General features: G+C 41.8%; 4 protein-coding genes and 2 long non-coding RNA genes across 13 annotated transcripts; 3 read left to right on the forward strand and 3 right to left on the reverse strand.

The window, feature by feature from the left end:
- The first annotated feature begins 448 nt into the window (after positions 1-448).
- On the forward strand, positions 449-484081 carry PDE1C (phosphodiesterase 1C). 6 transcript variants are annotated; one of them, XM_090050244.1, is made up of 19 exons: positions 449-665; positions 65259-65309; positions 78547-78718; positions 365472-365585; positions 367064-367246; positions 369711-369777; positions 376203-376319; positions 377482-377622; positions 392610-392710; positions 394802-394930; positions 402083-402184; positions 405893-406013; positions 408621-408702; positions 419134-419254; positions 421824-421999; positions 428997-429296; positions 433993-434070; positions 463140-463205; positions 474631-484081. In XM_090050244.1, exons 1-19 carry the CDS (start codon positions 581-583, stop codon positions 474792-474794), a joined length of 2370 nt encoding a protein of 789 aa, XP_089906370.1. In that variant the 5' UTR covers positions 449-580; the 3' UTR covers positions 474795-484081. The 6 variants fall into 6 exon arrangements, with proteins under 6 accessions (XP_089906370.1, XP_089906374.1, XP_089906375.1 ...); XM_090050248.1 differs by lacking the exons at positions 449-665; positions 65259-65309; positions 78547-78718 and adding exons at positions 173988-174006; positions 174776-174878; positions 203702-203728; XM_090050247.1 differs by lacking the exons at positions 449-665; positions 65259-65309; positions 78547-78718 and adding exons at positions 174092-174210; positions 174776-174878; positions 203702-203728.
- On the reverse strand, positions 127987-177365 carry LOC149864542 (uncharacterized). The gene is made up of 3 exons (XR_016442760.1): positions 177251-177365; positions 173323-173476; positions 127987-128047 (listed from the first exon to the last, which is right to left on the reverse strand). It is a non-coding gene; the product is annotated as an uncharacterized LOC149864542 (long non-coding RNA).
- Positions 484082-484613: 532 nt separating the features above from the next.
- Positions 484614-517759, reverse strand: PPP1R17 (protein phosphatase 1 regulatory subunit 17). Of its 3 annotated transcripts, XM_090050253.1 has the most exons (6): positions 517107-517144; positions 514802-514850; positions 504529-504631; positions 502189-502341; positions 500191-500352; positions 484614-485688 (listed from the first exon to the last, which is right to left on the reverse strand). In XM_090050253.1, the coding sequence occupies exons 3-6, from the start codon at positions 504608-504610 to the stop codon at positions 485609-485611; spliced, it is 477 nt and encodes a 158-aa protein (XP_089906379.1). In that variant the 5' UTR covers positions 504611-504631; positions 514802-514850; positions 517107-517144; the 3' UTR covers positions 484614-485608. The 3 variants fall into 3 exon arrangements, with proteins under 3 accessions (XP_089906379.1, XP_089906378.1, XP_089906377.1); XM_090050252.1 differs by lacking the exons at positions 514802-514850; positions 517107-517144 and adding an exon at positions 517213-517759; XM_090050251.1 differs by lacking the exon at positions 517107-517144 and having other exon boundaries at positions 514802-514947.
- A 29945-nt stretch (positions 517760-547704) lies between these two features.
- On the reverse strand, positions 547705-601478 carry ITPRID1 (ITPR interacting domain containing 1). The gene is made up of 11 exons (XM_090050254.1): positions 601447-601478; positions 600547-600633; positions 599839-600041; positions 589703-590286; positions 587485-587539; positions 569027-569109; positions 564492-565964; positions 550556-550683; positions 550057-550168; positions 548767-549120; positions 547705-548059 (listed from the first exon to the last, which is right to left on the reverse strand). Exons 1-11 carry the CDS (start codon positions 601476-601478, stop codon positions 548003-548005), a joined length of 3168 nt encoding a protein of 1055 aa, XP_089906380.1. The 3' UTR covers positions 547705-548002.
- LOC149864545 (uncharacterized) lies at positions 550680-572458 on the forward strand. The gene is made up of 3 exons (XR_016442761.1): positions 550680-551512; positions 561417-561516; positions 570637-572458. It is a non-coding gene; the product is annotated as an uncharacterized LOC149864545 (long non-coding RNA).
- Positions 601479-713924: 112446 nt separating the features above from the next.
- Positions 713925-717323, forward strand: NEUROD6 (neuronal differentiation 6). Its single transcript, XM_090048794.1, has 2 exons — positions 713925-714160; positions 715537-717323. The coding sequence occupies exon 2, from the start codon at positions 715558-715560 to the stop codon at positions 716569-716571; it is 1014 nt and encodes a 337-aa protein (XP_089904920.1). The 5' UTR covers positions 713925-714160; positions 715537-715557; the 3' UTR covers positions 716572-717323.
- Positions 717324-818420: the final 101097 nt, after the last annotated feature.

The following is an 818420-nucleotide window of genomic DNA, read 5'->3' on the forward strand; positions in this document are numbered from 1 at the left end:
TAGACAGCTGCTTCAAGTAGAAATTGGTGATTGCTGGTGCATTCTAAGCACGTGCTTTTCCCCGTGTATTTTGTGTGATTACAACATTTACAGTACCCATAAGTGTTGAGCAGAAAATTGAGCACTAAAATATGCTGCAAATCTAAAGCTTTCATAAACAAGGATAGCTATAAAAGTACTGTATGGAATACAAGTGCCAATGTTTAGATCCAAACAAAATTCAACACTTCATGTCTTTTTAAATGTGTACTAAATTCCTACATAGACATTTGACAGATACAAGTAACTTGTTGACTTAGTTGTTTTACTATGATTGACTGCTGGATTTGGACACCAGAGCCTCTAACCAGTTGTTAAACTCTGACTAGGCATGTCGGTAACACGCCAGTGACAGTCTTAGGGGGTGGAGAATACTGCTGTGTGCATGTCTCTCAGATTCAGCTCTCTGCATTAGGAGATGTGTGAAGTTGGGTGTGAGTGCTGCCACAGGCAGATATTCAAGGGTAGCTAATTGCCAGCTTGGAAGCATTGATTTCAGGAGGAGAGAATTGCTGCAGCAGGAGTACAAACTGGCAGGATCATGACAGAGCCAAGCAGTAGAAAAGAAGGATTTAAAAAATGCCGGAGTGCCACTTTCAGCATCGATGGTTTTAGCTTTACAATTGGTAAGATCAGTTTAAATTCTTCTTCTTCCTCTTTTTCTTTTCATGTTCTCTGATTGCTCCCATTTTTTTTTTGTATAAGTACTAGCTACAGGTTAAGGATACAATTCATTCATGGAGATCTTTTGTCTGTCTGAAATGCTTAGCTACCCTGTAACTTTTGCTGTGTTTTGTTTCCTGTTGCCTCCTTTATTTTCTTTTCTCCAAGAAACTTGCCTTTAATAAGTAGTTGCTGTAAGGATTTTCTCTCTGTTTTGTCATTGTTTCATTGAGTGGTTTGCAGAACTTTTGTTTGGGAGGCTTATCTCAGAAAAGTCTGAGATCACCAATTTTAGGGTTATATGTTGCTTGCCTGCTTGCTGCATTTTCTTCTGACAAGACCAGTAACATAAGCACCAGGAGCTTTGGGGTTGTTTTTATTATTTCTTTGCTCACTTAATAAGGTTTCAGAAATCTATGAGCCCTTACTCTTTTCTTGGTAGAATAAAATCATATGTAATTTCTTTTAAATAAAAAGGTTTGAGTGGGAGAATATCAGGAGAGGCTAGGAATTTTAAGATAATGTTTGTTCCTGGAGGAACTGTTTATACTAGGAAGAAATTTGACCCTTTCTGTTCATTATTTCTATGTGGGTGAACAAGTGAAGCTCCTGACAGCTACAGGTGTCTCTAGATTTGTGTATGCGTGCGCACGTGTGTGTGTCTGACTTGCTGTGAAAAGATTAGGATCTCACTGTAATCTGAGCAGGCTGTTGTTTTAAACTTTTACATTTGACTGGGCTACATCAAACAAATCCCTGCATGTATTTAAAACAGCACAAGCCAGACTGATTTCATAAATTACACAGTAGAAGCCATCAGTACAGATCCTCTTGTATACCTTTTAGAAACTGACTCTCAGATATTGCGCTTTTTTTTGTACTAGTTGATTTATTCAAATTTATAGTATTTTTAAATGAGACCAACATATTATTTATTAATACTGAATGCAAACTTTTTGGTAGTGTATAAAGACCACCTGTGTCTTGGCTATTATCCTGTCTCAAGTAATGCCTCTGCAATCATTAAAACTATACTTTTAAAGAGAGCAATTTGAAGTTGGAGATATGTTCTTGTAGCTTTGTATTTGTTTATATAGCACTTTGAAGATGAAACTACAATATGCATTCTATACATTATTTTTAAATTTACTTATGGAAAAGTGCTAGTCTCTCCATAGTTAAAGTTCTGACAATGTGTCCTTATGAAGCCTTTTTCTAATCCTCCACCATTTTTATTACAATTACTAGTGTTATTGGTATCACATTTTATCATTTGGGCTAAGACAAAAAGCCCAAGGCTAAATTGATTCAGTCTTTGTAGGTTAGTCTAAACTGCATAGATTGAACCGATAAGCACATGAACAGACATTCCCTTTTGATTCTGGAAATGCAGCCACATGCCTTCAGTGGCCCAGACCAGAAGCTGGGGGGCACTATAGCATGCCTCCCTACTCAGCTGGAACAGACTGCTTGGGCCAAAGGTAGCCCACCCACCTTTCAGGGATGGGGTTTGTAGGAGAGGTGCAAAGCATCCTGGGATGCTGGGGGACTGTGAGTTAACTTGAATCTGGAGGAGATCTGAGACAGATTTAACATAAATCAATGACGTCTGATACTACATCCACCCAAGTTTATCCTAAACCGGTTTTGGCCATTTTGAAAGTGGTTTATGTGTGCTGAAATTCTGTTGTGTTACAGATTTAAACTGGTTTCTGATCACTTATACCTGTTTATGTGTAATTTCTGTCCCTAGCCTTGATGGCAGTTTGAAGAGTAAACATTCACTTGGCTGTTCTTTTTTAGGCCTAAGAGAGTACTAGGTTTGGGAACACTGCATTTGTGTATGACAGTTGTGTATTGTATATAATTATTTTATTGAGGCATATTTAGATTACTGTATTGTCTGCTTATTGTCTTTTACTGCTATTTATACTCGGAAAAAAAGTGGAACTAGATCTTGGATCAAAGAACTTGTATTTACTATTCTTACTCTGTGCTCTTTTAAAGTCAGTTAACATGTAATTTCATGTATTTTTCCCCAAAATTGATGCACAGAGGTTACATAATGAAATTACTGAGGTGTGTGTTTTGTACATTATTAAGTAAAGATAAAATGTGTTGTAGTTCATTTTCAAAAATGCATATTGCTTGACATATCTGTATTGAATTGATTGATGTTTGTGAAAATTTTGCAAAGGTGACTACTGAATGATCTACTCTGTACCAGGAAGACTGACTATTTCACAATGATAATGGGAAAATCAAAATCTCTTATTAGTTGGCTTAACAGTATTTCTTCCTTTTAATTGGAAGATGATTTTGTTTGGGTGTTGAAGGTCAGACTACATAAGGGTTGGAGTTGTTTTTGAGAAATGGTGAGTTCCCACAGTGCTTACTGAGGTTAGTTGGAACTGTGGGAAATCAGTACTCTTGAGGATCAGGTACCTGTATGGTGATGTTGGGTTGGAAGAAATCTGTCCCCAACTAGAATGCTGTGTAAAAGAACACGTTATGTACATTGTAACTTATACATCTATATGACAGAGATTTCTTCCAGAAAGGAACTGATTTGATAGGTTAGTTATCAGTTTTATCATAATGTATCATTATAATCATGGCCATTTATTTCTGAAAGGAAAAAAAGTAAAATTGAAAAGGTAAAGCCAAGGGCAACTAGGACTCAAGTACAGTAATCTCTGTATTGAGGGAAGCCAGGAAACATTTCTGTCCCATAGCTGCCTCAATTGGCATTCAGTAGCTTCAAACCCAATGTGTAGTGAAGTGGTAAAGTAGATGCACTTGGGCTCTGTCCCTTTTTCCCAGGTACAGCCCTTATAACTGGGGGAGCAAGGAGTTATTGAGTAGAACTCTACACCAGATAGGGATATTTTGGACAGTTGCCTAAGATGAGCCTCTTTGCACTGGCAGAGTAACGGAAAGGAATCATAGCAGACCTACAGATTGAACCCTTTGATTTCAATGGGATTCTTCAGGATAATAAACTTGCACCACTACATGTGTTTGTAGCATCAGTTTCTGTATTAAGATGCACTATTTTTCTCCATATGGAGCTTTGGGACCTTTGTTTGACGTATCTCTCCATCTCCATTTCACAGGCTGCACAGCTTTTACATAAAGCCAAGTTATTACCGGTTGATATTCATTCTTCCAAAGAACAGAAATACTTTTTGCCACAGTTCCACTACTAAAAATAAAGTACAGATGTGATTTTTAAAAGAATATAAATAATGGAAAAGCAGGGCTTGAGTCATGTCTTACATACTATCATTCTGTGCAAAGTGTATGTGAAACACTATTAAATGAGAATGCCATTGTTTTATATATCAGGTTGCCTAGTATAATTGACTAAACAAACATCAATGAAGCCTCAGGTGCAATGTCTTTAAACTTGAGAAGATGACAAACAAAAATATTAATAAGGTTATGCTTTTTTCCCTTTTTTAATCCTTTTTCTATGACCAAGAGCCAATTGAATTAAAACTTCTGCTCCCAGCTTTTCATATCCAGAAGCTCTTGAGTAACAGTATTTTTAGTGTCCCTATCACAAGAATCTAATGGATTGATTGTAACAGAATATACCAATAATAATTAGAATTAATTGATGTGGTGGAAAGATCTACTGGAACTCAATGCTGCTTAGATTTTTGGTGAATGCTGAACTGAAACATGAAGTTTTATGGGTCTGATATATCACAGGATTGTTCAGTATTGATGAGACCTTGCTCTGCGGTTTCTTTGAGTTCCACTGTCATTAAGGACCTAGCCATCAGATTGTGTTTAGAACTCCAGTTCAAGTAAAATGGGAATTTTTAAGCTCAGGTCAGTGATAGTTTCAGTCCCTGGGTAATATTTATTCCCAAATCCTGCTGCTTCTGTTTTTAAAGTTTGTAATTTTCTAGTTCATTTAGTGATCCCCATTTCAGTGTAAAATTTCAAGTGGTGACCCAGACAAGAGTATTTATGAAAAACATACACAGGCACAATGTTCTTATTAGGCCACTGCAGAAGTTAATCTTGATAATCTGTTTTGTTGTGATTTGGTCATATACACTTGGTGGATAGGCACAAAATTTAAATCTGCCATAAAGCATCTGGCATGAATGGGGATGAGAGAGATTCGAGGCAGAAGTCCTTCTGTAAAGCAGAGAGTAAATGCAGCATTATCAGAATAAGAAAATAGTGTTACCCTTAAAGCTCCTTTGGCATTAGAAGAAAGCAGTTATGCTGTTCTCAGTTGATAACCTGTCCATGAAGCTCCAAACTAACTGGAATATGGGGCTCAGATTTTTTTGAAACAGCAACTTGTATAATAAGGTAACAAGCAAGTTAGAGACACAGAGGCAGTTTTCATTATTTGTACTATATTTATGTTGTTAATTCAATGGCAGGACTGTAGTTATATTAATAATGTCTCATCCATAACTATATAACTTTTAAGATATTTTCTGCAGCATCTTTGAAGTCCTGGTTTGTTGTTCTGCCGATGACAATTGTAGTTTTGTAATTCCGTAAGATACAGCCTGCTACTGTGGAGACAAAGTCTTCCATGGACCTTTTACTTTTATTCTGTTCTTGTTCTTGTCATATAAAAAGATGTAATTCTGACTGAAAGTACATGGTTGTTTTGTATACGGGGAATAGTGTTAAATATTGCCCACATCTGTTCTCAGGAACCTTTTCCTTCAACCTTTGGGGGAAAAATAAGGGAGTTTGTAACATTATATTAAAACGCATGGGGAAAGAGGTAGGAAATGTAATTTTTTTCTTGTATTGAGCATTAATTACAGTGCCAGTGGGATTCCTTTCAGCTTCTTAAGAGTTCAGTGCTAACTCACCTGGGACAGCTCTTAGAAGAAGAACTGTTGGAGGAAAAACACCTGTGCATGTTAGGAGGTATAAATATACTATCAGGCACTTGCACTGTACTGCTAGGATAATCTTTTTCATCAGCAAGTCTTAAAAGCTATGAATTTTTTCATCAGAATGGTACCTGAATTCAACACTATGGGCATGTCTGCACATGCAGTTAAATTGGCTTAAATTTACTGAGCAGTAAATTACTGCACAGTAAGCTGTAAGAGGCCAGGATCTACATGTGCAGGCGTTAAAGCTCATTAACGCTGTGTGTGGACTGACTTGGGACTAGATTTACTCCCAAGTCAGTCTACACATACAGTGTTACTGTGCAGTAAGGCATCTGCATGTACATTACTGTGCAGTAACTAATTGGGTATAAATTTGATACCTACATGATACAGGTGTCAAATTTACGCTCAAGTTGGTGTAAGTCACCACATTTACTGAGCAGCACAGGCATGCACATGTAGATATGTGCCCATACTGTGCGGTCATTTGGTTACTGTGCAGTAAATGCGCATGTGTAGATGCACCCTGTTTGTCACAATTATAAGGTGCTGACAAGTGTCCTTGTAACTTAGCATTTTCCTTATTTAGTAGCTTTTAAGATTTTATCCTATGCTGACTTCTTTGAAATAGAATCCCTTTTTCTGGCTAGGGAAATGTATCTGGTGGGCTCAACCCATATGAGAAAGATGGTATAAGGGCGTTGTTACACCTTACACCATAAGCCAAACAAATGTTAATCAGCTTAGTGTTGTTCAGCTTTGTGGAGCAGTCATACCTTAAGATGGGAAAAACGTCTCTGATGAGACTGTGACAGTCCTTCACCTGCACAACTGTGTCTTGCCACTAGAGACTTTGTGAGCAGGGGCAGGACTAGGAACATGGAAAATATTTCTCAGTAAAAATGAAGTCAATGTTGTCAGCTACAAGTTCTTCCAAGTTTTATGTGTTTCTTTTTTAGTCTGTTGTATTTATTGGTATTGGCTGTGATGTCAATAGATACATTAAGGGCAGGACAGGCTTCCTGCTCCTTACTGGCAGTGGGGGATGAGGCACCATGCCTGGCTGTGCTGCTCCCCAGTGTTCCCTCTCTCCCTGACTCAAGGAGGCCACTGCATCTTGGGAAGCTGGAGGATTTCAATTGGACTGAATAGGAGGAAAATTAGGTGGATTATTGTCCTGCCCTCGAATGGTGTAACTTTAAAACAAATAATGAGTGCTCTAATATGCTTAAAGGTGTTAATGTGCAAGCAATCCAGGGGTTAAGGTGGGAGGGGCAAAACACGGCTCATGGGCCATATCCAGCTCACCAGTTGATCTCATCTGGCCCACTAGCCACCCCTGGTGCCTGAGACGGCAGTGCTGTGCCCTGTGCTGCTCCACTCTGCTACAACCAGTGCCGGGCCAGGCCAGGCAGCAAGCAGATTCCTCTACACCCCCAGCATCCATTCTTCCCACCTGGCTTCTTGTTGGTCTTGCATGGTCTTGGCACTGTGGTCACCAGCAGCAGGCCCTGCATGGGATAATGTGGAATGCAGTGCACTGAGTAGCCGTCCTGCCCACCTCTGCCTACTTGCCATAATGAGCAACTGTTATTGTGGTGCCACTAGGAGGTAAGCCTGTGCCAGCTGCAGGGGGAGGGGTCTTAGTCTTGGGCAGTCACCCCTGACTTTCCTGGTGTAGCATGACAGCAGTGGCTCATTGCAGTGGGTGGGCAGGCTGGTTACTTGGTGTGGTGCATTGCACCCTGACCTGTGTGGGCCTGTCTGTCAATGGCTGCAGTAGCAGGACTGCACAGCACCAACAGGAAGCTGGGTGGTGGTAGGGAATGAACACAGGGGAATCTGTATGCTGCATGGCTCAGTCCAGCCCCAGCTGTGGCAGAGTGGAGTGGTGCAGGGTGCAGCACACCCTCTTCAGGTGCCTGGCAGTGGCCAGTGGTCCGGATAGGATCAATTGGCACCTCCTTTCTTCTCCTCTGGCCCTCAACAGCTCACCAAAACTCCTTAAGTGGCCCTCCAGCCCAAAGAATTGCCTACCCCTGTGTTAAGAGCTCCAGAAGCTGCCTAATCTGTGTAACAAGGCCCTAAACTGCATTGAATATACACAGGGTGACTGAGTACACACTCACCTTTCCAAGAGATTCTTCCAATCCAGGCTTGGAGGAAGTTCCAGGTAGTATGAAAGAAAATTACCTTGTGTATGCATGTAATGTTCTGCAGATAGAAAACTTCAAGGAGCTGTCAATCCAGACTATTTTACCAGGATTAAATTTGTTATGATTTTAAGTGACCTTTTATTTCTGTGGATCCATATGCCTTACTAACTTTCCAACACAAAGTGGGGAACCATTTTTTAATGTTATTCACTAGGTCCTGATGTTACAGCTAAAAAAAAAAAAAGAAAAGCTTTATCACCTTTCAAATTTTTTATCTTGGTTTGAGAGCAGACCTAATGAAAAGTGGCAGAAGGCATTAGTAATCGATTCCCATATGAATGCATAAGCATATTTCTGCCTGAATTGGAAGAAATGCATATTTTATGCAGAATAATATTACAAACAGTAATCTAGCTGTAGGATACAATACTTGATTATTTTATTAAATTGTCTGCCAATGTACTGACACATGTACAGGAACAATGCAACATAAAGAATGAAAACACAAAAACAGTGGAACAAAACTTCCAATAACAATCATGGGACAAGACATTTTAAGAAAAATGTGTAGGTTGTTATTCTCTCTCAACTACAAGGTCATATTTTAATACCAAATTCCTTAGGTATCCTTGTATGCTTTGCCTGAAAATTCACTTCCTGCAGTTGTTATTTGTTTGTTTGGGTACCCAAGAAGGGTTAAAGTTTCAGTTGTTTTACCTAGAGGTCTAGGTTATATCAACCTAGAAGCACTAGAGGCTAGGGGGCTCAGTCTTGCTGAAGGGCGAGATGGAAACAGGCAGAAGCACTGCCCTAGTATATCACACTAGCAGGATCTACACAGGAAAGGTAAGGTCTTTTGTGTCTCTTCTGCAGCGGCTCCTAATACAGGAGTGGAGGTGCTGATTTCAACAAGAGCAGAGGTGGCTCCTCAGGGCTGTTCAATTGGTGGCTCATAGGCTACATAAGGCTGTTTAAATTATGGCCTGTGGGGCATGACTTATTGGCATGACTCTGGCAACCAGGGCCACAACTTCCTCCCTTCCTCCCTCTTCCCCCCCTCCCACTCCCCTGTCATCCCCTTGGCCACTGTTGATGACTAAAATGGGTGGCAGGGGAAAAGTGGGGGAGAAGCAGTAGCTTCTTACTTTTTAGTATGCTATCTTCAAAATGCCTTTCTGTGCTAGGGAAGTGTTTTTAGCTTCTGGGTTCTGGAGTTGCACCAACACAGTATCCCTGGTACCTGTGCCATAAGTTGCCATCAGAGGTTGGTTGTTCAGCCACTGAGAAGCTCTGCAGGTCTATTTGGCTCACCACACCAAATAAATTGTGCAGCCTGGCTTCATAGGATGAAGACCTGTGAAAACTTGCCTTGAAAAGACTGGTAGTGTTTCCTTTGCAAAGACCAGGCTACCTTTTATTAGAGCTCTGTCAATTTATAAGAGCTGAGGATCTACTTACTATGTCTATTAGACCTACTATTTACTATAGTCTACACAATATGGGTAAAAAGTTACCCAGGTACAGTGTAGGTGTTTTGAGTTGATCTCTCATCTGTCAAAATATTCCTGAGTAAAGTACTGTTGCTCGGTTTTAATGCCAAAATCATTAGTTGTTCACACTGAATCAGACTCATAACATAGAACCAGTTGTAGGGTCACTTCAGAAGTAATTTATTTATTTATTTTTGCTAATTTTATTTCCAATGGGAGCTGTGAACTGTAAAACCTTTGCAAAGTGTTTTGACATGTGTGAGTGGGCAGAACTATCCTCCACAGTTGGGCTTTGTGTGCAAAGAAAATAACTCCAAAGTGAAGATGAAGGAAGATTATAGTGGATAAAATCATTACTGTTTAAAAGTAAGAAGCATCCCCCTGATTACTTCATACTAACTTTTAAAAATTTGATGAATTATGTAAGCATAAATCCTTATCCTGAAGCAAATCCTACCCTCTCATTTTTAAATATCCCAAGTCACTACTGTAAGCATCTTGTATGATGATGTTACCAGGGTATCTGAACACTGCATACTTTTCATCCACAAAAAGTGCCCTTCTGTGATAGGGAAGTGCTTTTATTCCTATTTTGCTGAATATGGCAGTCCCTTCTTCCGTGTGTAGAACCTGCTGGTTTGATATAGTATGGCAGTGCAGCATGCCTCTGCCTGTTTTCATCTTGGTCTTCAGAAAGTTCCCTTAGTCTCTAGTGTTTCTAGGTTGATATAAACTAGACCTCTTGGGTGCTTGTCCATGTGATAGGGGTTTAGTCCCCTGAATTGAAACAGTGAGTTTTTAATTGTGATGATTAAAAATGCACTGTTTCAATTTAGGGGCTTCCATCACTATTACAGTGAGGTCCTTTTTTTTCCATGAAGCCTGACCACCTCTCCCATGGCTGGGGAGGATGGGGGCAAGCTGCCAGCAAGCCAAGCAGTACCTAAGCTGTGGGGATCCCTGGGTGGTCCCAGTTAGCTAGAAGGTGGTGGGGACAGTACATGGGGCACTGCTCCCTGGGTGGGCTTGGGAAAGAGTTGGACCGGGCCAGGTGCTACTTCCAAGCTGGGGCAGCATCTGGCCCACTAGCAAGCCAGCCTGGCTGGCCCTGGGGGGTGCCGCCACAATGGAGGGAAGGACCAGCAGCTCATCTCCCAGGTGTAGGCAGGCTCCAGGGGGTGGGGGAAAAGGATTGGGCCCCTTGCTGCGTTTTTTTTTTTTGTGGGGCGGTGGGGAGCAGCCTGCCTGAGTAAGCTACCAGTGAGCTGCTAGCAGCCCCTGAGCTGTGTGTGTTTGTGGGGAGGCAGTCTTTCTCTCTATGGTGGTGGTGCCCCCCAGGGCTGGCTGGGCAGGCTGGTAGCAGGTAGGATGCCGCGCCAGCTTGGAGGCAGCACCCAGCCTGATCCAACTCTTCCCAGGGAGCTGTGCCCCATGCACTGTCCCTGCCACCTTCCCACTGCTTGGAACCAGGCTGGCTTGCCCCTGAGGCAGTGTGGAAAGATGTCAGGAGGGCAGATGGGTGTGCTGGCAGCCGGAGAAGGTGGTGGGGATGGTATGCGGTGTGCTGGAAGCCCAGGCAGGCTCAGGGAAGCATTGGATCAGGCACCTTTGAGCTTGGGCAGCCCCAGTGTCCACAACCACTGAGGAAAGAAGGTCCCTCACAGCTCAGAGGCCACTCGACCCACCAGCAGCTCACCTCTCAGCTCTGGGAGACACGGGCAAGCTCTGCAAAAAACAAAAAAACAAAAAAAGGTGTCTTGTGCCGCTTCTGCCTTTAGCCCACCTCTCCTGAGGCTGGGGGATGAGCTGTCAGCTTAAAGTCTGCAACATTGCAAGTAACTAATTGCAAACTAAACTACATGGAGATGTGGTTTAGTTTGCAGCATAACAAACTCATTTAAATCACAACCGCCCCCATGCATATAAACCTCCATACATGTATGCATCAAAACGGTAAAAACGGCCAATTTTCATCATGTATATGAGTTCCTGTAGGTAGAACAACTGGAAGTTTAACCCTTCTTGGGTACCAAAACAAACAAATAGCAAAACTCAGTCTTCAAAAGATTGCCAGGCCTAACTTTCCACAAGGATGCTATGGCAGGATTAGCCAGGGGAGCATGCTTTCCCACAATAAGAGCTAATGATCTGCTTCCACCCAAGCTGTACTAGCTCATAAAAGAACTAGAGACTGGGAGAGAGCTTTCCAGCCTAATCCTTTGGGGTTTGCCATTCTGAGCAGAACTTTTTAAAATCTGCTAATAAGCTTATTTTTCTTATATAGTGTAAATACGTGTTACACTACCTGCTAAGATTTGTAGGTATGTGTCTGGTAATAAAAGGCTAATTCTTTTTGGACAGAATTGAAATGATCCTGTGTTACACCACTGGAAATCGGGGGTAACTCCTCCTTAGCTAAGAGCCAGATTCTCAACAGGTACAAATCTTTATAGCTCCATTGAGGTCAAGTAAGCTACAGTATTTTACAGCATCTGAGCATCTGCTCTCAAAGAGTTATTCCTGCTCTACACTGAGGAAACTTAAAGACAAATATTATGTATAAATTTAAAAATGTTACAGGGTGAAGCCACCAAGCTTTTCCACAGTTCAGTCCCAGGAATTCGTAAATGCTTACCCCCTCCCTTCTCAGTGACAGAGATTACATCTGATCCTACATTTGTAGTAGCTGTGGCCTTGAGATTTTGAGACCTGGGAACTTCTCCTTGTTCATGTTATTGCATCAATACCTGGAGCCTTGTTATATGGCTGTTTTCAGAACTGAAAGCATGATGAGAGGAAAGTTGTAGTAATTACTGAACAGATGCACTTAATGAAGTCTCTACTGGATTTCCAGCTGGCAACTTGAACTGTGTACTGGGACAATGCAATTGCAGTCACTCAGATCATTATGTGACATCACATCCTCTCCCTTGTTGTCATAGCAGCTGTAATCATTCCACTGAAAATTTCCCCCAGGAAGACAGCAACCATCATTTTTCTCTATTAAGTGGAAGTACATGGTGTTTAGTTGTTTTTTTTTTTCAACTGCTGCTGTGCAATGCGATTTCTTGCTCCTGACAAGAGCCTCTTGTCCTAATACTTAATGATGATACAGGATATCACCTGATATATACTTGGGGGAGAAAACTTACTCAGCCAGTGCAGCACAGTGCTGACCTACAAGATATTTACTATTCTAGCATTACAGTTCTTCAAAACAGACAGCACTAGTGACAGAGCAAGACAGAAGTGTTTTTCAATACATATTATACTAGACTTAAGGAATACTGGTCCTGATTCTCTAATTTATAACTGTTTTAAACGAATAAAACGCTACTGTAAACATCACTAGAACCATATCCAATTTATGCTAGTATCAGAGGAAATCATTGTTATAAACAACATTATTTTAGTATTAATAATTAAGACCATTAAAACTAAAAGCTTTTTAATAATCTAGTTTTGCTTTTTCCTACCCCATTTAGGTGAGTTTTTTGTGTTTTTACAGTTTCCTTAATTTGGATACTGATAATTAGTGTGTGCTAGTTCATGTTCTCTTTCTACTAATCTGCTTCTGGTTTTCATATTCTTGAACAAAACTATTATATATGGGCTTCCAACAATGCAGGGGAAAGGAGCTAAATGAAAACTGAAAAACAACTTTCTCTAGAATTGTATTAATGTCCATTCATTCTCTTGTTTTGAATTCATTTTTTGGAATAAAAGTAACATCAAATTTTGGTCACATACATGAATTCAAGCTTTTACACTCATGTACAGGGTGTACAAAATTTTACATAAAGGTTTTAAATGTTCACTCAGGCAGGAACAAAGCATCAACAGAAAAGATACAGAAGTTTAAAAATCTTTTGACTGCAAATTAAGAAAATCCTACAACTAATAACTAGATTGGGGTAGGCAAAATACAGCCTGTGGGCAGTATCTGTCCTGCCAAGGTACAGGGGGCAGCCTGGGCCAGGGTGCTGTGGCCAGTACTGCCATCCCTAGGTGCACAGTGGGGCTGGGGAGGCATGGTGGCTGGACTCTGGCACCCCTGGGGTGGCTCCTTCTGGCTGCCACTGCTGGACCCAGCCCTGCTGCTTGGGCACCCCAGCCAACTGCTGGTGGCAGGGTCTGAATGGGCAGGGTGCATGCCTGGGTGGACAGGATGGGGCTGCAGCTAGGCAGGGAGTGGGATGGATAGGTGTGGCCTGGGCTGGGGCTGGGATCACAGGATGGTGACAGAATAGGGCCGGGGCCTAGGGCCCAGGGAAGAGTCATGATCTACCCCCCCACATACCCTTGCAACAGATGCCAGTTCCGTGGGCAAGGGCATGTAGGGAGCAGATTGTGGCTCTGCCCTAGCCTCCAGCCCCACATTATCACTGCCCCATGATCTTGATCCCTAGTCCTGCCTGCCCATCACACTCCTGGATGCAGCTTCCTGTCTGCCTGCGGCCCCATCTGTCCATCCAGCTGCATGCCCTGCCCATGATGGTACCAGATGCTCTCCACGGAGACCCCAGGATCACTGGGCAGTGACAACGCAGGGCCAGAGCCCAGGGCAGAGCTGCAATCTGCTGCCTGCATGCCCCTGCAATGGGCACTGGTTCCATGGGCAGGAGTGTTCAGGAAGCAGATCACGGCTCTGACTCAGGCCCCAGATCTGCACTGTCACCACCCAGCAATCCTGGCATGCCCATGGAAACTGGCTGGGACCCATGTGGGGGCCACCTAAGGAGTTTCACTAAACTGTTGTGAGGGAGGTGGGGGTGCTGACTCAGCCTGCAACAGCTCACTAAAACTCCCTAAGTGGCCCCCTGGCCAAAATAATTGCCCATTCCTGAAAGAGACCTACTTGAAAGGATACTTAAGTGAAAAAGTATTTATCCGCTCATGGGAAGAAACTTTCCTCTGACCATCAATATTCAGCTTTGGTCTGTGTAGATAATGGGGAGTGATTGAAGGGAATTTTCCTATTCCCAGTATGGGACAAAGGGAGCTTACCTTGTTAGATAGGTCCTTGAAATAAAAAAAACAGAGCACACCTTCCTCTTCTCAAGAGAATCACTTTATTGGGAAGCTACACATTAAGTTTAACCAGCATTCAGATTCAAACAATGGAAATGCAAAAACTTAATCGTGCCTGGGAGGATGGGTATTGGCTGGACCTCAGGAACTCTGAGCTTTTGTTCAGTTCTAGCAGCTCAGGTCTATCATATCATGTGTGCCCCAGGTTTACAATCATCTATATACAATCATTAATGACATGCATTTATTAACCTGATTGGGGATATAGTAACGAAAGCAGTTGATCATAAAGACCCTCCTTTTCAGAAAAGCGAAGCGTTTATGACAAACGCTTAACAACTGTTTAACTAGGACGTGCTCAAAGTTTTATCAGTTAGTTAGATTTCCACTTTTAATACTGAATGCTATTCCTTATGATAATGGTTTCAATTTCTTTGTTTGTGTGACTGTATTCAAACACCCAAATCAGTGCTTTCCTGTTTACATTATAGAAAACATGGTATTTGGCCTTGCAAGCCTGTCTGTCTACAAGGTTATCCAAAGTTCATTTCAACATTCATATAATGGGGGACGCATACACATGCAAGGAGGCACTTTTGCCAAGGCCTTTTATGTGTCCCTTACAGTGACACATCGCGAGAACAAAAAACTGTAGTAGAAAACTGACAGGAAAATTTTGCCCACTGCTACAACCCTGCAAATGACTGCACACCTACAATTCCTCATGTAACTTCACTTAGTTTCAGGGATACCCTTGTTCGTAGTTGCAGGACTGGGATCTCTGCTACTTGGCTTGTTGCGGCATGCTCTAATCAGTTGAAACAGTTCCCTGGAAAATGCGTTCAGTGAATTTTTACCAAGCAGAACTGCAAATTCAGGACAGTGACAAGCTGGTGAAAAATAAAAAGAATAGTGTGTGCCTTTGAGATTCATAGGTGCTGAACTCTACCAAGGCAACCTGCATTAAGACTACTTCTACCTCCCATTCAAGTTTGTGGGTATTTTCCGACTGATTCTTAGTAAAAATTGGATTGAGTCATAGAGAAGGCAATAGCTTTTGAATTGGGCTTAGTATAAATTTAACTGTGTTACTTCTTGCTCTTTTTGTTTATGTGGTTCATGCCCAGATAAGGAAGATTATGAGGAAAAAATTAACAGGGCCCATGAAATCAAAATAACTCTTCAATTTTCGTAAATTGGGCAATGTATAGAATGAGGTGTTAATTTGCATGGTGGTGTATCAAGCAAAACACAATAGTCTCATCATTAAGCAATTTTTAATGATTCTTTTGTTGCTCTCTTCCCCTTCTGCTAACACTCTATATATGGTTGTAGACATGTGCTATCGATGCAGGTACATATGAATATGGTACTGGAAGGGACCACCAGGGCCACTGAGTCCAGTCCTCTGCATTTGCAGGTACTCTTTCACTGAAAGAATCCCCAAAATCTCCCCTTCAAACATTCAATTACAACTACAAGTAATGAATCTGAGTAACAGAGAAGTAATTGGTTAATATACACATAGATAATCCTAGGAAAAGGATCATACACCACTCTAAAGAGGAAGGCAAGCTCCCCCACAGTCTATTTCAATTTGACCTATCCTTTCTGATACCAAATTTGGTGACCTGGTGTGACCCTGAACAGAAGAGTAAGACCCTCTAACCAGGAACCTCTGTGTGTTCTAGTATTGCCAGGGGTTTTGGCATATCCCAGTCATATTTCCCCCATTTCCTCTATCCCCAAGCCCAGAAAAGCCTTAACCATGATCATGAAAGGAAAAAACACTACCTGCCCTGAACTAGTGACCGGCAAAAGCTCTGATGCATGGGATTACCAAATAATATCCACACTAAAATAATTACTTTTATGTCCCAACCTAGGGACTGGAAACAAGTGACTCCACATCACACATGCACTAATTGTATGCCAGTACACCTATCCTTTTTATGAACTGATCCAGTTCAATCTTAAAGAGATTCAGGTTCTTTGCTTGCACCTCTTTACTTGAAAGACTATTCCAAAAGTTTACTCTTCTTATGATTAGAACTCTTCTCATTTCTGATCTGAATTCACCTGTAGCCAGTTTATAGGCAGTTCATCTTGCACTGATGGTGTTTCTCAGCCTAGAAAACTTTTTATCTCTTTAATATTTGCCCAACATATGTGCTTATAAAGACTGAGAGCCCCTTTCAATCTCAGATTTTGCTAAATTAAATAAGACAAGTTCCTTAAATCTTTTATTAAAAAAAAAAGTCTCCATTCCCTTTACCATTTTGTGACCCTTCTTTGAACTGGTTTCATTTTAAGTTAATCTTTTTTTGAACATCAGTGACCAGAACTGCAGACTTTAATCAAAATGGAGTCTTACCAATATCTTGTTTATTATATCTACTACATATATTCTGCCTAATACACTCTACGGCGAGGTACAGACATTACTCTTTTACCAGTGTAAGTGATCAGAAACTGATCTATACCCATAACAGAACAGAAGTTTGGCATACATAGACCGGTTTAAAAATGGCGGAACCTAAAGGTCTACGATTTACTGTACCTTCCCCCCATCTCTTTTTGAATGTTTGTATTTAGCCTAAGACTGCATTCACTTTTTTTCGCAGTTGCATCACACTGGAAGCTCCTAGTAATCCTATAGTCAACCAATATGTCCAACTACCTCTCTTCCTCACACGTGCCTAGTCTGTGTGCTCCCATCCTAAAAGTCAATAGAATTCAAATTCATGGCCGCTGCTGGCACTACAGCATGATTTGATTGATCCTTGAATTGCAGTTTTGCCCCAAAAATGACTCCAAACTGCAGTTTGAAAATGGCATCCTTGGGGGCTCTAACTTTTTTTTCTTTTGATGACTACATGAAACTTCTTTTTCTTTTGATGACCACTATGAAACTACATATCATGTTTTTTTAATTTGCAGTAAAAAACCTTTTCATTTTTTTGTCAGTCCTTGAATTCAACAACAATCCTACATTTCCCAATTCAGCACTGAGGAATATTTTGGTCAAGCTACTTCTCATGCTAAAGTATAAGAGTCCTAAAATAAAGTTTTATAAAGGACACTGGTTGCAATTTGAATTATGAGGAGGTGACAGTGTTTTTAGAGTAAGTGTATTGAATAGACTCTAATTAGTGGAATATCATCTTAAATTCATCCCCCCTGCCATTGCTGTAGCTGGGAAAGCAGTGGTGGGGGCAAGGGGCCAGACCTCTACCATACTTTCTGCTTCACCTCTTGACCTTCCTGTCTGCCCCACTGCCATGTGCCCTCTCTGTGCTTGTGCTTGACCCCAGCTGTCTGTTTCCACTCCTGCTTCTAGTGCCTGGCTTCCTTGCCCCTGGCCACCCACCCAGGCCTGGGGTTGAAGCTGGAACTGAGCTGCCCCCTGCCCCAATCTAATACTCAAATCTAAAATTTGCAGTATTAGAGAAATGAGATTTGTTTTTCCCCATGTTGTTTGGGAGAGAAAACCTTGTCTTGGATTTGAGTAAATACAGTATATTATGTAAATATGCCACAGAGCAAGAAAAGTGCAAAATAATTGCCCTTCTAATAGATATTTATATGGATGGTATATGGTTGGATGATCTGCTGTTTGCTTTTGAAAATATCATTCTAAGTAAAGATAGTTACTATTTATCCTGTATCCAGAACATTTTATTTAATGACTAACTCCAATATAAAACACAAGGATATAGTGGCTACTGTTAACTCTTGTTTATAGGGTTCTCTCCCATAAATGATATGGCATATTGTGGTTCAAATGGTTCAGAGTTCTGCTGTATTATAAGTATTCTGTTTCTCTTATTGTAAGCCATCCCGAGCTTGTTGGGAAGAACAGCATATAAATCACATGAATGAATAAATTAGATACTGATTACTTTTACTTCAGCTTGTTAAAATTTTATATTACTTTCTTTGAATATAAGGAATTATTCAGTGGAAAATAAGGCCAGAATTGGGCACATCTCACTTTTGCAAACAAAATTTTTCATGGGGTAGATGTTTGGCGCCCAGGGCAAGCCCACAGCGGCAGCCCACCCTCACCTTGCTCACAGATGCGGGGGGTACATGTTCCCCTGCCCCCATGCTTGCCTGGGAGCGCATGCAGCAGCAGGAGCCATCCTTCCCTCTCCCCCTCCGCCAACAAGACACTCACAGCTCTGTCCCACATCCCACCCCAGCTAGGCAGCACCTGTTGGCACCTCTTTGCTTCAGTGCCTGGGATGGTTGCCTCGCTCACCCGCCACCCTGCCTCTTTCCAGGGTTTAAAACAAAACAGTGCCCTTCTTCCTTCACTCTCAAGGCTTTCTAGTGTCCACAAGCTCCTTCTACCTCCCTCTAATCTTTCAGCTGACCCTTTTAATGCCTCCAACTGGATATTTGCCCTCTCAACCTGTACTTGATCAGAAAGCACCCTTTTCTCCTTGAACTTGCTTGAAAATGGTTAGGTCAAACAGGACTGCCTAGCAATCCAATAACGTATATTCAGGGGAATCATCATTTTTCTACTGCTATTATGTGTTTTAAGTAAGGTTCACTTAAACTGCAGCCATAACTTGAAAATTAATCTGTGTCAGATGGTGTTATCCTGTAACCACACAGATGCCTCACTAGCTCATTAAGCCTTTTCTGCTAACATACCCTAGCTTTTTTCTATCCCATAAATGCCAACAATTTATTGTCATTATAGTTGTTTGTTGGCATTATCATATTTAGTCCCATTTCCATGGCTAATACATAGGATTTAGTTGTTCTTGAATCTGGGTGTATGTGAGCATTGAGCATGGCAATTATGGTATCACTGGTAACTAAGAATCACTTGTTCTTGGACGATGCCCCTGTCAGCCTGACAGAATTACCAGTGTAAATGTTCCTTCTTGTGAGAATCTGTTTATTCTATAGTGCCTTATGTTCTAGTCTAATGCCTCTTATTAATTAGCATTTCTCATGCCATTAACTGAAGTGGGGTTCTTTTTACAGTGAAATTCGTCAAACTAACTTGTCTTGTCATTTATGATAGTGCTGTGTTTGCATACTTGCCCTTTGAAGTAGTAACACTAATTTGAACCCTCTGTTTTATCAGGTATCACTTACAGTAACTCTTTACATGAATAATTATTTTTCTTAACTTCGCAACTGATATTTAAACAAAACCTTAGGGATGTATTCCCATCTGATTCTGTTTGTTTATATGTTATGTTCAATCACTTGTATTTGACATCCATTTTCCATTGTGTTTAATCAGTCCATTTTGTATCTTTATAAAGTTTTTGTTTTTTATTGTTTCCTTGGGAGTTCATTTATTGCCCTGTGGGGTCAGGCCAACTCTCAGGATCTCAATATTGCGCTGTTAGACAGGAGGGTGTGACACAATTGCATATATACAAACACACAAATGAATTGGATGTGCACGTGCACGCACACACACGCAACTCAGGCACATACACATCCAAACTAGGTTAGGCACATGCACACCTATCACGAATTCAAGCACATACACTGTACACCCCAGAAGTTAGACAACAATCAATTGTCCATACCCATACACTCAGTACACACACACAGATTACTAATTCATATATCATACATACAATGACATATATATATACACACACACACTCACCAGTTACATACAACCCACCTACACGTAGGTAAGTTCCTAACATGGATGGCACAGCATGTATGTGTGTGCTTGGGGTACCTGGGATACTTGGGGGAAGGTTAAGGTGAGAGAGAGTTAAAGTGTAGGGAGCGAAAGTTGCCAGAACTAAGATTAGAATTGATGGATTAGAGAGAGAAGCTGGCTGAGGAACTGAGGCTTGGGGTTACTTATGGTAGACTGGTTTATTAAATAGACAACACACTACACAGCTCCCCCCGCCACACACACACAGCCCACCCCCCCACCCATCCACCCCCCCCCCCACACACACTAGCAGCAGGAGAAAGAGATTCAGTGGAAAGGCTGGAGTCCAGGTGTGGAAGAGAAGCAGAGTCCAAGTTCTTGGTTGAAGAAGGGGTGGGGGGTAGTAGCTACCCATCTGGGCTGGAAAGGGGTCCTTGTCCAGTAGGTGTTATCCAGAGGGGGGGCCACTGGCAAGGCCTCTGGGTGGATAGGTGGTGTGGCATGGTGCTGGTCCAGATGAAGAGGGCATCCCAAGGAGTCAGTCTTCACTCACCCTTTTTATGGGGCAGACTACCTCTGATCTCCTATGGGGAGGGCCTGTCCAGGCATTGTCAGTCCTGTCCCAGAGGGCGCCAGGTGTTCTTACTGGGCATGTGCAGCCTGGCACAATGGTGGGTTGCCTAATCATTTGTTTCTTGAATGCTGAGGGTGGTTCCAGTGGCTGGGTTGTTGGTCCAAGTGTTGGTGTTGATGGTTTGGTCATTCAGAGGGAGCTATTTTTAGACCTACTGCCATTGTCTCTCAAGCACCCTCATTCATCCCCATTCATCAGGAACCAAGTTACATAGGAGGGGTAGGTGTGAGTCATGGGTTACACAACCAGGCCTGGGGACAGGATGGAGACTTGACAAACAAAATGGAAACTTGACATGACTTATTTACATATGTAGGCCTAAATTGTATAGTACCAGTAAAGCAGTAATATGGAACAGTAAAAATCAATATAAGCACAATAATTATACAATATAAAGAAGGAGAAAAAACAAAACAAATAGAACTTGCTGCCCAAATATAATGCTGAAGCTTATGCTATGTCTTAGCTCACTTACACTTATTTATAGGGAATAGAGAGGGAAAGAAAAAGACAGAAATGGATGGGGTAGGGGAGGAAATGCATTTTAAAAGATGAAAAAAAGAAAAACTGGGGGTTTTGCTACAGGTTAACTAATCTGTTTAGATCCTTTTGAAAATCCCACTAGCAATTTGCCTGTTTAGGAAACTAAATATATTTGTAAATCTGACCCTTTGGCACTTTGAAAATGTTAAAGAGAAATGGCAAAGGAGTTTTTGAACTGGGAAGAAGTGGGGATTTTCATTGTTTGTGAAACAATTATCATAGAATAGGCAATGCCATAGCAACAAAGTTTGGCACTTGGGGCAAAGCCCGCAATGGCAGCCCGCCCTTACCTGTGCACAGATACAGGGGGCATGTGCCCCCCCCATGCTTGCCTGGGGGTGCATGCAGTGGTGGGAGCTGCCTTTTCCCTATCTCCATGGCCTCCTAAATGAGCCGCTTGTAGTTCTGTCCCATGCTTTGCCCTGTTGGTGCCCTTCACTTCAGCGCTCAGAGCAGTCACCCCACTTGCCCCCTCCTTGATATGGCACTGAGAACAGGGGTGTCCAGCTCTCAGCCTGTGAGCTACATGCAGTTGATAAGGGGTTAATGTAGAACCTATAGGCTCACATCTGAGTGTGTCTCCACTCTGCTTCATGCCATTACTCTAGTTCAGGGATGGGCAAAATGCAGCCTGCCAGGTCATTCTATCCAGCATGCAGGGCCCCTAAAAAATTCAGAAAATGAATATTTATCTGCCCGTGCCTGCCTGTCATGCAGCTCTCAATGGCTTGCCAAAACTCAGTAAGTGGCCCTCCACCCGAAATAATTGCCTGCCCCTGCCTAGCTGCTGTTGCTGTTGGGGGCTTTGGGCTCCCCCTATCTTCTCCAGTTTCCACTTCTTGCCCCCACTCCTGGGGATAGCCAAGTGTGGTGCCTGTGGAGCCTGGAGTTCAGAGGTCTGGGGTCCCATCTGGTGGGGTTCAGGATAGCATGTTGAGGGGGAGTCTGCATGATGCACAGTTTGTAGCTGCTCAGGAATTGGACAGCCCTGTCAGAGAAGAAAAAGTATAAGAAACGTACTGGCGTCATGCAAATCCTTAAATTGGAAAGCATGCAAATGTTGCTCTGAAATTCATGAAGAATAAGGGGATGTTCAGGGGTGGGGGGAGAGAAGGGGAAAGAGAGAGTCCTAACGCTCATGTTTTAATGAAGCAGGCTGTTAATCAATCTTTCAAGACTCCATACCACATTCTGAGCCAAACTCTGTACAAACATAAATTGGCCTTTTACTATAGAACTGTTGCTCAATTCAATTCAAAATCTAGGTTTCTAATTGAAGAGAAGCCAGTTGATGCATTTAATAGATTTGTCACCATATCCCATTAATTGCTGCTGCAGATGGTGTATGTCATATTTGTCGTACTCATTAGAAAACATTCTTTGTTCGTGATTGCAACATGTTGATTGTTGAAGATATAAAGGGACATTCAAATGTTTAGACCCCTTGTGACTAGGATGTCAGGCCATTTTATTTTAGTATCTTTTTAGAATTCAATATGAAAGGAAATGATTTTTGTAAACTACTTGCTCTTAGAAGCAAATTGCTTCTGAGTAATTAAAACTATGTTTTTCAGAATACTGATTGTTTTTTGTTCTGAAGGTACTTTGGCTTGACAACTTTGCATTTGTTCATATAAATGGAGTTTTATTCATTTTATATAGGGAGAAGCATTGTAAATTATGACAAGAAATGTTCTTGAGTGTAAAACCAGAGCACGTTGTATTATAGGCTCAAAAGAACAAATATGTTCATTTCCAACTGTGAAAATCAGCTGTGAAAAGCAGGAATAGTCTGAAGAAAGGAATAAAGGCTCAATCCCACGATTCATACACTTCAAAATTGCTACTGAAGTGCTTTTGCGTGAGTAAAGATTAAAGAATTGGGCCAAATGATTTAGCTTCTGTAGAGAATTCTAATGTCTTACACAACTGCAGACATTTTTAGCACTTCCCTTGCCTCTATTTGCCTTTTTAATTCCATGCCTCTTTTTCAAAATGGGAGAATCTATATAGACAATAGAAATACCGACATGAGTTCCTGTCACAACGTGAACTGAATTAAACCCCTTCTACTGCCTTCCATCAAAGATTTTTTATGTTGTGGGGAAAAAAATGCTGAAAGTTTTTGCATGAAACTGTACCATGGGGTTTTTTGTGGGGGAGGTTTGGAAACTTTTGAGAGGGAAGAAAAACCCAACTCAGCTCTCCTTCCCTCACCCAAAACTGACTCTCCTGGGAAATATTTGAAATCTCAAGCGTTTTTTTCCTCCCCCTCAGTTTCATATCTCAACCAAAAAGTCTTAGATAAGCTTTGGCTACATGGTTAGTTGCAACTGTTCTGAAGTTTTATCCTCATTAATTTAGTTTCTGTATTGATAGAACATTGTTCTATCTTTCTATATGAATAATATTGACACTGGGCAGATCTTCACATCAAAGTTAAGGGGGCAGTTTAGTTGCCAACAGTCGTGTGTGTGTATGTCTGTATGTATATATATTGTGTGTGTATATGTAAATGTATATGTATACGTACATATACATACAATATTAATTTATATTTGAAGATCTACCTGGTATCAATATTATTAATATAGAATTTGCTAAGTTTACAAGGCTGATGAAGCAACAGAAAAGTATAGTGCAGGTAAAAGCATGTAATAAGATTATTGTTGCACCAATAATAAGCAGTGTTTTATTTCAATGCCCTAAAGTCCTTTCTCTTGTCATCTTTTTATGATTCAGATTGTCCATGACTTGGCAATGTTATCTACTGCTTTAGTTTGCAACTTCTTCTTGTGTAGTTCATACCATTCTGAGCTTTCTACCTTCTGATCTCTCAGATTCCTGGAATTTAAATGAACAAAGAAACTAGTGGAAAGTTCTTCTTCCCTTCCCCCTTTATAATTCCAGCTGCAGAGAAAATCAAGTAGAGATTTCTAGAAGGGTAGATAAGAGTCACAATGGGACATGGTTATTATAACCAGACTTGTAGCTGGGCTTTCTACTATGTAATATAGGGCATTATCAGAAATCAAAGGAAGATATGAGACTCTTGAAACCGACAGTAAAAAAGGATCAGCATGTAGATAGATTCAAAGCATAGGAGACAGGAGGATAAAGAAACAGAAGGTAGTATTTTTGAGCCCAGTATTTTCTTCAATCATATGTGATTAGTCCTTTACAGAAAATAAGGGGGCTCATGGCACTTTTGAAAGCTGTAAAACTGGCATAGATACTAATAGTATTAAAAAATATGGCATAGAATATTTTGATGTGAGCTCAGTTACACACTAACTTCCATGCGCTTCATAAGAAACAGTCCTTTCACTGGATGTGTTCTATAAGAGTACTTTGATACTGACAGCTTTTTATATATTGCACATATGGTTTTTTCCTGCCAAGTCCCAGAATTCAAGCCCTTGTCGAGCCTTTCTGTGGAATGCATTTGAAAAAGAATATATCGGCTCAAAAATACTGGCTAAAATTAACAAAAGTGGTAGTATCCCAGCTTCAAAGGTGATATAAAGCCAGATTTTTAAAAGTATTAGGATCTTAAGGATGGAGCTAGGTGGCTAATGGGATTTGCAAAAGTCTTAGGGCACTTACACACAGGCAGAGAGGCTGCTCTGACACACTGTAAATCCATCGCGTCAGAGCCTGGAAATTAACATGCTTTACTAGCCTCCAGTGTCATGCGTATCAGTGTCCCTACATTGAAAAATGGTGGTGGGGTGCTTTAAACTAAAACTCGTCAAACGAGATTTAGTTCAAAGCACCCCACTGCCATTTTTTCAGTGTGGGGATGCTGGTAGCATGGCTTATTAATTAAAGTGCCCCCACCTTCCTGAGCACATCTATAAACACCCGTAGTGCCTATCTCTACCATCCTAAATCACTTTTGAAAACTTTATTGATTTTGCTAAAACAAACATCAAAACAAGATAGATTCAGTTGCCAACTGAAAATTATCACAGTATAGGCACCTCAACAAATTATGGAAAAATAAGTTAGGATGCAGATTTACAGTACCTTAGCTACTCAGCAGTAATTTCCTGTGTGTAAGCTCTTACCCTTCATATGTGCAAGAGTTTGATCCTCAGTGAGGCAAGCCATATCACATTTTACAATGGGACAGTTACTGTGGAATAGTTGGATGGCAGCAGCATTAACTCCTTGACTACTGATGCCAACACAGAAGTATCAGCAGCTGTAGCCAGAAGCCCCACAGTCCTGATCCAGCCTGCAGGCCAAAATGAGTTTGATGCCCCTGATGTATACTCTACCTGCAATGAAAACTGCTGTGCTCCATTGCTAATGACTAGATTAGTTACTTGCATATTTCATGGTAACTTCCTTTTGTACCCTTCAGGACAGCAAAAGTAACTGAAGTAATTTTCTTTTCTCTACATCAGAGGTTCCCAAACTCTTTCTTATTGCATACACCTTTCCAGATTTACCATGTACCCCTACCAGCATATGTTTTATATTTAATCCCTTAAATGCCAATTATTATTATAATGAAAATTAAATCCACCGTTACACACTTTCTCCCACATACCCACCAGAGATGTCTTGCATACCCCCAGGGGTATACCACAGTTTGGGAACCTGTGCCCTAGATTAAGGATTTCATTCAACAATCATATGTAATTTTTAAGGTAGGGATGATGTGATACATTGGTCCATAGCCATAACCGTGTTTTGCAAAGGGAAGCAGTTCAGGCTCGGTGGGATAAATAATCAAGGCCTCATATCTTTCCTTGCTGTTTCATAAGCTGATGCCAACAGGTTGCAAACAGGGATGGGCCTTTTTAAATATTAATTTTAAATGCATATATTATCAGCAGAAAGGTTCTTAAATGAAGAAAATGGCTTTGGGAACAAGTGTGTACCATGTTACCTGTTCCTTTACATTAATAATAATGTCTTGCATTACCATAGCACCTTCCATTCAAGGCTGTACAAGCATTTGGTAATGTTAATTAAGTCAGCCTTGCAGCAATTGTACGATGTAGGCAAATATTATCTACACTTTTATGGATGGAGAAACAAGGCCCAGAAAACAGCAGTAGTAGATGCTGGAAGCTGCTTATAAGAAAGGGAAGGCAAAGCTCTAATTCTTGGAAAAGGCTTAACCAAAAATGGAAGCTGAAGTAGAAGTGGAGCAGCAACAAATCCTTTTCCTAGCAGCTTTGAGACTGGAAAAGAGAGAGGTGAAGACTTCCAATGAACATAACCTTTTCAGGGAGGTGCTAAGGTAAGGATAGCATAGTTGAACGCCTCTTGGCAAATAAACATCTATAAGGGAACTAGATTATAAGAAATATTGTCTCCAGATAATACAGAAAGTACTGTTGAGAGTAGCAGATCAGCTCTAACCATCTAGAGGTCTCGAGGGATGGAACCCTGTGAGTAGGGAAAAAATAATAATCAAGAGATCTCTTTTTGCCTTTTACCACTACAGGAGTTCAGAAGGGTGGGTGGGCTTTAACATTTGTCAAGTCCCTGCTAGCCAGAGGAAGATATGAAGGAGGTGTACAGCGGTCAAGTTATAGCAGTCTCCTCAGCAGGCAGGGAATTTGGCTTCTTAAAAAGGAGGGGTCCTTGACTTAGCTAGTAGCCTATTTCCATGTCATGTAGGTGGGTGTTGCACAAAATCTTCAAGCTGTGTTCCTTTGGGATCAACAACCCCTTTTCACATACTAATAGATCATTAACAGTTTTGTTCACATGCACATTGAGACTGTGGTATCTGCATGCATAGATATTTTATGTTTCAAGAAAATGGGGTGTATACAAGCAGGTATTGCAACTTTTAAAGTGTACGTTCATTATCTGTGGGCGATTGTGCCATAATATAATGTATAATGGCATTGTTAGAGTTTGTTTTTAAAGAGGTGACATCTTGGTGTATAAAATCTGGAGAACATTGCCTTGTACCTCAGAAGGATTATGAATTATCTGATAATGTATCCCCTGTCTATCTGTTAACCAGCACATCTGTGTAGTCTCCCCACTGCTACGCTCACGCTTTGATCCTTTTTCTCCCTTATTGTATTTATAATAAACTGGAGAAACTAAACCAACCGGTGATTAGGAGAGAAGAAGTAAAAACTCCTGCTCACTCATGAATTTTACCATCAGCAGAGGAGGATGAGGAGCTATATTTGACATCCACAATTTATCATTTAACAATTCTTGGAGGAGGGAGCTCACAAATATTTCACAGGTAGAAGCTAATTCATCAGTGATGGGTGAATTGCTAGGATTATTTTACTTAGCAATATTTAAAAAGTTTGGTTTTGGTCAACTGAAGTAGAAAAATATTACTTTTCATTGAAAATATTTAGTATCTTTATATTAACTTGCTCTTCTGCATTATTTTTGCAAACTCAATTGTTTAGGAGAGTCAGACAAGAATTGTTAGTATGATAGGTGATCCCTGGCAGTATGTGCAGTAACACTCTTGTTTTTTTTATATGCTTAAAACAATATACAATTGTTCCTTTGACAGCTAGGGATCAAACAGGCAATCTGAAACAGTCATCCAAAACAGAATCATGTCCATTGTCATCACTTCCAAGCTCTCCACTGCAACCTTGTAGGCAGAACTAGACTAGAAATGGGAACAACATATGGTGATGACCTAACCATCTGCAGCAGTGGCTTATGAAGTGGTTTTGCATGTTAGTCATCAATACATGGCTGAGTTGCTGAGCCGCCTTTTAATGAGATGTTTATTTGCCCGGACTACCTTTCTTAGGGAACAGCATGTGCAAACAGCTATTTGTGAGAAACCCTTCCTGCATGTATCATCTACCAGGTGGACTGGAGTGGTGTTAGCAAAACCTAATTAAAGATCAGCCTTCATTTCATGAATATGGGAAATAAATCCTCCCATTTATTTCTCACATACTTGTTTGAGTAGCTTCACTTAGTGTAAAAAAGCTTAAATCAGGGTGAGATCGGATTTTCAATATTTTTTCCCTCATAGTACACCTGACCAGCTGAATCTTCAGCTCTCACAGGCCATCAGAAAATGAGCATGCATACCAGTGCAAAGGTTTATGGAGGAGCTTTTGGCATCCAGTTAGATCCACTTAAATCTAGTCATTTACAAAATATCTATCCTCAAGAAACTTTTGACTGTTTTAGGGGTCTTTAGTCACAGGATGACAAGTATGGAGAACAGGTAAAATGTAATGAAAGCAAGCATGTATTTATTTATTTTTCATTTAGAAAGGATAATATCGCATTAGTATTAGTATGTAATATTGCAATATTACATTAAAGCTTCTCATACAGAGGTTTTTGAAAGCTTCCAAGTGCATGGGTGAGATTTACACAGTATATGGATTTTTCTTTAGCATGTGTATAAGGAAAGGACATAACTTATAGTGGGTATATGGCTATACACTTTCCCTAAATCCTTTCAGTTGAGGGCCTGGCACTCCCTGCACTGTAAGGCTAGAATAAGTTGTTGCATTTTGCTGCCATAAAAACTTTTGTGCTGTCCAGGAATTCCCTTGCAGATGGCCATGCCCCTTGTCACACCACAAATGCCGAAAATTATGGCTGCAACAATAGGTGGTAAAAAACGTTGTGCCACTTTTATGTGGGTCTCTTTGCTTTGTGGTGGGAGAATGTGGACAGCCTGGAACTGCTTACACTCTCCAATTACCCAGGGCAGTTGCTCCCAGGGTTTCAGGGGACCAGTCCTGCATACCCCAGAAATTCCCCCAAAGGATAAGTCCCCTGAAGCCCAGGGAGTGCCTGCTGGGTTTCCCTACCTGCAGAGTATGCCCCAAGAGTCCCCCAACAGGGGATTCTCCAGACACATATTGGTCTGCCCTGCCATAACTCAGGATGTTTGTGTCACCAGATGAAGTGCATCAACTTTGCTGGGACACTTCCCCACACAGCTGATCTTGCTCCAAGGTTGACACCTGTTTATAGCCTAATATACCCTAAATGTGATTATAAGTGAGTGATGTAGCCCTCTACTGGCTGACCCAGACAAAGGCCAAGGGGCTTATTATAGTGTGAGTTAAAATAAAACTCAAGTGACAGTGTTCTCTGTTTTGGGGAGTGGAGGAAAGTTTGAAGATTGTTTCTCCAATTTGTATGTATGTGTGTGAGACAAAGTGAGAGATTCCTATACTAGTTGTGCACAGATATTGCAGAGATGTAGATGACTTCAGAACGTGCAAGGCAGTTTAGTACTGGCCACGAGAACCTGGGAAAGGAATAAATTGAAAAGGATAGTGTACCGTAAATTACATCTTAGGTCCTTTGTTCATTTTCTTTCTTGCTGTAGTCCTTTCTTCTGAGCCCTCAGTTTATAAAATGCTTCCACTCCTCAGACTTCATAGGACAAATGTCTACTGAATATACAAGGAAAGAAGGACAGTGCATATTACACATTAGTAAGTGGATGTATGACTGAGTTTGAAGGTGAAAAAATGAATAAGGTGCAGGCTATACAATTGCACGTTGGGTGGATCTATACCGGGGTGGGCAAAATGTGGCTCGTGGCCTGTGGGCTGGATGTGGCCCACCAGGCCATTCTATCCAGCCTGTGGGGCCCCTAAAAATTTTAGAAAATTAGTAGTCATCTGTCCCTGGCTGCCTGTCATGTGGCCCTTGATGGCTTGCCAAAACTCAGTAAGTGGCCCTCCACCCAAAATCATTGCCTGCCCCTGATCTATACCTACAGTTAATGTGAAGCAGTAAATTCTAGGGCTTATTGCTCCAAAGTTTATTGCTCCTGGGCTCACTGAGCTGGGTTGGAGTAGCCCTGGCTGGCAGGGAGCCTGGGGATGCTCTGACCCAACTCAATGTGCTGTGGAGGGCCTGGCTGGGGTGTGACAGTGCTCCTGGGTAGGGTGAGCCAGCAGACACCCTTATGCCTCAGTCAGCATGTGGAGTTAATTAGTTTACTATAGCCTAATGGGGCACACTTGTAGATGCAAGATGTTTACTGCAAAGCTAATTAGTCTACTCCGCAGTAAGTGGCTTATTTAGATGCATCCACTGTAGAATAACTTAGGCTTACAGGGGCACATTTGATTCATAAGTGGGGAGAGGAGCTCTAGGGAAAGGGAAAACACAAGCATTTTAAAATCAGAATAGGTACATCTACATGAGATGTTTACTGCTCAGTAGACTAATTAGCTGTGCAGTAAATGTTTTGGCATCTACACATGCACCCCACTAGACTGGAATAAACTAATTTATTCCACAGTAGCACATGTGTAGATGCTGGAGGGGCTGGCTGAGGCATGAGAGTGCTTCATTGTGGGGGCTACCTGACAGGTAGCCCCCACATTGAAGCACACTTGTACCTCAGCCAGCCCCTCTGCAGCACACCGAGCGCTGTTGGAGCAGCTGGGCCAGCAGGCTGATTTCCAGGGCCCCCACCACATTCAAACAGCACACCCAGGAGCAAAAAACTCCGGAGCAATAAGCTCCATGGTTTATTCATATTCACTAATTGCATATTCAGAGGCGCCCAGTAATTCTTTCCTTAGGAACCAGGAACTTCCTGGAGGGGTCAGGGAAGGGGGAAGAGCCACACTTAAAGGAAACCTCTCCAGAAGTGCTATTTAAATCCTGAATGCTATTTCCTTTTCCCTCCAAGGAATCCCAGATTGAAATAGAAGCTCAAGGGAAACAGCAGGTAATTGATCCCTGTGAAAACAACTGTAGTATTGCTTAATAAAACTAAGTTTTGTGTGAATGAAGCTTCCAAGGGACTGCAAGTTCTGAATCCATTAAAAATTAATCCTGCTGAGAGCTTATGGCCAAATACATATTCATCAATACACCACATAATTAGATCTGGTCATGCACCAAGACAATCTATTAAAAAAACATAACTCTATAGGTTTCTGTTTATACTCACTGTAATACATACAGCTTAAAAATAAAACAGTCCAGAGTAAATGCAAAAGAAGTTAGGTTTAGTTACTTAAGAATATTAATTAGGGATTCCCTTCACATTTCCCAGTTGCTAAATATCTACAATGTTCACTGCAGGTGGTGAAATTTGAAGCTACCTAACCTTTTCTTAAGATTTGAAGTATTGGAGTAACTTGTGATCATGCTCATCTGTACCACCTGCTAACTAAAGGTATCTGAGGCATGTTCCAACAACATGCTCTTTCAACAACAACGATAAAAATAATAAATGAGCCCACCACTTGGCTTCTACTCTAATAACTGACTAGGATGATTTGAACAACTTCATCTCTGTTTCACAGTTACACATTTTTAAAGGAATAAAAATAATGTTCTAACCAAATAAACCTTTTGCCTTATCACAAAAATCCTTTTTGTCAGAAATAAAGTATTCTTAAACACTCACCATTTGGGATTTCTTCATCTATCTAATCTATCATGCAATTGTAATGATGTTTGTATTCTTAAAGTAATCTCAGGGTGAAAATAGAAGGTGCACTATAGTCCACATCAGGAGAAAATTTTCCCCTTCCTGTTTACAATATAAGTAAAAATAAATGCTGCATGCAAGCCTTCCACTGAAGCCTGTGACAGCTTTGGGTGCAGTTTATATCATGCACGCACACACTACAGTACACTACACTACACTATACCCCAAACACTCATGGCTTTTATAGATACATAGATGGTTAGGGGCTGGAAGGGACCTTGTGGATCATTGGGTCCAGTCCCCCTGCACTAGGCAGGAAAAAACAATTGGGGTCAAGTGACCTCCAGAGAGGTGACTGTCCAGTCTCCTTTTCAGGATTTCCAGGGTAGGTGACTGCATCACCACTGGAGAGAGTTTATTCCACAATCTGGATACCCTGACTGTGAAGAAGTTTATCCTGGAAGTGAGCCTGATTGCTCCTGGTCCATTGCTCCTGGTCTTCCCCATGGGGTGGCCTGGTAAACAGCTGTTCACTGAGATCTTGATGTACCCCCCTGATGTAGTGGTAACCTGCTACCAAGTCCCCTCAGCCTTCTCTTCTGTAGGCTGAAGAGGCCCAAGTCCTTCAGCTTCTCCTTGTATGGTTTGTCTGGCAAGTCCATGATCATATGGGTGGCTCTTCTCCAGACCCTCTCAAGTTTTTCCATGTCCTTGTTGAAGTGTGGCACCCAGAACTAGATGCAGCACTCCAGCTACAGTCTCACCAGTGCAGAGTACAGTGGGAGTATCACTTCCCTCGTTTTGAATGAGATGCAACGGTTAATGCATGATAGTGTGTTCTTTGCCCTGCTGGCCACAGCATTGCACTGGCAGCTCATGTTCATGAGAGGGTTGATCATTACCCTTAGGTCTCTTTTGACCGTGGTGCAAGTCAAATTGTCGCCACCAAGCCTGTAGGTATGTTGGGGATTGTTTGCCCCCAGATGGAGCATCTTATACTTCTGAGTGAGAACTTCATCTGGTTCCAGTCTGCTCAACTCTCCAGCCTGTCCAGGTCCGCCTGTATCTGCAACCTATCTTCTGGCATGACCATATTCCCCCATAACTTGGTGTTGTTTGCAAACTTGGCCAGTGAGCTTTTCACCTCCACATCCAAATCATTGATAAAGTTGTTGAAAAGCACTGGTCCCAGCATGGGCCCCTGGGGGACACCACTGGCCACTTTCATAGTTTCATAGTTTCATAGTAGCTAGAGTCGGAAGGGACCTAGGTAGATCATCTAGTCCGACCCCCTGCCTTAGCAGGAAAGAGCACCGGGGTCAGATGACCCCGGCAAGGTGCTCATCTAACTTCCTTTTAAAAATCCCCAGGCTAGGAGCCTGCACCACTTCCCCTGGAAGCTGGTTCCAGGCCCTAGCCGCCCTGACTGTGAAGTAGCGCCTCCTAATATCTAATCTAAACTTACCCTCCGCCAGTTTGTGACCGTTATTCCTGGTCACTCCTGGCAGCGCACGGGGGAACAGGGACTTCTCACCAGGAGGACACAGATCTGTTCATGAGAACTCTCTGGGTTCTACCATGCAGCCAGCTTTCCACCCACTGAACTGTTGAGCAGTTAAGCCCACATTCTTCCAATTTTTCCACCAGGATATTGTGGGATACTAGATCAAAAGCCTTTTGGAAGTCTAGGTAAATAATGTCAACCTTCTCTCCTGTGTCCAGGTGGTGAGAGACCTGTTCACAGAAGGAGATGAGATTGGTAAGAGAAGATCTGCCCATGATGAAGCCAGGCTGGCTGTCATTCAGAATCTTACCCTCAATGAGCATATCGCACATAGATTCTTTAATGTTTTTTTCCAGGATTTTCCCTGGGATGGAGGTTAGGCTGATTGGCCTATAGTTACCTGGATCCTCCTTCTTCCTCTTCTTGAAGATGGGCACAATGTTGCCCTCTTCCATTCCTCAGGGATCTCCCCTGTGTGCCATGATTTCTGAAAGAGTTTTGCCAGGTGTTTCACAATGACCTCAGCCAGCTCCATCCGTGCTCTCAGGTGAAGTTTGTTTGGTCCTGCTGACTTAAATGTCTAGCTTTTCTAGTTGGTTTTGCACCAGCTCAGCATCAACAGTGGGAAGGCTATCATTCCCGCCATGTCTCCTTGTGATCCTTATCTCACTTGTCTTTCCCCTTCATTTGGTGAAATACTGAAGCAAAGTGGGCATTCAGGAGTTCAGTTTTTTCTGGAGCATCCATTACCAGCTGTCCCAAAGTGGTAAGGAGGGGGTCCCACACTTTCACAATTGTCTTCCTTCTGCTCCCTACATACCTAAAGAAGGGCTTCTTATTGTCCTTGACTCCCTTGGCTAACTTCAACTCAGTCACTGCCTTAGCTTTCCTAATCATTTCCTTACAAGTGTGGACCAGTATTGTATAGTCCTCCTTGAGGACTGTCCCTAGCTTCCACTGTGTGTACGCCTCTTTTTTTTCTTTTTCAAGAGGACCATGATGTCCCTATTGAGCCAGGAGGGCTTGCCAGCCCTTCTGCTACCTTTGTCTTCATGGGAACACTTTTCTTTTGTGCTTTGAGGATCATGTCCTTGAGGAACGACCACTCCTCATGCACCCTGTTCACCTTCCATTCCTGGCCCCATGTTGCCTGCCCTACTAATGCCCTGAGCCTGCTGAAGTCAGTATTTTTGAAGTCCAGGACTTCAATCCTGCTAGTTGATTTGTCAACATTGTGGTAGACAGTAATTCTGATAATCTCATGGTTGCTGTCATCCAGGCTACCCTTAATATTCAAGCTACACACTAGATCATTTTCTTTGGCCAAGACCAAGCCCTAGAGAGTGGTACCTCTGGTTGGCCCTTGCACTTCCTGGGTCAGAAAGAGCTCCTCAATTACAGTTAAGAAGTTATATGATCCATCCTAGTTGAGTGTTCCTCCCAATCTGTCTGGGTAATTGAAGTCGCCCATGACATCCAAGTCCCTTCCACATGCGGCCTCTGTCAGTTCTTGAGAGAACTCCAGATCAAGCTCTTCCCCTTGGTTCAGTGACCTGTAGTAAACACCTACAGTTAGGTCTCTCTCACCTCGCCTCACCTCCCTCCCCCTGAAGCTTTACCTGGAGGGTTTCAAGCTGCTTATCTTTGGAGCCAATGTCAGCCTCCAGGGAAGTGAACTACTCCCTCACATAGAGAGCTACCCCTAGGTCTTTTCTCCCTGCTCAGTCCTTTCTGTGCAGGGTGTAGCCCTCTACAGTTATGCTCCAATCATGCAAGGAGTCCCACCAGGTCTCTGTGATCCCTATCGGGTCATATTGCCCACTAGAGAGCAGGAGGGCTAGCTCCTCCTGCTTCTTCCCCATGCTCCTGGCATTGGTATACAGGCAGCTGATGTCCCCAACTGACACCCTTGATTTCCTGAAACCCTTGATTTCCTTACTAGAACTCCCTGCCACTGAGGTATGCATGTACTAAGTGTTATGTGAACATGATCTATATTTTATCTCGTGCATGCGCACACCATAAGCTTCAATAGAACTCCCTGCCATTGAGCTATACATGTATTAAAAGTATGAACATGATCTACATTTTAGCTCCCACAACACACAGTGGATAATCTGAGGCAGTTTATTATATGGCATTTGAAATTAACCCATTGCCTAGAGGTGAAAAAGGCAAATGATTTCAGTTCCTTTTGAAATACCTTCCAGTCAGTGCAAACAGCTACATGTCTGAGAAATCTTTGTTATAGCTATCTTTGAAAGCTCTGTCTGTCATAACACTTTGGGAATTATTTGCTTATTGCTTTAATATTTTAGAAACATGGCAAGAATGGAACTACATTGTAGAAACAGCACATCTCCCTCTCTTTTAATACAGGTAACACTTTTACAAAGTCCTTAAATGACTTAGAAGCCTAAATCCAATTTTCAGAAATAATTTAGCCACTTAAAGGACAGAGAGAGAGACTTTAAACTGATTTTTCATTGACTTTCAGTGGATTTAGGCTCTCAACTACATAAGTCACTTTACAAGGAGACTAAGGCTTCTAAGTCAGGGGTGGGGGTGGCAAACCTGTGATAGTTGTGGCATATGGTAGATCATGAAGGCCACAGGCAGCATATTGACAGATAGGTTAGGAAGCAGAAGCAGAGCCAGAGATTGGGCAGGGCACACAGGGAAGGAAGCAGAAAGCAGAATAGCAGATCAGGGAGGGGAAGGGGATTGGAATTGCCCTTGAGGAGAGTACTGGGCTAATTTGTGGCATGCCTGCCAAAAAGGTTGACCTGTGCTGTTCTAAGTCATTAAGTACTTCTGAAAATATACTCCATATCAGTGAAAGAATGTGTTACTGTGCCCTAGAATATTTTTATGTGCCAGAGCATATATTCCCCATAGATCAGATGACATTTATATTCCATAATGTGCTCAATTTAATGTATTATTTCTACAGTGCAGGAAAGAAGTTGTGACTCTTACATTTTATCCATAATAATCATTTAGCTCCAGAAAACGGAATAACACAGAGTTTTACATCTGACTAGTTATATCAATATAAAGAGATACATGTGGCTGAGTTAGTGATTCTAGGCCTGTGTTGGTCCTTGTCTTGTATTGCCACTTTATTTTTCAGAGTGGGAGGTGGGCTCAGCCTTTGGAGTGTGGAGAAAAAATGTAATAATCCCCAAGAGCAACTCAATGAACATTATTCATGGACTCAGAAGGGAATTGCACCTAGTAGTTTTCCTTTGACAAACACATCTTTTCTAGCCTGTATTACTAATCTGTAGCATGATAAAATTAGGTAGAGAATTAGGAATCCTCAGCTGTAAGCAATGGATTTTATAACATTAGACAATGAGCAATAAGTATGGTGTCTGCTGCTGGTCAGAGGGTTTAAATGGGTGCTCCCTGGGGCTCCAGCAGACTCTGAACACCCTTGTTTGAGAGATGATGGTGAGTACTGTTATGTAGCAAGGGATAGTCACCTTGCACAGGCTGGATCAGGCAACCTCAACCATTTGTGCAAAGTGGCTGAGTGCTTATTTTTTTCAGAGAATGGGAAAACACAGCCTAACCAGTATCAGTCACTGAGCCATGGTCTAACATTAGTTGCATTTCCTTTAGCTGTATATGGTGACATTAATGTTTTGTGACTCTGTTGGAGACTAAATTACTGTCCTCCTTGGAACAACAACAGAGGTTTTTATTTTTTCTTTCTTTTAACAATGCTCATCAAGGGAGTAAAGGTGTTCCCAAGAAATTCATGTGGGACCTCATTTACTAACGTTATGAAATCCAAATCCGAAGGGTCACACCCACAGGAGCTTATTGTCAGGCTGTGCTATATCAACAGAAACGACATTTCCATGGCAACCTTCTAATAAATCTGCTTGAAAACCGTTTCCAAGAAGAACTTTTTTTCCGAGTGAGTTAGATGTTTGTGAGGTCAAGCAGGTCTTATGGCATAGCTATAACCTCACATGGCACTGCCAGAAGTTTTATACAGCTCCATTATTTTCAAGGATACAGCCTTAAAAAACAACCACACAAACATCATGTTAACTTCAATAGAAATATGGGATTCAACAGCTTACTGGTTCCAGTTTTAAAGGAAATTATATTTAATATCAAGGCACATGGTCTCCCATACACATTCAGGGTTTCTTTTTTTTTTACTTGTCATATCAAACAGTGTCTTATATAATGTGTGGTGGCATATTAATGATGTAACAAGTCTGAGCCATAGGGGACACATGGTTCTCACCATGCAGCAAATGTGACCATTTAAATCAACACCAAGAAGGGAACCTGAAGCCTCCCAGTACAATTGCCTGGACTCTAATTACATGAACTAAGGGATGTTCTGTTATCAGTTCAGGCCTTGTGATTCATAGATGATCAGCTCTGATTCTGTTTGACATAACTAAGGCAGGCTGACTGGGGCTCCTGCCCCTTCTACTGACTTGGGGTAGGAGAGGAGCAGATTTAAAAAAAAGCCATGCAAGGCACTGGTGGTGCAGCACCAATCACAAGTCACCACTACCCCCTGTGTGTGGCAGCTGCCCTGGGTGCCCTGGATGCCTTTGGCTAGAAAGCAGTGGCACACTGAGCAATTCTTGACTGAATAATCACAACAGTAATTTTTGATTAAAATGAAAAGTCAGCAAGGAAAATACTGCGGGTGAAGAGCAGTGGATAACCATATAGACCAGGTACAGATATTACACTTTTACCAGTATGTGATCGGAAACTGGTCCAAACCTGTAATAGAACAAAAATTTGGCATACTGGTTTTAAAATGGCAGAACCTTCCCAACCAGAGGGCGAATGTGTGTTCTGTTCACTACCAATTTAAACTACATTGCTTAGAGAAAACAGTGTAATTGGTTCTGCCTCTGGCTTTTTGAATGTTTGTGCCTAGCTATAGAAAGTAAATCACAGTGCTTCTTTCTCTCTTCTTCTTTCATGCCCCCCAAACACAATTCCTTATATGACAGATTTACTTTTACATTGAAAGAAGGACTTGACCTTTTTTAGCCTCAAATTCAAACTTTAGCTAAGGTTGGTGTAAGGGGTGTGCCCCATCTGCAAGAGGAAGGGATGGGGTGGTCAGGCAAGATTACTGAGAGAGGGGCCTACCACCTGGGAGCAGTTCCTTCTGTTCTCTATAGAGCCAGGCCAAGACAGATTTACTTTTACATTGAAAGAAGCACTTGACCTTTTTTAGGCTCAAATTCAAACTTTAGTTAAGGTTGGTGTAAGCATTTGGCCAAATATCCTTGCTTTGCAAAGCTTTCTTTTCCCAAAAAGATGAACATCATTCCACTACACAGAGAAACTAAAGAATAACCTCCTCTCCAAAAAAAAAATAAGTGTCCATTTTCCTGCAAATTTCTTGTCCTACAAAATATTCAAATTCTTTAGCTTCTGCAGTTTGCCTTTATGTGCTGCTGCCACCTCTGAGACAGCTGGTGCATACACCAAACTGTAAACAAAAGCAGACTCCTTGGTTTCTACCCAACTATAATCAAATGGAACAGAGGCCACAGAGCTGAAGAAAATAACTATTTCAGTCAAAAGGAGTAGTGTCCTTTTAGGCTAAGGGCAGAAGTCACACACAAACCAGTTTAAGTGATCAGAAATTGGTTTAACTTGTAACGGAAGAAAAGTTCAGTGCACATAACCAGTTTTGAAATAACTGAAACTGGTTTGAGATAAACCTGGTTGAATGTAGTATCAGACTTAACTGATTTGGGTCTAACTACTTTATGAAACTTCTGTCCCAGACCCCTTCCTGGTTCAAGTTAAATCACAGTCCCCCCTGCATCCCAGCATGCTTTGCAGCCCAGCAGAGAAAGGTTGGAGGGGGCAGGGGAGGAGGCAGGGACTAAGGCAAACCCTGGCTGGGGTCTGGGGCCAGGGAGGGGTGGTTGAATACCCTTTCCCTCACTCAAATTTACTGCTGGCTGTGATGGTGGACTACAAATCCTAGAGGCACCTGGAAGCAATAATAGACAGTAAACACATACAGGTAATGTAGACAGATAAACCCATATAAACCCCTCTCAGGAGTACCCATACCTGTATTAACTGCTACAATATGAAGCAACATCAAACACAGAATATGGGGGAGCACTCAGCACCCCATGGGATGTTCCCTGGAGCCCCTCCCCTTTAGGGCCCTGGGATGTGGACATGGCCCCGACAATGGAGGCTGCAGACCCTCCTCTCCCAAGTCCATCTCCCCTGTGGGACCTACTTCCCCAGCAACTCTCACTTCCTCTCTGATGCAGCCAAGGCTCGTCCCAGGGCTTCTCTCCAGTAGCACCTCTGGCTCCTCTCGATGGCTTGGTACCCCACACTGGGCACCCAGGGTGCTCCTACAGGAGCTGAGACCTTACTGGATCTGGTTCCCTAGCCTCAGGCTGGGTGTTTTTCCCCTTTCCGGGCCCTGCTTTGGGTACCAGGGCTCTTTTAGTTTAATGCGGAGCCACATTGCAGGGCTCTGGTTACTCGGCCTAGAGCTGAGGCTAACTTAACCAGCCTCGAACTGCTCCCAGGGCCACCTCCCCGTGTGCCAACCTGCACATCGTGTGGGGCATGAGCAGCCTCAAGCTGCTCCCAGGGCTGGCTCTTCTGTGTGCCAATCCATATACTGCCTATCCAGCTGCTTGCTGGGTTCACGGGCTCAAGCTGCCTCAAGCAGCTCCTAAAGCCTGAGCACCGTGAGCTGATCTGCGCACTCTTGAGGCTCAGGCAGAGCCTCTCCAGAGCTCCTCTCTCCTCGCTGCGTCTCTCTTGAGTGTGCTGAGCACGCTCTCCTTTTATACACTTCGGGAGTTTTGCCCTTTAAGTCCAGCAGACCTGCTGTGCTGCAGTCCAGAATCTGGTTGGGGAGTTTCTCTGCCCCTTCCTTCGGGAAAGGGCTGGTGCTCGCTTTTCTCCAGCTTGTTTCCGATTGGTGGATTTGCTTCACCAATCAGAGTTAAGGATTCATGAGCCCCTCTACACATTGGAGCTCGATCAAGTAAGTCTGTCAGACCTGTAAAGTAGGAATTGATTCAGCCTGATGCTTTTTGACTGTCTGTACTTGGCCTTAAAAAATATTAAGTATTGATATTAAGTATTGGAGTAACTTTAATACAACAGCAACTGGAGTCTGTGGTCAAATGCAGCCTGCATTTGACAACCCTTTGTTCCAAAATGGGAAATGTTTTTTAGTTTGGGCAGCCATACCTTTCATCCTTGCACAACAGTGTGCTCCACACTAACTGAAGTATACTTGAAACAGGTGAGGACACATCCAAGCTAGCTTTAATTTAGGTGTGTCAGGTACCATTTGCAGTGCATTCACAGTGGTACAAGTTTCAGCGTGGGTTGTGAAAGCTGTCTTAGGAGCTTAGGACACGTGTTTGGATGGAGAGCCCATGTTAAAGTCTATGTAGTCCATTAATTAATTCAGTATACAGAATGAAAGCATAACTGTTTCTATTTCCTGATGATTTTTTTTTTACTTTAGATTAATCAGAATCATCAAACTTGATTTTTCTTGGACCAAAGAAGTGAGGGACAACAAAAAGCTTTCTAGCATTTCTTTAAATTGGGGGTGTACTGAATTTTTAACCAAGTGATCTTTTCTCCCTAGTTTTTGGGACATTTGCATTCAGAAGATATTGTCAAAAGCAAGACATCACAAGAAATATAAGTTTTCAACAGCATCTAAAATTTTTTTCTCTCTCAGTTCATCACATTTAATTTCCTTGATATATGTAATATCATGACATTTTTAAAATTTGTGCAGTCCAAAGAATCTTTGGAAAAACAAGATGTACAAGACTTTCCAAGGTTAAAAAAACAAAAACAAAAACAAAACTCAGGCAGAAAAAGGCAGGCATTTTAAATACATCATTAAAAAGCACAAAAGAACATTAAACCACTTGATGCCTGTATCTTGGCAACCAAAAAAAGTGTAATGGAAATTACCTTTTACTTAAAATGAAATCTTAGAATTTATGGAAAGTGAAATAAATCTTTGGAGTAGCTCTAGAAATCACCGGGTCTGTTGTAGATAGTACCCCACATTCCCATGTATTCCCATGCAGCAAAAGGAGAAGGGGATTTTCTTTTTGTAGTTTAGTAGGGTCTCCCTGATCCCCCTCTTGCAAACTATTTCAGTGACCATATGAGAACAGCAACCATTTTTCTGGGCAGGGTAAGGAATGTGCATTGTGATGTCAAAGGGACACCACTTACATAGTATGCCTAAATAAAATCTTAACTGATACTGATGGTGCTTGCTTATGAGAGAGCATCCAGCCACTAGCCCCAAGCACTCATACCCTGAGCAATTTGCTCACACATATATTAATTATTTGCAACATCTAATCAGTCCATTGAAATTAATCTTTGAGGAAAGGAGTGAATGATGATTCAACAGATCCCAGGACTGATCATACCTTTTCACTGTCAAACTCACTGTATTCTAGATGTACTCTATGTATAGCACCCAGGAGAACTTTCTTCATACTTATACAGTGTCACTGAAACCATCATCTGTAGCTCTACAGAGACTCTTTTTGAGCTAAGGCATCCCGCACCTATGTCAGATAGTTTAATCAGGTAGTATTATACATTAAAGAGCAGCACTGTTATATGAGAAAACTAACCCAAGATATTTTGTTGTTTAGGAAGCACTTATTTTGCAGCACCCCAAGTGCTGGGACTATCACTAGACACTTGAATGTAGATTTAATTTAATTGTATTTATTCCCTGTGGGAGTCCACTGAATGAGCTTTTCACTGCATGAAATTCTGTTTTTCAGCTCTATTAACTGCATTTGACAGCAGTAGCAGTCATTATGCCAGTTGACTTACAGGGCACTACACTTGTGGGATAAATAATTGGTATTTTTCAATAACTTTGCTAAGAGCAAAGGGTGGACTTAATCATTCCACCTATGGAATATCAATTAGAAGGCAAATACTGTTCTAAAAGGAAAGTGCATTCTGCTCTGGCATTGTTTTCATTAGGATGGTATCTAGAAACAGAGAATGTTTGCCATTGATTGTTGTGTGTTCAAATGATTTTATTCAGTGTGCTGAAGTGTCTAAACCTGTTTCCCATGGCACCAGTAAAGCAAACCAGCTCACCTGAGTGGACACAATGTTTTTCTTCTCCCCTGCATCTGTAGAAGAGGCAGAGCTAGCATTTGGAGTCATTGCTATGGCCACATGCTATTTGCAGAGCAAGTTGTTTGTTAATGGATGCACTGAAAGGAAATTTAGCAGTTAGGGCAGGGGAGAGCAGTTATTTTGGGTGGACAGCTACTTACTGAGTTTTGGCAAACCGTTGAGGGCCATACAACAGGCAGCCAGGGGCAGATAAATATTAATTTTCTAAATTTTTAGGGGCCCCGTGGGCTGGATAGAATGGCCTGGTGGGCTGCATCTATCCCATGGGCTGCATTTTGCCTGTTTCTGAGTTAAGGTGACAAGTGTGAATGCTGCTCCTCCTCTCCTTAAGGAGCTACCTTATCCTCTGAATTTTTACCCGTTCTTTGTAAGTACTGCTTTTTTCCACTAAGAAGAAAAGTATTCTGTATTTTGCAGAAGTGGGTATCCTATCCTATTTTTTTAAATAGGAAAACAGTAAAGACCTTTCTGTACACTTTTTCAGATGCACATAGATGTATTTCCAAAGGTAAAAATCCACAAAATAATTTACTGTGGACCCTCTGTTACTTGCCTTTTTTGACTAGATTCACTTGTCTTAATTTGCCATGGAAAAAATGATAATGTGACCTGGCAGACTATTGACTGACAGTTTATTGTGAATTGGTGTAAATTTGGTGTAAAATGTTATTTCTTACTGTAATTAGATCTCGGTGGGTGCATCTACATGAGACGTTTACTGTGGAGTTGGCTAAGTTGCTCTGCAGTAAATGTCTTGGTGTCTACACGTGTGGTCCTATAAGGATGCAGGAAACTAATAAACTCCACAGCAGGATAGTACTTGTAAATATGAGTAATATTTTGCTGCAGAGCTTTTTCATGTGCAGCAATGCATGTGTAGATGCTGACCCAGCTGGCTGGCGCATGAGGGTGCTTCAGTGCAGGGGCTGCCTGCTGGCTAGCCCCACACTGGAGCTCCCTCATGCCCTGCCAGCCTCTCTACAGCATATTGAGCCAGGTCAGAGCAGCCGCGAGCTGGCAGATTGACCCCCTGGGCCTTCTGTCAGCTGCAGCTGCTCTTACCCAGTTCAATACGCAACGGTCCTAGATGCATGTTTAAACAGTGCACCAGGCAGCAGTAAACTCTGGTGCATTATGCACTGGAGTTAATTGCTCCATGCTAATAGCAAGTGTAGACACACCCTGTGTCTACAAATAATTGTCTGAGGCCAGATTTAAAAAAATACTGACTTTCCATTTTGTCTTTGATAGGTTTAAAATGCAGGACTGAATAGCAAGTAGCTTTAGATTTGAGCTGTACACATTTGTTGCAAAATACAGAGTATAAGCTTCTTAGAAGCAAGGAGCTTCAGTGGATTTGGAGATAGTAGTAGAATTGGCCTAGAAATGGGTCTGTATAATTGAAAGGCAAGGCTTTCTTAGAGTGATATGTTTTATTGGACTAACTATGGAGTGGGGATAAAGTTAGGCAAACTTTCAAATGCAAAACATTCTTCATCAGGTCATGCCTGGTAACCTGAAAAAGAATGTCTTGCATTGGAAAGCTTGTCTAACTTTATTCCCACTCCACAGTTGATCCAATAAAACATGCTACAGTGTAACTCTTACACTTTTTATAGTTGAATCATTTACAAGACTACAGTTTGGCTTGCATGGAAAAAAACTGGATCCTTTTTATATGTGGAAATTTTTAAACATAGACTATTTACTAGCAGATGATGACTAGAGCTGTCCCAGACTGAATTGTAGGGTTAGGTTTAGGTTTCAGTCTAGGAGTGGGATTCTTCTAAGGAGACTAAAGGCATTAGGTACCCAAATCCCACTGTTCCTTAATGGGAGTTGAGGAGCTAGCTATCTGAAGCTCTTTTGATAATCTCAGTCAGGAGGCTTAAATGTTTCTGATTTAAAAATACACATTTTTAAAATCAGAATGGGATTATTTTTAGTTAGGTAATTTTGACTTTAAAAAAATGACAAAAGCACCCTAAGGATTTGTATTGCTGTTTTTTCAGCAGTTTAACTCTGGCTTGTTTTGCACAAAACATATGTAAAACTAACATGTGTGAATGTATGTGCAGGCCAGCCTAATACTGAGTCTGCAACATGCTTCCCTGAGGTTTATGAGTTCTAATAACTTTGCTTATACAAATGTCACCATCTGGAATAAGCTCATGTGACTTCTTTATTCTGAAGGAACACACTGATTATATTTAGAAATGTGAGACTCTCTCTAGAATTCTTTGTGATATTATGTTACAGCCTCACACTGAAATTCAGTAAGGGGAAATTCATTTGGAATGATTATAAACCAAATAAAAAACTAGGAAATATATGATGATGGTGATCTTCAGTATCATTTGACTCTTGATGGGGAATCAAAATAGGATGAGTTACTCAGCCTCAAATATGCTATGAAGTATCAGTTATTCAGCATTTTTGTACCCATTGGGCATGTCTACATGAGATGTCTACTGCAAGGTAGCCTAATAACACTATGGAGTAGCATGCTGGTCAAAAACCATGCTAATAAACTACTACACAGTGTAATTAGGCTACTGCACAGTAGCCGTCACAAAAAAGTGCGTTGGTGCTACTGTGCAGTAAATGTAGTTACTAAACGTTCGGTTAATACTTCATTAAGGAAGTACAAAACTAAATGCATAGTAACTATGGCACATTATTGCATGTGTAGACACACCCACTATATTGTAGGACACATGGGCAGGACCCTTCCCAGGGCTGTTTATCTGTTTTATCTGAAGAATATCAAATGCAAGGGAACAATCAGCCAGGTTAAAGCGGGTGGCTGGAGATCACTCTGGATAATGATTAGCCCATGGCATGGTGTTTAGACCATTTTTCTGCAAAGCGGGAGATGCAGGCTCAAACTTTCTCTGGGTGAGTAACCTGTTGGACTAAAGGGACAGCCCTAACCTACGAAGTACTGTTTTATCCCAAATAGAAACAGAGTCACAAACTGTAAGTGGGTACCCAAAAATTGTGGAGGTGCCACTTGTGTACATGTAAGTAAGCAGGATCTGGACCCTACTTTGAACGGAAGTACTCTAATCACTAAATTAATGGCCGAAGTCAGGCATCAACTGCCGAGTTTGTTTAAGAGTACAAGCTGTTGTGGGTGTTCATACCTTGCAATGAGTTTAATGGTTCTGTCAGGTGTAGGGATGCTGTGTAGATACCTAATGGATTGGGAATCTATGTAGACTTCAGGTACCTACCAGCTCTTATTTACATAGCAGTGGAGTTTAGGCAGATTTTTGGGGTCTAGGTGTTTGATCTTAATTGTTTCTGACCATGCTCTGAAACCTTTCCCTAGGTGTCTAGGGAACTTTTCAGGGAAAAATGGATGTTCCTAAGTGGCTTTTTAGCCCCTGGTTAGGGGGAATATAGATTGATAAATGTTCAGACTTCTCTCTAACTTCTAAAACAAAATCTTGTATCATTGTGTAAATGAATCTATTCTTTCAAGCCTTCAAAGTAGAAAGGTACTTTAAGATTCTCCCCCTCTTGGCTCATCATTTGTACTTTGGTGAGCGTGAAATGTGAGCAATTCAGAATTTTCTATTCCTTCCCTTTTGCTAGGGATAGAATTCTATTGTTTCTTTGCATAGATTCAATGACAATACAAGTGCAGAACTGTAGAAATACATGGTCTTCAGGTACTTTCCCTTTTTGGAAGCATATTTTTACCTGTACAACTTGGATGTTACATAAAGGATAACTGTAGGAGTTCACTGGTTGAGAGAGAGCTGGGAGGTGAATTCTGCAGTAAAGCTGCTCTTTTCTTTTGGAATAGGGTACTCTGATTGATATTACCAGTCTATGGAAGTACAGTTAAAATAGCAACATTCAAATGGTCTATGCTCTGTCACGTAGACAAGATTTGACATTTTGTGTGCTATCACTAGATGGTTCCAGGCAAGTTCAGCTTTAGTTTGTACCCATGCAATCTCTTTGCCCTTAATAATGCTCCCATTCATACCTCTGTCAGGGCATGGATCAAAGCAGAGTTTGCCCTGTTATCTCTGAGACAGGGTCTATCCTGCTAGTCAGTAAACTGAATGGGAGTTTGCGAGTGAGGTTTGGGTAAAAAAGACAAATATGCTGGGGTAGCATATAGCACGGCTGTACAACTACCAGCTTGCAGGCTATTTGTGCCTTACAAAGAATCTAAAATTGCAGCACTCTCACTCGTTGTGCCTGTGGTATCAGTCCCTGGGGTCCCCCTCCATCCTCTGGCTTCCACTTCCAAGAGGAAGTGTGGTGTGGCCTTGGAAGTTGAAGTTGAGCCTGGGGCTATGTGGATGTGTGGTGCAGTAGTGGGGGAAGCACCCAAGAAGCCATGCAGTGCAACAGTGGGGTGCATTAGTGGCCAGGCGTGGACAATGCAGCCGAGTTCTGAGTGAGCGCATCTATACAAGATGCTTTGCACAGTAGCTCATTGCTACCGTGCAGTAGCATTGTCAGGCACTAACTGCGAGGTGACGGTACTGCACAAGAGTAACGAGCTACTGTGCAGTAGCGTCAGGAAATAAAATATGCAGCGATGGTACTGTGCAGTAACGCTGGTTACTGTGCAGTCCTGTAGTACTTATGTAAGCAAGTGCCTGTGCAGTCTTCTGCTTATGTAGATGTTGCTGCTGCATGGCCCATGGGGCCTGTGGCTTGCTGCTGGTGTTACCCAGGGGGTATTCAGCCCCCAGTCATTTAGAAGTTGGATAGTTCTGGTATATATAGTTCCTTATTAGTGATCATGTGACCTTACCCCTCTTTAAAAAATGTTATCTTTTCCAAGTAGCTTTTATGTTAGTACCAGATACTGAACTGGAGAAGACCCGTGGGAGGAAATGAATTGAAAACTGTAGGATTTTTGAAAGGCAGGACTGAGAACAATAGAAGCGCATGTTTATAGAGGATATCTCTTACAATTTCTCAAAAACATTTTCCTTTAGTAAAAGGAGTTAAATGAAAATCTTTTTGGTTTGGTAAGTTTGATATTCTTAAATGTTGTGAACAAGCATATAAAAGCAAATAAAATCTTGTTTACTTTGCAGAGTGTGACCCATAGATCCAACAGAATGAATCTTCCTCACCAGTTCTACCCCTCTATTAATACAGTGCAGTCTTGGAGATTGAGAGCCATTACCATGAATGGAACAATTAACTCCCACAAATCCTCTCTCTGTTTCAGCTTTCCCTCTATTTTTCATCTATACTTCTTAGAGACTAGAAATAAGCAGGATAGACTATTGATTGCTATGTCTTAGTGCACTTTCTGCATATTATATTAAGTTATGAGGAATTTGCTGTAAGTTGTCTTTGGAAAGACTGTTTCCAAAGATAGTATTAAACTTTGGTAGAACCATGGAACCATCATCTTGTGAAATTAAGACAAGTAGAGCTTTTTTCTTATACTCCAGTTAACAAAAGCAACAGAGGTTTGGTGACAAAAATGCAAAGGTTATAAGATTACTGCTGCAGAGTTTAAGCCATTATTTAGGCAGCAAAAGAATTCTACTGGTGTTTTTCAACCCAACAACTTTTATCTCCTTTTTGTAATGAATGCATTGCACAGAAAATGCTGATGTAGTGTAACATGAATGTTTCCTATCTAATTCAATTATTTTAGATTCTTATAAAGCACATAAATTGCTTTAGTACCTAGCCAGACAAGGTTCTTTGGGTAAATGTGATATTTTTTATTAGACAAATTAAATAGTTGGAAAAATTATTTTTTGCAAGCTTTTAGGCACAAATAGGTACAGAGAGAATCTGCTGTTGTTTTGTGTTCTCCTGGATGGAATAGAAGCCAATACACAAAATACAGGTCTGTGAAAATGCAAATTCATGACAGTAAGGATCAGGGGTCATGGGAGACAATAGGTGTGAGGCAGGTCGGGGGGGAGGGGGAACACTGACTTGGTGATAGAATGTGGCTGGTAAAATGTTGAAACATTAACTGGCATTATTGGTTGGAAGGCAGGTTACAATGTGCCATAAATCCAGTGCATATTTAGTCCATGCTTTTTTGTATGCAGTAGACTTATGAAGCGAAGTTCATAGGTTCGTCTATGAAAGGCATTTTGTAAATTTGCTTAGAGGATTAGAACTAAGAGATTGGAGAGAGTGGTTGTCTTGTGAGAAGTGTGCACTCACAGGTAATAGGGTATTTTTTTTGTTTGATAGATTTTTGGTGTGTGTTCATTCTGGTACACAGTTGTTGTTTGGTTTCTCCTATATATTTTCCATTAGGGCATTTGGTGCACTGGATGAAATATATTACATTTCTGGAGCTACAGGTGTAAGATCCAGGAATAGTGATGGTTCTGTTGTGGGGTGTAGTTATTGTGCGAGTGTTAGAGATATGCTGGCAGGTTTTACATTTCTTGTTTCAGCATGATCTGGATCCATTCAGTGTGCTTTGGGCCATAGTAAGTTTGGATACAAAAAATAATGGACTAAATATAGACATAGGATTTATGGCACATTATAACCTGCCTGCCCTCCTGAATACCTCAGGTAACCTTTCTACATTTTACCAGCTACATTCTATCACCAGGTTAACATTCTCCCTTCCCTCTCACCCCCACCTACCTGTCTCACACCTATTGTCTCCTATGGCCTCTGATCCTCACTCCCACATATTTGCATTTTCACAGAGCTGCACTTTGCATATTGGCTTCTACTCCATCCAGGAGAACACAAAACAGCAACAGACTCTCCCTATGCCTGAAGAAGGGTGTTTGTGCCTGAGAGTTTACAAAGAACAATTTTTCCAGGTATTTAGTTGCTCTAATAAAAGATATTACCTTTAACCAAAGAGCCTTGTCTGCCTATGTTCAACACGACTACAACAAACAACCCTCTAATACCTAGCTGCATCTAAAGGTACACAGACATCTGTCTTTACAGTGTTTCTATGTACTCATGCTATATAATTAGTTAATGTGATGGGGAGTTATTTGTCATTACGACTTGTGGATTATTTCAAAGAGGAAAATGGAAGTGGGAAGGGGAGAAGTGATTGGAATTTAATTAAAAACCCCCCACCATCATCATTCTTAGCTGATCGGAGCTTGATGGGAACTCTTGGGAATCTTGATAGTTTACCAAGCACTGGAGTTTTGTGGGTAGTCAGAATAAAGTAGGGGAACAAAATTAAGGTAGGATTTGGAATCGTTACTCTCGTTGACTTCAGTGGGATCAGGAATAAACCAACACTGAGTGTTTTTTTTTTTTTTAAAAAGGTCTCAAACTTAATCCCTTTTATACCTATGGTGTTCTCATTTTCTGCACTTAAAATATTTCCTCATGGAAACTTAGTGATCTATAATGCATTTTAAAACTTACTGGGAATAAAGTTACCCTGTTAATTATAAAGCAAAAGAGGATTTTTTTTTTGCGTGGGAATTTTTCTCATACAATCTTAAATTCTGTAGATGGATTATGAGTTGGGTTAACAGATGGGTTTTTTGGCATTAATTGTAAGCCACCATAGGCCTTTCTAAGCAGGGCGGTATCTAAATCTAAATAATAATGATGATGATGATGGTTCAGCATGTTATATTGAAGTACTGGTGCACAGTGTGATACCAGGATTATGCATAGCTACCTTTGGTGACTCTCGTTAGAAACACTTCTGTGTTCCAGCAGTTACTTCTGTGCAATCCCATTGGTGAAAGTGGGAGGCAATGGAATTGCAAAGGTGCTGGTAGCAAAAAAGCTAGCTTGAGCTGTCAGTTCCAGGTGGATTTTGTAAAGTTGGCCAAGTAAAGATTAGATATCTTTTTACTTGTAAATTAAGGCAATTTAACCTGGAAATAATTTATAGATAAGAATCTTACTGTGAAGGCTGGGTGAAACTGTTTCATCAAAACTTTTTTTTCAGTGGGGCATTAGAGTTTCAACTAAGCTTAACATTTTAAACAAAAAAAATCTTTCCCTTGACATTGTTGAATTTTCACTCAAAAAAATTATAATGTCCTCAAATTGAATATTGTCAAACTTTTTTTCAGCTAAAAATATATTTTCTTGGGTTTTTGACAAAAAGTTGATGTTTTCAATACAAAATTTCAGAAAAAGTCCTTTTTTACAATAGTTTTTGATAGACATTTCCATGGCAAAAATATTTTCCAGTTGGTTCTACTCATGCTGTAATCTTTCAGACTAACTTTTCAGACTACAAAGACACTTCTATTAGAATCATATTGCTAAAATCCTCTCCAGTCTGGAAAAATCTGCTTCTTTCTTTCACTCTCTTTTTTATGCTTAAGGTAACAGCTGTACCCCAAAGTACTTGAAATGCATCATTTCATGTAGGGATCATCCAGTAAATAAACCTCTAAACTGAAGAGGTTCTTTACTTATTACTATTAGATTAAAGCATTCCCAACTGTGTACAGACAGCTGTCAGTACCCTGATTTCCTCAAGTAAGTTTGAAGTAAACACCTTATCTAGTGGAATTGGTTCAGTAATCCCAGTGTGCTACTCTCCTAAAGCATAACCCAAACCCCATTGATTACAGGTGGTGCATTTCAACTGACTTAAATAGGAGCTAGATCTGGCCCCTCCACTGTGGTAGTGAATGCTGTACTTTTAGAGCCCATCTAAATGAAAGCAGTACTTCAACGTGAGAAAATTCAAAGTAACCAATTTGCACTAACTCACATATAATTCATGTACTCAAATAAACAGCGATCTTTTACTTCACTAACCAGCATTGCTTTCACATGGGAGGGGGGAATTTTCTTCCAAAGTATGTGTTCATCATTGTTATTGGACTCTATTCAATGTGGGATTGGCTGTATGATGCATGGTAGGATAGCTTAATGGAAGCTAGCTACGGTCACTGCATTTTGCATGTTGGGATCAAACTCTAAATACCCCATGATTCTTCTTTCTTTGACTCAGGATTTACATCTTTTCAAGTAGTCAGTATATTTTCAAGATCATTATGGACAAAAATGGCTTTGCTATGTGATGCTCATAGGCTAGGCAGCTTTAGAGTCTTGCACAGATATATCTGCAGTGATTTTTGTAGCTCTAACCACAACTCACAGATTTCTGCATCAAGTGGAGAAGGGAGTGGATGAGAACAAGGGGGAGAATGGGATTGAGAAGCTGCTTCAGGAGGGACCTTCTCCAGAATGATTTGCTCTGTGAATTGCCATTTCTAGAGAGACGATTGCATTGCAAACTAGTGGTAACTGTGCAACTTCAGAATGACCAAGGGCACTTCCCTACACAGTTTCATGGGGCTTTCCCTGGAATTACAGGAACAGCACCCCAACATGAGAGCTCCCCTATCTACTCAGAAACTGGTGTGCAAAAACTGCCTGCTACTGATAATTTGCTATCCAATTTGACAAGGGCAGATTAACCAGTAAGGCTGTTGTGATGAAGGTAGGAGAGCTGTTAAATAGATACAGTTGCCATGTATTTGTAAGTCCTTAGGAGGTTTGTAATAGCTGTGGACACTTTGGCTTCCCCACTAGCGTTTGTGTAACAGATATAACCCACATTCCTATAGTTACCTCCTTTCACTTGGTCTTAGAAACAAAAAAGGGCATTTCTGTGTCATGCTCCAAGGTCTGGCTGACCACTACAATAGGCAACTGCAGCTGCAGTACCTGCATATAGAAAAAGCATAAGAGCCTGGTGTGCATGCAGAGCAGGAGCTGGGGAATGAGAAGGGGAAGTAAGCTGTCCCATAAAAGCCTTTTTCCTTAAATATTTCAGGCTCTAGAAGGTATTATGCCCACAGAATGTCTTTTAATAGTCAGTGGAGGTAACATTTAAATTGTTTTTCCTTTTTTCAGGCAAGCCTGTAAATGACACCTGACTGCCTTTCTGGGAACTGGATGAATTGGCATAAAATGTGTTAAATAGCTTTTCTCCTTGTTAAGCAAATAGATTGAATGTATTTTTTATGCTACTATTCATCTCTGCATGCCTAGGCCTACAGTTCTGAAAACATTTTCATGATTGTCAGTGGAACACATGCGCTGTGAAATCTGTGCCTGTGTAATTGGTGGCTGCATCTTTAGGGACATGCTATCTTAAGTTACATTAGGGCAGGGGTGGCCAACCTGTGGGATGGGCAGCCTCTGTGTGTAACATGGCAAATTTGAGAGGGGACAGGCAGCACAGTGGCAGGTAGGTCAGGGGGCAGAAAGCAGAGAATCGGGTCAGTTTAGGCATGGAGGACAAGGCAGAGAGCAGAAAGCAGAGCAGCAGATTTGGGCAAGGGCAAGGGACTAGAGTGACATTTAAGAAAGGGGTGGGGCTAATTTGTCACCCCCAACTGCCCTAAGGAGCAAAGTGTATTCCACTGTAGGCGCAGCTTTCCCTTCAGGAATCTGACCAATGTACAGCTAAAACAATCGTTCATAAGGAGACCATTTCATCTACCAGTATATTTGATTGCCTTCTCTAATTCTTGAACAAAGACAGAATGCATGGAGTCTGCTAAGCTGAGAGCATAAACCCAAAAAAACCCTTAATTTTTTCACATATGTTTTCAGAAATAATACAGTGTATTCTGTGATTAGAATTTGTCTTTCTCCTGGGGAAGTAGCTCTGTAAGATGGAGGCTGGCATGAAGCTTTAAACTGAAAAATGAAGGGGAGAAGGTTAAGACATACTCCTGTAATCTTCACATGTGTCAATTCAAAGTGGAGAAGAAAGTCAATAACCAAGGAGAAGAAAATCAGGTTAAATGAGGGTAAGGGAAAGAAATATCAATAGGTAGGAAGAGGAAAGAAATAGCTAGTATTGATGAAAACAGCAATTACACAGACAGTACAATTAGTGATAGGGATGTGCCTAATCTGGCTACAATATGGGATGTGGTAAAAACCCCCCAAAACAACAGAAATGTTTTTATGCAGATGCCAGAAACAACAAAATGGAAAGAATCTTAGCTGCGGGTGCAGGACATGAAACCAAACATTAGCGGGATAATGGGAACCTGGTAAAATAGCTGTCCATGTGGGATACTGGCATTGAAAGGTATGTTCTGATCAAGAAAGAATAAATGTAGAAGTGGTGGGCTATCATGGTATGTTAAATATGTGATTGACTGTAAAGAAGTAACGGATAACATTGATAAACTAAAATCTGCCTGAGACAAAAATTCTTTAGGAAAAGATGATAAAGTGATTCTCCTGATACAGGGATAAAAGTTTTTAGTTCCATGGGTTATATTTAGATATATAGAGAGATATATAATATTCTTAGGAAAAAAGTCTACTAGGAATTGTTTCATCATGCAGCACTTTAATTTTGCAGATATAGTTGCTTTATTTATAGAATAAAATATAAAAATGGTAGGGCCCAGATAATCCTGGATGTAACAGTTGACAAATGTCTTTGAAAATTGCTGAACAATCAGAGATGATGCTGTTTGATTTTGTTATGTAATGAGATCCTTATGGAAAACATGGTTGTAGAAAATAATTTTGAATTGAATAATCATGAATTGATTCACTTTCAATTTAATGGAAGAATTGACAAAAATAGGTTTGCAATGAAGGATTTGTATTTCAAAAAAGGTAAGATTTGTGAGAATTTAGGAAACTGATTAGTTAAAGTAACCTGGACTGAGGTGTAGGAGGACTTGAATGTGAAGGAGGCTTCATTTTTCTCAAAATCAAAGTTATTACAACTCTCAGAAATTTATATCCCAAGCAGTGGATAGGAATGAGGCTTCAGATCTGAATGGAAGAATAATCTCAAGAAGGACATTAGCAATAATCCTATTTCCTATAAGGATTCAGAAAAAAGGATTGAGCAGTGAAGGAAGTTGCATCTTAGAAGTTAAGAACTATGTAATGCAGTAGAAATCACTGGAAATCAAGCTCAGAGGATAATAAAACAAATAGCATAGAGTTTGACAGCTCTGTAAATGAGAGGAGAACAAGTAAAGAAGTGGGGCTCTGATGCTGTGAGGACAGAGACATGGATGACAGCATGGGCAACTGCTGCCACCTTAGTCAGGGGGGGTCCTTCCATGGCTGATCCTACCGCCTGGAGGTGTTCCCCACAGCTGATCCTACTGACTGGGGGGAGGGGAACCCCCTCGGTGGGTGATCGCTGCGCTGTCTGCGAGCAGCTGCAGCCATTTCTGGGAGCAGCTGCAGCAATCGGCCAGTACTCCCACTTGCCCCCCTGCCCATCGCCTAAGCAGGGAGTGCAGTCGCTCGGGGGGGGTGCACCAGAGCTCTCAGAGGGTGCATGTGTACCCCCATGCACCCTCCTCACGTTGCCACTGTGTGACAGAACAAGAAGCAATGGTTTAAAATTGCAGCAAGGGAAGTTTAGGTTAGAAATCAGAAGAAAATTTCTCACTAGGATGGTAGTAAGTCACTGGAACAGGTTACCCAGAGAGGTTGGGGAATCTCCTTCCTTGGAGGTTTATAAGACTTGGCTGGACAAAGCCTTGGCTGGGATGATATAATTGGGAATAGTCCTACTTTGAACAGGGGTTGGATTAGATACCATCCTGAGGTCCCTTCCAACTCTAATTTTCTGTGATTCTCTAAGGATAATATAGACATGGATCCAAACCAAAATGAATATTTCTTCTTATGTTCCAACAAGGACAATTTTGTTGAACAAAGGGCAAGAGGGATAATGGAAGTGTGGGTATAAAAAGTAAATTACCACTAATAAGATGCAAGCAAAACTCAAGTAGCTTACTATACTCATGTCAAGGGGACTTGACAATGTTAATTCCAGATTGCTGAAAGAGCTGGCCATGAAATCACAGGTCAGACATCAAGCATTTTAAACAAATTTAGCAAGTAGGTGTGGTGCCATGGCAGAACAGTAAATGTAAGGGAAAAAGGTGATCTGGTCATATACAGGCCTGTTAGTCTGATCTCTGTGCAATACAATCAGAAAATCAGGGTGGAAGGGACCTCAGGATGTCATCTAATCAAACCCCTGCTCAAAATAGGACCATCCCCAACTATATCATCCAGCCAAGGCTTTGTCTAGTGAGAAAGTTTTTTTCTAAAATCTAACCTCAACTTCCCTTGTTGCAACTTGAGACCATTGGTCTTTGTTTTTCATCTGCCACCACTGAGAACAGTCTATATTCATCCTCTTCGGAACCACACTTCAGGTAGTTGAAGGCTGCCATTAAATCTCCTCTCAGTCTTCTCTTTGGCAGACTAATTAAGCCCAGTTCCCTCAGCCTCTCCTCAGAAGTCATGTGCACCAGGCCCCTAACCATTTTTGGTGCCCTCTGCTTGACTCCTCCAGTTTGTCCACATCCTTTTTGTATTGGGGGGCCCAAAATTGCTGAATAGAGGGGAATAATCACTTCCCTTGATCTGCTGGCAACACTCCTACCATTGCAGCCCAGTATGCTGTTAGCTTTTTTGGCAACAAGGACACACTATTGGTTCATATTCAACTTATGTCCACTGTAGCCCCACTGTAACCTTTTCTGAAGAGCTGCTCCCTAGTCAGTCAGTCCCCAGCCTGTACCTGTGCATGGGATTGTTCTGTTTTAAATGCAGGACTTTGAACTTGTCCTTATTGAACCTCATGGGATTTTCTTTTGGTCCAGTCTTCCAATTTTTCTAGGTCTCTCTGAATCCTAACTCTACCCTTCAACATATCTACTACTGCCCTCAGCTTGTTATCATCTGCAAACTTGCTGAGGGTGCACTCTGTGCCATCTTCCAGGTCACTGATTAAGATATTGATCAAAATTGGCCCAGGACTGACCCCTGGGGCACTCCACTTGATACCGGCTGCCAACTAGATATGGAGCCATTGAGTACTACTCAGTGAGCCTGTTGTTTCATCCAGTTTTCTATGCACCTTATCGTCCATTTATCCAACCTGTATTTCCTTAGCTTGCCTGCAATAATGTTGTGAGAGACCATATCAAAAGCATCCACTGGTCTCCCCGCATATACAGCGCCAATCATCTCATCGCAGAAGGCAATCAGTTTCATCTGGCGTGGCTTGCTCTTGATGAATCCATGCTAACCATTCCTAATCATCTTCTTCTCCTCCAAGTGCTTAGAAATGGATTCCTTGAGAACCTGCTCCATGATTTTTTTACGGACTGTGATCCTTATCAGTCTGTAGTTCCTGGAGTAGGCTTTGGAACAGATTTTTTAAGACATGATAATGATGAGTCATGGAGGTAAAGGGGAAAAATGACAGCATGCAGCATAAGTTAACCAAAGGTAGAATGAGCCAGACAAAAGTAATATTGGTATTACTATTTTATAGGATAACTGATTTTCTAGACACAGGAAGTATGGTGACTGTAATCTATCTAGATCCTGTATGAACTTTTGATGTGGTACTATATGGGACCCTGTTAGTGAAGCTGGAACAGCTAGGAATTAGTAGAATTGTAAGGAGCATAAGAGCTAGTACAAGGGGAGTTGACAATGGGTGTTATTGAAAATGAGTTATCAGGCTAAAGAGGAGTTGCTGTTCATTGATCAATCTTGGCAGTAACTTTATCTAATATCTAATTAATGATGTTAGTGCTTATGTGAGGAATGTGCTGCTGACATTTTATGATGACATAAAAGTTGGGAGGCATCAGCAGTATGGAGGAACTTCAAGATATACAGAAAGAACTGGATGACCTTGAAGACTGGAAAGTTAGAAATGGATGGAATTCAGTAGTGCAAAACTGCTACAGTACAAAATGCATGGTCATGCACTTGGGGACTAATTATAAAAAAAATATAAGATGGGAAGTCATTAGTTAGAAATGACTGCAGTGGAGAAGGATCCAAATGCACCAGTTGATCACAGGATGACTATGAGCTGCCATGTGGTACAGTCTTGAAAAAGTAAAATGTTATTCTTGGATGCATCAGAAGCATTTCCAGTAGAGAGAGGGAAGGATTAGTTCCATTGTAAATGGCACTAGTGATTATTGCCAGAATTTTCTGAAATTCTGTTTACAATTCAGGTCACTTGTGCTTAAGGGATGAATTTACCCCAGAACAGATGCAGAGAAGGGCTACCAAGATGAAGCAGGAAATATAATACCTACCTTATGAAAAGAAACTAAGAGCATGGTTTGGTTAGCCTAGAAAAAAAGGCTGAGGAGTTATAAATAAATCAGGGGGATTAACAATAGGGTGTGAGAAGAACTATTTAAACTAAAGAACAAGGTTGGCACAAGAACTAATGGGTATAATTAGCTCATGAATAAATTTAGATTGGAAATTAGAAGCAAGTTTCTAATTGTTTAAACAGCAGCCTTTGATTTGGTGGTGGTGGTGGTGGTAGGTTGCGGGGGGGACATGGAGATCAGTACATTTATGGAAAGAGCTTTCCTGATGTGATACCCATGATAGCACGAGACTTGACTTTATGAACCACATAGTCCTTTCGGTCTCATATTCCTTTATTCCCATCCATTTATAGAGATTACAATTACCCACCTTACATGAGTATTTTGAATAATAACTCAAGTGTGTAAAGTGATTTGTGATCTTGATATGGAAGTCAGTAAGGAAATAAAGTTATGGGAATTCACAAGTTTTTAAGTGGAGCAACCTTTCAAAGTATGCAAGTATAAAGTAAAAAATGCTTTTTTGTCCAAGAAAAACCTGCACAAATTTTGTGTGGAGTATGCATTTGTTCATATGTGTGTGTTTGTTCTTTCCTTATTTTAAAGTTTGCCCTTTCATAAGATTTGGACTAATGCTTTAATAGCATATTTAACTTGAAATATGAAAGATTTAATTCATCTGAGCTGACCTCTGGCTAGCAAAATGTTTTGCTTGCATTAAGTTATTTGTAAAATATGATTTGTGATTTTTGTATTTTGTTCCCTTGTTAAACCGCAAAACGTAGAAGAGATACTGTTATCTTCATTTGTCAGTCTTAGTGAGCCATTACTACAAATCGGTGTATTTTTCTTTGCATTGTACTAGAGATTACTGACAAAGAGTCTCTGACAGCTAAATTGGTTCAAGAAGCATACTGGTGAAATTGCTACCTTTTTGTAGAAAAAAAATCAAATTGGAGGAGATGATTTCACTGGACAGATATAACAAGTTGGGAATTGCCTTAAAATTGACTACTTGGATGTAAGTATAATTAAATGAAGAACCAATGGTACCTATCGAAATATATTTATTGTTGCAATGGAGCCCTTCAGTAATAGCCTGAAAAGCTTGTTCTTATAACATAGAGTCATATAACATAATGGAGGAACTCTGACTAGGGTAGCGGACAGGTGTTACACTTCTAGTGAGAAATGCAGACTTATTGTGTTAGAAAAAGTGAGCATGCAGCCATTCAAGTGGTTTTTCACCAAACTATCTGGTGAACTGAAAACCACATTGCCAGAGCCTTGGTCACGTCCACATGGCTGTACATAGTGCTGTGTCCCATCCTGCACAGGAGCTGAATGAGCTCTCTGAAGAAGGGGTGGCAGGCTTTAACTCTGTGCTGGAGGAGTAGAGTATGCACTGGACCTGTTTCACTAGACTTAAAAAAATTCCAAGTTTTCTCTGCATTCATTTTCTTGAACTCCTGTTTCCACATTTGGTTCCCTTAGTTTGTCAAAATTTGTCTTTTGGAAATAAAAAAAACACAACAAAACTTTAATTATAGGGCAACTTTGTATCTCTCTTTATCTAAAAGTGAATCAACTCACTGCTAAGATTATTTTTATGGTGTCCTCATAACTTTCCAGAACCAAGTCCAAATAGAATTATCTAGTTGGAAAACCATAGGACACATCTACATGTGTGCTTTACTGTGCATTAGCCTATTTCAATAAGCATTAACACTTCACTAAAAAAACACAATTTTCAGTGAATGCACATTAAGACAGATTAATATGCATTTTATTAGTACCTCACAATATGGGGTGCCTATACATGAACAAGGAGGTTTCTCCAATATGCTGTAATTCCAGCACATTGGAGCAGACTCAATTAATCAAGTCTACTAATCGAGACTCAGTAATTCAAGTGTGGTGAAGCATCGTAATTACCAGGCTCCAGCAGCCTCCTGTGTCTTGTGTATAAGTATCCTGCACATCAAAAAGGTGGTGGGGATGATTTTTCTAAAGCTCATTTGTCAAACTTTACATAAAGCAGCCACGCTGTCATTTTGAAGTGCGGGAATGCTGATACCTGAGATGCCCTGGGCGCTTTAATTAGAGCGGCTCTTGGAGCTGCTCTAATTAAAGCACCCTTTCCCCCTCCCAGAGCACATGTATAAATACTTGGGGGTACTAGATTTAATGTGCATTAACTAATGTGCATTAATGCACATGTAGATGTGCCCACAAAGTATGTGGGTGCAGGGATGTATTGTGGGCTGGAAGCAAAGTTGGTGAGCTTGTTTGGCTGTGGAAACTGTCAAGAGGTCCACTGTGACTCTGGACTCCCAGTGCAAGGTGGTGGCATGTTTTGCAGAGCGGCCAACTAGTTGGTGCCTCTTTGCTCAGCTGTCTTCCGGTACTGTGGAGATGGGGACCCCACAAGGCACACTGGGACCTTGCATATTGGCCACATGGCTTTGAAGCACCCATCAGTACAGGCTCACCAGGCTCTGCTTCAGATGGCTGGGCACTTGAACACTTGTATGTGTATTTCTCATTGTGTTTTTGTGAAATGGAAAACTACTTGGCAAATGAATACCTGCTCATAGCAAAAAAAAACAACAACATTTTGCTGTTATTTCAGTTAAGCAATCACATATAGCAGACAAATGTTAATTTAGATTTCACCGGCTAGAGAATCATTGTTGTATGTGTAGTGTCTATAGCAGCTGTCTTCCTGAAGGAACTTGAATTGCTTTACTCACTGCATACATGTCACTGTACTTGTCACTGATACCTAACTACTTCTGAGGTAGAGTGTAGAAGTTAAAAACTTTAGTTGTGTTCAGAATTAGTGCACAAAAGAAGGTCAGATGCACTTAAAATCCCAGGAAAAATCCCAGGACTCTTTTAGTGTCATGCAATTGGAGGCCCAAATGAGATTGTATGATTTAGATGTCCCTTCATGTGACAACAATGCTATAATGCAATACAAACAGCACTAGAAAAGAAATGACAATTCTCGTACCATCTTGGTTTTAAGTCACCTACAGGCTAAGTTATGTCAGTATAATAAGTTGTTGAGCAGCACTACATAACCAAGAGCCAGAACCTGAGCTTGAGTAAGAAGATGTAGGTGCATGGAAATCAAGAGGGTTACAATGATGTACAGTAGATGAAGATTTGGTCCTAAATCTCTTTGTGGATAATTCATGAATAGAAAAACCAGTGATAGTTTGCACCTCTAGCTTGACCTCCATAAATCTTCTAATTTTCTTCCTTTTTCTGTGCATCAATTCTGCACTTATAAAGTACCCCTGCACCCACAAAGGAGTGAGCTGGACTTGACCTTAGGTGGATAAGAATATGATATACATTTGAAATAAATAAAAGCTACATAAATACATATTTATCTTTGATAATTATGTGAGTTTCATTACCATGAACTCATAGTAGCTGATGGCATTTTGGTATTTATCCTTACTTCCCTCCTCCTCCGAGTTTTGTAACAATTCTTCTCATTGTACAGATGGGGAACTGAGGCCCAAGGAAATGAAATGATTTGCCCAAAACGTTTTTGACAGGATAGGGGCATGAAGTATAGGTGAAACTAGTGTTCTAACAATTTGACAAGCCTGTTAGGAGCTCATGGTTGGAGACCTAAGACCTAGTTTTCCAGAACTCACAATTACCCTAGGTCCTTGCACTTAACAGAAGGAAGTTACTTACTGTGCCTCAGCTGCTTTGTCGCAACTTTCCCTGTGCTACAATTATTTCTGGTAAGGGAAAGCTAAACTACGATAATTTAGCCTGTTTCATTCAGGTGTAAACTGTCCCAGTTCAGCTCTCACCTATAAATACAGGTATGGTGCACCTAAATGTGGTTAAGTTTAGCTCCTTATTAATAGCAGGCATGTGAACAGTCCCTTTAGTTTGGAGTTACACAAATGTATTGGTCTGTAAGGTGAGAAAAGTTTTGGGAAGTGGCTGCTGTTTTAAGGGTCAAGCTTTCCCAGTATAGAATCTGCATGGAGTTTTGTGAAGCTCTTGTTATGTGCTGCTGATTTGAGATGGAGCAAAGCACAGTTCTTGGATAACTGAACGCTATTTGGGACCAGGAGTAAAAATATATTAAGAAAATACCCTGAATGGAATTATGGAACAGTTAGAGGCCTTACTAGCACTGAAAATTTGTGAAAACTTGGAAGATAACAGGATGAAGTGGAAACAGCTTCACTCTACCTGCAAGCAATGGCTATTAGGAAAAAAAGAGTACAGTTAGAAGGGAGATTTATTTTTGGAAATGGCTAATTCTGCAGCATTTGACGAAAGACTTGCAGAGCTCAAAGTCAGAAATGAGTGAAAGCAGCATGTGAAGCTGCAGGTTATCGGGTGACAAGCATAAATCAAGGGCAGCCCTGGCATATGGAAGATGCATTGGTTTGCAAGAGCCATAGAGCAGGCACAGCTTGGAAAAAAATGACAACTGTACTATTAACTTAGAGGAATGAATTATGGCACCAAACAGCACAGCAGCCGAAGAACGGTAGACTGAAAGCAAATGGAACATTTGTTAACTTTAAGGTTGACCTATAAGGAAAAGCTACTGTGTTTCCAGACACGTCATCATTAACTTGAATATAGTGGAAGGCACATACATTAAATTCAGGGTTTACAACAATGCATTTATCACTGCTAAAGGAGTATGTATTAGTAGCTAACAAACTGGAAACATTATAATTTGTAATAGCATCGGGGGAAAAAGCCTGTGTTTATTTATTGGGTTAAAAATGTGTCAAGCCCCTGATCTTATCAAAGGAGGACTCAAGAGGGGACTAAAAAAACAGAGGAAGAATTTGCACGTATGTTCTAGGCAATAAAAAACTGGTGTCAGTCAATGAAGAAAGGCTAAAGAGATGGATAATATATGAAAAAAAAATCAGTATGATATGGATTCACAGGAGTTGCCCCATTACATGAAAATGTTTGTTTCCCTGTGATGGGACGCAAACAACAGGGGTATTGCAAGAAATTTTTCCATGGTTGTATGAAGTTGTTACTACACAGGGACACACAATTAAGGGAAATGGAGATGGAAGATGTACAGAACTTGCTCTTTTGCCCAAGAAAATCTTGGTGGGGCAACAATCAATGGAAATTGTGGCACTGAAGTCTGAGGACATGGACAAGCGGTCTTCCTGTTTTTTGTCAACAATAGAGCTGTTGTTCCTGGATATAGCTATGTGAGTCCAAGGAGCAATATAGGGCATCTTAGACTAATTTAATAAGTTTAGTTATTTATTAGGCTGGTTGTAAATATTCATAATTCTGTGTTATATTAATGTTATTTTTAAAGCATTGATCCTGTTCAGTTAAGGAAGGGAGTATGTGTTATAGTTTCTACCACCTAAGACTCCCAGAGTTAACCTGTATCAAGCAAACAGAAACACCACTTACTATGTGTTAAGTGTTCCAGCTATTTTGTGTGCGCTCAGCCATTTTTTTCAGCTTTATTGTTCATACAAGCTACGGAGCTGATGCTTTGCTGGTGATATCAGCTGTAGTTTTAATGTCTATTTCAGATAGGGTGCATATAGCTGTTAGCACTTCAAACCCTGTATGAATCATGAGAACTGTATTTGAGAATATACCCTTAAATGTTGACTTAACAGAGAGAAATCTAGGTGGGTCCTGTGTAGTCATTGCTACTGAAGCTTAGCTGGTTTGAATAAAATAAAACTAGTTCCTTGCATGTGAACTAATGATGCCACAGCACCTTCAGAAAGCATCATGTTTTAAGAGCACCATCTGCTGTCTACACTGAGCAGAATTACACATCTGTTCCTGTAATCTCTCTGAGCACTGACATGACTGCTTATTTTAGTTTTAATTGCCATGACAAGATAAATATTTTGATGAATATGAAACTAATACATTTTGCAGCCCGAGCTTGGACTATGTAATCTTTGAGATCTCTTTAATTGTATAATTCTGTGACTTGAAGGGAAACCTGAATTGAATCTAGATTGGCATTTTAAAAGTAAAACCAAGCTTATTTATACTTTTTAGATTTGCTAGAAAAATGAAACAGTCACTCTCAAAGAGCCTTGTATCTAAAATGATCAGTTTTGGGTATTGTCTTGATGTAAAATTATGAAACTGTTTTCTCATTACTTTTCAATTTTTTCCCCTTCATATGCACATGCTTTTATTTGTAAGGCTGCATGACTAATGATGCAGCTTATCTATGGCAGTAGTGTTTTTAAAAGAAAAGGCACGAAGGAAATAACTATTTAAAGCTCATGAATGATTATATATCCTCTGTGAGAATGCATGGAAAGTTCATTTCCTTGAATACTACTTGAGTAACTGGCTTTATGTGACCCTGCAGTAGCATTGTATAAATAATTAGTTAAGTTCGCTATCAACTGACAAGCTGAGAGGTATTTCAGTCTGAATTAAATGGCAGTGGATTTTTATGGGGATAGGGGGTCTTGCCAAAACAAAAATATAAGAGAAATTTGTTGTGAGATAAAATGTTTCATCCCAAACTAAAACATTTCTATTTTTAATAGAAGCAAAGCCACACAAGTTATAGATTAGAATTAGGCACTATTCACAAAACCAGTAAGGACGGGACATACTTGTCCCCCTTGAACAATAGCCTGATGGCTCAGACCTTTGGGATGTCAGACATAGCTTTAAATTCCTTCTCCGCCTGATAGGACTTACCTATTCTAGCACCAGACTATAGGACTTTCTGAAGGGGCTTCTCTGAACCTCTCCTGTGGGAACATGATATCTTTATGGGGAGGGTGGGGAAAAAATAGATAGAAGCAGACACATACAGGCAGACTTTACAGTGTAGTCAGATGGCCCCTTTTGGGATGATAGCGATCACCTGAAATCCGTAAAACTTTCCACATGCCCATCATCTTAGCTCACCCCTTCCAGCAAAAACAAAAGTTGAGGGCAATGAGCATGGTGGTTAGGACTGTATTCAAAGATGGAAGAGTTAGGTTCCAGGTGCTGTCAGAAAGGGATGCATTTAACCCAAATCTATCACATTCCAGGTTAGCGTCCTAAGCACTGAGCAATTGAGCAAACGTTGGGGAAAGTAATATCTCTTTTTTGCTTGTTTTTCAAATCAGTCTGAACTTTCATTTTTTTTCCTTTTCCATTTGAAACTATTCAGTGAATTCAAGTCAATTTGCAATAGTTTTGGGTTGGCTGGGATGATATGTTTGAGCAAAAAACCAGCAACAAGAACAAAACCCAGCCCTACTTTTGCAGTTCAAATTTAGCCAAGTTTTATAGGGTAGACCTTATATAGACCTTATTCTGTTTCTGTTGGTCTATATGAATTTAAACTTGTGGTTTTTTTCCATTTTTCTTGGGAGTGGGAGGGGAGAGATAGGGAGTGCCAGGCAGCAGAGTGAAGCAGTCCTATTTTAAACACCTGTCCAAGGCATCCTGCTGAAAATGGGACAAAAGACTTTATTTGACCAAACCAACAGAATGCTCAGGACAGTTGTTTAAAATAGGACAGTCTTTGCAAAAATGGGACATGTGGTCACCTTAGCTGTAGCTCATCTGTAAATAAAAGCCCTTGGAGAAAAATGATAGTTTACTTAACTATTTTGTTTTCTGAGAGTTAACACCTGTGAGTAAAATTTATAATGCTGATTTAACATGTATTGCTGTACACTGGTTAAGAGTTACTGGTTAATTAACTAAGTCAGCTGCTAGATAGGCACAAGATAATGTTTGCATATGCATCTGTGAGAATTATATCTAGGTCCCTGTAACATAGGAAGGCTAAACTGGTACAAATAGGTTAATAGTCAAAATAACTCATACAGAATATTCAAAAGTATTAGCCAGTATGTAAAAATTGTAAACATTCTTACTAGTTGTATGACTTACATGTAGGTGTTGGTATTTTCATGAGTATTAAGTGATACGATGCATACATTTTGATATAACATCCTGTTGCTTTTTCTTTGCAGTTGCAAATGAGACAGGTGACAAAAATGCTCGACCTCTTTCACGATTTGCACGTAAGTAGCCTGTGCATTTCCTTCTAATTCATTTTTACACATCTTCTAACTCCTTACTCAGCCGGGTGACCTTTTCCCCAAGCTGGGCGACTTCTTCAGCCCCTAACCGCAGGCATGTGGCCAGCAGCCACGACAGGCATCCCTTCCTGAGTTTACCCCGGGCAGCAGCAGCAAACCTAGCCCAATGATGGGATACAGTTCCTGGGTCACTCCAGGCAGGTCTCAACCTATCCTTATCCCACCCGGGATTCTCCATTCCCGTCACCTCCTTAAGCAAAACCACTAACGGGGCTCATGCAATTTCCTCCATTCTGCATCAAATATCCCTGTTAGCCCTGGCATCCCATTTCATGTTACAATATAGAAACCTGGAGCCTTAAAATTCTTCCTGATGTTGTCAGAAACACTGGTTCACAAGAATTTGGCGTTACTGTGAGAATTCACCTAGTATGACAGGTAGAGATCTAAAGCTCTATGGCTATATTCTTGTTTCATGTGCTACTTCTCCAAGTTGTAAAAGTGTAGATGTTCATAAGGACCTGATTCAAAGCCAGCTCGAGTCCATGGTAATGCTCTTGTTAGATATAATGGGTTTCAGATGAAGACATAAACCAGCAAATTTTTCACCAAATCAGCAAATCCTTCAACAGATTTTATAGCGGAAAAGGGGCATCTCTTGTTGGGGTCTGGCCACGGTACTCAAAGAATGTGATAGAGGGGAGTGTAAATTTAAAACAAAAAACAAAAAACTGGACAGGTATTAAATGACAGAATTACTTTCCCAAGCCATTAGAATGAAGTTAGTTATGCTGTATGTTGTAGAATTCCTAGTAGAGACCTGAGGAATAAAATAAAGGCTATCACCCTAAGAAATCCTTGCCTCTCACATAATTTTTGGACCATCATGACTATATCGCTCTTGCAGTATAGTAGACCTCTTCAAATCCAACATGTAATTTCAGTATACTTTGATCTGTTGGTAGAAGAAATGCTGTGGTCACCATTGGAAAGGGTCAGCTTGTCTCATTTTTAGTACCCAGTGATAATATGACAATTACAGAACTTAGAATGGGTAACACTGGGAAAACTGTGGCATCTCATTTATTGCTGGGAGGTGGGAGAGGGGAGGGAATACAATGTGTGTTGTTTTTATTTCCCTTATAAATGCTTGGCTATTCTGCAAAATAGCATATATGCTGAATATGCCAAACCTGTTTTTGAGGACACACAACTTAGCTACTATTGTGAAAAATCAGATTTAAGATAATTTCTGCGTATTTTTAGTGCACATAAATCCCCTCAATTTTGGTACAAATTAATATGACAAGAATTTACCTCTGACGTAATATTGCCATACAGTCACATGATGGCACTCTAAGCATATTGTATTTTATTTAGCTGTATTATCTTCTATGGATGTGAATAGTATTTTAAATCATCCCAGGCATAAGAACTCAGGAAGACTGAATGCTGCCTATTCAAAAAAGCTAAAAGACTGAACAGGAGTAATAAAATTAATATTTTTTAGGGGCAAGTTTGATATCTTATTTGGAATTTGTTCCACATAATGCCATAGAAAAATCCCCCATTGTGAGGGATCCATGCATTAAGCATTATTTGGTCAAAAATGAAATTGCAAATGATGATGAAGGAAAGGAAAGTTGTAAAATTTACATGTTTTGAACTTTTTTCTCAAACTCCTCTCTTTTCTCAAACCCTTCCAATATTGTTGCTTAGAATTATATTTGAGGATTGTAAGATGCTATGCAAATTTCACTTGAAAACCTGGACATTTGGAAACTTCATTTTTCACGCTTACATACTGCACTATTAGTAAGCCCGGAATAAGAGCATGATATTTGGGACTAAGCTGGTGCTTCCACGTAGAATCTGACATGTATAACAGCATGATTAATGTGGGGAAAACTTGTCATGTGTAAAAAATAGGTTGCAGACTTGGGAGATGTGTTTTATTTCTGTTTTAGTCTTGATTCTAGACAAGTCAGTCATGTAACCCTAGGGGTTGTGATGACTTGCACTGATTTTATGGCTTATAAGCAAATGTCATGCACAGGAGACCCTTGTGCAATCTTTCATTAGCTGAGCCTGTGCTCCAGGGGGCTGAAGTATTTAGATAAGTTTCTTAGTTCCCAAGGTCATCTGCTTGCTCTTTGAGAGTACTTTGAGAATTCAGATTATTGTTATCTCTTTCAACATGAGTGGTTAAGCAACAATTTGAGATGTCACAAAATTATTCCAGTTAGCAAAAGAAACTGGTCATAAAGTTAGGTTTGTCTAGTGCAAACCTGCTTATTTACAGAGAATATATAAAATCCTGTTTCTCAAACATAGCAGTAATTAAGCAGTAGCAACACTATCCTTGAAATAGAAGACCTACTGTACTTACTCGAATTTAAGATGGCTCTGAATTTAAGATGATTCCCCAATCGATTCTATACATGGACATTGTTATAAATGGTAGAATCTGATTATTGAAGGATTATCTTTAATACATCCCCACTGCTGCAGGGAGGCAAGCAGTGGGGGGAGCAGGTGGTGTGGGGAGATTAAGTAGCTTGCCTCTGTTTGTGCCTAACCCCCATTTGTACATACCCCCTACCACCTCTGCCCCCTGACTGACCACACTTGAAGCCTATCCCCCTTCTCCTTCTCCCCAGTCTCTACTTCCCTCCCTTCTCTCCCCCAGGCTCTTTTACCTGCTCCCTCCACAACCACCTAACCCTTGTTTTGTGACAGCTCTGTCCCTGTTCTTGGCTTTGGTCTGTGCTCTCTGCTGGCAGACTCCATCCATGCTGTAGCTGGGAGCACTGAGCATGACCCCAGTCCAGCCCCTGTAGCAGCTGTGTCAACTGTGTGCTCTGCTGTGGGTCCAGGCTGGAGCCATGCTCTGTGCCAAGTGTGGATTGAGCCTCCTAGCATAGAGCAAATACAAGGGGGAGAGGGGCAGGTTGGGGAGCATAGGCTGTGTGGGAGGTACTGTGTGGGAAGAGGCTGCTGGGAGAAGATGGCAAGGTGCAGAGGCAGTGGGGGATGGGAGGCAGGCAAAAGCTGTGGCTTGGGTCCTAACCCCAGGTAGGGGCTGAAGCCCAAGCCCAAGTTGTAACAGCCATCTGCTCCTCACTTCCCCCCTCATACTTGATTACAAGACAAGTGATCCCCCGCACGTTAAATGGAGAAAAACGGTCGTCTTAGAATTGAGTAAATATCATAGTTTTAATGCTAATGGCAGCCAAATACATATACCCTATTTTCTTGCATACAACACCCCCCCAAATAAAATATACACCTTGTTTTTCCTTTGAGAGCCTCTGTCGGGAAGAAAAAGTATCTACAGTTGGAAGCCAGGGAGCCCTTCATACAGCAGATGCTGCTTTACTTTTTACTTATGTATTGGCCAGGGGCTAGCAAAAGTGGCGAAAGCTGCTGTTACCATATTTCCTTGAATATGGCAGAATCATAGAGAACTAGGGCTTGAAGGGACCTCCAGAGGTCACTTAGTCCAACCCCCTGCCTATTCAAACCGTACCATAAAAACCATAATTGCATACAAACATTAATCTAAAGTCTAAATACGACTGCCGTCAGCCCTGACACAGCATAGACCTAACATCCTAACCTGGCACAAGTAAAGCAGGGGAACCATGGCAGCCAATGCCTAGCGTCTATAAAATGTTCTCAATGTACATTCAAGAGGTTCTGGGCAGAGGGCTATGCCCCCCACTAGAGAAGAAAGCAGATCCCCTCACAATTCATACAAACCTGACCATGGGGTAAAATTTCTTCCTGACCCCAAATATGGTGATCAGTCTGACTCTGAGCAGAGGAGAAAGGCACTCTAGCTAGGAACCTCCAGCTTTGCTCCTACCGGGTGTATTGGTATGCCCCAGTCAAAGTCCCCAGCCTTGGCTGTAGCTAACACCCAGTGCCTCTGGGAAGGCTTAAAAACATCCTGACACAGATAGAGAAAAGGGTGTGGGCAGGAGAAACTAACAAAGTTCAGAAGCATGGGAAATATCCATAGTAGGGCAAAGGCATAGCTACATCTACATCACCCCTGACAAGTGGCTGTCCAATCTCTTCTTGAATGCCTTCAGTGATGGAGAATTCACATTTTCCCCAAGTCGTCTATTCCACTGCTTCACTATTTTAACAGTGAAGAAGTTTTTCTGGTTATCCAATCTAAACTTACTTTGCTGCAACTTCAAGCCATTGATCTTCACCCTCCCCTCTGCAGCAAGAGAGAAAAGGTGCTTTCCCTCTTCTTTATAGTGGCCCTTTAAGTGCTTAATAAACACATTGGGCAGCACTGAGCCCAGGACAAACCTCTGTGGGACTCCACTCAAAACCTCCTGCCATTCTGACATGGACCCATTAATAATTATCCTTTGCTTGTGGCTATTGAGCCAGTTATCTATCCATCTTATAGTAGTTTTATCTATCCCACATTTTTCCAATTTGTTTATGAGAAGGTTGTGTGGGACCTTGTCAAAAGCCTTACTGAAGTCCAGATACACCACATTCCCAAGTAGTTATTTTGTTAAAGAAGGATATCAAGTTTTATGACATGTTGATATGATTTGTTCTTAGTAAATCCATGCTAGATGCTTGTGATCAGCCTTTCCTCCTCTAGACACTTGGATGTGCTCCAGTAACTTCCCAGGTATTCATAGTAGCTAGGGTCAGGAGGGACCTGAACAGATCATCTAGTCTGACCCCCTGCCACAGGCAGGAATGAATGCTGGGTTCACAAGACCCCAGACAGGTGATCATCTAACCTCTTTTTGAATTTGCCCAAGGTAGGGGCGAGGACCACTTCCCTAGGAAGTTGGTTCCAGATTCTGGCCACCCTAACTCTAAAATATTGCCTCCTGATCTCTACCCTAAACCTATTCTCCATCAGCTTATTACCATTGTTCCTTGTCACCCCAGGTAGTGCTGGGGAGAAAAGGGTTCTACCTATTTGCGGTTGATCTCCCCTGATGAGTTTCTAGGCAGCCACCAGGTCCCCCCTCAGCCTCCTCTTGCTGAGGCTGAACGGTTCAGGTCCCTCAGTCTCTCCTTGTAGGGCCTGTCCTGCTGCTCTCTCACCAAACAGGTGGCCCTCCTCTGAACCCTCTCCAGGCTGGCCACATCCTTTTTAAAGTGCGGTGCCCAGTACTGGACACAGTAGTCCAATTGCGGCCTGACCAGTGTCACATAGAGGGGGATTATCACCACTCTGGACTGGCTTGAGATGCAACTTTGGACAAGGTATGGCTGGCCTTGCTGGCTGCGGTCTGGCATTGGTGGCTCATGTTCATCTTGGAGTCAATAATGACTCCAAGATCCTGTTCTGCCTCTGTGCTTTCAAGAAGGGAACTCCCTAGCCTGTATATATGCTATGGATTCCTTCTCCCAAGGTACAGCACCCTGCATTTATCTACATTGAACCCCATCCTATTCTCATCTGCCCACTTTTATAGTCTGTCTAAATCTAGCTGCAGCCTCTTTCTCCCTTCAAGTGTGCCCACCTCGCCCCACATCTTAGTGTCATCAGCAAACCTGGACAATGTGCTTTCAAGCCCCTCGTCCAAGTCACTGATGAAGATGTTAAACAGAGTGGGCCTGAGGACTGCGCCCTGGGAGACCCCATGGCTCACATCTCACCAGATTGAGTATGACCTGTCCACCACTACTCTCTGGGTGTGCCCCATCAGCCAGCTTTTTACCCATCCAACTGTGTAGCCATCAATGCCACAGTTGCTTAATTTATTAATGAGAATGGGGTGAGAGACAGTGTTTTAAGATGTCAGATTTCATATTATTGAAAATAACTGCTACTGCAAAAGTTAAAATTATGCTTATTGCTGCACTGCTTATAACTGCAGTTCATCTTTGCCATGAAGTAGTACTGCATCAAGAGTACAAAAGTACTGTGACAACAATCAAATAGTTGTGGTGGCAGATCTCTAGGGTTGCAAACAACTGTATGATTCTGGCAGATGTCTGTCTGTGAAGAACCATTGGACAGAATAGTCCTTTGCTGTTTGCAACTACCTACAGGTTTTGAATGGGTGGCCATAGCATTTGTCATACTAGTAGGGCAAACTGTAGTTTTTTTAGTAGTTGGCTTGCTCCAACATACTGATCATTATAGAAAATAATTGAAGTGTAGTAGTTCTAATGCCAAAGGTAAATTGCAAGACTTCCACATGGAGCTGGAAGCATAGGTTTGGAAAACAGAAAAAAAATATACAACAGACAGCACATAATTTTCAGAATATTTTTCTCATGCTGTTTTTAAATGCTTGTTTGAATAAACTTCTCCCTCTGCTGGAACTGTTTGTCAAACTATAATATTGTATGTCCTTTTGGGACTACAGTAATGATTGTGATGTCAGACATTTAATATTGTGAGTTCACTACAGGCTCAAGAAGGAGGTAAGGGATTGCAAACCAAATAATATATCCTAAACCTTGTTCATAGAAGCACAGATGGATTTTGATAGTTCCTAAATTTGGTGCTTGAATAAGGCTATTTTGTGGGAACACTGTGCAAGCTAGGCAATTTGGGGAAGAACTACAAATACTCAAATAACAGGTACCTAACTACCAATTATTCTTTTTTCAATGCTTGAGCAAATGGTGAATTGCCATTTTTGGCATTTGAAAAAGTCCATTAGTATGTATCATTATGGGGCTCTGAAGGTTTGCAGGTTTTTTGAAATGCTGAGGGAATTTGTAGAGTAGAAGAAAGGAAGGAGAGCTTCTCTGGAAACAGTAAAAATTAAAGAAATGGATGTTTAGCAGATCTCTCCACTTTAGAGGAAGCCCCTAAAGAAAACCTAAGAATGACTTCAGCAGTGATTCTTTTGGTGCATACCCATTTCTTGTATAAGAATAAATGGACACAAGTTTCTGTTTTTGTTATTTTGTTTTTTGGGTTTTTTTTGTTTTTTTTTTGAAGTGCAGCATTTCTGACCATGCACGAAGTGTTTTTTTCCCCCTCTTTCATTCAGCCTTGGGCTATCACAGATATAGATATCTGTATCCAACTGCACCATTGTCCCTAAGAATAGAAATGGTTGACTGTTGGTAAGGCATGTACCAAAGGAGCTGAGATATTTTTGGGTCTATCACGATTTCCTGTGTGACCTATACCAAGTCATATAGATCCTCTCTGTTCCCCATACTCCTTATATAATTTGGGGCGTATACGAGTTCCTCCTTGAGAAAGGCAAGGTTCTTTAAGTAGATGTGATATCTTTTATTAGACCAACTGAATTACTTTGGCTGGAGGGTTGCTTCATGAGTTTTGGTAAGCTGTCGAGGGCAGCATGGGTAGCCCCGCCCCTTGACAGTTGCTTGGCCCCCTGGCCACCATCTTGGACCAGAAGTCCCTCCCCCAGCCCCTGACCTTTGCCACTGGAAGTCCCTCCCCTTGCCCCCAGAAGTACTCCTTTTGGGAGGGGGTGTGACTTTGGAACGGGAAATTACACCTTGTCATATGGTCTGTGTCATAAGACCCACCCACCCAACACCAAAGCTTGCCCCACTCCCCACTTCTGTCCCAGAATCCCCTGCCCTCATCACCTGATCCCTGACATCAGAAGGTCTACCCCTTGACTGGGAAGCACTGCCCCACAACAGGGCCCACCCTCACAGTGCAAGGCCTGCTCCTGGGGCCCCAAGAGTTCTGCCTCTAGGCCATGAGGCACAGGCACAACTTATTAGGTAGCAAGAGGCTGTGATGCCTCTCATATCCTGCCCCATCAGTGGGGTTTCAGGGGCATCAAAGCTCCCCCAGAACTGAGCCAAACCAACTGAGTCAAGGACTGCACACACAAAATCTTTCAGAACAATTCATTTCAACAAAGTATAGATAAGGTATCATATAGAAAAAATCAAACACGTATGAAAACAGATTTTAATTTTATTTAAAAAAAAAATTGAGGAATGATTAACTTAACTTAACTCAACTTAGATGATTAACTTAAAGACAAGCAAAGGAACACAGTGTGAAGAATGAAGCCTCTGATGTGCATTAACCAGAAAGTCAAAGTTGTGGCCAGGCCCATTCCCTCCCAGCAGCACAGGGTTCCCAGCTGCAAGGCAGGGGCTGGGGCCCCACAATGTGGCAGAAACCAGCCCAGCCTGCTCTTCCCTTCAATTTCACCTGGCTCAGCCCCTCCTTTCCTACAGGCCAGCAGAAGTCAGCCCAGCCTCCCTTCTCCTTACTAGGACTGGACATCAGACCCATCCCAGCACACCCCATCCAGCCCTGCATGGCGGCAAAAGCTGGCCAACTCCCCTTTTCCTCTCATCAGTGCTGGCATGACCCAGCCCATGCCAGCCCACCCCGTGCAGCATGGCAGAAGCCGCATGCGGAGAAACAGTGCGTGGCTAAGTCAGCCCAGCTGCCGCTTCCCCTTCCCGGTGCCAGACCGGTCCAGCCTAACTGAGCAGCGTGGTGCGGAGGATGCCCACTCAGCCACTGCTTACCCTTACCTTTACCAGTCCTTATCGTCTCCAGTCCTAAGCAGCAAAGCAGAAGCTGGCTCAAAGCTGGCCCAGGCACCCCTTCCCCTCACTGGTCCTACAGGATCTAGCTCAGCCCCTCCTGCCTCTCTCAAGCAGCAGACCTGGCCTGAGCTAGGGGCAGAGTAAGGCCAGTTGGGTCGGGCTGGGGTCAAGGTTGGTTGTCTTGCAATCAGAATTGAAGCAAACTGCCCAAGGTGCCTGCAGCCAGTGGCTTGTATCACTGGCTGCCACTGGAAGCTTTCAGGCAGGCAGCCACCATTACCTGGGTTTTGAAGTGGCTGGCTCTGCGGGCTGGGCGGAAGTGCCTGGTGGGCTGGATCCAGCCCACAGGCCATATTTTGCCTGCTCTTGCCTTAGACCAACATGGCTACAATCAAAAACCCCAGTTCCTCCTTTAGTGAGATACTGTTCATTAATGGCTATTTTAATTAGTTTTTCTAAGGCTGTCTGACAGCCTCAGATATCAGCCACTAGAGCTATGCAAAATGTTCTATTATTAGACTATCCAGCCTGATTTGATTATTTTATTATTGGCTTACAGTCAAAATAACTTATTTTCTCCTTCAAATTACAGCACTGTCTACACTTGTGTCCTGGCTAAAGAAGAGGATTTTTTTAGAGATTTATTTTGTCAGAGGAGTTATGTTTGTGTGTCCCCCCCAACTGCCTGGTTCCTGACTTTTGTCTATCCTCTCATCTACAGCAGCTCTGGTTGCAAAAGGATGTTATTTTGACCTTGGCAAGGTTTAAGTCTTAGAAGGGTATACTGCTGCTGAGAAGTGAGAGTGGTGCAGCATGTGGGTCAGAGAGCTGGGTGCCTCTACAAATCTGAGCTGACAAATAGATTTGGATGGGTTTTATTTATTCCTGTCAGATTTTGCTTTCTGAATTAACTGGCAACAGACAGAGTTCTTTTACTACTTCAGCTTTGGAGAAAAATGGGCTAAATACAGGAATTCAACCCCCTCTCCTCCCCTGGCAGAAACTCTCTAAATTTACTTAAAGTGCTATAAGTTAGAGTGCAAGTGAAGTGAACGGACATTTGCAGTTTGGTGTGTGCATCCTGCCCACACCTTGCCCTGGGATACTCCAGTATGCCTCCCAGGAGGTTGTAAGAGGGACCCCTCTCCCCAGCTCCACAACTGTCAGCAGCTGCTGGGGGGGCAGAGACCCTGAACCCATTCCCATGCAGCCTCCCTTGCCAGGCAGTGGCATGTCATGGGGCTGGGGCTCCTGTGAGGAGAAACCCTGGACCCCTTACCCTGCAGCCCCCCTTAGCTGGGCAGCCATTATGGCTAGCCTTGAGGGCTGCAGGGATAAAGGTCTGGGCTTTTTGATCCCAAAGTCCCCCTGGCCAGGCAGTGGTATGTCATGGGGCTGGAGCTGAGACACCGACCCCAGATCCCTTCTCTCACTCACCCCCCAAGCTAGACATTGCTGTGCCTTGGGGCTGGGGCAACTTCAGGGATATTCCCAGACCTCTTCCCCCATTGGCTACTTAGATGGGCTGTGTCATGCTGTAGGCTGGGGCAGATACAGGGAAAGAGTACACTCTTCCCCCTCCCCCCGGCTGCAGCTTACAGCTGGCTAGAGGGTGGAGGCAGGGCTGAAATCAGAGGCTGTCACTGACTTGGGTCAATGACAGCTGAGGAAGTGGGGCCAGCTCGGCAAATGAGCTCTGTCCAAGGGTGGAGTGCAGCCCTGTGCAATGCCTCCTGGGAGGGCGGTAATCATGCTCTAAGTTAATCCTCAAAGGGATCTGGCACAGGTGTTTGATAAAGCGCTTTACCAGAAAGCACTTTAGTCTAATACCTCATTCACTTAGACCGCAATCTGCAATTTTAAAGCACTCTAAAGCTGTGAATGTCTGTTAAGTTACGGCTTTAAAGTGCTTTCTGCATGCTTACAGTGCAGTAAGTGTAAGGTCTGTACCTAGCCACGTTCTTCATGAGAAAAATAACTGCAGAGAAAATATGTGTCATCATCTATGCATAGGGGCAGTTGTCATTAACATTAATGATCTCTGTTTTGGAAACATATTCCTCACAGAAGTAGGCTATTGAGCTGTCTGTATGCATTCTTTTATTACATACTCTATTTACTTCAGTAGCAGAAAATAAGGATAAATTAGTGAGTGTAAGGCTAGAAACAGATGGCACCTTTGTCCCAGGACAAGTTGTGCCTGTGTTTGTTCTGGAACAGAAAAATTCCCGGGATTGGTGTGTAGATGCATCGCCCTTCCAATTGGGGTTTAGCTAGTGGTTGAGTGTACTGCTGCTTTTCTGCCATTGATTCAGTGCTGCAATTCTGGGATAACTACTCAGATGTACTTTATGATGTCTGGGACAAACTGTTAACCCTTATTCCATGAACCTTCTTTAGGGTTCATCCTGGGACAAGGGCTATGGACATCTGAATTGACTGCACTGTTTTGTTTTTTATTTTTTGCAGTTTCCACAGTTGTTGCAAGTTACTAATGTACTGATCTCATTAAAAGAATTGATATTAGATTTGATTTGATATTAGCAATATGGATCTTTTTCTATCATGAAATCCAGTAAGTGGAATACTATATCCTTATAGCATGCTATATGCTAGAACTGCTATAGTTAATAGTCAATATTTCAATTACAAATTGCGATTCTGGTGATCTCTTAACTAAGCTATAAAACTTCTGGGAAGTTTGAAACTTAGTATACATGACAGCTTTCATGTGGGAATAGTGGTGGGGCCAGATGAGTTTCACACCCACAGCTGAAAATATTTCACATTAAATGTTTATTGTTGTGGAAAAATAGTCTTTTCTTAAAACACCTGATGGAAAACTGTTCACATCACATTACAAGTCCTTCCCCTTTTCTTTGCACGCATTTTCAGTCTATTTTTGTTATAAAGATCTAATTACAGCCCACTTATTCTGAGAGAGGGATTTTAATTCAGTTGCCATGCTCTTAGATCTGGCATACTTCATAAATGTAGCTGGTCATATTATTAGAAGAGCTGGATAGAAAATTCCCTTAAAATAGAATTGAAGAAAAAAAAAAAAGTTTCCTAAAAACCTTTTGGAAAAAAGAAGATTTTCTATGTAGCTCAAACCACAATGCATTTATTTAAGAACACAGCTGTAAATATGTGGCCTGTGCTTGAGCAGTCAAGTTGTGTGTGTAGCTGTTGGTTTTTTTTTTTTTTGCTGCTGATGCCTTGGGACTTGCATAGTACTTCAGTACTGATGGAAGTTTTATACGTGTGAAACCTCTCCCACACACAAGTGGTTCTCTATTGAGAGATAAGTAATATACATTCTGTGTCACGCTTATTGCTATTTTAGGGTGTTAAATAACAGTAGAGTGGCATGTAGCTTACATATTTGTTTTCAGTAATCTCAAGTATTTGATATTCCATTCATGCATTGATGTCTCAGCTAGTAATAAATATTATCTTGTTTTTTAAAAATCAATATACTTGTTAAAAATGTCATTCAGGGTTGGTCAACATTTTTCTGCCAAAACTATTTTTCAATGTAAAATTAACTTTTTTTTTTTCAAAGGGTGTGTTCTTTTTGTCAAAAATACTTTTTTGTTGAAAAAGTAGACTTCAAAATCAAACTTTTATTTGGTTTCAAATAACTATATTTTGGTTTGGAAAAGCTGAGGCAGTGCATCTTGGAAGCTGTAGTTCAATTGCCTCATATCTTATTTCTCTTTTCTGAGCCAGCTTGCTGACCAGATAGCATGTCCCATCATGTACCATGACTGTGGATTCCCATGATGCACTTGTGTCTCCTCTGTGGGGCAGATTGTGGTGTGTGAAGATGTAGGTTGACCAAAGAGTTAGGCTTGTAGAGCAGAATGGAAACACAAGGGACACAGCTGTATTTTCAAATGGAAAGACTTCTACTTTCAGCCAAAATATTTTTACACTTGAATTTTTGAGGGGAAAAAATTGAAATTTTCGTGGGAAAGAAATCCATTTTTCAACCAACACTTGCTTTCAGATATAGTTCTGGTCTTTAACTTAATCTTAATAATTAAATAGAAACTGATTGGGCATGTCTATGTACAGTGACATTGCTATAGTGCCATGCTTTAGTCCTTCCTTTTGGCGCAGTAACTGCCTGTACTGTGCCATGTGCATGGTGCACAGTTAGATTTCTTAGCTACTTTGCTGTAATGGTGCGCTAAAACAGGGGAGCGCGCTGCTATGGCAAAGTACCAGCTAATCATGTGTAAACTCATGCGATCGCTCCATTGCTGTAGCGCACCATACAGAGATGTAGCGTGCTGCTACATTGACATAGGGCGACAAGTAGATTAACCCATAAGTAATGTTATAGATCTGATACCTAGCTTGTCATTTTTTTGGCTTATAATGCAAACAATTTTTGGCTTAGACTACAAGTGCATTACCACATACAAGTATGGTGAATTGCAGCTTCAGTAGAATGTAAAAAAAACAACAGAAGAAAGAGCTTTTGCTGACAGTTATTTCTGTTCAATAAACAAATCTTCCATCAAGGAAAGCATTGTAGACTAGGTGATATCTTTCTGTTAGTGTCCTTAGTATCTGTAGACCTAGGCCCAAATGCTAGACCCCGAAAGGCAAAGCGATAACATGCCACCTTTCCTTTCCAGAGTGCATAGAAAACAGAAAATAGTCCTTATTAATTCAATCTCATTCTCTCATTTTATCTGTTTAGGGTCAAAGTCACAGAACTGCCTGTGGAATACCATTATTGGTGGGCTTACGGGTAATCTCAAAGAAAGGCCAAAGCCAACAATCATCAGTGACCCTCGGCCTCCAGAAGAAATCTTAGCAGATGAGTTACCACCAGTGGACAGTCCTGAAGCATTAGTGAAAACATCTTTCAGGTTTGAAGCATACGAGCATGTTTTATTTGTCCTTGTTTGTGCTTTTGTTTAAGTTAAGACAGTTCCACGAGTTGAATCCGAGAAGCTAATATATAGTGGGGGTTCTGCATTGTTGCACCTCTTTGTACTGAACAGGATTGAAGAGGGTCATAAGTAACACTAACAGGACTGTTGAATTTCATTTATTAAATATCAGTAAACTTTTTGAAAGATTAAAAGCTCGGCAGGTGTGAAAACAGTAGATAATCAATGTAGCTGATCAAGACGGCTTGCTGTCTGAAATTACCAATGAATGGTACTGTCTCATGTGAATCTTTTTTTTCAGTGAAATCCAGCACTGTAAGACCAATAATGTGATTTATTAATGCAGGAAACAACTGAATCTTTTGTCCATTGATCTGATGTCATAGGGACTATGGTATCAATTTATTTTGTAACAGAGGATTCCTGGGAAAGAATTTGTGGGCAGGTGCCTTTTTCCTGTTGTGTATTGTGAGATACATACATTGGTGCATTGCCTTTCCATGTATTTATTCATGTGAGTGTATAGTTGTCAGGCAGCTTTTAAGTGTGTTTAATTGATTATATTTTTCTCTAGATGATTGTGGTAAAATAGAAAATATGGACCTGTGTGGTAGATATTTAATAAAAATTTCAAAATATGTGGTTGATCCAGTACCATGCCATGCAAATTCTTCAAATTACTCTCAATACTTTGTTTTTAAATGGTTCTTTATTGCCATGTACAATGATGAAATGCTGTTGCTTTGGAGACATTTCTTGATGGCAAAACATTCATTTAATTATGTATAACTTCACACTTGATAAAGTTGAATTATTTTCAGGTGCTTATTAAAGACCTTTGCCCAGGTTCTGATATCAAGCATCTTGCATGCCTTTTCTCATATCTCAAAATGTTTCTTACTTTTCCTTCATGTCACTTAACTATTGATGGATTTTTCTGGTGCTGCAATGATGTAGTGAAGCATCATGCTGAATGCTTCAAAACCTAGACCTTTATATTACTATAACTCCATAATGTTTTTAAACAAAGCTGGTATAATTTGTTTCCTGGATTACTTAAAGTTAATTGTCAAACACTTTACCTCCTTCTCCCCACCTCCACACCACCCATAATCACTGTTGTGATTATTAACAGTTCTTAAACTCCAATAACCAAGATCATTTGACTTGAATTGTGCTTTTGGTACAGGTGGGATCATAAATAGAATAATTAGGGGAGTGATGAATAGGAAAAGATAATTCGATACACACACCTGCTTGTATAGTGTGAAGGGTTGAATAAATATCAGAAGTACCTTTGTATTCATCTTTCTCTATAGGAAGTTGTATTGCCTTGTGATCGTGTTTGGACTACTATATAATTAAATACACCAAACAGTTCACATGAAGTAAATTGCATCTGTCTCTACGGAGGAGTGCACTTTATGCAATTATGAGCTCTATCTTGGTGTTTTACTAGCATGATAATGAAAATAAGATAATACATTTTTCTTATTATCTAAAGAAGACAAACATATAATTTTGTATTCTGTTCAAGATGTTGATGATTTTGTATGACCTGATAATAATATAACTATCCCAGGAGTGTTGGGTTTATTCATACATTTTTCTGTTAACTGGAAGATGAGGTTTAGTGTTAAATGGGCCCAGGAATGTGAATTGTGGTTGCTCTAAACAAGTTTATAATATTAAACAATAGCTCGATTTGAAGTCCATGACAGATGGACAGGATTTCAGCCATGAAATTTTAATAGATGAACAGGAAACTTTAAATATTGCCCTACTGTACTCAGGAAAACAGCAGACATTGAGAGAATGGTTTTATTATATTTATTTGCTTTCCATTGACTTAAATACTACACTTCTATGAGATGATAATTGCTAGGGCGTATCTCTCTGTCAGGATGAATATACTGATACAATGAAAACCAAGTGATGAGAGGATATATGTCTATTCTATACAAATAACAGTGATGTCATAGAGTGGGAATAATGGGAGCTTTAATACAGGTAATGTAGTTTTCAAATATTTAGCATTAGTGTTTTTAACAATACTATTGCACTTTTACTGAAGTATGTTGCTTTTATAATCTTATCTGTTCAGTAATAATGAAGCTGGAATTAATTTTGCAAATTTAATCCAATTCTGCAAGGGCCTCAACTTTTATCAGGAGACAACTGCACCATTGTCAAATGGGTCTGGATTAATTTAGGTTTTTCTTTGTGTTGTCAAACTGATATCACCTCATTTTACTATTTGTTTTGGCTCATTTCGCCAGTGTATCTAGAGACTGATGAGCAGTTGACTACTCTCTTGTTTACTAGAAATCAAGGGTGGAATTTTCTTGTGAGCCTTAATAGCAGTTTTCTGGGTGCGCAAGTGACTTTTTTGACACTTAAGCACATTTTGTGATTCTATTTACTCCGTTATCTATGTAAATAATGACATTATACCTGAACAAAACCCATAGCTAGTGGGTGAGGAGGAAGAAGAAAGCAGCTCCGCAATGTTATATTCCCAATGTTTTAACCTGTTAGGCATTACTCAGTCCCCCATCAAGCCTGAGCAGGCAAAAGGGTGGGGAGGAGTTGGGTCAGGAGGAAGGTAAGAAGCTAGAGGTTGTGTGGCTCAGTGAGATGCTTGTTGCTTTGGAAAGGAGTAGCTTGTGGCTTCCAGATTGGACCTTTGTTCCCAAAGAAGTAGAAACTTTCCCCCTACATTGCACTCTAGCCAATGCATTTTATCCAATGACTATTAAATGTCAGGCACAGTGCCTTAGCTTGAAGTGGCAGGCCAGAGAAAGCTCTGGGTAATACTTAACCTGTGATAATAGTTTCAAACCCTCTTCTTGGTGGGGGAGGCTTGGGTCTTGGGTCTTCTACTTTTATGGGTGAGTGGCCTAACCACTCAGCTGCTGGTGCTAAAACATGGGAAATCCTCATCTTCATCCCGTGACTTATTGCAGCACACACTCATACATAGCTGGGCCCTGTACCTGCTAGGCCAGTGAGATTCTTACTAAGAATGCACACCATGTTAATGCATCTACACTGGATGAGTATGAGTAATAGATTGCAAACTGTGTACATGCCCAAAATGCTCCTTATGAGGCTGGTCCAGTTTCACTGAGGTGCACAGGGGGTAGTAGAATTCTACTCCGAGTGGTAGGCCTTAGGAAGAGAACTTCGTATTTCTTCTCTTGCTCTCTAGGACTCAGGGCAGACATTCAGTGGCATTAGGGGAAGATTAGATCACATTCAAAATGGCCACCCAATCTAACTTAGTTCACCCTTGTGCAAACTTTACACTCGGACTCAGTCATCGGAAATTGATCTAAACCTGTAACTATACAGAAGTTCTGCGCACACAGACCAATCTAAATATTGTAGAACCTGGTTTAAGATAGACTTGGATCGATGTAGTCTCAGACTTATTCAATCTAGGTTAGACCCAGGCATAGAACTTTAGTACAGTTACCTGTGCAGCCTTGGGGCTGGGAAACTCTAGCTGCCAGCGCTAGTCCCAGGGCTGCACTTTTCACACACCCCTGTCCAGCACCAGGTTATTTTTAGCTCCCTGGACCCTCATCCTGCCTGTCATGGACCAGCCAGCCCCCTCTCCATCTCCTCCATCCCACATGCTGTTCCACATGCTGCTGCTTTTATCAGCATTTATGGCTGTCAGGAGCTGAGCAATTAAGTATCAGTGAGGAGGGGGGTGGGAGGGATATAAGTTTACCAGGGAGTGGTGGGGGGGCTAAAAGTAGCCCCTGGTCCCCCCCATGGACCCCATGGACCCCCCTAATTCTGTTAGAACCTCCTGGACCCAGCAACCCCCCACCAGTCACTCTTTACCTCTACTCCCCTGTAGATCCCACCTGCCCTCCCCTCCCTAACAGATGCCTCCTGCATCCATGATTCCACCAATTGCACCCCCAGACAATGCTTGCCCCCCAATCCCCAGATCCTTCCCTTGTGGACCTTGCCTGCTTCCCTGATCCCCCTATGGACCCCCAATCCCTACCCTGAACCTGCTTGGGTCTTCCCCCCCTGCCAGTTCCCCAACTCTCCCACTAGTCCTCCCCATCCTGACTTACTTTAGATTGGATGGCCATTTTGAACACAATCTAACTTCTCCCCAACTCCCCCCTCCAGTGTCTGCATTTAGCCTAGGAGAGTAAATGTTTTTAAAGTTGTTCAGTCCAGAATTTCTTAACTAAAAGGCTGGTTGCTGTGTCACAGCTGAGAATATCTAATTACTGTCAGGAGGTCAAGTCTCATCAGTATTAATGATGGGATTCCTCTAAAGTTCAACAGGAGCAGAATCAGGCCTTTAATTGACTGTCACTGTTACAAATAATATATATGACTCATCATAGAATCATAGAAAATTAAGGCTGGAAGGGACCTCTCAAAGTCATCTAGTCCAACTCCCTACTCAAACCAGGACCAGTCCCAGTTAGATCATCCCAGCCAAAGCTTTGTCTAGCTGGGTCTTAAAAACCTCCAAGTGTCAGTGTCAGTGGGGAGAGTGCAGGAAGTGGCAATCGTCTACATTTCCTGTATAAGAAAAAAAAAGGAGTCTCCTGTGTCAAATGAGTTATATTTTCATTGTAATTGCATCTACTTGTTACATACTATCAGCATACAGCAGCATGAAATTCCACTTAGAGAGCTGATACTTGACCCTGTTTTCTAGTGCACAATGTAGATTGCTATGTAGCTTGAAAATTAGCAAAAGCTAGACAATGTGATTTTGCTTGATGTTTGCCCCTGAACTTGAAACACATGTATGCACAATAAGGGAACAGGGGTATTTTGATCATTTTGTGTCTCTTTTTTATTTTTATTTTTTACAGTTTGGGTCCAACTCCAGACTAAAATAAAAATGACTGCAATAAAATCATTCAAAAGCAGTCAAAATCTTATCTTTTATTGGATCAACTGCATAGTTGGGACTGAGTTAGCTATCACCCAAGGAAATCCTTTCCTCCTGCAATAAAACAGTAACTAAAGTAGGCTATCTTTGAATGTTTATCAAATGCTTCTTGTTCCTTTGAATATCAAAATTCTCTGCTTTTTCACAATGCATTTATGAAAAGCAGCAGAAGTAAGCTTAGGAAAGAGTGAAAATACTACGGCTGTGCAAATCTTCAGTCACTGATTTGATTCGGCAGAGATTTGGCCCAAGTCAGCAGCCGACTCCAAATCCAAATTGAACTAGAGACCCTTTAATCTCTCTGAATGGAATTGTAATCCTCCAAATTGATTGGGAGAGATTCGATGATTTGGACATAGACACAGCTTTATATGTTTTTTCTACATACCTCAAGGTACCAGGTGGCTCATGAACCAGAGTGCTGAGGGAATTATCAGAGGTCATTGCAGGACCCCTGGCTTGGCTTTACAAACACTCGTGGTGCTCTGGTGTAGTGCCACAGGACTGGAAAAGGGCCAATGTGGTTCCAATTTTCAAAAAAGGGAGGAAGGGGGACCCAGGAAACTATAGGCCAGTTAGTCTTACCTCAATCCTGGGTAAGCTTTTTGAGAGAATTATCTTGGTGCATGTCTGCGAGGGGCCAGCAGGGGCGATTATGCTTAGGTGCAACTGGCATGGGTTTGTTAGAGGCAGGTCCTGTCAGACCAACTTGGTGGCCTTCTACGACCAGGTTACAAAATCCTTAGATGCAGGGGTAGCAGCGGACATAGTCTTCGTGGACTTTAGGAAGGCCTTCAACACTGTCTCTCACCCCATTCTCATTAAAAAACTAGGGGACTGTGGCTTCGACACCTACACAGTCAAATGGGTCACTAACTGGCTGGAGGGCTGCACCCAGAAAGTGGTGGTGGATGGGTCTTATTCAGCCTGGAGGGATGTAGGCAGTGGGGTTCCTTAGGGCTCAGTCCTTGGGCCTGCACTGTTCAACATCTTCATCAATGACTTGGAGGAGGGGGTAAAAAGCACCCTGTTCAAATTCATAGATGACACTAAGTTGTGGGGGAAAGTGGGAACACTAGAAGGGAGGAATACAGGTGTGGGTAGATGAGAACAGGATGGGTTTCAACACTGACGAGTGCAAGGTGCTGCACCTGGGGAGGAGGAACCAGCAGCAGACCTGCACACTGGGGAAATCTCTTCTTGCCAGAACAGATGCAGAAAAGGATCTTGGAGTCATCATTGATGCCAAGATGAACATGGGCCAGCAGTGTGGGGATGCGGTCAGGAAGCCAACTGTACCTAGTCATGCATCCACAGATGCATCTCGAGGAGGTCCAAGGAGGTGATCCTCCCCCTCTATGTGACACTGGTCAGGCCGCAGTTGGAGTACTGCATCCAGTTTTGGGCACTGCACTTCAGGAGGGATGTGGACAGCATAGAGAGGGTCCAGAGGAGGGTCACTTGCATGATTAGGGGGCAGCAGGGCAGGCCCTATGAGGAGAGGCTATGGGACCTGAACACGTTCAGCCTCCACAAGAGAAGGCTGAGGGGGGATCTAGTGGCTGTTTACAAACTAGCCAGCAGGCACTGGGGGAGTCCCTGTTCCCCCAAGCACTACCAGGAGTGACTAGAAATAATGGCCACAAGCTGGCAAAGGGTAGATTCAGACTAGACATCAGGAGGTGCTACTTCACTGTCAGGGCGGCTAGGATCTGGAACCAACTTCCAAGAGAAGTGGTGCTGGCTCCTACCCTGGTGGTCTTTAAGAGGAGGCTAGATGAAACGACCCCTTGCTGGGGTCGTTTGACCCCAGTACTCTTTCCTGCCAGGGCAGGGGGTTGGACTTGATGATCTGCTAAGGTCCCTTCCAACCCTACCAGCTATGAATGCTGAGATGGTGGGACGGATGGAGCATCCCACAGGAGCGTGGGGGGAGCATCCCCCATGTGCTTGGTGGTGGACCCAAAAGTGGACCAGAAGCACTTCTGGTCCACTTCCACATCTGCAGCAGAGTGCATGGGGGACCCCCCACTCCCCAGCTTGGCAACTGGTGCCTCATTGGTCTGGGGGGCACTTAGGGTCCCCCCACGGTCGATCGCCAAGCTGGGAGGGCTCCCCTGTGAGCTTGGCGACAGACCCAGAAGTGGGTCAGAAGTACTTCCAGTTCACTTTTGTGTCCACTACCAAGCATGCAGGGAGCCACCCCACACTCCTGTGGGATGTTCCATGCACCCCAGCATCTCAGTGTTCATGAACTATATCTGGTACCTCGAGGTATATAGAAAAAACATATAAAGCTGTGTCTATGGCTGAATCACTGATTCTCTGAATCCGAATCTGAAGACATGATTCTGATTCAGCTGAATTGAATCGGGATAGTGATCCAAATCAGCAAATCGAATCACTGTCCCCCATATCGAGCTGAATCCGAATCAAATTCAGCCCACTTCGCACACTCCTAGTAAATACAGCTAAATAATTTCATGAGCATAGAAATAAATATTTTGAAAAAGGTCAATATATGGTTGATACTCTATTGTGCTATTAAGTGTATGCATCTTTGATGACCTGGAAAAATGGCATGGCAAGTTATATTACTACAATCTTACAGTAGCATAACTAGGGGCAGGCAACCAGGGCATTAGCCCTGAACTTGAACTTAGAAGAATAGCAGCTACCACTGTTAGCGGCCCAGCGGCTACTGCTGCTCAGGGTACAGAACTTGTTTGTTATTGCTCTGCAACCTTAGTATATCTTAATATATTCACATAAACCCATTTTGCAACCTGTTCCCCCTTGTGTAGTACACTATTTGGAGAATTCCAGTAGCTGATTGGAATTCCAGTAGTTGGGCCAACCTAGATGAACTAACTGTGTAAATGATAAGAATTGGTTTCTGGCAATTCTCACTGGCAATTTAAATGTTTTGTAATGTAGCTCATGATTCACAACATAGTTTAGCATTCTGTTGTGCTCATACTTTGGTAACCCCACAGGGGAGCTATAAGTACAACAGAATTAACGCAGTCTCTACCAAGACTAGATCCTCCACTAGAGGGTGTAAAGAAACTACAGATAACAGCTCTGAATTTTCCTTTGTAAAGTGGCATAAAAGTATGTGGGACTGTTTTATGTCCACGAATATAGAAGAGCCTGCTGTTTGAGTTTCCAGAGTACTGTCTGTATTGAACCAATTCAGCACTACATTGCTGCCTCATAAGCATATTTGCAATGCCAACTATATTAGGATTTTTCTTATATTGTGATAAGGGATTGCCGCCTTGATTATTTATATATATATTTAATTGCTCACTGTTTTTTTTAATACAAAAGCTAGTGAAAGATGAGTGGCAGCCTGTTTTTACTTTTGTTATCTAACTGAAAATATACTGCATATGGATAACGAGTGTGAAAGGCACATTCTCAATGTTTTAATATATATTAAAAAGTGACCCGTTACACCATACTTTTAAGTGTCCATTAATGTCCTTAAAATCTATCACAAAAGGCATCTCTCAACTCTGACTTTATTAGCAATTGAATTACTTCTATTAAATCTGTTCTACATAAACATGGTTCTGTTAATTGCTGATGTTCATGTTGATGAATCAAGAAGGAAACAATTTTATTCATTAAGGAAATGGTCCCAGATCATTCAACTCTCTTCTCTCCTATTTCAGTTTTGCCTCCTTCTTAGGTGTACATTGTGCATGTTAAGAGATATGTATTGACTCTTTTGTGGGTTGAGATTTATGACTCAGAGTGGGCATGATCAGAGGAGAGGCTTTACAGTAATTATTGTTCAAAGCTCTTTTAGCTCTTCACATGCCCACACGTGTCCAGGAGGAGGGTAGTTTTTTCATTTGAAAAAGTGCCTGCCTCTGAAATGAAAGTCTTGTTATTCCTGAGGTTGTTACATTATTGATGACAATTAAAGCTCAGTATTTTTGTCACTATAAATATAATACGTGTCAAAAGATCAGTGTTGATAAATTCAGTTGGGATGGGTGTTCTGTAGCAGGTTCTCTTTCCCAAAGTTTTTCAAATAAGCCCACTTCTAAAATTGAAACAGTAGTTCTAGTTATTTCTTGGATAAAGCCAAGGTCCTTAGGCCTTATGCAAGCCTAGGGACCAATTGGTTAGTTTGGTTGTCATGCCAGTTTCTGTAGTCATTGGGACGAAGGAGTGATGTGACCAGCACCATGTCCAGCCACCATTTGACTCGCCACCTTCAATGACAAGGTATCTGTTTGCACCTGGGTTGATTGGATTGACTGGTTTTCCTTTTTCTTTCCTCCCATTATAATACAGCAGTACTTTTCTTACCAAGCAAGCAAGGCAGTGTTGCTTAGTGGATAGAACCATGGATTGAATCTTGGGAGACCTTGTGTCTGTGCCCAGCTTTGTCACTGTCTTGCTGTGTGACCTTGGCAAGTTGCTTCACTTTTCTGTGTTTCAGTTGCCCCATCTGTGAAGAGGAGGAAAACAAGGGAGGGGGTGGAAGAGGGAGATGATTAATATACTTATCTCTTTTTATAAAGCACTTTGAGATCTACTTATGAAAAGTGCTATAGGAAGTTATTTTAATTCCTCCTAAAAATTAAGACTATTATAGCATTCACTTACAGGAATGTACAGGTGGGTGGGAAACTGTTTTCTCATCCTTTGAAAATGTTTGAGATTTAAAAAATTTTCCTGTTCTGTGTCAGGATGAAATCAAGACCCTTTAAAAGTTTTTTGATTACAAATGTCAGGCATTGCTAGCCCCATCTGGCCAAATTCACATGTGATGTGGAAAATCTGGGTTCAAGTCCCTGCTTTGAGACAGGCACGTTATTGATTTGGACTTGGACTACCTCATCCCATGTCAGTGCCTTAACTACTTGGCAGCTGGAAACATTGGGGTCTTGCTTTCCCCCACGCACCTCATTTTTTACTTGGAATTTCCTGAAGAAACTACTAGATCCTTCTCACAAAAACTGTGGTTTTGGTGAGTCAACATGTGACAGAAAAGCATTTTGTCCAAAAAATCCTGACCAGACCTACTAATGGGCATAACAGCAAGGCTTATTTAAGTCATACCAATACATCTGACCGACATAACTTGGTAATATCTGTATTGCAGTCAGTATAATCATAATCAACTTGCAATTCCTAGAAGCTGTTTTATATAATGGGATACTCATTTAGAAAGCTATCATGCCATCAATCTGAGCATACAACTCCCACTGATGTCAAAGCCACTGTATATATCATTAGTTTGCAGTTGCTCACCAAAACTTTTATTTCAGTTTCAGTTGGAATTAGCATGCACTCCTTGAATTCTGGATTTGAATCAGTTTAGGGTACTCAACCCCCAGCCTGTGAGTTAGATCCAGCCTGCAGAGCTGTCATTTGACCTTTGAGGCTCCCAGGGGTTAAAAAATTGGCAGTAGGGGAGTGGCAGTAGTTTTAATTGCTGATTCCTTCTGCCGAATTTCCAGACCTGTAGAGAGCCTCGTAGGCTTGATAATATGGCCATGTGTGTGGGATCATGTCAATGTGTGGCCCCATCTGAGTATGTAGGGATGGACCAGTGCATGTTGACTGCACATGGGATCTGGCCCATGGACTGGCCCTATACCATTTATTTGGCCAATAGAGCCAAAAGGCTGGGTACCACTGATTTAGATTCTCACACTGGAATGGCTAAAACAGCCATGCTTTACTTTAGTCTCCATCTAAAAATTGTAAGTTGAAATGTGAGTCCTGTTCTAAACTTGATTGTCACTGTTCTTCTTTCTTTGGAAAAGAAAAATTGCTACCTCTTTTTCGTCTCAAGAAATCATGCTTTAGTATGAAAGACGGTCCTGAGAATGCAAGCTTTGCAAAGGTTATTTAGATCTTATGTAGGGTATAGCTCATCTATAATCTACTTTGAGGAAACTTTGGTTTTAATTGTCCCTCATATGTAAGAAAATAAGAATTTACAATAGCAACCTGCTAGAGCAGTTGTAGCTTTAACTTTAGGAATAAAGAGTTGTCTCTTATATGCAGGCTACTAGAAAAATATCTGTGTTAAAATTGGAAGGTACCATGGCTTATTGCCCTTCTTACTAAAAGACTAAATTTGTGCAGCTGAGATTTCACAGATAAATGCAACTGTACATTTTCTTTTTCTTCAGCACTTTCAAATGCAAGGCTAACTTCTATCATGTAACTGCGTCACCAGTATCTACAACCTGAATCCAAAAGGTTTTTTTCATGCTATCCAGCTCTTTTTACCAATTATAACTCAGTGTGCTCTAATTACCCACACTGTTATTTGTAATAAAGTAATATTCAAACCCAGTCTAAAGATGAAAAATTGAGAATATTGAATTCTTATTACTGCATGTCCTTTTGAGGTTTTATTAATTTCCTGGATTATTTTAAGGCTGACGGTAACATAATTTTGAAAACTGCCAGCAACACCTTAGTGAAATGATTTATAGAAAAATGTTACTATAAAGCCAGTAGGCCAGATTTTCAAGTGGTGTAAATTGGCATAAAGTGAATAGACTTCAGCGGAGCTACTCTGATTTGTGGCAGCTAAAAATATGGGCTGAGATTAAAAAAAAAACCCCCAAAAGCTGCTGCACTGAAATTTGTATATTCTCAACAAGGATGAGAAGTTTAATAAATATGCACAATGTATTTGGGTTTTGTTTTTTACTGCATCTTTAGCAATGCTGGTGAGTGCAATATTAATTCAGATGTTTAAATCCAGATGCTTCAAGTTTTTGTGTGAGGAATGCCCACTGCTAGAATAAAGGCTCTAAGTATGGAGGGCTTGCAAAATTGCTTTGGAATTCCTATGGACTTCAGTTGCTTGTAACTTTTTTCACTAAACTAATGTTGATCAGAATATAGTTACAGAGCAGACTTAAAAAGTGCACTTCCCTTTTTAGGTTGCTGAGAAGCATTGCACTGTAATGCCAAGGTGTTTTGTGTGGCTCAGAGTTTACAGTTATGGTAATTTCCGTAGTCCCCTGCAGAGAGTTGAACTTATTAACATCCTTTACTATATTAATAGATTGCATAGATTTGACAGATATTAGGGGCTGGAAGGTACCTCAAGAGATCATCGGGTCTAGCCCCCCAGCCATAGGCGGGAAGTCAACTGGGATCAAATGACCCCAGCAAGAAATATATCCACCTATTTTTTGAAGGAGACCAGAGTAGGTGCTTGCATTACCTCTGGGGTGAGTTTGTTTCAGACCCTGGACCAATGCACCGTCAAGAACATTTTTGTAATATCCAGTCTAAATTGGCCTTCCTGGAGTTTATGGGTGTTAGACCTTTTTATCTCTTGGGGAGCTCTGGTGAACAAGTGTTCTCCCAGGTCCTGATGTACCCCTCTGATGAAGTTGTAGGCTGCCACCGAGTCCCCCCTGAGCCTTCTCTTCTCCAGACTGAAGAGTCCCAAGTCCCTCAGCCTCTCCTTGTACAGCCTTTCCTCCAGGCCTTGGATCATATGAGTGGCTCTCCTTGAACTCTCTCAAGCTTCTCCACAGCTGTCCTGAAGCGGGGGGCCCAATACCGGATGCAATACTCCAGCTGCGGTCTCACCAGGGCTGAGTAAAGCGGGAGGGTGACTTCCCTGGTTTTGCTTGAGATGCATCGGTGGATACACGCAAGAGTTTGGTTAGTTTTGCCCGCCACCGCATCACATTGGTGGCTTATATTCATCCTGTGGTCAACCAAGACCCCCAAGTCCCTTTCGGTCATGGTGCTAGCAAGCGTAGCACTGCTGAGCCTGTAAGTATGCTGGGGTTCTTCCTACTGAGGTGCAGCACCTTGCACTTCTCTGTATTAAAGGCCATCCGGTTTTAGTCAGCCCACCTTGAGAGTGTGTCCAGGTCGGCCTATATCCCCAGCCTGTCTTTCGATGTGATGGCCCTCCCCCATAATTTAGTGTCATCTGTGAACTTGGCAAATATATCATATTGAAGAACCTGAATAACTTCACTATTGCGACCTAATGGGAGAAGACATGTAGCTTGCATAAATGCCTCCTTTTCATACATAGAATACTCATTGACATCAGTATAGCAAATGGACCTTAATTTTCCACGGTAGTAGGAAATATAGAAGTATTGGTCAGTTCTTCTAATCCTTGCTATGGTCTCCAGAACTGGTGTAGAAATGAGTTTAAGTGTCATACCCCCTATTTCCTTCATTTTGCTGCCATAGCAGAACAAACTGCTGAATGTTTCTATTAGTATAAATTGATTTCATGCAATTATAAAGGGTTCTCTTTCAGAATGGTGTGCCAGGACCTGCACAACCATCATGTACATCCTTAGGAGTTGTGTACCTTACTCATCACCCTAGGAACAAACTCATGGGGTCTGATCTGCATTGCGGATTTTTGATCTGCATTGCAGATATTTATTGCATACACAGTCTATACAGAAATGCCACTTGGAACTCCCACTGACGTCAGAATGCAGTAGATGTCCGCAGTGCAGATCCGAGAATGGGATTTTTCCCTGGAGTATTTACCCATCTGTGTTTTCAAAACCATCACAATCACCTGTTTAACTTTCTTTTATAGAAATTGCATTTTTGAAAATTGAATCTAATAAAAGGCAAGCTTAGTTCCTCAGTCACTTAAGGATTGTGGCACTAACTTCACAGCTTGTACTTAGATGGAAAAGAAGAAACTCATGGAAATGAAATAGCAGTACAATGTTTTTAATCTAATTTAAATATGTCTGAATAAAACATTTCAAATTTGGGATAGGAGGAGTAGCTGGGAACCATTTTAAAAAAAATACCCAGAGAGAGAGAGCCTTTCCCCCATCAGGGCCTATCCTGAGCCTTTCTTGAAAAGCATCACAACTTGCGTGTTTGGTTTTTGCTAACTTAGTTGTTTTGCTTACAATCTGGGAGTAACTTTGAGTTCATTTCTTGTATCTCTCACTTTGATTTGTGTTACATGAGATTGTGATTACATAAATTACTCGTTCTTGTTTTTGCATTTCTAGCATAGCCAATGTTCAGTATAAGTTTTTCAAAAATTACTTCATATATAATAGTGTAACTTGGGGTGGGCCAATGGGGCCCTAGCCCCAGGCATCAGCTTAGTAGTGGAGCCAGAATTGTGCCCCACCCTCTTAGAGTCCGCGTCCCAGAAGCAGTGGCAGCTCCGTGGTGTTACTCGTGCAGCAGCAGCTGGGTGCACAGACACCAGGCTGTTGCTATAGGAGCAACAGCCAGGAAGGGCAGACCACGCTATGGCTGGCAGTGATAGCAATAGCAGCAGCTGGGGGACTATTTTTTGAGTCCTGGGTGTAGGCAAGATTGCCGTGTCTCCTTCCTTCCCCCACCTTCTTTAGCTGTTGGAACCCCATGGCACGTCAACAGCATCTCCCTGCTCCTCTCTATTCCCTCATTCTCCTGACTTGCTGCAGGATTTGTCCATGGTGCAAACCCTGCTTGTTATTCCTCTGTTCATAAATATTTCAGTAAAGATACTGGGCTATATTGTGCCATCTGATTTTTAAAGAGGACTCTGCATAATGCTGATTTAAGAGGAGAACTCCATTCAGAATTCTGTATCTTACAATTTGGAAGATAGTCAAATGCATCTTTGTACTGTCCAGATACATTAAAATGATGACAAAGCAGATAAGTGCACTTCCTTTTTAAACTTTAAATGACTATTTTCATACCTTCTGGCCATGTCTACACATTGTTTTAATGCACAATAGCCTATATTAATTCTCATTAAAGCATCACAAAAAAATCGTAGCCATTTTTACATGTTCTCTGGGGGTAGTGCTTTAATTAGAGCGGCTCCAAGAGCTGCTCCAATAAAACTCAGCTGAGTCTTCTGTGTCAGTGTCCCCATTCTTAAAAATGGCAGTGGAGGCACTTGAACTAAGTGCTTGTTCGGTGAGCTTTAGTTCAAGTGCCCCCGTCAGCATTTTTAAGCACAGGGTTGCTGATACATAAGATGTAGGAGGCTGCTGGGGTATGGCAATTACAGTGCAACTGAACAATTCCAGTGTGTTGGAGCAGCCTCAGTGCTTGTGTATAGGCACCCTGTGCTATTTACTTAATGCGCATTAAAATAGGCTAATGCGCATTAAGTAAATAGCGCATTACTATTTACTTAATGTAAATAGTGTAAACTTTTACATTACTGTAAAGAGTACTGTAGTGTCACTTAAAAACCCTACTCTTTAGTTAATACGTAGTCAGACAGGCTAATGTGCATTTTCCTAATACCTCACAATGGAGCGCATTTATATATGTGCTCTGGGAATGTGTATGCGTGTGTGTGTGTGGGGGGGGATACTTTAATTAGAGCGGGTCCAAACGTTTAGGTAGAATCAGCAGTGTGACATTTTTATTTCTTTTATTTTTTCTTTTATTGTGAAGAGAAAGATGCGGGAGGCTCTGTGAGAGACATATATCACTGGTTTACCTTCTATATAAAGTGGTGGATCAAATGCTGGCCCTTTTACTCCTGGAAGAACTCAAATTCATTCATTTAAAATTCTTGCTGATAGATATATCTAGAATTACAGAAACTATAAAATAACTATGCCAACCCAAGCATACATTTAAAAGCATGCAAAGTTATAGTTTCATAGCAAAACTAGATAAAAAATAGAGCTGTTGAAAAATAAACAAAATAGCTAAATTTGTGAAACATTTTGTAGTCATTTTCATTTTAAGGGCTTGGAACGGACCCATTTAATTTTTTCCCCACAATTGCAATTAAAATAATAATGAAAACCATCATAATGTTTTGATACAGTTTTGTAAAAAAAAATGTGGAACTCTACCATTGGTGTTTATGAAACATTTCCATGAAGCACAACTCTGTGTAGCTGGTTTTTCAGGAAACCCTCCTTACAACACCCTAATGTATGTATGTCTACTGTTTTGAGAGGAGAGGACTAGTGACCTGTTATGAATTTTTGACAGCGTGCAGGCTTGCTTCCCTTATTAGTGTCTTTGGGCTTCTTTTACATTGGTAGATAAGTTATAATGATTTTGGTTGACCCTCTGAACACATTGGAATACCTTAGCCAATCAGGACCCTGAAAAAATATGATAGGGCCAGACCTAAAGAATACAACCTGAAATATGAAAAGGCAGTATGGAAGCTACACTGAAATGTTCACAGATTTTCAGATGGCAAGGAGGATGTGAGAGGAGGTGATGTGCTGCAAACACAGATAGGAAGAGAGGGGTGCTCAAAGCAGGGGACGGAAAAATTCTTACCTGATTTGGGGAATTAAAAGAAGTCCCCACCTGCTGCTTCTGTGGCCTGATCTGCCCTTCAGGACCTAAAGGGACAGGCTGGGAACAGGGTGTGCAGCCACCCCTGCAGTGGGGGCCACTGCTTCTGCAGCACCTTTTTAATATTCTGGGGATCTGCACATTAAATGCAATTTTCCACACTTATGTTCAACTTGTGATTCAGCAGCTGCACTCAGGTAAATCCTGAAATTATGGATGGAGGAAGATATTTCTGCCTTTTAGTTCTATAGCCAAGTGGCGAAGGCACTCTAGTTTTAGCTCTGCCCCCTCCCCACATCCAGAGGTGATTTGGACCTACATTTCCTCCTTCCCAGAAAAGTACACTAACTATCAGGCTACAGGGTAGGCATTGAACAGTAGGCCTGTGTGAAGTGGTAAGTATTCAGTTCAGATTTGGATTTGGCCAATTCAGAGGTACAGTGATTCGATTTGGTGATTTGAATCACTGTCCCAATTCGATTTGGCCAATTCGGATCTGAAGATTTGGTGCCAATTCGGCGAGTTGGCCATAGACTAAACAGACACAGCTTCCTCCAGCTAGTAAGTGCATTGTGGTGGGCAGAGAGGAGATGGAAGGGGTATGGGGGGGCAATGCCACCACAGTGAGGGAGGGATTGGGGCTGGGACAAACTGCCCAGCTGGGGTGGGGGGCGTGGGACTCAGGGAGCGGGACTCCTGCCATTGTGTGCTGCCAGTCCAGGAGGGCATGGGAGCAGGTGTGTGGCCCCAGATCTGCTCATGGTAGGCTGGGCCAGGCTGCACTCCGGATGGGTGGCGGCAGGTGCTGGGAGTGGGAGCTATGCCCTCCTGCTGCTTGCTCATCCTCCCTGCACCTCCTGGACAAGCTGTGGCTTCAACCTGGCTGGGTGAGCAGTGGCAGTGCATGGGGGTGGGCTCATGCACCCTGGCAGGGGCTATGGGGAATTTTAGGGTGGCTGCAGCCCCACCACAGACCCCACTCCACTGTGCTCTATAGGGCGGGCAGAGCCAGGACTGTGCTTTGGGCTGTGGCTGGGACTAGTTGCCTGGCATGTAGTCCTGGCTCTACCTGCCCCATGGAGCACAGCCCAGTGGGGGCAGCTGGGGCTAAACTCCCAGAGCACAGCCCACCCCACACAGATCCAGGGGCACATGCCTGCTCCAGTGCCTTCCCAGACTGGTGGTGCGCAGTGGTGTGCAGTGACAGGGGCTCCCCTCCCCGAGTGCCGTGCCCCCCCAACCCTGGCTAGGCAGCTTACCTCAGCCCCAGCCCCCGCCCCAATCCCTCTCTTGCTGTGGGGGTGTTGATCTGCCTCCGGTCCCCCTTCCCTCACCCTTCCACCCACCACAACAGACTTACCAAATGGAGGCAGCTGTGTACAGCATGGTCAAGGACTGCTGCCAGACCTCCAAATCTTTGAATCGGCATCAAATCTTTTCTGAATCGATTCAGAGGCTTCTGATTCGATTCAGAGCTTTTAATGGGTCTTCCGATTTGATTCACATTTGGAGATTTGGCCACCGAATCAGCCCAAATCTCCTCCAAATCAAAACACTCCTCTAGCCTTTCTCTTGAAGCTGACCTGGTGGGCAGCAGAAGGGGAGATATGTGGAACCAAGAGAAAAGCAACAAGCTGAAGAGTCTCTGAGCTGGGTGCTATTCTGGGAGGGAAGAGACCAGGGTTTTATCTTGGACTCCTGCTCTCAGTGAGGCAGAAACTTTCCCAATAACGTTTATCCATTTTATGCCACCAAAATTAAATACAAGTTGCAGGAGAACCATTAAAAAGCAGGAGATAAAAGTTCAAACCTCCTCTGGGTGAGAGCATCCTAGAACCCAGGTCTGCTCTCTGGCTAAATGCCCAAACCACTAGAATATTGGATGAAAACATAAGAGGGTCCTCCTCCTTTTTTTTTTTTTTTTACTTCTACCAGGTCTGCATGAAAGGCTGCATACCAAACTGTAACTATGATTATATGGCTGTGTATATGCCATTTAGGCATGTAAAATGAAATAGGACTTAACCCTATGTTTTTACGGGTGATCTGTGACTGTTAAAACAATTTGTATCTTTTCTAAGTCACATAGTTTCAGAGCACCTTATAAACCTTTAATATTTAAATAATCAACTTCTTATGTTGTCAATATGGTTTCCATAGCAGTGCACTATTTGTATAAACCTGCTTAATGATTCTCTGTTAACTGAACCAGTGGAACTGCCCCTTCAACTCACTGAATAGAAGCCAGTGATTCTGACATGAAAGGTCATTCCCAAATTCTCTTCCACATATCATAGGCTTGAGATTAGTTGATGAGTGAATATGGTCTTGGTTTACGTATGCAGCAGGGGATAATTATAAACTGTTCTGCCACTGCCCTAAAGGAGCAGTAGACAAGAGTACCCAATGACAGAGAACTGATAACTGTGATAAACCAGTCTTGTTTGCAATGCCTAATTTTAGTATTTATCTGACTACTGAATAAGAGAAAGTGTAGACAAATAGCTGATAAAACCTAAAGCACACACATTGTGTTTATCTTCTGTCATTACAGTGGAAATCATGGGGCAGGCATACAGAGGTCTAATTTTGTTCTTCTGTTGCTCAGTCCTAGGGTAAATAAAAAAACCCCAGGCATGTTTACACATGCATTAATGCACCTTTTCTTATATGCATTAAATTTAGTACTTCCAATGTGAGGGTGCCTGTACATGAGTGCGGAGGCTGCCCCAACACACTGTAATTACAGCGTGTTGGAATAGACTTGATTAATTGAGCAGTCTTCTGGAGCATGGCAATTACTTTGCTCCAGCAACCTCCTGCATCTCATATATCAGCATCCCCACACTTAAAAATGGTGGTGGGGGTGCTTCAACTAAAACTTGTTGAAAGAGCTTTAGCTCAAGTGTCCCCGCTGCCATTTTTAGGTGCAGCGGCACTTTAATTAAAGCATCCCTCCACCTCTGGATCATGTGTTAGAGGCCCTAAAGTACTAAATTAATGCACATAAGCTGTGCTAATGTATAGTAGTGCATCTGCATGCTTTTTATGCTAATAAGCAGTAAAATAACCTATTGCACATTAAGCATTACTAATGTCACAGTTTTTTATGTTACACTTTAAAACACAGTAAATTAGTCTACTGTGCATTATAGTTCAAGTGTAAATGTGCCCTCCATGTATGTCAGCTCAATACCATGTACTTGAGATCCAAATCAGGGTCAGAGATTCTGAAAGATCCCTTCACAGTGGTTTAAATATCAGTTTAGTTAAACTAGTGGCCACATTTAAAGAGTTTATACCTGACTTAAATCTGGCTTAATTCATTACTTTTTCTGTCTTCCTTCCCTTCTAGTACACCCCAATGAAGTGAGGAATAATTAAGCACATCCCTTTTAGATATATAAAAAGGCAATGACAGAAGAGAGAAAAGACGGGATCCTGAATGCATTATTTGTTGTTATTGTATATCGTTGAATTATTTAATACAGGGGTGTCAAACATATGCCCTGCACGCTGGATACAACCTACAGAGGTGGGTTGTCCGGCCCACAGCCGTGATGGGGGACCTTCCCTAACTGAGCAGGACTCATGGTGCTGGAGCCCCAGTAGCACCTCAGCTTGTTCCTGTGGTGACAGCTAATCTGCTGGGATGCTGGACTTCTTTCCAGTGGTGTTGCTGGAACTCCAGTGGTGCAGTTCTCATTCGTGTGTTTGGCAGCCAAGCCAGCAAGAGCCATGGCACTGAAACCTCAGCAGCACAGTGAGAAACCCAGCACCCTGACTTGTTCTGACAGCTGCAGCCAAGCACTGGGGATGCCGGGCCTCTTCCTGCTGGATCCCAGAGCAGCCAGAGGAGCTGTGTACAGTTGATCTAGCATAGTGATAGGAGATTGAGGGCATAACTGGCCTGTGGGGCTGGCCCCGTGACATTCATCCAGTCTGTGGACCAACTCCGTACTACTCTTCAGATGAATTTGACACCTATGGTTTAATGTATAAAATATAATAGTAGCAAATACTATATGCAAGATCCCTCCTATACTCTCTTCTTCCATTTCTTTGTACATATAAGAGGTGAGCAGCTGAAATGGAAAGGCCAGTAGCACCATCTTTCTGAGCTATATTTTCCTTATTTAAAATCTTTAAGCCCAGCTCCATATTGCACTGGAACTTCCCATCATCAGAGCCATCCAGTGATTTGGGTTTGTCTTTTCCATCACACAAAGCTGCCCTATTATTACCTCCAGGATGCAATGTCAAATTTTCTGGTCTTCTACATGGCTGTCCTACTAATTGGTTGTTGTCCTAACTGGCTGTCCTGCTAATGTTAGGTTGGCTGAATGGTATGAACACTGGATTGAGTGCACATTAATGCTCTCACTCTTCACTTGCCCAAATTGGCTTTTCTAAGCCTTGGGCATAGCATATAGTCATTGTTGTGCTTTAGGTAATCCTTTCAAAATCCTACACAGCATTTGTCATTAATATCATTACAGATAGCAAAGAAAGAATGAGCAAACAGTACAGCGAGAGAAAGAATTAAGTCCTTGTCAGATCTTATATAATGGATTGCATTTTTCATATAGAATTAAATTGTTGAACTCTTTCTTGTTTCAGTTCTTGGAAGTCATTCTGCTATCAGCACTGAAGCCAAAAAACAATTGGACTTCATCACTTTCCAGAGAAAATGTAGTGCTAGAGCAGTGGGGGATGGTTTAAAACATCCAGCTTCAAGCTCAGTTGTCTGGTATTGATAGAACAGGATCTCAGATCAGCACAGGCATTCTGCTTTATAAATAATAGTGCTCATATGGTACCTGCTGCTATGCACTGCTATATTGTTACAGAATTGCTATATTATAATGGCAATATTATAAAATTGCACTCAGCTACCAGTATGAGTTTGCTGCAGAGCTGATCTATCCTTTTGATGTTTAGCATTAACCATGGAAGAAGCCCTGGCTTGCTATGATAACTGAGTCAAGTGCAAGGTGTTCAATAGCCTGAATCAATATCTAAAGAAAATCACCTGAAGTCACAAAATGAGGAGCATAGCTCTCAGTTTTGCTCTACCAGCATGGTGAAACTTTACTTTGAGGGCAAAAGTTATCTTTTCAGAAGATTAAAATTGTTCTGGTTTCCAGTTTCTAGTTTTTGAGAGAAAAATACCTTACATTTGTGTAGGAAAAAAAAGCACGTGCAAACAAACATTTTCTGACTTACTGAATTGCAGTGACTCTTAGGCAAACATTCAGCTTTGCCTGCATTTGAAATACACAACCCCTCCTACCCTCCCCCCCAACCCCTCCCTCCCCCCCCCAAAAACAAAAACCCAACAGAAAACAAACCAACCCAGCAATCCTTCCTAGGATCCGGGAAGAGAAAAGAAGTTTGCCAAATATTGGCCCAGCTTTACTGCAACTTGGTCCAAGTTCATTTGAACTTTTGGTCCTGAGTTACTCAAAAGATTTACAACCCTCAACAAACCATTTGGGAGAACTGGGTAACTTCAGGCAATTTAAAGCCAAGAACGTTCCACATACTTTCAATTTCCACAGCAAAGGGTTTAGCCATTGCTGTTTGGATTCTTGAAACAGTGAATGGTCTAATGAGCAATGCTAATTGAAGAGCTTTCTATAGTTATTATTAATATGTCCATATAACAATATGACAGAAAACTAGATGTTTTATTACATTTGTAAAACATTTTTTTAAAAAGAGGCCCAAGTGGGGAAAATAAATCAGCAGTGAATCATTTTGATTTTGATAAATTGCTCTTATTCTATCTGCAAAATGCTTAGTTCTGGATTAAATATTCAGAAAGACAACTGCAGTAGTAACGGGCGAACTGCCACCCACCTACCTACCATGTCATTTCTTCCTCCTAATGAACAGTAAATGATGCAGCTGTTTTGCAAGCTTGAGAGTATTCATCTACAGTAGTAGGGAGACAGCAATTGAGAGCTATAATATGGCTATGTGATGAGCTCTCCTTATTTTACAAAGACTTTTTGGATGTTATTGTGTTATCATGTTTTCAATAAGGGCTATTTTTAGTCGATATGCAGGGTAGACATTTAGGTCAAATTTAAAAGGATATCTTTATGATACTGTCGTTTTGAAAAGTTTCATCTAATACCTGTAGTTGAGAGCACAAAATAACAGGTCATTACAAACCTAGGGCCAAATCATATTTGCTATGCTTGGGTTTATAATGAACTTGATTGATAAGAAAGTATTCATGTAAGCAGTGTGAGGAGGATTCAACCTTTAAACCCTTATCTTGACTGCTGTCATTCATACAGGTGTTACATTTCCTAGCCATGTTATCCAACCATAGCATGACAATTTGGGGAAGCCTTGATGGTGCCATTATAGGGCAGCATTTTGATAGCTTCATCCTTTTCATCTTCAGTTTTGTTTGTCTCTTCACAACCTTTTTGTTTGCTGCTTGATTTGCTTTATAACCTTTCTGTCTACCATTTTGGAGGGCTAAGGGTATTGGTACTAGGCATAAGGACTTGTCAGAGTTGTAAATCTCTTTCTAGACCTGAAGAGAGTCAAGATTGGACTCAACCCAATTCCTTACATTTAGCTTTCTCACAACTGGAGTCCTGCTAGTGGAAATCTTTCACCTGTACTCTTCAAAAATGAGTAACTCACTTAATTTTCTTTGTTTAAATTATGGCAAGGCTCAGATAAAAGTGATAGGCAGATACATAGGGTGTCTATGTTCTATAGTCAGTGTTTTATCTGTTAGGACAGAAAAAACTAGCATGCTAAAACTACTTAGTTTTATGTAAGTATTCAGGGTGTTTGCAGTCACACAAAGAGAATCCCTACCTCTGTGTTTGTTCTAGAATCTCCATTGCCGACTTTCATAGATTTCATAGATAGTTGGGCTGGAAGGGACCCCAGAGGATCATTGAGTCCAGCCCCCCCAACCTCCCCCCACAGGGGCAGGAAGTCAGCAGGGATCATAAGATCCCAACAGGATAAGCATCCAAATGTGTTTTGAAGGTGTTCAAAGTGGGTGCTTGAACCACCTCTGGCGGCAGTCTGTTCCAAACCTGGGGGCTTGGACAGTGAGGAAGTTCTTTCTTATGTCCAGCCTGAATCGGTCGCGGCGGAGTTTGTGATCGTTTGATCTTGTCATCCCTTGGGGCGCTCTGGTGAACAGTCATTCCCCCAGATCCTGATGAGTACTCCTGATAAACTTATTGGTGGCCACCAGGTCACGCCTGAGCCTGTGCTTTTCCAGGCTGAATAGCTCCATTGTTCTCAGCCTCTCATCATAAGGTCTGTTTTCCTGACCTCCAGTCATGTGCATGGCTCTCCTCTGCACCCTCTCAAGCTTCTCCACATCCTTTTTGAATTGCGGAGCCCAAAACTGGACTCAGTACTCCAGCTGCGGCCTCACCAAGGCCGAGTACAGTGGGAGAATGACATCCTGGGATCGGCTTGAGAAGCATCTATGGATGCAAGCCAGTGTTTTGCTCGCGTTACTAGCTGCAGCATCACACTGAAGGCTTATGTTCGTCTTGTGGTCAACCATGACCCCCAAGTCCCTTTCATTTGTAGTGCTAACCATTGTAGCACTGCTGAGCCTATAAGCATGGTGCAGGTTTTTCCTCCCAAGGTGGAGAACCTTGCATTTTTCAGTGTTGAACACCATCAGGTTCTCATCTGCCCAATTCATGAGTCTGTCAAGATCTGCCTGGATCACCCTCTTATCCTCAGGTGTGGATGCTTTACCCTAGAGTTTGGTGTTGTCAGCGAACTTGGCCATCCGTTTCTGAACCGAAGTCCACATCATTGATGAAGATGTTAAACAGTATAGGCCCTAGGACAGAGCCTTGTGGGACCCCACTGGTCACAGTGCACCAAGATGATTGGCTCCCATTGACCACCACCCTCTGGCTCCTACCACGGAGCCAGTTCCCCAGCCAGCAGATCATGGTGATGTCAAGGCCACAGTTAGCCAGTTTAGTCAAGAGGTGATCATGGGATACCAGATCGAAGGCATTTTTAAAGTCGAGGTATATGATGTCAATCTCTTCCCCCTTGTCCAGATGATAAGTCACCTGGTCATAAAAGGAAATGAGATTGGTCAAGCAAGACCTACCCACAACAAACCCATGCTGGGTATCTCTCACAGTATTGCCTTCAGCTAGTCTGTTATGGACGGCCTCCTTGATAATCTTTTCCAAGACCTTCCCCAGGATAGAGGTCAGGCTGATGGGCCTGTAGTTTGCTGGATCTACTTTCTTCCCTTTCTTGAAGATAGGCACAGCACTGGCCCTCTTCCAATCATTGGGCACTTCCCCAGAGCGCCAAGAGCTCTCAAAGATCTGTGTCAGGGGCTGAGCTATGATGCTCGCCAACTCCCTGAGTACCCTTGGGTGTAACCCATCAGGGCCGGCTGACTTGAAGGTATCCAGCTTGTCGAGGTGTTCCTTCATGAGGTCAGCTTCGATGGAGGGCAAGGAATCTCCCTCGCTTGGGCCTACTGCCCCACAGTGGGCAGGGCCGTCTCATGGGGCTGATGAAAAACTGACTCAGCTCTTTTTCACTAAAACCACTGCAATAAGGTAAAGGGAATTTTTCAGGGCATTTTCTGGAGCAGTGGGTGAACACCAAATCCACTTGTCTAAGGGAACAGCTATACCTTGGGACTGTTCTCCTTTTCATGCAGTGTCTATTATGACATAATGTGTTTTGCAACCAAGGTTTTGTTTTGCTATTGGTGTGTCAAAGCTCACAGCAGTGTGGTATATTAGCCAATGAACCCAGTTATTTAGCAACAGGCATTCAAATATGTGCACAAAAACCTATGCCTCAGTCTGTAAAATGCTTTGGTCAGTATAAAGAGTTATCATATCACCTCTCTCAAAACTGGGAGTTGAGGAGGCCATCTCCCATTGACTTCATTTGTACTTCTCACTATCTCAGTCCCTCTATATGTCTGATCCCATCTGAAAACCTATACCTTGGAGTTAAAATTGCACAAAGAGGACATAATAGAGCTCCCTCACATTAGCTTTAGTGTAGATGTGCTGTGACTGCTGCGTAGTCCATTAATTGTGATTGTCTCAATGTTAGCCTTTGTCTCAGTGGTACCCTCTTGTACTATTCCCATCTGTTTATCTGTCATTATGTTTAGGTTGTAAAATTGTTGTGTGATCATTGTTTTATATGTGGGATATGCAGAGAATAACAACAACAATGCTGAAATTATGATGGTTAAAAGTTCTTTTGACTCTTAGTAAAAATGAAAAAAATGGGATCTAGATTCTCATCCAGTCCTCATCAGCCTAGTATCTGCATGGCTTGTAGTAGTGCACTGATGCAGTTAAATGTCACATGTGGTTTTTTTCTCTCTCATCCTTTGCTTGTGGGGAGAAAAGGGAGTGCATAATACTGTGTTTTTATAGTTGGTAGTTTTGGCGAGGTTGTGGTAGTGGCTTAGTTTTTAATAGGTACAAGCTGCTACATGTGTCAGAGAAAACAGGGTCACAGATGAGTGCCCTGCAGTTGAAGCAGATGTGACCAATGTTTTTGATGGTATTTCATTCCTTTGGGAGTTTTGTCTGTGCAGGTCAGTTATTGAGAATAATAGAAAATATTCAAGTAGCCCTAACATGGGCTCATTCAAACCTAAATCACTTTAATCTGTTCATCTCTTATGAGAGGTACATACCTCCAAATGTCCTGAGTCTCTCAGGGAATGTACCCCTTTGGTAATAGTCCTCAGGCATCCTTTTTTCCAAGGGCTCCACTACGCTGAGCTGGGGTCCTGGCCTTTCATACCACTGTTTCTCACCATGGCTGTTTTAGTAGGACGAAAATAATTTAAACTCTATTAGCATTATAGACCTTTGAGACCCATACACCCAGCAGATGGGATGGGTAGAGTGATGGAGGATGTCTTTTTACAACATAGGGACTTAAGAACTGTCATTTACTGGGTTGGATCATAGGTCCATCTTGTCCAGTATCCTGTGTCTCACAGTGGCAGATAGTGAATGCTGAAAGGGAGAGTGAACAGCATATGACAAGGCTTTTTTCCATTGTTCCTCTTTCACTTGCGGCCTCCAGTAATTAATGTCTAGGATAGAGGTGGCTAGTTACTCACCCTGGGAGCCACATCTGATCTACCACTGAAGTGGGGGGTGAAGGGGGAGGGTGAGGAAAGGAGGGTTGGCTCGGGGCCAGGGTGGGGAGGGAGGAGGGTGGGCTTGGGGGAGGCTCCCTGCGGGGAAAGCTGGAGTGGCGGGAGGTACTGGGCTATGCTGTCCCCCAGAGCCATCATAGGTATAAGTGGGTGGGGCTTTTCTGCCTCCCTTTGGGTGAAACTCATTAAAAGTTAAGATTTAGTTGTTGGTTTTCCATTGTAACTCCATTCATGTTTACAGTTCTTGATAGTTCATTCTTACCATTCACAATCAATGTGCTATGGTCTATGTGGCCAATGTCTTGTTCTCCTGTCCCAGGAGATAAATTTAACCTCCACAGTGTAAAAGTGAGTCAGGGAAACTGAGTCACAAACACTTTTTTCATAAAAAAGTTACAATTTCTCCATACTTCAAAAGCACAACAAAACACAAAAGAATAGTGCCATTTTCAATCAAATAAATATATCATTGTCCTTTAGTGGAAAGAACAGAAGAACCAAGATTTGGTGATAAGGCAGAATACTCAAAACTAATGCTTTAAAACTTTTTAGCAAATAGTATAAAAGAATAATATAAATCTGCCCTGGTGTCATTTGGGTAGATTAATTCCACATTTCTTTTCCATGAATTCCACGGACTCCAAGGGGATTATGCAGGTTGTGACACAAATTGGCACACTTTTATTAATGCAACATGGGAAATTAAGCAATGTGACATTATTAAGGCACATTATTAAGAAATCCACTAATATATGAAGAAAGAACCATATTTTGCTCTCAAGCCAATGTAAAACAGGGGTAATCAGCAGAAGCCGGTGTGTACAAAACTGGTGGAATAGAGATCATCTGTGATCTGATTTTATAAAATAATGACTAACCAAATGTAATTGAAACACTATAATTCAAAGCATCTTACTTGGATTTAGCAAAGGGAGTTAAGTACAGCTTTCAGCTCTATAATTTTCTGGGCGTCCACTATTGGATATTCTGTATTTTTTCCTGGCAATTATGCTACCGGGTTAACATACCAGGAAAAGAAAATTTCCCCTTCAAGCAGATTACCTGAAGCTTGCCAAGAAGACTGAGGGGAAAAACAAAACAAATTAAAATTAGGATGACTTTACTCCATACTACTTTTCTTCTTCTGCAGAAGTATTCTTTGCTGTCTTATAGTTAGGTCTGGGGTATATAGATAATTTTTACCGATTAGTAAGATAACTTTTCTTTTGGACACTGTTATGACTTCAGTACAGGTGCCCAAATCTCTTCCCTTTGATGGGAAACTCCCCCTTTTTTGAAAAGTTGTAAGATAAAAATCATACTATTTCCTGTAACCTTTGATTCTATTTTTAAGATTTTAACATAGGGGCAGGGACAGTATGGGCTAGAATCACAGAAAGTATATAATTTTCACATAACTCATATCAATGTAACTATAAATCCTAGTTTTTGGTTAGGCAGGATGATATACTGTAAACAGGGCAGATAAAGTGTTAGTAAACTGGCTTCCTATTTTATCTTAATTTTCTGTATTAAGAGCCCAGTTGTTTTAAATTTATGCACATAGCTAGTAGGCCTGTGGAAAGTGGTGGGTATTCACTTCATATTTGGATTTGGTTGATTTGGGGGACAGTGATTTGAATTTTTTTTTTTTTTAAAGAACTGAGAGCTGGGTTCAGGTGGGGCAGCTATTGACGGGGCTGGGAGAGTGGGTGGGGGATGGAAAGGAGGGGCCATCATCAGGGATGACTATACTGCAGTTGCTTGGGGATGTAGGGGGGCAGTCAGGAAGGCCAAGGCAGAGATGGAACTGGGACTAGCTTCCCAGATTAAGGACAATAAGAAGTCCTTTTTTAAATACATAGGGGGTAAAAAGAAGGTTCCGGGTAACATGGGGCCCCTGCAGGACACGTTAGGAAATTTGGTCGTCACACCAGACGACAAAGCCAACATATTTAATGATTTCTTTGCTTCCATTTTCCTAAGCAGGGACCGGAACAGTTACCCCCCCCACTGGGCCCCCCTCAGGCCCCAGGGGAGGCACACCTAGGCCAAGGCTTAGTGAGGAACTAGTTAGGGAACTTCTGGAGGGACTGGATGTATTTAACTCAGCTGGTCCACATGATCTCCACCCTAGAATACTAAGAGAATTGGCTGAGGTCATTGCAGAACCCCTGGCATGGCTTTATGAGCACTCGTGGTGTTCTGGTATGGTGCCAGAGGACTGGAAGAGGGCCAATGTGGTTCCCATCTTCAAAAAGGGGAAGAAGGAGGACCTGAGAAACTCGAGGCCAGTTAGTCTTACTTCAATCCTGGGCAAGCTTTTTGAGAAAATTATTCTGGCGCATATCCAGGAGGGGCCAGCAGGGGAGATCATGCTTTGGGGCAACCAACACGGGTTCATTAGTGGCAGGTCCTGTCAGACCAATCTGGTGGCCTTCTATGATCAGATCAGAAAATGATTAGATGCAGGGGTAGCAGTGGACATAGTCTTCCTGGACTTTCGGAAGGCCTTCGACACTGTCTTTCACCCTGTTCTCAGTAAGAAACTGGGGGACTGTGGTGTCAATACCCACACAGTCAATTGGGTCGCCAACTGGCTGGAGGGCCACACCCAGAGAGTGGTAGTGGATGGGTCAGATTCGACCTGGAGGGATGTGAACAGTGAGGTTCTGCAGGGCTCAGTTCTTGGGCCTGCACTGTTCAACATCTTCATCAGTGACTTGGATGAGGGGGTAAAAAGCACCCTGTTCAAATTTGCTGATGACACTAAGATGTTGGGGGATGTGGGCATGCTAGAAGGGAGGAATAGGCTGCAATTAGACCTAAACAGGTTACAGGGTTGGGCGGATGAGACTAGGATGGGATTTAACACCGACAAGTGCGAAGTGATGCACCTGGGGAAGAACAACTGGCACCATACCTGCAGGTTGGGGAACTCCATTCTTGTCAGTACAGAGGCAGAAAAGGATCTTGGAGTCATCATTGACTCCAAGATGAACATGGGCTGGCAGTGTGGGGATGCAGTCAGGAAGCCAGCCGTACCTTGTCATGCATCCACAGATGCATCTCAAGCAGGTTCAAGGAGGTGATACTCCCCCTCTATGCAGCACTGGTCAGGCTGCAGTTGAAGTATTGCATCCAGTTCTGGGTGCCGCACTTCAAGAGGGATGTGGACAACATGGAGAGGGTCCAGAGGAGGGCCACTCACATGGTCAGGGGGCAGTAGGCTGGCCCTACGAGGAGAGGCTACGAGACCTGAACCTGTTCAGCCTCCACAAGAGAAGGCTGAGGGGGGATCTAGTGGCCTGTTACAAACTAGTCAGGGGGGACCAGCAGGCACTGGGGGAGTCCCTGTTCCCCCAAGCACTACCAGAAGTGACCAGGAATAACGGTCACAAGCTGGCAGAGGGTAGATTTAGGCTAGATATCAGGAGGCGCTACTTCACTGTCAGGGTGGCTAGGATCTGGAACCAACTTCCAAGAGAAGTGGTGCTGGCTCCTACCCTGGTGGTCTTTAAGAGGAGGCTAGGTGTACACCTTGCTGGGGTCGTTTGACCCCAGTAGTCTTTCTTGCCATGGCAGGGGGTCAGACTAGATCTACTCAGGTCCCTTCGACCCTAGAAACTATGAAACTATGAAACTATGGGGTCTTGTGGAAGAGCCCCTCACACAGTGCTGGGCAGTGGGGGGCAGCGGGGATCATCCCTCTGCCTGGCAGTAGCTGGTGAGTGCGGGGCTATTTTTTTTTTATAAGTGCTGGGAGGCTGGGGCTGGGCAGGGCAGCCATTGATGGGGCTGGGAGTATGGGCAGGGGTCAGGGGGTGCTCAGAGAGGCTGGGGCCTACATACCAGCATGGAGTCCAGCTCCAACTCCCTGCAACAGTGAGTGGGGACTGCCCGAATCTCCAAAACTTTCTGAATCTTTTCCGGATTGATTTGGAGAGCTTTGAATCGATTCGGACCTTTTTATCGGTCTCCCAGTTCAATTGGGATTCATAGATTTGGCTAGCAAATCAGGTCAAATCTCCTCCAAATCGAGTCAGCACCTGAAGCTTTGCACAGCCCTAATAGCTAGTGTTGCTGAATGAAAAGCCATATTGTGCAGTGAAGATGATTTCTTGGGATTACCACATTTCCCTATGGGTGGCCAGAAGCTTTGCAAGATTAAAGAGAGTATTAAGAACATCTAGGAAGTTATTAATACCTGATTATCCTAAAGTATTACAGAGCTGTGGGAAATTATGTGGGCTCTATGTATAGTTGAAGTGGTTATTAAAGAGAGAAATATAATACTTCTGTTGTCCTTCATGTTTATAAAGATAGTTCTCCTGATCTCTTTGGCTTGTATTAGAATGAATTCAAATGAACTCCATTGAACTCTAGAATTACTTCAGCATGAAACCAGTGTGTGAGAGAATCATGTCCACTGTTTTTTATGTCTCAAAATAAGCTGTTGGATTTTGCCTGCCTGACAAGAATGTTTCTCTTACAGGTCTAATAGGCTTCAGGAAGAATCCTATTTCACTGCATGCACCCAAATGGCAGTTATACAGCCACATAACTGCTATTTGGGCCCCATCTGTGATCTTACTTCATGTGTAGTGTAGATGCGTAGGCACCCACACATCTACTGAGAATACACAGTAGGCTGCATGCTGGCTGAGCCGGTCCATGGCTCCGTACATGCACATGCTGGGCAGGGTAGCCCTGTCACATTTTAGCACAAGGGCCAAGTGTCCTAGGAAGCAGGAGACCCAGGTTTTAAGCCCCCAGCACACCTAGAGGGAGTTTGAACCTGTATCATCTTGGCACAGTGCTGTAATCATCAGGCCTCAGGTTAGGTATTATGCAGATCCCACTCCAATTCTTTTTGAAACTGGCCTCCTGGGCAGCCATGAAATGGAGGTATGTGGGGTCAGGAAGAAGATCACCTGTTGCTGAAGGGTGTTTGGCTCAGTGTGCTGACTACTATCTTGGAAAGGAGCAGTACCTGTGTTCTAGACTGCAACCTTGCTCCCAATGGGGAAGAAATTTTCCTGCTGCTCTCCAGACAATAGCTATTAAATACAGAAGGACTGGATAAGTTAAGACTAATCCTGAGTTTGTGGTTTAGTGGTTCACTATCTATGCTAGGAAGTTAGAGAAATGCAGGCTCAAGCCCTCTCTAGGTAAGGAGAGCCTTGACTCTCAGTAGTCTGCTTCCTGAGCAAGTGACCTAATCACTTGATTCTTCAACTAAAACAAAGGAGGTCCTCCTCCTTGGTTCTTGCGAGGCCAAATTTTGGACATGAGTCTGGCCCAGAGTACAGGCAACTATTCATCCTCAGTCATAATGGTTGGTCACTTATACATTCATATTGATCATGAAATAGGGTAAAAAACTTTGCCAAAGATGTTACACAGCTGGCATGTAAAATAGGATTCTGCTCTTTGTCTTTTTGGTCAAGTTTTGAATTATGGAGCCTTTTACTAAGTAATGTTGATTACAATCTCCAGTCTCAGTGAAAGTTCTAATTACAGGTCCAATATAAAAAAAATCATGTTAAAAGATTAGTTAATATTGGCCATAGTTTTAGAGTACAGAATTGTAATTGCAAAATCAAAATCTTTAGAACAGATCTTATATATTTTGTATTCCTTCCATGCAAGTTTGGGGGGTTGTGCATATTAATATGGTGTTGATTCACTTATGTGTGCATTCTCTGGCTAATTTCCACTCTGTTACACTTGTGGAATCTCACTGGGATTTCACAGGTATAGATGAGAGTAGAAACTGTCAAACAATAAATTCTGAGATCTCTTGGCTTGTCCTAATTTTTCATGCAGCCTTTGGCTTACTGTTTCATTATTTTTTTTCATGAAAAACTTATACAGACTCTAAACACTAAATTCTGGGTGAGCTGGCCAGGCATTTTACACCATCAGTCAGAGAAGTATTCAGACCATAATTTCTGATCCTAGCGCTTAGTCTTTGATGGCCCCAATTGTGATATGCCTGTGGGTAGTCCCTCCACGGATTTAGATTAAATCAGTATTGGCGGTGTGGGGGAAGTATCTACTCCACAGCTATAGTTCTTTAGTTGACTTTTCTTGCTGGTAACTGTAGGCAGAATACTGCCAGAATTTTGCTTCCTCACTTTTTTTGTTTGTATTGTTTTACATTGGCCCAGAATTTCCACTGGCATTGAAACACCTTTACAGCTCCCTGGCAGTGTAAAGGAATATTCTTATGGGAATTGATTTGCTTTAGACCCACTTTAACACCCTTTTTATCTATTTTATTTTAAAGAGTTTAAAGAGGCTTCAGTATAAATGAGAATCAGGCCAAATATATTACAAACAAGCAACATTTTAGTTATTCATGCATCTGGATTTATATTACAGAACACAAGTGGTGCTTAAAGTTGAACATCAATAAATCTGTGTCACCAGACAGTCATTGAGGCAAGAGTTCGCTGAATATCAGAGTAGGCAACCACATCCTTCCCCATAAGCATACCTCAATCTACCTAGGAGTCGCATTAGACTGTTTCCTCACCTATACACATCACAGTTGGAAGATCGGCAGTAAAGTCTCTGCATGGGTAGCTGCCTTAAGATGCTCACCCAGCATCACATGGGATGCCAGCTTCAAAGTGTTCAGAACCACCACACTTGCAATGGCACATGCCTCAGCAGAATATTGTGCTCCTGTATTGTCTGGAAGTTGTCATACTAAAAAGCTCAACGCTGTACTTAACAATACACAGAGACTCATAACACGCTGTACAACTTACACACACAGATGTACTTCCTGTAAGCTCGGGCATTAGACTAAGTTATATGAGACGACAGATCCTAACATCATTACTGGCAATAGAGGCAAGAGATGTCAAAAATCATCTGCTTCACCAACTGTTAACTGAAGACCCAAACAGATGGAGGCTTAAGAGGTTTAAAAGTGGTAAACTGTTTGTACATGAAGCCCACAAGCTCCCAGAAGAGAGTGGGGGTGCTGAACCAAACCTATGGGCAAAAACAGAGTGGGCCAGTCACCGGGAAAGGTCAGTCCTATACCAATAGTGATCAAATCCCCCACTGGGCACAACCTTGGCAGAGAAGCACGTGTCAAACTGAACAGACTGAGATCTGGATATGGACCCTTCAGAAGAACACTTCATAAGATTAACATCTTGAACTCTGTGTGAATGGGTGTCCAGCAAACAGCAAAGCACCTAATCAAAAGTGTCTATAAATGCCCAGACAGGTAGAATGGGCAGACAAGGTTCTTTGGGTAAATCTGACATCCTTCATTAGATCAACTCAAATAGCTGGAAAAATTCTTAGCAAGTGATGGGGTAGATGAAATTCGAATATTGAGCGAGAATACCAGACAGTGGCTCATAGATTTGGAAATTACTATCTGATGCCATACATGAGAGAGAGAGCAAACATCAAAAAAAGGAAAGAAAAAGTTGTAGGTAGTGGTTGATTCTAGTGGTTCCTCATCTTTAAAATAACAAGCAGGAAAGTAGATTTGTGTAAAAGAGTCTGAATTACCAAAGCAATACAACACAGCCAAGTGAAGAATCTCGGCAACAATCTAATTTGTTAATGAAAGGAGATTCAGAGATAAAAATAAAGTTGCAAATTAACCTATTAGCACAGAGTTTGGTGTGTGAAGGAGGAAAATGACTGAGCTACCAATGCTGATTCACATTCTGAATTATTCATGTATATAAATCCACACTCTCTAGAGTGAATAAGAGGTGATCAGCTTTCCAAATCACTCTACATAATCTTTGTATTAACCTCAGTGATAACTTGAAGTAACAACACTAATACATGAAAATAATAATGGATCTTACTGTTACTGTTTCCATGTTTTCCCCCAGAAATAAACTAAAATATAAGGTAGGATGGCGTAAGACCTATGTCCAGCTGGGTGAGTAGGTGTATAATTGTTTTCTCACATTAAAATATGCTTCTATGGATATCAGAACAACTATTTGAAATGAATACGTATGCATACACTTGCACGCTCACTCTGTGAGATACCTAAGACTACCATGCTCAGTACTGTGCTCATGGATATCAGCTCAATGATATTATACAACAGGTAGCATTATTATAATTAAGCTAGAATTATTATTATGACAGTTAATTTCCACCACCATTATGATTTGAAATACAGAAAAAATAATAAAAAGGAAGTATTTTTGAGACTCAGGTACATGAGCGTTTTGTTCCTTTGGAGGTGGAGTTCAAATACTGGATTAGCACTTTAATATGATTTGAGCTGCAGTAGAATTTTTATTTGTCAGGCGTTACCAGATATCAGACTAAAGAGATGATCCCCATGTAGACGTGTCAGGCAGTTGTCAGGTGTGTTGTTCAAAAATCAGTCAGTGCCAAGAAGTCTGATAGAGATCTGCCTCATTCTGTGTCTAAATTCTAACTGCTCAGTACTTCGTAACATAAGCCTCTGTGCAACAATGCCTGGTAAACTAAGACTTGCAAGAGCCTGTTTTAGATACAATTCTGTACATCTTTCTTCCACAGCTAAAAGTCACAATAACAATTAACAATCAAAGTTAACATAATACAGAATTTCAAATACATGTAAACAGTATACTAAGTTCAGCTAGTCCCTAAAGTGTTCTGTCCTGTTGTAGAGAACTGTGGGTCTCTCCAGGGACCTGCTTTATGTGTAACTTCTGTCCCCAGCCTAAGGATTAATATTGTTTCTTGCCTCATAGCTCTATCTTGTCATTAGGGGGCTGGTGAGCAGGGCCATGGCTAGGACCCAGGATACCTAGGCTTTGGGTTGGGAGGGGGCATGTTGGAAGTGGTGCATCCTGGGATGCTGGAGGACTACACAGTGCTCACTTTATCTCTGTGGAGTAGACTGGAGTTACCTACCATGAATTAGGTAGCATGAAGCAGAGTCAATCCTCAGCTGAAGTGGTGTAACTTTGAGACACTCAGAGGCCACTTAATATGAATTAATGAACTTTCACATGTGGATGCTTATGTTTTAAGCTCCCTTATTATGATCTAAATCAAAGGCATCAAACATACAGCCTGGGGGGGGGCCAGATCCAGCTCATGAAGCCCAGTTTTCTGCCTGCCCCTCCAGTCTGAACTGACCTGGAACAGCCTGACAGGTACAGTTTGGGATGTGTGCCACACTCAGTGCCTGTTCTGGCCACTCTGGGAACCATACCACATGCAGTGCCCATCCTGGGCACTCCCAAAGGCATGACCAGCCACTAGGAATGCTATGTACAGTACACAACGCTCACTCCTGCTGCTCTGGGATTTGTGTCACAAGCGGGGCTTACCCCAGATGCTCCAGGACTCATGCCTCATGCAGCTAGATCCTGGAGAAGACAGAGTGGGTGCCATAAGTGCTGGATCTAGCATGGGTGGTGGAGGTCCAGCATCTGTGGGTCTGATCCAGCTGGTAGACCAGCTCTAGTCTAGTTTGACACCTCTGGTCTAAGTGTAAATGTAACTTCACTCTTACTGCTGTAATACCAAGAAGTCTCCCTTAAATTAATCATTAGGATTGAGAACATACTGTCCAGTACTCCTGTGCTAATAGCCTTAATTTCCTTCTGCATATCTCATCCTCAGAAGTAGCTCTGGCAATCAGAATCTATATTTTGAACAGTGTTGTTTTAAAAAAAATGAAATTGGCATGTACGTAGTCATCAGGGATCTTAGTAGGTAGCCCTGCCCGGGCTGATCGCTTAGCCAATCACACCTGTCTGTGGCTGGCAAGCTCTGCCCCAGATAAATTAACCACCCTGATTGAGTCCTGGGAGCTTTGTCTCCCCATTTAGTCCCAGTGATTCTGCTTTGTTAAGCCTCCTGGTCCCCACATTTTTTGGCTTTCCTTGTTCCTGACTCTGGTTTTGGTTCCTTTCCTGGACTCTGGCTTTGGATTTCCTCATGGATCTGTTTCCTAGCTTCCTGACCCTGCTTGGCTCTGTTCTTGGACTTCAATGTATGGATGATCCCTTGGACTTAGTAACTTGGCACCTAATTTCCAGACCCTGCCCCTGGCCCATGTTGTGGACTCTGCCCCCTGGATTTCCCTTTGGATTTGTAGTGTTGGATCCTGAACTCTGACTCAGCCCCTGTTCCCTGCCTTCCTTCTGTGGCCTAATCATTCGGGCTGACCACCTATGATTTAGTAATAGTAGTTTAATTCTGGATTTTGATTAACTTCCCTTCCGCCAAATACTCTGGAGAGTGTCTACAACATCAGATCTTTTCCAAGTTTATAATCAATTTGCAATTCATACATTAAATAATGAAAGAATTAGCTCCCTGTTCTCAGGTTATTTCCCAGGCCCCTTTTGGCTAAGGCAATAAGTGGTTTATATTTGGTTTCATCTATGACTAGCCTGTTGTAAATAGACACATGAAACTTCTCACATTTATTGGATAAAGCCTAAGCTTCCTTCTTTGTTGAACATATCAACACACACTGGTCTCCTGTTTTGACCAAACTGTTGTAAGAAGACTGCATCAATCCTTTCTTTGGACACATCTTAGTATTATGGATAACTTAGTATTATGCTTACTGTTATCACACCTGATACTATTTTAAATAACTCAAGCACTTTATTAGATTTCACTGGCACATACACTGGCTATCTTTGCACAGCAGTGTTCTGAGATTAATTTGGAAAGCTTGATTAAGCACAGATTTCTTTGCATAGTTCACCATTTCAAGGAAACTTTTACCCCTTCTTTTTATGTTGGCTGATAGCAGGTTGAGGGATGGAGGCTAGATTTTTCAGCTGCCTTCCCTTCTCCTTCCAAAATACTTCCTCCTGATGTTTTTTGTATCCTTACTGGGCTACACTGCCACCAGATATACCCCAGGAGTTCTTTAGCTTACCTACAACCATGCTCCCCTCTATCTACAATAAAATCTCTGTTATCTGTCATCCCCAGGGTAAAGGGATTGCCAGTAATGTAAAAACTCCAGTTATCTGAAATAACCCAACCAGGGTTTTCAGATAATGTGGAGTGGGTGTCTGAAGTGTCTTCAGGGGAAGAGCACACACCAACTACTGAAACTTCCTTAGCCCGACAAAGGGTTTTTGAACCTGAAAGCTTGCTTAATGATTGTTTTCCAACTATTTAAGTTGGTCTAATAAAAGATATCAGATTCATGCAATGAACCTTGTCTGAAGTGTCTTCAGACACTTTCTAGAAAAGTGTCTGAAGATGAGAACCTGTAAGAATTGAAGGAAGAGGAGACTTATTGACTACCACCTACAAAAACAATTTTTGAAGCATGAATTCTTGATTCTTGCAGACCAGTTGTAGAAGATTAATTTTTTCCCTTAGCTTACCATCCATGCTTATCAATTTACTCTCTGTTGTCTAATCTTCAGTTTGCTCTTCTATGATTTTTCTGTCTTACCCTTTAATATGCTAGCTAGATCTTTCAAAGCTGATGTATACAAAAAGGATTCAATGTTTGACTGGGCATTTTTGACCCTTAAGTATCAGGCCTTATTGTCAGATTATGTGTGAAATAAAACAAGTAATCATCCAATACAACAGATTTAAAATACTCAGTTATTCTTGGCGTTGACAATAGCAAAGTTTTCAGAGAAGGGTGGAATGTAAAATAGTCTTAACAAGATACACTGCAGCATATCTGCACATGGATATAAATGAATGACTCCATGTATGTTTTTATAAGTAACATAAACAAGTACAAGCAAGGGGCTTTTTATATCTAGAATACATCATGTCTTAGAATATACCTCAGGAAGCTGTAACTTAGATAACTTTGCCAGAGTCGTCATTGCCAAATCAGACTGGTTTCTCATTCCTTCTAGAAAAATAATTTTGTGTTGATACAATTGCCAAGTTTCTGATTAATTTTATAAGTTATGATTTCTAAATTGAATATGTGGTCAAACTAAAGAAAACAGGGCTTAATCTATGACTATTTACCTTCAGTTATTTGATGATACTTTCTGTAGCAGATTTTATGGCATCAAATTTAATTATGGAACAGCTGTGGTTTAGGCTGTACTATATCCTGACTTAAAATCAGTTTTACATCAACAGGACAACTTTTGGAATACTGATACAGATACCCATTTGCTCCATTTCTGGTGTTTATTTAAACATTGCAAAGACAACATGCCTGTGAAATATCAGTCACCAAAGGACATTTGTCACCTGTGCTCATGCTGAGTCACATACAGCAAACGTTTCTGCTGATTTCCATGAATCTACTGATAGAATGAGGTATTACTGAACATGAGTAAGAATGGCAAAATCTGACCCAAGTTAAATTTGATACAGAGCCCTTTCAGGTCCAGATTCTGTTCCATCTATTCAGCATGTAAGTGGATTTAGGCATCTAACTGTGTTTCTGTTCCAAACTGCTCAAGTCCTTGAAAAACTTTTAATACATAAAAAGCACAGATCCTCCTCATTGCTGATTTTTTTTCACGACTGAATCCTAAGGGTCAGAGGGCAATGTGTTACAGAAGTCGATGCATTCATTTTCAGGGACATGAGCAGGGTGAAGCAGAACTACATTTAGGTGCCAAAGTCCATTCAAATGCTTAATAGGTGGCACAGAATCCAGCCCACTGTAATTCAGCCATGTTCAGTGGAATTACACCAGGAATAGGTTTTGTGCTGTGGTGTTTAATATAGCAAGAGGCAATTTCTCTTTTCTTTTTAACAGGCTATTATTACTTTTTTCAAAATTGGCATTTTTTCTATTAATGGCAGGAAGTATCTTCCCCTAGATGCTTTGCAATGGTTCTGGAAATGGGCTATTTGTAAAAATTTTCCCTCTGAGATGCACATACCAATGCAGTATGTCCATAAGATGGTATAAAATGAAATCTCAGATACTGCATCATGTGCAACATACATCACTGCAGGTTATAGATATTGGCATCTTTTTTTGTGACCCTATTCAGGAGTTAATGTGTCTTGAATGCATTTCAATGTGGGTTTCTTGACTTGTGTAGTTTGTGTACATGCCTTATTTCTTATCTGGTGACCTCATAACAGATTTACATCCCTTTTAGACATGCTGCAAATGTTGTTTTCATCACTTTTAGCCTGCCAGGGATGCAGTAGCATATCTGTTCACTGTTCATATATGCCAGCTTTACCTTTTTTTTATACTGGCTGCTTACAAGTGTCAAATTAATTTAAATGGGCACCGTTGATCTCTTCTGGTGAGCTCTGAGGCATACCCTGTGGATCCATGACTTTCCAGTCACCAGTCCACTCTCAGCTGCTGCTGAGATTTCAGCAAGCAGAGAATTTCCTGCAGTTCTGTGTTTTCAGTAGCACTAAAGCATTGGGAATGAAAATGCTGTGAGTCATGAGGGCACATAAGTGACGTAATGCCTTGGTAAATCATTTTAAATTGCTGTAATTTTAATTTGAGTTTTTCAAGGATGTGGGAAGAAGCCCAAGAGGATGTTCTCAATATGAGTTGGCAACATACATTTCTAGGTTTCAGGGCACAGCAGAATAAATTTGGCTACAAGGCACAAGCATCAACTCTGTTATTCAAGACTTCTCTCCCCACTTTTAAGCCTTTCTTGGGGGAAAAGCAAAACCACCAGGATACTGTTTCACCAGATATTCATTTGGGCCTAATTTTCCACCTTTACATGACTTGATTAGTATCTTTCTGCATGACTAGGCCTATTGAAATCAATGGAATCACTTTAAAAAGAAAATACCAACTCACCTAAGTAAATGTAATAGACTCTATCCCTTTATAGACCCTATGAGGCCTGATCTTAAAAAGCACAATGACATGTATTCTTGTCAGACACTTTCTTTGTGTGGTCTATTTATTAAAAATGATCTGAAGTATGCTCTGTCAAAAATAGATTAACATCCATATGTAAATTAAGACCCCTGAAATTTGATATTTTTTATGTGCGTGTGATTGCCTGCTCACCAGCTGTTGTATTGAATTCTGACTCAGGAGAACATGCAAAGGGGAAAGCTATCACTAGATTAAATAATGAAAAAGCAAATAAAAGCATCAATAACTTCCTAGTGTAATATTTAGCTCCCTGACATCTTTCAGAATTCATATTGTGTAATATTCTCATTCATCACCTGCTCTGGCTGAAGACACACTATTATATTAAAATTATATGCAGAGTATAGTTTTAAAAATAAAAAATGGCATACAGTTGTTAAATATGTAACACCTTTACCTATAACACTTATAACAATCTAAAGCACTTCACAAGGAGAGTGTATACACACGTGCCATTTTAATATGTACATATAATAGCAGTAATTTCACCCACTCTGAAATAGAGGCAAATTTTGGATAATAAGGGTTCGGCTTAAAGCCCATTGAGGTCATTGGTGTTCCTTTGACATTGCATTAGCTCCTAAACATGGCATTTTCATATCAGCATGGTACAGTGGTATAGAATAAGAAGTGAAGAGTATTATTTTCTTTTAGACCAACAGAGTGATTTTTAAGTAGGCAGAAAATAATAACCAAATCGGAATTTGGCCTAGGCACCAGTGTTAGTCCCCCGCAACTTTTCACTTCACTTTTCACTTTATTGATAGTAGACACTAATATATCTTGAACAAGGGATACAAACAGTGTTTGTTTTTGGAAAATAGGGGGTTGGAAGAAAGGATGGGTAAATATGATGCTTTTTAGATCCATTTCTGTCCAGCTTTCAAAAAGTATCTATCCACAGTTGTGTTATCAAGCCAAAGAGTGCATACTAAAGATTCCATTATGTCCCAGTCTTATTCTTAACATTAATCAAAAAGGCAAGAAAAATACATGTTTTTAACTTTTGTTCTTTCCGCACAACCTGTTTTACATTTCACTTCACATAGTTCATACCAGTACAGCCATTGAAAGTTACCTCAGCAGCCCAGTATTCCACTTTCCAATGCCTTTCTGTGCTTCTCTGTGGGTACAATGTAGGACAGCCCTAGGCTAGTGACATTTGCATCATCTGTCTTGCTTAAGTAGTAGCAGAATGTGTAGTATGAGTCTGACCATACCAGTTTTCTTTGGGGCTTCTTTGGTACTCATACTCAAACCCCCTTTACACAGTACACTTAAGGCACGATTAACCAGTTAATCACACCTGGCTACACATTAACTCAATTAATGTTGTGTTAAGAAGAGGAACAAACTACAAAATTATTCCATAAAATACGTGTAATAAATTTGTCCTTGCATTCTATCATGCCATTAACTGAACATGTTGCCAGGGGCCTCTGTGGCTGGGTGCCCCGTCAGCTGATCAGAGCTCCCAGCTGGGGAGGCCATGTGCACTCCTGAGCCTGGGAGCTTCCAGCTGATGTGGCTCCCAGCCATGGGGAGCCCCACATCCCCCTGCAGCTGGGAGACTGCTGTTGATATGATCTTCTAGACACGGTGGGAGGCATGCCCCTTCATACCACTGTGGCTGAGAGACCACAGCTGCTGAGCTCTTCCAGCCTTGGGGTGCATGGAGCCCCCCTATGGCTGAGGGATCACAGCAACTATGCTCTCCCTGCTGTAGCAACCCCTGGCGTGTTCCTGCAGCTGGGAGCCCATGTTGCATGGCAGAAGGCGCAATTGTGTGACTCACACATTGGATCCCATCTCACCTTTTCCCTGCTAGTGTAGAGGGGTCCTCAATAAAGGATAGGGTGACACTTTTAGCTCTGAGTTTTTCTCACTTTTATTTAGTGAAACTTTAATACTAAAAGTCCATTAATACTTTTACTAGTTTTAATGGACCTTCACGTCTGTGTGAGAGTATGACCAAAGATATACAGGCAGTCCTCAGATTTACAACATGTTTGGTTCCTGAAAACTGCGTCTTAAGTTGAAATGCTGTAACTCAGGATCGATTTTTCCGTATGAAACAATGTTATAAATTGGGGATTGGTTCCTGAACCAAGGTCCAATACCCTATTTTCACCAAAAAATAACCCAGAATTTTGTACTCAGTCAATTATAGATGAGTAATATAACTACATTCATGTATATATATTTTAAATAGCAATCATATTGATTTGGAAGGACTTCTTTGAGGTGACTTTGCTGGACTTTTTGAAGGGTTCTTGGCTGGAGTCTTCTCAGGAGTCTTGGCTGCAGGTTTTTCTGGAGTCTTGTCTGCTTTCTTAAAGAAGATGTCCAAGGAAGTTTAGACAGATATTCTCCAGGGAGATGGGTGACACAGCAAACCTGTTCGCTGGCATGGTGTTGCATCAGATCAAGCATTGTAAAGTTGAAACTGATGTCAGAAAGTTGAAACAGGGTGTCAATTTATAAATGTTGTAAGTGTGAAACACTGTAACTTGAAACGTTGTAAATCAAGGACTGCCTGTAGTTAATATAGTAGGTGAAAGGACTTTTGAAAGATAAGATGCACGTTTCCTGGTAGTTTATTTCATAGGAGAGCCTTTTGTGAGCTTCTTTTCCTTTTGCTGAGTTTCTTTTTTACCAAAGGCCTAGTCTTATGGGCACAGACTTTCCTATGACTTTACTGTGGACAAGTACTACTGCACTACTTCTTATGGCTTCCCCCCCAACGCTCTCCTTTTCTTTATAGACTTTAAAAGTCACATAGCTCTCTTGTCCAATAGCTTCTTGGGCAAATCTTGATAGAATACACTAGTACTGCCTTTCAGACAACAATATTGCTGTGTCTTTTCAATCCCTCATCCATTTCAGGGTGCTATATACATACCTATTTACGGAGGGTATGGTGTGCAGTTGTTTGGGACTGATGTATTGAATTGCAGAGTTCTACTACCAAAAAGACTTGTCTTTTTTCCCAAATGGGAGAAAAATGATTTTAGGCCACAGACCAGATCCTCAGCTGAGGTAAATTGACATGGCTCTCTTGAATGTAATGGATCTATGTCAGTTTACAGCAGTGAGGGATTTAAACCAATATAAACAGCATTTGTTCCAGAACTGATGCAGTACAAGAAAGCATCAAAAGACTGATGTACATTCTTGATCATATGAATGGCCTAGGTAGAGCTATCAGCTACAGAGAGCTGATCATCTGTGGTTCCTTGTCTCAAGCACTGTTCTTTTAAGCAAGTTGCTTCAAACTGTAGTAGAAAGGCTGTGTCCACACAGCATGGATGTTTGGTTCCCCAGGGACAAGTAGCAGTGGGATGCTTTGTGCTGCCACTACTTGTCCCCAGGAAATGCCTATGCCATGTGCCCTCTGGCACATGGCAGGTTACCCTGGGTGGGGTAGGAGAGGCTGGCCCCAGCAACCTTACCTGGGGTCCTGGGGGATTTCTGGGGCTACATCAGTGGTGATCCAGCCACTCAGAGCCTGGGTGGCAGCTAGACTGTGGCTCTGGCTGGCCAGGCTCTGCTTTTGAGCAGTGGATGCTGCAACCTCATGCGCCACTCTGCTTTTTTTTTTTTTTTTGCACGGGATTTTTTGACCCCTGGATATCCAGGGGTCAAACTTCTTCCCCACGCTGCTCCCTTGCAGCGTGGAGAATGGCTGAATGTACCACACAGCTGTGCTTGTCTGGACGCAGCCAAACTGGCAACTGGAGAATTTAACAGAAGACTTCTGTAAGTTAGCTGAGAACATATGATGCTTTCCTGTGATGGGAGTCTATTAACATTTTGTTTTCCTGGTGGACAGGGATGTGTAATGAAGTTCACTTTCCTCCCAGCATGTCTGCATGTTCTGTACTTAGAGTGGTAGATGAAAATTCTTCAGCTCTTTATGGATCATGGAGACAATGGGTATTTACCCTTGTCCATCAATGTTATGCTTCATCGTATTTTATAAAACTAAAGCTTACTTTATTGTTTCCTCTCCCAGCCTTAACACTTTGTCAGCTGAGTGAGCACTGCTAAAAGGGCATTCAGATAACATCATGTGCCTAATGTCAACACCTAGCTGGGTTAGATGGGAATGCCATGTGTGATCAAGTTATTAGCCTGAGCCTGCGCTAGGGGTTAGCCAGAGGTATTTCATCTGTGTAAGGCTGACACAGATATTGTTGCACGTCTTTCTCAGTGGATGTGCCCCAGAGCGTGTATAATCTAAGAGGGAGCATCTGGCTGTATTCCTAAAGCACAAATATAAGCCTCATATAGTTGCATAAAGACTGTGCAATTGTACATTGCCTAGGCAGAACTGTTATTTCTAAAAGGAGACAAACTTAGCTCAACTCCCTGAGCAATAAAAATTCCAGCCAAATGTAGAACCAAAGCTAGTGTGTTCCAAGATACTAAAAATTAGAAGCACACAGGAAACCCATACATTAAAATAATTAAACAGGGGGTGTGTGTGTGTGTGTGTGTGTAATGGGAAGACAATGGCAGGGGTGAACATGGGAAGAGATTGTGTTTCAGGGACTTCTGTGGAAGGAAGGTTAAAGACTGAAGAAATAGCCTTGTTTCTCATTTCCTTGTACACCTGGTAAATTGGCATACCTTGAAACAGTGGCAGCTGCCCTGAATCAGCATGGTCTGGTCGCATATAATTCCAAAATGATTCAGGAGGTCTGATACTGATAAAATGAACTGCAGTTCTAGAATGGCCCAGTTTTCATTATTTCAATAGCATTATTAAGTGCTGTGATCATGGGTGAAAGGGATCAGGGCAGCACTATTACCCAGGTCCTGGTGGCAGATTGTCTCCCATCTTATATGTCTTCCAAAATTTTAGGGCCAAGATGTTCATTATATCACAGGGACATTGTGGTTTTATTTCAAGCTTCAAAGCCAGAGGCTTTTTTATTAACTGCTCAGTTCCCAGAAAACAAACTGATAATTGGACAGAAATTTAGGTCAATATTTCCAAGTAGTGCAGTCTCTGCAACTATTGAGGGATTTTTCAATGAAACAATTCTGCTTGGAAAATATAGGATGTTACCAGTTATGATTAAAGTTCAGCCAAGAAAGCATTTTCTACAGGCAGGATGGAATTCTAGTGAAAACCAGGAAGACATCTCCACTATCACCTGTTTATTATAGTACTCAGTGCTCTGCTATTCTCTTATAGTCCATGTGAAAGTGCCAGTTATACATATGTTCTAAGCTTCATCACTATCAGTATTTCTTGTTCCATTTTATAAATAATTAAATACTTGATGGTTCTGGGACCCAACTGGGGGTGGGGGGTCTTATGTTCCAGATGATTGCTTTACTTGTTGGGCTATATAATGAGTTTCTCACTCTTTTTTCCAGCACAATGAATATTTAATTAGTGAAAAAACATGGACAAGCTGCAACAAGAGCTATTAAGAGCGTCTTTCTTCCCATCCCCAAAGTAGCTAATAGCCTAACAGAGCACTCTCCGAAGATGTGAGGGAATGGCATAGCATGGATATCTCTGATACAGAATAATATCTTAGCCACCAGGCTAGTGACTATTCTGGACTTAATTTCTTTAATTTTTTTTGGAATATTTTAAGGGAAACACTTTCTATTCCATTGCTATATGGACCAAGAAAATGTTTGTACTTTCAAAAATTTTTACAGGTTAGGAAGACCATTTCTCATTTACCTAGAATTGTCTTATTCCCATATGTTGAATATGAAATGTGTTACTTCCAGGTATGCTATTTGGAGCTATTGATAATCTGTAAATTATGGTATATTACACTTACAATATGCTACGTTTCTTTTATTGTGGCCAGGAATCAGGATGTAGGAGACTACCTAATAGTGTCTTCCCATTTCTAATTTCTGTTGTATAACAGATATTGCATACATGAGTCATAGAGATCAGGTAGTGAAAATGCTGGTCCAAAGTTACCTCCTAGCTGTTGCAAAATAAAGTCTTTTCCTTCTTTTTTCTGTATCTATAGGGAATTAGAAGAAATTTAAGACTGATAAACATGTAGTATTTAAGCAAAAATATTCACAGAGATAAGAGCATCACCATTGCTTAAGAGATGTGTCAAATGCAGAATGGTCATTGCATACTGTATTTGTTTTTCTAGGAAACTACCTTTTACTCTGGTTTTCTTTTAGTAAAGGCAGAACAAAGCGTGTTGGAAGGGCTCTTTTTACAGATTGTACCATTAATGAGGATGCAATGACATTCAGTGCTTTACATCATCCAACTGTGAAGTATTATTAAATTAGTTTGACAGATAAGGAAATGGAGGGAGAAATGTAACCTGAAGTCAGTGCAACATTACTTTGCTGAAACTACTAGTGAAATTGTCTATCTGTGCTTGTTTTTTTGCAGAGCTGTCACTTGACATATGAAAGGCTTCATGGGAACTAAGTGAAGGAGCTGGGATTTAAGCTCAGCAACAGGCTGAATGATTTTTTGGTGAATAATTTATTTGTTGAAAAATGCAGATTTGATCACCCACAAAGTATTTACAACTTTGGTTAGAATTTGGTTAAAAAAAATCTTTTCCCAAATTGAGCTAAAATGAAGCCAAAATATCAGAAATGTTGATACGGTTAATTCCAGATCTCCAGGGGGAAAACAAACCAAAACAGACTAGACTTAAAACAATTATATATTTTTGATGAATCAAAACCATTTCTGGAGAATTGACCCCAGGTTTTATTCAGCCTGAGATGAATTTTATATATATATATATATATATTATATATATATATATATATGTGTGTGTGTGTGTGTGTGTGTGTGTGTGTGTATAATAAAACAATGAAATATATATTTTATAAAACAGTGAAACAGAGAACATATTAGAAAAAGATAGAGAATGATTTATAGCCTGGCAGCTTAGGGTACTTACCTGAGATGTGGGATGTTTGGGTTCCAGTCCCTGCCGCAATAAACATCTAAGTAAAGTAGAACACGAGAGACTAAGGGAGCGTCATCCCAGACTACCCTCTCCTGGAAAGGGATAGTCTTTGGCTCTACTGAATCAAACAGAGGTCAGATTCGAATCTAGGTGCCAAACTAATATCCTACCTATTGTGTTAACAGGTACAAGATGAGGAAAGTACTGATACCTTCTACTTGCTACTTTTATCATTCTAGCTATTTACTTTTATTTAAGATGCCTAAAGTTAAACAAAACAGTTCATTTCAGGCTGAATAAAACCTGGCATCAATTCTCCAGAAATGGTTTTGATTTATCAAATATTCAAATAAAAAAGCTGATTTATTAAAAATATTTTTGTCTATTCACCAAACTAAAAAATAATCAATATTCACATATCCCTTGTACAGGAGTTTCTGGTTCATAGTCCTGTGTGTCATTGGCTAGGACTGCTTTCTTCTCTCAAAATCATCTTTTTTCTCCCTGTGTATCTCTTTCTAGCAGAAAGAGCAATCTCTGTTGTGTTCCTTGAAAAGCTGGCAAGGTTCTTTGGGTAAATGTGATATCTAAATAGCTGGAAAAATTGTCCTTTGTAAGCTTTCGGGCACAAATGCCCTTCTTCAGGCATAGGGAAAGAACAGCTTTCCAGCTGTTTAGTTAGTTTAATAAAAGAGATCACATTTACCCAAAGAACCTTGTCTGCCTATGTCCTTAGACCAACATGGCTACAGCCAACAACCCTAAAGCTTAGAAAGATGGGACAATGTTTATAACTTGTCTTTATTAATATTCCTGGAGGATTAACATTTTCAGAGAAATACTGATCCATCTAGATTTTTCAGTTCACCCTCTTAAGTTTGCCCTCACCTTTCTAAGCTAGGTTTGTGATGAAGATGAAAAATCCAAACCCAAATACTCTTGGTTCTAACTTGAACTGGAAATGCAGAAGACAGGGAAGGGTGGCCCCTTAAAGTCTTAGTAGTTAATAGAGGCATAAACTTTCATAAGCAATAGCTTATGAAAAACAATTTGTCAGATGTTATGAAACAAAGACTTGTTCAAATTGTACATGACCCTTTACTCAGCCCTAGTTTATGAGAGAGAGGTAACTTTCAGCAATATCTGATTACTGTAAGAATGTAAGAATTTTAGAGCGATTACTGTAAGAATGTACTGTAAGAAAAAGGAATTTTATTTTAATGATCTGAAGCTGGAGATGTAGTGCAGCTTCCATCTGTTATTTAAGCATAGTGTAGAGCATTGAATTAGAGTGGAAATGAAGTCAAAGAATGATATGATTGTGGTGAGAGATAAGCCTAGGGGAAGGACACAAGGGAGGAAAGCTAACTTGAACTACAGCAAGACAGCCGTGATTTTTGTGAACGTAGCAAATCAGCTTCTAACATTTTTCTGGACAAGTCAGATGAAATCCTTTTAAACTAAAGGGATAAACTGGTCTTCAATTCCTATTTATTAAAAAATAAATTGTGGGTGTAAACCAGTAGGCTAACTCTCGGGTATTGTTTTGTGGCAGCTGTGGTTAAATGTTGATTTTTCAGGGGTTACCATTAATGTGCCAATTTGAAACCATAATCTAAGTGCTGGATGCCAAGGCTCAGATTATTTTAACTGTAAAAAGACTTGTAATTTATAGTAAAACATATAAAAGAGAAAACTCCCCACCCAAAACAGTGCATAAAGAACTTTTGCTCATGGATATCTCAACAGTTCTACCATCATAGTTCTACCATCTACCATCCTCTCCATGCTAAGAGAGAAGACTCCTTTGAGCATGCTTCCTTATGATCAGTACAGTTTCCCAGAGGTTGGTCATGGCCCTACCATTAAGTAGGTTAACATAATCAGTTTCCAACAGTCATTGAATAAAAGATAATTTGTTCCAGGAGCATGGACTGAAGACCAGATATCTCCCTATTTCTGGAGGGTGAATGCCCTAATAACTAGGCTACAGAATTATTTTTTTCTCATTCTTTTGCTCAATGATGCTTGACTTATTTTCTGCATAGTAGAATAGTTTAATCAGAAAAGATAAAGAATACTACATACCTGTACTCCGCTAGGAAGAGACTTCTCCAGGGAAGTGAAGGATGCGGCTTTAAACCCCCTGTCCGGAAGAAGGGAATTAACACCCATGTTACTTTTCCGTTGGAGTAAATTCAGTCTAGTGCTGAGGTAAGTAGAGGATCGGTATATATTTTAAATGTGCTACTTAAACCTTCTTTTAACACCTTTGTGAAGGGGGTGATTTTCACCTTTACTGAATAGAACTAGGCAAGTGATTTCTGCTTGAAGGTTAAGGCGGTAAAGTTTTCTTTCTAAAGACAGTGTGATATATTGCACACTTTCCCCCTACAGTCTTGGAAATATTAGGCTGGGGGCTAGCCAAGAGGTTTAAAAAGATCCTTATTTTGTCATATTTGAAGTCAAAAGGCATTGAAAATATGTCTGAAAATGTTTATAACTTTTTTTATTACAGTCACCTTTATGTTTCATTTTCCTCCAGAATTATGGAAAGCATTGAGGTTTTTTGTGAACCACATGGCCTGTGTTCTTTTAAAATTACTTTTCTTACTTCTAAAGAAACATAAATTTGCCTTTTAAATCTTCTGTTTTTGTTATTGCTTGTGCAGTAACACAAGGGCTCCAGCACTGGGTGGCAGTGACTCAGAGTTGACATTCCCACTGGGGCCAGTGGCCTCTTTCCCATATCCAGATGCCACCCCTGCAGAGGCAAGAGACAGAAGCCTTTTGTGAGAATTTGCAACATTTCAAAAATAAGATGCTCTGCATTGGGGGCAGTATGCTGCCTAGCCTCAGATAGGGGTTTGGCCATGACCGGGCAGGCCCAGACAGCCACCAGCTGAGCCCCCTATCCCTGCTTGCTCCTTTGGGTCCAGTGGACCACTGGGTGCTGGTCGCAGGCAGCCTGCCTCCTCCTTCCCAGGGTGGGGCAGGCCGGGACCCCACTTCCCCATCTTTCCCTCTGCAAGTGAGCCACTCTGCTGTGCTGCCTCCCAGTCCATGACGTGTGGGTTTGGGGCATGTGGGGCTCCCAGACAACTGGGGTGAGGGGCTGGTCATGCACCTATCCTCCCCACTGGGGGGCCTCTCTGTGGAGGCAACCCAGGGCTGACCCCCCCACACCACCGCTGCACCCTGAATGTGCCCCTGCTTCAAGTGTCCTGGGTGGTGTGCGATGAGCTGTTTCTGCAGGCTGAGGGGTGCCCGAGCCACTATGCCCTTCTGCTGCTGATCCTCCTGGTGCCCTGGGTGCACCTGTACTCCTGGTTTGGGACCCTGAGCTATGACAGCATGGAGGGCAAGTCTGGGATTCCCTGCAATCTCCACCACTGCCTGGAGGGTTACTGTGGTAGCACTATATGTCTTTGCCCCCTGCTACTGAGGAGGACATTGCCACTGGCATCAACTATTTCCTTGAGGTGTGAGAGGCCTGTACCCACCCAGCAGTGGGAACAGGGGCTGCTGAGTAAAGTTTTGAACTGTGTCCCACCTCTCTGCATTCTTTGGGGGGCAACTCAGGGCCAGGAGAGTGCAGGCAGGGCTGGGGGGGCAGGGGCTGGGGTGGTGGTTGGGCTCAGGGGCAGGTTGGGTGCTGGGAGGGCTCTCTCCCCAGTGTGGGACTTACCATGTGGCTGGAGTTGGTGTGGCTGGCAGCTGGGTGCAGGTCTCCCCATCGGTGACAGCATCCAATTACACCTAGTGTCTTTGGCCCATGGTGTGCAATGGGCTGGGACCCAGCCAGGGTTGTGTCCAAGGAGAAACCGGTGGTGTTGATGGCTAGTGGTGATATGACTAGCTGATCTTTGTGGCAGGATCTGGGGCTATACAAGGGCCAAGGTAGCCACTGACCTGGGCTGCCCGAGCTGCTAGTGCATATAACAGCTATGGAGGTGGGAAGGGTTGGGCACTGAGTGTGTGAGGGCCCCTCCTCTGGTGACATGTCAGTAGAGGGTCAGGGTGGAGCTGGGGCTCAGGCAGACTGCCCCACTGGTGAAAACTTAAGGGTTGTGGCGTGGGTCCTGGGGTGCTAAAATCTGGTCAACTGCCACATAAAGGGCAAGGTCTTGTGGGTACAACCAGACCAATGATTGTGGTTTGTCATGGCCGCCCATTGTGCCGGTAAAGTCTTGACCTTCATGCAGCACTGCCACACTGACTGGTTGTACCCTTGCATCCCTCATGACATGGCCTCATAAATGTGGGTGTTCAACTTCCTGCCCCACTTGAACTGCCTCTGGACCTCTGTATTGCCTCAGAGCACAAGGTCCCCAATCTCCTCCTTGTTCCATCTGGGGCCCTGGGTGAATGGCATGGATGTGCTCACATGGGCAGAGCTGGGCTTCGACAGGGAGGATGCAGATGACATCATGCATCCTGTACCAGTTTTCTGGGCCCCCGCTCACCTGTCCCCATGTTCCTGGACTTGGGCAGCTGCCAGAAGCACCCAGTGCAGGGGCATGGCAAGGGACAGCAGAGGCTATGCCTTACAGTGCTTGCAGGTGCAGGGCAGGCTGCTCAGGGTGAGCAGCAGGGAACTGGTGCTGGCCCTGCTGCCAGAGGTAACCAGCAATCAGCCCTGTGAAGCTGTCAGGGCTGGGCAGGGGGTTCAGCAGGCTGCAGCCTTTTTCAGCACCCATCTGATCTAATAGGGGTGCCCTGGCAGCTGTGTGGCCCTGCAGTACCCAAGCAGTAGCTTTGGCTTCTAGACAAGCAGGCAGAGGCAGACTATTTCCTGTCTAGGGGGGCACACAAAGCCTATAGTGCTGTTGTGGAGTGTACAGGCTCCTTTAGGCTCCTGGTGTATGTGCCCCCGGGCACAAAATGGCTGCTGGCATTTATAGAGTCAGCTCAGAGGCAGCCTAGCCCCAGGGCAGGAGAAGCTCTGAGCCAGGGGACCTGGGTCTGGGCTCAGGTCAGCCCCCAATGGTAGGGCAAACCCAGCACTAAACAGTGCTGGGTTGTGTCAACATGTGTGTTACTGTATATTAACTAATTGCGCCTAAATTTGATATCAAATTTAGGCACACTTAGTTATTTTTACTGTACAGTACAGGCATGCATGTGTAGACATGTGCCCATACTACGCAATAAATGAGGTTAATGCTCAGTAACACATCTCATGTAGATACACCTAATAATGCTGAATTTAAAACATTTGTGATGAGTTAGGGTGGAAGTGGAATCTTTAAGTATGACCCTTCTTTCCAATGAATAAAGAAGAGCTGTCTTAACAGACTGCATATTATTTAGGTTGATTCTTAAAGCTCACATGAGATAAAAATAACCGTCTTTAAAAATTTACAGAAGTGGAAATATGACATTGAGCTCATTTCTCAAAGAGAATCTCCTGCATGTTTTGTTTCCTCTGTTTCTGGTCAAATTTTTTTTGTTAATCAGGGTTTGCTTCTAGTATTATATTTATTTATGTTTGACATTTATAGATTCATAGATTGTAGAGTTGGAAGGACCCCGAAGCATCATCATGTCCAACCCTCTGTCCCAGGCAGGAAAAGGACCAAGGCTAGATGACCCCAGCTGGTGCCTATCTAGCCTCCTCTTGAAGACCTCCAAGTTAGGTGACAGTACCACCTCTCTTGGCAGCCCATTCCAGCTTCTGGCCACCCTTACTGTGAAAAATTTCTTCCTAATGTCTAACTTGAATCTACTCTCCACTAGTTTGTACCCATTATTCCTAGTTACTCCTAGGCATGCCCTGGTAAATAGTGCATCTCCAACTGTCTGTTGTCCTCCCTTGATAAACTTATAGGCTGCTACAAGGTCTCCTCTCTGACATCTCTTGTGAAGGCTGAAGGATCCAGATCTCTCAACCTCCCCTCATAGGGCTTTGTATGGAAGCCACTAATCATACGAGTGGCCCTCCTCTGGACCCTGTCCAGATTCTCTGCATCTCTCTTGAAGTGTGGCATCCAGAACTGGGTACAGTACTCCAACTGCAGCCTGGCCAATGCTGCATAGAGGGGGAGAATTACCTCCCTCGATCTGTTGGTCATGCATCTGCTAATTCACGATAAGGTGCGATTGCCTTTGTCGATGGCTTCATTATACTGTTGGCTCACATTTGTCTTGGAGTCAACGATGACTCCAAGATCCCTGTCAGCCACTGAGCTGCTGAGGAGGTCATCCCCAACCTATAGGTGTGCTGGGGATTCTTCCTTCCTAGGTGGAGTGCTTTGCATTTGTCTTTGTTGAATTGCATCCTGTTTCATTCTGCCCATTGACACAACCTGTCCAGATTGGCCTGTATCTGCTCTCTGCCCTCCGGTGTGTTAACTTTGCCCCCCATAACTTGGTGTCATCTGTGAACTTGGACAGGGTGCTCTCCACACCCTCATCCAAATTGCTGATGAAGATATTAAATAACACTGGTTCAAGGACTGACCCCTGTGGGACACCACTGCCTACCTCCTTCCAGGTCAAAAATGATGCATCCACCACGACTCTCTGGGTGCGGTTCCTAAGCCAGTTTGCCACCCACCTCGCTGTCAGCCTTCACTCCACAGCCTGCTAGCTTCCTTATGAGAATAGGATGCAAAACAGTATCAAAGGCCTTCTTAAAGTACAGGTAGATGACATCTGCCTCAGCTCTAATGTCAAGGCAGTGTGTTACTCGGTTTTAAAAGGCTATAACTTTTGTCAGGTAAGAACCCATGCTGGTTTTCTTTCAGCATCATTTCACCTGTTGGGCCTTCACAAATGCACTCTTTAATGATTTTTTCCAGTGTTTTCCCAAGGATAGATCTAAGACTGACTGGCCTAAAGTTACCCAGCTCATCCATTCTCCCCTGCTTAAAAACGGGCACCACATTGGCTCTTTTCCAGTCCTCAGGGACCTGGCTGGGGCACCATGAGTGATCAAACAGCTGTGCCAGTGGCTCAGCTATGACACTGGCCAATTCCTTCAGCATCCGTGGATGGAGGTCACCCGAGCCTGCTGACTTGTACCCATCCAGCCCCTCCAAGTGCTCCTTAACTAAGCTGAACTAACCATTGGCAGTCTAGTGCCTTCCAGACATATATCTATGTTCAAATTGGGGGAATTGTCTTGGCTAGGACTTAGGAATACTGAAGCAAAGAACTCATTGAAGAGCCCTGCCTTTTTCCCTGTGTCAGCCACCAACTGTCCTGAATTGTCCTGCAGGGGCCCTATGTTACTCTGCGCCTTCCTTTTGCTTGCTATGTATCTGTAGAAGGACTTTTTATTGTCCTTGATTGTTGTAGCCAGCCGAAGCTCCAGTCCCGTCTTGGCCTGCCTAACTGATTCCCTGCAATAGCATGCCAGAGGGGTAAATTCCTCCTTGGTGGCTCTACCCCACTTCCACTGACTATACATCTCTTTCTTTGCCCCAAGTCTTATCTGGAGTTCCCTGTTCAACCTAGGGGGATTTTTAGTCCCCTTTCCAGCATAATGGAATAGTCTCCTTTTGTGCCCCAAGGATCACTCCCTTGAGAAACTGCCAACCCTCCTGGACCCCCATATGCTTGATGCTCTTGAGCTAGCCACCTCGCTAACTAGACTTGTCACAAACTACAGTCCAGATAATTTGGAGTAAACACTCTATTTTATAATTTACCATAATTTTTCATGAATCCTATAATAAGTTATTTTTATTTTGAATGTTACCTGATCAGATATTCAAAGTATTAAACATGAAGTGGGTGTGATGCTTTTAAAACAATCATTTGAATTTTATAGCCTTAATTTAAATTCTAGATACTCAATAAAATTAAAAAGAAATATGTCTATATAAGTTTTAATACTAGGGAGTCATAGATGCACATTAATTCAGTTTTAAGCAGCTATGGGTAATGGAAGTATCATTTATTGCATGCCTAGCCATCTAGTTGTAGTTATGCTGTTGAAGTTTACAGCATAATAATCTAACAATGCTGTGACCTCCCCACAAGATTTCTTTATCTATATTTGAAGCATCTGCATTTAGGATTACACTTTCAAGGTGTAATCAAAAAATTAAAAGCTGATAACCAGTTAAAATTACATTGCTTTTAGCCATTCTTGTTACTTCTTGCATACCTACTGTGTTGATGTGATTTTTTTCCCCTTCTGAGTTGCCAGTAGTGAAACCGTAAAGTTGGACCCATCTGCATACCGCCTTTATTCAAATATAAGAAGACCCCCAATAATTAGATTCTATATGTGGAATATTTATAAATTTCTTATAAATTTCTAGGTATAGAGCAGGGGCGGGAAAAATGTGGCCCACGGGCTGCATGCGGCCCACCAGGCCATTCTATCTGGTCCATGGGGCCCCTACAAAATTAAAAAATAAAAAAAATTACCTGCCCCTGGCTGCCTGTCATGCAGCCTTCAATGGTTTGCCAAAACTCAGTAAGCAGCCCTCTGTCCAAAATAATTGCCTGGCCCTGGTATAGAGCCTAATTTTTGAAGACCTGTCTTGAATTGGTTACCCTCCCACTGTCACATCAGGGAAAATAAATCTGTGGGGTCTTTTAGCCACCTTGCCCTTTGCCTCCCCTCAAATTCTTCTGCCTGCATCAATCCTTCCCCCCCTTATTGCCAGACCCTGCTCTCCTTGAGCACATGGAAGTGAGGAGCAAATTTGAGAACACTGACTTTGAAATATGTGTAACTGTAGTAATTTGCATATAGTATCTATAGACTTAGCTAATCCAGAACGGATGCATTTTGCCTTTTTTGAAACTGCTCCACTTTTTAGCATAGGTACTCCATAAACACTTAAGCAGCACTTTTGTTTCTACTTATATATAAGGACCTACTAAAATCATGATTTCATGAAGTTCACAGAAACTGTGAAATTGGGCAATGCCTGTGAAATCTGCACCCCTCCCAACCCCCCCCCCCAACTTTCTGCAACTATATCAGAGGGGTGTGTGTGGTGGGGGGGCAATGTGGTCAGCCTGCAAAAATGGCAGTTGGCACCATGATCTCCCTGTGAGATCAGCTGGCCACCTCCTCAAATTGGGTAGAATTCTACTTATATCTAGTACAAGTTATGCATGCTATTAGTCCAAAACCAAAAGGCTCATGATTTACCATATAGTTCATTGGGTGGGGCCCCAGCAGAGTCAGCAGTGTTTAAAACCATGGTGACCCCACAGCTCAGCACTGCCCAGTACTGCTTCAGATACCTCCCACAAAGGATCCATATGTTAATTACTGCCCTCCTCCCCAACTCATGGCTGGAACTGGGTATTCTTGTTATAAGTCCTAGGATGCTCCAAAAAATTTATATGCAGATGAGGTGTAGGAAAACCTGGTTTGGGTCTACCGCATAGAAGGAAGAGCCACACTAATCACATATACCAGGCTAAGAGAGGGATTCTGGATGAATTGTTTGGGGCCTCATCTGATGATGTCTGCCAGACATTTAAGGCTGGTGAAGAAACAGGAATAATTGAAAATGGGGAAGGAAGGCACAGTTCAGCTCTTGGAGTAAAGAGGAAATTGAAATGCATGCAGTGTAGTGGCTCACCATGACTTGAAAAAGGGTCATTGCTGAGGAGGACTGGACTCAATGGGCACTGTCATATATCTTATATATTTTATATATATGGGCTGTACAAATCTTTCCTTGTTGTAGGTGCCCATCAACATATTGCTTTTTTGCTTCTTATGGGCTCAGATCAAGCCCGGCAGCCCGGCACAAGCCTGACTACTGCCCTGAAACTTTTGTTGATGACCCAAGAGGCAGGAGTAGAGAGCAACGATGTGGTGGTGGCCATGAATGCTGGTGAGCTGAGAGTAGATAAGCAAAGATCAGAGGACAGAAGAGACCAGATGAAGCAGAGTCACTAATATGGAAAATCAGACTGAGAGCTGGAATCTGGTTGGTAGCTGGTGCAGCGATAAATGAAGATGAAAGCGAAAGTAGCTGAAACTGCACAGGGAAGAGAAAGCCAGAAGAAGAGAGACAGGAAGAAGATGGAGAGCAGCCAGACTGCAGAAAGCAGCAGCAGGAACCAGAGAGCTGAAGAAGAACAGAGAGGAGGAGCCAGACAATGGAATCTAGAAGAGGAAGGTGAATGGAGCTGGGACAATGGGGACAAGGAGCCCAGTGAGACTTTGAGGCTGATCATGCAACAATGACTAGAAAGAAAGCACAGGAGAGATGAACTAGGGAGAGGTATGACTTTTTTGACTGGATTTTGATCAATATTTTGGAAGTGAATCCTGAGTACTTACAGTACATAATGGTCTACCCAAATGGGAGGTCATGGGGTTTCATCTTCTGGCACAGAAGGGCCTATGAGCAGTTCTAGAGAAACTCCAAGGAAATGGAGGAGAAGGAAGAACTGCTAGGACTGATTTTTACCACAGAACCCTAAAAAGGTGCCCATCAGCATTTTTTGTACCGGGGAGGCTGTCCAAGCTTGCTTTGGCCTCTCTGAATACCAGCCTGGCATGTCAGTACCTCCAGGCCCAGGGCTCATTTCCTCTAGGGGAGAAACTGTTTTTTTTTAATTTATTTTTTTTTTATAAGGAACACACACACACACACCCCCACACACACACACACACACACACACAGCTTCCCATCAGCATGTTTGTCCAGTATGGGCTATATATTTTATTATAATGCTCAGTGCTGGCTGCATTTGATGAACTTCATTGTTGATTTCCATTACTGAGTGCATAATGCTTCTGGCAGCAGTTTAATGATAGATAATGCATTTAATGAGGTTTACTTGTAAGCAAATGTAAGATGAGGAGCTCTTTTCCCTACCTTGATTGTGGAAAAAAATGTTTATTTTGTATTCAAGCAAATATGGTATATTTGAGGAAATCTCTTGTCACTCAGAGTGTATCATTCAGCTGCAGCAGACCCCAATTTCATGATAGAGTGCTTCATTATGTGAACTTCCATGACAAAATCTGATTCTTTTGTTCATAAAAGAACCAAATATTCTAGTTCAAGTATTGCGGGTTCCTATGGCCTTCCTCCCTTATTCAACACAATTTGCAGTTACAAATAGCTGTATTGCGCTTATGAAAACTACTCATATGATTAAGGATTGACAATTATATAGTATATTTTAAGCTCCTTGCAGACAGGGTTGGCATTTCCTCAGTGTTCTAGGTAGTGCAAATGAGATGGTGGGGGAATCAACAGTATGAAGAGGACACTGTTGATCTCCATATTAGGCTAATCTTTCCTTCTTTGTGATCACAGAGGTAAAAAAAAAAAAAGTGAACAAAATGAAAAGAACCTCTGCAAACCTTTGATCATGAATATTTGAGGAAATCTTGTCCTTTTTTCTGCTTCATGAGTTCTTGAGGCTAATCATTAAAACAGTTGGATTCTGAATTCTTCTTGTCCTTTGTCTAATTATTTATTGGTGGTGTAATTCTGTGAAGTACAGAGGAGGCAGGTCAATTACTGTAAGTGAAACTGACAGAGAAATGCCTGGAGCTGGAAGAGAAAAAGTGCTTAATAAACTGCTAGATTTGAGAAGATATGACACTGATGTAATAGGGGAGACAAAAGAAAATGTAAATGTTACAGAATGTGTTTTTTTGGATGTAGATTATACTTTTAATGGTACATTAGTTCTTGTTGATTGACAATGGATTTTTTTCTGAAAAGCATGTGGCATACAAATGAAGGCAAAATTAACTGCAGTCATTGTTTCTACTCTGAATATGCAGTCAATTAATAATAATACTAAAACTCAGCACTTCACTGTTGATCTAAAAGCAATGTTCAAAAATGGGTACATTTTACTAATTTCATTTTACAGATGGGTGAAACACCTTGCTCAAGGTCACACATAAGACACTGACAGAGCAGTGAATAGAACTCAGCTCTCCTGCCTTCTTGTCTAGTGCCCTGTGTACTGGACCATTATTATTTCAGCTCTTAGAGTAAGAAAATGTTCTGGAAATACATTGTTGTAGAATTCTTGACTGACTTTATGTTGCAGACTAATCAAACCTCTCCAGTATAAAAAGATCTCAATAAAACAGATTGACTTTAGTTTGTACAGTACTCTCTGTTCCCTTTGCAACTTTGTAACCAGCAGAAAAATAGTCATCAATCAGTGCCAGATTTTCTTATTTATTTCCTACTTTTAAAATGATTTTTGTAGCAGCTAACATGATTGCAGTACATCATTATTACTAAACAGAGCTTTTAAGTCAGAGAAGAAAAAGATAAATGAGAGAGTCTGTTTCATGGTGGCTATGAAAATGATACAAATATGAATTACAGCTTGTAACAGAACTCATGTAAGGGTATGTTCATTCAGTTCTTTACTTTGAGGATTGTCACGATGTATGTCTATCTCCAATAGGTGTTCAGTGAAGTGAAAGGTATATGAGGTTACATTCTGATAGAATGAGGTGTCATTAGCATCAAGTTTGTTTTGCTGGAGAATTTGGAAGCCAGAGAAGAAAGAGAAGGTCCTGCTTGTGAAGATACACCATTTTGTTGTATGCTGCAAGGAAAATAACTTGAGAGATTTATACGGTGGGTCTTTTCTGGTTATCTCATCAGGATATACAAAGAAAACACTCATGAATATACAGGAAGAAGAATATCTTATCCTGTGGAACCTATTAGCTTATTCACTGTTAATTCTCATTTCTATGTTTGTACAAAGTCTAGAACAATGGGGTTGTGGTCCATGGTGGAATTTCACAATGCATACAAACAAGAACAGAAATAACAATAATGAATTCTAGAACACATTTCTAGGCTTGGTTGGTCTTTCTTCTTTTTCTTGGAAGTGCATTCCTTTTTAAAAATGTATTATAATGCTGTTCCTGAAAACTAGAAACTGTTAATGACACACTGAACAAATTTCTTCTTATTATTCATTAGTTTTCATTACAGTAAAACTAGATGCCCCAAAGCAACAGGAGCCCAGGTGCTGTAGGTGTGGTAGAGATGCATCAGGAAAGCCATTATTTTACCATATGATATATGTCAGCAGAATGACCTGAATTTCATAGACATAGATATTAGGGCTGGAAGGGACCTCACAAGATTATCGGGTCTAGCCCTCTGCCCAAGGAGCATAAATGGTTTGTGACTATTAGATCGTGTCTTCCCTTTGGGTGTCCTCATGAATGGCATGTGCCCCCAGCAGCTGGGGGGGGCACAGCTGCACTGCTGGCATTGGGAGCCTGGTGGCAGCAGTGGGAGCCCAGTGGCAGTAAGAACGGAGCTCCTGCAGATGCTGCCAGCACTGTTGGTAGTGGGGGGGGAGCACTGACTTGGGGTCGGCGACCACCTGCAGATGCTGCAGGCAGTGTTGGCAGCGGGCAGCAGCAATTGTGAACTGCCCACAGACGACACTAACATGTGGGGGGAAGCACGCACGCTAGAAGGGAGGAATAGGTTGCAATCAGACCTAGACAGGTTACAGGGGTGGGCAGATGAGAACAGGATGCGGTTCAACACTGACAAGTGCAAGGTGCTGCACCTGGGGAGGAAGAACCAGCACCATACCTACAGGCTGGGGAACTCCCCTCTCATCAGTGCAGAGGCAGAAAAGGATCTTGGAGTCATCATTGATGCCAAAATGAACATGGGCTGGCGGTGTGGGGAGGCAGTCAGGAAGGCCAACCGTACCTTGTCATGCATCTACAGATGCATCTCGAGCAGGTCCAAAGAGGTGATCCTTCCCCTCTATGCGGCACTGGTCAGGTCGGAGCTGGAGTACTGCATCCAGTTCTGGGCTCCGCAGTTCAAAAGGGATGTGGACAACATGGAGAGGGTCCAGAAGAGGGCCACTTGCATGATCTGGAGTCAGCAGGGCAGGCCCTACAAGGAGAGGCTACAGGACCCAAATCTCTTCAGCCTCCACAAGAGAAGGCTGAGGGGGGATTTAGTGACCTGTTACAAACTAGTCAGGAGTGACCAGCAGGCACTGGGGGAGTCTCTGTTCCCCCGAGCACTACCAGGAATGACCAGGAATAAAGGTCACAAGCTGGCAGAGGGTAGATTTAGGTTAGATATCAGGAGGCGCTACTTCATGGTCAGGGCGGCTAGGATCTGGAACCAACTTCCAAGAGAAGTGGTGCTGGCTCCTACCCTGGGGATCTTTAAGAGGAGGCTGGGTGAACACCTCCTTTTTCCTGCCTTGGCAGGCAGTCAGACTTGATGATCTGCTCAGGTCCCTTCTGACCCAACAAACTATGAAACTATGAAACCTCCGGCAGTGTTGACAGTAGGGAGTGAGCGGCAGCCACCTGCAGGCACTGCCGACAGTGTTGGTGCCCCTTTTTTACAGGGGTTGCACCGCCACACTCAGTGGGTGCATGTGCACCCACATGCACCTCCTACACGTTGCCCCTGGGTGTCCTAGTGAACAAACGTTTTCACAGTTCCTGATACACACCCCTTGTATACTTATAGGCTGCCACCAAGTCACCTCAGAGCCTTCACTTCTTTAGGCTGAAGAGTCCTGTGCCTGTCAGCCTCTCCTCATAAGACCTGCTCTCTTGACCTCTAATCATGAATATGGCTTACACTTGCTTTTAGGTTATTTCTGCCTTGCACACTCACTTCCGATGTTGTTTTGTTTACAATTTTGACAACATAGCAATTTTTTGTTGTGTTGATTTCATGTGCTTTCAATATGAAAATCAATTTTATTTGTATTTTGGCATCCTTTGCTTGGAAACAGTATGCACTGTAATGGAATTTTCTGTGAAAATGAGCCAGAGGGCATCTCCATTTTCCCACATTTTGTGCATTTAACTTTTGAAATCCCGTTTCTCCTATGGAAGAAAGTATATCGAAACCCCCGTACATTCTACTCCCCTGCCCTTTGCTTTCTTCCTTTGCCCTCAAAATAATGCAAATGCAACTATCTGATTTGATAGAGTGATTTGCTAAAAGGAGATTATGACCAAAGAGCACCTCTATTTTAACTCTAAAGTTATAATGTAAGAGGAAACTCATGCTCTTCCTAAATATCAGGACCCTGCCTCTGGTAGCTAGAAAGGTGAGAATTCATACTCTTCCTTAGGAAGGCTTTACTCTGTACCTGCCTGGTTACAAGTGAAAACCATGAAGAGTTCATTACTTCATTGGACATTTCCCTAACATCTAATAGATTTTTTTTCACAGCATTCTTTTCTGCAGTTGATACTTCAAATTGGGCATAAAGGAAGCATTGCTAAGCAGCTATTTTGAGGCTGAATGAGACCCACAGCCTCCCCTTTGTTTTTATTATCTGTCTGTGTTGTGTTTCCTCCTAGTTTTTCCTTGCTCTTCATTTAGGAATGAGATTTTATTTCTTAACATTGTTGCTTCTGTCATCACTCATCGCCACAAAAGGGAGATGATGGCCACACTCTGATGTTTATGGAAAAATTTAATGAGCCAGCAATTTCTTGAAAAAAGCGTCTTTTCACTTTTGTCTGAATCTGCATGAGAAATATTCATACCTTCATCGAAAAATGAAAAGGTGGGCTAGGGAGATAAGATGCATGAAATCACCACAAAAAGATGGAAGGGGAAAAAAAACCATACGAAAGTTTGCCGGAGGAACTGGAAAGAGCCCATTTCTTCTCTCTTGTGCTAATTTTACCCAGTTTGCACAGTGAGGAAGGAGCTACAACTTATACATATTCCCAGCATGCAGCTCGGATCATTTGGAAAATGGCTTTGCTTGATAGATATAATGGTTCAAATTCATCCCTCATATTGCGTTAGGAAAACAATTGGTATTAGATTAGGGACTCTAAGAAAAGTAATCAAGTCATACCAAGGTTGAATTTGGACCAGTGTCTTTAGCTGGAAGCTTGTAATTCTCTTCAAAGTAGTATTTTGCAAATACATAGTATGGTTTATTAATCCTGACTTCATGTAAACAGAGTCTATGGACAAGAATGTTATTGAACTTGCAGCTCTTCTCACTCTGGGATGTACTTCAATAATAAGATAGTAAACTTTTCCCTTTTCTTTTTAAAAAGAACATGCAAACTTCTTTTGTTGGGCTGTGAGGGCCTGGCAGTGCATAATTCATTGTGAAATGAAACCTATATGCTAGGGCCACGGAGACCTAACAGCAGAATCAGATTAATGAAGCCAACAATTCAACAATATTTGTTTCCCAAACTATAACCTGTTTTTTCCAGTTATAAAATAAAATAGATTGTCTGCAAAACAGAATATTTTATTTAGTTTAAATAAAGATGGTGGACCAGATTCTTAGTTGACATAAACTGTCATAGTTACATTGAAGTCAGTGGCCAGCTCTTCAGCTGAACCAAATTGGTCAGCTCCATTTCCATCCGCAGAGGGTATAACACAGCATATCACTTCCAATATTTGGGTCAGGGTTTTTTTGAAGCAAACAAACCCTTTGGTATTTAATGTATATATTTTGATTTACCTTTAGGCTGCAAAGAAGATTCATCCCCTTCCCACTCCTTTTTACACATGGGGGGAGGAGAGGTCTAAAGTAAAGCCATGAAATAATGAAGTATCACTTAATTCAGAAGTTCTGGAGCTCTGGAATGGTTATCTGTAATCGAAAATGCTACTTCAAAGAATCACCTGCCACCTGGCAGATAAAGATGAAGAGGGGAATGTGAAGAGGTTTTAGGGTATCTGTACCATTAGAGTACCAGTGTCTTATTGGAATTAGAACATAAAAACATTCCGCTAATCAGAGTACTTATGCTTTTTAGGTCTAGAGACATTTCGTATGAAAAGTTTTAATAAAAAGCATGCTCCTGTGTTATCCTCTTACCCACGATCCTGATAATTGTATTGATTTTGCTGAACCCTGCATTTTGCTGGACGGAGGCCAAATCCTGAAACATTTTTGTGAGCTGATTTTTTTTGTTGCACTTGTAATGCTCCTAGTTCTTGATTGTTTTAACATTCAGCTATTTTCTTTTCTCTTTTATTTTTACAATCAGACTTCAGCTACTCCTTTGTAGTTACTGGTTGATTTTTTTATTCTAGAAAATAATAGTTTCATAAAGAAAATAGATACCTACCTAAGAGTGGGATGCTAGCATATATTACTTTATGGTGTATTACAATACAGTATGTATTTTGTGAGCAAAGTGGTTTAAGTGAGTAAAAATAACTAGAGCTGTTTTATTCTGGCTTGTTTGTGAATGGTTTGTGCAAATAATGGGTCTCAGTTTCTCTCTCATTGACATAAGTATGGGTTCCCCACTGAATTCAATAGACATAAGATCATGCTCTATTTTTGCATTGTGTTCAGATGCATTTACAAGAGCTGGATTTCCCCATCTCTCCCTCCCTCCTGTACCTCCTTTGCTTTGCAACTCCATAGAGAAATAAAATGCATTTTTACAATCCCAGGCAGGCATCCATTTTGATTTCTATATTGATTTTACTGACATAAGAAGTGGAACAGACTTTGTACTGGGACATCATCTTAGGAACTGCATGAATGTAATTTCTATTAATCTCTTGGTCAGAGCTGAATGACTGATGCAATCTAAAACATTAATTCCAAATAGAGAACTACAGAAATGCTTGCCATGAACCTTTCCTACCTAGAAAAATGATTTGGGGGAACTCAGGAAATGTGGAAAATGTAAAAATTAATGGGCACAGTACTGTACCACATAAAGAGACTTTCTAAGAATACAACTGCTTCCCCATAACATTTTTGGAAGAATAGTATTATTCTAAGGTGTCAGCACTCATGCACAGCAACTACACAGTGATAAATTACCACTACGTCTTCCCAAGAATAAAGAAATACCATGATATTTTTTGCCATGATTATTGTTGAGTTTTTATATAAATATATACAGGTTTCCAAAAGATCAGTAGGTATACATATAATCTCTCTCACATCTATCTAGCTGTCTTTTGGAAATGGTATGTAAACTTCCACCCTAAATGTGTAATAAAAGCATAAACTGCATGTAAGTGCCAAAAATGCTACTTGTGTAACTGTAAAACAGCTACTTGGGCATGTAAAATGAATTATACATTTTTCCTTTGTTGTTTCTTCTCTTCCGCATTGCGAAGAGAATGAAGAGTAAGTTGAATATCTACAGCAGAACTACAGGAACTGAAACAGGTTTTGGGATGTGATTGGTGGAACTGCTTAGTTTTGGGTTCATTGTTTGATTTGTGATGGAGTAGGGAACAATGTTCTCTAGCATTTTTTTTGCAAGCAGTTCCCCTGCTTATGGTTACTGTAGATTTATTGCTGTGGTAGGATGAAAAGTAACTGCAATATCCCAAGGGCAAACATTCTCCCTTTAGTACACATGTATAACCCTTATGCATGCTATAAAATTTTAAAGAGTGATAAAAATTGGTCTCATTTCTGTCCTAGTTTTTTGGAGAACCTTGATACACTTATTGAAAACACACATTTTATGCTGTATCATTGTGCTCTGGCAAGTTGCTTTCCTTCAAATGTTCTAGATGCAAAAAGTGAGAGACAGACTGTAGAGAAGAGAGTGCATTTGATATTGCTGGCTATGTTAATGGAAGTTTACACCTATGGCAACCACTTTTAGGGCAAAATACAATGGTACTAATTTACAAAATGGAGGGATGAAGAAAGAAACTCACAGGAATCCCCCTTTCTGCTGGGTTCTGGGGGGAAAGGGAATGGAAAACAAACAGCTAGTTTTTTTAAGTGTCCACCATTCATTATTTTAAGAGCAGCCACTTATATGGGGTCTAATGTTACACTTCTCATACCATGATAATACAAGATTGTTCTGTATCCTGTATTTCAGCATCTTTGTGTGTATGATATACTGTGCGGCTAAACTAATGACTTTCGTATGACAAGAAAAGCCTGGAAAGCGGGCCTCTTCCTTAATTGAGGTTATGCTCTATTTTTTATACAGCTATCCTTTCTCTCTTTAAAGTGGCCATCCTATCTGCCTGCCTACTTTTCTTTCTAAACTCGGTGTGAAATGTCAGTCTTTTAAATGATTTTTTAATGATGACCATTGCAGCACTAACTACAGATAGATAGGTCCTTGGAAACCTTCCTGACAGTTCTGCCCAACGCCCTTGTGATCTGACCTGCTGCACCCTTGCTGTTGCAGTCTTTGACACTCTCTAATAGAAACTACTAATCATACCAATGTGAGTGTTAGTATCTATCCATTGTGTGGAAGTTTAACTTCAAATCAGTTGCAAGTAAAAGCAGCATTGGACCCCTGGCCTGTGGAAATAGTGATGCATTCTCACTCCATATGCCAATGGCTGTCCCTTTAAATGCGAATTAGTGTAACATTGACTTGTAATACACGTGGGCTCATGCTATTCAGCATTAGTACTGAATGGTATTCTACATTCTTTTTCAAAAATGGACTTAAGCAATTTTCTTTTGAGGTGGAAGAAGTGTATTTTTGGCCGTGATCCATTTAATTTTGGATACTGCTGGGTATATTATTAGAAAACTATTCTGCTTAATGTCAGTCTCTTACATTTTCTGTCAGCCCACTTAGACAAACAAAACATTACAGAGATAACCACTGAGCCGTTGTTATCATTTTTATACAAACAGCAGAAATAAAATGCAATCACATGGATTGCAATAGTTTTCTTCTTATGTACCGTTCATTACCTGTTCAAATTTGAGTCCAAAAACAGGCGCATACTATAGCTCAATCTGGACCCCCTATCTTGTCGTATTAACACATTGCTGCTATAAAGAAAAATGTCAAAATCTCTCTTATATCATTGCACTTGCCCCAGTTCTCAGCACCAATCTGCACATCCTGGAGCCTTACCTAGAAAGGAGATGGAATACTCAAGGCTAGAAAAATGAAAGGGCATACAGTTACTAGTGATAGTAAAAAGGTGAGAAGATTAATCAGTATGACACTCCTACCCCGCTTCAGCTCAACAACTTTGTCTTCTTTCATTCCAGGATGAAATTTAAAATGAGGGAAGTTGAGGCACTCCACAGTTTTGCTGTGTTCTACATCAGTGAAATATCACCTGCCTGTTATTTCACACTCAGTAAATACTTGTTTTTCTCTAGCTCTCCATTATATTATTATTTATTGGCTCTAAACCTGTGCCTCTGGTCTCTTATTGGTGAAGAAGTTTCTTTGTCTTCAGATCCTATGAATTATGGCAGTGTTCTTTCATCTCCTAGCCTTTTAATTTTAATCTGTTACAAATCTCATCTTTTCTTTGCTTATATCACAAAATAGCTGATTGGGCATTTTCCATCTAAAAGTTTGGTTCCCCCAATGCTCACACCAATGATTCATGTAGCTCTTGTATGTGTGCGACTCCCCTTTCATATTTTTCCCCTTGGGTTGATTCAAGCTAAACTCTTTGGCTTGTCAAACTGAATCAAAATATTTTGTTTTAGGTCAGTTTGATATTTAATCTTTATCTGCCTGAGGTATCGCTGTGCTTAAGAAGACTTTGCTTTAATGATGTCAGGGGTACAACTGAAATGTAGGCAGCTGAGGTCTGACCCTAGAGGTTCACAGCCCAGGGGATCAGAGAACAGATAAGGTCAGGGAAGCAAGTGTCCCAATTAGTTGGGGCCAGCGGGCTGGGGAGCTAAGGTTTGTAAGGCACTGACATAGGCAGTCACCCTGTGTAGAACCACACACCTGAAGATGGAAGGAGGGTGTTTAGGAAGAGGGAGCAGGAGTCCAGACAAGAGTCACCAGCCCAGGGATCTGGAGCAGTCATATAGCTGTGTGAGATCTGGAACACAGGCAATTTCCAAAGTAAGCCATGATCCATGGGCTGGCTGTTGGATGCAACACAATATTTTTCTTTGACCTACTTTAGTGCCTATTGTGAGTCCCACAATTGTAGCTGTTGTCCTTGTCCTGCAAATGGTTTCATAGGTGTTTAACTTAAAGTATACAAGTAGTTTCATTCAAATCAACAGGGACTCTTAAAGGTAACTGCATGAATAAATGCTTGAAATAAATTAAGAGGCTGTGACTTAAATGTTTACTCAGTCTGGTGGATGGCAAATTGGCTTGGGGGTTGCACCCAGACAGTGGTAGTAGACGGGCTGGTATTGACTTGGAAGGATATGGGTAGTGGGGTCTTGCAGGGCTTGGTCCTTGGACCTGTACTCTTCAATTGCTTCATTAATGACTTAAATGTGGGTGTGAAGTGTATTTTGTCCAAGTTTGTGGATGATACTAAATTGTGGGGTGAAATGAACACTCTGGAGGGTTAGGAATGATTGCAGGCAGACCTGGACAGGTTGGAAAAGCGTGCAGAACACAATAGGATGTAGTACAAGGACAAATGCAGAGAGCTGCACCTAGGGTGTAAGAATTTCCAGCACATCTACCGGCTAGGAAATGACCCTCTCAGCAGCACAGAAGTAGAAAGGGATCTTGGACTCATAGTGTGGACTCCAAGATGAATGTGAGTTGTCAGTGTGACAAAATCATTAGCAAAGCTAACCGCACTTTATCATGCATCAGTAGATGCATGAAAAATTGAACCAGGGAGGTGATACTTCCCCTCTATGCAGCATTGGTTAGACTGCAGTTGGAGTACTACATCCAGTTTTGGGTGCCATACTTTAAGAAGGATGTGGATAGCCTCAAGAAGGTCCAGAGGAGGGCCACTCATATGGTTAAGGGTTTGTAGACCAAGCCCTATGAGGAGAGACTAGGGCACCTGGACCTCTGCAGCCTCCACAAGAGAAGGCTGAGAGGTGAACTTGTAGCCACTTATGAATCCATTAGTGGGGCGCAGCAAGGTATTGGAGATACTCTGTTCACCAGGACGCCTCTTGGGGTAACGAGGAACAATGGTCAAACTGACAGAGATTTAAGCTAGACATCAGGAAAAAAACTTTGTGGTAAGGGTGGCCAGAATTTGGAATGGGCTTCCAAGGGAGGTGGTGCTATCCCCTACCTTGGGGGTCTTTAAGAGAAGAGTGGATAGGCATCTGACTGGGGTCATCTGACCCCAGCACTCTTTCCTGCCCGGGTAGGGGGTCAGACTCGATGATCTGTTGAAGTCCCTTCCAACCCTAGCATCTATGAATAAATGCATGCATAAGTGCTAGGCCTACATTAGCAATAAATATATTCATCATAACTAGTGTCACAGTATGGGGTACCCAAGGATGGATGTGATACCCTAGGGCTCCTTGACCATGCTAATCCAGCTCCATGTGAACCCCCTCTGCTGCCACGTCTTGCTGGTAATTCTAATAGATCGGGAAGCTGCCCTCAAGCTTGTATTCTAGACACGGTCTTGATGGATCCCACTGAACCCTGTGGGTTCTTAGGCCCCTTTTGGTTCCCGCTTCAAAACGGATGCCTCACAGGACACCCTCAACCTTATGGGCTAGATGAATGGCTCCAAAACCACCCCTTTACCATGCCCCAAGCCTCGCAGATGGTAAACATTGTCTCTCCTGGGGCCTTGCTATAGCTCGATCTCTTGTCCTCACCATGCTGTCCACAGCCCCATCTGTGAGCCCCACATGGGCACTGGGCTCTCCGCAGCCCCTTTGGCAGTGCGCCCTCAGGCTCTGGGGTCTGCTCACCCCCTTGTCACTGAGCCTTTCTCTGGCGCTGGGGTTCTCATACTGTAGTGGGCCCCCAATGAGGCCTCCTCCTTCCCCAATAGCCTCAACCCAATCCACTGGTGTATAAATAGCAACTAAAATATAAGCCCCTGGGCTATAACATAATACAAGGAGTTCAGGGTGTGCTTTGTCCATTAAAAATGTATCTATCTATCTATCTATCTATCTATAACTTCCTCAGCACTAAGTGCCTTGTAGGCCAGGAGCCCCTTAATTCTACTTGGGGTAGAACAGGCAGTCAAGCCTCTCTGGTGAGCTTCTTTAAGAGCTCCTTCCCCCTTGGCTGCTGACAAAGAACTAAGCCTCTAGTCCCAGCCCTGGGGTTTATATATGCCCAGGGTCCTGCCTCTTCTGGTCAGCTGACTGGGCTAATTTACTCATTAGTCTGTTGCCATAGTAGCTTGCACCTGTGGGCTTCTGTCTGTCTCTTAGGGCCCTCTCCCTAGGCAGTTTCTGCTCTTAAAGGAGCAGGGACCTTAGTGCCTTGAGACAACTGGTACAATGAGCTGTAACTTTTGTATCACTCTAATTTTATTATATTTTGTGCTCTGTGATTTCTCTAGAACTTAAACTGATGGCAATGACTCTCAGCATTGCCTTGCAACATGTTTGAAGTTTGTCTAACATTTACAAAACGTGTAATCTGGGAGTAATTCTGAGTTCCAATCACAAGCTTTTTCTTTCAGTTTGCCCTTAGGTTTAAATCACCACAGAGAAATCTCCATGTTCTATATACTCCTTGAATTTAGGAAGACCTTGACATTTATTTTCCTTAAACCTATATACTAGATCACATGACATTTGTGAGTTCTGCAGAATAGGCAAGAATTTGGTATTGTTCCCTATGTGAGTGTTAACCTTCAACATGTTTGGGATTGTTAATGGTTCTTTGTGAATGAAAAATCACTTATTTTGACTTCTTTTCTTTAGCTGACCTTCTCAAGTCACTGTTATGCGTGGGTTGGGTTGTTTTTTAAAATAACAAGATAATATATGGGAACACATCTGATGTAACCTTGAAAACTAAAGGCATGCTGATTTCTTCCCTATCCTGTTGTTTTTAATGAGTTTCTCTTTCAAGTGAAGGGATTTTTTTGCTTAAATGCAGTTTTCAAAAGGGCAGTTTTAAAAGCATTTGGGGACATTGAAACATTTGGGGTTATTGAAGAGAAATGTTTTAAGTGGATACTTCAAAAATCACTTGTTTACATTAAAAAATTTTGCCACAAAGTGGCGAACAATGCCCATAAAGGTGGCAATCACTCTGTCATTATAGGAGGCACCACTATTTATGAGACACTTCTGACATCTTGGAAAATGAAATTAATTTCCTTAATGTATCTTTTTTCTTATTAGAGAAAACTCATTATTTGTTGTCTCACCAGTCTTATACTTTAGACATCTAATTAATCAAATGTATAGTAGATTTGCTTCTTGGGCTGAGCCTGTAGTTAAGTTCCTTTTCTTTCCATTATTAATAGCTCACATGGCACATCTATCCCCTACTTTATTACTCTTTAAGGCATGCAAATGTTTATATATTATGCAAATTTTATACATACAGAAATGTATATCAACTAAGTGTAATATGATAGGTTGTGACATGTAATAGAGCCCCCAGTGACCACTGGATTCCTATTTAAGTGGTTCCTGGGTTCTTCTCTCTCCTTTGCCTGTCATGCTTTTGATGTCACCTGGGGGAAAGCAGTCATTGAGAGGCTGCCTTGGACCCTAGGGGAACCATTTATTCTGCCTACATATCTGTCACTCTTGGCTAACTCCTTCCCAGAGAGCTTATAGGGTATGTTTCTTCACCCTCAAAGCATCAGTAGCCTTGATGACTGTTCATGGCTTCCAACCTCAAATCCTCCTGCAGACCTGCTATCTCTACCTCCATGGACTCATCATTCCCTTCTCTGGACCTATTAACCTTCCTTCTCCTTCCTTCCCCTCCCTTCTCCCCCACTCACCCCAATTAACGTAGATCATGCTCCATGCACCAGCAAATGTGTATATATGCAAGACCTGATCTACAATCATATGGCTTAAAGTGCGCCGCATGACTGTACATCAGGTCCTGAGAATGGGTATACATGTTCCCAGTGCAGCCCCAGGGCTGGGAAGGTCCACTTGCTTTCTCTAGCCCTGGGGCTGCTCTTTTCCCCCCACCTTTCACACTGAGGGGGATATTTTTATTCCTTTGACACTCTCACCCTGGGCAAGCAATCCCTCCGCAGACCCATGAAACTCAGCTCAGGACCTGCCAGCCCCCCTGATTCCACCTGGAACCCAACAACCCCCACAACCTTGCTAGCTGCCCCATCTCAGACCTGCCACACCCCCTCTAGGGGCCCATTAGCCCCTGCTAATCCCACCCACCCCAATTTACTTAAATCAGGTTCCCAGTAAACATCTGTATATCCAGATCCCAATCTAAAGTAAACTACGTGATTGCAGATTGGATCCTGGGAATATCTCTAGGCACTAGCCTTGATTTCATTTTTTAGTTTGCATTGTTCAGTAAAGCATTTGTTATAAAACTTGAGGATTTTGAAAAAGAGTTTCAGTTAAAGTGGCCTTCAACTGAAAATTGAGCTGCTGACTTTGGAGTAGAATTTGATCTGCCTAATTTGTTTTTTATTTGCTACTATAACATGGAAACACGTAATTCCTTATAAAGTTGCTGAGTTTGCTCCCTCTGGGTTACTAAAATATTTTTGGAGTAAAGAGTTACAATAATGTCTGAGTAGACTAATCTCTTTGGACTGTACACTTGTCTCAGCTTCCTGCTTAGCTCTCACTGACATCAGAAGAAATCCCACTGCAATATATAAACCTTGGGTAGTGTCGTCTATTCAGATTTGGAGAACTATACAAACTCTGATTCTTCCAAATTCAAAACTTGTGGCAGAGTTCAAAAATGAGTTCAGATTTGTGAGGTCTATTGGAAATATAGTGCCAATTATGAACTTAGTAAAACTCTGTTTCATTCTGTGAAATGAGTAACTCCTGGGGTGAATTCAGTTGTAACATGTGTTACCCATTTTATTCCTTGCTTAGACTTCTAAAAGCTTTTACACATTTTTTTCCAGAGCTTTAAATGTGTCAGAGACATGTTTCATAAAAGTTGCTTGCTTGCTTTCTTTGTTTCAAAAATGGCCACCGACAGGTGTGTTTGCTAAGAACTCTGAGAGCTTCTCCCTGTTCAGTGAGCCTTTCTCCTTTTCTTGCTTTGCAGACAGTCTGACCCCTTTCCCACCATAGCCCCCACTTTTCATTACTTTTTCCTGCCCTTTTTCACCTTTTTTAAGCCCTTTCTCCTGCAGTAACCCAGTCCCCCTCCTTTCTCCCTCCCTCTGGGTTTATTTTACTTTTCCCCCTCCCACTGTAGCTGCTCTGCTGCTTATTCTTTTCCCTTCTCCTCCCAGGCATATTGCTCACCTTGCTCCCCTCCCCTGGTTTTTGTTTGTTTGTTTGTTTTCCAGGTTCTTTGTTCCCTGCCCCAGAGGGCTGCCAATCCCCCAGCCCTCTGGGTCCTTCCAGGGGTAACTCTTTTTTTTTTGCTGGAATGGCTGAAGGCAGCTCTCAGCTGTTTACTGCTGGGGCTTCTGCCCCTCTTGACCAGAGTTTTGGTCTCTGGGTTTATGCCCCTCCCTCCATTTGAGTGGAGGGGTGTGCTGCTGCCGTGTGGGCACTGGTGGGCTACACACATTTCCTTTATGCTGCCTGGATGAGTTTAGTCCCTATCATTTTCCTTAGCTCCCCTGCTTTTGTGCTTGAGGTCATGGTAGCAGGCGTGTCTGTCAGGGGTGCTTTTTCCCTCATGATGCCCTTAGATACATTGGCTATTCAGGTGTTGGCCTCTGATGTCCTCCCATTTCTCTCGGACAACAAGCTCACCAACCGCCTGAGCCCTTATGGCATGGTGATGGGCCCAGTCCATAGACTGATGCTTGGCAGTAAGATCCCTCAGCTCTGGCATGTCCTGTTCTTTAAATGACAGATGTTCATGCTTCTTGACAGAGAGGGTCGGGGTTTGCCCCGCTCCATGTCCTTCCTGATTGATGGGCAAAAGTACAAGGTTTATCTTACCATTGGGGACACCTTGTGCTTTTGCTGTAGTAGCAGGTCCCATCTGGCTACCCAGTGCCTGAAGAAGAAGTCAGTCACAGTGGAGCCACTTGTGGCTGTGCCTGATGGTGGCTCATCTGGCTCTGGTGTGGCAGTCTTATTGGGTGGTGGGGATGGGCTTTCCTCCCAGCCACTCCCTGTTTTGTCAGAGTCAGCTGGCTCCACAGCAATGGACCTGGGTCCCCCTTTTCCTCCCCCCACAGGGGAGGCTTTGGCTCCTTCTGCTGGGAAGGGGAAGTCCCAGAAACAGGAAGGGTCTCCTAAACAGGCCTCATCACCCGCTCAAGACCACCTCATTACGTCAAGGGGAGCTGAGGTTAGTGAGCAGGAAGCCCTGCCTCTGCCTGCCTCCTCAGCCCCCCTTCCCAGGCCTTGTAGTGGTCAGGGGTTACCTGAGGTCAAGGGCGGTGGCAGAGGGGTCCTCTGGCCCTCCCCTTGCTTCTCAGCTCCTTGACACTGATGAGGTTGACAAGGAGGTTGTGCCCTCTGGGAGCCACAAACAACTCCAGCAGCAAGAATGCCCAACCCAGGAGAATGCCCCTCCCAAGAAATCGGGGACTGATATCCCCTTCCAAGACCCCTTGGAGGATGTTGCTTCCACAGGGCCTGATGCTGAGATTCCTGGTGAAGGGCAAGTCCACAGGGCCTCAGTGGCTCTTGATGCAGGAAGTGTACAACTCCTCCTCCTTGGGTTCAGATTTTGATTCTGCCTCTGAGGATGCGTTGATGGAAGTCCTGCCTCCAGAGGTGACATCCCCTGATGTGGCTACAGTGCCCTCTTCCTTGGGGAAGGACTCCAGCCCAGAGGCAGAACCTGTTCCTGCTTCTGTGGAACCTCCCTGTGCTGGTTACTCTGTTGAATGCCTTATTGAGTTTCTTGATCAAACCAAACACCACTAGAAGGTTGCACAGAGCATTCACAAATGGTTCCCAGAACCTGAGATATTTGTGCTTTCTGCCAAGGCTACAGCAACAGTGCTGCACTCCACTCCAGAGATGCAGCATTATAGTTTTTGCCTGAGCAAGCTTGTGGGCAATATTGGGTGCTTGCTGCATGCTGCACAGGCTGGTGGGCTGTAGGCCCAATTTCTTCCTTTCTTGCATGCTTACTCCTCTCTGGTGTTCCTGTCTGTTCTTTTGGCTTGCCTGTTCCCCTTTCTACAACCCTTATGTATGCCTGTATGGGCTTTGGCTGCCAAGGCCCTGTGATGCAGACAGCTCTTTTGGATTTCCTGTACCAGAGCCAACCAGATGCTACCTTTCTGCATGAACTGCATGCTGCTGCAGCTGATCAAACAAGCTGGCATGCCACTTGGTGAAGTCATCTGTATCTGGGTCATAGCACCTCCCTCAGCACAAGGGTCATGATTCTCTTGTTGCTGCAGCTGACACCTGACTTGGCAGTTGCCCAAGAGGTCATTCCTGACCACGTGCTGGCTGTTTGGATCTTGTTGGCACTACATTGCCTCCTCCTCATTACCATCTCTGTGCCTGATTTTGGGTGGGAATGTCTTGCCCTCTTTTTGACCCTGGCTCATTTTTTACAGAGTACACCTGATGGCAATGACCTTCTCCTCCTCGGTGAGGACCTTAATTCTCACAATCAATGAACAGCTTGACCAGAATGGGCCGGAACCCCATCTGTCCTTGGCCCAGCAGCTGCGGACTGGTTGTCTTTCTGTTTGGCTTGGCCAAGATGGCCATCCTCCAGAGCTGAAGGAGTTTGCTCACTTGGGCCAGTATTGATGCTGTCCTGTGACTCTTCCAGTTTTTGGTCTGGGCACACTTGTCACTGCAGTTCTCACCTGCAGTTCTCCAGAGGACAGTACCCATCTTCCAGGCATATTGGGCCATTTAGAGGGGGCTCTGCAGCATTGCGTGTGCCCATTTGGCCCTCATGCTGTGACACTACCACCGCCCCCACACACACTCCTCCTGGGCTACCGGCACATGCCCTAGTGGATTTCTGTGCTACTGGATGTTTTTGTCTTTGTTTTTGCCTGTGAGGGCAGGCCTTGAGGACTAGCTCCAGGCTCTGTCCTCTGCACCTGGGTCCCTTTGTGGGCTGTCCTTTGTTGTTTTGGTGTATTGTCCCCCCCTTTCCCATAATAAACATTTTTAAAAAGTCTGTCTGCCTGTCTTTTGTATCATAGGTCTTGCCATTCTGCTTATTTTTGGCAACGCTTTATGGTACGTTATTCTTTAATTTCATAGAATCATAGAATCAATGAGTCAGAAGGGACCTAGCCAGATCATCGAGTCCGACCCCCTGCCATGGGCAGGAAGGAGCACTGGGGGTGGGAGGGGTCATAAGACCCCAGCCAGGTGCCTGTCCAGTCTCCTCTTGAAGATTTCCAGGGAAGTTGAGAGCACCACCTCTCTGGGAAGCCTGTTCCAGGCTCTGGCCACCCTTACAGTGAAGTAGTTCTTCCTAATATCTAACCTAGACCTACTCTCCATCAGCTTGTGGCCATTGTTCCTGGTGACTCCAAGGGGGACCCTGGTGAATAGACTTTCCCCGAGTCCCTGCTGCTGGCCCCTGATAAGAGAAGAGGAAAAGGTTAGGAGAGTGGAAAGAGATTAAAAGCTGGGTTTTTCACATCCTTATCCTCCTGCTGCATACAGTCTTGTGGCAATTTAGATGGTGATGGCAGAGGTCCTGAAGTTAGCTCCAGAGTCCAAGAGGCATGTCATGGTTTCATTCAGTAACTCTGACTTGGAACAGGGCAAGACTGAATGAAAACTAATATGACTTTCCAATTCTTTTCTTTTAAGTATTTTTATTACATATGATAACAGCCATGCACCTTAAGAGAGCTCAGAGTAGTAACTCTCTTTAATACCTCTATGGTCTATGTCTGAGCACATTTTATGAGGATTGATCTGGTCATAAAATAAGGTTAAAGCAAGTATGCAAAGAAATGCCAATGATAACCATAATAAAATAGTTTAATTGCCTGCTTATGTTTTAACTAGTGAATTGCCTGTCAAGAATGGGGGGCGGGGGCTGGCAGGGACAGAGCACCACCACCCACCACCCCATGCCACTGCCTGCTCTCAGGAGTTGTGGGGGGGAAGACGCTTGCACACAGCCGCCACCACTGCCACCATTCACCACCCTGTGCTGCTGCTACTCTGCGTCCAGCCACATGCCATGTTCACCTGGCCTGCTCCACCTGGCCTGCTCTGCTGGAGCCGCACCCCACCCTGCCTGTCATTCTTGATGGACATTCTTAACGCAGCACTGGCTGGAAGCCGCGCCCCGTCAGGAACCATGCCCCACAAGAGCATTACAGACACACAGACAGATGGACTAAGCCCTATATATATATATATATATATACACACACACACACACACACACACACACACACACACACACACACACACACACGTATTATGTTATGTTAACTGCATAATTAAAGATGAAGGGACCTCACAGCTGGCAGGACAGTGCTCCTTGTTCTGCTTAGTCTCATGTTTGGGAGGTTAGAAATGTAAAAGGATAGTGTTCTAGTTTCAGGATTAATTCTGTTAACGTCTTTCATATTCAAACAAAACCTCCATTGATTTGCCTAAGGAGGAGCAAATTATTAGCCCAGTCGTACAAAGATCTGCAGCAGGCTTAATCCCATTTGAATGGACTGGGTTTATTCTCCATGTTAGATGTTATATCTGGTATCTATTGCTTTTTCTAGGATCAGCCCCTATGGGGAAAGAAGTGCTACAGAAATAAGAAGTTAATTTTTATGTAGTAAGCGTATTATGTAACAACTATTTCCAGGAAAGTTTGTATTCTGCCACACCAGCAAAGAAAAATATTGCTCATGTTTCTACAGAAAATTAAATTTCACAATTTTCTGAGTTGACAAAGGAATTTTTTAAAAAAATGCTCCCCATCAGTAAAATGTGCCTCAACCTTAATATTGGACTATATCAAAACTGTGAACACCAATTGTTTTGTATTGTTCACATGTAATCAATTGCTACTGGATTATGCAATCTCTTCTCTGTTGAAAATAGAAAATTTATTCCCTTCCTTTTGTCCTCTTACTTCACTCGCAAGATGAAATGTTGCAGTAAAACATTTCTCAGCTCTGATTAAGAGTATGAGTCATAGTTTGTCAGGTCATGTGAGTTGTTATTGCTGAGACTTGCTGTGTCTCTCAACCATACAATTTCAGGACACATAATATTGAACTCTTTTAGTTCCTAAAATGAAGTCACAGCTAATAAATAGGATTTTTCTGCTTCCCTTTCCTCCCCCCCAAGTCCTCTCCATCCCTGAAAATTTACTTTAAGTGGCTCTAGCTATCTATACATTATACAAAGGATGAATTAGGTATGTTAGGTTAATAAGACCTGACACAAATGGCATGTTTGGGGCACTTCATGGTTTCTGCAGTATCTTTATTGTGTTTTGAGTTGATTAGGGCAATTTGAATTAAGCCTTTAAATACTGAACTTTTATGTATTGAAGGTGGTTTTACAAAGCATGAAATTATGGTGAATTTAAGTTATTATCACAAGGCAATAACGTTTTGGGGTTTTATGGTAAACACCTTTCTAAAATATTTCAGGATCCAGAGATGAAAAGTGCAGGTAAAAATTACTAATTCAATAGCATAAGCAGATGCTATTTTTTTTGTACTGGGTTTTTATTTTTCACTTGCATGCATTAGATTACTATTTCTCAGGGAATAACTCAGGGTTGGATAGTAAAAGAGGCAGTTGCTGGTAAGACATCTCTTACCCCCTTTCTTTATATATGTTGCAGAAGCTGAAAGGTGTGTTGTGAATGAGTAAGATGTGAGGGATCACAGAAAAACAAAGGGTGGTGCCATTGTTAATAAAGTTGGCATAGTTGTGTAACAAGAATGTAATGTGTGTAGGAGCAGAAGGAACCAGGGAGCAGTCTGCAGAACTGTGGTGACCCTTAATTTGGACTAGAACCCCCAGAAACCCCCAGGGGCTGGGAGCTATGTTGCCAAGTCCACTTATAATAAGCAAAATTGGGCTTGTTTTTTTTTTAAAGTCGCTTTAATTTTTTCAGAGTCACAGGTTGATAAGTACCCCTACTTCCCTCTCTTTGAAATGAGTCGGGCTTGCTTTGGGCTTGTTTTTAAAGGCAGTGATGCTTTTTTTTCTTGCAAGACTTGGCAACACTGGCTGGGGGGGAAGGGAAAAAGGAAGAAGAACCGTGAGGTTACAGTGAGGGGAAGAGAGAGTAGCATGCACATGAAACCTGGTCAGCCTTACACAAAGCAGTGTACAGTGGAGCTGAAGAGCTCACTGGCTCAGGCAGCCAGAACTGTGGACTGAAGGAGCTGGACTCAGATTTGGAGGCAACTGCAGGCATGAATGGCGCATGCCTTCAGTGGCTGGGGGCACATGGCAGCGGTGGGAGTGCGGTGGCAGTGGTGGGAGCACGGCACCAGTAAGGAGTGAGCTTCTGCAGACACTGACCGGTGGTGTTGGCGGTGGGGGAGAGGGAGGGAGTGGCAAGCGGCACTTGTAGGGGGTGTACCGCCCCGCTCAGGGGGTGCATGTGCACCTGCGTGCACCCCCTACTCGTTGCCAGTGGCTGCAAGCTGCTGTTTGAGTGCTCTAGGGACTAAAGGCTTGTTTGGAGGCACCTGTGGAGCTGTTGAAGGTTTGTGGGGATTAAGGTCCTGAGTATACGTTACGACAGTACTGATCTTTCTTTATCTTTTACTTGTTCCCTCCCTTTGGCCTGTTGACTTGTGACCCTAACCCCTATGACTTTCTTTCTAGAAGTGGGAACTCCCCCTTGCTTGTGCTAGTTTTTGCAGGGTTAGCACAGTTGGCGTTTATTCCCGTCTCTTCTACAGAGTTAATGTGTAATGCTAGACTAGTCACTTAAAGCAAACTCTTTATACCCAGTCTATTTTTATGCTATTTATTTCCTGAATGCCCAATCTGAGACACCTGGAGTTGGAGTTTCAGAGCAGCTGGGTATTCATGACTGCAAGTGAAGTGAGTTGGAGCTATGCTTTAAAGATTAACATTTGTGAAGCACTAGAATGGTGAGTGCCATAAAAGAGACCATTATAATTCATTTCTTCCAGACAATCCAAACCTTGCATTGAATGTGACATCACAGTTAAATATTTTCCCTTCTTTTTATCTATTCTGAATTAGGAAAAACTGAAGTTGTACAGGCATCTTTAATTCAGGCATTTCCTAATTTTTAGTGCTAGATTTTGCTACCTTATTATTCTTAACATTACAAATTTGATATTTACAGTTATAAGTAGTTTACTGGTCATTAAGTTTCCCACCTGCCCAATTTATAGCAGATGAATATAGGGCTATTTAAACTCTTGGCTACTCTGTTATGGCTGAACTTTCTAGAGAGCTTATTGACACATGCTCAGTGCATCCCTGAAGCAATTTTACTTGGTAGGTAGTACAAATGGAGTGGGTGTGTAGAGTTTCAGTCTGGTGCCTCTTGGCTCTGAATTTGAGTGGTACAGAATTACCCAGATCAGCTCTTAAATTCAAGCAGTAGAAATTTCCACTCTTGACTGTGGAGGTCTCTGTTTTAATTCTCTGTTCAGGCCGGTGGGGTTGTCTTGCAGTAGTGTACAAAAAAAGTGCATTTATCATTTTAACTTTTGCACAGATGGTTGCATCTGACACACAGAAAAATGATGATTCTAAACTAGATAAACACTTAAAGCCATGGGAATTCAAAAGCAATAATAATCCTTTTAGGAAATGCTCATGAGTGAATTATTATGGTGGCAGATGCTTAATGCATTTAAATCAAATATTACCAAAGAATGAGTTGATTGCTGTTGATTATGTATTTTAAAAATGTAGGTAGTAGTGAGAAGATGTCATTTATTAGTGTGTATTAAGAAGTCTATTAGATTATCTGCATTGTTCTAGGCAGATTCTTTTTTGCAGGCATATATTTGATCTGTTTGGTGTAGCCTGTTCCCCGGACAAAATAACCAAGGTCTCTAATACTGGCTATTCCATTTTTACCAAACAAAAATATAGTTGAAAGAATTTCTTTCCTGATGAAAGCTAAAGTCTTTTTATCTGTAACTTCCTAAAATATTAAAATTGTATGCAAGGGTGATCATTTTTTGTACCTTGAGGAAATAAAAGATATTGCAAAAATGCTTCTTGGGCATTACCTACATATGCAATTCCATATGGTACTTACAGAACATACCATAAATCATTATGTAGAATAGCTTTTCCAGATAATCCAAAAGATTAATTTTGTTTTTTTTTATAAACCAGCTCCTCCCTTCCTGGTCAGAGTACTTCTGCTTATATGAAAGACAGAACTCTCAACTTTCAGTAGGGCATATATTTATAGACCCGACAAAGGATGAATCTGAAATTTAAATGTCTATAGGGCATATATGCAATATTTATCATCCAATTGAGTATGTGCACAGAGCTTAGTTGACATTTTCTATTTGTTTCATTGACCTACACAGTTGATTTGCCCCAGTCCTGCAATTCCTACATGCTCCTCTGTGGCCTCGGGGGAACCTCATGAAATCACCGTGGTTCCACATTGGTGCATCAAATGTCAGGATCGAGATAACTTTGTGTATGTGCATGTATGTTCCCTTCTTTCCAGTGACATTAAAAAAACATGGCTCTAAGTTCAGTTTCTTTCAAGTGGTGCAATGTAGTATAAATCTATCCGCTTCATAAATCTTTCTACTAAAGAAAAAGAGAATGACATGGGAAAGAAAGAGGGGAAGATGAAGATGGTTAGACTGGGAATTACTGATAAATGGTAACTTTCAGTTTAGGGGCAAGCAACAGGTATTATTCAGTTGAGGACAGCAAGGGTTGAGTCTGTTTTTATTAGTGAGGATTTGGCCTGATGTATCACTGCAAATTTTGAGCTGTTCACAATTTCTGGTCCTGCTAATGAAATGCCGTAATGCAATGGCAAATACTTGTAAAGTGGTGATTTCACTGAAGTGCTCCTGAAGGACCATTTAGAAGATTGGTGGGGCTGGGAGAGAACAGAGTAATGTGTTTTATGCATGCACCTTATAGTGCTAAATAACCTACAACAAATAGTGAGAGCGTAATACCACAAAGAGTTGGTTTAGATTTCAGTAGGATTATGTCCAGCCTGGAGCCCGTAGTATTAGGGAAATGGCAAAGAAAAGGGAGGTAGGGGTTGAGAATCCCTGGTCAACAAAGACATTTTGTTGTTATTTACAGTGTCAGGGTTTCATTTCCACTAATGTTATGCAGTTCTCTTTAATGTTTATATTTTTTCATGTGTTTGTCCAAAAAAAGTGAGTATTAGAATGAGGTGTGGGGGGAAGGTTGGGAGAAAACTGTACACATCCGATATGTAATCTGTCCCATAACATGATTGAGTTGTGTCCATCCAGTCTATTTATACAAGTCTTCATGGAGAGACACATTGCTGCAAAACATTGGTCAAAGGAGTAACATTTTCCTGAATGTTTGCTTGCAGAAAGATGGAGAGTGAGTTGCAAACAAAGGTGTGTTTCCACCAGATGTTGCTGATGCTATTAGTTATAGGGCTCTAAAACCTGTTTTTAATACTGCCGTGTTTTAGACTCTTTCAAGAATCAGGAAAAACCAAGAGGAAAGAAAGCTATTTCTCTGTGGTGGATTAGCAGAACTGCTGATAAAAGGAGGTGACCAGGTTCTGTTTTTCACCTGACTATCAGGTAAACGTGTGGCTACCATAGCCCTCCCTGATAGTTTTATGTAGATTATATCAATATCCAGTGATTCTGGGAACAGTATATTGTCTGAATATAAATGGTAGCTCTACAGCAGGGTTGAGCAATTATTTGCTCCTGAAGGTCACTTAGGCAGTTTTGGTAAGCTGTCACAAGCCAGGTCAGCACCCCCTCCCTGCAACAGTTCACCAAAACTCCTTCAATGGCTGGGTGGATGAAAAGGGGCCGTGGGCAGGTGGAAAGAGGCATCTGGGGGATAGGTGGGCAGGGTGGGACTGAGATTGGGGGATGGTGACAGTGCAGAGCCTGTGTCAGGGGCAGAGATGTGATCTACTCCCTGCGTGTCCCTGCCACGAGTGCCGGTTCTGTAGGCATGGGTGTGCAGGGAGCGAATCATGGCTCTGCTCTGGCTCCTGGCCCCATGCTGGTACTGCTATGATTCTGGGGTCTCCATGGGGACTGGCTGGGACCCATGCGAGCAGGTTGCACAGACAGGTGGATGGGATGGGGCTGTGAGTGGGTGAGGAGCATCTGGCGTCACCCCCCAGCAGGACCAGCTGCACACACCATGGCCTGGGCTGCCCCCTGCACCTGGCTGGGCAGGGCTGAAGGACCCATTGTAGGCCAGACAAAATCCCTTGGTGGGCCAGATCCAGTCCATGGGCTGTATTTTTCCCAGTCCTTACCCATTTTTCAGTTCCTGTAGTAAGTCTTGTCTTCTCTTAACTGATAATTTCTCATATGGCACCATATCAAATACCTTGTGGAATTCCAACAATACATGATGTGCCACATTTCTGTCATCTAGAAAATTAGGTCTCAGATTGGTCTGACCGACCTTTTGATAAACTGATGTGGTATTTATCCAGTTTTCCATTTACGTTGTATCTTTGACTATTCTATGCTTCAACACTCTTTTTAAAGTTCTGCATACTACATAGGGCAGACTAATGGACCCCTAGGTGCCCATGCCAGTTATTTCCATTATTAAATAAATACACCATGTTTGCTTTTCTTCACTCATACCACCTCCATCTTGATAGATTAACTATAAATCTTTGCTACTGTGATTTCACGTCCTTGTGATTTCATGTGCCAGTTTTTCCAGAATTCTGAAAAGGAAATGATCTGTCCACCAGAGTGAATGAATCTCTGTAAATTCCTACCAGCCATCTTCCTGAAATGTAGGGAAACTACATTTTTAATGTGACCAACAATATGGGACACGGTGGCAAAATATTCATTTCGTATAGAATGTATAGGATGGTTTGGATAGGGATGATCCTGCAACAGGCAGGGGGTTGGACCTAATGACCACTGGCTTCTTTCCAGCCAGCCCTTTTTCTTCTATGATTGTTTTTGAGTCATCTTCACTTCTACCTCAGCCTCACCATATAGAGATCTTCCTTCCTTGTTTTCTGTTTATTTACATAGCTGAATCCTTTTTTTTATTCACTTCATTTGCAAGATTTAATTATCTATCTGACTTTTGACAGTTCTTACTATATTCCTGCGCTTCCTGACCTCTCAGGATATGTCTGCTGCATGATGTAAAGTCTATCTCTGAACCAAGTAGCTGGGTGAGCACTGGGAGTGCTCTTTCTATGCAGTCCTGTACTGAATTGGATGTTCTGTTTCTGATACTTTAACTAGCTTGTTCAGAGATAGCTTGGGTATCTCTTGATACAGAGGTGGGCAAAATACAACCTGCGGGACACATCCAGCCCACCAGGCACTTTCATTCAGCCTACAGGCACCCACCAAGGAATTGTAACCTGCTCAGCCCTTCCACCCACATATACACCCCCTCAACATACCCCATTGCACCTCACTCCCGTGGTCATGGGAAGAAGGGCCCAGCTCAGCCAGCAGCAGCTTCTGGCTGGGGCTGCTGCCACCATTGCTGCAGAAACCCTGGTGGGACCTGCTTGGGTTTCCTGGTGTCCTGCTTGCTCTGTGCAGCAGGTAGGGAAGTGGTAGAGGCAGGGGTGGGGGGACCTGCAGCTGGGTGGGGGCAAGGAGCATGGGGCTGGGGGCTAGCAGCAGCACGGAGACTACACCCAGAGGGACAGCGGGAACACAGAGTTTGGGTGGGCAGGGTGCAGGGGTGAGGAAGGGTGGGGGGGGTGTGTGGGGACCCCCCCCTTGGTGCATAGCCCCCATTGCAGGCAGCAGCAGCAGGTGGGGTGCTTGTGCCCTGAGCAGGTGCTGACACCTGATGGTGTGCCACTCTGGCCAGTGCTGTGCGTGGGGATGAGGAGTGCAGCCTGCCTAGCCTGCCTCTATCACAGGGGCTCTGGGAGTCACACTTGCAGCTCCCACACTTGTGCAGCACTGGGGGAAGACCTGCACTGGAGGCGTTGCCTTTCCTGTACCCTGCCAAGCAGGGGCCACGGCTCCCCTCCACTTCGAGCAGAGTCCTAGGACCTGAGTGGCATGGGGCAGGGAGGGCAGCTGGCTCCAGTGCAGGGCTTCCTCTGGTGCTGCACAAGTACGGAAGCTGCAGGCATGCTGTGGGGAGCCCCTGCAATAGAGGTGGGCCAGGCAGTCTGTGCTCCATGCCCACATGCCCAATGCGGGCCTGAGCCGTGTGCCCCCAGGCATCAGCACCTATGCAAGGCATGAGTGCTCCCATCTGCTGATGTTGCCTGCCATGGTGTGGCTGCATGCATGCATGTGGCATGTAGGGGGCCCTGGCCAGATATATATATTGGTGACATTATCAGCTACAACAGCTAACAAAATCTGATAGCTGATAATGTTAATTTTCCTTTTATCGGTGCTAATCAAATCCTCTTTCCCTACCTTGTCCCCATGGGCAGCTTACCAAACAAATCGGAAAGATTACTTTCCAATCCTCCCCCATTCTCAGATTAGTATTGTGTGTAAGCAAACCATAGTCATGTTAAGTATCTGTTTACACTCTGATCCTCACAAGAAAGAAGTGTTAATGGCTCCTTAAAGAAGCAGCTTTGAAGGTTGGTGAGGGAAAGAGGGGGATGTAAATCATGACATCTCTTTGCTGAGGCACCCTGGGACATCAGATATTTGGAGGAAGGGGTGGATGGGGGTAGGGAGAGCAGTCTAACCTGGGATGTGGAGGATTTGGCCAAATGCTATTACCCTATATGTGACATGCCACACATTGAAGTTAAAGGTTGATAGAAACCAGGTACAAAAATGTTCTACTGTTTTTGAGCAACATATTTGTGGCTAATTGACTATTTGGCTATGGCTGGTTGTCCATGTTTATCATGCAATAATTTGCTACAGAAGAAAGAGACTTGGGGGTCATCATTGACCACAAGATGAACATGAGCCTGCAATGCGATGCTGCGGCTAGTAAAGCGACCAAAATGCTGGCGTGCATCCATAGATGCTTCTCGAGCAAATCCCGGGACGTCATTCTCCCCTTGTACTCGGCTTTGGTGAGGCCGCAGCTGGAGTACTGCATCCAGTTTTGGGCTCCACAATTCAAAAAGGATGTGGAGAAGCTTGAGAGAGTCCAGAGGAGAGCCACGCACATGATCAGAGGTCAGGAAAACAGATCTTACGATGACAGGCTGAGAGCCATGGGACTCTTTAGCCTGGAAAAGTGCAGGCTCAGGGGTGATCTGATGGCCACCTATAAGTTTATCGGGGTGACCACCAGGATCTGGGGGAACGTCTGTTCACCAGAGCACCCCAAGGGATGACGAGGTCGAACGGTCACAAACTCCTGCAAGACCGTTTCAGGCTGGACATAAGGAAGAATTTCTTTACTGTCCGAGCCCCCAAGGTCTGGAACAGTCTGCCAGCGGAGGTGGTTCAAGCACCTACTCTGAACACCTTCAAGAGTAAATTGGATGCTTATCTTGCTGGGATCCTATGACCCCAGCTGACTTCCTGCCCTTTGGGCAGGGGGCTGGACTCGATGATCTCCCGAGGTCCCTTCCAGCCCTAATGTCTATGAAAATCTATGAAATGTCTAGTAAATGTAAAGTGTCAGGGTTCTTATCAGCAGTGGAAGCTAAATCAGGTACAGGTAATTCTGTTCATGAATAAACCGTGGTCCTAAAGTATGACAAAATTAGTCATAATATTAGATGATCCAGCTGCCTGACTTTTTTGTTTTCTTTGCCCCGTGGTTTTCTGTCAATTCCTCATGTTCAGTTAATTTAGAGAATGCTACATATTGTTTTCTTTCCAAGATGTATTACTGTAGCACTGAAGCATTTCGCATTTTATAAAAGTTATGCAAATAAGTGAAAACGAAAGAAATATTCATTGGTCATTCTTATTTTTTTTCTGAAGTGTAAACCTCAACAGGAGAAATATCTGACTTTCACTCTGTCAAAAATCAGATATATTGCCGATGTATGAATCTAGAAACCTATTGGATTTTAATATGCAATCATAATCCAGAGCTTTGTAAAGTGGTTGTGGAATACATTTTCAGTATCTATTACTGTAGATATTTTTGCTTGTGTTCATTTGTGCTTAACAAAAAAGGACTCAAAAGTCTTGTTTTTAAAATCTCTTCTAATAAACTTCATAGATCTATGGGAGTTCTGTTTCCCATCAGGCATCCTGCTATATTGGAAATATTTTTCTATAACCAGTACAGTGAACTTTACAAATATTACTGCCATTTGTACTTAGTTACATAGCTTATTTTGTGGATAAATTGGACTGCTATGGAGAGTCTCTCTCTCTCTTTCTCTCTTTCAGCTTTTGGTGATACTCCTAGTTGGCACTTCTGACATGAGAGTGATATCAGCAGTTTGGGGGAAATGACATAAGTAGTTCCACTGTTTTGTAGTTAAATGAAGAAGGTGTATGTGAAGGGGAAGGAGGAGGAACCAGTGCTGTGGTCAAGATCTATTTATCTATTTATTTTAATTTTTTTGAATCTTGCTTCTGCCAGGGTTATCATGTTCGTGGACTTCTGGGCCCTGAGAGTCCCTTTGAAGTCTTGGCAAGGACGGGGCTTACTTGTGTAGAGCTGTGCTGGGATTGTTGTTTCATTAAAAAAATTAAAATTACTTAAAAAAAATTAAGTCCTATTTGAACACGGGGCTCTTTAAAAATATTTGGGTGTGGAGTGGATTCTAGGCAGTAGTGTGGAAGGAGGAAGCTTTGTCTGGCTCAGCCCTTCCCTTGCTATTTACTTTATTTGGAGGCAGAAACAAGTAGAATTCCCTCCTGAGTCCTAGCACTAAATGCAGTTTCCTCAGTTATTTCATGTAATGTGCACTGGCATAATATGTAATTGGTTAGGTGGAATTTGGGTAGCACTGCACCAACCAATTAGGTGTGCAGCACTACGTGTTAAGAGCCATAATATGCTCCCACCACAGAAGCTACCTGCTGAAAATGGCACTGACTGTACCTAAAAGCTCCCATGGGATTGTGCTTGAGTTAGTGCTCTCCCTCACTGTATATCAGATGCAAGATAATGCAGGTTAAATGATATACATTAGCAACGGGTATTTCTGGAACAGGTTCATAATGTTTAGAGTCACTACTTGTAAAGCTAGGCAAATACCATGAGGAATAATTTGATAGGCTGAACAGTTTTCCCAAAGAAAACGAGCAATGAAACACCAAACTTAAAAGCAACTAGTTGTAATACCTTGTATTTATAGTGTGCCATGAACTTTTCCCAAGTGCTTTAGAAACCTAACCACAAGCTGATTGATAGACCATTATATCTTTTTATTTAATTATTTTGCTTGCAACTGCAATGCAGCCACCCATAAAATAGCTATTGTGTTATAGTAGTGCACAGCAACTCTCCACAACAGGAAGCGCTGAAGATGGGAAGTAAAGATTTATATCCATTGGAAACTACAGGAACAACCCAGTGTTATGGGCAACATAATACTACCTAATATGGACACCATTATTTTGGTGTAATAGGTGGGGGGTGAGGGCAGGGTTGCCATGAGATCTCAAAGAAAAGCACATAGTGAAAAGCTTTCTATTTTGGTTTCTTCTCTGAAATGGGACCTGCCAACAGCATATTGGTATGGTGCCCAGTAATAGTTGTGGGGAAAAGAGAGCTATTTGTGGAATTTCTGGGCATGTGTAGATGAAATGGGGGGCCCTAAAATGAAGCAGTGGGTTTTTTAAAACACTGCTTCAATTTAGGGTGCTTTAAACTCCCATGTCATGCACACACCTCACTGACTTACCTGCCTCTCCAGCTGTGGGGAGGGGAGGGTGAGCTGCCAGGGGGTAGAGCAGTCCCTGAGCTGCAAGGGGAGGCTGGTGCTTCCCTCCGCAGCAGTGGCAGCTCCCCTAGGAGGCACCCACCTGCAGGCACCTGGCTTGGGCAGTCCTGGGGGGCACCACAGCCGCAGAGGGAAGCACTGGGCCCCCATGCAGCTCAGGCAGGCAGGCAGGCTCCAGGGGGCGGAAAAAATTATCAGGTTTGCCGCTTTTCTTGGGTGGAGCCTGCCCTCCCAGGCTGCTGCCAGGCTGCCTGTAGAGCTTCCTGCACAGCTCCTGAGCTGTGCAGAGTCTGGTGTTTTGTTCCAAAGATGTAGGAGCAGCAAACTAAAACTCCTTGGAGAAATTTTGGTTTGCTGTGCCCCAAGTCATTTAAAGTGAATTATGCCGCCAAATTTCCTACAACAGCTGTAATTAGTGTGCAATACGCCGCCACCACGTGCAAACACCAACACCATTAAAGCAGTGCAAAAACATTTATCCCACTTTAAAGTGCCATGCACACGTGTCCCTCATTTAGTCTACATACGGCCAACACTAATACTTCCCGTAAGGCAAGTTTTCCTTGGATATATTTTGTGTTAACCCAGTTCCCTCCTGTCTACACTGGAAGATCATATCAAATCAGACAGCTCATGGTAGTTTGGTCCTCAAAACATAAAATCGTATTAACAATTGCGTAACATCTCTATGGTAACTACAGCAACTGGAGGAGTAGTACTAGTTTAAAGGCTTTCCTATCTTTAGCTGTCGCTGCTACAATTTAACATCTGGAAATGTAGAAGAAAGAACATAAATTGGCTAGTTATATCTCTGCACACTGCTAGATAGTGCTCCCCAGTGACCTCATGGATTACATTTTTGTATTTAAATGGTTAAACTCTTATTAGTTCCATTATGCAGATTAAGGGACATTCTAAAGGTCCAAGGAAGCCTGACTGTGTGAAAGGTTAAGCACTTCCTATGGGATATAGATACCCAGTTAGGCAGAATGCCCTGAGACTCTTCCATTCCCTTGTTCTCTCCAATTCCATGCCACCACTAACTAGTAGCTGTAGTATACTATCCTGTATTAGTAGCTGTGGATGAAGAAAGGATACGTTACTACACTGCATTCAGGTGTTTTTTCCCCCCACTCTAAGCACTGGAGAGAAATATTATTCTTGAGAGATCCTGAATGACAATAGGGATAGTTTTTTTCTTAAGATTCTTCTGTACAAACAATAAACAAATGAAGGAATAATAGGAAAAGAGGGAGCAAGAGTCATTGGCTAATAGCTTTATTTCTGAGATTTGAGTGCTGTCTCCAGTCAAACCAGGGATCCTCTCCATCCCATGTTGCATGCTACTGCACTAAATCAGTTGGGGACCGCAAGCCATTTCATCAGCTGAATGTATCTCTAAGCTAAAAACAGATGTTAGATTTCGGGACAAAGACAGACCCCAGCAGAAGTCCTATGCCAGTGGAGGAGGGGGCTTAAAGCCCTGTCCCCCCACCTCATTCTGCTGGCCTGGCCCAGGGTCTGGCCATCCCCCAGCTCCAGCAACAAGTGGGGGAAAAGCCTGTGAGGGGCTGCTCTGCCCCCATTAGGCCAACTCTGGCTGTGGTCCAGAGCCAGGTTTCCCATCCCCATCCCCTTCTCAGCCAGCCAGTGCAGCAACCATGCTCCGGTTGGGGAGTAGAAAGAGAAAGATGGGGCCCACCTTGCTCCATTGGAACAGACATTACAGCACAGCCCAGGGCTACAAAGCACCCTGGGATGCTGGGGACTGTGATTTAATTTGAACCAGGAAGAGGTTTGGGACAGAAGTTCCATAAATTGGTTTGACCTAAGTCAATTCAGTCTGATACTACATTCAACCAGGTTCATCTTAAATTTGTTTTGGCCTTTTTGAAGGAGGTTTATGTGCACTGAACTTCTGTTTTGTTACAGGTTTAAACCAGTTTCTGATCCCTTAAACTAGGTTATGTGTAACCTCTGTCCCTAGCCTGACTGTATATGCTTTATCTTGATTACACCTCTCCTGATAGCTGCATTTTTTCCTTGAATCATTGTTGCAGCTCCTTGTTGATCAAATTCACAGTAATCTGCAGGGAGAACCACATTTGATTTTAGTGAGACTTTTGTCTAATGTCTTCTCATTATGGACCTCGAGCTTTCCTAGCTTCCAGCTTGTTTACTGTATGACCGTTTATTATACCTAGAATCAACGGTGTTAGGTATGCTACAGTCACATAGGAAGACAGGTGCTGCTTTTTAAGATGTATATAATATTAAAGACACATTCTCCTCTCCTCTCCAAGACTAAAATATATTGAAGAAAAGTTCTGTCACCCTCATCTGTCTGTGATGTGAGGCTGATAAAAAGTTGAAGCAATCTAATGTTACCATTCACAAGAGGCTCTAAATCAAAATCTTGTTACTTTTAAACATTTGGGTACATTGCCCAGCAGTGGGCCTCATCTCTCTCCCTTCTCTGCTTCTTCTTTTCCTAGTATCTTTAAACTTTTGCCACTGGTATACACAAGATCTCTTATATGCATCTCCTGCAACCTGGACTATTTTTTCTATGTCTCTTCCCTCTCTAACTCTCTTTTTTTGTGGGAGTGGGGAGAGGAGGGAGGGAAGTTGCTATTTCCCTTACCTTCTTCTTTTTCTTACTTTATCTGTTCTTTTCTGTGCTGTACAGTGCTTTCAAGTGCAATTTTTATAAAGGTCAAAGGTATAGAGTAGGGTTGAGAGCTTTAAAACCTGGAAGCCACGTGCCTCATCACACTGTTGCTTTTATATAAATGTTAATGTATATTTCCTTCCCAAATTAAAGCTGATATGGAGGTTGATATGATAATTTGCTGGAGGTGCATGTTTTGATGGCATCTTGACAATTCTTTGCTGTTCAGGTAGTGGTAACTTGTAGGAAATGGGATGTAAGAAAACATGGCTGCCAGGCATGGGACGCATGAGCCCCTCTTTCTGCTGTGTCATCTGTCAGCCACAGGCATATATCAGGCAGGCAGTGGGGTAGGGGGGAAAGGAAGCATTTATGTCCCTGCATGAAACCCATCACGAAGCACCCCACGATGTACATGCAGACCTGACATTAAGCCCAGGAGAACCCCTGCAAGTGGGTGCTGTCCCATGGAGCCTGATGTGACTGCTGTGCACCCGCTTAGGGACCTCCATGCATCCTGGGAGTGGGTGCAGCCCCACAGAGCCTGACCCCATGGAGCCTGGGCATGGGCAAGCATTCCCTTCACACCCTGCCTCTCATTGCCTGCCTGCAGTTGACAGATACTTGTGGCTGAAAGATGATGCAGCAGTGGGAGGACGGAATGCTTGCTCATGCCCAGCAGCCCAGTCAGGTTTCATGGTGCTGTGCCCATTCATGGGCTTATGGGGGTTCCTGGGTGTGTGTGCAGGAGCCAGGGTCAAGCTCTGTAGGGCTGCACCCACTCACTGGGTTTCATTTGGACTCTGTTTCAGGTCTGCATGTACATTGTTGGGTGTTATGTGATGGGACACAGATGCCTCCTTTCTCCCCCTGCGCTGCCTGCCTGTGGCTGACAGCTAGCTGGAAGTGGGGCTGCAGAAAAGGTCCATGCTAGAAAGGATCTGTGCTAACTTGGCTCTGTGGCAGCTTGAGGATGGTTGGAGCACTGGGCACTTGGTTGGAGCAGCTAAGCACAGGGCAAGTGCTAGCATGCCTCCTTGTGAGGGGGGGCTAGCGGGTAGCTGCAAAGGAGTCTGGGATGCTGGCAGACAGTGACCTGACTTGAATAAATAGGGGAACCAGTACTGCGGTTCAATGCACTGGTCCCACCTACAATGAGTAAGTTTGAGTGCACATAGATCCGGGTCTATTTGAGACTGGATTCCACTGTTTTTAGACCAGTCTGTGTGTGCTGAACTTCTGCTCTGTTATGGGTTTAGACTGGTTTCTGAGCACTTAGACTGGTAAAAGTGTAATGTCAATATCTGGTTCATGTTCCTGTGCAAAGCTGAACTAGAAAAGCACAGTCCTAGTGATCTTTAGATATAGCTTGATGTAAAGTATGGACCACTGTGTTGACAGTGGGTTTGGCCTGGCAGCAATCTTATGAAACCACAGTATAAGTTGCAAATCCTCAGATACCTTTCTCCTATGTGTTCCCACTTGTGTGTCTGTCCTTGGCTCCTGTGACTTTTGCAGACCTAGAGACAACATCTAGAAGATCTGTGGTAATAGGATTCATATAGTATAATGTGAGTTTGAGCGAATTTGAGCCCTGAAAAGCAGAATGGTTTCCTACATTAGGTGTACTTTGAAAATAAGGCCCGTATTAGGTTAAATTTCAGACATATAGAGCCCATATGCTGGACCAATAATGGTCAAATAATATGAAGAAATACCTTGGCTATTTTAGGTAAAGGGGGACAGTGTGAGTTGTTCCCATTTTACTCTTGGGGGAAACTGAGATACAGAAAAGTGAAGGGCTTCCCCAAGCTCACCTAGCTGGCCAGGGTTAGAGGCTGGAAGAGAATCCAAGTATTCTGGGGCACTTGTAAATGTGAAGGTTATCACAATGTACACATGATGAAAATGTCATTTGTGTAGCTTAATGGTATCATACATTACACATGCATGAGTATGGGGGTTTTTAGATGAGTTTGCATAATTGCAGACTAAACCACATCTGGATGTAGTTTAGTTTGCAAGGATGTGTTGCAGCTGTTAGCTTACCCCCCAGCCATGGGAGAGGTGGGCAGGCTACGCAGAAAAAAAGGATTGGGACTCTCACTCCTTATGCTTTCAGTAGGTGCCTGCTGATGGCAGAAGTGGTGCGGGGCCTGATCCTTTTTTCTTTCTTGGAACCTGCCCACCTCTCCCATAGCTGGGGGGTGGGGGGTGGGGAAGGCAAGCTGCCAGTGGGCTGAGTGGGTCCTAAGCTGCGGAGGACCCTGGTCCTTCCCTCCTCAATTCTGGCACACCACACCGGGGCCGCCCAGGCAGGCTGCTAGTGGGTTGGGTACTGCTCCAGCTTGGAGGCAGCACTTGGCATGCTCCAACTGTTCCCCAAGCCTGCCTGCTTGGATGTCTGCCAGGTGCTGCTCCCCAGGTGGGTTTGGGGACCAGTTGGATCAGGCTGGGTGTTGCCTCTCAGCTGGGGCAGCACCCTGCCCACTTGCACCCCACCCAGTTGGCACTGGGGGGTGCTGCTGCTGCAGAAGGAAGGACCAGGGCCCCCTGCAGCTCACGGGCCACTCAGCTCACTGGCAGCTTGCCCCCCAGCTTCAGGCAGGCTCTGGCCCTGAGAAAAAAAGGAAAATAAAGGATCGGGCCCCTCGCCATAACATGACAGAAAAATTGAAATGTTGCGTTTCAATTAAAAACCCACTGTTTCAGTTTAGGAGGCATAGAATGAAACTCTGAGAACTAAATCCCCATCACAAGTACAAGCGCCCCTGAATCCTATCCCAGTGCCTATCCAGTAAGCCACACTGCCTTCATGCACACTTGTACGCTAAAATTTATCTGTATAGGTTTGAGTCTGTTCTCTAAGAAAAAGTAACAAAATTGGGGTGCAGGAATGAACCCAGATGTTATTGTGTTGGAATGGGATTGAATTAAAGACAGTGAAATTAATTGCATGACTAAGGGCCACTGTGTGATTAAGGGCTTGTGGAATTAGGCTCATTGGTGTATTTTTCATGCTGCAGACTGCTCGAAGTGTAAATTGACAAACTTGTACAACTGTAACAGAGTTGTCATTTACCAGAAAAATTTCAGCAGAGGTTCCTTTCGTACCAATGGCAAGGATGATTTCTCAAAGGGCATCAGATACCATATCTCTTCATCTGCCATAACTGTTGATGCTGGTGCAAAGTTTCAAAGATAATTTTACCTTACCGCAATGTCTCCATCTACATCTGCAGAATAAATAAAAATACAAGCTAAAACATCAGAATTCATAGATCTTCACTCTTGTACAATTTAGAGCTGTCAAATATTGGTATAATTTTAGGGCATTCCTGTCTTAAAGAGAAATATATGAGGTGTGAACTACAAACAAAAATACTGTATAATAAGCGCCCCAAAGCATCTTAAAGCAGGGATCCCATTTCACAATCAGGGCTTTAATCTCTCAGGAATAAAGCTCTTGAAGTTGAGCTATAGTTTCTATTCTGGCTTTTATGGTGCATAATTTATACTATATGTATCAATATTGTTGATGTTTTGTGTACACATATATGTTCATCATTAATATTAGTGTTTGAACTTGAAGTATCTTCTTCAGTTAAGTACTTCCCCTTTCCTCTGGTTTTGATGCTTGGTCACCAGCTTTATTTATTTATTTCAAATTAATTTTGCCCAAGTTGAAGCCCTGCAGCTTGTTCTCCGTATCGCTTGCTCGTGAAAGCACGCTGGCTGCACAGAGGCATATGACTGTTTCTCAGAAGTGAGTCGTGCATCTACTTTCTTTGATTTTTTCCTTCCTTTTTTATCACAGCCAGCCTTTCTCCAGCTGACTGTTCTCTCTCCGTGTGTATGTGTGTGTGTGTATGTGTGTGTGTGTGTGTGTGTGTGTAGTATTGCCCAGGCTATGCTGACAGACGACTTTTTTCTCAGTTGTCAGTTTTCTTGCTTGTCAGCAGAGCTGCTGGTAAGTGGAAGAAAACAACAGGGCGGGAGGAGTAAGAGACTGAACCGAAGGAGAGTGAGAGGGAGGACCAACACTGGAGGGAGAGAGGGTTGCCATTCGCAGCATGGTGGAGCGAGGACTCTCAGGGTCCAGCGAATAGAGAAGCAGAGAATCGGGATCTGTACAACTCCCCATCCTCCCATTCATACAGCTTAGTTATTATCAAGGGATTTTTCCTGCCCCCCTCCTTCCCCTCTCCTCCCTTGATAAAGACCCTTCAGCTGATATTACTGATCATATCCTTGGCTTATTGTAAAAAACTCTGTGATGGCTTTCAATCTGGAGATCAGCCTCTAATCCCCTCCATCACACTCAGGACCATGGCATGCTGCCACAGCTACCCTCAGTGTGCACCTGGAGTTCTTGCTGGCTACACACACTTCCTCTAATCAAAGTGAGGGGGGAGGCTTAGAGGTGTTTGGAAAAATGTTTGCTGCTCCTGTGCAGTGTTAAAGGTGGAGTGTGTGCATGTGTGGGGGGTGATATCCATACCTCTCTGAGGTTTAACCAAAGCAATCACCTGCAGCTATGGAGTCACCAACTAAGGAAATTGAAGAATTTGAGAGCAACTCTCTGAAATACCTGCAGCCGGAGCAAATAGAGAAAATCTGGCTTCGTCTCAGAGGACTGTAAGTAATACGCTTGGGGTTATTTTTTTTTAAAACTCCTTTACCCTCATTGTCATAATTATTATAATACTTTATTGTTCTTGTTTTATGTATACCTTTTAAAAATAGCCTAAGAGTTTCCACACCTGCTCTCTGTATACACAGTGACTTCCACTTACTCTTCACAAAAGGACAGTCTGCTTCCTTAAAAGCACTGAAACGGCTTGTTACAGTGAACTAACATTTTCCAATGAGAGTGCGGAAATGTCACTAGATGAGGCATTGTAGCATAGCAGCAGTTACCAAGATGTTAATGATTCTGAGTGCCAGTAGTAGAAAAGTTAATATGTACAAAGTGGTACTTAATTAAAGTCTCTTTTTTTTAAGATTGTTATTAAACTTACACTGCATGTCACATCTAAATGAATTGCATTTCAGAGACTGGTTCCTGCACTGAAGTAGTTAATATGAACAAATGGAGAAGGAGGCAGAGTTGGAAAATGTTTTAAATAGCAGTGATAATGGCAGGATATCCATGCTCTGTTATTAACACTCATGTCCACAGATTGGATTGGATTTATTAATTTATACATCTATGTTAAGAACAACTTTGCTTTGCAGGGAATAGTACCTTCTCAATAGAAAGGACACTGTCTTTCAAGAAATGTGCTGTGGCTGAGGAAAAAGTAAAACTAGACAACCTAGAGATCTAGAGATAGGATGTCTTTCCCCCTCCCCCACTTCATATGTAATAAAACAATGACTACAAGCAATAAGACCCATTAATGCCCATGTATTACTTACTTGCTCCTCTGTTTCTGATCAAGCCTAAAAGGAATCTGATTGTATTAAGCTGCATCTGTCCGTATGTTCAGACTTGATTTTTTTCCCCATTTTTGAATGTGGGAGTTGTTTAACATTTCATCCCTCTAGAGAGATGCTAGTGCCAAGTTAACAATGTACAAGCTAATCACTAAAATATAGTCTAAAAGTTTAAACTTGAGTTGTTCTTTGAGCCATATTTTGTGTCTGCACTGATGGCATGTTTTATAAAGCACATCCAATACTTTTGTAATAGCCCTAATAGCCTAAAAGTTACACATGATTTCTTTCAAGGTTTCACTCCAGGAAACCTGTTTTGTGAAGAAACTTAATCAAACTAGATGACAGCTGCCTCATACTCATTCCAAATAAAACAGCTAGAACACATCTTTATTTTCACATCTCTTTTACCATGCTGTAGTATTACTAGTCCCTGAATTTGTCTGAAGTCCCTAAATAAGCACACTCCTAGATTATTCTGATAGTTTATTACATCTGAGGTTCAAAGTAGTACACATTTTCCACAGCATTATTTTTCAATTGCAGGATGCCTGATAGTATGTTATAGTGACCATATTATGTGGTCAGATTCTAGTTTTATTATACCCTTGAAAAATCAGAGTAACTGTATTGACTTCAAAGGAGTTGCCCAAAGTAAGAATCAGGTTGACTACAGTAATTTTTCCCTATATTAATATAGTGTGTGTGTGTGTGTGTGTGTGTGTGTGTGTGTGTGAGTGAGAGAGAGAGAGAGAGAGAGAGAGAGAGAGAGAAGACACCGCTTATACATACTCTTGAGAATTTCACTGCATTCTTGCTATAAGAAGAGAGATTTTATAAAGTGGATTCCCCCCTGCCCTCCTCTCCACCCTGCCCCTGTAAAATGCCTGACTGTAGGACTGTACATAGCAGCTTTTGCGTTGAGTTGGTCTAACTAAGATTTTATAGAAAGGTTTCAGTTTCTGTTCATTTATAAGCATGAATTTAGAACATAGAAGAAACATTGGCTGCAAGCTGAGATTTGGCATGCTGGTTTAAATCAGAAATGATTCTTTTAATTTATTCTGTGTGTGTGTGTGTGTGTGTGTGTCCGTGCACACACGCATGTGTATATACCCTCACAAATGCATATCTAGGCACACACATCGTATATGTGAGTGCATATATTCACACTTATAAAATATACGCTTTCAAAGCAAATGTATAGATTTTTAAAAATATTTTTAACCTTTACCTAATGTCTTTCATCTCAGAAGGTCATGGGTGCTTTACAAGCCAGATACTGTGATACATATAGGAATCTATTTCCCCCACCAGTAAAATGCAGACCACTTTATAGTACAGGAGTCATTTAGCAGACCCATGAGTTGTACAAAACAGCATAAGAGAGTAATTTAAACAATACTGCCAATTAAAACTGCTATACAAATTTTAGGTTAGCAGAATGCAGTTACCCAAATTGGGTGTTTGATCATGACACTGAAAAGGACCATGGGAATGTTAACGATCACAGATGCTCAGAAAGCACCTGCAGTAACACGGTACCCCTTAATACCATATGGAGTACTTACTCAGTAGTGACTCAGAGGACAGACCAATGTATTGCATCACCACCTCCTGCAGCACCTAGGTTTTCCAGGGAGGTCTATTTAAATTCTCACTACAGTAAGCAGGCTCAGATTGAACATGATGAAAGCCCAGTACTTTTAAAGGCTCCTGTGTTTCAAAAATGTATTCTGCTTACACAGAGTAAGAGCAAATCTTGACCTTGTGCAGCTGGTGAGGAGTGTATTTAGTTCAGGATGTTTCAGATTTGGAAGGTCACGCAAAGCATATATGTTCTGTTTATAGCAAAGTGTTCTGTGGGAGACTGTGGCGGGGGGGAGGCTGTGTAAGCTTGGGACTAGAGGATCTGCTGCAGTGTGCATCATCTCTGGGCAGGGGCACACAAGAGCCGTCCAACAGGCTCCCCTCTGTGGACTGTCTTTATCTGTGGAGTCGCTACCCAGTGTTTAGCTCGGTCACTTGGGCAACATACTGGCATGAGGATTTGGTCCATTTACAGTTTAAATCTCCTCTCCATTAGTATTTTAAGAATGAGCTACAATATGTTTTGATGAATGTTTTTAATTAATGCATACATATTAACATTCTGATATTTGCACACAGCATATTGATACAACGTGAAGAAATGTTTAGTCCATGGACCATAGTGGTCTTTCCAGGTTTAAAAGGAAAGCGGGCTTCATTGAGGTTATGGAATCATATCTGGCAACAAGTCACATATCACCTAACAGGGAATTGTGGTGTAGGTGACTGTCTTGTAGGTTACCTAAATTCATATTCATTTGGTTTCATTTTAATCAGTCAAAAAACCGCCTTCATGGAATTGTTTGTTAACCAAAGGTTTAAATATCAATCCCCGAATAACTTATTTCTGGTGACAAAGTGCTATCGGAGCTGCATGAAATTTTATTTAAGTGTTTTTTCCTCCAGAATTTTTGTTAGCCGCTCTGTCCCTTTGTGCTTGCCTCAGGGAGGTCAGGATGAGATTTACTTCCAGATTTTACCCTTTGATTTTACCAGTGTGGGCTTTTATTTATGTACAATAATCGTCACTTGAAAATAGTCTAGCTTCTCTGGCAACAACCTTGCTAGTTTTGCACCTGGCAATAGTGTGTGTGTGTGCACGTGTGCGTGTGTGTTTGCACACACGCGTGCCCCAACATTTGTCCCAAAATGAACCCATTCTTGAATCTAATACAATGAAAAAATAAAGGAGTTGAGCTGTGAATAGCTTTAGATTTCTTTATTTCTGACTCAGGCAGTAACTATGGTCTCATTCATCCCCCAAACTCCAGGTATAAAGGGTCTCCATAATGTTGTGGATCTTATCCTTCCCTCACATTGGCTAGTGGCCAGCATTGTAGCTCCTGGGCCTAGAGAAAACCTCTGCAGTTCTTAGGAATCCAAATATAGGGGAGCGGATGGCCCAAGCTGGGAAGTGGGGTAGAAGCAATGTTCACTTTTTAGAGCACTAAAGAGGAGGGAACGCATTGAGCCTACAGGCTAAGTGGAGCCCAAGGAAGAGGTCAGTGGTCAGCCTTATCCATTTCATGGGGGAATTGCTCACAGCATTTTAGGTTCTTGCATGTGCTGCCCTATCTTGAGCCAAACTCCCTACTCATCCTGCTCAGAGCAAGAAAAAGCAATGCATGCCCCCTGTCTGTGTGCTGCTTCACCATGTTTGTTAGTTGTGGGCTGTCGGCCTGCTACCATTCCAATACATGCAAACTGGGAGGCGGGGGCACATTGCCAAGTGCACTCGCACGCAGCTGGTATCCGTGCAGCACTTGTCCTGTTAGGCAATTGACGATCAGTTCTCTGTGATTTCTCTGCTGCCACTTGGATGCAGAGCCATCCATTTGTTTCCTCATATGGGGGTCTGCTTTGCACAACTGCCTGTTATTCCTGAAGTGTTCACCCATGGAGATTGACAAGCTTAGACTGCAAGAAACTCCGTTTCTTAAGGATGTGCCAATTGTGTGTTTATGGTTCCTAGCAGCTGCTTGTGAGAGAAATGAGACTTGAAATCTCACATTTTCAAGCAGGAAGCTTGTACTGTCTCTGCAATATGTACTTCATCTGTAAAACTCTTCTTCATTCAAATCTGTTTTGCCAAGCTAAGGGCTGCGACATCTTTTACTTAGCAGTCCTACAAAACCACCAATGTTAACTTTGACATCAACTCTGTATTTTTTGAAAACCACCGAATTAATAAAACTAGCTTTGTAAATGCAAAGATTTGTTCCTCACAAGAGATATGAACTGATTTTAGCACACATAAAACACTGGCAATGACACAACTTTAAAATGTGATTTGGAAACAAGACCTCTTGCTTTTACAGCTGAGAGAATGGATAATTGTGACCCAATTTTTTCTTCTTTTACTTGAAATAGATTCAAATGCCCTGTTCCATAGCTAAACATGCCTATAAATGAACTAAAGAATGGTTGCATTTACTGATGTGCAGAAAATCAGGAGCTGTGTTGAAGCCCTCTCACAAATTAAGATTGAGTGAGTGTTTGCTTAAAAAGCAAATGGTTGCCTGGTGTCAATCCTGAAAGCTTCATTAGTTTTAGTGGGGCTCTGATGATATATAGTAAGTGAGGATCCAACAGGAAATAGCTTTCAGTTTATGATTTTGGCTGTGCTTCTGTTCTAAAAAAAAAAGAAGCCCTTAATTTCTAGTTAATCCAGTATTATCTGAATTGTCCAGCAACTGCCTCTCAGCATTTCAGAAAGCAGGGGAAAGTGGACTTTAACCTTCTTTCCCACAGCTAGCATTACAATACTAAATTACTGGGTTCAGATGACACTTGAGGTGCAGACAGAAGTTACATTTTTTGCACAATTGGCTCCCTGAAAGTGCCCTACAGCTGTGCCATGACACATGTGCATGGCTGCAGAGCACTTTTAAAGTGGCCAATCACACAACAAATTAACTCTCGTCACATGAGGGATCAGATAATGGCGCTCCAGTTTAGAGAGCCCTTAAGGAACTTGCATTCCCTAGGGTTAATTTGTTGCATGATCAGAGCTGGGCTGATGCAGCCCATCCCCACCTCTAGAGCTGTCAGCAGGAAGAGAGAGGGGAGGGGGAGCAAGCTGCCAGCTGGAGTTGGCCCAGCATGAGCTGGAGCCAGAGACTTCACAGCCCAACCCCAGCCCTACCCTCCAGTTCAAGTCAGGCAAACCCAAGCAACAACTCTCTCCCTCCTCTCTCCCTGGATCTGGAACTGGGGTTGGGGAGGGATGAAGCTGGGGGAGAAGGGCAGCTCCTTGGCTGCAGCGAGGCTCCTTGGGCTCCTGCAGACAGGATTGATTTCCACCCCCCATCCCCTGACCCAACAGGAGAATGTCTATTGGGTCGGGGTATGCTCTAACTCATGGTGCTTTATGGCCTGCACATCTGTCAGTGTCCTTAGTGTATATTGCTTTCCCATGCCGCTAAAGATGCAATTACAAACAGAGCATTTCTCACTGACCTGTGACACAGTAGGATCCTCCACTTTACATTCATTTTCTTGCTGCCCTTCCCCCTCCCCCACTTTTCTAACTGTGAATTGGAACTGGTGTTAAAAATGGAAAGAAAAATTAAAAAGCTAGATGTACCTTTTAAACTTGCCACTTTTGCATAAGTCACAGGGAGTATTTCAGAAAGTGCAGGAACTCTCTACTTCCTTCAACTGATCCTAGGAAGTATATTGAATTAATCCTGCCAATACTGAGGTAGTTTAATGCAAATACGTGATTAGGGTCCAGCTCTATTCCCACTGGAGTTTAAGTGATGCAACTGTGTGTGCAGTTTCAGTAGGAGAAGCTTGAAGTGTTTTTGTGACTGAAGGCAATGAAACAAGTATTTAAGTGCCATCACTCAGCATATCCATTTCTCCCCTGTATCTGTCTGTGTTCTACAATAGTTTTAGGGTTTCTTCTTTAAAAATGCAACCTACACAAAAAATAGTTTTCTCAGTGATAGCACTTGTACTTGTCCATGTTTTATTTTGGCCAGGTACAGATATTACATTTTTACCGGTATAGGTGATCAGAAACCGGTCTATACCCATAACAGAATAGAAATTTGGCACACATGGACTGGTTTAAAAATGGTGGAATCCAGTCTAAGATTTGCTGCCCCCCAATCAAAGGGTGAATGTGTGTTCTGTTCACTATTGATCTAAGCCATGCCACTTATTGAAAAGCACATAATTTAAATCAATTCTACCTTGGGCTTTTTGAATCAGAGAATCAGAGAAAATTAGAGTTGGAAGGGACTTCAAGAGGTCATCTAGTCCAACCCCCTGCTCAAAGGAGGACCACCCCCAACTAGATCATGCCAGCCAAAGCTTTGTCTAGCTGGGTCTTAAACACCTCCAAGGATGGAGAGCCCATGACCTCTCTGGGTAACCTGTTCCAGTGTTTTACTACCCTTCTAATGAGAAAATTATTCCTAATATCTAAGCTAAACTTCCCTTGCTGCAACTTGAGGCCATTGCTCCTTGTCCTGTCATCTGCCACCACTGAGAATAGGACCATCCTCTTTGGAATCACCCTTCAGGGAGTTGAAGGCTGCTATTGAATTCCCCATCAGTCTTCTCTTCTACAGGCTAAATAAGCCCAGTTCTCTCAGCCTCTCCTCAGAAGTCATATGCCCCTTACCATTTTTGTTGCCCTCCGCTGGACTCTGTCTAATTTGTCCGCATCCTTTCTGCAGTGGGAAGCCCAAAACTGAACACAGTGCTCCAGATGTGGCCTCACCAGTGTTGAACAGAGGGGAAAAATCACTTGACTTGACCTGCTGGCAACATACCTACCAATGCAACCCAGTATGCCATTAGCCTTCTTGGCAACAAGGGCACATTGCTGGCTCATATTCAGCTTATTGTCCACCATAACTCCCAGGTCCTTTTCTGCTGTGCTGCTGCCCAGCCTGTCAGCCACCAGCCTAGACTGGTGCATGGGATTGCTCTGTCCTAAGTGCAGAACTTTGCACTTGTCCTTGTTGAACCCCATGAGATTTTTTTGGCCCAATCCTCCAATTTGCCTAGGTCACTCTGAATCCTAGCCCTACCGTCCAGCTTTTCTACTACTTCCCCAGCTTAGTGTCATCTGCAAACTTGCTGAGGGTGAACTCTATATCATCTTCCAGGTCGTTGATCAAGACTTTGTATAAAACTGGCCCCAGGACTGACCCCTGGGGCACTCCATTTGATATTGGCTGCCAACTAGACATCGAGCCATTGATTACTACCCTCTGAGCCTGATGCTCCAGCCAGCTTTCTATCCACCTTAGAGTCCATTTATCCAGCCCATAGTTCCTTAGCTTGCCTGCAAGAATGTTGTGGGAGACCATATCCAAAGCATTGCTAAAACCAAGGTATATTGTATCCACTGGTCTCCCTGTATCCACAGAGCCAGTCATCTCATCAGAGAAGGCAGCCAGGTTGGTCAGGCATGACTTGCCCCCTGGCGAATCCATGCTGCCTTGTTTCTAATCACCTTCTTCTCCAAGTCCTTGGAAGTTAATTCCTTGAGGATCTGCTCCATGATTTTTCCAGGGACTGAGGTGAGGCTGACAGGTTTGTAGTTCCCCGGATCCTCATTTCCCCACTTTTTAAATATGGGCACTATGTTTGCCCTTTTCCAATTATCTAGGACCTCTCCTCATCACTGTGAGTTTTCAAAGATGATGGCCAGTGGCTCTGCAGTCTCATCAGCCAACTCCCTCAGCACCCCTGGGTGTATCCCATCTGGCCCCATGGACTTGTACACTTCCAGCTTTGCTAAATAGTCCCTAACCTGTTTTTTCATCACTGTTGACTGCTCCCCTCCTCCCCAAACTGTGCTGCATGGTGCAGCAGTCAGGCCGTTGACCTTGGCTGGGAAGACTGAAGTGCACTTCAGGGTGCATCCTCTGTCACAAGATTGCCTCCCCCATTCAGTAAGGGACCCACACTTTCCCGGATCCTCCTCTTGCTACCAACATATTTCTAGAAACCCTTCTTGTCACCCTTCACATCCTTTGCTAACTGCTACTCCAGTTGGTCTTTGGCTTTCCTGACTTCAACCCTGCATGCCCAAGCAATGATTTTATATTCTTCCCTAGTTATTTGTCCAAGTTTCCACTTCTTATAAGCTTCCTTTTTGTGATTTAGTTTACTGAGGGGTTCCCTGCTAAGCCAAGCTGGTCTTCTGCCATACTTGCTAGTCTTCCTGCACAGTGGGATGGTTTGTTCCTGCAGTCTCAGTAAGGCTTCTTTCAAGTACAGCCAGCTCTCCTGGACTCCTCTCCTCCACAGACTGGCTTCCTAGGGAATCCTGCCCATGAGTTCCCTGAGTGAGTCAAAGTCTGCTTTTCTGAAGTCCAAGGTCCTTACTCTGCTGCTTTCCATCCTTCCTTTCTTCAGTTCATCCTGAACTCAATTGTCTCATGGTCACTGCTGCCCAAGTTGCTACCCACTAATCCCATTCCCCACCAATTCATCCCTGTTTGTGAGCAGCAGGTCAAGAAGAGCACAGCTCCTAGTTGGCCGCTCCAACACTTGCACCAGGAAGTTGTCCCCAACACTCCGCAAAAATGTCCTGGATTGCTTGTGCACTGCTGTATTGCCCTCCCAGCAGATGTCAGCGTGATTGTCCCCCATGACAACCAGGGCTTTTAATCAGGAAACTTCCATTAGCTGTTTGAAGGAAGCCTCATCCACCACTTCCTCCTGCTCTGTTGGTCTATAGCTGACACCCACTACAACATCAACCTTATTGCTCTCCCTTCTAACCTTAACTCAGAGACTTTCAACAGGTCTATCTCCAGTTTCAGCCTGGAACTCTGAGCAATCATATGGCTCTTTTACATGAAGCACAGCTCCTCCTCCTCTTCTCCCCTGCCTGTCCTTCCTGAACAGTTTGTACCCACCCATGACAGTGCTCCAGTCACACGAGCTATTCCACTAAGTCTCTGTTATTCCAATCACTTACCTTTCCAGGGCAGGATCTGGTGTCTGGCTTCTCTTTTCCTTCCTCCCAGCAATCTGCCTGCAAAGTGCTCACCCTGTTTGCAGTCCCTGTTTGCTGGCTTCTTGGTCATTGTACCTTGGTTGCTGCCTTTGGTTTGCTGAATGTCTGTACCTAACTTTAAAGAGTGCTACTAAGCAGGAGAACAGAGGGTTCCCTTTAACTCCTTAAACATTCTCTACACATTGGACTTTGTCCCCAGCTGTTTTAGCTGGCAGCAGATAGTGGAGGCTAAAAAAACACCTCAGAAAGCACCACTTTGTTAGGAAATGTGTAAATCAGTTAGTTTTCGAGTGGAAAATATGAATATGCTAATTCCTTTTCGGCATTGAGAGGCAATTCTGTTGTCTTTTGGTCTTACTTTCAATCTTCCTGAACCTCCTGAGAGCCTGGGTTTAAACTAAGGCCCTGTTCACCCTGGGAGCAAAATACTGCAAGGTCCAATTGCATTTAAATCCAGTTGTTACTACCAAGTTTTTAGTAAGGCTTTGCTGCTGAGTGTGGGTGGAGATTATTTGTCTGCAAGCCTTGTCCTAAACTCTGCTTTCCTTGTTCACCCTAAAGCTCCAGTGACCTTATTACTTGGGGTACAAAGGGAAAGGAATAGGTTAATCTATGTGGTTTTGGCCATCATGATTCTGGGGGTGGGGTGAGATCCAAAATCTTGCTGTTGGGCCATCCCATAATGTGAAAAGACAAATCTTTTTGATGCTTTTTGAAATGTTATCCCTGAGGGAATGGGAAGGATGTGAAAATCAGTGAGGGCAGTTAGTCTGAATGAAAAATAGGCTGCATAGGAAATGTGTTTAATAAATAAAAGCACATCAACTTTGGAAAAAGTTCATTAAAAAGCAATATACGTGGTGGTGATACTACAGTCTAGTATGATAAATTTTGCCTTGACTTTTCATTCAGATGTTCCATCCTGTGATTTTTGTATGAATTTTAAATCAATAAAACAAGTCTTGTAGGGAACAAAAGAAGGCTTATATTTAACACTAAAATGTTTGCTAAGAAATAATACACACTATAGTATTTACCATAATTATATATAAAAAAAGCTTTTACTCTTCTAGATGTGGTACAAATGAATCATGCCCACAGTTTAAAAAGTAATAATTTAATACAGCAGTTTATATACAAACACACACAAAGCAAGTATATTCTGCAGTATAGGGAAATGTACACCTTGCTGGGGTTGGACTAGATGATCTACTCAGGTCCCTTCCGACCCTAGAAACTATGAAAGGGCTCCCTTTGTAAATACTAAATTCAGTTATTTTTAAATAGCAGTTTTGTGTAAAAAGTTTGCAGTTTTGCATAGAAAACAGGGATATGAAAATTATTCTGGGGAAGAAAACCCAGGCTCAAGTGGTTATTAAGAGTATCTCTATGGAATGCTCTTAAAATTTTGCTGTGGTAGGAGCCTGTACTTTATGGAATACAGAAATAAAAAGGAGGGGAGGAGCGTTCAAAACTACTGTGGGTTATTATTGTTTAGTTTAGGGTTTTTTAAAGCAGTGGGGTTGGTTCCTTCCTTATCAGTCAGCTTCTGGTGGATTCAAACATCATGACAAAGACTTTTTTTATTTAGAATGTTTTTCTTTATTCCTAAAACTCATTTTGAATGTCCGTATTCCATTTTTCCTGTCTCATTCCTTCAAAAATGTATATCATAACGCTATCCTAGTTAACACTAAAACTAATTGGCCGTTGTCTATTTTTAAGTGGTAGATGATGTGAGATCCAAGCCTATTCAAGTACTGACTATGCCAAAACATTTAGCAATGGGTGGGTGAGATGTTTTCAAGCTCTTCAAATGATGTAGAAGCACAGCTCCCATTGAACATCACTGGGGCTTGGGCTCTAAATCCCATTTTACATCATTTTGGTTGTTTTTGTTGTATGCCCAAAATGAAACAAACTTGAGAAATGTGTAAGTTGCTTCACAGCAAAAAACCAAATAAAAACAAGACAACTGCCTCCCTCCACATTCCCCTCCCTGCTCTGATAGTCATCTTCTGCCTTTCAACTTGTGTCCATCTGTCCTGCTCCATATGACCTTCTGATCCACACCACTGAAACTTTCTCTTCCTTCCTTCAACCTGCTAGGATGCAATTTGCACAAGCGTCTAATTGATTTAAGATCCCAAGTCCCAGTGAAGTTCAATGGGAGCCATGCTTCTAAGTCATTTGAAGAGCTTTTGAAAACTTTCACCCACCCACTACTAAATGTTTCAGCCTAGTCAGTACTTGAATGGGTGACCTTCAAGGACGAGTTGCATAATGCAGGTACTGTCAATATTTTTGTAGAAGGCAATCTTCATTCTATGTCATATTGAGAAGGAGGTCAGCATTCAAACCCTTAATAAGGACACTTTCTGAGGACACTTGTTAATATTTTCCTTGAAGTACTGGTCACATTCTAGGTCGGCTGACTCTATTGTGAATCTGAACTTTCCCTATTGTTTTCATTGAACAAGGCCAGCTGGCATTTGCTACCTTTGCTGCTTCTTCTCTTGTTGCATGTCCAGAATTGCTGCTATCTTGGATGTGGAATCTGTAGGTGAAATTCTTTTAGGTACACAAAATGCTTGTGAAAAAGAATATAATCTGTTCATGAAAGATATAAACGTTGGCTTTTCATGAGCAGGGCATTACGTTTTCAGTTCATTAATTAGAACCACTGTCAGAGTAACAACAGTGCTGCCCCTGAAAACCTTGAAAAATACATTTTTAGTTGTTAATAAATGCCCTGGGAAAGGGGGTTTGTGAAGTTAGCTTTGTTTTAGAAAAGAAACACTGCATCTTTGTGCAGCAATTTTTTCACCCCATGTTTGGGCTTATTAAACAGTAATCCAAGTGTTTCAGCCTGTATCCCAGAGCTGGGAGAGGAGCTGTCACAAACATGAGATTTAAAATTCTGCGTCATACCAGCTGTCTAGCAGCAGACAGTGGGGTGGGGGTGGGGGAAACAATAACAAGCAATAGTCTGATAGAATTACTAGAGCTTAGGGCAAGATGTAGATTTGTTTAGTGACTTTGCCTACGGTGCTGCGCTGGTCTGATGCAATTTCAGTCTGCGTTTCCTGTCTTGATATTTAATCTGGGTTATAAATGATGATTTTTCCTTCCCCCTCCCCCATCACAGTCTTCCCTTCTGTAATTAATCACAAAGCCACCTAGAGTGAAACAAAACTGGGCAGCTGCCCATTTGACTCAACAGGAGTTGCAAAGTGTTAATTGTATGCAGTGGCTCTGATTGCATAAAGTAATCCACTCCCTTCATTTCTTTAAGGATGTTAGCAGTCTAACTCCACTGGCTGGAACAGGAGTCCAGAAAAATGTTTTATTTGCTTTGAACATAGAAGATATGGGTGTTTTGTCACTGATATACAGAGATTCTTCTTTGTCCCGTTCCTAATTGGACTATTGCATCTTGCATTCCTCCTTGATATGACTTGTTTTTATAAAAGTTCTTTTTATAGGGAAGTGAACAGGATGCAACTAAACAACATGTAGGAAAGATTATGTATGTGCTCCCTTTATTTAAAACCTTGTAATAGCAAGGAAGCAGCATCACACTAGTTCAGGTCAGTGTTGCCATCTGAATACAATGTACAGCACATCTATCAGGATACACACAGGATTGGGAAATATTCCTTCCCCTCCCATCCTCATTTTACAAGAAGTGATGTCCTCTATTTCAATGGGGAAGGTTATAGAATATGCATGTTAGGATAACACCCATCCTGTATTCTGAGGGTCATCTCTTATTTAGTGCCAAATGTTCCATGATTTGTAGCCAGTTACTAAGGAGCATTTGGTCAGATAAGCCTTTCAGCCAGTAATCATGCAAACAAAGGTTCATGTGTTATGGCAAAAAATGCCTTTTTTATTTTTGTTTTTGTTTTATTGTTGGCATGAATAAAACATAAGGGGAGCTATCTTCTTAAAAACAGGGCTGGTTCCATATCTTGCCATTGTGCTGGCTTTTATAGGCATGTCGAGACGAGCATGGACATGTGTTTCCCCAAGGAGAAATAAAACATACCACTGCTACTTGTCCCTGGGGAATGCTTGTGCACATGCATTCTGACGTGAGGCAAGTTGCCCTGGGTAGGGTAGGGGAGGCTGGTGCCAGCACCTGGACTGGCTCCAGCAGCCTTACCTCCAGTTCTGGGGGTTTCCTGGAGCTTCAGCAGTGGTGATCCAGTGCTCAGAGCCTGGCCAGTAGCAGGAGTGTCATTTCAGCTGGCCAGGCTCCGGTTTTGGTGGCGCATGCTGCCTCCACATGCGGTGTCCTGCTTTTTTAAAGCATGGATTATTTTCATGCTGGGATCTCCCAGTGTCAGAAAAATCCACTGTGCTGCACCTGAGCACCATGGTGAGCACCTGCATATGCAGCATGTGTGGTTTGCGGCACCACAGACTGGTCTGCAATGCCATGTACTACATGTACATGCTCATCTGGACTTGCCCTAGTTCTACAAAAAACAGGTCCCTTTAAATAAGTATGTATGCACTCATACATACGGTATAAATGTGTGATTGCATTTAGTTCTTTTTGGAAAGACTGTCTGCCCATTGTGCATAGCAATTGTTAATGGTCATTTCATATTTTGAATTATTTCCAAAGGGCCCAGTTGGAAGAAACAACTCTATTTTGCTTCTTCTTAACTATTCTGTCCCCCTTCCCTCCTGCCACAAACAAATCCATGCTAAATTCAGTAGAAGTTCGCCTGAACTGCAGTAAAACAGTGAGAACATCAGGGCATGGCCCACATAGGCAGCTGAAATGCATGGTAGAAAACAGATTTCTGAACTCATGCTGCATGGTATCTCTGCAAATTGGACATTATTTTCAGATGTTAAAAGCACTCTTGTCTCCTACTGATCTTCTCCTTAGCATTCTAAATGGCCAACAATTTTTTTCTTTTCTTTTTTTTTTTAAAGAAAAAAATAGTCTAACTGTATTTAATTTAAACTTTCATTCTGCTTTGGCCATACTGATATTTCAGCTAAACCAAAAAAAGCCCTGGAAACTTCAGCTTTCTCCATAGGCTTGAACGATTTCCTAGGTTTTCCTTGCTGAGCACTCTGCCATAAGGTGTCTTGTTACATATCAGCATTGAGTTTATTTGTGTGCAGTACCATTAAGTGACCTTCAAACACAAACCACTTAAAATGTTTCATAAAAATAAAATAGGATTCAAACATGCCTTGTATGTGTTACATTGATAATGGCAAAATAGCAGCACTGAGCATTTTTACTTTACAGTGAATTCTGCCTACCTGCAACTCTAATCAAAAAACAGTGGGCCAGGCCTGTCCATGGTAACACTCCACTGGCTTCAATGAAAAGCATCTTAAGATCATTTAGCATAATAAATTGCACTTGACAATATTTCAGGTTTGGGTACATTGTCTGTTATGTTCCTTATGTAATACCTAGGCATTGCTGTTGTACAAGTTATAGTCATGCTCTATGAAAATTAAACTAAACAAGTCATAGCATTTGATATTACAGGATATTTGTCACCTGCAAAAAAAATACCTTTACTCTGTTGATGTGCAAACAACATGGAATTTATCAAATAAAATCTGTGTTTATATTCATCAAAGTGAATTGCAAACCCAGTCAATGGATTCTGGATCAGGTCCTAATACTTACTGTCTTGAAAGAACATAAAAGCACCTTGCAAACAGTTTATGCTAGGGATTATTCTTCCTGCCAGTGAAAATGCTGCTACCTCTGTACTGCAAAAGATGTTCTGCACCAGTTACCTTACCAGGGTGGTTTTCATATAAGGAGACCTAGAAAAAATAGCCTCTTAATTAAGATTGCAGATAGATTTGAGTAAACAGATTGTACCCTAAATACCCAGTTGGGAGGTTGATGTTTACAACACAGTTCACATTCCTTACTCTTTCAAAAAATTTTGAAGATGAAGCCATACACTGTGTATCTATTAATTATTCAAAAGCCATCCCAACTGCCATGCATTTTGGCCTGCACTTGAACAATTCTAAAACTGAATATTTATTATTTATCCAGGTTGTCAGGAAAACCTAGTGACTGAATTGGTGGAAGCCACTGGCAAGCCAACTGAAAGAGATTGTTGGAAACCATTCTTTTGTCTTCTACTAGGGTAGAGAGATTTGAGAAACTGAGTTGAGCACAAAATCAGTCTTTATTCTTGATGATTTTTCCAGATGTAACGGGCTGGCTGGCAGTGACCTGGCCCAGGGGCTTTGAAAGGGCACAAGATGATTGGAGGACTTGGGATTCCCTTTCCTCACCAATCTGGTAATGATTTGGCCCAAGGGTTTTGAAGGGGTAAAAGATGATTGGAGGACTTGAGACCAGCGAGGGACAACAAGAAAGGAGCGTCACAAAGCTGGCAAGAGCTGAGGCAGTGGGGTAGGAGCAGTGCCCCGGAAGAGCTTGAAAGAGCAGGACCTGCAGGCAGCAGTGGGACCCTCAGCAGCGTGGTGTGTGGTCAGCAGGAGAGGCTCCCCACTGGGCTCCAGGATCCCCTGGGAGAGGCTGCAGCTAGCAGGAGAGGCTCTCCTCCACTACAGCAAGGATCTGAGCAGCGACCTGAGAGGTTCCCAGCTCTGCTTCCAGGTCCTCCAATCAGAGCCCAGGCAGCTCAACATGAGCCCTAACAGCTCAACATGAGCCCTAGCAGGCAGGCACAGTGCCACCAGTGGTGGCTGTATGGTAGTGTTCCTGCCTGCACATGGGAAATCTGGGTTCAAGTCCCTGTTGAGGTGGCTTGGGGTAAGTGAGCTAACACGAAGCAAATCTTCTTGCAGTGGAAAGGGGCCATTGTGCTTCCTCCCCCTCCAGGTACCAAGGCCCTATATTTCCTTGCATTTGACATTTTGCATTTTGTGCCTTTTTATATTTCACCAACCCATGTTGTTTGTTCTGCTGCTTGTGTTTTATATTTTGTTAACCCTGTTTTTTGTCAGTGATTGTAAGTGTCTAACATTTGCTGAATCCTGCCCCCTTGGGGCATTGTAGTGTCCACTATACCCTCTGATTTATGCCTGTCATGTTCCCAGTATTAATAGGTATATGCTTAAGTCCCCATTGGTGGTCTGGCTCTGCTCTATAGGGGGTGGAGAGTCCCTACACTTCCCACAGTGCTTGTGCACCTGCTTTGATCCCTTCAGTTGGAGAGGGGATACCTCTTGGAGTATCGCCTGGGTTACATTTTGGGGGCTTGTCCGGGATTCCTGCATAGTGGGTGCTAGAATATTATTCAAGCACTGTGTACCCCTGTAGAGAGAGAGAGAGAGAGAGAGACACCAGGAGACATGTCCAATGCTGACTAGTCTGCCATACCCTCTGGGAGTGATGGGACTGTGCAGGGGGGAGTGGGGCAAACTGCTGGTACTGAGCTTAAGTTGGCCATTTATAAATGTAAGTTCTGCCAGGCCTCTGTGAAGTACATAGAATATATTGTATCACAGGAAGGGCCCAGCACTGATCCGGAAAAAGTAAGTGCTGTGACCACCTGGCCTCGACCCAAGAACTTTAGGGAATTGAAAAGGTTCCTGGGATTTGTGGGATTCTATTGACGATTTGTTAAAGACTATGCTACAATAACCAGACCTTTAAATGCCCTAACTCACGGACACCAGGTGGGAAGGTCACCCCGCAAGAAGGGGTGAAACAATAGCTTAAATGGGCTTCCTGTGACATGAAGCCCCACAGAGCCTTTTGGTCTGCAGTGGGACTCACGGTGTGAAGATGCCTTCCAGGAGGTGATCTGGTGGTTGACTCAGGCACCTGTACTGGCATATGCTGGTCCCAACTGCCCTTTTATTTTGTACACAGATGCTAGCCTGTCAGGACTGGGGGCTGTGCTGTACCAGGAACATGAGGGACACCGGTGACCAGTGGCTTTTGCCAGCAGGGGATTGTCACCCAGGGAGTTGCAGTACCCAGCACATAAGCTTGAATTCCTGGCCCTCAAGTGGGCCATCACTGAGAAATTCCAGGACTATCTGTATGGGATTACCTTCCAGGTGTGGACAGACAATAATCCCCTTACCTATGTGCTCACCAACACTAAGTTGGATGTGACCGGCCAACGCTCTTCGTTGCCCCAGATTTTGAGAGCCAGTTGTTGCGTGAAGCACTGACAGAGGCTGGCATACAGAAATCAAGGACTATACCCTACCACCCCCAAGGGGATTCCCAACCCGAGCGCTTCAGTCACACTTTCTTGAACATGCTGGGTACCCTCCAGCAGGAACAGAAGGCTGCATGAAGCCAGCATATCGCATACCTGGTGCATGCATGCAACCCCACTAGGAATGATGCAACGGGGGTCAGTCCGTATTTACTCATGTTCGGGAGGGAGCCCCAGTTACCCATAGATTTGTGCTTTGGGATAGAACAAGTCTACCAACAACATTTGACTCATGGTCAATATGCACAACAGCTTCGGGACTGTCTCTGTCATGGGTACCGACTGGCAGCCAAAACTGCTGGAAGAAACCAGCAACACCATAAGCGGCTTTATGATGCTTGCATGCATGAACAAGGGTTTCAAGAAGGAGGCTGGGTGCTGCTGCAAAACCTGGGGCTAACTGGGAGACACAAAATTGCTGATCGGTGGTGGGCTGAACCCTATACAGTGGTGCGACAACTGGGAGACCTCCCAGTACATGAAAACTCCCCTGAGTCTGGACCGGGTCGAAGTCGCGTGGTCCACTGGAACCTCCTGCTGCCTATTGGCCAATTGGTGGGGCCCTTTCCTCCCGAGAGAGAGCCGTGAGAAGAGAGGCCTAGGTTTCCCCGTAGAAGGGAGCCTCACGCCACCCAGCCGGCAGTTGTACCTGCAGCTCCCCCGGAGGACTTGGACTCTGACTGGTGGTACCCTGCTGATTTTCACCTGAGCTTAGGACCTGCCACTCCTCAGGGTGAAGGGGAGACAGGGACTGCTGCTTGTGGGGCCCTGCCTGGTGAGACTGAAGGAGAAAACAACCCCATGCCTTTACCTGCCAGTGGGGCAGACTCCTTCAGTGAGAGGGAACCTGAGCCACTGGGGCCCTCATGCAGTCCTGCCTCAGACCGCACCCCACGACAAGGCGGGAGCTTCGGTCAGTCCGTTGCTTCACCTACAATGCCCTGGGGGTGCTGGTGGAGGTCCCTATCACTGCCCCTTGGGTCCAGTAGTCCTCCAGGCTGAGGTCTGTGCTTCACTGGAAATGGTGAAGGGTTCCGCGGGGGAGGATGTGACGGGCTGGCTGGCAGTGACCTGGCCCAGGGGTTTTGAAAGGGCAAAAGATGATTGGAGGACTTGGGATTCCCTTTCCTCACCAATCTGGTAATGATTTGGCCCAGGGGTTTTGAAGGGGTAAAAGATGATTGGAGGACTTGGGATTCCCTTTCTGCACCAATCAGGCCCCAGAGACTCACCCCCTGTGTCCCCTGATTGGCCCCTTGAGTAACCTGGAGGGGGATAAAAGGGGCAGCGTGGGCTGACTCAAGGGAGAGACCAGTGAGGGACAACAAGGAAGGAACTTCACAGAGCTGGTAAGAGCTGAGCCAGGAGCAGTGCCCAGGAAGAGCCTGAAAGAGCTGGACCTGCAGGCAGCAGTGGGACCCTTAGCAGCGTGGTGTGCAGCCAGCAGGAGAGGCTCCTCACTGGGCTCCAGGATCCCCCCAGCAGGACAGGCTCTCCTCTGCTCCAGCAAGGATCTGAGCAGCAACCTGAGGGGTTCCCAACTCTGCTTCCAGCTCCTCCAATCAAAGCCCAGGAAGCTCAACATGAGGCCAGGGCTCCAGGAAGGTCAAGACCCCTAGCAGGCTGGTACAGTGCCACCAGTGGTGGCTGTGTGGCAGTGTTCCTATGAACTGTATGGGAGATCTGGGTTCAAGTCCCAACTGAGGTAAATTGGGGTGAGCCATTGTGTTTTCCCCCTTTCTCCCCCTCCAGGTACTAAGGCCCTATATTTCCTTGACATTTTGCATTTTGTGCCTTTTTTTATATTTCACCAACCCATATGGTTTTTTCTGCTGTTCGTGTTTTATATTTTGTTAACCCTGTTTTTGTCAATGATTGTAAGTGTCTAACCTTTGTTGAATCCTGCCCCCTTGGAGCATTGTAGTGTCCACTATACCCTCTGATTTATGCCTGTTATGTTCCCAGTATTAAAAGGTATACAGTTAAGTCCCCATTGGTGGTCTGGCTCTGCTCTATAGGGGGAGGAGAGTTCCTACACTCCCACAGTGCTTGTGCACCTGCTTTGATCCCTTCAGTTAGAGAGGGGTACCTCTTGGAGTACCGCCCGGGTTACACATATGTTTCAAAGACCTGAAATGTCAGTGTTCTATCCTTGATCCAGGCTCTCCCTCCCTCTTTATTTCAAATTTGTTTTAGCTGCAAATCTTTTTTTCACCTCTGCAACTCTGCCTCAGAATAACTGTCATCCTCATTCAACTTTGCTAAAGCCTCAGTAAGTTGCCTATCCCTTTCAAAATTACCCTTCTTGATTTTTAGAACCTTTTGTAGACTTGCTTCCATCTCACTCCTCCCGTCTCTTAACTTCTATAACTCTCAGCTGTTGTTTATCTCTGTGGATGTACCATTTACATTAGCAGACTGTTTTGGCAGACTGTAACATCCTGTATCTTCAACCTATATGGAAGATATTGTAAGTGATAAGCTGTTCTGTTTTTGACTGGAGAGTAGATGAAACAGAAGAAAACTACTCTTTTTGTTCTAACCAGTAAATTAAAGCAGTTGGCAGACAAAGTATTCCAAACCTTGTGGTCCTAGTGAATTGTTCAGTTCTGTTCAGTGATCTCAGTGGCCTTAAGCTAAATTTCCATCCACTACTGGCCACTTCATAGTCCTGTTAATACGATTTTCATTTCTCAAATTGATTTATACATGTTTATTAATAATGAGCTGTAGTGTATAGGCATCATTAATCCTGTTTTGATGACACTTGAATTGATGTACAATGTATGACATACTGATACAGAATACAGAGCTGGCTGGAAGAGGAAATTTCAATTTATTTAAGTGATCCAGTTAATTTATGGATCTGCAGCCATTTAGGTCCAGAGTTAGATGTAGGTTGTTAAAACATTAGAAGGTAGCATTTCTACACCCCCACCCCAACAACTTACTCATTTTTTTTTTCCTACTCTTCCATTGTTTTCATCATTTTCCATTTGTGTATACTACTCTTGAACAATACAGTAATTCTCAATTTATGACAATAACTGTTAATGCTACTTCTGCCGAATTCTGTGTGTTTGGTCCATACTCATCTGTAGCATATGAAGTGATGTCAGCTGATTCCAACTTAAGTCGACTGATTCCAGTTAAACCAGTGATGTTACACCTGGATTGAATTTCATCCAAGTGCCTTTCTCTTTCTTTCAATATTTATTGAGAATTCAGTAATGATAGTGTTACTTAAATGTAACACTCACTGGAAGTGGTGGGTGTTGGTGCACTAGCAGATTTGGTTGAATTGGAGAGCAAGTGGAATCCTCACTGGTGAACCAGGAGGATTCAGCAGCAAAAGAACTAAGTGTGAAGACCACTCAAGATAAATGTTTAATCTAACCTAAATGCTGAAGCTGCTGCAGGGACAAGAGCCTTTTTGGTTCTGTTTACAAAAACACTCAGCCCTCTGTATTAAACACAAATGATTCTTCTCAGTGTCAACTTGTTATAAAGAGGTTTAATATTTTCAACAGTCTTATCATGGCACTTGTCTCAAGTAAGGAGCTCAGTTCTGGCAGAAAGGGAAAAAGTAGATCTAGGGAAACCTTTCATATTACAGGGTGGACTCCTTACAGAAATGCTGCCTTTGACTTGCTGAATGAGCCAGTCAGATGAATCTATACAGAGAAGCTAAGATGAATGCCTGTGTTATGAATGGAGGACATGATGGAACAGTAATATTAGAAGACAGATGTTATTGAGTGCCTTTGTTAATGGATGAATAAGCTCCCATTCATATCTTAAATGTGTTAATTATAAAACTTCTTAAACATGTTAATTATAAAACTTCTAAATAGGAAACGGAGCACCCCTGGCCAGTGAAATAAGCCATTTTTATCATCTGCATTCAGTAACCAATTTCTCTTAAAGACATTAGGTAGCTGTGACTAATAGAAAGCTAGATTAGTTGAATGGACCTTCTTAAAGTCTATTCCTTCTGTGAATTTAGTCAGTTCTGCTGATTTGAGGGAGAAAAGTAGATTTTACTGCCTCCATCCACCCCACTCTCACCCTCCGTTTTGAAGCGAAGAACCAACTTGGTGACAAGAAGATAATTGGTTTGATTTTCTTCGGTCTCATTTTGTGATTGCCATTCATGGATTATTATTCAATTATCCAAATTGTTAATAGGTCCAACATCAACATACATAACTGGGCAGAATTGGGCCTTTGAATCTTTATTACTAGTAAATGATATACGAGTAGAAAATAACTGCTGTTAATGGCTTTTCTAACCAACACTGAGATGACAGGGATGGCAATTACTTAAACAAACACAAAATCCTATTAATTGCAGATGTACTCAAATTACTTAATAAATCATCTGAGAAGTATGCTGTCTCTCATTTATGGAACCCCAAAATGCTATGTTCTAAGGAGTCACTATTCAGAATCAAAATTCACTTTAGAGAATTCAGTTAATTCTTTAGGGATTGTGGGTATGAAAGCAATTCAGTTAGCTAAAAATTTGGAGTCGTGTGATAATGGGGCAAATGCTACACAGTTGGCAGGTCTACTTAATCTTTTCCCCCCACTCAGTCCTGTTCTTTGGTGAAATAGTACCAGTGAATAATGTTTATTTTGCTATAAATCTGCTCCTTGGATGCATCCAGTTGCTCTATCCACAGACTATCAAATAGTCTTTAATGATAGAAGAAAAAATTGATAAAACTATATATGGTACTTATCCTATGTAAGGAAAAAACGGTGTGTGTCCTGAAGAGTTTTTTAATGTACCATTGAGTATAGTAGAATTATACCTATGAAACTGTAGGTACATAATATCATAAATCGGGCTGCATAGGATTTCATAGTCCTCTAGAGGGAGTAGAACTGTGAGCTTTCTGCCCAAAGCCATAGGCTTCTAACATGAATTAAAGGATATCCCTGCAATATTAAGACTGCAGGCAGTGTTAGTTTAGGCAGTAGATAGTATTAATTATTCATGTTGGAAGATAACTACTGTTTTTAACTGTGATTGCAAGAATAGCCTTTTGGGAATCTACTGTGTTAACAAATAGGTTCAGCTATGGGTAAAATCTATCTCCAAGTGTCATGTTCACTACACCCTACCAAAGACACTTCTCATGAACTTGATGATACTAGGTGTTGAGACTAAGACTGTCTGCAACAAACTTTTTAACCACTACTGTGAGACTTGACAAGTCAGACAGCTTTGTAAACAGCTAAATCTGTTCAGTGTCTGAAGCATATCTCCAAAATGACTGTTTTGTGGCTTCTTAAACAAGGTCAGCTCTGTTGAGAGTTATGTTCAAGAGTCAAACAGTTGAGATTTTCCTAAACCTCTTTGTATAGTTTTAAAAATGCAACATATTGTAGAACTGTGCTCATCACTAACCCTTAGTGAGGTGTACAAAATAATTATCTAAACATTTGTGACGGTGTTTAACACTCAACATATAGATGTGTGAGTGATTATTGGAAAAGGGGTTGGATTGCCAGAGCTGAAGGCCAGAGTTTTTCTATCCACAACACACACACAGCATAGGTGGTAGTAATGGTAATATTTCTACATATAACCTACAATTCATCTAAAACAATGCCTTCAATAATAATGATAATCATAGGGACACAGGTATTTTGGAGGTCTTGTAGTCCTTTAATTTTATTTTAGAATTACCTCTGCTGAGTCTTTTATTTTGCTTCTGTATGCTTTAGAAGACAAATTCCTTCCCATGGTCAGAGAAGTGGATTTTGAAAACAAGTGGCTCAGCTCACACACTCACTTTATGTAAATGGATTCATAGCCACACACCATTTTGGATTTGCTCTGATGTAATACTTTTAACATCTCAATTGCACTTTTGCTGCTGGACCCCAAAGCAGTTGCTTGTATGGTTCCTGATTCTGTGTTCAGACTGCTTTTAGGCTTGTGTAATTAAGTGGAATTCAGTGGATTTCTTCCTGACTTGCAGTGATTTAAATCAAAGCAGTGTAGAGTCCTACCGAGTATGACTCGCCTCTTAATTTCATTTAGCTTGAATAATATTCCCAGCTTTGCCTAATGCGTTTTAAAATATAAATTCAAGGTAGTCTTATGGGTAATGCATTCCACAATAGAGAGCATTAATTCAATGGGATGCTTAGATACCTCCAGCAGAGCACCTGTGCAAGTGGAAGAAAAGCTGAACTCAAGGTAACTCCCCATTTATCTAGTTCTAATAGGCTAGGTACAGAAATTACACACAAACCAGTATAAGTGATCAGAAACCGGTCTAAACCTGTAACAGAACAGAAGTTTTAATGCACATAAATTGGTTTCAAAATGGTGGAACCTGGTTCAAGATATAACTGAATGGATGTAGTATTAGATTTAATCAGCTTAGGTTAGACCAATATATCAAACTTCTGTTCCAGATCCCCTCCTGACTCAAATTACATTGTAGTCCCCCAACATCCCCAGATGCTTTGTGGCCTGTTGCTAACTAACCCCCCTCACAGGACAGGCAGGCTAGCTTCTGCCAGTGCTCCTCTGTTCAGCTGAGACAGGCTGACCCCACATTTAGGTTGTCACAGAGCAGAAGCAGCAAAGCCTCTGCTCCCCAGCCTGCATCCTATCTGTACCTGTCAGCCTGGTGGGGCAGTGAGGGGGAGGTTGGGGAACGGAGCCCCCCACCTCAGCCCTGGGCTTCCCCTGAGCTGGGGTCTGCTCATCTGGGAGGATCCCTGTGCCATGGAGGTATCCCCTCTGGCCCACCAGGCTGTGGTGTCAAGCCTCATCACAGTGCGTCAATGCCTCTAATGCATGGAGGAAGTAACAGAGCTCTCTACTCCAATCCCAGTCCTGCCCCCACCTTCCAAGTTGGGGTTTGCCTAGCTAGGGGGTGCCCATACCACAGAGACTTTCCCCCATCCTGGCTCCAGGCCCCTCTGGGTGTCTGTCCAAGTGGAGGGGGGGATGCTAGGACTGGGGCAGGGGACTCTGTTTCCCCCTCCTCCTGTGGGTCGGGACACTGACTCATGGTGGGCAAGGCTGGCTGGGCAGGGGGAAACCTCCTTGGCATGGCCCCTGCCCCCAGCTGGGCAGGCTCCCCCAGCCCAGAGGGGCTGGGACTGGGGCAGAGGAAAGCCCCCACAGTGCAAGGTCCCACCTCCAGCTGGGAAGACCCTAGCTGGGGGGGGGGGGTGCAGAATAGGAGGGGGCTCTAATTCTCCACTACTTGGCTGGGTTGAGGGACACCCCGTGTCACAGAGCTCCCTTCAGCTGGGCAGGCTGCAGCTTGGTGGGAGCCTGTGTTGGGGTGGGGGGCTCTGTTCTTTCCTTCCACCCTGCTCCGCTGTGGGATTGGGGAGCCATTTCGTGCCAACTCCCCCCTTCACCATGGCTGATAGCAGGGGTGTGCTGGGCAGCCAAACAGGGATGGTCCCTGCTTTTCTGGGCTTGGCTGCCCTTGGCAATGGCAGACAGACTGGGAAGCATGCTGGAGTGCCCCTGCCTTTTGGTCTCAGCCAGCACAGGCATCTGCCTGCCTTTGCCAATTAGGGAAAGCTGCGAAGATTGGATTTATTCTGCCTCGGGCTTTTTGACTGTCTGTACTTAGCCATATCACAGGCAATCACCCATCAGTCATTAGGTGCCTTCACTTTCCAATGGCCATTCTGGCTCTATTTCTTTGCAGAGAGGGATATTCTTCTGGGTGCTCACTGAAATCCTGCTTGTTACCAGTTTACCCCAGATCCCACAATTTAGTCTGATTCAACATTTTCCTTTCCAGTAGAGTAGCTAAGAGGGGGTGTCAAACTGGGGTGTGTGAGTTAAAATAGCAGCTGCTATGCTGCTAGCCAGGCTGCCACTGCCACAACCACCAGTACAACTACTAACACTGCCCTATGCATTTGCTGTTAGCCAGGGGGCAGAAATGCCCAGGTATGCTTCGGCTTCTTTCAGATCATAGTCCTGGTCTAACACCCTTTCCTAAAGGCTCTGAGGAAACTTGCCTGCAAATAAAATACTGCAGAGGGAGCTGGTGTTTATTGTTGAACATTACTGATTGCTACCTGAAAATGTCCACTCACTGTGAGTTCCTATGAGTGTTGGTGATTGTGATTAATTGTCGGTTCTTGTCATGTTTAAAAAAAAAATCTTAAGTCAGTCTGTAACGTAATGCTTGCAAAATTGTGCTTTAATCTGATAGGTCTAACCACATGTTCTGAGGGTGGAAATGTTGATTTGCAAGTGCATATAGGTTAGATGCCTAAACTTTCTCATTTGCGATTGCAAATTAGAGCTTGTTTTAGAGGTAGCTAAAATCTTAGCTATAAATTCTTGACACCTTCATTTAGCATTTTTAACACTGGGTGGGAACGCAGACATACAGTAAATTTAAAGCTAGTCTTAGAAGGTATATGGATGTTGCTGGTGGTAGAATGCTTTTTCTTTCTTTTTTGTTGGTTAAAGCATGGGCTTGCACTAATGATACTGGGACAGGAAGCAGCTGTGCTTTTAGCAACATAGTTTTAATCTGTAGCATGCAAATTATATGTCTATAAACAAAACCAGCAACTTGGTTTACATATGGACTGGCACTGTAATGGGAGTGCAGGTGTGGAAATTACAACACCATTAAGAATAATATTCCTTGTGGAACTTGATAACAGGAAAATGTCCCTTTCCTAACATGGTTGTCTGTGTTATTACAAGGTTTCTTAATGCAATCCAATGACCTCAGATAAAGAATTCTGATTCAATTAAAATATAAATGATTTGAAAAATGCATGTTTTTCTTTACGTACTAAGAGAACCATAATGTAGAACATCACTTTTGAGAAAACTTTAAAATTAGAGCTAGTCAAATAACTAGATGAAAGAGTTTTCTATCAAAAAATGGAGTTCTATTGAAACTGAAATACATTTGCAAAAGCATGTCAATTCAATCAAAAAGGGAAAACAAAAGTGTTGACAAGGTTGAAACATCCCATCAAAACAGTTTTAATATTTTTGGAATTAAACTTTTTTTTTTTAATGACTGTTGTTTTTTTTTTAAATTTTGCATTACATTACTATAATGCAAAGCGTTCTGAGCATGTGGAAATGAAACATTCTGGTCAACCTGAAATTCCCCTTTCCTTCCCCCTGCCCTGTGGCCTGATTCTCTTTTGTAGAGAACTTAACCATGTTCATCCTTTGTTCAAATTTGGAATGATAATGCTTTTCAAAATGTCGGTCTCTCTGAAATGGGATTTTTGTTCTTCATCCAGTTCTTTTAAAAATGGAAAGGGCTCGAGCATTGGATAAATCCAAATGAGTTTGAGTCCTTCCGTCAGAGTATTTGTAAATGCAGATAGACTAGTTTCTACTATGCCTGTGTGTAGTGGCTGGTATTTGCTCCGGATTTAGATTTGGCTGATTCAGGGGACAGCGATTCGATTCAGTGATTTGAATCACCGTCCCAAATCAATTTGGCCAAATCTGATTCAGAGATTCGGCTGCTGGCTAATCAGTTGAATCTGTGAATCACACAGACCCCATCCCCTGCCCACTCTCAATGGCTGCCCTGCCTGGCCTAGCTCCTGGCCCTTTGAAGAAAAAGAAAAGCTCCCACTCACTGGCTCCTGCCTGGCAGGGGGCGATTCCCACTGCCCCCCACTGCCCCAAGCCATGTGGAGGGCTCTGCTACAAGGCCCCTGACCCCTGCCTGCTCTCCTAGCTTCCCCCATGGCTGCTCCACCCTTTAAAAATAAAGCCACGACTCACCGACTCCTGGCAATCCCCACTGCCCTCTACTGCCCCATCCCACATATGTCACGAGCCCCCAGAAGCCCTGAGGCCACTGCAGGACCTGGTGAGTGGGGTTTTTTTGGGTTTTTTTTAAAGGTCCGGGACCTGGGGAGGCTGGGGCAGCCATGGGGGGTGAGGGCAGACAAGGGATGGGGCCTGGGAGGGGTCCCCCCATGGTCCCCTCCTCCAGTCCCCCTTCTGCCACCCCTTACTTACCAGGATTGAGTCTAGGTCGAGCTCCCTGCTGTAGTCAGTGGGGACTGCCTGAATTGCCAAAGCTCTCTGAATCTTTTCCAAATCAATTCAGAGAGCATCAAACTGATTCAAACCTTTTAATTGGTCCCCTGATTCGATTTGGATTTGGAGATTCGACCACCAAATCAGGCGAAATCTCCTCTGAATTTAATCAGCGCCTGAAGCTTTGCTCAGCTGTAGTATCTACTAAGTTTTGATGATTCTAGATCAGTTTGTTCTTTTACTCATTTGTATCTGTGCAGGTTTTAATAAGTCATTCTTCTCACAGGGAAATATAAATTAGATTAAAAACTTTTCCAGCTAAACATCCAGAAGCTTTATGATTCTAATATTGCTTGTTGGACAGCTGCTGCAAGTTATGCCAAGCTGAAATGATCCACAAAAGACTGTTCTGGCACCTGGGGTTTATATCAACACTCTTACTATAGCCATCACATGTTCACAGTGTGAAGGATGGTATAAAACAACTGGAGAGTGTAGCAACAGTACCATAACTACAGCAGGGTGAACAAGGCAGCAGCCCTGATTGCTGACTTGGGTGTGGGGTAGAAAAATAGCAGCTGTCAATACTGCTTACTAGCCACACTGCCAGCACTGGCACCTATGCCATTGCCTCATGCATTGCTGCTCCCTAAGTGCCAAGTTGCCCTCTTAAGCCTCTGCATTAAGAGTTAAGTGGACTTCACAGAAAACAACTATCTTAGGCAAGATACTGGTCCACATTATCACTAATAAGTATTCTATACAAATAAAACTATGTATATCTGCTGGGCTGAAGTTTAAAACCTGGCCTTTAAGGTATAAGAAAACTTCTACCACAAAAATATAGGAAATTTTCTGTTAGTAACTTCCTTTTTAGGATGTAGCCTGCCCCACCCTAACAAAAAGGCAATATGCAAACTGGTATATACCATGCTTGTTCACAATCCCACTGAAGCTAATGGCAAAACACTCCAATCAATGATTGCTATCAGTAGGAGCAGAATTCAGTACTTGTTTTGCATTGAAATCAAACCTGGGGACAACTTCATTTCAACAAACCAAAACAGGTAGGAAAATGGTTATTAGACTTGGAGCTTCCTTGTGGCAAAGCTGACTGTGTCAGATTCTGTTTACTTCTGTTTTGTGGCAATTCTAACCCAAATGGAACCTTATTATTTCAATTTTATTTTGTTCTTTCCTGCAGGAGAAAATATAAGAAAACATCACAGAGGTAAGAGTAAAACACAGGACTGGGGGAAGGTGTTTGTAAGTTAACTATCCTTCTTTTTGAGCCTGAAGGATTTTTCTTGTTCATCATTGGAATCCATGCCACTGCGCTTTATGAAGGACAGGCAGCACTCTTACTCCAAACTCCTGTTGGTAATAGCAGGGGCTTTGCCTGAGTAAGGATTGAAGAATTTGGTCCTGATCTCAAACATATTTTCCCCTCGTTTCTTCAATTAGATCTGCTGGTTTTAACTTCTATCACTATGTGCACTGCAATAAAAGATTGATTGCGTGCTTTTAGTTTTGTTAATGATATGTGCCTTTGCAGGAGGCCAGAGGAAGACTGGGATCCTGTTGCTTAATAGACCCTATTACAGCTAAAAGATCTAGCTATCTTATTGCATCTTTGCAGTAGGGAAGACTACTGGGGGTTCTCTGAGTGATTCATTTCTCCCTATGGAGTCTTTTTATTTTTGGTTTGCATTTGGTTGCTTTCTGATTGTGTACTTTGCTGTGGAAGCTCTACGTCAGTTTTAGGTGGGTCACCATGACTTGCCTTATTCTGTTTCTCCCCCTTACTTTGATTCTGCAAAGTAACATGTGTTGGCTCTGGATTTAGGGCCCAGATGCCTTGTTCTGGGCAGGGGGGGAACCCATTCTCCCCAGACCGATCACGACCTTTTCATTCAATAATAGGCAAATGTATTGATACACAGTGATAACAGAAAAGAAACTATACAAACAATCAAGCAATTCTATATACTGCCAACCTGAGGGCTGTCATCAGAGTCAGGATACATCCGGCCAGGATGCAGGCTTCACAGTGAGGCTTTCTCTTAGGTGTCAGTTGTCAGGACATCAGCAGCTTGGAGGTGGGATGCGGAGGCCCCCCCCCACCCAGTGGGGTGGATAACGGGCTGGTGGTGTGCCCTCTGTCCATGGTGGCCTCAAGGACCCCTCCTGGGGATGGGGATGGAGATGAGGAGAAGGATGGGGAGGAGGACGACCCAGGTGAGAGACGAGGAATGGCAGGGACTCCTTGCTGCTTCAAAGTCCTTCTTTTGTATTCTCCTTCCCTCCAGATGACTCCTGAGGGCTCTTCATCCGTGGCTATCACTGATTGGTCTCTCTGTGTGGCTGTGGTTGTCATATGTCTATGTAGCTCATCACATGCACACATAATAATTTGGTCTTTCAAGGCCTTCTCCTAATTTGGTCTGTTTCCCCAAAACCGAGACTCAGGCCCCCCTGCTCTGGGGTCTTGTTAGTTGGTGCCACCTTATTTTGTGTTATGGTACAGCATGGTACATGCCTTCATTTCTCAGGCAGTGTGTATATCTGTTGGTCTTGTTGTGTTATACGGCCTGTCTGCTTCGAAGGCTGTGTGAAACTGTGCTTGTGTGACCCAGGCTTTTAAAAATCAATTAACCTCAGTTGCCTATCCTGAACCATTCTGAACCCCATAAGCCAATTCCTAAAAAGCAAACCTTTAAATACCATTCTTAAGATATCAACATGTGCTTTTAATCCCCACTGACTTCAGTGGAAGTTGAGAGTATTTAATACCTTGGAGGAACTAAGTCCTAAAGGCACTTCAGAATGTGCTCCTCTGTGATGTGCTTTGACTTACAAACAGTGAGAGTGAAGTCCTGAGCCCTACAGCACGTCATTGTGCAATTTTGCACCATACTGTGTGGGACACTGGAACAGATGCCCTGCTTGGATGTTTCATCTGGAAGAGCTACCATGCAACTTTGAATGTTGTGGAGAATTTGAATGAAGAATTTTTTTTTTGAGTGGGCTGTTGGCTTGCATGCAGGTGATCTGTATTTCTGTCATGCTTCACTTAATACAGTTATGAACCCATAGCCAGAGGTATTCACTTAATAACAAAGTGGTTATTAGAGAACAGAAAATTTTCTAGATTTTGAATGATTGCTGGGTGAGTTCTTTATATTGCTTGCATCTTGATTGTATGTGTTTTCTATATATGTCATTTTGGGAATGGTTCATGAAACTGTTACACCAAATTAAAAGGATTGGGGCACTTATTGTGTTATCTGATCTGCAGTAAAGCCTATTGTAGGTAAAAACAAAATGTGTCAGTTTTACTCCTGAATAAAAAAAAACTTTTAAGTTACTGCAATTTAGCTTCTATTTACCATAGGAAGCTGCATGAAAACTGTTATAGCAGATCAGCTTAAACCATCCTAAGTCCCCCAGTTTTAAACACTGTATAATTGTTTCATCTGTCCATACCTTATGGCATTGGTCGGAATGTGTTTTTTTAGCATTTTGGGGGGGCAGAGATATATTTAAGCTACTACTGTTAGTATTAGAAGAGACAAAAATTATACTACAGGCTAGGAAAATATTCCCTATTATTTTTTTGCCATTTAACTCAGAAATTAAATTGTGAGAGAGGTCTTTTGTATCCTGTTTGGTTATGTGTCCATGGTGATTTGTATACATTTACCCTGATTCATCACACGGGGGGCAACATTTTTTTTGCATCTTTTTTATAATGTTCCTTTATTGACTCCCCATATTCCCCCTTTATCTCTGTATGCTTGGTGTATATTTTGTGCTGGTGTTTGCTGTTTGGCTGCTGAAATTTATGCTTTTTATGACTGGACCTATGTACTGGTGAAACAAATGGTATTGGTTCCATGGAGCAAAAGGTTGTATAGGAGGTTGTGCCCAGCAAGTAGGGGTGTGCGAAGTGGCCCCTATTCGATTCAGATTCTATCAAAGTGCTGTCTACCATAGCAAGATATTCAGGTAGCAAGATAGCTAGAAAACCTAGTGTGTGTATTGGTAGGAAATAGGGTGGTATGAAATACCTGCGTTTTGTTTCAGTTTTGGATTTGGCGTTTCAAAGGGAACAGTGTTTTGTTTCAGTGTTTTGTAGGGATATCCGAAATGACTGTGTTTCATTTTGTTTTAGATTCAGCATTTTGGAAGGACAGTGAATCATTTCAGTGTTTCAATTCACTGTCCCCTTTCATTTCGGCTGGAACTGTTTTGGAATTTTGATGGTGTTTTGGTGTTTTGACCATAGGCTACAATGTGGAATCACAAAACTGCCTATAACTTTGTGATTTCTTGCCTGATTTGGATGAAACATGCAGGGGTCCTAGCCCCTTCTGAGGCCATGAAACTTGCGAAGTTTCAAGAAGATACGTATAGGGGTTTCTGGGAAACTACACCTCAAACTGTTCAAAGCAAAACTAGTATCACTTGCTGGCAGCGGCAGCATGCTGTTATCTTGCATACAGATCCAGAGGTCCGCTCCCCCTGGGAGGAGTTTGGTACAGCCCTGCAGCCCTTCTTGGGGGGTGCAGCCCCACAGATCTGCATGCGGGATGACAGCAGCTTGGTGCTACTGACTGAGGCCAGTGCCAGCACTGGGTTCTTCCTGGTGCTTGGTGTGGACTATGCCAGGCAGACTTGGGTGCTGATGGCCCCAGCTGGCAGCAGCAGCCTGCTGTCATTTGCATGGCCCACATCTGGTAAGTGCGGAGCTTTAAAAAAAAAAAAAAGAAAAAAAGAAAAAAAAAGGCAGCTCACTCACCAGCTCTGGCAGTGGCAGTTGGGGCCTCTGAAGGCTTGTGGCAGAACCCCCTGCATAGCACAGGGCAGCGGGGGGCAGCAGGGATCGTCCCCCCCACCTGGCACCTGCACCACAGCGCAGGTGCAGCACGGCTCGGCAGGCCACCACATGCTGCCTGGGAGCTGGGGCAGATCCACCTGTCAGCCAGAGCTCCTGGTTCAAGTCCCTACCACTCTGATCATTCCCCCAGCTCCTTCCCAGGGGTCATGGCCCCTGGATCTGTGCGCCAGGTTTCAGCAGGCTGCTGTTGCCAGCTGGGGAAATAACCCAGAGCCACTGCCATCTCCAGCTGGCAGCAGCATTCTGCTGTCATCCCACATCCAGGGGCTCACACCCCCCAGGAAGAGCTGGGGGAAGTGATCAGAGAGCTAGGGAAAAGATCAGGGAATTGGGGAATCAAACCAGGAACCGGGGGAATGCTCAGGGACCTGAACATTCCCCCAGCTCCCTTGTTCAATTCCTTAGTGCCCTATTTGATTCCCCAGCCCCTGGTTTGGAAGGGACCTCAGAGACAGATTGTTGTCACTGGCTACCAGCTACAGATATCAATATCAGTCCTTCCCCTCCCCCTCCCTCTTTCCCTGCAAGCCCGCCTTTGAAACAGATCTGAAATGTTTTGGAAACATCCTAATCATTTTGGATAATTCCCAAAACATTTTGGATGGCCTGTATCATTTCAGAGCTGTTTTGGAGACCTGTGTTTCATTTAGGATTTGGTGTTTCAACTGTCAAAATGTCTGAATCCGAAACAAAATGAAACAGCTGCCGACATTTCGCACAGACCTATTATTTAACTTCAGACTTCAGCCTGAGTTTCCTCTATGTATATGTTAATTGTGGGGGATTATTTCTCTCTCTATCTCTTTCTTTCCCACAGTAATCCAAATGATCTATATCTTCAGATATCTCCAAATCCATCAGGGTAATGGTATTCTGTCTGCTTTTGCATTTTGTTTAGTTTGTTTCTCTTTTTGGGAGTATTATTATTAATTATGTCAGTGTGAACATAAACTACTCAGCACCCCTTTTAATATGGGGAGGCAGAAGAATATCTCATTTTCAACACTTTACAGTCTAAAGGAATGACTTGTTGAGGCCAGATCTATCAGGTAGATCATTTAATGCAAAAAAATTTGAGGAGCTGTAGAGTCACTGTAGTACTGGAACTATACTCAGTTTGTAATTGGAGATGACAAAAACAATCTTGCACAAATTACATAGTTAACTGGGTTGACTCAAATACTTTAAAAGTATTTAAAAGTAGATTGTTATAATTTTCCTCATAAACTTGGAGGTTCCACAGATGTTGATGCAACTCTAATTTCATTAGTCCCAAGTTACTAATTCTGTCTGCACCACTGAGCTGTGATGCAAATTAATCACTGCAATACCAGAAGCACAATATATTTAATAAATACTTAAGTCATCTATCATTTTCATATCCAGTTAACCTTGACTAAGTGAAGACTAGGTATTTCTTTATATAGCTACTTGAAGGAGATCATGCAGTTTAAAGAGCTAGTCAGAAGCTAGAAAATCTCTCAGATTTTCAGATCCCATTTTTTTCAATTTTCTTACAGATTTTTTTAGACTTAACATTCGTTCTATGATTGGCTGCAAATAGCCATAACTTATAAAGTGCTGAATACCAGTTTTGGTATGATCTGCTTTGTATCCCCAATCGCCTTGAAGACAGAGGTATAGAACTCTCAAAACCTTTTTAAGCAGTGGACAGGCTTGGATTTTATCTGCCTGAGTGGAACTTGGCCCTTTAAAGTAACTGTGGACAGGCCATGTGCCACTGAACTCTACTTGAAGCTCTCCAAATAGTATTCAAATGAGAACTATGTGATACATAAGTCTTGTATATTTTTCCTTATTTTGTACATGGTAAGATTGTGTGTGTTGCCACTCACCTACTTAACTGCCTATTGGATAGTTGTGCAGTTTTACGGTTTTTATTTACTTATCAAGATGAAAATGATCACCTCCCACTGAACTTGTCCATTCATTAAGATTTTTAAAATAATCATTAGTATGTACATAAGTTGCAAAATAACACAAAAATGGCAGCAATGTGTTTTGACCCCCTTTTCACCAAAATTGAAACTGTTGTGGCTTGGCTTACGCTAACCATGGGATAAGAATGTGCAGTCGATAATTATCCCAGAGCAGGTGATGCACAGTAAAGCCCCACCTCCTTTTACCCTGCATGTCAGGAAATGGTTTACATGTCATACCGTATATTACAAAATGTAGTGGCTGCACTAAAAATACATTGTAATAATACAATGAAAAACACTAAAGAGGACCTATTACTTATGTTCTTTAAGTTTAGAAAAATGCAGGGTTCTGACAAAATGTCTTTAATTTATGCATCCTTAAAACAAACAAAACACCTTGAAGCGTTTATACATAGACTCTTTTCCGTCCCACTGGGCTAAGTACAGACATTCATAAAGCTTGAGCCTGAATCAATTCCATCTTTGTAGATTAGTCTAACCTGTGTAGCTTTAACCAAGAAGCAAGTGAATAGACATTCACTTTTGATTCTAGAAGTGCAGCCACAGGCCTGCAGTGGCTCAGGCTAAAAGCTGGGGGGCACTAGACTGAGCCCTCCCCTCCCTCAGGCAAGAAGAGCCAGAAGGCTGAAGGGAAGCTGAGCTGAAGAAGGACATGGCCAGGCCCCAGCAGGCTGATTGGGGACGGATTTAAACCCCCACCCTGGCCTGCACGATCTGCAGCTGGGGGGGAAGTAGGGGAAGCAGCTCCTGCCAGGCATTCTTCCCCACTTTGCCACTCAAGGAGCAGGGGGTGTGGCCAGATGCTGGCCCTGGTGGCAGCCTGAGGTGGAAGGGGGAGGAAAGGGGGTTTAATTCCCCCTTCTTTCCCCTTTTTCCCCCTTTGCTTCAGTTGCTGCCGGGGCTGGCCATGGTGCTGTACCCCTGCCTGGCAGACCCAGTGCTGTGCCCCTGCCTGGAAGACCTCAGCTGGAGTCCCATGCCAGTAGGAGAGGAAAGGGAGGGATGTGGGTTTAATCTCCCTCCTCTCCCCCCTGCCCTTTACCTCAGGCTGCCCTCAGGGCCAGCGTCTGGCTACACCCCCAACAGCTCAAGCAGCAAGTCGGGGTGGGGGGTGGGAATGCCTGATGGACTGCTCCACCCATGCCAGGTGGACTGGGCTGTGTCCCCAGCCAGGTTTCCCAACCTCACCCCCTTGTCAGCCACTCCTCACTGCTCTGGTTAGAGAGCAGAGGGGCAGGGCCAAACCAGTTGTGCTTGAGCAGACTGCACAGCCCAGCCCAGGGCTGCAAAGCATCCTGGGATGCTGGGGACTGTGATTTAACTTGAATGGGGAAGGGATCTGGGACAAAGGTTCTATAAACTGTTTTGACCTAAATCAGTTAAGTGTAGTACTACATTCAATCAGGTTTATCTTAAACCAGTTTTGGCCATTTTGAAACTGGTTTATGTGCACTGAACTTCTGTTCTGTTACAGGTTTAAACTCTCCTGACCCTAGCCCTGATGTTTAGAAGGTAGGAGAGAAACAGTATACAGATACTTACACCTCCTTTTCCCTCTTTGTTCTCTCTGTGCTTGTTCTTTTGGTTTCAGCTTTGCAGCTATGGTTACTGGTACATGCACTCTAAATAGTCTGTTGTATGGGGCATCTGTGTGCACATGCACAACCTGCCACAGATGATAACAGTGCATCATATGCTCATGTTAGTACATGAAATAAGTGAAAGCAACTTTCAAACAAAGTCCCCATGACCATAGGACGGACACATGTGCAAAATAAAATGGAAAAATAGAAGTAAGTGCAAAATCTTAAAGAGGAAAACTGTCATAATTTCAAACAGCAGCTTTTTAACTCGAAATATTTTGTTAAAATACCTCTATTTAAAGTTACCTCTGGAACCATGCAAATATTTGAATCCTCTAAGTGTCTGATTTCAGGTAATAGCTTACTCATGTGTCTATTCAGGACTTGGCTTTGCAGTTATGCAAGTAAACACAGTGCAATCGGTTTTGAATTAATCTCTCTTTTAGTACTTTTTGAGATATGGCACATTGTTACCACGTGTGCCATTACTCTGGGGAAAATACTTAGAGATAATTCAGATCTTTATTCAAATAGAGCACTGAAAAAAATAGTTAGTGGGAGCAGTATTGTATGAGTTGAAAGAACCTGATTGTTAAAGGGATGAAACAGGCAGTTACAGGTGGTGATAGCTGTCATTGATATGCTTTGAAAATATCAGTGTGGTATTAAATAACTTGGCATCCAGCATTTCATTTCAATCTATTTAGTCCTTTATTACTTAGCTCTGACACTGTTTCACTTGTATAGCTTATCTATTGACCTTGTGAGGTTATTTTAATTAAATAAAATATAAATACCCTTAATTCCTTCAGCTGTGCACATAATTATAATACTGTTCAGCTCAACTGAAGCAATTCTGTTTTTCTTATATACTTAATAAGAACCTGGCAAAATGAAAGCAATGTAGTATATGATAAATTCAGGGTATATTGCAGAACCTCAGTCCAGTAAGTAACAGGAAAAGAATTTAAACTTTACAAAAGCCTGATTTTTATTTTGGGGGGTGGGGGTAGAGGAGGAATCAGGGGAGATGGTCTGTTGAACATTTTCAATTCTTACTGATTTCAGTAGAACTGGAGGAGTCGGCCCTAAAACTTGAATTCAAGTCTGGATGTTGCAATACATGTCTGATAACATCTGCGTAGTAATATAGGCAGGCTCAGTATCTTTGCCAATAGTTAAGATTGCCTGACACTTCCCACTAGAAGACTGTTTTCAACTGCTTTAAGTCTGCCAAATGCTAAACCATTCAGACATTTTCTATGTAGCGAGTCTGATTCAAGCTTTTTTTTTTTATGCAAAATGATTCCACCATTTCTGAGAATGAAGTGAGGGGAAACATGTTTTGTTCATGTTAGAGTGAACATGAATAGAATAGGATGGTTCTGGTGAGAAATGTTAGGGCCCCTGTGCCTTTGAGCCAGGATTCAGTATTTGTTGGGGGAGTCATCTTAGTGTCAGAATGGTCTTTTGCTGCCTGTAAAAATAGTCTCTGATTTTAACAGGTTATAAGCATCTGAAAAAAATCACTGTTTGCACATAACTGGGGACTTGTTGACATTTTGCCTTTACATTCTCAGACACATGCTAAGAATGCTATAGAAGGTGGGTTGTTAGGCCAGCAGAAGCTGCTCTGGTCTAACACATCTTTCAAAATGGTAGGTTTATCCTATCGTCTCCCATGGGGCTTCCCCTACGCAAGGGCAAGTTTTGTGAGCTAGGCAATATGCACAAGAAGTTTTCCCTCAGAGAGCTGAAGAGTATTTCACCATGCAATCTCTGTGACCAGACTGCAAGCGTCACCCCACAGATCAGACATAGTACACAGATTATGGTCAAAAGTTTGAAGTGATTTTTTGGACGTCTAAATTAAGATGCCTAAGTGCACTGAAAGTGCAGTTCCTAATGTCCATAGTATTTACAAATTGGAAGCGCAATTCTCCTTGGCCTCTGTTGAATGTGTGTCTCAGTTTCCCATGTGCAACAGGGGATCATGAACATAGATCATGGTGAGAATTATAGAGAAGCCTGTAATGGAATTAGTAATTCTGCCTTCATAGCATAGTTTGAATTGTGTGCAAGAATAAGACTGTGATCTGCCCACTGAACAATGAAGTTGAAAAGTTTTTTTTGAATAAAATCTTATCCACTGCATGGAATGAGGTAGCAGTTTTATGGAAAACATGGTATGTGATCAATCATGTAATTAAAAATATATAGCAGTAATTAAAAATATATAGCATAATACATAAACCTGTTGAGGCCAAATTAAGATAGCATATAAAACGTTAATGCTATAATTTCCTAACTTTAGAGTCCTCGACTTCTGGGACTTTAATAATGTTCTCTGAAGTTTATGTAGTGTAGAATTTTTAGTGTGATAAAATATGGGTGCACTGAACAGTTCTGAATAGAAGACTGATCTGTTCACTTAACAAACCTAAATTAAATATACTCTTCAGCTCTCTGAGGGAAAACTTCTTGTGCATATTGCCTAGCTCACAAAACTTGCCCTTGCGTAGGGGAAGCCCCATGGGAGACGATAGGATAAACCTACCATTTTGAAAGATGTGTTAGACCAGAGCAGCTTCTGCTGGCCTAACAACCCACCTTCTATAGTTGGGAATGGAGGAAGTGAATGACTGCAGAATATATGTAACTTTAAACCCTTTGCCCTTGCTTTCAATCCCCTTTGTTAATTAGATCAGGTTGCTTCTGTGGAATGGAAACTTCCCAGCAACCAGAATGCTTCCCAGCGTTTTTATGTCAAGGTGGGATTTTTCCTTCATGAAATGATAGCCAATGAGGGCCAGCTGGTAAAAAATTGGAAGTTTCTACGGTCACAAAAAATGAAGATTTAGGAAAGGAAAATAATCTCCCTAAGGCAATAGAACATGTATTTGAAATACAGACTAAAGAGAACAGGACACAAGTCATTAAAATACTTCAGAATCCAAAGGAACCACACAACTATGAGTAAATAGCAACCGGCTCCCTCCTACTTACACCTCACGTCCCTTTTAAATGAGTCTGAAATTTCAGTTTTACTCCTGACATTTATATAGTTCTGATTGCCTATCCATCTAAAAATTCAAGATTCTGTTACAAAATCCTGAATGATCATAAATATTTTCCTGTTAATTTTAAATAATGTCTGTTTCTAACAAGAGAGCTTACAAACAAGGGAAGAGACAACTTCAATTGCTCCTTCAGTGGTAGCACAGGTCATCTCAAATCAGTCATAAAGTAGGTATAAATGGATCAAAGTTATCAAGCTTTTCCATATTTGTTTATGTATGAAAACCTTTTGTAGTGCTAGCACAATCTTTTGTATTAAGTCAGTGGAATTTATGAAGTACATTTGGGCTAGGAACATAAATTACATATAAACCAGTATAAATGATTAGGAACCCGTTCAAATCTGTAATGCAACAGAAGTTCAGTCACATAAACCACTTTCAAATTGCCAGAACTGCTTTAAGATAAACCTGGATGGATGTAGTATCAGACTTAAGGCTGCTTGTAGATATTAACTCTGCCCCCCAACCAACTTATTTTAAACTTGGCTTCTGGCCTGGGCAACTGCAGGCATGTGGCTGCATTTCCAGAATCAAAAGTGAATGTCTGTTCACTTGCTTATCAGCTAAATCTGCATATGTTACTTAGACTAACCTGTGAACATTGAATCAATTTAGCCTCAGACATGTTGACTGTCCATACTTAGCCATGATGTCTATTCTTCTTCTGCCACAGGGATATGCAACACACAGAATGAAGAATGACAATAGTAACTTGAGAGAAAGCTCAATTAAACATGTCCTCCATAGTCCTTAATGACTCTGTGACTTATCAGACATGTGTTTTCTATTGCATAAGGCCATTCCTCCTCCACAGCCCCACTAAGTAGTGTTCAGAAACATATATGCAAAGCAGTGAAACTATTTCATAACATTGTAAATATTTTTATGGTCACACTCATAAGATAGTGTGAAGATACTGCATGGCAGATGTATTGGGTCTATAGATAAATAGTTCAGTCCCCAGGGTCTGCAATTTGCCAGAAATGTTACTATGGAACTTGGCACAGGTACTGGCAAAGGCAGAAGTGGTTTTATACTGTTCATCTTTCTTCTAAAGTTCTACATCTTTCTTTCAATGTATTTTCTTTGCAGTCTGTTTTTTTTTTTTAAAGTAGATCTCCTTTGGTGTCTGTTCAGAAAAATAAAATCAGTAATGTATAGTCATCACAATATATTCCCGCTCTTACAATTTATTAATTACTAATCTCCTCTTCTGTGAGTATGGAGGCTTTACAGGTCTGAGTTCAGGCCCTGCCCCAGGTTTGTGACAAAGGCTGCCCGAGTCAGTCTAGAAGTAATGGGTAAGTTTGTTGCTGGACATCTAAATCTCATGCTAGCCATATCACCCTCTTGCATGCCCTGGCTATAGAAACTGGCATGTCTGAATCACTCTAGCTTGGTGGGCCATCTGAATTAAAGTAGACCTTTTAATTTCACTTCAGTTTTTCCTTATGTAATTTCTCACCCTTTCACACCCCCCTGCACCTACTACTACAATGGACCTAAACTGAGCTATCTTCATTCTACCCCACAAGGAAGACAAACTCTAGTCTTTATGTTTGAGCCTCACATGCACCTTCCCTGCCTCCAACATACAGTTTGATGAAAAGAAAAATGGCAGCTGGAAAGAACATGAAATAAGTGGGCAGCCGTGATATTTAAGGGTGTGTACACACGTACTAATTTTCTGACAGCTAAACCAGCTTCACTTGTTAAAGTTGACTTAACTGCCAGAGCACACACACATGTGGAGCAGAGTCAACTTGAATGTAGTGCAAAATAACTTACCTCCCAGGTGTATTATTTTTAGTTGCATTAGTTAAATCGACTTAACTGACAAGATGACTGCCACCATGTCAAGGAGCTATATGTGTGTACACCTGAACGTGGCTTAATTTAAGTCGACTTAGTTAAGTTGTCTAATTTGAAGTTGACTTAGTATGTGTGTACACAGTGAGATGCCAATGAAAAAAAATTGTTTTGTCATAGCCCTTTGCCTTATGTTATTTGAGCTTCCTTCAGATCCTGGGGAATAAAACCTATAAAGAGAGAAAAGAATATAATTTGAGATAGATTTTACTGAATGATAAATGATATCTGGTAAAGCCAGTAGTCACAACATTTGCTAACTAATGGACTCCTCTGGATCAATATTCTTGAAATACAGACAGTTAGTCCATTGACTATTCCATTTACCACTTACATCGAGTTGTTGCAATATCTAGGCATGTTTCAGCGTGCCTGGTAATTATAAAAAACTGGTCATTTAAATTATCCTAAGATGCAGAATTTCCATGACTAATTCAAAACCTCTATGTCTTTGCATTGCCTCAAATTTAATTTAAATTGATAATGAGTTGTTTTAGTCTCTCTCTTGGCATTAGTGGTCATACTGAAGGACATTTTTTTGGAGGTGTGGGAGGGAGGAAGGGAGAGATTAAGAAAGCAGAAACCTAATTAGTGACTTGACGTTCTTGTTGGGGTTACTGTATTTTAATTTTCACTTGTGGAAGCTCTTGCTTGGGTGGATGAAATAATTAAGTACTGCTTAATCTTTTTTTCAAAATCCCAAACTCTTACAAAATTTGAGCTTTCAAAATAGTTCTCTTTTATATTATACCTCCTTTACATAAGAGACTCCTGGATGCATCTTGTTGGAATGCTATCACCAAATAGAAGGTTTTAAATAATATTTTCCTCCCGTATCTGACAGGACTCAATCCCTTTTAGTGTAAGTTATCTCTCTTGTACCTAGAAATACTTCAGAAGACCAGCTTCTTTTGCAGTGGAGTAGATGGAAAGTTTTATAGAAGTATCTTGGGATATGAGGAAAATATACCTACAAGTGTACCCCTTTATCTAGCATCATACATAATACTTCTTGTCCTGTGTCTCATTTCAGACTGTACAGAATTTACTGTGTGTTCATAGCACCAAAATTCTCTGCATCAGGTCCATGGACAAAGAAAAAATCTTTCCTGCAAACTGCATTTTATTTGTCTTATGCTGCTGCCATTTTTGTTTAGGAGTAACGCCTTTGCTTTAAATGGGAAGACAAACAAATGAGTTCTCCAGTTCTCAATCCCTCTTCTCTATGCTTTTTGAGACGCACAATTTCTTGCACGTTAAGGAGAAAACAGTTTTGGGAGAGCCTTCTTAAAATGCTACCAGCACTTCGTTGACTACTGTGAAACCTGCTGTGGAGAAGATCTGTATCAATAACTTATTTTGATAAATTGGCTTAATAATTCTAAATGATATGGAAAATAAACCTCAAACAACAAAGAAATTGGGTATATATTAGTTTTAAAAGCCAAACTTTAATATAATCCATGTACATTATTCACTTTGCTTCTAGATCATAATTCAAGTTACTCAAGGAATTCCAGCATGAAGATTAAGATGTAAATGACGACATCCTTATGCCTTGTGTCTCCCTTTCTCTGAATCCCATTCATCTGCTGGTGAATCAAATGAAATAGAGGCCTAATCATAGAATAGGGTGGCCATCATAGAGGACAGTCCAGTTTCTGCTACTCTGTCCTCTATTGATATGAAACCGGATGCCTTTATGACTTCTGTTTTTCTCCTGAAGAGAAAAATAGAGGACATATAGGTGTTAGGTTTTGTATCAATAGAGGACAGAGTAGCAGAAAACTGGGATGTCCTCTATCATGGCTGTCCTATCACAGAATATCCTACATGCTCAGCTTTTGAATTGATGTAGGATATTTTCCCCTTCCTTCTGGTTGATATTGTCAGACTTGAGCTGCTCTTCTTGGCTAGGAACAGAAGTTACACACAAACTGGTGAAAACGATCAGAAACTGATTCAAATTTGTAACACAACAGAAGTTCAGTGCACTTAAACTACTTTTAAAATGGCTGAAACTAGTTTAAGATAAGCCTGAATGGGTGTAGGATCAGACTTAACTGATTTAGTTTAAATTGGTTTATTGAACTTCTGTCCCAGATCCTCTCTAGATTGAAGTTAACTCACCAGCCTGCAGCACTCCAGGATGCTTTGCACTTCCCCACATACCCCACCTTGTAGGGTGGGCAGGCTAGCCTTGGCCTAAGCTGTCTGCTGCAGTCGAGCAGGGAGGCATGCTCTAGTGCCCCCCTCCCTCACCTAGCTTCTGGCCTCGGCCACTACAAGCACGTGGATACATTTCTAGAATCAAAAGTGAATGTTCACTGGCTTATCATTTCAGTCTACGCAGTTAGACTAACCAATGAATAATGAATCAATTCAGCCTTGGCTTTTTGACTACCTATATTTAGTCCATGTGTTAAAGAATAGTGATTTATTTCTTTGTGCAGTTTTAAAGGCTAGCTTTTTGGGTATGCATGTGTTGCTGTTCCTGTGTATCTGATTTCATGCTCACCTTACTTTGGAAATGGACATACTAGAAGTGCGTGTAATGTAGTTCAGTTACTTGCTGGCCACACAGCTACTAAAATGTTGAAATTGCTCTGAAGTACAATTTGCTTGGGAATATCCGTTTTTGGACCAATTATAGGAGAGATGGAAAAGATGTTTCTAACATTTTCTCTCATAAAATGCTGTTCTTCAAGTCCAGGAAAGAAGCAGAATGCACTTGATGCTTTAATGAAAATGGTCACATAAAAAGGGAAGAGGGCATTAAACCTAGCTACAGGCCAGGTAAAGAACAATTGAAATAAAAGAATAAGATAATTAAAAATGGAAGAAGATGGCTATTCCTTGTGTAGTACAGAGAAGTTAGTGGAGGGAAAAGGTAAGTTGTAGTGATCCATAAAATTATTAACTTGGTGATTTTCTAAGGGAATTTTGTTTCCAGCGCCATGCTTCAAAGGTATTGTGTAGGTTTCTTTGGGGATGAGGACTATGAGGTCAGGGATCGAGTAGGATAGAGTTCTGTAAGAATTTACATTCTGCCTGGCAATTGGGTTTCTATCCTTTATCAGTTTTACAAGAGACTTCATTCTGGAGCACAGTGGTTGTGTGGTTTCATCCATGTAGTTTTCATTAGTGCATGGGATGCATCATACTGTGTGGTAACCTCCCCTTTGCATGTGCAGATACCTGATTGAGTGTTTGCATATATAAACATGCATATCATAGAATCGTAGAAAATTAGGGTTAGAAGGGACCTCAGGAGGTCATTTAATCTAACTCTGTGCTCAAAGCTACATCATTCCAGCAAGGGCTTTGTCAAGCTGAGCCTTAAAAACCTCCAAGCATGGGGATTCTACCACCTCTCTAGGTAACTTGTTCCAGTGCTTCACCACCCTCCTAGTAAACAAGTTTTTCCTAATATCCAACCTAAACCTCCCTTGCTGCAATTTGAGACCATTGCTTCTTGTTCTGTCATCTGTCACCACTGAGAACAGTCAAGCTCCATTCTCTTTGGAACCACCTTTCAGGTAGTTGAAGGCTGCTATTAAATCCCCCCTCAGTCTTCTCTTCTCCAAATTAAATAAACCCAGTTCCCTCAGCTTCTCCTCATAAGTCATGTGCTCCAGCCCCCAAACCATTTTCATTGCTCTCTGTTGGACTCTCTTCAACTTGTCCACATACTTTCTATAATAGGGGGGTGCAAAACTGGACACAGTACTCCAGATGTGGCCGCACCAGTGCAGACTAGAGGGGAATAATTACATCCCTTGATCTGCTGGCAGATGTGTAGGCAGCACATGTATAGGCAGTGTATATGTCTATGTCCAGTCAACATGGCTTTCTTCTTCCTCACACCCATAAGTCTGCTTCTTCCTTCCTTAATGATGATTTGCAAATTCTGAATTTGCACACAAATTGTATGCATATAGTTTTAATAGTCAACCTGCTGACATTTGTTATGCTCTTAAATATACCTTAAATATTTTCTTATAAAGATAAATACATTCTGTCTTTCCAGCAAGGAATCTATGACAAGCAAAATAGATTTTTTTCTTAATGTAGCTGTCTGTGATTTTACACAAGACTTAGAACACATAGGAACAGAACAGAGTTTTAGGTAGCTTTACTATGGCTGCCTATACATGTGCTTGGGGATGGGGAGGGGTGTTTTAATTTAGAGCAGTTCTCAGTGAGCCACTCTAATTAAAACACATCACTGTCACATGTATTAAGTCCCCACAGGTTTAAAAATGGCTGCCAGATGCTTTATCTCAACCTCATTCAGCAAGGTTTAGATAAAATGTCTCAGCTCATGTCCAGATGAGTATGGACATTTGGTTCTCTGAGGACAACTAGCAGTGGTACACCTTGCGCTGCTGCTAGTTGTCCCCAGGGAACACCCATGCCATGCACCCTCTAGTGCACAGCAGGTTACTGTGGGTGGGGTAGGGGAGGTTGGGACCTTATCTGAGGTCCTGGGGGCTGGGGAAGCTGCATTCACAGTGCTTCTGCAGCTGGGAGGCTGGCCAGCAGTCAGAGTGTGGCTCCTGCTGGCCAGGCCCTGGTTTTGGGTGGTGCATGCTGCCACCTCATGTGCTGCCCCACTCTTTTTTTCTGCATGTTGTTTTTTTTTTTGACCCCAGGGTCTCCCAGAGTCAAACCCCTCCACTGCCCACTGCAAGGTGGCAGTGTGGGAAATGCCTCACTGTGCAGTGTGTAGCGCTGTAGACAGATCTGCATCACCACTTACTGCATGGCTGTACTTGTGTGGACATGGCCTCAGAGGCCATTTTTAAGCCCATGGTGACTTATACACATAACAATGAGGCCACAGTGGAGCACTCTAATTAGAAAGTGGAACAGACTAATAGTCTGCTCTGACACAGTCTAATTAGAAAGTGAACCAGCTCGTGTATAGGCTGCCTATATGTCTATGGCCAGTCAACACGGCTTTCTTCCCTCTTCTTCCCAGCCCCAGAAGTCTGCTTCTTCCTTCCTTAATGCTGATTTTTTGAGTATTTAATCCCAAACTCCCTTGTGATCTAACTATAATGCTAGCTAGAGAAGAGAGAATAAATTAGTTGAACATAATGAGAATACAGTTCTTAAATCATGATCTCTTTCTGAGGTGATTAATCTTGACATTCACAAATATCTCTTTTCCTGGGCTCCTGTGAAACACATTTAGATTTACTGGTGCATGTCATTAAGGTGCATTGCTTTGGAAAACTCCTTGACTAATATTTACATAAACATCTTTTCAGCATGTTTCTAATTACTTTCCTGAATATGACTCAAGGTGAAAAAAGAATTTCATTCTTAAGTTAGATTTATCTTCTCTGTTAAGAGTAATGCACTATACAGCACAAATAATACTCTGTTGTATTGTTAGTCTGTGATCTAGAGAAACCTTCCAAGCTTGTGGTCCATTGACTCATCTCTCTTCTGAGTCAAGAATGAGTAAAGATTGGATAAAAGTGGTTCTTGGTCAGAACTGTAAGATTAATAATAGGATACTTCATAGTCAATGATGTCTGGCCTTTCACCCTACAGAAGGAGAGAGAGAAAGACATGTACAGAAATTAGCCTATTCTGTATTTAGAATTCTTTTCTAAATATCCAACTGCTAACATTTTTGTGTGTTAGGCTTTGTACAGCTTTGATTCAATCTAATGACAATAATGAAGCTACACCCAAATTGCCTACATATTTCCCTCACTGAAGATATTTCTGTCTCAGTTCTACAGCACTTCAACAAATTCCAAGAGCACTGTATTTTTCGGTTAGATGCATTGCTTGGTTAGGAACACCAAATTTTTGATTAGGGAGGGGTTTAATGTTGTGACAAATTTAATTAATAGATGAAATATTTAAATTATTTTGTGGCAGAGAGTAGAACCCAGATTACAGATCAGTAGAGGCTCAGAGTAATCCAGACCAACTTGGTAGCATCCGTTCAGTTTGAACAGATCACGTTGCTATATCATAAAACAGCTAAATTTATGCCTCTGTTAGGCTTTTGACTGAATGGTCAAAGAGTTAATAGAAGGCAAGGTAAGTTTGCTCCTTTAGACTAACTAAATTAGAGATGGTTAAACTTTTGTTAAATTCTTCATGTCTCTTATGTTATCCATCAACCATTGGTGATGCCTACCTGAAGGTTGCCATTCTATCAGTTAAGTTAATGATTATAGATAATTCTGATGTCTCTCGATTCTTCCACACTCACTGTATGGCCAACCCATGCTAACTGCTGTGTATGTATCACTTTTGTAACAAGGGGCTGCTGTTCTGTGATATTTCATAGTTTTTCATAATTTGTTGCCTCCATTTTCCATTCATGAGGTCTTTCACTAGTTCAGCTATCTTCCTGAGATTATTATCTTCAAAACAAATCAATTTGTGTTTGTTTTTTCAGCATCATGCACCAAGCCACACTCCCATACATCACTATAGGACTAAATAATGGTGCTGTATAGCTGCAGTTTCATTCTTCTGGACAGTTTTGAACCTGAGTAGTCTACTAATGGCTGCAGCTGTTTTATTTTCACTCTGGATCCTTGCAATAATTTCCTGGCTCATCTTGCTGGGGTAAGTCAACAGTGATCCAAGATACTTGAATTCTTGGACCCTCAGGAAAGATGCGATAGGTGAGAATGGATGTGCATCATCAAGGAAACCAAAGTGTTACAAGCACAGTGAAGGCAGTCCCTTCATAGCATCTGATGAAATAAATTGCTGCTTACAAAAAATTATGCATCTCTGATTTATTTATTCTATAAGGTGCAAATCTACTCTGCCTTCTGCCTGACTTCAGACTAACGTGGCTAACTACCTCTTTCTACTCAAAGAATTAATAGTCATGAGGATTAAATTTATGCAAGTGGTTCATCCAGGCCCAGATTAAGGGACACTGGTGGACTAGGGAATTGTTGCACTACTGTTAACCTACTGCCTTATGATGTCCAAAACAGTAATTCCAACACTATTTTATTGGTACTAAATTTGCTTTGAAAGGAAAATCAAGGCTGTTTTTACAAATATATATTCTATGAATAGCAATCATCTTTTTCTTCAGACTGGGGAAGTAGGAGAAATAGTTTTACTTCAGCCTTCTAAAATTGCAATAGTAACTCTTATGCCCTCACTCTGGCAATGTATTGTATATATTTTCAGCTTTTGATTACAAACATTTCTGATGTGACTTTCTGTGTTAAGAAGACAACTTAATTTTATAGATTTAATTTCAATGCCTCTTAAGGCACTGATGGTTCTGGCACTGACCCGCTTATTGACAACATTTTAAAGGTACAAATTATGTAGTCATAGTATTAATCAATGTCACTATTTGCCATATCCAAGAATACTATATGAGTAACTATTGCTGTTATGGAGGAAATTTCTCTAAAAGCTAAATGAATCCACCTTTAATCATTTAATCGTATCATAAGCCTTGCCAAATTCAGTTCCTGGAGAATGTTGCTGAGAAGAGCAAATTCTAAAGGAGAGTGCTATCAACTGAGACAGTCCCGCTTCTGGTCTTGAAGAGCTGTGACACCATTTATACCGAAGGCCTTGTTACATGGTAATTTTGGGTGGCTCCTGGAGCTTTTAACACCTGATTTGTGCCACTCCAGGGCAGGATTATCTCTGATCCGTGTTACCCAGCTTGTGTTACACTAAAGTGTAGCCACTCTAGGCTACACCTTAGTGTAAACACACAAACCTGACACCTTTCCCCACTGACTTGGATCTGGCCCACTACCCCCGGCCCCAGCACCCCATATCCCCACTCACTGCCCCCCTCCACCCTTGTGGCTCTCTGCATTGTCTATCCTAGGGGAGCAGGCAGGGAAGGGTTAACCTGCTTGCCTGACCACTGCTGCCACTGCTCTTTGGGCCCCAGAGCAGCAGTGAGAGGGGCCAGGAAGGCAGGTTAATCCTTTCCTGCCTGCTCCCGTGGGACAGACATCATGGGCAGCCACAAGTAAATGGGGCTGGGGGAGAGGGAACCCCAAGGGACTGGGGGGAGCCCTGGGGAGCAGGGAGAAACCCAGAATGCGGGGAACGGGGGACAGAGGGATTTTTACCTTTCATTTCTCCAGGCCCCTGCTAGCCTGAATGTGTGACTACTTCAAACTCAAGCTAGCACTAACACTGATCAATATCTGTGCAGCTCATGATGTAATGTATAAAAGGGCCCTAAGGTAAACTACCATAAAGGTGTAAAGGGTAAGAATGTCAGGCACAGAAATCCCAGATTTAGGGTTTGAAAGATTATTGTAGCCAGCTGTAATAGTAAGCGCCACTGTGACGACTGGTTCACATACATGTCAAAGACAAGTTCATACACTTGGTCACTCAAGGGGCAAGAAGCTGCATTTTGCACCAGTTGGTGTGTTATTTTTGGGTATAACCTTGGGTTTAGAGCACACCTGAGTATAATCGTAAAGTGACAGAGGTGTGGATCACTGTATCAGAGAAGTCATAGGCTGTTGATCTGTCATAGATGGTGATTACATTCAAGTGACAGGTCAAAATCTAGAAACTATGATGAATCTGATACAAACCTGATGTTGGAAGCTATTTTGGCAGAAAGAAGAGAAATATCCTCAAGTGATGCTGAAGATGCTCCTACTTTCCATTCTTTCTTATGAGCCAGTATAGCTTACTTTGGATCCTGATTGAGACAGTTAGTTCACTTCTTATTTATCCCCTGCTTGTGCCAGGCAGTTAACGCGCAACATCAAAATCATTAGCCCTAGAAGATCTTACAGGATTAATCATCCTGAAAGCTAGTGATGGTTCTTACACAATCAGCACTGTACATCAAACCTTTGTTTATCTCAAAAGCTTTTTTTCAACCATTACTTTGCAGTCTGAGTGTTGAGCCTACGTCTGAATTCAGAAAGATAGAAAGACACAAAAAATCCTTGAAAGCCAAATACAACTGAATTAACCTCATCACCATTTGCCATGTGGCCTGCTTATTTAAAATTTAAAATAAAGAAAATAGGAAGATATTCATAGGCTGTAGTCTTGACCAATTAGAATTTCTTGAGAGGAATGTCCTCTGCTGATACAATATTGTATGTTAATAAAACTTTAGACCAGGGGCCCTGGAGAGCCAGGAGCCGGGAGTACCTGAGTCTATCACTGTGGCTTTTTTCCTAACTCAGTACCTGTCTCAAATATCCAAAAATGCTATAACATAATTGAACTGTCTAGGGATTTGCGGTAAATTTGCATCACTTTTACTAGGAGGAGCAGGTTCATATGCCATATGGAGTTGGGATAATTATAATCTCTGTCCTGCTGCCTGCCCAGCACTGGAATATGGGCTGTTTTGAGAAGGCTGGCATACTGGCTACATCCCAATATGTGTCAGTGTCTTGGCAGCATGGAATAGGCAAAGATGGAGGAAAATAAAATAAAAGACTTCTTAAATCTCCTCACTTGGGAGGAGAGACAGAAACACAGCAGACAATAGAACCAGCATAAGATTCATAGTTTCATAGTTGTTTGGGTTGGAAGGGACCTCAGCAGATCATCGAGTCTGACCCCCCTGCCCTGGGCAGAATAGAGCACTGGGGTCAAACAACCCTAGCCAGGTGCTTGTCCAGCCTTCTCTTAAAGACACCCAAAGTGGGGAGAGCACTACCTCCCTTGGAAGCCCATTCCAGATTTTGGCAACCCTTACCATAAAGAAGTTAATCCTGATGTCTAACCTAGATCTGCTCTCTGTCAGTTTGTGGCTGTTGTTCCTAGTTACTCCAAAGGGTGCCCTGGTAAACAGAGCATCTCCTATTCCTTGTTGTCTCCCCCGATGAGTTTATAGGTGGCCACAAGATCACTTCTCAGCCTTCTCTTGCGGAGGCTGAAGAGATCCAGGAACCTCAATCTCTTTTCATTGGGCTTTACCTGCAGGCCCCTAACCATATGAATGGCCCTCGTCTGAACCATCTTGAGGTTGTCCACATCCCTCTTGAAGTCTGGTGTCCAAAACTGGATGTAGTACTCCAACTGCGGCATGACCAATGCTGCATAGAGGGGAAGTATCACCTCCCTGGACCTGTTTGTTATGTAGTTGCCAATACATGATAAAGTGCAATTAGCTTTACTGATTGCTTCATCACATTGATGAATCATGTTCATCTTGGTGTCAACAATGACTCCAAAATCCTTTTCTGCTGCTGAGCTAGTGAGGTCATCCCCCAGCCTGTAAGTGTGTTGGTGATTCCTTTTCTCTAGGTGCAGCACCTTGTACTTGTCCTTGTTGAATTGCATCCTATTCTGTTCTGCTCACTGTTCCAAACTGTCCGGATCTACCTGGATTTATTCCCTACCATCTAGGGTGTTAATTTTACCCCATAAATTGGTATTATCTGTGAATTTGGACAAAGTGCTTCCTATGCCCTCATCCAAGTCACTGATGAAGACTTTGAACAGCACAGGTCCAAGGACCAAACCTTGTGGCACTCCAATGCCCACAGCTTACTGACCCATCCACCATCACTCTCTGGGTGTAATCCCTAAGCCAATTTGCCACCCACTTGACTGTGTAATCATCTGTGTCACAGCCGCTCAGCTTATTTATGAGAATAGGATGAGATACTGTATTGAAGGCTTGCTTAAAATCCAAGTACATGACATCTACCTCAATTCTTGCATCTAAACATTTTGTGACCTGGTCATAAACAAACAAGGTTAGTCAGGAAGCATCTACCTGCTGTGAATCCGTACTCATTGCCCTTCAGCATTTTTTCCCATCTGGACATCCACAAATGTGGTCCTTAATAATTTTTTCAAAGGTTTTGCCAAGGATAGAGGTGAGGCTAATCAGCCTATAGTTATCTAGATCCTCCTTCTTCCCCTTATTGAAAATAGGGACCACATTGACCCTTTTCCAGTTCTCTGGGACCTCACCTGAGCACCAAGAGTGCTCAAACAGCCATGCCAGTGGCTCTGCTATGACACTGGCTGATTTCTTCGGCACCCTTGGATGAAGATCATCCGGGCCTGCTGACTTAAACACAACTAGCCCCTCCTGACTGGGTCACACACGTAGACCTAAGTATCTCTGAACACTCAAAGATATCCCAGGTGGGTGGAATGGCCAACCCCAGTTGCCACTGAATGTCATTAGGCTGAAAGTGATTCCTTGGGAAAGTTCCCAGTTAAGTGAAGCATTTTCCTTGGGCTTTTATACCATTCATGAAGTGCTTCTTGCACTCTTCTTGTATGTAAAGGAGTTTAGATTTGATTTTCTCATCACTGGACTTGGAAAATTCTTGTACCATCATGTTCTCAGAGGTGAGTTGTGCATCATTAATGAACAATGCTCCATTGTTGTAAATATATGGTAAGTTTAATGCAGTGGTTTAGCCCAGGGGTTTTCAACCTTTTTTAGTAATTGTGCCCGCAGCAGCCAGACACGGAGTATGTGTGTGTGTGGGGGGGAGGGGAGTGCATGGCCGGACATTGAGTGGTGGCAGCAGCACCAGGCGGCAGCAGCTGCCACGTGCAAGCTTTCCCCGTGCAGCTGGCCAGCCAGGCAGCACCTGTGCAGCCCACAGAGGGGTGCCATTGCCCTGGCCCTACCCTGGCCCTGCTCCTGGCAGGCAGCGGCATGGGGTGGTGGGTGATGTCTTTCTGTTCCCCCCTACCCGTGCATACCCCCTAGGGCCTTTCTAAGTACATCCATGGTACAGCCCCTGGTTTAATGCAGTGCAGTGGTCAGAGGATAAGGGCACTACAGGAAAGCATTTTAATAGCCAGTTGGATGCCAGATTGCTGTACACATGCAGAGTACGGACGTGTTTTTGGTGAATGAAACGACAAAAGTGCTGAGCACTGTCATGTAAAATAGAGAGTAAAGAAAATAAACACTGACTTTCTCTGATGCAGCCTTGTTTCATTCATGGTGTGGTTTGTGCTGAATGTATTGCCCTAATTTTTATAATTTTAAAAATGTCTTTGTTTCAGTAACTTAAACTTTCTTCTGTGGCATTCAGCTGCTTGTTTTTTCCAGCTGTCAGTTGAAGACATCTAATTAGAGTAGCATATCCTTTCTAAGATGTTATATAGAAACACTTGGTGAAAGCTTTCAATCTAAACTAGTGGTGAAATCCAAAAATATCTGTTTCAAGTTAATTTTGGGGGCCTAAACGTTGCCCTGGACCTTCGAATTCTTCAGAACTCTAAAATCCCAAGGGTTGTCCTCCTTCCTACCACCAAGCCTACACTTGGTGCTATGGTTTCCTTTAGAAATACGTGGTTAGGTTGTTCCTCCCCACTTTGGTACTGAAAGACACGTTCCTTCAATGATGCCACACCATCGCAACATGACTAACAATCTGTAAGACTTTTTGGATAAAATAACTGACCTCAACATTTTTCCTGAGCTTCTGAAACTCTGTTGCTTCTTTCCCTCCTTTTCTGCTCTTTATGGATTTTATGGATATCAGATGTACCAAATAGCACAGAGACTGATCTTGCCACATTTCCAACTTGATTGAAATCAGGAAATCTAATGCATGATCCCTTCTCCTTCTCCCCCTGCCAGCCCTCTCCCCAACCAATAACAATAACAACAACAACAAAAATCAATCTCTTTTCTATCCTTAAAGAGTCTTGGATATATTTAGGATATGTTTTACCTAAATCTCTGAACTCTTCATTTACTTCGGATAATAATACAAACATTAAAAAGGTTTGGAAAAGTGTAGTCAACATACAGCATGGTGATGCTTTTATTATCCTTATAAGATTGCTGTCTTTAAAATTAATTTTATCTAGCATTAATAGAGCTGTGAGGGTACTTTAGTGTGGTCCTCTTGGCACAGAACTACTTGTTTACAGGAAGATTATATAGACCTTCATTTAGCAAAGAATGTAAGCCTCTTTAAATCCCGCTGAAGTCAATAGGACAGGCTTAAACACTGTCTTGAATTGGGCCATGAAGAGGTGGAATGATGCTTTTGCTCTTATTATTATCTGGGCTTTAGATGTCATGAGTTTCATCATGATTCTGCCCACCCTCTGCAAGGTCCTTGTCTTGTAGAGTATGGTCAGAGGGTGGATAAATAATGAAAGCAGAAGTGTATAAAACAGAAAAAGGGAAATGAAGATTTTTAATGCCTTTTTCATCAGAACTACAATTCAGTAGTGAAACAAGGGGGGCTAGTGCATGGGATCCCAGGCCCAGGTGCTGACTTGGGGTGAAAGTTTGGTGGTCACTGCTACTGCCCAGGGTACAAACACTACCTGTTACACCTCTACTAAAATGGTCACACTTAAAATGAAAAGGCCTAGAATTTTCAAAGAAATAGAGTTAAATCCAGTGTTTTGATTTTAGACACAAAGGAAATCTCTCTGGCTCGTGGGAGTTGTTCCAGGAGCACAGCCGAAAGACATGACATGAAATTAGTTTAACTGGAGCAGTCTAGATTATTCCACAGTAAATATAATGATTAACAAATGCTGTGGATAAAGGAGATTTCAATAACCACAAGCTGTTCACTACACTTATTAGGCCCCTGTAGCCATTTAGTTCATCAGTCTTTGTGAAAGTCTGAGTATTTCTCCAAGACCAACTCTGGCAGTACTTCCCTACTGATTGTTTCAACAGAATGTCATTGACAGGATTGGGGACTCACTTCCAGTTGAAATGAACACAGCATGTCATATGACAAATCAGTAAAATGAACATCATTATTAATGCAGTACTTTCAAGCTGAAGTCAAGCTCTGACGGTAAAACAAATGAGTTTTAGGAGAATTTCAGATGAACCCATCAAACCTGTTGCTATAGATCATGTGGGTGAACATAAAAACAAGGGTTACTTCACATAGATTTTTGATATTTCTGTAACAATGAATATTGGAAGATTAATAATGAATGAAAATGTAGTGCTTCTATGTATGTGTCCAAGAAAAGAAGGATTTGATAGCATCATGCTTCTCCATCATGCTTATGTTTGTATCAGTAGTTTGTATGTAAGCTAGGATGCAACGCTTGTTTAGTGGTACATGTGAAATAAGGCCGCTGGCTTAAGTTCATTTCCCAGTGGACATGTATTCACTTTACAGATGTACCACAGTTAACATGAAAGTAGCAGGCCATATCTATGTAAGAAAAACAAGTAATGAGTGGCCTTGGAATCACCTTGACCAGCTGATGTGTTTAAAATGTGACTTGTCTTGTATATGCTAGGATTTTAAAATGCTGTTGTGTGTGTGTGTCTTGAAGGCACCTTTTGTCAGTCTTCAGATACTGTTAATGAGCATTCTTGATTCCATTTCCAGGACTTCAGGTGACAATTTTCCCTTATCAAGTGGGAAGGTGCTGGTGGGACGGTACAAGGTTAACTGACTGCACTGCCCAGTCCTGTTCTATGGAAAAAGTAGGATGAACTCCTCAAAGGTGGAATCAAACCCATTTTAACCAAAATTTAATTTTTACTAATTAAAGGCAAAAGAACCATGAAAGAGTTAAATCAGCATCTATATAAAGCTGGGAGTGATCCCCTATTAAAGACTGCCAAATCAGATAACTTAGCTTGCCGTTTAAAACACAAACAAGGCTAACACTATATAAATGGTTAATTACCCAGAACTGAAAGAAGCATTTGTCATGTAGCAGCTATTCAATTCTGAACATTTACTTTGGTACGTGGAGGATTATGCATGTGATTCTTTATATATCAAGATAGAGAACATACACATTGTGCAAAACCACTGAGAGTTCACCTAATTAGATACATTTTCATTGCACATCCTTACAATAATTAGTAGAGTTAATGACATGGAAGTGAAGATGCCTTAAAGACATTCTGCTTTTAGTTCTCCAAATGAAGCAGCTCTCTCTTGTCTCATACTACCCGTTGCCAAACCACAGCACTCTATCCCTTGCAGGCAATTTTGAGTATACACAGCCTGCTTTGAAATGTGGTTTTATTCCTATGAATACTCAAAACCCTACTTGATTAAAATTATACCTGATGGCGGTGTGTGGGAAAAATGGGCAAAGAGTATATTCTATGCAGCAATATTTTATTCAGTGAACAAGTTTCTGTTGCATGTGATTGCAGCACCTCATTCTGTCATTTGGTAAAAACAGCAGTGACGTATTTTTTTGAAGTACAGAGAGATAAGTAATCGCAGTCTGGTGAGTTAGTTTGAATTAACACTTAGTGTTGCTATTCCTGAGAAAATCATTCAGCATCTGTTTACTGCCTGGGACTGATCAACACCTTCGAAGCTTTTTGAGGCCTGAAGCTTTTTTTATACTGTTGAATGGCTCCAGCAATATTTTTATTATTTATTTTTGAGTCTGGCAAGGAACTGTCATACTCTATAGACCTGGTCCTTCCCCCACTGAAGACCAGAAACAGTTTTTCATGTTTTTTAATGGAGCAATAGTCAATATTGGCACATCTCATTATACATCATTACTACTTATTGTTACATAGCAATAAGACAAAGGTTAAAAAACCCCCAACTCAATAACCTATCAAATTCAGTGGATTAGCACATAAACCAGCATGAGCTGATTAAAATCTTCAAAAGGTCCAAGTGGCTTTTCAATATAAACCTCTGCTATGCAAAATTTAATAGTTACTTGCTTTGAACTTGTATAGTTGCAGTCCCCATACCTCCCCCACCACACACCCTTTAAATGGACATTCAAAAGAATAGCACTTACGGCAACTATGTGCCCATTTTTAGACTCATTTCTGAATGTAGTAACAGGACATGAAAAGAAGATTGATCATGCAGAAGTGGAGATTTTTTTACCTCGTCAGAAAAAGCAGACTTTTGCTGAGAAAAAATATATATTTAAATTTGACCTTGCACATAAATGTAAAAATGCATATTTCCTCTAATTTTTTAATGTATCATATATAAAAGTACACTTCTCTTAGATGTTAACTTTGTGTTATCTAATAATAGTGACTGAGCTTTCAGGATAAAGTGTTCTGATGTTCAACAATTTGAATATTAATTCAGGGCGTGGTGCTATCTTAATACAAATGTAAGAGTTAGAATTTGCTAAGTCTGGAGAAGGATACAATTTCTCAATGACTGTTTCCAAGTGTTAGTTTTTTATTTTAAATCGTTACATCTCACAATCATTATTCTCCCCTTCATATCTCCTTCAAAACTCATTTTCACTTAAACTCCTCATACCTGCATCCACTCTTAAAGCGATATCATCAATTTATAAATCTTTAACCCATCTGGATGTTCACTTTTAGTTTACCATAGCTAGAGTAAGATTACCTTAATTCAAAGAAGTTTAGAGAGGAAATACATGCCAGGTTATGAAAAGAATGCTTTCCTTCATTCCTATGAATGCAGTTTGCTTATAAACAAATGATAGTATGTTTATAGAGCTTGAAATCATAAGAAAATAAGACATTCCAGAATGGGTTGCACCAATATCTACCTTGGTGTCCTGTCTCTGGCATTGACAATAGGAGATGCTTTAGAGGGAGAACAAGGGCATGTCTAGTATGATCCATCCGATCTTATTATCCCTGGATTCCACCATCATTAGCTTAGGGGTGTCAGAAGATTGTTCTATTCAATAGCTATTAATGGAGGACAGTCTCCATTAATTTGTCTAACCCCTTCCCTTTTTGAACCTGGTTATACTACCTGTTTGCCTAGCCTTCTGTTGCAGTGAATTTCATAAAGTAAGTACATGCAAGTAGGCCTGTGCAAAGTGGCTAGTATTTGCTTCGGATTTGGATTCAGCCAACTCGGGGGACAGTGATTTGATTCGGAGATTTGGCCGCAGCCGAATCTCTAAATCGGCCTCATCCTCTACCCGCTCGCCCATCCCTGTCAATGGCTGCCCTGCCTGGCCCCAGCTCTTGGCTCTTTAAAAAAAAGCCCATGCTTACCGGCTGCTGAATCAATCAGCACCTGAAGCATCACATGGCCCTGCATGCCAGTATTTTCTCCCATTTGTCTTAAGCCTGTCTCCTGGTAATTTCAGTGGGTGTCCCCTAGTTTTTGTATCCTGGGATATAGTGAATCCGAGTTTCCTCTTCACTTTCTTGACACCCTTCATGATTTTGTAGACTTCTAGAAATGTCCTTAAATTTTTTATTGGAATTTCTAAAAATGCCATGAGTTAGAATACAGCTTTCATTGAAACAGAATGGGACTTCAACCAAACTCTTTTTACAAATACACATTCCATACCCAAAACCCAGTTTGCTGAGTTAACATACAAGAATTACATGTTATATGTTTAATGTATAGGATAACAAAACTACAAAGTCATACATCTACCCTGGAAAGAAATATTCAAGATCCAAATAGTTTTCTACCGGGCAGGGAAAGATACCATGGAAAACATTCAATCCTTGATAATAGATTTTTTGCATGAAAAGAGTCTATTCTCCGAAATAATCTTCATAATTAAGTCAACTCAAGATCTGATGATTTGTTTGCTGTCTGGTGTGTGTGTGCATGTGTACATGCCTGTGTGTGGATTGTAGGGTTCAAGATGGAGGCAGTGAGATAAAACTGTCACCTTGTTTTTTGCTACTTCTGTGACTTATAGTCAGAGAGACTTCAAGTGAAGTCTTGGCCCTGTTGAAACTCCCACCAAATTCTGTGGCAGCAGGATTTTGCCAGAGCCTTCTAGCTGGGATTGTCAAAGAAACTTAAGGCCTCTGCTGTTCAATTCCATCTTAAAATTAATGGAACTAGGCCTCCAGATTCCTTTTGGCCAGGTATCTATAATCTTTTCCAGACCCATTTACCATTTTTAATCAGAACCCTCAATGAGCCTTTCATTTCCTTTTTATGTTGCTGACTACTGCTGCCTAGGTAATAACCGCTGACAAAAACAATTTATTAAAAGTACATTAAGTTGCCGAGGATGAAATTCTTTGGAGATTAGATATAAACATTTCAGATTGAAATTAATATGCAAGTCCTAATATACTCCACGTTAAAGAAGAGAAACACAGACTCTTCCCACCCTAAAAATTGACATTAAAATGAGATGGATTACAGTAGAAAAGATGCACTGAGAAACCAAGAGGATTAAATGGCAAGACATTTTGAAAATGTGTTAGCATTGTTAATCCTGTACTTGAGATTGTAATAGCCATCTCTTATAATGATCTGATTAATGCTAATAGGGAATTGTCTTTGCCATCTTATATGGCATTATGTATGCAATATTTTGCTTTGGAAATACTCATTAAGTATCTAATTCTGGGTATATGCGCGTGCATGTAAGCACATGCATGCAAGTAGAGCATGGGACTAGGAATCTGGAGCCACAGATCATATTTTGACTAAGAACCTTAATGTGAATTCTATTTCTTTATATAGCACTTCATGTCTATGAATGAAGGTTATTGCAGATTAAGGTATTTAATACAGACTTTAATACAGAATAATTATTCTAGACTGTGCCTTTGTGTTTCATTATTTTAGTCAATTACAGACTACTATCGGGTTTTATTTTGGTGTTAGCTTATTTAAATATTTTCAGCTACTCACCTAGTCTTAAATGTTAGTTGTTTTCGACTACTTAGCCCAGTAGTGCTGAAGCTTTTGGCCAGATGAGTGGTATGGGGCCAGTCCACAGGCTGAATCAGTCCCCTCCTGGCTACCATGTGCTCAGTACAGCCCCTTCCTGGCTTCACTAGTTAGGACTAGGCCCTGAGGCCCAGTGCTGCCCCTTGTGTGCTAGAAGTGGGCTCTGGGGCCTGGTACCACCCCTACCTGGCCTGCATCCTGATCCAGTGTAAAGGGACCAGGGCTCCTCCTCAAGTCCAGATATTGGGCATCAGGGGAGCATTGCCACTGCCTCTCTGTCACCAAATTTCCAGACCTGTGGGGAAGCCCACAGGAGGCTGGCAACAGGCTGGGGGTTGGATCTGGCCCACAGGCTGTAGATTAAGCAATCCTGATATAGCCAGTCTTAAAGAGTCTTAGCTCATCTGTCTGAATGGGGAATCCTCAGTTTTCCCACGCAAATAGACCTTAATGCATGAACACAGATATATATATATTGAATTTTAATAACCCACCTGTTTTATATGAGAGAAATTCATATCTGTCACACAGTTCAAGGGGTTTTTTTCAAATGATCCTAGAAAATATTGCACAAAGAGCAAAAGTGTAATAATTGTTGAATTTCTGAAGCCATATTATATATGCACATACTAAAAGCTATTAATTAACAGCTTGAATTGTTTAAAGATTTTTTTTTTTTGGCAGCAAATAGTTTGCCAAGACTAAAACTTGTTTGGAAAAACCTATTAGTTTAAATGAAACCTTTTCAGGGAGTTTTTCTCAGGTATAGGATGGAGTTTTGAGGGCAATGAAGAGAGAGAGAGACCAGAGTTAATTGGACCGTCATCTAGTTGTGAGAGATCCTTGTTCAAGTCCTCACTCTGCACTGTGGAGCCAACTAAAAACTCTTCTGGGGTGGTCTGTTTGTCTAAACCAAAATAGCAAAAGAATTGTTTTTATCCCTCATTGGAGCAAAAGTAACTTTTGAAACCTCAACATTTTGTGAAATATAGTGGTGAACTTGGGTTCATGACTTCTGCTCTTTATATGTACTCTATAATTAATTAATCTATAAGGGTGCTTATTACTCTATAATTAATTAATCTATAAGGGTGCTTATCTACCCTGCCTTCTTCTTGTTTTTCAGCTCCCATACCTATAACAAGTAACTGAGCCAATGTAATTCCCTCCAGTGAATGACAGTGTATGTATTAGCCAGTGCCTTATAGTCTGTTGCCAAGCAATATGACCAGGTGCATTCTCATTTAATCTTGAACGTGTAGTGACAACAATAGGCATGTTTCAGGTGCCAGAAAGAATCAAAGCAATCCAGAGATGAATATGCATTTTTCACTGGCAGAAGTCTACAGATTAGGGTTTTTTGCAAAGGTTTTTTCAACTGGTAGCTGGCAAACCCAGTTAATGATGGCTGTCCAGTTTGCCAGATGTCATTATGAAGGATATATTGCTGTAGAGCCTTGCCAGAAAAGTCTTACTCAGTTCTGATGCTGAAAAGGTTATGGGGAAAAAGGCCTTTCTGAACTGACAGTAGGGAAGTCCATGAACATGTGAGTTGCAAATAAAAGGCTCCTCAGTGGACACCAGTAGCCAAATGCAAATAGGGATATAACAATGTTGGAAATATAATGCTATTGTTAGGGACCTACAGAATTCACGGTGGAAGTGGGCAGTGTGGCAGCTCCTTTAATCTTGCAAGTTCCCTTGTGCACCCCTCCTCCCCCCCCCACCCTGCCCCATTGCTGATTGACTGAGGGGTCCCCATAGACTTGCTGCTTGTTGCTGACTGGCCAGGAAGCAAAAATGGGGCCATATTTAAAACTGGTTTTCACTTCTCTGCAGATCAGGAGCAAACAGCGGGACCCCTCTGCCAATCGGTGGTGGTGGGGTGGGCAGAGTGCAGGGGAATCTATAAGCTTAAAGGAGCTGCTGTGCAGCCCACTTCCACTATGAATTTGGTAGGTACCTAGCTATTGTATACATTGAAAAATGGCATCTTAGAAATAGCGGGGGTTCACAGACTGGGGATCAAAAGTAGCCCTGGAGAGGCTTGTGTTTATGGAAAGACTGAAAAGATATCCACAGTTTTATTTAGCAAAGTGACAAATAAGAGGAGCCATATTAAAGTAATAGGAAACAACAAATCTAAAGAAAGGACATATAGGAGCACATCTTACTTTCTCATGGTGAAGCATCAGGAGACAACCAATAACACTGAAAGGCAACTCATTGGAATTCAATACGTGGAAATATGTTTTTACATGCTGTTTAATTGTGAAAAGATAACAGTAAAAGCAAACAATTTACTAGGATTCAGCATAGCATAGATAATGCTCAATATAAATAAAAACATTCAAAATTAAGTTGAAAATATATATATATAAAGGTTGTAGATCTCATATATCTACCTTTCTGGTGGAAGTGCCATCCTTAGGCACTCTGAACAGATTTTTTTCTCCATGGCAAGACCTTTCTAAGGCCCAGAGTTGGGGTTCAAAGCCAAAGTGAGCTGTGGCACTACTGTTCTCCTTTAAAATCCATGTTAAAAGCCCTAATAAAAGAAGAATACTTGTGGATTAGTGAAAGAGAATTAGCAAGATTATAATGTAATATTAATATTAATACATTAAAATGTCTGGAATGATTGCATGGGGATTCAACCCTTGGGGATCATTAAAGCATTTTGTGGAGATGATTGGAGACACCATTAAAATTCTTGATTGTTTTCATTAAAAAAAACCCAAACTATCTCTTCTAATCTGAAAGGAGATTTTTGTATTTCTTCTTTTAACTTGCAGGATAATTAAAGAAAATGAACTCTTCTTCTATAACTGTCTAATCCTCCTCTGTCAATCAGATGGGAGCTTGATTCAGGTTATCAATCATAAAGAGCTTGTGCATGAATTCCAAAATGAAAGATCAGAAATAAATTTTTGTAGTCTGATTAAAATTTTACTTTTTTACTGATGAAAGACAAAGGCATAGAAGAAAGCTGGAAGTTGTTGACAATATGCTGAAAATTTACAGGTAAGCCCACACTAGTTCAGTTTCACCCACATGCTGAAAATTTACAGATAAACCCACACTAGTTCAGTTTCACCCTGAAAAAAGTCCTTTTTTCATTATAACTTCTATTTAAGAAAGAAATAGTTGGCTCCAGGAGCTGAATGAATCGTGCATCTTGTTAACTAATGCTATATAGTGAATGCCTGAAATAAAGAGGAAGAGCAGAAAGGGAAAGAAGATAGGAATTTAGGCAAAGGAAATGAATGTGTTCAGATGTTTAGCCTGTTACTTTTTGATGGACAGTGAGTTGCTGCAAGCTTTATGATGAATTGCCCAATTTGGGGTTAATAGAAGTCTATTATGAAACATTCTAAAGCTGCAAAGCTATTCAATTTTCCCAGAAAATGACTGCAATAGTCATTTGTTACCTCTTTAGAGCACTTAGGTTTGAGAAAGATTCTGTTCCTCTTTTTCAGGCTGCATAGTACCATCAAGAATACTTCCCATTGTGTAAAGTTTTAATTTTGGCTTTACTGGGTGCATCTACATGAGCTATTTACCGTGGAGGTGTCTAGTTAGTTCTTCAGAAAAGTTATAGTGTCTATGCGTATGGCCCTATTAGGCTGCAGTAAACTAATAAATGCCAGTGTAGGTTAGTACTAGTAAACACAAGTACTATCCTATGGTGGTGTTATTTAGTGTGTTGCAGTGCATGTGTAGATGCTGACAGGGCTGGCTAGGCCACGAGGGTGCTTCAGTGCAGGGGCTGCCTGCTGGATAGCCCTGCACTGGAGCAGCCTCATGGCCCTGTCAGCCCCTCCACAGCATGTTGAGCTGGGGTGGAGCAGCCCTGGGCTGGCAGGCTGACTGCTTGGGTTCCCCATCAGCTGGGGCTGCTCCACCCTGGTACATTGTGTTGTGGTCCTGGGTACATGGACTTGAACTTACAAAACAAAATCTTTCAACTAAAGTGTGATGCAAGGAAAAAAAGCTCTCCAATCCATTTCTAGACGCAAACTATCATTTAAATTGTATATACAGAATTGGCTTGAAAACCACATAGGAATTTTGTCCCAGGAAAGGTAGGTTTGAACATTCCCAGTTAATCTCCTGCTTTGGAAAGTATATTCGGTTTACCTTAGGAAATCATCTTAAACTTTGGAGGGAAGAGGTATTTGCCAGAGTGCGGTGTTTTGTTCTTTTCTTGCATGGTTAGCAAGAGCACCAATCCTAACTGTGGTAAGAGAGACGCGTGCAAATGATTGGTCTTGGGAAGAGGGGGGAACACTCTCATTTGGAATGCTAATAATTACTGGATAAAGCAGCAGGGGTTGCGAAGCTGCTGATTAATCTCAACAGCTAACATATTAACATTCCAAATGTCATTCCTTATTCATTTCACCCACTTGAGTCTGTCATGTCCTTTTGTGCCTAAGATTATTAGAGCATATTTGACATACAAATATATGATAACAGATGGGCACCTAGGTACTGGCTGTCTAAAACACTCACGTCTTCTTTGAGGGGCAGCGTTCCCTCAACCCCAAATTCTTATCTTTGGCTTCTCTCTTTCTCTGTGTTGTAGTCCTATTTAAATTTAAACCAGCCAGTAAGCCTCTACAGAAGGTTGGTTAGAGTAGATAGAGGTGTGGGATTTTAAATGTGCAGCTTTATGAAATTTCAGACCAAATTTACGACAGAGTCTTTTACCCAATCAGGATCTCTGCATTGTTAACTAAGTTCATTTGTACTTCATTTGAGTAAAAGAGAAATGAGGGATAGGAAGCAAACTCCATACATGGTTCTCCTTCTAGTCACATGAAGAGTGAAAGGCAGTGATGATAGCAGTTTGAAGCACTTGGGGTGCTGACAGGTGTGCAGTTCTCTGGTCTAACTTCTGGCACTTCACAGAAAGTGCCGTGAAGTAGACAGACCCTCCTGACCCAACACACATTTGCTTTTGGGTCAGGAGAGTGGGGGATTGAGCTGTACTTTAGAGTGGATCCAGGAAGAAGCTGCATGTCTCCAGCTTTTCTCCTGTACCACCATCTCCACCTTCCAGCTCTAGCACTGTCTGCATGATGGGAGGAGGGAGAAGGGAAGAAAGGGAGCTTGGGCTGGGTTTTATCCAGCCTGCACTGAAGTGGGGTCGGTAGACTGGAGCCTCTCTGAGGCAAGTGCTGTAGTCCACCTACCCCCTGTCCAGCATAGGCAGGACAAACCCCAGCCCAAGCTCCCTCCCTCCCTTCCCTCCTGTCCCTTCCATTGTGCAGACAGCACTGAGGGTGGGGCTGATCTGCAGCAGCTCAGTCCTTATCAGACAGAAGTTAGTGAAGGTGCTCAGCTTCAGAGAGCTTTCATTTGAACCCTCATGTATGAGGGTTAATTCGTCACATGATTGAGCACTTCTAAAGCATTCTGCAGCCATGCAATTCTGTCCGGGCACAGCTGTACAGCACTTTCAAGAGGCTGATCATGTGACAAATGTAACTTCTGTCTGATCCCTTGGTGTCCAGAGTGGCCAGCACTGCATTCACTTGCAGAAGCTTTTGATTCCTGTTTGGTTAAGAAGTAGAACTTGTGCAAACTTTCCAAATTTTGAAATATCAACTTTTCAAAAATTGGGAAAATTTGCAAAATTGTAATGAATATTTGACTTCCACTTTTTAAGCAAATGTAGAATTGATCAAAAGTTGACTTTTAGATTTCAACAAAACTTAAAAAAATGAGGAAAAATTTTAAAGAGATTTTCTTTCTTTTTTTTTTGGCCAGTTTAAGAGACACATTTTGAGCTGAGGATCAGATTTTTTCAAGGGTTAACCACAATTATCTTCATAGCTGTCAAAAATTTAATTTTTATTTGGTGTTTAAAAAGCCACAATAAACATTTTTGTTCCTTATGATCCAGATGCATTTGATTCCTGGCGATGCGATTTTTGCATATTATATGAGAGAAACATGGTGATACTTTATAATAAAACTATCTGAAGAATTTACTTTTATTATAGAGCAGACAAGGGGGTGAGGTTTGATTAGAAAAATATACATAGTTAATAGTTTTAATAAAATCGGGTATACATACCATTCTTATAATCCAGTAACATGAAGGGAAGCCAGAAAACTCCTTCAGTGTTATTGGGTTGCAGGCTCATATATATATTATAGCTGTGGAATTTGGAAAGGGATTGAAAGGAAGATGGCTTTTGAATGTTGACTGGATAGAAACTGATCACGAGGAGCTTGGAGGTAGGAAGAATTGTCTTCAATACCATATTATAGCATAAACCTCTATTATCGGATATTATTCACCTTCTGTTAAAGTGGCGGGGGGCAACTTTTTTGGCAAATATGCCATAAATTAGGCCCACATCCCCCCCAAGTGCCACCCTGATCATTTTCCAATCTGTTGCTCTGCTTTCTGCTCCTAGCCCTGTGTTTCTTGCTTCATCTGCTAGTCTGCCTTCTACTTCCTTTCCTATCTGTCACTATATTCCCTGATCTCCACGTGCCATATGCAGAGGCTGCCTGTGCCACTTGTGGCACTATTCCATTGGTTGGCCACCCCCATTTTAAAGCACCAGGTATTGGCCACCATTGGAAATGGTATTGATTTGATCTACGGTGGAATTCCTATGGTTATTTGTGGCATCAGGACAAACTCAAGTCTTCAGAAGTACTGAAGCAAATGGTGTGGGGGAGGTATTGCATAGGGATAAAAATTTGTGTGGGCAGCATGTAAGGCTTGTCAAGATCCAGAGTGGTGTTTGAATGCTTCTGATCAGTTGTGCAGAGTTGGGAGGAGATAAAAGAGTGATAGCTGGATATCTGAGATATAATCTGTAGTCAAAGGAGCTGGTATTTCCTAAATAATTAGAATTCCTAACAATTACTATCTTTCAAATCTGTACCCATTACTATTTGTGCATGCTAATGGAACACTCCTAGCATAGATGTATTTGTATATCTTGCATTTGACTTGTCCTGATACAATAACAAAGGCAGCAAATAGGAGAAAATAACCTCTGGTATAATGCTCTTCTTACTTCATTGATAATCAAATGAATGGATAGTAATGACTATGTAGAAGTACCCTTTCAAGCTTTGATACTCTCTCATCAAAGTGATGAGGAAAACACTGAAGAACTTGAACAGTTTCAGATTCTGAGGAGACTTACCTAGCTTTTGCTGCTTTAATCCTATTCTTCTCACATTCATGCAGATTATTTCACTGTTATACTTTTGCAGAGCATTGATAAACTCAAAGCTTGTAGCATCCAGTGACAAACTGATGACTCCAAAATGAAAGGTGGCAACCAAACAGGAAAAAAAAAATCCTGTTATTACAATATTGGCTGAGATAACTGGGCAAACAAAGAAATCTTTTAGGCTTGGCTTACAGTTATCAGGGCTGCTTTTTTGCCTGTTACACACATAATGAAGTGGGAGATTGTGTGCTAAAGAGGGTCTGGAGTAGCCTGCTATTTTTTTTCATAGCAAGGGGAGATGTGTAGGAGGGATTTATTTTGAGGATGTATCCATCCTGCTAGTTTGAAAATCCATTGTACAAACTCAGCACAGTCAGATGAAAGGCACGACCTAACACTTGTAGCCAAGAATAATGAACATGGAAATTACAATTCAAATACAATGTTTGCTTTGGCATGCCTACAGAAAAATTGCAGTGATCTGAGAATTACATGGAGCTGGGAGGATGGATGGGAAAACTTGAGAGAGAGAGAGAGAGGTTTATACACACACGCACACACACACACGCGCGCACACACACACTGCAACTTGTGATCTGAGAATTACATGGAGCTGGGAGGATGGATGGGAAAACTTGAGAGAGAGAGGTTTACACACACACACACACACACACACACACACACACACACACTGCAACTTTTGATCAAACCATTCAACATTTAATCATATGAACCATCTGCAGGAGACACAGGAGCTTTGCTTCTGTACATACACACACATATACAAATAGGTACATAATACATACACACACATACGTATATATATATGTATGTATAGAAGCAAAGTTCCTGTCTCTCTGCCTCTTACAGATGGTTCACATGATCAAATATTACATTATTTGATCAAAAGTTGTATTGTGTGTGTGCGCGTGTATAAATCTCTCTCTGTTTTCATATCCATTCTTCCACCTCCATGTAATCTCAAATCAAGAATTGTATTATGTGTGTGTGTAAATTTTCCATATATATAATATGTATGTATAGAAGCAAAGCTACTGTGTCTCTTGCAGATGGTTCACATGATCAAACATTGCATTGTGGAAATCCTATTACAGGGTTATGGACTAATATGGTCAAGAAGAGGTGGTGCTAAGGCTGCAAAACCAATTGAGGAGATGGAGTAAAGGCAATTACATGCACTTGGGCATTACCTCACCTTGCATACAGCTCTATTTGTGAAATGGAGGCTTTTGAAAGAAAAATACAGTTTAGTCTCTTCAAACCAGTTGACAAATAGTCTCTTCAAAGCAGTTTACAACATAATTTCTCTGAGTTAGTTGATCACCCTCAGTATTTAGATACTGACTGTAGTAAGTATAAGTAAGTTAAAGGGTGTAAAAATGCTATTAATTTATTTATTTACTTGCTATGTTATGTAAAAGAGTTATCACCATAGTTTCATAGTAGTTTGGGGTCAGGAGGGACCTGAACAGATCATCTAGTCTGACCCCCTGCCACTGGCAGGAGCACATGCTGGGATCACATGTCCCCAGACAGGTGTTTGTTCAACATCTTTCTGAATTTACCCATGGTAGGATCGAGGACCATTTCCCTAGGAAGTTGGTTCCAGATCCTAGCCACCCTAATGGTGAAATAGTGCCTCCTAATCTCTAACCTGAACCTATTCTCCAGCAGCTTCTGGCCATTGTTCCTTGTCACCCCAGGTGCTGCTGGGGGGGAATAAGGCCCTTCCTATTTGCTGCTGATCTCCCCTAATGAGTTGGTAGGCTCAAATACCATCTCAGACTCCGCTTGCTGAGGTTGAACAGGTTCAGGTCCCTCAGTCTCTCCTCATAGGGCCTCACCTCTTGCCCTTCAACCAAGCGAGTGGCCCTCCTCTGAACCCTCTCAAGGCTGGCCACATCCTTCTTAAAGTGCAGTGCCCAGAACTGGATGCAGTACTCCAGTTGTGGCTGAGCTGGGCAGGGAGCCGCACTCGTGAACAGAACGTGCTGGCATTCGTGCAGGCAGAAGCAGGTGGAGCCAAGAGTGAGTTTTCATTGGAAGTGAGGAGGCTCCACCAAGAAGAAGAGAGGTAAGTACTACCTACAAGCTATGGTGAGGAGCTGTGTACTTCAAGATGCCCTAGACTTCTGAGCCTTGATATCGTCTTGGAATTTCGGCTTTTAAGTCCTGTAGAGTTGGCAAAATCAACTTTACAAATTCTATACTTCATTCATTATTATTAATGGACTATTTGAAATTTTCTGTTGAAAACATTCTTTAGTGGAAATTAAATGTTCAGCAAAACATTTTTTCCAAGCTGAATGTTTTACATGGACTATTTTAATATTTTTTGCCCCCACAAAAAAGATTTCAGCCCAAACTTCAGATTTCCTGAGGAAAGACCTTTTTAAAAATTTGAACAATGTAAAACACGGGAATATTTGTCCCAGGGGGAGTTAAAATAATTCAAAATCGATTTGCATCAGTTTTGTAATATGTGCAATTTTTGCCATAAATTCCTTTTACTTCTACTGCAAGAAGAGATGAATGATACAACATAAGTATGATTTGATACGTAGTCCTGCAAGAACAAACTTATCAGTACCATAAATTCATTACTTCACCAAAAGACCAATTGCTTAATGTAATTAAGTGGAACTAGCTTTTGGCTGGGTAGTAAAGCAACTAGCTCAATGATGAATGGTACTGATGGCTAAAGTTGGATAGGATACTGTGAGAAGACTTATTGGCATTTGCTCTTGGCTTTAACTACAGAATTGTTTCTGGAAAAAAAAGAGAAAAGATTGAGAAGCTAACAACAATGGGACATGCTTGGCATAATATTGTCGTATTCTGGATATAAATTTCTGCCAGTATTATATTTACAGGCTGCTGTGCTCACAGGATCTCATAGCTCATTTGTGAAGATGCCAAGCTTTGTGGTAATGAAATAATGTTGGCATTAACAGATGCTAAATAGGCTGGTTCACTTGTGATGATATTACAAACCCAAAAAATCCACGTTGAAGATAGTTGTATTATTTTATCTTCAGGATGCATTTGTAAATGAATATGGTTTCTCTTGACACTTTACTTGTCAGTTTAATAATAATAATGCTGCATTTCTGGAAGGCAGAGTGGTCAAGCAGTGAAAGCATGAGAAAGAGAGATGTGGGTTCCATCATTCTGTTCTCAGCATTACTGTTGGTTCATTTTTGCAGTCTTGAGAAAATCACCAAAGACAAATATTCTCAAACATGGATTGCAAACTTTTGTTTTTAGCTGTGTGTTGTGTGCGCCATCATCATTCATCTAATGACTGTAGATTTCAAGAACATCAGTTTAAGCCATCATGCTTGCTAGCTTTGGTGACTTTCATCTGCCATCTCAAAGCATTTTGCAAATTCCAATTGGCTAAGTCTCTCAGTGGCCTCAGTGAAGTACTGCAGGTGTCAGTGTACTCACTTTGAAGGTGGCAAAATGAGAGTGCTGAGAAGCTAGGGTGACTCTGTGAAGGTCACACAAGTTAACAGCAGAGCCAAGAACAGAACCCCAGAGTCCTAATTCACAGTCCCTTGTTCAAAACACTAAGCCCATGTTTTCAGGTTGCTAATAAACTTCAGTCTAAATTGAATATCATTGGCGATGTGTAGACGGTGCATGTGGGTGCGCGTGCACCTCCTGAGATTGGCTATGCACCCGCTGGAATTGCCAACCGCGAAACTGGAAGTGCCAGCAGACGTGTGCTTCTGGTTTCGCTGCAGGTGATTCTGGGCTTGGTAATCGGCTGCAATATGGTGCCCCCCTGTCAGCAATCTGGTGCCCCCCCGCAGACTCGGGAGGCACTAGTCACCTATGTTATAATCTAATATGATTAGAAAAAAAAATCAGTGTGAAATGACAAAGCAATGGTGGTTATCCCTTTGTGGGCCTGTATCATTACTTGTTAGGTTTTGTTATAGTGAGTCACAGGATGTGCTTCAAATTAAAGTAACCCTTTCTTCCCTCAAAAACAAACCAACGATACCCCCAAAACCAAAACAAACCCACCCTCCCAGCTTCTACCCTTAAAAATCACACACAGCAGGGATATATTGTCCTCTTTCACAAAATTAAAATGGTTTATTTAAACAATACCAAAAAAGCAATCTTTTCTATCTGCCTGCACTTTTATTGATAAACTACTGGTAATTGTTTTTAGTGTGGTGATGAAAAAGAATAAAGCCAGTAATAGCATTCTTAAGTAGTTACGTAATGCTGTATTTTAAGACCCAAGGGCCTCATCCACACAGAGAAACTAATTTCAGTTTCTTATATTAAATGCTGATACACTGTTTCTCTATTTAAAGGCCTCATGCAAATCCTATCAAGGTTTTTCCTTTGACTCTAGTGAGAACTGCAGAACTGCAAGCAGCGTGTTATATGTACATTTTTTCCCTTTAGTGAAAATATGATACAGGAAAGAAATATTGTTCATTATTGTTTATCTTTAATCAGCATAGTAGCATTATATGCTTTTTATTTCTTGTGATATATAGCTACTTCAAGCACGTTTATTACAATGAAGACTGTAATATTCCAGGTAACAATTAATATAAATGAAGCTCCATCTTGGTGCTGCTGTACACACAGAGGCTTTCTATTTCTCTCACTTTCTATCTCTCTCATTCCCAGATTATATCCTTAATGTTTCATCATCTAGAGTCTTAGTTCTGGCCTTGAGCTAGCAATTATAGAGTGGATCACCGTAGACAATGTTAAGGCCAAACCCAGAAAAGACAGTAAAACAGAACAATACCAATGGAACTGGTTTATCCATGTCTTTTGATTACTTTCCTTCAAATATAAGTGGTCCATAAACATTTATCAAAAAAGTATGGTTTTGAAGTTGTAAAAATTTGTCATCATTTTTTATCATTAAAACAGAAACTTTTAGCTGATTCCATTATCAAATTCTGTGTGTCTGGTTGCCATAGAATATATTTAATCAAATTTCTTTGATGGGTAGCTGTATTTTAGTTTGGGGCAAAGTAGAAAATTTGTAGAACTAAATGGCTACATTTGCAGTGAATAACTTTTTTTAAAGTATACCCATTTTCCTGCGTTATTAATTGCCCATAAGTAGTGTATTTTTTTAAAGTTATTCATTTGAAATCATTCACTAAATGTAATATTCACTGACTAATTCCTGATGTACGGATCATTCACAAACTATTTTGTGCACATATTTTATTGTTGCTTCTATGATTTTTGTTGCACACCTTACATCCTTTGGTATCTTTTCTAAATGTCCCCAGCTTTGGAGTCATGTGATTTATGTGAGACGTGCCAATTTTCTCTAAAAAGGAGTTTATATTGCTCGCTTGCAAAAAAAAGAAAAAAAAAAAGAAAAGCCAGAATGTCTGTGTTTAAACATGTCGCATTTTTAATTGAAGGCAAACTTAAAAAAAAAGGATATATTATTCAGATTAGTGTCCTGTATCTATTGCTGACTTCACCTGGAGTTGGGAAAGTTTAGCAGTTTACTGCTTCGAACCCTTTATAGGTAAGGTGACTTTAAACATGGATATCATGGGTATTCATTAAGAAAAGATGGTACCTAACACTTGCTATACATGATCCCTGTATGCAAGAGGGGATTCAAACTGGCAAAGAAAAAGATAGTCTTTTTACTTTCTCTCTGTCCCTCTGATTTTTCCAGTGGTGGAGATTTGAGCATCTCTCAGTAAAGGACTACAAACAAGGTCTATATAAGGAAGAGATGCTGACTCAGCACACATCCTTGGTTGCCTTGCCAATGTCCCGTTCCTAGTGTTGTCCACTTTTCAAGCATCCATCACAATGTAAAGCAAGCTGTGCACCTGCAAGCACAGATGCAACCTCAAGGATTTGGCTTTCTAATTTTGGCTTTCTAATCTCAAGACACAGATCTGGCCTTCTAATTTTAAATATGAGCACTGTTACTGCATCAGTGAGATTGCTAGAATAAAAAGACATGAAAGTACAGATACTGTTTATTACCCGAACTGTGTGTACTTTTTACAAACCAGCTGATGTACATATTTCTATTGTGTTGTGGATGCCTTTTCTTTCTCACCCTCCATGTTTCTTTCCTAGGTGTTTGGTTTTCCAGTGTTGAACAGCAACAACCACACACACACACACACACACACACACACACACACACGAATTATGTGTGCAATCAGTGGCAGTGGTTTTGGCCGTGAGGTGGGGGGAGGGTGTGTGGCGAGCAGTGCCTACCTGCAGGTGCCGCTGGCAGTGTTGGCGATACTTCTTTCAGGTGGTGCACTGCCAATCTCAGGGGGTGCACGTGCACCTGCGTGCACCCCCAACACATCTCCAACATGCATGCACATACACTCCCACACACCATTTTGACAGGTATACATCAAAATGGTGCAAATGACTGTCACGGTTTATTTAAGGGTCCAGTTCTGTAGAAATGGCACAGTAACCTTGGCTGTGACCTTCTCCCTTGCTGCTGGCAGCTTTCATGAAATGTTTCTAAAATTAATCTATTACTCTGACTCAGCCATGTTGATTGTAATCATAAGAGGAAATGCAGAATAGGTTACAAGTTGATGTTTTGAGAAGTGTTTTGTGAAATTACTTTTCTTTAGCTCCTCTCCCTACTAAAATGAAACTCAAAGTGTTTCCTCTAGTAGAAAAATTGAGTAACACTAACCACAGTTCTGCTATTTATACCCTAAGTGTCATATACCATGACTAAATGGCAGTCAGTTTACTCTGTGTGTGCACTTAACTTGTAAAGAACAAAAGAATGCTGTAGGTAAGTACTAAATGATATGTTGGTGCCTCATGTCCTGTGCTGTTATAACTGCACACTTAATTGTACTGCTCATTCATACAATGTAAGTAAGCACAATTTTGCATATAAATACTGTGTCAACCTTGCAGCCCCAGAAACTGGCACAAGAAGCAAGGGGAGTTCCCACTTTTATGTAGAAAATCATAGGGATTAGGTTCACAGACCAACAAGCCAAAGGGAGGGAACAGGTAAAAGGTAAAGCAAATCAGCCCTGTGGTAACATACACTCAGCAGTTTAATTCCCTGCTCCATTCCCCACCTCCGGAGGTGTTCCCAAACAAGTCTTCAGCCCCTAGAGTGCTCAAACAGCAGCCTGCAGCTGCCCCCAAACCTGAATTCAGTTCCTTCAGTCAACAGCTGTGGCTGGCCAAGGCAGTGAGAGCTCCAGCTCCACTGCGCGCTCCTCTGTCTAGGGCTGACCAAGTTCCACGCACATGCTGCTGTCTCTTCCCCTTACTCCAGCTCGAGCTTCCTCCCCCTTTTGCCCTTGCTCCCCAAGTCCCTGGGCATTTCTGGGAGTTGCAGTCCACATTAACAGTCAGCACAGCTCCGCTGACTGTCCCCTGGTTCCTCCTGCTGTCACACACATTACATTCACATGACAATATGTATAGCCGTTGATAATTCACACATTCATTCATTATCTTATGAAGTCTACCTAATAATACCATCATTTTTCTTGGATTAATTTGGTGAAAAGTCAATTTAATGTGAATTGAATTCAATTGAATTGAAGCAAGATCATTTTGGAAAGCAGTGTGGCCCATAGGGTTTTGTTAGGGTGCCTTATTCTTGCTGCTGCCTTTCTATCTATACAGTTATTTTTTCTGCAAGACTCCTCTAAGCAAGTTAATAGGAAATGCTGATCGGATGCATACATCTAAAACCTAACCTCTTTCCTGGACTTAGGTACCTTCATGTAGACATAAGCAAGGCATCTAGGTAAAAGACTGATTCCTGGCCTTAAACCCTGGCCTGGACTTAAGTGGAGTTTTTTTTGTGTGTGGAACTGGTTTGTTCTTTTTTTTCTGTTTAAAACATGGCCTGCAGTAGAGCCTCATAGTTAAAGCACCTATTCAGGAAAAGTGAGACTTGGCTCTAAGGCTTTTCTCAGCCTGAGGGGCTTTAAATCCACAGCTCCTAGGAGAGTTCCCTGAGCACTAAGCTGTAGGGGAGGCTCAGGGGAAGAGTCTCAGTTCTTCCTGGTGAAGCTTTGCTACTATGTAGCCAAGAATTGAAGAATGGTGGGGCCAGGGAAAGGATGCAAGAAGAGACATAGCTCTATAGCCCAGTGATAAGAATACTCACCTGGAAAGGGCCTTGGTTTCCAGGGCCTGCCTATGCATTTTGTATTAGAGCTATTAGATAAATGCATGGCTATTACTGATTTGTATACTAATATGCATACAATGAATTGCATTCTTTTTCAAAGTAAATGCGCTGCAGAAAAAAATGGATATATTTAGAGTGTCTTTTTTGTAGCTAGAGTTGCATGAATAGTTGTACCTCATTTTATGCAATAGAGAACAAGACTATGCTATCCAATGTACATAATGGAGCATGCACAAGAGAGCAATGCTGGTGGGAATGGAAGGTGAGAAATGCTGGTTGACAGTGTAGCATTTCTACAGGTCAGCACTTAAAAGAATCTAATTTGCATGTTTCTTCCTGAATTCTACCAAAAATATTCAGGCCCTTCATTGAAGACATAATTCTTTTTTCTCTTAATCCCAGGCTCAACTGAATGCATATCCAGCTGATAAACATATTTCATTTTTTAAATTAACTAACAGTTTCTTTTCATTTTAACTCTCTACTTAAGGATGTCAAAGCTTCCATTCATGGTTGTTCCTGCTCAGGAACATAGCAATTAGCTTTCAACACAGCTACATTTCTCCTCTTGGCGTTGCAGCTTGTGCCCTGGTTCTTAATGGGTTCCAAGAATGGCTAGCTCCTTAGGGTTTTTACCTACAGACCAAATATATTCTTTTGCAGTATCCTCTTTATCTTTCCACTACACCCACACAGCAATAGGAAGGTTCAGACTACTCAATTCAACTAAAGCTTGCATTAAAGAATATTCTATGTTCGGTACAAAATTGTTGTATCCCCTGAGGGTACAAGAAAAGTTATCCCTCAAGATGAAAGCTTCATGGTGAAATGGGAGGGGGAGGTGTGTGTTAAATGAGAACCCCTCTGGCTGAATGGTCTTTCAATATACAGTATCTGCAACTTGGATGGTCACAGATTCTATTGAGTAAAATGCAGCTTCAAAGAGAGAAGCAGAAATGCATTCAAATCTGAAGATGTGAAAAAGGTGCTCAGTTAGTGAGTAGAGCTTCACAGTGCCTTAACATAAGACCAGTGATCTCTTCTATCAGACCACAGCTTCAATGGACTGGAACTAAAGAAGAAAATCAATAAGGGAAGGGAGGGAAAGGTAGGAATCCTATTTCCCAAGACAAAGCCACATACAAAAAAAGATGTATCAGTTCTTTTGCCCAACAGGTGAAAGATGAGAGAGGTGGGGACCAGACTGGAAAATTCAATCCGAAAGCCTCCTAAAGACCTCTAGGAAATCTATTTAAACTGTCACATATAGATAAATTCAAAGAAGGAAGAGGTGGAGGAGGCCTGGGATATATAATAATTACTTGGCTCTTCCCAGCTTTACAAAGATATCTGGGGGTGTAGAGAGGGGAAATAAGTTTCTGAAGATCACACAGTGGGTCAGGACAGAACTTGGAATAGAACCCAAGCTTCCTGACTTCCAGTCCAGTATCCTACATGCAGAACGTAAGTGCTCATAGGTGTGTGGTTTCAAATGTAAGCAAACATTTGGTACTGTAGTACTAGCACAGAGCAGCTGTCATTTGGAAGTCTGTGATTGCAGCTCACGTAGAATCCACCCCTCAATGCTTCGCCTCCACATCTTATAGCAAGGGTCCTTCAGTCATGTGAACAAGCAGTGTGCCCTTTCAGCTGATGGACATAATTGCATGCAGGCCAGGAAGTATGAACAAGAATAAAATGCATTTATACAGGAACAGAGCTATTGGCTGGGAAGTGAAAAGTCTCTCTTTTTTCAGCTTGAGCATCCATAGTATAGTTAAGAGGATGTGGTCACACTAATCCTAGCTCTGATCTGGATTAACTTTCAAAAATAAAAATAAAATACTGTTTTAGCAACTATAAAAGGCTGCTTCCAGATGCCGTAGTATTGAACAGAGAACTTGCGGTGATTACCTGACTAGTTTTCAAGCTGTACTTCCATGGAGAGATGTTTATTTGCTGTTATAATTGTAAAAAAGATGTAAATGTCTATATGTTGAACAGGATCTTGGCTGAGAAATCAGAATCTTAAGTACATTATTGTATTAAATCAGTGTAATTTAGATGGCTGTAGTAGTACCCAGATTAATTTAGGCATATTCAAATACAGTTCCCTGCTGCAAGGACATAAAAATCTAAGACAAAATTGTAGACAGATGGAGATAAGATATACAAGAATGGGATCAAAGTGGTGACATGTTCCCATCATGCTAGATAATTTCTAAAGTTATTTGCTTAGCTCTTCAGAGTTTTTTTCCTCTCTCTAATTCCCCTTGTTCCCTGAACTTTAACTGTGTCCTACTACTTTAGCAGCCAGTTTCTGGTTGATTAAAAAGAATTTTGAAATACCCTTTAGAAGAGATTTAAATCAGGAGTCTTTCAAAGCAGCTCAGAAAGGGCAGTATTTCTACATTCTGTATGGCAGTAAATGGTATTTTGAAAATAAATTTTGCTGGACCAGTCTGCATTTCCTGGTCTACAATATATAACCTGTATTTTATTTCTTTTTTAATATTTAAAAACTATCAAACATGTTAGCAGAAGCATTGCCAGCAGATTGAGGGAAGTGATTATTCCCATCTATTCAGGACTGGAGAGACCACATCGGGAGTACTATGTTCAGGGCCCCTCACTACAGAAAGGATGTGGACAAATTAGAGAGACCAACAAAGGGACTAGGTAAGGTAGTTAAGGTAGAGAAAATGGTTAAGGGGGTTCGGGCACATGACTTCTGAAGAGAGGCTTAGGAAACTGGGTTTATTTAGTCTGGAGGAGAAGAAAAGACAGAGGGGGCATTTAATAACAGATTTCATTTACTTGAAGAGTGGTTCCAAAGAGGGTGGAGCTAGACTGTTCTCCATGATGGCAGATGACAAAACAAGGAGCAATGGTCTTAAGTTGCAGTAAGGGAGGCTTAGGTTATATATTAGGAAAAACTTTTTAAATAGGAGGGTAGTAAAACACTGAAACCAGTTACCCAGAGAGGTTGTGGAATCTCCATCCTTGGAAGTTTTTAAGACCTGGCTTGACAAAACTTTGGCTGGGATGATATGGTTAGGGATGGTTCTTTTTTGAGTAGAGGGTTGGACTAGATGACCTCCTGAGGTCCCTTCCAACCCTAATTTTCTATGATTCTATGTATTTTTTACATACTAAAATGGGACATTTCTTCCTGGAAAGCAGTGAATTCATGCCAGTTGTCCTTTGTAAGAGGATAATGCATGCTCTCTCTCTCTCTTTGTCTGTCTGTCTGTGTCTCTCTCTCTCCCCCCCCCTTTCTCTCTCTCTCTCCATAGATGCAGCTATTCATAAGACTTAGAAAGTGGCGTATTGGAAGGAACTGATCATTTGTCAATCTGTTTGTAAGGGATATGGCACAAGGGGAGATAAACTCCTGAAATTAACAGCCATTTACTTTAGATGAACTATTTACAATGCTTTGCCAAATAGTGTGTTACAGAATAATGTGTTACACTATGTATTTAATCTATATAATGGATCATTTGCACTTTATCAGCAGCCACAAAAATTAAGTTGTTTAATTGCTTAGGATTTGTGTAGTCTTGCACATTTTTTGCAGTTACACAAACAGTTGTACCTATTTCTGGTTAGACAAAACAGAAGGCTGAAAGCAAATTTTGCCAATCTATCAAGCAACTGAACCCGAAAAATACTAATGGCACTCAGAGTCTCCTAGAATTGAGGTTTATGATTCCATATGCTAGCCATTGATTAGAGTGTTATTAGACATGGAAGCAGTGTTTCTTCTATACTCCTAGGCCCTGTGGCATATCGGCCTATATGCCCAGTATTCAATCTGAAGATGTGACAAAGGTGCTCTGTTAGTGGATGGAGCTCTAGAAAGCCTTAGCATATGAACAGCGAGTCCCTCTATCAGACCACAGTGTTCAATGATAAAATTTGAGGGTGCCTCTACATGACCTGGGAGGCTGCTTTGATGCACTATAATTACACATCAGAGTAGATTTGATTAATCGAGTCTGCTGGAGCATGGTCATTACTGTGCTTCAGCCAGCCCCCACATCTCATATACCAGTGTCCCCGTGCTTCAGAGTGGTGGTGGGGCACTTTAACTAAAGCTTATTGGACAAGCTTTAGATAAAGAGCCCCTTTCACCATTTTGAAGAGTGGGGGTGCTGAAAAATGAGATTCTCTGGGCGATTTAGTTAGAGTGGCTTTCGGAGAAAGCCCTCATCCACCACCACTCCCGGAGCACTTGTAAAAATGCCGAGAGTTAATGAAGAGGAATACTATACAGAGAAGGATGGGTGTGAGAGCTCTACACTGCTATGAAAACCAGGGGAGAAAACATAGTTTCTTTCATCCTTTCTAATCTGATGAATTGTCAGTGGTTTGAAGTACTGGTTTCTCCTAGGACCACAGAAATTGACATTGGAAAGAGCAGGGAAGTGCTTTTTTCTTTTGCAACTCTAAACTATGCCTCAGTGTTTTCCACTGGGACCCCACAGTTTTTTGAACCCCACATCCACCTGAATTATTTGGTCTCATTTGGGGCAGATATGAAGGGCTGGCTTTGTAGAGAGAAGGACAGGAACTCTGGAAAGCCTAGGACTGGATTTTGGGAAACTGCAATCAGAGGGATTCAGATTAGGAGAAAGGGTTCTTGGGAAGATTTCAGGGCTGCAGAAAAAGGAGAATAGTGGGGAAGAACTTCTAGGTGGGTTATAAGTGATGGAGGACTTCAAATCGAATGATCAACATCCAAATGTTAATTATTTCTTGAGTCTTCAGTGAAGTATATATGAGTTCTAAAAACTAGATTTCTGCTGAAGGAGCCCAGTAAACTATACTTAATCCCCTATATCTTGTTTCAGAATCTGAAATCCTGACATTTGTATGTTTTAGTGTTCCATAATTCAGAAGGACTTAATGTGATTCATTCAAAAATACGGTCAGGATTTAACCTCTTGTCTCGAAATAACCTGTGAATTGTGACACCAATATGGTGGATTTCAGAATTAGAGGAGAGGTCTGAATCCGGTTTATAATAACAGCAACCTTTGTGTTGGAACTGTTTACTAGTACTTCATTACTCAAATAGCTAAGCTGGAGGAAAGGTTGTAGTCCCTTTGTTTCTGCACTGCTCCATTGTGTGTTGCCTTTGCTTTTTTAAAAATCTGTTTACTTGTAATTTTAGATCGTTAAAGGTGGTTGGGGATGGGAAGCACTACAAGTGTATATTTACATATTGTAATATATTGCAGCCACCAATTCTTTCCACAGGCTCATGGGAGCCTCTGTTTCAAGATGACAGCCCTCTAAGCACACTGCATGTGTCTATTCATTACATTGTATTGTAGGTCTAATATTGACAGGCAGCTGCTTTCAGCCTGGTGCTTAGAAATGCACATGCTGAATGAGCAGATCTTTCTGCATTTGGGTGGTGCACTGACGTGTTCTGTGGGTTTGAAGACACCACTCTGTCATGTGCATTTGTCAACATGTGTATTGTTGCAGCTCATGAACGCTGCAATGCTGGGGCAGATAGAGCATCCCACAGGAGCGTGGGCCCCCCTCCCATATGCTCAGTGGTGACACTGGAAGAGGATCAGAAGTAGTTCTGGTCTACTTCTGGATCTGCCACTGAGTGTGTGTCCCATCCCCAAACCCCCTGGCTTGGCGATTGGCTGTGGGTACCTCCCCAGAACCAGGAGACACCAGTTGCTGAGCCAGGGGGCATGGGGGGGCCCCCCATGCACCCCCCAGTGGACCTGTAAGTGGACTGGAAGTACTTCTGGTCCACTTCCAGGTCTGCTACTGAGTGCGTTGGGGAGCCCCCCGTGCTCTTCCTTCCGCCCCACCATCACAGCATTCATGAGCCTCCTGGTGCCTTGAGGTATGTAGAAAAAACATTTAAAGCTGTGTCTATATCTAAATCGCTGAATCTTTCCAAATCTCTCTGAATCAATTCAGAGGGTTCCAATTTGATTTGGACAGATTATAGATTCTCCTGATTCAATTTGGATTTGGAGATTTGGCCACCGAATCAGGCTAAAACTCCAGCAAATCAAATCAGGGACTGAAGCTTCACACAGCCCTAGAAGACAATGCTTTACTAACATCTACAAGCAAAAATTAGGGTTGATTTTTCTTTTTTAAATAGAGTGTAAGTTTATCCCTTTTTGATATGACTTGACAAATTTAAGTAAAGCAGTATTGAAAAAATATTTTTCTTTTAAATAATTGATTTAATCTATTTATATATTTCTTATCTTAATCTGATGGGTATTCAGGATCATAATGAAATAAAACACTGGAGAGATATCATATGATGCAGTTTAATGTCAGACAAAGCAAGAGTTCTGTTACAGTAAAGCTCAGCACAAGTTGTAAAGACTTACTTGAGTGGTCCCCATGGCTCTGGAGAAAGATTCAGAAATTACAGGAATGTAACATTTCTCATTGATCATGTATAGCGGAAGCCAGTGTTTATTTCCCTCCAAAGTACACTGCAGTCCTATTTTAGACAATCTTGTTTCCTATCCTAAGTGCAGTAATCATTTTTACCTTCTTAGCATTGTCTTCAGACTAAATGGGTGTCTTCAAGTTTTATTCTCTGGCCTTCACTGAATAAACCCTGGTTGGTCATTTAAGCAGGCGGCTCACTTATAAGATACTGAGGTTTTTCAGCATGTGTCTGTGTTTTTCAGACACATGCTGAAAAACTTTCAACTAGGTCTTACAGGGAGGATATTTTCAGCATTCATTTGTGTAGTAAGACAGCTAACTCTTTGTATAATGGAATAATTAAAAGAGTGACACTGTGAGTTGCCTAAATTTACCTTGGAATTGTCTTCATTATTAGTTTGCAGTGGCACTTGCTCTGTATGTGTACTTCAGAAAGCGAGGAAACAAAACCTAACCTAATGATTATAAATTTTGAGGATTAAAAGGGAGAAGAAAAACAAGTAACATTTAGATAGGATTATCAGGGTGATGGTAGGTACAGATCTTACACAAATTTAAATAAATTTCCATCTGTCTATTAGGTGCACCTACGCATTGGCCTCGGTCTATGCCAACGTAGCGATGTGTTACATTGCCATACAGCATGCTGTGGCAATGTAGCGGTCACATGGGTCTACACATGTTTAGCACCTACACTGCCATAACAGTGTGCTTCCCTGGTATCGATTCAGAGATTTATAAATTGTTAGGGGCTGGAAGGGACCTTGCAGATCATTGGGTAGCACACCACTACGGCGATGTAGAGGCAAAATCTAACCAGGTGCCACATGCATGGTGCAGTAACCACCCGTACTGCATTATGCTTTAGTACTACCAAAAGGAATGCTAAAGCATGCTGCTGTAGCAACATCGCTGTACAATGACATGTAGACATGCCCATTAGGTAAGATTACTTTTTGTCTTGACCTTTCCTCCTTGCCTTTGCAACCTCAGGTTTAGCTTTCATGTGTCCCTACCTCCCATCTAGAACCATGTGAATAATTGTTTTTTGGAGGTTGCCTTCCCCAATCAAATTAATGGGTAGAAAATAATTGTGGCTTAAGCAGAAAATGTATTGTTGAACCCAAAATAAAATATTTTGCTTCAAGATTTTTAATTCCCTATCCCTACCTTCATCTAGCTGAAATTTAAAAAAAAATGTTTAAAAATGTTGAAATACTTACAGTATTTCAGAAATTTACCCTTATTTTTTCCATTGAAACTATTTGCCAATATTGCCCTGACTTGAAAAACAGTTCTAAGTGCTCCAAGAGAAAGTCATTAGTAGTCTAAATAAATGCTCTCCTTACATTTTTAAAATTTTTTCTTCAAAACATCTCCAAATTACCCTGTGGAAATGTTCTAATCACTCTTTATCCTGGTCCCTCTTCACTTTTGTAAACATTTTTATTTGTGAAGAGGAAAGGACTGACTGAAGTGGAAACTTAAGTTTTCCTTTCGAATCCACTGATTAAGTACAGTTGGGCAACTGGAGTATATGTCTCCCCATGGTGTCTCACCACTAATATCAACCTTGACCTGGGATGGACAGTCCTCTCTAGGGATGACAGGTAGTTCAATCTCTATTTCAGCTCAGTCCTGGGAAAAATATGGAAGCAGTTCTCCACTGTGCCTGACTTATTGTGCAGCTTTATTTTTGTGAAAAGAACTTCAATCCACTCAAGATTAAGATGACTTCATCAAATCCATTTCATTTAGGACCTAGTGGTGAACTTAAACACATGGTTCTTGAGGTAAAAGATAAGTGCTTTATTCATTAAAGCACTTGGCCCCCATGTCACGTTGGACCCAGTCTAGCAACTCAACGATAAGTAGAATTCTTATGGAATGCAATGGAATTTCCATTCCTAGAGGGCTTGTGACATTAGGCTGTGGTATGCATTAATTTCAGTGGCTATGCCATTAGGCTCTATTTTTTTCCTCCATTAAGATGCTTAATTGTCTAAAGTGTTTTCTTCCTTTTAATACTTTCCTTTCTTCTATTTAGCTTTCATCTTCTAAGTTACTAGGTAGCATTCCTGCCTAGACTTACTTTACAAGACTGCTGCATTTTACTGAAAAATTTAATAAATCTGTCCGACATGCTGATGGCCTGCAGTAATAGTCTATTCAGCTCTTTGTCAGCTATTGATTTTGGTGACCTCCTTTTTTCTTATTAACCAATCCATTAACAAGCTTCTTCTATCACTCTATTCATAAATCTTACTGTTTTGAACTGAACAACAAAATTTCTTTCTTCCTCATTGTGTGTGTTAGTAGCTTGCTAGCAGTTTCTGGGCATTTATTGCTTAATATTGATTTTTCTCATTTAATTATTTCTCTTTCTAATTTTCAAGAACATTCTTCTTTTTAATTTGGCTGAGTATATTATACAGGACACTACATGGATGATTCTTGATGAAAGATTATGATCAGAAAAGTAACTCTGTAAAATGACAGCATCTTGGCTTTTCCATGTTTGTTTTCTATCAGTGTCTTCTATAGCCAAAACATACAATGTGTCAGTCAAAAGAAGATTATTCCGAACTCCAGTTTTTCTGGCATAGGCTGTAGATCTCCAAACTGAGATATGTTGTTTCAGCCTTCTGTAATCCGACTATCATAAATAAATAAATAGCCTGGAATGGGAGCTTAGCTGATAACTGCTGATGAGACTTAAGTCACAGCGCTATGCAAGGCAGCTTGCTGATAGCAAGATTAGTTGTTTTTGGGGTACTCAGACTAATTCAAATTTGTATTTCTAAAGACACAATGGAATGGACTGCATCAAAGGGCCATTAGTAAATATGAAGGCGACAACTTTCAAGCCTCAGTTCAATGAAAATTAAGGATATACTAAAGTGGTTTGCAGAATAAGCATACATGTAAGTTCACTTTGCAAAACAGTTAAGTATATGCCATGCTTTTAACCACATGGGTAATTTCTGTTCAAATTATTTACATTTAAGCACCTGCTTAAAAGTTTGTTGAATCAATGCCCCTAATACCATTCTCCGTCAGAAACAGTAAATTGAATATGATTAGTCACCAATTGCAAGCTAGAGTCCAGGCCATTTTGATTTCCCTTCACACTTTTCCAAAGCATATTGTGTTTAAGTGCTAGGTATCAGTTGTAAGTAATCTATATAATGTTAAAAATGTTACTCTGCTAGAATGTCAGTTATTTAGCATTATAAAGTTCTCATATATTTACATCCCTTTGAAACAAGCCGAGATGGAGCAAATATATGTAGAAATGATCTTTTCTATGAAATCTCTCTCCCAACATCAAATATACTTTGGAATATTTCTTTACATACAAGGGTATTTTATATTTAAAATTCTGAAAAAAAGGGTTATCTCTGGGACATTTGGTTTGGTAGAAACATGGAATTAAAGATGAGCCCCACCCTCTACACATTACACTTGAGATATGACTAAATAGGTAATCATGCGTTAAAACATGACCTAGCTACATGTTCACCCAATTAATGGCATGATAAAATAAACAATAAGCTACAAAATTATTTTAAAAAATGTATAACAATTTTGTAGTTTGTTCTCATCACACCATTAATTGAACATGTGGCCAGGTTCTCCTCTGTGGCTTGGAGCTCCATCAACTGAGGGGCTCCCAGCCACAGCAGTGTACTGCCCACTGTCAGCCCCAGCAATAAGGGGCAATGGGATCTAATGTGTGATCCCACAGTCATTCCTCCTGCCATACACTTGTGGCGTAGGAGGAGGCATAATTGTGTGGATGATACTTTAGATCCCATTGTACCTTTACCTGAGTATTGCCTACTATTTAGTTGAATGTGGCAGGATCCCACATTAACTAGATCTATGCCTGTCACAAAATGACTTCTAATTTTGTGTCTACCAAAACCAGTGTGCTTCTGTTTTAGGGAGGTACTATGGCTCCACTATTTCTTTTGTGATCAGTACTTGTCAAATTATGTTGTCATACTGCTTAACAAAGTATTTATAGTATTACTTCAGAGAGAAGGTCTGAATCATGGCACTTATACTCAAGTTTTTTACCACAGATATCAACCTGTAAAAAAGCAGGCTTTCCGTAGAAGTGGCAGAATAGAGAATGACATTCACTGTACTCATACCTATATGAGAAACCAGAATCAAAGGGCCCGTTTATGTCACTCTTGTTCACACCAAAGGGACCTCATTCAGTGAGTAATTGTATTAATTTCAGTGGGGCCTAGTACTCTGTTCTTTATGTATTTTCTTGATTTCACTGTTACTATTCAGAGGGTGCATCTACACCAGGCGCTTACTGTAGTTGCTTAATTAACTTTGCAGTGAAATGTCACCATCTACATGAGCGTTTGAGTGGTGTTGTTAGGCTGGAGTAAATTAATTGACTCCCCTGTAGGACAGTACTGCTCAACACAATTACTATCCTACAGTGGAGTTATTTAATCTGCAGCAATGCATGTATAGACGGTGACCGGGGCAGGCTGGGGTACGAGGGTGCTACACTGCAGATCTGCCTACCGGCTAGCCCCATATTGTAGCACCCTTGTGCCCCAGACAGCCTCTTCACAGCATGTTGAGCTGGGGTGGGGCAGCTCTGGGCTGGCAGGCTGTCCCCTGCCAGCCAGGCTGTGCTGCTATGACTAGGTGCTGTGGTCCCAGGAGCACATGTAAACACTGTACCCAGGAGCAATAACAGAGTTTATTGTACAGCAGCATTTATTGTGTCACATTAATATCATATGTAGATGTAGAATAGGATATTCCCTTTTATGAATGTGTGGCATAAACTGGTTGAATAATTAGCTCATTTATAGGCTCTGTAGTATTAATTTGCCTACAACAAATGGCTGTTCCACCTTGCTCATCATATTAATTGTCATGCTATGAGTATCTAGTTGCTAATAGTTATTTTATTATTATAGAGCACAGTAAAGAGATAATTAGAACTGAGAACTGGAACCTCTGGTTTTTAGTTTGTTGTTTGGTTCCCGCTCATGAGGACTCTGTAAGTGCTTTGAAGGAAATAATGGCAAGGAGAGGAGTGAAGCAGCTCTCTACCAGCACTGAAAGTCTGTGATTTGTTAAGAAATTACCAATTATACTTCAAATGAACTTTGAAGTATATTTCCTCTCTACCTATTACTTATTTTAGTACACATAATGTGGAGGCAGGGTTAAAATATTAACATAACAGTCCTAGGTTGCTAATATACACTGCTATTATCACAGCAATTATTTTTAAATATAGTTTAATGACTCTTAAAAATGATACATAAGGTTTTGATTTAGTTGCAATATAACTTCTTATTGAAAAGGAAAGGAAATGGAGCAAAGAATACAAAACTCCTCAAGTATACTTGCAACCTATTCTTATCTCCACACATTGCTTCACTTTCCTTAAAACCCTTACAGTGATGCACAATATAAATTGTTAACATTGCAAGTCAGTGTCTTCTTTTATTATTCATTTTACATGTCCACAATGTTGGCTTACTAAAAAAAAAAGTCGGCAAGTTTTAGATCATACATTGTATTCTCCCTATTTGAGTTACAAAGATATTGAAGGAAAGAAGAATAGTCTAAGGAAAGAAATGTGAGTAGTTAAATGAAGAGAAATGAGAGATTATAATTTTAAAAATAAGGAAGAAAGGAGGAAGAAAGTGGAAAGGAATAGTGGTAGGGAGGAACAATTTCAAACTTTTAATATAGTTCTTAGGAGAGTGAGAATTTGTGTAAGAATATCCATGAGAATTTCTATGAGAATTTTTCTTGGGCATATCTGTGAGAATTCGAACAATAACTGCAGCCTGGGCCAGATTGGGTTGGGTTGGGTTGGCGAGGCATGCCCTGCCAGCACGGGCCGTGCAGCTAGCGTGCGTTTGCACAGGAGCCACACCACCTGGAGCCGTGCGTCCAGCTCTGGTGCAAAGCCGGACTAGCAAGTCATGCCATGCTGGGCCAGGCCGGGTCGGGCCGGGCCGGGTCCCACTGTGTGGCGCCACCTCTGCTGTAGCTGCCACACACCACAAGCTCTGCCATGGCTGCCTTGCGCTGCTAGCTCCATACTCCAGCCACTACCTACCACGCACCCATAGGGATGGCTCTGAGGCTGCCACATGCCTGCTCCCCCACCAAGCGGTTGTGGCGCTAGTGGCAGCAGGCAAACAGGGCTGTGCAAGGCTGTGGCTCTGCTGCGGGCACAGTGTGCAGTGACACGGCGCTGTGTGACCTGGGCTCTGTAGATGCTGAATGGACCCTGGGACGGAGCCTAGGTCACACAGCACTGCATCACTGCCCACTGTGCCTATAGCAAAGCCACAGCCACAGTGCCTGCTGCTGCTGTTGCTGTGGGGGCTGGGTGGGGGGGCAAGCAGGTGGCAGCCCCCACTCGAGCCCCTCCATATACCCACCCACTGTGACATCACTGCCCACCACTTCCCGCACCCCCCAACAACCCCATCCACTCCTGACAACCTCTGACATCCCCCTCCACTCCCCATGGCCCCCAACATCCCCCTCCACTCCTCACACCCACCCACACGCATAAAACCCTCTACCCCACATCCCTAACTTACCCTTGACAGCACTGGGGGCAGAAGGAGCACCACAGAGACACTGGCCAGAAACCGGAGCATCTCTTCTGGAGGACCAACTCCAAAGTTGCCTCCAGGCATGGTCTGGGACCATGACTTGCCTCGCTGTTTTGTGGAGCAGTATTTTTTTTGACCCCTGGAGGGTCTAATTTTTCCCCAGCACTGCAAACTTGCAGCACAGGGACCGGGCACAGGGACCGTTTTTGCTGTAAGACACATGTGCATGCTCATGTGGATGCACCCATGAAGTTTACATATTAAATAGTGTGTATACTTAAATGTATTCATTTTCATACCACACTCCCTGTGTAATTGCAGAAAAGTGATCTATAAATGTGTTTTCTGTAATATAAAATATTATCCAACCCTCTTTGCCATCAATTATTCAGCAGCCATCATAAAAAGAACCTGCAGCCATTAATAATCTTGAAAGGACTTCATACACCAAAGCTGTGCTTTAGATACACATTACAGCTACCTTGAAGTCCTGGTTACCAAATATCAATCACTGGATATTGTGTCATTACTCAGCAGCAGTGTAATTTGTATGCTGACTGGTTGATGCTGCCAGGGAGTGGGTGAATGTGGAAAAATATTTTAATTGCATTTCCAATGTGTGGCAGGGTTGAAATTATGACTTTTCAGAGAAAGAAAGGAAAACTGCCTTGCTCTGCAATAAAAATAGCTTTTATTTGTATCCATACATAATGAAAGTTGAATCTTAGGAAAACTTCAACTTCTCAGACAGTTCTATGATGACGTTATTACTGCCTGAGCTCCAGGTGCACTCAGATAAAGGCAATTACATGTGTTGAGTGTTTAGCTGCTTTGGAGCTATGGAGCACCTAGACACATGCACTGAGGCTGCTCTGATGTGCTGTAATTACAACATGTCGGAGCAGACTCAATTAATTGAGTCTCCTGGAGCGATGTAATTCCTACACTTCAGCAGACTTCAGAGTCACATGTATCGGTGTCCCCACGCTGAAAAATGGCAGCAGGGGTGCTTTAACTAAAGCCTCTGCACCTCCGCCTTCCAGGGCACATGTATAAATACTCATGACTGCAGTCTTGCAATCACTTAAGTAGGTGCATAACTTTACCCACATGAGTAGACCCATGGCAGTATATGTTACATCGCATAAATTCTTGACTATGGCTCACGAATCATGGGTTCAATTTCAGCTTCTACAGGGAGAGTGCTCTAGTTGCTCTAATCCCTGCAGCCATGTGCCCCTTCTCTCTGTTCCCTTTTGCTTCTCTCCATACACATGCAATACCAAATCTCCTTTATTACTATTTAATTCTAGGTCTTGCCTCTCTGGTTTGGGTCCTACCTCTGCTCTGTGAATGTCATTACTGGCCTCTCACTAGTTTCAAATCCACAGCATCTATTTTTTTTCATTCACAGTTGTATAAACTGGGAGTAATTCTACTGAAATCACTGGGAGCTCACACTAATGCAAAAGTGTTACAAGATAATAAGAAGGCCTGCCTTGTATTTATTGTGGATATAGCATGCATCTTATTTGCAAAGATAAGACATATCTTCAGTTCAGTTTTAATTTTATATCCTCAAAACCAGATGGTTTCTGAAGTTCACAAACAAAGAGCCCTTTTGTTTAGCGTCAAAATGAACATAGTGGTGTACAAACATAAATGAAACCCTCAGAAATAGAATTTTAATACTTTCACTTACAGAACGGTATGCCCTCACATCAAGCTTCAGTTTAACTTTGCCAAGGAAATTAAAACAAACGGTAAAAAGGGTCATTCATATAAACAAAAAGAGAACAAGGAAAGAAGTGAGGCTGCTATGCAATGATGATGGGTTTGAGAGAGGGCGAATCTAGGTATGGCTCCAGAACAAAATTAATACTTAGCTTCAGTTTTCAATAACAGATGATTGTGTAGGATAGGGGCATGGAAGTGATAGTAAAGATTTTAGTACAATCAAACTGGAGAGACCAAATAACTTGCAGTCCAAAATATTGAGAAAATGGAACCTTGAATGACAAGGATCTTTAATATGCTATCAAGGTGGGAGAATTACTTTCTGATTGGGGAATATAGTAAGTGTTAGTATTTATAATTTAAGAAGGGAAGGGAAGGAAAGGGATCTAGGCCACCACAGGCCAGTTAATCTGAACTTAGTAGCATGCAGTTTTAAAATAGATTTTGAATTAAAGATGTGGAGGCAAATGGAAAAATGAGGTGAAATACTACATGAGCTTGTCTGTATATAATCTATTTGCAATTAATTAATGTATATTAATATACTGTATATAATCTATTTGCAATTAATGTATTTGTTAAAGAACTACACAAGACATTCTTAGTTAACAATTATTAGTTTGAACAGATGTATGTTAGTGCAAAACTGCAAGGTAGGTAAGAAACTGGCTAAAAGGGAAATGATGACAAGTTGTGCTGAAAGGTGAATTATTGGACTAAAGGGAAATTACTAGCAGAGTACCTTAATGCATGGTTTTTCATAGATTTCATAGACAATAGAGAAGGGACCTCAGAAGATCGAGTCCAGCACCCTGCCCCAGGGGAAGGAAGTCAGCAGGGATCATAGGATCCCAGCAAGATAAGCATCCAATTTTCTCTTCAAGGCATTCAAAATAGGTGCTTGAACCACCTCTGATGGTAGGCTGTTCCAAACCTTGTGGGCTCGGACAGTAAAGAAATTCTTCCTTATGTCCAGCCTGAAACTGTCTTGCAGGAGTTTATAACTATTCAACCTTGTCATCCCTTGGGGTGCTCTGGTGAACAAACGTTCCCCCAGATCCTGGTGGATGCCCCTTATAAACTAATAGGTGGCCATCAGATTGCCCCTGAGCCCACGCTTTTCCAGGCTGAAGAGTCCCATAGGTCTCAGACTGTCGTCGTAAGATCTGTTTTCCTGACCTCTGATCATGGGCATGGCTCTTCTCTAGACTCTCTCAAGCTTCTCCACGTCCTTTTTGAATTGTGGAGCCCAAAACCGGACACAGTACTGCAGCTGCGACCTCACCAAGGCCAAGTACAAGGGGAGAATGACGTCCTGGGATTTGCTTGAGAAGCATCTGTGGCTGCAAGCCAGTGTTTTGCTCGCTTTACTAGCCACAGCATCACATTGAAGGCTCATTTTATCTTGTGGTCAGTCATGACCCCCAAGTCCCTTTCATCCATGGTGCTAGCCAGCGTAGCACTGCCAAGCCTATAAGGATGCTGCAGGTTTTTCCCCCCAAGTTGGAGAACCTTGCATTTTTCGGTATTAAACACCGTCAGGTTCTCATCCATCCATTTGCTGAGCCTGTCCAGGTCAGCCTGGATCGCCCTTCTGTCTTAAGGTGTGGATACTTTGCCCCAGAGTTTGGTGTCATCGGCGAACTTGGCCAATCCACTTCTGACTCCAATGTCCACATCATTAATTAAGAAGTTGAACAATATGGGTCCAAGGACAGAGCCTTGGGGGACCCCACTGGTCACAAGGCACCATGATGATTGACTTCTGTCAGTTATCACCCTCTGGGTCCAACCATGGAGCCAATTTCCCAGCCAGTGGATCATGGTGGACCCAAGGCCACAGTTGGCCAGTTTTGCCAAGAGATGATCATGGGATACCAGACTGAAGGTGTGCCTGCTGGGCATTCGCTAGCTACGTGGTGGTGGCTCGGATCTCCCTTTAGATGTTATGCCTCTTCTGGGCCCTCGGTAGCGTCGTGGTAGCTCTATCTTCCCGCGTCACAGACCCTGCTCTCTCCTGCCATGTCTTGATGTTCTGCAATGGGCGGGGTCAGCTGGCAGGTCCCTCGATGCCGGGGTCCGGCCTGGCGGTTGTTCACAGGGCTCCACTGCCCCTACACCCTGGCCTCACGCCACCTTTGCTGGGTCACCTCGATGATGTCCTGAGGCCTCCCTAGTGGGTCACATCCTCTCCACTTGCGCACTGATGCCTTGTGGGGCTGGGTTGCACACACTCCGGCTGGGCCTCACTCCTAACCCTGTCCCATGAGAAGCTACCTCCCAGGAACTGCTCCCTATAGCTTCCTTATGCCTCATGCCCTGGGTGCCCTCACCCCAAATTCCCCAATCAGGAGAATTTCACCTGCAGCAACCGAAACTTAGTGCTTTTGTATTGCTGACTGACTTGCCAGCTTTATGGCAGACGGTGAAGGTGATCAGCTCATGGTTGCTGTCACCCAGCTTCCCTTCGATCATTAGGTTGCCAGTACCAGGTCAAGCACCGCTTTGCCTCTCATTGACTCAAGAAGTCTACGAGCCAGATAGAGGTCATCCACACATGAGAGGAAGCTTTGCCACTGATCGGATTTAGCCGAACACTCTTCCCATGAGATGACTGGGTAGTTGAAGTCTCCCATGACAACCATGGACCAGGAGCATGCGGCCTCAGTCAGTTCCCTGGCAAACTCCCGGTCAAGATCTTGACTTTGGGTGGGAGGTCTGCAGTAGACTCCCACCATTTTGTCCCCTGTGCCATGTTCCCCCTGGATTTTAACCCAGAGGGTCTCCAGTCATCCATCCTGGTCACCAGTATCGGCTTGCAGGGACGCGTAGCTCTCCTTAACATAGAGAGCTACACCCCCGACCCTTTTGTCTCCTCGATCTCTCCTGTACAGGGTATAGCTGTCTATACCCATGGTACAGTCATGGGTGGAGTCCCACCTGGTCTCTGTTATCCCTATGACATCTTATTCCTTCGTTTTAAGCAGGAGGACAAGTTCCTCTTGTTTATTCCCCAAGCTCCTGGCATTTGTGTACAGGCAGGCAAGTGTCCCCTTGAGGGCCCTTGCCTTGTTTACAGATTGTTCCAGGGCTGGGGCAGGGGTGGGATCCCTTAAATGCCTTGACCTGCTGGCTTTGCAGGGGTTGCTCAGTGGGACAGTAGTGGCGGTAGTCCCCCCGCCCCAGCGGGCTTAGTTTAAAGCCCAGTGGAGCAGGTCAGCCAGTCTGGCTGAGAAGAACCTCCATCCCAGCGGAGAGAGGTGGAAGCCATCCCTTCCCAGCAGCTCACTGCCTCTCTCGCCAAAGAGCGGACTGTGGTCATGGAAGCCAAAGCCTTCCCGATGACACTAGTGCTGCAGTTTTTGGACTCCTTGGTCCATAACCTGAGACTGGGAGGATCAAAGGACCTCCACCCCCAGACCCTTAAGGCCCACTCCCAAATTCCTGTAGTGCTTTATGACCTGGCTGGGAGTGTGCCGAGCCATGTCATTGGTGCTCACATAGATAAGCATCATAGGGTAGTGGTCAGTGGGCTGGAGGAGTTTAAGGATCTTCTCTGCAATGTCTCAGATGTGGGCTCCCAGGAAGCAACAGACTTCTGTGGTTAAGGGGTCATGGCAGCAGATTACCCCCTCCATCCTCCTCGAAATGGAGTCTCCCATGAAAAATACTTTGCGTTTGGTCTTGGGGAGAGCGGGGGTGGTAGCTACAGTAGAGCCTCTTTTGTCTGAAGGAGCTGGCAACTCAGCAGGCTCTGCTGGGGCTGCAAGAGGTTCATACCTGTTGCAGAGCTCCAGCAGGGCAGGGAACTTGGTGCGGCGGACCTTGGGGCTGGACAGAATGGGAGGTCTCTGAGTCCTCCCTTGTCCTGGAGGGAGACTGTGGTCTACCCTCCGCCTCCCGGGGGAGAAGGGTTTGGCAGTAGGAGTTGATGTCCTGCTCACAGTCCCTGATGGCATGCAGTTTCTGGACTGCAGCCTGGAGCTCTTCCAGCTGGCGTGCCAGAGACCCCAAAAGGGAGCAGACCTCACAAGGGGAGGTGGCCATGCTCCCAGGCTCCAGAGCCTGAAAAAGTGAAAGGCACGCCCCCACAACCAAGAGCCAGAGGCTCCGTCTGCATGGAGCCCAAAACTATGGGCTCCATCTGGGTGGAGGCCTCTGAGGCACCAGAGGGGGTGGCTGTAGACCCCTCAGGGACCCTTGGGGTGTGGCGCATGCCCATCCATGTCATGCTGCTGGTGGGCTGGCTATGGCTGGGAATGCTTACCCAAGGGGGCATGCAGGCAGGGCCATGGGCCCTCCCACTTGCCCTCCTGTGCAAACTCTGTGCTAACGCACACATGGGCAGACAAGCACGCCTGTTTGTGCAACCTGTTCACATGACTCTGGTCGTGTGGCTCCCTGGGGGGCTGGGCAAAGTAGGGGCCGGGGCCAGATGAGACCCTCCCAGGCTCCAGCTTAGCCGCATCCCCGCAGCTAGGCTGGAGTTAGTCCCTCCCACCAGGGGCCCCGCTTACCTTCAGCTGCTGCTGGGGGTCAGCAGGGGTGCTCTGTAGCAGTTGGGGGCTGCTGGGGGACTTTGGGGGAGCGGGGGCCCAGTGGGTTTTAAAACCAATCTTATTTACTGTTTGAATGAATGACTGAGAAGAGTGGAACTGTGTTAATGCCATTTGTTAACACTACTGAAAAGCCTTATCAGTGCAGAGGAGGATCAAAACATCACACAGGAGGAATTACAGGACCTTGTGGAGTGGATTAATAGAAATGGGATTAAATTTAATAGAGAAAATTGTAAGGTTATATGGCCTGTGGCTTTAATCACAAGAATTTCTGTTATATACTTAAGCATTATCAATTGGCAATGATAGAGGAGGAGAGGGACTTGAGTAAATTAGTTGATCACAAGCTAACATCTGTTGCAGGTGTGGAAGAATGGTGAATGCGAGCCCAGGATGTCTCTGGTAAGGAATTTCTGTTAATTAATGCTATTTTACAGTACACTGATTAATATCTCATGTGAAATACTGTATCTGTGTCCAAAACAGGTGAATTTATACAGAGAAGGTGCAGAGAATATTGTATTATTAACTACAGTAAGGGAATGGACAGTTGTTACTACAAGAGTAGTATGGGTAACAAGCAGGAGGAACTCACCCTCCTGCTGGCTGACACCAGCCTGGACATAGTGGGGATTACGGAAACGTGGTGGGACACAACGCATGATTGGGCGGTGAATGTCAAGGGCTATAGGCTGTACAGGAGGGACAGGATAGGAAAGAGAAGTTGGGGCGTGGCACTCTATATTAAGGAGGAATACACATCCTCGTCAATTAGCAAGGAGTCAGGGGAGGGGAACTCTGAAGTGCTTTGGGTTAGAGTACAAGGCAGTCGAGGGGAAAGAGACTTAACGGTGGGAGTCTACTACAGACCTCCCAACCAAGGATAAGAGCTTGACCAGGAATTCTTGGGTCAGCTCACAGAGGTAGTGAAGGCTAAGGATGTGGTCATCATGGGGGACCTGAACTTCCCAGACATCTGCTGGGAAGAACAGTCAGCCAGGACTGAACGCTCACATAGGTTCTTGGCCAGAGTGCAGGACCTCCATCTAACCCAGGAGGTGCACAGCCCCACCAGGGGAGACGCCTTGTTGGACCTAGTGCTGGCCACGGGTGATGACCTGGTGAGGGGGCTGCGGGTGCTCGACCACCTGGGCGACAGTGATCATTGCCTGCTGGAATTCACCATCCAGCGCAAGGTGGCAAAGGCATGCAGTAAGGCAGCGGCCCTAGATTTTAGGAGGGCAAACTTCAATGAGCTGAGGAGGATAGTTGGAGAAGCGCTGAGGTCCCGGAGGGGAGGCGAGCCAGGTGTCCAAGGAGAGTGGTCTCTCCTTAAGGAGACGATCCTCCAAGCCCAAAGGAAGGTAATCCCAATGAGGATCAAAGGGAGCAGGAGAGCACACAAGCCTCCATGGCTCACCAAAAGCATCCAGGATGTCTCCTTGCTAAAAAGGAGGCTTACACCCAATGGAAAGAAGGGGTCATCACCAGGGAGGACTATTCTGTAGTTGCTCGGGGATGTAGGGGGGTAGTTAGGAAGGCCAAGGCAGAGATGGAACTGGGACTAGCTTCCCAGATTAAGGACAACAAGAAGTCCTTTTTTAAATACATAGGGGGTAAAAAGAAGGTCCCAGGTAATGTGGGGTCCTTGCAGGACGCATTGGGAAACTTGGTTGTCACACTAGATGGCAAAGCTAACATGTTTAACGATTTCTTTGCCTCCGTCTTCCTAAGTAGGGACCAGAACAGCCACCTCCCTGCTGGGCCCCCCTCGGGCCCCGGGGGAGGCACACCTGGGCCACAGGTTAGCGAGGATTTAGTTAGGCAGCTTCTGGAGGCGTTGGACGTATTCAAGTCAGCCAGTCCAGATGATCTCCACCCTAGAGTTCTAAAGGAACTGGCCGAGGTCATTGCAAGTCCCCTGGCACGGCTTTACGAGCACTCATGGTGCTCTGGTGAGGTACTGGAGGACTGGAAGAGGGCCAACGTGGTCCCCGTCTTCAAAAGAGGCAGGAAGGAGGACCCAGGAAACTATAGGCTGGTTAGTCTTACCTCGATCCTAGGCAAGCTGTTCGAGAAAATTATGCTGGCACACATCCAGGAGGGGCCAGCAGGGGACTGCATGCTTAGGGGCAACCAACATGGGTTCATCAGTGGCAGGTCCTGTCAGACCTACCTGGTGGCCTTTTACGATCAGATCACCACATCATTAGATGCAGGCGTAGCAGTGGACATAGTCTTCCTGGACTTCCGGAAGGCTTTTGACACTGTCTCTCACCCCATTCTCATTAAGAAACTGGAGGGCTGTGGTGTCGATGCCCACACAGTCAATTGGGTCGCCAACTGGCTGGAGGGCCGCACCCAGAGGGTGGTAGTGGATGGGTCCTTCTCAACCTGGAAGGACGTGGGCAGTGGGGTTCCGCAGGGCTCAGTCCTCGGGCCCGCACTGTTCAACGTCTTCATCAGTGACTTGGATGAGGGGGTAAAAAGCACCCTGTTCAAATTTGCTGATGACACTAAGATGTGGGGGGACGTGGGTACACTGGAAGGATGCAGCGGGCTACAATCAGACCAAGACAGGTTACAGGGGTGGGCGGACGAGAATAGGATGGGTTTCAACACAGACAAGTGCAAGGTGATGCACCTCGGGAGGAACAACCGGCACCATACCTACAGGCTGGGGAACTCCCCTCTTGTCAGCACGGAGGCGGAAAAGGATCTTGGGGTCATCATTGACTCCAAGATGAACATGGGCCAGCAGTGTGGGGTGGCAGTCAGGAAAGCCAACCACACCTTGTCACGCATCCACAGATGCATCTCGAGCAGGTCCAAGGAGGTGATCCTCCGCCTCTATGCGGCATTGGTCAGGCCACAGTTGGAGTACTGCATCCAGTTCTGGGCGCCACACTTCAAGAGGGATGTCGACAGCATGGAGAGGGTCCAGAGGAAGGCCACTCCTATGATCGGGGGACAACAGGGCAGGCCCTATGAGGAGAGGCTACGGGACCTGAACCTGTTCAGGCTCCAAAAGAGAAGGCTGAGGGGGGATCTTGTGGCCTGTTATAAACTAGTCAGGGGGGATCAGCAGGCATTGGGGGAGTCCCTGTTCCCCTGAGCACTGCCAGGAGTGACCAGGAATAATGGTCACAAGCTGGCAGAGGGCAGGTTTAGGCTAGATATCAGGAGGCGCTACTTCACGGTCAGGGCGGCTAGGGTCTGGAACCAACTTCCAAGAGAAGTGGAGCAGGCTCCTACCCTGGGGGTGTTTAAGAGGAGGTTAGATGAACATCTTGCTGGGGTCATTTGACCCCAGTACTCTTTCCTGCCATGGCAGGGGGTCGGACTAGATGATCTGCTCAGGTCCCTTCCAACATTAGAAACTATGAAACTATGAAATCAAGAGTAGGCTGAAGGAGCTTATCTCGTATACACAACAAAATTAGGGCTGAGAGGAGATATAACTACTCTTTGATTTTGTCTACACTGTGCCCAAGTGCCCAGACCTCTGTTGTGAAGTATACCCTACCCACTTGCTCCCGCTCAGTGGACGCATCTATGCATGCATTAATACACCTTTGCTACTGCATGTTAAATTTAGTACCTCCACTGTGAGATACTACATAAATGAACAGTAAAGGCACAAGGTCTTTTTGTGATGCTTAATGCTCAGTAGACTAATTCTACTGAGCATTAATGCATTAGCATGGTTTTTGCTGTGACATGCTAATGTTCTGTAAAAGCAGTCTACTACGCATTAGTATCTCATGTAGATGTGCCCCATATGTGCCAAATCCTGCAAATGAGACAGTGTAACGGTCTCAGAGCTGCCCTGAGTGCACAACAAAGTCTGTTTCCAGGCTCTCTATTTCATACGTGATTTTGACACACACTTGGGGCTGCTTTAAACTTGCCACAGTTCCTCATTTGGTCCATGCTGAGTAGGTGTGAGTGGGCTGGGGATGCTTTTAGTAGTTGTTTGCGCCGGGGGGGAGGGGAGGGCAAAAATTAGGAAAAGAGAAAAGCTCTTAAGGTAAAAGGTGATGTTGGCACAAGGACAATGGCTATAACCTGGTCAGAAATAAATTTAGATTGGGAATGAGAAATTCCTTATCACAGTCGTAAAGTTCTGCAGCAGCCCTCCAATAAGAGTCCTGAGGGCAAAACAGTCCTAGCTAGTTTTTGAGGGGAGGTTGATTAGTTTCTGAGGCTGAAAACAGACAACTGGCTTGATTCACACTTGAGTATTTTGTCTTGCAGCTGGCCAGCCTAGACTTTACAGACTGACAAGCCCATTGTCCCACATTAAGTACCTGTGAATTATCCAGATTAATTTTGCCTTAGAACAACTTGGGACTAGTTCAACTTAATTGTCATTTAAGTCTAGTGTGTCATAGCCCTGCCTTATCTGTTTTGATGCAAGTCATATCCCAGCCTAATTAGGACTTCATTAAATTGGTTGTCTGTTTTTAGTTTGAGAAGGATTATATGATGTGGTGCCTGTGATACCAGGGGACTAGAGAGGGTTTGCATACACACTTTGCTGTTGCAGGAAAATATTTGCCCAAGCTAGTGATGATTTCATAGATCATAAGTGGTATGATGAAGCTGAGTGACAACTGAGTTATAAGGCCAGCTCTTACCAAAACTGGAAGACACTGATGATTAAAAAAGAAGGAGAAAATATTTGAAATTTCCTAGTTGATGTCAATAATTTGTAGTGATGGGAGAAAATGAATGGTAATGCTGGCTGAACCCTCTATGGAAAGAAATATGTTTTTCATTAGGTTCTGTCATATTTTAGCACCTTTTGATCTAGGCAGGTGCACTTTTGGTCTTTGACGTTAGTCAAGTGCAATATGAATTGCTCATGCTGTTGCTTCCAGCAGCTCTTATGACTGCAGCAGAGAGACTGTCTGTGCAATTCAGATTACACATTTAGCTAAACGTCAAACAACTGTATGGTCTTTGACTCTAACTTTATTGGCATAATCCTATTACCTCAATTGTAGAGTTTATCCTATGTATCAGGAAGGGAATGTAGTCCTCATTTTATCCTATATAAAAAATAGAAAAATAAAAATGAGTTGTGCATTCAATAAAGATCTCTTCCTAATGTACTGTTTTGCTCAGAATTGGTCTCACTTGGTAATGTTATGTACTCAATTTGTTCTCAATTGCTCATAAATTCTGGTACACAAAGATGGAGTACAGAACTGAGGTGGTTCCTACAGAAATGCTCCCACCTCCCTAAGCTTACAGATTGTGATTTCATACTATATGAAGAAATGAATATCAGTCACTTCAGGCAATGCGTTTCTTTAGAAAAATTGTCTAGGGCATATTAAACTCTGCTTTTTCAAAACTGAATACTTCCATCCACTAATCCCAGGGTAATCGCTCTATCTGGATACCACAGAATAGTTGAATGAGTGAAACGTGCTACTTCATCCTTATAAGAAAATAGAAGACTTTGTTTTTTCCCCCAGCATCTACCACCTTTAAAGAAGTGTTGTTTACAGCATTTTTAAAATGCGACTAGAAATTGTTTGTTAGAACAGCCATTTACAATAGATCTGTGATGTTCCTGACAGCTCCACGTGCAGTCATTAGAACTGTGAATAACCAACTTTTTTGATGTAATGGAAAAAAGGGAACAAAAAAATTGGTTTCAGTCAACCTCAAAGGATTTTTTTTCTAGCTGTGCAGAAAGTACCAACCTTGGCTGTGGTCTCATGTCACACGAGTATCTGTGTTTTTTCCCATGCTGGACCTCATGCTCAGGGAAGTCCCCTGTAAATATCATGCAGTTGTTCCTCTTCAAAATCTTCCTTAAGTCTCTTGATTTTTTTGTCACATGTAGGAAAATACTTGACAAAACTAAGGCTGCTGAAGTGCGGAGACAACTGTCTATCCTGCTGAGCAATATTGCCTCCTTGAGAATCCCTTCTTTATCTGAATCTATCTGTTGTATACTCCGATTATAAACCCTTTGGGACAGAAACCATGATTTTTCCTGTTTTTGTACAGCACCTAACACAGTGGATATCTGCTCCATGAATGGTGTTTATAGGTACTGCAGTAATACCAGGAAATAAATAAGCAATAACAACATATAACCAATGCCATCTGTGCAAATCATCTTGGCTGTCTGTCTCATCTCACACAAAGAGACACATCAGAAGGTGGCTATCTACAATATCCTGCTGATTGATGTAGTAAACTAGAAAAATACATGCCAGCAGTTGTCACTCATTTATTTCCTGACTAGTGCCTTGCTTTGTGAGTAGCTCTATCAGTTTTTCTGCAACAGAAGAAAGAATAGTAGAATCTGTCTCATATGATTATGTTGCAATTAATTTTTACACTTTAGATACATACTGGAAGCTTTTAATTGCACTGACAACACCTCTTTCCTGTCCACTCAAAGGTGCAAAAAAGCATCTGTTTGTTCTTAAAATTGAATGTACAAGATGAGTTTTATGTGAGTTCTTCAATAGATTGATTGGCTCTCATCTGTGGACCACAGTAATCACATTCATACTTGGACTGCCCCGGTGCACTTAAAGGCTGAGACTAGAGCTCTCAAATATACTGTGGGGCTCTGTGCACTGCCTCCCCGACTGTAAACAGGATAACTATGGCTACATAGCACTAAAGTACTGGCTAACTGGAGCTGACTCTTTGCAGTCCTAATTAATCTGTCTTTGGCACTGCATAGAAGTGTTTCCAGACTGGGAGGTAGCATGTGCATGGATTAACACAGCACGTTTGTGGATGCTGCTGCCAAACAATTGTAAGTCTGTGGCCTAGACCTGGCCAAAGAGGATTCTTTGTGCTATTATATGGGTTTCTTCTTCCTTTAATCCCCCTCTGTTGCATATCCTTCTTTCCAACAAAGGCAAACTGTCACCAACTTTCACAACTGTATAACTAGTTGCAGAACATTTACTTTTCTGTTAATGTTCCAGCTCCAGGAGTCTTATGATTTTTTCCCCAGTTTTCATTAAAAGAGAGTAGGCTTTTAGTCTTTATGATTGTGAAGAAAAGCTTGAAAATGTGAATGCAAAGGACTGCAAAACCAGAAAGAAAATAAAAAGAACCCAATATTTTATTATTGTTAAATATCTTTTCTGATTTTTTTTTTGGCCAGTTCTATGACTTTTTGGGTGCTTACTCTTGATTTCTAAAAGCTTAAGGATAGCAAAGATGGACCCAGCTGCACAGACTCTGGATATGGGTCATATCGACTTTCTGGGATGGTTTACATTGTTCCCACAAAGTTAACCCATGGGAAAAATACCATAGGAGACCTATAATTTCTGTTTTTCAGTATGAAGAAAGAATAGTTTGTTTCTGACAAGATATCCAAAAAAAATCTTGCCAGTGTTCTGGAAAATGGGCAGGATTTGACAGATGGCTAGGTACTGAAATAGAGATTTCAGCTGTAGATAAAGGGAATCCTCTTCAGAATAGGACCTATTGAAATAACTGGGGTTTAATAATTGAACTGAACCAAACCTTGGTTGCAGTTCTAGGAATTGCTTTGAATCTCTTTTTGAAATATATTTTTCATTTTTATGGGCTTTCCCACTGTACTTCTGGTTAAAGCAGAAATAGAAAAACCACAAACCTGAAGATGGCCAGTTCCCACCAAGTATTTTTGGTTCAACTGAAACCAGAAATTTAAAAGAAGCCCATTCTCTCCTTAACTTTTCATTCCCAGATTAGGCTTTACACCTTCTGACTATTTCATCTTGGGCAGTTCCCTCCCCTCAAAATCCAATTCCAGTTATCACTTTTCACAAATCTCACCAACTGTTTAGATTCTCCCAGCAGTGCATCTTTTGCAACAGTCTGCATGAGCAACCCTTGTATCATGGAGAATATGAGCTGGTCATTCCAATGTTGATAGAGCCTAAGACTCTTTTTTTGATGCTGTGACATTTTCCTATCTGTCAAAATATTTTAATTGTTATTTGCCTGTATTGCTATGCTGTATAGTTTCTTTTTGATTAACTGAATATTAAATAGAAGGCTTCATTCCTCACATTAGTTTCTGTCTCTATGGAGACTTCTTGTGAAAGTCACTTGAAAAAAAGTATGAGCTTTGGAGTTCAATGAAAATGAATAAGCAAAAAAAAAAATGCTCATTACTTTGTGATACTTAAACAATAATACAGATGTCTTCTCTTTTTCACATTTATTTATTATAATTACATGGAGTACTTGAGATTTCAAGCATCTGTTATGGCTTTGTTCATACTAACAGAAAGATCTGATATATGCAGGTCATAATACCCATGATGTATAACCGTACAGCAGAGAGTATGCAACCAGCTCCTGGTTTAACAAAAAAAAAACCCCAAACCACTTTGCTTATGTACTGGACTTGGGTGAATTGAAGATCAGTCCTTATAGCAGATTAACAGGTCAAACACTTGATTTGGCTTTCCAGATAGTTAGCTGTTTGTCATTATTCATATGAGTTTTTATTCAGTTCTGATGGTGAGTAGTTTTAATTTACTTATGTTCTCTGGCAAAGATGGAAAAGAACTGCGAGGACTTGAGGAATCCAACACTTTCAGAATTAGCCACCCAAATTTAGGCTCTGAGTCCACAGTTAGGCATCTCAGTATAAATGACCTGTTTTTTGGCAACAGTGGGTGCATCTACATGAGACACTACTGCACAGTCGTTACTGTGCATTTATTTAGTACATGTATTAATAAGTATTAAATAAATGAGCAGTAACTGGAGTTACTGAAGCAAATGTCTTTTAGGTGACACTGCTGCTCAGTAGCCTAATAATATGGTGCAGTAGTATATTAGCACTGTCCATACTGTGATGCACTACTGTGCAGTATTTTTCAGATACTGCACAGTCAGCATTTTGTGTAGATGCACCCATTGAGCAGTAAACTTGGAGGGTATCAGTCCCTCTGTATGTGAGGCCACACAGTTCATTGTCTATTCTTAGGCTGCTAGTTTCCAAAGTTTTAGCCTAAGGAAAATGTGTTTGTTTTTATAACACATTTATGTTAGGTTAAATTTAAGAAGCAAATCTTTGATGTATCTCCTTTGGTTTTCTTACTCCTTTCCCTGATACTCCATGTATCTTGGTATTTATTTTCCTGTTTATTTTCCTAATATGTTTTCTATATTTAAAGATCATGGTAAAATATCAATTTCCTTTTGCTCCAAGACCCTTTTGCTTTTAAATCATAGCATTCTCTTCAAGAAAGTTGGATTTCTTCATTCTGGTTCCCTTATTTTAATATCTGCTGCACCCCTACTGTCCCCTTACAAAATGAGCCAATTTGATAGGGAAATCACATTGGGTTGGTCTAACTGTATTTTATTGAACAAATACTTGGACTGACCTCAGACTTTTGCCCTGGTTTAAATAGCTAAGCCAGTTGTTTTGGTAGAAGAAGGAAGAGAAGAAACAACAAATGCAAAGTTACAATGAGTGGTCTATTAGACAATAACACAAAAATAATATATTCATAATTTGAGTTTACAAAAAAAATATTGTGAAGACCTTTATAAGTTACATAAAATGAATTACTTTACCCACCACTGAAACTCTGTGGTTACATGAGGAATAAAGCATAACCATTGATAAATTGTACAAGACTGTATATAATAGTTCAGGGCAAGAAGCAATGAAAGGGAGAGAGGGCGAATCTTAGACCAGTTTCCACCATTTTTAAACCAGTCTGTGTGTGCAGCTCCTCTGTTCTGTTACAGATATAGATTGATTTTGTGTGCTGAACTTCTGTTACGGGTATAGACCAGATTCTGATTACTTATGCTGGTAAAAGTGTAATGTCTGTACCTGGCCCTACTGTATTTTAATAGAGTGGCGGCGCATAGTGGGTGCACAGGGATGGGCGGGGGGCAGGTGGTAGCACCAGTGTCCCTCCTGCAAGTGCTGGTTGATTGCTGCAATCTCTGCAGCTGCTTCTGGGACAGGCTGCAGCGATTGGCTGGCGCTTGGTCCCAGAAGCGACTGCAGCCACTCCCAGAAGTGTCTGCAGCAATTGCAGCGATTGGCTGTTGTGGGATCCCAGTCCACAGGATTGGCTGTGGGGGAACCGCCCCCCCCGGTCAGCAGGATGACTGGTTGCAGGAGGGGCACATGCCCCTGACTAAGGCAACACCAGTTGCCCATTTTGTAATAGTTTGATTTTAAGATGCTTAAATTGAAGATGAAACTTTTTTTCTGAATGGCTTGTTGAAGGTATCTCTAGTAGCTAACATGTTAGTTACATTTCTGAATTTCACATAAATGTCTTGAACACTTGTGGTATCAACTTGGGTGAAGGAAAACTTTTCAGATTCACATATTTATGGCACTGTAAACCCTATTTTAGCTCATTTCCATTAGCTTATGATCCAGTCTTAAACATTGTATATGTTTTCATTGTACATAAGGAATTATCCATTGCCTTTTCTGGTGTCAGTCTCTCAATGTTATCAACAGCTTTAAAGTAATCAAACAAACAATAAAACAGTCCCTTGCTTTCTTTACAAAATGCATCTGGATTCGTTACCTGTTATATGACAACATGAGCTTGTACCTATATGAAGGAAAAACTTTCTCTAATTCTAATAAAGCATGTATCTCTGCTGGGAGTTTATCCAGTCACCAGTCCATGGCAAGGCACATATATTTGCCCATCCATCAAAAAAAATTTGAACAGAATGTACATACAATTTTTTTCACCATGCTGAACTCAAATTGAACCCATTTTTCAGTGTTCAAAGTTGGTCTCTGAGTAAGGATTATTGAGCAGAATAAAATTAGTCTGTCCAACTGCCAGAAAACCAACCAAACTCCCTGTAAATTGAGCTAACAAAAGGTACAGGAAGTAGAGGCAATCTGAGCAAGTACCCATTTAAGAAGGTAATCAAAACCCACTTCATGCTGTTTTGCTGACAGAGGCTTTTATAATAATAAGTAATGTGAACATACTTCAAAGGAAAATAGTGGGGTCATTCTAAGCAATAGTACTGTAACAGAGACCAAGCAAATAGACTGTTTTGTCACTTATACCTGCCTGTCAGACTGTCATTTCTAGCACACATTGCTGTGTCTAAGTGGTATAAGATTGAAACACTTTGTGCCAGTCTGAATAGGGTTCCTCTTCCTAGATTCTCTTTCAGCAGAGTCACAGTTCCAGGGATCAGTGCAGGTGGGGAAAATTATAATGATGGATGAGAGTTGGTGGCCCTCGTACCATTCTTTAGTTGAGGGAAGTACTTTAGAAAGTTCACTATGAAGGAATTCCCCCCTGCCTTTTGAGGCTGTTACATAAGCTGGCCAGGGGCCCCAAACTCCTCTAGTGTAATGGGTAAGGAACTAAAATGTGATTTTTTTCTCCTTCTGGTTCCATTGCCTTAGAAGGGATCAAAGTATAATTTGCTTCCCACTCTTCCTGCTGCCATAGAAAGAAAACCAGGTGGCTCATGGGTGGGAATCTTGGTATATGGCCCTAAGCATGAGGCAGTGTATGTGTGGCAGCTTCTGCCCCTACTCATTGCTAGTTTTTTTAAGGTAAGCCCCAGTAGCGGGCAAAGTACACCAAGTGCAGCTAAAATCCCTTTTAGGTCATAGGTGTATTTCCAGACATATAGAGAGACCAACCAATATCCCTAATAGCACAGTTATCATGAACATTGTTTGGCAGGGTGGGAGTGGGTGAAAGAGAGAAAGCAAGAGATCGATGTATCAGGATTCACTGAGGAACTGTAAGTGGAACAAGTAAAGTGTGTTCATGAAACAGTTTATCAGATGGCTCTGATGCCGCCTTTTTTTTTTTGGTTCCTAAATGATCAGTGGTCAGATTAAGATTTTTAGCTCTTGTTCATTTTCTATGATTTCTTGTTGAAAGATGTATATGGATACATCAGTCTATGGAGGTGCTTGCAATTAATTCACTGCAATTGTTGCTTTGAGTGTTTGCTACTTGTAATTTGCTATTTGTGTTGCCTCTCCTAACTCACAGGGTTGTTTTTATTCCCTAGCTGGTAGACTGCCAGGTCTTTCTGAATGACCACACAAACACCTTCATCCAACTATTCATGCACATATTTTTTATTAATACTGGCAACACTTTTCCTAGTGAGCATAATACTTTCTCACGTAAGTATTCACCAGAGACAAGCAATAGAGTTCAGAACACAATATGGATTGGAACAAATGATCATGAATCCTTTTGGGGGGGAGGGGGAATTTGCAGTATTTGCCTGGCTTTTTTTCCCCCCAATGTAAAATAGCATTTCAGCAGGGAATAAAAAGGTACTTTACAGACAGCTCCTCTCTGGATGGGGGATGGGAAAGTATTTTCATCCATTTATCAAACTGTTTGCAGTTTTCATTTCAAGGAAATGATAAATTATTAAGAAAAGAAAATACATTTGCATCTACAGGTCTGTTTAGTAAATAAAAATGTAAAAAGAAAACTGCTGCAGGCCTGTTGGCTTTTGCCTGATCTTGTTAGCAATGTTGATTTCACTTCTGGGAAGCAGTTATTAGAAGGATAAATTCATTTTCATTGTTCTTTGAGCAAGTGCATTAGCCTTTACTCTTGAGTTCCTGGAAAAATTCCTGTGGATTTTCTGAGGGGATGTTTGTTTCATTCAGATTCCTCTGTCATTAAAAACAGAGGTGGGTAACACTTTTTGCATGGAGTTTAGGAAGCCTGGGTCTTCTCTTTCTTAGTTTTTACCCAGATTGCAACTTCATTGATTTCAATTAAGTTATTTCTGAGTTATGCCAGTACAATGGAGAGGTACATCAGACTCTAAGAATGCAGATTTCACAGATGTTAGGGCTGGAAGGGACCTCATAAAATCATCAGGTCCAGCCTCCTGCCCCAGGGGCAGGAAGTCAGCGAGTGTAAAAGGATCCCAACAAGATAAGCACCCAAATGTTTCTTAAAAGTGTCCAGGGTAGGTGCTTGTACCACCTCTGGGGGGAGTCTATTCCAGGCCTTGGGATTATTTTTTTCAAGTTGGAGGGTGGCTTCATTTTATGGTTTAAATGAGGTCTTTAGATCCAAGAACTTCAATTTCAGTTTTGGCTTTGATATTGCCATTTTCTGTGTCCTTAGGAGGGAAAATCACTTAATTTCTCTATCTCCTTGTTCTTTTTATATCTATAATGGCAATAGTGATATTAACATACTGGTCTCTGAGGTACTAGCCTGCCAGTTACAAAAATGCCATTTTGTTGCTTGCAGCATAATTTTAAGTCCTTGATGCTTCTGTGACTAAACTAGCACTCTTGGTCAGTCATTTTAAAGAAATTCTCTTCAGGACTTAAGAAGTATCAGCAGCAATGAAAAAAGGTGATGATGATGAAACGTCTTTAAAAAGTCTGTCTGGTCCAAAGCCCTTTCTATATATTCTGTACATGGCTACTGTAAGTTGAACTTCATTAAATGAAGTTATAAATAGATTTTACTTGTTGATTTTGTTTTTGTTGACTTAAAAAATAAAGGCATATGAGCATTTTTTTTAAACTCAAGGGCATTGGTCAATATCTTATGGTATAGCAGAATGCTTATTAGCCAATATGCATGCTTCATGGCATGTCAGTTACAGTCATCTTATTTCATTACGTAAGCTTTGAAAACAAATGCGTCTCTCTTTCCAGTCCCAGTTTGCCAATTGCAATCATCCAGAATCTCTGCTACAGACATTTAATGCTTTGCTTTTTCAAATTTACTTCCTCCTTCTCTCTCCCTCTCCTCCCTCGCTCTCCACTCCCCAATAGCAGCTCCTAAGGGATGTGTTCTGCTTAGAAGCAGAAATGAGTCATATCTCTGTGAGTCAATGTGGCCCCTAAGCTCCTTAGTTCAAGGATTTATTTTCTGTCTCAGCAGGTTGACATTTGCTGAACTTGAGAGCTTCGGGTTGCCAACTAATGCAAATGCATAGAAGGGCTAACCACAGGGAATAGCCTATGTCTGTCGGGATTTAGAAAATGGTCTGTGTTCACAGACTAGAGTAAATGTGGTAGAGTTAAAGTGATAAAGTTCATGTTTTTAAAGTGGGAATATCAGGGCAATTGGAATCCTGCTTGAAGCAGCCAGCAAATACCCTTTTATTTTCTCAAAAGAGCACATTTCATTTTGTGTTAGAAACAGGTTACATTTAGGAAAAAATTTGGAACAATTCATCTTAAACTGATGCATGATCAAAGGAAAAGCTGTCCCCCGCCCCCGGATTTGGAAGAGTGTAGCTCCAGAAGAACTCCCTTCCTTTCAAGAACTCCCTTCCTTTTCACTTCCTTTCTGGTGTTTCACGGGGTAAAGTGATCCTGAGCGTACAGAAGAGTGAGCCAGTGGAGTAATGACTTCCTACCCCTTCATGAGGCTAGACAGTGCTGTAGCATGCGGGGGCAAGAAGGGTGATTGTCCCAGGTGCCGAAACAAAGGGGTGCCAACAGGTGCTGCCCAGTCAGGGTGGGGTGTGGGACAGAGCCGTGCGCAGCTCATTTTGGGGGGGAGGGCAGGGATGGGGGAAAGGCAGCTCCTGCCACTGCATGCACTCCTGGGCAAGCTTCAGGGACAGGTGCCCCCTGGATCTCTGCAGCACAGGGTGAGGGTGGGCTGCTGCTGTGGCTTTGCCAGAGGCACCAAATTTCATTGCCATGGCACTGAGGATAGAGAATTTAAAAAAAAACTGATTTTTTTTCCTATGTTTCTTAAAGAGATTGAGAGGTTTAGACAAATATTTAGAGCAGTAAAAGAGCCTTATCTGCGCCTAGTACCTTCACTATTTGTCACAAGGGTGAGAGGGAATCTGGAGTTAGGAGACTGGGGGAAAGGCAGAAGCAGGTGTCACGGAGAATGGACTTTACTGTCATTCAGCCTAGGCCAAGGGATTACAGTGGTATAAACTGAAGGGGAACTAGATATGAAGGTTCACTGAAACTATGGCACCTAATAAAGGTGGATGAATATATACAATTTGACACTTCATCTGAAATAATGAGCTTTTTTTCCCTGCCAAGTATCAGATCATGTTGTGAAGGTCTAAACCAGCTGGGCCAGATATTCACTAGTATTTAATATTGAGACATCTATCTTAGATAGCCATCTTAATCTACACTAATTCTCCAAAAAGACAGAATTAGGGTCTCAGACAGAATTGAAAAGAAGGGAATGAGTATAGTTTAGTCATCATTCCCACTTTAACCCTTGGATTCACTGTGCAGATGTCTAACAAGACTGTCAATAGTTATGGTGGTCTTTCTTAGCATCTCCTGCTTAGGAAAACTGTGGAGCAATTTCTCTTGCAATAAGTATTATGAGAGAAACTGGGCACTTCTACATGAGACATTTACTGTGGAGTTGCCAAATTAGCTCTGCAGAAAAATCTTAACATCTACACATGCAACCCGATTAGGCCACAGGAAACTAATGAACTCTGCCATAGGTTAGTACTTGTAAATACAAGTACTGTCCTGTGACAGTGTTCTCTAGTGCACAGCAATGCATGTGTAGATGCTGATGGGGCTGGCTGGGGCATGAGGGTGCTTTAGTGCAGGGGCTGCCTGCCAGCTAGCTTCATGCTGGAGCACATGTTATGCCCCAGCCAGCCCCTCCACAGCATGTTGAGCCAGGTTAGAGCAGCCCTGGGCTGGCAGGCTGACTTCCCAGGTCCCCTGCCAGCTGGGGTTGCTCCGACTCAGCTCAACATGCTGCGGTCCCAGCTGCATGTGTAAATGCAGCATCTGGGAGCAATAAACTGTGGTGTAATATGTGCCAGAGTTTACTGCGCCATGCTAATAGCACTTGTAGATGCACCCACTGAGGAATAAGTAGCCTGAATGACTTAAGGCATGAATGTATCCCTATTGAAGTCAGAGATAACTTGGTTTTCACACAGTTTGAAGGACCATATAGCTCAACTCTCTGCACAGATTCAGGATGAACCGTTCCTAAATCATCCCAAACAGACATCTATGTAACCTCATTTGAACCTGCCCCCAAACCTGGAAGGATTTTGCAATTTCCTTGGACAGCTTTTATTCCATTGCCCTACTGCTTTTATGATTAGGAAATTTTTCTTGAGATTTAATCTAAATCTACTCTGCTACAGTTTAAACCCATAGTGTCCTGCCTTAGGCTGCAAGGGATACATTTCTTCTCTTTTGTGTCAGTTTTCAAATACTTGAATATAGTTACCCCCTTAATCTTCTTGAAACTAAACTAAATATCCTTACTTCTTTCAATCTTTCCTTCTATGTCTTGTCTATTAAACCCCTTAGTACCTTTGTTATCTCTGGAACTTCTGTAGTTTTTCTACATTATCCTTATAATTTAGTGCCCAAAACTGGCCCAAGTGCTCCAGCTGTGGCCTAAGTAATAGAGTGTAACTAATAAATTGAGGTTTGGGATTGGGGCATGGGGGTGCTGGTCATGCTGGTCATGCTTCCTGGGTGGCTAGGAGTGGTGAGGAAAGGTGCTTCTGGTGGAACTACGGCCCCTGCCCTGGGAAGGAAGGTCCAGCTCATGGGGACCCAGTCCTGCTCCTTGTCCTTTTCCCTCCCTGTTACATCCCCTCTAGGCCCCACTCCTGGACCCATCCATACCCTGCAACCTGGCTAGCTGGAATGTGCTTAGCAGGCTGTTTGCATGGGGTTGCACCCTGGGATGGGGAAGAGTTAGCTTGGTGCCAGAACTTCCCCCTGAGCAGTACTGTTCAGGGTGGAAAGTTTGTTCACACAGAACAGAAAGGTGGAAGAGGAGATACTCCATGCTGGGATACTGGAGGACTGCAACTTGAGTGACTGGCCACACATTAATGGAACATGAACTGGGTAACATGGATCAGAGAGAAACCTGCCCTAGAGTGGTGTAACTTTAAGCCACCTAAAGCATGTTTAAAACTAGTTTTAGGTATTAATGTGTAGACAATCCAGGGGTTAACAGCTCCAGGGGCTGCCTAAAATTAATGTGTAACAAGGCCCTGTATTAACCTGATGGCTTGCACAGAGCATACAGAGGGCCACTTAGCAAGAATTGTGCTTTTCACAGCCAACCATGCTAAGCTGTTGTCTTGACATAAGGCTGACACAATGTTGCCATGGCCATAAGCAATAAAAAGAAATTGGCAGTATCTAAACTTGATTATTCATATAATGTGGCCTCTATCTTCTCTGGTGGACTACAGGACTGCCCCTTGCAAAGGGAAGAAGGAAACACATGAGGGAATAATCTTGCCTCACAAAGGTATTTTTAAAACTTCTTAGCACTCGTGAAATAAATTTTGGTCCAACACTGTACTCACTTTAATTTTACACTGATGATTTCAGTGGAGTTATTTAAGTCTCTGATAACTCATGCAACTTACAGCATTTCATGTTGTGGATAACTTCAGCTCAGTGGTAGGAAACACTGTTTTAATAAAATACACTTAATCCGTAGAGCCATTTAACATCTGGAAGGAAACTTGTTAAAAACATAAAATCACATTTAATCCTGTGAGCTGCTCAGACGCTAGAAGAGAAGCTTTTCTCCCACAGCATGATTTAAAGTCACAGCTGGGAAAGGACTGTAAGATTTAGGCCGGTGAACTATTCAGGCAGGTAGGTTTTTCTTCCAGTCTGGTAAAGCTGTGAAAGATGATGATAGCATTTTCTTCAGTTCCCTCTTTTTTAAAGTCTTTTATACTGGTATCTTTTATGGTATTATTAATAAAAAATGACGTCCATCATTTTGCAGTTACTTATTTGTAATCTGCAGATAAATGATTTAGGAGAGCGGAGCCATTTGCTAGTTTGCATAATTCTCACTCTCTCTGTAGTACATGCTGAGAAATTCAGGATCTTTAGACTGGCTTTAAGTAGGTGGCTATGATATAACACTAACTATATGTAAAAGATCACTAAGGGAGGTTTCTCTAAATTGCTGACCCAGCTGATGAAACAGTAATTCATAGAAAAATACAAATAAGGGCTCAAAAAGGGCAGAAATGGTTTTTGTTTGTTTGTTTTAATAGTATAGCTCAATGAAACCCAAATATTTTAATCTAATTGATTATGTTAGTTTTAGTGAAATGTGTATCTCAAACTGTTAGAAGTACCTGTATGGTGATTTGGACTGCTTTATATTTTTGTGTACTGAAGTTTATTACCATATAACATTGCTGGTTAGGTGGGATTAAATAAAAGGGTTATTACAATAATTTGGCTTTAGGGGTAAATCAGGAACAGTAGCATTTTTGAAAGTCCCTGAATGACTTAGGTTCCTAAGTCACCTTGGAAGTCACAAGTTCTTAGTCAATTAGGGCACTTTTGCATACATGTATCTGAGGTTCTGGGGGTGTCCCAGGGATCTAGCAGTGATCCGGGCATGCGGTGCCTGGCCAGAAGCCAGAGTATGGCTGGCCAGGCTCCGGTTCCAGGTGGTGCATGCTGCCGCCACGTCCACTGCCCTGGTTCTTTTTGGCACACGTATTTTTTGACAGTGGGAGATCCCAGTGTCAAGAAAACCTGCCATGCTGCAAATTAGCAGTTCCATGAATGCCTGCATGTCCATTGTATGCAGTTCACGGTGCCACAGATGGGTCTGTGTCACCACAAACCGCACATACATGCTCATCTGGACATGCCCATAGGGATCAACTTTTCAAAGGTATTTATGCAAGATGCAAGCATTTCTTATTGAAAAACTGTATTTTTTTGGTTGTGGATTTTCCATTATAAGTGACAGATTTTGATATTTTCCATGTTCAGGTAGCGTAAGAGTGATGTAGTAGGCATTGATAGTTGCTTCTTGAGCTAAGACATTAAGAAAAATGGAATGTGGAGTCCTAAGTCTCTTAATCTTTTGGAAGTTTGTATTAATAAAGTCTTCAAAATGATAAAAAAAATGTTCATAAAATGTTAAGGTATTTTCCGAACATCAAAAAGTAACAGTTTGTCCATGTTGTCTCCCTTCCTTATTAGTCACATTTCATATTCATTCAAAGAGAAACAGTTTAAACCATTCTTATCGAAAAGGAGTGCTAGAATAACTTCAAAATAGTGTTTATAAAACCTGTCATAGCTGTGACTTAGATAAAGGGTCTCAAACTTCTTTTCCTAAGATAGGCACAGCATATCTTAAAAGAGAAGTGGGAGCTTCCTCCTTTATTTGCCAGACAGCTCTGTCTCACATGGACATCTAATAATAGAAGAGTATTTAATATATTTTAGCTGACTTTAGGATAGATTAGCAGCCAGAAGAAGGAGAGAGTCAGAAGGAGACAGTACATCTGTAGTTGTAGTCCATGGGCCAGAAATCCATACCTAAAATGATGATTTATGCTACTGGAGCACCAAGGAGCCTCAGTCATGGAGCAGAACTTCATTGCACTAAGCTGCATACAAACACAGAAGAAAAATGGTCTGAGGGTTGGCAACCAACTCTGTTAGAGCTCAACTGTGGAGCAGTCAGAGTGAGATAGTGAGGGAGAGTGAGTGAGCTTGTATACCCATGTCCGTAGGCTGGAGGAGCAGCCTAGTAAACTGGCTAGCTGGAACAGCAGCCAGCTCTGAATGGAGAAGCATGAGGGCTAGGGCAGCCAGCCATCTGTGTTTATTTTTGTGCCTTGAGAGGGCCACACAGGCCAATATCCCTTGTGGGTGTGAGATGCTGTTGCAAGGTCTGAGTGCTGGGAATGAGAGCCCCAAATTGCTCTCTGGTGCCCGCTGTGTGGGATTTCTTCATTGGTTGCCTTGTTGTGTGTGTGTGTGTGTATACACACACACATATATATATATATATATATATATATTAGTGTTGTTCTTGTTGCTCATCGTTGACAGTATTAAATAGTATTGATAGTATTGAATTGTTGACGTTATGGTCGGTTGTTAAGAATATAATAAATTAGTATCCCTCTATTTGTGTCCCTTGCAGGCTTGTATAATTTTCCATTATTATTATGCCCAGACCTGCTTATTCCCCTGCCAACCACCTTCTTTCAGTAGTGATTTTGGAACAATTGGGCACCTTTTAATGGGTTGTCCCGATTGCCCACTAACATAAGTATAAGATAAGAGATGGATGAATTTGAAAGCTTGTTTTGTTCTAGAAAGTTAAAGTTGGCATAATGGTACTTGGCTGCCTATATGTGTGCTGGCACCATGGCCATCGTATCCAGATTTTATGAGGAATACACAAACGTAAACTATAGAAAAATAGAATAACACTAGGATAGCACTATTTTATGCAGGATCCATATATAAGCAGTTTTTCTTGGCCTATTACAGTGCAGTAGTTCATATTTAACAATTCTTTGGCTACCTAGAAACTATCTGTGCCCTCCTAGAAGTTCACCTGAGATATACATGTAACTCAAATTCTCTAAAATCATAGGGTCCTACTAGCAAGATTATGGAAGAGTCTTCATTGGGTTTCATCCCTATGTGGGTCTTTGAAACATATTCGCACAGTTCTTATTCCATCTACTAGAAGGCAGTGCCACCATACCTATATCCTTATCCATGTAGGTATGCTTTACAAGGTGGGATTGGAAGAATGAGAAGCTGAATATGTACCCAGTTTTCCCTGGGGAAGGAGTCATTTGTATTATGTTGAGGAAAGTTGTGTCATCCTGTGTTATTGGTTTACATCAAATATATCACAAACACACGTTAAGAAACTGTGAACATATCTACTACTGCAGTATAATATAGAAATAAGTGAACTAGATCTAAGCTATCTATCACTCTAGATGTAGCAGCACAGAACTTTGTATGGACTGCAAAATGTGCCTAAGAGGTAGATAAATACTTTGGTGTTTGACTAATGCTAGCAAGTTCTTTGAGTAATGTTATATCTTTTATTAGACCAACTGAGTATTTGGAAGAGAGTTCTTGGCAAACTTTCAAGCACAGTCACCCTTCTTCAGGCATAGGGAGTCTCGGCTGGTCTGAGACTCCAAGGAAAATGACTAATGCTGAGCTCCTTTGCCATGATGAAACTGAAACTAGCACCCAAATTAGATTGTTTAAAATAATTTGAGTAGCTACACTTTATTGCACTTATAGCAGGCACTAGTGTAGACATAATTTGGGACCTATTTATGACACTTTTGTGTCAGGCCTGCAGTAGTTCCCCTCCCCACCAGCCACTCTGTGCCCCAAGACAGATACAGTTGCACAAGCACCCATGTCATGAGTTTTGCCTGGCAGCAGCTAGAGGTGCAGGGCCCCAGAACCCCCCTGCACCGATCTCCTTGACAGCTGGCAGGCTTCATGGCCATAGCAGGGACTAGCGGGCCTGTACCTTTCACCCTGCTGAACCTTAACACACACAATGTCACCCATGTCACGAGTTTTGCTTGTCCACAGCTTGAGGTGCAGTTTTCCCCAAACCCCTCCTCTTATCTCCTTGAAACTTGGCAGGCTTCGTGGCCTCACCCGGGGTCACCACCCCTGCAGTTTTCAGCCTGCTGTGCCTTAACACACACAGTGTCACCTATGTCATGAGTTTTGCCTGTCAGCAGCTTGAGGTACAGTTCCCCCTAAACTCCTGCACCTATCACCTTGAAACTTGGCAGGCTTTGTGGCCTCGTCAGGGGCTACCATGCCTCCAGTTTTCACCCCCCTGTGGTGTAAAACACACGTTTTGCTTTCAAGAATTTGGGGTGCATTTCCTCCCAAACCCCTGCACCTATCTTCTTGTAACTTTGCAGAATTCATGCTGTCAGCTGACACTACCACCTGGGCAAGTTTAATTTAAATCATGTAAAGAACAACAAAGTTATAGATAATTCATTGATTCCCCATTATACCCTATGGCCAGATCTCTGAGGTGACTCTGAAGCTTTTCCGAAGCAGTTCGGAAGCTCTGAACTGCTTTGGAAAGCCTAACGAAGCCAGCACTTTAATCTGGACATGCTGTTTCGGATGCCGAAGCGTCCAAATCTTCTCCGGATCTGAAGCACAGTCCGAAGCCTCGCACAGCCCTAATGAATACAGACTTCTAGACACTTTTTAAAGTAACTTTTCAGTTCAGAGAATAGGTGTCATATGTGGTTGTATAAGAGAGCTCAGAGCCCTATGGAGCAATGCAGGCCATCAAGGAATATCATGAGGGACATAACAGATCTTTGGTTACTTGAACATTTTAATTTACTGGAGTTTGTGTGTGTGTACCCTCCCTTCCCTTCTCCTGTCTAACAAGTCTTCCGTGCCTGCTAGAGGACCTTTTTGAGGTTATGTTTTCATCTCCTCTGAAATATATTGATGGGATTAGAAAGTACATTAATGGCTGTTTCATTAGGCTGTGCAAATAAGATATTAAATAGTGTGGTCTATTAAACCTAGTTATTAGCAAAACTTGCTATGGTTACTAATTTAATCAAATCTGTTAGGAATTCATGTCCTTGTTTGTCCAAACAATTTTAGACAATTTGGTCACAAAGTCAATTACTGAGCATTCACTTCATTATTGGAAAGCTTTTGTTCATTTTTAAAAAAATGAAACTCAAATAGCGTCAAATCAGTTTCTGAAACATGATAATGACAGTGTTCACTAGTAGGGCTGTGCAAAGCTTCTGTCACTGATTCGACTCGGTGGAGATTTGGCCTGATTCGGCAGCTGAATCTCTGAAGTCGAATTGAATCAGGAGACCCTTTAATCTCTCCAAATCGAATCAGAGAGATTCAGAGAGATACAATGATTTGGACATAGACATAGCTTTAAAAGTTTTTTCTACATACTTCAAGGTACCAGGCGGCTCATGAATGCTGCGATACTGGGGTGGGTAGAACATCCCACAGGAGCGTGGGGGGCTCCCCAGTGCACTTGGTGGCAGACCCAGAAGTGGACCAGAATTGCTTCTGGGTCTGCCAGGGAGTGCGCAGGGGACACAGCCTGCCCCTTCCCACCAACCCTGTGGGGACACAGACCTGCAGCCTTCACTGAGCTAAGCAGCAGTGTGCTGCAGCCTGGCTGTGGTGGCTGCTGGGAGAGAGACACCAGACTTCTTCCCCTGCAGAACCCTCCCTGGCTGGGCTGCAGCTTGCTGCAGGGTTGGGGCAGCTGCAGGGACAGAAACCCCCTTTGCCACAACCACCAGTCTGTGCACAAGGCTGGGATCAGAGGCTGTCACTGACTAAGTCAGTGACAGCCGGAGGGGCACGGCTGGCCCAGTGTTCAGGCAGAGCAGATGGCTCTGCCTGAGGCTAGAACAACCCTGAGCAACACTGCCTGGGATGGTAGCAGTCATGGTTTAAGTGAAGCCTCGATGGGATCTGGCACAGGTGTTTGATAAAGCGCTGTAACAGAAAGTGCTTTAGGTTAATAGACATCCATCCAGGGTTAATGTAAGGTGGGATCTGCCATTTTTAAAGCACTTTATGTGCTATGAACATCTGTTTTGTTATGGCTGTAAAGTGCTTTCTGTGGACTTTAAGCATGTTAAGTGTAATGTCTGTACCTAGCCTTTGCCTCCTATATCATTTGTACCAGGCTTGTATGCTCTGTCTGAGATTCCTAGCACTGCTTAGGAAGAGACATCATTTCATTACTGTCACTCTTCTGAGTAGAAGTGCACTTCAGTCTATCTATAGCAGTGCTTCTCAACCTTTTTAGACTCAAGGCACCTCTCCATAACTTTGGTGAATTAAGCTCTATCCCATTTCAAAAACTAGTTATTACAGTGCTTACCTCCTTGCAGAGGAACCAGGCAGTGCGGGTAAAGTGCAGCCAAGCAGTTGGAAGCCTGAGCTTGAGTTTATCTTTTTCTACCCACGTCTAGCTTATCTCCTCATACCTCAGCAGCGCTCTTCAAAAGGTCTCCCAGCACCCCAGGCTGTCTGGGCACCCTGGTTGAAAATTACTGCTCTATACCTTAGCTTCTGTAATGGTAAATTGAAGCTGAGATCACAAGAAGGGTGCTTTGAAAAATAAAAAAGTCCTAAATGGTAGTGGTAAACTTGAGAAATCAAGAGGCTGAGGACTTGGTTGGATTCAAAAAATGATTATCCATTTATGACGTTAAGGAAAGCATCCACAGTTGTATTAGAAAGGATTAAAAGTACAGAAGGGAGATAAATCATTGCCTTTTGCATTTAAACTAACCTCTTATTGCAGAGGTTGAGGAAGTAACTTCCTTTACAAGCAATTTATTTTATAATTGTCACCTAATGCCTGTGCTATCCACTGTTTTTGTACCAATATGCTGTTTTTATTTAGAAGTATGACTTTTTGTTTTTTCAGTATGGTTATACAAGGACACAGTCTCCAGTGTGGACACAGCTACACAAATATAGAAGGGCCTTATACTATTCCTCTCCCTGTACAGGCAAAAACTATCCCAGTACATGTACCTTCATTATCAGTGTGACCTCTTCTACACTAGAGGAATTGTACTGATATAACTAAATCAGTACAATGAAACAGTATATATAAACCACTATCATTTTATATATAGAGGAAAGGCCTAAGAGTGTCTTGCGTTCTCTGTGAGGCTATAGTCAGAGATGATGGACTAATGCCCAGACCCTTTATGACAATTGCTATGTTTTTACAATAGTGAAGGCATTCAGACATTGAAACTTCTACAATACTGTCAAATGGGCCATATTGCCTTCTCTGTTTGTTTTATGATGCATGTTTAAAAATATATACCAAACTATACCAGTGATATCACTGCATAGAGTATAGCATAAAATTCACTTATTGCAATGAAAATAAAAGATATAGAAATAGCCATAGAAAGTTAATGCTGAAATACACCACTATAACATTCACTAGGAGCTACAAGAAGATTTGTCAGATCTTTCTTCTTTTTTAGTCATCTAACCATTAGGGCTGTGCGAAACAGCAGTACTCCGTTTTGACCAGTGTTTCGACGGAACAGCATTTTGTTTCGAATTTTGTTTTTATTTGAGACACCTGTTCTGTTTTGTTCCATTGAAATGGCAAAACAATTTCGAAGTTTCACCCTTAGGATAGAATGGGGAAGGACAAAATGGCCTATAACTTTGTCATTTCTGGCTTGATTTGGATGAAACTTGCAGGAATGGTAGCTCCTTATGAGGCCATGAAGCCTGCTATGTTTCAAGGAGATAGGTGCAGGAGGTTTGGGGAAACTGCCCCCAAAGTTGTGAAAGCAAAACTCATGTCACGGGTATGTGTTAAGCCACAGCAGGATCAAAACCCAATGATTACCAGATCATTGGGTTAGGGCCTGGGTTGGTAGAGCTAGCCCCTCTGGAGCTACGTAGCCTGCCAAGTTTTGAGGAGATAGGTGCAGCAGTTTGGGGAAAACTGTACCTCAAGCTGAGGACAAGCAAAACTCATGACATGGGTGACTGTGTGTGCATTAAGGTGCAGCAGGGTGAAAGCTGCAGGCCTGCTAGCCCCTGCTGAGGCCACGAAACCTGCCAGCTGTCAAGGAGATCAGTGCAGGGCTTCTGGATTCCTGGGGCCCTGTGCCTCTGGCTGCTGCCAGGCAAAACTCATGTCATGGGTGCTTGTGCAACTGTGTCTGTCTTGGGGCAAGTGGGGGGGAACTACTGCAGGCCCAGCTGCTAGGCTGTGCTGTGGCCACAAAGCCTTCCAGCTGTTAAGGAAATGGGTGCAGGGTGGTTCTGGGGACTTGCATGCCAAGCTGCTGACAGGCAAAACTCATGACAAGGGTGCTTGTGCAACAGCCTGTCTCTGTCTTGGGGCCAAAGCAGTTTCCAGCTCTGTATTGATTTTTTCCTCTCCTTAGTCTGTGGTTTTGTAGGTGTAATTACCAAAGCTTCACTGCAACTATTGTATGGGATAATTGCATTTCTGTGCTAGAGCACTTGTGGACAATAAACAGCACCAGAGATAATTATAAATTATGCTTAGAAGCAAAAGATGCTTTTAATAATTTAGATGAACAAAATAAATATTCAGCTGCCATATCTAAAGGCCTATTGGCATTGTTTTAAAAATACAATGATTATATGAAAAGCAAGAGGGTTTTTTTTAAATAATCTAAATATGATACATTAGAACATATCTTGATTGTTCTGGTTCTGTTAATGAGCAGATTTTTTTAGGCCTGACATATCTGTGTCAATCAAAATAATGTGGTGAAAGGGATTTATTCTTCCCTCCCCCACTTAAAACATCTGCTTAGCACATCAAAAGCACTCTTTGGACCTGAAGATTTCTTGAAAGGCTTTGATTAAATATTAACCTTGGCAAAGAAGTGAGTGGAAAACAAATCCACCTGTGATTTGAGTCCAGCACAAGAAAACTGGTTTAAAAGCTGTATGTGTCCTTAAGTCTCTATCTATCTAATACAAAAATGACTTTTCACTTGAGTTTTCCATTTAAATTCTCTTGTGAATAGACCAGAAATCTCAGGGAACAAGTATGAATGGCTGTCCTCTGAAGCCCATTTTTTAACTGGGAAAAAAAAGAGATTCTTTTTAATCACCAGAAAAATCATCCAGCCAAATTAACACTTGAGTCAGAATCCAAATAAACACAACAAGGCACAATGTGCAAAATGTATTACCAACTAAAATCAATGCATTTGCCTAGCTAAGCAGGGAAGCAGGAGCAAATTTAACAGAACCATGAATTATACTTGCTCTGATGGCATTTCCAACAGTAAAAGTATCCACAGAGATGACAGTGTTCCACAGAGATGGTTGTGTTCATCTAATCCTGCACACAGCAATACATTTTTACCCAGAGGTCAGTCATGGTGATATTTTAAACCAGTGGTGCTCAACATCTTGGCCCTGTGGGTTGGATAAGCATGAAGGTTCATCTAGGACATAGGCAGCCAGGCTTGCGGATAGGCCCTGAGGGACAACTAGGAAGTCAGCAGGACGGAGTTGCAGATTACCAGATCATTGGGTTAGGGCCTGGGTTGGTAGAGCAGAAAGCACGTTTGGCAGAAGGCAAGTTGACACCAATGATGCCTCCATAAAATCTTGCACATCAAATGGGAAGATCACCACACAAACACCAGCATCCTTGCTGAAGCCAATGCTACCAGCACTGAGTCAGTGATCTTCAAGCACCAACTTTGTTAGACCAGACATCGTGTGTGGATGCCCAACTCTCAGCTCCCAAAACAAGTGCTCTGCTCCCAGCTTCGTAGTAACCTGAGATCTTGTGATAGCCAGAGGAAATGCTACAAGGAAACATTGAAGGCGTGCCTCAACAAAGTTGATGCTGAGATCAAGAGCTGGGAGGTGCTGGCTGCTGACTGGCTCCAATGACACTTTAACCTCAACCAAGTGGCAGCCCATTTCAAGGTAAAGCATCTTTGCCTTGAAGCAGACAAGAGAGTGTGGAGGAAAGAAAAGGAAAGAAATCCCAACCTATGACTTACTGCCCCCTGTGGAAAAATCTACAACTTCTGTGGACAGGTCTGTGGCTCAAGGTTTTGTCTCTTGAGTCACCTCAAGACCTATCAATGGGCCATGATAGAGATCATCCTCAAGTCAAAGGATTGCTGCTGACAATGACCTTTAGGAAGCATGGCAGTATTCCTGTTTTATACAGGAATAATTGAGGGGGAGAGCTGCATTGAGTGACATGCCCAAAGTGAATCAGGAAGACTGTGGTCAAGTTTGGAATGGAATCTGGTCATCCTGAGCCCCACACAACTGTCCTCTTGATTATTCTTACCATCCTTTGTAACTGAAACTGATGCCCCTCTGCTCAGCGGCAAGACATGCATCCAGCATGTTTTATTTATGTTCTGGATTTGGGCTATTAGGACTCTGCATCTGATGTTTATTGGACCACATTTCTTTTATAGAACATATTTTTAACTGTCTCATGTTAGGTGTCTACTCTAAGACTATGAGCACTATGCTGTACACATTATGGTTGGTAGAACTAAGGTTTCTGCAGTGCTTTGATGATATAAATGCTAAATACTTCTTACTGCTGCTGCTACTGTGTTCATGAATATTTCTGTGAGCCTTTTAGGATGTAAGCTGAATTCATACCTGTTTTGCAACATCCTTACAACAGTGCAAAAATCCCTGCCAGCTACAGTGAACAAAAGCTGAAGCATTGAGGACAAAGTATGTTAGCAGAGCAATCTAATGCGACTGCCTGCCAACAGAAATCCTCTCTTAATCCCTATGTTTGTTATAGTCCTTGAGGATTGACCTTGCTGAATGAAATTAAAAACTGGGACAAATAAACTTGCTGTCTGCTTTTTACATCACACAGTTCCTGTAAGGATAATATCATGCAAGAAAATGTACTCCGACCCATGCTCTTTTGGGAAATACACATACATTATGACTTCCTGGAGTTCTCTCTAGTCCTTCAGTACTGCATGTCAAAACAGCTTCAGCACAATGAAGGATATATATGCAAGATCTTTGCATGTACTTTCCCAAACACACTCTTTCTCCTCAATTTCATTCAAACAGGATTTTCTTGATATGAAACTAATTACTTTTAGATTGCTTCTTGCTTTCTTGAGCAATGGAACAGATAAAAGAAAGTCCACATGCTCCTGACTACTGTGAGGTATAGCAATCATAAACCGTATCGCATAGCATGTGTGAAACTGTTCCTATGGAGTATAAAACTAAGAATGAGCAACAGATCTATGGTGGGATTTCCAGAAAAGATAAAATAACATTAGTTTTCATTTGTATTAGTGGATGCACTGTGTTAATGTATTGGCACTCTAACTTGGTCTTCACACAAGTTGCATGATATATATAGACTGTCACTCAGTCCCTGATTAACGTTCACAAAACACGGCCACTACACGGCCACTTGAAACTACCTAACATTCTTATCATATTACACCTGCTTGTGTGATGACAGAAAAAAGTGTGATCCCTTTGGCAGCACATTTAGAAAGGGTCCACTCTGAAAACACCATGAACATTTCAGTAAACCTGTATGGTGTTCCTCACATGGAAAATAACACTGAGACCCAAGGGGGTTTGGGAGCTGCTGCTAGCCCAGTCGTATGCATTTGTGCTAAGTGGGCATAAAACAGAACTTATTCATTAGATGAAATAACTTTGCACTGGTATAAATGACCACAAAAGGCATAACGGCATAAGGCTATGAAAGGTCAAGTCCACAATTCAGAAGTTCTAAGTCATCTTAAAAGTACAGGCAGAATTCAAAGTTTCCTGGAGGAATCTTGTGGCTAACCACTAAATGAATTATAGATCAAGCTGGCACTGGGTAAAACACTGCTACCTTTGTATTTTCCTTAGTTCCTCCTTGATACATCCTTAAGATGTAATCCATGCCTTCCACCTGCCTAGGTATTTGGCAGGTAATGGAATGCTGCTTGCATGTCATATTGACCTAGGAAGGCATCAAACTAAATTCTTTCAGCCATGAGGAATTTAGACCTACAGGCCTTCTTCCTGAAGTCATTATTCTGATCACTTGTAAGGGATCTGATCCCTTCTGAACCAAGTAATTTCCCTTGACTACACACTGTTATATATCTACAACCCTTGACCATTTCATTTTTTCAAACTACATTATTAAGTATATGAAACAAAAATCTGCCCAAACTGATGAGGCTGAGGGAAAGGTTCCCCCTCTACCTCTGGTGGAGCTTTCCTATTGAAATACATCCAATTATACTGATTGGTAGAGCTGTTTGCTTGTTCTTAGCATGTAATGTGTTCCTTGCGCCTCTCTCCAAAGACTTTATTCCTTCTGTGTTGATTATTTTTTAATCCCTTTCTATGCATTGAAAACAAGTCCAAAACAAAAAGATGGTATCACTGGCAAAAACTTGATATTGCTTTTGCATGCTTCAATTTTTGTGTCCAACATTAAACTTTTAAAGTGGCTTATTTTGAAGAGCAGGTGTTCAGTGATGTCTGAAATTCAGATCCCTTTGAGGTGTCTGAAGACAGGCACCCAGACATTGAAACTAGTTGCTACTGAAAATTCAATAGTTACTTTCAAATACTTAGAGGGGAAAAAAAGCCTATGCTCAATTTGATCACTGTTATTACTGCAGACATTACTTGCGTAGTGCAGAACTCACATCAATACAGCAATTAAAAGACATGCTCACAGCACCCAAAGAAAATTGTATTTCACTTTGGTTTTTCCTTTCACTTTATCTGTTGCAATTTCCAATTACCTTAGTGCTAGTTAATTAAGAGCAATATTTCATTAGAGACATGCAACATATCTGAGTTTGCCAGAGGAAGTGAGACAGATTATCCTTGTAAAGTCAAGAAATGGGCTCCCTGGATTTACAGTTATTTTCATTCTAAATTGTCATGTGCTTGTTACTTTCTTTTTTTAGCTTATTTGAATTTAGAGCGTGCAAAGATACCCAAAGACTAAGCTGCTTGTTTATACAAAGTGCAGACAGTACATTTCTATAAACATGTAACTTTATAGAAAAAGAGGACAGTATGCAGGGGTAAACCACTATTTCAGTCAATATTCCACCTTTTCCTCCTTCCACTTAAAATGCTTACTAAAGTACCAACCCATGGTGGGTGTGGTGTGACATGGTGGTTGATGATATTTGTCTATTGGGAAGTGGATTAAGATTACCAAATATTAAGATGCATTTCTGAGTTCTTAGCTTCACAACCATTAAAGAGAAAGTCTCTTGTAAGATAGCAAGACCTTTTCCTTGTCTTCCTGTTAGTTCAGGCATAGAAAATGCTACATCTGTCTGACTTTAAATATTAGTTAGCTTGCCTCAAATAGTAATAAGCTCAAACCTTTGTCCAATGATTGAACAGGTCTTTTTTTCCAATACAGACCAAGACATTACTTAATTTCCATTATCATCTACTCTGACTGCTTTCAGATGAAATAAGATGTGGAAATACTATAATTCCATGAGAAAAATAGTCTCATATTTTTTCTGAACTCGCTGAAAACAGGATGAAGAAATCAGAACAGAAGGCTTAAGAGTTTCAACTTGACTTTCAAATCAAAGGCAATATCATAGTCATCAGATAAAAAATTGCCAAATCCAAGTCTACACTGGATTTTTTTCCCTCCATTCTTTCACTATTGCTACTATATAGTTTATTTTAACATGCACTTTTTATACACTTAATTGACTTCATTTAGTGGAACTTAGAGCTTAAAATAATTTTACGCTGTTTTTCTTTAGGTAATTGGGGCAGGGATAGATCTAGTTGTCCTAAGCTTATAAGATGTCTCTGTGTTAATTGACCTGAAAGTGATTTTACTTTTGGATTTAAAAAATTCTCCCATGATGTCTTCAACCTAGACACTGAAATGAACACATCTCTTTTTACTGTCCAGATAGAGAGAAAAGTGCAACTGGTTAAACTTGTATGTGGGAGTGGGGTGGGGGGGTGGGAGGGAGCAGAGTTTGTTGCAAAAAACTTGAAAAAAAATGAAGTTTAATTTTGTTTCAACTTTCTTCTCTGTTTTTCTGCCCAGTCTATACTCAGAATGAAACAAAAATACCCTGTGATCATTTAACTACAGAACACAATGCACACAATGCACAGGCATTTTCTATGCCTGAACTAACAGGAAGACAAGGAAAAGGTCCTGCTATCTTACAAGAGACTTTCTCTTTAATGGCTGTGAAGCTAAGAACTCAGAAATGCATCTTAATATTTGGTAATCTTAATCCACTTCCCAATAGACAAATATCATCAACCACCATGTCACACCACACCCACCATGGGTTGGTACTTTAGTAAGCATTTTAAGTGGAAGGAGGAAAAGGTGGAATATTGACTGAAATAGTGGTTTACCCCTGCATACTGTCCTCTCTTTCTATAAAGTTACGTGTCTACATGTCCATCTACATGTGCACTTTACTGTGGAGTTGACTAGTTAGCTCCTCAGTAAAGCATCACCATTTACATATGTGCCTTTGTTAGGGTGCAGTAAATTAATTAACTCTGTTGTAGGATAGTACTGTCCAGGACAAGTCACTATCTACAGTGGAGTAGTTACACACACCACAATGTACATGTAGACAGTGACCGGGGCTGGCTGGGACATGAGGGTGCTACAGTTTGGAAGCTACCTGCCAGTTAGCCTCACACTATAGTACACTTGTGCCACCGCCAGCCCCTCCATGGCATGTTGAGCTAAGCAGGAGCAGCTCTGGTCTGGCAAGCTGATCCCCCTGCCCTTGCCAGCCAAGGACTGCTCTGCCCCAGCTCAATGCACTGCGGTCCCAGGCACACGTGTAAATGCTGCGCCCAGAAGAAATAAACTCTGACATGAACTGCACCAGAGTTTATTCCTATGTGCTAATTGTGTGCGTAGATGCACCCACTGAGACCAAAATAAGGTTGGAGGGACAACTGTAAAGTTGTTATTTCCTAATTTTGAGCATTGGGTTTTGCAGACTAACTAACATCCTTTCAGCATAATTTTTTAATTTTTTGCACATTATTCCCTAGGTGCATTTTTTCCCCCTTTTTAGTGATAAAAGTAAAAATAAATTCTCCTGTATACAACTTGAACAACCCTCCTCCCCAGTTCCCACAGAAGCCAGGGAATTCTAGTCCAGTTTGGTGCTTCTGGGGAAGAATAAAGGGGCAGTGGAACCAGATGTTGGGACTGAGGGATGTTTATGGAGGAGTCCGGCCTGGCTCTCTTCCCTCCATTTCACACCCTCTATAATTGTCCCAGTATCTTCCAGCCAATCCTAAAACAATCCTGACAGTGCCAGTAGTGGAAGTTGTGTGACCAGTTATTATTTTGGCAGGCTGGCAGCATTTTCCACAAGGTACAGAAGAATAAGGAGAGAAGACGTGATTTTTTCAGGCATTTACATCTTAGCAAAAGCAGAAGGGAATTTTAAGGGGCTAAGCAGCCCCGTGGCAACCCCACAGCTAACATCCAAGTCCTGCTGCTAACAATGTAGGCATTAATTTCTGAAAGAAATTATCAAAAGGATTTTTTTAATACTGGAAAATGTTTGGCAACTTTAATACACTGGGGGTGCTACCAACTCCCTTTGTAGTATACAAATATAGGTAAATAGGATGCACACAGTGGAAAAGTCTATTGTCATTTCTGAAATTCAGTAACAAATTAATTTTATTCCCATGTGAAATGGAAGGGAGAGAAATCAATTCATACCCCCAAACACTCTCAACTTAGCATTTTCCAAGAGATGTACCATGTTGCAGAAAAAGTAGGCCTGGTTCCCCTCTCATTTGGACTAGTCTTGTGTTATCTGATCTGTGTCATTGACTCTACTCAAATCATTCCTGCTTTACTCAAGAGTAACAGACCAATCAGATCACAGAGCAAAAAAGAAAAGAAACTATCTCCAACCAACATGGATATACACATTGTCCTTGTAGAACAAGGGCACATAGAGCGACCTTCTACCCAGAGCAGTTTGTGAATTATATAATTAGTAGGGCTGTGCGAAATGTTGCAGCCAGTTTTGTTTCCACAGTGTTTTGACCCGTTTCAAGGTTGAAATGGCAAAATCAAAATAGAACAGCTATAGTTGAAACAGCCTCAAAACAAAACGAGGCGAGTCAAAACGTTTTGCTGTTTCAACACTGTTTCAACATTTTGCTTATAGGCTATAATGGGGAAAGACAAAACAACTTATAACTTTGTCAATTCTGGCCTTATTTGGATGCAACTTGCAGAAATTGTAGGCCCATTTGAGGGCATAAAGCCTGCCAAGGTTCAAGGAGATAGGTGTAGGGGGTTCAGGGAAACTGCACCCTAAAATCTTGAAAGCAAAAAACTCATGTCACATGAACGTGTTAAGCCACGTGGCTTGCCCCTGCTGAGGCCACAAATCCTGCCAAGTTTTAAGGAGATAGGTGCAGGGGTTTGGGGAAAACTGTACCTCAAGCTGCAGACAAGCAAAACTCATGACATGGGTGACCCTGTGTGTATTAAAGCACAGTAGGGTGAAAGCAGCAGGCCTGCTAGCCCCTGATGAGGCCATGAAGCCTGCCAGATGTTAAGGAGATAGGTGCAGGGGTTTCTGGGGCTTTGCACCTCTAGCTGCTGACAGGCAAAACTTGTGACATAGGTGCTTGTGCAACTGTGTCTGTCTTGGAGCACAGGGGTGCGGAGAAACTAGAGCAGGTCTGGCTGCTAGGCCCTGCTGTGGCCAAAAACCCTGCCAGCTATCAAGGAGACTGGTGCAGGAGGGTTCTGGGGCCCTGCACCCCTAGCTGCTGACAGGCAAAACTCGTGACATGGGTGCTTGTGCAACTGACTGTTGGTAATTAATAATGCCTTCTTAAAACTGTATTTGGCTGACTGCTGCATTGTGTCTGCAGAATTCTTTTTATTAAGACCACAAAGGGGTAAAACATACAACAAATGCTAAGGACAAAAGTTCTAGTAAAGAGATCAAATCAGTTTGTTACAGGATTGAAGACTGGACTCTTCAGTGAGAGTAAAACAGGCTGGGACATGGACTTAGTGAGAAAAGACAAGTATAACAGGTTTTCATCTAGAGGTTGTCTGAAGTGTATGGTTATACTGGATGTACCCTCCTCTATTCACAAGTCCCTTTTTATGGTGAGCCACCTTAAAGCTCTGACCTATTGATTGTTTTTGACTTATATATATGCAAAGGATCTCATTTTATTTGACCCACTATGCATGGAAAGCTCAGTGTAATTGTGGTTTTAGAGTTCTAGTGAATTTTCTCTAAATAAAAAATAAGTAGTAAGTTTCACAAAGATCATGGTCTAATCAATGTGCAGTCAGCCCATCACCAAGTGCCCGTTCTTTTAGTATCACGGTTAGTATATTTCTTGGGTAATCCCAAGACATGTCACGGGTTTATAAAATGATAATGATATTGAGAGATGATGTTTTGGGTGGCCACTATTAGGTACTGCTGGCTAGAATTTTTCATTTTTTTTGTGTAAACAAAAAAAATTATAAAACCTTGGCTTTTGGCATCTGGAATACTTGGAAATTTCAGTGAAAATTAGCTATTCTAAAAGAGTCACTTTTTCATCTGAAAAAGGCTTAAAAGCAAAAAAGTTCAACCAGGTCCACTACTGGGTATACATATGATTTAAATAAAATATTGAACAGCGTTCTATGTCAGGGGCTTTGGTACACATTACACTTTAAATTTCTCAAATGTTGGTCAGTGTTAGTGTTAGCCTGAGTTCAGAGTAGTTACATGTTCAGGCTAAAAACCTTCTCTGACTCTCCCTGACCAACTGTGTCCAGCCTTTAGACGGCTTGAGAGTTGGAGGCCTAACTAGGAGCTACAGCTGTGAGTTGCCACTAGAGGCCTGGCAAGCTGGGGCAGGCTTCTTTCCCTGGTCTACCTGGGATGGGCTGGAGAGCTGGGCTGGTGGGGGCAAGAACATGAGGCTGGAAGGGGGAGAGTTTAATGATGGGAACTGGGTAGTGAAATGGGAAGTGGTGAGGCAGTGTGTGGTAATGATGGAAGTGGTGAAATGAAGGAAGTCAGCCATGGAAACAACTAAAGGACAGAATGAAAAGAAGTAAAGAAAAGAAAGAATATAAAAAGAAATAAAGGGTAAATTTTAAAAAGTCTCATGTTTTAATACGTTGGGATTGGGGATGAGGACACTGCCTCAGTGCCAGGAGGGAAGCCTCAGTTCACAGAAACCCTGATATGGCCTCCTACCTTGTTCTTCCCTCCACCCTCCCTCCAGACTGGTCTGTGCCCCTGCAAGCTGCCTGGCCAGGTTATACTTCTGGGGCCGGGAGGAGAAGTTGACTTGGTGCCAGTACCACACCCTGGACAGTAGAGTTCACGGGGTGGAAAGTTTGTCCGCACAGGCTAAGTACAGACAGTCAAAAAGTCCGAGGCTGAATTGATTCAGTCTTTGCAGATTAATCTAAGATGTAAAGATTGAACCGATAAGCAAGTGAACAGACATTCACTTACTATTGCAGCCACATGCAGCAGATTGCAGAAATGCAGCCACATGCCTTCAGTGGCTCAGGCCAGAAGCTGGGGGACACTAAAGCACACCTCCCTACTTGGCTGGAGCAGACAGCTTGGGCCAAGGCTAGCCTGCCCGTCCTGCATGGGGTATGGGAGAGAAGGGGATGGTTCAGGGGCAGTGTAAAGCATCCAGGGTTGCCAGGGACTGTGAGTTAACTTGAATCTAGAGGGGAAAAGGGACAGAAGTTCAATAAACTGATTTAACCTAAATCAGTTAAGTGTGATGCTACATCCATCCAAGTTTATCTTAAATGAGTTCCAGACATTTTGAAAGCAGTTTATATGCACTGAACTTCTGTTGTATTATGGATTTGAACTAGTTTCTGATCACTTATACCAGTTTATATGTCATTTCCGTTCCTAGCCACAGAGAACAGGAGGGTGGGGGGAGTGGACACTGCATCTTGGAATACTGGAGGACTGAAGTTTGGGTGGCTTATCTCTGGTGAGTGGAACACGAATTAGGTAACATGAATCAGAGATAAACCTGCCATGGAGTGCTATAATTTTACAATATCTAAAAGTTGCTTAAAACTAGCTTACACATCTTAATGTGAGGACAGTCCAGGGTTTAAGAGCTCTCTGAGCACCTAAAATTAATGTGTAACAAAGCCCTTAGTCTCTTTGTTTAGACTATATTAATCTATATTTTTAACATTCATAAGCATTTATGTACAAACTGGAGTCGGATGTCCGATTCCAGACTCCCAAAGCAGGTCTTATTCTGGCAGCTCAGTTTAGGCATAAGCTCAAGAGGAGGGCAGAGAAAGTGTTTCAAGGATGTCTGCAAGGCCAACTTGAAAAAACGCAACATCGACATCAACTCATGGGAGACTATCACCCAGGACCACCCCCAGATGGAGGAAGAGTCTGATGCAAGGATCTCAATACTTTAAAATCTTATGACAACAACAGGAGACAGAACAGTGGGAGCTGCAGAAACAGCATATTACACACTGACTCAAGAATTCAGAGCCACCCACCCAGCACAAAAACACATGCCCAAATTGCAACAGAGTTTGTTGATCCTGGATTGGCCTTGTCAGCCATTTTCTGGCCCACAGATAAAGCAATCAAGGAAGACAATCATCCTTGACTGTGAGGGATTGCCGATGATGACAAACTCACCTATAAGTGCTTATTATATAGAATCTGTCTACCCTGTACCATTTTCTGTTAAAGTCAATAAACTTAGTCAAGGGTCCGGATCCTAGGTTCCTTCCAGTGGAAACTGATGGGAGATTTATTTAAGATGTGCTGAACTATATACCAAAACTGAAATCTTGCCTCTGCTGAAGTAAATGGAGATTTTGGCATTGCCTTTACTGAGGCTAGGTTTTTATCCCTGGTATTTCTTCATCAGTAGTGAATAAGATACTTTGATTATATGTGCCTGCTGGCATGATGGAGACTGTGTTAGAAAGTAACATATATATGTATGCCTGGAAGAAGATGATGAGTAGCCCCAGATGAAATAATTTTTTCTATCCCCCATGCAGCATTAGTAATTATACTGTTCTTCTTGCTTGCTCCTACATCACAAAGAGAAGTATGTTTTGTGCTATGCCTTCATTTCTGCTTTGTTAAATAAACTGCTGTATGCGTAGCGCAGGGGTAGTCAAAATATGGCCCATGGGCTGGGTCCAGCCAACCAACAGATTTGATCTGGCCTGTGGGTGGATGGCTACCAACTCACTAAAATGGGCCCATGGGTGGCTGGCAGCTCCAGCCTTTGCGTGGTGCTGGGTAGCTATTCTAACCAGCAGCCTTAGGCATCAGCTGTAGACCGTGGCAGGACCTTTTCCTCCCACAGCAGACAGGTGGCAGCATCAGCTGTGGATACTGCAGGCAGGTTCAGGACCTCAGGTACAGATCCTATGGGTGGCATCCACAGCTGACCTGCCATGCTTCTGGCATGGTGGAAGCTCTTGCCTGGAGCCCTGACCCAGAACCTGCCAACGGTGTAAGCTGTGGACCCAGGTAGGAGTCTCTTTGTCTCTTCCCATTTCTCTGTCTCTCTTTCCCCTGGCCCCCTCCCTTCAGAAACCAGCTGAAGCTGATGCAGCCACCTGCCTGGCACATCAGCAGCTCCTGCCTGGGTCCACAGCTAAGCGTCAGGGCTCCTGGCAAGCTATAGCTGCGGCTGGGTTCTGGAGGGAAGGAAGGAGGGGAGAGAGACAGATAGACAGATACACTGGCAGAAGGAGAGGGACAGACAAACAGAGAGAAGAGAGAGACAGAGAGAGGGAAGAGAAAGACAGGGAGAGAAGGAAGAAAGAGAGAGACAGAGGGACAGCCAGAGAGGAGAGAGAGAGACAGAGAAGAGAAGAGAGCGAAAGACAGCGACAGATGGATGTGGCCCTCAACAGGTCCTCAAAACTCATTAAGTTCCCTCTAACCAAAATAATTGCCAATTATTGGTATAGCGAGATGGTTGAGCAGATTAAGCATTTCCCTTCTCCCCCAAGAAAGCTGTTATGGATTTTTGTTTTAGTCTTGTTTGTGAACCATTAACCAAAGTCCATAAATCCCTAGGGCCCTATCTTTTCCTCAAGCTTCCTATCACTTTGTCTGAAATTATTTCTTTGGGTTTCTGTGGCTTTTTCCCCTCAGCCATGCTCTTTTGGGTGATCTCTCCAAGTAGACTTTGAGACAGAGCAGTGGCAAAATGTCTGTTATCCTGTAGAACCATCTGTACATGGTTTGTTGTCTGTAAAATACACATACAAATAAAAAACCTTACTATAGGCATGCACCCCTGATTTTATGCCATTGTAGTAAGATGAAATCAGACATTTAAAACACTTCAGTGGAGCCAGCTAATTTCAGATAACATTATTTAACATTTTTCTTTTTCTCATATTCTGACATACTTTATTCCTGAATACTAGCACTGTTCTTCAGGTAGTTCATTGTATTTTTAAACTTCTGATTCATGTGTCAGCCTCATTATAATTTCTCTGTTGTATGGTTTGATGTAGAAGGTGGGTCTATAAGCAGGCTGCTGTTAGTTTCCTTCTGTGAGATGTTAGATACAATATACATGTATAATATCAAGACATCCAGAAATATTCAATTGGATTTAATAGGGATTCATCCTGTGGGTTCTATAGGCATGTAATTGCGTTAAGTGAAAATAACTCCAAAAAACCTACATAAATAAATAGTTCCTTCCTACGGATTGCTTTCTTTTTTTTTTCTTCCTTCTTGTTAGCTTTCATATTGATTTCTTTAGCAGGGGCACAGTTCTCTATTGCATTCCAGAGAATAGTGCAAAACTACTGTAGAAAAAGTTCCATTAAACCGTCTGGAACTTTCTATAGGGCAAGGGTTCAATTCTGAATAAAAGGGAAAATTCTAAACAACACTCTGGGGTGCTCATGCTTGTTGTTGTGCATGTGTCAGGGGGCAGGGGATGAGAATAAAGCAAAACAATCGATTGGTGTTGCGGTACAGCTTCCAGCAAACCCAGACTTACAAAGTTTGTATAGTTGTGCTTGCCACATTAACCCTGGGCTTCCCATAAAAACAATTAAGATAGAGTGGAAGGGAGAAGTAATGGTAATATGAGAATCTTTTCAAAGCAGCAAAGGTGTATATACTAGGGCTGTGCGAAGCTTCAGTCCCTGATTTGATTTGGCTCAATTCGGTGGCGGAATCTCCAAATCCGAGGAACCTTTAATTTCTCCGAATCGATTCAGCCGTAGATACAGCTTTAAATGATTTTTCTACGTACCTCTAGGTAGCAGGGGCTTGTGATCACTCTGGTGCTGGGGCAGATGCAGCATCCCACAGAAGCACAGGGGGCTCCCCAGTGCACTTGGAAGTTGACCTGGAAGTGGGCCAGAAGCACTTCCGGTCCACTTCCTGGTCCACTGTGGAGCACGTGGGGGGGCCCCCTGGACCCTGCCGGCTCAGCAACTGGTGCCTCCTGGGTTGGGGGGGCACCTGGGGTCTCCCTGCCACCAATTGTTGAGCCAGGGAGACGTGGGGGTGGGGGGCAGTGTGCTCCCTGGCAGACCCAGAAGTGGACTGGAAGTAGTTCCAGTCCACGTCTGGGTTCACTGCAAAGCACACGGGAGAGTCCCCCATGCCCCTGTGGGATGCTCCATGTGTACCAGCACTGCAGCAATCACAAGCCTTTGCTACCTCAAGGTATGTAGAAAAAAAATTTAAAGCTGTGCCTGTGTCCGAACCACTGATTCTCTGAATCAGCATCAAATCTTCAGATTCAGAATCAGTGGATCGAATCACTGTCCTTGATTCAGGCTGAATCCAGATTGAATAGAGCCTGTTTTGCACAGCCCTAGTATATATCTATATGCAAGACCTTTGGAATCCTATGCACAGTTTTGGTCAATGTATTCAGTGAAGATGAACTCTGACAGGAACAGATACAGAAAAGAGCTATGAGGATGATCATGGAATGGGAAGTCTATCATATAAGAGGAGAGTAATGGTGTTTTTACATGTGCTTGTGGTGGGGGGTATTAATTAGACTGGCTCCGACAACCACTCTAATTAAAGCGCCCAAAGCATCATGTGTATCAGCATTCTCATGCTTCAAAATGGCAGCAGGTATGACTTATCTAAAGCTCGGTGAGTGAGCTTTAGTTAAAACCCCCCTCCACTGCCATTTTGAACTGCAAGGGCGCTGATACATGAAAGAAAGAGGCTGACTGAAGCATGCTAATTATATGGTCCAACAGACTCAATTAATCGAGTCTGCTCCGACATGCTGTAATGGCAGCACATTGGAGTAAGCTTACAGTTTTTGTGCAGACAATAGCTGTAAAATAGTTTGGCTTGTGTAGCTTCAAATGAAAGGCAAAGGGAAATATTAGCTTTTAATAAATACCTCAGAGGGATAAACATCAGGAAGGGAGAAAAGATATTAAAGGAAAAGACAAGCTATTAAAGGTACAAGGGGGAAAGTTTATAAATTGGGAATGTATAAATTTAGATTGGAAATAAGAACAAAGTGTCTAATCATCAGAAGAGTAAGTTCAACCAGGAGGAGGTAACAAAAAAACGGAGCACTTTGGAAATGGAGTATGAACAGTTTATGTAAGAGAATAGATTACATGGTACTTGGACGGGGATTGAATGTAATGATCCTTTCAGCACTGTGTTTTTAATTAATGTTATCTTAGGAATCATTTTAAACTATGAACCTAGAATTTTACTTATAAAACTACTTGGACTGCTTAAAATTCTCATCTCTGCCCGCTACCATGCCACTGTTTCACATGTGTGCAGCATTCTATGAAATTGCAAATTTCATGTTACTTGCTGTCCATTTTTTTCTTCAGTTCTTTATAGGATGTGAACTGTTTTTCCTGGGTGAAGTTATTAAAGTTAAAACTTAGAGAATTTAAAGGACTATTTGGGAACAAAAACAGAGGTGGTATCTGTAGGTCATAACTAGGACTGCAGATCTATGTAACAAAGGTAATGCAAGCTTGTATTGTAAGTCTTACTTTAAGCTGCCTAAACCTAAACTGGTTGTGGTGTGTACAGGCATTTGCTACTGCTGTAAGTAGAGCAGGAAGTCCAAGGTAAGTAAATAAGGGAAAAGGTGATGGTGGTGGGGCTAGTGAGATTGGGAGGGGCTGGCTCACTGGGGAGGATGTTGGTGGGTTTTTGGGGATTGCAGGGGGGGTCACTTGGTCTGGGGGGGGGGGGGTTTAGTGAGGGAGGGTAAAAATAATCCAGTCAGTGTCCAAGGAGGAGAAACAGCACAGCTCATTCACTTAAACTGGGTTAACTGATTTTGGATTGGCTTAATCCATGTTGATCTAAAGTTAGTTCACCTCCTGAGGTGAACAAACTTAGCTCAAGCACATTACTTTTTATGTGAGTTAAGTCCTGTGAATACCCACATGACCAGACATTTAGATCAACCTAACCTTGGCTAGGTTGATCTAAGTGTAATGCTTGTACATACCATTAGAGTGTATACAGACATTACACTTAGATATTTGGGAGGTTATATGGGGCAAAAGCAGCCACCCAATCTAACTTCATTCATGCAGGTGTTGGCTTTGCACTTAGATCCCTAGTCAAGTCCATCTAAATTCCCAAATTGCCAAACTGTACAAATATTCCCTGTAGGTGACATCTGGGTAAAAATGTCTGACTGGCTCAATCTAACTTAGTTCACCTAAGAGGAGCACTTTTACATCAGCCATGGGTTACACCAATCTAACTGAGTGTACAAATTCAGAGTGCAGTTCCTGGGTTGGGAAAGCCCAGCCATGCCTCAGCCCTGGGGTTATATTCCCCACCCCCAGGCTATTTTTGGCCCCCAACCCTGCCCCTCACCTCCATATGAACAACCCCCGCCCCCGCACCATAGGTGAGCTAAGGCCCACTCCTTGATCCTAAAAACTGTCCCTGATGCTGGTTTTACAGACATTCATTGGTGGCAGGAGCCCAGCCTAAGTAAATCAGGATGTAGGGGCAGGCAGATGGGATTGGGGGGGGGTGGTAGGTGTTTGTCTGCAGGGGGTATTGTCCATTTGGAGCCTTTTTGATCCTGCCAGACCCCACCAACCCTCCTGCAGAACTATTAGCTCCCTCACCTCCCAGTCCAGCCAACACCCCCATGGAGTCAGTAGCTCGTCAACTCTGCTTGCCTCTCCCCTCCACCCTGACTTAGATTGCACTCCTAGTATTAGTGAATGCTTGTAAAACTGGCATCAGGGGCGGTTTCTGGGATTGGGGGTGGTTTGGTAGCATTGGGTGTGGGGGGATCTGGGAGGGCATTGCTGGGATTGGAGAGGCACTCCCCACCCCCATGACCTGTGAGCCCCCCCACTGATCCCACCAATGCTACTATCCAGACATCGCCAACTGTCCTGTAGACCCCCCTCCCCCCCTCCCCCATCCTGCCAACCCCCCACCCCGGACTCCACCAATCCCACCCCCCCAAACCCCACAGACCCTGTTAGCTCCCTCCATCCTGCCCACCCTTCCCTGTACCCCAATTTACTTATAACATCTATCAGCCCCAACAAAGGCCTGCAAAACTAGCACCTGAGCTACAATCACATGGCTTAAAGCTTCCTGGGAACATTTGTACTCTTTTGCAAAGAGGAGGATTCAAGTGAGGAATTACGGAATTAGATCAGGCAGCCATCTTTTACCCCATCTAGCCTCCTGAACTTCTAAGTGTAACATCTGTATTCACCCCTAGTGAAGAGTGGTTGATTGATAGGGAATTCTCAGCATGACGTTCAGACTGCCTGGTACATGGCTGATTGTGCAAGTGTTATGCTCACTATATAAAATTTGGGAATATTTGTGACATTTATGTACATGCATGAGTGCAAGCATAGTACCACATTACATCTTGCTAATAGGACTAGTCTTAAAAAAGGTTATGAATTACTACTTTAGGATTCAGGCAATAAGCAGTGATTTAATACTCTTGTAGAAAAAAATAACTCTAATACAGAACAGAAAAATCTATTCCCTTTATTAAGATCAAGCATGGTACATATTTTAAAGATAGATGGAGCAGGTGCAAGAGTATTGACTTATATTGTAGGAAATATACAGTTGCAACTAATGAGGTTGTTTGCAATTATTAGCAAAGATGTAACACCAATATATTTAATTATTTTAAATATTACATTTCTTAATTACACCCAGGACTGCATTTATTTTGAATTTTGATACAAGAGGATACTTTCTTTATGGCATATTAAATTACCACTAATTCATTATTTAATATAAATGATTGAGTTTTAACAGTTTTGCAACAGACTTATGTCACAACGAAGAAAAAATGTATTTAAACCATAATTGTGCCAGATCATATTATACCTCAGAACTGTAAGCCTGGATACCAAATGCATTTTCATCAGCATGAGCATGCTTTCTGCCAGTGTCAAAAAGAAGCACACACTGAACAGCCATACATTGGGATAACCTACTAAGTTCCAGTGTGGAAAGTCACATTGGTGGATTTAGCCCAGACAATGATTTTGTGGCTCATGCTGTAACTTACTTTCTCCCTCCCTAACCTCTATTTGCTCCACAGATAATAAATAGTATGTCTCTTCCCTTTTGAATTGTATATTTTTTGTATAATTATTTTTATTTCAACTGTTACTTGGTCTGCAACTACTTCTGAAAACTTCACTTTGCTCCATAGACTTACAGCCCACTTCCCTTTCTAAGGGGTCACTTTAATTTTTATAATAGGGTTAAATAAAAACAATCATTCTAACTGGCATGTAGCTTAAACTGTATCTGCTTCCTTCCTAGACTGGTGTTTTGTTCTTGAGAGAGGGTGTTTTGTGCTGGAAAGCTTGTCTACCAAGTAGATCCAATAACATATGTTACCAAACAAATCTTGCTTCTCAGACATTCCCTGAACCAGCACAGCTCAACAACAAAAAGCAGAAATAAAACCAGCCATATCCTGCATTAGCTAGAACTCCTTTGAGTTCTAAAACAGGAGCAAGAATAATGCATGTTGTAGTAGTTATTGAATATAGTTGTAAAGAGGACTCTAAACTTAATCAGGTCCATGCTGTCATGGCAGTGAAAAATAAGACATATTGATGCGGTTAGGGAAGGTGGTTAGGTGAGGTGGTGAAATTTACTGCAATAAATTTACTGAAATAAATTTACTGCAATATTACTGCAGTAAGCAGTAATTACTTACTTTTAATAAATAATTTATAATAAATAATAAATTACTTATTATTTACTGCAATAAGCACATGATCAGTCTAGTGGCAATACTGAAAAAGGGAACTTTGAGTGTAGTGTTTGTTTGATATAAGTCTCTTTCCTCTTCTCCTTTTCTGTTTCTGGATAAGCACTGTTCTCATTATCCCATCCAAAGGTAACTCTATGGATTCTGAGACTGCCATTCCTCTAGCCCGTTCATTGTTGTATTTTTACTTTGCTTCTTTTCTCATTCAAGACCATCACTGTTTTTAGTTACAGCAGGAAAGAAATTGTGCATCTCCTGGAAAAGTATAGTGTTTTCTATACTTGCTGTCTCTTTAGTGATAATTAACTATAATGTTGGGCTTCAGCAATGACCAAACCAGGTGGGAATGGCCTGGTATCAACTCTTTGCGATAGTATTGGCAGTCCAAATATATTTTTAATAGATTCTGCTATCTGTAATGTGATGCTTACACTGTATACTGTAGCTGTTGATTACTATACTAGGTGCATACTCATGTTTCAATAGAATCAAGGGTATTAAAGGGATCAAGAAAGGCACTTTCCATAGCTTTATCAATAGAGGCAATAAAAATACTCAACATTCACAAACCAGGTATTTTTTCATGTTTTGAAGAAAAATCATTCAGACTATTTTATTAAATGGGTCATAAACACATTATTTCATTTCTGAACAGCTCTGGTAGTCAATATGAGTAACTTCCAGGGGTTTGCAGGAGAGGAGAAGACATTAGTATGAAAAGGAAGATGCTGGACTGAAACTGAGACATGCTCTTCTGTTTTGGAGGAAAAAGTCCTGTAACTCATTCCTAACTGAATAAATAGGAAAAGAAGCAATAGTTAAAAATAAGAAAAAGTAGGGAATAGATCAAGTTTCTAAACAAGTGTAAAACAGCCAACGTTAAAATATCTCCACAAAAAGGACAAAGAGAATATTGTATAATTTAAAATGGAATTTTCCCAGCCATCCACACTAAGATTGGCATCCTTGAGCCACACATATATTCTTTTGCAACCTCAGAATGTTTCTTACTGAACATTTCTTATTGTTGTCCTCTGTTGTTGATTCATATGCAAAAGCATTAGCCTAATAATAATAATGAAAAAACAAGCATTACATTTTTATGAGCGCCTTTCATTCTCTTTATTAGACATGCCTGGCATCTAACATTTACTCTCCTGACTTATCTGCTCTTTTCTTTCTATATTGTTGAGAAGGAATTAAAAAAAATCCATTTCCTATGTATACTACAGTAACAGTACAGTAATTGTCTCATTCTGCTTCTGTACGCTTTCGTTTGTTCCTCTTTGGATTCTTTATCTTGTATTTCCTTTCTTGTGCGGCTGCTCCCAAAGGAGATTTGCCTTCCATTTGGTGATAAAAAAAGATTGCCATTGTTTTAGAACTGTCTCAGATGACTGTTTCAAACTATGCTGTCTTTATCTTTCAGTTTGGTTAGTCTATATTTTAGCAAATTCAAAAAAGTACTTAAGGAAATGCTTAACTTTACCTAACCTTAAAAGTTAGGTATATGCCTAAATACCTTCTTGATCAGGTCCATAATGTGTACAAGTGCACAAATACCCGACTCTGGTCATACTGAAATGATTGTTGTGAATAATGCATTTCTTTTGTTGGTGTCTGCAGTACTAGTTTTCCTTAAATGGCTTTATCCATATTGATCCACAGAAATCATATAGAATCATAGATTCTTAGAAAATTAGAGTTGGAAGGAACCTCAGGAAGTCATTTAGTACAACCCCTTGCTTATAGCAGAACCATCCCCAACTAGATCATCCCAGCCAAGGCTTTGTCTAGCTAGGTCTTAAAAACCTCCAAGGACAGAGATTCCATGACCTCTCTGGATAACCTGTTCCAGTGTTTTAGTACCCTCCTAGTGAGAAAACTCTTCCTAATATCTAGTTTAAATTTCCCTTGCTGCAACTTGAGATCATTGCTTCTTGTTCTGTCATCTGCCACCACTGAGAACAATCTAGCTCCATCCACCCTCTTTTGTACCCCCTTTCAGGTAGTTGAAGGCTGTTATTAACTCCCCTCTCAGTCTTCTCTTCTCTAGATTAAATAAGCCCAGTTCATAGATTTCATAGATTTTCAGGGTCAGAAGGGATCTCAGCAGATCATTGAGTCTGACCCCTTGCCCTGGGCAGGAAGGATTACTGTGGTCAGACAGCCCCAGCCAAGTGTTTGTCCAGTCTCTTCTTAAAGACCCCCAAAGTAAGGGAGAGGACCATCTCCCTTGGAAACCTATTTCAGATTCTGGTAACCCTTACCATTAAGAAGTTCTTCCTAATGTCTAGTCTAAATCTGCTCTCTGTCAGTTTGTAGCCATTGTTTCTAGTTACTCCAAGGGGTACCCTGGTAAATAGAGTATCTCCTATCCCCTTGCTGCTCCCCCGCAACCCCTGACAAATTTGTAGACAGCCATCAAATCCCCTCTCAGCCTTCTCTTACAGAGGCTGAAGAGATCTAGGTCCCTCAACTTCTCCCCATAGGACCTATCCTGCAGGCCCCTAATCATATGAGTGGCCCTCCTCTGGACCCTCTCAATGTTATCCACATCCCTCTTGAAGTGTGCCGCTCAAAATTGAACACAGTACTCCAGGTGTGGCTTCACCAGTGCCGCATAGAGAGGAAGTATCACCTCCCTAGACTTGTTCGTGATGCACCTATTAATGCATGATAGAGTGCAGTTAGCTCTATTGATCATTTTGTCACATTGCCGACTCATGTTCATCTTTGAATCAACTATGACTTTGAGATCCCTTTCTGCTGCTGGGATGCTTAGAAAGTTCTCCCACAATCTGTAAATGTGTTGGTGATTCCTTATCCCTAGGTGCAGTACTTTGCACTTATCCGTATTAAATGGCATCCTATTTTGTTCTGCCCACTTTTCCAGCTTGTCCAAATCTGCCTGAATCCACTTCCTGCCCTCCAGTGTGCCTGCTTTGCCCCATAATTTAGTGTCATCCACGAATTTGAGTTCCTTCAGCCTCTCCTCATAAGTCCTGTGTCCCGGACCCCTTACTATTTTAGTTGCCCCCCACTGGACTCTCTTCAATTTGTCCACATTCTTTCTGTAGTGGGGGCCCCAAAACTGAACACAGGACTCCAGATGTGGCCTCACCAGTGTTGAATAGAGGGGAAGAATCACTTCCCTGGACCTACTGGCAATATACCTACCAATGCAACCCAGTATGCCATTAGCCTTCCTGGCAACAAGGGCACACTGCTGGCTCATATTCATCTTAATCTCTTAAGATAGCTCTTCAAAACAAAAGCCTGTACAATTCAGCCTTGAGGACGCAGTAAATAACATAGGTTCAAAGAATTAAGTTTTATAGGAGAAAGTTAGAAAGATCAGATTTCACTAAAGTTCAAGGATCAGTGAGTGAAAAACATCCTGTCCTAACACAGGGCAGGAAACTTGGCTTATGAGGCACCTTACCAAGGCCATCTCTTTACCTTGCGATGATTATCATTATCAAAAAATGAAATTTTTAAAATCTTGAGTAAATTAATGGCTGTAGCTTAGCTTAGATGCAGCAGTTGGATCCCAGTCCAAAACTGAAAAATACTTGTATTCATATAGATTATGGTAGAAAGCTGGTTGAACCAAGGAGCATTTTTATTATCTGCTGACCATTTGAATGGAGTAAGCTAATCAACTATACACCAGTAATGCAGCTGAGTTAGCCCATTGGCATTTAGGACTGAGAATACTCCAGCTCTGAAATGCCCTAAAATACTGTGTGTATTTTTCCTGAATCAATGCTTTGGATTATATTTTCAGCCAGGTAGAGCAATGGACTCTCTGCTTTTGACACACTTCCCTCCTCCCCCCCAAATAAATTGGAGGTTTCAATCTGAGGAACTGAGCCTCTAACTGCTATGTACTGCTACTGAGCAACAGCATCACTGATAGTAACTTCAGGAATATATATAGAGCCTTGGTAATAGCCAGTTAATGCAGTATGAGTACTGTGAATATATTTGTACTTTAAAAAAATTGGTTGTTGTCAAGTGCTGATATAAGTACCTTTCTCCACCATGTCACCTTTTTTAAAGGGAAAATTTGGGTCAAAATACAGCTTAGATCCAATAAACGACTTTGGTACCTAAAAATTAGGTGCTTCAATAACTATCCTAGATCTTGGGAAGGATGTTACTTGGGAGGCTAGAGATATAGGTCTGAAGGTCTTCAGGAAGAGCATGAATTGGACCTGGATTTCCCATTTCCTGGTTGAGTGCTGAAACCATTAGGATGTTTTATAAAGAATTGGCATAGGCACCATTTCTTCCAAGCAGTAGGGTATCTTATGAAAAGAGGCAACACCACTACCTTTCCTTCTCTAGGCAGTTTTAAAGGGCCACATCATCTCTCACTATTTTTGGGGAGCCTGATCTTGGTGTGTATCAGAAAACCTATGAGAATTCTGGAGTTAAATACGAAGGTATCTGGAGAGTTAAGGTGTCTCCGAAGACATACATCAGCTGGGTGGGGATGATCAGGATTGATGTAAATGTGTAAATTCTGCTGTCAGGTATCCAGGTTGTATCTGTATTGGCCTAGAGGAAAAGGAAATCAGGACTTGTAGTAGAGATGATCTCTTTTATTAGAACAACAAGATTTTTGCAAAAAAAAAAGTCTTTAATTGCACAAACACCCTTCATCAGGCATTGGAGAAAAGATTGTAAAAGTTCTACCCAGGAAGCTAGGATGGGTGGTTCTGGGAAGATCTCTTTAAGAACTGTGTCTTCTTCTAGTATGGGTTGTAATTGTTTGAGGATTTTCTGTATAGGTTTGAGGGAGAGGTGATATGTCATAACCAGTGATGTGCGATTCATGGGGGTTTTCCTTCTATACTGCATCAGTTCTTCATGTGGTATCTGTATGGCTCTTTCAGATATGTGATCTATCTCCCCGGAGAAGTGTCCTTGTTGAGTGAAAGCCTTTTTGAGATTTGTGAGGTGACAATCCCTAAATGACTAAATATAAACATGGGATTTATGACACAGTATAACCTGCCTGACATGTGAGTCCCCAGGTACCTCTCAACTGTTTACCAGATACCTTCATTCCCCTCCCCACCAAGCCTGTCTCTGACCTGCTGACTCCTCAGTTTACATCTTTGCTGACTGCCCGTCTTGCATGCATACCACCCCAGCCTCTGGCTTCTTTATTATTCATTCCATCCAGGAAGAGCACACACCAACTGCAGATGCTTCTTCAACCTGACCAATGGTATGAAAACCTGAAAACCTGCTAAGAAGAATTTTTCCAACTATTTGAGTTGGTCTAATAAAAGAGATCAGATTTACCCAAAGAACCTTACCTGAATCATTATGTACTTTTAGATTTTGTTCCTGTAGATCATTCCAATTTAGAAAGGATCTTCATTAACATAGAAATTTTTTTTCTTTTAATCAGACTTTCTTGTTGGTTAGTGTAGCTAATCTGAAATGTTCTTGTCACAGAGTTTCAGCCCATTCCCACATTCATTATTTGGGGAAAATGAGTCCAGTTGAACTCTAATAGTATTTTATTGACTTCAGTAGATGTATATGGCTGAAAAAATAATAATGGGGGCCATTCTGTTTGTTTTGCTTTTAATATCTTAGAAGTTTAACGGAGGTAACTGTGACATATTGCTTTCTCTTGGGATTTTTAAAAATTAAATGTATGACCTAAAAGCAATGAATTCCAATGCATCTTAAGACAGATATTGCTCTGTAGAATATTCTTTCAGTGGGTTCATTCATAGAGCCAGAACATTAAAGTATTTTCTACAAAAGTTCTTTCTTGGCAGTTAACATGAAACATAATGCTTATAGACTCATGGGTCTGACTCATTTACGCATATATTGACATTAATTTGCCTTTAAAAGAGATGCCCATCTGTGATTTGTTGCTTTTATGAAAGGTTGCAGGAGAGTCCTAAAATTTTAACAGGAATTAAAAACTCATTTATTTTTTCCTTATCCAGAAATTTATATTTTTTAAAAATTGTAATTTCTGCTTTGGAATGGAGGCAACAAGATAAATGTGCCTTGTGTGTTGTGTTTTGACCTTAAAATTGGGAAAAATCTTATACTATAGAGAGTATAGAGTTATTAAAAATCAAATACACAATAGGATTTTGAAAATCTAAAGACTTGCATCACCAGTAGTAGTAGAACACCTTCCTGGAGGGGGCTTGCAACATCTCAAGTTATCTATAATTCCTATTCAGTTTGCAACCTGACTCGATAGAGGTAAAAACAGTAGTATCTATGGTCCTTGCAAACACAAACGTGTGTGACAAAGAGGGATGTTACCAAGTGCCTATGCTGATTTAGCAGATCCCTGAAGAAGCCTAAGTATTTGTATCTTCTGTGGAAACTTGGCTGTCATTTTCAGCTGTGGCTGCCTGGAACAAGCTCCTGGTCAAGGTGTTCCAGAAAACAAACGGCCCAGAATTTACAAACCTTACACAAGTAGTTTCACTGAAATCAGTGACTGCTTTCAGGGTTCATGTTCATAAATGTTGCAGGATTAAACCTGTAATGACATAATTCATATATTTGTGCAGCTAATTATCCGGGACACCATGAGGTTCATGAGCGTGCAACTAAATCCTCATGAAATCCACATGAAAATCTCTGGGATACATTCTTCCTTGTTACATTTTTCTGTGCAATCTGTGATTGGACTATTGATCTTTGTTACTTATTGGTGCTTGTACAATCCAGGAGCTCCATTCAGGACCCTGGTCCCATTCATTGTATGTGATGCTGCACAACTACAGTAGGGCAGTTTTCACTTGTACATATTATAGATTGTAGTGATTAAAGGGAAGAGAGGAATAGTTGGAATCTTTCAGTATAAGTTTTCTAGCAATAATAATTTTTGGCAGGCCAGCTTTAAGAGTTGACCTTCATTTCTTCCTTCCTTACAAATCTCAATATCTCTCATGTCTGAGGCACAGTATTCACATCGTCATTCTGCGGTCGTGAAAGTTGGAGTAGAGTAGTTGAGTAATGAAAAGGGAAAAGATGTTAAAGGCACCTCAAATTCTTTATGGGAAGAAACGTGAATCCCTTTCAGGAGGACAAGAAGTAAAGAGGGTTAGTGCAGTTAGGTCCACAGTGTACTTAGAGGTTTATACAAAAAGAGCTGTTTAAACTTTCTGCTAGTGTTTAAATTTTCAAGACTTACATTTCCTAAATTGTCTTCATTAACTACCTGAAAAAAGTAAATATTGCCAGAAGGCATGTCAGAGTGGGCTACTTATTATCTGTTCCCTTCCCCCGCTAGAAAAAGAGGAAAATACATTTTTCTAGTGTTACTGTGTTCACTTAGCAATACAACTGTATGAGCTACAGTGCGTACAGTTTCTGCACTATAAGGCAATCTTGTTCTAGTCTGTGGGAGTACTGGTTATGCAGAATAAAACCAGTGTTGAAAGGCTGTCATCCCAAAAGGGAGAGTTATGGTTGTGGTATGTAATGATTGTTTTATAAGTAGACTATGTATTTCTGGGTAGTATAGGGAATGTAGTTATATATAACCTTAACATTAAATTACTTAATTTTTAGGTTTTGTATTAAATATGTCTATGTAGAGAGCATGAAATAAAATATGGCACGGTATTTTTTGTGCATTAATTCAGCCTTTGTTTTACCAGGCTTTTTCTCAAAAATGCAGAGTTACCTGAGCAATAGTGCCTAATTAAATTACTGTTTAAACCTAGTAATATACTCCTTCAGGAGATGTTTATTGTATCTAACTTGGTTTGTTTTTTATTATTACTTTGTATTATCCTAAAGAATTAGAAGATAAAATGTTGAATTGTCTAAGGTGATATATTGAATCAGCTGTCTCACACTTGTAATTGTAATAATTACTGTATTTTGTAGGCTTTTCTTCTTAATCAATACTATTTCTGCCTAAAATCATATTTTTCTTTAAATTATTTTCATAAAAATCTTCCATTTCTGTGTCTGTGGAGGATGATTTTGGATTACTCACTGCTATTATACTATTCAACTGCATAAAAAATGTTTTAAAGAAGTTGTAGAAATTTTTAATGTAAAGGCTGTTTGCGTTACAGAGCTTTATAGCTTTAGTGACTCAAAATTATTAAGGTATAAACGTGTTTCTTTAATTCCCTTCTAATGTTCTTTGCATCTATCTAATTTATTTCATGCAGTTCTAGTTCAATTTTGTACAAGCAACTGCTTACTTTTTAAGGGTAAAAAAAGTACTCCAACCACCAAGCTGTAGGTTAGGATGGCAGGGGTAGGGTTAGGTAAATGCAACATGACTTAGCCTAGTGGTTAGAGTCACTTGGGAAGAATGGAATCCTGCACTGTCCTGAGAGGCTGAGGAGGGCACTGAACCCACTGTCCCTACATAGTTGTTTCTTTAGCCTGGTGTTTAGGACATTTTTGTGGGACATGTGGGTTTGAAGCCCCCCAAGCTAAAAGAGAGCGTAGAACCTAAGTTTTGTGCTCTCACCACTAGGTGTGTGCTCTTAAAAAACAATCAGATTCACCCAAAGAACCTTGTCTGCTGTGCCAACCTTGCAGCCCCAGAAACTGGCACAAGAAGCAAGGCGGAGGTCCTACTTTTATCACAGAAAATCAAAGGAGTTGAGTGACAAGCCAGAGAGAGGGAACATGTGAAAGGGAAAGAAACATCACACTATCATGACATATAGTTAGCACCTTAATTTCACCTCCACACATCCAGAGGTGTCCCGAAACAAGCTTTCAGTCCCTAGAGCACTCAAACAGCAGCCTGCAGCTGCTCCCAAGTCTGAGTCCAGTTCCTTCAGTCCACAGTCCTGGCTGACCACACCAGTGAGCTCTCCAGCTCCAAAGCATGTTCCTCTGATTAGGACTGACCAGGGTCCACGTGCATGCTGTTCTCTCAGTGTTGGCAAGTCTTGTGAGAAGAAAAAGTGGCACTGCCCCAGAACAGCCCAACTCATTTCAGAGAGGGGAGTGGGGGTGCTTATCCACCTCTTACTCAAAAAGTTAAAATGACTTAAAAAAAAAAGCCCAGTTTCACTTATTTATAAGCCAACTTGGGAACACTTTTCTCATTCTGCCCCTTACTCAGCCTCAAACTTCCTTTCCCTTTTTTTCTTGTCTCCTAGCCCCTGGGGGTTTCTGAGAGTTGCAGTCCTATTAACAGACATCACATCACAGCTATGCAGGTTGCCCCCTGCTTTCACCTGCTGTTACACACATTACATTCACATTACACTGCATTTTGTGAGTGAACCCCTCTTGTTGTATATGTTGTGTGTCTTCTTAGGATTTAGTGGCACCCTGCCTTGTTCTGGATCTCCATGAGGGTGAGGAAGGACACACATACTTGGGGAACTTTCAGATCAAAGAGGGAGCCAAGTAGGACTTCTAGGCATCTCCAAAGTTATGGTGTTGCTGAGCATGGGATAACAATTTGGACGTAGGTGCCTTCCACCAGAGTCCTTTTTTTTTTTTTTGGATTTGGCAGTGCTTTCAGATGAAGCAGTGCAAACCCCTAAAGTTCTTAGAGTTGCTTTTTTCTACCTAAAAAATGTAATTTTTGATAGATATCATCTACCTTGTTGGAGTTAACTTGAATTTTCAGTCTAGTAATTCAGCGTTGAAGTATGTCTTATACTTAACTAGGACAATAACTGTGTGCTTTTATTGGTCTCCTGAGATATATGACTAAGTCATTCAGTCTAACTTAAACTCTTGGGACAGTAAAGCAATTTTCTTTCTGGATCGGACTAAATACCATATTTGGTCAAATATAAGACAACCCTGATTATAAGATGACTTCCCAATAATTAGATTCTATGTATGGAAAATTTATAAATTTGCTATGATTTTCCAGGTATAGAATCTAATTATTGGAGGCTTGCCCAATAATTCGTCACCCTCCCACTACTACAGCAGGGAAAATAAATCTGAAAGGGTGGGGAGGGTGTGTGTGGGTGTGTGTGTGTTGGGGGGGTGGTCAGGAATCCCTTTTGCTCTCTGCTTCTCCCTCATTTTTCCCCTGGCAGCCCCTTACCCTTCTCCTTACTGTTAGATTTTGCTCTCCCTGAGTACAGGAAGTGAAGAGAAAATTTGACAGAAATAATCTTGAAATTAAACATGGCTGTAGCAATTTGCATACAGCAGCCATGGACTTAGTTCATCCAGAATTGATGCATGTTACTTTTTGAAACTGGTATAAGTTTTAGCACTGGTACTCCATAAACACACTTTTGAACAGCACGTTCATACCTACTGGGTGCATCTACATGAAACATGTACCGTGCAGCTGACTAATGAACTGTGCAGTAAACATCTTGGCATCTACACATGCACCCTTATTAGGGTATACAAAATAAACTTTGCAGTGGGGTAGTACTTGTAAATACTATTTTTTTCATGTGCAACAGCACACGTGTAGATGTACGAGGTACAAGGTGCTTCACTCTGGGGCTAGCTGGTCGGCAGCCCTATGCTGAAGCCCCCTCGTGACTCAGGCAGCTGCTCTGCAGCATGTGGAGCCCAGTTGGAGCAGCCCTCACCTGGCAGTGTGATCCCTGGATCCTGCCAATCTGGGCTGCTCCAATTGGACTTCACATGCTGTGCATGGATAAAATCTGGAGCAGTATGCTCTGGAGTTTGTTTCTGTGCATTAGTTGCACATGTCAGTGCCCTCACTTATACACAGTACAAACCACTCATGATATTAGGTTCATGATTTACTACATAGTTCATTGGGTAGGCCCCAGAAGAGTCAACAGCACTTCAAGCTATGGTGACCACACAACTCAGCACTGCTCAGTATGTGCATATATTCCAGATACTCTCACCCCCCTCCAAGGATTCCTGTGCTAATTAGTCCCCAATCATGACTGGAATGAGGTGCTCTTGTCATGAGTCCTGGGATGCTCTAAAAATTTGTATGCAGATGAGATGCAGGGCAACCTGGTCCAGCTTCACCTCATTGATTTTTTTTTGTCTTGTAAGCTGCTGGTAAAAATCTCTAGCTCAAGTTTAGAGCCAGTTAGCAGTAAACATTCTGAGTGCTTATCTAACTGTGATCTAACAAACAGAAAAACAGAGAAATGACAGAGAAATGATCTAAAAACAGGTAGCACTTGGTAAACCTAGAGAAGAAATTGGGGATAAACAACCAGACTTAGAAAATGTCTACACTTACATATTAATCATAGAATCAAAGGACCAGAAGGAACCTGCAAGATCATCAAATCTGGTCCCCTGCCATGGGCAGGAGGTTATTGGGCTCAAACAAACTCAACAAGGTGCTTATCCAGCCTCTTCTTGAACACCTCCAGGGATGGTGACTGCACCACCTCTGCTGAGAGTATGTTCCAGATTCTAGTTACCCTTATGGAAAAGAAGTTTTTTTGTTATGTCAAGCCTAAATTTTCCCTCTATTAGCTTGTGCCCATTGGTTCTCATCCTCTCTTGAGATGCCTTCCTGAAGAGTTGCTCCCCTAGATCTTGGTGCTCACCTCTGACATACTTGTAGGTAGCTATCAAGTCACCTCTCAGTCTTCTCTTACTCAGACTGAACAGGCCCAGTTCCTGGAGTCTCTCCTTATAGAGCCTATCCTCCAGGCACCTGATCATATGGTTGGCCCTTCTTGTACCCTTTCAAGCTTATGTACATCCTTCCTGAAGTGTGGTGCCCAGAACTGGAAACAGTACTCTAGCTGTGGCCTCACCAATGCCAAATAGAGAGGGAGAAACACCTCCCTGGTTCTATTAGCAGTACGTCAGCTGGTGCATGCCAGAGTTCTATTTGTCCTACTGGCAACCTCATCACACTGGCTCATGTTCATTATCCAGTCGATTATGACCCCCAGGTCCCATTCAGATGCTGTGCCAGCCAGTAGGCCACCACCCATCAAGTAGTTATGGCAAAGGTTCTTCCTACCCAGATGAAGAACCCTGCACTTAGTCCTGTTAAACCTCATCTGATTCTGTTCTGTCCATAAAACCAGTCTGTCAAGGTCATCCTGGATCCTTACCCTATCCTCTGATGTGCCCACATTTCCCCACCGCTTGGTATCATCCACAAACTTACTCATTGAACTTTTCACCCCCTCATCCAAGTCATTAATAAATATGTTAAAGGGCATGGGTCCAAGCACAGATCCCTGGGAGACACCACTGGAGATGGTCCTCCAGGATGAGGCCATCCCATCAGTTACATCTCTCTGGGATTGGCCTCTAAGTCTGTTGTCTACCCACCTCACTGTGGACTGGTCCATCCCAATACTTTCCAATTTAGTTGAGAAAATCTCATGGGAAACAGAATCAAAGTCTTTACTGAAGTCTAAGTAAATGATATCAGCCTCTTGTTCCTTGGAAGAGGGTCCCTCTTCCCTTTCTTGAAGATGGGTGCCATCTTGGCCCTCTTGCAGTCATCTGAGACCACTCCCAAGTTCCATGACTCTGTGAACAGCTTTGCCAGTGCTGCTGCTATAAACTCAGCCAGATCTTTCAGGGCTCTCAGATGCAGGTCGTGTGGCCCAGCAGACTTGAAAACATCCAAATGTTCTTGGAGATCCCTCGCCTGTTTGACACTGATTTCATGTGGTCTGTTGTCTTCCCCATATTCCCCAGGCCTCTGGACAGGTGAACATCCCCTGTCTGATTTCAGGAATACCAATGTAAAGCATGTATTTAGGAGCTCTGCCTTTTTGTGTGGATCAACTGGGGGCTGCCTCTCCATATTCAGTAGGGGTCCCACAGTGGAGCCTGATTTTTTCTTGCTCCCTATGTATCTATAGAAGGACTTTTTGCTGTCCTTTATTTTAGTTGTCAGCTTGATCTCTATGCCTATCTTGTCTTTCCATGTCTCATACCTGCAGAACTTGGCAATATAAGTGCACTCCTCTCTGATTGTTGAACCATTCTTCCATTGCTTGCCTGCTTCTTTTTTCTTTTTCAATAGTTCCCTAATATCCCTGTTGAGCCAAGTGGGTCTCTTGGCTCCTTTCCTGCTTTTTTACTGCGTGGGAATGGCCTCTTTTTGAGCAGTGAGAATTGCACCCTCAAGGAAGCCACCATTCCTGAACTCTCAGATCGTCCAGTCGCTGTTCACAGAGGGCCTCTCCAACTAATCTCCTGAGTTTGCCAAAGACTGCCCTTCTGAAGTCTAGGACTTCTGTTCTACTAACTGAATTTCCAGCCTTTGGTGGATGGTGAACCTAATCAGATTGTGATTAGTGTCACCCAGAGTACTACCAATCCTCAGGTTGCCTACCATGTCCTCCCTTTTGGTCAGCACTAAATCCAGAGTGGTCAGCACTAAATCCAGGCCCTTCCATAACCTGTGACAGGAACAGAAGCATGCATTTCCTTTCTTTCAATGGGTTCAGCATTTTCAACTCCCATTCAGTTCAGAGGGAGTTTAGGACTCCAACCATGTGAGTTGAGGATTGACATGAAATAATGTAGTTTATGTGCTGGTAACTGCTGTTTGGGCACATAGTGGGTTAAGATTCTGCCACAGGTATCATTCCCTTGACAAAGCTGCATGAATAGTAATAAAAAAAAGAGTAGAAAGGTTTTGGAATCACCATAATTTCCCAAGCAGATGGGGCAGCTCTTAAAACCAAATAATAATAAAGAACTGAGTCCTCTGCAGACAATTGCAAATAAATCATAGCCACAACTGCACATTGGAGGCAATTAGGCACAAATGATGTTGCTTATCTCTGTTACAATAATTGATAGCTTAATTGAAATGAAACTTCAGATATGCAGTTGCACTGTCAGCATGTATAAGAACTATCAGCCTTGATTTGTGGCCTTTGTGCTTTACCCACTATAAATTACATATTATAATCTATAGATGAAGGAATAAAAATATGAAGAAACCATGTAAACAACAGAAATTAATGGGTCTGTTTTTTTTCAATAACTGAAAGGGGCACATTCATCTTTACATTAATTAATACTGCCTGCAGGCATCTATTAAAGTTAATGGAATCATGTACTTGTTCTATTAGCATCTCTCTACACTGGAACTAAAAGTTCAGTTGCATTGCTGTCTCTCCTTATTACACCTACAGCATCACAAGGACTGCTCCCTTTTAGGATATTAGGAAGCTATATAAATGAAGAACAAGCCTCTGTTGTGAGTCAGGCACTTGCTTATTCACTGCTTTCCCATTACTATATTTAATTTCATTGTAATTGTTCACATTTTGAACAAATTTCTGGATTTAAATGTACGTTTTGACAATGCTGTGGCAGTGAAGCAAGCAAAATTATTTACACTTTGGGAGTATGTTTGTCATAAAAAACATCCAGGTAATTCCTAGATGTTAGCCATGGTTCTTACTTATTTGTCTTATGGAAAGGGTGTAAAGCTAGAGACCAAAATTCATTGTGCTGGGCGTTGAATAACTGTTATGGAAAAAGAAAGGGTTGTATTTGGTAGCTGTGAGTTTTGCATGCAAAAAGACAGAATTTTGACTCATATCGTTACATGAGGCTTACAAATTCACTTTTATGATTTTTTTAAAATTCAGAGGCACCTAACAGGGTTAATAAACATTTGTCCATAGGAATAGGTACTGTTTTTGGTTTGCCCTGTTAATTTTTTTAAAATTGTTTGCATGCTGATATATCTGAGATTTATTAAAGTACTAACAGTGTGTATGCTCTCATTCTTCACCCTTCACCATTTAGACCAAGTGTCAGTAAGGTAGACATGAACCAAATTGCACTCAAGGATATAGTCCTCTATTGCTCCACTTGTTCAGCCGAAGCATGGGTCCTGGTACATCAGTATCCTCCACAAAATACCTGCACTACAACATGGAGGTATTACACCTCCCTCACTGAAGGAGTGCTAAATGAGATGTGAACTTTGTACTGCAAAATACCATACGCTGAGAAAAGTACTAACCCTTCCTGAGGGTCAAACACCAATTTGCTAGAGCAAACACAGGCAGCAAAGCTGCAAAGACTCTAAAAGTTCTTCCCAATATTGCCCTTCTGTCAGGGAGGCAAGCTGGAAAATGCACCTCAAGTCACACTCTAAAATTTCCTCTAGCCTACTAAAATAAGGAGATGAGTTTTAAAAAAAATTATCTGCTATCTTATTTAATAGTGTCATTGCCACCAAGCTAAGACTTTGATGTTGATGGTGAAGGGAAATGACCTAGTGCTCCTCTTCGCTTACTGGACTTCCTGCCAGGTACTGACATTACACTTGTACTGGTATAAGTGAGCAGAAACCAGTCTATACCCATAACAGAACAGAAATTTGTCACATATAAACTGGTTTTAAAACGGCAGAACCCAGTCTGAGATTTGCCTCCCCCTTCCTGCACCAAAGAGCAAATCCATGTTCTATTTGCTACTGATCTAACCTATACCACTTACAGAAATTCACATAACTGAGGTCAGTTCCACCTCTGGCTTTTTTGTGTTCCTGTTTTGTACCTAATGTGCAAAAGAATATATTCTTTAATCCTTAAATAGACAAGGCAGGGCAGACTTCAACACTTGCTAAATTAGTGGATTTAAAGGCTGGTTGTCCATTAGTAACTCTCTTACCTGGATAGATTGATATGATAGACATTGCCCTGAGTCTAGACTAAGTGATCTAGTTTAGATTAATTACGTTAGCCAACCTTGGTCATTTTTTCTATACTACACACACAGAGAGGTACACTATTCTATATAAGGGACAGTAGATGGTAGATGAGTAATCTGAAGAGTTTCATAGTTTCACAGTTTCTACGGTTGGAAGGGACCTGAGCAGATAATTGAGGCCAACCCCCTGCCATGGCAGGAAAGAATACTGGGGTCAAACGACCCCAGCAAGGTGTAGATCTTGCCTTCTCTTAAAGACCCCCAGGGTAGGAGCCAGGACCACCTCTCTTGGAAGTTGGTTCCAGACCCTAGCCGCCCTGACAGTGAAGTAGCGCCTCCTGATATCTACCCTAAATCTACCCTCTGCCAACTTGTGACCGTTATTCCTGGTCACTCCTGGTAGTGCTTAGGGGAACACGGACCCCCCAGTGCCTGCTGGTCCCCTCTGACTAGTTTGGCAGAGGGCCACTAGATCCCCCCTCAGCCGTCTCTTCTGGAAGCTGAACAGGTTCAGGTCCCATAGCCTCTCCTCGTAGGGTCTGCCCTGCTGCCCCCTGATCATGAGAGTGGCCCTCCTCTGGACCCTCTCCATGTTGTCCACATCCCTCTTGAAGTGTGGCGCCCAGAACTGGATGCAGTACTCCAGCTGCGGCCTGACCAGTGCCGCATAGAGGGGGAGCGTCACCTCCTTGGACCTGCTTGAGATGCATCTGTGGATGCATGACAAGGTGTGGTTGGCCTTCCTGACTGCATCCCCACACTGCTGGCCCATGTTCATCTTGGCATCAATGATGACTCCAAGATCCTTTTCTGCCTCTGCACTGACGAGAAGGGAGTTCCCCAGCTTGTAGGTATGGTGCTGGTTCTTCCTCCCCAGGTGCAGCACCTTGCACTTGTCGGTGTTGAATCCCATCCTGTTCTCATCTGCCCACCCCTGTAACCTGTCTAGGTCCGATTGTAGCCTATTTCTCCTTTCTAGCATGCCCACTTCCCCCCCACATCTTAGTATCATCAGCAAATTTGAACAGGGTGCTTTTTACCCCCTTGTCCAAGTCACTGATGAAAATGTTGAACAGTGTGGGCCTGAGGACTGAGCCCTGAGGAACCCCACTGCCCACATCCCTCCAGGTCGAAAATGACCCGTCCACCACCAATGACCCATCTACCACCAGTTTGTTTTTCTGAAGGTTAAGACTACCAGACTACTACTAGTTTCATAAGAAAATATTATCTTATTAGCATCTTTACTGGATCTGTAAAGATCACAAGTACTTTTAGGGAGGCAAACTTGTGAAAGTACCTGTGATCCAAATTCAGGTATTCATCTGAGTTTTATATCTTCCTGCCTTTTTCCCCCTTCCCTTTGAACAGTGTCTCAAGATCCCAAGTCTCAAGTATACTGTCTTCCCTTTCCCAGTCTCATGTACACACACACACACACACACACACACACACAAAAAATGGTGGTTTATATGTGCATATTTGCCATATTTATCATGTATTAAACACAGGTTTTTTTCAAAATTCAGCCTCTGGAATCACAGAAAAATGAGAGTTGGAAGGGACCTCAGGAGGTCATCTAGTCCAACTCCTGGCTCAAAGCAGGATCATCCCCAACTATATTGTCCCAGCCAAGGCTTTGTATACCCATGTCTTAAAAATCTCCAAGGATGGAGATTCCACAGCTTCTCTGGGTAACCTGTTTCAGTGTTTTACTACCCTGCTTGTGAGAGAGCTTTTCCTTGTATATAACCTAAACTTTCCTTGCTGCAACTTGAGACCATTGCTCCTTGTTCTGCAATCTGTCACCACAGAGAACAGTCTAGCCCCATCCTCTTTTGAACCCCTCTTCAGGTAGTTGAAGGCTGCTATTAAATTCCACCTCAGTCTTTTCTTCTCCAGACTAAAAGAGTCCAGTTCCCTCTGTCCCTCCTCACAAGTCATGTGCCCCAGTCCTCTCACCATTTGCCGTGCCATCTGCTGGACTCTCTCCAATTTGTCCACATAGTTTGTGTAGTGGGGGGCCCAAAACTGGATACAGTACTCCAGATGTGGCCTCACCAGTGCTGAATAGATGAGAAGAATCACTTCCCTTGATCTGCTGGCAATGCTTCTTCTCATGCAGCCCAGTATGCTGTTAACCTTTTTGGCAACAAGGGCACATGTTGGCTCATATTCAGCTTATCATCCACTGTAACCCCCTGATCCTTTTCTGGAGCTAGTGCTTAGCCAGTCAATCCGCAGCTTGTACCGGTGCACTTGGGGTGTATGTTATAACTGAGGGAACACAGTAATAATAGTTTTTGTCACTTAAGCATTTGCCCAAGGGAAAGTGATAGTAAAAATATACATACTGCATGCAGGACTTCCTAGCTGCTGGTTGTGGGTGTTTTACCTTTCTGCCCCACTTCCACCCCTACAGACTGTCTCAAGAAAAGATTTTTTTTTCTTCATTTTGCTTTCCAAAGATGAGGTGCATATTTTGTTTGATGGTGTGTTGTAAATGAGGTAATATGGCATGTTTTGTTAAGAAAACTGGAAATGCTAAAGCTCTGAAATTCTCACACCTGTGTAAAGTGCATCCATTTGACAGCATTGGGCAATTTGTTTTTTGCAGTGTCATCTCTCATGAAGGTTTAAAATGGAAAGTTTCATTTGTTGTATTGCATGCATGGGTGACGTGTGCCTCCTGAGGCTGGGGGGCCACAGCAACTGCCCATGGCCGGATGCTGAGCCTAGAAGTGCCAGCAGTGCACCTGGAAGTGCCAGCGCCTGCCCGCTCTGCCCAATGCCTAAGCCAAGAGCACACATTCTCAGGGGGGACACCAATGCTTTCAGGCATGCCCTATGTGTCGCCACTGATTGCATGTAGCACATAGATTCTATTAGTTTCCCAAGCTCCACATCGCTCTTACAACTATATTGATATCTGGGGAGTTATACTGCCCTCTACGAGCCGGATTGCTTTAAATTTTCTAAATAAACTCCTGGTGCTTTGCAGAATATAGAGTCCTCGCTGAACATGACCTTGGTTAGGAGCTGTTGAAAGAAATTTCCAGAGGCCCTAGGAAATTGCCGTAGTCTTTACTGAATGGTAAAACAAGGCGTTTCAGAAATTATTTCATTTGAAGATAAAGATACACCAAACCTTTTTTCACTGATGTCACCACAATTGTAAAATAAATCGTATGGCACATTATTATCTCTCTAATGTGTATATTCATAAAGCAGAGCAACACTAAAAAGCTAATACCATAAGAAATCCTCAGTGCAATTTTTTTTTCACTCAGTGGTTTCTTCCTGGAAATCAAATAAACTAGAGGAATTGATGAAACTTTCATAAAATGAAAAAGTAACATCAGATACCCCTAAACTAAACCTCATGTCCTATTAAATCCTAACTTACTTCATGTCCTATTAAATCCAGAGTTTTCTGTTGGTGGCTCAGCTTAAGCATCCTACAGTGCCTCGTGTTTACCAAGATTTTACTGCAGTATATATTGCCCATTAAACCAGCAGATACATTTAAATCACAGAATCATAGAAAAGTGGGATTAGAAGGGGCCTAAGGAGGTCATCTGTTTCAATACCCTGCTTAAAGCAGGATCATCCCTGATTAAACAATTCCAGTCAGGTGTCTGTCTCACCTGCTCTTAAAAACGTGCAAGGATGGAAATTTCACAACTTCTCTGGATAGCCTGTTCCAATGTTTAACCAGTATCATAGTGAGAAAGCCCTCCAAATATCGAACCCAAATTCCCTCTGCTGCAATTTAGGTTCACTGCTTCTTATCCTGTCCTTATGCAGCCAGAGATAACAGTCTATCTTGATTCTTTTTATAGCTACCCTTCACGTATTGAAGACTATTAGCAAATCCCCCATCAGTTTTTTCTTCTCCAGACTAAATAATCCTAGTTTTTTTCAGCCTTTCCTTGTAAATCATTCTTCTCAAACCTCTAATCGATTTTTGTTGGTCTCCACTGGACTATTTCTAATTTATACACACCATTCTTGAAGTGATGAGACCAAAAGTGGACACAACTCCAACACAACTCCAATGTTCACCATTACTAAACAGAGTGGGAGAATCACTTCCCTTAATTTCAGCTGATGTTCTTATTAATATAGCCCTTTATGCTATCAGCCTTTTCTGCAACACACACACATTTTGGCTCATATTCAGCTCATGGTCTACTGTAATCCTCCACATCCTTTCCTGAACTACTGCAGCCTAGCCAGTTATTCCCCAGTCTGGTTTTGTGTATGTGATAGTTCTGTCTTACATGGAGGACTTTGCACTTGTCCTTACCAAATTTCATTAAATTGATATTGACCATTTCTCCAATTTATCAAGGTCATTCTCATCTTAACCCTATTCTCCTGAGCGTCTGCAGAGCTCCACCCAACTTGATGTCTTCTGCATATTTGCAAAGTCTAAATGTAATACTTCAATTCATTAATGAAGCTATTAAACGATACCAGACTCAGGACTGACTCCTGAGGAACCCTACTCAATACCATCTCCTAAACAAACATTGAGCCATTGATCACCGCTCATTAAGCATGATGATCCAATCTGCCAAAGCCTGAATGTAGAAATCGGTGAGTGCATCTATATGAGATACTTACTAAGAAGTTGCCTGATTAGCTTTTCAGTAAAGTGTCTCCATCTACATGTGCAGAGCTATTAAGCCAGAGCAAACTAATTAATTCCACCATATGTTAGTACTGCCCAACGCTGGTACTATCCTGTGACAGAGTTATTTATTCTGCCGCAGTGCATGTGTAAATGGTGACTGAGGTTGGCTGGGGCACTACGGTACTACAGCATGCATCTTCCTGCCCACTTTCCCTGAACTGTAGCACCCTTGTGCCCCAGCCAGCCCCTCTGCGGTATGCTGAGGTGGGTCAGAGCAGCCCTGGGGTGGCAGGCTGACCCCCCAAGCCCTCTGCCAGTTGGGGCTACACTGCCCTGGTTCAATGTGATATGGTCCTGGGCACACATGTAAATGCTGCACGTGGGAGCAATAAACTCTGGCACAAACTGCACCAGAGTTTATTGCATTGCACTAATTTCACATGTTGGTGCACCCAGTGTGTAACAAAAAAAAAACAAAAACGATTGAACACCCAAAAAATATTTTGGCATGTGAAAATGAGTTATTTTATGTATATTCTAGTTCTAACTAAAAGAAAACATTCTCTAGGATGCTTTGAACATTTTCCATGAGCCTTGTTCTTTTGAAAAGAGAAGCAAAAGCATTGCAGGTGTTTAAAGTATTCCAGGGCATTTCCCATTAATGGCAGAACAACCTGGGAGACATAAATTGTGGCACAACATGTTTTCATGAAGTTTCCAGGAGTGTTTTGTTTTGCCTAGTTTCTTTTTATATATTTGCAAGTCCCCATGGATGATTCTGATGTCAGTTTTTACATGTGCAGGCATCCTACTTTTTTGTGTTCTGTTGTTCAAAGCTGCCTCAGTATTATATTTGACTCTTGTTCCTTTTGTGACTTGGCTTTATGTGTGGTCTAAGATCAGGACCATGAAAAATTCCTGTGACTGAAGTATTTGTGTATTAGTGTCAGATGTTGCAATTCTTACCAATCCTATTTCACTGGCAGAAACATACAGACTAACTTCCATTCAGTTCTCAGTGGTGAAGAAATTCAAGGCAGTGATGAAGGGGAGGAGCCAAACAACAGTAGAACTGTAAGGTGGAGGGGAGTTAAACATGAATGGAGGGAAGAAAAATGGAAAGGATCTAGGATATCTAATTCCAGTGTCAAGGAGCGTAGGGAGTATAAGGGTGAGGAGTAAGGAAAAGTCTAGTTAATCTGAAACAAATATTAAAAATAAAAAAACAAATGAGATAAGTGACAAGAAGGTGCATTTCCTTGGACATGAATATGTTTTTGGGTTATTCTTGCCTTTGAAGGTATGGACAGATGGCACATTTATGGTTAAACTTGCATCACTTTTATATATTGTTGTAAATTATACCAGGTCTGGAGTGAATAGACATGAAGCTATCCCAGAATAGTTGCATATGGTAGGAGCTATAATAATGCTTTATTGCTAAGTGGTAACAAGCAGACCATAGTCTGCTTGGCTTGAGCAAACAGCTACCTTGCAACAACAAACATACACTAGTGGAACTTAAATCAGTATAGTTTTGCCCTGATTTTTATTGGGAAAATACTACACTTATTATGAATAAGTAGTACTCATCTAGCACTTTGTCATCTGACCACTTCTTTCTCCCTCCAGTGTGAAATCTGATGAAAATATAGTGTGGCTTAGAAGCTCATTATGCGAGGGGAACCTCCAGATATTTCTGATCAGAATGCATAGATTTACAATATAGAATCCCCACCCCCGTTTATCTGACATCTTTGTCAATGATGGGATAGTACAAAGTCCTTTATTATGGAATGCCCCACTGCTTCCACCTTTGCCCTAGGTTCTATTCAAGTGTAATCCAACCTACAACATCATATTTATAAAGGGAAAGCCTAGAATTTCTGCATTTTCAAAATGACCTCTAACACCAATGCTACAAATCCATATTTAGGGAAGCAGATGGCATGCTCCAAGGGCTCAGTAGAGGCCTGTGTACAGCTGTACCCATCTGGCACTTAAGAATGCCATCATGTTTCAGTTATGCAGTCCAGTTTGCAAGCAGGGTTTCACAGCATATCACCAACAGATGTTTCCATATTTTTCTTCTTTTCTTTGTGTTCCTGGTATATTCTGGCTCTGTAAAGTCAATGCAGCAAGAGGTAAATAATGAATGAAATTAAAATCCTCTGCCCAGTGTTGCATAGAAAGAAAACATACACTGATGTATACTGTGGTAAGATCTGAACAATACAAGGGAGAGAGGCATTTTTATTGATGCCACAGTATTTTATCATACACTATCAGACATTGCACAAAAATCACAGAACATTACTGCTGAAATTGACAGTGATCTCTGTATTTGAGAATATACTAGAGGCAAGAAACCTAATAAGGATTGGTCACCCAGCTAAACATTTGATATGATACTTAGCAATGGTCCTGAGAATCCTGCGAGTAAATACCTGACAGTGAAAATAATCTTCCTATTCCCACAATAAGTTTTGCTTTGCCATTCTGTTTTTTTTAAATACCCTGTTCTCTAGGGTTGTGCAAGGCTTTGGATTGTGCTATGGATCTGGAGAAGATTTGGACACTTTGGACGCCGAAGCAGCATGTCTGGATTGACGTGCTGGCTTCTTTAGGTTTTCTGAAGCGGTTTGGAGCTTCTGAACAGCTTCAGAGCTGCTTTGGAGGTCCAGCCATAGGGTATAATGGGGTATCAATGAAATATCTATAACTTTTGTTTTTTGTCTGATTTGGAAGAAACTTGTAAGAATGGTAGCCTTTGCTGAGAGCATGAAGTATGCCAAGGTTCAAGAAGCTAGGTGTAGGGGTTTGGGGGTAACTGCACCCCAAATTCTTAAAAGCAAAACTCATGCCAACTATACGTGTTACATCACAGGGGGGTTAAAACTGCAGGGATAGTAGCCCCTGGTGAGGCCACAATGCCTGCCAAGTTTCAGTGCGATAGGTGCAGGGGCAGTCTGGCTTCCGGGGCCCTGCACCTCTGACTGGCAAAACTCATAACATAGATGACTCTGTGTGTATTAAGGTGCAGCAGGGTGAAAGCTGCAGGCCTTCTAGCCCCTGCTATGGCCGCAAAGCCTGCCAGCTGTCAAGGAGATAGGTGCAGGGCTTCCAGGTTCTGGGGCCCTGCCCCCTAGCTGCTGACAGACAAAATTTGTGATATGGGTGCTTGTGTAACTGACTGTGCTTGTCTTGCGGCAGTTGATTGTGTGTATTGATTCTTTCCTCTCCTTAGTCTGTGGTTTTGTAGGTGTTAATCCTTGCTTATTAACTGGTTACATTAGCTAGCTACTGTGTGTTGAGCCGGTCCCTCAGTGAATCATGATTGATTGGTAACTGGTAACACAGTAGCTTAGCAGCCAGGCCTGCAGTAGTCCTCCCCCCCCACACCAGACACAGTTGTACAAGCACCCATGTCATGAGTTTTGCCTGTCAGCAGCTAGAAGTGCAAGGCCCCAGAACACTTGCACTTATCTCTTTGAAAGCTGGCAGGTTTTGTGGCCTCAGCAGGGGCTAGCAGGCCTGCAGCTTTCACCCTGCTGCACCTTAACACACACAGTGTCACCCATGTCATGAGTTTTGCTTGTCAGCAGCTTGAGGTGAAGTTTCCCCCCAAACCCCTGGACTTATCTCCTTGAAACTTGGCAGGCTTTGTGGCCTCAGCAGGGGTCACCATTCCTGCAGTTTTCATCTCCCTATGGTGTAACGCATACATGTGACATGAGTTTTGCTTTCAAGAATTTGGGGTGCAGTTTTCCCCAGACCCCTGCACCTACCTTCTTGAAACATGGCAGGCCTAATGCTCCCAGCAGATGCTACCATCCCTGCAAGTTTAATCTAAATCAGACAAAAAAACCCAAAGTTATAGATATTTCATTAATTCCCCATTATACCCTACGGCCGGATCTCTGAAGCTTCGGAGCCGCTTCGGCTGAATCACAGCAGGAAACCAGTCCGGAGCTCTGGATCAGATTGCTGGCATCCAAAGCGGCTGGATCCGAAGCTGAATCGAATATCTGCCTTTTCGAACAGGCCTACTGTTCTCTTGTAATCTGTCTGATGTGTCTCTGTACCACTGTTCATACTGGACCAAAACAGATGTTCTGAAGCATATATCATTTGGCAGTCATCTTATCTGCTAGTAACTGGGCTGAAATGGCATATAAGCCCTGATAACACCTGAAATAGGGCCTCATGACTCTGCTGCAGTGTTTATACTAATATATATTAGTGTAGCAGAGCTCATAATCAGGCCCTAATATTTTTAGAATATAAAGTTCTGGATAATAGTTGTTATTATTGGTGCTGGAGTTGGTATTATTGGTGCAAGACTTCACAAATTTTCTCTGGTTAAGAATTTTCTTTTACATTCAGAGACAAATCTCTTCCTTTACCAAAGTCAAAGGTATAGCACTATGATTTGAGCCTCAAAACTAAAGCAGGTACATTAGTGAGAGGTCTGCCTGCCAGCTAGCCCCATACTGAAGCACCCTCATGCCCTAGCTAGCTGCTCCACAGCACACTGAACCAGGGAGAGCGGCCCCAGGCTGGCACACTGACCCCTGGGGCTCCCTGTCAGCTAGGGCTGAAGTACCATGGCTCAATATGATGCACATCAATAGGCATGTGTAGACATGCCCAGTACTGTATAGCTATATGTAAAAAAATGTAATGGGACCAAGGAAGTATAGTTATTAATAGCTTTTAATTGGTTGTAGTAATTCACCTTTCCTGCTGAGGCTTTTTGCAAACTGATGTAAACAATTGTAACTGGACATTTTTTTCCATGAGAGCTAGTTATGAACAAGGTCACCCAGTAAGTGAAAAGGAAAGGAATGTTTTATACTGCTCTCCACAGAGTGCTTTTGTGAGTTAAAATAATCACCTTTTTCAGAAAACCTGTGACTTAAGAGTGAATTGCAATCCTTAAAGCTTATGAAACCTGCTTGAATTGTACAGGGAACAACATGGATTTGGCTACAGTACTTATTTCGCCTTCCGCCTTCCAGTTGCTTTTCATAGATGAGTGTCCTTGCCTCCTCCAGATCTGACATAAAACTTTTTCAGAAGCTCACTTTAAGTCCTTCTGACCTTGACAATAGGACAAGGTAATATACGGAAAGAGAATTTTTCTTGACCAATTATTCTGTCATGCTGACTTAAACCCTAACAGGTTCTTATTTAACATCAAGCTTTCAGCATTGCAAAAGTATGGACAAGATGATTTTTGTGTAAAGTTTGTATAATGGTTCTCCTACATTTTTTATTACTTTCAGCTGTTTTATTCAACAAATATTTAAAATTTAAGAATTTCATAAACAACATCCCCCAGCAATAGCATGTGAGTTCCTGTGTCTCATACATTATTTCACAAAATCATGGAAGACAAGAGACTGTTGCAACATATCTTCTTTTATGCTTAGAATGCAATTTTACATAGGAAGTTTATAGAACTATATAGGATTTTTCAGTATGGCATTTCATTGTATACTCCAGAAAAGTAGTACATTAAACCAGATGTTTTTGGTACACTTTGGCTATGGATAAATAAAATGATATGAAGTTGAAAGGGAGGAAGGGACTTACTGAGCTCTGGAGTAACTGTTTCAAGTATTCTGTTTATTCCATCTTAAGTGGGAGGTAAAACTGTGGTAAATGTTAACAGTTGTTTCATTTAGGTGTGAATTGCCCTAAATTAGCTTCCATTCCTTACAGGAGGGAACAGACACATGAAAAAGTTACCATAGATGAGGTGATGTGCTGTAAGACCCCTTCTCCTTTTAACTTAGTATACTTTAAAAGCATCAATTTAGACTAGACAGGTGCATCTAGATGAGCGTGCACATGCAGTATGTAGTGCTGTGGATCCATCTGTGGCACCACACACTGCACGTGCTGCACATGCAGGAGTTCCGCTGCTAATTTGCAACCTGGGGCAGGGGGTGAGGGGAAGGGGCAGGGTTTGACACTGGGAGATCCCGGTGTCAAAAAACCCAAAACCCATGCTACAAAAAAGTGGGGCTGTGCACATGGCAGCAGCATGCCCCACCTGAAACCGGAGCCTGGCCGGTCAGAGCCATGTTCCCTGCTTCTGGATCGCTGCCACTGAAGCCCCAGGGGGGGCCCCGGGTAAGGTTGCTGGGGCCAGTCTAGGTACAACTGGGGAAAACTTGCCATGTGCCAGAGTGTATGTGCACAGGTGTTCCCCAGTAACAAGTGGCAGTGTCACAACTATGTGCAGATGCTGTTTGTCCCCAGGGCAATGCATGGGTGCACTCATCTGAATGCGCCTGACCTATGTGAAAAGAGAGTCAAAACAAAGCAGTGTTCAAAATCAGGTTCTTTCCAACTTGGAGTTTAATCAATTAATTGCATTTTGCACTAAGTTTTTTATTACAAATTTTGTTGGACATTTTACTATTTTTCCCTCAATTTCTGTCACTTCTTGGCAGTTTGGATGGAGCTTTTTAAAGTGAATTTTGATATTCATGTTTTAAGTTGAAATTGGTTGCGTGGAAAAATCACAGGGTATGTTGTCTTTTTGTTTCTTGAGTCTACCACATATAGCTGAGGCTCCTGCATACCCAGTAGCGCAAGCCAATGACTCAGTTGCTATAAGTGAGGAGGAAGGACTGGTGATATTCAGCACTCACTAAGTCATACAGTCACATAGTCTTCTTTATGAATTTTCCACGGAAAGGCTAGTACTTGGATTAGAATTACTTCACTGAGTAGGAAGTGCTGTCCTGATGGAAATTCAGGTAGAGCAGTACATTTTTGGTTGGGGATCTTGTTGACTTCAGCTAGTAGGAGGAGTGATGGTCAGAGATACAAAGGGTAGCTGCATGCCGAAGGGTACAGATTACCTTTACAGCATTCCAGATCTCTCAACTGGCCTTAAAGTTAGAAGAGTTTCAGAGTAGTCACAGGTTAAGGCTCAGTGCAGTCTCTGACCTACACAACTGTGGCTTGCCAATAGAGGGCCAGGTGAGCTGGGGCATTTGGGCACAAAGTAACTACGTGACACATTTTGTAGTTCCTTCAATCCACTTCCATTCTTTCAAGGAGTTTAAAATAATTCATGTAGTTTTGGTGATTCAAGTCAGTGCCATTACACATGGTTGGGGTTTGGATAATAATAATTTATCTTTAATATATGGCTTAATTAATGTGTATTGAGGATGACTTCAGATAAGTGTCCAAGAGCACACATGATATGTGAAATCACTAATTATCTTAAATGGAAAGTAATTATGAAACAAAACAACTATGATTTATAGGAAGAGACCAATATTTTCCCACACAACTTGTGTTCTAACTTTCTCTGCTTTTCACAAGAACCCATGGTTCCTCAGGAGGCCAGGGGCTAAAATGTATAATAAAAACCACACATCATTTCAAGGCTCTTCTCAAAACTTACATTAAAAACCATGAGATCAGAATTGCAACATTCTAGATGGAGTAGGGAAAGCAGAATTACACATAAGGGCTAGGGACCGACATTACACAAACTGGTTTAAGTGATCAGAAACTGGTTTAAATCTGTAACAGAATAGATGTTCAATGCACATAAGCCAGTTTGAAAATGGCTGAAACCAATTTGAGATAAATCTGGCTTAATGTAGTATCATATTTAATTGATTTGGGTCAAACCGGTTTATGCAATATCTGTCCCAGATTCCTTGCTGGTTAAATCAGACTCCCCCAGCATCCTGGCATGCTTTCTGGGCTGGGCTGGGCTGGGCTGGGTGGGGTGGGGCTGTTTGCTTCACAGCAGAGCTGGCCCCTTCCCTGTGCTCCCTGACTGAAGCTGTGGCAGAGAATGCAGGGGTCTCCCCCTTGCACCAACACTCCCTGCTAAGCAGGGATTCTGCTGTCCCCTCTGCCTTACACAGACACATAGCATTAGCTAGCACACCACGTGCTGGCTATGGCCCATGCTGTGGCAGATAGGACAGAAGCAGAATCAACAGGTAGCTGGTAATGTCCGTCTGTTGTTTTCTTAAAGGGATGATAAACACTGAGTTAGGGGTGATATACACTGTGTTATCAGTTCCCTGCTGGGCTGGTCAGGGGTGGGGGAGCCCCTCCCTAGTTGGAGCATCATGCTGGGACCTGGCCATGGCCCCCTCAGCTCAGCACTCTGGATGGGAAGGGAGGGCTGCTTTAATACCCCCCAGCTTCTAGCCTGAGCCACTGCAGGCATGTGCCTGCATTTTTCAGTCCAAAGGGGATGTCTGTATGTTTACAAACTTGTTTAACCTGGCCAGGTTAGACTAACCTGCAAAGCTTGAATCAATTCAAGCTCAGGTTTTTTGAGTGTCTGTCCCTAGCCAAGAAGGAAAACGTTAACTGTTCTGGGTTAGGCAAGTGGCAGTGCTCAGAATTGAAACCCCAATAATGCCAACTATAACTGCATAGTTTCTATAGGTGTTGCCTATTTGGTTCTAAATTTTGGGTTCATTGCGACATATCATAGTCACTCCATGGTGCCTAACAAACAGTGAACTTCCAAAGGAAATCACTGTGCCTGAAGTTTTTCTTTTGAAACGTGCTTGAGACAAAGTTCTATAGTGTATTGAGTGTTTTACTGTTTTGAAAGTTAGGGAAATAGCTTTTTATGGCAACCATATTGATTCACCTGTTCCTACCACCAATTTATGTTTGATCTGTAACTGCATGGCCATTGTCACTGTCTATCACCTTAATTCCCAAGTCCTACTTAAAACTGAAGCAATCATTTCATAAGTTAGCATGCAAAGCACATGGTATGGTGGTAGTGGTGATGCTGATCAGAGATGGCATAAATAGGACACAACTGGGAGATAACATGCTATGTGTATCATGGAAAGTGTTGCTCTGTTAGGTGAAAAAGAAAGTGATCTATGATAATTCAATAACTGTGCAAATTTTGTATTCACTGTAATTCCTAGCCGTGCCCTTCTAGAACTAACCATAACCCTTTCCAATTATTCTGCCATATGCTATTTGCACACAGTTTTTGTGAAGTGTGGAGTGAAGGTTCCACACTGTTTCTGGACAAAGCTTTTTTATACACAGCACACCACTTTTTGACCGTATTGTTTTCACATCATTTTTATTTATCTGAGGAAATGGAAGCCAAAATAAAAGTACCTATTAGGCGTGTGTGAAGCAGGCTGTATTCAATTCAGATTCAGATTCTGCCCGATTCGGGGAACAGCGATTCAATTCGCTGATTTAGATTACTGTCCTGATTCAATTCTGAAGATTTGATTCTGATTTAGAGAAGCAACAATTCAGTCATAGACACATCTTTATATGTTTTTTCTACATACCTCGAGGTACCAGGTGAAGCTCGTGAAGGCTGAGATGGTGGGGCGGATGGAGCATCCTACAGGAGCGTGGGGGGGAGGGGGTGCATGTTTGGCAGCAGACCTAGAAGTGGACTGGAAGTACTTCCAGTCTGTACTTCTGGTCCACTTCTGGGTCCACTGCTGAGCATGCAGGGGACCTCTCCCTGCCCCCCCAGGTTAGCGATCAGCCATGGGGGAACCCAGATGCCCACCCAGACCCAGGAGGCACCAGTTGCCAAGCCAGGGGGCAAAGGGGGTCCCCACGCACTCTGTGGCAGACCTGGAAGTGGACTGGAAGTGCTTCTGGTCCACTTACTGGTCTGCCACCAAGCATGCTGGGGGACCGCTCCCCCCACACTCCTGTGCGATGCTCCATCTGCCCCACCATCTCAGCATTCATGAGCTGTCTGGTACCCTGAGGTATGTAGAAAAAACATAAGCTGTGTCTATGTCTGAATCATTGAATCTCTCCAAATCGAATCGAAGGCTTCCGATTCAATTCAGAGATATTAATGGGTCTCTTGATTCAATTGGGATTTGGAGATTTAGCCGCCAAATCTCTGCTGAATCAAATCAGCAACCAAAGCTTCACACAAACTTAGTACCTATCATGGCTTAGTAGGAATATACCTCTGATTTGCTAATTGACATTGTCTCTGTTTAAGTTGTGCAGAAATAGACTGTAGAAAGGTCAATTAATCTAAATGAATGAGATACTGCTAACAAAATTGCAGCCAGACAATTATAGGGAAAAGTACTGGTGCTAGAATTTCAAGAAAGCTGAATAGGAGCTACTTCTTCACTGATATATATTGTGTTGGCTTGTTAGTATTTGCTTCAGGAATGAAAACAAAACCAGGGAAGATGTGAAAGCAGTAATCTGCAAAAGGATCACCTGGGAGTTAATATTCCCTCAGTTAGCGAGACTGAAGGAAAGAGGTTGTCTGTAGTGTTGTAGTGGCTTGTACAGCTACAGCATTCTGTCAGTAATGGCACAACAGTCATAATTGGTTCTCAAATGTTTGCAAGTGATGATACTTCTGAACATTTGGAGCCTACCAGTGCCTGTGGAGAAGGAAAAGGGAGACATATGGCCTTGTAAACACAATAATAATAAAATGGGTAAGGAGATGCTTATATCCATAAGTAATTCTTACAAGTTTCCTCTCATTTCTTGTCAAATCTTTTTCTTATTACCAGTGTTCAAAGGCATTTTTAGAGCTGTTCCTCTTTTTAACCTTGGGTTATTTCAAACAGATGTTTTTGAAGTGCCTTGTTTGTGTTGTATTGAGTGCAGGAAATCACAGGCAATTTTTTCCTCTCTTTACACAAACAACCACAAATGAAAATTGTTTCCCATAAAATACCTTTTGGCTGGAATAAAATAAAAGTTCTCAGTGGAAACTCACATGCGTTGTAGCCACCTACTGGTCTGGTTCTGTTCTATGTCAAGGGCCAGTAAGTATATAATTTACCATTACTTTCAATAGATTCTTGCCACCAGAATGCTTCTTTTTAGAACCATTTCTCCAAATTTGACCTGTTTGAAAAATGTATTTTCACCTAATGAGTATTTGTACTAAGATTCCATGGAAGTGTTCCTGCACACCACCCTGTGAAAAGTATCACTGATAAGCTTTACTTGGTGGACTAGTCATGCCTAGCCTTAGTGTGCAGAACGTGGAGGAGAGATTAAGCCTGTGATTAAAGCAAAGTATTTGGGATTACACTTGATACACATTCCAGGCCCCAGCCTCTATTACTTCTTACTCTCATGATGAGGGATTGCTCATGTGAGTAGGTCTTGGCAGTGTCAAAGAAATTGGCTATGTAAACCATTAACTGCTAGTTCTCCTTCAGCTGATTATACTCTAATCATCAGTGGAATGTGTGCCAAGCCATGAAGTTGGATTTAGGACAAATTTAGTTCCCATTCGTAGTAGTGCACATATGTTTGAATGGTTAGTGATCAATAGAAGAACACCTGAAAATATCAGTCAGGCTGATAATTAAGGCAGATAAGGGGAGAGTCAGCAGACCAAAGTCCAAAGTACCAGTCAGTTATCACTACCAAGACCATAATTTGGATAGCAGTTTTATAAATTTGTTTCGTTGTCAGTCCAAAGAGATGATTAAAGCTGTAATCAAAGTACTTTTTATCATTTAATAGCCTGATAATCTCTCTAGTACCATTTTTTCTCACATACAGCACCATATTTTTAGAAGGCAAAATATAGTAAAGAAAAAAGATTTTTCCAGAGTCATGGCCAACTCTGTGAGTGTCTAGGAAATGTGGCATCTAGACCTTCCTGGTGTGGCAGACTTTTGTCTCCTGCAATGCTAGACTTGCTCTCCTTGACTTGGTCATGGCCAAAGGAGATAATCTGGTGTGTGGCTTGAACATTGAGGGTAGCCTGGGCAACAGCAATCATGAGCTCATCGGATTCACTGTCTGCCGTAAGGTTGACAAATCAGTTAGCAGGATTGAAGTCCTGAACTTCAAAAATGCTGGCTTCAACAGGCTCAAGGCATTAGTAGGGAAGGTGATGTGGGACCAGGGACAGAACGCAGATAGGGTGCACAAAGAGTGGGCATTCCTTAAAGATGTGATCCTCAAACCACAAAAGAAAACTGTTCCCATGAAAATGAAAGGTAGCAGAAGAGCTGGTAAGCCCTTCTGGCTCAATAGGGACATCATAGTCCTCTTGAAAAAGAAAAAAAAAAGAGGTGTACACACAGTGGAGACTAGGGACAGTCCTGAAGGAGGACTATACAACAATGGTCCGCACTTGTAGGGAAATGATTAGGAAAGCTAAGGTGGTGACTGAGTTTAAGTTAGCCAAGGGAGTCGAGGACAATAAGAAGTCCTTCCTTAGGTATGTAGGGAGCAAAAGGAAAACAAATGGAAGCGTGGGGCCTCTGCTTGACACCTTGGGACAGCTGGGAATGAACACTCAGGAAAAAACTGAACTCCTGAATGCCCGCTTTGCTTCGGTATTTTACCAGACCAAGGGGAAAGAGAAATGAGATAAGGATCACAGAAGGCACGGTAGGAATGATAGACATCCCACTGTGGATGCTGAGCTGGTGCAAAACAAACTAGAAAAGCTAGACATTTATAAGTCAGCAGGATCAGATGGACTTCACCCGAGAGTACTGATGGAGCTGGCTGAGTTCATTGCAGAACCCCTGGCAAAATTCTTTCAGAAATTGTGGCACCCGGGGGAGATCCCGGAGGACTGGAAGAGGGCCAACATTGTGCCCATCTTCAAGAAGGGGAAGGGAGGACCCAGGCAACCATAGGCCAATCAGCCTAACCTCCATCCCAGGGAAAATTCTGGAAAAATTTATTAAAGAATCTGTGTGTGATATGCTTGTTGAGAGTAAGAGTCTGAATGACAGTCGGCATGGCTTCATCATGGGTAGGTCTTGTCTTACCAATCTCATCTCCTTGTACAAACAGGTCTCTCACTACCTGGACACAGGAGAGAAGGTCGACATTATTTACCTAGACTTCCAAAAGGCTTTTGATCTAGTATCCCACAATATCCTGGTGGAAAAATTGGAAGAATGTGGGCTTAACTGCTCAACAGTTCAGTGGGTGGAAAACTGGCTACAGGGTAGGACCCAGAGAGTTCTCATGAATGGATCTATGTCGTTCTGGTGAGAAGCGGCCACTGGTGTCCCTCAGGGGTCCGTGCTTGGACCAGTGCTTTTCAATATCTTTATCAATGATTTGGACGTGGGGGTGAAAAGCTCACTGGCCATATTTGTGGACCACACCGAGTTATGGGGGAGTGTGGTCATGCCAGAAGGTATGTCGCAGATACAGGCAGACCTGGACAGGCTGGAGAGTTGGGTGGGCTGGAACAGATGAAGTTCAACACGCAGAAGTGTAAGGTGCTCCATCTGGGAGCAAACAATCCCCAACATACCTACAGGCCTAGTGGCAACAGTTTGACTTGCACGTGGCCGAAAGGGACGTAGGGGTAGTGATTGACCATCTCATGAACATGAGCTGGTAGTGTGATGCTGTGGCCAGCAGGGCATACAACACGCTAGCATGCATTAACCATTGCATCTCATGCAAAACTAAGGAAGTGATACTCCCACTGTACTCTGCATTGGTGAGGCTGCAGCTGGAGTACTGCATCCAGTTCTGGGCACCACACTTCAACAAGGATGTGGAAAAAGTTGAGAGGGTCCAGAGAAGAGCCACCTGTATGATCAGGGACTTGCAAGACAAGCCATACTAGGAGAGGCTGAGGGACTTGGGTCTCTTTAGCCTACAGAAGAGAAGGCTGAGAGAGGACTTGGTAGTGGCTTATCACTACATCAGGGGAGTACAGCTATTCACCAGGGCACCCCTGGGAAGACCAGGACCAATGGATACAAACTCCTGGTAGGCTGCTTCAGGCTCAATTCCAGGAAAAACTCCTTCACAGTCAGGGTGTCCAGACTGTGGAATAAATTCCCTCCAGTGATGGTGCAGTCACATACCCTAGAAATCTTAAAAGAGAGACTGGACAGCCACCTTCTTGGGTCACTTGACTGCAGTTGTCTTTTCCTGCCTAGTGCAGGGGGACTGGACCCAATGATCTACAAGGTTCCTTTCAGGCCCTAACAATCTATGAATGTATGAATGCCACAGTACCTGGACAATTTATGTTTCCAGGGGGATATATTCTGTGTCACACAGGGTTAGGCCCCAGACCCTTGCAAAGGGCAGTGGCAAGACTGTTAGTTTTTTACTGAAAGTAGTACTTTATATAAGCTCCTGTTGTTTCCACATCACAAGCCTCATCAAGATACTACCAGCAGTTCACTTGCTGCTTCAAGCACAAGCTAGAGTGCTTAGCCAATGGTGACACGGTTAATACAAGACTCCATCCCTTCAGCTTGCACAAGTGGCAGTTGCATAGAATATATACTGTCTCCAGGAGTGCTCCTTTTCCAGCAAAGAAAACAGCTTCTCTACTAAAAACGCTCAACCCATTTTGGGGGCTGATTTTAGGGGATAAGGGTACATGTTATATGTGAAAAAATTAAGTTTTTTTTAATTGCCTGTTCTTGACTTTGCTCTCTAGATCATATGATTCTATTGCTAGTGCCCAGGTTGTCATAAATTCCTGGCTCAGTGACTTAAGCAGCAAACATCTAGCTGTACACTTACAGTTTGTAAATTTAAGAAACAGACAGTGCCTTGATTTACAGCCCCTGGCAAGTGACAGTATAATGTTTACTGACAACTTTCAAAATGCAGCACTCCAAAATAAAGATAATTAAGGATACAAAGAGTGGGCTTGTTTTGAAGAAACACAAACTGGCCAAGTCACCAGCACCCACTGGGATTTTTTTGATTTTGCAAATCAATAGAATTCCTGCAGGTTTGAGGCACATCTTGCTCTATGAATTTTGTCTATAGTTTTAATGCAAAGAGGAGAATTAAAAGCAGCTTTTGAAAATGGCTGTGTAAGTGCCTTAGCTAGCAAGTCCACATAAGGAGGTTACCAGAGAATTATGGTGAACTCCTGAATTGTTGAGCTTTGTTTTTCAAATATTCAAGCTGCCTAGCAATAATTCATTATGGCTATTAACAATATTTAATGCTTAAATATTTCATTTCACTCCCCAGCATGTGCTTAATCCTAATGCATTAAGTCTGACATTCCTGAAGCATTGATAATTATGTTATCCAGACTGAGAAACTTAGGCAGAGAAATTGGGACCTCCATTTTAAGCACATCCTTTAACCTGAATGCCTCAATTTTTGGATGTGGTACACAAGATACAATAGGCCTAATATTTGGAAGCGTTTCTTAGCTAGAGCTCTTACTGATTTCATCCATAGTTTTATTTTTTTGTTCTCTGAAAATCAGTTCTAGGCTGTCTTGCACTAGATGCTAAAGATGTAGGTTCTTTCCCAGAAATAGTGGGCATTTAAAGAATTAGGCTTAAATAATATAGCAAAAGCTATAATGAAGTCAAAGCCAACTTTAGAAATCTGCAGCTATTTTAATTGTCTTATCTGTATTAAAAGTAATTGGAGCAATGACAGTTTACAGCAGCTGAAATACTGCTTCCAGGATTCCTGATTTATAGTCTCCTAGGACCTTTACTAGGTAGTGATACATACCCTTAGACATAGGTAGGATGGCTGGATCCTTTGATCTGGAATCTGAAAGGTCATTATTTGTGTGCCTGCATGAAGTGAAAGCAACTTCTATTATCTGCATTTATACTTTACCTTTGGATGAGAAAAATACAAAAAAAACCCAACAGGTAATATCAGTTAATAAATTAGCTTATGCAAAAATGAAAAATATATCTGTAAATATAGACCCAGATCCTCAGCTGGCATCAATCTATCTACTTCCCCTAAGGCCAGTGGTGCTCATTGTAGCTAAACTGATTTACACCAGCTGAAGATCTGGCATGAAATCTGGACCCCATTAGCTTCAGTGGGAGCTTTGCTGTTGACTTCAAAGGAGTCTGGATTTCATCCCCGGCCCATAACATACGAACAAAATTTTAATGGAATGTCTCACCTCCAGAGCAAGTAAAAGCAACAGCATAAAAACAAACACTCAAACCAGAGGAGCTGCATTGGGGTTTCCCATCTGGCTTTGTTTACAGATATAGGATCCTAGGAAAGTAAGGCTGGAAGGGACCTCAAAAGGTCATTTAATCCAGCCCCCTGATCAAGGCAAGATCATCCCTGACTAAACCAGCCCAGGCAAGTGTCTGTCTAACCTGCTTGTGAAAGTTTCCAAGGATGGAGATACTACAGCTTCTCTAGGTATCCTATTCCAATGCTTGATCACCCTCATAATCAGAAAGGGTGCTTGTAGATACATGGGACCCCTCTGGTGTGCTGTAATTAAAGTTCCCATGGCATCTTCTGTATTCACTGCCCCACGCTTCAGAGTGGTGGCAGGGGTACTTTAACTAAAACTCATTGAACAAGCTATAGTTAAAGCACCCACGCTGCCACTTAGACAAGTGGGATGCTAAATATATGAGATGCTGCAGGTGTTTTAATTAGAGCAGCTTCCTAGAGCTGCTCTAATTAAAGCGCCTCCCTGCCCTCTACCTCCAGACCACATGTAAAGATGCACAAAGTGTCTGCTAATCTCCAGTCTAAATTTTCCATGCTGCAGCTTGAGGCCAATGCTCCTACTCCTGTCCCTGGGGCCACAGAGAAAGGCCTATCTCCATCCTCTATAATCACCCTTAAGGTATTTGCCCCAGCTTAGCCTAAGCAAGGGGTTCTAGTGAGGCTTACAACTCAGCTGGCTCTCAAGAGCACCCAGGCACTAGAAATAGAGGCCACCTGAGAAAAGGCAGACTCGAAATATCCTCTCTTTCCTGTGCCTATCAATATGATTCAGGAACCAAAAAGGAAAGTGTGCTTATTTGAGTTTTGCAGTTTATGTGCATTCTGAGCTGCATTTACTTAAGCACCCTGTGGGTTCCAAGAAACTGGTCTGGAATATAATTGATTTGAGGAACTAGAAAGAATGAGATAATTACAGATTTTCTGCCAGCAGATATTTTAATGGTAACAGATGGGGGAAAATTAAGGTTACAAAGAAATGCTTTGAAATTATCTGTCAGACTTCTTCCTGATCTCTGTAGCAAGCCTTAGGTGAAAAGCCAGTGTGCTGCTCTGACAGTCAGAGCTGCACAAAGCAAGCTACAAGAATCATTCAGGTGGATGACCTTGTTCAAGCACCCAAAAACGTGATAGTTGTGATTTCAAAGAAAAGACCCTATCTGCCCATAGCAAAGAGTTAAACTAATGATGTACCAGCATTAAACTATGAAAAAATACTTTGCTGTTTAAAATGGACTAAAGTTAACATTTGGATTTAGAAGCTTAATTCCATGTACCAAGTTTTAAACATCCATATTTGAAAATGTAAACTGTTGTATCTTTGATTCAGTGTTGACTTTTTAAAAGTGAGGTAACGGAGATGGAATTTTTAAAAGCAGCCATTTATCTGGGGCAGAAGAAGGCTCCCTTCTTGGTTTTCCATTCTGCTGCATTTTGGCTTAATTTTCAAAGATTCAAACTCTTTCACCTGAATTTGTGAGTATTCTGTCTAAACCTAGGCCTAGATGGTAGAATTTTGTTATCCCTTATATTATTTGTTTAAATGGCACTTACCAGTCATATAAGTGATGTTCACAGTTTGTGATTTTATGTGCAGTTTGAACACACAGGCTTCATCCAGATGAGCATGGCTGTGTGGTATGTAGTGCTACAGACACATCTGCAGCACCACACACCGCACATTTAGATGTTATACATGCTACAAGGGAGCAACGCAGGGTGGGAGGGAGGTGTTTGACCCCTGGATACTAGGCCTGTACAAAGTGGCTAGTATTTGCTTTGGATTTGGATTCAGCCAAATTGGGGGACAGTGACTCAATTCAGTGAAAAAAAACCCAACCCCCCACCCACTGATTCACCGGTTCCTGCCCAGAAAGGGGGGCAACCCCACTGCCCCACACCACTTGGGGGGCTCTGCAGAAGCCCCCAGAAGCCCCAAGGCCACTGCAGGAGCTGGTGAGTATGGGTTTTTTTTTTGTTTTTTTTTCTTAAAGGGCCAGAGCTGGGGCAGGCATGGCAGTCATGGTGGGGGGTGGCACTGGGAGAGTGGGGGGTCAGAGGGCTTGTGGCAGAGTCCCCATGCAGCATTGGACAGTTGGGGGCAGTAAGGGATTGCCCCCTCCCACTCCTGGCAGCACCAGGAGTGGGGGCTTTTTTTTAAAGCACAGGGAGCTAGGGTGGGTGTGGCAGGTATGGGGGTGCTAGGGGAGCAGGCAGGGGTTGGGGCGGTGGGGGAGCTGACAGAGGGTCTCTCATGAGCCCCTCCCACCTCCTCCAGCTTCCCCTCCCCCGCCTCCTACTTACCAGCTTGGACTCCAGGTCCAGCTCCCCGCTGCAGCAGGCAGGGACTGCCCAAATCACTGAAGCTCTCCAAATCTTTTCCAAATCAATTCAGAGAACTTTGAATTGATTTAGACCTTTGAATTGGTCCCCTGATTCAATTTGGATTCGGAGGTTTGGCCACTGAATCAAGCTGAATCTCCTCCAAGTCAAATCAGAACCCCAAGCTTTGCACAGCCCTACTGGATACCCCCATGGCTATTCATCCATGGATATTCAAGAGTCAAAAAAACCTACGTAAAAAAAAAAGTGGTGTGGCACGGCACACACAATGGCAGCATGCACCACTCAAAACCAGAGCCTGGTCAGCTGAAGCCATATTCCAGCTTCTAGCCCGGCTCCAAGTGTCAGGATTGCCACTACTGTAGCCCCAGGAGGCCTCCAGGATTCCACATAAAGCTTCTGGGGCCAGCCCAGTGCTGGCTCCAGCCTCCCCTACCGCACCCGGGGTAACCTGCTGTGTGCCAGAGGGTGCGTGGCACAGGTGTTCCATGGGGACTAGAGGCAGCACAAGGTGTGCTGCTGCTAGTTATCCCTGGGGAACCAAACATCTATGTTTGTGTGGACACGGCCATAGGGTACAGACAGAAGTGCAGCTTCCCATTGTAACTGAGGACACTTTGCAGGAAGTGTTCTGGATCCCCAAACTCAGCTATCATTTTTGAAAATGTAGGCCAGAATTGCTACTTGCAGACTGTTAGCTTGGCAGCACCAATGTTTCACAGAAGTGAAACTTGCCCTGGTGCAACTCCGTCTGTAATCAGTAGAAAGACTCCTATTGACCTTACTGGAAATTGGAAAGGGCCTATGGGCAATAGCTGTAATTGCCTGAGCACAAGATAGCAATCTCCACATTTCATGGTAATTTTCCATACATTTAACAGAAAGAGTCTTTTGATTGTTTATCCCTGGTGGTTTCAGTGCCCGTGTAACCAAAGTAAACACAAAGGTGTTTGTTTGCACATGGGAAGTGGGAGGCTGGGTCCTGTGAGTAATTTGCTGTAATTGTCAATATCAGCAGACGGTGCAAATTAGTTAGGGGGGACAAGGGTAGTTTCAAAATTGTTTTGCTGAGATTTATGTGCCTTTCAGAACACAAAGGAGAAAGGATTTGCTTAGTTTGTTTCTGATATGAACCCCACATTCAGTCAAAGTTTATATTTTAGGAATAACCCCCTTTTTGTTTGGGCCTTGCAGGAATTTCAGATTGCAGTCTGAAACTGTCGACTGTGATTGTGATTCCACCTGAGCTTTGCATGCATGACTTGAGGTTAATTTCAGTGCATGGGGACTGAAACAAGCCATACGCTGCTATTCCAAGGCCACTGAGCTTATCACAGCTGTACTGTTGTGTTTATAAATAATACAAATGAATTGTCTACTTCAAAATACCTTTTGATTTTTTTTTGAAAGATCCATCAGGAAGAATGTTGTTTCATGATACAAGAGGGAAACAAAACAATGAATGAAAGATTGCCTGTAATTACTACTGATGAATGAATGCCAGTGTAGAAGTGCTCTGTTTTTCAGTGATTGGTCCATGTAAACCTTTGCTTTTTCTCCCTCTAGAAGATGTCACTCAGCTCTTGCTATACAAAAACAGTAATAACAGATTGCTTAAACCTAATGTATTTGTGTAAAACTTTGCAATTATCACCAATGACTCTTATTTTCTGTTGTGTTTTAGTAGAAATTGTTGCAGCTGTGGTTGGCTTCCTGGATTGTCTTCCTTGGGCATGTGCTGTGACATTAAACCCTTATACTCGGAATTACTATCTGTGGACTCTGAGTTAACGTTTTCTATGTTTTTACAGCTCTCACCAACACAGAACTTGAGTAGGAAATGTGGATTTAATTCAGAAAACAGTGAGGAGTTTATTTATCTGAATGGTAAAAGGTTTAGATACAAATTCTAAACCAGATTAACAGACCATTGAAATATTGTTCTAGTTCTGGAAACCCTCCCTCTGCAAAATGCTTGTTGAAGATAAATGGGAGTTCTGTACATAGTACATACAGGATTCATCCCTTTGGACTTTGCAGAAGGACTTTATAAACATCCTACTTGAAAAAACATCCTGTATAACTCAACCCCTCTAAGTAACTTTATTCATAGAATCAGTCCCAAGGAAGTCAGTTTTACTCTTCACAGTGAGAACCTAGAGACTGTTGAATGGAGGACTGGTGTCTGGCTTCTTCACTTCCTCTCAGTCATTTTTTTCTGTTCTTACTCAGTCCCTCTTTAATCTCTATCCTCTATTTTCTTTCCCATTCTCAGCCCTCCCACCATCATGGTCTTCTCTTCCAGACCTTCCAAAGTCTCTTCCCTATAAGTAATTGGCTGCCAGTATTCTATTATAATAATACAGTGTGTAATTCTACTATTATAATAATGTATAGTATATAATGGTACATTGTACAGTGTATAATGGTACATTATACATTGAATAATATAATGATGTATCTACCAAAATACCATAAATACTATAAAATTTTAAACAATAATGCAGTTTTTGCCTTACTTAATTTGCTGTATATGCTTTTAGCTTTATAGGTTTTGATTTTCAAGCTTTTATCTGAAACGCTGAAGGTTTCAATTTAAAAAAAAAAAAAAGAAATTGGCGTTTCTGGTACATTTATGTGATTCTACAAGCTTGGGCTTTAAGAAAAAACACCAGTTATCACTAGATGCCTGAAATAATGGTGAGAGTTATCAGTCCTGTGAAAGTGGGTGTAATAACTATTATTCTCCATTTGATCTACTCATTGGTATCATTTTATGAGACCTTTCCAAAAAACAAGAATTTGAGTGAGTGAAACAGGTGAGGTTCATAAATACATTTTTTTCCTCTGCCACAGAACGAATATGAGACCAAAAAAAAGGACAAATGTCACTCATAATAGACAGGAGTCTCATGGTTAGGGCAATTGCCAGGGATAATGCAAGCCTTAGTTTAAGTCTCCTTGCTGTTTTGAGGTAATCTGTCCCCTGGTTTATTGGCTCTTTGTATTTGTCACTTTCTGATTTTGACCAGAAATTCCATCCTGGGCCCAAGAAATCCTTCTGATGAAATCTTCATTGAAGCAGATTTGTTTCTTCCAAACATTTGGTATCAATAAAAGGACATTTTTCATGGAAAAGATGTGTCATCAAAACACTTCTACCTTTTAATTTCACGTCTAGCTTTCTGTTTCTACTTTTTAAAGACTTCTTAAAGCACAGTATTCTCTCCTCTCTACTCAACATCTCTGCTACTTAGCTTGTATTCATTTTGTGCATGGATTTCCTGGAGACATTAACAGCAGCCTATAAACATGCTCTGGGAAGAGGTTGGGGGAGAGGGGTGTTTTAATTACAGCAGTTCCCAGAGAGCCATTTTTTAATTCATGGGGGCTTATACACGTGACACTGTGGTGATGCTACAGCATTCTAATTAGAACGTGGAGCAGACTCAATTAATTGAGTCTTCTTCAAAGTGTTTTAATTAGAACATGTTGAAACACCTGTACAGGCACCCAATGACAATGGTGACTTGAATGGGAGGAGATGTGCAATACAGGTCAGAGAAGGAGAGCTTTGCCTGTAGTTTAGTAGCTCTTTGTAGCCTGCATTAGCTCAAGTTTGCTTTCCCTGAAGTTTGCAATCTTAAAATCAGGCCTAGTAAGTATTTTTCAGATTACTATTCTGTTTATTTTTAAAGGGTTTTTTTTAATTACCGTAAAAGCTATTTGGCTTGGACATCAAAAGAGGATATTCATCACAGACGATTTGTTTCTGAAATCATTCTGTTGAGTTTTCATTACATGGATGCTATTTGACTAACCAAAGTTGGATAAACATGGACTGATAGCAGGACGTGCCTCTGATTCATGCTTTCCAAGTTAAAGAGTGATGAGGATTTGCTGGAGTTAAATGTTCCATACAGATGTCTAATTGGAGTGCCGTTCTTTCTGTCTCTGGGATACTCATGAAGGCCTTGCCATAGTAGGGATTAAGTCTATGCATGTGTTCATTTGTCAAGGTGCCCCTTTGATGGAGAGGACCGTAAACAGAATTGCCCCATATTAAAGTTAATAGAAACAGGGTTTAACCACATTTATTTAGGAGAAAAATGCTCTAAATATATATATACTGCTACAAAGGGTTAAGTGTGGAAAAATGACTAATTGTTATAACTGAGATTTGCAATGTTTCTGTGTTACTTTTTAGTCCAAAGTATTATACTGTTCCTAAGTGCTTTGTAAACATGGACAACATATTTAGAATTGTTGTTACACTTGAGATTGAAGGAGGCAAATCTAGGGCAGAGCACATTTAAAAAGAGTGGGGAGGGGAAATATTACCAAGGATACCTAATGTTACAACATAAAAAAGAAGAGTTTTGTCTGCCCTATCTAGCCATCAGACAGATGGGAATATCACTAATCCTTTTGGACCTATTTGCAACTCCCCTTGGAATTGTAATCACCAGTGTGAGAAACCATGCATTAAATCATAAACATTTTCTATAATCATTAGAGACTGCCATGCTAAAATGAATGCTTTAAAATTATTGTATTTTTTCAGAAATATCAGTTAGCTTGGGAAGTTACAATGCATGTTGAAGAGTAGGGCACCATACTGCTCAAGATATGATTTTAACAGCCAGCTATTCCTAGTTCATCCATGTTTAGTTGTAACTATGGAAATATTTCCTGGGGAAAAATGTTTTTTTAATGTACTTGTTTCTACTAACCTTACATGTCTTTAAAAATCAGAGCAGAAGAGATGCATCTTTCTTGGTTTTGTATATGGAAAGAGACCTTTTGCCTGTCTTGGTTTTCTCAATATAAGAGCTAAAGGAGAAGGAGTTTTTTCTCTCTTCCAAATACTTTCAAGACTTTACACATTTTTCTCATTTTGTATCAGGGTGAAGTTGAGGTCTTGTTTGTTTTTTCATTAAAGAAGGAAAAGAGAGGTGGTTCAAATAATTTATGGTCTGCCAAACTGAGGAAACACTTGAACCTAGGTCTCTTATGTTTAGGTTGACTGTATGTCCTGGTTTGGCCAGGACAGCCCCAGATTTTGTAGGCTGGTCCTGGATAGCTGGTTAAAATTAAAAGAGAAGTCCTAGAATTGCAGGAGCATGGGGTGCAGTCCAGCAGGAACGTCGAGCAGCATGGTGCGCCAGGCCGAGTGGGTTGGCAGGCACTGCAATAGAGCACCGCTGTCTGTAGCAGCACTTCTGACTTAGGGAGTGGGGGAGCAGTATCCCGGATTTCTTTAAATGTAATATAATCACCCTACTTATATCCCAGGTGAATGACCTACTGCCTGGCCATTAGATTTTTTTGAGTGGAGTTTTGTTCATTTTTTTGTTGTAGCTGTTCCACTTTATATCAGTAAGTAAATATTCATTGGCGTAGAGGCTGGCTCTCTAGGACAGTAGTTATGACACTCAGTTAGGTTGTGAGAGACCTAAGTTTAAGTACTTGTCCCAAATTAGAAGTAATACAAATGATTTTAACCCAGCTCTCCCACATCACAAACAGGTTCTGTAAATGCTTGGCTGTTCTGGGATTTGAACTTGTCCCTGTCTATTTTTTACTACAAGTTCCATTTTGAACCAGAAAAATCTTTCTCTGATTTATTGCCAAGTGTTGGTCTCAAAAAATCAGCATTTCTAATGGAAAAAAATGTTTTGCTTCAATAGTGATTTAGATTATTAATGTCATATTTACTTTATTCAGGGATATAGGTTGTAGCCATGTTGTTCTAAAGGCAAAAGCATCCAGAACTCTTGTGGTAGAGGTAATATCTTTTATTAGACCAACTAGATAGTTGCAAAAGAATGTTCTTTATTTACAAGCTTTCTTCTTGTTAAGTTGATTCATTTTGCACAAGAGGATTGGTGATGGAATTGTTTCTCCTGGGTAAGGAAGTTCTGTTGGGGTGAACCTGTTCTGCAAAGTATGGAAATTCAGCTCATACAAAGGGCTGGAGCAGGGGTGTTTGCCTCCAGGTCTCAGGGTGTTGAATTTTGCTTCTGTCTTGTAAAAATTTTAAAGTTTTCATTCCAAAATGGCTTCCATATCTTCCATATTTTAGGGATATAGGTAGTTGCTGTGTTGGTCTAAAGACAAAAACATTCAGAACTTTTGTGGTAGACATGATATCTATTATTAGATATCAACTAGCCAGTTGCCCATCAGAAATGATGGGGGTGGGGAGAGAGCTGCTACCCACCACCCTGCGCTGCCACTATCTCCTGGGAGCATGGGGGGGCTTGCCTCATCATCCCCTCAGTCCCCCTCAGCCAGTAACCTGTGCCACTACCTGCAGGGAGCCGGGGGGGAGGGGCGGGGGAAGGCCAGCAAAGGCCAGCACCTCTGGTTGCTCCGTCCATGTTACCATGGCAGTGCTCCGCTGCATCACTGCCTCCTGTCCAGAATACTCTCTGAGCACTCTAATTGGTTGCTTCCAATCAGAAACACAGAATAAAGCATTATGGACAGACAGACTAAGGCTTTTATAATATCAGAATTATTAGATATCACCTCTATCACAAGAGTTCTGAATATTTACATTATAGTACTTGCACTTTGAGTTAGGGACATCAGGCATTTATAGACCTGCTGCAGGAGTGGGAGTGGGGGGAAAGGGGCTTAATTAGAGAAGTTCCAAGATACTCTAATTAAAGTGTCTGTAACATCACGTGAATCACTGTCACCCCCCCTGCTGAAAAATGATGGGGGCACTTTAATTAAGGCTCATCAAACAAGCTTTAGCTAAAGCACCCCCACCACCATTTTTCAGCCTGAGGACACTGATATAAGTGATGCTGCAGTCTGTTGGAGTGCACTAATTACCATGCTCCAGCAGACTCAATTAATCAAGTCTTCTCTGATAAGCATTAGACCAGCCTTGCTGCATGTGTATAGGCACCCAACATTTCCTTGGAAAATACTATACAAACCTATGGCATAATATATATATTAATGAAAGCATGCAGGGAGGTTGATAAGGTACAGAAGTGGGGCCTAGAAGACCTATTCAGAGCTTTGTCCCTAACTTATGGCGTTTACCCCTCAACACTGCTTTTATTCCAATATTTAAAAATGAGGCACTGGTACTTACCTGACTCTGTTAGGGTTTTGAGATTTATATATAACAAGATCTGTATAATGTAAGTACAACATAAGTGTATTAAAGATTTTAAGCAAGAACAAAAATATAAAGAATTCTGTAACAAAATACTGTTACATGAGAAAGTAGAAAGAGCGTTGACTAGAGCTGAATAGAACTTGGGGATTCTAGTTTCTATTCCCACTACTGGCCACTGGCCCATTGGATGATTTTGTGCAAGTCAGTTCACCTCTCTGTGCCTCAGTTGCTTCATCTGTAGAAGGTGGATAATAATATTAACGTTCCTTGTAAAGCACTTTGAGATCTGCATTTGAAAAATGCCATATAAGAACTAGATATTATAATTATAATTTGTAGAAATAAGTTTGTATTAACAATAATATGTGGCCTGATTAAATATCTACTAACACTTTGCTGAGGAGATAGGTGAGAAAGCAAGTTGTCATGAAAAATGTGCCAAACCATGCAATGAGTCAGAATCATAATGCTTTTAGAATAACATTAAGGACCATTGACGGAGCTATGCAGATTTACCCTGGTTAAGAAGCTTGCCCTGACTATTCAGGCAATATTTGTGTTTCACATGCTAATTAAAGTTGACTGGTGTCCAGACACTGGTGGTGGTAATCTTCTCTGCAGTAATATGTTATGCTGTTTAAAAACAACAGCAGCAGCAGCCGATAATAAGGCCCTCCAGCTAAGGAGATAAATATTTGTACACAGATACCATTTTATTACTAACAAAAAGTAGACTGCTTGGAGCATAATGAATGTTGCCCATTAAGAATATACTGGGCATGTCTATATGAGATGCTGACTGTGCAGTAGCCTGATACTACTGTGCAGTAATTTTGGGTCACAAAAAAGGCATTTGCCAGCACTACATCACAGTAACTTGGGTTATTGTGCATTTATTTAGTACCTGTTGACACTAAATAAATGCGGATTAACCACTGCACAGTAGTGTCTCATGTAGACATGGTCATTGAAAACAATATCATTTTCCTCCGTTGCCCATGTTCCATTTAAACTAGTGGGCTGGATTTAGTTCTTTATACTTTCTCTTTTGCTGGCAAATTTTACCTTTGTCCAACTGGTATCCAGTTGATTTTATTCCCGAGAATTCCTAGTATCACAGATAGCTTGTTAATACAAAGTAGCTCAGAACGTGAATGAGACTTTGGAGTTAATGTGAGATTTTGGTACCTTTGCCTTTAGAGATGACTAAATCCTATCTGCCGTAGACAAATGAGTAGTCCCACTGGAGTCAAGAGGAATAACTGTTCTCATCTAGCTCCAGTGTTATTCATGGGGGATTGAACTATAGCATGCACTGAAAGTAATATGGATTCGGATTCTGTAAATCATTAAGCACTTGCAAGGTTGTGAGTCTATTCTATATCTTTGAAGTTCATGGTTTGTACAGACCATGAAATAATCTCAAGATACAAAGACAGTGCTTAGTTCTATGCAATGCTGGCTCCCTTGAACTTCACAAAGATACAATCAACGTGGACTCACAACATTGCAGGAAGTGCTCAAATAATGCTCAATGTTGCACAGAACTGGGTGTTTTGTATGTTAAGATTATTCTGTTGTCTTTGATGGAGCATAGCCCCTTCTGTGGTTACTCCAATTTAGAAGTGATTGTCAAACCTTCCCCATATCACACATTACATCTTAAATTAGAAAAACAATAAGCAAAAGCTACTACTTCTATAGAAAAGTGTTACTAAGAAAATATCTAATGCCTTTCATCTGTTTAATGCAAATAGCAGTTAAAATAAGGAAGAAGAGCTGCTGCAGTCTGAGAAGCCAGCTCTCTCTAGACTTCTACCAAATGCTGGGAAGGCAACCATTATATGGGAATATCTGATTTCTGAAGTCATATCATGGTTCTGTGACATGATATGTAGCTGAAAAGCAGCAACAACTGAATGTATGCTGGGTGGATTGTGATTTCCCTGACTTAAAATGAACAGTACCTTCTACAAGTAGCACCAGTTACCTTGATGGAATTACTGTGGTATCAGATAGGGTCTGCAAATAATTAAGTTTTATGGCCTGCTGATGACCAAATATTTAAAGCAAAACCAAGTACATCCAGACAGGATAATAATTTTAGATTTCTTCTGCAAATAAGCAAACGAAAAAATGTAGGTTCAGGTTCAAGGAAATATTTAATTCACTATGAAATAGAATATTTAGTTTAAGAATCAGAACTTGTGGTAAAGGTGATATATTTTATTAGAGCAACTAGATTTTTGAAAAAAAAAGTCTTTAGTTGCAAGTTTTCGGGCACAAGCACCCTTCTTCAGGCATAAGAGAAAAGATGGTAAAAGTTTTCCTAGGTACAAATGAAATTTCTTATTTCATAGGAGAGTTGAAGGTTTGGCACAGTAAATTTTATTCAGGTTAGGCTCAGAGAAAAGGGTCACTCATTGGAAAAACCAAGGAAACCAAGATTAAGTACAGCCTTAGGGGAGGGCAAACCAGAGAACTTCCTGGGGCCAACACTTTAGGGGGCCCAAATTTGGGGGTGGGGGCGATGTTTTTTGCAAGGAAGTGGCTCTATTTGCATTTTAACATTCAACTATTTATCTAATTACTCCAAAGAATATTAAAAAGATCCTTGGTACAACTGTGGTGTGTTAATATTTACTTGAGTACATACCTCTAAGGCAGGGGTGGGCAATTATATCAGGTGGAGGGCCGCTTACTGAGTTTTGGCAAGCCATCGAGGGCCATGTGACAGGCAGCCAGAAGCAGATATATATTAATTTTCTAAATGTTTTAGGGGCCCCGTGAGCCAGATAGAATGGCCTGGCAGGCCGCATCCAGTCCGCGGGCTGCATTTTGCCCACCCCTGCTCTGAGGGGTCCCAAATGACTCTTTGCCTAGGGCCCCAACAACCCTAAGGCCACCACTGTTAAGTGCCCCCTTAGTGTTACGGCATAAGTTAGGGCACTCGCCCAGGATGTAAGAGACTCAGGCTCAATTCCCTCCCTTGACTCTATATCTCCTATGCCTACTCTTATGTCAGGTATTCTGGCACAGGATACTATCATTCTCTTTTGGTCTACCTTGTATAAAATACGTAAAAAAAAAACTTTTTGGCAGGATGGACACTCTGGCCTCTGTCTTCCAAAGTGAATATCCTAAACACCAGTCTATAGAGACGATGTTTGTTCTCTCCCTGACTTAATGAACAGGTCCTGGGAGTAGGGCAATCTCCTAATTGATATCAAGTGTTAATCATTTCTTTGTTTGGTTAAGGGATTTGAACCAATATTTCCCACATCTCAGAGGAGTATCCAAACCACCAGATCACAGACTCATTACTTTCTGATTCAATGAATACTGAAGTATTTTATAACAATGTAGAAATCATATGAGAAGAAACTAAGAGTACCAGGTAGTGTGGTGGATTGATCATTCTCCTTTTTAATGGTAAATGTGATTCAGCCCTCCTCAAGCAGAAGCAGAAACTGAACTAAGGTTACCTGTATGTGAGTGCCCTAATCAATGGGGATTAAGGCATGATGGCAATGTCACCGCTGTTGGCAAATGTTAAAAGAAATTGTTTCAGCAGTTCATTTTGGTCAAAACTATTTGGTGACTTGATTTAAATCCATGAATAATTTTAGCTGACCATAAGCTTCCTTTTTCATAAGATTTTAGAAGATTTTGCTCAGCTCTAGTGCCAGGCTCTGTTCAAAGTGATGACCTAGCTTAACATTTCAGATTTATTCAAACTTGTTTTAACAAAATACAAATGCTTATATAATGCTATAAAGAGAAAATATCAATGGCTTCATATTAATAAAAGTAAGAGTCAAGAGCTGCAGCTAATAGATAAAGCAGAAGTACTTGCAGATAATGAATGGTCAGACAGTGCAATTTTTTCACTTGGACCCCCAGTTGTGTGTCACTCTTCCATTCACACAACTTTACTTCTGTTTGGCCAGATGCTTGATGCACTCTATACTCTGCATAATCTTGTTTGATGGATGTTGGCACCATGCAGCAGGAGTCACACATTGTGCTGTTATTGAATACGAATATTTGAGTGTCTTGTGGTGCAGACCTGCTGTGTGCTGCAATCAATGAAATAAAAATCAAGAAAGGCAAACTGATTGCTGCACTATTAACTCCTCCAGCCAAGGCAAATGTAATATTTTGATAATTAGTTCAGGGAGTAAGAGGACATAACATACAGTATGGGAAGGGAAGAAGATACTGCAAGGCAGTTATATGTCTTCCCTCCATCTTAATAGGGGGGCAAGAAGGTACAAGAATTGGTGAGGACTAAGTGATGACAGGGCGCTCTATCTGCCATCGCACTTGACAATGTAATTATGTCAGTTTTTCAGGAAATTCATGCTACATTGGCCAAGAGTCGAATTTCTTGGTAAGAGAAGGTGGTGGCATTTTTCCAAGCTCTACCCACACAAAAAATATGTTGCCACTCACAATAGATTGTGAATATATCCAAAATAAGATTGTGTGGGCACCTTTGTTTCCCTAGGCTCCTTGCACTTGTTCCCTTTTTATTTAGGGTTGAATATTTCCATTGGCTCTGTTAAGCTCTTTGACCTTGACTGTTTTTTGATTGGGGGATGCATAAGTATTTGTGTCTGAAATGCCACCCAGTTGAGTCAGCAAATAAGATGCTCCTGTAAATTGTGCAGATCAGTGACCCCTTCCATTCCTTTTGCACTAAGAAGAAAATGGCTTACAATGGGTGACATTTAATGGTCACCACCAGGCAGCTGTGTTATGGTGAACAGGGCAGCCATAGAGCCATTGTTTCACATTCTCTTTAAACTCATGTGGATGTCTTTGCATCAATTCACATTCTTAATGTTTTGACATTGAAAACTGACATTTTGCAGAACAATATAGCAGCTACAGAGAAGTGCTGGTTTGGTGCATAGGGGCATACTGACTGCTCTGAACAGTGGGGACACTGGGAAGGAGTTTGCTATACTGTCTAAACCACTGCATTTTACTGAGGCCAGATTATAAATTTATCATCTAGCCCCACACTGTTAGTTGTATATTTGAATTTTGTAGTTGGATTAAAAATGGTAAAGACTTTTCACAACAAAACAAAATTAAAATCTTTATTGTATATTTTTTCATTTATTTTAAATTTGAATGTGAAAACATTATTCGATTTTTTTTGTGTCTAAAATATGATTTTGGTATTTCCCCCTTTTCTTCCATTTTTACATTTCTCTCGCTTTCTTAATCCCTTTTTCCAATTTGCCACTAAAATGATGTAGCAGAAGTAAAGAAGGTAGTAGAAGAAAGAGAAAATTGAACACTCTTTTTGCTTTGGATTCCTCTGAAAAATAGGACAATTTTAGATTAATATTTATTCACAAAATGATTAATATTTTTCACAAAATTATTTCATTGTCAAAAGGACCCCAGTTTTCAGTGATAAATTTTAAACATGCCTCTAGCATAATGGGAGGTAAATCGAGGCCATATTCACATTATAATGAAAAGTGTAAGTATACAGTATTTCCTAAGATTTTCTTGTGCATATTTTGCAAAATTTCCGATAAAGACAACTTCATAATATTTCCAAACTGTATGTTCACCACCTTCAATTCTCATTCATTTCAGTGTGATTTGCAAGCATCCAGTATCTTACAGGGTTAAGATCTCACTTCTTCATAAAAATACTGTAAAGAAAGAAAAGGTTTTGTGACCTTTTTTATGGGCAAATATTATCCAAAATATTAAAATTATGTTTGGTAAGATGGCATATTTGCAGACTTCACAGACTCTTTGTTGACAATAAATGAGGCTATATTTTGTATAGGATAGTATTTTGTAATCGGTCTCAAACATTTCTCTCTATGTTAACCAACTTCTTGTCTTTCTCTCTCAGGTTGCGGTCTTTGGTAAAGCAGTTAGAGAGAGGAGAGGCTTCAGTTGTAGACTTAAAAAAGAATTTGGAATATGCAGCTACCGTCCTTGAGTCAGTGTACATTGATGAAACCAGGTAGGTTTCACATATGTGTTGATAATTTATGCCATTAAATTAAGTGCTGATTGTTTACAAGGGAAGTTATTTAACTTAAGCTAATCTTTAGTTATTACTCATAGGGAATATGTAAAACAGATCTTTATTCTTCAGTATATTCTCTGAAAGCTTCTTTGAGCTTCCTGGAAAAAACAACCCAGAAGTGATAATTAACTACAAATATATTCTGTTAGGGAAAGAATGTAATTTAAGGACACTTTCATATTATAACTAAAAACATAAGTATTATATTATAATACTTCATAATGAAAAAACTTTCATGACTGAGATCCTTTTTTTTTGATGCTCTACAGCTTCATAGACACTTTTTCCCTTCGTAAAACCACATGTAGTCTGTCTTTGATAAATATTTTGATATGAGGATCTCAGAATAATTGAAAAAATAGACCTGTAAGGGATATTTGGAGGTCATCTTGTTGCCCTGCTCAAGGCAGGCTTATTCCTTTCTAGACCTTTTCAGCCAAGTGTTTGTCTGATCTGCTCTTAAAAGCTTGCAATGATGGAGATTCCACAAACTCTCTGTTCCACTGCTTAATTATTCTCACAGTTAGAAAGCTCTTCCTAATATCCAATCTAAATGACCCTTTTGCATTTTAAAATCATTACATCTTGTCCTGTGCCCTATGGACACAGAGAACTGTGTGCCATTTTATAACTCCTCTTTGTATATTTGAAGACTGTTATCAAACCCCATTTTAGTCTCTTCTTTTTCAGACTAAATAAGCCCTGGTTATTCAGGCTGTCTGGTGTTCACATGAACTTTTGGTGGTTAAGAGTTTAATCACCAAATTGTTGTATTGTGCATTGTTGGCACAGTTGACATTCTCAGTTGAGAGTCCAAGAATGGAAGGGACAAAGAAAATGAACTATTTTCTTCAGGTAGCCATTCAAGTTCAGAATTAGGGCAAACTGGTGAGGATGTGTTGTGGGGTTTATGTTCCTGTTTACCATTTGTTGCACGCATAGATAAAAGATTCCAGTCTCCAAATCTGACCGGCCAATCCATTTAGCAAACGTTAAACTTACTTCTAAAGAATTGTTTTGGGTAAAATTACCCAAACTTAAAAGCACATTATTGTCTGGATCCTGTTTGGAAATTTCACATTAATATCAATCAGCTCAGAATGGTGGCAAGCTTGGGTCCATGAATGTTGACAAGCTGAAGATGAGAAATCATGGGAGGGTTATGTAGTTCTGTTTCATCATGCTGACTGTCTTGTTTATCAGCCTAGTAGTGAGCTTTGCAATCTGGCATGCGGCTGTCCTAGAAAGTAAATAATCTGTTATAGACTGTCAAAAATGTGTTCCATTAAGTTTAGAAAAAGAGTGAATTTTTAACAACTGCTTTAATTAGAGCATGTCTGAGATGCTTGAAAATTATGTTTAAAATCTGTCTTAGGAACACTCTGTTTATCCATTTTTCTACCCTCTTATAGGCGTTTATTGGACACAGAAGATGAGCTCAGTGATATCCAATCAGACTCCGTGCCCTCTGAGGTCCGGGACTGGTTGGCCTCCACCTTCACACGGCAGATGGGGATGATGCTTAAAAGGTCTGAGGAAAAGCCCCGGTTCAGGAGCATTGTCCATGCAGTGCAAGCTGGGATATTCGTGGAAAGGTAAAAGAAGATTTAATCATTCTTTTTCAGTGACTGGCCAAGCCAGAGGTTGAACCTTTAATATCAAATGAAGACAATTTTTGTTGGTTCAGCTTGTTTGGTTACAGAGAACTGAACAAGGAATGGAGATTGGGGCTAAATAATAAACTAAATTGTTGTGTGCTAAGTGCTCATTATCTATGCATTTGCAAGTGGCCAAAAAAAGGAAAGATAATATATGTCATAAACAGTCCTATGATAAGAGTAAGCGTTTTGCCAAAACCAACCAAATCAGTTCCTGTTTTAACACAGTATCTTTCTAATGTCCATTAGTTCTTACAAAGGGTAGACAGTTAGCTCATTTTAAACAACAAAACAAAGAAATAAAACAAAAAGTCTATATAATAGCATTTGCTGAATTACATGAGTCGCAAAGAAGATTCAGACGAAGATCAGATTGAAAATTGAAGAACTTTCAAAGGATTCCACGGAAAGATTGAATCTCTTTGCCAAGTCTCCTCCATTGCTGATTCCCTCAATTCATACAAAATCACACTTCTAGAGATGGATCAATATTAATTTCAAACCTCTGAACCTCCTAAAACTGAATTTGTTTCCAGCTGCCAATGTCCCAGCTTTCTTTGTTGAGGAAGTTGTCTTTCTTGACATTCTGATTCTTCAAACAAGAAAGTGGATTCACACCCTTGGAAATACCTTGCCGGCTGAACTCAATGCATGTGTAAGCTAAGCACAAACTGATTCTGTAAATAAATGAAGTTGAACTCACTAATGGTCATACTGAATTGGACTCCAGGTGCACGTTAGAGTTTCTTTTGCTGAACCTTTTCTGTAAAAGAATTTAAAAAGGAAAAAAAGTGTTTTAGATAGTATATTTCAATAGTAGATATTCATGCCATCACTCTAGGTTAGCAACGTGATTTATAAAAATTTCATCAAGAGTATCTTTTAAAGCAGGGGTGCGCAAAATTCAAGTGCAGCCCACCAGGCCATTCCATCTGGCCCGCGGGGCCCCTAAACATTTGAGAAAATTAATATTTATCTGTCCCTGACTGCCTGTCATGTGGCCCTCGATGGCTTGCCGAAACTCAGTAAGCGGCCCTCCTCTCCAGATAATTGCCTGCCCCTGTAAAGGTACCGCAGACAGCTTTGGCACATTATATGAAAGACCACATAGAAACACAATAGCTTCCTTCTACATATTTATAATCAATTTTCTATTGGTGATCCTGAAAATCCAGATTGTATCCTATTAATAAAAGTCACAATTTTTGCAAGACCTGTTGGGGTTTGTCAGACATTGCTTCATTTCTCAACATTTTGACAAGATACTATTATATATTAGTATCCAACTATCAAATTATCTGTTGAAAAAATGTATGCAATTAATTTAGATTATTCTGAACATACTTGAGCCATGGAGTGTTCGTGACTAACTCGCAGCAAGTAATCAGATTACTATTCCTTCAGCCACCCTCTGTTATTTATCTTTATGGGTAATTACTGACTCAGTTAAAATACGTATTTGCGAAAAAACAAAAACTTGAAGTTGTTTTTAATTATAACAATTTTTTAATGGATCAATTTTTGTTTTAAATACTTTCTATAACTATTGGAATCAGTTTTACAAAATACATGTTAAAGTATTATTTCCTGTTGAAATGTTGCATTTATTAAAAAAATGTGGCAAATCCTATGTGGGATAGTTGTCATAGTTAAAAACTATTTGCTTTCATGCATTTCTTTAGTAGGGCTACTCTTTCCGTTAACAGTAAAAGGGAATAGAGGCTGTCCAATCTCTATTCCCTGGAATTACGCTTTTATTCTGGATCTCTGAAGTGGATTGTGTCCTGGGGAGGAGCAGCTGCAGGGAATGATGAAGTGATAGCAACAAATAATTATGCTGCCTATAAATGTGTTCATTTATGTTCTAAATTTAAAATTCATATTTTTAAAGTTGCTTCAGGGATGCTTTAACTAAGGCTCATTGATGAATGCATTCATGTTAACAGGTAAAGAGCATAAACACTTTTTGAAGATACATAAGTAATGCAGTATTCACCAGAAGCAACTGTGTCATACATGCTTTAAATGTTTCCATTCAATGAGGCATTCTCTGAAGCTATCTTGAAATGCTGTCTTGGATTGAGCAGAAATGTGGTCAGTTGCCATGGAGGAAAGTAAAGTCTCTCATTTCTGAAGAGCAGTCCTTCTGCCTCAAGAAAGTGCCAGATGAAGTCTTGGTCTGTTCTACCAGGGGAAAAACACTCATCAGAGTGTGTGTTGTAGGAGTAAGGAAGTAAAATGAGGACAATAAAAATAATATGTAGGTGTCCAATAAGGATATGGAGGATCCTTGAAGGACAAAAGTAGGAACTGAAGTCTGTTTGGCTGCAGTAAATGATGTCTCCTATAATCTTGTCTTACTGTATATATTCTCTATTGACTTACCATTTTATCTGGGTAGGATGTACAGACGGACATCAAATATGGTTGGACTGAGCTACCCACCAGCTGTAATTGGAGTACTAAAGGTAATCCTAATTCGAGGATTGTTACCAGAGGCTGAAAGAATACTGTGATAGTTGGTGGAGGTTGTTTTATTCTCCCTCTCATTTTGTCTGCTTTTTATATAGATTACATAGGAAAATGCTTTCAATTGTGGGGGAAAAAACCAGCTGCTTCCCAGGTGTGAGATTTTGAAAGAGAAGACAGGCATGTTATAGCAGCTTATGCATTCAGGTTAACATAAACCATCAAGGTCATGAACCAGTTTGCAGCTAAAGTTGTTATAAGTTGTTGCAAGAAACCATACATAGTCTCTAAATGGGTAAGAGAGATCCCTGTTATACTGGGGTGAGCAAACCAATGCAAATGTTCTATGTATTGAAGTGAAATACATGTTAAATGGATTTCTCTGCTACTTTGCTTGCTTAGTTTGATTAGCAGCTAACAGAGCCATCCCTGGTGGAGGGGCAAATGGAGGCAACTGCCCCAGGCCCCCATGCTTTGGGGGGCTCCGCAGAGCCGGGCCAGCTTCATATCTGGCTGCTCACCACCGTCTCCCCTCCCTGCCCCCCGCTGCGTCCAGGCCTCTCACAGGCTGATTTGCCCTGGGCCCCGCACCCTGCTACAATCATCTCTGGCAGCTAATCACCTACCCACAGACCAGATCCACAGGCCTTTCTATTGAGAGATCTGTACCTCTGATATTACCCTTTACTCCTGTCTTTTCTTAGAACCACAACCAGTAGCTATCATGGATTCCCACAGGGGAGTGCTTGCTCAGGACACCAGGCCTTGCCTGGTCTCTGTTCCTCCTGCAGCTATGCTTGTTTGGCTTCTATAGGTGGGAGCTCTAACTCCTTTCAGTTCTTGAGACCCTGGATGTTCACTGTCTGACTCTCCCTGGTTATCTGTGGGCCTACCTTCCAGTTCAGCTCCTGTGACAGGGATTTCACTTCTTCAAAGAAAGGCATGCACCTTGAATAACAAGCAGTGAAGCAGATACTTCCTCAGCCTGACGAAGGGTATTTATACTTGGAAGCTTGCTAAGAAGAATTATTCCAACTATCTGAGTTAGTCTAATAAAATATATCAGATTTACCCAAAGAACCTTGTTTGCCTATGTCCTTAGACTAGGGTGGCCATCAGATGACATGCTACTTTGTCCTCTATTGATACGAAAGTAGACACCTTTATGTCCTCTGTTTTTCTCTTGAAGAAGAATAGGTTGTAAACATATTAGTCCAAGGTAGGGTGGCCATCCTAGAGGACAGTCCAGTTGTCCTGTGTCCTCTATTGATACAAAACCTGATGCCTTTATGTCCTCTATTGTTCTCTTGAAGTGCACTTCTCTTGAAGAGAAAAATAGAGGACATAAAGGTGTTGAGTTTTGTATCAATAGAGGACAACTGGACTGTCCTCTTTGATGGCCACCCTACCTTAGACCAACATGGCTACAACCCATACCCCCCTCTTCAGCAAAGGCATTTACTGGGGCAAAGGCCACTCAGGAAAAAGACCTTGCCCCAACTCCAAAAATTTAAGCAGTCTTTCTATCCCCTGTCCAACCTGAACACCCCCAAAGTTAGCTCAGCTGTTTTTCTCCTGTCTGCACAGCTGAAGTACCCCCCGCCCCTGACTTTGCAACTCTCAGACTAACATACTCCTATTCAGGCCTTTCCATCCATTGTGTGAAGCTCATTTCCCTCTGCTTCCCTTGATGCTTTCTAACTTATCTCCAAAGGAAGTTTACTAAACTCACCTTGTTGAAGTGTCAAGAAGACCGTTCAATTCCTTATTGATGGATGTGCATCTTGTCTCCTGTGGCAACTGGGCAGCTCTAAGTTTTAGTTAGGGGCTTATTAACCCCTTCTTTGCCCATGTACAAGCTAGTCAGGGAAACTGAGGCAAGCAACAGTATTACAACATAAACACACTTAACCCAGAAATATTCTTATATCATAATCTGACACATCAGTCTATTTGTTTTTGTGTTGTTTTGTTTTTTAAGGTAGAATGGTTCCTTTCATTTAAAGAGTATTTATGGGTAGGGTGGGCCTAGAAAGGGACATGGACCAAGGACTGTTAACCTTTTTGTATTGACTTAATTAACTGAAAATATGTGAAAGAGAGAGTGAGAAATTCAGACAGGTTTATTTAAAGGATGTAAACATAATTAATTCTAGCTAGAAGTCAGGGCACATGAAATGACAGTAAAAGTATTAACTAATTTTGCTGCAAGTGAAATAAGCAATCATATATGGCTGTTCTTTTGAATTCATGGGTATATTTTTTAAGCTATTTTGAGAACATGAATGTGACTGGAGTTAGCAGCAGTAGCTAATACAGCTGGTTGAAATGGGAACAATTTCCCTTGAATTATGTATTATGTTCATATTTGAAATAATGTATGAAGAAAATTTTTCTAGTCATCTCTACCCATTAATGGGATATAGTGCATTCAGTTGTTGGTTTCAGTCCAGTTCAGTTGGATAAGGACAGTGACCACTATTTGCCTGCTTTGAGCTTGCTGTTAAAAGGCTGATGGTCCCAGCCCAGTTCCTCCTGCATAAGTGAGACAAGAGCTAAATCACAATGGAATCCAAACTCCCTTACATTTGAATGGCATGGCCCCTAATACTTTTGAGCATTTGTTTCTGAAAAGGCTTATGGGACATCTGTATTTGAGTTATCCAAAGGTTATCCCAAGGTTGTGACCAATGTAGCAATCTGAATATATGTGGTTAGTATTCACTTCATAGCAAAAGAACAACTTTGATTATGCCTCTATTTGTTTAAATTTTCCCTCCAACCACTGTTTGTCCTGCCAAGCACTCTTTCAGCTGGTATGTTTGAACTGTGGTAAATGCAGAATAAATTCTGTTTTCTAAACAATACATCCTGATTTTTGTTTTTAATCATTAAAAATAAAAACAAGGGTTTTTTTTTTAAACCTTTTAAAATGAAAAAATAAGACACCTCTAGCCTCTACGTAGAAGTTCCTAAGATACCAACACAATATAAGAGAACCTGGGATTTGCTTGGTAAAACTGGGTTGTTACCATTTAGTGACTGAATTCACAGAGAGCACAATACAAATGTAAACAATTTTTTTTAATTAATTTGGCTTCCCCAAATGGTATATGTGATAGTAAAGCAAAACAATAACCACTTATTAACAATAAGCTGTTAAAAATGAGTGGACTTGTATGCTGTTTTCCCAGTCCCTCCTATCCCTATCCCCCACCCACTTTCTTAATCCTATCCCCATCTACTTTTTGAGTAGTTTAAGGACTTTAAGATCTTTTTTTTTCAGGGTGGAACTTTCACAGAGTTGCACCTTTCCTCCCTCTGAACCTTCCTGAAAGAGTTAGGAAATCACAATTTATGACTGATGTGTTAAAGCTTCATCCACAGAACACCTCCCTGAAAGTTTGACTGTTCTCAGTATGTTAGCACTGCACAACTTGTAAAATCAGTTGTGCTGCAATAGATGATTTACTGAGATATGCAGATATCCAGTCTGCTGACAGGACCGAGACCTCAGTGTCCCTTGTTGCTCTTTGACATTCATTGGCCTCCCCTTGGTTTGTCTCTCTCAAGAGGCACATTGTGTTTGATCCTGCCATCCCTGTACATCCAACACTGTCCCTGTTGGAGTGCTGTACATGGGAGGCTTGTGCAATCAGGCTCAAATTGTGGAGGTATGAGATCCCAATCATCCTGTTTAGAAGATAATGCTGCTGAAATGGTTAGATGAGGGCCATCAAGGTAGTTAAATCTTGTTTTAACTTCATTTCCTCCCATCTGATCTTAAGGGGAAGATCCCCACTTGGTGTAACTTGACATGGCTCCCAAACTGTAACAATTTACATCAGTTGCAGATTACCTCTAAACATTTGGCAGAATAATGTAATTTCCAGCAGGATTTTAAGTTAGCTAATAATAAAGGCATTTTTTCTCATAGAAAGTCTGTTTTTTTAACAACACCCAGTGAAAAGTTATCTAAAGCCAATCTCCATCTCTTGCACATGAATCTAAAGGCATCCATATACATGCATAGCTGATATACAATCTTTTTTGATGTAAGTGCCTTGGGGAATTGGGAGTCAACCCCATGACGAAACTTGAAAGTGGAGGAAAGCTTCCAATTTAAAGATGTAAATCTTTAATAGGCACTTTAAGAAGAGCAGTTCAGATATGCTTGGATAGGCTCCTGCAGGAAGCACATCAAAGTTCTCAGCAGTCAGAAAAGATTAAAAAGCTGGTCCCAGGCCAAATACAGCTGCATTGATGATCCTTGTATCATTCTCCTGGCTATAACTCCCCTTCAACCTTGACTGTTTCTGCTGCAGGGATCAAGAAAAAAAAAGAGGACATCACATTGTAATATCTTCTTCTTGGACTAATCCTAACTACAGGCTGTATTTTGCACAGTACTAAATGTGATTTCTACCCAATGATTTCAATAAAAGTAGAGGGTGCTCAGCCTTGTACCAATTAATGCTTTCCCCTACTGCACCCAGCAGGTCTTCACCCCATTTCAAGGTATAATTTCCCACTCAGCAGAAGCAGCAGTTGGAAATCTCCCAACTGGATGTGGCTATTTGACCCTGTTTTATAAAGATTACTTTCACACCAGCATAGGCAGTTAGTGTAACATGGCTGTGATTTTTCTCCTACTGTGAAATTTTCCTGAAAGCCTGGGGGAATACATTTATCTTAAAAAAAAAAAAAAAAAAAAAAGAATAAAATTAGGGTCACCTTAAGTTTCGGATATTTATGTTACGATAATGTGCAATATAAGAATAATATTACAACTGGAATGAATCAATTGCTATCTGGATCTATTTCCCAGGATTATTAGAGGGAGGAAGAATGGAACAGGGTTTTTAATCCCCCCCTCCTCCTATTCTTTATTGGTTTATTTTGTTATTTTGGATTTAATTCACAATGAGGGGAAAAAAAGCATTTTAGAGAGCTCTAGGCTCTGTAACAGTTAGTTAAACTTATACTAAAGTATTGGGTGATTATTCAGCATCATTAAATACACATCATTAAATATGCAGGTAACAAGGTAACTGAATGCTATTTGAACATTTGACTTTGGATACTGTTCCTTCATCTGGTGCTTTGTGATGCATAAAACTACTGAAAAGTTAAAGACACTTTTTTTGTTCAGAAAAAGAAATCATTGCTGCACAGTGTTCCCCCAGGTGCATTTGCGAGTGGGTCTATAAATAGATCAGTGTGGAACAGCAGGATGGAGCAAGACGAGGTGTGTGTATGTATGTGTAGGGGAAAGATAAGGCGTGCATCTGGCTTCTAGGTCTACATATACCCCCTGTCCACTCCAGATGTGTTTGGACATTTTCACCTCCTTAATACAGGTAGATTTTTCAAGGAGCTATTCCTGTGTTCAGTAGGCTTGATCCTACACTGCAAAAATCAATGAGAGTTTTCGACTGACGTCAAAGATAGCATCAGTACCTATATATAGCCCAAACAGTGAAAAGAATATTAATAGCTCTTTGGCTATCTCATGTTTAGATCCTACCTCCTCTTTTGATTTCCTCTCACTTTGGATGATATGTTGGGTGTATATTCCCCAAGTTTGGGCAGAGGCCTAACTAAATCCCGTATCACATAATTTTAAGCATCCTAAGACCACTCCTATAAACGTCTCATTCTTTGCATAACAGACACATTCCATTTCCACTGCTGGGTCCTCTTACAGTTCAAGAGAATAGGATCAGGAATTTGTCTTATGAGCTTAATTGTTGGTTTGTCTTGATTTTAGTTTAGCTTGTAGACAGATCCCCTGGCAAACCCTGCCAGTGTGCATTTGCCTGCCAGCTCTTGAAAGCTGAGTAATGCCCAGTAAAAACAGGACCTCAAAGTTAGGCTGATATTTCTTTCATTATTTTTATCACAAGAGAGACTGCTCTCTTATGCTCCTATCCCCGACTACAAGTTAAAATACGTCTCAGAGAACATCATCTTCTGAGAACTGTAGAGGCTCTGGAGACCTGGGAGCATGAAGCACAGTGGTATCGTTGAAAAGTCTATATTTACTATTCCAAGTAGCTTCAGTGTGGGTTATTTTCCTAGTTTTAGGAGGTAGCACAGTGCTGCAACTAATGCAATGAGGCAGATCCAAACTAAACCAGGTTTTTAAACCTTTTGAGATTCAGACTTTTTTGATTAAAACCCAATATCTTAAGTGACTGGAACCGAATGTACTTCTTTGCCAGGTCTGTGGTGATCATGACATGTTGCAGAGTTAAACAAAATATACTTTGATTAAATAAAATCAGAGTCATCTAGAAACAGTAATGGATATTTTTCTGTGTGTTCCAGACAGTGACACTTTCTCATTTGTTAAAGAGTTGAAGTGGCACTATAATTGCAAAAGGAATGACTGCATAAACACCTTTTTCCTATCCCCTTGCAGAATGTAGACAAGTGGTCCTTCGACGTATTTGCACTAAATGATGCTAGTGGTGATCATGCACTGAAATTCATTTTCTATGAACTTCTCACACGCTATGATCTAATCAATCGCTTTAAGGTCAGTAATTCTGAGTTGTGCTGCTTCTTCCAAATTCACCCTCACCCCCCAGCCTGTCTTTCCAGAGTTTACTAGACTCTGACCAACTTTCATTCCAGCCACACTGTAACTTTTACTGCGTTAGAAGACTTTTTTTTTCTGTATTAAATCTGGCACATAGACTGAAATAGTAGAAATCTCATGAGGAAAAAAATCCCTATTCTAAAGAGATTTTCACCATTTTGCCTTACAGAAATTCTCCCTTGGTCTTTTGCTGCTCTGATGCTCATTTTCTCCAGAGGTTCCCACTTCCTATTGCAGTTTTCTGGGAAGGGTGAATCAGTCAGATTTGTACCCCCAAGCCCATGCATGCCCCTAGCAAAAGAAGTGATATCCAGTTTTCTACTGGCTGGTGGACCCGAGGAATATAGAGATCCACACAACCATCATACAAGAGTTTCTCGAACGTGTAGTAAGAATGGGTGACACCAGCATGGCGGGAGGAGGCAGGGGGCAGGTATTTCAGTTCCCTTGCTCATGCAGTTAGACTTACGTCACCAGTGCTGAGCCCCTGCTTCTCCAAAGCTCACTAAATTCTGCTCTCACATAAGTGCATAGTACTGCTATTGAAGGAAATGAGCACAGCAAGCCTATACAGTACCAGAAAGGAGAATTTGGCAAACATTAACTACATGGAGACTCTGCTAAATAACGCTTTTCTTATGGATGTTTCAGACAACCTGTACTATTTATCATTACAAATCTAGGACACGAGTTATGAAGCAATGATATATATCAGTGGGTCATGGAAACAGACAAACACTTTGTGACCTATTTAGAAATACTTCTCCAGAGGCAGTCAGTCAAGTAGCGCGTGTTATTTTTCATTCTGCATGTGTCTTCAAACAGGCACATAGTACTCCACTGTTTTGTATATGTGTATGCATGTGTGATTCATCTGAAATGTAATTAGGAATGGGCAAGTCAGAGTGGGTAAAATAAACTTCTTGATCCACACTGTCTCTGGCGTGTCTGCTAAGACGCTTTAGGCTATTATTTATTTATGAAACATAAACCAGAGTTTGAAGCACTAAATGCAAGTGACTTCTAAAAATTCTAATCATTAAAGATAATTCTGTCATAAATGTATTTTACTGCTTTAACTTGGTGCTTCTCATTTTAGGTTCCCATTTCTGCTCTCGTTTCCTTTGTTGAAGCATTGGAAGTTGGATACAGCAAACACAAAAATCCTTATCACAACCTAATGCATGCAGCAGATGTAACACAGACTGTCCATTACCTCCTTTTTAAGACGGGTGTAGCAGTAAGTACCTGAACCCCTTTTCTGAACAGACCAGTGCATTGAGATTTCAGAATTTTTGTTTATCAAGGGAACTATATACAAAAAAACTCAGTCACCTTATAGCAGATCTTAATGTTTCTATGCTGGTATTACACTGAAAAGTGCTATATGAATTCTCCCAATTGTTAGAAAACTTGGATATAGTAAAACCCTGTTTATGTTTATAGTAATTTAGAGAGGGAGGTTGCTCTGGAGGCTCAGATATTGTCCTTGAGAGACCTAGAATCTACTCCTTGTTCTGCTATAGACTTCTTTTGTGACTTTGAGCAAATCAATTAGCAGAGGCGACGTGTAGTGGGTGCACGTGGTGGTGCACCCCCTGCAAAAAGTGGGCGGTCCATGATCACCTCTGACCACTGCTGACGGTGCCTGCGGGTGGTCGCCGACCTGCGGTTAGCACTCGCCACCCTCTACCTGCCCCTGCTGACCGTGCTGACGGCATCTGCAGGAGCTCCCCACTCACTACCACCAGGCTCCTGCCGCTGCTGCAGCTGTGCCCCTGCCTCCCGACCACTGAAGGCGTGCACTGTTCATGTCAATTAGGGTCCATACCACATCCCCAACAAATCCTAGAAAGTATGTCCTGGTCTTCTGCCTCAAATTGCTTAGTCAAAAGGGAGAAATATGGTGGTAAAGCCATGCTGGGAGCGTCCCCCCCGCCCAGCCTCTTTCAAGCATACTAGAAGCAGAGGTCTCAAAAAGGTGACAAAGGGTGCTCCAAAAGTGGTTTCACTGCTGCATTTTTGAGTTTGGCACCTGTAGTGTGAGCAGGTGGGCAAGACATGCTGGGATGTCTGCAAGCATATGTCACTGGACCTGAAGTGCAGATCTACCTTTAGTTTCTCAGTTATCCATCTGTAAGGTAGGGAGGGGGGCACTGACATGGACATTGTAATAAATGACGTAAAAGATTCTGTGCTATAGTGATAGAGCAATGTAAGTATATCATAGAGATTTAAATTGAAGTAGAGTGGCACCAATCCCTCTCCGGGAGAGCTAGGACTGGCCCTGCCTGCTTTTCTGTTTCTTTTATGGTGCATGGAGGAAGGCCAGGTCCTGTATTCAAGAATCATTTAATGTTAGAAAAATCTGTCCTTTTATCAAGACACTAACAAAGCTCAATCCAGTAGCATAAGTGAGGGAAGGGAGGGGCAATAGGGGCAAGTGCCTTGGGCACTGACTTGGGGGCAGGTGGTGAAAATAAGCATCTGCTTCCAGCAGCTGTGTGTTCGCATTCGCAATTGTGATCCGAAAGCTGCTGTTTCCCTTTTGCCCTGGGCTCTTGGCCACATCCCTACATTGCTGGCTCAATCTATTTAGCTTAACAAAGAAAAGAATAAGAGGTAACTCAACCATGATCAATAAGCGTCCTGCTTAATTCAGTAGACCATGACATGGTCAAAGCCAGAGACTGGGATCTAAAAGTAGACAAATTCAGACAAAAAATAACGGGGAGAGACATTAACCTGGAGAACTATTTTCTGTGGAGGTGGTGGATTCCCCATTGTTTGATATCTTTAAATCAAGATGGGGAGTCTGTCTGAAACATCTTCCCTAGTTAAGCCAAAATTGAGGGTTTAGGGCAGGCATCCCTTGTGCAATTCTACGGCCCATACTATGTAGAAGCTCAGACTAGATAATTGTGTTGGCCTCTTCTGGCCTTGAAATCTATGTATGAATATAATTATCCTTGGCTCTTGCACTAACAAGGACAGAGACAAGGCTCCCCAGGGAAATAGAGGTAGATGTAAAAACAGAGGTTAAATATTTTACAGATAATTTAAATATTTTACAACAACTTATATTGTTATACAACTGCACAGTGTGATGAGTAGGTTAATAAATGACATTAACTTGTGCTTTGTTTTTACTTAAACACCTTTTTTATTTTCTGCTTTCCAAAATTGACCATATTAAACATTTATACCTGTGTACTGCTTTGATTCCCTCCTTCATAAATAGGCACGAGCCCCATTTGAGCACAGAAGTGAGGAAGAGTTTGTGGCTTACACTGGTACATTTCAATTTTTATGGCTTGCATAATATTCTTTCCTTGTTCAAAGTTTGTAAGTAAAAGCCATGGTACTAGGGAGAAAAAATGAGAAAGCTCCTGGCTGTGAATGGCTTCCAGAAATCAAATTCTGGTTCTACTCCTTGAGAGCTCTTTGCTGTTAGTATCTTATGTCAAAGTTGACAACAGACAGCTATGTGATTTTACTGTATAAATCAGTCACCAGGAACATCATTAGTAATGCTTATGTCTTCCTTTCTTCTTGTTGTGCCTCCTCCTCCTTTTCTTCCACTGAAAAACCTCAGGAGTGATGTTATTTTATGAAAGAGAAACAGAGACCTGGAAAAATGCTAGGGCTGTCTATGCCTTGTTCCAGGTGCTGGTGTAAATGCCTATTTTCTTGCATGCCCCTCGACCAACTCTGCTTTGCACACACTAAACCAAAAATGTGGTAAAACCATTCCCAGAGTGCCCACTGGTGCTGCTTCTGGGCCCCTGTTTACAGCATGCTGAAGAGAAGCCACAGGAATGTGTACCCCAGAACAGCTTCATCACCACCACACCTCTGGATTTGGTGGTGTGCAGGGAGAACAAATAGGCAAGGCCTGCTCAGCAACATAGGTGTCCTATGATGAATGTAGGCTGTCCCCAGGGAACTGATTATAAATGTTTCAGTAAAAGCATAAAATCTGATTGTTAAAGGCTCAAGCACCTAAATGTCTTTTTAAAAAATCTGGACTATGGCACCTGATTCTGATCTCATTCATGCCAGTCACTGCAGATTGCACCCAGTCAGAGAGATCAGATTGGAAACTATAGTAGCAGTGAATAAGCAAAAGCCCATATACTATTCTAAACTCTTTTGTGCAGTTTTGTGGCATACAGATGAAAGAAAACCCATAGAAAACGTGACCACAAAGACTATTAAAGCTTTTTATGTTGTGAATACTATTGTCAACTCAAGTCAGTCCTGAGGATGCAACAACTGTCAGGGCACCTCTGATGCAGCAATAATGAACGGTATTGTAGTTTCATAGTTTCATAGTAGCTAGAGTCGGAAGGGACCTAGGTAGATCATCTAGTCCGACCCCCTGCCTTGGCAGGAAAGAGCACCGGGGTCAGATGACCCCGGCAAGGTGCTCATCTAACTTCCTTTTAAAAATCCCCAGGCTAGGAGCCTGCACCACTTCCCCTGGAAGCTGGTTCCAGGCCCTAGCCGCCCTGTCTGTGAAGTAGCGCCTCCTAATATCTAATCTAAACTTACCCTCCGCCAGCTTGTGACCGTTATTCCTGGTCACTCCTGGCAGCGCACGGGGGAACAGGGACTCCCCCAATACCTGCTGATCCCCCCCTGACCAGTTTGTAGCAGGCCACAAGGTCCCCCCTTAACCTTCTCTTGTGGAGGCTAAACAGGTTCAGGTCCTGTAGCCTCTCCTCATAAGGCCTGCCCTGCTGACCCCTGATCATACGAGTGGCCCTCCTCTGAACTCTTTCCATATCGTCCACGTCCCTCTTGAAGTGTGGCGCCCAGAACTGGACGCAGTACTCCAGCTGCGGCCTGACCAGTGCCGCATAGAGGGGGAGGATCACCTCCCTGGACCTGCTCGAGATGCATCTGTGGATGCATGACAGGGTACGGTTGGCCTTCTTGACTGCCTCCCCACACTGCCGGCCCATGTTCATCGTGGAGTCAATGACGACTCCAAGATCCTTTTCCGTCTCCGTGCTGGCAAGAGGGGAGTTCCCTAACCTGTAAGTGTGGTGCCGGTTCTTCCTCCCCATGTGCAACACCTTGCACTTATCAGTGTTAAACCCCATCCTATTCTCATCCGCCCACCGTTGCAACCTGTCAAGGTCAGCTTGTAGCCTATTGCACCCTTCTAGTGCACCCACATCCCCCCACAACTTAGTGTCATCAGCAAACTTGAACAGGGTGCTTTCTACCCCGTCATCCAAGTCACTGATGAAGATGTTGAACAGTGCGGGCCCGAGGACCGAGCCCTGCAGAACCCCACTGCCCATGTCCTTCCAGGTCGAGAAGAACCCATCCACTACCACCCTCTGGGTGCGGCCCTCCAACCAGTTGGCGACCCATTTGACCGTGTGGGCATCGACACCACAGTCTCCCAGCTTTTTGATGAGGACAGGGTGTAATGGGAAGCGAACCGATTGCTTTTTTCAAACATCATTAAACTGGCACTTTTTCTTATCCTTTGGAGCAGGGGTGTCAAACTCACCTGGTCGCAAGGCTGGATAAGTGTATCTAAGCTGGTCTGCATGCCACACCAGGACCAACCTCCTGCAGAGCACTGGTGGCACCGGGTCCTGCTTCCACACTGCATGCACCAGCCCCTGCATGCCCTACCCGTGTGACATGGATTTGACAGCCCTGCTTTAGAGGACAGTTTTGCTCTGAAAAGGGGCTAAGTAAAAATTACTCCTGCTTATTCAGCAGCCCACTGTTTCTGTGTGCAGAATCATGTTGGCTTAGTCTATAATCATCTGGTCTATTAGTGCTCTCACAGCTACATGACTTTGAGAGAATGAGCTGCCTGTCTCATCTAGACTCAACTAGCCTTTCATTAGGATCCCTATGCCTAATAAAGTCCATTTAGACTCCATTTCAGAAGCAGGGTTATACAGATATATAACGAGAGAGAATTTGAAGAAAAGGGTGAAATCCCAGTATTTGGCCAGTCATATATATGTCTTTGTAACTGATGAAAATACATGAATAAAAGACAGCACTTCTTGTCTTTCATATCCAAAGGTTAAAGGTGTGCGGTGGCAGTTAGAAAAACATCTTTTTACTTGGAAAATGAGCAACCTACATATGAAATTCATTGAGAAAACATAAGCCTGGAACCCCACAAAGACATTTTTTCCAGAGTCAGTTTGCACAGTATAGCTGTACTTTAACAAATCATGTTTATTATGGAGTTAAAGTTTCCCCTCTTGCTCTCCTCCCTAACCTTCCTCTCCCTCCACCCTACACACACATCTGAAGTAGGAGCTTAAGCCTGCTTCTGTGGCGGTAAGTAGAAAAACTCCTTTTTAAATTAGTACCTGGTCTCATGTTTTTTACTCTTTGTCTTTGAGTAGGTCATGAAATTTAATGACACTTCTTTTTTGATGCGTACTTATCACACAGGGTGTAGGGTATAAACCGCAGCTGTTAGCTGGTGCTCCAAGTCATCTTTTGAGGGGCAGACAATGGATTTTGCTGTCAGCTGTCAATTAGAATGATACATAGCAATTTCTATTAAGTTCTTTAATGTCATCTTCACATATTGGTGTCTTTGTTTTGGTACACAGATAATTTGCATTAATTTATTTTCAAAGGAATTGTTTAATGTCCAAATCTATTAATTGTATATGTTTTATCTTCATAGATTAAATACCAGGTTTTCCACTTGCCATGGAAAAACATGGAAAAATGCAGATTTTCTCCTTTAAAGGAGAAAAACATGGGAAACTGTGGGTTTCCTCTTGCAGGCTGGCAGAGCTCCAGCCTGAAAGGGGCTTCTTGGGGCTAAGGGGAGCAGGACACCGGGGGCACCATGTGCATGTGCTCTATAATCCAGTGGGAAAGACCTGGTGCAGGAGGGTGCAGCAGGGTGGGGAAAGTCAGTGCTGCCACCACCAGGAGACCCTCACCAGCCATGTGAGTAAGGTGCCTCCTGCCTACCTGGCAGCAGTGGGGGGTGGGGGGGGCACAATTGCATGCCACTGCCACCTCCCCCACTGCTTCCAGGTTGGCAGGGGCTGCCAGCAGCAGCAACAGTGGCAGTGAGTCTTGCCACTCTGCTCCACCTTCCTGCACTGGATCCTGCCTACTGGGCCACAGAGGCCCCCAAGGGGAGGGGAGCAGGGCAGGCAGCCCTGAGCCCTGCGGTGGGCAGCTCGCATCCTCTCCCTTCATGGGCTTTGCTCAGCTCAGCTTCAGCCACCCATAGAAATTGGTGGCACTGGGTTCTGTGCTCCACTCTGGCCACAGCAGCTACCACCTTCCATGCACGGCAGCCACAGCTCAGACACCACTGGCCAGCTGCAGCTGGCATCCACAGAGCAGGGAGCAGGCAGGATGGAGGTCCCAAGGGCTGGGTGGGTGGGGGACAGAGACTGTGGGTTGGGAGTGAGGGGCCCTGGTGGGGACTGGGGGCTATGCTTCAGGAGTGAAGGGCACCAGCAGGGCTGGGGGTGGGGGGTGCGGAGCAGGGGTGGGCTGTGGGTCTGTAGTGAAAAACACTGGCAGGGCTGGTGGGGCTTAAGGATGATGAGCAATGGCATAGGCAGGGGCAGGGCACCAGCATATCAGGGCTGCTTTTCCAGGATTAAAAAACCTAAACTCTAATGCCAAAATATATACGTATTTAGGAATTATTTTATTATAATCATGGAGACACTGGTAAACTTCCAAATTGCTTTAAAATGGTAAATAGTCAAACATTTTGTTGCACTAACACCTATATATATAGTAACATTTCATTTTAATCATGGAAAAATGTGGATTTGGGGTTTTTTAATCAGATTATTTTGCATTTTTTATCAGAGTATTTGAGATTTTTAAACAAAAAATCAGGATCCCTGTTAAATACCCGTAAGGTTATTGACTTACATTTGACAATAACAATAATTCTTAAGCTGAAAGGCACTCCTTTGGGTTGAGACAGAGGAGAAACAGATGTACATAACAGATGTAGAGATGTATGATGCCCTACAAAAACATGCCTAGAATCAGCTTCTTTGCCTGTGTTACCAACTAGCATATAATCTGAACATTATTTTCTAAAAGCCCTTCAATGATAATGACCGCTAACTGTAACATGTCAAGATCCCAGAGGTGGCTGGGATACCTCATGATGGCTCTGTGACTGTGCCCTGCTCCGCCCCTAGAGCACTTTACTGTCTCTCCTGCCATGCCTTGAAGCTATTTATAATATTTGGGAAGGCTGCCCACAGGTCTTCACCAGGCCTCAGTCCTACTGGACACCTCTGATCTGTGCCTGTGACCAAGCCCCTCACTGGGCTTCATTGGTCCTTAGGCCTCTCACTGAGCCTCACTCTAATCCGCTGTGTCTGGCAGGGCACCCAGAGCCTTAAGGGCTAGTTGCATGGCTCCAAATCCTCTCCTTTCCTGTGGCCCATGCCTCACAATTTTTATAGACCCCAGGGCTCTGTGTTACACTAATATATATGGTAAGGTCAAATCCTGGAATCTTTCTATGTCTTTAGTAAAGTTCTCATAGACTTCAGGGGCTACTGTTGGTGTCAAAGAAAGTCTTGCCTCCATATGAACTGGGTAAAGATTTATTTTCCATTTTAAAAGCGTTTACTTCAGGGTACATTGTCAGCAGTGGTCAGTGTTGGCCCTGGTGTTCTCACTGGGCATGTCTACATGAGACGTTTACTGTGCAGTAGACCAGTTGGCTGCACAAAAAATGCATCTACATGTGTGCTCCTATTAGAAAGGAGTAAACTAATTTAATTTGCAGCAAGATAGTACTTGTAAATACTCCACAGTAGCACATGTGTAGACTCTGATATGGCTGGCTGGGGCACGAGCGACGTCAAAGATGTGCACCAAGGCTGCTCCAATGCATTGTAATTACAGTGTGTTAGAGCTGACTTGATGCTGGACATGGTAATTACACACTCCAGCAGACTAGCATCATGTGTATCTGCATCCCCACACTGAAAAATGGTGGTGGGGGTCCTTTAATTAAAGCTCATTCGATGAGCTTTAGTTGAAGTGCCCCGCTGTCATTTTTCGGCATGGGGACACCAATACGCATGATGCTTAGGGCACTTTAACTAATTAAAGTGCCCCTCCCACCTTCCAGAGCATGTCTATAAATGCCCACTAATGCTCATGTGTAAATGTACCCAATGAAGCCAATAGGAGCTGTGTTTGGCTGAAAATTAGCCTTTTGAAAAATCCACCCTACAGATTTTGGTTCAAATAGGGGCCACAGTGCCTATACATTAGATTAATATTAGTTCTCCTTGCTTTTTCACCAGATAACTTAATTTATTTTTCTCTTCACAACAATTCTAGATCACTTCTAACTTAAATATAGTGGTATTATTTTCTTGAATAGACCTTTTGATAAGTTACTCTGGAGAAGTTTTATGTAAAACAGTTCTGCCTTGATTCTCAAGTTCAAGAGCGTACCTGGGCTATAACTCATTAGAAATATACAGCTCATTTCTGGCTGAATAACCACTGGTAAAATAAATAGATAAAAAAATGTTGCTATCCTTTGGAAATGAGAATTCTATTGATTTCATGCCCTCAGTGGAGGTCATCCTTTGGATACTTCAAAGCTTTCCATTCCTGAGATGTACAAATTCAGCTTTCATTTTTAAATTGAATTTATTTTATTTTTAATCTCCGGCAATTAGTGATAATTTAAAATGCCCTGGAAATGGATACCGCCTTACTAAGTCTTCAGCTGCCTATTTAAATTATAGAATATCATTTTCATATTTTTACATTTTATCAACTTTACATTGCATTTATTTTAGTATCTTTAGTCTCAATTTATACTATTTTGTTAGTATTCTCATGCATAGTTTCAGAGCCAAGCATGACTATTCCAAGCAAACAGTAACTGCTTAAGATAAGTTTCCCCTCTTTTCCCTTTTTTCAGGTTCTGAAAAGGGAAATGTTAAAAAGGGGAATGATAATGAAAAATCAATACATGCAGCTTGTCTGTCTTATTCTTTCACATATATGCATCTCTTGTACAGCTGGGTTAGCTCAGGCCAAGCAGGGAACTTTTGCTGGCACTCCATCTTAAAATATTCACTGTCCATCACTATAATAATACCTGTTTCCCCAAGAGAAATCTACTGACAACAATTTCTGTGGGGGATTTGGTTAAGAGCAGTTTTGAACATATAGAACTCACCTTAATTTATGTGATAGCATAGACATTAAAACTAAACTCAGGAACAACAAAACAAAACAAATAAAACAATAACAATCCTCCCCTTCCACATACCCAACTACTTGAGTTAGGTCAAGAGTAACAGCTTGTATGTATCCAAGACTAAATAAATCCATCTTTTGACTGAGGAGACTAGGAAATGGAAAGATATTTGTCTTTAATTTATTTTCCTTTGTGTGTTCTGGTTCTTAGCTCATTTTGGCAATGAATGTGTATGGCCAATGGACTGAAAAACCCCCATATCTTTCAAGCTCTCTCTTTCTCTCAAGATTTTTGTTATATATGTGAGCAGACTTCTATGTCCCCTGGTTATTGGTACACATGACATGTGAAGTGACAAATATAAAAACAGTCTTTTAGGTTAAATATTTTTGCCTCTTCATTTGAGAAGGTAAGAATGTGGCACATGTGCAATGATTGTAGAACATACATATTCCAAATTAATATCTCTTTGAAAAAGACTGGGATTAGAGTCATGCTCAGATGTACATTGTGGCACTGAAGTCAATGAAATGTTTGTCTGATCAGAGCCTTAAAAATCAGGTCCTTTGTTTTTATAATAGTTTGGATGTAATAAATCAAACTAAGGATTACTACTCCATATAGATCAGTATTACACACTTAAATGAAGAAAAGTTAATGGAGTTTCTTCTGTTTTTCACAAATGGTCTATGCAGTATTTTTTTTCCTGATGCCAGACTGCATGTGCTATTGCCTTTAAGATCTAATGTAGCACAAAGGAAAAAATATACTCCTTTAATAGGAACGAGAGACTCCACAATGCCATATGTCAAGAGAGACTTTTTAGTTTTACTTCACTTGTGAAACATGTTTTCTCTAAATTGTGTGTTTGCTTCTCTCAATTCTGTTCTTTTTTCTGCTGTATTCTACAGCAAATATAGTTCATATCACTAATGAAAGAGTTGAACACGTTTGCCTTTGTTCACATGTAGTAAAGACATGCAGGAGATGGCACTTTCCTGTGTGTAGTTTTTATTCCAATGAACAGCCTAACTATTCCATTGCATATTTCTGTCTTTATCATGTACTCTATCTTTTGAGCCATTAAATATCTTAAACTAAGAAACTTTTCACCAGGAGTTTCATGAAAATCAGTACATTTTCAGAAAGTATTTTGGTTTCAATTAAGAATACGTTTACTAAAAATATCCCATTAAGCTTCCATATGAACTGCCATGGTGGTTAGAGCAATAGTTCATTTAGTCAAGTTTCCCATCTCTGGTAGCAACCAGAAATCTGTTTCCTCAAAGAAAAGGTCTCCAAACTCATAACAAGCAATTATGTTCTACTATAGTGCAAGCATCTTCAGCAATTAATGTGAGTATTAAGGCACGTATACACTTCATTAGCCTATTTAATTTTACTAAGGATATTCCCATTGTTCATTAATATCAAATTCTTTTTAAAAATCTGACTAGGTTTTTTGTCTTAGCAGTATCTTAAAGTGAGTAATTACTTATGATGTAAAAGAAGTGCTTTGTTTTAATCAGTTTTTAGCCTGTTGCCTTTTTGTTTCTGCTAGTGATCACTTCATCGTGTATCACAGGGAAAAATAGGAGTACCTGATTTGCTTCTCTTTATTATTCATTATTTCATATCCTTCTATTTTGTTCCTTCATTATTTTCCTTTTCTCTAAATGAAATAATCTTAACTTTTTTTCAGTCTCTCATTAGACCAAAATCTTTCCTTACATAATCGTTTACTTTATAACTTTTGTATTTCTTCTATGTTCTTTATGAAGTGATCAGAAACAAATTTAACATTCCAAGTTCTGACATTTGGTATATCTAATGGCAGTATAATACATTTGGTATTATTCTAAATTCAATGTACAAAGTTAATTTTTTCCAATTTTTAAATTTAAATGCAATAGTAGACAAAACACAGAGCTTCGAAACATTTTTAAGAGACATACTGCATAGATACGTATAAAACATTCCCCTCTTTTCTTCCTTCCTTTGATTAATTCTGTTGTTTTGTAACCCCTGAATTATTTTCTCCTGTATCAATATTATATAATTAATCTTGATAATTGTTGGTAATTACAATGTGATATCTTTGTGAAACCACAAAATTATATGCAAGTCATAAATTATGGGAGTTCTTCCTGTGACATTGCCTGGAATTGCAGAAGTATATAAAGCTAAGCTATAAAGCTGCTGAAGTGTGGGATTTATGTCACTTGTTCATACCAAATTGGGGGGAAAAAAACCTGCTGGCTATTGTGGTTAATAGCCAGATCATCATAATGATATGGTTCTGAAACTGATAACTTCCTTGGAATAAATGAGCATAAACCATAAGAAGAAGAATAGGCTAATTATTGCTGTAGTTTTGTTTTCTTTGTATCATTTTCCTGTGTTTCTTGGAAATGCATTCCATTTATTTTCTAGATCTGGAAAACCAATCTAGTCCTTTCTGTCTCTGCACAGAAAGGACTTTTGTTTAGATCCATTGGCTCTTCTTAGTAGCTAATTCATTGTGTTTATTATGTCATGTGAACTATAGACATGCCTCATTTCCTTTTTTTTGTTCCCAGTTTGGTATCTTTGATGCATTTCTTTTTTTTTCCGCCTTCAGCCTTGAAGAGTATGTTCTAAGATTGTTTTCATCACCCCTTTCAAAATGAAAAACATTCACATTTCCTTGCTTTCCTCTCCCTGTGAGAGAATCCTGCTGATTTCTCAATCATGCTTAATGGCTTTGTTCTTTTAAAACTAGCCCCATTCTGTGAGACAAAGTCCATCAGAGCCTAGTAAAAGGTAATATTGCCACTTTGATGGGGATTGCATCAGTTCTCTGCAAGAAGCTTGGAATCTTTTGTATTTTCCGTATTGTGGTTGTAGTTGAATTAGGGACTGCAAATTTTCACTCTTTTACCAGCTGTTTTTTCTCTCTCTCTCTACCTCTCCTGTTTCTACCTCCATATTTACAGATCTATTTTAACTGTGCAGTATTTACACCCATTTTTTATTATTGTGTGTTGCTATAATACAGTAGCCCCAATACCCCAATCTGTATTTTCAGTGAGCATTCTCTAATAAAGGACTTTTTATTTCTTTTCAAAGTTGCATTCATCTTCACTTCAAAGTCCATTATACTAACTGGTAGGGGTGTGCAAAATGGGCTGTTTTTGATTCAGATTCAGGCCAAATCAGGGACAATGATTTGATTTGGATCACAGTCCCCGATTCAATTCAGCCGAATCCAAGTCCGGAGATTCAATGCTGATTTGGAGAATCAGCGATTCAGCTAGAGACACAGCTTCACATGTTTTTTCTACATACCTCAAGGTATCAGGTGTGACTCATGAACACTGCAATGCTAGGGTGGATAGAGCATCCCACAGGAGTGTGTGTGTGGGGGCCCCCCATGTGCTCGGCAGCAAATCTGCAAGTGGATTGGAAGTACTTTCGATCTGCTTCCTGGTCTGCCAGGGAGCATGTGGGAGGTCCCCCTCCATGCTCCCCTGGCTTGGTGATTGGTCATGGGTGGACCCCAGGTGCCCCCCCAGACCCAGGAGGCACCAGTCACTAGGCTGAGGAGGTGTAAGGATGCCGCTCAGCACATTCACCGGCAGACCTGGAAGTAAACCGCAAGTGCTTCTGGTCCACTCCCAGGTCTGCTGCTAAGAGCCCTGGGGAGCCCCTGCACTCCTGTGGGAGGCTCCATCCACCCAGCATCTCAGCATTCAGGAGCCACCTGCTACCTTGAGGTATGTAGAATAAACATTTAAAGCTGTGTCTATGTCTGAATCTCCAAATCTTTCCAAATCTATTTGGAAAGTTCTGATTCGATTCAGAGAGATTAAAGGGTCATCTGATTTGATCTGCATTCAGAGATTTGGCCACCGAATCAGGCTTTATCTCTGCTGAATCGAATCAGGGACCGAAGCTTCACACAGCCCTACTAACCAGCGTTATACTGACATTGTAACAGCAACACAGACTTCCATGTTTGCTACTGTCTTTCCAGTTGCATCAGAAGAGTAACAGAGACAAAAAAAGAAAGCCCAGGATCTGAACACATTTTTCAGGATGTGAAAAATCATGCCTGAAGAACATAAGCAAGGCAGTCCTCATTCTCTCTCTTTTTTTTAACACTTCCAAAATGTTTTGCCTGAGGAGTTCAGTAGCTTTCCTGGACAATAGTAAACACCGATTATCCACAGAAAAATACGACACCATAGAAAGGTTTTCCACTGCTGGTGTTCTCCAAGCCTTGTATGGTTCTCGAAGGACCCTGTGTATGGGTGGAAGAGTAATATGATCTCTATGCCAGTTCAACTTTTACCCCTTCTGAAGAAACTACTAAGAATACCATTCTAATGATGGTTTATAGAGCTGGGCTAAATATTTAAAGCAAAATATTTTTAAACAGAAATCCTGATATTTGCTATGATCTTTGCAGTTGTCTTTATGATGAGATCTCCAGTCTGAGACTATCAGAGGTTGGAGAGCTTCTCTACTGGGTGCAAGATGGCTATCACAAATGGAGGGGTGATGATTATGGAGATAGCTAAGGATTGAGGTTGCTTTGTATGTGCAGAGGTGGAGAAACAGTGGTGATCTTATTTATTTATTTATTTGATGAGAGAAAGCTGGATAGAGCCCACCTTACTGTAGGACCAGCCAAACAGAAAGATGTCTCTGCCTTCAAACTGTACTCAGTAATAATAGTACTTTCAGCTTTTTTTTTTTCGACCTGCTACCTAAATATTAGGAGTGTGATGGTGGAACTGCTATGGCACTGGAGACCTAAGTTAGAGCCTAGTCTATTATTGCCAAAGACTACTCTGCATTGGCCCAGTTGTAAATGGGTACCAGGACATTTGGCCTGGGGAGTCAAGGGCAGCCACACGTGATGTTGGCACCATCAGTGTCTTGTGTGATGTTGGCTACAGAAACTGGTATGCCTTTACATTTTTAGGCATGTGGACTGCCTGGCTTGAGAGGACCCTTGATCTTGTTATAAACATTAAGTAACAAATCTTAGCAGCACCCTAAAGATATCAGTACATATTACAGATGGTGAAACTAAGACATAAAATGACTGGATAAGTCAAGGAATATTTCTGAAAGGCTTCTGAGTGACCTGCAAAACTATGTCCCATTTCCAAAGTGGCCTAAGCATTGGCAAATAGGACACATGCATCTAAGTAGTTTAGGCTTTTTAAAAAATGCTATCCAAGGACTTTCTGAATTTTTTTCAAATAAATTATGCAGAGACTCCCTATGCCTGAAGAAGGGTGGCTGTACCCAAAAGCTTGCTAAGAACTTTTTTCCAACTACTCAGCTGATCTAATAAAAGATATCACATCTACTCAAAGAACCTTGCCTTCCTGTGTCCTTAGACCAACATGGTTACAACCAAAAACCCAGCAAATAAGCAACAAGGAATCCATTTTGATGTTGTGCTTTTGCTTTAAAATGGTGTACATTTATTTATTTGCTAAGACCCGTGGTTCAAGAAGTCGCTGGATATTAGTGGGATTCTTTTGTATCCAAGGCTTGTAATGTCAGTGTTCTCAGCACACTTAGGTTCATTACATACTGTATATTTGATGCTGTAGATGTATCTGAACTCATATGGTCAGTATGCATTTATGTTTTGCCGAAAAGTGGCAAACTCTCCTTTTATTAGGCTACTACTTTTTACATTTTTTGTTTTCATTTCTTTCAAAGAAAGTAAATGTTCCATCTTTTTATGTCAGCTTTTTTTGGTGTTTGAAATCTTTAAAATATTTTGCCAGGATTTAATGTATTTAGCTACAACTTCAGGAAAAATGCTAGTTAAGCTTTCATGTAGAAGTTTGCTTTGGAACATCTGGAAGGCTTTAGGGAAAAGGCAATGATGTGAAGTGTGAATTGTCAGCATGGGAGAACTTGCCTTAAAAAACGAAAGCTTTAATGCCTGAGAAAATGACAGCTTATCTGATTGCTCTCTAATCTTTTTTTTTCAGCACTGGCTGACAGAGCTAGAGATATTTGCTATGATCTTTGCAGCTGCCGTCCATGACTATGAACACACTGGAACCACCAACAACTTTCACATTCAGACACGGTGAGACTCTTGTGAAATTGTTGAAGCAGTGAGCTGTGTAGGGAGGAATGCTTGCAAAGAGCAGCCCAAGAGTAGATGGGAAAGAAGTGCCAAAGCTTTTGTCTTAATTTAGGAACAAGATTAACTTCCTTATGCTATATTTTATATTCTGTTGCTCAACCATTTACTACGGAATCCACAACTGTAATCTTATGTGCAGTGTCTCTCATTTTAAAGTGAGGTTGAATGAACAACTTCTTTTCCCTATAAAGAACCAAACATACTGATCTGTTTAAATTTGAAAATCCAAAGGCTTAGTCAAGTGAAAATGGATATTAATAAATAAAACCAGAAATGAACAGAAAATACAGGCTTTGCCAATACCTTTCCCTGTATAATACCACACCTGCAGCAATAGAATGTATTTTACGATGCTGCAGTGACAAGTCATGATACCTGTTTTAAAAACACTGGGGAACACTGGAGCCGTCAGTTAAATGGCCAATAATTTGATTGGACCAGGGCCATTTTGTAAGTAGACTATTTTTTTGCAATATGTACAGGGAGATTTTCAGATGCACAAAAGGCAGTTGGATGAGTAAAGTCCATTGACTTTCAGCATTAGGTAGGTCTTTAACTACTATTTGTGACTTTGACAATATTCCCCTTTGTGAAAAAGGTCAGATATTCTCAGCAGTAAGTCTCTTGGTATCCATGGTTACACCATAAATTCTTTATATGAAATAACTGATTCATTTCTATTGCCATGCTCTCTTTATATAAAAGCACAGTTTTGTGTGAAGGGGCACTGGGAAGGGGGAGGGGACACAGGGAGGCGAGTATGTTTTGGGCATACTGAGAAGAGCCTCCTGCCTCTGTGCTAGCCACAATCCAGTCCTTGAACTCCCAACATGCAAGGGTTAAATAATTCTCACATTCTCCAAAGGGATCTAGGAGAGTTAGGGAAAGCTGGAAGTCTAATCTTTCCTCTGCAACATTGGCCATGAGAATTAGGACAGCATGTATGGAAGAAATACACAGCTCCCTCCAAATAGGTTACACGAGGAGCCACCCGGGACCGTACTCACCCAGTCCTCCCATTAAATGTCACTGAGCAGTTTTCAGATGCAGACCAACCCAAGCATTCAGACCAGAGATCAGCATTCTCAGATCCATCTATACTGTGGAGCTAAAAATAAAGCAGTTCAGTTAGGAAGCAGATCTGTTTGCATTTCTGGTCAGGTCAAACTACTTTAGAACCGGTGGAGTGTAAGTACACTTGTGTCTTGTTTAAGCTGATTGAATATTCAAAAATCTACTGGAGAGATGGACAGACAAACAAGATACTGCAAGGTAGGTGAGGGTGTAAATGTACTACCTGTTAACTATTCTGTTGTAACTGCCCATGCGTACACATTTACTTTTAATGAAACTGGAACATTATTTCACACTTCTTGGTACCAAGTTTAGGCACCTACACTGTTGCATAAATCTTGTAACTCCATAGTTGGAAAAAATAATACCTCCATACAAATTTAACCTGAGTTAGAACTGAGCAAAAAGCCTTGCGATTTCATCCAAAAATTCATATATGCTCTTTTAAGTCTTTAATGCAGAGCTTATGCGAGTCTTAAGCAATGAAGAGGATTTGAAATTAGGGTGGATTACTATCATCTGGCTTTTTTCCAGCTGGCCCAATCATACTGCATACAGTAGAACAGCAGCTGTAAAAAAGCATTGTTTGTCACATACAACATGGCCCAGAATATAAAACACATCTTGTTTTTGAAAGGCGGAATGAAAAAAAAGGTATTTCCTTGTAATAAGTTAATGAAAGCAGCAGCTAGGGAACTGAGCCTGCTTATTGTTCTGCTCCATGTGGTTTGCTGCAGATTTTATTTTCAGTTTTACCCAGAAAGTGGTAGAACCTGCTCTTACCCTCAGATATAATGCATGTTCCAATTTCCAGCAACTGGTTTTGGTGGGGAAAGGTGTATGTTGTGTTAGAAAATACGGTATATATTTCACAATAGTTAGTCAACATTTTATGCAATCAAGAATCTTAGTTTATGTAAAGAACCATATTTTTTCTATGTTCTTTTGAAATTTTAGGTCAGATTCAGCCATTCTGTACAATGACCGATCTGTGCTGGAAAACCACCACGTAAGTGCGGCTTATCGTCTTTTGCAAGATGATGAAGAGATGAACATTTTAGCTAATCTCTCAAAAGATGACTGGAGGTAAGAATATGCAGCAAGACCAAATGGAAAATTTGCAGTGAGAATGTTTGCTATTCCTGAGTTTTATGAATAATTATATGTATTTTTTATTTTAAGAAAACAGGGACTTAAAAGAAGTCTTATTTATTTGCCTTTTCACTTCTTGCTCCTTTATTCCTAGCATCATGAGCAGAAGGAGTGTGCAAAACAGGCCATATTCAATTCAGATTCTGATTTGGCCTGAACTGGGGACAGTGATTCTGTTCAGTGATTCGGATCACTGTCCCCAATTCAATACAGCCGAATATGAATCTGAAGATTCAGCCATAGCCACAACTTTAAATGTTTTTTGTAGATACCTCAAGGTACCAGATGCAGCTCATGAATGCTGCAATGCTGGGGCAGATGAAGCATCCCACAGGCATGTGGGGGGGCTCCCGTGTGCTCAGTGGCAAACCCAGGAGTGGACTGGAAGCAGTTCTGGGTCCACTGGGAAGCATGCTTGCCCCCCACCCCACCTCCCTGGCTCAGCAGTTGGCCATGGGGAGACCCCAGGTGCTCCCCCAGATCCAGGAGGCACCAGTTGCTGAGCCAGGGAGGCATGGGGGGCCCCCCCCAGTGTGCACCACGGTGAACCTGGAAGTGGACCAGAAGTGTTTTTTGTCCACTTCTGGGTCTGCTCCCGAGTGCACTGGGGAGCCCCCCATGCTTCTGTGGGATGCTCCATCCACCCCACCATCACAGCATTCATGAGCTCCTTGGTACCTTGAGGTATGTAGAAAAAAACACTTAAATTTATGTATATGTCTGAATCTCTGAGTCTTTCTGAATCTCTCTGAATTGATTCAGAGGGTTCTGATTCAATTCAGAGAGATTAAAGGGTCTCCTGATTCAATTCAGATTTGGAGATTCAGCCACCAAATTGGACTGAATCACCACCGAATTGAATCAGTAACCAAAGCTTCTCGCAGCCCTAATGAGCGGTGGATCAAGATTTATTATTTAGATTTTCTTATATTCTAATAGGCTCTCCTTGATATTCCTTTTCCCACGTATAGACATTAAAGAATATCAGGCTGGACTGATTTTTTACTGTACCTTACAGCACAGTAGATATAAACCGTGACCACTCTAAGGCCCCTTTACATTGCCATTGCATTAGATATGGAATTTAGTTTAAATGAGAACGAGGTCAAGCTGAATATAAAGTGGGGAAATTTACATACCAAGGATGCGGAAAAAAGCAAACTTGAAAATAGGGGTGTAGGTTGTGTTCTTTCAGGAGTATGCAAGTAGTTTAACTAAATTGTTTAATTCAGTTTAAATCTATTCTGGGTTGCTTAATATTTCTTTTCCTCATTAGGGCCTTATTTTGAAGCTGCCATATGTGAAACATCTGTGGAAAAGAGCCCCTTATTTAGATCCATGATAATGCCTATCCTTTCAGATATGACCTTTGATTTTAGAGGCCTCCATTTTTACAGTGCCCATTTGAAACACCTTGGGCCCATTTTGCAGAAGCACTAAGAGATCACAACTGCATCTAAACACAAGGGGAACTTACAGGAAAAAGAACTGGACATGAAGTATCTCAAGATACACAATAAAAGACCAGGGCCTTCTAGATCAGAAGTTATTTCTGAGATTTATGGTTTAAATTATTTTGCTTGAACCTGACAACATTTGTCTCTATTTATGTGAATGTACCTGATAGTTTAAAGTGCTGACTGATGTGAGGGAACCCTCCCACCAGTGCTTTACTGGAAGAGGAATCGCGTCAGTTTGACCTGGCTTCCCCAGCATCTGTATAACTCATGTGCTTCTGCAAGGCTTTTTGGTGCTTTTATCTAATAGCTGATTCAACCTTTTCCATAGCTGATTCAATCAGCTATTAGATAAAAGTGTCAAAAAGCTGCACTGAAGCATGCGAGCTATACAGATGCTGGGGAGTCAGGTCAAACTGATGCAATTTCTCTTCTGGGTGCATTCTGCATGTTTTTTTCCCCATTTCTGTAGGCACCCTTAAGGATCCCTTCACTGAAAGGCCCAATCTCTGGGTCTATAAAGGAGTCAGTCATGCACTTAAATGCCTTTTCTGAAGTGAGGTCATATTAAGACTTGAGATTTGTTGATAACAGGAAAAACTGAAGATAGCTGTATTTCCCAATTCTGTCAGTGCATGTGGAGTTTTTTAGTTTTACAGTTTTTTCAGTTTGTGCTTAATACTTCCTGTTTGGGAATGTGTGTTTAGTGCAGAGTTAGGGGTGGATTTTTCTGTCCATTTCACAGAACAGATTTCTTAGGGACTTTTATAGGGCAAGCATCTTGAAGAGCCTTCTTAAGAGAAGGGGGATTAGGGAGACAAGAGCTTAGCCGCCGATTTAATTTTGCTCACTTTTGCTCTTTCCCTTTAAGAATACATTTGTACACAACTCTGCTGCTTATTTAATATTTGAAAGGTGAGTGGGCTGCTTCATATGACAAATCCCAGTGGTACCAGTAATCAACAATTACATTATAAAGCTATAACAAAAACAGATCACACTGAACGAAGAGAGCAGATGAAAAACTGCAAAAAGAACACATGCTTTCCAAGATACCTTGTGGATTTCTATTCTGTCATGGTGGCTAGGGACAGACATTACACATAAACTGGTTTAAGTGATCAGAAACTGGTTTAAACCTGTAACAGAACAGATGTTCAGTGCACATAAACCAGTTTGAAAATGGCTGAAACTGGTTTGAGATAAACCTGGTTGAATGTAGTATCAGACTTAACTGATTTGGCTCAAACAGGTTTATGCAATGTCTGCCCCAGACCCCTTGCTGGTTTAAGCTAAACTGTACCCCGCACCCACATCCCAGCATCTCTGGTCTGGGTGGGGCTCTGCTCCACAGCAGGGCTGGCCCCTCCCCTCTGCTTCCTGGCTGCGGCTTGGCAGAGGCTTGCAGGCACAGCAGTGTCTGCCTGGCTTTTCCATGCTAAGAAGGGATCATTGCCCCCCTCCCCTCTACCTCACACAGACACCTCATTAGCTAGCAGACCACATGCTGGCTACAGTACTTGCTGTGGGAGATGACAAGCTGACAGGCTTTTTGGAGCTAATCAACAGGTAGCTTAATAGCCTTCTTTGGAAAAGCTGTTTGTTTTCCGCTTCCCCATCTTCACTGCCTACTAAGCAGGAATTGCCTCCCCCCCTGCCCTCTTGCCAAGAGGTGTCTGTGTATTTGTGTATTAGCTAGCAGACCACATGCTGGCTATGGTCCTTGCTGAATCAACAGGTAGAATCAACAGGTAGCTGGTAATGTCCCTCCCTTGTGTTCTTAATGGGATGATAAACACTGAGTTAGGGGATGATAAACACTGTTATCAATTCCCTGCTGGGCTAACCAGAGCATCCTGCTGGGGCCTATACATCCCCCTCCACCCACGGTCACTGTTGTGCAAGGGAATGGAGGGCTGTTCTTGCACTCCCCAGCTTCTAGCCTGAGCCACTGCAGGCATGTGCCTGCATATCTGGGATGTGTGTGGAGTTACAAACTGATTTAACCTAGTCAGGTTAGACTAACTTGAAAAGACTGAATCAATTCAGGCTCAGGCTTTTTGAATGTGTATCCCTAGCTGTGGGCTTTTGTTTTGTTTTATAATTTTCATCCAGTTTATTGAAATAGAGCATATTTAGCCCAATCCCTTACTGGAAAGGACAGGATTAAAAAGGCATTTAGAAAATCTTGAGCTCTTCAATTTTTATCAGCATGTAGCCTGAGGAAGTAATATACTATGGAGGCTTTCACAGAATACTGTTAATGGACTTGGAGTCAGTGAAGTTGTTCAGAATACAATCTCTCATGTAATCCTGAGTACTTGTTCTTGTTATTTTTCTGCTTGTTGGTTAAAAATTTCAAATTTTCACATGTTCAGGTTGAAAAATTTTCAGCCCATGCTCTTCTTTTTCTTTGTTTTTCCCCCCAAAATAACAGGTACACATTTTAAAAATAATGATATTTTTTCTTGTCCAAATCTGATGTTTCTTTGTGTATGGTTTGTGCACCTAGATTTAATGAATGATGCTAAAATGACAACCTTTGAAAATGTCTTTGAGGCAACTTTCTTCTTTTCTTTATTCTTTTCCATAAGAATTAAAAAAAATAATGTGATGCAGACCCATAGCTCTTGTTGTTTGATATGTCCCATAGTAAGTTTCTTCCACCCACACAATGTGCATACATTTCACAGAAATGGAATGGTCAAAACACTTTCCTGTAGGAAACAGTCCTGCTTTTGCCTCCTAGTGTATGGACTAGACAATCTCAAAATTGGTTTTCTACTGTACAATCTGTGATTGTATGAGTGTATAAATCTTTCATTCAGTAGGACATGTTGCTAAGTAAATATCAATATCTGGATAAATAAAACTATAAATATAATTCTCCTTAAGTAATTGTCCTAGAGAGCATGATAAATATAATATTAGGTAGATAAATTTCAGGTGTCTTAAAGATTTTCTGTGAAAAAGAAAGCAGACCAGAGACCACTACAAACCATCAAGAGATCATAGCTAAAGTACAAATCTGTGATTAACTCTGGTATACTTTGTTACTCCAGGCTGTAATCAGTAGTAAAATCTGCATGACAGCATTTTGCTATTTGCTTACAGAAATGTTTAAGACACTTATTCTTTTGTCAAAATATCATAGCTTTAACTCAGCCTGAAGTTATACCACAATGTGTGTGTGGCCCCCTTCAGGTGGGAAATCCATTTGGAGATGTTGAAAGCACCCTCAGATGTGCTCCCTGAGCTATTCGGCACAGCCAGAAAAAATATACAGAGTGTATGGCCAGGCTATGCATGAAATGAACTGGTCTACATGTCCTTAAGATGGAGTCCATTGGTGGGGTTCCCAAAGAGACTGATTTCCAAGTTAAAACTACAATTCTTCAGAAGGAGCCATCTGAGAAACCAGTGAAGCGGGCACTACCTCCTTTCTCTCTGGAACATGCAGCCCCTGGCAGCCCTGGGGAATTGTAGTGGCCTTTTCAAATTTGCACCTGCCTGGGCTAGCAGAGATGTAGCAATATCTTTGAGCACTGGAAGAATAAATTAGAATTCATAGTTCTTTTGAAAGACTCCTAAGGAAGCATAATCATTTCAAACAAATAAAAATGGCCTGTTTCTTGTTAAATAATTGCAATGCTTAGTTTTATGTAGCATTTTCATCTGTAGATCACCAGCACTTTCCAAAAGAAGAATCAATATCTACATTTCACAGAGAGAGGAACTGAAACTCAGAAATTAAAAATGAAGTACAAGGTCACACAGCAGGGCAGTGTCAGAGGAGGGAGCTAAGTTGTTGAGGCCCAAGCCAGCATTCACTACAACCAGTGCTTCACAGAAGCACTATTCCTAAATGAAGTGGTATTTCCAGTCAAAATAATGCAAAATGTTGGTTTTTTGCTTTCAGTGAACAAATATTACTATATCTATATGAAATCTATGTATTTCTGTAGAAATAAAGAGATATAAATATTACTCTATAAGTACTTGAGGCCAGCCCCAAAAGGTACTTAGGTGCCTAAGCCCCTGTTGATTTAAGAACTAAACTGAATCAATGAGGCTGCCTATAAATATGCTGCTTCCCATTCTCATCATAACGCATCAGAGCAGACTCAATTAATCTGCATTCTAATTAGAATGCTCTAGTGTGGTCTCACCATTATGTGTATAAGCCCCGCACATTTAAAACGACCACTGCGGTGTTTTATCCAAACCTTGTCAAATGAGGTTTAGATAAATTATTCCATGGCCATTTTTAAACCCATGGGGGCTTAATATACACATCATGGTGAGAAGTTTTAATTAGAGTGGCTCTCTGGGAACTGCTCTAATTAAACACCCACTTCCCCACCCCCAAGCATGTGTATAGGCAGCCTGAGAGTTTAAGTGCCAAAACAGGAGTTATTTTCCTAAATCTCTTTTTGTATCCTCCCTAAAATCACTGTCCTAAAATCAACATAGTATTTGAGTACCTCATAGTTTTTATTTTATCAACCTCCCATCACCAGTGTGAGTTAGGGAAATATGTAACAAAGGCACAGGAAGGTGGTAAAATTGTCCAAAAGGACATGGGAAGTCAGAGAGAATAGAGAACTGAAATAGGGAATTGAAATCCCTGGCTGGTGCCCTACATACTGAACCATTCTTCCTCTAATGTGACTAATTTGGTGGCTGAAGTGAATTCTTACATTATGACACCTGGATCTAAGGTGAGGGAAGGTAGAAAAGCAAATGTGATAGTTCTGAGGGTTTTGAGGATGCACATGCTTGAAAAATCCACATTGTTGTATAAAGCAATTTCATCCTGATCCTTCCTGAGTATAAATAATAATTTGTATTAATGATTCAGGAATATTTGGAAGTAGTATCCAGCAAACGTAGATGATATGAGATACCTGAATAAATATACAAAATGATTTTTTTAAAGTAAAAATGCAGCAAGGCTGGGGTATTAGGAATTAGGATTCTCAAGATTAGGAATTTCAATCCAAAATCCTGATACAGAGTGGATTGGAGATTAACGCTAGCAGGATCCAAGCTTTTCCATCTTTTTTTGGAAATACAGAGCAAATCCTGTATCTGTCTGAAACATTTATGATAGTGAATTACTTTATGAGAACTTTGAACACAAGACTAGCAAGCCTACAGAAATCACCTTGTTTTTCTAACTAATCTGTTTTAAAACTGCTTTCAGACAGTAAATTTATATACAGTTGTGTTTCAAAATGGACTTGCTCCATATGCAGTATTTAAATAATCCACTTGTTTCCTTCTAAGAAACCATCTGTAGCAGAAATCAATTCTAAAATTCTGTGTTGAATTGAAAAGAGGGAATCCTAATGGGCTATTCAGAAACCTCTGGGATTTCTTTAGTAAAAGTTAATAACCTGACTAAATTTTTTGTCTCTCTATGCTTTATATTTATGGCAACACAACCTCCCCTACCCTTCTCTTGCACCCCAAGAGAAAGATAAGGTAAAGGGCTCAGTGATGAACATGGTGCAGAGCAGAAATATCATAGATGATTTGCAGATGTACAGCAAAAGACATAAAAGTGTTTCTTACATGTTTGCTTTTCTCTCTCCTCTGTTCTCTTGGCTGGATGTCTACTCAACAGGGAATTCAGGGCTTTGGTGGTTGAGATGGTGTTGGCCACTGATATGTCCTGTCACTTCCAGCAAATCAAAGCCATGAAGAATGCTTTGCAGCAGCCAGAAGGGTAAGTCACTTGATGATACTGGGCGTTTGTAGACAACACTTTAAAGTGGGTTTAAAGTGGGCTATATGCCTTTTGCACTGCTTTAATGGCATTGCTGTTTGCACATTCGATGGTGTATTGCATGTTAATTCCAGCCCCTGTAGTGCATTTGGGAGCATAAAGTGCCTTAAATGACTTTGGGATGCAGCAAATGAGTATGGGGTGCTGCAAAGTAAAACACCTCCAAGGAGTTTTAGTTTCCTACACTATAGCTGTGGAGCCAAGCACGGGGCTCTGTGCAGCTCAGGGGCTGTGCAGGCAGACCATGCAGGCAGCCTGGGAAGGCTAGCTCCACAGTAGGGTAAAAAAAAAAAAAAAGCAGCAAGCCTGATCTTTTTTTTTTTCCTCCCTGGAGTCTGCCTGCCTGAGCTGTGTGGAGGCCCGCTGCAGTGTCCACACAGCTGCAGTGTCCCCTGGGACTGCCCAAGCTGGGTGCCTGTGAGCAGGTGCCGCCTCAGGGCAGAACCACCGCTGCTATGGAGGGAAGCACTGGTTCCCCACCCCCTCCCCTGCAGCTCAGGGACCATTCTACCTGCCAACAGCTCGCTCTCCCCTCTCTGCTGGTGGAGAGGCAGGTAAGGATTGGGTTCCAACACAGATGTACATGACATGGGGGTTTACTTCACCCTAAATTGAAGCGGTGTTTTTAAAAAACTGCTGCTTCAATTTAGGGAGAATTAAACCCCCATGTTATGTGCAAATGCCCACTGTTCAGTGAAGGGAAGGGCTGCATTTTGGTTGGTATTTTGTCATTGTATTAAATTGCAAAAGCATCTCTTTGGAAGATCCAGCTCTCTTTGATGTTCATGTGTCTTTATGTTTTTGATTTTCTAATTAATTCCTATGTGAGCACACAGACACAAGCATATACAAACACACGCACTTTATATTCTGAAGGATTAAAGTGTGTGCATATGACAGCATTGGCATAAAGCTGTCATATGTACCAAAAGTCCTTTGGAATAAAAACATTCATTCATGTTCTTTTAGGCCCCTGACATTTAACATAGGATTAACAGGACACATGTTCAATCAATGAATGGCATGATAAAAGCGGGGATAAACCACATACTACAGAAAGGACATGTCTAAACTTAATGTTCATTGACCTAATGTGCATTAAGGCAATTCAGGGGCATGTCTACTGCGCATTAATGTAGGTGTGTGGATCATAAAGTGCATTAATGTGGGTGTACAGACTGACTTGGGACTACAGTTGGTGCCAAATCATTGGAACCAACCCAATGCACTGTATTAATGTGCATTAGTTCATCTACATGTTCACTAATGTGACTTAGGTATTTGCGCATAAATTTGATACCTGATTTATGCAGGTATCAAAGTTAGGCTTGAATAGCCTAAAATCACAATTTTTAAGGTTTATTAAGGGTGTACATGTATAGATGCCTGCCCTTAATGCTCCTTAAATTGGGCTAATGTGCATTAAATGCACATGTATAGACATTGCCAAAATATGTGTAGTAACTTTGTGGCAGGCTCTTTTCATGCCTTTAATTGAATGTGTGGCCAGTGCCCAGCCCCTGAAGCACACAAGAGCCTTTCAAGACTTCCCTGTGCACCAGAGGTTGGGAAGCCCCTCAGCTGATTGGGGCTCTCAGCTGGAGCATACACTGTATGTTCCGTGGCTGGGAGCTCTGGTCAGCTCATAGGGCTTCTTCAGCTGGGACCCCTAGTCAAAGGATCAGGGCTCCCAGCCAGGGGAATGTGCTATGTACTTCCCTGGCTGTGAGCTCCAGTCCTCTGACCAGGGCTCCCGGGGTATGCATGGTGCCCTCCCCAAGCTGAGAGCCAAACTTGCTACTTGCTGGTGCAGGGGGAGCCTGGACTGAGGCTTTCCCTGTACTGGCAGCATGGCACAATGGGATCTGGGTCCAGAACCAACCATCATACCCCCTGCCATGCATGGCAAGAATGTTAGGATCCTGCATCAGATCCCATTGTGGCTTTCCTTTAACGTGGCAGGGACCTCAATAACAACTGAATACAGAGGGTTTATGTGATCCAGGTACAATGCAAGACCTCCAAGAGCCTGGTTATGGCATCAGGCCCCAGACTTTGGGAGCATGGTTGCCTCATCACCCTTTTGTAGATGGTAGCATGTGTCTTCAGCATAGGGGATGACCTCTGTAATCAGAGAGAATACAAAACAGTAGGGGTGTGCAAAACAGGCATATTTGATTCGGATTCAGATTTGGCCTGAATAGGGGACAGTGATTGAATTAGTTGATTTGGGTCACTGTCCCTGATTTGATTCAGCTGAATCTGATTTTGAAGATTCAGTGGTGATTTGGAGAATCAGTGATTCAGCCATAGACACAGCTTTAAATGTTTTTTCTACAGACTTCGAGGTACCAGGCGTGGCTTGTGAACATTGATATGGTGGGGCAGATGGAGCGTCCCACAGGAGTGAAGGGGGGCTTACTGCATGCTTGGCAACGGACCCGGAAGTGGACTGGAAGTGCTTCTGGTCCACTTCTGGGTCCACCGCCAAGCACGCTGGGGGGCCCCCCGCACTCCTGTGGGGTGCTTCATTTGCCCCACCATCTCAGCATTCACGAGCTGCCTGGTACCTTGAGGTATGTAGAAAAAACATTTAAAGCTTGTCTATGTCCAAATCTTCAAAACTCTCTGAATTGATTTGGAGGGTTCTGATTTGATTTGGAGAGATTAAAGGGTCTCCTGATTTGATTTGGATTCAGAGATTCAGCCGCCGAATTGGGCCAAATCTACACCGCATCGAATCAGCGACCGAAGCTTCGCATAGCCCTACAGAACAGGCTTGGAGATGCAGCGATTTGAGGAGAGAGTATTTCTTTCAGGAGTAATTTGGAACTTGAAGCATCTTCTCCATTTCTACTCTCCCCACATCCTGTCTTATCCACTTGACACCTCTAGCCTCAAAAGTCTGAACCCTGCCTATTCATCTTGCTGGCAAGAAGGGCTGGGCAAACTTCTTAGATCCTACCAAAGGTGTACCGATTCAGGCAAGAATGAAACTAGCAGTTGCCTCCTCCCAGGAGCTGACAGCAAGGGGCACTGAGAAGTTGGGTTTAACATTTGAGTTTGCTTGGCAATGCAAAATATTATTTTCTAGTCTCTGGGCTTAGCCCTTCCTGGCATGGTTTTAAGTAAATTTCAGCCCTTTGTGTTCTGTAATTCCAGAAGCAATGTTTTAGAGTTAAACTTCTCGTCTCTTACCAGTTTTATGCCAGGAACACATCTGGCTTAAATGGAGTCAAATCGGTGTCATGTCCTTTTTAGCAAGTTAGCAATCTAATACAACCTAAAATTGTTAGTCTTTTCTTGTGTTGCACAAAATATCTCAGCCCAAATCAAGAATACTCTAAACATTCTGACTTGCTTGTTTAAACGCACACAAAATCCTGCAAAGAAAATCACCAAGGCTAATGCTCCCAGTTTCCCTTTGCACTTTTTTAATGACTCCATTACCACAGGAATGGTTTATGTCACAGAAGTTAGATGATCAATCTTTCATAGTTGTCAGGTTTTATAAACACACAAATCAATCTAAAAAGTATCCCAGCCAAAAGTTATAATGGCCTAATTTCCTTGTTTTGCCTAGATTTTTATCTTTCTCTTTTTATGCTGGTGCAGACAATTAACTTGTTCAGTCATTTGGGTTTTCAGAATCGACAAGCCGAAAGCCTTATCACTGTTGTTACATACAGCAGACATCAGTCATCCCGCCAAGGCCTGGGACCTCCATCATCGCTGGACCATGTCCTTGCTAGAGGAGTTTTTCAGACAGGTAACTTGGGGAACTAACCACATTCCTTTCGAGTTCTGCAGACAGAGAATGAGTGAAGTAAGCAGAGTTGCAAGAAAAAAAGGAAGTGTATGAATGCTGCACAAGTTGGCATCCTTTTTCCCCCCACCTTCTAAAACAGTGATTCTCAACCAGGGTACCATGGCACTCTGGTGTTGCTGTGAGAGCCCTTTAAAGGACATGTGGGATGCTGTACAATATTAGCACTCTTAGGCATGCAAACACCTACAAATAATTCATAAGATAAACCAGGGATTTCAAATAGAAATCCATAGTGTCAAAAATATTCTGACCTGTTGTGGTCTTTTTCAGTTCTTTAAAATAGAAGAAGTGCTCTATTATTTTTTCATAGTCAAGAAGCCAGCCTTCCTGGTCAGCTGGGAGCTTAAAATACGTAAAGTGCATAATCACATTAATTATGAATTTGATATCAATATTTAACTTTTAAATATGAATGTAATTTTATTGTGAATTTAACATGTTATTTTTGTTGACAAGTATGTTAGACTACCTATCTTGTTTTTGATTATTCATGGAGGGAAAGACCTTGAGATATTTTTGCAACAGAGGAGGAAGGGGTGGGGCAGTAGGCACTCTTCTCAGACTACATAGAAGAAAGTATTGGTAGTTACAGGGATATGGATAACATGAAAATCTCTGGTCTTGTCCTGGGCCTTGGAAATTAGTTTAACTCTCCCCACTGCATATACATATACACACAACAGCCTATTTATACAGGATTTCAACCAAATTAATTGCCAAGTATTTCTGAACTGACAGAATCATGTAGGTCTTCCTACCTCAATACATCCATTCTGTAGACGTGAAAGGATGTTTTTGAAATGCAGATTTTGTAGCATATAGCTTAGCAGGTTTAGTGCATATTTCTTAAAAGCAGAAACTCTTTGTATAGAGCTCATGTAGTTTACTAATGTTTTTTTAGTGAACCATGAAGGAACTACCAAATGAGCTTGAAGAAGCCAACTAACTTTCTGAACACAGTGAAAGATTTGATTAGAGGCTGCTGCTAGCAGGGCTTAGGCCACCCTAATTTAGTTTATGACAAGACAAAAGAGACAAAGGTGGTTATCATATATCTTTGATTATAGATTAACTTTATAAAAGTTGACCCCACGTTTTCAGATTCAGTTTTCAGAAGAACACCATTTCTCTGAATGTAAGTTAATAGCTCCAGGTAACCTTGAACTTCTGCTGCCCTCACACAATTCCACAGGAGAACCAGTTAACCAAAGAAAGGACCCAAAGGTTTAAAGATACTAAAATAAAGCTGCACTAAATATTTTTGCTTTGGTATTTTTATGGCACACACAAAAGTTCTGCAAGGACAAAAGTCAAGACTGTCTTGACTATAGGTTGACTCTGCATATAAGTCATAAAGAGCTTTTATGGTTATTTTGGAAGAAAGATAGACTTGTAATCAGGACAGTGCAGTGTTTTAGAACTGAAATTGGAGTACAGATCTGCTTTGAGTAGTGGAAAAATAGATTGGTGTGTGTTACTCAGAAGCACTTGCAAATTTGGGACTCAAGTCTATTCTTCAGTAAGTAGCTGTAACTCCCTTTATTACAATAAAAGAAAAGTGTTATTTATTATTGCAACCAAAGAGTCCAGTCAGGATTGCAGCCCCATTTTTTTTTACGATATGCAAACCCACAAGGCAAATACCCAGGACTTCTTACGACTTCAGTAGATATCTCTAATTTGAAGTTAGTGTTTAGAATATACCAGTCACAACTATATGGAAGAAGGCCACCACATTCAGCAAAGTTACAGTAGGGTGCTGGCTTACAACATTGATTTTAGATCATGTTAATCAAGTAATTTACCTTTGAGTGGAAAACAGGGAGTGTAGCAGCTGCATATTATCCCATGTGAATTATTGCGTTCTCTGTGTGCTGTAGTCTGGTAGTCTGTCTTAGGGAGACTGAAATAAATAAAAGGGCAGTTTGAGCATGTACATTATGAATGCACACAATGAAAAGAATTAGCAGAGATGGGCTTTAAACATTTGATTGCCTGCTTCATTTTGTATTGACCAACAAGGGCATGAAATTCTGAGACCTGGAAAACCTATTTAGAGTCTTTGATTTTGTGCATTTTAGCTACACAATGTTATACCGGGGGGGAGGTAGGGGGGAGAGGAGGGAAGGATCTGTAACTGGTCAGATCTGCTTTGTGCATTTCTATTCCAAAAGTATAAAATGACAAATAGAAAGCAAAACCTGAAGGATAAGCCTTGACATTGACATTTTCCCTTAGTGGATTTGCACTAAAAATTGAATTCCATTAGTTCCTGCAGTGTAGAGCGCTTCCAGGTTTTCAAGATACTTTTAGCTAAATACCTTATAGACACAGAGAGTGCTTTATAAAGATGTGACTATAGTTTGATTCACACCTGGATATTAGGATTAAAACTTTGATAGCTTCAATATCTGGGTGATTCATGAGTTTAAAATAGTTTTGGGTTTTATTGAGAAAATAATGAGGAGTGCTCGCAGCAAGGTAAGTTATTATTTTGTTAGGCAAATCTTTCCATATTCTAATCTGCTCTCAATTTTGTTTCTCCAGGGTGATAAAGAAGCAGAACTAGGGCTTCCTTTCTCACCACTGTGTGATCGCAAATCTACTATGGTTCCTCAGTCTCAAATAGGTATGTCCTTCTGATGCACTTAACTTAGGAGACCAGCTACTTAAAGGGGACAAACAAACAAACAAAAAACCCAATCAAATGGAAAACCTGTTCCTTCCCAAGGGAGTGAGCTCATTTTGGTCTCTCATCACTTTGAACTAGTATATAGAGAGGAAATAAACATTCAGTGAAGTTATTTTCTCTGGATGAACGATTCTAGACTGAACAGCTATTAAATCTAATCAATTTATGAGCGTGCTACTAAATGGTAACTGACTTAACTCTAATGTTACTGCAGGACCAACCACTATGCACAGCTACAGCGGCTAATCCTTGATATCCTAATCGGCATACAAGAAACTTGTACTGCTAAGGCTTCTTTCCTGATTTATAGGTTTTGTATTTATAACATTTTTCTTATTTAATTTATTCTCCATGTATCTAAGTCATTAGAATCTGATTTCCCCTTTCCAGGACAAGCAGCGCTTCAAATCCTTCATTTATCCCATCCAGTGTCCCTTGCCCCCATACCCCACACCCTGAATAGCAGAGGAGGAGGAGGTCTCCACCAACAACAAATTATGCTTCCTTCTTCAGTCCTGAAATTTGAAATTTGAATGGAGCTTGGGGAAAACTTTCAGGGTGGTAGTGATAAAAGAGGCCTGAGCTTGCTGAGCGACATGGAAGTGAGAGGGAGAGACAATAAACCTGGAATTGCAGAGGTGCAGGGGAGAAGTGAGAATTTACTTGGAAGGGAGGTGGGAGTGAACATACCTGAACATGTGGGAGTGTGTTGGGAGGGCTTATCTGGAAAATGGAAGAGGGCGAGAGAGAGAGATAAAGAGAAAGAGGCAGGGGACATGGAAAAGAGAAGGGGCTAGTGGTTTGAATGGTACCGTGGGAAAAGCAATAAAAAGAAAAATCTTAACCCCTCCCCCCCCCCAAAAAAAAAAAAGGGAGAAAGATCAAATCAGTAAAGGCAACAGCTTTAAAGACAGGGAAAGGCAGAGGCGGGGGTTAAAGGGAAAGCATATTTTTAACATGAATGAAAAAATGTGAAAGGATGAAATTTCACAGCTGTCTCCCCATCTGTAAAAGGACAAACAAAAAACTAGATCCAAAAATCCCTGTACTTTGGAGATGTTCAGATCCATATCCATGGCTCAGAGCCGCCTCTCGTACAGATGTTTTGTTGCATTGTCTTTCAGGCAAGCACATAAAGCCATTTTTTAACTATTGTCACCTCAATTTTCCCTAAGCCTTGAAGTTTGGATAGTTCAGTTAAGAACATGAAATGAACAGGCTGTTCTCCAAACCCAGCCCAGATTTCTAACCTTCAAATGTTCACCCCTTACTAACCCATAGTCTATAAGTGCTAAACCACCCTGCCTTCTGCTTGACTTGAGAATAGCATGGCTAATGACATCTCTAAAACTAACTCAGAGATGCATACGCTTTTGTAAGCAGGCATTCAATTCATCAGATGCTGAGAAGGGATATGTGGTTTTACTGTTGAGAATAGATCCCTGTGTAGGGGCAGCATGCTACTACTGAGGACAATACGGTTCTGTAGACACATTAGGACTTATGGATAGCCAGTAGAAGGACCAGGTAGGAGGTGGGAATCGTGGGAAGATATGCAGCTCAATTAAAACTCTTATGGGTGTACACGGCTCTGAAAGAGGGTACAGCATAGCCAAAACTCTGCTGGTTTGTGCATGGAGCCCTTGGCACACCCTTTTTCAGATAACCTTTTTTCTGCAGAGGCATTAGCAAAGAGCAGAGGCCACATTCCCTGAAGGGATTCCCACATTTCCAATTCCTGTAAGAGAAAGGGCTTTGCTTATTCCTTCTCCTTTTACGTTCCTTTGAACTAGTAGGTCAGAATTCGTCCCCAGCTAAAGCAACCCTTGTGACCGTGTCCTCTGTGCAAATCATTGCAAAATTAATGATGAATTAAACTGTTACCAACACAATTACAGCTCATGAAAAGGCATTCAATCAATACGCAGAGACAGATTTATTTAGTTCTGTGCTATTTATCCTCATATTTAATTTGTGCAGTTTACTACATCCCATTGACATTAATAGGCACATTCTTTCTATAAATCTTGTGCTGTAACATTATCAAGTTTTCATTTCCCAGTCGGCTGCACACACTGGCAGTGGCTTAATGTCTTTATATAATGTCTTCTTTATTAAATAAAAAAACTCTTACATTTCTCCAGTATGTGTAGAGGCAAGAGTCCTTGCAAAGTCCAAGGCTAGATTTTCAGAGAAATATTCTGTTCCTATTCATTTGCTCATCTGATTTATAGCTTTGACAAATAGTTCCGCTGAATGGTAATTACTGCACTTCTTTGTAGAAGTAAGTACCTCATGAATTCCAAATTGTGCTATTATCTACAGCAGGCAGCCATCGCTTTCAACAAATAAAAGGAATTCATCATTTGTGAAATAAATTTCTGTTCTAGGGACATAGCTCTGAAATGTTGTCCCAGTGGCTCAGTTTGTTTGCAGTATCAGGTAAGACTCAACCAAATCACTCCTAAAGGTGTTTTGTTCCTATATGAAAGGTCACTGTGGATGCAACAAACACAGCAGATGAGCATTTTTGTTGGTGAAATGTTTTGAGAAAGGCAGAGTGAAGACTTCACAGGATGTAATTTTTCTATGGTAATGAGGCAATTTAACAGCAAAGATTTCCTCAAAAGAAAGACAAAGTCTCTTGTCTGTCACTTCGTTCTGTAAAGAAAATGCTTGGAAGTAAACCAGTCAGAGGGGATTCACATCTGAAAGCCAGTCCTCTGAGCACAGTGAGGGAGCCCAGCAAATTGCAAAGAACATCTAACCAAGATTGTGGCGTCTCAGCTGAAATACAAAAAGGTTTTAAAGCTTCTCCTTCTGTCTGAGGCTGTAGGAGGCTTGTTTGATTGGAGATTGGCCTTTGTTGTCATCACTGTCTCTTGCAGTTGATTAATGTAGTGACATCCTCTTATTTTTGTCCTTTGGCTCACAGGAAAAGAAATTATGGCTTCAGAACATATTGGATAAAAGCCAATGATCAAATGATTCTGCTTCTGTGCAGCAGGCTTTGGAGAAATTGTTCTCTGACTAGCAATTTCCTGGGTGCTCTTTTTGACATGAAGTGAAAATACTCTCTTGGGCCATGTACAGATATTAATCACACTTTTCCTGGTCTAAGTGATTAGAAAATGGTGTACACCCATAACAGAACAGAAATTCAGTACATACAGGCTGGTCTAAAAATGGCATAACCTGGTCTAAGTTAGACCTGGATCAAGGTGCACTCAGACTTAATTGAATTAGATTAGACCGGTGGATCTGGTATAAATACCAGCTCCCTTATTGATTCTAGTTAGTCCACTGTCCACCAGCATGCCAGGCTCCTGTATGGACCCCTCTCATAAGGAGTGGCACTAGCACTTGCCCTGCTCTCAGTTGTTCCATCTGAGCGCCCAGTGTGCTCTACCCCCAAGCTGTCATAGAGCCAAGTCAGAACAGATGCTTTCCACAGTCCTGCCTCCTACGTCTGGCCAGCTGTCAGCCACAGGCAGGCAGCAGGAATGGGGAAGGGTGGCATCTATTTTCCCATGCATGAACCCCAGTACCTGGGCACTTGTGTCCTTGAGCCATGTTCCTGTGCTCCGTCATGAAGCTTCGCACGATGTACATGTGCACCTGACACAGAGCCCAGGAGAGCCCCTGTGCTCAGGTGCAGGCCTATAGAGCCCTACCAGGTTGCCAGGCACAGGTGAGCATGCCTCCTCCCGCTGCTGCATCATCTATCAGCCACAGGCAGGCAGTGGGAGGACAGGTACTTGCCTGAGCCCAGCCGCCTGGTCAGGCTCCATGGGCTGTGCCTGAGCATGGGGGTTTCCTGGGCTTTGTGTCAGGACTGTGTGTACATTGTGGGGTCCTTCATGATGGGGTGCAGGGGCATGGCTTAGAGATATGGATGCCCAGGTGCTGGGGCTCATACACAGAAAAACTGATGCCTTCCTTCCCATTCCTGCTGCTTGTCTGTGGCTGACAGATGTCAGTGGCTCATAGATGATGCAGTAGGGGGTTGCTTTCCCTTTATGGTTGCCTGTGCCCAGCAGCCAGTCAGGGGTAGTCCAGGGACTTGGCAGTCTCCAGCAGCTTGGGGAGCCCATGGGGCATGCTGGGCGGCATGCAGGAATGCACATGAGTGCTTGCAGCCTGCATACCCCCTCACCAAAGGATGAATGTGTATTCTGTTTGCTACCAATCTAAACTACGCTTACAGAAAACTGTGTAACATAGATGGATTCTGGCTCAGGCTTTTTGAATCTCTGTACCTAGCCTAGGGGCCTGGCCCACAATCCCTCATCTCAGAGTGTAAGGATGAGGATTAAAATGATGAGGTCGAAGTCATTTACTTGGACTTTAGGAAGGCCTTTGATTTGGTGTCCCATGAGGCTCTCAAGGTAAAATTAGGGGACTATGGGCTCAACAATTCAATGGTCAAATGGGTCGGAAACTGGCTGTAGGGTCGAACGCAGAGAATATTAATAGATGGACCTGTGTTGACCTGGCGAACAGTAGCCAGTGGGGTCCCCCAGGGTTCTGTACTTGGACTGGTGCTTTTCAACAGCTTCATCAATGGTCTGGATGTGGGGCTGAAAAGCGTGCTAGCAAAGTTCGCTGATGAAACTAAGCTGTGGGGAAGTGCGGCTGTGCCTGGGTGTAGGCTGATGATCTAGGCAGACCTGGACAGATTAGTTACATGGGAGGACCAGAACCAAATGCTATTCAACACTGAGAATTGTAAAGTGCTCCATCTGAGGAGAAAAAGTCCGCAACAAACCTACAGGCTTAGTGGTGCTACACTAACTAGCACCATGTTTGAAAGGGACCTGGGGGTCATAATTGACTATAAAATGAATATGAGCCACCAATGTGATGCTACAGTTAGCAGAGCAAACAATACACTGGCATGCATCAAGCAATGCATCTCAAGCAAAATCAAGGAAGTTATTCTCCCACTCTACTTGGCATTGGTGAGGCCACAGCTGGAGTACTGCGTCCAGTTCTGGATGTCACAATTCAAGAGGGATGTGGAGAGTCCAGAGAAGAGCCACTCATATGATTAGAAGCCTGAAGAGCAAACCAGATGAGGAAAGACTGATAGATATGGGATTGTTCAGCCTAGAAAAGAGAAGACTTTGAGGGGATTTGGTGGCAGTTTACAAATATATCAGGCGAGATCGTCAGGGGCTAGGCAAACAACTATTCACCAAAGTGCCCCAGCGGAAAACCAGGAGCAACAGTCATAAACTCCTAGAAGAAGATTTCAGACTGGATATAAGGACAATCTTCTTCACAGTTCATGTGACCAGACTCTGGAATAGACTCCCAGTGGGGGTGGTGCAGGTACCTACCCTGGAGCTCTTCAAAAGGAGACTGGATGCACTCCTTGCTGTGGTTTATTTGATGTCAGCAGTTTTTCCTGCCCAGAGCATGGGGGCTGGACCCGATGATCTCACAAGGTCTCTTCCAGCCTTAAACTTCTGTGAATCTGTAAATCTGTAAAACAGTCATCACTGAGGGGGAGTGAAAACCTATCTTGTCCACATATACATTATATTAAACAAGAACGAAGATAAATTAATAAGTAGCATCACGGTTCTTCTTTGCTTATGAAGATTGGTTATTAGGACATTTCAATAGCTTATTGTGATTTCTTCAGGTCATTAAAGTGAATTACAATTCATTCTGCACATAACAAGGAATAAAAGATGGACCTCTGTGGTATTGCTTTTAGAATAAGAGTTTTGAAATATAATTTAAGCCACCTCATTATAAAACAAAGCCCCTTCTCTTTTTGCTGTTTATTTAAGTAGAGAACCATAATTTGCTATTATATTCCTCATTCAAACATGAGCTAATGGCTGAATAAAATATGCAGGCTCCAGGGAAAATCAGAAACAAGAACATACTTGATGAAAAGAATGTAATACCTACTACAGTCTCTTGGAGAGCCAATTCCTGGCTTTTCATGCCTCTTACTTCTTGCAAGTAAGTGCTAGTAAGAGCAAAAAGAAGTAAGACACCAACCAGGCCCAGCTATTAAAATGGTGTACTGTGCATAGATAGTACTGTGTATTTCAGGGCTATTTCACAGCTATTGGTATTGGCCCAGTCTGGTGGTGGTATAACCAATATAGATGATTGGTAATTGGTAAAGTAGTGCAATATGTAACCCATTGGCATTCAATGGGTGCATGAAGGAAGTGTAATTTATACAATGAGGGATGATAGAAGAGTGTTATAGGATCAAAAGTTTGTAAAATAAATCAGTTCCATTTTTATACTGTGATGCAGACATGCATATATTAATACTTTCACCTTTCCTAAGACTCTTGTGACCAAATTAGCTACGTCTTTAAACAATGCAGCTTCCAATGATTTCAAGAATAAGGTTGACATGCAGCACAGTATTTACTAACTGTGCTTTGTACTTGCCTTCATTATCTAGCTAACTTTTACTGGTGGTCATTTTTAATAGATAGATCTGTCTCAGTGTTAAAAATGCCAGTCCTTATCATGTAAGAATAATATGGCACGTCCTCCAAAAACTCTCTGAATTTACTCTTTAAATATTAAATGGGTACTCAGAGATTTTACAAGCAAACCTATTAATTCGTTCAAGAGTTCCAATTAATTAAAAAATGGGTCGAGGGAGTTTGGAGAACAAGAGGGTAAATTTCAGCTGCTCTGAACTTCTTTGGTGAATTAAAGAAGTAGCTGTAAACACAGATTAACTGACTAATATTCTAAGATGCTTTATGACTCCATAATGAAATCAAACTAGCAGAGTATATCATAAAACTACGCCATAAAAGTGTACCATAGCCAGACCACAAAAGTTAAGATAAACATTAGGCCTGTGTGAAGCAGCTAGTATTTGATTCATATTCGGCCAGTTCAGGGAACAGTGATTTGATTTGGTGATTTGAATCACTCTCCTGAATCAATTCGGCTGAATTGGACTCGAAAGATTCAGCGCTGATCTGGTGTGATTTGGTGACGTGGCCATAGCCTATAATGGGGAATCACTAAAATACCTATAACTTTGTCATTTTTTTGGGCAGAATTGGATGAAAGCAGCTGGGATGGTAGCCCCTTCTGAGGGCACGAAGTCTGCCAGGTTTCAAGGAGATAGGTGCAGGGGCTTTTGTGAAAGTATACCTCAAACTGTTAAAAGCAAAACTCATGTCACTTGTGTGTGTTAACTGGACTTTTGGTTGTAGCCATGTTGGTCTAAGGAACAGGCAGGCAAGGTTTTTTAAGCAGACATGATATATTTTATTAGACTATCTGAATAACTAGAGAAATATATTTTGGCAAGCTTTGGGGTTTAAAAACCCTTCATCAGGCTGAGGAAGCATCTGCAGTTGGGGTGTGTGTGTGCTTTTCTGAAATGGAATGAATAGTAAAGAAGCCAGAGGCTGGTATTCAGGCAAGAAAGCGAGTCAGTGAAAATGTGAAATTGAGGTGTGAGGGGGTTAGAAACAGATTGGGGGGGAGGGGACGAAGCAGATCAAAGTAGAGAGGTACCTGGGGAGTCAGATGTTAGGCAGATTATAGTGTGTCATAAATCCAATGTCCATATTGAATCCATGAGTTTTTGTATCAAGGAGGTTGTTGAAATGAAATTCATAGGCTCACCTGTGAAAAGTGTTTTGTAAATTCAAACAAGCACCGAACCGCATTAACCTCATCACCAGAAGAAAACTTTCTACAGCCCCAAAATACACCAACTGGATCCAGACCATGACATGACAAGAAGTGCAAAACCTGCCAACATATCTCCAGTATCCCCACAATTACACTCCACAAGAGAACCAGCACCATTCCTGGATCTTACAGCTGCACATCCAGAAATGTTATGCATCTCATCTATTGTATCAAATAACCTGATGGAAAATATGTATGAGAGACCAAACAACAACTGTGCACCAGAATGAATGCACACTGGACATCTATTAAAGACAAGAACACCCAATTTCCAGTGGTGGCACATTTCTCACAAGAAAACCACTCTCTCCAATCTCTTGGTTCTGATCCTCAAAGGGAATTTACAAAATACCTTTTGTAGACATGCCTACAAACTTCACTTCATAAATCTACTGGATATAACTTTGAGGGGTGTGGAGCACAAGCATATATTCCTCCTCCTTCTCCAGAATTTCTCTGGCTATAGCACTCAGCTCCCCTGCTTCCAGATCCAGCTCTTCCTCTGGCACTTGAAGGCTTATGCTGGATGCAGAAATTAGGCTGGAGGAGACTGTCATGCTGGTGCTTGTGGCTATTTCTGGTCTTAGTGGAGGTGGTGCAGGTGCAGTGACAGGTACTGCTCTCACCTCCTTGCTTCCACTGGCAGTAGAAGACTCATCACAGCCAGGAAAGAGGGTGTATCTATGTTTGGATGGGGGCGTGGGGACTTGCAGCTCTCCCCCTACTTTCTCTAGCCCCTCTTCCTCCCCTGCCAAAAGACCTGGCACCTGCCTTTCCAGCATGCTTCATAATGTTTGCTGTGCTGGAAAATATGTGTGGGTGTAATATATCTTCTATCTGTAATATATCTTCTATCTATTTTATATGTGTTTGTGTGTAATATATGTGCTTTCCTGCACAGTGATGGATGACACACTTCCAGGGAAAACACAGCTTTCTTTTTTAAAAATGTGTGTGTGTGGGGGGGGTGGATAACAAGAACAAATAAGAGGATTTGAGGAGACGAAAAAGGTGAAAGGAATGGATTGGATAGGGATAAGTAGAGAGAGTCTAGGCAAGGTTAAGTAGTAAGGTGTATCCAATCCTTTCCAAGAAGAGAGACTAGCAAGAGACTGACTAGGAAGCCAGCCACTGCAGCCAGTACCTTTGACACACTGTTGCTTCCAGACAGACAGCTCACAAAAAGCAGAGAAAGGCTTCACACAGAGCCTTATATACTGTTTCTGCATCCATCCCCTAGAAATTGGAAGGGAACTCAGGGAAAGATCACAGTCAGTGGCTAGCTACAGATGTCAATATCAGAGTAGTCTTTCCTTCAGTCTTCTCCCCCTCCTTCTTCTCAGTTTCTGTTTTCCCGCAAGACCACCTTCTGAATTGTAGAATTGCTGAATCTTTTCCGAATCGATTTGGATGCTTTGAGTCTATTCGGAGCTTTTAATGGGTCTCCTGATTCAATTCAGATTCAATGATTCAGCCACTGAATCGGGCCAAATCTTCTCTGAATCAAATTCAAGACTGAAGCTTTGCACACCCCTAATAAACATGATTTAAGGTTGTCGTTTACCTTCAGGTCCCAAAAAATATCACATGGTCACATTCTGTTCACTGTCTTTAGTGTGCAGGTATGCAAATTTAAATGTAAAGCACAGGGAAGTTTTCAGAGAAGAACTGTGAGAAATTGGAGCTTAGGCTGATAGCAATACTTTAGAATAAAATTTCATAGCAATACTGCATATTATACCTAGAAGAAGCACTGTAAACCTAGGAAATTAATAGTTGGAGTAAATTTAAAACAAATCCAAACAAATTAAGATACAGAACTGGGAAGTTGGGACACCCAGATAGCAGTTTGCAGCAGACAGAAGTTAAATTTATTGTATGGTCTGCCTCTTAGAAGTGGTCTACAGCTGGACCTGACACAAGTGCATGGCTGCAGAGTACTTAAAATCCTGAATTTTGTTGGGGGTCCTGTGGGAAGATCTATCTCTGTGGCTTGCATCACGCTGAGTTGGGGAAAGACTTCTTTTTCTCTCTTCCCATGTCACAACTTATCTGTGCACATACTGTGAGAATGAATGGTTCGGCTGTGCGTTTTTCCATCTACTTCGGATTAAAAAAAAATAAAATGAAGTTGTTAAAAATAAATAAGTAGCCTCCAAACTGTTTGACTATCAAACAACAACAAGAACAAGCTGGGCAAGTATTCAAGTGGAACTGTTCACCAAAACCTGTTGATATTTGATAAGGGATTTGTGTATGTAACTTCACACCACTTTAAACAGACACCCAGCTCAGCCTATCATTATTATTACTGTTATTCCATGTTTCTGTTTCCTGCTATCTCATCTTTAGAGCTGGCTCTTATCCAACTGTACTAGGAATTTGGCTTAGATACCCACAAAACTCATAAAACATCTGTTTATATTCTGATTTGCAACACTTGCTTTCCAGCATATAAGCAGCCACTTTTTATTGCAAACTCTTCAGATGACAGGCTCATGAGGCAGGGATTAATGTCATGTCATTTTTCCTCTGTAATTTTTTCAGTTCCTCTTTCAACATTTAATTCGTTTTTTTCCTACCTGTTGTAAGATTAGATAAGTCATAAGCAGTAATGACATATAAATGCTTACCTCTTCTGCTTGGCTTTGTGGTATTTTCATTCAGGTTTTATTGATTTCATTGTGGAACCTACTTTCACTGTGCTAACTGACATGACCGAGAAGATTGTAACACCACTCATTGATGAAGCCACCCGCTCTGGCATGTCAGGATTTAGGCGTTCCAGGTGAGTACCCACTTCTGCCTTTCCTTTGGTAAATCAGCAGTACCTCACTTTTGTGGTTGGTTTTCATTTTGAACTCATAGGGGGGTTAGCAGAGACATTCTCTAGGTTCTGCTTTCCCTTAAAATCTCCCAGAATAGACATAAATGGGACTGGTCATAGAAATGAAAGAAATAAAGTACAGTCAGATCTGACTAATTACTGCCAGACTTAAGTAAATATTTAGGGCACTGCCAGAATTACTTGGAATTTAAAATCTTAATTTCATTTAACCTTACATCCTGTCAGAAGATCTGTCAAGAAGACTAGAGTTTCTCCTTGGCAGGTTCTGAGATGCATCAGGCACTAGTTTAGTGTTGGTTATTCAAAAGGTTTAGAACTATAACATATCTGATAGCCCATATGAGGCTCACCATTGCTAATCAGAGTAATAGAAATGAGACAGAGAAAAGACATATTAGGTCATGACGCTTGTCTGTCATTCCAGAGAGGGTATATACTACATGCAGTTATCTAGTCTAGCTATAGATGACATGTTTCCAGTAATAGGATTTCAGCTACAGGTGTGCAAAACAGGCTGTATTTGATTTGGATTTGGATTCAGCCTGAATTGGGAACAGTGATTCGATTAATTGATTCAGATCACTGTCCTGATTTGATTCAGCCAAATCTGAATCTGAAGATTCAATGCTGATTCAGAGAATCAGCGATTCAGCCATAGACACCACTTTAAATGTTTTTTCTATATACACCAAGGTATCAGGCGTGGCTTGTGAACACTGTGATGCTGGGGCAGATGGAGCATCCCACAGGAGTGTGGGGGGCCCCTCCGTGTACTCATTGGCAAACCCCCTCCACACCCTCTCAGCTCAGCGATCAGCTGCAGGGGGGACCCTGGGTGCCCCCCAGACCCAGGAGGCACCAGTCACTGAGCCAAGGAGTATGTGTAGGGGGGTCCCCTGCATGCTCCCCAGTGGACTCAGAAGTGCTTCTGGTCCACTTCTGGGTCTGCTGCCAAGTGTGCTGGGGACCCCTCCCTCCCCCTTGCACTCCTGTGGGATGCTCCATCCACCCCGGCATCTCAGCATTCACGAGCTGCCTGGTACTTTGAGGTATGTAGAAAAAACATTTAAAGCTGTGTCTGTGTCTGAATCATCAAATCATTCTGAATCTCTCTGAATTGATTCAGAGGGTTCCAATTCAATTCAGAGAGATTAAAGGGTCTCCTGATTCAATACGGAGATTTGGCCACTGAATCAGGCCAAATCTCCGCTGAATCAAATCAGCAACTGAAGCTTTGCACAGCCCTAATTTCAACCCCTTCTCTCGGGAATCTATTCAAGAATCATAGAATCATAGAAGTAGGGTCGGAAGGGACCTTGTAGATCTTCAAGTCCGACCCCCCGCCTGGGCGGGAGAAAAGACTGGACTCAGGTGAGTCCAGCCAGGTAGTCATCAAGCCTCTTCTTAAAGATCCCCAGGGTAGGAGCCAGCACCACTTCCCTAGGAAGTTGGTTCCAGCTCCTAGCCGCCCTAACTGTGACGTAGTTCTTGCAGATGTCTAATCTAAATCTACTCTCTAATAACTTGTGTCCATTGTTCCTTGTCATGCCAGGGGGCGCTAGGGGAAACAGTGTCTCCCCTAAACCCTTCTGGTCCCCCCTAGTCTAATAGGTCTTGCCATTAATAATCACCCTACATTTTCCCTGTCTTTCATTCATTCTTGTTACATCCTCATATAATGTAGCGATCACAGGATTCAATAAATACAAGCACACATGAATGAAAAAAACTAAATAACAACTTTTATTGTGGAGCAGTAGACGAGCCTCTGAAGACCCTTTATTTCTCTAACTTGTTACTACCTAGGAGACTATTCTCAGTTCCTAACTCTTCTAAATTTAGGAAGCATCTCTAAATTATAACTTTTATCACTATATATAGTATGCAAAAGAATGCAATTTTTGGTATTATGCATCCCTCAAAATATGAAAACTGCAAATGTGAACACCCCTAAAATCTGCAGCAATTAAGAATCTGAAGCTAGATTTCATGGCCCCCTTTTTTGTAATGGCCAAACCCACCAAAACCACAGATACAAATTGTCCATGAAGTTTAGATGGTTTAAATTGGATCTGATTTTTTTTGCTCAACTATCTTGCAAGTTTTAGTCGAGTTTTAATCATCTCTCCCACTCCCAGTTACCCTCCTACCTCTCTTACCTCCATTTTTAACAAGCATCTAGTTTTGTAGGTTCTGGTGGCCTATAGAGAGGCAAGTCAGAGAATAAGAGGCTGGTCAGAGGCATCTAAGTAAAGATTTAGGAGATTCCGTCATTTTTCAGCTGGTAGCAAGGCATGTAAAAGTTTTGAGCAGAATTTTCACCTAACTGAGAAAATGGCATGTCAACCGCTTCAGTGGAAAACTGAGTTTAAATCAAGATGTATTTAGTTATGCAGGGAGTTTGTGATATAATACTCCAGAAAAAAAATCCAATTTTTCATCAGTTCTTAGATATGATAAGGTGTATAAAATGCTGATTCCTGTTACATTCTGTAATCTTGTTTCCCAGTTTGAATAGCATTAGCCCCTCAGAAGTTAAAAGATCAAGTGTCAAAAGCACTGGATCAGAAGGAAGTGCCTCAATCAACTGTTCCATACTCACTGTGGATTTCAAATGTTTTAAAGCCACCTGGACTGAGGTGGTGCAACAGAACCGGGAGAAATGGAAAGCACAAGCAACCAAAGGTAACAAGATGACCTTCATACCAAACAAGTTCTTCTCCCCTCTTCTCCCTCTCCTCTCCTCCCCTCCTCTCTGGCTGTTCTTCTGCCCATAATCCCTGAAGTGAGCTCTGTCTTCTCAAACTATTTGTTTTTACAGGCCAACAGTCCTCCCCACATTCGGAGACAGGAATTTTGTTTAACTCACCATTACCATATACCAGTGGCGGCCAACCTTTGTGGCAGGCATGCCACAAATTAGCTCCACACACTCCCACATGCCACTGTGATCCCCCTTTTCTGGCCCCATCTACCACTCTGAATCAGGCCTTTGATGGATTTGCTTTCAGTGCTCTTTTGTTCATCTTCATCAACAAGTGGCAGGGGCAGTCTCTGACACATGGTAATGAGGGGGGAGACAGGCATTACTGTGGCATATAGGGCAGGAAGCAGAAAACAGAGTCATTGATTTCAATACGCTTTGGATCAAGTTAAATTTGGGCATGTCTACACATGAATTAACACAACACAATAAATTTTGGTGCAGTTCACACCAGAGTTTATTGCTGCTGGATGCAGCATTTACATATGCACCTGGGACTACAGCACATTGACCTGGAGTGGCACAGCCCCAGCTGGCAGAGGGCCCAGGGGATCAGCCTCCTAGCCCAGAGCTGCTCGAGCCCAACTCAATGTGCTGCAGAGTGGCTGGCTGGGGCATGAGTGTGTTTCAGTGCAGGGCTAGCCAGCACGCAGGCCCTGCACTGTAGCACCCTTAACATATACATATGCATTGTGGCAGAGTAAATAGCTGCACTATGGGATAGTACTTGTGTCAGGCAATACTTTCCTGCAGTTAATTAGTTTACTTTGGCCTAATGGGGGCAAACAGGTGGACAGTGACACTTTACTGTGGAGCTAATTAGTCAACTCTGCAGTAAAGCATCTTGTGTAGATGCACTCTATGAAAAGAAATATAACTCTGACTTTTTATTCTTTAAAGCACAATTTACAAACTCTCCTCTGAAAAGTTGCCGCATTATTCAGCACCTTATTTAACTGATCTAGTATATTTTATAACCAATACAGGGTGTGTGTGTGTGTGTATGTTGTTAGAGGTGCACTGATACATCGGTCCCATATATCAGATCAGCACTGACATAAAGAAAATTGACTGTATTGGCAATTGGCTTTTTTGCATGATGTAGCTGATAATGTGGCCAATAAATGCCCCATGCATGCACGCAGCTGCAGTGCAGCACGTAGGCAGTGAGAAGCATATCCTGGCAGCATGGAGCTCTGTGTCCACCTGGTAAGTCTGTTGTGGTAGAAGGGGAGGGGGGGGGAGGGAGGGGGCATGGAGGAAGCGGATCAAGGCTCCCACAGTGAAGGAGGGAGTGGGGCTGGGGCTGGGGCTGGGGCAGGCACTGCCCAGGTAAGGGTGGGGCACGGGACAGAGCCGCAGCTCGTTCAGAGGTGCAGAGGGGCAGAGTGGCTCCCACCACTGCGTACACCCTGGGAGGGCATGGGGGCCATGTGCCTCTGGATCTGTATGCAGGGCAGCTGCTGCGGGCTGGGGCTGGAGGTGTGCTGAGCTCTTTCTGGAATGGGCTGTGCCAGGCTTTTCCTAAAGTGAGCTGGGCTTTGCTGTACTCAGGGCAGGGTTGGCAGTGGCACTGGGAGGTGGGTTGGGGGGGCTACAGTAAATTTTGGAATGGCTGCAGCCTCCCTCATAGCCTCCCTCCCAGCACTGCTGCCACGTGCCCCAAATGCAGTCCAGCCCAGCCCCCACCAGGAAGAGCCCAGAGCAACCCCAGCTGCAGCCTGCAGCAGCAGCCTGCCTGCCCCACCCCACATGCGGATCTGGAGGCATGCCCTCCCAGGGTACACGCAGCAGTGGGAGCCACCCCATCCACACTCCATGGACAAGCTGCAGCTCCATCCCACACCCTGCCCCACACTGGTTGGGCAGCACCTGCCCCAGCCCAAGCCCTAGCCCCAGCCCCAGCCCCAGCCCCGGCCCGACTACCTCCCTAACAGCAGAGGCCTTGATCTGCCCCTCCCACACTCCTTCATGCCCCCCACCTCTTCCACCACAACAGAATTACCAGCCGGACACTGCTCATCAAGCTGCCACACTGCATTTTGGAAATTGTATTGGTATTGCCCGATATGCCTCCTTAAATACTGGTTATTTGTATCGCCCCCAAAATTCTCTGTCAGTACACCCCTAAATATTATATTATTTATATATATATTACTATGCAGAGCTGGTTGAAAATAGAGTTTTCAGAATACTGGAAAATTTGTGGGATTCTTTTAAGTTCATTTGTCTACATTGAACCAAACAGCCAGATTTTCATAATTTCCCATGAACAGGAGACCCAAAGAAAAAATCACCGACTCTCATTATTACCAGTATTAAATAGGCTCCTCAGACCCCTCTATGAAACATATGAGACTATCATGTTCACTGAGCAGCTGCCTGGAATCCCAGTATTGGTGACTCTAGTTAGAGCTAAGACTCCCAAGGCTTTTAGGTACCTGGCTCCATAGAAGAAAGCCTGGAATCCCTATCATGGCTGGCTACATGAACACTGCATGTCCCCGGAGGCTGAGGAGGCATGTCGAGTTCCCACAGGTGGTGACAGCACTGTTGGTGGGGAGCGTGGTGGTAGCAAGCAGGGAGCTCCCACAGGCGGCCGTGGCACTGTCAGCAGGTGGGGTGGTGAGTGCCGACCAGTGGTAGGCAACCACCTGCAGACACCACCAGCAGTGGTGGCAGCAGCCACCGGTGATCACGGACTACCCGCAGATGCCATTGGTGGTGTCAACAGCAAGCGGGGGTGGTGGCAAGCGGTAGTGGTGTCTTTTCGCAGGGGGTACACCACCAAGCTCAGGGGGTGCACATTCACCTGCTTGCACCCCCTATGCATCACCAATGCCTGGCTACCTATAGCCAAGAAGCATATAAGCTTTGAGTCCCTAGCCCTGGGGCAGTCTACCTGGCAGGTCTGACCTGGATTGCATATCCCCTGGCCTGGGCTGGATCATGAAGAATCTGAGTAGGTTCTTCCAGGCTCATTTGAAAACTGAAATTTTCTGATAAAATGAAATCATTATAAAATTTCAGATAATCATTATAAAATGTTAGTATGGACTCAAGCCAATACATTTGTAGTGCCGGGCATGGAGTTTACTATTCATAGGAGTTCTATTAAATAATTATCAGAATTACTTGCCCTAGTAGTAAATTTCTATAAGATTGAAATCTATGTCATTGCAGAGTAGGATAAACTCTCTGGGACAGACATTATCTAGAACAATGAGGCTCCAATCCTGCTTGCAACTGATAAATAAATATAGATAATTTAAAAATAACAATAATCTCTTTAAGTAGGTGACTGGAATTCCCTTAAACATATTTGGACTTGATTTCAGGCATAATGGAGGACTTGGCTTAGTTCTTACATCAGCAAATCAGTTTTTTCTTCACAAATTTTAAGTTCTCTTTAGAGGGACCGAAAAAGGCAAGTTAGTAACCAAATACAATGTTCCTTTACATTAAAACAAGCCAAACAAAAAGATCATCCCCTAGTCCTTAATGTGGCCAAAAGGTTTTTAGTATATGACTTTTGAACTGTAAATGGTCAATATATTTAGCTGTAATAAGTAACTGGTAATTGTGAGGATTTCATTGCAAAATATACCATTTTTAAATCTACAATGCACATTCAGGCTATCTAAAACTTATATGCAGGGGAAACCACCAGGGAAATAAATGATACATATTTTACAAATTGCCAAAGAACAAATGCATACAGCATGCCCTAACAGCTCCTGGATATTTAACTTTGAAATGTGCTTTGTACTGATCTGCACTGACTGCTTTGCATAAAGATTTTTTTTACCAAAATGCTCTCATAAATGTCAAGGCATTATTCAAATGCATATTGTGTACCACTGATTAAATAATGCTGTTGTTGGTAATAAGTATTGACACAATACTTCATACTTGTTCTTCACAGAATTCACATAATGTCTCCGAGATAAATGTTTGGTTGCTTACATTGACTATGAAAGAAATAGTTTTATTTTTAAGTAGCTCATATCAGAAATCTCTCTCTCAGCTACGGAAGACATAGTATAAGCAAGAATTCATATTTATTTTTTGAAGGCAGTAAATATGTAGATCTACATTAGTAAAATCAGGGAATGAAGATCATTTGGTGGGTTTGATTTTTTTCCCCTACTTTTGCAATGGTCAGCAAATCTAAATTTTCTTCTGCACAGTGTCACCAGGAGATGGTTGTAATTGGTTCAACAATTTATCTGAACCTCCAGGGGGTCAGGATATGTCCAGTAATGATCACATTTATACAAAACCTGTACAGTCCTTTAGAAACATAGGATGGAAATATAATCCAGCAGCTAGGGCACTGTACTGGGACTTAGGATCCCTGGATTCTACTCCTAGCCCTGCCACTGACCATTTTTATGACCTTGGCCAAGTCATATAAGTTCTCTTTTTTCCAATCCTTTGTCCATCTTGTCTGTTTGGCTTATAAGATCTTTGGGACAGGGCCTGTCTCTCAATATTTTTATAGGATGCTCAGGGCAAAGGCATCTCAGAGTCTGTTAAGGCCTCTAGGCAGTGCTAAAATACAAATTATCATTACTGTGGGAATGAAGGCACATAGAGGGGAACATATGACAGCTGTTTATTAGTGCACAACATCACACACCGCAAAATGGAACCCAAAGGGAATAAGAAATTGCCATTACTGTTACAAGAGACAGTGATTTGTAGAAGACTGTTCTCTTCTGCAAAGATATTGTCATTAGAAACTTCGGTGTGTCTCTCTTTATATGGAGCATAGTTTTTATGGAAAATGTCTTGGACTGGGTGGGAAAAAATAAGCGGATGTGTTACTGAATTCCTTCAGGTTAAAAGATCAGTATTAAATAGCTACAAATTAAGAACCACAATAAACACAGGCCCGAAGGTACAAAAAACACAGCACTGGTAAAACATTGTGTGATACTCATTTTGATAACAGACAAACTTCCAGCAGTATCATAATAGATTTCTTTCTAAAGAGATCTTTTCCTCTTCTTCCTCCCTGAGTCTTTTTTGAGCTGTGCCTGTGATTTGATTGCAAAGGTGTAGCAAATGTCTTAGAGAATCCAAGAGGGGGAAAGCCCTCTGGAAAGCCATCCCTACACCTCAGGACCTACGGTATAAGTGACAGTGAGCAGTGCTGAGCCATCTATGGAAACTAGATTATTGCAGAAATCATTAATAAAGAGTAGGAGGCTCATATCTAATTTAATTATATTTTCATGTGATCCATAATTTATTAATTTTAAAATTAATTAACTTTTATCAGCTGCTGGCGAGGAAATACAGATTGATGCCTCTTATACAAATGACTTTCTTTTCTGATGATGTTTTCTCCTCCCTTTTCTTCTTTCATCTTCTCTTTTTGGTGGATTTTCACAGAAGTGATTCTGATTCAATTATCAAAAGGATGTGTGTTGCATATGAAAAGCTGCTTGAAACACTTCATAACTTTTTCTCTCAAGATTGCTAGAGGAGATGGCTGGTTCAGTGGGAAGCAGGAACCAGGGTGAGAGAGCCAGAGAAGTGAGATGGTTGGGTTTCAGAGGCAGGCTTAGGGAAGTAGAGAAAAAGAGGCTCAAGTTACTTACCCTTCCCTTGCACTTTCACTTGGATAAAGTTCTTCCTTCCAATGCCTCTGAGATGGCTGCGTTCCTTGGTGGATGAAGAAATCCATGTCTGTAGTCCATCTGTCATTATATTTTTATGAAGGACTTTAGGCAGAGAGGTGGTTAGCTGTATTACTCTGAAGTCAAATAGACAGTAGGCAGGGTAGCACCTTAGAGACTCGCTGGTTCAGGGATGCCTGAGCTTGTGAAGGCAACAACCTACTTTGTTAGATGCTATAAATTATGAATATGAAGTAGGTTACTGCCTGTAAAAGCTCATGCCTGTCTGAACCAGTGAGTCTCTATGGTGCCACCCTGCCTACCATCTGTCTGACTTCAGAGTCACCCTGCCCTACTTTCTGTGTAAAGTACTTTCTGATCCTTCAGTATCACTATAAGGGATCAGTGCCAATAGTATTAGACTACAAAGAAAGGAAGGATGGCTCAGAGAAAGGGACTGATGGGGATGAAGGAGCAGAAAAGAAGGCAGCCAAGAAGACAGATTGAAATCAGAGCATGTAGGACTGTTCAAAGAGTCAGGCAAAGGCCTAACTAGGGTTTGATTGACTTTTTTACTTGCTCATGTCATGGATAACACTAACTTCCTTCTTCATACACACACCTGTATATAATTAATCTCTTCTTCCTCTTGTTTGCTTTTTTCTAAAATACAGTAGAACAGTGATTACTCGCATCTGGTGTCTGCTTAGTACGCAATGGATTGCCAAATTAAAGACAAGGCACATTGTTGTTTGCTGCAGCTTTGATGTAAAAAAAAGTCACTCCTCTACTTAGCTGGAGCTCACTATTGTCCTATGCAGCTGATCAGCAAAGCAGTACACTTTGCGATCGAAGGTACAGGAAATAGCTGGAGCACCACAGCCGTCCTGCACAGTTCTGGGCTACAGCTACACACCTAGCTAGTTCACAAGCCCTCATCTTTGCAGGGGAGTAAGGGACCCAACCCTCCAAAGCATCCAAGTTCTATGATAGTTATAAAATATGCCTGTGATTCAGATTTGTAATTGCATTCAGGGCAAGGTTTTCAAAGCAACTTTATTGGGATAAAAATGGCTTTTAATGGGCTGAGGCTGAACACCTTCATATGGTTTGCTGTTTTTGCGCCTTTTTCTTGTCAAGTTAATTTCCATGTTTATCTAAGTAAAGATCAGTTGAGATGAAATGGATTAAAAGGAATTCAAAGTGTGTACGTTACTCTTGGCCAATCTACTGATGAGCTTGATTTCCCTTTTTTTTTTTCCTTGTGGTTTTCCCTTTGCTGAGGATGCAGAAGAAAAAGCTAAAAGAGAAGCAGAGGAAAATGCTCACCAGGGTACAGATGAAAAGAATACAGAAGACAAAGATGAAAAGACACCAGCTGAGGATGCCACGGCAGCCAACTCAGAAAACAGCAAAGAACCAAATCCAGGGGAAAGCAAGAGCGCGGAATCCAGCAAGAATCCTGTAAATGGGACTCGGCAGACTGTTGTGAACAAGCACGAAGCCTCTCAAGGGAAAAATGCATCTAGGACAGACAAGGGAACTGATTCACAACAAGCAACAGGAGAGGAAAAACAACGTGTACAGAACGGTAAGTTCTTTCCCTGATTCGTTAAACCCAAGTCTACGGCCAGTTGTCTAATCTAGGTTTGGGAGTGAACCATGGAAAAGCAGGACCTGGTGTGTTTCTGTGGAGGCTGCTCCTTGTTCCTGTGGGAAGTGTCAGATGAAGTCCTTGGAGCTGGACTCTGGAAGATCCTGAAGAGAAGGTTAGCGGACCCCTTGCAGAATTATTCTTGTGCAGTTTGGGCCCTTTTCCCCAGAGGTAAGGGCCAGGTGTTGCTCCCACACGGAAATGCCATTGCCAAATACTTTGTACAATAGGGAAACTGAAATAGTGTTCCAGGGGCAATCCTCAGCTTCATGGAGCTTGTGCTTAGTTAGCTGAGGAAGGGGAAGCCAAAAGTAGCTCATGAACTGTTTCAGGGTAGTTTAACAACCATTTACACTGCTTCAATAATCTCAGTGGATTTCAGTGAGAGCAGAGGCTCTGGCTTTGAGCTTTTAATTCTCACTCTACTTTTGTTTTTCCTTTGCTGTGCTGTTTGTTATGATACATATTGGCCTTCTTTCCTATATGCCTCATACAGCATCTGCTGAGTTAAAGCTCAGGATGGTACAAATGTGAAGGCAGGCATAGTCCCCATTCAAGAACAACATGGGGGTTAAGAACACTCTGGTGCTTTCAATAGTTTCTTCTGTGGTCATATCTCCTTCTTGTAGGTGTCAAAAATGCTTTGAAAGGAATTATAATGATTTCTGAAAATTAGTGTCATTCTCAAGAATAGCAACCATGCTTTTTAATTTATTGGAAAAGGCCTTTATGAGTTACAGTCATTGCAGGGTCTTTTCAGACTCATGAAACATAATCCTCATCTCTTCGGTTTGAATGCAGTTTCTTTATGCACTGCCTATATGTTAATATCTCATTGTAAAGCATTCTCATTATTGCTTCAGCTTGGTAATGTCTTCCAGAAAGATCATTATCCTTATCATTCTACTGTGCTGCTGGCAATATGGCAGGCCAGCTATTATAATATTCAAAAGCTCACTATTCATAATAAGTAATATTCAGGGAAAGGTAAAAAAAATTGTCTCCCCATATTAGTTTGAAATCTTTCTCAGTAACAGCCTGGGTGCTTTTGGAAAGGCATCATGCTGTGTAGTAATATTCATGGGGGTATTCATCATCTTTACCTACACACACTTGGGGGCAAGTCGCTTATTTTTGTCAATAAATATAAATTCATTTTGTCATAAAATATAATTCATTTCTCATTATCATCAGTCACCAGAAAATGGACAAGTAAGTAAATTTCTGTACCTGCACACATACATTTTCATAACCATCCATTGAAATCTAAGCAGATGTCAACTAAGCAGAAATTTAACTTTCAAACAGAAGACCCAATTCTGCCATAAGTTCCCCATAAACCAGCGGTATGGGGTCTGTCAGAGTATTGGCTCGCAAAACTATAAATATTTGAGCTGAGGAGATAGATGACTTTGTTCTATCAAGCTTCTGTTGTCCTCCCTTCTCATATTATTTCATAGACATTAGGGCTGGAAGGGACCTCGGGAGATCATCGAGTCCAGCTCCCTGCCCAAAGGGCAGGAAGTCAGCTGGGGTCATAGGATCCCAGCAAGATAAGCATCCAATTTACTCTTGAAGGTGTTCAATGTAGGCGCTTGAACCACCTCCGCTGGCAGGCTGTTCCAGACCTTGGGGGCTCGGACAGTAAAGAAATTCTTCCTTATGTCCAGCCTGAAACGGTCTTGCAGGAGTTTGTGACCGTTCGACCTCGTCATCCCATGGGGCGCTCTGGTGAACAGATGTTCTCCCATATCCATTACTTATAAAACTTGCAAGGTTTTGTCTTAGGACTACAGATGGGTGGGAAATAATTTTCCCATTCTATAACAATTGTTGAGATTTCAAAACATGTTTCACTTTGCATCAGGATAATGATGTTTTTTGTGGGGGGGGGTTGGAAAAAAAAGGAGGGGGGGAACTCATTCCAATTATATAAGCTCAAGGAAAATAAAAAGACCCCATTTCACGTTTTTGATCCGATTCATTCAGACCTGGGACTTGAACTTCAATTTTCTATATGAGACTTAGCCAGTGTGCTAATGGGTACTCTAGGATAGGTGTCTCTCTGTCTCTTGGTGGAGCTGCTCCACTTTGTATAAATAATTAAATATTTATTAGAGCCAGGATTTGAATCGGTCTTCCAGGTTCTAACTGGTTTCTAAACCAGCCTATAAAGTCATCTCTCTTTGTCTGACCAAATGAGGTTGGTGCCTATGAGGCACAACTGAGCACTTTAAGTGGTATCCAAACCTTGTTAAAATCAAAGGGGGTCCGTCTGTTGACTTCAGTAGGATTTTGCATCATATATGTTTCAAACACAGATACAGGACTGTTGAAATAAGGAATGCAGTTTTGGTTTAGATGTATAATATGAGTCCAGATTTCAGAATCTATTTGTACACATGCTTCGACCACAGTGCCGGGCGCTTTTTAAAGTGCCCAGCACTGTGGCACATACATTTGTATAAATGGCGAAATGTGCATCAGCACTGAGAAAATGGTAGTGGCAGACTTTTGAACTAAAACACAATGAAGATTCAGTACAGAGAAAGGTGCTTGTAACTTAAAATAAAGACAAGGGCCTTTTTGCCTGGAATTTGTTCCTGAATGAATACTACTGTAGGAATCTGTGAATATTCTTCTTTCTTTCTTTTTCCCATTGACACTATAGGATGCTGGATAATTCCCTAAATGTGATTGTCTACTCTGGTTTTACTACTCATTAATGTGAATTAGTAAAGTTTTAATTTACTGTTACTGTGTTAGGATTTGTGATTAATCCCTCTTTGGCTGGAAACCTGCAGGAGGATTTTTATGCATTTTAACAGAGACTGGGCTTTTTAGCAGCCAGAGTGTTGACTACAAGGGAAGGTCTGTGTTGGTCTAAGGACATAGGCAGACGAGGTTCTTTGGGTAGATGTGATATCTTTTATCAGATCAACTAAATAGTTAGAAGCTCTTTGCAAGCTTTCAGGCACAAACACCCTTCTTCAGGCACTGGGAAGGTGAAGGCAGCTTCTGTCTTGGGATGACAGCTTTAAATTGCAGCTTTTTCTTTAGGACTCTATTAGTAGAGGCTCCTTGGGAAGCAGAGTAGATGAAGCAGGCCCATGCCTGTTGCCCCAGCTCCATGGTTATATAGCATGGTGTCAACATCACTGTTTAAAGCCTGAAGCCCTTGAGGAACAGACTACATCATGAGGCTAGTCTATCTCAGACCAACAGACTGCCCCAGAGAAGGCCAAACATCCTGATTTTGTGACTCCAGATGTGAATATCTAGGGTAAGACCTGTTGTAGATTTTCTGATAGACTGAGGAAAGGATGAAAAGTGACAGGGGAGAAAGAAAAGGTAGAAAACTCTTGTTTGGGTAGTCCTATTACAGTCTCTACTGTATGTGATTGAGGTATCTGGTCAGTGAGGATGGAGGGTGAGGGTGGCCCTAAAGCACATTTCAGGGAAATACACTTCAGGTTTACCAGCCGCTGTCTTCATTCTGCATCACTTATAGATATGGTAAAGGCCCAGCCCTTTTGGCCTGGAGAGTCCAAGACTCTCTATATAGACATAGAGAGAGTCCAAGACTATCCCACAGGTCACAGCCACACAGTGATCTGAAATGTAACTTAACTGTTGTTAGAGGACTAGTTAAAAATGGGCAGAACATGAAGCAATGGTTTTACACTGCCTCAAAGGAAACTGAAATTAAATCTCAGAAGTAACTTCCTAATAGTAAGAACAGTAGGGCAATGGAACAAGTTATGGAAATTGTAAAAGCACGGCTTAACTGGTGGTTTTTAAGCAATTGTCTGGGATGGCATAGGAATATTGCATCCCAGAGGTGACTGGTAGGGGAGACACAGGGGGAAGGATGTGCCCCTGAGACTGGCCCCCAACTCGGCACTGCTCAGCATGGGGCAGTGTTTTTGTCATGCAGGCTGGTGGCATGTTGAGTGGGGGAAGGCACTAAGCTGTGGCACAGAAGTATAGAAGTAGATATGGGGCTTTTGGCCCACCCCTGGGCCTGCAAATTGTGCCACTGCAGACTCAGGAGGCACTAGTCCCCTCTGCATTCAGGCAAGGAGTTGGACAAAACGACCACCGAGGTATCTTCCAACCTTATGATGCTATCTATTAATGGAGGTGGCTAATAACTAAGAGTCAAACAAAACTGAATTTGATTGTTTGGATATGTCTAGGTGGGTTGGATCCTATAAAACATGGGCTGTCTTATTACTAAAGTATCCTTGGCCATTTCAAGGTATAGCCATTTGATGGTATGCAAATTTGACCTCTTGCTTATAAAACTAAGACTAGGCTATATTTAAGTGTATTGGGCATAGTTTCTGTCATTGTGAATGGGATTACAATATAGATTCAATTTTGGACTAAAGAGATTATATTTTTTTATTACATTTACAAAATGTGTATTGCAAAGCTTGAATTTCCTGTTAAAACCCAAGCTTTGGTGATTCATTATACAATGGTTTGTTAATACAAAATCTCTACTAATTCTGTGTATCATAGTTTCCATTAAAAACTCTTTACTGAATCTTCTGATTTGACTGGGTGAGAGGCAATGTTAAGTTGCATCCTATACTGAAGGTGAATATGTCTTAATACTTGTTTCCAGGGGAATTAAAGGAAGATAATAACAAATCAGACAAGAAAGATCAGTCAAATGTGGGAAATGAATCAAAGACGACAGATGGTAAGGACTTCATTTCTATTACATTTTCCCATCAATATATGCAGTCTACTGCATTCTAGGCAGCCAGTAGTCGCTGAAAAGAAATATGGACAGGCTTGGCTTCATCTTTCTGATTTTCATTGGACCAAATTTCATTCTGAAGCATATCAGTATAAATGCATAATAAATCCACTGACTTCAAAATTTGCAAATTTTTGGCTCATTGTTTATAATCATACATTGCACTGTGCCATTATAAAATCAAGATATCCCTGGTTTAGCTTGCTGGGATTAGTGGAGTAAGCATGCAGAGATGAGCATCCCTGGTGTGTAAGAGACTTATTAAGAACAAGCTGAGAAGGGATATGCCTGAAGCACTGCTTCACTCCATTGATCCCAAATTGTGAAACGGTCTATTGCAGCGGTTGCAAACCTTTTTCTGTCGACGTGCCCCTTGGTCTCAGAGTGAGACTTCATGTACCCCCTTTCAATTGTCAAGACATTGTTTTAGGCCTTTGACCTGTGTTAGACAATGTATGAAATATAGCTCACATACCTCCTGGGGGTACAGGTACCCCTGGTTCAGAAGTGCTGGTCTATTGTTTATCAGGGCAGCTGGGAATAAATAGAAGAACCCTGAGTCTGCTCTAAGTTATGCCAGGAGTCAAAGTGGCTCCCAGCAGTCCCAAATATTGGGAATGTGTAAAGGTGACTCTAAGACACTTTTTGTGTCATCACCTGTATCCAGAGATACACTGACATAGTTGAGAATCTGGACTCATTGTTTCAGAAGTTATTTAGTAAATATTGGCATTATAAACTGAATCATAACATAATGTTACCTTTTGTTTGTTCGTATATCTCTGTTAAATTCACAGAGCAAATACAGCCTACATATTCAGTGACATCATACAGTACTTAGTTTAGATATTCAAGTACCATGACCCTATTATAATTACTACAGGCAAAGTTTAGAATCATATTAATCCTCTAATTCATTGAAATAGAATGTGTCCCTTAAAGTGAATGCATATGTATGAATTATCTGATAACCATAACATTATTGTGATAACATTATAATTAAAAAGAATATATGACTAACCATAAAGTAAGTACTTGATTCAAGGACACATATTAATTACACACACATGAATAAGCAGTTTTATAAAATTGTGTTCTGGACAAAGTTTGACTCGCTTGTTGTGTTAGAAAGCCATGTTCCTTGTATACCGTACCTACTGCCAGAAAACACCCCCATCCACGAACAACTGATTCAAGCTCAGTTCACTACTATTTAGAGGAGCATGCTGTAATCATGACCTGCTATGTGGTCATAAAAATATCTGTGAATTCCCAAATCTTCATAGATTCATATAATGGGGTATACTCCAAAGTGCAACAGCCCAAAAGGGCTTAATAGACAGAATAGTTAGTCCCTCACCTACTGTTAAATAACTGACAAGTAACAGCTGGGATAAAGGGCAAGTAAGATGAGTACTGGAGAGGATTGGGACCTCCTTAGAGAGCGTCTTCAGCAACAACCGTCTGCAGAAAAGACCCTACAAGGGGTGGAGTAAGTCAGCTGGGAAGCAAGAGAAAGCTGCCTTCCTTGTGAACCCACAAGATAGGGGCAAAATCAAACTTCCTAAGGTCACATTTTTTTACTCTTGGGATGATTAAAGAGTAGGTGGTATAGGTTGGAGGTCCAGGAGATAGAGATCTGAAAGGGATGGATACCTTTAGTATTCCCTTAGAAGGAGATTGAAGGCATGAAGCCACTATTTGCTATTCATTCCTGAATAACCATTTTTGATCTCCTGTTAAATTTTGGTCATCCAGTTAGGAAGGAGAACCAGTATCCATGATAATCACCTTCAGGAAGTAGTTAAATTTAACAGTTCAGGAACCACCCTCAGAGTCAATGGTTGGGTTTTTTTCCCATTCACACTCTTTGGGTACATCTACATGAGACGCCATAGCAATGCGCTACGGCGGTGTAGCATTGGTGGGCACGATCTGTGATTCCACAGGTATGTCGCCATAGTGACACCACAGCTACATCCTCACTAGAGCATGCTGCTACAGTGATATAATGGCCAAAAATAACTGTACCCTGCTGGCACAGCACAGTAATGGCTGTTACTGCAGTGCAGTAACAACGATGCCATAGGGGCACGTGTAGATGTACCCTTTGGAGAATTACAGATGATTGCATGGACAAAAATCATGAAAAAATTGTTAATGACCAGCAGAACAAGAAAAGATCTGTTTTTGGTTCTCTTTTATTTGTTAAATATAATTTAACCAGATCTATCATTTATTTATCCTGGAACAAGCTTCTTTACGAGCAAAGTGAGAGATCCAGAAAAGTAAATATTAGCTTTGCATATGGTTATATGCTTACGGCTGTGAGCATGCCCTCTTCCACACTAATAAATATACTTTCACCTGCTAGAGGAAAAGGTGGGGGTGAGGAGGGGAGAGAAAGGGAGAGGGAATGAAACTAGGTAGTAGGCCTGTGTGAATAGCTAGCTACTCGATCTGGTTCTGGATCCAGCCGCTTCGGATAGCCGTGATCCAATCCAGAGCTCTGGATCAGTTTCCTGCTTCAATCCAGCCAAAGTAGCTTCAAAGCTTTGGAGCTGCCTCGGAGATCCAGCCAGAGGGTATAATGAGGAATCAATTAAATATCTATAACTTTGTTGTTTTTTGTCTGATTTGAATGAAACTTGCCAGGGTGGTAGCCTCTGCTGAGAGCATGAAACTTGCCAAGCTTTAAGAAGATAGGTGCAGGGTTTTGGGGGGAACTGCACCACAAAGCCTGCCACCTGTCGTCAAGTAGATAGGTGCAGAGCTTCTGGGGCAGTTGATTGTGTGTGTTGATTATTTCCTCTCCTTAGTCTGTGGTTTTGCAGGTGTTAATCCTTGCTAATCAATACAGACAATCAACTACCCCAAGACAGAGACAGTCAGTTGCACAAGCATCCATGTCAAGAGTTTTGCCTGTCAGCAGCTAGAGGTGCAGGGCCCCAGAACCCCCCTGCACCGATCTCCTTGACAGCTGGCAGGCTTTGTGGCCTCAGCTGGGGCTACCATCCCTGCAGCTTTCACCCTGCTGCACCTTAACACACACAGTGTCACCCATGTCACAAGTTTAGCTTGTCCACAGCCTAAGGTGTGGTTTCCCCCAAACCCCTCCTCTTATCTCCTTGAAATTTGGCAAGCTTCGTGGCCTCAGCAGGAGCCACCACCTCTGCAATTTGCAGCCCACTGTGGTGTAACATACACGTGACATGAGTTTTGCTTTCAAGAATTTGGGGTGAAATTCCTCCCAAACTTCTGCACCTATCTTCTTGAAACTTGGCAGGCTTCATGTTCTCAGCAGAGGCTACCATCCCTGCAAGTTTAATCTAAATCAGACAAAAACAACAAAGTTAGATATTTTATTGATTCCCTATTATACCCTATGACCAGCTCTCCAAAGCTTTTCTGAAGCGGTTTGGAAAGCCTAAAGAAACCAGCGCTTCCATCTGGACATGCTGCTTTGGATGCTGAAGCATCCAAAGCTTCCCTGGATCTGAAGCACGGTGTGAAGCCTCACACAGCCCTACTAGGTAGGTACAGAATATGTTATGCTGTTGGTACTACACAGTGTGAAGCCTTGTGTGAACTAACTACATTTATTTAACCTGCCTCTCAGGAGGGTATTACTGCTTGGGTTGAGCTCTGTATTATCACAGCTAATTTGCTATTAGTACCCAAACTAGCTGTTTTAGCCAGCTCAGCTATGTAAACCTACCTGCAGACCCTAAACTATGTGTAATCACTTGCCTATGATGGGTTGCATTGCAGGTCCCTGCTGCACATTCAAATTAAAGCTGGATAGAAACCAGCTACAGAGATATTACATATTTTCAAGCACTAACTTAGTAGCTGATTGGCTCTTTTTGTAGCTGGATAGTCATTTTTATGGTGTGATAATTACTTTGCCCATGTGGATGGTCTAAATTTATTGCCCAATTAGCCAGTTAATTGTGTGATACTTTGCACTTGTGGCCAATTCTACTTTGCACTTGTGGCTAGTCTAAATTTATTACGTGACTAACCAGTTCGTTGTGTAACATATGCAACATGTAGCAGGGTCCTCAGTTTAGTCTTTATAGTATTTATAGTGCAATAATTTAAATTGTTGCACCTTGCTTTGACTATATATGTATCAGGTATATGGCAACATGGAGCTCAGCATGGGTTGAAAAATCTTTCTAGTGCTTGCATGGCTACCTTGTGAGTACTGGCAGATCAGGTAAGATCAGTTTGAGTCTTGATAAGCAGCAGCCTCAAGTGAAGGTTGATAGTTTTTCATAGATTCATAGATTGTAAGGCTGGAAGGGACCTGAGAAGATCATTGGGTCTAGCCCCCTGCACCAGATAGGCTAGACAACTGGGGTCAGGTGACCCCAGCAAGGTGATCATCCAGTCTCCTCTTGAAGATTTCCAGGTTAGGTGATTGCACGACCTCTGGAGGAAGCTTATTCCATAGTCTGGACACTGTGACTGTGAAGAAGAGTTTCCTAATATTTTAGGAAGTTTTTGAGTTGGTTCTTCTGAACCTACAAAATATTGTTGGTGAGTTGCCTGCTGTCAGTCACTTAAATGACTGGTTATGAGGAAAATAACTGTGGAGTACATCACTAGTAGGAAAAGACAGGACAGAATGACGATGTAAAAGAAATAGCACAACTGCAGACAATAAATGGAACACATAAGAAGAAAAAAAGGGGAATGTATGTTTTTAGATTCTAGTGATTAGTGTGGTATCTACATTATAAACGGAATGCATTATGCCAATTAAATTAGGAATAACAGAAAATTAGAAAGATTATTTTTGTGTTTTTAATCGCGTGGACTTATTCATTTAGTAATAGACATACTGGCTGTGTCATTTCAGAGGCAGTGCAGCAGGTTCAGTTATATCAGCACTCTTGGCTAAAGAAACTGCTATTCAGAAAAAATAAAATAGTCCAAGTGTATAATAAGCAATGCTCCCATCTAGTGGTCACATAGCAATTCTGCATTTTAACAGGTGGGACCTTAACATGTATCATGAGCTCCGCCTTTCCAAAAGATTGGGCTTAGGATATAGTGAGAATACAGAGATGTATCCTAAATGCACATGCTTAAGCAACTCATCAAGAAGACAGAAATGTAGTTGGTTTTCTTAAGTGAGCAGGTTAATATTATTCAACCTTAGGTAAATGTACCTGGGCCTTTCTAGTTATGTTTGCAACCTTCTGCTGTTGACTAGGTGGCAATCGTGCCATTATTGCAACATGTTCCATTACCCAGGGGGTTCCATTTTTGCCAGCTGTGTAATAACATGGTAAGACACCCACGGTGGCTGCAATGCAAAGTGTTGGCGGCAATTTCTGATTGCTGCTGCTTTTGTGATTGCAGTTGTGCAGCTGTGACAAAAGCCAGTCTTTTTGCTCCCTCCCCAACAGCACCTGTGGTTGTTGCCCTGTTGCTCTGCCCTAATTATGCTAGTGATTTTCACTGTCCTAACTGCCCCTCAAAAAGATCTGCATTGGCAGATTAGCTAGTGTGGTTATCTGATAGTATATGTCTCTGCAGAATAGGTTTGCAGACATGCAAATACAGAATACTTTTCAGAGTTCTAGGTCTTTTTAATGGCAGTAGTTCCATGTTTGTACTGAGAAGTTGGTGCTAAAGCTAGCAGGGATTTTTCGCTAGTTTGATACAGAAGAGTAGAACTTTTAACAAAACATCAATTGCATCAGAAATGCTGCCTGTCTCTGCAGTTACTCCCTGGAAGCAAGCACATGGTTTCCAGTATTGCAGTCCAGTGTTATAAGTCTTTCTGGCTTCAATTAATATCCCAAAGGGGAAGTGTCTTGGCAATAAGGAACCATTGCACTGGAGGGACAACCTGTTCACCTTACTCACTTACCAATGTTGGTTACTCAAGTGAGCAGATGAACAAGGTTTGTCCTTAGATTCAAATAGGGTGATAGCATGAGGAAGATAGATTTGAGCTTGTATAAAGAGAGGCACTATTCCTTTGTGCCAGAAGGTAGCCTATTTCTTTCTTACTGACAGAAATAAATTTCTATTTGATGTTTTCCTGAGTTCATGTGGTAAATACAATAGATACTGCCTTGCACTACTCTGTTTCAACACTATATAGGATGCTTCCCACAGTCCAACTACGAAGGCATATTGGGATTTCAATGGGTCATGATAATTGCTGTAGACTATGTCTCCTTTATTAATAATAATTGTCATTTGAATTCCAGTAGCAGTTAAATACTTTAGTCTAGAAAATGGTGTTTATTGAGCTGGTCTCTGTACACACACACGCACATATCTTGAAGAAACAGTCCCTTCTTCAGAAGCTTATGGGAAAGCTTGACATCATTTTGCTATCCACACAAGGCCTGTGCAAAGTGGCTAGTATTTGCTTCGGATTCGGCTGATTCAGGGAACAATGATTTGATTCCGTGATTTGAAACACTGCCCCAAATCGATTTGGCCAAATCTGACTCAGAGATTCAGCCACCGCCAAATCACCCAGATCTCCAGATCAAACAAGCCCCATCCCCTGCCCGCTCTCCCATCAATGGCTGCCCCGCCCAGCCCCAGTGTCCCAGCTCTTAAAAAAAAAAAAAGCCCCGCACTCATCGGCTCTTGCCAGGCAGGAAGGCGATCTTTGCTGCCGCCCAATTCCCAGGGCTACATGGGGGGCTCTGCCATGAGCCCCCCAGAAGTATTGAGGCTCCTGCAGCAGCTGGTGAGTGTGGGATTTTGTTTTTTGTTTTTTAAAGAGCTGAGATGCTGGGGCTGGGCAGGGCAGCCATTGATGGGGCTGAGAGAATGGGTGGAGGATGGGGGCTCATAGCAGAGCCCTCCAGGCAGCACAGAGCAGTGGGGATTGCCTCCCCCCCTGGCCTGGCAGGATCCAGTGAGTGCAGAGTTTTTTTGTTTTTAAAGAGCTGGGATGCTAGGGCCAGGCAGGGCAGTCATTGATGGGGCTGGGAGAGCAGGTGGGGGTTGAGGGTGCTCGGGGGGATGGGGAAGCAGGCAGGGGATAGGGCCTGGTGGAGGTCCCCCCATGGTCCCCTCCTTCAGCCCCCCCCCCCCCGGCTTACTGGCATGGTGTCTGGGTCCAGCTCCCTGTGGCAGCAAGCAGGGACTGCCCAAATCGCTGAATCTCTCCAAAGCATTCTGAATCTTTTCTGAATTTATTCAGAGAGCTTCAAATTGATTCAGAGCTTTTAATGGGTCTCCCATTTCAATTCAGATTCAGAGATTTGACAGCCAAATCTGACCAAATCTCCTTCAAATTGAATCAGCACCCGAAGCTTCGCACAGCTAATTATACCCAATTATTATTTAATAATCAGATATAAATGACCAACCAAAACAGGTAAGGCATATCAAGCAACTGAGTTAAATTGATAAAATTCACATTCATTTAAAGAAATAACATTCTTAAAAAATCTTAATTTTTAAAAAATCCTAAGGTCTTAAAAAGCCTCTAACAGGTGGCCAGCCTGTTAGGGCAAAAGGACTTCTTACCTAGTTTTCAAAAATTAATTTTTTAAGAAACGGTAACTTGGTATACCTACAAGTGGGCATTTCAGTCAGAACTGTTGTTCAGGAAGAGTGAAAATCGTAAGGTGGACCTGAATGTTTTACTTTATTATCTAGCCCAATATCAAAAGATGATTAAATAAGGCTAGAGAATAAAGAAATGTTCTTAATAGGTTCTATTCTAAATCATATTAATGTCTATTTGCTCATTATTTGAATTGTTTCCTTTGCCTTTCCTTCTCTTACTCAACTTTGGTCAAATGAATGCAAGCAACTGCTACACCATATTACCATGAAGTGTCTTGGACCTGTGCTCTTTAACATCTTTATCAGTGACTTGGTTGAGGGAGTGGAAAGCACAATGATTAAGTTTGCAGATGACTCCAAGCTGTGGGAAATGCAGGCACATCTGAGGACAGGGTAAGGATCCAGGATGACCTTGACAGGCTGGTCCTGTGGGATCAACACAATCAGATGAGGTTTAATAGGGGCAAGTACCAGTTCCTTCATCTAGGTAGGAGGAACCCTCATTATAATTATACAATGAGTGGTGGTCCCCTGGTGGACAATGCATCTGAAAGGGACCTGGGAGTGACAATCAACCAGAGGATGAATATAAGCCATCAGTGTGATGAAGTCACCAGCAGGGCAAAGAGAACTCTGGCATGTATCAGCCAATGCTGATCCAAGAGGTGCTCCTCCCCCTCTATTCAACGTTGGTAAGACCACAGCTGAAGTACTGTGTCCGGTTCTGGGCATTGCACTTCAAGAGGAATGTGGATAAGCTCGAAAGGGTACAGAGAAGGGCCACCTGTATGATCAGGGGCCTGGAGGATAAGCCCTATGAGGAGAAACTCCATGAACTAGGTTTGTTCAGTTTAAGTGAGAGAAGACTGAGAGGTAACTTCATAGCCACCTACAAGTGTGTCAGGTCGAACACCAAGATCTAGAGGAGCAACTCTTTGGAAAGGCACCCCTTGGGAGGACGAGTTCCAATGGGCACAAGCTAGTTGAGGAAAAATTTAGGCTGGACATAAGGAAAAACTTATTTTTCATCAGGGTGTCTAGAATCTGGAATACACTCCCAGCAGAGGTGGTACAGTTGGCATCCCATGAGGTGTTCAAGAGGAGGCTGGACAAGCACCTCATTGAGCTTGTTTGAGCCCAACTACCTCCTGCCCATGGCAGGGGACCAGACTTAATGATCTTACAGGGCCCTTCTGGTCCTACTATTGTATTATTCTGTGATTCTAAATAACTTCTGAAGGAATATTGGTGGATAGTATCCACTTTAATGCTCTCCTAACAAATGTAGCTATCGCCTTGTATCGTGGATATTTTTAAGGACAAGGGCTTGGACAATGCAATGTTGATGTGCCTATATAAAGCCTAAACAAGTGAAAGAACACTATGATTATGCAGCATGGAGTAACACAGTTTTAAAAAAGGTTTCTTCAGACTGTCAGTTGTGTTTTACTTTGTTGGTACATAATGGGTCATTAAATCCACTACTGAGGTTGGCTGATTGCTGTGTTTGTATGGCCAAACAGGAAATTATAGCAGTTTACCTTTGCAGACCAGAATTACTTTACATAGTAGAGTAATCTTTGTTTGGAATAAAAGTCTTTTTGCAAGTTGGCTATAATTAGTGCTTTCCTACAGCATTTAAGAGGAAGGCTTTTGTCCACCACTAGCCAGGTTCATTCTCTGGTCTGCCTTTAAATTGATGCCCCATGTTAAAGGACGTCTAGGCCCAGATGATTATAACTGTAGCTGGGCAAAGTTTTATGATGGATATTTTATATCCAGTTTGAGGTCATCTCAAAAAATAGCAAATTTGGGTCAAAACTGGCAAATAGTTTGGGCTAGGAAACTGAAGAGAAGACATTTGGAGACATTCAAAAATACTACTTTGACATTTTTTATTTGAAGCAGTTTTACTTTTTATTTGGAAGTGGCATTTTGTCTCACAAAGTTAAAACAACTTGATTTGATTTTTTTAAAAAGAGTTTAAACAATTTAAAAGTTTTGTGCCCAGGATTTTTTTTTTCCATTTGAACCCTAGATCTTTTTAAATTTTGTTTTGCCCTGACCAAGCTAAGAATTATCTTTTGGTTCAGCCCAAAATGAAATTTTCATGCAACTTTTCAGCTTTGTCTTGAATCAAAATATTATTTGCACAGTTCTGATTGTAGTATTTGATTTCTGATTCAAGGGTCCATGCATCTTTTGCGGATGCTTGATTGGCCTGTGTTTTACTAGTAGCAATCTTAATTGACAATGGTAGGTCTAGGATGCTGGAAAGAGGAGTGCAACAGCAATGGAGAGCTCCCTGTACATGCACCCAATAGCTGAGAGCAGAGCTCTCAGCAGCAAACCAGGAAGAAAAGGGTGTTTAATTGTACACCACTCCTCCTCCCCCTGCCTCCCAGATCTGCCCCGGTTCATGGTCTTGTACACATAGAGGACTACTATTCTAGTTGCCACTTGTGAAAAAGAAACCCTTGTGATGCATATGCAGTAGACACGACCAGACATTTAACCACAGCATTGTTTGATTATGCAATCATAAGTAATCTTTTGCATTAGCTTCTCTGGATTGTTTCACAGTGTTCACTCCTAAGTAGTTTGCCTGGGAAGCAAAATGTTTTCAGCTAACCATCCCATCTGTCTAGACACTTACTGTTTTTCTCTTTATGTTCTGAATTTCCAAAATGTGTTTGTAATCATGCAAAATATATTAAGAACAACTAATCTCTCTTTTTCCTGTTGAAGTAATTTTAGGTCAAATGTAATAGAAGCTGTCAGACAGATCTCAAGATTAGTGTGAACAGGACATGGAATTATTTGAATTCATGATTGATTTAAGAATAATTATGTGCCAAAGCCAGAAAGTATTTTCTATGCTAATACCATTTTTCCCCTAGCAAAATTAATGTTAAACACCTGGGTCATCTGTTATATCAAAGAAATGCCATTTCAAATAAATACCAAACAAGTATTCAGTGTTTTTCCTGATTATTTATTCCTGTTTTGCTTTGTTTCCCTCCCCTTTCAAACAGGACTCTAGTAACTTTGAGCAACGTTCAGTTTTCCTTGGAAATAAACATCACTTTAAAATGTCTGATTCTTTAAGTGATTAGATAATGGGGATTAATTAAAACACATATTTCCTAACATACTGATTACAGTGCTGTGTTTCAGAGGCTTCCCTTACTGTCTTTTCCAATGCAAGAGTAAAGACAGTACCATAATATGGATAATTTTATGTGCTCTAAATTTTCTTTAAAAAGGTGTTGCAGACTTACCAAAAATGGTAAAGTAAATGTGTATGTCTTACCACAAAGTTATGTACGGTCTAGAGTAATGCTTGAGTTCTACTTCCAGATGCAAAAATTTTAACCAAATAATTTTAGTTAAAATTTTCAAATTTAGGTGCCCAAAGCTAAACAGCAGCTAAAAGTCCAGTGGAGGACAAGAGGTACTTAGCACCTCTAAAATAAGGACCTTCCAGGTATAGAGAATTTCTGCCCTGGTTCTAGCAAAATTAAATGCATTGCAGACTTGTGTGTAAACCGTTTATCAACACATCCTGTTAGCTGCAAAAGTTTCTGTTGTAATTTTTTACATGAACAATTTTCAGGTTGTCAGTTACTTGAAATCTCTTCACTAGAGTAGATGATTGGCAATTCATCATACTCTGCTTGAAGATTAGCATAGTTGGTTAGTATCTATTATTGTTGCATATTTTTTTTAATCTGGCCAACACAAGAAAAGGCACTGAAGTACTTTAAGGGGTGTCATGGGTACTATTCCATAGTAGAGGGTTCTGTGATATTGAAGTCTTAGGCAGATGGGAGACAGAAACAAGATGAATATAAAGCTAGTCAAGGCTAGAATTGCTACTCTGCTGGAAAATTCAATATTGTGAAATTTGTATTAATTTCAAACTGGGGGAGAACCTGTATATTTTTACGAAAAGGAAGTTCTGAAATACTTGTTTGAGACAAGATTATTTGGCACTTTGAGATTTCTGTCAATTTTTAATTTTGTTTATAATTTTATTTCTATATTACCTAATGACATGTCTATAATGGTGCATTTTCATTTAATTGTAAAAAAAGTAAAATAAGCAAAATCTGGAAGTGATTGAAACATTCTTTTCTCAGTGAAGGTGTCTCATGGTTTTGTTGTAATATAACAGTTTGACGCTTTGGCCCATATCCTTCTCCATCTATTAGGCATCTAGGTCCTAATACTTGCAACTAAGTGGATTTAATGGGCTTAATGGGTGGAACAGGATCCGTCTCTTTGTGTTAATTGCTACTGCTATTAACATATAATAAATAATGTAAATAAAAGAAAAAGAAAAAGAACTGGGGAAAGTATAACACAGTATTGTATCAATGCTAAAGTTTACAAAGTAACTCCAAAATGGAAATAGTATCATTCTGAAATATTCTGAGATTTTTGTTAGAAGCAATATAGTTGCTCCTAACAAATTTTATTGTTTTGTTTGTTTGTGAGATTTTTTTGTTAGGAGCCATATAGTTTCATTTAAAAGATCCAGTTTTATAATAATAGCTTTTTCTTATGAAACTTTGACTAAAATTTTCCTACTAGCTTAGATATGAGAGAATGAGAAAGGAACAATGTGGACTTTCATTATCATCAGGAGTATGAATAAAATGTGCTTTGGGAGAATACTGCTAATAGGGGCATTGACATGTTAAGTAATCTTTTCAGATCTGAGCTGGAAAATCACCACATTAAAAATAATATCCTGGTGCAGTCCTAACTATAGTGTCACTCTATACCTTTATAATTTTTTTAAAATTGTATATAATAAAGAAATATGAGAATGACAAAATAATACGTGGGATATGTGCTTTAGCCACGTATGCTCTGTGCACAGAGAACTAAGAGAGTACATAATGGTTTGAAGTGGTATGTGGACTGTATCAATGCAGAGTGAATGCGTTACTCAAATGACGTATGCAGATTGTTCCAAAAAAACTGCTGATAAAAATCTTCATTCCTTATTGAAGTCTCTTATAGTCCATCAGCACTGCTCACTTTTAGGGGGAAAAATTTAAGAATATTAAAACTGTTGGGATTAGCTATGTCACAGCACTGCATCAGGAGATGTGTGGGATTTATATGAACCCAGTGATAGCTCTGGGAAGTATTGTGCCTTCCAAAATTCTGGGAAGCTAACACCCAGTTGGTGAGGAAAAAGCCAGGCATTATCTATATAAGGCAGATCTTCAGCTGGTGTTATTATTGTAGCTCCATCAACTTCAGTAGAACTACACTGATCTATAGCAACTAAATATTTTGCCCTATGGGTGCATCTACACATGTGCTTTAATGTGCAGTAGCCTATTTTATTGAGCATTAAAGCATCATGTAAAAAAGATGCTATTACACTCACGCACAGTAAAAATGCACATTAAAGCTAAGTACAGACAATCAAAAATCCCAAGGCTGAATTGATTCAATCTTTGCAGGTTAGTCTAAACTGCAGAGATTAAATTGAGAAACAACTGGACAGACATTAACGTTTGATTTAGGAAATGCAGCCACATACCTTCAGTGACTCACACCAGAAGTTGAGGGGTGCTAGAGCAAGCTCTCTGGCATGTAGCCAGTATGGGCTGTGTGCTCGCTTCCTCTTCCTGTCGCCTCCAAGGTATCTGAGATTTGTAGTCCAGAATCACATCAGCAGGACTCTTCAGAGTTGCTTATCACTTCCTCTTCCTGCTTTCAAGTGCCTCTGGCATTTGTAGTCCATAGTCACAGCAAGCAATAAGTTTTGAACAGGGCAGGGCAGGGCAGGGCAGCTCTGTACTTGGGGGAAATGACATTTAACCGCCCTCCTTGACCTCAGACCCCAGCCAGGGTTTGCCTCATGAAGGGCAGTCCCTGCCTCCCCCACAACCTTTCTCTGCTGGAGCAGATAGCACAGCCTAGCTCAGAGCTGAAAAGCATGCTGGGATGCTGGGGGACTGTGATTTAACTTGAATCAGGAGGGGGTCTGGGACAGAAGTTTCATAAATCAGTTTGACTCAGATCAGTTAAGTCTGATACTACATTCAATCAGGTTTATCTTAAACCAGTTTCAGCCATTTTGAATCTGGTTTATGTGCACTGAACTTCTGTTCTGTTACATGTTTAAACCAGTTTCTGATCACTTAAACTGGTTTATGTGTAACTTCTGTCACTAGCCTAAACATCACTTAAAAACCGTGTGCAGATGTTAATGTGCATTAAGACATGAAGACTAATGTGCATTTGTTTAATACCACACATTGGAGGGCAGTTTTACATGTGCTCTGGGGTGGCGAGAGGGGGCATTTTAATTAGAGTGGCTCCAAGATTTTAAGTGCAGAGGGGGGTGGGGGGAGGGCCACACATGATGCAGGAGGCTGTTAGAGCACAGCAATTGCCACACTCCAGCAGACTGGATTAGCAAATCTGTTCTGATGCGCTGGAATTCCAGCATGTCGGAGTAGCCTCCACACTTACTTATAGTGTATAGGCGCCTGGAGGTACTAAATTTCATGCACATTAGGGTAAGTGCCTTAATGCACATGTAGATGTGCCAAATGAGTTGCACATAACAGGCTTACTTTCTGAGTCAGTCTGAACTCTCATCTGAACTCTGAATGACTATGCAGTTCTATATCTGTACTGTACATGGGAGCAGCTAGCTCAAGTTAGAATTAGACAGGCATAATTGATACCAAATACTTCAAGTTCTAATACTTGTAAGCTCTAAGACTTTTTGATATTTGTTTAGTCAGGGAGGCATGAATGTTAATCACTGGTTAATCACTGGTTTTCCAATATCTTCAGTCAGCCTCATGGTAAGTTGCACAGTCTGTAGAAGGAATGGAGGCAGATATAGAACAGTAAGATATATATTTCAGTAAATTGTCCCAAACAGACACTTACAAACCTTATGAAGAATTCACTTAAAGGCGAACTAGGTGAAAATACCCTAATATGTATTTCAAATGGTAGAAGAGATGCAATTATTATTAGGCTGCTGTCTCTAAGTCTGCACTAGTATTTCTTTTATTTAGTATATGTGGTTTCAGCATATTGTTTCAGTCATCTTAAGGCCATGTCATCACCAGTGTGAAGAACTTGAAGGCCACCAGACAGCATAGTAAATGGACATGAGTCTACAATGTGGGACATGGTTTGAATTTGTCCACAAGGGCATTTGTTGTCATTGAGAAGGCCCTATTAGTATAGGTTTGAGGCATAGTGACCCTGTCCAGTTTGGACGTGGTTGAGTTGAGGACTATTATGGAATGGAGAACAAAGGAAGTCACAACAGAAGTTGTATCTCATTTTAATATTTTCAATAGTGATCAAAAACCAGATCTAAAGTCAGCAAGGACAAAAATCAATTTGACAAAAATCTAAGACACAGGCACACATATATAAGGTTATTTCTGAGAGTGACGTTATATTTATTCCCATTTTTCCTGCTTAAAGTTGTGCTGGATGTTGAATACTGTATGTTTTTTTTTTCTTTGTTAGTGGTCTCTGTCAATTTATGCTAATGTTTGCACTAAAACAATTTGAAATGAGTGCGAATCCAAGACTTTTTCCAGGGCTAGTGTAGTTTTTGGATTCCACACAGTTAGAAAAGCCATATTGTATGCAAAGAGATATCCACCTAATGAGCCAAACTGTTTGCTTCACCCAAAAGTATCCTTCCAAAGGCAAAACAATTGTTTGTGCTGGTTTTCTCTGTGCTAAGCAAATATGATACAGATTTTCCTTGTTTTATGCTGTACATGCGTTCCTGGAAAATGATGCGTAACTCAAATTTCCTTAAAGGGAACCCACTTTACAATGTAACAAATAGGGATACATTCCAAGACCTTGACTGTACTGACCCCCAGCCCCATTTCTACCACTTTTACAAGACAATTTTGGTACTCACCAACAGCAGACAGTACACACAAGCACAGGGTGGTGGTGGTGAATGTTTAGTTGGTGTGAAGAGAAGATGATGAAGGATCTTCAGTGTCAGACTCCACATCACTGGAGTTTTGTTTTGGATAAGCTAGTGGGACACTTAAAAGCCATAACAATGAAGGCAACTACAGAAAAAACATGTTGCAGACAATGTTGAGGAGCACAGATGCACACAGGAGACTATATTTTGGTGCGCATCACTCCCATCATACACTGCACAAAACAGCTGACTGAGGGCTTCCACCATGGTGATCGCAAAAGAGTAAATTTACCTTGAATGTAACAATTTTTGGTATAAGAAGGATCATTGCATAAGAGTGAATTTGCATATACAGAACCCATGTAAAGTGAGGGAAACCTGTGCTGATATTTGGTTGCCAGAGTAGCTCATGATGAGGTGGATAGACATGAAAAGCAATAAGTACTCTTTTTCCCCACAAAGAACTTTCAAAATATGGGGAATTTTTTCCTTCCAGTGAGTGGAGAAGAAAAGTTAGTTTTGTGGTTAAAGACTAGCACAGGAGTAATTTCTGCTTACAGCTCTGCCAGAGACTTACTGTGTGACCATAAGCAGATCATTTAAAGCCTGATATTCCAAAATAAGAACTGAACACCCACAGCTTCATTTGACTTCACTTGGCCTTATGTGGGCTCAGTCCTTCTGCTAAATGATGCCCTTAACCTTGTGTACTTTAGTAGCTCCTCTTTAAAATGAGGGTAATGAAGCTTCTTACAGGGCTGTTATGAGGTCAGGTTAACATTTGTAAATCAGATCGAGCTCCTTTAGATATAGGAAGCAACGGAGACATATGATGTTGTTGTTAGACATTATATGATGTTCTCAGTGGATCTGGAGGTGTAATTTGCTTTAGAAACCCAGTGAAGCCTAGTTCTCAATTGTACATTCTTGGGAATCACACTGGTAGGTGGAATATCCAGGTTTTCTTTTATTTTTAAATCAATTCAGCAACTCACAGAACATAATAATATGAAAAGTCCCTGTGTTGTGTGCACAATAAAAGAGTATGAGACATATCTGTGGACAGGTACTTTGTGCAACAGCTGCTGTGTTTTGTGTACTCAGCAGACACAATATCTTTTTGTCTCAGATGTAGTCAGGAAAGCAAACCTAAGGTTGCAAACCCCATGGTCTTTGTCTAAAAGAAAACATCTTTATGGATGGTGACAGAGAAAAAAAAATGTGGCACAGAATCACTCCTGCAGCAAGAAGAGATTACAGTATATGTAAACTGTATGTGAGATGGGTTTTATTGGATAGAATTAATTATCCAACCCATCAACTTCATCTAGCTGATATGGGTAGATGCTGAAAATACTGGTTATTCACAGGAGCCTAAAATCTCAAAACTCACTTGACCCTTGTCTAATTAACCTGTGGTTTTCCAGGAAGGCTGCTAGCGGGGTCGTTGGCTATTGGATAAGTGTTCTATTTTGTTGGCAATAAAGAAAAATGCTTCTTGATTTCTCAAAACATCTCCAGGGAGAGCAGTTCAGTATGGAGAGTCACGTGCAGTATAATTCCATTGAAATCAGTGAAGTGAACTGAGATACTATATCAGGGATGAATTTGGTTCAGCACACTTTACTTTTGAACCTTTGAGTTGTTATTTGCCCAGTTAGCTCTTCTGTCAGGTTTAGCTCATCATTTGAGGTTTCTGAGATGGTGGGAGCAGAGAAAAACCAATGATTTAGTTATCCAAGACAAATATACAATTCAAATCTTTCAGTGTTTAATAGAATGACCTAGTCTACCAATGTTTGTTCTATTTTGTCTAAAAAGAGCAATCTCCCTCAAAGAACTTGTTCACATATGCCCCACTTTACCATAAGTCCACAGCAAAATAGGTACCAGTGCTGTGTGGAAAAAATAGCATAAAATACCATGAAAAATCAATATTCACTCTATTTTGCTACTGGAAGGTATTTTTTTAATTTTAATTTTTGTGAAAGTACTGAAAGGTATCTTGCATTTGTGAGCTGGTGATTTCAGAAATGTATCTCCTGTGAACTTAGGTAATTCAGGCATAAATATAATGTTTATGAACCTAACAGACTCTGGTTAATTTAATTATAAGGTGAACAAAAGCAAAACAAACTTAACCACACAGTGATTACAACATACCTTAATTTTTATGCAGATCACTGTACATATGGACATCTTGGCATGTACATTTATGTACGTTTGTATACATCCTGGCATGTGGTACTAGACAAGAGGCTGATGGTATGCTGAATTATGTGGGGCTGTGAACAAGTATTTTCTAGAGATTAGAATGCAGCCACCAAAACTCATTCACATTTGTGATCCAATTCAAGCTAGTGCTTTAAATCCACTCTGCTAAACTGGCTTTTTATTTACTCTGAATTCAGAAAGTGCATAAACTAAATGCTTTGTGTGAGATGTTAGGCAGCTACCCATATATGATGAAGTTGTGCACTGAATCTTCTTATTGCAAGCCATTGCTTCTCTGTGAAATGGAGCCTTTTAGAGTGCATTTTTCATGTGGAAAGCCTTCACTCCCCACATGGATATACATATGCCCATTTTACAGTCAAAGAGATGCAGAAATGGCTGCTAAGCAAGGGTGGTCAGAGTGCTGGAAACTGAAAAATATTAAAATGATCTTCACGGAGCCTGAATCTGACCCTGTTGCAATCAAACTTGTGTTGATTTCAGTGGGCGGACAGTTGCCCCGCTGTATGCAGGAGGGCACATTGCTCTAAATCAAGCAAGCAAAAGGTCGATGCTGCAGTGCCCATTGTGACCTTTTTGAAATTAAGCGAGGCTGTGCAATTTGGAGGGAATAAGGATGTCTAAACTGATACCCTTTTTCTTCTTTCCCAGATTCCTGCTCCTTGGACACTGGGCAGAAAAGGCAGCATTGACACTTTCTTCTCTCTCTTTTTTTTCCAGATACAGAAGAATAAAAATATATATAAAAGAGACTGCAAATTTCTTTCATCATTTTAGCTGAGCTTCTTCATTCCTCTCCTCCTTCCGAATAGACCAGTTTCTGGGGAAGGCGTTATTACAGCTTTCAAAACACTCCTCCTCCCACTGGCTGCGTCACAGTTAATGACTCTGGGTTTTGGGGATTGTTTTTTCTTTTTCTTCTCTTTTTTTCTTTGTGTGTGTGTGTGTGTGTATGCGGTTTGTTTTTGTTTCTTCAGTTTGTTGGGTTTTTTCCTTAACAAAATGACTCCGCTTTCTGGACAGGCCAAGCAAATAAATGAGGACCCTCTTAGAAGCCAACACAGCTCTTTGCTATAACCCCACTGTATGAAACATGGGATGAAATGGTGAATAAGAAAATCAAACCATGTGGAAAGAGGCTTGAAATTATTGCACTTTTTTTTTCGGCTGCTAAGCAGACAACATGATATCAGTTTTAGCCTTGCTACAGAGGATCTTGTTCATAAGCATTGTGAGTTTCAGAATCTGTAGACTGTCAGGTTTATGTCACGCTCATGAGGATTTCATATTGTTACACAGTTTTTTGTGACACTATCTGATGATATGGATGGCTTTTTTTGTTTTTTTATTTTGCAGGCAAATTCATTCAGTCTTTGAATTATCTTGTTTATACATTTAGCAAAACAGAAAAAAAGTAATGACTCACAAATGTTACATTCACAGGGGACAGTTGCCCCCTCAGTCTCTAAGGGGATGTGCGATTTGTGATGTCTTCCATAGCTAGTAATCACAAATAACGATCTATTTCTCACATCTGCTGCTTGTAACTACTTTTATCTGACCCAAAGGACTGAAAGGAAGAGGGCAGCAGGGAATCACACAGATCAATTCCTTCTTTCAACTCAGTGGGACATTTCTTTCATCACTGATTGAATGGCTGAGTCAAAGGATAGGAAAATTGTAACTACAAAAGTCTGGTCAGACAAAGAAAGATGAAAAACAGTGTGTCCCAAATACACTGCTGGAGTCAGTGGGTACAAGTCTGTGAAGCTGATAGAGTTGTACATGCTGACACCAGCAGTGAATTTGGCCGAGCTTTCAAGATGAACTATACACTAACTCGCTCAGGCCTTGGTTCAGCAAAGTATCCTTTTCATGAAAAGCATTAAACACACACGTTTAAATGCTTTGCTAAATTTCAGCTTGGTAAGAATCCAGCTCATTACAGCTTAATTTTACTTGTTTTACATGTAATTCAACACACACACATACACACACAAGTTGTTTTTCTTGGTTCTTTTTTATTCAGTGTGTAGTCTTGGTGTGTTAGTCACCTATTTTACCATGAGTCGGACTGCTTTCATGCCCTTCTACTTCATAGAAAAGATGGAAAACACTAGCCTAGAAGAAATCAACTTATCTATATTTTATGTTCAAAAGCACAGGACTTTATATTACCACCAACCTATATTAGAATTGAAATCCCTGTTTCTACTTAAGATGAAAATGCACAGGGATGAACAAAGTTTAGGATGCTTGTAGGAAATGTTGCCATACATTGTATTAGTCTCACTTAACATTAGCAAAACTCCGCTTTATCTGGATCTAGATTTCAACTTTGAACTCCTTAGATCTCAGGAGCGTTTGTGTCCAGGTTTTGGGTTCAGCCCATTATTTAAGGCAAGAGCCATTTGCAACATTAAGATTCATGTTTGAATTCTTATGTCACACACCGTAATATGAGTTTGTTCCAAGTTAGAGATTTAGTTTTGGTTTGTCTCATACTCGGAACAAAATAACACTTAATAAAATATTTTTACTTGGAAGAAATGTGTTTTAAAAAACTACTGTAGTGAATCAAGAGTCAGGAATTCATCAGCTGGTCCCTCTATCTTAGATCTTCTCATACAAGGAAAAGAACCCAGAACAATCTAATTCCTTAAACCCCAGCTCTGCAGGTGCTCCTTTCTCAGACTCTCTATCAGCTTCAGCGTGGTCCACACCCAGAGCAGCTATAGTTTGACCTTCCATCATTGTTAAATTCTCTAAAGAGACAATGACAACATATAAATAACACGGAGGCAAACGCTGCACTGCTGGCTCAACCTACTCTCAGCTGAAATTCCTATTGAAGTTATTGGGGGTTTCATGTGCATAAGCTCTGAAGCAATGGTAGAAGATTTAGCTTGTATTTAAAAAACCATCCCCACCTAATGTACTAAAGCTGCTTAGATCATTAAAACTGAAATCATTTAAAAATTAATTTATCTCAAACTATAACTATTTTTCTTAGGAAACCTTGCTCTTGAGCAATGAAAAGAGACTGTTTTATTTATGCTCAACCATTTCTTGGCTGTCATCCACTAGCCCAATTTTGCAACATCAGGCTGTAAGGTTTTTTCCTCTGTCAGTTAGGGTAATAAACCATTGGAAGAAACTGCCCCCCCAAAATGTATTTTTCATCTCTTGATGACTTCAGATCATGTTTAGATCCTATTCTGGAAGATATAATTTAGCCAAGTACGAGTTAGTGGACTTACCATGGAGGTACTTGAGTGAAATGTAATGATCAATGATATATAGGATGTTAGACTATTGGTTCTTTCTGGCTTTAAAAATCTGAATATAAACTCATAAAACCTCATATGAATATCATCAAAATTAAATATAAACTTATCACTCATTTTACAAACAACTTAAATGTGGGAGTTAAGATACTACCAATAGAATGGTAAAGATGAAAAGCTTTATCTATATGATTGTCTTTTCAGGATCTGAGCCTAATTGACCCTACTCAGTGGTACTCCTTTCTCACTGAAACCTGTCTTATTGAAACACTCAGGAGTAGTGTACTAGTGCACGGAGAGGCAAGAAATAATATCTCTTGTCATCTCTCAGTCAAACTGCAGAAGAGATGCTACCTGCTTGTTAAAAATCGCAAAACTTCTTCCATTTAATTTTCTCTTATTTCACGAAAGATTTCTATGAGTGCATTAAACTAAGGTTCCATATACGAGGATGAATGGATCTTTATGGGCCTAATAAAATATAGTATCCTCAGTAGGGCTACGTGAAGCTTGAGGTGGTGATTAGATTTGGAGGAGATTTGGCCCAATTCAGCGGCCAAATCTCCAAATCTGAATTGAATCAGGGAACCAATTAAAAGGTGTGAATTGATTCAGAGCTCTCCGAATCTTTGGAAAAGATTCGGAGAGCTTTGATGATTCAGGCAGTCCCCAGTGGCTGCAGCAGGGAGCTGCAGCCACTCTAAGATGGTAAGTACTAGGGGTGGGGGAGGGGACCATGGAGGACCCCTGCCAGCCTCCCCAACCACCCTACTCCACCAGTCCCCCCGACCCCCCAGTCCTCCCATGCCTGCTGCCCCCCTGCCCCAGCTCTCAGCCCTTTAAAGAAAAGCCCTGGTGCTCATCGGGTGCTACCAGGCGGGGGGGGGGCAATCCCTGCTGCCCCACACTGCCCCATGCTGCATGGAGGACTCTGCACAAGCCCCCCAACCCCCACCACTCTCCCAGCCCACCCCCCCACAGATGCCCTGCCAGAGCCAGCTCCAGCCCTTTAAGAAAAAAAAATGGAGACAAGCCCCAGGACTCACTCTTCCTGCAGCAGCCTCAGGGCTTTGGGGGCAGGTCTTATGCAGAGCCCCCATGTGGCACGGGACAGTGGGGGGCAGTGGGGATCACCCCCGCTGGCAGGAACAGTGAGTTCGGGGGTTTTTTTTAGGGTTTCTTTCTTTAAAGGGCTGGAGCTGGCACCCACGGAGGGCTGGGGGAGCATTCATAGCCACCCATGCAGCATGGGGCAGTGGGGGGGGAGGTGGGGATTGCCCCCCCCCACCTGGCAGCACCCAGTGAGTTGGGGCTTTTTTTTTTTTCTATAGAGCTGGGAGCTGGGGTGGGCGGGGTAGCCATTGCTGGACTGGGAGAGCTGGTGGGGGATGGGCCTGGCTGATTCAGAGATTTGGCAGCAATCCAATCTCTGAAGCAGATTTGTCTGAATCGAATCAGGACAGTGATTCAAATCACCAAATTGAATCACTGTCCCCTGAATTGGCCGAATCTGAATCCAAAGCAAATACTAGCCACTTCACACAGACCTAATCTTCAGTATATGAAACACGGGGGAGGATTTCTGTTGTTAATTCTTTGCTATTCATTCCCTGTGGGTGCACCTACATGTGCATATTTATTGTGCAGTAACCTAAATTACTGCACAGTATGGGCATGCAGCTACACATGAACACCCATACTGCACAGTAACTATGGCCACTTACACTAATTTGAGCATAAACTAGATACCTGCATCATGCAGATATCTAATTTACTCTCAGTTAGTTACTGTGCAGTAACACTGTGTTTGTGTGAATACAGTGTTAATGCACTTTAACACCTGCATATGTACATGGTGGCCTATTTCCATTTACTGTACAGTAACTCACTGCCCAGTAAATTATTGTGATATAAATGCATGTGTAGACATGCCCACTCTGTCATGAAAATAAAATTTTAGATGCCTTACTATCCCTGCAGACAAGTATATACTAAGCTAGAATACTGAAAACATAAGGCATGTCCTGCTGGCCCACCTCAGGCCTAACTCCCATTGCCAGTTATGGGAGCTACATGCACATGAGAACAACTGAATGCCATAGGGAAGTAATAGAGTGAGACCTAGGTTTCAAAGTCATGTATAATAAGAAGTATACTTCAAGCTCTAGGATGAGAATGTGATTCGAATTTTTTACAAAACATTACCGTACTTGATGAGCAGCATACCTCATGGGCTTTTGAGAAACTTTATGATCAGGGAGAGGGAACCCAGGAAACTTACACCTTGCAAACAGGGGGATGTCGATGGGCATGTCCTCCAATTTCTCCTCTTTAATGTCTTTTAAAGGATCCGATCATCATGATAATTCACTAGCGCCTACACTTCTCTGGAACTTTTCTGATCCTTATACAATGTCAGAATTTTTTATTCCACATTATTTAAAGCAGGGGTGGGCAAAATGTGGCCTGCAGGCCAGATGCGGCCCGCCAGGTCATTCTATCTGGCCTGTAGGGCCCCTAAATTTTTTTTGAAAATTAATAGTTATCTGCCCCTGGCTGCCTGTCATACAGCCCTTGATGGCTTGCCAAAACTCAGTAAGCAGCCCTTCACCCGAAATAATTGCCCGCCCCTGATTTAAAGAGTAAGAGTTTTCAGGTCTGCACTCAGGCAATGTTTTGATGGATGAGAAAACTCTGGCACCTTCCCAAGAAAGCTGACAATGGGCACATCTACATTAGAAGTTTACTGAAGAGTAGACTAATTAGCTCTGCAGTAAACCTCTTGCATCTACACATGCAGCCCTATTAGGTTGCAGGAAACTAATTAACTCCACAGAGGGATAGTACTTATAGATAGTAGTACTTGCAGTTTTAACTCCACAGCACTGTACGTGTAGACACTGATGTGGCTGGCTGGGGCACAAGGCTCCAGCAAGCCCCACACTTGTGCCCCAGCACCCTTGTGCCCCAGCCAGCCCCCCTGCAGTATGTTGAACCAGGTTGGAGTAGCCCTGGGCTACTAGGCTGACTCCCTGACCCCGCTGCCAGCTGGGGCTACTCTGACCCGGCTAAACATGCTGAAGCTTATTGCTTCACCTCAATAGCACATGTAGATGTGGCCAATGTGTAGATAAGACTTCGACTTTTTTGGCAGGGGGTGGGGAATATTTTTTGTGTCTCACTTGAAGTCAAATGGTCAAATCCTTATTCTTATTGCTTGACCAGCTTTAGATATGAACTGCACAGCTTTTTGTCTAAGATTTGAGAGCAGATTTCTGTGTTTCCTTTTAAACAAAATATCTGTTGTTTAGGATATTATTCACAGCTGCAAAAGAAAAAGATGCCAGAAAGCACAAGTTGGTAACTAAAAAATGTTATAATTTCAGGTTTAAAAGCTACTTTAGACTAATCTAGTTTTCCTTCTGAGCAGACTGATCTAGTCTTTTTACATAAAGATGCATCTCTTTATTTTACTGTAGTTGTTTATATTCTGTATTGTATCCTTGAGAACCCAGAACCTTTACCCTTGATGGGTAAATAAAACAGGAGCATTGTTTTTAGCTGTTTGTTTTCAACATCCATTTACTGGTAGCTTGGGAGTCCATCTTTAAAAGGGTCATGATCCGGCCTCTGTGCTTGTAACAGAAAAGTGAATGCAATTTTTAAAAGCTGCCATGTATGCATACAAAAGATGGAATCTAAAGGTGCAAAGGCTTTTTGTCATCGGTTTGCATGGATTTGGAAGGGGCAGTTTTGATTCTTTGTGCAAAGAACTGACTGCTGAAGTTTTTTACGTGGAAATTTGCCTACACATCAGGGGGTTCCCTAATACCAAGGTCAATGAGTACCAATACAGACCTTAAATTTTCACCCTTTGCAAATTCTGCAACCTATAAACCACATTAGAGGTAAACATCCAGAGGAAATGAAAGGAGCTGACCCAGGAAAGGATTGCTTAGCAACAACTGCCTTCTTCACCTGATGGTGTGAGAAGTGGATTCGATTGAACTAGAAATTTGAAAATTATAGAAACTGAATGGGGCCTTTCATCATGAGGGCCAAAACCTGAGTTGCAGTAAATTGGTATATCTCCATGAGCACTTTCTATGATTTTAACTGTCTAATCATTTGACCCAGTTCTCACACTTGCACCAATATCATAGAAGTGTCAGTCCATTGACCTCAGGAGCACATTTCCTGATTTATGTCTGTGTGCGATTTCATGTGTTAGTAACGGATGTATCCGGTCCACTTATTCTTTTTAAATATGTTGCTCCATTCAGTACTGAAATGCAGAATGATAGCGCTGTGTTTTCTACCCACTTACTTCACACTGTTCCCAGAGCTGGGCTCAGATCTGTGATTCTCAAATATGGAGATATTAAACATAAAGTCATGTTAATATCTGCTTTATATAAATTACAGAGGTAAGAGGGGAGATCCACATTGACCATATGGCTTGAAAGAAAAGATAGATTTTATTGCCAGTCTTCTAAGGCTCTGACCCTGCTCCTATTGAAGTCAACAATCACCCCAGTTCATTACATTATATTGCCCAGAGTGTGCTCAAATCACGTAGTAGTTTAACATTTTTCTCTCAGGGGGTGATCACCCTGCTCTTGCAGGAAGATGGATTTGATGACCAGCCAGGACTCTTTCATAGCTAAACACTAGTTTCAGAATGAAAAGCAAACTGTTTTGACCTGGTAACCTTCTTTCTTATTAAAGCAAAAAAGGGCCAATTTGCTTCTATTTATTCAGATTTCAATTTGTCCCTCTTTGTTGGATTATTTCTTATTTTTTTCAAGCAAAAATAGAGTGAGATTTCCCATTCATAACAAGGCAGAGCTGTGACACTGTGTTTTATCATCTTATGTGTTTAAGACAATTCTGCGTACTGCATACTAATGTAGTGATACCCAAACTAGCTTTAACTAATCTAATTAGGGTATCTGAAACAGTCTAGTCAGCACAGCACAGATATCAGCGTGGATTAATTTACCCTGAGTGATATATAGGCACAACACACATATATATGCACATGCACGTGTGCGTGCATGCACACACACACACACACACTTCATGGCAGGCTATTGGGCTTTGTATTGTTTTTATTTCATCAGAGTGCATGTATAAGGATTGTTGTGTATTCACTGTTGCCCCAATTTTAGAAGTCATCCTGTGGTAGGAGGAATACATGTAATCCCATAGTTTCTGCTGGGTGACTGTAGGAGTCCATATGTAAACCACAATTAATTATGGCCATAGGTGTTGTCTAGTGATAAATCCTAGTGATAGAATGGCAGAGTGAGCATTTTCCTTTTCTTCTCGCTTGGATGATATTTTTATACAATTTTATATACAATTTTTTTAAATATTTGCTATTTTTATTTGTAGGGTTCTGGTTGGGGTTTTACCAGAACTTCTGGTTGTCTGTAGACCCAGATTCTCACACTGATATTTCTCTCTCCTTTTCTCCTCCCCCAGCAGACGAGAGCAATTGCATTTGCAACATCAGCTTAAAGCAAAATAACACCTTGGGCCCAATCACTCCACTAGTTGCACTGAAATCAATGAAAGTTGCACTAACACTCCTTTGAGTTTCATTGCAGTCCCTGTTGAGTACAGTAGATGATAAAGTCAATTATTTACAAGTATACAGCATGCCAAATGCAGGGCAATTCAGGCTGAAGCCAATATATAAGAGTAGTGGAGTCTTCCTTCAGTGTGGCAGGACTTGCTTCCACCACAATACATTTAAATAATTATGACGCTACTTCTGCAGCAGCTTAGATGTTTAGGCACTTCTAGCAAAGGCACAAACTGCTAGGCTGACTACTTTCAGCAGAGAGGAAGCATGGAATTATCATCTTACCTGTAACACCAGATTTCACTGCTCCCAAATGAGGTTTGTAGTGATGGGTCATGATGAAGTGGGGGGAAGTTAATATGATATGTTGGGAGGAAAAGGGGGAAATTAACCAAATTCAAGGATCTTGGTCTTGTAACATAGTTTTTCTCAGCTGGCATTATGCAGGGAGTTCTATATATGAAGCTAAACATATACTTCAGAGTATCTTTATATTAGCAGAAATTATAAAGGAGATGTCTTGTTGAACTAAGGCAAATACACACCTGTAATCCAGAGTCTTATTGACATAGGCAGGAGGCAGGTTGTTATATGTATTTTGCATCGGGTGATTAGAAAACAAATCAAAATCCATTTTTAAAGCAACAATCAAACAAGTTTGTTCCTAAAACAAGAAGAAGAAAAAACTCTTTGATTTGTTTAGACTTAAAATGCAAAACTGAAATGAATCATGTCCGTGTCATGCAAAGTATTCTCAACTCTTATGAGAATGATTTAAAACAATATGCATTTATTATTAGTTCCTTATTCAGAAAGAGAGGCTTGTAGTCTCTAAATGTATAAAACATTTTTCCAGCATTCCAATTTTTTTCTGTAACTGACTACATGTATGTTCATCTTATTACCAAATAAAAGCAATGAGATCTCCACTCCATTTGAATTTGAATGGTGAAAAGCTTGGATTTGTTCAATAGCTTGCTGCATCCTCTCCAACCGTGGAACTTATCACTTGTTCGCCAGTATCTGCTGCTTTGTGGAATAATAATAACCAACACTTCTATGGTACTGTACATTTTGAAAAGATTGTACAGCTGTCCAACTAATTGGTCATCACAAGCATGGCTAGATCAAGTTTACAGGCAGTGAAAACTGAGGCAGAAAGTATAACTAGCCCAAGACCACAAAGAGGAGTTGGTGTCAACTCTGAGATTAGAACGCAGGATCTCATAAGTAACCAAACCCATCCCATTCCTGCAGGTAACGTGGTAATTCAGAACTGGACTGTGGGTCCTAATCAGCTTAAACAATATTTTACCGTCCTGTGTTTAAAGGTCAGAACTATGTATTTGCATGTGTATGCACAATATGAGGGGACCATTCACTATATTTGAGATGGTCTGAACTCCAAAGTAGTATATGGGTCCTCACACCTTTTGTAATGCTTGGATATAGTTTCAGAGGCAAATGTTGCAACTGGGCCAGAAGTGGATGCTGACACCTCATAGGAAGCTTAGACTCAGTATCAAATGCTTACTCTGCCAATTTGTCCCGACTCTTGTCTACCTTCCTAAAATCAAGTATTTTGTTTAAGAAATCAGTTTGTTTGCTAACTATGTATCCTCCATCTTTAGTGTGCCTCTTGCTTAAATGGAAATGTAAATGAATAGTTTACTCAGTAACTTACTCTCCTCTCTGCAGGGACATGCAGCTACACACAAGCTTTATCACAGACTATGGGAAAACCTTTTTTGAAATTCTTTATTAAAATAATTGAGTGTGTCATAGCATCACATGTACGATATTTATGTAAATTTAAACATGTAAGACACTTAGCTGTAGGTGCCTTGGCAAGGTAATTAAAGGCATAGTCCAGCAACAGCAAAGTGGAAGACTCCTGTCCCGTCCCCTGCAAACCCATTCCCACATTATAATAAACCGTTGTCAAATGTCTGCTCAGTGAAATGGTTTTTCTGCATGCAGCTTGTGGACATCAGATTAAGATGTGAATTCCAAAGTCAAGGTGCCCAGATACAAAACATCTTGACAGTGACTTATGATCTGTTAAAGTAAACAAGTTTATGGCTGTTCAAAAGCACTATGCATTGGAAAAATGGAGGAAAAATCTACAAATAATATTTACCCTCTCTTTAATAAGAGAAGAAGCGTATGATGTTGGCACTTCTCAATTCAAAAGGGGCTGAGACAGCTGTTGGTTTTGGAAGGAAGTTAGCTTCACTCCTGTGATTAGAATTACTAAGGAAAAGTCAAGAAAACACATCACAAATAAGCTGATAATTTGAAGTGGCTGTGGCAGCATAAGAAGGCATTTGTACAAATTCAGGAACCGCTATTCATCTGCTACCGCTGAAACAGTTTTTTCTTTTTCAAGGGTCTAAGGGACTGTCAAATGACGCACCAGGCTCAGGTTCGTCGACAAACCGCCTTACATTGCCAGGTTAGTAGGTACTACTCTGTTGGAACATTTTCTGTATGTGCAACCCTTCAAATAGGAAATCAGAAGGATGTTTGTATTTTATGGGCGCATAGATAGTAACTCCTCTAGGAATTCTGTGACTCGCACACTTCTATCCACCACTTAAACTTCACTCCCATTTTGAGACAATGATTGACTGGCTGTTCCATCGCTTAGCTTTCCCCAGCTGCATCTTACATATTTTTAAATAATATCTTTCCTTTTTTTTTTCTGGAGACTCCACTATTTTAGCTTGCTGAATGTGGTAAGAAAAATTGTCTTGGCTTTTGTCACCCATGTATAGGTACTGAAAGGAAATAATATTGTTCTGTGATACTTACGTAGCTATTCTGGCATTTTCCCACCGTTACCTCCAAGATCCTGCTATCCTTGCTATGCAAATGTTACAAGCTTTCCTAATCCCTTCATCTTTGCCTCACACATGCACAAAAGAAAGAAAGGGAAACAAAGCAACACAAAATGATGACTTATTTTTCAAGACACAGCCTTAGCTTGGAGGGGCATTAAGGGTATGCATTCAACTTTGCTGGTGTTGAATGAATGAGAAGGTACTCAAAATTTAAATGTGTTGAATGCGACATAGAAACAAAACCCAAACAAAGTGGCTGATTTTTCAGTTTGGAAAGACTTTGGGAAATAATTTGTTACAGAAATTTTTGGAGGACTACCTAAAGCAAGTGGATGCTGGGATGGAAATACAGGTATTCATGATACAGTAAACTCAGCATATTGACAGCAGTATACAGTTAATTCCTACAAGGACTTAACTAAAATAAATTTTTCATTGGCATTGATATAGTGCTTCCTGCTGGCAATGCAGTATGATAGTTTTACATGACAACACAATGCCACTTTCAGTAGGTGGTTGTTCTTGGCTTAGCCCGATAAATTATAAGGATTGTTCATTGTAGCTAAGCAATGAAGAGAGATTTGAAAGGAATGGAAGAGAGATTAGGAATGGAAGAGAGATTTGAAAGTGTTATTTTTTCTGATGAAAAAATGCATTTCTCAAAGCATCACACACAGTCATGTTCAATAATAAATATGAGCTGTCATTGAACGTAAAAATAAGGACTTGGTCACAACGTTCAACTGAAGACTCACCATGTAAACTGCCTGAAATGATTTTTGTAGAAAGTTCAGTACAGTACATACGATGAATTATTCTCTAAAGCTGTGCAATTTCTCATTATCAACTTCAGTAAAAACATGTAGTATAGCATTAGCTATATATTTTTTTATGTTCCTGGTTCTTTTATGTGGCTCCACTTTGCTCTCTTTCTATACATATGTTTTAAAAGTATGTACATTTATATTAACATTATAAGTGTGCAACAGTTTCAGATGACAATGCATACGGCTTTCCTGAAGATGATACTCTAAAAGCCTCAATGCTTGGATATGTTTTCTTCTAAGTGCATCTCATCTTTAAAAGCCCAGTGACTTACTGTGTATGTTCAACACTTAATGCCAGACAATTAATTTCAACAGAGCTAGAATTTAACCCTACCCCTCTTTTAAAATTTTATTTGAAGAACTGAGCTGTTCCCCTAATAAAATATTTGTTTTAACACATGGTATTTACCCAGTGACTTTCATCCCTGTTGCTGTATAATTTTTATGCTGCAGTAAGCTAACAAGCACTTGCACACAATAGCTACTGCCTACCTACGTACGTGTCATATTTGCTGTCAGGGAGTAGGCAATTAAAATATATTAGTTAAGAACAAGAGAGAGTGTGGTACAGAAAATATGGCTCAGGATGATGTGGCTTAAAATATAAGTTGTATTCCCTTTGGTCTTGACTGGCTGAATGACTTTGGGTAAGTAAATTCACTTCTCTGAAATTCACTGGTCTTAGCTTCCCTAGTGAAATGTGTGGATAGTAATGTTTTACATGTTTTAAGGTTTAGGGGTCTATTACAAGGGTGTAACAGAGCAGTTAGATGCCCTGGGTGGTAGCTGCACATGGGGCAGTGCAAAGCCACCTGCCAGATGTGGCAACAGCTGTTTTTGTGCCCTCTGCCTTCTCACCTCTCTGTTTTGCTACTGGTGCGTTGGATCACCTGATTTGAAAACCAACAATAGTAGCATCCACCACAAGGAACGAGGACAGCAGTTAGGTCTTGCTATAGTTTTGTTAAGCCAAACTATTTGGTGCCAATTTGGTGCCAATTCAGTCATTCTTCTGATAGCAATATGAATAACACAATCTGTGATGCTTTCATAATGAATTATACAAAGAGGTCTTCTGAATGACCCTTGAATGACTGGCTATGCTTTTTTGTCTGTTAAAACTTTCACATATCATTGTGTATTTTGGCACTGACAGGTATAGGGATAGGGTAGGATTTCTCTGTGTGTTTAATAATGACACCTCCCTGTATGTACTCTGCCTGCTAGTTTTCATATTAAAATGGCCAATCTAGTAAAAACACATAAATGTAAGATACTGGTAAGACTCAACAATGTAATGTTTATATGTATAGCCCCCGTGGTTCATGTAGTTATGTAATAGTTCTGATTTTGTTTGCTACATATTACACCTTTACCTTCCTAGATGTCTGCTCTTTGCTGGAGGCAGGGATCGCTGTGTTTTCTGATAAGAAGCAATCTATTACAGAAGTGACATAAGCTCCCTAGCCCCCACTCTGTGATCGTAGAGCTGGGTCTGGAAACAAGCTCCCATCCTGTTCCCAGTCCCAGCTCCATGACTGTGGTTGGGGAGTGGAGGTTGGGAGCTCTCTGTTGCTAGGGCAGGGGGACATTGTCCCCACCTGGGCGCCAATGGTGGACCCCCACCACCAGAAGCAGGTAGCTCTTGGGGAGTGGAGAGCAACCTCCTGCCCCCAGCTGCCTGGCTGACCAGGAAAAAGGTTGCTCCCAGTTGGCCATCTACACATGCCATATTGCGTAGCAGATTTGGTTCTTGTGTTTACAGGTAGCAAATGTACTCATGATTAGATCAGATTACTGTGCGGTGTCTGCACATGTAGAAGGTGATGCTTAGTGAGCAGTAATTTGTGCTAATCTCAAGTAAAGCATCTCATGTAGACGCATCCTCTGATCCCAGTTCTCATCCCAATCAGCCTGTTGTTTTCATATACAATGGCCATGAAGTTTGACTTTTACTAAAATTTAGAGGGAAGCAATAAAACAAAAAAGAACACATGTAAAATTTCCTTGAGAACACAGCTTCTTTGTTTTTCTGGGGCAGACTGCAGGTCAGTTGATTATAAAAGGTGAGATTCTCAATAATGCTCAGAAAACCGCTATTGCTCAGAAAACCCCTATTTCTATTGCCATTAGAATCAGCGATTCAGAGTAAAAGAGTTCAGTGCATTTAAAAAAATCTCAAGCAAAACGTCGGCTATCTTCAGTAAAGAGAAAGATTCTAGAAATTGAAAAGGGGGGATTCTTAGAAAACAATATTAAATTTGATAGCTACAAGCACCATGGTATCTGTCTTCCTAAAGGACTCCAAATGCCTTCACATATTCTGTACGCAGGGAACACTATACACTAAGCAATATGAACAAGGTGCAGATGAATTGTGAACAGTCAGCATATTCAGCCTGGACACTAAGTTCTTATCCAAAGCTAATCTTATCTAGTGTTCACAACCAACCTGGAAAACTTGCTGGAGCTATATCTCTTGATGGATTTCCAATATTTCCTGCTGCTAGACAAGCTGTTCTTGCCAACTTGTTTTTTCCAGCTGTTTTCATGACTACATTTCTGGCTTCTGGTCCTGGCCAGAACCACCAAATGTTCTGTGAGTGAACATGAAAAATAAGGGAACAATAGAAGAGTTGTGGTGGTTAACTGGATATTGGGAACCCTCCTAAAAGGTCCTATTGGCATTTGGCACAGATAAATCTCATGTTATCCAAGGTGGTTATCATCCTTAATACAGAGATAAACACCAGGAAGTGGATGGCATTGTTTTGGTGGCTCTTCCTTCTTAAGTGCCAGCTCAAAGTTAAATGGAGGGTACAAGGAGAAGAGAAACTAACTGGAGAAAATGGCATGTTATCCTTGGTGGCTTATTATGAAGTATATCTGTTAATTAGCACTGTCCCCAGAAACCAAAATACTTTATATATAGCCTATTGAAAACAATGAAAGGGCTTAATTTTACCTTTTTTTTTCTAAGTACACTCTTCTGGGTTCAATACACTTACAGCTTACAATTTAAGGAGACAGGAACCACCAAAATGCAATGGTAGACTTAACATTTTATTTGTAGAGGCCATGGACCGTAGGAAGTTTGCAACAGTAGAAATCTTCCCAAGGGAACATACAGGTGTTCTAGCTTGCAGATGGACCTCTCCCATACTCCTGATGCCTTTCCCAGACTAAGGTCAGCCACTCTTGGGGAACGGTAGGAGAGCAGAGGCAGCTGGATGAGAGGAGTCCAGATATGGGGAACCCCCACCCCCACACTCCTTTTCCTCCCAGACCAGTCACCCCAGTTCAGGGAAAGCACAGTTGAAGCTGCTGCTTGACTCCTCTCAATCACAGGGGAGTCAAATGGTTAAGCATGCAATCATTCATTCTAACATGAAAAATTATCTTGCAAGGGTAGATCTTTTCTTGTATCAAGGTGAAAGATCTTTTCTTGTGTACAGGGCATGTTTCCTCCGTGAAAAACTGAATGAGACCTGGTATGCTGGCAATTTCTGCTGGAAAGGTAGTGATCTTCTGGTGGAAATGTAGCACCTGTACCTGGCCAGAATGATCTAATGCCTATACATGGACATTTTTACTGGCAGAGCTTTTTTTTTCCCCCATGTTGGCTCATGTGGTGCATATATCTTTCTCAAAGGGACAGTTCTTTTTTTTCAGAACTCCAGGTTGTCCTATTCATCTCCTGTAACACATCCTGGTCATTGAATAACTATTTGAAAACTTACCATGGATATCTTTCACATCTTTTCCAAAATCAGGGATTTAAAAAAATCTTTGATACAGTTTGGGGGGTGGAGGAAACCCTCTAACTTGCCAGGAAAACAGCTTTTATTTGAATCATTGATGCATTCATGTTGCTATAGGGATGCAGTAAATGCTGTTAAACATCTGACATATCACAGAAGCGTAAGAGTTAAATAAGACATTACAGCTGGGGATTATTCTGTGTAACTTTTCAGTGAAAAGAGAGATTTGTCATTGGCATTGAATGATTTCAGAGTTCCAGTGGGGGAAAAGAAGTTATATTTTTAAAAAGCTTTTTAGCTAAATTATAACTTTTGCTACTTTCCCTTTGGGTAATAGGCATCTTATTATCTGGAAAGAAAGATAAAAACATGGCAAAGTAATGCAGGGTAAGGACACACAAAGAAATTGGAGAGAGTTGATAGTGGAGGATGGGATTTAGAGCTGCTTTGCTATCACTCTTTCATGTGTCTGTTCCTATCCTGTGGTAAGTGAAGGCTAAACGACAGTAATTTAGTCCTGGTTTATTCAGAGGTAAACTGACGCAATCTAGCTTGAAAGAGAGACAAAACAGCTACCAGGGAGCAAATGACACACACAAAATTCCCCCAGTTTTCTCTCAGTATAATTTGTATCCAGAGCTAGTACATTGTTAGCTAGAGTTCTTTATGCTTTCACTCTGTTATGCACTTCAGAGTCTTGACGACAAGCTTTGCATATTGGGCTATGTCTGACAGCTGGAGAAATGGCTTGGGGAACCTTCTCTACAAGGTCCTCTGCTGCGAGCACGAGGATGATGGCAGCAGCTGGTGACACACCATTGCAAAGCGGGTGTTTAAAGGATATATGGTAATAATGCAGCCATCTAATGGACATACAGGTTAGCAGAAGAGAAGGTGCAGTGTGATGTGCCAGGGCTTGAACTGGAGCTCTGGGGCCAAAAACATGAGGTTGGGCACATAGGAGGATGTCATGTGTGTTGTTCAGCATATTACATCTGGACAAAGGAAGCTTATCCCTTGCATCTAAGATTCTCAGCCATTTGAATATGAGATAACCTGGTGTTTTTAAAGCCTCGGTGCACCTCTTTCTCTCCTGCCAGTTTTTTTTTTTATTAACGGGACAGTGGGCCCACTGTGTTGTTAACAAACAGATGTTTTTTAAAAACTATTTGGAGATTAAATCTCCCTGAGGCACAAAGCAGTATTTGAGTATTTCAATAACCTTAATAAATGAACAGTTTTGATTCTCTTTCCACTTTGTCCTTGAGGCATTGTTCTTAATTACAATGTGGGAGACCCCCTCAGTGGCAAAGAAAGAGAAAGCAGGAAAAAGAATCTGTACATCCTCCCTTCATTTAACTGCAGAATATTAACTTAGATGATGCAGTACCTTTAACTTTCCTAAGTCAGCTCCTGTGAAAATAGTCTAATGAAGAAAGCCTTTGATGTAATGTCATGCTCATTAAAAAAAGTATGTCTATCACTTTATTTTGATCAGAAAAAGTAGGGGTTTTGTATCCTTCTTATTAGACCAGCTAGAAATGTCTGGTAGATGAAGACTAAAGTCGTCACACCAACATGGGCCTGATTCAAAGTTGCTCCTTTCCACTGCCTGTGTGCAGGGATTCCTGTGCAAGTGATAGATGGGTTACTATGGGATGCCCTCACAAGAATGTACTCACTGTGCTCGCCCTTCTGTACTCAGACAGGGCTCTTCATCCAGTGGGTCCAAGAAAGGCTATCATGCACAAAAATATTTGCCTCTCACATATTTCCTGGACCATCATGGCTACAAATCGCTCTAATACTACCAATGCACAAAGGATGCTATTCATGTATATCAGTCTGCATGCTGAGTGTTTGTAGAGGAAGTAAGGAATGCCTCTGTCCAGCTCAAGACATTGCTCTGTGATTGTGCTGCAGTGCATAGCCTGTTTCAACCCATAAGCTTTCTGTGAGGCTAGCGCACCCCATAACAAGGTAGGGATAATTGAATGAGTCATGAATTTCTTCTTTTCTCCTCTAGCTCTACATTGTGCATTAGTGTATATGGTGCTACGCTGGAACTGGATATCCTTTAATACCAATTGTGGTCTATGTGCATAGTTGAAACCTACCAGTTTCACTACTAAAAAATATCCATAATTGCTGAGGTGGTGAGCTATATTTGCCTTATTATGGTTATAATAACTATAACAAAAATAGCATCATGATGGCAAAGTCCTATATATTTGTAAATGTTTTAATTGGATAGTTTAACCAGATTTAAAAACAGGCTTGTGAATATTTGTGACTGTGGAATATGGGAGGGTTCACACAGCCATCTTTGAAATGATGCACATTCTTAGAGATCATGAAAGAAAAAAATGGTTAGCTGGACAAATTCTTGGAGGAGAGGTGCTTCAGTAACTATTGACCATGGCAGTTGAGGGTACAGTTTCTGAATCAGATTTCTAGACCTTAAACGCTAGAGGCTGCAAGTGGGAGAGGAGCAGTGGAAAAAACCCCTGATCATACTCTGTTCACTCTCTTGCTTAGCCTCCACGCTCCGCCACTGTTGAGTATGTGTCACAGGATACTGCATATGGTAGACCTATGGTCTGACCTGATAAATGGCAGTTCTTATGATCTTATATTTATAAGTCTGAGCAGCAACCAGTAGTTTCAGTCGCAGATACAAGTGCTCTGGTCCTTACATTCTTGGGTTTATTTTTTATGAAACCCAAACTATTGTTCCAACAGAAATTTTTAAAATGAAATATATTATTGATTTAACTACTGTAGGGATGGCATTAAAGGAAATGCAATTTTAAATAATCTTAAAAAAAAAAGAGTGCAACCTTACAACACATAGGGTGCTGACAGAAGTGATGTTTGTTGCATGATCGGCCCCTTGAAAGCACTCTAAGGCTGTACCCGGACAGAAGTGCATGACTGCAGAACACTTTAGAAGTGCTCAATCACATGACAAATTAATCCTCATGTAATAATGGTTCAGATGAAGGTACTCCGAAGTGGAATGCTTTCATTAACTCCTGTCTACCCCTGCAAGCAACTGAGGCTGGACTGACGCAGCACAGCCTCATCCCCAATGCTCTCTGCAGGAAGGGAGAGGGAGAAGGAAGGAGGAGGGAGCTCCAGGATGGGGTTTGCCCAGTCTGAGCTGGTGGGGGAGTGGGATATGGATTGGAGGCCCTTGCCTCGAGGTGGGGTGGCCCACTCCACATTCTCCCCCACCCTCCAGCTCAAGCTGGGCAAACCCCAGCCTGGAACTCCCTCCCCTCCCTTTTCCCCCCATCCCATCCTGCAGGTAGCACTGGAGCTGGAAAAGCAAGGGTGAGGCTAGCGGAGAGAGGCTGCAGACAAGCAGTTCCTCCTGGATTGCATCTGAAGTAGAGCTTGATCTCCCACCCCCACGACTCAACAGCAAACATCTGTTGGGTTGGGGGTGACGGGGTGGGCACTGTTGTAACTCATGGTACTTCCTTAACTTGTATAACTTATAAAAAGAGAGGAATAATCACTTCCCTCAATCTGCTGGCAGTGCTCCTACTAATGCATCCCAGTGTGCCATTAGCTTTATTGGCAACAAGGGTACACTGTTGGCTCATATTCAGCTAATTGCCCGCTGTAACCCCAAGTTCTTTTTCTGTAGAGCTGCTGCCCAGCCAATCAGACCCCAGTCTGTAGTGGTGCATGGGATTATTCTGTCCTAAGTGCAGGACTTTGCACTTGTCCATGTTGAATCTTGTGAGATTTCTTTTAGATGAACCCATGCTGACTGTTTCTAATCCCTTCTTCTCCTTCAAGTGCTTAGAAATGTATTCCTTAAGAATCTGCTCCATAATCTATTAACAGCAATTAGTTCATATGGTGGAATGAACCCCAGCATATAGCAACTCAGTCACAAATTTTTAGGGGTCCTTAGGTGGACACTCTGGTTGGTAAGAGTATGCTGTAGTGCATGTCACTATGTTCTTCTGCTATCATAATCCTTGCTAGCTAAAGTTACTAGAAGCAAGGCAGCATACGCTACAATGACACTTTCATTTTGCATATTAGTTAGTGTAATCACTAACTAATATTTTTGTGTTTAACATTTCCCTCTCTCATAAGTATATGTAAATGGATAAAAAGGTCTCTGATGAATACATTTCACAGATGTTAATCAAATGGGTTTTTATTAAGAGTGATTTTCCCTGTATTTTCCCAGCTCTGTTGCACAATTCCTCAAATGCAGAACAACAGTACAAGTAACATACATAATGTTCTTATGGGCTCCAGAAATGGTTTCCATGTTTCTAGAAGTGAGAATTTATATTCAGAGCAATATTTTTCTCATGAAGCCACAAGTTTTATTTTGATTAACAAAGCCCTAGTATTTCTTTCATTCCTGTAGTACCCAGATTTGACATTTTTAGTTATTAGACTCACAGCCATTGACATCAGCTGAGAGCACAAGGAACTGGATCTCTCTCTTTTGGACTGGCAGCTCATGCTCTACTGCAGTTATTTCAATTCAGCCCTCATCACTTTCCTTTGCATGTACTTGCATGTATTTTGTGATATGGTAGAGCTTTGGAGACTGTCCAGTATGCATCAACCTCAGCTATGCCTAGTCTGTAAAGACTGTAACTGAAGGAAAGGTGATTAATGTTCAGTTCCATAGGCCCTGAGTCAGCTAGAGGCTGATTTGATTTCAGTGTACCTTAAAGCCTTAAAACTACACAAATATTTGCCCAGATGGGTATGGTGCCCATTAGCTCTCTGCTGGGGATTGCCAGAAAAGAGTACATTTTGGCCCTATCTCCTCCTGGTCAGTTTTGCTTATTGTACGTCTGCCTTCAGGGAATATTCCAAACCAATTCTATATACCATTCACTGCTGTTGGTGTAATTCAGCTATTTCAAATGAAGAATTTCTATTGGGCATCTTCTCCTGTGCTCATGCTGACATCACACAAATGCTCACAGGCCAACTGCATTCTCCAAAGCACCAGCATTAACATCTAGAAGTATCCCTTACATGAATAATTAAGGTACACTGTCAGCAAGCTACAGGTCAATATGTTGTGTTGCCTTAGACATACTTCTGGTTTTTCCCTAAGGCTAAGCCTAACAGGCAGGAAGCCTAGAAAGCCATCCCAATCACCTGAAAATCCCTAAGAGCCTTACGAAACAAAAGCCTCAGAAAAGTTATCAGAATTAGGTAATTATTTTTTTTTAATTTACATATTGGGGAAACTAAGGCAGGAGAGTGACTTGCTCAGAGAGGCAGGAGAGTCACATAAGTCAGTGACAAAGCTGGGAATAAAACCCAAGTGTCCTTCTAGCATAGCTGCCTCCACTTCCATGACCTCCCTGCATTTCCTTGCCATTGGCATCAATAAAGTTTAAGAAAACTAAATGTTAGAGGTCGCCTTCACTCAGTTATTGAATTAGGATGACAAATGGCATGTCAGTATTCTGGATATGCCCCTTATACTTATCAGCCAACTCATCTCTATTGCCAATGACTCTGGTAGACTTCCAGTTAATAATAAAAATTTCTCCATGCTAAGCAGTGGGAAATCCAATAACAGTTTGGCAGAGTCCATGCTGAGTAGAGAAAATGGAAAGAGTCTGAAGAGTGAAAGCTTCTTGAAGAGCAGTAAATCACCTAGCACATACCTTTCAAGCTTTTAATCCTACTTGTCAGAAGGATGATCTCTTTGAAAACAGGAAAGAGTGTAAATGTTTGTTTTTAGAGATTTTTTTTTTGTTCCTCATTACCAGAAGGCATTATTCCAGGGTATTGTCAGCATGAGACTTGGAAATGTACTCTAAATTTAATGGTAAGCTGTTTGCATTGGGGATGATTCTGACTTCTGTGATTTGATGCTTTAAGCAATATATTTCCCATAAAATACTTGTCTCATGCTCATTGCTCAGGCATTTTACATGGCCCCTATTCACAAAATCTAATTATTAATAAAATCTAAGAGATAAGCAAGAACGCATATATTTTATTCTTATTGGTACCAACATAAAGATAGTCCACAGCAAGGCTTGGATTCAAACGTTCACAATTTAAACTTTGAGGAAACTAGGATTTGGGTGGATTCCACATATGAATCTCTCAGCTGACCACTATCTCATTAATGAATCATACTGACACCTCAGATCCCATTACCCTATATCCAAGCTCAGTATTTCTAAATAATCTCTGCTTCAGTGATAACTATATTTAGAAAGGAGACCAGATGCTCAATTACCAAGACAGGTAGGAAAATATAGACCTGAACTTTTATTTTAGACTCTCCCTGGCACTAATAATCTTTAAATTATCTTCCAGCTATAGAAACCTTTATTGAGTGGGGTGAACTAGGGTGCAAGGAAGACGATATTGTGTCCACAGGTAACCCAAAAGTATGTTTGTTAAAATGTTTATTTTTATTTTATAACATCCAGCCATCAAACCTCAACTGCGCCATTTCAAGAGACCCACATCAGGATCCTACTTCTCAAATTTTCACAAGAAATCTGAGGACCATATGGTGAGATACAGGCTTCTTGACCAAAGAGGCAGGATGAAAAAGATTCAGCATATATCTCAGCACTGGAACAGGAAATAAGAGAAAGTGAAAAACTCTTTCTTCATGCTGTTCCTCACAACCTGATGGTGGCTATTGTAGAATAATCACACAGGCCATATTGAATTGTACGCCAAATGGTGAATAATTCAGGATGCAAGCAAGTATATAAGTTAGCCAAATAATTCAGTGGAAGCTTTTGCTTGACCTAGTCTCAATAGTCTTCCTTATTGCTGGAGTATTCTCCAACTTAGATCTAAAATATCAGTCTATTTTAATGCCTGCTGGTAAATGTGCATAAATATAATAATTATCTAATTGAGAGGGGTACAACTTTCCTAGATTGTAAAGGCCCATTATGGTGATTTAGTCTGAATTTCAGCCAGCATGACCTGCAATTGAAACGAATAGCTCGCCTGGCATAGAACTAACTGTTTTGTGAATACATTGCCTACTGTTTATACTATACTAAGGATTTGGAATTACATAGGTAGGAGGAATAGGGGACAAAAAACACCTAATTTTACTTATAAGAGAAAAAGAAAACCTAGTAAAACTTTAAAATGGTGGTTTGCATGACAAGTATGTTTTTGGTCATTTGTCCCCCAATCAATATAGAGATGGGAGTCCGAGTCTATGAAGACATGTTCTTCTAAAGTTCTATATGGAAGAGTTTTTTATACCTACCCTTTAATTCTAGATACAGATATGTTTTAGATCATAAACCTAATACAAAAGCAAAACCATAGAAAAAGGAGAGGGGCTCAGACAGCGTTTCATCTTATTCATGCTCACCATGAGCATGTCAGTAAATAGCCTGAAAGAAGAGCATATTCATCTTTAGCACCCTAAAAGTTACTCTTGGAAATGCTGTCTTTGAAAGGCATTACTAGGAATGTCATTCAGTCCATGGAAACTAATCAGCTGGAGCTGTGACTTTGTCCCTCCCCACTGCTACATGAATGATATGAGTAGTAAAACTCCCAGACCAATATTGCATAGTGAAAGATCAAACAGGTATACAGGTGTAGTGATACCTACCCCTTTTAATACCCACATTGTATATGCCCTGGATGAGTAAAAATAATGTCCTCAGTATACACACTGCTTTGTGACATATCTATAGCATTATAGGGGCTGGGTTCTATATGAAAATTGCTGTGGAATGTTACAGGCATCAGATTCTTCCTTAGAAATGAGCATTGAAATTCCTTGAATAGCCTTCAAATCTTGTCAAATTTTACAATGAATATTGCTAACTATTTCTTGCCAGCATTCTACATGAAATAGATGACCTCAGCATATGATTCCTAATTCCATTTGCTTGTCTTCCTCAGAAAAAACACATTGGTTGCACAACTGATTTAACACTGTCCAGTCAATTAAACCTGCATTCTCTCCAGGTGTCTAATTTTTGTGTTGCCCTTACACAGAAGATTGCTAATGGTGTTTATTGATTCTTCAGTTCCTGACCCACGTGAACCAAATGAAATGGGGGATATACTTTAAAGCCTACTATTTATGAGAGTAAAAATATTATTTATCTCTGAAAATTTTCTGATTCATGAAGAGAGCTATATTTTGCTTGTAAAGTGCCCTGAAATGTTTTACGTGAATGGGATATATAGAAATGCAATATTATATTATTCTTCCAAATACGTTTTCTGTGTGTGTATTCTTTTATTTTCTCTAAAGCACGGGGTCAAACTCACTGCAGGTTTGGCACACTGCAGCGTTCTTCCCAGGCCAAATCCAAGGGACCAGCAGCACCTGCGGCAGGTCTGGTGGCAGTATCACTGCAGGTCAGGTAGCCACAGTGGGGGTCTAGCAGTGGCGGTGATGGGGCCAAGTGCTGTGGGGGGGGAGGCTTGGGGGGCAGCAGAAGGGATCTGGGGGCCACAGATCAAGTAAGAGATGTATCTGAATCCCTCTCTGTCCCCCCGCTGCCATTGGCAATGTCTGTCAGGGGGCAAAGGCCTTGAATTCTGGGGGAGACCATACCCCGTAGCCCCACCCCAAATTTCTAGTAGGCCACTAGTAGTCTGGTGGATCAAAGGAAATGACTGAGGAAAGTGAAAGGGCTGGTTGGAATATATTGATCAGGATTTAAAAGATATAAGAGGTTTTCCTCCCTTTCATAGTCTCTAGGTCTGGGCCTGATTTAAATATTTTATAGTTGTAGATATTGTGTCCTATGAATGTTGCAGTGTTTTGAACTTGGGAAAGGTGAAACGAACAATTATGAATAATAAAAACTGAACAAAATGCACACATGCTATTGCGCTATTAGAGTGTCAGAAAGGGCTGGGGATTTGGGACCAGGTCGACAAAGGAATTTGGAGGCTTAACTTGGATTTCAGTTTTAGTGGAAATGTATGCACTTAAATATGAATTATGCATTTAATTCCCTTCTGAGTCCGCTCCTTTACTTGTGTCATATACAGTGGTTCTCAACCTTTTTGGATGCAAGGCACCCCTTGTTAGAATAAAAGCACCCCTCAGACTCCATGCACCTTGTGGAAAATGACAGCTCTTAGCTTTCACTCATGTTTTCACTACAGAAAAATAATGGAGCAATTCTTCTGTGGCAGAAGAAAGACCACAAGTCAGAATGTTTTTGACACTATAGATTCCTGTTTGAAATCTCTGGGTTTATCTTGTGAATCATGTGTAGGTATTTGTACACGTAACAGTGCTAATGTTTTGCGGCATCCCTCAGCACTCTTAAAAAGATTTCATGGCACCCCAGGATATCGTGGCACCCTTGTTGAGAATCACTGGCCTGAGACTACAGGTTGTCAATACCCAACTTAAATTCTTGTTTCAGAACTGCCCACAAGTCATAATAATACTAAAGTCTAGCCCTTTTCATCCATAGATCTTAAAGTACTCTAGAAAGAATATAAGTGATATTATCCCTATTATACAGATGGGGAAAGTGAGTCACAAAGCAACTTGCCCAAGGTCAACTGGTCAGCCTGTCAGAACTGGCAAGGGAACCCCATTCTCAGGACATTTGATCCAGCATTTTCTCTACTGGCATCTTCTACCCATATATCAAAGAGATTTTGTTGTCACCAAATGTCCAATGCAACATGGATTTTAGGACTCCAACGGTGTCATCTTTCTCCTTAACTTTGCTGCTCTGCCATCAGCAATGTGGTGCTAAATTAGCATCTTAGAAGGTTTTGAAGCCTGTGCAGACAATGCCATGTAAATATTGGACACTTCAGTGAATCATTTCTGAACAAAACTTCAGTAGCGTAGAGCTTGACTGATTAGAATTGCTTGATTGAATTTGTGGTGTTGTCCTCCTAGTACAACACTGCCATCTAGCGTACCTTCATAATACATTTTCCAAGCAGTTTTTTTTTTTCTAACAATGTGCACTGTTTAAGGGCAATCTTGCAGTGCTTAGTATTTTTGCTTTTTGCATAGCTAATTTCTGAATTAACTGCTGCAAGTGTAGAAACAATGACATACTGAAAATACTGTCACTTGGTGATTCTGATTGCCCCCACATCATTGATGTCACTGAAAGCCTCTTGAATTATTTGTTGCACACAATAAAAGTTGCAAATTTAGTCTTTTTCTATGTTCAGTTCATTTGTAAATTGGTCCTTTGTTCTAATCACTAGATGTATTTGCTGCACCAAGAAAGGGGGTGGAATTCTTTTCTTTTAAATAATTAAGTAAAAATCTGAACTTTAAAAGACAATTTTTAATTTTCTTCAAAATTTAAAGATTTTGCAAAAATCTTGTTGGTCTAATAAAAAACCCATCTCTGCTATGAGTCCCAAACTTCAAAAGCTAAATTAACTATGACGTATAATGCAAAGACAGAGACAGAAAGAGATTCTTTAGAATCTAGTCCATATAATGTTGTGGTGTTTTGTATGTATATACATGTGTTTGTCTGTGTCTAAACAACAATGGATGCATCTTTTCAGTGGCAGTTGAGATTGAGATACAGCAGGAAAAGTGGTGGTTTCCTGAGCTAGAGGAAGCAGGTTTCAAGGGCAGATGGACAGAGATAAGAAGCTAAACATACAAAGAGGCAGAGGACTGGGGAGGCCAGGCAGACAGTAAGGCTAGAAAAGGAAACTAGGCAGTAAAGAGTTTTGTTCCCAAATCCCTACACAACATGGTTCCCTAGCTCCAATCCCTGCCCCCTTGAGGCTCAGCCCAATTCCTTGCTATTCTGTCTTTGGACTGGTCCTCTTAACCCTCAGCTAGCCCCTGAACACACATCCCTTTCTATTTTTGCCTTTGTTCATTAACGCTTTTTCTTCCACCTTCTGCTGGCTGGATAAGCCTCATCAGCAGGATTTCTGCTACAACAAATCTCCAGTCCATAAGACCAGGGGTGCTCTTGAGTAAAGCTAGGAGAATTGAAGCCAAATGGAAAACGTCTAGATTGGCGTTGTTCCACTACAGTCAGTGGGGTTATGCAGATTAATATAAAGATCCAAGCCCAGATTGCCAGAGTTTTTGGAGAAATAGGCAACTGTTGGAAGGAAAGATCTGGCCCAATTCCTCCATTCTGCTTACCTGGTCACTAAGTGTAAAGCCAAAGTTTCCAAGGTAGAAAAAGGTAAAATAATATTTATTAGGCCACTGCTTCTGTGGGGCTCTCGGGCAGGATTTTTCCACTCACATGTTCCAAACCAAGAAATGAAGTACAGAGGTATTCCAAGGGTGTTCCGTCCACCCCAGTGTTTCTTAGGACTTTGGTCCCCAGCATGCTTGAGACCAACCCCTGGGATGTCCCCCAGGTAGCTTCACTACCACATTTTTGGGTTTGACAAATGAGCAAAAGTGATCTCTGTGCTTGAGATCTCAGTTGTGTTTATTCGCCATGAACACAACTAAAGTGGTATAGATATTTCCTCTACCACATTCACTCAAAGCTAAGATGACCCCAAGTTTAAGACAAACTCTCCCCCCTTCCCCAATAATTAGATTCTATATATGGAAAATGTATACATTTGTTATAGATGTCCAGGTATAGAATCTAAATATTGGAGAGCTGTCTAGAACTCATCCTCCCCACTGCTATAGCAGGGAAAGCAATAATTGGGGGGTGGGGGTCAAGCAGCCCCTTTCCCCTCTGCCTCCCTTCCTATCCCTGCAGCCTTCCTGCCTCACCTGCCAGCTGCACACGCCACTGCCTCTCCCCCACTTACTGTCAGGTGCTTCTCTGGCTGTATTCTCTCCCCAGAAGACAGCATATAGAAGTGTGGCTCTTGCCTGGCCATGCAGCAGCGGTGGCCTGTCTCATTGGTTGGGTGGAGGATGGAGTTTCCATGTGCTCTGGCCCTGGGAGAGAATCCAGTAAGGGGAGGAAGAGGGTTGGCAAAGGGGTGGGGGACAGATGCTGCAGAGGGCAAGTGGACGGAGGGCTAGGAGGCCCTCCTGTCTATGGGGCTCTCAGTTTACTGCCTAGCTTCCTTTTCTAGCCTGTCGACCTCCCCAATCCCTCCATGCCCTCTGTTTGTATGTGAATCTAAGACAGGGGGCTCCCCAGCATGCTAATGGAGGGAACTTCATCTTAAATTTGAGTAAATATGGTATCTAGTATTATTGAAAAGAGATAATAGTTGTCCCCCAAATATATAGTTAATTTCAACAGGAAAGGGGGATGGGTAAAAACTGAGACAAGTTTGTGAAGAATGCAACTCAAAATAAATTACTCTGTAAAATCAATAGGGGCCTGATTTAAAGCCTAGCCAAGTCAGTAGAAATCTTTGCATCAGGCTGCAAGGCTAGTAATGAGCTCCTAAACAAGTCTAAAGGACATGAATGAATGGACAGTTTGGTAATGACCAAAGATTGTGCTGGTGTCGCTCCATGATGATGTGCTCTGTGTTGCTTTTCTCACTTATCAGCTATAGAAGTATGTCTACATGGAAGCTTGCAGTAGACTGCAGAGATGCCCAAGCTAGCTCAAAAACCAGAAACAACATAACTGCCTTAGATTAAGATGAGAAGTTACACTTAAACCTTGTTACGGCTGCTTAAAAAGTATAGCTTCACATATTTACGCTCATTACCAAGTGCTAAGCGCCCTCTAGACCACCTAAAGTGAGGGCTATCTTTGAGTTGTGCTCAGCTTAGCCAAATTTCTAATTATTCATGGGAAATCAAATGACTAAATCAGTGTTCTCCAGCATCCCAGGAGGCACCACTCCCAGGTCGACTGTCTTCCTGGACTTTGGTGCCACCCCTCCTTCCTCCCCAGTAACAGACTGGGCAGCAGAGCAACAGCTGGTGAGTTGGGAGGGGACCTTCCAGGCTGGGGAGGGGAGAAGGAGGGGAAGCAGAACAGGCCAAGCTGGGGAGAGTGGTGGGGAGCTACCAGGCTGCTTGGGTGGCAGTCTGCACACACAGCACAACAAAACACACACAGCATGACATGCACACAACACACACAGAACAGCATGACATGCTATGGGGAAGCTCAGAGATCACTTCTTATTAGCAGCACAATTGAAGGTGTGGGAGGGAGGCTGAGAGGTCCTTCCGGCAGCTCCTCTTGCTGGCGAGTGCTGGTAAACTAAGTTCTTAGCGCATTTATTTTTCTCTCTGGAAAGCTTGTGTTTTGCCTGGTGGAGATAACATCTGCCATTGGCCACAGTATTTAGCTGTAACATAGCATGTTTTAGCAAGTCCAGAAAGATTCCCCCTTTAAGATTTATTTTTGCTCAAGCACATATTTGCAAAGAAAGTAACATTTAAGCACTTTCTCTTTATGAAATGCTAGAGTTGAAAGCAGTGAGAAATGATATACTCTGATACATCTACAGAATCTAGCAAAGTCTCTTATTCACCTGCTCCCCAAATGAAAAATGACTTTCTATTTGCTCAACCAGCTTTGTAGGTTGAAATTAGTAAATGCCCACTTGAAAACTTACGAATATGCACTTTTGAATGAACTGCACCAAGTAATTTATTTTGTGGATTTGTATTGCTGGGTTTTGCATTGATCTATAGGAGGAGGATGGTAAATTTGGCTGCTATGCAGTTGGAAGCGTCATTGTGGATGTAACTCCTGTTTAAAAAAATGGACAATGCTGTAGAGAGGCTTAAAGTGTAAATGTTTTTAATTGAAATAAAAAGCTGTGTCAGCAGTCCAAACTTTTGCAACAGAGCCCCTTCAGAAAAAACAAAGCTAGTCATAACTTATCTGTGCTCCAGCTTTGCATCATTATAGGCCTACCTATCTAAATGCATGCCCCTTTCATATCTTCACAGCTAATCCATTGAAGACAAATACACTTGCAGGAGGTGCATCACACAGGTTAGGGTTTGCTGCATTGTGTTTAATCCAGGGTCACTCAGAAAACTGAAGTTTCAGTCTCATCTAAGTGCTCTTGCAGTCTGGAGTTAGGCTAAGTGATATATTGGTGGTGAAATGCAGAGTTGCATTAGGATCCATATAGCTACTTAAAAGTTTGACCAGCAGCTTGACAATACCAGATATGGTTTGAGGCATTTGACTTTTCTGCAAGGCATGGTTCTGCAGTGATGTAAGTAGTCACAGAAACTCTGAATCACATTGGCATTGCCCTTTTGACTCCTCATGTTAATCTGGAGGACCAAATGCTCTTGGCTGAAGGGTCCCCACTATTATTAGCACTTGCCATACGCCACTGAATGAATGGATGTGAGCACTGTTTTCTTGACTTCTCAAGACAAGTCTCTATTTGAATGGTTCGCCTTCAAGGCTGCTCCCAAGCACAACTGTGTTACACAGTGTTCCTTATGGGCAGCAGGAGTACTTTAAAAGCTTTTGCAAGAAGTACTACAGGTGAGATTTCCATTCCCTTCACTACACTTAAACACTCTACTATGTGCACTCTGCTCCCTACTCACCTATGCTCATGCCACTGCAGAAACAGAAATTTGCTTAGACTTCTGAGCATCATGTGCCTTTCTCTACACTGTACAAAAATCTCTTTGCATGGAAGTCACGGCTTGCTGCAATTCCTTCTGCAGCCTGAAGGAATTCTAAGGTGATTAATCCTGAAGCTGTTCAGGATTAATCACCTTAGAATCTGCTATATTTCCCATGCCATGATGCCTGTTAAACCAGAAATGAGATTTTTCTGAAGATTGCAAGCTTCTTGGGATAACACTAAGTCCTCTTTTGTGTAAAGGAAAAAGCACACTATAGTCACCTGAAAGATGGTATTCACAAGCTTGGGTACTTACTTGCAGAGAGAACCATTAACTCTTGTAGAGCAGTGGTTTTCAACCTGTGGTCAATGGACCCCTGAGGGTCCACAAACTATGTGTAAGGGATCCGTGAAAGATGACTGTGATCAGTCAAAAGTACATGAATACCCACACTTAAAATTTGAAGGGGTTTGCACTTCCATTTGAAATTGTAGGGGTTCGCAAATGAAAAAGGTTGAAAACCACTGTTGTAGAGGAAACAAGGAATCTTCAATTCAATTCTTTGTCAGTGAATACAAAGTTTCACATAGGATACATTCTCTGTTGCTGAGTCATGTGTAATGACATTTTTTTGGCTTAATTTCAAATTATATCACTGATTTACAAACTTATTTGTTTATTAAATAATAAATCTTGTTGATCCACCTTTAAGAATTGTTGTGTTGGGTGATTTTACTGAAAAGGTAAATTCCTGATATACACAATCCGTAGATGGGTAAGCAAGTTGTGGGGATCCTGCTCTTGCTTTTGGGCAGTTCTTCACGTGGACTCTGGTATTCCCATTATTCTGGGAAAAGGAGTGGAGGAGGAGGAGATGAAAGAGCCAAATTTGTGGCTATTTACTTATCTTTACTTATCACTCAAATTCCTCCACCATCCACCCCCTATATAAATGTATACATGGTCCAGAGTTTCCATAGCTGGCCACATGTAGCTTTGTAGATGAAGTTTCCAGCACTGCTTTAGCTACTTTAATTGGGTGTGTCCTAGGAACCGATACTATTACCACACTGACAGAGGCAGACAAGCCATGGAAAAGGTTTGTTATATTAAGGGAAAGGACAAGCTACAAATATTGACTAACTACTCTTAGTATTTCTCACTAGCTACTTAGAACAAAGTATCTTTGATTTAAAAAAAAACCATCAACCAAGGCCTCCTTAGTAGTAGCTCAAAAACAAAAGTGTATTAGTTCCATAGATACAATTTTAATTATTTCTGATATATTTTATGCAAAGCATAACCTATGACACGCTCTTGCTGTATAATGTTATCATTTGGGGTGTGGGTTTTTTTTGTTAATATTTAACTATTTTTTTATTTCATCTATAAAATAGGATGTCACTGAAAATCTGTGGGTGCTAAATATTTTGTACACTGCATGTTTAGCTATGTAATTATTCACTATTGTCATTGATTCACTATGCAAATAATACTTTGAATCTAATATATTGTATAATCAACTGAATGCTTATGAAAGACACTGGATAGATAGTTCTGGAATCTAAAATTCCAGGTTCAGTAGAAGTAGAAATGTTACAGTGTTTCTTGCATCTCTTCATTAATGTTTCTTAGTCCTTTTCCTGAAGGAAATATGTTGGGCATTAAAAGGCTAATTGAATTCAGCCTCCAAGACTTGACAGTCTTTGACCTCTCGGCTGAGAACCCTCCTGGACTGAATGAGGGACAAATCAGTGTTAGTTAGTGCTGTTTCTTTGTATAGGGTGAATGCCTGTTCATGACACCACCCTTTTTTATGAAGAGATGGTCTGTCTTGTGTGCCAGTTATATTTTAATGAACTCTACAGATTATAGTAGGCTGTGAAGCACTGTCATATATTTTTGTATGAATTAAGCTATACAAAAATATGAAATCATTGTTGCATCATGTAACACACAAAGTCTATTAAATATTGTTTTTTTCATTACATCTCTGAATTCTCCAGTATGAGTATTGCTCTTTACAGCACCTCCTAATGAAAGGTTAGGAGCAAGTCAAGAGCGCTTATCAAAAGAAAACACATAGCTTAAAAAGATCCACTACCCAGCTAGTTCTTATTCCACCAACTCTGGAAAAAGATCTCTGAAAGAAAAGAGTCAATACTACATGTTAGTACAAAAGACAACTGTTACATTTCTAAGAAGTTTCTCTTCTGAGAGCACTAGACTCTTAATGTTAAAGATTTTTAAAATAATGGCCCTTATGAGGTACTAATTTTTAGTATAAGAATAAACTCAAAGCTTGTAACAAAGGAGAATATAAGTACAAATACAGATAATCTACTTGTATTGACCATGCATGTGATGTCTGAAAGGGATTTTGAGTTTCTATTTTTGTACTACTGTGGTTTTGCTGCAGTCCATGATATGCCAGCAGAGTAAAACAAGTGTAATGAAATGAAGAATTAGGATGGAAACACAAGTTAGGATTTTAAGCCAAATGGAGCAGATAGAGGCTTACTTCTGCCCACTGCTGTCCTTTTTGTGAGAAAAAAACAACAGTAAGCAGCCTAACAAAAGAAACCTAAAGCTCTGTCCTATTCTCCCACTAGTGCTACGTTTAATGCCTGGTTGGCTAGCTCCCTCCTTACGTTAACTGTTACCATAACAGATATGCAAAAGTAGGCTTCAGTTTAGATAGTGTCAGCATATGGAAAAATCCCATATAAATCAGGATCTTGATCTGAGTTATCTGATACATTTCTTCCAACCCTAATTACATATCCATTGACTTCAGTCTCTTCCAACAAGCCATGAAGTGCAGATAAGCAGTTGGTGCTAGCTTAAATGCATTGATGCTTAAGAAAAGTATTTATAAAAATTAACAGATTTTTTATATGCTGCCCTTTTGAATTACCCAGAATTATGTACAATAGTTTGGAGACATTGCAATCATCTTAAACAGGGAATTTTTCTCCATCTTTTTCTTCATCTTCCACAATCACTGTCTGCTTCTCTTCTCTAAGCAATTTAATACCTTAAAAGAAGGGAGAAGGGGGAACCAAAAGAAGAAAAAAGTTTAATTAACAAAGTGAGTCTCAAAATCTTTTGGATCATAAAGCCCTTTTTCAGTATCTTATGCTGCTGTGTAACCCTAGGATTCCATATTATGTCTAATAAGAAAGTCAGCTTTATGTCACTGCAATCACACTGGAGCCATTTTCTCTTCCTTTCTTTCCTTCATTTATGGTTTCCCTATTCCTTTCTTCAATTTTTCCATTCTTCCTTCTCATTCACCCTCTATAAGTTTGCACTTCAGTTTAAGAAATGCTAAATGAACACATTCTAATAACAACAATTGTACATCCACAAAACCAGCACATTGTTGAAGCAGCTAGCTCACTGCTGTTTATTCTAGGAAGTTGAACTGTTTGTAAAAAGTATGTTAGGCAAAGCAATATACTTACCCTCCTGAATAATATTTTAATCTCTCTACATATTGGTAATTGTGGTTGTGTAGGATGTTTTAAGTTGAAAATTTTGTTTAGGTTTTGCTGTTCAAGATTCCAGCAAAATCTCGTTGGACTCTGCTGCCCCAGCAGGGAGCAGAACGCATCCTTTTCACAATCCCCACATTGTGCTTTAGGGAAATGCCAGGTGACCCTGAGCAGTCTGGGTCAGCCAGTCAGAGCTGCCCCCTGCACTGCTGCCATTTGTCACAAGGAGGATTAAATAAGTCTACAGAACAGGCTGAGATGTGTGCACAGGGCAGCCTCCCCCATCACCACCCCATCATCCTCCATCTGTACAATGTCAGCACTGCAAGCTCTCCACTCCTTGGGGCCTCAGCATTCAAATGTCTGTAAATGCAGCTTGGGTAACTTTCTCTACCAGGAGAGCAAACCTGGGAGAATTCTCCCAGGCTATTTAAATGTGTTCATGCAGCCCTAATGTCAGCAAGTTGTAAATAAAAAAGATGAACCAGGATCAGTGCTGAACACATTCATGTATATCACTAAAAATATTGTATCCAGCACCAGGTTTACGCAAGTTGAGGGGCTGGGCAGGGGCTAAAGCATGGACCCTTCTCTCTACTCATCTACACTTTGAATGGGATTTGCATGTTAGCTTAGTAAGGCCCTGGGCAGTTGTCCTGGTTGTTGACCAGCTGTTATTGTACCAATATGTAGGGCCCTACTGAATTCATGGCAGAACTGGGCTGCACTGCAGCTTCTTTAATCCGGTGTGCCCCTCCACTGCTTATTGGTAGACAGGCCTCACTTGTGGCTTGCTCCTGATTGGTGGGGAGACGAAAACTGTGGTTTAAACATGATGCCATTTTGGGCCTCTCAACACTGATTGGCCAAGGGGCCCTGGCAACCCTGCTGCTTGCTGCTGACTGGCAGGGAGGCAAAAATGATGCCATGTTTAAAACTGGTTTTCTCTTCCCTGATGATCAGGAGCATGCTGCAAGTGGGGCCCCTTCGCCAATCAGTGAGCGTGGGGTGTGCGTGGGGGAACCTACGAGATTAAAGGAGCTGCAGCACAGCCTGCTTCTGCCATGAATTTGGTAGGGCCCTACCTATATGACATGACAAGAAGAAGAAGGATGGCATGAGAGTTAGGGTTTTTAAGAGATCAGTCAGCTGTGGACTTGCTATACAGCCTACCACACAATGTATCTGTGGGCATGTCTACATCAGACGCTGACCACACAGTAGCCAAATAATACAGTGCAGTAGCATGTCACAACATGAGCAGTGCTAGTATGTGACTGTGTAGTATTATTAGGCTACTGCTCAGTAGTGTCACTTAAAAGATGTTTGCTGGTAACTCCGGTTACTACACATTTATTTAGTACTTACTTATGCATAAGTACTAAACGTATGCACGGTAACCACTACACAATAATGTCTCATGTAGAGGCACCCTGTGTCTCTCCATCTGACCTGTAAAATGGGGATCCTTGTGTATCCTATCTTTTGTCCATTTTCTGGCTTTTCTATGTAGATTGTAAGCATCTCAGAATATAAACTGTCTCTTCCTATGTCTATAAATAGTGCCTAGAATATGATCCCAATAACATGTGAGGCATTTATGTATTACAGTGATACCAAAATAGAGTACAATAAATAAAATTAAAAATAACTTTCTTAAAATGGAATGGATAAAACCAGTCATTAGATCCAATGTGAATGGGCAAATGGATGAGTTTGATTCTTGCTTAACTGTCCATTTCCAGTAAAAACCAACAAATGGCTTCTAAAAAATGTTTTACATCCACCTTTCTTGGTGTGTTGCTTAATATATTCCAAAAACAGGATGAGGGAAAGCATGACTTGAGGTCAAGAAAATCACCTGAAATCAAGTTTCTGCTGTTGCACTTCAGCATGCCAAGTTGTTCTATCAAACCAACTTGTTTTCCTTCTTTCTGTGTTAAAAGCCCTCTCATAATGAAATATGTCATGAAGTCTGAAAATAGAGCAAAAGAAGCCATGCCATGCAGAAAGGCATTCTTCAGCTCTGAATTCTCTTCAAGAAGGGATAAGTTAATGAACATGTTTTGCTGACCAAAAGTGCTATTAATTTAACTGAGGTCCTGCTTTCTTACTGTTCAGCTTATTTTACTGTAAAAGTGAAACAATTCAAGGGACTGAAGGGAAGCTAGTTCTTTTTACATAATTTTGAAACACAGTGGGCATGTCTACATGTGCCCTTGACTGTACAGTTGGACTGTGTTAAAGCAAGTACTAAATGACTGTGCGGTACCCACTGGCACTGTGCAGTCCCAGTGATGCACCGGTCGTTTCCTACTCTACTGCACAGTAGCAGCAGTATCATAGTTAGTGCCCGCTGAGGCTATGTTGCCGTATTTTGTCACTATGTTGGCATAGTGTCTCATGTAGACACACCCACTATGGTGTATTTTTTCAAATAACTATTGCATAGTTGATGCTGTAAATTAGTGGCAGGGATGACATTTTCAGATCTGTACAGGAAATATTTCTATTTGCTATCCAGACTTCTATTTCTATTTCTATCAAACAAAACAAAATATAGACATGCCTATTTATTTCCTTTATATTTGCATATTTTCCCAAATGCCCTGTGCATAATATTTGCTATGTAAAGATGATCCAGTTGTTCTGGTGACCTGGCTGAAATTCTTATTTCACCACAAATTGGCTCTGTGACTTCCTTCTCTGAGGGGATTTAAATCTACAGCTGCTATTTCCCAGGGCAGCATTGTAATAATCAGACTATAGGCAATTCTGGGAAGGATTTCCTCAATATCTCCTGTTCAATATTTTCTGCTTTGCAAAAATAATTATTCATTGGCACACCAACTGGAAGCCAGGTCTCCCCTTCCCAGAGGAGTGACCTAATCACATTTGCAGCATTCTGGCCTTAGTGGACCCCATTCTTGGCCTCTTAAGGGCATGTCCCTACTGCAGCAGGGGTGGATCTCAATGAGGAAAGGCGTGATTGTGAGTATGTCTGGCCTGTTCCTTGCCACCTGCAAGTACATTCCAAATCTCACGGTTCACCATCAGACTGCTCTGGATCCATTCCTCCAAACCTGTTCTGAGCCCTTAGTTTCCAGCATGCTCGAGAGCAGTTGCTGGGGATGAGTCCAGAGTGGTCTTAATGGCAAATTTCAGGTTTGGAGTGTATTTTCAAATGCAGGTATGCAGGGTGTAGAGGGGGCATGGTTGGCCCTGTCCTTCCTGGAACCTGCTGTGGCCATGGTGCAGACATGCCCAGACTCCTCATGCAGTGTATAGAGAGGCTATGCACCACCCTTGGGGATGAGAAATCCACCAGGTGACAGGACACCTAAAATTTGTGTAGTATAAAAGGAAAATGAAACTGTAAATCTGATCTGTAACCCTGTCCAATACACTGCTGTTTCCATCTAAAAATCAAACAACCGTAAACAGTGCATTAGGATTACTAACAGATGTTCAGTTAAAGGCATGATGGCATTTGATCCCTGATCCCAACAATCATGCCTTCTGTCATGACACATGCATAGCAGGAGGCGTGATTTCAGATTGGGTATCAGATCCCAGTCACGCCATATCGCCAGTGCAGGAGGAGCCTGAGAACAAGTGGTGCTCCTGTGGCTGGGGACACAAGTCAGCTGATCAAGGTTTCCCTCTGTGGGGCCCTTGGCTGTCAACTGATTAGGGCTCTCAGCCATGAGACCACATGGCAACCAAGCATGGCAGGGAGCCCTAATCAGGTGACCAGTGCTTCCAACCTCAGGAGCCTATCAGAGCCCTTCAAGGCTCCAGTGCTGGCCACACATTCAATTTAAGGTGTGATGGGAACCAGCTACAATATTATAACACATTTTTTGTGTAATAATTGTGGCTTACTCCCTATTTATTGCACTATTTAATTGAATGAATGCCTGACTTAAAATATGATTAACTGGTTAATCATGTGACATGTCTTAAGTGTAAAGTCCACAAGGGGCATAGATGCTCATCACAATTTGGAGCAAAAGTGGGGATGGCCACAACAAATAATCATGGTGGGAAGTCTGGATTTTTCAGACAGCATGTGAATTAAAAATACACATGCCAGTGTGGCCTACAGCAATGAGTGGATGGCTGGGATTTAGGAACACCTGTGTGCTGTTCCTGATTCCAAGCAAATCACTGTGGCTTTTTGCCAAATTTTCCCCAAGAGGGTATAATGAGCATTATATCATTCAGAATATCCCATATACATGTTCTGCAGGTGACAGATCATCTATCATACATGTCTGCCAAGAACTTTTACTATGTAAAGCAGTGTATAAATCAGAAGTTGTAGTAGCATTTTGCCCCAGAACCCTGCATTGGTAAAAAATGTCCAATGCAAAACTGGCCCATCAAGTATTTCAGTGTTAAAGGTCCAAACTCAGAACCATGCCAGAGCTGCACTTAGTTGACCTCGAAGGGAGGATGGAAAGGCAAAAGTGGCTGCAAGTTAACTCTGTGTCTTCTGGATCAGCCATATCCTTAGTGGTCTGTAGTGAAATGTGGAGTATCTTCAGCATTTCTCAGGGGTACATCTACCTGCCTGTAGCTTGAAAAGTTTTTCTGGCAGAACGGTAGAGTTTTCCAATCACACTTCTTGAACTGGGGCTGGGATGGGGTGGGCGTAGTACTCCTGGGCACATCTACACATGAAGTTAATGCACATGAACAAACTCCAGAGCTTTTTGCTCTGTAGTTTACTGCTCCCAAGCACCACATCTTCACAGACACCCACAACTGCAGCACATTGAGCCAGGTTGGAGCAGTCCTGGCTGGCAAAGGGCCCAGAGGGACAGCCTGGCAGCCCAGGGCTGCTCCTCCCAGCTCAACTTGCTGTGGAGAGGCTGAATGGGGCATGAGAGTGCTTCAGCATGAGGCTAACCAGCTGGCAGTCCCTGCACTGAACCATCCTCATGCCCCAGCCAGCCCGGGTAGTGTCTACACATACACTGCTGTGGAATAAAATAACTCAACAGCGGGATAATATTTATACTTACAAATACCATCCTGCTGTGGAGTCAATCAGTTTACTCCAGCCTAATAGGGGCGCACATGTAGATACATGGCATTTCCTGTGCAGCTAATTTGTCTACTGCACCATAAATGTCTCATGTAGATGCATCCCTTGAGTGGTTCTTTACTTTCCTTATAAAGGGGGAGTCCTGAAGGAGCTGGTTAAGCTTTTACACTTACAAATCAATGCAGCAAAGGGAAGGATAAGTGCCTGAGACTGTATTCTTATAATGATCTTTACTCCCATTAGAAATGTTAAGTAGCTATACTTCAGGAAGAATTTCACTATAGTTACACTTGTATTTACATTCTTGTCAAAACCCTCACTCTGAAAGGCCTCTTCAGAAACACTTTTGGTTAATTGCCTGTGGTGTTAATTGAGGATGGCAACAAATAATGTTTCAAATGTTGGTATAAGCCTAAGTAAGCCTAAATCTGATCTATCACTTTTAACTGTCTTGTGAAGAAAAAGCCACATCTGAACTGTGGCTACATTGTCTCCCATCAGGAGCCCAACATATTGGCTGATTAAATGTATTTAGCTATCCAAATAGCTGACACCTTCCAATGGTGGTTCACACACTATCATTTTTCTTTTTATATAAATAGGAGTAATGTCTCTGTAACTCGGGTTTTCATCTGTAAATTGGCAAGAGTAATATTTTCTGTCTCCTACCGCATTTTGTTGTTGTTGTGACCTCTTCCAGGCAAAACTGTTTCTTTCTGTGCCTAGGTACAGTGAGGCCCTGGATCTTCATGAGATCTTTATGTTGTAATACAACCATTGTGGACATTACTGAATTTTTGCATAACTCATTGCTACAGGATGTGGTTCTCTAGACCAAGATGGAGCATCATAGTTTCATAGTTTGTAGGGTCGGAAGGGACCTGAGCAGATCATCTAGTCCGACCCCCTGCCATGGCAGGAAAGAATACTGGGGTCAAATGACCCCAGCAAGATGTGCATCTAACCTCCTCTTAAACACCCCCAGGGTAGGAGCCTGCACCACTTCTCTTGGAAGCTGGTTCCAGATCCTAGCCGCCCTGACCGTGAAGTAGCGCCTCCTGATATCTAACCTAAACCTACCCTCTGCCAGCTTGTGACCATTATTTCTAGTCACTCCCGGCGGTGCTCGGGGGAACAGGGACTCCCCCAGTGCCTTCTGATCCCCCCTGACTAGTTTGTAACAGGCCACAAGATCCCCCCTCAGCCTTCTCTTTTGGAGGCTGAACAGGTTCAGGTCCTGCAGCCTCTCCTCATAGGGCTTGCCCTGCTGTCCCCTGATCATACGAGTGGCCCTCCTCTGGACCCTCTCCATGCTGTTGACCTCCCTCTTGAAGTGCAGAGCCCAGAATTGGATGCAATACTCCAGCTGCGGCCTGACCAGTGCCTCACAGAGGGGGAGGATCTGTGAGCCTCCTTGGACCTGCTCGAGAAGATGCTTGGTTTCTATTTGTGAGCTCTAGCATTGATCTTAATGCTTAATCTCTCCGTACCGCTGTTTCCCATCTGTAACTATGCATGTACCTCACAGAAGGTTTGAAGGGAAACACATACCAAGTGTCTGGAAGATATAAAACACAATGAACATCGTTCTACTTCCTGCCTTCTTGCCCTCACTCCAGGAGTGAACTCATTCAATTCAGTAAGAAGTTCACTTTGGATGTTCAGTCTGGCACATTGCTGGATGGTTTCTGTCCAGAACAGGACTGATTCAAGTGGTCAGACAGCCGGTGAAAAGTGGAGGAGAAAGGCAAGGCCTCTCACTTTCACACATATGCATGGCCCGTCTACTTAATAAACTCACTGTACTTGGGAGGCTGTGTTACTCTGAGCTAAGCCTAAAGAAGCAAAACTATGTCCAGGTGGTGTCACAGATGGGCATGGAAGAGGCTAACTATCCCTGCCTCTCAGCAGTGCTAAATACCCTGAAGTCACCTTCTGAAGTCTGTATGAAACAACATGGCTAGAAGGCCCTGCTGCTGGGTATGGCAACTTTACTGTGTAAACACATACTATGTGATATGCATTTGTGCAGACAGCCATTGGCAAAAATTAAAATCTGTTAATTAAGCTCTATTAGTTAAAGCAGCTAGTCTTTCTCACTGCTGCTAGTAGCATCAGAAGCATTGGCCTTTGGTCGTGACTAGGATGGAGACACATTAAAAATAATGAGTGAATGATGAAGAACTATGTGTGATCCTTGGGCTGCACACACCAATACAGGCAGCTGGGGACTGAACAGCCCTTTTGTTTTTATTTGATGCCCATAACTGTGCTGGGGCTTCTCAGGTCTCCAAGCCTATAATTGAGATTTTATTTTGCACAGCAGTCCCGCAAGAGCTGGTTTTATTTATTCTCTGTCTGCTGCCTTGTAGAATAACCCTGAAAGTAAACAAGTTGTAAATTCTGGATGAGTCCTTTGCCACAGTGAGTCACTCTTTCATTTTAAGCATGGCACCCATGGTGCACACAGTAGATTTTTGTAAATTATGCGTCTTTGAAAGGGCAGAGAATAAGACCAGGCTCAGTGACAACTAAGCATGCAAGTCACCCTAGCCATGGCACCCTAGCATGATATGCATTAGGGATTATTTTCTATTGTGCAAATGAATCATGTCCTCCTTGGAGGAGTAAGTACCCACAGAAAGACAGCTGGGAATGTTGATTTCAAAAGGAGATTGTAATTACCAAGCCGTTGTGATTGATTTCATAGAGGATCAAGGGGGTCTGACTCATCAATAGGTCAGCTCTGCTTTTAAAATTAAATGTCACTTGAGTTGTGCTGGCATAGAACTGGAGAAATGCTTCATAAACCAAGCTTGGCTTGTGCACGTGGGGACCCCTCTACATGTGCAAATAAAGTTGCAATAGGATTTAACCTGCAATCCAGACGATCACACCTCCTGCCATGACATGTGCATGGCAGGAGGCGTGATTGTGGGATCATGAATCTAATCCCATCATGCCTTACTGTTGGTGCAGAGGAAGCCTGAGCCCAGACTCTCTTGCACTAGTAAGAAGCAAGCTGCCACAGCTTGTATCCCAGTGTCCTCAGTGAATGAAGCGCCGAGCTGTGGGGAGGTCCTCATGTACCCCCACAGCTGGAAGACCACAGCTATTGCAAGCTTCCAGACCCATGGATGCACATGGGCCCCTCTCTCCAGCTGGGAGCCCCAATCAGCCAAAGGGGCTCCAAGCCACAGGGCCCCCTGGCCACACATTCAATTAATGGCATGATACATATACATATTTTGAGGAACAACTTTGTAGCTTATTCCTTTTTTCATCACATCATGAATTGATTGAACGTGTGGCTGGGTGATCAAGTAAGTCCTGATTAACTTGTTAGTGTGACACAGAAATGGGGCCTGGGTGTACACATCCGTGTGTGTGTGTGTGTGTGTATTATCAGCAGTCATATTGTCAAGGGCTCTGATTTCTGTAACACATATCAAGGCCACTGCCCTTTTCTTTATTACTATATTCCCTTTAGTAGTTCTTGATTAGCAAGTCTTATAGACATCATCATAAAATGCTTCTATTATGATCTAACATTCATTAACTGCCTCAGTCACTTCCAAATTCATCAGAACCAAGGACTAATTCTTCTAAGGAAAGAAGATCCTTAAAGTGCCTCTAAACATCTTGTGTCCCACTTATGTGCCCACTAGAGATCACTAAGGTTAAAGTGACAAGGATTAAATAAACAAAATAATGGGCATTAACACAAATTGAACTTGCATGACAAATGTTGAGCCAGTGACCTGCCCCTGTGGTGCCCTGTTATACCAGGTTTCTAAAAACAAGAGCATTTTCTGTTGCTCTTTAAAACTCTTCATCTCACCACATTCAGTAGTTATTATACTACTAGTAAATACCTCTCACTTAATATATAGCACTTTAAAAAAGAGGGATCTCCTGTTCCCCCCCGCCCCCCGCCCCATTTTGGTCTCTGTATGCAGCTCCAGTAACACAAAGGGGCTCCAAAAGGGGCTCAAAAGTGTTCAGGGAAGAATGCTGCCTCCAGGTTCAGAAATATTATTGGGCTAAGACAAGCCCTTAGCTTTTCTCAAAAGGGTTTGCAAAGATAGCAAGTCAGGGTGGAGTTTAAGTCCCAAGCACTGTATTTTCAAAGTAATACAGGGACAGGCTAATCATTAATTTAAAACACTATGAGAAATGTTGCCTCTCTTTCTGCTTTCAAACTAAGCATTATGAAACAGATTTTTCCCACCTTATTTGCTATTTGAAATTATTTACCAAATGGTCTCCCCCATTAAGTCTCTGTCTGTGTCCTTTTTACATGAAAAGTTCATTACAATTGTTCTATGTGGCAAATTTCAAGTTGGAGTTTTTGCAACTGGATGCACAAGTCATGTGATATGTTTCTTTCCCTTCAGTGAATGGGCTTCATCAGGAGTCCAGTGCAACTACTGTAATTCTAAATCTGAAAACTGTTTTCCATGAATGTGCTCCAATATTGACTTAAAAATTGCTGGTTCTCCCACATGTTTACTAAAACATTTTAATGAAAAGGAACAGAGAAGTGTTTACAAATACAAAGCTTCAAAACTTTTTTTTTTAATTCAGTTGAAGGGCCAGTCCTTTGAGTCATTTTGAGCTTTATTTGAGGGGAAGCCAGTGGATGTTTATGAAGGCTAATTTGTAGGAAGCTCATGGCTATTAGGGTTTTTTTAGTATTTCCCATGCTCAATGCTCTGATCTTGCAAACATACTTATGTATAGCTTTATTCACATGAGCTGATGCATTCACTTATATGAGACTGCTCATGTGGGTAAAGCTACCCATCTGTGTTTGCCAATGTGTGCAGGACTGGGGGCTTAATTAGGAGGGGTCAGATTTACAAAGGTACCGGGATACCTTTCTGAGCATATATTAGCTTCTGAGCTTTTATTAAGTAATTATTACTTCCCTGTTCTTTCAGTGCTGGGGCACTGGCAGTACTCTCATCTCCCCTCCTTTTCCTAGTGGTATGTGAAGGTGTTCCAGTACTTCGGATATTGTTCTTTGTAGTTGGTGAGGGTTTGAAGTGATGATTTGGGGAATTTATTTAGTTAATGATACGCTGCAAATTCAGGGGACAGGACTTGATGGCTCAGAAGATTCATTCCAGTCCTATGTTTCTACTGCAGAAAAATTCCCAAACAGGTTTACAAAGCAGGCTAGGCATCTGATTCCAGCTGGTTACAGCGATTAAGCAGCTAACCTGCTAGGTACTTTTGTGGTCTCCCTGTGTACCTATCTGCATTTGTAAGCATCTAAATAGCTTGTTGTTCAATAATGCCTCAGAGCCAAGGACTAGGCATAAGACTGCCTCTTCCAGCATCTGAGTTCCAACTGCTCAACATTGGGCATGTCTACACGAGATGCTTTAGTGCACATTAGAATAGTCTAATGCACACTAAAGCATCAGCATCTACAAGTGTGCAGGACTTACTGCACAGTAAATTAAGCTAATGTGAAGTTTGCTAGTACCAAGAAATACAGGTACTAGATTAACCATGCATTAGCTACTGTGCAGTAGAGCATGTGTAGATGCTGACCAGAAGCAATATGCTCCTGGTCAGCCTAGGCACAGTGGGAGCTTGGGATCTCAGCCTGCCTCAGCAGCACTGACTTGATGCAGTGTCCCTTGGTTGAGCAGCAGCAGCACCCTGACCTCTCCCCTCACTTTGCTTGCTGAGGGAATGGGGGAGCTCTCTGTTCCCATTCCCCATGCTGCTCAGCTCCCAGGTCCTGCCAGGAGATAAGCAGCACTGGGATGGGGAAGCTCTCTGTCCTTGCATTGCTGACCCAGGGACAGAGCTTCCTTGACCCCTCAGCCCTGCTGCTGCCTGTGCAGCATATGCCCTAGTCATCTCCCACTCCCCACCCATGCTTGGGAGGGGGAGCTGGGAGCTGAGCAGCACCAGGATTGGGGACAAGGAGCTCCCCCATCCCCTCAGTAGGCAAAGTGAGAGGAGAGCTTAGGGTGCTACTGCCACTCAAGCATAGGGCATCACCCCAAACCAGTGCTACTTAGTTGGGCTGTGACCCCAAGCTCCATGAATCTGGGACCTGTCCTCCACTCTGAGACAGCTCCTCCCCACTCCCTGGAGCCCAGGCCTGACCCCCAAACAACATTAACACACTACACAATTTCAAATGTGTATAGCTAATGTATTAAGTAAACTAACTGGTAATGTTCAATTAGTCTCAGAGGTGCCTTGTGCTGACATGTGCTTTCCATGAGTAGTGCAGAATGTTCCTTTTTATATATTTATATAATTATCTGGGGTCAACACAGTATTTAAAAATGTTTCTGTCTATTGGATCTGCAGTGACTAACTAGCATACCATAGTTAAGGGTACCCCATTTTTAGAAATCACTTGGAGTCAAGAAGTCTGCTTCATTCAGTGTATTAAGTCTAATTGGCTGGCATTATGTAACATGACCTCTGCTCAGTACAACTGATTTCGGTTAGTGCATGACAGAGCTTTTTCAAGATGCAGCTCCCCACACAAATACCATTAAAATCCCAGTCTGAAGTTACTTCATTTCTACAAGGCTGTTTTTATTTTATTTTTTCCTTTGGTGGAACTATTTTTAAGTACTTACCATTCTTTTCAGTCATTTTGCTTTCCTTTGCTTTTTGTGTGTGCATGTGTGCTTGTTTGTGTGGATGCATGGACAAATGTGTATACCAGGTTTAAGCATGTGCTTTGCTGAGCTGGGGCAGCAGTAAGGAGCAGTATAATAGAAGGGGCCCTTTTCAGATGTGTAAATGTAGGAAATATGCAAGAAGCATGGTTTCTGGGGGGTATCTTTTATCAGATCACCTGTATTCTTGAGAAAGGTGGTAGACAAGATCTGATGGGCACTTTGTGCTCAAAATTGTCTAACATCTCTCCCAAGTATAAAATTGGTGCAATAAAAGATATCACCAAAAACCAGGCTTTTTTCTTTTTTTTGGAGGTATCTTCATTTATGAAACATTTAGCATTAGGTTTGGAGCTGGGTAGCTCCTGTCTGCCCTCCCCACCTCACCCCCTCCACACACCACACCCCTTAATATCTGAAGCGGCTGGTATATTGCTTCCTTGACTACTACTAATAATTAACTTTCCTATGGTATTTTATCTCTTCAAAGCACTATGCAAACATTAACTAATTAAAGCTCATGACACCCTTGTGATATGGGGAAGGTGAGCATTATCATTCCCATTTTTACTACCAGAAATTAAGAAACAAAGATGTTAAGACCCAAAATGTTGAAAATTGGATGTCTGGGTCCATACAAACACCAAGAGAACTGGCTTCTCCATAACTACTCTATACCACACCACCAGCCCTAAAAGTGGTATAAAATGGAGGTTCACTTCAGCATATGGAGGGATCGTCCAGTGACATGAATTGTCTTTTGGCTCTGCAATTGGTATATGGGGCATTGCTGGAGCCTCTTAGAAATCCCTCATTGTTTCAAAATTCCCTGAGAAACAATGAGGAATAACATCATTTGACACTCCCCCCCTCTTTTTTTCCCCTAGTCCTACACCCAGCCATCCACTTCTTGACATGCTTGGCCACACTGAGAAGTCCATCCCTAAAAGCCAGAGGTCCCTGCACAGTTGATAACTGCACCATGCTCAAGAGCCTCATTGTAGACAGCTAGGTCTGAAACATTTGGCATAAGTGACTTTTTCAGCACTACCCAGTACATCTGTAGCAGAGCTATTGGTTTTACTCTTTTTTATTGGTATTACTGCTTCTTAATGCTGTATAAAGATAAATCAGGTGTTCCTGTCTTCTCAGTTCTGTGCTTTATCCATTAAATCACACAGCCTCCTGCCTTTAGCTTTCACCATTCATTACATAGGTAAGTGTGGAGCAGAGAACTGATTGAATATATTTAAGGTAGGAAAAAGCACTCTGTCTTCCCTCACAAAACCGCAGGTTCTTATTACTAGGTGAATCTGAAGTGGTTTTGTTGATCTCACACTAGCACTCAGTGGCTGCATCTACACATGCAATTACGGCACATGAATAAACTGTGGAGTTTATTTGCTCTGGAGTTTATTGCTCCTGAGCACACTGTTTGAATGTGTATATTTTAATCTCTGCCGTTTATTCATGCACAGCATACTGAGCTAGGTTGATCCAGCCCTGACTGGCATGGGGCTCAGTGGGGTCAGCCTGCCAGCCCAGGGCTGTTCTCTGAAGCTCAACATGCTGCAGAGGGGCTGGTTGGGGCACAATGGTGTTTTAACACTGGCTAGCTGGCAGGCAGTCCCCGCACTGAAGCTCCCTTGTGCCTCAGCCAGCCCCTCTAGCATCTATACATGCACTGCTGCAGTTTTTTACTCTGCAGCAGGATAATACCTGTATTTACAAGTAATGTATTTACAAGTACTATCCTGCTGTGGAGTAAATTAGATCACTCCAACCTAATAGGGGCACATGTTTAGACACTGACACATTTACTGTGCAGCTAATTAGTCAACTGAGCAATAAACATCTTGTGTAAAGATGCCCAGCCAGACCTTTACTATTTATATTACAAGTACTAAAAGGGCCCAGTCAGAGAACAGGACCCTGTTGAACTAGGTGCTGCACAAACACAAAACAAACAAATACTTATAGCTCCATTCTAAGTGAATTAGCTCAGGTCAAACTGGGAAGAAAAGTTGGAGCTTAATCTTTTTAAAGAAAAATTGAAATCTGAATTCATTCCTTGTTTGCAGTTGAGGGGAGTCTAAAGAGAGTTCTCCTTTCTAAGTTTCTTTCAAATGGAAAGCTCACCAGGTCTGGGACAGAACTCCATGTTCGGCTAGCATCTAGCACATTTTGGATGCTGTTGCAATAAAATTAACCACAAAAAATAACTCCAGCTGGGCATAAAATAACAGGCATGAAGTTAAACAAAGCAGACAGTGGTCTTATACTAGCTGCCTTTTATTTTACCTTTGAATATCCCGTGCTAACCCTCTTACCTGTTACAAGTGGTGGGATGTGTATTGCAGGTGTATCTTTTCTCCTGGGTTTTTTCTGTTCTAAATCAGTGATCTGAGAGAGTGGAGTCCCTTTTTCCTTCTGGAGTTTCTCTGAGAGCTCATACCTTTGAAGCAAATTGTCTGAAAAGTCTGAGAGGATGGCTGCAGGGAATAATAATAATAATAGTAGTAGTAGTAGTAGTAGTTACTTAAGCCTTGTCAGCCTTGCATGCATTGACAAAATTTGCACCTGTGTGCCTTTATCCTGGAATATGCTGACATAAAACTTCTCTAATGAACAGCCCTGCTCTGTGAGAGCACGGTGCAATATGCTATTGCTGGTTAGGAACTGTATGAATTTCCTTAATATAATAGTGCCTTACAAAGCACGACTGACAGAACAGTTAGTAATACAGCCAAACCAGCTATACCACTGGTTTGAGCTCAAAAGCAAAACTGTGATCCATAGATCTATTTCACGAGAGCTATGCAATCTCATGAAGGACATGTGAGGCAGCACAAGTGTGACCTCCCAGAAGTGATACCAGACATTTTAACTGGTGTGATTCTATCTTACTCATGGGACGGACACAAGAGGTCTAAAGTCTAAACTGCCAAGCAAATTTGTTCTGGATCCCTTTCTTCTAAGGAGACAGCATTTTTCAGAGGCCGGACACATCTGCAAACAGCCTTGAGGCTTATCTTTAGCCTAATGAATATATCCACTGGATTCCATTTAGTAATATTAACATTTTGTTTTCTCCACTGTGATCTGCCAGAAATACACAGAGGAATATATCAGCAGTTGTTGGCTAAATACATCATTTAGGGGTGCACGGGAAATGGGACTGACAGTATTACATTCCAAAAATGCAGTCTTTTCCTAAGAGAACTGCCCTCATTAGTAGAAGAAACTAGGTTTCTCAGTGGATGTGGCACAACCCATACATGCAGGGGACTCTGGGAAAGCTGTGAAGTGTTACTTGCAGTTCCTTGCTGATTTTTCCCTTCTCCCTTCCAGGTATGGCAAGGGAAATTGTCTCCTTTAAGTCAGCACAGCCCTCAAAATCCACAGACACAAGGAGTTCTTTTACTTAGGCACTTTTTGGCTTCCCTGAAACCCGCTGGCTAGACTGAGCCCTGCCAGGATTAACATAGCCACCTGTGTTTGGGCAGGCTGATGCTATGGAGAAAAAAGAAAAGCCACCTCACTCCTCTTACCCTGGGAACTAGCTAGTTTCTCAGAGCTTCTGCACAGGGAGCAGTCATGGCACTGAGAGTGACTACAAATGGCACAGGCATACATGATAGTTTAATTTGACTGGTTTTCGGTTTGGACCAGTGCACATTCCAACTCATAGAAATCAGTGCACACATAAGCAATGTATTTCAAGGAAGTGATGCAAATATAAGGCTTAGGGTCAGGGGTTTTAAAAGTATCACCACTGAGCTAACCCTGATCCCAGCGAAGCCAGTGGTAAAACTTCCAGAGATTTCAGTTGAAGCAGAGTTAAGCCAGTGATGACTGGCTTTGAAAAATAGTACCTTCCTTGTTTACCCAGGCTTCCACATGTGCCCGCAGAGGGGAAGGAAGATCTAGGGCAGCAGTGTGCTTTCTATTCAAGTCCAGATAAACCAAAGTGGACCAGGTGGTCAGATTTCAATAAAACTAAGGACACATCTACACGCTGCCTTACAGCGATGTTATTACTGGGCCGTGCTTTAGTACTTCCTTTTGGAGGTACTGAAGCACAGTGCAGTAACTGCCCATGCTGTGCCATACACGTGGCCATGGCGCACAGTTATTTTTAGTAGCCACTTCACTGTAGTGGTGCACTATAATAGGGGAGCGCGCCGCTACAGCAAGGGAGCTGCTTGTCATGTGTAGACACCCGTGGATGCTACGTCACTGTAGTGCATCACTACGGCAAAGTAGCGTCATGTGTAGGTGCACCCTAAGCTTCATTTAGTTTGGAAACTGAAAGTGGTATCTATCACCTGGGATAGGTGGTGGGGTGTGTAATGCAGGTGTGTCTTTCCTCCTTGGCTTTTTCTGCTCCAAATCAGTGTTCTGGGAAGCCTGGATGACTTTACCCTTTCTTGGTTTCTTGTTCAGTTCACAACTTTTAATAAGCTGTTCTGAAAGATCATCTGCATGAAAAACAAAAGATACAGAGCTGATGAAAAATAATGAACAGCAATGATTATGCAGCTAAAGGTCATTGAGACACCGTTTATATAACTAAATAACTGGCCGTATTTTTGCACACCCATTATTTGTTGGCTGTGATGAGAATACTTTGGATTTGCACCTACTGGAAGCCACACTTGACTCAAAAGTTGCAGAGAACGTCAGTGTACTTTGTATAATTCTTCACCATTCTGGATGCTTATGCAAGCTGACAGATCAAACCTTTTGAGGCTGACTCACCTCTAATAATATCTTACAAATCAGGGCTTGTGTTTTAAACTTGGCTCTGATGGGATTCATCGGTTTGCATTTTCATTTGGGCTGGATTTCTGATCTCACTTACACTATTTTCCACTGTTATAAGTCTGTTGTCTACGGACAAAAAGGATGATCTCATAAGTAAGGTACTGGAAGATCTGGATGTGGCTGCAAGGTCTCTCACAAACTGCCGTGTGTTTTTAGGTCAGTTGGGTCAGTTGCTTAATTGCTATATGCCTCAGTTTCCCACCTGTTGGGATAATGAGGATAATCCCATTAACCTGCTTTGTCCTTATTTAATTTAAACACTAAGTTCTGCAGAGGAGAGAGCAGGTTTTTTTCAATGTGTTTATACAGCACCTATCAAAATAGGTTGTTGAACTTGGCTGTGAATTATAAGTTCTGGAAGCAGAATCAGAACTGATGTGTGTGTGTGTGTGTGTATACTGGCAGTCCTTGACTTACAACGTTTCGCACTTACGTTTATAAATTGACACCCTGTTTCAACTTTATGACGTAAGTTTCAACTTTACAACACGTGATCTGATACGATGCCATGCCAGTGAACAAGTTTGCTGTGTCACCCATCTCCCTGGAGAACATCTGTCCAAACTTCCTTGGACACTTTCTTTAAGAAAGCAGACAAGGCTCCAGAAAAACCTGCAGCCAAGACTACAGAGAAGACGCCAACAAGACCCCTTCAAAAAGTCCAGCAAAGTCACCTCAAAGAAGTCCTTCCAAATCAATACGACTGCTATTTACAATATAAATACATTAATGTAGCTATATTACTCATCTATAATTGATCAAGTATAAAATTTTGGGGTATTTTTGGTGAAAATATGGTATTGGGCCTTGGTTCAGGAACCAATCCCCCATTTATAACATTGTTTCTTGTGAGAAAATTTGTTCCAAGCTACAACCTTTCGACTTAAGATGCAGTTTTCAAGAACCTATTGTGTCGTAAGTCCGAGGATGGACACACACACACACACACACACACACACACACACACACACACACACACACACACACACACACACACACACACACACAGTCCTTAGACTTATGACATAATTGGACTTACGACATAATTGGTTCTTGGTTCAGCATATGTATATATGCTGTGTAAAACAGGTTTATGCAACATGCCTAACTGTCAAATAAATTAAATTTGTGTTTCAAATGATACTTTATATAATATTTGATAAATATGGATGTTACAGTAAGCTGGCTTAGTAAATCTTCCTGGCAATTTTGCAAGGCTGGTAAAAACATAACATTTGAAGCAGAGATGAGGAATATGAATATACAAAAGGATCTTTTATCAAAATCATAAAGCCTCATATTTAGAAGCGTATCTGAGCAAAGATGCCTCTGGTATTCTCAAGGCAACAGTATGTAAAAAAGCTAGCTCTAGAAAGGTAGCACATTAGTAAATGAAGGTAAAACAGCACTTAAAATTCTCTCTCAATAGAGACCAAAAGGAGATTTTGAAATCTTTTACTGAACTTGCATGCAGTAGTAATCTTTTACTGAACTTGCTATGGTAAAGAATAAATGTTATTTGGGGAAAGCTCAAATATTCTGTGACTTATTATTGTTTAAACTATAAAATATCTACAAGTTTTTCATCAGAGAGAAAAATAAGTGAGTCTCTCCCCTTTAAATTAAGGAGAAATGCAGCACCAGCTAATATGCAGATGCAGGAAAAAAACCTCTTTGCCTGTCCATATGGCATCAGATGTGACACCAGAAGGCATAATCTATTGGGTTTCAAGAGGGCTCAGTTGTACTGCTTGGGGGGAAAGAAGGCAATGACAGTGTTTAGCGATGTAAAGGAGAAACCTCTCTAATTACAGTCAATGGCGTCATCTAATAACACTTACCTAAATGATTACAGTGCGAGTCTCGCTTGTCCAGTCTGTCTTCTGGGATATCAACTGGCTGTGCATATTCTGTTGACATCATTGAAAAGGTTTTCTCTTCTAGCTACAGCAGCAAAAAGAAGCATGGCATAAAATAGATTTATTCATATTTATCATTATATATATTCATGTATTGTTTCCAGATTTCACAAAGTTCCTGTTTTCAGACTTATTTTGCCCTGCCTGACTGCTTTCAAAATATTTGTGAAGTGAACAATTTCCCCGTCTTTGGTGACTGCTGCACTGAAAGACCCTAAAGCAAGATCTCAAAGTCAAGATAGGAGCAAACCAGTTGGAGGGTTGGTAATCACTGGTTTTGAAGGAAACTTTCTGAAGGACACAGTCACCTGGAAATCCAGTAAATACGTTAAATGCCCAGAGTGCATCTGTCACTGTTGTTTTTACTGCTATAAAGTATTTATGGAAGCCTAGCAAACATCAGAGCACTCGCAAGAATGCCCTATAAACACGTGAAATGTATGGGGCTTTCCTCTATTTTTATAAATGATTTTGCCACTCATGTTGACTTGAGAGACCCAAGCAATCGGAGGAAATTGACCACAGAGAGATGACACTGAAACTGATAGTATACAAAATAAACTCAAAAACTAAACTCATTGAAATTTTTTTTAATCTTTTTCATTTTTGTCATCTTTAGTAGTGCTTGGGTGCAGTAAAAAAAAAAATCAGAAAGAAATGAGATTTTAAAATCAACAGTGTTTCATGAAATTTTGATGGGACAGAAATAGAAACAGGAAATTCTACATAGTGGTCTATGTGACTCATTCAAATTTTACACTTCTTCAGGGCCTCCTGTGATATATCTGAAGAGATCTTTCAAAAGGTTGTATTCATAGTATCATAGTAGCTAGAGTCGGAAGGGACCTAGGTAGATCATCTAGTCCGACCCCCTGCCTTGGCAGGAAAGAGCACCGGGGTCAGATGACCCCGGCAAGGTGCTTATCTAACTTCCTTTTAAAAATCCCCAGGCTAGGAGCCTGCACCACTTCCCCTGGAAGCCGGTTCCAGGCCCTAGCCGCCCTGACTGTGAAGTAGCGCCTCCTAATATCTAATCTAAACTTACCCTCCGCCAGCTTGTGACCGTTATTCCTGGTCACTCCTGGCAGCGCACGGGGGAACAGGGACTCCCCCAATACCTGCTGATCCCCCCTGACCAGTTTGTAGCAGGCCACAAGGTCCCCCCTTAACCTTCTCTTGTGGAGGCTAAACAGGTTCAGGTCCCGTAGCCTCTCCTCATAAGGCCTGCCCTGCTGACCCCTGATCATACGAGTGGCCCTCCTCTGGACTCTTTCCATATCGTCCACGTCCCTCTTGAAGTGTGGCGCTCAGAACTGGACGCAGTACTCCAGCTGCGGCCTGACCAGTGCCGCATAGAGGGGGAGGATCACCTCCCTGGACCTGCTCGAGATGCATCTGTGGATGCATGACAGGGTACGGTTGGCCTTCTTGACTGCCTCCCCACACTGCCGGCCCATGTTCATCGTGGAGTCAATGATGACTCCAAGATCCTTTTCCGTCTCCGTGCTGGCAAGAGGGGAGTTCCCCAACCTGTAAGTGTGGTGCCGGTTCTTCCTCCCCATGTGCAACACCTTGCACTTATCAGTGTTAAACCCCATCCTATTCTCATCCGCCCACTGTTGCAACCTGTCAAGGTCAGCTTGTAGCCTATTGCACCCTTCTAGTGCACCCACATCCCCCCACATCTTAGTGTCATCAGCAAACTTGAACAGGGTGCTTTCTACCCCCTCATCCAAGTCACTGATGAAGATGTTGAACAGTGCGGGCCCGAGGACCGAGCCCTGCGGAACCCCACTGCCCACGTCCTTCCAGGTCGAGAAGAACCCATCTACTACCACCCTCTGGGTGCGGCCCTCCAACCAGTTGGCTACCCATTTGACCGTGTGGGCATCGACACCACAGTCTCCCAGCTTTTTGATGAGGACAGGGTGAGAGACAGTGTCGAAAGCCTTCCGGAAGTCCAGAAAAACTACATCCACAGCAACCCCTGCGTCTAATGATTTGGTGACCTGATCGTAAAAGGCCACCAGGTTGGTCTGACAAGACCTGCCACTGATGAACCCATGTTGGTTGCCCCTGAGCATGCATTCCCCTGCAAGGCCCTCCTGGATGTGTGCCAGGATAATTTTTTCAAAGAGCTTACCCGGGATTGAGGTAAGACTAACTGGCCTGTAATTTCCCGGGTCCTCTTTTTTTCCCTTTTTGAAGATAGGAACCACATTGGCCCTCTTCCAGTCCTCTGGCACCTCACCAGAGCACCACGAGTGCTCACAGAGCCGCGCCGGGGTCCCGCAATGACCTCGGCCAGTTCCTGTAGAACCCTAGGGTGAAGATCGTCCGGACCAGCGGACTTGAACGCATCCAGCCTCTCCAGAAGTACCCTAACTAACTCCTCGCTAACCCCTGGCCCAGGCGTGTCTCTCCCGGGGCCCGAGGGGGGCCCAGCAGGGAGGTGGCTGAACTGGTCCCTACTTAGGAAGACAGAGGCAAAGAAATCGTTAAATATGTTAGCTTTGTCATCTGGCGTGATGACTAAGTTGCCCATCGTGTCCTGCAGGGACCCCACATTACCCGGGACCCTCTTTTTACCCCCTATGTATTTGAAGAAGGACTTCTTATTGCTAGTGATTTGTGACTGCAATTGACACTTCAGCTTTTTGAGGTTTGCTACACGTCTCTTGCTAAGCTCAGTTGTAGAAAGCTGCAACAATTCTCACAGGCTGCTTCATGGTATCTCAGATTAAGAAGTTACTTTAAAAGAGATGTATGGTAAAGATTTTCAAAGAAGCTTAATAAGCTGAAGCTGTGGGATGTCAAACAAGATAGCTCAGGTACTGGCAGCAGCCCAGCCGTAGCAAAGAAAATTAAAAATAACAGGGAGGATCTCAAGTCTCAGGCCTCTTAAGTGTCCTGGGTGTTTTGGAAAAAAATACTTAGATTTTCAGTCTGCATTTGAGTTTTATCCGTGATGGTTTAAATCTCTACAGGTGTAAATTTTAATCTCTAATCAAGTTCTAAACTACAGGGTATTATTTAGATTAAGAGTATGCTTATATCACTTCTGTGGGGTCCTTGAGAGGGTCACTGAAAAGCAGATCCTGGCCACCTCCTGGCAGATCCTCTTTCTGCTCATGCCAAACCCAGAAATGAGCAATGAAGCTGCCCTGAGGGTACCTTTCACCTCAGCTCCACCAGTGTCCTCCATCTCTACCTCTTATGTGATCAAGAGAGACAGTAGGGGCAACTTCAGAACAGCTTTGCCCCCATATTTTGGAGGCTGACATTAGGGGTGAGCAAAGCAGGTCCTATTCAATTTGGATTCAGCCCAAATTGGGGACAGTGATTTAAATTTGCTAATTCAGATCACTGTCCCTGATTCGATTCGGCTGAATCCGAATCTAAAGATTTGATGCTGATTCAGAGAATCAGCGATTTGGACATAGGCACAGCTTTAAAAGTTTTTTCTACATACTTTGAGGTACCAGCATGGCTCCTGATTGCTGTGATATTGTATTGGGGCAAATGGAGCTTCCCACAGGAATGCGGGGGGGCCCTCCACGTGCTTGGCAGCAAATCAGGAAGTGGACCAGAGGTACTTGCGGGTCTGCCAGGTTGCATTCCGGGGTGCCCCCTGGCTCAGCAGTCAGCTGCAACCCTGGAGGCACCAGTCACTGAGCTGGGAGGGGGACCCAGCATGATCCTCAGGGGACCCACAAGTGGACCAGAAGTGCTTCTGGTCTGTTGCTGAGTGTGCTGGGGAGCTCCCTGTGCTCCATGTCCCCCAGCATCACAGCACTCATGAGCCCCTGCTACCTAGAGGTATGTAGAAAAAACATTTAAAGCTGTCTCTATGTCCGAATCGCCGAATCTTTCTGAATCTCTCCGAATCGATTCAGAGGGTTCTGATTCAATTCGGAGAGATTAAAGGGTCTCCTGATTCAATTTGCATTCAGAGATTTGGCCATCGAACTGGGCTGAATTGGATCAGGGAATGAAGCTTCACACAGCCCTAGTTAGCACGTGCAAATTCAGACAGATGGAGCAAGGTTTGTGTTTCAGCCATGTTCTTTACAGTCCTGTGAAAATAGCATAGACATTTGCTCTGATATCTATGGGTATGCATAGCCATTACTTTTAGATCAACCCCCTAACCCTGACCAGGCTGTTTTTAGTCCCCCAACTCCCTGACCTTGGATGGACAGTTCCTCCACCCCCTACTCCCCACCCTGTGGATCTGCCAGCCTCCTGCACCACAATCCCAGCAACAACCCCTGAACCTGTCAACCCCCTCCCCATGGACCCACTAGCCCCTCCAGTTGTCCCCCCACCCCATGTTGCTTACTTTAGTTTCCCTTTCCATCATGCTGCTCCTGGTCTATCTTCACATGTCTTAAGGTGAGCCACATGAGCATAGACAAAGTGCAACAAATGAGTTTATGTACCATAAGTGGGCTTGGGTCCCCAAGTATGATCCTATTTTACCTTGTGCAAGCACCTGAAAAAAAGATTAGCACGTCTACTTTTGTAACATGCTACCATCTTAGCCTAAAGACTAAGTTACAAAAAGCAGCAAGCAGGAACGTGACCCACCCACCTTCTGCATTAACTTTTTTAGGGACTTGAATAGGGTGGAATATGGTTCACCTTAGGCACCTAATAGGTTCCAGCCTTCCATGTTTGTTACAAGATACATTTGTAATGTCTAATAATTTCTTCTTAATGGCTTAGGCCCAGATCTTCAAAGCTATTTAATCACCTTCCCAAGTGTGGGTCTTGCAGGGTTATAAATTCCCTCAGATCTTAAAATAAATTGCATCTGAGGGATTTCATCACTGCCATATGCAGGCACACCTAGAACCTCAAAGGTATGAAAGTGCCTGACTGCCATAGGCTTCAATGCACTTGGAGTTTTGGGTTTTAACTTTGTAATTTTCAAAGTTAAATTAATTATCATTTGAAATGGTTCTGAACCATAATCCTGTACAAGTTGTTTGGTTTGCTTGGCAGATGTATACCAGAATAACTAAAGACATACCTACAAATTTAAAGGAAATAAATTTCTGTCATTTCACAAACATAGATAGCAAGCATATCATTGGTTTCAGTGGGCTACTTTTCTGTTAGGAATCTTTTCTCCCCACATCAGTGAAATAAAGCAGACCTCATTTCTTGTGAACAAAGAAATAGAATTGGGAAGCAGAAAAGGCATGAGATTAGGCTAATGGGAGAGATGAGGAAAAAAGAACCACATGACAGCAGAGGAGTGGAAAAAGATGACTGATAAAAGCCAATGAGGAGCTAAGATTGTGCATTTACTGTATTCTTCTGGAAAATGTTCCCCAGTTTTCCTTGTAGAGTGATTGGCCAGTCGCCATTTCATAGCATCACTTCTGCTGATGGATTAAGAGATAAATGAAACTTTTAAAATAGAAAATTACTGAATGATGAACAGTGAGCAGTGAATATTTTCAACCAGGCCCAAATACTCCGCCTTGTTTGTGACTATGAATACATGTATGAAAACTTTGAGAAACAAAGGCCTAGCCATGTAAATAATGGATAAAAAGGAGAGTGGCCATGATTATATTTTGGGCTAGAACTTCAGTAGGGGCAAGTTGTTCTTCACCGAGTCACTGAAGCAACACGGATACGACTAGAAAGGATATGGGCCACAATTCCTCCAATCATTTACTTAACTTTAAGCATGTGAGTAGTTTTCATTCTTTCAATACTTATATGTATGCAATTGCACAAATGCTTAAATGTCATGCTGTGGCCTCAGATTTCCACTGTAAACACTATCCTGTTTACTCAACAGACACGTGTCTACAAACGCCACCTACCTTTAATGAAAAGAACAACGTTCAGCTTATCTTCAACTAAGTAATACCTTTGATCAAAAAAAAAATCTTTGAATACCTGCAAGCATGATATGACTGCCTTATTTATTGAATGTGTAAATAAATAAGTGACATTTGTGGCCTCAGAAAAAAAAAAACAACCAGTAAAAGTTGTAGCTAAAGCACAACTCTGTTTTCTTGGGATACTAGATGACATTGCTGGGAAATCTTAAAAAGCCATTTTGTAATTTTAATGAGAAGCTGTTCTTTCTTCTTATGTGCCATTTGTTTTTTGAGAGAGTAACTTAGCAGTTAACCAAATATTATTATAGTGGGAGAAGCAATAACTCTTATAGGTAACTTGGCCTCGGTGTTTCCATTCCAGCTGTCTGTTGAAGTTACTTATAACTTGCCAGCACTTTCTACTTTCCAGATGAATGCTTCTAGGTTTGTTCTTTACTGAAGGTGAACTTGTTAGGAAAGTTTTGAGTGAAAACATTCAATGCCATTTTGGATTATGAGCAGCCTGAAAAATTAGACTTTATTTTGAACAGCTTTGGTATCAAAACAGCTGGAGATAAAGCATTTTTGTTTCATATGGCAATAACATTCACTGAAAGGAATTGCTTTTAAGAATTCAGATAACTGATACTGATTTGAGTTGTAACCTAAAAAAATATCCAGTTTTGCATATACATTACACAGAAACGTCAAAGTAAGCATATGTGCAGAGCTAAAAAGTAATTGTCTAGTGTAAGCTGAGAGTTTCAAAAAAAAAAAAAAAGTTTAAAATTAAGGCCCTAACAATCCTTCTCTCCTGACTGCTTTTTGTGTTACTGAGTGCTCAGCATCTTTAAGATTTTTGAAATAATGGAGATCAGGTCTCCTATTTTTGCCCTGCAATAAATATGGAGCTGATGATTCATGTATCCTAGGACAACCCATTACAACTATAAACGTCATAAAGGAAGCAAAGCTTACAAGATATTTTGTAGCGGTTATAAAGCTGTCAGAGTCAGTCACTGATTTCTTGTTCTTCATATGTGACCTGGATTTTCTGAGAAGTGCTTTGTTACATCACAAGAACACCTCAGTGGGATTCATTGTTCAGAAGGGAAAGTTATGCAGAATTTGTCTGGACATATTGCATGAATTTTGGCAATGCTTTCACAAATCAGTTATCACTATCTGGATAATGAATTTTTGAATAACACTTACAAATTCTGAATGGGAAAAAAGTTTGGTGGCTCTTACAAATCATTAAGAGCTTCCTTCAAATTAGCATTATATGCATTCATTTGCTCGAATATGAGCATAGTTTTCAGCTGGACTTCATGTACTTCAAGCTGTAGCTTGCTAAACAGTCTCTGTATCAGGAAATTAGTCTTTTTTACAGGATGGACTAAGGGTTCTTTGCCCAGTGCCATGTGCACTGATGTAAGAGCCCCAGATTCATCCTTTGAGCATCTGTAACGGTCATTGAAGTTGTTAATCAAGCAGTCACTGAATGGATACAGATTTTCTATCAGAATTAGGATTCAACAGTCATTTAGATTGATGCTTTTGAGCTGGATTGCAAGTTTTTGCAACTCTCCCTTAGAGGCATGCAGTTGAAAGAATTATTTGGATTCTCTTTTTGGGCTGAAAAAAGGCAGGGACTGATGGTCCCCAAAGGGGCTTTCTGTAGCTGGCTTACAAGTTCCAGTTTTGAAGGGAGTTTTTTTGTAAATAATGTATAGCATAAAACATAAATGAGTCTTCTTATAGAAAGGGAAGAGGGAGAAGTGGTAAGGTAGAGTGAAAAGCCAGTTACTCTGAATAGAGTAAGTCACCTGGCCCCTGTCAGGAGGGGATCAGCTCACTTTCTGAGTCATTGTAAACCCAAATGAGAGGTTTGCAGAAGTTGGGGATGCTGCTGTGAAACATCAGGAATGTTTTATCCTCTCTCATTAAGTTTGCTATTATAGCACTGTGGCCAACATCCAAAAATCCTGCAATAATGTTGTGTTCAGAGGTCATCTACGTGTTACTTTTACTGATGAAATTAACATTTTGAGTGAAATAGTCACTTGAAGGAAGTCTAGCTGAGTTTTCAATTAAATATAAATGTGTTTTACACAGAGACTGTCAAAGAAAGTCTTTTCTTATATAGATTTGAGATAAGCCAGGCTTTAGCTTTACGTATCCAGGTGGAACCTTAGGGTCAGATTCACCATTACTGACTCCAAGATGAACATGGGCTGACAATGCAAGGTCACGGTTGGCAGGGCTAACCGGACTTTGTCATGCATCCACAGGTGCATCTCTAGCAGGGCCAAGGAGGTGATCATCCCCCTCTATGCAACACTGGTCAGGCCACAGCTGGAGTACTGTGTCCAGTTCTGTGCGCCCCACTTCAAGAGGGATGTGGACAATATGGAGAGGCTCCAGAGGAGGGCCATTCACATGGTCAGGGGACAACAGGGCAGACCCTGCAATGAGAGACTGCAGGACCTGAACCTGTTCAGCCTTCACAAGAGAAGGCTGAGGGGGGACCTGGTGACAGTTTATAAACTCACTAGGGGGAGACCAGAAGGGTTTGGGAGAGACCTTGTTTCCCCTAGTGCCCCCTGGCATAACAAGGAATAACGGCCATAAGTTGTTGGAAAGTAGGTTTAGATTAGACATCCGTAAGAACTACTTCACAGGGCAGCTAGGATCTGGAACCAACTTCCAAGGGAAGTGGTGCTGGCTCCTACCCTGGGTGTCTTTAAGAGGAGGCTTGATGCCTACCTAGCTGGGATCATTTGAGCCCAGTTTTTTCCTCCTGTCCAGGAAAGGGGTCAGACTTGAAGATCTACAAGGTCCCTTCTGACCCTACTTCTATGATTCTATTATTCTATGAACATTGCTGTTCTCAGGGATATTTGTCCGGAATGATAGAAATCTCAGGAGACCCCATATAATTTGTATCTTTTGGGTATATATTTTCATAAGAAAAATCACTCTTAGCAGTGCACTGTATCTGAGAATGAAACAAATAAATAGGGCTCTCTATATTTAGATTCTGATATGAGGAAGGCAGTGGATTTAGAACCCCTAAATGACACCTGAGGTTTGGGCATTTTGGTTCTGATATTAGCACATCTTGACTTTTGTAAATGTCGCTGTATAAAGATAGCAAAAAATGTACATCCAATAAATAACTGAGACAAATACATTGCAACAGAAGTTAATTTACAAAACAAAAATACCTAGGTCAGTTAAAGCCTTTCAAAGAAAGCTCTGAAAAATTCCACGTGCCCTATTTCCTTGCACAGTTCCCTGAAAAGTCATGCAAACTACAAGTTTATACACAGAGCCAGTTATGCAAGGGGCCAATGTGTGTGCTGAATATTGCTACTTTATGCTCAAGTAGCACAGAACCATCTTTGAAGGTCAAGCCCTTAAGTTATACATGCTTAAAGCTGACCAAGACTTTTTATTTATCATAGCCACAAGCAGATTTAAAAAGTCTTATAAGTAATAACAGCCAGGATCCACAAAGGCATGTACCTTCCAGTTAAGTTAGTGGGAACTAGGCACCTGTAGGGTGCCTAGCTGGGCCTGAGGGTCTAGTTGGCAGTGACACACCAACAGGTCCATTCTTATTTATATGACCTTAGAATTTAATCCATAGCTATACTACCCTGTACTGTTAGTGTTAACAGAAGCTAATTGCATATTTAGAAGACAACAGACCCTACCACATCTGGAGAGTGATTTGGTATGCATTGCCATGCACACTATACTGTGCAAGCTTTACTTTAAGTCATGCATCTTAATGCTTCAATAAAATGTGGTCCTTTGCATAAGCATTTGGACATTTATTCACCTGAGAGATGCTCTGCTCCCATAAGCAGTGTAGTTACTAAGAAGCATTAGAGAGACACTCCAGTGTTTTACACGTGAGTAATCACTGGAGACCTTTGAAACCTTGTCTTGGATAGTGCATAAACAACAGCTTTTTGATAATATTCTTTTGTTATATGGTGATATGTAATGCAAATTTCATATGAATATTTATTCTGTTGATAATATATTACCATAGAAACAATTTTGACAGAAGGACTTACGCTTCCTCTGGACTCAGTACACTTAATTAATATATATAAATTTGCCAATAATTAATCTGAACTTTTGCCCAGTGTTTTTAAGGGAAAAGGCTATTCTGTAATTACCCAATATATTTTTCTTCCAGTTTTAATTATATTAGGGGGAAGGGGTGGGGATGCTTATGGAGAAGCTTTGTTAAACAAGGTTCATTCCCTGTTTGTTTGTTTTTTCCCTTTTTTAACAAGAAAAGCAAAGGAAGATGGAAGAGATAAAAACCTCACCTTTTTATGGGTAGTCACTTTAGGATGAATCCTGCTTTCACTGAAGTCACTGAAAAAAATCCTCACAGGCATTCATTTCAATAGGAACTATTTGTGTGAGCAAGGACTACCAGGCAGGGCTTTATTTCAAGAATCAAATTTGAATTTGAGAAGGCAGGTTTTTGTGTGTCTGTGAACTGGCAATTCCTTTCTGTCTACTGTTGATGTACTACAAAGCTGTAAATGGGAACTATGAATATTTTATAGCCTGCTGCCCTGTGTACCAACAAGCCAAAGGTTAGACTGAAACCGTACAATCTAGCCAGAATAAAGGGCAGCACTTAGTTTGACTGCCCCCAGGGGCAGGACATGAATCAGACCAGGACTCCTGAGAGTCACAGCCTGGTCCTTTCTTCTTGCTTCAACTTCCTCTAACATCTCTTCCAACCATACAGTTGGTCTAATAAAAGATATTACAAAGAACCCCTTGCTTCTCACATATTTCCCAGACCATCACAGCTGCAACAACACTCTAACCCTATCAGAAGGAGGCAGTAAACTGCTCCAGATTTGCTTTTAGTGTTTCCCCTCTCTCTGTTGGCCCTGGTTTGCTGGCCACCACAGATACTAGCAAAGTGGACGGACTCTCAATCCCTGCTTGTCCCCTGCCTTCTGCACACCTCCTTGGGAAGGAATGCATCTGTCTGTTGGCCTGTGGTCTCCCCCATCTAAAATGATAGGTGAAGCAATGTAAGGTACAGAGCCATAGGCCCATTTCTCTTGTACCTTGTATAATCATTTACACCTCTGCCAAAACGCTACCATTCCAGTGTAATATAGTGTTTTACGGCCACTTTGGACTCACTTGGCAGCAGTGGCGATGCATAGGGGGTCAACAGGGGTACATGTATACCCCCTGAGAGCACTGGTGCACCCCCCGATGGCCATGCTCGCCACTTAGGTGATGGGCAGGTGGGAGTGCTGGTGCTGCCCCTGCAAGCACCAGCTGGGAAGCAGAGTGCCAGGTGAAGCGGCCACATTCCCAGGTGGTGCATGAGTGCCAGCCGGGGAACTGGGCCACCAGCAGAAGCAGCCACAGCCACTTCCAGAAGTCCTGTGGCCACTTTTTGGTGAGTAAGATCGGCCACAGGGGGACCCTCCATCTCGGTCGCTGAGTGGTCACTGGAGGGGCACGTGTCCCCTGTGACTCAAGAGGCACCAGTCGCCCATGCTTGGTGGAGCTGAGAATGACTATTCCAAGAGCAAGGCAAATCTTGCCCCAGATGATCGATTCCCATCTAATCAAAAGCCATATCTGTGAAAGAGCAAGCTTTTTCTTATATACCTTGATTATCTACTATCTGCAGAAATTAAATCCATTGTTAGTTTCTTGAATCACAATATGTGTGCAAAATGTTTTCTAGTGTAGGGAATCATACCATGCACCAGAAAACAGAATATTTTTTATAATGAAGTCTCAGAATGAAATTCTTCACTGGGAATTTGATCAATGTAGTTTAAAAGCCACCTTCTAAGATTAACTTCCTCTGAGTCAAGCCCTGATAATACTGTCTAAAGTTTCTCCGCAATTCTTTTATTTTAGCACAGAGCTGTTATTTCCAAACAACCCCATCAAAGTAGTCTGATTTTTTTCATAAAGTGGCCTTGAGATATATCAGCTGTATGAAACACAATACTATATGTGTTTACATTCTTGCCCTTGTATTCATTGTTCACCCCAAACTCCAGTTAACAGCTCCCTGTGTTCCACTGACCCACATGTCTATTTTGCACCCTCCAATAAAGTACAGTGTCTTTTACAGATCTGATCCACAGTCCATTGAAGCCCATGAGAAGACTGTCACTGACTGCAAAGCTTAGCTGCTGTTAATATAGAGGGCCTGATCCAAAGCTCATGGTTCCATGAATCAAATGTGGAATAAATTTATCTTAGATTCTGACAATAAAGTTGTACTTCAGGAGGAGGAAAAATGTAAAAACTTGCTGCATCAAGTCCCCCCAGAGGAAAAACATATCCTGTGCATATCATTTCTTTTTTAGCTGGATAAAGTTCTAATAGTATTTCTTATTCTGTCAATGGACACAACTTGTTCATGAAATAATCTTGCAGTTAAAAGTAATTGAAACATTTGTCTCTAAAGCAACCCGCTCTGCTCCAACCTTCTAATTTGCAGCACAGTCTAGCTCCAACTTTTACCATATGGCATCATATCTTTCCTCTGCTCAAAAATCCATCCTGCAGAGTAACTAGATTCTGAACTTTACTGCTAGCCCAGCATAGGTATAGAGAACACAGATTACTTACGTGCAGATAAAAAAATATCAAAGGATTGCACCTATCTTGATCCTGACGAGCAAAGTTAAGAAGGGGTTACGCAAGGAAAAGCAAAGGGTATGGCCAAACTACTTACCACCAGCTGAAAGGATCTGGGATGGGTGTGATATGAAGTCAGGGCTCACTGGAGCAGGAACTTTCTCCTCTGCTGTTGCTGCTCTGTGCTTCTGCACGCCTTATCTAGGGAGCAGCAGTGGCCGTTGCTATGGTAATGCTTTGTTTCAAGAGTTCGGAGGGAGGAGATAGGAAAGGAAAGGAATAACCTTTAGCCTGTGCAGTGAGCAGATTGATGTGATGATGTGATGCTTTTTTGGAGTTATGAGAAGAAAGGCAAATAATGAATATTACAGAAAAATCACCAAAAGCAACTCTTTAAAGTTAAAAATCACTCTCACACTGGATGATAAAGGAAAAGAGCCAAGCATTTTAATGTATATTAATTGGGGGGGGGTCTTAAAATCTAGCAAAGGGAGACAGTCAGAGAGAGAGCAGTGATATCAAGGCTCACTAAGGCAGGAGAATGGAGAGGGAGAGAGCTAGGCTGCTGCTGGATAAAATACAGAGCAGGGCAGTGGATGTAAAAATGGGAAAAGGCAGGACAGTGGTCCAGGAACAGCCCCATAAACAGTGAAAGTGATGTGCAGGCTCCAGGACTGAGGTTCATCTGATGACTGTGGTGTTTGTGTAATCATCTAGCCTCAACTTCTTGCGCAAGCTTGGCACACAGGCGGCTTTTACAGGGCCAGGCAGGGAGTCTTCTGTGGCAGCTGTCTGCTTGCCAAAACTGACCAGTTTCTGCTATTTTATACCAATGCATTCAACAGAGCTGTTATTCGAATGAGGAAAAACATACAAACATGCCTAACATTTGAAAATCAAGAAGAAACACTCTGCTTGATTGGCAGGATTATGAATTGGACCCTTTATAGTGCTCATTCCCATTTTAAAAAGTCTTTATCTAGGCCCTCTAGCTAAAACATTCTACAAAATGGTGACTGCTCACAGATTTAGTTTGTGGGGAAGGGGGTGGCCTCTCCTACATTGCTATTTGGATGCTGTCACTATCAAGGTGCAACATACAGCTTAAATATGTCAAGTCTTTCATACAATAATAATAGTTCCAAAGGACCAAAGATGTTAGGTGTTATCTTAATATCATGGGAGATGCTGAGCACTCTTAAATTCTCTGAGGCTAGGTACAAACAGTCAAAAATTCCAAGGGTAAATCAACTTACTCTTTGCAGGTTAGTCTAAGCTGCACCAATTAAATTGAAACAGAAGTGAACAGACATTACCTTTGATTCAGGACCTGAAGCCATATGCCTGCAGTGGCTCAGGCCAGAAGCCGGGGTGTGCTAGGGCACAGCTCTCTGGCAGTATGCTCACTTCTTCTTCCTGCTGCCTCCGAGGTCTTTGGGAATTGCAGTCTACAATCACAACAGCAGGACTCTGCAGAGCTGGTCATCACTTCCTCTTCCAGGTGTCCCTGGGATTTGTAGTCCACAGTTGCAGCCAGCGGTAAGTTTGAGCAGGGAAAAAGGTGTTTAAACTCCCATCCCTGGCCCCAGACCCCCGCTTGGGTTTGCCTGGAAGAGGACAGTCCTCTCCTGTAGACTAGGCTGCACTCCCAGCCAGGCTTGCCCCCCATACCTGCTTGTCAGCCAGCCCTCACTGCTGCAGCTAGGGACAGAGGGGTAGGGCCAGCCCTGCTCTCTGCAGCAGAAAACCCAGTCCAGGGCTGGAAAGCATGGTGGGATGCTTGCGGGCTATGATTTTACTTGAATCAGGAAGGGGTCTGATCAGTTTGACCGAAATCAGTTAAGTCTGATACTGCATTCCACCAGTTTTAACTTAAACCAGTTTCAGCTATTTTGAAACTGGTTTATGTGCACAGAACATCTGTTCTGTTACAGGTGTAAACCAGTTTCTGATCACTTAACCCGGTTTCTGCGTAACTTCTGTCCCTAGCCTGAATGTCATGTTTGGTCCAGCCATATGCTGAACCCTGTAGACCTTATTCTACACCCATTGCAATCAATCTAAATTTCTCCATTGAGTCCAGTGGGAAAACAGAAAATTCATCTCCTCATAGGAAGAAGGGTAAGATTTTTCAAAAGTGCCTGAGTCAGCTAGGGCCTAAATCTCATTTTCAAAAGTGATTCAGCATTTAAAAACTCAAGTCGCATTGAAAGTCAATGGGACTTAAGTTATAGACAAATGAACAAAGTACAGTGAGGTAAAAGATGGGAACTTACCACTGAACACTTTGTCCACAGTAATTTTCTGTCTGCCCACCCTTGTCCTGTGGTATACGAAGGCTAAACCAAAGCAACTTACCCCCTCTACAAAGAACTATTGACTACCAGAGCCAAATGAGGAGACACTGGCTAACAAACTGACGGCATCATGATGCCAAAGTTATGCTTGTCTTCTTCATAGTTGTTACATAGTTTATGAAACATGAGTGCCCATAGTTATTGAATGCTGTTATGATGCATAAGGAATGGCATATTAATGTACTTCCATTAACAGCATCTTGTAGAGATTTTCCTGAACATAGTGTTGTTTGCATTTTGCCACTCCAAATAAAGGACAATTTCAGAACATACTGAAATCACAAGGGTTTATTTTGAAATCCATATCTTGAAACTTATTGAACTATGGAAAGACTGGGAATAAAGAAACTAAAATTATGTTCAGAAGAAAGAATAATTGTAGCGGGGAAAAAGGGCAAAAATACAATGATACAAAATGTAATAGACAACGCTGATATAAATGGACTAGCGCAGATGTAAAATAGATGCATAATATAACAGGTTTCCCATTGTGCCAGAATAGCTGGTAAGATGTATTAGAGGGAACATGTTCCTCCATCTTATTTTATAACACACATTCTTTCCTTAGCTAGATCACTTTGTATTAAATTGAATCGCCTTTGAAGGGAAAAGATGCCCTGAGATTACCAAATATATAGATTCATCAACACAGCCTTGAGATGTGGAACTTGCCAATCCAAGAAATAGCTCGTGAGGTTAGTAAAAACCTCAGACTTCATGAGGCCTTGTAAAATTTGGACTATTTGGCAGTCTCTATTTTCTTACTCTCCACCCCTCTGTACACACACTGTGGGTCACAGTTATTGAAATAGTTTTACCAGTGATGGATTGCTATACTAGTTCTTCTTTAAATATTACATCGTTTTGTAAACATTATGGCCTGGAAAGAATGTTATAAATGAAGAGATGGGTATAAGGATATAGGGAGTGGGTGTAGAAGAGAGAACAGTGGTGTGCATGGGAGAGTTGAGAAACAGTCCATAGGGGATAAGGAGCAGATAAAGGGAATGGACACAAGTACATTTGAAGCCATCTTGAAATGGGAACATTTTAAAAGGGTGACAGATGCTACGTTCTAACTGTTCTGTGTGGTCCAGCTCAGAATGGTATAAATGTAGAAAAGCTGCTTCAGCTTTAACACTGAATGAATCACTGGTGAAAATGGTTCCAAAATGTATGTGTGTCCAGACCCTTAGACTTAAAGACTAAATACAGACAATCAAGAAGTCCAAGGCTGCATTGATTCAGTCTTTGCAGGTTCATCTAAGCTGCAGAGATTAAACTGAGAAAAAACTGGACACACATTTACTTTTAATTCAGGAAATGCAGCTACATGCCTGCAGTGGCTCAGGCCAGAAGCCCAGGGGCACTAGAGCACAGCTCTCTGGCATGTAGCCATCATAGGCTGTGTGTTTGCTTCCTCTTCCTGCTGCCCCTGAGGTCTCTGGGATTTGCAGTCCAGAATCACATTAGAAGGATTCTGCAGGGTTGCTCATCACTGCATCTTCCTGCTTCCAGGTGTCTCTGGGATTTTTAACCCACAGTCACAGTCAGCAGTAAGTTTCAGTAAGTTTAGCAGCAGAGAAGCTCTGTACTTGGGGGAAGGTGGGTTTAATTTCCCTTGCTGGTCCCAGACCCTAGCCAGGGTTTGCTTTGGGGGGGTAGGGAGGGGGAGTCAGTCTCTGCCACACCGTTCTCTCCCGCACCCAACCCTTCTCTGCTGGAGCTGACAGCACAGCACAGCCCAGGGCTGAAAAGCATGCTAGGGGACTGTGGAGGGAGGGGTCTGGGACAGAAGTTTCATAAACCAGTTTGACCCAAATCATTTAAACTTGATACTACATACAACCAGGTTTATCTTAAACAAGTTTTAAAACTTTTTGAAACTGGTTTATGTATACTGAACATCTGATCTGTTACAGGTTTAAACTAGTTTCTGATCATTTAACCCGGTTTATGTGTAACTTCTGTCCCTAGCCCTAGAGACTTCAGATGGTAGTGTTTTGATGTGATAGCAAAAGGCAAGAGCAGGTAAGAACTCATTGTTACATAGTGAAGCCTTTTATCAAATAGGATAGAAATATCTGGTTTTTACTTTACAAGATTACTTTCCTACCCATACTAATTAAGTAAAACAAAGGTGGTAAAATCCATGCCCAAGCTACTTAACTTTCAGATTCCATTCAGTTTTTACCTTTGCTTTTTTGTAAGGCTACAAGTTGTCTTTATGATTACAGCAAGGCATATAGACCCAGAGGGCACCTATATATATGCCAGTTCTCTGCTCTGACCCGTCCTAATTAGCACGCATTGGAGCAGACTCTGGTTCACATGCAGTCCATGTCTCCACACTTCAAAATAGAAGCAAGGGCACTTTAACTAAAGCTCATTGAACAAGCTATAGTTAAAGCACCCCAGCTGCCATTTTGAAGCGCAGCATGCTGAATACAAATGACACTGTGGGTGCTTTAATTAGAGCAGATCTTGGAGCCACGCTAATTAAAGCATGTGCCCACCTCCACCCCAGATCATGTGTAAAGATATCCAGATTTTCTAATGCTGTAGCTTAATTTTAAGTATACCTTTGGCATGTTCTAAAATAAGATTTCCCTCTGTTGTCCAAACAAAAAACTATATGCATGTGTTATAAAGCTGGATAAAAGCTTTAAAGTCCATGATTTCCATCCATTTTGCTTGCATCAGTTTTTATTTGGTTCCCACTGTGGGGAAGACAGATGTAAAAATCCACTAAGTAGCAGATGGTGATGGAAATCTACTCTCTAGAGACACCAGAGCAATGATAGTGTGCAATATAGTACCAGAGACCTTTGGTCCTTGAAGTTCATATTCTACTTATAACCTAAGCCCCTTTGCAGCCCTCTTTCTCTTGTAGTCTGGAGACCTTATCCTGCTCCCACTCCCTAGAGTAATTAGATTCACAGTGCTAATCTATTTCCTTGAACCCTTCAGCTCCCAGAAATCTTTTTTTATTCTGTCTTCACCTCCTCCTTACTAAATTATTGCTAAAGGTAATTAGTTATTGAATCATATTTAAATGTGCTGGGGTTTCCTTATGAAATGTTCCAAGCTAGTTTAATTGCAGAGTATTTTGACTGAGATCTCTGTTTTTGAACAAAACACTAGGCTCTCTTCATTTGCAGTTAAAAAATAAAATAAAAAGTGTATAAACCACTTCTGATGTGTTTTCTTCTAATACCATGTGTATTGTCTGCTCTGTCTTACCAGAATGCAAGTCTAAATAAAATATTGCTTACTGCAAGGCCTGCCTGGGAATTTACATTCCTGAACCTAAGAAACTGCCCTCAGTATAAAAGGAGCATCACTCTCAAACAAGAGGCAAAGCTTCATTAGCAATCTCTGTCCTTTCCCTAAAAAAAAAAACAAAAACAAGGTACAATTGGATTGAAATAGGACCACAGTGCTTTAAGCCTGAAACAACGAGAGCAGGAGCAAATCAGTAATTAGGGTGAGACTTTAAAAGAAATAGAAGCAATATTCAGTGGGGATTTTTCCATTTTTGCCCTTAGGCATCTTTGGAACTCCTAGCCTTTATTTACCATGTTCTAATAGCATCTAAAGGCTGCAACTGAAATCAGTGCCTTCATTTGCTAGTTACTGCACAAACACATAGCAAAGAAACGCCCTGTGCTCCTGAACTTTCACTATGAATGAACAAAACAAATTGTCATTATTCCTATTTAACAAGTGAGAACATAGGGCAGGAACAAAGTATACTGGTATAGTGAGCAAAACTGTAGTTGACAGATGATGAAAACTCCAACCAGAGTCAACTACTCTCAATCTAATGAAGAATCATCCACAAGGGGTAGTTAAGCCCCACATACCATCTGCTTGCTACTTTTCCTGTTGTCGTCACTTGCTCATATCTAACTTAAAGCTTGTATCCTACAACCTGGTCCCCAGTGGCAGATCCCTGTGTAGGCAGGGAATGTCTATCTGCCAGGAATAGATGTCACAAGACTGAGGGGTTACCAATAGATTGCAAGTTCATCAGAATAGGTATCTTCCACCAAATTCTTCCCATTCTGCTTAAGCTAATGTGGCTGGCCCCTTGTCCTATATCACTGCAAAGTGTGATGTATCCTTATAGTACTATGAAATGATTGTTGTTGCAAGTCTCTTACAATTAAGGAATATGGTGCCATAGAGGAAGTGGTTGAGTTAAGTACAGTGAGTGTGCAGATGACTCTATGGGTCCTATTTTTTCACTTAAATCACTGCATCATTGAACGTGTGATCCAGGACTATTGAGGGCCATATGCACAAGTAGGATTGTAGACCAGAACCTAGAAACCACCTTAGCAGTCTCCAAGGCCAACAAATCACAATACAATTCTTGCAGGTACTTTACTGCCTCTTCCATTATGCTCCTGCTGGAGAATGAATAAGCATAATAGTCAGACTTTGGAAGAGGAATCGCTCTTTTTAATTCAAGCCTTCATTGTTTTTTGCTAGTGGTGATGGTGATATTTAGGGTAGGATCCCAAAAGAAGCAGGGGAAGGTATGCTGGAAGGTAACACAGCAGGGCACACAATCCAGCAAGTTCCCTAATACGATCATTAAGGATCACTTTTTGGTACAGAAAGTAGAGAAACCAACAAGAGGAGGCTTTTATCAATTTGCTTCTTACTAACTGGGGTGAAATGTAGAAGCTGAAGACAGAGAACAACTTGGGAGACAGCAATCATGAAGTGACAGAGTTCATGATCCTAAAGAAAAGAAGAAGGTTAAATAGCAGAATAAAAACAGCGGGCTGCATCAGGAGCAGTTCTGAGGTGGTACAGTGTGCAGATGCACCACCCCCACCCCTTTCAGTTGATCGTGCTGCAGGGGCAGCGGCCAGGGACTTTAAGTCTCCAAAACAAGTAAGAATCCCCTTCTCCCTTCCCTTCCATGCTCTCTCCTCCTCTTCCTTTCCCCTCTCTCTCACCCGCCATGACCACCTACCACTGTCTCTGATTGCACCAGGGCTGGATGGGGAAGAGCTCCCGAGCCACTTCTTACTGCTCCAGCCAGGTCCTGCACAGAGCTAGGCTCAGCCAGGGAAAGAAACAGCAGCAGTGGGCACATTTGTCCTCCAAGTGCCTGGTGCTGCTGCTGTCTCTAACTGTACCTGGGAGTAGGGTAGCAGTGGCTCTGAAGCCCCCCTCTACTCCTTCTCAGTCAAGGCCCAGCAGGGTATACAATGAGACCCCTCAAGTAACCAGGGAGTGTGAACAGGGACAAGAAACAGAGAAGCTGTTTGCAAGCAGTTTGCAGGTCAGTTCACAGGGCAGTTAGCCACCCCTCTCTTTGAAGGGGAGCCTTTAACTGTGGTGGGAGAAAGCAGGGAAAAAAACCCTTTTAGGACCAAGGAACAGTATACTGGTCAGTCTACAGATGAGTTTGCTAGGGAAGGTCTACTTGGAAGAAGTGCAGCAAAAGGCAGTGGATTAAGAGACCCAGAGAAATGACTGGAGGACATGACAATGTCAGAGCCACTGCCACTACCTCTGCTTACACCTGTGAGTTGTTTGTCTAGGCAGGACTGCTGCCTGTTGAGGCTTCACCCAGGTCCTTCATTTGGCACTGTGGAGACTGCAGCCAGTGACAGCCAGGTTGGGGAGTGCCTGTGATGTAAAAAATGGTGCTTTCTCGTAATGTCCCTCAGGGAATAGGCAAGAGCACTAGGAGGACTTGGCAAGGCTCTGAAGCGTCCTCCACCATGAGGACTTCATCCATCAGTTCAGTGCTGGAGGAGAGCTCTAGGACTGTGGAGGAAGGACTGCCAAGGCAGCGCTAGAGAAGGAAGAGGACGTGGACTCCCAGGAAGGTGGAAGCTGGAATCTTGTGACCTCTGGCAGCAAGCAGAAATTTTCATCTACACCCGCAGCAGTTTTTATGGAGAACACATATGGAGCTCTAGCAACAGAGGAGGAGCACATTTCATTGGTGGGGGAGGACATCCAGGCCTCCCCAAGGTTAAGGATCAAGACCACTGCTACCAAGAAGAAGTGATGGACGATGGTGGTTGCAGACTCCCTTTTGACGTGGATAGAGGCATCCATCTGCCAGCCTGACTTGTTGTCTCAGGAGGTCTGCTGCTTGCCTGGAGCCTGGATCCAAGATGTCACAGAGGTAGGGACAATCTCAGGGATAGCTCTGTCAGGCCTTCAGTCAGCACAGATGTAGTTAGGGATCTTCTGGAAGGGCTAGACATTTTTAAATCTGCAGGTCCAGATGTCCTCCACCCAAGGGTGTTGAGGGACCTGGCAGGGGTCATCGCAGAGCCCTTGGCCTGACTATATGAGCATTTGTGGTCTTCTGGCCAGGTGCCGGGGGATTGGAAACTGGCTAATGTAGTCCCAATTTTCAAGAAAGGGAGGAGGGAGGACCCAAGTAACTATAGGCCTGTAAGCCTCACCTTGGTGCTCGGGAAGATCTTGGAGGGAATCATCAAGGAGCACATCTGTCGGGGGCTAGCAGGGGAGATCGTGCTCAGGGGGAAAAGTGTGGAAAGCACGCTGTTCAAGTTTTCTGATGATACTAAGATGTGGGGCAAGGTGGACACACTTGTAGGGAGAGAGAGGCTGCAAATTGATTTAGACAGACTACAGAAGTGGGCAGATGAAAATAGGATGGGGTTCAACGTAGATAAATGCAGGGTGCTGCACCTTGGGAGAAGGAGTCCACAGCATACCGTATTTTTCGGACCATAAGACACACTTTTTTCCCCCCAAAAGTGGGGGGAAAACGAGGGTGCGTCTTATGGTCCGAAGGTGTGTGTCCCGGGGAGACGGGGTGGAGCTTGCCCGCGGAGGCGGCGGAGCCCGAGCGGGACACCCGCCGCTTGTTTAGACCGGAAGCCGGCACCCGTGCCGGTGGCCGGGAGCCGGCAATAAAAATGGCCGGCCGGAACAGACGGGGCAGGAGTCCGAAGGAGGGACTTGCTGCCGCGGAGACTGAGGCTCCAGGAGGGGTGCGTCTTATGGTCCGGTGCATCTTATGGTCCAAAAAATACGGTACATACAGGCTGAGGAGTTCCCCTCTTGAAAGCACAGGGGCAGAACGGGATCTTGGAGTCATTATTGACTCAAAGATGAACATGACCAGATCAAAGGTGACTACAGGGCTTGGGGTGCAAGAGTGAAGGGGACAGGGGCTTTAGGTAATGTTCTCCTTGATCCTTCCACTCAAGGGAAAGGGCCTGGACAGGAGTGTATGCATCCTGCAGATCAATGTATGGATGCACAACTGGTGTCATCAGCAGGGTTTTGGCTTCATTGACCACAGGATGTTGTTCCAAAAAGAAGGATTGTTAGAAAGAGATGAAATCCACCTGGCGAAGAGAGGGAAGAGCATGTTTGCAAACAGGCTTGCTAACCTAGTGAGTAGAGTTTTAAACTAAGTTTGCCAGAGGATGGAGACCAAAGCCCTGAGGTAAGTGGGGAAGTGGGTGACCTGGAAGAAATGCAAGCAGGAGGGGGCAACAGGGGAGCCCTTCTCATTCTTCCTGAGAAAGTAGGGCAATTGTTTAGTTACCTCAGGTGCCTGGACAGAGCCTGGGAAACAAGCAGAAAGAATTGGAAGTCCTTGCACAGTCATAGAACTATAACATAACTGGAATAACAGATATGCGGTGGGAGCTCACATGACTGGAGCACTGTCGTGGATGGGTACAACCTGTTCAGGAAGGACAGGCAGGGGAGAAGAGGAGGAGTTGGACTTTATGTAAAAGAGCCATATGATTGCTCAGAGCTCCGGTATGAAACTGATTTTATTGAAAATCTCTGGATTAGAGTCAGAGGGAAGAACAACAAGGGTGATGTTGTGGTGGGGGTCTGCTATACATGACCAGACCAGAAGGAAGTGGTGGATAAGTCTTTCTTCAAACAGCTAGTGGAAGTTTCCTGATCACAGGCCCTGGTTCTGATGAGGGATTTCAATCACCCTGACATCTGCTGGAAAAGCAACACAGCAGTGTGCAGGCAATCCTGGAAGTTTTTGGAGAGTGTTGGGGACAGTTTCCTGGTGTAAGTGCTGGTGAGGCCAACTAGGAACCATGCTCTTTTTAACCGGCTGCTCACAAGCAGGCAAGAATTGGTGGGGAATGTAGTAGCAGATGGCAACTTGGGCAGCAGTGACCACAAGGTGATCGAGTTCAGGATCTTAAGGAAAGGCAGGAAGGAGGGCAGCAGAGCAGTGGTGTACCGATGGTGGGGGAGGGAGGGGGCCATGGCCCCTGGGCACCAGCTGGGGGCACGGCCAGAGAGGCCATGGCACTCCCCACATTTGATGTGTGGCCTATCTGGCAGGTTGTACATTTTTTTTACCTGTTCCAGCTGGAAATTCCAGCCACCAGCCCTCCCCCAGCATCTGGTGTGCCGTGATGTTAATTTTCCTGTGGAAATGGGGTGGAAGAGGGCACCCAACACCCTGCTTGGATCATCCCCGGGGGGGTAATGGGGGATGCATATGCAGGCATTGGCCCCTGGGCACCAGAGACCCATGGTATGCCACTGCAGCAGTGTCCAAATATCAACCCTAAACTTGAGAAAAGCAGACTTCAACTCTGGGAGCTCCAGGGCAAGATCCCCTGGGAGGCCACCCTGAGTGGGAAAGGAGACTGGGAGAGTTGGCTGTACTTTAAAGAAATCTTACTGAGGGTCCAGGAAAAAAACCATCCCACTGTGCAGGAAGAATAGCAAGTATGACCAAAGAGCAGCTTGGCTTAGCAGGGAACCCCTCAGTAAACTAAATCACAAAAAGGAAGCTTATAAGAAGTGGAAGCTTGGACAAATAACTAGGGAAGAATATAAAATCATTGCTTGGGCATGCAGGGATGAAGTCAGGAAGGCCAAAGCACAGTTGAAGTTGCAGCTAGCACAGGATGTGAAGAGTGACAAGAAAGGTTTCTACAAGTATGTCAGTAACAAGAGGAAGATCAGGGAAAGCATGGGTCCTTTACTAAATGGGGGTGGCAACCTAGTAACAGAGGATGTAGAAAAAGCTGAAGTATTCAATGCCTTTTTCACCTCAGTCTTCACAGGCAAGGTCAGCTCCCAGACTACTGCACCTGGCAGCACAGTTTGGGGAGGAGGTGAGCAGCCAACAACGGCGAAAGAACAAGTTAGCAACTATTTAAAAAAGATGAATGTATACATGCCCATGAGGCCTCTGAGCTGTATTTGTGTTATTTTCCATGCCAATTTGTCCCCACCCACACACACTAACACCAGCATAATATTGTTTTCTTTACACTGGGCAACTGGTTGGGTTTTATCTTGTGACAGTAAGCCATATGAGCACTGCTAACTTGAAGGTGTAAGGGAATATTCATTTTTTAGTATGGGGGATCTTTAAATAGGCATTTTCACTGCTCAATTAAGTAGGTGTAATAAAGATGAGAAACAGGCCTAAAACATGCTGACTAATGCATCTAGATCATGTCAAACATCTTCCAATCTGTCTTTTGCAGCACATTTGAATATATGTATTTGTGTAACCCCGCTTATACAGAAGAATGGCTCTTGGATAGCTAAAGGTCTGATCCTGTCTCATGGTGCAGCCATTTTGTTGTGCTGTCCTGGCTAATGGCAGGTGCCCTAAAGAGAACAAAATGACACCTGGGGAATACCTGTTAAGAATAAGATTTCTTTTGCTCTTGTAGGGCTGAACTCCCCCCCAGAGGGAAGTCTAAAGATGTGAAAGAGGGAAAGAATGGGAACGCACTGAAGTGCAACCCATAGAAAACCAGGAAAGACCATCTTTCTGTATAAGCTCTGGGAAAGGAAGATATAGGCATGGGCTCAGGAGGGAGGGAGCAATTTCAGACTGGAACGCTTCATAACCCTGACCTCCAGGGGGTGCTTTAAGTTCCAATGGGTCCTGGGCAGTGCCTTGTCCAAAATCTGGAAGCTGGGAAGTTGATGTGAAATCACCTGCACCAGTCCCCAACCTGGTCCTGCACCTCTTGCAAAGCACGACTAAGAATCTAACCTTAGCCTTTGACTGAATTTCAAATCATCACAAGACAAACCACAGGGTATGAAATACAAGGGGGCGAAGGGATGAAAGGTGCAGAGACAAACTGTCATATCTGCTCTTTGAAAGGCATACCCAGTGTTACAATAACTCAGAAAAAAAACCCCAAACGTACCCATCTGAGAAATCCATCAGTGCTGACACACTCCAGTGTAATCACCCCCAATATACTGCTTATGTGAGTGCAGGTTTTAAAGTTAGGTCATATAATACTTGAGGTGAAATATAGCATATTGAGGTATTTGTAATGTATATAAAGCTCTTACTACTACTGCCCAAAGATAAACAGTAGCCAAAAAGGTATACAGCATGCTAACGGTTCTGATGACCTACACAAGTCTGTCATGTGACTCTCAAAGTCATTGACCTCATTTGCCATTGGGGCCAAAAGAATTACTAAGTAGACTGTGATTTCCTATTTACTTACTAGACAGTATTTGAAAACCTAATACCACTGAAAATGGTAGCAATTTTTTCCATTACTTTCAATGGGGCAAAGATATTGCTCAGTATGTCTGGATGACAAGCTGTCTTAAGGTAAGTGACCAAAACAAGATATTTCTTCAGTGGACATTGGATCAAAGGGGGCGAATAGCTCTTGTCACAGCAAGGCAAATTAATTCTTGATAGCCCTAACAGAATAGCTTTCCTGAAAACCTTATCTTTGTTAGAGGACGAGCCTTGCCAGGATACACAAACAAGTCATGCACAATATAATACACTGACCCAATCTTTTTACATTTCAGATGTGTAAAGGGTCACATCTGACATCCAGAAGATAAATCCAATTATGATTTTTTGCTGCCTATGTTTAGGACAATGATTGAAATATTATTTGAGAATTCTAGAAAAAGTAATTGGGTACCAATAAGTATTGTGCACTTTATAGGGAAATGTTCTTTTTCAAAATAATACTCATACAGTGAAAGGCTACCCTTTAGGTCATATGAAGTGGAAAATGCTTAAGTAAATATTATAGAAGGCAAAAAGTACTTGTGGACCTGAAATTCAATGATGAAAATATATGGATTTCCATGATAATAGTTGTTCCATTTAAGTACTCTCCTAACATGCATAGCTGCATGAAGTATCTCCTTTGACTGTAGTTTAATTAAATGTCCATATTGTGATGTATTTCCTGTTTGTAAATGATGAAATTGCAGAACAATGAATGCTAATACTAGCCAAGTGTTGCAGGGGTATTGAAAGCAACCTTTCTTTAATATTTATTAAACTCCAAAAAAAAACTATAATGAAGTACCCTTTTGTTCATAAGTACCATGAAATTATTCACATTAAAGATTACCAAACAAAATTCATATCTTTCAGCAAGTGGCTATTCAGAGACAAGCTAAATAGAATTGTGTTCTCATTCCATAAATTATGAACTAGCAAAGCAAAGCAAACCTAAACTTATTTAGTCTCTTCTAACTGTTGATAAATCCACGGTAGAGGGAAAACTTTGCCAAAGCTGTGCATTTGCAACCATAAGGACATATTGATGACAGTTATACATGTGCTCTAGGAATGGGGGGAAGGGGTGCATTAATTAAAGTGGCTCTGAGAGCCACTCCCGCACAGTGTCCGTGTCCGCACAGTAAAAAATGGCGACAGGGGAGCTTTAACTAAAGCTCGTTGAATAAGCTTTAGTTAAAGCGCCCCTGCCGCCATTTTCCGTGCTGAAACATGTGATGCTGGAGTCTGCTGGAGCACGATAGTTACCATGCTCCAGCAGACTAATTAATTGATTAATCGGGTCTGTTCCAATGCGCTGTAATTACAGCATGTCAGAGCAGCCTTGCTGTACTTGTACAGGCGCCTTACTCGGGTAAAACTCAGCAGGAGTTTTGGGTGAGCAGCATGTAGTCCACCTTCTGTACAAGCCTCCATGTTTATTGTGACCCATGGTCCTAAAGTTCAGAGCTAGGCTGAAAAATGACTCAGTAAAAATGGTGCTGTGCAGTTCCAAGTTAAATGTGCTCAATTTACAAGTATTAAACACTGCTATCCCCTAGCTGCTGGTCCTGCAAGCTCATCTAGGGTCTTGAAAGAGAAAGGAGGATTATGTACACGGCAGGATATTTATTCTGTATTCAGAGTCATCGGCCAGTCCCGGATCCAAATATTCAGTAACTATGCAGAACAAAACCATTCCCATCAGACAGACTGAGAAGCCTGGGAATAAGCTTCCCAGGTCCAGTCTGTAGGGCTCTGGCCTAAGTAGGAAGGGACCCACATTCAAGTTCTTCCTCTGACTCAGACAGAGAGGATGGTTGAATCTGGCTCCCCTGTTTCCTGGCAGAGTTCTCTAACAACAAAAGGGCATAACTTCACTATATCCTCTTCCTTTTTTTTTTTCCAAGGAAGGGCTGACCTGTTTTGGGCCATGCCTCCATGGTAAATTCCCTATACCCTAAACATGTTTTGTGCTGCTGCAGGTGGCTTGTCTCCTAACTCAGAAGCAGTAAATCAGCAACTTTATCAATACAGCTCTTTAGGAGAGCTAATTAGCATTAATAGCATAACTAAGACGGGGTGACCAGGGCAGCAGTCCCAGCACCAACTTGGCGGGGGGAAAGGGGGGAAAGGAGGAATAATACCTTCTGCCGCAGCCACATGGCTGTGCTAAGGGCACTGGGCTGCCCCATGCTTTGCCACCACCCTGCTATGCCTCTGGATGGGCAACAGGGATAAATTAGCCTCCCAGCTAATTACCTATTTACAGCACTCCATGGTCATAGTTACCAGGCTGCTGGTTGAGGAGGTAATATACCCGGAGCAGTGTGGCATCTTTGAAGGTACCACTGCCAGGCTGTAGGCCCCATACTTCAGGCCAGGATTCAGAGGCGACACATAGGGAGTGCTGGTGCACCCCCTGCCAGGCCACGCTCCCTGTTTAGCCGGTGGGCAGGGGTGCCGGTGGGAGCACCAGTGCCCCCCCTGTGAGCACCGGCTGGGGAGTGAGGCTGCCAGCAAAAACTGTGGGGCTTCCAGAAGTGGCGCGGGCACTTAAGTGGAATGAGATTAGCTGCCAGGGGACCCCACCCCAGTCAGCAGGATCGGCCACCAGGGACCCTCTCCCTCTCTGGTCAGTTAGATTGGCTGCTGGGGGACTGCCGCCGGTCTCCCATGTCGGGATTCATGACTGTGATGAACCAAGAGCGGAGCTTGGAGCCCAGATCTTTCTTAGGGATAGAGCTGTAGCCCTCTCCTCATCATTTCCTATTTACCTGCATAGACAGATCCCAAGTCAGCATGTTCTTTTTTGTGAATCCCATCCTTAAGCACCTAAGTCTTCCTAAAGAATACATGGAAAGAGTTAAGCACCTACTTGCGGTGGTGAATTCCAGTAGGTGGCAAAGCACCTAAATGGATTTGCAGTAGTGAGTCTAAGTTCCCCCTTGAGAACCTAGCCCTTAGTATCATCTCTGAAGCCTCATGCTTTTAGTGGACTTACACACATGTGAGTAACCAGAGGTCCATAAACACTTCCACTGAAAATGCACAAAAAGAACTAGGAATTAGATCTCTTGCAGTGTCTCAGCTGTGTTGGCTCTGCTGTGTGAATAGAAGTAAAAAGCAATAAAACATGTTTTGGTAGTTAAAGTCAGCAGATCTTATGCTCACTCATTGATTAAGAAGGTGTAACTTTGACAGTGACTTTTAAGAGCAGAGTTGCATGTTAAATTTTCTTGTGAATCCATTTATACAATTTCTAACCTGATTCTGCTATCAAGAAAATGACATTTTGTTACATTGGCTTGAGAATCCTCTGTGATGGTGAAGACACTTGTTCTTTTAAGTGTCCACCAGTTTTAATGCACAAGTGGGGCTGTCCTAGCATAAAACAATATTTGTAAGCTTTGAGGATACTGAAGGACCCAGGTTACTAATACTTACCTTCTTGAACTGGGTAACAGGATCTGACTGTATGGACTCACACCAAGCTGGTAATTCCCACTTGTAAAATTATGAGCACTTCTAGTTATGGGAATCTGTAAATTGCCTCTCAGTAAGGTACAGTGTTGGGATGAAAAGTGAAGATACATGGAATTATACATTTGATAACTTTGGGAATAGGAGACAGAATTGCGTGGTTATTGATTTGATTAGTGCTTTCAATATCTCTCCTTGAAAACAGACATGGATTGGTATGTGTACTTCATTCCCTACAATGTTTACTTTAATCAACTGTTACACACCTGTTTTTACTTCTAAGCAAACATCATCCCCGGCATAACAAATTCAGAGCAACAGTAAATATAAGCCCCTGTCATGTGTACAGAATGACTTCTGAAATTTCCTAAGAAAACGTAAAACTATTAAAAACATAAGTTGTGAAAATGTTTACCTTTATTACCTTTATCCCTTGAAATGTTAAAGCTGCTTGTGACCCACCTTAAAACAAAGTATCCAGCTCTAAATGCACAGATAAGAAAGGATGGATATGATGGATTCGAGGAAGAATCATCATATGAACAGGCCAGACATGAAAAAAGGCTTTGTCTGCCCATCCTAGAAGTGAAGTCACCTCTTCAGAATTCACCACCCTGTCAAAAAGAGGGACATATGTCCTCTTTTCAATTTGCCATTGGCCATGTGCACCTCATTTCAGATATCTGTGTTTCCAACTCTCCCACTTGTATTGCAAGTCTCACAGTATTCTATTTTTTCCCTCATAAGTCCCTATCAAGAAATATGAATATCCAAGTGAAGTTTATAGCCCTCCTGGCTGCAGTGGCAAGCTTGAAAACATGACAGCAGGAGGGGGGGAAGCGTCCTGTGGCCCTTTTCCTGAGATCTCTTGAGCATATGTAAACACCCTTTACAGCAGCGGGACATTGACCACCAGGGCCCCCTGGATTTACATATGACAGCGTTACGTCTTGTATTGTGTCAAGGTTGACTGTGTAGTTCTGCTAAAAACAATGGATTTGTATAAGATGGTTTAAATAGGGATGATCCTGCAGGAAGTTGAACTAGATGATTTATGGAGGTCCCTTCCAGCCCTACTTCTCAGTGCTTCTATGATTCATATGTACTCTCAAATCTTAAAAACAGAAAGCAAATAAAAAGAACCCAACATTTTTGCTTTGTAAAAATATGGTTTTGGGTAGCTGATTCCTGCTTTTTGAGCACCAATGTTCGGCAATGCTGAGCGGGTTGTTCAGGAACCGCTGAGAGTGAAGAAGCTCCTAAAAGATACGGTTTCCATGTTAAGATACATTGCTATAATATGGGGGTGTCTCTAATGTGACCACAGTAAAGCATTCTAGAGATGTGGCATACCTAGACCTGTCTTGGAAGGGGGAAATGAAACTACAGAAAAATTAAGGTAACTCCTGAGATTTAGGAACAAACTCCAGGAAGCAGCCCTAGTACAAACAGAATGGAAATGTATTCCTGCTTTGGTTACAGAGAATCATCAAGACTTCTGCCATCACTGGTATCACTGGGTCAAGAGACTGTAAGAACCTTTATTCACAAGTTCACATTAATACCTCTGTAGTGAGAGAAAGCACAGGACTTCCTTGGCCTGAAATATGATTGATTAGGAGTTCTCAGAGGCTCTAACCTCTTTGGCCGATAATGCTGAACACTATGAGAAGTGTTTTGAGCAGGCCCAGGGGAATGGGGAGGCAATGGATTGTGCTAGAGAAACAAAAAGGAAAGAGAGGTTTCATAGATTAAATATATATATATTTTTAAATCTCCTCAAAAATAGTCCTCAAAGTGACTCGGTACCTTGGGAAGCTATTTATTCCTGCCCAGGCTGTCATCAGCTCTGCATCTTTCTTCTGACCAGTGTGCTTCACCCCTGTTTGTTGCAGGATTCTTCTTCCACATCATCAAGGACATCAAGGGTAAAGAAGTGCAGCCTTCCCAACTCACAGTTTAGATCAGAGGTAGTACCTAGCCCTTATTTCATAGACATTAGGGCTGGAAGGGACCTCATGAGATCATCAAGTCCAGCCCCTGCCCTAGGGGCAGGAAGTCAGCTGGGGTCAAAGGATCCCAGCAAGATAAACACCTAAATGTCTCTTAAAGGAGTCCAGAGTAGGTGCTTGTGCCACTTCTGGTGGCAGTCTGTTCCAGGCCTTGGGGGCTAGGAAAGTAAAGAAGTTTTTCCTTATGTCCAGCCTGAAACAGTCTTGGAGAAGTTTGTGACTGTTCGACCTTGTCATCCCCTGGGGCGCTCTGGTGAACAGGTGTTCCCCCAGATCCTGATGTATGCCTCTTCTCTGCCCACTCCTTAGATCCCATCTCAGGAAACTTCAGTCATATCATCATTATTGTACACGAACAGGACTCCAAACACAAGAATTCAAAGCATCAGGCTGTTTTCTGTCTTCAATTTTTCTGTCTCAACATCTACCTTGCTTTTTCCCTTCTCATTCTTCAGTGCAGGTATCATCCCTCTTTATTTACATATCCATTTGGCTTGTCCATCATCCCTCCTGAATGCTCCTTAAGCAGCTTTTATCCCCTGCCCTTCCATTGATTCTTTCCTGTCCTTGTGTGAGACCTGTAGAATCATAGGGTTGGAAGAGACCTCAAAGGTCATTGCGCTGGACCCCCAAAATGCTATACTTAAACCACTTTTCTGACAAGCAGCCCCAGAAATGAAAGGGGAAAGTGTTCTCATGGAAACTTATGTAGGCTTCTTGCCCACAATTTCTCTAGTAACACTTGTGGAGTTGCCATACCTGTATGTAAACTTGGATTTGGGGAGGTATGGGAATCCAACAAAAGATGGAAAGGAGAGAATGTCTTTAATAAAGAAGTTAATTTCCCAAGTAACCAGGCTTCTTCTCAAAGGTCAAAGTGTGAAGAAAAAGGTGTGTAGCTATGGAAGTCATTCTAGAACATCACCGTGGAGTTGAATGAACACTGTCTCATCCCTCATTAACAATAATCTTAACAAACAGGGAGCTAGATGATAGTTCCTCATCTGGTGAATCATTCCAAAGCTGGATGGTGGCTCCTCCAGGCTGGGCCAGGAGCCATTCAACAGCTGCTTCTTTACTGATCCAAAGTGCAAGTGAAATTTGGTGGATGTGTGAGGTGGAGCAGCAAAGTAACTCTGATCTGTGAGATGGAGGGACTGCTGCCGAAGTTATGGAGCAGGGTGTATTCTACACTTCATTTGCAGGCATATTGTGTTGCTCTCTCTGCCCCAGTGGTCCCATTCCCTGTAATAAAATTCTCCTTGTTTGTGCACAGTCTCAGAGTGCTCACAAGAACTTCTGCTTTGTTTTGGCACCCAGGGAGGGCATATTTAGTATTCCCAGGTTTTGGGATACAAGTCAGCTTAATTATTTGAAAATAAGTACCTTGTGTCCTCCTTTTTTTCTTGTTTTCCTTTTGTTGCTGTTAGATACCTGGCATTTCCTTTCTCTAGCCTACCTCTAGTCTCAGGCTTGTCCCTCATTGATCTTATTTTCCTTTCGTCTCCATTCCTTTGTTGCTGCTCTTCCATCTCTTTCTGCTCTTCTGTAGTCCTTTGCTTTGTCTTAGTTCCCATCCTTCATTCTCATATAATTGATTTCCTTTAGCTCCTGCTCATGATCATGCTCTCCAGCCCAACCCTAACTCTCCCAACACAAGTCTGCATCCTGACTACAGTAACATCAGCTTCCCTACTCTTGCCTAACTCTTCTGTTCTCTAAAGACATTATGGGACTGCTAGAAAACATTTGGATACAAACTACTGATATCATAGCATTGTTGCATCATTTCCTATGATGAGATCACTTAGGGATTTATGGTCCCACATGCTTCTAATTTCCCCAGGCAGCTTCATCTGGAGTCTCAGGTCCATTCCCAGGTTAGTGAATTCAGAAGAAATATAAGACTCAGAGAAATCAGCTTTGTCTAGAGGATAGAGGATAAATCTGGAAATAGGGGTTTTCATAGTTTCCCCTAGTTGAGCATGACCTTTTATGAGTCACCTGCTTCTGTCCCCATTTCTCTTTCTGTAAAATGGGGCTAATGACATGAACAGCCACCTGCTACACTGACCCTAGAGAACTATTTGATTTGCTGTGATGTGGCCCAGAGCAAGGTAGTGTTCTTAACTGGCACAGCTCCCATGGCACAGCGTGCTGATATTGCCCAGTTCTTGTTGCTCTTTTTAGATCTGCAAGTAATGAAATATATCATCAGATCCAATGTGAGACGTTGCAGTCTGGCAATAATGTCACCTTGACTCAGAAACTCATTTTTTCAGGCTATTACTATTATTTAAAAGAATCTCTTCCTTTTCACAGATGGGAATGGGCTGTGTGGAAATTCCATGCAATCTTTTAAGTGGTGTTAGACTGTAAAAAATATAGGTCTTGCACCAGATGGGAAATTGTATACCATGTTTTGTAAGAATCCCTAAAATGCTTTTCATTTCCCAAACCTCATCAGTGACTGAATCTTCCTGTCTCTTCCCTCCTTATAGGGAAGATCAGGAACATTATCTCTCCATCTTAGATTAGGAAACTGAAGCAGGGGGGATTAAAGTGGCTTTTCCAAGTTAGGAAAAGACAGGAATAGGACACAGGAGTCCTGATTCTGCACCCTCTGCTTGTAGAAATTAGAGACAGCTGACAGAGAGAACTCAAGGAATAATTCCCATATACTGTTTGAGAGGTCTTTTGGGTGTAGCAGGATTAGAAACTCACCCTCATTGCTGCTGGGTACCTACACTTGCCACCCAATTGTGTGGTCTGTCCTGGTCATCCCCTTGAGCCCTATAGGGGGTGGATAGAAGGAGCTGGGAGTCCTGCAGAAGCAGGTGCTTTCACAGCAACCACCAGGAGTCAATACAGACCCTCTAAAAAAAGCAAGTGGCAGAGCTTCTAAAGTAGGACACAGCTTGGCCAAGTAGCCAGTCACTTAATGGGGTAAATAATCATTCCTAAATGCCCAAGATGGAACATGCAAATTAGCTCATTGTGCCTTAAGATCGTGCACTATCAGTGGGGTCAAGCTTAAATGAGAAACCTGAAAGGAATGTCACAGGAAGGGCTTGAAAAGTTCTCATCCCAAGTACCCATAGAGCAGAAACTGCACGTACATGTGCCTTGTGTATGCCTTCTCTTTGCTATGACCATTATTATTATTGTTATTATTTGCATTTTAATATATTTATGTGTTTTAATGGGGGGGGCATAAGGTTTGCGTAAAAGTTCAGTGTTCTGCATTATTTATCATTACAAAAAATACTGCCCCTCAAGAGCCACTTGTGTCTCTCAGTGAACATAACATGGATCACTTGTATCTTGAAAGTACAACAGAAAAGAATGAAATGGATGCCAATATATCTCAAGTGAAGTCAGGATATTGGTACTTTGTGATCCTTTTAATTGCTGGAAGTCTCAAATAGTCTATTTTGAATGTTTGTTGGTAGCTAAAAAAGGTTATTTTTTAAATTCACTTTGTCAGTGTTTTTCCATTGGTACCCATGCCTGCAGTGAATCTCAAAAGATCATTTCTATGGAGGGAGGTAAAACAGTGAACAGCTTACACAGTGGCACTCAGAGGTTTCTCACATGACAGTGAGTGCGAGTCTTGTCACAGAATTAGTACTACAGTAGCATGGAGAGGTCCCAATTGTGATTGGGGTCCCATTTTGCTAGGCATTGCACAATCACTGTCTAGAGTTTATGTTCTGCATAGGCAGTGCAGAAGCAGCTTGGGCTGGGAGTTGGAGTCACAGAAAAGAAAAAAAAAAGACTTGCTATAGGTTAAGTAGGAAACAAGTCATAAAGCCAGGAGTACGACCCAAGCCTTTTGATCCCTTGACTAGTGTTCTTCCTAGTAGATTTACTAATACCAACAGAATTGTGCGTAATGTAAGGAAAAGTGCTAATGGTTTCCTCACAGCAGGTCCATACCAGAAACCAGGCCCCACCATGCCCTTCTGCATATAATGTGTATTTTAATATATTTTTATATTTTGGCTCAGGAACCAGGAGCAATGAAACCATGGTAAAGTAACAATCCAATGAGACAACAATAGCCTGCTTTTCAACTGAACTAGGTAGCTCAGGTGGAGCTTCAGGATAATGCAGTTGTTCCAGTATCTGAAATAGCTCCTGCAGAACTAGTGTGGGTAGCTGCACAGCACATTGTTCTGTGCATACATATCCAGAGTGAATTTCAGTTCAATCCTAATTCCGTTTCTTTGGTCCTTGATGCCTTATCCTTGGGTTTTGGTTTTCTTTTTAATGTGAATTCCATTTCTGGTTATAAAAAGTCCTGGGACTGACCAGTTCTTTCACCGTCATCAGCTGGACATATGGAAGCTTCGATCTGCTTTGCATGGCTACCTCCTCTGAATTTCTCCTGCTTTGTTCCCCCACATGTACGTTTATTTCTATTCCCTTTTCCCTCCTGCTTCACCCAGCCCTGTATGTCCACACACACACACACCCACCCACTCACCCACCCTCCTCCACCCTGTTTGCTAGCAGGGCTTAAATTACAACCATGTTTTCTTCATTTGAAGAGAAAAGACACATACTTTCTGAAAAATCTAAGTGAACCATAAAGGAAAGGAGGATTGGATACACTTAATATAGTATTGGTGTTGGAAGGGGCCTTTAATCATTGATGTATTTCCTTGCTTACTTCCAGCTGAGGTAGTATTTAGCTATTCAAACTGAGGGTGTTGTAGAAAATGCTTCTGCTAATACAGTACCTGGTATTCCTGTTCCTCTTGCCTGTTCCTGAAAATAATACTGGTGGTCAGAAATATTAACTTCCTATCATTCTTTACCAGAGTACACTTTGGACATGGGCTCCACTTACCTTATTGCTAGTGTTTGGCCCTTTTTATTAGCTTAAGTAACAACAAACATCACCCAAAGCTCTTCCTCTTTTTATAGGCTGTTTAGGGGAGGGTTTCCTTCACAACCGTTCCTCACCTCTAATTGCCTCTACCTCAGGAAGATGAATCATTTTGAAGCAGCAGTCTTATCACACCCTAGTGCCATGGACTGTAGTGTAATTGAGGAGCGTGTGGGAGCAGTTGCTGCGTTCTACTCCAGAGGTGTTGACATTTCATTGATAGATTATGTGATTCCTGTGTTTGTGGCTTCTCACTATCCTCTTCACCTTTGGATGTGCAAATGGCTTTATTCCCAGCTGGGATGCGTTTAGCAGTCTATAACTGTGCAGATATGATAGCCCAAATCATTTTATTTTACAGCAATCTCATACACTGATACTTTGTGCTACGTAGTGGCACCTCAAACCTGTTGCATTGCTTCATGTGGCCTATAAACCGAACCAAGAGCAGAGTAACCAGATTTCTGTGGTGTTGTTAGCAGATCTGCTGCACAGCCCGTAGCATTTCTCCTTTTTCAGATCTATAACTCAAGGGTCCTACTGGGGTAATTTGGAGCTAAGGAAAGAACACTGCTGCCTTTGTTAAAATACCTGATTAAACACAAAAGGGTAAAAAACATTCACATGAAATGTTGCCGATGTGGGACTATTCTCTTCAGAAAAGCAAAAAGATGTGTTCAGAGTAAATCTAACTGTCCTGCAGGAGTCAGTTCTCAAGTGCAGTGGATCACCTTATCCCAGGGCTGCTCTTACTTGTTACAGCAAGGACACAGATAGAAGGAGAGCCCTTCCATCATTACATTCATTACAGTGCCCTTCCATCTAGCCCCATTATGCTCCCCCAACTTTGGGACCAAGATGTTGAGCAGATGCTGGGGAAGTCTTCAGCTGCCCCTGCTAAGGTCCCTTAAAGAAGCTTTAAGGTCACTTTGTTATGGGCTGGTGGTATAAACTGACTTCAGCAGGGTCCAGCGAGAGGGCATGTGTCTATGAGGAGAATTTTATTGGCATCTGGGAATTACCTCCAGGTTTTGCTTCATTTTTGAGACCTTTATAGATTCCAAACGCCAACTTTCCCCTCCAGGCATAAGCGGGTTGCAGCTCCACTGACTTCGGTGCAATTGCATCCCCATTTGAAGCAGGAGAGAACTTGGAAATGGATTTTTATAGCAACAACTAATGAAAAAAATCTGGACTGCATGGGAAAGTCTCCCACTGCAAATGAATGTGAAGTTCTGCCAGTTGCAAACTTGAACAGCAACTTGGTGAATAAAACACAAACCTCGGTAAGTGTCAGGACTTACAAATGTTACTTTCTTTTTGCCCCACAGATATTGCATCTAGTCACTAAGCTAATTCCTATGTCTCATTACATGCCTAAATGGTGCATTCAGTGCAGCATAACTGCTGTTTGGGGCACTTATGTACATTTTACAATTCAGTTCTGGGTGTGTAAATATGTGATTTCCTATCTCCACCTTACAACTGAGTACATGTATACGGCTGGGTAAGTCCCTAGGCCTACCCAAGAATAATGGAGAGGAGGTGATGGGGAGAAGGCCCCTTCCCTGTTTTAAACCAAGAGCCTAGTACTTGCCATAGTACTGCCAGACACAAGGTCCCTCTCCCCCACAGGGGTTTAAAATTACCTCTCAACAGGATATTCTAAGCACCAGGACACAAGTTAGTGATGCTCAACCAGGGTGCCAGAGCACTCAGGGTGCTGCAAGATCTTTCAAAGGGTGCTATAGGAAGCATAAGGCAATAAGCGATATGTGAGGAGATAAGTAGATGAAGGCAGGCTTGGCTGTCCCTGCTGGGCCACTGCCCTGCCCCCATTGCCCAGCCCCTCTCCGAGGAAGTAAGCCCTGTAATAAATTCTTTTTTTTTTAAAGTGAGGTGCAGCTCAATTCACAAAAGTTATGGAAGGGTGTCTTAACTCTAACAAAGGGTGCCTCGAGTTTAGAAAGGTTGAGAACTCCTGAATTACGCATTAATTCATAATTCAGACCATTCTCCTGTTGCAGCTGACCTGCTGGCCAGCATGGAGAGGAAGATATGTGAGGCCAGGAGGAATAGAACAAGCCAGAGGGTGTGCGGCTCAGGGAGATGGATGCTGCCCTGAATGGGAGGGTACCTAAGAGCTCCTATACATGTGCAGGGAGCCTACTCCAATGCACTGGAAATCCAGCATGTCAGAGAAGACTCAATTAATCGAGCCTGCTGGAGCACAGAAATTAATGTGCTCCAGCAAACTCTAGAGTCATGTGTATCAGCATCCCCGGGCTGAAAAATGGCAATGGGGCCCTTTGAGCTAAAGCTCATTCAAAGTGCCCTGCCACCATTTTTCAGTGCTGGGACACTGGTGCACGTTACACTCAGGTGGTTTTAATTAGCACAGCTCACTAATGAAAGCGTCCTCCCCTTCCCCCGCCCCCCAACATCTCCCAGAGCACGTGTAAAAATGCCAGGTTTTAGCCTGGACCCTTGCTCCTAATAAGATAGAAACTTCCCTGTTGATGTTTAACTTTGTAGCTAAAAAATATTAAATGTCAAGTTACAATGGGTCAGCATCAACATGAAGCCTGGAAAGTGTTCTGGATAATGTCTAACTTTGTGGTTAGAGCACCTTGCTAGGAAACAGGAAGCGCAGGTTTATTCAAACACCCTGTGGGTAGGTAAGTGAAATGTGAAAGGTACACATGCAGGATGAAAGGGAATCTGAAACTGTGCACAAGTCTCAAAAATGATAGTTCTGCAGCTGTGTATTTAGGCACCTAAAATGAAATAGAATTCAGGCCATCACTTCTCCGTCCTCCATCTACAAAAAGAGGGCATAACGATTCTACTTTTAGCAGGCAAGTATTAGAGAGGTTGTCTTACAACAACTTCACCTTGCCTTATAAAAAATATGAGCTATCTAAAAAAAAAGTCTACCTGTAGTCTTAAGAATGGCAATACAATTATTTCACCTTGGCCAATAATGATTTAAAAAAAACAAATCTATTGCTCTCTATGTTCCTTGTACATCAACAGAACATTTTTTTTGGCCAGAGTGTTCTGGGCATGAAGATGCAGTTAAAATAGCTTGTGGTTTCAAGACTATATAATGCATTGGTGTTTTTTAAATGAACTTCTGCGAAACATCTTTGCTCATCTACAGTCAAGGACTATTCAACAATATGCACCTCTTCTCTTGTGAATACTGCAGATTCCAGTAGTGAACAACCAGTTTTGTAAACATCTGTACATACATGCTTACATTTTGATTAAATAGTAGTATTTGAATCTTGGGTTGATGTTTTTTGCATTATCCCCTGTAATGGGGCTCCTGAGGCTGAGGGGGCACAGCGACCTTCCACAAGTGGTGGCGGTGTTGGTGGTGGGAGCATGGTGGCAGTGAGTGGGGATCACCTGCAGGCGGCGGCAGCGAGGGTTGGGGTTGGCAAGCAGCGACCACCCGCAGATGCCGGTGGCAGAGTCAGTGGTGGCCAGTCTCAGGGTGGGCATGTGTCCCCACCCCCCATGCATCACCTATGCCTGTAAGGATATGTGTGGGTCACTGTGCTACCATGTAATAGGAGAGACGTAGAGGGGTTGACTAAGAAATTTCAAGGGATAGGAGACTCATTCAGTACTGAATATAGCATGCATGCTATGCCAGTTCTTCACTACAGAACGAGACACAGGTATCCTCCAAGGGTCCTTGGAGCAGTTTTAGATCAGTCACTCTCTTATCAAGTGACCAAAAGCAAGCACATAAGTTACCAAAAGCAAAACCTATTACCACAAGCCCTGCCCTCTAGCTCCTGAAGTCAATGTCAAAACTATCATTGATTTATATAGGAGAAGGATCAACCCCACTTTGCTTCTTTTGGAGACACTGACAATCACTATAGATATGCATTAACATACCAAAGCTGCTGTTGTTTAATCATGAATTGGTCTCTAGGGTGCATTGAATAGACACCAAGTCTAGGTGCTAGAGGGAACATTTGGCAGGGTACCATAGCTGGATTCCTTGTCTCTCTAGATTTTATATTCTGTCAGAATCAATATGAAGCATTAAAATAGGGTATGCACTGCATCCTATTTTAGTTTCCAGAGCAATAGATTTATTTGCCATCAAAAAGAAAACAATAAAGGCAAAAGACAGTAAAAAAAAAAATTAAGGGAGTATTATTTTATTCCTGAATTGGAAAGTCAGTAGTTTCCATTTTCCCACCCTTGTTTTCATCCTTGTTCTCTCTCTTACCATGTCTCCTTTTCTTTCTCCTCTCCCATCACATACTTCTCTTTTGGTTCATTTTTTCTCCCCCCTGGTGAAAATAGAATTTTGCTTCAATGCTGTCCTGTATTTTTTTTTTCATTCCTCAAACTACTGCTGCAACATATGCACTATAAGTAGCTCTTCTGAGATGGAAAATTTGGACAAGTATATTTGTGTAGGTATATACCCACAGGCCACAACCTGCACAATTCTCCACCCCAGTAACAAGATTAAAGTCTTCCGTCACAAGATACATGATCTGTATAATGCACAGTACTGGGGGGGAAGTAGGAGGTGGGAGGACGAAAAGGGGGGTGTAGATTCTGACAGTCTTGTTCTGCACAACAGTTCTATCCATCAAGATACTGAAGAGTTGGTGTAAGACAGGAATTGGGGAATTGACTTGTAGCTCAAAAATTGCCCCTTGCTCCATGACACTTTTCCAGGAGTTCCGCTGAGAGTGGGGTTCAGTGGGCACGTCTACACATTCATTAATGCACTGTAGTTTTTGCGCGTTAAGTTTAGTACTTGGATAACCAAGTACTAAGTCAATGCAAGGTAACTTCCGCTGCTGCACAGTAGTACCAGCGCATGGGTTTTTAGTGACGCTTACTGTGCAGTAGCCTAATCCAGTAGAGTATTAGCAGAATTTTTACCCGACATGCTACTGTGCAGTATTATTAGGCTACTGAGTAGTTAGCATCTCATATAGACACAGCCAGTATTTCCTTTTTAGGTTTTAAATCTGCAAGCTGTGTAATGTTAACACTTTTTGCAAGCCCTGTAATCACCCACCCACAGCATGGGCCTAAGTTCCTATGCATTACAAGCTAGTCACCCTATTTGTAGATTTCTATCAATTAAAGTGGAATTGTGATCCAGGTACTCAAGATACTTACATAAGCAGATTCCTTCACTAAGTTGGTGAAACAATGTTAAAATTCCCAACATATTTTCTTATGACTGTACCAGAGAGAATATTTTCTGGTGACTACATGGTTATTAGTAACCCTGTGAATAGTTTTGGTGAAAGCTAAAGTTCAGGTATAGTTTTAGATTCTAACAGCAGTACTGATGCAAACTTCCTGTGTGCCCTTGAGCCAGTCACTTAATTGCTCTATGCCGTGCTCTATGCCTCATTTCTCCCTTCTGCAACAAGAGGTATTGTGAGTCTTAATTCATTAATACTTATTAAAGAGATATGATGTGCTGCAGAACAAGGCATGATTAGTGAACACAAGAAAGAACTATTTCCTATTGCCTCTTGTCTAGCATGCTTTAATTTCTAAAAAAATACAGCTTTCATAATCCATTTACTGATCCAAAGGCTGTTTAGTTTTGTACAGTTTCAGTAATGAAATTTAGTTCTGTATGAACTTTTAGGCATCACATGATGAAAAAAGAGCTTTGCCAAAGATTATTCTTCTAACATTACATGCAGAACCAGATTCAGCACTATCAAATGCACACAGCCTCCATTTAAAGACAAGGTTTAAGTCAGTAGACATGAAATTTGCCCCCTAATTTAGAAGTTAAGTGGTGGAACTTTGAATTTGGAACAGGATGCTCTTTGCAGTGACTAATTTGATGTATTTTAACATCCTTCAGGTTGTAACTGATATCATCAGGAAGTTTGTATTTCCAATCCTCTATTTATTAAAGGGATGGGAGCCTCACATTTGCATTGCTCGTTCCCTCGATAAAATCTGCTTTGTTTTATCCCATTACAGAGTCATATGTCTGTATCTGCCTCTTATGTTTTCACCAATCATTTATGTTGAAGCAATGGGATTTGTTTGTGTGCTTGTTTTTTAAATTGGGGTAAGTTAGCCTGCATGGAGCTCCACACTACTTTGACTATCAGGCTGGTTTGTTTAAAGCTAGATCAGGGATCTGTATGCTGTTGTGGACTGTAGCATAGACATATGTTAAGCTCAGAGAAAGCATACATAATACCTGCCCTTAGCATTTGTAGTAGAGTAACTGGAAGGGGGGCTAGAGGGGTAGCAGCCCCAGGTGTGACTTGGGGTGAGGGTGTGGAAAAATAATAGCTGCTACTGCTGTTGGCTGGCCATGCCTCTGCTTCTGGCAGCTGGCAGCCACTGCTGCCCAGGGCACAGAGCTGCCACGTTATGCCTCTGAACATTTGCCAGTTTCTATATTGCCCTCCACATCTAGGGCAATAGGTTCCACAGTCTATTCTTTAAATGTTGTAGTTCTTCTATCTAGAGGTAGGCACTGTGTGTGCCACAGCAAGATGGAGTAGGATTCTGGCATAATGTCTCTGGTACCTTCAGCCTTCCAGGACAGCAGACAGGAAGTGTTGTAGTGTTTTCAGTAATTTTTTTAAACCTATGGTTTTCATGGATTAAATATTAAAACAAAAAAATATGATTGGTACAAGACCCCCATTTTGTATATTTTTATATTCAGTCTTTTGTATGTTGTCACATTTCCATTAAGCTTTATCGACAATAAATGTATGTGCTGCAACAAAGCTCTCAGTGGGTGTGTCTACATGTGCATTTATGCTGGCTTAAATTTACTGCTCAGTAAGCGGGAATAGGCTGGCATTTACACTGACTGACTTTAGTCCCAAGTCAATCCACACACACAGTATTACTGTGCAGTAAAGCACCTATATGTATGTTACTGTGCAGTAACTAATTGGACATAAATTTGATACCTGGGTGATGTAGGTATCAAATTTATGCTCAAATTGGCATGAGTTACCATATTTACTGCACAGCATGGATGTGCACATGTAGACACGTGCCTGTACTGTGTACTGCATAGTAATTTCGGTTACTGCACATTAAATGCACATGTATAGACATGCCCAGTGTGATGATGGAGTTTTTAGTGGTTGGGCTGGGGAAGTGTACTAGGTAGTTTGCATCTGTGAATTAAGATAAACTGGGTGATTCTGCTAAAATGACCATCAGTTTTAGAACTAATACCTTTCAGTACTATTTTCTCAGGCTGTCTCCAGATCTAGGAAGGGAAGATAGCATCAGTCGACTTGGTTCACATTTCCAAGACTTTCTTCACAGCTATGAAGGTACAACCTTTCCCCACCCCCTTTTTTTTTAATTGTGGGCTTATAATGTATGGGTATCGCACTATACCATCTGGTAGGCAAAAGGCTTGTACCAAATTCTGTGACCACAAAATAGCAGACTACATGGTGCCCTCATCTTGATTATACCTTAAAATTGTTTACTTTTCCAGGCAGTCTTCTTATTACAAAAGCTACATATGTAATGTCCTAATCATCCCACTTCCATAACACCTCAGATATATTTGTTGTCTTCTTCATTAAAACAAAAGTCTATGTGTCATACATTTTCCATCAGTCTTTCCCTTCTGTTGTGTCATTACTGAACGAATTTCGGAACGAGTTCTTCAGCTGGCAAAAAGAAAAAAACACATCATTAAGTAGCATGTTAAATGAACCACCCACATTTAACTTTAAATATTGGAAAGGAGCACCAGGCATAACATTAAATGCTTTACTTCTTCGGTTCTAAATACCACCCATATAAATCAGGAGTAATTGATATAAGAGTAGAATGAAATACATTGACTCCAACAGGGTTTATAATGAAGTTTGTACAGAACTTGGCCCTAGCTCTTCATTTAAGGAAAGGAATCAGCCTCTGTGATGGGAGATGGAAACTTTTCTAACTAATCTCTTTTCCCAAGTTTTTTGTAGTCTGGGCAAGACTTTTTTTTTGTTCATTCATTTTTCATGGTGAAACTGCAAGGGAGATCAGTCAAAAAAGGTGATCACTTTCACCATTTTACAAAACCAATAGAAACCCAGTTTTCCTAACCTTCCTGTCCATGTAAAATAGTTCAAATAGTTTTGGATGCTAAGGCTATTTGGTAATTTCACAGTAAGCCATATCAAAACTTTCTCAGCCAATTGCCTTCTTGGTTCCAGACTGGATAAGCCCTACAAATGTCACCCAAATAATGTCTTTAACAAAAAAGAGAGCTGGTCTTGCCTGCAGCCTCCAGGTGTTACTGCAGTCGGCAAAATAAAACAATAGTTAGTCTTAACGTGTCCTACCATTAGAATACTCAGGTAACTAGAACAAAATGAATTCTCACAATCTGCAGGAAACTCCTGAAGTCCAGTTTTGACTGAGGAGGACCTTTTATTTCCCTCTTTCTGATGGAGAGCTCCTGTGGATCTGACTCTACTGAATTTGGCTGGGTCACTGTCATGGTAGGCAACCACATCTTGGAAGTTGTTGGCATTGAGGCTGAAGAACTGGATGGGAATGTTTCAGTCCTGCTGGAATCCTGTGGAACTACCAATTCTGAGTGCACAGCACAAGGATGCATAATGTTAGCAATATCTGAAACAACTTGGTTTTTCTGGGCATTTATTTCTTCCCTCCCCTTGGAGAGTCCAAGCTCTGAAAACAGTTGGGATTGCTCTTCTAGTAACTGGTCCAGCTGCTGCAGAGAAAAATATAAGGGAAAGCATACTGTAACAATAAAAATAATAAAAGCCAGGAAGCATGGATGCACTTGAGAATATATGAATTATACCCAGATTCTTTCTGAGATTTTTCCATGAAAAGAAACATAAACTGCACTCCTATTCTATGATGACTGACATAGATGCCTTCATAAAATCTGAGTAGAACCCCATGGATGCCATCCTTGTATTACAAGGAATGTATCTTAAAAATTGTGGCCTGGACTCATCACCATGTGCCATGCACTTAACATGACTTACCAAATGCGAAGTGAACAGATTCAGTTTGGGAGTTGGTAGTGAAGAACTCCAGTTGTGGAGGAGTCAGCACTTGGAGATGATGCATTACAACAGAAAACTCCGCTGCTCTAGGTAGTGCCAAATGCCAGACTGAGCAGGATCAGAATTATACAGTACATTTCCTGAGAGGCATCTCCTTACCCTGAATCTCCTGGAAATCTGTCATGGGGGACTACCAACTTCATTTATATTAAGTTTGTTTTGAGGCTTTCCCACCATACAAGGAATTTAACTGGTAGATGGGAATATTTATTCTGCTACATCTTACAGCTATGTGCTAGAAAAGCTATGCAGTTCAACTACCCTAAAATTCAAGGGGCTTTATCAGAATATTATTCTAAATAAACTCATCATAAAAGACATGCTGGTCAGTTTTCCCATGTAGACAGGGTCTTAGAGAGGTAACATACTCAGAGGGAAGGTATGACAATATAAAGTGTAAGTAACTGTAATGTAATACTAACAATCCACAACTTAATTGTAAGAGGCCGACTTAAGACATTTTTTCAGATTTAATACTTGTGATAGTTAAGACCAGGACAGACTTTAAATGAGATCATTAAGTCAGATTTGCTTCTCCCAGGGTCACAAGAATATCTGCTTGTACAACATACCATGAGAATCCCTTCCTTAACTTGACAAGCTCGATCATTCAGCCGGCATTCCAGTTCGGCCACTTCCCGGCGCACAGCTTGACGTAAGACTTGCAGTCGTCTTTTTTCCTCGCTGTAGTAGACAGAAAAAGAGAGACAATCCACACTCAGGGGAATGGTGGCCCCTGGCAAGGTATCTATTTCTCAGCTGTGCTGTGTTTTATACACAGTACTAAAGAGTTTCATAAAATAATTCATTGGCATAACAGTCTCAACACCACACAGTTCAGTTATTCACTGCATTGTGTGGTGGAGACAAGAGCACTGTGAATATTAAGAATTAATATCCATGCTAAAACTGTAAACATTTTATCCTTTCCCTGCACTGATTCATAGCAAATAATGGTCTTTCATTATTAATCATTTGATTTTGTAAAAACTCAGTCTGGGGGACTAATTCTCACTGAAAACAATCAGCTTCAGAGTTCCTAGACTCTATAAGTGCAATGATGCATATTACCTTCCTTCGTCTGACATAGCACTTGAGAAGAGAGCCTGCTGCTCAATGAGCTGCTGTTCAATGTCATCTAGTTTCTCCCGGAAACGCTGGCATGAGGTTTTCATGGTTTCTATTTCATGGACTGTGCACTACACAGGAGAACAAAAAAGAGACACTAGTTCTTTCTCTTTAATACATATTAGAAGTGCCAGACTGACAGCTCAGGGGGCAATGGTTCTCTCATCAGCAAAACAAGTCCACCATGAGCAGCTGCCTTATAAGCTTGTCAGCAGACTTTCATTGGCCCACATCCTCAGAAACCAAGCATGATGATTCATGAATGGTATAAATAACTCACATACTGATTGACTTGTTTTCTAATGTTACCCAGAAAAAAGTCTAGACCCCAGTAAGGTCAATGGGAGTTTTGCCACTAGTTTTAGGATGGCTAGGAGTTCATCCAAGGTCTTGATACAAGGGATAAAATTCATATCTCAGTCACACTGGTGTAAAACATTATAACAGGTTACAATGGAATTTTTTTCTGGATTAATACCACCATGAATGAAAGGCAAGCTGTTGGCCCATGGAAGTCAGAAACCTTTGCGTGCATTTTTATACAAAATCTACAAAAAAAATAGCGTTCCATAATGTGACCTGCTACTGCTTTGGTACAACAGACACTTGCAGATGTGAAGGCCCAGCTAACCCCTACCAATAAGGTCAAAAAGCAGGGGTAAAAGTAAGCATACTGTAGATGACATCCTGATGAGCTGCAGAATACTATGAATAGATACAGTAATGAGAGAAGCAGGAGCGTGTGTTTTCTTCTAGGTTGGCGGATCTCCTCCGGCAGGCTTTAAACTAGGCTTTTTGGGGGAAGGGGAAGACGAGGGTAGAAGAAACATCAGACTGCCAGACCAAGCTACACCCACAAGTACAGCCCAGCCTAGACCGACGAGCTGAACATATACACAGGTAAGTGACAGGGGCCAGGGTAATGCTGAAAGTAGGGGGCTAGTGCAGACTTCCACAGGAGGCCTCAAATGCCTCTACACAAACACTCGCAGTATGGAAAACAAGCAGGAGGAACTTACCCTCCTGCTAGCTGACACCAACCGAGACATAGTGGGGATCACTGAAATGTGGTGGGACTCAACGCATGACTGGGCAGTGAATGTCAAGGGCTACAGGCTGTACAGGAGGGACAGGATAGGAAGGAAAGGTGGGGGAATGGCACTCTATATTAAGGACAAATACACATCCTTGTCAATTACAAAGAATCAGAGAAGGGGCACTCTGAAGTGCTTTGGGTTAGAATACAAGGCAGTCGAGGGGAAAGAGACTTAATGGTGGGGGTCTACTACAGACCTCCCAACCAAGGGGAAGAGCTCGACCAGCAATTCTTAAGTCAGCTCACAGAGGTAGTGAAGTCAAAGGATGTGGTCGTCATGGGGGACCTGAACTTCCCAGACATCTGCTGGCAAGAGAAGTCAGCCAGGTCTGACTGCTCACAGGGGTTCGTAGCCAGAATGCAGGACCGCCATCTAACTCAGGAGGTGCACAGCCCCACCAGGGGAGACGCCTTGTTGGACCTGGTGCTGGCCATGGAAGACGACCTGGTGAGGGGGCTGCAGGTGGTCGACCACCTGGGCAACAGTGATCATCACCTGCTGGAATTCACCATCCAGCGCAAGGTGGCAAAGGCCTACAGCAAGGCAGCAGCCCTAGATTTCAGGAGACCGGACTTCAATGAGCTAAGGATAATAGTCAGGAAAGCACTGAGGTCCCAAAGGGGAGGGGAGCCAGGTGTCCAAGGAGAGCGGTCGCTCCTTAAGGAGAGGATCCTCCAAGCCCAAAGGGAGGTAATCCCAACATGGATCAAAGGGAGCAGGAGGGCAAATAAGCCCCCATGGCTCACCAAAAGCATCCAGTAATGTCTCCTAACAAAAAGGGAGGTGTACACCCAATGGAAGGGAGGGGCCATCACCAGGGAGGACTATACTGCAGTTGCTCGGGGATACAGGGGGGCAGTCAGGAAGGCCAAGGCGGAGATGGAATTGGGACTAGCTTCCCGAATCAAGGACAACAAGAAGTCTTTTTTTAAATACATAGGGGGTAAAAAGAAGGTTCCGGGTAATGTGGGGCTCCTGCAAGACACATTAGGAAATTTGGTCGTCACACCAGACGAGAAAGCCAACATATTTAACGATTTCTTTGCCTCCATTTTCCTAAGCAGGGACTGAAACAGTCAACCCCCTCTGGACCCCCCTTGGATCCCAGGGGAGGTGCACCTAGGCCAAGGGTTTGTGAGGAACTAGTTAGGGAACTTTTGGAAGGACTGGATGTATTCAAATCAGCTGGTCCGGATGATCTCCACCCCAGAGTACTGAGGGAATTAGCTGAGGTCATTGCGGGACCCCTGGCACGGGTGTACGAGCACTCGTGGTGCTCTGGTGTGGTGCCAGAAGACTGGAAGAGGGCCATTGTGGTTCCCATCTTCAAAAAGGGGAGGAAGGAAGACCTGGGAAACTATAGGCCTGTTAGTCTTACCTCTATCCTGGGCAAGCTTTTTGAGAAAATTATTCTGGCGCATATCCACAAGGGGCCAGCAGGGGAGATTATGCTTAGGGGCAACCAACATGGTTTCATTAGCAGCAAGTCCTGTCAGACCAACCTGGTGGCCTTCTACAACCGGATCACCAAATCCTTAGATGCAGGGGTAGCAGTGGACATAGCCTTCCTGGACTTTTGGAAGGCCTTTGACACTGTCTCTCACCCCGTTCTCATTTAAGAAACTGGGGGGCTGTGGTGTTGACACCCACACAGTCAATTGGGTCGCCAACTGGCTGGAGGGCCACAACCAGAGAGTGGTGGTGGACGGGTCATTTTTGACTTGGAGGGACGTGGGCAGTGGGGTTCCGCAGGGCTCAGTCCTCGGACCCGCACTGTTCAACATCTTCACCAGTGACTTGGACGAGGGGGTAGAAAGCACCCTGTTCAAATTTGTTGATGATACTAAGATGTGGGGGGATGTGGGCACGCTAGAAGGGAGGAATAGCTACAATCAGACCTAGACAGGTTACAGGGGTGGGCGGACGAGAATAGGATGGGATTCAACACCGACAAGTGCAAGGTGCTGCACCTGGGGAGGAAGAACCAGCACCGTACCTACAGGCTGGGGAACTCCCTTCTTGTCAGTACAGAGGCAGAAAAGGATCTTGGAGTCCTCATTGATGCCAAGATGAACATGGGCCGGCAGTGTGGGGATGCAGTCGGGAAGGCCAACCACACCTTGTCATGCATCCACAGATGCATATCAAGCAGGTCCAAGGAGGTGACGCTCCCCCTCTATGCGGCACTGGTCAGGCCGCAGCTGGAGTACTGCATCCAGTTCTGGGCACTGCACTTCAAGAGGGATGTGGTCAACATCGAGAGGGTCCAGAGGAGGGCCACTCACATGATCAGGGGGCAGCAGGGCAGGCCCTATGAGGAGAGGCTACGGGACCTGAACCTGTTCAGCCTCCACAAGAGACGGCTGAGGGGGGATCTAGTGGCCTGTTACAAACTAGTCAGAGGGGACCAGCAGGCATTGGGGGAGTCCCTGTTCCCCCGAGCACTACCAGGAGTCACCAGGCATAATGGTCACAAGCTGGCAGAGTTTAGATTTAAGCTAGACATCAGGAGGCGCTACTTCACTGTCAGGGCGGCTAGGATCTGGAACCAACTTCCAAGAGAAGTGGTGCTGGCTCCTACCCTGAGGGTCTTTAAGAGGAGGCTAGACCTTGCTGGGGCCGTTTGACCCCAGTACTCTTTCCTGCCATGGCAGGGGGTCGGACTAGATGATCTACTCAGGTCCCTTCTGACCCTAGAAACTATGAAACTATGAGCAGAGGGAGAGTGGGGAGAGAGAGAGAAAAAGGGGCTGGCACAATAGGACCATAAGCAGGAACTTAAATTCTGGCAGGGAGAGACAGTGGAGAGTGGGAGTGACTGAGAACATCAGTGCTTAAGTCTCAATGGTATTGGACAAGTGTGAGTTCCTGCACAATCCAAAATCTATCCAGATATTATTGTAAATGCTGGTATTGATCTTGGGGCAAAGGCAGGCCCTTGCACAGTTTGCAGTAATGCCACAAGTGGACCTGTGCCTCTCCATCCTGCTTCTCATCCTCACTAAGTACCGGGGCCTCTTCAAAATCCTCAGCCTGCCAGCCTCTTTTGTGCATTGCAGTGTATTCTGGGACCTAGCCCTGACAGTTGTCCCCAGAAGGAATGTGCTTCTGACACCTCTTGGACATTAGGCCTGTGTGAAGTGGTGAGTATTCACTTCGGATTAGGCCAATTCAGGGGACAGCGATTTGATTTGGTGACTCGAATCACTGTCCTGATTCCATTTGGCTGAATCTGATTTGGAGGTTTGGCTGCTGCCGAATCTCCAAATCAGCTAGGCTAGGCCCATCCCCCGCCCCACTCCCAGCCCGGCAATGGCTCCCCCACCTGCCCCAGCTCCCAGCACTTGTTAAAAAAAGGCCCAACTCAGCAGGTGCTGCTGGGCGAGGAGGGGGCAATCCCTGCCACCCCCCACAGCCCCACACTATATGGGGGGCTCTGCATGCCTGAAAGTATGCATGCCTGAAGGACATCTGTGCCTGAAAGTTTGTTCAATACCTCTCCCGAGTGTACAGTTGGTTTAATACAAGATATCACCAAATAAACCTTACTTCTTTCACCAACACAGCCACAATATTCCAACCATACTAATGACACCTGCACTGTCTACCTGCATTTGAGGTTTTCTTTGCAGTGCACCTTCTCTTATTTTGTTTGTTTTCCTTTGCCCTTTGTTTTTCTTTGCTATATTTGATTCCTATGGCTTGCATATTGTGGGTTATTTAAAAAATATATTTACTGTTCTGTCCACTATCCAGTTTTAATACAAGGGGAAGTTATGGCTTTGAATAATTAAAGTACAATATTGGGGGAAACATAACCACACAATCTACCAGCACCTCATTAATTCAAAATGCCTAATGCAGAAAGACACAACTAAAAGCTTCACCCCAACCATAGTCCATAAACTTCTAAAGGGAAAAAGTACTTTGTGCACATTGACAGCCATTTCAAAGAAGAGGGTCACAGAATAATTATAAAGGGAAATTCTGATGTTTTGCAGGGTGCAGCTTCTTACACTAAACTGTATTGACCAGAGTGTGCTGCTATTCATATGAGTTTAGAGACAGCACTATCTTGCCTTCAGCCTTTCAAATGCATGCTCCGTCACCATTCTGCAATCACCAAGAGTCAAAATTAATGTTCTGTGTAGCCCCAGGTTGTCTGGGTATGGCCTCATATGCCATAGCAGCCTAGGGTAGGCCAGGTGCTCCAAATACATGGATGACCACATCACTCGGACAAAATAAGGTCCAAGATTGTGCAAGTATATCTATGCCCAGTCTTCTTAGAACCAAGCGACATGCACTTTGCCATTGCTTCCAAAAAAGGCAAAATATAAGCACACCTGTGATATTTTTCTCTGAAAGCTAGCTGTCTTGTACCTGATGCAATCAACCCACAGGCAAATAACTTTCAGACTTGCATTGCAAACCCCTACCACTACCACCCCAGCAGTTGACTTACTTACATCAAACTGGTTAGCCACAAACCTGTAACTGTAACCATCTTCCAGACAGCAACAACAACCTGCTTCTGTTCCAATGTGGTCTTCAGTACTTTTCTTTAGCACCAGAAAGATGGGGATAAGCAAGTCCTACAGGAAATTTCAAGAGGAAGTTTTGGAAGCAGTCTTAGCCATCCCCTATCTGAAAAAAACGATGTGATTGCACCTCTTTGTGCTAGTTCTCTTATTCTACAAATTGCTACAATCAGTTAAGCAGGAAGCACATAGCTGTCAACTCACTCCAAGATTTCATTGTAAGTTGGGCCAAGATGCATCCTTCTGTTTGGAATGTGATTGCCCTGTGCCTGCATAAGACATGCATGTCTCAGGAGCAGCTTTTTCATCCTGGAACTAGTTCTTCCTCCATAGATAGCAACATGATTAGGGCACTTGACCAGAACATAGGAGGCCTTGATTCTAAGCCACTATGAACTTCGTGGGGGTGGAATCCATACCTTTTCTTCCTCAGCAGAAAGCCCTAAGCCCCAAGCTATGAGGGCATACCACCTTCACTCCTATCCCCAACTCTCCTGACCATCAATTGCCCAGCCACCTGGCAGCCAGGAATGAAATCATCATGGAGCCGGAAGGACAGTTTTCTAAGCAAGAAGGAGTTTAGCTGTAGCCCAGGGAAGGGAATCTGCCCTGGGTTTTGGCCACTGCTCCAAAGTCTACATATTCATTTTAACCAAAGGCTAATGCCAAATAACTGTGCATAAATCAGGAGTCATGCTATTGTAAATCAGGGTGATATTTTAGATTGTGTTTTAGTAACAGTGGCAAGTTCTGACTGAATGAACTTCCCTTCATTCCCTTCGAGTTGGGCCAGCAACAAAATCAGGTCAGCTAAATCTGTTAGATTTGCTTCCAGATCTATTGTCTGTTTGCTCCACTCCACCCCTGACCTCTTAAAGGGCAGCTTATATGATGGCCTGAAATCCACCTTAAATCCTCTAAGAGATCTCAGCATGGGTTCCCTGAGACTTGAGCCGCTCTCAAAGAGCAGTCTACAATGGCTCCAGTTTCACTCCACTACAAACATGCTCATGTGAGCAGTGTTCTGGGTGGGTACAAGGGCTTCCAACAGGAAGGATGCACATTTAGCAGGCTGTAGTAATCTTTGCCCTTAAGGCTGTTTAGTCTCCTGAACAGCTAGCTGCCACAAACAGCCAGCTGCCTACAAGGTCTCCTCAAGGCAGACAGGCAGGAAGACAGACAAGAAGGAAGGACGGCAGTGTGGACGGGGGAAGGGCTGGTCACATGGCTTGGATTCATAGGGCATCCTGCAGACCACTGCTGTTTGTTGGTACAGACTACCCGGTATTCAGGTTTTTCTGATAAGTGGGGACTGGATTTCACAGGCCTGCCTTCAGACAAGTGCTGAATTTAGCACATCTCCGCTCAGGACTATAGGGCTAGAAGGGACCATCCAGGACATAGAGTCCAGTCCCCTGCAATTTCAGGCAGCTATATAATAAATATTTATTCAAAATACTTCATAAGAAACATCTGCTTTGGCTCATACCACACTCCACACCCACAAAGACCTCCCCCTAAATGTCTGTAATCTAAACAACAGAAGACAGCCAACACATAAATTCACTTCAGGAGTCCCAGATATTGCAAGCCTACTAATTCAACATAAAACCTGTCCAGTGCTCAACTCCCCCCTAATGCCAGGAAGCCATAATCGGAGCTCCCTTCTTCTAGCTTCATCCTCTGCTACCAGACCTTTCCTCACCATCAGCAAAGTCAACAAGTCCAATACCACCAGATACCTCCCCCATATACAAGCATTCACACTGTAATCCAGGGGTGTCCAAGCCGTGGCAAACTCAGCCACTGCATGTGGCACCTTCATGGAGGCAGGGCTGAGATGTCTGGGGCTGGAGGGATGTGTTGCAACTTACCAGGACAGTGCTGCCCTGGCTAGGAGGCCATCAGAGGCCAAGGTGATAGGGCCTATCTCACCTGCTGTGCCTTTCTTACCCACTTAGCTGCTTTACTGTGAACTCATCCTAGCTGGAGGGGCTGGGCAAGAAGAGCCTTAGGCTGCAGAGCCAGTGAGCTTGTGCAAGAGCCCCACTACCCATCTGGAGAATTCAGGGGAAGGGAAGTGCTCATGTCACACCCCTGGAGGGAATGTGGGAGAGAAAAGAGGGGAGTAAGAGCTCAATGTTGTGAGTCAGTAGGAGCTGGGTACAAGACACAGAAGAAGCAGCACTTGGGTCTTTGCTTCCACCGTTCACCACCCCCACACACGCTTCAGGGTGCAGGGGGGGTTTTGCCCTGTACACAAAATTACAGGCTGACAGTCCCAGACCAGAACCTGGATGCCCTCAGCAGGCTTGGAATCCACATAGTCCAAAGTGAGAGCTTTTCTATCACTCTGCCAAGTCCTTCATGCCAGGTGCCCCCCAAAACAGAGCAGGGTGCCCGTCATGCAGCCCCATGCTGCCACCCCACACTGAGCCCTCCCACGTGCCCCCAGTTACAACCAGACCCAAGATTCCAAGTGTCACAGAATACTCTCCAGGGGGCACTTCCTCGGGACTGCTGCACCCTTGTCTGGTCTCTGAGAGAGGCCCTAAAGCCAGCCCAGTCTTGGCTGTCGGAGGAAAGGGTAAATCCAGGATCCTTCCCAATCTGAAACCCCAGCCTTTTCATCTCTCACCTTCCATAGTTCTCCATGACTTTCAATCAAGAAGCTAGCATCCATTTCCACTCCTGAGAGAGGGACTTTACCTTGCACAGCAGACAGCCTCTTTAGTAAAGGTATTTACTGGGGCAAAGCCGGCCCCCCACCAGACAGAGGTTCTATGTCCCCTCCAATGGGGTTAAGTAGTCCCTCCATCCCCAATTCACCCTGCAGAGCCCTGAGCACCCCCCAAAGATACTCCGCAGTTTCCTTTCTAGTCTTTGCAGCTCCCCAAAACTTCTCCACATCTCCCAGTCCCCAGAATCATCTGGCCAAGAGCTGACAGCTGATTCCTTCAGCCTGCTCTCCCTTTGTCATATTTATGTCCCCTCCCCCAGGGTGTTGGGCATCTATCTCACCTTTGTTAATATGTCAACAAAGCTATTCAAGACTATGCTAAAAGTCCATCTGCTCTCCATCTGCATGTAGCCAGACCTGGGACTTAATCCTTCAGTCTCTGCACACAGGCTAGGGAGGTAAACAGAGTTACACAAGCCTCTGGCCATGTGAAGTGCTAAGGCAGCAGGATACTTCTGCAAGAGGAAGTGGGGTTGGGGGTGGGTACATCCAATTGCAGCAAAATTGAAGGTTTTGGAACCTTACTTGTATAATACTTGAGTGATTACAGGGCCAGAGCTCTTGGTAGTGACACCTCCTCTCTAAGCAGTTTCCTGCTGCTGCTCAGCTCCAAGTGGCCAGAGACTACAGCCCCCTTGCATCTATTTGGAAGCTCCAGAGTCCTTTCATTCAGGGAGAAGTGCTCAAGAAGAGGTCGGGTTTAACATGGGGCATGCTTGCCAAAATGGTTGGCCACCACTACTGTAATCGTATCTCCTTTCAGCTACCTCATGGAGAATGCCAAGCACTTCAAGTCTTGTATTGCACGCTTGAATCACTACTTCAAAAACACCCCGTCTTCTATAGTACTATCCCTTCCATAATCAGATTGTATCTGAAGCAATTTGGGCTCCTTGCCCAGGCTACCTTGTTCAGAAAGCCTTTCCAGAACTTTACTCCTCTGATGCTTTGAAACCTTCTTTTCATTTCCAGTCTAAATTTATCCAGGACCAATTTGTACCCATTTGATTTTGTGCCAGTATTATTTAACTGAAAAAGTTCTTCTCTTTCCCTGGTACTCAGCCTCTGAATGTATTCATAACGAATAATCATATCCCCTCTCAACCTTCTTTTGCTCAGCTAAACAAAGCAACCTGCTTTAATTTGTTTTCACAGAACAGATTCTACATTCCCCAATTATCCTAGTAGCCCTTCTTGGCATCTGCTCCAGTTTAAATTAATCATTTTTGACATAGGCAACCAAAACTCTGGATAACAATTACACAAGTCTTGTGTAATACTCATACTCCTTTCTCTCTCTCAACTCCCCACCCCCCCCAATGGATTCTAGAATTACGTTAGTTTTCTTCTTAGCTGTATCATGCTGGCAGCTCACCCAGTACCCCCCTTTTCTCCTCTGTCACCTCCAACCTATTTGCTTCCAGATTACGGCTGAAGTTTTTGGTATTAGTTTTTAAGTGAATACTTTTGTACTTTATACTGTCACATTGCATGTGGTTTATGGTATTCCAGTCCACAAGGTCATCCAATTCTTCCTATTTGATCATTTATTTCTCTTCAGTATTGGTGAGACCTCTCAACTTGGTGTCATCCACAAACTTCAAAAAGTACATCTCTGCCTCTTACACTGTCTCTAATAAAAAATACTAAAAACAATGTATCCTAAGACTTTCCCTTAAGAATATCAATTGAAAATTCTCCTGGTGTTATCCTGATAACAGAAAAACTCCCTTTCAGTAAAACCTCACATAGGCCATGTCCAGACGAGCGTGGTCATGCAGTATGTGGTACCACAAATCCATCTGCAGTACCACACACTGCACATCAAGGCATTTGCCATACTGCTACCTTGCAGTGTGGTGGGGAAGCTGACCCCGGGAGATCCCAGGGTCAAAAAAATCCATGCAGAAAAAAAGCAGCGTGAGCCTCCCCTACGCTACCCAGGGTAATGTGTCACATGCCAGAAAGTGCATGGTAAGGGCATTCCCCGGGGACAAGTAGCAGGGGCATGAGGTGTGTCCCTGCTACTTGTCCCCAGGGAACCAAACATCCACTCTTATCGGGACACAGCCATAGTGTCCCACTTAGCCTACTACTTCTCCTTGAAGTTATAGTATTAATCCCCATGTTCTTCTGCTAAGATAATGATTCCCCATGAGGCACAGTATCAAATTCTTTGCTTAAATCTAAATAGATTAGGTCCACTACACTGCTGTTTTCTAAGTCAGTTATCCTCTCAGAGAACTATATTGGATTAGTTTGACATGATCTTCCTTGAATAAATCAATATCGCATTTTATCCTGTTTTCCTTCATGATTATTTGACTATTCTTTCCTTTAAAATCTGTTCTCAGATAGTATTAGGTCAAACACATAGGACTATCATTGCCAAGGTCTTTCCTCACACTTTTTTTTTTTAAATACAGGAACTATTTTTGTTGAAAAAATGCTCCTGGAGCTGCTGTCATGGGCCACTTCTTGCAAAATCCAGGGATGGAGATAATCAAGGCCCCCATGATTATTACAGTAAGCAATCTAAATTTCTTTTAGCTCATATGTAGTAACTTCTATTATCCTATCCTATCCTAATTCCTATTAGGTACCATACCATTACCCTCACATGCAGCCTTGTCCTTATTGTAGACTGAGGCAAGCTATTCTTTTGGTACTTGAGCTATAAATAGAATTATCTTTAACTTCCACCCCTTCTTCAGTTTCAGTGACTGCACTTCTTGCATCCTACTTCAGTTTTTGTATGGCTAAAGAACTATTTGCTAGTTGCTTTAATTTTCTTTACTAGGTCCAGCTTAACCAGGCATTTAGGACCAGATCCAACATGGTCACACGTGTGCCTATACTTTGTCACTGGGACACCTAATACTGAGACCCCCTTGTCCCACGAGGGACACTTTGACTGGGTTTAGGCACTTTGACTGGGTTCTTTATGCAGCAAAATGGAAGTAAACAGATGCTTAACAAAGGAAGTCCAGAAAGCCTGGAGTTATCTAGAGGTAACCACTAGGGCATGCTAAGCACTTATGTTTGTCTGAACTCCCACTTTGCAGGACCTTATTCAGGCACCTCTATTGACTTGAGACCTAGAACCCTCCAGACAACAGGCACCTAACGTGGTGAAACTGGCCACCTTTTCCACATTAACCTAGTGACTCAGCACTCATCCAGAAAGTGGGATATTTGACCTCTAAACCCTCCTCCTCCTGCTGAGATTCAAACTCATATCTCCTCCTTTTCAAGAGAATGCCCTTACCACTAAACTACAGAATGTCCTGTTAGTGCTAGGCCACTGGACACCCAAGAATATCAGTCACAAAGCCAGAAGGAGAACAAAAAAGATAGAGCCTGACTCTGTAGCATAGTGGTTAGGCCTCAGTTTGGGGGAGAGGGCTTGGGGTGCAGAACTGGGCTCTGCTTCTAAAGTTACAGCTATTGCTGTGTTTTTTAACCAATGACAGTCTCCGTTAAAGTACATAAACAGTCATTAAGCCACCATGAAAAAGAGTTCAGTTCCTGAGGTTTACCTTCCACTTAATTCAGCGAAGATTGGGGCAGTCAACTATGTTGTGTGCTACAACTCTGTCCCCTTTGTCCTGCAGTAAATTTCTTATACAATCACAGGTTTTTCACTGTTATTTCTCTATGTTTAAAGAGATCTTGGATAACAAGGTAATGTATAGTCAAGTTTCCTCAATTTCTCCAGCCTCAGAATTATTGAAAAAGTATTATGGCTAACCATTAACTAGCACAAGAACAATAAAACAGAAGTCAAACAATGTTAATGGACTCCTATTAATCCATAGCATATAGAAATGCTGCCATCTTGTGACAATTTCAGGGTATCTCGGCACATTCACTGCATTCGAGCAAATAGCTGAAATAAAATGTCCCACGGTATTTCCATTTTTCCTATGACAGCAGCACAAAACTTATCAGTTTCCCTCTAAAAGGGTTCGTGTTATCACTTTCTTCACTTTTCATTTGTTTGTGCTGAAAACACAAGTTGAGTTTGAGTTCAAACTCAAATGAACCTCCAAGGGAAAACAACTACACTCATTTAAAAGCATCAAGTCTTCCTGGGTTTGTGCTGAAATGTTACAAGTTAGTCAGGACACAAAAATATTCACCAGCCCAGCTTGCCTTGAAAGCTTCGTGAACATCTCAACAATTTCAAGCTTAGAATGAAGCAAAAAAACAGGTGACTTTATCCTGGCTGTCAATTTTTGTTACAAACATTGCACATAGTTCTGATAGGAAGCAAACTTTTAGGTTTGCTAAAATGTTCTTTATTCTGCCTAGATCAGATATTCTGAGATGCTGACTGTTCACAATTCATCATTTTGAGTGTTTGGTTTTCCTGAAAATTAAGGCCTTATGATTTCATATACATTTTACTGAATGAAATCAAAATCAGTGAACAATTTAATGTACAGACTGGGCTGTATGTGCTGTCAACTTTATTTACTAAGTATATAGCAACATTCAAAAACACTAAAAGGGGGGAATTCTGTATCTTCAAACAAACAGAACAGAGAGACATGCCATAAAATACATAAGAGTCATAGGTTTACTGAATCCATAAATTATCCCTTTGGTTTCAAAACTTTACATCACCAGTTTAGTGTGACTTGTTTTGCTATAAAGCTTTCTTTCTTTTTACATTTGTAGGCACTCCTACTGTCAATAGATTTTTTTTTACTATACCCAGAACAAAGAAGCAAAACTATGGGGTCAACCTGAATCTAAATTAATGCCTTTTCACCCCTTCAGGCACAGATTCACTGGCTTCAATTCAGAACAATGGATAAAAGATACAGTTGACATATTGAGAAGCAGGAAGGAGTTGACATGAATCTAATTTAATTTAGAGAGTCAAAGGCCTGATGTACACCACTAAAACAGTTTGGACTATGACTATGATTATTTTAATTGGTAAAACCCTTTAGTGTAGATATATTTATACAAGTTGTATTATAGCTTTTTCTGCTTCCTGTACCAACATAGGAACACCTTTATGTGGCTATAACTGTTTTCATACTAGGCATTTTACTAGCTTTACATTGGTATAGTTAAAAAAATGCAATCTGTTTGCCTTAAGAGAACCTACACTGTTATAATTTACACCCTGAGGGCAGCAGAAGAAAGTGCAAATATAACAGCTTAGACTCAGCTCTCAATTCAGCCTATAACACCTATTTCCCAATTCACCATAACAAGTTTTTAATTTCAAAGCCATACAGGCACTATTAAAATATTAACAATATTAATGGTAGCAAATTAATATGATTTAACTGGAGTCAGAGTGTGTTTGTGCCATATCTCCAATTTGTCCAGGATGAGCTTTCCCTTTTCCCCCATTTGCTTTCCAAGCTACAATCTGGAGCGTTCCCAGCAACAACAACTAACATTCGAAGTGAAAAACAACTCATGTTTAGCATAGAAATGCACCAGATTCTATATTTTACTTTACTGAGGACTATACTTACTGGGGAAATATTCTTCATTGATGTCTCCTGCAGAAGCCTTAGTGTTTTCAGAAGCTGTAATTCGATGCTGGCCTGGTTGGGACAAGAGGCTGCAGGATGTTTGGAGGAACCAGTTAAGGGACTGGCCCAGAAAAAGCAGCAGTGATGGCAGCAGAAACAATGACAGCAATGGGCAAACGGAGCAGGCCAGGCAGCCAAAGCTCCATAACAAGATGATTTGCAATTCCTATAAAGTCCAGTGTCCAGGGAGACTGATTTTGTGAGATGGCCATGCCTATGAAATGGAGGATCAGGCCATTGATTTTTTTTTTTCCCTTCAGTTGAGTCAGTTTGAATCAAAGCATCTCTATGCTCCTTGAGATTTTCCTTCAAAGTGCCCAGCTCTGAAATAATTACATGCTCACCCTCAGAGCATTGCGACCTGTCGGATGCACATTCTAAAGCCTGACTTTTAGCAAAGCCTTCACTCAAAGGAACATTTTGCATAGTAGATACCAGCTGCGATGACATCTGAACCGTAACAGATTTAAAAGGATTAGTATTAATTTTTAAGTTTTGACTGGGGTCATCCTTTTCTTGCTCACTGGCTGCTAAAATCTTATCCAAACAGCATGCCTCTGAGCTTTCATAGGAGCTAAATTCAGGTCTTTCTTCTAGGCCATAAGCGGTACAGTCATCTACTGGAAAATAACAATCTGAAATGAGCTCATTTTCATTTTTCAGTGATGAGACTTGCCATTCAGTTTCTTGTGCTCCTGTTTCAAAAGAGCAGCAGAGTTTTAAATCCAGATCCATCTGATTTAACTCCTGATCAACTGTGGCCTTGATGACTGGAATGAGAGTATCAGCTTTACTGAAAATTGCCATATCCCATTGCTTTTCCTTTATACATTCAGTAGTACCTTCCTGGACATTTTCATTATATACTTCCCCAGCATCCTCTTCAATCAGAGGTCTCTCACTTACTTCTTTGGTACAGATTCTGATGCCACTGAAGTCATTGGAGGTTGTACCATTATATTCAGTGGGAGATGAATCCGGACTTTTGTGAAGTGCATTAATGTATAAATGATGGTCACATTCTGGGAAGACAATATCCCCCACCTCCTGATCATCACCCTGAAAACATAAAGTAAGTTGTTGTTCATAATTTTCGACTTTCCCCAGACACTCTCCTTCAACTTTCATTTCCTTCTTATCCACATCATACACCATTTCTTCAACAAAATCTTCTGATTGATCATTCCAGGTCTGGTGTAGACCATCTCTTGCAATTTGTGAGAGAGAGGTTTCTTCCCTCTGGTCATTACATTCTCCCTCCACCTTTAAACTGTTCCTGCACTCTGCCTTAGGAACAGTACCCTCTGGTTTCTGCTGAGTATTCTGATATGATATAGAGAGATCAGTCCTTTGTGGTGTTTGTTGGTCATGGGTATCGTATCTAAGGTTCAGATTTCCTAGCATCGGTAGATTCTGAAAAAAAAAATCAGATTACATTCAGTGACTGCATTTTTAATAGCACAGCCTAGTTTCATGTGATGCATAATGGCAATTTGTTTATCTTGAAGGATTCTTAAATAGAAAAGGAACCCTTTTGTCTGGTGTTTGGGAACAGTCTGTAGTTGGTGCCTCTGTGGATGTACAAGCAATCAAGACTGCAACGAACATTACATTTCCAAGTTAATACTCTCATGAAGACAAGATCATTTGTATTTTTCACAAGGACTAATAGGCAGAACTAAAGACAAGCATCTTGCTTGTAAGGACAAAGCCAAAGGCAAAATGTCAGCCGTTATACGTCACAGCTTCTCAGGTCTGTATCTGATAGGTCTTATCTACAACCAACTAATGTCAATTGACAGTCTTTTTGACCTCAGTGGGTTTTGGGTCAGGATGTAATATCACATCAATTTACACTGTTTCCACAATGCCAGTGCTACCCAGGAGCAGAACATCTACCTGAATGGTCAGAGGCTGAGGTATGAAGCATAACCCATCTACCTGGGCATGACGCTAAACCAGACATTGAGCTACCATGAACTCTTGAAAAAGACAGCAGTGAAAGTTAAGACACACAACAAGCTGGTCCTAAAAACTGAGTGAGCTTGGCCAGCTTCCTGACCTTGTCAGGCACGTGGTAACATAGGGCCCCTACAGGACAGGCTGGGACAATTAGTGATGGATAGAAGTGACAAGGCTGAGCTCTTAAATGAGTTTTTTGCATCAGTATTCCTGAGTACAGACAAAGACATATCTCCAAATTTGACCATAGACAAGCACAGCAGAGACACTGGCCCACCAATGGCCAACCTAGTGAAGGGACACTTGGAGGGGCTTGATGTGTTCAGGTCAGCAAGCCCAGATGATGTTCATGCAAGAGTACTGAAAGAGTTAGCCAGTGTCATAGCAGAACCACTGTCAAGACTGTTTGAGCACTCATGGCACTCAGGACAAGTCTCAGAGGCCTGGAAAAGGGCCAGTGTGGTCCCTATTTTCAGAAAGGGAAGGAAGGAGGATCCAGGGAACTATAGATTGGTTAGTCTCACCTCTATCCTTGGGACAATCTTTGAAAAAATTATTAAGGATTACATTTGTGGAAGCCCAGCAGGAAAAATAATGCTGAGGGGCAACCAGCAAGGGGTTCACAGCAGGTAGATCCTGCCTGACAAACCCTGTTTCTTTTTATGACCAAGTCTCAAACTGCTTGGATGCAGGAGTCGAGATGGATGTCATATACTTGGATTTTTAAAAAGCCTTCAATAAGGTGTCACATTCCATTCTCATCAAAAACACTAAGCAGCTGTGACTTAGATTGTTACATGGTCAGATGGGTGGTGAATTGGCTAATGGGTTGTGAGCAGTGAGTGGATGGGTTTGTATCAACCTGGAAAGATGTGAGCAGTGGGGTCCCCCAAAGCTCAGTCCTTGGACCAGTGCTGTTCAATACCTTCATCAGTGACTTGGATGAGGTTATGGAGAGCACAAAGTCCAAGTTCACAAACGACACCAAATTTATGGGGCAAAGTAAACACACCAGAGGGTAAGGAATGGATTCAGGCAGATTTGGACAGGCTAGAAAAGTGGGAAGAACAAAACAGGATGCAATTTAACAAAGATAAATGCAAGGTACTGCACCTGGGAAGGAGGAATCACCAACACACTTATAGATTGGGAGACAACTTTTTAAGCAGTACAGCAGCAGAGAGCATTCTTGGAATTATAGCTGAGCCCAAGACAAACATGAGTCAACAATGTCACAAAGTGATCAATAGAGCTAATTGTGATTTATCATGCATTAACAGGTGCATCACGGACAGGTATAAGGAGGTAATACTTCTCCTCTACACAGCATTGGTAATGCTGTAGCTCGAGTACTGCATCCAGTTTTGGGCGCTGTATTTCAAGAAGGATGTGGATAACCTTAAGAGGGTTTAGAAGAGGGCCACCTTTATGGTTAGGGGCCTGTAGGTAAGGTCCTACGAGGAGAGATTGAGGAGCCTGGATCTCTTCAGCCTCCATAAGAAAAGGCTGAAAGGTGATCTAGTGGTCATCTACAAGTTTGTTGGGGGGTTAGGGGGAAGGAGGAGAAGGGAAACCAGGAACAGGAGATACTCTGTTTGCTAGGGCACCCCTTGGAGTAACTAGAAACAATGGCCACAAACTGACAGAGAGCAGATTTAGACTAGACTTTAGGAAGAACTTCTGTACGGTAAGGGTTACCCGAATCTGTAATAAGCTTCCAAGTGAAGTCATGCTCTCCCCTACTTTGGAGGTCTTTAAGAACTAACTGGACAAACAGCTGGCTGGGGTTGTCTGACCCCAGTGCTCTTTCCTGCCCAGGGCAGAGAGTTGGACTTGATGATCTACTGAGGTCCCTTCAGACCCTAAAAATCTCTGAAATATATAAAATCTATTCAATCAGTTAAATCTATGAGCTAGAACTGTAGCGGTATGCTGGACACAGCATGTGAGAGAAGAAGTCAGGAATATGACCTAGTGAAAGAACATAAACCAACCTTCTTGAGCGCACAGCCTACTGGAGAAGTACACTTGAAATTTTTGATTAAGGAAACTGCTTGCTGATGGTTTCTTTCCTACTATGTTCAGGGAAATTGGTTATTGTGTACTTTGTTGATGAACCAACGTGATAACCCCTCCAAAATATACCTGATTCATATGACTGATTTTTTTTTCATTTTAGTGGACATAACCTGCTAGGCCCTGAATACTAGCTAATTGCTTTGGCTAAAGAGGCAACAATGTTAGAGAAAGATTGGATTAGGTTAAACATCAAGTTTCTGACTTTGCATCATACTCCACTGGGATGAAGAAAGGTTTTTTTTAACCTACAACAAGCTCCCTTGTTTTCACAAGAAATCTCAGGAAAATTGTATCTACTATGCTACTACTTTTTTCATAATTCTGGTGTTTTTTCATTCGGTTGATTGTGGGGGGAGGGGGAGAGTAGGGACTAATTTTGCCAGAAATACAAACTTTTCACAAGTGTTATGAAAGAGTATCATTAGCTCATTTACCTGTAAAGGTGAAGGCTCTGATGGTTCCTCCAAAAATCCACTGCTATCAGACTGGTAACTGTTTGCTCTTGTAACCACAGCTCCTACAGGAGAAAAATAAGAGTAAGAAGAGGGAAAGTCTAACGGCAAACCAGGGACAAATCAACTGATTCCAATAAAGACTTCCCTTGAAAACCAAAAGTAGGTAAACTCAGTTTTCCCCCGAAACCAATAACATCTTCAACAAGCAGAATGAATTATAACATGTACTTAGGATAGTGCAGAAATAGCAGTTAGTATGACTATACTAGCAGTTTTAATTTGACATGTAAAACATAGGAAACGTATATAGTTGATAAAAGCAGACAGCCACTCATGCTGTTGTTTAGCTATTTCAGTTAATTCTTTGACTTTTGACTTAATTGTTACAGACTGTTTACGTCACATCTGATTCACCCTACTCATCTCACTAGTTCCAAACAATTCCAAGGGACAGATCTGATTAAGCTAAGCAGCAGTTGTTACTTAAGACTGCCAGCCACATAATACTAGACATGTTTGTTAGCCAATATAATTTTGTTCCCAGTAAACTAGAATTTGATCAATACACAATACAGGCTGCATCTTTATGTATATGTGTGAAGGCCAAATTTGTTGAAGTAACCAGTGATTTGGGGGTTTTAACCTCGTCAGTGGATACACTTGAGGATGTCAACTTGGGCACCCAAATATAAAGGGAACCAACATCAGCATATTCTTGAAAACTTAGAATACAATTGATTTTAATTCCTAACTTTTGTCACACAGACCCTCAGAGGAAGCCTTCCCCTTTGCTTTCCCCAATTTTTGCTCCTGCTCTGCCCTGGAAATGTTTTCTAATCAAGCACTAATAGACGCTAATATTTCCTACCCTGTCCTCCAGCAAAAAGTGCTGTCTGCTGGCCAACGAGACAGGGAGAGCCACACTTTCTTGGTCTGCCTCAAAGATACGCTTCCACCACTTTCCTGCATGAGGCCCATTCATTCCCCATACCAATTTCTGTCCATCTGTCCATCTCTTAGTCTCAGAAATTCACTTTTCTCCAGCTGCTTCCTGACCTGAGGGAGCACTCAGGAAACTACAGTTAGCAGATGGAGAGCAAAGGATTTCAAGTCATGGTTGAACAGGATATCTAGAACTCAGGTCATTCAAGATTTACTCTGGGGAATATTCTAATCCAGCCCAAACTCTAATCTGCTACTTAATTCTCCCTTTTGTCTAAAACAATACTCCCCAGTGACTTCCCACAACCTTTAGAATTAAATCGGATTGGATGTGAAACTAAGTTAATTCATTGTCTCAAAAACTGTTCTAATTCCAGAACAAGTTAGACTCATGTGCATGCATTAGGAAACAAAAAGCAGAATACAAAAGATGTCTTCACAAAACAGCCTACAATGAATTTACAGCCTATTTTGACAACTGAACTAATAATCACTGAAAAAAACCCATGCAATTTCTAATCTGTAAATGAAAGCAACTGTAAAATCAAGAACATATTACTTATTATTACAACATCATAAATCATAGAGTTTGTCTTCTTGTCACTAACACATGAACCATCAATTTAGCAGTTGTGTCCTCGTTTCAGATGAGAAATACATGGCTTGCAACTTGCACATTCCATAATCTGCATCAAGATTGCTGAAAATGTCCTTTATGGGTGGCTTCCAAATCCAACCTACCTGATTCAGGCAACTGTCATCACATTTCATCTACTTCAAAGAAGAAAATGTTCTGCTACTCCATGAAACTTTTTTTTTCAGATGCTTTAATCATTCAACTGGTGTTGACAGTTTATCAGACTGGCCTACATTCATTTGTATGCGATTAATAAGAAAATATTCAAAAGAATAGTTACATTCTCACATGCCGAAATGCATTAACTGCTGTTTTTTCAAATGTACGGTAGACTCAAACTGATATCCCATACAAAAAAAGTCCCCACTTCCTCAAATATATCCTGGTCTTGTAACCTTGCGAGCTAAACTACCATGGGTTAGCTTTCATTTACCTGTATCGCAGAGTAGTAGATTCTCAGTAAATTCCTTCTCTTGTTACTTCATGGTAACCTGTTTTCATGTCTGTGACCTTTGTTTGCTCCAGCAAAATTCCCTTTTAGTTCAGTGGAAATCTTCCTAAGAAAAGACTAAATAAAACTGCAATACCAACCTCCAGCTATGGGCTCTAGGTAAGGATACATTTTTTGAAAGAAATTACTGAAGGGTTCCAAGCAACTTTAATTTAAACACTACATATTTGAGCAAACTGGAAAGCATTATTATTCAGGGGATGTAGTCTTTGCCTAAATCAGTAAAAAAAAAGGTTAGTCTTTTAAAATCAAGGTAGCTATTTCAAACGCACTGATTGAATTTGAGATATTGCAAGTGATTTGAGTAGACAGAATTTGATCTCCTTACACTAGAGCTGGGTTGGGGAGAAGGGGTACTGTAAGCTGAACCTAGAAGCCGAGCGTGCAAAGAAAGAAAATGCAGGACTGTGTAACACCTGACTTACGCTCATTCCTTCCAGGCAGTGCTTATGTTGAATGTAAGAGGTGGATCTGTCATATGCTGGCCCTCTGTATGGGAATGGATTTTAGTTTATCGATAGATTACTAACTTTGATACTTGCCAATGACAGCTTTTAATAACAAACTCTATAAAAGCAGGTGTTAGCTTGTAATTAATTCCTCTTTAAAATATACAAGGCACACACTGACTCCAAACTAGGCACTGAACCTATGTTAAGTGTCCAAAGTTAGTCTCCATCAAGCCTCTTAACCTCTACACCAATTTTCAAAAAGCATCCACATTGCATATTCGAGATGGTTTGGACTCATCCTGACTAACAGCTAAACTAGATTGAAGAATGGCTGAAGACTGTTTGCAGGGGCACAGGCTACTAAAAGTAATCTGTCATTCTTAGAGGTGGGCAACATTTTTCAGCAGATGACCATTTTGCCAAATGTTGCAGTTTTGGGATGCTTGAAACCTGGTAAATAATTCTGCCTCTAAAAAGCAAGCAAGAGGCCAGGTCCAGAAGAGCAGAACATTTTATTTCAACATTTTTAAACAAAGTATTTTGAAACTGAAATTTGTATTTTTTTTATCTGAATTGATCTTAATTTAAAGGTTGTTAAAGAGTTTGAATAATAAAGAACGCCTTTCATGCCAGGTTGACCTAAAGTGATTTTCTTCCTAAATTCTCTTTTGCCCACTCTGCCAAAAATGCCATTATTAATATTAACTCTAGTCATTCTTCTAGGGGTGAAGGCTTTCAGACAGAGGTTCTGATAGCATGGTTAGGCATACCAAAAAAGGAAGGTAGAGTGTAGGTACAGTGTAGGAATAGATACAGACCATTTTTAACTATAAATTTACAATTACAACTCAGATTATTTTGCAGAGAATGCACAAGGAAATGCAACATTTGCCTGAAAAGACTGGTGAGAAAGTTATGGCTCTTAGCCTTTCTGTGCTAATTGCTACTCAGGAGGTTTTGCTATGAGATCCTGTTCAAGTTCAGCATGAATTGAAAATAAAAGTAGACAATGATCATCTATTAACCTTGCATCTGCTCTGCTCCTGTTTTGTCTTCCACAAGAAAGAATAACATATTCTAGGTATTGAACCTCACTCTGGGTAAAAACAGGTCCCAGCCAGGATATGTGGAGTGGTGCGGGACATGGGGAATTTCCATAGCCCTGTTCCTCCATGCTGGGACCATGCTGAGAATCATCTGGTTGCTGCACTGCCTGCACTTCCCTGCCAGGAATCGTGTGGCCCATGCCTCCGCACAAAACACAGGTCAGTGCAAGTTGCAGCATGGAGGCACAGGGCTGCACAGGTCTCAGTGTGGAGGCACAGAGCACCAAGAATTCCCCAGGTCTTGTGCCTCCATGTCGAGATCCACATGGGCTTACCCTGCTTCTAAAGACATGCCCCTGGAGATCCCCTGAAGCACATTTCTATGGACGTGATGCTGTGGTGATGTAGCATCACCACACGCTGTGGAGCCCCTGCGCTAAGGCACCCTGCACCCTTCCTGGCTGGGGCACAGCGTGCCTTGAGACGGGGGAGCAGGCAGCCCTGGGCTGGCTGCTCCCCTGTTTCTATGTGCCTCAGTGTGGGAGCTTTGCTGCGAAGCCCCCATGCTGAGGCATGTGGACCCCCACTTCAAGGCACATTGTACCCCAGTCAGCTAAAGAGTAGCTGGCTGGGGTGCACGCCTCAGCCTGGGGGGTTTGCAGCTGAGCCCCTGCACTGAGGCACACAGAGACACTGTCTTGAGTCACCCTGTGCCCCAGCCAGCCAAGAAGGGTATCTGGGGCACAGGGCATCTCAACACAGGGGCTCTGCAATGCATGGAGACAGGGGAACAGATCTCCTTCAGCTCTTGCATGGTAGTGATGAAATGTGAGTGACAATTTTTGCTAACAGCTTGGATGTTCTCTCTTCCAAAAAGGTAAGTAAACAAAACCAAACAGAGAAGCACAACAAACTGGAATGATTTATAATAAATTAGAGGCTAATTTTCAAATACATATACCTAAATCCATGCCCAAGAGCTGAATAAGAGGGCATACATTTCAAAGGCTCTGAGAATCACCACTGCAAAAGAAATAATGAGGAATGACAAGTGCGCAGCACCTCCAAAACAAGTCACCTTTGATAAGGTGCCTTACTTTTGGTGCGCAGATTTGAATACGTTGGCCTTAATATTTGCCTTTGGGAATTATCCTGATTGTCAAGACACAGTATTATGGTCCCTAAAATTCAAGATGTTCTGCCTTACACAGTAGGCTAAAAGAAAGACAATTGGATTAATTTTGGAATAAGCGTTGGAATAGGTACACACTTCCCTCCCTATCTGCACACTTTGGGCACTGAAGCTTCCTCTGGCACCTCTGTCCTATCTACATGTTGTAGCATGGTATGTAAATCATCTCTCAGCAAAACAGTTTTATTATTTATTCCCCATCAATCAAGAGGAAATTCCTACCTAATCACCTCTCACTATCTCAGTCTACTGTCTCAGAGTTGGACAGAGTCCTATCATTGCTGTTACATATACTGCAGTGGTGCCTAGGAACCAAGTCTAATGTACACTTTACACACATGGATCAAAGACAAGTACACAGATATAACAATTTCACTGTAACTGCTTATAGCAGTATCCTTTGATTATCTGTACAGGTGTTATACCTGTCTACATCTCCTGTTTGGACAGCACAGGTATGGCTATTCAAAGCAGTTATTCTTAAATAAAGGCAGAAAGTGCCACTGGGGAGTCATGCCCTGCTCCATGTTGGGAATGACATGATGCTTCTGGGCAGACATATTTGCGCAAGAGATTTTTGTCATATGCATATATATTATAATTCATGAGCTGTGTATTTTTCTGCTTTGTATCATGACAGTTTCATGAAATATTTTCTTTTGGTGGGCAAAAAATCCAAAGGACATTTTATCTTCTGATCTAGATAATATTTATAAGACACACTAAATACTATACAAAAAGCAAGTATTTCAATGGGGAGTTCAATGCCTGCATAGTAGCAGTGTGCTGCTCTAAATAATTCTGTCCCTTGATTATACTAAATACCTTAAATGAATCTTTATGCTTGTTCTAGTTGACTTTAGCTTTCTCTGAAAGATGCTGATAGCAGTTGTGTTGCTGAACTCTGTATGTAGCACAGTGGTCAATACTATTTTACTGTTTCCTTGTGTTCACACAGTCATCTGCCTGTATCCATCTGTTAACTTGTCTTATGTTTACAATCTGATTCTGTGGTGAAAGTTAGGGTGATTTAGCTTACCTCTAACTACAGGTCCATGCACAAATCCCAATATCTGATGCATACTGAAGCAGCAGCCTTCTGCCCTTTTAAAGTGGTTAAGAAGTCTGTTTGACCATGCTCACAGACATTTCACCTATTGCCAGTGAAATCTGAAATGCCAAATCTAGTCTCATTCAAACATATTTTCTGCAGCATTTTAGTGATTTTTAAACTTTACTTTTATCACTGCAGGAATGAAAAACTTGCAGGAGCTAACACACTCTTGTTTACCTGCCAGAAAAAAATAAGCTGGGGCCCAATTCTACAATCCTCTTTTATGTGACTAGCCTCATCCTTAGACATGAGCTGTAGGACTGATGCCAGAGATATGACCAGACTGGTCAAACAGCATAACATGCCACATTATAGAACAAACACCAGGTGGCAGCAGCTGATAAACCACAAATTTAGTGAATAATCAGTAACGTTTCACCAATACCCTTCCACTGATCTTTGTTTTATATGACAAGAGTTAAATAAAGCCACTTATGTAAAAATCCATATTACATGACACTGGGTTTTGTGTGCCAAGGTGCATTAGTTATGTCTGAAGCTCTGCTTGTTATTCAGAATGCAGTTAAGGAAATTCCATAACCTATTTTCCACCTTGGATTAAATCAGACTCTTGTCTACATTCCCTCTTTCAATATTACTGGGTAAAAATATAATATCCTGCACTCAGAACAATTATTCTTGATTGTACTACAGTCATGTCAGGATCTCATGTTATGACCTAGGAGACCATTGTGTCAGGCGCTATACAAACGTGGAATGAAGACAGCCTCTGTCAGAAACAGCTCATACTAAGAACCGAAAACTTCAAGGCTTCCTGCATCCTTGGTGGTATTTCATTTCACCATTGTAAATGCATTCACCCTCCTCTCCCCCAAATCTCATTTGACCAGGTTCTTTTCCACTATCACAGAGAACATACTTTTAAGCCTTTGCATGTATTTTCAGTAAAGCAGGCTGATATTTTAAGTCCCTATATGTAGATTAGGAGCCTAAATACTTTTTGTTAGGATCTGGCCACTTTGTAGGCAATTATGTGTGTGTCTCTCTCCTATACCTATTTTCTGCCTGCTACTGTATATGATATAATATATTACAACATATTTTTATAAAGGTACCCACCCTGTGGGGTTTGGGCATAAATACAAATGGACTATGGTCAAGTTCTTCAACAGCATTTAGTCTCAAAAATATTGGAAGGCCTGTGCATATTTCAAGCATAAGTGCTGAAATGTGTTTGTTTTAATTTAGGTTTCTTATGCCCAGCATTACGTGCAATTAAATTATATAGTTAAATAAAATGTATAAAAAACACCCAATTTGTTTATGATATACCAACAGAATAAGCCTAATTATAACTCCATTTATTACCATAATGCTCCAATGATTTCCTCCCAGAGCAGCCACAGAGATGCAGGAGTCCTTTATGTCATATGGTCAATTTTAGGTTTGACAGTACTGATTAACATCTTGATTCACAGTGAAACCATGAAATTCATGCAGAGCATACAAGGGATGTGCAATTGCAAACTATAACTCACTGAGAAAGTAGGTAGCTATTTTCTGTACTAGTCAGGAACTTTGAGTAATTTCCCTGCTCAGTTCTATATAACAGTTTAGGAATACATTCTGAATGGGCATTTTGAGATCTGCATTATAGAAGAAAAGGCAGAATATTGTAGCCAGGTATATGTGATTTCTGGTCATAGATACAATCTGAAAGTCGAGGAGCAGATCATGGGACTGCAGCCAATTTAACGATGATATTTTATCCTCCTTCAACTCATGGAACAATGTTCAGGGTTTGCCAGGCCTTTCTAGTACTTTTCACTGACAGTCAGCACTTCCATTTTATATTGATTGAGCTTTAGCCAGCTGGATATAATCCAGATTCCAATCCCTGCCAAACGTTGGGGGAGCCTGCTGATGGTTACGTCTGCTTCTGATGAAAATGAGATGTAGAGCTAAGTATCATCAGCCCACATATAACTTCACAGTCTCCCCAAGCAGGAGCTTCAAAATGTTATTCAAAACTGAGCTGACAGAAATGATCCCTATGGGATTCCACAGTGAAGCATTCACAAAGAAGCCTAAGTAATGTCCACCCAATTATATCTCGTGCATATCATGCAAAGAATCATTGACAATTTCCTTCTTCCCTACCAGGCCTTGCAACTTTGCATAAATAGAATCATAGAAAGGTTGGGCTATAAGGTACCTCCATAAGTCACGTAGTCCAAACCCCCACCAGAGGGACTACCCCTACCCAAACTATGCTATATAAATCCTTTATCTAAGCCATTAGTAAAGTTAGTCAAGCCTGACACAACCACAAGATATGAACAACCTAACTTGCCACAGGTAAAACAGGAGGACAATAGTGGCCAATGTCTTGCTGCTAGGAGGGTTAGTAAAATATGCTTAAGTGATCCAAAGAAATGGGCCACACCCCCTGCAACAGAGAAAGGCAAAAACTCTCACAGTCTGTACTAATCTAACCATAGAGTAAAATTCTTTCCTGACCCCAAGCAGTATCAAAAACTCCTGAAAGGCAATGTGGATGCCTAGCCTCTGTCTATTACCTTGCAGATATCATTAGCCAATTATAGTAGGTAGATATACATGCTAATCTCTGATCAAAAGCCTGATTCAATAAGCCCTGGCATACCAGATGTTGGAGTATGCCCACAATCAGCTTCTCAATGTTTTTCTACCAGAGGGTAGTAGCTCAATAAAAGACAATCATCAACAAAAATATCTAAGGACTTTGTTACATGGTAATTTTGGGAGGCTCCTGGAACTCCGTACACCTGGACTGGCCTCACATGAACACCTGAAACCATAGACGCCAACTTCTATTTTTGCTGAGTGGGGCCTAAGATGATGGATGTGTGGAAAGTTTTATGCATTTCAGATGACAGCCCTCTTTCCAAGGGGGACCAGGGCCCTCAGGCCCTCACATACTCAGCTCCTCTGCCTGAAACTAGTTTTAAGCACTCATTAGGCAGCTCAAAGTTAGGCCACCCCAGGGCAGGATTATTTCTGATCTGCATTATTCAGTTTGTGTTACACTAACGTGTAGCCACTGTAGGCTCCCACACTGGCCTGGATCAGACCCACCACTTCCCCCCTCCTTCCCCAGCACCCCTACATCTCCACTCACTGTCGCTCCATCCCCACCCCACCTCCTACTTGTGGCTGCTGGCACTGTCTGTCCTGGGGGAACACGCAGGAAAGAGTTAACCTGCCTGCCCAACTGATGCCAGGCTCAGCCTGCAGAAGAGTAGCAGTGGTGGTGGGAGGTGCGGGGGCAGGCAGGCAGGTTAACTCTTCCCTTCCTGCTTCCCTGGGATAGGCAGTAGGGGCAGCCACAAGTGGGGTGGGGAGAGGAAGAGCCCCAGGAGTAGAGGGAACCAGGGGAGCCCCAAGGGTCAGCGAACAAGGGAAAAGCCTGAATGGGATGGAGATGGGGGTAGGAATTCTTATTTATCAGTTCCCCCAGGCCTCTGCTGGCCTGAACGTGCGACTGCTGCAAGCTTGAGCTAGCACTAACACCCGTCAACATTTATGCAGCTCACAATGCAAGATGTAACAAGGCCCTAAGCTCTCTGGGATAAGAACCAGTTTCTTTTGTTCTGTGTTTTCACACAAACTTGCCCAATGGGTTCCTAATACATAACTTGCACTCAGAGTGCTACTATTAGTAATAACAACAGCGACATTAACTGTTATTCTCTTAGCAAGTCTGACCAAGACTAATTTGAAGGTTGCCAATAGTTTGCCATCACTGAGGGAGACATTAGGTCCCCATTATAGATGACTGGCTGGCCTGCCTACAATACAGTAAAATCTCTCCCTAGAAAACTGGGCAAAATTCAGCTAATTTTTAGAATAACCTAGAGAAGTACTTGTAGTGGGCTGAGAAGAAAGTCCATAGTGTTCTCACAAATGGGTACATTGGTGATAATATCGCAGAGAGTTGTGTACATAAATGAAAAACAGAATATTAGCACTGAAATCTGTCAGATTTGTGAGGAGACTATTGTACTCTGAAGGGATTACAGTTTCTGATCCAAAGTACATGTATGGGGGGGGGGGTGACATCTAACACTGAAATGTCTTCATTCAGACCCTCTTGAGGTATCTTAATATATTTACAACTTGTGCAGCAATGCACCTAAGCCTGTATCTCTCAGATATATGCAGTAAGCAACACACTTTCTATCAGTTGGCCTAAGTTGGATGTGGCTTTTGATCTAAGAAATTCAGGTCGAGTCTTAAGGTTCAATGTGTCACATCCTTATGTAGTGCAAATTAGCAGAGCATTACTGAGTTCAGTGGTCAATAGCCAAAGATTGGATCTTGCTGTATTTTACTATGGCATAAGAACAAAATGCAAAATACGTAAAAGAATTACTAGAAAAGTCCTCCTGTCAGGACTCCAGACCACAGAAACTTCTTAAATCTCTTCATACTAAAATTTCATGGCTGTTTAAAACATAAAACATTGCATTATACCTGTGGCAGATGCCTGGCTTTCTGTGATCAGAGACCTGACAAAGAATGTCTTGCATTTGAAAACTTGTCTAACTTCATCCCAACTACATAGCCAATCCAATAAAAGGTATCACTGTAAGAAATCCTTGCCTCTTGCATAATTTCTGGACCATCATGGTTACAACATCACTCTTATACTACACTGACTTTCAGGAACATACAGATTGAATATTACACAGTCTCCCAAAGTTTTGGGGATCATTGCCTAAAGCCACCACTGTAAGCAAGGTTTCCTGACGCTATTGACCAGTGGCCATTTTACAAGCCTCTTTTTTGCTTTTCTTCTCTCTCTTTCTCTCTCTCACTGTCAAGAGCATAAAAAATAATCATTGCTGTTCAGGTTTCTCTATTTCTGTTCTTCAGTGGTGATGGGTGGGAATTGGTTTTAGAGCAAAAAACAGAACAAAGTAAAAGTTGCCACTGTAAAAGGTACCACAGACAGAGAGATTCCCTGGTGCTGTTGAGGCCGATCCCCCATTTTGATCAGGCTGCTGCTTGAGAGCAAGGCATTCCCGTCTGACAGAAGACACTGTCTCTGCATGGAAGTTTAAGGGAATTGAGGCTCAGGTAGCTCATAACTTGCCACTCACTCAGCTCCTCCCTGTTGGTCACTGCTTTCTCACAGTTTACAATTATTTCAGGGGGCCATGGTTCTTTTGCTTCTGTTGACAGGGTAGCCTTCAAAATTTCTGACAAATATTGTGCTGCCTTTTGATCTAAATTATGCCCCCCTCTATTTATGTACCTTAGAGAGGAGACAATGAACAAGAAACCCTTCTTCCTCAAGAGCATAACCAGACAGGGCCAAGCAGAGTCCCAGTCCCAGCACTGTGAAGTATGACAAGCCAGTGCAGGATGGCCTGGCAAGTCAATTGTACATATTTCTAATACCTGTTCAGCCAAGACTTGGCAGCTTTAGAAACTCAGGACCTGAATGCTTATTCATCCGCCTGTTGTGTTCTTGAAATTTTATTTCTGGCAATTATGTTGAGCTTCTGCTTGTGCTGGCACTTAAGTGAAATGTACTGACCTCTCCCACTTTAAAGAGAAAGCGCACACAGCTCCGAAGAATAAGTTCTCTTAACATTTTGCTGAAGTTTTTTGTTTAGTTTGATTTAACTAAACAAATACCCTACTCTACTCCACCATGAACTTGAGATGTTTCAAAGTTCAGCGTGGCTGAATGGAAAAAGGGACAAGCTGTTCATATATACCTTCAACCATCTCTACTAATAACACCAGCCTCAGTGCCACATTTGCAAATTTTTCCTCTATCTCTAATCTTTTTTCAGTGTTGCTTACTATGTATGGAGTGCCTTCCCATAAATCATTCACAAGCTCTACTCTTCCCACGCAAATCCTCTTCAAGTCACACTTCCATGACACCCACAAAAGTGATTCAATGTAGATTTTAAATAAATATCTTGTGAAATAGCAAAAGATAAAGAAGCCTCAAAGAATTCAACTACACTTGGCAAATGGCTTTGGTGAACCACCGCACAGTTTTGCTTCTAAGGCTATCGTATCCTCACTCTACTTTTTTGTTGTGCTTTTATCTTGTGTGAAAGTAGGCCACGAGCCTACAGCAAAGAAATCACAGGAAAGCATATGCACAACTAACTTGATGATTAAAAGTTGTCTTCTTGTGAACATTTGCAAGACTGGAACCTTCAGCTGAAAATCTCTGTCATACCATTCTGCAATCAGCATAGTCCTAAGTGAAAGGAACCACATTACTACATTTTTTAAATGTCATCAGTAGCAGAAATTCTAACAAGGATATAATAGCCTGTGTAGTATGATAGGAGATTGCATACTTGGAAGCTACTATGACAAAAATTATAGAAAAAAAATGAAATGGGTAGACTGGTCTTAAGCAAAGCTCTTCACATTTAATCCTGGCACCTCTTTTGGCTGTAAGAAGTCATTTAATCTCTCTTTCTTTATATTCAGATGTATAGTGTTATATTTTGTATGGAGAAAGGCCCTAGCATCTCTTGGATGCTACAGTAAGCTAAATAATAATAAAAGTACCTAATATTTAATTAATATTTCTAAAATATAGGGCTATCTGGATGCCATGGGAAACGTAGAAATTAAATGCGGATTTTGTTTCTTGTATGTATGGTGGTATTGGGCAGTCATCCCAGGTGTATGTTGGAATGGATAATAAACAGGATTCACACTACTGGAACACAGCCAATTAAGAAAAATACTGATTGCATTCTGCAAATATTCCCATGGTACCAAACTGTATGTGGAGTTGGTGAGTAGGAGGAGTGAAGGTGTGATAATTGAAAGAATTGCTACTTGAGAAGTCACAGGAGCTAATGTGTTAGCTCAGCATGCTAGGAAGCTAGAACGTTCCCAGATGCTGCAAACCCTGAGTGTAGTTTGATCTCTGGCACCACTAGTTGGGACAAGATGAATCACAAATGCTTTTGATAGTGAGTTTCCATGTCACAGTGTGCCAGATGGAGGTGGTTACTTCTCTGATTGATTGCCTCTTGGGCTACCAAGGGGTTTTCCAGCAGGCTAATGCCTTTCTGTTGGCACACAAGCTTCAAGGATCAGCAGGTCCTTCTTTGGTCAATACCACAATGGAATCTTTGCCTACCAATTGTGTGGCTATGCTAATGGGAAACGACATTCAGGAATAAATACGAAGCAAGTGGGAATGAATGAATACAATATGCACAAAAATAAACATCAGTTCTGTTGCCTCCCTAATAGACGTTGCAGCTAATGAATTTTCAGACACGTGCTGAGTTAACAGGGGTGAACAACATTGAAACATCCTTTAGTTAAACCCAATGCTTTACAAAGGCTAATTGAAAAAGGAAGGAATGGTGGGGGGCAGAGAGGGAGAACAGCTCTATTTTCATGTATTGAATATGAAATCCCTGCAACAGATGAGTTTACATGCAAGCCTGCACCTAATCAGAGGAAAGATACAGTGAGTAGAATCGAGTAATTTTCCTCAACACACAACATCCCCAGCCCCTTACACTGCCCAGCCAGCTTTCTCAACTGTGAGCTTTAGAATATAAACAGCCAATAAGTAAGGGCAATAACTGCAGCTTCCTGCTGGGAACTAACTCTGCCTGTCATGCATTTGCTGGGTCCTAATACAGGACAGTGAATAAAGCTTCATTACAGAACAATGGAGTTAGCTGCCAGAGCCTACAGATTTGAATAAACAACAAATAAGCAACATCTGCTCCAGCATATGTGTATGGTAAAAAAAAGTCACAAAATAAAAGAATTTGTAAATGCCAAAAGCAACACTAAACTGCCAGTGCTACTGTAGAGTGAATTTTTAATTGCACATGCATACAGGCAGGCTGTGGGTATTAGTCTCACATATGTCTGGTTGCTGCCAACCTGGGAGTATAGATGAATTTAATTAAATAAGGATTATCCCTTCTCCCCAGTACAATTACTTATTTATAACAATGATAAAATTGCCTAATAAAAAAGATTGTAATATTTTTTAAAACAGAGCTAGAAAACACTCTGCTTTCCTTGTAAGTCATTCGGGGATGTTTGGGGTTTGAGTGTCTTTGAAAATTAAGTCTCAGCACTCTGCCAAAAAAGAAAAAAAAAAAGCCTTAGCATAAAGCCTACTGCAGTTTAACAGCCAGAATCTACATTATGGAGAAATATAAAGAAGACATACAGCAGCCAGGGAATTGGCTTTCATGGGGTGTATAGAAAATTAAACAAGTGGGCTAAAATTGAGGCCAGGTTACACAGCCAAGGAACAAGACCACCGGGACAGGTACTTCAATAAATTATCTATGTCTGATACATCCTATTTATGCAAAATATTCTGTTGCTATTTATCCTGGATTTTTCTTATAGTGGGCACATACCCTTCCTCCTTCAGGTAAGCTTCCATTCCAGTCTTGTGCTTTCACACACTTCTAATTTATCATCATCATTGTGTTAATTTCAGCTGTACCTAATAACCATCCAAGACCCGCCTTCCCCTTGTGCAAGGTGCTGTACAAGCCTATGGTAAAAGAGGGCTTGTGCCCCAAACAGCTAACAATACAGATCTGATTTTCAGTAACACTTAATTTTTGGGATGATGTTTTCTACACTTTCCCTATTTCTGTAACATTCTTAAGCACACACTTAACCTTAAATTTAAATTAATTTTGGTTTAAGTTAAGCACATGCTTGAGCCTGATGATGAACCCAGCTTTGGTCTCTGCCTGAAGATTTTCAGCCATTTTAAGTTGTGGAAGAGTTAAAACAACAACAAAATCTAACTCCTCCTTCCTTCTCATACACATTTCCATTGCAACCATTTTATATAGATGATCATCCCCTTCACCACATCAACTGGAAATCCATTAGACTGTATAGTAATGGACAATTCATGATGGGAAAATGGACTAACAGCCACAGCATGAAAATCATTTTAATGGTTCTAAATTAAAATATGGATTTGATCTACATTCTGTTAAATCAATATGAATCTTTATAAGAGCTAGATATTATCGTTACTACAACATTACAGTAATGTCAATAGATTTTAAATTGTTTCCAAATGAATAGCAAAACTGGAGTCATAGCAAAAACCACTTCGTAAAAAGGATTAAAAATAATGACCTGATGGTATTTCATTTCTAAAAAATTAAAGGAAAGGGAGAAAAAGGATAGGAAGTTCTTAATAAAATAAGTATTTAATTCTTTTAATTGAAATTAGAACAAGTATTAATAATACTGTAACAGAAATAGTATTTTGAGGGTGTACTGAGGCATAGATACCATATTAATACAATTTACTTACATGATATTGGTTGATCATTTAACTAGATGACAGGGCACAACAATAAGTAAAGGCAAAATAATCACATACTGCAAACTGTATCACAAAATTACAACTAAACATATTTTTCTTTGTTTTAAAGCAGCATGCAGGGCATATTGTTTTTTAAAAATTTATATTCAGATATAATTATGTAATTTGGAAAAACAACCCTGCAAATCAAGGCATTCACCATGACATGTTACAATAATTGATTAGAGATAAGCAAATAATAGGAAAAACTATTTGTGGGCATTTCAGCAAAATTTGAATCTGTTTTTAACTTGGCTGTTTTTCATGCCCTTTTGTTTATTTCTCTATGAATGTTTGTTCAAATGGGCTTTTCACTGCACAGTGCCAGTGAATGACTATTCTTTGTGTGAATACCAACATAAGAAAGATTATTTCTGCACTGATATAGGAGTTTCTCCATATTTTTAAAGATTCCATCCTCATTCAGGAAGCAGAACCAGAACAATTCCATATTTAGGTGGCTAATCCCACGAGTAGCAACTAGTATCCATCCCAAGGCCCAGTCAAGCCAATGGTAGCCTCTCCATTGGCTTTGTATCAGGCCCAAAAGGAATAGCCAAAGACATAATCAATGCAAGTGACTCACGAGCTGAAATATGTCTACACAAAGTGCTCATTACATATTGTGGCTAACACAATGATTGAAATACGAGTCTGTTCACAGATCAGTAGCATATGGAGGGGTGGGCAAGTAGGGTACAAGCCCTGGATGCTACTAAATGGGGTGCAAAAATAGAGGGGGGTATCTTAACCTCTCACCCTCCACCTCCTCTGCAGTTTCTGGCTCCAGCAGGAAGCAGTGGAGGTGCAGAGGCATGTCAGTGAGTGAAGGGCGTCACAGGGAATGTAGTCCTGTTGAGCAAGCAGCAGATGGACTTTGCTGCAGGTGGGGGAAAGATGCCACCCTATTTTTTGCTCCCAAAAATAAGATATAATTTTTGCCCACTTAACATAGGAGAGGTGACATCATCTCTCAGCAGCAGTCAACTCCAGCTGCAGCTCCTGTGTCAGAATCCTGCAAAAGATGGGGGGGAGGGACTGCCCCACGTACAGTCCTGGCTGTGTACAGATTATCTGAAAACAGACAAAAGGCTAAATCTATTGAGTAAATACCATTTGCTCTAGTATTTTAAACAAACCTTCACTCTTCAGGTAAAGTCCTATCCTCACTGAAATCAACTGGACTTTTGACACTGGCTGCAATGAGGCCAGAATTTTACTCTTGGAGGACTCCAGCTCTGATTGAAATCAGTGGCATCTATGAATGATTAGCACCTTTGACTATCAGGCCACTTATTTATGTGCCTGTGTGTGGATTGTGGCTGTTTAGTTAAAGAGTTATTTGTGCCTTATCATTTAAATTGTTAATGATGAAGAAAGTAGAGATGGTCAGCTCCCTGCTCAAGCCAGGATCATACCTGGCTAAATGATCCCACTCATGTCTCTCCAGTTTGCTCTTGAAAGTTTCCAAGGATGAAGAGTCCACAAGTACTCTACATGGCCTGTTCCAATGCTTGACCACTCTCATAATCAGTTAGGATCTCCAACCTAAATTTCTTCTGCTGCAACTTGGGGCTATGGATCTTAGTCCTGGCCCCTATGACAATAGAGAAAAGCACATATGTATCCTCTTAGGAATCACCCTTCAGGTATCTGAAGACTGTTATCAAACCCTACCCCTTCAAGCTTCTCTTCTTGAAACTAAATAACCCTAGCTCTTTCAACCTTTCCTCACAAGTCATGCTTCACAGTCCCCTAATCATTTTTGTTACTCTCCACTGGACTGATTCCAATTTATCCACATCCTTCTTGAAGTGTGAGACCCAAAAACTGGACACCGTACTACAGGGAAGGCCTCATCAGTGCTGAACAGAGTGGAGGAATCACTTTCCTCGATTTGCAAATGACACCCTTGTTAATACAGCCCAGTGTGCTGTTGGATTTTTTTGCCACAGAAGTATACTGTTAATTCATATTCAGTTTATGGTCCTTCTCCACACTACCATAGCCTAGCCAATCAGTATTTGTACATACAATTGTTCCATCCCAAGTGCAGGACTTTGTCTTTTTCCTTGCTGAATCTCATCTGATTGACTGTGGACCATTTTTTCTAATCTACCCAGGTCATTCTGGATCCTAGCTATTTCCTCCAGAGTGTCTACAGTTCCACTCAACTTGATGTCATCCACAAATTTGCTAAGTATGCACTCATTCCTATCATCGAAGTCATTAATGAGCATGTTGAACAATACCAGACCCAGGACAGACCCCTGGGGGACCCGACTAGCCACTGAGCCACTGATGAATACTCATGATTATATTTTGATAGGGTTAAATCCCAGCATCCATTCGATGTGTGCTCCTTGCTACTCTCTGACTCTACTGCACAGTTTGTTAAACTTTTCCCTGCTCAGTTTGTTAATCCTGCTCTGAGCACTGTCTAGAAGGTGCCCCCAGAGAACAATGCAAGATACTCCCTGTTCTGGAGGCTGAGCAAACCTGCTTTGCCACCACTTCTTTTTCTGCCTCTGCCAGCCTGCACAGCCAAGGACCCAAACTCTGATCCTCATGGGCGACTGGTGCCACCTTATTCAGGGGGGGCACGTACCCTCCCAGTGACCAGTCAGAGCGACTGGGAGGGTCCCCCCACAGCCGATCTCACCGAATGGGAAGCAGTCACAGCACTCCTGGAAGTGGCCGCAGCACTGCATCCAGCACTCCCACTCCCCAGCCAGTGCTCGCAGGGGAAGTGCCGGCACCCCCCGCTCATCGCCTAAGTGCAGGAGGTGCACCAGCACTCTCAGGGGGTGCACGTGCACCCCCTACACGTCGCCACTGCTGATCCTTCTAATGATGTTATGACAAGCTGACACTTTACACTGCCACAAAGCCCTAAACAGAGGCTTCAGTTCTGCAATGTTAGCTGACCCCACCACACACATGCCCATACACATACACATGTAAGCCAATTGACTTGTGGGTGTATTTGCAAGCCACCTCACTTCATTAAGTGGAATGTCTGGTAGGTTGTGATAGCTATAGCAGGGCTTCCAAACTCCATTGTTGATACAAGTGATTAGAGATTGAATTCTGCATGCGACAATCCATAAGGAAAAATAAGCTGCAAAACTGAAGTGTTTAAGAAAACAAATAAAGTTATATTTATTAATTCCCACCTGAAGTGCAGTCAAGAGGATTTCCCCATGGAGTTTCATCTTCAAAGCTCTGTATCTGAGACAAAACAATTACTTATTTATTATTATTACAAATGTATTCCTTCCTTTTAGAATCAGTAATTTCAAAATGAATATTGTTAAAAATTCCAGATGACACCTCATTTTTAATATATTTGCTTTTTTAACTAATACAAGTTAGGCTCTTGTCCTGATAATCCTCCACTCTTCATATAACTGGAACTGGGCAATACACAAAGGCAACCTGCCCTCTATATACAGTGAAGCTTTGTCACTTAAGTTCTTCACAGAAAAGTCTCTAGGATAATGTGCCTTAGTGGCATAAAATGCAGACAGGCTGATAGGATGCAGACGTGGTCATTATCTCCAACCTTTTCATCAGGGCTTATAGTTTGTTCCTGTAATTGTATGACATGTAGGTGAATGAGGGCTGTGGCAGAGGCATCTTAGCAAAATTAAACTCCAAGCAAGACTCAGCTAAATCAGCCTCCTCTGCACAGATTCTGGGATGCTATATCTCCAAACTGAAATCCTGCCTTAATCTGCTGCTACCATTTTCTTCAGCAAAGGTCTCCTACTTCCATTCCAAGATCCAAATACCTTCAGGAGCTTGTTTTACATTTATTTACGTTTTTATGTAATTATGTATTAGATTTATATGCCACCCTTCGTAGCCAAGGTTCAGAAAGGTTAATAATAAGAAAACAGCAAGATATAAAAATAGGATGTTAACAAGAGAACAAAAACAGCTAAAAAACAGCTCAACAACTGTCATATCAATATAAAACAGGGACCCCACTAAACATCTATCCTTGTTTTGTTTGGTAATGCCTGCCCAAATAGGAGGGTCTTACAGTGCTTCCAAAATATGTCCAGGCCCATACTTTGGTAAGCAACAAGAGGGAGGGAGCTCCAGAGCTGAGAAGCACCTGAAAAAAATGACCTTCCATGAATTTTCACCAAGCCGATTTGGCATACTGCTGATATTTGTAAGAGATTGGTCTTGGCTTACTTTAGGGATTACAATGGGACATAAAAGGTAGTCCTTTAGACACATAAGGCTCAGACTGTTTAGGGCCTTATAGATCAAAGCCACTATCCTAAATTGCACCCTGCCAGAGGGTGGGTCACCATGTTCTGCATCCGCTGCAGCTTCTGGACAGTTTTGAAGGGCTGCCCTATGTAAAGCACATTGATTGCCTTAAGGTTACAAAGGCATGGATGTTGGTGGCCAGATCAGAGTCTGAAAGAAAGGGTCACAACCTGCTAAGCAGATGAGAAAAGGTGCTCCTAGCCACAGTCACCACCTGAAGATCCAGGTGCAGCTGAGAATCCAGAAGCACCCACAGTTGTGAACCTGAGTAACAAGAGGTAGCTCAGCTCTATCAGTGAAAGGAGATCCAGTCCCCATCAGGTTGCACGGTCTGCCAACTATCATCACCTCTACCCTGTCTGGATTCATTTTTAATTGGTTCAGCCACATCTAGTCTCCAGCTGCAGCCATGTACGAGAAAAAAACTGAGACTCTGGGGCCAGCTAACTCAGTTGGCTGTCCATTCTGCCCTTTTCCTTCGTTCTTTGGGAAAAGCCTAACTTCTCCTCTCTTCAGCCTTGAAGTAGATGGAAATATAAGCCCAGTCCTCTTGGCATTCCACAGGAATCCTCAGTGCTGGCCCAGCCTAGCCCTCTTTCCACACCTGTGGATCAGAAATACCTACCTGAAACAATTACATGATGCCCAGATGGAAGACAAAGAGAGAGACAGACACTCTGTGACTGAATCATTACACTGAACCCTTTCACTGTTCTGAGCATGAACAGAGAGCTAATGATGGGGAACAAGAACCTCTCTCTAGCATGAAAACAAAACTACTGCTCTGAATACTCTGGTTTAGGCCACAGAGCTGAGGGAACAATATTTTAAGGACATCTGACAAGTACATTGGCATCTTGTATTGCAGTACTTTTTGACTTGTTCCTGGCTTTTTTCAGTAAAACCTCTGCCAATTCTTTTTTAAACACTGTAAAGCTTAAAGAGTTTATAGCACTCTAAGAAAGGAGTCCTATTGTTCAGGGCATAGGATGTTGGAAAACAATCCTTGCTAGCTCCTATCCTAGAAGAGGCAACCCATACCTATACCAGTATTTATTATCTGCGCATGCCCAGTGTATCTGTGCAGTACAAAGAACTCTTCCTTACCTCTTCCATTTCAAATGAGTCTGGAGGCTTGCAGTTTAGCCTAGACAACTTTCTGAGTGTTTGGGTCAAAAGCAAATTGGACTCCTTTCGTGTTCGATCTTTGGCAGGCATCTCAGATGAAGAAAGAAGGCAGGACTGCCTTGCAGGTATATGTGACAAGGCCAAAGTTTTTAATCCCAGCATTTGTGGAGTCTGGGATGTCAGTGCATCCTCCTCAGTGGGAAATTTCTCTTTTGTCACAGAGTCCAAGATCTTATTTTCAGAAAAGCCCATCCTGGTTTCTATACAGTCATCCATTCCAGCAGAGGCAGGAGACTGTTTTTCTCCAGCACTGAATGACTTTGAGTTTTCAGAAGCCTGAGCGCTCTGCTGTTTAACTGTTGCCTGTCTAGAAACTCTTCTCAAGAGCTCACCTATTCTTCTCCTCTTTGCTCTCATTTCCATAGCTGTTTTATTCTGCATATCCATCATGTTCTCTACTCCAGTGCTGTCTTCTGTTCTCTCTTGTTGGTTGTTAACATTGTTCAGCAAAGATGAAAAGGCACTAGCCACATGATCCAGGACTTCCAGTTGCCGAAAACGTTCTTAAAATTGACAGAAGTAAAAGAAAACATGTTTATGGAAAAATACATTGTGAATAAGGTAGGAATAATGCAGTCATGACAGAAATTATACCTATTGAATCAAACAAATTGGTCTAGGAGACTCAAGCTTTTCTGCCTTCTTTTCTTCAACGAGACTATGGGTGTGCCTATATAGTATGTTGTGCACTGTAATAGACATATCTGAGCTAGCTCATGTCTCAGAAAGAATCTAGTTGCAGTAGCATATAAGTTCATGTGCTTGAATAAATCAGTGTTCAAAGAGCTCCAAGCTACCATGGCTAGAATACTTCCAGTATTTGAGCTTGTTAGTATGCATGTCTCTGCATGCACCACCATGAGCCATAACTTGCCAATGCTCAAAACAAGCTGTTTTGAGAAGGAAACTTAGAGTTTTTTCACATCCCTTTGCTGTGGGTTTTTTTAATTCTCTTTATATCTCAAAGGCCAAATTTTGGTGAGTAGCTTCCAAGACAAAAATGGCAGTGCATACAAAGAATTATGTATAGATATGAATTTAGAAATTTAACCTTAGGTTCACATTTTTAAAGTTAAGTATAAAGACTTTATTACTTAGTTACACAAAGGCTCTCTACACCAAGTGGACAGTTTTAAATATTTATAAGGGCCATTAGTGTAAGTGACAATGAGGTTTTAAGTATTTTCATAGAATCAGAGAAAATTAGGGTTGGAAGAGACATCAGGAGGTCATCTAGTCCAAACCCCAGCTCAAAGCAGGACCATCCCCAACTAGATCATCCCAGCCAAGGGTTTGTCTAACTGGGTCTTAAAAACCTCCAAAGATGGAGAGTCCACTATCTCTCTGGGTAACCTGTTCCAGTGTTTTACTATCCTCCTAGAGAGAACGTTTTTTCCTAATATCTAACCTAAACCTTCCTTGCTGCAACTTGAGACCATTGCTCCCTGTTCTGTCATCTGTCACCACTAAGAACAGCCTAGCTCCATCCTCCTTGGAGCCACCCTTCAGGTAGTGGAAGCACTGGCATTATGTGCTTAAAGATAAATATCGATTCACATGCTTTACTAAAAAGAGGCCATACATGTTACATGTATGTAAACAGGGAATTGAGCATATGCAACAATTGATTATCTGCACGAGCATAATGGATTTTAAAAGAAAATTACTGTCAAGAAACTCATTAAGGGCTTGATCAAATCCCCTAAAGTCAGTCTTTCCAGTGACTTCAGAAAGGGCTGGACCAGGATATCTGAAGTGCTAACCCAGTAGCATACCTGGGTGGGTGTAACTGAGGCACCAACCACATGAACTGAGGAGGGAGGGAGGGGCAGGGAGAGGGGTGAAAAAATAGCTGCCACTGCAGCAGCAGCTGACTGTACCACCACAGCTGGCACCATGGCAGCCGAGTGCTGTCTCCTGCATCCTGCTACACCTCCGGTCCTAACTGTACTACTCTGTATTAGATAGTGCTTATGTTAGTAGCTCTGTTGAACTCCTAGGTCTATTTTGTATATTACTCAGGCCCCTGGCAGACATTAAAGGATAGGCATGATGGGACCTGATACAGGTTCCCATCAACTGCACTTCCTACCATGCCACACATGGAGCAGGGGAAGCTTTCCAGCATTGGGCTCCCCTTGCACCAGCAGGTAGCCAGCTGGACTCCCTGTACTCCCCTGGCTGGAAGTCCCAGCCAGCTTATTGGAGCTCTCAGCCATGGGAGCACATGATGCGCTCTCCACCTGGGGACCCTGATCAACTTAGGGGTCCTCCCAGCCTCTGAAGCACATGGAAGTCTTGATAGGCTCTCATGTGCTCCAGAGGCTGAGCACTGGCTACACATTCAATTAAAGGTGCAATAGTAACTAGCCACAAAATTATTACGCATATATGTAATAACCTTGTGGCTTATTCCTTGTTTTATGAAGCCACTAATTGACTGAACATGTAGCCAGGTTACTACTTAAGATGTGATTAACCAGTTAATCATTTCTTAAGTGTAACATCTGTCAGGGGCCTCACTGTAAGTAAGGGGTCCAAAAACCAGCCATAAGTTCTTAGATAAAAGAGGACATATCTTGATTCCTTTGTTGAGGATGAATACCCTTTACCTTACTAAGCTCAGTGAGGAAGGTGCTACTCCAGTGAGCAAGGGTAGCATATTCTGATCTCAAGTATTTACAACTGGCTGCATTAAAAAAATACTATAAATTAGCTATACCCATTAGTTAAGTAATATATTGTATTCCAATGAGCAGTTTGATGTATCAACCAATACAACCCCTAGAGGATATGTTCTTGTTTTCTGAGCAACAGACACAGCAAAAAGCCTCCATGAAGAAATTCTATAAAAGTTGCCATAATCTGATAAGTTTATTAACTCGCTATAGTTTTGAATACTACTCTATGACATAACAGCAAAAGATAAATGACTTAGTTTTTTTACTTAATACATTTTGGAAATTTCCATCTCAGGAAAATTCTGTGGCATTATTGACAAAAGCACCGCAACCCTTCTGCATGTGTACTTTCTCTCAAACCTCCCCTGTAACAATGGGAATGTCAAAAGGGTTCCTGCTTCCTTCAGAGAGTCACTGAGGAGAATAGAAGGAAAAAAGCTAATATTCTTGGCTGCCATTTCTCTTAGACAGCAGACAAAAATATTGCATGTGGTCCGTGTGCAGACTGATATTAGAGTTGCTTCACCAAAGATTAGATAACAAAGGAACATTTAACATGGAACTGAACTGGAGCGAAGCACCAGGGATGAATATCATGACAGACAATTCCTGACTATTATAGTTTCTCTATGACTCATATTTTTCCAACAGAGCTTGCTTTTAACTCCTGAGCATCTTGCGATTCCCTTCCTTTGCTCTTATTTTATATTACAAGTTAATGTAAAAGTTGTTCACGAGTTTTGAATTTAAAAAATAACCACTGAATTTACCAACATACAGAATACATTACTGTATTTGTGATATAACATTTTTATTGCCATGAGCTTGGGATGACAATGTAAACCAGGTCAGAATGTAAAAATGCCAAATGCTGGGCAGAATAACTTTTTCTGATTTGAATCACAACCAAACTTCTTGAAATAAGAAGTAGCTTTTGACACACTGTTTTGCTCTGTAATCTGTTTCAATCAGCTTGTGACAGCTAATGAATGGACTAAATGATGGGGAAAATAATAAATAGGAAAAAATAATTATTCCGAATGCAGTAAATGCACAGGATTTGATTTGTATCTGACAACTGCATAGATGTTGATCAAGTTGCACATCAGGCTAACTTTGTTTCAGTTACTAACCTTCCTCATGGAAGTAATGTCACTGATTTCAATGGGCTTTCCCCCATGAGAAACCCTTAAACCTATGAGTAAAATATGCAGGCAGGGATTTAGCCCAGATTACCCCATCTTACAAATCTTTCCTGACTCAGGCAATCTTTATTTCTGATGCCTATAATCCTTTTGAAGTCACTGGAACTATTCATATGAATATTCACATTACAACTGTGTGAATCCAATTACAATATTATTGTTCCCAGCACCAGTTACAAAACAGTTGAACTTTGTACTATAAATGACACCTTAGGGAATAGATCTGAACTTCCTTTGAAACTAGAAATTGCAACTGTGTTGTAATTGTCTCAAGGGACAATTGTGTTATAAACAAGCACAGTGACTAAGTTACACAACTTGTATAATTTGAACAGCGTCTAAGGATTTCTAAGGTCAGGACATAAATCATTTAGGAAACAAAACATTTTAGTTAACCTTTGCCAAAGCCCCACGGTAACTAATCTAGAAGACTATGACAGAAGAATATGGAATGTAAAGGTAGTCCTCAATGAAATGAATGAGATCATGCTGGGGTGTTTAAGACCTGGTCGGAAATTCTGTAGCAAAATATTTTTGAGTAGTAAAGGCAATTGCCACAAAGGCTAAACTTTTCCATTGGGGAATCTAGATTGTATGGAAATCTTTCCATTCACCATTTGGAAAATGCAAAATGAAATACTAATGTTGGTATATGTCATCCCTTATCAAATCATTTCAGATCAGTTCCATATTAATCCCAAGTTGCTGCCACACCTCGTAAAAGTTATTGTTTCAGTATCTGGTGTCCCTTTTCTCCTTTATGGGCTGGGTTTAGTGGCTAGACTCCACTGTGGTTGAACATATTATAGCACATAATGAAAGCCATGTGACCACAGTGCATCATGGGAAATGGTGGTGGAGAACCCAACTCAGAGAAAAGAAAGGGACCACAACGCATTTGAAGTACAGCCCCAAGAATAGTGCTTCAAATGCACCAGCTAAAGGGGCAAAGATGAATGTCAAAGACAGAACAAAACCATTTAGATTAAGAAAGCTTGATTTTAAAAATAAAAAACATGAAAATGAAATGTTTCCATGTTTCTGAATTGCAATTTTTCTAAATTGTCTGATTGCAAATAATTTTTATATTAAATTATCAAAATTTTCCAAATGACAAATTTTGCATGTGAAGTCCATGACCTCCACAGAAATCATCAGCACGTATGTCAAATTCCAGCTCCATTTAGATCAAGGGGAGTTTTATCAGTGATGTTTACAATATTACCTAGGAAATTATCTAGAAACTTGTAGAGATCTCAACTCATGAAAATCTGGCTCTGATTGTGTGTACTGCACTTTTTAAAAAAATATTTTCTCAAGGGTGCATCTACACAAGGCAATGCTCAGTAGACTAATTTTATCGCACATTAGCACATCATGGAAAAAGCTGTGCTAATGCACTAATGTGCAGTAGAAATAATCTACTGAGCATTAAGCATCATGAAAAGACCATGTGCCAGTGTTACTGGGCAGTGACACTGTTTGCTGCACATTTAGTTAATACCTCATATTACAGGTACTAAATTTAATGCACAATAACAACACCACATTAATGCACATATAGATGTGCCCATTGTCTATACAGAAACTGAAATTCCACTAAATAAACAGGAGAATCAACTAATAAAAGGCTAATAAGCACCAAAGACAGACAAGATTCCTTGGGTACATCTGATATCTTTTATTAGATCAATTCAAATAGTTGGAAAAATTCTTCTTTGCAAGCTTTCAGGTGCAAACGTTCTTCGTCAGACTGAGGAAGCATCTGCAGTTGACCTGTACTCTTCCTGGATAGAATAGAAGCCAGAGGCCAGTATGCATGAGAGAATACCAATCAGTAAAAATGCAAACTGAAACAGTCAATGGGTGAGAAACAGGTGTGGGGGGAGGGGAATGTAGACCTGGTGATGAGAATATAGCTAGTAAATTGTAGAAAGGTTACCTGGGGTATCAAATGTTAGGCAGATTATAATGTGTCACAAATCCAAGGTCTATTTTTTATATCCAGTAGGCTGGTGAAGTGACATTTGTAGGCTTGTCTGTGAAAGGTGTTTTGTAAATTCCCTTTGAGGATTAGAACTGAGAGATTGGAGAGAGAATGGTTTTCTTGCGAGAAATGTGCCTCCACAGGTAATTGGGTATTCTTGTCTTTGATACATTTTCAGTGTGTGTTCATTCTGATATGCAGCTGTAGTTTGGTTTTTCCTGCATATTTTCCATCAGGGCATTTAGCGTACTGGATGGAATATATTACATTTCTGGAGGTGCAGGTATAAGATACAGGAATGTTGATGGTTCTGTTGTGGGGTGTAGTAATTGTGGAAGTGGTAGAGATATCCTGGCAAGTTTTACATTTCTTGTCCTGGCATGTTCTGGATCCATTTGGTGTGTTTTGGTCTGTAGGAAGTTTCCTTCTAGTGATGAGGTTGGCGAGATTCGGTGCTTGTTTAAAGGTAGGATAGGTGGTTCTGGGAAGATTTCTTTAAGAATTGGGTTTTCTAGTATGGGTTGCAATTGTTTGAGGAGTTTCCATATAGGTTCCAGGGAGGGATGATATGCCATAGCTAGTGGTGTGCGATTCATGGGGGTTTTCTTTCTGTACTGCAGTGATTCTTCATGTGGTATCTGGGTGGCTCTTTCAGAAGAGTGATCTATCTCTCTGGAGAAGTTTCCTTGTTCAGTGAAAGCCCTTTTGAGAGTTGTAAGGTGTTCTCCTCAGTGCAAATTCAGTGGTATCGAAGGGCCTGGCTGTACATTACAGCTTTCTCGGTGTGTTTAGGGCGATTGCTGGTCCTGTGCAGTTATATATGTTGGTCTGTGGGTTTCTTGTATATGGAGGTCTGTATTTTACCATTCTGAATAGTGATCATAGTGTCTAAAAAGGAAATGTTGGTACTGGAGTATTCAAGAGATAGTCTGATGGACGGGTGATGATTGTTGAATTTCTAATCAAAATCAATCCGAGATTGCAGGTTTTCAGTTCAAATGATGAAAATGTCATCAATATATCTTAAGTATAGTAAGGTTTTGATGGTGCAGTCCTTGAAAAATTCTTCTTCCAGGTGGCTCATAAGTTGGCATATTATGGGGCTATTTTGGTGCCCATAGCTGTGCCCATGGTCTGGAGGAAGTGTTGGTTATTGAAAGTGAAGTTGTTGTGTACGAGGATGAAGTGTATAAGTTCAGTAATAGCTTTAGGTCTGTACTCTGAGTTATAAACTTTATCTTGTAGATATGTAAGGTGGGCTTGGATGCCATCCTGGTGTGAGATGTTGCTGGTACTGTCCATGGTGGCTAGAAGGGTGTTGCTGGGAAGGTGGTCTATGTTTTTAAGTTTTCATAGAAAATTTGTTGCATCTTGGACAAAACTCACTGTTTGGGTGACAACAGGTTTTAGGATTGAGTTGATGAAACCTAATATTTCCTCAGTTACGGCTCCATACTTGGATATGATAGGTCTGATAGGTTTCCCTTGTTTGCGGATTTTAGGGAACATTTTACATGACTGGCATTCTCACATGCATACTGGCCTCTGGTTTCTATTCTATTCCATCCAGAAAAAACACAGGCCAACTGCAGATGCTTCCTCAGCCTGATGAAGGGTTTTTGTAACTGAAAGTTTGTAAAGAAGAATGATTCCAACTATTTGAGTTAGTCTAATAAAAGATATGAGATTTACCCAAAGAACCTTGTCTGCCTATGTCCTTAGACCAACATGGCTACAACCTATACTCCCATAAGCACCGAATACATTTTAAAAGGTCAGCTCTTGGGGTAATGCTGACAATAGATCTAGGAAAATAATAAACCAGACTTTCCTGTTCAAGCATGTAGTTTAACCACTATAACCACCAACCTGAAGTTAGATAGGACTTCACTTGGAAATGAATAGCCAAGAAATCAAAGACCACCACTAGGATCACTCTTCCCATCTTCCTCCTCTTTTTCATTCACTCATTTCCTCTACATCCCAAAGTACAACTTACTCCTCTCTACCATGGTTTGTCTACATAGAGAATTTAGTGCAGACTGTGTTAGGCTGTGCATTTATAGTTCACTAACTATTCTGCACAAATTTCCATGTGGACCCTCTTAGCAATAAGTGCTAGATATACTGCTCTGCTTTTAAAATAGAGTAAGTTACCTCTTAATAAAGTTATATCTAACGTGTTTTAAGACTGCCTGTATAGGAAGTAAAGGCAGAGTAGCTAATGAATTGGAAACTTATACTTATTTTGCATACTAACTTCCTTATATAAACAACCTCTCTGTTTTATTTTGTTCCCTATTCTTCCTCTCATTCACTCCTTGAGTTTGCTCCACCTCCTTCAGTTTCCCCTTCTTCATTGCATTCTTAGTGATTTTTCTCATTCTATGTCCTCCCTTCTGTCTGAGGAGTTACACAAACACCCATGAGAAACCTGGTTGGTGCATGGGTTTGCTGCATATAGTGCTTGTTAAAAAACAGAGAAACATTTGCAGTAAGGGTATGACATTTCTGTTACATTCCGCATACTGCTTTCTTGATGACATTTCTACAAAGAATGTATACAGTATGTATGAGATTCTGCCTTGCTGAATGTCTCAAGAGCAAACAAAAGCTCTTGAGAGCCATCTGGCTATACCGTGTAGCAAACAGGAGGGTAAACTGCGTAACAATTAGACTTTCAGAGGGGTGGAATATAGACCACACACACACACAAAAAAGGAAGCTGTGTCTAACAGAAGGAAAGCAATGGTGTGATCAATAGTTTGTGGCAATATGTACCAAATAAAGCTAGTCAAAAGGGGAGACATTACAAAATATTCTCCCTGAAACATCTCCCATTTACATTTAAAATACTGCAGTTTGAGGCCAGTGTTTAACCTTGAGAAGAGATCCTTACTGCTCTCTGAATATGCTTATAAGTACTAGAAAGTAGGTTGTAACATCTTGACACTACAGAATGCATCTATTTGTATGAGAAGGGGCAGCATGCTGTAAACAAGAAAATAAAAGTGAATGCAGTGAAGAATTCTACCTATTTTAGTTTTGTATGAGACACAGAGTACTTGGACTATACAAAGGAATATAATTCCAGCCTCTGGTACCATTCCTTCTGTTTGGTACACTTGCATATTACACTACAAATAATTCCATTACTGAATGAAAATGGAGATAAGAGTTTGACCCATTGAAACTACAAAGTGTGACCATGACCACAATAAAGACCAATAGATTTTCATAATGATGATGACTTTCACCTGCTAATTGCTGTATTGAGCTTATAACTGCAATTTGAGATGAAGCACCTCTTTAAGCAGACGTCCCAACTGACCCTCACAAAACTTCAAGTGATAGACAATTCACCTCGTGTCTATATAAATTATTCCAATGACAAATGACCCTCACCATATAACATTTACATCTTCAGTTTAATTATTTATTCTAGCATCAGAACCCAAACATTGAATATTATTTTTGTATCTTCTAGATTAAAGAGCCTGCTAGCATCAGAATTTTTTCTTCCAAGTAGGCATTCTTATTGACCATGATTAAGTCACCTCTTAACCTTTTCCTTGATAAGATAAAAAATGACTCTCTAATATGTTTTCCAGGCTTCAAATTATTACTAAAACTTTTTTCAATCTTTTCCAATTTCTCAACATCCATGGAGGGTGGAACAATACAAGTATAACCATGTTTAAAAAATTACTGTAAAAGCCTGTGTCCCAGGTGATATTAACAGCATTATATTAAGATAGCTGTAGCATGGTTTTCCCTTGTGGCAAGATCTTGTCTGTGAAGTGCACTTGATATGTGGTTGCTACAAAATAACACACACAAATAAATAAAAGGCCAGGCTTATCCCTCTTAAATAATGAAAGATTAATGGACTTCTAATATAATCTTCATCTATAGTTTTCTGCACATGTGCTCTATGAAACAGTTATGTCAGAGGACCCGACTAGAAACACTGTTAAACAGAATTAATTGTATTTTGAAAATATCAGGAAACAATTAAACAGTACCTCTGCACCATCATGTTGATGTCCCCCTAAATACAGTATTGGGACCTCATGCATCTTCTCTCTTAACACCCTTTTCCCCTTGCTCCAAGTCTTCCACATTTTCATAGTTCCACCACTGCTGAAATTCAATCTGCTTCCACAGGATTTCCCTGCTTACCATATAAATCAGGATTCTCAACATCCATACGCTGCTTTTGAGCTTCCAGAAAGACACAGATATTGATCCCTTTGGCTACGGAAGCACTACTGAGGAATCGAGAAGGGAGTTTAGTGCAGATGTCAGGTTCTTCTTTACCAAACCCCAAATCCAGTAGAATCTCAACTGGATCCTTTTCCCAGAGCTGCAGCAATTCAGTGATGCTGTGTTGAAAACATTAAAATAATTCATGTAACTCTCTTCACATTGCCCTTCTCTTTGTTTAGCTATTACATGATTTAACCCTTTATCAACAACTTCCTCTCCATCCACCTCATCCTCCCACTAATACTTGATTAACATTGGAAACATTAACAAATATGAAGACTGAATTCCTCTCCCTACCCATATAATAGTTAAGGCCTATGCTACCACAGATTAGCCTTTTAGAGTACCCCAAAAAGATGTCAAACCTTCCCCTGATTTCTGAACCAAAGTCGACTGAAGTCACTGGTAATCCAACTATTGACAGCAATGAATTTTGGAGCAGTTACCCAATAATCAGTAGAGGACCATCTTTGCTCTTACCAAACCAAATGAGAAGACTTCAGTGGATATTGGGTCAGGTATATCTTTTTTTTTTCCATAGTGCATTTGTTATTTTTTAACATTTTCTAAACTGGACTAATTATTACTATGTTGGATTTAAAACATCTAAACTTTACTAACCTAGTGGGTGCACTAGTAAGAGAATAAGATGAGTTGAAACTATTCCATCTTGACATAACAGGACTTTCTGCAAACTGATGCAGGCATCTACAGTAGTTGGAAGAAGCAACAATGAAATGTGTTTACTCTTGTGGCCCTCTGGGATGTCATTATGATTTTTTTCTAGAGTAAACATTTGCATTTTGTCTTTGTGTATAATGATACATAATAGCAACGTCTTTGAAGAAGAGCATGTATGATACCGTGGCAATCTCAAGAACAGTATGTTACAGTAGGTGTCAGAACGTAGGTGTTAGGTACCAGTAAATGCTAATTATAAAGGTGGCAAAATGTCTCACTTTTGACAGATGGTGGCTCTTTGGGGAACCTTTCAGGAGCACACTTTCTCTAGCCACCTACTTCTAAAAGATATAATTGCTGTTAACAAAGTTTCAGAGGGAGTAGGCACAGTGAGTAGCAGTAACAGCAGGAACAACATCTCAAAATAATTTCTTAACACAGTTAAGCTTTTTGATTTTAACTGATAATCTGGATATGGATGACTTAAGGAGTTATTCATTGTAAAAGGAATAATTTGTAACCTGACACTCTTTACTCATATTAGTTACAAATTTCATGCTTCTATACTAGAAACACTTAACTTTATTCATGTGCACCTAGACCAGTCAATGGCAATTATATGTTTTGGATGAAAAAGTGATCTTTTTTTATCCTTCCAGCTTGTCCTGTAACAAAGAGCTTAAGCAAGCTTTACATGCTACCTAGAGGTGCTGTATTTTGATACTAAAGTTAAAAATCTATGTACATAATCAAATTGCTACTTTAAATAAACTGAAATGGAAAATTCCTTCTTTTGAAAAACTGAATAGATGGTATAGCTATGCAGTGTCTGAAACCTACCTCATATAGCTTTGCACAGTCATCTGTACCATTCCTGATTGAGACAAGAAAACTGAAAATAAATATATTTATATATATATATAATGTTTATAGGTTTACTTTCTTATGCCCCTCAGAACAGAAATGTCTAATTAAAAAAATTAAACATATGTAAGATTTATTTCACTGATATGAAACCAATACCTTGGGGTGTGTACAGAAGTTGCTTTTTTAACCATGACTTACAGCACTTTAAACATGGGTAGAGCACTTTAAATTAATCTTTATTAAATGAGGTATTGAAGTTGAAGCGCTGTATTTTATTGCACATTATCAACCTATAGCGCTTCAGATAACTTCTGTATGCTGGTTAAATTTCTGACCAGTGGAGAAGCCTCAGGAGGCTGTGGAGCACCCCCTGCCTCCAAGCCTGGAAAGTGCAAAGAGGATCAAAGCTGCTCTCTGCCCCACCAAACATTGCACTTCTGTTATGTTTAAGAATGCTGTAACTTTATAGTGCTATAAAAAGTGCTCTAAATTACAGTGCTGTAAAATGTGCACAGAGCACTTCTGTACACACCCTCAATTAGTGTGTGTGTGTGTGTGTGTGTGTGTGTGTGTGTGTATTCTGGCCTATACATGAAGAGAGATTGGCCCTCCCACTGATTTGTTCTAGGCATAGATGATGAATTTACCAAAATATTACATTGGATTAATTGTTAGAAAGATAGATGCCTTTGAACTTGATGGACCTTTAAGAGCATATACCAGATTCCTTATACTTAAGTGAAAGAATTCTTAAGGGAGCTTCCTTTGAATTGTAAAATTGCTGAAAGACATAGCTAAACAATTTGAGAAGCAAACAGATAAATTCTTAAGTATTCTAGAGTTTTGATTATCACCCTCTTCCGAAGAGTTTTCTAATAAAACTATCTTAGTTTAAATTCATGTCATAGTCTTAGCTTACACTGATATAATCTTTCTGGCTGTCTCTACATAAGATATATACTGTGCAGTAGGTCATTATTACTGCACAATAGCTCGTTAATACTGTGCAGTAGCATCACAGGGTATGAACTGTCATGACATTAGTGCACAGTAGTAATGAGCTACTGCGCAGTCAGCATCACCAGGAAGCCATGTGGGGATGCTATGCAAGTACTAAATGACTGCACAGTCAGCATCTCATGTAGATGTGGCCTCTGTGTAGGAAAGACTAACAGGTCTAATGCAGTACCCAGAGAAATATTTCCATCAATTGCACCGCTCACTTCTGTAAACTGGCAAGATAAGGATGCAGCGTGTGGTGTCTGTATCTACTCACTTCTGTTTCCAACAATGAAATAACACATTCCTGGAAAAGCTTCTTGTCTTGTTTTTTATCAGTTTGCCATACACATTCTTATGGCTTACCCACTACAAAGACACGCATCCAAATTAGAAGTGTAAAGAATATTGATATCCCATACTCACTGAAGTAACATAAACCAGAGCCTCTAACAAGAATCTCCAAGCACAATTTGTGTAAGAATCTGCTTTTTGACTTCTAATATAATTTACACCCTTTCTTAGTTTCATGCAATCAAAATCTGTGTATACTAATTTACTAGGTGTTCTTAAAGATAAGAGAAATCAAAGAGCTCTTCTCGTTCCATCTTTCAAAAGAACTTGATATGCTGCCACCAGAAACTTAACTTGGAAATGAAATGATCAATAGCTGATGTTATTGGGAGTGAAATTCTAGAATTCTGGAACTGCTGGAGTAGTCATGGAATATAACGTAACTAGCCTGTCAGCAAAGAGCTAAGTCATCCTTGCTGAGGATACGTGCTGCATAGTAGCTTTCATCCATGGGTAAGGTCTCCACTTCCTCCCTCTCTTGAATTTTTAAGAGAAAGTACTCATTCAGTACTTATCAGGCAGACTGATATTTTAGGATATTACACGTTCTTTTCTATACATCGCATTACAAGAAGGCCATAGTAGAAGTTACATTTCTTGATTTTTTTTTTCTATGCTAGGTACTAGAAACATTTAATTTGATGACTGTCTGACTTGGAGGATGCTGTGAGGGGAAATAATGCCCTTTCAAAAACAAACAGAAAGACTGGAGAATGCACATTGTAGACTTACGGCAATATCTATTGTTTCAGGGTGGCTAGGGCATCTTAAGACATGATGTCTGAATAAGAACAGGATATTAGGCAAAACGATACTTTGGAGACCCACACCTCTTGATTGTGAAGAAATAACAATTTGAGCATATGGTGTTAGAATATGAACATTACTAAACAATAATTGGGGTTCAGAATAGTGTTCAGGATGTGAAAACTTTGGGGGATAGACAGGGAATGGAAGTTTGGGTTTCTGGCTGCCTTTTAAATACTTCCATCCCCAGCATAATATGTGTACCTGTTAAAACCAGATGACAAGAAAGGCAGGGAGACTGCAAGAATCAGAAGTGTTTAAATCAACTTGAAGAGCCAGATCCTTCATATCTTAATGTAAATCAAACATAGATAGCTCTGTTGACTTCGGCTAAGATATGTCCATTTTCATTAGTGGAGAATGACCCTGAGGCCACATACAGACAGTCAAAAAAACAGGGGAGGAATCAATCCAAGTGACCTAGTTTAAATTGGGAGTGAACAATATATATGTTTTCCCTTGTGGGGTGGGGGGGTGCAGGCAGGAGGTGCTCCTGCATATGCCAGTAGGCCCTGCAGGCTCCCTAGGCTGCCAGAGACTCCCAGGCACAGCAGAGCACCTGGGCCACCCCTGACTGGTAGCCAGGCATGGGTAAACATGCCCCCTGCTCCCTGCCAGAGCACCCTGGACCCTCCCCCACACCCAGCACTAGACTTCCAGGAGAGTCCCAGAGAGAGTATCCTCTGCTGTGACTTGCACATGCCTCCATGTCCGAGCCTGCCTGCACCCTGCCAGGGTGCCCCACAAACCACACCCAAGCAGGGAGATCCAGGAGCTGCAGAGTGTGCTGCTTGTTGCCTTGTGCAACTCTCACTGGATACTACAGGACATCACATGTGCCCAGCTGGACATGATGCAGCTAGATGCCATGGCACTCACCTTTGTGTCCCTGAGCCAGCAGCCAGACATCCTGTGTAGGGCGCTTTGCACCTGCCAAGCGTCCTGGACTAAGCCACTAACTTTCACATAGCCGGTGAGGATGAGGCCACTCAGGATGCCATGGATCCCAGGGTGCTCTGGCACTGCCCCGACACCAACCAGCAGTATTGGGATTGTCCTGGACATCTGGGACCATGAACAGCGGATCCACACCTCCTGCGTGGACATCATCACCCAGCTGGTACCCCACATCATGTTCCAGGACATCAGCATGCAGCCATTCACTCACTCCACAGAAGCAGGTGGCCATTGCCATCATGAAGCTGCCCACCCTGTGCACTTAACGCTGTCATCAACCAGTTTGGGCAAGACTACTGCTGGGGAGAGGGTCTGAGAGATGTGCCTGGTCATCCAGAATGTCCTAGCCAACCTCTTCATCCACCTCATCAACCTGCAGGAGGTGGTCACCAGCTTTTGCTGCATAGGCTTCCCCAACTACGTGCAGGCTGTGGATGGCATAAACATCCCCATTCTCTGCCTGCCAGTTGGGCAAACAATGCCCATGATGTGTCTTCTGTAAGTTCCCCCTCTCCCAGATGAAGAAGAACAGATGCTACACTCCAAGAATCCCCAGTTGCATCACTGGCACCATCATCATCACTCCCGCCATCATCAGGGACCTGTCTTTCCTCCTCCTGCCGTGGCTCATGAATCCCTCCAGTGGGGCAGCTGAATCACTGAAAGGAGTACTTCAACTATTAGGGGCATACATCAGGGCCAGGGAGAGCATCTGTTCACCTAGGCCCCCCAGGGGAGGACAAAAAACAATAAGCACAAACTAATTGAAGATTGCTTCAGCGTGGACATAAGGAAAAACTTCTTTACAAGTTGAGTACCGATAGTTTGGAACAGGATCCTCCGGAACTGGTCACCCACCCTGGCAATCTTCAAAAAGATTGCTGGGGTCATCTGACCCCAGAAATATTTCCTGCCCAAATGCAAGGAGCTAGACCCAATGATCATTAAGGTCCCTTTCAGTCCCTAACATCCATGAAACTATGGAACTACTCCTGAGCATGTGCTACATGACTGTGGATTACACCCTCAGCCACCTCAAGGTGTGTTCGTAGACTCTCAGCATGTGTCTCAAGGTAGAGGAAGAGAACGCACTATGCCTCATTATTATTGCTTTATGCATCCTCAACAACATCTGAGAGACCAGGGTAGGGGCACTGTCCAGGACTGGGATGGAGCCACAATTGTTGCTTGAAGGGTCAGTACACTAACTGCCTGCACTGTGATACTGTGCTTGGCTCTTGTGGACTTTCTCCAGGGAGCACATAAGATGGGGATGATGATAGTGCAAGCCTCTCCAGATGCATAACCTGGGAGTAGGACAGAATCAGCTCGGATAACAGTTCCCATTCAGGACTCCTGCCATCACATCTATGCTTTTCTTAGACTGGAAGGGAGGAAAGCATGATGGGAGGCAGAGGGGTTGTTCGACAAGAGCGAATTTTTCATGTTCCTGTTGTACTGCAACTCCAGCAGTTCTCATAGATAAATGCATGTTATCTCCTTTCCCTGACCTCAGTGTCCTCTCTGTCATGTGATATCACAGTGCTGCCAACCAGGGCAAGGTGCAGATGGCTGGCACTTGTACCTGTTTTTTACATTTTGCCTGCAGAGCTCAATAAACTCTTTTAGTGCCTTTCCATGAGTGCTGAGAGGGCTGGGGAGCAGTTTCAGCACCAATGCTCTGAGCAGCTAGGAGAAGGCTCATCTTCCCCCAGTAGCTGAGCATGGTCCTGAGAGATAAAGAGAATAGGGAGGTGTGAATGAAGCAGATTTATGTTCCCACAGGGTGAGAGATAAGCTGCTAACTGGCCTGGTAAAGGCCAGGCAGGGGGCTTGGTGCCTCAGTTGCACTCCAGAAAGGGAGGGAGGGAGGGAAGGGGTGACTAGTCTGCCCAGTGCTGAAAGACACTAACTTCTTGAGCAATTTCATAGACATTAGGGTTGGAAGGGACCTCGGAAGATCATCAAGTCCAGCCCCCTGCTCCAAGGTCATAGGGGTCATAGGATCCCAGCAAGAAAAACATCCAGGTTTCTCTTGAAGGTGTTCAAAGTAGGTGCTTGAACCACCTCTGGCGGCAGGCCATTCCAGACCTTGGGGGCTTGGACAGTAAAGAAGTTCTTCCTTATGTTCAGCCTGAAACAGTCTTGCAGGAGTTTATAACCATTTGACCTTGTAATCCCTTGAGGTGCTCTGGTGAACAAACGTTCCCCCAGGTCCTGGTGAACACCCCTTATAAACTTATAGGTGGCCATCAGGTCACCCCAGAGCCTGTGTTTTTCCAGGCTGAAAAGTCCCATGGCTCTCAGCCTCTTGTCATAAGGTCTGTTTTCCTGACCTCTAATCATGTGCATGGCTCTCCTCTGGACTCTCTCAAGCTTCTCCACATCCTTTTTGAATTGTGGAGCCCAAAACTGGATGCAGTACTCCAGCTGCAGCCTCACCAAGGCTGAGTACAATGGGAGAATGACGTCCCGGGATTTGCTTGAGAAGCATCTATGGATGCAAGCCAGCATTTTGGTCGCTTTACTGACTGCAGCATCACATTGCATGCTCACGTTCATCTTGTGGTCAATTCTGACCCCCAAGTTGCTCTTGTCCATAGTGCTAGTCAGCATAGCCCTGCTGAGCCTATAGACATGCTCCAGGTTTTTCCTCACAAGGTGGAGAACCTTGCATTTTTCAGTGTTAAACAGTATCAGGTTCTCATCCGCCCATATACTGAGCCTGTCAAGGTCAGCCTGGATTACCACCCTGTCCTCAGGTGTGGATGCTTTACCCAAAAGTTTGGTATCATCGGTGAACTCAGCCAGTCCGCTTTTGATTCCAATGTCCACATCATTAATGAAGAGGTTGAACAAAATAGGTACAAGGGAAGAGCCTTGAGGGACCCCACTGATCACAGGGCACCATGACAATTGACTTCCGTCAACCACCACCCTCTGTGTCTGACCTCGGAGCCAATTCCCCAGCCAACGGATCATGGTGGACCCGAGGCTGCTGTTGGCCAGTTTTGCCAAAAGGTGATCATGGAATACCAGATTGAAGGCTTTTTTAAAGTCAAGATATATGACATCAATCTCTTCCCCCTTGTCCAGGTGAAAGATCACCTGGTTGTAAAAGGAAATGAGATTGGTCAAGTATGACCTACCCACAACAAACCCATGCTGGCTGTCCCTCAGAATGTTGCCATCGGCCAGTCCATTAAGGATGGCCTCCTCAATGATTTTTTCTAAGACCTCCTCAAGACAGAGGTCAGGCTGATGGGCCTGCAGTTTGGCAGATCTACTTTCCTTCCTTTCTTGAAAATAGGCACCACATTGGCCTTCTTCCAATCATTGGGCACTTCATCAGAGTGCCAGGAGCTCTCAAAGATCCTTGTCAGGGGCTGAGCTATGAGGCTAGACAGCTTCTTGAGTACTCTGGGGTATAAATTAGCACAGAGGTGGGCAAAATGCAGCCCGGGGGCCAAATGCGGCCGCCAAGCTATTCTATCTGGCCCGCAGGGCCCCTAAAAACTTTAGAAAATTAATATTTTCTGCCCTTGATGGCTTGCCAAAACTCTGAAAGCACCCCTCCACCCAAAATAATTGCTTGCCTCTGAATTAGCAGCATGGGGCCCCTTGCTTAAAGCAGTCAGGGCAGGATGATTCACCAGACCCCCATCCCTCTCCATCCAAGCACTGGGATTCCCTGTCTGGGTTTCTGGGCCATAATGGCTTGGGAGAGATCTGTGACCACAGGAATAGCTTATAGGAGCTGGGGGGCAAGGGGGGGTTAAGGCCAGTGGGTTAGGTCCAGTGACTGACTTCTGGAGATAGGCTTACACAGAAGGCTTTGTGTTGGTGGTGCATTGTTGTACCATTAACTCCCCACTTTACTGGCTGTGACCACAGCCAGCCTACTCCCCTCCCCCTCTTTCCCTTATGGGCTTTGCATTTTCCCCAGTGCCTGGCAACACCTTCCACCCTGGCATGGAAATTTCCAGTGTCCACTACCTGCAACATCAAGGCAGCTGGCCATGTCCCACCTACTCCTAAAGTTTCCAAGGCTGTCCGCCTGCTTGCTCCAGCTCTGGTGCTCAGTTCCCCCATTCCCTTGGCCCTAGTATTCTTGGACCCTGTAGCTTTGGGCCAAAAAACCCTTGAGGACGTGAGGTGCACACGGCCCAGGTACCTGCCAGCAGTGGCCAAGCTGCAGAGGTCATAGGGTTGCCTCCATGGAGGCACAGCCCCCTGCCCCCTGAGTGTGGGGGCATGAGGATCCCTGGCTGGGTATGCAGGTGCCAGGGTCAGGGTCCAAGGGGCCCAGCACAGGGAATCTCCTGGGCTCATAGTTGAGGTCTGTGTGTATGCTGTGTGGTGCTTCATGATGGGGTGGTAGTGATGTGGGGTCACAGCCTGAGGATTAGGGTGCCCAGGTCCTGGGGCTCATGTGGGGGACACAGAAGCCATGCTTTCCCCCACTGCCTGCCTGGGATAGGGAAAGCAGGGCTAGGGAAAGAGGTGAGCTTGCTTGGCACTGAGACAGCCCAGGGACGGGACTTGCTGGGCGCTTGACTAGAGCAGCCAAGTGCAGGCCAAGTGCTAGTACGCCTTCTTGAAATGAAGGGCTAGGGGACCCACAAGGCAGCTGGGATGGTGGAAGACAGTGATTTAACTTGAACTGATAAGTTAGCAATACATTTGTTTTTAGTATCTTCCTATTTAGATGGAAGAAGTAAAAGAATCAAGAGCTTACCTATGGATGAAAGATTCTAAATGGAAGGGAAAGGAAAATGGAGAACAGTGCTTTTTGGTATTGTATAAGCAGGACCAGCCTTCACTGGAGGGAAACAAATAGCACAATCTTTGTCAACTATTAGCATACTATTTGATATACTCACTATATGCATCATCACTGACAAACTGTCCATGAAAGCAGATCTCTTGGGTTTTCTAATTGTCTTACCTGCTTCCTCTTTATCTTGTATGTTTTCATTTGTAGATAAGCTGTAAATGCAAGATGTGTTTTAAAGGAAGAGATTAACTCAGTAAAAAAAAAACTGAACAAGGAGGTAAGCCTCATTTAACAGATATGGTAGTGGTGCAATGTGAGAGAAAGGGGATTTTAGTTAGGTTGCATGATGCCGCCACTTTCCACCATGGAGTAGCCTCGATAGGCAATATGGCTATATGACCCATAATGCACCATGGCACAGGGGTAGATTACATTAGGGGAGTGGCATGAAGCTGAACAGAAGCTGACCTACAACCCCCATGAGGCAAAGGATTATGGTAGAAAATGCACTGTAATGTTCAGTGGCTTTGAAGCAAAATGCCAAATCAACAAAGTGCTATACTCTGGTCAATCCCACCTCCAAAGAAATGTATTATATATTTCACTCAGTAATAAATAAATCTAGTGAAATTTCTGAAGACAATTTCAGTGCTATAGAAACTGCATGGTCTGTTGCAAAATCACTCCAATACATTCAAATATAGCTTTACTCATGCTATAAGTAAGTGTATGAGGGTAAGCTGACATAGCAACAAATATGCATTAAGTATTATAACCAAAAACTTACAAGAAACCAGAATTCAACCAGTGATGAATATTTTCTTCTTTAGAGTCTTCTAAAAAAAGAAAAAGAAGTTGGCTATAAAGGTACCAGATTAATTTATATAAATTTACCACATCATGGGAATTTTTAACTTCTCAGTTCCATTAATCCTCAAATGTGCAAAAAAACCCCCAAACCTGCCTTCTTAGGGAAAAAATACTGGACATAACTTTATTTTAGTAATTTGAGGTCTTCCTAAAATCAAGAAGGAAAACAAAAATTTAATAGCAAAAAAATCAAGCTGATTAGTGTTATTAATTACTAGTATAATGACCAAATTGAAAGGCTCAGTCAAGACTGGGACTCATTTTCCTAGGTGTTGTACAAACGTATAACCAGAGGCATGCCTTGCTTCAAAGACCTTACAGATAGGAAGGTTAATTATGTTTAATTCAGAGGGAGAGGAGTTAGCAATGGAGTGATGTACCAAAAGTAGCATATAGGAAGTCTGTGGCAAAGCCAAGACTGGAATACAAAGTCAAAGCAAGTCTCTCACAGAAAGCTCAAAATTATTTAATCGCTAAAAATCTTACAATGAAAGTTGAATACATATAAATGTTTTTTGTTCCTCAGTGTGGAGATTGGAATCATATACATTGAGGCTGTGCAAAATTTCGCCAGCAGTTTCATTTTGACACTGTTTCAACTTGTTTTGAGCTCAAAACAACAAAATAAGAATGAAACAGAAAGCTTCGAAACAGCCTTGAAATGAAATGAGGCAAGCTGAATCGTTTCAAAATTTTCAAAATGTTTCATGTTTTGAAGCTCAAGCTGGGCTTGCCTGCAGGGAAACAGAAACTAAAGTGAGGAGAGAGAGGGGGAAGAGGGTGGGGGGGGGAGGACTGCTCTCATTATTGACTGTGTAGCTGGCCAGTGCCTGTCATCCTTTCCTGAAGTCCCTTCCAATCCCAGTGCCCTGGGGGAGGGATGGAAAAACTGCATAAAAGGCAGCATTGTTTGAACTGCCCTGCTTTCTGCCTTGGTGTCAGTTGAGTGAGGGTGTACCTTAACACACACAGTGTCACTCACCCACGTCACCAGTTTTGCTTGTGAGCAGCTAGACGTGCAGGGCCCCAGAACCCAGACTCCCCCTGCACCGATCTCCTTGACAGCTGGCAGGCTTCGTGGCTGCAGCAGGGCCTAGCAGGCCTGCAGCTTTGACCCTGCTGTGGCTTGAGTATTTTGCTTTCATGATTTTGAGGTGCAGTTTCCCTGAAACGCCTGCACCTATCTCCTTGAAACTTGGCAGGCTTCATGCCCTGAGAAGGGGCTACAATTCCTGCAAGCTCCATCCAAATCAGGCCAGAAATGACAAAGTTACAGGCTGTTTTGAACTTCCCCATTATAGCCTATGGGCAAAACAGCGTCAAAACAGTGAAACTGTTCTGACGAAATGAAACAGAACAGCGGTTTTGAATCAAAACAAAATTTGAAATGAAATGCTGTTCTGTCGAAACACAAGTCAAAACAGAAGGGTGCCATTTCACACAGCCCTAATGTACATCTTTACCTTAGAAACAGTCTTAAAACACCAACAAAACAATTACTTATTAGAAGACTCGACTCTTACATGGACGCTCAGTGATGCTGGGAGTGAAGGGCACCATCTTTATTTTCAGGCAATGTTAAGAAGAAATAGGATGCATTGTGAGAGTGCTGGTACTTCCTCCTCGCAAAGGGACAAGGAAAAGGTGGAGTTAATTTCGTTCACCCCCCGTTCTTTCACATTTGCCCTTGGAATAGGATTGGTGTGCTGGATACAGTAAACTATATATCATAAGATGGACATGCTCATCCTGCACATTCAGTTCCCCATTGCCCAACTGTGCCTTCAAAGGAACAGCCTAGACCTCTGTGAAGACATCTGCTTCAGGTTCTTAGCTACAGTCACTTTCTACCCACAAACTTCCTCAAAATTCAAGCTAGAGGCAAACTATTGTGTGGGGATTCAACTCCATTGAGGGAATAGGCTGCATATCTGTCAAACATTTGTGCATTTTAGGAGGACTGCACGGTTCTGTCAGATGGAAGTTTCCTATCAAGTGGGAGAAGGGTGAATTTGCAATGTGGCCCAGCTAGATGTGTGATAAAGTGGGAGATATCTCTGCAGAGGCTCATGCTATCATCATCAATGGTGCCAGACTGATTTGCATGTTGAAACTGAGTCAGTGAACAACAAATGTGAAAAGGTTACAATGTAGCTATCAGAACTCTCTATAAGAGCAGTGGACATCTCATCCCAGTTTAGGGCATAGCTAACAGCATATTAGGCTGCATGAGTAGGAGTGTTGCCAGCAGATTTAGGGAAGTAATTATTTCCCTCTATTCAGCACCAGTGAGGCCACACCTAGAGTCTTATGTTCAGGTTTGGCCCCCCACTACAGAAAGGATGTGGACAAATTGGAGAGAGTGCAGCAGAGAGTGACAAAAATGGTCAGAGGACTGGGGAACATGACTTAGGAGGAGAGGCTGAGGGAACTGAGCTAATTTAATCTGGACAGAAGACTGAGAGGGGATTTAATAGCAGCCTTCAACTCCCTGAAGGGAGGTTCCAAAGACGATGAAGCTAAACTGTCCTCAGTGGTGGCAGATGACAGGACAAGGAGCAATGGTTGCAGCAAGGGACGTTTAGGTTAGATATTAGGAAAAACTTTCTCACTAGTAAAGCAGTGAAACAGGCTACCCAGAGTGGTTGTGGAATCTCCTTCCTTCCAAGGTTTTTAAGACTCGGGTACACACAGCCTTGGCTGGGATGATCTAGCTGGGGATGGTCCCACTTTGAGCAGGGGGTTGGACTAGATGACCTCCTGAGGTCCCTTCCAACCCTCATTTTCTATTATTCTAAATATGAGCTTGCTAGTATTCTTCTAGCCTCTGTTCTACTTCTATCACTTCATAAAGCTATTTAATTATTTTAAACTAGCAATTTCTGCTCAACTGGGAGCCTGGACTGTAATAGTAGGGGTTCTGAGGGTTAGGATTAAAGTTTACCAGAAGGGTATTTTTCTGGCAGTTTTCACATGGTCACATGCTGAATAGTGTGTTGTATAACTGAGAGTACTAGAATAAGAATAAAAATGGACAACCTCCCCACCCGCAAAGTTTTGTGAAATATATTAGTGATTTCCCCCTATTTAGTAAAGAGGAAAGAAATCACAATTTCCAGCACTACATTGACTATCAGTTAACACACCTGACACCTATGAAGTATAAATTGGCCTAAGGAAACAATGGAGCTATGCATATTTAGCATTTGAATAGCAAATACAAACAGGTGTACAGATTCCATAGGAACCTCTGTGGGCAAGAACAAAAGAGCAAAAAGAAAAATGAGACAGACTGAGTGAAAGAACAAAGTGTAAATGACAGATTAGTCACCAGTTCAGTCACTACAGAACAAGAAAAACCAACGTTATCCTCTGTTAAAAGGGCCTGTTAAGAATCCCAAAATGCTGTTCCCAGAGCTCACCAAGAGGGTTGTCTGCTACATTTGGAGTTGGACTATCTTCATCTTCATCCAGGTGAATCCATGATGTCTTCGTGGATAACAAGATATCTCTCTTCATTTCAAAGCTACTCCTGGTCTCATGACAGGGAGATTCTGAAGCCATTTCAAGATGCAAGTCTGTAAGCTAAGAAAACATATACAAAGAAAAAATGCTTGCTACCATTTACAAATCATAGTTGCTTCAGAGTATGTCAACCTACTGACAGAGCACTTCTTTTGTCCCAGGTAGAAGAGCCTGCTGGTTTGCAGGGGGATGTTTGTGTGATTCAGGCACTGGCCTGGGACTCTGGAGACCTGGTTCAGTTTCTGCATGACCTTTGGGCAGGGCACTTGCATCTAAGTTTCCTGTCTTTTATGTGACTATAATAATGTTTCCTCCCTCCCTCCCAAATGTTTTAATGAATTAACTTTTAATTTATTTTGGGTAGAGACTGTCCCTTATTATATGTGTGTGTTTTCAAAACCAGAATTTTTAAACATCTGTATTTAGCTCTGAATGACAACTTTCCTGTCTACTAATCCTGGTATGGGTCAACTTTTCATCTTCTTCCACAGTGCAGCCGCAATCATAAGTTAAACCTGCAATAGAAAGGGAGCCTGATACCATGCCACTGATCTTTTCAAGCGCTACCATTCAGATTGCACATTCCAATAAAGCTGTAACGTAATGTTCCAACAAAGATCCCTGCAGTTATTAATCACATTTTCAACAAGATTGTTTTCTGGTGTATGTGCGTGAGATGACAGATGGAGGCCAGACTGCATCAAAGATTTTAAGAGAGATAGAAGTGGATTAAGCTCCATAAGAGCAGCTTTTAAGCACTCTTTATCACACGAGACAGAAAAGGAGAGGAAGTGGGGCATGGATTAAGCTCTGTTTTTTTTTAATGAATTTGGAGACTTTGTTTGGCAATGAGAATACTTCTTTGAGAAAAGCAAAAGTCAGCAGGCACCAGGAAAGGTTACTCACACAGATTTGCTAAGGCACCTGGTTTCCATCTTCAGTACTTCCCCAAAGAATCCCAACAGATCCCCAAAATTAAGTTGGGCCATTAAGCTGGATTCCAGCAAAGTGTCTGGCAGTTCTGTGAGGTTTCTAATTTCAAAACCTTGAGAGCTCTAAGTTTATTCTCTTATAGTTGCAAATGATAGCCCAGAAACCCAACCAGAAACAAAAGGCAGTAGTATACAAGGCTATGTCTGTGAAAGAGATATTAAAACCCACTTTGTTTCTCTCTTTTGTGGATATTCTTAGGGCAAATAAAATGGGAAATGCAATGTCCTTTGAAGCCATTATTTTTTACTCAATTATCTAACATTGGTTTGCCTGATCTCTTGGATCTATTGAGTTCTTTCCTATTTTTTGGTGATTCAAGTGCCTCTGAAAAGCACCACATGAAGCCCTGAAAGGATTGAGGACAAAAATGTCCTCTGCAGAGGGCAGGACAAGGACAGGCCTTGGCACTGTGAGCTTCCCCATTCTGCACTGCCAGCAGGTTTCTGTCCAGATTTGGAGGGAGACTAGTTGATTTTGTGTGACCATTCACAATCCTTTTTCCTCATACTGCTAGATCATATGCAGGTGCCTGAAAAAAAGGAAATACTGGTGTCGGGAGAAAAGAAAAACAAAGAAATCCTTTTCCTGATACTTTTACACATTATGCACAATCCAAGACCCTGCAATCAGTGAAGGAAGTTAATGAAACATTCCTCATAGCAAGAGATACTTGACTGTCTCCGAATGAAGGTAATCTGGATTAATATCTTCTCCCAACCCCAATTCTGCCACCTCCCTTGGAAACACAGTGGTTTCTGGAAGATCTGCTCTGTCCAAGTTTGCAGGGGGTAAATAGAGTTATGTCTCCCTGTCTTGCTCACCTGGGCAGGGGGTGGAAGGAGTAGTAGGTGTGTGGCTCATTTACCCCTGTAGACCCAAACCATCTTCTACAGATTGTATGATTGTGCATTAGGTAGAGGGATAACTTCCTTTTACCTCCATGTGAGGCCACACACAGCTTTCTGCTCAATTGAACCATGGGAACCCTTGAAGGCAAAGCTTTCTACCCGAGGCTCCCACCTACATAGAAGTTGCCACTAGGTATGCTTTCAAAGTAGGAAGAGGGTCAAAGAAAGAAAGTTACAAGAGGAATGGGAGAGGGAGTCACTTCTTTTCTTATTCTGATCACTTCCAGCAGAAATAGCAGAAGGGGGCTATGATATGCCACATCAGGAAATAAAGGTACAAATTCAAATATATCTCGAGTTCACTGACCTCATTCTCAAACTCTGAAATCCTTTGGCCTGATTCTCTAACACTGTACACTTTGAATCACTTTTTAAACCAATGTTGAGCACTGGGTCTAAAATGCTTTGCAATAGTGTAAATGACCACACAAGGTAAAGGCCCTATATCTAGAGAGGCAGGGATATAACTCCCATTATTATTAATTCCAGTTATCATCATTAACTTCTTGTGTATGGATGGTAGAAGACACCCTTTTAATTTCAAATTAATTAATACATAATGATTAATCTGATAAGGTACATCTTTTCAGACAAGAGTGTCCTCTTGATCACAGTTTGGGTGCCAGAACCACTCATCATCTGTGTGTTTTAATTTGTGACTGCTCTCCAGAAGCAAATTTAGCTCTGCAAATCTGTCAATGAAATGAATGACTGGATAGTTTCCATGATCTGTGTATTTTGTTCGTTTGATAACACATTGAGAACATCTTGGAGGTCTTTTTTTCAAGGAAGGCATCAAGGTAGATGTTAAGGAAACTGCCTCACTGAGAAACTTATACAGGTTCTTAAATACAAAATACATGAAAAAAATTGGAACAACATGTAAACAAATTATGGCAAGTTCTCAGGCAGAGCAATCTCACTGAAGTTGCCAGCACTCATCAGTCCCACTCTCCTTGCCACCACCAGCATTAAAGTGTTATTGTTTCACAAAAAACACGGCACTCTTGAACTTCCATCAGCGTTATACCATATTCATCGCTGTTCAAAACCTGCTATTAGTGCCATTAATAACTACCTTCTATTTCCTGATTGTCAATACATTTCTAATCCATACCTGGTTAATATTTACCTAAATATTTATTAATGTAAAGATCTCCAAGTAAAAGAACAGTATCTCTCTCCAAGAAAAAGAGCAGGACTTGGTTCTAATGGGGGACTTGAATTATCAGGACACTTCTGGGAGGGAAATACAGCAGTGCACAAGTAGTCCAGCAAATTCCTGGAGTGTGTTGGGGACAGTTTTTTGGTAAAGAGAACAACTCTCTACTGGGGAATGGAGGACCCTACTGAGGACAACTTAGGGGGAAGCTCTTCTTGACTTACTGCTCATAAACAGGGAGAAATAGTGGAAGGTAACTTGGGTGACAGTGACCCCGAAATTATAGAGTTCATTATTCTAAGGGGACGAAGGAAGGAAAGCAACAGAATAAAAACACTGCACTTTGGACTTGCAGACTTTAACAAACTCAGGGAATAGACGGGCAAGATCCCTTGGGAGGAAAGCTTAAAGGGAAAAAAGAGTTAGGGAGAGCTGGCTGTACTTTAAGGAGGGTCTCTTAAAGGCACGGGAGCAAGCTATCACCATGTGATGGAAGAATGGGAAGCGTAACAGGAGACCAATGTAGCTAGACAGCAATCTCTCAAATGAGTTGCAACTCAGAAAGTAATCTTATGAAAAGTGGAAACTTTGGATAAATACTACATGGATATGCAGGGAGAAAAATAGGAAGGCAATAGGATAGCAAGCCATGATTTGAGATACAGTTGGCATGGGAAGTAAAAAAAAAAGTCAGCTGGTCAGCCTGACCCTGAAAGACCATAGAGCAGGTCCTCAAGGAATTCACTGTGAAGCATCTAGAGAAAAACAAGGTGATCAGATACAGCCAGCATGGATTTGCCAAGAGCACATTAGGCTCAACCAACCTGATTTCCTTCTGTGATAAGGTGAGAGCAGTGGATGAGGGGAGAGCAGTGATGTTAGCAAGGCTTTTGACACTGTTTCACATGACATTCTCATTAAGCAGCTAAGGAAAAACAGACTAGAGACAAAAGAATTGTACGGTGGAAACATAATTGTTTGGTTCATTGTACTCAACAAGTAGTCATAACAAGTAGTCATCAATGGCCTGTTGGAGTTCCTAGGGGTCTGTCCTTGGATCAGAATTACTTAATATCTTCATTAACAATTTGGAAGATGGGATCAAATGCACACTTAGCATATTTGCAGATGATATCAAATTGGTGGAGTTGTACGTATTCTGGAGTATAGGGCTAGAATCCAGAATGACCTGGATAGACTGAAGAAACGGTCCACAATCAATTAGATGAGATTCAGCAAGGACAAGTGCAAAATTCTGCACTTGGGACAGAATAATTGCATATAGATATAGACTGGGGAATGGCCAGGCTGTTTTACTACAGAAAGGACCTGGGAGGTCACAGTAGACCATATGCTTAATATGAGCCAACCGCATACTCTTGCTGCAAAAATAGCCAAAAGCATGTTGGGTTTATTATCAGAAGCATCACTTACAAAACCAGAGAAGTGATTCTTCTGCTCTACACCTCACCTGGATTACTGGGCATTTTTACACATGCAAGCATCACAGAGTGGGGCACTTGGAAAAGCACCCGGTGCTGCATGACTTTTAGTTGTATAAGTGGCAAAATGTGTGTCAGTGCTGAGAAAATGGCAGCATCATGCTTTTGAACTAAAACACACAGAAAGTGTTTTAGTTCAAAAGCACACTGCTGCCATTTTCTGCACCCTAACATGCATTTCACGGCTTATACAACTGCACATGGTGCAGCACAATTCGCATGAGCTTGCATGCACAGCAGACTCAATCACGTCTGCTCTGAAGTGGTGGATCTCTGGTGCATTGTGGGACAAAAAGGTATATGTATAAGTGCCTACTGTGTTCAGTTTGGGGACCTATACTTCAGGAAGCATGTGGATAGTTTGGAGAGAGGCCAGTGCAACCTGGGGAAAAAAAACAAAAACAAATGCCCATATCATTGCATTGAGGGTACTTGCAGTCTACACGAGATGCTTAATGTGCAGTAGACTCAGGGGCAACACGTACACCCCCTGCCAAGCTGTGCTCGCTGTTTAGCCGGCAGGAGGGGACAGGCGGGAGCACCAGTGCCCCACTGTGAGTGGCGGCAAGGGAGTGGGGCCACCAGCAAAAGAGTGCGTGCCACTTCTGGAAATGGCCGCAGGACTTCTGGAAGCGGCGCAGCCACTTTTATGGTGAGTGAGATTGGCCACGGGGGACCCCTCTGCCCCAGCAGCAGGATCAGCCAGTCACTGACTCAAGAGGCCCCAGGCACCCATGAATAGACTAATTCTACCATGCATTGACACATCAGGGTAAAACCTTTGCTACTGCTGTTACGAATTCCGCTCTTAAAGCCACGTGCAGTTCGCTCTAGGCTGGGGCAATGATCACACAGAGTAAGTATCCAAAGTCAGATACAGAATCTTTATTCACTCGAGTGAGGTGCCTCCGGAGAGGGACTCCACCTACTAGTTATAACACTATTTTATACTTTGTCAGGACATGAGTGTTAGTTCATGATTAGCTCATGCTCGTAAAAATACTCAATTATCTATTAACTAAATCACTATTCTATCCAACCAAGTGGCACTGTGCACGTGAACACCGAAGTTTAACTCTCGTGACTACGTTTTATAAATTTTTGCCAAGTAGTCTGCTTGAAAGAAAACAGTCCTTGTTCCGCTTTCAAGGTTTCTCTGTTGATGAGACTCCTCTGTTGACCAGATTCAGCTGGTTTTATATCTTATTAGTAAACCTTTACACAGCACTTCTCTTTTCACCCATCTAGTATGTGCTATGTCCATTTCTATGTATTGAGGTTAAAGGTAAAAAGAAATGGCCTTACTTTTACTATTACAAAGCCTTGCTTTTAGCCCTACAAGATTCATATAGAACACTGCACAGTACAAACTGTCTACTGTATATTAAGTATCACAAAAGACTTTATGACTTTGCCATTGTGCATTAGCACTGGCTACTGAGCATTTATATAGTACCAGTATTAGAAGTACTAAACTTGATATACAGTAGCAAAGGCACATTAATGCATGTGTAGACATGCCCACAATGATGTTGATCACTCTGAGTCTTCTGTATTTTCTTTAGGCCAGTATTTAGTTCCCTTAGGTGGAACGAGCATGGCATATATAACCTAGTAAAAAAGAAAAATGATTCAATGCCCTCAGGAGTAGAAGGAGAATATAGTCATTATATCACAAACTTTACTTCCTTAAACAGAGACAGCCCTAACACAGCCCAAACCAGTTTGGGGACACAAGTACCAACCGTGACCAATCCTCAGACTGAAAAAAAGAATTTCGCCCCCTCCTTGCCTCTGTAGGTCCACTCACTCCTCAAAATAGGATCAAATTAGAACCTCAGAATGAAACTTCCCTCTGCCAATTTTTTTTTTTTGGGGGGGGGGGCGGGGCAAGGAGGGAGGAGGCACTTGACCTTGTTTTCTGGTCCTACCTGACTGAGGACCAAGAGGACCAAAACCTTGAGACAACAGATGATCCAAGCAAAATGTTCATCAGGATAGATGGTATAGGCCAGAGATACTAATGAACTGGATTCAATTTCCAGCTCTGTGGCAGGCTTCTGTTGCATCTTTGCATAGCCCCTCAGTGCCTAAATATTCCATCTGCTCTAACCTACTTCTGATATAAATTAATTGTTCATTAAGCATTCTGAAATCTTTCCATTGGAAGTTGCAGTAATATATTGACAATATACTTAGATGAAGTAATTACATGGCATAAAATAAAGCAATTTTTTAAGAATACAACAATAAATAAAAATGGATAAGGCCCATGTGATTCTTTATGTCTGATCACAGCTTGGTTGGTACAATTCCTGGCTGTGGGGAAGCCACTGGTGGAGCTCACATTGAATTCAATAGGGTCAGGATTGCACTGCAAACAAAACAGGAGTGAAATCTAAGATGACTGGTGTTGCTCTTTGTGAATCACTTCTATGCTGGAAACTGAATCATGTCATAATGCTGCATTTTAATCACAATGTTACTTAGCTCTTAATTGAGAAAAAGGAGCACAACAGATGATGATAACCGACAGTGAGCCAAAAAAAAATTCTGTTTGAAACAAAATGTAAAACTGTACAAAGAGGAGATGAATAAAAATGAATTTTAAACTTTCAGACTCAATAATGAAAGAGAAAGCTCAAAATGTAATGTAGAGTTTATAACGAATGAAACTGGCTATAAACCATTAACAATCACCAGTATGAAACAGTACATTCAGTTTGATTAGAATCTATTCCCTTCACTAACATTTCTTGGTCAGACAAGTACAGTCTAACAAGGCTGTGAAAAAGGCATAGAATTAAGGCTATTCTTCTTAGATCTGGAACTTAAACCAAAAACGTAGCAATAGCAGCATTTTTTTAACATAACAGAAGGAAGAAGGCATTTACCAGTATAATTAACACACCGTGCTGAACTCCAATCTGGACTGCTTGCTCCAGTTTCTAATAAAATGAAATCTTTAGTGGCTGGGTGTTCCTACCTCTGCTGTGCCACAGACCCAAAGTCAGAAAAGCCAAGGTATATCAACTCATGCTCTTGGGCCAGCTCTCTGTCCCCCATTAAATTAAAAATAAATAAATAAATAAATAATGCTGTGAAGGGCCAGGAAAGGCAGTTTGCCAAGAAGTAGTGTTTGAGTTGACAGTTAAGATGGATGACTGTTTGCTTACCCTCCCAGCCAAAGGGAAAATAAGACCTGCCACTAGCTTAGCTTTTAATGATGGGAAGATGAGGGGGGGGGGAAAAATAAATCACAGGGTGGGAAAAAGCAGGGAGAGGGGTGATAATTGAGAGAGATACAAAAACAGAAATAGCTTTATTTGCTTTTACCACTCAGAAATACACTGCTGTCTCTTTAACACAGCGTGACCCTTTGGCACATGCACAAGGGGACGGATTACACTTCACTAAGGAAGTAATGCAAACTTGTCTTCATTTGGTTACCATGGATATGGTACTAAGTGATAAAAAGCCTCCCATTTGCATTGCAAACAGTCACAAGCAATGAAGGACACTGAACTTGATATTCAGGATGTGGAACTTCCACGTGAAACCTCACAAGGAAAAATAATTAGATCTGTGGACCAATTCTTCATGCTTAGAAAAAAGGAGGTGAAGTTAAACCCCTTGTAACAGGTAGAGCTACAAATAAACAGCATTTGTAGTGAGCCCCACTTTGGAGTTTTACTGAGTAGGTGGACTCCTCAGTTTTCTGGGTACTTGATACTAAAAGGTTACATAATAATGACATTTTTGACATATTGGAATTAAAAGTTGCTGAGCAGCACACCAGGTAGAGTGTTTAGACAATGATTGTCATTAATGGATGTTTGCTTTGGATCTGTGGAAATCTACATAAAATAGTTTAATCCTATACAAAATAAAGCTAAAACAATAAACATAAAGTGGGTGGGAGAGAAGAATCCCTTATTATGCAGGGGTATAATGCATTGTACCTAACGGCAAAGCGGAAAATTGTAATTTGTCTTCAAAATGAATAGTATATCATTATTAGTAACTCTGTGTATCCATTCAAATTCTGACAGTTATAGTCATTTATCACTCCAGGCATCCATTGTGTCATTTCTATTTTATGTGATATAGGATAATAAAAAGGCCTGCCCCTTTCCCATTAATGTAAAAGGTCAAATTCCTATTCGGAACTGACAACAAAATGCATTGGTACACGGTACACATCAGTTGTTACAAGAATGCATTAAAGGTTTTTCATTCCAGAGCATCCCATACAAAGACAGAGAAGGAATTTATGCAGGCATTGGGAGGAAAAGGCTGTTGACTTATATGAGTTTGGATTGTGCCACCAACCAGGTATATACTTTGAAGCTATTGCACATCAAGTCACCCCAAAGGAACTAGAGAAGCAGAACACAATCAAATGGAGAAAGGAGAACAGAGCCCCATCTCTGCTTATTTTTCAACCCTCTCTTTGCTATTTGGGGTTCTTTATTCTCCTAAAAAAGAAATTAGGCTCATGCTTCTCATTAGTCCTTAAGTCTAGGGACAGACATTACACATGAACTGCCTTAAGTGATTGGAAACTGGTTTAAACCTATAACAGAACAGAAGTTCAGTGCACATAAACCAGTTTCAAAATGGCTGAAACCAGTTTACGAGAGACCCGGATGAATGTAGCATCAGACTTAACCAATTTAGGTTAAACTGATGTACTGAACTTCTGTCCTAGATCCCATCCCAATTCAAGTTAACTCACAGTCCCCCAGCATCCCAGAATGCTTTGCACCTCCCCCACAGCCCTGCCTGCCCTCAAAAAGGCGGGCAGGCTAGCCTTGGCACATGCTGTCTGCTCCAGCCCAGCAGGCCTGATCCTGCCCCCAGGCTGTCATAGAGCTGAGGCAGCAAAGCCTTTGCTCTGTAGCCCTGGTCCTGCCTACACCCCACAGGTCAGTCCAGCAGTGTGGGGGGTGAGGGATGAGGGGCGAAATCAGGGGAACAGAGACCCCCTCCCCAGCCCTGGCCCCAATCCCTGGTGTGAAAGGGTTTCTGCCAGACCCACACCAGTCACTGACACACAGGTGGAAGCAGAGGGAGCAGTACCTGCAGTCCAGGGCCACCCATATCCCTGTGCCTCAGTGGGAGTTTCCCCACCCCAGGCAGGGTCCCCCAAGCCCTACCACCACTGCAGAGGGGGACATTGCCCCTTACAGCCCTCCATGTGGTCCAGAAACAGCTTAACTCCACCCCTGGAGCTGCAGGCTGGGGTAATAGTCCCTCCAGCTCAGGGCCAAGCTGGTGCAGGACCATGCTGAGGGGTGGGAAGGAGAGATTTCCCCTCTGCAGAGCTCAGGGATCCTGCTGGGGCAGGAGAATCCCTGGGGCTAGAGGGACTGTTCCTCCCGTACCTGTGGGGGCAGAGCTAAGCTGGCACCAGACTGTGCTGAGGGGCAGGATGGGGAATTCCTCCTCTGCACTAGCAATAGGGCTCAGGGGACCCTGATGCTGGATCCTGAGCTTCAGGGACTGTTTCCTGCCCTGCAGGCTGACAGCAGGGGGTTGGGGGGGTGTGCTGGGCAGCCAATCAAGGATAGGCCCTACTTGGTTGCATTTGGGTGCCCTCTGCATTGGTCAGCAGGCTGGGAGGCATGGTCTAGCAGTCCTTGGCTCTAGCACTCTAGCAGGCATCTGGCTGCCTTTCTGGATTCAAAAGTGAATGTCAGTTCACTTCATTATTGGTTCAATCTCCACAGTTTAGACAAACATGTGAAAACTGAATTGATTCAGCCTCAGACCTTTTGACTGTTGGTACTTAGCCCAAATGGACAACAGAAGGCATATTCCTTACAATGTCTTCTCTTGAATACGGTAGTGCAGGAGTGGGTACTTAGCTCTGGGCACCAAGTTAGGAGGGATGCTGGAATCAACCCCCACCCCTGAAGAGTCTGTGCCCTGGGAGCTTACGCAGTCTGGGAACACCAAGACAGCCCACAGCTACTGCTGCCACTTGAATAACAGCTGAGGCAGGTAAAGTGCTCAGTAGTGGCAGCAGCAGCAGCAGCAGCAGCACAGCTAGGGGCTGTTTCAGAGTTCCTATCATGGGTAAGACTGCTGACACTTTCCATCCCCACTTTCAGAACTCGTGCACTTTCCCCCTGCCCTCAGAACCTGCACACTCTCCCTCTTACCTGGCCACCCCAAACTGTGCACCACCCACAGGGTTTGCCCCAGGTGCCTATTCTACTTGTTGCATCACTGATTGGATACAATACAAATCTACACAAAAACTGTATAGAATCCAGCCTTTGAAGAAGAGCAACTGGTTTAGAGTGTTAGATCAAGACTATACCACTATGTACGTGAGAAAATGAAGATAGAACTATAGAAAGTTAGGGTTGGAAGGGACCTCAGGAGGTCATCTAGTCCAAGCCCCTGCTCAAAGCAGGACCATCCCCAACTAGATCATTCCAGCCAAAGCTTTGTCTAGTCTGGTCTTGAAAACCTCCAAAGATGGAGATTCCACCACCTCTCTGGGTAACCTGTTCCAGTGGTGAGACAGTTCTTCTTAATATCTAACCTAAACTTCTCTTTCTGCAACTTGAGACCATTGCTCCTTGTTCTGGCATCTGCCACCACCGAGAACAGTCCATCTCCATCCTCTTGTGAACCCCCCCTTCAGGTAGTTGAAGACAGCTGTTAAAGGAAGAGTCAAGGCAGGACACTGTATCTATACGGAGTCAGTGGGAAGAGTATCTCTTATCAAGCCACAATAATGCACCTTCAGCTAATTATTGAACCCAGCTGAACTTCCAAGCTTTGCATGGCAAATGATAAATAGAGTGGGTTGAAGAGATCAGTGCTTGCTTCTTGTCAAAAGAGTGGGTCTGATTCTCAACAAAATTGGGGTTACCTCCACTGACCACAATGGATTTGTTTATTTTGGTGTAAGAGCAGTATCAGACCCCAAATGTTTCTCTTAATTAGATGTGTTTTGTTTATTCTTTTCTTCTAAAAGAGGTAGCCAGCCCCCTTCATAGCCCAGGATCTGGTTTTAAACTTCACAGAAGCTTAAATTTAAATGTTGTGGCATTACTGAACAAATGTTACAAATTACTTGGTAGAGCCAATCTAACAGATGTTTCACAAGTAACTTCTCTCATCCTCATTAGGGACCACATTTCTGCTCTTTGTACTTATGCAAACATCCTTTCACATTTGAGTACCTAGATTTTACTCTAAATCATTACTAATTTAGCTGAGAGACTACAGGCCTGCCCCAAATCCTATTAAAGTCTATGGAAAGAAGCCCACTGAAATCAATTAATATTGGTTCAGCCCCTGTGTGCACTAAAACTCATGTGGCTGTACTCTCTATTGCTTTCATCTCTACAAGCACCTTAATCCTTCAAAGGTACTTTCTTTAGCCTCATCTTCCTAGCAACTGTGGAGTATCTACAGTAAGCTTTTAAGCCTGGCTTTAATAAAGAATAGAGGAAAGTAGAAAAACATTCTGGCACAATTCATCCATATGTATATCCTATGTGTGAGCTTATAGAGTAAATTCTTAGGGCAAAGGCTTTACTATCTGTCCTCATATCTAATGTCTAACCAACTTTGCAAACATACTATCTACACCTTCTACACTTTGGGTCAAATGCTAAGGTCCTTTTATTGATCCTTACTCAACCATACGTCAATTGACATCAGTGGAAATTTACTTGTGCAAGGACCAAATGAAAATTGAAGGGAAAAATAGTAAAATAGGCACAGTGATATCTTATATTTTCAAATGATATATAACCAGGACAAAAACAGACTGTCAAAGAATCAAACAATGTTTCACTGCTTGCTTGTCTAGTCAATATCTGCTAAGACATTAGGTAAGGCAACTGTCAGGATTCATCTAGAGACTGAAATTGCAAAGAAGTTATGAACTAATGTACAACAAATAAGATCCCTAGAAAGTCTATCATTCACGTCTCATATTGTGCCAAACACATAAATCATACTCTAACGTAACAAAAGTTTTTATCCTTCAAAGGTACTTTTCTCAGCAACACCTTCTTATCAACTGTAGGGTATCTACAGTAGGCTTTTAAGCCTGGCTTCAATAAAAAAAAATAGGGGAAAGAAGTAAAATAGTATTGTACAATTCATCCACATTTAAAATCACTTCAGCAGAAGGACAGAAGGTCAGAATGCTTAACAAAATAATGTGTGTATATATATATATATATGGACCCAGAGTAAACTTCCTTACCTATGTTACAAATGCCAGCAAGTACCTGCTTATAGGTCTCCACAAGCAGAATGCTAAGAGGTAAAGCTCTCCAAGAGAAATTCCCATCTTTGTTTTACAGCTTTCATGCTTCTGAATCTATGAAGCAGCTTTAAGAGTTCCTAATGAAAGAAAGGAGAGAGGACAAACATTTGCCTAACCTAGGTAAACATTTTCATAATCCCCACCCCTTCATTCTAAAGAGAAACCTGTTTTTCAGATACAGCTTATCTGATCTCAGTGTCACACGGGCATTATCAGGAAAAGATGGAAAGTTTAGTGAACTCACTAAACTGTCTAACCCAGAAACTGGGAGGGGGAATAATGTTGTGGGTTCTCAATCCCTGCTCAGTATTGTTTTGGGCAGGTAGTTTAAAAAAAAGGAAGAAAGCAGGATGTGGCGCATATGTTGCAACTTCAGCATTTTTTCCCTAGATGAAAACAGGAAATTTTTATATGAAGGTGCTGGTTTAAAGGAAGTAACAAGTAAAAACCTATTTTTGCACAACTCTAAACATACTCTTATAGACAGTAGTATAGTATAGCATACTGTAATATCTTACAGTGTCCCTTTAGTTAAAAAGCAAGATTAGTACCACATAACTAGTCAGAGTAAGCACAAAAGCACATTGGGTGCTGAAAATAGGAAGCAATGAAATGAGCTGGGATTTTGTAGGGAAATAAAAACTGTTAAGGCATCTGCCAACTTTTGGCACAGTGGTCAAATGCCCAAACACCATGTAACATCCAAGTGCACCAACCTGTCAGTTGGACACTCAGAGAAGTACTCACTAAAGTAACAGGGCCAGCCCATTAAGAGTCTTCTAAATCTTTAAATCTAATTCAAATTTAATCCATAACTTGATAGCCAGGAAATGCAAAGAGCACAAAGAAAGCTGATTACAACCAGGGTAGCACAGACCCATGGGCATTCTGAAGAACCTGCAGATCAGCCTTATTAATAACTCGGAGAAAAAAGAACTACAAGTAGCATAATTACGCCTCAGGGTCATGACAGCATATGTTGCCATCAGCAAGTTGTCATGAGATGAATTAAAGGTGTAAACCTATGCAAACTGGATCTGAAAGCCACATTTCCAAGCCATGTCTGACACATGGCTTTCCATGGATGAGGCATGTTAAAAAAACAATGCCAAGATTGTTAATCTGCCAAAAAACCTCCAAATCCATCTCCTCGATCCAAGGAGATGAGACACAAAAGTGTCATCTCATAAAAGCAATCCCTATTCAGCAACACCTCTGTCTTCCCCAGATTGAGAACAAGATGACTCTGCTGTGTCCAGCTAGATGGTTAGCCTCAAAGAACCCATAGCATCAAATATACTCTCATAAACTAAACCAAGTCATGGAATAATACACCAACATGCCATGTAAACAGGGTCTGTGTATTCTGTGGGTGTAGTTTATTCCATCTTTTCCACCTCCAATTTCAATAATGTAATAATAATTTATTTAAAATATTACTGATAACACATAGGAGCTGGTTCAAACAAAACCTCAGTCAAGGAGTTAAGTATGTAAATAAGTCTGAGAATACGTACAATGATTAAGATAAAATTCAGTTGCAGGGATGTTGAAATGAATCCTCCCAAAGATATAAATCAAGGAAACATAAGACAAATCTAATCATGTTGAGAAGCAACCTAAACTATAGCCTGTACTGAGACTATGCAATGGCCATATGATTACTGTCCCAAATTACATAAAATTGTTTCTTAAAGATGACCTGGGGTTTTGTTTCCTCTCCTCTAATAGTGTTATAAAGGAGGACAATTTAAAGTTGCTTAGATGACTAAACTATGGATAAAATGATTACTGGTGATTTTTAAAAAAAAATATTTTGCTACATTCAAATCACCTAAGAAAAGAAAGTCATTTGTGGGATCAAGATGCTGCAGTTACCAAGGACTCTGTGATGACTCTTGTCTAGCACTGAATGTTCAAGATTTTCTTTAACATCCCCCCCTCCAAAAAAAAGTCAGATAAACTAATCATCTTGGTAAATCAATACCATCATCTGGATATCAGAAAGTCTGGATATCCCCAAGATGCCACAATGGTTGTGAGGAACAACTGGTCAACTATTAGAGAGTGATGAGGTCTACTGAATGCTCTGGGATAATCAAACATTCTCATGACTTTACAGCAAGTGTAAATTACCCAGAGCTTTCTCAAAATGCCAAATCACAAGACCAACTAAGATTTTTAAAATAGAAATAAGCTAACTAAAACAAACTCCATACTCAAAAACAAATGAAAATAACAATAAAGCCAAAGCATACAAAACTGCTCCCATCAGTCTTAAAAAAACAGCCTGTCAACCAATAAAACCACTTTCAGTGGCACGACAAGGTTCTTTGCATGAATCTGATATCTTTTACTAGACCAACTTAAATAGTTGGAAAAAAATTATTAAGCAAGCTTTCGGGTTCAAAAACCCTTCGTCAGGCTAAGGAAGTTCCAGCAGTTGGTGTGTGCTCTTCCTGGATGGAATGAAAAGTAAAGAAGCCAGAGGAGTTCGTAAGGCTTGTCTCTGGGAAGTGTTTTGTAAGTTTCCTTTGAGGCTTTTCTGCTACCTGTGAAGTAGCAAATAGTGTTAATAGTATTAATAGGGCTTTCTATTCCACAGCTCTGGCTGCTCTGCCTCCACACCCCACACCCTTTACCTGGGACAGTCATTTTAATTTTCACCTGCTGGCCGGGGCCAGCCTCTAAAATCCAGGATTGTCCCAGCCAATCCAGAACATAGGATCACTAGGGCTGTGCAAAATTTCACCGGCAGTTTTGTTTTGATGCTGTTTCAACCCATTTCGAGCTTGAAACAGCAAAATCGAAACAGAACAGAGAGCTTTGAAACAGCCTCGAAATGAAACGAGGCAAATCAAAACGTTTCAGAATTTTCAAAATGTTTCACGTTTTGAAGCTCAAGCTGGGCTTGCCTGCGGGGAAACAGAAACTAAAGTGAGGAGAGAGAGGGGGAAGAGGGTGGGGGGGAAGGACTGCTCTCATTATTGACTGTGTAGCTGGCCAATGACAATCATCCTTACCTGAGGTCCCTTCCAATCCCAGTGCCCTGGGGGAGGGATGGAAAAAACTGCATAAAAGGCAGCATTGTTTGAACTGCCCTGCTTTCTGTCTTGGTGTCAGTTGAGCGAGGGTGCACCTTAACACACACACAGTGTCACTCACCCATGTCATGAGTTTTGCTTGTGAGCAGCTAGAAGTGCAGGGCCCCAGAACCCAGACTCCCCCTGCACCGAACTCCTTGACAGCTGGCAGGCTTTGTGGCCGCAGCAGGGCCTAACAGGCCTACAGTATTCACCTCCCGTGCTCAAAGATGGACACAGTCCCACAAGCACCCATGACACGAGTTTTGCCTGTCAGCAGCCAGAGGTGCAGGGCTCAGAACCCAGACTCCCCCTGCACCAATCTCCTTGACAGCTGGCAGGCTTCATGGCCTCAGCAGGGGCTAGCAGGCCTGCAGCTTTCACCCTGCTGCATCTTAACACACACAGTGTCACCCATGTCACGAGTTTTGCTTGTCCGCAGCTTGAGGTGCAGTTTCCCTCAAACCTCTACATCTATCTCCTTGAAAATTGGCAGGCTTCATGGCCTCAGCAGAAGCTAGCATGCTTGCACTCTTGACCCTGCTGTGGCTTAACATATACATGTGACATGAGTATTTTGCTTTCAAGATTTAAAGGTGCAGTTTACCTGAAACCGCTGCACCTATCTCCTTGAAACATGGCAGGCTTCATGCCCTGAGAAGGGGCTGCCATTCCTGCAAGCTTCATCCAAATCAGGCCAGAAGTGACAAAGTTATAGGCTGTTTTGAGCTTCCCCTTTACAGCCTATGTGCGAAACGGAGAAATAGTGTCTAAACAGCAACTGGATGAAACGAAACAGAACAGCAATTTAGAATCGAAACGAAATTTGAAACAAAACACCATTCTGTTGAAATGTCAAAACTCAAGTCGAAATGGAACAGTGCTGTTTCACGCAGCCCTAAAGATAACCTGTTTAAAAAAGGCAAGAAGGACAACCTGGGAAATTACAGACCAGTTAGCCTTGCCTCAATACTTGGGAAGTTACTGGAAGATATTCCAAGCAAGGCCATTTGCAAGCATCTGGAGGACAAAAAAGCTTATTACAAGCAACCAGCATGGATTTATGAAAAGCAAATCTGATCTCCCACTTTGACAAAGTAACTGCTTGGGTGGAAATGTTGTGGATATAGTGTTTCTGGACTTCAGCTGGCCTTTTGACAAGGTCCTGCATTACCTTCTCATAAGCAAGGAGAAATGCAGCCTGCATAAAACTACTACAAGGTGGATAGATAACTGGGTCAATAACCATAAGCAAAGGGTAATTATTAATTGGTCCATGTCAGAATGGCAAGAGGCTTTGAGTGGAATCTCACAGAGGTCTGTCCCAGGCCTGTGTAACAGGCTGCAGGGTGGCAGCCTGGAGCAATTAGCCAGCTGGTAGCAAGCCACCCACCTAAGGGGCTACAGCTGACTCAGGTAATTAATAATGAGGGGAAGTTTATTGGCTGACCCAGAAGTAAAAGGACACAGGAAGAGGAAGCAAGGACAGTAATGGTACCTAGATGGGAAAATATTTGCATGGGGAGAGAGGACTCCTCACAGAAAGACCAGATTGTGAGAACTAACTGTTGCTGGGAGTGTTTATTTTTTAATTGTTTTGTAGTAGCAACTGAGCCCCTATGGTGTAAATTAACTCAGGGTTTTGAAGCGTGTGTTGTAGGACATGTCAAGGCATGCTCATGTGGACTGTCTGCTTTTTTTTATCTGAAATCTGGGAAGCGGAAGAACGCAGGGCATTACAGCCTGTGTTTCTGATCCCAGAAAAAGACTGTTGCAAGGAGCTGGTTTAAAGGGCTCAAGGACTGATTTGAGCCAGGCTAGTTGGCAACCTGCTACAGCCCAGTGCTGCTCAATGGCTTTCTTAGCAATTTGGACGCTTGCATAGAAAGCTTCTTGAGCATGTTTGTGGATGACATAAAATTAGGATGGATTGTAAATGCGTTGGAGGATGTAAACCCAATTCAGAAAGATCCCAACAGACTGGAAAGTTGGGCAAGGGCTAACTGAAGTTCAGTGAAGACAAATGTAAGGTACTACACTTCAGGAGGAATAATCAAAAACCTAAATACAAAATGGGATACCTGGCTGGATAGAAGTGCTATTGGAAAGGACTGGGGAGTCTTCACAGACTCTAAAAGTCTGCAGTGTGATGCACACACAAATGGCAAATGCAGTTTTGGACTGAATCAATAGAAGCATTACTTGAAAGACATGGGAGTTAATAGTGCCCCTCTACCTGGCACTGGTTAGGCCTCATCTGGAGTACTGTGTGTGGTTCTTTATAGCCTATGTGCGAAACGGCTATATTCCGTTTTGCACAAAGGCTATAAGGATGCCACATTCCTTAAAAAGGTGGTGGAGAAGCTAGAGAAGGTCCAGAGGCAGAAAATGAAATGATCAAGGGCTTTCTTTTGGAATTACGAAAGAACAGTGCAGTAATTGCCCGTATTATGCCATGTGCATGGTTACATTTTACCACTACTTCCATAGTGGTACACTAAAACAGGGGAGTGCACTGCTGTGGTGAAATAGCAATCATGTGATTGGCAGCTAGGTCTCTGTAGCATGCCATACAGCAATGTAGCGCATCACTACAGCAATGTAGGGCAATGCATACATAGATGCATCCTATGAATCTAAATTCTAAGCCTGGCTTGGTCACTGCTGTATCCTTAGGCAAGCCACTCTGCCTTGATTTTAACGTCTACAGGATAGGACTAACGCTAATCTACTCTTCTGAGCTGTGGATAGATTAATGCGTACGCAATATTTTTAAAATAGTAAAGCTTTGTGTAAATTGCATAAGCTACACTCCTTTAACCCCAGTTCTCACCAAGGAGGAGGCATTTTCTCTGCATCCTTGTTCTGAAAGCACTATATGCAACAATGCTAGAAGTGACTCTTTAGTTCGGCCCTTGTGACTGGGAGTCCTGAGGGGCATAAGCTCTATAGACTCTTCCCTCCCAGCTTCTAGCCTGAATGTTGTCACAATTTTTCCAGGATGACCGGTATGAATTTCTCTAAACTCGGGGTCACAAACTTATGGCTTGTGGGCTGTATACAGCCCAAGAAGCCTTTGGATCTAGCCTGCAAATATGGGGGTTTGGCAATATTTGGCATCAGGGGCTTTGGATGAGGGCACTCTCCACATGCCAGTGTGGGAAGAAGCACCAGCTGTTAGAGGATTAGCCCAAGGTGGAAAATTTGGGCCCACAATCAGAAAAAAATTGCTTCCCGGTGCTCTAAACTACAAGGTGAGAGTCTTGTGGTCTAATCTTAAAAATATTAAGAACTGCAAGGAAAGATTAGGTGAAAACTCATCTCAAGAGGCTTGTCTGGGATCTTTTTTCATTTGGTTAAACTAAAGTAGACAGTTGTTAGAAAGGGTCGAGTATATGTTATTCTTATCTCCCAGCCTCTGAGTTACATTATTTTGTCCTCGCCATTGTCCATTCTGTGTCATAAATGCATCTTCTGCTTTCAGATTTCATAAATACCTGTTCCATTCTGACTTCAGTACCTGCCTGCCACCACTTTTTTGGGTTTCAAAAGTGTATTTGTCCTCTTAAACCACCTCTATTGAAATTTGTTTTTACAAGCTCTACATCAAACTCCTTTCTCTGCTCTTCTCTCAAACACCTCAGTCTTACATTTTACAAGTTGGACGCCGTCATACACTTGCAGTGTATTTGTTACTGTTATCAGAACCAAATATAAACACTTCCAATAAATACATTAAACAGAGGCTTGCTGAACAGCATAGCTTCCTTTCCTAGTTATGGTGACAAGGAAAGGCTTTTGTTTTAAATAGCAAGAAAAGGAAACGAATGAGACTTTTTCTCCCACATTCTCCCTCTTTCTGTAGAGGCTTATATGGGACTAACATAGTTCAAAGACAGTGTTTCCACTTTTAAGGGGTTCGTTTTTGTTTTTGTTTTTTTTTTTCTACCACAAAAGTATGTTTGTTACAATCCCTGGAAGGAACTTTGTGGGAGGCTCTTCTTTTTTTAAAATACTGGTGGCACACTGGTACAATAAGGGTTTATTCCTAGTCATCCTGCAACAAACAGAAAACTTTTTAAGATCAAAAAGACTAGCATCACTTGATACTGTGTCATTTTCAACAAGGAGGGCCAAATTCCAAGTGCTATTGCAATATAGTACAACTCACTAAATTCAGTGCAACTAGCACAAAATTTAGATTCCTATTAAGCAAAGAACCACTATACTTCAAGCATGTGCCTAAATGCTTTGTTGAATAACAGTGGATTTATGTTTATGTTGAAGTAGTACAGCCTGAAAATCAGCTGGTTAAACTTTTCTTGAACAACAGATTTCACTAATAGCAAACTTCCTCCTTCCTCCCTTATAAAATGCAAATAGATTGGTTCATGCATGGGAGAATTCAAGGATGCACGCACACCTTCTATACAAATAATAAATAAAAGTCTTGTTGATGAGCTGTGACTTGGCAACAAAACTGTTCCTGTCGGAGCTATTTCTAGAACACTATGCAAAAAAGAGTACTTTTCAACAAGGCAGTTATTATTAATGAGTATTCACGTGTGTATTTGGCTGTGCATGTCTATTGGCATGTTTGTATGCTGTGCAAAAATAGTGCCCTTAATGAATATAGCTACACATTGGGCCTGTGCGAAGTAGCTAGTATTCACTTTGGATTTGTCTGATTCAGGGGACAGTGATTCAAATCACTGTCCTGAATTGATTTGGCTGAATCTGATCCGGAGATGAGGCTGCTGCTGAATCAGATGAATCTCTGAATTGCATAGGACCCATCCCCACTGGCTCTCCCAGCCCCAGCAATAGCTGCCTTGCCCAGCCCTCTTTGGGAGACGGGGGAAGCCACTGACCCTGGTTGCATGGAGAGCTCTGCTATGAGCCTCCCCCCCGCCCTGCCCCAGCTCCAGCCCTTTAAAAAAACAAACAAAAAAAGCCCCAATTCACCTGCTCCTGCTCCGTGGGGGAGCAACCCCATTGCCCCATGTTGTGTGTGGCGCTCTGCACAAGCCTCCAGAAGCCCTGAGGTTGCTGCAGGAGCCAGTGAGCACAGGTTTTTGTTTTGTTTTTTTTTTCTTAAAAGGGCAGAGCTGGGGTGGGTGGGGTAGTCATGGGGGGGGGAAGGAGAGTGGGGGGGGTCTGAGGGTGCTAAGGGAGGCTGGGGGAGCAGGCAGGGGATGGGGCCTGGCAGGGGTCCCCCCATAGTCTCCTCCCCACTTCTCCAGCCTTCTAAAACAGAAATGACAAACAACCCATAAACTACAGGTCCAACCTTGTAACTGATAAATATGGTTTGACAAATCTTTCTTTCTTTCTTTTTTCTCTCTCTCCCTTTCCTCTTTTCTTCTTTCAGACAAATAATGTTTTATTGAGAACCTCAGAATAGTGCCTGTTTCAATCTCAACGTCTTTGCACCACCCCCAAAAATATTTAAAACAAACAAACAAACATAATCAGTGATTCCCACACTCCACTTCCCCCATCACCACCTCTTTGTACACACATAGTTTGTACTCTTTCAAATATCAGTAAACAGCCAAGGAATGTAAAAAGTAGCTTTTCTCTGCTGTCTTCTGATTTTTGTAAAATGGAACACTGGCCAACCTGAGTGAATTGCTATTCACTGTTGAAAGTGTTAACTTCCTCCTTACGTCATACTGAAAATACTGGCAGAAGTTGGAAAACAGAAAGAGTGTAGGGAAAGTGGGGGAAGCCCACCATTTTGCAAACCTTTTTACTTTTCAAAACAAACATAGAAAATTGGTGGGGGAGTAAAGGGGAGCACCTCTACTTTTTCCCATTTTCACCCATTTCCCATGTTTTAAATAGATAAAGGAAAAAGTAAGAGGACCAAAGAAGAGGTGCTATTGGGCTTGAAAAATGTAAGAAACTTATTTTCTTTCAGATTTAACAAAGCAAGATGAACATTTAAAAATCAAAAAGTGAAAAAAATGTTCATTTTCAGAAACCCGATTTCAGATGATAACTATCATTTTCCTCCAAAAATTTCCATGGGAAAAATTTTAAAGAGTATCTTCCCTCTGGACTCCAAAAGACCTCTTTGGTCTTCTGGTGGAGGTGGAGGAGGGGAGAATCTGAGGGTAAAGTTATATGTTACGCTTAGACTGTACTAAATATGTGGAATGTTAAGTGATAGTAAAGTTGGAATGTGCTGTGAGCAGTCACCGTTTCTTGCCCGCACCGCTCTGACTTGCAACTGGCAGGCAGGGTCATGGCTAGAAGCCAAGACACCTAGGCTCTGTCTCTGATCTGAGAGGAATGGGGGGCACTGGAAGTACATCCTGGGATGCTGAAGGGAGCAAAGCCCAGAATTAACCCTTGCCTGAACTGGCACAACTTTGAGATGCTCAAAGGGCACTTAGCATGGGTTAACAAGCTTTAATGTGTGGGAGCTCATTTTTATGTGCCATAAAAATGGTCTAAGTGCAATGTGTACCTTCACCCTGAAACAGCTTTAGTTCTACAAGTAGGATTTGTAAAGGTATTTAGGCTTTTTAAGTGCTCTTGAAAAGTCACAGTAGGCACCTATTTGCACATTCATGCTAAATATAGTCAAAAAGCCCAAGGCTGAATTGATTCAATCTTTTCAGGTAAATCTAAGCTGCACAGCTTGAACTGATAAGCAAGTGAACAGACATTCACTTATGATTCCAGAAATTCAGTCACATGTCTGCAGTGGCCCAGGCCAGATGCCAAGGGGGGCTAAAGCATGCCTCCCTGCTGAGCTGGAGCAAACAGCATGAGCCAAGGCTTGCCTGCCCACCCGGCGGGGGGGAGTTGCAGGGGAGTATCCTGGGATGTTGGGGGACTGAGTTAACTTGAATCTGGATGGGATCTGGGACAGAAGTTCAATCATCTTATTTAACCTAAATCAGTTAAGTCTGTACTACATCCATCCAGACATGGGCTATGCATAGGGAGGGCATAGGAGGCACGTGCCCCACTGAAAGTGTTGGTGCCCAACGCCAGACAGCAAGCTCTCTGGCTGGTAGGGGGGCACAGAGAACACTTGTGCCCCTCCTCAAATTGGCTCCACCAGACACTAGGGGAACTGCCCCCTCCCGCCCCCCAGTTGCCAGCAGGTCCCTGGGGGAATCCCCCACACTGGTTGTGCCCCGCTGCTGCCCCTACCCCTAGACTTGGGAGGCACCAGTCGCCCATACATCCAGGTTTATCTTAATTGGGTTTGGGCCATTTTGAACGTAATTTATATGCATTGAATTTCTGTTGCATTACAGATTTGAATCAGCTTCCAATCAGATATACCAGTTTGTGTAATTTCTGTCCCTAGCCTTAGAGGCCCAGATAACCAAATCTAAGTGAAATCTAAAATCTAGCATTTTCCAAGGGGTCTAATTAGAGGTACCTTTGTTCTAAAAAGGTTGAGAACTCCTGCCCAAAGCAAGCTGCAGTCTGTCTACCCTTTAGGTAGCTCTGGCCTACACACAGTTTTGGTACCAGTCTGGCTGTTTTGGCTGTGTACATAATGGTAAGCATGATGTGCCTCATTGCAGCGCTCCTTGGTATGGCACTGAGGTTGTGTAAATTTGCCCTACAGATCTCACGGTACTTTTTCTAAGAATAAAGTTTTGTGCCATAGCCAGTATTCTGTGTTTCTCCATGACTGTAACCTGTGTTGTGCATTGTCTGCTTGCTAGTCTCAACTAAGAAGCTGTGTGTTATTTATTATTACCAGTTTTAAGTCTTTGAACACTTCCAGAGAGGTATAAAGTGACATTAGTGTAAATGAGAATTGGGTTCTGTTATTTTTGGAGACCAGATGGAATAAAATTGGGATAGCCGCAAATGTAAAAAGATGTTATTTCATTTCAGACACCTTCTGTATAAAGAACATTAACTAGATCCTTGTAAAGATCAGCTAACTAGGCCAAAATATCTCTGATCCAATAATTAACACTTTTATGAATTATTTGTATACCTTACTATACGTCACTGCTTGAGTAGTTGCCAAGACTTGTTCAAGAGCTGGGATGCAATCATTTACAAAACATAATGTAGATTTAAAAAAAGAGATACTGAGTCACTCTTGCTCTGACTGACAATCGGGTCCTATGATTCTAGTATGGTGTTTAACATCCACCTGACCCAGTATTAAAACAATAACATTTATCCCACACTCTTCTGCTTTGCAGATTTTTGTTACTAAGCATAATAAAGAGTTCTACCATAATGTGCCTCTTAAACAATCATGTAAAGACACCATGAAGAAATATGCTAGAAAACTGAGAAATGTTTTGAGATAAATATTCAGGAGAAGATTTTTGTGTGATTTGAGACTAGATGATCGATTGAACAGATGTACAGAATTCCACCAGCAGAGGTCATTTTTACCTAAGAATGAATTAAGGAGCTTCATGGAAAAGGCCTGTTTTTATCTAAGGAGGTACTTGAAATGTGCTTAAGTAGTCTCTACTATTCAAAATAATAATCCTGGGATGGGTATAGAAGAATCATGATACGGCTTAACAAACTGCATTTATTTGGTTAAACAAATTCAATGTGTACTGTAGTATCAACAACATCCCAGAATTTCTTTTGTTAGTGCATACAGTGTAGTTTAGTTGTTAAGCAACTGTGATAGTCTAAATATTTTTTGCTGAGAAGTTGTAGTTCTTGGAAACAAATTGGCCCATACTACACTAAAACTTCTTTTAGTATTAGGAAAATGCTGTGATTAATTAAAGCCCATCTGTTTCCCCGCTCCCTCTCTTTTCTGTACATCTCTACCACCATTGTCTGCAGGTGCTTACAGAGGAGGCCAAACCCTGCCTCTCACACATCCCCTAAATTGTGCGAGTATAACTGAGGACAGACTTTGACACATTTACAGCATAAACAAATGCATATGGAAATAAATTCAATTAATCCCAGGATACATTTGTGCAACTGATATTGACTCAGATTGAAAGGGTGGGTTTTATTATTTTCATTTTTCTCTTACCTGTATTAAAAAGTGAGAATTTACATTTGGAAGGGATATGAAAAAAAAATAAATAAAACAGGAAATCCCTAGTTAAGTTTCTGAAGACATGGAAACAGAAAAGGCTCACTATAACAAGCAGGACAGAGCCTTGCAGAAAGTATAGAGCAGCCTCATTTATCCTAGGAGTTGCTATTAAATAAAAATGTTTGGTAGAAAACAAAAATCTGGTTGATAAGTGAGGTGAGTAACACTAATTCAAATGCAGACATATCACCTAAAATGACTGCATAAAAGATCATTGGGAATTCTGATTGCTCAAGATAGTAGTGTAGAGATGTACTCTGCCCTCTTGAATTTCTATTAAATCACCCTCAAGTGTTTACACTGTCTGATCAAACATAATCATTCACTCTTTAATCATCATTTATTATTTGGATTGAGGCAGACCCAGACCCTGACCTTATTTAGTACATTTGTATTAACATGCAACAATATACTCACACACAAAGATATATGTTCATGGCCCAAAGACCTTACAATGCATCACACCACAGTATATTATGGTAACACCTCAAGAGCAGGAGCCAACTATGCTAAGCATTGCCTAAACCAATGGTTCTTAGCCTTGTTAGACGCAAGTTACCCTTCCATAACTTTTCTGAATTCAGAGACATCCTCTCAAAACTATTTGCATAGTTTTTTTTTTTCCACTACGGAATAGTACCAACACAAGTCTCCTGTTGCAAAGGCATCAAAAAAACCACAAGGCAGAATGTTTTGGACACTATGGATTCCTATCTGAAATCTCTGAATTCACCTTGTGAATCGTGTAGAAGTGTGAATATTGCACAATGTTTCATGGAACCGTTAAAAGGATCTCACTACACCCCAGCATGTTGCAGCAGCTGAGGTGAATATCACTGTTCTCAACTGATCTAATGTAGTCTGTTAAATGTGTGTGTCACTTGCGCAGTTTGGAGTAAATATTTCAAAATGATTGTGGTCCAAGGACACCTAGAATTCTGACATAACACGATATTTTAGTGGAGTATGACCTTCTTCGACCAATTGATTGCTTTACATATTAAAAACTCTGAGTTTCTAAAAGCTTTCCAGACAAAAATACCACCCCAAAATGAAATGCAACATGGTATTCCAGAGGCAAAGGCATCTGTCTAAGGAAAATGATGTTATGTGACTTGGGTTTGTTGATAAACCATCCTAAGAACTGGAACATGGTTTCAGGTTTAACTAAGGAGATATTAGAGACATTTTAGTACTATTCCATAATCTCTCTTTCAGTTCCTTGCTCCAGACTGGCTTGATCCAAAGCTCATTGAATTCAGTGGAAAGACTCCATTGTCTTTGTGGCATAGCATCTATATTATTACGATGTTGAAAGAGGTTTGTTTTATTTCTTTTTTTAAAACCAGGCACAGATCCTTTCTTGTGAGTGTTTATTTGGAAGGAAAGGGAAGTGCCCTGGAAACTAAAAACCTGTATTGCTTTGCAATCACTATATGAGAATTAACGCTTGGTAAAGCAATAAGATCCCTATTTCTCCTCATTTTACACCAAGGACTGAAAAGGGAGTTGAAGAAGATTAATTACAGTGCCTACTAATCAATGCAAAGACATATTTTCTGCTCCTCCATCTCATAATTTTTATTTCATCTAGTTTGGATTTTTTTAGGGTTGCCAGATGTCCCAGTTTCACTGGGACAATCTTGGGTTTTGAAGGTACATCCCATCTGCTCTTGAAAATATTTCTGTTCACTGCTCTCTTGTTGACTGTGTGCTTTTAGAACAGCCAGCCAGCAAAGGACTGCAGGAGAGAGCCTGATAAATGATTATCAAACCATAAAAGCTACCCATATTTGCCCAATGCTGAAAATTAATTCTGCAGGGAGACCTTATCACAACAAGTAAATGGTCACCATGGAATGTAAGAAATTATGACCACAACTTTCATTGTCATTCAGCGATTATACCTTATGTGTGCACATTTCCAACTGGGTGCTGTAAATTTGCTCTTACCAAATTCCCAGTTGGTGTGGTGCACCCAGATTTATGCAAGTAAATCAGCTAACTACTCTTCCAAGTCCCTGGTTGGCATGCTGTTTATTTGTGCAAGGGCAGGCTTTCTACACTTAATTTTCCAAGCAAAAAATACAAAGTACTTCAGTGAACAAGGGTTGGCAACATATGTCTATGGACTCTTTGGATTCATCCCATGGATCCAGGGGGCTTCAGCAGTATTCTAGTAGCAGGGAGCTTTCTTTGACTCATGTTCATACCAGATGAAGGCAGCTAGGAGCTGCACCCACACTGCAGTAGGGAGACAGGGAAAAGCAGTGGCTGAGTGGAAACACTGACCTGCCTCAGAACCCAAGTGGATTGTTCCAGGCCATAGCTCCAAAAAAATTGCCAACTGCCAGGAAAAAAGAATAGCTTTGCCTTTTGTTATATATACATATCTGCAACAAGATTCTCTTGAAAAGTGATGATATGCTGTGCAACATCAGTCACAAATTGGGGCCCCAAATCTGATTAGTCAAGCTCATGAAAAGGATAGTCCTCAGGTGGTTCAGAGGTAGTGGGAGAAGCGTGGCTGGACGAAAGTGGACATGGTTGATATGTATCTACAGCTGAAGTTTTAGTTCATTGAGCTGCTCCCTCTAAGTGCTCTCATAAAAGTCTTGAGAAATTTTTTAAATCTGTCATTTGTCACTTTTCTTAAATCTTCAGCTTGTGGACTCATGAATATATACGAATGCCAACTTTCCTTTAAAACTGAAAAAGGAAAGATTCTTGCAGAGGAAAAACTTGTAACCCATTTGCTTAAAATTTAGACTTGGAGGATAAGTAAAAAGGAATCCCACAGTAATGCTGTGGCTTAACTCTTCACTTTTGAGTGCCTGGAATTGCAGTTGGCTCTACCAAAGGTATATATGCTTCTCTTATGAGCTGACAAGTACTGGATCCAGGCTCTTTAACCCTACAAAAGGTATTACAGATGCACTTTGAATGGATTATTTACTTCTAAAGGAGCATGACATCCATCTCCATGACTAAAAAATCATCAGTACTTATATTCATCCATATATTTCATTGTCAACATACAGTGTTAAGACAAAGAAAGGTGTGTGGTTTTAAAGCAACGTTTAGTGAATGTAGTGAATTATGCAACTTTATGTAGTTTATGCGTTGCAATAAGCCAACTTTGCTATGCTGAAAATGCTCGTTTGTGCTAAGGCCTTGACCAAACACTCCCAAAAGCCACTTTTGCACAAAGAATTGGAATGGTAATCAACTTCCAAACACATTTTAAACTAACCAAAGTAAGTGTTTCAGGCAGGGGAGGAAGCCAATTTATGAGCAGTGCATACCATTCAACTTAATGAGACAGATGCATATTGGAGAGAAGGAAGATGTTTCTGAGAGTGTTTTAGTTTGTCTAACTGATTCCAAGGACCATCAAGAAACTGCTTAGGGCTGATTTTCACAGACCCCAAAACAAAGAACATCTCAAAATATCTTCTGATAACACCTCCCCTATAAAAGTTAGATCTTCAAACACCCATTTCCATAAAAGACTGAAAAACAGACTTCTGCACTGTGCTGGGTCATTTCAAGAGGGAGGCAGGGAAGGAAATTAGTAAGAAGCTTTTATTTCTTTATATCATTATTCCTGTTAGGGTGTTAAACTTATTATTTCGCCAGTGAAGTCTACTTGGGTTACCTGAACAGCAAGTCTGCAGAAAAGGATCTGGGGGTTACAGTGGACAATAAGTTGGATATGAGCCAACAGTGTGCCCTTGTTGCCAAGAACACTAATGGTATACTGGGATGGATTGGTAGGAGCACTGCCAGCAGATTGAGGGAAGTGATTATACCTCTATTTGGCACTGGTGAGGCCACATCTGGAGTAGTATGTCCAGTTTTGGGCCCCTCATTGCAGAAAGGATGTGGACAAATTGGAGAGAGTCCAGAAAAGAGCAATGAAAGTGGTGAGGGGGATAGGGGACATGATTTGTGAGGAAAAGCTGAGGGAACTGGGCTTATTTAATTTGGAGAAGAGAAGACTGAAGGGCAATTTAATAGCAGTCTTCAGCTACCTGAAGGATGGTTCCAAAGAGGATGGAGCTGGACCATTCTCACTGGTAACAAATGACAGAACAAGGGGCAATGGTCTCAAGTTGTAGCAAGGGAAGTTTAGGTTAGATATTAGGAAAAACTCTCACAAGGAGGGTAGGAAAGCATTGGATCAGGTTACCTAGAGAGATAGTAGAATCTCTACCCTGGGAACTTTTTAAGACTGAGCTAGACAAAGCCTTGTTTGTGATAATATGGTTGGGAATGGTCCTGCTCTGAGCTAGACTAGACTAGATCATAGTTTCTCAACCTGTGGTATGCATACCCCTGGTGGTACGGAAGATACAGGCAGGGAGCACCCAACATTCACTCTCTCTCTCACCCTCTTTTCCTTTCTCTGTTGTCCCTTCCTCCTCTCAAAACTATAGCAAAAATTTTGGTGCAGTATGCATTGTGCAGCACTTTAAATTCCCCAGTAATAATTTGGCATGCCATGCAAAGCCCTCCTAGCTTTGGCCAAGCCTTGGTTGGTTCAGCCCTTCTAGCTTTGACCAACATCACCTGTAGCCCAGGTACATACTTGAGTTTATGCACCCCTGGTGTAAAAGGTGGCAACCCTACCCACACCAGATCAGAAATTTGTCATATCACAGCCTTATATACAGCCCTTCCTCCAACATATGGCACACATTAGTCTATAAATATAGAATCCCCCAGAAAATTGAGAGTTGGGGTACTTATTAAAATTTTCAGAAGTTAGGGGGTACTTGCTACTTAAAAGGCTGATAAACACTGGACTAGATGATTGCCTGAGGTCCCTTCCAACCTTAATTTTCTATGATTCTGGTACTCCAATCCTAAATGAAACCATATGGCGAAGGTGTTAGGTCTATGTTATGTCGGGGTTGATGGCAGTCTTAAGTAGAGCTTAGATTATGGTTGTGTGGAATGGTCTGGATAGGGATAATCCTGCTTCAGGTAAGGGGATTAGACCGCGTGACCTCTGGGGGTCCCTTCTGGCCCACTTCCCTATGACTCTAAGGGATAAATTCATCAGAGTGTGAATTGGTTAACTAGCCAGGTAACCAACTGAAATCTCACCAATTAACACCACAGAATTTCACAAAGATATTACATTCCTCATTCTGCACATTGGGTTCCAGCTTGGAGAAGTGCAAACGATACAGTGCAGTAAAGCTAGAAGCAGCTAGGCCTCCTCACTCTTGGGCCAGGTTTTAGTTGCACTTCATCTGCCTTAACAGGCTCTTCACTCCTGGTGCTTTAACCAATGGATTGACATCTGTAGCCTGCTATACACAAGAAGCAAGGCTGCTCCAATGGACTATAATTACAGAGCATCGGAGCAGACTCAATTTAATTAATTACTGCACTCCAGCATCTCATGCATCAGTGTCCCTGTGCTTAAAAATGGTGACAGTGGTGACTGCTACCATTTTTAAGCATGGGGACATTGATACGTGAGATACTCTATGAGGAGAGGCTGAGGGACCTGAATCTCTTCAGTCTCCGCAAGAGGAGACTGAGGGGGGATCTTGTGGCTGCCTACAACCTTATCAGGGGCCAGCAGCAGGGACTTGGGGAAAGTGTGTTCACCAGGGCCCCCCTTAGAGTCACCAGGAACAATGGCCACAAGCTGAGGGAGGATAGGTTTAGGTTAGATATTAGGAAGAACTACTTCACTGTAAGGGTGGCCAGAGCCTGGAACAGGCTTCCCAGAGAGGTGGTGCTCTCACCTTCCCTGGAAATCTTCAAGAGGAGACTGGATAGGCACCTGGCTGGGGTCTTATGACCCCTCCCACCCCCAGTGCTCCTTCCTGCCCATGGCAGGGGGTCAGACTCGATCTGTCTCGGACCCTTCCCACTCACTGATAATATGATTCTATGATACTCTGGGTGCTTTAATTAGAGTGGCTCTTGGAGCTGCTTTAATTTAAGAACCCTCCCTTCCTCTTCTCTCCACCCCTCCCCCCAACACACTCCCCACTCCCGGAGCACGTGTATAAACACCCTGTGGCACCGTGCAACATCTTATAGTCAGAATTCAGCTGCAAAGTTCATTTTCCTTACCTATTTTTGACATCCTTCATTTTACTACCTCTTCTTCTGGGTCCCTCTTTCTCTACTGCATCAAACATGAGTCTTTGCTTTCTGGACCCTCTGTGATTTATTCCCTTACCTTTCATTTCTCATTAAATATTACAAGAAAACACCCACCCACAAGTAGCCCATAATGCCAACTTGCATCACCCACTTGTCACATTTTTAAACAAGCATCTTCATGCATTTTCTTTTGCTGCCTTTCATATTTCACAAGGTGTAAGAAGGTACTTCATTATCCTCCTTAAAATTCTCCTTTGCCTACATTAAACTTGACAATAGGCTGCTAAGACAACTGCCTATCATGCCAACTAACATACCAACTATTACCTCATTGTTTCCTTGTACTCTCTCATGTTCTCAATAGCCATCTGTTGTCTCTTGTCTTCTATTTAAATTGTAAACTTTTTAGGGCGAGGAACAGCTATTTATTTTATGTCTGTATAGCACCTATCACAGTGAGATCCTCCTATGCAGAACACTCTTAGTAAATTGACTTGACTATGACACATCCCCCTACACTATTTAGTTTGCCAGGGGCTGAGTTTGTTAAGCTTCAGGGCCTGTGGTTAATACTCTTTACTCGGTCTTTTTCTGAAGGGCTAGACCTGGAGGAGGAAGGTTCTGGTCTGTGTAAATCGGATAGGATTTCTTTCATAACAATGTGATTTCATAAACAGGATGGAATGAATGTTCATGTGCTTAGTGCAAACAAATTAATAAAGTATGTAAACAAACATGAATACCAGCAGTTTGCACAGACAAAAAGCAAACTTTGCCCCTGAACATGGCTTTCTGAGTTTGCTCTATGTTTTCTGAAGGAACGCTAAGGAAATGGATTTCACCTGCGCATTTTGTAGAGCAAAAAAATAAGTGACACGGCAGGTACAACTGTGAAATAATGTATGGTAACCATGGGTATCTGCCATTTATTCTACACTGTCAGTTTTAGTGCTGGAGTGGAAGAGGCACCAAAACTGAACGCTTAAAGTATGCACGCATAGAAGCAAAGAAGCATTTATGCAGGGAAAATATTTATCTGAATTTACAAAGTGGGTAATTGTTCCTGCTAGTATGGGAGGCTGCTTATTTTGTGGTTTCAGTTGCATATTGTGCTTGTTTGCACCCACATATAGAGTGTGGACACACAGAGAGCCTTTCAGAAAAGGGAGTGTTGCACAAGGGCAGAAGCTGGTATATTCTACTTGTTATCTGTGAATGAGCTGAGAACAATTCATATGCAGCAAACCTGCTCCAGCTTTAACTGCGGATGAAGGAGTGTTAAAGTTACAGTCCTCTGCTGCATTTGAATCATCTCACCTCATTCACAGAGAACAAATAGAGTTTACCAACCACTGCCCTTTTGAAATGTTTCTTGCGTCTCCACACCCATGTAGTTCCATATTGGCAGATTGCAAAACCTTCAGAAGACAAGGCACTAAAGGATCCACAGAGGATGATTTGGGGCATTTCATGTGATAAAATGTTGTTACTCAGCCTAGACCTCTGTTTTTGAAAATGAGGTCTTAGCAGCACCTGTGAGTGACCTTGCCACAACCTTGTCACATAACCAGCAAAGGGCCTGTGAGAACTTCTTTAAAAAATATAAAATCTCTGTATATATCTTTAGTTCTCACTATGCAATAGTTTTTTCATTCTCATTTTTTTAAATATTGTTCTTAGCAGAATTTAAAAGATGGAAAACTAATTTTTGAAGATGAACTAATATAATTTAAGGAAGAACATGTATCCAACCTGCACAAACAAAATTGTTGCCATCATTCATATGATTTTGTCCTTTCTATGAATGCATATTTTTATTAAAAAAAATAAGACTCTGGAGTTGCCAAAAGCCTCCATGCTCACTCTGAGTTTGCCAAAGGTACAAATCTACCCTGCCTTCTTTGTTAAAAAAAGTAATCTTCACTGGAAAAGTAGGCCCAGTTTTACCCTTTAGTAGCTATTCTCCCCACAAACATATTGATGTGCATGTTCATAACAACACACAAACACACTCTTAAGTCATTTCATCTCTAACTCCCTCAGTTCAAGAGGGCTTTAAAGTATTGGTATAAAAGCTATCTTGAATAAGATAGACTTAATCACATGCTTGACTTTGAGACTTAAGCACACACCTTGATTCTGGACTTAACTCGCTTATGTAAAAACACCCAGAGTACAAATGCTTTCTGTATAGATCAGGGCTGTTGTCACTAATTGACAGAAATACACACACACACAAAAAATACGCTTCCTGTAATATTTTTGACTGCACCAGAACCACGAAGTACCAGCAATTGTTACAAAACTCCTCTTTGTTAAACATATAAGGTTACTGTAAATTCCAGAGACCTTTATTATGCCTGAAAAAGACAGAACTTTTTTCCATTTTAATACCAGAATTGCTGATTGGATGTTATGCTAACAAAAGCCTTACAAGTCAGATGGATGAGAGGACAGTGGGCTTCTACAGGGTTCAGCACACCCTGTGAGATGAGTGAGGAATGCAACTCAAGAGGCTTGAAGAATTGATTTAGCTCCGATTAGCATTCTAATAAGTGTGGAAGCTTGGATAAACCTATCCAAACCTATTTGTTTCTAAAGTTGGGCCAGAAATCTGTATTTCTGAAATGGAAACCAGTAAATTTGCATTACATGGAGATTATACATAAATCTAACTAGCTATTTGCTATTTATGTATTTACAAGATTTACATTACCATCATTTCTGAGAGCTTCCATCCTTAATATCTGTATTTTCACAGATACCAGAGAGGTAATGAAGTGCTATTGTCTCCTTTCATAGGTGTGCAGTGGAAGCACAGGGGATCTAAATGACCTACCAGGGTCACACACAAAGCCTGGGGCAGAGCAGAGAAAACAACACAGGTGTCTCAAGTCCTAGACTAATGTCCTAACTACTAAACTCTCTTTTTTCCCCTCTCTGAATAGTAAAGGACTTACTCAAAAATGCCACATGTATAGAGCCAAATATGGAAAATGTGGCCATTCCACTTAGTTTGCAGTTTTGTGTAGAACAGTCCTGACCCTAGAAGATGTTGCCCAAGTTCAACTCCCAGTGACTTCAAGCTGTAAGTCCTCAGCACCTTGCAGAAAGTAGACAGCTCTTTGGAAGTGTGCCCTGTATTACTTGTGAAGCCGTTATTTGTTTGCTCATTTAGAGAATATCATGTGCATGTGCAAGCAGAGGACATGTTTGGGGGTTGGACTCAATGATCCATTGAGGTCCCTTTTGACCGTAGTATCTATGAATGTTTACTAAAGCCAAGGTTCACTGTGGTATGCTCCATCGCTGATATGGACAGATGAGGATGTGCCAAAATTGAGTGTGCTGTATCATTATTTCATGTGAAGTAACTGTGTCCTCTAGTGTCAATGCCAATATTTACCCACTACAAATGTATTCATAAGTAAGCAAAATACCATGGCAAAAAGATATTTCTTATCTTTGGGGATAGCTGAATTAAGCTTTTATGTGACCGCATAATTCTCTCTACCTTGAAAAATTTCCAGTTGTTCTATTCACATCAAAAGGGAACACTAATAAATTATCAATGTAGTATACAATGTAGTCAGTAACAGGAATATCCAAACGTACTCAACATGGGGCGCATTGTCACAAGATGCTACATTGCTGGCTGTATTGATGAGGTATGGCAACATAGCTAGTCACTATGGAGACAGTGTCAGTGGGCACAAACCGTGTTGCTGACGCTACTGCGCAATAGGAGCAAGCTACTGTGCAGTAGGGTTGGAAATGAATGATGCACCACCGGGATTGAGCAGTAAACAGCAGTACTTGCTTTAGTGAGTACTAAATGAGTGCACTGTAACTGCTGTTACTGCCCAGTCCCAGTGGTGCATGGGCCGTTTCCAACCCTACCACACAGTAGCAGCAGCATCAAGGTTCATGCCCGCAGACACTAAAGCAAGCATCAAATGCACAACTGTGCAGTTGGGGCACATGTAGATATGCCCCATGGTATATAACAACATTTAAATCAAGAGGGAACATGATGGCTGTAAGCCTCTTCAGATATACAAGGTGTATATAAATAATGCTAGTTTAAATCTTCTTTTCTCCTCTGAATAAAGACTCCTGTTTTTTTCAGTAAGTAATTTTAAACCATGCATCCTCAGTTAGCTCCAATGGTATAAGAATGGATAAATTTAGATTAACAAGTTTTATTTCTTTGTTTTGTTAAGCTCTCATTGTCTCTCCCTCCCCCATTTTCTGCCTCCCCCCCCTCTGACTTTGGTGGCCACTGTCCTCTGCCCTATCTCTTTCCCCTGCCTTCTCTGCCCAAGGAGAATGGTAGCCCACAGTGCAGCAAGCTCACAAGCAGCCAGACCACCACTCTAAAAGGTTGAGCTCCACTAAGTTGCAGTGTTTCCATTAACTTTAATTTTTATATGAAATTCGATTCAGTTTTTTCCGTATCTCGACATGTTCAGGTTTGAACATGCCACTGATTTTTGTACAGACAGTAAATAACTGAGGCTAAGTCCATGTTATGGGCACACTGTGAAACTATTAGAGGTATAACAGCAAAGTGGTTGTATAGTACATAAGAGCAGATATAGCTTAGTTCAACAAAACTGTGCTTTTTCTGCAATAGTTTATATCAGCCCCCATAAGTGACTTGGACATGCTAGCAAAAGTGCCTCTGACAGGGTTAAACCTGTAGCTGTGGAACTGCAAGGCAAGATTGGGCACCCTGAGAAGTGGACTCCACCTCTACTGCATGCAATAGGATTTTCTTATCGGTTAGAATAGTTGCTTTAAAAGTGGAAGCAGTTCTAGAGCACAGGTCTAATTGACATTATCACTGTAAAGAGTTTTTATTTATTTATTCACCTTATTTATTCAATCTTTCATTTATTTTTTCAGTTTATATGCTGCCCTTCCCATCAAGGCTCAGGGTGACTTATTATAAGAGAAACAGAATACTTATAAAACAGGATAACAACAAAGCAACTTAAATGGGAACTAGAATGTCAATGCAAGGCAGACATCCACTAAATGTCTCAGCTTAGCTTTATTTGCTAAATTCATACTTGACTAGGAAGGTCTTGCAGCACTTCTTAAGATGTCCAGGCTTGGGCTCTGATGGGCCTCGGAGGGAGTTCCAGAGTTGAGGAACAACTGCTTGGAATGACCTTCAGGCATCTTCACCAAGAAGACTTTGTGTATTGATGATCTGGATGTTGTGCTCAGCTAAGATTAGGGACTCACAAGCTTTCCTTTCCCTCCCATGTAGCCAGTACTGGAAGTGAGTCTTAAAGGAAACCAAAAAATATTCATGTAAAAATTAAGCCTTGGCAAAAATGAGTGGCACTATAGCTGTGAATGGGATTTCGCCCATTTATAGCTGGGTCTGAATTTATCGAGTAAAACTAAATGAGTTGAAAACTAAATTCCACCCACCTTAATTTAATTGCAACTATAAGTGTGATCTAGTATTCGTTTACTTTTTTTCCTTATAATCATTAATACAATTAAAGAAAATTCTTGCTTCGCAGCTGCCAGGTTTTGCATAACTCCACAGGTATGCTTATGCATATTATTCAATAAGTTAATGCACAAATTATTTAAAACATTTAAATTGGCTCATTCAACATTTTGCCTCTGATCCTAAATTTCAGGCTATGGTCATTACACCCTCCCCCAACCAATGATAGAGACAAGTTGAAAGATGCCCAAAACTTGGTGGCTGAGTTTCAGGTTGGGGTTGGCATTGGCATTGGGTGGGTATCACTGGGTGCCAAGGCAAGTGAGGGGGGATATTGGTGAGCATCTAAGGTTGCTACATTGGCTGGCTGCTATCAGGACTTATCTGGAGCACTTTTACGGGTGTTTTGATGACTACAGGAGGCAGGTCTGTAGGTGTCAATGTTGCATGCTGCTGAGACTAGATGGGTGAGATTGTGTATGTGAAGGCAGGCCAGAAGATGGGTTGGCACTATCAAAGAGAGGAACAAATACTAGCAGCTGGATGGAAATGGTTCCTTTCTGGAAATAGTAAAGTGTTTTCATAGGGTTCAGGGAAAGGGGTTCTGCTAGAAGGCAAGGGCTGAGGCTTGCCTGGAGGAAGATGGACTTAAGACTGAGCCCTCTCTGGTTTTGGTCTCAGCAGCTGAGCCCCTCCCTGATCCTACTGCTTCAGTTCTTTCCTTCCCAGCTCATCCCGACTGCCAAGAGCCTTACTCCACAGCGGCATCTTGCTGCCAGAGTCAGAACTGCAGCTCTTGCCTGCAGCTCAACCAACTGCATGATACTCCGCTTGAGATGCACACTGGAGTGACAGACCTGCTGCACAGGTAAGGTCACAACAAGTGGATATCAGCATGCAGCCCTGCTATGTTGCCCTTGCATCAAGCAGCCTATGGCTTTCTCAAGACAGGAAATGACTTGAGAAGGAAAAAAAATAGTTTATTGTTGCCCTCCTGCTTGCACTACAAGAAGACTGGATGTGTGGTGAAATGTCCTTGCTTTGTGCTGACACATGTTGCATTAGTGCACTTGCGTCTCGGACCATCTCCCTTTAGTTACCTACTTAACATCTCTAGCACTGTGCCTGCTAAATTCTCTTCAAACAGGAGAACTGAGTTCCCAGCAACTGCTACTTCCCACTATATACCAGTTCTTCTGCTACATATCTATTAGAAAATTGCACTCCACAGCCTCTCAAAAATGACAGTTATCTTGTGAAACACCTGCAGATAGGAACAGTGAAATCACAACAAGTAGCCCAACAAGGTTAAACAGAGGTTATAAATACCAGGTAAACCAAAACCAGGTATTTCCAGAGCAAGCACACAATTCATCCTCAAGTTATCTACAGCAGGTTTCCTAAAAGTAGCTTAATTAGTTTAATTACCTTGTTTCATATGGAAATATTGTATGAGCAATATTCTGTTTGTGGCACTCAGGTAGTTAAATCTGCACAATTTGCTTTTTGAAGCTTGGATTCTGCTGACTTTATTTCAAGCAATCAAAAGTATCTAATTTGCATTCACATTCACATTAGTGGTCCATATGTTAGCCCTGTTTAAAAGCTATATGCTGCATTCATTATGAAATACTTGGCTTCCTTTCTTTATCCTTTTACTTTGAAATTATTGTGATAATATAACAACTCTTATATTTAGGCTATTCGCAAATATAAGATTTTTGTGATTCAGTCTTTTTTGAAGGCTTCTATGGGCAAGGGTTTTTATTTTTGTTTACAGTGTTATGGCAACTTGCAAATTGGTGAAATAATTCACTATCAAGTCATTTAATATGACAGCATATTATTCCTCATACCTAAAGCTTCATTAAAGTATCAGCATTTCAATCTGTCTCTGCACAAGATTTCAGACCACACACAGTGTCATGATGCACATGCCCTTTAGAGTACAAAGTTTTGCTCATTTAATTGAACAAAACTCCAGAAAATGAAAAAGGTGGAGTCTGGTTCCATCATCACCAGCGTCATTCGTATTATGATGGTACATAGATCAAAGCAAGATGCAGCTTGCCCCTTGCACCTGATACTGCATAACACAGAAAATGTTGAGAGTAGAAGAAACTGAGTACTGTGTTTTATAAATGAAGGACCGAGTTGCAGAGAGATTTTTGTGCCTGCCCTTGACCAAATTACTTAATCTGTGGCACAATTTACACCTAAATCCAGATAGGAGTTCAAAGGATATATGTAACAAATCCAGCTTAGATTCTTTCCATCTATCATGGGGAAAACAACTCTCAAATACTTGTCTAAACAGAGACCACATGCACATAGTTTATTGATGGATGGCAGAGATGTTGGAACCACATTGGACAAATTACTTATGAGATGTGGAGTTTAAAATGCAGGAGGTATCCATTTTTAAGGACTCAGTCTGTTAATTCACTCTCTTAATATATTTGCAAAGCATATTCAACCTGGTTGTAACACAATACATAAATAAACCAAAAGTTAGTTTTAAAAAGCCAGTACAGCCAACTGCCTTGTAACTGCAACAAACAAAACTGCTTGTTGTAAAAACAATTAGTGGCAATTTGGTATGAAAACAAAGAACCACAAAACCTAAACTGATCCAGACATCTCAAGCCTAAAATGTAGAAAAGTTGCAAAGCACAGCAAGCTGGACAAAAGATACATTGTCGTATCTCATAGCATGAAGTGGGAAATTCTAAGACTGCTGTGCCCATCTGATATCAAGAAGTTCAAGGACAAAACTCAAGTATCCTAATGTAACCAGACATGAGCTCTCTGTTCAAGTAGTCAAATGTGATTTCTGTTATAAATACAGGGAAATGAATGCAAAACCTTACAACGGTCCTGATCACCATTAGCCATATTGGTGGTTCATATCTTTTTTAATTAAATGGCAAAGATTACCTTGAACTGATAGGCTACTTCAAACTGTATAGCATTGCAGTGATGTAATAACACATGGTAATTTTTTGCTATATAAATCCCAGTGAGGTAACGGATTACAGTCCGTAGTTCACAAGTTACTTCTTTCAGTAAATCTCTTTGATTTATCAGTTTAGATGCATCGTGTCAAGCCCTATGTGCAGTCAAATTCAAAGAGTAAATGCAAATAGCAAATAAGTTGATTTAAAAAAAAAAAACAATAGAAGATTCAAGAGGTCAATGCTTATCACTGCTAGACTATCACAGCAGTGCCTTCACCTTAAAATCAGTTTAGAAACTATAGGCAGAAGGCCAAAGCCTTAGTGCCAAAAATGCAACAAGTGTCTTGAGCCAGAGACTATTAACCCCTAAGTAGTTGCAAAATAACAATATGCCAAAGCATGAGAACAGAAGCATACAGCATAAATGTCAAGTACTCCCAAGCGGCAAAGAGCATTAGGCTTCAACCAGACAGTGGCCAATAACCTGTTAAGATAATAGCTTTGATGTGCTCATCATGTCCCCTGGGTAACAACCCTAAATGGTCAGTCCCTCAGGAGACAAAAATAACTCCAGAACAAAGGATACTGCTGCTTTGCTTTCAGCAAACTACTTACTGTACTTGCATGTGACAGAAGCAATTTTAACTACCAGAAACGTTAGCTACCTTACATAAATGGTTTTAGCTAGCTCCTCAGCTGCTGTAAGTCAGACAAGCTCCACTGAGGGCAAGATCCCCAACTGTTATAAACTGGTGCAACTCTACCAAACCAAATGAAGCTTTGCTAATTTACTCCACCTGAGAATCTGCTCCAAACTTCCCAGTGTTTTGGACAGGCGTAGCTGAAACCCAGTAACACAGCAGCAAAATCAAAGAGCCACACTTTCTCACAGCTGGGAATATATTTTTGCCTTTAACATGTGCATATTGCTGCAATTGGAAGGGAGAATATAACCTTAAGTCTGGACATTTTTTAATCCAGCAAGCCAAGAGTGGCGTTACTCTACTGTTTGCACATTGGTTTTATTTGGTTGTTGCCTTAGCCAAAGGCAATGTCAATGTACAGGGAAAAGAAATGAATATTTAGGTTAAGAGAAGTACACACACACAGAAAAAAGCATTTTTCAAAGACAAGTATAAGGGGAAATAAGACGAAAAGTATGCAAATAAATATGTAAATTAGTCTTCACTGAGTATGAAGCCCTTCCTGAATCAGAAGTCCCAATGTTTCATTTTATGTAGGGATTATTATATCCCTGTCATGGATGGCATGTCAACTGAGATCAACTAAAAACTGACATTACCCCAAAGTAAAACATGATCTTTCATGGGATTTCAAAAAAGTTCAGAAGACGACTGTTCAAACTTCTGCACCTCTTAGTGTCAGGCAGAAACCCTCAAGAAAGGCAGGTGTCCTGGTACTTCTAAAAACCAACCAGGACTGGAAATTATATTCCAAATGTAGGTGGTTAGTAAGATTATGATGGTTTGGGGTGAAAAGGCAGGCTCCTCAAGAAGCCCCAGCTAGCTGATTAAACTTATTTTCTGGCCCCTTGTTCTACTAGAAAGGGGCTGAGGCAGGGGTCAGGAACTGAGGATGTGTAAGAGAGATTTATAGGTAGCTTAGGGTTTTCTGAGGGGTTGACTCAGGCCCTTCCTGGGTTCAGCAAGGATATTTCTTATAATGTAATTTCAACATCACAGATGCTAACCGCTGCTGCTTTCTAAGTGCTCTTTGCACCAATTTAATTTCACTGCAATACTACAAACACCTAGACACCTAGAAAGGTGTCTTCAGAAATTTTCTAAAGCAGGACCCCTCCATTCAAGGTGCCTGTGCAAAGGATTTAAGTTTTCCAATTTTATCATTTTATCACATATCTCACTCAGTCAGATTTGAAACAGATGACACCACACCACCTTCTGTTCTGTTATTTTCCTTGAAAGTAGGCTTGCAGGCTGCCAGGTTCTCAATTGCAAAGTGAGGATATCAGATGATCTTCTTAAGAGCTGGCTGCAAGCTCACTTTGCAGTTACTTTGATTGGTTTACCGGAGGTGGTAAGTATGAAGTTGGAAACATTAATGATTTAAAAGGCCCAATCCTGTTCCCACTCTTGTCAAAGTTTTGTCAGTGAAGTTGGACTAGATTTTAAAATGAATTGTTCAGCATGATAGGTGATGTGAAAGCTTCTTTCCTCCTCACTAGATCTTCATACTGCAGCAGATTCTTCAGTGTCTGGTACCTTGTCATTTCAAGCAGTGTGAACTGAGTGCAAACCATTGTGCTTTCCTACTACATAGCGTATTTCACCTTGTGTACCCAAGGCTCCATGCATTAAAGAAATCTGGCCTGTTATTTAACGTATGTCAGTAGCATAGGATTCAGCTCATCAATTGAAAACCAGTTCCTTGCTATAATTCCCTTTAAAAATAGCCATAATGCAAATATGTGTGTTTCACCACATGATGTCAGAATTTACCTATAAAAGGTAGAGATCAAATCATTCTTCCAAGGCCAGCTACACACCAGCATTCAACCAACTTGACATGCATCAAACAACATCATCTTTTATTGGGTGGCAGCCCGTCAGTAATCTGGGTGGTTAGTCAGAGCTCCATCATTTGACCGCCGTTTAATGACAATGCCATTTTGTTATAGAGAAGGGACTTGGAACAAAGTTACACTTAAACAGTTCTACTTTTTCATAACTGGCACCATTTAATTGTTTGAAATAACAGTGTGCACAAATGGGAAAAAACAGTCCAAGGGCTCCAGGCACATACGTGCTCAACTGAGGCAGTTAAATGCACCAGATAGCTTATATTCTATCTTTAAAAATTAGCATATAAAAGCAAATTCACAGGACAACAAATTCCTCAATGACCACAACTGTTTGCATTTCTTGATATTTTCATTTTGCATAGGATGAAACAGAGGAAATGGTCATGAACAAGATGCCTCTTCGCTTCTGTCACTGTCTCAAAAAACAGATACTTTGCTATGGGGAATGAGGAGATAATTCACTTCTACCAGGCTGCAAAGTTTAAAAAAAGGCCTGCGAAACAAAACAGGGTTTGTGACACCTCCATGCCCTTTAAAAGATGTAGCAGCAGACTCCCTCCCCCACTCCTTTTTTTTAGCAGCACACAGTGATACTGGTGTTTCAGATAGCTTCCTGGCTCAGTAGTAAACCATAGAGCATGCTGTTAGGGAACACCATGTACTTAGGGCTTCCATCGTTCAGATGAGGCATCAAAGCAGGAATCTGGTTACTGAATATCCCTTTTCTATATGAGCACTGGGTATTGTGGCCAAAGACCATTTCCAGCAACTGCATTACACTTAACTACCATCAGTTGCTGGTTTCAGCTGACTATTCAATGATCCCTCTCAATGTTATGTAGAGCTGCAGGCTGCTGTTGAACATTTCACCTGAAAGGTGCAGCATGGTCACATTGACTTAAATTGGTAAGTGATCATTTGAACTGCCCATTGTGTCAGGCTTTCTTTGGGTGGCACAGAACCAGACACAGAAGCTCCAACACCACACTGCCTCCCAACCAGTAGCACAAAGGCCATGGCTAAGGTGTCCTTGCATACCAGTTATTCCCTGGAGCAACTGGTAGTCAGGACAACTTAGAGGAATTTTTAGCATACATCTGGCAGCATGCCTTTCAGGCACAAACCAGCCACTCTTCTTACTACCCGTTCTCCAGGGCAGGAACTATGAGGCCTTTAGGGACTCCAACATCAGGGGACCCTTTAGAAGAACAGCTGAGACCAGAGACCCCTTTTGTATCATAGAAGTGGTGCAAAAGAGATGAGCCCTTCATTTTTGCAATTCTTGGCTTGCCACTTAAATTATGCATTTAGATTTTTAATTAGCTTCCTTAGGAAAAAAAATGAAAAGTAAATGGCAGTGCTCCATCATAAAATAAAAGTATGTACATATGTGAAAACAGAATTTAGCCCATTGGCTAGGAACGTGAAATTATTAACTTCATCTACCTACTATACAAAAGCAATCATTTCTATCATTACATAAACTTGTATAAATGCATTTAAAACCCTGAGCTGATCTTCAGAAAAACAAATATGGATTTAATATAAATTGTATGCCTATAGAAAAAATACACAATAAAACTTACAGTAATTAAATCACCTTGTTGGTAATATACACAGATGGCTTATTTTTCTGTAATAACTCATTAAACTCAGTGGAACTACTGACATGTTTAAAGACTGGGCATAAGTAGTTTTATGTAGGTTCACAGCACACTCCACAATATGAAAGTAACATGAGTAATGGAAGTAAGAGCACCTATTTTGTTGGTGGTGATGCGAGTGCTGATAGTAATGCCTAACGATCAGAATCCTTTATATTTCTCTGCCATTGCACATTTTCCAAAAGAAAATATCAAACAGATACTACCAGAAGCTTCAGTTCTCCATGTGAGGCCAGGTTATCAGAATACTTGAATGGCCTAAATTTTGAAATACTCAGTAACACTAGCACCCATTCATGTTCATGGATTTCATGAGTGCCCAGTACAGTACTTTTGGAAATCAAACTAAAAAGGTTTGGGTCTCAACCAGACCTCCATTTCTACATAACTAATTTTGTAAATACAAACACAACTGCTCCCCACTCTTTTTCATCTATAATAAACTACAGTTACAAACACATTAGCTAAGCCTGACTTAACCTTGATCTTTCCTAGTGTAGTTGCAAACATTTCTCACTTTGAAATCAGATCATTTTAAACTCGTGAAGGAATATAAGAAAATTTACCTGTAATTCTGGAAGAGCCATCTAAAACCGAGTGGAACCAGCTAAATTGAGGTAAAGGAGATAACTTGAATCCTCACTTAGGGACAAGTTTTGGGCTGATTATATACACAAGGACTTAGCTAAATGTGAAATTCTTAATATTTCTGACAGAAATGAATTGTGGGTAGCAATAGGAGTATACTTTATTGCTTCTTCAAGATTATTCAGGTGGGTTGACCCTTGTGCTGTTCAACGCCCCACTGAAGACAAGTGTTACATTTATGAAGATTATTGCCTACATGAATAGGATAGGCCTAAGGCAACAGACTAGCCACACATTCTCCCTGATGAATTTCTATACTTTCTGAATTTTTAAGAGGGGGCTATTTTAAATGATTTTAAAAACACCTGGTTAATGGTTAACAGTTTTGTGACCCTGGTTGGAAAAGTCTACTGTGACCTAAGCCAGATTAAACCAGTTGTGATTACATAAATTTTTGTAGGATAAGCCGTGACTTGAGATGAGATCCTTTCTATAGGTTTTATTCAACGTCCTATCAAATTCTGTGGCCATAGATATGTCCAAGTCAGGTATGCATATAAATTAGTAATTTTCAGGCCCTATTTCCTCATTCGAATGGTCAGTTTTATACTTTGAATCTTCACAGAAATGTGGCACATTACGTTTCACCACTATTTTAGTTACCAATACAGTGATTCTACGGATATACACACTGTACTGGCAGGTTGGACTTTCTGATTGTTGCTCAACCTTGACCAAATGCTACCTTGATTACTCAACTTCAGTGTTTCTCCCTCATCTCTGCATCAGCCTATTATGTTAACCTCTTGTACCAAAGACCATGGCTTCATTTCTGTTTTGGAAGTGCACTGAAAGTACTGGGTACTACATACAAAAAGAAACCTCAGAAGCTTGAATTTTCAAAAGTGACTAATGATACTCTGTTCTCAACTTCAGACACATTAAATGGGACCTAATTTTCAGAAAGTGCTGAGAAACTACTATCTGAATGCCAGCCCCATGTTAAGCTTCTCAAAAAAATCATGTCACACAGACTCTATTTGGAAAGTGGAATATAAATTAAAAAATAATAAAATTGACAGATGATCCCTCTCTCTCCCTTCCCCCTCCTTCTCTCTGAATAATCTTTATACAATACTTACTTCAGTTCAAAGTGACAGACAAAGCCTAGTCTTTGCACTTTTCAATGTAGTGCAGTGCAAAAAGAAAAATAAAATGTTTTAAATATTATAGCTGCCTAAAGTGAATTACAATCAAACACCTTCAGTAAAGATCTATGGCTTTTCACTCAAGTGAAATTTACCATCTCCAGAACCTGTGTACTGAGTTTGTGTTCTATTTTTATTGTGTTGCAGCTTTAAAAAATAGCCAATTAAATCAAATTAAGCTGTTGTGCAATCGGCTTCTATAATTACTAGCAATAGTTTATGGTAGGTTCAAGCAAACAGAGGGTGTTGTGGTGTTTTTTTTTTCCAGAGTAGTAGTTTCTTTTCGTAGAAACAATTATCATGGCAGTGCTTCCCAGCAAAGAAAAATATAGCCTGCAGCCATCGCATATTTCATTTTCAGTCCAGCAGTTTTAGAGAGGGTTTTTTTTGCTTTTCTAGCGAATGTACAATAAGAAGATAACAATCAAAGGTGTCGAATAAAATGTGGTGTGTCATAAAACAGGCAAAGAGGCAGAACGGAAAGAAAGCAGCATTAAGTTGTTTTTAGGCATGCATACATAGCATGGTGTGGATTAATTACAAGGACCATCACCTGACAAGAAGAGGAAATTACTTCACAGTTAGCCCAGGCAGAGCTGCTATGTGGTTTCCACAGCTGAAATGGTGGTTTCAGACACTGTGATGCAAGATCAAGAGGGATTAAATTTTCCCTTATCCTCGCACGGGTGAGGAGGCAGGTAATCTTTTTTCTAACGCACTGAAAATGCAACCAGACAGGTAGTCTCCAATAAAGACTGAAAATCTCCATTGAAGTAGTACTGCTACGTATTATTGGCTAGCCCAAAATGCTGGTGAAAGTCACTTAGAACACTAAAATATGCTAGATTTCATAGGGTAGCAGCTAGAGACCAACTAATTCAAAGTCTTGTTGCATTAGGCTCTATACAACAGTGCAGTGAATGCCCCAACTTTGCAAATTTCTTTCATACGGCCCAGCCTATGCAACTGTATCCTGGTCTGCAATGCCCATCCTTGTGCTTGTCACTGAACTGTCAATTAGTGTGCCACTAGCTTGTCAATTATTGTGCCAGGCTAACTGAAAGTTTTATGCTACCAGGCTTTCCATTTACAATAGTTGAGAGACGAGATGCTGTTCAACAAATTAGAGGTGAGCATACAATTATATTTACATACAGCTCAAGTCAAAATCAAATTCTTACAAGGCAAGAAGCTAGTGCATTATTCCTAATACTGTAACACAAAGTATAATGCACGTTCACAGTGCTTTGCAAAGCCTCACAGCACCTTTAGCATGTGTGTTAAGATATTACAGAGATTGGTGCTAGAGAAAACATTTATATACCTGAGCATATACATTATTATCCCCATCGTACTGATGCTGCTGCACACAGATGTTAAGTAACTTGCCCAAGTGAGTAAGTGGGAAAGCAAGGACTAGAAACCTAGGTCTGCCATCTCCCAGCCCTGCCCTTAATCCTCTTGACTGCTCCGTTCTCCAGATGCTAGATTGTTATATATAGAGAGATCCCTATGTCCAGATTCTAGCCAGTACAAACTGAATAGCATATCGATCACCTCCAAATAGGTGCAGGGAGGCACTGCAAAATTGGAGGCAATGTCTGCCTATCTCCTAGCTCTGAGCAATCCATTCATAGTACACCTTACAGATTTTCCCTGCTAGAAGAATGAATAATTTGCACAGAGAACTGAACACACAAAAGCCAGTGCCAAATCAGCCAGTGCCAAGTGAGGGGGGTGTTCGGGTACACACATACAGCCTGTGCCTTCTCCATCACCTAGGGCTATTGTGAAGGACCTGTAGAATGGTTTTTCCTGGATTTTTGGAGGGGGAGATAGGGTAGAGCAAATCACTTCCATCCTGTGCCACCACTGCTGGCCAGGAGGATTATTTGGCATGTACCCGAATGCAATATCTGTCAGAATTTGGCCCTCAGGCATTAAGAGTTGCAGTGAATACTGAATGACTGTGGGGCAGGGGAGGTTGCCTGGATTGTATGTGTGTTCTAAGGAACATGTGACTTTAGATTTATTTTGAGGGGAGAATAAGAGCACCAAGAAGTCCATTTTTATTTCCCTTGAATTAGAAACATGAATTTTCTTCCCCTCCCACTGATTCGCAGCTCAGCATTCAGCTAAGATGATCACCGAAAAAGGAAAAGCAAATGAGCAGTGATGTTTCTTAGGGTATGAAATACTTTACAATTAAATAAGGTGCTGCAGAGTATTGTACTGATCACCAGTGATTGGTAGCTCTCTGCTAAGCTACAAATGAATTCAGCACAGGACAGCATTCCAAATTGCTCTTACAAGCTTTCCTTTATTATTTTTATTTGGTTATGCTCTGACTCTCATCCAGAATTGTACTTAATGCCCTCGTCTGAAGTTGTTGAAATGGCACCCTATGGCATAGTGTGACAGTGAAAGGATATTGCCTTTGGAAGCTGCTAATGGTCCATGAAAAGAAAACAGCAGAAAACGGGAGAGCAGTTGTTCCAAAATAATAAGAACAAAAATCTTTACGTCTTTAGCTCATCATCTACCCATTGTCAGAGGACTGAGAACGGGCATAACATGGTTTGAAGCTAGTGAACAGTTTCACATCCAGATGTGTTACAAATCAAAGCTACAAATAATTAAAACAATTAGTGCTGATTATATAATAAAATAAGAATCCTTTCTTCTTCTTCTTCTTCTTTTTTTTTTAAATCTACCACATTCAACCTATTGTGTAATTATTACTAACCAGGTAATGAATGCCAAGGAAAGAAAGAAATGGATTGAGCATAAGCAATGACCAGTGACCATCCAGTAAACCTTTCCATTCAAATGAAGGCATCTGACACTGATTTCAGGATCCTGTTTTAGGCCATGAACCCCATCCAGAAATAGTCCTGCAGTTGCATAGAGCCCCAGTGAAGGTAATGGGGGCTCTTTACAGGAACAAGCCTTAAACACTTGGCCTCAGTTTTTTAACTGCTAAGGTTACAAAGGACATTTAAAAGGTGACTCTATTCAAAGAGCCCAATTCCCCAGTGCTTTCTTTCAGTTTTATGTTGGAATTACTCCACTGAATTACAAAAGTATAAAGCAGGTGCAATGCAGAGGTGAATCATCCTGCATATATTTAAGACAATACCATTCGAATATCAATTTAGTAACAGCACATTGTCAAATTTTGATTATATTTGTACTAAAACAAACACTTTCCCCCCATTTCCTCAAATCAATATATTTCTCCAATTTTAACACTGATTTATAGAAAGGAAAGGAAATTAGTCCAAAACAAATAAAGGTGCTAGATGATCCCAATAAATGTGGCTGTTTCCTTTAACAAACATCTCCTGCTTAAGAGAGACTAGGATTCCATATATCACACCAGGGATGAGGATATATCTCATAGAAGTTCCCAGATTCTAGAAACAGATCTATGCTTGCATTGGCCCCAACACAATCCACACCACCTCCCTGTGGATCCCAAGAGATTATCTATCAGGGGCTGCAAAAGCAGTAGAGCTCTAGCCAGTTTTTTTTTCACATCCCACACAATCTAGAGGATAACTATGCCGGCTGAGAAGATCAAGCAGTTGGCTTTTGACACATTTGTGCCACCAAGACAATACGATGGTCATACTGAGGAATCCAGCTCCAACACTCCTTGATAGCTGTCTAGATTAAAGGTGTGTTTTGCCAAAAAATAAACTGCTTAATTTTCCAGTATAACTATTAACTAATCAGTTACTACCATACATTTTGCTACTTTCCTCTCCTCTCCAAACGACAATCTGATAAAATAATAATAATAATAATAATAATAATAATAATAATTAGAAGGAAAAATCTTTGCCCTAAGAGACAGTCATGTTTACTGTGTAGTGATTTCCCAACAGAAATTAATTCAAAACAAATTTACATTCTACATTTAAAGAAGATATAAATAATTCATATTTTCATATCATAAGCACTCTGCATGTCATACACCGGGGTACCTGTAATTTTTCAGTTTATCCATTTAAAATTTTCATTCACCAGCTCATTATCATGTTTTTTGTGCTTCTATTCCACTGTGGTAATTTAATAGTCTTCAATAGAATTATGTTCAATTAAAATGTATTCAGTTTTACCATTCCAAATCTTTTTAGTTTTTAATTTAATTGCTGTAGGCTTCAATTTGACTTATGTACTATTGACACACCTTATTTCCTCACTCAGCTCACAAAAACAAAACAGGTAAAGTGAGATTCTGATCTCCATTTATGCCAATTTCACACAAATATAACTCCATTGACTTCAACTCTGTTACTTATAATTTATTTCTAGTAAATCGGAACACAATTGGGTTGTGGGGTTTATTTTTAACATGCCGTCTTCTTCCCTGCACAAATGTTTAACTCATCTCTGCCACTCTTGTGAAACCAGTTCACTTAAAACATTCTGCACAATTTTAGCATGAGCAGTAGCCACGTTTCATTTGCATCAGTATGTCTTCTCCAATACATATGTAGAAACCATGAAATGATGGCTGCACCTTGTTGCAAAGACTGTCCCACATATAATAGGAGGGTTATTTTTGTGGGGAGGGATGGGATGCCAGGAAGCATATCCATCCTTCGGGGAGAGAAGTCTGGTGGTTTATTTTAAAGAGCCAACATAAAATTAAAGTCCCTTCATAAAGTTCCTCAGCCTAGCTACTCAAAACAAGGTTCATAACACCAAATCAGCTCTATTATGCTTCATGTTATTCTAAAAGACATACTGTAGCTAACAACAAGTTCTAAGCCAGATGCAGGAACCCCTGGGTGAAATTCTTTGCCCGGTGTTATACAGGAAATCCGAATTTATGACCATAAAAGTCTTTGCTGGCCTTAAAAATCTATGAATCTGTTAAACAAAAGTACATATGTTTTCCACAGTCTCCTTGGGAGTTGTTATCCTAGCAGCCGTATCCTTCCTGGGTGGTTGGCCCTGACCCAAAGCCCATTGAAGTCAGTGGAAACATTCACATTGATTTCATTGTGCTTTGGATCAGATTCTGCATGTGCTTTTAAAAAATTAGGTGCAGCTGCACCACTTCCCTCCTTTTACTTCATAGATAAGCTTCTCTGATTGCCTACTTTCTTTCAGGAAGCTGCAGTATGTTAGATTCTGTGACCTCAAGGAATCTGTACTGCTCTGCATGCCAAAAACAACCAAAGGCAGCATAAAAATACTTTCATTTAGTATCATAGGATCACAGTTCGTATAACAGTTAGCATCATAGGATTTTAATAACCACAAGTTCGACCTGAAAGTGCCAGTGCTTCTTAAAACAAACCCTCTTGTTTGGAGCCTCATTCAGCTTACCCCAAAGAAGGATGCTACCACATCACCCTCTTGCTTGCCTATATACCAGGGGTGGGCAATTATTTCAGGCAGAGGGCCGCTTACTGAGTTTTGGCAAACCATTGAGGGCCATATGACAGGCAGCCAGGGGCAGATGCATAATAATTTTCTAAATTATTTATAGGCTCCGCGAGTTGGATAGAATGGCCCAGCAGGCCGCAACCAGCCCACGGGCTGCATTTTGCCCACCTCTGCTGTATACCCGTTTTGGTTTCAAAAGATCGTGTGCCTTCATACTAGACACTATGAAAACTATAGGCTTTGTTTTGCAAGGGGCTGATCATCCTGTCTTGATGCCAGTAGTCCCACTGAGATCACTGAAGCTACTGATGTGCTTAATTTAAGCTTGAGGATAAGCGTTTTACGAGATGGGTGACAGAGTGCCAAGTACATGGTAGAGTCATGCCATCAGCAATGGACACAAGTTTTAATCTAAAGACTTCTGGTGCATGTCTCTAGATAGAAAAGAGAGAGGAATGTGTTACCTACCCTACAGGGATATAGTGTGAATGTGATGCATTCAAAAGTGTAATGAGCATAATAGAGGCAGACAGAAAGCCCAGAAAAATGTACCTGGGACTCTTGGTGTAGGATAGGGCTGTGCAAAGCTTTGGTCCCTGATTTGATTCACCGGAGATTCAGCCTGATTCAGTGGTCCACTTCCAGTTTTGCTGCTGAGCATGTGGAGGGTCCCCCTGCACTCCTGTGGGACACTCCATGTGCCCTGGCATCACAGTGATCACAAGCTGCACTGGTACCTCAAGGTATGTAGAAAAAACTTTTAAAGCTGTGTCTATGTCTGAATCACAGATTCTCCAAATCAGCATCAAATCTTTAAATTCAGATTTGGCTGAATCGAATCCAGGACAGTGATCTGAATCAATGAATCGAATCACTGTCCCTGATTTGGGCTGAATCTGAATCCGAAACTGAATCAAATAGGGCCCTCTTCACACAACTCTAGTGCAGGATGCAAGAAGCTGGCTTTGCATAGTGCTGTTCCTGCATGTAACATCACCTCAGGGGTGCTACAAATGTAAGAACTGCCATTAAAAAACAGACCAGTCAAGCACCTAGAAACATCCTCTCTCTGACACAAGAGGCATTATACATTTATAGATATTCAGGCTCATTATTTCCATGTATAGATATTCAGGCTACCATGGTATCCAGGCTTGTTGTCTGTCCTAACACTTTGTGTAGATTTTTGGGTGCTTTGTTTTGTTTTGTTTTGTTTTACTCCTGTTGCAGATTGCATTCAAGCTTTCCCTTGAGTTGTCTTCAGTGACACTTCTGATGTTTTTGTGAACACTTATAGTTATTCTGGAACCCAGCAAATTGAAGGAGCAGTTTAAATTAATCCTTCCAGTGCACATTACCTTTCATTTTTCAGCATTCAGTTTCATTGGCTAACATCTTGCCCATTCACTTGTAGTTGGTAGATCCTTCTGAATTGCCTCATTACAGTTATCATTGACAAGCTTTTCACCCTGCTGTAATAAATACCTGTCCTAGTTTGGAAGCTTGGAAGGCTTCACTTTTGCCAAAATGAAGAGAAGGTCTTTCTCTCAACCTTTCTGAGCTGGCTGAAAATTTCCAGTAATGATTTTTTTTTGTCAAAACAGACACTTCCAATGAGTGTGTGTTTGTGTGTGTACACGTGTGTGTGTATACATGTGTGTGTGTGTGTTCACACACACACACGTACCATATGTGGTATCTGTATGGGGGGGCAAATAAACCCAAAAGAGCTTTTCTTCTGCTTGCTAAATAAACTGGAAAAAATTATCAAAATCAGAAAAAAGAAACCCAGTTCCTAGTCATCCCTAGCCATTCTATTTATGCCAAGAGAATGCAGAAGGGTTGTTACAAACAGGGCATGAAATGAATTGCCAGTCCAATTTACTGAGAAGAGATAGAATTAAAGAAAAGTGGAGCTGGAAGGGACCTTTGGAGGTCATCTAGTCTAAAGTCCTGCTCAAGGCGAGGTCATCCCTATCTAAACCATCCTATAAAAATGAACTAACCTGCACAAACAGCCTTCCTATACAACTAGGCACATTGCCCCCAAACAATCTGCCACAGATAAAGCTGGGGTATAAGGGCTCTGTCTTGCTTCTTCAAGGACAGAAAGTAGTTAGTTAAGAAACCATGAGCAAGCCATGCCCCCTGCTGTAGAGGAAGGCAAAACCCCCCGCTGTCCAAGCCAATCTGACCCTGAGGTAAAATTCCCTCCTGATCACAAATATAGGTCCAGTTACAAAGCATAGGGATTGCATGGGGTGCACATGCACCCCCTGAGAGCGCTGGTGCACCCCCTGACAGGCAGCACTCCCCATTTAGGCATCAGGCAGGGGGGCAGGCAGGAGCACAGGCTAGGGGGTGGGGGCACCAGATGAAGCATTGCTGGCACTTCCAGGACCGCCCCCCACCCATGGTCACTGACTGGTCACTGGGGGGGCATATGCCCCCCCCAACTCAGGTGGCACCAGTCGCCCATGTCTAGCTCTAACCCACAGCAGAGGAGCAAGACCCTTTAACCAGGAACCTCCAGGATTTTTAGTCCCAGCAAAAGCATTAGCATACCCTAGTCACAATTCTTAGCTTCGGCTGTAACCACCTCTCAAAGCTTCTGAGGAAACTGAAAAGAAGCCCGAACACCTATAGAGTAGAGGGGATCCTTAGCAGTCTCCTATGGCAATCAGCAAAGCCCAGAACCATGGAAAAAACAAATGCCCTCTACACGGCTCTGCCACCCAGGAGCAGTAAACATCACTGCATACATTACACCCTAACCTGAGAGCCAGAATTCCCTTTTCTGTGATCTCATCTCCTCTATGAATTTATTCTCGCTCCTTTAGTCTTCTTTTATAACCATGATGTTTGGGGAGCCCTGGGCTGCAGAGCTCTTCTCATGATCCCCAAGTCATGTGTATGTGGGGTATCCTGGATTTCCAAATGTTGCTCTTCACAATGCTCTCCAGGCATTGGTACTCCTAGCTAATCCCTGACTGCTGCTTATCCAGCCTCTTCTTGAAAAACTCCAATGAAAGAAATTCCACACTTCCCTAGGCACTTCTCTATTCCACTGCCTCACTATTCTAACAGCAACAAAGTTTTTTCCTGTTATCCAATTTAAACCTACTTTGCTGCAATTTCAAGTTACTGCTATACATCCTAATAGCTGCAGCAGCAGAGAGAAGATGTTTTCCATCTTTCTGGTAGATATTTGGTTATTATATATGTACCTATAAGCAAAGCCCACTTCTACAACCTCTTTACATAGAATATTTTAAATATTTGTTCTAGATATGGAAGGCATTCAGGACTGGGGCCACAATCTTTAAGTATCCTCAAACTAATATGACCCTGATTTAACTCTAAAATTTGTATGTATACTGAGATCAATTGAAATCATTGGCGTCACCAGCAGAAAAACAAGGACAGAGGAAAATCAGGCCCAATAAAGTAGTTAAAATCTTCCAAAGTATTCACCATTTTTCATTTTTACTCCAGATGCAAGAGTATGATTTGGAGCTGTCCAGAATTTAGCTGGACTGTGATTTTTTTTGCCCTGGTCACCAGTGATTAATTCACATGATGAATTACTTGCTGGCAAAATTTCACTTCTGATATTAGAACCAGTTTAAGTTATTCCATTAAAAATTTTCCTTTTTTTAGAAACTTCACATACAATTTCCCAAATAACTCAAAAACAGAAAAAAAAACCTTTTTTTTTTTTTACAGTTTCAAAGATCACTGAAATTAGGCTGGGATTCTGCATGCCAAGTTTCATCCTAGAGGGATTTTTTTCTTGGCTATAATATAAGCCCCAGAGAACAGGAAGTTTATAACGAAAGCATCAAATCACACTTAACTACAGTATGGCAGAGCAAGTGGCTTTGCTACAACACAATCATTCAATAAGATAATTTCTTATGTTAGCATTTTAATTAAAATAAAGAACACTTGCCACCATCTTACATTCTCCAATCCTCTCCTCAAATTACATAGTCAGGCGAAATGTTTAAACCAAACAAAAAAATTGGTTCGCAAATCCTAGCAGACTTGAAGGCATGACTGAAAATCTTTGTGAGAAATATGGCCAATAAAACCAGAGTTAATGATTCCATAAACATTTATTTCTAAAAAATATTAACAACGGTCCCTAAAATGTTTCAGGGCAGTAAAAGATAAATAATGCTTCTTATTAATGCAATGGTAAAAAATGTCATTTACACACATTTGCAGTATCTAGTTAAATACATTATTAAACAATATTCTACTGCAGATTAAAACCAAACAGAAGCTCCTGATGTAGAGATGTTTCCCTGTGGTTTTATCAGCAACAACATGGCTGTTGCTAATCCAATTCTGATCCCAGTGTAGACAGGCCCTTTGGCTTTCAGTGTTGATTTTTTGGATGAAGTATAAGGCTTGTGCAAGTTTTGCACTAGACTTAGTGTTTTCATCAAAGCACTTTCCACTGGATGCAAAGACAGTGTGAACTGTTTGTTCCTAAGCACCTTTCTTAAATCAGTGGAGCAAGACCCTGTCACTCTGGTCTTGTATGCCACTGCAACTAGCCAAGCAGTTGAACAGATTGTCCCATACAGACTAATAGAGAAATAGATCTCCCCTTCTCCATGAAAAAGAATGGATCAGTTACCTGCACAATAACATTCCTCTAAAGTCTAAAAATTCCTCTAAAATTTCACTCTGTACAGCCACCTTCGTACAGTCCAGTTCAGCATTGAAAAAATCTGGCCGCTCAAAGAAGGCCAAAGACTTAGCAGAAAACAAAACAAAACAGAGATTATAGCTCTACAGACCCAGGCCTTGGTAACACGATACCAGTGGAAGTGCCGTGCCAGGAAACTGGGGATGTCTTTGCACATGCTCCGGGGTGGGGAAGGGAGGGTGCTTTAGTTAGGCGGGGGCACTTCATCTGGTTCCAGTCTACCCAACCCTCTAGCCTGTCCAGGTCCACCTGTATCTGCAACCTATCTTCTGGCATGGCTATGCTTCCCCATAACTTGGTGTCGTCCGCAAATTTAGCCAGAGAGCTTTTCACCCCAACATCCAAATAATTGATAAAGATGATCCCCCTGAGGGACACCACTAGTTACTTCTCTCCAGGATAACACAGATCTATTTGTGAGAACTCTCTGGGTCCTACCATGCAGCCAGTTTTCCACTGACTGAATTGTTGAGCAGTTAAGCCCACCATCTTCCAATTTTTCCACGAGAATATCATGGGGTACTAGATCAAAAGTCTTTTGGAAGTCTAGGTATGTAATGTTGACTTTCCCTCCTGTGTCAAAGTGGTGAGAGACCTGTTCATAGAAGGAAATGAGATTGGTGAGACAAGATCTACCTGTGATGCAGCCATGCTGGCTGTCGTTCAGAATCTTACCCTCAACAAGCGTATTGTGCATAGATTCTTTAATGAGTTTTTTTCAGGATTTTCCCTGTGATGGAGGTTAGGCTGATTGGCCTATAGGATCCTGGGTCTTCCCTCTTCCCCTTCTTGAAGATGGGCACAATGTTGCCCTCTTTCAATCCTCAGGGATCTCCCCTGCTTGCCATGATTTCTGAAAGAGTTTTGCCAGGTGTTCTGCAATGACCTCAGCCAGCTCCATCAGCACTCTCGAGTGAAGTCTGTCTGGTCCTGCTGACTTATAAATGTCTAGCTTTTCTAGTTGGTTTTGCAACAGCTTAGCATCCACAGTGAGAAGGCTATCATTCCCACCATGTCTCCTGTGATCCTTGTCTCGCTTGTCCAGTGAAATACCTAAGCAAAGTGGGCATTCAGGAGTTCAGTTTTTCCCAAGTGCCCATTACCAGCTGTCCTGAGGTGTTAAGCAGGGGCCCCACGCTTCCATTTGTTTTCCTTCTGCTTCCTACATACCTAAAGAAGGACTTCTGATTGTCCTCGACTCCCTTGGCTAACTTAAACTCAGTCACTGCCTTAACTTTCCTAATCATTTCCCTACAAGTCCAGACCACTGTTGTACAGTCCTCAAGGAGGACTGTACCTAGCTTCCAATGTGTGTACACCTCTTTTTACTTTTTCAAGAGGACCACGATGGCCCTATTGATTCAGGAGGGCTTGTTAGCCCTTCTACTACCTTTCCTCTTCATGGGAATGGTTTTCTTTTGTGCTTCAAAGGATTGTGTCCTCGAGGAACAACCACTCTTCATGCACCCCATTCACCTTCCTTTCCTGGTCCCACATCGCTGCACCTACTAATGCTCTGAGCCTGTTGAAGTCAGCATTTTTGAAGTCCAGGACATCAATCCTGCTGGTTGATTTGTCAACCTTGCAGAGGACAGTGAACTTGATGAGCTCATGGGTGCTGATGCCCAGACTACTCTCAATGTTCAAGCCACACACCAGATCATATCCTTTTCCAAGACCACCAAGGCTAAGAGAGTGGTACCTCCGGTTGGCCCTGCACTTCCTGAGTCAGAAAGAGCTCCTTGATTACAGTTTAGAAGCTACATGACCTATCCAACTTACTCAAGTGTTCCTCCCAATCTATGTCCAGGTAATTGAAGTCTCCCATGACAACTAAGCCCCCTGCATGTGTGGCCTCTGTCAGTTCTTGAGAGAACTCAAAATCAAGCTCCTTCCTTTAGTTCAGTGGCCTGTAGTAAATGCCCACAGTTAGGTCTCTCTCACCCCCACCTCCCACCCCCACAGCTTGACCCAGAGTTTTTTGCCTTCCTCATTCTTGATACAATTCTATGTGGACATGGTTCTTGACTGAATTGCTTTGGGGTGTACGCACATATCTATTGAGACCACACTTTACATTCAGAGTTTTTCTAGTTTAGTCTGAGTTTTCTGAAACACCTGTGTTATAGGAACCAATGCAATGGCTGGGAGTAAGGGCCTTGGGATTATTTCTAAAAACAAAGCCATGTATTATTGGATGTAAATAGGCAGACTACCTGAACTGGCATACTTGTAAAAGCCTGACATTTGATATCTATACAGCAAAGCAGTGCCCCCCTGGACCGCCCGAGTTGGATGCCTGCAGGTGGGTGCCTCCTGGGGGGAAGCCACCACTGCCATGGAGGGAGGCACTAGCCCCCCCTCTCTCCCCGCAGCCCAGGAACCGCTCTGCCCACTGGCAGCTGGCCCTCCCCTCCCCACTGGAGAGGCAGGAAAGTCACAGGGGTGTGTGCACGACACTGGGGTTTAATCAGTCCTAAACTGAAGCAGTGTTTTTTAAAACCCACCACTTCAATTTCAGGCCCCCCATTTTGTCTACACACACCCAAAGAGAATAGAGCCTTTTTGCTTTGGAAAGGGTTTGCCATACTGGTTTTATCTTGCTGCTAGCAGCTATGAGACACTCACTTCAAGTTTTATTATAAAAGGCCAACAACATGCAAAGCATCAGACAGAAAGGATGCCCTGAGGTTTACAAAAATAAAGTATCTTTTATCTTCACTCCTAGTAATATAAAGCATAGTAGGCACACATCAAAAAAAGGAAGCTGAATAACAAAGTACCGCTCCACTCCAAAAAATAACGCCATGGAAAATAACAAGGATTACTACTAGTAAGTAAAGAAAGCTAAGACAAAATTCCACAAGATGGCATGTCACAGTCCCTATGGAGGGACAGAAGGGAAAATAAACAGAAAAAAAAAAATCCTAAACTAAGTTTCATAAAACTAAGCCAGAGAACTTGTCAAAACAATTCTAAAAACTGTGAAAGAAAGCATTTAAGATAAAGAGAACACTGCCAACTTAAGACTCCTAGTTCCGCCTAATTTTTTTCAGCTACTGTTGGTAAAAGCTCATGCCTCTGAACAAGTTAGTCTATAAGGTGGCACCATCCCCTGCCTTCTGCCTAACTTCAGTCTATCACAGCTACATACCTCTCTCTATTGTTAAAAATCTGAGAGAGAAGAAAGGGAGGAATGATAAATATTTTCCTAAAGTCTATTTTTTTCCAGATGGTTTAATTTTTCTGTATATTTGGCAGCACTCCGCATTCTGATTTATAGAGGCAGTGAACACACACACAATTTCCAAAGAATAGTGAGCGCTCAGCATGCCTAAAATCAAGCTTACTCGGGAGGCATTTTTACCCTTTTTTCTGCAGAAGAAACCAGGCTGTGATACTGCAATTGGCTTGACATACCTGACTCACTGAGCCTATATGGAACTTCACAGCACAAGAGACCACCCTCTCAGGTCCAGCTGTTAGCTCTGTGTCTTACAACCACTAGTAGTTCTCCAGGGCTTTCAAACAGCAGCAGGGAGGAGAAAAATTTGGGGGTTTTTTTAATAGGAAAATGTGATTTAAAATCTTGGAACTGAGAAGGGTTTGGCCTCAAGACCAGAAGCTGTTTTAAATTTGTTTTTAGAAACTCATCATGGCTAGATTTATCATTGATGGTGTCTTTTTAATTGTTACCACTTTATTGTAAAAGACAATTTTATGTCAGTGATTTAGATATTCTGAAAGCTGATTTTATTTAAAATAGCCATGAAAGATATTGGGGGAAAGAATATCAGACTTGAAATCTCTGATGTAATCACCATTAAACTGAGAGCTCCTTGATAAACTTGCCTTATAACCTTAGGGCACTAACACACATGTAGGAAGTTTGCTCGAATGCATGGAAATCCAATGCATTAGAGCAGACTTGATTAATTGAGTCTGCTAGAGCACATGAATGGATGCGCTGTGGCAGCCTCGCATATCACGTGTATCAGTGGCACAGTGAACCTGCCATTTTCTCAGTGCGGAGGAACGCTGCGCCACTGATACACATGATGCACTGGCACTTTTAATTAGTGCAGTTCGCTAATTAAAAGCATCCAGCAGCACATCAGCAACACATGTAAAAATGCCCTTACTGTACAATGGACTTAGCACTGGCCTGGCTTCTGGAAGAACAGCCACAAGCTGACCATATTTTTCTTTCTTAGCATATGCCAATCCAGCTTCTCTTTGTAGCCCACTTTAAACCTAGTACAACTTTGCAGGATAAACTCAATTGTATTTACTGTATTGCAGTATGATTCCAGTCTGCTTCAGTGTCATTAACCTGTAGAAGCTGGCTGTATAGATAAGAGATTAGAAAGCATCCGTTTCTCATCTCCATGAATGGAGAAGTTCCTCTTTTTATCATCTCCATTTCCCTGAAATTCTCCACAGAACCAAGCGGTTGGCAACCTTTTAGGAGCAGCAGGCCCAATTAGTGAAGCTCACATTAAAGGCAGACCACTGCTTGCAGCTCAGGCTCTGGTGCTTCCTCCGCAACCAAATTACCAATGACGCATCCCTGAGCCAGCTGCTGCTTTCCCTGCCACCAAACTGCTGCCGATCCCCATCACCACTGAATTGCTGGGGATTTGCCACTAATGCCCTAGCTTAATGGGCCAAACAGAATCACTTCTAGCAAGCTGGTTCTGGTCTGAGGGTAGAAGGTCACCAATCCCTGAAGCATAGCAACAATATATAGGTATCTTTCCATAGGTAGTCAAGAATTAAATAAATATAAATAATAAACAAACTGTAGTAGTAGTAGTAGAAGTAGTAGCAGTATGCAGGCAAACTAGTCTAGTCAGTATTTTCTTGTACCTATAGGCAGAGCCGACCCAAGCAGGGTGCAGGGCCTGGGGCAAATCAGCTCGTGCAGGGCCCCGCCCCTGCCCCAATCCTGCATGTCCTAGATGTGAAGAAGACACTGCTGCCATTGCCAGAGGTGCCAGTGGCAGGGGGATGGCGGGGAGCAAGTGGCCAGACATGAAGCCAGCAGCAGCAGCACAGAGTTGCCACAGCCACTCCACCCGGTTCTGCAGAACCCCCCAAAGTGCAGGGCCTGGGATGGTCTCCCCAGTTTGCCCCATCCCCTAGGGATGACCCTGCCTATAAGTGACTCTAGAGTCCCCAGACTCCTTGTAATATCTTTTCACTTATTATTTTTAGGACCACTGTCTCTAATTTAATTTCACTTGTGCATCTGACAGGAATTGTGATCAAAATTTATAGTTTTTCAAAGCCACCACTGGCTGATGTTCAATCTGTGTTTATGAACCCTAAGTTGTTCAAGCTGTGCAAGTGCTCATATCTACCTATTTGTACACAAGTGTTGGCTACAAAGATTTTGGCATCACCTAAATACCAAGTAGCCTGAGCAGGTGCAGGAAAAAGTTCTTTACATCCTTTCAGACACACTGGGTGCATCTACACAGGACACTAACTATGCAGTAGCCTAATTCTACTGCGCAGTAGTGTGCAGGGCAAAACCAGGGCTAACATGCTATTGTGCAGTAGTATTAGGCTACTGTACAGTTAGTGTCACTAAAAAGCTGTGCGCTGACACTACTTTGCAGTAGCGCCAGTTACAGTACATTGATTTAGTGCTTAGTTATACAAGTACTAAACTTAATGCACAGTTACTATGACCCATTAATAAACATGTAGACGCACCCACTGACTCTACATACTTCTGAGCACAGACTGTACAGACTGTGAATGGCTGTATAAGTGGGAGGAGGCTACTTACACATTCCTTCCATTATGTGGGTAATGGCTGGTCCCAGTCTGGTCCTGTGTGCTTTTAAATCTCAGTTGGTTTGCTCATCGTGGGAAGCCTATCATGGGCTTCCCTCTTGTCTTTTGCCTTTAGCTATTGAGAAGCATTCCACATTGCACTGATTACTGCTCTTTTTCTTACAGAAAGACTGAAGAGAGCAGGGGAAATACATTCTCTTCATACCACTCACTGCACTGTACTCTATCATATTTGGAGGGTCTAAAGAATTACAATTCATTCCCTTTGCACATTATTCTATTCCTCTTGTTTTATCTAAATTATTAGTTATCATGTAATTTACTTTCTTTTATCTATTTTAACACATTTCAGCTCTGTAAAAGTCTCTTTTGCACATGAATTAGTGTGAATTTTATTGCTGTATTTTCCCAACTTATTAAAAGGGTTGTACTTTACAAATATAACTGCATAGTGGATTTATTATTTACAGTCCTAGTTCTAGCCTTCATATCTACTTAATATGTGTAAAGTGTTTAGTTTTCCAATGTAGTCCAGCTGCATCACTGGAATCAAACTTGTAATTGCCTCTTTGGGATTTAAAACCATTATAGTTGTGCTTTTATGTTCTCTTTTGTTTTGCTTGAATCACTTTTTCAGGTCTATGAAGTACAGCTGGCACAATAAAAGTTTGATCAATGCATAACCAATGCAGTGTATATTTCTTCCAGATATATAAAACCTAGGTGAAAAATGTTAATCTATGAAAATTATCTTTGTCAGCTACTTATTCTTGGAATTTAAATTGGTTTCAATCTCGAGGTCTATGGTTTGGCCTGGGGTTTTCCAGCCTAGGTTTTTTCAGAAGTTTCTTGTCATTTGTACATTTGACATATTGAAATGAATGGTTGCCCCATGTAGAGTTTCATTTACCAGGGCAGATTTTTTTTCCCTCCAGCTGTGATATTTCAATAAGATTATCATGGTACAACAGAAGACAGAGGTGAAAAAGACCCATATGATCAGCCTGTCATAGCCCTTGCCCATGTAGACTCATTCCCTATAATATATTTTCCAAGTTTACAAAGCACGGATGCTATACTACAGGGTCTAAATGACCAAATTCCCATGATAAAAAGCTGTATTTTTCAAGTTTGGTTACTGAAGTTCTCAGTCCTTCCTTGGATTTCCATTAACAAGATGGACATTTAGGGTACACACTGGGTGCATCTACATGAAATGCTTAATGCATAGGAGCTTAACAATAGTAGCACGCTGGGCAAAAACCATGTTAATACGCTATTGTACAGTAATATTAGGCTACTGCGCAATAAGCATTACAAAAAAACATTCGCCAGCATTACTGAGCATTTAATTAGTACTTCATTAAGCAAGTACTAAACTAAATGCACAGTAACTACTGAGCATTAATGAACGTTAATGAATTAGATGCACCCACTGATCCCCAAACTCTTAGTAGTACCTTGCTCAATATATAGAATGCCTGAATATAATGGATTGATTCATGGAGCAAAGTACTAATCAATGCAAGTCAGAGCGTCAGTATCCATCCCTTAGATAATATTATATATTCCTCCTTTACAACAACAGGAAAGGAAATAAAACTGAATAAAATTAAATATTTTTATATGTGTTTTTAACATAATAAAGTGAAAGCATGTATAAGATTGCAGTATTTAAAAATAAATTGCAGTGCTAACTTAACACAGTGGTGGCATCTATATGAGACACTTTACTGCAGAGGAAACTAATTAGCTCTGCACTGTACCCATCTACACATCTGGTGCTTTTAGTCTGGAGTAAATTAATTATCTCTTGCATAGAACTGCCCAACACAAGTACTGTCCTACAGCAGAGTTATTTATTCTTGCACAATGCATGTGTAGCTGATGACCGGGGCATGAAGGGTGCTACAGTGTGTGGACTTCCTGTCAGCTAGCCTTGCACTGTAGCATCCTCATACCCCAGCCAGCCCCTCAACAGCATGCTCCAGGCTGGCAGGCTTCCCCTCCCCGCAGGTTACCTGCCAACTGAGGCTGTGCTGCCTGCCCTGGCTCAACATGCTGCAGTCCTGACAGCACATGTAAATGATGCATCTGGGAGCAATAAACTCCAGCACAAACTGCACTGGAATTTATTCAGGCACACTAATTTCACATATAGATGCACCCAGTGTTGCTAATACTCATGATCTTCATTATAAGTCTCACTATATTTGGTGTTTTCTCTTAAAGCTCCAGCTTCTGGACTTATTATGTGAAACTGTAACCAGAAAACTCATAAAATGGATCATAATTTGTAAGATCTTGGAAAGGGGGGGTGCACATGGTATGGCGCATTGTCACGTATAACATAAGACACATCTTTCTCTAGTTAAAGAGAACCTAGAAGCTTTTCTAATATGCTAGAGGCCTAGAGCTACTTTATACAGCTAAAGATTGAAGCAAAAATAAATATATTTTGATTGGAATATGCATTCATTTGCTATATGATATATTATATATAAAAACACAACTAACTCGGCAAAAATACTCAAAAGATGTTGTTTCATTAGTCCTGCAGTCATTAGAATTAAAGGTACATCTCCTTCAGATTCATAAAACAAAATCAATCCTGTTTGAGCATCTTGACAGTATATCCAATGCTTCACTGAAAGTTATCTCCACACGAGTTAAAATTTCACACCTACGTTAATGTTTTTAGCTAGAGCTAAAAACAATCTGCAGATTTGTGGAAGGGGAGCTACATTATATGAGGAGCAGCTAACAGACAGCAGAATTACAAAAGAAAGGATAGCTTGATTAATGGAATGATGAGAGATGATTAAACAGGAGAAAGGGTCATTAACACTTGTGGAATGAAGATTATAAGGAATAAGGTTGAATATAAGGATCCATTAAAGTCACTTGATTCCCCCACTGCTGCCTGAGTAGGAATAGTGCTGCCCCGCCAGGCAGTTGGTTTTAAACTTTGGGTGATGCAGGAATCAAAGTGGGGTGCAACGGTTCCCCCACTGGATCAGCCCCAGCTTGTACACAACAAAAGACATTCAGCATAGAGATAAGAATAACACTTAGACTGGAGGTGCCTCCATTATGCCTATGAATTACGTTAATGTTATAAATCGGTGGTTTTTCACATCATATCGGAGCTGCAGTTTCTAACCAATTGACCTCAGCTAATGAGACAGGGCATGAAAGTCAGTTACATATTTTTTCCTAGATGCTCTGCAAGTGAATATTACAGACATGCTTCATGGACAGAGAATTTCTATAACAAGGTACAATTTGACCAGAAGTTTGAGGTGTGCAGTTACTTGTACAAGAAACAGAACTAACTAAAGCTTGTCTGTAATTCAGAATTTAATTCTGTTTCTTTTCCTGAGAAAGAACATAGTGTGATTTCTATAATATATTCAGAATTATTCACCAGAATAATTTCTGGGAATGATCCTTGAATTGTAGCTGATTTGTGAACATTTTACTGGCAAAATATATGGTAGGTCACATAATATGTTTCTCTCCCCTGTTTCGATAAAAGTAACTCTAAGAAGAAAGTTTCTAGTATTAATACTTGCATAAGAAAGTCAACGGCAGTTAGGCTCCTAAATGTCTAAATTACTCTTGAAAATGGGATTTAGAAACAGTAGTCACTTAAGTGCTTTAAAAAATGCTTACTTCATTGCTTCTTTTGTATTGTACTGAACATATTGTGGTTGTTCACCAGAAAAGAATCTTAATTTAGTTATCGTCATTTTTCCATGACACCTGAATACTAATATACGTAGAAATATTCACCACTGTACAACAAGGCCCCAATACTCCTTGTAGAGACATTTATACTAGAGAACATAAATGATTACCAAGTAAATTGTACTGTTTTCTAGCCCTTTAGATTCTTACTGCATCAATGTAAAAGATTATGCAGGTTGCAAATCAGTGGTGTATCAGGCCTCACATGTTAGAAAACATGACAGAATTGAAAATTGTCTATACTGGTACCAATTGTAAAATGAAACTTCAGCATCTGAAGATTCTGAATGACAGCCACCATGGTCTTGTCTTTCCAATCTCATCTCCTTCCACAACCAGATCTCTTGCCACCCGGACATGGGAGACAAGGTAGATGTTATATACCTAGACTTCCAAAAGTATCCCACAATATCCTTGTGGGAAAACTGGAAGATTGCAGGCTCAGCTGCTTGACGGTTCAGCGGGTGGGAAACTGGCTACAGGGTAGGACCCAGAGAGTTCTCATGAATAGATCTATGTCATCCTGGAGCAAAGTGGCCAGTGGTGTCCCTCAGGGGTCTGTGCTTGGACCGGTGCTTTTCAATATCTTTATCAAAGATTTGGATGGGGGAGTGAAAAGCTCTCTGGCCAAGTTTGCAGATGACACCAAGTTATGGGGCAGTGTGGTCATGCCAGAAGATAGTTTGCAGATACAGGCAGACCTGGACAGGCTTGAGAGTTGGGCAGACTAGAACCAGATGAAGTTTAACACTTCCAAGTGTAAAATTCTGGGGGCAAGCAACCCTTAACATACATACAGGTTTGGTGGTGACAGCTTGACTAAAGGTAATGATTAACCATCACATGAATATTTGCCATCAGTGCGAGGTGGTGGCCAGCAGGGCAAACAACACGTTAGCATGCATTAAATGATGGATCTCATGTAAAACTAAGGAAGTGATACTCTTGCTGTACTCAGCACTGGTAAGACTACAGCTGGAGTACTGCATCCAGTTCTGGGTGCCACACTTCAATAAGAACATGGAAAAACTTGAGAAGGTCCAGAAAACAGCCACCCATATGATCGGGGACTTGCAAGGCAAGCCATATGAGGAAAGGCTGAGGGACCTGGGCCTCCTTAGCTTAAAGAAGAAAGGTTGAGAGGGGACTTGATAGCAGCTTACCACTATATCAGAGGAGTTCATCAGGAGCTCAGTGAACAACTATTCTCTAGAGTACCCCCGGGGAAGACCAGGACCAATGGATATAAACTCCTGAAAGGTCACTTCAGGCTTAATTCCAGGAAAAACTCCTTCACAGTCAGGGTGTCCAGACTGGAGTAAGCTCCCTCCAGAGGTGATGCAGTCCCCTACCCTGGAGGTTTTCAAGAGGAAACTGAACAGTCACCTTGCTAAGGTCACCTAACCCTAGTGTCTTCCTGCCTAGAGTGGGGAGGCTGGACCCAATGATCTGCAAGGTCCCTTCCAGCTCCTAACAGTCTATGAATCTATGAAAGACAGGCTATAGGACTTTCACTTTTCCATCATAATAGGTCAAAGACATATGTCAATCTCTTTTAAAAAATATCTGTCCCACAGCTACTCATTGATAGTTCTTGGGCATGTCTACACAAGAGATTTACTGCACAGTTGACTAATTAGTTGCACAGTAAATGTCTCAGCATTTACACAGGCACCTCTATGAGGCTGGAGTAGATCAATTTACTCTTCAGCAGGATAGTACTTGTAAATACAAGAGTAAACAGCTCTGCAACAGTAAATACAGCTGGCTGGGGCATGAGGGTACTTCAATGCAGGAGCTGAATGCTGGCTAGCCCCACATTGAAATACCCTCATGTCCCAGCCAGGCCCTCTACAGCACATTGAGCTGGGGGGAGGAAGGCTGTTGTTCCAACCCAGCTTCACTTGCTGCATTCCCTGGCACATGTGCAGATGCGTGCCCAGCAAAAATGAACTCTGGAGTGATAAGCTCCAGAGTTTATTGCTGTGCATGAATAGGCACATGTAGACATGCCCCTTGTCTGTCACATTTTAGATCAAACCAAATTTACAGCCAAGCTCCATATCTCTGGATAGGCTACAGAGTTGATTTACGAAATACATCTATAACAGTAAGACTGTTGCATTGCTACTACCATAAGCTGGGTGGCTGGTGCATTATTACAGAAGATTGTGCAAAGCAAAATTTTTACACATTTTAGTGAGATCAGTTTGTTCCTCAAACACAAAATGCTAGGTAGCGATGCTGGGTTGAGCTCAACATTGTGCTATTTTAAAATAGTGTAATATACTTTATATTTCACTGTACAACAATCACTGTGAATTTTACAACTAGTATCTACTATACAAATATTGAAAGAATGTACAGTACAATAACTTAAGATGCACTCATTTATTTTACCAATGGGATTCAATGAATTTTTAACTTCAAGGAGGAGATGATGTGGGGAAATAGCGTTCTGTACTATCTAAAAATTCTCACTACAACTGATGCTAAGTGGTATCTTTGCTGGCTGTCTCAGAAGAGAAGTTTTGATTTGGGCAGCACCTCTGTTAGCTAGGAATCTAGCTCATAAGATACCAAACAGCCATTAAATGGTTCTGGAACAACATCTGGCTACTGCCAGTCTGACTTGGATAAAAACTAGCAGCCCAATGTCAAAAAGTTCTTTAGCCAATTGCCAGTCTTCCCCTGCAGTATTCATCGATGCTGGGATGTCTTTGAGTTTGAATGTCTTCTTTCTCTCTTTCCTGAACAACTGCTGTGGTTGGTGCTATTGTTACAAAAAAACTTTGTAGCAATTTCCCTGACTTGGAAGTTTCTTGATTTATGCTGGGGCTGGCAGGGAGCTTTTGTATAGTGTTTCTTTTGGTCAGGAGGTACGCTTCTTGATCTGCCTTTTTAATTAGCATTTCCTTGACCCCACATAAGGCCCTGCAGTGGACTTCTTCTTCTTCCTGGGGTGTGGAAGACATCTGTTGCAGTGAGTGAGTGACTATAGTTGGTAGTGTTATTAATTTGACATTTTGATGAGTCTGTGTTTATGTCTGTGTATACCCAGAAGCTAGGAACTAACAGTACTGGCAGAGCCCTATCTCTGATCTTAGAGTTCTCTGTCTAGAGCTGGCAAGGTACCATGGAAAAGATTTGCTCAGTTTTATTTTATTCTAAATAAATATTTTATTGTCTTGCTTTAGATGCTTACAGCATTGAAGAGCCACACGGATATGTTAAACTCATAAGGTTTTTATTAAGGAGGTAGTACATACTGTTTTCAGTAGATCAGTATGCAAAGAGAGTTAACAGAGTTATCTTCAAGTTACTTTCTCTGTTCCTCTTAAAGTTATCTAAATCTAACTGTCCAGTAATACAACACCTCTTCTTTGTAAAAAAGGAAGTTTGGAGATATCACTGTCAGTGTTCCTGCTTAATAGCAGCATTAAAATGTTACAGTCTTTTCTCTCTTTGGGTTCAGATATCCTCCCAAATCTGGAGTGAATGTTGTTCCTTTTACATGATCTGGTACTCATGATTGGGCTGGTTGTACTTGTGTTGTTTCTTCTCTCTGCTCAGGGAGCAGTTCTTGTTGAGATCATAGTTACTCTTCTCCACACATCCTGATTCAGCATCATAGGTGCTATTGTCATCAGCAGGGATGACTACATGAATAGGAGCACTCCTCAGGTAAAAGCAATTTCACCCAATTTAATGTCTGTATTACTGTCACTTATTTCACCTAAATACTCTCTGGTACTTGTAAATGTGAGCTATATTCTTTGGCTGTTACAATCACAGTACTGAGGTGCCACCAACCCCTCAGACTTTGCACTGTTACGATGAGGCTTCTTGTGCAAGGCTCTCCATTCTGGTGTTTCGTTGCAGTAAAATTTCTCTTTTCTTCCATCCATCCATCCCTTTCTATTTTATTTTGTCATGCCTTGTAACTCTGTCCATGTAACCTCATTGCAAGTAAAGCCTCTGACTCCATAGGTAAGCTTGGCAGTTTTGTAATCCAAGATAAGCATCTAATTGTACATGGTGTGTCAGGTAGTCCATTGGCTTGTGGGTAACACAGGTCATATATATGAAATGTAAATCTTTGAAGTTCCTCAAATGTGAATTGTGTTCCAATAACTAATGCTAGCTCTTTCCAAATACCAAATCTAGTGACTATTGCCTTTGTACATAACAGCTCTGGCTAAATGTTGTTTAGTTGAGTTGCTTTAAAAAAATGACTGTAATAACCAATTGTCAGCAGGAAGTTCTTTCCTTTGTGTTTGAAAAACCCAATCACCAATTACCACTGTGCTCTGCTAGATGCAGTACAAATTAACATAGTTTCCTTTCAGTAATGTTTCTAGTACTTAGAACAAATCCAATGATTTCTGACCTTTTTTTTGTTTGTTTATTGACTTTGGGCCAATAAAGTGTCTTTGGCCTGATTTTTGCATAGTACTATACCAGTCTCCTTCATGAATCTTTTTTTCAAAATCTCTGGACAAATTTTCTTTGGAATCACTGTGTTCTTCCTTTTTAGTAAATAGACTTGTGTTCACAGTCAACTCTGTTTTTTTAATCCCAAATGTCTCTACTAGCTGAGTGAATTTGATTGGGGTGGGTTGTCTGCCATCATAAAGTAATTGTTTCTTCTAAAAGATTCATTACATTAGAGATCCATGTTTAGCTAATTCCGCTTTATTTCTCTTTATTTGTAAGAGTGATGTCATTATGCAAGAGGCAAGGATTTCTTAGCATGAAATCTTTTATCATAACAACTATGTAGTTAGGATAAAGTTAGACAAGCTTTCAAATGAAGGACATTTTTCATCAGGTTTGTGTGTAGACAGTGATCACATGTATCTGTTCTTCAAAGACTTCCTCCTCTTTTGCATCTTTTCCTTCTACAAAATTTTATGTGGGAAAATCTGCCATAGGAATTTCTGTTCTGGATTTTTGAGTTCTAACTATGTAAGTTTAAGATCATGCTCTAAAGTCTCAGTAGTCCAAATGCTAGACAGCTGTTAAGAAAGTTCTGCAGGGAGCTGAGATCTGTTTCAACTGTGACGGTAGCCACACACATCCAGCATAAATGGCAAGTAATTCTTTTTCTATTTGAGCATCATTTTGCTATTTTGGCATCTATGTTTCTGATTCCTATATGACTGGCACATCTTCCTGTAACAATGTTGCTCCAGCTCCTGCTGGCAAATCATTAATGCATAGCCTAAGTGCTTGGGAACTTTTGAAAATTCCACTTGTGTAGTAAAATAGTTTTGAAAAAAATCTGGTTCTAGGTCATATCTCAAAGCTGGACCTACAATCTGGATACCTGAGTCAGGTTGGCACTTGTGACAGTTTTAACTGACGACATCACTGCGTGAAACAATTTGCACATGAATTTAGTAAAAACAAAATCTCCAAATTGACCTTGAAAGAGGATGGAGCTAGACTGTTCTCAGTGGTGGTAATTGACAGAAGGAGGAGCAACGGTCTCAAGTTGCAGGAAGGGAAGTTTAGGTTAAATATTAGGAAGAATTTTCTCACTAGGAGGGTAGTGAAACACAGGAACAGGTTACCCAGGGAGATGGTGGAATCTCCATCCTTGGAGGTTTTTAAGACCCAGCTAGTCCAAGCTTTGGCTGGGATGATCTAGTTGGGGATGGGCCTGCTTTGAGCAGGGGGTTAGACTAGGTGACCTCCTGAGGTCCCTTCCAACTCTAATTTTCTATGATTCTATGGCATATTTGCAAAAGATAGTCTTATCAAAAGACTTAGTTGCCTTGAAATTCATGTAAAATGTAATCCTTCCATCCACTAGGCTCCTGCCCTTGTGTAGAAAACCCACAGTTAAATAGTTTGTTGCAAAAAGCATTCATTACATATTTTGGCTTTTTTACCTTAAATAATTTTTCTTGAATAAAGCTTTTTTCATTATTGGACCAGCTATCTACCTATTCAAATAATATCCCATAAGTGATGATCCAATCCTGTGAAAATCTATAGTGCCTCCAATTCAGTTTCCCACTTAACTCAACCCAGGCACTTCCTATTACACCTAAAAAGTGGCTGTATTTCCTATTATGTCAATAGGAAGCCTAGTGCATCCCCAATATTTAGTCCTATTACACACTTGGGAGGCACCTAAGTACCTGCTGATACAGTGTCTGACACAAAAATAGAAGCATGCAGTAAAGTGGTAATGCTCTTTTGTATCTTGCTCATGCATCTGGGAACTTCTGAACCCTTCTGAACTTCTGGTAGCCGCTCCCTTACTAGTTACCCATTTTATCCAATAACTATGTCATGAAAAATGCATAACAGCTAAGGAGCAAGCAAACAGGAGCTACACACTATAGCCTAGTGTTCACGGCATGCAACTGGGAAGGGGGAGTCCTGGATTCTGGTTCTTCCTCCCTACATGGCATGTTGCATTACATAATCATACGCTAAAATGGGGAGCTAGCATGGGGAGCTTAAAAGGGGACTAGAACTCAGGGTTCCCTCCCTCCCAGGGCTCATGCATCCTTTCTGGTTTCCTCTTCCTTGCTTGCTTTCCAACCCCCTCTCTCTTTGCTGGCTACTTTTTTAAAAAAGGGAAGAAGATGCCCTTGATCCCAGAGGTGATTAAAGCACTGTACTGAGAAGTGGGGGACATGGAGTCATACTTTCATTTTAGTGTCATATAGTCACTTATTTGAGCCCAAATGCATGATTGGGGAAGGAATTTATACAAAATACTTAGCATCTAGATATCATGGCAGCTGAGAGGTACTAGATGTGCAGACGGATCTATCTTCCCAGTATGCTCTCAAAACCCCATTTAAGGTACTGGAAGAATTGCAACTCCTCTTGATAAGTTCTGAAAAGCAGCAAAGAATACAAAGAGACTCTCCTTTGTTAGGGTAAACTGATGTGAATAATGTTTACAGCACAAAAAGAAAAGGTACAACACAGATTCTTTCATGAAAACTATTGGTCTTGACCATCTAGCATTAGCAAATGGCTAGACATTTTCAACAGGGTAACAGGCAATGTTCTGATTCACTACACCAATACATATAGAAAATCCCTTCATTTCCCTCTCCCCATCAAAATCACAGATTCTGTTGCTGCCCTTCTGCTTCAAAAATATTACTGTTTAAGTAGCATTACTGCATTTCAGAGATGCAATGTCTCATTACAGGAGAAGAGCTAAGGAACATATTTATAGGACAAATGGATGAAAAGGTGATTATAAAGGAAAAAATATTAGCAATCTCTGATGTCTAAGACAACATTTTTGCACATCATCCATTCTTCTAACAAAAGACACAATGAGTGCGCATGCATGCACACACACACCCCTCTCACACACATACACAGATGCACACACATACACACGTGCATGCACACACACACACACACACACACGCTCAAGCTTATTCTATCCTTTTTCGCCTCATCTGGCAGCCACTTTCCGGTCCAGCAGACACTAACATCTAATGAGTCAAACTTCCCATTTTCAGACTAATCAGTCGGCTGCACTAATTGCAAATGCAAATATGCAAATTTATATTAATTAATTACTCTGCTAATTAGTTCTGCGGTCTTTTTGGGGTAATAAATCATTGTGCAGTGGAAGGGAAACAAGTCCTGTCCCATTTCACTCCACATAAAAATTTAATGTACTCACTGAAGAAAATATATTTTAAAAAACCTATTCCAATCACTCTGCTTCTACTGATGAGTCCCTTACAGAAAGGTACAATTGTGAAAAGGCTTTCACATCTTCAGCAAATGCCATCACTAAGGTGCCTGTTAGCAATTTAATTATCACATTATGAGCTTCAGAAAAAGCCAGTTTGCTGTGCTGCAGGCTGCGAATCCAAGCTCAGTAGTTCACATATTTTGCAGCAAATGCTTCTTAATATATATATAAAAAAGAGGGATATCTGAAGGAAAGTATTAAATTCACTCTACCTGAGTGGACTCTTAGAAATTGTGATTGTGTGTCAGGAAGCCATCAATACTAAATCACAGATTTCCATCCCTTGGAGTCTCACTAAATCCTAGGAGATGTACATTTGAATGGGATGTTGGGAAAAGGGAATGTAGGCAGTGGAGGAAGTTCTCAGGAAAGGGAGTGGAGAGCTCTTCTCTCCATCCCCGATCTCATGTGAGTTCTGTTTTAGATGGGGACTTTTAGTTTTGCTTTTGATTTTGATGTAAATACCTACACTTTTCTTTATCTCCTCTCTGACTTAAAGCCTCTCTCATGGTAAACATACTAATAAAATCTGTTTTTCCACTGCCTTTGATGACCTAGTGATGACTGTTCTTCCACTTCTTTTGATGACCTGGTGATGGTTCCCACAGTCTTTATTCACCCCTTCTTTCTCAGTGTCTTAAATGTGTAGTGCTAGCATCTAACGCTGCTGTCACTCCCTTCAGTAATGCCTGGTGTTTTGTTTCTCCCCGTACTGTGCAAGATTTGTAAGTAATATAAGGTAGCATAATCCCACTGAATCACTGAGCACAACTGTTAGCAAAGCTTTCTCTATACCTTTCTGAACCCACTATGAAAAAAACAGTTGTTTTTACATGATGATGAGCTACATCAGCTAAGGATGTAGCTCATCATCATGTAATTCTGTGGTGAACAATTTCTCCTAACTAAATACATTCAGAAAAGGTTGCAAAAAGTGAGAGAAAAGATTCACCATCTTAATTCATATGAGAGAAAAATAAACCGATAAGGAATGGTGTCCTTCTGCAAGTAACAGAAGGGTTTTTCCCCCCCATACTTATGTCCCATTCATTGGTACATACCAATTGTTGTTGGTATTTAACCATTTGTTTAAATAAATTTGGGGGTTTTGGATAGCGCAGTTTGAGCTGCTGTTGAGAAGCTTGATAATGGATGCTGGCTGCAAAGTAGATTCAAAGAATCAACAATGCTCTATTTTTTTATGTCTGGAAGAGTCAGACATCTGACATTTAAAATCGCATCTGAAAAAAGTGGGGAAAACATTAGCAAACATTTTGCTTTATGTTTTAAATTATGTAGTTTAAATTGAAACAATAAATGAGGTTTACAGGTAATTAAATTCCAAGCGCCTTTATCATGCTAGGTTTAACCAGGACTTGAGCTGTATATTTTTCTTATAATTTATAACCTTGGAATAGGATTTTTTTGTCTCCAACCCTGCCTAGCTAGTGTTATAAGTTGCTGCCAAACAGAATACCTTAAATCCCATGCAAATTTTTAACTCCTGGGAAAGAAGAACTGGAGGACTATAGCCAACTGAGCAATTGAGGGTAAAAGTTGTTTTAACTTTTCCTCGTTTCAAATATTAATGTGCAGGCATGACTTGCTGCTTAAAATGATGCAAATTTAAATATTTATTTAAAGCAATACAGTTTTGTGCACTTTCCAAGCTTAGAGAATCACAGGGGACCCAAACTGTTTGATGCCCTCACCCACAGTGATTTTTAAATAAATGCCTTTCTTTGCAAGCCTCCAACCTTGCAGAGACTAACCTGTATGGAGTTGGACAAATATCCACAGGTAACTATTAAATAATTAATGGGTACTACATGGTGATAAGGCCTTGTACTGATTGTTGGAATGGTTTGTTAAAACATGAAATTCTAATAAGCATCTGAATATGAGATATTATTTGAAGAAAGGGGTGTCGAAGATCCAGCTTGCAGAGCAGTTTTACCTAACCCACAGGGCACCTGAATGGGTTACAAATTTGGCGATAGGCCAAGAGTGGGCCCAGGTACAGAGCCCAGTCAGAGATATGTGTTGGTGGGGATGGGACAAGTAATGGCTGAGTGAGCATGTAAAGCCAAGCAAGTTTGATACTCCTGGCTATAGACATTAGGCAAGGTCAGTTTAATCATTGACTTTTTCTGAAGCAGACATGGTCAACAAATGTATCTTCTGTGTTGTTTACAAAATTTCCAAGACAGTGTTGATGTTCATAGGATATTCTAGCCAGATAACATCAATTTGGCATGTAAAATACTCAAAATGAAAGCATTTGACTTAACCACATTTGTGACCTTAAGGAACTAGTCACCTGGTGTGCCTATACACAAGCAGGGAGGCTGCTCTGATGCACAGTAATTCCAGCACATTAATCAAGTCTGCTGGAGTGTGGCAATTACCGCACTCTAGCATCCTCCTGTGTCTTGTGTATCAGCAGTCCTGTGTTGAAAAATGGTGGCAGGGGCACTTTATCTAAAGCTCTTACCATATGGAATAAGCTTTAGATAAAGTGCCCCCACTGTCATTTTGAACTGGAAGGATGTCGCTATATGAGACACTCCAGGCACTTTAATTAGAGTAGCTCTTGGAGCTGCTCTCATTAAAGGCCTTCCCCCCTCCCCATTCCTGGAGCACATGTATAAACACCCTTGTACAGGATTTTTGTTTATACAAAAGTTTGTTGTATGATTGTATTTTATGGCTAGGAACACAAGTTACACGTAAACTGGTTTAAGTGATTGAAAACTGGTTTAAACCTGTAACAGAGTAGAAGTTCAGTATACACAAACCAGATTAAAAATGGCTGAACCTGGTTTAAGATTAACCTGGATGGATGTAGCATCAGACTTAACTGATTTAGGTTAAGCTGGTTTATGGAAATTCTGTCCCAGATCCTCTCCTGACTTAAGTTACCTTATAGCCCCCCCCTGTATCCCAGGATGCTTTGCAGCCCTGGGCTGTGCTATCTGCTCCAGCAGAGCAGGGACAGCCCTTCCCCCAGCCATCACAGAGCTGAGGGAGTAAAGCATGCTTCCTGCCTGTGCCTGTTAGCCCAGTGGGATGGGGAACAGGGGCACGAGCCCCCAGGCCTCCCTAGCCTGGGACTGCATAGCACATGGGGAGACTCCTCCCCACAGTGTTGGGGCGAGGGATACACTCCCCCCCACCCCTCGCCACCTCTCGGAGGCCACCAGTTGGTGAGGGAGAAGCCCCTCCTCCCATGAAGGCTCCCATGAAGACCCCAATGGGGGCCAATGCTGGGCCAGGGGGTGCATTTCCACCACCCACTTCTTAACAAGATCAGTGGCTGGCAAGGGGTTGGGGCTGGGGTTTTCCCAGCCAGCTCTCTGGGCTACAGACAGGGATAAAGACCCCCTAACAGGGGCTCCCCATTTAGATTCCTGCTGAGGGGGGCTGATGCTCAGTTGTGGGGTGCATTTCCCCCTTACCCCACCTTTCCCAACAGGATCACTGTGCTGTGGGTGGGGAAAAGGCCCTGCTGTGGGGGCTGCCTCCCCCACCCCCCATGCTGTACAGACCCTTGCTGGGGCAGGGCTGGTGCTAGGTTGGGGGTGCATTCCTCCCCCTTTCCCCAATCTCTCAGAGAGGCTGGCAAGGGGGGGAAGGGTTGCAGAGAGATTGTCTGTTGGGTCTCACCCTCCCTGCAGACTGTTAAGATCTGGAAAATGGGGGATGACACAGAGAGCCTTATATGTCTTATAGTAACTACTGTCAACCAATTCATCAGTGATAACTGTGGGATGAATACAAGTGATAGTTATTTCACTTTGGCCAGAGATCAGTAGAATGAGCTGGTTCAGCTGCAAAGTGGCATGTAGAGAAAATTTATCAAAATTAAAGAATTTATACACAATGGGCACATCTGTATGGGATACTACTGCACAGTCATTACTGTGCATTTATTTAGTACTTGTATTAGTAAATAAATGCACAGTAACTGGAGTTACTGCCCAGTAGAGCTAGCAAACATCTTTTAAGTAATGTTACTGCTCAGTAGCCTAATAATACTATGCAGTACCATATTAGCACTGTTCCTACTGTGACATACTATTGTACAGTATTATTTGGTTACTGTGCAGTCAGGGTCTTGGGTAGATGCACCCAGGGGGTGAATCTATATGTGCAATTAATTCAAAGTAATAAAATTATGGAGCAGTGTGAGCCAGAGTAAACAACTCCTGGGCACAGCATATACACATGTGCCCAGGACAGCAATAATTTGAGTCAGGGTGAAGTAGTTTACACCAGGGCTGTGAGCACACGGGGTCAGTCCTGGGCTCTGGGTGGTGGTGCACAGCAGTGGAGGGCCTGCCTGGGAGCAAGGGTGCTAAAAATGCAGAGCCTTGTGGCAAGGCAGCAAATAGGAGTCAGCCCTCCTACTGGCTGGGCTGACTGGGTGCAATCTGTGCCCACAGTCAGTGTCTACACATGCGTTTAATCACACTTAATTATACCACTGTAAGATAGTACTGTCCCTGAGAGTTTACTGCGGCCTAATAGCATCACATGTGTAGATGGTGATGCTTTATTCCAAAGATAGTCTAGTCCACAATTAAGTCCAAATGTAGACATGGCCGATAAGTAATAAGATGGTAGAACTAACTGTCTCAGGAAACTTTTGAGGCCAGGAATTTAACAACATTGAAAAGGGAACTAGATATATATACACATATCAAGAACAGCCACTTATAACTAATGACTATTTTTGGAAGGGATAGTAAACGTCGTGCTTCAAGGCTTACATCAACATCTATTAGCAATTGGGAGGAGACCTAATATGGTGGTTTTTGTACCTCCTGTCTGGTACTAGCCACTGTCAGGAACAGAATGTAGAAGAAAATGGATCTCAGGTCTAATCAACCAGGGTAATTTCTATTCCAAAATAGAGACCATGTCCTTAGACTCTACCTTCTCTCCTGGCAGTTATGGATTCTGCCACTTGGTTTGTTCTCCAATACCTAGTCTGCTTAGAAGACCAAAAAAAGAGAGGTGGTGTTTTATGTTAAACTAGAATTAATTAATATTGTTCATCCCTAGAAATAATCACATCTGCAATAGACAAAAGGATAATGAACAAGCTAAATTTAAAAGAAAAATTACATATAAAATCACTAGGGGGAAAAAGATAACAGGCTAATGGTGGAGAAAAGGCACAAAAAACCCCTAAAGGCAAACAACAGAATGAATAAGTATGATTACTGCAAACCACCTAAGCAAAAAATAAAAATAACGATTGGGAAAATAGCAGTAAAATGGAAAAATCATTTGTCTGTATTGAAGCTCCAAGCCCACAGCTCTTTGCCTTCAGGCAGTCCCAGAAGAAAGGGGCCTTCTCACCCAAATGGTGAGACATCTAGAGAGGCAAACTGTGGTTCATGTTCATCTCTGTAGCTCATTTTTCCCAAAAGAGATCATTTTCTATCTTTTCTTCACTAGCACCACACCCAACATAGTTATACCACTGTAACTATACCAGCATAGCTGAAAGAGTTCAGATGCACTGCTGGGGTGCTTGTACATGCAACAATGTTATGATGTATATGTGACAAAAAATTCCCTTTGTGTAGCTTAATGGCATCACACAGTACACGTATGTGAGTTTTGGGTTTTTTTAACAAGTTTGCATCATTGCAAACTAAAAGACACACCAAGGTAGTGTATTTTACAACGTTGCAACTCAAAACGTTGCAGTCTTAAGTAAGCTCACCCTTCCCCCCGCCCCCAGCTGCAAGAGAGGCAAGTGGGCTCTGCAAAAAAAAGGATCGGGACCCTCACTTCTTCTGCCTTTGGCAGGTTCCTGTGGCCGGCAGGACGCCTGGGGCTGCCTGGCAATGGGCTGGCTTGCCCCTGGGGCAATGCAGGGAGGTGGCAGAAGGGTAGCTGGGTATGCTGGCAGGTAGGGAAGGCAGACGGGATGGTGCACAAGGTGCAGAGCTGCCCAGATGGGCTGCTAGCTTCCCCGAGCCTGCACGGGCTTCCAGCACCCCGTGCACTGTTCCTGCTGCTTTCTCTGACCACCAGCACACCCTCCCACCCTCCTGCCACCACCTCCCCACACTGCCCCAGGGGCAATTCAGCCCATTCCCAGGCAGAAGCCAGTTGCAGGAGCCTACCTGCCAACACTTTTTATCTGCGGAGCCTCCCCACCTCTCCCGTAGCTGGATTAATGCCCCAAACCCCTCAGCCATGGGAGAAGCAGGCAGTCTCTGCCGGAAAAAAAAAAAGGATCAGGCACCTGTGGCCACCAGATCAATAACATATATACAGTGACAGAAAACTAAAACTCACTGTTTCAATTTAGGGAGTATGGAATGCAACCCCATGGACCAAAACCTCATCATGTGTACAAGTGCCCCCAGTATGTACAAGGTAACCAGTATCACCACTATTGCCATGCACCTTGTTTTCAAACTGCAGTAAATAGTGCTGGTGGAAATCAATTTATATATCAATCCAGTGCATCTACACAGTATAATTGTGGGTTGCTACATGTGTGTTAAAACATGCAAGATGTGCAAGGCTTTTTCCTCAATTGTATTTTCTTAAAAAATGCTTTATACCTTGGTTGGTGGTGTTATATGTGTTCCACTGAAGTTTAGTGCCTAATCCTGAAATGTGACATCTTAAAATTGAATTGTGATTGCCCTGCATTTCAGAATATTGTGCTGAACAAAGCTCAGAAAAAAATTAGCTTTCATCCTATGGGAAATATTAATGTTTCAAAGTTGGTGTCAAGCTGAATTTTGAGAAAATGTTGAAATAGTGGACTTTTTTTGCATAATGTAAAGTTCAGAAAAATAGCTAACGTTTCATATCACCATTTAGAACTGAACCTTCCCCAACCTGAGATGTTTCATTTTAGATCTCTGAACAGGCCCCAACCTTTCATTTTGAGTCAGTTTACCATTCCACTGTTGTGACACATTACCTCAGGAGTCTCATTTCAGGTGACCATTTGAGGTCATTTCAGGTGGCCTATTACTAGGGCCTGGCTTAAATCATAGTTTCATAGTTTCTAGGGTCAGAAGGGACCTGAGCAGATCATCTAGTCCGACCCCCTGCCATGGCAGGAAAGAGTACTGGGGTCAAACAACCCCAGCAAGATGTTCATCCAACCTCCTCTTAAACACCCCCAGGGTAGGAGCCTGCACCACTTCTCTTGGAAGCTGGTTCCAGACCCTAGCCGCCCTGCCTGTGAAGTAGCACCTCCTGATATCTTACCTAAACCTACCCTCTGCCAGCTTGTGACCATTATTCCTGGTCACTCCTGGTGGTGCTTGGGGGAACAGTGACTCCCTCAATGCCTGCTGATCCCCCCTGACTAGTTTATAACAGGCCACAAGATCCCCCCTCAGCCTTCTCTTTTGGAGGCTGAACAGGTTCAGGTCCCGTAGCCTCTCCTCATAGGGCCTGCCCTGTTGTCCCCCGATCATGTGAGTGGCCCTCCTCTGGACCCTCTCCATGCTGTCCACATCCCTCTTGAAGTGTGGCACCCAGAACTGGATGCAGTACTCCAACTGCGGCCTGACCAGTGCCGCATAGAGGGGAAGGATCACCTCTTTGGACCTGCTCGAGATGCATCTGTGGATGCATGACAAGGTGCGGTTGGCCTTCCTGACTGCCTCCCCACACTGCCGGCCCATGTTCATCTTGGAGTCAATGATGACCCCAAGATCCTTTTCTGCCTCCGTGCTGACAAGAGGGGAGTTCCCTAACCTGTAGGTATGGTGCTGGTTGTTCCTCCCGAGGTACATCACCTTGCACTTGTCTGTGTTGAAGTCCATCCTATTCTCACCCGCCTACCCTTGTAATCTGTCTAGGTCTGATTGTAGCCTGTTGCATCCTTCCAGTGTGCACACGTCCCCCCACATCTTAGTGTCATCAGCAAATTTGAACAGGGTGCTTTTTACCCCCTCGTCCAAGTCACTGATGAAGATGATGAACAGTGCGGGCCCGAGGACCGAGCCCTGCGGAACTCCACTGCCCACGTCCTTCCAGGTTGAGAAGGACCCATCCACTACCACCCTCTGGGTGTGGCCCTCCAGCCAGTCGGTGACCCATTTGACTGTGTGGGTGTCTACACCACAGCCCTCCAGTTTCTTAATGAGAACAGGGTGAGAGACAGTGCCAAAAGCCTTCCGGAAGTCCAGGAAGACTATGTCCACTGCTACCCCTGCATCTAATGATCTGGTGATCTGATTGTAAAAGGCCACCAGGTTGGTCTGACAGGACCTGCCACTGATGAACTCATGTTCGTTGGCCCTAAGCATGTAGTCCCCTGCTGGCCCCTCCTGGATGTGTGCCAGCGTAATTTTCTCGAACAGCTTGCCTAGGATCGAGGTAAAACTAACCGGCCTATAGTTTCCTGGGTCCTCCTTCCTGCCTTTTTTGAAGTTGGGAACCACATTGGCCCTCTTCCAGTCCTCCAGTACCTCACCAGAGCACCACGAGTGCTTGTAAAGCCGTGCCAGGGGACTTGCAATGACCTCGGCCAGTTCCTTTAGAACTCTAGGGTGGAGATCATCCGGACCAGCTGACTTGAATACGTCCAACCCCTCCAGAAGCTCCCTAACTAAATCCTCGCTAACCCGTGGCCCAGGTGTGCCTCCCCCGGGGCCCAAGGGGGGGCCCAGCAGGGAGGTGGCTGTTCTGGTCCCTACTTAGGAAGACGGAGGCAAACAAATCGTTAAACATGTTAGCTTTGCCATCTAGTGTGACGACCAAGTTTCCCAATGCATCCTGCAAGGGCCCCACATTACCTGGGACCTTCTTTTTACCCCCTATGTATTTAAAAAAGGACTTCTTATTGTCCTTAATCTGGGAAGCTAGTCCCAATTCCATCTCTGCCTTGGCCTTCCTAACTACCCCCCTACATCCCCGAGCAACTACAGAATAGTCCTCCCTGGTGATGACCCCTTCTTTCCATTGGGTGTAAGCCTCCTTTTTAGCAAGGAGACATCCCGGATGCTTTTGGTGAGCCATGGAGGCTTGTGTGCTCTCCTGCTCCCTTTGATCCTCATTGGGATTACCTTCCTTTGGGCTTGGAGGGTCGTCTCCTTAAGGAGAGACCACTCTCCTTGGACACCTGGCTCGCCTCCCCTCCGGGACCTCAGCGCTTCTCCAACTATCCTCCTCAGCTCGTTGAAGTTTGCCCTCCTAAAATCTAGGGCCGCTGCCTTACTGCATGCCTTTGCCACCTTGCGCTGGATGGTGAATTCCAGCAGGCGATGATCACTGTTGCCCAGGTGGTCGAGCACCCGCAGCCCCCTCACCAGGTCATCACCCGTGGCCAGCACTAGGTCCAACAAGGCGTCTCCCCTGGTGGGGCTGTGCACCTCCTGGGTTAGATGGAGGTCCTGCACTCTGGCCAAGAACCTACGTGAGCGTTCAGACCTGGCTGACTGTTCTTCCCAGCAGATGTCTGGGAAGCTCAGGTCCCCCATGACTATCACATCCTTAGCCTTCACTACCTCTGTGAGCTGACCCAGCCCAATCATGGGCCCAGCTCACTAATATCATGGCCCACATGGCAGAGGCCACCATTTTCATGCCCAGATTGTCATTGTCCTCCCTCCCTTCACCCCCCCCGCTTTGGATTGGCTGAGGGGGCAGGTTTAGGGCTAAGGCCTCTCATCACCAGCAGTGGGGCATGGGGCACCAGAGAGCTGCTTGGCACACCACCCTGGCACTGGGTAGGGGAGGGGCTGTTTGCTCCCCCATGCATGTGTTCTCCCCCCACCCCCAAACCCTGGTGCCCCAGTTTTCCCACCCAGAGGGGCAAACAGCCCTTCCCCTATGCAATGCTAGGGCCACCTGCCAAGCAGCCCCCAGACACCCGCAATCCCCCAACACAACCCAGTTTTCCCTCCTGGAGGACAGAACAGCTCCTCCAAGCTTTGTTCTCCCCCTGTCCCTTTTGCAACCCCTCCCCAGGGTTGCTACACTTTTGCTGCTAGTGGGGGACTACTTTCTGCAGCCTGCAGTAGCCATCTTGTTGCAACAAAATGCCATGAAATGGCTGCTTCTAAGGGAACTCCCTCACAAACAGCCATACCATGACATTTCATTGCAAACCACATTTTTCATGAAAATCATTTCATTCCATGATTTTCAGAAAAAATGAGAAATCACAATTTAAATTTAGATATTAGGAGAGTTGTAGCTTAGGCACTTGATGCTCCCACTCTTTCTGGGCAGACTACATCTCCCATGATGCACTATATGGCTTATACAGAGGTGAAAACTGTATTGTATCATGGGAGATGTAATCTGGCAGAGAGTCCACCCCATGAGGGAGGTTAGGGGACCAAGACTACACTTTCTGTTAGGCAATGCTCCCACAACAGGGAAAGCATTTCAGTGCCGAACCGATTACAAACAAAATTGTGAGTTTGTTCCGTAAGCAAAAGTACTAAGTTTTGGGTCAAGCTGCCCCCAAAAATGAAATAGTTTTTGGCTTTCCTAGGAGAAATTTCACAATATTTCAGAAAAAGTCAGTTTTTCTGATTAAACTGAATATCAATTCTAGAAGCTTCCAGAAAAATCAGGTTTTTTTAATGGGAATTTTTTACTTTTCTGAAATGTTTTAATTGATATCATTCTAACAGAGCAATACCGGTCAGCTCAAGCCCTGAACCTGGAAACATATATGTACAGCTTTACATTTGTAAAGCTAAGAAGACCCAGGCCTAACAAACTGCTATGGAAGAACTTCTCAAAGCTGAGATCAGAAAAAATATAACACGTCAGTAAGGAACATCAGTAGGTCCATACTTGCCCTCCTGGCAAGGTCGCTGTGAACTTAATTTTTGTTTGTACAGTGCTTTGACATCCTTGTTGGAGATGCACTACAAGAATGTGAAGTACAGTGAGCAGTCCTCAAAGCAACGATACCATGTTTCTCTTCGATTGCACTTTTCAGACAAGATTCTGAAGTGCTTTACATTAGTATCATATTAAATTGAATCTTTCAGCCATTAGTCTCATTTTAATGTTTGAATATACCCAGGGAAAAAAGTTCAAGGCTTTTATTTAGAAGTGCTACAATTGTGCATAAGCAGTTGTTAACTTTCATCAATGTCTCCATGGATTAAACACTCCCTAAGTACACATTGACAGCGTGGATCGTTACGGTTATGGACCCTTAACATTTAATATGGGGGGAGAGTTATCTTTGTATATTCATCTACTTGCTCCCTATCTTTCACAAACTATAAGGTTTAATAGCGATTAACACTAGACCACAGCACTTCTAAATTAACGATAGCCCTGCCAATTCTAATTGGTATTCTAATTAGTCTGACAATTCTACTAATTAAGAACATTAAACTTTTCAGCAAAGGCTATCTTTTTGTGTTGTGTTCTCTATAATGAAATGAAGGGGGGAGGGAGCCTGGACCACTACTGAGAAGTACTGAATTGAAAAAGGAAAAGGTTTGAGGGAGCAGAGTAGCTTTTTAATACTTGGTAGCTAAATATTAAAGCACTGGATATTTTTTTAGATGTGAGAGAAGATAGAATAGACTAATCAACAAACACCACAAAGAGAAAAGCAAATGTCCAAGCCAGTTTGTAAATGCTGATTCAGCATAAGTGGCACAGGGCTTCAAGCACAGCTGACTGACCTTCAGACTCTCCTTTCCTTGTGAAATTGTAATATTTCAAAATTTGCATTCATTCCATTTTGGAATTAAATAAGGAATCCTGAAATTTCCCATAACACAGATTTTAAATAAAAAACTTGTGTAAATTGAAACCTGGGTTAATTGAAACATATCATTTTGATAACGCGTGATCTACTTTTGACTTTTAACAATGTTATATTGTATAAAATAGGAAAGGAAAAGTAATTTTGAAATGAAATGTTGAAACTATTTGTTCCCAAATGCTTTCTTTTTCATTAAAATAATCATATTCCCAATAAAGATTTGAAAAAGGTATATTTTTCTTATGGAGAAATGTGGCACTGAAAAATTTTCTACTGATTCTAATTTCAAGGTCAAAACCTTATGTTATTTTTGTAGGTTTCTGCATCTCCTGAAGCCAGTGCATTTTAGCAACAGCTTTGCAAAATATGTAAACAAAGCATGTATTGGTGTTGATGAAGATTCCATGTATGGTTCAAGAAAATAATTAATTTAGCAGATTAATTAAAAAGTTGTGGTTAGAATTGCTTAAGTATTCGTAGCCTTACAGAGTTTATGGACTAAATTGTATTGCACTTTATATGCCTAAATGGTGTGTATGTAGCTGTATAACTGCAGTTTTTAGTACCTACACACAACTCATTATTCAGCATTGTTGGCCAAGCAGTTATACCTGTGTGATTCTCTAGGGAAAGAGTCTCCCAGGTACACACATAAGGCTGAGCAAGTCCAGAAATGTAGTTGGGCAAAAAGCTGTGTTAGATGTTAAATGCTGATGGAATTAGTGGCATTCCCCTCTTTCAACCAACTGTCTAATGGTTAGGGTACTTGGCCAAGGAGTACAGGACCTAAGTTCTAGGTTTCTCCCTCACCCAGAGAGCATTTCCTCTGTAATAGTTGATGCAAACTCAAGCGAACAACTATCTAGCTGTAAAATTTAGTCAAAGGTGATCAAAAAGGAAATGGATAAAGACAAATTCCAGCTGCCTGATATTAAGAACCTTATCTTGTCTTTAAAAAGCAATGCATTTTCCTAATTATCCAAGGAAAATAAATCTAAATGTCTTCGGTGCTAATAGTTTCTAATGATCCTGGTCACTGTGTTTGGACATTGTAAACCCTTCTCCTGAATTTTGCTATCAGATTTGCTGTATAAAGAAATTTGGCTTAAAATCAGGCTCACATTAAGGCTGTGCAAAGCAAGAAGAAAAAATCAGTTTACATAAGTACATAATATAAGAACATAAAGAACTGTCATTTACCGGGTCAGACCATAGGTCCCTCTTGCCCAGCATCCTGTGTCACAGGATACCACGAAAGGGACAGTGAACAGAGTATGACCAGGGTCTTTCCGACGCTTCCTTTCCCACTTGCAGCCTCCAGTACTTAAGGAAGGGCTGGGAAATGATTTGGGCCCACAGGCCACAAAGGGAGCTTTGGGGAGCTGTAACAGGCTGAGTCAGCACCCACCTCCCCTGTGCACCAGCTTACCAAACCTCCCTATATGGCATGGAGCTGCAGGTGGGTGGGGAGCTGGTGTGGGTGCCACCCCACCACCCTGCTGGGTAGGGAGGCCCAGGGCAGCCTAGAGGCGATGCTGGTGGGGGTGGTGGGGAGGAGCCACAGGGCAGTGCCAACGCAGGCTCTGGGTCCCACTTTTGCCTGCCATCACCACTTATTGTGGCCTTGGCAGGCAGCTCCAGAGCAGGCCCTGCAGAGACCCCAACCCCCTATGTGGCAAGCTGTGCACTCAGCCCAGGGGTCAGGCCCTGTCCAGGCCAGTCAACGGGGCCAGAACCACCAGAAGCAGCCAAAAGGAGCTGCCCTCACCGCTACCTCTGTGCCCAGGCCCTGCCACCATCAGCATCACTTCCGTGCCACCCTCCTACCCTAAGGAGAGGCTGGAAGGGCTGGAGCTGCTGCCCGGCTTCAGAGGCAATGGTTCAGGTGCAGAGGTGGTGGCAGCTCTTTCTGGTTGTTGGTACCACCAGCCCTGGCCATGGCCCCGGCCCCCTGGAGACTGGTGCAGGTAAAGCCCAAGCCAGAGGCTGAGAGCACAACCCAGGGCTCAGGCACTGCCTGTGCGAATCCTGGCTGGTCTCCATGGGACTGAGGCCAGCAGCGGCAGCCACTAAAAGGAGCCACCACCACCAGGGCTGCTGGGAAATGGAGACCAGCCATGGAGCTGCAGCCCCAATGAGTGCCCAGCAGCGTGGTGGGATGCCCCATGGGCTAAACAGCACCTGAGCCAGGCAGGACTGAGGGACATGCCACCAGCCAAACAACATCCCTCCATGGGCCAAATCTTGCCCACAGGCTATATTATGTCCACCCCTGATTTAAGGTCTAGGAAGGTATGATTCAGTATCTGTATACCCCTAACTCCCTTGCTCAACAATTCCTGATGTGCATTTAATCCGAGAATTTGTCCAAGCCCTTTTTGAATCTGGTTAAACTGCCAGCTTCCATAACATCTTGTGACAATGAGTTCCATACATTAATTATATGCTGGGGGTTGGTGTGGCGCAGGTGCTACGGTGCACAATTGACAGCTCAGAGGTTGCAAGCAGAAGTGTTCACAGTGCAACCCTGTCAGATTCCACTGAATCTGTGAATTCTTCTAAAAAGCTTGTTACAGGGACATGAAAAAGGAAGGAAAGGAATTATACAATATATTTTGTTAGTTCGAAATTTACTACCTACTAGTTTAATTCCATGACCCCTAATTTTTGTATTGTGAAAGGCAGTAAATAATAAATCCCTATTTACTTTCTCTTCACCATTTAGTATTTTGTAAACTCTTATCAGGTCCCCCCTGAAGTGTTTCTTTTCTAAACTGAATAGGTCTAACCTCTTTAGTTTTTCCTCATATAGAAGCCACTCCATACCACTAATCATACTTGTTGCCCTTCTGTTTTTTCTATATCTTTTTGAGGCCTGGGGACCAAAACTGGACACAGTACTCAAGGATGGATGCGCTACAGATTTATAAAGCCATATTAAAATTTCTGTTTTGTTTACAATTCTGTTCTTAATAATTCCTAATATTTTGTTTGCCTTTTTGATGGCTGCTGAGCACTTAACTGATGTTTTTAGCAAACTGTCCACGACTCCCCAGTTTTTTTCCTGTGCCGTAACATCTAATGTAGAACCTATCATAATGTAGATATAATTGGGGTTATTTTTGCCCATATGCCTAACTTTATGCTTATCTACACTGAACTTCTTCTCCCATTTAGTTGCCCATTCACGCTGTAGTCTGTAGTGCCATATACTTCTGTAGTTTCTCATAATCTGCCTTCATCTTTACCACTTTGAAAAATTTTGTGTCAGCTGCAAATATGGCCACCTGGTTACTCACCCCTTTTCCAGATCACTTATGAATATGTTAAACAGCACCAGTCCCAATGCAGATCCCTGGGGGATCCCGCTGTTTACTTCTTTCCAGCCCAAAAAACGACCATTTATATTCATACATTGTTTTCTATCTTTAAGCCAATTTCTAATCCACAAGGGAACCTTCCTTGTAATTTCATGACAACATAACTTCATTAAGAGCCCCTCACGGGGGACCTTGCCAAAGGCTTTTTGGAAGTCCAAATATACTATATCAACTGGATAGCCCCAATCCACCTGCTTACTGACACCCTCAAAGAACTCTAGTAGGTGGGGAGGCATGATTTCTCTTTGACAAAATCATGTTGATTCCTCTCCAGCAAGTCATGTGCTGAACAATTTTTTTTTTGTTAGTGTTTCTACATAAATTAGACTCACAAGCCTGTAGTTCCCTGGGCCCCCTCGAGAGTCTTTTTAAAATTTTGGAATCACATTTGCAATCTTCCAGTACTTTGGTACCTATGCTGCTTTTACTAGTGATAAGCCGCATAATGCAGTTAGACGTTCAGTGATTTCCAGTCTCTCCTAGTACAGGAGAAACCCTGAGGGAGCATACAACTGTGTAAGCCAGCCTCCCATCCCAGGCTGGGAGTGTTATCAGGATATAATTAGAAGAAAGGGGTACTGCTAGACCACTAAAGTACCTTTCTGCACTCTGACTAAGACTGCTCTTACCTGTGCTGTGGATCATACCAGTCCCTGGCCATCTCCAGGACTGAAGGACAAAGTAGGGACAGCATAACGCCATCTCTGTCTGCCAGGTTTGTGGTGGGTGTTCTGGCAAAGCTGAGAATTGAACCCATAAAATCAGTGGTTGGCAATTTTTAAGACCCAAGTGCTCAAACAAATCAGCTCAGGCCTGAGACAGACTAATATTCCAGTATGGCAGTCACAAACAGTGGCTTTTCCCTGCCACCACTTCTCTCCACCCACAGCATATGCACAGTCCCTTGCTACCTGCACAAGTGCAAGTGCAAGTGCAACCAAAGGTCCCCACCCCAGTGCAGGCAAATCCATCCCCCCACCCACTCAACCACAACACACTACCCCCAACTCTACAGGACAGATCCAATGGCTCTGGGAGCTAGAATCAGCCTGCAGGCTGCATGTTTCCAACCCATGCATAACATAATATTATGCCATTTTGTAAAGTACTATTACCAGTTCATCTTCAGTGAGTAATATGATGAAGGAAGCTTACAGACACTGGTTTCCAGAAAACTCTCTGGACAGGAGACATAGATGCTAAAAATGCAAATAATGGCAGGTAGGTCAGGCATTAATGCACACCCCAAATACCTGATAATTGTTTCTTTGTTTCAGACAGCAATATGACTTTGTGCTGCTAAGCTTCTGTTAGCCAATATTACTCAAATTTTGTTAGACAATGCCCTCTTTTGGGTGCTTTATATACATCTCATATAAATGCTTACTCAAATAGAAAAGGTCTTTTCTATAGGTATTTTGAACTCAGACACAATATTCCTCTCCTAGTGCATTTGAGAAGATATTTCAGGTTATTGCGCTGTTCTCAGTTGTTGTTTTTTTTTCATTCTTTAGGCATTGCAAGGAAAATTAAGACTCTTACAATGAGAACATAAAATTTACAACCCTGTGGCATTAATTTGTATGCTCTCCTTAGAAATCTGATTTTAAAACAATGCTATATAACGTCCCTTTTAAAGCAGGAAACATCAGCTACTGGTAGATGGATTTATAACTGGAAGGACACCTGGTCACAGACTTACCTGATAAGAGTTTCATCAACTCATCCCTGAAAAATGCTACCTGGGCCTCAAATTCTGTGTCCACTCTCAATTCACCTTCAGTAAACATAGCCTTCTTGCCACAATGGTATCCCACACAACTCCTGAATTTGGTGTTACCTTTCAATTTCTCAAAAGCTTTTTAACTCAATCCACAAGAGTCTTTTTAAAAATTTTCATATGGCAATGGGTCTCAACCTTTTTAGACTCAAGGCAACCCTACATAAGTTTTCTAAATTTAGAAGCACACCTTTTCAAAAACTAAGTTTCATTCATTTTTTTAACTACTGAAAAATAATAGAGTGATTCTTCTGTTACAAAGAACGCAGAACAATCACAGTGGGTCAGAATATGTATAGGTGTTTGCACACCTAAAGATTGGGGGTTGGCTGCAGCCAAGGCTGAGGATTTTGACTGGGGTATGCCAATACTTTGGCTGGGACTTAACCTTGGAGGTCCCTGGCTAGAGGGTCTTGCCCCTCTCCTTAGGGTTGGACCAAATGCTATATTTGGGGGTTAGGAAAGAATTTTACCCCATGCTCAGACTGGTACTGATTGTGGCAGGGAGGTGGGTTGTCTTCCTCTAGTGTGGGGCACAGCCCCCTTCCTTGGATCTCTTGAGTAAATTTTAACTACCTTCACAACACAAGGACATTGGCCGCTGTTTTCCCCACTGCTTTACCTGTGGCAGTGTTATGCCTTGTGACTGTCAGGGTTGACTGGCTGACTCCTGCAAGACCGTTTCAGGCTGGACATAAGGAAGAATTTCTTTACTGTCCGAGCCCCCAAGGTCTGGAACAGTCTGCCAGCGGAGGTGGTTCAAGCACCTACATTGAACACCTTCAAGAGTAAATTGGATGCTTATCTTGCTGGGATCCTATGACCCCAGCTGACCTCCTGCCCTTTGGGCAGGGGGCTGGACTCGATGATCTCCCGAGGTCCCTTGCAGCCCTAATGTCTATGAAATCTATGAAATCTATGAAAGGTTAGACAAAGGATTTGTATAAGATAGTTTGAATAAGGATGATCTGAAGGGGTGTTGGACTAGATAAGCATCTGAAGGTCCTTTCCTGACCTATTTTTCTATTACTCTAGACTTTATGGTTGTTTTGGGAAAAGTGCCTTAGGCACAGATTATAATGTGTTTAGATGCCTAATCCCACTTATTTTAAATGAAAGATGGGAAAAAGCTTCCTTTCAAAGAGCAAGAAAGCTATGAGATTATATATTTTCAGGCAATCTGTGCCTTTGTCCCAAGCTGTTTTTTAAAGAAAATTTTATCATTTTCCTAAAGCCACCAACTGCAAGACAAAAGGATGCAGAGAATTTAAATAAAGTATTCCATGGACATGTCTACATGAGATGCTTTACTGAACAATAGACTCATCTACACATATACAGCACTTACCATGCAGTAAATTAGTCTACTGTATGGTTGGCTACTACCTGTACTACCTGTAGATACAGGTAGTAGATTTACTGCACAGTGGGCGCATCTACGCATGTGCTGGAACGCACAGTTGTCACCGCACAGTCATTTAATACTTGGTTAACCTCTGTAGTAGTAACCAGCACTACTGCGCAGTCCTGACCCCTCACAGGTTTTTTCCCAAGCTACTATGCAGTAGTGTCAGCACCACGGTTCATGCCTGCCGATACTACATTGCCGTAGCAACAACCTATGGTGTCTCATGTACATGCGCCCCATAACTGTTACTCAGTAGTGCATGTGTAGACAGCTGACTGGGAGCAAATTGCTTGTGGTTAGCCCAGGCAGCAGGGAGCAAAGGAACTGTCGCTTCCCCTGGGCAGCTGCCTCCCAGCTCCATGCCCTAGCTGGCAGATTGGGGCACAGGGCTGAGACACAATCCCCTGCCCCAGGCAGCTGCCTGCTTCCCAGCTCTGTGTCCCAATCTGCCAACTGGAGCACAAGGATGATAGGGAGGCAGCTGCCCAGGGCAGGAGACTGTTTCCAAGCCTCCACCCCTGCTGACTGGGGTGCTGGGCTGGGAGGCAGCATAACTCCCATCACACCACAAAGCTGACCCCAGTGCCCCCCTGCCAGCCTGGAGCTGGCACCAAGGGAAGACTGAAGCTCCCCTTGGCTGATGTTGGGGGGGCAGAGCATGGCAGGAGTAACCCTACACTGAACTGGTCCCATTGGGAGCATATTTGCTCCCAACAGATGCACGTGTAGATATGCTCCCAGGGAAAACTTATTGCACCTTATTTTGCTGCACAGTGCATTAGTAGCACATCTGGATGCACCCCATGTGTCACTGTTCAATGGAATGTAATGCTCAGTGGAGTAAACAATTACTTTCTACCTCATAGGAGTGGGATCAGGATCAACATTACATTTTGATGTAGATTATTTTAAAGGTAACTTAAAATGAAAAGGTTATTTAGAAAATAGAACTGATAGGGAGGAAGCTGAGTGCAAAACACTTCCACATGTTTGAATTTGGTAATAGGCCAATAAAAACATTAGGGATCTCTGAACATATCATGTGGATTTGGGAAGTACTATGGAATCTTTGCTTAGACACTGGAACAAGTGTATAGTACTCATCACCCCACAGAGCCTTTCTAGGTCTTCGAAGGGAAACTTTCCCCATCTTCATCATACCAGCATGCTGACAACTCAGAGGAATGCCTGTCCCTGTAAAGCCACTAAATTTAAACTCTGAAACACAAGCAAGGGGACACTGCCCTCATCAGAGATACTCAGCTGAAAAATGCCCCGATCCCCACTCACCCAAAGCTGAAAAGAAGCATCTCAACTGATCTCAATTCTTGGGAGGCTATCAAAATGCATATGCACCAAAAGCTGGGGGGAGGGAAAAGATTTAGGAATGTGAAGGAAATCATAAATCTGTCATTTCCTATCAAGTGCCTGACTTTGCAACTTTAAATTTGTTTTTTTTAACCAAGGCTTTTAAAAACATAATTTCTTATTTTTTTTATAAAAGGTGTTCAGTTATTATTTCAGCACGCTGCCAAAATTTGCCTGGGGAATACAAGCGAAAGAAAGGAAATGGTGATTTTTAGTAGCTCACACCTCCAGTAAACCTGAATGGAATTTCATGGGGTAAAGAAAAGTCACTTCTCTAGCCTGAGGGCTTTCTCCCCGCTGAATTTCAAAGGTCTGCTGAAAATTAATAGAAATGTCAGAGCTTCTCATGAAAAGTTTGTAAGAATCTTTTATATTGGAAAGTGCAAGGCAACTTAAATATGGGGGTCACAACCAGCTTCCCCAGCCTATGGCATATAATAACCTAGTCTGCGGAGAGATTGTCCAACAGAAGCTGACTCCAAATTAATAGATTTTATTTTGTGATTCCGTCACCTCCATCTTAAAGTACTCTACAGCCTTTTGCCTTGCAGCTTATTTAGAGAATGCGATGCAGTTCTGAACAAACTGCTCATCTCAGTTTGTAGAAAAGGTTGTTTGGGTAAACCTGGTATCTTTTATTATACCAATTCAAACAGTTGGAAAAATTCATGCTGGCAGGCTTGTCTGCCTATGTCCTAATACCAATATGGCTACAATTGATACTCCTGTCATCTCAATTTATGCCTTCTATAAGACTTCTGTGCTCTGCTAGCTGAATCTTGAAGTTTGCATTCAGATCTCCTGTTGATACCAAGGGAAGCTTTGCCTAGGTATAGATCCAAGATTTGGTCCTTAGTTTGTGGTCATTCACTAGGGAGTAGATAATACCCTCCCAGAGAGAAGTCTACAGGAGGGCAACAAAACAATTAGAAGAATCAATCACCTTCACTTCTCTGAGGTAGGTGAGGTTTGGGTGGAATAGGGAAGACAATGTAGCTTACCAACCCCATGGATTATGGGAATCCAGAGGGATGGAAAAGGCATGTCCAGAGGAAGGTCTCCATGTCTCCAGTCTCAACAAGCAGCAAGGATAACTGAGAGCTAGCCGATCATTGCTTAACAAGATTTTTAGCAATACGGATGGTTTTAATATAAAAGTGCTAAGGGGTAGAGTATGCCTTTCAAATGAAGCTATGCAGGAGGGGAAGGGGGAGTAAAATCTGCATACTTATATACAATAGAGCTATCACCTTATTGCTGTTCACAGTGCAGCTGAAATGTGCGAGAAAGCTAGAGCTTCTTGCCTTGTACTCTCTTGTACTGCCTCAAGGAGAAGGTGGTCAAGTGACCCCTGCTTTGCCTCCACACTTATAGTGAGGGTGAGGAACCCAACCTGCACCCATCCTAGGCCTTGAGACGGGATGTTACAGCTCCATTCCAGGCCCCTTCTTGGCCAGGCAGCTACACATCCCCTCTTATAATGGGCACTAGTAAAGACTTAATCTACTGTACTTACTCAAATATAAGACGACCCTGGTTATACGAGCTCTACCCAATAATTAGATTCCATATATGGAAAATGTATAAATTTATTATAATTTTCCAATTAATGGAATTTAATTATTGGAGATTTGCCTTGGATTTTCCCCCTCCCATTACTACAGGGAAAATAAATCTTGAAGATCAAGTAATCCCTATGCCCTCTGGTTTCCCCCAACTTCTTTCCCCAGCAGCCCCTTCCCCGTCTCTTTACTGTCAGGCCCTGCTCTCCCATGGAAGTAAGGAGCAAGTTTGAAAACAATGAGCTTGAAATTAAGCATAGCTGTAGTAATTTGCATATAGTACCCATGGACTTAGTTGATCCAGAACTGAGGCAAGTTACCTTTTCTTGAAACTGCTGCAAGCCTTAGCACAGGTACTCCATAAACACATGTTTAAGCAGCACTCTGGCACCTACTTATATATAGCACAAACTATTCATGATATCAGTTCAAAGCCAAAATCAGCATTTATGATATAGAGGGGGTTGGGCCCCACCAGAGTCAACAGGATTTCAAGCCATGGTGACCCCACAGCTCAGCACTGCTCAGGATCCATGTGCTAATTAGCCACCCATGGATGAATGCAATTGGGTGTTCTTGTCACAAGTCCTGGGATCCTCCACAAATTTATATGCAGATGATATTCAGGACAACCTGGTCGAGCTCTACTTCACAAAGGGCAAGGCCACACTAATCATGTACGACAGGCTAAGAGAGGGGGCAACAGAGGAATACTGGGTGAACTGTTTGAGGCCCTATTTCATGGTGTTTGTGAGGCATATAAGGTTGGTGAAGAAACAGAAATTATTGGAAATGGGAAAGAAAGGCACAGCTCAACTGTGGGAGTGAAAAGGAAGTAAAAATGTATCACCATGGCTCACCAAAACTTAAAAGAGTCAGCATGGGGCGGACAGTGCTTAGTGGGCACTACCATGTATTTTATTCAGATGGGCTGCGATAACCTAGCCTTCTGGGAACAAATGTGGTTTGAGGTGTGTTTGCTCAATATGGGTCATGTGTTATATAGTTATGTTCAGTCTTGGCTGTATTTAATTAACTTCATAGTCTATGTCCATTACTGAGCACATGGTACTTTTGGCAGCAGTTTAGTAATAGCTAATGTATTTAACAAGATTTCCTTGTACGAGAATGTAAGATAAGGGGCTTTTTTCCCCATGCCGATTAGAGAAAAAAAACCCCCATGTCTTGTATTCAAGTAAATACAGTCATTCTAAAACCAGGGACATGGGGTAAACAAGTCAGCAAGACAAGAAATTCTGTATAAATTAGTGTAAGGTGTAAGGTGAAATTGTGTAAGGTGCAACTAAAATATCCTATGTTTTAAGTTCTCTGATAATGATAAAAAGAAACCACTACCCTGCGGCACTCATCCAATCATTGGATTCTCTCCTGATTAGAAGGCGTACATCAAAAGTACACCTCGGGAAACTCAGCACCCCCTAGTTTAAGTGTATCAGCCATTTTTAGTAACAAAATCCATCAGACATGCAACAATTCCAGGCACAGAGTATGAATGAAAAAAAACTAAAATCCCAGCTGTACCATAGGGCTGTCTTACACGACAAGGCATGAGTAATGATATTAACCCCCTACAGTTTAAAAAATAATGGCATTACCACATGACAGTTACTGCCTGATTCTTTGAAATCCCAGGGGGAAAGGGATAGCTTAAACCAGCAAATTAAGGAAAATTCTATGTTGCTCTAAAACATTTTGTACTGTCCTCAACCAAACACAGGATTATTGGTCTACACCTGGACAAGGGACATAATCTGACCAAAATCAGTGAGCCATATGGTGCCATCACTTTTTAAAGCATAACCCCTCGTGGAAATAATATATAATTGGGGTTTTATTCCGAAAATAAGTTGTTTCTACCAGCACTGTAGGGACATGACTAGGCTCCTAGGACAAAGGGAAGTGATGAATTTCAGTTTGCAATTGTGAATGTGAAGCTACCAACAGCAGCTTCCTTTTTTTTTGCAACCCCCCACCCTTGCCAAGTTGGTGCCCAGGGTGGTTGCCCCTATCACCCTCCCCAGTTACGCCATTGGCTTCTACTCTGCTTAACATATTTGACCTGATTCTTCCACAACTTATTTACCACTTGAGGAAATTAGAAATAACTCAAGGTCAACAGAATTATACCATACATAGATGAGAGCCAAATCAGGCCCATTTTATTTACGTTTTAGCGATCTTAGACAAAGTTTGTAGTCTGAATATATTTTGGTTAATCATATAGTTAACTAGTGTCCACCTTCAAAGCACAGTGTTATGTTTCAGCCATGTGACACCCAATAAAGCTGTATAGTCAGCTCCTATGCAACACTTCCAAATTTATCCCTAAGAGTCAATCCAAACCACAAAGAATTAGGACAAAAGTATGCCATCCTTATATTCTACAGATCTAAGATATTACAAAAGCAATTTATAAAGTCTCCAACAACCATGGCAAGAGCCCTTAATTCAAAATGGATTTAAGATATTATTTCAGATTGGACTAAATTCTCTTGATCTTATAGAAATTTTTTTAACACCAAAGCAAATGTTGAGGCTCTTGGTAATATTTTACTGAGACAAGAATCACTTTCCTGAGATCTGTGAATGGAAGAGACTCTCCTTGTGGAAACCATCCCATCCCAGAGGGACTTGGACACCTTCGAAGTGATGTCTGAGAAAATAATTCAGGGTTCTATGATCTTTTCTGGCAGATGGGAAATGAGTAGGTATGGGAACATAGAGGTAGAGATAGCTCTGGCCTGGCACGGGTTTTTGGATCCCCAACAAGAGAGGGACAAAAATCTTTACACCCAGTGGAATGTGGTGGGACACTTGCATGAAAATATCCCTTGGTCCTTTACATAGATGTTGTGGGCAAGCAGGGGAGAGAAGTTCTGGCTCTAGTGACTTTGGTGGCAGGATCAGTCAGGACTGATTAAACTGTGAATAAAAAATGGATGGCTGGGTTCTGCCACTCTTATTCCCATTAAGTACTTCTTTCCTGCCCAAGTGTCCCACCAACATCAGTGGTACCTCTCATGCAGTACAGTACCATGTGAGCCACAGTACCAGAATCTAGTCCTCAATAAGAATTGCAAGACTTTCCATTATTTGGATGTTGTTTTAATGTCACTGGGAAGTGGGGGAGATAGGAGAGGGATAACTAGGAGATCATCATAAAAAAAGAGAGAGAGAGAGGTGTTCCCTTGAGATCTGATTAAAGCCTATTGAAGTTAGTGGAAGGACTCCCATTGACTTCAATAGGCTTTGGATCAGGCCCTTGATGCAAGTTTAGAAATCCTTTGAACTCAATATCATTTCAATGCATCTCTTAATGTTTAACTGAGTTTAATATATTATAATAATATGTCCTCTGAAATACCTTCACTATTGTGGTTTGAACCTTTACAATCTGTGCATATGAACAGTTCTGCGGTGTGTATTCTGCAATATGTATGTGCTGCATATTCATTCCATTTAACTATGTTTTGTATCTTATTCTTAACATGCATTCACAGTAGACAGGAAAGCAGCAGTTATGGGGTATGCTGTGAATGCATATTAACAGCAAGACACATTTGCATATCATGGAACCACAATACAAAATGTATAGTAAAAATCCTTATGAAAAGTTATTATGCATGCATAGTAGATGCTTTTTAAACCTGGATATCTCAGCTATTTTGTTTCTCAGCAATTTACTAGAAAATACTAAAAAGGTCAAATGATGGATTAAGAGTCTGCAAAATATAATGTAACTGCTTTAGAGGAAATCCTTCCACACACACCAATTTATTTTATTTCAGTAATAATATAAAATACACCAAAATTATATTTTACAATAACATTTTAAGTGTTTTCTAAATAGCTGAACAGAAATAGAGAGACAAAGTATTTGTATTTTAGATAATGTGTATTTTGGAGGATATGATTGAAAACTTTACAGTTCTTCCACTGACACAAATTTCATTTCAATCTTTCCTTAGGATTTTTAGAATGCACTGAAACAGTGTTCAGGTGATCAGAACTTCATGCATTTTGAATAGTGTGCATTGTGTAATAATCTGAATATGCAAAGTCTGTAAAAAGGTTGACAACCCTTTTTATAATATAAAACTTAATACATAAATTCCTATGAAGAGTAACGGGGTTTTAACCTTTGTTCTATTATACGGCTTATACTATTCCATATAGAACGAAATAAATGTAATAAATAGTGCAGAACTTGCTCTCTCTAACATTAGCCTCTTAACTTTTAAAATCTTGGCCACTTCAAAAACATTTGTTTAAAAATAGGCCCAACCTAGATAAAGTACTAATGACCTTCAGCTTCTCACTGCAATAAGAAAATAAAGGTTCTGTGTTAATTGAGCTAAAGTGTCTAAAGTTCATGTGCACCTAGACACACACCTGCCCACATGCACACACATGTGCACACTCACATGCAATTTTGCTGCCTCCTCCTCTACAAAAAAAAAGCCCAACCCAGATTTAAACAAAACTTTGAGAAAAAAATAATTGGATTGGGGACGAGAATATTAATGCCAAGCTTGGGCCCGATGTGAATTAAAGCAGATGAGTTATAAACCCTTCAAAAACAGGATTTATAATGGAAATGCTGACAAAGACCCATAACAATAGCAGCTCTGCCAGGGATTACTTTAATACTAAAACCGTATTCAATCTCACTTTTTAAAACAGAGATTACGGAGTCACTAAAAAGCTACAATACGTGACAATAGTAAAAGAAAACTTTAAATATTTTTCTACCCTAGAAAGTGCATTCTCACTTTAACTATTGCTAATATATTGCTGCGTCTGACATATCACTCCTAAATAAAATAAAAAAGCACAAGGTGGAGTTTACCACAGGCTCCAAAGCAAGGCTTAGCTGAAAGGCTTTGTCAGCTTCATTTAACAGTTTCTTGTCTTGTTGATGAGAGAGACAAAAGGGTTAAGGCAGAAAGAACAGATAGTGCAAGAGAGACAGCTGACCGGGGAAGAGAAAATGGGACTAGAAAAACAGAATGAAGAAAGGAGAAGAAAAAGAAGCAGTTGGAAAATAGATATGCAGCTAAATATTTCAAATTTCAGCTACATTTTTAAAACAGAAAAGACCTTTTAATTTTTATGGAAAAGGTTTAAGAGAAGGCAAGACACCTAGAAAGAAAAGTAAGAGGAAATGTTTCCGATTCTCACAAGTTATTAAGGGGTGCACAGGAAGCAATAGGTGAAAAGTGAGTGTATACATCTATCTTGCAAAGCATTCATTTGTAATGTCAGAACATGTTTATATTCTTGAAGCCTTTCATGATGCACTTCTAGTTTTCATCTAATGTCTTTTCTTTTTTTTTCCAGGGATATTACAAAAAGTCACTGAGGAAAAGAATTTGAGTTTTGCTTCTATAGACCCCAGCAGGATGCTTTCTTCTATTATTTTGAGATCTGGAATAGCACACAACCCTTTAAACACATGCACATGCACACACAAAGATTGCTCACGAAAGTATCACCCAAGTATTATGCCCTCTTACACATAAAGCTAACCCTGTGTAGGTGTGCCCTAGTGCCTGCATTACTTTCTGATTTCTTGTTTCCTTTCACGGCTTTTTTTCTGGGTACCCAGATGCACAGATTGGGACCCTGTTCAATGCAACACAACACTTTAAATAAAGACTGCAATATTAACAACTACGGAGCAGTTGTACCTGCAGGTAGGGATAAAACTGAATGTTGGCATGTCTGACAGTATAGACTGACTGCTAAACAGAAGCAGCTCCAGTAGAAATGTACCTACTGTATGTAAAATGCTGGTGCAGATTTTTTTCTCTCTATCACTCTAACCTTCTGTGTTGATACATGAATGCTGGTACCCACTTACAGGGATGCCAGATGATCAGTGCAGAATGTAGGTCCCAGGAGAAAGGATCACATGGTTTTCTCTGCCTTGTGACGTCACTAGCAGATGGCATGGGTACCAGCTCTGGCAGTTGGCATCAATGTCACTTTTTAGAGATCAATGAGATAGTGCAGATATACACAGATCTAGACTCCAGGAGACGATGCGACATTCAGACTGAAAAGATTTGGAAGGCAAAAAATGAAAACTGATTGTTGAATGAAATAAAAAGCTAAGGTAATATAAATAAAGATATGTTTCAGTTGGTGCTGGGTGTGCATGCAAGTGTTTAAAGATACAGTATCATTGTCTTGTGTTTTATGTCTGCTGTTTACTACCTAATAACTTCTCCTAACATTTCATTCTAATGATGCAATTGCATACTTTCATTGGTATTATGTAATATTGCAAGTATATAGACAATACAAAGAGAGTTAATCTTTTATTTGGGTTTTTGTTTAGTTTTGTTCTGTTAAAAGTCCCTGCATTATTTGTGCTTGTCTCTTGGAGAACTGTGGATCCAAGTGTTTGCTGTTGCAAAACTGAAATCCGAAACAAAATAAATAATTTGAAAAACAAATTATTTTCCAATTTCATTCTGGATTCTGAACACACGTGCACAATTGCAGTCAGAATCCACAGACCATTCCTGTCAGATATTAGCTGGAGGGAGACGTCTGAGCCTTGAAGAACATAAACACTGTTTATAGCGTGTAGGGGGGTTCCCCCCCACCTAATTGATTTTATTTTTTTTTAAGAAAGGAAAAATTGTAATCTTGTTTTAGAATCTTTAAAAATAAAATACAAAGATTTTGTTACCAACTCTAATATGAATACGGTTAGCTCAGTCCTGCTTTTTTTTCTAATATGAAATAAATACTGTGTCACACATTTTCATACTGATCATTAGAAATCCTCACTTCATTTTTAATTAAGTTACTACATGATTCGTATATCTTTTCTCCCATTAAAATTCTTTTCTAACCCATACTAACTCACTGAACCGAAATATGTTGATTCATGAAAGATACATGTGAACAAACTTTGAAATAAAACTCAGAAGGTGATTTTTTTAAAACTGTATTTATCTTTCAGTTAATAGAGACATGTCACTTTTCCTTTGTAAGAGTGGTCTTGCTCTTCTTGTTTTTTTTTACCCAAGGGAATGTGAATTAATGGCATTTCTGCATTGCTTTATCATGTTTTTGCATTTCCTTAAATTCCACTATGTTGAGGAAGGGAAATCTAAACCTTGTTTAAAATAAGATCTATGGATAGAGAATTAAGTATATCCTTTAAATTATTTTATAAGTTTAATCTACTGGTAAAACATTTACTTACATAGTAGTGACATAGTGCATGTTTCAATGTTTTTATAACACCAGACAGCTAAATGCTCTTTAAAATATGTGGATATAAAAGCGTTTGCAATTGATAAATATATTTATTAGAAAATTGTGTTTTGTCTATTACATGTACGTACATTTGTAGTTGTGTTCATATATTTATGCACACCATGTATATGTACAAGTAAAAGGTATGAGATAATGTGTATGTAAGTATTTAAACTTTACAAATGGAAACATTTAAGCATTGTGCTGGCATTCTTTCAGGTAACGTAAGATTATAGAACCATGTTAACACTACCGTTTGATGAGTCTGTTGTAATGCCAGAATCCCAGATGTGCAGAAAGTTTTCCAGAGAAAGTGAGGACCAAAAGCAAATTAAAAATCCAGAAAGCTTTTCAAAGCAGATTGTACTCCGAGGAAAGAATATCAAAAGGGCCGCTGGCGAAGATACAGAAAAAGAAGAGGAGGAAGAAGACAGAGAGGAGGAGGATGAGAATGGTTTACCTAGAAGGAGGGGCCTTAGGAAAAAAAAGACAAGCAAGATAAGAATGGAGAGGATCAAATTCAGGCGACAAGAAGCCAATGCTAGAGAAAGGAACAGGATGCATGGCCTTAATGATGCTCTGGACAATTTAAGGAAAGTGGTCCCTTGTTATTCCAAGACACAAAAACTGTCTAAAATAGAAACATTGAGATTAGCCAAAAACTATATTTGGGCTCTTTCTGAAATCCTGCGAATTGGCAAGAGACCTGACTTACTCACGTTCGTCCAAAACCTGTGCAAAGGTCTGTCCCAGCCAACTACAAACTTGGTGGCGGGGTGCCTGCAGCTGAATGCTAGAAGTTTCTTGATGGGTCAAACTGGTGAAACTGCCCATCACACAAGGTCACCATATTCCAGCTTCTATCCTCCCTACCACAGCCCTGAGCTCAGCACTCCCCCAGGGCATGGAACTCTGGACAACTCCAAGTCTATGAAACCCTACAATTACTGCAGTGCTTATGAGTCCTTCTATGAAAGCACTTCCCCTGAGTGTGCCAGCCCACAGTTTGAAGGTCCCTTAAGTCCTCCCCCAATTAACTATAATGGGATATTTTCCCTGAAGCAAGAAGAAGGCTTGGACTATGGCAAAAATTACAATTATGGCATGCATTACTGTGCAGTGCCACCCAGGGGTCCCCTTGGGCAGAGCTCCATGTTCAGGTTGCCTACAGAGAGCCACTTCCCTTACGACTTACATCTGCGCAGCCAGTCTCTCACCATGCAAGATGAATTAAATGCAGTTTTTCATAATTAATGAGGAAAATGAAAATAAACAGTGGTCATTCACCTCCCCATCTAATTAAGATAAAGCAGATGCTTGTGCACTACGTAATTGGCACAACTCTATTTAGCGTGTTTACTAGTTTCTAAAGTGTGTTTCAACTATTGTGGGAATTTTCTATGTAATAATAAATCTTTTTTCCTATAAGTATTTTTCCTTTTTTTTTTTGTCTGTAAACACTGTGAGATTCTGTTTCTTACCAGAGAATTTCCCCCACCCCCTGCCTTTTTCTCCCTATTCGCTTGATTTGTTGAACAGTGTGTCTAAACAATATAATTGAAATAAAGGCATACACACTGTATAAAGTCAATGTCTATTTTGATTGTACAATTTGTAATTATACAAATGCATGTTATTACATTCAGATGAATAAAAATAATGTATTTATAATGAGTAGAAATTATATATTATGTATTTAAGAAATGGATTTTAAAAATTCTGAAGAATTTTAAAAATCTATCCCTGAATTGAGATGGGCTTGTGAGTGTAGGGGTTGGGGGACAGCAATATTTAAAGCTATGCAAAAATAAAAAAAATGTTGGAGGATGGGAGGCCTGTAAGATTAAAAAAGGGTGATCACCACTGACTGTTTGCTGACAGGGGCTAAATAATGTTAGACAATGTTGTCAAAATTTCACATCAGTTACTCTAAACCTAATCATACAACAGTATCAGCACCTTTTTGTATTATTCTGATTTCAGATGTAAAGGTTTGTTATAACAATGTATAACTGTGGTTTCGCACTACATATTTTAAATGCAATTAAACAGAGATGTTTCCACTTTTAAAGTATATCTCTTAGCTGTGATACTGCCTTTTGCCTGATATTTATTTCCTAGTTCACAGCTGCCTTTTGTTTTTCTTCCACAGCATTATTTCCGGCACACTCCTAATGCTTGCATTTGGATTTTGAAACCATGAGTAATTTTAAGAGTTTACTTTATATCACATTCAAATGCATATATTACCAGCACACATGAAGCACTCTAGATTTTCCCAGCTATGATTAGGGAATAGCTTTGGAGTGGAGTGGAGTGGACTTACGAAGGATAGGGGCTAGGGAAGGGCATGTAAACTGCAGACTGATGGACATCACTGGTAGGTGTAAGTGAGAAAGTTGAACTGATTTAAACTACAAGCATAGATTTAAATTACCAGCATGATTTAAAACTGATTGAGTTTTGCTAAATCCGTGCTAACAGGCTTCATGGACTTTTATTTCCATCTAAGCTAGGTTTATCTCAGTTTGTCTTAAGAACATCAGGAATAGCTTTAAGCTTGATTTAAATGTGCAGCTCTTAAGATGGAATAAAAGGGAACATACAGGGGATGGCAACAGGTTAATTAAATTGGCATGGAAAGTGATTGAAATTAAAACTGTGCCGTTTTTGCATGTAGTTGAGGCACACAGTTTTTGAGATGTTAAGTAGCAACTGTACTGGCAAGCATTCTATATGGTATATTGATCCTGAAAAAGTTACAGGGCACAATATACCAAGTTATCAATTTTAAAAATAAAAATAATCATATCAAAAACAAGCTCCACATATAAGTTACTTGGTAATAACCAGAAACTGGACCACAGGGCTGGATGATGTTTTGTAAATGACTGATGAACTTCAGACTCTCCCACAAGTATAGAGCAGGCTGATAATTCTTGCCAGCTACACTGCAGCCTCATACCCAATTTCACAGGTAGCTCTAATTGTTAACATGCATTACTGGTGGCTGGTATTTATTTCTTCAGTGCAATAACTTGTGGAGACCCTTTTCTTATAAATGACACTTGCCTTTTCCTTTGATTAAAGATAGGTCCAAGATACAATATTGGATTTAGATCCTAATAGTGAAAATCGGACACTGGAGGGTGTTTTGGATCCTGGCTTTACTGTGGAATATTTCATTGTAGACACAGCTGTCTTTCATTATAAAAATAGAGACCTTAGTCCAAACTCCACCAAAACTTGGGGCTGTTGATTCCACAGTTTTGGCCTGGGTCTTTTAAATTTCTGACCAGCAACAAGGCATGTCAAAGCAGCGGAGAGCAGGTTTTTATACTGAAAAGAGCTGGAAATGGTCATTAAAAAATAAATAATGATAATAATGATCATCTCAGAATCATCTCTAAGTTATCTGAACTGAATTGGGTAGAGATCCATGGAACAGGAGAGAGAGAGGAGAGAGAAACAGCCCTTTTCCTGGTATCTGCTTCTGTCTACGCAGATCCAGCACTTAAAATACAAGCAGATGACAGAAGGCCACATGAGGGAGAAAGAGGTGACAGACGGTTGTATGAGCGAAAAAGCTGAATGCAAAGGACAGAAACATGTAGCCACTGGCACACTATCTGGGCATTGTCCTGAGCCTGAAATCAGGGAAAAAGCAAGGAGAAAATACCCACAGAGCACAATGCACCACTAACAGGAGGATCCAGGAACAAATGACCCTTGTATGGAGTGGTTCTCTAGCAGGCTGCCTCATGCATTTAGATTTTTGAATGCTAGGCTTTTTTAGCAGCAAGACAAAAGTGGAACATTGCAAAGTGCACTTTCTACAATAGGATCAACCACCTAAGAAGTGTGTGTGTGTGTGTGTGTGTGTGCATGAGCGCACGTGCATGCACACACATGCACGCATCCATGCACCCACACATGCACACATACATATGAGTTGTGGGGGGAAGCTACATAAAAGATACAAAAGCTTGAAAACAGAGGGAAGTAAAAGCCTGCCACAATGCATTCAGCAAATGCAAGACCAACCCTGGGCACAAGTGAACCGTTCAAGCCCAGTAATATGGGGGAGGTGGTATCTGGCTATGTGCTTCTATATTAAATCAGCAACTTATGAGCCGGTTCCAGTCTCCCCTCTGGCTGCAAGACTAGGAGGATGCAAAGAAAAAAATCCCAGCCAATCCAGGTCTTTCTCACCCAGCTCCAAGGAGTAGGACCACATAGGGAGGCAATTCACAGATAATCCCCCTCTGGTAGCTCAGAGAAGATGCCAGTCTTGCTCGTGACATTGCTGATCATAAAGCTAGCCCAGAGTAGAATGATCAAACAAGCCATATAAAAAAAATCAAAAGGTGCAGAAACACATGTTCTTTGGCAGGGAAGTTTTGGAACATTTAGAGACGTTGAATAAGGATTTCCTTTGCTTTCAGTCATGAAATCCTATGCCCTGCACCAGACAAGTCACAGAAAAATACATATTCTAAATACTTAAATGCAACTTCTATTCCTTTTGGTGTGCATTTGTAAAACACATGTCAAGAATGTCCAGTCAATTTAAGGGCCTCCAGTGAAGACCAAAGAATTCCCTTAAAGGTGCATAAGCTTGCGAGGTACAATTTGTAACAGCAAGGGCTACAAGGCAAAAGTCGATAGGAGAGTTTTTAACTTGTGAACAATGCTGAAAGAAGCAGGAAGCCGTACCTTGTTCTCCTCTTAACTGCAACCATTTTGTTCAAGACAATATATTGTATGACTGGCATATAAGGAAGGCAAATGAGACATTTCTATTCTTCCTGTCCCATAACACAACAATGTAGAGGAACTCAATCCAATTAGAAGATAAAAACTTGAAAACAGATATAGGAAATACTTTTTCATGCAATGTGAAATTAGCTGATAGAACTCATTGTCACGGTATATCACCAAGGCAAAGACTTTAGCAAGACTGCTAAGGGGCTTGGGCATTTATTTGGATAACAAGAATATCAGAGTGTTAATAATTAGCACTAACTAAACATTTGGACAAGACAGCAAACTTCATTCTCCATGGCTTAAACTATTTCAAATTAGCCACATACCTGTCTACTACAGTGTTCTTACCCTTTCCCCAGAAACAGCTGGTGGTGGACACTGTTACAGTCGGGATACTAGACTGGATGGACCACGTTTCTGATCCAGCATGTCCTGTGCTCTCCAGATCATTTATCCTGATGTCTCTTATGGATCCCTGCACTCTTTTGGGAGACTGGGAGGGTGTGTCAGAATCTAGCTGAGGTTTATACCACTTTGCACACTTCTCCCCCTACACACATTTTAGGAAACTACCTTGTAGTGCCATCTTTCAGTCTGAATTCTTTGCATTTTATGTGGGAAATAAAAAAGACCCCCAACATATATAAAGATCGTGCGCACATAATAGCAACAGCAGAAATTTTTCCAATGGATTTCCTCTCCTATTTCTACCCACTATACGCTTCTCTTATTCTCTTTAGAGCACTCATATGACAGCAAGTTTAATGAAATGCCAAAAAAAAAAAAAAAGATATATGCGATTCCACTGAAACATATGGCAGAATCCTTCCTCAGGAAAATAACCAAATTTGAAGCTAGCCATGTGGATTTAGGTTTCAGATTATGGATCAGGAATTTTGAATGTTTAGCCTCCTGATTTGCTTTTATGGTCCATAGTCAATGTCAAATCAGTTTTGAAATGACAGTACCAAAATCTTACATGATAGATAGTGCAACAAAATTCCAGGACAAAATGGGATAAGAAACCAGTTTTTAGATGTCTGCTACTCTGAGGTGAGATTTTGTGAAAACATCAGTTCTCATGACATTTTAGCTACCTCAGGACCAGAAAGCATTATTCTGAATCCAACTCAGAACTGAATCATAGAGACAGTTTGAGATTTTGCTCTGGAGAGAAACAGATCTGCCTGGAGGGCAGCTGGCACAGTGCCATTGAATCTCAAGGGCAGGTCATGTCTTACTTATTCAAAGCTAACTATATAACAAGGGGTTTAAGATGTGAGATTCAAGTTCTGAGTTCTCCCTACTTCACATACAATGTAGCAAGCCTTCTCTCAAAATATTTTTGTTCCATGCCAACAAGAAGAGTTATCTTATTTTCCTCCAAATCCTCTTGAAACAATAACCTGGAGGGAATGGGGAAGCCAAATTTGTCAACAAAATGGCCTCTGCAGAATTAATGGGTTATTTATGCCAAGAATGAGCGAAAAGGACACCCCAAACAACCACTTATGCTATATGGGATTAAAAGTGGCTGCAGTTTAGCTTCATCCAAAATAGTTTGTAACAGCCTGGTTCAATTTTTTTCTCCCAAAGCTCGTTTTACCTTTGGGCTGTTCTTTTTAGACTTGGTCTAACACTATGGCTTTCCCAACATAGCTAAATGGCCTACGGATTGGGTTGTGACAAAAATCACAACCGCTAGGAGACTTACCACTGCTGTCAAGAGCTACCAGTTGGATGCAGCTAAGCCTGCAGAAAATGGCTTCAGTTGTCAGAGCTTCTGTCATTTGGGGAGGCTGGGAAACAAAGTCTGCAAAAAAGCCCCTCTGGGTGTATCTACACACGTGGTTTACTGCAGAGTTGACTAATTAGCTCCACAGTAAAGCATCACTGTCTACAAAGGCAGCACTATTAGCCCACAGTAAACTAATTCACTCCTCTGTAGGATAGTACTGTCCGGAACAAGTACTATCCTATGGCAGAATTATTTAGTGGCCACGATGCACGTGTAGACAGTGACCAGGGCTGGCTGGGGCACAAGGGTGCTACAGCACAGGGGCTGTCTGCTGGCTGCCCCACAGCCAGTGCCTCCATAGCGTGTTAAGCCCGGGTGGAGCTGACCCCAGGGCCCCCTGCCAGCTGGCGCTGCTCTGCCCTTGCTCAATGTGCTGCAGTCCTGGGCACGTGTGTAAATGTTGAACCCAGGAGCAATAAACTCTGGAATAAACTGTGTAGTAATATCATGTGCAGAAGCACCCTCTGCTGCCTACACTGTGTCTCCACCAGGGGGTTCTGCCAATATAGCTCTGCCAACTCAACTGTGGCACACCTCATAATATAAACCAGCCTCCAGGCAAGCTCTCTTTTTGCTATTATTTCTTAATTTATTTGTGTAACAGCATTACCTGCACTGTAAGTTAAGATGCCATTTGTATGAAAGCAAGACCATTATCATTGTTGCAGTGATACAACAGGGGCTATTTGGGAAAGTTTTAAAAGCCATTACTGCTCAGAATCAATAACAACAGACCTGGTTATACATTTGTCTTTTCTAAAGGACATGCAAACTCACCAAACTACAAGAGCCTCCTGATTTTTATGTATTTAATTATTTGTGGAGCAGATGCCAGGCAAATATTTTTTCTGAGTTAGATCTTATAAGTATGTCAGCTAGCATCCTCTAAGATGAAGCCATGGCCAGTCTAACAGTATGGCAAAAACTTTAAGTTTGTGGTATCTTTCAACTAAACAAATTTAAAAAAAAATTAAACTTGAATGTATGTAAATACCACCTTTTCAAAACAAAGGGTAAAAATCAGTGCAAGATGAGGTCCAGACTACTGATTTAGTATCTCTTGAAAGCCATGGGTGGAAGAAACTAAAGACTGTTCCTGTGGAATAGGTATTTTACTACTGCTGTCAGTGAAAATATGATATAGATGGGAAAGTAAACATTACCTGACTGAGGAAGTTATTTATTTATAGCTACTTGAGCAGCAGCCTACTGCTTAAATGCAGCTGAAATGACATTTCTGCTAGATAGAAGACAGGAAAATAGATAGACTATGTTAGTATCTTTCTTGAAGTCCTTAGAAAAAGTGTGGGAATGAGCCTGGTGGAGACTAGGGGATACAAGGGTACAGTGCCTATGAAGTGAGATGCAGCAGGACAGAAAAGTTACTCAGTTCTACACTGAGGTAACAGTGGTAGGATCTGTGTGTCTTTCAGTCTCTGTCTGTGCAGGAATCCAACTTCAGTTTCCAGAGTTTGACAGAGGATTCCAGCTCTGTTGCCTGTGTTGTCCCTTCACTGTGATTTTGCAAAGGAAACCTGAACTTCACTCTTTGTTAAAGGCCCTTTATTAGATGCCCTTGGTCTTCAAGTCTTGGCAATGCCTATTTTAGACACAAACACGAAAACTCTCTGGTTCCCACAACAGAAAAAAAGCCCTGTAACTGAATCAAACTGATTCACCTTCACACTCCCACCTTGAAACAAATCCTATGTAGTTGGGAGGGCCCAACCAAAAAGTCAGAAAATCATATGACTAAACAAATGCCCTTTCTCTCATTTGGATACCTGAAGAAAGATGGAGTAGGATAGAAAGCAAGTTGGAGGAGTTTTCAAAGATACAGATTCTCCCTTGTGCATAGACATAGTCACCAGTCCCCAGGATGCCCAGTGTGAAAGTTGACAGCAAGGGAATTCTAACCTATCATGACTATCATAGTCATGGCAGTCTCTAAGGCCTTCTGCTTCTCCCAAAAAGTATTGTGTTCTTCCCATTGTTGGTTTATTTTTTAAAATATTGCTTCTTCCTCATAAAGAGGCATTAAAAATATTCTGGCTAAGAGGATTCACTCATTCCCCCACCCATTGTGGGGGGGGGGGGTTGGAACAATTGGAACAGTTACAAGAGACGGGAAAGGAAAAGCTTGCTTGAATGACCAACACAATGCCCAAGAAAGAACCTCTGCTAACCACTTCCAATAGCAAAGAGTTTGGGTTATATGAAGTCAGAGCAACCACACAATCAAAAAGAACCTACAAAACCCCCAGACACAGTCTTCATTGAAACAAGTGCTGGGAAAGATGTGGGCTGGAAAATAGGTAGATGTTGCATGGACAGCAGTTGTGCCCTGGCTACTAGTCCCTCTGAATCTTACTTTCAATCATAGGGCTGTTTTGCACAGCAGGTCATCCAGCCCACATAGTTAAGCTTTCATGCTGGATTAACAAGCACATCACAATAGCTGAGCCTGAAAAAGATGCCCCAAAGGAGGTATGTTGCTATATAATACATCCACATCTTCCTCCTCATGAATTCTTTGTACCCTCAGGTACCCAGACAGATGTCAGCATGTTCTATACAATGGTGCCTCTTCCATGAGTAATGGCCCCTACAATAGGCAAAGCCTACAGAAAGCTCTTCAGTAGTTCAATTAAATTGTGCCTACTGGCCTCCATGAGAACATAACAATACAAGCTGCCTAAGTGCTTTGCATTTACACTATGGTCATTCTTCTGCACATTTATCTGGTACCAGACTAGAACATAACCTTTTTTTCACATACAGCAAATCAGAGGGCCACCAGAATCACTTGTAATATGTTAAATCTGTTCCTGTGCAACTAAGGCATGCTGAAGCAAGATTACTCGGGCCTTCTGGGACAACTAGCTATCAACAGTAGAAAGCTGCAAGTCCATGAGCTAACTGTCCTCCTCTGCACTGCACTGTTGCCAGGTCTATGGTAAGTTCCTCAGACTGGAAGAGACACGTCAGTGGTTCAGACTTGTAGTTCAGCACCACATATGTAGAGATAAGCCACCCTAAAGCCTCAGCCAGTTTCAAACTTGTCCCTTCATTCAGACATAGGAATTCCACCTAGCATACATCTTCTTTGCTGAGCTTATACACTGCACACAAGGGCTGCTTCTGCTTTTGTAAACATATGGAAGTAATTGGACCCGAAGTGGAACAATATCTAAAACTGTTTTGAGAATTATTACATAAATTCAGTCTCAGAGTGATAATCTAGCATTACTTTTTTGAAGAAAAAAATTCCACAGATTTGTTCCTAAATGTATTTAAATCTTACCCATGAACATGATGCTGGTTATTAAAAAGTAATTCTGGAGAAATTAGCTTGCAGCTACAAAATTAATATAATTCATTTATTACTTGCAGCCACAAATCAAAATGCTGTTAACACTGCTGCACACAATTTAATATGCACGGTAAGTTACCATATGGCTTCAATTTTAGGATCCTGGTCACTACACAGATTCTCTTGCAAATGGGCTGTAGGCATACAATGTCACTTAGTGTTACTGAAATGAAGGTCTAAAATAAATATTTAAAAAACCATAAAAAGAAATACTCCCTATTTTTTTATTATATTCTAAAATAATTAGTACCACAGCCTGATGCAAAGCTCACTGAAGTCAGTGGCAATATTTCCACTGACTTCAACTGCATTTGGATCAGACTCCATCTGTTTAAGTCAGGGATGTCAAACTCATCTGACTCCATGGGCCAGAGGAGTGGTGTGGGATCTGTCCATGGGCCAGATGAACAATGCAGGGCTGGCCCTGCAGGCCAGATGAGGCCCGTGTCAGATCCAGCACTCACACCATTCACTGGAGTTGGTCTAGGACCTTGCCACACATGGCACCCACTCTGTCTAGATAAGGAAATGAGCCATATACAGTGCCTCCAACCGATCCCGGGCAAACGCTGCATGCAGAATGGGTCCCGGGCTGGCTGGAGCAGATGCTGCATGTAGCAGTCCCAGACTAGCCAGAGTAGGTGCTGGATCCATCATACAAGGCATCCATGGAGCCCTGCTCCCACTCTGGCCGGCCTGGGACTGCATTGCATAAGGTGCCCAGTGCAGGATTCACAATGCATGCTGGAGCAAGCACCGCGTGCAGGTCATGCCCTAGACTAGCTGGAGCAGCTGCTGCAGGCTCTAGTCTAGATCCAGCATGCCGAGGAAAGTCCTGGGCTGGCTCAATGCAGAGTCAGCACTAAGGGCCAGATGATGTGGCTCTGCGGGCCATGTTTGATATCCTTGGTTTAAGTTAGGTGATCTGATGGCCACCTATAAGTTTATCAGGGGTGACCACCAGGATCTGGGGGAACGTCTGTTCACCAGAGCGCCCCAAGGGATGACGAGGTCGAACAGTCACAAACTCCTGCAAGACCATTTCAGGCTGGACATAAGGAAGAATTTCTTTACTGTCCAAGCCCCCAAGGTCTGGAACAGTCTGCCAGAGGAGGTGGTTCAAGCACATACATTGAACACCTTCAAGAGTAAATTGGATGCTTATCTTGCTGGGATCCTATGACCCCAGCTGACTTCCTGCCCTTTGGGCAGGGGGCTGGACTCGATGATCTCCCGAGGTCCCTTGCAGCCCTAATGTCTATGAAATCTATGAAATCTATGAAGTTTATAGAAGGCTTTTATTTTCATAAATGACTTGCTGCCACTTTTGAAAAGCACCTTGAGAGGAAGTTTGCAGATACAAACTATAAAAATAAAAAGATGAATTGGGTGATGGTATATGTAAATAGTCTCGTGACTTAGACAAGTGCTGTGACATGGTTCATAGGATAAAACAAGAGAAACCCAGAGATTTCAAATAGGATTCCACAGTGTCAAAAAACCTGTTGAGTTCTTGGCAGCAGTAAAATTGCTCTATTATTTTTTCATAGTCAAAAACCAACTGAAAGCTAAGAGATGGCACTTTCAGAGGCATGCCTTGAGTTAGAAAGCTTGAGAACCACTGATACATTTAATAGTTGTATAAGATAAAAGGAAACTTCAGAGCAGGAGGATATTTAATACATTGGTATAGCTACAAACATAAATATAATTGGCCAAGATTTTCAGAAATAGTTGTCTAATGTTAAGGTCCTGAATCCTTGCTCCCAGCACTACTGCACCTTAAGGTCCTGAATCCTTGCTCCCAGCACTACTGCACCCCTCCCCACCACACCAACTGGCAAGCGGCCACAGAGCAGAGCCCCCACTCCCAGCACTGATGCGGGCACTGGGAGTGATGGCTATGCCCTGCTGCCACCTGGAGCAAGCCGCGCCTGCCAGCTGGGCAAGCTGCAGCAGGGCATAGTCCCCAGGGCTCCCCACACTGGAGCAGAGGGATGCATAGCCAAAGGAGCCACAGAAGAAGCTCCCATGGCTGCCCTGCCCAGCCCCATCCTCGCTCGACCCAGTCTCCCAGCACTTAAAAAACAAAAAAACAAAAAAAAAGCTCTGCATTCACCAGCTCTGGCAGCAGTGACCAGGACCTCTGGGGGCTCATGGCAGAGCTCCCCCATGCAGTGCAGGGCAGTTGGGAGGCAGCAGGGATTGACCCCCCCATCTGGCACCCACACGACAGCTACCCCATGACGCAGGTGCAGCGTGGCTTGGAGGGGTACCACATGCTGCCTGGGAGCCAGGGCAGCTCCATGTGTCAGCTGTAGCCCAGCAGCACTCAGCCCCAGTGGCCCCAGCTCCCAGACAGCACACAGCACCCTGCTGCACCACACTGCACCTGTACAATGCAACAGCTGCTGCATGGGTGCCAAGCGGAGGGGGCAGCAATCCCCACTGCCCCTCACTGCCCTGTACTGCATGGGGGGGACTCTTCCATGAGCACCCAGAGGCCAGAAAAAGAGGCTTTTTTTTTTTTTTAAAGCCCTACACTCACTGGCTGCAGCAGCAGCAATTAGGGCCTCTGGGCACTTATGGCAGAGCTCCCCTGCAGAGCACGGGGGAGAGGGGGCAGTGGGAATCATTCCCCCCCCAGTCTGGCACCCACACAGCAGCTGTCACATTGCATGGGTGCAGGTCAGCTCAGCAGGGTGCTGGGCGCTGCCTGGGAGTTGGGGCAGCTCCACATCAGCCAGAGCCTGGCAGCACTCAGCCCCAGCAGCCCCAGGTGCCAGTCAGCGTATCGTACCCTACTGAGCTGCGCTGTACCCATGCCACGGGGCAGCTGCTGAGCAGGTGACAGGCAGATGGGCAATCCCCACCCCCCCCACATTGCATGGGAGGGCTCTGCCATGACTGCCTAGAGGCCCCAGTTGCTGCTCCTGAAGCTGTTTAGTGCTGGGCTTTTTTTGTTTGTTTGTTTAAAGTGCTGGTACTAGGATGGGGCCACGTGGGGAATGGGGCAGGGCAGGGCAGCCATGGGGGCTTCTCCCGCAGCTCCCCCAACCTGGGGAGAGGCAGGCACAGCCAGAGGAGCCATGGGAGAACCTGCAGCCACCCAGTTGTGCCTGCCTCTTCCCAGCTGATCCAAATCACCGAATCTTTCTGAATAAGCATCATCATCTTCCAAAGCCAACTTGGCCAAATCAATTCAGGATAGTGATCTGAATGTCCAGATCAAATCACTTTCCTCTGAATTGGCTGAATCCAAATCCAAACTCAATACTTCCCTATTTGCACAGGCCTATTCAGCACCTTTGGACAACAGGTAATTTAATTAGGTGCTTAAATATGAACTTTAGCGCCTACATATAAGCAGTCATATTTGAAAATCTTGATTGTATTATGTGTATTTGTGTTACATAACTATCACACTCATACACTACACAGGTAGACATGGATTCTGTCATACTCTTAAGATACTACAATGATTTGAAGAAATTTCCTGCAAATGTATAGTATGCTAAACGTCCTTTACACTTTCATTTGGCATATTACCAATTATTGCCGTGTTAGTGTTGAATCAATGGTGTTGCATACCCAAAAACATGTCTTAAGCATTAGCATAAACTATTTTATATTAATATTATTAATACAAATTGAAGATTAAAACAGTTATAGGCATAGGGTTGAGTAGTTCAACTAGTTTGCAATTACAGGTTACACATATGTGTAACCAGTGTAACCAACCCTCCATACACACACACACTTGTGTGTGTGTGTGTGTGTGTGTGTGTGTGTGTGTGTGTGTGTGTGTGTGTAGAGAGAGAGAGAGGGGAAGGTACTGGGTCCCATACTGCATTAAATGTCAGTCCAGATAGGAGTTATAAACATATAGCATACACCATCCAGCACCATCCAAAAGCCACTCTAACAGATGTCTTTTGCAGTGTGCCTAAAGGTCACCGGCTTTGGGCCATTTTGGACCAATACAGGGGAGCTAGTTCCAGAGCTTTCACGGAGAACACAAAGAATACCCTGCCAGCTGTCCCTTGTCTTTTGTAATAAGGAGAAACAAACACAAGGCCCTTTAGTGACTCCAGCTGTGGCAGTATGGCATGGGAAGAGAAATGAAATGCTGGCAAGATGATCAGTTTCATAGGTGACAAGGAGAAGCAGGTCACTGACAAGAGACCTCATTTTGAGAGTGTAAATTGACAGGGTGCAATATGTCCAGGACAACATGTGAACACCACATTATTTTATGAATGCTGTTTCTTTCAAGGGTCCACTTTCAAGGGCCTTGAGATTGTAACATTCATACATACTTAGATTAGACCACCCTTTTTGTAGAAAAGACTTGACACCCAGGGGCCAGACTACATCCCCCTAATAAAGAGCTGACACAAAAGCTCACTACCTTTTGTGACTCAAGACTGGATAATGGCATATTACAAATGTAGGCATATCACTGTTTTTTTCAGGGAATTGAACAGGGTGGAATAGGATCACATGTAGGCACCGAATAAATGGAATAGGATCTGACCCCTACTAGATAAACAATGTCTGAAGTCCTGATAATACAGATAAAGGGTGGTCAGCATTGAATGACTCTTTCCAATGGAATAATGGGTTTTCTGCCTGTTGGGCTCTTGACTTTGAATTAACTGTACAAAAGGAATAAGAAGGGTGCAGGGGTAGGGCTGGGACCTGGACTCTCCTCAGTAGAAGCACATGGACAACAGGTAGAACAAAAACTGTTTTAAAAAGCTTTCTTAAGCACAGGGAAATCCTACTGCCACATAGCAGAAGGAAAGCATGGACACTGACCAAATATAAGAGAGACAGCCCAAGGAGATGGGTGCAGAAGATGTCTGTATTTAAAAATATAGTTTTGAGATTAAGAGTGGAGAACCCTGACCTGGCTCTGCATAGACCCATTTGACGTGGGTATCCACTGAATCCAGGTGTTGGACCCAGTGATATCCATCTGAAAAGGGGGACAGAACCAGTTTGTAACCATACACATAACTTCTGGGAAAGACAAGGAAATTAGTCCTATCAAAAGCTGTTTCTTTTTTTGACATTAGCATTTGTAGCCACACAACCTGTCTGATGAGTCAGGGGCTGGTTAGGCTCAAAATAGATAGTCTCCGGATGGATTTCTCATTTTTCCTGGAACCAACATTGAACCAATCTTAATGAGGTAGATATTCAGAATATCCAAGTTAGAAAGCAACATGGCATTGATGGAAGAATTTTCTATCATCTATCCAAAGCAACTACAACCTTAGGTTAAGAATAGTAGCAATCCAAGCAGTCATAAGCATAGCACTGTCTGCCAAGTCTCTAAAAAATTTAAAAGAGTATCTAAAAGGGAATAGTGAGATATCTAAATGTCTAACCTATGCAAGCACCCTAGTACTGAAGTATGTATCCAAAAAGGCAGATGCTTGACTTACTACCATACTTGAGGCAAGGACTTCCAGTAGCTATGGCAGCTGCTGCTCCAGGGTGGCTGATATCAACAAATCCTTCCCTTTTCCTCCAAAATATCTGTCACATCTTTGCCAAGCACTGAAGGCTGCAGTTTGCCCTTGCTTCTGATATCCACATGACTTGCAATGCCCAGCTGAGCACTCCCATGAAGAGCAGCAATCATCAGCATCATTGACGCAAACATCCTTATTCCAAAAGGGCTCTCTGGAGCAAGGCTAAGCCTTGACATTGTATAGGATTTCTGAATTTTTTGACCAATTGTTAATTGATACTTATGGGATAGCCCCGGGATATTCGTCTAGGGAAGAAAGGAAGCAGATGGAGGGAAACAAAACAATATAAGCAGACAGTCCTTATATTTTTTTAAAGTCCTGCTCCTCTTAGCATTTTTGGCATAAGTAAAGGTCTGTCCACCATAAGGACACTGTTATGGAAAGTGGGCTTGCAGAAATATTTCACTGAATGTATAAGCTGGTTTCCTGAAATATCAGGGAGGAAGCTTCCTTCTCTGTTTTAGCATTGTCAGCTGTGAGTGCAGAGAGTCTCACTTCTGTGTTATTTTCTTGTGAGCTGTCAGACCTGTTGGGAATATAATGAGGTTTGTGGATGCACCTCCTGGTGTGATGTTTAAAAACTTCATTTCTAACAACTTATTCCTCAGATGCTTCCCTGGTTTTCTTGAGGCATACGGACCAGTTGACTATGCAAATGAAATAAGAGAATATAGGAAATGAGTTAGACACAGAGGGAGTTGCTGGCAAATGCCATTGCTTCCTGAGGGCATAATGGTAAGAGACAGCTGCTACTGCCAGCCCAGCAGCCGTAGCTGATGGGGGTAGCTCTGCTCTGTTGAAAACCTTTAGTTTGATGAATAAATAGATAGAAAATGCCTATACGTTTGGGATAGGACCTCTAACCAAGATATTTGGCTCTAGTTCTGTTGCTACACTTTGATATCTATCAGAAACATATACATTATTGACATCAGATGATTTTACAGCAATTTACAAAATTGTTGGCAGGAAGTAAGGGTATATTTGTGATCCTTACAATTTCTTACTATGCTTAGGTAAATGAGAGATCAAGCCACGTTGCACCTATTTGTAATGCAGTAGATAAGAAAGGGAGTGTCTGCACATCGCCTTACAGCATCGTAGCAACACTACATCGCTGCATGGCGTGCTATGGCTATGTAGTGATCACATGTTTCTACATGTGATTGCCACATACGTTGCCATAGCAACACACTCCCTGGGTATAGGACACCGCTACAGCAACGTAGCGGTGGAATTTACCTGTGAGCCACACGCATGGCGCAATAACTGCCCATATTTCCAAAAGGGAGTCCTAAAGCACGGTGCTATATGGGTGGCTACTGAGCCACATGCATGGCACATGGGTAAATTTTGCCACTGTGTCACTGTAGCAGCATACTATACCTGGGAGCGACAATGTAGCTGACAATCATGTGTAGAAACATGTGATCGCTATGTCGCTGTAGCATGCCATGAGGCAATGTAATTTGTTACTACTTTGCTGTAGGAAGACGTGTAAATATGCCCCCATCTTATCTACTGCATTACAGATAGGTGCAACATGACTTGACCCAGTGGGATCCATCTACGTATGGTGATGTGTAGACGTGTGCACGGAGAATCAACTGTAAATGTACAAGACTATATAAGCTGCAACTTTTTAAGGGATCACTGAAATACCATGATGGCTGTCCTACAGATGTGCATATTCTTTTAATTGATTGGTTCAGATATTTGGACACATGTGAACTGCCTGCATACCTGTAGTACAATTTATTTTGCAAATATTCACCACTGTACTAGAAATGAAGATTTTTTTTAATGTAGTAAGTCCTCCAATAATTGTATGGCAATATCAACACAAGACATTTATTTTGGGATGGTTGCAGAACACTGAATCTGATGTGTATTTGAAAATATTTGGGGACTTTGTGCCTCTTAAAATGTTTTAACGATACCTTACTACAACTGATATTTCCTTTCTTTGCCCTCCAAAAGATTCTATCACGTGAAAAACTGGCAAAATACTTAGAGCATTTTACTGAAGAAAACCCCCCAGAAGTCTATTGGTACTATTGTAAGAAATGCATGGTGTTTTTCAGTTCTGAGCAGAATGACTGTCTGGAGTACTACATGTTATGATCAAGACACAAAAATAATGTAAAAAGACCTTCCACATGGGAACACCTTCCATTTAAACAACAAAAAACTCTCTCAGTATTAAGTAATATAAAATATGCAGAAATAAAAAATAGGCAGTTTTGCAACTTTTCCAGATGGTTATGAACATGGACAGAAAATTTAAAAGACAAGTAAAAATTGAGAGCATTTTTCTGTAAGTTCTCCTCTTCCCCTCAGTGCATACAAGGAATTGCCATAAATGTTAAAATAAGCCATAAGTATTTATAAAACATGAGTACTCACTTACACTACTGAAACTCCTTTAAACTCAGTGAAATTATATAAACGTAAAAGGGAAATTATATAAACGTAAAAGGGACAGGATATAGCATTAAAGTCTGACAAAGTTCGCTTAATGAACTGGACATATTTCACATCTACACTTAATATCAAATAATATAGTGTGTTTTTCTACCATTCATTTATCACCTTACCTTTTATAAAGGTGAGTTAACAGTCTTACCTCAACTGTAAACTTAAGGAAACTGAGACAAAGATAGGAAGTGACACAGTGATTGTCTTATGACCCATCTCCTAAACTGAATCAAATCCAGATCTACTTAGAATCCAGTGTCCATATTGGACCACGCTGGCTGCCTGAATCATACTGTCTGCACTCCTACATGTCTTCTTGGTCAAATGACATACTGACACCATTAAATGTTTCGGACATGCTTTCCACAAAGTAAGAATATGCCAACGATAATGGTTTCATTTATATAATTTCTCATTCAGGAGACAGTAATTCATTGCAGCTTCAAAAACAAGACATTTCAGGGAAAGTTGATACCATTGTTGTGTCCAAGTAACTCTGCAATTATAGGGCAGCATATTAGAGGAGGATCTCCCAAACACAATTTCATCTCTTCCATCTCACTTACCTAGGCCTCTCATCTTCCCACCTGAATCACAGACCTTTTATGCTCCTGTATCTTCCTCTTTCCTCTTCAGTTTCACCCTTATGAATTCCAGGATTGAGGAATTCTTTATTCATTCCTTTTACCTTGACTGTTGAGAATCTCTTTGTGCTCTGCCCTCATCTAGATGCAAATCGTCAAATCCCTACAATCTGGCATCTTCCCTGTACAAAAAGCTCACTTTCCACTTATAATTCTACTGATCTCTCTTCTATTTCAGAATCCAGTTCAAGATTGCCTTTGCCTTGTCTGTTTCTTCCCCACTTCTCTGTATCATTTGGATACCTATCTTCTATAAGCAATGTTAATGCAATTTTTCCCCCTTTCCTTTTGGGCAGTCTGATCTCTTTGCCCAGTATTCCCTCTGAAGAAAAGGTGCCTTTTCATTCTTCTTTTTCTTTTTTACACCTCTTTCCTGATGTAAGTTCAATAAAAGCATAATTTAATTGTAACAAACTTTTTAGGATTCAGATTGTGTGGAAGATATATGCAAAATTGAGTTATTTTATTGCACTGCATAGATTTCCCATTGTTCTTCAATCTGTAAGACTGATGAAGAACTAGATTACATGAAGGACAGAGTGAAAGCATCTGAATTTTCCTACCTGCTTGAAATAAGGCCCCAAATTTTCTAAGTAATTCTTAGATTTGTCAATACACTTCCTCTTCAACTAATAAAGTTGTACAGCTGCAACCCTAGGATTAAAGCAATACCAGTTTCATCCACGAAGACAGCGAATGACCTCTACTAGGATATGATGGGTACATTTGTGTTGAACAGCAAGCCAAATGGCATTACTATTACTATGCCACTTTTTGCATGAGAGAGAAAATCTATCTTAGCTATTAAGTAAAACCTATTTCACCTATTATTGTGATGTCATAAGACTGTGTCTAGATAAGCTCATGATAACTGGTTCTGTCCAGCTCTTCAGTGAAGACAATAACTTCACCTATTGGCTTCAGTGGGTATTAAATATAAACCCCTTACCTTTGTACATGGCTACACTCACTGTTTTGGCTTCCGTCAGTGGAACCTGTACTGAGAGTCTATGACAGCCTAAGTCTACGAGGAGTATGATCATAGAAGACAAATTACCCATTGCCCCCCTCCACAGGATACCCAGGAAAGTACAGCTCCCCAGTTTGGCAGGAACAGACAGGGAGGGGGTGAGTCCAAGCTAGATAGGAGATGTGTCGCCTTGGCATGTTACACAGACAGCCTCCCCTGGCATGGTTTGTATAGAACTCTGCCTGGTTTTAAGGGATGCCCACCCGTAGCAGAATCTCCATGGAAGCACAGTGACAATTCTGCATCTCCCCATCCTGGTGAATGAACCTCTTCTCTAACTCAGTGGCTACCATAGGCATAGAGGAGGTGTGATTTAAAGCTTTGAAGCTGTGGGGTGTATCTGGCCCAGCATGTTTATTTTATATCGACTAGTTTCCATGCCAGGAGTGAAGGAAGAACACAAAAAATCTCATTTCATAGTGAAAGAATGGCATATAGGAGGCATTCACCAAAACATAATAATAATAATAAAATAGCTCAGCATGTAAAAAGCTGGAGACAAAACTGGAATATATTCCATTACATTTTCCCAGAGCTAGAAAGAAAGTAACTAGTTCATAAATTCCATCAGGAGCTTAGGGATTTTTGATGTAATGAGTTTTACAGTTTCAGAGGAGACTGCTTTGCTAATAATTATGTAACAGTAATTAAATCTGAAAAAGGCTGTACTCTAACTATGTTGATTTATTGCAGCTCCAACAAAGTACTCCTAGAGCGTGCATTGGAGTGTGCGCCTCCTCCCTCCAGTTTTCTTTAAATTCTCACAGAGCACTGGGTCACAGATGGTCTGAGATGCGATATTTTCCCTATTAAATTCCTAATAATCTTTTTCTGAGGCTGAGTCATGGAAGCCTGGGGATTTCTCATTTTAATTAGAAGGTTTAAGGAGCTAACTCTGTTTGAAATTTCCTCCTAGGAGATATGGGTGCAGGTGATCCCATTCAGAAGAATGACACAATATCAAGGCCAACATCTCATTTCCATATTAGATTACAGTGCGTTTGGCATAACTCCTGATCTGGATGCTGATGATGTGCTGCCTGAACTGGAGGCATGAACTTTTACCATTTGAAAACAAGATTATTTTGGGATTACATTTTAAGGCATTTTTGGCTATAAGTGGATGTTTCCTACCCCACCCCCGACTACTCTGCTCCATCACCCTGAATAGAAAATAGGCACTTAGAAATGCAAATTATTTATTAGTCAGATTGAAACCTAAATCTATAGCATTCTGAAAACAATACTGTTAAGGATGTTCACACACACAGATTTATCATGTCGGCCAAAGGATGCCGACATGGACATTTAATGTCACAGTTCCTAATGGCTTTCACCTGTAAATATTCCAGAGAACACAAACAGAATATTCACCCAGTGAAGTGTTTTATGCACTGCTTTGGTATTTGCAATGTACCGAGAGCAACATCCACCCCTGGCATCCAAAAGAGGTTATTCTTAGGCGCTCATAGCTGAGTTTGATCATTTGTATGAATGCCTGTTGTTTAAGAGTTAGTCTGGTGTACTATTCACATGTCCCTTGATAGTCTATTGTAAAAAAAATGCTTCTTAGAGACAGCTGTTCAAGTTTCATCAACCTGCAGTGCACAGCCAATTCTTGTGCTTTAGGAAAATAATGAGCATCTCTTATTCTTTCAGTGTGGCATGCAGTTGTCAAGTCAGACCAGACCTTAGCTATCTATTTTTTAATTATTATTAAATATTGTGTAACTTTTTACAGTCTACAAAATGGTTTCAAATGCAGCAGTGAATATATTTGATAAAAATAACAATTTGTACCAGACCAACGCTGAATAACACTTAGTACATTAAGAACTAGATTTCATGGATCCTGCTCTGGAACATGTGAACTTACTTTAAATCATTTTTTAAAAACCTCTTCCACATCAGAACACTATTTGTACTACCTGTCTAACTAGAGGTGATTAGAGTCAGGTTTGAGAGTAATCTCAAGTTTTGTGCGGTGTGTTTCTTTTGTCTTCAAGCATATGGGGGGGGAATCTGCAAATAAGTAAGCAAAGCTTCAGTTTTCATAATTTACTCATATTATAGTATACAAAGCATTTTTTTTGTTTGTAGAATTAAGCTCCTTGGGTATGAATTTTTTTTAAAGATTTGCAGTTTAATTTAGTTTGATGGCGCAGAAACAAACATGCAAGAATAGAGGGTAATGCATTCAAATATTTTCCAAATCTAAATACATAGGGCCAGCTCCTGCCTCCTTATGTGCATGAAGCAATATCTTATTCTGCACAACCCTACAGAAATCAGCTAGCACTACTCTGAGTAAAGGGCAGAATGTGTCTTAGTTATTAGCACAGTGGAAGACAGGCCAACTACTGTCTAAAGTGTCAAGTGAAAGCAGAATTTCTCTCAGGCTACTGGAAAAAAACAAAGAAAACTTTGGTCAGCTTTGCATATTAAATGCCTAGCTGTTGTATAAAAATGAGCACCGACAAACCACAAGAATAGACATTCTTCTGAACACCTGTGGGCCAGGCTGATGTTTCTAAAATTTGCTGGATTTGGCCATCTGCTTAGCAAATTCCTTTTGTTAAACCTAGGAAGGAGGTAGCTAGAGGTAGTATGCTTTGCCAAACTACTAGCGTGTAAGCAGGTTGGTTTCTGTGATGTATGTTTATAATACTGTTCCTTGTAATAAGAAGGGAAAGTGCACCCAGCGCTGTAATTGTGTAGAAAATCCAATCGTGTTAATTTCCAAAAAAAAAAAAAAAAATCTGATGTAGGGAAAAAGCAAGTAATGTTTTTCTTCATACCCCATTCACATAATGGTAGAGATGTAAAATGAATTCCACAGCAGAGAGTCGGCAAGACATGTGAAATACATACTTCAATGGGCAATGACAGGTTTCTCAGGCCTGGTTAAGCTTTCAGATATGTTCTTAAATTGCAGAATTGTAAGTTAAGAAAAGCTGCAGAAAGAGAGGTGCAAAGTCTTCTGCCAAGTGAAGAGTTAAGGGTTGTAGATGAAATCAGGTTCTTTAATGAGTTAAAGGGAAAATGTCTTCGAGTTCTGATTAATGACCAGGGACACCTAGAGCTGCTTTGCCTGTCTCAGCAGTACATGACTGGTACAGCAGGGTAATGTCTAATAACTAATCTTTGACACTAGAATTAAGTCTTTTTGCAAGAAAGCAGGTCATTAGAAGCTAAATTGAATTATAAGTAATACTATCTCTATGGAGGATTGTAAATTAATTGGTTTTTAACAATAACATTTCTGTATTTTATTAAAGCAGTGTAAGAATTCAGTGAAGAAAAGAATGTAGCAGATAAACAGGGCAGGTGTTGATGATGCAAATGAAATAGATGACAGATGGTTAGTAGCACGATCACTCACTGTGTGTGTATAATGGATAGAGGTAATCAAATTCCTCTGTGAATTGGTGACTTTCTTTACATCAAGAACTTTTAACTGTGGCATGCTTACACAGCCTCTCCTTAAAAATTAACTACCCTCCATGCCATTATTGGAAGGTGTAGGCCATAGTTGTTTTATTTACGAAACACCACACACAAAGCCAAGTATTACAAATAAAATTGTACTAGCTGAAACATTTACAAGTCACTGCAGCACTGAGAAGAATTTTGTTCCTTGAAGCAAAGCCTTCTTTAACCAATGGTTACAATGCAGTCCACGTGGTACCAGATCTAAGGGCTGCTGTATGGCAATAATAATAACAACAATAATAATAAGGAAACCCCTTAATCTTGGCTTCTGCAAAAAGATTGCAGAAGCCAAGTTAAGCCTCCATCTTACAGGCAGTAGCCAAATAGAAACAGTAGTAGAACAATATTACTATAGCTTACGAATGTACACTGGATATGATTCAATATACCAAACCAAGCATCCGGACTTATTTTGTGGCAATGCATGGATATGCCTAATGAACGGAGCTCAACCAGAGGAAAACTAGCTGTCCTATGTACTGACAACTGCTGCTCCTGGAACCAAAACTAACTTGGTAGAAATCTGTTTTTAAACCCAGCCAAACAGAGTCTCCTATGAAAGAGGCAAAAATAATTCCTCAAGGACTACAGACAAAACACCAGGAACCAAACCATTAACAGTACAATTTCAAGACCAGCACAAGAATGGCAAATAAGATGATGGATAGTGAGCAATTCTCCAATCTAATAAGCACCATGCATCTCATCAGTCTATGAAATAGCCAAAGAAATGTATGTGCCCACTGTGGAACTGATCTTCACGTAGCAGTCTATGTAGGATGCCCTGCAAGAGATTCCTGGTGTCATCAGTGAGGATAAATGGGGCATTTCATTGAGCTGTGCTTCAGTTCTTATGCTTGTAGTAAGCATCTCTAAGCTACTCTACTAGTTTTACAGCTCCTTTGCAGTACAGAGATAGTAAAAGCCCCTCATGATCTAATTGCAAATGCCCAAAGAAGTTCCTGTTGGAGTGGAACTTTCTATTAGAGGGGAACTCCCCAATGGAGAATCTTTCTGTGTACCTCCATCTCCTCCTTTCTCAGGTCTTTGGGCAACCCTGGGAATGTGAAAGAAGTGAGGCACAACAGAGCTTCTTCACATCCAACACAGATAAGCCTGTAACCAGGGGCAGATTTTGAAATTGCTGAGAAGGTTTAATCTGCATAGAGAAGAAGGATCGGCTCAGGGCTAGGGAAGAAAATCTAGCTGTGCCTCTGTAGTTAGTCCTGAGCACAGATAACAGTTGACCTCACCATGTTCATGAACACATTTGCTGTATTTTTGCCCAAGTGCTTAAGTACTGGGACAACAAATGGTACTCTGCACCTAGATGGTGGGATTACCAAGTGTGATGCTTAACCTGCATGGTTTACAAAATCTAAACAATATTTGGTAATTTACTTAAAGTAATCAGTGCCTGTGCTGGGCTGTCCTGAAGCACTAACAGCAGAATCCTATTCTCCTTTATGTACTTACATGGCTGGGTAAATGCCATTTAAGTGGCACTTCAGGCACTGAACCTAGTTTTCAATTTTGTTACCTGTACAGGATGGATGCATATCCATACACACTCATACGATGTGTGTTTAGCAGGCTAGCATTAGTCAGACAGGTACAGAGATGTTGGTGTAAGGGTGGAGATGAGGAGGTGCAGTTCTTCAGTTCCAAGGATGGCCAACCTGTTGCTCTGGAGCCACATGCGGCTATTCAGAAGTTAATATGCATCTCCTTGAATCTTTGCACAAGCACACAGTGACCAGTTTCCTTTGGACAGCATGTGCTTGTGGAAAGATTCAAAGAGCCGTATATTAAATTCTGGAGGGTCGCATGTGGTACTGGAGCCACAGATTGGCCACCCCTGCTATGCTTTAGCAACAGCTGAGTGATTCAGGTCCTCAGCCTGGAAGCAGGAGACTGAAGTTCTAGACTGGTGTCACCCTGAGTGTGTGAACCAACATCTCTGACTTGCCAGCAGCTTGCTTATTGCAATTCCCTGATCAGGCCACAGGTTAAGCATTATCCAGTCCCTTCTCTAGCCTTTCTTTTTGAAGCTGACACCACTGCACTTGGAATTTAATAGTCATTGGATAAATGGATGAAGAGTAGGTAGGAACATTTCTGCCCCATTGGGAAGGCCTGCTGTCTTCTACAGCAGCAACCATTTCACCAAATCACACGCCCTCTAGCCTGTTTGCTTTCTCTTGGCCCTATGTCTCTCTCTCTCTCTCTCTCTCTCTCTCTATGCTTCCCAGAGGACCAGCTTCAAAAGGAGGCTGAAGAAGGGACTGGATAATGCCTAGCATGTAGGGTGATGGTTATAGTACAGCACTAGGAAACAGAAGAAACTCAAGTTCAAACCCCCTCTAGCTAAGGGGGGGCTACAATATGGGTATCTTGCTCCTTGGATGAGTGCCCTAACACCCAGCTATTGGGGAGGATCTTCTACCCTTCAGTTTGGCCTGGCAATAATTTTTTGACTTATGCAAGTACACTCAGTGTGCAAACATAGACATATACCTACCCAGCAATGCACAGTCTACAAAGCATATATAATATACGCACCCACATCCACATGGCACAGCCAATAGAATCACAAAGTATGTGAGTGCGCCAAAAAGGCTACTTACATGAATGGAAATCTGCCATGTATATGCACAGAGGGTAATAAAACTCCACCTGAAGTGCTTCCCATTTTGGATATTGGTCCTAATTGTTGTATTTTATTTTTTGAGTTTCTGTCCATGAATTCTCATTGCTTGGGGATGATATGCTTTGAATAGAACACTAGTAAAATAAATGCAAAAAAGTGAAAAATAAGTATCTCTACAGGATCACTGTGAATCTGTTATGAAAATTGACTACAGCTACCTACATAAACACCTACAGTTGATTTCCAATGAAAATTAGGTTGTATCACATGGTTGAAACATTAGAAACTGAAAAAGGGCATGCATGCACCAGATATTGTTACTGTATACAACCAAAGACTGTAACTAGATATGAATACCCTGGTTGTTTCATTTTATTCACGATGTATTTTCTCTTTCATGATTGCTTTAACATTAAAAGCCATGATCTTCGGTTCAGTCATGTCTATACTTATGACTGACACCTGTAAAAAATTTAGGTTTTCAAGGGATTCTTTTACTCTTCCTATGGGAAGTGCATATTTGAGAGAGAAGGTGATGCTATTTGTTTTAGGAGATGACTAGAAGGAGACCGACCACATTTACATGGCTTTATACTAACATGCTTGTTTGTGATATAATCCTGGGTGGTTAGAAATTCTTAGGTAAAGTGAATTTTCATTTCCAGGGATGATGCCTGGGAAGGAAAAACACAATTTGAATCTTAGATCCAAAGCTGAACTATCAAGGATCTCTGGTAGGAAAAAAAAAAAAATTCACTGTTAACTAATACACAGTATGAAAATTACTCTGAGAAAAACAAACAAACATACATGATAGATATCCATACGCAAACCACAAGCCATTTTCTCAATTTCAGTTTTAAGAGGCTGGTTCTCTTTTGTCTTTTACTTACGCAGTCATGTGAATGGAGTGGTGAAAAATGCTACCAGATTAGTACAGTGCAGTGCACGTCCTCTAGGCAGTTAGCAAGCAATAAAAATAAACTACACTGTAGGCCCTGTGAGAAGGTTCTGATCCTATGCCTAGTGCCAAGGTTTGATTTTACTGTGTACACACATTCAAATCGTCTGGGAGAATTCTCCCAGGTTTGTTCTCCTAAGAAGAAAACTTTCCCAGAGCCACCTATACAGACATTCAAATACTGAGGCCCTGAAGAGTGGAGAGCTTACAGTGCTGACACTGTTCATCCAGGGGGAAGGGCTCTGTGCACACATCTCAGAGCGTGCACACTAAGTCCAACAACAACTGCGCACCAGAATGAATGCACACCGGAAATCTATCATAGACAGGAATACCCAGTTACCTGTGGGGGGCACATTTCTCACAAGAAAACCGCTCTCCCTCCAATCGCTCAGTCCTAATCCTCAAAGGAAACTTGCAAAACACTTCCCAGAAATGAGCCTATGGACTCCACTTTATCAACCTCCTGGACACTAAAAATCATGAACTAAATATAGACATTGGATTTATGACACATTATAACCTGCCTGACATCTGACTCCGCAGGTATCTCTCCACTTTCATCCCCTTTCTCTCCCCCTCACCCAGCCTGTCTCTCACCCATTGACTCCTCAATCTACATCTTCACTGACTACCTGTCTTGCATGCAGACCAGCTCAGCCTCTGGCTTCTTTACTTTTCATTCCATCCAGGAAGAGCACACACCAGCTGCTGAAACTTCCTCAGCCTGACAAAGGGTTTTGAACCAGAAAGCTTGCTTAAAATTTTTTTTTCCAACCGTTTAAGTTGGTCTAATAAAAGGTATCAGATTCACCCAAAGAACCTTGTCTGCCTGTATATATATCATAATTTACGTACGTACATATGGTAGTATTTTACAGACCCACAGTCACCTATATTTTGCAGCCTCTATAAAAAATCTGTTACTACACCAGACGGCAGTAGTGAAGGGTCAGGCAGAAGGGATAAAAATGGTTCCTACAAGTGGTCATTTTTGTGATGGGGATACCAGTTCCCTGGATACTGATCCCCTGCTGTCTAGCAAATGAACTGAATATGCCAATTCATTTCACACTGGCTACCAACCAGTCAGAACATGGTAGTAGGTAGGGGGCCTACCTAACTTAAAGAGGCAGCCAGCTGATTTCACAGGGAGATTGCAGGGCCAGCTACCATAGTCTCAGGCTGATCATGGTAGGCCCTTCCCCTCCCCCATGTTTCTGATTAACTGAGAGGCCTTGGTGGCCCCACCCCTCACCACTGATTGGCTGTGAGGGCTGTCTGTCACATGGCCCTGCCTCTCACTGGTGATTGGTTGCAAGGGTTGTCCATCATGTGGCCCTGCTCCTCATCACTGACTGATGGAGAGGGATGGGGCCATATGATAAGCAGCCCTCTCAGCTAAATCAGTGGTAAAGGGCAGTACCCATCTTGGGCTGCCTTTGTGTTGGCATTCCTCCTGCCCTTTCTTCCTGGGGGGGCTGCACAGCTGGCCATAGCACCATGAGGACTGCTAGCCCCCTCTGGGGAACCAGCATTTTATTTTCAGTAAGTTTTTTCCCCCCCCTCTAATTTGGCAGATGGCATGATTTCTTTAGGTAGGTCCTTAGTAACAGGGTTTTGTCACTACAAAATAGTGTTACATTTGTATCAACATAAAGATGAAAAGTTTCATTATAAATCCGCATAGACCTTAATTCCCCTGGTATAGGCCACTTTGAAACCCTCATAAAACTGACAGCCACAAATGCATGCTTCTCATTCCTGCAGGTCTGAAGCTCTGGAGAAGCTCACCCCCTGCTTTGAATTCTGAATCCTGCATGCAATGATCTGTGGAGATATATAGATATATATAGTAGAGAGAGAGCAATGGATATATATATAGAGATATAGATATATAGAGAGATATAGATAGAGATCCAGTATCTAGAGATAGCTCTATATCTATATATATAGATCTAGATACTAGCTCTATATATAGCTATATCCCTCTCCTGCATTTGTAAAGGAAAATTATCTCTTCTGAAAACTATAGCAGCACATTATCTGTTTTTTTACCAAAATTAATATAGGGCAGAGAGAGGAATATTCAACCTACCCCTGATTATACCTGCCCTTGCTTAACTTTGACCTTTTATAATCAAAATGCTTTGCAAGTCAACAGACTGTGTACTGAGTTAGTAATCTCATCATAATCTCAAACATAGGAAAATAATCCTTTCCAATAAGAACTCTGGCAAGAAAGTTTACATGTTACACCCAGCAACCATGACAGTGCACCTTTACTGTATCCAGAGTACATTTCAGAGTATCACGGACTACTGACTAACACCCACATGTACAGTTCATTCTAACTTGACACTAAACTTGCAAATGTATTCTGTAGATCTGAGAGTGATTTCTTATCAAGTTTTTGTGATCTTACCTCTTAGTCACCACTTTAGGGGGTGGGAGGAATGAAGGAATGTACTCTACACTATTAAACTAAATTAAGAAACAAAGTCAGGTGAAAAAACAACCTCCTATCAAATATTCATATCGTGTTTGGTTGTGAAAAGCAGACATCCAGAGTAATGGTAGAGCTACAAGGTAAATCCTACCTCCCCCTCTGAATGAAAGGAACCATTCATAACTGATAGAGTAAAGGGAGGGTGGATTTAAAGAGACAAATGAAAACTCCCTTATAGACTCAATCTTGAATGCGTGATATAAATAGACCACTAGATTTAAACAATAGCCTAAAGGTCAGCTCCAGTTCTGTTCTGGTACCAGTAGAAATACAGGCTGCATACAAACATTCAAGGAGCTTAAGGGGAGGTTAGATTGAGTTAAAAAGTAGCCATCCAATCTAAGGTAAATTGGGGTAGGGAGGGACTATCATAGAGGTTGAGAGGACTGGGGGGAAAGCAGGCTCCGGGGACATTGGGGGGGCAGCATGATCCACAGGAGGTATCATGAGGGCAAGCAGGGTCTGTGGGGTAGATCAGGGGCTAGCAGGATCCATAGGGGGATCAGGGAATCTGGGGGGAAAGCAGGTTTTGTGTAGGGGATTGGGAGGCTGTCAGGGTGCTGGGAGGTGAGGGGGCTGCTGGGTCCAAGAGGGCCTGGCAGGATCAGGGAGTCTTGTGAGGTCTGTGCTAAGGCTTGGGGGGATGGAACACTCTTTCCATCAGGTCCTATTTCTAGTCCCCCAACCCCACCCCCAGCAAACCTACCCCCAATCCTGCCCATCCCTCCCCCCCACTGGGACTTACTTTCTTGGCTCCCAGCATTGGCAAACACCAATAAAAAGGCACTAGGAGCAGCTTGTAGGAGGGGGATTTGGTGGGCTGGAGGAGGCACTGGCTGGTTCTTATGGGGGGGGGTTGTCCATCAGAGGTAGGGGCAAGGGGTCAGAGGGGTACAAATAGCCCTGTGCCAGGAAATAGGTAGGAAAAGCACAGTCCCGGGGCTAGGGCCTATGGCTGGGCTTTCCCAGCCCTGAGGCTGTGCTGGGAACTCTACAGATAGTTAGGAAAGTTATATCAGTTTAAAGATGGCTAACGCAATCTAAGTTAGACTACACCAGAAATAGGGTTAACTAAGATTGGGTTGGCCGTTTTTGTAACAGTCCTGGAAGTGAAGTTCTGTACAATCTGCACTTAGATCCACTTAACTAGAAATCTAAATACAAGATCTGCACCCGGTTAGATTGGGTGGTCATTTTTAACACGATCTAACCTCCTGCCAATCTCCCCAAATGTCTGTATGCAGGCACAGAGAGGTGGCAGCTTGCACCTATTGTACTCAGCAGATACAGGGTTGTAATATTTGTGCTATTGCTTCAGTACCCTTATGGACTTTTGAGGGGCACAGAGCAACTGGAATATTAGACTCCTTCAGCAATATATTTGCTTCCTCTGACACTCTCGTATCTGCTCCTGCCCATTCCTGAAATGCCCCATTTCAAGGGCAGAGGTAGTAGCTCAGAGGTCTCCCCACTCTGGAGGTAGAATTCAGTATTGATAGAAATTACTGACATTTTGCATTGCAACAAAAATTGTTTCAAAGGCCTGCCCATACATTCTTAGGCTACATATGTATGTGCATATGTACCTGCATATGCGCGTGTGCATGTGTGTGTGTTTTCAGACCTACAGTGTACCACAGATAGATGGGGGAAAGCAAATATAATGAACCTTTAGGACTGGCAGCATTTCTTTTTTCAAAACAGAGATTGCATAGCATTAGATCTTTAGAAATGAGTCAGAGTCTGGAACTGAGGGATTTAATGTTATTACTGAGAGCAAAATAACTCTGCATTTAGATTTCTGAACCCTTGGAAAGATCACATTATTATCAGTACTATATGTATCTAGTACTGTGGCTTTGTTACATTATATACATTGTGTATTTGTCCCTGAGTGGAATATATCCCTGTTTTCAAGGATAAACATTACCACTTCCTTTACACAGATGCACCAAAACTGCTGCAGAGGGAGCTGGGATCCTCATCCAGTAGTCCATGATCCTTGTAATCTATGGACTTCTGCCCCTCATGAGATTTCAAGGGAAGGGCCAGAGAGGGGGGTAAAAAAGGCTACCAGAGCCTCAGGGCTACAAGCACTAACTGCTAGTCAGCAGGGAAAGAACCATCCCCAAAGAACCATTCTGCTCCCAGCCTGTCTAACCAGGCATGTTGTGAGAAGCTCTAAAGGGAAAAGAGTTGATGGTTTTGACTGAGAACCGATCTGAAATATTCTACATTGCAATTGAACCTCACATGTCCCCAGAGCAAATCAGCTGGCCAACATGTTCACTCTTTCTAGCGTACACAGGCATAAAGTATCAAAAAATATGTATGTATATCAATAATCATTAAGCTCCAGTGGTGATGTCAAAATGATGCTAAATGCAAAAGACTTGGTTTGTGCCACAAAGAGCTTGCATTCTAGGGACAGCACAATGCAAATGCATTATTCATGCAAAAGACAGGTGCAATACCTATAATGCTGTACTAGATTGCCAAAAGTTGCATGGAGAATCACATTTTTAACAAGGTACTGGAATATGGAGGCAGCAAGTTGCTGGGTTAACAAGTTTCACAAAAGATTTCAGGAGAAGAAGCTAAAAAAGCATGTTCTGGGAAGAAGCATAGAAAACAGCACACGCAGAAGGAAGGTGTGTAAAATGAAATTAGTGTAGAGACATATTTCTGTGCTTTTGAATGTGTTGATAATTTTAAAAAGGAGTTGCATGATACTTGTGCTGTTCAGAAATGACTCAGAAACAAGGAGTCTAATAGAGGTCTGCTTCACTTAGGGTCTGAAGTCTAGCCGCTCAGTACTGTACAACCGAAGTCTCTCTGCAAAAGAAAGGAAACTACTTATTGAGTCAACTCATGAACAATATTCAAATAGTGTCTAAGGTGCCCTGGGCTATGACACGGGCCTGTGGATCCCCCCTAAGAATCACAGTTATCAAGCAAAAATAAGTCCATTAGCTAAGTTTGGGCCAGAGCTCGATGGCAACACCCTATCTGAGACATTCTCAAGCAAAATAGACAACTCGGTGTCCCTGCATGTGCTTTCCTTCCAGAGTAGGTGTCACAATTTCTCCACTGTACATGTATGTCGGGGATGCCATTTATGAGCACTCTTATGACCTCAGGGCTAGCACTTAGAATTCTGCTTCTGCCATTGGTGCTATGCACAGCATCGTTTTCCTCCAGTGGTGGCAACATCCAGAACCCCCAAGTCATTTTTTCAGTTTTTGTCTTGCCATTCTTTAGTCCCCAGGACTCTCACATCAGTCTCTAAAAGTGTAAACATTCTTACTTCCAGTTTTACATGGAACAAGCTATGAGCAGGTAGCAACCCAAGTTTCCCTGGGGCTGTTCTGCAATTTGTATCACCAATATGGGCTCCTTTGCTTGCTTTTTTTGCAATAGAAGTAAAAGCCAGACTTTCATAAATTATAGTCCGTGGACATAAAATGTCCTAAGGCCAAAACCTATTTCTCTTTTCAAGCATCTTTATGTTAATGCTAGTGACACAAGTATTAATAGCTTGTTCAATGTTGCTGTTGATTTGAGGACACTTTAAACATCTCTAACCCTTCTCTTAGATTTTTCAATCCCTAAATGACTTTCTAGGGTCATTTTAAATATATTTTTCTGAAACACCTTAGGAATCACCACCCTAGTCCTTTTAATAGTAAGAACTCCTCTTCAAAATGCTGAGGGCTGGGAATATGCTAAACCAGCCACTTTGTCATAATAGAGTTAATTATTTTTCTCAGTGCCTTTACTTGGGCAGTAGCTCTCACAGTCACAGTCCACATTTAACCTGAAGTTGCATGCATTTCTACAGGGGGACTAGCACATAACCTAATTCAGGATTTTGCTCCACTGCACACTCCTATTGCAGGGAGTGAAGTGTGTCTGAATTCATCTAATCTCTCCTATGTATTAAAATTGCAAACCAAATATTTGTAACAGGAAAAAATAAATCTTTGTACTTCTTGAGGTCAAGTGGGGGAAAGAAGAGAAGCGGTTGCTATGTCCCTTTTTTCACAATGGAAGCAAGAGCCAGATTTTCATAAATTACAGTCCATGGATATAAAATGTCCTATCTGAGGCCAAAGCCTATTTCTCTTTTCAAGCATCTTTGTGTTAATGCTAGTGACACAAACTATTGCTCTCCAATTCTGAGGATATAACTGTAGTAAAAGGACTATGTTAACGCCATCCTTAGAGGTATCCACAGACAGCTTAATTTATGCTTTTACTGTCAAAATGACTCAGGACTTCAGCTTCTTTTAATAACTCCTTCAGTCTCTCAATCTCTTTATTAATATCTGCATCACATGTCTGCTGGACATTTTGCTAAAATAATGTTCTCCGACTCTTCATTCAGGAACCTAGATTAGAAACAAATTTCCCCACAATACTGGTGCATATTTTAAGGGTATAGATTTGTCCTTATTTGCATGTAAGGTCATGGAAATGTGTAAAACATTTATCTAATTTTAATACATGATTAATTAATAATAACGATATTTAAATATTAATGATTCAACTCTTTCACTACCATTCTCCAGACATACAAACAGTATGCTCAAACAGGAAAATCATCAAAATAATGTACTATCCCTCCTCTGGACATAGATGCCACTGACATCTGTGAGAATGATTCTTCCTCTGTCTTGTGCTCAGCTCATTACCAAGGGGCAGATTTTGAATGATTAGCCCCAACGAATGAATTGCCTGCTGGGGTTTATAACACTAAAGCACGTTTCATTTTTAAATGAAATGTTTTTTCAACTTGCTGTCTCAAAGCAGTCCCCATGCTCTCCTGTCTTATGAAATATCAAGCTTTAACATGTTGCTGATGCTTTATACATACTGACAGTCTTGTTTACTAAATACGTGCATTGTCAATTGTGTTATCCCTAACCACATTAAAATCTGTTATTTACACCAATATAATTGGTAGTGCTGCTAAGCTTTATCAGTAATAATAACTGCATTAAAGCACAAGTTAAAAGACCAATGTTTCTTTAGCCCTGCACATGTTATCTATTGATTTACTTCTTCGCTGTTTTGAATTTCTACGGTGGGACAAATTGTTGCAGAATTTGTCAGATCTGATGAAATGTGACTTTTGAAAAACCTGCGCCGATTCAGTTGCAAATAACCTAAGCAACTTAGCACACAAATGATCCAAGAAAAAAAAAAAAAGCACTTGCAAGTAGAATTGCATTAGGGTGTGATCCAAAGCTCTTTGAAGTAAGAGGGTGTTTTTCCATGGACTTCAATGTTCTTTGAATTTGACCCTTATTGTATATGCATTTTTATAATTATTACCTGTGAAATGTGTCTGTTGCTCCTCTATGAGAAAAAAGCATCTGCTTGAATGGAAAAATCCTATAGAATTTCCTATAGAATGTTAAGTAGATCATGATAACCTTTCCTGCAGAGTTTTCATACTGGCATATGATTCCCTGCTATATCCTGAAGCCAGCTTAAAAAAAGAACTACAACAATTATACTATTCTTTATCAAATATCATTTTTTAAATAAAAGGACTAAATTTATATAAGACTGAAATTAATTTCTATGCAATTCTATTGATTTCATCACATCTAAATTCCATAGGAGAGAGAGACCTTGATATGACAATAAAAATTAGATGTTGAAATAGGGAAGCAGCTTGCAAGCACTGCACTCTCCCCAAAACAAAATGAAGTAGAAAAAGGATGATTTAAACAAAAATTAAGGACAACTCACATTTGAATATTATATCTTTGGGCACAGAGCCAAGTGTGGATGCATCTAGCTATGTTTTGGACCCAGGCCAAAGTCTCTCAGTCCCAGTTGTTCAATTTTATAGCTACTGAACAAAAGGGGGGATGATATAATATGGTCGTTTGGTAACCAATGTTTGGGGGCTTGTTAAAGTGCAAGTGAGGGTGTTTATGGGCAAAGGGAGAATAAAATTAATGCTGTATTCTTCAAAGCAGAGTAAAGTATGATACGGGCAATGTGATGCTGTATTTTACATTGTATTTCTAATGCCAGCGCTGCAGCTCCACATAATGATTTTGCAAGGCAAAGCATAATTTAGCCCATTGGGTTTCAGTCCTGTATAACAATCTCAAGGTAATCATATTTGGATGTGATATAGTGACATATTTGAATATGCTGTGACAACTGTACTCATGTCCTGAAAACATCTATAACTAACAGTTTATTGTCATCTTACATTTGCAGCATTGTCAAGGGTCAGCTAGCAGGTCTTCATATTTTTTGTAAATGATGTTGTGTTTGAAAATATTACATCATACAGCCATTGGGTCCTGCTGTCCTCCACCCCTGCTGATGGGGAAAAGGAAACTTTCTGGATCTTAGTGTAGATAGCACGACACTGGCAACTTCTTGCTATCTTGCTTTCTCCGCGACCATGTAAATATACTCCACAAGGTGGAGAACAAGTCGGGATGCAACAGCTGCAGGAGCAGCAGCATTCACAGCAATCTCATGAGACATTAGCAGGTAGATTAAAACTCATCCTATAAGCCCTATGTGCAACAAAATTCTCTTTATATAGGTTCCAGGGATACTGGGAAGTAAACTATTCCTTGATAGGATCATGGGTAGCCAAAGTCAACTGAGCCCAACTGCAGAAACAAAGTTTCTGCCCTGATAGACCATTATTATGACAAAACTAGTAGCAAACTTAACAAATCTAGCCAAGACAAAAACCATGGAGACTTTTGCCAGTTACAGAAGACTTACATAGATAATACAAATACACAAAATAACTGGTAAGGCATGGTATACCCCCAAACAGCTTGCAGTCTACTTTTAGAGGCAGCATGAGGAATTCAGCGTACAAAGCAGCAAGAAGCCTGGAAGGACTAGCAATCAGATCACATGGTCACACAGTTTAGGCTACTATATGTGTTGGCAATTCAATAGAAAAGCATGAAGTTGGGGGTTAAATAATCAATACTGCTATTGACTCATTAGCAGGTATGATACAAGCTGTAATATACCCATTTATTTTCTTACCCTTTTCATTTTCACATTGCTTCTGTTTTTACCTAAATGCACATGATATAGAATCCCACTTTTGGGCAAATATGGAGATAAGGCCTTGGAGGACCATTTTGAACACTCTCCAAACTGTTCTCAGGCAAGCTTTACAAGACTAAATTCAGATCAAGTGCAGGCGGCTGCCTCTCAGTTGAAGTTAAAGCTGCACCCACCTACACCGGATCTGAAATTGACTCTATGAATAGATATGTACTAGGGCAAGATATTCAAATTCCTTGGTTGCCAGAACTAGACATCTGTGTCAAAGCTTTTGACAAGTGCACTGATATAAAGCAGCAAATTGCCTGAGGTACTTGCTAAAAAACTACAGGCACTTTCTCATCCTGAAATACTTCATCTGCACCAAGATTAAAAAGTAGCTACAAAGGCAAAACTTCCCGCCTCGATATAACTTAACTTGGTATTATACCAAAACACTGAGCCCTCAGATTAAATAACTTTCTTGTGTTGTTATAGAAGGCAATGAGTGCATTGAGGTCCAAACACTTGATCTTCACATGGCTTCAGATAGACAAGGATCATAGTGCAGACTAAAGCTGTGTACAAGCTTTACATTTAGATTGCCCAAACTGAATTTAGGACTATCTAAATGATTGAGCATGCAAGTGTTTGCAGGGCTTAGGTTGCCTCAGAAAAGGTACTCCTGGGTTAACCTGCCCTAAAATGGACTACCCCAGCCTATCTGATGAATGCTTGCGTGGGTCTGCAGCATAGCCCCAAGGCTAGGAAACCCCAGCCACGCTCCACAGCCCTAGGACTCTTCTTTTTTTACCCACCCCACCCCAACACTGACCAGACTATTTTTACCCCCATCCAGCCTACCCCTGGACTGGGCAGAACTCTACCAGGGGTCCACCAATCCCTCCCCAAGACCCGCCAGCCCCCACTTGGCAGCACTCCCCTCTCCACTTCAAAATAGAAGCATTGAATGCTAATGAACAGTGGGCACATCTACACAAAATGTTTACTGATTAATTAGCTCTGCAGTAAGTGTTGTAGCATTTACACTTGCAGCCCTATTAGGCCACAGGAAACTAATAAATTCTGTACAGGGTAGTACTTGTAAATATAAATACTATCCTGCAGCAGAGTTTTTTAGTGCACAGCAATGCACATGTGGATGCTGATGGTGCTGGCTGGGGCATAAGAGTGCTTCAGTGCCTGGGCTGCCTGCCAGCTAGCCCCATACTGAAGCATCCTCATGCCCCAGCCAGCCCCTCTGCAGCATGTTGTGTCAGGTCAAAGCAGTCCCAGGCTGGCATGCTGGCCCTCCAACCCAGTTCAATGTGGTGGTATCAGGAAAATGTCATATCTCCAATCTGCTTCCTCCTCTGTAACTTGGGAATAAGGATATTGATATCCTTTGTAATATACTTCTATGGTCTACTAGTTGTAAATACTGTATAAAAGCAAGGTATTGTTATCTTCTACAGCTATCAGTTTCCTAAGGAACAAACAAATCCATCAGCCCTTATTTAAATGATAACTCCCACTGAAGTCACTACCGAAGTAAAGACAGCAGGACTAGGCAGATGTTAAACACATCTTTGATGACCACAAGATTTAGTTCTGCTCTTTCATAAAAATAATATGTAAAGTACATACTTTTATATTAATATTTATTAATCGATACCTTCTATACATGTATTTATACAAATAAAGTGCAGATTATTTTTGAAATTTAGGATATTAATTATGTATTAATATTATTCTTAAATAAGATAACCACATTTGTTTGGAGGGATCTAATAGAGTGAATCAACAGGAAAGTTACTGTGTCCAGCACAGGTGGTGCTATAATTGTGATGCATTAGGAAATTTCAATGTGTTTAATGGACCTTAACCTCACCCTTCCTTTTGAAAACAAACTATTGAGATCTTTGATGGAAAAGTGCCAGTAAGAAGTCTCCAGCAACACAGGCAGAACATGATCATCAACAGCATATGTCCCGGGGTTTATATCCTTGCTCATACCTGCAGTTCCATAAGAGGATGGGCTCAGTTTAATGAAATTATACTAGAGATTAGTTTGATATGGCCTACAGTAGCCCTATCATATGATTTAGATGAGCAAAATGTAATTTCTACAGGATTGTGGCTTGGCTTTTGGGGCCCAAACCTGCCAGATCAAATCCCCATTGGATCTGCCCTCTCAGTGGCAGAATTTAGGACTCTTTCACATGAAGTTCTTAGTTCTTACAGGTTCTTATCCTTTACTAAGTCCCCCTCCAGGCCCATGTGTGCTTTACTGAATCAGGATGAGCATTAGCATATGAAAAGAATGGGTACATAGGGAAGCAGCCACTCCCCAGAAGTTAACTTTTAAAACAAATGTATTGCATTGAGCCTACAGACCTACAGCTTTGGAATGATGCAATAAGTAAAAAGTTTCCAATTTCATCTAGCCCTGAAGCAGAATGGTCTAACATAAGCACATAGCTGATACTATAGACATGTGTATGATCATTGGCAAGTAACTGTGCTTTTTATAAAAAGACGAATTTTGTATTAAGAGAAATATTTGATTCCCAATGGAAGGCTGATGAATTAAGTGTAACTAAATTGAGGTAACATCTTAATTTGTTTTCATAAATTTTGCTTACTGAGATAGATGCATGAAGTGTACACATCTTATTTCTGGGACAAGAAAGTGAGTAATTATAAAATTTTACACCAGCATACTTCTATTCCATTTAACATAGATTCTTATTGTCTTCTTGGGTGCACATGTTATTGTATGTGTTCATGTTTGACATGGCAAGGTGAATGGGCTTGTATTTGGAGGAGGTGATGAGATTTGTGATGACACTTTGTTCATTCAAGTCTTGGGTTGTCCCCTGAGAAAGCTCTGGCTCATGCACAAAACAAAAAATTACCCATATTATAAAAAGTTCCATAGGCTTTATTGATATAAGACTTACTCTGCGTACTATTACGTAGCACATTTGGCAGCAAGGGAATTAATTATTTTATTATCTTGTGAACAAGTTAATGTGTTATTCAGTGTAAAAGGCTATGCGTTATTAGAATCAAGGCAGTCTACTATAATTCTTTAAAGCCTTAGTTTAATACAAAAATTACAAAGATACCACTTCAATATTGAATTATTAAATGTACATAATGGTACTAGTTAGCCAGGAGGCCTGATCAAAAAGTAATCCATTGAAGTTGTTTCACATTGAAGTTGTTTCAACAAGAGAAAATCAGGCTTCTTACTAAATGGGCATAAAACATCTACTGACTATGGAAAAAGTTGGCTTTTTATTGAACACAAACTAGAAAATTGAGGGGGGAGGAAGTTTACAAGAGTCAACGTTTTCCATAAGGAAAAAGCTCATTTTCTGACAAATTCTATTTGCAAAAATACAAAAACTTAGTTTCTCTTCATACATCTTGGCAATGTATAGACCTATTGACAGTGCTGTTATTAAGTAATTTAGTGGGGAAATGAAGTCACATTTATGTACAGCTACTCATAGATTCATAGATGTAGGGTCAGAAAGGGCCTTGCAGATCTTCTAGTCTGACCCCCTGCCCTGGGCAGGAGAGAAAACTGGGCTCAAATGACCCCAGCTAGGTAATCGTCAAGCCTCCCCGAGGTAGGAACCAGCACTACTTCCCTTGGAAGTTGGTTCCAGATCCTAGCCACCCTGACAGTGAAGCAATGTCTTCTAATGTCTAGTCTGAACCTACTCTCTAACAATTTATGGCCATTATTCCTTGTTACTCTGGGAGGTGCTTGGGGGAATATAAATATTCAAAATAAGACGGCACAATAAACAAGCTTCCCTGACCCAAAAGCTGCAAATTTGAAAGCCATCATGATTCAAAAGCCATACCCTCTTCTGCTTCCTTGCCTTTGAGGAAGGAGATTGTCCCCCTCCTATCTAACCCAACCTCTCTTCACAACCCACAGTAAATGCCAACAGAAATTAAAGCAATTACTGCCCATCTATATGCACTCTCATCCCTACTCACTCCCATTCTCCTGCATCACACCCAGGCGAGGTCTTCCCTCCCAAACCACAACTCCGTCTCCCCAAATCACATGCATCTTCCCCTTTACTCTGATATTTTCTGAATGCCAAGTGCTTGATTTTTCAAATTAAGGTTCTGTGTAAGCATGTGCAAAATTATTATACATTTTTATATTGCCCTTATATCAGGGCCCCTTTACATAGGGCCTTAAATGACATGACTAACATCTGTTAAATATGAGTCTTTCATTCCTGGGGGAGAATTTTGGCAGGATTTTTTGTTATTTTGGTTTGGTGCTTTTATCAAATGTACCTTCTGCTTTATGTTTATGTTTGAGAAGTCATTGCATAGCTTGCACTCTACATGGGGAGATTTGTGACAGCCCTTACTTCTTAGAGTTTATTCTGCAGTCTCAAATCAAAGTCCAAGAAAGCTCTGCCTCCCTATGGAAGGGAGGCTCACGACCCAGAGCAGCTTCACAAGCTGTTGCCCTCACCCAGTTTCTTCTGCCGACCATCATGACAGGCCTTGCAGCAGTCTCCTGCTTCTATAACTTACTTATCCAGACAGACCACATATAGTCTCACACCTTCCAAGGTAACACTTGTCCACAAAATTCCAAAACAAGGCAAAGACTCTGCAAGTTCTGTCCTGCCCACTGTTGCTCGATACCATATCTCAGTTTTTCTTTGGTTCCTTTCACATCAGGATCCTGAAAACCAGGACTTCTCTCTGGTCTTCTCTAACAACAGTTGTCTCAGAAAAAGCTACAAAATAAACAAAACTGAACAGCAACATCCACAGTCTGCTTCAGGATTTAAACATTTTGTTGCTCCTAGACACGTCTTCAAGCTTATTGGACCACATACTAAATGGCATTTAGAGAAAAGAGCTTAATTAGGAATTAGCATCTAAATACCTTTGAGAACTTGGGGTTTGTTCTACTTGCAGAGCAGTAGTTACAGGCTTACCTCTTTGGGTTTTGCCCTTGCCCTAGACCCTTACTTCCCCTTCCCGCTGAGCTTCTTCCTAACTCATAACTCTCCCAGCTAAGTTTTCCCACCCACTTCTGAAAGTAAACTTAACTTCATTACAGGTGTGCTCAATAACCTGACTGTCATCCAGCCACAGCCATGACAGCTAATTAAGAGCACTCATGCTTTCATTAATTGTTTCTATGCTAGTATAGTCTTCATACAGTTTATTATGGTCCTGCACAGAGGAGTTTACTATTATGATAGTAGATACCTGTAGCCAGGGAACACCCAAGGGTGTGCCTGTCCTCAACTGGAAGGGATAAATGAGGCAGGCAGCAGTGATGTGATTTGAGCTTGGGTCCCTCTTTCCTCTGTAGAGTCAGCTCCATGCCAATGCTTTTAAGTATTTACAGTTTATTAAATTATAATATACATACTATTTTTATCCAACATATACAGGTAAGTATTTTAGTAGGTATCACCCAACAAATAAAGGAAAACTTCTGGTAAGTATTCCCAATTATATCATTCAACAACACTAGGGGTATACAGAAAAATGTTTACAATATGGTAATCTAGGAACCACTTCCTGGGACTGCTTTTCCTAATGGGCAACCCACCTCAGAGATGGCCTTCTCAACCCTGTGCCTTGCAGAGACCTGGCACAACTGATGAGTCCTCAGGATGTCCATGCAAGGAGGAAGGGCAGATACCCAGATGGGTGAACCAGGTAAGTTAGGGTCAACAGGTAATTTACAGGGGACCCAGAGGACCCAGTTCTACAACTGGGTAGAAAAGGAAGGAGGAGGGAAAATGTGTGAGCAGGCAGCACATCAATGAGGAACCAATTATATAAAACTAAACCAATCACATCGCATATTGTACAACATATCTATAATTATGATAACAGTCTTACAAAATATAAGGCACTGCTTTACACAATGTAAGGTGCATCTACCCCTGGATTCCAGTTAGCAAGGGCTACCTCCCTTCCTACAGGTCCAGCTTGGAGGGAACCTTTCATCCAAGGCTTCCCTCGGGGGGGAGGGCCTTATTGCAGAAATGCCTCCCGTGCAAGACCTGATTCCATTAGCAACTCACAATCCTCTCTGAGGTGCCGTCAATCAGGCCTCAGGGTCCTCCGCTCAGTCAGAGGCCCTCTGGCACTGTCTGTCTCACACCGAGGTGTCCCCTCCTGGCCCTGTGCCTTGCTTTGGGTGCTAAGGGTTCATCCAGCTCTCGGGGTGGGTCCAGCTGCTGCTGGCTGGGTTTACCTAGCCTTATGCCTGGGCCTTCCCTTTCCCAGGCCATACTCTAGGCTCTGGGGCTCTTGTAGTTCCTTGGCTGGGCCACACTGTAGGGCTCCAGCTACCGGGCCTATGCTGGGGCTAACCTGAGCAGCCTCGAGCTTCTCCCGGGGCGGCTCTCCATATGCCAGTCTGCACACTGGGTAGAGCCTAAGCAGCCTCGAGCTGCTCCCAGAGCTGGCTCTCCATGTGCCGGTCTGCACACTGCTCTGTCCAGCCCCCCTGCTGGGGATGCAGGCTTAAGTTGCCTTGATGCAGTTCGCAGAGCCTGAGCCCTGTGCACTGACCTGTGCACTGCTAGGGTGATGAAGGGATCCTGGTGGAGGCCCTCTTCAGGCTCTTCCCTCTTCAGCATCCCTTGCCACATTTCCTTGTGCAGCTCATGCTGCTCCTCTTATACCCTCAGGGGGCTCCACTCTCTGAAGTCCAGTGGACCTGCAGCTTGCAGGTCCAAACTCAGTCTGGGAGCTCCTTGCCCCCTCCCCTTGGGAAGGGGGCAGTGCTGGCTCCTCCCCGCTCTTCCCCAATTGGTGGATGGGCTCCACCAATCAGAATTGAGAATTCTCAAGCCTGGGAAGCGCCGGACCTCAAGCAGGTAAGTCTGCCATACACCATTTGCAGTAAAAGTTTCCACTGTGCCCAAGGTTCAGAGTTGTCAGCTACACCCTTTATTTAGGTGACTTTCTAAAAAATATGTTTGACCCATGGCATTCAATGTCTTTAAAATAAGGCTCTGAACACGATTGATATTTTAAGGAAGCCAGTGTACAGATTTGCAGTACCTGTGTTGATAAGGAGACATGTTCCAGTGTGCAGTATGAGGGGAAATGTGCTGTAGATGGGATTTCCTCAGTCCTAAAGGTATATTATGCTGCTGTAGTCCAGCCAGATGACAACAAAAGTCAGTCAACAAGGTCAGTCATCATTAGGATGCCTACCAGAGATGGTAAAAAGTATCACTCAGCAACTTGTCTATGTGATATCTTACCACCAGTAAGGCATCTTGAAACATTCCTAAACTACAAAATGTGTGGGAGTGAAACTGCAGTCAGTGGGGACTACATCTTGACTACAAACATTTCATCAGACTTTCATCTGTCCATATTACAACATCTGTATTGCTCAAATTTTCCTTCAAACCACCATTCTTCACCCTTCCCACTGACCTTTGTGGGAAACCATAATTTAGGGACAGAGGAGAGGTATAATGGGGGAGCTGTAGTTCCTCATAACTATTCTTTGGGCACATTATTCCAGGAAAAAGTAGAGCCATTTTAATGCATACCTTTGAACCTCTAGCTTCTCTCTCAAATGGGGCAGCATTATCTCATAGTCAACAGTGTCAAATGTTGAAGAAAAAATTTAAAAGACAAAAATGAATATCTGTCTACCACTGAATCCAGACATCATTAGGTCTATGATGTTAACTTCAATCAGAAGAGGTGCTAGTTAGCCATTGACTTGCTTTTCTATGACCCTTTTCAGGAGCAGAAGGTTTGACACCAACTACTGTCAACTGTAAGTTATATAAATGAAGTGGGTTTCTTTACTGTGACTTATTCAGTACATGGCTGAAGGAGAAATGGAAGGTTTTCTAATTAAGCAATGAGTATCTTGGTCATGAGTGGCACCATTTGTTTATTTTACCATCCAAGCAAAGTCAGATTCTTAGATCCTGGGTACAGATTGTTGAAGACATTCTTGAAGAATGAATGCACCAAACTCCAGAAAGTAGATAGACTGTTTGATTGCAGCTGTAGGGTAGGTGGGTTCACACTGTTTGAGAAGCTTTTCTAGTATGCATGATACTTTCAATCAAGCAAAACAGTAGTTCTTCTCAGAATTTCGCGCTAGAGTCGGTCTCAGACCATAGATATGCACGATAGATTAATCCAGTTTAGCCCCCTGGGGCTCACGCATGTATTTCCCAGGGGACAAATAGCAGTGGCACCTGGACTGGCCTAACCAGCCTTACCTGGGGGCTCCAGTGGCAGCAAGCTAGCACATGGATTCTGGCCAGCAGCTGAAACATGGCTCTGGCTGGCCAGGCTCTGATTTCGGGCATGCAGTCTGCCACCACATGTGCTGCCCACTTTTTTCAGGTGCAGGGGATTTTTTGACACCAGGATCTCCCAGTGTCAAAAAACACCCCCATCACACTGCAAATTAGCAGTGCAGTGAATGCCTACATGTGTGGTGCATGTGTTATGTGGTTTGTGGCACCATAGATGGATCTGTGGAGCCTCATACTGCACACAAGCATTTGTCTGGATGCGACCCTGGATAGCTTCTTAGGGGAGGATTTGACAGAAGTAGTGGAGGCTGTAAGACTGTTCCTTGAGTCTGTAATGCAGCCTAAGCATAGGTCTGGAGAATATTTAGAACAGGCTGAGTCTTCATTCTTTACCATTGGCGCTTGAGTTTCTGAACCTCTCTCCTAGCTGATGCAGGATTTCAGAAAGTAAAGATCTGTGTGTGACAAGGAAAAGAGAAAGAGGTAAGAGTCAATTGGAGGTCAACATGTCAACAGCTGAAGGTGCAATGTAAAGCTAATGTTTCTGCAGGTCCCTGGCTCCATCTTGCAGATACACTATTACTGTTTTTCAGCATATTTGGGGATTTAATGGGATCTTTTCAGTCACATCAGGGCCTTGTGGATTGGAAGTTTGAAGAGAAGATGCAGCATAGTGCACTGGGCTTGTTGTACCACCCATCCAGGTTTCTGTACCACAAGCTATGTCAGGTGCTTCATTGCTATTGTTTGTTGGTTACCAGTTTTCCCTTTATCCTGCCAACTTTACTCAGGCTGAGTTATATTATACCACTATTTTCATTGTATTCAGTTAGCCAAACTTCAAAGTCCACAAATTATTTTTCGATGTCTGACACTATTTATGTTTTTTTACTGATCTTTTCTGTTTCTTCCTCTTCCCTCATTTGCAATAGAAATGAAAATTACTTTAGTTCTGTTGTCTTGTAGGGCCAGGCCAACTCTCAGGATCTCAAAATTGCACTGTTAGACAGGAGGGCGAGACACAATTGCACATAGACACACACACACAAATCAATTATACACACACACTTAGGCACATGCATGCACTAAGCACATACACACACACTAGGTGCACATGTACATCCGGGATTACCAGTTTTAGCACATGCACACCTATCACCAATTCAAGCACATACACACAGGTGAGTTCCTAACTTAGGTGCTGTGGTATGTATGTGCTTGGAGTACTTAGGATACCTAGGGTGCTTGGTGACTATGGGAGTGGGAGTCAAGGGTCAAAGATTTCCATATGGAGGGGAAGGAGGGAGATGGATGGGGGTTAAGATGAGAGAAAGAGAGTGAAAGTTGCGGGATTAGAACCAGCAAACTGGAAGCGGAGCTGGGGTTACTTAAGGTTATGTGACCCCTGGGGTTACTCAAGGTTAATGTACCCTGGGGTTACTTGGGGTCACTTGACAAAACCCAACTTGGAGTTTCAAAATAACAGGTTTATTAAACAGACAACACACTACACAGCCCCATGAAGTTATTGGTTCCTACACACAAGCACTCACATACACACCCACACAATGGTAGCAGGAGAGAAAAAGGTTTGGTGGAGGGATTGAAGTCAAGGTGTGTAGGGACAGAGTCCAGGTCCTTTGTTTGGTGGAAGGAAGTTGAGTGATAGCTACCTATCCTGGGCTGTGAGTTGATCCTCGATGGCCACTCAGGGTCTTCTCCAGCAAGGTGTTGTCCAGAGGGGGGTTGCCAGCAGGGCCTCTGGGGGCATAGGTGGTGTGGTGTAGTACTGGTCCAGATGGAGAGAGCGTCCCACTGAGTCTGTCTTCACAACCCCTTTTATAGTGACCCTAGTGGCATGGGCACTAGGCAAGGGTCAGCCCTGGTGTACTGAGCATGTGCACTCCAGGCAAGGACATGCAGTTCCAGGTGTCTGTGTTGCAATAGTGGGTTGGCTGATCTTTGTAGGATGTTTGTCTTTCAAATGCTGGGTTTCTGTTCTGTTCCTAGGTGAGTCAATGCAAGACAATGGTCCAGTTGTTGAGCTGATGGTCCAGTTGTTGAGTTGATTATTCAGTAGAGGCCTGCTACCATTGTACCTCAAGCATCCTCATTCATCCCATTCATTCAGGAACCAATTTACATAAGACTGGTTAGACATGAGTCACAGTTACAACATAGATTACACTCATGCAGAGGACACAAGATGGAGGTCTGACAAACAAAATGGAAACTTGACATTACTTGACATTACTTTACAGACACAGGCCTAAATCATATGTGTTCAATATAAGACAGTAAAAATCAATACAAACATAATAGGAACATAATATAATAAAATATAAAACAGTAAAAATCAGTACAAACATAATAGAACACTATTTACAATATAAAAGGGGCTTGTTACTATAAGGACTATAAGAACTTATCTTAGTTTATCTAATACTACTTGTAATTACTTATAAAGGATAGAGAGGGCAGAAAGAAATTCAGAAATGGTTGGGGAAGGGGAGGGAATGTATTTTTAAATAATTAAAAAAAAGACAGAGAGAAGAAAAACTGGGGGTTTCGCTACAGTTCCAGTGCCACCATTTTCACATCATAGACTGGCTGAATTCTGTGTCTTGGACCTTTTTATGACTCTTGATTGTATTTCACTGGCAGGGGATGAAAGAACACTGAATTCATTTCTGTGGGTCAAATCCTAAGGTCTTTACCAAGTCCAAGTTCATTGAAGTTGGTGAGAGTTTTGCCTGGAGTGAAGGACCTCCAGTTTATCACAGTAGCAATCTGCGAAGCTATTCTCCTTTCAGTGTGCTGTATATTCCACTGTGCATTTTAATGGGACTGCCCCTTGTGCTTACACAGAATCCAGCCCAATGGGCCTCAACGTAAGTTGATCACACTATAAATAAGAAAAAATAGCAATAAGCTGTGCAGCTTCCTTTGCATGAGAAATTAATTTAGCCTAGGCATTTTTACCAAACCAATTTTACATTTTAATAAACAGACACAAGAAGCTTACATGACTTTCCTGAACTCATAGAAGTTAGTGGACTAGAACTTTGAAGTCATAATTTCTAGCAGCCTGCTGTAATATACATATCTCCTCCCTGTTTTTAGGGTCATTAAGGAGGAATTTTTCCATCCTTCTCCAATCACACATATCCAAAAATTCCCCAGACTTGCATAGCAAATGACAGGTGTACTTTTGCTCAAATGCATTATAAACCTCAAATTGTCTTACTATGTCATAGTCACATTCTCTTACCCATGATCTTACCATGTGTTGTAAACATATGGCATGTTGGCAGTGCATTAGAGAGAAGGCATAGTATGTGTAAGAAAAATCCCTCCAGCAGATTTGAGATAGTTGGATGATGCCTACTCTTTACTTTCTTTCTGACTAGGACAGGCTGCTGCCATAACTTCTAAAGCATTTGCTCTCTCTTGTTTTGCTATATGTTAAATGGGTCATTGCATTTTCTGTCTGTTATTAGTTGCTAACAGACATAATGGGCTAAATTCTTAACTAATATAAAATAGCATAATGTCAGTTTACATCAACAGAGGATCTCGCCATTTATAAGAAGTTGGGCCCAGCATGTGATTTCCCAACGGACATAAGAGTCCTGATTTTGAGCTCCCTTGCACAAGTTACAATGACCTAAATTTTGTTACTTATTCACTTAATAATACCTTATGCCTTGAATACTCCCACATAAATGCAAGAGACTGCTTGGGAATTAAAGGGATATGGATATAGCCATAGATGGTATGAAACTGTTGACAGTGAGGGGGCACAACTCCATGCCCCAACTGCTGCCAGGCATTGACTCTAGCCTGGCTGTATCCCCATGCTCCACCATCAATGCAAAAAGCACACTGCCGCTGCTGCCATCCCCACTGCTGTCAGGCTGCAGCCACATGCCCTAGCATCAGCAGAAAAATCTGGGGGAGCACATGACCCGTGTGCCCCTCCTCCCCACATCACCTACGGACATAGCGTAATGTAGTCCCATGCCAGGATACTCAATCTAGCTCTGAAATTAGAAGCAGAATAGCTGCTTCTCAACAGAGCTAATAAGCCCACAGTAATATGGCTATACTGCTTTCAGTTCCAGAGCTATCACAGACAGGGGTAGCTTGGGTATTAGGCCTGTGTGAAGTGGTTAGAGATTGGGATTCGGATTGAGCCGATTTGGGGGACAGTGATTCGAATGACTGTCCCAAATTGATTCAACAGAATCTGATTCATTGATTTGGCTACCACTGAATTGGCCAAATCTCTGAATCAAACAAGCCCCATTCCCCACCCGCTTCCCCAGCCCCAGCTCCTGTCTCTTAAAAAAAAAAAAAAAAAAAAAAAAGAAGCCTTGCATTCAGTGGCTCCTGCCAGGTGGTGGGGGCGATCCCTGCTGCCTTCCACTGCCCCATGCTGTGTGGGGAGCTCTGCTGCCATGAGCCCCCAGAGGCTTCAAAGGCCATTGCAGCAGCCGGTAAGTGTGGGGCTTCTTCTTCTTTTTTTTTTTTTTTTTTTTTAAGTTCCAGGATGCTGGCGCTTGGCGGGACAGCCTTGGGGGAGGGGGGGGAAGGGGGCTGAGAGAGCAGGCAGGGGTTGGGAGGCAGTCAGGGGGCCTGTGGGAACAGGCAGGAGATGGGGCATGGTGGAGGTCCCCCCAAGGTCCCCAATCCTCTTCTCCACCACCCCCCTCCACTTATGGAGCCCAGGTCCAGCTCCCTGTGGCAGTAAGTGGGGACTGCCTGAATCGCTGAATCTCTGGATCATCTCTGAATCATTTCAGAATTGATTCAGAGGCTTCAAATTGATTCAGACCTTTTTATTGGTCTCCTGATTCAATTCAGATCTGGAGATTCGGCCGCTGAACAGCGCCAAATCTCCTCTGGATAGAATCAGCAACGGAAGTGTCGCACAGCCCTGTTGGGTACCTCTGCATGATAATGCCTTGAATGTATAAACATACCCTAATGCAGTATTCCACATGGAAAGTGTGGCAGAGTACAGCAATTAATCATAACCAAAAGCCTGATCTAAACTATAGAGAGCTGCTAGCACATCTATGTCAGCTGGTAGAAATTATTACATCCCCTAGTCAGTGCAACTATGCCAGAAAAAGACCCTGGTCTGGATGCAGCTATACAAACAGAAAAGGATTTTTGTCAGCATTTGGGAAGTGGTAGAACTAAACTGGTAGAAAAATCCCTTCTGCTACATATGCTGTGGCTACGCTAAGGGAATCTGCCAGCATAACTATAGAGGCAGAGCTCAAAGTATCTTCTCAGATAAAGAGGCTGAATGCTCACTTTTAATCAGTGAACATAAATGATGCTAGATAATCCATTTACTGTTTTAAAGGAAGCCAGAATTAATCCATCAAGAATACAAAGGAATCATCTCTACCGCTAGCCAGCGCTATTCTCCTTCCCCTTTCCTGTAGCCAAAGATCACATTCTTCATGCCTGAGACTGAAACTGGAAATAGTTCTGCCTGGGAATTTTTGACAACACGCACATACACACAGTGGTCAGCCAAATCCTAGGTAATTATTATTTAATAAGATGATGGATTCATAGGAAAGTACGTCTGGAAGGGACATCATGAAGTCATCTAGCTCAGCCCCATGTTCAAGGCAGGATCATCCCTAACTAAACCAACCCAGTCAAGTGTCTGGCAGTTGAGTTCTGAATACTCAGGAAATGTCCTGAACCACAAATACTGAAGGGAAGCCGTATCCATCACTATAAATAAATTGTTTTCTAATTACTTTAAAGTGCCTATTCTTTGTTTTATATGATATTTTCCTTGATTATTATGCGTGACACCTTAAAAATGCCAAAGATTTTTTTAAAAGACTTGCTGGCTGCTGAAAGAAGACTTGTAGTCTCAAGAATGTGTTTGTACTGGGGGAAGAGAGGATAGAATAAAGGATGCTATCAGGTAATATTAAAATACTTGTCAGCCCACCTTCTGGTGCACAATAGAATGTATTCAGAAAAACTGCATGTAAACAATTTAGCTAAATTATGAAATAAGATGCTTTCTAAAAGGTCACGTACAAAGGTCATCATAACGATATACATCTTCAGAAATAAGAGGTACTGTAGGCAAAGAGGAGGTGTCAGAAAACAATTAACATTAACTGACTATAAACTGGGGAGAGTGGCAAAGAAAAGGGCTTCTTGACATTATTATTTTTGTGTTGACATTATTATTTTGGGAAGGTTCCTTTAAATAATGAGAATTCTAACAAGATTGTGCGCTGCTGACAAGAAAATGTATATATCCACTGTGTAAACTGAGTAATATTAAAAACTTACATACCAAGGGAAACAACAGTAAGACTAATGACTTGTATAGCACTTCTCATATTCAGGGCCTTTACAAATGTTAACTAATTCTTACAACAATCCTGAGAAGTAAATTGGAATGATACAATTATAGTATAATGCATGACCAGCTACTAAGAACTCTGTATGCTCTATCTTTGTCCATTTCCCATTAGCCAGTCCCACATTTAAGGTGTCCAAAAGTATCTAACATATTATATCACTTTAACTGTTCACAGGATCATAGAATCATAGGAAAGTAAGGCTGGAAGGGACCTCACTAGGTCATCTAATCTGGTCCCCTGTTCAGGGCAGGTTCATGTCTGATTAAGCCTTCCCAGCCAAGTGTCTGTCTAACTTGCTCTTGAAAATTCTCAAGGAAAATTCACAGTTTCTGTAGGTAGTATGTTCCAATGCTTGACCACCCTCATAATTAGAAAGTTCCTTCTAATATCCAACCTAAATAACCCCTTGCTGCAGCTTGAAACCATTGTGCTGAATAGAGTAGAAGAATCACTTTCCTCAATTTGCAAGTGGTATCCCTGTTAATACAGTTCAGTGTGCTGTTGGCTTTTTTTTGCAGCAAGAACACACTGTTGGTTCAAATTTAGTTTATGGTCCACTGTAACCTCCAGGTCCTTCTCTGCAGAAGTGCAGCCTAAGCAGTCATTCCTCAGTCTATATATGTGCATGCAATTATTGTGTTCAAAGTGCAGGACTTTGCATTTATCCTTATTGAATTTCATCTGATTGAATGTGGACAATTTCTCCACAATCAACATGTTTGCTCTCAGGCAATCTTTATAGGACTGGCAAATTCAGATGAAGAAGTCTGAAAGGATGTTTCACTAACTCACGTAATTTAAACTAAGTACAGACAGTCAAAAAGCCCCAAGCTAAATTGATACAATCTTCACAGTCAAGTCAAAGCTATGAACAGACATTCACTTTTGATTCCGGAAATGCAGCCCATGTCTGCAGTGATCTAGACCAGGAGCACAGGGCGGAGGGGTGGGGAGCACTAGAGTACATCTCCCTGCTTTGCTGGAGCAGACAGCTTGGGCCAGGGCTAGTATGCCCACCCTGCAAGCGGGGTTTGCAGGGGAGGTGCAAAGCATCCTGGGATCCTGGGGAACTGTGAGTTAACTTGAATCTGGAAGGGATCTGGACAGAAGTTCAATAAATCCACTTAACCTCAATCAGTTAAGTCTGATACTACATCCATCCAAGTTTATTTTAAAGCAGTTTTGGCGACTCTGAAAGCAGTTTATGTGCACTGAACTTCTTTTGTGTTACAGCTTTGAACCAGTTTCCAATCACTTAAACCAGTTTATATGTAACTTCTGTCCCTAACCTTAGATGGCCCAAAGAAGTCTTACATTCTCTTGGAAAATTAACAGGAGTGAACCAAAAATAGTCTCCTGTCTTCCTAATTGGTTTATGTTGCATACTTTAATAAAATTACTTTAGAAAACATGATGTCCTGGACAAATGAAACTTTCTGACTCTAGAAAAGTTAATTTCATTAAGTGTATAGGAAGATGAGGCCATTAGTAGTGAAGAAGTGAAATTTTTAATTAGTTAGAAAATAAAAGGAAAATCCTGTGATAGACATAGGGCAGCAAATGAATTAACATTGAAAAATATTATGGGCAAAAATCTCCTCTCAGATCCACATGGGGAATCTTGGCTCCAATATTATTTTCTCCCTAGTTGCACGGAACTCTCATATTTGCATCAATGCGTGGAGAGAGAGTGCTGTGTTGGAGACATGATCTGACTTGCAGATGTGACAGAATAATTTTTCCCCACTTTAAGTGGCTCTACTGATCTTTCTCTAGGCCATTCTTCTTCCCAAAGACACAGGTCATATTTCCCTTGCTTAAAATAAAAAAAAGAAGAGGTAATTTTGCCTAGTTTTGGCTTTGTATGAGTTATATTTTGCAAACTCAGCTTGACTAGATGCCAGTGTTTTAATCCTATACTAATCAAAATGGATAGATCCTCTTTTTGGTTTAAGGGACAATAAAATTGGCCAAACAATTTTAGAAACAATCAAAGGCAACTGGTAGGGGGTGCACGGGGTGCACATGCCCCTCCTGATGGGGACGGGCCCCCCCCCCCCAATGGCTGACACTGATGCTGTTGGTAGGGCTGGTGCCCCCCCAACAGGATTGCTGCCACCGGCAGCTTCTGCAAGTGCCCCCCAGATTCAGGAAGCACCAGTCACTCATGGAAACAATAAAATATGTGCTTTAATATTTTCAATTTTTTTTTTTTTGCTTTTGGTTTTGAGGAGCTATTTAATTTCTATTAAGTGTTTTAGGAAGGGTCAATTAAAGGCCATCAAACCAAAATGGAAATATATTTTTGCAAAATTTTTCTCTATTTCCCTATCTGGAAATGGTTCAAATACTTAAAGAGTCACTCTGAGAAGGACTTACCTAATGTTTAAAAAGTATTTTGAATAGTGTACTGTTAAAGATGACAGTATGTGCCAGTAACTAAACAGTAAAAATCATTATAAGTACATTGCATATTTCCCCAAGCCACGCATTCCAGACTCAGTGGAATCATTTAAAATTTAAATTTGAAAGGAAATGAAATACCTTAAAGAACAAACTGAAGTTATGATATTCAGACAGCCTTAACTCTGCCCTGAAGTAACACTTTGCATTAAACATATGGGCTAGGGGCAGACATTCAAAAAGCCAAGGCAGAATCGATCTAAGTTACCTAGTTTTCTGTAAGCGGTGTAGTTAAATCGGTATGGAACACCCCCCCATTGGTGGGGGGAAGAGGGGACAGCAAATCTTAGACCAGGTTCCACCATTCTTAAACTAGTCTGTGCGCCAAACTTCTGTTCTGTTATGGGTATAGACCAGTTTTCAATCATCTATATGGGTAAAAATGTAATGTCTGTATCTGGCCATAATTATAATTAAGGTATCTGTGGTTTAGACTATAATAAACTGATTTTTTTAAACCACATTACATTTTTGTTGTATTTTTCCAACCTGGCATCATTACAGTATCTTACAGAAGTTAAGGTGGTATGGGAGGTTTAATTTAACAGAAGATCAAGGTCTCTAAATCTCAACATCTCCATCCTTTAATGTCTCTGTCTCCCTGTTCTCCTTTCTCAGTTCCTTTACAGTGCTCTTTTTACATGCAGTGGAGTAGAAGCAGCAGAACCAAAAGAAGCTTTAAAGTGCTGAAGTCCAAGGTAACACATGGACCCAGTGTAGTAAAGGACAGTGGGCACATACATTCATTAATGTGCCATAGTTTCTGCGCATTAAATTTAGTACTTGGTTAGCCAAGTACTAAATCAATATGCAGTAACTTGTGTTACTGTGCAGTAGTGCCAGTGCACAGGTCTTTAGTGACACTTACTACACAATAGCCTAATACTACTGTGTGGTAGTATTAGCATGATTTTTGCCCAGCATGCTACTGTGCAGTGTTATTAGGCTACTTTGCAGTTAGCATCTTGTGTAGATGCGCCCAGTAGCCAATGGAGCAAATGATCTTTCTTGACATACATCTCCTCTTCCTTATATCAACATTCCTCTGACATCCTTAAGCCAATGAGAGTTGTTGCCAGGGACGGTATGGTTGGGGATGGATTACACTAGACAGGCCTTTGTACATATACATTTGTACTACTTGACACTATCTGACCCAGTAGAGCACTTTTTAGGTTCATACGGCGTCATTTGCAATCAGTAGAATTCTTTCATGCAAATTAGATGCAGACGAAGGGTGGCAGTTAAGTGAGTTAACTCCTATATTATAATAGCCACGTTTTAGAGTTATCTGAGCTATTGACCAGAGCCTCTGTGAAGCCTATAATTATCACAACAATTAGGTATAATAACTGTTAGCTTAAGTGGAACCTAATTTCTTCAAATACAGCCTAAACAGAAGATTTCATTTAACTTTATATGAAAAGTTTTAAATGTTAATAGTATTATTATGTGTTAAGACCATTCAGGACACAGAAAAAGACTGAAACAGATGCTAAATGAATTAAAGGAACCATTTTTAAACTAATTCTTAAACTATTTAAATAATAGTATAAGATAAACTATATAATGGATTTACACACAAATCTTCAGAAATGCATTCAGTACTCAAAGTACATTTGGAGAGAATATTCTGCATTGTTCATACAAAGCAAAGAGAGTAAATCCTTTCTCTAGCCGCAGAAGAGAAATGAGGCTTAGCTATGGAGTTGTGGTGGGTGCTTCCATAATGCTAAGTGTTATTGTTGTTTTACAGTCTTGCTATATTCCATTATAACCATCATGACAAAGGCTGGACAAGCAGACCTCAGGACTGGCAAATTCTCATCATAATTCTGCAAAGCTGTTTTATCTATCTTTAATTAGGTAGCATACCCAACTTTCATATAGTGGTTTTATGAAAAATTAATCATGTAAGAGATGAAAAGTCATGCCAGTTGCAACTGAATACATCTGTTGGAGGCAAAGGGGGAAGGGAGGGAGAGGGAAAGTCCACTAATTCACTACAGGTATATCCAAAAAAGATCACCTAAGGGAAGAATGCATAGCTGTACAATAAGCCAGTGCAATGGCCCTATATGCCACTTTTGTCTCGCTCGCACTCTCAAACTAGGGGTTTTTATTTTAGTTTTATTACAATTATATTATTTTACTGAACTGACACATGTATCTCTCTCTTAATGCTGGCCTATTACATGACAACTTCTCTCTGGTGGCACAGGTTCAACCAGTGAAGAATGTTTCCCCCTCTCAGTATAGCCTATAGACTAGCCTAGGGCAGTCTCCTCAGAGGGGAGACTATGGATTTGAATCCTCTTGGACTAAGGATGGACTTGAGCCTGGGTCTAACACTTCAGGATATATGCTCTACAAGGTTATTACGCAAAAGGCGAGTGGCAGCAGCAGCTGTGTGGCCGCAGAGTGTCATCATCATCATTTTAAAACCAAGTGGCTCCCACCACATTTTGCAAAAGGCCCAATTCTGTTGTTGTGTGCTAGACATACTCTGAGTGGAGCGACACCTTGCCTCTCAATCCTGATTGAGCTAGGTGGGAGACAGGTACTGACCTGCTCAAATTGGATTAGTTCTGGGGAAGTTCAGAAACAGAAATGAAAGCACATGGGATGCGTGTACACGTGACAGTTGTCACGATGCACACATGACAAAAATGTCATTGGTGTGGCTTAATGGTGTCACACATTACATGTGCACCAGTTTGGGGCATTCTAAATGAAGTTTGCATCGTTTCAAACTAAACTACATTCAGATGTAGTTTAGTTTGCAACATTGCAAATTGCAACAATGCAGCTGTCCGCTTGCCTCCTGGCCACAGGTGCCTGCTGAAGGCAGAAGGGGCAAGGAACCCAATCCTTTTTTTTTTCCCCAGCAGAGCCTGACCACCTCTCCCCTGGCCAGGGGGCAAGCTGCCAGTGGGCCAAGTGGCCCCTGAGGTGTGGGGGGCCCTAGTCCTTCCCTCCACAGTGGCAGCACCTCCCAGGGCCAGACTACTATTGGGCTGGATGCTGCCCAGCTGGTAGCACCTGGCCTGATCCATGTCTTCCCTGAGCCCACCCTCTGGAAACCCTCTGGGCATTGCTCCCTGGGCGAGCTGGAGGAATAGTTGGATCAGGCTGGGCACTATCTCTGAGCTGCGGCAGCACCTGGCCCACTAGCTGGGCACCTGGGTGGCCATGGAGGGGACCACTGCCATGGAGGGAAGAACTGGGGTCCCCCACAGCTCAGGGCCACTCAGCCCGCTGGCAGCTTGCCCCCTGGCCATGGGCAGGCTCCAGCTCTGACCAGAAAAAAAAATGGATCAGGCCCCTCACAGTAACGTGACAAAAAAATTAAAAGGGTGAGTTTCAATTAAAACCCCACCATTTCAATTTAGGGGGCATAGAATAAAACCCTGAGGACTAAACCCCTCCCATATGTACAGGTGCCTCTCGACAATTTAAGTCAAACAGGGAAATAATAAGGAGTGGAGGTTTCTTGGGGGTTAAACAGCAGCGGAGTGGGATCCTTTTGCATCACATTTGGGATGTAGGCTTGTTCCTACCCGCTGCCTAAGTTTTAGATACCTCGGTCCTATATTTTTTTTATCTATTCATTTTTGGATGTCCTGGGCCACATTTTTAATATAACTCAGTCATATAGGGGAATAATATGTGACCACCACATAGACTGAAAAAAATAGTAGCACAATAAAGCTTGTGTGTTAATCCAATTAGAAATCACCTTCAAGCAGTCACAGCCTAATGCAGTTGTCGTATAAGCTGTATCTACACCAAATTTAGCTATAAACTTTGCTTCCAACCATGTTACTAGCATGAGACTGATAGTATTTTCAACATGATTTAAGGACCCTATTCTAAACCTAGTGCTGTCAACTGAAAGAATATTACATAGCATGGTTGCATTATAAATTTTACTTGTCCACACCTGAGATGGGCATCATGCTACAATCAAGCTAATAGACTATTCACATGTGGCTGTCAAGCATGTTTAGAAAGGTGAACAGGGCCTTAAATGTAGCCACACTGACTGGTTTGTGTCCTAGAAAGCTCCTTTCATTTACTCTTTTATCTATGGGGGGAAAGTAAATAACAGCAATTATTGCTGTTAGTACATTTTTTTCCTTTTTAATGCACAGGATCAGTAATTAAATATATTTACTGGTCTTGTGGCCATATGCCTGCAATATGTAAAAATACATTTGCTTCTTCCTTTTAAAAAAAAAATCCTTTTGTTCCCAGTACTGACTGGCTGTCAGAGTGAGCCCTCCAGATTCCTCTGTGCTGGTATCCATGGGCTCTTTCTTGCCAAGCTGCCAGTCTGGAGCGTCACACCTTACTGCCTTTAAAGATTGCCCTGCAGAGATAGAGGAAAATGGCAATTTTTACATGATGCAGTCTGGCGGCCCAGGAGATTTGAAGTCAGAACTGGTGCCAAGATTTACCCAGGAGAGCAAGCAGAGGCAAAACAGAGAACCTGGGCCAAAGGAAAAGATTTAAAGCAAAGGAACTGGGGAGTGAGGGGGAGGAAACCTCAGCAGAATCTGAGCAGGTTTCTGCTAAAAGGGCTGAACGGAGGGCTACTGAATGGACACTACATGTTGTTTGTATGTGTTTATTAGGAGGGTCAGGGTCCTAAAGAAAGTCAGAGGGAAGAGGTCGGCTTTTTTGCATGCCCCAAATTGTAGTAGATTGCAGAATGTAAATGAGACAATTATTACACCAATGCTCATCAAGCTGTGCTGGAAAGACTTCAATAGCCTGATGAATATGCATGCAAATTTGTTAATTAAGTTAATTATTCTGCTGAAAATTCATTTGTCTTCCAAGGACATTTTCCCAATGATTTTAACATGCTTGTGCCATTAGTCATGCTCCATGCTATTTAACATTACTTTTTGTCCACTTTTTCTTTTTTCTTTCTTTCCTTATTTTTTTTTTCCTCCGCTTTAAAGCCAAATGATTAGTTCTCTTAATTGACCCCTGCAATGCTGAAAGATGCTTACAGGCGGCTCCATAGGAATGCCCCAAAACAGATTCCATTTGAATATTCGTTTGATATATAGAAAATGTCCCTCAAATGTCACATAGGAGAGGGGGAAAAGCCCCCGATACTGTCTGGAAGCAGAAGCACTTCCAGCACACTATGCCGTGCACAGCAACTCCAAGAGATGCATGTCTCCATGCTGCAAGCTATTTCTCCAGTTGCTGGCTTTATTTGGCACAAGAAATTACCTTGCTTTGAAAGGTGTGATGATCTTCTCACACTTTCCCTTCCTATGACTGTACAGCTATACACAGAAACATATGCGTTCAAAGAGGAACAAGGACTGAGCTACTTTTCCATCACCATGAGGGCCCAAACCTGTTACCATAGCAACGAAAGGGAATAGTCTGTTTAAAATCATGTCTAAATGGCAAAAGAAGATACTTTAAAGAAACAGATGAATTTTTATCTCTACAAGAGAGAGTTGTTATATTGCTAAAACCGCACGTGATTAAGTTCTCCAAAATGGGGCCTTTTACCATCCCTTCTCAAACTTCCATCATCTGAATATGTGTCAGAAATGCATAGCGCAGCATTTACATTTCTACTATATGTGATTCTCTAACTCCACAGTGTCTGTTTGTTTGGGTCTCTTATACGTTCACTTTTTTACTACGTATTTTTGTGCTTGAAAAAAGCAATGACCTTGCTCCACAGAAAACAGGAAAAACTCTTGGCATGGCTCTGGGGTTGCTTGTGCCTTCACACAGCTAGATGTGTTCCAAGCAAAGCTAATGGAAAGGGGATTATAAGGAAGGGAACATTGCAGATAATGGAGTTTAAGAAAATTAATTGGCAAGATTTCTCTTTTGTGCAGTCCTTATACATTACACAGTCTGAATGGCACTGTAGTGTCACATAGATCGTAAACCAATTAGGATGATATTTTAAACCCTGTAATTTCTGTAATTCCATCTGCTTTAGATGGTTTAATTAGTGAAAGTTACAAAAGCCAAATATATTTGAATATTTTGAAAGCAAGCCCAAAGGCAAGAAATAAGACTCACTGAAAACACTCGATGTGCATGTGTGTGCTGCATGAATGTATGCTAAGAGTGGGGTTTGGGACGGTTTGTTTTGGTTTTGGTTTTTAAATGGAACATGAAAGCCTGGCCCTACTGAGACCAAAGGTAAAACCCCCACTGACTTTAACAGACCAAGTTTTCATCCTAAATGAATACTTATATTAGTCCAGACTTGTTTTTTCTCCTCTTAAATGTCAGGACCTAAGCCTGCTCTTTTTTATGTCAGTCGCAAACTCCATAACAGACGTGAAGATCAGGCCATCAAGGGATGCACTGAGTCATCAAGGGATGCAGGGAAACTCTATTTTAAAGTCAATGACTTTTTTTGGTTCCTGCTTTATTTTTAATCAGACTGCTAAAGCTTGGTCCTGAAGCAATTCCTTCTACTATATTGTACCTGTAACCTTTACCCAGTATGAATAATTAGCATAACATCTAAAAGATAGTTTTGAAGTTCCCCTTTTCTTAAATGGTTTTGACTTGTCTTTGCCTGGTCTGATATTTAAGGGGAAAAGCTCACAGTAGAATAGATTGTGAGAAATTAGAAAACAGGTTGTTAACAGTGTTTTCCCAAATTGCTACAGGAATTGAAGTATAAAACAAGTAAAGCCCCAGTGCTGTAATCCTCACTCTTGCACACCAACCTGCAAGAGAACTGTTCACACGAATAAGGTCCGTTTGCATGAATCAAAGTTGCAGAAACTGTCTGTGAAATTGCTTTAATAAATCGGGAAGAGAAATCCTGTCACATTTTTAAAGGAAATTACCAGAACTTTAAGATATTATCAACCAATTAAACAATTAGTGCTGTACCATGTTTGTTTAGTTATGGGATTTCTTCTCCCTAGCAGCTATGTGTTCTTATGGACAACAGATATTGTCAGTCACCAATGACTGACAGCAGCATACTGAAGACATGATGTATGATTTCCTCTCTCATAACAATATCTACCATCCTGTGATTGAGACACAATAGGTTACCAGTTCTGTTCTTTCTGAAATATAACAAGGTATAATTATTATTTTTTTAAAAGCATGCTTGTCTTTTTAGCTAACAGGAATACAGTAAAAGTAATTAGTTATTAATTCACTCTACTCCCTACAGGTTGGACAAATCACTTTTGTTTTAGCTGTAGTGAGGGATGTCAACTCAAAGAAAATCTCTAACATAGCAAAAATTGTCAAAAGATAATGATCAAACCAAAGAAGCAAATTAAGAGCAATTGACAATTACATACAAGTGTTCAGCAAATACTGGAATGCTAAAATAAATGTGTCATTATATGGCAGCAGCTTTGGCTTGCATCAAAATGATCTCCTTTATATTCCTGTAAGGAAACGATTTACTAATAAAATAGGTGTGTGCTACCCCCTCGGGTCTCAGTTCAGCATCCATTCTTTTTATTCTGTATTGAAATAGTTTAAAGGAAAAGCTTTCAATAATGTCAATATAGCCCACTTAGCTTAATTTAAAAAAAAAGGAAGGAATTAATCTTGTAGACTTTGGGTGCCTATACACAAGTGCAGAGGCTGCTCCAACGTGCTGTACTTACAGTTGGCGCATGAACTTTTCTGCACTCCAGCAGGCTTCTGCATCTTGTGTCAGCATCCCCATGCTTCAAAATGGCATTGAGGCGCTTGAACTAAAGCACATCGAAAGAGCTTTAGTTCAAGCATCATCACCACCATTTTGAAGCACAGGGACGCTGATACATGAGATACTGCGGTGCTTTATTTAGAGCGGCTCTCAGAGCCGCTCTAATTAAAGTGCCACCCTCCCAAGCCCCAAAGCACGTGTAAAAGTGTCCTTTATGTCACGTTTTATGTCTATGCAGGTTACTGAGGGAATTTATACTATAAATGTTGCTTACAGATAGATGTCTTTGTAGTTATTACATACTATTTCATTTTCATACATTTAGAATTTGGAAAATTAGAAACCAGAGAGGCAATATAGCATAATAATGTAAACGTGTTTAAAAAGGGAAATACTCATGAGCAAACTTTTTCTTGTTCAAGACTGATCACTTGATTCTTGGTTTCACCCACTTTGCACTAGGAGTAACTCAGGAAGGTAAGGCTTTGGGACACTTTGTCATCTCAAGTTGGGACTGCTCAGCTTTTATGTATAAATTACAGCAGAGAACTGAGGAATGCCAATGGCATAACACTAATAAAGTAGAAATGGTAAAAGATAGCAGTAGAGCTTTAAAGCTGGGACTCCATCCATACCCACAATTGTATAGCTTCTTGTTCTATCTTCCTCAAGATCTCACTGATGCACATTAGACTGGCATTCTTTGTGTTCTTTGCCGATATGTAGAGGCTATGTAAGTACACTGACAACCCCTCTGGTGGTTAGGATTTTACAGGTAACTATGGGAATCCAGGGCCTCTAGCTTGTAATGTGAAATAAACAGTTATTCCAGGAAAAGATCAGGGTGACAAGAGAGAACAGGAAAAGGCAGGACCCAAGGACAGAAGGAAAACGCTGGGGAATCCAGAATAACAAATAAAAGAGAATCACACAGCAACACTTTAACTCTACATCTCCTATGAAAAAGTGCAGCCAAAAGTCTTAACTGGTTGGTGGAAAGGGAAGTCACTGAGGGGGATTGATTATGCTTTGTATTAGGAAATCAATCAGTCTCCCAGGCTAGGTACAGACATTCAAGAAGCCCAAGCCTGAATTGATTCAATATTTTCAGGTTACTCTAACCTGCGTAGATTGAGCCTATTTGCAAGTGAAGAAACATTCATTTTTGATTCCAGAAATGCAGCCACATGCCTGCAGTGGCTCAGGCTAGAAGCAGGGGGGGTGCTAGATTGAGCCCTCCCATCCCTTCAGCAGCAGCCATAAAGCTGGAGATTAGCTGACCAGGGAGGCATGGTCAGGCCCTGATTATGCTAAGTATAATTGGGGAGGGGTTTAAACCTGCAAGGACCCCAGCCAGGGTATGTCTGGAGGGCAGAGGGGGAAGCAGCCCTTGCCAGGCTTGTCCCCAAGGGGAAGTCATGGCCAGATACTGGCCTGGGCACTGCTTCAGAGGCAAAGGGGGGCAGATTAACCACCCCCCCATCTCCCCGCTGTCCCACCAGCATGAGAACCCCAGCAGGAGTCTGCCCTGCTTTCTGCCCCGCCAGCCTCTTGTGTGGCAGGGGGCATGGCCAAAGCCATGCTGGGCAGCAGCCTCAGGCAAAGTGGGGACAGGGAGGGGAATTAAACTCCCCTGTCTCCCCTCTTGGGGATGATTTCCTCCCCTCTCATGCATGATTCCCTGCCTGTGCACAGGGACCCTAGCTGGAGTCTGCCTGGTTTTCTGTCCTGCTGGCTGTATGCTCAGTGGGGGGCATGGGCAAAGCCAGCTGGCATGGCCCCAGCATCCACTCATCTCACCCAGGACTGAGGCTGGGACTGTAGGGCTGAGCCAGGACAGCCCACAGGTACTGCTGAGGGCAGGCACAGGTGGGATTGTGTGGGCTGGGCAGCAGGGGCAGGGCCCTTCCCAGCTGACTGTGGCTCAGGCTGGGACTGTGGGAGCTGTACACTTGGCTTGCTCCTGGGCTCTCCATGCCCAGCCTGGCCAGGCTGTCATGAAGCCTCATCTGGCTGGAAAGTGCTCTGCCCCTATGGCTTGACCCAGCCCAGGCAGCGCTCACAGCCAGCCCTGCTCAGCCTTGGGTGAGGAAGGCAGATAGCGGGGCTGGCCCAGCCAGGCTGTGGAAGCAGGGCCCTTCTCAGCCAGCTGTGGCTCTATGACAGCCTGTCCTTGCCTGGGCACAGAGAGCCAGGAGAATTCCGGGCACACAGCTCCCACAGCCCCAGCCTGAGCAGCAGCCAGCTAGGAAGGGCCCTAGCCACGCAGCCCAGCCTGGGCCAGCCCCTCCACACCTGCCCTCAGCAGTGCCTGTGGGCTGGCCCAGCTCAGCCCCACAGTCACAGCCCCAGCCCCGGGCAAGGCAGGTAGATGCCGGGGTCATGTCGGCCAGAATCTGGCCACGCTCCCACCCCTGCTGCTAGAGTGGGGAAGGGGGGAATCCTAACAGGGACTGCTCCACCCCAGCCAGGCAGACTCTGGCTGTGGTCCCCCGGAGGGAGAGGACCCCATGCTGGTCAGTGTCTGGCCATGCCCCCACGCCTGCTTTGTCTAGGAAGCAGAGGGGCGGGGCCAGCCCTGCTCTCCGGAGCAGACAGTACAGCCCAGCCCAGGGCTGAAAAGCATTCTGGGATACTGGGGGATGCCAATTTAACTTAAACCAGGAAGGGGTCTGAGACAGAAGTTCCATAAACTGGTTTGACCCAAATCAGTTAAGTCCGATACTACATTCAACCACATTTATCTTAAACCAGTGTCAGCCATTTGAAACTGGTTTGTGTGCACTGAACTTTTGTTCTATTACAGGTTTAAACTTGTTTTTGATTACTTAAACTAGTTTATGTGTAACTTCTGTCCTTAGGCCCATTCTCTGAATGGAGTGAGTCTCATGCTGCCTCAATTATCGACTGTCCCCTGGCTCCTGGTGCAAGGGCGATACCTCAGGTCCAGCTGGCAGGCAGACCTCATAAGCACAGGAGCATGCTGGGGTCTGGCCTGCAATTGGCTGCCCTGATTATCAGTTGGGCTCCTAATCTGGTCCCCATGGGCAATTTGTACCTGTCATGCACCACCCAGGCAGGCAATTTCTGAATTTGATGAATCATACAGAAGTTACTTTTTTCAAGCTACCAAACTACAGGCTACACCTGTAATGATATAAGCTCATGAAATTTGCCTCTTGAAATATGTAACCATAGTAATCAAGAGCAACGGCATTGAATACAGTACACTTACTTTTGATTTTCATAGGTATGCTTGAGCAAAGTTAGGCTTATCATATCTTATAATTAATGTATATGTTTTACCCAAGACAACATGGGGAAAATGGGGGAAATGTAATATATCAGTCAGCAAATTAGTCATGGGAGAGCTTTGTTATTTTATAGACTGGCAATACTACAAAACTAAAACTGACCCTATTGTGATCTTAAATCTCATAGCCCCATCTCTAATTCTGCGCCACAGGGCATTCATTGTGGCCTCTCTTTATGGGGAACATTACATTATAAACATAAACCACATATAAACCACATGCATGCATGTGGAGGATACCATCTGGGATTCTGATGTTAAATGTGCTCACAATCCAACAACCAGAGAAGGAAAACACACTTTTGTAGTATATCAGAAGCTGTGATGTCTGCTAAGGAAATGTCAACTCAGAACTTCAGATCTGTACTCAACCAAGAAGTTAGACTCACTGAACCCAAAGCAGTCACCATTCAAAAGTCAAAATTTACCAAATGATATTATTAAACTCATTTCAGGTCAGATGCTGTACTACATATCTTTCATAGCACAACCTCATTGGTCAGAGGCATGATGAATTGTGATTTCTAGCAGACTTACCTGTAGCAATAATTATATTCCTCCTGGAAGTAAACATCTTAACAAATTGTACCAACTCACCGCTTGCATCTACAGTTGTTTAGGTAGAGAAACACATCATGGGCCAGATTCTTTTCCACCTATGGGTATCTAAATGGACCCTGCAAAAGATTTACATCATATTAATTGCTATTATAGTGATGGAACATCCAAAACCAGTGCCAGCTGAATAAATATCTAGTTCATAATTAGGGACCTATTGTGCAGATTTCATGGAAATTGCAAAATTGAGTGATCGCCACAAAAATTGTGGGGAACCCGCCCCCCCCCCAAAAAAAACACCAGAAAAATAACTAAAATTACTAAAAATAAAATACTGGTTCCCCAGTGGGCTAGCAGATTAGATGGATGCCATCCCCACAACCCCTCACTGCTGACAGGTGGAAAGGGATGCCTGTCATACCGCCCTGCCCCCCTCCAACAATCAGCAGCGAGGGGTGGGGCCTCATGACAGGCAGCTCTCTCTGCCAATGAGCAACCAGAGGCAGAGTTGTATGATGGACAGGAGCAGGGATAACCTGTTCCCTATTATCCCAGCTGCCTGTTATCCCAACTCCACCAATCAGGGGCAGAGAGTGGGGCCACCATGGCCCCTTGGCAAATCAAAGGTGTGGGGGGTCCCACAAAGATACGCCCAGGAAAATGGCAGCCGACCCCATGATCTGCCCATGGAATTGACCAGCCTCCTCGAGTTGGGTAAACCCCTATCAAAATCTACAGGCCTTGTTACACATTACACTGTAAGATGCTCAAATGTGGATTGGTGTTAGAGCTGGCTTAAGTTTGGAGCTGTCACACATTCAGGTCAGCAGGGGCCTGGAGGACTGAAAGGTAAGAATTCTGGGCTCCTCCCCCTCACCTCCTGGCCCCTGGGGCTCCCCTCTGGCCACATCCTCCACTTATTTGTGTCTGCCTGCACTGTCTGTCCTGGGGGAGCAGTCAGGGAAAGGTTAACCTGCCTGTCCAACCCCTGTTGCCACAGGGCTGATGCTCTTCTCTGTTCTGAGCCTACCTAAAGACCAACAGCAGTGACAGTGGTGCCCTGGAAGGCAGATTAACCCTTCCCTGCCTGCTCGCCCAGGACAGATAACACAGACACCACAAGTAAGCTGGGACAGGGACAGGGGCAGTGAGCAGGGATGTAGGGTTTTGAGGGTACTGGGCCTGATCTGGGCCACCGGGGGAGAAGAAGTAGGTGGAGTGGTTACACTATCATGTAGCCGCTCTAAGCTACAAGCTAACATAGCAAACTGGGTAACACAGGAGAGAGAAACCAAAACTAAAGTGGCATAACTTTAAGCCACCTAAAGAGTGCTTAAAACTAGTTTCAGGTGCTAATGTATGGATAATCCTGAGATTAAGAGCTCTAGGAACCATCTAACGTTAATGCATAAGAAGGCCCTCTAATGTCCAGCATTTATAGGACTGGTTGTTACTGAGAAAAGAGGAATAGCGATGCAGTGAATTCAGATAAAAAAAAAATAGGTATTAAGGTGAGGAATTACTCACAAAAAAAGACTCCCTGCCTAGCACATGGCTGCAAAAGGGGAATTACCCGTAGTCTCAAAGTGCCAGAGAAAGACACACCGGGAAAGCCCTGAGAGATGAGTACAACATAGGCAAATATACTGTCATTATGCATGCATGCTGCACAACGTAACTGCAAGGGGCTTCACAGTCTCTGCAACTGATCACATTACTAGAAAAACGGCAGGGCAAAAATTAAGCACAGCCATGTTGGGATTTCTCTAAATTGAATTCAACCCTTTCACTGAAGCTATTGATCTAAATCTCCTTGACTAGAACACTGAGGGCACTTACATTGGATTTCACGGCTTTGTTTTTAAAGCTTTTGATGTGCACTGGTAACATAATGCCAGTTAAAACCAACAATTTGTTGGAAAAGGATATATTCTCATTTATTCCATTTTACGTCACATAATATGAGTGATCCCTGATCCCATACTTCTTCCCATTTAAGCTTGCCTGAAATGACTGAGAGAATTAAGAGGCCCTTTCTAAAAGAAAACAGAGAACAAGTGGTTTCAGCCTTTTCTCTCCTACCCACATCTCCCTCCTGACTCCCAGCTTGCAATTTCAGATTTATTACTGATCATCAGAAAATGTGCAAACTGTGGATGGTTAACATTCTGTTTAGACCAAGATCTTCAACCTTGAGCTTGCAAATGTTGCTGTGAGCACTAGTGGCTAAAGACAGAGGTTTTCAATTAGAGACACACAAGAGCTTAATGTGTGCATCTGTTCGGGAAAAAAGAGCTAAACATCTTTAAAATTTTAACACAAGTGTATTGACATTGCAAAAGGAAAATCAAATGTCATTGAGAAGTGAATGGTTAAAAAGGTTGCACAGGATCTTATTTGCATTTTTTGGATGGCTAATTAGGTCACAAGGGTTAATATGTTAAAGAATGGTCTGTCTATTGTTATGTTGGCTGTCAGAGCCTATCTCAATCAAGCATAACTACAGATTACCAGGCAGCTGTCTTTGATCAAAATGTGATTCCCTGTTTAGTCTTGATTCAAAAACTAAGAGCCTATATGTATAATATGTTATCATTATAAATACTGTAGTGAGTAAACATTCAGCTAAGGCAAGAAAAAGCTTTTGTGAAAGTGAACCTAACATCTCGGGAATTCATTATTTTGAAGTTATTTTGCATTGTTCCTGAGTAAGACTGGTGGTGTTGGCATCCATTTTCCTCTCAAAGCAAATAAAAACTAATCCAGTACAACATTATTTCCAGGAACTTCTACAATCTGGTGAATCCGTCCTGAAGACTTGTGTCCTGTCGGTGTATTTAAGCAGAACAAAAACACTATTACAGTGGTTCTGTTCCCCTGTTATAGTGAACAATTACTCGGCAGTATAGGTTATTTTAATGGACACATCACTTTAAACTAAGCTTTCACATCTGTTCTGCCCTCTAATTACAAATGCAAAAAGAACATAATTCACAATTGCATCATAAAAAGGAAGCTGTAAGTGATTTAAATGCATGTGTATGTTATTTAGTCAACACAACATGCAATCTGCTATGTTTTTCACATGTACTGAGCACAAATCAGATGGAAAAACCTGATATACATAGTACAGATTTTGCCCCATTATAGGAGGGTTTGGGGGTTTTTTACTTTTTGAACAGTGTGTTAGAGAGGAACAAAAGAAGCATCAAGTACTGTATCTTGACTGAGTTCTTATCTAACAGAGCTAAGCAATACAAATACATAGTTCTTAATTTATTTAACAAATTTAGCCTTTCTTTCTGCCTATTTATAAAATGCCATGAACACTTTGCTGTTTTCTATACCTAGTGGAAGAATGAGGAAAATATCCATATTTTTAATTGTTTTATTCATTTTTGGTCAAAATCATCAATGCTTTGAAATTTTCCAACCACCACTGTTATTTCTCAAGTGTGTGCGCCTCATTCAATCTTTTATAAACACTTTCTAAAAATGATTGTTGATTCATGTTCATAGGCAATTTATACAGATATGAACTATTCCAAATTAGAACTATATTGGATCACTTTTTGTTAGACCCACAGGTCACTTCATAACATTTCTTTACCTTGATTCACTGAAATTGGGTCTCAGAATCAGGTTCCTGCTGAATAACTCCAGCTGTAGGTTTGTACTGGGCACATCTGCATGAGACACTACATTGCCATAGTGTTGGCGGGCACAAACCGTAACACCGATGCCACTACAGTGACGTAGCTGCTAAAACTAACCAAGTACTGCCTGGACGGCATAGTAACAGCTGTTACTGCGCCATCATTTAGTCCTTCCTAAAGTAACAACTACACAATGGGGGGCATGGGTAGACATGCCCAATTTCCATGAGCACTCACTTCAAATTCACTGTTTCTAAAAATATTCTTGCCTGAAAGCACGCCTATTATATGAATTCTGCAAAAATTATATACATTTCTTTATCGTAACCAAGCTAGTGGCTATTAAAGCAAAATGTTTCTAAAGGAAAATAACTGGTTAGATTATTTTGATAGTCACTCATTTTTTTTCCTTATTAATACTTTCATTTTCATAAAAATGCTTTAAGAGAGAAGGAAATATTTTTCTCCAGGCTACTGCCAAACTGTTTGCTTTTTCAGTTATTGCTGTGCATTGAACAAATATCTGTCTTTTGATTTCCACAGTTACTTCCCCAGTCCTGCTTAACATCCAAGATGTTAGTGGGCAATAGGACTTCTTCACCTTACTGGGGCAATTCCTTTGAGGTGAAAATGTTTTTAAGGTTCAGAGGATCCTATATGCCCTATGTTTGAGAAGATTCATTTGTACTTATCTGAATTAAATCCAGATAATCATCATGCTAAATTCAGTGACTAGGGAAGCCAGTTGTCACTCCCAACTTCTTCTTGAATGGTCCATTGCTCTAACATGGTTAAGGCATATAGGTCACAAGAGGGTGAACCATCATCTTCAGCTGCTTTTGACTCCTCAGACTGGATGACCAGGCTCCCATTGAGTTCATGAGATTATTTTGGTGTAACTGAGAGCTGAATTTTGTCTGTGGACACAAACATATTTCTTTGAAAGGATCCTTTATCCTTTATATCTCCAGGTTCAGTGAAGATATCTAGTAGTGTGTAGGGTGCACAGCCCCCAGGATTGCCAGCCAGTCACATAATGGCTGAGCATAAACAACCACTCTAACATTGCCATAATTATCCAATAATTTTGAATTACAGCAGTGTAAAACCAAAAGATGGGAGAAGAATCAGGCCCATCTTTCCAAATGCACCATGGTCTCAGGGGGAAAAAAAGCCTGGCTTATTCCAACAAAGTATGGACACTGTCCCCATCTGTAATAACTGTAATGCGGGTGGTATGCAGAAATGTACCCCCTCTCCAAATGAAGGGATGGTTAGCAGGTGCAGGTATGCTGCAGGAGGCATGGCTGCCTAGTTGTATGCAGCTCCTCTGCTCTTCCTATAGAACAGAGAGCCAGGACACTCAGTGAATCTTAACTATGTACAGGTTTAATATTAATAAAGAATTTACAACTTACAATCATCAACTTATACACACACACACAGAGTTATGAACTCACCCAAACACACTGTAATTGACCCTAAACCCACACATAGGCCTGGTTCAAAGTGGCCTTTGGGTTAGACTGCAGCTCTGCCCCTCCTTCAGTGCCCTACAGGCCAAAGGGGGAGGAAGCACACAAGGATAAAAAGGGTTAGTTGATGGAACAGTAACAAAACAACTGGCAGCGATAGGTCAATAGTGAAATATTTGCATAAGGGGTTACATCACATACAACACATTTGCATAAAACACTTCATATAATAAATACCAATACCAGGCAGCTTATAACACTCTCCCAATACAATAATAAAGGTGCAGGGTTACCCTAGGGAATCTCAACAACACAGAGGATGGAAAAGAACAGAATGCAACTGTGGCAGACAGCTTTGCCCAATGAAGAAATGACAACCCAGCAGGAAACCCCAACACCCTATAGAGCACACTTGACTCTGCTCAGGCTACCCAGTTGGCAGGGCCCTAACCCAGGGATTTTCCCCTGGCAAGCTGGAGTCCTGGACTCCTATCTTTGCCCCAGGGTGAATTATCCTCCTCCCGTCAGGGACTTCCCTCCATTGCCTGCAGCATGGTAGACCCTCCTCCCCTGTGGGGATCCCTAGCTGGGGGGGGTGGGGAGGAACTCACAAATCTCTGTGGCCTGATGGGGCTTAACTCATCTCCAAGGGGGCAAGGCATCTCCTCCCTCTGCGAGGTGGTCCCAGCCACCTCGTGCAGATCTCCCAGCCTCTCTGCCCACTCTCTGCCCCATGCACCGCCCTGTGCTCCAAAGGGGCACCTGCCCCATGCAGGTGGGGGGGGGGGGCCAAGCTGCCTTGGGCAACCCTTGGTGTCCCATCTACTCTACAGCCCTGTGCACTGCTCCATGCACTGATGGCCCTGCTCCTGCCTCATGCAGGGTTGGAGATCCACACTGCTCCATGCAGATGCTGTAATCCTGTCCTCTTTCCAGACCCTGTGCAATGCTCCATGCACTGATGACCCTACTCCTGCCTCATGCAAGGTTGAAGATCCTCACTGCCTGGTGCAGCTTCCATGGTCCCGTCCGCTCTCTGGACCTGTGTACTGCTCTGTGCACTGATGGCCCTGCTACAGCCTTATGCAGGATTGGAGACCCGCGCTGCCTTGTGCAGCTGCCATGGTCTCATCTGCTCTCAAATCCTCCCTGCACTGTTCTGTGTACTGGGCTCTCCAGCCCTGTGCACTGGTCCATGAAGGGTTGGGAACCCAAGCTGCCTCATGCAGCTGCTGCAATCCCGTCTGCTTCTGGACCATCTCTGTGGCAGGGCTGGGATGCAGCTGCGTGCTGCTCCCATCCAGTGAAGATGTCTTCCGGGTTTCTCTGGGGCAACTGCCTCACCCTACTGGTCAACTACACCAGCCCTTCATCAGGCCTCTTTGTCATTCCTCATCAAAGTCCCCAGGTGCCAGGCACGCTGCCTTTTTATCCCCTCTGGCAGATCCATCCCCAGATTGAGACTAGACCAATCAGAAAGTGGAGGGGTTAGTTCCCCCTCTGGTCCGCTTTTTCACCTCGCCCCTGGTTAGGGGGAGAGCAAGCACCTCCCCTTACCTTTCCTGATTGGTGGGGAGGAGGAAATGCCCCACCAGTCACTCTGAGCCCTTTCAAGCCATTGAGCCAGGCTGCTACTGGCAAGTCTGCCACATAACAGTTGGATGGTGGTACATTTTTAAGTAAAGCATTTACATAAAGGAAGAATAGAGTATTTGCATTAACAGAAACAAAGAACAGTAATTTATAATTCACATAAATAGTAGGTTTACAGAACACCCCACATTTAATGCTAATCCCACAGACTCCATACAGTGGGACATCACACGATTACTCCATGGCACAAAAGTAACATGACCAGGGATTTCAGGTAGTGTACACCAGAAACCTGTGCTGGTAGTACATGTTATGTTTCTCAGTTACTTTGCTGTCCATGTGCCTTTCAAAGGCAAAAGAGAGAAACTTCATCCAGGTACAAATAGGATGTAAGTTTTGAAAATAATACTGAGTCTATACTACGTAAACTTTGTTCTCTTTCTCTCCACCCGTACACAACACAGCAAATAGGCTTCAATTTTTATGGCACAACAAATAATCTTCCCTATTTTACAACAAATAAATAATTTCTTTACTGGACAACCACTCTGCATGGTTTATCACTCTCCTGTATTTGCAGTGAGAGTGCAAATACAAAGGTGCCGGGTGCCTAGTCTCTGACAGGGCTCCAGTAATGCTTGTGTGACACACACAAGCACTGGTAAGAAAGCAGTCTTAGTAGGTGTCATGCATGAGTCACAACATTCACACATTTTTATTTGGAAAGGTCAGTCTGTTTTCCAGAATAACTGACCTCACTTAACTTCTCATTTAACTGAGAGAGAGAGGATGGCATCAAAGGGAAATTATGCTGACAGTTTGATGAGATGAGCAAGGAAAAAGATGGAAAGCAGTAACCAACTCCTTCTTTTGTTTTTTCAAATTTCCACCCTCATCTTTTACCTATGCAGACTTCCATTGTCTCCTGTTATCTGAAGGAGTCAACCCATTTTCAAATGAAGGGCTGCTGCTGCCCTTCCTCTTCTATGCTGGGCCAGCCTCTTGGCAGAGCAGAGTCTGCTCAATAGTAGGTTCTGCCTATTAAAGTCAAGGCCTAGATAAGTCTTACCCTTGCACTAGTGAAACCTATGTCTGGCAAATGCCTGTTGCTGGACAGAGGGACCTCCTCAGACTAAACTTCAGGCCTTCTCCTCATTGCATATGGTACCTCTGGAGAGAATTTTCTCTTCCTGAAACTTCTCCTCCTCTCTGGTATATGTAGAAGAGCTGAAGCCCTTCCTTTGACATCTACCCCCTGCTCTATGGGAATGAACTCCCTTCTTTTATGCCACAACAAACAGAACCCGTGTACCTCCAACCCTGCTCAACAACTTTTCTATTAAAATGACCAATCTGTGCATTTTAGTCACTCTTCTGTTTGCAGTGAAACCTCAATTTTTCTCCAAGAAGAGGCAAGGTATCTGGTCTTTGACACTAAACTATCTTACAAAATGCAAAGGTGGGTTCAAAGCTCTGGTTTAACAACGGGTGCTGACAGAAGTGATATGATATAAGAGAGAGGTTGCAGACATACATCCTCTCTCCCCTGGTTTAGTTCCAAAGTGGAGTTCAATCCCTCCTCTCCCACTGAAGAAACAGCAAACATCTGCTGGGTTGGGGAGGTCAGTGTAACTCATAGCGCTTTCCATGAAGTGACATGAGTTACAGTGGAGAGCTGCACATCTGTCAGGAAACAATGTAACTAGTTTCATTGAAATTAATTACAAGCTTAAAGTTAGGGGACAGATCCTGTGAGGATGTTGGACATAAGTTGTCTGACTCAATTAACAACAACCATAAAAATAAAAAAACCTCAAGCTACAGCTGTATTTCCTTTCCTCTCAGAAGGTACAACAAAAGACATCTAGAACTGTCCATTTCTCTACATATTTCTTTTTCTGAACTATTTACTTTCTTATTCTCACACCAAATGTAACACAAGTATCTCAATACTGATTGGGGGGAACACAGAAATGCTAGCTTGATATATTTATTATCTTCCACTTTCCATACAATTATGACCTTCATTACAGTGCATCTAGTTCAAATGAGTGTAATATTATACCTCAGTTATTCAGTCATATAAGTACTGGGTCTTGTGGTTATTGAAAGCCTGTAATTTCTATATTTTACTATATTCAGTGTCATTTTTTTAATAGCTGGACATACCCACAATATAGAAGCTAAGCTTTCTTACTGAGATGGTTCTGCTGAACCTAGTTGAAATAGAGGAACTAAATGATAAAGAGTTTAAGTGATTTATACAGGACATTTTGAGTCAACAGCAAAGTCAGCCCTAAAAGTCATAACCCAGATTTTCAGGCTTTTACTCTAACCTTTAGAAATGGGACAATTAATAAAACAATTAATTGTAGTTTATAATCAGAATATAGTGTACCAACATTTAAGACTATTAGAAAGATTTAATTTTAGATTAAAAGGCTCCATTAAGATAATGTGAAATAGAATAGGCTAGGCTTTTCACATATGATAGGTTTCCCAGGAGGGGATTATGGTCAGTGGATAAGCATGCACTTCTATCTATATGAACAAGTCATAGACCAAAATCAAGGTTGACATGTTTAACTACTTTTAATCTCTTTTCTAATAAGATTAAATCCATTATTCATACATATTTGCATATTTTGCAATATGATGCTAAGGTAGGAAACTATTATCTTCAATTAAAACTGATGTCTCATAGAAGGGTTTGTAGTCTACCCAAGTCTACAGGCACACTTTTATTCCTGTTCCCATGGCAAGATATTTTTCTATGTATGACTTGAACTCATTGCAATAGGCTGATCATGGGTGGGATCACAAGGTATTTCTCTTGTTTTTATTCTGACTATAAATAGGTACACAGTCCTAAGGATTTGCTTGGGTACATTGCAGCAGGCAAGAAGTTGGAACTCAGAAACTGCTATGGTGAGACTATGGCTAGAGGAGGTCAATATATTTCTTTTTTTGCAAGAAATGCTGACATTTTGCAACTTATTTTGGTCCTGATTAAGGATACAAAAGTTTAAATTTCATTTTTTCCCAACAAAACAGAAATTCTGAAACATTCCAGTTCAGAAATGTCAATATGTTTTGTTTTGATGCATTTGACAATAGTGATCCACATGTTACCTTTCAGTTCACTGAAATGACCTTAAATGCTTTTTAAAAAATTATTTCCACATCAAACTTGCCTTTTCTCTATTGTAGATTCCTTGCCTTACAAAATTAGAAGCGTATCTGGACCCATTTCCAGTTAATGCTGAGCTGTTTTGAAAGCCAAAAGTCCAAGTCAGGAGTTGTGAATTCACATAAAGCGAATGTATTTTCAAAACCCTGCACAAAGTAGCCCATTGCTTTCCCACAGCACTTCTCACAATATATGCCTTATAAGGAAAGAAACTTTGAGCTTTAAAGGGTGTTTATACATGTGTTCCAGGAGTGGGTGGGAGCTGCATTTAATTACAGCAGATCCAAGAGCCAGTCTAATGAAAGCACATCGATACTCATGTATCAGTGTCCCCATGCTTCAAAATGGTGGTGTGGACACCGTATCTAAAGCTCATTGTGCGAGCTTTGGATAAAGTGCCTCTGCCGCCATTGTAAAGTGTGGGGATGCTGAAGCACAAGGAGTTGAGGCTGCTGAGGTGTGGTAATTACCACACTCCAGCAGACTCAATTGATTGGGTTTGCACAACCCTTTTTACCATGGGCGACTGGTGCCCCCCCAGCAACCAGTCAGTGACTGGGGGAGAGTCCCCCTGCAGCTGATCGTGCCCCGCATGGCTGACCAGGAGAAGTGGCCACAGCAGTTCCCGGAGCTCTGCTCCCCGGACAGTGCCTGTAGGGGGGCACCGGCATTCCCACCTGCCCCCCCGCCTGTCGCCTAAGCAGAGAGCGCAGCCTGTAAGAGGGTACACCAGTGCTCTCAGGGGGTGCAATTGCACCCTGTGCACCCCCTATGTGTCACCACTGCTTTGTACAGGGTTGTGCAAACTCCAGATTATATTAATTGAGTTTGCTCTGACACGGTGTAATTACAGTGCATTGGAGCAGCCTCGCTGCTCATGTAGAGGCACCCAAAGATACTAGGATTCTATCCAGAAGCCAAGGAAGTTATGTTAATCTTGTAAGTTTATGAAACAGGAGCTAATGAAACTTAAACCAAAAACGGTCTGAGTTGTGCAGTAGGGTAAATTTTTCCCTTGTAGGGAATAGACCACCTGTATGGAGAAAGGGCACTGGGCAATATGTAAACCAGTGGTACTGACATTTTTAAGATTCAAAGCACCCATCATAAAATGCTGGCTCGTCGTTTTCATTTTTTCCTTTTTTTTTTTTTTTTTTTTTGACTACAGAAAAATAATTGAGCTACTCTTCTGTTTCAAAGAACTCCAAAAGATCCCAGCAGGTCAGAATGTTTTCAACACTGCGGGACCCTATTTGAAAACTGGGTTTATCTTGTGAATCACAGTTGCACACCTAAGAGCCCTAACATTGCATGGCAGACTGCGACACCCTTAAAGGAATCTCAAGTCACCCCTGGGTGCTGTTGCAGCACCCTAGTCGAGAATTACAGTAGTAAACCCTCAAAGGGCCACTGCACAAAGGTAAATTTCACTTGTAGTGAAGAGAATTTGTTTTTTGAAAACAGTTTGGGAATATAATTGATCCTTCAGCTGTAGAATTAAAAAAAACCCAAACAATAGAAAAAAACGACCTCTATCAGAAAATATAAGGTTAAGTTACCTGCTGATACCTAAATGGCACTTGAACACTAAGAGAAAGGAGTTTTATCAGAGTTAAGAAATGCCTGCAGGTTTTACACCCAGATCAAACCTTCATGAAGTCACATTGTTCTTATAAATGTTCCATATATAAACTTCATTGTGTGCCACTGAGGATTCAGTAAAATCCCTGGGTCACAGTGACCTCTAGGGGCAGGCTGTACATCTGCAGGATTTTCCACATTTGGGACAAGAAGCATCAGGGCTACACAAAAGGAGCCTCATGAGGATCCTACCCCAGATCATCCAAAAATCCTGCTCGAGGCGCTCTCTGAGTCAGCAAGCAAAATGCCAAGATATTAGTATTTTGCTTGTTATTCAGTGCTCATATTATTTACCTTTAGCAGATAACTCTGTTTCTGAATATGTGCTTCTAAATGTGAACTTGCCATGAAAAGATTACTTCCCGAAGAAAGAGACTGATATAATAAATAATGTAAGAACATTAAAGCATGCAAGGACACAGTAAATACGAGAATTTGAGTCGCATCCTGTTCTCAGTGAAATCAGTGGCAAAACTCCAGTCCAATTCAATGCAGGAAAGATCAGTCACTTTCTATTTATTACTGTTGGATGGAACTCTAGCTGTATCCCTGCAATACGAAAATATGCCTTTAAAAGGAATACAACAGCATAGCATTAAGATAACCTATGGGTACAAGCAGTGCCCTGAATTAATGAATACCTCATTTTGGCATGAATCTGATTCCCCTTTAACCTAGGACCCCTGAACATTGTCAGACCAATGTAAAATGCTTTTTCATTTGTAAATGTGGAAGTGATGTTGTACCCATGTTGGGCCAGGAAATGTGCAAGAAGCAAGAGTTGCTGTAGATTATAGCTTTTATTGGATGTTTGGATAGACTTTGACAGGGTTTCAAAAGCAAGGCATTCTTCAGGTTTGAGGGAAAAGCAATCAAAAGATTAAAAACAGTTTGCAGAGCTGTGAACACTGCCATGGGTTATGTTTTGGTGCAATCTGCCCTGCATGAGGCATTGAAGTTAAGTTCCTACTATTGTAAAAGTTGCATAATCAGTTCATATCAATCTGAGTGTATAACATCTTCCAAATCCCATCTCCGCTCTCTATTTACAACTAGAATCTAGTCTCTGCCTTAGTAGTTGTCACTATGTTTCTCAGTGGGGCTCTGGTCAGCCCCAACTTCAATAGGGAATACCTTCACGGATTTCAGACTAGGGAGTTATGCAATAAGGAATACGTGCCCAGCTCTTCTATGCGCAAGGGATACTTTTGAGCATTGGTGATGCATCCAGGGTGCACGCAGGTGCACACGCATCCCCTGAGATCAGCCGCGCACCCCCAGGAAGCAACAGCCACAAAACCAGAAGTACACCTCCCCCCCGCCCCGGTTGGCAATCGGCCTCTGGGGGACAACCCCCTCCGCCGTCAGCAATCTGGTGCTCCCCCAAATTCAGGAGGCACCACTTGCTCATGCTTTTGAGCAACTGCCCCCTCACAGTTTGACTGTACAAAGTAGGGCAGGGTTTGGCAGGACCAGTTCTACGTGGTTTCACTGAAGGGCAGTTGAGGGCATATGTCTCAGGGTCAATCTCAGGTACAATGATGTGGGATTCAATGCTACATCATAGGTCTGCAAGTCTTCTGCCTTGAAGAGATAGCATAATAAACCCCAGGAGACTTCTCTGGACAGCTGAGTTCAGGGAATTATTTTTGCTACCCTGCTATGCCCTTTTTCAGGAGGATCATTCTACTTCATCATGTAGAGCCACAGAGTAATCCAGGACGTGGGCTACCCAGAGAAGCCTGAATTTTACCCCCTGTGATTTTACTGCTACTAGGAAACTCATGGAATATTAATGCTGATAAAAAGATTGTTAAAAAACCAGCAGCCTGTTACAAAGGTAATATGATCAGATTTACCCATCACAAAACCATGGGTGTGTATAGACAAAACACTGCTTTGTCTATAAATGGCCTGGTGTTTCTTTAAGAATCAGAGCAAGACAGCCTTACAAATCAATCATCCATTATAAACCAGAACATATTGGCAGCCTAGGCTGTATTCATTCAGGATGGGGGTAATGTCTCCTGATGCCAGTATTGCTTCAGGCATGCTGAGACATCTGGTCATCCTGTTGGAAGGTGAGGGCTCTTAACAGAATTGAAGATACATGAAAATTAATTTAAAGGAGTGCAGGGGAAAAAAACTCTTCCTGCTAATGCTGTTGATATGATTGCAGAACATGAGCGGTACGGAGCAGTCAATTGACTAAGCACCAAACGATGAGAAAAAATGTAGCTAAGCTTGCTGGTATTGCTGTGTGCTGTAAAGCTAGGAAAGGAAATCCAGATCAATTCAGTTGCATTTCCATTATAATCTTTTTGGTAACTGCAGGCTGAAATTTTCCAAAGTAGCACTAGAGGTCACCCTAGAACAGGGTTACTATCATTCATTGCTCCTATTACCTCACTGGGATAACAGAATAACCTGCACAGGTAAGCTAGGGCATAGAAACAACAGGAATACTTTGGTTTTCTGTCTCTTAGTTCTCACAGTTTTATATCCTTTCCCTTTATCTAGTCAAACAAAATTTATTCTCCCACTAATAAAAGGTTTGAGTGAAAAGTGAATTATGTCCCTTGATTATTTCCATCTGCTGAGATTAATAATGTTATTCACTGATACAAGCAAAGCAGCTATATTTCAAATAGTCCATTGTGATAGAACAAAACAAATTGCAGAAAGATAGGGAGGAATATAAATAAATTGAAATATTAGTCTTTAAAGAACTGAGGACAGGCACCATGTGTCCAAATGTTAGTCTAAGATCTCTTCCAACTATACCGTTGCTCCAAAAAGAGATTGCATCCTCTCACTCTCTGCCCCAGACATTTTTTTCCCTCCCACCATTAAATAAAAATGATTAAAGTCTTCGAGGACATGTCTACCCTGTAAAAGAATCATGGAGTACACACCTATTCCAAATGCACCATACTTCAAGCGGATGTAATATTGTCACCTCAGAGCATGTGCCAAGAAGTTCTCTGTCTTGGGCATGCTTATTGGCATGTACCCAAATACTGCACTAAGGCAACAACATTACATCTATTTCTAGCCATAGCATGCATGTATAGGATACACCAGACCATACTGCAATGCTCCCTAACATAGTCCTTAGTGTAGAAATGCCCAGAAAGTCTTTCATTGATGTCCCCAGGCTTTCAGGCCCCTATTGAACTGAATTTTAAATAGCTTCACTTCAACTATGTTTAGCTTCTTTTTCATTCAGTTCCCAGGAACATTTTCACGATCGAGATATTAGCATAGATTTATTGTGGACAAGGGAGTGAATGCTGTTTCATATCAGATGAGAATCTGGCACTCAGACCTTTCCTAAGATTGCCTCTATGACAACCTTTCACTGAAGACTGTCATTTTACTTATAAAAATCCACATTGGCAAAGAAACTTCTCCCTACTGGAAGATCCGAGGTTGATGGTGACTATAACAGCATCTGTATGATGTCTGATTTGGATTGCATCTATGTGAGCTTACAGTACCATTTCCCATAGTAAACCATGGAGTGATATCTTTGCCCCATTGATGTCAGTGAGATTTTTCCTTTGACTTCAGAGGAGGTGGGACTTCACCCCAGAATGAATAGAAAACAAATGTGTTGGAAACTAGTTTCAGTGGAGCAATGCCAGTTTAGATAGGTGGGGAATTTGACCTTCTGATTCCCCCATTTATCATAATATCCATTGCATCATAATGTCACAAATGTATATCTGAAGTTATCCCCCAAACTGTATGTTGTTAAATAATATGTGACTGTGTAATAAAATACTACATTTGAAGTCTTAGTCACACTAAAGCAGTAGCAAACTCCCACTGAGTTCAAAGAGCTATTAAGAATGAAGATACTTCTAGTGCTGGTTTGGAAATTAAAAGTTATGTCTAACTACAAACTACAGTATAAAGCCAGAGGTAAACTAAGCTAGAGGTGAATAGGCTTGTTCATGTATTCATATATTTAAACTGTGGCAGCACAGAACTCCACATGGGTTAACTTCTCTTGCTGAAAAGTTGGCTCCTTTAAAGCTAGCATGGGTAGGGCTGCACTTCACTACTGTGTAGATATAATGCAAGCCTCGTTCTCCTTTGCTATGGCTTGTGTATCTAAGGGTAAAGTTACACATTACACTTAGACCATGCTAAGGGCACTTGAAACAAAAGCATCCATGTGTTAAAGCTCATTATTTCACGCTGAGTATCCTCAGAGCAGCGAAAAGTTATGCCACTTCATGGTCTGGTCCATGTACCTCTTTCATGTTAGGGTAACTTCAGTCTGGTTTAAAAAGATAAAATGAGAAATTTGCAGTTCTCCAACATCCCAGGATGCACCGCTTCCAGCCCTTCCCTCTCCCCCTGAACAGGAATACAGCCCAGGTGTCCTGGCTCCTAGCCATGCCCCTGCTCACCAACCTTCCAGTGGCAAGTCAAAGCCCTGCAGGGAAGAAACTGTATTAACCCTTAGTATGTGACTGCCCACACCACATCCTAACTTTAACACCACTTAACCTTCCACAAGTTTAGTAAGGTCTAACTGTAATATGCAACTTCCCCCCTTCCTCCCCGCCCCCAAGAGAACGTCTATATCATTTCTATTACACACCCAAGTGTGTTGTCAAGGAGGAAAACACCTTTCACCCAATTCCTGCTCTGCGCAAGTGTCTACACATGTGCGTTTACTGTGCAGTAACCAAAATTACTGCACAGTACAGGTGTTTTAAACTAGCCTCGCCGGGGGAGGGGGCCACAGGAAGACAAGGAGGCACCACCTGAGCAAGCCAGGTAACAAATGCAAGGAGTGCCCAGGTAAGAAACAGGGGTCCAGACAGTCTCCCAAATCGGGGGGTGGCACATGCAGCTATGCAAGGCCTTAAATGCCTATATACCAATGCTCGTAGTATGGGGAACAAACAGGAGGAACTTGCCCTCAGAATAGCCAGTTCCAACCCAGACATAATAGGGCGTACAGAAACGTGGTGGGATTCAGCAGTTAGCATTAGGCAGTTAGCATTAGGGGCTATAGGCTTTACAGGCAGGACAGAGAAGGAAGGAAAGGTGGGGGGTGTGGCACTCTATGTCAAGGAGCAATACATATCCTCTGCCAGCAGAATGGGGTCAGAGGAGGGGCAGGCTGAAGTTCTCTGGGTCAAGATACAAGGGGGCCATGGGGAAAGGGATTTAATGGTGGGGGTCTACTACAGACCCCCCAACCAAGGGGAGGAGCTGGACCAGGAATTTTTGGGCCAGCTTGCAGAGGCACTTAAGGCAAGGGATGTAGTTGTCATGGGTGATTTAAATTACCCGGACATCTGCTGGGAGGAACAGTCAGCCAGGTCAGACCATTCCAGGAGGTTCCTGGCCAAGATACAGGACCTCCACTTAATTCAGGAGGTGCACAGTCCCACCAGAGGAAATGTCCTGGGGGACCTGGTCCTGGTAACAGGTGACGACCTGGTAAGGGGCCTCCAGGTTTTTGACCACCTGGGCAATAGCGATCATTGCTTGCTGGAATTCACCATCCAGCACAGGGTGTCAAGGGCCTGCAGCAAGGCGGTAGACCTAGACTTCAAGAGGGCCAACTTCAATGAGTTGAGGAGATTAGTGGGAGAGGCACTGGGGTTCTCGAGGGCAGGGGAACTCAGTGCCCAAGAAGAGTGGTCGTTCCTTAAGGAAACGATACTCAGGGCCCAAGGGGTGACCATCCCAACAAGAAGCAAGGGGGGCAAGAGTGCCCAAAAGCCCCCCTGGATCACCAATGGCATCCAGGAATGCCTGATTGCCAAAAAGACAGCATACACCCAGTGGAAGGGGGGTCCTATCTCCAAAGAGGAGTATACATCCTCTACTCGGGCCCATAGGGGGCCTGTCAGGAAAGCTAAGGCGGACATAGAGCTAGGACTTGCGTCCAAGATAATAAAAAAGTCCTTTTTCAAATATATAGGGAGGATGAAGAAGGCACTGGGAAACGTAGGGCCTTTGCAAGATATGCTGGGCAATCTGGTGGTTGTGCCAGAGGAGAAAGCACACCTCTTTAACCAATTCTTCACCTCCATTTTCTTGTGCAGGGACAGGGACTTCCCCATCGTGATGCAAGACGGACTCGAGGGGAATGCCTCCAGACCTCAGGTGGGGGAGGACTGGGTTAGAGAGCTTCTGGAGGGGCTGGACTTGTTCAAATCAGCGGGTCCAGATGCTCTCCACCCCAGAGTGTTGAGGGAGCTAGCAGGGGTTATTGCAGGGCCCTTGGCATGGCTTTACGAGCATGCATAGTACTCAGGCCAGGTGCCACATGATTGGAAGATAGACCACATGGTCCCCATCTTTAAAAAAGGGAGGAGGGAGGACCCGAGCAACTATAGGCCCATCAGTCTTACCTCAATCCTAGGGAAACTCTTTGAGAAGATCACCAAGGAGCACATCTGCGATGGGCCGGCTTCAGGGATGCTTAAGGGCAAACAGCACAGTTTCATTAGGGGCAAGTCATGTCAGACCAACCTGATTGCCTTTTATGATCAGGTCACGAAATCATTGGATGCAGGTGTTGCTGTGAATGTAGTCTTTCTGGACTTCAGTAAGGCCTTTGACACTGTCTCCCACCCCATCCTCATTAAAAAACTAGGCGACTGTGGCATTGATGCCTACACAGTCAGATGGATTGCAGATGAGCTGAAAGGTCATACTCAGAGGGTGCTGGTGGACAGGTCATATTTGACCTGGGGGGAAGTGGGCAGCGGAGTCCCCCAGGGCTCCGTCCTTGGGCCTGCGCTGCTCAATTTCTTTATCAGTGATTTGGACGACAGGGTGAAAGCAACCTGTTTAAACTTGCTGATGATACCAAAATTTGGGGTGAGGTGAGCACACTAGTAAGGAGGGAAAGACTGCAGCAAGACCTGGATAGGTTACAGGGGTAGGCTAACAAAAACAGGATGCGTTTCAACAAGTGCAGGGTGCTGCACTTGGGCAATAGTAACCAGTAGCACACTTATAAGATGGGAAACTCCCTTCTTGAGAGCAGGGAGGCAGAAAGGGATCTTGGAGTCATTACTGACTCCAAGAAGAACATGGGCCGACAATGCGAGGTCACAGTTGGCAGGGCTAACCGGACCTTGTCGTGCATCCACAGATGCATCTCTAGCAGAGCCAAGGAGGTGATCCTCCCTCCTCTATGCGATGCTGGTCAGGCCACAGCTGGAGTACTGCGTCCAGTTCTGTGCACCCCACTTCAGGAGGGATGTGGACAACATTGAGAGGGTCAAGAGGAGGGCCACCCACATGATCCAGGGACAACAGGGCAGACCCGACAATGAGAGACTGCAGGACCTGAACCTGTTCAGCCTTCACAAGAGAAGGCTGAGGGGGGACCTGGTGACTGTCTATAAACTCACTAGGGGGAACCAGAAGGGTTTGGGAGAGACCTTGTTTCTCCTAGTGCCCCCTGGCATAACAAGGAATAACGGCCCCAAGTTGCTGGAGAGTAGGTTTAGATTAGACATCTGTAAGAATTACTTAACAGTTAGGGCGACTAGGATCTGGAACCAACTTCCAAGGGAAGTGGTGTTGCCTCCTACCCTGAGGGTCTTTAAGAAGAGGCTTGATGCCTACCTGGCTGGAGTCATTTAACCCCAGTTTTTCTCTTGCCCAGGCTGGGGTTTGGACTTAAAGATCTACAAGTTCCCTTCTGACCATACTTCTATTATTCTATGATGCATGCCTATACTGCACAGTAAATATGGTGACTGACACAGACTTGAGCATAAATTTGATACCTGCATCATGTAGGTATCAAATTTACGCCCAATTAATTACTGCGCAGTAATGTACGTGTAGGTGCCTTACTGCGCAGTAATACTGTGTGCGCGGACCGACTTGGAATTAACTGTAGTGCCAAGTCAGTCCACGCACAGCGTTAATGTGCTTTAATGCCTGCACATGTAGACGCCGACCTATTCCCACTAACTGCACAGTAAATTTAAGCTGGCATAAATGTATGTGTAGACATTACCTGAATGGGGCAAATGCAGAAAGGAGGCAGTGAAGATAACCTGCCCTGCATGTCTCTCTCTGCTTCAGTTTCTCTGAAGTTCATGAGAACAAGCATATTGTTCTGTGCAAGTCCCCAGAAAGCCTTCATTTGCATCGTTTTGAGTTTTGCAGGTTTGGTACATGCAGAGTTGGAAAGAGTGGGTGGGCTGCACTTCTCAGCAGGACACTCAGAAGTACTACAGGAGCAAGGCAGATTTAGTAAGAAAGTAAGGCGGTCACTTAACTGCTTCTGAAAATCCCATGCCAAATGATCCTGCACACACAGAAGATGGCAGGGTAATTTGTGAACCCAACTCTCGTGGTGCTGTTCCCTGAATTTTTTGCGCTTTGCTTTGCAACTTTTTGTGTTATCTACTTTGCTCCATTACTGTTCTCTTGCCTCTCCTGCTCTGAAACTAATAGTCCTTGCAGAAGCGGCCTTGTAGAAGTGGCCACAAGAGTGACTTGATGGAAATGAGCAGCCTGTGATACATCCAAGGTCAGACTAGAGCAGGGGTCAACCCCCAGCACGCATACCAAAGCATGGCACATGAAGGCATTTTGCTTAGCATGCACACAGCAGGATGGATGTTGGGAAGGGGCCCAGTCTGCACTGCCAAAACAAGGACTGAGCCTCTTCTGGCTCCCCTGCCATCTGCCTTTGGCATGCCAACATCTTCCAAGTAGAGGTTGCAGGTGGTTTTGGCACTGGGCCCAAAAATGTTGCCAACCTCTGGACTACAGGATTTTATGTTCTCTTGTGGCCACAGGCTCTGTGAAACATTGAACTGGCATCACTTAATTTTTTTTCACATAAAAATAAACCAAGCTGCCTCTAGATTTGTTTTCATGCTAATCTGCAGTCTCAATTTTAGTCAAAATATTTTGGGAATAGATTTTTTTTTTCTTATTTTAAAGGTAAATGAATATTAAGTAGAGGGGGGTTAGGGAGTAAAAGCATAAAAAAAGAATCCATGAAGCAGCAGAAATCTCTCAAGACTAAAACATTGCTTACTTTGGAGAAAGAAGCATGCTAAATGACATCATGTTTTAAAGGTAATCACTATTCAGGTAATAATTTCATAGTGAAGGGTAAATCTTGCTTGTTACCTATTTAGGGCAGAGTCACATGTGAAATTCTCATCATATTGACTTTGGCTTGGCCAACATTTCAGCACATATTGTGTGGTTTTACTCAGCAGCTGTTGCAGTAAAACCAAGATTCAGATCAGGACTTTTGACACTCCTGTAACAAGAACAACAAAACAATTAAGATGATATATGAGCAATATCTTCTGCAGTTTCTATTCTGCTACTTTCAGACATTGTGCCCTTTTCCATGCTATTTATTCAGACCTGTTGATATTTATAGGAGGTGTCAGTCAATAACAATAATGACTAAGCTTGCGTAGAGTTAGGAGGCATCCTTATATAGGCTGCAAAGAACATTGCAGTAAATATTTTGCAACTTTGTAGAGTACTTTAACAGAAACACTAGATGGAAAACAAGAACTATTTCTTGGTAGCATTTAACCACACAGAAATTTCTGGCCAGCACAAAAGAAATTTCTTGTTCAAAACTCTTTTAAAAAATCAATAAAAGTATAGCATTTCAACAACCATGGCTTTCTATAATAGTCTTTTTGAAGTCTGCACAAAGACAACTTCATGAAATGTGTAATCAATCTAAAAACACTATAGCTGCCACTTGAAAACTGCTTCCCAAGCTTCATATGTATCCTCAAGTGCTAATGCCAAGCCAGTTTATAATGCAGATTATTACAAGTTAACATTGTAGTGTACAGGAACTTAATAAAGAACAGAGAACTGCTTGAAGTTAGCATTTGAAAGTGAGCGCAGAGGAATCAAATCCAGAATAATAATAATAATAAAAATAATTTTTAAAAAACCATAGTAGGGTATTCTTCAATAGATTTTCTTACAATGTTCATGAATAGATTCTTAGCTTATTAAAAATTATGGTAAATTGCACATTCTGCTGAGAAGACAGTTTCGATTTTTGATGATAAATTGCCACCAAAGACACAAAATCAAACAGGAACTACAATATTTATTCCTCCTTAACTGCTCAATTGTAATGAGTTGTTTTCATATACATGTCAGTTTGACCTTTCTGTGTTTCTGTGGTTTCGATTTTGCTTTCAGTGTTTTATTTGGCATGAAGTACTTGACAGTGCCAGCTCTGGACTATAAGGTAGACAAATGAAGTTTTGTGGGAAGAAAATGTTACTCAGAGATTCCGTTGCTGAATATTGCAAAAAATCGAGGAAAGGAATGTTCAAGGCAAGCCGGTGGGTAATCCTCATTCCTATCCAGTTCCAATATCCTTACAATGTTTTTCTTTTCCGATTTTATCTCCCAATTAACAAACCACACCCCCCGCAAATGCTTTCATTTCCTAATGCATTTGGTCTAAAAGTTTCAGCAGGGTCTCTTTCAGCACAGTTGGCTGAAGATGCACAGCTAATTTCTACATCCATTAGTGAAGAACTGGTCTAATTTTACAGCTGTCTTGCCTTCGGTATCCTGTTGGTTTTCATTGGCAGACAGCTCCATTTTTTATATTTATGATGATAATGAATTGATCACAGTTGGACCACTTGGGAGCTATCTGAGCTTTATAGATAGTGCAAGTAATTCTAATCAGAGTTATATCCATGCACTTTAGGGTGGTCTAAATTCTGCTCATAGTTATATCCATTGTGGCTCTGCTGAAAGTATTTAAAAATTAAAAAATAAAGATGACATGGACTTAATCATGTTTTTCAAAGTCAGCAACAAAATGTTAAGTATCTAATATCAGCTTTTCATCCATGAGTTAGTGTGCAGATCTATCCAGGTCTGAAGTAACCAATTGTATTGTTGCATTTGTAGCTTTATAAGCATCACTGGAGTAATAGTATCTAGAAGCCCCATGTAAAACTGGGATCTCATTGTGCTGGACACTACAAACTTATAATCACAGATAACTACTGTCTCAATGAATTTCAATCTAAATAGACCAGTGGTGCTCAATGTTTTGGCCCCATGGACCAGAAAAGTCCTGTGGGATCCATTTGTGAGCTGGGAAGAGTTTTAAGGAGATTTTTACAAGGAGCTCCTTAATTGCCTCATAAGCCTGGATCCTGGTTTTCTCTGATTTAAAAAAATCCCCATTTTTTTTGGTTAAAAAAAGTAACCCCAAATCCACATTTTTCCATGATTCGAATGAAACACCACTAAAACACACACACACACACACACACACACACACTAGTGGTGTTTCATTTTAACCACAAAAATATGTGGATTTGGGGTTAACTTTTTTTAACCAAAAATTAGGGATTTTTTTAAATCAGAGAAAACCAGGATCCCTGCTTATGAGTTTTCCCTTAATTTACTGTGTGCTTCATAGATTTCATAGATTTTTAGGGCCGCAAGGGACCTCAATAGATCATCAAGTCTGACCTCCTGTGTTTGGATTTGCAGGCCTTGAAGATACCATGTGTCAGGTATTTGGCTTGTAGCCATATTGGTCTAGTGAAAAAGGCAGTCAGGACTTGTAGTAGAGATGATAACTTTTAATAGACCAACAAGATTTTGCAAAAAAAATCTTTAATTGCAAGCTTTTGGGCACAAACACCCTTCATCAGGCATTGGAGAATAGATTGTAAAAGTTTTCCTGTGTAGAAATGAAAGTTCATATTTCACAGGATTTCACAGAGGAGTCAATAAAGGCAAACTCCTCTGAGCAGTCAGTTCATAGCTGGTATGAAGCCTCTCACACCTCCTGGGAGGATCCGTGAAATTACCTTGAAACAAAGGCAGGAGAAGGAGCTCAGGTTTCAGGTTTCTTTTCCCCTTCCTTTTGTCTATCTTCTGTGTCTAGGCCTTGATACTTCATTTTACAATGACAAGCTGATCCCCAATGAAATCAGCAGGACTAAAGTTGAAAAATTGTGGGATCTTGTCAGACTGCAAACTTATTGGAGACTTTTTTTTTCCCTACCACAGGTGTAGTCCTGATCCTGACTGGGAATTCTAGACACTTTTGAAATTAAATAAATAGCAACAACATCCTAGGGGATTAGTAATAGAATATGACACCGGTAACCTGTTTAAATTTCGCCAACATCTGCAGTTAATTGCATGACGTATATGAAATAAGTGTGATCTCAGTCGGGTTCATAGTGGACAGTTGCCACTTTGCAAGAGTTCTTACTGTACCTGTATCCTTGTAAGCACACTAAAAGAACCAAGGATTAAGGTTCTGGGTCTGGTCACATCTCACGGTGCTCGGGAAAGGCTCCAGAAGATTGGAAGAGGGCCAATGTGGTGCCTATATTCAAGAAAGGAAGGAAGATCTAGGGAACTACAGGCCAATCAGTTTGACCTCAATCCCTGGAAAAAGCTTGGAAAAAATTATCAAAGAATCCATCAGCAACAAGTTGACAGAAGGCAACATTCTGTGAGAGAGCCAAAATGGCTTAGTTGTGGGTAGGTCTTGCCTGACAACCTCATTTCCTTCTATGATCAGGTGACGCATGACCTGGGCAGGGGAGAAAAGGCTGATGTAATATACTTGGTCAAGAGAGCAGGCTTATGAGGAGAGGCTGAGAGGCATGGGACTCTTCAGACTGGAGAAGAGAAGGCTCAGGGAGCACTAGGTAGCAGCCTGTAAGTACGTAAGGTGTGTTCATCAGGAACTGGGAGAACATCTGCTCACCAGGGCTCCCCAAAAGAACACAAGGTCTAACAGTCACAAATTGCTGGAAGACCATCTTGGACTGGACATAAGGAAAAACTTCTTTTCCATCCAAGTCTCCAGAGTCTCCCCCCAGAAGTGGTGCAAACACCTACTCTGGATACGTTCAAGAAACATCTGATGCTCACCTTCCTGGGGTCATCTGACCCCAACTGATTTCCTGCCCTTTGGGCAGGGGTCTGGGCCTGATGATGTCGCAAGGTCCCTTCCAGCCCTAATGTCTATGAAATCTATACCCATGCTCACCTTTACTACTATTTCAGTCTTAATCATATCCACACGCATCAGCATTTACAGGTTCTGAGCCCAAATGGGAATGGAGACAGAGCTCTCTTTATATTCCTATAAATGAGCCCCTTCATATCAGGACTGAAGGCAACTTTTGCCATTTCAATATGCCACAAGCTTGTGTTAGTGCTTCTAGGGTGTGCCTGATCTGTGAATAAATAGAGACATTTACTTTCCAGCCTGGCATCTTTCACCAGAAAGAAGTCATCATAGGATATAATATAAACTAAGGAACAAGAAAAACAAAGTATTAATATTTATTAGAGATTCATGTTACGGTAAAGCACTGGAGAAAATGTTGTCCCCTGGTAGTTGAAGGATCATCCTAAAATTAAATTTCTTTGATGTTCCTTAGGAGGGTAACTTCTACTTTCAAACAATCATGTTGCTGACTAGTCTTTAGAAGAACTTCAGCTTTTAAGATGAGATAAGCAAAGCAAATTTCATCTTTTTTCTTGTTAATATTGTTGACTAGCATCTGAAGGACACATTTCCTTTGGGGATACCTGAAAGTTTATGCTTCAGTAACATATGTTCAATGAGTTAAAAAAAAAGATATATGTTATCTGTTATGTGATGGGAGAATATGAAACAGTAAATAAAAAATACCTTGGAGCTATGCCAGTCAGGTTAGGAAACCTTAAATCATGGAAACAAATGCTCCTATCAAAATGGTTAGAGAACATGGGAGAATTTGGAGAAGGTGCCTGAAAAAATTAAGAGTCTGTGCTAGGTTTTAGTTTGAACTCTTTATTTTATTCTAAAATAATTCAGGATGAAGCAGCATTGTTAGAAATATTACAGCATGCCCATCCCAAATGGGACAGGGTTCAGTCCTTATGCTTCTCTGTAATGTTAACACTCATACACTCATGCAGGGCTGGGTGGCACTTACAGACTAACTCATTCCAAGAGGAAAGAGCATTCGTAGGCCACAGTCCATTTTGTATTCAAGTGGCATAAAATGGAATGATAAAAGAGTTCCTTGGATGCTCACCTCTTAACTGAGGGCCAAAAAATATTAAGTTTGGGGAAGGATCGCACTACAGTCAGGAGCTAGTTGGAAGATGAAAAGCTATGAGCTGTTTTGATTTCAAGGGGTTTAACATGGATCCTTTGAAAAAAATAGCCAATATCTTTTTTCTTTTCTTTTTTTAATTCTTTCGCAATTTTTTAATTGAAGCCATTATTTAAGATGCTGTCGAACTGGATATTCACTTGCCAGTTCTCATGCACTAGCAATCATAATGTAGGGCAATTAAGGCTTCAGTGGAACTGTGATGAAGTAGAAACCATTTCTCAAAGGGCTGTCTTTCATTTTCCTTGAGTTAAAAAGCTCTGTGGGGGATCATATAATTTTTAAATAATTAATTTCACTTCAGTTAAAAAATGCTCATGTAAATTTTTCACTTGAAAGATACCAGCTCTGCTTTTCTGAGTGGCAGCAAATATTAGGTTAAATGCAGGTCCTGTTGTACAGCCTGGGTTTGCTGACTGCATACAACAGCTGTACTCCTGAACTATATGTCTTCTAGTATAAATGTAATTATATCTGTAAAAAAGGTGGGTTTTTTTATCCAATAGGGAATAATCTGTACCATTATAAGGCACCTTTATAATAGTAAATCTGTGTTCCCACTAAGGGTATAACTATACCAGTAAAAATTCACCCCTTTACTTGAAATCATAATGGCAGTACAATTGTGTGAACCAGATGTTTGTCTACCTTGTTTTATTTAAGCTCGCTTGCTCTAGATAGATAGATAGATAGATAGGTAGATACACCAGTCCTTAGATAGAAGTGGTCAAACAGCATGCAGGCAATTTGCCCTTCAAGTATCTTAGCCCAAACACCAATGCCAGCTTTCCAGAGGGTAATTCTGTCCCAAGCATAAATTCTAAATAAAAAAATGGAGGCTGAAAGAAAACCTTCCTACTGCTTCCAATGGCTCCCCAGAGGCAGAATGCATTACAAAACTAGCAACACAGCATTTCTTCAAAAATGAAACTGTTTGCATGTTAAGACAAGGGCCTTGCCAACCTATTCTTAACAGCATCATGAGGTAATTCTCACTATCATAATACGGGTGCAATTTTCTCCTGAACTTCTGAGAAGCACAAGGTAGGATGTGTACTACCCAGGATTTGGTACATAAAGCACTGAGACTCTCATAGCCTTGCATGTGGCAGCAGCATCTCAATGTCATATTCCCAACTCTGGCATGTCCCCTGTGCTCACAAGGTAGCCTCTTAGCTTTCTTCCATACCACTGTACTATAAGAATCCTTTCACAGCTAGAAACTTTACAGTCATTTTTAACTTGCATATGGAGACAGGAGCACAGGTGAGGACCTCCCCTCCCCTCCATTCTAAATTTAAGGGGCTAGCAATGAAAAATCATTTCCTTTCAAAGTTACACTAGCTTTAGTCACCTGTTCCCATGAACACTGGTTTAGTAAATAAACAAGAACAGTTCCCCATACAGTGCACCGGTACTTAGATATAGTGTGTGCCTTTTCCAGGCAGATAGTTGGCAAAAAAACGTGTTAAAAATAAACACTTACAGTGCATCTTGAGGTAAATCAGCTCTGTAGATGTAGAAAAAGCAAAGAACCTCTGTTTCTGCTAAATGAATTCATTCTTCATAAGCCAATCCAAAACCCATTATGCAAAAACAAAGCCCTCTTAAATGAATATTCGCTTAAGGATAGATGCGATATTGGCTCATTCAGGTTGGACATTTAATAGGATTTGTAGTGCCTGAAAACCTCCTAACCTACCTGATTACAAACCACCAGACATTCAACATCTGGGCATATATTTATCTTGTTAAATTAAACATGCACCTGGCCCCTTAATTATCAGCTATAATTGATAACTTCATCATCCCAGAGCACTCTTCTGCCCATGCCGCACTAGTGTAAGTAATTAGGCAATAATTAATGATACTTTAAGTGCATTATTTCTTTGGAACTCAGTTTTTCTTTACTTCCATTAAAAATGTGTTTGTTTTAACACATGGAAGGGCTCTGAACATGAGTTACAACAGCATTGCTTGTTAGGTGCATCTCTGTAAGCACTACTCAAGAATTTTCCAGTGAAATTGGTTTTCATTAGAAAATATCTGCAGCTAGGTACAGACATTCAAAAAGCCCATGTAATCCAAGTTTTGTGGTTTTCTGTAAGCGGCGTAGTTTAGATCAGTAGAGAACAGAACACACATTTGCCCTTTGGTGAAAGAGTAGCAAATCTTAGACCAGGTTCTGGCATTTGTAAACCAGTCTGTGTGCCCAACTTCTGTTCTGTTATGACTAGTTTCCAATCACTTATACCAGTAAAAGTTTAATGTCTGTACCTTGCCCATTTGTCAAAATCAGACTGCATTGTTGAAGCATATCACTTCCACAAATCACCCTGGTTTCTTCCAGCTCACTTGCTGGAAATTGCAGCTTCACAAGTTCCAAGGCTAGGCAGGCCCCACGGACTCTCTTGTTGTCAAAAATCCTCCAGATATAATCTCCCTGCTCCTGAATGTCCTGAGGACCCGAACTTCTCACTACAGTCTTCTTGAGACTTCCAGGATCCCTACAGTCTGCCAGGAGCAATCAGAAACTGGGAGCTACAAATGAGCTGGGAGCCTACAAGGCCAGGTACAGACATGTAGGCATTTTTACACTGGTCTCAGAGACATGGGTTTGGGGGCAGTCCCTTAATTAGCGAGCACTTTTAATTAAAAGTGCCCAAGCATCACATATATCAGCATCCCCCATGCTTTGATGCTTTGAACTAAAGGTCATCTATCAAAGGTTCATTCAAAGTCCCTCACCACCATTTTTCAGGGTGGGGATGCTAATACATGTGACACCAGAGTCTGCTGGAGCACATTTATTTTGGTGCTCCAGCAGACTCAATTAATCCAGTCTGCTCTGACACACTGGATTTTCAGCCCATTGGAGTCAGCTCCCTGCACATATATAGGAGACTCCATGATATCACCCCCTGTAGAGTCAGTCGTGTTTTAAGATTAAAATCTGAGGTGCTTTTTTCAGAGGTGTCAGCCAGCATGTTTTAACTAACCCATCTGGAAGCTCAAAAGTAGACAAAGTATGCTGGAACACACACCGACAGATCAAGTTGAAACACAGGCTTTGCCCCTCAATGAGGCCAAGCATCATGGAGCACTATAGGCCTAATATGGGGCATGAAGTAAAATCCTTTGTGTTAACATTACCTCATTCTTTCCCATTTGCCACTTTGCAATCTTGGCGGCGTACATACTGCCATTCCTTAGGGTGCTATAGGTGTTCATCATACCCAGCCTATGTTCATGCTACTTTACTTTAAGCCACAAATGTAAACAGGGAGCAACACATGTCACCCTTCACCACTCCCAGGAGCTATGCAGGAAAACCGGTGTAAGTAACTGGGGGTAGGCAGACGGGCAGGGGAGATTGCAGGGGAAGGTAGGTGGGGGTGGTTGGTGGGTCAGGGAGGGGTTGGCAGATCTAGGGGCAGTTGACAGGATCAGAGTGGCTGGCAGGTCCACGGAGGTGGCCGGTGGATTCATGGAGAGAGGGGGGACAGCCAGGTTGGGGCGGGGGGGTCCAAAATAGCCCAGTCAGAGTTGGAGAAGAGGGGGTAAGAATAGCAAAGCCCCTGAGCTGATGTGAATAGCTGGGATTTCCTAGCCCCAAGGCTGCTCTGCAAACGCATACAGAATTTTCAAGATCAGCTCAAACCCTTTTTTGACTGAATTAACCTGATCTTGTTCTCAATTACTGAACTTACTCAGATACATTAATGTGCATCTAGCACACCATTTGAGGGTCTATTTAAGCCCTCTGAACCCCTGTATGATTGGGCATTGAGACTAACATAACCCTAGTCAGACTGCTCCAAATGTAACACCTGTACATAACCTTAGAATTTAAAATACACTTAAGTTTTCTTCAGCTTGCTTTACCTCTTAAAATCAGACAATGGGTGAAATCAGCTCCCCCTCCCTCCATTTTTAGCTTTCCTTCAGCAATCTCCAATATAAGTATATACATGAACCATAACTACCTGCAGTCTTCCTACTGAATCTAAAATCTGGAGCAAGTATTCTGATCTCTGAATAACTAGCCCTTGATTTTGATTTAGCTTTATGTTGTGTGCCATCACCCCAAAGATAACACAGCTACTAAAATCTAAATTGCATCAGGATTAAAAACAATCCACAATTCACAATCACGCTGAGATAAAGATTAGGTGGGTGATCTTGCTCATTTTAAACACGGCACATTTCCAGTGGGAGTCTGGTATAAGCCAAGCTGTATTTGCCTGGGGATGAACTGCCCTTTCCAGGATAAGCAGATAACTTTGTCATTATCCCTTTCCATTTTTTGAATACATCATGGAGCAGCATTGCAAGGACTCTGTTATAATGTTTTCAGATTCATTGGTGCAATCCCAGAGAAACTCTCCTCCAGTGTTTGATATTATTGACGATTTACACTTACTCAGAGAAGAGCAACATTCATCTCACCAACTGCATTTTTCAGTTTTAAAGGGACCTGACTGATTCTCTTCTCACTTGCATGGGTGTAAATCTGGAGTAATTTCTTGGAAGTCATTGAGGTTTTACCAGGGCACCTTTTATGTCATGTTTCTTCAATGCTTCAAAATCATCAGGTTATTGTTTATTGATTACTGATGATTCTTCAGGGTCATTGAATTCCTAGTTAACTTCAAAAATATGCATTCAGAGGTTGCCGATTTTCAAATATCACCAGTTCTATCAAAACTGTGGGAGAAACAGAAGTGCCTTTTACTGGAAATTCATAAATCGATTCCTTCACACACATGGGATATAATAGCATGGATAGATCGTGAAAACTGTATTTAAATTTTCTGTTTCTCTACCTTCAATCTGAAATGAAAATCCCTAGTCACACCCTAGTTTAAAATGTTAAACCCTTGGAAGAAAAACATGAAATTCATGTACGCATGTGAATAGTTGAATACTAAGCGCCACCTAGTATATTCTTGTATATCCTATGATACCAAGCTGACTGATTGTGCACAGCACTTATACCATAAACTTAAATCAAGAAAAAAAGGTGGGGGGGAGGGGAGGACAAGAGGGGAGCAAGACCAGTTTCTGAATGAAGTGTAAGAGTTATCTGTGGATTAAGAGTTTGCCTACACTACCTCACGTTCTTGTTACATGGTAAATTTGGGTGGCTGCTGGAGCTCTTAACCCTTGGATTGTCCACACATGAGCACCTGAAACTGGTTTTATGCACTTGTTAGGTGACTCAAAGTTATGCCACCTAGGCAAGATTATCTCTAATCTGTGCTACCCAGCTTATATTACAGTAAAGTGTAGTTATCCCATCCGACCCTCCTTCTCCCACTAGCCCTGATTGGGCCCACTGCCTTCTCCCGCCCTCCTCAGCACTGCAGATCCCTACTTGCTGCACCCCATCCCCACTTGTGGCCAGCATTTCCTTTAAGTTGCATGGCATGCGTAGCCACACAGGCATGCCTGGCAGCCGGCAAGAGCAAGCCTGCACAGCCACGCATGCCACGCAACTTAGAGGGAATGCTGCTTGTGGCTGCCCGTGCTATCTGTTCCAGGAGAACAGGCAGGGACAGGTTAAACTGCCCGCCTGGAGTGGTCACCACCACTGCTGCTGCTCTCTGGGCCAGGAGAGCAGAAGCCCAGCAGTGGCCAGTGTGACAGCCAGAACCAGGGGGATTTATAAGCAATAAATATGTGTTTCTTGGAGGCATTTGGTTTTTTGCCTAACAGAAATATTAGCTAATATAAAGCTTATAAGTTTATAACCCACAAATGTAACTTGTCTGTCATAAGTTTAACCAAAACGATAAAACTAACTGTCTGTATTAATCGTGGAACTGACTGGGCCCCAAAGGTGGAGCTGTAGCTGCAAGATTAGCTGACCTAACAGTTTTTGCTCAGGGTTCAGCCTTGATGATAAAAACTGGATCCAACCACCTGGCACATTCCAGGAAAGCACTTCCCAAGAAAGCATATTCAGAGAAACCTAAAAGGGTTGAGCTTAGTAATGTCAATTTCAAACCTACAAATGCTGCACTGTAATTTGCTTATTGGATAAACCCTAGTCTAGGTAGTAACCTTTTATGATAATTTTTAACACCTTTCAATCTCATGGAGTAACAGCTATAGGGCAAGATTGTGAGTGGCTCTAAAGCCAAAAGATTAGCATAAGACTAGGTATAAAAAACGCATGTGTCAGGTGACCAGCAGGAAGGAGAGAACAGAACGGTCATTGCTGTTCCAAGCCCAGACGCTGGACTCCTCGTGTGAGTGAAGATTGGATCCTGGTCAAGGGACCTTCCCCAGTAATCCCTCCGACAGCGTTGATCGAGGACGTCTGACTTTGCAATCACTTGGCACGCACCTGGCATCGAGGGACTATCGATAAGTTGCCAACCCATGTCTGTCTATCTGTTGTTTTGAACAGCCCAGTGGCTGATACCCTCGCAGTGCCCAGTTGGCCTGCGACAGAATTGATCCATCTATCTGTTGTTAATATCTGTTATTATTATTTACTATTAGCTCTTTAATACCACATTATCTGCTTATCGCATTTATCTTTCTGTTAACTGTTTTGTTTGCAAACTATAATAAATTTGTTTGCTTCACTCCCAACTTTGCCTCCTCGATCCGAAACTGAACAGAACAGCCCGGTGGCTGATACCCTCGCAGCGCCCAGTTGACCTGCAATAGAATTGATACTCTCACAGCGCCCAGCTGGTCTGTGACAGGCCAGGCAGGTGGGTAACCCTTCCCTGACTCCTCCCCCAGGACAGACAGCATAGGCAGCCACAAGTAACTAGTGCCCCAGGGGCAGTGGGAGGCAGGAGGTAGGGAGGCAGGAGGTAGCCCCAGGGGTGGAGGGAGGGGGAACCAGGGGAGCCCCAGGGGCAGGAGGCAGTGAGGAAGTCTGGAATGGGAGGGAGATTATTGCCTTTCAGTCATCCAGGCCCCTGATGGCTTGAATGTGTGACTGCTCCAAACTTGAGCTAACACTAACACCCATCAGCATTTGTGAGGCTCACAGTGTGATGTGTAACAAGGCCCTCAGTCATGCCCCTGGGAGCACTGTCTAAAAGCATGTTTAACCCTACACATAGCACACACCAAGTTCCAGAAATGAAGCAGTAAAGTTGTCTTATGGTAGCTCTGAGTATATGCCAATTAGCACTACATGAAAGCGTCTCTGGAAGCACATTCAGGATGCTCCAAGGCAGGTATTGCCTCCTTTGTGGGGCATTGGAGTACTTCATGGCAGCCTTCCTGTCTGTGGCCCAGAGGTGGCATTGACATGCACCACGAGACCTACAGAACCCAGAGTCAGCCAAATCCAAGCCACCTTTAAATTTGGTCGAGTAAGTATGAGATCTAGAGGTCAAAATGCAGTTTCAATCTTCCAGTTGTCAAGGGGGGCAGCATGATCCCTCACAGCCGAAGATAATCACTCCCATGGGTCAAGTAAAGGGTTGAAGATGGGTCCGTTGATAGCTAAGAAGGCCAGTCCTAGAGCTTCAGACTCTCTGGCACACATCACAGGTAGTGGTTAAAGGGAGGGGCAGACCATAGATTTCTTGGTCTTGTTTTCTTTCCTTCCATTTCTGTCATTTTTCTACCTCCAGAGTGAGATGGTTTACCCCAAAGTAAGGCCAGTTCCTTCTCTCACAAGGCATTGCCATGTAGCCCTGTCCTGAGCTAGTTTTCCCCAATTTGTGGGGTCAGTGCCACACTTCTTATAGTATAGCAGTTGTTTTGGGGAAACATACATCAGGCATGTGCACACAGTGCCCTGCCAACTGCAGCTGATGTTGAATAATCAATACTTCCATACTAGTGGTGGTAGCATCCATGAGGACACTGGCATTTGTGCAACAATCCTCCCACTTTATGCCAAATATAGTGCTGGTGAAGACATTCCAGGCTTTTCAGGTGGTCCCTGTAGGTCACCCAAGCTTCACAGCTGTAGAAAAGAGTTGGGATTACCACAGCCTTCAATAATACAATATGCTTATCATCATCAGAGATGGGGCCAGATTCTTACCTGGTGTAAATTTATACTTGCCAAGACTCTGGCTCTTTAAAGGTGCATGGCCTGACAGCCTGATAACCTGATTTTCACAGTGTATAGGCAAAAACTTTGCATCTTGCTTGCTTTAAAATTGCAAGACCTGCCCAAGTAGTTGGGTAAATCCTGAGGTGCTTATTTCACTGCTACTGGAACCTGAGCTTGCTAGTTTTATAACTGTAGGATGGACGCACCCTGAGCTAGTGCTGGAAAAGCTGGCAATTACATGGCTTAGGTCTGGATTGTTCCCTTGGCACTCCCAGGTGTGCACTGCAGCTGAAGTCCCTGGGGATATTGGACTTGATCTCAACAGGATTCCTTCCCAACGCTCCTGAATAGTGTATGTACAAGAATGAATCAGAGGTGGAAGAGAGACACATGCTTACCTACAACACTCACCCTGCCAGCTTTGTTTGCCAGTGTAAGAAAAAGGCAAGGAAGATGGGCCTCCTCCTCATCACTCTGTCCCAGAGGCATAACAAGCAGTTTCTGGTCCCTGGGTGGCAGCAGTGGCCGGGGCAGTGGTAGTCACCACCTTTCTCACATTCCCTCAAAGTCAGTGCTGGGGGTTGGTGCGTCTATTGCCCACCCTTAGTTCCATGATTTCTCTAACCTCTCTGGGAATAGCCAAAACCAACATAGGTTTAGGGAGAGAGGAACAAATAAGTTGCTCCCAGATCTCCCCTCATTCCACTTTTTGGCCTGCCCCAAAGCCACATGGGATGTCTCCCACCACTGCCCAGGCTCCACAGACATTGACCATGGAGTGAACTTTGTGTACTCAGGAAAAAAACAACACCCTCCCCCCCCAACAAAAAACAAAAAACTATCCAGGCAGCATGCACAGTAATACATATTTGCAAGACCAGATGCAGAAAATGTGGCTAAATGTAGAACCAGTCTCTTTCTTACACTCTGGCCCAGGAAATATTTAAATATTTAAACAAGATGCAACAGCCTCAACAGGAGAAACTGAGAAATAAACTACACCTGACAATAGTCAACACTCCCGGAGTTAAGCTACTTGCCTGCGCTAGGGGGTAATGAGGTTCAAGTCTCTGGTTTGAGTCAGGTAGAGTGTGTGGGTGCCTCAGAAATTCTGAAGTGAATGTTTCCCTCTTTCTAGGTTTGACCAGGAACTCCATCCTTATCCAAGCTTGTATATGCATGCCTGCCAAAACTCACAGATTGTCACTTTTCCAAAGACTTTTTCTGCCAGAAAATTCTCATCCAGCTCTGTTTAAACCAAAAACATATTATTGCTCTGTACTTTGCTTGTCTCAAAAATAGACTGACCCACAGAGGGCAGTATCACATCATCCATTCTGCTTCTCTTTGGAAGGGATGTCCATTGCTAGGTCTTACAAATAAACGTAATTCACATTATATCAAAAAGGTATTAGTAGGTTCATATGCTTCTGGATATTAGTTTAGCTGTTGCTTCACTTGAATCTTTTACTCATCTTTCAGAGCAAAATTCCTCTCCTTTAGGAGCATCATACTCCTTTCTCCCTACAGAATGTTTTCTTTCCCCTGAAGAAACGTTTTCTGATTGAAAACATTTGTTTTTACTTTGAAGGGTAATAGGTCTGTGTCATGACGCAGACCCATTTGGAGAATTCATATCTCCTTTGACCTTGCAATAGATAAAGCATGGTCTTTAATCAAAAAGCATGTGCTTCAATACAGAGCTTAGTCACTATCCAAACTGAGTCTATCCTTTGATATTTATCTATAAGTGTGTGGACAAACACACACTTTTAGATGCTTCAGTTGAGGAGGGAGAACTTCTACTAGGGACCTCATGTGTGAGTGAGCCTTTAGTGATACAAGGGTAACTTAATCCAGGGGCAAAGTTGGGGTGATTTAACTCATTTGTATTGCTACAGGTTTCTGCACAAAGAACAGTGACAGCCTAACAGCAACTGCATGGTCCCAAGCAGCAGTTCCCTCTTCCATTGTGAAGCCATGAATCCACTGTAGATGTGTTTGTCCATACCTTAAGCAACAAGGGATCATGGGTTCCTGTATCAGTTGATTTCATTCAAAGTGTTGCCATAAAATGTCAAAAATCCAAAAATATAACCTGCAGGTATAATCTTCCCATTCTGTAATATGTCCCTGGCATTCTTAGACCCACTTCTGCTTACATGTGCCAAATTCAGAAAAGTATGAACATCTAAGGCAGATAAATAGATATTTAAAGGGCTATCTATGGTCAGGAACATTATACTCTAGGTACAGAACTTCGATTTTGCCTTGGGCTTTTTGATCTAAATTACATGGTTTTCTTTATGTAGCATCATTTAGATCAATAGCGAACAGAACACACATTTGCCCTTCGGTGGGCAGGAGCAAATCTTAGACTGCATTGCACCATATTTAATCGAGTCTATGTGTACTGAATTTCTGATCCATTATAAGTATAGACTGGTTTCCAATCACTTACATAATGTCGGTACCTGGCCTAGATTAGTTTTTTCTTAAAAGAAAGGAAGGAAAGAGGGGAACAGAGAGAAAAGGAAAAGAAAAGAAAATTTTGCTGTAAGAGTAAAAAGGAAGATTGCAAAACATTTTCATTAATAAACTTTTCTTTTTTATTTACTTCTTTATTGTTAACGGCCTTGAAATGTTAGGTGCTCAACTATAATAGCATTAGTTGATATATGATAATTGGAGAGTGAAAGCAACTATAACAAGAAAATACAGCTCATATTCTTTGTTCTAGCTGAGTAAATAAAATATAAAAAGTGTGGAAGTCAACAGATGGCATCAATACAGAAACTAAACACACTGCTAAAATTTAACTATTTTGAGCACTAATCTTTGGACTCTTATTCCTCCACAAATTTCAGTGAAATATCAGGGCCTTAATATTTTATTTGCCAACAAGCAAAGGAATGTTATACAGATTTTATCTTGACTGTACCTTTTTATAGTTAATTGCTTGCTTATATTTTCATCTTTCTTACAATGAGAAATGAAATGCAAATGTTCTTAACTAGTAACATTATCTTATCCAACAACATGAAATAATATCTGTAATTATAAATAACACTTGAAAGAGATTGTAAATCACAGTACACACGCCCCTTTTCTCAACAGTAGTATTGCTCATCTGTCCAATAACAATACTGTTTTGGCTCATTACTATTTGTTCTTGGATTCTACATAAAAGCAGAACTATTTTGGTGCCGACTCTTTCAGTGTTTGCATTAAGACTAGCAGCGATGGGCAAACCTAAAGAACTTTGTTCTTCAGCTTGTGTTAGGGCCTAAAGTCCTTGCGATAATTGCATGGGTTTGGACTTTTCAGCAAAATCTGGTTTTCATAAGAGTTCCAGCACTTTCTAGTTGCAGTTGGTCCAGGAAAACTTCAGGAACAATGTTGCTCATAGAAAATTGATACATCTCTATCCCCTCCTGGTTACAGAAGAATTTGTTATATAGGCTGCTGACAGATATGGAACCCCCCTTCCCCCCCCCCCCAAAAAAAAACCCAACAAAAAACAAAAAAAACCCACCTCCCACACAAAAAACCAAGAAAACAGTGGAAAACTGGAAGAGGAAACGTGTTAGTGTGACCTGGTTTCCCAGCATCTATATAGATCAGGTACTTCAGTGGGGCTTTTGGCACTTTTATTTAAAGCTGATTCAATCAGCTATTAAAGCACCAAAAAGCCCCACTGAAGTACGCAATCTATACAGACACTGGGCAAGCCAGATCAAACTAATGCAATGCCTCCTCTGGGCATGCACTGTGCTCAGTACAAGGGTGTGCCGAGCTTAAAGTGCTGTTTTGGGGGTTTTTCACATCGTTAAGCAGCCATAATGATTTGCGTTTTATACAGTTTCTTTTATCCAAGTGGTTCAACCCATATTACAAACCATGGCTGTTATCCTAATTATGCCTGTGTGCAAATAGTGTGGATTAAGACTCCAGTTTTCTAATGTGGCTTCTGATTTTTGCTAAATTAAAAGGTACTTTTAAACACTGGGGGCTGGGTGAACTGCTCAGTGTGGGTCACTGCTAGTCAGGAATGGGTCTTAACTTGTTCTAACTAGTAGACAAATAGCCTAAAACAGGCAGTGGAGAAGCAGGTGAAGAATTTCTGAACCTTACTGTTTGGGCTAAGTATAGACAATCAAGAAGCCCGAGGCTGAATCGATTCAGTCTTCACAGGTTAGTCCAAGCTGTGCATGTTGAAGTTATAAGCAAGTGAATAAACATTTGCTTTTGATTCTGGAAATGCAGACACATGCCTGCAGTGGCCCAGGCCAGAAGCTGAGGAG

The sequence above is a fragment of the Crocodylus siamensis genome, chromosome 5, assembly GCF_052110815.1.
Source record: "Crocodylus siamensis isolate JL-2025a chromosome 5, ASM5211081v1, whole genome shotgun sequence".
NCBI lineage: Eukaryota > Metazoa > Chordata > Crocodylia > Crocodylidae > Crocodylus > Crocodylus siamensis.

What these genes read in the sequence shown, in the direction of transcription:
- PDE1C (XM_090050244.1), top strand. Translation starts at nt 581, where the DNA reads ATGACAGAGCCAAGCAGTAGAAAAGAAGGATTTAAAAAATGCCGGAGT. An exon ending in GTGTACATTGATGAAACCAG is followed by an intron (nt 365,586 to 367,063) that starts GTAGGTTTCACA and finishes ACCCTCTTATAG; the next exon opens with GCGTTTATTGGACACAGAAG. An exon ending in ATCTAATCAATCGCTTTAAG is followed by an intron (nt 376,320 to 377,481) that starts GTCAGTAATTCT and finishes TTCTCATTTTAG; the next exon opens with GTTCCCATTTCTGCTCTCGT.
- PPP1R17 (XM_090050251.1), bottom strand. Translation starts at nt 514,873, where the DNA reads ATGCCTGTGAGGATTTTTTTCAGTGACTTCAGTGAAAGCAGGATTCAT. An exon ending in CTCGCACTGTAATCATTTAG is followed by an intron (nt 502,342 to 504,528) that starts GTAAGTGTTATT and finishes TTTTTCATGCAG; the next exon opens with ATGATCTTTCAGAACAGCTT. An exon ending in CATCCCACCACTTGTAACAG is followed by an intron (nt 485,689 to 500,190) that starts GTAAGAGGGTTA and finishes CCTTCTTTTAAG; the next exon opens with GTATTAAATTGCTTAGAGAA.
- ITPRID1 (XM_090050254.1), bottom strand. Translation starts at nt 601,478, where the DNA reads ATGGTACAGATGACTGTGCAAAGCTATATGAG. An exon ending in TGAGAATCCTGATTTATATG is followed by an intron (nt 590,287 to 599,838) that starts GTAAGCAGGGAA and finishes GTCAATTTTAAG; the next exon opens with AACGTTTTCGGCAACTGGAA. An exon ending in GCTATGTCAGACGAAGGAAG is followed by an intron (nt 550,169 to 550,555) that starts GTAATATGCATC and finishes TGTCTACTACAG; the next exon opens with CGAGGAAAAAAGACGACTGC.
- NEUROD6 (XM_090048794.1), top strand. Translation starts at nt 715,558, where the DNA reads ATGTTAACACTACCGTTTGATGAGTCTGTTGTAATGCCAGAATCCCAG.